Source organism: Mustela erminea, chromosome 1 (assembly GCF_009829155.1).
Source record: "Mustela erminea isolate mMusErm1 chromosome 1, mMusErm1.Pri, whole genome shotgun sequence".
NCBI classification, from domain to species: domain Eukaryota; kingdom Metazoa; phylum Chordata; class Mammalia; order Carnivora; family Mustelidae; genus Mustela; species Mustela erminea.
In genome coordinates this window covers 197,566,340-198,719,772 of record NC_045614.1, presented here as the reverse complement: position 1 = coordinate 198,719,772, position 1,153,433 = coordinate 197,566,340, and the positions used below count along the sequence as shown (strand labels likewise).

Below are 1,153,433 nucleotides of genomic sequence, written 5' to 3'. Positions count from 1 at the left end.
TTCTTCTCTTAAGTAGTAAACTCTCCTTTTTCCAAAGTCATTTTATTCATATTTTTCTAAGTGAAGGGTGTTAAAAAGAAGACACAATCTTCTAGATTCTGGAAGAAGGGCAGGGAACAATAGACTCTTCAGAACCCTTTGAGTGATGTTACTTAACTATTCCTTGACCTTGAGTGACAGAAGCACAATTTCACAGTAGACTTCATTTTCTATTGAATCTGGTTGATGAAAAAACATTCTTCCCCCCCTGCTCCCACTGACAGCCCCATTTTATATTCCAGTGAAAAGTCTCCTTAAACTTGCAGGAAACCAAAAGTACCTTAGCTGTCAGAAAGAGAGCAATCTGTGAGTGATGATAACTGCAACAATTTTGAGACTCTAAGTAGTTGTCCACCTATCCATGCATAGAATGATGGAAAAGGGAGCAAGATAAACTTCCTCTAACTGGCCGAGGGTCAAGGTTTCTCTGGTGTGCTTAGCACTCTTGTCTTCTCAACTGAAAGCAATTAAGTGGATACGTGGGCCAGAGAAGTATCATCAAAAGCAACAGGTTCACTGTCCCCAAAGTAGGAACTTGAATTATGTCAATCATTAATGTGTCTTTGACAGCTAGGAATGCCACATGGTATTGTAATCCACAAAGGAGTCAATAGGGATCATTAATTTTAAAATGGATGTAAAAATGATGACTGTATCAGAGGATTGTTAGAATACAGGCCAATACTATTTCAACTTAGCGATGTTCATGCAACCGAAAAGGAGTAGAATTTTCCACCCCCAAATGTGTCTTTGGCATAAGGATTATTTTTAGCTTAGTACTTTTAAGAAACAGCAGAAGGGAGAAAAGTTCTTAAAACTCATACCAATTACCCTTTTGTAAGAGATACCTATATTTATAAAGGACACTTCCATTTGTAAGAGTGTCTCCTTCTCTGTACAAGGAAGAAAGGAAGGAGGGAGACTCTAAATCTCTAGAAATGCTTATCCATGGAGAATTCAATGACTTAAATCTGTGTAATCACCTTACCTTCCTTTACTGTGTCTTTCCTGGTAACCTAACATAATTAGTCTCCATCTCTAACATCTTTTGTCTTTGTCATCTATCCCCAAGGTAGATGATATGTAAAGTGGTGGCTTAGGGGGGGAACTTGGGTGGTGCAGTCGGTTAAGCTTCAGAATCTTCGTTTTGGGTCAGGTCATGATCTCAGGGATGTGAGGCTCTATGCTGAAAGCAGAGTCTGCTGAAGTTTCTCTCTTTGTCTTCCTCTGGACCTTTCTGCTTTTCTCTCCCTCTATTTCAAATAAATGAATAAACCTTCCAAAAAAAAAAATGAAGTGGTGACTTAGGTCCCTCTACTTCAAATAAATGAATAAACCTTCAAAAAAAAAATGAAGTGGTGACTTAGGTCATTTTGAGGAATCACAGTTTTCCTGGGCATTTCCCATGTATACAGAAGGTATTCATGTTATTAAACTTTTGTTTCTTTTTCTCCTATTAATCTGTGTTTTACTGTGGGGGTCTCAGCCATGAACCTAGATAGGTAGAGGCAAAACTATTTTTCCTTTTCCACACTAATTTCACAATGTAGAACACCAGATCCAGTGATTACAGTCATTTATCATTTTATAAATCTGAATTCAAAATTTTGATAATAATATTTTGGAAAGGTAAAATCAATTCACTTACCTTCTAAGTCTACGAACATATAAAAACAGCAGACTTTCACTTCTGTAAGTGTAGAAAACTGGTCAGCATACTATTTCCATATTATTGACCTTCAATACTCATTTGTTGAATAAACTAAAAAGAAGAAGGAAAAAAGGAAGAAAGTACTCACTATTCTGTAATGTCATGCTTTTGTCTTTTCAAAGTTGTCAGAGATGCATCTTTGTTTCAATTTCATCTCTTTTGTCATTCTCTGTTTTTAATGAATCTGGCTATTTGATGCATTCAATTCAGTCTCAGTCTTCATACAGCCTTTAGTGGAAGAAATATATGGTCAGGAACCCTTATTGCTGAAGGGTTTGTAATGTTTTCTTTGCTGGCAATATCTGTTCCCTGTTAGATAAATCAAAGTTTGGGATCGCAGGAACCCGATTGATGTAAGGCTTCTCTGGGACAGTACAGCCCTGTTTTAGACTGATATACTATACGTTGGCTAACTGAACATAGTAAAAAATTAATTAATTAAAAAACAGGCTGCTCTTATTTAAAAAGTTAGAGGATAGTGCTTCTGCCATGTTATAAATATCAACAAGGAAGATGTTTTGTAATCTAAGACACCAAAACTTGAGTTTTATAGACTTTTATGCATATTAAATATTAATAAAATGTTTACATCAATTGTTTCTCAAGGAATTACCACTTTTGGCATTTCAGGCTATAAAACCTAGGTAACAAGAAGGAAACAGATGTTTAGTGTTTCACTGAATTAACTAGATGACTTTTGTTTGTTCATGTTTAAAACATGGGTGAAGAGGTGCTGAACCACAGTGTATGTCCTGTTATGCAATGTTTTAGTATTCTCTAAATTTATGTTGCTTTTCTTAAAACTCTTTCAAATTCATACATCTGCATAGAATAAATAAATGTAAAAGATACTCATAATAATCATGGCAATAGATATCATTAAAGAGACACCATTCATAATATATTCTTGGCATTATTTTCAGTTTTATAGCATTAACTCAGACATGAAAAAATATACTTTTGTTTGTTTTTCCTACACACTACTTAACCTTCTCATGATTTCCCTTTTATACTGAGTACCCAGCAAAACAAACATTGTATTTAGTATCCAGGCCCATTTAAGGTTTGTTTGTTTGTTTGTTTGTTTATGTAATCTCTACACCCAGCGTGGGCCTCAAACTCATGTCCTTGAGATCAAGAATCATGTACTTTTCCAAATGAGCTAGCCAGGCGCCCCTAGTCATGGCCATTTAAAATAACAATCACCTCTGATTTGTCTTAATAACTCATAAGTTTATTCAGTCTCTCTTTTGGTTAAATACTTGGTCTTTCAGAATTTCCAGATGATTCTTTTATCCAGGTCATATCCTGGCTCATGAGTATTTCCACTGACATGTTTAATAGACTTCAGTCAGTATGCTTACAGCATCTCCTGCTGAAATGTCCAATATGTCTTTCAGTTGACATAGCATTTCCTTTAAATTACACCCCGTTTGCAATCCCACATGAACTTGTACATAGACCTTCAGGTGACTCACTAAATCAGTACCATGCGCTATCTGATTTCTTTTGCACGTTCTCTTTTGGGACACACAAGAACTTCAGAATCCCCTCGATGCTCTAGAGTAGCCTAACAGAGTGGTACTGAGTGTGATGGAGAGGGAGAAGAGTAGGCTGTAGGCGTGCTATGGAGAGTTTAACTGACATCTCAGAGGTTCCTCTGTCCTGCTATTTCCTGACCCCTTTGTATCTCCTAGAGTTCTCCATTTTATAAGGCTGACTTTTTCCAAACTTCAAAGAGAGAAAAAAATAAATTATCCTTGCTATTTGAATTCAAAAGCCTATACAGGTTGAGATATATATATATATTTTTACTTTTAATTTTTTTTATTTTTTATAAACATATATTTTTATCCCCAGGGGTATAGGTCTGTGAATCGCCAGGTTTACACACTTCATAGCACTCACCAAAGCACATACCAGGTTGAGATATTTTTAATAACAGAGTTCCTAATCTAAGATCCCAAGCTTCAAAATGGTTAACATCATTTCAGAGACATTTTCAACCTAAAATTCCATACTCACATTGGTGTTTCCTTATCATCTGTATCAATTATATGCTGCCACAATGTTGTACAACAACAGTAATGCAAGTCTAGGGGCATAGAGAATGCATGTTTACTTAGCTCAGGAACCTAATAGTTTACATTGGTGGGGAGGCTTTCTTATCTGGGTGTTGGTAATATTTATATTGATGTATGGTGATTCTAGCTAAGCTACCCAAAGCCTTGTGAGTCTGGTCTATTTATTTCTCAGACTTCATTTGGAAGTAGGCTGGACTTATCCTGCTGATGTTGATAACACAGGGCAAGAGCAGGAACAGAAATGCTCAAGTGCTCTTTCATGTCTCTGTTGTATTCTGTTTGTTAACATCTCAAAGTAAAATATTTCACTGGGGCTGGAGTCCAGAGGTAAGAGCAGAAGACCCCACCTAGTGCAGAGTATATGCAAGGTTACACACTACAAAGTGTAGATACAGAGTTAGATCTAGTATCTAAGGGTTAGATCTAGTATTTCATGGGTTAGATCTAGTATTTCATGAACCTGGCAAATATTTTGTTTTTGAGATTAGAAGGATCCCCATCTTGAATTCTTCATCCATTTTATTCATTCAGAACACTATGCTCAAAGTTTTCCAGCATGTGTCTTTTCCAAATAAAGCAAAACCATTAATTCTAGAGAAAGCATTTCTCTCTCTCTCTCTCTCTCTCTAAAATATTTTATTTATTTATTTGACAAAGAGAGACACAGCAAGAGGGATCACAAGCAGGGGGAGTGGGAGAGAGAGAAGCAGTCTTCCTGCTAAGCAGCAAACCCAATGTGAGGCTTGATCCCAGAACCCTGGGATTATGACTTGAGCCGAAGGCAGATGTTGAATGACTGAGCCACCCAGGTGCTCCCCCGCCTCTTTTTAATTGTAGATTTGTTTTTGGAAATAAAGTAACTTTTTATACAGGAAAGAGTGTATATTTTATCATCTACCAATAAACTAATACAATGCAGTACATTGAACTGCAGCAATTTCAAACAGGTCTTAATGATTCCACTCTTCCTTCTTTATATTCTCCAAATGGCAGCAACAGGTATGTTTTTATTTTTTTCATTTTTAAAGATTTTATTCCTTTATTTGAGTTAAAAAAAAAAAAGGAGAGAGAGAGAGACAGAGAGATAAATAGAGTATAAGCAAGAAGAGGGGAGAGGGAGAAGCAGACTCCTGCTAAGCTGGGAGCCCACACAGGGCTCAATCCCAGGACCCACCTTTACCCACTTATTGCAATCCTGCCATAACTACAGTATCTTTCAGGACTCAGTCCCTTCCTGACTCTGCAGTTTCATCTGGTACTATTTTCTTCTGCCCCTGAACTCCAGCTTCACCAATTGTCCTACCTCCTCAATTTTACCCACTGATTATACCAAGCAAACTAATGGTATTGTGACTTTTCTCATTTTTTTTAATCCTACTTAATGCAATGTCCTTCCACAAACATTCATAAGAAAATCATTTTCCAACTACCATACATAAATAGGTCCCTACCATTCTGTAGGTCATTCCTTAGTTAAACACTATGAAAACAAGTGTTGGAAAAGATGTGAAGGAAAACAAACCCTGGAGCACTGTAGGTGGGAATGCAAACCAGCATAGCCACTGTGAAAAGCAGTATTGGGTTTCCTCAAAAAGTTAAAAATAGAAATCTCATATGATCTAGTAATTCTACTACTAATAGGATTTACCTATGGGGGAAAACATTAATAAGAAGGGATATATAAACCTTGTGTTTACGAAAGTATTATTAATAATAGGAAAGATATGGAAGCAACCCAAGTGTCCACTGATAAATAAATGGATAAAGATGAGGTATGCCATGGAATATTACTCAGCCATAAAAAAGAAAGGGACCTTGCCATTTGCAACAACATGGATAGAGCTAGCGAGTGTTATGCTAAATAAAATAAGTCACACTGAGAAAGACAAACACCCAATAATCTCACTTAAATGTGGAATTTAAGAAGCAAAACAAATGAGCAAACAAACTTAAAAAGACATAGAAGGGAGTTGGGGGAAATTGGAAGGGGAGGTGAACCATGAGAGACTATGGACTCTGAAAAACAATCTGAGGGTTTTGAAGGGACGGGGGGTGGGAGGTTGGGGTACCAGGTGGTGGGTATTATAGAGGGCACGGATTGCATGGAGCACGGGGTGTGGTGCAAAAATAATGAATACTGTTATGCTGGAAATAAAAAAAAATAAATAAAAAAAATAAAAAATGTATTAAAAAAAAAAAAGACATAGATAAAAAGAACACTCTTAAATGCAGAGAACAAATTGGTGGTTGCCAGAGGGAAATGGGTGGGGTGGATGGGTAAAATAGATTAAGGGGATTAAGAGGTACAGACTTCCATTTATAAAATAAGTAAGTTACAGAGATGAAAAGTACAGCACAGAGAATATAGTCAATAAGGTTGCACTGACATTTGGTGGCAAATGGGGACTACACATATCATGGTGAGCACTGACTAATGTATAGTTATTCTAATTTGAAGAGATTCACTTCAAAAGAATTGCTTCATATACTGTATTCCTAAATGGTGGCTGAGAACTTGAAGTTGTTCTAGTCTTCTTTAGAGCTCTGAAGTCAAATGGGTACCCTATATAACTCTCAATACCGTATTTGTCGTAGGTATTGAATTGCAACCTATAGTTACATGGAAAGCAGAATTTGTAAAGATGAACATGGATATTTAGCAGAGACAATATTCAAGCAAGAGTTGAAGATAGCCAATTTTGTTCTTGATGCTTACAGTAAAAGGAGAGAGGAAAAGATAAATCAAGGAAAGAAATATTAAATAAAAAAAGGACCAGGTCTTGAGATTTTGGGAAATCTTAAGCCTATCCAGATTGAAAAGACACTAAAATTAGACTTGCATTTAGGAAAAGTGCTATGGAGAGAAAGCTAGAGGTGTGGCTAGACAAGCTTTTGTTTTAGTCTTAACAGGAGTAAAAGGTCATGATTTCCAGTTAAACTGAAGGCTCTGTGAAGAAACTAGATTTGACCCCAGATCTGCTTAGATATCTTCAGAGAAGGCAAGAGTAGAGATTGATTATGTAGGAAAGACCTGTGGTGGAACCTTTTGTTTAATAGAATAAGTCCCTGTGATTTGAAAATTCAATCATCAGAATTGCCAGCTTGGATGAAAAGGAACAGAGAGATGACAAAAGGAAAGAAAGAAGGCAAATTTCCAAAATTCTATAGACGAAAAATGGGCTGATAAGTGTCTGTAGCTACAAACATGTGCCACTCCTTGTAGAAAAGGAAGGAAGACTGTGGGTGGAAGCGTAAGCCCAGAGAGCAGAGTGATAAACCACAGATGTCCTAAAGCCTGGGAATAACTGATAAAATTTAGTTTGTCTGGCAGCAGGAAGAAAATTTTCATGGATGGACAGTGGTGTGTCACAGAATGTGGAATTTTGAGGATATTGGTGAAGGTTTTTACTGTACTCTAATCTTTATAGGACATGCCTACTGCCAACCATGAGATAGAATGATAGGCAAAGAGGAGTTGGGGAATTTGATGTCTTAGTGGGAATAAAGAATATGCTTTTGGAGAGTAAAGGAGGTAAGGGAATTTAAAAGAAAGAGAAAGAAAAGATGAAAGCCAGAGACTGACTGATGAGAATTCAGGGAATAGTCTGCTATGGCACTAGGAAATACCTCTGCGTGGGTCAACAGCAATCCATTTGTACTCTTTAACAAATTTCTTTCTACTTGTCCAAACCTTTTCCTTTTATTCAATTTCTTGTGAAAGAACTGGTATTAAAACAAAACAAAACAAAAAAGTCTGCCAATCCTAGGTAATTTCTAGGCATTATTTAAAAATATAATATCTACCACTAGTTATACTCTTAACACACAGAACTGAGACAGTTTGCCCATTTGTATGTATGTTTACATATATCCATATATCACATGCATGTATGTATTTATGTACATGTGCATATAGTAGATTATTATGCACATATATTCTATGCACATATATGTCATAGATGTTATTATTACACATAGTATTAATAATGATATAGATTATTATTTTGGACAAGGTGTCTACCTACCTGAGCCTAAACTATTTACATTGTTTTTCTGACCCTTAGCAGTCAAAGTTGATGAGAGAGAGCTACCTTCCCTGTGTCTGCGTTGGTTTCAAAGATATCATCTTACTTCTTTAGGAATACTAGTGTGAACGTCTTGGGCTAAGTAAGATTTTTCTGTCAAAAGTAGCATGTGGAGGGACAAGAAATAAAGGCATAATCATTATGTGATTATAGGATTCTGTATAACATCATAGAATGTGTTCATGAGCCAATACGGACATCTCCAGAGATCCTAGGCAATAAAACCAGAGGCTCTAAGCGGTGATACAGGATGTCATACCCACAGCAATAAAGAGAGAGTCACTCTTAAGCTAGCAGCTATAGCTATGAATGTTGCTAAGCTTGTTTGTACTTCTAGGCCTTTGGAGACCCAGGAAAGTAGGTTGGTAAAAAACTGAGAGATCATTGCTTCTTGAGGGTGCCAACTTTAGGGACTTAGAATTTTTCCTGATATTGGAAATGAACATTTCTTGGTATCAGTCATTTGTTTTAAAATGTCATATATAATTATGGAATGGAATATTCTGCATCTTATTTAAAAATATAGTTGATGGAAAAGATGCTTTTGAGCAAAGAAAATATCATATACCTGCACACTTACAATAACCTCACATTTTTCAGGCACACCTACATGAAGAAGCACTCTGCTTATCTTCTCTTTGATGGTCTTGTCTCTCTAGGAACCACCATCATTCTCATTTATAATGACTTGGAGTTGAATATGGCAACCGAACATTTTAATTTGTGTTATCTACCTTCTTGGATAGAAGAATAGATCTTCTGATATACTTTTTACACTTGAAAAAACTTATTAAAAGATGATGACCAGCTGTTATTTAAACTGTTTAAATGCAGTCAGAAAAGAGTTCACTTTAAAAACACACTTTACTAGCTGGAGATAAAGTCTGAATGTCAGGAAATGACTTAATTACAAATGGAGAAGATAGAAAAGTCAGTAAGTTCCAGAAAGCAAGGTTTGTTACAGGTAATCTATAATACAGTAATCCCAGGAGATAATCAAGAGCAGACTATAAGTAGAAAATACATTGGGTCTTGGCAAAGAACTTGAAGAAAAATCTTTCAGGTGGAAAAAACAAGTACACAGTTAAATGGGAGTCCAAACAAATACCTGGTCTTAAAATGTACTAAATTAAGTTGAATAAGGAAAATATATTTAAACTCAGTCAAGAGTTTTGAAAAATATATTTGTTAGCCAACAATCTATTTGAATTTTTTTTCAAAATACTCTCATATTTACCATATTTTAATCCTCCATCACTGCCTGAGGATACAGAATCACTATTTAATACAAGAACACATATGTTCACAGAATCTCGAAAAAGTAGTTACTAAAATGAAAAAAAAATGAATGAATAAGGAATATTATTATCATATACTTTTATTATATGTATCACGGTATAATCATTATATCTATTATGTTATTACTAAGTATGTATGTAATGAGGGCAGGAGTTTGTCATATACACGTATATACATATATATGTACATATATATACATATGTATATATATATGTTTTATACATATGTACATATATATACACATATGTACATATATATGTATATATGTATAAAACTGAGGTGTTTTAATACCTAGAAAAGCATCTGATCTATATTACGTATTCAAAAATTAATTCCCCTATGAAAGAACAAGTACGTGTTAGATGAAACACATTTCAGATGCCCCCTGAGTGAGTCACAAATACATTGGGGACTCTAGTACACACTAACTTCTTTCTAAGATAAAAAGAAATATTTAACTTTTTCACTTCAGAGAGGAAATAATCCCATCTTTTCCTGCTTAGTGCAGGCAGGGAACAACAAGGAAGAAAAAGTTTGTGATAAGAAAATACTTAGTACAAATTGTTTCATTCCTCTTAGTGTCCTGTGAAATACATATGTAAGTTTCATTTCATGTTCGCTTTCAAGTGGCATTTTGCAAATATTCTTATTTATCTGCTTGAACTTGACAGAAGAAAAAATAAGCCAGTTATTACCTTCCTTGTTCTCCTACTACAGACTCAGATGACATTGACTAGCTACCTAGGTCATCTTGGTACTTTGGTTTATCTCTGTTTGTGATGACTCTAATTTTAAGATGGAAAAGTAAGCTTTCCATCAATGTATTAATAATGAACATTTTTCTCAAATCAGTGTAAAATCCAGTAATAAGGTAATCTCTACAAAAATAGATTTATTTTTTAGAAATAAGTCAAGCTGGCTTTTACTTAACAGCTTTTCTGTATTTAATTGCCATATATCAGATATTGTTTATGTAAACACCATCACAATGAAGGTGTGTCACAACCCTTTGACTAAAAAAATATTTTTTCCTTAAAATGACAAGTGTGTGTTTAGCTAAATATCTTTAGAACATCTTTAAGTACAAACTATGTCTGCATTCTCATCTAGAATTTTAGTCTATTGAAACCTTCTTTGTATCATTCTCTCCACTACTCCGCAGGTGTATAGGAAGGCTGTCTTCCTTTTCTCCTTAGCTTGCACAATAGCAGGTGCGTGTCACCACCAGCCTTCTTTCTCATCTATATTTCTTGTTTTAATGAATGACAGAGCCATCTAAATAAATACTGAAAATTTAGATTTCATACTGACTGACCATTGGATGTCATGTTCTCTCAACTTACCTTCTAAAATATCTCAGAAAGCTATCTTCTCATCTTCATCATCACAAAAAATTTAAAACTCATTTCCTGGCCTCTAATCTTATCCAATGTTAATAATTCTCAGTATCATCACCACTATGTTTTTCCTACATCACAAAATTTATCATAGCATATTTGCTATAAAGTGTTTCAGCTTTTTCCAAATTACTTCAAACATCTTCAGTGTAACCCGAAAAATACTTCACCATTTGGACCCTTTCACCTGTAAACCTCATCCTTTGGTCCATTGGTAAATTCTATCTTCCGAAATCCTCTTTTCTGCTGTATATTCGTAAATTTGCAAATATCGTCTTTTATACTTACAATGTTCTCTATAATTCTATTGTCTCTATTTAAACTACATGAACATTGAATCTGTGTTTTCACTTTCATATCGACTATTATATTTTTCAGAAAGAATATTTTTATACTGCCTTCCTTCAAAGTAATAAGATAGCAGAGTCCTACACTTAAAAGTTTATATATCTGTCTGCTTCTCTCTCTTATGAGCTTATTTATACTTCATCCTTAATTTTTTGGTTTCCAGTACATAATGAAAAAATACATTCTTTTTTGCTTAAGATTTTATTTATTTATTTGACAGATAGAGATCACAAGCAGGCAGAGAGGCAAGCAGAGAGAGAGAGAGAGAGAGGAGGAGGAAGCAGGCTCCCTGCTGAGCAGAGATTCCCCGATGTGGGGCTCGATCCCAGGACTCTAGGACCATGACCTGAGCGGAAGACAGAGGCTTTAACCCATTGAGCCACCCAGGGGCCCCACAAAATACATTCTTAATAACAAGCTACTTGATTTTATATATAAACAGATGTTAATATTATTAAAGAAAATTAAATATTCTGACAGTTGTTAAAGAATAGTAAGGCAGACTTTATTTAAGTGGTCAATTGCAATAAGTTTAGGGACCACTGCAATGGGATTTTGGAGTAAGTAAGGGAGAGGGGTTGGGTTCTACTCCAAATACAACAAAGAAAAGTGATGATTTTGTAGCTGAAGAGCAGAAACAGGGGCTGGTGGATGGAAGATTACTGAGAGGAAACATCAGGGGTCAGGAAGGATTTTGACCAATCTGACCTAACAGGATTGTTGAAGGTAAGCCAGGTGATCAGACATCACCTGGGGAATGATAGAGGATGAGAAACCTAATCAGATGGAGAAGGTGATCAGATGTGGAGGGATGGAAGATTCTGGCTAAGCTGACTTAAGCAGGATTTTCGTTAAAATTGAACAATGTGGAGACTAACATGGAAGCCCAAAAGTCAAGGATTAATAAGAGAGATGAGAAAACTGAGTAGAGTTTGGTCAAAGAGAGAATCTTTGTGTGTGTGCATATCTTTGTATTAGATCTAAATATAGATATATTGCATATGTAGAGATAAATAAATATGTTATATATATTAAGTTGAATGGATATATTAAATATATAAAGATTTATATGTAATATGTCTATTATATATGTGTATATATCATTATTTTATATATAGTTATGCAATTCTTAAGTGACTTTTAGAATTAAAGAACATATAAATATATTTTGAAGTAAAAATATTCTTTCTTCCAATGATGTTTAACAGACAAACTAAATCAATATATTGTGGTATAATTTCACTTTATATAAAAAAATACTATTGTTTTAGATATTTGGTTTTCCAATGATCTTTAAGACATTTCAATGAATTGGGACTATGAGTCCCTATTAGTGAAAGTTGTGTGTAATATATATGAACTTGAATCAACTTCTGAAAAGAATAGAAAACAAAACAAAACAAAACAAAAACTTGGCTCAATGAAGTCAAGGACTTTATTCAAAGCAGAATTAAGAAAAAGTAAGATCACCAGGTGTTTGTCTTTAAGTCAAACTTTTATACATATTTGTATGCATATGCATACACATATCTGTATACATATTCTCACAAATGCACATCCTCATACTTTTTTTTCTATCATCTCTGTTTTTTTTGTTTGTTTTTTCTTTTGTTTTGTTTTTTGTTTGTTTGTTTTGTTTTGTTTTGTTTTTCTGTACTAACCTCTTTCTCAGCCATTCTTTTCACATTGTGAAACTACCTTTTGTCATTTCAGGCATAGGACATCTTTAGCTCCCCATCAGAAAAATATTTCTGGTCCTGCTTGAGTTACTTAGCCACCCCTGGAACAATCATTGTATATCCAAGAAGATGGAATTGCACACAGATAGGCCTCATATATATGTACGGACACAGTTTGGGTCTCATAAATATCTTTATGGTGTGAAAGGCAAGTTCATAGGATTGATAGCTTCACCTTAATCAAATGGAGAAATGGAGAGGTAGCTTCTCAAAGAGATTCAGGGAAGCCAAAACATAGACAACGCATTTATTTCCCAGTTTTATATCTTAGATAAAACTGATAAATCCATAGATTTATTTTAATGTACTAAATGTCTACAGAGCAGGTTTTTCCCAACTAGGTTTAATAAGACCATACTACTTTTATAAAAATAACATTGTGAATTATCTAAAATGTATATTTTTTATATCACAGAATCTAAGGTAATATTCAGTCATTCATTTAAACTGATGTTGAAACAGGAGAGGTGTCTAAGATTTATACAAAACATATGGAATAATGTCTATATAGCTGGTCTAAATTTTTGGTATCTATTAACTTACAATTATTTTCCCATTCTTAAAAGGCAATATAGCATTAAAAGAAAGGGTCCAGTCAAAGTCACTGTTACTATACCACAGTCCCCTACAGCCTGCAAAATATCATGTATCTGAAAGTTATCACACCTTCCAAAATGAAGATATATGTGTGTTAAGTATTGTTTTAAAGACAAATGAATATTAATCAAGTAAGTAATATCAAATTTAAGAAAATGCTACTCAAATTAAATAGGATAACTCTGTGTTAGCTAAAACTGAAAGGGCTATTTGTTATGTGCCATGTATTAGGAGAGAGGCAGGTGGTTTAATTATGAATCTGAACTTCTTGAGCTTGACATTTATCTCCTTGGTGCATAATTTTTTAAAGCAGTAACCCATGCAATATAATACAAGGATGCTAAACTATATAAACTCACATATACACAAGATACCAACTAAGAACCCAATTCAATTATGGATAAATTACCAAAAGAGTTTTGCCATAGAGAAAACCTATTATCTTTACACTAAATATGCAAATAGTGTAATACACTCATTGAAAGGGGAAAGAATAAAGGCTCCTAGATCAAATGTCTGTCACAAAATGTCATGCATTTCCATATTCTTATCAAACTGCCTTGATTTCATTATCAAAAGTAATAATACTATTCATTTTTATAGCTATTAATCACCATGGTACAAAAAATAAAATGAAAGGGTGAAGTCACACACATGACCTTGGTTTTTCTATTTAACATTCTTCTTAACCTGTACACTTTTTCAGAAATTACATTTAAAATACAAAATCTTTCTAATAAAATAGGAATATAATATAAGAAATGTACTATATGATAAATATTTTAACTAAGAAATGTGCAGTTTTCTAAATAAAAATTATGCTGTCTCCTCAACCATTTTCCCATATTTTTAGCCAAAGAAACTATTGTAACTGTATAATAATTAAAATTTAAGATATCTTCCTTATTAATTCAAAATTTTATATGTTTATTTTCTTCTTTCAAGATTTAGTCTTTCTCAAAAACATTAATGATCATATTAGTATTTGTACAAAAATTAAAAATAGCTACTGTATCTAAATTAAGCAACCTAATGGATGTGTCTGTGTCTGTCTGTGTGTGTTTGTGTGTATATGAAAGTACAATCTTACTTCATATGATCACCTTTCATTTTAGCTTTTTCCCAGCTGGAATTTTTTTTCCTCTCTAGACTTATGCCATTATTTCAAAATCTTTTGCCTAAGTTAACGTGCTTAATTAATTAAAAAATAGTTTTATCTTTTGAAATATGTCTAATAACATGGAGGAAAGAAAAAAAAATAATGCTAAATGCTGTCTGAACTCTGATAATTTTTCATCTGTAATTCTATTATCCTTTTCATAAACCTGTATTTTATGGAGCATCTATTCTTTGACATGCCATGTTTAAATACTTTTGAAACAAATATAAAGAATATTGTAATATGATCTGCTTTGGAATTACGAGCATGTGAGACAGACGCCTAGAGAAATAACGCGATAGGCTTGATTACAAAATGCTTGCTTGCAAACAAGCTAAGGGGAAGGCAATTACATCTGACTTGAGTTTCATGGAAAGCCCGAGGGAAAGTTGACCATTATGAAGCAAATACCAGGTATGCTGGTAAAAAAACTGAAGCTCAGAACCTCAGACTATGTGCTGAGAAGAGTATGAAGTACTCTATAGCTGGAGTATAAAGTACATTGTGTGCAGAATGGTGGTGGTTGGGAGAACTGTGATAGATCAGACTGAAAACATAAACTAGAGCAAAAATGTCATAAGCCTTATTTTTTTTTATACTGAGTGAATATAGCATTATTGTAAAAGCCAACAGTAAGAGTTTCTGTAGTACTTTGCATAGAGGGTAGACATGATATCATCTAGAAAAATTAACTCTGGAATACTGATAAAGAACTAGATTAAAAAAAAAAAAGGATATAGGGTCAGAATAACAAATGAGAAAACTAATGGCTGCCTTCATCCTATAAAAGATCCAAGAACATTAACAGAATGGAGTGGAAATAATTAATCAATATATGTTTCATCTCTAAAGCTGATAAATTTGCTCTCTGATTGCCTGGTACAAGAGACAGTGTCCAAGTTTCCTTCCAACGTTTCTTGTTTCAAGGGTTGAGTAGACAATTGTGTGACTAAGTCCACATGGAAATTAAAAATGAGGTTTTCCCATAAAGTGACAGGAAAATGGAAAAAAAGAATGGGAATGTTGTCAACTTTTAGTATGTTGCGTTTGAAGTACCTGCTCAAAGTGTTATGTAGAAAACCAACAATTATAAATCTGTACTACAAAAAGATGTTCCAATGAGTTGATATTATAAAATAATTCAAGAAAAGTAGAAATTATTTAACATTAGTGGGGGTGAATAAGGTAGGAAAAAAACAGAACTAGACAATATATGACTGTAGGTGGCAGGTACATTTTGTTTTCTATCTTCTGTCCATTTTCTTTCCAAAATAATCCAAATTTTATTTGGAGCATATATTTTCTAGACTAAAAAAATAACACAAAGAAAAACTGATTTATGGGTCTCTCCAAACAACAATAACTGTGTGATATATTAAACCGTGCTATGTAAGAAGGTGTGTTCTGGGTCAGGATTTAAGAAAAATTGTATCCTTTTTTTTTTAAGATTTCATTTATTTATTTGACAGAGAGCGATCACAGGCAGACAGGAAGGCAGAGAAAGAGGAGGAAGCAGGCTCCCTGCTGAGCGGAGAGCCCGATATGGGCGTTCGATCCCAGGACCCTGAGATCATGACCTGAGCCGAAGGCAGAGGCTTAACCCACTGAGCCACCCAGGTGCCCGAAAAATTGTATTCCTAATGAAAAAGCCCAACTCATCTATCTAAAAATATTGATTTCATCCTTTCTTAGTCTTCTCTGAAGTGTTAAAATGATGATGGATGTAGAACAACTAACTGGTGAACACAAAGCCATAAGCTGATGATTTAAAAAGAGACAAAATCTAGGAACTTGAGAACAGTGAAGGGTTGCTGTACAAGTTTGAATCACCAGCATCCTTTTTGTTATGTGACAAAAATAATTCCACTGAGGGGCATCTGGGTGGCTCAGTCCCTTAAGCGTCTATCTTTGGCTTATGTCATGATACTGGGTTCCTGGGATTAAGCCCCACATTGGGGTCCCTTCTCTCTCCTTCCCCCTCTCTCTCTCTTTCTCTGTTGCGTGTGTGTGTGTGTGCCCACACACTCTGTCTCCCTCTCTCAAATAAATAAAATCTTTAGTAACAATAATAATAACAATAATAATAATAATAATTCCACTTAGTTCTTCAAGATAAAGGTCATGGGTTCTTCCTCTCCTCTCCCTGGATTCTTCCCTTCTTACAGGAAACATGAGACCTCTGGATCAGAGAAAAATCCATTTATTAGGCACAGAGAACTTCAGTATATGTTCCTTTGTTCTCCAACCTCTGTAAAGTGATCCAATGAAGTCAGGATGCCACTCTTTACATGCAACAAGTTTGCACAACAAGAGAGCAGCTCCAAAATTATAACCTTCAGATCTTGTATAAGTCAACTAGCACTACTTTCCCTCCTCCTCTTCAGAGAGAGTAAGAGATTCAGTACTTTACTCTGTAAACTAATCTTACCCAGGAGTGGAGGAAAATCTCCAGTTTCACCTAGAATATAATACAATACATCCAGACGAGATGACTATCTAAATTTCTCTGAAGCTGTATAATAACTCTAGCTTCCAAGGTGTATTAGTTTTCTCTTACTTCTCCAAAAAATTACCACATGTTCAGTTGTTTAAAATAACAGAAATATCTTATAGTGTTGTGGATCAAAATCTAATGCAGATTTCACTAGGCTAAAATCAAGTCGTTAGCAGGATTATATTCCTTTCTAGAGAATCTAAGAAAGAATATATTTTCTTGCCTTTTCAACTATTAAAGTCTGAACTTTGGATCATGGCTCCATTTTATCTCCAGAGTAAGCAGTGGCTGCTATTCTCTTTCTTTCCTTTTTTTTTTCCCCTTCTCTTTCTCTTATTGGATTATTCTGACCTTGGGTTTTCTGTCTCTCTTTTATACATTTACTCACAATTCTTCTGTGCTTACACAAATCATATAAGTTAATCTGAGCATTTTGAGATAACCTGATTAACAGTCTCAATTTCATCTTTAGATACTTTTTTTGACATGTAATATAACATACTTTCAAAATATGAGGATAAGGAAAAGGACATCTTTGGAAGCCATTCTGCTTACCACACATGGAGTGTTTGCTAGCCAATCAAATTTGAGTCAAATTTGCTAGTACTCTTTACTCAAGAAGTCCAGTCAATAAATTAAGCGAAAGTATAAAAGAGAATTGTCTTTTTAAAAAATCAGCTTATGTATGTATATATACATATACATATTCATATATGTGTGTATTTTAAAAATCAGCACACTCACACATCCACACGCACGTGTCTCTCTCTCTCTCTCTATATATATTTTATAAATAACAAGACAAAATGAGGTTAATTAGGGAGTCATTGCATATGGATTTACTGCTAAGGCACCTTAATATTATAGTTCGCAGGGCTTAGGAGGAGTCCACAGAAGAGATGAAAGCAAGAGAGGGAGTGCAGAGTGCAAAGTGAAGGTTAAGGATTAAGCAAGATTGTGGTCTCTTGGAAGCTAAATGAAAAAACTGAAAGAGAAGGAAATGATCAACTGTTTTTAAGGCTGTCAGTAGGTCAAGTGAGATGTGGATTGAGAAACAACCATCAAATTTGGTAGCCTCAAAACAATACACTGTCTAATAAAGGATATTGGAATAGGCTATAGCTTTAGTAGTTCATATCATTTATCATGCTATCCCTATTAATTTGACTTTTTAATGATAAATAACAAGTTAACATGTTAAGTCACATCTATATCTCATTCCATGTTTATATTGTTCTCCAAATTTTCTTGATCACAAAACTCACTAGGAAAAACATTTTAAAAATCATTTGAGGCTAATAAAACACAAAAGCAATTGAGAATCATGAATAAAGCTTTATAAAAACAAATCACAAGTATGGTGTTTATAAAATCTCAGTGATAATATAGCAAAAATCTCTTTTGGTTTAGTTTTAAAAATTCAGATAGCAATTTTATTGGGAACATTGGGGATAATTGTTTACTATTTACATTTTCTTAGCTCCACAATGTTTATAGTTTTTGACAAAGACTATCATTAATTTAGCAGTTAGTTAATCATATAGGACCTTTATTCTTTTACTGTAGTTATTGAATGTCGTGATGGAATAATTGCTGTGGGTTATTACACATAGAGATAGTTAAAAGTCACACATCATTCTTGCATGTATTTGCTTACAAATAAATATTTTATATGCCATAAAATACTGTTTATCATGATCTTTCAAGTACTTTCAGATTATAACCCTTTTAAAAACTATTCTTGCCATCGAGAGTTATAATTTTAAAACCAAAAGAAAGCAAAAATGACAGTCTTCAGTGAATACTGGAAACTGTTTTTTTCTTTAATTATTTTAAATTATTTTATTTTAAAAATAATTTTTGAATCATTATTTTAAATGAATTACACATTTACACATTTTTTTATAATTTTTTTTTCTAATTTTTAATTTATTTGACAGAGAGAGATCAGAAGTAAGCAGAGAGGCAGGCAGAGAGAAAGGAGGAAGCAAGGCTTCCTGCAGAGCAGAGTGCCCAGTGCGGGGCTTGATCCCAGGATGCTGAGATGATGACCTGAGCTAAGGCAGAGGCTTAACCCACTGAACCACCCAGGTGCCCCACATTTACACATTATTTTAAATGAATTACACAATGAGTGCACAGGAAGCACTCATTGATTATATTTATTTCTTTCAAGACTCCAAATGCTAGGAACAGGAAAGGGACACATCTCTCTTTGACTTCTTTATGGTATTGTTTTCCAAAAATCTTAATTTAAAAAGCAACCAAAGAGAATATAAATAATGAAGTGAAGTTTGGATATTGGAGTATAGAAATGTGAAACAAAGGCCATACCTTTCTTTATCTAGAAGAGAGTGTCATATTAAGGATAGAAAGCCATGGATCTATAGATGTGTTTCATTAAAAAGTCTTTCATTTTTTTGTTGAATGATATATAAATGCAAGTATATTAATATATAAGACTAGAAAAGCATATGTGTCATAATATTCTTTAGTAAAAAATAGGGCTTACTACACAGTTTTTTCTTTTATATTTAAGCTAAGCAACCATTCATTGTGAAGAAATATTTAAAAAGAGAAATAAATATAAATTTGTAAAATACAAAAAAAATCACATATTATTAAATAATTGTCTCTAATTATAAACTGAAATGCTGACAAATTTGGAGATGGGGCATTTTTAAAATTCAGAATTACAAGTTTTTCTATAAAAATATTCAAAATTGAATTGTCATTAATTTTATAAATACTACTCTCCTTTGCTTATCCCTTCTACAAAAAAAAAAGAAATGTTTTGCGGCTGTCTTTGCCAAAGTTTTGAAATTATTGTACACCTTGTTTTCTAACATGTTTTAAAAAACGTGCTCCTTTGAAAAACAAATTATAGTGTTGTTACTAACGTGATAAAGAAAACATGGGTGGTGGAGCGCCCGGGTGGCTCAGTTGGTTAAGCGGCTGCCTTCAGCTCGGGTCATGATTTCAGGGTCCTGGGATCGAGCCCCGCATCAGGCTCTCAGCAGAGAGCCTGCTTCTCTCTCTCCCCATCTCCCTGCCACTCTGCTTACTTGTGCTCTCTCTCTAGCTGTCAAATAAACAAATAAAATATTTAAAAAAAAAAAAAAAGAAGAAGAAAGAAAACATGGGTGGGTAATATTATGACTTCCTTTTATTTTTTTATTTTATTGTGATAAGTGCACATAACATATCTACCATTTAAAGCATTTTTGCGTGTACTATTCAGTGGTATACAGTACATTTCTGTTGTGCAACCATCACCTCCCGCTATCTCCAGAACTTTTTTTGCAAAACTGAAACTCTCCACCCATGAAGCAACTCCTCCATTATTGCATCCCTCCAGTCCCTGGCAGCCACCATTCCACCTTATGTTCCCATGATTTTGATTATTCTAATTACCCATTTAAGTGGAATCATATAGTCTTTGTCTTTTTCTGACTAGTTTACTTCACTTAGCATAATGTCCTCAAGGTCCAGCATATTATAGGATATGTTAGAGTTTCCCCCTTTTAAAGGTCAAAGAATATTGCCTCATATGTATGTACTATTTTGCTTCTCCTTTTATCTGATGATGGTTCCATGGGTTACTTCTGCATTTTCACTATTGCAAGCAAGCTGCTATAAAATTGAGTGTACAAATATCTCTTTAAGATTGTGCTCTTAATTTTTGGGTGTATACATAAGTGCAATTGCTAGATCATATAGTAATTTTATTTTTTTAATTTTTTGAGAAATCATTGTACTGCTTTTCACAGTAGGTGTAACATTTTGCAACACCACCAACAGTACACAAGAGTTCTAATTCTCTACACCCTTGCCAACAATTATTATTTATTTTTTTTTAAAGTAGACTTTCTAATGAATGTGAGACAAAATCCCATTGTAGTTTTGATTTGCATTTTCCCTTGATTCATGATGTTGAGTATCTTCTTGTGTATGTGTTTGCCACTTGTATATCTCCTTTGGAGAAATGCATATTTTAGTCCTTTACCCAATTTTGAACTGAGCTTTGTAGTTGTTTCTGAGTTTTAGAAGTTCTTTATAAAACACATATAAGATTTGCAAATTTTTCTACTATTTTGTGGATTTCTTTTTTATCCTGTTGATAGTATCTTTTGATGAACATTAAAAAATAATGAATCTATTTTCTTTTCTTCATTTTTTACTCCTACCTTTGGTGTTACATACAAGAAATCATGCCAAGTTTCTGCTGCAAAGTTCTTTCCTCTACCTTTTTTCCTAAGAGTTTTATAGTTTAAGGTCTAATATTTAAGCCATGGATCCATTTTGAGTTAATTTTTGTACACGGTGCTAGGGAAGATTCAACTTTATTCCTTTACATGTGAATATTCAGTTTTCCAAGCACCAGTTGTTGAAAACACTGTCCTTTCTCCCATTAATGGTGTTAGCACCACTGACAAAAAATTGTTTGATCATATATGCAGGGATTTAACTTTAGGCTGTCACTTCTATTCCATTGCTCTTTATATCCATCTTTATGCCATTACCAAATTATTTTGATCACTGAAACTTTGTAGTAAGTTTTGAAATTAGGAAGTTTGAGTCCTCTAATTTTATTCTTTTTAAAATTTTCTTTGTTGGGGCAAAGTGATTCTTCAGTGAAGAATTCTGCCATTGGCTCAGTTCATGATCTCGGGGTCCTGGGATAGAGCCCCACATCGGGCTCTCTGCTCAGCAGGGAGATGCATCCCTCCCTCTCTGCCTGCTTTTCTGCCTACTTGTGATCTGTCAAATAAATAAATAACATCTTTAGGTTTCTTTCTTTGTTTACTTGGTGTCCTTGAGGTTTCATATGAATTTTAGAATGAGTATTTCTATTTTTGTAAGAGACATCATTGGGATTTTAATAGGGATCACACTGAATCTGTAGATTACTTTTGGTAGTATTGATATCTTAACAATATTAAACCTTCCAATCTATAAACATGGAATCTGATATGGAATGACATGGTTATTATGTCCTTTTTAATTTCTTTCAGCAATGTTTTATAGTTTTCATTATGTAAGTCTTTTCCTCCTTATTTAATTCCTAAGTATTTTATTCTTTTAGATTCTACTCTATTTAAAAAAAAAAAGATTTTTTTAATTTATTTGACAGAGAGAGAAAGAGACACAGTGAGAGAGAGAACACCAGCAGGGGGAATGGGAAGGGGAGAAGTAGGCTTCCCGCTGAGCAGGAAGCCGGATGTGAAGCTTGATCCCATGATCCTGGAATCATGACCTGAGCAGAAGGCAGAAGCTTAAGGACTGAACCACCTAATTTCCTTCTTACTGTTTTTTGTTAGTGTATACAAATGCAGCTGATTTTCTTGTGTTCAGTTTCCTGCTACCTAGCTGAATTTGTTTATTAGGTCGTAGCAATTTTCTTTTGGAAACTTGAAGATTCTCTACAGATAATATCATGTCACCTTCAGATATACATTTTCTTTCTCCTTTCCAGTTTGGATGTCTTTTCTTTCTTTTTCTTGATTAATTGCTCTGGCTACCACTTTCAGTGTTATGTTGAATATAAGCGCTGAAAGCAGGCATCCTTGTTTCTGGTCTTGGGGAAAGAGCAGTCAGTCGTTTTCCATGTTTCTCGTATATGACTTATATTATGCTGAGGTTGTTTCTTTGTATTCCTATTTTATTGTGCATTTTCATCACTAAAGGGTGTGAAATTTTGTCAAATAAAAATTATCAAAAATTTAATGACATTTTTAAAAAACACCTTAGTTTCTTTGCAACCTATGTATGGCTTAGCTATGCCCCTTATGCAGTCCTTAATAAGCAGAAATTCAGGTGCTGGTGGGGTCTCAAATCTCATCCGAGGCTTAATGATTTCTTCCAATTTCATTGGAAGAAGAATTCATTTTCTTCTTGTTATAAGATGTATGCTCCTGTTTATGTTTTCTTGCTAGTTGCTTGTTGGAGAACTGCTTTCAGGTCTTAAAAGCTTTCTTCATATCCTTGCCATGTATCCTTCTCATAAATAAATCCCAACATGATTATTTTCTTCCTTCTAGCCCAGCCAGTTGATGATAACTGCTTCATGCTATCTCTTTTAGGGGTTGTCCACTAGGGATGACCTCTATTTTGATTAACTCAGTCAACCAGTTATGGAATTAATTATATATGCAAAATCTCATTTACTATAGAGTGCTTGATATCACATCATATTTATAGGTCTTACCAACACTTCATACCAGGAGATTTTACCGGGCATATGTACCAAGGAATAGGAATCTCATATCCATTGAAGAAAGCTACCTGTCAGAATTTGAGCAGCAAGAATTAACACCTATAATGGGGTTGACATACTTCAAATATGCACATAAAGCAAATGAAGAGAGCATAATTATACTTTAAGAAACATATTTGTCAAATTTGCAGATTCCTAGGACTACAGTGAATTCTTTGGGATATTGATAAACATAGAGAAAGAAACAAGCAATTATTCTATTTTTCTTACACAGTTTGATTTTCAAGTTAACCAAATAGATGATGATAGAAAGTTCTTCAGTGAAAAATTCTAAGTAATAAACTCAGAATAACAGACTTAGAAAGTTATCTTATTGTAAATGTTAATGAAACAATCTAGGAAACTATTATTAATGACTATAAAACTAAATGCTAGAAGATTTGTGCAAAAATTGTGAATAGATAAAGTTGACAACTCCTAAGCTCATTGATTCACACTAAGAGCACAAAAATCAGGATGACTACTAAGTCTAAATATCATTATATGGAATAATGAGGAGCACTATGATGGTACAAGTTTCTAAGTCAAGAATGTAAGATAGTCTTCAGAATAAATGACTAGTTTGATCCACAAAAAGTGACAAGAAATAAAGAGATAAGAATTTCTATGAACAAGAAGATATTTAAAAGATAGCAACCTAATATAGTGTATGGGTTACTCTGGATCCTGACTCAGAAACCAAACATAAAAATGCATTTATGATATATTTAGAAAAGCTTGAACATGGAAAAGAATTAGATATTAAAGACTTACTCTGCCTTTTGTTACATATGTTTTTGTAACATATAATTTATGTTACATATGTTACCCTAAAGATAAACCTATCTTTTAGGGTTACTCACTGAAGAATTTACAGGTAATTTAATAATGCTTTGAAATGGAAATGAATAGATAAAAACAGATTAGTGATATGTTGACAACTTCTGAAGCCAGATGGTGTGTAACCAGGATCCATTATTCTATTCCCTCTAGACTTTTGTACATTGGAAAAATAAATCCATAGCCAGTGATTTTTTGGATTTAGTTCCCTGGCCATATTTTGATGAATTTTACATTGAATTAAAATCAACTCATTGGTAAGGATTGATTAAACCAATACTGGTAACTGTTCAGGTTTTAAAAACTTTTTTTAAATAATACCTTGCAATAGCTTTGTTGGGATTTACAATTATAAAATTGATTTTATGACTGTTGTCAAGAATCTTCCAAGAAATGGTATAAAACACACACACACACACACACACACACTTACATATAAATAAACAGATTTAGTTTAGTTTTTTTTTTTTAATATGATCAGCTTCAAAGCATTCATACTGATTTGTGCTGCAGTGCTATGCACTTTTTATAGATTTGAGATGTCACACCAAGTCAAAATTGATATTTTCTACCTAGATATTTTTGGTCATTGAATCAAGTTGAATTATACTGCCTATTTATTATAATTCAGGCATTATAATCTGTTTTTCAGGTGTGACAACCAGAAAGGAAGAGATATTTTTGTTCTACTTAGCTTAGGTTTTAAAAATAAATGGTTATTAGTAGCATAAAGGACAATTAACCTACTATAATAAGAGTTCAAAACAAAACACTAGTCTTGTTCCAGTAAGCTAATTACTGAACATGGAAGTGTATGGCTGCATGGGAAAGGACAAGGGATTTCCTGGCAGGAAACGGCCCAAGCACCTGTGAAAACGTTCACATGCCAGGTGAGAGGAATTTTGAGGTCAGAACAGAGTTTGAGAAATTAGTCTAGTGACCACCCAATATGAAATCCTGTCTAGTCTTAGATAGTAAGCACTTAAAATAGAAATTTTAAAAAGTCATCACTCAGAGATATTTGAAATTTCAAGCCATTACTTAGCTTATTTAACTAGACAAAGTGAAAACAAACACACTTATATATGTTGAGTGATGGAAAAAATTTCTCCACATATTAGCTGTGCAGTTTTGTTAGAAAATGTCATTGACAAAATATTATTTGGGGAGATGTCATTAGGATACAAGAAGCAGCACTGTTCAGAAGAGCAGTACTGAGTCAGTCCCCTTGTATATGGATTTCCTGTATATGGATTTCCTATGTATATGGATTTCCTGGCAATATCAAACAAGTTATCCTGAGGAGAACCAGGAAAAATTGACACATTGACATGGTACATATTTTAGGTAACTGTAAAAGTCAGTAATTTAGAAGCAGTTAGAGGAATTGGGGTGGAATATGGAAGGCTGAGCCGAGAAACATGGGCTCTAAGATATTTCAGCCTTTTAATTTCAACATTCAAAAGAGCATTAAGATTTCTAAATACCAATTGTTGCAATTACTGTTTCATCTCCATTGTCTGTTGAGCTCCTTCATGGACTGTCTTGAGTTCTTCATTATTGATCTGTAAATTATTTCACTTGTATATGATTTAAGTTAGCTATCATTACTTTCACTTTTCTCTAAGATATAATTGTGCCCTATCCAATTGACATTTTTGTTAATTCTTTAAAAGATTTTATTTTATTCATTTTAGAGGGGGGTGGAGAGTGGGGAAATGATAAGGAAGAGGGAGAAAGAACATGAGGCCGACTCTGAACTGCGCATAGAGTATTAGACAAGGCTGGATCCCACAACTGCAAGATCACAACCTAAGACGAAATTTAAAAAGTTGAAGGCTCTACCTACTGAAACTTCTAATTGATCTTCAGCCTCTAATTGATCTTTTCTTTGATTTCTCCCTGATATTTTAGTTTCCAGTCTTTCCTCAAAACTGAGAAAAATAATTGCCTTATAGTTCAATATCTTCGTTACTGAAATATACATATAAACACATGCTTTTAAAATTAATTCAAGTTCCGATATCACTCCAAATTTTAACCCTCCAACAAATTTGAAAGTGTAGGCTTCTGTTAGAATTAGATTTATTATAGTTGATGTCTTTGCAGTTGCAAAGACCCTACATAAGTAATATTATTTTTATAATGCATCAGATAATGGAACCTTTAAGAAGTCAAAATTCTATTAAAATGAAAGCAGCAACAAGTTTCTAGAACTTTGCCAAAAGAACTCATATTTTGAAGTTTTTCTTTGTTTTGCTTTTCTTGTCTTTTGTTTTTGAAGTCTGGAAATCTAGATAAACCAAGCAAATTTTAACTTGAAATTTCTGGTTCTTCCTGTCCCTGAATTCTAGTGTAGATAGTACCCAAACACATGGAAACATTTCTCTGTGTTAGGACTTAACTTCACATACACCTCACTTTCTGGTCCTATTTTATTTAAAAAGAAAAATAAATATTGCAATAGCTGTCAACCCCCACTGGTAATCTATTTTCAGAAAAAGTCTCATCATACTGTCCAGGAAGAAAAAATCTTCTAAATATATTGTCACTTAAGAGTTTTCAAAGTACTTTTAATATTTTACCAATATGCTCACTCAGTTCCTAATTATTTTTGGATCCTGCTGAGTAATTTTCTCAGCTTCTTAGTGTGGTGATTTGCATTCCTTCTCACGTCTGGGTTCTTTTTCTGTCTTTTATTTTTTATTGTTTGGTTTGATATAGGAGCTTAAATGTTCTCTTCTTAAGAAGACAAGAGGAATTTTTTTCTTAAAAATAAAAATTTCCTACAAACTTCTAAGTTGCCTCTAGATGTCTTATGTTCCCGTTCTTTAAAAATCAGCAGTAAGTGTGCTCGCTTCGGCAGCACATATACTAAAAATCAGCAGTAAGTATTGCCTTGTTTTTCTTTGTCAGAGAATGCTGGCTCATGGATTTTGAAAAACAAAACAAAACAAAACATATATTCTTAGTTTCTTTAAAGAGGAAAAGCATGAAATTTATTTTTAGAGATGAATGCCTTCCAGACAGTGATGGAAATATCCAAAGAAAATTCATGGCATTTATTTATTTTTCTTTGGAAAGCATTTTTCAATAAGATACAAGGCCATCTTTTCCAATATAAGGTTAGATGTTTGAATCAGTTAACACTGAATTGCAGTGCCTTTTACCAAGAAGGATTTCAAACATACTGAAATGACAACTATCAGTGATGATGTAATGATGATGATGATGACAATGATGATGATGAAGATGGTGATATCCACCTGTAAAAGGCTACTAGTTTTCTGTTGTTTTTTGTTTTGTTTTGTTTAGTATTTGATATGTAAAATCTTAAAATCAGGCAAGATCACTATGCTTTAATGTTTCAATTAATAGAATATTGAACTATAAGTTAGGAATTCTGACTTCTTCTTTAGCCAAATTTGGGAAATACTATCTTAAAATCTATCCCCTATGATTTATGAATATAAATATTTGCACATTTTCTTTTGTATTACCTACTTGTTTCTATTGACTTGGAGCTTTATATGGGAAAGAGCCACATCTTTCTCTTTTTATGCCAATTTGGAACTAGTTCCTAGCATACAGAGAAGAATTTTCAATAGATGGTTGCTGAATTAATTAATGAATCTCTACCAGTGAAACACATATTTGATATCATGTTACTGTTATCCATCAGTATGTAACTATTATTCTTTCTTTAGCATTTTGAACATCAAGTAAAATCTTTTTAGAAGGATGTAGATTCTGAAGTTTTCCATCCCATCTGGACAAATGTCCAAAATATTTGTATCTCAAAATGCTTATCTATATGTGATATTTAAATATAAAACAGTATTATTCAACTATTTGACAGGCTTAAAATTTATTTATAAATATTCAACATAATCATCCATTTGAGAATAGTTCAAGAGGAATTTATAAACAAGTGCTTAACTAGTCTGATATTGAAATGACTCAAGGATTACAATACTTGGAATTCTTTGTATGGAGTTATAAATATTACAAAACAAACTTAAACCCATATAAATACAAAGCTATGAGTAGATTTAAGTATATATGCAAGAGCTCATTTTTTTGTATCTACAGTTATAATAAAACATATTGTGGTGAGTTATTAAACAGAAAAATTGTCCTTGCTACATTTGTAAGGGAGGACTCCCCATATCAATTAGAAATACTATTGTAAGCCCTAGGGCAATCACTATTTTTTTAAAGAAATGTGAATCATAAGACAGTAATTGAGGTCATAGAGAATTATAAAAAATGTTGAATAAATCCAAAGTAGGAAGAAAAGGTGGAAATAAAAGGACAGAAAAGAGAAAGCGTAAATAGAAAAAACTACCAAGATGGTAGGTTTTAACCTAAATATATAAATTATTGTATTAAATGTAAAGGTCAAAAGCACCACACTGAAGAAAAAAAAAAAAAAAAGACAATCTGATTCTGATTCAACACAATGTAAGGCCTGACTATATACTTTCTACCCAAACCCACTGTAATTATAAAGATATGGATGTATTAAAAATAAAAGAATGGAAAATTATACATATGCACATATTAATCATTTATTAAAAAGACTACACTTTCCGCTATTATTTCCCAGGGAGCTTTAGCAAACAGACAAATTGTCCTTGTAACTCCTGATTAATTTCTGGACCTTGGGCAATTCCACTAATCAATGTCCTTTTTTTTTTCTATACTACATTGTTTTGATAACTTTGTTGTAAGTCCTAAGATCAGATAAGTTCAACATTTTTTACATTCTTTTCAAAACTGTTTTGGCAATCATAGGTCTTTCTTATTTCCTTATAAATTTTATAATCAGGTTATTAGTTTCGCAAAAGGACCTGAAGGATTTTGATTTCTATTTCAACAAACCTCTGATCTATTAAAATATAGAGGCTTCCAATCTTTAAGATGTTATATTTCTCCATTTCTAAATGTTCTGTACTTTTTCAGTAGTAGTTTATAATAATCAGTGTTCTAGAATTACATAATTTTAAATATTTTATCTTGTGCATTTGATATTACTTGATGTAATTTCAAATTTTACTTAACACCACCAATAACAAGATAATGCCAGAATATGCATCCTAAACCTAAATGCAATGACTACTTGCTTGCTAAACTAGAAGACTGAAATAGAAATAAGATTCTTTTTTTTTAATTTTTTATTTTTTATAAACATATAGAAATAAGATTCTTATAGCATGAGATATAAAATGTCTGAAACATCGTCCAAATTGCTCACCACACTAAGAACCAAAGAAATCTTAGCTTGAATGAGGAAAAGAGAATCAATAGACATCAATAACAAGATGACACTGATGTTAGAGTTATTGGAATGGGACTGTAAAGCAAATAGTGTAAATAAATTATCCAGGAAGCAATTGTGGACGATTTGAAACAAAGGATAAAAATATAATATCTCAACCAAGAAAAAAGACATAAAAAGAAAAATCAAATTGAAATTTTAGAACGGAGTAATTAAATAATTGATAAATGAATCTCAGTAGACGGTTCAATAGCAGAATGAAGTTGAAGAGAATACTTATCATAATGAGCACTGAGTAACGCATAGAAGTGTTGAATGACTATATTGCACAACTGAAACTAATATTAAACTGTATGTTAACTGTACTGGATTGAAAATAGAAAACTTAAAAAATAAATATAGATATACCACTGCAGAATTTCTATTTTATTAAAAAAAAGGAAAAAGTAAATTTGAATTTAGATTAATAGAAATTATTCAGTGTGGACAAGAGTAGAGATATAACTTTAATAAAGTTCTGAGTCTCAGGACATGTGCGACAGTAACAAAATATTAATGATCCAGAAGGAGAAGAGACAGGATAAGAACAGAAAAAAAACAATTGAAATACCTGAACAGTGCCTGAAAACCTCTCAAATTAAGTGAATAAGATAAACTTACTGATTCAGGAATATTAGCAACCCCAAATAATGTAAATATAAAGAAATTTGTGGAGAAAAACATAATCATTTCCTGAAACCTGAATACAAAGAAAAATCTTGTAGGTAATCAGAGAGAAACAATGTAGTATCTATGAGAAACAGCAATTATTTTAAGATTTTGTTTTTGGCTTGCTTAGGTGGCTTAATCAGTTGAACATCTGATTCCTGGTTTTGCATCAGCTCATGATCTCAGGGTCCTGATATTGACCCCAGTGTCCAGTTCCATGATCCAGTCTGCTTGAGGACTCCCACTCTCCCCCTCTCTCAGCCCCTCCCTCCACTCATGTGTGCTCTCTCTCTCTAATAAATAAACATATCTTTTTTTTTTAATATTTTATTTTTAAGTAATTTCTGCTCACAACATGGGGCTGGAACGCACAACCCCAGGATCAAGAGTCACACATTCCTATCCACTGACCAGCCAGGCACCTTTAAGGAGGAGAACTTTAAATGACAGGGCATTCTGATATGGATATCAGAAGGAAAGGAAATAGTACAATATTTTTCAGGTATGGAAAGAAGAAAACCAACAACTTAGATTTTTATCCCCAGTATAAAAATTACTCACTAACGAAGGTGAAATGAAGACATTCTTAGAAGGAAGAGAATGAAGAGTTTTACACCAGCATACTTGGCTCTAAAAGAATTGACAAATATGGAGGAAGAATATGGAATTATGCATATAAAATTTCATAAAACTATACTCAAAAAATTTAAAACTGGTGAAATACAAGAATCCAAGCACATTTTGTATGCAAATGTCAGTTTTCTGTAATAATGGAATGAACTAAGAACATCAAGAAAGAAGAAAGAGCAAGGTGTGGATAAATATATATTAAATGAAAAGTTTATGCTTTTTGTGTGTTTTTATTTGTAATTTATAGTTGAAAGCAAAACTGATATACATAAATAGGTGAATCTTAAAGGCATTATACTGAGCGAAACAAACAATTGTAAGTGTTAAATACAAAATTTTGTCTATAAAATACTCTCTAAATAATAAAATTATAATGCAGCAGAATTCAGTAGTTGCCAGGAGCTACGTTGGAGTAAGGATATGACTATTAAGATACAACACAATAGGATTTCCTGATGGTGATGGAACTGTTCTGTATTGTGATTGTGCTTATGGCTATGTGGAATCATACATATAAAATTTCATAAAACTATACTCAAAAAATTTAAAACTGGTGAAATACAAGAATCCAAACACAGTTTGTATGCAAATGTCAGTTTTCTGTTTTTGACAGTGTATTATGATTATGTAAGATGTTATCACTAGAAGAGCTTAGTGGAGGTCACAGGAAATGTCTGTGCTACTATTACAAATTTTTGCATTTCAAATGATTTCAAAGTAAAAATACTGAAAAGTGGGTCAGTACACATTTCTTCTTCTCATTTTCTGATTGATTTTAGGTTGCTAATATTTCTTCCTTCAATGTTCAGCAAAGTTTATCAGTGACGTTATATGAATCTGAAGTAGTCTGTGAAAAAATGTTTGTTAATCATATACACTTTCTAATTTTAGACAGTTTTTAAAATTTATATTCAATCTGTATACTCCATAAAGTTGTCTAATCATTGATATAAAAAGATTTTATTATTATCCCATTTTAATATCTCTACATTTATTACATAGTCATAGACTTTTTTGTTAGTGATTTTGTAATTCATTGATTCTTGTTTTGTACTGGTAAATTAGCCATTGTTTTATTATTATTATTCTATTTAAGTAAACAGAAGTTGATTTCATTGATTTTCTATATTTACTATCTGCTTTATTTTATGGACTTCTACTTTTATATTTTTTTCTCCTAACTTTATATTTATCTTTTTTCCCCTAGATTTTTAAGATAGAAACTGAGATAATTGTTTTTAGATTTTAATAGAAATCTGTAGTCCTATAGATTTTTTGTATCTCACAAATTATGATTTCACAATGTTTTAATTTCCTTTATCTTATTTTTGACCAATGTATTATTTAGACTAACTACAAAAGACCATACATGAACTATAATTTAAAAAGTAGATAAAAATATAAGGACCACAAGATAATTTATTTGGCAAATGCCTAGCCTAGTGTTTTTTATATCAGAAAACTAATTTAATAGAAATAAAAATGTGATTTTAATGCATCATGGATTAATGATAAAATGATCAATTCATCAGGATTGTGTAGGAATCCTGACATTGCGCCCACTAAATAATATGATTCCAAAATATATTTGAACAAAATTGACAAATTTTTAAATTATTTATTTATTTATTTAAGAGAAAGAGGGGGTGTGTGGGAATGGGCAGAGGGAGAGAGAGAGAGAGAATCCAAGCAGACTCTCCACTGAGTGTGGAACCTGTCTTGGGGCTCCATCTCATGACACTGAGATCATGAGGGGAACAGAAATCAAAAGTCAGATGCTTAATGGACTGAGTCAACCAGGTCCCCCCAAATTAGAAAGTTTTTAAAGACAGCTTGATACATTCAAATCTATGATGTGATAGATTAGCCCAGTTTTCTCTGAAAGTGATGGATTAAATAAGTACAAAGCAGTGAAGATATAAATAACTTGAAAAATATTAACAAATGGTAAATACAAATTAAATTCTTTATTACAAGAGTGTGTGCATTTTGTTAAAGTCATGTGTGGTCCACATCGATTGTTGCCTACACACCAAGCCACAAAAGGAGGCTAGATGTAATCGAAAAATCTGTGTCTCTGTCCACATTCTTTGATGTCTGTGAAAACATGCTCATGATAACAGATTGTTCATCCACTGTAAAATATTGAAAAATTCTCATAAATAAATAAAAGGACAATGATCAAAGTAAAATGAAAATCATGACCAATTTAAAACAGGAAACAATGTAAGTACAACAGTTCTTATGAGATAAAACAAGAGAGTAAGTAGAAGGAAATTTGTACCATTAAAGCAAGTATTTGAAAAGACTTAAAATTAATAAGTTGAGTAACTCTTAAAAAGTAGGAAAAAAAAGACTGAAACAAACTAATAAAATTAATAAAATAATAAACCTAACAGCAGAAAGTAACAAAATAGAGAATGTTTTATATTTATTTATTTATTTATTTGAAGATTGTATTTATTTATTTGTCAGAAAGAGAGAGAGAGAGAGAGCACAGGCAGACAGAGAGGCAGGCAGAGACTGAGAGAGAAGCAGGCTACCTGCCGAGCAAGGAGCCAGTGGTGGACTCGATCCCAGGATGCTGTGATCAAGACCTGAGCTGAAGGCAGCTGTTAACCACCCAGGCATCCCAGAGAATGTTTTAAATCTTTGCATAAGTCATCATCATGAGTATAAAATCGGTTTGATACTAGGACTTTCTTTTATAGTTTTTATTCTCCCATTCTTACACACTGGGCTGACTTACTTTGTCTCTTCTTTGTAATTATTACAAGAGAAACATTTGACTTTACACGTTTGCCAAATAGCTTCTTGATCCTATTATTTGCTAAACGCTCTAACACAGATGAGGACAGTGTTGACCTTTTGTAGAATCGATATGCTAAATTTGTATATTTCTCTCTCCTACTTCCACATTTGTTTGCTTGTTTTTTTTTTAAGAGGATTTTTTTATTTTAAGATTTTATTTACTTATTTGATAGAAGACACAGCGAGAGAGGGAACACAAACAGGGGGAGTGGGAGAGTGAGAAGCAGGCTTCCCGTGGAGCAGGGAGCCTGATGCAGGGCTCCATCCCAAAACCCTGGGATTAGGACCTGAGCCAAAGGCAGACGCTTAATGACTGAGTCACCCAGGCGTCCCTTTAATTCATCTCATGCCTTCTTCCATCTTAGATTTCTTCTGTGGTTTGCCAGAATATGTACATATGTAACTAGCTTTCCCAGGAAATGTGTATAGTATACACATTTTCTTTCTTTTAGTCTTTAAGTTCTAAAAACATTTCCCTCAAAACTTTGTGTTTTCTAGTAACTTCTAGAATCCACTTTGCTGAAAAGAGATCTACTGTTAATCACATTTTACTTATTTTTGTTTTTTGTTTCTTTCATTGGCAGTTTACAAACTTACTTTTAAATTACTTTCTTCCTTTTGAATTATATCTCAGTATTATAAGGCCAGCATGTTTTTGTGTTTGTTTGCTTTTTGTTTTTGTTTTTCCTGTTTACTCTTTTCCCTATTTTGCCATTAATTTCCTTAAAATATTTTCCGGAATGTAGGTCTGTTTTTATTTATATGTAAGAGGATACATTGATGAATACAAGTACCAGCTGTCACTTCCATTCCTCTGCTAATTCTCTCTCCTTAAACAGCTCATTTTTGGCTTGTGTTGTGCGTAGGGCATTTTCATGATGATTCATTTAGGGGTGTAAATTGGGTCACAAGCAGATAAATGAGTCACAAGTCAAAATGAGGAATTTACAGTTTGGGAATTGACTTTCCAGCCAAAATATGCCAATCCAAGTTAGATCTCTTAATAATTAGTTATCATAAAGTTATTTTTCAATCTAAATATAGAGTTAACACAAATTTCATTAATAGTTCTTGAGTCAATTATCATGATTTCTAAGACTTCTGCTTTCCCTAAGTCACAATGCATATCATTTTTCTTTACATTTTCTGAAACGAAGCTCCACAGGTTTAGTTGATTGATCAGCGGGTCTCATAGTTCTTCTGTTTTGCAAAAGTCCACCAGTGCCTGTGAGACTGAGGAAAAACTCTTCCTTATTTCAACCATTTTGACTCTTCCTTTTTGTATGTAATCATCATATTGCTAATGTTCTGAAACAGCAGTGAAGTGAATCCTTTAGAACAGTCTATCATCCTAAATGTTAAATATATCTTCTTTATTCTTAAACCAATTTTTTGCAGAAAGTCAGCAATACCCCCTGCCAGTTCATTCAATGTGAAGAAACAATTTCCAGCTTCTAGATATGTGGCCAATTTTTTATCACTATGTTGCAATCTTTCAATCCAAAACCATGCACATGCACATTCGTTCTATGTATCTATACATTTTCATTAGAATTCAGTAATAGGATTATTATTATTATTATGTTTATCTATTATTCATTAATTCATTTTGAAGTTTTTACCATTTATCCCTTACTGGTAACCAGACCATTTCTTTCTAATCAGAGAAGAAAACTATCAGTAGGTGAAATTTTAACAACCATTACACAAATGTACTCTGTTGCTTGGAAAATGATTTATTTATAATTAAAAATATTGTCATGACAATATTCTAAAAGAGTAAAGGTAGCTCTAAGTTTTTACATAAAATTTGGAGAAATTCTGATAAGTATTATAATTTTTGTCACCAACTACAATTGCAGAAAAAAAATACATGCAACTAAAGTGAAAGGGGTCAGGTTTCATTTTCTTCTTATCAAGGCTAATGCTAAGTGGTTTGCAATTCAAGAAATTTTATCCTTTAGTAGAAGCAATAGTAATCAGTGGAAGAAATATGGGAAATTCACTAGAAGAAAATATAAGAAGTAAAGACATTTTCTGGATGAATTTTGTTTAGTCAAATAATGGTGTTGAAGGAAAAATATTTTTGTACCATCATGATATACTGAAATCTGGAATTCTTAACAATCACAAATTTGGCTATTATTTCTTCTAAATTAAATGCAAGCTGGTTTTATAAGCATGGTTGAGCAATGTAATTTCAGTAACTCATTTTTAATTTTTATCAAAGCAATATATACATATTGTTTTGATAAATATTGCTTTGATAACAATTAAGAGTTATTTGAATTAAATTTTCTTTTAAAAATAAATACAATATGTTTCTAGTGCCAACTTGCAGATACAAAATGGTAGCATTTCAATATGCTCCACTATTCTAATAACTTAGTTCTTTGGTATATCATTTTTGAAATTAATCATGGACATGTTTAAATAAATGTTAGAAGTCATGTATTTTCTTGCTAATGCTGTTTTACATGTTGAAATATTTGTGTATCTATACACACACACACACACACACACACACATATATATAGAGAGAGAGAATGCAGGAGTACTGCCTTCTATACAGAGAGTTTTGTCAGCTTATCTTTAAAAATGTAAGCTTGTGCTTATTTTTGGTTTTAAGACTTACTTTAATTGATTTGCTAAAATGGGATTTTAAAAAAAATTTCTACTTAGATTATTCAGGTTTACTGAGAAGATTTTCTACCTTCTAGTCCCCATTTGGTTATTTCCATTAATTTGTAGTATAATGATAAGAGCCCACTCACTTTCACATTGTGCTTGTTTGAGATGATGGGTTAGAAAACACAGTTTACTCCTGATAACACTGTTTTTCTTCTAGCACTTCACACAACCCATGAATCATTTGCCAATGCTAAATATTTTACATGACACTCATTTTAAAGATAAGATGGTGAATTACATTTTTTTTATCATCTTGTTTCTATTCTAAAGGCAGATATTTAGTTAAAGTTAAGCTATATCTGGGGTGCTTGAGTGGCTCAGTCTGTTGAGCATCTGTCTCAGGCTCAGGTCATGATCTCAGGATCCTGGGATTGAGCCCCAGTCTGGTTCCTTGCTCAGCAGGGAGACTGCTTATCCCTCCCCCAATACCCCCTCCCTGGATTATGTTCTCTCTCTCTCTCTCTCTCTAATAAATACATAAAATATTTTTTTTTAAAAAAAGTTATGCTATGTCTACAAGAAGTGGGCTTTTCTTTATACTCCATCTTTTGCTAGTATTCATCCTAAACTGTCAAATTTTGCCTTATTCAATAAGATACGCATGAGTAGACTCAGCAAGGGAAACAACCATTTGCAAAGGAAGAATTTTCTGTTAACATACAAAGGGTTTAATCAGTTAGATACTTTATATCAACCACTCTTCAAAACTAAAGATAACAGTGCTTCAAGCATATTTTTCAAAACATCTCTAACACCAATATTCTTTTATTGGGCTATCTTGCATTTCTATACTTCTCTCAAGGCAATTACTGATAGTACATCTGGCTTAGAAGAGCATTCCATATAGGTAGATTTTGGTCAATTGAAAGAAGTATTCTGACCTCTTTCCCATCTCCTCCAAGAAAGTGTTGGGACCAAATGTATCATCATGACTTTGATCCTTTCAATTTCTACTCTGAATAATGTCATCAGTTCCTAATAAAAGTAAATATATATATATATATATATACACACACAGAGTTCAAAGCTATAAGCTGCCATGGCTAGAATAGTCTCAATGTAACACTATATATCATTAAAAAGGAACTCGACAGGATCCCAATCCCTGAAGTGATACTAATAAATTGAGATGGAAATGAGTTAATGTTGAGTAATAGGTATAGATCTACAATTAGGTATCAGAAGAAATAACATTTCTTTGACAGGCAGGGATATGGAAAGAGAAAACAATCAAAGGGTTGAGTACCTTGAACATTTGACTCAACTCAACCAATAGAAACCAACAGAAAGCTGATTTTCTGTCTAATTCATTACACAATGTCTGCCTAGGATGCCATCAACTATTAGAAGAAGGTCAAAATAGGAACTTAAGCTACTGCATGGCTGATTAAGTACACAGACATGATCCGAAGACTTGGGAGAAACATCTCTGTGTCAGATAGTCTCAGACACACTCCAAGCTTTTATGAACTCATTCAAATGATAATAATATCAATAATAGTAATCATCATCATCATCATCATCATCATCACTATCTTATTTTATTCTCACAACAGATTTCACAAGATGCTCACTAGCTCTCCCCTCACAGGGACTTTTCAGGGCTATCTCTACCTCTTTGTTATCAATTCATTTTAATGTGGATAAGGTTTATTACCTTAGATAATCTTGTTCACTGTCTAATCAGTTCTTTCCTGGATTTATTACCAATTGGTTTTCTCTTACATGTGTATAAATTTTGATAGTCATCAAAACTATAAAAATAATCATGAATTTGATTGCTATGGTCTCTTGTACACACCAAATGATTTCAGTCATCCCATGTGTTTCTTTATTGTCTATAAATCTGATACTATATTTTTTTCAAAGATTTTATTTATTCATTTGACAGACAGAGATCACAAGTAGGCAGAGAGGCAGGGGGAGACAGAGGAGGAAGCAGGATCCCTGCTGAGCAGAGCCCCATGCAGGGCTCAATCCCAGGACCCTGGGATCATGACCTGAGCCGAAGGCAGAGGCTTTAACCCACTGAGCCACCCAGGCGCCCCTGATACTATATATATATATATTTTTTTTTTTTTTTAGTATTTTATTTATTTATTTATTTATTTTATTTTTTCAGTTTCCAACATTAATTGTTTATGCACCACACCGTCACTTAATCTCACAAAACAAACTGAGGGTTGCTGGGGGGAGGGGGTTTGGGAGAAGGGGGGGGGGATTATGGACATTGGGGAGGGTATGTGCCTGATACTATATTTTTAAATTGCAGAATGGTTTTTGCTAAAATGGCTAAATCTTATTATGTGAATAATATTTGTAAGTTATTGAGGTACAATTAAAAAATAAAAAAGAAGCACTAAGAGTGAAATAAGTCAAGCAGAGAGAGTCAATTACCATATGGTTTCACTTGTGGAGCATAAGGAATAACATGGAGTACATTAGGAGAATGAAAGGCAAAGGAATTGGGGGCAATCAAAGGGGGAGACATACCATCAGAGACTATGGATGCTGAGAAACAAACAGAATTTTGGAGGGGTGGGTGAGGCGGGAGGTTAGGTGAACCTGGTGGTGGGTATTAAGGAGGGCACATATTGCATGGAGCACTGGGTGTGATTCCTAAACAATGAATCTTGGAGCACTGAAAAAATAAAATAATTTAAAAATAAAAAAGGAATCTAAGGGGAGGTAATCAATGAGACCATATTAAATGGGTTAAAAATATGTTCATATACTTGTTTTTGTTACCTAAGATAAAATCAAGTTTGAGAAGTGAATAATACTTTGAGGGTTGGTAAGTGTTCAGAAGTACCTAATTTTAACCCAATTTTTTAAAATAATTTTTGTTAAAAAATAATATAGAAATTAAATGAACACAAAAACTAAGAACAGTACTCAATGAATTAGTACAAAAGGAATACATCTGTGTAACCACCACCAGAACAAGAAGTAGAATAGAAACAGTAATAAAGAGGGAGAAAGATCTATTTTTTTACTGTATTAACATTGCCTGAATACTCTATATTATTATAATCTTGCTCCATATCCAATTTGTCCCTTATCTTTTCTCTAAAACCAGATGATTCTTCCTTTTTGGCTTTTGGAACTGCTACTCCATATCCAGGAATTACCGTAATATTAAAAGCTGCTATTTTAAAATGATGCTTTACTATTTCACCTTAACTAAAACTTAGCTTTTTTCCAAAGAAGTCCATTTCCTTGAAACTCTCCCAAGCAGTAGCCTCTTATTCCCTATCTTATATACCTGAGGATTGTTACAGGGTTTTGTTGCACTAATTCCTCACTATTGCCATGTCATGACCATTGTTCCTTTAACAATAAGTTAGAAAAAGAACTTTCAAATTTATGTCATCTACTTGACCTACACAAATCTCATTGATTCCACCTATCATGTATTAAAGACAGAGAGATGGCTTTTGTGTTTCTTCATTTCAGGTTCAACCATTCTTGCAGAGGAATTTCTCTTTAAGGATGACAAATCTAACTCACTGAAAATAAAATCCTAGATTTCTGGTCAATTCAGTCCATCCACCTATTCTCTGTCCCACGTTTTGGAAAACTTCATGACATAAACTGGGGTAGCCCATATCATTTATCATTTAAACTAGGACATTTCTGAGAATAAAAATTAGTAATAATAATCATGTCAGGAAAATGGCCATTTATAAGTACTTTCCTGATACCTGAAATATATAGTTACTCTCTTTATAACTGATTCATCTCCAAATATGATTAATGCAACATTCTATTTGTAACAATCTCTTGTCCTCATTAACCATATAGTATTCAAATACTCAAATGAATAAGTCAATTGAATTAAAAAGTCAGTCACAATTTTTTTTTGGCATATAAAGATTTTTTGAATTATGTAGGAATAAATGAATGTGTATTATATTATATATGATATATACATATTAAATGCACAATATATGCATTTATCATATTTAATATACAATATGTATATATTATACATATTAAATATATTTATATATTAAATATAAAAATACATTTCTAAATACATAAATATATTTAAATATATAAATTTAAATATATTTATGTATTTTAAAATATTAAATATATTTAAATATAAATAATATATTTAAATATATAAATATATTTAAATATATAATGTATTTAAATATATTTAATATGTATACTATATACATATTATATATATATATATATACATATTAAATGTGTATAATATATACATACACACACACACACATTACCAGCATAAATAACTCTGTGTCACTTGCAAAGAAGTTTGGAATGGATATCAGGTCATGATAAAAACAAACATTAGTTATCTTATGAAGAACTATGATAATCAATAATACTCAAGGACAAAGGCTTCTGTTTCAAGTATTCTTGGCCAATAAACCAGGAATTGGTTTGTTGTTAGTTGTTCTATTAACCTGCTGGATCTGGCTTATGATGCTCAAAGAGTACTCTCTAAAACCAGTTGTTATAACTCTCAAAAATTTGCTAAACCAGTATATTCTATTCCTGAAGGATTAATTAGGCCTGGAAATGGAGAAAGACTGTTGACTTAGCTGCCTTTTTTGTAATCCTGCTGAAAAAGCTTCTGTTGCATGTAGTATAATAATGAAAGAGCAAAAACACTTCTAGAGATAAGGACAAAATGAAACCGGTCAAAATAGAAGCTTTCCTGGTCTCACTTTTAAAACATAGTTGATTCCTACATCAAAATGTTTATAGCATTTCTCATGCATCCATAGCTTCATGATAAGAATGAACATGCTGTAGAAGACAGGTGGCATCTTGATGAAGAAGGAACTCAATTTCTTTGTTAAGGCTTTGAAGAGCTTTGGATTTGATGAACCTTGGAATTGAACTTCCTATTGTGTATAAATTTTGTGTTTTCTAGAATTCCTATATTTATAGCTTCTAGATAAAAAAAAAAAGAGAGTCATATGTCTGTAATTCTTTTTTTGAGTTAACTTTTTCTGATCGCTTTTTTGGGATCTTTCTTTCTTTTTATTATGTTAAGTTAGCCAACACATATTACATCATTCATCTTTGATGTAGTGTTCAATGATTCATTAGTTTCATATACTACCCAGCGTTCATCACAGCATGTGCCCTTCTCATCACTTTTATATTTAACAACATAATTTGGAAAAAAATATATCTTCTTATTGTGAGGGGGAAGGGAGACAAAGTTGACAATGTATTAAATAATAATGTACATTTAATGGTAACCTACAATTATTTCAAAATAATTTATTTATATACTAACATGTGATTTGTTTATAAGAGGGATGAAAATAATTAGTACTCAAAAGACTCAGAACCAGAACATCATATTTAATTTGAGAATGTCTTTCTCCATTATCAGCATGGTCCTGCCTAGTGATGACTACAGTTTTCCCTGAGTAAATATTGTCAATGAAATTTAATTTTTCTTTTAGTAATCAACTTCAATATTTCTGTCAAATTGCTTTACAGATTTTAACATTAGCCATAATGCTGCCATTATCACTGGTAACTTCCTTTTATTCATTAATAAATGAAACCTGTTGTTTCAAATTAGAGCACCAGTGGAGGCATTATTTGCATAGGCACAGTGAAGAAGAGATTAGATTAATCAAAATTCTCTGATTAGGATAATACTTCCCAATGTCAGTCTCCAATAATTACTCAAAAATCATTATTTACATGATTTTTTTTTCAAAGATTTTATTTATTTATTTGTCAGAGAGAGAGAGGGAGAGAGAGTGAGCACAGGCAGACAGAATGGGAGGCAGAGGCAGAGGGAGAGGCAGGCTCCCTGCCAAGCAAGGAGCCCGATGTGGGACTCAGTCCCAGGACGCCGGGATCATGACCTGAGCCGAAGGCAGCTGCTTAACCAACTGAGCCACCCAGGCATCCCTTACATGATATTTTGATTGAAAATTTATTGCCTATGCTTTCTTACCTTCTTCACTTCTTATAAATATAAGGTATGCTTGCTGCTTTTAGAGTTTATGAAAGTAATCTAGATTATTCATGCCTGCAAAGCATTGAATCCCTGCCTAAGTATCTTAAGTATATCAGTGTTTAAGTATAAGTCTTCATTACCTATTTTTATAACCAAGGGAATGCTGCTATTCATTAATAGAAAAGATTCAGAAGAAAATGCTATATATTTGTGTGTTTTTTTTTTAATTTTTAAGGGGAAATAACATACAAAAGCCTTGGAAATCTTACCTACATTTATATGAGCAAAGACTTCTTTCTGTGGGACATAATTATATCTGTTTCAGAGCTCAGATAAATTATTTTGGAGGGTGAAATTAATATTCCTTAGTTAACTATGTACATACTTTTAAAGTTCTGGTCATATATAGAATGAGTGCACAACATATAATGTTTCATGTTTTAAAATAATCTTTTGTATTTGATAATATGTGTACACAGCTATTATTCCCAAAGTTTTTACTTCAGTGAAACACTTGAAGCTGTCAAACTGGATATTTTGTTCATCATCATACATGAAATCATGATTCTATGCTTTTGTAATAACATCTCACTTTACTATTTTTGCAAATGGTGAAGTTTCTTTGCCATCATGGTCTTCTTGCTCCTATATAAGGACAACCATTTCATCAAGTTGTTTTCTGGTCCTCATATCCTATGTCCTTTATAAGAAATTTACTTCAACATTTCATATCCCCCACTAACTTGCACCACCAATGGTTTGTTTTCAATGGAAAATTCTACTAGCATATAAACATGCTCTAGGAGTTCCAAAACAAAATAGTAAACAAACATAGAAAAGTGCCCTACAAACTACATCACCAGTTCTGTCTTCATCATTCACAAAAAAAAAAAAAAAAAAAAATACGTTTTCACTATATTACTTGCCTCAGATTCTCTCTTGAAGTGCTTTTAATTATACTCCCCCACCCCAAATGCATTAGAAACTGCTTTTGTTTGAGTTCTATACTGACAAATGCAATAGCTCCTTTTCTGGGATCATTTTATCTAATCTCTTCTTAACATTTGATCTCTTATTTTGAATCTCTATCTATTATTGACTTCTGTGATAACTCCTGATTGAAATCATTCATTTAAACATTTAAATTATCTAATTCCTGGGAATCACATAATATGCTTTATATATGATATAACAAGGATCATACCTGGAGCTTTGAGTGTAACATAGTCTCATACTCTCATTCAGCTGAAACTAAGATATAAGCCGCACACATAGCCCTCTTTTCCTACTGCAGATTTTTAGTCATAGTCACTCATCCCAGTAGATGGTGAGTTGATTAAATTAAACTGTAAACTCTAGTGAGCTCAGAGAGGTTTATATTTTGTTCTGAGAACAGATAACACAGGCAATGTATTGACAAAAATGTACAAATTACCACTAGTCTTCATCCATGTTCTCAGAATTCAACAAAAATAAATGAATTAAAATAAACTTTAACCTCACAGTACAAAATACACAATGCCAAATAAATGTGACATATGCCTCTTAAAATTAAATGTTTCTCTCAAAAATGTTTGCTCCAGTAGAAATACACAAAATATATGTAGATCAATTATAATTATGAAAAATCATAACAATTTTCAAGAAAAACAATGGAACAAAGCATTTAAATCATCAGTCTCAGGATGATAAATGATAAGTAAATCTGTAATTTGAAATTAACAAATTGCTCATCAGGATAACCTTGGAGACTAGTTGGTTTTAAGTAGAAAACCCAGAAATGCTTGAAAATTACTGACATGTGGTAACAAGGATACTTTTTGACATTGACATGAGAAGAAAAATGATAAAATTGCTTTGAAATGAGATCTTGTGGTTCCAGATCATTTGGAATACAATTAAGTATAAGTACTGCTCTGTGCAACTTTTTCATGCTTACACAATATGCATGTCTTTATCTATCTATATATCTATCTATCATCTAACTATCATCTTCAGGAAAACCAGACAGAAAAGTTTTAAAGCAGAGAATACTTCCCTCACCCTTCAGGTGGGAAAGCTCTGTGACAGATGCTCCACTGTCCTACATGGATCTCTTATGCAGTTACGTCTGCTCTTTGATGCCATCTGTATTGCATTTTTTCTGTATACTGTTCACTTTCCATTGCTCCAACATCATTTCCGGAAATTACTTCCTGAGTAAATTACTTGCACCCAAGTTTTGTTTCTGCTTAGAAGGTTAAAAAACAAGAGGAGATTGTTCATATCTTAAAACAAGAAGAAAGGAGTATCAACAGAATCCTAACTTTTCCCAAGTTCATAAAAGAGCTGAGGTTTCAAAATTATCAAGTCAACCAGATGATGAGACCCTCCAAGGACAGACAAGAGAGCACAGTAGAGATGCCTGTCCTGAAAGTGTGAAAGAAAACAACAAAACTTAACAAATTCTTAAGTGCAAAATAATGTATACTATGACCACTTAAAATTCTTTGAAGCCCCAAAAGAAAGTGGAATTCACATTTACTTGTAAGATCTTTTCCACTTCTGTCATGAGATACATTGTGGGCAGGACAGAAATTTGGAAAAGCATCCTCAGTTGGACAGAGGCACAAAGCCCTGACCATTTCTGGATCCTTCTGTCATAGAAAAGCCAACACCATGGATGGCTTGATTAAGGGCAGGACATTTTCTGCTGCAAAGACTACAGCCTAGATCCATTGTCTCAGGGAGAAAGTCAGGAGACCATCAAGTTGGCCCTTGTTCTGGGCAATGATACATTGATTCTCAGGAAAGAATATAAGTAAAAATTAGTCTCTGGTGGAAAGCTAAGAAATGACTTGGGCTGAAAATTCTGCACTGACTCAAGAGATACCTGAATTACCATAATAAGTAGAGAGAACTCGTTCCTACCTAAAATCTTCTAGACATAAGGCAAGTCTTGGTTGTCCAAGGAGCACTGAAAAAGCCCCACTCTCAAAGGACAGTGCGCTAAGTCTAAAAAAAAATTGAAGAGAGAATTAGTCCTACATTCATTTTTATGCACCAAGAAACATCAATGATGTTCTACCACTCATTAGCGGAGGGGTAAAAGGACATATATAGAGAGATTTTCTGTGGCATATGCATGTTCATGGATCAATGAAAGTTGACAATAAGTACAAAGGCCAGCCCCTCTTTGAAACTCCAAACCCCACACTCAGTATATGGTACTAGCTGCCCAAGGCTGAAATAATTTGAAGACTCAATACAAAGGTGATAACAACAAAACCCAAATACAGATGTACTTCTGACAAAATTGACTAAATATTTCACAATCACAACTTGACAAAAGAAAAAGCAATCCCATTTCAAAGGGTGAATATTATTTATCTCATTCTCTACTATTCATTTATGCAAAATTTTCATCATAAAATCTAAAAAGATGTGTGATACAATAAATTGAGAGATAAAATGGTCAAGAAATAAAGTGGTCAACAGACCCACACCTAATGATCACCTAGCAGCTAGACCAATCATACAGAAACATAGCCTTTATGTGCAGTGCTGTTGGTGACATAAATACTGGTGACATAAATATGTGTACATGGGCTGTGCTTGAAAGAATGATACTGGTCTCTATTTAAGGATATTAAGTTTAGAATTAGCATGTGAGTGTATCTATAAACAAATACTAATATCGGACTGGGTTTCAAAGACATGAAGAAATATATAAAAGACTTAGAATTCAGAATCATCCATGTAGAGAACTCTGAAATTATGTGAAATTTAAAAAAAAAAATCTTCAGAAAATACTTATATTTAAGATGTGCATACATCAACAAAAAATGGAGAAGTTCACTAGTTACTAATTTAGGATAATAATCAGTTGAAGAATTCTATCACATATTAAAAAGGAGACAAAAGTTCCAGAGAGAGGAGGTGAATGGAAGATGAAAAATAAAAACAAGATCGTAAGGTGCAATGAGATTAATGTGCTAACGATTCAGTATCCGTGCCCTTCTAGATAGCAGTTTTAGTAAAGGGTTGGTTGAACAGGTTAAATTAAAACACATTTTATAATCAACAGTTAAAGGAAAGACTATTTTTTGAATAATTTAATAGATTGTAAATAACCTAAGAGAAATATTGATTTCTTTATGATTACATGCTCTTTATAATTTAATTTGTTTCTTTTTAAGAAGATTGTATTTGAGAGATACAGAGAGTGGTAGGAGGAGAAGAGAGAGAAGACCAAGCAAACTCTCCACTGAGCGTGGAGCAGGGCATGATCCGCAGACCCTGGCAAGATCCTGAGACCCTGAAACCATAACCGGGCTGAAGTCAGATGTTTAGCCAACTGAGCTCCCCAGATGCCTCACAATTTAATTTGTTTCAGTTAAGTAGGACAAATGAAAATTTTATATCAAGAAAAATGAATGAAGTTATTTTTTGTAATTTAGAATAAAGTATGACAAAATGAAATCCTTAAATTCTAGCATGACCAATTTAAATAAAATATAAAATATAAAACTTGGGATGACTGGGTCGCTCAGTTTGTTAAGCGTCTGCTTTTGGCTCAGATCATGATTCCAGGGTCCTGGAATTGAGTCCCGCATTAGGTTCCTTGCTTGGTGGGAAGCCTGCTTCTCCCTCTGCCTGCTGCAACTCCTGCTTGTGCTCACTCTCTCTCCCTCTTTCTGACAAATAAATAAATAAAATATTAAAAAAATAAAATATAAAACTGTGTTTATCTATTCAATAAAGTATATGTATTAGAATAGTAAAAGAATAATAGAATGCTAAGTAAACTTGAGCTGTATTATTATATGCCCAATAAAAAATAGAAAGTGTAATACTTTACTAAATACTATTTAACACTTTACATTTTGGTTCATATGTTCAAACTACATTTCAACTTAAAGATCTAATTTCTTTTTGAGTTAACATTTATATGGGAAATCTTATTCTTAAAATTTTTTGTTTGTGTTTTAGTAAAAAATTGTAAATTGCATGGGAAATTATGCATATATTCATATACATCAATATATGTATGCCCATACAATCTATTATGTATGTGTATTTGGTCATTCTGCTTCTAAATTGTGATAAAAATAAAAGCAATACTCTGATTTCTTTCAATTGTTACTATTTCCAGATATTTGTCAAAAGTAAAATTAAACACTGTAAATTGACAATTTTTTTGTTTTTGAGCATTAACAAAGTATTCATATTCCCAGTATCATTCAAGTCCAGATTTATTTTAATTTGTCCACAAATAACAATTCACTGTATATTCTTTCTAAACTAATGGAAATAATTATTCTTCCTTATAAAAGCTTCAGGAAACTAGTCATTATAAATGCTTTTTAATTAATTAATACCAGTTAATTGATAAATCTATTATTTATGTTGCCAAGCATGCTCTAAACAGATACACTCTAATAGGTAACATTTTATCCCTTTTTAATCCATTTCCATTTAGATATATGGTATTTTGTACTGGAGAGTTTTTATTATATATTGGAAAACAATGACAAATTGAATTGTAAAATTTAAATTGTTTAAAAGTTTTGAATAGCAAAAATTGAATTGTTTAAAAGCTTAAATTTAAATAATTGCCCATATGGGTTTGAAATATGAAATGTTAATTTTAAGCAAATCTCCACTGGAAGAACATATCTCGAACACAGAAGCTTTTTATTCTAAAATTTAAAAATTCTTTGACTACGAGTAAAATGCAATTGGATTAAAAAAAATCAATGTTACCAGGGGTACAAATAGCATGGAGGACATGGGGACTTAGAGTGGAGAAGGGAGTTGGGGGAAATTGGAAGGGGAGGTGAACCATGAGAGACTATGGACTCTGAAAAACAATCTGAGGGTTTTGAAGGGACGGGGGGGTGGGAGGTTGGGGTACCAGGTGGTGGGTATTATAGAGGGCACGGATTGCATGGAGCACGGGGTGTGGTGCAAAAATAATGAATACTGTTATGCTGGAAATAAATTAAAAAAAAAAATCAATGTTAATAATATATTTATATATTTCATTATGTAAAACACTGGGTAAGTATTAACAAAGTGAAATAAATCATATGTTTCATTAAGAACCTCAAGGCTTCTAAGACAGCAGTGAGTCTATCCTTCATACTATCTAAGAATGCACTTGGCATCTAGGCACCAATCTCTTTAACTTTCTTAGGTTTGCTGGTACAGATTGTCTACCTGACTGACAAATGGATATTAGTTCAGGAAGTCTAAAATTCAAAATGGCAACACAGTATAATGATAAAAAAAGCTTATTTTTATGAGTCATTCTGTACCTGCCTTTTTAGCTATAAGAATAACACAGTATTTCTCTTCCTGAGGCAAAATTCTAATATGCTCAGCAAATCTTAATTAAGATCTGGAGAAAAAAAATATATGAAAACTTAAAATCTGGGAAGGAGCTTCACTATTTTAAATTCAGAACAGATTATAAGATTCATATTTAATAATAGTACATAAGAAAGTCTCATATAGTCCTTACATGGTTTTAGGCACACTGAGCATAAAGAGATCCACTCCATCCCCCTTTTTCAACATCTTATTTTATTTAAATTCAATTAATTAACATATAGTGTATCATTAGTCATTCACCAGCTGGATATAACACCAGTGCTCATCACAGCATGTGCCCTCCTTAATGCCTGTCACCCAGTTACCCAACTCTCCCATCCCTTCCTCCCAGGAACTCTCAGTTTGTTTCCTATAGTTAAAGTCTCTTATGGTTTGTCCCCCTCTCTGATTTCAGAGAGACCTACTTTTAACAAATCTCTTAGAAAATGCATTTGTGAAATAACATTATGTCCTAAAAGCCCTATAGTCTCTTGACTGATGCATTATTTGTACATCTATCTTTCAGACCCTCCCACACAATCTAAAACATATAAGCTCTGCTTTTTAAAAAAAAATGTCAATACCTACTAATTGCTTCCTGAGTAGGTTTTGGTGTTATTTCAATGAAAGGTATAATTTAGCCAACAGATTTAGCAAGCAGCAGATAAAACAATTAGTACAAAGATCTTTTGTGAAAGAAGTGGCTGGCAGTACACCCGCAGTGAAGGCTGAATTTGTAATTTAGAAAACAGATTTAGCAAGTGGCAGATACAACAATTAGTCTAAAAATCTTTTTGTGAGAGAAAGAATTCACAGAATAGGAAGAGGAAGGCGCATTTGCATAAAAATGATTTGTCAATTTCACTGAAAAGCAAATAATTTTTTATCTCTACCTCTTAACTTTTTCTTTCCCTTATGATTTTTTTCCCCTCATATATTGCAGGTGGCCAAGGTAACAGAGTATTTCTAAAATCATGACCCAAGCCATGTTGTCTCATGTAGTAGACCTACTAAATTTTTAATGAATAAGAACCACCACTCACTGGACACAATACTTATTGGATTAGGCAAGGAAATGAACCCACTTCTCTTTTCCCTAATGGGTCTTTGTTCCTTTGATTATAACTTAGAGTTTTCAAATAGAATTGACATACTAGTCACAATTTAAAAAATTGGGAACCCAAATCAATGTTGCCTTACAGTAACTATCTAGAAAATCATTCATTATTAGGGTTCTCCTATAAAAGTAAAAATGCATTAAAATAGTACAAATGGATCAAGGAATGTATTCACAGTAAATTTCACTCAGGTTACATAAATAAATTACAGAATAAATTTCATTCAGGTTACATCAACTTCAAATTTCTTCCCCTTGGGAAAGGATGTTAATGTTGTGAATGCTGGATCCTGAGGTATAGGGCTCTGTGTAACTCTTGGATTACACCACTATCAAGGGACCAGCGTCAAAAAAAAAAAAATTAAATAAATAAAAACAATGACATGCATTAAAGCAAGAGGCACTGTTCAGCAAGCAAAGCTTTTACTTGTTGAGCTTGAGCTACTCTAAAGTGAGCTACTGTAAAGTGATGGGAAGTCCTTCAAAACCTGTGACTGTTGCCAGGGATCTCTCTTGACATTTATACTTATAAAGTCCTTGGGTATTTTGCTGTATTAAACACAACTTACTGATTTCAGAGATACTATGTCAGACTCTCAGGTTTAGAATTCCTTTGTTTATTATTAATATTACTATTATTTTTTAAAATTTGACCCACCCAGGTGCCCTGCCTTCCTCCTCTTTTGTTTAAATTTTGAAATGTCCATTGCCAATAACCAACCATTCTTGGTTAACCTGGTATTTAAACATCAAGCCCTTATGGATGATGCTGCAGTCTTTACCCTTTCCTCCAGCTCATAAGCAATAAGAAATGACTCATGGACCTAGATTGTTTATAAAATTAATGTTGCACATATGCACTCACATGTTACATTTATTTATGTAACTCTGTATTTGAAGCATACTCAGTTTACTCAATTCAGAAAATACCTTAGGCAAAAAATCTCTTGCACATTCTCATTCAACTTCCAACTTTCATCTGTTACTCATGCATTCAAATATTTTGTTTTATGTTGTGCAATGATGCTGTTTTGCATGCTTATTTAGTATTTATTATCCCCAAAGGAGGGGTTGGCAAATTTAATCTCTATGGGGCTTCGCAGGCAATATAGTTTCTGTTGCAATACACAACTCTGTCACTGTAGCATGAAAAGCATCTTAGATAATAGGTAAAAAATGGGTATGCATCTGTTCAAATAAAACTTTATTTATAAAAACAGATGGAAGACCTGATTTGACACATGCTAGCCATGCTTAGTCAAACCCTGTTTTAGGAAATCACTAGTTAGTCTTAAGTTGTGCTCATTCACTCACACTGTGTTCATTCTGGAAGAACCTTCATTGACCATACATTTACAGAATGATTGCTCACTCTCGGGCAATTATAAATTAGGTATTAAATAACAATGATTTTTCAAAACATTACTTTTCAATTTAATAAAATATCTTCCTATCTTCCAACACTTCTGTGCTGGTAAAAAAATAATTTTATTTTTAAAATGGTATATTTTAGGGGCATCTGTGTGGCTCAGTTGCCTAAGTGGCCAACTCTTGGTTTCTGCCCCCATTATGATCTCATGGGTCAATGGATCCAGCCCCATGTAGGACTCTGAGCTCAGCTGGGACTCTGCTTGATGATTCTCTCACTCTGCCCTTTCCTCTGCTCCTGTGCTGTCTCTCAAATAAATTTTAAAAATTTTTAAAAAATAAGAGAAAATAAGAAAAAATGATATGTAGTTAAATGTAAGTTTATAATGTATCAGATAATATGTCATATATTAAATGATATTTACATGTAATATCATTTCAAATTGCTTCAACTTTAAATTATTAGATTAATAATCATAAATCAATCATTAAAATTTAAAAGAGGACTTGGAAATAAAATATTATAAAAATAAATTTATTCAAGCTTCAAAGTTGTACAAATAAGAAACTGAATTCAATAATGCCATATATATCATAGTTCTAGATTAAAACAAGTTTCAGATCTGCTTTCATTGGGTCCCTATTATTATTTTAATAGTTTGGGGGAAATTTTGCCATGTTTTCTTCCAACTAATTGATTAATTTCTTTTTTTTTTTTTAAAGATTTTATTTATTTATTTGACAGACAGAAATCACAAGTAGATGGAGAGGCAGGCAGAGAGAGAGGGAAGCAGGCTCCCTGCTGAGCAGAGAGCCCGATGCGGGACTCGATCCCAGGACCCCGAGATCATGACCTGAGCCGAAGGCAGCGGCTTAACCCACTGAGCCACCCAGGCATCCCTAATTGATTAATTTCTTATGTAACACAAATTCTATTGGTCAACAGCTTACATGATCAAATATACTGCTTATTCAATTGACTTATTATTTTTTTAAGATTTTATTTATTTATTTGACAGAGAGAGATCACAAGTAGGCAGAGAGGCAGGCAGAGAGAGAGAGAGGAGGAAGCAGGCTCCCCGCTGAGCAGAGAGCCCAATGCGGGACTCGATCCCAGGACCCTGAGATCATGACCTGAGCCGAAGGCAGCGGCTTAACCCACTGAGCCACCCAGGCGCCCCTTCAATTGACTTATTAATAATTGTTTCTTAAAAGTTAAAAACTAGTCTATATTTTAACATAATATTGTCTCTAGAATTAATTATTGAATACTGATAAGCATATATAGAATTCATATAACATAAATTCTTCCACTATATGTTTACGATTTCTTTTTGTTATAAGATATTATAAACTGAAGTAGCTTCTAATATAGCAAAATAATCTGCTATAGGCTGCTTATTGCTCATATAATGTCTTGGGTTGGGGATTTATTTTTATGTTTAATGTATTTTATGTTTTATATTTTATATATATGATTTTTTGGTGATAAATTTGCTCTATGAAAATGGATGAGTCAATTAGCAGAAGACTTAGACATTGATCTTAGAGCATTAGTTATTTAATACTGAATAGTCAGCCCATTCAGCATTTCCATAATCAACATTCTAGCTAAACATAAGAATTAGTTCTTCATTTGAGGATTATACAATTAAGAGTTAAATTGTAGGTGATAGTAACACTTGTAAATGTAAATGACAGGAACTATTATTTCATTTAATTGATTCAATAGCTGACCTGTTTGATTTAAATATGCATAATATCAAAGGTTGAATCCTGCCACAAACCATATAAAACAATTTACTTATAATGAATTCTGGAATTTACTTAGAATGAATACTCTAGAATTCACCTGAAATTTACTTAGAATGAATTTTTTAGATCAAAATAAATACACTTTTCAAATGGCCAGGAGTACAATGCTTTGATTATCTCAACAATAGTAGAAACAGTTAATGCATTTATCTCTTTTATCTAACTTAACAATTGCTCCATTTTTGCAAGTCCAATGTCCACCAGTTTTTCTGTTGTGGCACAAGATTATGAAGTCACAATTTTTGCCTCATTGTAAATATATTATCCAGTCTCAAGACTCCTATAACACTTTATCATTCTTTTTTTTTTTTTAAGATTTTATTTATTCATTTGACAGAGATCACAGGTAGGCCAAGAGGCAGGCTGAGAGAGAGGAAAGGAAGCAGGCTCCCTGCTGAACAGAGAGCCCTATGCAGCACTCCATCCCAGGACCCTGGGACCATGACCTGAGTGGAAGGCAGAGGCTTTAATACACTGAGCCACCCAAGCGCCCCAACACTTTATCATTCTTATATGATAAAATTGATGTTTTGTTATACATTCATAGGTAACTTTATCTCCACTGCTAAACTCAAAGATCTTCAAGAATCCATATTACTGTATTTATATCTATCCATCATCTAGTATTCTATTCACTTATTTCAATAGTTACTTAACTTTGATAGGTCAAATAATGCCCCACCACCAAGATGCCCATAGCTTAATCTCCAGAATCAGTGGGCATATTAGTTTACGTGGTAAATGGACATTGAAGATACAATTAAGTTAAGAAAATTGAGATGAAGAGACTTCTTATATTATCCAAGTGGAATCAGTGTGATCACAGGTATCTCCATGGGAAGGAAGCAGGGGGTGGAGTCACAGATTTGAAGAGACTAATCTGATAGTTTTGAAAATAGATGGAACAATGAGCCAAGGAATGCAGGCAGGCATTGGAAACTAAAAAAGGTGAGGGAACAGATTCTCACCTAGAGCCTCTAGAAGGCAGGTAGTTTTACCTTGATCTTAGGACTTGTAACCTCCAGGACTATTTGGTAATAAATTGTGTTTCTTCAAATTACTACCCACTGTTGCTGTTTCTCAGCAACAATAAATAACTAATTTAATTTGTCTACCTTCATATGTGTATCAATTTATATATACAAATGTATATGTAATACTTATATCTATGTATCTACCTACATTATTTAATAAATAGTTTGAAAGAGAACCCATTTTTCATTTGGGGTGGGATGATTTCTGAGTAAGTGCTGTTGAGTGACTCACACCACTTACTGGAACAATAGCAACAGTATTGTGATAACACCTGGTACAGATGCATGCATTAAGGGTCCTATGGAAGGAGGGAGGAATTCTTTGTAAATCAGACTCTAACTCAAAATGAGGTACCCGTGGAGGTTGAAGAATACGAGCTAGACTAAGATGAGTGACAGGGAAAAAAGTTATGACAGCAGAGAAGATAATTCTTATTGCTATTCTTATTCAGGTAAACTCAAGTTGGTTGATTTTCTTGGTGCAAGTGGTACATGGAGAGGGACAAGTAGACTTAGAGAGTTAAGAAGATATCAAATTATTTACTCATCATATGCACTAAATTAGAAATTTCAACTTTATCCTGAAAGCTATTGAGGGTCACTGAAGACTTCCATAATTATTAATATACAATGAGAAAGCCAGAAATAAGTAGAAAGCTTAATTGGACATACTGAGCCTTCATTAAATGGTGATGTTGCCATTTGTTGAAATTGTAAGAGTGATGGATTCTTTGGTTAAATGATCTAGTTTAAGTAGGAATTTGACTTAGTATTTCATGAAATATAAACATTTAAATGTGATAGTTACCCTTAAAGAAAACCTCAGAAGCTACAAAAGTGTCTGTGCCTCAGCTTGGCTTGTATGTAGACCTAAGTAATTTGGTAGTGGATTATCTTTAATGACCAAGGTAGCATACCTCTTTAATGACCAAGGATTCTTGGCTCAAAGAATGCCAAATGTTACATGTACATTATAAAATAGTATGGACATTTTGAGTTATAGCTGACATATAAATTCTCACCCTACCATCCAACTTTGGTTTTGTTCAATTCCTTAAAACTGTTCTGTTAATTTCATACATCTGTGCCCTTCAGAAACCCCTTCCAGGTATGAATAGGAACGTTGTATGCAGGGAAAAAAAAAAAAAAGGAAATTGAGATTTTGGTTGTTTTGATTTTCAGATGACATTGGCAAATTGATATGATGGGGAACAGAAATAACCTTAACTATCCCTTTAGCTTAATGAGAATTCTGATTAATAATTTATTTCTGCCCCCTGATCTGCCACACAAAATGTGAGGTCACAAATGGGAAATGAATAACATTTCACAATCAGTACATATTTAATATATTTATTAGGGGGTTTAGGATATGCTTTTATAATGCCACAAAATGATGGTATAATTGTCATTTGATTTAAGCAGTCAGTTGAAAGATTAGAACAAAGTCTCAGAACTAATTCACTAAATTAAGAAAATAGGTATTTTGTTGATATAATAGGTCTAAACAGGGCTGGGTTTTGAACTATGATTAATTAAAAAGAGAGAGTAATATTGATAGAACATTCAAGAGTTAATGGGAAAAATAAAGATCAACAATGCCTTAAAAAGGAAGAGGAAAAAGAAGAGAAAATGTTTACATGAAAATGCAAAACCATAATATTTTGAGAATCTGTAAGAATTTTTCAGTTCACTGAGTAACAATGTTGGGACCTACAATCATTTCAGTAAAAATCAAACAGGTGACAACAATAGGTTTAGCAACATGACCCATTCTTTCTGAAGATACTCCTCTGTTGCTATAGTTAACTGATTCTTTATATTTAATTGATAAAACATTTTTATACAATGAAAACTCTAAACAGGTTTAGACATTTTTACATGAGTAGTGATGAAAATTATAATCTGGATTTACTACATTGTTAAGTTTTTCTTAATTTTTTAGATTTCTTTCTTTCCCACTAATGAAGTCTCTTTTTCTGTGTTTTCTTAAACTTTTGATTATCCTTAGTACTTAGCAAATGCCTACAATAATGTACATGTTCAATACCTGCTGTTTGAATAAGTTGAATGGATTGCATGATATTTAGTAAATGGAAATACTTTTTTGTAATACTCACAAAGAAATTACCAGGAACTCAAATCTGGCAAGCATACCTATGATGGTTTGTACCATTTATAACAAATAAATTATATTACATATTAATAAATCACTTGCAAAATTAAATAACATACAGTTTTATGGGGTTTTTTTGTATCTTGAATTTATAAACCTTTTATTACCAGTTTTGCATAATTCTCAATTCTTCATTTTCAACATTTATACTCAGGCTGTGTTGAAATGTAGAAGATATTTCAACAGATAAGATAATTAATGCATTGTAGGTTTCCAAAATTGACTATATCACTGGTTATTAATTTAGTCATTTCTAAAGACTAGTGGGTAGCAAAGGTAGTGCTGTCAACTGGTGGTATGAAAACAGAAATTATGATATGTTCCTTTTTTCACTATCACTAAGATAAGTGAAATGCATTGTTTCTACATTTTTCTTTTTCTCACTTTTGCAGTTTTCTTTCTAATAACTTCTTATCTATTCAAAGGTGTCCATAGTATTTAGCAAAATAAAAGTCTTTATAATGGAATGAGAGGAAATAGGAAAATGCAGTGTGATGTCTATCACCTAACCAAATATTGATCAAAATCAGAGAATATTTGGAGACATTTTTAGCTATTGAAATACTTGCAAGCTTCACATTTTTAAATGGGAAAAAGACAAATAAATTGGTAATGAGATATCACCAAGTGGAATAATTTCATTTTGAGTAAAAAAAAAAAAAAGATTCAGGGCACTGACAGTATTATCAACTATCGTTCAGGTATTTAGGGGGAAAGTGAATACTTGAACAGTTCTGTCTCAAGACAATGTTCTCAATTCATATTTTTATATTTATGTCCCTGTAGTGTAACTTTGTTTTTCAGGATATTCTCTAATACTTCCTTTAGGTTGTAAATACAATTTATTCTTTCTATACTTTATATTATTGTCAAAAAATAAGAATACAAACTATTAATATTTTGTAGTAATTTTAATTTTTTATAATTTTGTATCATTTCACTTATATTAGGTAATGTCATCCCTTATATTTCTGTTTAATACTCTAGTTGATGAGACATCCACCCTCTTTCCATATTTAGGAAGATACTTTTTCCTTTGAATTGTTCCTTTTACTAGCCTCTCCAATGACTTAAGGGGTGTCTGAATGAAGAGCATTAATACTCAGGGCACATTCACTGCGGAGTGGGAGAAAATCTGCATTAAAGGCAAGGACCAAGACGGCATCTTCTCTTCCTATTCCTTTTTCCATTTCCTAACTTCATGCAATAAGCACAAAGGGGCAGCTTTGCTTTCTACATGTAGTCTGTATGGATTCCATTCATTCAGTTGTTTAAGTAAACAGATTTGCAATGGATATAGAAATTTCTTCCATCTCCGGCCCACTTTCTCTTTCCAAGAAATTATCTTGGAAATATTTTAGGAGTTATAAGAAGCAATACCATCTAAATGAAACATTACTGCCTTTCCCATTAGAGGTGTTTAGATGAATAGTATCAGTGAGAACAACAAATAAGAAGAGAAGTGTTACTTTAGAACACAGCAATGAGACCCAGGCAACAAGATTGGAATATAGGTATGCCAGGCGTTATTACAATCTATTTCTTGCTAAAGAGAAAATGGAAGTAATGTAACTAATCAAAACAAATTCAGGACTCAGACCCAGGCCTTTTGATTTAAAGTCTACTTTTTATACCATACCACACAGAATAGTTGAATTATTAATTTTAATATTATAAAATTTACAAAAATTTTAAATTGCCATTTGTTTTTGGATTTTCAAAAGTATCTTTCCAGCCTAAGTTCTCCATCTTCCTTTTCATGTACATGAACTTCTACACTTGACCAACAATATGCCAATATACTTCCCTATCGCCAAAGCAGTTAACTTAGTTTGGAATGTTGTACTTTAATACAGTATTATCCATGCGAAATTAGTTTCAAATTTTAAGATGCCTATTATAAGAATAGTAACATGTTAAGAATCAAAGATTTCCTTAATTTATCTCATGTAATTAAGTCCATGAAATTATGAATTTGTAGTAAAATACTAAGTACTGCACCATTATTTTTGTTACCTATAATCAATATTAACAATTTGCCATTATTTGTGATAATAACCTTAAAGATTTGATCCCTAACACCTTGAAAAGTAACTCAAAGATCTGTAACAAACAAAAATATTATATATTCAGAAGCTGACACAGCATTCAACACTAAAACTTTCAATAGCTCACAGAATGGTGATAAAATGAGATACTTACGATATAATAGATGGAGTTCCAAGGCAAATTCATCATTTTCTCTTTAGCTCACTCCTTTTCTGAAGACAGAGCCAATATACTATTTATCTAGACTGCCAAAAATTATACAAATAGACTCTTAAAAAAAGTATTTTTGAAATAAGAAATATATGAGTCTAAAATCCACATTGTAATGGGGTAAGGACTTGATCAGCAATCAAAGTTGAATAAAGTGGGGTCAGAAAACAGCCATTCTACTAAGAGCTGAGTCAAGATAAAATTTAAGTTTTTAAATTATTGCTGATTTTTGCTTGTTTTTAATAGAGGTGATCTGAATTTGTTAAAGAAGAGAAAAGGCCATATATGCAGGTGAAAATATAAAATGCTTGGCAGAGAAAATATTTTGGTAACACTGAGTGAGCTTTTCAAATTCTACTTTATGCCCCATAATGACAAGGCTATATCTCTAGAACTTTTCTGTTTAATGATGTGGCTAATTTAAATTAATTTAAATTAAACAAAATTAAAAATTCAGTTGAACTAGCCCATTTTCAGACACCCAGTAGTCATATGAGTCTGGTGGTTACCAGAGAGAAGTGCAGACAAAGAACGAATTTATTGTCATAGTAAGTCACATTTCTTAATAGTAGTCTAAACACAGACATGAGTGAACATATGTAGTTTGGAATAAATCATAGCTTATATGAAAATATCTATCACAAGCACAAAACTGAGTGCCTTCTTGGCATTCTACTTTGCACATGTTAGAGATGCATGCAATATGTTAAAGAAGCCCAACTCACCCCTAGAATACTCCTATACATTTGGTGTATTATGTAAAGAGAATAAAATGTTTTTCAACTGTATGACATTCTTTTTATGGGTTCATTTCTAGAGGATCTCTTTCATAACTTCTTGAAGTATTCTTACTACAGAAAAATATTAATCTAAAACAAGCCTCAGGTGTTTTGGGGGGGCTGGGGTCCCTGCACTGGATTATTATAAGTTTGCTGTGTTATGATACCATCTTTACTCTATAGAGCATTTTTTCCTGTTTTTATAAACTTTTACTTGACATTTATGTTTTAGTGGCAATATAATTTAGGAAATTTACTTTAAAAGCAAATGCTTTTAAAGAAACTTGTATCTTTAGCATATGGGTGGGAATTGAAATAAAAGAGAGGACAAGTAACAGTGCTATGAAAGAAAGAGGAATAGAAATTAAATTCTGTGCCTTGCAATAATTAAGGTCATCCCAGTATAAAAGGAAGTTAAAATGTTATTGTCTTAAGGAGTTTGAAGAATCTTAAAATCTCAGAAGAGTTCTCAGTAGAGTTAACATCTGTAGATGATTACCAGGACCTGTGTAAAGAAAAATATTCTACAACATCATATATAGATTTTGACAGGGTTGGTGAAGACAGTAGATATTCAGGATAATTGAAAAAAGGTGAGAGATACAAGGTTTGGAGTCCAAAATGTTTGTAGGTGAAGAAAATCACGTACAAGTGATCTGGGAGTGGTCCTGGCTAGTAAAGGCACATCAATACCACAACTACTATCACAGAAAGTCTAAGAAAGTGGTGCCTGGGTGGCTCGGTTGGTTAAGTGAACTTCAGCTCAGGCATTGATCCTGGGGTCCTGGGATTGAGTCCTGCACTGGGCTCCCTGTTCAGTCAGGAGTCTGCTTCTTCCTCTCCTGCTCCCCCTGCTTCTGCGCTCTCTCTCTGTCAAATAAAAAAATAAAAAATTAAAAAAAAAATCCAAGTAAATTGAGAAGACCCCTCAGTAGAAGCATCAGGGTAGAATGTTTGAAGGAGAATTACATGTACACAGTCTTTGCTGTAATAAGAGAAGTATCACTATGGGCTACGATACAATTATAGGCAGAAGAAAAGGTGAGAGTAACTGTTTAAAAAAAAAAAAAAAAGCACACACATTAAAAAAAAAAAAAAACAAAAAACAAATGGAAGTGCCTGGGTGGCTCAGAGGGTTAGGTTTCTGCCTTCGGCTCAGCTCATGGTCTCAGGGTCCTGGGATCGAGTTCCGCATCATGTTCTCTGCTCGGCGGGGAGACTGCTTCCCCCTCTCTTTCTGCCTGCCTCTCTGCCTACTTGTGATATCTCTCTCTGTCAAATAAATAAATAAAATCTTTAAAAAATAAAAATAAAAAAATAGAAAACAAATAAAGGAGAGTTGTGTACAAGGAGTTTTTGAAAATGAAGAGATGAAAAGTTCATTTGCATACTGGTAGATGTGAAGAGCAGGGATGATTGAAACACTTAATTAGGAGTAAAATGTATTCTGACATTTTTAAATCTGATTTACTGGGTCCAGAAGAGAGGTTTCATTATCACCTGGATATCTAAACTAAGATATGGCCATCTGACTTAAATGATTTTCTAATCTTCTGCAAGAGTTAAAAAATGATATGCAAATTCAAGTTGTAGTCATGAAACAGGATGAAGTCATTTATATAATACATATTTACATGTTAAAAATCTATTCAACCTTTATATCTCAGCTCAGATGGTTCCTCTTTAATGAGATCTTCATTAATCTCTGCTCATGACTGGGTTCACTTTTATGTAAGAGGTATAGAATGTCAAATTACCTGACTGAAAAGGAAGTAATAAGGATCCAGACAGATGTTTTAGAAATAAAACAATAGATGAATGGCTGGGAATCAGCATCATCCTGGAAACCACAGTCATATCTCCCCACCAAAAAAATTTCATGTCTTTGATACGGTCAGTCTAAGTCTAAACAAAATTGTCTCCTGCCTATAACAGTGGATTTCTGTGTCCTCTGCCAAATTTGGCATTTATTCCTTTCCTGGCAATGTCCACAGAGTTTAGAGATGCAACCTCAAAAAAACTGGAAATCAGGTCAGACTATTCTGCTTTCCAAATAGGTTTCAAACTTATCCTGGTTTATTTATCAGCAAGTTTTACAATATCCAGCACATTTTGACCACATTCATTTTGAACATAAACTCTGGGCTTTCTGTACAAATTCCATTGTTTGAAACATTTTTTGTTCCCTTCACTATGTATGCATGTTGTCACCTTATTTTAATGAGTGATGTTTTCTTTTTGTGGCTACTGTATATGAAACGTATTCTTGACCACTCTTTAATTTCTAAAGAGAAGACACTTTTCTCTAATAGCTATTTACCTTTGTCTTTCATTTTAAAAATAAATTTTGTGTTGTAACTCTATCTGTAATATATCTTCTAGTGTTATTTATTTATTGTTACTTAAAGTCACTGGAAAGTAATAACAGAGGTTATATAAATGTTTAAATTTTGGTACCAGTTTACTTATAATCTTGGGTCACTCTCTGAATATTAGATTTTTAAAATACTTTTGACATATGACTTTTCTGGACTTAGCATTAATTATGGTAATGGTGAGAAGTGAGGATACATACACACTATGCAGGTCATAGTGTGAAAGTTAATGATGCAATGAATATTTTCTGAATGAGTATGGCAGATTTTAAAACAAGTGTTGTGTATTTATGAGAGGAATTTGGTGTAGGAGAATAAATACAACAGCTGCTTTTTAATCATATGTAGAAATTATGATTCTAATCTCTTACATTTAATAGCACAATACATTTGAAAGAATGTAGTACTAAGTATTCATGTTACTAAGCATTTTTGCACAATAAGCATCACTAAAATAACTCATACTCTACATTTTTGAAAACAGATTGGCATTTTTCCCCCACTGCACTCTTTTCTTTTCTTAACACATCACTAGCAAATAACCTTGAGCTTGGTTGGAGAGCACACTTTCCCCTTTCTCTCCTTAGCTCTTAAACTTAGCCATCTATGTCTCTATATCATGGGTAGAAGTCTTCTGGAGAAGAGATACACTTAGGGAAAATTAAGAATTAATGCCTTCTTTCTTACACATGCCTTCTTTCTTACACATTCATGAGAGAACATAATCACTGTCACTAGAATAAATAGCAGATCTTACTTCATTGACTGTTAAGGTAGTATTGGAGCTGGTGACACCATTGGGAATAATACCATCCAAGCACACATATGGTTTTAGTCTGCATGTGTCTTACTTTGAAAGTTTAACCCTCAAATCCAGAATAAATAGTCATCTCTATTCACCATGTGGGTCCAATAAGCCCTTTTTAAAAAAAAAATGTTATTTTAGGAGCTAATCTAAAAGGAAGACAAAGGAGTATTGAAAAAACAAAATTATTAAGAATTTCACAAACAATTTAACTATAGTAAATTCAAATTTTTATTCCAAAGTGTTCCTGATTTTAAAGACATAGTGCAGTGTGGCCAAATGAAGAATTTGGCAACCTCTGTAAATAACAATAAAATAATAAAAAAGCAACAATAACATTGGACAAATAAAATTTCTAAAACAATAATTTCAGGTCTATGAAAGTCAACCAAAAACATTCAACAAGTTGGAAAATCGTTATTTATAGAAAACCACTGAACATTGAGTAAGAACTCTGGGAAACTGTTATATTACTGCCTGAGGTTGTTGTTTTTATTTCCCACCTAGATCTATGGTTTAACCAGAGAAGATTGGCCATAAAAATCAGCATCTTCCTGAAAGGAAGGATGTCACTTTTTCAGAACAGAGGGCAAAACACCGCATCCAGAGAAATTATTAGTAACAGTAAGAACCGCAGTGGTGAATAATGGGAGTAATGAAAGACTTGGGTAGACTAAAGTTTGATACTTGCTGGGGCAAGCAGTAGCCAAGTAACCAGTTAGGTATTAGGGAGATCCAGAAATTATGACAGAGGAGGATTTGCTAAATTGCCAGACATCTTTGGCTGATTGAAATAACTTCATGTAAGTACAGGAGAACCTGCAGAGGACACAGTCATTAATACATTGGACTCATTGCTCAGTGTCCACATGACTGTGTGCACACTTAGGGAGAACATGACACAGTCCAGTAAATTGGAAAAACCAGGACAAAGTTGAAAAGAAGTTGGAAATTGAAACTGCTCTGCAACACATATGTAGATCATTAGCAAAAGGTGAGTCTTATTTCACTCAGCATAATCTCTTCCAGTCCTGTCCATGTTGCTACAAATGTTGGGTATTCATCCTTTCTGATGGAGGCATAATACTCCATAGTGTATATGGACCACATCTTCCTTATCCATCCGTCCATTGAAGGGCATCTTGGTTCTTTCCACAGTTTGGTGACTGTGGCCACTGCTGCTATAAACATTGGGGTACAGATGGCCCTTCATTTCACTACATCTCTATCTTTGGGGTAAATACCCAGGAGTACAATTGCAGGGTCATAGGGAAGTTCTATTTTTAATTTCTTGAGGAATCTCCACACTGTTCTTCAAAGAGGCTGCACCAACTTGCATTCCCACCAACAGTGTAGGAGGGTTCCCCTTTCTCCACATCCCCTCCAACACATGATGTTTCCTGTCTTGTTAATTTTGGCCATTCTAACTGGTGTAAGGTGATATCTCAATATGGTTTTAATCTGAATCTCCCTGAGGGCTAGTGATGATGAATATTTTTTCATGTGTCTGATAGCCATTTGTATGTCTTCATTGGAGAAGTGTCTGTTCATATCTTCTGCCCATTTTTTGATTTGATTGTCTGTTTTATGTGTGTTGAGTTTGAAGAGTTCTTTATAGATCCTGGATATCAACCTTTTGTCTGTACTGTCATTTGCAAATATGTTCTCCCATTCCGTGGGTTGCCTCTTATTTGTGGAGCATAACAAATAACATGGAGGACATGGGGGGTTAGAGAGGAGAAGGGAATTGGGGGAAATTGGAAGGGGAGGTGAACCATGAGAGACTATGGACTCTGAAAAACAATCTGAGGGGTTTAAAATGGTGGGGGGGGTGGGAGGTTGGGATACCAGGTGGTAGGTATTATAGAGGGCAAGGATTGCATGGAGCACTGGGTGTGGTGCAAATATAATGAATACCGTTATGCTGAAAATAAATAAAATATAAATTTTTTTAAAAAGGAGAAAGTCTTACCAGATCAAAGTGATTGATCCCACCTTCTGAACAACCATTCATTATGCAGTAAACTAAGAAGATACAGGGCTGACCTCTCAAAAGCCTTCAGTTATAACGGACCAGTAAGCACATGAAAGGATGCCCAACCTCATCATATATTATAAAAGTGCTTATGAAAACAAGATACCACTTTCCCCCAGCAGAACGACTGTAATAAAATAACAAGGAATAGCAAGCGCTGGCAAAGATAAAGTGGAATTTGTGCCCCAATATATTGTTGCCACGAATGTAAAATAGCACAGACACTTTGGAAAATAGCTCAGCAGTTTCTCAAAGTATTAAGCATAAGGATATATCATACGATCCAGCAATTCTATGCCTAAATAGTCAATTGAAAGTAAAAAAATAGGGCTTAAGTGGGTAGGAGAAGAATCAATGAAACAAGATGGGATTGGGAGGGAGACAAACCATAAGTGACTCTTAATCTCACAAAACAAACTGAGGGTTGCTGGGGGGAGGGGGTTTGGGAGAAGGGGGTGGGATTATGGACACTGGGGAGGGTATGTGCTTTGGTGAGTGCTGTGAAGTGTGTAAACCTGGTGATTCACAGACCTGTACCCCTGGGGATAAAAACATATGTTTATAAAAAATAAAAAATTAAAAAAAAAGAAAGTAAAAGAATGGAAAAGGATGGGTACATTAAGCAAAAGAGAGCAGAATGAGCAAACATCCAGCTTCTACTATTTTTGAATGCCTCATCTGATCCCCAGCACAAAATATCACACCGTGGATTTGTATGATATCATCCCTTGAGGATACTGTCCAGACATTAGCGAGTGAGTCATAGCAGAATGTTAAAGTATTAGTTTCCTAGGGCTGCTGTTACAAATCACAACACAAACTGGGTTGCTTAAAATAAGCAAACAAAAATTATTTCCTCACACTTCTGAAGGCCAGAAATTTAAAATCAGGATGTCAGCAGGGCCTCACTCTGTCTGGAGTCTCTATGGCTACATAATTCCAATATCTGCCCCTGTCTTCACATGACATTCTGTCTCTATGTCCTCTCCTTTTCTTGTAAAAACAACAGTTATTGGTTTGGGGAAATTGGAAGGGGAGGTGAACCATGAGAGACTATGGACTCTGAAAAACAATCTGAGGGTTTTGAAGGGACGGGGTGTGGGAGGTTGGGGTACCAGGTGGTGGGTATTATAGAGGGCACGGATTGCATGGAGCACGGGGTGTGGTGCAAAAATAATGAATACTGTTATGCTGGAAATAAAAAAAATAAAAAAATAAATAAAATTTAAAAAAAAAAAAAGTTATTGGATTTAGGGCCTATTATTTTCCAGTATCATCCCATTCTGATCCTAAACCATTTACATCTTCAAAGATCTAATTCCAAATACGATCACAGTCTATGTAGTTCCAGGCACATATGCATTTTGGGGGTACATTATTCAACCCACTCTTTCCTACCACATGTCATGGCAGTAGTTTATCCCTACTGGAATTGAAGCTGGGGGAACCATATACATGTCTAGAGAATATGTAATTTAACAGCATGGGATCCTGTATAACATTGGCTTAGGCTCAGAGTACCATCCGTTTGTGACAAACAATAACAACACTTGACACATGACTTATGTCCAGTGATTCAAGCACACGCCACTTCATTAGGAGGCAGGCATATTAGTAAAATAATGGAAGATCCATTTACAGGTAGAGTTAATTTCTTTCAGAGCTCAGGGAATATTTTAAGACTCTGTAATCAAGATGTAGTATATTCAGTTAACCAATGACAAAGTGACAGAATAAATGAGTAAAAACAGGATTGGTTCTTTTCACCACACTCCAGTGTCCCTATAGTTGAATTTAATCTTCATACTCTTGTAGTCATGAACTCTGCTAGTTTAGAGGTTCTGGGTCCCAGAAAGGAAAACTACAGTTATAGCTAAAAAGTTTGGGAGGGGAAAATTACGATCTAGAACATTTTCTCTCAGTATCTCAAGGTTCTGTAAAAACTATTAATATACAATTTAAACAACTATGACCTGTCAAGGATAATACAAAAGAATGGTTCATACTACCTAGAATAGATAGTATGGAAAGCTACAGTTTCCTGAGTTACAGCATTGGTTAGTATTAGTTATGACTTCAGGATCTGTTTCAGCATGATGGATGTTTTCAATAATCATTCTTATATTGACTCTCCTGGAAAATTTGCAACTTGTCACTTTCTTGCAGACTCATTACTTAAACAGATTTAATGTAGGACCTGAGTTGATTTGAGTGTTAAAAGGGGTAGACTGTAACAGAACCTTCTAGTGTTCTGAAAGACCTCCACTTTAAACACCTCTCATTTCTACAAACACCTCAGACTTTCCTCAGGCTGAAAGAAGACCACTCTGCCACTCTGTGTTCCACTTTTTTTTTTTTTTTTTTGACTTTCTGTCACTATTATTTATTTATTTTTTAAAAAATCAAAAAAAAAAAAATCTGTGTAGATCCCCACTCATCATGAATATGTACGTACAACCTCCTAATGTGAAAGAGTTAATTTTTCACCAACTTCAACCAGTGGGATGGAAGACAGTAATGAATACTTCAAACATCTTTCTCGCAGCTGACAATTCAAGAAGGTAATCTACATACCACTTAAGAAGTAGTAATAGAAAAAAATTCCAATTCCTATTGTTTCTCACAATTGTCCTTAATCACAGACATTTATGTTGGCTTTTCCCACTTACTGTCCACTCATCTCTCAATTTTTCTTTCTGAGATCATCACCTGGAGAAGCTGATTGCACTGAAATTTTGCCTAAATTTCTACTTTCAGCAGGAACATGGCCAAAGTCATAAAAGTATTATTGTCATCATCAACTACAATAATTAGGAGCAAGGGTTAAAAAAAGTTATACTTGAACATATCTTTTTCAAAAATAAATCTAGTATTCAATTCTGCTAACCACTTTTTTTTTTTTTTTTTAATGCAGTGCTATATAAAAGTAGCTCCAGACATAAAATAGAAAGGCCAGATCCAATTGAATACATTCAGTGCAATTGCTAGTTCCATCCTTTTGGGACATTCTCTAAATATAAGTGATTGCACGTGAATTCATCAGGTTGAAATTTCCGTTTTTACAGCCACTTACTCATATTCAAAGGGCTTCCAGTTTGAATCACCATTATTATTAATAATAGTACTATAGGGAGCTGGAGATAATTAACATCAATCTGCCCTGTATTGCAAGTTATTTCTTGTATCTGCGATGAAACTTATAAACTTGCTTTCAATTTCTGTCTTTTTCAGAAGCAAGGAAGGATGAGGAGAAAAAATGTTATAGAGTACAAGGGTATAGTAAGTTTTTGTTTATTCAAATACTCAGCTACGAAAGCTCAGGTCTAAGGAAATAATCATGTCATTTATCCTCATACCTAGCAGGAATTTTTTAAGAGATGAGATCTTATTCTGCTTGAACTGCTAATTAACTAGAATTTAAAAATTCTTATTTAGATCGAAAAAAATATGAGGAAAATTACAGGATTGGTGGGTACTCTATTAGTGAGAAGAGGGATTTCTTTCTGAATGTTTTTAAATCTTTTCAGATGTATATCAGGTGGTCTTAATGAAATCTAAATTATATGTTGGCAAGGGACATGATTTATTATGTTGTCCTTTCAAAATTCTAAGATGTTCAGAGATATTATTTTAAACTTTATGGGTTACATAATGACTCATCTGAGAAAATCAATAATATATTGCACTAAGAAAGAATCACTATGAAGGGGCAAATCAGGCAAGTCCAATATTTCTCCACAGTAGAGAGTTGTAAACCATTTTCACACCAAACAAAAAGAGTCTTGGGAAGTTGAGTGAAGCCTAGAACTTTCTGCTATATTTTTCTTTTACCGTGGTAAGATACACATATCATAATACTTACCATCTTTACCATTTTAAAGTGTGCAGCTCAGTAGTATTAATTATGTTTGCTTTGTTTTGAAACATATCTCTAGGGCCTTTTTGTACTGTAGAAATGAACTCTCTATCCATTAAATACAATTTCCCTCTCCCCATACACCTGTAACGATAATTCTAATTTTTATATCTGTGAGCTTTACTACTTTAGATATTTCATAAAAGTGGAATTATACAATATTTGTCCCTTTGTGACTAGCTTATTTCACTTAGCATTGTATATTCAAGGTTCATCCATGCTGTAGCATACAAAAGGATCTCCTCAATTTGTATGCTCCATTGTATCAGTGTATGTAGACACCATATTTACTTACCTATTTCTCCTTTGATGGACATTTATATTGCTTCTACATCTTGGCTATTGTGCATGGTGCTAATGAACATAAGTGGACAAATATCTCTTTGATATTCAATTTCAGTTTTTTGAATGTATGGCCTGAAGTGGGATGACTGGATCATATGGTAGTTCCATTTATTATTTTTTTTTTTTTACAAAAGTTACATATTGTTTTTATAGTGGTTACACTATTTTGCAATCCTTCCAACAATGCACAAGGGTTGCAACTTCTCTATATCCCAGACAATACACTGTATTCCATTTTCTTAACAGTAGCCATGTCAATGGGTATGAGGTGATATATCATATTAGTTTTTAATTGTATTTTATGATGATTGCTGATTTTGAGCATCTTTTCATATGCTTGTCCATTTGTTTATCATCTTTGAAAAATGTCTATCCAAGCCCTTCACCCACTTTTTAATCTGATTACTTCACTTTTCATTATTGAACTGTAAGTGTTCTTTATATTCTGGATATTAACCTTCTTGTCAGATATACACTTTGCAAATATTTTCTCCCTTTCCGCAGATTGCCTTTCCATTCTGTTGACTGTATCCTTTGATGAACAAAAGCCTGTTAAGTTTAGTATCATCCCATCTGTCTACTTTTGCTTTTGTTGCCTATGCATTCACTATAATTTTTATAAATTCATAAAATACTTAGGATTGCGAAGAATCAAATTATACTGAAATATGTTAATCAAAATATCAAAATTACTAAAAATGCAATTATATATGTGTTCATATTGATAGATAAAATGATGAATTCTTATTGTAGGAAGCATAAAAATATAATATAATAAATATATTTATATAAAAGTATAACAAAATTAATAAACTATAAAATAATGAATATAGATATAAATATTTATACATATCTGAATATTAATATTGTAATAATAAAATATAGAGAAACTATGAAAACATAGTTCAAGATAGCTGAAGCACTTACTATGTAATATGAATCTATATACCATTTTAATTGGTGACAAGCTATAGGTACCTTCATACTACTTTTCATTGTGTATATATATTTAAGATGTGCAAAATTTCAGTTAGATATTAGTAAACATAAAGCATTCGTTTGTCTATTTATTTGTTTGTTTCCCATCAAAGTTCATGGATTAATCCCATTATGGGCTGCAGATGAAAAAATGCTTCTTTAATGCTTAAGTGTGTGATCTAACAGCTTCTATCAAGAAAGCTAGGCTCTTCAACTCCCGCATCCTATTCCACTGCCACACACTCAGAAGCCTGCTATCTAAAATTGTCTAGAAGAGGGTCCCACACCTAAGGACCTTGGAACCAACATGGTACAGGAAACAGGATGCATAGTAGAAGACATAGCTCTGTCAAATTTCTTAGAAGTTTTCTTATTAAAGTTCTTTAAAAGTTAGAATTACTATGATTATTTTTTAGACAGATACAGGAAGCATGATCTGGGGTGGAGGAAGGGCAGAGGGAGAAAGAGAATCTCAAGCAGGCTCTCTGATGAACTTGGAGCTAATGTAGAGCTCAATCCCAGGACCCTGAGATCATGACCTACTTAACTAAAGGGGGCCATGTAGGCACCCCTAGAAGCTAGAGTTATAATCCCAGCAATTAAGTCAAATTAACCTTACCAATACACACATTTAAATTTTTTAAAGGGTTTTGCTAATATCCTTTATTAATATTCTATTATCAGTTCCGATAAGAAGCACGGGGATTTAAGGCCATCCAACATATTACATTAGCACAATAGACATATATAAGTATGTAGCCTAGAAAATCCTTGTGTTAGGAATTAAAAAAAATAAGTTTTGGCAAGAAAGAATATCAACAAAGGAGATATAAATCACCCATATGTCTCATTTCTTGGAAACTGATTCAATCAGAGAGCCAAGAAAAATACTGAAAATCAAAGTTTTCATGGTTTATGAACCAGGGAAAATGGAGCAAATTAAATACAAAACTCCAGGAGCTACTTCTATTGAATAAAGCAGCAGGAATTCTTCAGTTGGTCAGTTGCCCTAATGAATACAGTCTACTAATTAAATCAAGACCCTAACAAAATGACTTTTATAATGAAAGAAAATGGTTGACAGGCAATAAGAAGTCTGCATGAATGTGTCTTTAAAAGCTTATAAACAAAAGAGCAATATTTTCAAAAGAACTTTGTGAAAATGTAACTTATAGGAATAATAGAATTACCAGTAGACCTGTTAAGAAAGCAATTTAATTGCTGTGACCTACTTTAGCAATTGAAATTTTCATGGTATTCTGTATAACTCTTTTAGAGATTTCTTTCCATGTTACAGATTGGTTTTGTCTGAAATGCAATAACTAAAATAAGTTAAACTTTATGAAATTTAGCTGAAAAGTATTCAGTTGCCATAGTCAGCACCATCTATTTATTTACACACACATAACATATATATTACATAAATATAAATGTCTATACTTATATATATTCATAACTTTAAAATCCCATTATCAAATTCTGATCTTTATTTGGTAATGTCAAGTTCTTCAAAGTTAACAGAGCTTCACAATAAAAATTAGGTACTAGTAAAGAGTTTTCTAATGTCCTAAAGATAAGAAATTTTCAATTTTTAGTCAATGGGCAAGTGGAAGATTTATTTGGGGATTCTATAGTAGAAAGAAAAATAAATAAAACATTTTAATTAGACATATTTAAATAATTCAAACCAATTCCTTGATGCAACTTTTGTTTGGTGACATTTATTTCATTTACTCTAATTAGTACTATATTTCTTTCCTATGGATGACAATTTCCCTGTATAATAGTTATGCAATACACATAATAGGTCATATTTCAGATGCACTGGTAGAGCTTTTCCCTTTGTAGAACCATTTGTTGCAGAGATTACTTTTATGTGCTTACACATCAAATTTTTTTTGTTTTGTTTTGTTGGTGAGAGTGTGCTCCTAAGTGTATGTGGGAGTGGGTGTGCATGAAATGTTTCTTATAATCACTTGTGCAAAGAAATAATTTTTTTCAAAACACAGACAACTCGGGGCGCCTGGGTGGCTCAGTGGGTTAAGCCACTGCCTTCGGCTCAGGTCATGATCTCAGGGTCCTGGGATCGAGTCCCGCATCGGGCTCTCTGCTCAGCAGGGAGCCTGCTTCCCTCTCTCTCTCTCTCTGCCTGCCTCTCCATCTACTTGTGATTTCTCTCTGTCAAATAAATAAATAAAATCTTAAAAAAAAAACCCACAGATAACTCATCTTGATGTTGTATATTGCCTTTTTAATATCTTAGCAGTTCTCTTGACATATCTATTGACATATCTACATATCTCTTGACATACCTATTCAATAAATGTGTGAAAACATCATGTTTGAATTATATTGTCCAATTCCTCTATCAAATTTATTATTTGAACATGAGGGAATATTTTATATATATATATATATATATATATATATATATATATATATATATATCAGTCGATCAGATTGATAGCAAATGGATATATAGATAGATTAATCACTGGGAAGGCAGATGATAGAAATGTGGGTGAGAGAAAAAGAAACTGGAAGAAAGGAAGAGAGACGACAACATGATATGTTGAAGCATAGCTTTCTACAATCAGCTCTCTGGATTCAGATTGCCCCACTAAGAGCCCTAGCTTAAGGCTGACTTTTTCTTTAAATAAAAAAGTCATAATAATTAAAAATGAAAATAAACAAATCAACTTAGCTAGGTATATATGTATCTTCAAGAATAGTTACTTTATAGCAGAGTTTAACATTTTTCAGTAGATACTTGTATTAGCTCAATGTTCCTTAAAACAATACCAACTACTAAAACTAGAGAACAAGAGTTTTCACAAAAATGGGGAGGAGATGGTTATACTTTTTGAGGCCTTCCTAATGTTAACATGTTTTTTTTTCTATTGAACATTAGTTAATATACCGCATATCCCTGAGAACACAGTGCAGGAAGGCATTTCATTTTGAAGAATGAAAGCAGAAACATGTAGTCTTGATCAATAAAGTAGGTTGAAAGAGGAGGGAGCATTTGAAAGAAAGGAATAATCTCGGAGGTGTTGCCTATTGGAGATTAATTATTTTTTTACCTGTGTTCTCAAGTTGATGGGCCAGAGAAGTAATCAGGGGTTAGAAGAAGAGTATAAGTATTTATAAATGATATGCTGTGAAAAATTAACTTGTATCAGATATAAATGTGTGAAAATATTCAAATATGGATTTTCTATTAGGGAAAAGCATAGGAAAGAATAAGGAACTGCAGGGTTAAAATTATTGTCCGCATATAAAATATAGAAAATTCTACTGACATTTAGAAAAATTCCTCAGCAGATTCTTGAAAGAGAAATTTCCATGTATATGGACTCTTCTTTCTATGTGGGAGAACTTCGTCTAGAGGAAAATTTCTACTTTTGTTGTGCCTTTCAGTTATGCAGGTGAACAGTGTGTATTAATTCACATTTCTTGATTGGGTGAATACAATTTATTAAAAGCAACAAGCATTACTGTATCACTCATGTTCTTGTTTTATTGTTCTTCCTTCCTTATCAGTAAAACTGGCTAAATGCACCAACCCTAAGGATAACCCTACGGATAACCACTGTTGTCTAGAATTGCATTGGGGGTGGGGATGAATAGGAGCAGTTGGCGGATACTTTGGTCACAGATCTAAATACACTTTACAAAATTAGTTTTTCTGCACCAAAGCTAATATTTTAATTCCGTACAAATTGCCTTTTCTCTGATTGTCCCCGGCTTGGGAGATGAAGAGAGGCATGTTGTTTGTAACTGTTGTTTGTGAGTTAGGATTGAAAAATTACCCAGAGATAACTGCTTCATATGAAAATACAATGTCTGAGGTCTAAAGTAAGAATAGTTGAACAGAATTATTGTCATGAAAATTAGAATGCTATAAACACTTAATTTGTAATAACATAGAGGTTATAAAATATTGAATTTATAAAGAAGAATAAAGCTTGAAATGACATTTTCATATACAGAATATGTTAACAAAAATTAACTAAGCAATGAAGTAGTAGAAAGATAGTGACAATCTATTACAATATTAATAAATAACACTGATTGATAAGATTATTTGGAAAATATATATTACTTTATCATTACTTAAAACAAAAAATTGTTGAGGGGGGACCTTGTAAATATATATAGAAAACTAGCTGTGTATTTCTTAAAAAGACAAATACAAAACAAAATGATACAAAACAAAAACCAAAGCAATTTCTATACTTTGACAACACTAGCAAATTTAAGTTAAAGAAACATACAGAGAATTAACCAGGGTAATACAAATTAGATTAACTTAAGATTTCTTTGTTGTGGGAATAAACTGGAGATCATACTATGGTAACATTTCTAAATTTTACAGTAATAAGTTTTTCCCTAATTTTGTAATTCTGAAATGAAGCTGTCTTTCATCACCTCTGATAATCTCAACTATCCAACATCTCATAGAATCTAAATAATATTGACTTAACTTAGGGCTCCTATAAGGAAAGCCTGAGATGGGAGTTCCTATAAATGTAATTCTTGAGGTAGTGCCCTTAGACAGGGAGTAGAGAAACTGGACAGAACAGTTCAGACAATGAATCAAGAATGAGATTTCAGCCACAGACACGCTTTAGCCTAGCTTCATGAGTCATCTGGAACGTGCACTGCACTATAAAGCTGGTCCCGCTGTGAGGGTGTATCAATGCATTTTACATCACTGCAGCAGTGAGGGAGACTTTGGATGGATTGGTGTCCTGCAAGGAGTGGCAGCATAGCTTCCTGGATGGGACACCTCTCTTAACCTGAGGACCATACTCTGACGGAGACAACTGGCAGCCATTAGCAGTCTACAGTCAAAGCAGACAGGAAATAGTGCAACTCCTTAGTGAAGGGGCTAGGTGGGGTGCAGGACATCCTTATAGTCCCTCCTTTACAACATAGAGATTAACTTCTTTATCAGTAACACAATTGTTGGCAATTTCTGTGTAAAATAATAAAAAGAACATTAGTGTGACGAGTTAGAATCTCTGCAGGTTCAGTTGGTCCTGAAGATGACAACTGATATATGTCAACCCCCTAATCTCCTAGAATCTAGATTCCCTTTCCATGCATCTATCACTTCTGCAGAAATCACTGGAGAGCCACTTGTTGGTGGCTTTCATGGTGGGGTAAGCAGAAACATTATCCTTAAGGGTCTGAGCATCTGATAACCAAAAGGCCCTGTAAAGGCCTATCTGCAGGTGAAATCTTTACAGCTAAACGTGTTCTAAGAAACATGAAAGTTATCCCACTGAATCCCCTTGGCTTGCCAGCCTGTTGGGAGGCTACTAATAAATTCGGAAAATATTAAAATAGAAAATTAATTCAAAACAGGTCATAAAAATTAAAATACAAACTTACAGATTGAAATACATACTTGAAGAACAAAATATATAATGTAAAAACAATTTTCAATTTATCATCTGGATGAAGAATACCATATTATATTTATGCATTCCTGAAAAAAGCTGGGGAAGAGAATAAGGGAAAAAAAGTCCACAGGATTTCTCGCCTTTAACTAGGGTGGAAATTGGAAGGCTAGAGTGTGTCAGAGATGTAGCGTGACATTTCAAAATACCCAGTAATTTAACATTTGCTTTTTTTTAACTGAATATAAACAGTGGGAGAATCCTAACCAGAGCAACAGACTTGTTAAACACTATTAAAAAAAGGAAAGTGCTATAACAAATTCATTTCACACTAGAAAACTGTAGAAATTTTTGAGTAATCATAAAAAGATGAAAGAAGTTAAATATTACAAATCTGCTAAGGAGGTCTAACCCACACATATCGAAAGTTTAAAACAAAGATACTTTGAACACATAAATTTATGATTCTTTATGTAAGGTAACTCATCAAGGTGAAAAACAGTAAGAATTATGAAAATATAGTTCAAACAAGCAAAAATGAAGTATAGATGGTCTTAATCACAGCAAAATAAGCTGAATGCAAGGTAGATAGAGTGAACTACAGCGAAAAGGTAAATTCATACCAATAAGTAGTTCAAAAATGAATAAAGGTACAGTTATCAGCTTGTGATTGTGAATTACATATACGTAATATGTAAAAACAAAACTTATTTGAAGGGAAAAAAGTTACATTTTTCACTCTGATGAATCAAGTATTCAAAGTTAAGTTAGGGTATAGAAAATATTAACAAGTATCCTCCTGGTTATAAACAGGAGTTTCCATTGTCTAAGAAAATCTTAAAATAGGCATCATTGCACAATTTATAACAGCATGCCATCTTTGTCTAAAAGCTGTTTTTTTTTTTTGTTGATTTATTTTTTTACAGGGAGCTTGAACTCCTGACCGTGAGATCATGACCTAAGCTGAGATCAAGAGTCAGATGCTTAACCAACTGAGTCACCTAGGCGCCCTGCTAAAAGCTATGTAAGTCAATAATGTCTTATAGTTGATGTTTTAGAACTGATAAATGATATATTTCGTAAACATTTATATTACTTGAGAAACGGATTTGGCTGCTGTGACAGGGAAAAATCTATGCGGCTGAAATTAAATGGAAGTTTGTTCTTTCCTCATATAATATTCTGAGCACAAAACATCTGGGGCTGATAGGATGCTGCCATGATAACGAGGGATCTGACTCTTTCTATTTGGTTGCTCCACTTTTCTAAAAATGTCATTTCCTTTGAATAAGATGGTTTTCTTGTTCACAGTTTATTTCACATCAACCTTTAAGTCAGGGGGAACACTGAGGAGGGGGACATATATTTACATATAAACAAAGCCCTAAGAATAAATTTTATAAGAAAAATTTAAAATTCACATTTTAAAAATATAAATACAGACTTTTTTAAAATTTTTTTTTAGTTTTTTATTTTTTATAAACATATATTTTTATCCCCAGAGGTACAGGTCTGTGAATCACCAGGTTTACACACTTCACAGCACTCACCAAAGCACATACCCTCCCCAGTGTCCATAATCCCACCCCCTTCTCCCAAACCCCCTCCCCCCAGCAACCCTCAGTTTGTTTTGTGAGATTAAGAGTCACTTATGGTTTGTCTAAGACTTAATGGAAGAGTATGAAGAACACATCTGTTTCAACATAAAGGAGTTTTGAAAGCATTTACTCATTTAAAAAAAATATATCTGTTGGCTATTTGTATGTCCTCTTTGGAGATACATCTATTACAGTATTTGGCTCATTTTAAAAAGTCAGGTTATTAGGGTGTGGTTTTGTTTTGTTTTGGTTTTTGCTATTGAATTGTAGGAGTAGCTTATATATTCTGAAGATTAACCTCTCATCAGATATATGTTTTGCAAATAATTCCTCCCATTCTACAGGTTGTCCATTCATTGTGTTGATTGTTCAATGATCGTTTACTTACTAGTCCCATGTAGCTATTTTTGCTTTTGTTGCCTGTACTTTTGGTATCAGATTCATGAAATTTCTATGTCACTAATCATCACGGAAACGGAAATCAAAACCACAATGTGATATCACCTCTCATCTGTCGGGATAGCTATAACCAGAAAAACAAAAGGCAAATGTTGGCTAGACTGTAACATGTTCAGCATTATTCACAAAATCCAAGATGTGGAAACTACCTAATGTCCATTGACACATGCTTGGATGAAAAAAAAAAAAAAGTGGTGTAGGGGTGCCTGCTTGGCTTAGTGGGTTAGGTGTCTGCCTTAGGTCTCCAGGTCCTGGGATTAAGCCCTGTGTCTTGGGCTCCCTGCTCACAGAAGCTCTAATATCTCTTTGAGATCCTGATTTCAATTATTTTGAATAAATGCTCCAAAGAGGAATTGTTGGATCTCATGGTGGTTCTACTAACAATCTTGCCAACATTTGTCTTTTGTATACACCACATTTAAAAAAATATATATTTTATTTATTTATTTTAGAGAGAGAAAATGAAGAGAGAGAGCATGAGACAAGAGAGGGTCAGAAGGTGAAGATGAACAGAGAGTCTGATAAGGGACTCAATTCTGGGATTCCAGGATTATGACATGAGCCAAAGGCAGTCACTTAACCAGCTGAGCCACCCAGGTGCCCCAAGAATCACACAATTATTAACCATGCTTTGGTATTTCCCTCCAATCCATTTAATATATTTAAACCTTTTATATATCATCTACCATCTGTGTTTTCTATATCACAAGGACTTAACGTACTCAGTCTTAATTTCAGTCAAACCCTAAGTAGCTTCATATTTCATGCTATTTTTTATTCTATATACTTTCCATGTTATTATAAGAAAGAACAGCTCTTATTAAGAAAGATACCATTCCTATTATTTTCTACACTATAATCTTAAAATGTTGCACCTTTTGGGGGGGGGTTGGTCTCTGTGCTTAAATGTTAAAATTTTGTCAGTCATGATTACCTATATTTACTGGTTTTAAGCTTGTGCAATAATCACCAAAAATAATTTTAAGGTAACAATTATATATTTAAAATATATTTTATAAATAAATCCTGTTAATCCTTTTCATTAGTAAGCAGGGGAACAAATACTAATAATAATAAAATTCCATCTTACTTGAATGTTTTTCAGAATTCAACAGAAGAGGTAAGAAAAGCACAGAAAATACATGATTCCTCAACTAATATCCATTTTTCTAAATATGAACAACAATGGCTAAAAATGTTTTCCTTTAAAAATAGCACCTGCAACTTTATTGCTTTCCTTGAATTAAATGTACATATTGTAGTAGGATATGATGCTGTTATTTTTTAAAATTATTTCTTATTTTCATGCAGCTAAAGATTTAGACATTAAAACAAAAATGAAATTTTTGACTTTCCTGTCAATTAAACAAGCAGCTCTTCTTTCTCTAAAATATACTTCAGAGGGAAACATCAGAAAAAGCATCACAAATATTAAACCCAAGACAGGAACAGAACAGAGAATAAGGGAAGGATCTTAAAACTGCCTCAGACCTACCCTATGAAATCACTGGGTCTTGGACAGAACATTTTATAGAAAATGCATGAACCTTCTTAGACAGATGTCAACCAAAACACTAAAGACCAGAACACAAAGACTGTCTTAACAGGGTATTTGTTTCGTAGGGATTTTGAAGAAAATTGGGCAAAATACTTGAATCTTCTGAAGTGTTTCTTTCCCCAGAGTCACCATATCCTTTGTCCCTGCTGGTATTTAAATTATTTTCAGAAGTTATCTTGACATCTCATTCTACCCTTCTTCCCCACTCTGGACCCCCTTTTTTCCACCAAGACCCGAGAAGGATAGGGCTGTTACCATGAGCAACAACTGTCACTTCAATTTTCTCCTTCTTCTAATACACTTAAAAAAATACTTTAAAAAATATTTATTCATTTATTTAGAGAGAGAGCATGAGTAAGCAGAGGGACAGAGGAGGGGAGAGAAAACTGACTCCCCATTGAGCTGAGCCCTATGTGGGGCTCACGACCCAGAGGGGAGAACCCAAAGGGAAATGAAGAATCTCACATTTAACCAACTGCACCACCCAGGAACCCCTAACTTTCTCAAATTTTAACTTGCAGGGACAAGAATTTCAAATTGTTTGCTGAACTGTCAAGCTGGAAGAGTCTGGGCTTTGTTAGTAAAGTACTAGGTTAATTTTCAAAACTTGTCTGGAAAACAATTGACTACTCTTTTTGTGTACACAGAAATTAAATGAGCTCCTACTGAGAGCCCCATTTTCTTGTTTTTGTTTAGAATTCCTATAGGGTTAAGCCAATTAGAAATTAGTTCTAGTCATTAGAGAAGCAATAAAGTCTCATTTTTCTTTGTGGCAAGCTAATTTTCAGTGAATTTCAAAATATTTCTGAATGATGCTAAACTGTATCAAATTCTTAAAATGTTTTACACAATGAAAATGTTGTGGAATTATAGAAAAGATGAAACTAGTGGCGTTTGTATGAAAAATTATTTAAAATAAAGGAAGTAGAAAGAAACTGGTACTTTTTGTTATGTCTGGTATTTCATAACAAGACAGACATAGTGAAACTTTTCCTCAGATGATCACATTTTCGATATAATGAAACCCAGGGAAATTCAGTTAAGCACAATTAAATGATATCCACAAGCAATGTGGCATAAGAGTTAAGCATATGGTCTCTGGAGTTTGACTCTGGATTAAAATACTAATTCTACTACATCCTAGCTGGATGATCGTATACAAATTAAAAATTTTAAAAGTGATTAAACTAAAAATTCAACCATCTATAACATTTTATGTACTCTATTATTCACAAAGACATTTATATCAAATCTGCAATATGTAAACAAGAATATTCATTATTAATACATTCAATGTCAGAGTCTACTCTATGTCATTAGAAGAATATTTGGATGAAATAGTTTACATTTTTTAAAAAATACTAGAGAAGAGCAGAGAGAGAATGTGCAAATAAATTAAACTATTGAACCCCATGATTTTTAAAAAATAATTTGTTTTTAAAGGAAACATAAAATAAATTAAATTAAAAGTTAAATAACATTTAAAAAAATTTTAAAAATAAAAATTAAATAGGGGCGCCTGGGTGGCTCAGTGGGTTAAAGCCTCTGCCTTTGGCTCAGGTCATGATCCCAGTCCTGGGGCCAGCCCCGCATCCGGCTCTCTGCTCAGCAGGGAGCCTGCTTCCTCCTCTCTCTCTGCCTGCTTCTCTGCCTGCTTGTGATCTCCGTCTGTCATATAAGTAAAATCTTTTAAAAAAAAATTTAAAAATTAAAGTTTTCAGTAAGCAATAGTTGCACCTTGGATAAACTTTACTGGCTACAATACTGCCACTGCACAAAGCTGAGGAAAATTAAGGAAATACATTTAAGGAAAACTATTCATGATTTGGGAGGAAAATATAAAAATAAAAGTGTATATAATTATATAAGTATAAAAATAAAATAATAAAAATCCCATATTTCAAAGCAACTTGATATATTTTAAAATTTATATTGAAAAAATGCACAAAATTACAATAATAAAAAGGAGATAATGATAGACACCAAATTTATAAATTTAAATATGTTAATTAAATGTATTGATAAATGCACATCTGAATGTTTTCATATAATCTACTAGTTTCTAGGAAAATATAAATGTACAAAATTCATTCAAGAAGAATCCAGAAGTGAAGCAGAAGAAATGAAGTTAGAGGTAGAAAAGGAAAGAATAAGAGACAGATTATTCTTCCATGGTTGGAGTAAGACAAAGATGACCTCCTCACCTCATTATTTCACATTGTTCTTTAACTGCCAACTAATCTACTGGATGAAAATAAAGAAATAACAGCTTATCAATTTAGAAGTACACAGGGAAATGATTATTTATATATATGAAATGCCTGATACCTCAAATTCCCAATAGAAATAACTGAAAACTAATATCAATAACTTGTGAATTCAGTAAGATTAAATATACAATGAAAATAAAAATTAAATGTCTTTCATATATATGTGGTAATAAGCTAATAATGTAATAGAATTTGATATTATTTAAAATATCAAACAAAAATAACAGAAAAGTATACATGAATAAAACAAAGAAAGGTGATCTCTTGGAAGACAATTTGAAACTCCACTGAGAATCATTAAAGAAAATTTGAATGAAAATAATTATACTTTTCCAAGAACTTAATATTATAAAAGTCAATGCTCTTTCCACTGTCTTACAAACTCTGGCAATCGAATAAAATATGATGTCCCCAACACCATCAACCACCATTCTAATCTCCATCTCTGCAATTCTGCCATTTCAATAATGCTGTATAAATAGAATTGGAGTACATAAGCTTTTGAGATTGAGTTTTTTTTTTTTTAACTCAGCATAGTTCCACAGAAATGCAGCTCTTTTAATTTGTCTCTGGAATTTATGAACGTATCTCACTACAGACTTTTAATGGTTTTTCTAAGCATCACTTTTAAATTCATAATAAATATATAACATACATGTATAATACCAGTGCCAAAGGGCACTTGGGTGGCTCAATTGGTTAAGTGTCTGCCTTCTGCTCAGGTCGTGATCCCAGGGTCCTGGGATTGAGCCCCACATAAGGCTTCCTGCTCAGGGGAGAGCCTGCTTCTCTCTCTCCCTCTGCCCTTCTCGCCACTTGTGCTTTCTCTCAAATAAATAAAGTCTTTAAAAAAAAAAAAAAGTGCCAACATTTTATTAGTTCAAGTAAAGTATAGGAATATTATTTCTACTTAAGTTTCTTTCTTTACAGTGTATTGTTTTAAACATTCGTTTGACTCACATCAGATAAGTTGTAATTTTTAATTCAATCATCTCACATAATTAAGAAGATTAAAGAGAATGGTCTACCATATTTGTCCAACTTTTGTTCACTCTTTTGCTCTTTCTCCTTTCCTGATATTCCAAATTTCCTTCTTTTGCCATTTATTTCATGATTAGAGAACTTCGTTTAGCCATTCTTTAGGTTGGGTGTGCCAGGAACAAACCTTAGTTTTCTTTCTTTTCAGAATGTCCTCGGTTTACTCACATTCCTGAAGGATATTTTCAATGGATATAGATTGCTTAGTTGACAGTTTTGTTTTGATTGTTTCTCTTAAGATTTGAAAAATGTGTCATTTCCTCCCAATCTTCATGGTTTCTGATGACAAAGTCATGGTATTTATAATTATTCTTTACTTACAGATAATGCTTTATTTCCCTGTAGTTGCTTCAGTTTGTCTTTAATTTTCTGAAATTTGATAATGATGTGCCTTTGCATGTATTTTTTAGATTTATACTGTTTGAGGCTGAGAGCAGCTCGAAAGGTAGATTTATTTACTTATTCCACCCCCTTCCCCCAACTCAGGGCATTTTCTGCCATTATTTGTTTATACATTTTCAGTGTTGCACTAATCTTCTTCTTTTCCCCCAATTCTGATATGAACATAGAGATTGTGTTATTATACCCAGGTTTCTGTGACTCTTAATTATTTTTCAGTCCATGATTTTCTTCTTTTGTTCAAACTGGTTACCACACCACCAGAAGATGAGCGTAATTTTTCTGTTCTTTACTTGGACTTGTGGGGAAGTAGGGTGGGAGAAAGTGGGTTATATAACAACACTACTTCAAACTTCTTTATTTCACCTCATTGCTTTCATTTTTCTATATATATATATTTTTAAACTGAGTCTTCATTTCCCCCTTGTTAATCTCACCTGAAATTTATCTATTTCTTTTTTGAAATTTATCTTGAAAATTATCTATATGTAACTCTTGGATTAGATGATACCATTTGTTATCTTTATTTAATATACCAATGAAAGAAGTGAAAACAGAGTACAGCAATCTACTGCACACAGACCAAACTGGCCTATTGCCTGGGTTTCTAAATAAAACTTTATTGGAACACATCCACCCACTTGTTTAAATGTTAGCTATGTCTGCTTTTATGCTACAATTGTTGCATTATGTAGTTGTATAGAGTTGGTGGCCTGCAAAGCCAAAAATAATTACGATTTCACAGTGTGCAGAAAATCTGGTGCATGAACTGAACATTTGTGTTCCCCCATTCATAGATTGAAGACTTTATCCCCAATATGATGGTATTTAGAAGTTGGACCTTTTGGAGAAAATTAGATCATGAGGATGGAACCCTAATGAAAGAGATCAATGCCCTTCAGAGACATGGGAGAGAGTCTCCCTTTCTCTTCCAAAGTTCAAAGTGAGTGTACAGCAAGAAGGCAAAGAATCTGAAAGCCAGGAAGAGGACTCTCACCAGAATGTTAGCATTCTGGTATCCTGATCTTAGACTCCCTAGACTCCAGAACTGTGAGAAATAAATTCCTGTTTAGGCCACAACATATGTGGTATTTTTTTAGGTAGCAGCCTACCGAAGACAAGTTTGTGATTACTGGTTAAGAGCACATTCTGGGTGTAGTTTACATGAGTTTCAATCTTGGTCCTGGTGCTTATGGGGCTTTATTTTGTTTTCTATTTGTTTATTTCCTAGCTCATGTTTTACTTATCTTAGTCTGTGAAAAATCTTGGAGCAAATCAATGAGCCTTCTTACAGAGAAGATTTGTGCATTCTTTTACCAGAGCAGGGGAAAATACAAGATCTTGGAACAGTTAGACTCCTTCTTTCTTCTACTTAATTGAAGACAATGATCGTCTCTGTTTTCTCATGGTTTAAAACTGATTGATTTTATCATGAGCACTGGATATTATATGCAACTAATGAATCATTGAACACTACATCAAAAACTAATGATGTACTACATAGTGGTTAACTGAACATCATAAAAAATAAAAATAAAGACAAAATAAATAAAATAAAAAACTGATTGACTAATATTTGCATTTACCCTCAGGAAAAATCCTCCTCTTCTATTCTTGTTTAGTCTTCATATTTTATCTGTATATGTGCACACACGCGCGCGCACACACACACACACACTTTATACTAGATATTTTTTAGAGCATGAAAAACTACCCACTCACAGTATCAAAATTCTAACTACGTGTTAAGTTAGTGTTAACTCATTTTATTAGAATATGAATATGTTGAAGTAACTTAAATGTAGAAATAATCATGTTCTGTTGAAAAAGTTTTAAAGCCATATACTGTGTTTTTACATCAATTTTTTCTTATTTTCTTTAGTAAAATTTAATGATAGCAATTATTTACACTTTGAAGTGATTTGTAAATTTAATGACTAAGTTAATAGGGACAAAAGTTTATCTCTGTGTAGGGGAATGAAGTATTAAGGATAATTGGCAGTTCTATGCTTTTAGTGATGAAAGAGAGATACAAAACCAAACCAAACTTACAGTTTGTTTATAGTACTCCTATAGAACTTTTAAAATATATATTTGAAAGTTAATTCTTTTTTTTTTAAAGATTTTATTTATTTATTTGACAGAGAGAAATTACAAGTACACTGAGAGGCAGGCAGAGAGAGAGAGAGAAGGAAGCAGGCTCCCTGCTGAGCAGAGAGCCCGATGCGGGACTCCATCCCAGGAACCTGAGATCATGACCTGAGCCGAAGGCAGCGGCTTAACCCACTGAGCCACCCAGGCGCCCTGAAAGTTAATTCTTACAAAATTTTAGGTATTTTTGTTTTTTCAGGCTTGGTTCTTTTGCTTCTTATCAGCTTGTTTCTATTTTTACAGTTTACTATTTTTGTTTATGTCTTAGCTCATATTTTAGAATATGTTATTCTAATAATCATATTTAATGTAATAATTTTATTCAGTAATTCATTTAGAGTTCTTACCATCCTTACATATCTTCACTCTCTAAGTGTTACTGCAATTGTGACAATTTGCAATTCTTTACAGTTTCAGAAGCTATACAAAACAAGGAAATAGAACTGGACTTTAATTCTATACTGAGGATTGTTGAGCTATTCTTCTTCTTACATATATTTTGTAATTTGCACGAGTTATTCATGGGAGAAAGGACACAGTGAAAGAAAGGATACAGCGTTTCATGACTAAAACCCAGCTGATGCTCTCCATCTCAAGTCCTGTCCCCAAACCTCTGTTCAAAGGGTCACCCTTTCCAAATTGAAATCTAACATGTGAGGTATGGCATGGTGGCAGCCCAGGGCAAATTGTATTGTCTTCAGTATCTTCCTCCACCACTCTCCATGAAGAAAACTCTCAATAGGTGGCCTTTCTAGTTAAGTATAGTCTATCTCCCTCATTTTCATTAATGAATACTGGGAAACATGGGTATAAAAATATGCAGCTATGAAAAGTAACCATGTTGGAAGAATAAAATAAAAAGCTGTTAAATGCTTTTTTAATGCTTGTCAATCCCCTTGATTTTATGTGAAATTTGATAAAGGCAAATATTCAAAGTAAAAATGATTGTGGAGATGGGATCTATACTTAAATAATCAGGCATTAGTTACATGAAGTCATGAACCCCATTTTTATTTCAAATCCTTTATTCCTCAGTGAATATAAAAATAAGTATAAAATTATAAATTCAGCAAGGATAGCTGAGACAAATATGTAGGCCATTAAGATCATACCTCATTTTCCTCAGTTCTTTTATTTACATTTCCTCTATTCTTTACTTCTCTGAGAATAATGCCATATATAGAATGCTTTTTCATTGATTTTGCCCTTTTTTGAGTAGGAACATGACTATGAGTAAATCAGCTTTTGGTGAGATGTAGTGAATCTTATACCCATCAACAATATCTGTTGTGTATTTTTTAAAATAATAAATTGTACTTCATCATTTTTTTTAAGTTGGAGTATAATTGACATACAATATTATATTACCTTCAGGTGCACAACATAGTGATTTGAGATTTGACATTTGCATTGCAAAATGGTCACCACGATAAGTCTAGTTACTATTTGTTATCTTGTAAAGTTAGAGCAATATTATTAACCATATTCTCCAGGTTGTACATTACATTCTCCTGACTTATTTATTTTATAACTAGAAGGTTGTATTTCTTAATCCCCTTACCCCATTTCATATCCCTTCCAAACCCTCCTCTCTGGCAACTATCAGTCTCTTCTCTGTATCTATGAACCTGTATTTTGTCTTGTTTGTTTTGCTTTTAGATTCCACACTTAAGTGAAATCATGCAGTATTTGTCTTTCTCTGTCAGACTTATTTCAGTTAACATAATACCCTCTAGCTCCATCCATGTTGCCATAAATGGCAAGATTTCATATTTTTTATAGCTGTGTAGTATTCTATTGTATAGATACCATATCTTCTTTATCCATTCATTCATTGACGGACATTTAGGTTGATTCAATATCTTGGTTACTGTAAATAATGCTGCAGTGAACAAAAGTGTGCATATATTTTTTTAAACTGGCATTTTAATTTTTTTAATAGATACCCAGTAATGGAATTACTGGATCACATCGTTGCTCTATTTGAAAATTTTTGAGGAAACTCCATATTGTCTTCCAGAGTAGCTTCACTGGTTTATCCACCAACCAACAGTGACAAGGGTTCTCTTTTTCCCACCTCCTCACCAACAATTGTTATTTATTTTCTATGTGACACTAGCCATTCAAAGGTGTAAGGTAAATATCTCATTGTGGTTCTCATTTGCATTTTTCTGGTGATTAGTGATGTTGAACTTCTTTTCAATTGCCTGATGGCCAAGTATGTCTTCTTTGGAAAAAATGTCTATTTGAGTCCTCTACCCATTTTTATTCATGTTTCGTTTTGTTGTTATTATTGAAATGTGTAAGTTCTTTATATATTTTGAATATTAACCCCTTGTTAGATATATGATTTGCAAATATCTTCCTTCAGTTAGTTAAGTTGCCTTTTCATTTTGTTGATGGCTTTCTTCCTGTACAAAAGCTCTTTAATTTGATATAGTCCCATTTGTTTATTTTGGCTTTTCTTTTCCTTGTCTTTGGAGTCAGATTCAAAAACAACTTTGCTAAAATCAATGTTACAGAGTTTACCAACTGGCTTTTTTTTTGTGTTGTGTGTCTTTGTGTGTGCATGTGTGTGTTTAGGAATTATATGGTTTCAGTTCTCACATTCAAGTCTTTAACCTATTTTGAGTTAATTTTGGTACATAGGGTAAGATACTTCTATGTTTTCATATGTCAGTTTAGCTAAAGCCATTAATTGAAGAGACTGGTTTTCCCCATTATATGTGCTTGCCTCATTTATTATAAATTAATTGTCCCTATATACATGTGTTTCTTTCTGGGCCCTCTATTCTGTTCCTTGATATACATGTCTCCTTTGTCCATTTATTTGTTTGTTTGTTTTCTTTTTTTTTTTCCTCCATTCCATAATGTTTCGATTTCTCTGTCTTTAACATATAGTTTGAGATCAGGGAATGTGATTCCTCTAGGTTTGTTCTTTTTCAAGAAATTTTATTTTATTTTTATTTATTTATTTATTTACTTTTGGCTCTATGGGGTCTTTTGTGGTTCCATACACATTTCAGAATTATTTGTTCTACTTCTTTGAAATACGCCATTGGAATTTTGATAGGGATTACAATGAATATGTATATTATTTTTGGTAGTATGGGCATTTTAGTAATTTAATTCTTATAATCTATGAATATGGGATATCATTTCATTTAATTGTGTCTTCTTCAACTTCTTTAATCTATGCTTTATAGTTTTTAGTGTATAAGGTTTTTACCTCTTCAGTTAAATTTATTTTGAAGTATTTTACTCTTTGTGATGCAATTATAAGTGAGATTGTTTTCTTAATTTATTTTATATGTCCCTTAACTAATTATTGTAGTTTTAATTAATTTATCATTTTTCTTTTTTAAATTCTTAGTAGCTTTGTATGTGGTCAATTTGCTATCTTTTTTTTTTTTTAAGATTTTATTTATTTATTTGACAGACAGAAATCACAAGGAGGCAGAGAGGCAGGCTGTGGGGGGGACAGGCTTCCTGCTGAGCAGAGAGCCCAATGCAGGGTTCGATCCCAGGACCCTGAGATCATGACCAGAGCTGAAGGCAGAGGCTTTAACACACTGAGCCACCAAGGCACCCCATCAATTTGCTATCTTTACCTTGCTATTTATTCATGAAATTTCTTTTCAGTTTAAGGAAGTTCCTATAGTATTTCTTGTACTACTGGTTTAGTAGCAATGAGCTTATGCTTGTTTGGAAAATTATTTTATTTCTCTTTCAAATATGAATGATAACCTTGTTAAGTAGAGCATTTTTGGTTGGAAGTTTAGTTTAGTTTCATTTAGTTTTGTTTTGTTTTTCTCTTTCAGCACTTTGAATATGTGATGCTGCTTCTGACTTGCAAAGTTTCTTTTGAGAAATCTGATGGTCTTTATGGTAGATCTCTTATACATAATTTGTTTTTATCTCACTGTTTCTAAGATTCTCTCTTTATCTTTAACTTTTGACATTTTAGTTATAATGTGTCTTTGTGTGCCTCCTTTGGGATTCATCTTATTTGGAACTCCCGGGGCTTTCTGAACTTGGATGTCTATTTCCTTTCTTAGGTTAGAGAACTTTTCAGCCATTATTTCTTCAAATAAGGTTTCTGTCCCTTTCTCTTTCTCTTCTCCTTCTAAGACCCTTTAATGAGAATGTTAGTCTGCTTGATGTTGCCACAGAGATTCTTTCAGTTATCTTCATTGCTACAAATTTTTTCTTTTCTTTTTGTTGTTCTGTCTGGATGAGTTCCATTGCTTTTTTTCTCAGCTCCTTGATTTGTTCTACTTCATCCAGTCTTCTGTTGAAAATAGATGTATTTTCTTTTGAATAAGGAGTACTGTTCATTCAATTTTTTCAGAACACAAATGCCAGGAATGGCCAGCACACTCTGTATGGAGGATGAAAGATTATTCCAAACTTTGCTGTGAAAGAGAGTAGACAAGGGGTTCAACGCTCAGAGACCAAGACCCTTTGACCTGTTTGTTCCCACTTATATTCTTTTATTTGTCCTTCAGGATAATCACAAATCCTTATCACTGTTTCTCAAGAATATGATGTGTGACAAGGGGTCTTATTGGACTGAGGAGGGTCTGTTTATAGGAAAGATATCATTTGCTAATCTGCCTGTCCTAGGAGTTCTGCTAACCATAGCCTAAGGGACAATGCATAAATCTTTTAGATCACAGGGCTACTCTCTGGGCTAAGAAAGCTTCAGGGAAAACAACTCCCCACTTCATTCCAAGGAGACAGTTGTCACACAGGCCTCAGCATTCCAAATGCACACCCTTCTCTGAAAACTTCCTTCCACCCAGTGGCTTCTGTGTTACATTTTAGCAAGCCAGGTGTGATGGATGATTTCATGCTCTACCTTAAACCCAACACATAAGAAGACCAAAAGTCAAAACTTGTTTTTAATAATATCTTATTTTATGTGAAAAGCTAATTTATTGCTACTTTTTTTTTTTAACAACACAGCAGAACATAAGCCCTAGCCATTCTGTTGCCCTGATAAGGTAACTGGTTTGGCTCAGTTAAATTGGTAAAATGCTAAAAGCCACTGATGTATGTCCATGTACTTTGAGTGGCTGGATATTTTGACCAAAAAACATTTATTTGCACACTTATTTCCTTAATGTTGGCTGCTCATCAACTTTTAGTTACTGTCCTAATATAAAATATCAAATTTTATATTTTGTGATTTCTAATATAAAAAGGCAGAATACACAAAAGGTAAAAAATATGTTAGTGTACTACATGTATCATAATAAGAGTTTGAATTGGATATTTGCCTGAACATATTTTAGATCAACGGAGATCAAAAGTGATTTCTTTTTTCTTTTTTTTAAATCTGAAAATCATTTTACAAAATAATTTACACTAACTTTATTATTTCATCAATACAGATGTAGAGGGGCGCGTGGGTGGCTCAGTGGTTTAAGCCTCTGCCTTCGGCTCAAGTCATGATCTCAGGGTCCTGGGATCGAGTCCCACATCGGGCTTTCTGCTCAGCAGAGAGCCTGCTTCCCCCTCTCTCTCTGCCTGCCTCTCTGCCTACTTGTGATCTCTCTCTGTCTATCAAATAAATAAATAAAAATCTTTAAAAAAAATACAGATGTACAACTAAGACTCAAACAAATTGACGGATTCTTAAGGTTAAATGTTAAAGATTTCTACCATGCGATTTTTTTGAAGACATTAATGAGACTGTAAATGATAAATTAATTACTGATAAACTTACTAAAAATCATGTCAAAGAGAACTTATTAGAATCAGAGCTGAAGTTATATATTCATTAGTATTATTTAAACAGAAAGAAATTACGTTTTATAAAACATCTTCTAAATTATAATTAACAAGACTTTTATTTTGCTTCATTATTCAATAAAGGTAACCAAAATATAAATTAGCATAAAATTGAATTTCCTCTTCAACTCATTGATATGGAACCCAATTCTTTGTCTTGTGACTGTCTATGCTCACATTACTTTTCAGTGTGACTTTCGTTTGATCCTAGAGTTATGGTCTCTTTTCAAGTGTCCATAATGTGCTTTATCCATTTTTACAAAAGATATAAATTGGGAGAGAATAAGCTTTTCAGGTGTTCATGGAAAATGTCTAACAATGAGGAAATATTTCAGCAAATATGTTGTTTAAACCAACATATTCTGCAACCATGAGAGGAAATTTCCTGCCAAAATGTTTCTTTTTTATCAAGCAAAAATGAAAAAAAAGAAAAAATAGACTGTTGGATGTATTATGAACCCTTTTTATTTCTATTTTATTAATTTCACTTGTTTGTAAAATGTATGTGTGAGAAATATATGTTTTGACTGGTAAATTTGCAATGGTTTCTTCAAACTTAAAAATATTTCTTAATTAAATAGTTTACTTTTGAAGATGGTTTAGGTTTAGAATTGTGAAAACTTGTAGTTCTAAATACTGATTTTTATCAGTGTTTAGAAGAACAGGAGAACATTTGTTTTTTATGTAAGACTAATCTTTTTCATTTTTTAGTTTTTGCTTTGATTTTGAGTTTTGTGTTGGAAAAGTAGAAAACTCTCCTGGATAACTTAATTAGATGAGAAATAATTAGAAGGCTAGATGATATATATATTTGAATATGTAAAAAGGCTAAAAGGAGAACTTGAAAAATGGCAAAGAGCTGAGAACAAATCTGGGAAGACAGAACACAGTCCTATGTGTCTCTAATTACACTGGCAAATTCAAAGACCCATGTAGGAACGTCTAATAGGCTGAGATTATGTTCTTCTATACTTGATCTAGCTTCCAGAATTTATGAAGGACTGACTTGTCCCCCCGCCTTTTTTTCCTGTTAAAGAAGATTCCTGAAAAAATCTTGTATACATATACAAGTTCAAATGGTAGACAAATATTTGCTTTAATCTATTCCTTTGGATATTTAGTATCAAAGGACACAACAGTGTTGGTTTTATTTATTTTAAATATATATGTGTATACACACACACACACATGCATACAAATTACATTAAAGTCTTTAAAAATAGTTTTGTGGTCTTATAGGGAATATCACCATGGTGTAAGTGAAAGTATACCCAATCCAGAGTTACAAATAACACCTTTCTTTGAGCAAAAGCAATTGTCAGTAAGAAGCTAACTGAATACAACAGCTTTTGTGTAGTAAATGGATATACTTAACTCAATATTAATGATGTCATAAACCTTTTTAAAAAAAAAGTCAGAGTTGGGGTGCTTGAGTGGCTCAGTGGGTTAAGCCTCTGCCTTCGGCTCAGGTCATGATCCCAGGGTCCTGAGATTGAACCCCGCATAGGCCTTTCTACTCAGCAGGGAGCCTGCTTCCCCCCACCCTCTCTCTCTGCCTGCCTCTCTGCTTACTTGTGATCTCTCTCTGTCAAATAAATAAATAAAATCTTAAAAAAAAAAAAGAAAAAGTCAGAGTACTCATCAGGCTTTTCCGCCCACTTTGTACCTTGTGTTGTTTGATGGTTATTAACTTTAGAGTTAAACCAAACCAACAATGTCACAAATCACAATATATTAATAATTGGTAAAGGCACACTATAAGGAGGATGATTATAAGGGGAAAGTCCTAAACTTGGATTTGGCTGCCATAACTGATGAGACTTTGGGAGTATAGGTATTTAGGTTAAACAGGGTCAACCAATATTAGGTAGGGATTGAAAACCAGATACCTGAAGCAAAATATAGAAAATTATGAAAATAGGATCTCTTGGGTGGGTCAGTCATTTGAAGATCTGACTCTTAGTTTTGGCTCAGGTCATTATATTGGGGTCCTGGGATCCACACGCAGAGACAAGTCTACTTGTCTCCCTCTCTCTCTGCCCTGAACCCCACTCATGCTCTCTTTCTCAAATAAATAAATCTTTTTTTAAAAAAAAATTAAATTATAAAAATAAATCTTAAAATGAGAAAAATCCAAAAATCCTGAAAGCACTGAAAGTTACTTTAAAAACGATGTTGAATATGAGGACATATACAATGAATGTGAGATTAATGAAGAAATTATCACCATTCCAAATACAACTAAAAAAGTTACATTCATCAACTACAACCTTTAATCAAAACTGACTAATACATGTTTATTAAAACAATAATTGTTTTAAATGATATTTGTTATTGAAGAACTTGGACAAGCATAACCTCAAATTCTTTAAAAAAGAAAACACTTAGGATAGCCTGCATAAAACTCTCAATTCTGGAGTGTTTTTTTAAAATGCAAAATTGGAAGGAAAATTACCTAGATAGATTGCTTGTATAAGAGAAACACCTTACCTAAGAATGATGTAATTAAAGTAAAAACAAATCAGTAAGTTTAAGATGGCTGAAATTATTTTAGAGGTCATTTTCAGAAGTCACCTTGAAATTGTAACAAACCATAAATTATGATGTTAGCAGTAAATTTTTTAGCTGTCCTTAACAGTTTTAAGAAAACTGCTTTAATTTTGTTCAAAGTTTTAATCATGAATGGATGTTGAATTTTGTCAAGTGATTTTTCTGCATCTATGGAAGAAAACTCTTTCTTGTATACATAATGCATGTATATTTCACCTAAAAATACAACTTGCAAATTAATAGTCTTGTCCTCAGATTTTAAAAATGACTTAACTCTTTTCTTGTTTTAGGTTTCATTATAAAGCTTCTTATGAAAATGGTACTGTGGCATCATGTCCAAATTGATTCTCTGTTATTGTCTAAATTTCTCTCTTGACCACAGAATGTAAAAAAAAAAAAAAAAAAAAGAGAGAGAGAGAGAGAAAGATAGAAAATTCCATTTAAATCACCATAATTTTACTACATTTTAAATAAACTCTTTCACTTTAGAATGCATTTAATTTAAAAAAATATATACAAAGATAATACAGAGAAATCCATGTACTTCTCACTTAGTTTCCTCCATTGTTAACATCTTATACTTCCATGGTTCATTTGTCAAACTTACTTACTCATTTGCTAAACTCACTTATTAATTTTAGGAGTTTAATCTAAGAAATTGACATTCATAACTACCATATTTTGATGTTCAGACACCATTTCTAATAATAGCAGGCATTTCAGTCCTCTTCCCTTCCCCAGGTAATTTCTAAGAATCCAGCTCTGTGGCGTTACCTGATTGATAGATTTGTGTTGTTAACATGTAGAACTGTCTGTCAGTAGTCATGTCAGTCATGGGTGGGACAATGCAAAGGCTAAAGTTGCCTCTGATGTTTCATACTACTTCTCAAGGATTTACTGCTTCTTTTTATGAGGGTGCTGTCTCTTCTTTCCAGCCACACTGTGAACTTGGCACACAACTTCCAAATCTATCACTGAATTTTACACATAGACTCAGTCTCAAGATTTTTTTTTTTTTTTTTTTTGACAGAGAGAGAGAGAGAGTGAGAGCACAATCAGGGGGAGCAGCAGGAAGAGGGAGAAGCAGGTTCCCTGCTGAGGAAGAAGCCCAACGTGGGACTGGACTCCAGGACCCTGGGATCATGACCTGAGCTGAAGACAGATGCTTAACCAACTGTGCCACCCAGGCCTCCCAATCTCAAGATTTCTTACCTACCATTCACCAGACCTCTCTGGGAGGGAGAAAACTACCTGTAATTTTTAAATATATTTTCTTGCATCAAAATTGATAATTTTCATGATTTTTTAATTATTCTGATGGTAAAAAATCTTCACTGATAATTTACAAACTGATATATATTCTACATCATTACACAAAGAGTAAAACTGAAAAGCCCTTGGGACCGTGCTTCATCAGAGCCTGGTAGTCAGACTTATCATATTATGGTTAGAACTATACATAACCAGATTATAATGATCCCAATCTGGTTATCTATAGTTTGTAGCTATTGACTATCATAAGATAATTTCTAGCCTTTCTTTTTTTTTTTTTTTTTTTTGTAATACATCTGTTTGGTAGCAAAGAGAAATTTCTGTTCAAATGTATTTCGTTTGTAAATATATTCTCACCCTTATCAGATTAATCTAAATGTATTTAATTTTCCATATGTAAAATAAAACCAAATTCTCTCATAACTTTGAGATGTCTTACATATAGTATTTAAACAATAACTCTTTCTTTAGAGAGCAATATCAAGAAACAGATCTATAATGTAGCAGGTGGTTGTCTGACTAACACCTATGGAGAGTCTGACTGTGATTTGGAAAGATCCTTTCTATCACAAATCCCAAAGAATAGGTTACCTTGGCAACACAATCTAAAATAACAGATCAGCCACCCTAAAATGCCCTTTAACTTTTACAAAGATTTGGTGGTAGTTGTTTGGAAAATACAAACAGTATATTTAAAAAAAAAAAACAAACAAACAAAAACTATAAGGCTCAAAAACTTTCTCTTTGCTCTTTTTCTCATTAATTCCAATTGATAACATTCCTGGTTTGTCAAAAATAGGTAATTATTTAGTAAAGAAACTAGCAATGTATCCAGTGCAGCATGCTGATTTCTCTAGAGCAATTTCTTACATAACAATGGGTGATTTTTCTGTATTATTGATGGATCTACGTACTTAAGTTCATTTAGCAGATGAAGTATCAGAACTGCAGAAGGTTAAGTGATTTCCTCAGGATTTCCCTGTGAGCAAGAGGAAACACTGGAACAAAGCCCTGAGAATTGTAGACTTACACTTTTATCCACTGACTCCCATTAAGTGAGGTTTTGACAAAAATAAAATGCAAAATAGGAAAGATACAAATAAAAAGAAGATGTACAAAGTCACATGGCACTCGAAGGTCTTCATGATATGGTTAGTGAATTCTGTAATCTTATATATCAGATTCTTTTCCACTTGCATGGAAACATTTCCAACTCTCTAGAGAGACAGTGTTCTTTCTCACATCCAATGTTTGGCAAAAACTTTCCTGCTCCCTGATATATACTTTTCCTCTTTTAAATTATTCTTTTTTCCTTTTTTTTTTTTTTAAGATTTTATTTATTTATTTGACAGAGATCACACACAGGCAGAGAGGCAGGCAGAGAGAGAAGGGGAAGCAGGCTCCCTGCTGAGGAGAGAGCCGGATATGTGGCTCAATCCCAGGACCCTGGGACCATGACCTGAGCCGAAGGCAGAGGCTTTAACCACTGAGTCACCCAGGCACCCCTTCTCTTTTAAATTTTTCTAAATTATTCTCATTCTTTAAAATTTCCCTCGCATGTCACTCAATTTGAAAGTTCATCATTATCTCTCCCAATTTGGTATCATTGCCCTTGTCCTGTTTTCTTACAGAAGCTTGAGGATATCTTGATTTTACTGCCAAGCAAAAATCACACTCTTGGAAATCTTATAAAGTTAACTGAGCCTCTCACTAGCCTGCTAACAATTTGAGAGCAAGATTGTGTTATTTATTCATTTTTTATGGATTTCCTAGTCCTACCTATTACATTAGCTAGCCCACTGTTCCATCAGACTGATAAAGTGAGTGAAATTTTAAAAATAACATATATATATTGCTATGATTGTCTTTAATTGGACATTATCTTTGGCTATAAATAACTTGTGAGTTAAGTATGAAGAGGAACTCCTGGGGGCTCAGTTGGCTGAGCATCCACCTTTTGATTTTTGGTTAAGGTCATGATCTCAGGGTCCCAGAATTGAGCCCTGAGTTGGGCTCCAGCTCAGTGAGGGGTGAACTCGTCGCTCTCCCTCTCCTCCTCGCCCAACTTGCCCATGCCCACCTTCTGTCTCTCTCAAATACATAAGTAAAACCTTTGAAAAATAAAAGCTAAATATAAAGATACTTTATTGGCTTACTTTTTTTCTTTTTCCTGAAGGTCCTATATTAACCAAAGTTTAGAAATCTCAGTAGGATATAGTATATCAATAAATACTTCATGAGCATTTGTTTTTCTTTCTTTATCTGTATAGAAAATTTTGGATGGTGAAATTTGTGTTCCTAGATTTATAAAGCAATAAATAAAAGAAAACTGGGATTTCCAGTTAGATTTGAATTTCAGGTCAATAACAATTTTTATATAATTATTTTATGTTTATTTATATACATTTGTGTTACCATGTGTATTTTTACTTTTTATTTCATTTTTCTGTTTATTTATATTTAAAATATTCTTGTAACAACATGTAGTTTGATCTTATTATTTTAGGATAATCTTTGTTATTTAGATGGGTTACTTATACTATTTATAATTAATTCAATTATTGATATGATTAGTTTTAATTCTATCATCTTATTGATTTTATATTAGTCCTATCTTTTCTTTATTCCCTTCCCCTCTATTTTTTTTCTCCTTTGAATCCATATAATATGTTTTTATAAATCCGTTTTTTTCCTCTCCTGTCTTATTAGCCATAAATCTTTATTTTGTTATTTAAGTGATTGTTAAGGTTTTAAAGTACATATTTTAACTTGTCACAGCCTTTAAATTGCATAGCTTTACCTCAATTAAATACCTTTAATTTGTATTATACCACTTCACATATAACATTAGTACTCCAATTTTCTTCTTTATGTCTTATGCTACTATTTTCTTAAATTTCACTTATGCATATACATGTATTAGTATTGTTATTTTCATATATATAATATATATATTAAAGCTAATTATCTTTTTAAAATACTTAATAAGAAAATATTATATGTATCATCATTCATACTCATTCCCATACAGTTATCATTTCCAGTGTTCTATATTCCTTAATATAGATCCATATTTCCATAAGTAGAAAGTTCTTTTTTTCCCATGCTTATTTTGCAATGTCTCACAGATAGCCAATTAGTTATGTAACAGGTATAGGCTATGACTGAATTTATTATTTTAGGAGTAATAGAGCTACATTTTATTATGTATATTCAGAATGGGATACATTATTTCAGAAGACTTTAAGTTAACTAAATAATGTTAAGAACTAGACACATAAGTGCTTAAAAATGAATTTAAAACTATAATAATTAACTTTATATGTAACGATAAGCCACCCTTTATATTTATCAATACTAGATGATGTGTTTTTCCATCTAAAATTTTCTATAAGGATAAAGAGAAAAACAAATAGAATTCCAGTTGGTTCTTCATATGCTAAATATAAAGACAGTTGCAGAGTTTCCATAAGTGATAACTGATGCTGGAAGTAACTCAATCGTCTCAAAAAGCTTCATAGATGAAGGCTTCTCTGAATTATAGTGTAGAGTAAATTTAAGATAAGAAAATTAACTCAAACAAACTATATGTTATGATTATCTGGTAAGCACTTATAAATGTGTTTCTTTGAATTTTTATGTGATAGGCACATCTGCTGAATAATGTTCTCATTAGTTAGTAGGGTTAAGGTTTTGGCTATAAATGTACACATATTAAAATATAAATGAAAGAAAAGAGAGAAATCTATACAGACTTCATAAAGTTTTGAAAAATAACTTGATTTCTTCAAAACCCCTTTATAAAATTAAAATAAAATTCTGATATAAACATTTATAGGTTTAATTTCAAACTCTAGGTAGATAAGGTGCAACACTGTGTGAATATGTATTTTAAATGTAAAATTGAGTAAATAACAGTACACAAAGAAATACACAAAGAATGACTTCTGTTGTGTAAAGTTCAAAAACAGGCAAAACTATCCTATGCTATTAGAAGTCAAGATAATGTTTAGCCTCAGCTCAGAAGTAAGAAGTAGGTAAATAGTGAAAGAGAATAGGAGGAAATTCTCAGGCACTGGTAATGTTTTGTTTATGGAATTGTATACTGGAAAAGTGTGCCTAATTTGTGAAAACGTATCATAATGACACGTGAACTTTTATACATATAGGTTATACATTGTGAGGATTAATTTTGTATGACAACTTGGCTGGATCATGGGATGCCCAGATATTTGACTGAACATTATTTGTGGATGTGTGAGGGTGTTTCTGGGTGAAATTAGTATTGGAATCAGAGGACTCATAAAACAATTTATCCTTTGAAAGTGGGAAAGCATCATTCAATCCAAGTTGAGGTCTTGAGTAAACAAAGAGGCAGAAAAGGGAACAATTCTTCTCTTTTTGCCTAATTGTTTAAGATGCAACATTGGTCTTCCGTTGGCACTCTTGGTTGTGAGGCTTTCATACCCAGACTGAAATCCGCACTGTGCTTTCTCAGTTCTCAGGCCAAAGGATGTGGTCTGAATTACACCACGGATGTTCCTGTTAATCTCTTTATCTTTTTTTTTTTTTTTTAAGATTTTATTTATTTGACAGAGAGAGATCACAAGTAGGCAGAGAGGCAAGCAGAGAGAGAGAGAGAGAGAAGGAAGCAGGCTCCCTGCCGAGCAGAGAGCCCAATGCGGGACTCGATTCCAGAACCCTGAAATCATGACCCGAGCTGAAGGCAGAGGCGTTAACCCACTGAGCCACCCAGGCACCCCAATCTCTTTATCTTTTAAAAAAGATTTTATTTATTTATTTGCTACAGAGAGAGAGAGAGATCACAAGTAGGCAGAGAGGCAGGCGGGGGTGTGGGGAGCAAGCTCCCTGCTGAGCAGAGAGCCCATGCAGGGCTTGATCCCAGGACCTTGAGATTATGACCTGAGCTGAAGGCAGAGGCTTAATCCACTGAGCCACCCGGTGGCCCCTGTCAATCCCTTTAAATATTCTATGGTCTTCTTCCTCTGGAGAACCCTGATACATCCTAATCCATCAATAAACATTTATAAAATTATTAAATTCTTTTTTTTTTAAGATTTTATTTATTTATTTGACAGAGATCACAAGTAGGCAGAGAAGCAGACAGAGAGAGAGGAGGAAGCAGGCTCCCTGCTGAGCAGAGAGCCCGATGTGTGGCTCGATCCCGGGACCCTGGGATCATGACCCGAGCCAAAGGCAGAGGTTTTAACCCACTGAGCCACCCAGGCACCCCAAGATTCTTAAGTTCTTAAACTACTTAAAAACTTTATAGGTTGTAAAAATATTGTCTTCTCTGACAATCATCTATCTGCCAGTTATCTTAAAATAATAGATACTGTTAAAACCTATTCCTGTTATCTTCCTAATTGTTATCTCCCTTTGGCAATGTAAGGGACAACAAAACAAACCAAAACATTAAAAGTGTTTTTGCAAAGACAAAAAAAAAAAAAGGAAAGTCATCATTTTTCCTAATCCTATACTCCTAAAGCAAGTCTACCAATGTCTTACTTAATAATTTCACTAATGAAACACATGTAAATCCATCCACTTCTTTCTGTCTCCACTACTAGAATCTCAAATTAAGTATCTTCTATCAACCAAATTGATGAAATAACCTCTTAATTTGTTCTCCCAATTTAAAATTTTATTATCCTAAATTCCAGTCTTCACACAACAATAAGAATGACATTTCTGATTGTACCATTCCATTATCTAAAACTCTCTGGTGGCTTCCCTTTATACCTCGAATAAAATGTAAATTAGGATCAAAACTACATGCTCAACCCTGCCTACCTCTGTGATAGCCTCTTAAAAAGTGTCAATGTAGTGTCTGCTTTGGTGTCTTAGTTCTGGCTATATATCCCTGGAAGGCATAGCCCCATGACTTAACATTTTCTTTTTATCCTTAAGATGACCATGAGTTCTTGTTTAATACTTAATTATTTATCATATCTCTACCACTTCTCTGTATTTTAATTCTCTATATAATTTATTCCTTTGCTTAGTATTTTCCTCAGCCCATTAGAATGAATGTCTAAAAGACTTTGTTTTATTACTTTGTCTCATTTACTGTTATAAGAAAGATACCAAAAAAAGATACATGAGACATAATAGGTGTTCAAAGTAAGAAAATGAGTATAAAGAGGTTGCATATATGCTACTATTTAATTAATGTTTATTTAATATTTACTTTTATTATTTGATACCCACATATATATTATACATATTACATTTAATTCCACTGCAATATGAATTTTTCTTTTCATATAAACTTTTAAAAATGTTTATAAATCATGATAATAATATTTTTCTCTACAGTCTTTGTTAGCTCCTAAAACATGGAACAAAGTCATCACTTTTGAAGATAAGGCTTGTCTAATTACAAAATTAAAAAGGAAAAAAGTAACATTAAAAATAAAAAAATGTGTCACTTTGATCTTTATTATAGCATCTAGTATTGTCAACTTGATTAAAGGATAATTACCAGCTTAGAGAGTTTAAAAAAAGAGTAAGGATGATTTTGATGAGATTTATTCTAATTAGTTTTTCAGATAAAAATCAACCTTCACAACTGTGTGTTTAGACTTGGCTGGGAGGTGGGAAAGTCATCCATTTTATCATCATCTATAACTGAATTATAATAAAAATTATATTTAAAAAAACACTTTTTCTACCAAAGTAGATTTTAAATTGTTTCTTAACTTTTGAAAGATAGCAGAAATTACAAAATTGGGATTACTTACTGAAGCCATGTGTATTCTCTCAGACGGTCAATTAGATGAAAATCAATCAATAAATTTATATGAGTGACAGAATATTTTTTGTTTTACTAACCAGTATCTTTTGCATACAAAAGAGTACATGCCATGTACTTGTACTCTTAGGAAAACAACATGAGTAGACCTCGAAGGTATATGCTAAGTGATATAACTCAGACTGACAAAGACAAATACCATATTTCACTCATATGTGGAACCTAGAAAAAGAAAAAAAAGTGAATGAATAAAAAAACAAAAAGCAGAATCAGATTTCTAAATACAGAGAACAAATTGATGGTTGCCAAAGGGGAAGGGAGCAAGGGAAAGGGCAAAATTGATGAAAGGGTATGGGAGATACAGGTTTCCAGTAATGGGATGAATAAGTCATGCAAATAAAAGGCACAGCATAGGGAATATAGTCAGTGCTACTGTAATAGTGTTGTTTGGTGACAATGGTAGCTACATCTGTGTTGAGATAGCAAAAAGAACAGAGAAACTGAATCACTATGTTTACACCAGAGACTAATGAAACACATTGTATGTCAACTAGACTCAAATTTAAAACAATTTAAAACTCCAAAGAAATGGAAAAAGAAAAAACTCACAGAATCATTTACCTGGACTATACAATAGATATATACAAATATAATTTTCTTCTCTAATTGTTGATACCTAGAAATACACTTGCAACTATAATTTTATACATTTTATATATATTTAGAGCTTTTAAAACATTCAAAAATGTATATGAAACCATGATATAACCAAAATAGCTTCCAAACTAATAAGAAACAATAAAATTTCAATTATAAAAAACATATATTCTTGCTCTATTACTTTAATTATGCTTAAAATATTAAATATTCTTTACCATATGTAAGAAATATTCTTTTTTTTTTTTTTTTTTTTTTTTATTATTGAGGTGCCTGGATGGCTCAGTCAGTTAAATGTCCAAGGCTTGGACAACTCAGGTCTCGATCTCAGGATTTTGAGTTCATGCCTCATGATGGGTTCCACACTATAAAAATAAATAAATAAGTAAGCAGATAAAAAAATAAATAAGTCATAAGTCGTTTTAACCTTTTTTTTTTCACTTTTGATTTTGTAGAGTATTTCCTTATAAATACTAAATATCAGTTAATAATTGTTGTGCTAAACATATAACAGATTAGCATGAAATTTTTCCATGTAATCAAGTGCCAATAATGTTAAGTAGTATTATAATGTTCTGATATTATTCATTTTGATGTTGAGGATTGTGAGGTTTTTCTAATTCTTTTCTATAAGGTAAAATATTTCTTTATTTTTAATAGAAACTTTTATATATTCTCATTAAAAAGTGAACAAATATCACAATATTAACCATATGTATAGCCACTTTATCACATACAATCTTATATTAAAATTGAGTAAATTATACCAGCCGTACAGTTGTAGTTTTAAATTCTTTTATTCAAGCCAAACTTACTCCAGTGTAACAAATCCTATTGATAATCAACCTCGAATTCCCTCATCCCAATCTAAGTTGACCCATAGAAGTGATAGACATTTTCAAACACTCTGAAGCTTTGGAAAATAATAGGAAATTTAGGAAATTTTAGGATAACTGGTGTGGTTTTGATACTCAAAAGATTAACATTTTCTTTCTTATAGGCTCTAGGGAATGGCAATTAAATTCTACTTTAGTAAAACAAAGCAATGAGCAGTTATTGTCCATCTGAGTTTTTGACTGATAGTCACAAGATTGATAGATAAACTTGCCACGGAGTACTAATATAGATAATATCTACTAATATAGATAATAACTTGTAACAATTATCATACTCTAGAGAGAGTACACATCTCAAAATGATTCTGATATGTGTCAAGGATCCCCACTTACTGAATTTTAAGTTTTCCTTAAAACTTAAATGATTTACAAATCACAGTAAATAACAGGCACATTCTTCAGAATTAAACCGTGAAGGGGACTAGACTTGATTCATTTCTTCTGAGTCTTAATTCACATCCTCAATTCTACCCCCAATAGAATGAATTTCATTGTAGTGAAAAGCACCTTGTGGATCTTTAGGGACTTTGCTCATTGCTGTATATTTCCTAAAGTTTGTCCCAGTGGCTGGTTCAGAGTGAGCATCTATCAAACAAAGAAATGAATGAATGAATGATTCAATGAATGATTCAATGAATACTGATACAAGAAAGTATTATTCTATCATTGTTCTGAAATGAGTGGTCAGGCAAGGTTGTCTGCGCATCAGCCTGTTAATTTAGTGAGCAGATAGAAAGATCTTACAATAAGTATGTATAAGGAAAAGTGTTTCCAAAATGGCACAAGTTAGAAAGAACTGGGTACCTTTCTTGATAATCTCATTCAGTAGATCCTTAAATTAGCAATATTTCCAGACATTACTGCAAATACAAGACCCCCAGTTATCCTCAAACATTTAATAATTTAATTAAATAAAATAAAGTTCATCACCTACTGACTTCTCATGTGGTATAATGACAAATACCATTGTATTTCATTTTGACATTTATAGAACACTGTTTCACTAAATATTTTATCCTCATTAAAAACCCTTATTTAGGTAAAATGGATAAAGGTGGTTAAAAGATACGAACTTCTAGTTATTAAAATAAATAAATCCCGGGGAATGTAAAGTTCAGCATAAAAAAAATTAAAAAAAAAAAATTTTTCAAACTCTATAGCTGAATGATGGCAATACCTTTTAAAGGGAAAAAATAGACAAAATGAAACCCAAACATAAATCTTCTCCTTCAACCCATTATATTTCACTTATACCACTTTTATATACAATTATAATTCATCTTCCACTTTTAAATATTTTTTTTAATTTTATTTATTTATTTGAGAGAGGACACTAGAGAGAGAGAGAGAGAGATTGAAAGAACACAAGCAGGGGGAGGTGCAGAGGAAGAAGTAGAATCCCCTCTGAGCAAGGTGCCCTGTGATGCCAATGCCAGGCTTGATCCCAGGATCCCGGGATCATGGCTTGAGCGGAAGGCAGATGCTTAACTGACCAAGCCACCCAGGCACCCTCATCATCCACTTTCTAATGTAACCTCAATATATATGAGGTATACATTTAATTCCTACTTTTGATTATCAAAAGTAATATGTTAGGTTACTTTTCAACTTGGCCAGAAAACTAAATGGAAGATGTCAAATGTTTGCTTGCCATATAGGCTGGTCCAGAAAATTCCACACCTTAATGTCAGTATTTAAAGAAGAATGCTGCCAAACTTAAGATATGAACATTGCTAATAAAGTAACATGATAGGAAAGAAAATGGTGAAGTATGAATCTGAAGTTACATAGAACTCTCAAGGGGATAATAGAAACCTCCAGTAATCAAAATTTAGCTCTCCCATAAAGCATGGCACACTCTTCCACATATTTTAGACTCTTTAGGACAAAGAATCTAAGATGATTATAGAATGTAATTTATCTCACAGATGTTCTTTTCTTTTATTGTGCTTTTTGTGGAGACAAGTCAGTGTTAAAAAATATGATAAATACTGAAAATACTGTTACAAGGACATAAAATTAGTTGTATCTTTTATTCAAATATAATGAAAAAGTATAACATACTCCTAACCTTGAGTATATGAGTTTTTAAATTTTTATTTCAATTCAATTAACATATAATGTGTTATTAGTTTCAGAGGTAGAGGTCAGGGGTTCATCATTCTTATTTAATACCCAATGCTCATTACATCATGTGCCATGACCAGCTACCCCATCATTCCAGCCCTCTCCAGTCCAGCTACACTCAGTTTCTTTCCTGTGCTTCAGAGTCTCTTATGGTTTGTCTCCCTCTATGATTTCATCTTGTTTTATTCTTTTCCTCTCTTCCCCTCTGATCCTCTGTTTTGTTTCTTAAATTCCACATATCAGCAACATTATATGAAAAATGTCTTTTTGTGATCAGCTTATTTTACTTAACCTAACAACCTCTAGTTCAATCCATTTGGTTGCAAATGGCAAAATTTTTTATTCTTTTTTCCTCTTTTTTTTTAAAGGCTAACCTTGAATATTTAAAAATCTTTACAACATTTTCCAAATCAGAAAAAAATTTTATATATGTTTTATACTTTTTGGCTTAAAAAAATTGTGGACCAATTTCATTCTTTTGCATGTTGTTGTCTGGTGTTCCCAACACCATTTATTGATGAGACATTCCTTTTCCCATTGGATATTCTTTACCACTTTGTTGAAAATTAATTGACCATATAGTTGTGGGTTCATTTCTGGGTTTTCTATTCTGTTCCATTGATCTGTGTGTCTATTTTTGTGCCAGTATCATACTGTTTTGATCATTATGGCTTTGTAATATAGCTTGAAGTCCAGAATTGTGATGCCTCCAGCTTTGCTCTTCTTTTTCAAGGTTGCTTTGGGTATTCGGGATCTTTTGTGGTTCCATACAAATTTTACAATTGTTATAGCTCTGTGAACAATGCTATCAGTATTTTGATAGGGATTACATTAAAAGTGTAGATTGCTGGGACACCTCAGTAGCTCAGAGGGTTAAGCCTCTGCCTTTAGCTCAGGTCATGATCTCAGGCTTCTGGGATCGAGTCCTGCATTGGATTCTCTGTTTAGTGAGGAGCCTGCCTCCCCCTCTCTCTCTGCCTGCCTCTCTGCCTACTTGTTCTCTCTCTCTGTCAAATAAATAAATAAAATCTTAAAAAAAAAAAAAAAAGGTGTAGTGAGCACCTCGGTGGCTGTCATTAAGCATCTGCCTTCAGCTCAGGACATGATCCTGGGGTCCTGGGATCAATCCCTGTGTCCAGCTCCCAGCTCAGCGAGAAGGCTGCTTCTCCCTTTCCCACTCCCCCTACCTGTGTTCCCTTTCTCATTGTGTGTCTCGCTCTGTCAAATAAATAAATAAATAAATAAAAGCTAATTAAAAAAAAAGTCTAGAATGCTTTGTGTAGTATAACCGTTTGAACAATATTTTTTCTTCCAATTCATGAGCATGGAATGTTTTTCCATTTCTTTGTGTCATCTTCAATTTCTTTCATCACTGTTTCATAATTTTCAGCATAGAGGTCTTTGACCTTTTTTGTTATCTTAGGTATCTTATTGTTTATGGTGCAATTTTAATTGCGATTGATTCCTTAATTTCTCTCTGCTGCCTCATTAGTTGGGCATAGAATTGTAACAGATTTCTGTATGTTGATTTTGTATCCTGCAACTTTACTAAATTCATCTATCAGTTCTACCATCTTTTGGTGGAGTCTTTTAGGTTTTCTTTTTTTGGGTGGGGGTTATATAGAGTATCATATTATCTGCAAACAGTGACAATTTTACTTCCAACAGACACATGAAAAGATATTAACATCACTCATCATCAGGGAAATAGAAATCAAAACTACAATGAGGTATCACCTCACACCTGTCAGAATGGCTTTCAACCAGACAAGTAACAACAAGTGTTGGTGAGGATGTGGAGAAAGGGGAACCCTTGTGCACTGTTGGTAGAAATGCAAAATGGGCAGTCAGTCTTTTAAGGTTCCTTAAAAAGTTTAAAATAGAACTACCTGATGACCCAGGAATTTCACTACTAGATATTTACCCAAATAATACAAAAATACAAATTCAGAGGGATACATAACCCCAATGTTTATAGCAGCATTATCAATAATAGTCAAATCAGGAAACAACCTACGTGTTGTTTTTGTACACTTGAAAATAGTATTACACAGTTTGTTGGGATGCCTAATGGGCTCAGTTGGTTAAGCATCTGCCTTCCACTCAGATCAAGATCCACCTAGGGCTCCCTGCTAAGTTGGAAGTCTGCTTTTCCCTTTCCCTCTGCCCCTTCTCCTGCTAGTGTGCTCTTGTTCTCTCTCTTTCTCTCAAATGAAAAAATATATATATTTTTAAATACACTGTTGGGGTGCCTGGATGGCTCAGTGGGTTAAGCCTCTGCCTTCGGCTCAGGTCACGACCTCAGGGTCCTGGGATCAAGTCACGCAACAGGCTCTCTGCTCAACAGGGTACCTGCTTCCCCCTCTCCCTCTGCCTACCTCTTTGCCTAGTTGTGATCTCTCTCTTTCTGTCAAATAAATAAATAAAATCTTTTAAAAATTATACTCAAGTGAAATTTAAATAAAAACCAAAAAATGCAAAAGATGTTGGAAATTTTTAAGAATTCTTTTTTTTAAGGATCATTTAAAAAATTGAAAGGTAAGGAGGTGCAGAGGAAGAGGGAGAGAGAGAATTATTTTTTTAAAGATTTTATTTATTTATTTGACAGAGTTCACAAGTAGGCAGAGAGGCAAGCAGAAAGAGAAGCAGAAGCAGGCTCCCTGCTGAGCAGAGAGCCCAATGAGGGGCTTGATCCCAGGACCCTGAGATCATGACTTGAGCCGAAGGCAGGGACTTAATTCACTGAGCCACCCAGGTGACCCGTGAGGGAGAATCTTAGGCAGTGTCAGTGCAGAGCTACATGGGGCTCACTCTCACAACCTTGAAATCATGACCAGAACTAAAATCAAAAGTTGGTCATTTAACCAACTGAGCTACGTAGGGGACCCAGAAGCATGTGAAATTTTTAAAAACTCACATTCTGATATGTCCCTCTTGATTCTTACAAAAACAGGCATGAAAGTGTAATTATATGTTTAGTTTTAATAGGCTTGTAAAATACTTTTTTCTCCTGACCTCATGTGCTTATTTAAAAATGCCATTGGAATTATGTTGAGGAGTCAGAACTATAGATGGTTCATTAAAAATCTGTTGCATGATCATTAGCTTTCAGATTATAATTTTTTTCATGTAAAATGGCAATGTTTTTTAATCTAAAAAATGACAATGAAGTTAATAAAAGAAAATTTCCATAATTTCCATTCATAAACTATCTTCATGGATTTACTTAAATATTCCTTAAACATGAGTTAAATAATCTAACAGGAATAGGCTTATGGAAAGCATGTACTCATCTCAAAATTGTATTGATAAATTAAGCTTTGGCTATTTTAGATTGAATCTTGGCTACTTAAATTGAAAGCTTTTGATAAACTGTTAAAAAGCTGCTAAGAGCCTTTAAACAAATTTGATTTCAACAGTTGGAGAGAGATATTGGAAACCACAGATATTTTTCTCTCATGTTTAATACATTTATGAAGAAGTCAGATGAGTAAATAGAATGAAATATTTAGGGAGATAAAAAAACAAATGAGGGAGGAATGAATATTAGTGCAATTAGTGAAGAATATTGAGTCACATAATGGTAATTCAGAAAGTATTTGTTGAGGAGTTAGAAATGACCAAGATACTTTATTGTTCAGGTGTTGAGCCACATGGGAGAGGTTAGAGGTGGAAGAGGAACAGATAGAGTCACAGATCACTAAACTTGAAGGTTTAAAATAACAATTATCAATGAAAAATGGTGTATATATTAAAATAAAATTTTATATCTGGTTAGGAAATCAATAAAGCATCAATAAAAGAGAGTTGTCTGAGATGGTTCTTTTAAGATTATTGTTTTGTTTAATGTAGGGAGTTGGATATGAAGAGGCTTCTGGATAGTGTGGGTGGAAGGAGCAAGCATATGCCATCATGGAGTATATTAGCTGACCTCACATAATTTAAGCTGATTTGGGTTTAGGGCATCTGAGAGGGCATAATGGGAATCAAGAGAGGTCAGGTGTATTAAGATAAACTGTGAACTGCCTTGAAGACCAGCACTGAGGCACGCATTTTTCAATCCTTAGGAGATATGGAACAAAAACTTTTTTTGATATTGGGAACTATCCTTGCATTAAGTTCTCTATGGAGGGTTGCCTATCTGAAGCTGACCCATCCTGAGTATGCTCTTTCACTCCACATTCTTATAGAGTTAAATTTCAACAGCTTATAATGAAATCAAGAGGAATTTTAGAATTACTTTTTGGAGGAACTTGACAAGTTCATATATCAAGTAGCTTGTTAAACTGCTTAGTGATGCTTTTCTCACCTTGAACTGAGACACTCCTGACTGCTTCTTTATGTAACTCCTTCAGACCTTCTCTAGTCTACTCAAAATACATGCTCACCTCCTCCTCCTTTCATTTTATTGATGACTACGCTGTCTGTCACAAAGACTGATTTCATCTGACAGATAATTTTTTCTAATTTTCTTCCCTTTAAAAATTCTGAATTCTTACCAATTATTTTTAATTAACTTATTTTTATTATGTTCAATTATTTTCTATTTCCTGCCACATTTATACTGGAGATGGTTCATCCCTACTCTTCAAGTATCTCTTCCTACTTGCAGATTATTCCTATGTCTTCCTTAATCCTGTTTCATCTTTCATGTATCTTGAGTCCGTCAATTTTCAATTCATCTTTTTTTGACTCACCAAAATTATTAATTCAAAGATATAATTGTTGTAAATACTTTCATGTAAATTATATTATGTTCTCTTTCTGATCTTTCTCTCCAGTTATTTCAGAAAATTTTATAGATTCCTAGCTCAACTATCATTTTCTCAAAAATCTATGCTGCAATTGATCCATAATCTTTTTTTTATATATAACATAGCTCTTATATAATATTGATATTGATGTATATTTGTAATCCATAATCTTTTTTTAATTTAAATTGAATTAGCCAGCTTATAATACATCACTAGCTTCAGATGTAGAGTTCCGTTGTTTCATATAACAGTTCATCTGCTGTATATAACACCCAGTGCTCCTCACGTCATGTCCTCCTTAATACTCATCACCCAGTTACCCCATCCATCTACGCACGTCCCCTCCAGCAACTTGTGGTTTGTTTCTTATAGTTAAGAGTCTCTCATGGTTTATCTCCCTTTCTGATTTCTTCCCATTTAATTTTCTTCCCCTTTCCTTTTGATCCTCTGCAGTGTTTCTTATATTCCACATATGAGTAGAACCATATAAGAATTGTCTTTCTCTAATTGACTTATTTTGGTCAGCATAATATCCTCCAGTTCCATTCATGTCAATGTAAATGGTAAGTATTCATCTTTTCGACTGTTCAGTAATATTCATATATATATATATGCACTATATATATACACATATGTATGCGCATATATATGATATGAATATATCACATATATGAATTTATATGCATATATATGAATACATATACATATATAGTATATATATAATATATATATATATATATAGTGCATATATATATGCACACTTCCTTATCCATTCATCTGTCAAAAGACATCTCAACTCTTTCCATAGTTTGGCTATTGTGGATATTGCTGCAATAAACATCGGGGTGTAGGTGCCCCTTTGGATCACTACATTTGTATCTTTGGGGTAAATACTAAGTAGTAAAATTACCAGGTAGCTCTATTTTTAACTTCTTGAGGAACCTCCATACTTTTTTATCACTAAACTAATAGTTTATTTTTCAGTGAGCACTCTGTCCAATCTTAATTGTCTCAACTCTGAATGACATTTTTGTAAACCCACTCTTTGACTGACTTTTAGAACACTACCTTTCTCCTGTTTTGCAGTCTCAAGGAATGATTTCCAATCTTTATTTCTCCAAAATAGTCTTGATAATATGATTATTCTCCTAATAACCATAATAGTTTAATAGTAAGTGACGACATGAAGTCAAAGAGATTTGACAATGATGAACTACAGCAATATATTAGAAATACCTTCCTGTTTCCAGGAAGGTCAGCTCCATTGACTTCTCAGTAGTACCATACAATAGTTTATTGGACCAATTACTAGCTGCTGAAACATTAGAATCAGGTAGAGCTAGGTGCAAATTTCTGTTTCATTATGTATTAACTGGACAAACTTTTTTTTAAATTAAATTTATTTATTTTCAGCATAACAGTATTCATTATTTTTTCACCACACCCAGTCTCCATGCAATCCGTGCCCTCTATAATACCCACCACCTGGTACCCCAACCTCCCACCCCCCCGCCAGTTCAAAACCCTCAGATTGTTTTTCAGAGTCCATAGTCTATCATGATTCACCTCCCCTTCCTATTTCCCCCAACTCCCTTCTCCTCTCTAACTCCCCAGGTCCTCCATGCTATTTGTTATGCTCCACAAATAAGTGAAACCATATGATAATTGACTCTCTCTGCTTGACTTATTTTACTCAGCATAATCTCTTCCAGTCCCTTCCATGTTGCTACAAATGTTGGGTATTCATCCTTTCTGATGGAGGCATAATACTCCATAGTGTATATGGACCACATTTTCCTTATCCATTCATCTGTTGAAGGGCATCTTGGTTCTTTCTATAGTTTGGTGACTGTGGCCATTGCTGCTATAAACATTGGGGTACAGATAGCCCTTCTTTTCACTACATCTGTATCTTTGAGGTAAATACCCAGGAGTATAATTGCAGGGTCATAGGGAAGGTCTATTTTTAATTTCTTGAGGAATCTCCACACTGTTCTCCAAAGAGGCTGCACCAACCTGCATTCCCACCAACAGTGTCAGAGGGTTCCCTTTCTCCACATCCCCTCCAACACATGTTGTTTCCTGTCTTGTTAATTTTGGCCATTCTAACTGTTGTAAGGTGATATCTCAATGCGGTTTTAATTTGAATTTCCCTGAGGGCTAGTGATGATGAACATTTTTTCATGTGTCAGATCAATGAGGTAGAAACCAAAGATACAGTAGAACATATCAATGAAACTAGAAGTTGGTTTTTTGAAAGAATCAATAAGATCGATAAGCCACTGGCCACACTAATCCAAAAGAAAAGAGAGAAAGCCCAAATTCATAAAATTATGAATGAAAAGGGAGAGATCACAACTAACACCAAGGAAGTAGAAACAATCATCAGAAGTTATTATCAACAGTTATATGCCAATAAGCTTAGCAACCTTGATGAAATGGATGCATTCCTGGAAAGCTATAAACTCCCAAAATTGAATCAGGAAGAAATTGACAACCTGAATAGACCGATATCTAGTAACGAGATTGAAGCATTGATCAAAAACCTCCCAAAAAACAAGAGACCAGGACCTGACAGATTTCCTGGGAAATTCTACCAAACTTTCAAAGAAGAAATAACACCTATTCTCCTGAAGCTGTTTCAAAAAATTGAAGCAGAAGGAAAACTTCCAGTCTCTTTCTATGAAGCCAGTATTACCCTGATCCCCAAACCAGGCAAAGACCCTACCAAAAAGGAGAATTTCAGACCAATATCACTGATGAATATGGATGCTAAGATTCTCAACAAGATCCTAGCAAACAGGATCCAACAGCGCATTAAAAAGATTATCCACCATGACCAGGTGGGATTCATCCCTGGGCTACAAGGATGGTTCAACATTTGCAAATCAATCAATGTGATAGAACAAATTAATAAGAGAAGAGAGAAGAACCACATGGTCCTCTCAATTGAAGCAGAAAAAGCATTTGACAAAATCCAGCTTCCGTTCCTGATTAAAATGCTTCAAAGTATAGGGATAGAGGGAACATTCCTGAACTTCATCAAATCTATCTATGAAAGACCCACAGCAAATATCATCCTCAGTGGGAAAAAGCTTGCAGCCTTCCCATTGAGATCAGGAGCATGACAAGGAAGCCCACTTTCACCACTCTTGTTCAACATAGTATTAGAAGTCCGAGCAACAGCAATCAGAAAACTAAGAGAAATAAAAGGTATCCAAATTGGCAATGAAGTCAAACTCTCTCTCTTCGCAGATGACATGATTCTTTATATGGAAAACCCAAAAGACTCCACCCCCAAACTACTAGAACTCATACAGCAATTCAGCAACGTGGCAGGATACAAAGTCAATGTGCAGAAATCAGTGGCTTTCTTATACACTAACAATGAAAATACAGAAAGGGAAATTAGAGAATCGATTCCATTTACTATAGCACCAAGAACCATAAGATATCTGGGAATAAACCTAACCAAAGAGGTAAAGGATCTGTACTTGAAGAACTCCAGAACACTCATGAAGGAAATTGAAGAAGACACAATAAGATGGAAGACCATTCCATGCTCTTGGATCGGAAGAATAAACATTGTTAAAATGTCTATACTGCCTAGAGAAATCTATACTTTTAATACCATTCTGATCAAAATTCCACCAGTATTCTTCAAAGAGCTGGACAAATGTTGTTATTCCTTTGAGAGATATTAACTCTTAAAGCTGTTGTGAGATGTAAGCCATGTAATGTGAATGGATTAGTGACTTTCATAAATTCATCTCTCAACTCATCCATTTTTCATTGAGTCTCTAATTGCATTTGCATAATCTGCTTGCATAATAACTCTCTACCTTTAACAACAACAAATATCCTGAAAGTCTTCCTTGGAAACCTACTGTATCACCTTCTCTTTACGCCCAAGATAGTTGGCTGCTTAATTACCTGATGCTTTTTCTTGTTATATTTTCAATTTCCTTCTCTAGCTGATTAGAAATCTGTGGAAGTATGGTTACTTTGTTTTTGTGCATTTTAACTTAACTAATCAAAACATCGATGGTAATTATATTGATTGAAAATTGAATCTCACAGTACATCTAAACACAGCTTCAAAGAATTTTTATCTCAAAACAAAACAAAGCAAAAATGATTAAAATTGGAAAGTACCAAAATAATCTAAAGTACACTACTTAATATTTACTTATATCTTAACCCAAGGGGTTACAGAACATAGTTAAAAACATTTGACATGATTTTATAAATCCAAAGAGGGATAAACTTCAGTTTTTAATTTCAATGATCTGTATCAAGACTTCAAATCAGAAATAAGGCAGAGTCAGAGAATGATTTCTATTTCAATGATTAGAGAAAGCTTCCTGAGAGTCAATTAATTGAGCTGTATCTTTATAAATAAGCAATATGCTTCTCTGCTGATTCATTTTCCAAGACTGTAAAAACAATTTATGGTAAAGAGTAAACAAAAGCAATGTATTTTGCTTTCAAGAATGAAAAAAACAAAACAAAACAAAACAAACAAACAAAAAACTTTTCTCTAAGTATAGCACTAAGTAATTTTTATATTTCCTAATTTATAAGCAGTAAGTTGCAGTACCTGTATGTTCACCAAGTAATTTCTCTTTTATCCCTGTATAGAGTTCGTTATCTACAAAAAGAGTGAGTTGGAAGAAGTCACCATATAATCTATGGTTCTGAACAATTACAAGAATTTTAACATTTTAATTTAATTTAATGTTGGGAGCTAAGGGGAAGGAGTAAGAATGTGAATACAGAAGTCATAAATGGACTTTGGAGTTTAGTACAAAGATTGAGATCTAGACTTAGAAAGTGTTTTTCTGAAAGGATACATACAATATTGTTAATGCCATCTTGGTTGCTTAGTGCCATTTTCCAAATCAGAAAACTGCCCACCAAGGGACTCATTAACTCATCAAATGCTACACATTTAGTAAAAGAAAAAAAGGGAGAACATGAAATTCTATTTTATCCGTGGTGTTTAAACATCATGCAACACAAAGCAATTCTCTCGACCTAGTAAGCTGAGAGGTATAATTTATTTTGATTTTGATAGAAAGCAGTTGAAAGGGGCTGAGTTTTGAAATCTATCCAGAGAAACCCTTCCAAAAAGTTTTTTGTCTCTTTACATTCTTCCTTAGGCCTAATGAATAACTTTACAGCACCAACGTTTGCTTATTGTAAGTCAATCTAACCATACAATTTCTCACAAAGTGACTATCTTAAAATAATCTGTTATCTATCCAATGCTAGCCAGTGAAATGTGCAGAAGGTTTGTCCCTATGAAATTTGGGGAAAAAGTTCTTGTTCTTAAAAAGATCTGGTCGTTTTTTGGTTTTGAAATTTTGTGTATGAAGATATACAGATATTCCTTAAGCAGTACGGAATATTTACAACCCCCACCCCCAGTCTCCACAGGACCAAATAGAATATGACTGGGAGAAAGGTCACATCTGCTGCCCTCTGAATACCCAGGGAGGCCCACAGAAGTTATCAGCAGCCCCTGGACTGAGCAGGGCTGCCAACTATCTCTCACGCAGACAAAAAGGGAGCCAAGCGCTTTTTCTTACGCGTGTTTCACAGTATGACAAAAACCATGAATCAGGATAAGGGAGGAAAATTGAACCAGGTGCCAGGAAGAAGAGATTCTACTATGTCTTTGTATATTACTGTTCTCACTTTGCTTTCCTTTATATCATACTTTTTGATTTTTCTCTGAACTCTTTGGCAGATAACACTCTCATGTTGATGCTTCCTTCCATATGTTACCTCTGAGTGTTGGAAATTCTCCTGTGCTTTCTACACTTTCCCTTTCTCTCCTTAGTGGTTAATATATTCCCATGCCTTTAAATGCTGTATAAATCTTGAATATTCACATAATTATATACGGACAATTTATAGCTATCTCAAATTTGACACTCTCAAACTACACTCTTTTTTTTTTAATTTTTTATTTTTTATAAACATATATTTTTATCCCCAGGGGTATAGGTCTGTGAATCACCAGGTTTACACACTTCACAGCACTCACCAAAGCACACACCCTCCCCAATGTCCATAATCCGCCCCCCTTCTCCCAAACCCCCTCCCCCCAGCAACCCTCAGTTTGTTTTGTGAGATTAAGAGTCACTTATGGTTTGTCTCCCTCCCAATCCCATCCTGTTTCACTTATTCTTCTCCTACCCACTTAAGCCCCCATGTTGCATCACCACTTCCTCATATCAGGGAGATCATATGATAATTGTCTTTCTCTGCTTGACTTATTTCACAAAGCATGATACGCTCTAGTTCCATCCATGTTGTCGCAAATGGCAAGATTTCATTTCTTTTGATGGCTGCATAGTATTGGAGCGCTCAAACTACACTCTTAATCCAACCCCCAAACTGATCCTAAACAGAGACTGGGTGAGGATCTTTTCTGGAGGCAGTATTCTGCAGTGTCCTCCTGTGTGACTCCAAGGTGATGGCCAGGGTCTGGTTGTACATCTTCTGGTGAATTGGGCAGTGGTACAGTTCCTCCATGCTGCTGTCAATGCTGATGGATCTGCCGAGCAGCTGCCACTGCCAAACTAAGGGCCTCTGGTTGTGGAACACTGCCACCCTAGCACCAGATCCCCAAGGCAGGTACTCCTGGTCTGGCCTGGCCCTCTTCACCTCTATGTGGATTTTTTTTTTCCAATAAAATATACATTAGTACTGTAAACGTATTTTCTCTTTTTTATGATTTTCATAATATTTTTTTCTCTAGCTTGTTTATTACAGGGACACAATGTATAGTAGATATACAAAATATGTTATTCAACTGCTTATGTTATTGGTAAGGTCTGGTCAACAGTAGACTATTGTAAGTTTCTGGGGAGTTAAAAGTTATATGGATTTTCACCTCTGTAAGGCACTGTGCCTTTCCCCCCACCCATTTTGTTCAAGGGCCAACTGTATTTATTGCTCCTGAAACATATTGTAACCTTGAAGAAGACAGAATAACATGGTGAAGGTGGCAGAAAAGAAATATGGGATATGCCTTGTTCTGTGATGGTAGCAATGAAGCACTAAATTAACCAAATCTGGAGCTGTATTATCTCAGAACCTGCCTTGAAAGGGAAAAATAAGTGTTTCTGAGAATGCCACTCAGAGGGGTTTTCTGTTGTAACAAAGTAATTTCCACTGACCCTGACTAATAAGACCTATAATGGAAAGTAAAAAATGGGACATTACGATGACATTAGAACTAAAAAAAGAAGACCAGCAGAACATGAATAGAAACCAGAGTAACTATAGTATCTAAGAATGAAAAAGGCTGTTATCAATGAAAAGTAATGCATTTATTTTCTACCACGATTTTTTGTTAATGATGTAAATTCCAGAAAGGGAATATTTGATCACCTTAGCTCTTGCTATGTGTCATTTTTTGGTTACAGGAATAAAAACCATCTGATTAACAGTCTATTCTACCTAATAGAACAGACATTTTTTAAGAAAGAAAATATTATTAAAGATGGTAGGATAATGTACAACAAAATTAAATGATTTAATTTTCTATGGGAAGTTCTTCTACTGTGTGAAAAACTGCTAAGTGAGAACTATACTTCTGAATCACCAGCTCTAGTGCATATCCTCATGGAGCTTATATTCATGAAGTAAATAATACATTTCAAAAGTATAATAAATTCATGAATACAGTAAAGACAGACAATAATGATGGTTCTTGAATGGCCACAATTTAAGAGAGACTTTCTTGGGGTACCTGGGTGGCTCAGTCTGTTAAACATCCAACTCTTGATCTCAGCTCAGTTCTTGAACTCAGAGTCATGGGTTCAAGCTCAGTGTTGGGCTCCGTGCTGGACATGGAGCCTATCAAAAAAAGAAAAAAAAAAGATCAAATTAAATTTTTAAAAAGGTGGTGGGGAGGAGACATTTCTATGACAGGCAGTATTTAACTATGAAGGGTCACCATAGCATCCTTGTGAAGGCATGTGGCACGTGTTGGAGATAGAGGAAAGGGCACAGATAAAAAGCCTGGGCCAGGAAAGAGCTCAGTGTGTTTTAGAAAATGAAAGGAAGAAAACTGGCTTAAGTGTAGAGGAACTAGAGAAGAGAGGAACAGCATGTGCTTGGAAAGGTTTGAAGGGCCATGGTTAAACACAACTTCTAAATGACTTTTATTTGAAGTCAATAGAAAGCTTTCACAGGATTAATTCAGCAGGATGACATAGTCCAATTAGTCAGTTTTTCATAATATCTGTGGACAGCACATAAAAAATCAACCATGAGGGGGCAAGAAGTGAAATCAGGAAGATATGTAAAGATGCTATTTGATGCTCTCACTGGAGGAGTATGATGCCAACTTCGGAGTTTAAGGCAGGATCAATTTGGAGGCTGGATTAAGAGTGTAGTTTGAGAGTGCCAAATTTGAGATAGCTATAAATTGCCCATATATAATTATGTGAATATTCAATATTTATACAGCATTTAAAGGAATGAGATTATATTAATCACTAAGGAGAGAAAGGAAAAGTGTAGAAGGCACAGGAAATTTTCCAACACTCAGATGTAACATATGGAAGGAAGCATCAACATGAGAGTGGTATCTGTCAAAGAGTTCAGAGGAAAATCAAAAAGTATGATATAAAGCAAAACAAAGTGAGGATAGTAGTACACAAAAGACATAGCAGAATCTCTTCTTCTTGGCACCTGGTTCAATTTTCCTCCCTTATCCTCATTCATAGCTTTTGTCATGCTGTGGAAAATGGGTAAAGAAGAGAAACTTTTGGCTCCCTTTTTTGTCATATAAATGGCATGAAAATTTATAATGTGTACTATGGTTGTAGGACTTGACTTTGCAATTCTCTTTTGGAAAACAATGGTATTGTTTGGTAAATTTCTGTGCTTTAGTAATCTATTCCAAAAGTCTGGACTGTCTTTCACCACAATATTCAGTATCTACAAACTGAAATTAAATATCAGGCATTTATTAAGTACTGAACTAATCTGTGTGCAATTATACTGATAGAACAGAGGGGCAGAAAATAAACTTCAAGTTCAGCTAAGCTGGTATCAGGGATACCAGCCAGGTAGGGAGGGGCAGAGGGAGAGAGAGAAAATCTCCCCCTGCTGCCCAAGGAAAATATGTTTGTTTTATTTCAAAACAGTAACTTCCTTCAATGGGAACAGTGGCCAAAATTCAATATCGCTACAAATATAAAGCATTAAAAGGTCAAAATATGTAATTCTGTCCAATTTTCTGAATTTCTTTTAAAGGTAGACTTTTTAAGTCATATGAGACATTTAGAAAAAAAATATAAATCAGTTCAAATTTAAGCTAAATAATGTTTGCTAATATTGAGAACTCTCCACATATTTTCAGTAACTTTTAAAAGTAAATGTCTACTCTTCCTATCGCCACTTCTTTTTACTAGATTTAAATAAATCCAAATATTTACTCATGGTAGGAGATTCTAGAATTAACTATAGCTGAGTTTAACAGAAATACAGAATACCAGAAAGATTTTTTTTTTAAGATTTTATTTATTTATTTGGCAGAGAGAGAGAGAGAGATCACAAGTAGGCAGAGAGACAGGCAGAGAGGAAGGGAAGCAGGCTCCCTGCTGAGCAGAGAGCACCATGTGGGGCTCGATCCCAGGACCCTGAGATCATGACCTGAGCCGAAGGCAGAGGCTTTAACCCACTGAGCCACCCAGGCGCCCGAACCAGAAAGATTTATAAGCACTCACAAGTGACCACTTACAGCAATTCCTCAGAAGACCTCAGTTAGAAAGGCTCTTCTTCACTTTCTTTCTTTCTTTTTTTTTTTTAGATTTAACTTATTTGACAGAGAGAGAGATCACAGTAGGCAGAGAGGCAAGCAGAGAGAGGGGGAAGCAGGCTCCCTGCTAATCAGAGAGCCCAGTGCAGGGCTCGATCTCAGGACCATGAGATCATAACCTGAGCTAAAGGCAGAGGCTTAACCTATGAGCCACTCAGGCACCCCTCTTCTCCACTTTCTAACAGTACCTAAGGTTTGCTGCATAATGTAATTCAATAGAACAGCACTCTAATGATAAATAACTTATAGGAAATTCTTTCTTTCATCTATTCAATGTTTCATTATAAAACTACCATATTTGACCAATATTAAAAAATTGTAAACTCCATTATGTTATCATTTTCATTAAGTATTAGCTTAGCAAAAACTGATTTTGTGATGTTTTTAATTAACCTGGGGGGGAAAAAAGGATGGTACATTCTGGCTTTCACTTGTTATAGATTTAATTCAATAATTTGATTTCTCACAATTTGAAAAACACATTTTCTTTCTCAGCAGTGGATAGCACTGAATGAAAAGAAGCTTTCATGGTATTTGACTTCCCTTTAAACAAAAGCACTATGGAATTATCAGCAGTGATAACCTGGTTCTTACTCAAACTCCTACTGCAAGTAAATGTGAGAAAGAATCTAAGGTAAAGGTCTTATTCAAGGCAAAAATTTCCAATCCTAATTATTTCATTCCAAAGACCTGTGTTATACCTTTGCTTCTATCGCTGAGGTGTAAATGATCACTGACAACTAGTGATGGTAATACAACCCTTGCTGACATCATTATTAAATTTTACATACTATTTTATACCCAAATATATGCATATAAAACATTCACACAGATAAATTAGTGTTAAGAATTAAAAACTTACACCCACAAATATCCTTTCTTCTGAAATCTGTGTAATTGTTTTCAAGGCTAGAAAGTTAAACGTCCTGGCTATACATTATATCGGGGCACCTGGGTGGCTCAGTAGGTTAGGCCTTTGCCTTTGGCTCGGGTCTTGATCTCTAAGTTCTGGAATCGAGCCCCACATCAGGCTCTCCACTCAGCGGGGAGCCTGCTTCCCCCTCTCTCTCTCTCTGCCTGTGTCTCTGCCTACTTGTGGTCTCTCTGTGTCAAATAAATAAATAAAATCTTAAAAAAAAAAAAAGAAAGAACACATTATGTCTCAATATAGGGGTTGTGGAAAACTTCAGAATTAACCTTCTTAAAAACACACACACGAACTTAGAGTGCTTTGTTATTGCTGCATCTAATTAAAGGAGACCACTGAATACTAAATTCAGGTATTTACTAGTACTGTTGATTTCTATTACCTAAGCAGCCCTCAGAAACCGACAGCTTTCTCAGTTCACTGGTTTTTTAGGAAGTTGAAACATTTTCAGTTAAAGCCTTCATTTGTCCTGTGGACTCCAACATATGAGGTCCAAACAACACTGTTTTCTGAAGTGGTCTCTCATGCAGACTTTGGAACTCCTTTTTCAATTTCACCTTGATTATCCCTTTGATATAGATTAAAAAAAAAATGTCTTTTTCAGAGCCTCTGCTAGGAGGACAGCCAGGTCAGTAGCTTCCACTGGTTTGAGCTTTATATCCTGTTCTGACCTTTTAATGGACCTAAGTTCTACAAAGTTCCTATCTTTAAGGATCTCTAGCATATTCAGGTTTCTCTTAACCAGAGTCTTTCCAGCACAGTTCTTTTCGCACCTCCTCCCTCTTTCATCAGGTCAATAGCAGATACTCTTTGGTGGAGCCTTGATGCAGGGAGGGTAAGGAAGGGTGGGGATGGGGAAAGTGGTGGGACCAAGGGTGGTGCTGCGGTTAACAGATGTGACAGAATCTAAATCAATTGCGATGAGATTTTGCTGTTCCTGCAGGGTCAGTTTTGGCAATTTGAGCTGTTCTGAGAACAACAACTTCTTTCTCAAGGGCATAAATTTTCTGCAATGCTTCCTCATTTGCTAGGACTATCTTCAGATGAGGGTCTTCTAGAGACAAGTTTGATAAGGAAAATCACCTGCTTGGAGGCTTCTCAAAGAAAGGAAGGTCATCCTGAAGGGGTTGACTTGGTCTGACCCTGTCGGCCATCTTGTTAAACACTTTCCTTCTTCTTTGGCTACCTGTCCAACATCAGCAAAAGATACCAATACATCTTTTCCTGGACGATTGGGGCTCCATTCTGTTGTAGGGCCGGTAAGCTGAAACTGAACTCTTAGACACCGCATCCGAGATAAATTAGTACCAGTTTTACTTAGGATACATCGAGATGAACCATATGGCCTCCCAAACCAAAGCATCAGTACTGATCGCATGCTTACTCTAACCTACTGAAAAACCATCCTAATTAGGTGTTTAATTCAGCCAAGCATTTAGATGAAAAGGCTCTCCAAATTTGCATTTCAAGTACTTCCCGCATACATAGCAACAATGGTTCAATAAGCACACTCACCGCATGGTAGCGGGGCACCTTCTTCCAGGAAGAGAGAGAATCTCTTTCCAGGCCCAGCACCATCCCAACCCGGGGCTTGATCTCAGGACCCTGAGATTGTGACCTGAGTCAAAATCAAGAGTCAGGTGCTTAATTGACTGAACCACCCACAGGTGCCCCAGGATAGTGTAATTTAAATGAGAACATTAACACAGTTCAACATTCAATTAAGCACTATTGCTTCATCATGCAAGCATATTTCTCCTTCCAGTCTGGATTAATAATCATCTTGATTAATTTCCAAAGACAACTTTCCCTTCTTTCCTCCTTTATCTCTATGAAGGTGTTAAAATTCTGTCAGTTTAATAGGAAACTGTATACAAGTTGCCAAAGGTAGATTGGGTGGTAATTTCTTTTTCTATTGTTCCTATTTAAATTATTATATTTAGATAAATATGCCCCATTCATTATATGATTTGTGACAATGTAGCCACTCTACCTTAATAATCAATTAGCAATAATTGCGCCTCGGATAAACCTCATTGGCTACGATACTGCCACTGCGCAAAGCTTAAAAAAAAAAATCAAATAAGCTTTAAAACCACTTAATAATGACCATATACTTAAGTTTAAAATCAACCAGAATGGGGCATCTGGGTGCGTCTGCCTGCAGCTCAGTTCATGATCTCAGGGTCCCAGTATCGGGGTCCCAGATCTCAGACTCCCTGCTGAGCCTACCCACTCAGCAGGGAGTCTGTTTCTTCCTCTCCCTCTGCCCCCTCCCGCGCCACCAATGCTCTCTCTCTCAGTAAATAAAATCTTTAAAAAAATTAATCAAAATAATCGGGTCAAATGAATATTATTTTAGAAATCAGGGCAAAAGTGAGTTTCTATAGTTTCTGCAGCTAAGAAATACAATATACACAACAAAATGTGCCCTGAAAAATTTCCAACATTTTGTATTTAACTCCCATGTTCCTCTGTTTCAAAGGCACTGCACAATCATTCTGGCTTTTGTCTTTTAGTTTTAAATGAGTGGCATCTCACAGCTTGGTTCATCACAATGCCCAATTAACAAGCCTGAAGAAATGTGAGTCCACGAAAACATGAATAGGCATTCTTAAAAGAGAATAATGTGGCTTGCTTTCCAAAGCCTCTCATCAAAATACTTGTTTCAAACCAGTATGTTTTGGGTAGTAAAGAGATGATTCTCTTCGATCCTCAATTTTTTCTTTTTCTTGGGAATGACTTTCACTGTGTTGTCTTAGAGAAGGAGCATTCTATCCCTGTGTTTTAAAATACAAAAAATGTCAATCCATATGAGTAGGCCAAAATTTATTAACAATTACAAAACACATGGCCCCAAAGAGGATTAAAGGCATGCTTAAGTTCTGAAAATAAAATTTGGGGATTTTTTTTTTTCCTTAAGATTGAAAATCCCTCACATCTTTTCAGTTTAATTTTGAGTCATCACCATGAAGTAGGCAAAGACATTGTAAAACATGAAATGAGATCTCAGCTCAGTCACTGACTAGCTATGTGAATGGAATCCAGTCACTTAGAATCCCAAGGTATTAATTTATATTGGGAAAGTAAAAGGGTTTGGGCTTAATAGTTATCAAGGATACTTGATCCTTTAATTTTTTGTATTTATTTTGATATTTCTACAGAAAATATTTCAATATATGTATTTTTATATTTCTCTTAATTTTCCTATATTGTTTTCCTCAGCATAAACAATTTCCAATAACATATTCTTATTAGCTCTTTTTGCCTCATTACAACCTACTAACACAAAATTACTTGACTCTGAAATTGTTCTGTGTAGGCGCTATTCTCAGTTTGAAAGCTATGTATAGTGCTTTCAGTTTTGTTTTAATTATGGTCCTTCCTTCTTAATTTTTAAATCATTTAATTTTTAAATTTTTAAATTATTTCTTATTTAAATTTTGATTATATAAAATATTTACCTTTGTCTTTTACTAAGTTGAAATAACGTGTCATTAACTGATAGAATTTCGGTGGAGGGTTACTTCCATTTTTTATCCTGCATGAGATTCCTTAATTTCTCTCACATACTTCCTTCTTTCCTTTTAGTATAGTATCTACAAAAAACTCTTCTACTTCCAGCTGAATTTCTTTTTGCTGAAAGACTGAACCCTTCCATTACAACTATGTCTTGCCCCTCACATGTTCAAGTCCATTTCTTTAAAAACATGAAGTGCACCAATTCATTGTATTACAACGTTCTTCTCAACATTTCGCACCTTGTTCATGTGCTCTATTCCTGGGGAGATTTCTGTGTCAAATCACCAGCCGCTTCTCCCTGCACTTGTTTCTTTATTTCTGTACGTCCATGTATTCATTGAACGTAGTTGCTGCCAAACGTGTTTATAGGAATTAGGAATACAGCAGTGAATAAAGTAGATGGAAATGTCTTTCTTTAAGTAGGTTACCTACAGTTTGTGTATATTCAGGTATAAATGCATAGAAACCAAAAGTGTAGCTAATAGACCTGATAATAGCATTTCTCCCATAAAAAAAAAAAGGGGGGGTCAAGGGGTTTTTGATTTGTTTATTTTACTTGAATTCTTCTCTGCACATTATATTTTCTGTCCCATGCCCCGCATGGGGCTCCCTGCTCAGCGGGGACCCTGCTTCTCCCACTCCCTCTATTGTTTCCCGTGCTTGTGCTCTCTGGCTCACTCTCTCTGCCAAATAAATAAATAAATAAAATCTTAAAAATATATATTTTTTCTGTCCTATGTAATTGAAAAGAACAGAAAACAGATTAAATAAAGTTTAGCAAAAACATGCTATAGGACAATGAAAGTAACACACTATTACTCTAATGCATAGCTCTCATTCAGACATAGATATGATAAAAATTTTAATTTCATACATTGTGTTCTTATAAAATAAATCATCGTATTCTTTATTTTTCCATTCTAGCTATTATAATGCTAAATTTGTTATAGTGATCTTTCATTTTGGTAATCTCAAATACTTCTTAGAAGTAAAATTTTATTTTCCTCTTAAAGAAATATTAATTACCTTTCAAGATTGTTCTAGTAGTGCTGTTAAATTCACTTCACAGTTAAGAGACATAAAAATCAGATATTTAAGAAATTTACCCAGACACTCATAGAAGAGAATATGATACATATAACGGGGAAAATATAAATAGAACAGCTATAACTGTATTATGGAGTCTGAGTAAATATAGGAATTTATTCAGATGCACTAGGCAGTAAAAGTACCTGTGTTAAGTGACTTTGCTCTGCTCCACTCTTGAGACAATGCTGTCTAAAAACAGTACTCAAGTCTATGGTCATTCATCTTTCCATAGAAATGAAAGACTGCCTTTATCTTTACTGCATATACTTCACAAAGATGCTAAAATAATTCCCCCAAATACTCTTTCCTTATATCACCATCATGTTGACAAATATTTTTTTCCCATGGTCTTCACAGGTCCCTCTCATTCTAACTCAAATTCTTATTTCTTATCCACTCCTATGAAAACTGTCCCTTTAATTAGATGCTGATGTTTAGTCACACTCCCTTGGACCCAACTTTAGTGCTTCAATATTCCCCCTAACCACCACGGGGATCCCACCATTTCCTTCTTACTTCCTACACATTCTTCAAATTCTTGCTCAAGTTCTGCTTCTCTAGTGACATGTTCTCCCTGCTGAGCAAGGAGCCTGATATGGGCCTCAATTCCAGGACCCTAGGATCATGACCTGAGCAGAAGGCAGATGCTTAATGACTGAGCCCCCCAGGTGCCCCTAAAATGGGAAAATATCTTTAAAAATATCTTAAAATATCTTAAAATCTTTTAAAAAAATCTTAAAAATTTATTTATTTATTTTTAAAAACATAAAAAATTATGGTTTTTTTTTCCCCCCCTGTTGCTTGGCACTTCATGATTTCACATTAGTAGTAGATAAATAAAGTGTATTTGAACTAAGCTATAGATTTTGCAATTCTAACCATCAGGTTAAATCTGAGCTTGAGTGAAGTCCTTCTGCTGTCCAGCAGAAGAAGCAGACATCACATCTTTCAGGATATGTGTCATCAGACAGCTGCCTTTTTTTGACCTAAAGTAAATGGATTTTAGAAAAGTCGTTGGTCAATAAGAAGGATCAGTCTGACCCTACATTGTTTTCATTAAGGGGACTGTGCTCATCATTTCCTAAGAGTGGTGTTGATCATTCCACAAAAGGAAATCAATAAAAGTCAATGGATAAAATAATCTTTATTATAATAAGTAAAACTACAAACCAAATGGTTTCATGCTTCAGGATTTGCTATTCTGATGCTCACTTGTACTGTCTCCGGAAATATTCTTTTGCTGACATCAAAATGGTACTTACTTTTAATCTATCACAAAGAAAACATAAATTATAAGCTGCTATAATCTATTAAGAATTAGCTATTTAGGTAATGAAACTCTTTCTCAACATTGGGTCTGACCCTGTCTGTCATAAAGATTCATCATGGAACTTAGCATTTTTATTTTCCTTGGATAAATATCAGATAATTATAAAATATATTTTCTGTCATCACAAAAGCCAGGAATTTTTTTTTTTTTATTGCTTTGAATTGTTATTTGAGATGTCATTTTGGGACATCATCTCATCACATTGCCTGATGTTACTGAATAAGTTAACAGTGTGGTATCTGTTTCTAACGAAACTCTGGCTCCCTGCTGAATGATGTATCTCTGCATTTATTTTAGAAAGCTTATATGAGGTCTTGTTTTATCTAGGAACTGTTTATTTCATACTTATGTAATTTATTCTAAAACTGTGCTTTCTTTTCTTGACATTTGCTTGTCATTAAATTCTTTTTTTTTTTTTAAGATTTATTTATTTATTTGAGAGCAAGTGTGCAAGTGCCTGCACAAGCTTGGGGGAAGTGCAGAGGAAGAGAGAGAATCCCAAGGAGACTCCCCACTGTGCACAGAGCCAGACATGGTGCTCATTTGCTCAATCCCAACATCACAACCTGACCCAAAGCCAAGAGTCAGTCACCCAAGGGACTAAACCACTCAGGTACGCCCTGCATTGTTTTAAATTCTTGGTAAGTGGATTAAACCTTTTTCTTTCTTTCTTTCTCTCTCTCCTTTTCTTTTTTTCTTTTTTTTTTTTTTTTTGCTGTTCAAAATTTAAAAATAGAGGAAGTATTAAAATTTCCAAAGGTAATTAAAATAAGTGATTAAATAAATGAATGGAGATACATATTTCACATATGATGTCATAAACTGACTTTATCATTCAATTTTCATTAAGGAGATCACTATTAATTCATGAACTGGATTCAGAGGACTCTCTTCCTCAAGACTCAGTTTATACTTTCATAACTAGATGATTATTCAGTTTTCCTTATATTGATAATGAGTAGGGTAATTTTTAAGACTTTTAACTTATTTACTTGACAGAGAGAGAGAGAATATAAGCAGGGGGAGAAGAAGAGTGAGAGGGGAAAACAGGCTCTCCACTAAGCAAGGAGCCTGATGTGGGCTAAATCTCAGTACCCAGGGATCATGACTTGAGCCAAAGACAGACACTTAACTTACTGAGTCACCCAGGTGCCCCATTTTTTAAAATTTTAAAAACAGAAGGATAGACATGTTTCTAATACATTCCCCTATATCAGAAACAAAGTAAGCAACCAATGGCTCAAAGTACTTCAATTACTCCTCAATGGCTGATGCAGGAAGAAGTGGAGGCAGCTTTGACCTATAAATGTTTTATTCCAAAGCCAGTACTCCTTCACGGACACCAGGTCCAGAGCCAATATCATTTCCAATTTCAGTGCTTCAGAGCAGTTCATTCTTTGTCTTTTCCTCGCTATGCTTCTGCTTATACACAATTATAGAAAATATCTGGAATGAGTTTTATTTCATGCTAACGATGGTTTGGACCTATTAAAGACCAAAATTCAGCAGAGTAGATTTTAAATATCTTATTGACTTAATTCAATAACTCATGATACAGGGAGCATCCAAGCTAACAGATAAAAAGGAGCTCTAAAGAGCTGTACAAGATGATAGATTTTATAGACCAAAGTGATCAGAGACAAGGAAGTTATGCTGGGCATTTAATGATTGGTTAAAGCATAGTTATTTTCCTTATCGGAGCCAAAATGTCTTAGGTTTGGTCAGGTAGCTTGTGCTGAGCAGACAGGTGCTGACTGGTGGAACTAGGCCTTTTTTTTTCTGGGAAAGCCAAGAACAGAAATTCAGTTAAGTTTCGGGTTGCTGATGTGGGGCCTAGCCTGAACAACTCCATATGAGGCCACTACTAGATTCTTTAACAGAACTGAAGTTTGGACTTGTAGTGACTTTAACGTTTTTTCCCCCTTAACTCAAATTCTTGGTAATGACCATGTCAAAGTTTAAAAAAAAAAAAAAAAAATTAAAATAAAATAAAATAAATAATAAGTTTATTTTATTTTGAATTTAGTTTTTAAATGTTTAGTTTTTAAATGTTCAGTTTAGGGGTGCCCAGTTGGCTCAGTCTGTTAAATATCTCTTGATTTTGGCTCAGGTCATGATCTCAGGGTTGTGAGACTGAGCCCTGGGCATGAAGCCTGCTTAAGATTCTCTTCCTTGGGGATGCCTGGGTGGCTCAGTGGGTTAAAGCCTGTGCCTTCAGCTCAGGTCATGATCTCAGGGTCCTGGGATTGAGCCCCACTCAGGCTCTCTGCTCAGCGGGGAGCCTGCTTCCTCCTTTCTCTCTGCCTGCCTCTCTGCCTACTTGTGATCTCCGTCTGTTCAAATAAATTAAAAAAAAAAAAAAGATTCTCTTCCTCTCTCTCTATCCTTCTCCCTGTTTCTCTCTCTTCCCCTTTCTAAAAAAATAATTTAATTTAAATATTTAAATAGCCTCTTTGAAAGAGATTTAATTTACATGACTTGATTAGCATCATTATCTTAAATTGAGTAGATTAGTTTTTATTCAGATAAAGATATCTAAACACTTTTTTTTGCATTTTCTTGAAGAAATTACTTCTTATATATCATTTCTTTAATTTTTTTACATTTTAAAGATGGTATCACTTATACAATAACTATATTGAACATATTAATCTAAATCCACATAAAATAAATTTTATATCTGGATAATAACATTCAATACTTGGTGGTCTGGTGAGTAATCATGATTATAATATTTTAAGAGCATGGATAAATTAATATATCTGACCAAGTTGAATAGGCATTATCAAAATACAGTTGTTCAGGCTTTCAACCCAAATCTATTGAATTCTTTGTCACTGGCATTGACTAAGCTCTACTTTCTAGAATGTGAGAGTCTAAAAAAGGTAAAGAAGAGCATAACAATAAATAAATGAAAAGCAATATCTTTATCAAAAACAGTAATATAATTTTGGAAGTTCCTTACTCATTACACGATCTTATTTGAGGTATTGAAAATAATAGATGTAAACCATTACATTAATGTAACTAAATAATAAGACATTGGAAATTCTGTTAATATTTAGTGGTTATAGCCTAGGTTCCCAACCTTCTTGACTGAGGTAATGATGTAGGAGGCCCACAGTCATTCAGGCCTCAGGAGTACATGCCCATCATTTGCCATGCCATGAGTTCACACTTGTTTTATCTGTTGAACAAACAGAGGTGATCTCCTATATCTAGAAGAACATGTTACTGAAAGTCCTGTATCAAGCATATTATACGTATTATAACAGTTGGATAAATCCAAAGCATTTATTGTTCTCAATACTTATAAATTTCTACATCATTAAAGTGGTTGCATGTTTATTAGTTTGTAATGTCTATGATAGAATTAAAAAAAAATTGTATCTCTCTTTAGTCTAAATGAGAATGTAAATATGGTTTATGTATCAACACTAACAACCCTCTTTGTGTATAAGAAAGAGAGGTAAAAATTCTTCTTGAGGTAGAGAAGAAAGAAACAAATATATATTCTTAGTGCTTGATCTCTAGGGACCTGGCTGCCATTTTTAAGACTCTTAGAAATAGGGAGGTACCAGTTCCCCTGATTCTTTTGTATTAATTAAGTTCCCTTACCTGTAGAATTCTCAGAATATATAATAATATCTTATTCTTAATTGTTATATTAATACATGGATAGAGAAAGCAGGTAGAAATGTTCTATTGACTACTTTTCCTCACAATTCTGAAACTTTTAACAAATTTTTCTATCAAAAATTTATTTTAAAACTCTTTTAACTAATTTGTCATCCAGCAAGAGAACAGAATTATTTTAATTTTTGCTCAAAATCCTCAGATAACAAGGTGATTTTTAGCAAACTCTAAATTTCTTTGTTTATTTGGTTATCATTTTTTTAATACCTTCTAAAATTAGTTTATAGGAGGGACACTTAATCAAAAATTATGTTGTCAAACATAAGTCCAACACTCACCTGGAACTTACATAGAATTTCAGGATACTCCCTGACAACTTTTAAGAGCTTTGCTCACCATTAGTAGCGATATATTTCATTGGCCAGTCTTTGATTTCTTGATAGTCAATCATAGCATTTGAATCTATTGAAAAAATGAATCTTTGTCTGAAATATGTGCCTCTACATCATATTGGCACATCATCAATATAAAGAGGAACTTATTGTGGTTCATTGTCACAACAACTGAACTTAAAAGTCACTTTGCGTATAGTAAAATACATTTTTTTGTCTTGTTTCACAAATTTATTTCTGTTAGTTAATGTTACTTATTAGTTTTAGCTAGTTTCCTTGCTTTCTAAGGAAAGCAGGAAGGAGAAAAGGAGAAAAAAACTCATATATTTATATCTGGGGATGGGAGAGAGAGAGAGAGAAAGAAAGAGGGAGACAGAATGAATATAGGAGAATATGTCCTGAAAAGGTCAATCTTCAAAAGTAAGGACAGAAAAGAGAAATCTCTATTCTTTAACAACTTCAAAGGCATGCTATTTTAGAAACAACAAAAACAAGTTTTCACCTTTGTAAATCTCTAATTTCTAAGATAGGCTTACTAGGGGTTAGGGCCAATTATTTGGCAAGTAAAAATAAGTTAGAGGATGAGCTGATTCATGAATTATTCCACTGATTTGACATTATGACCCACTGAGTTTGTTTGGACCTCTTGATAAAAGCACTCTGAAATGTCTGCCACTAAACACTAATGCATTTTGCATTAGATCTAATCAGCTGGAGATCCAGAATCTTACTTTTTAAGTGCCAAGGGGAGAATTTTTAGTATTGTCTTTAATGACTGCATTACATTTTGTTATATTAAGCTGTTTCTATGTCAAATATCTCAAGTATCTTATGTTTTTACTAATAAAAATCTAAAATATATATTAAATTTGTTCAAATTTTGTATTTAATCATTTTTAAATCCCACTGATTACCTCATTATTAAAGACATTTGTTCCTATTCTCTTGTCTAAATGCAGAAGTAATTTCTTTAAATGGTCAGTAAGCATTTGAATTTCCAGAATCTACATGCGTTCCTCTCTTAACTTACAATACTAAATAAATTTTTAAGTAAATTGCACTTTAGTATCAGTTAAAATTAAATCAATGAAAGTTAAGGCTTATTAAGAATATTACTGAATTTCCTATATCATTTATAGAATTATTCTTAAACTTACTATTCCATAATGTTTGTAAGATTCAATTAACTTCTCATTATGTAATGGTGGCTTTTTTTTTGTTTTCCTTCCTATATTATCTACTTTGGTAGTGATGTCCAAGACCAGTAGAGCTAAAGAGAATATATTCTTACTTGAACAAGGTGAGTATGTTGATATATCCTGTTATCAAAAAAAAAAAAAATTACAAACGGAAACAGAAGCATGGAATAAGTAAGAACAAAAGGGTGCTAATGCAGCCAGCTAGTGTGGTTTGTGCATGGTTCTCTCCTCTCCTAATTGTTGAATGAAGACGACGACGAAGAAGGAGAAGGAGGAGGATGAGGAGGAGGAGGTGGCAGGGGAGTAAAGAGAAGAGACGGAAGAAGAAGAAGAAAGATATTGAGTGTATATAACTGGCCTTTATTCAGCTTGGGAACCAGCTGTAGTGATCCTCTAAGACTATATTCACCACAGAATTAATGAGTAAGGAAGCCAGAGTCTTTTCTTCTCCATATATAGAAATGTGAATAGGGAAACTATAGTTTATCAACTCCATTTTCCATTTGTTATCTTTACTACTTACCACAAGTTTCAAATTTGGCATTATCTATGTTTAACAGGTCAACAAAAATAAGAGCTGAAAGAAATTGGGTCATTTGCCTATATCCCCTGAGTAGTAATTTCCAATGTTGAGTTTGCATGTTGGCCCACTCTGCTCCCTGTCATTTCACCACCACCATGTCCCAATGTTCTCATCCAGGTCAGAGGTCCTTTTCCTAACATGGATTTCTACTTGACATAATTCATTCCTGTTCAGAAATGAAGTTTTTATTTGGAGACATATAGTTAATGATTTTTATATATGTACACAAACACATATATGTATACCTGAGTATAGACATAACATATTATATATAATATATACAATATAAAGAATAGTCAAAACATAAAGGAAAAATCATGAAAAAAAGGCTGAAATTTGATGACCCTTGAAAATCATATAAAAAATCAATACAATATTTGATTAAGTAGCACTCATCAGATAGAGCAATCATATCTATCATGTGTATTAGAGAGACTTGTTATGAGATATTTTCTTCTACAGCATATGGGAACAAAATAAACCAAGAGTCAGTAGTCCCTGTATAAATTAGAGGAGAGAAATGAATACAGACAACTGAAATAAAAAAGTAAATATTTTTAAATCCCTAAGGAAATTTCATGAAAACTTACCTACTTAAAGAGAATATATTTCATCTTTTATAAATCACATCTTTAGAATACAATCAAGGGGCACCTGGCTGGCACAGTCAGTTGGGTATCCGACTCTTCGTTTTGGCTCAGGTCATGATCTCCAGGTGGTGATATCAAGCCCAGAGTTGGGCTCTGTGCTCAGCAGAGTCTGCTTAAGATTCTCTCGTTCCTTCTGCCTTTCCTCACCAAACACACCCATGCTCTCTCTCAAATAAGTAAATAAATCTTTAACAAGTTAGTTAATTACTTAACTAAAATGCAATCTAGGGGTGCCTGGGTGGCTTAGTCAAGTTAAGCATCTGACTTTTGGTTTTGGCTCAGGTTGTGATCTCAGGGTCCTGGGATCGAGCCCCAAGGTAGGTTTTACCCTCAGCAGAGAGTCTGCTGGAGGATTTTTTTCTCTCTTCTTGCCCTTCCCCCCAACTTTCTCTCTCTCTCAAATAAATAAATAAATCTTAAAAAAATGATTAAAAATAAATAAAATGAAATACAACTGATAGTTAAAACCGAAGGTTTTTTGTTTGTTTGTTTGTTTGTTTGTTTTTTAAAGATTTTATTTATTTATTTGACAGACAGATATCACAAGTAGGCAGAGAGGCAGGCAGACAGAGAGGAGGAAGCAGGCTCCCCGCCGAGCAGAGAGCCAGATGCGGGACTCGATCCCAGGACCCTGAGATCATGACCCCAGCCAAAGGCAGCGGCTTAACCCACTGAGCCACCCAGGTGCCCCAAAGTGGAATATTTTTTATACTAACCAGAAGAATTTTAGTCTACAAATCTTTATCAATACATAATTAGTCATATGAATTTCAGCCATTCTGATGTATGCATATTGACACCTTATTGTAATTTCAAGTTGAATTTCCTTGATGCCTCATGATTTTGATCCTTTTGATATTTGAATTCTTTTTGTTTTTATTTATTTATTTATCCTTTGTCATTTCAAATTTTGTTTTTGTTTTTGTTTTTGTAATTCCAGTTAGGTAACATAGAGTAATATTAGTTTCAGGTATATAATTTACTGAGTGATCATCACTTAAATTCAACACTTAGTTCTTTTTTTAGCCCTATGTTCATCTGTTTTGTTTCTTAAATTCCACATATGAGTGAAATCATATGGTATTTGTCTTTCTCTGACTTACTTCACTTAATGTAATATGTATGTTCTAGCTCTATCCATGTCATTGCAAATGGAAGACTTCATCCTTCCATTAATATCCCATTGCATATATACACTATACTTCTTGATCCATTCATTAATTGATGGATATTTGGGCTCTTTCCATAATTTGGCTGTTGAGAATGTTGCCATAAACATTAGGGTACATGCATTCCTTGGAATCAGTATTTTTGTATCCTTTGGGTAGTGCAATCTCTGGGTCATACAGTAGTTCTATTTTTTAACTTTTTGAGTAAACTCTATGTCATTTTCCAGAGTGGCTGCACCAGTTTGCATTCTCAAAAAAAATTTGAGAGTTTGCACTTTTCTCCACATCCTCAACATCTGTTATTTCTTGTGTTAATTTTAAGCATTCTGACGGGTTTGCAGTGATATCTTATTGTAGTTTGATTTGTATTCCCCAGATGAGGAGTGATGTAAACATCTTTTCATGTGTCTTTTGGCCATTCGGAGGTTTCTTTGGAAAAAATGTCAAATCATGTCTTCTGCCCATTTCTTTTTTAAATTTTTAAATTTTTTTATTAACATATAATGTATTATTAGCCCCAGGGTTACAGGTCTGTGAATCAACAGGTGTACACACTTCATAGCACATACCTGTCCCAGTGTCTTCTGCCCATTTCTTACCTAGACTATTGGTTTTTTGGATATTGAGTTTGATAAGTTCTCTATATAGGTTTTGCATTCTAACCCTTTATCAGGTATGTCATTTGCAAATATCTTCTCCCATTCTGTAGCTTTTAATAACTTAGTTTTCTTGATTGTTTCCTTCACTGTGTGGAATCTTTTTATCTTGATGAAATCTCAGTTTATTTTTGTTTTTGTTTTCCTTGCCTCAGGAGACATATTTAGTAAGAAGTTGCTTTGACTGATCACAAAGAAGATACTGCCTATAATTTCTTTTAGGATTTTGATGATCTCTAGTATTACGTTTAGTTCTTCCATCCTTTTTGAATTTATTTTTGTGTGCGGTGTGAGAAAGTGGTCCAGTTTCATTTTTCTGCGTGTTGCTTTCCAGTTTTTCTAACACCATTTGTTGAAGATACTGTCTTTTTTCAATTGGATATTCTTTTCTATTTTGTCAAAAATCAGTTGACCATAGAGTAGAGGGCCCATTTTTGAGTTTTCTATTCTGTTCCTCTGATCTATGTTTTTGTGCCAGTATCATATTGTCTTGATCATTAGAGCTTTGTAACATAACTTAAATTCCAGAGTTGTAATGCCTCCAGTTTTCTTTCTTTTCTCTCAATCTCTCTCTCTCTCTCTTTTTTTTTTTTTTTTAATATTGTTTGGTTTTTTGGAGTGGTTTGTGGTTCCGTTTAAGTTTTCAGATTATTTATTCTAACTCAGTGAAAAATGCTAGTGGTATTTTGATGGAGATTGCATTAAATGTGTAGATTGCTTTGGGTAGTATAAAAATTTTTAACAATTTTTTTTCTTCCAACCCATCAGCATGGAAAGTTTCTCCATTCTTTGAGTTATCTTCAATTTCTTTCATAAGTGTTCTGTAGTTTTCAGAATACACATCTTTTACCTCTTGTTAGGTTTATTCTTAGATATATAACTGTTTTTGTGGTAATTGTACATGGAATCAGTTCCTTGATTTCACTTTCTGCTGCTTTATTATTGGTGTGTAGAAATGTAACAGATTTTAGTACATTGATTTTGTATCCTGTGACTTTACTGAATTCATGTACCAGTTATATCACTTTTTTGGTGGAGTCTTTTGGGTTTTCTCCATAAGAGTATTATGATGTCTGAGAATAGTGGAAGTTTGACTTTGCCCTTGCTGATTTGGATACCTTTCTTTCTTTTGTAGTCTGATTGCTGAAGCTAGGTTTATATTCTGGACACTGTGAATATTATGCTGTGGTAACTGGGTTATTTTATATTCCTCTGAAAAAGCTGATATATTTGTTTTAGTGGGCAATTAATTTATGTAAATGGAATGTATACTTTGTCTTGTCTGTGGTGAGTGACAACTCAGATCTCAGTGTAGACTGCTTTTATTGCTTATCATGCCTTTATGTGGTTCAGGGGTCATCCAGAAACTAAGACATTTCTAATACACAGAAATTGAGATCTCCTTTTTATTGCTATCTCCTTTCTAGGATAGTTCCCTCACATTCCAGCATCACTTGTTACTGCAGTTTCTTTCTGCCACTTCCTGTAACCAAAAGGCAGTGGAGTTTCTTTAGTTGTTTTAGCTGAACTGCCCCATACCAAGATATTCAGACATGAAGGCAAAGCTACAAAAATGCAAAATTCTCTCTAAGCCAGTCTGCTCAGCAAAGTTCTAACAATCCTTCAAATTCTCCCTACTCAGGTAATTTCCTTCCTTCCTTCCTTCCTTCCTTCCTTCCTTCCTTCCTTCCCTCCTTCCTTCCTTCCTTTTTTTTTTCCTTTCTTTTTGTATTTTATTCCAAAATGTATAGTAGTTATCCATGAGTAGGTGAATTTGTTTGGAGTTTTTCCTCAAAGGGAATTGGAACCTGCTATAACCATTCTTGTAAGGCAGTTAGAATGTTTTAAAAATACATAAAATTACATTGATTGCCTTTAGACTAGCTTGTCTCCCAGGTCTACTAAAAAATAGGTAGAACTAAAGGGTTGACTTCAACAGCCAAGAATGCTTAAAGGATGTCAGAACTTCACATACAAAAGGTCAGTACAGGGGTACCTGAGTGGCTCAGTCAGTTAAGCTTCTGCCTTCAGCTCAGATCATGTTTTCTGAGTCTTGGGATATAGGTCAGTGTTTGTCTCCCCACTCAGCAGGGAACCTGCTTCTCTCTCTCTCTCTCAAATAACTAAGTAAAATCTTAGAAAAGAAAAACTCAATATACTGACAAAATTCAAGATTTCCAAAGAAAACGGGAAGCAGGATTCATGCCCTCTTCTGTCATCTAACAGTGATGATGTCAATTATCTCTTTAACCACCAACATAATTATGGCAATTTTTTTGTGATTTATTTAGCTTTTACATTACTTTCTTGATTTTAGATATGTGTTCTCATATGTCAGTTGGGTTGGGGAGAATAAATTCTACCATATTTAATTTGTTTATGATATGTGTTTCTAATTTCTCATTTTCCTTATGTTCTGAAGTTTTAGAGCATCAACTAACATTGAAATAGAATGGGTTAAGGACTTACACTTGAAGTCACATACTTCTTCCATTAAAAATGAAGACAGAAAAAAAGACAACTAGAAAATTGGAAAACATATGTAAAATAACTATTTTAGACATTGCACAACAGGCTCCACAGAACTGCAGGTCCTGAGAAATGCAAAATGTATGATATGTACAATATGACAATCTACAATGGCTATATATTTCTACTTGGAGGCATTTTTCCAGAATACTGGCCCAGGAAGGAGACCCAAATTGAGCCCAACAGCTTTGTTATATAGAGAAGAAAATAAGTCAGAGTTCAGGGAGACTGAGACTACAGAAAATAGCAAGGTAGAATTCTGGAAATGAGCAGCCAGGCATAAAAAATATCTATGGGAAGTCCACACAGGGCTCTTCCTGGGTCTTCACTGCAAACAAGTAGCAAGATGGTAAACTTAAACTCAAAAGTATTTTAATTGAATTAAACATACATGTTATAAGCATTACAGTTAAAAAAAAGTTGAACAACTGAAAAACAAAAACAAAAACAAAACATGCCCAGCTGTATGTTATCTACAAAATACAATAGCTTGTGCCCGCATCTTTTATACTGAAATTCATATTCAAACATCACTTCAAATCTTTGGAAAATGGTAACTAAAATTTTTTCCTCATAATTATGCTACATTTCTCAGACGTTAGCATTCAGTTTTGATAGCCAACTGTTTATTAAGGTGAATTCATTATTATTTTTTATTTAAATCTGTTATTTCATCATAATGGATACAGATATGGGCATAATTTTTCCCTAAAAATGAATTCTTAGTACATAAATCCTTCAGATATACTTAATGTTGTGTTTTCATAAGGATTAAAAGAAACAGTGCAGATTTTATATATATATATATATATTTATGAAGGGAAAAGACCCACTTTACCTTACTTTACTAAAATGAGGGATTTTTCTTTTTTTCCTTATCACCCTGATCTACTCCTGTGCTTTAAGAACATGGACTAGTTGAATTAAATGATCAGTAAGATGATAGCAAGTCTGTGTTCAGACTTCATCAGTCTTTGAAGTACTCTCTGATTCTGATATATCGTGCACTTTGGACTTTATGAATTCAAAATGTCTATATGTGAGATTACTTGTTCTAGGTCAAACAGACATAACTACACCTAAGGAAAGGAGGAAAACCAGATATAATGAAAAAATATGGCATCATCTTTGTATCAAGTCATTGTAGATTATATAAGAACATATAAACTGATGAGTTTTCAAAACAGACCTTACATAATAAACCTACTTTAATATTATTATATCATTTAGGTAACACAAAGATATCTAATGGAAAAATGTTCCCCTCTTAATTACAACGATTTTTTTTAAGAATCCTGTGCTTGAACATAAATAGAAATGAGTGATTTTGTAGTTCATTGTCTTTTGTCTGTAGTTCAAGTTTTTATGTTTCAATATATTATTTATTCATTTATTTATATTTAAAATAACTTCCAATTCCAGCCAGAGGTTCAAGGTTTCAGAAAATTTAATATTTGTATTGCTGGCTATACATGAGCTACAGGGCTGAGGTAGTTAGATTTAAAGATTTGGTAAATTAATAGGAAAATAAAATTCCAAAGCATAGAGCAAAACTGTAGTTTCTAACATGTTCAGTAATTTCTTTTGCTTGGTTGCCTATTGGAAGAGGGTAGCCTGCCAGTCTTTACAGATAAAAACCAGCGTAAAAGAAGTCCTTTTTATCTGAGTATTTTAAGAAATTACATTATCATGTAAGGTACTCCGTAGGAGAATGTCCTGTTACTTTTGTTAGCATTCTCTCTTTTGTGACCTTTGAAAACACTTTGCTTTTCAGACATATCTTTCCTCCAATTGTTCTCTAAAAAGTAAATTGAAAGTTCACCTGATGATGATCATCTAATAAGGAATGGTTTCTAATGTCAAATTGAAACTGGAGAAGCACATTAAACTATGTTTTGACTTTAGATATATTTTTTACTGGGAAACTAAAACATTTTTCCCAAGGCTTCTTTTTCTTCTTAAAAATTAAATGAAAAATACTTTCTTCATTTTTTTGAATGGACTAAATAAGGTTCTGTGTACATTGCCTCCTAATACAGGACCTGATTTATAGTCTTAAGAGAGAAATTAAAAAAAAAGAAAGCAAGAAAAGAAAAAAGAAAAAAGGATTATTTCTTCTTCCTTCTTCCTTTCCTTAAACTGTAGTTATTTATGTGTATACTTTGTCTTCCCTATAAACATAATCATGAAGTTATTGCAACATGTATATTTTATTTGTACAATTGCTCAAGGCTAATGAAATGGTACATTTTGTCCATAAAGTACTCAATAAATGTTTATTGATGAATATAACATATTATATTTGTTATAAGCTTTATTGGTAGCCAAATGGTCATAAATTTATTATTTATGTTGATTATATGATGAAACCTTATGAGGAGGGCATCTCTATTCCCATTTCACTAATGAGTAACAAAGGCTTTAAAAGGTTAAGTGATGCGTTCAAAAAAGTCATACATTTAGTACATAAATAATTTTTCAAAGTATAAAAAACAGTTTCACATCCTATCATTTTACATTACATGACTTATAAGAAATTAATGTAGAAACAAGTGTGTCATATACTATTGTAAAATTTTACAAGGATAAAATATGCTTTAATTCATTATAAATAACTGATATCAGTACATTATTTTACACTGTATCATGGGGCAGAAAAAGCCAATGGATAACTTACCCTTGATGTCACAATGTGGTCAGCTTGATAGGTTTTTACTAAATCCACTTTATATGAAGTGCTAATAAAGGGGCTGCTATAGAACTGACACTCAGTACCCAGTTGTAGAATGAATGAGTAAAATTGAAATCTCTCCAAATTTCATAACCTGAGGTAAAACTACTAATATCTGCATCATTTTGGTAGTCAAATTCTCAAAGACTTCCCATACCACCCTGCCCACAAAATATATTTTTCTTCTGCTTTAAACTTTCATTCGCTTTTGACTTGTTATTTATATCATGCTGCTAAGATTGTAATACTTTGCTCCAGGTAATATCTATAAAATAATAATATTCAAGAATTTTAGAGGACAGAGAAAACACAGATTGAATAAAGTTATCAGCATTAAAGTGTCATCAAATATATTGTATTATAATGGCAATATAATGCTGTTATTTGGAAACCCATAAACAAATGTCAGGGGATACCCCACACACAAAAAGGAAAACCTAGGCAAGTTTATTTTACAAGAATAATTGAGTTAGGCATCTTACAAATATATGCCAATTCACTTTATTGATTGACACAAAATAGAATGTTTTGTCTTGTTTCAGTTTTGCTATTTTTTGCAGGTGTTTTAAAACTAGATAACATGTGAAAATGTCTGTAGCATAGTTTACCTTTGCATACCTGAAGGTTAGTGATTGTTTTCTATTTTGTTCATTGCTCTGTGCTCTATACTTAAGACTTCTGGTTTCAGCTCTAATATATAAAGAACTTGAAATTCATCACATTTTTACAGCAACAAAAAAGCTTATGAACCTCAGTACCTGTTACCTGATACAACATGCTTGGCTTTCAATCAAAACTTACAAGACATACTAAAAGGCAGTAAAAACACAGTCCAAAGAAACAAAACAAGAAAGAAAGAAAGGAAGAAAGAAAGAAAGAATACACTAGAACCAGACTCAGATATGAGACTAATGTTGGGGTTATCGGACAGGAAATTTTAAATATATTTAATATGTTAAGGCTATTGAAAAATATAAACAAGATGAAATATTGATAGGTAGTGTGAAAAGAGAGATAGAAATTCTAGCAGTGAATAAAAAGTAAACACTGAAAATAAAAAACATACTAACAGACATAATGATTTTTTTGGAATGTCAAGGAAAGAATCAGTGACTTTGAATATAGGTCAGTAGAAACTTTGAAATACAAATTCAGAGAGAAAAAGAATAAAAAGTGAAACAAAGCATTCAATAACAGTGGGGCAATTTTAAAAGATATAATATATGAATAATTGGAATACTAGAAGAAGAAAGAATGAACGAAAAATAAACTTGAAGTTATAATATTTAGGAAATTTCCAAAATAAATCACAAATACTAAATCAGAAATCCAGAAAAATCAGAGAACTCCAAACAGGATAAACACCAAAACAAAACAAAACAAAATCCTAGGCTGGACACAAGCACATCATATTAAAATATTCAAACTGATGTGAATCAACCAAAAAAAAAAAAATCTTGAAAGAAGACAGAGGAAGAAACACCTTACCTAAGGGAGAAAAGAAGATTAAGAATTAGTGCAGACTTTTCATCTGAAGCCACACAAGCAAAAAGACAGTGAAGTGAAATACTTTAATGTTGACCAAAAAAGACAAAAACACTATTCTAGACTTATAACCAGAAATGTGCCTTCAAAAGTGAAAGAGAAAAACAAGACTTTATCAGAGAAAGAAAACCTTAGGAATTCATTTCCAGCAGTCCTGCCTTGATAGAAACGTTAAAAGAACTTCTCTATGGAGAAGGAAACTGATATAGGTATTATCAGATCTACATAAAGGAAGGAGTGTTTGAGAAAGAACAAGTGAAGGCAAGATAAAATAGTTTATTTTTCCTCCTTTTTGTTACCTAAGAGATAACTTTTTTAAAGAAATAGCAAACAATGTATTAGATGATCATAACATATGGAAAAGTGAAATGAGTAATAACAGCAATGCCCCAAGGGACAAGATGGAGGATTTTTAAAAATATTTATTTATTTATTTGAGAAAGAAAGAGCATGTGCATGAGCAGAGGGAGAGGTAAAAGGAGTAGGAGAGAGAGAGAGAGAGAGAGAATCTCCAACTCCCCACTAAGTGGAAAGCCCAACTCAGGGCTCAATCCCATGACCCTGAGATTATGACCTGAGCCAAAATCAAGAGTTGGATGTTTAACCAATTGAATCGTATAGTAACCAAGATGGAGGATTTTAATAATTGATAGATATTGATTCAATTCTATCAATAATCTATTTAAATATAAATGGTTTAGATTGTAACTTTATTTGGAAGGTATGTGGGTCCTAATCCAATATGAATGGTCATTTTTATGAGAAGCAGTAAATATCACATGACAACAGAAGCAGAGATGCAAGTGATGAAACTGCAAACCCAAGAACATCAAGAATTGAAAGCCACCATATGAAGGGAAAGGTAAGGGAAGATTCCTTCCAGAGTCTCAGAAGGATCACAGCCCTGATAAAATCTTGATTGTATTCTTCTAGGCCCCAGAACTATGACAATAAATTTCTGTCATCTTAAGAGAAAACAAACAAATAAAAGAATGATTTAAATCAATTTAAAAGGTATAATTTGTCAGAGTGGATTAAAAACCAGAAGACTCATTTCTGTGTTGCCTATCAGAAGCCCACATTTAATAAAAAGCTCAGGTACATTTAAAGTTAAGAATTTGAGAAAGATGTGTGACACAAATCAAAAGAAATCTGGAGTAGTTGTATTAATTACAGATAAATCAGACTTCAGAAAAAGATGTGTTTCAAATTATTTGAGAAAAAACTGATAGAAGTGAAGGACTAATAGAGAAATCCATAGTTGTAATTGAAGACTTCAATACTTTCTTTCAGTAATTGATAGGCCAATCAGACAGTTAATCAATAAGGTATGGTTGATATGAACAGTACTATAAATCGACTTGATTTACTTGATATTTACAAACCATTCCATCTAATAGTACCAGAATACACATGCTTCTCAAGCTCCAATGGTTCAGTCATAATGATAGACCAAATTCTGCATCATAAAACATCTTAACAAATTAAGATAAAGTGAAATCATACAAAGTATTTCTCAGTACACGATGGAGTTAAGCTAGTTTAATAATAGATGAAATAGAAATAGATGAAATATCCCCAAATATTTGGAAAGCAAACAATACTTTTCTAAATAATAAATTGTTGAACAAGGAAATCTCTATAAAAATTAAACTTATATAGAGATACTTGGGTGGCTCAGTCAGGTAAACATCCTACTTTTCATTGTGGATCAGGTTTTGATCCCAGGGTCATGAGTTCAAGTCCCACATAACCCACTCCCAGAATGGAGCCCAATTTAAGAAAAATTAAATTTACTTAGAATTAAAATTAAAATTAAACAAATCAAATTGTGTGAAATGCTGCGAAAGCAGTGTTCAGATGGAACTTTATTGCATTAAATTTATATACTGGAAAAAAATGAAAGTCAACAAATTAATCTCCCATGTTAGAAAGTTACAAAAAGATGGAGTGCCTGGATTGCTCAGTTGGTTGAGCATTGGCTCTTGATTTTAGCTCAGGTCATGATCTCAGGGTCTTGGGATTGAGCTCCACATGGGACTCTGCCCTCAACGGGGAGTTTGGTTAAGGATTCTTTTACCATCTCCCTCTGGCCCTTCCCCCATTCTCTCTCTCTTTTGCTCTAAAGTAAAAAAATAAATAAATCTTTAAAAAGTTGTAAAAAAAAGAAAATTAGAAGAACAATTTAAGCTCAGAGGAAGGAGAAGAAATAATAAAAATCATGGCAGAAATGAATTAAATCTAATACTGGAAATCAGTAGAGAAAATAAATGAAATCAAAAGCTAGTTTCATAAAATGATCATGAAAATTGATAAAATACTAGACCAGCTAACCAAAACAAGTGAGAGTTACGAGAAAGAGAAAGAAAGGAAAGGAATAGGGAGAGATCAGAAGGGTAAAGGAGGAAGAAGAGAATGAGGAAGAGAAAGAAGAAGGGGGGAGAAAGAAGATACAAATTATCAATATCAGAAATAGTCATGAGGATTGATCCCATGGACATTAAAAAGACAATAAAGGTATACTATAAACAACTCTAAGCCCATAAATTTAATAATTTAGATGAAATGAACCAATTACATTAAAAAATACTACCAAATCTCACACAGGAGAAATGTATAATCTACACAGAATCCCCCAAACTTCATATATTGAAATCCTAATTCCCAGTACCTCAAATTGTGACTGTATCTGGAGGTAGGGTCTTTAAAGAAGTAAGAAGTTAAAATGAGGTCACTTAAGTATCCCAATCTAATATGACAGATGTTGTTATAAGAAGAGGAAATTAGGACAGAGGCACATATAGGGAAGACTATGTGAAGACACACAGAATAGATGGCCACCTACAAGTCAAGGAGCAAAGCCTCAGATTGACACCAGCACCTTGATATTGGACTTCTAGCTTCCAGAACCACAAAGAAAGACATTTCTATGGTTTAAGCTACTTAGTCTGTGGACCTTGTTATCATCACCCTGGCAAACTCATACACAATCCAGTTAAAATATAGGTAAAAATCTGAATATACCTCTCATCAGTGAACATATACAAATGACAAATATGCATATAAAAAAGTGCCCAATGTCAATTATCATTAAGGTATTGCTAATTAAAACAACAATGGAATATGACTATGCAACTAGTAGAATGACCAACATCCAAATGCCAGACAATGGCAACAACAGCAATTGTTGCCAAGGATGCAGAACAACAGGCACCTTCATTTTGTGTTTGCGGGAATGCAAAATGCCAGGCCACCCTGTGAGCCATTTTGGCATTTTCTTGAAAATAGTCTTACCTACAACACAGCAGTTTTGCTTCTAAGTATCTACCTAACTGATCTGAAAACTAATCTCCACACAAAACCCAGCAGTTTTATTATTCATAATAGCCTTAAACTGGAAGCAACCAAGATGTTCTTCAATCGGTGAAAAGATAAAGAAATTGTGGTACATCCACACAATGGGCTATTATTCTGCAGTTAAATGAAGTATCAAGCCACAGAAAGATATGAATAAATCTTTAATGCATATTGCTAAGTGAAAGAAACCAGTCTGAATAAGCTACATAATGTATGACTCCAATTATATAAAAGACAAAGCTATAGAGATTGTCTAAAAATCAGCAGTTGCCATGGTTTCAGGTGAGGAGGGAGGATTTAGGTGAAGCATGGAGGAATTTTCAGGTCAATAAAACTATTCTGCATGATACTATAATCGTGGTTACATGGTGCTTACAATTACAAACCTCAGAGAATTTTATAGCACAAAAAGTTTATCTTACATATTCAAATTGTAAAAAATATAATAATAATGGTTTAGGATACAACGGGGCCTGGGGATGGAATGGAGAATGTCATCAAACTGTGTTATGAATGGGTGTAGAGTCTGATTTAAAGTGGGGAGGGAGGGGCGCCTGGGTGGCTCAGTGGGTTAAGCCGCTGCCTTCGGCTCAGGTCATGATCTCAGGGTCCTGGGATCGAGCCCCACATCGGGCTCTCTTCTCAGCAGGGGGCCTGCTTCCCTTCCTCTCTCTCTGCCTCTCTGCCTACTGTGATCTCTCTCTGTCAAATAAATAAATAAAATCTTTTTAAAAAATAAATAAATAAATAAATTGGGGAGGGAAGAAGCCAACCTAAGTAACTGGAAATGAGTAGTCTGTTAAACTAAAACTAAAAGGAACTATACGTAATCCTATATTCTAGTTGTTAAAGCTGTGTCTGTGAGGATTTAGGTCAACAATTCTTAATCCAATATATGTGGAAAATGGAAATGAACAATTTAGCAAATGAATGACAGATGGTGCTATTTGGGTTTCTCATAGTTGGAGTGGAAGTTTACAAGCCCACAGGAGAGGAGGCAAAAATAATCCATGTAGTAATGACCTGTAGTTAGATATACTCATATTACCTCACACAGAAGTAGATATGCTTACTTACGAAATATCTACAGATGTATCTGCACAGTTTAGTAGTCACACAGAGTTCCTTCTTATTTCAGTTGAGAGGGTGTAGAAGCAATAGCACTCCAAAAGCAGTGAGTACACTTAGAAATGAGACCTTGATTTCTAATACCATTCTCTAGAAAAAGAAGCCAGGATCCTTGGGAAAAATGTCTGATTCTAGGAGTGAGGCAGGAGTCATACAAAATAAGCCTGGTGTGTCTTATAGTGCCAGAAACTAACGAAGTGTTTAAAAAAAAAATACACACTTAATGACAGATGTATGTCAAAGAGACACAGGAGCCAGTAGAATGACTTCTATGGTGAAATCTGTAACAATTGAAGAAGTAAACAATGTAGTATTGGATTATAGCCCAAATTAAAATATAGATAGATCGATAGATAGATAGATATAAATATATCTATCTATCTATCGATCTATCTATCTATATATGGATGTTTCCATACAGAAATAAATAAATGTTTGAATAAGGGAAGAAAGAAGGGAGATTGGGAGGGAGGAAGGAAAGAGAGAAAGAGAAAGAAAGAAAGAAAGAAAGAAAGAAAGAAAGAAAGAAAGAAAGAAAGAAAGAAAGAAAGAAAGAAAGAAAGAAAGGAAGGAAGGAAGGGAGGGAAGGGAGGGAGGGAGGAAGGAAAAGGGGAAATGCCTGGTGAGTAAGAATTTCAAATAATTAGGGGCGCCTGGGTGGCTCAGTGGGTTAAAGCCTCTGCCTTCAGCTCAGGTCATGATCTCAGGGCCCTGGGATCGAGCCCCACATCGGGCTCTCTGCTCAGCAGGGAGCCTGCTTCCTCCACTCTCTGCCTGCCTCTCTGCCTACTTCTGCTTACTCTGTCAAATAAATAAAATCTTAAAAAAAAAAAGAATTTCATGCTATTTGTTATGCTCCACAAATAAGTGAATTTCAAATAATTAAAATAGATGCCCTTGAAAAGGGGGAGCATACCTTCTATCCTGTACATGTGGGCTGCACACAGTGAGTTTCTCTTGATGAGTGCACCATGGAAAGCAGTGGAAGAAAGTGTACCTTTCTAGCAGAGGAACAAAATAACAGTCCTTCAGCCAAGTGATCAAGGATCATATCAGTAGTAACAATTAAGGTTGATGATATGTACCCCTGATATGATATCATGGAAATCATCTTCCTACTGAAAACACATAACCCTGGACTACCCATGAGAAAAACATCAGAAAATTCTCAACTGCAGGGCATTCTATAAAGTAAACACACAGTATACTTCAAGACTGTTAATGTCATCAAAAACAAGTCTGAGAAACTGTCACATTCAACAGGAGCTTAAAGAACATGGTGATTCAGTGTAATGAGATGTCCTGAATGGGGTTCTAGAACAGCAAAATGGAATTAGATAAAAACAAAGGAAATCTGAATAAAGTAGAGACTTTAGTTACTAATACACTTATAACAGTTCGCTAATTGTAATAATGTATCCTACTGATATAAGATGTCCTAAAAATTTGAGAAGTTCATTCTGAATTATTGATAGATTTTGTGGTGAACATGAAAAGTTTGCTTATATCTAACTTATTAAAAATCTTGATGAAGAATTGACACATTTCAAGCAAGCAAAGAAGGTACTTCCTCTCTCTCACATTTTTATAAGTCACTATCACAAAGCTTTAAATTATTTAACTGACTCACATGCCTGCTGATAAAGGCTTCTTTTTAATAGTACATCAGTTAAATAAAGACAGGTGTTTCCCTGAAGGTCTTATTTTCATAATAATATTATATTATATTGGTGTGATGCTTGTAATATCCAAAGTGCCTTTGCATTCATTCCTTCATTTAATTACAGAAAGAATATTTCAAGAAGTCAGCAGTCTTCAGACCTATTCCAATTTACATGGGGGCCTTTTGCATTATTCCTCTTTACAGAAATGTTTTACTAATGTGGATCCTGTGCTGTGATTCTCATAGCCTTCCTCCTTGGATAGACCCTCTATTCCGAGGACCTGGGGGTGTTTAGTGCTAACAGCTCACAGGAAAATGCAATCTGCACAAGGGAGCTGCTACCTTCACACTGTGCTCCCTCATGGGGAACATCTACAGATGTTGAGAAATCCATTTATAATTAAAAATTCCAGGTCCATTTGCCCAATAGGGAACATTCTGAAGTCATATGACAATGCCAATTATTTCTGTAGGATTATCTAGATCCCCTTTGTCACTGCACCTAGTTCAACATTTCTTTTTTCTTTTTTCTTTTTTTTTTAAGATTTTTTTTATTTACTTGACAGAGTTCACAAGTAGGCAGAGAGAGAGGGGGAAGCAGGCTCCCTGCGGAGCAGAGAGCCGGAGGCGAGGTTCCATCCCAGGACCCTGGGAATCATGACCTGAGCTGAAGGCAGAGGCTTTAACCCACTGAGCCATCCAGTTCTAGCCACCCTAGTTCAACATTTCTGTTCTTCCAATTCTACTTCCCAATTCTACCCCTGACAATAGTTACTCTTTTTCTCTGCTGACGGTAGTTATTAAGAGAACTCTGCAGTAAACCTACCACCCAGCACCCTGAATCATAGTCTGATATCTGGGAAAATCCTCCCAAAGACCAGAGATTCAGGCAACAGACCTGATTATCGAATTTGTGTAGAAATACAAGTGGCCAAAGGAAGAATAAATAAATTTATGTGGATAGTGAGAAATAACTTACATGATTGGTTAAAAACTTGAATGGAAGTTTTTGGAAAGTTAGGTGTTTAGATTTGTGGAAATAACACGTGAAAGGATCTGTGTGAGTCAGAACAACTTACGAAGATCTTTGTATTGTATTTTTTTTTTTATAAACATATATTTTTATCCCCAGGGGTACAGGTCTGTGAATCACCAGGTTTACACACTTCACAGCACTCACCAAAGCACATACCCTCCCCAATGTCCATAACCCCACCCCCTTCTCCCAAACCCCCTCCCCCCAGCAACCCTCAGTTTGTTTTGTGTGATCAAGAGTCACTTATGGTTTGTCTCCCTCCCAATCCCATCTTGTTTCATTTATTCTTCTCCTACCCACTTAAGCCCCCATGTTGCATCACCACTTCCTCATATCAGGGAGATCATATGATAGTTGTCTTTCTCTGCTTGACTTACTTCGCTAAGCAATTGCACTATTGGGTATTTACCCTAAAGATACAAACGTGGTGATCCAAAGGGGCACGTGCACCCGAATGTTTGTATTGTATTTTAACTCAATGAGTGAACACCTACCATAGAAAGATTAATCACTAAACAACCACATAGAAACAATTACTTGGCAAATTATACTTAGCCATGCTGCCATTGGCTACCCCATAACCCTAGGTATATACGTGTAGTAGATGAAGCATCAAAATAGGGTCTAACCATAGTTCAAAAAGCATAACCTATTACTCATGTAAGTTAATTTAGCTTTTGCTGCTACTGGAATAACAAATCTCCAAGAAACACAGATGAATGGAACCTTTGCTATGGCACCATTTTTCAAGGAGAGCTTCTAGCTATACTCAGAGAAAATTTGATCACATTGGACACTCCCAATCTTGAAGCAGTGTTGATTTTTCATTATCATAATATGGTTTTGGCCTTTCCTCTGTGCGAGGACTTGGCCCCTACTACTAAAAATAACTTACTGAAAATTTCGTGATCATGCAAAACCATTCTTTCAGCACTTCCATTCTCACAGCAAAGGAAATGTAACAGGAGGGATATGACCATGGGATCCATAAATTCTATTATATACTGCATTGACTAAGATCAACAGGCAAGGGAAGGAGCCAACATACTGTCAGGAGTAATTGACCCTGATCATAAGTGGGGAGCAGGGCTACCATTATTCTACTGACCCAAGGTTCTTAATCTAAGAAATCATCCTGTACCTATATTTCTACTTTACTATAAATTAGTGCCATTTATACCTATGTCTGTTCCTAGAGATTTTCTTCTAATCCATTATTTTATTTGTCTTGCCTTTGTGTCAATACTAAATTTCTTTATTTACTATAGATTTTGTTAGCTAGTAGAATACATCTTCCACTTTGTTCTTCTTAAAAGGGGTATAGATTTTTCTTCATCCCTTTTAATTTCTTAGAAATTTTATAATTTATTTACAATTAATTCTAGTGGAATTTTGGCATGATTGCATTGAGTCTAAGACTGTGTTCAAAATAATAGATATCTTTATACTGCTTCATTTATTTATATATTGAATTTATCTCATTTACATTTTTCTAAATAGACATCTTATCCATTTTTTAGATCCATTTCCAAACCTTTCATACTTTTGAGAATGATATCTCTCTTCTAAAATTCTATTGTCCAAATATTGCTTGTGTATACAAATAAACTTGATTTGTATATCAAGCTAAACTTGGGGTAATACCCAAATTGTAAATTCACTTTTTAATTCTAAAAATTCTATAAATTATAGATGTCTTTGGATTTTTTATACAATCAGTTTGTTCCTTTTTCAAGGGAAAATACATTCCATCATTCTGGAGGGCCCAGTGAGTAGAAACTACTATTACTACCATCAATCAGTCAAGATCTTCCTAAGCTACAGAGAACATCATGCCCAAAGTCACATCCTTCCCAGGGTATGACTTATCTGGGAATATAAAGGCCAGTTTGGCCTCATGGAAGATAATTATCATATGCATATATCAATCCGTGCTCTGTGTTGGTAGCTTGTGCATTTTTCACAGCTCTGATTTACCCTTCACCAATCCGGCTTTTTCATTGTTGATCCTAATAAATGTCTTGAGGCCCAAATTCTGGTTTGTCTCCTTCTAGAGTACCCACCATGAGTCATTCACTAAAAGAATGAAAGAAATCAGATTTATTTTTTAAGATTTTATTTATTTAATAGAAAGAGATCACAAGTAGGCGGAGAGGCAGGCAGAGAGAGAGAAGGGGAAACAGGCTCCTTGCTGAGCAGAGAGCCTGATGCAGAGCTTGATCCCAGGACCCTGAGATCATGACCTGAGCTGAAGGCAGAGGCTTAAACCACTGAGCCACCCAGCTGCCCCAGAAATCAGATTTTTCTAAGAGCAACTGTTATTGCAACAAAGCAATATGGGTTACTAATTTTTTTTGGAGTATTCTAGGCAGAGGAGATTCCAAGCAAGCATCAGATATACTGACTTTCTAAAGGTAAACCCACGATTTACACATTTTAGAAATAGATTAAAATGCAAATTTGCTTGTCAACAAAACATAGCATTCATTTCTAACATAGCTCAGAAAAATAAAGTGCTTGGAAAGAAAATTTGAACATATTTGATGCATTCAACACCTTAAATCTATATGTGATACATTTAGCACCAAATACCAACATTAACACTTATCTGTAAAAGCATAAATACATTTCTTAAAAATCCTCGCTCTTCATTCTGATTCATTTACAGAGGAACATAAAAGTCTTGGGTTATAGAAGTAAAATTCAAATGTTAAATTTAACAAACTTAAATTCTTGGATGATTTCAGTACAATTCATTATATTTTTGTGTTGATGTGTAAGAAAACCTGTTACTTCATGAAAGTGCTTTTGTGGTTATTAACTGTTCCTTCATCCTTTTTCACACCAGTGTTGCTTACTTGTGAAGCAAAAATTTGCTCTTTGACTCTATTACACTTCCTTCTAAATATATATGTCCACCATGTGCATTTATGCTCCTTTAATTGAGCAAGCAGTAAAGGTGGCACCAAAGTGTCACATCTGATACAAATGGTACAGTGAAGACGTGAAAAACTAGAACATAACATTTTAAAACATTGCAGGTTTCTTTTTATATTTAGTTATGCATTTGTTATAGTTTCATTTCATATATTCTGATGTATCTATGCATTTCAAGTTTTAAAAATATAGTAAAAATAGTATTCTTATTTTGTGTCAAGGAATGATGTTGTTTGAATTACATTTTCCCCTGGTTTCCTTGTCATTTTTCTATATTTAAATATATATTTAGTACCAAAGTAAAGTGAGTATTATTTTCATTTTATACAGCCCACATACACAGTGAACATACACATACACAGAACATTTACAGAACTTGAGCTTCTAAGTATAGACCCCAGGTTGATTTGTTCACATATGTATAAGGCAACAAGATGTTCAAAATGACAGGTTTTGTAACTTCAAAAAAAAAAAACTCAATAATTCTCAGTGGTAGAATGTAATTAGATTAAAATATATTTATGGAATGGATTCTATGCAACGATTAAAAAGAACAGAATACAGACACATATGTTGGGAGGGATATATCATATTGTTGGGGAAGAAGCCAAGTAGTAAGCAAATCTATAAAATGTGTTCCATTCATAGGGAGTTTACAAGAAGGGAAAATCTGGGGTGCCTGGGTAGCTCAGTGGGTTAAGCCTCTGCATTCAGCTCAGGTCATGATCTCAGGGTCCTGGGATCGAGCCCCGCAGCGGCTCTCTGCTCAGCGGGGAGCCTGCTTCCCCTTCTCTCTCTGCCTGCCTCTCTGCCTACTTGTGATCTCTCTTTCTCTCTCTGCCAAATAAATAAATAATTGCTCCTGTTTAAAAAAAAAAAAAAAGAAGGGAAAATCTAAGCAAACAAACAAGCAAAAACTACAAAAGAGAAGCAAGAAAGTAATTAACAACATATAGAGTAGAAAGTTGATCCCATCCAGGAGAAAAGGAAGGTGATGTGGGAAAGGATCATGCCAGAGACTTAAAAGGTGGTAATGTTATTTTCTCAAGTGTGGTCATGTTTACTCAGATATTTATCACTTTCAATTGTACGTATATGCCTTTAATATATAATATCAGCAATAAAAATAAAAGAAATGGAATTTTATTGAAAAAATTCTGAAAGCTTATGATTTATTTAATAACTGTTTATTGACTATTTCTAGGCAGCAGGCACTGTACTGGGTATTGGGGACAATAATGAATAAGGGAAGCAGGAACTTGTTTTAAAAAAAAACTTCATTTTAATTGAAGCATGAGTCATTTAACAAGTTAATGAAATCACGCTTAAGATGTCTGTGCTGGGTGTTAAGTAGACAGTGAAAAGACAAAAAGAGACAGGCAAGTGAAACAGTGTAAATGGGAAAATTGCTTTAGCTAAGGTAGCAGAGGTAGCAGAAGCAGCTTCTCTTACCAGAAATCTTAAGAATGATAGTGAGCCAGCACTGTGAGAAGATACAGCAAAATTTCCAGGCAGATTGAATATGTGAGGTACTCTCTTTGACCTTTAAAGTAGAGTATCAATAGATATTGTGCAATATTCATAAGTGAGGAAATATCACGGTATATTAAGAATGATTCTGTTACTTAACCAGAAAAATAAATGGTGAAAAGGAATTTTAGGGTATGAGACTACAAGTTTGTTTTGGGCATAGGAGACAGGTTCAGACAATGAGGATGGACTTTGATTTATTTGAAATATCTATAAATGGTTAGATTTTTGTTTTGGTATGACTCATTAAAAATAATAAACAAAAAGATAAAAAATATCTCACTGTATTTAGGTGAAAGTGTGGTGAGCCCATTGACATACTTCATGTTATATTTTCAAAATTTGAATTGCTTGACAACAGGAGACTCATCCAAAAAGTTCTCATTTGAAATGGAGAAATGCTTTTGCCTAAAGCATATTTAATTTCCTACACTGGTTTCAGCTGGGATTTGTCAAGCTTTTTCACTGACTCCAATATCTCTGATGTTCAATTATGACCAATGTTTTGATGTTCTTTTAATGTCTGAAAACTATAAACCACAATCAAACAAATAAATTAAGAAGGCTTGAATGAACCATAAATTTTGAAAGAATATATTTTTATAAAACATCTGTGAATAGATAACAGGTTGTCCATCAAGTGTAATACATGGTTAGACAAATAATTATTTTAAAGATCCAAGTAACCCAAATAGATTTAGTGATTTTACTGAAATTTGAAATGTTATGATTAATTTTTGGTTTATCAAGTTTAGAATATAAGCAATCAGATTTTTTTCCTTTATAACTTGAGATTTGCCAATCAAAGCTTAATTCTAAAAATCACATATTTCTGTCTTTATCTGTTTGTGTGTCATACAAAGAGTTAGATCGATACTCAAGGCCTTAAACTAGTTTAGAGAGAATAGTTTTAACTAAGACTCTGTCAGCTGTGAACTCTGTAGTATAAGTGATCTTTTGTACTTGGGAATCTGATTTATGAAGTCATAATTTCTGACTTATGAAGTCATAATTGTCTGGAAAAAAAGTTACTTAACCTTCCATAGATATGACCACCTTAGTTAAAGAAACAATGTCTTTTACATTTTGTAACAATCTTATTTAGTCATGTGCCTTGAAACTTTCTGATACATATTTTTTGAAACAGAATTTCCAGAAATTCAAATCTTGTCTTCTAATTAATTGTTAAAAATGAACAAAAAGGTAACCTAAAAAATATATTGTGACTGCTGAAAAGGTTAATTCAACTAGCTATTTAGAAACAATTACTCAAAAACGTTAAGTTGAGAAGCTAGGAACTGATGTTTGTATTGCAGTGATTATAAATCTATTCTGATAATAGAAAGGATCTATATCACCTCAGGAGCAAATCACTTTTTATTTTTCTTTCTTCCTACCACCCATCTTTTTCTTCTTCTTCCTATAATCCTCCTCCTTTGTTTCCCCTCCCTCCTTTTCTATCTTCTGTTATATTTTGATTCAGAGAAATAATATTCTATGCTAATTCCCCATTTAAGAATTTCTCCTCCCCATTTGGCAGTAGCAGAGTATCTGACTTACGAATGTGAAAACAATAAAATTTAGAAGATTACAAAAAGTTTTTTTTAACTTTAGTTGAAGTATGAAAAGATCATCTTCCAAGAAAATTGCACTTAGATATAAACTCAAATCCATATCTATATGTGGTTTATTCTCTCCAGTACAGAGACCTTTGATTTTTCTTCTGAATTTTCTAGAACTTATGCATGGTTTCTTTTATAGGATATCTGATATTTTGGTGAGCCACATTGCTACCAGCTTTTTTTTTTTTTTTTTTTTTAAGCAGGAAGAATAAAATGTATCATCTTTGAGTGTAACACAGGACTAGAGAGCATATTCAAATCACTTAATATTTGCCCATTCCCCCAGCCATGCCTGCTCCAAAGATTACTTTTCTCCTTCCCTCTCCTGAGGTTTTTGAAAAAACATCTGAGCCAAAAGAGTTGAACATTTTAACTTGGAAATTAGCATCAAATATTACTTCTCTGAATCAAAGTATAAATTTTTTCTACATTCCAATTCCTTGGAACCCCAAGTGTGACTTTTAGACTAAGTTATTGGGATAATTATCACAATCCTTCATTTCTCCTGGTTATGAAAATTCAGCCTGGGTGTTTTATATGAATGAGAATATGTAATTGAGCTGTTAAATGAATATAAACTCAGGCCATTTAAAAAATTTAATAGAATTATTTGGTGTGTGCACTTAATGCTACCAGATCCTTCTATCCATTTATATAAATGCAACTACTAATCACTTATATTAGAAATAACTTATATGTCAGTATCATCATCTTTAAACTCTTGGAGCTTCTATCTTGTATATGAGGTACTTAGTTTCATGGTCTAATAATAAAATTGCTGATTTATATTCTCTACTAACTAATCCTTCCAATTTTATTTAATAATAATTAAATTGTATGGTGTTTTCCAAAAAGACAATTTTAAGCTATTATTGAAAAGAGAAAAGATTTGCTTGTGTAAATGTAAATTGGCTTTGTTGTTTATTAATATAGCTAGCATTTCTCACTAGATTGAAATATACCAACATAGAACATAAAAGTTATAAGAGCTTAGGAAGTTTTCAGAGTTAATTTTGCTCTATATTTCTATTATGATTCAAAGTGAAGAATTTAAATAAATCAACTTAGAACTTCCATTATTTTCTTTGACAAAACAAACTACCTTATTTGCAGCTGATGATGCATTAATGTAATTTTTTGCATAACTCTAACCAAACAAAACTGCTGAATGTATAATTCATGCCCTAAATTTGAACTTTTTTGAATTTTAATCCCATAGTAATATTGTTGTTATTTAATTCCTTGATTTTTTCATTTTTGAGTTTATAGATCCTAGCTCCATAATAATCTCTTAATATGACCAAAATATATGATTTTAAAAACATAATTTCAAATATATGTTGGGTGATATAACAAAGAATAGTGAGTTAATTACTTTTCTAGAATGTAATTCATTAAAAAGTTTTAGATACATTGTACATTTGTTTCTACTTATAACTATAAAAAGTTGTATTGAGTTATGGGGGGACCTAGTAATGTCTATATTTTGGGGAAAATACCATTTTAAATATCTGTTTTGAAATAATTTAAACATCATATCTATCATTTTCACTTAAATGAACTGTGTGTGTCAGTGTGTGTGTGTATTTTCTTAGGTCATACGGTTCCAGATGCATGGGTCTGAAGATAATTTTTATTTCCTTTTTTTTTTTTGTACTTTCTGATACAATTCACTTGTGATTTAACTTAATTTTATTTTCTTTTATAACCTATATTTTTCTTTAATTTCTGGTGATCTTAACTACCAACTAGCTCATGATAAAGAGTGAGAAACCGAATAGGACTACTGCATACTTCTACTTGCATAATAAGACTTACTGCAGTGTCTTTAAGCTAAGGATGATATTACTGGGTTTTCCTTTGGGGAACAATCAAACGTCATTATTTAGATGTAGTATTTATTTATTTAGTTATGTAGTTTTTCTTTATAGAGAAATCTATCATTCTTAATAATGGGTGATGGTTTGAATTTAAGAGTGGTAGGGGCATGGCAGAAGAGTAGGAATGAAAGAACTGCCACACATTCAATTAATACCTTTTTTCTAGTCCTTCTGTTTTCCATATGAGTGCTCCCCTCTCAACTGTGCCTGACTTTCTTGACTTTATTTCCTTTGGTGGGGAATTCTCTAGAAATCTGTCTGGATTTTTCAAACCTTCCTCCTCTTTTAAATCCTGGAGCCATGTGGAGAGGTGCCTACTATCAGCAGAATATGGGCCTATCCTAGGTTCTGCAGGATGCCCAGAAGACAGCTAAGCTTCCCGTTGTTGTTCTTTGTGTTGTTGCTGATGTTTGCATTCTACTCCAAATCAGTAATCACTGATAAGTTTCCTTGTCCACTTGAAGAAAAAAAGCCAGCCTGCCATTTTTCCCCTATTTTTTTTTTTGTCTGTGTGAGATGCATGCTTCTCCCCTTTTCAGATAGTTTTACTGTCTTTTTGCTGGGAATTGAAAAAGCATTAAAGAAAATACCTGTGATAAATCTGCCATCTTTAACTGAAAGACTTTATTTTAAACTATTTAAGGAAAAAATATTTAAGCAAAATAGTTTTAGAAAATAAAATATAGTGGGGCGCCTGGGTGGCTCAATGGGTTAAAGCCTCTGCCTTCAGCTCAGGTCATGATCCCAGGGTCCTGGAATCGAGCCCCACATCTGGCTCTCCGTTCAGCATGGAGACTGCTTCCTTCTCTCTCTGACTGCCTCTCTGCCTACTTGTAATCTCTGTCTGTCAAATAAATAAATAAAATCTTAAAAAAAAAAAAAGAAAAGAAAATATGGTAAATATATCCCCTCAGCTGGAAGGCTTTAATGCATTATATCTGAAAAATTAAAAAAATAATAATAATTACATACATTAATTTGACTAAGTTGTGCCTTTTTGGAAAGAAACTATCTTCTTGCTTGTCCTTTTCAAGACACTTTCATTGTTAATTACCAATATAATCCTCAAACTTTGAGGTTCTAAGAATGAAAAAGTAATGTTATTTTTCTCTCTTAATAAGGTATATAGTAAGAAACTATCTTTAAAAGGTTCTTTTGATCTTAAGTTGGGAAAATGCTAAAAATCACCTGATGTTTGTTATAAATTATCTGGTGAGTACTGAAATTTGATTGAAAATTCAACTACTTTTCAAAGTTGTAAGTAAATTTTTAACATTGATTTTCTCATGAAATGTAAAAATATGTATATAGTTTGATGAAAGTTTTCCTGCCCTTTGAAGTTTCTTAAGCTCTTTAAGGAAGGAAGGAAGCAAGCTTGTAGACAGTTATATCTACTAGATAAAACGGAATTGAATGAAATGACAGATATTGTAGTTATTGGTTCTTTCAAGGTTCACATCTAATTCTCCATTAATTCTCAACACCCTCAAGAATAGATTTTGAAATTGTGTATGTTGGCTGATTATTAAAAGTTCTCCTAAATTTACAGAAAATACTACTTGACATCATTTGGTCATTTAAAAAACTTCAATGAGATCTTAGCTGCATTGTTGCCATAATAGATTAAAATGTCCCTGCTTGTTTGTTTTGATTTGTTTTATAAATAATATCCTTGTAAAAAAGGTTTTATTTATTTATTTGACAGAGAGGGAGAGAGCACAAGTAAGCAGAGTGGTAGACAGAGGAAGAAGCAGGCTTGTTGCTGAGCAGAAAGCCTGACGCAGTGCTCAATCCCAGGACCCCAGGATCAAGAGCTGAGGTAGACACTTAACCATCTGAGCCACCCAAGCACTCCTGTAAATAATATTTTGTCAGATTTGCTATATCTCACATAGTATTTTAAAAATTGTATTTGGTTGATGTCTATTTTTTACATTTTAGTAAGAAGTGTATTAAAAAAAATAGTAAGAGAAAAAATGAGATAAATTAGATCTGCAGAGGAAATATTTAAGTTCTCAAGAAACCAAGCATAATTGTATATGTAGTAACCTCTCCTTTAGTATCTCTTTTTAAAGTGATTTCATTGTTAAATCACTTTTGTAAAATCATCCTATTCTTGGGCTGCCTAGTCGGCTCAGTCGTTCAGCTTCTGCCTTTGGCTCAGGTCATGATCCCAGGGTTCTGGGATGGAGCCCCACATGAGGCTCCCTGCTCAGCAGAAAACCTGCTTCTCCCTCTCCCACTCCTCCTGCTTGTGTTTTCTCTCTCACTGTGTCTTGCTCTGTCAAATAAATAAATTAAATCTCTAAAAAAATTATTCTTTGTCCTTTCTTTGCTTAAATTTTCCTTTTAAAAGGTTATCAAAATAAACCATTGCCTGTGATCATAGTGTGCTCAGGTGTCTTTAATATACAATATTGCAACCTTATCTCCTGTGGTTTTATTGGTCAAATGTGACCCATCCATTAAATCAAGAGTGGTAGGCTTCCTTTTGGTGATATGGAAGAGGTCACTTCACATGAAAATGAGACTGGAATGGTTTGCTTTAGAGAGCAGGTGGTTCTGCCTTCTGTTATTGACATGGAATTTTAAAACCCAAAGGTTACTTAGACATATGTTCACTACTGTGCATACTGTGGAAAAGTGGGGGGAAAAAAAAGAAGAAACATTCTAGTCCAAGATCACAGAGCTTGTCATTAACATGGCCGGACCATGAATCCAGAAATTCTGATGTATAAGTCCATTGTTCTTAAGGTTTTTAGTGACTTACAGATAATATTTAAGCTAAACAAAAATAAATGCCATACAGGCACTTCAGGATATAGTGTTATATGAATGACAAGTAATATGCCTTGTTTAAAACAGCTTTAAGTAGATATACTTATAAAACCATTAAATAGATAGAAGAAACACTTAGAGGAGATACACACCTTTCTTACATTACTAGCCCTTAAGTTATATGTATATTCTTAAAATGTGTTTTAAACATATGGTGTATAGGACTGTGTCAAAGGACAACCAAATGTTTATGTTATTATTATAAAAATCCACTTTTTGTTGATTCTCTCAAAAATTACTAAGGATTTAGAATTATAGAGACTAACATCTATTTGTTGATTTTTTTTTCATGTTTTCTCTCCATACATATAAATATTTTTCTTGGGTGCGCTACCCATTAGTACTCAGAAACTGGGGTCTAAGATCTTGAGTCACTGAGTGCAATATTAGTTAATTTTTTTAGTATTACATATGAAAAGGATTGAAGGATAGCCAAAAAGTAGACTAAGAAAGAAAAAGAAAGGGTAAAGAACAAATCCTTCCCTGATCATTTTATATAGCACTATTATAAAGTGAGACAATTAGGAGACAATGATCCATAGTTCTCTCTTATTTCTCTATGACTTTTCAGTGGAGTCACTGACAATTTTTGTTCTGGTCTTTGATTTAAAGGATAACTGTATAGCACATGCTTTAGAAAATAGAGATACTCTCTATTTCCAGAGCAAAGGACTGATTTGTTTACTTCAGGATAAAAAAGTTAAGGTTTGGGGCATCTGGGTGGCTCAGTAGGTTAAGCCTCTGCCTCCAGCTCAGGTCATCATCTCAGGGTCCTGGAATCGAGCCCCGCATCAGGCTCTCTGCTCAGCGGGGACCTGCTTCCCCCTCTCTCTCTGCCTGCCTCTCTGCCTACTTGTGATCTCTCTGTCAAATAAATAAATAAAATCTTAAAAAAAAAAAAAAAAGAAAAGAAAAAAAAAGAAGCTAAGGTTTCCTTGTGTTGCAAAGTTTGGACAGGTTTTCTTGCATCCCCTTTTGGTACAGGGCATTTTCTAGGTTTGGGCTTCCTTGGTTGAGGCCCAGAGCCACTGGCTGTACGGCATACAACTAATCCAAGCACTGCATGACCCCACTGGAACATATGAGGCAACCTGAGTTGATGCAAGCATGAAGCTTATATTTCCTGCTCTGTCCTAAGCAAGAGATTTCTTTTCTCTGAACCAGGAAGCTCTTTTGTCCCCCTGGCATCCATGAAAGTGTGGTAAGCTAAATTGTTCAGTTGAAAGTAGAGCAAAATCACAGTCTCATCTCAGTTCTTTAGATACTATTCTCTTTGAAGATCTTTTCATTTCGATGATGAATTATAAAGTCCAAAATTATTTATTGGATTTGTTTATTTGCATTTTTTTTTCTTTTTCTCTTTTCTTTTTTTAAAGTTGTTTGTGTTCTTGTTTTTAGTAGAAATCACAGAAATCATCTCAGTTATTCTTCTGGATGTAAATGACCCAGAAAGACAACGTCTGGATCAGAGTGATATGATAGGATAAAAAACTATCAAAGATTCTGCAAAGGAATATTGTAAGGTATAAAATGAATATGAAAATATAAGCCTCACAGGATTCATAGAAATATTGAGAGGGTGTAGAATTTTCTCCAAAACGAATAAAGAGTCCAAATATATCTGATATAGATGTAAAAGGGTAAATTCATACAGCTCACATTTGTTTTAATCTTTTAGCACAAATAATGAGAGAGTATGTGAACATGTATTCTTTAACAATTAATGTAATTCAATTCACGGCAGATTTGTAATATGCCATATAGTCATATATATGACTACTAACACAAATTGTCATATTTTCTGGGGCTTTCACCATAATCTACCTTTGGTTCAACAAGGAAATCAGTAGAAACTGATGATTTAGCCTATTTTACTTATAATAATTTTCCTCCCCCAAAATATATCTTTAACCTATGAAATGGCCTGAATTAGATGACAGAGAGTGAATTGCCCTTTCCTTTGCAACAACTCCCAAGAGAAACTACAACACTAAATAAAATCAGATTAATGACTCTATAGGGTCAATGTTGGTCCTCCAGATCATTCCAGTCTACTAATGATCTTTGTCAGAAAAAGTTAAACAAGCAGCTACATGCCTAATTATCAAAACACATATTTTAGAACTGCTCAAATTCGCTGATATATTTGCTATAATTTTTGCAAGATTTGTAGTATTAAAGCAATACAAACACACAAAAAAGAGACATTTATAATGATCTACAAGAGGTCAGATCAAATGGGAAATAGTAACTGAAGACTTTGAATAGTAATGCAAAAATTGTTTTATATTTTCACCATGATATTTTCCCCTTCTCTTTTTGTCATTAATGTCTTCTGGGACCTCTTTAATATAATATTATTCATTTAAACTATTCAATGTAACTTGAAATAATATTCCTTAGAACAAGCTTTGACTTATTTTTAAATTGTTTCCCATTAATATTACAAAATTTGTAACTAGAGTAGACCCAAGAGAAGATCTTGTCCAAATTTCTTATTGTACAGATAATGAGATAAAGGAATTGAAAGATGAAGGAATATTCCCTAAACCTTTTCTCCACTACTGAGAATACTACAAGTTGTCATTAGCATTCAGTTGAATGCTCTTTCTACCATATCATCCTGCATTGGAGATACTAACATTGTGAATTCAGGTAAACAATGCCTGGAGTGTCCCCTGAAGTATTGCTTACTCTCAGGAATTTTCATGTATGGTTTACTCTATTTTTTCTCTGACATTTTATAATCCAACCAGAAACATATTACAAAAATATATCAATTTTCAAGATTATATTCACTATATTATAGTGTAAAAATTGTGATGATTATTTATTTTACACAAAAAGTATGCCACAATGTAACAGAATTAACAAAGTTACACACACAGACACCAGAGGCTAGATCACAAAACCATTAAATAGATTACAAGCTTTTATTAGAATAAATGAGGCATCAGGAGAAATACAAGGAATTTAAAGATATATATTCACAGAGTAGTTATAAAGACTCAAATTAAATGAAAATTATCCTGGAACCTAATTAGCTCTTAATAGTATTATAGTATTACTGTAATTGCCCCTGTTATTATTAGGGTAGAAAAATAGAAATTTAAACAAAATGAATTCTTACCTTTGGGAAATTATTAACTTCTGAAGTACATGTAAACAAAACAAATATTTTATTAGGATGAATTAATATAAGTCTTGTGCTATATCTATATACCAAAGTTATACCTGGTGAGTTATTAAAAACAATGTGATAAAACCCAGAATGAGATGTTTTATAATCTGAGTAACCTGGAAAATAGAGCCTGAAGTAAAGGTTAAATACTAATATTTAATTGTGGGCTGTGATCTCATGGCACTGATTTTTGAAATCCACGTCTTGATTGATAAAAATTGTCCTATTTTCTGGCAAACAGGGGAATTGCCTGAACTGACTTTTTTCTCTTTTCTTTTTTCTTTTCTTTACTTTTATTTTTTTTTCCTTTTCCTTTTTTTAAATTCAATTAACCAACATATAATACATGATTAGTTTCAGATGTAGTGTTCAATCATTCATCAGTTGCATATAGCACCCAGTGCTCATCACATCATGAGTCCTCCTTAATGCCTATCATCCCATTACCCCATCTCCCTCATCTCCGCTTGAGCAACCTTCAGTTTGTGGACTTTCTTTGGAGAGGTAAAGAAGGTCTGTAGTGCTGTCAGAACTCTCTACTGAGCAGGTTGCTAAAGCCCAGGGGCCAAGTGGGACCTTGTCAATTTGGACCAAATGGAAAGCAGATGCCAGAGGCACTAAAGTTGGATTTGATACAACATTCTTAATTTGATATTTGTTTTTTTTTTTTTTACATTCATCGTAGTAGTATTCATGTATACTCCAAATTTACCAGGTAATTTTTAATCAATTTACATTTTCTCTTATGTATAAGGATACTATTTGAATCAATGCATTTTTATAAAGTAATTTTCTATGTGTAAATACTGTATGTCTACCTCTGGCATTCAAGGTGGGTGTCTTTATACGGATCCCCCTTTTGTGTACCAGAACCCAGAATAAAATATGCATCACTTAGTGTGGAACAAAGATAAGCAGAAATTACTTTCTCTCATCACACCTTGGAGAACCACACCAGTGTTTGAATGAACTGTGGCACACACAGTCGGTTTGTATTCCAGTGTAGAAACTCTAATCCCTGGAGATAAAAATATGTTATATGTTTATAAAAAATAAAAAATTAAAATAAAATAAAATAAAATAATGGGAAGTAATTAATAAAAAAAAGTAAAAAAAAAAAAAAAGAAACTCTAATCCTGTAGATATCCAAGAAAGTTAAGGCTTTTAAAACTTTGCACAACTTTGTATTTAATTTAGAGACTAAAAAAAGTAATAATAATAAACTAAATACCACTGAAATAATTATGTTAAAAATGTGGACCCTAGAATTTAAAACTCAAGTATATAAAAGTTATTTTATACTGTATTGTTACAAAAATATATATGTAAAAAAAGCACAGTCTATCAATTTAATGTTATATTTAGGTTATATAAATAAAATACAATGAAGAGACTATATTATGTGTGAAATAAGTAATATTACCTTTTAGCTACAATTATTTGAAGTTTTAAAACCAAGAATTCTCTTTTAATCTAAATTAATCTATTTAGATTATTTATATCAAAACATAAAATATTTTATTTTGACATAAATAATCTAAGCAGATCAATGTTTTACTTTATGTTACCTAAGTAAGCTTGGAATTGATCTGCTAATAAGAAAGAATTTTAACTTTGTTAATTAATATTATAGTCAAGCACATAATAGCTCTTTATTAAAATAAGTCTGATTTATTTTAAGATAATTGTGTCATAAGAAATCTACAGACATGTTTCCAAAATATAGTGAATATATTGGAAGAATATGCACCAACAGATTTAATGTGTTTATGAAAGTTATGGAGGCCACAAAACTTTAAAATAAGTGAATGACAGAGAAATCTTTTTCTGGGATAGGAAATAATATAAATGTAAACGTATACATACATATATATGTATGTACATATTCCCTTATTAAAGACAAAATTTTCAAAGTAAATATATGTTAGAATATATTAGTGATTGGATGTCTGGTTGGCTCAGTTGGTTGGGTAACTGCCTTTGACTCGGGTCATGATCCTGGAGTCCCAGTATTGAGTCTTGCATTGGGAAATCCCTGCTCAGCAGAAAGTCTGCTTCTCCTTCTGACCCTCCCCTCTCTTGTGCTCTCTCTTTCTCATTCTCTCTCTCTCTTTGAGATGAATAAGTAAAAACTTAAAAAAAAGAATGAACATATTAGTGATTGATGCTGACAAAGAAATATGTAGGAGATATATATTTAAACTTTTTTTCTCTTGTAATTGCTTTTTACACATTGTATATTAATCAGTATTTTACAAAATTGATTGTATTATGTATTATGATTGTGTTATGTATCTATCTACATTTCAGACAAGTCTTATATTTACCTGAATGTTGTTACAAAGAGGAAAATACATTCTTTCTGATAATATCTGAGCTGTATTTTTGAGAAAACTTACATGATCTACAGAGATCTTACAGTTTTTTATTTCAATAAGAACCTGAGGGGCCATTCACAGAATAGCCAAATTTTTTTCAACGATTTCAGTAGTAACCATTTCATTATTATAAAAAATAAATCCAAATTGCAAAGGTCAAAACTGGAAAAATAAACACTGATGACTTCTTCTTTCCCCTTCAATTTGTAAACACATCCCTGTCACCCTTGGACCTGACCTTACTCTATTTTTGTTGTAACCCAGTGTATAACTTCTAAAAAAACAAGAAGAGCTACAAGGTCAGTGATGGAGCTGTGAACTCCTTTGGCTTTTTTGACTCACAAGGTATAGTTTCCTTTTGTTAGGCATTAAAACCAATAGCAGTTTGAAATGTATAATTTGTGATATCTAATTAGTCAATCATTCACATTCAATTTCTAAAAATTTGTGCTGTGGAATAAATGGCTGTATCATGCATAAAAGTGTAGTGGAATAAGTTGCTTTCAATATCAGCTCAACTTGTGGGCTAGGAAATCATGACTTACCTGAAATATCCAAAATAGCCTGTAACAAAGGTTAAAACTTCTTTTAAGGAGGCCAGGCAATGGGGAACAAGCAGTGTCTTCCACACCTAGACTTTAACAATCACAAGTGTCCCTGGGGTTTCATAAATCAGAAGCAGTCAATGGTGTCTCACTTCTTTACTCTTAGACTGCTCATCTTTCATTTTCCTCTTTGCTACTACAATACTACAGGTATCACTGCATTTATCATGATGTATTATAAATTATTTACTTGTCTGTTTATCTTCTCAAGTAGATGATGGATTATTTAAGGAAAGGCAATTAGTCCTATACCGGTTTATTCATAGTATCTTGCATTTGCGCCATTTCTGGAAAAGTGAGGTGCCATGGGGCAACCCAACCCATTTGAGTTTGCCCAGGGTAACTGTATTTGGAAAAAAACAAAACAAAACAAAACAAAATTAGGCATTTCTGGCATTTTCAATGGGCCCCTTGGATAAAATTTAAAAAAAAATTGAAGTCAGAATCAAAACCATGAAGCCCACTTTCCCAAGCTTTAGGCCCAAAACATTCCAACTGAAGTATGCAAAAACCCTAGCAGGGTCTTTAAACCATATCCACAATTTCTGGCCAGTTGTAATATAAAAACTGGTAATTGTTATTCAAATAGCTGCTCCTACTCTTTCTTTCTTATGAAAGTAATTATCAGTACTGATTTTAATTTTTCTTTATGACTGGTGAGTCTCCTCTTCTGAAACTCAAAAGACAATAGTTGATACATTGAAATGTTGAATCTAAAATTATTTTCTTCTTATAAGAGTGATATAAGAAACTCATACCTTATGGCAAAGTGGAAAATTGTCAAGTAAATATCAGTGGAAGTTTAATATGGCTGTACCAGTTTGCTAGGTCTGCTGTAAGAAAAGTATTACATTCTGAGTGTTTTAAATAACAGAAATGGATTTTTTAAGAGTTTTTTTAATATTTTATTTATTTATTTGAGAAAGAGAGACAGTGAGAGAGGGAATAAAAACAGGGAGAATGGGAGAGGGAGAAGCAGGCTTCCTACTGAACATGGAGCCCAGTGCAGAGCTCCATCCCAGGACCCTGGGATCATGACCTGAGCCAAAGACAGAGGCTTAATGCTTAACAACTGAACGACCCAGGCGCCCCTGGATTTTTCTACAGTGGGAGTGGAAAGGCAGAATTCCAGGAGCACCTGGGTGTCTCAGTCATTAAGCATTTGCTTTTTGCTCAGGCCATGATCCCAAGATCCTGGGTTCAAGCCGTGCATTGGTTTCCCTGCTAGATGGAAAGCCTGCTTCTCCTTCTCCCATTCCCTCTTCTTGTGTGTGTTCCCTCTCTTGCTGTATTTCTCTCTGTCAAATAAATAAATTCTTTAAAAAAAAAAAAAAAGAAAAAGAAAGAAAGAAAGGCCGAAATCCAACATCATGGTAACTACAGAGTTTTGTTTTGTTTTGTTTTCTTTTTCTTTTCCTTTTTTGTTTGTTTGTTTGGTTGGTTGGTTGGTTGGTTTTCTTGTTTGTATGTTTGTTTGAGGACCCTGAAGGAAGGATTTATTCCAGGCCTCTGTCCTTAGTTTGTAGATGATCAAGTTCTGTCTTTACATCACCTCTTTCACATATCTGTGTCCAAACTTCCTCTTACAAGGCATCAGTCACATGTGATTAAGACCCAGACCCAAAGACCTCATTTTGACTTAATTACTTCTATGAGGACTCTAATGTGAAAAACAGTCAGAAATGGACATTAGGACTTCAGTATATGAATTTTGGGAGAAACAAAATACAGCTCATAACAATGGCTAAATCAGTTCTGTAAATATCTTAAATGGTAGATAGATTTTACTGAATTATTGAGATTTGCAGGGGATTTTCATTTCTCTGACAGCAAAGCCTCAATTTTGCTGGCTGAATGCTAAAGAAAATAATATGGTTTCTTTCCAGGAAGATCACACCTATACAAATATATTTCAAAATGTTTATTTTGGACAGATGTATTAGGAATGCAAAGCTGCCATCACCTTGCAACATCACATTTTCACTTAACTCATGCTGAATGCCATATGCGACATTTTAGAAACACACTCACTTCAGGTGGTAAAAATTCACAGTAATGTAGCCAGTTCTTTTGCCTTAAGAGACATCTATGCAGCTCATCTTCATTCTTCTGGATATTTTATTTTGCATATTAACAACTGATAATTTGACAAGTACTGACAACTGCGTTTTGCAGAATCACCTATGCCAGGTAATATATATGCTACTAAAATTTCACAATAACATCTGGCTTGAGGAATGTAATATAAATGTCTAGACACATCATTTTGTGATTTTACTTGTATTTCACCTTTATTTGCTAGTGGTATTAAAATGAAATGATTATACATTTATTCCCTCCATCTGGGTAAAACGTACTTAAATGTCTTAGAATATTAGTATTTATGTCTAAACAAATGCAATTGAATGACTAATAAACCAAACTGCTAAATAAACCAGGAAATCATGTAAATATAAACCTATGTGAAGCTTTCAGCCCTCCCTATGATAAATCTTGCCTTATAAAATGATTATGAATGTTTACTCTGTGCCAGACACAAGTTGAAACTCTTGAATTATACATTATCTACAAATGCATGTCATTTTTACAACTACCTTATAAATGAGGGCCTATTATTTTCTTGATTTTATATATGAGGAAACTAAGGCACAGAGAGATTATGTAATTTATCCAATATTCTACTACTGATTATAAAATACTGGGACCACAACTCAAACCAAAGCAATGTGATTCCAGAATTAAGACTATTAGCTACTGCACACATTCTCATCCGTGAGAACCACTTGAAAATACACTGAAGATGTAAATACATTGATTTTGTTTATTTGCTGGTTTGTTTGCTTAAGGAGGCTCCGTGACCAGCCATGGGACTTGAACTCATGACCCTGAGATCAAAACCTGGGCTGAGATCAAGATTCAGAAGCTTAACCAACTCAGTCACCCAGGTACCCCAAACATATTGACTTTTGATCATGTGACTTGAATTCTAATACTAGCTCTATCACTCATTATCTGCATAACCTCCCAGACTCTCAAAACATTCTTACCACCCAATCTTAACCAAGCCAACCATATCTAACCAATATAGATCTTTTTCTTTGGGGTTGCCAATCTCCTTGAAGTTTATTCTAGATGCATCCTTTCAAATATATTATAGCTCCTCCTTCTATGATAAGGTGTTTTATATATTGTTCTTGAATTAAAAGTGATAATAAACTGAAAAAGCTTATTAATGTTATAATTACTAATAATGAAATTTATTTTATAGTAAGACTACCTGGAAATTTTCATTCTATGCTCTAAACAGTGGTGATGATTGCAATGATAAAAAGTATTATTTATTAATATCTTACCAAATAAAATTCATTATTGTTTCTGAAAAACAATTTGTATATTAATCTATATATTTTTATTTAGATTATCATTCTACATTACTGAGAAAATCAAAATGAAAATAAATTCTTTGTAAGTAGTTTCATTAGTGTATGTGGTTATAAATATTTTACTTGCATAAGATCCCTAATTCCAGCACTGCATCTGACAATATTTTTGAATAAATAAATGTTAATGTTATGAAAACATAAATATTATTTATTGACTATATAAGTGGTTAATCAAGGAATTCCAAATAAACAAGATAAAAGGTTTTTTTAATTAAATTAAAATTAATTAACTGGGGCGCCTGGGTGGCTCAGTGGGTTAAAGCCTCTGCCTTCCACTCCGGTCATGATCCCAGGGTCCTGGGATCAAGCTCCACATCAGGAATCTCTGCTCAGCGGGGAGTCTGCTTTCCCCTCTCTCTTTCTACCTGCCTCTCTGCCTACTTGTGATCTCTGTCTGTCAAATAAATAAATTAAATCTGTAAAAAAAATAAATAAAATAAAATGAATTAACTAATTAACTAACTACCTTTTTGAGAGAGACAGAGAAGAGCAGAGGGAGAGAGAGAGAGAATCTTAAACAGAATCCACGCCCGGTGTGTGAGCCTGTCGCAGGTTTCTGTCTCTCAATTGTGATATCATGACCTGAGCTGAAATCAAAAGTTGGACACTTAATGATTTGAGTCACCTAGGTGCCCTTGCTTCGTTGTTGTTGTTGTTGTTTTAAAGTGGTTCAATATTATCAAGAAATGGGCAGAGGACATGGACAGACATTTCTGCAAAGAAGACATCCAGATGGCCAACAGACACATGAAAAAGTGCTCCATATCACTCGGCATCAGGGAAATACAAATCAAAACCACAATGAGATATCACTTCACACCAGTCAGAATGGCTAAAATCAACAAGTCAGGAAATGACAGATGCTGGCGAGGATGCGGAGAAAGGGGAACCCTCCTACACTGTTGGTGGGAATGCAAGCTGGTGCAGCCACTCTGGAAAACAGCATGGAGGTTCCTCAAAATGTTGAAAATAGAACTGCCCTATGACCCAGCAATTGCACTATTGGGTATTTACCCTAAAGATACAAACGTAGTGATCCAAAGGGGCACGTGCACCCGAATGTTTATAGCAGCAATGTCCACAATAGCCAAACTATGGAGAGAACCTAGATGTCCATCAACAGAGGAATGGATCAAGAAGATGTGGTATATATACACAATGGAATACTATACAGCCATCAAAAGAAATGAAATCTTGACATTTGCGACAACATGGATGGAACTAGAGCGTATCATGCTTAGCGAAATAAGTCAAGCAGAGAAAGACAACTATCATATGATCTCCCTGATATGAGGAAGTGGTGATGCAACATGGGGGCTTAAGTGGGTAGGAGAAGAATAAATGAAACAAGATGGGATTGGGAGGGAGACAAACCATAAGTGACTCTTAATCTCACAAAACAAACTGAGGGTTGCTGGGGGGAGGGGGTTTGGGAGAAGGGGGTGGGATTATGGACATTGGGGAGAGTATGTGCTTTGGTGAGTGCTGTGAAGTGTGTAAACCTGGTGATTCACAGACCTGTACCCCTGGGGATAAAAATATATGTTTATAAAAAATAATAAATAAATAAATAAATAAATAAATAAATAAATAAAGTGGTTCAATATTAAAGAGTAATACGACACTTAAATAGTAAGGTGTATATATATATATATATATATTTATATATATATAAATATATATATATATATATTTTTTTAACCTATTATTTCTTAAAAGTAAGCACTCTGTAAATTACTAGTTAATAGAGAAGACCCCAGTGGTGACATATTTGGGAACTATTCTAGATTGTCTTGATAGCTACTAAATAAAATATGCTTTCCTTTGTTCTGAGTGTGTGTTTATGAGCAAACTAACTGCATTCTAAATGTGGAATTAAGAATGGGATCAATGTCATCAGTGTTATTCTGTAACATTAAAGTGTATAGACCAAATAATTTCACTTGTGGATCAACTAACCTCATGAGGTAGAGGACTAATAAAGAGAAATATTTGAAACCTATGCATGTAGGCTTCACTTAAAATTTATTATCATACAGGCCTACATCATAGGTAACGAGAGGCTCTCATTAAGCGTGAGACAAACATGAAATTCATCAGAGGACAAGGTGAAAAATTGAAGCTAAAGAATAAATCAATTGACTAAATCATGATTCTTGACTTTTAAGCAACCTGTATCCTTTCCTAGATATACCATCTATCTGCTGACAGGTTGGTGTCATGATAAATTTGAGGTTTTGCCCTAGTCTGTCAACAGTTTTTCAAGACAGTGGCCTAGATAAATGCTCCTCAAACTGTCTGGGGGTGAGGAAGAGCTATACCATAAATTTCTAATTCTATGTGTGTAACATACAATAAAAGTAAGTAACTAGAAAAATTAAACTAAAAACCATAAATATACAACCCAGATCCATTTTAAAAAAGTATTGGCTCCTGTGGTCATAAATGATTCCATTATATTGCTAGAAATGTTCTAAATATTTATTCTTACTATTTGTACTTACATTATCACAGACAGATGACAGATTGAAAATTGACTCAGTCAACTGACCACCATAAGTAGCACAGGGCTAGAGATCAGGTAGTTGGAATTGCATAAGAACATTAGAGAATCTTATTAACAGAATATTGTGGTTCACAGAACAGGTGTTTTATTGTTGGTGATAAGTGATGGTGGCTTATCTGTTTTGATGGTTGTTTAGTTTTGGATTGAGGTTTCTATAAGCCTAAACTTTTAGGGAACTGTCTTTTTTTTTTTTAATTTTATTTTATTTTTTCAGTGTTCCAAGAACTGTCTTAAAAACACGTTACACTTTTATTCTGCTTCCTTACCAATTCCCCTTTTCATTGTCAACTTAGTAACCAAAGACAGGCATTTGTGCAATAGTCAATCAGAAACATGATATACAGTATGTAGACAGCATTTCCCTCTGATGCGATGACAGCAATCTTGGATGGGATTGGAGGCACACCTGACCTCATTAACTCCAGCATTTATCCAGTCAGGTTGGAAAACATTTTTCAAAGTTGCACAGATTTTTTTTTCCACTTTAATTAATGTGACACGTTCATTGAAAAGCGGTGGCAGCACTATAGAACAAGAAGTTTATGCTTGACAAATTATATTTCCAGGAAAATGGGAACTTCATCTCATTGTATTAGATACAAGCTGTATCTGCATTTTAACTGCAGTCCAGTGCAGACTGATTCCATTGCTTGCCAAATATTTGCCAAATTTGCAGATGCGTTAGAAAATGCTTTAGTATTTGCTTTATGCTTTATGCTTTAGAAAATTCATGGAAGGGCCCTGATGAAAAGTAATTTTAGTTTTGGCATACTTGTTTCTTCTGATGTAGCCCCTTTTTATTTTCTTCCTATACCTAAGCAATATCTACATGAGGATACAACACAGGAAAAACAAAACAAAACAAAACAAAACAAAACACAAATAAAAAACAAACAAACATAAAACCATGAAGTACTGCCCGCATAGAACCTTCATTCTCATATAGTTAACTCCTATTGATTTTTGGAGCAATAATCTAAGTGAGATACTATCTGGATAGGGACAGATTTGGGAAAGGTCAAACATTTCAAGACACCAAGAGAAATATCCACTGCGAGGGGGTTTTACTGACAAGTTGTCTTGTACTGCTTTGATGTAAGCAATTGTTATTTCAATGGCATTTCTTTTCCTCATTAATGGGATGAGCAACAATTTATGAAATTAGATAGATCACCTCATTCCACTAAATTACTGATGGCACTTATTTTAAATCATTTAGAATGTTCTCTGTTCCAGAAATTGTGCTTGGAAAAATGTGAAAAGATGCAAATATTCATAAATTCGTGTATTTTACATATGAAATATTAGAAATTAAATACATGAATAGTTTATTTATATCCACACAGTGATGTCAGAAAGGCTATCAACCAAAATATTAACAACACTTAACTGGTTCTCTTTGGTTTATAGATACTTATTTTAACTTTGTCTTCATATTTTTGCATTGTTTTATTCTTTTCTATTGCAAATTTTAGATCAAGAAAAATAATGCTTTTTTACTTTTATAAAACACAAACATGTTCTCAACATGTTGGGAAATTATGACTGATTAATATCAATTGTAATTTTACTTGGGGAATATAGTAAAGAGAATACTTGTTAATCATACTCCTTTATATCTCAGGGCAATTACTGATGACCTCCATGGTAAATAACTATGCTGTCCAATACAGTGACTACTGCCACAAGTAGTTAATGAGAGATTTAAACATTTAAACATTGTTAATCAGAATTGAAATATATAAAATATATAATTGATTTTAAAGACATAGTCTGAAATAAATAATGTAAAGTAACTTAATAATTTTATTTTTATTTCACATTGAAATAATATTTTGTATATACTTGTTAAATAAAACAATTTTAAAACTCATTTTAGTTGCTGCTTTTTTTTTTTTTTCTTGATTGATCATCTGGAACATTTAAAGTTGTATATGTGGTTTTCAGTGTATTTCTATTGGACAACATTGATATAGGGTGTATACTGAGAATTCTCTCATTCTGTGTTGTATGCCTACCATGGCTATGGTGCTGAAATTTGACATTGATTCAAGGCTGTTCACCATTCAATTTACCTTCCTTTCCACAAAGAAGATAGTTCTGACATACAAAATAACTAATATCAAAACACATATCTAAAAATATCTGTAGAAAACTTGCACACTGAAAATTGGAAACATTATTTTAAGAAGTTATATAAAACACAAATAAATGGCATCATTCATGGATTGGGATATTGTATTTTAAAGATGTCACTTTTTTTTTGAAACAGATCTCAAGATACAGAGTAATTCTAGCCAAAATCTTAATAAGGAGTACTTTAATCTAGTATGTGAATTTATTTGACTGTATGTAGAAAATTATGTTTTATCTTAAAGACCAAATTTATTTTAAAAGAATTGTATAACAATTTATGGAATCAGATTTTATGATTGAAAAATTAACTTTGCCTTTCTTTTGGCTCTATTTTATCTAAACAGTTTCATAATGTTTGAATTACTACAATTATTTCATTTCTTTTAAAAGCTTTTGTTTTACCAACCATTTTTTATACCCATTCAAATCCAACAATCCCAGAGAACTATAGCTATTTGAGCTATAATAATTTATAACTAATAAGGGAAATTATTTCAGAGAAGATTTTTTTATGAGAAAATAGGAAATATGGAATATAAGAGAATAAGAAAGATTCCAAATTCAACTGATGCTGAACTGAAAACTTTCCTTTATAGCAAAGAAATTAAAATTCCAGTGCACTGAAGATAAACTTTGACTTTTTAACAATTTTATTCAGTGACAATGTTTTTTGACACCCATTAATTATAGTTGTGGAGTGTGTTATTAATGTATGCTATTAAATATATTGTTCTTCTTTCTTCTGGAAGGTTCAAAGCATAAAAAGGAAATAATTGATCATTTTTGTGGTAAAAGTCATTATTTTCACTGTCACAAAACTGTAGAATAAAACTCATGTGTATCTCACTTATAAAGTAATAAATCATTACCATTCACATTTGATGTTTGACTTTTGTCTCTTATTATCATCTGCACATATTTTCACATTATCCTTCTTTGTAAATGCTACTTATTATTCTACATTAATACCATTGTTATATCCTTGCATTAATCCATAAACCATTATTTGAACTGAATATATATCATTGTAACAATAAAAAATATAAAATATAAACATACAAATAATCATAATTTATTCATTAATTTATGCAATATTTCTAGCATTAAGTAATTTTTTTAAGATGTATTTATTTATTTTAAAGAGAGTGAGAGCAAGGGGAGGGACAGAGGAAGAGAGAAAGTATCCTCAAGTAGACTCCACACTGAGCATGGAGCTAACTCGGGACTCTATCCTAGGACCCTGAGATCATTACCTGAAGTGAAATCAATAGCCTGCCATTTAACTGACTGAGCCATCCAGGCCCCCTGACATTAAACTTTTTTAATTCCAGTGGAGGCATCACTCTATATAGATGAGAATATATGAGGGAGTGTCAGATTTCCCTCTATGTATGGGATGACACTAAAGAAATGGACTTCTATCTCTCCTGATCCAGAAAACTGAGGTTTGCTACATGACTTGAGGGTGGGAAACAACTGGGAGAATGGCATCTAAGACTACTGGAGGGATGGAGGACATTAAAGTGACATAGATCCCACTACCCATGTCACAAACCCTATCAGGAAGCCTGCCCATGAGCTTATTTATTTATTTTAAATAAAATAAATAAGGGGGGAGAGAGAGAGAAATTCTGCAAATTTCCAAATTAACCCACAGGTATTGTCAATACTCTATGGGCCTCACCTGCACACACCCCACCTGCAGGCCTGGGCCAACTACTGGTGCCCACCTCCAATGACACTGAAACTGAGTTTTTGCAGACTACCAGGGACCATTCCCAGAAAGCCAGCCCAACTACAGAATTAGAAGTACACAAACAGGGATGCCTGGGTGGCTCAGTTGGTTAAGAAGTACACAAACAGATAAGTGTTTAGCACTTCCCTCGGGAAAGCAAGCAAACAGGAGGCTGTCTGCATTTGACCTGGTTTTGATGGCTTGAGAGAAACCATACAATCTTAAGAGTTCCCTCCATGAGGGAACAAGAAAGGTGGAGTAGGCATATCCATATGCAAATGTTGAAAATGCTTCAACGTCTCTAATAAGACTGATGAAGTGTACTTTTCTCCCAAAATCTAGTCTGTAGAGACCAGAGAAATTTACTGCTTTTCCAAATGTGAAGGCAGCAATGTAGGATTTCAAGTAATATGAAAAATTAAAGAAACATGACAGGTGTCACCAAAGATACACAATAAATTCCAATAACTGACCACAAAGAAATAAAAATTTGTGATTCAAATAATTGTTTTAAGGAAACTTAGTAAATTACAAAGAAAAAAAAAAGAAAATTCAATAAAATCAGGAAAACAATACACAGAATGGGAAGTTTATTTTTTATTGTTTTAAATATTTTCTTGTTTATTTATTTATTTATTTTAAATAAAATAAATAAGGGGGGAGAGAGAGAGAGAGAGAGCATGCATGGGCCTAAAAAGGCAGAGGGAGAGAGGGAGAATCTCAAGTAGACTCCTCACTAAATATAAGCCCAATGCAAATCTTAATCCCATGACCCTAAGATCCTGATCTGAGCCAAAATTAAGAGTTAAATATTTACCCAATGAACTACCCAGGTGTCCCAAATTGAGTTTATTGGTGACATAGGAATTATTAAAAAAAAAAAAAAAATTCAAAGAACGAAGCACAAAGCTATTTGGAATTTAAGTAAAAATAAAAAAATAAAAAAAATATATAAATCCTGGATCAGAAAGCTTATATATAGAAATAATGATTGAGAACTTCCCCAATCTCGGGAGAGATCTGAACATCAAGTTTATAAAGTGTACAAGTCTCCCCAAAATTCAAATAAAAAATATTTTCTAAGGCATTATAGTAGAACTGTCTGAAATCAAAGGCAAGGGGATTATTTTTAAGCAGCAGGAGAGAGAGAAAAAAAAAAAAAAAACCTCACATACAATGGAGCATCCATAAGACTATCAGAAGATTTTTCAGCAATACCTTGTAGGTTGAAGACAGTGAGAGGATATATTTAAAATACTGAAAGAAAAGAAAATTGCCAAGCAAGTCTACTCTACTTGGTAAAGTTGTCTTTCAGAAATGAAAGAGAAATAAAGACTTTCCCAGAGAAACAAAAGCTAAGAAAATTCATAATCACTAGACCTCCTTACAAGAAGTGATGAAAGTTTTTCTAGCTAAAATGGAAGGATGCCATTTAGTAAAAAGACATCAAAGTAAAAAACACACTGATAAAGATACATAAATAGTCAAATTTAGAATACTCTAATACTTTAATATGGGTAAGATCATTTTACTCTACTATAAAAGTTAAAGGACAAAAATACTGAAATAACTAGTGTTACAATAATTTATTAATGGATGCACAATACATAAAGAGCTAAACTGTGACATCAAAAACATAAAATATGGTGCAGTAGTAAAAGAGTAGAGTTTTTGTATGCAATCAAAGTTAAGTTTTCAGCTCAAAATAGACTATTATATCTATAATGTGTTTTATGTAAGGCTCATAGTAGCCTTACATAAGTAGCCTTTTTTTTACATAGTAAAAGGCTACTTACATAGTAGCCTTTTTTTTTTACACTTTAAATGGGTGAATTTTATGACATGTAAATTTTATTTCCATAAAATGATTTTTTAATGAAAGAAAATACAACTTTTAATCATTAATTTGTGAGGATGTGACACTTAGAAGTGACACAGCCATCTTGCAACCATGAGTGAGCAAACCAAGGTGCAAAGCCCAACTTCTAAAATAATTTACCAGAAAAACAAAGCAAAAGCGTACAATAGACACAAAAAAGACAAAGAGAATCAAAGCTTACCATAAGGAAAATCACCAATTTAGAAAGAAGAGAGAAAAAGAAGAAGAAGAGAACAAAGGAACCACAAAAGAGCCAAAAATAAGTTGACATAGTAAGTCCTTATCTATCCACAATTACTTTAACTATAAATAGGTTAATTTTTCCAATCAAAAGACAGAGAGCGGTACATGGATAAAATAGCAAGATCCAACAATATGTTGCCTATAAGCGCCTCACCTCAGCATTAAGGACACACGTGAGTTCAACATGAATGGATGGAAGAACTAACCCGTGCTAACAGAAGCAAAGAGAGTAGGGCTAGCTATGCTTAGAGCAGACAAAATAAACATAAGTCAAAAAATATAGCAAGGAATAAAAAATTATAAATTGTTCAATTTTTATGAGGATACAGTGATTGTAAAAATATTTATAAGCAACCTCAGAACATCTAAATATATTAAGCAAATAACATCAGATCTGAAGGGTGAAATAGATGATACAATAATAGGCAGGGACATCACTACCTCACTCTTAATAATAACTAGGTCAGCCAGACAGAAAATCAATAGGGAAACATTGGTCTCAAACAATACTTTAGATTCAATGTATCTGTACAGAACATTACAGATGTAGAGAACCTTCCGCCCAACAGCAGCAGAATATACATTATTTACAAGTGCTCATGGAACTTTATTTAGGTTGTTATTCTAGATATTAGATTTGATGAAATATCGCATATGTCTTTAGACTTCCAAATCAATTGTCTTAACGTGTGGAGATTATCTGTGTGGGCTTATTCTAATCAATTATCAGTTGAGTCGGTAAAATTAAGAAGAAAATTTTCATTAGCTGATGGCAGAGTAACTGAGATATTTAAAGAATGAAAGGAAATTGATATGAGACAGGTTTTCAATTGCTAAGATAGAGGGGTCACATCAACATGTGATGTTGAGATGAAGTATTTGAGAGTATCCTTTATAACATGAAAGAGGTCCCTGACTCACAATCAACAAGAAAGTCAGGACCTCAGTCCTACAGTTAGAAAAAATTGGATTCTGCCAAAAACTGAGTGAACTTATCAATGGTTTCACCCCCAGAGTCTCTAGAAAGAACTTGGATATCTCTATACCTTGATTGTAGCCTTGTGAGAACCTAAGCAGATAACCCAGTAAAGCCTAGCTGTCTGCACTGTGAATCTGTGAGCTAATAATTGTATTGTTTTAAGCTGTGAAGTCTGTGATCACTTGTTACACAGACATGGAAAACTAATGTAATTTGCTACCCAAGAAGGGCTATTCCCTCCCAGTTGAATTTTGGTTTATTTACTCTCTCATTCCATAGCTTTCCAGTATAAGCAAAACAGTTATGCTTGTTTTTCATTTTTCATTTTATTGCAGCAGCACTAGGGTCTACCACTACCAGCAACATTCCAACTGCTACTCAAATTTACACTCTTAAATATAAACAGACAGCTAAGAGTAAAGAGAGATACAAATAAAATTGATGGGATGAAAGAGTGTTCTTATAAGAAACTAAGTATAACAGTCCAAGGGAAAAAGAATTTCAAAGAACTTAAAAAGTGTTGGGGTGCCTGGGCGGCTCAGTGGGTTAAGCCTCTGCCTTCAGCTCAGGTCATGATCTCAGGGTCCCGGGATCGAGCCCCACATCAAGCTCTCTGCTCAGCAGGGAGCTTGCTTCCCCGTCTCTCTCTGCCTACTTGTGATCTCTCTCCCTCTGTCAAATAAATAATAAATAAAATCTTAAAAAAAAAAGAAGAGTAAAAACAACAAAAACAAAAGGACAAAGCAAAAACAAACAAAAAAGCTCTTTATTAGTAACTTTGGAATTATAATTATAAGAATATGTTGATTTTATTCATAATACATTTTAAAAGCTTTATATGGGGTGCCTGCATGGCTCAGTGGGTTGAAGCCTCTGCCTTTGGCTCAGGTCGTGAACCCAGGGTCCTGGGTTCGAGCTCCACATCAGGCTCTCTGCTCAGCAGGGAGCCTGCTCCCCCCCACCCCCGCCTGCCACTCTGCCTACTTGTGATCTCTGTCAAATGAATGAATAAAATCTTTTTTAAAAAGTTTTATATGTATGCATCCACTAATTTCTCATAAGAAACTTATCAGATAAGCAATGTTTTATCTATTTTATTGATATAGAAATTAAAGGCACAAGCACAAGTAAATAATTTGTGCAAATACAAGCATATAGGTAAAATCAGAAATAGAATTTTAGTTGAAAGTTTAAATCTAGAACCATAAAGAACAATATACTCAAAATAAGGAATATTTAGAAAAATACATACATGCATATGTATATGTGTGTATTAAGACAGAAATTTTAGAAGTTACAAAATATTGAAATGTTTAGAGTAGTATCTAGATATAACAACCACAAACAAATATAAGAGAAAAGATATGTAAACAAAAGGGCACCTGGGTGGCTTAGTTGAGCATCTGACTCTTGATTTCAGCTCAGGTCATGATCTCAAGGTCCTGGGTTTAAGCCCCTCCTCAGGCTCCACAGACTGAGTGTGGAGTTCACTTGAGATTTTCTCTCCTTCTGCTCCTCCCTCTGCTCTCTAAATAAATAGATAGATAGATAGATAGATAAACTCTTTTTTCCAAAAAAGATAGAAAACATTAGGGATATAAAGTGATCTAGATAATGAGTTCTATGAGATTGAAAATAAAGAAATCACCAAAGTGTAATTGAAGAAACCTTCCTAGATTTGAATGTTATAATAGCAGTTGTCCAATAAACACTGAAATGGATAAATTCTAGTCCAATGCCTAGACATACCTCAGTAAAATTTTAGAACACCAAGTAAAAAAAAAATCTTCAAAAATACTGAAATCTGACTATCATTGTTTGTCATGCTAAGAACATTTTCTTTCGAATGGTTCATGCCTTGCTATAGTGGACTAATGTTCCTTTAGCTATGTAGTGAAATATATATACATATGTGTGTGTATATATGCACACACATATATCTCTATGTGTGTGTGTGTGAGTGTGTGTGTGTGGTGTGTGTGTATACCATTATAATAATGTAAGTGAATTTCAGGGGTTTTTTTTTTAATCTTTTAGAATCAATTTTAGCGGGGCGCCTGGGTGGCTCAGTGGGTTAAGCCGCTGCCTTCGGCTCAGGTCATGATCTCAGGGTCCTGGGATCGAGTCCCACGTCGGGCTCTCTGCTCAGCAGGGAGCCTGCTTCCCGCTCTCTCTCTCTCTCTGCCAGTCTCTCTACCTACCTGTGATCTCTCTCTGTCAAATAAATAAATAAAATCTTTAAAAAAAAAAAAAGAATCAATTTTAGCTAAGAACCAGAAAACTGTTGATAGCTATAGAACAGAATATAACTATTTGTGGATATGAAAACTTATACAAAAAGAGAAGAGAATGACAGCATGAGGGAATAGAGGATAATATCTTTACTTTTTCTAAGACAAACATTATCCAAAACTTGTAACTAAATACATACTGCACAAAATTGTGATATAAATCATAAAGGCATGCAGCTGGAAACTACATAAATATCAAAATATGGAAGAGGTATATGAGATCAATAATGGAGATTTAAGTTAGGTGCATCCTTATCTTTCATAGCAGAAAGTGAATAGGTATATGTTAATCTGAAATATTAAGAAATAGATATTCAGGTTTATTGTTAAAATTACTGATGTAACAATCCTGCGGGTGGGTGAAGGCTAGAAGGAGAAGCCAAGGGTTTCTGATAATAAGTCCTTATGTATTCCTTTGATACAATAAATGTTATTTCTTACAGAAAAGTTTTTGAACAGCTTTCATCAAATCACATATCTCAACTCTTTTCAGGATTCAAGTGCACAATTACAATCATAGGTCATGTCTTCTTGATTAAACGTATATTAAGAATGTTGAGTAATAAGCTACTTGTTTTTTACTGTGAAAAATTCACTAGTAGTGTTCCCATCCTATTTTAAATTCTGTTAGAGCTGATACATCTAAAAATTAATACTTATTTCACAAAAAATATGCTTTTTAAGACCAGTAGAATGTAGTATGGCAAAATTACAATACGATTTTATGCCATATCCTTATAAATTCATTTAATCAGAATGACATATCTCAAATCTTCCACTTATTATTTTGATATTGTTATATAAGTATCCCAACTATTCGGTGTCTCAAGACTCACCTATAAAATAGAATAATAATGCCTTATCAACCTACCTAATAAAATTGATATTCAAACAAATTTATCATATCATTTGAAATATATATTTAAAAACTATTTTTGAGTATTTTACTCATCCATTTGAAAGTGTTATGTAAATGGCAAATGTCTGTATAATGTTAAGTAATTACTAATGCCATTTTCATCCAAATTTGAGGATATTGATTCAAGAATGGTTAGCATGCAAAAAGTAAGGTACAAAGAAATTTACTAGGTATCGATTAATAGCATTTCATCTAAAGTCCAATTAAACAAAATAAAATTATTTTATTTACGTATTTATTTATTTAAATGCTTATTTATTTTAGAGAGAGAGAGAGTGTGAGCAGAGGGGAGGGGCAAAAGAAGAGGGAGGGAGAGTCCCAAGTAGACCTCAAGCTAAGCCTGGAGGTTCGATGCAGGGCTCGAGCTCATGACCGTGAGGTCAGGATTGAAGCCAAAACCAAGAGTTGGTCACTTAAGTGACTGAGGAACACAGACACCTCTAAAATAGTTATTTTAATTGTGAAAATGTTGGGTATACAAAAATCCTCAATTCAGAAATCTGGAATACTGCTAGAAAATAATTTTCCATATAATTCAAATTACATGACAGAGTAAAGGCCATATTTTTTGAAGTGTTGTAAATGTGGCCTAGGGAAGATGTTTTAAATGTGTCTTAGAGATTTACATGGGCATGTCACACAATGTATTTTTTACTTCAGCAAAAGATGACCACTTTCTGTATGGTAAGGATACTATCAATGAGAAACAAACAACTAACAACTTAAGACTCATGATTAATGATGTTTGCCCTCAAAAACTGGAAAAACAGGATATTTATTCAACATCAACTTGCCCTTAATTATAATCATATTCTATGGCTAAATAACCATTCATGTTTAAAAGACTTGTTGACTTAGATTACCATGAGTTTCAGAAATGTACGGTTTCATTGACTCTAGCATCTTGGTACATACAAAGTAATCCAACTTCATGGTACTTGGAAGTGAACAAAAATATAGTATGTGAGAAGTGCTGAATATGTTCTAAGTATTTTCATATCTAAAACTGCAATTTATTGTTACAAGAACATCTCGAAGTAAATAGGATTACAATTGAGCAGGTAGGAGATTGAATCAACTATCACTGTAATTGGTATTGACACCAACCAGGCTGACTGTTTTCCAAAATGTGGAAGCTGTGACAATAATAAAAACAACATCTACACCTGAGTGTTTTACATACATCATCTCATTTTATCCTAATTCAACAATCAGTCATGTTGTAGCTCGTCAGCCCGTCTTAACACTCCGATCCACATTGTATAAAGGAGAAATAAGGTCAAAATAAACCCAGCGGTTACTCTAAATCCAAATAAGTCCCTTGTGAATTTTTGTTTCCTGAATTATCACATACTTACGAATAGATTATTTTTTTCAAAATATAAAGAAGAGGCTAGTTAAAATTCCGTTTCCACTGCAGCGTGCTGTCAGATGTTCTCACTCTGACAAAGATAGCACCCTGCATTAGCTCCAAGTAACGTACAGATTACTTAAGAATTTTGTATGAAAAAGTTACCATATTCTAGGAGAAAAGTAACATTTATGAAAAAAAAAAGTCAGTAGACATGAACCATCCCAAAACCAATTAGTGTTTTGTGACTTTTGATATATCGGCTTCTTTTAGAACAGATTTCATCCATTTCAAGTCATTTGTTCAGCCTTGAAAATGTAAGCATTTTGTGCCATTGTTTTCTAAAGGGCAGATCATGCCTTCTCTATTTGGTATACTATTTTCAAAATGTCACAAAATGGCAAAGAGTAAAGAATACTAGCGACCCAGAGAAACAGGTTTTGCATATTTAATTGCAAAAGAATGAGCAGATATTCTCAAGTCTTTCAAGTAATTTTTACTTAAAATATGCATGAATACCTCATTTATGTATATATCAAAAAAAATAATCATCTCTTGCAGATATCATGCTTAAATATATTTATGATTGAAATCATTTAGAAAAATTATTCTAAAGGAGCACATGGATAGGATTATCATTGTTTTCAGATCTTTGCTTCTATACCTTCCCATCCCGTGTCTGTTAGAAGAGATGATGATAACTGACAGAATTGGGGGAAAACATTTTACAACTTTCTGTCCTCTTATCTAAAAATACCATTTCTTTCTATGATTCCAATTATTTTCACTCTGTCCAATAGTTATGTCATCCTCCTGATAATACCCAAATTTTAAGGCCCTCTATATATTAAAACACTGTGTACATTGTTCAATTACCACCACTTGTGTAACCCAAGTCAAACTTGGCTTAAAATGAGCTCTTTGTCTGTTCTGGCTGGATTCTGTTCTTTTCTGCAATTCACTATACCACCTATAGCATGATCAATTAGTTACTTTCAAGCTGAAGCTTTTGGATATACCATGGATTCTTTTGTTTCCTTCACTTCCTTATATATCAGTTTAAATTCTGCTGAGGTCATCTCAAATTGAACTTTTTTTTTTTTTTTTTTTGTAACCCCTCTGTCACTGTCTAAATGCACCTTTCATTGCCCCCTGAGTAGGATTACGTACATATTGTTAGCAATATAAAATTTCTTTCTACAATCTTGAATGGCCCTATTATTTAGCCCTGCTCACCTTAACCCTTTCTCCCCAGCCACATCCATCATGGATATATTTTCTGCAAATAGACTACACCACAAAAGTAATTTCATATGTTCTTTAACTTAATTTTGTTCCTAGATTGCACAAATACCATAGCATGACTTAAGATGTTCATCACCATCTGGTCCCAACCATGCTCTCAGGATTCATTTTCTATTTTTCCCACATACCTCATGAAAACTACACCATAAGCATAATAAGCTCATCTTCTGCCATTAGTTATACAATTTATTTTATTATTGTCCTTTCTACCCATGTTTTCCTTTGCCTGAAATTGCCATTCTACATTCTTCACCCAACAAACTTCTCCTTTTAAGTTCTCTGTTTTAACTTTCTATTGGCTTTCCTTAATACTTTGCAATCAAAATTTACAGAAAATTTGTATACTAAAACTTTTTTTTTTCCCTGAACCATTTGAACCAGTAATGTATCATCCAGAGTACAACCAGAGAAACAGAAACAGTATAGGATAAAGATATTGAGAAAGACACTATAAGGAATTTGCTTTGTGATATTGTTGGTTGTCTAAAGTTGTTTGAAATCCACAGGCAGGTAAGCAGGAAGAAGGGTTATGGGCAGGCTAAAATTCCATGGGCAGGTTTTAAGCTTTAGTTTGACTACAGATAGTCAAAAAGGGATTATCCCCCTAGATTAGAATCAACTAATTACAGACTTCAAGTTGCAAAAATTTTTATCAGTACTTCAAACTGGTATTTGATTGAATGATTGGGAAAAGGCATGTGTTGACTGCAAAGTGATTGCAGCCCTCCCTTCTATCTTATCGGTTTGACTTAAACAAATTGACACAAAGAAACTTTCCAACGTCAAGATTTAGAAGCTAACATTGCTACATTACTACCTTCTGATTCTCAGATCCTACTCCTGTTAATTTTCTTAATAATAACTTACATAGCCACTTTGAAAGACAGTTTGATAGTTTCATACAAGACTTAAAAACACTCTTATCATATGATCCAGCAATTACATTCCTTGATATTTACCCAAAGGAGTTGAAAACCTATATTCACACAAAACCTTGCAAACATTTGTTTATAGCATTTTTATTCATAATTGCCCAAACTTGGAAGCAACCAAGATATCCTTCAGTTGCTTAATAGATAAATAAACTGTGGTTCATACAAATAATGGAATATTATTTCCAGCTAAAAAGTAATGGGCAACTAAGCCATGAAAAGACATGAACAAATATTAAATATATATTGTTAAGTGAAAGAAACCGATCTGAAGAGACTACATACTGGATAATTCCAACTGTATGACATTCTGGCAAAAAGTAAAAGTTTGGCAGTTGTTGTCAGGGATTGGAAATAATGAATAATGGAGCTCAGTAGAGTTTTAGGATAGTGAAAATATTCTGTATGATACCATGATGGTGGATACATTCCATTATATTTTTCCAGATCCATAGAATGTACAACACAACAAACCCTAAGGTAAACTATAGATTTTGAGTAATTATGATGTGACAATGTAGATCCATCATGCGTAATACATGTTCCACTTTCTTGGAGAATGGTGATAATGAGAGTCTATGCATGTGCGGAGGCAGGAAATTTAAGGGAAATCTCTATATCTACCTTTCAATTTTCTATGAACCTAAAACTACTCTAAAGGATAAAGAATATGTTAGGGTGCCTGGGAGGGGCACTCTATTAAGCCTATGCTTTTGGCTCAGGTTAGGGTCCTGGGATCAAGCCCCATGAGGGGCCACCTCCTTAGCTCTGAGTCTACTTCCCCCTCTCCCTCTGTCCCTCCTCTGGCTTGTTCTCTCCCAAATGAATAATATTTTTAAAAAATAATGTTTTTATTAAAAAATATGAATCTGTATCAGTGATTTTAAGTCTAAGGACAAAGGGTCCATTCTACTTTTCTTCTTCATAGTCCCAGTGAGAAATATGACCCTATGATTTTTTAATAAATTTGTTCATTTGACCAATCCCATGGATGAAATCAATATACTTCTATCTCCACTCTCCTTCCTGAGCAGATTATTTTATCACTATTTATACTCTGACCTCCTACTCACTCTGCTCAGTTGCCAGTACCTCACACCAGGACTTCCATGAAAATCTCATCCTCCTGGGGATTTAACTACTCACTCAAAGTTGTTATTCTGTTGGTATAGATGTTCTTCTCATCTTACCTAAGGCTAACATCTTGGAGAGGACCTTACTTAAATTGATGCGGCACCAGTGCTCTCCTCATTCTGCTTAGACTTAGATCCTGAGCCACCCCCACTGATGTATACCCCCTCTCATTGCTTTGGCTCTAACCCCCTACAACCATGTTGCTCTCCCTCCATGTGGATACCTTCCTGAAATTACTCAGGCTGTGACACACCGCACTGGAGAGCTTTCATGCATGGATGCCTGGCTCACATTTGGGCTTGCCTCCCAATGCTGAACTAATATCTGGGTAGAAGTTCTTAGTCTCTCTTCTGCTTTGATTTCCCATGATAGGTCTCTCACTTGAGATGATTTAGCTGTGCTACTCAAGCTCACACGCCCCACGTGAGAAGCCTCTCTCCATGGAAACTCTTTCTACTGGAGCTCCCTCACCACATTCAAAATCACCCCCCTTATCCCACTTGCATCTGACTCACCATACCAACCATGGAGATACTATGTCCACCCCACTGGGCAAACCCAGAGGTAGCAGGTCTCCTGAGGGCTTCCTCACTGAGGCCTCCTGTTCTGGCTGTTTTTGCAGTTGTCTTTTGATAGTGCCCCTGGCTGGTCCCACAGCCCAGCTACTGGGCCAATTCAGAAACCTCTTCCCTCTGGGCCTGTTCCTTGGCACGTCCTTGGAATGGGGGACATCCCAAGGCTTCCTAATCACATGGGCCTCTCAGAGCTGAAGCCGCGAGTTCCAGGGTCAGGCCATCCAGGTGGACCAGGAGCTCCATGGCTCAGTGGGAAACCTTCTGAGCAGCTTCTGATGCCATGCAAATGAAACTCTGCTCTGTGCCACAACAGCTTCCTTAGACCCAGAAAACGATCTGTGACTTGCTCTGACCTAATAGCTTTAAGACTGAATTATTCATTCATAGAAGAGAAGAGAATGGGAAGAGGAAGAGTCTCAACTTTACAGCAAATTCTTTTCCCATGAAATATATATTTATGCTGGATTCTCTTGAGATTATAATATTCACTTATAAGAAATCAATATACATATTCAAATGATATTATACTAATCCAGTAAGGTAGGTATTCCACTCAACCTGTATATGCCTACTGTCATATATTTTAATTGTATATGTTATAAATTTTATAATATTTTATCATTGTCTTGCTTTAAACAACCAACAACCCTTTACATAAAATAAAGATGAATAGATATATTTTAAAATGAACTTTTATTTAGACCTACATAATTACTCTTTCTGATATTCATTCTGTCTTATATCATGTGATGTATTCCCTTAAACTAGAGGGTTTCTTCTAGGTTTTTTTTTTTTCCTCATAATGTGGTTATGATGGCAACAAATCATTTAAGATTTTCATCTGAAAACCTATTTATTTAACATTTGTTGTTTAAAAATAATTTTTTTTAAGATTTTATTTATTTATTTGAGGGAGAATGAGTGAGAGAGAGCATGAGAAAGGAGGAGGTCAGAGGGAGAAGCAGACTCCCCAAGGAGCTGGGAGCCCGATGTGGGACTCGATCCTGGAAGTCCAGGATCATGACCTGAGCCGAAGGCAGTTGCTCAACCAACTGAGCCACACAGGCGCCCCTAAAAATAATTTTCTTGGAGGAGATTATGCTGAGTGAAATAAGTCAAGAAGAGAAAGTCAATTATCAACTGGTTTCACTTATTTGTGGAACATAAGGAATACCATGGAGGACATTAAGAGAAGGAAGGGAAAAGTGAAGGTGGGGAAATTGGAGGGGGAGGTGAATCATGAGAGACTGTGGACTCTGAGAAACAAACTGAGGGTTTTAGAGGGGAGGGGAGTGGAGTGATGGGTGAGAGTGGCAGTAGGTTTTAAGGAGGGCATATATTGCATGGAGCACTGTATGTTATATGTAGACAATGAAACTTGGAACACTACATCAAAAACTAATGATGTACTGTATGGTGACTAACATAACACAATAAATTTTTTTAATAAAAAAATAATAAGGGGCGCCTGGGTGGCTCAGTGGGTTAAGCCGCTGCCTTCGGCTCAGGTCATGATCTCGGGGTCCTGGGATCGAGTCCCGCATCGGGCTCTCTGCTCAGCAGGGAGTCTGCTTCTCTCTCTCTCTCTCTCTCTCTCTGTCTACTTGTGATCTCTCTGTCCAATAAATAAATAAATAAATCTTTAAAAAAAATAAAATAAAATAAAATAATAAAAGTATTTTTCTTGGCTAAATGATTTTGGGTTCACATCTTCTTTTTTCCTTCTCATCCATTGTTTTGTATTTGTTCCTAAACTTATTTATCTTATTTTTATTGACTCTAAGTGGATTTTAGAACACATGATCTCTTTCCATTTTCTCTTTTACTCAGATAATTCCCATAAAAAATTACTTTTTGAAAGAATTAACTCTATGCTTGGGATTGCTCTAGATTACAACCCGACATGCCAGCCCAGATTTGGTTAAAATATGGCCATTATTTCAAATGTTTTATTGGGCTGCTTTGTTCTTTTATCTGTTTTGATCTTAACCTCAGCAACTGGAGTGCATGTAAAAGTGTTTCATGCTCCTATTCACCTAGGAAGGACATTTCCTATTCAGAATTTAGTTCTTTTGGGGTGTCTGGGTGGCTCAGTGAAGCCTCTGCCTTTAGCTCACGTCAAGATCCTGGGATCAAGCCCAGCATCAGGCTCTTTGCTCAGCAGGAAGCCTGCTTCCCCTTCCCTCCCTGCCTGCCTTTCTGCCTACTTGTGATCTCTCTCTTTCTCTGTGTCAAATAAATAAAATCTTAAAAAAAAAAAAAAAGAATTTAGTTCTTTTAATTTCTTTGTGCCCACAGATTATTATTATGGACTTAAAGAAAAATACGATTTCTTTTTTTTTTTAATATTGTGATAGCTTATTTTTTCAATAGGTGTGAAGATTATTCATGGCCTTCTATAACCTTACCATAAGTGGAATGTCTCAAGTCTCACTTTAAAAGGTATTTCTGGGTTGGGATTCCCTGATGCTGTGCACATAGGCTGAATGATAGAATAGATTACTATTCTCTTTGTTAAAAGAATTTGCAGGGCACCTGCTTGGCTCAGTCAGTTAAGTGGCCAGCTCTTGATTTTGACTCAGGTCATGGTCTCAAAGTCCTAAAATCAAGCCCACATCAGCCTCTGTACTCAGTGGGGAGTCTGCATTAAATTCTCTCTCTCCCTCTCCCATTATCCCTGCTCTCTCTTTCTCTAAAATAAAGAAATAAATCTCGTTTTAAAAAAGTGCTATTAATTCCCACATTGTTATATATATTGTATGATATCTAACATACTGTAGTATCTATTCATCAGTTTTTTAAATACCTTACTATATATCTTTCTATCTTTCTGTATCTGTTTGTCATATGTAAGAGGTTATGTCTAATTTTTATAGTTCAAGTCTCTACTACATAGTAAGAATTATGAAATAATTATTGAATAAGCAGATGAATGCATGAATGAATAAAGAAGGAGTTCTCAGTGAAGCAGTATAAATGTCTTAGACATACATTTCCACATGGTGCATTTAAAAGAAATTATACAAAAGGTTTTATTTTTTATTAAAATCTAAAACTCAGGGGTGCTTGCATGGCTCAGATGGTTAAGCCTCTGCTCTTGGCTCAGGTCATGATCCCAGGGTCCTGGCATCGACCCTGCATCGGGCTCCCTGCTCAGCAGGAAACCTGCTTCTCCCTCTCTCTCTGCTGCTCCTCTTGGTTGTGTTCTCTTTCTCTCTCTGTAAAATAAATAAATAAAATCTTTAAAAGAATCTAAAAGTCATTTTATATAATTATGGAAAAGCTAGGATAGGAAAAAAGCATTATCAAATAGAAAAATTGAGTATTATTGTCTTTAGACCTCATTCTTGCCTCCTCAGGGTGCCACCTGTTGTGATCTTACTTCAGCTTACTAACTTTTACTCACAGATTTTGGGTGAAATCAGTAGGAAGTGAACAGTTTTCTGGGGTTGTTTTGTTTTGTTTTGTTGAGAAAAAAGTTTACCCAGTTTTAAGGGTTTTTTTTGTTGTTGTTTGTTTGTTTTGGTTTGGGTTTTTTTAGAATTATTTATTTAGGGATGCCTGGATGGCTCAGTTGGTTAAGCAGCTACCTTCGGTTCAGGTCATTATCCCAGCATCCTGGGATCGAGTCCCACATCGGGCTCCTTGCTCGGCAGGGAGCCTACTTCTCCCTCTGATTCTGCCTGCCTCTCTGTCTGCCTGTGCTCGATCTCTCTCTCTCTCTCTCTCTCTCTGACAAATTAAAAAAAAAAAAAAAAGAATTATTTATTTATTTACTTGACAGACAGAAATCAAAAAGTAGGCAGAGAGGGGGCAGGAAGCAGGCTCCCTATTGAGCAGAGGGCCTGATGCTGGGCTTGATCCCAGGACCCTTAGATCATGACCTAAGCCAAAGGCAGAGGCTTAACAGACTGAACCACCCAGGTGCTCCTTAAAGTCTTCTTTTTTTTTTTTTTTTTTTTTTTCCTGGTGTCCAATTTCTTCATCTGACTTGATTTTATAATGATTGACATGCTTGCTGTGCTTGGTCTCTACTTCTTGAATACATGAGTTCAGACTAAAGAGTAAATGGCAATAGGTTACCACAACTCAGGGGCCACGGTGATGAGTTGCTTAAGAAAAGAACCAGTGTATTCTAAGGTACCAATAATGTTACATTGTTAATTCTTATGTGGTTCTGCAAATAGGAAGGACAAAAACATAACTATAATAATAAATATTATAAAAAATATTGCAAGAAGAGAATGCCAATGGTATGACTTTCCAATTTTGATAAAACTGCTGTTGATAATTAATCTTGGTCTCATGTCAGCAATTCTGACCCCCTAGCATCTAGTCACCGATTTGCTTATTCCATGTCATTTCTGGTTAGTTTTGAACACGTAACTCTTTCTGTATATAGGTGTTCTGCATTTTTCACATCTATTATTTTCTGCCATATATTGGTAAATAAACATCAAGATTAGAGTACCTTAAAGAATGGAAAAATCAGGTGAAAAGTGCAAGTCTAGTGAGGGCAGAGGTCAAGTCCACCTGAGAGAGGTGAGAGATGATGGGAAGACAATAGGGTGATACATAGGGAATGAGGCATAGGGGTCAGGAACGGTGAGCAGTACTAAACAGACCCCACTAAACTGACCATTGATTGTCAGGCTGCAACCTTGCTAGTTTCAGCCCCATCTAGGTGGGGACATTTCAAATATAACCACACAATATGTTTGAGGCCTACAGGGGATTTCTGCCTCTGATTTAGACCAGCATAGGTGCTGCCTGATGTTGAACTGTATTTCTAACCTGTAATTTCATTCTGACAGAATACCTGGGCACTGCTAAAGATTGAGTATGGTTTGTAGCTTTCATTTGCTGTACTGCTTCCATGTGCAAAGGCTTGGCTTAAAACCGTATTTTAAAACTTGTAGGGCATTTCTTTATCACCGTTTCAAGGTGGGTTAAAGAATAGGCCACTAGGTGAGCAATACGATTTAAAAGGTTCTATTAGAGAGAAACATTAGTTCTATTAAGTCTACAAGGGAGAAAGCTATGGGTATCATGGCAACTCTTCCCTTATACATGCAAAGTTACTAAAAGGGTCGTAGCATCTTAATCAGCTATTTTCCAGTTCCATCAGTGGGCTGAGATGTGGAATGGCTATTACAACAGAGAATGGATGGAAATTAACTATGGAAGAAAAGTACTCTAGCAGCAAGTATCTTTCTAAACAGAATGAACTAATACATTTCCTTCCTTAAGAAAAAATCTAACATCACAGAAGTGCTGTAAGGTCCTTTCTCTGAGAGTTTGATTAGGTAATCATAGGAGATCCTTTTAAATTCCTTAAGTGCAATTCTCACCCTTGTGAAAGTGGCAACTAATGAACTGAAAGCAAAAAGGAAAAATAGCCTCATGCAACTAGAAAGGAATACTGCCAGGGCTACATATATCTTAAGGTCCAAATGAGGATATGTCCAAATGATAAATAATAACATTTTAAATGGAATATTTGGACATTATAAGACAGTTTTACTTTGTATTTTTGTCTTTTGAAATCATTCAAATTTTATATAACATATAATATTTTTTCAAGTGTTATATTTCACATTTGAACATCTATCATCAAAAAATACTAAAATCAATATTTGACTTTACCAAGATCTCTACAGATTTAAGTACATAGAATTTACTAGGAAAACATACTAATATATATTAACTATTTTTTTCTAACAATACATAATTATCTATGTGAAATCAAAATAGCAACAAAAGTATGATTACTTTCAAAAGAATAGAGAATACAAAAAATAATGTGAACATTTTTTTAAAAAATGAAATGCTATAAAAGGATATATATAATGTAGTTAGACAAAATTAAAGTTTTACTGCAATTAGTAAAATCTGGAAAAGCTTGCTCTACTTAATGTTATTCTTTCTGCTCTGTAACAATAACTCAGGCTTATCAAAATAGGTCAGTAATTGTTTTCAACTTCACCATTATTAACCACATGATGTTTGGACATTTATGTACTCATTTTCCTTTTGTGGAATAAAAGTCACATTCTAGTTATGATATTCCAAACTAATAAAAACCAAGGTATATCAATCAAATGAATAAGGACTTCACAGTGAAATCATATTGAATGTGATAGAGGGAATTTAATATTTAAACATTTTGCTATTTGTTATATTCATATGTGGTTAGTGGGAAAAAATCCTATATAAATTTTAATCAATATATTTGCAAGTCTCTTATTATACAGATAGCAAGGAAAGTGGAAACACTTGTGGTCTAGACTCCACTAAAGACCATGATACTTGATTCCTGGTATAAAACTTATATCAGAAGCAGACCAATTAATGTGCTGAACCTTAATTTGGGATCCTAAGTGAGTAAGATAAAATACTTCTTACCAAGGACTGTTTGTAGAAACACATGGAACAATAGTATGAAATCTTCATAAAATAGTAAAACCATCAATGAATATATAATGTCACTTTTAAGTGCCTGTTCTCTAGATATTTCTCATTTATTACAATAAATATTAGATCAAAAAAACATTTTAAAATTTAAAGTTAAAATATATTGTGAAAAATTTGTGATATGGAAGAGTTATAAAGGCAAGAGTAATGAAAACATTAGTATGGTGTATCAGTTGACCATTAGACAAAAAAATTCAAAAATGTACATTTTATACTATTAATTTAAAAATGAATTTTAGGGGTGCCTGGGTGACTCAGTGGGTTAAAGCCTCTGCCTTTGGCTCAGGTCATGATCCCAGGGTCCTGGGATCCAGACCTGCATGGGGCTTTATGCTCAGTGGGGAGCCTGCTTCCTCCTCTTTCTCTGCCTGCCTCTCTGCCTACTTGTAAACTTTGTCTGTCAAATAAATTTTTAGGAGGAGGAGTCAAGATGGCGGGGAAGTAGCAGGCTGAGACTACTTCAGCTAGCCGGAGATCAGCTAGATAGCTTATCTAAAGATTGCAAACACCTGAAAATCCATCAGCAGATCGAAGAGAAGAAGAACAGCAATTCTGGAAACAGAAAAACAACCACTTTCTGAAAGGTAGGACCGGCGGAGAAGTGAATCCAAAGCGACGGGAAGATAGACCCCGGGGGGAGGGGCCGGCTCCCGGCAAGCGGCGGAGCAACAGTGCACAAAATCAGGACTTTTAAAAGTCTGTTCCGCTGAGGGACATCGCTCCAGAGGCTAAACCGGGGCAAAGCCCACACGGGGTCAGCGTGGCCTCAGGTCCCGCAGGGTCACAGAAGGATCGGGGGTGTCTGAGTGTCGCAGACCTTGCGGGTATTGGAACGGGAAAGCCGGCTACAGAGACAGAGCCGACAGTAAGCTCACAGCTCGGTGTTACCTTGAACCGGTCGCAGGCTCGGAGAGCTTGGAGCGCGGCTGGAGGTCAGGCAGACGGGAGTAACTGGGCACTGTTCTCTGAGGGCCTACTGAGGAGTGGGGCCCTGGGCTCTCGGCTCCTCCGGGCCGGAGACCAGGAGGCCGCCATTTGTATTCCCGTCCTCCGGAAATCTACGGAAAGCACTCAGGGAACAAAAGCTCCTGAAAGCAAACCCGAGCTGATTACTCACCCCCGCCCCTGGTAAAGGTGGTGCAATTCCGCCTGGGGCAAAGACACTTGAGAATCACTACACCAGGCCCCTCCCCCAGAAGATCAACAAGAAATCCAGCCGAGACCAAGTTCACCTACCAAGGAGTGTGGTTTCAATACCAAGGAGAGCAGCAGAATTCCAGAGGAGGAGAAAGCAAAGCACGGAACTCATGGCTTTTTCCCTGTGATTTTTTTTAGTCTTGCAGTTAATTTAATTTTTTTTTTTTCATTTTTTGGTTTTTTTTTTCGCCTTCTGGTAAAATTTTTTTTTAACTTTTACCTTTTTCTTTTTTAACGTTTTTTAACTAGTTTATCTAATATATATATTTTTTTCTTTTTTATATTTTTCTTGTTTTCTTTTTTTTTAATTCTTTTCTTTTCTTTTTTTTTTTCTTTTTTCTTTTTTCTTTTTTTCTTTCTTCCTTTTGAACCTCTTTTTATCCCCTTTCTCTCCCCTCACAATTTGGGATCTCTTCTAATTTGGTTAAAGCATATTTTCGTGGGGTTGTTGCCACCCTTTTAGTATTTTACTTGCTCCTTCATATACTCTTATCTGGACAAAATGACAAGACAGAAAAATTCAACACAAAAAAAAGAACAAGAGGCAGTACCGAAGGCTAGGGACCTAATCAATACAGACATTGGTAATATGTCAGATCTAAAGTTCAGAATGACAATTCTCAAGGTTCTAGCCGGGCTCGAAAAAGGCATGGAAGATATTAGAGAAACCCTCTCGAGAGATATAAAAGCCCTTTCTGGAGAAATAAGAGAACTAAAATCTAACCAAGTTGAAATCAAAAAAGCTATTAATGAGGTGCAATCAAAAATGGAGGCTCTCACTGCTAGGATAAATGAGGCAGAAGAAAAAATTAGTGATATAGAAGACCAAATGACAGAGAATAAAGAAGCTGAGCAAAGAGGGACAAACAGCTACTGGACCACGAGGGGAGAATTTGAGAGATAAGTGACAACATAATACGAAACAACATTAGAATAATTGGGATTCCAGAAGAAAAAGAAAGAGAGAGGGGAGCAGAAGGTATACTGAGAGAATTATTGGGGAGAATTTCCCCAATATGGCAAAGGGAACGAGCATCAAAATTCAGGAGGTTCAGAGAACGCCCCTCAAAATCAATAAGAATAGGCCCACACCCCGTCACCTAATAGTAAAATTTACAAGTCTCAGTGACAAAGAGAAAATCCTGAAAACAGCCCAGGAAAAGAAGTCTGTAACATACAATGGTAAAAATATTAGATTGGCAGCTGACTTATCCACAGAGACCTGGCAGGCCAGAAAGAGCTGCCATGATATTTTCAGAGCACTAAACGAGAAAAACATGCAGCCAAGAATACTATATCCAGCTAGGCTATCATTGAAAATAGAAGGAGAGATTAAAAGCTTCCAGGACAAACAAAAACTGAAAGAATTTGCAAACACCAAACCAGCTCTACAGGAAATATTGAAAGGGGTCCTCTAAGCAAAGAGAGAGCCTACAAGTGGTAGATCAGAAAGGAACAGAGACCATATACAGTAACAGTCACCTTACAGGCAATACAATGGCACTAAATTCATATCTCTCAATAGTTACCCTGAATGTTAATGGCCTAAATGCCCCTGTCAAAAGACACAGGCTAACAGAATGGATAAAAAAACAAAACCCATCTATATGTTGCCTCCAAGAAACTCATTTTAAGCCCGAAGACACCTCCAGATTTAAAGTGAGGGGGTGGAAAAGAATTTACCATGCTAATGGACATCAGAAGAAAGCAGGAGTGGCAATCCTTATATCAGATCAATTAGATTTTAAGCAAAAGACTATAATAAGAGATGAGGAAGGACACTATATCATACTCAAAGGGTCTGTCAAACAAGAAGATCTAACAATATTAAATATCTATGCCCCCAACGTGGGAGCAGCCAACTATATAAACCAATTAATAACAAAATCAAAGAAACACATCGACAATAATACAATAACAGGGGACTTTAACACTCCCCTCACTGAAATGGACAGACCATCCAAGCAAAAGATCAACAAGGAAATAAAGGCCTTAAATCACACAGTGGACCAGATGGACATCACAGAATATTCAGAACATTTCATCCCAAAGTAACAGAATAAACATTCTTCTCTAGTGCACATGGAACATTCTCCAGAATAGATCACATCCTCGGTCCTAAATCAGGACTCAACCGGTATCAAAAGATTGGGATCATTCCCTGCATATTTTCAGACCACAATGTTCTAAAGCTTGAACTCAGCCACAAAAGGAAGTTTGGAAAGAACCCAAATACATGGAGACTAAACAGCATCTTTCTAAAGAATGAATGGGTCAACCGGGAAATTAAAGAAGAATTGAAAAAAATCATGGAAACAAATGATAATGAAAATACAACGGTTCAAAATCTGTGGGACACAACAAAGGCAGTCCTGAGAGGAAAATGTATAGCGGTACAAGCCTTTCTCAAGAAACAAGAAAGGTCTCAGGTACACAACCTAACCCTACATCTAAAGGAGCTGGAGAAAGAACAAGAAAGAAACCCTAAGCCCAGCAGGAGAAGAGAAATCATAAAGATCAGAGCAGAAATCAATGAAATAGAAACCAAAAAACAATAGACAAATCAATGAAACTAGGAGCTGGTTCTTTGAAAAAATTAATAAAATTGATAAACCCCTGGCCCGACTTATCAAAAAGAAAAGAGAAAGGACCCAAATAAATAAAATCATGAATGAAAGAGGAGAGATCACAACTAACACCAAAGAAATACAAACTATTATAAGAACATACTATGAGCAACTCTACGCCAATAAATTTGACAATCTGGAAGAAATGGATGCATTCCTAGAAACATATAAACTACCACAACTGAACCAGGAAGAAATAGAAAGCCTGAACAGACCCATAACCAGTAAGGAGATTGAAACAGTCATTAAAAATCTCCAAACAAACAAAAGCCCAGGGCCAGATGGCTTCCCGGGGGAATTCTACCAAACATTTAAAGAAGAACTAGTTCCTATTCTCCTGAAACTGTTCCAAAAAATAGAAATGGAAGGAAAACTTCCAAACTCATTTTATGAGGCCAGCATCACCTTGATCCCAAAACAAGACAAGGATCCCATCAAAAAAGAGAGCTATAGACCAATATCCTTGATGAACACAGATGCGAAAATACTCAACAAAATACTAGCCAATAGGATTCAACAGTACATTAAAAGGATTATTCACCACGACCAAGTGGGATTTATTCCAGGGCTGCAAGGTTGGTTCAACATCCGCAAATCAGTCAATGTGATACAACACATCAATAAAAGAAAGAACAAGAACCATATGATACTCTCAATAGATGCTGAAAAAGCATTTGACAAAGTACAGCATCCCTTCCTGATCAAAACTCTTTAAAGTGTAGGGATAGAGGGCACATACCTCAATATCATCAAAGCCATCTATGAAAAACCCACCGCAAATATCATTCTCAATGGAGAAAAACTGAAAGCTTTTCCGCTAAGGTCAGGAACACGGCAGGGATGTCCATTATCACCACTGCTATTCAACATAGTACTAGAGGTCCTAGCCTCAGCAATCAGACAACAAAAGGAAATTAAAGGCATCCAAATCAGCAAAGAAGAAGTCAAATTATCACTCTTCGCAGATGATATGATACTATATGTGGAAAACCCAAAAGACTCGACTCCAAAACTGCTAGAACTTATACAGGAATTCAGTAAAGTGTCAGGATATAAAATCAATGCACAGAAATCAGTTGCATTTCTCTACACCAACAGCAAGACAGAAGAAAGAGAAATTAAGGAGTCCATCCCATTTACAATTGCACCCAAAACCATAAGATACCTAGGAATAAACCAAACCAAAGAGGCACAGAATCTATACTCAGAAAACTATAAAGTACTCATGAAAGAAATTGAGGAAGACACAAAGAAAAGGAAAAATGTTCCATGCTCCTGGATTGGAAGAATAAATATTGTGAAAATGTCTATGCTACCTAAAGCAATCTACACATTTAATGCAATTCCTATCAAAGTACCATCCATCTTTTTCAAAGAAATGGAACAAATAATTCTAAAATTTATATGGAACCAGAAAAGACCTCGAATAGCCAAAGGGATATTGAAAAAGAAAGCCAACGTTGGTGGCATCACAATTCCGGACTTCAAGCTCTATTACAAAGCTGTCATCATCAAGACAGCATGGTACTGGCACAAAAACAGACACATAGATCAATGGAACAGAATAGAGAGCCCAGAAATAGACCCTCAACTCTACAGTCAACTAATCTTCGACAAAGCAGGAAAGAATGTCCAATGGAAAAAAGACAGCCTCTTCAATAAATGGTGCTGGGAAAATTGGACAGCCACATGCAGAAAAATGAAATTGGACCATTTCCTTACACCACACACAAAAATAGACTCAAAATGGATGAAGGACCTCAATGTGCGAAAGGAATCCTTCAAAATCCTTGAGAAGAACACAGGCAGCAACCTCTTCGACCTCAGCCGCAGCAACATCTTCCTAGGAACAACGCCAAAGGCAAGGGAAGCAAGGGCAAAAATGAACTATTGGGATTTCATCAAGATCAAAAGCTTTTGCACAGCAAAGGAAACAGTTAACAAAATCAAAAGACAACTGACAGAATGGGAGAAGATATTTGCAAACGACATATCAGATAAAGGACTAGTGTCCAGAATCTATAAAGAACTTAGCAAACTCAACACCCAAAGAATAAATAATCCAATCAAGAAATGGGCAGAGGACATGAACAGACATTTCTGCAAAGAAGAGATCCAGATGGCCAACAGACACATGAAAAAGTGCTCCATATCACTGGGCATCAGGGAAATACAAATCAAAACCACAATGAGATATGACCTCACACCAGTCAGAATGGCTAAAATCAACAAGTCAGGAAATGACAGATGCTGGCGAGGATGCGGAGAAAGGGGAACCCTCCTACACCCTTGGTGGGAATGCAAGCTGGTGCAGTCACTCTGGAGAACAGCATGGAGGTTCCTCAAAATGTTGAAAATAGAACTGCCCTATGACCCAGCAATTGCACTATTGGGTATTTACCCTAAAGATACAAACGTAGTGATCCAAAGGGGCACGTGCACCCGAATGTTTATAGCAGCAATGTCCACAATAACCAAACTATGGAAAGAACCTAGATGTCCATCAACAGATGAATGGATCAAGAAGATGTGGTATATATACACAATGGAATACTATGCAGCCATCAAAAGAAATGAAATCTTGCCATTTGCGACAACATGGATGGAACTAGAGCGTATCATGCTTAGCGAAATAAGTCAAGCAGAGAAAGATGACTATCATATGATCTCCCTGATATGAGGAAGTGGTGATGCAACATGGGGGCTTAAGTGGGTAGGAGAAGAATAAATGAAACAAGATGGGATTGGGAGGGAGACAAACCAACCATAAGTGACTCTTAATCTCACAAAACAAACTGAGGGTTGCTGGGGGGAGGGGTTTGGGAGAAGGGGGTGGGATTATGGACATTGGGGAGGGTATGTGGTTTGGTGAGTGCTGTGAAGTGTGTAAACCTGGTGATTCACAGACCTGTACCCCTGGGGATAAAAATATATGTTTAAATGGTTGTATCATTAAAAAAAAAAAAGAAAAAAAAAAGAAAACCAAATAAACTATTAAGACTTCATCAAAAAAAAATAAATTTTTAAAAAAATCTTTAAAAAATAAATAAAAATAAAAATGATTTTTTTAAAGATTTCATTTATTTATTTGACAGACAGAGATCACAAGTAGGCAGAGAGAGAGGAGGAAGCCGGCTCCCCACTGAGCAGAAAGCCCAATGTGGGGCCTGATCCCAGGACCCTGGAATCATGACCTGAGCTGAAGGCAGAGTCTTTAACCCACTGAGCCACCCAGGTGCCCCAAAAATGAATTTTATATAATGTGTAAGTACACTGAAAACTATATCATAAGAAAATAAATACAACACTTTCAGGTCACTGGAAAATCACAAATATATGTCAAAATATTTTCTATGTTTCCTATATCAAATTTCTAAGTTGGAAATCAAAATGATAATATTCTAGAATTTGATTTAATAAAATTAACCACAGTGTATCTAATGAAAAATGAACATATCTGCAAAATATCAAAGATAAAAATATTTGCTACACATTTTAAAATATGTAATATCATTTAAAATTTCATATAAATATAAATATAAAATATAAAATAATTTAAATTCTAAATATAAATAGGCAAGCATAATGAAACATTTATGTAAATTATTAGAAGTTAATAGGCAAAGATAGAGAAATGCTAATACAAGGTAGGGATAAGTACATGAATATATTAAAATGAGAAAGTAGGATTCATTTAGGAAAATTGCACTGGTTTTATGTAACCACATAGGCTTTAAGGTTGTGTAGTGATAAGAGTTAAGATTAAAGTATAATAATTTACAGGTGCTAGTGTGCAATGGTGTTCATATATTCTTTGTCATGTCAGTTTGTTATGATATTTAAGTTCTTTCCCTAAAAAAGGTAGATTGATGTGTCTGACAAATGAGCATAAGAATCACGTGTGCAATTTTAAAAGATCACCAAGGAAATTTATGCCAACCAAAAACAGGAAAATACAGTAGCCCCCAAAAATATCTAGCATTTATAATCAATATCATCCTCACAGTATTTACTAATAAGAAAAAATAGAGTTTTAAAATAGTTGAAAGTTAGTCAGCTTAGTTAATTAAGAGGTACAGAAGTCAAAGTCCAATGAATTTCTGGATGGAGACTGTGAGTCTCCACACACCCACATTCACATATGAAACTCAAATCTGGGACTCTAGAAGACAATATCCTATGGGTAAGAATGAATGGGAAAGAAGTTAGTCTTCCCATGGGCTTGCAGGCCTAAGTAGTTCTCTAAGATGTGAGGAACCTTAATTCTTGAATTTGCTGGTTTAAAAGGATATGGACTTCTGGAATATGCTGGACTCCTGACCAAAAGCCCATGTTAATTTTCTTCAGCAGATCTTTTGTACCAGACTTCAAATTATTTTTACAAATGATTTTTCAAATACATGGGCATCAGTCAAAGATAACCAGAGATACAAGGAAAAAAAAATAAAATAGAGAAAATATGATGATCAAGAACCAGCAGTAACAGTCATGCATTGGCTTCCAAATTAGAATTATACACAGACTATGAAATAGTTGAAGGGGATTAAGAGTACATTCCTCATGAGGAGCACTGAGTAATATGTGTAGAATTGTTGAATCAGTATATTGTACACCTGTAACTAATATAACACTGTATCTTATCTACAATGGAATTAAAATTTAAAAAGTAAAGAAAAAGAATGAAGAAGAACTATGTTTATAATCTATAAAGAAATAAAAACAAGATTAAAATATCTTCAGGAAAGAGAAAACTATAAAAGATTATGTAACTTATTAAAATAAGTATAACTAGTTTAAAGGAAAAATAACTGAAATTAAGAATTCAGTAACTAGGGGCGCCTGGGTGGCTCAGTGGGTTAAGCTGCTGCCTTCGGCTCAGGTCATGATCCCAGGGTCCTGGGATCGAATCCCACATCAGGCTCTCTGCTCAGCAGGGAGCCTGCTTCCCTCTTTCTCTCTCTGCCTGCCTCTCCATCTACTTGTGATTTCTCTCTGTCAAATAAATAAATAAATAAATAAATAAAATCTTAAAAAAAAAGAATTCAGTAACTAAGATTTGTAAGAGTTTAAACAGAACAAAAGTGGGAATTAATTAATTATAATAAAAATAAAATATTTACAACTTTACTCTGATGATATAACCAATATTCTTAGAAAAGAGTAATAGTCTCATTTCTCATATTTTTATTAAATATTGATTTATATGTATGTGTTACTTATACTAAGTATACCATTTATATAGTAGTCCCATATCTAAGATACTTTAGTCAACACATGATACATGTATAGAAATTTAACAAAACTAAAATGCAAAATGTACTAAATTTGTTAAGATTTTATTTCCATAATTTTAAGCAGATACACAGTGGAGCTGACAGCTTATTCAAAAAGCAGGAAAATTAAGAAAAATATTGCATCTGACATTCCATATTTCCTGATTCTTCCTAGAAATAAAACAAGAATTAAAAAACCTGTATTTGTTTCCTTCATCAAAGGTACAGTTCTACAGATCACATAAATACAGAGACCTAGAATTTAACAAATGGATATAACTTTGTTATTGATCAGGCTTGCAGAGATAAATCTAGACTCAGTATTTATCTGAAAATTTTATGAAACTCTAGCAATGAACTATCTTTGTTACCAATCACATTAATCTTCCTCATGCTATGTGTAGGAAGTTTAAAACCTAAACTCTTGGGTTATTAATGATAATTATCAAGACTCTCAATGGTGTGAGGTTATTTTCATATTTATGTGTTGTTTTATCATAATGAAAGGGACATTTTACAAAGCCTACCATGAATATATTTTCTCTTCTCATGACCTTTCCATCTAGCACCAATGATCTTATAAAACAGACTTTAAAATCAATGTTTGGTTTAATTTATACATTGTATATATAATGAATATATGGTATCATTTAATTATATAATATGTAATATATAAATATACAATTTGTAGTATACTGAATATGTAATAAATATGTAATAAAATATAAAACAAACTATTTCCCCGTATTATTTATAACTCAAGAACGCGATTCATCTTAGACCTTAAAGACATTTTGTAAAAACCTTCCATCTGAATACTTTTTGATCATTATATTTGTTAAAAGACAAAAGAATAAAATATTGGAGTCCTTGAACAAAATGTATTTTATATATACATATATATATTTCTAAAAATGGATTGCCCCACTTTTTCTATTCTCTGATAGTAGATATATGTGTATTGGAAACAAACCTTCCCAGCCCCCCTATATAAGCATCATGCTTAAGTGTTCTGTGAATTCATGAAATAATCAAATTTGACCACTTTAAATACTTTTGAGAGTGCTGATTTCTTGTCTTGGTGTCAAGAGCTTAATTATTTAGAAGTGTGGCTGATAAACACGGCCCTTCCTTACTTGATTTCTGAGAAGAAAATCATCAAGAAAAAAAAAATCTATTTTGCTGTAGCTTCTGTTTTATAGAAGACTATTGCACCCAAGGAGAAACTGTACAGTTCCTTAGGGTGTGTGTGTTAGTGTGTGTGTATGTGTGTGCACTACATGTGGGGGGAGGACATAAGAGAGATTGAATAGCTATAAAATTTGATTAATAAATATTCTAAGAGCCAGTATTCTCTACCTAACGATGATAACTGTTCTTCATATGCTCTTAAGTTGGAAAAATAAATGACTTTCATTTGAAAAGAATGAAGCATCATTGATAAATTTAGCATAGTTAATATATTTGAACTTGACTGTCTTGTGACTGCAAGCTTACTATACCTTGGTCCTGAAAGCAACGAGCTATATTGTTTGGACATACTGCTCCAAAAACAATGTTAAAAGATTTAACAGAAATTGATTTGACAGTACATATATGGCAGTCAGATTTTAACTCTGTCTCTAAGCAGGTCATGTTCATTCCTGGTCGAGGATGTTTAGATTCTCCCTATCCACAGCTTCAGGATGAGGAAGACCTATCACACTAGTCCTGGAGAATAATTACATAGAGCAGAACCCTTTTGAATGTTGAATTCAGTGGATGGACAAAGGCGAAGAACACTTTAAGACAATTAAGAGCAGACAGGATGCCAGGTCAAGTAAGAACTATAGTGTAAATCACATTAGTTCAAGAGTTCAGTTATTAGGTGCCTGGGTGGCGCAGTGGGTTAAGCCTCTGCCTTTGGCTCAGGTCATGATCTCAGGGCCCTGGGATGGAGGCCCACATCAGACTCTCTGCTCAGCAGGGAACCTGCTTCCCCTCTCTATCTCTGTCTGCCTACTTGTGACCTCTCTCTCTGTTAAATAAATAAATAAAATCTTTTTTAAAAAATGAGTACAAAATTATCTATTGTAACATTATATTTATGATTTTGATGGAAACTGGCATCTTAATCTACTTTTAGGTCTATGTAGAAGGGATTTTAAGAGCACTATCTTTGAAGTCCAACTTGTCTTGGAACTCTATTTAGTCACATCTGTGTTCTTTTTAAATGCCAACACAATTGTGAAAATTAAAATATATAAATTACTTAAAACAAGATATGACACATTGTAAATACAGAGTCTGTATTATCCATACATAAGTACATTTAGTGGCTAATACACTTGTACTTTTCTATGGATTAGTTGATAATATCCTCTCTCAAACCACATAGGAGAAGCACCCTTACAAATTCCTTTGAAATTGTAGTAACGCAAGGCAACTGAGAAATAGTGCATGTGACTTGCTTAACTCCCATAATTTGAAAGTGACAAAGCTAGAATTTGGACTCAATTTGACTATATTTTTTATTAACGTAGTAAAAGCTTGTCCAAGCTGCCCACTATTTTGAAAACTATAAAGACAAATGGATGATAGATTATGGAAAGATTAGGTAGACGACAGATGACATATAGATAGATGATAGATGATAGATAGATAGATAGATAGATAGATAAGAGACACTCAGGCAGACATGGACAAAACGAGGTCAACAGAACAAGGACAATAGAGGAACAGTATTTGAAAATTCATACTAAGTTGGCAATTAGCAGTCTGCCTATTTTCCACTTAGATTTTAAGACCTTACATACAAGAGCATATTTTCACACTGTTGAAAACCATGGAGTGTTCCTTGTAGCCCTAACTAATAATGTTATGGCTTCTTTTTGTAATTTAGTCATGGTGTGACTTTTTTTTTTTTTTTTTGGTTATTTGGCAAAGAACAACTGTAAGTACACTGACATCACCACTAAATTACTTGTGACAGTGGCTGTGAATTAATATAAACCTATTTTCCTCAAGGACATGCTTCTGAAAATTTCACACCAGGAATTAAAAGTTAAGAATTCTGTATGGTCTATAGGAAAAAATATAAAAGGCAACAATATTAACATCACTGATGTTAAAGGTAGTGTTAAAATTTCAGATAAGATTTTTACCCTATAGGGGTGCCTGTGTGGCTCAGTGGGCTAAAGCCTCTGCCTTCTGCTGGGGCCATGATCCCAGGACCCTGGGATCCAGCCCTGGGGTGGGCTCTCTGCTCAGCAGGGAGCCTGCTTCCCCCTCTCTGTTTCTGCCTGCCTCTCTGTCTACTTGTGATCTCTCTCTCTATCAAATAAATAAATAAAATATTTTAAAAAAAGATTTTTACCCTATAAATATTTAAAAATGATTCAAAAGAAAAAACTTTTTCCAATTGATTAGATTGATATTTTATATCAATATATAGTCATGAATTTTGATGAAATGTTTCATTTATATTTCCATGCATTTTCATCATATTGAATAATCTCCTAGAATTCTATGTTAGAGAAGACATTTGCAATAATATAAAAATGATTAAACTAGCATTTAACTTTTACCAAACCATGTTAAATACATGAATGAATTAATGAACAAGGAATTAAAGATCTGGTGATGATACATTCATATAACAATATGAATTTCCTTTCTTGAAATTTGAGTTATTGTTATCCTAAAACCATAAAAACACTTAAATGATACAAAGTTTATGTTTGAGGACATTACACAAACATTGTAGGGCAAGTCCAGAATTAACTTAATTGCAGTTTTTGTCATCGTTTCTTATACATTTTGCTGTGGGTTTTATTATTTGTTTGCTTTTAGGACATCCCAAGTTTATACCTCTTTGAGTGGAACACTAATAATGATAATTATTTTTACTAATAATCTAATTAATAACAGAGTCATTGAGCTTATATGTTTTGCTGTAGGTTTTATTATTCTTTCGTTGTTGTTTATATGTTTTGTTGGGAGTTTTATTGTTTGTTTTTTAGGACATTCCAAGGTTATATTTGTTAGATTGAAACATTGATAATAATTATTGTTACGAATAATCTAATTAATAACAGAGACCTTTCCATTCACAAAAGTGCCTATTTCAAAAAATAATTTATATGATCATTCTTTTCTTTCTATCATCTACCTATCACCTCTGTCATCTATTGACCTATTTTATAAATTGCTTGTAGAACCTGATTGGCAATAATTTCTAAAATAGAAAATTACATACTGTGTATCTCTAAAGACTATCTCTTAAGCTTGTCTCTAAAGGCAATTTGTTTTCAAGTTTAACAAGAAATATTTAAGAATGTTCAAGGGAACAATTTTTAAAATAGGTAAAGTCTGATAAAAACATAGATACTAATACATAAGTCAAAGGATGTTTAAAATATGGTATATTATTGTCATGCTGTATCATATAATAGTTAAGACGAATGATTTATAGAAAAATAATTTTAAAGCCGCATCATTGTATATAAGATCATCTTGTGTAAAAAGCTAAAGTAAGTCAAAAGTCAAAAGTATATGTTGTGAGTATATGTATGGGTGCTATAAATTTCATTTTTAAAAAGTGAAATTATTAGTGTCAGCATTTAGAAAGTGATCTTATCAAAATTAGGATGGGATGAGGATGCAAAGAATAAATACTCCACTCCAAGGCCTTAGCTTGTCGGTGTTGATGTGGGTGTGAGTGGTTTTATAAGTTCTTATTGCATCATTAAAATAAATAATTAACCATAAAGCAGATTATAGGTAGACATATGATGAGTGCATGTGTGTGTGTGTGTGTGTGTGTGTGTGTGTGTTTAAAGGATTTTATTTATTTGACAGACAGAGGTTACGAGCAGAGAGAGAGGAAGGGAAACAGGCTTCCTGCTGAGCAAAGAGCCCGATGCGGGGCTTGATCCCAGGACTCAGAGATCCATGACCTGAGCTGAAGGCAGAGGCTTAACCACCGAGACATCAAGACACTTGATGAGTGTATTTTGATCAAGAATTATGATAAATTCACTTCTATAGACAGGGATGCCCACCCAACATATCCATACATACAGACCACAGACATACATAAATATCTATAATCAATGCTAGTTGATACTAACACTAACAAGCAAATGTGAATCAATTACACTAAATGTGATTATCATGAGAGCTGTTAGTATTATTAAGCATAAAATATTTAAAGGTTATATTCGACAAGGAAATTATGTCTCTAAATTGCAAAATATTTATGGGTCATGTCTTATTTTGAGATTATGAAAATGAAAATTCAAGTTCAGTTTTAGAAATAATAGACATTTAAAGGATTCACTTGTCTCTATTTGTAACTGCCATATTCCACGTTACAACAAGCTGTGCTGTTTAGATTCACAGTAATAAAACCAGTGCCACTAACATAAACTGATCTTTTTAACATATACTATTTCTACTTTTTTAAAAAATTGGTGTTGAATTTGGAAGGTGTACCTTCACTTTTAAAAGATTTGAGCATATACATCTCTCTCAAATAATCAGTGGTCTCTCATGGGAGCAATTAGGTTGCACAGCCTTTCTTATACAAGATATAAAACTGGCTTCAAAATATGTTTTTCCTTTAAAGCTGAGAGCACAATAAAACGTAAAAGATATTTTATGTAGTGTACTATGTCCTTTAATTAACAGAAGTCACTATAAATTATGAACCATCAAACACAGGAATGAGCAGATAACTAATTCAAATGGGTATCTGAGATTTGGACCATTTTTAATTGAACCTCACATTACATTTATTCAAAAGTGACACTGATATTTTCAGATTAGTCAATTAATTTGTCATTTAACTAATGAAAAATGAAAATAGGCAACCTGATTTATTTTTACATGGTAACAAAAAAAAATATGTCTTGGATGAACTCATACTTTCTCTTTTTTTAAATTGTAGTAAAATATATGTAAAATTTACCAATTTAACTTTTTTAAGTGTACATTCAATACTGTTAATTGCACTCACCTTGTGTATAACTATCAATACCATCCATCTCCAGAACTCTTTATATCTTGCAAAACTGACACTCCATACCCATTAATAATAATTGCCCATTCCTGGTCCCCTCAGTGTCTGACCCTTCCCAATCTTTTGTAGTACTTTTGCCCACACCTAATGATAGCATTTATTCTTCTTTTTGTTTTTGTTTTGGCCTGTTTGTTTTGCTCAAACACCATTTATTCCTAACAGTTCTGAAGTGCTGGGAAGTCCAAGATCATGGCACTGCAAAATCAGGTGTGTGGTGGGACTTTTCTGGTTCCTTGGTTGGCGTTCCCCCTGCATCCTACATGGTGCAGAGCAGAGTGAGAGAGAGAGAGAAAGAGAAAGAGAAAGAGAAAGAGAAAGAGAAAGAGAAAGAGAGAGCCCTTTATTCTTCTCTTTTTATCTCCGCAGCTTCACCGAAATATCATTGATAACCAAAAATTGTATAAATTTAAGAAATACAATCTGATGCAAATTGTCCTGAATTCACATAGAAACAGATTAGATTTCCTTTAATCTTGTTACAATAATCTCTTGCCAAATAAGTTGATATTTATTTTATTTCTTTATTAACATATAATGTATTATTAGCCCCAGGGGCACCACCCTCTCCCTACCCACCTCCCCACGGCAACCCTCAGTTTGTTTTGTGAGATTAAGAGTCTCTTATGGTTTGTCTACCTCCTGATCCCATCTTGTTGCATTTATTCTTTTCCTACCACCCCAAACCCCCACATTGCCTCTCAACTTCCTCAAAATTGGTATTTATTTTAATGTTACTATAATGAACAACTTTAACAGAATTCGTTTAAAAAATGTTTAAATGTATTATTAAAAAACATTTAACGCAGATATTTTTCAAAATAAACAGAAATATACAAATGTAGATGACTAAAATTTGTATAAACATTTCCATTTTTGAAAACTGAATAATAATTAGTAACAATTAACTAGAAATATTGTGTTATGAAAAAAATATTTTAAATGAAAGAATAACAGAGTAAAAGCTCTGTAAATAGGCATCCTGGAAAATTCCCTTTCAATGATTTGTTGCTTATGTTCTTGCCTATTCTAATAATTTAAGAAATAAATATTTTAAGGAAACTGTACTTGGTACTTTGTACTGGATTAGTTTAGAGTAACTCAAGTTATGTTTTCCCGAATATTAAAAGTTAAGTAGTTAACCTTGAAGAGTGAGTTTAATGATTACCTATGATGCTGATTTGAACCCATTTTCTTTCTCTCTGTGTTTACATTTTTAAAAAATGTTTTGTGGGAGAATATGGAGGGCGTTTGTTGGAAGTCATCACAAAAAAACTGGGAAGAGAGTGCAAATCGGCTTTTAAAAATATCTATACCTGTGCATATTGTTTCACTGTCTTTGGAGCTCAAATAACATATATGCATTTATTTCTAAGGTTTTTATTCTATGACACCTCACACAGTGCAGTTCCCTTTAGCCACACATCTGTTGAACTGATATTTAATCTTGGCTGCAGGATATTACAGCCAACTATCAGTTATATAAGATTTTACTTTCTTACTTTCCATTTTTAATTATTATTTTGTTTGACTATTGTATTAGACACCTGGGAAGAGTGAAATTCCGGTTATAATATAAGTAAGTTGGGGATGTAATATATAGCATACAGAATACAGTCAATAATATTATAATGACTCTGTATGGTGACAGATGGTGACGAGAATGATCATGGGGGTCATTTCATAAAGTATAAAAATAAGGAATCACTATGATGTACACCTGAAACTAACAGGATATTGTGTATCAATTATCCTTCAATAAAAATAAATAAAATAAGTATTTTTTTTAGAAAGGAAGCAAAATTGAAATGAATCCGAGACTTTTATTTTCAGTTTCAAGCTTTTATTTAAATTCTACTTGTTAATATATTGTGTAGTATCAGTTTCAGGAAGAAAAGTCAGTGATTCATCACTTCTGTACAACACCCACGGCTCAACATAACAAGTGCCCTCCTTAACCCCATCACACATTTAACCCATTCCTCCATCCACTTCACCTGCAGCAACCCTCAGTTTGTTCTCTAGAATTAAGAGTCTGATTAATGGTTTGCCTCCCTCTTTTCTCTCCACCTTCCAAGTTCATTTTTTTTTTCCTAAATTCTATGTATCCGTGAAATCATGTGGTGTGTGTTTGTATTTCTCTGACTAACTTATTGCTCTTAGTGTAATATTTTCTACATCTATATACATCATTGAGACTATTTCTGAGGAAAAAAGGAAAACATATCTGTGGATATCTTACCTCATCTCTGTTTAATACAAATCAATATTTTATTCCTTGAAAAGGAGCCTTGCTGAGCTCTGTCTCTGGCTGTACCAGCACTCCACTCACATCTAAACTGACATCGGTGTTCTGTCAGTGGTAACACTGCCCCATTTATCATTTGGATCACCTTTACACCAACGTTTTTATAAACAGTAATTCTTAGAGTTCTTTAATGACCCACTTCTCTGTGCCAAATATGGTATCTTTGCTACCAGCTTATAATAGAGTTCATATAGAAACTACATGCATGTTCCTTATATCTTGATTTTATGCCTTCAAAATAAACTTAACAACCTTTTAATAGATAAAAATAAGTATTTCTTACTCTATTGCTTCACCAAGAATTTCCCTGAGAAGACTGTATCTACCATAAATTCAAGCTTTAATTAGGAGGCCATCGGTCTCTTTTATGTGTTTTGATGGATTTATGACTCCCACTATGGAAGTGAACCAAACCATGCAAAGCTAATCTTCCTAGCAGGAATAAGCCTCCAGTACAGGACAAATGAAAGACACCTAAGTAATACAGGTTCCCTATGTTCTTCATCAAATGTGTGGGGAAGTGTTTAATCAAAGAGAAGTACCACATAATATTAAACAGAAGCATTATTTAATATACCAAATAAAGCCTCAAAATCCTACCACTTGTAGAAGATGTATGTAGAGTACGTAGACATAGCAATTCAATTGTGGCATTTAAATTTTAGTTAATTAATTTTTTCAGAATATTTTTGTGTCACCATTTTTTCAACTTTTGTAAAATAAAGTCACTTAATAGCCTAGCAGGATTGCAGTTTGTTAGCATCTCATATTTATAAATCACTTTAAGGCATCATGAATAGTCTCTTGTCTTCCCCTACATAATCCTCTTAGCTATCCCCTTAAAAAAGCATAAACGGATATTCAAAGACAATGAAGTAATTACTAAGTATGTAAAAAATAGAGTCTCCCTAAGAAATACTTTATGACTCAAATTGTTGAGGGCAAAGATAAAGTAGAAAGTAATACTGGAGAGAAGATGCATGAGGCTGATAAATTTTAGAAGTGCAGCTTTATGAATTCTGTTTCTCTCTTTATTTTTTTTTAAAGATTTTATTTAGTTATTTGACAGACAGAGATCACAAGTAGGCAGAGAGGCAGGCAGAGAGAGAGGAGGAAGCAGGCTCCCTGCCGAGCAGAAAGCCCAATGCGGGGCTCGATCCCAGGACTCTGGGACCATGACCAGAGCTGAAGGCAGAGGCTTTAACCCACTGAGCCACCCAGGCGCCCCTGTTTCTCTCTTTAAATATCTCTGTTCTGTTGGCATCTTGCCTATATTTGCTGCTTTTTCCTCCCAATTTCCATTTTGAATTATTTGATATTTCACGTGCTCATGAACATTGAGTCATTGTATAGAATTATTTTATATATTTCTCTTTGTATTATTTCTGCATATCCCCACTATAGTTCTTGGTTAAAATATCTATTACTAACTCTCAATTTCAGCATACTTACTTTTAATGCCAAAGTAATATTCTTCAATTTCATAAATAGGTAAATATTTTATTTATTTTTACCAATCTTTATATCCTAATGTTACCACTAAACTGATAACTCTGAATAGTATTCGTGTCTCTCTTAGAAATGTATATAATTGAAATCATATAGTCTGTCCTATTTAGTGTGTGACTTTTTTTGCTCAAGTTGATTTGTGTGTAATTTATCCCTTGGCCTGTTTGTATGTGTGTGTTTTTACATGTAATAATATGTTTCTCTTTCTTATTGATGCATAGTATTAGACGGAATGAACATATGGAAATTAATATTTAATGTTATGTTAATTAAGTATTAATTATATTAAATCAATACATCAAGTTGCCAGGCATACCATGTTTTATTTTTCCCTAAATTTTATTTTAGAAATATTAAATTTACAGAACAGTTACAAGAATGTTGGCCACCTTATTATGCTTTCTCTCCTTCATATATACATATATTTTATTTTGCTAAACCACTTAAATATATGTTGTAAACACCTTTAAATTTTAACCCTAAATATTTAACATATTTCTCCTCAGAGGGGAAATAAATTTTCTTCCATAATTGGAACAAAGTTATCACACACAAAATGTTAATGATATTACAAAACCTTTATCTGATGAAATATTCATATCCAAATTTCTCCCATTATTCAGTATTATAATTTTAATATAGTTTATCATCATTGTTTGTTCTCTGTTCTATTTTTTATTTTTTTTAAGATGTAGGATTTAATTTAAGATACTACCTTGCAGTTAAATGTCAAGATTTCATAATGTATCATCTAGAACACTGCCTCTGATATCCTTTATTTTTTACCTTTTGCAATTTGTGCCCAACACACTTGATGAAAATAAAATAAAGCAAAAGAAAAAATACAGTGTCCTCTGAAAGAAATTTTAAGAATGAGCTATCACCTACTGTTTATGTATGACATGCTTTTGGGTGCTGGTGATGCAATGCATGGTAGAGCCCATTTATAACGAGGTGGACAGAAGATCTTCACAAAACCCACATTAAAGTAATCATGTTTCCAGCATTAAAAAGAAAAATGAGGTATCATATAAAGAGAAGATATCAAGATGGCCAACAGACACATGAAAAAGTGCTCCATATCACTCGGCATCAGGGAAATACAAATCAAAACCACAATGAGATATCACCTCACACCAGTCAGAATGGCTAAAATCAACAAGTCAGGAAATGACAGATGCTGGCGAGGATGCGGAGAAAGGGGAACCCTCCTACACTGTTGGTGGGAATGCAAGCTGGTGCAGCCACTCTGGAAAACAGCATGGAGGTTCCTCAAAATGTTGAAAATAGAACTGCCCTATGACCCAGCAATTGCACTATTGGGTATTTACCCTAAAGATACAAACGTAGTGATCCAAATGGGCACATGCACCCGAATGTTTATAGCAGCAATGTCTACAATAGCTAAATTATGGAAAGAACCTAGATGTCCATCAACAGATGAATGGATCAAGAAGATGTGGTATATATACACGATGGAATACTATGCAACCATCAAAAGAAATGAAATCTTGCCATTTGCGACAACATGGATGGAACTAGAGCGTATCATGCTTAGCGAAATAAGTCAAGCAGAGAAAGACAACTATCATATGATCTCCCTGATATGAGGAAATGGTGATGCAACATGGGGGCTTAAGTGGGTAGAAGAAGAATCAATGAAACAAGATGGGATTGGGAGGGAGACAAACCATAAGTGACTCTTAATCTCACAAAACAAACTGAGGGTTCCTGGGGGGAGGGGGGTTGGGAGAGGGGGGTGGGATTGTGGACATTGGGGAGGGTATGTGCTTTGGTGAGTGCTGTGAAGTATGTAAATCTGGTGACTCACAGACCTGTACCCCTGGGGATAAAAATATATGTTTATAAAAAATTAAAAATTAAAAAAAAAAAAGAAAAATGAGGTATCATATAAAGAGAAGCAATTCTTTACTTTTTGGTGTAAAATGTCACTACTGTAAAGTAGTCTTTAATCTCTCTAAGAATAAGAGAAGATGAAAACAAATATGGAATTCATTGTTAATATACATCTTCTGTGAGTTAATTAACTCCCTGAGTATAATTTGGGTTTCTAGTCATTGGGGTTCTCTGTCTTGGCACATGTGCTTTCTGTGTCCTTTAGTCTCTTATGTCCAGTAACTTCAGAGAAGATTAGAAAACCTGAAAACTGCACTATCAATATGGTAAGACCTAGAAGAGAAGACACCTCACTTTTTTTCTTCAAAGATTTAAATATGTTTATAACAAAATAACTTAGAAACTGTTAATACATTATGTTCAATATTAAAACAATGAAAAATAAAATCCTAAAATTATTTTTACATTTGTTTTATTAGTATTATGTATCATTCCTAACGACATAGGCTCATTTTTTTAAAAAAAATTAAGGTGAAATCGGTACATGACAGGATATAAATTTCAGGGGTACAACTATTATAATTCAACATCTGTATACACTACAAAATGATCACCACCAAAAGTCTAGTTACCATCTGTCACCATACAATTGATCACCTTACTCATTTCATCCAACCCCCCAACCACCTTCCCCTCTGATAACCAACAATCTGTTCTCTGTATCTGTGAGTTCATATATTATTTGTTGTTTGCTTGTTTGTCTTGTTTTAGATTCTACATATAAGTGAAGTCATACAACATTTGTCTTTTTCCATCTCACTTATTTCACTAGCATAATATCTTCATGTTTCAATCATGTCATCACAAATAACAGTATGTCATTCTTCTTTAGGGTTGAGTAGTATTCGTGTGTGTGTGTGTGTGTGTGTGTGTGTGTGTGTGTGTGTACCATATCCTAGTTATGTCCTCATCTATTAAGGGACACTTGCATTGTTTCCATATCATGGTTATTATAAACAATGCTGAAATGAACATAGGAGTGCATATATATTTTCAAATTAGTGTTATATTCTAAACATATATACCCAGAGTCGAATAACTGGATCATATAAGAGATCTATTCCTAATCTTTTGAGGAAACTTCATACCATTTTCCATAGTAGCTGCACGAATTTACATTTCCACCAACAGTGAAAAAGAGTTCCCTTTTCTCCACATCCTCTCCAAAACTTATTATTTCTTGTCTCTTTCATACTGGCCATTCTAACAGGTATGAGATAACATCTCATTGTGGCTTTTATTTGCATTTACCTAATAATTAGTAATGTTAAATATCTTTCAGGGGCCTATTGGCCATCTGTATATATTTTTTCAAAAATGTCTGTTCAGAACCTCTGTCCATTGTATAATTGGTGGTGAGTTTTGATGTTGTTGTTAAGTTGTACAAGTTCTTTATTTATTTTGGATATTAACACCTTATCAGATATATAATTTGCAAATATGTTTTCCCATTCAGTAGATCGCCTTTTAATTTTGATGATGGTTTCTTTTGCTGTACATAAGTTTTTTAGTTTAATGTAGCTCATTTATTTACTTTTGCTTTTTGTTTCTCTTGCCTTTTGTGTCAAATCCTTGAACATACCACTAAGATATATATCCAGGAGCTTACTGCTTATATTTTCTTCTTGAATTTATGGTTTCAGGACTTAAATTCAAGTCTTTAATTCATTTTGAAGTATTTTTATGTAAGTTGTAAGATAGTGGTATAGTTTTATTCTTTTGCATGTAGCATTCCAGTTTTCTCAGCACCATTTATTGAAGAGACTGACCTTTCTTAATGTGTGTTCTTGACTTCTTTGTCTTTAATTAGTTTTCTAATTATCTTTGGGTTTATTTCTGGCTCTCAATTCTGTTCCATTGATCTGTGTGTCTGTTTTTATGCTAATACCATACTCTTTTGATTATTTTTTTAAATTTTTTTTTTAATTTATTTGAGAGAACAAGTGGAGAGGAGAGACAAGAGTGAGAAAGAGAAACAGGCTCCCTGGTAGCAGAGAGTTGATTCCAAAACCCCAGGATAATGACCGGAGCTGAAGGTAGAGACTTAACCAGCTGAGCCATTCAGATGTCCTTGTTTTGATTATTATAGCTTTATAATATGGTTTGAAAACAGGGAGCATGATACTTCCAGCTTTGTTCTTCTTTCCCAACATAGTTTTGGCTACCTGGGATTTTCTGTAGTTCCACACAAATTTTAGAGTTATTTGCTCTACTTCTGTGAAAAAAAAAGATACTGAAATTTTGATAGTGATTGCACTGAATTTGTAGTTGCTTTTGATAGTATGGACCTTGTAACAATATCAATTATTCCAATTCATGAGCATGGAACATCTTTCCATTTATCTGTGTCTTTTTCAATTTCTTATATCAGTGTGTTAGAGTTTTTAGTGTATAGGTTTTGCAAATCCTTGGTCAAATTTATCCCTATGTATTATATTCTTTTTGATGCAATTATAACCTATACTTCTTTGTTAATTTTTCTTTCTGATAGTTCATATTAGTGTACAATAATGCCACAAAATACTGTGTATTGATTTATATTTGGTAATTTATGGAATTTGTTTATTAGTTCTAACAGTTTTTAGGTGAAGGCTTTAAGATTTCTCAATATAGTATAATATCATCTGCAAATAGTGAAAGTTTTGTTTCTTTTTTACCATTTTCAAAGCCTCCCATTTTCTTTTCTTGTCATACTGCTGTGGTTAAGACTTCCAATTCTATGTCGAATAAAAGTGGCAAGACTGAGTATCCTTGATTCTGGTCTTAAAGGAAAATGGTTCAGCTATTCATCATGAGGTATGATGTCAGCAGGGGGTTTATCATAAATGGCTTTTATTGTGTTGAGATATGTTTTCTCTATACCCATTTTAAGTATTTTTCATAAGCTAATGTTGAATTTTATCAATTTATTTTTTTGCATCTATTGAGATAATCATATAATTTTTATTTTTTATTTTGTTAGTGTGGTGTGTCACATTGATTGATTTGTAGATATTAAAACTTCCTTGGATCCCTGAAATTAATCACACTGGATCATGGTGTAGGATACTTTTTAATGTACTGTTGAGTTTGAATGGCCAATATTTTGTTGAGGACTTTTGTATCTATGTTCATCAAGGATATTGATCTGGAGTTATCAAGGATATTGATCTGGAGTTAATGTTTTTTGTGACTTCCTTATCTGGTTTCAGTGTTAGAGTAATGTTGGTTTCATAAAACAGGTTCGGAAGTGTTCTCCTCCTCTTCAATTCCTTGGAATAAATCTTACTTGAATGTTTGGTAGAATTCACCAGTGAAACTATCTTGTCTTGGGCTTTTGTTTGTTGGGAGAATTTTTATTACTTCCTCAATTTTCTTACTAGAAAATGGTCTATTCAGATTTTCTACTTTTTTATGATTCTGTCTTACAAGGGCATGTATTTCTTAGAATTTATCCATTGTCTCAAGTTGTTCTGTTTGTTGGCTTTGTAGTTTCTTATTGTAATACTGTCATATTTGTTGTCACTTCTCTTTCATTTCAGATCTTATTTATTTGAGCACTCTTTTATTCTTTGTGATTCTAGCTAAAGACTTGTTAATTTTGTTTATCTTTAAAAAAAAAGCCTTTAGTTAATCTGACTTATTGATCTTTTATATTTTTGATCTTTTTTATTGATCTTTTTTATTTTCCTTTTAGTTTCTATTTAAATTTTTTCCTCTCTATCTTTATTATTCTTCCTTCTCCTAACTCTGTTGTTTGTTTGTTCTTCTTTTTCTATTTCTTTTAGGTTTAAAGCTGATGGTTTTTTTTTTTTAAGATTTTATTTATTTATTTGACAGAGAGAGATCACAGTAGGAGAGAGGAAGGGAAGAGATCACAGAGAGAGAGGAAGGGAAGAAGGCCCCCTGCTGAGCAGAGAGCCCGATGTGGGACTCGATCCCAGGACCCTGAGATCATGACCTGAGACGAAGGCAGCGGCTTAACCCACTGAGCCACCCAGGCGCCCCTAAAGCTGATGGTTTATTTGAGATTTTTCTTGTTTCTTAAGGCTGACCTATATCGTTATGAAATTCCTTCTTAGAAATGCTTTTGCGGCATTTCATAGATTCTGGTATGCCATATCTGTTGTTATTTGCCCCTAGGTATTCTTTTTATTTCTCCTTTGATTTATTCAGTGACCCATTGGTTATTCAGGAGCATCCTGTTTATTCTCCACATTTTTCCCACTTTTCTTCTTACAATTGATTTCTAATTTCATACTATTGTGGTTAGAAAACATTTTTTATATGATTTCTATCTTCTTGAATGTACTGAGATTGTTTTGTAGTCTAACTTGTGATATATCCTGGGGAATGTTCCAAGTGCACTTGAGAAGAATTTTGCTGCTTTTGGATGGAATGTTCTATAAACTATTAGTTTATTGGCCTAAATGTGTTGTTTAAGGTCATTTTTTCCCCTATTGACTTTTTTTCTATCTAGATGATTTATCCAATGATATAAGTGGGGTATTGAAGTTCTCAACTTTTGTATTGCTGCCGTTTTCTCCCTTAGGTCTCTTTATATTTGCTTTATATATTTTGGTAATACTATGCTAGATGCATATGTACTTATAAATGTTGTATCTTTTTGTTGGATTGATTCCTTTATCCCCATGCAGTGTCTTCCTTTATTTTTTATTACAGACTTTCTTTTTAACTTTCTTTTGTTTGGTATGAGGACAGCTACCCAACATTCTTTTCATTCTCAGTCACAGGTAATAACTTTTTTTATCCCTTCAGTTTCATTCTTTGTATGTCCTCACTTCTCATTTCTGCAGTCTCTTGTAGGCAGCATATAGATGAGTCCTGTTTTTCAACCCATTTAACCATTCTGTTTTTTGAGCAGAATATTTGGTCCATTTACATTCAAATTAATTTTTTATAGGTATTTACTTCTTGCCACTTTGTTAATTGTTCTCTGGTTTTTGTGTAGTTTCTATTTCTTTCTCCTCATTCTTTCTTTGTAATTTGATGGGTTTCTTTACCTGCTCTATTATTTCACAAGGAAAATGGAGACCTTATTGCTTTCTGATAATCTCTAATTTTTACATGATAAAACAGGAGCATTTACAGCATGTCTCAGTGAAACTACTATACTTTGATAAGTTTTACTTTCATTCTGTTTTTATTAGCATTTTTCAAAACATTTCATTCATTTGGTTTCTTCATAACTATTTCATATGTGCATATAAGGACCTTTGAGATTTTGTATTTATTTATTTATTTCTGAATTCAAACTAATGTTCCAGGGACTAAAAAAAATTTTGAATTCCCTAATAAAAATTTACATGAACAATTTGTCATAAGTAAATACAATGATATTATACTCTTCGTTTTTATTTCATTTTTAAGATATTTTATTTATTTATTTGACAGAGAGAGATCACAAGTAGGCAGAGAGGCAGGCAGAGAGAGAGAGGAGGAAGCAGGCTCCCTGCTGAGCAGAGAGCCTGATGCAGGTCTTGGATCCCAGGACCCTGGGATCATGACCTGAGCCGAAGGCAGAAGCTTTGACCCACTGAGCCACCCAGGTGCCCCTAGACTCTTCCAAAGTAGAGGAAAAATACTTCACAATAACATTGACTTTTTAATGATGTGTTTGAATTTTCTACATTTACTTTACATAAACTTGGCTGTAAACTTTGTTTATTTTTTCCACCATTTGAATCGCAGTTTCAGTGTTCAGTCAAAATATGGGATAATTTGTCATATGATGTTAAATACTGCTTCATTGAATATTGCCCTAAATGTTAATATGTTTTATGTGATGTTTCCTGCTGTGAGTGTTGAAAAGTAGACAAAAGTACTGGCAAATTAAGAGACTTCTGTCAGCTTTACACAGAAATCACTGTCCTTATCAAAGCAGGCCTGTCATTCATCGTGTACATATACTTGGTTATTTTATATGACTTATTACATTTTATTCATTAAGGATGATATATATTTTTGTATTTGCATGTAATTACAATTATTTTACAAAATATTGGAATATATAGGTAATCTGTGGCTAAATAGCATATGTTGTCTTGATGTTGAAAGAAAATATTCTTCCAAAATATTTATGGAACACATGATTTCTGAATCTGGGATTTCAGATTAATGCAGTAAAGAGGAGTGGGTGATAATAGGGATAAAACAATATTATCCTTGAGTGGAGAAGTGTTGAAGCTGAATGGTAGGTGTATAGGGATTTGTGTAGATTTGCTGTGTTTTTGTATATGTTGAGATCTTCGTTAAAAAAAGATAAAGTTTGGGCACCTGGGTGGCTCAGGCAGTTAAGCAGCTGCCTCTGGCTCAAGTCCTGCATTAGGCTCCCTGCTCAGTGGAAAACTTGCTTCTCCCTCTCCTTCTGCCTGCTGCCCTGCCTACTTGTGTTCTCTATATAAATAAATACAATCTCTCTCTAGGGAAAAGAAAAAAAAAGGTTTAAAAAAGAGAGAGAGATATTGTTGGTTAGAGAATGTTTTTCTTTCCTCCGGTGAAAAACTACAAATGATCCTCGGAATTTTTATATCAGCCTCTGAGTTCAAGGTTTTGTTTTTCTAATATACAAAATACTTATAAGAATTATTCTCAAAATAATAAATTTCTTTGTTTTTCAACGCTGTTGTCTGTATGGACATCTTGCTAAATTAAAGGAAAGAAATGTGTGCATTAACGGGAGCCTACCCTCCATGATAATAATACAATATCAACTTGGTAAAGGAGAAAAATCAGGAAGGATTGAAGCAGTAGACAAATAGTCAAATACAAAGATTAGATGAAAGGGATGAAGAGGAAAGCCAGAGAAAGGAAAAACTGTCTCCTTCTCCTTCTCCCCAACACACAAAAATGCAAAAACAAGGGGGGAAAAAAGATTGGGCAAATTTTTTATTCTCTATGATTTTCACGTAATAACAATTGCCTCCATCCTGCCTAGCTTGAAGACTTGCAAACAAAGCTGGTTGAGTTATATGTGAGACTGCTCAGAATATTCTGTGAAAAAGTAGGTAAAGGATTTCAAATTTTTCATGTAGAATTTTGAACAGTTGCTTCTTAAAACATAGCTTACCTCTATTAAAAAATTGAAGTAGGAATAAAACATCCTTTGGTTTGGTGGGAATTTTTAAAAATTCTTCCCAAACCATCTCAAAGTAGTTGGCCCAAAGAACAAAAGTTTTATCCTATATTTTGTTGCCTCTTTCACCATTTTGCCAATTTTATGCTGGCCCCAGAGGACGCTGCCTCCTTATTTTATGCCACCTTCAGGTTCAAACTGCTTCTTAACTCTGATTAGGGTTCGATTCTTGAATATGCTCATGTCTATTTGAGAGTATATATGCTACAGTTATTAAGCTGAAGGCCAATGTTCCAGTCTTTCCAAGACATCTGCTCATTTTATTAGAAATTTCTTTTTCCTTGCCATGTTAATAATTTCCTTGCTGCTGATCAGTATACTTTGCAAGTCTAGCCTACTCCATTTATGTTTAGACATCATGACTCCCATGGTAGTGTCCTGGCTGCCTGCCCAGAATGTGTTATTGGTGACCCTGTTGTTCTCTTTTTTAAACACAAAGTTAATTATGACTTGTTGGAGCCTCTAATGATATCTGATGACCTTTGAGACATCACACATTCCCTTGCTAATCTTCTAACAAGTAGATCAGATTCTATGTGAGAAAGTATCCTCTAAAAAAGTGCCAAATCAGACCAAGGAAAAGCTAAATGGTCCCTTCTGATGAAATGATGCTATTTGTGGGATGTACATCCTTGGAATGGATTGAATTACATGGTATTCCAAGAGAACGGAACTCTTACCACCTCACCGCTGATCAATATGTGCTGAATAAAGTATGAACTAGAGTAATAGGGCTGAGAAAAAAGGATTTTATAACACTGGCTAATTTTTTCCAAGAAGTCTGGATTTTTAGAGGTTTATATGATATCCTAGTCCTAAATTAGATGAACTTTATTGGCTAATTTTGTTCAATTTGTATCTAGATGTATTAGATATCAGAAACAATTTTAGGGAATGATATTAAATTTCATTTTAGGTTTAAAGTGTTCCACACATATATAAATTAATACATGTTTTTGTCATGTTAATCTAGGGTGTGTCATAGCATTATGATCTTGAGGTGGTCAGTTTGTGGAACTGGCATGAGACACAGGTAGAAAAGGAATGAATGTGTTATAGTCTTGCTCTAGTACTTGGACAGAGTGAAGGCAGTAGTAGGGATGAAAACTTCAAAGTTAATTTGTTTCTTTGGCCCTTGGAAGTGCAAAATGAAAAATCCTTCTATGAGCCAAATAGTACTCAGTGCTTACTATGTAAGCCAGAGGCCCTGAATATTTCTTAAGTTTTCAAACATTTCTGAGAACTGCCAGAACAACCACTTTGGCTAATGGCTGTACTGATCCTCGTCCCAACAATGACTGAGTAAACCTATAATTCTGTCCAGTCAAGTCTTTCCTGTTTGGAATACATAGAGGGATTTCTAATTCCTGATTGAATGCAGAAGGGGTCAACCCCCAACGTATGTTAAGTCTTCTATTAAATAATCTCATTGTTTTATTATAACTATAATTAAATCACTAATCTGTATCTCTTTAGAACAAATATTAATTCCTTAAAGACAGAGTCTGTGTCTGGCTTATTGTTCATTCTCTATCATATGCTATAATATTTACAGTTTTTGAAGTTTTACTCAATAAAAATGTCAAAATAAATAAGTGGATGAACCGATGAATATCAAAACATGTTATTACATAAGGGACACCCTCTGAGATGGTAGAATTAGCCTAAGGCAATTTACAGGCTAAGGAATAAACTCTGTGTATAGCAAGCTTTTTTTTTTTTTTTAAAGATTTTATTTATTCATTTGACACAGAGAGATCACAAGTAGGCAGAGAGGCAGGCAGAGAGAGAGAGAGGAGGAAGCAGGCTCCCCGAGGAGCAGAGAACCCGATGCGGGACTCGATTCCAGGACCCTGAGATCATGACCTGAGCCAAAGGCAGCGGCTTAACCCACTGAGCCACCCAGGCGCCCCATAGCAAGCTTTTAAGGGCAAAAGAATAAAATGACAAAGAAAGACAGGAGGTATAGGAAGAAGAAATATAAATAGTGAGGTGAAGAATTTGCATGATGTGCAATAGAGATCAATAAAGATACTTCAATTAAAAATGAGTAAATTTATTAAAGTGCATTATATATAATTTTACATTTTTATTTATCTTCTATTTCTGACATTGACTATTTTGTTTCATTATTTTCACATCTGTCTGGAATGGGATTAGCTGCTTTTATAACTCAAGCATTGGAAGAAATATTACTTTTCTATAAATTTGCATGTGTTATAGCAATGAAAAAAGTAAAGATAGGGTGCCTGGGTGGCTCAGTCATTAAGCATCTGCCTTCGGCTCCGGGCATGATCCCAGGGTCCTGGGATCAAGCCCCACATTGGGTTCCCAGCTCAGCTGGAATCCTGCTTCTCCCTTTCCCACTCCTCCTGCCTGTGATGCCTCTCTTGCTGTCTCTCTCTCTCTCTCTCTCTGTCAAATAAATAAATAAAATATTTAAAAAAAAGAAAAAGAAAAAGAAAGGAAATCTGCTTGGATAATTTCTTTTTTTATTAGGTTTTTAGAAATCCAAATAAAAGAAGAAAATGTCAAATGAATGTCAGATCAGAAACTTAAAATAAGTAAATATAAATGGGTTTTTAGAGGTTTTCCACTAAAAAATTTGATTTACATGTTAAGACAGGTTTAGAGACTGTGAGGACTCTGTAAGAGGCAGTTCTGAAATCCACTGTATTTATCATCTCTCAGCTAATTGTAATGGTAATAACAACAATAGAAAGACCGAATACTCTGTTACCAGTGGCTTGACATTGATGACTGGAATGCCAGGTGTATTGGTTTGCTCCAACTATAAGTCTGGGCTCCCTTTCTCTTTCTAAACTTCAACCACTAAAATGCATGAAATTTTATGGGCAAAAGATAAATTATCAAGTCTTATTTTAACAATTTAAATGATTTTCCATTTCTGGAATGCTCTTAAGTCAAGTTAATGCTACTTACAGGTTTTGCACAGAAGAATTCTTGCTCATTGGTTTCCTTTTGTTTTGATGTGCGGTTTCACTAACTGATATTACACATCACTTGTGACCAGGATCAATGTTGCCTGCACATTGCTCTTGAATTTTGAAATAGCAGCAGTGGTACATTTCTGACAAGAAAGGGGGAGAAAGAAAAACTGAAACTATATGTGTGGGAGATAAGATGATGTTTAATAAATAAATGGTCAGAAAAATAGTGATTCACAAACAAAAGAAAAGAGAATTAAGAGTAAGTTTAAGGTGACACGTGTTGGACACCTTCTCCTTGTTGACCACTACAGTTTCAATGCAAGTTGGAGAAGCAGAAGAAATTCATTTAGGTCTTTTGAGGTTGTTTCTCAAAGAAAATAAAGAAAAATGGTTGAAAATTAAATTGTGTTGAGTTGATTAAGATGAAACCAGTTAAGTAAAGGTACAGTGTTCTGTTTTGTTTTGTTTTGTTTTTTCCCTAAGAAGAAATCTTGTGATTTCTTTCTCCTCCAAAGACAAAGTTATTGGTTAATTGTATTAGTTTCTTGTAATTGCTGTTAAAAAATTAAAAAAAAAAATTAGCACAATTTGGGAGACTTAAAGCAATGAAAATGGATTATCGAATACTTCTGGAGGTCAGAAGTTCTATTTGTATCTCACCAGGCTAAAATCAAGGTTTAAGCTGTGCCCCTCTAATGGTTGTATTTCTTAGCATTTTGGCTAATACAAGTCCTTATGTTTTTCTTCCAATTTCTGTTGACAGCTTATTGTCTACTAGCATTTAGTCATGAAGTAAGTTTTAGGCCAATCTGATTTTCTTCCTCCTTCCGTTTTTTGCTGAAAATTTGTGGGAGTTATTTTAATGTATGAAAATTATAATAGGATTTCCTTTCCTCCTCCATGTTTACCCTTAAGTTTGTAACTAGAGTAGGAACATTCTCTGTTACAAATAGAGGATCTGAGTTTTTTTGGAATTTAAAATTTCCATTGGATAAGTATCTTAGATTCATTTTCCTTATCTTATATATTTATAATACTTTTTAAATCTATTTTCTAACTTTTTTCATTTTCTTTTTTCATTTAAGTTCTTGGAATGATTTTGAGTTATTTTCAATGTGATTGCATTATTGGCATGAAATTGATCTATTTTCACTGTTTTCAAGGTGAATTTAATGTATTAATTTAATTTAATTCATTCATTTTTATTCATTTTAATGTGTTGAATGTACCTTTTATGTTCAACTTACTTTACTGCATTAAAATTTTTCTTATTAGAATTTGTCAAGGCTTTTTAGCATTTTTGATAGCTTTTTAAATACATTTACATTTGAATGAATTGAGACATATAGCTTACACACTGAAATATGTTTACTATACATTTAATCTGAGATACATTGCACAAATAGTGGTATATTTAAGTAAGAAAAAAAAATCACAATTGGGCTCAATAATCACAACAACTTCATGCCACACTTGTGGAAATCCAGTCTTTAGGGCACCTGGGTGGCTCAGTTGTTTGAGCATCTGCTTTGGTTCAGGTCCTGGCATCAAGCCCCATGTTGGGCTATGTGCGCAGTGGGAATCTCCTTCTCCCTCTCACTCTCCTGCTGTGCTCTCTTTCTCTCAAATGAATAAATAAATATATTTTTTTAATCCGTCTTTACCTACCTTAAAAGTTTTAAATTGTCTTTGTCTCTCCTAACTCAACTCATCTTTGAACTGATCTCCTAACAATCCTCACTTTCTCATGTGCTCCAGAAACACTAGCTTCCTGTCAGGCCCACACCAGCTCAGGCTCATCGCACTTAATATTCCTTCCACGTGGAACACTTTGCTGCCTGGTATCTCTGATTTATTTCCCTAAATTCCTTAGTTTTCTGCTTCAGTTTTACTTTCAGAAGGGTCTTCTGACTTCCCTGTCTCAACTGGAACTCCCTCCTCTTGACCCATCAAAACGGTCATTGTTTAGCTCCTTGTTTATTTTTATTGGGAGTTCCTTTCACAAGTTGACATATTGTATACGATTTTCTTTGTTTCATTGTCAAATCCACAAAAATATAATCTAGCTATAAAATCATTGTTATTTTGAATAACTAGTGTTTTTCCAATGCTTAGAACAGTATCTGACATATGAAAGGCTTTTAATTAATATCTGTGAAATAGTTGAATGAAATAAATTGCATTTTAATTTGTATTCCCAATATTTAATTACTTTGCTTTTGTTCAGAGTGATATGCCAACATAATGTGGTATTTCTTAATTTAATAAAAGTATTTTTAAAGAAGTTACTGAAAAAATACGTTCTCTGGCTAAAGCGGTTCTTTTGCTGTGAGATAATAAATAAGTTATGACTTCCTAGTGCCTCATTGAACTGCCAGAGGGTAATCATGGTTACAAGAAAATAACAGAAGCTTGTTTAAAATTAAACATTGTGTATTTTATAAATTGAGAAAGCTGTAATAAATTCTCTATCCTCTATACCACAATATGGTAAAGAGGCACTTTCTAAATCAAAGTTTTTACTATGTAAGTGGTAAAATAAATCAAGCCATTGACCAACACAATGTAAGTTATTGAATCTTTGTTGAAGAAAATGTCATTTCAGTCAGAGACCTCCTTTGTCAACATGGCACCATCGAGGTAACTTCAACCAACACTAAATAAAGACTTGCAGTTACGTTGAGTGGCTTTATAAATAGTATTCTTCCAAAGAAAAATTCCACTTTATGAAAATGACAATACTCAGCAAAGTAGCAGCTATTCTGTAGCACTAGTCATTTAAGAAAATAATAGAATTTAGATGATGAGCTATTCGAGGTAGAAAGAGAATTAATGTGACATTTTTATCAAGAGAAACACGACAAAATAATAGAATAAAGAAAACAGGCAACAGCAAATCAAATCTTTCCATCTTGACCGTAAGATGAATGTTGGTGAATCATTAATCTTCTAAAACTGTGTTTTGGGAAGAAATTAGGTTGTCAAAAGCATTCGTTACACTACTCAGTGCTGCATTTATGCACTATTAATATACCAGACACTGGATTCTCTCTTCACCCCAGCAACTTTAACTGCTGCTTCTCATTTTCCTATTGTGGCTGAAACTTGTATCCTGATGAAGGTGTTACCATATGAAAGGAGTATTTGTAACTAGAAATGACAAACTGCCCCAATATATCACAGTACAACCATCTATTCTAGAGTAGCATTAGTTAAGGCCATAAATGAAGTCTTCCTTCTGCTAAACAAGAGAACATCAATGAAATTAACTGTCCAGTTGGAAAAATACATACGTGAGTATTCCCAAAGGACATCTTAGATGATTAAAAAAAAAAAAGTCACTTCTTAAAGACTGTAATATGAATTCAAAACACATCCTTAAAATTGCCAAGGTCGATACATTTCCCATGTAGAAGTTTGCTGTTTAGATAATGCAAGTCAAGAATACAAAGTGATATTCGCCCATGATTTTTTTAACCTATGCTATATATTTCAGAGAACTCTATTTCTAATCATAAAATCATAAACAATTTTCAATATAGGCATTGTTTTGTGTCCATCTACTCATTTTTTTTCTTCAAATGACATTTGCCAAGGTGAAAAAAACAAACAAAACTTGTCATTGGTTATACTACCACTCTTGTTTTATCTATCGGTATGATTTTTCTCAACTGGTAAGATGCAGATGAGACCATTTCATTGGTTTTAGTAAAAAAAGAAGAATACAGATATCTTAAGGAAAGCAAATAATTAAGCTATCATAAAAAGCTCAAATACGATTACCACACTTTATCTCACATGTTGAAAATTAGGCGTATATTGAACGACGCCATTAAAACTATTGCTGTGACAAAATCAAAAATTGATTTTATGTTATTCTTTATTAACATGATTTTTGTTCACTGTAAGGTTATTTTGGGAGACTGCATTATATCCTTTTAGTAAACTGCTTTTTGTGTGAAAAAAATTCTTACAGCACCTTCTATCAAAGGGACAGACTCCTTCACTGCAAAAGATTTACTATTAACACCACATCTACATGTCTACTTATGCTTCTTAAGAAGCTGGATAGGAGAGAGTTTTCAAGAAACCTGTTCAGAACTGGGGTCTAGAAGGAGAGTTAGCCCAAATCTGGGACTGGTTTGGTTAAAGATATACCACCAGACAAAGTGAGGATTCTTTTTCTTCATAAAAGAGATGTGGACTTAGTTAAGTACATGAATGCCTGATTAATTAAATACATAAAATTATGAATCATATAGCATGTTCAGGGTAATTTTACCTTGAGAATTTCAAAATTCATGCTATTCAGCTCCTTAGAGTGGCATAAGGTTGGAAAAGGTCAACAATTCCCCCATGAAAAGTTAACTTTATGCAACATTGTGTCTCAATAATACCAGGAAAAAATTGCTTGTGAGAAACATCTGATAAGTATGTGAAAAATTAGGACTACTATAAACAGTATTAGAAAATACTAAGTATGGGAAGCATATAAAAAAGGAGATAACAATTTTATATAATTGATACTCAGAAGTTTTGTATTTTTTTGGCAATTCTTATTTTAATTCATACTTAACTGTACTAATGCCTAGTTAATGACTAGCACAATACATAGGATTTATACATTCTGGTTATTTATATTGGACAGCTATAACTTCTAAAAGTGGTATGCTGGTAATTTCTCTGGGGAGAGAGGATGGTAAACTCTGATTTGTAGGTTTGCCAGTTCCATGGTATAAATATTCCCAACATAGCCAATTTCAAAGTACCAATATGATGTCACTAAAAGTGGAAATGGGAGATCATAGCACACGATTATATAGTATTTTCACTATACAGACCTCAATACACATTTCACCAAAACAATATATTTAAATAACCTTGAGTTAGATAAGAGTAAACTGTGATAAAATAATATAAATTAAGAGCTCTGACTAGCTTTTATTTGTAAGTTTATAGTGCTTCATTTTTAATAGTGGTTGTGTGTAAGTGGTTAACAAAATTCCTGAAAATTTTATAATTGTCTCTTAAAAGCCTGTACAAACAGGTTCTAGCACATGAGAGATCATCAAAAAACAACAGAATGTAGAGAAATGTTTTTAATTAGAAGGAGAAGGACTTAAAAAAAAAGGCCAAACATATATTGACCCTGAGATTGCTAAACAGAGTAAAATTATATATAGGATATAAACCCTAATTGCATCTAGGCAACAATACTATAGACACAAAACTTTTCCTAAGCAGAGTCAAAGTCAAGAAAAAGTTTACAAACAAATAGCCACAGAACACGTGTCTGTGAAGGGATGTGAAAATAAATTGTTCCTGTTGACTTAGAATTGTGGCTAAATCCACAGAAGTAAACCAATTGCAGCTGAATACCCCTACATTTTAAAGAGAACTGCTAGACACATTTTTCTATTACTTATAAGAGTTAGCAGAACCTGCTTGGTACTTCATGAAACTACCACTCACCAATTATGCAAGCAGAAAACAGAGGAAGTCATGATTAGGGTTAAAAGTTGTAGACCCAAATAACGCAGTAACTCCCCTGCAACCTCAGCTACCTCTTGCCCACTTACTTTTTACCCTGGATCGATAGATATGTTGGGGCACACCGGCCAGACGTTGCAGAGGCTGATGTCAAACACAGGAATAATAGCCCAACATCCCCTTTTTTGCAGGAACTCCTATTTCTACAATCCCTTCCATGGAAGAACGGAAAAGAACTCATGTATTCACCCATACCTGGAGTTGATTGCAGGGGCATTAGGTAGGTAAAACAACAGTTATATCCACCCAGCTTCCCTCCCTGCTTTGGACTGAGTGTTTGTGCTCCTCCCCAAATGCATATCTTTAATCCTATGTCATGGATTTGGAGGTGGGGTGATGTGATATGATGTGATGTGATGTGATGGTATTTAGAGGTGGGGACTTGGGGAGGTGATTAGGTCATGAGAGGATTGGTGCCCTTATAAAAGAGACTCCAGAGAGCTCCCTTATATCTTCTGTATGTAAAGACACAGTAAAAAGATAACCCTAGTCCATAGGGTCTAGGAAGCAGGCTTTCACCAGACATTGAGTCTGCTGGCTCCTTCAACTTGGACTTCCAACCAGAACTGTGAAGAATAAATTTCTGCTCTTTATCAGCCACCCAGTCTGCGGTATTTTTGTTATAATAGCTTGAATGGACTAAGTTACTCCCAGTCTCCAATACAATAAAAGAGAAAGGTCCAAGGAAGGGAGAATGGTACAGAGTGAAAGATAAAACTGTTATCTTTCCGATTCTACATTCCTCGATTCAAGCTAGTAATGTGCAAGAAGATTTAAGAATATGAACCCAAAGTTCAAGAATTTGAACTTTATGGACTATTTTATGCACAAATTGTCAGAATCTCTGTGGAATCTGTTAAATATGCAGCAGCATATTTAATATATAAATATTATAGTATCTAACATATAAATATAAATAAATGGTGTATAAACATATTCTATATTAATAGATATGAATTATATATTAAGTTAATACATATGAATTACATATAATTATATATTTGAATGTGAATTACATGCATAATTCATATGTGTATATATTAAGTTAATATAGCAATTAATAAATCTATCTTCCAGAGAAAGTAATTAGTTTTGTAAAACTATAGTGAAACTTATGTTACCCACACAATATGTTGGTTTGATAAAAACGAATAACTATTTAATGTATGTTAGGAAAGAAATATGTAAAATTAAGATGTAGTAAAGAGGTATGAAGTCACCATCTTATGAAAATGAGAGAAATATTTATTTAGCCTCTCCATACTAGATCATAATCATGGAGTTATTTAGTCTCAACATGTAATAGCCATTCAGAAAGACCTTTCTATTTGTAATTCCATTTAAGACATTCTGTGATGAGAAAACTTATATTTAAAATGAATTCAAATAAAATGAATTCAAATAAAACTTTAATTTGTAGAAGACTTTGTATATATTAGAACCTCAAAATATATTATATGTTGATATCTATTTTAAATAGGGTCTAAATTAGATAATTATAAAGATGTTGTTTCCCTTCCTTGAATGCCCAGTGGTTATTTGAAATGTTAGTGGAATGTAAGGCATGACTTTCCTTGTAGTCTTCAAGCTTTCTGATCTAATGCCCACTAAAGGACAGTGGTGGTCTCCAATATCTGTGACAGCTGGAAACAACTCTATAAATTTACAAGCTATTTCCAAACAGCAGCACTACAGGCACTGACAATATAATGTTAGTGAGCTTTATAATGGGAATCAAGGTACTTGGGATGTGGGTGCCTGGGTGGCTCAGTGGGTTAAGCCTCTACCCTCAGCCCAGGTCATGATCTCAGGGTCCTGGGATCGAGTCCCACATCGGGCTCTCTGCTCGGCAGGGAGCCTGATTTCTCCTCTCTCTCTCTCTCTCTGCTTTCCTCTCTGCCTACTTGTGATCTCTCTGTGTCGAATAAATAAATAAAATCTTTAAAAAAAAAAAAAGGTACTTGCGCTGTAGTCCTGTCTATTACATCGTGTCTCAGTTAATCTCTTACTTAAAGATAGTTCCTGGTGTTAAAATTATTACTTCAATAATATCCAATTAATGAAAATCAGGGTATCAACAAATTATAAAAAGGTTAATTTCTATTTTCTCCTAGTAATTCCCAAATTCTTCAAATTTGAAATTTATGTGTGAACATCATTCAACAAAAAACTTACTTTTACCAGCTAGGTATTGCTTTTATTAAAGATAGCCACAATATGCCATCAAGATTGTATTTCTACAATTTGTTTAGGTTATATTCCATAAACCGCTTACAGCCAAAAAAGACATGGGTATTGATTTCTGTAAGTAAATTAAGTTTTGATTGTAAAGTGTTTGGCCATATGATTGCTCACGCGTTTAAAAATGACATCTTGCAGTACCCTAATTGCTACCTTGGTTAATTTATTTCACATAGAAATACCGTTAACCACCTAAAGAAACCAAGAGAAGTGCAAAACATAATTGCATCTTAAAAATATAAGTATAACCTTCTGTATCATTCTAAGCTTCTTTTGAGATTACAAAGTAAAACATGTAATTTTCAATAGCTTTTAAAGCAATGGTGCTTTCCAAATAAGCAGTTACATTCTAGTGGTATTTTCAAAGCTTCACATGAATTAAAAAATAAAACAAGCTAATTTTTCATTGATGTATAAATTATTTCTGTTTTACAAGTCTAAAGATTTTTAAACTGTGCAGTCTGATTGTTTTTACTGATCCATTTGATATTATCAGGCAAAATACTTTAGCCATGTAGAATCAACCTTAGATATTACTCCCAATTATGATTTATTGATCAATGGATGCTTCCAGATGAAAGATGCCATCTTTTTTTATCAAGATTCCAATGGTCTTATGGCTAGAATGGATTCATAAACAGATAATTTGAATACTAAATGTGAAATGTTTATAAGGCATTATGGACTCATAAATTAAGAGACTATGTAAATGAGAGTAATTCAAGTGTTTATGAAAAGTAAATCCTAGAATAGAATACCTATGTATTCACATAATAAAAGTTTGTTTTTCGCTCACATGAAGTTCAAAAATGTTATTCCTGAACAGTTACCCAGGGAGCCGGAAATGGGGCAGTTCTCAGTTCCACTGAGTCACTCAGAAACCAGTTTCCACCAGTGTCTCTGGAGTAATCATTGTGATGATTTCAGGCTAGTAGAAATGAGTGGAGGTTAGGAAACTGTTTCCCTGAAAAACTTGGACTGAAAGTTACATAATCCATGGCTGAGACCTAGCCAGCTGGTCATCCATAACTTCAAGAGAGGCTGGGATGTGTAGTCTACCTGAACTTGATATTACACACATGCACACACACACATGCACATATACACACACACATGCACATATACACACACACACACACACAGAGAGAGAGAGAGAGAGAGAAGGGGGGAGTGAGAGCTTGCAGGGAGGGAGAGAGAGAAAAAGGAAAGAAGGGGAAAAGGAAAAGAAGAAAGAAAAGGAAGTCAACTTTGGAGACTACATAGCATTCTCTGTTATTTTCCTGAATTAAAAAAGAAAAAAAAAGTTAAATCACAGCTGTAAGCAATAGGAGATTTTAAAGTTTAATCAGAGAAGTAACATGATCAGTTGTGCATTTTAGATAGATCATTCTAGCACCTGTGTGTCTGAAGGAATTTGGGGTGACACATTTCTGAGAAATTATATTTTTAGCCATCAATTAACACCAAGCCTGAACAAGGAGAAATTAAACACAGCGCAAGTGTCCTCATCTAAATATTCTTCAACTGACGAAGTGGGGTGCATAATAGAAAAATCATTTCAGTGAGGGTCACATATTTCCATCAAACTCTGCCACCAGTTTTTGTCTTTAAAGTACCAACTCCTGACCCTTAAATAAATGAGAGGGTTTTGACAAGTCAAGCCAGGAACTCCCTTCCCTTCCTACTATTCCTACAGTGTATCTTGAGAAGTATCGTGCAGGATGAACCAGGACAGCTCTAACACTGCCCACTGGACTTTTCCAGGAACAGGCAAACCAGTCAGAATGGAAAGATTCTGATTCTGGCTAATTCCATTGTGCCTTTCTCACCAATAAGCAATTCTCTGGACACCAGCTGGGTGTCCTAAAATTCACCTCAATTCTGACATTATCTACCCAGAAATTGGATCAGATTCCACAGGTAAAGGATTCCATCTGACAAGACCTCCCATTCCCAGCAGACTAATCAAAAGACCATGTTGTCACCTGGGCTTCTGACCCAATCGCTGTAAATCAGAGGTTCTTGTGACCTCCTCCTGAGGTTCAATTAGTTGATCAGAGTGGCTCACAGAACTCAGAGAAATTAGATGACTAGTTTATATAAAAGGACCCAACTCAGGAACAGCCAGATAGAAGAGACGCACAGCGCAAGCTGCATGTGGGCTTAGAGCTTCCATGATTTCTCCCGGTGTGCCATTATCTCTGTATTTCTGCGTGTTCACCAACCCAGAAGCTCCTGACCGTGTCCTCTTGGGTTTGAATGGAGGTTTCACTACACAGGCATGATTGATTAAGTAATCGGTCATCAGCAATTGATTCAACCTCCAAGCTCTCTCCTCTCCCCGGAGGCAGGGAGTGAGACTGAACATTCCAACCCACAAGTCACATGGTTGGCTCTCCTGATAATTAACCTCCATCCTTAGGGTATTTTTCAAAAGTCACTTCATTCACTTACACACAGTTGTGATGAAGAGGAGCTTGAATAATAGGACACCCATTTCACCTTTTATGGTTCTGAAGCAATTGCAAGAACGGAGGACAGGAGGCCAAATATTATGACAATGCTCCCAATTCTCTTATGGCTTAGGGAATTCCAAGGGTTTGGGGAGTTGTAATCCAGAAAGTATAGAAGACCAAATATCTATGAGAAATATATTTTAGTCATCTGAGTAATTAAATATATATTATTTATAAATCACAATATCACAGAGTAATTTTGCAATGAATAGCAGCAGAATTTATGGTGGTCACTATAATCTGAGGTGGAGGATTTGAAAAATAAATATTTTATTCGATTTTAAAATACATGAAAGTAAGAAAGCAAGGTAATGCACTAAGCACAGAACCTGAGGCAAGTCATTTCATATAATTTCATGCCAGTTTATGTTGTAAAATGCAGCTTCTAATAGTGTTTACCAAATAGAGTAGTTGTTTTGATTAAACTAGATAATCCATGCAAAACAATCCACATATTTCATAGTATAGAGTAAGGGGTTAATGAAGGCTAGTAACTGTAGGTATTCTAAGTTAGGTATGTTCCACCTCTCTGTCCCCTAGGTCTAAAGGTGGGGTATATCAACTCCATTCTGACACTCTCCAGGTTAGCATCAGATTTCCAAGTTAAGGATTCAGTCCTACAAGACTGCCCCCTGCCTACCACCATAGACTCTAATCACAAGTCCAGGTTGTCACCCAGCCTTCTGACCAAATAGCTATAATTATCAATATTGCTTCTCCTAGCAACTTCCAGGCTCATCTTCCTCCCCTGCTCCTAAGATCTCCAGCCTCAGATCTCATGTCATTACACTATCCCACTGGCACTCAAATTTTAGGGTGCATCAGAATCACCTAGAATATCTGTTAAAATAGATAGCTGAGCATACCCAGAATTTTCAATAGTAGTCTGGGATGCGCTTAGAATATTGCATTTCCTAAAAGGTGCCAAAGATGCTATCGCTGCAGGTCCAGAGACAAGTCTTGGGAATCACTGCCTTAAAGCAAACACAGCCTCTCGTTGTCACTAACGTTTACAAACCTCCAAGACTCTCTTCATTTCCTCACTCTCCCTCTCTAGAATACTTCCTTCAGGCATTACGGCTTGTCTGCTCTCACCAACTCAAGAACACCACCAACAATATGCCTGTATCTCACCTAATCATTAAACACTTCCCTTCTACCAGGGATTATTTACTTTAACATTGAAGCATGTCTTTATCTTCCCATTTTTAAAGCAAGCAAAAATCCCTCTCAGCTTCTGCTGTGCTAATTCCCTGTTCCTTTTACTCCAGAATTCATTTAGACAGTTGTCTATTCTCATTGCTCCCAATCCTCTCCATCAAGTCCTTCTAATCCTATTTCATTTAGACTTCTACCAACAGGATTCCACGATCCTGCTCTTAACAAGGGCAATAATGACCTCTATTTCATTACTGTAATGGCCAGTTCTCACTTCTCATCTGACATGTCCTACAAGAAACATATAAAAAGGCTGGTTAAGGGGCACCTGGGTAGCTCTGTCGGTTAAGCATTTGCTTTTGGCTCAGACTCAGGTTATGATCCCAGGGTCCTGGGATTGAGCCTCTGTCTCTGGCTCCCTGCTCAGTGGGAAGCCTGCTTCTCCCTCTCTGTCCACTGCTCTCCCTGGTTGTACTTGCTCTGTCACTCTCTCAAATAAATAAATAAAATCTTTTTAAAAAAAAAAAAAGAAAAAGTGGGGTGCCTGGGTAGCTCTGTGGGTTAAGCCTCTGCCTTCAGCTCAGGTCATGATCTCAGGGTCCTGGGATCGAGTCCCGCATCAGGCTCTCTGCTCAGTGTGGAGCCTGCTTCCCTTCCTCTCTCTCTCTCTGCCTGCCTCTCTGCCTACTTGTGATCTCAGTCTGTCAAATAAATAAATAAAATCTTAAAAAAAAAAAAGTGGTCAAAATTTCAGTAGGCCTAAAGAACATCATTTTTTCAATGGTTTCTTGACTCCTTTTTCTGTCTCTAAAGAGATAGTTAATTGTCTCTTTGGTGGTTTTGTCCCATCTACCTAATTTCCATTTAATTCTGTTATATAACTAATATCTAAAATAGGATGGACACCTGGGTGGCTCAGTGGGTTAAAGCCTCTGCCTTCGGCTCAGGTCATGACTCCAGAGTCCTGGAATCGAGCCTCACATTGGGCTCTCTGCTCAGCAGGAAGCCTGCTTCTTCCTCTTTCTCTGCCTGCCTCTCTGCCTACTTGTGATCTCTGTCTGTCAAATAAATAAATAAAATCTTTAAAAAAAAAAAAGATTTTATTTATTTATTTGACAGACAGAGATCACAAGTAGACAGAGAGGCAGGCAGAGAGAAAGGGGAAGCAGGCTCCCCGCTGAGCAGAGAGCCCGATGAGGGGCTCGATCCTACGACCCTGGGATCATGACCTGAGCTGAAGGCAGAGGCTTTAACCCACTGAGCCACCCAGGCGCCCCAATAAATAAAATCTTTTAAAAAAATAAAATAAAATAGGAAGTGACACATAACCAGTGATCAAAAATACCTATGTTGAGGGGTGGCTTGGTGGCTTTTTGGTTAAGGGTCTGCCTCTGGCTACGTTCATGATCCTGGGGTCCTTGGAACCCTGAGTTGGGCTCCCTGCTCAGTGGAGAGTCTGCTTCTCCCTTTCCCTCTCCCCGCCATTCATGCTTTCTCTTGCACTCTCTCCCTCTCGCTCTTAAATAAATAAATAAAATCCTTTAAAAATCCATTTTTTGAGATCATTATTTTTTGGGGTGGTGGCGGGGGACAAAGGATCAGTGTATGCTTCAGGCTCTAAAGCCAGATTTGCATGGATTTAGATCACATCTCTATTCATTAATAACTATTTGACTGAAACTACTTAAACTCACTCTAATAGAATTTCCTTCTTTGTAAATTCCTAAGCAAGGATAATAAGAATTTAAGAGCATTGTCTTAAGATTTAAATGAGATAACATAGACGAAGTACACAGTGCATTAGCTACCATTATCATGAAGGATGATGTTGGATCCTCTAGTTTAGGGTCCCACATCACAAGGCTGCAATCAGGTGTTGGACAGGGCTCTGGTCTCAGCTGAAGCTCTGCTGAGGAACTGGCCTGGATGGCTACTGGCACCAATATTTCCTTGTGGACTGTGAAATGGGAGGCTTCAGTATCTTGCTAACTGTCAGCGAGGGCCCTTTTCAGCACCAATGCCATCTATGTCTTCCCAGTATTCCTTTATGCTTCCTCAAGTCAGGCAAGGGAGAGTCTTTCTGCTAGAAGGGAATTACAATTATGCACACAATCATATAAATCCTACTAAAGTATGCTGTATTCTACTGGTTAGAAGTAAGCCACGGTTTCATACCCACTCAAGGAGAGAAAACCATAAGACCCTGAGTACTAGAAGGCTGAATCATGGAGTCACCTTAAGAACTGTCTGCCGTAGTACTATTCTAAGTAATTTAATTATTTTTACTTGATTTTTTAATCCTCCTTTTAAAGATCAGAAAATCTTCTCCCTCTCCTTCTTCCTCTCTCCCCTGCTCATGCTCTCGCTTTCTCTCTCTCTGTTCGTATCTCAAATGAATAAATAAAAACAAATCTTTAAAGATAAGAATACCAAATCATGGAGAGTTTAAATAACTAGCTCAGTCCCATATCATTAGTTGCATGATAAGTGAGGTAGTCTGCTTCCAGTAGCCATCATTTTAGAGCAATACTGCACTAATTTGATAATTTTCTAGGAAAAGGTTGATCTGGGCTGAAAGTATTGAGAGTTTAATTTTATAGAAAAATTAAATTCAAAAACAATTTGAAGGAAAATAAAAAAAGACAATTTGAGGAAAAAATAGACCAAAGTTTTAATTAACTATTATATTCACATGAAAATTAGATATTTTCATTAAACACGAACCCAATAATATTAGGCGTATTAATTAAACACATCTAGCCTATTCAATTTATGTATTGAATACATGTATATCCATCCCTACTAATGCCATTATTTCAGGCACTGGGAATGCACTCATCAAAAATTGCACCAGCTGAAGTGACTCTTGTTTCCAATATTCCTTATATAGTGATAACTTGATTGGTGCTGGACAGGTGGCCTCCTAAATAGAGGTTGCATTTCCTACTTTTCCCTGCAGGTGGCTCTGACCATTGACTCAATTCTGATCTGAAAGATGTCAGTGGAAATACCACATACACATGCTGTGTAGGATCTGAAAAAGTGAGGGCATAGACTTTGCCTCTGCTTTTTTCCCTGTTGGCTGATTGAACTATTGAAGTAACAGGTCCAGTTGGGCAACTGTCTTAGACCATGAGGCAGAAGCTGTATTCTGTGAATGGCACACCAAAACAAAATAGGAACCAGAATCCCCGAGGTTCATAGAACTGCCATGCCCTGTGTGGACTTTGTTTATGAGAGAAAGAAACTTTAATTTTATTCATTACTGTTATTTAGGGTTTCTTCACTAACCAAAGCAACACCAAGCTCAGACTGATACCAATAAAATGAAAAGCAATGAGTGACATCTGACATTGTCCTGACCCTCATGGAACCATTAGTTCTCATTTACAATGTATTTTAAATACTATTTTTTTCAAAATCCTGAAGAGAAATTTTGTTGATAATTTAATACTAAAAATTATTTAAATAAAAATTAGTATTTTGCTGAAGGTTATTTGCACATGGCTATGATCAAGTGTAAAATAATACTGACACTGCCTATCAGAATGGTTTATTAAAATATAATATAGCTTATTGGTGAATAGGTTGTGAAATATTCTATAGTTATATAATTAAGGTATAGATATGTCCTACAGACTCTTTTGGCAGGTATCCAATTTGTTGAAGCCGTTGAACATATAAGTACATTCCAGTAGATTGTATCTATACACTGAGCACAAAATTAATTTTATGTCAGCAAACCACTGTTTTTAACAAGTTATACAATTCATAGAGCCATATAATTGTTCTGCTCTCCAAATATGCTGCTTTCAAACAGAGATAATGAAGATAGCTAAAGAGCAATGCAAGGGGAAAAAAAAAAAACACGTTATCTCTTCAGTGAATTGTACTTTACAGGTGGTTGGCTGAAAAATTAGCAGGTCCTATTTTCTGTGGTAATAAATCCTAATATTTGGAGAAAGCAAGTGCAGATAGATTACCAGTTCATCGCCACTTGCCACATTACAATGAAGATTTAATCTTTATGGTGAGAAATTCAATCTTTATACAACTGCTGTGGTGATATTTTTAATATAAAATGTCATCATTTCATTTATAATGTGGATATCATGCTTCTTCATAGTTTTGCCCAAAGAAGATACTGGCATTTTGGATAAGGTTGTAATTTTAAGTAATTGCAATGGTGTTTGTATGTGAGTTATATGCAAGGTTTTAAAACGGAGAAAGGGAATTATGGTTGTTAAATAAACATAACATGGTTCTAGTGTGTTTACATGAAAAGTTCTAAACCATTTAAAAGGCAAATGCATTTGTGTCAAGACAAGCAAATATTCCATGAGTGAGATTTTTGGAGCTGCAGGATGAATCAGCTCTTCTAAACATTCTGCAATGTCTGATCACACAATACTGGTTGCTCAGTTGTTCATGACCGCTCAGTTTTCAATATTGAAATCAAAGTTGCTTACTCTTTCAAGTAGTCACCTTTTTTAAAGCTATTTTCAGTAGATAATTTTTCAAATTTATTAATAAAAGTAATTTCCTAGGTGTAAAGTTCACCTTTTAGATAAAAACTATAACAAATTCCGAAGGTTGAGATGTTGTACATGGAGACCTGGAACAGTGGACTGGAGGTGGTATCCTGGAGGCATGGACCACACCAAACATTTTTATATGGTGCATGTTGTTAACATTTTTATATGGTGCATGTTGTTAACAAGTAGAAGGTGATGTTTGTCTTATGAAAATGGATTCATCAACACTTCGTAACATATGAGAATATTTTACCCCATTTGTATAAAGATCATAGATCAAATTCTAGAGTTGGTTGTTCGAAAGTTGTGTTTTGCAATGTATAAAATATAAGGTTGCTTTTGTATTCATCTTAATGGTCTCTCTCCTCTCTCTCTCCCTTAATTCTTCCCCTCCTCCTCTTTTTTTTCCTTACCCTTCTTTTCTGTTAATACACGTGAGCTTTCTAGTAACCACATAGTCATTATTTTTTTAAATGAAAATAGTATTTTTTGTAATAATAAATTGCTTTTTATGTTATTTCCACCCCAAGGTCTGTTTGTGATTCACACATTCCTGGCATTTGTTTTGTGGATGTTGTTTCTTAGGACATCTGCTCCCTATCAGAATCCTTATTGTTGTTGTTTCTCACCCATAGTGTAGGAAATTATTGAGATCTATTTAATAATGCCACTAAAAGTATAGATTCAAAGTACTTAATTTTCTGGGCCAAAAGACATCTCAAGTCTTTTTCTCTGTATTTACATCACAAAATGGTGGGCTTCTTGGTTACAGTCTTATTTCTTTTTCAAGTGAGTTAATCAACTGAGGCTATTTGATTGACAGAATTATGGTCTAGCTTTATTCTTAGCACCTACTGTGTCTTTTTTTTTCCAGTATATATACAGAGAAAAAGAATTTTTGAATATCCCTGTACCTGTTTCTTTGTTTCATACCTGATTTAATCATGCAAGCTGGTTACCTTGGAGCAATGCTCAATGTGTTTCTGTTTTCCCAGAGTTTTTTCCCAATTTAGCTTCCAAGTGATATTTTTATTTTCAATGAAATAATCTTACTTATAGTTCCATTAGGTTAGGGCAGGATGGACTTCTTTCTGTATGTTTGCTTATTACTGATTCTGCCATGATCTCTTCTATTAGTGATTGAGATGTTCCCATAATAAACGGAATTCTCAGTTGAACATGTGTACTTAAAGATGTGTACTGTTATTTTCATCTCCTTTCTCAATGTTTTTCTGAACTCATCTTAATGAACATTTCTTTTTCAAGCATACCATTCAGAATGTTCAGTGATGAAAGCAGAAAAAGCAGCTCTCAAGCAAAAGTGGCAAAAAGTAGCCAAGGCCTTTCTGGTGATGGGGGAGAATTACACCACACAGTTGCCCTCACTAGTCATTTGTCCAAGCCAGTATGCGTGGTCTGTCCACTGCTGGTAAGTCTCCAGCCTGCTGGTTGGTGAAAGCCATTTAGAAACAGAAACAAACAAAAAAATCAATTAGGTAAACATAAACTATGTACTGGAAATAGAGGATGCATTTTGTTCCTGTCAGATGTGAAGAGAATAGTGTAAATACTCTTCACTTTGTCAGTGATTATATATTCTAAACCTTTGCTATTTTATTACTAAAATAAATGCTTTTCAGGATTTTTTTTTTCCAAAAATCTTTAGGCAGCAATTAATGTGAACAAGCTTGAGTGCATGTTAAATGGAAAACTGAATACTAAATTTGTATCTTGAAAAGTCATTGCTGAACATTTAATCTGTAAAGTGTCTTTATTGATATTTATCATTCACCTTGACTACCATACCGATACCATAACCACAAGAAAGTCAAAAGAAGCCTAATAGCTATTTCTACTTTAGAAGTCAGTCATTTTCAGAAGCTTATACCCAAAAGAGACAGAGTTAAAAAATCTAGCCACAGAAAATACATTTACACGTTATCCTATGAGGAAAGAATTTCTGTTTAGATCAAATGATTGATTTCTTAAATTAATTTTTCTTATTTTTAAAAATTGAGTATACTGTTTCACATAGAGAAATTAAGTAACATCTATTAATGGGCTAGTTTCTTTGCCAGAAGAACTTCATGGTTAAGTGAGGCCCCACATCATCAAGGGCTTCATATAGAAAATCAAGTGAATTCCAACAATGGATTATTTCTTTTCATTTTTTTAAATAATTTCAGTGATATTAAAAACTATGGAATGTATTCTGTCACAGATGATTTGTTTGAAATTATATTGAATATATGGTAAATTGTAAACATTGTTAAAATTTCAGGAATGGAGATAAAATGATTAGTTTCTGCATTAATAATACAAATACTACATAAAGAAATCTATGCAGTAGACATGTACTTCAAATTGATAGTGATAAACATATCATCTGTATTGTATTTAAACACGCAAAAGTATTTTTCCAGTTGAAACTAAAGCTGTCATTGTCAAAATTTATAATCTTTCAAAAAACATACATAGAGTATCGAGCTATGAAATTTTCCTGATGAAACTGATATTGAATGTAGAAAAAGTCTTTAGCATTGCAAATATACTCTTTTTACTGTTCAATAGGAAGAAAATTTTGAAAATATTTGAAAGAATTACTTTATAAATCAACCTACATGTCCTACTAATGGGTTTGATCATTAGTGCAAAACAGTCCTCTAACTTAAGTTTTCATTTTTTCTAAACTAGTTATGAATTTTAATCAGTATTCAATAAGTCAATACCTCAAAATTTTCACTTTTGAAAGTGATAGACAATTTAATTACCAAAAATAGTTGTTTCAAATGATAAATTCAAACGTATCTATTAAAGCAAAAAATATCTAGATTTGTGGAAAAAATTACTGGCCAGAACTCCTATTTTTATCTGCATTAGTTTATATTTTATTCTGGAATGAAATGAAATTGATAACATATAGGGGCACCTGCTTGGCTTAGTTTGTTAAGCATCTGCCTTCTGCTCAGGTCATGAACCCAATGTCCAGGGTCCTGGGATAAGCCTGGCATCAGACCCCTGCTCAGTGGGGAGACTGATTCTCCCTCTCCCTTTGCTGCTCCCCCTGCTTATGTGCGCTATCCATCAAATAAATAAATAAATAAAAATCTTTAAAAAATAAATGAAATCAAGAACACTTTTAGCATCTTTATTTAGCAATATATTCTAATAATAGAAGTTATTTGAGAAGTTTTCTCTTTTTAAAAAACTGTTCCTTGAAAAATGATACCATATGTAAAGGCAAAATAACTTACCTAACAAAATATTTAGATGGAAATATTAATATTTAAAATAAAGTAGAAGAGAAAATATCTTCCAGCCGAATTTTCTGTGAGTTTACCAGGTACCTCTGTTCTTATAAAAATAATTTCTCAATTAAGTTTATCATGTTACCAAGAATAGAATCAATGAAGTATCATAACTTTAAATTTATTAACCAAAAACTGCAACTTTGAAGCAGGTTGTAGGCAATTACACAAAAATAACTAAAAATTATACCATATTTTAAAAAATGATTTTTTTAAATGAATGTGATATAGACAAAGATAGCTAAGAAGCAGATTAAAATACATGGCAGTGCATGCAGAATAGTTATTCTGCTTATGTTATATTTCAATGTTTAGATAATAAATTTAAAGTTTTTCTTTACTTCAGCTTTACATATATGGATGTGTTCTATTTATTTAAAAGGAATTTTGACTTATAATATTTTAACACAGCTGTAATGCAGGCCCACTAGTATAAAAACAATTTGTCAGTCAGTGAAACAATTGCCAGTAAATAATTTAAAAATTAAATGCATTATCTTAATTATTTTGCCATCCTGTTCTACTTTCAAAAGTTTTTGGTGTGGGAAAAATATTGTATGATGTCTTCATTCATATGCTGCATCCATATGGAATCAGGAAACTTCAGCATTAGGAAGTCATGTTGCTTCATCTCTCAGTATTTCCTCACTTCTCTACAGCTCTGATGTAGAGCTATCCCAGAGGCATATGCTCTTTTACCAAAATCTCTCACACATCTTCTATTTATTCCTTATCCCCTAAAATCTGTTGTCCAGGGACAACTCAATGGCTCACTCAGTTAAGTGTCTGCCTTCTACTCAAGTCATGATTCCAGTGTCCTGAGATTGAGTCCCACAATGAGCTCCTTGCTCAGTGATGATTCTGCTTCTCTCTCTGCCTGATGCTCCCCTTGCTTGTGTGCTCTCTCTCTCTGACAAATAATTAAATAAAATCTTAAAACACACACACACACACACACACACACACACATTTTGGGGGCACTGATTAGAATTTATTGCAAATATATAGTAAAACTATTTTGTAAATATATATATATGTGTGTGTGCATATATATGTGTATATATATATATATATATATATAGCCATATAAATCCTAAAATGTATGTATGTGAGTAACATATTTATAATACATTATATATGTATGTGTGCAATATCTATTATACATATGTACATAGGCATATATACACACACACACACATATATATAGTGATTTGATGGAAAAAGTATTGTTTGGAAGATATATAGAGATATACCTAATATCTACCTATCTATAGATATATCTATATATGTTTAGATATCTGTAGAGATGTTTATATGTCTATATATGGAGGGAATTGTATTTATATATATAAATCTACATAGACATGTGTATATCTACATGTAGCTATAAATGTATATAGACATCCAAGGCCATCCCCTTTGCACCAAATCTCAATCTAGTATGCAGAAAAAACGATTTGAACAAAACTTGGAAAAATATCAAACACCTCCAGTTTGAAAGATCTCAAAATTCACCAATAGGAATATGTTTAATATTATAAAAAATGAGAAACAGAATGAGGGATGTCTTTTTTTTTTAATTTCTTTTCACTGTTCTAAAATTCATTGTTTATTCACCACACCCAGTGCTCCATGCAATACATGCCCTCCATAATAACCTCTACCAGGCTCACCCAACCACCTACCCCACTTCCCCTCCAAAACCCTCAGTTTGTTTCTCAGAGTCCACAGTCTTTCATGGTTTGTCTCCTCCTCTGACTTCCCCCAACTCACTTCTCTACATTTCTCAATGTCCTAATTGTTATTCCTTATGCGCCACTAGTAAGTGAAAGATAATTGACTGCCTCTGCTTGACTTATTTCACTCAGCATAATCTCCTCCAGTCCTGTCCATGTTGATGCAAAAGTTGGGTATTCATCCTTTCTGATGAAGGGATAATACTCCATTGTATACATGGGCCATATCTTCTTTATCCATTAGTCCGTTGAAGGGCATCTTGGTTCTTTCCACAGTTTTGCAACTGTGACCATAGCTGCTATGAACATTGATGTACAGCTGGCCCTTCTTTTCACTGCATCTGTATCTTTGGGGTAAATACCCAGTAGTGCAATTGCAGGGTCATAGGGTAGCTCTATTTTTAATTTTTGAGGAGTCTCCACACTGTTTTCCAAAGTGGCTGCACCAACTTGCATTCCCACCAACAATATAAGAGGGTTCCCCTTTCTCCACATCCTCTCCAACACTTATTGTTTCCTGTCTTGTTGATTTTGGCCATTCTAACTGAGGTAAGGTGGTATCTCAATGTGGTTTTGATTTGAATCTCCCTGATGGCTAATGATGATGAACAGTTTTTCGTGTCTCCATTAGCCAATTGTATGTCTTCTTTGGAGAAGTGTCTGTTCATGTCTTCGGCCTGTTTTTTGTTGTGACTATCTGTTTTGTGTGTGTTGAGTTTGAGGAGTTCTTTATAGATCTTGTATATCAGCCCTTTGTCTGTAGTGTCATTTGTGAATATCTTCTCCTATTCTGTGGGTTGCCTCTTTGTTTTGTTGACTGTTTCATTTACTGTGCAGAAGCTTTTGATCTCGAGGAAGTCCCCAAAGTTTATTTTCACTTTTGTTTCCTTTGCCTTTGGAGACATATCTTGAAAGAAGTTGCTGTGGCCGATGTCAAAGAGGTTACTGCCTATGTTCTCCTCTAGGATTTTGATGGATTCCTGCCTCACTTTGAGGTCTTTTATCCATTTCAAGTTTATCTTTGTGTATGGTGTAAGAGAATGGTCAAGTTTCATTCTTCTACACAGAGCTGTCCAATTTTCCAAGCACATTTATTAAAGAGACTGCCTTTTTTCCACTGTGCATTTTTTCCTGCTTTGTCAAAGATTATTTGACCATAGAGTTGAGGGTCCATATCAGGGCTCTCTACTCTGCTCCACTGGTCTATGTGTCTATTTTTGTGCCAGTACCATGCTGTCTTGGTGATCATAGCTTTGTAGTAAAGCTTGAAATCAGGCAATGTGATGCCCCCAGTTTTGTTTTTTTTTTCTTCAACATTTCCTTAGCAATTCAGGGTCTCTTCTGGTTCCATACAAATTTTAGGATTATTGTTCCAGCACTTTGAAAAATGCCAGTGGAATTTTGATTGGGATGGCATTGAAAGTGTAGATGACTCTAGGCTGTATAGACATTTTAACAATATTTATTCTTCTGATCCATGAGCATGGAAAGCTCTTCCATCTATTTCTGCCTTCTTCAATTTCTTTCATGAGTGTTCTGTAGTTCTTCGAGTACAGATCCTTTACTTCTTTGGTAAGGTTTATCCCCAGGTATCTTATGATTCTTAGTGCTATAGTATATGGAATTAATTCTCTAATTTCCCTTTCTATATTTTCATTGTTAGTGTATAAGAAAGCAACTGATTTATGTACATTGATTTTGTATCCTGCCATATTACTGAATTGCTGTATGAGTTATAGTAATTTAGGGGTGGAGTCTTTGGGTTTTCCATATAAAGTATCATGTCATCTGTGAAGAGAGAGAGTTTGACTTCTTCATTGCCAATTTGAATACATGGTATTTCTTTTTGTTGTCTGATTGCTGTTTTTGGGACTTTTAGTACTATGTTGAACAAGAATGGTGAGAATGGGCATCCTTGTTGTATTCGTGATCTCAAAGGGGGGCTGTCAGCTTTTCCCCTTTGAGGATGATATTCACCGTGGGTTTTTCATAGATAGCTTTTATGAAGTTGAGGAATGTACCCTTTATCCCTATACTTTGAATCATTTTAATCAGGAATGGTTGCTGTATCTTGTCAAATGCTTTTTCTGCATCAATTCAGAAGACCATGTGGTTCTTCTCTCTTCTATTATTGAGTTGTTCTATCACATTGATTGATTTATGAATGTTGAACCACCCTTGCATCCCATAGATAAACCTCACCTGGTCATGGTGGATTTTTTTTTTAAAGATTTTATTTATTTATTTGACAGACAGAGATCACAAGTAGGCAGAGAGAGAGTGGGAAGCAGACTCTTGCTGAGCAGAGATGTGGGGCTCGATCCCAGGACCCTGGAATCATGACCTGGACAGAAGGCAGAGGATTTTACCCACTGACCCAGGTGCTGCATGATGGGTCATCTTTTTGGACAGACAGAGATCACAAGTAGGCAGAGAGAGAGTGGGAAGCAGACTCTTGCTGAGCAGAGATGTGGGGCTCGATCCCAGGACCCTGGAATCATGACCTGGACAGAAGGCAGAGGATTTTACCCACTGACCCAGGTGCTGCATGATGGATCATCTTTTTAATCTACTGTTGGATCCTATTAGGTAAGATCTTGTTGAGAATCTTGGCATCCATATTCATCAGGGATATTGGTCTGAAGTTCTCCTTTTTGATGGGATCTTTGCCTGGTTTGGGGATCAGGGTAATGCTGGCTTCATAAATGAGTCTGGAAGTTTCCCTTCTGTTTCTATTTTTTAAAACAGCTTCAGGAGAATAGGTATTGTTTCTTCTTTGAACGTTTGGTAGATTTCTCCAAGGAATCTGTTAGGTCCTGAGCTCTTGTTTTTTGGGGAGGTTTTTGATCACTGCTTCAATCTCGTTACTAAATCTTGGTCTATTCAGGTTGTCAATTTCTTCCTGATTCAGTTTTGGAAGTTTATAGGTTCTCAGGAATGCAACCATTTCATTGAGGTTGCTTAACTTATTGGCAATAACTGTTGATAATAATTTTTGATGATTGTTTCTATTTCTTTGGTATTAGTCATAATCTCTCCCTTGTCACTCACAATTTTATTAATTTTGGTCCTCTTTTTTTTGTTTTCTTTTTTCTTCTTTTGGATTAGTTTGGCCAATGGTTTATCGATCTTATTTATTCTTTCAAAAAAAAACAGCTTCTGGTTTCATTGATGTGTTCTACTGTATCTCTAGTTTCTATCTCATTAATCTCAGCTCTAATCTTGATAATTTCCCTTCTTGTATGTGGGGTTGGCTTAATTTTTTGTTGATTCTCCAGTTCTTTATGGTGTAAAGACAGCTGGTATATTCTGGATTTTTCAATTTTTTTTGAGGGAGGTTTAGATGGTTATGTATTTCCCCCTTAGGACTGTCTTTGCTGTGAGGGATATCCTTTTTGATATAAAATACTCTATTTAGTTTTGATATCCTAAGTAAGATAGTTCAAAATATTTTTATTGCTGGTTTGGTTTTATTGTTGTATTTTAACAACACCTTCAGGAGTTTAGAATTTATGATTCAGTAATTGAAAGTTTTTATATAAACCACAAAAATCAAAAATAGAGCCCATTAAACAATATGGTTAGAATTACATATTTTATACTAAGTTTTTATTTTTCTACTGACTAACACATTTAGCTAAAAAAAGAAAAGGGAAAACCAGAACTAAAGCGGGGCGTGTTGTGGAGCGTGGAACACAGAACATTCAACTACTTTCAAGATCGGCTATTACTTGTCAAAGATTTTAGAAATTGAGTTTTAAGATTATTTTTTCTTAATATTTTAGAATGCTTATTATATACATTGCTGAAATATTTCTTAAACTATAATTCAGAAAACATTGATTTAAAAAAGTATTCATTTATTTGAGAGTGCACTAGCAAGGGGGTCAAGGAAGAAGGTGAAACAGAATCCCTACTAAGCAGGAAGCCCTCCGCAGGCTCCATGATGCAGGTGCCAGACTTTACTCCAGGATCCCAAGATCGTGACCTGAGCCCAAAGCAGATCCTTAATCTACCCACCCAAGAACCCCATGAAATACTTTAAATACCTGTATATTCTGTCTTCGCTATGTGAGAACCACTAGCATAAGCAAGAGAAGACATTGTTTTGTTATTATTAAGGGATAAAACATATTTTAATCTTACCTATTTGAATGTATTACACTTAAAATTGTTTTATGTTTTACTAAATTTTTCTTCAGTGAGTAGAATATTCTTTTTTTTTTTTAATTTAAAATGGTGGAATAATAGAAGAAATAGCATCCTAGAAAAGTTTATCTATTTTTGAAAGATCATCCTCAGGATTAAACAGAACATTTGAATATGATGATATAGACAACATAGTAAAAATATATTTTATCCTGAAATATTTTTGTTTCCTATTGCCAGAACAATTCCTGAGGTATGAAGAAATTAAACTTAAGTATTAAATATTATAGTCTACTAGAATATGAAAACAAATGAATTATAATTCATAAAATAGGGAAAATAAAAATATATTTAGCTACAAGTAGAGAAGAGTTTCAGGAAACTCCCAATTCAAGGAGGATATTTTTCTTTCTTTTTCTCCTTTAGGAGCATTATGTTAATGCAGTTCTGAGTTATTCATTGCAAAACTATAAAAATTATAAATTTGTGGGTTCATTTCTATTGATAAGAACATAGAAATCATTTCAAATTCTTACATCCATCACCCATACTTATCCTAGGGAGGGTGAAGTGGCCTCATAGGTAAAATTAGCCCTAAAATGAGATAAAACTGATATGTTAAACTGGGGGCTTAGGAGTTGAAAGAGAGAAGTCTGTGAATCTAGAATCAGAGGAGGAGGGTGGACTTCCATTCTGGACTGAAAACAACAAATGGTTAAAACTCCTTGAGCAAACACTTGGGGTCAGTAATCACTTTGCTCAGACCATTGCAAGAGGCAGAGATTCCTTGGCCTGGTCTATCCAGATACTGTTCAGGAGACTTGTGCTGACTATTTGTCTCTAAATCCAGAACAATTTATGAGAACTCTTCTGTCACACTCACTCTTGACTCATTCCTCTCTCTGGGCCCCCAAAGAGCCCTAGAGGAAAAGGTCTATTATTGTGAGCAAGATAAAGCACTTAAGGCTTAAAATTCAAACCCCAAATACTTTCTCATACTTCTGTGCAATCTGAAGGAAGACAGAGTTCATCGTTAGGAAAAAACTTTTTATTATCTATCAGAATTCATTTTAATTTTACATGAAGTGAAGTCATATGCAGAAAGATGTAACCACAGGGCTGGGAGCGAAAGTGAAACTAGCTGATTCAGATATGTATTCAAAAGGCAGAGGGAAAATGAGTCCCTCAACAGTCATTGTCCTGCTTAGCATCTGAAAAGAGGAATCTAGGAACTGCAAAATGAATAAGATAAAGACTGAGTAGGGTAATATTGAGGAATAATAGCCTGAATACATACATATATAGGAGGGAGACAAGATTATACTCCCTTGACAAATACACATCTGACATTGTTCTTATTTTCAGTAATATTAAACCAGATCAAAAAGAACAATTATTTGTCTCAATATATTTGGGTGTTTCTGTGACTTTATGTGACTTTTTGTCCACTTTATGAAAAGCCAAATAGAAAAATAATAATAGTAAAAGAATATTAATTTTGCGTATTTCACTAAGTAATTTATTTAACATAATTGCAAAATTCTGAAAATTTGGTATGTTTGATTTGATGAGTACATTAGTTTCCTAGCGTGGTAGCAACAAAGTACCACAAAAAATCTGTTTTAATATAACAGATATTTATTTTCATAGTTTTGGAGGCTAGACAACTGCCTGCAAGTCAGGACCATGGTCTCTCTGAAGGCTGTAAGTCAGAGATCATTCCGTAAATCTTCCTAGCTTCAGTGGTTGCTAGTAACGCTTTGTGTCCCTTGGCCTTTAGATGCATTATTCCAATCTTTCTCGAATTCATTCTATCCTTGATGGCAAAATTTTCCTCATCTTATAAGGACATTAGTCGTTGGATTCAAACTCACTCTAATGCAGTATGACCTAATTTTAACAAGATTCCATCTAGGAAGAATCTTTCTCAGAATAAGGCCACATTCTCCGTCACCTGGAGTCAGGACTTAAACATATCTCTTTGAGAGACAAAAAGTCAATTGCACAATAGGTAAGACAAACAGATGGGAAAAATAAAGAAAAATACTATCTATGGGACCATGTATACTTATCAGGGCCCATGCATTTTTCTATCCAGCTCGGTTAATTCAGTTAAGATAAATTAATCTAGCACAAGACAGCTTGTAAAAAGATAGTAATGTTTGCATGCAAAAAATCCTTCACTCCTGATTCTTTTATAAAAATTCAGGTATCAATACCAATCACAGAACTAAGGGAACATCCAGTTACAAGTTCAAGTTTAAAACATAAAAGGTAATAGAGCTTGCTGTAATTCAACACAAATTTTCAACACATATAAAGGTTTCAATTTTACTATTAATGTGACAAATGAAAAATATGTTATACTTCTTTAATATACTAATCTATATCTATAGTTACAGAAGGACTCAGTGAAATGCGCTCTTTCAAACTATGTAAGTTATACTAAGGTTGGAAAATACAATACCATTATTCAAAATTACTTGAAAAATTCTGAAGACAAATATATATGTTATATATCTGTTATATTACAAGTGTGTTGTTATTATGAACTTTTCTCATAAGTCAGAGTACTTGTTTCAAATTAATAAGTTGGCAATACCCATATCACGTAATGTCTAATGAAAATAAGATCAAATAAACATGCACCTATATTAATATTATACCATATTTGAGGCACCTGGGTGGCTCAGTCACTGAGTATGGGCCTTCAGCTCAGGTCATGATCCCAGGGTCCTGGGATCAAGCTTCACATTGGGCTTCCTGCTCTGAGGAAGCCTGCTTCTTCTTCTCCAACCTCTCCTTGCTTGGGTACCCTCTCTCACTCTGTCTCTCTCTGTCAAATAAACAAACAAAAATCTAAAAAAAAATTACAGCATATTTTATGTAAACATATTTTTATATAAACCTCATGTATGTGTATATATATGTACCTCTATGTATATGTCTACATGCATGTATGTGTGTGTGCAAGTATTTTAACAAACACTGAGTTTCTTTTTTTGAGAATCTTGTTTGCTTATAGAGAAGGAAAGCTCTGCTTTGCTCTTCTGATATGTAATAAGATTGCTTGAGGGGAGACAGAGGAAGCCCCTTCTTATCCAACTGGATCTTTGACCAGATGTGGGGGGTGATTCTATCTAAGTCACCAGATTATCTTGGAAAATTCAGTTGTCCCCGTATTTAACTCTGCATTTTAGTTAGTAATAGAAATGGATATTTTGATTTCTATCTTTTGAAATTCTGAGTCATTATCTCAATAGATTTTTAACTTGTGCAGGAAGAAAGGTATGATTTATCCATCCTCTCAGATTCTGAAAATATTTACACATATTTAACTCAAATACAGATATACAGATTTATCTAAATCAGGAATCTGAGTTATCTTAGAATTCCTTCCTTATCTTCAAACTAATGAGAATCGTTATTCAGTCACCAGGTTGTATTGCTTTGACTTCCAAAATGGAGATTTTTTTTTTCCTTCAGTTTCATCACATTTTCTCCATCCCACAGCCATTGCTTTGGCATGGTTTTCATCATTTTTTAATCAGACTATTAAGACTGCTTTCTTGCTTCCAGTCTTTCTCTTATCCCCACAGCTTAGAAAATATTAATAAAACCCCAATGTAACTGTACCACTTTCCTACTTAAAAGCCTCTTCTCACCCCGTCTTTAGAGGATAATGTCCAAACTTCCTTGAGGTATTTGAGGACCCTCAGGAGTGCTTCCGTTCTTCAGCTCCCATCACTTTTCATAGCTCTCTCTGTGGACTTTCTACATAGGAAACCTTGAAAAGGCTATGCCTGGAATCATCTTCCTCCATTAATTCACCTAATTCATATTCTCAAAACTCAGGTTATGCAGTGACACTTTGTCCAGTTTTCTCTCTTCACAGAAATATGTGCTGCCTCCATGCTCCCCTACACCTCTATAAATGGCTGACGTGTAACACACATTATCTCTGAATTATCAATTCACGTGCTGTTCTACCCAGGACACTGGTAAATTGTCGGGGCAAAGGACTATGCCTTATTCATTTATGTAGGATCCTATTCTAGTATATAACATGTCATATTAGGTGGCCTATATTATAAACATCTTACAACTAAAAGAATTAAATAAAATTTTTTGATTCCAAGTTTGAGGTTCAAATCTAAGAGTATTCATAATGGTCAAATAGAGAGCACTCAATGAACTTTTTTTTTTTTTTTTTAAGTTCAGTATAGTTGACCCACAGTGTTACATTTGTTTCAGGTGTAGAACACAGTGATTTGACCACTCTCTACATCATGCTACGTCCACCAAAGTGCATCTACCATCTGTCACCATAGGGAGCTAGTACAGTCATTGACCGTATTCCTCATGCTGTGCCTCTTATCACGTGACTTATTCATTCCATGACTAGAAGCCTGTATCTCCCTCTTCCCTTCTCCCAAATTACCCATCTGCCACCCTTTTTCCTCCTGGCAATCATCGGTTTGTTCTCTGGAATTATAGGTCTGATTCTGCTTTTTGTTTTGTTTTTGTTTTTGTTTTTTAGATTCCACATATGAGTGAAATCCTATGGTATTTGTCTTTCTTGGTCTGACTTATTTCACTTAGCATAATGTCCTTTAGGTTCAACTATGTTGTTGCAAATTAACTCTTATTTACAGAAAATTTCAAAGAGGACAACCAGTATGAACCAGAAGGAGTTATATCTCTGGGATTCCACTACTCCCCAAACTGGGGCACACCCTTAACTGTGTTGAACAGAGACTCTCGTAATATAAGGAGAGTGAAACAAGAATCAAGAGAATGTGGTCATCTCTACATTGAACAAAATGGTCGCACACTCTTTGGCTGTTGCCAAACTGAATGCATTGAACATAAGGTCCCAAACACTTTTGTATAATGTGTACAGATGCTTCAGATGCAGTATAATTGTTGGGGGCAAGGAATAAGTCTTGTTCTATGTTTAAAACATGCACCTACACACACACACAAGGACAATGAAGGCCCATGAATAGGTTGGAGAGTAATAGTCTCTGTGATAATGTTTAATCAAAATCCACATAATTCCTTTAAATACCTTGTTAAGATATTTGCAAATATAATAAAGCCATTTTTGCTTAAGTACATTCTTCAAATCTTACTTAAAAGAAAAAAAAAACTTTAAATTTCTGACATTTAGCATACTACTCCTTTCATGCCAAGTCTTTAGTGGATAGCAGTTTCTAGTGTGACATACATTACAATAAATCACAGGGTTTTCGTTAAACACTTCTTCAACCCCCATGCACTGATGCACATTCACACATAAACACACACACACACTCCCCTCAAATTTTCTATCATCTTTTCAATTAGCATACATTATTTTAACTTCTGATTAAATATTTTTAATCAGATTTTTTCCCCCTCCCCTTCTGGGACACTGAAACCACTTAGAATACTTTCAGAACAGAATATCTATTTTAAAGTATACCAAATGCTAAATGCTAACTGGTCCTTTCTAAGAGTTACAAGCATTGTGTTCTCATTAGAAGACAGATTCAGTTTTCCCAAGAGCATAGTAATCTCAAGGAGGTCTCTCACTTTGTCCTCTGGCATGAAAAAATATTCTCTTAATGATACCAATTAAGAGGTGTGAATGTCATTTCTACATCTTTGTTCTGTTTCAGGTCAGCAAGTCCAGGGCTCAAAACAAAGTCATAACAACCTTGTTAAGGTTTATATAGACTTTTGCAACATTCAATCAGGAAGGCAGGTATTTTGAAATAACTGCAAATATCTTAAGGAATTCTCAGTAAGAGGTTAACATTATTTATACTCTATTTTTATTTATTTCCTCTGTATGAAACAAAAGAAGGAAAAGGCATGAAATGTGTCACTCTAATCTTACCTAAGTTTCTCTTTTAGCGTCTATTACCTGTGAGTTTAACTATAAGGTGTTAATTCTACTTAAATCCCTTTACACAAATAATGGGGTTTTTGTGTAACATTACTTTGATTACTCTTTTCAAGAATGACAAGGAGAGCTTCCTTTCATACTTTTTTTTTTAATTTTCCATCTAAAGAGGTTGACTCCCTCCTCCTTAATGTTTACATGTGCTCATTCAGAAATAATTTGTCACTTTTATCTGGATCAGCTTGTGTCCAAGTGCCATTCAAACTAGTTCTGCTCAATGAGGCAGTTAAGATCTATGGCTTCTAGAGTACTCTGGTCGGCAACTAAAAAGTGAAGTATAGAGAAAAGAGGGTAGGGTCATTTCATAGGAGGCATTTTAATGTTGCAGAAGTTGAAAAAACTGTGCCCCTGCAGTAAAAGCTATGGGTCCCTTGTACATAAAATTAATGTTTCCTAGTGAAAATTGAACAAAAATATTAAAAGTATAAATTTTACAATTAATTATTTAGTTTTACATAAGCTTATTTTATAGTACATAAGTTGGCTTAGTTATAAAAAATAACATCTTTGCATAATATTTAAGTTCTTTGAAGTATTTGTATTTTTTTTATTTTTAAAACCACAGTAAAGCTAAAAAAATACATATAAAATCATGTTTACCCTAGGTAATATTAATTGTTCCAATCATAATTGTTAAAAAAAAGAAATAAAACTATTACAAAGCTTTTCAGATAGAGAGTAATTACTATTTTCCTCAGATGAGTTGAAATGTACAGTTTTAAAGTTTGATACAACCAACTCAACACTTTGAAGTGCATTGGACTATTGTTTCCACTTTACATATAAGCAACCCAAAACCCATAAAAGTTATATAATTTTCTATGATCACTTAGGAATAAGTAAACAAATTTGGAGCCCAAAAAAATACCAAAGCCATAATTATATTCAGGATCCTGTGAATTATTTTCCTCAAAACATGACGAAATCTTCTAGGAATATTAATTTCAGAGAATAGGTTGAATATAATCAAATTCTTCAATATATTTCTAAGAAGCCATTGTAACTAGGTCGAATCAAATTTTATTTTGAGGGTTATATTCAATTTTTTTTTATCAGAACTACTCAAGAGTATACTTGGATTTCCTAATTTCTTCAACTTTCTTTTTCATGATTAAAATTATTTCCCTTAAAGAAAAAAAAAAAAAAAAAGCAAAACGTAAAGATTCTAAGGTGCCTCAGTTAACCAACAAACTCTTGATTTCAGCCCAGGTCATAATTTCAGGGTCATGAGATCCAGCTCCCTGCTCAGCAGGAAACCTGCTTCTCCTTTTCCCACTCGCCCTGTTTATGTGCCCTCTCTTGCTGTCTCTCTCTGTCAAATACATAAATAAATAATCTTTGGAAAAATGAAAGTAAAATTCTCTCTCTACCAGAAAAGTATCAGACCCACGCCTCTAGAAGTGAGCACTCTTGAAAATGTTCTTGAATATCTTTCTTTAATTGTCTACACAGAGAAAAAGACATATGTGTATATAAATACATACATACACACATATATAATATGTATGCTTGTGTATATAATGCTGTTTATATATTTAAATATATACTTGGAGGGTTTTTTCCATATATCTTGATGATCTTTTCATATGGGCATATATGATTTTATCTTATTTTTTCTAATAATAACATAGCATTCCATCATTTTTAAAACATGGTGTACAGTAATTGCTTACACAATCATATTATAATCCTATTATAAAGTATCATGTTGGGTATTTGTTTTTCATGGTCTAGACCTGTATTTCTGTCCTGTTTCTGATTTGGGTCAGTAGATCATCAACAACTCCACAATTTCTTTTTGGTCTTTGATTCACTTAGAAATCTCTCCTTGTTCTTCTCTTGCCATAGATGCTCCATCATCGAGTAAACATTATTCAATTATTTGCATATTGTTATTTGCCTTTTTTGCCTCAAGGTGTTTCCCCACACACAGAGACCCAGGAGGATGTCAGTGCTTGGAGCACTCTTCCTGCCTGTCAGTTTGCTACTATCCTACTTCAGATCTCAACTTTCTTTCAAAAAATAATTCTGCTGACGGGGGAGAGGGGGAGCCGGGTGGCTCAGTTGGTGAACTATTTGCCTTCAGCTCAGGTCATGGTCTCTAGGTGCTGGGATGGCGTTCCCAGGTCAGGCTTCCTGCTCAGCAGGGAGTCTGCTTCTGTCTCTCCCTTTGCCTTCCATCCTCCACTCCCAGCCATTCTCTTTCTCTCTCTTTCTCTCAAATAAATAAAATCTTAAAAAAAAAATAATAAAATTGGGGAAGCATTCAGTCTAGATTAGATGTCAGTACTTTACCAGAGTTTCATACTTTATTAATGTTTTTCATTTAACTATTACTTTTCAGCACTGGACATTCAAGTTTTAAGAATGAAATCAGGAGGGCACCTGGGTGGCTCAGTGGGTTAAGCCGCTGCCTTTGGCTCAGGTCATGATCTCAGGGTCCTGGGATCGAGTCCCACATCAGGCTCTCTGCTCAGCAGGGAGCCTGCTTCCTCCTCTCTTTCTCTGCCTGCCTCTCTGCCTACTTGTGATCGCTCTCTGTCAAATAAATAAATAAAATCTTAAAAAAAAAAAAAAGTGAAATCAGGAGATGTATTATATTCCCAGCATCTACCCCAATGCCTGGCACACAAAAGGTATTCAATAGATAGTTTTTTTATTCTGAGTAAAACCTCTATTAGATTAAATATATCCTGAAGCTTTTATACACATGTACAGTAATTAAAAAGGAACAGTAGGATTGGGATTAAATTATATTATTTTTTTATTCAATTATTCATGCATACAATCATTCTATAAACATAGTCACCTACTATAAACTTGACATTAATAACAAAAATAGCAAGCAATAACACTAAACTATTGAGCAAGTGGTTTTTATGTACTATTACCTTTGCATGTATTTTGCATTAATTCTTACAAAAATTCTTAGTAGAACACTAATTATGGGGCTTTACTAAAAAAGAAAATAAAAGTAAAGAAACGGACTTCATAGGTAACAAAATCAAGAAAATTGAATTATAGGTTTCCTTGATTCTATTTTCTAGATTTTTTAACCATCTCTATAAAGAAGATGTTATAATTGGCCGACGATAGTCAATGGAGACCAAATTACAAATAAGATTATCAGTAAAATACTTTCATTATATCCCTTTCTTCAATATCCTTTTGTGATTTCTTTTCTATCTGCTATCATTTGTTTTTAATTCTGGAACTGTATTCAAATATAGTGGTTGATTTTTAGAAAGTTGAAACTCCTTGAATTTTTGGAATACAACACTTTTGGTGATAATTTATTAAAATTTTCATATGTTACTGGATTTGATTTGCTAGTGATTTGTTGAAGATTTCTGCATCAATGTTTATAGGAATTTTGTTTTAATTTTCAGGTTTTTAAAAAAATCTTTGTGTTAGGTTTGTTATTATGGTTCAACTTTTTGAAAATTAATTGAGAAGTTTTTCCAGTTTCTCTGCTTCCTGAAAGAATTTGTGAAGTGTTGGCATTATTTCCTTTTAAAATTCAGGAAAATATTAACATAAATATAAAACTATGGTCTAGACAAAATGACATACACTCATTTTTCCTTGCATCTCCCTACTTAGTACCACCATAAGCCCTGTAAGTAATGCAAACGGTAATAAAAGGAGAATTCTAAAACATGGAAATGGAAGTAGCCTGGTTAGAGATTCCAAGACTAGAGGATTGGCATGTCTTGTAAAGCCTCACCCAAAAGAAGAATGAGACTCAAGCTTGCAGTTTTCCAACAAACAAGTGGACTTGGCTGGGTCATCACTCACTTAGATTGAATGGGAGTACCACCAATAGTGGGTGAGCCAGGCAGTACTGGAAGGAGAGCTTGATAGAAACTCCACTGAGACTGAATAACCAGAGAAGTATTGTCTTTCCCCACATGACCTCAGTGGCCCTCACAAACAGAAACACCAGGCAGTTGGTGTCATTAGCAAGTGGGAATCAACCCAAACAAGAATCCATCCAAGGAAGAACTCTGTCTCCTACAAGCGGAGGAGGATTTTTTTTGTGGTGGATTCCACCACAAAAAGAAGCCTCATCCAGGAATGATGTGTGTCCTTATGGGCCCTAGTGTCCCCTCTGCCATCTAAAGATAGCCAGTGGCTAGGAGGTAACAGCAAAGGGATTTCTGCATAAAAAGCAGTCCAGCTCCAGAAGCTTTTTTTTAGTACCACAAACCAGAAACTCACCTTCTCCACTGTGACTCAGTCTGATTAAACACCTTCTGTCCTCTCAAGCACCATCTACTTATGATTCTGGAAGCCCTAGTGGAACCAAATAAACCAAGCAGATGAAATTAGCCATGCAAGGATTCTAAAAGTCAAACGGTCTAGAGACCCACAGCCAGAATTTGTATGGTAAACCTAAACAGAGTGAATTCCTCCCAAATAAAAAAATGAAATAGGACTGTAGTCTCTTAGTATAATAGTCAGAATATCCAGAATATAATAAAAAAATTATTCATTATGCCTAGAATCAGAAAAATCACAACTTGAAGGAGAAAAGAGATCTGCCTGATACCAGCATCAAAGTGAATCAAATGTTGGAATTATCTAGTGGTAGTAAAGCAGCTCTACCAAAAATGCATCAACAATCAATTGCATATTCCCTTCAAACACGTGAACAGTGAAAAGCATTAACAAAGAAGCACAAAGTACAAAAAAAGAACCAAGTGGAAATCATAAAAATTAAGTACAACAGAGAAGAAATCTTCCCAGAAGCGTTCAGGAGTACAGGGAGATAAGACAGGATATGATCATCGAAGTTGAGGACAGATCAATAGACTTTACCTCTTCTGAATAGAAAGAAGAAATATTGGGGGAAAAAAGAGCAGAGCAGTAAGGACTTTTGGGAAAATAACTTAAGATCTAATATTCTTGTGGGAGTCCCACTTGAAGAGTTAATACGTGTAATTAGGTACACAAGCCACATGACTAAGCTCTTTAGTAAATAGTTGTTCCTTTGTCATTCTCCAAACACGTTACCCGGATAGGCAGAGAATTTTCCAAATTATCAAGTACTACTTCCTTTTTACTTACCAGGCCCTTCTTCAACGTATTTCTTTCCTCTCGTATTTTACTGTAAGCAGCAAGGTCTGCATCTTCCACACTTTGCTTGGAAATCGAATCTAAAAAATACCCAAGTTCATCCATTCCCACCCAACATTAGAGCACAGTTTAGCCAAGTTTCCTGCCACTTTATAGTATTGATTCTGGCAATGTCAATAATATATTCATCTTTTTCTTCTAAGGCATCACTAGAAGCACCCTTACAATTCATATCTCTACCAATATTCTGTTCATGATGATGTATGTGTCCTTTTTTTTTTTAAGATTTTATTTATTTATTTGACAGAGAGAGATCACAAGTAGGCAGAGAGGCAGGCAGAGAGAGAGGAGGAAGCAGGCTCCCTGCTGAGCAGAGAGCCCGATGCGGGGCTTGATCCCAGGACCCTGGGATCATGACCTGAGCCGAAGGCAGCGGCTTAACCCACTGAGCCACCCAGGCGCCCCTGATGTATGTATCCTTTAAGATGAAAGTTCTCTGTAGCTCTCCTCCTGTCTTTTTTAAGCCTTACCCATCTCTAGTGACTGCATTTCTCTCAACAAACATCCCTTCAAGGCAATCTAGGCTTTTTCTATTAAACGTCTGAGAACTCTTACTAGTTCTATCCATTACCTGATTCCAAAGCCATAGCTACATTTTTAGGTAACCGTTTGCCACATCCCTATTTCTCTACAAAAATCGGTATTAGTTTGCTAGGACTGTCATAAAAAAGTACCACAGAATCGGTGGCTTAAAAACAGCAGAAATGTATTTTTCACAGTTCTGAAAGACAGAAGTTCAGTAGAGCCATGCCCTCCATTCCTCATGTTTTTCTAGCTTCTAGTGGTTCTTAACAATCCCTGGTATTTTTTGGCTTGTGGTTGAAACATACCAGTCTCTGACAAGGTCACATGGCATTTTCCCTAAATCTGTGCCTTTGCTTTTTTTTCTTATAAGGACACAGGTCACTGGATTAGGGCATGCTTTTTTTTTTTTTTTTTTTTTTTTTAATTTATTTTGAGAGAGAGAGACAGAGAGACAGAGTGAGAGAGAGCATGAGAGGGGAGGTCAGAGGGAGAAGCAGACTCCCCATGGAGTTGGGAGCCTGATGTGGGACTCTCTCACAGGACTCTGGGACCATGACCTGAGCCGAAGGCAGTTGCTTAACCAACTGAGCCACCCAGGCGCCCAGGGCACACTTTTGATTAGGATGACTTCATTTTAACTTAACATTACTTACCCAATTTCCAAATATGGTCACATTCTATGGTTCTGTGTTTCTTGGAGACACTACTGAACATTGTATAATTGTCCCTTTCATGAGTTTTATAAATCATATTTGATGATTGAAGCAAAAATTATAACACCATATTTACTTGAGATAATACGATTTATGGGTGGTGAAGGTAAAAGGAACTAAATGGAATTAAAGTCCATACATTTCATTCCAAACATTAACTATTTGAAACCCTCTGAAAACCCTCTGCAATTGGGTTTGAAATATTTTTTGATTTGGGGAGGATTTTATTATGAATTCAGTTTTTAAATTGATTCTTTTGTAGGGTCTTCAGCTCCCTTATTGCTTCTTGATTTAGTTTTGCTATGTTATGTTTTCAAGAAATTCTTCCATTTCATCTAAGTAATAAATATTACCATAAAGCTTTCCTTTAAAAAAAAAATTAACATCAGATGTCTCACAGAGCCCCCCTTCCCCCCCACCAACAAAAGTTTTCCTTTCTTTTTTTTAATATGTCTGATCAGCAGTGATGTCACCTCTTTTATTCTTTATGGTGATAATTTGTCTTTGTCTTTTTTTAACACCTTGACTAATCTTGGTTTAGGTGTATCAACTTTATTTAAACTTTTTGAAAGAATCCATGCTTTTTCTCTTTTAAATTCCTGCCTTCTATTTCATTATTCCTATTTCCACTTTTATTCTTTTCTGCCTATTATTTTAAATTTTATTTGCTTTAAAAAAATTAACTGGTAGGAACTTATATGATTATTTGAACTTTTTAAAAAAATTATAGACATTTATAGTTGCACTTTGCCTCTAAGTACTGCTTGTACTATGTCTTACAAATTTTGATATTTGTGATTTTCCTCATTAATTTTCTAATATTTTACAATTACCCTTAGGATATTTCCTTTGACTCTTGTGTGGCTTGGAAATGTAGAAATTCCCTAATATTTGGGAATATTCTATTTCTTACTGTGTTGATTTCTAATTTAGTCTAGCTTGTCAGAGAAAAACTGCATAATTTTAATGTTATGAACTGTATTGAACCTTAGCTGATGGGTCAGGATATGGTCTTTACCAGGTACCTTTGTGAAGCATATTCATTTGTTGAAGTTGCAATTGTTGGGTGCAGTGTTCTGTAAATAGTATTACATGTTTATAGTATTTTTCTGATCTCCTATGTGCATCCTAGATTTTTGTCTGTTTATTAATTACTAAGAGGGGGAAATTAAAATCTCAAGTTAAGTTTAAGGATTTCTTTTTTTTTTTTTTTTTTCCTTTACTGTTGTTAGGTTTTGCTTCATATCTTTTCAAGTTCTTTTGTTAGGTGCATCAAATCAATATGTAGAACTGTTATGTCTTTCTAGAAATCTCCCCTTTATCATTATGAAATGCCACTCTTTATTTCTTGTCTGCTATTTTTTTTGTGAGGTTTATTTTGTTTGATAATATAGCCATAGGGCTTTCTTATGCTTACTGTCTGTGTGATGTATTCTTTTACTTTAAACCTAATTGTGTCTAATTTTAATGTATATCTTTTGGGCGCTGCCTTTTTCAAATCAAAGCCTTTCCATTGTCTCTGGTTTCAGGCCCTAGGGATTAAAGAGCCACTAGTGAGCTTGCTCCCTTCAGGCTGTCCTGAATCTTTCAGGTCCCACAGTACCATTTGACCTCCTTTACTCCAGCTCCTTTTTTTCTCAATTTGATAAAAACCGTTCTGTGGTAAGCCTCCTGCCTTCTCTCCCTACACAATCTCAGCCAAGCATTCATCACAGATTTGCAGGAAACCTTCATGTAGATTTCTGCCTCCTCACTCCAAACCTTAAAAAGGACTTTAAAGACCCCTGTCTTGCAGATTCCAGGTTGCGTTTTGAGTTCAGTGGTAACAACATGTTCTGCTAAGCCTCCAGTTTGCTGTGCTGGCAAGATTTTCAACAGGCAAGGAGCCAGGGTGATAATGAGGTTCACCTCCCGATTTTCCCCTTACTCCGTGATCAGTCTTTTGTTGCTTGTTTGTCTTTGACTGAAGAAAGCAGCCTCATGGGTTCTGTCCAGCTTTGACTATCACAAGTCCAGTACCAGTACTCTATCACGAGAAGTTTCTGATTTTTGTTGTTATTTCTTCTTTTCAACCTCACGTGGTTTGGGGAAAACTAGCTATGACTCAATAGATCATTAGGTTCTGACATCTTAGTATCCTCCAGGGGGAGCCAAAACAGGAGTCTGCAGGTATGCTGCACCTGGATCTCTGAGGTTCTGCTGACCTTGAAGAGCTTTCAGAGGAAAATCTTAACTAAGACATACATACCTTGACTTTCGAAACCAGTAGTTATCTCCACCTAAATCAGGACACACACTATTTACCAGAAGGTTTCCTCATGAAAACGGCCAACACATGGCAGTCACATCTGTGAAGATGATGTCTTCCTTCCGAAGAGATTCAAGATCCTACGGCTTTGGAAGGAATTTTGAATCTTTGAAGGTAAATAGTGGCAGCTCCATTATTTGATAAGTATTTGCAATGCAACTTTAGTTATGATATTGTTTTATTTGAATATTTGCTGTAATAAAAAAACAAAAAGGTTGTTTTGTTGTTGTGTATATTTTATGTAGCACTGCGTCTTTATGTTAAGAATATTTAATGATAATTCTTTCTGAGTTTAATTTATTTACAGTGACTGAATTTTGCTTTGATTTTTTATTTTATTTATTTATTTATTTATTTTTAAAGATTTATCTATTCATTTGACAGACAGAAATCACAAGGAGGCAGAGAGGCAGGCAGAGAGGGAGGAGGAAGCAGGCTCCCTGCTGAGCAGAGAGCCCGATGCGGGGCTCGATCCCAGGACCCTGGGATCATGACCTGAGCCGAAGGCAGAGGCTTTAACCCACTGAGCCACCCAGGCGTCCCGATTTTTTAAAACTCCATACCACTTTCCATATTTTTTTGGCACTGCCCTTCCCATTGATTTATAGGTTTGTCTCTTTGTTTCATTGTAGCTTGTGTCTTCCCCTCACTGCCAGACTTCGGCTCTAGGGTTCTAGGCATTCAAATGGAATAAGATTGGGAACAGAAATCAAGTTACAAATGGTAAAATCTGGTTAAAATCTGAGCAGGTGCTAGGAAATTTGTGATAGAAATAGAACTATTTCTGTTTCCCGCAGTCATTCCCTAACCAGTCTCCTCAATGTTAATTTCACCCCTCCTAATCTACCCTTCCTGTTTCTCAGATGTGCTTGCTCTAAATACAATTCTATTGAAATATCTCCCCCACATCAAATCTGGGAGCGGCTGACCATGATCTAGAACTCAAAGCTGCACCAATTTAGAAAGAAATTAGGAAGGCATAATGGAGCAGCTCTATTCCCATTATTCTTATCACTACCCCTCTCTTGTCTGTGCACTTTATGCTCCAAGCTAAAATAGAAGTATGTGGGGTGCCTGGGTGGCTCAGTGGGTTAAAGCCTCTGCTTTCAGCTCGGGTCCTGATCCCAGGGTCCTGGGACTGAGTCCCGCATAGGCTCTCTGCTCAGCAGGGAGCCTGCTTCCTCCTCTCTCTCTGCCTGCCTTTCTGCCTACTTGTGATCTCAGTCAAATAAATAAATAAATCTTTAAAAATACATAAATAAAATAAAATAAAATAGAAGTATGCTAAATTCCCCAACTGCCTGTTTACTCATAACTTCACGCTTTAATTCATACTTCTCCTCAACCTGAAATTCCAACTCCAACCATATCCATATGTAAAGTATCTGTTTTTGTCTGAAAGTTTGTGTCCTTCCAAATTCATATGTTGATATCCGGTCCCTAAGGTGGTGGGGCCTTTGGAAAGTGGAGCTAGTTTCTAAAGGCAGAGCCCTTATAATTGTGTGCACTACCTTTATAAAAGACTCTCTACCCAGCTTTCTAGTCTCTACCACCTCATGAGGATACAAAGATAAGCCTATGACTCAGAAGAAGGCCTTACCCAGAACACTACTGTGCTGATACCCTGATCTTGGACGTTCAGTCCCCCAGAACTGTGAAAAATAAATTTCTGCTCTTTGTAAGTCACTGATCTGTGGTATTTTGTTACAGCAGTCAAACAGACTAAATTAGTGCCCACTTTCTTTTGTATTACTTCTTTTTCAAGTGTTGGCTTTTATTTTAAGACTTTATTGATATCCCTTCCTCTCTCAAGAGGTCCATAACTTTTTGTTTTATTTTAAACAATATTCTATGGACATTTCTACTATAATACGGGGTTGACATTACTTGTGTAATTTATGTTTTATTCCCCATATAGCTTGTGGTCCTTATATCCTTATGCACTGAGCCTCCACATAATTCTAAAATTTTAAAAATCTAGAATTCAGTTATTCATTTTTATGTTCCCAACGCCTTGCAAAATGGTCTGATGCATAACAGATGACCTGAACTTAGTTAAAGAATAAAAGGAAGGTGGAAAGAGCCCTATCCATATATAAACTAATGAATACTGAAGTCAAATCCAATGTAGAAGTCCTTCTGAATATACTAGAAGTGAATCAAAACTCAAACAAAAAGTATTTTCTAACCATGATTTTGTTCTTAGTCATAATAAGAAAAGCAAGAAAATAGATATATGATGAGAATTGACTTGAATATCTCTGGAGGATAATTTCCTTCTCATGTCTGTAGATGAGCAGGAAAATGACCCAGCGGGGCTAAGAGTTCTACAGAGAGACAAAAGCTTTGGCTGATCACAGGGTTTCTGCCAAGCATGACTATTCTCACAGCTATCAATATGTAGACATGGTCCTTGCTATACATGTTTCCCTTATTCCTGGGCCTGGAAATTTCTTGATATATCCTTTATTTCTTAGGAAAACAGTAGTTACATACCACTTCTTGGCATACCCTATAGATATGTAACACAGACTAGGAAGAGGGTCTATCCTCTCTCTTGGGGTATTCTCACTCACGTGTCCAGCCCACTGGCCCTGCATGCCCCTCCCAGTTAGAAGTTCTGAGAAAAGTGTACACGATGTGTCAGGGGAACTATGGAATAATGAGTTTTGAGGACAGCATGCACTATGTTTCACCACTGGCTGTGAACTTTGTCTGATAAAATGTACGTCATAGCTTCACCATGAGGCACTAATGATGTGTTTCAGAAAATATAAGACAATTGGCACTCAATGTAGGTCACACTCTACTTCTTTGTGCTCTGTTTTTGGTTTTTGTTTGGTTTTTGTTTTTGGAGTTTGTTAGCTAATTAATCAATTAATTAATCTTTTTAGAAGTGAGAGAATTTTACCTAGCTTTCTAATCACCTACGAAAATTGACAGATAATCAGAAAGTGTTGTGACTTGGTAACCTGTAACTCAGGACCAGGCACAGTGGTGACAGTGCCCATTAGCCCATTAGCCCATAGAACTCAGATGGAGCTGCTGAGATGTCTGTTCAGAGTTCAAAAAGAGACACGGTGCCCATAGATTCCACTAGCCCAGAACCAGTAAAAACTCAGAGATGTCTGTTCCAAGCCTCAGATAGAACATGGCAAAGAAGTCTGTCAGTCATTAAAACTTGAAAACAAGCAGGATATTTGAAGCCAAGGTGAATTTGCCAAGAGAGAAAATCAGCTTAGTAGAACCTTTGGTAACCAAAAGGACACAAGAATAAAATTGCAAAATATACATGCTTTTTGACCAAAGACTAGAAGACTAATAAAAATTAAGGGACAGTCAGCTTGTTGAGATGGGAGCTTAGCAATTGAAAGCAGCATTGTCTAGATAAGCTGATAGCAAGACCCAGACTTGATTTTAGAAAATTCTAGAGATGGGATGAGCCATGGTAAGGGATATGTAAGATGTAGTCCCCACTTCCTATCCCAAACAAAGAATCCATATATGCCAAAAATTCCCAGGATTATAGAGCAGAGATAGCTATTACTTTTACCTTTATGTCTGCATGTAATTACTATTATTTTGCCAGCCTGTACAGATGATAAGGATGTTTTGGTGATCAAATATACAGACAAGTCAGTTGGTTGGAATCAGTGATATCCTCATCTTTTGCTTCTAGAAAAGTCAATAGATCATAACCAGCCACTGTTTCTACTTGGGAAGCTCGCCAAGATTGTACAGTTGCATTGATGTCCCAAATTAGGAGGGAAAAAAAAAAGGTTCCTGGTCTTTTTACAGGAGAGTTAGTATAGTCTGAGATGTTCCCATGTTACTCAAGGTTATCTCCAATGTGCCATCCCTGACTAGTGCTTAAAGTCAATATGAAATTTGGAAAGTTAACCAAGAAAGTGACTGTTATTGTTCCCATTTTACTTGACATCCAATGGTTACTTCTTCTGCTTCTGCTATTGCCATTTGTATATGTCCTTGGGTATTGTTGACACTTAATGCTTGATAGCTATTCAATTTCCCTTTACATAGAAAGGCATGCCAATAACTGGCCATTAATGTGATAGACAAACCCAACTACAAGATGAACTCCTGGTGGACATAGAGATACTGTCTTGCAATGGTAGCTGTTTGAGAACGACCTCTACAGAAAAACTGTTTTTATTATATTGTCTGCCATCCTGGCACAAATGAATAATTATGACTCTGAAGGAAGATAAAGCTCAAGGTCCCACCATACAAGTAATCATATAGAGAATAACACAAAAAATATTAAAAAAATGTGTTGTTGCCCCTGCAACCACCAACTACCAAGAACAATACTCAAAATTGAATTGACTTCCTTGGGTAATAGAGACATACATCCCACATTTGCAAATGTTATTCTAGATTCTATACCAAGACACTAGGTAGCTAAATTTGAAGGAAATTGTCCACAGCTAGAAGCCTTGAAAACACTACAAACAACAACTCAAGTCCTGCCCTGGAACATCATATCTCCTTCAATCCCCATGAATTGTAAATTGTGGGTCAATTTCACAGTAGATGGAAACTTTTGTGAAAGAACTTTTGCCACAACTCTTTCTACTGCCAAATGTCTAAAACATTCTGTGCTGCTAAATACCTTCTTAGTCCCTAATGAAGAAAGTTTACAAAAGGACAAGTAAAGTTATCAACCTCATTTTCTAGTTCTATAATTAAATCTCCAATTAAGGACACTTATTGACACTCAAAGCGTTAGCTTCTATTACTAACAGGTGTCTGCTCATCCACTGGAAACAGAGATAACCTCGCCTGCTGTCTTAGCTAGACAACCAGCTCAATGGGCCTTTGCCCTCAAGTCTTGATGCATGAAAATACAATATGATTTACTGATAAAAGAGTCTGCCTTCAAGGTAGACATACCCAATGGAATACAGCAGTCATCCTAGTATGGAGGCAAGCTCTTTCAATATCCATGGCCTTAGGTACTGTGCTTAATGGTCTGAGCTTCAAATGGTGTTGCTGGCCGTAAAGCATACTACCCCACATTTTATTAAAAATACATACAAATTCATTGGCCAAAAACTAATGGCCTAATTCTAAGGAAAGGCCACTGGACTACCAAAGAACATATTCAATTCATTTATAAATTTAAATTGTATGTCATGTAGAGAAAAGTATGGGGACTATCAGCTATGTGCAACTATCACTTGCCCTATAGCATTTTGACATATATGGATGCTCTTGTTATTATAAAGTCTTTATTATTTTGGAACTATACCACCTTCTCTAATAAGGATTTCTACAGATAGGCATCTCTGCTGTAACCTTGACCCTGCAGCACATAGAATTTCTTTCTTTTTTTTTTTTTTAAGATTTTATTTATTTATTTGACAGACAGAGATCACAAGTAGGCAGAGAGGCAGGCAGAGAGAGAGGGAGAAGCAGGTCCCCACTGAGCAGAGAGCCTGAAGCGGTGCTCAATCCCAGGACCCTGGGATCAAGGCCTGAGCTGAAGGTAGAGACTTTAATCCACTGAGCCACTCAGGCACCCCCCAGCATGTAGAATTTCAGCTGGGGTTGTAGAATGATGAGAATTTGGAAGACGGCATCCACTCTGCTATTTCTTTACTTGTACATTTCCCTGATGAACCCTGGGTCACTGGGTCATCTTTGCATCATGTGACTAATGAATCCTGTGAATCTGTATATGACCCTACCTTGCAAAAATTATAAAATCAGATATGTATAAGTTTTGAAGACATTACTTTCCACTTAATATGTATCGACTTGTATGGAACAAATTAGTCAGACACCCACATTTATGCAATGCTTGCAAATCTTTGGATCAAATCTAAAACTCATTCAAGTTTGGAATAATATTACATGGCAGATAATTAATTTTAACTTATCACCTATCATTGAGTCAACTGGCTGGAATAGTATATACATTTCTGTGTTCTAATTTGACTAATGTAAAAAATTGCAAAGTAAATTATTCAGACACATGACCTAACAGTATACGATTAGTTAACAAGTGTTATTTATCAATGACAAACATTGGTATTCATGCTCCGGGAAATGTCCAAAAGTAATGTCGGTTGTGAGTACTGTATGAGTTCTGCAGCATGATCATGACACAATCAAATATTTAAACGATTTCTGGTGACAATTCAGTGAGAAAAAATTAACTCTTACAGCAAATCTCTACAGTATACATGGGATCTTTACTGAAAAAATACTTCTGGACCTTGGCAACCTTAAGTTATTTGAGGTTTTCTGAAGACATATATTTTAATTGCTGAAATCAATAAACTAAAACTACTTCTAACAGAGAGAAAAATTCTATTATGCTGGAGTTGAGATAAAGACATTTCCTCAGGGGTGTCAGGACCAGCTTGCACTTAGAAGAGTCCTTGACAGAGAATAATCATGTAATAATTTTGTACATGTTAGGATGATGCTGGTTTTCTGAGATCCAAGAGGACTCCCAGTAAATAAATTTTGGACAGTCCCCAGTTATAGGAAATGCCATAAGCCAGTATCAAGTTGTATTGCTTTTACTGTACGATTAGATTGCTTTGGAAATGCACTAAGTATAAATGTTGAAATTAATAACTGGTCATTATGATCAGCATTTTTAATGTTAATTCATTGTACCCAACATAATCTATTAATTTGAAATAATTCATTGTATTAAATATAAATAAATGTTTTATGGAATCCAAAATTCTGTTCACTTTAAGGAATAAATGTTATATTTAAGAGAGAAAGATACTATTATTTTGCTCTTCAGATATAGCCTCCATCTAACTATAAATCTAAAATGTCTATGACTTTTTTTTATACTTGCTGGTTGAAACAAGCAATTACTTTTGTCTCTAAGCAGTTCTTGTCCATAAAGCTTTCAGAATCCAAAGAAACATCATGATTGTTACTGTTGCTTCTTAAGTTCTTTCATTGTCCCTTTTGGAAATAATAGTAGGTATGTAGTGTTCATCTGGTTTTATAATAAGAAATTTCAGAATATTTATAAACTATTCTATACCTCATAAAATTATAAAATGAGAAGGGTTAATTGCATCCAAAGAAAATGGGTTTGTAGAAATAGCTTTTCTTTTCAATAGTCACATTTTTCTTTGCCTTTTAGCTTCTCTCATAGTTTTTAAATCCCCATTTTGCTCAGTTGGAACAAGAACAGTTATGCCAGGAGGGATAAGGTACTCTCCCCATGCTTACTAGGAAGAAAGGCACCCACGCGGTATGACAGTTATCACTGGATTTACTATCTGTCAGCAGATGCTCACTGAAATGAAAACGTTCCCTGAATTCATGTTGCGCCTGTCTTCTCTACTCCCCAGTGCCTTTCCTCCTCAGGGAATTATAGGGATAAGAATCTTTCTCTCTTATAACTAATGTTTTAGAGCACACAGAGCAGTATGTCTTTTGCCCCTCTCTGGGGAGTCATTTATTGCCTCTAAAGCACATTTTTTATTATTTTGTTTTAAAGAGCAAGGTTTGGGTGCACGTAACCCTTTCAGTTATCGGGATTAGATGCAATTGTTTCCATCTTCCAGGGTGCCTGCTTTTTCCCACATAATGAGTGATTTATAAATGCTGCACGATGTGATTTCTGGCTTCACTACCTATCCACTAGGAGAAAATCATTATTCATTCAAGTGCACACTGCACACATAAAAATCCAGTGAAATTATTTTTACTGACAATATCCCAATTAGATGAGCTGGAAAGAAAAAGGCTAGTTGAAGAAACAGAATGACACAAGCACATTTTATAACCTCTCCAGGCTCCTGCTGCTGGGTTGACGTCAGAACTTGTGGGTATGGTCTTTTGTATCTGATATTCCTTACGCTGCCTTCCTCCTCTTCCTTTCTCTCACCACTGTAGCTATTCCTTTTTTCACCGATGTATCTGTGGATTAAGGTGTATTAAAGAGTAGACTAAGGTGTTAAAAAGTTAATTAAAATGTATTTAAAATACTACATCTTGTGCACAGTAATATTACTGATACTTCTACTATGAATAGTACTGTTGCTGCTACTACTACTAGCAACAATACTAAAACAAAAATGTGATATTAAAAAAATTATATATATATATACATATATATATGTATATATATATAAAACAAGCCTGTGAGGTAGGCAAAGTGCACAAGTATTTTTATCTCCATTTTGCAGAGTAGAAAAGCAAGGTTAAAATATTTATCCACAGTCACAGAGTGGGAAAGAAGCAGAGAATCAGATTTGACTCACCTCTTTTCAACTCAGCAAGATTTAAAGAGATTTGTTCCTGAAAACTACTTGGTATTGACATGCACTCCAGAGTGGTCAGGCATGTATTATTAGCCTTATTAGCCTAACATATCAAGGCTTATCATGGTCCTTCTATTGAATTCCCAACTCTATTATTAGACTGAGATCCAAAGGAGAAGATCATATGCATGTAACTCGTTAGGCACAATACCTAGCAGAGTGAGAGATTCATGATGGGCTCTAAATGCAACCCTTGTTAAAAGAGTACATTAAAGTCATCAGTGACACCAAATTCCTCTTGAAAATATTCATAGCACGTGTAAGGACACGGAGACTTCCACACAACTGATTATTGATTGAGATTTGTCAGCTAAGAGAATGTTGGTAATCTCCAAATTATATGCATGTTGTATCCAAAAAGTAAAGAAATTTAAAGAAAAGAAATCAGTGTGCAAGTTGCTTGTTTTTATGTTTAACACATTTTTCCCATAAAATAGATTCTAAATTGCAGGTAATTTACCAGACTAGGAAAAAGATGACTTTAAAGGAAAACACATATTATAATACACATGCTATTCTTCCAATTCAGGTATGCAACGAGATTCATGTACATTTATTGTTAGAGGGGTGTGTGTGTGTGTGTGTGTGTGTGTGTGTGTGTGTGAAATTATTCTACATTTTCTTTTTTTTTTTTTTTAAGATTTTATTTATTTATTTGACAGAGAGAAATCACAAGTAGATAGAGAAGCAGGCAGAGAGAGAGAGAGGGAAGCAGGCTCCCTGCCGAGCAGAGAGCCCGATGCGGGACTCGATCCCAGGACCCTGAGATCATGACCTGAGCCGAAGGCAGCGGCTTAACCCACTGAGCCACCCAGGCGCCCTATTCTACATTTTCTTAAGATAAACCTTTATTCTAAAATAACTGTTACAACATATCTCCATGCTCCTTCTCTGGGTTAATTGTATGCAGGGAATGGGGGAAGTCATTACTACATTTGGACAGGTTGTGAATGTCTGTTAGGGTTAGGATACTCCTACGTATGGTTATACATGGGTTGGAACAGCAAGCACTGGATTAGTACATATGTCACCAGGATACCCTGTTTCCTGGAGAATGAGCAATGCAATGTTCTCTTTTACTTACCTATCAGAGCATGTGGATTTTTCCCCCCCTCAGGAGACTCTCCACAGATTTACTTAGTAATGCTGACTTGATTACAATTAGCTACCTCTTCAACTGAATTCATATCTAATATTACACATACGGGGCACAGTGGTTAACAGAACTTTGCCAAATGCTTCATTTCCATTTCCAATGCAGGAAAAGACAGCTAGTTATAACCACAATGAAGAGTTTATTCAATACTTGTGAAGGCGTGAGCGTTTGTAGTACAGTTGCAGTTCTGACCATGTTTTGATCTAATGAAGCTCTTCTCCATGCCTTGTGTTAGTTAAAATGAGAAATTTTTCTCAGTAAAGCTAACAATTTCTACTGATGCCCTTGTCACATTCACATGCCTCTGTCAAATAAGTCATAATATGATTTTATTTTAAACAGTTTTTGTTCTCAAAACAATTTAAGTTGTCAGAGAATAACACAGAACTTAGGTAAATTTGAGAAAGTCCACAAATGAGAATATGAAGGGCCATAAATCATTTGGCTTTCAGTTGACTAAAACTATTAAGGGAAAAAATATATATTGAAACAATCCGCCATTTCTTCCTCTGTTCTAGAGATAGCTCTTCATAACCATGCCCCACCCCACCCCACCGCACCCCGGCCTGAGAAAAATGATGCTATCCTTGTAATGGACAAAGATTTTTAGAAGTTATCAAATCATTACAAATATGTGACGAAACATTCCCATAATTGCTCTGTCTTCCTCTGTCATTGATGCTTGGGGCAGGAAAAGAATGGACAGCTAGCTACATCAACAACAGATCTGAAAAAGTAAGTTAAAGATCATAGACATAATATTTTTCTTCTTTGTTCTTGCAATAATCTCAGAAGTCATTGCCAAAATGATCAAATATATGAAACATAAAGTGATGCTTGGAGATTACTTAATTCAAGAATATTTCTGTTTATAGAGCTAAGTCACCAGCAGTTACCTTGTTTTTATAAAGGCTTATAGATTCAAACTCGGTAATATTCTAACAATTTCCCTCTAAAATTTTTTAAAGTATTACACCTGGGTGGCTCAGTGGGTTAAGCCTCTGCCTTCGGCTCAGGTCATGATCTCAGGGTCCTGGGATTGAGCCCTGCATCAGGCTCTCTGCTCAGTGGGGAGACTGCTTCCCATCCACCTCGCCTGCTACTCTGCCTACATGCGATCTCTCTCTCTCTGTCAAATGAATAAATTAAAAAAATATATATATATATTTTTAAAAAGTATCCAGATACAGAATCAATCCTAATCTTTACCTTAATTTCATTTTATTGCACCTGCACTTCATCTCAAATATCAATGTAGTTGTTTTTTTTTTTTACTTTAGTTTTTGTTAACATACCTAAAATCTTTCTAATTCAATTTTGCTATAAATTGTAATATAATGTGATCAGTTAAATAACAGCCTCCAAATCAACAGAAAACTTTCTTTTTCACTTTGTACCGTTTAGATAAACAAACCTGTTTGTATATGTGTACATGTGTACCATATGATAAAGAAAAAACTAATCATAAATTTTGTAGATACAGCCTAAAGCCTCAGTTTCCTAGTAATATAAGCATAATACTGACATATAATATCATTAAGAAGAAAAGCAGGAAGTAATCTTCTGACAAAAAAAACGAAAAAAGAGAAGGTAATTAGGAGAATTAGCTGAGATCCTCAGAAAAACTATGTAACACCTAATGAATTAATATTAACATTTTCATGCTAATTTAGATTATTTGTTTTTTAATCTAGAAAGGAAGAAAATATCAAGAAACAAAGATGCTATAAACTAAAAATACTTTTATTCACTTCATTTCTGTTTATAGAGTTCTTAGAGACATTACTAAATTAAAAACAAATTATAAAATTTATTTACTTCCCAATTATATGAACTGTTGACTTAACTTATTTTTGAATTACCCTCTTTTTTCTATAAAAGTATTATTTTAATATTTAAAAAATTGCATCTAATACTGTTTCGAATTTTCTTTTGTTTTGTTTTGCTTTGTTTCCTTTGTGACTTCAAGTGATTAAGGTTAGTTTATTCTGTTTTTTCTACAAACTCAACTTAATGCACTTTCTATTTCACCTTAGAAGATATATGAGAAATTATAGTGATTTTTAAAGTTCATTATTATTTTTCCTCTCCTTTTCACTGCTTCTTACATTGACTACTCCTCTAAATACGTGGAAGTTTACTATGTAGTATTTAAACATTATGATTGGTATAATATCTCTCCTCTATAATTTGGAATATTAAATTAGTTTCAAATGTCTGTTGGTTGAAGTGGTTACATTTAGGTCAAACTTAAAATAGTTGTGTTGATGTGTATGTTTGCATAGCCTGTCCTACCTGGAAGCATACTAGGATGGGGATTCTGAGGAATGTTAATTTAGCCTAACTATGCTGATATAACACAAAGCCATCACAACATGATACCAGACTTTTTTTTTTACTTTTTTTTGGGGGGGTAGCATTGTAGTTTTTTAGTGTACCGCTCTCACACTTCCTCAACTACATCCCAGAGCTATTAGAGTTAGCTTATTTCCTTGTCTTCAAACCATTTCTGGGGGTGCATGGGTGGCTCAATCAGTTAAGCATCTGAATCTTGAGTCAAGTAAAGATTTCTGGGTTGTCAGATCAAGCCCCACATAGGGCTCCATGTTCAAGGGGGAGTTTATTTGAGAGTGTCCCCCTCTCCGTCTGCCCCTCCCCCCCTCCACATGCATGAGCGCACACTCTCACTCTTTCACTCTAAAATAACAAACAAATCCTAATTTTTTTTTCCTTCTTCTTAGGAAATTAGGTTGAAGATAAAATTACAATACTTTTTTAAAAGTCATGTGTACAACAACCATGATGTCCTTTAGTAGGTGAATGGTTATATAAATTGTGTTACATCGAGAAAATGGATATTAGTCAGTACTAAAAAGAAATGAGCTATGAAGCCATGAAAGACATGGAAGAACTTTAAATTAGTGTTACTAACTGAAAGCAAACAATCTGAAAAGGCCACATACTATATGATTCCAACAATATGACACTCTGAGAAAGAAGTATGAGGACAATAAAAAGATGAGTTGTTGCCATGGGATAGAGGGCAGGTACAGATAAATAGAGCACAGAGGATTTTTATGGCAGTGAAATTATCCTGTATGATACCATAATGATAGACACATGCCATTATGCTTTTGTGCAAACGCATAGAATGCACAACACCAGTAGTGAACCCTAATATAAACCCTGGACTTTGGGTGATAATGATGTGTCAATGTATGTTCATTAGTTATAACAAATGCACTCCTCTCTGGGGATGTTGATAATGTGGGAGACTATACATGTTTGGGGGTAGGAGCCATAGGAAAAGTCTGCATCTTCCTCTTCTTTTTTTTTTTTTTTAAAGATTTTATTTTATTTATTTGACAGAGAGAGATCACAGTAGGAGAGAGGAAGGGAAGAGATCACAGAGAGAGGAAGGGAAGCAGGCCCCCTGCTGAGCAGAGAGCCCGATGTGGGACTCGATCCCAGGACCCTGAGATCATGACCTGAGCCGAAGGCAGCGGCTTAACCCACTGAGCCACCCAGGCGCCCCATGCATCTTCCTCTTCTTTTTTCCATAAATCTGGAACGGCTTTAAAAATTATTTTTATCTATTTACTTTTTTTTTTTTTTTAAGTAGGTTCCATGCTCAATGTGGAGCCCAAAGCAGGGCTTGAACTCACAACCCTGCAATCAAGACATGAGCTGAAATCAAAAGACGGTCGCCCAACTAACTGAACCACCCTGTACCCCACAAAATAAGATCTTTTAGACAATCACTACATGAAGCACAACAAACTAAGTCATTTATACAAGAGGTTCTCAAAGTATAGTCCCAGAGCTTTGGGATCACCTGGAAACTACTTAGAGAAGCAAATTCTCGGGCATTCCTCTCCCCTTACTGAATCAGAAATTCTGGGTATGAAGTCCAATAGTCACACCAAAGAAGCCTTTCTGGTCATAATCATGCACGCTAAAACCTGAGAAGCACAGTGTTTGACGATGGAATTCTACCCCTGGTCTACATGCAAACCGCATGTCCAAATAGTTAGCTCCTTATGTTCTTGTATTCTATCCAGGGCTTTACCTCTCCTTTATTCAAGGTAAGAAATGTTACTGTTTTGCTTTTTATTTTTTAAACCTCTTGTATACACTTTGCCCACTTGCCTGAAAATTGAGTATTAGCTCCTGTACTCCTGGTATCTTCTCTTTGCTTCATCTAAATTTCATTGTATTAGGTAGATATTTCAAAATGTGTGGGATGATGATGGGAGCGTGTCTAGTTTTACTGTAGATGAAGTTTCCATCTCTGTTTTATTGTGATTTATATCACTTTTAATGTCTGTCAAACAATTTTGGAAATATGCACCGACTCTCACTCTTTCCTGGAAGTCTCTCAGTGCACTGCATATTTATTAGATACTAACACCTAATGGAATGTAACTTCTTTGCTTTAAAATATAAACTTCCTCGCAATGTCATGGTTTCAGGTACACCCGAGAGCTATTTCAGTGCATCGTTATCTCCACTGAAATGGAAAAGAGATCAAGGGGTTATTTCTTTCTAACAGCAGAGAGGTATACAAGTCTTGCTGGAAAGTAACATAGCTTGTCCCCCAGTATTGACCAAAAAGAAGCTGGGATTTCAAAAGAGCGTAGTCCCACCACATATTAGAAGGCTTTGAAGAACTACGTTTGTTTTGCCATCTTGTTAAGAATTCAGGTCACATATTGGCTTCTCACTGGTGTTTTTAATAAGGAAAAGTGTACTAAAGAGAAGCTGGAGAAAGAAACTTTCTCTGTTAAATAAAAAGAAATGCACGTTAAAAAACTGTAGAAAAAAATACCTTCTGTTGCAGTCAAAACCTAAGGAATAGCTGCGCTAAATGCTGTGCACAGAAAAATACACAAGCCAAGGTGGTCAGCGGTCACCTGACCCTCTTTCTTTACTCACTTTATTGGCCTTTCCTACAAAACCCTGGTTTTCTCTTACTAGGTGTGGCCTTGGATCCACTTGCATTGTTTCTTATCCATCTCCATATTAAGATTTTCCAAGCCTTGTTAGAAAGGCTTTTTTCACTTTTTTCATATTGATGTTTTATTAGGACATCAAAGATGAAAATTTTCTGAACAATATTTGGTCTTTTTGCATGTACTTCAGACCGCTGACTATATGATCCAGCTGTGAGCATGGAGTAATATTTCTTTTTTTTTTTTTTCTTTTAAAGATTTTATTTATTTATTTGAGAGAGAATGAGTGAGAGAGAGCATGAGAGAGAAGAAGGTCAGAGGGAGAAGCAGACTCCCCAAGGAGCTGGGAGCCTGAAGCGGGACTTGATCTTAGAAGTCCGGGATCAGGACCTGAGCCGAAGGCAGTCAGTCACTCAGCCAACTGAGCCACCCACGATCCCTGGAGTAATATTTATGATCTTAAATTCCAAATCTGTATATACACTAGCCACTGCCTCTATCCTGGAATCATTGACCTTCATGAGAGTGACTGTCATAAGACTTCATTAGGAGTGTCCATTCAGGGAGCGGCATATTTCTTGTGGAGAGAATGCATGTCAAGGACAAAATTCACTTTAAAAATTTTGGGAGACGGAGGAGTCAACGATGAGATGAAACACCAAAATAAGGAAAGGTAGACAAGAAGATGAGTTTTATTATAAAATTTTTACATAAAAAATAACATATTACACTTTTCTTTTTCCTGCCGTATGTTTCATATACAATCTTTCCTATTATGGACAATTCTTTACAAAATTAAAAAAATATGTCAATTATTCATAAAGAATACCATAATCTCATAGATTATCAGTGACCAATATCTAAAAATTCAGTATTTTCAAATCATTTTATATATAATAACTACCTTTTAGAAAACAATTTTAGAGATAAGATTTGGTTTATAAATTAAAACATTGTTTGTGTAAATTAACTCCTAACACAAAACAATCCATCTTCTCTCATACAGTAAGCTGAATTGTTCATCAACACAATATGAATAAAATTTGTATACCTGGAAGTTAATTAAATATTAGGGATAGCATGAAAAATTTAAACATGTAAACTTTAATATAGCACTATTTAAGTCTTATAGTAATACATAAAGATTGAAAATATGTTAAGAGAAAGTTTCATGATGAAATAATTATATTTGTGCATCATCTGACCTATTGTACTTTGAAAGCTCCTTGATTTATCATGTGGTATATCATAATCTAGTGTAAATTATCCATTTTAATAATATAGCACGATATGGGAAGATGAGTATGTCTTTGGGATCCAGCAGAAACAGTCATAAAATTCACCAGTGTGAATTTTATTTACATAACTTTATGCAATTATCTTTCTGAGCTTTAATATTCTCATACAGATACCAAATTCCATGTATGTGGGCATGTGTGTGTTTGTGTGTATACACAGATTCAATTATCTAACATTTCTGAAAGCACATACAGCAGAATTTTTCTAGCTGGACATGTGTATGTTTATAAATCCAAAGATGAAAATAATAATTCAGCTGATAATGAAATTCAGTTTTCTTACCTTTTATTTACCCTTATTTTAGGTGAAAGAGCACTTTTGGTTTGAATTATCCACATGAATCTCTGCCATTTCTATTTTGATTTACATACATAGATAGACATGGCTTCTGTAGATACGCACTATGGCCCTTGTTTGTCATTTTTATATTGAAAACAAAGCAGCAAATTCATGATATAATTGGTGTCATAAATAACGGATGCTCTCACAGTCCTTTTTCACTTGAATAGGTACATTTATTTTTCATCTGGTATTAGATAGTGCTCTGCTTACATACCCTTGGGAAACAACAGAGTTATCTCTTTGTACCTAGAGAACAACCAGACTTTGATAAATGGAATGGGGCAGAGCTTATGTACCATAGATTTCATACATTACTTTTTACAAAAGGTTTTTTTTTTTGTATATTTAATGTGTTATCAACAATATTTTATTATTTAGTACATTATTTAAAGTTATTAGTGACTGAATACAGGTTTTGAACAAGTCAAGATTTTTCAGTGGAAAAAATTGTAGTTGGGGGAACTTTCCCAATTAGATAATACTTTTACATATCACGGCAATATGGTGAACAAAAAGTACTAAACTAAAAAAACAAAAACAAAAAAACTAAAAACCTTCATGACCCATGTATTGCTACTGTAAACTTGTTTTCCACAATTAAATTACAAGTGTGCACAAATGAGTTGAGTGTGCAAAAATATTTATCCTCACTGAGAACTTAGTTGAATAAGACATGAAATATTAAGCCATATTTTTTCAATATGTTATATAATTTAAACATTTTCTATACATGCTATGATATGAAATATTTGAGAAATAATTTAATGAAGGCAACTCTTTAAAAAGAATTGTCAGATAAAATATTTTTAAAATGATATTCAAATTACATCACTGATCTGTTTTGTTTTTGTTTTTGTTTTGTTTTTCTTTTAATGTAGGTATCTGCTGAAGCCAATGATAAAACAAAGAAATAAGTCGAGCGGAGAAGGACAACTATCATATGATCTCCCTGATACAAGGAAGTGGAGATGCAAAATGGGGGGTTAAGGGGGTAGGAGAAGAATAAATGAAACAAGATGTGATTGGGAGGGAGACAAACCATAAGTGACTCTTAATCTCACAAAACAAACTGAGGGTTGCTGGGGGGAGGGGGGTTGGGAGAAGGGGGATGGGTTTATGGACATTGGGGAGGGTGTGTGCTATGGTGAGTGCTGTGAAGTGTGTAAACCTGGCGATTTACAGACCTGGACCCCTGGGGATAAAAATATATTATATGTTTATAAAAAATAAAAAATTAAACAAACAAACAAAACAACAACAAAAAAACAACAAAAGAAAGATCCTTGGAGGGTAAGCAGACATCTAGGGAAATCTTTCTCGGAAAAACTGGTGAAATTTAGACAGCGTAGGGTGAGAAAGAAAGGAAAATACCCAACAATGCCTAGGAAATGCCCAAATGAATTGTTCTAGAGTCAACCCATATATAGTTGGACACCAAAGGAATGTACCTTCAGATTGTGTGAATGTATACATGAAACAGAAAAGAGCAGCAAGGAATCTTGGCCTTAGTACTAGAAGGAAAGAAAAACAATCACTTCTGAAGAACCATGACAAGCTAACTTGACATAGATTTTGAACTGAATTCATTCTATTGCAGGTCTGAAAATATTAAGTGAAGAAATAAAATGTTATGTGGCTAATAATACTTCTGGAAATGGACAGAAAGGAACAAATTCTATTTTGAGGGGCACCTGGGTGGCTCAGTCGACGCAATGTCCAACTCTTGGTTTTGGTTCAGGTCATGATCTTGCAGTCGTGGAATCGAGCCCCACCTCCAGCTCTGAGCTCAGCACTGTACCTGCTTTGGATTCTCTCTTTCCCTCCCTCCAATCACATTCTCTCTCTCAAGTAAGTGAATAAATAATCTTACAAATTATTTAAGCTTATTAGGAACAAAATTTAAATAAACACTTAATCCATTTTCAAATATCATTGTGATGCCTGAATATATTAAAGAAAAACTAGAATTATAAGAAATAATGGAACAATTTTTTAAATAACATAATGCAATTTTTGAGGGAACAACTGTAAAGATAAAAAGCTGAGATGTAACCGATTAGGCAATCAGTAGATTAAATATTGTTACAAAGGAAATTACTGACCTGAAAGATCTAAAGATGCAAATGTAGTCCAAAAAAACTAGGGATTCCTGGGTGGCTCAGTAGGTTAAGCGCCTACATTCAACTAAGGTCATGATCCAAAGATCCTGGGGTGGAGTTCTTCATCAGGCTTCTTGCTCAGTGGGAGCCTGCTTTTACCTCTGCCTGCCACTCTCCTGCTTATGCTCTCACCCTCTCTCTCTCTCTGACAGATAAATAAATAAAATCCCTTTTAAAAAAGACATATAATTTCTCTATTTTGGTTATTTAAAACAGATAAAGCTAATTCCAAGGAAATTTGAGATTACATAAGTTTTAAAGCTATGACTTATTTGCTAGGGAGTTAATGAAGCTGAACAAATTAAACTGTGTTAAGATAACAGGGTATGTGCTATGGTAAGTGATGTGAATTGTGTAAGACGGATGATTCACACACTGGTACACCTGAAGCAAATAATACGTTATATGTTAATAAAATGAAGAAAAAAAAAGATAACAAGATATATCAACATATAAGACAGACACAAGAAGACAAATATGACTTTAGAAATAAGCTCCAAATGATCAGTAATCATAATAAAATTTAACAGATTAAACTTGAAAAATCAAAGATCAGAAATCACAATTAATAAACAAAATGCAGTGGTTAAGGATTTTCAGAATATAAACAAAAAGAAAATTGAGCTAAGATTGTGAGGGAAACATTCCAGACTCAAAGAATTTTAAACCATGTTAGACTGGGAAGTATTAAACTTCATATTCTCAACATATAAATTTCAGGTTTTCTTTTATACAGAGGAAAAGCTAATACTGCCCCACAGATGGCTCTGTGGATTACGCTTGGGGAAGGACCTTGTGATAATAGGTAAGAAAGACAAGAACTATATGAACTCAGATCACTTTCAGATCCTATATTTATTTAAAATTTAAAATATAAACATTTTCTTTTTTATGGATATTCATAGTTTTTATTTTTTAAATACAGACAATAAAATTTACTTAATTGAGTTAAACATTTATTTAAATTTTGGTAAACCTCACTTGCCTCACCCTGCTCCTGGTACTGCTTGTAGATGCAGTAAGTTAACCCACTCTTTCCTCTAGGCTAAAGCGAGCACAAGGTAGTGGCAACATATGTGTGTCTTTCAAAGCTTCTGCAAGGTATTCCATTGCAACATACAATCATGGGCACACATGGGACAACTTCAAAGGACCTAGCCCATATGATGGCAAATAACTTATTTTGCTGGAATTCCTTTACATGGGTTCAGTCCTCCAGCTATAATATTTAACTTAGTGTAGAGTCCAGTATAAACCTATCAAATAAGATATATGCTAAAAGGATTTTGATATTTTGTGAATCCTTGAAAACAAAATATAAAATTAAATTGCAAATGGTGAACAGGCCTCCAACTTCTGTTTTACTCTATACATTATTTGTACAGGTTTTTCCATTTTACAAATGGCACATGTAAGACAACATAAAACTTAAGAATTTTTTTAAATTATTTTATTTATTTTTTATTATTTTATTTTTTTTAATTTATTTTTTTATTTTCAGCATAACAGTATTCATTATTTTTTCACCACACCCAGTGCTCCATGCAATCCGTGCCCTCTATAATACCCACCACCTGGTACCCCGACCTCCCACTCCCCTGTCCCTTCAAAACCTTCAGATTGTTTTTCAGAGTCAAAACTTAAGAATTTTTAATGACTGAAACCGACTGTCATCCCTACTACCTATTATATGAAAAAGCCACACAAAACATAGAAATGAAGTTAAATATGAAAGAGTAAAAAGAGTTTTAGTAAGCAGCTACTACCGCAAAAGAAAAAAATAATAAAGTCAGATTACTTTTCTTGAAGAGAATCTTCATGAAATACTAAAATGCCAAACTCCAATTAAATAATAATGCATATTTCTAGCTTAAAAACTTAAAATATTGTGTGGTATTTCCTTCTTTAAAAAAAAACTTTAAGTGACAAACAACACCCACACAGACAAAACGTCAGAGGCACTCAAAAATGTGTATATATTTAACTCGTGATCTGTAGGTCACCTGTTTAAGCTTGGCTTTACTGTGCAGTGTTTCTGGTCTAAAGGAGTTTACTCATATAACTGGTCATCATCTAACTGCCAGCTAGTCTGGATTATCTTGCTAGAATGTCTCCAAAAGATGGGCCTGGGCATGATCTCCTGTTAATCAGCAGATGGTAAGAAACAAGCACAGTCGATCAAGCTCTGTTCAAACTCATGTCATGTTTGCTAAAACTCCATTAACTAAAGAAGGCAAATGCCGGAGTCCTGCGGGAGAGTACTATAAGGCACCAGAGGGCACACAACCAAGGGTGCAGATTCAAGGAGAGCAAAGGATCGATGTTACTAATGCAACCACTCCTCTATAATTATAAAAGCAACTACAATGCAAAATCAACAAGTTCGCCATCATGTGCAGGTGTTTCAACACATTTCTCTTGGTAAATGATAAATCCAGCAGAAAAAAAATTAAGAACTGAAATATTTGAATAACACAGTTAGTATGTTTGTACATTTGTAGAACATTGAAATATCCACATTTCTACCCAGCAAACATGGAACATTACAAACAGTACACATATGTGGGGCTGTGAATCAACCCTAGATAAAATTGAAATAATTCACTTCAATCTCTGACTATAATGAAGTTAGAAAATAAAAATATATGATTAATATACCAAATAGATTGATATTTTTTAAAAAATGCACTTCAACATAAAAAAAATCATAACAGAAATTAGATATTACATAGAACTATCCTTAAAATGATACACCATTAGAAGATGGAGCCAATGAGTAGCTAAAACAAAACATTTTACTTGAAGAATTAATTTAGGAGCTCCTGTGTGGCTCAGTTGTCTGCCTTCGGCTCAGGTCTTGATCCTAGGGTCCTGGGATTGAGCCCTGCATGGGGCTCTCTGCTCAGCAAGGAGCCTGCATCTCCTTCTCCCTTTGTCTACTATGACCCCTACTTGTGCTCTCCTTCAAATAAATATATAAAGTCTTTAAAAAATAAAAGAATTAATTTAGAGAAGAATGGATCAAAATTAATGAATAACCAACTTAGAAAGATTAGAAAAAGATCAAAGTAAACATCCTAAAGAAGAGAGGGAAAAATAAACTTCCTCCAAAACTGAAAAAAAAAAAAAAAAAGAAAAAAGAAAGAAAAAAAGAAAACCAGAGAGAGAGTGAGAAAGAGAAGAATAACAATTAAAAGAGGAGGAAAACACAAATTAATTAAAATAAAGCAAGTTATAAAAAGAAAATAAAGTGGCAGAGTTGGTTAAGCAACACATTCTTGATTTTGACTCAACAAGAGTCAGAGACAGAGCCCTGAGTCGGGGTTTGTACTCTGCAAGGCATTTGCCTTAGATGCTCTCTCCCTCTCCCTCTGCTCCTCCAGCTCATGTTCTCTCTCTCTCTCTCTCCCCCCTAAAATAATCTTAAAAATAAAAGAAGAAAACATTCAAATTTGAGTAATTGAAAAAATGACCAAAAAGACTAATCTCTGGAGAAATTAACAAGTAAAAAGAAAATAGTACATTTAAGTAAGTAATGCATACAATAGTGACTTACAATACAGTGGATGTGATCTAAAACTTGATAGAAATACATTTGAAAAGTTAATAAAATATATAGTTTCTTAGAAAATTAAAACTTGACAAACACTTCTAATAATTTAAAAGCACTAAATCTGTAATTTCAAATAAAATATATAGTTTCTTAGAAAATTAAAACTTGACAAAAACAGACTCAGTACAAAATAAGAAACCTAAACATTTCTAATAATTTAAAAGCACTAAATCTGTAATTTCAAATACATCATTAAAAAAAAAAAAAGCAACTGCCACATTCAAACGTGCTTGCAAATGAGTTTTACTTAATATTCAAAGACTTGATCATCCCAATCTTAGACAAACTCTTCAAGAAATTAGATGAGGGATTATCCCTAAATGAATGGCATGCATCTGGCATAAACTGAAGCCTGAAGAGAATCAGGTATGCTTTCTGCAAAAGACTAATTCAAAGAATAATATCTTCTTAGCTAATTGCACTGCAGACAAGATGATTCTACTTGCCTAAATCCTTTTTTCCCTAGATTTCCAATCAAGGACCATCTGGCAAGGAAGGAGTCTGTGTTTACTTTTCTTGAGTTTTTGCCCCTTTATTGATTCTTTTCCTTCAGCCTATAGGAAAAGAGCCTGGACATTAGGCTGCACATTTATATCTATAGGCCCATTATTTATAAGAACTCTATTATGAAAACATATTAAAAAGAAACTTATGCATTACCTCTGCTAGAGCAAATAGTTTCATTTAATTTTATAAGAAAGTGGAAATTTATTATTTTAAAATACTATGTCCAACTTAGATATTTTAAACTTTTATTTATATAAAATGCACATTTACTTATTTATAGTATTTTATTTATTTATTTACTTATTTTTCATTATGTTATGTTAGTCACCCTACAGTACGTCATTAGTTTTTGATGTACTGTTCCATGATTCATTGTTTGCATATAAAACCCAGTGCTCCATGTAATCCGTTATAGTATTTTTTTTTAAGATTTTTATTTATTTATTTATTTGACAGAGAGACAGTGAGAAAGGCCACAGAAACAGGGGGCTTGAGAGAGGGAGAAGCTGGCTTCCTGCTGAGCAGGGAGCCCGGTGCAGGGCTTGATCCCAGGACCCTGGGATTAGGACCCAACCTAAAGGCAGTCACCTAACGACTCAGCCACCCAGATGCTCTCCGTTATAGGATTTTACTTTTTTTTTTTTAAAGATTTTATTTATTTTTTGACAGAGAGAAAGATCACAAATAGGGAGAGAGGCAGGCAGAGAGAGGAGAAAGCAGGCTCCCTGCTGAGCAGGAAGCAGGATGTGGGGTTGTATCCCAGGATCCTGAGATCATGGCCTGAGTCAAAGGTAGAAGCTTAACCCACTGAACCACCCAGGCACCGCTATTATTTTAAAGGTCATAACAAATAATTCAGATTAATCAGAAATATTTGAGTTTTTTTTTTTTCATTTCTATAGGAATGCCCCAATATGAGTAGACTCTGACAAAATACATAAGGCTCTTTTGGATATATTATTGACTCTTTTATTTTGATACTTAGTTATTATAATATAATTCTGTTTTAATGAAGAAAATCTGAATTTTCAAATTGATCATACTGTGCATATTTGCAATTTATTAGATGCATCTTTTATCCATTTTTATGCATTTATGTCATTATCAATGAGCCATAGTTGGCACTGAAATTATGTTTACTCAATAGATAGAAAGTGGAGCTTTGTAGTTGTTTGGTTATCTGACAATCAATAGGAGATTACAAGCACTAAAATGGATTGAGGGTGAAGGTGGTGCTAAACGGTCTGTTTGGTTATGGGTATTGATCAAGTTAATAACAAAACAACAGAATCCCTACTTCCTTCTCTAATCTGCATTCAGTTCCAAATGTATTAGTTCATTTGTTTTTTCCAGGAATATACAGAGGTCTGTGGTCCTCACTTTCTCTTTAAAGATACATCATTTTGGTTGTGTCTTTATTGTTCAGAGACATCACAAGACTCCATTTTGTTCTCTACCATTTTATCCTTATTTCATTTTTTATTCATTGTTCACTCCATGGCTCCATTTTCCCACTCTTCAATTTGCTCACTCCCTCCCTATAAGAATTGCTTCCCTTGTTCATCTTGATGTTCGCCATATTGTCCTTATCATTTTCCCACCATACTGAGATTTTGCTTATTCTCAGATAATCATAGTTTGTTGGGATTGCATCAGAAAGAAACTAAAGAAGCAGGAATGTTTTGGTTACCATTAAGATTTGCCACGTGGTTGGCCATTTCCTGAATACATGAGCTAGCTAGCTATTTCCTGAATACATGAGTCTCTGTATTCTTGGCTCTGTTCTGCCTTTGTTCTTAGTTAAAACCTTTACGTAACTCATAACTGAGTAAACCACTTAACACTTAAGTCCTGCTCTATTACTCTCCACCTCTGTTCTGGGACTGCAATTTTCAACTCTTTCTATGACATTTGTTTGGCTTTTCACTTTCTCTTCCTGCTTCCCAAATAACAAGAACAAAGAAGCTAAAGATTTCTGCTTTCTTCAGGTTTTATTAGACAGCTGAGGAATATAAGCTTGGGGAAATAAAAGTACAATAAATGGAAAATTCCTTTGCCATTGTTTTGACTTCAGAAGTTTTAACATTTAAATCTGTCTTTCCTTGTTTCTATACCACTGGGTTGAATTCCCAATGTCTCATTTCTACCTACGTGAAATAAGAAAAAGCCTAAGGTGTTTTAAGAGCTTTATGTTCTATTTACAGATGTTACGTCAAAACAAGAAAGAATGTGTTTTCACTCAGTTTATAAGTAGGTTGTTTCTTTGAAAACAAATATAAACATACAAATGACAATAAAAATGGCATAACCTTCATAAAATTAAGAGAGGATAATGAAAAAGGCAATGTTCAGAGAATAACATTTTCAATCATCTGCTCTGTTAGTGGTATGTAGATCTCTAACACTTGGGGTCAGGATATTCTATTCAAAAATGATATATTAAAATAAGCCTTGGGTCTTTAGATGTCTTTGTCTTAAGAACTTAAAAAAAGATCTTTATGCTGTGGTAGAAAAAGCAATATATTAGAGCTTATCTGAACAAACCTTACAGCTTAACAAGATATTATATTCTCTTTGAGAGAGAAAGCACACAATGTTCAAAACTGGATATTCTTGAGTTCACTTTATTTTTACTGTTTATCTTGAGGATGTTATCTTTCTTGTGTATTCCATTATAATTCATACATAAATGTATGAGATTCCCTAAATCCTTATCCATATCTCTATTACATGCAGTATAGTCGCTTACTGCATAAAAACCAGAATTAAAAAACTATGATCTCCTGGTCTGCTTAAAGCTTGATCATATTAGACTGTTAAGAGTTCAGATAAAATTAATTTTCCCACTGCCAGATCTAACCATCAGGGTGAATGATTTTGCAACCTCCCAGTCTCTGGTAACCAAACTAATTACTCCACCCCTTCCATTGAATCCACAAAAAATTGTTATTACTTCTTTCTTTATACTTTGATGGATTTTTCCTTTTGCATCACTGCTAGTTTAAGGACAGACTTAAAATAAAATATCCATAAATTCAAATTACAGTTCTTACACTTCTTAGTTATGGTGGCATGGGTAGTTGACATTTTCCTTGACTTCTGTTTTACAAGTCTGGGTATTCTCCAGGAAAAGAAGAGATCAATATGAGGAAGAAAATTGTGACATCTTAGATTTATTCTACCATTTCTGCAAGGCTGTTGCACATGGCTCAAGACTCCCAATCTAAGAGAATATTCATGTCCACGGAGAACACATTAAAAAAAAAAAAAGGAAAAAAGAAAGAAACAAAGGAGATATCAGTGATCTCACATTTAGATTCCAATGTTTTTCATAAAAATTTTGAAAAGGATCTCAAGTACCACTGTAAATCTCTAGTCTTTGATCTAAGTAAATTTTTATTGAATTATTGAATTTGAATCTAGCCCTAGATGCCTTTGTTGATCAAGCAGATAACTTATTAAACAATAACAACTACTACAAAGTACCCTGTTTTACTAGAGAAACTACACTTTAACAAAGAAAATCTGACTTTCTGAAACTAACACATCAGGCGAGGTATTTTTTCCTAAGCATCAGAGTCCATGCAAATAGAATGGAGATAAAAGTCTTATTTATTGCAATAAGAGCTTATGAAGTTTAAATGTGGTAACTTATGGAAAATACTAAGCCAGTGACTAAAAAAAGCAAGCATTTAAGAAATATTAGCTATTATTATATGAACTCTGCTTTTATTATTTTAAAAACATGGAATGATTAAATGTACAAAACTCTAGTACTCTTCCTCTTGCAGAAATTTTGCTTATCTGTCATAATTTTAAATCATATACGAGAAGAAATTAGCTTATTCCAAAAGAACCCCATGGATAAATTGCATCTTCAATTATGGGGACTCGTTGCTTCCGAAATATACTTTGTCTCATCTAGATTGATTTGTTAACGTACTTTAAATCATCTTAACATGAATAGTATTTAAATCACATGATTATAGGGGCACCTGGGTGGCTCAGTGGGTTAAAATCTCTGCTTTCAGCTCGGGTTATGATCCTGGGGTCCTGGGATCGAGCCCCACATCTGGCTCTCTGCTCAGCAGGGAGCCTGCTTCTCTTCCTCTCTCTCTGCCTGCTTCTCTGCCTACTTGTGATCTCTGTCTGTCAAATAAATAAATAAAATCTTTAAAAATAAATAAATAAATGAAAATAAATCACATGATTATAATATACGTGTGTGTATACATATATGTGTGCATTTGCAAATTCATACACATATATATGTGCATATGCATGCATATACATACATATATATAGCACACATACATTTAAATGTATGCATACACACACACACACACACATATATCTATATATTTGACTTTGTATTTTCAGTGCCATACTTTAAATTCTCTGAGGGAAGAAATAAACAAATCTCTAAAAAAATACAAATCCCTTACCACCAAATTAAATATCCATTCCTTTGGTCAAATTGATTTTCAGCTAATTGTTTGCAAAGAAATTTGTGTTGCTTATTCTTTTAGCAAGAGAAAACTGAATCATCCCACCTCTCATTGTAACGCAGAAGAATAAGTCAGATTTTAGTTTTCCAAATCATCAGTGTTGGCAGAGTCAGCAGCCCAATCATCCTCTATATAGGGAAATTGACATTTGGGAATTGAGTTATCTTTATGAAATTTGAAAAAATAGTTTATTGAATTTTAGTTTTTGAAAGCATACTTTAAGCACTTTTAATCAGAAAGAATGTATAATTTTGCACTTTGCATTATTTTACTTGAAATTGAATTGATAATTTCTATATGTTATAATATTCAGTTATACTTTTATATGGTACATAATATTTTAACAATTTATGAATATTCATTTAGCTAAAAATATTTTCCTAATACTTCACTATTTTTAAACTGCAGTAATAGGCATCTTTGTTCCTGTAATTTTTACTTCCTCGGAATGTCTTTAAGATTAAATCTCAGGACTACAATTATTTTTTTTTATAATTTTTTATTTTTATAAACATATATTTTTATCCCCAGGGGTACAGGTCTGTGAATCGCCAGATTTACACACTTCACAGCACTCACCAAAGCACATACAGGACTACAATTATTAAGATATTAGAATTTGTACTACTCTTATTTAAAATATATTCCAAAGTTAATGAAAATTTACAACATATATTTTATTGGTTGTATGTTATTGTTTGAAAACTTATTTTTTTCAGGTTTTATTTCAATTCTAGTCAGTTAATACACAGTGCAGTATTAGTTTCAAGAGAAGAATTCAGTGGTTCATCCCTTACATACAATACCCAGTGCTCATCATAACAAGTGCCCATCACCACCCACCTCCTCCATCAACCCTCAGTTTGCTCACTATCCTTAAGAGTATCTTATGGTTTGTTTCCCTCTTTCCCCCCCCCCATATGTTCATCTGTTTTGTTTCTTAAATTCCACATATGAGGGAAATCGTATGGTACTTGTCTTTCTCTGGCATGTTAAATCATTACATTTAATAGAAAAAAATGTAGTTGTGACAAAAAGTATTTGGGGGAATCATACAGAAGCTAGAAAGAAGATTTCATATCTCAGTTAAAGGATAATAAATTGCATTTAATTGAATTCCCATTAAATACTGAGTACTATGCTAAGCCTAAGGAATGTTTTCAACACTTAAGGCATTGTGACCAAAGACTTTCAACTTATTTTAACTTAAATACTGTATCAACTAATTAACTTGCTTGTTTTATTTATAAAACTGTATCTGCTAAGGTGCTCTACATATATTGTATCCTCTTTAAAATATTGATAGATGGTAAAAGACCAGGAGAAGGGAAACTATAGTTGTCTAGTAAATTAAAATTCAGTTCTAATATACAAGTTATTAATTAAAGTAATGTTACTTATTCACCCAATATGTATTTATTGAGTGATAATATTTGCCCAATAATATTGCTCACATAGATTTATTAACAAATAGGGGAAGAACACACAGAAATTATATTGTTTGCTAACGTATATTACTTTAAAGGAACTATAATGGGATATATGTATATATTTAAAGTCGTCCTGGCTGAAAAATAAGTTGATCTGTATCTTCAACATGTCATGCTATTAACACTAAATTTTCCTAAAGGGTAAAAGGAGAGAACTAGAGCAAGAACAAAGCTTCAGAAATTGGGCTGGAAAGGTTTATGTATGGAGAGTTCAACCTTAGTTTAAAAATGAGCATGCTTGGGATTAAATTTCCATACTTCCGGAAGTCTATAGACATAAGCTGGTAAATAAATAACAGAAAACTAATAGTAATAATGAAAATAACAGGGGTACCTCTGTGGCTCATTCAGTTAAGTGTCTGCCTTCTGCTTAGGTCATGAGCCTGCAGCTTTAGGCTCCCTGCTCAGCGGGGACCCTGCTCCCTACTCTGGTCCTCACCTTTCCCCCTCGTGCTCTCTCTTTCTCTCTCTCTCATAGAAATACATAAATAAATAAATAAATAAATAAATAAATAAATTGATAAAAAAGAATGCTAATATAATGATATATAGTTTTTATGTATGCAGTATTTATTCTGTAACAAGAGATTTTCCCCAGTGTTTTACATGAAATCCTTTGGGAAATACAACAACTTCTGAGTATGAAATGGTATTTTCAAACCCATTTTGCAAATAAGGAGACTGAAGTCCAGACAGATGAACTAATTGTGGTTGAGATTATATCATTAGTAAATGGTAAGGGGGGTATACATTGAACACACCCCTCCCCGTATTAGAGCCTGCACTCTTAGAGCTATAACCTAGAGGTGATCAGCCTTCTTAGCTGTGTGGGGGCTGGCAAGATTGACTTAACTGTGAATATTACAAGGAAGCCTATTCTCCTCTAGAGAAGAAATATGTTGAAACTAAAGAAATGGAGAATTTATTTTATAACTTGGATGATTTTTTGTGAAAATGTGTTTGTTGTATAAATGAATTTATCATATCTTTAAATATATATCGATCTTCCCAATCACTAACTTCTTCAAAGGAATGTATCATTTTGTGTGCTGCAACCATTTAGAATTGTCATTGTGTTAGTTTATTTGCCATAATCTTGTGCAAGTTATAGTGAAATAAAAAACATAAGCAGACCACAATAGTCTAGGCATGACCAAATTATAATTAAACACATTTATCCTGCTTTATGTCTTCCCCAAGGAGATAAGTCCTATAGGGATATTACCTAATTATTTAGGTCATAACTTTTTCTTTCTCTCTACAAGTGAGAAAATTAAGCCAATGTCAAGCGCAATGGCAGACAGTTACTCTGAAAGATTGACCCGTTGCAAAAACAAACAAACAAATAAAACAAAACAAACAAACAAAACCACACCAAAGTTGACTATTATTGTTATAATAATAGAATCATGTCATTTGATTCTCCCCTGAGGTTATGGAAGGAAAGTCACAGTAACGCTTCTGCTGTGCTCAAGAAGGAAGGTGCTCTATAGGTCAAATAAATCACAGGAATTAATAATACATGTGCTTGAACTTTGGAAATTGACTGGCACTTTCTTCTTGAAGTTTCAAAACTAATACTTGAATAGTTTCTTGGGTTGTATCACGGGAGGTAGTGGTTATAAGGCAAATGTTGTGTGCTTAGTTTGTGAAATATAAGTTTTAAATACCTTCTCCTAAATAAAGTTGCAATATAAGATAATAAATTCCCTTTGAAGGAAATTCATAAAAAATGCCTTCAGACCACAAATAAAAACAGTTTTCAGAAATCTGATCTTTCTTGCCAGTCTGAGGAAAGAGCTCACCTTAAGTTTGGGAGCTCTGGTTTGGAATTAAGGCAATGTATTGCACTTGTAATAGCCTATTTAAAAGCCTGGATATTTTATCATGTGTATTTGCTAGTGAGACTTAAAATTTTTTATTTAAAAAAGAATAAGTGACTTGGAGAGTGTTTTACTCAGTGAGATTATAAAAACCTACAAGTGTGGAAGATTATATACCACAGGGAAAACTAGAGTGCCCCATATTATATAAAGCTGTATAAAAGATTTTAGTAGACTAATAAAGCTATAGTTTTACAAACCAACCCTAATGGCTATGGTAAAAAGGATGTCTCCATGATTCAGAAATACTGTAACTTTTACTTTACATTAAGTTAATGAATAACAATGAGGAAAAGTAATCCCCTACCCTTTTCTAAAATATATTGTATTTATTATTTGAATTAAATGAAACACCAGTATTTTATTGAATTAAACAAGATGTTTAGTCAAAAAATGAGAAATTGAAGGAAAAATGTGGATGTCATGCCATCTGTATTTCTACACTTCTATTTCTGGTTTACAAGATATTAGAAGAACTATGTAAATTCCTTAATTATTTACATTCACACCATCTACATCTAATTATTTTGATCTGTCCTTCTGAGTGTTAGAAGTATACAGGGTACAGATTTACAATAGCTTTTTAAATTCCTTTAAAAGTGGGCATTTATTGGATAACCTAATGCCTATGATTCTTCACTCCATTTTATTCAGCTTCTATTTATGTTGATTGAAAAACAAACTTTAATGAAATAAAACTTATTAATTAATTAATTTATTTAAACCTGTCACCAATTTGTGTATTTGATGTTGGCATGCTATTAACTTCACTAATTTTTATAAGCATAAGAAAACTCTTTTTCCTTTCCCTTGATAAAATTAATTGCTAATTTAGAATTTCTTCTTTGTTTTGTTATTTTTTAAAATTTCCTTTTTGCCTGATCAGGGTAGCCCTATATAGGGAAAAATTCATGGGTGTTGGGGACAGAAAGTTGAATTAATAACCTCAAGGTTTATCACCAAGTAGCTATGTGACTTTATGTAAGTCTTATAAACAAAACACAGAAATCCAGGATTTTTGTGAATATCAGAGCAGAAGACATAGATGAATGGAGTTTGTAAAATTCAAAGTCACAACAAAATTATTGATTTTTGCATTTTGAAAGACATACAATTTCTTTTGTAAGCTAATGGAATAATTAACATTGTTTAATATTAACAATTAATTTAAATTCGCCCAACAAACCTATTGCAAAGATTTTTAAAGTACCTGGTCTTAATTACCATTGTTAGTACTTGGACATATTAGTCAGTTAGAGTGATTTTTTAGCACTACCCAACTTAGAACTCTGCTCTATTTATGTAAGATTAATTTTCATGTATATTTCTTGTATTTGTGAAATTATTGCAATCCAGAGTCAGTGTTGAGGCTATTAGACCAAATCTCTAGGATCATTTGTAATCTAGTGAGGGATTGGCAAACTTTCTATCAAGAGCCAGATAGTTGCAAAGAATATACCTAAATATACAAGGATAGTAAATATCCCTGCTGGAAAATAGTTTCTGTTTCATGTTCTACTTTTTAATATTTATGTGTTTATTTGTTTGCTTATTTGTCTTTTGCAACTCTTTATTATTATTATTATTATTATTATTATTATTATTTATAACTCTTTAAAATGTAACAAAATGGGGCGCCTAGGTGGCTCAGTGGGTTAAGCCGCTGCCTTCGGCTCAGGTCATGATCTTAGGGTCCTGGGATCGAGTCCCGCATCGGGCTCTCTGCTCAGCAGGGAGCCTCTTGCCTCTCTTTCTCTCTGCCTGCCTCTCCGTCTACTTGTGATTTCTCTCTGTCAAATAAATAAATAAAATCTTTTAAAAAATAAAATAAAATAAAATAAAATAAAATGTAACAAAACAACTTTAGCTTGAGGGCAGCAGAAAAACATACTGTGAACTGGATTTGGCCCCAGAGTCATCTTTTGCCAAACCCTGGATTAGTAGGGCTAATGCCCTCTGAACCTTCAATAGCTTAAATTCACAGGTGAAAAATTGAATTATACTTAAGGAAGATTGACCTACTTGCCCGAGTACACAATGTCTAGGTCTGACCCACTTCTTTGGGTATACACTTTGTTTAGAAAACCATTTCTTCCTCATCTATTTGAAAATTACATTTGATATTAAAAAATTCAGAAGCCAAGGAAGATGAAATCAAATTGATGTTAATTGTTAAAAGCATGTAACTTAATAAGAGTTCACGATGCAATGATCTAGGATTTGTAGAAAAATCAATTACAACTTTATGGATATATACATAAATGTTTTCTCATTTCAGTTTCAAGTGCTTTCAACAGTATCCTGACAGAAGGCAGGTATCCTATTTATGCGTGCCCATGAGAAAGAAGAACTGAAATGATTCCACACAGTGTCACCAAAGAGAAAAATAGCAGAAGTTGGAGTAGAACACATTGTGACATCCAGATTATATCTGGATTTAACTGCCCATAGATGCTAAATTTCAACTATATCCCAGATGGTGATTAAATTAATAAGATCTTTCATGTGTATTTTAGAACATCAGAGAAGCCATCTGGCTTGACTGCCACCTTAATTTTTAGTGTCTTTATTGTGAATTTTACAGTCCAGTGTACCATTTTAATGCCAGGGAGTGTTGTATCATCCATATTTAATGATTAAGTACCTAAAAGCACTGACATTCTGAAACTAGATATGGTAAGAATGATTAAGATCATGCCCATACATGTCAAATAGCATGCTAGAAAATTCTTTACAACTCAAGCCAGAAGAATATTGACTTGAAATGGTCAGGTACCTTAAGTGAAAGTATTCTATAAACTATACTGTATCTGTGAGTGTGGCAATTCCCCAACTCCCTGCATGCATATAGACTCAGTTATAATACATTGTTAAGTTGCTTTCATAAAAATTCATGAGCAATAATTGTTATGTAGAAAGTATAATAGATATACTCAAGACCAGAAACTGAGAAAATTTCCTGACTTGAATACAAGTTTGCTATTTGAGGGTAAATTATAGATAATGAAGAATTCATCTGATGCTATTACCATGCTTAAAAAAAATTAAAGATGCTATATGCTTTGGTTACTAATTAAAATGTGAAGTCTGTCCTTTGCTGCATTTTGGGATTTCTATTTTTATTCTAGCTGTGAGGAAAATATTTAGAAAGATCACCTCACCATCACCGCCATTATGCAGACACAAAGTATGCTTTTTAATCAATGTCCCTAAAAGGATCCAGCACTCTGGAAGTTAATGGATCAATTTTAATTTTCTATTTTTTTATATAAAAATTTAGATGTTCTCATGGATTTTAGTGTTTATAAAGAGCTAAATGAAGTTATTGATTTATTACATGAATAAAGCATGCCTAAAAATACTTGTTTAAGTAGTAAGGGGAAAGAAAGAAAGAAAGAAAGAAAGAAAGAAAGAAAGAAAGAAAGAAAGAAAGAAAGAAAGAAAGCGAGAGAGGGAGGGAGGGAAGGAAAGAAGGAAGGAAAGAAAGAAAAGAAAAGGAAGGAAGAAAAGAAGGAATGAAGGAAGGAAGACAAAGAGAGAAAGAAAAGAAGAAAGGCAGAAAGAAAGGAAGAAAGAAAGAAAGAAAGAAAGAAAGAAAGAAAGAAAGAAAGAGAGAGAGAAAAGAAAAGAAAAGTCATTTTACTAGTTAAAGCCTAATCACTTCTACTTTTAGGCAGGGGACAACATGCTGTCAATACCTTGTAGGATTTATGACAGGGAAGCAGTATAAGATGATCTGTCAGAGAGATCAGAGGCCAGGACCTATTTTTGCTATTTGTATAAATAATTCCTGTAGTCTAGATTGTCCACAATGGCTCTGTATAGATTATGTAACAGTAAAGTTGAGGGCTGAAATATGCTGGAGTAGAAGCAATAATGAAATCATCAGTACTATTAAGGAGCACTTATATTGATTTGCAATTTCCTTTCTTCCTCCCAGCCAAATTAATAGTTCCTTAACAAGTTGGGTGGAGCCTTACTTGTCCCTGTTTCCCCTACACTTAGCACCAGGCACTTTCAAAATGCTTAACAATATATGATGAACTCAACTGATCTAAGAAGCTATAATCACACAGGGCATAGGATTCACCTTCAGGAGTTTTGTATGGTCAGAGATTCAAGGCCATGTCAAGAGAAAGCAGCCAGTGAAGAAGAAATAATCTACAGCTCCACCACAACCAATGGGAGGGTAAGGAAACCAAAACTCATAGAGAAAGTGTCAGATTTGAGAACGGGGCGACAGAACCATTGGCCTCAGTGACCCAGTGACATGAGAGCAGGACAGGATGAGAAACCAGAGTGAGATCCAGTGGCAATGGTGGTGCTTGCAGCAGCTCTGGTAAAAAGTGAAAGAGGGTGTTCATGAGGAATCACAGTCGCCACAGAACCAGTGGAAAATGAGACAGTAGTAAATGATACAGGGGTGGTTCCAAGAATTCATTCTTCAAGATTGGGTTAGAAGCATCCCTGGAAGTTATGAGTAGGAGGAAGTGGAGCAGAAGTGGGATAAAAGTGTAACAGGACAAACCAATTAGGACAGTATACAAAGAACCAAGATTACCTCACTGTGGCCCAGTTAAATCAGTATCCAAGGCAAAGAAAGAACATCAGTGAGCATTTTCCTTTCCAAGGGAAGGTGGAACCCTGGAAAGTAATAGACATTACTCATTATCAAGGACAGGAACTGGGAAAATTTTCTGACTCTATTTCATGTTCATTGTTTTGAGGCTGAAATATAAATACCAACATGAGACCTGAAAATCCTGAGAGTCAGATATTAAACCAGAATATGTAAAACTACTTTCTAGAAACATATTTGTACCCAGAATATGAGAATAAATACACAGCTGTCATTGTTTCTTACATATTACAGATATTCAGCTTTTTCAGCTATAGGATGCTGATTAGACTTCCATAAGAAATGCAGGTAAACCTTCTAAAAGCACGTTTGTGAGATAGCCCTGATTTATTTACCAGTGATAGGAAGTAATCTGAGACTATTTCTCTTTACTTATGAATTTGTCCACATTTGCTGTGTCTTTTCAACATTTTTAAAGAATGCGAACTATAGGTAACAATAATGTCAATGCCAATATTAAGCTTAAAGTTCTAAATAGTAAGGCTTAGTTTGTGCGTTGTGAGTTTGTGTTCATGTACACAATCTAAATATCTAGCTGAGAAAGAGAATAATGTGTGCAATTGTAAAGCAGTGTCAGGAAGGAGTCATGCCAATCAGTTAATAATAATGACTCTGTATACATAATTCTTAGAAGTAAGAGTATGACTAAAGTGCAGCCAAGTTTCTCTGTTTTTAAAGATGGACTTTAGGGGCGCCTGGGAGGCTCATTATCTGCCTTCAGCTCAGGTCATTATCCCAGGGTCCCAGGATCCAGTCCTGCATCTGGGTACTTGCTCAGCAGGAAGTCTGCTTTTCCCTCTCACTCTGTTCTCTCTCTTTCTCTCTCTCAAATAAATAAACAAAATCTGAAAAAAAAAAAAAAGAATTCTACTGCCATCATCATTGAGAATCTTTTTCTTCTCCTACTGCAATTACTGGTCCAACATTTGTGGTCGTTGCTTTGGATGATTCCTATTGATATCATAATATCGATATTACAGAGCAAATTCAGTATACCAAAGGACATTTGCAAAAAGTAGTTTAAGGTTTTCTGACTTAAACTTTTTTAATCACTATATCCCCTCATTACAGTGTGTGTGTGTGTGTGTGTGTGTGTGTGTGCTGACAGGGGTATTTTTTTAAAAATGTTGTACACAAATATACAACTTAGAAATATATGAAAGCTGAAGGTAACATTTTCATATTGTAATGGCGGCTGTAACATCTCAAAATGAAGCATTTAAGAATGTGATAGAGTAGACAGCTGGCAGATCATTAAGTTTTCTTAGGATGGATCTTTACATCCATCTTTTTACATTATCTTCTTTACACAGAAGATAAAAATATTTCCTCATAATGATATATTCACTGTGAATTGACTTTTAAGTGGGGGGAAAAAACTAGTAGATTTTCATAAAGGGATCCACCAGTGTTTCCAAAGATAAAAGTTAATTTTCCCAGTGTCTTCTCAGTTTAAGAACATCTCAAATCCCAGGAATATAATTGGGTTTTTGTTTTTGTTTTTGTTTTTGTTTTTGTTTTTCCCTTTCAGAGAACTCTGCTATTTCATATATGATCTACAACTTAAGTCATTTAAAACACAGCAAATAACTAAATTATTTCCTTTTCACAACAATTTCTTATTTTCTACTCCCCTAAAACAGTGTTCCATGTTGAATGGGACAATTTGTTTTGAGAGCTATTTTCTTCTTCAATGTGGATGTACTCAAAGACCACTAACATAGTAAAATCTTTTACTTTGGACCATGTGCTGAAGAATTAGGAAGTAAGTTCTGACTCTCATATGGAATGATAAATGTAAGGAAAGAAGTATGTGAAAATATTATCTTGGAGGTTAATGTAAGTGCCAAGTCTTATCATGGATAAAATTTTGCTGAAAGGAAAAAACTATAAGGAATTGATGTCCCATTCCAAGCTTATTCTCTCATTCATATTTTATTTATTTTATTATTTTATTTATTTTATTTTATTATTTTATTCTACAAGGAAATCTATAATTCTGTAGAACTCTGTGTTAGAAATTCCCTTTCCTAGTAATGAGTTTGCATTTGGAGAGGACACCTAAATTTTCCAATTTTATCTACTACAAAAGAATGAATTATTTTAAAACAGAGTGAAAAAAATTGCTTTCTTTGATTAGGTCCATGTGTATGGGGGAATCTAAACATCAGGAGGATATGGATTGCTGCATGTTTTATCAGATATAATTTAAACTATATTTAATGCATGTCAGCATGGTCAATTTTATGTATCACAGAGTGATTATTGATGCTCTCTAATAATCTTATATGTCATTTCTTTTGTCATTGCACAACTACTTACAATCATTACCACGTTATCTTTAAAAGTAATTTGCAATAAAACTATCAAAATTAAACAAATGTCTTAACAGGGATTTCTAGGAGGTTATTATATGTAAAATGGAAAGGGAGTAAACATGACTTTCAAGTATGAAATTATTTTCATTCGTTATGCATTTCTCAGGTAAACTGAATTATCACTGATTTGGCAGATGTATTATGTCATTTAGGACTGCACAATACATGTCATCAGGGAAATATGTTGTAGTTATCACACATTAAATTAGACTGTCTCCCATTGTCTAAATAAAGCATTAACTAGATTGAATTATAGGCATACATCAGAGATATTGCAGGCTCCAGAGCTCCACAGTAAAGTGAATATCACCATTAAAAAATATCAAGTGAATTTGTTCGTTTCCCAGTGTATGTAAAAGTTGTGCTTTCATTATATTGCTGTCTTCTAAGTATGCAATAGCTTTATGTCTTTATAAAAATGTATATACCTCAATTAAAAATACTTTCTTGCTAAAAAACACTAGCCATCATGTGAGCTTTCATTGAGTCATAATCACTGATCACAGATACCATAACAAATATACTAATAATGAACAAGTTTGAAATGTTGTGAGAATTACCAAAATGTGACACAGAGACACAAAGTGAACAAATGCTATTAGAAAAATGAACTAATAGACTTACTCAGTGCAAGATTGCCGCAAGCCTTCAATTTGTAGAAAACAACAATTTGTAGAAAACAAACAAACAAAAACAAACATGTAGTATCAGTGAAGAGCAAGAAAGCAAAGGACAAAGAAGGCATGTATTGAAAACATCAAGGGAAAATATGTAACACCGTACACAAGATTAAATTCAGCCAAATTATAGTGTTGTAGTTAATTTTGTGGTTTTCTAGGTTTCTAAGACTAGGAAATGCTGTTTTGTGAAGATATGTAAATACAGGAAGGATTTTCTGAGTTACATGATAGAGTCATCTGTCTCTCTTCTTGGTGGTCTGAAAGGTTTAGAAATGTTTCCTGTGTTGGTGAAACTGATCACACTGAGAATTTGTCCCTACCTAAGATAGAAACTCATCTATGGCTTTCTATAAGTCATTATTCAGCCATGCGAAAAGAGTCCCAACAATCAGAAATTTCACTTGAGCTCTTTATTCATTAAATGCTAAATAGAAATGCCAAGAAATGACACCTCACCCTTCATGCCTTCTCAATGTCCATAGGAGCAGAGCTTCCAAAGACAATGCACCTTGTTCAGTATCTGTGATACAAACTGAGCTGTTTATGCCTAGCTTTGAACTTATGGGTGTGGAGAATACCTCTGCCATATGGTTGGAGAATAACTTCTGATGGTCAATACTCCAAAATTGATTATTTAGCCCTTCTTACGTTACCAAATACCATTTCATACATTTATGTTCTCTCTAAACCAATGCTTTTTGTTTTCTTATTCATAACCAAAGTGAAACAAATTATTTAAAACACTGTTTTTTCAAACTGATGGGTCATGAAATCAATATTCCCCTCTCATATCTAAAGAATTCAGTTCTGTCTCATGTTTCAATAACTTTTTTCCCCTCCCAGCAGTACCTAAAAAGATGTAATTGTGCTCATTCTGAAAAATACATGGTTTCATCCCCTGGCATGATCTTGTCTTTCTTTCTTTATTTCAGAGATAGGAATCCCTTAGAATTTTCTCTCAGAATGATAAGAATCTATTCTACAGCATTATATAGGATTATCAAGAGATTCTCAGTGAGAGGTTCATATCCAGCTTGTTGTAGCTATTTTGTTTTTTAAAAAATTCAATAGTTTGTTTCCTTTGTTGGATTCTGTGGTCTTTTGTGTTTGAAAAATCTCTCAACAACCATGGATACATAAAACAATTCCTGGGCAGAAAAAGTGCCAAAGATCTTCACATCATGAAGAGAGTCTATCTAATGGGGCATGGGATAAGTTAATAACATCAAAACAACAATAGCAACTACTGAAGAAAGTAGACATAAGCCTTCACCAAATTGTTCAGTATGAATGGACTACATAACTGAAATATAATTGATTTTCCATGTGTTAATTTTGTTGTAGAGCAAAAGATAGTTAAGAGGGGTGCCTGGGGAGATAGCTTGGTCGTTAAGCATCTGCCTTTGGTTCAGTTCATGGTCCCAGGGTCCTGGGATTGAGCCCCACATCAGGCTCCCTGGTCAGTAGGAAGCCTGCTTCTCCCTCTCCCACTGTTCCTGCTTGTGTTCCCTCTCATACTGTGTCTCTCTCTCTGTCAAATAAAATCTTTAAAAAAAAAAAAAAAAAGGTACTTTGTGAGATGGATGTGTATGTTCATCAAGAGAGATCAGTATTTGATCAATAGATCTTTACTTTTGGGGTTTATTTTATTTATAGCTAGGAAGAAAAACATATCTTATTAAAGTAGACAAAAAATGCGCAATTGGTTCACATTTACTAATTTCCCCCTTGCCCCTCTTATCATGCTTCACTGGGAGAGTATATTCTCTCATTGACTTTGGGTTTGGTCAAACTTCGATTTGCTCAATGAAATGTGGATAAATATATCATAAGTCACATTCAGTTTAGAACTGTGAATGTACTTGTGTGGTCCAGTTCTGCTCCCCTCGCCACTTCCAACTTTTGCCATCACCCAGAATAGCTTGGTTAATATAGGAGCTACTTCTTCATCTTAGGCCTAGAAAGAGAAGATGTAAAATGCTTGGCCCAGCCCAGTCCCACATAGTCCAGTTGCAAATTAAGCATGCCCCTCAATTAATATGAGTAAGACTATAAGGAAGTCTACTGAATTTTAAAGGCTATTTATCATTGAGTCAAGAACTTATTAATATAGAATGTAAAGTTGTAAAGATTTTCTTGGATGTTTATCTTGTATCATGTGAAAGAGAATTTAAAAATGTAACTCACAAGAAAAATCAAAAGAAAACAAACAAAATATAGTTTTTTTTAACTTGAGACAATTGGGAGCAGCTGTTAAATTAGTATTTTGGTGCATATAAAAATAAAATTTCTCTACATTTCTAGAAATGTAGAATAACTTTTGACCCAGATTAAAAAAAAAAAAAATCTTAGTAAAGAGAAGAGCTAGAACATGAGTTTTGCTTTTCAAAAGGTTTTGTGACCCTCAAAAATTGCTTGATTACTAATTAGCACTTTGATTTTAACCATTTATGTTGTTACTAAGGGAGCTATAATAAGCAGTTTAATCTGGTACTGGAAAGGACAAAACAACCATAAAATTTTAGAGTCTACTCTTCCTAATCTGTAAAACTAAGGGAAAATAATATCAGTCTGAAAATTTCTTTCAGTTTAGGATCATATTAGGAAACATGCATGGGGCAAGGTGATATAGATTACTTACAATCACATTCTCCATTGTGGTTATAGTTCTGAGAACAAAAAGTAATATTTGGTGGAGAGCATTTGAGGTAGCAAATTATCTACGGACTTCCAGACTTCACATGTTTTCTAAATGTCCCCTCTAAGCCTGTTCTTGCCATGAACAACATTCAACTGCTGCTGACTCTGTAATTCTACCGGCTGAGGACTCAAACCTTAGTTTCATCCTTGACTCCGCTCATTCACAGGTGTCTATGTTCATTGAATCAGGTCAACTCTACATTTAAAACATACCCCAAAGCTGACAACGTCTCATCAACTCACTTGTCACCATCCCAGGACAAGTCACATTATCTCTCTGGAGAACTATTGCAAGGGTCTGATAACTTGTGTCCCTATTCCTCCCCTTGGCCTCCTCAGAATACTCAAAAGAGTCATATTAAAGCATCAACAGGATCATTTCCATCTTTTCCTCTAAACTCTCCGGTGATCTCTTTTCTTACTTATGGTAAAAACCCAAGAATACTTCTTAGAGCCTACAAGGACTACCACTGGCACTGGGTCCTTCTCAGCCTCACCATTTTACTCTTCTCTACCTCTTTAAGGTATTTTATTCCACTCCACTGAGACTGGCTTCTGCAAGGCTCCTTAAAACATCCAAGCATGTCATTATCTCAAGGCACTTTGGACATACTATCATTCTTTATGCAAAGATGTTTGTCCATATCACCAACACTCATTTTCTCTCCTCTTTAGGTTTCTACTCAAAGGTCATGTACTGAGAAAGGCCAGCCCTGATCACCTCTATCTAAAATTTCAACTGCACCCACCAGGCAAATACTCATTTTGTTATCTTTCCTGCTTATTCCTCTCCTTGGCAGTTATCATCAAGTATCACACTATTAACTTTTATTTTTAAAGTTTCTAAGCTCAGTGAGGGCAGAATTTTATTTCTATTTTATTTTCCAATATAATCCCAGTGCTGGCAGTTTTCAGGCACTAACTTTAAAAATGTATTGTCTGGTGAATCAACTTATGTAGGAATTGCTAAGAAATGCAAAAATTTAGTGTTGGCACCCTTACCCTATCATGAAAGCAAAATTGAGTAAGCCATGGGTGTCTAGTTTGGTCGGAGGTGCTCTAGAAGTGTGTTAACAGAAAGAGTCTTCACAGAAGGGGGATTGTATACAGCCAGACTTGGAAATAGTGTCTTCCTTATCAAAAAACTGTTAGTAGGAATTTTGGTGAATGAGGGATCTGAGAAAGCCATGAAGGACCTTGGAGAGAAAGAACCAGCTGCAAACATCCACTAAGCCAAAACTACCTTCTACATTGTCTGCCAGGTGAGAATGTGTAATTTGTAATCCTCACCCATTAACCCAATATTCAGGGAGGTGGGGAAAGTAGTAAATGTGCGTGCATGCATGTGTGTGTGTAGATGTGTGTGTGCTGAGCATGGTAGGGCGATTATCTCTAAGATAGAGGTAAGGAGCTGCTCGTGCCCCCTACTACATCCCCCTATCCTGAGGCTGAAGCAGTATGTAGCCAGGGGGAAGGAAATGACCTCAAATATCTGACTCACAGCACATACTCAAATCTATTTGTGGGAGTTGGTTAATACTAATGAAAGTGCAGTTTCTCTGTCAAAAGGAGAGGTACAAACAATATGTACTACAGTTTAGAAATAAACAGCAGCATCAACAACAACATTGGCTCGAATGAGAGGGAGGTTTAATGGAGAAATAAAACTGTCATTGAGAATCTGGATGGAAAGAGAGAGGTTTGGGTTTCAGGAAAGAGGAGCTGGGATTGAGAGAAATGGGTTACCCTAAAGAATTCAGGTACAGAAAGAAGAAAAATGTGTTTGTGGTGGACTGAGAACTTTGATGCATTTGCTCTGAATTTCTGGTGACTATGTTCAACTGCCTCATAAATTGGAAACCCAAGGGTTAGTGGTTGTCATATTTGAAATTAAAAAAAAAAATAAGTAAATCATGGTTAAATTCACAACTGTACCAATGTTAGTGGTTCTAGTAAAAAGAGTCTGTGTTGATTTATGAGTTGATCTGTGTGTTGAGGTTGGCTAGCTGTTCTATGCATCTTATATCAATCAGGGTTTTGGTATGTGAAAGGTATGTTTGCATCCCAATTTCATCACTAAATAGCACTGAAGCATTTTTGTAAGTGACATAGTTTATCTTAAATTTTCTATTTATCAATCTAGTCTCTAAATTGGAGTAGAAAGGGATATCTGAGAAACAGTAGACCATAATTAGGAACCAAAGTTAATGATCATTTATGATCATTCACAAAATGATTGATCAAAAATATTTTCTCTTTTATGCTCCTATTTGGCAATATGTGCCAGAGTATAACTAATCTCTATGTGTATTCAGAGAACATGTATCATGTTTCTATAAGGAACAAGACTAATCTCTGATTTAGGACTTGAGAAAAATAAGTATACTAATTTAAAAAAAAATAAATCTAGTGATATATTTCCTTTAAAAACTTTAAAATACAATCCAATTTAAAAATGCTTATAGAGAGCTCATCCTGCCCAACAACAGAAATAAGATCTAGTTTTCTAACTTTATAAAGATGCCCTCAGATAAATTATTAATGTGCCTTGAAATAAGTTGAACACCTTTTTATGTTTATGGTAAAATGCCCTTTTGTATTTTTATCTATCACTATGGGTTGTTAAGCCCATATTGTGCATAAATAATTTTGATAAAAATTTTAAGACAAACTCATTGTGTGTTAGTGATTCAACATGAAGGTGGCTACTTCAGTTATATCCCAGAATAATAACTTTATCTTGGTCAGGGAAGAAGCCATGAAAGTCTGCTTTGTTGCAGCTACAGAAAATTGCTCTCACATCTGTATGTTAATAATAAAGAGTAGAAATGTAAAATTTGAATGTGCAAATATAACTCCCAAAATTATAATAGAATTAAACATGAAGACATTATGTTTCATGCATATTTAACATTATGCACTAGGTATGTGCTTTATCCTCAATTCTGCTGGCATATTTGCATATTAAATTCTCCTTAGACCTAGTTCACAAAGACATCCTAAGGTGCGTTACAGCAACTGCTGTATCACAACAAGTCATTACCATGGAACATCTTGACAGAGGGTATTATTGACATGTTGAATTTCTGTTTCTTTGCATCTTTGGTAATGACTTTGGTGGCCTTAATCTTCAGCAGCTAAACTGGTTTGATCCCAAGTACAAACCATAGCATGTTATGAATGGCAATGTTCAAATCCTCTCTGCAGCTTTATCTCTGAGGAATGCTTATAAATTCTCGGGTTTCCATGAAAGGCAGTGAGTTATTTTCTGCACCTCTCATGACCAACTGGCAGATGATGAAGTTTAGTTGTGGGCTGGACTCCCAAGCAGAAAGCACATTTGTTTGATCATTGCTAGTATTTTCATTTTCCCTTTTTGAACGCAATGGATTTTCCTCCACAATTAGTTCAGGGGTCTAACAGATGCAAAAACTCAGTTGCAGTGATCTAAATCCTCTGTGAATTAACCATCATTAAAATTGACTCATTTGTGCTTGTAAATGGGATTCTATATCCTTTGGGAGTTGTCTTATTGATCTCATTGCTAACAACCTAAATACTTAAAACTGTTAATGTCATTTATCTGTTATAAACATAGGACAAATTCAATGTGTTTGGAATTTTTGAAAATGTACTGAATTGATTAAGGTAGTTAAAAGCAAGTTTAACAAATTCTTAGAAACTGCTGATGGTAACACTAATCATGTTCATGAGTTTTAGTGTGAGACACATATCTCTGGGACTGAAGAGAGTTAACTTCTATAAAATTATTTAGTTTTAAGGGAAGATTTTGGAGTTATAAAAATAGACCTTGTGACAATATTAAGCCATTGAAGTTTTTAATATTTTAAAACAGTTTTTGTTTTATTATTAGAGGGACATAATCATTTGATTTCACAAAATGCTATGATGAAATGATATAAAAGAAAATTAATATTTCAGTGAGAGGAATGTAATTGAAAAGACATTTTTTAAAGAAGTTTTTGACATTTGTTAATACATTTACATAAAGATGTGTTCTGGGTACAATGGCCTTATATAAATTTTAGAATTTTTATTACTTTTATGCATAAAAAATGACCAATACTTGGTTCTTCTTTCTAACCCACAAGATTTTTATTTATTGGAGAAGATGCAAAGGTACTCAGATTTTGAAGTACTAAAGAATTCATTATATATCTATCATGGTTTCTCAAACAACTGAGGACAACAGCAAGTAATTATTTTTAAATTTAAAAATCTTGGTCATCATCTTTAAATATGCCGATACAGTAGGTCTAATAGAGTGTCCAAAATCTAAAATTTTAACCTCAGGGAATTAGTAATCAGGTGATCACAGTTTAAAGACACGGATGGGGATTTTACTCCAGAATATTCTGTATCTCCTTGAGTTAATATAAAATGGAAAATATATTTATTTTATATTAAAAACAAAAAAATAATCAAAAAATTATAATAATACTAGTCATGCCCAGGATGCACATCAATTGGTATATATTCACTTAATTTTTTTTTTTAATCAACAAACAACAAGTAACAGAAAACCCTATTTGTTTGGCTTAAAAACTAAGAAATAAATCATCCTACTATCAAATAAGCTAGAGGTAGAAGTCTCCAGGATTATGAGTTTAGCTGCTAAATTATTTCCTGCAGGACCAATGGACCTTTGAAAATCTGTGATTCCATTCAGCATGTTGGCTTGTGCTCAGTCTAACTCTTCACAAAGCATAGGAAACCTGCTGCAGCTCCAGCCAATACATACAGAAATGAAAAGGAACAGTGAATGTAAAGGAAAGGTTAAACAAACAAACAAACAAAAACAACTGATAGAAATCTATCCTAGAGGCTCCTGGGAAACATGCCTGTTTATCCAATTGGCTAGAATTGCTTCACAAGCCAATGGCTTAAATCCATCACTGGAAATAAGAATGGCACCTGAAGAGTTGGTTCAAACTGATCAGGTATGAAACCTGGAGCTGGAGACAGATAACTACTGAGTTAGTGAAGGATGAACACAAAAATTTGATTTCTGGGGCACCTGGGTGGCTCAGCGGGTTAAGCCTCTGCCTTCAGCTCAGGTCATGATCTCAGGGTCCTGTGATAGAGCCTCACATTGGGCTCTCTGCACAGCAGGGAGACTGCTTCCCCAGCACCGCCTGCCTCTCTGCCCACCTGTGATCTCTCTCTGTGGGTCAAATAAACAAAATTTTTAAAAAAAATTTTATTTCTTCAGCAAAGAAGTAAATATTTACTGATCAGGCAACTGAAAGTTCCTGTGATGGTTTTAAGCTTTTCTTCAGTTTTAAAGGCTTCATCTTCTTTTTTTCCCCCCTGAATCCCATGAAGCATGAATAAACCAGCTCTCCATTTTGTATTCCTTGGATTTTTTAATGGGTAAGTCCATATGCCTGCAGGGTGAGTGGAATTTGTTGACTATTTCTATCGAATTTGAATATTTTATTAATATCATCATTTGCCAAGTCCACTTTGAAAGATTTCAAATGGTCCTACAGTGTAACAATTACAGGGCTGCTGGGTGTCTCAGTCTGTCAAGCACCTGACTCTTAATTTTGGCCCAGGTCATGATCTCAGGGTCCTGGGTTCGAGCCAGGCATTGGGCTCTGAGCTAAACACAGAGTCCTCTGGAGGATTCTTTCTCTCTCCCTCTATCCCACCCCTGGCTTGTGATGGTGCATCCTCTCTCTCCCTAAAATAAATAAATAAATAAACCTTACAAAATGTTAAAAAAAAAAAAAGGAGCAGCAATCACATTTGTCCTAAGACTATGTAATTTAAGTTCAGTGTGCACCTTTTTTTTTTTTTTTTTTTTTTTTTTTTGGTATCACTGCTTATTGTGCAGGGAGACGATGAGATAACTGATAAAGGCAAGAGTGATGAATGCCCTAGGATCAGGTAATCAGACTTTCTATTTTTAATATAATGTTTCTCAGCCCCACTAGATCCCCCATTAGTCACTATTTTCTATATGCTGTCGATCTCCAAGGATATAAATCACCAGTTAATCACAATGCTTTTTATCGCCCCCTAATAGATCAACACGCATTTCACACTGCACTAGGCTAGCAGGATAAGAATATGGAATCGAGGGACTTCAGGACATTATGCTTTCTCAGGTGGTACCTATGATTGATGCTATGGCTGCTTACATGGAATTCATGCTAGCTCCTATCAACTTACGACAATTGGAACCAAAAGCTGAAGTAATATTAAAGTGATAAATAAGCCTGTCATCTAAAAACCACATCTTTCTTTTAAATCTACCCCTAGTTTAACATATATTTCTAAGCCCCATGGACTAGGAGGCTCAGCATCATACACTGAGTCTTCTTTCCCTTAAAATGTACACGTTGCCCATGATGACGTTAAATCTGCATATTCAGATTGACTAAAAGGGGATCGAGACACAATGAACTGATTTTGTGAGTTAAGAATCACATTTGGGCAAAAGAAACAACAAGTCCCCAAACAAAGGTTTAAAAAAATTTTGGAATTGTTTTCACTTAAAGGAACTTTTCAGGAAAAGAAATCTGGGGCTGATGCTATGGAGCCCAGCAGACCAGTCCTTCCTGACATTGTTGGTTTCCAACGTTGAGTCTCGTTCTTATACGTGTGAAATGCCAGCCAGGGATTCAGCCATTAAGCTGGTATTTCCTCTAAGGTAAGAAGGAATAACGCAAATGGGGCTTTCTTATGGAATTGATGAGCTCTCTTTAAAGGGCTCCTAGTAATTTCTGCCTTTATCTTGTCCAGAAAATCTATTACATCATATAGCAAGAGGTTCAAAGCAAGGTGGAAAAGCTTTTTATGGGAACAAGGGAGGAACTTACTGAAGCGGGAAGGAAAGTTCTATACTTAGGAGAAATGGGGGTATGGCTATCGGGGAGCACATCCCTGTTCTGTCACATTTATCAAAGTGAGGGAAGCTTGCTTTTAGAAACTTGCTTAACTGTGCAAAAAAAGAAATACTTTCACAGTTTCATCTATTTGTTTTCTGGGTTGATGACTCTCAAATATACACATCATATCTTTTTCTCCTTTCATCATTATTTTATGGGCATAGACACCGAAATATCCAGTGTTGACAAATTTGTATCAAGTGTCCAAAACTCAATCAGATGCTTTTTCTAATTTCTTAATTTCTGTGAATGGCCTGGACTTTCTTCCTGAAGTAGGACATAATCTTCAGTCATATCTTGTGTTTTTGTTCCCAAGGACAAATGTCTTCCCAGCTTTTCCTCTTTCCTTTGTATAATTCTTTAATTCAAAAACCTTGTATATTACTCAGGTTCTCCAGAAAAAAAGCAGCTAACAGGACTGTGGAGGCTGAGAAGTCCTATGATCTGCTTTCTGCAGGCTGCAGACTCAGGAAATGTAATTCCCCTCCAAGTCCAAAGGCCTGAGAAGCAAGGGAACAGATGGTATAAATCTTGACCCAAAGATCGATGTCTTAGTTCAATCAGGAAGGCAGGACCAAAGGGGGCAAATTCCTTATTCCCCACTTTTTTTCTAAACAGGAACTCAACAGATTGAAGGATGCCCACCCACATTCCAGAGGGCAATCTACTCTTCTGAATCCACAACTTCAAATGCTAATCTCTTCTTGAAACCCCTTCATAGGCACACTCAGAAATATGTAATCTGGGCATCCTTTGGTCCAGTCAAATTGATATATAGAAGTAACCATCATCCCTTGTTACAATCGCATTGGTTTTTTGAAGAAAATCATCGAAGAATTGCAATACCTAATAAAGTAAAAACATCTCAAGACAGGTTTCTAACCTCTTAATGATATCACCCGAATTTACTCTGCTTGTCTTAAATTTTAACCTCCTATCATGTAATATATTGCAGGTAACAGATTCTGATGATTTTTTCATCAAAAATTCCTTCCTCCTCCGTCTGGGCTTATGCTCACTAACTTGTCTGAGAAACAAGTTCCTAGCTATATCTGTTGACACTGTATTCACATTCAATTAAAAATTCAAATAGGGCGCCTGGGTGGCTCAGTGGGTTAAAGCCTCTGCCTTCAGCTCAGGTCATGATCTCAGGGTCCTGGTATGGAGCTCCTCTTCAGGCTCTCTGTTCAGCAGGGAGCCTGCTTCCCCCTCTGTCTCTCTGCCTGCCTATCTGTCTCCTTGTGATCTCTCTCTGTCAAATAAATAAATAAATAAATCTTAAAAAAAAATTCAAATAAAATTTTCTCCATAATGATTTGTCCCCCTGGTTGTGTTTTTTTTTTTTCTCTTTACTCTTTGTTCCCTAGAAATACTTCATTTCTTACCTTTTTTAAGGCATTTATATTAATATGTCTCTTATTCAAGTGATTAGATATGGTTTTATACTCTCCTGGATTGTACAGTCTAGAATACACAATTATTAATGGTGCTAATTAATAATAGGTCAGTATAGAAATATGACTCACATCTATGCCCATGTGCACAAAAATAGACATTTACAAATTGCGAATCAGATTTGTGGCCTGTGTGTAGGATCTAGGTTCAATATCATGGACCATTATTTGTCTTCAGACCCTATGAAGATTCCCTCTGCTATAACATGAAGGTAGTCTACATCACTGTTATTTTAACTATTTTTTTTTAAGATTTTATTCATTTATTTGACAGAGAGACACACAGCGAGATAGGGAACACAAGCAGGGGGAGGAGAAAGGGGAAGCAGGCTTCCCTCTGAGCAGGGAGCCCCCTGCGGGCTAGATCCCAGGATCCTAGGATCATGACCTGAGCTGAAGGCAGATGTTTAACAACTGAGCCAGCCCCTGTTTAAACTTTAATGCCCTTATAAATCACTTAGGAATCTTGTTTAAAATACAGATTCTAATTTGGTAGGTCTTAGAGATGGCCCAAGAATCTGTATTTCTTATATGTTTCCCAGTGATGGTGCGCCTATCTAAGCCTTGAACCTGTTGAGCAGAAACCACAATGAATAAAGGAACAGTTCAGAAGAACATTTGAAATATTTTATTTTATGTTTAAGTCTAGACAGCTATAAATGGTACTCCAAAAAAAAGATCTAACCTACGCTATCAATCAATGAAAGTATTAAGTTTGATTATAGTAAGAAAGTGTTTTAGAAGCATCATTGTTATTCTTTTAATCAATATATCAACTGCAAAAAAAAAAAGTATAAATTTTTCTTTAGAGAAGTGAAATTAGTCTACGGCCATACCACTCTGAGTGTGCCTAATCTCGTCTGATCTCAGAAACTAAGCAGGGTCAGACCTGGTTAGTACTTGGATGGGAGAAGTGAAATTAAATATGTTAAAAATGTAAAATTACTGATTTGTTGATAAACAAAACACATATATATTTAATTATTACCATTTGCAAACAATATTATATTGTCAGTTATAAGATCTTATAAATATCTTTCCACGTTGACTTTTTTGATCCAATTTTTTTGCATCTAGTATAAAGTCCCTACAAAAATGATCAAATAAATTTAGATTTATGCACCCTGGGCACTCAGTCCCTAAAAATATTCAAAGTTACTCTATAAAATTCTACCTTATTTAAGCTTTAGAAAAACTTGGAAAACTTATACTCAATACACAGTAAGACATGCATAGCTAAAAAAAGAAGCATTGTCAGTGTATCAAACCAGCCAAGCCATTTAACAATTAACATCCATAGTCACAAAAAATGCTGACTAAATCCAGAAGCATGTTTCTCTCATCAAACAGTCCAATTGTTTGTACTGATGCATGATTTAGTCATAGACCAGGTGCTCTGAGCTTTAAATATGAATTCATTTTCTGAAATTAAGTCTGAAAACCTAATGAAAAAAGATGACGGTAATTGCAAATGACACATTACAATCATGACAATCACCAGTTGTAAATGATTCAAACAGCAATTGAGTACGCCTCTGACTTGTTTGACATAGGTAATGGGAAGAAATTCCTTCAGCCTTACTTCTAGTATTTTATGGCTGCATTTCTGGTGAATATATAGCCCACTGCCACACTAAAGGCCTATGGATTTTCTCTGCATAACTTTCCACTGCACTGCCTAATCCCAGCAGGCATCCACATTTATCCGATTAAAAAAATATTTCACCATTACAATGAAATTTGTAGTAATTGTTGGTGAAGATGATTTCTGTTTTGCTTTTTCACCAAATTAAATGTTTCTTTGTAGCCCAGCATGGTGGCTTTTGTAAACGTTTCAATGTAAAATGAGTTGTTTACTGCTTGCTAGGGAGGTTTTTTTTTAAGATAAATGAATTCAATTGATTGAATTGTAGCAAGCAATAAATTCATCCAAAAAAGTAAGATGTTTGTCCTATTTTGTTCCCCAAGGAATTTAATGTTTTGAAAAACTATCCATTTCAAGTATGTTATTGTTTGTTGTAAATAAAGGAAGTCATATATAACTTTAGACTTTTTAATTATGAAATGACATATTTATTAGTGACTTGATGAATGAGAAAAATGTATAAGCAAGCCCTAAGTTTAACTTGGCATGTTAATGTTGGAGAAAGTCCAAGTGGTAAGGGTTTTTTAAAATTATTATATAGTTTTCTTTTTCTAGACTTTGCTACTCTCACAAATAATTTACTTATCTGAATTTTTAACATGCACACACATACCTGTTCAGTCATTCTATTCTGAATTTACTAGACATTTCAAAAAATTGCTAATTTACTTCTCCATGTAAATTACAAAATGTATTTTTAAAAGGCAATTAAAATTAATTAAATAGATGATTTTTGATCCCCCAAATTAAAAGTAAAGTGTATACTTAAAGCAATCACATTGATCACAATTTAGCATTCTTTGGGTTTGCGAATGTGATCAGCAGATATGGTCCTAAAATATTTAACATTACATCTATAAAATTAGCATTTAATTTCAAATTGCATTATACATAAATCAAAGAATGGTTTGGCGGTTGATTAGGTAATTTAATGTTCAATATTCTATAAGTTTTGCTGAAACAAAAAGGATTTGTTGTGGTTTATTGGATTTTAAGATCTTAAGATCAAAGATTAAATATTCCGTGCATTGGGGCGTCTGGGTGTCTCTGTGGGTTAAGCCTCTGCCTTCAGCTCAGGTCATGATCTTGGGGTCCTAGGATTGAGTCCCACATTGGGTTCTCTGCTCAGCAGGCAGGGAGCCTGCTTCCCCCTATCTCTCTGCCTGCTTCTCTGCCTACTTGTGATCTCTCTCTCTCTCTCTCTCTGTCAAATGAATAAATAAAATATTTAAATATTCCGTGCATAGGTTTTATTTTTTAAAAATTTTGGAGAGAGCTTCTCCTTTTCATGGGCATGTTATTGTCTTCTTGGTCTATAATCTGAGGGCACAGTAGCTGCTATTTCAGCGAAGTGATAAAATTAAATAGCATAATTCAATTCCCCCAAGAAGCCTAGTTTTTAAAAAAATTTTATTATGTCTGTGTTTTGAAGTCTCAGTGATAGTCATGAATATTATGTTATGAACATGTGTGAAAAAAAATAAGAGCATTAGGAGTCATACAAAATATTGTTATAAAAAGTAGCACTCATCATTCCACTTCTTATGATTCTGGCTACTATACCACCAATTTAATAAAAAGTATGTGTTTTTTTTTCAATTTGGAAAAATAATACTGAGCATTTGTATACTTTAAGGTCAACTTACTCCAGGAACAACTGAAATTTTTCTAGAAGCCTGCAGGAACATGCAAATGATAATGTTACAATTGTGACCCATGAGGACAGTAATTATATTAGTCTGCCTTGAGGAGAGCACTCAACTCCCACACTATTAATTCGAAAGTTCCCTGACATTGGAATTCACACTAATGAAACACTGAGTTGGTATTAAAAACTGTAATTCATGACCGAGTGGAAATAGTAGCAGGTGAGGGACACAGAAATCAAACCAATTATAAGGGGGATAGCCTGAGAGTAAAATAATGAAAATAATTACAACTTGACAGGGGAAGATAACAAATAACAATATTTACTAAACTTCTATCATGTGCTAGGAATCTTCATTTGATAGAAACAAAGAAAAATGAAACATTACTTTGCTGTCAGAAGAGCTAGAGGAAGCGCTGTCTTGGAAATGTAATAATAATGGAGTGGTTTTGAAGGATAGAGAGGAATAATAGAATCAAAGAATCAAAGATCAAAAACTGGCCCAGCTCAACCTGCTATAACAAAATACCATAGACTGGGGGGCTGAAACATCAGGAATTTATTTCTTATGGTTCTGCAGACTGGGAAGTCCAGGATCAAAGTACCAGCATATTTGGTTCCTGGTTTGAGCCCTATTCTTGGTTTTCAGATAGTCACTTTCTTAATGTGTCCTCACAGATAGAGAGCTGTAGTCTCTTCCTGTTCTATAAAGACACCAATCCCATCATGGAAGGCCACCCTCATGTCCTCTTCAAAAGTAATTAACTTGAAAGGCTCCATCCCCAAATACTATCACAATGGGGATTAGGGCTTGAAGGTATTACTTCAAGAGGAGGTGGAGCACAAATACTCAGTCCATAATAATTCCCCTTCACTGGGGAAGAGAAGAAATTTCGTGTTGACTGCATACATATTCTAAAGTATTGAATTTGATCATGTCACTTAATTTTTATCACCTTTTGGGTAGCAGGGAGGCCTTCTATAGTTCTCCACCTCAAGGGCTAAGGAGATGATAAAAAGTATGTGTTTTTCAAGTCAGAAAAATCCTGTTCAGATTCCTGGTTCTATCTTCTGCCAGTTGTATAACACTTGATAAGTTCATTAACTGTTCTGACACCTGATTTACTATTTGGTAAAATATACTTAATACCATTTATTTATGAGACATTTCTAAGGATTAAATGAGTTAACATGTCCAAAGCACTTTGAATTGTTCCTAGCTCAAGGTAGAAGTCCCCAAAAAAGTTGTCAACAAAAACCAAAGGGGAATTGACCACTCTTTTCCAAACTTAATGATGATCAAATTTAGAAGATCAAACATTCCTTGGAATGAAATGCTCATCTTAAGATCAGACAACATTCATATATATTAAAATAGAAAGTAATCCACTCCAGACCCAGAATGCTGGGTATTACGGAATCAGATGGAATATTGTGAGGGCTCTAATGTGTACTCACATTGAAGAATGAGTCATTGAATAATTGTTCTGTAACAAGTGTAAGTCAAAATACTTTATATGTAGTTTAATTTCAATGTATTCTTTTGTCCTCAAAAAATTCCTTTGTAGGTGTTTCTGTTATTTTTTTTCCACCTTAAAGTTGAAAAGAGTAGGTCACAGCAAAGTTTATTTAATTGATCATATTCATACAGTCAGTAGGTAGCAAATCTAAGTAGGAAATTTGACTCTGGAGTCTATGCTTATACAGTTTTCTCTATTTATTTTCAAAATTAAGAATGGGTATTTAAAGTGGCTTATCTATTTTTTTAGTTCATAATATTTCTAGAATATCTGGAAATCTTATACTATAAACATTAAATATTTCCAAAATGCAGTTTTATTTTTTAATTGATCATTTTCTTTCTGTCAGAGAAATAGATATATTTTCAGCTTAATCTTTAAATCTTTAAAAATCACAATATATATCTAATGATATATAAAGTTTTAAGTTGAAGCAGTAACATCTCCTTCCAGCAAAAAACACTCAACATTTATTATTAAATTTTCAAATACTTGCAATAAAAGTAACTTAAAAGTGAATTTGATGATGATATAGCAATTTCATATTGTGAAATAAATTATATTTTTCACGACATCTATGATCCCAACAAGTCAGCACTCCATATATATTTAGCATTATATTTAGCATTACATAATAAACTCAGATGAAACCATCTCTCAAAACCTACGCCATACCCTCATCTTGAAAATATCGAAAGACTTGTAACACTACTAACAATAGGTAAGTAAAAATAATGTCTGAGTCACATTCAGATTTTCTATAATCAAAATGTTTCATGTCTTTATAAGTTCAGGATTTCCTTCTGCATTGCAATAAATCTTAAAGGAAAGGATGTAGGAGTCACCCAATAGTTCTTTCAGGTTTTCTCTTTCCATACATTTTCTCTTTCAATACATTCTCTACCACATTGGCACTCCCTACAGAGCAACTGTTAATATTTATAATTCTGGCTCAAGACTTTTTTCATGATCTTAATTATAATTTGGAGCTACTACTTATATTGACAACACTAAAGTTAAAATACATGACTATATTAAGTTTTTGTTTGTAAATAGAAAATTTATAAACACTGGAAATGTGAAAGCGATGCAATACATATTGCTTCTCTTTATTTTTACAAATTGAAAATTGGGTCAATTTGTTAAAAACATAAGGATTGTTGAAAAGTAAAATGTATAGTAATAATTATGTGTCCTCTTTGCACATCTTCTTACCACCATGAATTTTAATAACCAAGCTACTGGTTGTTTCTTTATTAATTTGTTTAATGTAATTGCTCTTTAAGAAAGATTGGTTAAAGAGACAGGCTTTCTTTCTTTAATGTTTTAGACAAAGCAATGCAGAACAGATTTAATAAACTCTTAATCATTTCCACAATCATCTAAGGCATGTGATTTAAAGTCATCTTCAAAATGATGGAAAAAGAAAAAAATAACAAAAAAATAAAATTATGGAATAATAGAAATAGCACAGAGTTTTGAGAGGTACATTACTAACATAAATATGTGACAATTGACAGATTTTGTAAATCTTTTGAGTCTCATTTCTAGCATTTGTAACATGTGGATTGACACATATGTCAAAAACTCAAAAAGTCATATTTGTGCAATAACTATTTTGTATAAGTTACTTAATACAGTTTTTAACACTTAGTAGACATCCAACTGACACCTAATGGATTCATTTATTCATTCATTATTTCAAAAATATTTATTGAGTATTTATCATGTTCCAGGCACTTTTCTGGGTATTAGCAACATGCAGTGTGAACAAAATAAACCATGTCTATACTTTATGCCTGTATCTCACACTTTATACATGCAGATGCATGCATTGTAGATAAGAATGTTATAAATAGAAATATCATCGAACAGATTTATTTGGAGTATATCTCAACTTTCATTAGAATTTAGTGATATAATAAATTAAACTCATCAAAAATCCTTGTCATGATATCTATTTGCTTGAGTTGAATGGAGATGGCTTCTCTGCAGCCATCACAAACTAGAATACTATTACTAATACATAGTATTTGTAAGATGAAAATACACCAATTTCTGGGGAGGAAAATGCTTAAGGACTGAGTTAAAGAATGTATATTGATGCTATAAACAATACCTTTTTATTATTCCAATAAGAACTACAATAATGCATTTGAGATGTAGATTTTTTTAAAGAATTTATTTATGTTCATGAGAAAGAGAGTGTGTGAGCACAAAATATGGAAGTGGCAGTGGAAGAGGGAGAAACAGACTCCCCACTGAGCATGGAGCCCAAGGCAGTGTTTGATCCCAGGACCCCAGGATCATGACCCTAGCTGAAGGCAGATGTCTAACTTACTGAGCCACCCAGATGTCCTTCGAGTACAAATTCTTACAACATCTCTCAAAATATTGTGTGTTTAAGTAAAAATGATTTTTAAAAGCCCTTAGAATTATGAGGACATAGAACTCTCCAGCTAGAAACTGATGACCTGTGGGTCATAGTCCTCTTCAGACATTTTTTGGCCTAATTAAACAGTTTAGACGTCTCTTCCAAAATTTGAATCCCTAGGGCCATTAGATTAATATCCAGATTTCAAACTTCTTTCCCCAAACTAGAAGATATGAGCACTTAGCCTTCATTCTTATCTAACCAGGCACTCCTTCTTGGAGTATCAGCTACTTCTTTAAATGAGGCTTATTTTCCAGTTTGCATTGTATATCTTGGTATAACAGTCTGCCTTCTCCATGTGTAGGATTTTATAGAAGCTGATGTTGAAGTTTCCCCCACTTTATCTAAGGAAAAATTTTAGCATTGTATGAGATAAGTTTTATCTCATATCTTTATTTTTCAAAACTGTTATTTTGCAATTTTTTGGAATTTTTATTAACATGAGGAAGTACAAATTTGGAGCTCATCTTTTTTTTTTTTTTCAAATAACTCACCCACAATTAAGAAAAAGAAAAAACCTACCCACAATTGTCAAATAATTAAAATGGATTTATGGTAAATTATCTCCATTTTGCATTGTTATTATTCTCTGAAATTGGAAAACATGTAGCTTAACACAAGACCAATCATATTATAAGAATGTAAAACCAAACTAAGGTCTGAATACTTAAGTTCCTCAGATTTATATGTTGAAATCCTAACCCCCACAAATAATGAAATTACAAGGTGAGGTCTTTGGCAAGTGATTAAATCATGAAAGTAGAACCCTCGTGGTGCCTTTTAAAATAGACTTTAGTTGGGGTAAATTGGAAGGGGAGGTGAATCATGAGAGACTATGGACACTGAAAAACAATCTGAGGGGTTTGAACTGGAGGGGGGGTGGGGTTGGGGTACCAGGTGGTGAGTATTATAGAGGGCACGATTGCATGGAGCACTGGGTGTGGTAAAAAAATAATGAATACTGTTTTTCTGAAAATAAATTAATTAATAAAATAAATAAATAAATAAATAAATAAATAAATAAATAAATAAAATAGACTTCTGAGAGATCCCCAGCCCTTTCCACCACACGAGAACACAGTGAGAAGGTACCAGCTATGAGCCAGGAAGAAAAGTCTCGTTATAAAATGCTGCCATGTTGATCTTGGACATCCCAGGCTCCAGAGTTATGACAAATACATTTTTGTTATTTATGAGATCCCCAGTTTGTGGTATTTTGTTACACGATATGTCACAACATTAGTGTAAACTTACCAGAAAGAAGAGTTCATGTCTTCCTGTAGTTTATAATTTGGTAGCAAGATCAAAATCAAATCAGCAAAAAAAGTAGATTTTGTTCTAACTTAAGATAACAGACATAAAATATTAAAAATAGTAACAGAAAGGGGCGCCTGGGTGGCTCAGTGGTTAAGCCGCTGCCTTCGGCTCAGGTCATGATCTCAGGGTCCTGGGATCGAGTCCCGCATCGGGCTCTCTGCTCAGCAGGGAGCCTGCTTCCTCCTCTCTCTCTCTGCCTGCCTCTCTGCCTACTTGTGATTTCTCTCTGTCAAATAAATAAATAAAATCTTAAAAAAAAAAAAAAAAAAAAAAATAGTAACAGAAAATGATAGAACATGGAGGATGTGTATTCTAAAAGGATGGGTGCAGTAAGTTCTGTTTGACAATCCAAGATGTAAACAGTGACATGGAGAAATGTGAGGGATAATGCTTGTTGCCTTTGGGGGGCTCTCAAGGCCACTTAATATCACCCTGGTAAAGGGTCAGTCAACTACAAACAAGCTTGGTATTGTCTTGAGAGTCTTTTCCGCAGTGTGATAGAACATATGACAAAAATCAATAATGGAAATGGTATGCCTAACTCCTGTTTACTCCTCATGAAGAATATGTAGAATTATTATTAATCATAGAGAAAACCAGCATATTATCTTAGATTGTTTGGTAAATTGATACACTGGTAAAGAAGATGTTACTTTTTAAAACTGGTTACATCACACTCTGGAGTCAATAGTAATTATATCAACCAAACAAGATGGCTGATGAAAAGTGGTGAATATTAAGAATGACAGCCACGGATTACTTTACATGTTGTCAAAAGGAAAGTCTAGATATCAGGATCATACTATGAAATCAGGGCTACATTTTTTTAATTTATTATTTCAATGGATATTAATTGGGTGACTTTTATGTGTAATGGCTCCAGATCTTGGAGGGTGTGGAGTAAGAATTGGTAGGAATTTCCTCTAAGTTTCTATCTTTGGGGAAGTGGGAGGAGGCAAGGGGAAAAGTGTGTAACCAAACCATAACCAGGCTTTGGGGGATACACTTTCCTTCCTTTCAGGTAGAGGACAGCATGACAGCATTTTAGTAAGGTAAGAACTTAGATGGACTGCAGTTATATCAATGGATGCTTCTTTGAGGAAGGATTCGGGGGTGGGGGGAATATGAACTTGAAAAATGTTTTGGGCATCTATTTGACTTAATATATCAATTAGGCAGGTGGGACTGGTCCTGGGAGAGGGATGCCAGATGTGAAAGATGTAAAGTACTGCAATATAATAGCCCATAACCTTGGCAGTCCTTGATGTTGAAATGCCTTCAAGTAGTTCTTTTAATCACAGTAGAGATTATGAGAATTTAAAAATGGTATCATTTTTTCTTACATTATCATTTCAAATCTACTTCGAAGCTCAGAAAAAAACAACATATCACAGTATAATAATTTCTTCAGTGCATTCAATACTCATAGCCTGAAACACAAATGTGTTATTAATATGATATCATTTAATAATTTATAGAGTATTTGTTATATAACAAGAAAATATGGTCATATGAAACATGTACTTTGCCCCCTTATTTTAAAATCAGTCCAATTATCAATTAGAAAATTGGTAATTTATGGAACATAACATATCAGGCTTCAGTCATGTAATATAAAATTCATCACAAAATATTTGTGCAAAATTACCTAATGGGGTGCCCAGTTGCAGAATTATGTAATATGTTAAAATGAAATGCTAGTTTATCCAGCTATCCAAAGTTTATTTATGTTTCCCAAACATTGACAAAGTTGAGTGAGAGAAAGAGAGAAACAAAACCCAAAACATGATGTTTGGTTAACGGTAGCTCATATGATTTTGGAAGTTGTATATTTTTCTTCATAAGATTATGCTGTGTCTTTTGTAAATAATGTTACATAGAAAAAGAGATGTAATCTTTGAATACTACGCAGAAAGAGTTTAGAATTTATCAGGCTTTTTAGTATTTAATAATTTCATAATTGAGGTGCCTGGGTGGCTCAGTGAGTAAAGCCTCTACCTTCAGGTCAGGTCATGATCTCAGGGTCCTGGGATCAAGCCCCGCATCGGGCTCTCTGGTCAGTGGGGAACCTGCTTGCCCCTCTCTGCCTGCCTCTCTGACTACTTGTGATCTCTGTCAAAATTAATTAATTAATTAATAATTTCATAATCATCATGAATTTTTACTGACAACTTCGACAAACTAAAAAGTCAGTTTTGTAGAATCTTCATTATAACTCTGCAACTGCTAAGTTTAAAGTGACTTTTTTCCTATGATTTTATTTATTGGGCAGAGAGAGGCACAGCAAGAGAAGAAACCCAAGCAGGGAGAGTGGGAGAGGGAGAAGCAGGCTTCCCTGCAGAGAGGGAAGAAGCTGGATGTGGAGCTGATCCCATCCTGGGATCCTGACCTGAGCCAAAGGAAGACCCTTAAGGACCGAGCCACCCAGGCACTGCCACGTCCATTAAAAACAAGTGAGAGAAATCATCTGGTTTAAAGTGGTTTGTAACTATTTTGTTTTTATTCCCCATTATAATCAAAGATATTATTTGTTGGGTTTTATTCCATATCCTAACTTCAAATTAAATCCACTGTATATCTGAGAAAATAATCTTGCACATAATAATCTGCTTTTCATATATTGGCTGAGAAAACTATATAGAATATATAGAAAACTATATAAAATTGAAAGCTAACTATTTACATATATCAATCACTAATCCAGAAGACCTGATTTATCTGATTGCTTTTTCTTTTAATTACATGTGCAGGCACCTTAAAAAATAATTGGTCTTATATTCTTGCTTTTATTTAAGATTTGTTTTATTTGAGAGAGTGTGCACATGAGCAGGGGGTTGGGTGGGGGAGGTTCAAAGGAAGAGGGAGAGTACAGGAACAGAGGGAAAGGGAGCCTCATTGCTGGCTTGAGTCCAGGACTCTGGGATCACAACCTGAGCTGAAGGCAGAATTTTAACCAACAAAGCCACCCAGGTGCCCTGGTATTATATTTTACAGTAATACATAACAGGTCCTATCTTTGTCTTAAATATATTTCAATTTTCATGAATATTATAGCTTACTATATAATCTTTCTTATGAGTGTTCTTTAAGGCTTCAATTTTTTTATGTAAAGTACGTACAATAATTTTTTTCAAGACATTGATTTTTCTCTCTGACATGTTATAAACAGTCTATTAATTTTACATAGATTGTTAAAGTATAATCAGTCTCCCTTATTTAGGTTTTCTGATTTTCCTCCCTATCTAGGATAAAACATTAGGTTAACATGTGTAAAAAATGAAAATATAATGAAAATCTGTACATGCATGAATTTAAAAATAATTTTAAATAAAACATGATTGCTGACTGGTACCAGTTCTCAGACTCAGCCCTTTTTAGTAATTAAAATCTATCCTTTTTTGCCTTCTAAAAGGCTTTACGGATTGAGCCCTACATTGGGCTCTCTGCTAGGCAGGGAGCCTGCTTCCTCCTCTTTCTCTGCCTACTTGTGATCTCTGTCTGTCAAATAAATGAATAAAATCTTAAAAAAAAAAAAAAAAAAGGAAAGAAAGAACGAAACTGAGGCACATTTACCTGATTTCAAAATGTTTTATTTAATCTTAGAAAGGTATGCTAAAGGGAGTGCCTGGCTGCCTCAGTAAGAAAAGTATGCCACTCTTGATCTCTGGTAAGTTCAAGCTTCACGTTGGGTGCAGAGATTACTAAAAACAAATTATAAACAAACAAACAAACAAACTTTAATAAAAAACAAAAAGGAAAGTACCTTAATCTTAGAAGAATGTCAAATTTTTATTTGTAAATTTCTTCTCTGCTTAAGCAAATGTCTGGGTAGTTTATCTTTCTGTTTTTTTCTTTCTTAAACATTACTTGGTACAGAATGAGTTTTTTTCTTTAATAAATGAAAATAAACTGTATTTCCAGTTTATACAAATAACGCCTTTTCTATTTTTTTTTAAAGATTTTATTTATTCATTTGACAGACAGAGATCACAAGTATGCAGAGAGGCAGGCAGAGAGAGAGGAGGAAGCAGGCTCCCTGCCCAGCAGAGAGCCCGACGCAGGGCTCGATCCCAGGACCCTGGGGTCATGACCTGAGCCGAAAGCAGAGGCCTTAACCCACTAAGCCACCCAGGTGCCCCGCACCTTTTCTATTTTTAATAATGTTTCATTTTGGAATGGTTTTAGATTTGTAGAAAACCTGCAAAGATAATACAGAGTTCCCATATCCTGCACCCCATTTATCTCATTGTTGACATATTACTTTAATATGGCACATTATTCACAACTGGTGAACCAATATAAATACAGTTCTATTAACTAAAGTCCACACTTTGTTCTATGATCTTGGTTTTCACCAAATGTCCTCTTTTGGTTCCACAATCCCATAAGGGATATCACATTATATTTAGTTGTCGTCTAGTCTTAGAGTCTTCTTGACGATTTCTCTCACTTGTTTTTCATGAACTTGGCAGTTTTGAGGAGTTGTGTCTAGTATTTTTGTGGCTGCTCATCAATTTTGCTTTGTCTGACTTTTTTCTCAGAATTAGACTTCGGTTGCAGGTTTTTAGGAGGAATGCAATAAAGGTAAACTGGCATTTTCAAAACATTGTTTCAAGGATTCACAGTATCAATATGGCTTAACCACTGATAATGTTAATAGAACTTATTTTATACTAATTTATAATAAGTACCATAAAAATAAGAAATACATTATTTATTTATTTATTTTTTTAAAGATCTTATTTATTTATTTGACAGACAGAGATCACAAGTAGGCAGAGAGGCAGGCAGAGTGAGAGGAGGAAGCAGGCTCCCCGCTGAGAGGAGAGCCAGATGCGGGGCTTGATTCCAGGACTCTGAGATCATGACCTGAGCTGAAGGCAGAGACTTAACCCACTGAGCCACCCAGGCGCCCCAAGAAATACATTTTTACTTGGCACATAATGACTTGAAGGATAATGTTAGCACACTAAAAAAAGATGCATATTTCAAGGAAAACTCATTTTTCATGTGTTACTATTATACAGTAAATAGGTCATTTTACTTATTTAAAAGGAAAAGGAAAAACTTTGTATGTGGAAGCATATAAACATTTGTAACATAAACAGTCCATTCCTCTTATGTAGTCTATGTGGATAGAAGAGATCATATTTGGTAGGTTGTTGATAACCATATAAATAAAACAGAGAGGAATAAACAAACTAAGCATTAAAAGGAATTGATAGAGAGTAATTGGTCATATCCTTTCCTGCATTAAACAGACCCTTGTTAATGCAACTGGAATAATAATGATTTTTAGCTTATCTAAAATATTCTGGACAGTGTTTGGATGGGTTTTAGTTGGCTGTTGCTATAATAATGAAATGTAAATGATCGAAGTTTTACTGACTTAGAATTGCCGTCATTTATTTCTCATTCATGTACCTGTAGAGTGTTGCGATGGTTATGATCAAGATGTGGGTTGAATTTGGTTCTCATCCTCCAGTTTTCTATTTCAAAACTCAGGATAATGGAGCAGTGACACTTGGACTATATTCTTCTCATGGTAGAGGAACAAGACTCGGGGACCAAATCAAATCTTGGAAACTATTTAACTAATTCACTTAGATGTAGAGTATGTTATGTTTCAAATACTTCAAATATTGGTCAAAGCAATTTACAGTGCTAAGCTCAACACAAATGAAAGGAAATCTACACTCTTACCCCAAAGTTCATGGAGGCGGTGAACATTTAGTGAAAAATCAATCTACCACAGAAGAATATTCACATTCTCCTATGCTTCATTTTTGTTCCAAATGTAAAGGCTACATAATCAAGTATACTATTTACCTAGTCTCACTTTCTGTTACTCTATCTTAGCACATCAAAACAGTTCATATCTAATTTTATGCAGGTTTGAGAAATATTTAATTTCTTTAGAAGTGCTAAGGATTCATTATGTGTCATGTAATCTTAATTTCCTTAATTCAAGTTTTTGGTCTAATTTTGTCTCCCAAGAAATAACAGCCCTTGGTTATGCTATTACACTTTAAAAACATATATTTATTCTCTCTGTCATATAGAAAGAAATTTCAAGGGGCACCTGGGTGGATCAGCAGGTTAAGCTGCTGCCTTTGGCTCAGGTCATGATCCCAGGGTCCTGGGATCAAGTCCCTCATCGGGCTCCTTGCTCAGCGGGGTGCCTGCTTCTCTCTCTGCCTCTCCCTGTCACTCTGCCTGCTTGTGTGCTCTCTCTCTCTCTCTCTGACAAATAAATAAATAAAATCTTTTAAAAAAAAGAAAGAGAAAAAGAAAGAAATTTCAAAGTCAACAGATACATTTAAAACTTATAATATAATTAAATAGCATATGAAATTTATTGACCAAAAATCCAGGTGCATCAAGTATTTAAATAATTTAACTAACAAAGTCGTCAATCTCAATATCAAAGTCTGGCTTATACAACAAAATGTCACTATAAATTTATGATTATTATTCTATTGAAAATAAGCAGAAAGGGTAACTAACTCAAGAGTCATGCATAATTCATTATTAATGAGATAAGAAAATTTATATTAAGGGCACCTGGGTGGCTAAGTCAGTTGATTTTGTTAGTTTTGACTCATAGGGTCATGAGATCAAGCCCTATGTCAGCCTCCATTCTCACCAGGGAGTCTGCTTAACATTTTCTCCCTCTCTCACCAACCCTCTCCCTGTGCTTTCTCTCTCTCAAATAAGTAAGTAAATCTTTTTTTTTTTTAAAGAGAATTTAGCTTAAAACTATAATTGCTATAAAAATAGAAAATACATGTATATATTAATTTATATATTTTATGTTAGAAACTCTGGATTGGTTATAGTGCTCAGTACATGAAGCTGAAATGAAAAATTAATGACCTAGAAGACCAAGCTAAAATCACACAAAATGCTGCATAACTACCTAAAGGCATGGGAAATTAAAATAGAAATTAGGAAATATATAATGCTAAATGGTAGTGTCTAATATGCATACACTTGGGTTTCCCAATCTATAACATATTGGATACATGGTTGTATTTGTTTCTTTCCATCCCATCAAATGTCAGTTTTGCTTAAGTCATAATAATACCAGCTAGAAATCCGTTATTACTTTTTTCCCCATCTCTCTTCAGAATCAGAAACCCATTTCAGACCTTGATTTCAAGGAGTTAGTACAGTCTCATAGTGCAGGTACTTCTTCATTCCTACTACCCTGAAAAGTATTCTTTTGTTTTTCCTTTCTTAGCTTGTTTCCTGATTATGAAACTAACAGGCCTGCACCTTTACACAAATGAATTGCTTTGTGTTTATATTCTATGTGCTTTCAGAAGATATTTTAGGAGAAATGGAGTGATGGATTCATTGAAATACATAATTTCATAAATATATAATTGATTAAGTAATTATTTGTTGAAAAAAATAAAGAAAAATAGAATGACTTCCTAGTACACAAAAGTCAAAATAAGTTATTACTAAAACATAAACTATAACATATGTTAAAGGAAATTTGTCAGGCAGAAGGAAAGTGATACCATACAGAAGTATGGATTTGCATACAGGAATGTAGGATACCAGAAATTTTAACCACATTGATAAAAATATCAGATATATTTCTTATTATTTAAATCTCTTTAAGGATAATTTACTGCTTAAAATAATAATGCATTGTGGAGTTAATAACATTTGCACATATATGCACACATATATAAGTGGATACACACATGTAATATTAAAATACATACACATATATAAAAATGTATGACAACATTTTCATAAAGGCTAGAAGGGAAAATATGAAACTATAATATTTTATGGTTCTTATAAACTATGTAGAGTGGTATAATAACTCTTGAAATTAGATTTTGATAAGTTGAAGCAATCACTAAAATAAGAAAATAGAGAGAGAAAACAGAATAGGCTATCACAGTGATAAAATGCATATATAACAATATTCAGTTAACACGAAAGAAGGTAGAGAAAGAAGAAAAAAGTGAACAGAGAAGATGAGACAAACAGAACATAAATAGTGTGATATAGCCATAAACCCTATTGTATCAACAACACATTAAATTTAATGGTCTATATACTTCATTTAAAAACAAAATTTTCAGATTGTATTAAAAAGCATGCTCTAACTCTATGGTGCATAAGAGGAAGAAAAACTATAAATATGAACCACAAGTGTATAAAAAGTAGAAGGATAAAAAACAAAATTAACAAAAAGTCAAAAGAAAGGTGGGATTACAATATCAATATCAAACAATATTGAATTCCAATCAAGGAGTATTATTGGGTATGAAGAAAATAATGTGATAATAAAAGGGTCAATTGATCCAAAGAATATAATAACCCTAAATGGCCATACACCTAATAACAGACCTTCAAAGTACATGAAAGTAAAGTCAGTATACTGCAAAAATAAATAGAAGAATCCACAATTATGGTTAACAATTTCAATCCTTTAGGACACCTGTGTGGCTCAGCTGGTTAAGCATCTGCCTTCAGCTCAGGTCATGGATCCTAGCCAGGGTCCTAGGATCGAGTCTGCCTTTTTACCCATTTTGTCCAACCCTTCCCTTCTTTCCTGTCTGAAAATCATCATTTTATTTTCTGTGTTTATGGGTCAGATTCTGTGTTTTGTCTGTGCATTCACATGTTCTACATATGAGTGAAATAATATATTTGTTTCTCTCAGTATAATTTATTACACTTAATATAATACCCTCACTTAACATAACACCCTTAACATAATACCCTATAGGTCCATTCACATTATCACAAATGGCAGAATCTCATCCATTTTTATGACTGAGTGATAATCCATTGTGTGTGTGAAGGTTAAGCATCTGCCTTCAGCTCAGGTCATGGATCCTAGCCAGGGTCCTAGGATCGAGTCCTTGGATCAGGCTTCTTGTTCAGCAGGGAGCCTACTTATCCCTTTGCCTCCTGCTTCACCTTCTTGTGCATGCTCTGACAATTAAATAAAATAAAATCTCTCAAAAAATTATATCAGTCTCCCTTTTCCAAAAACTGAGAGAACAAATAGACTTAAAAGTCAATGGATAAAGAAGGATAAAGAAGCCATGAAATAAATAAATAAATTACACACACATGCGTGCGCGCGCACACACATACACACACACACACACACACACAGTGGATTATCACTCAGTCATAAAAATGGATGAGATTCTGCCATTTGTGATAATGTGAATGGACCTATAGGGTATTATGTTAAGGGTGTTATGTTAAGTGAGGGTATTATATTAAGTGTAATAAATTATACTGAGAGAAACAAATATATTATTTCACTCATATGTAGAACATGTGAATGCACAGACAAAACACAGAATCTGACCCATAAACACAGAAAATAAAATGATGATTTTCAGACAGGAAAGAAGGGAAGGGTTGGACAAAATGGGTAAAAATTTGTGGGAGGTACAGACTTCCTGTTATAGAATGAATAAGTCTCAGGAATAAAATGTACAGCGTATAGGATATGGTCAATGGTATTGTAATAGCATTGCATGGTGACAGATGGGAGCTACACTTGTGGTGAGCACAGTACAACCGATAGAGATGTTGAATCACTAGGTTGAAATTAATGTCACATTATGTGTCAACTATACTCAAATAAAAGTATCTTTTAAATATCATTGAAAATATAGAATATTTGAATGTTACCAATCAATTTGACCTAAAGGACAATCATAAAACTTTCTAACTAACAACAGCAGCACACACACTGTTTTGAAGTACACATGAAATATTTACCAAGTTGGACCATATATCAAATATCAATATATTAAAGAGGATTGTAATCACTTGAAGTATTAGTTTTAAGTATAGTGAAAATTAAAACACACCTATCTGAATTAGTGGGATGCTGCTAAACAACATTAAAGGGGAAATTCATGGCAATAAATAAAAAACAGTCTCAAATCAGTACTCTCAGCTTTGACTTCAAGATATAAGAATAGGAAACATAAATAAAGCCCCAAAATAGAACAGTGTAAAGCAATGTGTGGAAGTCTGTATCTCCCTCTCCCCTTCCTCCATTTTATCCATCCCTCTATTCTCTTCCCCACCTGCCCAGGCAACCATCAGTTTGTTCTTTGTATTTATAGGTGTGATTCCCCTTTTTACTTGTTTATCTATTATTTTTTAGATTCCACTTATGAGTGGAATCATATGATATTAGTCTTTCTCAGTCTATTTCATTTAGCATAATACCCTCTAGATCCATCCATGTTGTCGCAAATGGCACCATCTTATCTTTTTATGTAGCTGTGTAATATTCCATCCACATTTTCTTTATCCATCCATCCATTAGGTTGCATCCATATCTTGGCTATTGTAAATAATGCTGCAATAAGCAGAGGTTGTATATATGTTCTCAGATTAGTGTTTCTGTGTTCTTTGAGTAATTACCCTATAGTGGAATTATTGGTTCATATGGTATTTCCATTTTTAATGTTTTGAAGAATCTCCATACTGTTTTCCATAGTCACTGTACCATTTAACATTCCCACCAACAGTTCATATGAGTTCCTTTTTCTCCACATCATCCCTGCCAACACTTATTTTTCTTGTCACTTTGATTTTAGTCATTCTGACTGGTGTAAGGTGATATCTCATTGTGGTTTTGATTTGCATTTCCCTGGTGGTTAGTGATGCTGAATGTCTTTTCATGTGTCTACTGGCCATGTGCATGTATTGCTTAGAAAAATGTTGATTTATGTCCTCTGCCATTCTTTAACTCAATTGTTTTTCTGGTGTTCAGTCATATAAGTTCTTTATATATTTTGAGGATTAACCTCTTATCAGATATAATACTTGCAAATATCTTCTCCCATCCAGTAGGTGGTCTTTTTGTCTTGTCAATGGTTTCCTTTGCTGTGCAAAAGTGTATTTTGATATATTCCTGATAGTTTATTTTTGCTTTTGTTTCCTTTGCCTTAGGAGATATATTTAGAAAAATGTTGCTATGGCTGATGTCAGAGAAGTTACTGACATCAGTAACTTCTTGTCTTTTAGGATTTAGATCTCATTTGCAGGTCTTTAATCCATTTTGAGTTTATTTTTGTGTATGGTACTAGAAAGTAGTCTAGTCTGGTGGGAATAAAAGTCACAGCAGAGGGAATACAATCAATGATACTGTAATAGCAATGTGACAGGACAGATGGCAGCTAAACTCGGGGTGAAAATAGCATAATGTATAAATTTTTCAAATCACTAGTTTGTACACCTGAAATTAATGTAACGTTGTGTGTCAACTATGCTCAAATAAAAAGAAAGAAAAAAAAAAAAAAGAAAGAAACAAAGAAAAGAAGGATATATAAAAATGCCCTAATAGGTTTCCAGAACTCCAAGGTTTTTATTATATTCAGAAGCAAGTGGAATTTATTGAATTATTTTTGTAAACAAAATGATATTTTTAAATAATAAGTTAATATGAAAGAGATGGATTATTTAATTAATAGTATCAGAAAAATTATTTAACTATTTGGACAAATAGCTTAGGTCCTTGCCTCAGTCATATAGCAAATTACTGCCATGTGAGTTTAAAAAGTTAAATGTTAGCTTTCCAAAACATCAATAAAGAGGATTTGTTATTGTTCAAAAAAAAAAAAAAAGAAACAGTGAAAAGAAAATAATAATGATCAGAACAGAAATCAATGAAATAGAAAACATAAAATATGAAGAAATATCTACAATATAAAACTAGTTCTATAAGAAAATGAATAAAATTGATAATTCTCTAGCTAGATTGCTTCAGAAAATAGAAGTCATAATCCATCATTACAAGGAATCAGAATGATAACAAAACTCAATGCTTACAGATAATTAGGGAATATTACAAAAAACTTGATTCCACTGAATTCAAATTAACTTCAACATTTTTAATTTTTTGAATGGGAAACATCACCAGTTTGCTAAAGTAGAAATAGATTTGAAAATAAAATAGGTGTGGAAAAAATTTCTTTCATATAACCTGAATATTCTGTTTCAATGAAAGACATTGAAATCTTAGTTAAAAACTTACCTAGAGAGATAACTCTAGGCCTAAATTGCTCCTCTGGAAAACTTTTATCTTAAAGATTTTATTTATTTATTTGAGAGAGAGAGAGAGGGGAAGAGCATGCACACAAGCAGGGGGAAGGGCAGAGAAAGAGGGAGAAGCAGGCCCCCCACTGATCAAGGAACCCGACATAAGGCTCAATCCCAGGACCCTAGAATCAGGACCTGAACCGAAGGCAAGGGCTTAACAGATTGAGCCATCGAGGCACCACCCTCTAGAGAACTTCTAAGGAGAAATAAAAGCACTTTTCAAAAACTGAGAATATTGAAGAGAACACTCATTCCATGAAACCGTAATTACTTTAAAACCAAGACCAAACACAGAGTAAGAAAAAAATACTATAGTTCAGTATTCCTTTTGAATATAGATGCAAAGAAAATGTTTATCAAAGTTTAGCAAGTAGAATCCAATATGTAAAAAAGATATTTTACCATGATTATTATTTTAGAAATGCAAATTTGGTTTCACATTTAAAATCATTTAATGTAAATAACCATATTCAGAAACTAAAAAAAAACATAAAATTATCTTATAGATGCAGAAAAATGTTTGAAATTATCCAATATTTATTCATAATAAGTAAATGCATAATAAAGACTAATCTAGGATGTAATCTTACATAAGACATTGAGGTAAGGAGAACAATGCCCCTTCCCCCTAATCTGATTATATGCTAAAGCTGCTAAAGCTAAAAAACTAAGTGAATTTAGAACGTTTACAGGATCCAAGTGTAACATACAAAATCAACTGTATTTTTACACAGTGAGAATGAAAAATCTGAATTAACAAAATACATTTATAAAGACTTTAAAATATAAAATACTTAAGGATAAGTCTGACAAAATACATGCATGACCTGTCCACTGTATCCTGTAAATCATTGCTGAGAGGAATTAAAGATCTAAAGAAATAGAAAAATAATACCTTGTTCCTTGTGAGAAATCTCAGTAATGTTAACATTTAATTCCCCTCCTCTAATTGATTGCTCAGTAGATTTAATACAATCTCTAAATCTCATCAGACTTTTCTTTTTTTTTTTTTTTAGTAGAAATGATCAAACTAATTCTAAAACTCGAAGAATTTGGAAGAGCCAAAATAAGAACAAGAATCTGTGCTAAGTTTACTTGGGTATCTGCCTTCAGCTCAGGTCTTAATCATCCCAGGGCCCTGGGATCAGTCAGTGTTTGACTCCCTCCTCATTAGGAAGTCTGCTTCTCCCTTTCCCTTTGCCCCTCCCCTGATCATGCTCACTCTCTCTCACTCTCTCCTTTTCTGTCCTATAAATAAATTAATTAATTTTAAAAAATCTGTGCTAAGGAACAGGGCTTGCAGAGTTAAAGGGTGATTGAATAGATAGAGATCTCCAGAGACCTATGAAGTGTTATCTTTCTGGAGGTACATGTTTACATTTTAAAGTGGTAGTAAACATTGAAAATTTGTTTATCTCTCAAATAATTATACATAAGGGATCTTTATCTTCTATTCCTATATTATACTTGACTTTATAGTAAAATAAACTGGTTCTCTCTCTTCTTCTGCCCTCCCGCTGCTCCCTTCCACCTCACTTCCCTTTCTGTCTCTTTCTGCTCTTCAATCTAAAGCTGAACTTCATTCCTATAAGGAAAGAAATTATAATCCAGATCATCATATATGAGTTCTAATAATGCATAAATTATAATTAGTATCTGTGATAAAATGAATTCAAGAGACAAATTTAATGTTAGAGACATGGCTAAAATCTGATGTAAACTTTGTCTAATTTTTCAAGTTTTAATTAAGGTCCTATTAAGTTCCTGAGCTTTTCTTGAACCAGAAACATATTAGTGAAAAGGACTTACCATTTGCCATTCACATGTTTAGATTAAAATGATGAACATAGGCCAACAAAAACAAAACAAAACAAAACTTAAAAGGCCATTAAAACTGGGGTGGATGCAATACTGGAGATTCACACATGATATATGAGCAGCAGAATAAAATTGCTAGAAACAGAAATACTAAGTTTTTATCTTAGATGTAAATTTAGCTCATCCATCCCCACATCCCCCCTTACCCTATAAGAGGAAACTGTTATATGCTCATGGCAAATGATGATTCAGGGAAAAGGATACTAATTAACCTCCCCAAAATCCCTTCCACCCAAAATGGGAAAAATCAGCAGCAATAGCATAACATAATGGACAAACACCACAAACTGATAAAATAAAATAATACAAGGAATATGCCCTTGATGAAGATCATTAGATTAGGATAGGGATAGGACATACAGTTGTAAAACATCAAACTGATAGAATGTTCTGAGTGTTTAAAGGATGACCTTTTAGTCCACTCCTGACTTATCTTGTGTAATATTTTATTTCCCAGAATATTGTAAAAGCCATAAGGGTTTTTATTGTACTACACTAATTTTAAATAAGAAAAATGAATTGGGTGGTAAAAAAAAATGTAAAATGAAAGCACTATAACTTGAAATTAGTGATTCTAAGTGAATGATTTGGACATGTATCCTAGACTTAACACAGAGAAAATATTTTTTAAATCAATATTTGAAATCATAAAGATATTCTAAATATTTTAAAAATTATACTCTGAAAACATACTTTTAAATGGGCCAAATAAGAACGAAAATGGAAATGATGAGATTTCAAAATTAGCATGTTTAAAGTTTTAAAAAATGGACAGTTCATACCCAAGAAAAAATAAAATACCAGAAGTCCATAAATATAATATTAGGATACCTGAACTTTAGAATATAATGACTACTTAGAAGAAGCAGAAAACAGAAACAGAAACTCTTGGCTTGCATCTAGAGGGAAAAAAATGAACAGAGAAGCAATAGTTTTGATGTTTAGAAAAGACAGAAGACAAACTGAAAAATAAGATAAAGTCCTCAAATGTTACTTTGAGTTCATTTCTCTCTAATTTGGGAATGAGATAAAAACTATATTCATGAGAAAATATTAACAAAATAAACAAAAAAACATTAAGGAAAAAAATGTAAGAACTCCTCTAGCTAACTAGATGAGTTTAAGATTCCTAACTCAGACAAATTACATATCCAGGGACTGAATGAATTTTTTATTAAGCTCATTAAACTGATGCCAAATACGTTTGAAAATTATAGGAAGACTAGCAGGTGATGAAGAGGCAAAATTTAGGCTGAGTTTCAGAGAGGAAGAAGATTAAGCCCAGACTCTAGACTAGGTAGAGCTCAACATTACCTGGTTAATTTGGAGACACATAGAAAAAGAAATGATGAAAATCTGAAATACTGTAAAATAGGGATTATTTAGAAAGATTGTAGATTAAATTTAATAAATCACAGTGTACAGAGCAAGAGAGAACAGGTGCACTATTTTCTGTGCTGGTTATACTCATTTGGAATATTGTGATAAGTTTTTCATGAAATACATTCAGGAAGAACGCTGACACGCTAGAGGATTTTAACTCTAGAAGTAAAAGAATGATGTGACGATTAAATCCAAGAAATTTATACAGTTTGGAGGACACAGAAGGTGTTTAATAACAAGAGACACTTAAGAGTGACAATTGCAAACACATATTTGAAGGGAGGACATTTGAACAGGAACTTGAATGTGTTCTATTTAGTGTCATGAAAAAAAAAAACAACAAATAGATGTCATAGCAAGAAAATGTTTTCTAATAATTTTCCCTCCCCTCATATTTCATGAAATATAATTTGATTTGAAAATGTGGATACTAAAGTTGGATTACCACTAACTGGAGATTTTTTTTTAATTTTTTATTTTTTATAAACATATATTTTTATCCCCAGGGGTACAGGTCTGTGAATCACCAGGTTTACACACTTCACAGCACTCACCAAAGCACATACCCTCCCCAATGTCCATAATCCCACCCCCTTCTCCCAAACCCCCTCCCCCCAGCAACCCTCAGTTTGTTTTGTGAGATTAAGAGTCACTTATGGTTTGTCTCCCTCCCAATCCCATCTTGTTTCATTGATTCTTCTCCTACCCACTTAAGCCCCCATGTTGCATCACCACTTCCTCATATCAGGGATAGAAATATGGGAGAAATAGAACTGCTGACCTTAAGACTTTCTTCCAAATCTGAAGTTATGAATGAGTGATTGTGTTCTAATAGACACAACTATTGTGCTCACCTCTGCAACTTGGAGAGAAGAAAGTACAGTCTGCATATTTCTATACTGTAACTTGATCATTATCAATTGAAAAAAAAATTGCTCAGGCTATGGAGCCATTTATGAAGCCCTATAGCTTATATTATTCAAAACTTGAAAAATTCCTTAAAAATATACTATAGAGAATACCCTGCATATCAAGGTGATGATCCAGATGACCCAACAGTTTTTACCTACTTATGATTTCTTTAGCCCTGTAGAAAATACCTGGCAGAAATAAAATATGTAGTGCATCACCCTAAACATCTATTACAGTCATTACATTGCCAAATGTAACATATTCTATTCCATTTAATCTGTAAATCTCCATAATTAACATCTTATTCATTACAGAAGCTATATTTCATATATCATCCATTCACAGGATTAAGTAGCAGAGTTCCCAAGGGTAATTGCTTCATCTATCTATAAAAGAAAACGGAGCATTACACATTTTTACTTATAAAACATTTTCTCTCAATAAGTGGACTAACATATTTAATTTCATTTCAGATGTATTTCACTTAGAAAGAAAATATGAGCCAATAAACAATGAATCAAGAGTTATAATTTGACTTCTCTGCTCCACTCTATGCACTTAATGATATTAGAAAAACTATAAAAGAGACTATTTAAAAAAATAAGTGCGAAACAAACATCTTCCAGAACCAAACAAATTATAAACATACAGCAACAGTTAGGTTTAAATATGCAAGCCTGCTAGTTTTGGAACCAGAAAACAAACAGAGGAAGAAGGAAAAGAGGACCCTTTTTGGATAACAGGATTTAAGAGTTCCCTGAAATGCAAGATCTGGATACAGTATAAAATAAAGATATTGGATTGTTTCCCCACTCTGAAAAGGGATACAAAATAGTTGTGATGGAATTCTACTTGAAGTTATCACTCTAATAAAGTGGATACTTAATGAGGTGCAATGAATGAAGCAGATACAACCATGCAGCCAACCATGTTGTGTAATTTATGCATGTATATCACCAGGGGGGCAGAACTCTGAAACAGCTATATAAGATTGTTCTGGTTCTGGTTGGGAGAAATATTAGTATGACATATAAATTCAGATTATAAGGAAGCATGAGTATGCACACACACACACACACACACACACACACACAACTAAAAGAGAAAACTATAAATAAACAAACAGAAACAACTCTTGCTCAGTATGAACTTCCAATCCAAAGTTCAGAAATTCAAACTGACATGAGGAAAAATAACAAACCAAATCGACTGAAGATGAATTTACACTAGATAAAATGAAAATAATAGAGGAAACTGAAAATGACTTTAATATAAATGTTTTGGAGAAAAATGGAAGAACATTAATAAAAAGGGTAGAAATTACAAAAATATATGTAGTATCAAGTTTACTCAGAAATCTTGAAAATAAGAAAATATGACCATTGATTAAAAAAATGGAATGAGCGCACAAAATTATAGACCATATACAAGTAAAGAAAGAATTAGTATATCAAAAGACACTTCTGAGGAATTTGTCTAGAGAGCAATAAAATCTTAAAAAAATAAAAATAAGAAAAATTTGAAACAACACCCTATGTCTAATAGGGTATTTAGAGACTAATAATAGAGGAAACGTCAAAGAAACAGTACATGAAGTTAAAAATAACCTAGAATTTCTTGATTTTAAATACTATGAAACCTCAGACTGAGAATGAGTGCCGGGAATGAGAAACACGAATAAAAGCATACTAAGCCCTTTGCAGTAAAATTAAAGACCATTAACGATGAAAGTAAAGTCATGAGACCTGATAGGGTATAAGAAAGTAAGAAAGGAAGGAAGCAAGGAAGGATGGGGGGAGGAAGAAGGAAGGAAGGGAGGGAGGGAAGGAGAGAGAGAGAGAGAAAGAGAGAGAGAGAGAGAAAGGGGAAGGGGAAAGGGAAAGAGAGAGGGAGGGAGGCAGGAAGGGAGGGAGGAAAACAAAGAAAAGAGAGAGGACAAAAGAAAGGAAGAAAGGAAGGAAGAAAGAAAATCTCATAAAAAAGTGATAATTAAGTTGACAGCAAGTTTTTTTTTTTAAATCATCAATATACACCGGAAATCAGTAGAGTAAAATCTAAACCTTGAGAAAAAGAACTGTCAACAAAATGTTCCATATCCAAGTGCTTTATTAGCCATAACTAAGGCCAAAAAAAGGGCATTTTTATTTTTTTTTAATTTTTTTTTTTAAGATTTTTTATTTATTTATTTGACAGAGACAGATCACAGGTAGGTTGAGAGGCTGGCAGAGAGAGAGGAGGAAGCAGCTCCCTGCTGAGCAGAGAGCCTGATGTGGGACTCGATCCCAGGACTCTGAGATCATGACCCGAGCCGAAGGCAGGAGCTTAACCCACTGAGCCACCCAGGTGCCCCCAAAAAAGGGCATTTCTTAAAATAGATGACTATGAGGAATGCTCACATACAACATATTGTCACTTTATTTTTTTCTTTAAGATTTTACTTATTTATTTGACAGAAAGAGAAATCACAGGTAGGCAGAGAGGCAGGTGTGGGGGGGAGAGCAGGATCCCCATTGAACAGAGAACGCAATGTGCGGCTCAGTCCAAGGACCCCAAGATCATGATCTGAGCCAAAGGTGAGGCTTAACCCACTGAGCCACCCAGGTGCCCCAACATACCTTCACTTTGAAAATCTGATAAAGACTCTCAGGTGTGAACTGTGTGGAAGGAGTGAAGTGACAGGAAAGATCCACACACAGGGCACCTAGCAGGCTCACTGGGTATAGCACCCAACTCTTGATCTCAGTCAGGGTCTTGAGTTTGAGCCCCATGCTCATTGTAGAGATTACTTAAAGAGAAAAATTAAAAATACCAATACGAAAAAGACAAAAATATAGTAGTAATTTAACTATTATATGCAGAACAGTAACTGTGACTAATGTCCATTATTAAAACATTAGAAATTAATTTCTTAAAAAATAGAAATTAATTTCTAGATAGAAACATTAAGGGTAATATGAAAAAGTGTATTTCTTAGGTCTTTAAAATTTGCTAAGGTTTTTCCCTTCTGTAGCCAAAGGCCAAAAGCACTGAATATAAAAATATTTACTTAAATATGTACACTAAATGTAATTACTGATAGAGCACAAATGCAGTGTTAAAATTCTAAGCCATCAAAAGGAAAAAAAAAGGGTTCTGAGTTAGGCATAATACGGTGTGGTGGTAGAAAGAGAGAAAATGTATAACTGAGTAAAAAGAAGGTAATGAAGAATTAGAAGTCAGCAAGATTAAGCCAACCAAAATTACACTAAGATTTGGAGAAATGAAAGTCACTGGCCAAAGGATATGGGCTTGGATCAAGCCTCACTATGCAGTTGGTTCGTAGTTGAATTTATTGTTTCAAATATGTAGCACAGATAACTATGTATACATACATAGTCTTATAATGTATCTGAAATTCTGTGCTCTTAATATAAGTTCACTTTCTTTTTGAAAAAGTCAGCTTTTGTCTTTTTTTTTTTTTTAAGATTTTGTTTATTTGACAGAGAGAGACACAGTGAGAGAGGAAACACAAGCAGGGGCAGTGAGAGAGAGAGAAGCAGGCTTCTGCTGAGCAGGGAGCCTGATGCGAAGCTGGGTCCCAGGACCCTAGGATCATGACCTGAGCCGAAGGCAGATGCTTAAGGACTGAGCCACCCAGGCGCCCCAACTTTTGCCATTTAAATACAAAACTTAGTAGCTAGTTTATTGTCTTAGTATTTATATGTCAGAAATATAAAACACTGTTGATAGTGGCTAAATACAAAAATTAGTAGCTAGTTTATTGTCCTAGTATTTATATGTCAGAAATATACAACGCTGTTGATAGTGGCTCCTTCTAGAAGAGTGAACTGAATAGCAGTCATGGGGACAGAATATAGACATTTCTTTCTTTGAATTTCTCACCATGCAGGTGTTTCTCTTGCTGTGCAATATATCTTCCCTTTGCTACCTTCAATTCACTTTCCATCCTTCTCTAACTTCTCACTTGCCATGTGAGGCTGACCCCTGTTTCTTACAACAGTGAGCATTCTTGAACTCTGGTGTTCTATTTGGGCTCAGTCAGTGAGGTGCTCTGACAGGAAGTAGAGAGAGGTCAGGGTACCCATGCCCCTGGTTCCCTCCCTCTGAGGTTGCCTTGAACTGACTGTGTATCTTAATTGAATGTCACTGCTTCTCTCAGGGGATCCTATATCTTACAATTCTCTTCTGTCAAGTTATTGTTACTGTTCTCTCTCTTTCCTCCAGTTTCATGGCTTGGTGACTGCTCTATTGCTATGAAGCCCAGGTCACAATATACTGACTTATTCTCCATCCACATCAGGAAACAGTATTTGACTGTGCTGTCTGGTTCCTTCAGAAATCCCCTGGTACACTGTTCAAAACATACATAATTTTTTGAAATGGTCACAGTCTTCATAGACTAAATGGAAATATTTTATCCTTTTCTTCCTTTTCTTAGAGGGAGGTGGAGGCTTCAGGGAATTGTAGAAGGTGAAGAGTCATATTCCCAATTAAAAATCTCTCTCCTTCAACATCTTAAATACAAAGGCTTCTTACAATCATATATTAACATATAAATGTCAGATACTTGTCTCCCTAGCAGCCATTTTCTTCCTCCTTTCTTCTTGCATAAAATGACCTTCCATGACAGAGACTGAAGACTATTGAAGTGTGTCTCCCCAAACTTTCTGCAGATAATAGTGGGCAGACAACTCAGTTTTTACCAATGAGCTGTGTGAGAAGACTATCTGGGGTGAGAGGGACTTGGAGAAAGATTTTCACTTTAATACATGTAGGAGTTGAAAGAAGAAACCTTTTGTACTTTCTTCCTCAACTTCTTCCTGCTTGGAAAGCTGCCATGTTTGGATCAGCTCCTTTCAGACCCAACACTTGAATTTCACCTCTGAGGAAAGATACTGCTACCACAAGCAGGATGGAAGAGTGGAGAGCAAGAATCAGGGTGATTGAGGACTCACTGAGGCTTTGAATCAATTCTGGAACAGCCAAGGTTTAGACTTCTCATTATGCGTAATTTAATGTTATTTTTAAGACATTACGAATTTATTGTTATAGCCCAAACCATGTTCTATTGATAGAGAAAGGAAGTTGTAACTGTCACAAAATCTAATTTAAAATATATAAATCAAAATAAGGATTTGAATGAAGATAATTGGAGATGTCTTAGGAATTCAATTATATGAAAACATACTAGTCACATGAATAGTTGGAAGAAATTTTATCAACAATTCGACTTCTCTGCTTACTATTGCTTCATTGCTCAGTAGAGCTTGTCACATGACTAAATGCTTAGTTTCTGACATCATCCCCAACCCACCCCTATCAAAACTCTTGTTATTATTGTGTGAGACACTAAAAAAAAAAAAAAAAAAGGTATTCTCAGTTCTAATATTGAAATTCCACAGAAAAAGAATATTCTTTTTTTTTTTTTAAGATTTTATTTAGTTAGTTGACAGAGGCACAGTGAGAGAGGGAATACAAGCAGGGAGAAGCAGGTTCCCCGCTGAGCAGGGAGCCCCATGTGGGGCTTGATCCCAGTATCCTGTGATCATGATCTGAACCAACGGCAGACCCTTAATGACTGAGCCCCCCAGGAGCCCCAAGAAAAAGCATATTCTATGAACATACATTAATTTTCCAACCAAGAACATCCAACATGACTGATGGAAGGGTGGTATAGAAGAATGGGAAAGGGGTGGCAGCATTTTGCCCTGAGTACAACCAGCGGGGCTTTTGCATTGCAGAGCATTTATAAATAATAATAAAACGGACCAAAAGTTATTCTGCTTTATATCCGCATCATGGGTCTACAGCTCCAAACAATGTTAGTGATATAAGAGTCCTCTTTTTTGAGGCAAGTACCATCTCCTGCTTTTGGCAAGTCACTGGGTGGTTCTAGAAAAGCAGTAAAGAGCTTGTAATTGAGTGACTCTACTATACAGGCAATGTGCTAGCCAACAGGAAGAAAGTAACATTTAAAACAAGAATATTACCTGCTATTAGGGAGTTTTACAACCTGGTGTCAGATAGACATTAACCACATGAAACACATGCTTTATTTACACCGTATTATGATTATATAGTATAATATATATCATTATTTATTATTATCTCTATGTATCTACATATTTTATATAGGTACAATTATATATTATAATACATGCATATTATACTTTATATCGTACTCATGCTTAACACACAAAAACAATGACAAACACAAATTACTATATTTATATTCTTTTTTGTTTACAACACATTAGCACTAACTGTCAGAAGTTCTATGATAGAAAACTAGAACAACTTGACATACACTGGGATTCCAAGAAAGAAATTTTACATAAGACATTCTTAAGATAAAAACTGAATTATATGCCAGAGGAAGAATAGGCAAGAGTGTTATGGATAGTAAATGAAGAATGTTAAATAAGGGGAAAAAGTAGGAGCAAATTAAACAACAGCAACAACTGCATTTCCTTTGAGAACTGCCATCAATTATTTGCTTTATTTTCTTCATCTGGAGAATGGGGATGGTAACTCTACCTAACTCATTAAGTTGTGATGATTGAATGAAGGATTTGTACTGTACATAAGGTAGTGCTTGTCCAAGAGTACTCTGCAAGCATGTCTAAGGAAATAAAAATGATGGATGGGTCAGTAGATAGAAGAAAGGAAGAGAGGGAAGGAGAGGCTTAGGAAGAAAAGGAGAGATAGAAGGAAAGGAGGAAAGGAGAGAAAGAGGAGGGAGAAGGGAGGGGGCGGCAAAAAGAGGAAAGACCTAGAGGAAGATAGCCTTCTTATGCATGAGTTCGAAAGTTTCTCAGCTCAGGTCGTGATCTTGGTTGGGGTCCCGAGATCGAACCCCACCTTAGGCTGGCTCCTTGCTCAACAGGGAGTCTGTTTCTCCCTCTCCTTCTGTTCAGATTCTCTCTCTCCACGTTTCTCTCTCTCAACAAAATCTTTTTTTTAAAAAAAGTTTCTAGTCTATGATGTAGATGGATAGATGACAGACATCATAGATCTATCTGAACATGCTGATATCTGTATCTGTACCTGTATATCTATCAAGAACAGAATTCGTGGGTCTTGAAATTTGCACATGTTCCTTTTTAGGCTGTTGGTGATCTGCTTTCTAAAGATTTTCTTTCTCTTGCCACTATTCCCCCACTTTATACAGTTACATAGACAGTTATGAAGGTTTTTCTTTTTCTATATCCCTGACAACATTTGTCATTATGGGCCTTTTAATTTTTGTTAGTTATAAAATGAGTTCTCAGTATGGTTTTCTCTGCACTTTTCTGCTCATAATGAGATTAGGTATGTTTTCATTCTGTGAAAAGTCTGTTGATGTCCAATGTTTTCAGGGGATGACCTTTGCCTGAGTTCTTTTATATATCTTATATTCTAGGGCTTTTTTCAGTTAATAACAAATTTACAAATCTGTGCCCTTATTTTCAATCTTTTCATAGGTCATTTTAATGAACAGAAACACTAATTTTATTATATGTTCCAAATTATCAGTCTTTTCAATCCCATTTGTCATTTTTTGTCTCGTTAGAAGATATTTTAATACTTAATACTGCCATTAATCCTTATATGTTTTTTAAAGTCTTTGAGGTACTGTCTTTGAAATTTATGTTTCATCTGAGGTTGATGTGCATATAAACCCAATATATTTTTTCCACATTTATAATTAGTTCCACTGCTATTGACTGAAGTGATTATCCTTTTCCCATTGATGTGACTTTATCTTATGTCTAGTTTTAAATATATATGGGTCTGTTTCTGAGCTCAATGTTAATTTAGCTATATTTCTGAAAAAAGAGCTACTCTATTCTTTAATTATTTATATATTACTTATTAATGTGTAAATAAATTCATGTACCTGTTCCAAAAATGTTTTTGTTCTTTTTTGCCTTTTAAACTTCCATATATGCTTTTGAAGCAATTTTCAATTAATGTAAACTTTGGTTATATGAGACTGTGTTCACAAAAAAAAAAAAAAATCTGTAGCTTATAAAAGACTAGTGTGTATTTTTCTCACTTAAAATCTCCATCCAAAGGAAGCCCTACTTTATGGTATTATCAAGCGTTGTGAATTGTATTCAATTTTTGTTTGTTTCCCCTTCTACAATTTTCCCTCATCCCCATATGCCAGAACAACTCTTCAATACATCCTTATTTCATATAGAAAGAAGTCAGGGAAGTCAAAGGTGAAGGGCAAATCCCATGTATTTAATGGTAAAAACTTGAAATTGCATACATTTAAAAATTTTTTCTTCAATTTCTATTATATGGAGAGAGTTTAGCCTTATGACCATACTTACCTACTAGGGGGTAAAGGAATTTTTTTTTTTTCCTGGATAATGGTATTCTAAGGATAAAATTTAAAAATCAAGATGTTACCAAAAAAAGAACATAAAGGGACATTGACCTTTTTTATTGTTGTTAATTTATTTCTAGGCTATCCAAATATCCATGCACTCACTTCTCAGTTATGGAACAAATTTTTTTCTCCAGCATGAAAATCCTAAATTAATATATACATAAATATCCATGAAGAATGACTAATGTTCAGCAAGTTCCAGTATGGACATTTAGTTTATACAGTTAAGAGACAAATAATATGTTTATATACCCCATGTTGAACTAAGGATTAGGAATAGGAACACTGTAATAAAAACATCACTTGGAAAGAGGAAGAAGAAGAAACACAGTTGCCTTATCCAAAGCATTTATCAAATGTCAGTGGGTAGGACACAGCACTTTAGAAACAACTCTGTTGTTCAGTGTCTAATGTGCATTCTGGATCTGCCTCTGGGGAATTTTCCCCTGTCTCGTCACACCCCAGGTCATATTTAAGAAGAAATTGAAGAATATTCTCCCAAAGAGATTAGTGTAGGTTGGGTCTTCTAGAGGTGGTTTATTAGTTATACGGTGCCTCTGCATATCAAGCTCTCTGTTTTCTGCCGATACAATTACTTGGCTAACTTAATGTCCCCACCCATTAAGTGTGTGACGTGCATAGTAACTTCTAAAGGATACAGTATAGAAAGCTGAGAATAAAAGAATAACTTGACACTGGAGAAAGCTGACAAACACTCCTTCAATCAGAAATTATGTTGACAGTAGTTACTCTTGATAAGACCTGAAGAAAACAGCACTTTATCTCTGCAAGCATTATCCCACAAACCCATGACCGCAGTTTGACCATGAGAAACACATCAGGCAAAATTAAACTGATGAAGAATTTACCAAGTATCTGACCAGTGCTCCTCAAAACTGTCAAGGTCATCAAAAACAAGGAAGGTCTGAGAACGTGTTCACCATCTAGAAGAACATATAGAAATATTATAAGTAAATATAATAGGAGATCCTGGATGGGATTTTAGAACAGAAAGAAGAACATGAGAGGAAAGGTATAAAATGTTAGCGGAAGTGAAACCAATGCTTGGCTCAAAGCAGAAACCTCTCAAAGGCCACTGGCCACCAAGGTTTTTCTCTGGCCAGTGTCGCTCCCACTGCAACATAGGGAATATCTAAGCAAATCTCTTCAAGGATCTTTTCGGCAAAAAAAAGAAATGTTCGGTCTCACAGTGGGCCTGGATACTGTGGGGAAGACCACCATCCTGTACAAACTGAAGTTGGCTGAGATCGTGACAACTACTCCCACCAAAGGCTTCAAAGTGGGAACCACAGAGCACAGGAACGTCAGCTTCATCAGGTGGGTTGTGGTGGTCCGGACAAGACCCCTCCTCTGTGTTGTCACAGCTTCCAGACCGCACAAAGTCTTATCTTTGTGGCTAACAACAAGGGCAGAGGGCTTGTGAACGGGACCCATGAGGAGCTCATGACGATGCTGTTGGAGGATGAGCTCATCGACACCGCTGTCCTACTGGTGTTCAGGAACAACCTGGACCTCCCCAATCCATGAATGCATCCAAGACAACAGAGGAGGTGGATCTTCACTCTATGCACTGCAAGAAATGGTATGTTTGGGCCAACTGTGCCACCAGCCCAGACAGGTTCTGGACGCACTGGACCAGCTGTCCAATCAGCTGTGGAACCAGAACGAGCCGTGCTCCAACCCTTCGCTCTCAATCCCTTCCCCTTAACTCCCACCCCTGCTTTACTCTCCAGGTGTATGTGTGCCAGAAGGTGTCCCCACGGTCAGTCACACTCTGCTTCAAGCATGTCGTGTGCAGCCCAGTTTTTATTGAACGTAGTTTTTCTTCCCAACGAGGCAGTATCTAGTACTCCTGTGCAATATTACTCAGCTTTGTTGTTGTTGTTGTTGTTGTTATTACTGTAAAGAGAGAGAGACTCAGTCTACTATTCAGTACTGAGAAGGGATTTTAGGCACACAGAGTCTCCAGGAATCACTGTGTGGGAAGAGCCTTGGCACTCCTCCTCTAGAGTCCATTTTGCATGGTCACACTAGGGCCCTGTAATTCTCTCTGTGTGGGGTCATCCCGCATCTGCTGGCCTTTATGCTTGTACTTGTGATTACACAGCAACCCCCCCGGAGATAAGTTGGGGGCTGCAGCCACTGCTGGTGAACCCATCTGAGGGTCTCTGGCCTTCACTTGCATCACTGTGTGCATTATGGGGTCTCACCAGTGGAGTGTGGCCAGGTGAGTGGGACAGTCACCCTAGAGCCTCAACCCCTGGAGCCCTCATTTTTACATGCTATCACTCCCTCAGCCTGCAAGGGTCAGATTTTCCATTAAAACGAAGACCTCAACTTTTTTTCTTTTGTATTTTGAGAAACACTGAAGAAGCAGGAGCTGTTCAACTTCGTCTTGGGGAAATCCTTGGAACTGGTTTATTTGGTGTCCTGAAACCTCTTAGGGCTTTCAATACACAAAAGCAGTTTTGTATACATTGTTTATATACTTATTTTCTATTTTCATTTTGACAAACACTGTAATTATAGTGACTAAAATAAAATTTCTGAACTACTAAAAAAAGCTATAAAACCTTAATAATTTACTGTAAATAAAAATATATCAATAATACTTTGTTAGTTGTGACAAATAAACCACATTAATATGAGGTGTTGATAATAAGGAAAACTGGATGCAGGATACAGAACTTTTTCTGCTCTGCTTGCAACTTTTCTATAAATCCAAAATTGTGTTAAAATAAAATTTACCAAAAATTTTAGTAGTATCTTGTCCATTTATGAATGATAATGTCCAAATATTCTCTACAAACATGATTCACATCTGAAGTTTTTGGCTTTCAATTTAAAATTCTCAGTTCCCTTATTATTTATCCCTCCTGACTTACATCACAATAATGGAGGATGTCTTGCTAGACAAGACAAGATGTCTTGTCTGGACAGAGTTTGAATGCGCTTCCACAAGGCATCTCTGAAAAATTCTAGGCTTAGAGTTTTAAAACACCTAAGTACTGTGTATTATGAATCCAGAAATCTGTGAAGGCAGGCTTGTCTGTATTTGCCCCCTTACCCTAAACTATTTTCCAAATTTCAGCTGATAATCATGATTTGTCACTTGTCTTCCCCCAATGTGGAGAATATTGAGAGACTGAAGGTCTATATAGTGGGAGAGCTCTAGTTTAATCAGTAAATTTAATTCTTACCAGAAGGTAATTGCACAGCTACAATTTTAATTTAACAAAATAATGTTTTAGAATTCATTCTTGGAAAACATCTGCTATACATTTTTTAAAATATCAGAATTGGCTAAGATTGCTCTCATACCTGGACGATTGAAGATCTAGTAATATTGTCGGAAAAACAGAGAATACATGCCCTGCTCCAAAAGTCCAAGTGGTTGTTTAATTACTCTTTATGAAAGCCAAGAAAATGTGTCAAAATTATGATTTTATTTGCATTAGTAAGTGCTAATTTATAATGGTTGGTGAAACATAACAAAGACTAATAATTATGTTGCTGACATCAAAGTACAGGTTTAGACACAGGGTGAGTAGATTAGTTAGTGGAGGATAGAAAGGGAAATTTTCATCCAGGATTTAATCTTGTGGATGCATGATTCTGACTCCTACATACCTTCTGTGCATATTGTGATCTATCTTCATTTAGGGTTGAAGCAAAAACTGCAAATAAAGTTGCCTTCAGTTAGAATTTTTTCCTACTGTCCTTTCTTTAATTTTTATTAGAATACCGTATGCTCCATTGCTGGTAGACTTCAAAGCAACCTTAGGTTTTCTTCTTATGCTCACAGCCCCAATTTTGTCCAGGCTTCTGTCCTGAAACTTTGGTAAATCTTGTTGGAAAGACATTGTATGGGGATTCCACAGTGATCCCACAGTGGTACCACCATGATTGGTCAGTGAATGAATTCCAGTGACTGACATGTGATTGAATGCCAGGCAGTGAGAAATAGGGGCATATCGGCAATGGTCAGAAGTGTTTTGGGCTTAGGTCTTTGGCACCTAATACACGAAATGTAAGGTCCTTTATTGGCCTGGTGTGATGTGATGCCTGATGCTGCTGCAACCGTCTTGTGACCATGAGAGAGACTAACCAATTCTCCCAGAATGTCAGCATAAAGAGATGAAAATAAGCTAGGTACTGAGGTACTGAACTGCTTACTTCCAAATTGCTGTTATGTAATGGAACAAATTTCTTGAGTGCTTAAATCATTTTAATTCAGTATTTGTTCCTTGCAAGTGAAAGTATCTTACCAACACAGATGACCTGTTATTAAAAAGTTCTGTACACTGTGAAGTAAGTGAAATTTACCAAATTGTAACTATGTGCAATAAAAGTTTGCTCTAATGCAGTTAGTTTTAAAGCAGGTAGTTATTGTTAGAGGCTGCATATAGAACATGGCTTCTTAGTATTTATTTGTTTGATAAATTTAAAATATTGATTATTTAAGTTTAAATATTTACATATGTTTTATTAAGTTTAAAACTAATATAAAGAAATTAAAATGCATATAGTTGTATAATTAATATAACAAGCAAAAGTAAGTCTCTTTTCACCTGAGGTAATTTTTTGTACTTTGTAAGGGGAAGGGGACTATATGAAGGATACTATACTCCAAATCTCTGCATACTGCTTTTAAAATATTGGTTTGTTTTGCCTCAAATTATATTCACACATTTTTTCCTGTGCATTTGATTAGTTTTAAAACTGACTCTCACTCTTAACTCTATATAAATTATCTGTATGATCACATAGTAAGATAATAGAAGATAGCATAGCACCAAAGTCCTTAAAAATAGTCAATATTGAATAATATAAAAAGAGAATTACAAACAATCTGAGGGTTTTGAAGGGACGGGGGGTGGGAGGTTGGGGTACCAGGTGGTGGGTATTATAGAGGGCACGGATTGCATGGAGCACGGGGTGTGGTGCAAAAATAATGAATACTGTTATGCTGGAAATAAAAAAAAAAAAGAGAATTACATTATTATAGATGACACAATCATAAATTATGTCATTAGTTATGTGATAAAAAATATTTTATTTAACCTATATAAGAAAATTAAGAATTCTCACCACCAAAGATGAGGCTTACTTTTGCACTTAGACGTATTTTTTTTAATCATTGAAACTCTTTAACTTTGTGAAAAACAGACTAAAATAATTTTGAAAGACTAATGATAATAAAGCCCACTGTGTGATATTTCTATCAATGTAAATTATTTCCTTCATATATCACTTCATTTATTTTGTACATTTCCACATTCTGGTCATCATTCATTTTATATCTTGAATAATTTTGTATCTCAAATCCTAATTCACAGACAGTACTTAATTATTTTGATTGTATGTCCTAATAACATCCTTTGTGAATTTAATTTTATGAATACATGAATAACTATTTCTCTTACTACCTACAATAATGACGAGATTTTTATCTGTTTATAAACATCCTCTTGTTAGCTTAGAATTACAACTCACTTCAAAAATAATATATATCCTAATGATTGAAGTGGTTCCAATATCAAAAACCTTTAGCCTACAATATTCTGCAAAATTTGACACTATTTTTATTTGAAATATAGTCCAGTTCACTTGGAAATTTGGTCTGAGACAAGGTTCACACTATTGTACTGATGAAATTATCCCAGAGATGTTAATACATAAAATAACAATGTTTTATTTTTCCAGATCAGGACATAAGCCTGTTGATTAAAACTTGGGTGTATACTGAGTTCAATCTATGATCGTTCAGCCTAATGTCCCATACAGTAGATTTTACTATAATTTTATTTCACATAAACTGTAACTGCTTGGAATAGATCTCAAATATGATAAACTGAATTAAAAATCTTATGGGCTTCCTTATTCAGAAGTCTCATTCGCTTATAAAAATGTGTATGAAATATTTCCTTATTATCTTTGATTTTAGAAGTTTGCTGAAATAAAGATCTGCTTTTTAATTTTTTTGGCATGCCTTTATGTATTAATTATATCCCTTTTTGCTGTTTACTTTTCCCCTCAAACTCTTTAGATTTTAAATATAGGGTTTCACCCTCATCCCCAAATCTACTGTGTCTTCTTTTCAACACAATAATTCCAATGAATAGCTTTTATTTGATGGTGGAAATTGTGATTTGAGAGTTAGACAGATACATATATATGAATGCATAAAAATACTTTGTGTGGATCTATATGGCTATGTATTAGATGGATTTTATTTATAGTCTTTTCATCTTCTCTACATCTTCACTAAATTTTTCTAATTTGATATCAACCATAGTGATCCAACAGAATGGTAGTTTTGTATGTTTTTATCCTTTATCTTGATCATTGTTTTATATATTGTGGCAATATAGTATTAGATGCATAAAGGTTTAGAATGATTTTTAAATCTGGCATGCTGACTTTTTAATTTGATATGTTTTAATACTTTCTTACTAGTTTGTCTGTTTTTCCTTTTGGCTATTATTACTGGTTTAACAATTTTCTTTTTGCTAGTATATTTTCCATGTTTCATTTTTAAATTTGTGTGATCTTATCTTCTGGATGTGTTGATTGTTTATATTGCTATAGCATAGGACCCCCTCAACCCCACTCACACACACGTAATAGCTAACACAGGCCATTCAACATCAGAAGACTTTGAGCTATTGGTATCACATCTCAAAGAAAACTGAAAGATCCTTTCCTGAATATGAAGAGTGAAATACTTCCTTGCCAAACCCAAGTTCAAAGACAGCTTTTAGTCATTAACTTTCCAGAGTAGGTGTATAAATACCCCAGCTCCCTCAGTCCTCTAGTAGGTAATTCTGATATGTATGTTTTTTGCAGTTTCCCAGAGGTGGGATTTTTTGGGTTTTGTTTGTGTGTTTGTTTCTGTTTTTGTTTTAAGATAAAATCTTATTTGCTCTATTCATTAGTAACTAAATGCATATTCTTTGCTGACTGCTTCCCCAGTTCCCACTTCTTTGCTTGTGTTCATGAAAATACCAAAAAAATTACATGTACTTAAATCCTTATCTGCTAAATGTGCTTCTGGGAGAACCAGCGGAGAAAATCAACTTCTCAATATTCAATTTGTTAAACAGAAAATTTATTTATATTTACATATATTGTGATTTCACCATCTCATTTTACCCTTTTGATTTGCCCCATATCTGTAATTTTCTTTATCATTTGGAGTACAAACAGCAACAAGATACTTTGGGATTTACTTTTTTCTTCATTTAATTTCACCCAAGGGGAAGGAAAATCCAGAAGAAGCTTGAAATTGATTTCAGGAGTTTTAATACAAAGAGGAAAAGAAACTTACATGTTAAACTAGAGCAAACATTAAACAAATAGGACTCTTATTTCAAATTACCAGAACAAAAGACATGGAAATAATTATAAATTGCTGAGAAATAGTTTATGCTCAGGCATGTGTTTTAAACATTTTTTTAAATTAGTATATGAAAATATATTATTTAAAATATAAAATATGATTTATTTTGCAACTTTGAAAGCAGGAAGGAATTGTAAAAATTGAATAATGATTAGAATGATAATAGTAACTATCATTTATCAAGTACTTGCTAAAACAAAGACATAGTACTGAAGACATTATATACATTCTTTCCTTTATTCTTCATCCCAACCTCCGGGTTTTACACTGTTATCCTTAGTTTTTAATTACAGATGAAGAATCTGAAGTTTCCATACATTCGATAAATTGTCCATATCACAGACAGAATATCCCCAAGTTATTCTGAAACACATGATCTGAATAGCAGGAAAATTTAAGCATATTGGAAGAGGATGAAGTTGAAACTATTTTCCTGAAACAAAAATAGAAAATGTTTTCAAATATTTAATACTATTCTGAAGCACAGTGTTCTATATTATGTAGTACTATAATAAAGATATTATTATCTCTCTTTTTTTTTTTAAAGATTTTATTTATTTATTTAACAGGCAAAGATCATAAGTAGGCAGAGAGGCAGGCATGGAGAGAGGGAAGCAGGCTCCGTGATGAGCAGAGAGCCTGATGCAGGGCTTGATCCCAAGACCCTGAGATCATGACCTGAGTTTAACCCACCGAGCCACCCAGGTGCCCCAAGATATTGTTATCTAAAAAGCATCTGCTATCTAAACTTTTGAAAAACTATCTTATAAAATTTCAAAAGAGATTATTTTCATTGCTTCATAAATGTCCCCCTCAATCTATATTTTAGGTTCAGTCTTCAGACTATTTATCTACATGCTTATCAATCTCTCTATATACCTGTCAAAATTTATTCTGCTTCTGCATGGACTCTTCATAAGCTGAGCCTTACAATTATCTTAGAATGTCATAAATGTTTGTAACATCCCAGTATGCTGCATTTCAACACCACTAACTCTACCTAGTTTGAGGTCAAGTGCTATAAAATGTAAACAAATATTGACTTAAAAGTGAAATAAACTGGGCACCTGGGTGGCTCAATCAGTTAAGACTCTGCTTTTGGCTCAGGTCATGATCACAAGGTCCTGGGATGGAGTCCCACATCAGGCTCCTTGCTCCGCAGGGCTTCTGCTTCTCCCTCTGCCACTAATTGTCTCAATCTCTCTCTCTCAAATATTAAATAAATAAAAATTTTAAAAGGGAAATAAATATAGTGTTTTAGAGCAAAGATCAATGCATTTATTCAGGAAAAAAAATTGAGTTTTCTATGTATTTAGTAATCCTAAGCTTCTGATCTAGACTTTTAACATCTTAAACTTCTCTTCCCTCCACCCCTCCCCCATCATAAGCATAAAACTATCTCCCTGTTGTTAGCAGGGTTATTGTAATGGTTAAATGAAGTCAGGGTAAGTGCTGTAAAAACTGTCAAGTGTTATATAGAGAAAATAGAATTAGGGTATTACTGTTAATAAAGTAACAATTTACAGGAATTTACGAGTTATAGTCTCCTTTACTGTCTCTCTGATGGACTGTTTTGTCTGAGCCACTTAAACTATGTCCACCAGAGATAGCCTCTATGATCTTGACTTTTTTCTGATGCCAAAATGATAAAAATCTTGATTACCACCTATTAAAATTATAGCAGAAAAACCCAATTGCCAATCCTGACTTTATTTCCCATAAGGATCCTGTATGAAGATACAGCCCATCATACTATTTCCCCAGTAGAATCAATAGAGTTCTCACTAAAAATCTTGGTGATTTATAAAAAATAAAAAATTAATATAAAAAAAAATCTTGGTGATTTCAGTATTAATATTAAAAATCCTTTTGGTGCCTTAACCCCAGAAGTTCTTTAAGTGCCTCAACCTCAACTATTTTGTCCTTCACCCATTCACTCTGTGGTCATGCCCTAGTCTTGCTATTTCAGCAGCCATGCCCCTTCCTTAATATCAGCTTCAACCATTCCATCTTCCAACCAGGGCCTCCTATCTTTTCAGTTGTACTCCGTATTATCATAGTTTCCAAAAACCTCTTTTTTCCTTCCGAACCTTCTTCAATCCATTGACCTACAACTGAAATTCATCCCCTTCATGTCTTTATTTTCTTTATTTCCTGACCTGGTTTCATTACAACCATTCTATTTCATGAACTTGGAATCCCTTTCCCCTCTCCTTTTTCCTTTATGCAATCTCCTCTTTCGGAAAATTCCAACCTCAGTTAAGTGTGACTCTCTATCTGTTCTGTTGTTGTATGTGAGTGACTCAAAGTGGCTGGAGGAAAACACATACCCCTACTGACTGATTTATCTTTTAACTCATGGCCAGTAACCTCATCTGCCTTCGCACTCAGAGAGCCGACTTAATGTTCCTTGCCTTATATACACTCAAATTATAACCTCAAGGACTATGTCGTTGTATTGCATCTTTCTTCTCAAACATCTTAAAAAAAAAATCTGGGAAAGTATGCAGAATTAGAAATCAAACTCTAGGATCTCCTTACCCATCTGACTGCATTTGTACTCACATACTGATTATCTTCTTGGTTTAATTTTTTTCTTATCTGTATTACTAAGGCCAAAGGCCAAATCCTATACTATTGCAATGCAATTATCCCCTCTCAAACTATCTTGTTACAAACATTCTTTGTATTTATTTACCATTTAAATTAATTATCAGTTAAAACCAAACAAAGAATACATTTTAAAATGTTTTTAACTATATATTTTGTATATCAGTCATGTTAAATATTTCAACGATTAAGCTAAAGTCCCCAGTGAAATTTGGTTGGTAAATCAATCAGACAATTATTTGTCCTCATCTTAGTTGATTTATCAGAAACAACTGACACAACTGATCACTCCCTTTATAGAAACAGATTCTCCACCTAGTACCCAGGACCTATACCCTCCCAATTCTCCTCTAGCTTCACCTTTCAACCACTTTTGTTGATTCCTTTACTATATTTTGAGCATTTCATTTTTTTTTTTAAGTCTATATTCCTTATTGAAATATACCTACACAAAATACTTCGGTGCTTCTGGGTCTTCACAAACAGAATACTCAAATCTGCATTTCTGTTTTCATTCTCCCCTAAACTTCCTTCTCCTTCAATTGTCCCATTTTCGGTACATAAACAACTCCCTTCTTCCTGTTGCTCCCACCCAGTACCTTGGATTCATCATGGACTCACTTCTTTTCCTTCCTTACGTATTAGTAGAAAACACTATACAATTACCATGTGATTACACTGTCCTAGCTGCTGTATACCCATAAACACACGCTTTACATGTGCACACATAAATGTATACTTTAGCAATGAATTTTTGTAATAACTTAGATAGGAAAGTCTAATTATTCATTTTTTTACAGAGAAGGCATCATGGTAATTTTAAGTAGCACCTGGCTATAAAACATAAAACAGCCAGTTCTGGGATTTAAACCAAAGTAGTCTGTCTCCAGTGTACATACTCTTAAGTCTGTCTCAGCCTGTTATGCTTTTGAAATATAGCCAAGATCCAACCAATCAGTTCTCGAGGTCTTTCGTTACTGACTTGCTCTAAGCAACCACTATCTAATTCTAGGGTTTCAGTGTCCTGCTAACTACTTTCCAGACTTCTACTCTTGCTCTCTATAGTTCAAATCAGAATTATTTGCATTTTTAAAATATCCACATATCATATCTCTCTGTTCAAATTCCTACAATTCCTTCTCATCTGTCTCTCAAAAAAGAAAAAAAAATCTTATACTATAGGCATTGGTAGATCTGCCCCCCACCACTCTCTTTCCTTTCTGAATCCACACTCTACCTCTCTCTCCCTCTCCAGCCTCCAGGCTTACTTGCCAAGATCCCTCCTGCTTTGGCATATTAGATTGCATTTGCTATTCTTTCAGTCTGGAATACCTTTCTTTTGGACACCTGCTTGTCTTGCTCCCACCTCTCCGTCAGTCCGTTCAAACATTACTTTTTAGAGAAGCTGTCCCTTAACACCCCATAGAAAATAACACCAATCTCTCTCTCTGCTTATTATTTGACCTTGTTTTCTTCTTAGCTGGGGGCATCTGTTGGGCCAGATGAGCTTTCCTTTTTTAATTTAATTTAATTTTTTTTAATTTCCAGTAGGAAAAAATTATGTTTTTATTTATTCCTGCAAAAGTAGTAGATATTAGCAGATACTCAAGAAATATTCATTGCATAAATTAGTAGTTCATGCATGTACAAAATTAGAATGCATAATTATTCTAAGTTGTCCAGATGCTTTTTCACACGTTATGGGATAATTTGATGTGAAGTCTTCTAGAAACTACCTTTGTATCCAAAGGTAGCAGCAGAACATAGTAACTAGTCCACAACCGTAACAAGTCTGGAATTTGACAACTTCCTGGGTACCAAAAACTGATTTACTAGATCTCCTGCTAAGACAGTTTGAAAGTCTTGTGAATACTATTCAAAAAGCTTGGTGTATACTCTGGGTTGGCTCTGTTTAGTTTTTTCTCAGTATTCCCTCAATTAGTTGTCTCCAAAGTGAGGTGTATATCTCCTCTATCACAGGAGGTGAACAAGATAATCCATAAGTGTGTAAGAAATTTATAATAAATAATATTAAACACAGAGAATGGAAGAAATTCTACAAATGTATAAAATGTGGATGAATACTGATATTCTCACTGCATCCTGACAACAGACGGAGGATTGGCCTTCATGTTATAAAATGTTCCTTGAGGGAAAGGGTGAGAGTTCAACCAGAAGGGATTTACAGTTACAGGCTTCTTTTTTTTTTTTCCCTCTGAACAGATTGTCATGCATTGTGACATGCCTGTTTTGGGTTCAGTAAATTTCTGAATAATAATATCTCGTTTCAAAAAAACGAAGTCTAAAGTGGACAAGCAGCTGAGAAAATGGCCCTAAAAGAGCTGTGAATTGAAGATATCTCTAGTAGTACAGGAGAGCAAACAAGAGATAGTAGACTGTACACTTTTTTTACTTAAAATATAAGCACTTTGAAAAAAAAGAATATAAACACTTTGTCAACAGCCACAGGATAAAAACAGTGCCAGTCTAATAATATTTAAAAGAAAGATAATCATTGAAATGATCAGAAAACTACTGAAAAGTGCATTTAATTCTCATTTAAGTGTGTGTTATGCCTTGAGATAATGGTTAATGATGCTATTAAGCAATCATTGTCAATAAAACTGTGAGAAATGTCAATTTTTACTGAGCAATAAATATCAGTAATTTATTGTATTGGGATTTTCTTTGTGTCAGTGATGAATGATACAAATTAAAATATGAAATAATGTAACATCATTGCTTATCATTATTTATTCTTTTTAAAACTTAATTTTTAAATTTCAATTGTGTAGATATTTTATAATACACATGCATACATATCAGTACATCAGTATAAATATATAAAGTATAAACAAGTAGTATACTTTTATTAGGAGTATAAACTCAAAATTTTTAAAATAGAAATACAAGATGAAAATGCTTTGGCAATAACTGTCTTAGGATATTAATGGCTCATAGTCTACCCATATTTATACAAATCTAAAACCGCTAATGGAATTTGTTTATTCAAGCAATTGGTTAATTTGATAAATATTTAAAATCCATTAAAGAGACTGTTTGGCACCATGCAGGAAAAAAGAAAATGATTGCATTAATGCTAAAAAGTCCTGTATTCAAAAATGTGAATTTTGATAATGTTTTAGCTGTTTTTTCTCACAACATGTAGCTAAATTAAGCTAATTCATCATATTACCCAAACATGAGATTAGGCCTCCAAATACATTATGAAGAAAGGGCCTCCTAAAAAATGGCAAAAGTAAAAACAAGTAATAACTTATAGTAGCCAGTTAATAAATTAAAAAACAAACAAAAACAGATGCACATGCACAGATGAACTTACATTGACTTGCACCTCCAAAAAACTTGCTTCTGTACAATAAATTGATTAATTTAACATAAACACACTAGGTAATTGATATTATATGTCATTACCCCTTTTAAGTAGGTCCCACAACTAACGTGGAGCCCAACAGAAGACTTGAACTCACAACTCTGAGATGAAAACCTGAGCTGAGATCAAGAGTTGGATGTTTAATCAACTGAGCCACTTAGGCACCCTTAAACATTAAACATTATAAATGCAGATGCTTACATTTATATGATTATAATTGTTCCTGATTAATAGAAAAAAACAAAACATTTTCATAGAAGTGTGATTTTGTCTCTAAGGTATTACTAATATTGTTATTTTAACATATATAGTTGTAATAAATCATAGTGTAATTCTTAAATTTCTGTACATGCTTATGATTCATATTTGTTTTTAAATATAAAAATTATTGTGTAAATGCAAGAAAAGCAGCTGTTGTATTTCACTTAGAGTTAAATATTCAAAATTAATTTAAAAGGTGGTTTTGAGAAATTATTTGTTCTTATATACTTACATTTAAAATTCAGAGGTATGTTGAAAAGAACCCAATTAACTGCCACAAGAATACCAAATCTTGCTGTGACACATTGTAAATTGTATTTACCTAAAATAAAGTCTTTAAACTTCCCAATTAGAATCAATGTTTTTATTGTGATTTTTTGACATTTTGAAGTGAAAAGAATAAAACAGAGCTATCGTACCTTAGAATAATCAAACTTGCCTAAAAGCTGTGGAGAAATTCTTAAGCCACGCTAACATAACATTTAAATTATTACTTTATTTTTTCAGCTGGAAAAACAGTGATTTACATTTTATTTGCAAACTCTGGTTTTTATTTTGATGTTTGAAGAATGCTCAGAAAGAAGACTGAAGGGGTAGGAGTTTCCTGAGCATTTGTAGAATTTTCTTAAACCCACTATATTCTTCTTTTAAATACAGAAACTAAAAAGTAAAAGAAAAAAAAGTGCAGAGAAAGAAAGAAACTGCCAATCTTTAAAAAAAAAATAAAAAGCTTCAAACAAAGAAATACACAATAGTTCTATTTTCAACTCCCAGTCTCATTGGTATTTCAATTAAATATGAGGTAGTCAAGTAGGGTAGTCAAATAAATGTAAGATAATGAACAGATGAAGTGCTCTTAATATAATCATCCTCAATTTAATGTGCAAATAATAAAGTGAGCTAACTGATGGCAAACCCAAATGAAAAGCAGTCCAGGCATTAATATTTATCAGGTTCAAGGCAAGTTCCACATTTGGAGTAACATCAAAGTAGGGTGATATTTTTTAATACCTTAAACACAGAAATTGCATTTCTGTAAAAATATTTGCACTGTCTAATAATCAAGAGCAATTATAATTCACATGGTGGTAAGCATTTGACCCCTAGAGAAAACTTCTTAGCAAAAAGGCTATGCTGTGCTTTGGATGTTAGGACATGGCAATTTTCTCATCTAAAATGTTAACTAAGTGGGTCAATTTTACCTCCAAAGTATCTGTCCCACCATAATCCCACCTATCTTTCCCATGTGCAATGTACTGTAGTTCCTTTTAGGTGAGATGATACGATTCCTTAACTTTTCCATGAAAACATCCCCTTTATACTTAGTTGTAGATTCAAACCAACAACCACTGACACAATCTTTAATTCCTTAAAAACTAAGTTACTACTGGCGTTCTCTGCTTATAATAAGAAAAAAAGCCAATAGTAAGCAAACAAGCATGTCTAAATAAACTTCTATTACCTACCCATTGCCTACGAGACAAATGTGTGATCCCAGCTCCTTACCTCCTGAAACATACTGCCAATTCCCCCCTGAACTAATTGTTCTAGACTATCAGTCAAACTCAACCTCATTGGCAGATCATCCTGTGATGTGGTTACTCTAAAATGTTGAGTGTTTTATAAATGTCACTTTTTTTTTTTTAAGATTTTACTTATTTATTTGACAGAGATCACAAGTAGGCAGAGGCAGGCAGAGAGAGAGAAAGGGAAACAGGCTCCCTGCTGAGCAGAGAGCCCGATGTGGGGCTTGATCCCAGGACCCTGGGATCATGACCTGAGCCAAAGGCAGAGGCTTTAACTCACTGAGCCACTCAGGCGCCCCTAAATGTCACTTTCGATTGTCATTCATGGACACATATGACCTGTTTAATGCACTTGATCTTCACAAATTACAGGTTAAAGAAGTCTCCAAGAAATGGGTTTTATGCCCAATCTAAATATATCTTCATCAACACATGTATTTCTGTTACTGTAGTAAATGAATTTAACTCACCCTCATGCTTGTTGATAATTCTTCTAGGAGGTGGAGTTCAATTCTCTTCCCTTTGACCTTAGATTATGTCCAGTTTGTGTGCGTCCAGTTTGTGCGCAGACAGTTTTAGAAGTTTATGGAAAGGCATAGGAAATTTAGATATATTGGGAAAGAAACATAAAATTAATCAGATCTTGAACTTCCTGGAGTGTTCTAAAAGGGTCCACTTGAATTAGTGTAAATTAAGATTTTTCCATATAACTTATAAATGGCAAAAATCACAAGGTCAGTTATTAAATTACTAGAAAATTAATGAAAACACTCTTGATTAATATATTTTTAAGGACTGGATTTTGAATTTTTTATTTGTAGTGAAGTAGAATTCAAAATATTTTTAAAATTTTTTTAAGATTTATTTATTTATTTATCTGAGAGAGAGAGAGAGAGCACAACCAGAAGAGGCAGAGGGGCAGAGGGAAGAGGCAGAGGGGGGAGGGAGAAGCAGGATCCCACTGGGCAGGGAGCCGGATGTGGGCTGGATCCCAGAACACCCCAGGATCATGACCTGAGCCAAAGGCAGATTCTTAACCAGCACCCAGGTACCCTGAAAGTAAAGCAATTTACAAACTACTTCCTTTACTTCCTTTTCCTTTAAACTTAAATCATACTTTATGGGGACGCTATTGACTTTAAAAGAGCATAGTGAGAAAAAGTTACATTATTTTAAATTAATTTTCAGAGCAAATCCATGAAATCAAGTTAAGAATCTGTTGCAGGGGCAACTAGGTAGCACAGTCAGTTAGGTGTTTGCCTTTGGCTCAGGTCATGACCTCGGAGTCCTGGGATGGAGTCCTGTGCTGGGGTCCCCGCTCAGCAGGGAGACTGGTTCTCCCTCTGCCACTGCATACTCTCTCTTTGTCATATAAGTAAATAAAATTATTTAAATAAGAAAGAAAAGAACTCTTGCAGATTTATTTAAATCATAGACCAGGAGCACATCTGTCCCTAACTCCTCAGTAAGCAGTCAGGACAGACAGAGGCTAATGAACTGAAAGACAGTCCTGTGGGAATCTACAAAAACACAGGAAGCTATATAACCGTGCTTTAGTAGTGGATTTTAAAGTGTGTTTTTTTTTTTTTAATCTGAAAATGAAATTACTGCTGTATTAAACTCTATTTCCTATTGTTTAGTCATCTAAGGACTTGGAAAACTGCATCTCCTTCCTAATTGCTCTATGAATGACTCATTTCTATAATCAGATCAGCCTTGTCCTTCCTTTCACTAAGCTAAATAGATCTAATTCATTTAATTTCTATTTGCCAGAAGGTTAATTATCTTTGCTTCTCTTCCCTGACCATCTCCTGTTCTTTCATCTCTTTTTTTTTTTTTAACTTTTTAAAGTTCAATATCTAAAACGAGACACAATTATAAAAACCTGATTGATGTAGAACAGCAGGAAGATTACTTTTCACTCCTTCCATAATTATTTTATTTAATACTTCTCATTATCTTATTGGATTATTTTTTATCATGACATTTCATTGTAGAGTTCACCTTGGCCATAGATGCCATCTTTAGTGATTTTTTTTTTCCTAAATGTTATAACATCCTCCCTTCCCAAGAATTCCTCTTCTCAATCCGTTTCTACATCAATTTTGAGGCTCAGACAGTGTCATCTACCTTTGTCTCTATCCTCTCCAACCCTTCTGTATTCTAATATTAGATTAATCATCTTAAAGTGGCATTGCTATTTCTATTCCTATTTCTATAGGAAACCACTCCCTGTTAACTGTCGCACTGAGTCATGGTCCTTCTGGGTGCTTGCAAGATGTTCCTTAATACATTCTTGAACATGAAGGTGAGCTGCCTATACTAGTGATATCTCTCTGACAATTTCTTCTATAATACTCTTCCTCCTCTACTGAAACATTTATAATACTCTTCTGTGATTTTCTTTTTCTCTTCCTTGCCCTACTCTAAACACATTGAGAACTTAGACTCTGTAAATTCACTATTTATCTTGATAGCCTGGCATTCTGTATTCACATTAAGCCTTTCAATACATTTTTTGTCAGAATAAATGGATAAATTAATTAACATACAAATAATATTGTGAAAATGTTAGATCAATGTATTTTAAATATGTCATAATTAGAATGTCTCTCCACACCCTTAGACCTAAGTCTAAACTTTAGTCTTACAAATGGGGCAGTGTGATTATGACTTTGAAAGGAGGAAAACATAACAAAGCAGTACCTCCTGGTTAAGAAATTCTTGCTTCACAGAGGGAGAAAGAGGAAGAGAGCAAGCCGTCAAACTCATCTAGGTTATAACTTCATAGAGAAGGGGGGGTCACAAAACTCCAAAGTGCCACCAAATAGAGAAGAAATTTGAGTCCATCAGAACATTTGTTTATATTGCCATTAGGAACTCTAGACCACCTTGAAAAGAGATATAATTTTAGGAGAAGATAAACTGTTCTTGACTTATTTAGACCCATGGAGGTGTTAAAGAGTATCCCTCCTATACCTAAGTCAATTTTTAGCCCTTTTGAAGAGATAGTTGAGAGCCAGTAGGTCTAATGTTTTGAGCGAAGGTGATGGCCCATGGTGATGGCCCATGGCAAAGGCTATAGTTCAAAGAGCCTAGGACAAGCACTGAACAGGGAACATTTTGAGTTCCCAGGGTTCCAGAGTTCCAGCAAGAGCTGTGATGAGGAAGGGTCCAAAAGGAGGTCCCAGCAGGTTTTGCATGTAATCAGGACACAGATGGGCTTTTCTAGACACAATTTGCAACATAAATAACAGCAGGACACTCAATGGTATGGAAAATCATTGTATAAGCCCATGAGTACCCAGAGGACAGCAGGAAGGTCTAATTCAAGGCTTAGATTCATTTTTTGTCATGATGCACATAGACAGTCCTCTACACATCAGGCATACTAAGGAGCAGAAGAATTCCTGTAAGACTGGACATTTTCCCCAAATTGGACAATTTTAAGATGGAAACGGGCTTTTTTATTTTTAATGGTAATTTTTCAAAGCTCCTCAATCTTCACTGGAAATGGAAAATGAGCTTAATGAAAATTTTCATAGAAAAAACACTCAAACATTTTTTTAGAATACCTAAAGGGTGCTATGAAAAAACTCTAGTCAGCCACAGGTGAATGAAAAGACCCCCTACCCCACTGGCACTGGGGTGGATGCATGTGAACTTCTTGCCCGTACGCATGCTCTATATATCCTTCTAAAGCTACCTGCACCTTCCCACAAAATCCAGCTCTAATGTACTGGTACAAACCTAACATCCACTTCACCTTAATACGTATATCCCCCTCGTATGGGCCGCATTGTATCCCTTAAAAATTCATATGTTGAAGTCATATTCCCAATGTGACTCTTTTTGGAGATAGGGTCTTTAAGGAGGTAATTGAGGTTAAATAAGATCATAAGGGTGATTCCCTAGTTGATAGGATTGGTGTACATATAAAGGGGGGAAAGACACTGAAGTTGTCTTTCCTAAAGATCATGTGAGGATAAAGGGAGAAGGTGGAAATCCATAAGCCAGGAGAAAGGTCCCTTGATCTTGAATTCTTTGCCTCCAGAACTGTGAGAAAATTAATTTCTGTTGTTTAAGCCACCCCACCTGTGACATCTTCTTACATCAGCCTGAGCAGAGTAATATATGCCTCTAAATAATTTTTCTATAGTCATATCAATCTCTTCTCTGTTTTGCATAGTTCCCCACTGTTGTCTTTATTCGTGAGTCACTTCACCTTTTTTTTTTTTTTTTTTAATCCTGCTACTATTGATCTTTAAGAACTAGGTCAGCTTCTACCTTCTAGATACTAGCACACATTCTTCTCTCTTTATGTTAAGATCCTAGAGCTGCACAATTTAGTTCTTAAGTGAACCTGCATAGCTTTATTTATTAGACTTTGTTCAGCAATTAGACTTTGGATTTCTTAGGAAAATATGCAACAGTTTATACAGTTCTTGAATAAATCCTACTACAACCAGCACGAAGTTTGATTAGCAAGAACATTCTTTCAAGCTTATGGTCAATATTGACTTTCCAGGTCTATTTCATTTGTAGTTTTAAGATGTTATTACTTTTTTTTACCACACATTTTAATCCCATACTAATGATTCATTTCTTTTTCAAGTGTACATTTCTTATTGATTTTATTCTTTGGATAGTTGTTTAGACAAATTTATACTTTTAGTTTATATTGTTTGCTTTTGTTTGTTTTTAAATTTTATTATCTGATACTCACATCTGAATATCATTATAACATGTCTAAAATATTGTATAAAAAGCAAAATGCATGGAATCTGAAGACAAATAATGATCTCTTTTCTTTCCTCTGAGATTCTTAGGACCCTCTTAAAAATATGGGAAATGTATTCTCTATTGTAATGAATAACTAACAAAACATATGAAGTGCTTTTAAATCATGAAGAATGATAAAAATATGTTATTGTTTGAAACTATAAGAAATTTAAAAATTATCTAAGTTTCAACGAATTAAGATACTTTATAATTTAAAACAAAGATTATATTTTGTACACTATTGCAAATGTCAATAGTTCATAAAATTTATTATTTTATTATTTGGTTAAAATATAATTGAACATTTAAATCTATAAATTATCCTGGCAACTATATTGATAGCTTTGACACAGTTATTATCCTAAAAATTTGCTATATAGGCTGTAATCAACTTCTGGTGTTTACAGAAGTAGAACACTCATCATGGTCACCTGTTTACTGCCACTGAATCTATGATTTTAATATCATTGCTTCTCTATATCTTCCTTTGAAATAAAAGGACTGCATGAGACTAAAATAAAAGGAAAGATGTTAAATGGTGTTTGATGATGATGATGATTGAGAGAAAACCCAAGTTTCAGTGGCCTACATTCTAAAAGACATTCAAATGATGCAGAAATAGGTGGTGAGGTGCCAGGGAAACCACCACTGCCTGTGGTTGCAACGTGAAGGAATGGGTATATACAGATATACATGAACATGCATGAACACACGCATACACACATTTGATCATTTCTCTACTTCCCTATATAAAATATGCACTCTATTGTGCTCAAGCTAAGGGTTTGGGAGATCATTTACTCTGCTACCAATCACAATTCTACCCCAGCTTATAATTATTACCAAAAAAAAAAAAAAAGCACCCTGAAACTACCTGGCATCTAAAGCTTGATTTATATATTTTCATTTCATAAACACCCTCATGAAGTTATATAAAGATAAGAGAGAACTTTGTTACATAAGATTTATTATAGAATGCTGCCTTGTCTATTTTGTCTTTTTTTTTAACTTTTAGAATGTCTACTTTTCATGATATAGCAGAATCTTAACCGAAATAAGATGTTCATAGAATACAGAAAACAAAAAACAAACAAACAAACAAACAAAAACCTCATGATTAAAGGTAAATTATAAGGTGTAAGTATCATTTCTATCTGGCTATTAACTCTCTGATCAATATGAAAGTAGCCAGGAAGCATAGGAGGTAATCTATTCACTAACAAACTGTAAATGAAACTCTGTGATTTATTATATTTTTAGAATTTAATGTGTGCATAAATTTTTCAATTTGCTCATTTCAAATAAATTAGGAAAAATGCTAATAGATATTTGGATAACACCAAAGTCATAAAGTCTGAGATTTTTAAATTGACTTATTATACTAATGGAAATAACTAGTGATGAAGGACTGTTTTTTTATAAAGTATCATATGCCCTAGTTTTAATCATCTTTTTTACCTATATAGATTTTCTCCCACTCTCACTACTATTCCAAATCCTACAAATCCAGAATAAAGGAGCTTTTCATACCTGATTTGTTTCTCTCTTGTGGCACACTGCTTTCTTTCTTTTATTTTTTTTTTAAGATTTTATTTATTTATTTGACAGACAGAGATCACAAGTAGGTGAAGAGGCAGGCAGAGAGAGAGGAGGAAGCAGGCTCCCCACTGAGCAGAGAGCCTGATGTGGGGCTCGATCCCACGACCCTGGGATCATGACCTGAGCAGAAAGCAGAGGCTTTAACCCACTGAGCCACTCAGGTGCCCCAGCACACTGCTTTCTATCTGACTTATACTCATGCACCTACATATCTAGTTTTCCATATTAGATTCTGTAAAAGGTACCTGAGAATACATGTTTATTATCATTTCTTTATTCTCTACATAATCTGGTACAGTGTCTTACAGAGTAAATGTTCCGTAAATAACTCTAAGTCAGTAAATCTGTAACAGGTTGTTAAAGGGAAGTTTCTTAACTCACTTTTGTCTGAGACTTAAAATTAATAGATGCTATATTCCAAAGTAGTTGAAAGACATAACTCCAAGAAGACATTTTATAGTAGGTGGTTGGGAACTAGTTAGAGGGTTAACCATATTTAATGTATAAAAGTGTCAGATTTATCTGTAGAATTTTGTGAGGAAAGGGTAATCAGTAAGACCTATACTAAAACTCCATTCTACAGCAAGGTGGAAAATGCAGGCTACTTTTCTCAAGTCCACAGGGTATAGTACCACTTGAAAATGTTACTATTTGTCTCCTGCCATTGGAGTTGCAGGGGCTGATGTCTGACCCATACCTGACAAAGATGAGGGTTGGACCTGACTAGGCAAGAACTGTGTCTGGGAATGTTATGCACTTTTCTCCCAAACCAATCAAGAGTGTGTGAGGGCCCCGGGGTGGCTCAGTGGGTTAAGCCTCTGCCTTCAGCTCAGGTCATGATCCCAGGGGCCTGGGATCGAGTCCTGCATCAGAGCCCCATATTGGGCTCTCTGCTCAGCAGGGAGCCTGCTTCTCCTCATCTCTCTCTGTCTGTCTCTCTGCCTACTTGTGATCTCTCTCTCTCTGTCAAATAAATAAATAAAATCTTAAAAAAAAAAAAAAAGAGTATGTGAATCCCAACAACCTCTAAAATGTTTACAGTTCCAGATAGTGGTATGTCCATCCACAGAAGACAGAGATGGAATACATCTTCAAACGTCAAAGCAGGAAGAGGGTTGGAGTATGCAAAGGAATGATTGGCATGGTCTATATCAAAAGAGTTGCAGTTGAAGGGACTCAACATAGGACACATGACCACAAACCACAATAGCGCTATAATCCTTCAGCAAAGACTCTTTAAGATAACACATATGCCCAGTAAAACATTTTGGCTTTCCTTTCCCTTCCTCTCTTCATTTAGGTCATCTCTGGGAAAGGCCAGGAATCTTATATTGAAAGGAAATATTAGATAGAAGAGAGCAAAAGTACTCCTAATCTACTTTCAAAACTGTAGACTCTCAGCAGGGGGCAAGGAGAGGCCCAATTTCTTTCACTCAACGTAATTATTTTGAAGTTCACCCCTGGTGTTGGTTACAGCAATAGTTCCCCCACTTTTACGGCTAAGATTCCATAGTCTCTGTCATATCACAATTTATTCATGAGCTAATGGACATTAAGATTGTTTTTATCAATTACACGTATCTCTGCTGTGAATAAATGTACAGGTCTTTGTATAGGTATACATTCTCTCCTCTCTTCACCCTGATACTGCTTTGGGTAAAGCTTAGTAGTAGAACAGCTGATATATGCTTAATTTTAAAAAAAGGACCTGCCAAAGTTTGCCCAAGGTATTTGTATTATTTTCTGTTCATACCTGCAGAATATGAAGGAGTTTAAATTCCTTCCCATCTCTATCAATATTTGGTATGGTCAGTCTTTTTTAATATTAGCATTTGAATAAATGCTTGTGACTCTAATTTTCATTTCATTAAAAATTAATGATGTTGTGCATGTGTAATGTATATATTTGCAATTTACCTAAAACTGAACATCTCAAATTATAACCGTTCGACAGTTTTAATGACCTTTAAGTGTTTCAAGGTTTGTCTGTTCCTTGCTTAAACAACAGACATAACTAAATAAACATTTTTAGCTCATTATTTCAATAAACATCTTCTGACTTAGGAACTCAGTAAAGCAGTAGCATGTTGTTCAATTAGTTAAAAGTTGTGTAGCTGTTAAGGTGGCAGATTCTTACTTAAAGAAAGCTGGTTTCAGGAAACAGTAAAACGAGTTTTTGACTGTCATGGCACTAAGCAAGGCATTTGGGAGAAATTAAACACGTTGCCGAAAATAAATTGCAAAACTAAGGGATCATTTCAGGTCCACTGGACATTTTGTATATGTTTGAAAATACATTTCAGACAACTGCTTCAGACTACAGTCACCACTCTGAATATCACCTAACCAATAAATGAAAATCAAATGTAAATTCAATAAAATACCACCAATAATTTCAAATTATTCAGCATGTATTAAACACCAATATTATATGTAGTAAACTATGATATAGTAGAGGCTTCAAATCCATCATATACGTGTTCTGAAATATCTTACATATGTTCAATTTTTAATATAGGACAAAAAGGATCTTATGTTACATAACCTTATGTTTATTATGTTTTACTCTATTTACAAATTACCCCTGCATTTCTCCCAATTTATTTGCTAACTTGGCTCATAAAATCTCCTAAATTTATTCATTGATTCAATAAAATTCCTTCAGTAATTTTTAAAAACAGCAAGGGGTACACCACAAGATATTTCCAGTTTGATGAATGCAAGTATTTTTATATTACATTAGACCTTTTGCATTATTGATCTAATAAGGAAGAAGAATATAAGAATGGTGATTTAATATTAACCCTCAACAGTAAGGCTTTAATAGCATCTGTACTAACAGCCTACTTGGATGATTGTAACAAATTGGAAAGAAAAGTCACTCTACTAACTGGCCTCAATAAAATATGAAATGATCACAAACTTGAAGAAGTTTCTTTTGCCAGTGTCCACATACTCTGAGAAAGCATATTGATTTCTGATATAATTTTTTCTACTGAATTTTTCATTTGGAAAAATGGAAATTCTGGAAAAGAAAAACTGAACTCCAGTAGTTAGAACACTTTCAGAAGTTTTCAGTACTTTTTGGTTATGGTTGTTCAATACTTTTTATTAGTAATGTTCAAAATGGAGGATAAGTTGATAATCTTTTTTGTTTGTTTTAAACATCTTCCTACATCTTTACATTAGTAGGAGCATTTACAAAATGTTCTGTGCATTTAGTGTTTTCTGGAATATGTACTGGAAAATTCTTCTCTTTTCTCTCTATCATCACCCACTTGCACAGATTTGTAAAATACTGATTAGTCCAAAAAAATACATTTCTTCTATTCAGCAAACATCCTGAAGCCAGCAACTGTCCTTTAGAGCTAATGGCTTGTTAGGAAAGAAAATATATTTTATGAAGATTTTGAATGAATTAAACCTCTAATTTTCCTTGGCCCATATTTTTTTTGGAAGACATTTTTCAAAATGATCCAAATATCCTAGTTTATCTAGGAAAACTTTCAGTACACATGAAAACTAGTAATTTTTATATTTTATTTTTAGTGCTAGATTAGCACAATGGACTAGTGGTTACAATCAGGGACCATTAATTGCCCTAACAATAGACTATGAAATATCATTTTGACCTGGAATCCTGTCTTGATGAAGCGTAAAAGCAACCTGTATCAGAGCAAAGTTATTTTAAAAATCAACAGTGATAAGTGTTGGATGGAAAGTGCAAATTTTTAACTTTGGGAGCAATAGAATTTTTAATGGAACTAACCTACATGGCCAAAAGTGTATCAGGTGTCCCAGTTAGAGTTCATGCAGGTGAAAGGTGGGAATTAGTTTTCCAAAAAGCACAGAGAAAAAAATGAAAAGCTAGTCATTTTTATCTTAAATACCATAGAGTATTCTATTCAGTAGACTTTGAAGTTTCCTGTTTTTCCATTGATTATTCACTGTAATTATAACCATGCATTAAACAAGGTCACCTAGGACACAACTGAATATAGTAAGCTTGAATTTTAGTTTGGGAGCCTCACTCCAAAATGGAAATGAATGTGGTAAATAGAAAAATAATTCTCAAACCAATTAACATATCCTCATTCTTTCCTTTATGATGCAAATCGCTATTAAGGAGCTGTGTAAAATTTTACTGCACATCACTTAATGAAATAGAAAAGCCTTGCCATCTAACTTTAAGTTGTAGAAGGAGCATCATTTTAACTATTTCTAGCATTCTGAATTGTACTGTAAACATTTCTCCCTAAGTAAATCTCATAAACCAGTTATAACTGTCCAGGCACCCTATCACATCAAATGTATGAATAGTCCATGAAGTGAAATAATAACATCATTGCTCATAAATGCTCACACATGTGCAAACACACAACACAATATACCCAGTTGTCACCTTTTTTGGTCCTACTTCTTCGTTCACCAGAAACTCAGACATCCATTTTTTTTTTTTTTTAAGTTTCTGCCTGAGGGTCTGGATTCTTTTTTTTTTTTAAGATTTTATTTATTTATTTGTTAGAGAATGAGAGAGCAAGAGAGAGAGAGAGAGAGAGAACACGCACAAGCAGGGGGAGCTGCAGACAGAGGGAGAATCAGGCTCTCCACTGAGCAAGGAGCCTGACACAGACCTTGATCCTAGGACCCAGGGTTCAGGACCTGAGCCAAAAGGCAGATGCTTAACCATCTGAACCACCCAGGCACCTAACAGACACCCACTTATTAGCTTTTGCTTCACAAAAAGCCATCCCCAAAACCAGGGATTAAAGACACAACCATCTCTTTATCTCTTAAACCTAGAACTATACATTCTGAATAGATTCCCACAGTCAAATTAACTAACATATTGGTCACCTCACATAGTTTCCTTTTTTTTCACTTTTGGATGAAAACTTTTAAGACTTCTCTTGGGAATTTACAATTATAGAATACAGTATTGTTAATTATAGTCACCATGCTATAAATTATATCTTCAGAATTTATCATCTTATAACTGAAAGTGCGTACCCTTTTACCCACCTTTCCACATTCTCTCCTATGCTCCAGCACCTAGCAACCACCATTCTACTTGCAATTTCTATGCGTCCATTTTTTTTTTTTTTCCCTCATGTAAGTAATACCATGAAGTTCCTGACTTTGGCTTATTTTACTTAGCATAATGCCTGCCAGTTTCATTCATGGTGTCTGAAGAAGAAGGATTCTGGTTTTGTTTGTTTAAAGCTGAAGATATTCCATAATATAGATATAACAGTTTCTTTGTTCATTCCTCTTTGAGGAATACGTGGGTTCTTTTCTTATCTTGGCTATTGTAAATTATGCTGCAGTGAACATGGTACTGCAAATATCTCTTCAAGTAAGTGATTAATTTCTTTCAGATATATATGCAGAAGTGGGATTGCTGAATCATATCGTAGTTCTTTTTAAAATTTTTTGATCTCCATTCTGTTTTCCATACTAATTCTACCAGTTTACCTTCCCACCACCAGTGTGCAAATGTTCCCTTTACTTCACATCTTCCTTCACCAAGACTCTCGCCTTTTTGATAATTGATATGCTAATAGGAGTGATGTAAACAGCTTGTTGTGGTCTTGATTTGTGTTTCCATGATGTTGAGCATTATTATACCTTTGGACCTTTGCATATCTTTTTTGGAAACAATGTCTGAGCAAGTCCTTTGCCTTCTAGGGGGTTTTTTGTTCATTTGCTAAATAGTTGCATGAATTTCTAATTTTTTTTTTTTCAGTTTGAGATTGTCCCCCTAGTTTATTATTGCTCTTATTTCCTTTGCTTTTGGTGGAAAAGCAAACAAACAGCAAAACAACAAAGAACATTGCTAAGACCAATGACAAGGAATTTATCCCCTGGGTATTCTTTCAGGAGTTTTAGAATTTAATATTACATTCAGGTCTTTAATCCATTTTGAGTTAGTTTTATGTATAGTGTTAAGATAGGGGTTCAATTTCTTTCTTTTACATGTGGATATTCAGTTTTATCAACACTATTTATTGAAGAGACCATCCTTTATTCATTGCGTATTCTGGGAACCTTGTTGAATATTAATCAACATATGTGCGTGGGTTTATTTCTGGGCTCTTGATTCTGTTCCATTGATCCGTGTTTCTTTCTATTTCAATACCATAGTCTTCTGATTGCTGTAGCTTTGTTATGTTGTTTGAACTCAGGAAGTGTAATGTCTCTAGCTTTGCTCTTCTTTCTCAAGATTGGTTAAGCTATTTGAGGTCTTTTGTGATTTCATGCAAATTTTAGGATTTTTTTCTACATTTGTGGAATATGTTGTTGGATTTTGATAGGTAGGTAGTATGGGCCAATATTAATTCTTCAAATCCATAAACACAATTATCTTCCCATTTATTTGTGTCTTCTAGATTCCTATAATCCATGTTTTATGGTTTTCATTGTACAAAATATTCATCTCTTTGACTTATTTATTCCTATGTATTATTTTACTGTTTTCAATACTATTGACAAATGAGTTTATTTTCTTCATTCTTTTTTCTGATAGTTTGTTTTAGTGTACAGAAACACAGCTGATATATGTATATAAATTTTGTATCAAGCCATGTCATCTGTGAAGAGAAACAATTTTCTTGCTTTCTGATATGAATTACTTTTATTTATTTTTCTTGCCCAATTACACAGACTAGAACTTCCAGAAGTGGCAAGAATAGGCATCTTTGCAGGTTCCTGGGTGGCTCAGTGGGTTAAAGCCTCTCTCTTTGGTTCAGATCATGATCCCAGAGTTCTGGGATGGAGCCCTGCATTGGAGGGGGCGGGGGGAGTCTCTGCTCAGCAGGGAACCTTCTTCTCCCTCTCTTTCTGCCTGCCTCTCTGCCTACTTGTAGTTTCTCTCTCTCTGTGTCAAATAAATAAATAAAATCTTTTAAAAAAATTAAGAATAAGCACCTTGTTATATTCCTGATCTCAGAAGAAAACCTTTCAGCTTTTTGCTATTGAGTATGATGTTGTTGTAGGCTTGCCATTTATGGTCTTTATTATGTATGTTCTTTCCAAACCCACTATGTTAAGAGTTTTACCATGAGATAATGAACTTTGTCAAGTGTGTTTTCTGTATCTACTCAGATAATCATATGATTTTTATTCTTCATTTTGTTAACGTGGTTTATCACATTTATCAATTTGCATCCACTGAACCATCCTTGCATCCCAAGAATGAATTCTATTTGATCATGGTGTATGAACCTTTTAATGTGCTGGTGAATTATGCTTGCTAATTCTTTATTTGAGAACTTTTTGTATGTTTGTTCATCAGGAATATTGACCTATAGTTTTCTTTACTTATAGTTTCCTTATCTGTCTCCGGTATTAAGGAAATGCTGGCCTTGTAAAATATATTTGGAAGGGCTCCCTCCTCTTCAATTTTTTGGAAGATTTTCAGAAGGATTGGTATTAATTTTTCTTCAGTTGTTTTGTAGAATTCACCAGTGAAGCTCTTTGGCCCTGGTCTTCTCTTTGTTGGGAAGCTTTTGGTTACTGAGGCAATTTTCTTACTCATAAAAGGTCTTTCGAGATTTTCTATTTCTTCATGATTCAGATTTGTTAGGTTCTATGTTTCTAGGAATATACTCAATTCTTTTCAGTTATTGTAATTGCTGGTATGTAATTGCTTAAAATAATGTCTTATGATCTTTAGCATTTGTGTAGTAGCAGTTGGAATGTTTCACCTTTCATTTCTGATATTATTTACCTGGATTTTCTCTTTCTTTTCCTTTATTAGTCTAGCTAAAGACTTGTAAATGTTGTTTATCTTTAAAAACAAAAACCTAGCTCTTAGTTTCGTTGACATATTTTTATTGTCTTTCTGGTCTTTATTTCACTGGTAGTCACTCCAATCCCGATTATTTCCTTCCTTCTACTTACTTTGGACTTAGTTTGTTCTTCTTTTTAATAGTTCCTTGAGATGTAAAGTTAAATCGCTTTTTATTGTTGTGTACCTCCCTTTCAAGAAATTGTTTTTGCTGATCCCATAAAGTTGGTATGTTGTGTTTCTCTTTTTATTTCTTTAAAGATATCTTTTCTTTCCCTTTTGATTCTTCTTTCAGCCATTGGTTATTCAGAAACATGCCATGAAAGTTATTCAGAAACATAACCATTGGTTATTCAGAAATTATTCAGAAACATAAGAGGCAGGCAGAAAGATGGGGAAGCAGGCTCCCCACTGAGCAGAGAGCTGGATGCAGGACTGGATCCCAGGACCCAGGCAGATTCTTACCCCACTGAGCAACCCAGGCACACTGATGTTTAATTTCTATTGATTTTGTGAATGTTCTTTTTTTTTTAATTTTTCATTTTATTATTTTTTAAAGATTTTATTTATCTATTTCAGAGACAGAGAAAGAGAAATAGAGTGTGAGCAGGGTGAGGGACAGGAGTAGACTTCCTGATGACTGCAGAGACAGGATGTGGGGCTCCATCTAAAGACCTTAAGATCATGACTTGAGCCAAAACCAAGACTTGGGGGCTTAACCAACTTAGCCACCCAGAGGCCCTGAGGTTAGTGTTTTTTGTTTTTTTTTTTTTTTAATTGTAGTCAATTCTCTTCTAGGGAAAGACTAAGAGATAGACATTTTTGCCTGCTCTTCCTATGAGGAACCTGGAGGGGATAGGGGAAGCAATGATTAGTCTTAAAAGTTCAGGTGCTTTCTGTGTGGTACAAACTCTTTACCCCTTGCAGAGAAACTGGGAGTGTGGGATTTCCTCTCCATTGTAAGGTGTTATACTGGGGATGGGGTTTATGGTTATTGTGTATCTCGGTCTTTCTTACCTGTTTTAGTGTAGATATCTTCTCAGTCACCTTATGTATAGGATTCATTCAACTAGTTCCTGTATTTCTCTCAGAGGGAATTGATGTTTTAGTTGTATATTCAGTGCATCTGTAGGAGGAGGGAAAGTCAGGAGCCTCCTATCCTGCCATCCTGACCCATGCCCAAAACAAAACAAAACTTCCCCTTTCTATATACATGTTCTTTGGTAGTGCCTTCCCACACTGATGCTGGAACTGGCCATGGGACTTGACATAATAACAAATGTTGTACAAGCAAACTTTCCAATTGCACTCTGCAGCTCTCTATTTTGTGACAATTAGAATCACTGTGATTACTCTATGGCCTGTAAACAAGATCAGAGTAGCTTATGGAAGGCCAGAGACATGTGGCCAGTATTTCTTGTTCCATTGGCCAACAGTTTACAAACTTCCATCCGTATGAGAAAGAGCTTTCATGGTAATCCAACCCCAGCCAGTTCTTCAGCTGACTGCAGACACATAGGAAAGCCTAAACGGACAATAAGATAGACATATCATAGTTTGAGAAATTAAAGAGATGGTTGTGGTTTTAATTTACTTAATTTGGAGATGGTTTATTATGAAGCAAAAGCTAACATTATGTCAGGCTCCTCTTACCATCCTACTCTAATAGCATTTCCAATACTCTAACATATTATCCAACTTAAAGTTATCTGCATAGCATTGGTGACCATCCAATTGTTTGATTGTTTCTTTGCAGTTTGCATTTCTTCTACTATATTGTAATCTCTAAGAGAACATGTAATCTCTAAGAGATCATGATTTTTTCACTCATCTCTCCCAAAGCAATTTTCTGATAAAGAGTAAGAATTCAATAAATATATTGGAAAAAATGAAGAAAGAAAAGAGCATATCTGTAATCATAAATACACTGTCCATATCATTATTCAATATATTCACTCATTTTTATTAATTCTCTCAGATACAATGTTGAGCCCTTGCAAGACACAACTGTAGGCATTCCATAAATATTATTATTTTTATTCTTCTATAAATGAATTTATTTTTGTTTCAAAGTCCAACTCCACCAGGTAGTGAAACTTTTATTTCTTTAAGTTTGTGTCATCTTGAGCCTCTGAATTTTGAAGAAGACTGAAGATATTTTTAGGTCATAGGAAAATATGAAAACTAAGTGAAAGGGATTGAAAGGAACAAACTTCTGGTTATAAAATAAGCAAGTCATGAAAAGAAAAAAGTATAATATAGGAAAATAATCAGTAATACTGTAATAAACTCACATGATGAGGATGGTGACTACACATTAAGTCATATGTAGAGTTTTCACATCACTATGTTATACACCTGAAATGAATATAAACTTGCATGTCAACTATACTTCAATAATAAAAGAAAAACCCTAAAGGAATTTTGGCAGTACAAGTTATAGAAAGGTGTGATATTTTCTTTTTTTTTTTTTTTAATTTATTTCCAGCATAACAGTATTCATTATTTTTGCACCACACCCCGTGCTCCATGCAATCCGTGCCCTCTATAATACCCACCACCTGGTACCCCAACCTCCCACCCCCCAGTCCCTTCAAAACCCTCAGATTGTTTTTCAGAGTCCATAGTCTCTCATGGGGAGGTGAACCATGAGGTGTGATATTTTCTACCTGCTTTTCATTTTTTATCCTTCAAGCATCATTTGAGGTGTCCCTTTTTCCACCTGATCTTTATATATAAATGAGTGCATCTCAGAAGCATTCTTCAACATCTGCCATTAATTCTCTCTCTTTCTCTTTTTCCTCTCTCTCCTAGCTGTGAAACACTTTGGGATTACAGAAAATTAGAAAATTCAATGGAGTCGTCTTAGGCCTTATACTCTCTCAGTCTTACTTTGTTCTACATAGAAAATTATTCTATCCCTTATGTAGTTATGCTGCTGGGGTGTACAGAAAACCTGTGGAATTATCCAAGTCCCTCCCATTTTACAGAAACCTAATAACAATTTCTATTTTATTAATCTGAATCATGATTGTGCATGCAAAATATCTGGGATCATGCTATTACCTTGGGCATAAGTCTGTCCTGAGGTACATTTTCCTACAAGACTCTAAATTTCAGTTGTCTCCTTCCAGTCTCAACTCCATGGATAAACGTCTACTTAGAGACAAGCTTCCTTGTCTAACTCTTCCATTCTTCCTTCCTTCCGTAGCCCAGAGGCAAGACAGAATACCTCTTCTTATCCCCACCACCCCCTGTCTTTGTAAACAGTATTAAGACCCAAATCTCAAATATGACATTCTTAACCTATATGTACATATCAAAGGTAAAAATCAAGGTCAGGTCAAGGAATTTTTCTGAACAGATTGCTAAGTCATCACTTCTCAGCCCTTTGGCTAAGATCAAGTGCAGACTGCTAAGTCAGTAATCAATTCAGCCACTCGAAATATGATATGTCAGTGTTTCTCCAAGTACAACACCTAAGTCACTTGCATCACCTGGGACTTGTTAGGAATACAAACCCCTGACTCACACCCAAGAACTACTTAGTGAGAGTCACAAGGATGAAGGAAAAAGAATCTGATTCTTATGTATTTTAAATAAATGCATTAATAAATAAATAATAAAACTAAATGCATTAAAAAGGAAACAATGTTAAAAAACATAAAGAACAAGTATGTAAAAAAGATTAGATGACACAAGTCATCCACTAACAATTTAAGTATATACTTAAAGTTGTCCATAGGTTGTATGAATAATCCAATTATATTCTCTTCTTTAAGGTAAAACAATCCCATGCCCTAACAAAAATGCTACGGAAGTCTCAAGAATGCAATGACCACAGAACAGAGATATGTTGTGGATCTTTCTAGCAACGAATTAGACATCTGAAAATAATATCCTATTGCTGCTGTTCTGAGGGATTGGAAATTTCAGATAATGTTGCTTACCTCTGAATAATTCCATTTAGCTAATATGAGAGTTCTTATTAGTAGTCTACTTAGTTAGCTTTGAGATCTTAACTTGGATTATTTCCATGGACTTCATATTTTAGAAATGGATTTTATTCATAAACTTGTTCTGAACAAACCCACATCTAAAGTAACCCCTAACGTAGTTAATCAACTATTCACTTTCTTAAAGTAATTAGGTTAATTGATCTATTGAGATTACAAAGTGTTCACCATTTTTAAATTAATTTATTCATAATTACTAAGCAGGAATGAACATTTTAAAGCATCTTACACATGAAGGAAAGTTGCTTTTTTTTTCACTTCTGTTAATTCATCTGTAATATTAGATTCTTGACTAGTAAAATACTGGTAGTCATGGCACTGCTGAAGAACTCTGCTAATCAGCATACACTGCTAATACAATTATTTTTGCTTTTTGTATAATTAAAAACATACATACATTCATGAACTCTGAGCAATTGACATTAAGCATCATTTTATTTCTGGAATAGTTTTAAACGTGTGAAACTCAGACAAAAGATTGAGTAAAAACAGATATTAAAGTAATTATGAAAATGCTTATTGAGCTTGTAATATTAATTATATAGCCTCTATTACAATTCCTAGTCTAAAACCAATCAACAAAAACCATTAGGAAATGGGTTCTGAATTCAGACTTCCTGGTCACAGATTTGAGCCACGTCACAATATGGAGCTTTCAGTTTCCTAATATAGAGAGTTTGAGGTCAAAATGAGTTATTAGTGAAATGTGTATTTAATGCTCATTCCATGGTAGCTCTTATGAGAGCCTAGAAGTTTATTCTTGGTTATTATATATATATATATATATATTTTTTTTTTTAATGTGGACCCTTCTAGCTCTGTCATTGTATGTCAAACACATATCTGAGCTTACATTTTGTGAACTATGTGCCATGCATCTAGTGTGGTAAGAAATCAAAATAATTGAGTTGTAAAGATTTTCCTAAGGACAGAAGAGAATCTCATATAAGTTATATGGCATCAAGTTTTCTACAAGCATGATGACTATTATTTGAAGTATAAGATTCATTTAGAATTTTTCAATTAATTTAAAACATCTTTTAAAAGGTCCTTTGTTTGCTTTAGTTTTCATTTTACAAATGAATACTTATCAAATATTCAGCATCTCTTACAAACATATGGTACTTCTGATCATCACAGCTGTGGCCACAGAGCCAACAGACAGCAAGCTACTCTATTACCATATGATGTGCATATTCAGGTGAAAAAAATCCAAGAGGTGGAGTTCATCTAGCACCCATTCTCAAGTGATGGTGTATTATAATAAAAAGGGACATGAGAAAGAACTATGGAATCTCAACCATTTTATTAACTACATTAAAGGGAAAGAATTATAATATCAAGTAACAAGAAGGAAAAGTATGATGTTCTACAGTGAATTTGTATAAAATGTGATAGTGTGTATTATCATGTGAAAGAGATAGGTTTTTTAACGAAGAACAATGTAGACTTCTAATTTTGTAACCTGTGACTTAACATACAAGAATTCTATTTTTCATTTTCCTCAGGCTATTTCAACTAACTTCTTCTTCTAATTTACCAGCCAAATTGGTTTCCCAAATTCTAATGTCTGCCTATGCTAATAGAATCTATAGAGTAATGTAATTACCTAATCCATTCATTATATGGGTTAAAGATAGTACAGTTAAAATGTCAAATAGAATCAGGCTATCTGAATGAGAAATACTTTCAATTGTAATTTTTCCTTTCCCAAAAGAGATATGAAGGCATAATTTCCTGCATGCATGAAATGTTTTATATTAGGCTTCTGAAAATTAAAGTCTCAAGAACCATTTCAAAGCATAAAGTACATCATATTTGTGACCTTGAGCTCGTTTCCTAAATTTTAAAGCCTCAGTTTCCTCATCCCAACCGAAGCATTATGAATAAAATCATACCCTCACTATATTAATAACCAAGGATTTTATGAGCTCAGAAATTTATCAACTTTTAAGTAAAAAAAAAAAAAAGAATTTAGTGGGATTTAGCAATTTAATGGAATTGAAGGAATTATAATATTAGATTGATTGTTTGAAAGCTGAAATTTAATTGAACAGCATTTCATAACAAAAGGTTAAAATTGCAACCCAGCATTTGCCCTCATACACTTTAAACACTCTTCTCCCTCTTAGACAGCAAGCATTTCTGGAAAAGAATGTACCCTACAAGCAAAGTGGAATCAAAGGCAGAAAAACTGTCCAGAGCCCTTTATAATTATTCTTGGAGAGGATAGAGAATGTGAATAAGGAAATAAAAGTTAATCAACATTTTATTTGCAAAACGCATACACATTCCCACACACATGAAAATCAATGTGATTTGGGCAATCTCAGTGGGCCCAAAATAAAACAAATTTCTATAAAACCCATAGAGTGTAGAGAATCTGAAGATAAGGACCTCAATTTTAATGAATATATAGTATATATTCTTTCAACAAATATCTTTGAGTGTTTAATATATTAGACATATTTCTAATATAGGTTTGATGTACATTTGTGAACAAAATAGTGAAGATCCCAGCGCTTGTAAGGACATATGTTCTAGGAAAGGAGGTAGCCTTTAATTACTTGATTTTATCTCCAGAGCAAAAGTGCCGTTTTTCTTATAGCAAAGATGTCAATGAGTGTTCTCATAATGGTTGCAACGGTGCCCAGATTCATGAAATCTTGATACCCTCCCCAAATAGAACACAATGTACCATTTTGCAATTTTACAATAATGAAAATCTTTCAACGTTACCTTTTCTCTTTGTAATGTAGTAAATAGAGGTGAAACTATTTTATTTCCTCATCTATAGTGAGTTTGCATTTAAAATAATAAAGATTAATATTAGACCTCTTGGCTGAAATGCAATTTAACATTAGTGTCATATTTTGAAACATGCTAATATCTTCAGCTACAATTGATATAACTAAGTATTTTTATCCAGCCCAATAATTTTAAAAAGAAAAAAAAAAAAGTCTTTTTTTTTTTTTTTTAAACTGCATTTCAAAAAAAATACTAAAATCATCAGTGACAAGGCTAGCATTTCAGGGCATTCAATATGTCTTTTGAATATGCATTGTCAGACAAGCCCTAGATACCACCAAAATATGTTTCCTTAACAGTAAATCATCATCATGATTGCCATTATTGATCTGTAGAGTCAGTAACCGAATCTATCCATGAGATTCAACACCATTTATCTTGATATTATATAGCCCCATCCTCCTGCCTAAACCCATTAAACTGTCATCTGCGGGTTTACATCATTTTTATTTGAGGGACCTAGTGAAACTTTGCACTTTACTTGTTTTCTAAAACACTTCTAAAACCAAACTATCTCATCAGGAAAATTCCATTGTTTCCTGTTAATATCTGTTACCAAGAACGGAGGCCATAATAACTTTAAATGGGAGGATAACCATCATCACTGAACTTAAGATGGCATAGAGAGTGTGCATGTTTATTTTCATGTCTATACGTATACTCATATGAATGTATAATATGATGAGAATTTATATCTACTAAAACCTTGGAAATAATATGTAACAATGTCTGCCTTGGGTACATTCAGATACAATTAAGAATTGGTGAATACAATTTAAACACTACTAACTATTTCCCCAAAATAATAAACTAGCAACAAAGAAAATATATTACCTATAAATTATGTAGCTAATACAATTTGTCTGGAGTTAATTTGGAGTTATTTTGGACTATGCCATAAGGGTCTTTCCTTACCTTCATTTCCAAAGATTTTAAGGGATTCATTAATGGATTTATTTCAATGTGTGCATGGGTATCTTGATAATGCATGTGAAGAATTATATCTATGTGCATTTCTGCTAATTGGTGAGGAAAAGATCAATAGTTTTCAATAGAATCTCAGAAGACGTCACGATTCTTAAATTATTAAGAGATACAGAATAACAAGAAAGCATACTTTTTAATTTAAAGGATAATTACAAGAATCAATTTGCTGACAATAAAAACTTACTCAGTTTACACTCAAAGCATTGAATGTGAGCACTGAATATTGAGTTAATACCAAAACGAAACACAAAACACTGTATATCTGTAGCCCAAAGTTCATTGCATGAAATGTGTTAGAAGTTTCAGAAAAAAACAAATACATATTGCATGTAAAAGAAATACCTATATAGGGTGCCTGGGTGGCTCAGTGGGTTAAGCCTCTGCTTTCAGCTCAGTTCAGGATCTCGGGGTCCTGGGATCAAGCCCCATATTAGGCTGGAGCCTGCTTCCCCCTCTCTCTCTGCCTGCCTCTCTGCCTACTTGTGATCTCTCTCTGTGTATCAAATAAATAAATAAAATCTTTAAAAAAAAAGAAAAAGAAATACCTACATATAATATATATATTATATATTATATATATAATATTCTGTTTGGCTTATGAGTAACACTTAATGTTCTTGCCCATATTTTATCTTTTCCATGAATATGAATTATTTTATACTTATAAAAGTATAAAAAGTGTTATTTTAATATAATGCATTTGTCCATTATGCTTCATAGGTGGTGAAAATTTGAATTTCTAAATTGTATGCAATTAAACATAGGAATTCCAACCACTATTCCAATTGTGAGGTAAGAAAAGAAACTATAGCTAACTGAAAATAATCATTCCCATTTACCTTTTACATTTTTCCTACATTAATACCTTCAGAAAAAAATTGAGAAACAGATAAAGCACAGAGTTTCTTTTAACTTGATAGAAATGACAACGTTCAAACAGAGGAAAAACAAAATCTTACCTACCCATGTTCGCAAAACTTCACTGTTGTTTCTCTAAAGCCCTGGAAACCAGAAGGAAGTTTTAACGAATCCTTTTTTTAAATTTTTTTTAACCTTCTTACAGAAAATGTAATCATTTACATTATGATAAGTTCTCTAGAATTGGACATAGTTACTAATTTTTGTCTTTAAATCATCTCTGAAAGTTTTCATAACAGATTTAAATGTGTTTTGCTCCACTATAACTCCATTTTATACTTTTTTTTTTTTTAAAACCATTACCTGAACATATGGTGGACATATTTCTCACACTGGAGATTTTAAAGGGAAATAAGAAATCATCCTAAAATGTGGACTCAGAAAAATGTATTTCACATGAGAGATGTCAGGAACATTCTGAGATAAGCAGGTATTTTTCTGGGTCTTAAATTATTAAAAAATGATCTTAACTTCTCTACTCCAAATCACCAAGAACTTGAAAGAAAAAAAAGAAACAACATATACAAGGCCTCATAGGAGGGTTCATAGAAAGAATTTGGTGCACGGCAGGCAGAGGGACCTGCGCTCTGAGAGTGGGTAAGTGAGGATTGTGGTGGGTGGGGGTGGGGGGTAGTCAGGGAGAAATGCTACACCAGGTTAATGAATTAAAAGCATTACTCTATAAGCAAAAGAAAGCAACTGGAGGATTTGTAAACAGATTTGTTTTTTACAAAGTCTGGGTTCAGTGCAAGAAATGGACTCAGTGCAGAAGAGATGCAAGACAGCAACAGGGATTTTTGCAAGTGCTAAATGAGAGAGAGGCTAGCTCCCTTAATTCACCCTTTCCAACTTCCCACAGTAAAAAAAAAATGCATGAAGCCTTACGAATCTTCATTCAGTTATATGTCAAGAGTGGGGTAGTGGGAACAGTTTACTCTGGGGAAAGACAATAAGCAGACGGGTACTATGTCTGTAGAAAAATTGAAAACAATAATAACTCTGAATAAAAGTCAGTCTTCTTTTTTTTTTTTTATGGTTATATTACTTTTATTTTTTATTTTTTATTTTTTTTATTTCCAGCATAACAGTATTCATTATTTTTGCACCACACCCCGTGCTCCATGCAATCCGTGCCCTCTATAATACCCACCACCTGGTACCCCAACCTCCCACCCCCCGTCCCTTCAAAACCCTCAGGACATTGGGGAGGGTATGTGCTTTGGTGAGTGCTGTGAAGTGTGTAAACCTGGTGATTCACAGACCTGTACCCCTGGGGATAGAGTATTATGCCTCCATCAGAAAGGATGAATACCCAACTTTTGTAGCAACATGGACGGGACTGGAAGAGATTATGCTGAGTGAAATAAGTCAAGCAGAGAGAGTCAATTATCATATGGTTTCACTTATTTGTGGAGCATAACAAATAGCATGGAGGACATGGGGACTTAGAGTGGAGAAGGGAGTTGGGGGAAATTGGAAGGGGAGGTGAACCATGAGAGACTATGGACTCTGAAAAACAGTCTTCTTTTTATTAGCACCCTGAGCCAACAATGCTAAACAATCCTGGAAAATATCTTTCATTAGCCTAAGTTCTAAACAATCGCTGCTGTTTTATGTTTAGTTTCAGTAACATCTCTATAAGCCCTAACTTATGACATTTGTAATACTTATTCTTTAATAAACATCAATACAGAGTATTTTTATATGGACGTTAATACAGAGAATTTCTGTAGTTATAACAGACATCTCCCACTGCTTTGGAAACTCAGACTCAGCTATGCCATGTTCATCCTGAGAATAAGTTCCTAAGAATTCATAACTGTTTGACCTTCTTTCAGTGCATTTTGTGTCTCCAAAGTACTATATATAATGTGGATATACATATATATGTATATACACACACATATATAATTATTATTTTTGAAAGACATATATGCAATTTTTCTTTTGTAAGTTATCATTTCTCCACAATGCGAAATTTTAAATGAGGTTGATCAGAAGCAAAATGCATTCACAAACAGCCAGAATCAGCCTTAAAGCTTTGAAACCATTCTTTGAAAATTGGTTCATGAAAATTGTGGAGAACACCATTAATTATGCAGGTGCAAAAGTAAGAAAATGGAACCTTCCAAAGAATAGTAGAATCAAATTTCAAAGAAGAATGCTCAGAGAACTGACAAAAGATGCTCATTTTATACTGTCAAAGACATCAAAAGAAATATTGTAATACCTTGAATATTTTCATCAAAAACTGATACTCATTCTAAATTAATGAATCAATAATGCCAGTGTTCACTATAACTCAGCCATTTTAAAATAATTATTATAGAAGAAAAATAACTTCAGAAGTTTTTAATAAATATAATTAAATTTTATGATGTTTATTTTTGCTTCAGATATTTTAATGGTAAAATTATGAGAATAAAAATGAAACACTATAAGAGATTCCCAAGTAAATTTTTATGACTCTCTCCAAAACTTATATTTAGGACTTTTCTTAACAACTTGCATATGTTACTTCAGGTGAAAGAACACTTTTGAAAATTAAAATGCTTTCTAAATTAAAATTAATAAGATGCTTTTTTTGAGCAACAAGGAGAGAAACAGGATTGATAATTCTGCAAATAATATCTATTGGATGTGAAGTAGATCAATTTTGAAGAAGTCATTGACAAACCTGTGTAAGGTAAGGAAGGCTCAAAAACAAAAATTGCCATATTGTCTATCAGTGCAATAGATGAATACATAGGCATGATTGTTTTTTGTTTTTGTTTTTTGTTTTTTGTTTTTTGTTTTTTTAAGTGCAATTGGGGTGCCTGGGTGGCTTAGTGGGTTAAAGCCTCTGCCTTTGCCTCAGGTCATGATCCCAGGGTCCTGGGATCCAGCCCTGCATTGGTCTCTCTGCTCAACAGGGAGCCTGCTTCCTCCTCTCTCTTTGCCTACTTCTCTGTGATCTCTGTCAAATAAATAAATAAAATCTTAGAAAAAAGAAGTGCAATTAAAAAGTATTAATTCTGGAGCGCCTGGGTGGCTCAGTGGGTTAAAGCCTCTGCCTTCAGCTCAGATCATGATCCCAGGGTCCTGGGATCGAGCCCTTCCATTATTTTCCACTTTACTATACATATATATTTATTCTTTTGCCATTATTTCATGCATAAGAAATTCCATAAAATAAAATTCTCACTCTGCATTTCTCTGGTCATTATTGCCACTTGTTTTACCTTATTATTATTCCTGAAAAAAATGTGTCATGTAGATAAGGTGGATGTTAAAAAATGATCTACTCCAGCAGTCAAATAAGCCAGGCATGCCACTGCCTTCATTAGACCTCTAAAAAATTCATTTTAAACCTAACCTTGTGACAACCTCTAGGAAAATTTAAATAAAGTCTATCAAGAATTCATCAAAGAGATAAGATACTAAGGGTACTAAGGAGTTACTATAAATTTTGTTTGGTATAATAATGGCACTGAGATTATGTAAGAAAATCACCCTATTTTTTAAAGATTTATTCATTTATTTGAGAGAGAGTTTGAGTAAGGGGAAGGGCATAGGGAGTGGGAGAGAGAATCTTAAGCAGACTCCTCCCCAAATGTGGAGCTGGATTGTGGATAAAGAGCCCCTAGAGATCAGACCTGAGCCAAAACCAAGAATCGGACACTGAAATGACTGAGCCATCCAGCTGCCCTACCCTATAGTTTATAAGCATACAATGAGTGAAAGGCTATGAAATTCTGAAATTTGCTTTGAAAAATAAAGGAAAATAAGGGAAGAAGGAAGAAATTAATAAGAGATAAAACAAGTTCAGAAAAATGTTGATCATTTTTAATCTGAATGATGTATGCTTGGGGGGTTAATATCCTTTTCTTCCTGCCTGTTGAAAAATTGGAATTTTTCATAATAAAAATAATCCAAGATGTGTAAAGATGTGTTCACTTTGATGTGTGGATCTGGATTGACATACTATGGCATTATATTTTCTGAGAAAAAGCTGACTCTAACATGACTGAGAAAAAAACAAACAAACTGTTATTTTCTTGTACTTGCCTCAAGGACCCAAGGTCTAGAGTAAGGGTGTCACAAAAAGAGGAAGATGGAGAGGGTCCCTGTTGTAATGCATAAAAGGTATTATGAATTAGTTTATTTATTAGGCCAGATTCAGATTATTTATTTATGAAAAAATTCAGTGATGGCTCACTAATATAAAGAAAGTAAATCACCCCTCCAAAAATTTAGGAAAATGTTTGCAACTAGTGTGGTTTGGGAACTGGGAAAAGAAAGTGAGTATGCTGCAGTGAGAAAGCTTAACCCAAGTACCTCATCCCTCACCCATGTCAGGTCAGGCAAGGCAGCTAATCCAAAATAGAAAATAGGTTGAGCTAAAGCAATCAGTTGAATCTTACAAGGCTAAAAACCATAGGAAAAAAAAAAAAAAAAAATGAAAGCAGAGTGAAAAAACCTAAGTATCTGTAATTATTCAAAAACTTCTCTGAGTTTGAAGAAGTAGAAGGAATAACCGCAGATAAATTCTGCAGAGTTGGGGGCAGGAAGTCTGGAGCCATAAACAGATTTCATGGCTGTCTCAGCTGATATGAGACAGAAGAAGTCTTGACAATGCGAGTCTTGATAATACTAGCAACACCACAAGCTTGGTTATGTGCAAGACTGTGGCTTAGTGGATGCTCTGGTAGACTTAACAAGATTAGTGGATATAAACAGCTTTAGAATTGATCAAAAATAAAGTTAAAGATCATATGAACAGTTAAAAGCAGCAAAAATCTGAACAGCAAGTAAAGTAGCAATAGGATCAAGGTTTGAGATAACACATGGGAATGTTCCCAGACAAATACAAGCAAAAATTAAACCTGAAAAGTTGAACAGATAAAGATGACTATTAAAGACTCTGGCCATGGTGAAGGGGAAAAATGCAGTCCGAACTCTAATCTGTTGGGGGAAAAAAAATATATGGGAGAGTTTTTAAGATATGGGGTAGAGGATAATAGGTTATTTCTATTGCTAATTGCCTTTACCCTAAAAAAGAAAAGTAAGTTTTCATCTGTCTTCACGATAGGAAGGAGTTTTACAACTTGGAGTTAGACTGGAAGGTAGAAGCTTTATCTTCCTTAATGATTACATTTCAGAAAGATGGCTCCCAGCTCCTTAAGAAACAGTCTTTGGTTGTAAAACTGGTAAGAGACTTTTTAGAAAGATTTACATTTCAGAAGCGTAGAGGAAAAAAATTTTTCAATTACAAATTTTCTAAAATAAATGTTCTAAGAGAAAGGAAGTCAGTAGCCTAGAGTCAGGAAGAAGCCTGTCCAAGCTTTAATAAAGTAGAGGGAAATGGTAAGACTATCTGGGTACATGGGTTATTACCACAATGGGAAAGCAAGGAATGAAACAATTTCAATTTGTTGGTTACCTCTGAATTTCTTGGAAGTAAATGCCTTATATATTTCAAAAAGTCTCAATTGTGAAGATTGGCCCTAATTACTGAAAATTTATGGTTTTATGCATTTTTCATTTGATACTTTTTTTTTAAACCAAGGCATATTTCTCTTTGAAGTTTTAGGCAGAGGTATCAAATTATCCTTTACCAAGACCTTCAATAAACCTGGATGTCAAACAATATTGGAAGAACAGGGATTACTTAAAGGATCCAGGACGAATGTTCTGAAGTCTCTTAAGTGTTCACCAAATCATTCTTTTCTTCCTGAATACAAAGCTAAATTATCTGTGCCCCCCTCCTCCCTCCTAGGAAGGTGAAATTATGTGATCAGGTTTTCGCCAATAGAATGTGGACTGAAAACACTTATCTTTCATCCAGGTCTATTGTTTACATTTCTCTTACTCCCTCTCTCCTATTGAGGGCTGGGCAGATGAAGATGATCCTGTGGACACGACATCTTCCTGGAGAGTCTGGGAACCACTTATGGAAGAATCAAATATCACAAGCAAGATTTCAAGTTGCAAAGAGCATAATATATTCATTTGTTGTGCTGTGCAATTAGTTATTTATTTTGGCACTATGTGAAGTTCATAGTTCCAGAGCTAAAGTGAAATAAGGCCAAATTACAAATATAAATGTGCAATGTGGAAAAAAAAAAGTGGAAATGCATGAACTCTCTATGAAAAAGGAAGATGTCAAAACAAATAATGGTCCAAAATAGAGCCTTGGAAAATAACAAAATTAGGAAACAAAAGAAGGATAACTATAAAAGATGAAAGTAATCTGATTATGGAAGAAAAATATAACAATGCCATTAAAAATAGCAGAGTAGAAGAGAAATAAGTCAATCGGAGAAAGACAACTATCATATGATCTCCCTGATATGAGGAAGTGGTGATGCAACATGGGGGGTTAAGGGGGTAGGAGAAGAATAAATGAACCAAGATGGGATTGGGAGGGAGACAAACCATAAGTGACTCTTAATCTCACAAAACAAACTGAGGGTTGCTGGGGGGGGGGGGGGTTGGGAGATGGGGTGTGGTGTTATGGACATTGGGGAGGGTATGTGCTTTGGTGAGTGCTGTGAAGTGTGTAAACCTGCGATTCACAGACCTGTACCCCTGGGGATAAAAATATATTATATGTTTATAATAAATAAATAAATAAATAAATAAATAAATAAATAAAACCTTGAGAAAATAAGCAAAACCCCAAAAAGAAAAAAAAGAATAATAAAGATCAGAGCAGAAATTGATAAAATATAAAACAGAAATATAGAGAAAATCAGTAGAACTTAAAGTATTTTTTTAAAGTTCAACAAGATTGACAAACTTCTATGTTCACCAAGATAAAGAGAAAGAAGGTTCAAGTTACCAAAATCAAGAATGAAGTAGAGTGCATTACTTTTGACCTTAAAGCAATCAAAATGATTTTAAGGAAGCATTATGAGTATTTTTATGTTGAAATACTATATTTGAAACTGATGTTTCAAATCAAAGAACAAGATGAAACAGACATTCTTAGAAAGGCACAAACACTAAACCTGACCGAAGAAGAATTCAAAACTCTAGACCAATGACTAAGAGAGACATTGAATTAATAGTCAAACATTTTCCTCACAAAAAAAAAAAAACCAAGGTCCAAATATTTTTACTGAATTCTATCAAATAGAAAAGGAAAGAATAATATTAAAGGAAAAATAATATCCATTTTATACAAATTCTTTTTTTTTAAAGATTTTATTTATTTATTTGTCAGAGAGAGGGAGGGAGAGAGAGGAAGCACAGGCAGAGAGAATGGGACGCAGAGGCAGAAGGAGAGGGAGAAGCAGGCTCCCTGCCGAGCAAGTAGCCTAATGTGGGACTCGATTCCGGATGCTAGGATCATGACCTGAGCCAAAGGCAGCTGCTTAACCAACTGAGCCACCCAGGCATCCCTTATACAAATTCTTTAAAAAAATAAGGGAAGGGGTACCTGGTGGCTCAGTGGGTTAAGCCTCTGCCTTTGGCTCAGGTCATGATCCCAGGGTCCTGGGATCAAGCCCAGCATCGGGCTCTCTGCTCAGCAGGGAGCCTGCTTCCCCTTCTCTCTCTGCCTGCTGCTCTGCCTACTTGTGATCTCTGTCTGTCAAATGGATAAAATCTTTAAAAAAATAATAATAATAAGGGAAGAAAAAAAAATAGCAGAGTAGAGATTTTCTTTTCTTTTCTTTTCTTTTTTTTCTTAAGATTTTATTTATTTATTTGACACAGAGAGAGGCAGGCAGAGAGAGAGGGAGAAGCAGGCTCCCTGCTAATCAGGGACCCCAGTGCTGGGCTTGATCCCAGGATCCTGAGATCATGACGTGAGCTGAAGGCAGAGTCTTAACCCACTGAGCCACCCAGACATCCAGAGTAGAGATTTTCAGATTGAAGCATTAAACTGAATAAATGAGATCTAAGAAAACATTGATTAAATATTTATATAATGGAGATTTCAAAATTTTATATTCAATTTATTATAAAATTCACTAATGACAATTTATTCAGTGTTTTTAGTTCAAGAGACATGTGGATTAATTGACAAAGGAAGATAAATTATTAAAGTTTTATCTTATAACTCTTTAAAACATAGTGTTTTAATCAAAATAAGGTATCATGAAATTTTGAGCAACAAATATTTTTGAAGGATTTGTTTGTTTTATATCAAACTCTATGCCAAACACTAAGGGAGTCAGTGCAAGTTATAGTGTTTCTGTCCTCTTGTTCCAAGGAAATTATTATCAATTATTTTGCTACTCTTCTTTACAAAAGATGGTGGGAGCTTTGCTTATATATTATTAGATAAAAGAGATATCTGCAAATATGCATGTAAGCTCCAGATAGAGATAACATATAAACAAAAGTATGAGAGTGCCTGTGTGGCTCAATGAGTGAAGCATCCAACTCTTGCTTCAGTTCAGGTCATGATTTAGAGGTTGTGAGGTCAAACCCTGCCTCAGGCTCTGCACTGAGTGTGAAGCCGGCTTGGGATTTTCTCTTTCCCTCTGCCCCGCCAACTGCAAGCTCTCTCTCTCTCTCTCTTTAAAAAAAGAAGAAGAAGAAGAAGAAGGAGAAGAAGAAGGAGGAGGAGGAGGAGGAGGAGGAGGGGGAGGGGGAGGGGGAGGGGAGGAGGAGGAGGAGGAGGGGGAGGGGGAGGGGGAGGAGGAGGAGGAGGAGGAGGAGAAGAAGAAGAAGAAAGAAGAAAGAAGAAGAAGAAGAAGAATGGGAGGAGGAGGAGGAGGAAGAAGAAGAAATACAAAAGGGTGATTCCAGAATTTCATGTAATTGTAGATTTTGAGCCAGAAATTATTTACTAGTAGGAATCTCTAGAGATGACCCATCAATAAACTGTGGGGCTTTACTATATTCCTCAAATTAAAAGTGGCATTGGAACTGCAAGACATTTTTCTGGAGAGAGGAGACATGACTTTCATCAAATCTGTAAACTGTTTATGACTCAAAAAGATCAAAAGCTACCATTGTATTCCATCCTTATCCTTTCTTCAAATGAGCATCTAAAATTCAGACCAATGAAATGCCTTACACAAAATCATGCAGGTAGGTGTAAAACTAAAACCAGAACCTCTGTTTTCTCAACTACAGTCTTTTATCTTCTTCCATATATTCTTTTCAGCATCTTTACTATTCTCTGAAGAATTCTAGAAACAGGAAAACAGTTCAATTCTAATGGCTTAGTTATAGCTATCCTGTGCAGCATGGATGCAGCATGGGACACTGCATTCTGTTCTTTAAAGCTCTCAAAGCCGTTATTTGCTGTTGTTTTCCTCTGTAAAGCCGTATGGAAGCCATCCTCAAGCAAATCCTTCCCTGGGTTTGAAGACAGTCATTAAATCTGTGTGGGCCTTTCAGAAAAGATACTTCTGTTTCTTCACTTTCTGTGCACATCATACTTTCCATTATTTTTGTATTTGCTCTCCTCTGAAAACCTTCAAAGTCTTTTCCATGCATTTTTGTATCCAATAACCACAAGTAGAAGATATGCAAATACTCTACTAGAATATGCAGTTCAGAGAGCATTTTCTGTTCTTTGTTCTCTAATTCTGCAGATATGTCCTTTATGCAATTACTTCAGTCTCTCTGCAATTGAAAAAACATGAAAAGAAGTGTTCATTTAATTGAATGCAATACTCGAAGGTGTTTTAACACACATTTTTTAGAGTTTTATGAAATTTCGTATCAGTGTGGCATAAAGAGAATAAGCTATGCAGTATTTTTAAACTGCTTTGCAATCTTCTTTCTCACAGTTTAATGTGTGATATTGAGTATTTTATTTTACTTCTATGAATCCCCAACTTATTCTTACAATGGAGGTATTAATATGGAGATTAAGGTTTTTAAACCAAATACATTAATTAATTAATTATAATAGGTTTAAATTTCCTGGAACTCTTCCTAAAGATTACATTTCCTCATGAAAACTTAATGTGTCATTTGTAATATATATTAGATCCCTTATCAATGCTACTCACTTATACCAAATGAAGAAACAAGACGAGATTATATTCATTATCATTCATATACATTTTACATTGGCTTTTTCCCACAGATTTAGATGTTAGTGTTGAATTCCACAAATAACTTACTTCAGTGTTTGCCAGTTGTTCTTAACCATGAAATTGCTCATTCGCAGGGGATTCTTGATGACCAAAGGATTGAGCAAATAAAATCAGACCTGGCACCATTTAATTGTGAGTTGGCATCTGCCCCTCATTGTTTCACTTACCTTTCCCCCATACTACTAATCTTCCAGAGAATTTATTTTAAAAAACAATCATTTGGGAATATATTTATAGGAGGACTACATCTGAACTCTATGTTTTCTTAGATGTAGATTTTAGTTTTTATTTTCTATAAGAATGTAGTGTTTTTAAGATTTAGAGTGTGTATATGTGTGTGGTGCGGTGTATATGTGATGTATGTGTTTGTGGTGTGTGTGTGTGTGTGTGTGTGTGTGTGTGGTGGATGACAATGGTGCCATGTATCTATCTCTAACCCTGATGTATACAAATGATAATTTTGACTCCTAAAAAAATCACTTTTACTTCCCACAACTCCTTATTATCCCATTTCTTTTGCCTAATAATTTATCTTTAGGAATAATTTTTTTTAAAGTTTGAGGAGTAAAAACAAAATTGTTTTTCATACTTATACTATTGTAAACCACTACCTCACCATGCTTGAGAATCATAGATGAAGTATCTGGTACACTATTGTATAGCCAGTCACTCAGTGCTTTATTAAAACAGCATAGTGCAAGTCCCAGAATTTTATTAACTTGAAGCTCTTTGCTTATTTTATTTATATATTTGCTTATTTTCACAAGTTAATTTAAAATATGCTTACCAGTGTATTATGAAGAATCCTAATAAATAATTGAAACTAGTACTGTGGAAATAGATATATTTTGTAGTCTGGAATATGCAAATTACAGCTTTTGGAGGAAATGAGAATACTACCTTTTTTTCTAGATAAAGAATAGTAGTCACATAAGTTAATGTCTGAATTACAGTAGGATATAGTACAAGGTAGCATAATATGTCATAATAACAACACTAGGTACAATATACAACTCTGTTATAAACTTTGAATTGTTTTATTGATAGCCTAGCAATGTAAGTATGAGTATCTGGTTATAATTTAACATGAACAATGCTTCTGCAGGCATTTTAACAGTGGAAATTTTTATTGTTAGTCAAATCTAGTTTTATGGATGGCAGACAAATATAAAACAACAAAGACATGTTACCTCTTAGCTTAGTGACCAGTATTTTGAAAAATAATTTTCCAAATGTAAATAACTTTTGTATTTGTCATGCCAAAGAGATACAAATATTTGTCAATATTGAGTTTTGTAAATGCTTTCTGTTTTACATGTGATTTTTTCACTGTTCTGTAAGTACATCAATTTTAACAATTTAACTCTTTATGCTTTATATTTATCTATAAAATACATAATTCTGAATTAATTAGAAAAATATATTATGGTTCTTGGAAAATTATATGAGTTTAAATATATTAGGTACCTAGCATAGTGCCTGTTAAATACATTAGGTACCTAACATAGTGCCTGTTACCCAATAGAAACTTATGTCTTTCAATTTCTTTATTCATCAATTTTAAGTTAATTTATTTTCTACAATCCTAAAAAAAGTTATTTACTCTCAATCCACAAATTGCCAGTGCATGTCAGTAGTCCCCCTCTTATCTTCAGGGTTAATACAATTATTTTTGGAGAGTCTCATTCAGTTCTTATCTATAAGCAAATATCTCACAAAATTTAAGCTATATCTTATTTTTCTTTCATTTGTAAATCTATTCAGAAGCTTGTGATGTATACATATATCATTCTAAGCGCTATTGAACATGGAAAACACAGCGTCAATACAAAAAAACAATTTTCTTGTTCTCATGGACCTCACATTCTAATAAGGGAAAGCATAACATAAAAAAAGGAAGAAAGACTATAATTTCAGAGAGTAATATGTACTTTAAAAAACAGCAACAGAATTCTTGTTGACGAATGACAAAAAGCCAAGCTACCTGAGTAAGGTGTTGAAGGAGGGAGTCCTTGATAAGGTGGGATGGTCCTGTGATCTTATTGATAAATCATATGAAAATCTGAGGGCAAGACCTTTCATGTAAAGGGAATGCAAAGATTATGGCTTGAGACTAGGAACAAGTTTGATTCAGAGGAAGAAAGAAAGAGAGAGAGAGAGAGAAAGGAAGAAAGGGAGGAAGGAAGGAAGGAAAGGAGAAAAAAGAAAGATGAAATAAAGAAAGAAAGAAAGGGAGGGAGGGAGGGAGGGGGAGGGAGGAAGGAAGAAGAAAGAAAGAAAGAAAGAAAGAAAGAAAGAAAGAAAGAAAGAAAGAAAGAAAGAAAGAAAGAAAGAAAGAAACTCAACCATCTTTAGTTCACACTACAGGAATGATTTTCGTTTTCTTTTTACTTTTTTTTTTTTTTTAAAGATTGTATTTATTTATTTGACAGAGAGAGATCAGGAGTAGGCAGAGAGGCAGGCAGAGAGAGAGGGAAGCAGGCTCCCCGCTGAGCAGAGAGCCCTATGACTCCAGGACCCTGGGATCATGACCTGCGCCAAAGGCAGAGGCTTAACCCACTGGGCCACCCAGGCGCCCCCTACAGGAATAATTTTCTATTTCTCTCCTTGCTACCCTGCATTATTCAGACTTAGCATACCTGCCAAGCCATGTCAGCCCACATCCTAACTCTTTGCGGTCAGTCTTCTCCCTCACATTGACTTGACAATCAAGGGTAGAACCCTTAACAGACATGTCAATTCAGCAGTTTGCAGTTAGTATTTTTGAAGACCAAGATACACTAAAGGTGAAAAATTGGTTAGATTTGGCATATAATCATCATATCTTCTACTCTGTAGAGTTCTTGTAGCAGAGGAAGAAAAATCAAGAAGATTCTTGGTGTGAGGATCTAGGCTAAGAGGTGCAATGTGAACAGGTATAACCCAGACAAGGACCGAATCTATTATCGCCTTCCCAGTATTAAACTTTTCATCCATTATCAGGAAAATAGTTCACTTTGAATCTTTTTAGACTTTATCACCTACACTCTTCAAATCTAATAAAAAATCAGGTTCAATTGATTATAAGATGTTAATATTTTTTTACCTGCTGTCCATATCAAAATCATGTTTTACCTGTGTTAATATTATCAACTGTATATGCACTGACCTTCTTGCTTTTAATCCTTCTCTCCTTGAGATGTTCTCTCTAAAATGCAAATCCAGCTATGCCATGTCCTGAATAAAGTCTTTTGTAACCTTTTATTACCTTCAGTATCAAATCTAAATCTTGCAGAATGAGATATATATGTGTCTCAATCAAAAGGCTTTTGTGTCTACCTCCCACTTCTCTTTTACTATATCCTATTTAGTACTTCCCGCTTCAGCTGTTCTAAAATAGTTGTGGATCTTTAAATCTTAAAGTTTTGTAATTTTATCTATGCTATTTTTTTGCCTTGAATGTATTTCTTCCTCTCACAATTGGACATTTATTCATCTTTGAAGACTCAGTTCAAGGGCATATCCTAATGAGGTTCACCTGTCCCTTATTGATCACAATGTCTTTTGTGAACCTATTTGCCATTGTATACTTTTGTTTCTCTTTAGTTTTTCTGATTGCAAGAAATTATGCTCATTGGTGGCAGAGGCGAGTGTTATAAGAATACAGATGGCACAATAAGGAAGAGGCAGTTTTCATGGGGATTTAAAGACATGATTCACAGAGAGCCAACCTTCATCAGGATTAGCTTTATAACTCGTTTGGATTCAAGGTCACTGTGGCAAGTTTAACAACATGAATTACTGTCTATTTATTCTCCCTTGCTCTGTATGATCCATTCATATTCTAACAATCTCTCTTTTTTCTTTTGGAAAAAAAAATGCCTCTAAATTTTTCATATTAAATGTAATTTTGTTTCAGAATGGAAGTTTTTTTTTTTAAGCTGAGAGTAAAATATTTTATTTAAAATTTTTATTTGAATATATTATGGTGGCAGATGGTAGCTATACTTGTGGTAAGCATAGTATAATGTATAAACTTGATGAATCACTGTGTGATGCACCTGTAACTAAAGACATCTCACTATCTCTCAGTTTGCTCAAAGTATCTCTTGTCTTTATAAAAACCCCCATTACTTTAATATACATAAAACTCAATATGTCTTTCTCTAGTTAAATATCCTTATGTAAATAAGTTTTTAGTTCAATTTTTGGAACGATAATCAGAATAATCCAGCTAGTCTTCCTATGAAATGTGTCACAAAGTCTGTATAGGTCACAGAGATATTTCTGGATTCCTTGCTCAACATTTTTCATTCTGTATCCATAATTATGTGGCATAAACCAAGTCTTTCTGAATAAAATAGACTGAATCAAAAAGTTTTCAAGATAATAAAATATGAATGAAATGAGCATCCACCCAAAATATGTCATCCTCTATTATGCACGTTTTCATTTATCTGATACTCATGACATCTGTTATAAAGATAGTGTTTGTGGGGGCACCTGGGTGGTTTAAAGCCTCTGCCTTCGGCTCAGGTCATGATCCCAGGGCCTGGGAGCAAGTCCCGCATCTGGTTCTCTGCTCAGCAGGGAGCCTGCTTCCTCCTCTTTCTCTGCCTACTTGTGATCTCTGTCTGTCAAATAAATAAGTAAAATCTTTAAAAAAAAGATAGTGTTTTTAAGTGTGGTCTAACTATCATATACAACCACCATAATCACTTTTATACTCACCTCACAAAGAGTCTGATCAGAAGTACAACCATTATTAAATCCACGGGTAAGGACACCAGGTCTCTTTAAAAGTGTTTGCCAATCTTAGAGTCTAGGATTTCCAAGCAGTGATTATTAGTTTCCTACATCACTCACAACTCCATTCTGATATTATTTATAGTTCTTGTGAATCATATGAAATAAACAGTAAATACAACCACCAATGGCACTGTTTAAGTACAGTATTAGGATAAGAGTGGAAACTGCAATAATAAATCCCATTTATAAAAATAATTTTAAAAATCAAAACAGCACAATAAATGAGTTGCTAGTTGTATCATTTATTCATTGCTATGGGGAAAATCACAAAACTTTGTGGACAAAGAGAACAATAGTTATTACTCATCCTTTTGTTCATGTATCTGTATTTTTGTCATGGCTTGGATGGGATTCAGCAGGTAACCTTGTTTTTAGTTCAAAAAGTTTAGCTGAAGCAATTCAGCTAGACCTGGAAGCTCTTTCCAATGGTTAACTCACTGTGGTGATTTAGGACTAGATATCAGCTGGAATCTCATCTAAATTATTAGACAAAACTCATGCACACAGCCTTTTCATAGATGCTATCTGGTTTTTTAAGAGCAAGCATCCCAAAAGATCATGGTGGATGGGCATGGCATTCCTTTGCTGAGGCAGTCACAAAAAGCCATTCAGTCTCAAAGGGAGAGTATACAGATCCTATTATAAGTCACACTGTAGAAAGAACACATGGAATGGAGATATTATTGTACTCATCATTGGAAAACTCAATACCTGACACTCTAAAATATATCACTGAAATTTCTGGCTCTCATTCTAAAGCAAACAACCAGTTCTTAGTGATAATAAATTTGATCGACTATCTAACAACATAGTAAATAGTATTTTTCCTCGTGTGTTTTCCCATTTATACTCATGCCCACAAATGACATGGTGGGAAGAGTCTCAATTTATGCCTCATATGAATCACATACAAAATAATGATTGGAGTGTTTTTCAATTCCACTACCACCCAAACTCAGCCCACATTCACCAAGATTATAAAGTCATCCTTTATAATCTATAATCTATAAAGTCTTTCTTTATAAAGTCCTTCCTTTACTTAGAAATAATGACATCAGTGAGGATTCTCTTGCTTAACAGATTTGGTCCAGGCCAACTAATCTCAATTTTCCTATCACAGTTCTCAAATATCCAATGTAACTCAGGTACTGATAGGAAGTAAAGCACTCTTACAGGGAACATGGCCCATAATAGCTTCTCTAGACTACCTCAGTCTAATGATCTTTCAAAATCCTACACACCACTCAAAGTCTTTACATAGGCTTAGCTTGAATTTCTGCAAAAACGGTCCTTGGATATTATCGTCTTTTAAAAAAAAATATTTATTTATTTGACAGAAAGAAAGACAGAGAGAGAAGGAGCAGGGGTAGTGACAGAGGGAGAAGCAGGCTCTCTGCTGAGCAAGGAGCCCTATGTGGGACTAGATCCTAGAACCCCAAAATCATGATCTGAGCCAAAGGCAGATGCTTGACTGACTGAGCCACTAAGGTGCCCAAGGTGTTGTTATCTTTATAAGCCCATTTTGCATAAACCGTAGGTGCCTGCAAATTGAATGCTTTCATGATGTATCATCTTGATCAAATTGCCATGACCATGAAATGGAAGGTCTGGATCATGTGATATGAAGTTTAACCACTAAGGCAGATGGAACTAAAGGGATACAGAGTGAGGATGAAGCAGAAATAGGCATCTTCCATCACAAAAGTATGTGAGCAAGCGGACATAAATATTAACATATCCAGAATGAAAATGGAACTTGCATTTTCAATATGTGGTTTCTTATTACGTTACATCTGTTTTACATTCAGGATGCATATCTGATTCATGCTCTGTGTAATATGGCTGACACACAGTAACACTCTGTTTATGTTATATGCATTAAGAAATGACAGAATGGGGGCGCCTAGGTGGCTCAGTGGGTTAAGCCTCTGCCTTCGGCTCAGGTCATGATCCCAGAGTCCTGGGATCAAGCCCCACATTGGGCTTTCTGTCAGCAGGGAGCCTGCTTCCCCCTCTCTCTCTCCCTGCCTCTCTGCCTACTCGTGATCTCTGTCTGTCAAATAAATAAAATCTTAAAAAAAAAAAAAAAGAAATGACAGAATGAAGGAACCAACAGGTTATGGTCTTTACCATGGGCACTGTGGCTCTGGGAGATTATTGTCAATAGAGTTCATATCAAATCTTATTTAGGATAATATGAAACCATTCTGTATATGCTAAGAGTCAGACAATTTTCAAGGACCAATTCAAGCACTTTTCCACAAAGGAAAAGAAATAATGTGTAAAGCAATTTGCTTGTACGCTTGGTTAATCAATTATTTAAATTTTTGCTACTAAACATATTATCAGGAGAGACGCATGTTCTAACCTGCTTATTAAAGAAAATATTTCAAGCTTAATACCTAATCAGGAACCATACATAATATTTTCACTTAAGTGCATGTTTATGAATTGAAAACATGAATTCTCCTGTATAAAACATTGAAAGACTGACATAGGAGCTCAATAAATCAGATTTTAGAAATATTATTTTCCATTCAAGGGTGTACTGTACAATTTAAAACATTGCATGGTTATCTTGGTTTTTTTGAGGATGGGCACAGAAGATTGAGAAAGGCAGGGTGGGAGAAGCGGAACAACACAAGATGATATAAATAAGTCAGGAACATTTATTTTATGTAGGTAGGTCCTGAAAGGGACAATAACACCAGAATACAAAGAAATAACAAAAAAGTTTGCTGACAAAATGATGCGCAAAACACCATATATATTTTTTCTCTTATTTTTCATTTAATAGGGTTCTCTAAGTAGAACAAAAAGGACCACTGAATACAAATCAGGAAAAAAAAAAACCAGAAATAATTCATGTTAATGCTTCATATAAAGATTGTAACGCTGTCCAAAATTAGCATTTACACTTCACTCCACTTGGGTGGAGTCACAAGATTGAAATTTTGATCCAGAGATTATAACTGTGGAAATAACATAAAAGATATATTTCCAGGAGAAGACCTGAACGTTTTAACTTGTCAGTTATATTTCTGTGAGTATTGCCTCTCCAGTAACAGTTAATTTTAGCAACACAATATTTCCGTTGACGCAAAATACTCAAAAGTGCCACAATCATCTAATTCTGGTTATAACTATAGTCTCTTTTGAGGCCTGATGGGGCATTTATTGTCTGTGGTGAACCTTTTCTCATTGTAATGTGATACGTTGTGCTTTAGGAGCTACAGCACGTGAACTGTTCGTGGCCAAGTGTCTATGGAAAGCGGTCATTCTACTGAAATAAAGTCATCGCCGAAAGGACTTGGAGAGGTGGAAGCCCTTGCCCTTCTACAGAGACTTTGGGATTGATTTATTAAACTCACTGTAGCCATGTGTGGAATCATTGTATTCTTCACTTTGAATTTCGAACGTTCAATGCAAATCTATGATGGTCAATGATTCAATATAAAATCACTTAATTACCAATAGGATAAGACTTTCCTTTCAGTACTTTCAGGCATTAAGAATATATATGTGTATTTTTAAAGATATATTTTTGTATGTATGTATATATATATATATATAAATATATATAATGGTATATGGTGTGTGTATATATATATGTATATACCATATATATATATATATGGTATTTTGTTATTTTAAGCTATGCATCTAACTTATACATATATTATGAAAGCTCTCTAATGTAAAATAGCCTAAATATGACTCAGGAAAAATAATAGTTATCTGTATTGATTATTGTTAAAAATCCTCCTAGATTACTAATCTTTATTAATCTTCCTTGTACTAAAAAGTTGCATTTTCATCCTTTTCGTAGCAATTTGATGAATGAAGTGTTTAACTGTTTATTTTTTAACACATTGATCTATTTGTGTATTCCAGAAATAATTTTTACATGTTGATCCAGAATGCTTCAGGAAGATTCTGGAGGCTTCCAAAAGATTTAAACATGACTTTTTTGCATATAATATTGTGAAAGACCATCCTGGATGATCCCTAATAATTCCCATTTCCTGATGTTCACACCTTTGTGTATTCTCCTCTCCTTGTGTGCAGGTGGGAACCTGTGAGTTGCTTCTAACATGTAGAATATAGCAAAGGTAATGGAATATTACTCCTCTGATTAGGTTACATAAGATGCCAAAGATGACAGGTTATCTCTTTTGCAATTTTAGCAACCTGAAATGGAAGATCCCCCTTTTCTGGATTTTGAAGTAAGTTACCAGGGCACCTGGGTGGCTCAGTCAGTTAAGCATCTGCCTTTGGCTCAGGTCATGATCGTGGGGTCCTGGAATTGAGGCCTGCTTTGGGCTCCCTGCTCAGTGGGGAGTCATCTTCTCCCGCTCTTTAATGCTCTCTCTCTCAAATAAATAAAATCTTAAAAAATAAAAAAAGAAAGTAAGCTACCATTTGTGAAATGGTCTATAGAGAGGGCCATGTGGCAAGAAATTATAGATCATCTCTAAAACTGAAACTAGACCACAGCTGGTAGTCAGCTAAAACCCAAGAATATCTATGGACACAGGAGATAAATTCTGCCAATGACCTGAAAGGAATTAGAAACATGTCATGTCCTAGGAGAGCCTCTAATGAAAATGCAGATGTGGCCAGCACCTGGGGTTTAACCTGATAAGACCTGGAGAATCCAGTTCCTCTGTAGCTGGATTTAACTGAGATACTAGGGGCACCTGGTGGCTCAGTTGGTTAAGCATCTGCCTTCAGCTCCAGCTGTGATGTCAGGGTCCTAGGATCGAGTCCCACATAGGGCTTCCTACTCAGTGGGGAACGTGTTTCTCCCTCTATCCCTCTGCTCCCCCTGCTTGTACTTGCTCTCTCCCTGCTCTGTGTCAAAGAAATAAATAAAATATTAAAAAAAGAAACTGAGACACTAAATCTTTATTATTATAACATGATATAAAGTTTGCTTTATATTAATTTGCAACAATTTATTATGCAGCCTAGAAATTAATACAGCCATCTATTAATATACCTGACACTTAATAGAACTCTTCAGTATATCTAAATATTATAAAATCAGCCATGATTTATTTATTTTTTGTTTATTTTTTTCAGCCATGATTTAAAAAAAAAAAAAAGTTTCATCTTTAAATATAGAGAGATATTTAACAAGGAATTATTTTATTTCTGTAGTTTGTGGCCTAGATCCATTAGTATAAACACCGACATAGACAAAAAAAAGGTGTTCTTCTCCCCTCATTTACCATCTTCAATTGCTATGGTTCTCAGGCAGCATTGTAAATCAGAATCATCTGTTCATGTTATTAGTAAGTCATGATAATAATTAAAGCTGATTCACAGCCCTTTAAAGTTCGGATGATTGAATGAGAATCTCCGCATGGTCTTTCTTTAGAAACACTGGGGAGGGTGCAAGTAGCTAGCGCCTTTCCTCAAATGGAAGTAGCCTTTTTAAGGACTGTAAATACAAATCTGATGTGTTCTCTCAATTAACAACTGCTACCTTTTTTTTTTTTTTTTTAAGCAACTATTCTTTTAATGGCACCCTAGTTCCTGCAAGATGAAATGTGGTCTGATATTCAAGGATGTTCACAGTGTGACTCCACTTACCCTCCTAACATTAGCCATCATTTAAGATACATCAGAGTGTTCAGCTCTTGGGACAGCAACAGAAATTCATGCCACTTGGTTAGTGATCTGCCAGTAATGCCCTTTCTTACTTTGTCCACTAGCCAGTAGATGGAGAAGTAGCATGTAGACTCTAAGAGAATGATATTGAGGACAGCCAATTTTTCAAAAGTGTATCAATTTTGTGAAAATAAAAAGTGATGTCTTAACTGTAAATGTTGAATGGATGACTAAGCCAGGAGTTTAGGTTCTCTAAGCTTCTCTGTTCCCTATACACAAAGGAGAAAAGGAAAATATAAAAATAAAATGGAGATAATTTCTGTCTTATCATGCAGGGTTGTTAGGAAGATAAATATTAGATAAAGAAAAAATATTTGAAATGACATACAAATGGAAAAATAAGACTTAATTAAAAATAATTAAAAATAACAAAGCTACTGAAAAGAAGAGATAAAATATATCTTTTGTACAGTTAATTTATAAAATTTTGAAAGGATTAATAGTAGTAATAGCTTTAAAGCTTTTCTCTTTCTAAAGAAAATTTTGGTTAAATCTTAACAAAATTGAGAGTTTGCAAACAACTAAGTGTCCCTATGCTCTATGCATTGTTATTCTTTGATGCTTTTTAATGCTCAAGAGCTTTGAGATTAACATTGATCACTAAAATAAAGTGTGAAGAACTTATTCACTTTAAAATTTGGGGGGCACTTGAGTGGCTTAGTCAGTTGAGTATCCAATTTTCCATTTCGGCTCAGGTCATGACATGAGGGTCATGAGATTGAGCCCTGCATCAGGCTCTACTCTCAGTGCAGAATCTGCTTGACATTCTCTCCCTGTCCCTCTGCCCCTCCCCTGCTCTCTCTCTCTTTAAAATAAATAAATAAATCTTTAAAAATAAATAAATGAATAAATTTTTAGTAGCTGCACTAAAAAGGTAAAGTAAAAAAGGGTTAAATTAATATCAGTACTATATTTCACTTAGTCTGATATGTGCAAATGGTATTATTTCAACATGTAATTGATATTCAAAATTACTGTTATTAATGTCATACTTTTTCTTTTTAATATGTCTGAAATATATGGTGCGCTGATTGTATTTTGTGCTAGCCACATTTCAGAGACCTAATAACTACACATGGTTAGTGGTTACCATATCAGAAAGAATAATTTTAATTTTACTGCTTTAACATCTTTGGCTAAAACAAACAAACAAACAACAAAGAAAAAATGAGTCATTCATCGAGTACAAAGATCGATTCATTTAGTTTCTTAGAAAACAATGTGATGTAGCCCTAGCTGGTGGCTGTCAACCCTCTGGTAGAGGTAGGGTTAGCTGTGAGTACTCATCTCATTCCACAGCTTTATAGCTTCTACTAGAGTCATCCTAGTTTATTCTCATAGGCTATTGTATATTTTTATGTCATTATTTTTTTTAACAAACTCTCCTTGATAAAATATATTAATAATAATCTCAAATAACAATGCTTTAAGTTAGTGATCATGAAATAGAAACCTTATCAACAGAAAGAAAAATTGATATCATATATTTGGGGCCTGTACAATATTTTTATTACTATTACTATTTCTCACATGAACAGCTAGTTTCTCTCCAAAAAAACCCAAGAAGAATGGTGGTTTATACGTTCCTTGCACTCCCATCCCTCAACTGCCCAGAGACTCTTCTACAACTAATATCTCTTATTAAGCCCTAATACTTCCCTGTGAAAAACAATCAAGTTCTTGCAGAAAATAAAATTTGCAATTTGTGTGCTCAGCATTAGAGGTAGTATCCAAGATACTACCAAGACCAGACATCCATGATGTCTTGGTCAGTATCCAAGACCAGACATCCACGATATCTGTTCATATGAAGAGAAAGTCTATTTTTTTTCTAGGTACTTGCACAGCACTGAATACTATGACTCATCAAGAAATCTAGAAATATGGGGTACCTGGGTAGCTCAGTCATTAAAGATCTGCCTTCAAATTGGATCATGATCCTGGGGTCCTGGGATCAAGCCATGCATTGGGCTCGCTTCTAAGTGGGAAGTCTGCTTCTCCCTTCCCCACTCCCCCTGCTTGTGCTCCCTCTTTAACTGTGTCTCTCTCTGTAGAATAAATAAAATCTTTTTAAAATTAATCTCAGGGACGCCTGGGTGTCTCAGTTGGTTAAGCAGCTGCCTTCGGCTCAGGTCATGATCCCAGCATCCTGGGATCAAGTCCCACACTGGGCTCCTTGCTCGCCTGGGAGCCTGCTTCTCCTTCTGTCTCTGCCTGCCATTCTGTCTGCTTGTGCTCGCTCTCTCTAAAAAAAAAAAAGAAAGAAAAAAAAGTAATCTCAAAATACATCACAACCAAACACAAATCCAATTAATAAACAATTCTGATGGGTGTGCCAGAAATAATTATTCAGCCACATGAATATCTTAGAGATATTTGGTTCCATACTATGACAATAAAGCAAGTGAAGTGAATTTTTTGGTTTCTCAGTGCGTATAGAAGTTATGTTTACCCTATACTATTAAGTATGCAATAGCATTTTGTCTTAAAAAGCAAGGCACATGGGCGCCTGGGTGGCTCAGTGGGTTAAGCCGCTGCCTTCGGCTCAGGTCATGATCTCAGGGTCCTGGGATCGAGTCCCGCATCGGGCTCTCTGCTCAGCAGGGAGCCTGCTTCCCTCTCTCTCTCTGCTTGCCTCTCAGTGTACTTGTGATCTCTCTCTGTCAAATGGATAAATAAAATCTTTAAAAAAAAAAAAAGCAAGGCACATGGAGTGCCTGGGTGGCTCAGTTGTTAGGTGTGTGCCTAACAACTCAGGTCATGATCCCCAGGACCCTGGGATGGAGCCCCGCATCAGGCTCCCTGTTCCACCGGAAGCCTGCTTGCTGTATTTCTCTCTCTGTCAGATAAATAAATAAATTTTTTTTAAAAAAAGCAATATTCATATCTGAATTTAAGAATATTAACCATTATCTGAGTGTTTGGCAAGCTTTAGAGCAACCCTTCCTCAGAGCTGATGACTACTCACTGATCAGAGTGGTGGTTACTGAAGGACGGGATGGCTGTGGCAATTGCTGAAACAAGATGACAATGAAGTTTGCTGCATCAATTGACTCTTCCTTTCACAAAGAATCTCTCTGTAGCACGTGATGTTGTTTAATAACAATTTATCCACAGTAGAACGTCTCTCAAAATTGAAGTCAATCTTTTCAAACCCTGCCACTGCTTATTGACTAAGTTTTGTAATATTCTAAATCCTTTGTTGTCATGTCAACAATCTTCAGATCATCTTTACCAGGAGTAGAATCCATTTCAAGAAACCACTTTCCTTGCTCATCCATAAGAAACAACTCCTCATCCATTCAAGCTTTATCATGAGATGGCAGCAATCCAGTCCGATCTTCAGGCTCCACTTCTCAATGTTAGTTCTCATACTATTTCCACCACATCCGCAGCTACTTCCTCCACTGACGCCTTGAACCTTCAATTTGTAAACAATACAATATCTTCAAAGCACACAGGTATCAGATTTTAAAGGAATACTAAATAAAATTATATCATTTAACATCTACCATTAGTTGATAAACCGAATTGATAAAATCCAAGAAAAATAGTTGATATACTGAAGCCATCTCAATAGGAAAGACCCCTATGTAAGTGAGAAGTTCTCAGGTAGCTGATTAGTAAGGGAAGCTCACTTCTGACCAAGAAAGAGTAACAAAGAAAGGATTTGTCTCATCTGAGACACCTAAAAATCAGAACAAAATATTAAAACATTTTTTTTTTTTTAACATTGGACATTGAGTAATGAAGGATAGCAATCCATAAGACAGGAAACTACAATTGTCCTGAATTCTTCCCTTGAGCATACAGGGTTCCCTGTTCACAAAAACTGTGCAGTTGCACAGAGTTGAACATTTGGTGTGATGTCTGCTGTCACTGCCTTGCAATTCTTAATAATGTTTGAACAAGGGCTTTTGCATTTTCCATTTTCACTGGGCATGCAAATTATGTAACTGGTTCAGGCTCAGAGACTTTCTACATCACCACACCAAGTGGAGAATCCCACTTAGTGAATTCCCTGAGTGGAAAAGATGGACTGGGAGTACCGGGAGGCAGAAGCAGCTGGAATTGACAGAGCAGAATACCAGAGAGGAGACAACTACAGAGATGTACAACTTCAGAAGACTGCAAATGGTGGCCTTTGAGTGTTTAGCGGATATGTAACAAATAGCACAGGAGGCTTGGGAAGAAAAACCTGAAGTAATCATAGGAAATGGTAACTGAGACCTGGCTGAGAAAAGGAGTCGTTCTCATTTGCCAGATTGGAAATCAATCTCATTCATGAGGCACTGGGTTCAATCTTGAGAAAAATTTTGCTCTGGCCTAGTTAACAAAATTTAAAAGCAAATCTTGGAGTCTGATTCTAAGTAATTTTGATGCACATTAGAACAAAGTACAATATTATCTATAGGAGCATGCGTGCACACACACACACACACATACAGCTGCATCCAGGAAAATAAACTTCACAGTGCCTGGCATCCAACACAAAGAAGTAGAAAAATTCTATCTATAATGAAAAAAACAATCTCTGATTTAAAATCTACATAGAATTAATTTATATACTTAATTACTAGATAAAGACATTGAATTTCAGATATTTAAGCAACTAGAAGAAAGAATGAACATATTTAAGGAGACATGGAAATTTTTTTTTTAAAGAATTTTATTTATTTGACAGACAGAGATCACAAGTAGGCAGAGAAGCAGGCAGAGAGAGAGGAGGAAGCAGGCTCCCCGCTGAGCAGAGAGCCCGATGTGGGGCTCGATCCCAGGACCCTGGGATCACGACCCGAGCCGAAGGCAGGGGCCCTAACCCACTGAGCCACCCAGGCACCCCGACATGGAAAATTTTAAAAACGGCACACATCAAGCTGTAAGTGCTGAAAACTATAATGTTCAAAATAAAAAATACACTGGATGAGATTTTCACCCAATTGTACATTGCAGAAGATGAGTAAATTTGAAGACATAGGAAAAGAAACTCTCTAAAACAAAACATTGAAATAAAAAACAATAGTAATATAAAATCAGAGATGGCTGGGGCACCTGGAACCTGGCGTCTACTTACAAAAAGAGAGAGAGAGAGAAAGAGAGAGAGAGAGACAGCTGACAACTTACTTCTTGAGATCAAATACATAATGTAATTAGAGTCACCAAAGGAAGGGAGGACCAGGAAGAATTAAAAAGTTCAATTATGTCTTACACTGCAAATTAAAGCTCTTACAGGGATATAATATACTTTAGTTCTGCTGACAACTCTTGGCAAGGTCTTGTCATATGGTCTCTCAAGAGGACCAATGTATGATGTTTCCTAAAGACTGCTAATATTTAGTGAATAAGATAATGACTGCCACACTTGCATTCTTTGTTATAAGGTATGTAAGTCCAAATCAGATTTTCCTAGTTCATTATTTAGGATGTTAGAGTAACACTAACTGCCACAACAAAGAAAGTCTATAGTTTTGGTAGTTTAACATGATCAGAATTAGTTTTTTATAACATAAAAATCTACTGTGTGTTGTTTTCATAGAACTGTTTATTTTTAATTTGTTTTTTCTTACACTTAGAAATTCAGGATTTAGGCTATTTTCTTCTGCCATTTTCCTAAGATCTCAGATCAGTCTTTATCCAGGCTTAAAGAAAAAGCGAGAATGGAAAAGGCATTCATGCTTCCTAATTCATTTGGACTGAAAATAACACACAATATTTCCAAACACATTCTACTGAACATGGGCCCAACTTATTGCAGGGGGATCAGGAAATGTACTTTTCACATAGCAAGTTTATAAGGCTCTCACTTTTTTTTTTTCTTTTTTTAAAGTAGGCTCCATGCCCAGTGTGGAGCCGCCTGTGGGGTATGAACTCATGACCCTGAGATCAATACCTGAGCTGAGATCAAGAGTCAGATGCTCAACCGACTGAGCCACCCAGGCACCCCAGGGTTCACACATTTTTGTTAGACAGCTATCTTTTTTAAAATCAGCAAGAAAAGGAATAATATCTCGAAAGACCCTGGGATACCACTGTGTACTTCCAAATTACAGGAAAGACTGTACAACCACAGCACAGGAAGTTCAGGACGAGCTGGAGCACCTTAGGAACTCCCCTCCTGTTGCTATTTCTCTTTTCTGTTTTTATTTCCTTGGCGCCTTTCTTCTGCTCTGACTTCAGACCATCAGTTCTCCATGGTGAAGAAAGTGGTCTCATAGAGTCCAAGTCTCACAGTTGATAGCTAGCTCCTCAAACTAGAGAAGGAATGGCTTGTGCTTATTGTTATTTCAATTACAGAAGTCTTGGGGAAGGGCTTTAATTGGTCTCTGAGGGTCAGTTAGTTATTCTGGATCACACTACTTGACCCAAAAAAAACAAGACATATAAGTATATGAGAGCTCTTTTACAGACTCTAGTTTTAATGTAATGTTTCTTACTTCAGGTATTCCCAGAAGTAAGAAAAATGGTCATGTTCAGAGCAACAATATCAGTCACTTTCCTATGATCTTTTCTCTTCTTCTAAAGGATTTCTCCCACTGAGATGTCCCTGATCTTTACCAGGGCCCCACCACTAAACATTCCCTGCTATCCAGTTCCATAGCTGAAAGTGATTTTGCCAATCTCTGTACCCCAATTTCCTCCTTCCCCTTTGTCACTGGGGATGGCATAGCCACTCCTTACCAGAGGGATGTGAGTCTATTAGGCGTGAACATTTCAGCTTCCCTCTGTTTTGGTGCAGAATTTATTTATTTCTAAGTCATGTGTTTCCTCCTTTCCCTTAGATTCAGAAACTCAGGCATGTCTCATTCAGTGTGAGGTTTAGTATCTTCACCTCTACTCTGACTCCCACATCTTCTTATCACCTCCATGGCCATTTATTCTATTGTTAGGCCATTTCTTATATTTTCAGATCCTGTTACTCTACATTCTTTTTGACACATTCTTATCCACATTACATGTCTATTGAAAATGGCACTGTTACCTATAATAATTACGGATGCCCAACTGGTCTGCACTTGAACTCAGCTGGAAATTATTACTACTACCACAGCTTCTGAGTTCATTGTAAGGGGTGTGGGCTGTAAATCAGGATTCTTCAAAGTTGTTCCAGATATTCTAATATGCCAAAGTCTGGGAACCACTGATCTATATAATTTCTTAGCCAGAGCCCGATTCTGATCATTTAGTCTCTAGTGATATCAATTGCATGCAAATAACAACAAAACCCTATTAATCCAATTTTTTGACTATCTATCAAATTCATTCTCTCTATATATACACACTACCACCTCTTCTACTCCCAGGATCATTTCATTAACACAATTAATCTTACTAACACAATTAATCTACTAACAAGCAGATATTTCACAGCCACTCAAGACACATGTGGAAATTCACGATTGTGTTTGGCATGAAGTCCAAATTCTTTATTGGTAACAGATGTAACAGTTTACTTAACCTGGTACCAGCCTCATTTTTCAGATCTACTCTTCCTGTAGCCCAGGCTTCATCAGCCAAGACCTGTGCCCTGACTCATGGAAACCTTTGGATTTCAACACTTCTTAGCTAAAACATCAACTCGTCTATCCAATGTTTTCTACTTTTCACCTTTTCAACTCCCCCAATCACATACTCCAACTTGAGTTGAATTGTTATCATCCACTTTGGTGCCATAAATAAACTTTTTACCAATTTGCATAAGATCTTTATGTTTTGTTGAATTATTTGCTCATAGGTTTAGTTTCGTTCTATAGATAATAAGAAACTTAAAACCAGGGACCATCCATTAATCATCTTTGTATTATAATCATATTTGATATTTGTAATCATCCATTAATCATCTTTGTATTATAATCATATTTGATATTTGTAATCATCTTTGTGTCCACCAAAATGATCATAACTGGATGAATAGACACTATCCCTTCCAAAATATTAATTCAACTTAACAAAAGAAAATATAATGGTGGAAAATGATGTTTTTCTAATGATGAAATTTCAGATAGGATGAAATGTTTTATGAGTGGTATCCTCCAATTAGAGAGTAGACTGGCCTTATCCAAGCATATGTAGACCTACACTTCCTTCACTAAGGCCAATTTGTTTTAGTTTTTAAAGATTTTATTTGTTTATTTGACAGAGATCACAAGTAGGCAGAGAGGCAGGCAGAGAGAGAGAGGGGGAAGGAGGCTCCCCGCTGAGCAGAGAGTCCCATGCGGGGTTTGATCCCAGGACCCTGGGATCATGACCTGAGCCGAAGGCAAAGGCTTAACCCACTGAGCCACCCAGGCACCCCTCACTAAGGCCAATTTGTAACCTTTATGGGTTTCTCCACATATCTGATCTACAACAGTGGTTCTCAGAATGCTTTCCTGGGACTAGCAGCATTATTGTCACCTGGGATTTGGTTAGAAATACAAATTCTTTGGACTCCCTTCGAGTCCTAATTAACCAGAAACTCAGGGAAAGGAAGCAGTAATCCATGTTTCAAGTAGTCCTTCAGATATTTCTGATGTCCCCAAATTTAAGAACTATAAATGTCAGGAAAAGATCTAACATGTCTACCTGACTAACATTTTCTCTTTACATCATATAGTGACTGCAAAGAGCCACCTCTGAAGGGGAATTACAGCCAATATGCATTGTCTTGGTAGCATGAGGAAGTAGCTTAATCTTTTAAACCAAAATTTCCTTATTTATATAATGGGATAAAATATAACCTTCCTCAGGAGTTGTTGTGAATATTAAATAAGTTAATCAGTAGAAAATGCCCAATACAATTTGTGGAGAAAGTGCTTAGCACAATGCCTCCTGAAACAATGTAGATGTTTTGTTTTGTTTTGTTTTTCTTTGATACTTTGCTCTTTCTACTGTTATTGGTATACAACTCTGTTTAATATCACTTTTGCCATTACTGTTAGTTTTACAATAAAACTAAAAAAGTAGCTATGAGGTGTTGTATTTATTCTCATTTTAGGTGGGTGGAAACAGACCAGAAGAGGCAGATTAACAGGATCACAGAGATTACAAAGTGAAACCAAGATTAAACTATGAGTCAGTTTGTTACCCCAGTGAATACAATTTTCACAGTAAACATCACTACTTAAATAACTTACATTTCAAGAGAATCAAAATACTTAGAGAAACGATTTAGTACCTAAATGAAAAAGAAGTTCAGTCATTTGATGACAACTATAGATACTATTAAATAATGCAAATAGTACCTTCTTTTAGAGAGTAGTAACTCAGTATGTCAAACTGGAAGCACAGTTAAAAGATGACAATAAATATACAGTCTTTATGGGCCTATTGATATTTTTCTTTGGAGATTTATTTGTAGTTATGAATGTCAACCCAAACTCTAGTGTGTAAAAGAAATGATATATTTTTCCTAAATATTCTATTTATTTTCTATTTTGAGTGCCCATATGGCTGGGGTTGAAGATTTTAAGCCACTCCATCTGGGGTTCTTACTCAGTGCCTGAATGCTGTTCTGATCATTTAACCCTTGAAATAATCTCCCAAAATGAGAATCTTAAGATTTTCTTCATCCCTTCTAGTCTTCAGTCGGGCATCCATTCCAGTTGTCATTGAAACATTCCCTTTCCCTATCTGCCAACTTTATTCAGAGTCTATTGTTTCTGATGCTATTTTTGCATCAGTCCTAAAGTCATGGGCATCTTCTCCAGCTTCTTTGTCACCTCAGGGATGGAAATCCTTGGAAGGTTATCTGTGACTCTTATTCCCTTAATGCTGAAAACATTGATTCCCCAATAATTATGAAATAGCCTAAATACTTTTATAGAGAGTGAGCTACTGAGAGGACAAAAAATACATTAATATTTATCACACAAAAAAAATCAGCCACATTTATAAACATAGTATATTTTCTATAATACTTCAAGGCTTAAGTCATACATCCTTTAAAATTCACCTTCAGTCTGCAATCAGCTAAGCCTTTTAGCTTTCCTTCACAAAATAAATGAATAAGTAACCATTCATCTGATAAACTAATTCTATTTACTGGAACGCAAGATGTACACAATTCTAATATCTATGATGTATTTGGCAATAATAAGAAAAGTTTATATGGACCAGCACAGACATTCAAATTTTTACCCTGGAAGAAGATGAGGAGAAGCATATGGTATTCAAATGTTAGTGCTTAAATCTCAGCAAGTATAGAAAAAAAATAATAATTAAACACTCTAAAACATGGAAAAATGGAGAATATTAATAATGATTCATACATTAGTGGGTAATTAGCAGGAGGAAATAAGCTTAACAAGAAAATGTGAGCTCAAATTGATAAATTTATTCCAAATGGCAGAAAGAAGTTCAAAATGCCAGCAAGCCCAAGTCTCAGTTGTTGGGAAGAACTGACTTATAATACAATTGGCATTGGGTCTGTGCCCTCTCATCAAACCCAACCACACACACACACACTCATCCTTTGTTTTTGGTATATGACTGTAATATCCTTTAGGCCTTAGAGTATAGGTTTATTTATTGCAACAAATAATTCATATATTTGTATCAAATTTAACTTAATAACTAAATCAATATTTTCATTATCTATGTAAATGAAGAGGTAGTTTACAAGAGCATATCCAATCCCAGTGTTAAGCTAACTCATAAGATTGCTATTGACCCAGAAAGAAAACAAAAATATTCACAGAACAGGTGCTTAATGAGTACTTCTTTAAAAACATGAATAAACTTGAAAACAGGGAGAGAGAAAGCGAGAAGGAGGAAAACTGGAAATAAAGAATGAGAAGGGACTGGAGAGAAGGAGGAAAGGGAGAAATGAATGGAAGGAATGGAAATGAAAATGAAGAATTCTCAGAAGCTCCAGTGAGGTAAACACTCAAAACTCCTCCTTGATACTATTCAGTAGTTATGTTATTTCTTTCTTCAGCTTAAACATAATTTTGTACTATGATATCAACCAAGTTTCCATTTCATAACTTCTTTCACCATTTTCACAAGAATCCTGTTTATTTCAATAGTACCATATGCTTTCATTTAGTTTAACCCCTAATGGGAAGATTAGGGGAGCCTTTTCTGTCACTTTCACCTTAGGAATGTCACTCCTTATCTGAAGCTCATCAGCCCCCACTCCGATCAGCAAGCTTTCTGAGCCAGCACTGTGCAGGGTACGTTCCAGCTCAGCTACACCCTGATCATGGCTACCTTCAGCACAACTAACCAGCACATACCCTGTGGTGGTCAGTGTTTCTAGGTAATATTTACCCCAGGGGTGCAATCACCTCCTTGTTGTAGGTTACATTGGCTAATGGGTTTGACAAACAGACATTATAGCATTGTGCTTAAAAGCATGATTGATACTTAAGCCAGACCAAAGTGTATGGCTTCAGCACTTAATCTCTTGAATAAATTATTCAGGAACTCTGATTCTCAGTTTTTGCTGTTGTTGTTGATTTCTGGGTTTTTTGGTATGTCAAAACGAAATAATTACAGTATTGACCGGGTAAGTCATATTATAAAGAGTAAATGAGTTGACATATGTGAAGTTCTTTGAACAATACTGTGGGATAATAAATGATATTTGGAGTTTGACTATAATGCTAATGACTGCCATTAATATTTGTAAATAACCAGTATTTTCTGAGAAATTGGACATGATATTAATGATTTACATACATTATGACATTCCGTACTCATAACCCCGTTTTATGGAAAGGCAAATGGAGCTCAAGAATGTGGATAACATTTTTGAGGACTTGCAGTTCTTAGCTAAACTCTAAGCCCATCTCTGTCTCACTCTCAAATACTATTAATAGCCCCACATTGTGCAGACTTGGCATCGGTTCCTAGTAAATGGTTCCAATTTTTTTATTGACTTCACCATCTTGTGAAAAGTAATAGTTAATAGAGCAAAATACAAAATTTAAGGCTTTTCTTAGTCTTTTGACTTCCATAACCCAAACATTAACTTAGTCTTTTTTTTTATTTATTTATTTGACAGAGAGAGATCAGATCAGTAGGCAGAGAGGCAGGCAGAGAGAGAGCGGGGAAACAGGCTCCCCACTGAGCAGAGAGCCCAGTGCGGGGCTGGATTCCAGGACCCTGAGATCACGACCTGAGCGGAAGGCAGAGGCTTAACCCACTGAGCCACCCAGGTGTCCCATTAGTCTTTTCTTTTACTTTTGTTTTCCACACTAATTATTTCTGTGACTTTCCACAATATTGTTTCTCATTGTTTCAGGCTTTAAAAGATTTGTGATACTCCTATCTATGTAATAGTCTCACTATATGTTGAATTAATATTTCTAAAGCAAGATTATAATATAAAAAAGTATATTAAATAGTTGGATTGCAAGGCAACTAAAATTAATACATAACTGGCAACAGTTTAGTTTACAGGAAAAAGAAAAATAAATTCCAGAGCTTTTCTGTTAAAAGTACTGCCAGGTTCTAGAATATGTGTTCTGTGTACAAAGAGGGAAAAAGAGTAAAATGTTCTCCTGTGTACATTACCATATGTGCGTTAGAAATTACCTCAAGATTAAGAGTCACTTATGGCTTGTCTCCCTCCCAATCCCATCTTGTTTCATTTATTCTTCTCCTACCCACTTAAGCCCCCATGTTGCATCACCACTTCCTCATATCAGGGAGATCATATGATAGTTGTCTTTCTCTGCTTGACTTATTTCGCTAAGCATGATACGCTCTAGTTCCATCCATGTTGTCGCAAATGGCAAGATTTCATTTCTTTTGATGGCTGCATAGTATTCCATTGTGTATCTATACCACTTCTTCTTTATCCATTCATCTGTTGATGGACATCTAGGTTCTTTCCATAGTTTGGCTATTGTGGACATTGCTGCTATAAACATTCGGGTGCACGTGCCCCTTTGGATCACTACGTTTGTATCCTTAGGGTAAATACCCAATAGTGCAATTGCTGGGTCATAGGGCAGTTCTATTTTCAACATTTTGAGGAACCTCCATGCTGTTTTCCAGAGTGGTTGCACCAGCTTACATTCCCACCAACAGTGTAGGAGAGTTCCCCTTTCTCCGCATCCTCGCCAGCATCTGTCATTTCCTGACTTGTTGATTTTAGCCATTCTGACTGGTGTGAGGTGATATCTCATTGTGGTTTTGATTTGTATTTCCCTGATGCCGAGTGATATGGAGCACTTTTTCATATGTCTGTTGGCCATCTGGATGTCTTCTTTGCAGAAATGTCTGTTCATGTCCTCTGCCCATTTCTTGATTGGATTATTTGTTCTTTGGGTGTTGAGTTTGCTAAGTTCTTTATAGATTCTGGACACTAGTCCTTTATCTGATATGTCGTTTGCAAATATCTTCTCCCATTCTGTCAGTTGTCTTTTGATTTTGTTAACTGTTTCCTTTGCTGTGCAAAAGCTTTTGATCTACTGAGGGTTGCTGGGGGGAGGGGGTTTGGGAGAAGGGGGTGGGATTATGGACATTGGGGAGGGTATGTGCTTTGGTGAGTGCTGTGGAGTGTGTAAACCTGGTGATTCACAGACCTGTACCCCTGGGGATAAAAATATATGTTTATAAAAAATAAAAAATTAATTTAAAAAAAAAAAGATTAAAAAAAAAAAAGTTTCTCCACAGTAAAAAAAAAAAAAAAGAAATTACCTCAAGAAATCAGACCATGTAATATATGAAGTAAAAAAGCACAATATATAATTTGAGAAAACTTAAGATATTTAATATCTGTTAAACCTTTGAGATAAGATTTACCTAAGTTATTATTTTTCAAACGCTACTCTAAAAAGAGATTTCACTAAACAAATTTCAAATATTATAAAACAGATATTTAAGAGAACTAAATTTTCAGCAGTCACTCAACATATTTTAATTCATTATCACAAAGAAATAATAAACATTTTATATACTGTTTTGCCCTTCTTTATCATACCACAAACCCTTGAACTACTTCAAACATTTCTTCAGAAACATTATTTTTAGCTGATTAAATTTTCTTTAAACAATCTGATTCCAATCTTAGCTTGTTCTCCATATCCTGCTGGTTCTTTTAATTTTCAAATTAATGAAAAACAACATAAAGACAAATACCTTTTATTGCACAATTTATGAATAACTAATCTTTCATTTAACTGTTTTATTGTCTTATTACCTCATCATGCATCAGTTTTCTTATCCCCTTAACATGATTTTTAACTTTTCAGAGAAAATATGTGTGATCCTTTTCCCCTAAAAGATTAAGAACTACAAAATAGGTTTCTAAATGACTTTTTTGATTAGGATAGGAATTCCATTGTTTTCCTTCACATTTCAATTATATAATATTAAATGGTGTAAGCAATACCTAAAGAGAATGTATCTGACTTGAAATTTATTTCCAAATTAAAATATGCAAGAATTATAAAATAGAGCTTTTGGCACTTAAACTGCAATCTGAATGCAAGTAGATAAACACACTTAATTCTCATTTTTTTGTGTGTGTGTGAAATTGATCCCTTGACCTTTTGGTAGTGTCTGAATAATTTACTGTGCAGACATAATTGCAATTTTTATTAAAATCTAATGGCTTGACTTAAGTTAACATAAGATCATATCTCATCTAAAATCAAAGAAAGGGCCTGGAAGAATAAAAATAATCTTATTTATGAACATGCATTTCTTATTTTCTTCAGTCCCTTAATAGTTAATATTATAGATTATAGATAATGTCACAGCATTACATTTTCCTTCCCTCACATGTCTTTATTTGAAAATATGTAAAACCTATGAAGTGAATATATACCTGTCACCCATCCATTAATTTTTAATTTTTTGCCATATATAGCTCGTCCTAATGAAATACACATACAGAAGCACACACATAATGTTTACACACACAATAACACACATGCTGAAATAGTAACCTACACAATTTACTACTGAATGAATACATACTATAAAATAAAACCCATATTCTTCCTTTAAGATACTGACATTTTTTAAGAGTTCATGCCAGATGCTTTATATGTAGAAAAAAGTAGACCACACAAATAAGGATGAGCGTTATTACTCAGAGCTTGCTGTGCAAGGGAGTCAATCCCCATCATTTGCGTTTTGGCACATTTAAAGGCAGGCACATGAATGGGGAAGCATTACAGTGGAAAAAAGAAAAAGCTTCAAATATGCCCTGATTGATGGCATTTACCTGGGGAAGCTGTTAGCTGGACTAATTAGAAGGGAGGTATCATGTGCGATTCATTAAAGGTATATATTTGACTTTCTCTTGTTATCCCCAAGTTAAAAGTGGGAGCAAAAATTCGGGAAGCTGTCAGTTATTATTCAAGTCCTAGCTGTTTGGGGCCAATTTTTGCAGGGGTTATTGCTTGACTTCCCAGATTGGTTGCTAAAGAAAGGTTCTGATATACTACAAGACTTGTAGAGAGAAGGTAGGTTGACTTCCTGGATTGGTTATTCTAGATAATGGGTTGACTTCCTGTGTGTGCATGTTGTTCTAGATTGTGGGTCAAAATTCTATTTTTATACATGATCTAGATTTTGACTGTTTAAATATTCAGTCTCTCATATGGAATATCACACAATCTGGATATGTGTGATCTGTCCTCATGATTACAAATACATTGAACTTTATTGCGGATATTTCTGTACATAACATATGTAGGTGGCTATAAAAAGTCAGTGTGTCCCAATATCTGTTTGTTAAGTTGAATCACTTGGATAAGATGTTCCTCAGATTTCAACATCATAAAGGATTTTTTTCTCTTCGTAATCAATAAGCAATTTGTTAGGTGATATTTTGAGATATTGTAAATATCTTATAAATATCCTGTTCTTTAATAGTTTTTTATCCAATCTTAGCTCCATTGATGATGATTACATTGATGGGACAAGGTATCTTCTATTATTCTTTCTCTGCATGTTAGCTTTGCTCTGTTACCAAGAGCTTTCTCTTTACTCTCCTCCCTTCTTTGTTAAAATATCATTATGGATCCATGGAAACTTTTGTTATTTAAATTTTTTAAATCCATTAACATCAATCATTTTCTTCTTTCTTTCTGTGTTTTTTTTTTCCTTAAAATACACAGTCTCTCCTAAATTTGTCCCATATAAACACCTTTGAATCAGACTCTTGCCCTTTTCACACATTCACATTAGAATTTGAATACTCCCTTGCTTTCTGGAACAACATATTACACGCACATCTTCTACCTTGCCTTACCTAAATATGGAATCAGACATTTCTCCAAGAAACATTGGTGCCTTTTATTGGAACACATTATTATTTTGTTTTTAATGTAGGGAAAACCAAAATAACTTTTTCTACCTTGTTGGGAATATTTGTTAAGAAAAAGTATATTAAAAATATTAATAACATTAAAAGTTCTTCATTAACCAAATAATCAGTATCAATATCATATATACCTCTAAGTTACTTAACAATTTTCTACGCAGTTAGTGGTTTATTGAAACATATTGATCTCTATTCTGTTCTTTGCGTATGTAAATATACATGAGTATTCATGGACTAAATTGATAATAAACAAAATATTTAAGATTTGCAAGAGACAAAATTATATTAAATTGGATGTTTTCTTGACAAGGACTTCCCTTTTGTAATATAATAGAAAATAAAAACAACAATGTAATTTTTTGTCATAGTTCTGGCTATGGGAGAAAAAATGCAGGAAAAGAAGGAAAAATATTTTATGTAAATTTTTAACTACTACAAGAAGATAAAATGTTATCAAAATTTCTGGACTAAATAAGTAAAAAAAAAAAAAAGAAGAAGGAATTCCTCACACCTAGGAAAGATTAGAAAATAATTAAGTTTAATTATTTGATCACTCTGTATGGGAATGATGCAGGAAGACCTCAACAATATATATATTTTTTGACATTCTAACTGATGCATGATAAAAGATATAATTTAAATAACATATACCATTTAATGAGCTTGTGAAAGAAAAGAAATACAGCATGATTTACAGGCAAGTTTAGAAATCAATCAAAATTTGAATAATTCATTAAAATAATTTTTCAATTTAAATGTGATCCTTTCTATCTTTTTCGTGAAGCAGATCATATATTTCCAGCATACAGAACTAACAATAACTCGTGTACTATTTTTCTTAAAACCAGAAAAAAATATACTGTTTAAGCAGTAAATTACTGAGTTGTTATGAAATGATATTAAAACAATTTTCATTTAGATTGAAGCAAACTACTTTTCATTTATATTAAAAATGATTATTTATTATGAGAGTTTTCTACATTATTTCTAAGCTTTTTCTTCCCTTTTAAAAGAAAGACTTAAAAACATTGAAAATGTCGAGGCCACTCAAACATATGATTTAACTCTAAAATATAAATGTATGCATCTGTTTTATATTTTCTTACATCAATTCTGAGCTCATTAGAAAAGTTACTGAAGGTTTTGTATATATTAAAATATAAAACCAAATAATATAGGTGATATTATTAATATTATTATTAATAATATTATTATTAAGATATTGGTAATATTTTCAAGTTGGTTAAAGAAGAAAAAATAAGAAAAGTAGAAATTCCATCCAGCCCTGTTTGAAATCCATATGGCACATGTTTATTGATTTAATAATCTATTTAGCATATACTGAAAATGGATTAGAAGGAACATAGAGGGACACCTGCTGGCTCAGTTGGTTGAGCAACTCACTCCTGATTTTGGCTTAGGTCATGATCTCAGGGTTACGGGACAGAACCCCCAGTTGGGCTATGCACTCAGCACAGAGTGGTCTTGAGAATCTCTCTCATCTTTTCCTCTGCCCTCCCCTTATTCGCACACCTATGGTCTTTTGCTAAATAAATAAAATCTTAAAAAAAAAAAAAAAAAAAAGAACATGGAACTGTGGAAATGATAGTAATCAGAAGAATGAAAATGCATGTTTACTGTAATCCTAAAACTATTCTGTTTGACTACCTTATCAATCTTCCTTACATCTGCACAGGGAGATACCAATACTGGTACCATTTTATAGAGGGGGAAATGAAGCTCAGCTAAATTGAATAATTCCTCTGCAGTTCCTTAATCTTGGGTGATGAAACTGAGGTCCTAGACCAGACAGTGTTATTCCGTCATCTCTTCTCCCAATCATAGGATAATAAGCTTTGAAAATAGCTTAAGGAAAATATTAATCAAAAGGGAAGTACATGTAAGATACAATACTAAATATCTACACATTTTTACAAAAAAATTTGTTTGAAACTAAAAAGAGAATGAAGAGATAAGCACACTCATTTTTGTTTTGCCATTTTTACTTAATAAAACTTTCTTTAAAGTTAAGCTACGTGCCAAAAAATCTAAAAAGCACTGGGATTGAGACTAGATCCCAATTTTCTCAAATTAAATTCAGTTTTATTTTTGTAAAAACATAAAGCCTACTACTGAAAATTATCAGGATTATGACCAGTTAAATAAGGGAAGAGAGCAAATAACAATAATGAACTCGCATATAATGCTTACTGTGTGCTCTACATTTACCTAAGTGTTGTATATTTCAGTGTGTTTAATTCACAGAACAATGATGTGAGGCAAGTTTTTATTAGTAACCCCACTTTGAAGAAACAAAGAGAATAAATAAATTTTTCAAGGCCACAAAACTAATAACTAGTAAGCTCATGTGGTTTGGATCCAGAGTTCTTGCTTCTAAGTCAGAGGAAATGCCAATTGTCCATTTTCTGACTGGGAGAACTATTGGTAGCAATAGAAAAAGCAAATGCTGTCTCATTTTTTTTTTTCCCCTAAGAAATGAAGTTGAGTAAACGTTTTACATATGCTGTGTTTAAGTTATCAAAAGGTGTATTATTCAAATAGAAATCACATCTGAAGAAAAATAATATATGAGAATAAATCTTAGAAAAGGAAACAGAAGACATATTTGCAATTCATTTACTAGAGGGGATATTTAAGCTGAGGAAGTGGAAATAATAATACTATTAACAATAATTGTTATCGCAAATGTAATAGTGCTACAATAATTCATTATTTTTATCTTTATTTTGTAGTTTACAGCTAGAGTTCTTGTCACATATAATCTTACTTAACCTCACATATTAATTAATTTAATCTCAGAAATAAAACTACATATGGAACAGAAAAGAATGTCAGGACAACGCAGGAGACAGCCAGGAATAAGATATGGTTGTAGAGATGAGAAATGACCCAAATATAAACCAGATTTTAAGGGTTTGAGCAATGAGTGGATAATGGGCTGGTGAAATTGACAATTTCTCTACATTTTCAAGATGTTTGCAGAGAAAGGAAAGAAAAAGATTAAGAGAGATGAAAGAGTTGGTCAGAACTGAAGAAAATAATAACTCTTAGGATAGAACAAACTGGAATATATATTTGGAAACAGGGAGAAAGAGCTAATGAAGAAAAATGAATTAAAGCATGTAAGTGGGGAAGGGATGGTAAAGTGTTTCTTGAGACATACGTGAATGAGATAAGAAAACCCTAATTTCCCTTCCCGCTAGAGATTATGAACAAACTGGTAGATAAGGGAAGGTTCAGTAGGAAATATGAGGTAGGAATCTAAAAGTTTTTTGAGCTGACTGGCTTCAGAAATGTAGCTGATAAATTAATCTGTTGAGAATATGGAATGAGGAATGAGGGGACAGTATTGAGAAGAAAAAATGGCATAGCCATGTAAAGAAGTGCATTACAATGTCAAGAAAAGAACCATTTTCAGTAAAGATTGTGGCATCTATTGGTCAGCTTTCTGTCTAAAGCACTTTTAGTAAGAATACAGTTTTTAATCACTTCATCTTTTAAAGAATTAATTAATTAATATCTAATTAATTAAGAAATTAAAGGAATAATAAAATTATTAGATATTCCTTTAATTGTTGTGCTAAGTAGGCAGCCAATGGCAAAAATCTAAGAAAGACTACATGGATTCTCACATTGGTAAGTAAAGGATTTCTGTCATCATAAAATGTTAAATGGAAAAAGATTTTTTATAATAATTACCATAATATCTACTGGAGCTCAGAGAAGGCAATAAAGTCAATCACTGAATGATTTATCATCAGTTAATGTTGCAAGTGTCCATAAGGATCTCAGGGTTACTCTATCGTATACTGAAAGTTATAGTGTAACAAGTTAACTTTTAAAACTAATTTTTGTAATTATTTTAGCTCTATTTATGTTCATCTTTAATTTGTGAGGCTACATTCCATCTGTTTCAAGTATCCAATACATCCTCCAGATCTCTTGTGGGGGAAAAAAAAATAGAAAAATCATTTAAAAATAGAAAAAAATAATAGCTGAATTTGCTCCTTGAAACACTAATTTCTTTCTAAATTGTGGATTCCACAAAAGTACTAGGAAAATGTAAGCCTGAGATTTTCAGACTTTCAAATGAATCTAGACTAACTGTAGTGCTTTAGCAAAACATATGTTTATTGAATCTCCTGAGGAGTTTAAAGAATATCTAAATACAAATTTTGTACACAAATTCAAGGGAGGAGATGAGGGGAACAGCACCTGATTTGTGCCAAAATCACGGATATAGTGTCCTTGTGCAATAATGATTCTTTTCGTTATTGCTTCAGTGTAGAATTATCCTATATTCTGAGTAAACATTGAGTATATACAATAATTCTTTATCAGAATTTTAGCTGAAAAAGTAAGGCAACAAATAGAAATGAAAATGAATTTGGTTTGGAATCACAATGGTCAATTAAGATAAAGCATGCAGTTTTTATCTAGTTTCTTATGCCTGCTATAACAAATTACTGCAAACTTGGCTTAATACCACACAAAGCCACTCTCTTACAGTTCTGGAAGCCAAATGTCTAAAATCAGTTTCACTTGGCTGAAACCAGAATGTTCACTGTACCATTCTGTCTTTGGGGGCACTAAAGAAGAATTAGTTTTCTCACCTTTTCCAACTTCTAGAGTTGTATTTCTTGACTTGTGGACATTTCTTTTGTCTTCAAAGTCAATGCCCAATCTCTTTCTCTCTATGAGTTTGTTTCACTTTGGTTCCTTCACATGGCTTTCCTCTTCTATAGTCTGTGGCAAATGTTTCCTTTATAAGGATTCATATGATGACAATAGGACCCACCTAGAAAATTCAGACTAATCTTCTCATCTCAAAATCCTAACTTAATTTCCCTTGCAAAATTCCTTTTGCCATATAAGGTAACATTCATACGTTCCATGGATTAGGATGTAGATACCTTGGGGCTCCTGAGTGGCTCAGTGGGTTAAACCTCTGCCTTCAGCTCAGGTCATGGTCTCAGGGTCCAGATCAAGACCCACATCAGGCTCTCTGCTGAGCAGAGAGGCCTCTCTGCCTACTTGTGATCTCTCTCTCTGTGTCAAATAAATAAATAAAATATTAAAAAATAAAGAAGGTTCTGGGTACCTTTTGGGAGTCCATTATTCATTCTACCACAGCATGTAAGGCACACAATAATCTATATTGTGTTATCTAATGTGTTTTTCTCTTTGGCATATTACAAGGAAATTGTGAGGAAAACACTTAATAGTTGAGGACTTGCGTACAAAAGGAGCATATTGTGTCAAAAAAGCATGCTTATACAAACCTGTAAAAAAAAATAAAAGGCTGCGCTCCCCACCCTGAGACCTGTCACTTCTCCCACAAATCTTTATGAACTGATAACTGTGGGCATCTCCAGGCCACAGCCCTTTTATCAAGGACAATACATAGCTAGTGTTTGCCCATGAACAAAATAAGAAATACCACAATGAAAGCAAAATATTGTGAGATCAAATCAAAATCAATAACCAAGAAGCTCCAAAAGGCATTGAGAATAACGTTTGGAAAAAGTTATCAAAAATCCTGAGAAACTGGCAAAGTGAAGGTAATATACGTACAAAATTGGTAATTAATTCTATTTCAAGTATGTGTTATGTGACAGTCTGGATTTATGGTGTTGATCTAATGTTATTTGTCGGACACTAATATCAGAAGATGTAAATGTATATTAAAATATTTTGTTAAAATCGCAAATCAGTAAGGGCAGCTGGCATAAACTTTAATTTCAAATAAGAATGGACAATCATGTTTTGGCAAACAGAAAACTGTATATATTTTGGCATGGCATGACAAAAATGTAAATTCAGTTTTTCACAAGTTCCTAGTCAAGACATGAGTTTCAGTGTCTATGTGCCACTAATTTGGCTATTATGTACTGTTATCTTTCATAGGTAGTGCTTTATGTGTTTATACAATGTGTCTTCATCTAGATGTTTTGTCCTCATGAATAGAACATAGTTAAGGTATAAGACATAAACATGCACAGCAATAAATATTCTGAGAAAAATATTGTTTCCCTTTTGACAATAGCAAATCCAAGAGTTCAAAGTGAATTGTGTTCTAAAGTCACTCAAGCAAATCTTTTCCATCTATTGAAATGCCTAGCATAGCACTTGATACACAGAATGTAATCAGTAAAAGCATATTGAATAGAACAATGGATGCAACTTGTAGAAAATAATCTACACCTAGTTAAATAATTTATTTTCAAAACTAAAAAAATGCTCAACATCAGGAAATTCTTAGACAAAGAAGATGTTGTCATGTTTTGCCTTGGAAAATTAATAGCTCTCAGCCATAGTAGGAAGACTGTATCCTCCTCATTTTTCAGCTACCCTTTAGACTCATGACCTGAATTCATAGACATCACTCAGATTTCTAACCAAGACTTAAGATAGCTTCTCATAATGAAGGAATGAGGGAAAATGTTACAGAGACTATTCTATCTTCTATCTGGGCGCATAGCCAACCAAAATAAAAATGACATTTCCAAGTGTAGTTTTGGATAGGTATAGTTTTGAAACTAAGTTCTGGACACTGGGATTAAAAAATGCACAACTTTTGCAATGACTGAAATGAATAAGAGTCAAACTTCTCTCTCTCTTTATTCCTTTAAGTTGTTTGGAATTTGTACATAATGGTTATAGCTAAAGAGGCTATTATGGACTATGAGAAATTCTTGTGAATAGAGACTTTCACAGGTTGAGTTGTCGATACTGAAATGGAGTTTGATATGCAAGATATATATTAATAGTGTCTTTTAGATCATCTATAGTAGAATGTAGGGTAAAGAAACAGGATTGGACAGAAGGAGAAATTGAACTAAGATGAGGTTCCCATAATAGCATCCAGCAATCTCAGAAGATCTATGGAGCTAGAGTTGTCCTTCAGAAATAGTCTCAAAGTGGGTTTGAAGTGATGAGGGGTTTATACCATAGTGACAGTCAATGGTTGTTGGTAGCCCTGGGAAGCTTGAGACCTGGGGAGAGGCAGCTCTTTGCTCCTGAAACTACCCCTTAACAGGTTGACAACAATGTGCTGACAGCCCATCAATAACTGGGAAAAGAAATCCTTCGGTGATGGAGGTCTGACAGTGCACCAGAGTGTCCAAAGCAATGGATAATAAAACAGAGAAGTATCACGAGTTCTGGATTCCTGACAGAACTTTCCAATCCTGAACTGCCAACCTCTGGACTTCAGCATGACAGAAAAACATCAAATGCACTCTTAGTGACATGTCTACTAGTGTCGCTTTTACTAACCATCATTATGACAATGAACCCCCAAACTTTCTCTCTAATCTAGATCAAATACCACAATTTATCATAAATAAAATACTTGCCATTTCTAGTTGAAACATGAGTGCATCTTTATTTCAACATGATCAAACTAAACACACCCCACTAAGCAAAAGATTTTCTTTTTGTACTACCAATCTCAGTATATGGCACAAAAATCCATGTAGATACTTAAATTTCATAATCCAAATTCTTATCTCCTTCAGAAAGCAATTCATAAGCTGACCTTTCCTATATCATCCCATGAAATTCCTCATCATACATTCAAAATTCCCATCAGTTACACAAAGAGACTCTTTTCTCTGTTTTCTCTAATCTTTTGTCCACATCATTCTCTCTTTTTGTATTCTCCTACACACCTCTCCAATTTACTTCTATTCACATTTAATATCCCAAATTAGATTTTTCTGGTCACTATTTCTACACTGTAACAAAATTACATTTGTATTATTTATCTCCAAAACAAAGCATCATAATCTCATTACATTATTGTGTCTCCAGAACCTACAAAATATCTGGCCCATAGGAGGTCTATCCTGATATTGAGCAGATAAATGAGTATATTCATGAATGAAAGAAACCCCTGTTTTCATCCACCCAGTTCTCTCCCCTTTCCAGTTTGGTCTTGACAGGTTATTAAAGTAGTGAAAAAATAAACCTGAAAAATGTATTTGGATCAAGTAACTGACAATAACAAACATTAGGAAAGATAAATTGGACTTGATTATTTGGACAATGTGGAAGAAATCTTTAAGCCCAGGCTCTAATCAATTGAAGATAACCAGAATGATAATTGATAAATGAAATCTTACTAGACGCATGTGGTCAGTATTAAGCTGTGAATCATTTAACAGAAGGAACTCTGAAATCAAGATGATAGAATATCAACTGTGCTCATTAACTCTTCAGAAAACATTAAACAGCAAGAGGGGAAGAAGAAAGAGCTTGAAACTAAGAGAATATGATAACAATTTAACGTGACCTCTAGAGTGCACAGACACACAGAACAAAATGTATTAAAGATAAGATGAGAGAAATATAACTGGAGAGGAAAATAAATTTCAAAATGCAAAAATGTCAGATGCACGAGTGTGGCAGATACATAGCGGAGTGTCATAGTAGATAACAAACTAGCCCTGATCAGTGATGCAGCTCCAGGGAAAGCAAATACAGTGCTGAATCCTAAGGAGAAAACAGTGCACTCAGACATGATGCAGTGATTCCCCAATTATATGCTCAGTGTTTTGGCTGTTTCTTGTTTTTTTGGTTGTTTGGTTGTTTTTATATTCTGCATCTAGGAGCTTTGTGGAAAATATAGAGTAGTTTCAGAAGAGGGAAATATAATCTGTTAAGTGGTTAGTTAATAAAGGAAAGTTCAGAAAAGGAAAAGGAAGTAGGAGTGACCACACTGAATAGAAAATGATAAAATAAATACTTTTTTGAATCACCTTTATCCATCATAAACATTTTGATATTACCATTCTTAAAATTGGTCTGACCAGCTGATTTTTAAAATATATATATTTTCCAGTATAGATATTTATACAGAGAAAAGAACAATAGTGTTGTAGATGAAGAGAGTGGCTAAAACTTGGGCAAACATGGCACAGTGGAATGAATGCCAGCCTCACAGTGACCCTGAAAAAGGCGATGATGGGTGTTAACCAGTGTATTTGGTGGGTTCTCTTCTGGGAAATAGGCTGATTACATTCAGTGCTTAGTCAATTGACTTCTGATGATGATTCTGTGGATAAATACTATCAGCTTTCTCAATTTTACAATGGAGAAACAGTTAACTAAACTAAGCCACTTGTCCACACTCATGTACCTGGAGTAAATATCCAAATCAACGTTTGTTGGACACGAAAATACATGTTTTTAAGCATAGATAATACAAAACTATCAGTTTCAAAAAAAAAAAAGAAAAAAGAAAAAAAAAGAAACAAACAAACAAAAACAACAACAACAAAAACCCAGGGATACAAATAGTATTTTCTATGTCCCATACTAGCAATTTTATACTCTACAACAAGGGGGCCATATGCAGATTTATCGAGTGTTGTTGCAGAAGAGAGTTGGAATGCCTTTTGTAAAGAAGTCCAGATACCTAGTGCAAAAAGTTAGCTGAACTGGTTTATTTCATCTCTGTGGCAACAGCTTCCTCCTCTTATGAACCCTACTGGTTTCTGACAACTTAATATTTCTATTTCCATGTTCTGCATGTGGAAAAGGAATAGACAGGGAGATTTGTTGTCATATCGTCATTGTTCTGTTATTTAAATCCAGGATAGGAACAATGCTTTTAAATTCCCTCTGTGCTTTTATTTTTGATATTTTGTCTCCTGCTGATGTTAAACATATATAATTTTCCAATTTTCATGTAATATTCACAATAATTGCACATTTCCAGGATAAAAAACAGCATAAATGTAGGACCACAGATTATCTGTTGGGAATACGAAGACATCCCCTTCATTGTCATTTTCCTTAAAATTATCTTTCTTTTCTTTCTTAATATCACTGTACAGTCTGTGATCTTGTTGGAGAGAAATTAGTCTTAGCTTTAAGAGAACTATCCTTACATCTGAGGTTTCCTTTAATTCAATGCTCAAGTCGGAATTTGATTAATACCGACTTTTTTAAATGTAGGGCACTGCTCTGGTGGCTAAGTTAGTTGAGCAACCAACTCTTACTTTTGGCTCAGGTCATGGATCTCAGGGTCTTGGGATCAAGCCCAGCATTGGGTTCTGTGCTCAGTAGGGAGTGTGGTTGAGATTCTCTCCTTCTCCTTTTCCCTCTCACTCCGTTCCTTCCCTGCTTGAGCACTCTCACCCTCTCTCTCTCTAAAATAAATAAATAAATAATTTTTTTTAATGTTACTTTGTTTGTTTCTACTTAAAATCCTACAATGGAAAACATAAAATTATCATTATGTCGTTTCCTTGATTAACCTTTTGAGTTACTTACTTCCAGTTGCAAATGGTTTAAATGAGAAAAATAAATAAATAAACCATATTGGATTTCTTTGAAAAATGGGATTGAGTTGATATAAGTGATTAGAGGTAAAAATGGGTAATGTAATATGTAGAGAAAGAGTTTAACTCCTTACAAAATATAAATTTGTTGATAGGGTTTTGGTTTTGTATTCTAAACCGTTATTTGATCTTCCTCTTCTTTCATGCATAATTTATTTTTTGAGGAGAAAGACTTTCTTTTATGATGCGATATCTGATCCAATATCTTTAAAGATGTTCTTTATTATTTCCTACAGAAGTATTGAAAGAAAAGGCTTTTTGGTCATCAATGTAGTTGTTAAATTATAACTATGAGAAAGATATTTGACTGACTTTTTAAAAAATGTAAACCCATAAGAAAATATAGTCTAGTTTAATTTTTAATTATTTACTCATATGAGGGATTTTTATGGCTTTCTGTCTTTAAGCATAGAGCTTCCCTGAAACTGTTTTCCTTATGTATATTTTGAAAAGAAAAATCGCATCAGTATGGCAGGCAAAATTGACGTGAATAGTACCACTTTTCTTACAAAGATATAAAAATACTGCTTAAAAAAAAACACATTTTAATTCATAACAAAGTTTTTAACTTGTAGCAACAAAATATTTAAAAGTTTGCTCCAAAAGTATTAAAACAAGTGACATTTAGTCTTATATAGAGCTTTAATTATGTTTCAACTAATCTGGTTTCTAAAATATTTACATGTGCTCCGTAAGTAAGTAATGGCATGTAGATAAAGATTAAAACATAATCAAAAATAAATTCACTTAAAAAATAAAACCCATATTATGGTCTAGAATAAAGATATTTCAGAAATGGAAAAATGTTCCATGCTCCTGGATTGGAAGAATAAATATTGTCAAAATATCATTTTAAAAGGAGAAATTATATAGAGACTCTGTATTACAAATATATTTGAAAAATATAAAGCCTGAATCTCATTTTTAGGTAAGTAAAATATCCTAGTGTAAAAGAATCTTGAATAACATGTTATGCTACACTCATGGGCAAAGCAAGACCAATTTAATTTCTTGTCAGCTATGTAACCCAAGCAAACTAAGTGCCATTTTGAGAATATCATTTTCAAAATGAAAACCGTTTTTTTTTTTACTTTTTAAAAACCACAACTGAATTGTTATACAGAAACTCATCATATTTTGTAGCAAATTCCACTTTTAAAATGTGCATGTGATAGAATCCTTGTTGCCGAATTTCACTGGTTTTTCAACTCTAAGTTGCGTTGAGCGTCTGAATCTTAATAAGATTTACAGACATATTTTTTGCTGTTTGAGTAGCACTTTCCACCAATGTTAATGAATATTTTTACAGCATAACTTGTAAAGAACTGTTCTGTCCATTAAATTAGATGGGACTTTTAGCATCAGCTTGGGGAAGAGGGGGGAAGATGTATCAGCTCTTTCCAAGGACTTGGAAATATGAGATGTATAATTCCTAGACTACAAAATGAAATTGGCAGAATTCATATAAAAATGCTCTTGATACTCTCACATGGGTCTTTCTAAGACTAGTATCAATGACGAAGGCAAAAGATTATGTAAAAAAGGAAGAAAACATTGAAAAATCTGAGGAAAAATAAGTAACACTTGGTAAATATATTTGCAGCCAAAATGGGTGGGAACAATATTGAGCACAATTGTCAAGGATAAAGAAAATTTAGACTAATATAATGACCTTGAGAGAGACATAGGCAGAGATAGACTTAACATATGTGCTATTACTTATCTTTGATAAAGTTTTGTATTGCTTTTTCTTCCCGGAAACTTAAGGAATATTAGGGAGACTTTTGAACATGACTAAATTGAGACTTTTCCTTGCTGAGATGTTTTCTTGCTAGAGGGCTATTGAAAACAAATTTATGTAACAGGAAGAAAATAAATCTATTATTAGTTCCTATTGTATAAGAAATTGCTATTTTTTGTATTTTTTATAAAAATTTATTAAGCGAAGGAAATTTTTGTTGACTGTTTTCACTGCTCACAATATTAATAAAAATATTGTATTTGAAAAGTAAGAATAATGGAAATAACTCTTAACATTTATTGAATTAAATGGGTGGAAACCTTAATAGAATAAATATTTTATCACACCATGTTTTGACTCTACCTTCCAATATTTAAATTTAATAGCTATATGGTCCAGAATGTAAAAAAGTGAACACGTGTAATAGGCAGCTTCTTTCTTTCAATAAATCTAATAGCAAGTGAATTATGTTTTTGTGTAAGCAACTGAACTTTCTCTGTTTCAGAGGCTTCGGAATAATACATCAGAAAAGTGATGGAAAACAAGTGTCTCCCACGCCATAAAATTATGGTAACATAAAATACATTGTGAAGTCATCCTCTGGACATCAATGAAAAATATATCAAAATGTCTGTAGGTGTTTTATGTTGTTTATCCTGCCAGAAACACATCCTCCCATAAACTACAAAAATGTGAACAAATTTCAATTAAGCATATCTTCTATTTTATGTACATTTAATTTTTCAACTGGTGCTCAGATTCACATTAGGGATAGTCAATATATTTTTCCCAACTGTCAATATTAAAATTTAGATCAGATAAAAATCTAACAACTTAAGCATTTATATATAGTCTCATTTTAGACTTGACAACTAAATCTCCAGGCTCCTGAAAGTATTTCTGTTCTAAAAATCTTTAAATTGTTTTTTAATTCATCATGGCAGCCTGTTTTATCAGATGCCAAGACAGTACATAATACTGGGCATTAATTTAAGGCCCTACACCACAAAGTATATTTGAATTCTTTTATTAAGCTGTTTTTAGATTAAGTGACAATATATTTGCAGCAACTGAGATAAAACATATGATAAAATACAGGTGCATAATCACTTATCTGTGATTATAAAACCCAAAAATCTCTGAAAACTGAAAGCATTCTCATAATTCAATAGGCAGTAATGTATGGCCTGCTATGCATTCACTCTGTAAGTGAAAAGACTTGACATTATTTAGAGTTTGTTTTTCCCACTTAGTGTGGATATTCATATGATTTTCTGTGAACATAACACTATGTTTGATGATAGACTCCCACCAGGACTGTTAAATACATAGTGTATATGTATTTAACATATAACTGGTTTCATAGATTTCAGAAAAGACATTATGACATGTATAAAGATTTAAGGACATTGGTTGATCGGCATATGTAGAACTATCCTTGTATCTTAGGGATAAATTACAGTTGGTCATGATGTATGGTTCTTTTCATGTGCTGCTGGATTTGGTCTGCTAGTGTTTTTTTAAGGATCATTGCTCCTATGTTCCAAGGATATTGACCTATTATTTTCTTTTCTTGCAATGTTCAGGGTTTTGGTATCAGGGTGTTGCTGACCTCATAAAATGAATTTAAAGGTGTTTTCTCTTATTTTGGAGAAGTTTAAAAAATATTTGCTTTTTTTGTTGTTGCTCTGTTTTGTTTTGTTTTTAATGTTTGGTAGAATATACCCATGGAGCCATCTGGTCTTGGGCTTTGTTTCAGTGGCAGGTTTTTGATTACCAATTCAACCTCTTTCCTTGTTATTGGTCTTTTCAGGCTTTGCATTTCATTTTGATTCATAATAAGTGGTACACACATACACACACAAAGGAATATTATTCAGTCTTTAAGGACATTCGGCCATTTGTAACAATATGAATGACCTGAAGGACATTATGCTAAGTGATAAGCCAGACACAGAAAGACAAATATTGCATAATCTCACTTATATGTGGCATTTAAAATTATCAAAGGTAGAGAAGCAGAAGGTAAAATGTTAGTTTCTAGAGATGGGTGCAGAGGGAATGGGGGGATGTTGGTCAAGGGGTACAAAATTTCAGCTTTGCAAGGTGAATAAATATCAGAGATTGACACTGTAACTGTAGTTAATAATACTGTATTGTATACTTAAAATTAGCTCTGGGTAGATCTTTAGTGTCTTCCCATATACATTCAAAAAGAAAGAGAATGGGAGCACCTGGCTGGCTCAGTCAGTGGAGTATATGACTCTTGATCTCATGGTTGTAAGTTTGAGGCCCATATTTAAGTAATCTTTTTAAGATTACTTAAAAATTAAAAATATGAAAGTTTTAAAAAGAGGAAATGCTAAATCCTTAACGTGATAATATGTTATTTAACTTGAGTGAGATGATTATTTCACAATGTATATGCATACAAATAATCAAGAAGTATAACTTAAATATACACAATTGTTAATTGTTGATCATACCTCAAAAAGAAAAAATAAAAAGATAGAAGGATAACATACTAGAGTAAGTAAGTAGAAAAGAGTCTTAAATTTTCCTCATATTTCTCCAATCTGAGCTCATTGTAGCAAGATCAGAGCTATGAAAACCTCTCTTACCTTGAAACTACATCTCCTACTATGGTCCCTAAAAGTCACATCTATCTGGATGACATTATACTCACTATTTCACTTTTTGGGCAGTCCCATCACCCATATTTGGAACCTGGGGTATCACCAGAGCGCTCTCTTCTATAGGGTAGAAATGAGCTCCTGTGCAATAATTTTGTTGGAAGAAAATGTTTCTTTGTTTCCCCAGTCAGAACTCCCCATAAAATGCAGCTTTCAAATCTGACTACTCTAGCCTGCACTGGGGTTACTTCAGGAGCCCCCACACTGTTGAACCTTTGTCCACAGTTGTGCCTTTAAAGTCTTTTAAATTTGAAGCTCAACATATGCAGATTCTTTTAATAAAGCTATTGGCATAAGTCATATCATTTCTTTTATAAAACCTTGCCATGGTTCTCATTTCTATCAGAGTAAGATACCAAATCCCTCTGATGACCCAGAGGCCCCTTTCTGTCCAGGCTCACCCACTGCCTCTCTGACCTCCTTTTCTATGATACACTCTCTTATTCTCTCCAGCTACATTGGCCACTGCATGGCTGTTCTCACACAGCCTAAGAATTTTGCACTATTTCTTCTGCTAAACATGCTGTTTCTCAAATGTCCACCTGGTAAACTTTCTCACACCCTTTAATTTTTTGCTGAAATGTCACCTCTTAGGATATGAGGGCAATTTGGCTGTGACATTTATCACCCCTTTGATCGACAGTGTGGATTAGGCTGATCTGGCTGGCTAGGCAGGTGTCCCCTTCCTCCCTCACCCCTTGTGTGTCCCTCCCAAAGCCGCACACTCCATCAAAGAGGACAATCTTCCCCCATAGAGGAGGACCATTCTTAAGTAAAGGATGTAAGAGTAGCTGTGCTCCCCTGCTGCAAACTGCAAACAAGCTCTCAAGGTCCACTTGTAGAAGGTAGGCTAATCAAGCTTCCAAGAGTTCAGACACATCCAAATGAGGAGGAACAGGTGACAACCTTCCATTCTTAAAAAAAGAAAAGAAAGAAAGGAAAGAAAAGAATGAAAAAGAAGAAAGAAAATGTCACCTCTTAAATGAAGATTATTAACTTCTCAAGTTTCAGCTGTCTCTATACTCATTCCCTGCACTCTAAATGCCCCCTTAATCTGTGGCATGCCTTTTTCCATAGTACATATAATCTTTTGACATACTGTATTATTTATTTATTTAATAGTCAAAATAATAGGGATTTTTGTCTGTAATTACAAGATTGTATGATAGTTTTTTTTAAAGATTTTATTTGTTTATTTGACAGACAGAGATCAGAAGTAGACAGAGAAGCAGCAGAAAGAGAAAGAGAGAGAGAGAGAGAGAGAGAAGAGGAAGCAGGCACCTTGCTGAGCAGAGAGCCAGATATGGGACTCGATCCCAGGACCTTGGGATCATGACCTGAGCCGAAGGCAGAGGCTTTAACCCACTGAGCCACCCAGGCGCCCCTGTATGATAGTTTTTTGTCATACAATAGGCACCCACTAAATATTTGTTATATGAATCAATGACTAAAATAATGGGATCCGTATCAATTTAATTCAGCCTAAATTCAGCAAGCGTTGGATAATTAGAAAAAAAAAACACTAGATGAACAATTAAGAGATCTTCGTGGTTTTTTTAAAATTTATTTATTGTTTGGTTTGTAATTGATTTTGCTAAGTTTGGACAAGTTATTTAATATTTGATTTGGTAATATAATCTATTGCAAACATAGGGGAAAAAGGTAATAGGATGAGTTAATTTTTAATTTTATTTTCTTCTCATTTTCCACCCTTTTTTCTATGAGTGTTCCATAGTTTTCCATACAAAAATATAGGAATAATGCCCAATAGTTTACAATATTTCCTAATTCTGACATGTAGTAGGGATTGAATAAATAGCTGTTAGATAAATAAACACATGGATGGATGAAAAATTTTGATTGCATCATTTTAAATATTTAAATGGTAAGTTTATGAGTATGCTTTGGAAAGTAATTCTGGAACTAGAAATTGGAGAGACACTGCCAACTCTTCCATGGTATAAGCATTGAAAAAGGGGTGCCAGCAATATAAAAGCCATTGACGGGTCACATTCTACTAAGTACAATGAGAAATGACCCTTGTGGGACTTTAGAAAGGATACTTATGGAAATGTGCCATGCCTAGGTAATTCCTTCTTAGTCTTGTTAGTCTTAAAAATGGATCTGTAGTTGAAAATGGATAATGGCCTTTAGGAAATAAAGGAAGACCTAAGCTTTCACAGTCTTGTTTAGATGAGAGTAAGAAGAAATGTTGCCAACAATTAGTCCATGTACTGTATTACTGAAAATATTGCAGTCTCTGTCTTCAAAATAGATGATGATGTAGTAGATTAATTTGTATTTCACTATCAATTTGAAAAATAATTGAATTTCACATGCCAACAATTCATAACACCCCTGGAAAGTTAGGCAAAGGTTAGTTTAGTCATACTGTTACATAATTTTTAAAAATTGGACTTGTCAAAAGTTTACAATCAGAAATATCTTGACTAAGAATTAGTGGTTTTGTGCTATTAAAAACTATGCTATAGTCAAAATAATCATTAGAGATATATGCACTTAAGTTGTATTAAATCTATTCACATATGAGCAATACGTCTCAGTGAGAAAAATTAAAAAGAAATTTGAAAATATTTTTTTCATCTCAAATGAGTGATAGATTATGTCTGAGTATTTTCTAAAAGTTCACAGTAAATCAGGAAGGAACATAATTTGCAGCACATGGGACAGACAGAAACAAATGAAGAAAGTCCTGTGAAATTTGTCAAATCAAGAGGGAGGAAAAATCCAAGGTAGCCTGAAGCAATAAAATGCAGTGGAAATTTGAAACAAAATTTGAGCAAAGACAAGTCCATAATCTATGATTCTAAGTGTTTATCATGTCAAAAGGATATAAGTGGTAGAGACTAGAGCAATATGTGGAGGCAAAATGTCTGGGTTTTAGAGGTTCAGAAAGGACAGCAAAGGAAGAGATTCAGAAGCAGACATGGGCAACCTAAGGATAAAATAAGAGTGAAACAGGCGTGGGGTGTCTGCCGTATGCTGTCATGCACAGCAACCTTAAGGACCCCTGTAGAGCTGACCACATCCTTCTTCCACCATTGGGGGTGAGATGTTGTTATTATTATACGAGCATCTGGGGTTGAATCCCTTGGAGATCCTTAAAGAACTATACAGAGCCGATGTTAGAACTGTCCTGCATAAGACAGGAGACTGAGACATTTCTCCATTGACTCCCATCCCCAAGGAGACAACCTTGTTCCCAATAGTCTTAACTACTTGAACTTCTGTGCAGCACGTTCAGGAAGGCTGAGTGACCCTGTCCAGGTTTAGAAAAAGGCCTCTTGTAGTAAGGCAGAGAAAAATGACTTTGCAGGGGGGACAGTCAGCCTACCAGATATTGCCATTGAGGCTGTGTTGCAATCAAAGATGTGCAGCAGTGATGGATACAGGGCTCTAAAATCGTGTCTTGCATCAGGCTAGCTTAATATTATGTTTTTTTTTTAATTTTATAAATCAAGTTAATGAAACATGATCTCAGTAATTTCAATGCTCAATAATATATTATAAAGTGTCAATATACATTTCTATAAATGATCAAATATCAAGTGTGTGCCTATATTCCTTCATACAGAGCAGTTTTCATACAAAACAACAGTGCATTACTCATTAATTTCTTCATTCATTCAATATAAAGTTAATGAGAGATAACTAAGGTCAGGCACTTTTCAGGCAAAGAGAAACATTGAGAAACAGGACAGATAAGAAACTAACCTCTGAGAGATTTGTTGTTGTTGTTGTTTTGTTTGTTTTGGTTTTTGGTTTTTTTGTTTTGTTTTGTTCTCTGGTTTTTTTTTATTGTTTTGTTTTTGCTTTTTTTGATGGAGAATCAGGTCCCCGGTCTTACATTATGCAAAAGGTATAACCTAGTGAATATTCAAGAACTGTCAAGGCTATGGGAAAACCTGTTTTCCTAAATAAAAGTTACTATATCTTATGTTAAATATTCTGTATTCACTGATAAAGTACAGTAAGTGAATAGGTCATGAAAATATATTTGATAGGTTGCAACCCCATTTAATTTTTATCTATTTCATGCAGTATATCAAATTAAGTGTTTAAATATAACACATCTCATGCCAATAGTTTGAAGACAAATGGATGCAGGTTCCTCGAATTAAACTTGAATATTGATTGTTCTGGTGATAGTAATAATGGCATCACCAACTGACAGATACTTGTTCAACAGACAGGTAGGCAAGGAGAATTTATAAATTGAGAACTTTGGAAGAAGCTGTGAGAGCAGAAAAAAATTTAAATTAGTAGTGAGGTTAAATAATGATCTGTAAAGCTTAATTCCTTAGTCTGACATAATATAAATCAGATTCCCTGTATAAGAGCCTGAGTATACTGTTGCCCAGAAATAATTTTTTGCAAAGAACTCAGTACAGAACTTAGTAGAGTAGTAGTACAAATATTTCTTAGACATTATAAAATCTGTGATGCAGAGGGGTTCTCTCACTCCAGATGTGGTCTCTGCAGGTGAGTTATTTGTTATGCCTCAGTTGCTTCATCAAGTAAACATTTTTTTTTTTACATTTGAAATGTCCTCAGAAGTTTCATAACTAAAGTGTTCTCCAGAAGTTCTTTATTTCTGTGAGTAATCCTTGAAAAGAAAAAAGAAAAAAGAAAAGAAAAGAAAAGAAAACTGGCCCAATCATGGTCTATACTGGTGGAAATTTGCTAACTTGGACATAAGCTACAAGAAAAGTTACTTTGCAACAGATAATGTACACCTTAAAGCAAAGAATATCACTTTAAACTTCATATTTATTTTCTCAATGCTTATGAAGCATGATTTATATAGAAGTAATATGGGGAATACTTAAAATGTGCACGTCTGAACTGGTCCATCAATGTGGCCTCTATTGAAATACATACATTTACTCAGGATAAACAACCATGCATCATAACTTGAAAGAACTGGAAAAGACACAAATAATAAACACACTTTAAAAATATTTCCAATATATTTTCTTTATAGTTGTGAAGAGGAAAAAAAAAATCTAAGTTCATACATCACTTATGTGACCAATGAAACATGCTTTGAAAAATACAATGCACCCTTTACTGTCTCCCTGGACTTTAAGGATTCTTCACCTTGGAAGAAATATGTTTACCCTTAACCTGGGTAACGGAGTGTAGTGTTCAATTATTGAACCACCAAAAGATGGTGCCATTCTTTCATCTGCTGTCTTTTAACTCCAAACATAGACCATCCTTTTTTGCTTTGGTTTGCAGAGGACTTCACTGCAGCAAGTCCTTTCCTTTCTTTCTGGCTTTCTACTATTTCATTTCACTAAGGGAACAAGATGGAGATCAGAAAGAAAGAAGTATGGAGAAAGGAACTATTTTGTTTTATTTACATACCCTTCCTACCACACTTTCCCCACAGTGAGCATCTGGCCAAGCAGCTATTGGTTCTAGTTCCAGATCCTTCAGTCCTCCAGGACCAACGTCAGTCACCTCCCTCCCAGAGGTCGCAGCAACAGCCAGGCAATGGTTCCTCTATAGACGTCTCAGCTTCAACTTCAAGGGGACCCATCTCCAATTCTCTAGGTTGCCATGAGTACTGCTTCCTCTACCCTGGTCTATCTGCATCTGAATGGTTCTGTTTTGGCTTCCCAACCTGCCATCAACCTTGAAACCATTTCCCCTACATTAAAATACCTCTTTTGAATTACCTAATTTGGTATTTCTTTTTTCAAACTGATACGAAATATTTTCTTAAGTTTTTAATCTTATTTTTTTCATCAAATCTCAGGATTGATTTCACCCAATCACAGAAAATTGTGAAGGCTAGAACACAGAGAAGAGCACTTTGACAAACAGGAGGAGAATGATGGGAAGAAAAGGAGAAAAAAAAGGGGAGTGGGAGGGGCAAGTGGAGAAAAAGGTAAAGGAGGAAATGAGCTTTTTTAATATCATTGCACTGTTTTACTACTAATTTTGAAAAATATCTCTTCCTTTCTACACTCTATTTTTTAGGAGATGCATTGCTTTGTGTAACATTGCTCTATGTAACTTAACATTTACATAAATTTCTCTTATTTTTTATCAGGTAATATTGATGTGGAAATCACATTCAGAGGAAATGATCAAGAAAGAATTCTTGGGTGGTCTTTGTTGCAAAAAGGTGATTTTATTAAAGCACAGAGACAGGAGCCATGGACACAAAGAGCTGCCCTGGGGTTGTGAGGGTAGCGAATTATACACTGTCAAGTTGGGAGATGGTTAGGGATAGAGTAAGTCTTTAAGGAATTTTGGAAGCAAGGTTTTCAGGACCTTGAGGGGCTAGTTTTTCTTAGGAAATGGTCATTTATTATTGTCTAATAAAACCTTAGTCATGAGACCCTTTAGATGTAAATCAGTGGGCCATATACTTGCGGGATGATTGCCAATATATATCTTGGGAAGCAGAGACAAAGGAAGTTTCCAAAGGAATTTTTATATGTTAAAGAAGACTTATAGGATCTTGGAGGTCAGGATAATGTTAAGCTAAGATTGCCTTTTACCCTTACAAAGTATCAACATTGAGGCAGCTGAGTTCTTTTCTTTTAAAAAAGATTTTATTTATTTAATTGAGAGAGATAATGAGAAAGAGAAAGTATAAGCAGGGGAGAGGGAGAACAAGGCTCCTCACCAAGCAGGAAACCCAATGTGGGGCTCAAATCCAGGACACTGGGATCATGACCTGAACTGAAAACAGATGCTTAACTGACTGAGCCACCCAGGCACCGTGAGACAGCTGAGTTCTTAGAGGAAGGTCACACTGCCTATTTCAAGGACTCATCTATGGGCTGTAAGTACTAAGGAAATTTAATATTTTGTTTCCTTTGTTTCCCACATCAATATAAGAAGTATTTCAATTTTACAAAATTTTAGTCAATAAATATGGACCTTTATTTAAACTTTCACCTATTGAGACAATCAGGTTGAAAACAATGACTATCTTGAAAACAATGACTATCCACAATATGAATCAAAGATGGGATTTGCAAGTGTATTAAGAGAATAAGAAAAATGATAGTGCTCATGATTTCAATTTTCATAGCAAATGTTCAAGGCAATTGATGAAATAAGATTTGAGAATTTTTGTCTGTTTTAGTCTCACATCAGTTTTCACTGGCAAATCAGATGCCCAAAGTCTTTTAATGAAATTTATTCTTCTATATCCCATTGAAATTTTTCAATAGAATTACTTATGTGGGAAGTAAGGCAACATTTAATTTTAAAATAACATTATATTATTCAATAACATTATATTATTATGTAAGAAATTTTTTGACTATGTAAGCTATTTGAACAGTAGACTCTGCATTCTTTTAAGAAATATTTATCAGGGGCGCCTGGGTGCCTCAGTGGGTTAAAGCCGTTGCCTTCAGCGCAGGTCATGATCCCAGGGTCCTGAGATCAAGCCCCGCATCGGGCTCCCTGCCCAGCGTGAGCCTGCTTCCCCCTCTTTCTCTTTGCCTGCCTCTCTGCCTACTTGTGATCTCTGTCTGTCAAATAAATAAATAAAAACTTAAAATATATGTGTGTATGTGTGTGTGTGTGTGTATATTTATCGAGTATCTACAGTATGCAAGACATTATAAACAAATATTATGAGGGAAGAAACTTTTTGAAACATGTAACTGATGCATAACTATTTTATACAAATAAAGACTTTTCATATAGATTGTCTTCCTTTTTTATAAAACTTTGTTTACTTTTACATGCTACTGCTTCAACTGCTACATAACCCATAGCAAAATCCAGAAAGTAAACGGGGAAAGCAGCAGATCTGTCATCTATTCTCAATTATGGAAAATCATTGGTATTCCCAGGACATAAGAGTCAGGTGATATGATCTATGCTTCTTGTAAACCTGATCATGACAGGCTTCCTGGCAAACAAGTTAATGGCATCTACTAAACATGCTCCCCTGGAAATGTCATGTAAGATTGTGACCATCTGAGGATAATGGACATGGTTTATGACTGAGATAGATTTTTGGGGTATAATTTATGTAACTGGTATCATTTCTTAGAAACCTCATATATTAATCTGGGCCACAACATAATTTGATGTAGTAAGAAAGCACGTGGGGAGCTCTGTTGCTGTGTCTGACATCTCCCTGCATTGTTTGTGCGTTCTGGTTCCTTATATCTTTATAACCTTTAGTAAAATCTAATTCTGGTTAGATTCTCTTCGTAAAATTCTGATTCTGGACTCTAATTTGTCTGTACCAGATTTTGTAGTCCGATAGTTTGTGTTATGGCATCAACTGTGTATTATTCAGGGTTCTCCAGAGAAACTGAACTAAAGGGATATATATTATTATTAGGAATTGGCTCACATGATTATGGAAGCTAAAATGTTTCAAGATCTGTAACCAGCAAGCTTACAACCCAGGAGACCTGAAGGTGCAGTTCCAGGAAGAATGCAAGAGCCCAGACAGGACCAATGTTTCCATTTCAGTCTGAAGGCAAGAAAGAACCAATGCCCCAGCTCATTGTAATCAGGAAAGAGGATTTCCCTCTCATTCTTGGGAAGCTCAATCTTTTTATTTTATTCAGGCCTTCAGCGGACTAGATGAGGCCTACTGACGTAGGTGGGAGTAGGGAGCAATCTACTTTACTTAGTCTACCAATTCAAACGTTAATCTCTTCCAGAAATGCTCTCACAGACACATCTGTAATAATGATTGGCCAAATGTCTGGATATCCATGACTTAGTTAAGTTGACCCATAAAATTTACCAGCACACTTGAGTATTCATCTTCTTTTTTGAAATACGGAAATGATATACAATTTTTTCTACACTTTGATTTCCTATCTAAAAACAACTTCAAATCTCTCTCAAACTGAAACAAAGAAGATCTCTTCTCCTTAAAGGTTGCAAATTTTCCATGATGTGTATTACCATGGCACACTTACATTTTTGTCTACCTACTTTTTTGTTGATTATAAGAACTCTATTTCTGGGGCGCCTGGGTGGCTCAGTGGGTTAAGCCTCTGCCTTCAGATCAGGTCATGATCTCAGGGTCCTGGGATCAAGCCCCACATGGGGCTCTCTGCTCAGCAGGGAGCCTGCTTCCCCCCACCCCACCTGCCTCTCTGCCTACTTGTGATCTCTCTCTCTCTCTCTCTGTCAAATAAATAAATAAAATATTTTTTTAAAAAGTTAAAAAAATAAAGAATTCTATTTCTAATTTTGGCTATTTAGAAATAATTCTGGGATAAATATTCTTATACATATATCTTTATATACTATCACTTTTTTTTCTGTTATATATATTTAAGGAGTCAGATTGCTGAGTTTAATGATACATACATTTTTTTTGAGTAACTGTTCCCTGAAGAAATACCAAAAATGTATGTGGATAGTCTTGTGCTGTAAACCACAACCTGAAGGACTCTCATACATTAATTATATAAATTATTTACATTATATAAATAATAAAATATATAATTTATAATATATAAATATATAAATTTGGAATTATATGAATTCTAAATTATATAATTTATATAAGTTATAGAAATTCTATACAGAACAAATGTTCTGCATGTTTATGAAATGGAAAGATCTGTCAGTCATTGTTCCTTTGTTATTGCAAACAGAGTTTTTCATGAATATATCAGTGAAATGATTTCTTTTTTTTTTTTAAGATTTTATTTATTTATTTGACAGAGAAAGATCACAAGTAGGCAGAGAGGCAGGCAGAGAGAGAGAGAGGAGGAAGCAGACTCCCTGCTGAGCAGAGAGTCCGATGCGGCACTCGATCCCAGGACTCTGAGATCATGATCTGAGCCGAAGGCAGCGGCTTAACCCACTGAGCCACCCAGGCGCCCAGTGAAATGATTTCTTGTTGCTTTTCTGTTCTCAACCTCTGGTCATCTCCTGATGATTTCTATGGGACCATGACCTAGAGCCAAATGACTCAGGTAGGACATGTAGTATCTTTGAATACTCCTCAGTTTAAACTCTGAATCTTCATCCTTTTTTTAAATCAGTCGGTTTCAATTTTCTCTTTCCCCAGGTTAGTTATTTTCCCAGTAGCAATTCCCCAAATGTCCTAACCTAGACTCTTTGGAGTGCCAAGTATCTCCATCCATGTCTGAATTCTAGAGTGAGCACATCTCTACTCTAGAGCTTGCATCCACACTATAGAAGAGACTATTGATGTAGAAAAGTGTATCCTTTTACAAAAGGCTGCTGAGTAATTGAGGAGGAAAAGGTTCCTGAAAATTCTGTGAAAATTGCTAACTTGGAGTCATTGCTGTAGTGTTAAAAGGGTGTGAGATCAAAATGCAGCCATGAGTTCAAGGACTGGCAGGGAAATTTGATGTCAATAAAAATGAAAGAGAAGACACTACATTGTAGTGGTAGCAAGGGAAAAATATTTTGAAGGCTAGAAAATCCTGAGGTTTTTGTAGTTAAAGAAGGATTTCATGGAGAAAGTTTTGACAAGCGGGACAGAATAAGGAAAACAAAACAAAATCACCATAGATGGCATGGAATGAACTGAGGACACAGATCAAAGAATTGGCTTTGGTGAAACTGAAGGTCACTTCCCTTACCAATAGCCTAAGCTTTCCCACTTGCTACATAACTGGTCCATATAAAATTTAAATATAAATTAGGTAGGTAAAGCTTTATTTTGCCTTATATCTTTCTTTTCCTATCCAATCAATTATTTCCCATATGACTTTTGTGTTCTCTATATGCTTTATTGTATAACTTAAGAGAAGTTACCAGAGGGTCAAACAACTTACTCTTCACTGTATGATTAATTTTTAAAATTGTGTCTTACAGAAATATGGCCTGAGGCTAGCCATAGAGCAAATTTAGATATTCATAAAAACAAAATAACTTTAGTTTGATTGATATTATACATTATATGTATTAATATGTATATACATACACACAAAAATTCCTTGCTATATATATAGCAAGGAATTTATATTAGAAAAAAATCCTCACAGTCTTCATACTTTTTGAAGACCCTTAAGACCTTTAAGTATATACGTGTAGTATTTAGGAATATATTGTTAAGTGTATGCTATACATTTTATAGGTGTCATTATATTCCTAAAGGAGGTAGCTTTAAGCAATGTGAAAACATAAAACACTGTATATAAATTATTTTTCATATTTTGCATCATTGTCTTCTTCATATTCCAAACTTCCTTTTCATAAAAATATGTCACAGTTTTATTGTCATTTATGAGATTTTTATGCTGTTCATTTCTTGATTATCTTTACACCCGTGTTCACTAGCACTTGTGGACTCTGTCAATATATCAGAGTATCCTATTTTAAATAGAATAAGTGATATGGCATTGTTCACACAAATAATGATATAGAATTTAATGGATTTTAGAATTTTTGATTCATTCCTGTTAAAGATTCATATGCACAGCATCTTAGAGGTACAGTAATAAAAAAAAACATAAGTATTTTAGAAGTGTTATTCATATGTTATAATATTACAACTGATCCTTGAATATAAGTAACAATTTGCAAAATATTAACATCCTCTGCCATTGAAGTCTAGTATTAGTATTCTCCAGAGAAATGGAACTGATGGGATCAGATTTTATATAAATATAAAATGAGGATTATTATAAGATAATGACTCATATAGCCTGAGAAGCCCCACAATCACCATCTGCAGGCTAGACACCCAAGAAAGCCAGTGGTGTAATTTGAGGGCTTGTGATCCAGAGAGCTAATGATACAGATTTTAGTACTTGTCTGAACGCCTGAGATCCAGGAGAATGGAGGGCAGCAATGTCCCAACTCAGGCAGAGAGTAAATTCAACATTCGTCTACCTTTTTGTTGTATTCATGTCCTTCAGGAAATGGATGATGGCCACCCACATTGGGGAGAGTCATTTCTGTGTTAGTCAATTCACAATTCAAATGCTAGTGTCTTCCAGAAACACCCTAATAAAGGTACCCAGGAATACTGTCTAACGGATATCTGGGCATCCTGCACCCCAGTCAAAACTACACATAAAATTAACCATCACAGTTCCCATAAACATGGTTTATTGGCCCAAGATCATTCAGTGAAGATCTTAATTTATTCAGAATTCTGAACCTTATTCAGGACCCTAAATATTTGGTCTTTCTGATATTTCTGAATAGTCTGCCAACTGATCTCATTTATTCCCCTTATATTCTAAATTCTATTTAAAAAAACAAAAAACTATATAACCACATTCTATTTCAGAGAAGAGAATGTACCAAATTTCATTTTCCATTTTTATTTCCATCTACTGAAATTATAGCAAAGCATTAAATCAGAGTTTATAGAGGTCAGAGTGATTCACCCTACCACAGTTAAATTTTTGTTTAACTATACAAGAAAAGAATGATTTAATCCACCTTTCAGATATCAACCCTTTATAAACACAATTCTAGATTTTTTTAAAGGCTCATGGATTTATTCCCATGACTAAATATTAAACAACTCATAAAAAAAGATTGTTACTGATGGATTTTTAATTTTTATTTTCCTATTCAGTATTGGATGTTAAATTTTGTGTTGTCCTGGGACAAAATACATTAGTTACAAAGGGACAATTGTCTCTCTTAAGAAACTGAAATTTTATTAGAGATAAGTAATAACTAAATTTTATTAGAGATAACTAATCTCTAATACCTATTAGAGATAATAGAGCTACTATTATCCAATGTTTTTTTATGAAAAAAATGTTTTTTATTCCTCCAGTGCATTATTGGTACAAGCTTAGCTTAAACTGTGATTTAAAATTGTCCAATGAGCTAGTAGGGATAGACAATTAGAATTTTATTAAAAATGGTGAAGAAACTTCTGGGACAAACTCATCTCAAAGGATAAGGAAGCTGGACACAGGAAACCTGACCTAACTAAGCCACTGGAGGAAATGGTCATTGCTTCGGTCCTCAGGTTCTTCTTGAGCCCCTAGAGTAAATTTAACTCAATTCAGAAAGAACTATCTTGCTAAAATTGTTGTGAGACATTGAGGCAGAAACAGCAATACTTCAATATGCTTTTGCTAGAATAAATGGTCTATTCTGTCAAAGGCAACTGAAAAATACCCTTTAGACTTAGGACTAGAGAACTTGTTTTGACACTTGACAAGCTCCTTTAGAATAGAGTGAATATACAAAGAAAGGAATGATGACAACTCTTTCAAAAATTTTTGTGGTGAAACTGAAAGATAAGCAGGATGATATCCTCATAGATATTGAATGAGTACATTGAACAGAGACAAACTTCTGTTATGTTTTGCTCAATGCGTGCCTGTTTGTTTTAACAATGGGGGATACTGAGTCATGTTATATGAAGAGAGAGTTAAAGAGTAGAAAGAGTGAAACCAAAGATCTTGAAGAGAAGAGATGAAGTGGCATCATGAGGTGCCAAGGAAGAATGTAAGGATAAAATCCACAGCCGACACGATGAAGAGTTTACTTTTTTTGCAAGCTGATCCTTACCCATTGTAATAGGAGAAAAAAAAGAAAGATAAGGGCAGATACAAAAATCCTTATAGAACCGGGAGCTGAAATTTGAGGTTTCACTCAACTTATATCTTCAATATTCTCTGTAAAGGGGCACCTGGGTGGCTTAGTTGGTTAAGACTGCTTTCAGCTCAGGTCATGATCTCAGGGTCCTAGGATGGAGCCCCACACTGGGGCTCAGCAGGGAGCCTGCTTCCCCCTCTCTCTCTGCCTGCCTCTCTGCCTACTTGTGATCTCTCTCTCTGTCAAATAAATAAATCTTTTAAAGAAATGTTCTCTGCAAAGTAAAAGTGAGAGCATTTACCAAGTTTTGGTGTACAGATGAGGAAGGAAGAAGGAATGAAGATCATATATTTGAAGAAAGAGTAAATAGGTGGCAGACAGTTATGTAAACAGAAACACAACAGTATTTTCCATCCTACATACTCTTCAGCACTATTGCATTACACTTTCCCATAAATAATTGAAATCTCTTTCTTAACTTTTCTGAATGTGAGAAGACCTACTGACTGCTTTCATCAATAAAATAAAGGCAAAAAGTTTCTGAGCCAGTTCTTGATGTAGACTTTAACTGGGCATTCAGCTTCTGATTCCTGTTCTTGGAAGCCAATTTCTTATAAGAAATACCGATGCGGGTGCCTGGGTGGCTCAGTGGGTTAAGCCGCTGCCTTCCGCTCGGGTCATGCTCTCAGGGTCCTGGGATCGAGTCCCGCATCGGGCTCTCTGCTTGGCAGGGAGCCTGCTTCCTCCTCTCTCTCTCTCTGCCTGCCTCTCTGCCTACTTGTGATCTCTCTCTGTCAAGTAAATAAATAAAATCTTAAAAAAAAAAAAAAAGAAAGAAAGAAAGAAAGAAAGAAAGAAAGAAAGAAAGAAAAGAAGAAGAAGAAGAAGTACCGATGCCCTGAATCCAGAAGGCTCTTAAGAAGGCAAAGCCATGAGGAGGAAAGATATCAGAGACAGAGATCGGAAAAGAAGCACCAAAGCACCAAACATCTGAGTTAGGTACCCACTTTAAATGTCCAGCACACTTAAGAATTCAGACTAATCAGGGCGCCTGGGTAGCCCAGTCCTTAAGCCTCTGCCTTCAGCTCAGGTCATGAACCCAGGGTCCTGGGATCAAATCCAGCATCGGGCTCTCTGCTCAGTGGGAAGCCTACTTCTCCCTCTACCACTCGCCCTGCTTGTGTACCCTCTCCCTGCGTCTCTCTGTCAAATAAATAAATAAAATCTTTAAAAAGAAAATTCAGACTGATCTATCAGACATTATTTATCTGCAACTACAAGAATTGATTACTCAGTTGATCAGAGGCAACCTGCAACTATGAGACACATTAATAAGAAATTATTGATTTAAAATGCTAAGTTTTGGGATTGTTAACATGGGAAGAGTTAATTGAAAAAGAATGAAGAATATGTTATTGTGGAGGGTTCTGGACTGAGCTAATCAGAAAAATACAGTAGGAGCTTTGAAGTAGTGTTTTTAATACCTAAATAAGGCGTGAAACTAAACTTATTTTGCAAACTCTAAGTGCAGTTGAGTAAATTCAGCCACATATAATCTAACCATGAGCTAAGTAGAATTACTGAACACAAAGGAAAATAAATACTTGTTTATAATCTAAGGAATGTTTAGCCAGGACAGATACAAGAAAATGAAAGTCATTGAAGAGAATAAAAGATCATAAAAAATGATTATCTAAATTTTTTTTAATGTAAAATGAATTATTAACCTAAAATGAATATTGTCTTTGATTATTTTTACCTTTTTTACTTAACCTGTCCTGGAGTTTTCTAAATCTCCATCATCCTCACCGCGGCTATCACCACCACCACCACCATCATCATCCTTTCTACCCCACAAGATGCTTTTCCACTGAATCTAATGACAGTTTCTCTCTATAAAAAGAGTGGGTGGAAATCACTATACTTTTCTTTTGGGCTGGTTATAGTTTCTAATCTTCCTCAGATGATTGGCATTAATTACAGACCATCATTCTTGGGAGGATATGTTCTTTTCAATGGTCTGATTTGGCACTGAAAGTTTCTTTTTGTTCCTCCTCAAGCTGATGCTTTGTAATTTAAAATCAAGAAGATTGTATTGAATCTTGAAATAGCAGGCAGGCACTCTTAATCAACATTTCTCCCCTAATGAAGTTCTTTTCTTTAATATGGTTAATGTAGTCTTTCTTTCTTTCTTTCTTTCTTTCTTTCTTTCTTTCTTTCTTTCTTTCTTTCTTTCTTTCTTTCTTTCTTTCTCTCTTTCTCTCTTTCTCTCTTTCTTTCAGAAAAACATCCTGTGTTGTTACTTAGGATTATACCTGCAGAAATTAGAGAAACCACCTAGAACAAGAAAGGAACTTTCTCTAGATTTGCTTATCTTTTTTTTTTTTTTTAAAGGCAGACTTCAGTACATGAAATTGTTGATGTTCTTAAGCAAGCAACTTTACAATGATATCTCACACCTACATTTTCACCACACTCCTGAACTGTGAGTCACAGTTACAACTGCCAAGAAAAAAGAGCACTTTAAATTTTAAGAACTGGTTTTCTGTGTTTTCTCTTTTGCTGGCTGTCAGAGAGGAATTGCTAGTCCTTTTTTTTATGCCAATGGAAACCAAAATAGATTGAGATTCGTTTACACTGATTGTGCCAAAGGGGAATGATGTGAGAAGCTGATATAAATGAAGTTGAAATGTTCTTTCTAGTTTTATTACTTCTTAGGAAGAGAATTTTCCTAAGAAAATACAGGAATCACATAACGGTAATCATTTTGAATTAAGTTTTTAAAATGAATTAAAAATTAAATTTACCATAAATACATTCCCTGTGTCCTTTAGCAATGCACAGGGGTAAATACTTATTGGAAAAATTTTAAAAGAGCCATTCAAAAAACTATATAGAATAACAGGCTGGTACTCAGTGGATTAAAAAAAGAAAAGTGACCCTACTTTTTCTATTTAATCATGCAGCCTACACAAAATTCCCTAATTCAGCTACTCTATTAAGTAGTACAGTCATGTCCAAAAAAGAATAAAATATAAGGGAGGCAATTTGTCTTCTGAGGTAGTTTAAACTGTAGAATTTATCCCCCTCCATTTTATAACACAATCCTGATAGATATTCAAATGTACTTTTATTTACATAATTGGGGATTAGACAAGTCTACATTTATATTCTCTTTCCATGTACATATGCCCTATTCAGTCATCTATTATTGTCTGATATTGTTCCATAAGGCAAGGACCGCATACATCATTACTATGTTATTTCAATACTACCGTCCATGGTCTAACTTGTAAAGACTTTCATCCATACACAGAAAACACAAGAATTGTACTATCTGTTTTGTAGTAAAACCAGAGGTGCCTGGCATATCACTCCTTCTCATCAGTAAATTATCTTGAAAAATGTTGGACAAACAAATTGATATTGACTATAGTAGCCCCACTTATGAGGTTTCAATTACTGCCAATAGACCATAGTCCTGAAGCAGGTGATCCTTCCTCTGATTTATGGTCAGTAGGTCAATAGTAGCCCAGGGCTACTATATCACAACATCCATACCATCAAACTTCACTTCATCTCATTCTGTAGGCCTTGAATCATTTCACATCATTACAAGAGAAAGGTGAGTACAGTACAATAAGATATTTTGAGAGAGCAAATCCACATTCTCATAACTTTTATTACAATATCTTTTATCTCAATTTTGTATGGAATTGGATGTCACATTGGTAAAACATTCCATCTCTCAGATTCACATATTCCCAACAAACCACAATAGATAATATAATCTCAATATTTTACAGCTACTCAGAAGTACCAGTGTCAGAGAACTTGCAAAAAGCAGATGAATAATAATAGAATTAAGATTCAGACTTAGTTAAGACCAAATCCAATATGACCTCCATGCTCAAAGAAGTAGACAGGGAGAAAGAGCATAATAAAAAGCAATATGTACTGCTAAGTTATTAAATAGTTTTTAAAGAAGGGTTAAAAAAAAAAAAAAGCAATATGAGTTTTATTCTTTTTGAGAGAAAGGAGTTAGACCTTTTTTTTTTTTTAAATGTAGGTAGATATATGTAATGATACATGATTCATTATGAAGTGATGAGTTTTAGTCAATTTAAGAAATTTATATAACTATCTATAATGATATTTTCTAAAAGTTCTTTTCTTTGAAAAATAAAGTCAATGGATATGGTCAAGGTGTTATTCCCTCTAAACATGTATGTATTACTTTATTCTTCTTCCAAATAAACTTTGAGTTTTTTATGAGAATAAAATTTACTGGGGCTTCTGGGTGGCTCAGTTGATTGAGCAACTGCCTTCATCTCAGCTTATGATCCTGGAGTCCCAGGATTGAGTCCCACATCAGGCACCTTGCTCAGCAGGGCGTCTGCTTCTCCCTCTGACCTACCCCCTCTCATTCTTGCTCTCATTCTTTCTCTCTCTCTTGAATAAATGAATAAAATCTTTTAAAAATGTATAAAAAATAAAAATAAACTAAATAAAATTACTGATTGACAAAATCTTCTTAAATGCTGCAGTTTCATCTGTCAGGTGAAACTTGGAAGAAAATACTAAACATAGAGGGAAATTTTTAATAATTGAACACTAAATATTTAAACATAATTCTGGAACAATTAGATATTATAGTTATTAGTATTTCTCTAAAATGCAATAAAACTGGGCGCCTGGGTGGCTCAGTGGGTTAAGCCGCTGCCTTCCGCTCAGGTCATGATCTCAGGGTCCTGGGATCGAGTCCCGCATCGGGTTCTCTGCTCCGCGGGGAGCCTGCTTCCTCCTCTCTCTCTCTCTGCCTGCCTCTCTGCCTACTTGTGATCTCTCTGTGTCAAATGAATAAATAAAATCTTTAAAAATAAATAAATAAATAAATAATAATAAAAAAATAAAATGCAATAAAACTTTCCCAGTTAAAATTGTGATTATGCACAATAATGATAAATCATTCTATAAATAACATTTAACAAAAGTATCTTTTATTGTTCTACACTTAATCAATTAAATGAAAACATTCAGGAAATTATGCTCAGGGAGTATTTTATTTCAGACTTCGAATTTATTCGTTTTTTCCTTTCTCTGTAGTACATCTCCTAGCTGAATAAGTAATTTGTTATTTGTTATTGTCTTTCTTGATGGCTTAAATGCCTTAGCCAGTTATAATTTTCTACATATTTAAATCAAGTATATTTCTACATTAAAGCTAATTTTTCAAGAGCCCTTAGTAGCATTCTTTAGTTTGCCTGACTATATTATCAAGAACAGCACTGTACAGTAGGAACATACTACAAGTGACGGATATAATTTTAAATTTTCTTATAACCACACTAAGAAAGTTAAAAAACAAGGAAAATTTATCCAGTAATATATTTTCATTAACCAATATATTCAAAATATCATTTCAAAATCCAATCAATATAAAAATTATAAATGAGATATTGCACATTTTATACTATATATGAAATTTATTACATATTTACATCTCAATTTATATGAGTCACATTTTAAATGCTCAATATTTGCATGTGATTAGTGGATACCATACTGGACAATACAGTTCTCAAAAGCATAAAGTGTCCTTTTTTAAAATTATTTTTAAATTATTTTTAATTTTTAATTTAATTTATTTCTTTGAGCGCATGAGCAGGAGGAGTGGCAGAGGAGGGGAATCTCAAGCAGACTCCCTCTGAGTGCAGAGTCTCATGGAGTTTAATTGCAGCACCCTGAGATAATGACCTGAGCTGAAATCCAGAGTTGGATTTCACAACTCAGTGCCCTGAAATGTGTCTTAAGTTACTCCAAATAAATGCACTAAAAAATTGCTTAAACTACGTGCTCATTCTCACTTTCTCTAAATGTTAACCTTGTTTTTAACTCTAGAAATCAAAAACTTCAGCTAATTAAAAAGATTAAAAGAGAAAGAGAGAGAGAGAAAGCAAGAAAGAAAAGGAGTTTCAATAATGTAATAGATCCCTTGTGTGCATCCCTCAGCTGCCAGAGTTATCCACTTACGGTGGTATTTCTTCTCAATTCATGTGTCATCTGTATCTCCACCCACTCCCACCTCTATTTTTATTATAAAGCAAATTAGGTACATCAAAACATTTCATTCACAGAATTAAGTATATATCTGTAAAAAGTAAGCCTTTTAGAAAATATAACTACAGTAGCTTTAATACACCTAAAATATGTGCAAATACTTTAATATTTAGTGTCAGTGTTCAAACTGTAATCAAACCAGTGTCACAATTTTTTAACAGTGCCTTAAAATATATGTATTTTATATGTATAATATGTAATATGTAAATTTCTATTATTTTTTTAAAGTTCCTTTTACTTTACAGACTTTCATTCTCTTTCTCTTTCTTTATTCTCCTTCCCCCTTTTCTCTCCTTTTTCATTCGTTTGTGATTAAACTGTTTTGGTGTTGGTGTTATTCCCATTTTGTTTAGTTTTTAAACATTTCCTTCCTATAGCATTTTCCACATTCTGGATTTCGTAGACCGTATCACTAAAAAGTAATAAAACCACTTTTCTGTTCATGGTATTCATTGGTACGTGATCCTAAATTCAGGTTGGATTTTTTGAACAAAATTAAGTTTATATAAGTTTATCTAAGATATAATATATCTATGTTGTTGTTTTTTAACAAGAGACACATAATTTACATCAGGCAACACATATGTTCTGGTTGTCTTTTGTGTGTGTGTGATGTTAACAGCTATTGGTGATTAATACATAGACCCAGTATTTCACTGATGTTTGCAAAAAAAAAAAATTCTAATCCAATTATTCATTCATTATGTATTACCTGGAAAATGAGTATAAAAAGTAGTTTCCCATCATTTTCTACTTGATTACTCAGTATGTAGGACATACCATTTTTTTTCTTTTAGAATTTTATTTATTTATTTATTTGACAGAGAGAGATTACAAGTAGGCAGAGAGGCAGGCAGAGAGAGAGAGAGGAGGAAGCAGACTCCCTGCTGAGCAGAGAGCCCGATGCGGGACTCGATCCCAGGACCCTGAGATCATGACCCGAGTTGAAGGCAGCGGCTTAACCCACTGAGCCACCCAGGTGCCCAGGACATACAATTTTTAAGAGAAAAACCTAAGTACTTCTTCCTTTTGATTTTTTAGATTTATTTATTTATTTACTTGTTATGTTATGTTAGTTACCGTACCATACATCATTCGTTTTTTTTTTTTTTTTAAGATTTTATTTATTTATTTGACAGAGAGAGATCACAAATAGGCAAAGAGGCAGGCAGAGAGAGAGAGGAGGAAGCAGGCTCCCTGCTGAGCAGAGAGCCCGATGCGGGACTCGATCCCAGGACCCTGAGATCATGACCTGAGCCGAAAGCAGTGGCTTAACCCACTGAGCCACCCAGGCGCCCCACATCATTAGTTTTTGATGTAGTGTTCCATGATTCATTGTTTGCGTATGACACCCAGTGCTCCATGTATATGGTACCATCACTGGGCTAACCCATTCCTCCACCCTTCTCCCCTCTAAAACCCTCAGCATGTTTCCCAGGGTCCATAGTCTTTCATGGTTCACCTCCTTCTCTGGCTTCCCCCCTTCATTTTTCCTTTCCATCTCCTAATTTCCTCTGTGCTGTTTCTTAGGTTCCACAAATAAGTGAAACAATATGGTTTATAATTGTATTTCTTGCTTGACTTATTTCACTTAGCATAATCTCCTCCAGTTCCGTTCATGTAGATGCAAATGGTAGGTATTCATCTTTTCTTATGGCTAAGTAATATTCCATTGTATATATGGACCACATCTTCTTTATCCATTGGTCTGTCGAAGAGCATCTCAGCTCCTTTGACAGTTTGGCTATTGGGGTTATTGCTGTTGAGAACATTTGGGTGCATGTGACCTTTCTTTTCACTACATCTGCATCTTTGGGGTAAATACCCAGTAATGAAATTGCTGGGTCATAGGTCACTCTACTTTTAATTTTTTGAAGAAACTCTACACTGTTTTCTAAAATAGCTGTACCAACTTGCATTCCCACCAACAATGTAAGAGGTTCCCCTTTGTCCACAACCTCTCCAACATTTGTTGTTTCTTGTCAATTTTTGCCATTCTAACTGGTGCAAGGTGGTATCTCAACTTGGTTTTGATTTGTATTTCCCTGATCCCTAATGATGTTGAAGATTTTTTTCATGTGTCTATTAGCCATTTGTATGTCTTCTTTGGAGAAGAGTCTGTTCATGTCTTCTGCCCATTTTCTGACTTGATTATTTGTTTTTTTGATGTTGAGTTTGAGAAGTTCTTTATAGATCTTGGATACCAGCCTTTATCTGTAGTGTCATTTGCAAATATCTTCTCCCATTCTGTGGATTGTTGGTTTGTTTTGTTGACTGTTTCCTTTGTTGTGCAGAAGCTTTTGATCTTGATGAAGTCCCAGTAGTTCATTTTCCCTTTTGTTTCCCCTCTCTTTGGAGACCTGTCTTGAAAGAAGTGGCTGGCGTCCACACTGAAAGGGTTACTGCCTATGTTCTCCTCTAGGATTTTGATGGATTCCTGTATCACATCAAGGTCTTTCATCCATTCAGAGTTTATCTTTGTGTATGGTCTAAGAGAATAGTCGAGTTTCATTCTTCTGTAGATAGCTATTCAATTTTCTCAGAACCATTTATTAAAGAGACTGTCTTTTTTCCATTGGATATTTTTTCCTGCTTTGTCAAAGATTTGTTGACCACAGAGTGAGGGTCCATATCTGGGCTCTTTATTCTGTTCCACTGATCTATGAGTCTGTTTTTGTACCAGTACCATGCTGTCTTGGTGATCAGAGCTTTGTAATATAGCTTGAAATCAGGCAACATGATGGCCCCAGCTTTGTTTTAGGAACTTTCAACACAGTCTTTCTTCAAGCTTCAAAAACGACTTTTTAAAAACTTAATTAACTTATGGGTGCAAACACATTTGATGGATTTATTTTGGGAGATGTTAAACATGTGCCACCTTTGGCCAGTGGAAGCTTCCTTTAGATTCCTGCTTTTTTTTTTTTTTTTACACTTTTTTTTTTACATTATCCTAGCATTCTTCCAGATCTTCATTGCTACCTTATATTAGGACATTAAAGACTCATCTTGTGTATTATATTATCCATGTTAGGGGAATGGGTGGCTCAGTCAGTTAAGCATCTGCCTTCTGCTCAGCTTATGATCCCAGAGTCCTAAGATGGAGTTCCATATAGGGGTCCCTGCTCAACAGGGAATCTGCTTCTCCCTCTCCCTCAGCTCACTAGTCTCCCTGCTTGTGCTCTCTCTGTCAAATTAATAAATAATACCTTTACAAAAAAAGATATTATCCATAGATATTAGCCTTAGTTAGAGTAAGACCTTTCTCCTCCATATCCTGGCTTAATTTTTGTGTAAGACCTATCTGGGCACTAGTTAGAGATGCTATTAGAGTATAGCCCATTGTTTCTAGGTCTTTTCAATAGAAAGTGCTAGAATAGTTTTGTTGTTGCTTGCTGATTTTCAAGATAAAGTACATAACAAAGTCATGATAATGTTTCCCATTTGGGGCTGGGTGACTCAGTCAGTTAAGTGGCCAACTTTAGATCTCAGCTCAGGTCTCAATCTCAGTGTCCTTGTGTTCAAGCCCTACACTGGGTTCTATGCTCGAGTGGATTCTAATTATAAATAAATAAATAAATTGTCAAATTATAGGACTTTTACTTAATCTGCTTTACTTTATATTTGTATCTCCTTTACTTTTGATGGGAAGGTCATTTTTCTAGGACATCAGGAGTGACAGAATTTTAAAAATTACATAATTGCTCAATTTATATAGTTTGTGATGCATACAACTATCTCAGAATGGAAATATCAACACCACATTAAGCAATATAAATTTTGAAAAATACTAATACTTTCACAATAGTTATTTTGGTTCTACTACAAATCTTAGTCAAGTTTCTGTTTTTAAATTTAGTCAAGTTCTTTATTTAGTCAAATCCACCTGTGTGGATTTGACCAACTTTGTGCATGTTTATATGTATTTGTTACATTTTACTTTTGTTTGTTTTATTTCAAATTTTTAATTTAATTTTGTTAAATAATTATATGAAGTATTTGCATAGTTCAAAAGTAAAATTTACAAAACAAAGACTATTTAAAGAAGCCTAATTTTTACAGAAGTCCCTCTATTTTATTTCTTTCATTATTGGTAACACCTATTTCTAATTTTACTATACATTTTTCCATGCTTTGCTTATTATAAGCAGGGTTTTTTTTAAAGATTTTATTTATTTGACAGAGAAAGACACAATGAGAGAGACAACAGAAGCACGGGGAGTGGGAGAGTGAGAAGCAGGCTTCCTGCTGAGCAGGGAACCCCATCCCAGGACCCTGGGATCATGACCTGAGCCAAAGGCAGCCGCTTAATGACTGAGCCACCCAGGCACCTTATAAGCAGGTATTTTTGTATACTCCATCTTTCTTATCGAATTGAACAATATGATAAATCACTTCATAATATATAAACATAAAATGTTTGGACTTTTTTAAAATTCAGAAATATTTTAACCAAAAACCTTTTTGCGTAGAATGAAAGAGTATGAAACTATTTTCCATATTTTGTATTGTCTATTGTATACTTTCTGAAGTAAAAACTTCACATATATCCAAAAAGATAAAAACTTTATTGTCTCCTTATGAAGGGAAGGTTACATGTTTTTTATATATTATAGACTTTTTATTGGGATATATATTTGAACCCAGGGCAATCTTTCAAAGAAGCAGACAAAGATGTGTTAGAATTGCTTGTCACTTAGAGATAGGAAAAAAAAATGGCCATTGTATCTGTTTCATCTTAGAAATTGGAGTGTGGTTTCTAAAAACCTCTCATTTCCTTTGAGTTTGAGAATACACCGTTTCCAGCAGGCAGTAAAAATTGCTCTCAGCACGATGAACCTATCTTCTATAAGTATCTTGTATTCAATTAAGCTTTGCTTTTTAAAATAGCATTTATTAATATGTCTCATTTAATGGATGATAGATCCAAGTGAGAACATTTTGCGTTAAGTAATGTAAACCAATTCAGAATTGCCATTAAGTTGTGAATTTGAATTGCACCAGTCATGGCTAATTACCAAAGAACTAGTTTTAAATTTTTTCCATTCATCTCCTCTCTTAAATTGACAAAAGAGAAAAGATGTTGATGGCTGAGGTAAAGTGTCATTTGCTCCAATCAGAGAATTTTGTCAGGTGTTTATACTCACCTTCTCCAAAGAAAATTTACATGTCCGAAATGCCTGGAAACAAACCTACTAGAAATCATGATTGTCACATTCCACATCTGGGAATTTTAAATGTGTCAGCTTTAACCCAAGATGACGTTACATACACTAAGAGAGAACTAGAATTTCTACAATAACACATTATGAGAAGGTCAGAAATAGACTGATCCTTTGCATATATCTAATATATATGAGTTTAAAAATAAAATACTCAGTCAATTAGACTACATATTTTAAAAGTAAGCACCTAGGAAATCAGTTCTCTCTCAACTGAATATTCTTTTATTTATATTCTAGTGCTCAAGAATATGAACAAGGACTTATCAGTTAAAAATAAAGGAAAACTCCCATCAATAGATTAGAGTGTTGCTCAGGTGTGATAAGAGCATGTGTAAGCAAAGGTCACTGTAGTATAAGAGAGTAAAATGTTTAATAGAGAGTTTGAAGGCATAAGAAAAGCAACCATTCTTTTTCTTAATTTTTTATTTTTTTTCCATTTTCTTCTATTTTATTTCTTTTCTGTGTTCCAAAATTCATTGTTTATGCACCATACCTAGTGTTCCATGCAATACGTGCCCTCCATAATACCCACCACCAGGCTCACACATCCCCCCAACCCCCTCTCTTCCGAAACCCTCAGTTTGTTTCTCAGAGTCCACAGTCTCTCATGGTTTGTCTCCTTCTCCAATTTCCCCCATCTCACTTGGCAATGAAGAAGTCAAACTCTCTTCACAGATGACATGATACTTTATATGGCAAACCCAAAAGGCTCCACCCCCAAACTACTAGAACTCATACAGCAATTCAGTAATGTGGAAGGATACATAATCAATGTACAGAAATCAGTTGCTTTCTTACATACTAACAATGAAAATATAAAGGGAAATGAGAGAATCAATTCCATTTTCTATAGCACCAAAAACCATAAGATACCTGGTTATCTATATACCTGGTTAGATAAATCTAACCAAAGAAGTAAAGGATCTATTCTCAAGAAAGTACAGAACACTCATAAAAGAAATTGAAGAAGACACAAAAAAATGGAAGACCATTCCATGCTCACGGATCAGAAGAATACACATTGTTAAAATGTCTATACTGCCTAGCACCATCTATACTTTCAATGCCATCCTGACCAAAATTCCACCAGGATTTTTCAAAGAGCTAGAGCAGGCAATCCTAAAATCTATATGGAACCAGAAGACATCCCAAATTGCTAAGGAAATGTTGAAAAAGAAAAAAACTGGGAGCATCACATTGCCTGATTTCAAGTTTTACTACAAAGCAGTAATTACCAAGACAGCATGGTACTGCAACTATTCTTTAAAGGCAGATACTATTGACAGATAATATTGGCCTCTATTGAGTATTATATCCTCTAGTGACAGAGATATGCAATTCATTTAGGAAGCCATTCTCACAAAGCATTAGTGTATTGAGACAGGGAGCAAAGATGGTATAGATGATGGTGATGAATCATGTTTTACAAAACCCCATGTGCTTATATTTCTTTTGAGATAAGCTGCTTTTCCTAACTTCTTGATTTTGGGGAACCCAACTAAAGGAATGAAGTTCAAGTTGTTAGATACAAAAGCAGAGCAACAATTAGCTGAAGATGTATCCATGGGGTAAGCAAGTGAATGTTGAACAGAGTCTTTATATCTAACTGTATTGCAAAAAATATATATATATATTTACCAATTCCCTCCGTATTATAATTTTTAAATTATATGTGACTCTTCCATTACTATGGATAATTCAGAGCTGAATCTAATTCATTTCATTTTTATATGCACCAGCAAATGATTAATTAAAGATTTTATGATATACAAGGAAAAAAGTACCTTGAGGCTTAAAGATAATCATAACAACAGAGATCCACTGAAATTAAGGGAAAAATGCATGACTCAAATATCTTATTTCTTTCCATTCCCTGTTACACATTGTCCTCTGGCAATTAAGCTCTTTTTCATTCAGCTGTCCCAGATAATCGAATTCTAAGTATCGAAGAAACCACATTTCAATGAAAAACTCACCACTTTCATTTTGGGATAAAAGATTTAGTTTATAGGAGATGAAACTTTAATCTGAATTTCCCTTTTAAAGGTATTGAATTCCATTATCTGGAAGCTCTACATATAAATGGGGGATGATAGGTTATTTTTTTTTCCAAACCTAGGTTTAGAGATCCTTTCAAAAAATGTTAATTTACTTTTTAGATATGGAGATTTGTTTTGTTTTGTTTTGTTTTTTGAACTGACAGATTGTTATTTTAAGGCTGAACCTTATTTATCAGTCAACAGAATGTTCCATTCCTCATCTTTAAATGAGTCATCTCCTTCTATCTTAGCCATTATTTCTAGATGTGTGGTAGGTGGCCAAATGCCTATTTACATTAACTTTACGATGCCTCATCCAAGGAACACAGGAGCATTGACTATTGTCTTCACTGTTTCAGCTTCTAATCTAGTCTGCTAAAGTATCAAGGAAATACATGGAGTTCACTGGTGACCCAACACACCTTATCAATACTGGCTTAAAAGTTCCAAGATCAGTGGAAAATGTAGTTCGTAGTCAAATCACTCCATAAAATCTGTATTTGTATAACCCTGAATTGAGAACTTACGTAAACTGCAGCCCTAATTTTCAAATTACTGCTAGTACAGAAGTGTGGGTATTATTATTTACATTTCACAAATAAGGAAACTAAAGTCCAAGGAGAGTTATAGATCATGCTCAATAAGAAACAGCTGGAAAGAGTGAAGAAAAGATTTAATCTACAATCTCTAGCTCCCAAACCAGAGTCCCTTGTACCACAATCTCCTTGTACATGTGTGAACCAGGCTTAATAAAAAGTGAATGCCCTGGGGTGCCTGGATGGCTCAGTGGGTTAAACCTCTGCCCCCCTCCCACCACTCAGGGTCCCAGAGTCCTGGGATAGGGCCCCACATCAGGCTCTCTGCTCATCAGGAAGCCTGCTTCTGCCTTTCTCTCTGCCTGCCTCTCTGCCTACTTGTGATCTCTCTCTCTCAAATAAATAAATAAAAATCTTTTTTAAAAAAAGTGAATGCCTTGAAAGATATATAAATACTTAATTTCTTACTTTCTTTTTACCTCCTAGTGTTGAGCATTTCAGGAATTAACTTTAGTCTGTTTAGTCCATGACTATTTATGTCCATTCCCCAGGCATTTCTGCCCTTCCCCCTCTTTGATAGCAACAGTGGCCTTTAATTTCATGGAATAAAGATATCAGTACCTCAATCCTGTCTTCTCACTTGTTTTTGTTTTTGTTTTTTGTTTGTTTGTTTTGTTTTAATCTTTCCAGCTCTCTCAGATACCTCTTTATAGATGTCCCACTAATGTCTCAAGAGTAAATTCTCAGTTTTTGCTCTTCTTAATTTCTTTGCAGTGCCCAGTAGTTTCACATTGCCATTAAACCTTTGTGACTCTTCTTTACCCTCAATACCTGCAATATGCTAGTTTCTTGGGTTAACGGCATTATTAATCTCTTCTCACCATTGCTGTCCTATGCTAAATCTTGGGGGGAAATGAAATATGGCATAGAGACATTTCCTACGGAGTGATAAAAACATACACATTAAAAGTAACTTTAAAAAATACCTTCAATATTTCCTTGCAAAATCTACACCAAAAATTGTCAAGAAAAATATTGTCTTGTCCTATACAATTTTAAAAAAAAAATCTATGACTGAACATCTTCAGTCAGCTGAACATATTGCTAAAGGAATTGAGCTTATTAAGAGGTCTCTAAGATGTTCTCTCTAGATCTTCCCGATTTCTCACTCAGATAGTTCAGTCACATATAGTTCACCTTCAGAACAACTTGAACTCCAGTTTGTTTGTAAACAGCTACTTCTTTTAAACAAAAACCAAGGAGGAAAAAAGAGTTTTAGCAACCTATTGCATTTCTGGTAACCTCATGATTGTGGACTTTTCTTTAATTATAATCATTATGTACCGCCATTACAGCCATCTTCCAGTTTATGCAGTCAGTCTTTCCAAGTCTGCGTTGGCTACCGCGCCCACTGATCCTTCCATGCTGCTCTCTGCTCTACCTCTGAGTGGTTTCTTATTTCCTGAGGGGTCTTATCTCATGCAGAGTATGTCTTCAGGTTCATGCTGTATATATTCTTCTATTTTACTTAAGTCATTATTATTTTCTTGATCCGCTTTCAAGTTGTCTTTTCTTCTTCCTCATGTGTTAATTCTCTTAGCCATCTCCTCTTGTTTCCATGATTGGCAAGTGAATAGCAGCTCCTTCTAGTAAAGGGTAAAAAGATTGTTAACCTCCTTTATAAATCCATCACTTATAATGGAAGGTCACACAGAAACCTGATTGAGGAGATTATTTCTCCTAATTGTTATTACCAATAATCCATTTTGCTAAGACATTGATATTGACCACATTTTTTCTGTTTTCTATTGCTTTATTTTTCTGTAGGACAATGTTGGTAGTAAACCAATTGGTAATAAACCAAATTAGTAGTAAACCAATTGGACTTGGAGTCATAAAAATTGTGTTACTCTCAGTCCTGCCGCTGAATAAATTTGAGTCTACTTTCAGGTGAAGTTATCGAAACACTTTGGCTTTAGTTTTCTAATTTATGAAATAATGAAGTAGAATTACTAATATTTAATTCTTCTTCCAGTTTTAAAACATATTAAAATATTTTCATGTATCATATTATGACAGGTCTAGAGTAAATCTCTCAAAATAGAAACAAATTCCATTCTTCTTTCCCTTGTTCCCTTGTTAATGAGGTGAGATAAAACCTCCCATGCCCATTATTTAATAATTCAAAAATTGAGGAAAATATTTCTTGCTATTTGCTAAAGTTTATTTAGCTATTTAATTATCTTCAAAACCTGAATAAGTTCAGAAAGACTTATCACGAGATTCAATCTCACCCAGGCAGATTAATGCTTGGACCAATTATGAATATAAAAGTACTGGAAATAATATAGTTTCTAGATAATTAAAGAAATACTTTTGATAACATACTTATACAGTACTTCTAGTACCTAACTCATGGCCTATGCTCATTACATAATTAAGTAATTATATATTTAAAGAAAATGTGATATTTTGCTATTATACAGATTTTATTGTTATTGGTTTTCCAGAATATGTGATACTTGCATAAGCAATATAAATAAACTTTGTCCAACCTGGAAAAAGTATTTGACCAAATATCATAATTACCAGAATATGAGAATTTTAAAGATTTCTTGTTATAATAGCAATTTCTAGAGAAGATCACATTTATCCATCTGGGTTTTATATGTTTGTGCATTTCTCAAATGTTCGAAGCATTTGTTGTAAAATGTGTAAATTTACTGTGTGTTACTGAGAGACAAAATAAATCTATAGATTTCCTCATTCTATGTTCATATATTTGCATCTTCTACTACTAATTTTTTAAAATCCATTTAGCTTTGAAGACATTTTACTACTTTTAACCAATCCTGTCTCAAAGGTGTTATTTAGTAAATTCAAGTAGTAATCAAGACTTCTGGAGTTAAATTTTGTGAAGATGGCATTTATTTCATTTCCTGAAAAACTCCACTTTCTAGTAAACCTGAATTTCAGAAGAAACTATATTTTCCTGGTATGCTATCAGAGACTCAGGCATTCTTGTTAAATGTCATGTTTTAATTTTCTTTATGGGTCAAAACTAAGGTTGTGAGTGTGTATTATAAGATCTTTCCCACTCACATAAAATATAAAATTCAGTTAATCTGCTGTCAAAGTAAATTTTCAAAAAGTTAAAAATGTGACTCTTGTCCAGTTTTAGATTTAACCATATAAGAGATTTATAAACTTATAAATGAAGGAGCCAGTAAGATGGTAAAGCTGCTTCTAAGAGCAGGAACTGAGTATGTATAGAAAAAATGATAATAATAATAAATTTAAAAAGCTAATTTTAGTTTAGATGCTAAACTAGTTTAGATGCTAGTTTAGATGCTAAATTGGTTAAATTGGTTAATATGTGTCTTAGTGGGTAATTAAACCATATATTTTGAATTACTTTTTCTTACAGACAGAAGTATATAACTTAGTATGTAGTCCCATTACTTCTATCCAAATAGGTTAAACCAGCTATAGTCTCCTACAGCTGGAGTCCTTAAGATGTTTTTCTCAGTAATCTTTTATATTAAAAATTATTGAAAAATACAAAAAAAATTCAGGACTAATGAATTTTGTTTTGGTAGGTTCTATATACTGAAATTTACCATTTTAGAAATTAAACCTAACAAATCTTTAAAAATGTTTATTTCACTCAAAAATGATAAATCCATTGAGGTTTTTTTTTTTTTTTTAAGATTTTATTTACTTATTTGACACAGAGAGAGAGATCCCAAGTAGGCAGAGAGGCAGGCAAAGAGAAAGGGGGAAGCAGGCTCCCCGCTGAGCAGAGAGCCCTATACGGGGCTCGATCCCAGGACCCTGAGATCATGACCTGAGCCAAAGGCAGAGGCTTTAACCCACTGAGCCACCCAGGTGCCCCAAATCCACTGAGATTATTATAAATAACATATATTATTCTGAAAAATAAATATATTTCCATAACAAAAAGTGGAATATGTGACATTATTATATAATTATTTGCAAATCTTTTATATTAGAAAAAAACTACAGGATTTTTATTTCTGCTTCTGCATTAAATAGGATACAATACATTATTTAATTTGAAGTACATGAAGAAAATTTAGCTTCACCCACTATGCAGTAGGAAAAATTAAGGTCTCATAGATGTTTAAAAGGATTTGGGGGATTCCTCAGGACCCTTCGACCATACTTTGAGAATCAAATGGTTCTTTGAAGTACCTGTTAAAATATGCCCAATTAGAGGCTCCGGGTGTCTCACAGTTGATTGAGCATCTGACTCTTCTTGATTTAGGCTCAGATCAGGTCATGATCTCAGGGTCCTGAGATCAAGCTCCATGTTGTCAGGCTCCCAACTCACTGGGGAGTCTGCTAGAGATTTTCTCTCTCCCTCTGCCCCTCCTCCCTGTAAAATATATCTAAAAAACCCCTAACATGCCCAATTTTAACACTAAGAAAACATGATAGTGAATATTCAATTTTGTCTTATTTCCAAATTTTAGGTAATTTTTTTCAAAACTATATTCTTTTCATAAATGATATTGTTCTGCCATCTTTAATCAGTGTATTTTATTTTGTAGACATGTTTTACTATAGCATTAGTCACATAAGGAGGAAAAAAAGGAAGATAGGAAGAGAAGAAAGAGAGAAAGCTCATAATCTCTAACAGCGTAAAGCTATTAACAACAACAAAAAAAAACTAGTACTTTCAAGAGATATTTCTTCCCACCCTAAACAGGAAGGTGATGGTGATTCCAATTTCTACCCAAGCCTTATACCCAGTTTAAAGGAACCTATAAGTATATAAGAAATAAAATTAAAAAAAAAGATATTTGATTTGATCTGATTTTCAAGTGGTCTATGTACAGAATCTGTGGACTAGAATAAAAAGAAAATGCTTCAAGGACAATGAAGATGAAGAAATTCCTTACTCAAACTGAGCTTCCAAAGTTCTATAACAGTAGTATTAAATGACTGGGTTCAGTACCACACTTAGTCCCAGAAAAACGGGAGTAGATAACAAATGACCTTGTGCATCCTCTTTCATACCCTTAATAAGATCTGCATTACTTATTATCATCAAGGAAGTATGGTAATAACCACTGAGTGAGTCAAGAGAAGCCAGTACCAATAAAGTAACACAATGGATGACACAGCACCATGAGCAGTGATGTCACCAACATTAAATAAGTTATGTCAGAAACTGTGAGGAAAGATTTATATAGTTGGGTTTTTTTAAGCTTTATATAGTTTTAAAGCAAACAGATTCTGAAAAGCCATGGCATTTTTTCAATCTTGATGACAAGATATTATCCAATGACTCTACATCTGATGATCACACACACACACACACACACTACACATATTTAAGTATCCTTATACCAACATAGGATGAGATATGCCTGAACACTGGAAAAATCTTCACAGGTATTTACCGAATAAGAAACAAATATGTCAGTGCCTCTTCTCTACTCATTATTTTAAAACTTCATTGATGAGTTACCATAATTCACATTGGCCATATATAGATAAGGCCCAGCAAATATGTGCCTGGTCCTGTGTATCCTCTATGTTATTTGACCTAGCCACAGGTCTTATAGCCAGTTAGTTCCATAAGGTACACATATTAAGATAGCGGGTTCAAGAGGAAAACATCTATAACTACAAAGCTCACTGTTTACATTAAGTTGACTTTACTAATTAAAAACCTATGTCAGGGGCACCTGGGTGACTCAGCTGGTTAAACAGCTGCCTTGCCTCAGGTCACAAACCAGGGTCCTGGGATCAAGCCCTGCATGGGGGGGGGGGGGGTCCCTGCTCAGTGGGGGTCTGTTTCTCCTTCTCCCTCTGCCCATTCCCCCTCTCAAGCTCATTCTCTCTCAAATAAATAAGTAAAATCTAAACAACAACAAAAAAATCCTATGCCATATTAATTTTACTATTCCAGGGCATCAGCCAGAAAGATGAGGCTGCAAATAACATTATCGTTTATTTAAGTAGCTTCCTGTATATCTTTTTATCCAAACACTAGTCAACATAATAGTCTTCATCTCAGAGCAATTGATTGTTGTATTTTTTAAAAACATATTTGAAAATTCTTGATTCATTCTGAGTACTATACTTAAACTATTACATCACAAATCCTGATTGGGAGTCTAATTTTAAAATCCAATTTAAATTAATCCAAAATTTTTATGAATATTGTGACTTTGACTCCTCCTCACTATAAACTATCAAGATTATAATAGCAATAATGTTTCATACTATGGTAAGCAATAAATTTGGAGTGATATTTTTTAAAATATTTATTTATTTATTGAGAGCGAGTGTGCATAGGAGATGGAGAGAAACCCAAGCAGACTCCACACTTAGCATGGAGCTTCCTGTGGGAATCAATCTCACAACCCTGAGGTCATGACCTCACCCAAAACCAAAAGTCAAACACTTAACTGACTGAACCACACAGGTGCCCCAAATTTGATTTTAGTGTTGTCTTTTGGAAGTTGACTATTGACATATAGTTACAGTTGATGTTTTTAAATAAATACGTGAATGAATAGATCAGGACATAGTCATCCTCTCTGAAATAAGACAATTTTAATAAATGTAACAATTGTATATTTTAAACTATATTTTACAATATTTATTAGAGAATGACTACCATGAATGAGCTAATTAAGGGTCTTTGCATTTTAAGGACAGCATTTATAAGAGAGAAGTTTCCTACGTGCATTCTAGATCCATAACCTATATGTAAAAATAATATTGTTTTAAAGCAGAAAGGACTCTAAAATATTTACTGCCAAATGACAGAAAATAGTTCAGACAAAATGTGTAAAGTTTACTTAAAATTCTTTATTGCATAATAAGAAAAAAATAGGCCCTTTATTATGCATACCAAATAATTTCAAATACTGATCTCTCTTCTCGATGCTATTTTAAGAATTGATTACTAAAGTTCATCTTTCCATTTTAATATCATGTTAATCAACATCTTAAAATGTAAAGCATTCAAAATATCACTTCTTCAATACTAATTTTTCCTCCAGGAGACTTTCTAATTTAAAAAAGTTTTAGTATTCCTATCTCATAGATTGACATGGTTTAGTCTGTCAAATAAATGTATGTGAAATGTCAAGTCTTTCTTTTGCCCACAGAAAGCTCTGTAGTATCCATGATTTTTAGCTTCAGGTTTGGGAAACCAATATGGATGGAAGGATGAATGAGACACTCATACTGTGCCCTAAAGCAATTTATACTCAAATGAAATTCCAGAAAAGTACACGGGAAACTATAAATTTGCTAAGTATAAAAATTAAAATGAATATTTGGAACTATGTGAGGAGAACCCGTCCAAGTCTTGAAGATGTAGGGTACAATCCTCACTAAAAACTACCAGAAAACTAGATGTGATTTGAATATTTTGTATTACATGCCAGATTATGTAGATGACAACTATGTTTTTGACTGCCTAGCAATGAGAGAAAACTGCCCATTCATAATCAACAGAATCTTATGATATCTGTAACTTAAACCATCAAAATATGACTTTAACAATTTTTACTTCTTTAGTGTCATATTTCTTTTTTTATTCTATTTTACTCATATTTTGAGAATGACCATGACTCACTTTGTTTTCATATATGTATTTAATCTCTCATATGTATACTTTATTTTTCCTGAAATTTTCCTTTTAAGAATATGAACATTTAAATATTTTTCCAGATGTAAATTTACCATGCTGCTTTAGTCCTCTCCCTTTCCAAAATGTGTCATTAAATCACTTTCCAAATATATATTGTTAATCATTGCAATTTCCTTTGATTTTGAGTGCAATGACTTTTCCTTTCTAACCTCAAAATTAAGAATTGGAAATGTGGGAAATTTTTGAATTGCACTAATAATATTAAAGTGTTGTAACTAGTGTGATATCTCCTGCTTTTGGACAGTGCTCAATCCTTCTTACTGTTTCCCACAGAAGATTCTCATTAAACAAAAAAATACATGCTTCAGGACATGCACTTTCATTTCTTTAAAGCCTGCATTTTTATTTCTTCAAATACTGGCTATACTGGGGGAATTTTCAGATTCCTAAGTCTCATCAACTCAAGATTGATCTCAAAAAGCCTGAAAATATCAGCCTCTATTGGAGTCAAGATTCAGATATATGCCATTGGTTTACCAATCAGATATACTCAAGGGATACTTCAGTTTGGAAGGGACTACAGTTGAGCCTTGAACAGCATGGATTTGAACTCTGTGGTTCTACTTACATGTGACATTTTCCAATAGATACAATATAGTACTGTAAATGTATTTTCTCTTCCTTGGGATTTCCTTAATAACATTTCCCTTTCTCTAAGTTACTTTATTATAGGAATACAGTATCTAATACACATAAGATACAAAGTAAATGTTAATTCACTTTTATTGGCTTTCAGTCAATAGTAGGATGTTGGTAATTAAATTTGGGGCCTGCCAATAGTTGTATAAATGAATTTTCAATTGCATAGGGGTCAGTGCCCCTAAAATTTATGTGGTACCAGGGTCAGTTGTAGTTGGAAAAAAGAAGCACACAGCCAACTCTCAGAAGTGGTAGTGATTTTAATTTTGAGTCGTTTCCTGTATCTGTCTGTGGCACCTTCCTCTAGAGCTTAATGGGGCAGCAGGAGCTTGAGTGGTTTCCTCACAGCCTGGTGTATGTTTAAGAACGCTTTGTTTCAAACCTGGCTCTTAGGACTCCTCCCTGAGCTCTTCCGCAGACTACCCAAACAAAAATAAAAACCTCTCTCTACTTACTGTTTAATCAGTAAAAGTTGTATTTGCTACAAAAACAAAAAATCAAAACAAAACAAAAAAGATTTCTCTGGCTTCTGAACGGTTAAATCAGAAAAACTTTGTGATATACCGGCCTATTTTTAAAATCATCTTTGCACTTAAAAAATAAAATTGAAAGACATCAAAAAGTAACCACAAAAACTAGGGTGCCTGGGTGGCTCAGTCATTAAGCCACTGCCTTCCGCTCAGGTCATGATCCCAGGGTCCTGGAATCAAGGCCTGCCATCAGGTTCCTGGATTGGCAGGAAGCCTACTTCTCCTTCTCCCACTCCCCCTGCTTCTGTTCCCTTTCTCAAATAAATAAATAAATAAATAGATACAATCTTTAAAAAAAAAAAGTAACCACAAAATAAGGAAGTTCTAACTGATATCTTAGAACATGTACATTAGTTTTCAACGGCTGAATAACACATTACCCCAAATTTTGTAATTACCACACACATACTTATAAGCAGTTTCTGTGGGTCAGCTGAGCTTTCTGTTTTTCCCAGGAGGCTATACACAAGGTCCAGGACCAGGGTACCCAGTCTCACCTGAATTCTCAATTTGAGAAGAAACCATTTACAAGTTCACTTAGTGTTTCTTGTTCAGTTATTCGTGGGATGTTAAATTGAGGACCTTAGTTCCTTGCGGGCTGTTTGCCCCAGGTGGCTCAAAATTCCTTACGGGACCCCCTCTCACATGGCAGTTTGCCTCATCAAAGAACAAACTGAGAAGGTAACTGGAAGAGTGTGCTAACAATACAGAAGCTAGTCTTTTGTTAAAAAAAAAAAAAATCTGGGAAGTGACATCTCCTCACCTTTACTGTGTACTCTTGGTCAGAAGCAAATGACTAAAGCGGAGGATATAGCTCAACACTGAGTATCAGGAACAGGGATGAATCTTGGCTCTCTTGAAGTCTACCTAAACACAATTAGACTTTAATCCACCTATAGATGATGCTTCTTATGCTTAGTCAAAACATATTATGGGAATGCCTGAGTGGCTCAATTGGTTAAGTGTCTACCTTCAGCTCTGGTCATGATCCCAGGGTCCTGAGATCTAGTTCCATGTTGGATTCCCTGCTCCTTGACAACCTGCTCTTCCCTCTCAGTTGCTGCTTCTTCTTCTGCTTGTGCTCTCTCTCTCTCTGACAAATAAATAAATCTTTGAAGCTTAAAAAATAAATAAGTTTTTATGTTAAAAGCCATGGAAGGCAGACAGATAAGGTAATTGCATTTGTCAAGGCATTAACACAGCATTCATTTGGGGAAAGAACTGAACTTCAACCATTTGTGTGGATTGTACAATTAGAAATTAATAACCTAAGAGTTGTAACATGAAATTCAAAAAATTAAATCTATGTTGTATAGAGGGAAAAAGATAATGTATAAAATAAGATTTGGAAACCCAGAAGACATCCACAAACAAACTCTCTTTAATTACTGTTTAAAAACAGATAAAGACATTCCTATTTGATTGTGCACTATTGTGAATAATATTTAGCTAAAAATACATTGCATTGCAATAAAAATAAAAACACTATAGCCTGGCGAAGGATTTGGTCACAACTAGGGAAAATTTTAATTTTAATAAGACTACTTATTATTTGATGACAAAGAGTTTTTTTGTTGTTGTTTTTCGTTTTTTTTTCACATTTACACATTTTTTTTTTACATTTACGATGACACAGGCAGCTTAGACTTTTGACTCCCCAAAATAATAGCCTGTTTATCAACCAAAGCTGAGTTTATAACCTGCTGTATTAAAAAGTATCAATTTGACAGGGTCATAGTACTGCCTGGGAAAGGGGAAAAATAGGACAAATAGTAGTGTGATCACTAATAGGACATATTTTTATAAAGGATAAAAATGTGTAGATCGTATTAAATAATTAAAGAATTGTGGAAAAGCATCTCTTATTCCTGGGGGAGGAAATAGATGATAGAAAATTGAACAACAGTGGTAAAAGGACTCAATTCTATCTTGCCAGGACTTCTATGACTGTTGGCTGTAGATCTCCAGAAGATGACCAGAGTTGATCATGTAAAGTTAAGTTTATTGTCTGCAACTACAAGGCATCAGTCTGATGCATCTTAGTGGTGAAGCCATGGGGGAAATACCAACAGGTGTTCAGTGTCTGGGACTGGAGAGTTTAAGGTAGACATTTCAATGTGGACATCTGATTGAAATGAGCCAGTTTTATGAAGTAATTCTTTTGAGATTAATGGACTCAGTGAGAGTCTTAAAAATAAGTGTGAACAAACAAAGGTTTGTTCCAAAGCTGAATGGTTTGCCAGTTTGAATAACTTATTTTCCTGTAAAGGGGGTGTCGGAGGCAGGCCCCTGGCCAGGGTGGCCTCCGCCATTAAAAGATGGCGCCTGGCTAGTTGCCAGGTTAGGATTGCCTCGTGAGACTAAGCGGAACGCCTAAGAGGAAGTAAACAGCATTGGTTGCTAGCGAAGTTGTTCATTTAGGTGCGCAGCCTGATTCGCTCCCTCCTGTACCCTGCTCGCTGATTGGTCATGTAAACGTATATAAGTGTGTAGACTTGCGGAAATAAAGAGAGAGAAGAGAGAGAAGATGCATCCGAACCAGGGCATCTTGTCGTCCTTGCAGGGTGAGGGCGATAAATGGCGCTGAAACCCGGGAACTAAATAAAGAAACCTTGCAAGGGAGAAGTCCGCAGGTAAGCGGGGTAAAACCACGACAAAGGTGGTGGGAAACTTGTACAAGACCGCAACAAGAAGCGGGGCGGCCATAGAGCCAGGATTTTCTTATGGAAACCGCAGGTAAGTGGGGAAGGGACCATGATCAAAGTGGTGGGAATCTTGTACAAGTCCGCAATAAGAAGCGGGGCGGCCTTAGAGCCGGGATTTTACAAGTCTGCAATAAGAAGCGGGGCGGCCTTAGAGCCGGAATTTAGCGGCGAGTCTTTAACTTCCGCGTCTGTTGTCTGTGTGTTCATAATGGGATCTGAAGTATCTAAAGTGTGGTTGGAAGGGTCTTTTTAGAAGACCTGCTGAAAGCCAATGGAACTCCACTAAAAGCAAAAACTGCTTGGGCCTTTTTGAATACAGTGGAAAAGGCGGCTCCATGGTTCCTAGATGAAGGCTTGCTAAACATACCTCAATGGGACCACTTAGGGGAGGATTTGAAGAAACAGGATGCTTTAACTCTTCGCCTCAAATTTAACATAACAAAAGCACAGGCATGGGACATAGTAGTCTCCTGCAGAAATTGCGTGATCTTACTACCTGCACCGTCCTTGGGGTTTAATCCTAAGGGGTTGTTACCTAATCATATATGGCATATGGATGTCACACATGTTTCAGAATTTGGAAAGTTAAAATATGTTCATGTCTCTGTAGATACCTGCTCTGGAATAATTTTCGGCTCAGTGCATGGGGGAGGGGGGAATCCAGAGATGTTATCGCCCATTGCCTACAGGCTTTCACGGCATGGGGAAAGCCACGCCAATTAAAGACAGATAATGGTCCAGGCTACATCTCACAACCCTTTAAAGCCTTCCTACAACAACTTGACATTCACTTGATACATGGAATACCCTATAACCCACAAGGACAGGGTGTTGTGGAGCATGCACATCTTACAATAAAAAATGCGCTTTATAAACAAAAAGGGGGAATAGGGGACACCTTCAGGTCCCCTAAAGATAAGCTCAACACCATTCTCTTTATTTTGAATTTTTTAACGTTGGACAAAACGGGTAAATCAGCTGCAGACAGACAGGCAAGTGATGCTGCTGCTTCCCTTAAGCCTTTAGTACTTTGGAAGGACATCCTCACAGGAAAGTGGAATGGACCAGATCCAGTGTTAGTATGGAGTAGGGGGTCTGTATGTGTTTTTCCACAGGAAAAGAAGGCTCCAATTTGGATCCCAGAGCGGCTGGTGCGTGCAGCCTTGCCTCCGAACACCAGTCATGATGCTGAAGATGCTGATGATAACTCTGGGGACGCTACCCCTCCTGCAGCAGACTCAAGCCAGAGAGCTATGAGCAGTGGTTAAAGCAGGGCTATATCCTTTACCAGTGACTAACTCTTCTCTCATATTCCCTCCTCTCCCTTTGATGCATGGCAGGTCTGTAACTTGCTAGGAGCATGTACTGATATCTCAGCAGTGTCCATGTTAAATGGTGGCAAATTCCTTAACTGTTCTTATAAACAAAATGACTCTGGTACCTTTGAGACAACAGTTATTGTGTCTTGTCCCAATAATATTACTTATCAGCCCACTCCCATATGCGTCTGGCCACCGTTCCTTTTCCTCGTAACAAATGCTAGCGAGCTGAATGATATGTTGAATTGCACTAAGAATTGCTGTCTTTCCCAGTGCTGGAATGTTACGGCCTTCAAGCTGGCTGTGATTATGCGTATCCCTACCCATGTTCCTATCCCAGTTTCCAGTCCAGAGGACAAGTTACCGGTGGTGCTATCCAGAAAGAAGAGAGATTTTGGTATCACAGCCGCCGTTGTGACAGCATTGGCTATATCTACAGCAGCTGCCACGGCAGCAGCAGTCTCGCTTGCTGCAACTATACCCACTGCGGAAGCTATGAACACCCTTGCAGAAGGAACGGCAGCTGCCCTTCAAACACAGACTCAGATCAATGCACATCTGCAAGCAGGAATCCTGATAGTCAACCAGAGAGTGGATTTGGTTCAAGAACAAGTGGACATATGGGGGGCCCTATTGGGACTGGGATGTATAGTACCCTTCCTGGCAATTTGTGTAACTCCCATAGCCTATACTAATATGAGTGACTTACAGAATGTCTCCCAACAGCTCTCCCAATACTTGCGGGGGAATTAGTCCGCAGAATTCCAAAACTATACTCAGCACCTGCTACTAGGCATAACAAGGATAAATAACACCAGAGTTGAGCTTGCAACCCTCCCAGAGATAATCAAAACATTGCAAGATGTGTTAACCTTTACGAAACAATGGGCTAGCGTAATTGGTCTGATGATAATCCTCATAGTGTGCTTGATTCTGCTAATAAGGAAACTGCAAATTTGGAGGCAACAGCAACATAGGCAACAGCAAGCCATGGTGCAGGCCTTGTTAGCCATTGAGGCTGGAACATCCCCCCAAGTGTGGCTAAGTATGCTGGATCGGTAGTCAACGACGGGTAAGATTGGTGGGGGAAATATACCAACCTAAGACAGGACGCAGATCATTGATATCTGCCGTCTGATGACGGGTAAGGATATTCCCCGCCACTGACAACCTAAGACAGGCACAATCCCTGCCATAAAAGAAAAAAGGGGGAGATGTCGGAGGCAGGCCCCTGGCCAGGGTGGCCTCCGCCATTAAAAGATGGCGCCTGGCTAGTTGCCAGGTTAGGATTGCCTCGTGAGACTAAGCGGAACGCCTAAGAGGAAGTAAACAGCATTGGTTGCTAGCGAAGTTGTTCATTTAGGTGCGCAGCCTGATTCGCTCCCTCCTGTACCCTGCTCGCTGATTGGTCATGTAAACGTATATAAGTGTGTAGACTTGCGGAAATAAAGAGAGAGAAGAGAGAGAAGATGCATCCGAACCAGGGCGTCTTGTCGTCCTTGCAGGGCAAGGGCGATAAGGGGGTTTTTGGCCCAGATGAGAATATTGCTGCCCTGAAAAGGGAATCATTTGACCAGGTTAGTCTTCAGATAAACTGATTTCTGAGAAGTTCCAGAAAAAAACAATGAAATTATTTACTGATTTACAGACTTGTCTTCTAGGGAAAGAGTTTCCTGGAACGAAAAATAAAATGTAGGCAGCTTTAATTCTTGGTCCTAATAGACATGCTGTGTCTGCAGGCAGTATTAGTTCTCAGTATTGTTATTCCACACAGTTTTAAACAGGGAAAATTTGGGAGGGTTTAGTAAATTTCTATCAAGTATTCCAAAATAAGACTAAAGGAAAAAAGAGGAGAAAAAAAAAAAAAGTTAGTTTTAATTACTGCTAGCAAGAAGATTATTCTAAAAGTAATAATGTTTTGAGTTTCTAACCATGAGTAGACATTTGTTATATATTACACACATTTAGGTTGTTCATGTCAAAAGGGATAAAAAAGCAAGAATTTGAGTTGTTGGGGAATGGGTAATAAGGCAAAAATAAATGAACAATCGCCAGTTCTGAGAAACACATGAAAGATAAATAAATTAGGGGTAAGTACATTCCAAAGATTAGGTTTATCAGTGAAGTTGGTGGTTTGTCCCCATGATTGTAAACTTTGGCAATAGGAGCTTTGTAGAAAACGTCTTAACTATTTGATAGTTATATAAATACAAAGTTATACAATTAGAGAACGGCAAAATCTGGGCACCTGGGTGACTCAGTGGGTTAAGCATCTGCCTTTGGCTCAGGTCATGATCATAGAGTCCTGGGATTGAGTCCCACATCAGGCTCCCTGCTCAGGGGGGAGTCAGCTTCTCCCTCTCTCTCTGCCCCCACTCTTGTAATCTTTCTCATGTAAATAAATAAAATCTTTAAAAAATATAAAAAAGAGGGAAAATCTATATGAACATTCAAGATTGCCTTCTTAAAAATGTATGCCTTCAAGTAGGGATCATGTTGTCTTATAGGTTGTTATATCACACATACACACATAACAGATGCTTGACGAACATATCTAATAGATGCCTGGTGAGTAAATAAAAATGCTATGATGTCTTCAGCTTTGTACATTGATGATTTTTCACTATTTCAGTTGTACCATTTATTATGTAAATGTGCATACATATACAGAAAAGGTAAATATAGGGCAGCATATATCTTGTGATACTTAGAAGGCAATGTGATATTGTATATATATATTATGATGATATAAAATTGTTTCCTATTCTTTTTCCTAATAAGGAAATGTACAAGAATTTATTTCTTAAGGAAAAATGTACCCTGAACATGGGTTTTTTATTCTTTATCCAATTTTATTTTTAGAAGATTTTATTTAATTGAGAGAGAAAGAGAGTGAGAGAGCAATGCAGAGGGAGCAGCAGAGGGAAAGGGAGAAGCAGGCAGCTGGGTGAGCAGGAAGCCTGATGTGGGACTGATCCCAGAACCCTGAGATCATGACCTGAACTGAAGGCAGACTGAGCCACCCAAGTGCCCTATCCAATTTTATTTAAATATTACTACTTAGGTACATTGGTTGAAAAATTTTATGGCCATAAGCAAAAATGAAATATTATAGGGGTATCAGAACCGAGAGATGTAATACATTCATCTATTTATTTATTCAATATGTTTAACAAAATATTCATTAATGATTTTATGTGTCAGATGCTGTTGAAAAAAAAAACAGTTTAATTTTAGGACCCTTATATTGGCTTAATATCAATTATATGTTGTCACATAAAACAAAAGTTGGAGGACAATCATATATATGTATGTGTGTGTATATATATATGTATATACACACACATATATATGTGCACACACACACTCACACATACATATATGATTTTATTTATAAAATATATACAGTTATGAGTTTTATGTATATGCATAAAAATGAATACATAAATATATAATCTGTATTCCATTAATAAGCTGGGAAAATACCTTTTACCTCAGAGCACTAACATTTGAAAAATGGGAGAAATTATTTAGCTTACTATTTGTTCTTAATTGAGAATATCTGTATTATTTTTACTTTTTCAAGTATATATTATTCAAATGAAAAACAGAGTTAAATATTATTATTGAGCAAAGTTCTTATTTAGCAAGAATTTTCTTTTAGGAAGATTTCAGAAATAATGTTATACCCAAGTTTTCACGTCTGAGAGACCTCCAAGGAACCAACACCGATGCAATCACACGAGGGTTTATTCAACAAGCTTAAACTTGGGCCCAAGTATACCCGACATAGCAAAGTAGGGACTTGGACCCTGAGCTTAGTTAAGGCAGGGGTATTTATGGGTTCCTGTTACTAAAACGGGGTGGGGATTCCTGTTACTAAAGCAGGGTGGGGATTCCTGTTACTAAAGCAGGGTGGGGGTCTCTGAAACCAAAGCGGGGTGGGGGTTTCTGGGACCAAAGCAGGGTGGGGCTTACTAAAGCAGGGTGGGGGTCCTTAGAACTAAAGTAAAGTAGGGGAAAGTTCAGCCCTTGGGCACAGGGGTCTGAGATGGCTGCCAGAGCTAAGATGGCTGTACTTATGCTAAGGCTAAACCTGAGGTGGGATGGCCTTAATTTTTCTCGGACTCCACAAATAACACTAAAATTAGTTTCAGTACTAGCTCTAATACTAGAACAAATATCACATATAACTAATTTTTTATTTAAATGATCTTAAATATGTCATTACTTTTAAAGTAAAAGCCATATTATTTTGCAAACAGGCTCTTCATCTGTAAAGCGAGGCAATTATTTACTTCAGTATAAAGTCATATAATGTCCAATATAAATGTCTAATATCCTCTGATTGTAAATATTAATCAAATCATAATACCCATGAAAGAAAAATACAAAGAGTAGGGGAAATACAAAATAAACTAATAACATTATGCTCACAAAAGTTTACACATAAAAGCAAGACTCTTCAGATTTAAAAGCATGCTTTGATTTTTCTTAATAGTGTAAGGTTTATCCAATATGTCTGCTGACTGCAATTCACATAGAGGATAGGGAAAAGAGATCAACTTTCATGTACAGAACCCAACTGAATTTATCAAACAATTTTTCTCAAACCAAGGTTTTTGGAAAACCAGAAACAGAGTAATTAGGGGGAGCTTATTAAATATACTAATTCCTGGGCTGCACCCAAGAGCTACTGATTTAAAAACTTGAGGTGGATCCTAATAACTGTCATTTATGACAGGCTGCTCTGGTTATTCTTATAGCTGATGACATCAAAGAACCACCTTGAATTAGAATTAGGGAAAAAATGGTTGCCAGTAATAACTACAAAGTAAAAGTCACAGACTAATTGTAGACTTCATCATATGTGATTTAATTTGTTTTTTAATGAAACTATCTTGAATCCTCTATTCTGTATCTAGGTGACCACGGGTTGAGGTTAATGTAGAAAAAGAAATCAGCCATAATACCTGGCTTGCTAAAAATGTTAACATAGAGGCCCCTGGGGGCAAGGGAAGGTTTCAAGGACAGACAAGGGCCTTTGGAATGCCAAGGCCTGCCTGACCACTCTGTCTTTGGAATGCTGCAGGAGGTTCCCTTCCTTTAAGCTTTCTCAGACCCAAGAGTTGCCGTTTGATCTAAGAGATGTATGCACTATCCCTTAGGCTATGTTTAGAAGCACTCCTAGAACACGCAGATTAGCATATAGTATCTTTCCCATAAACACCCTTGTTGCACATCTTGTGCTTGAGAAACACGGATAAGGATTTCTGATTATTCTGAAGACCAATAAAAGTGGGAGCAAAGAAAAGCAAAGCGTTCATCTGAGCATTCATTGGACCCCTTGCCTTCTCTCTTTCACAGGGAAGTTTGGAGTCAGTCTTTCATCCGTGCATACAGAGTTGATTGCTGCCCATTGCCTCAACCACTGACTCTAAATTATACGAATTTGAATTGATAGTCTTAGAAAGAATATAGCAGTAATATCGCTGGAGTGAAGTTAATGAGAAATTTCCGGGATAATATAGAAGCAGATTTTAGGCAATGGTAGACTATTGGTGCCATACAGTGTATTCAGGCAGTACGGTAGAACCAAAAAGAAGTTTGACCAGTTACAGTCACTCCCCTATCAACTAATACAATGTTCCCAAACACAGTGCAAGTACACTAACTCTCTTAGCCTTGACTGTGAAGGGAAATATGGTTGCCCTATATGTTAAGGACAAAGTGGATATTCCCAACTGCTCCACAGTGAGCCCAATTAAGGGATGGCTTATTATTCCCTCATGCAGAAATGACATGAGTACAAATGTAAGACAAAACTTTTTATATGACTTTTGTTCAGCAGCCCACTTAAAGCAAACTGTTTCAAAGGATTTCATGTCAGTAAACATAGCCGACAGTTTTAAGAGATACAAGTGAGTTGGAGAATGGAATATTTGAAGGGAAAATGAGAAGAACATTTATATTGAATTCTTTCATTGGAGCAATACATTTGTAATGTGTTCTTGATAGGGTCATTTTGTCATTTGTTCCACAAATGCTCTAAATACCATTTAAGTAGTGACCATAACTTCACCAAAGTCACAGACACACTTGAAAATATGATGAAGACTTTGAACTTCTAGCAAGCAAAGTGCATATATACAGCGAATTTCCATGTGTTCCAGAATCTTTTGGAATCTCCTTCCTAATCCTGAACTTTTAATTTAGAAGATGTTTCTGTGTAAATCAATGTAATAAGGTAACAAATATAAATTAATCTTATTAAATATTTGACTTTTCAAAGTTGGAAAAGAGGTGCTTTATGATTTTTTTAACTGTCAATCACACCATAACATTAGGTAGGTTGTTCTACATATTAGTCATTTAATTTTATCTGTCAAAAGGGAAAATATGTGGGTAGTCACTTGAAAGTTCAAGCAAATTTAAATGAATTAAAGGTTCAAATAAGTAATTACTGTCATTGGATAAAAGGTTACGTAGGATTAAATCTGACCACTCCATCTATTTTATAGTCTCCAGTCAGTTAGGTGGCTGTATATCATTGCCACTCTTTTTTAAAAAGCTGACATAGGCATTAGTATGCTGACATTGAAACTAATTTTACAAGATATTTTGAATGTAACTAAGCATGAGACCTGAGCTCTAAAGATATCCTGTTCTTCTTTAATTCTAAGGACGAGTCCCTGACAGGTTAAGTGCTGTAAATCTCCTGCAGATGCTGTCATGACTCCCTTCAGATGCCACTCAATGTCCCCAAAATGCTGTCAAAAAAGAAAGATCAATTATGGGTAAACATAAAGGGAAGGTAGCAAGAAAAATCAAAATTTTCAAAGAATTATAATGCTGATTTGAATTTCATAAAATGTAAGTCAAAATCCTTGAAGACCGAATTAATGATAGTTAAGGTCAATTATAATCTCTAAAACTTTGACAGCAAAATTTTTAAAATGAGAAGAATATAAGTTTAAGGAAACATATAAATTACATAAAGCCTAAATAATGACATCCAATGAATAAATTAAGTTTGTTGAGCATCTACTACATGCTGAGTATATTTTATTCACAAAATTTAATCACTCCAAATAAGCACAACACTCCCTTGTATACATTGGGATTAATCTTCTTTTATGCTTGTGAACCCGAATTTTGTATTTGTAGAAAATAATTGAGCATAATCAATTTGTCTAATGAACTTCATTAGAAGTTATCATCTTCAAAATTTTCCTGAAATTCTTTGTACCAATAAGTATTCATAGGCAGTAAAGTTATCACTTACAGACTTTAAGTGTAATGATAAAAGTGTTTCATATTACTACATTAAAAAATCAGCTTTGACTTTTATTGCCCATAACTTTCATTTCCTACCCATATGTAAGTGACACTTACCAGCACATTAACCTATTCCTTTTAAAAGCTTAGTATTTATCAGCATGTTTGAATCTGTTTTTTTCTACAATATTAACTGCTTACTACCTATAATATAGATTTTTACTTTTCCCAGTATAGAGATAGGAGTACTAGACTCATAGTATTTCTATGATGACTGATTTTGAATGTTTTCATAATGATTATGAATTATTCTAAGTGAAAAAAGGAACTAAAATTTCTTCTGAATTAACTCAGAATAAAAATATTTTCCGAAAGTATAAAATAAGGTTTAAAAGACTACCTTATAAAAAAAAAAAAACCTACTTATGTATGCATGTATGTATGTATGTATGTCCGTATTCATCCATTTGTTATTTAACTTTTACATTAAATGTATAGGTAATACGTTTCAATGTCCCTTTCATTTAGCATTTGCTTGGAATGCTTCAGAATAAAAGAAAAATCATTAAACAAATTGCTAGAAGAATGTATATTTGAATGAAAAAGGATCACCCTGATGCTTTAATAAATAGTAAAATAAATAATTCTAGTGTTTTTCTAATATGCTATGTGGATTAAAATAAAACAAAAAATGTAGAATTTACCTTTATTTACTCTTTCTTATACATCCTTTTACTTCTATCTCAACCCTATACGGTAACTTCTTCCCTAGATGTTGTCTAGTTAGATTAACTATTCTAGCTCAGACACGACTTCAGACTCTTTCCTGCTCTATTTAAGGAACTACTACATCTGGCTTATTCTCTCACTACTCTCACCAGAGCCAATGGCAGTTTTCAAACATGGCTCCAAACTCCTTGATGCTCAGTCTATTAAGAGTAGCTTCAGCTAAGAAAGTATGGAGGATATGGTGCTATAGCACTTCTGAGACTCATTTAGAAGAGGTCATGCAACTACCACCTGATTATCGTGTTTCACTTGCTCTCTGGATGGTCCCTCTTGAGATGTATTGTCTCATAATCCAAATTCCATTCTGGGAGAAGTTCAAGCCTCAAGGACAGGCATCTGTAGGTGCTTTTGTCTATCTTCCTTGCTGACCCCAGCCTTGGAGCCCTTCCCACTCAAGCATTAGACGTGTGAGTAATGGAGCCTCCAGATATTCAATTTTCTCCAGTCATTGGAGTCTTTCCATTAGAAACAAGCCATCCCCTCTGTGGCTGGTTCTAATTCAAGATATGGAAAATGAGCAGTCATGAGGAGATGGAGGTTATGTAAGCCATTAAGTTCTAGGTGGTTTGTTATACCTCAATAAATAATTCGAACGCTTAATAGCTGCCTCTAACCCTGAGTGAACTATTGATTGTAATCTATCTGTTCTTTAATCAAGATGCATTTCCATGAGCAATTCAAAGTTTTGGATTATCATTGACTATTTCATCATGAATAGAAAAATAGATACTGGTAATTCATCAAAGAAAAACATCTACAGCATCAGTAGATCCCTTCTTAAACCACTCCACTTAACATGAGCCCCATCACTGACCTAGAAAGTACTTTCGGGTCAGCTATCTTATCAGGGACGAACTGGCTGCACCAGTGCATCCAACAGAGACAACTGTACACCGCTGCAGTAAGAGGAGTGAGGCAAAGCTTAAACTGATATCATAGCTATTATAATATAGCAAAAATAACCTCCTGTTACTTAAAGTAAAAAGAGAGAAGGAAGACAAGTATTACTGTAATTCCAATAAATACAGCAAAAGCTGACAAGACTTAGTTGGTTAAACAAATCATAACTTTCACTTTAGAAAATATTTTGTGATTCTATAAATGCAACTTACACTCATATCAATAAACATATTTATGGGATAATCTAAGTTGTTCCTATTTATTAAGACACATTAATTTTTAAAATAACCATTAAATTAATCCATAAATTAAAAAAAAGAAATGTGATTGATTTTATTCAGTATGACAGCTTTTACAAAAGAATCTTTGGCTATAACGTCTATAGTTGGGTTTTCACAGGCAAAAGCAAATTATTGCACTAATTAACCAGATTGTCTGTAAGTATATTGATTTTAATCAGTTTTACCTAGACCATTACCTAGACTGAGGATTCTTTATCAACTTTATTAATAATGCATTTCAATAACATTTATTTGCTTATAATCCATGTGCATTTATATTTATTAAATGTCTGTTATAGGGGCACCCAGGTGGTTCAGTGTGTTAAGTCTCTGCCTTCAGCTCAGGTCATGATCACAGATTCCTGGGATCAAGCCCTGCATCAGGCTCTCTGCTAAACAGGTAGCCTGCTTCCCTCTCTTTCTCTGCCTGTCTCTGCATAATTGTGATATCTCTCTCTCTGTCAAATAAATAAACTCCTTAGAAAAATTTTAAAAAATAAATATCTGCTATATATAATACCTTTATATGTGTGTAACCATTATATAATTATGCATGATCAACACTAAAGAATATCTTATAATCAATGTTATTAAAGAGTGTTACATTAAATGCATTACATTCTTAAATTCACATTTATAATTAAAAAGGGTTTTTCATTTGCCTACATTCTGCAATGGCTAATGTGAAAGAGCAACTAGAAATATGGCAATATTTCTGTAAGAAATGAGTCAACAATGAAGATAATAGTTATTTATGAAAATAATTATATAAAATCCAGAGTACTCTGTCCTTGTCATTTTTTACATTACCCACTAAGATTGCAATTATTTCATTTCATTTACATGTTCAGTTCATTACATATTCTCCCTCCTGAAGACCTTGTGAAAAATTATCTTATAGGGCTGGATTGAAAGATAATTCAAGCAATATTCCTCAGTGTTGCACTCAAAATCCTTCCATCGGCCTTCATAAGCTGCCTCTATCCTAATACTCGTTCTAATACTTTCTCCTGGGGTTAGGATAAAAGAAGAGAAGCGATTTCTTCCCTTCCTTTCCTCTTCCCTTCCCTTCCCTTCAATAAATATACTGCCCAGGGTATTGAAGAAGGTTCTTAGTGTTCATGTCTTTCTGAGAGTCTGGGCCTTAAGAGTTGACAGTCTGAACAAATCTGGTCACATGTTTCCCATGAGTTTCATCATTCACTCAAGCACATGGATGATTTTAATGGACCAAAACCTATGCAGACATGTGTGAAATCACAGTTTCTACAAACTGAGCTTCTTCTGGGACTCTCATCATATAAGTCATCCTTAGAAAATATACTTAGGGCTATTAAAGTACTTTATATACAAACATTTATAATTTTACATTTATTTATATCATACATATTATAAAAGCATCTAGGGTGCCTGGGTGGCTCAGTTGATTAGGCAAATTCTTTCAGCTCAGGTCATGATCCCAGAGTCTGGGGATAGAGTCCCACATCTGGCTCCCAGCTCCACGGGGAGTCTGCTTCTCCCTCTGACCTTTTCCTCGCTCATGCTCTCTCTCACTGTCTTTCTCTCAAATAAATAAATAAAATCTAAAAAAAAAAAATGCTGCCTAAAATACCTTTTGAGGACATATTCCTGCTGAACATCGAAAGTGAATAAGGCAACATTTGAGTTGTGATGTGCAATGTATGCAGATTTTGAATAATATCAAGAGAATAGCTAGCTCATAAATAGCTAGCTAACAAAGTAAGTGACACTTGGCATTTACTGCAACTAAGTTCTTGAGTCCAGTTCTCATATGGGTCAGTTAGCATCTCTCTAACCTGTCCTCCAACTCCAACACTAATGTCAACCACACATTTTTAAGAATAAGTATTTGGGGGCACCTGGGTGGCTCAGTGGGTTAAAGCCTCTGCCTTCAGCTCAGGTCATCATCTCAGGGTCCTGGGATCCTCGCATCAGCCTCTCTGCTCAGCAGGGAGCCTGCTTTCTCCTCTCTCTCTCTCTGCCTACTTGTGATCTCTGTCTGTCAAATAAATAAATAAAATCTTTAAGGAAAAAAAAAATAAGTGTTTGTTGCTTCATCTAGGCCAAGATAATAAGAATGATTCCATGACAACCATCAACTTCCAGGGGCAGAATTCAAAATCTGTGCTCTACTAACATAGGGTATTATATTATGTTTCATATGTAACACCATGCTAGAAATACTAACCTATAGATACTACAGATAACATATTTACCAAGATGCTTAATTTGTATTCCACATAGCAGTTCAGAGCAAGAAAATATTTATTATAACAAAGTGGTTTTATCAAAATGACCTTTTTAATCTAAAAATTATATTAAATATATTGAGCTTAGATGAACACACAAACACACACACACACACACACACACACACACACACACACACAGAGTTTGTTTATTAAACCTCACTGGGAGTAATTCATAATTCTGCAGGATTAGATGGATAACCAAAATTGATCTTTAGTTCAGTAGTGCAATTAAGTCACAGTCTAGATTACCTGATTTAGTCCTTATTAAGTGTAAGAATAGGAAGAAAAATCAGGTACCTTATAAAGTATATATTTTGCCATTTGAAGAAACTGCCAACATAAATGAAATAAGATAATTGTATTAAATCTGTATGTATGTAAATAACATTGCAACGCCCCAGGACCTTGGAAAATATGTTCACTATTCACATCATTGAGGAATGAACATCAGACATTCATTGGGAAAATTTAAATTGATCTTAATATGTTACATTCCTAAGAATTTATTCCTAAGAATAAAGTAGATTTCTATAAACATTTCCATATAGAAATGCCAAATGTTAATCAAATTTGCAAAGCTGCAAGTGGCAATACTATTATAATATTCCAGAAACATTTGCTCCCTATTATAAAGAGGAACCTTAATTTTCAAACCTGTGTAGCATATATGAGGATAAATTCTCTACTTTAGATTCATAAGGAAACTAACAATGTTGTTGAATAAATGAGGATTGGGGGAAAAGGGACAATACATGTAGCACGATACTAGTTAATACCTCCAAATACTATCTCATCACGCATGCTGTCTTTTGAGAACTGATTTGCACTTATAAATCATACTTTAAAATAGATTTCATTCCACCAGTGACATACACCAAAAGATAATAGTTTACATTTAAATTGGCTGAAAATCAATAGAGTAGGCATTAAATATAATTTTTTTAAAAGTCACATGCTCTTATACAGGGAGAAGAGAAGGAAACAGAATGAGTGTCACATTAGCACAGACACTCATAGGACTGTGATGTAGGGTTCTTTACAGGGCACTCATGTTCACATGCTTGAGCTAAAAGAGTCTATGTCATTGACTGATGAATGGATAAAGAAGATGTGGTATATACGTAAAATGGAATCTTACTTAGCCATCAAAAAGAATGAAATTTTGCCATTTGCAATAATGTGGTTGGAACTGGAGTGTATTATGCTAAGCAAAAGAAGTCAGTGGGAGAAAGACAAATACTATATGATTTTACTTGTATGTGGAGTTTAATAAACAAAACAGATGAACGTAAGGAAGGGAAGGAAAAGTAATATAAGATAAAAACAGAGAGGGAGGCAAACCATAACAGACTCTTAACTATAGGGAACAAACTGAGGGTTGTTGGAGGGGAGGTTGGTGGGGAGATAGGGTCCTTTGGTGATGGGCATTAAGGAGGGCATTTGAAGTAGAAAGCACTAAGTATTACACACAACTGATGAATCATTAAATTCTACCTCTGAAACTAATAATATACTTTATGTTAACTAACTTGAACTTAAATAAAGTCTCGATAAAATAGAAAAAAAATAAATAAAACAGTATGGGTCCCTGGATTATGGGCTATTAAAATGAAACATGTGAGGTGGCAAACATAGGTCACTCATACTTAAAAGCCACATAAATGAATTTGAGATTCATGAGATTAAGATGAATTTATGGTATTTTGGAGTTTGGGTGTGTTTGTGTTATGTACACATGGTTCTCTGACAAAAAGCCACACAGTATCAAATCAGAGGTCTTCATTGTAAAACATTAGAACGGCTAGTCAGTCCTACCATAAAATTTCACTTATTTTATTACTCACAAACATTTATTAGTCATCTTCTTAACTCCAGAAACATCAGCCATATTTGGTGGTCTGCAGAGGAACCATACTTACATTAAGGAAAAGATAGAAATTTTAGACATAGTGGAAACACCCAACTGTGAAATAGTCTTCATTTACTCAAAATAGAGTTAACCACAGCTCCACTCCAAGGCAGGCACAAATACCAAGAGCTGAATATTATCAGTTAGGTCAAGTTTCTACTCTCACAGAGCTCCTAGTCAAGTGGGATGACACAGACAACAAACACATGCTACATCTCTCAAAGTTAGCTGGTGGTATTTTTGTAGAGAACAAAAATAAAATAACCATAGGAAGAAAGGGAATACGGGAATGGAAATGCGTATGTGTGTGAGAGAAAGCCTTTTGAATCAGGTAAAAACTGAGCCTGGAGGAGGTCTCAATACAGTGTGTGCGCAAGTTGGTCCAAGACAGAGAGAAACACAAGAGAAAAGATCCTTCAGTAGGAACAAAGTTGACATATTCGAGAAAAAAGCAGAGAGGCCAGCAAGGCAGAGCAGAGCAGGGAAGGGAGAGTCAGAGGGGAGGGGCCAGACTTTCACCTGACATGGAGGTGTGGGGAGGGGGGTTTCCAGAGTAAGTATACAAGTGAGGCTCAAGAATACCATGCCCAAAATGTAAGATGAATAAATCAGGGCAGCCAACTCCCAAAGAAAATACAGAGAAGCTTCTTCATGGACAAATATGATTTCCAAACAAGTGAGAAGTCTGTTTGCATTTCTTGGACAATTCTTGGACTCCTTAGTGTTATCACGAGAGCTGAGAAAGGAGATCAGTTAGGATCTAGGGCAATAATCCACATAGGATAAGGCTATGGCAGGCCTGGGCTGTGCAGATGAACAGTGAGACCTGATAAGATTCTAGGTGTGTTTCAAAGATAGATTAGATAGGATTGACTGGTGAGAGCAGGGGAGCCTACACGACTGAGTCAGTTAAGCATCTGCCTCAGGCTCAGGGTGTGATGCCAGGGTCTTGGGATTGAGCGCCTCGTCGGGCTCCTGGCTCAGTGGGGAGCCTGCTTCTCCTTTTTCCTCTCCCCCTGCCTGTGCTCTCCCTCTCTCTCTCTCTCTATGCCAAATAAATAGATAATAAATAAATAAACAATGAGATCGGTGACATCAGATGAAAAGAAAGGCCATGGATAAATGCAAGATTTGGAGCATAAGGAATTGGAAAAATAAAACTATCCCCTCCCTTTTTAGGGCACACTAAAATTTGGATGCCTTTTTAGACATCCAAGTGGGTATGGTAAGTAAGCTCCCAGGTATATGAGTCTGGAGTTCAGGGGAAAGTTTAGGGCCAGGGTTAAGTATTTGGAAGTGCTCAGTGAACAGGTGGTATTTAAAACTGGTGTACTAACCCCGTGAGCAGGCTGGTGATTTTGGTGTCAGAACACGTGGAAGTTCTCTTCAGTTTTCTCATATCCTCTCAGTGAAATAGGAAGCAAGATCATCTGCCAGTAAGGATGGCGGAGGAGCTTTGGAAAGTTTGAGAAGATGGGGCAAAGTAGAAAATCATCCAGGAACATGGATCAGAGAACAGAACATGGAGAAATGTAGAATTCCCCTATAGCACTAGAAGTTTATATCTACACACGAATGCATCTCCCTGAGGACATATGTTATGTATTCACTTCCTTTGTATGCCCATAATGTGAATAGAGTATCTAGCACATGACTTTTACTAAGATTTTGTGGAATAAAACTGAATGAAAATGAATGCTGCGTCATGAGACTTACCCCTGACTCTACAGATGATGTCTCAATCTTCTCTCAGACTCTGGCACAGAGAAAAATTCTTTACGTTTGATTTCCCGATTTCCGTTCCCAACCAATACTGGGACTTAGAACCCTGGTGTCTGACAGTGCTGCACTCCTTTGTACATGATTTTTGTCATATTTGTTGCTGATCATCCTTAGAGAGGATTTGCAAGCTTAGAGTAATGGAGAACTGCCTTGGCTTACATCATCTGCGTGGGAGTCAACCGAGGTGATTCTCAGAAACTTTAAAGGCTTCTTCCTGTGATCACACTGCTGCTCTTAATCCTGCCGGCCTGTTCTAGCATTCCACTTTCTCTTCCCTATTTAAACTGTGCTTCCTTTCCAAATATCCTTAAAAATCGAACTGTCCCTCTTCTGTAGACCATTTCAGCTGAGAGAAAGCACAAAAAATAAAGAGAAGCTTCTACCTTTCTGTTTCCTTTTTTCTTCTCCTCCCTTGAATCACCTCAAGAACTCATTCATTGTGTGGGGCCAGAAACCTGAGAGCAGCGTGTCTAGGGGTGAAGGTATAGTAATTATCCTTTATGTGCACCCCTGTTTTTTTTTTTTTTCTGAGCACCCCTGGTGATGCCAGCTCATGACCATTGAAGCCAATTGAATTGTAATTTTAAATGTCACACTGAACTTAATTTAATGTGGTAATTAAAATGAGTTATAGCTCAATCATTTTTCACTGTTCAGTTTAGATACCCTCCTTTGCGTTCCCTTTCCCTGAACGCCTCACACACCGCACTGTGCTTAGTAGAGAGGAGTGTTGAGAAGTACCATACTCCATCCTTTTCCTCAGGACATTTACAATGTTAATGGGGAGACAAGAAATGTATACTTAAGATTTTTAAAACCACTGTCAAATTTCCGTATAATAATGAAGTCCGGAGAATTACATTTTTGGTGTAGAAGAGCTTAGTTTAAATGGTGTCAGTTAAACGGTGTCGGATGATGGAAATGCATTCAAGTGGAAAAGTCCCGCCGGCGGTTGAAAATGTAGGACAGAGGCTCAGAGGATGGTGAAAATGAGAGATAAAGATGAATTATTCTATTGCATAGAAGTGGGTGGGTTTCTCAAGACCCTTAACTGTATAGAGAAGAAAGTAGAAGTAGTAGAGCGTTGAAGTGACCGCACACATTGGATAAGTTTGAGTCAAACCAGGGACTAGAACCTGACTCTCTGTCTCTGATTGCTGTGCTATGGTACAAATCACTTACCTTCTCAGAGACTCTATTTCTTCATTAAGTGGCAAAATAAAACATTTCTACATTAACAGTGTATAAAATGGGTGCAGGTTGTCAAATCATAAGACAAGTGTTGACCGCTGATACCATCAAAAAACCAACAGAATAATCTGTTCATTGGGTAACATTTAGCAGTCCTGCTATAGTAAGAGAAACTTAAGAGTCTCTGCAGTGTCTCAGAAGGGAATTGTCAGAGGAGGACATTTACAGGTGGTTGGGGTCTGAGATAAAGCAAGTGTTTCCGATTACTTTAAATTATTTCCCTTCTTTTTTTTTTTTTAAGATTTTATTTATTTATTTGACAGACAAAGATCACAAGTAGGCAGAGAGGCAGGCAGAGAGAGAGGGAGAAGCAGGCTTCCTGCTGATCAGGGACCCTAGTGCTGGGCTCAATCCCAGGACTCTGGAATCATGACCTGAGTTGAAGGCAGAGGCTTAACCCACTGAGCCACCCAGGTGCCCCAATTATTTCCCTTCTTCAAAGAGAAAAATTAACTGGGTGGCAAAGATTGTTAGCATAATAATCTAAGACTAACGGAAACTGTGAGTCGAAGGTCTTGAAAGTAAACTGGTGTTTAACAAGCAAGGTGTATGGCCAGGTTACAACCTGTTGTCCAAGGGGAGACTTCTTTGCCCAAGTGAGCTCACACTTTGCTTAAAAAAAAAAAAAAAAAAAAAAACTTGTAAAAATTTCCTGAATAAATGTAAAATTGTTTATTGATTTATAGCCTTATTTATCTGGGAAAAAAATTGTGGACAAAATAGATATAGGTCATGCACCTTGCCTTTAGCTCGGTGAGACTGATTTTGGACATCTGACCTCCAGAAATGTAAGATAATAAATTTGTGCTATTGGAAGCCACTATATTTGTAAAAACTTGTTATAGAAGCAATAGGATTGAAATACAGGTACTAAGCTCTTTATATGTCAGGGCTGAAACCAGAAGTCCCAGAGAGATTTTCAAATTTTTCTCCGTGGTGGGTATAGTAGGCTCTTATAGAGGGACGGAAGTGTTTAAGATCAGATAAGAGGGTAGGAGGGATGCATCACTACAAATATTTTCAACTCTGACTGCACTATAAAATTACTCAGAGTACCTAGAACGAAATAGAGCAGGCAGAATTCTAAAGATACTCCCACAAAATTTCCATCCCCTGGTTATTCAAACACTAATCTAGGTACTGCTATGAAAGGATATGGCAGGGGAAAGTAAGGTTATTCCCTTACGTTGGAATAAGGAGATGGTCTTGAATTATCCATGTGGGTTCAATGTAATTGCACAGCACTTCTGATCAGAAGAGGAAGGACAAGAGTCCGATGGATGTGGAAAACAGACAGGAGAGATGAGGCAGAGGCCTGCTCAGAGGGATTTGATTTAGGGAACGGACTCGGGCCAGGGATGGAGTTCAGTGGGTCATGATCCAGGGAACAGAAGAGGACTCTGGAATCTGGTAATATAGTTCACAGTTTATAGCCAGTGGGGACACAAGGAACTCAGTCCTACCTATGCAGGGAATTGAATTCTGCCAATAATCTGAATGAGTGAGGAATTCATACCCAATGCTTCCAGATAGGAGCACATGTCTGCTGACCCCTTGCTTTTGGTCTTTTGAAATTCTAATGAAATGGATCAGCCAAGTCATGCTGTACCTGCCATCTGAACTACAGAACTGGGAAGTAATAGATTTGTATTATTTTATATCACTAATTTGTGGCCATCTATTAAAGCAGCAGTAGAAATGTAACAAACAGACAAAACAATACTGGAGACTCATCCCAGATCGATTTAAATGGAATCTGTTGTAGGAGCTTGGGCATATACTTTTCTTGAAAAAATTCTAAGTTAGCTTGTATAGTCAGATCCAAAACTAGGGTGACCCTCTCTAGTTCTGCCCTGGCCGTAGATTTTCCTAGTTTGAGCACAACTTTGTTCTGAGATGGACCTGATTGTTGGACAACAGAGACATTTGGTCACCCCAAAAGTCTTCCTAAATGAAGCTACAGCCCTATGGAGTATATATGAGATGCTTTTGGAATTGTACCTCTTAAACTCCTTGCAAATTCCTGCGCAAATAGTTTCTCTCTGGAAGAAATCGGAGGGGGAGATGAATCATGAGAGACTGTGGACTCTGAGGGTTTTGGAGGGGAGGGACATAGGAGGTTGGGTAAGCCTGGTCGTGGGTCTTAAGGACAGCATGTATGCTATGGAACACTGGGTGTGCTGTATAAACAGGGAATTTTGGAACACTGAAAAAATGTTAAATTAAATTTAAAAAAATAAGTCAAATACTGAAAAAAATAACAAACAAAAACAAAACAAAAAATAAAGCAAAGCATTGCGGCTCTCTGGAAAAAAACAAAAACAAAAACAAAAACACACTTCAAGAATTCTTAGTCTGTCTTCCTAGAAAATGGTCCTCGGCATGTTGAACTTCTGTTTCTTCCACCATTTTTGTGTAGCTGCCTGGAGCCGAACTAAAACTTTCCCACATATACTTGGTGTCCTTTCAGGGAGCTTAGTATTGTCATTCACACACTTCTTACCAGCCATTATAGGTTGAAAGTGTTACAGAAACTTAATTATATTATAATTATACCATGCTGGACATTTCTGCATAGAATATCTCAATCATAAAATTATGTGAATAAAATTATTCACATACAGTGAATCCTGGTTCACACATTTGTGAACTGTTTCTACATGATTTGAAAGAAAATCAATATTCAGTCTTAGTATACATATGTATAGAATATTTGTACAGTACCAGATAAATGTATCATCTTTTTCAATTCCTGGTGACTAAACTCTTATTGTAGTTAATCTTAAATATAAATACTTTTTCATTTGTAGCCAAATAATTTGTTCTCAAAAAATTATTTCCTATAATGGACAACATAATATTATAAAAGCAGCTATTTCTAGCTATGTATACTATAAGTACTCCACTCAAAAGTATCATTCTTTACACTTTTAAAATATTTTATTTATTTGACAGAGAGAGAGAACACAAGCATGGGGAGTGGGAGAGGGAGAAGCAGACTTCCTGCTGAGCAAAGAGGCCCCTGGGATCATGATCTGAGCCAAAGGCAGATGCTTAAGGACTGAGCTACCCAGGTGACCCTCATTCTTCACATTTTATATTAATTATTTTTTTTTTTTTGCTAATCCATATTCAAAGAGAAAAAAAATTTACTTAGCTTTATTGCAGAATTTTCGGGAGAAAAAATACATGCACACGTACTTTATGGCAAAATAACTTGATATTTACTTATCAAGTAATACTTAATAAATGCATCCTTAGCATAAAAATAACAAATATATTGATTTAAAAGTTTCCATGCTTACATACCAAAGTAAAATCCAGGAGAAAAGATATAAGTTAAAATAATTAGTATGTCAAATTTCTGACTTTAAGTTGTATAATCTAAATAAAATAAAAATATAAAACTAAGCTCTACAAGGATGTACTGTTAGAATTTTTCCATTTAAAAATGACAATAGTTAAATAAAGAAAATTAGGAAGTCAAGTTATTTTTGTTAAATAAACAAAATAAAACTTTGATTAGAGGAATTATAGGCACTAAAATTAATATATCAACCTTCATCTTTCTTTGAGTATACCTTATCCTGTCCTTGCTCTATCACATGCCCAGCTAGAATTCAATAATCATTAAATTTTGTATTTTACACAAGTCCTTAAAGCAGATTATCTGCTTCAAAAATTTTTATACTTCTTATTAAATATTAACTTTTTTTTTTCAAATTTATGTTCCATTTATATATTTTATGCTTACTCTGAAAAAGTGAAACATGAGGTTAGGAATTATATTTGTCTTTATGTCATATCCTTCTTCATGTATAAATAAACATGATCCTTTTGGCTAAATTGATTTTTAGCTCAGGGAAATATAAATATAGAATGGATATGAATATCCTGCATTATTTTAACCAAAATCTCTCTCTAGCCTCAAGTAAGATTGATTGAATCTTGTCTTTTTTCAAACTACTTCCAAAAATAACTCAAAATTTCTTTTTTTGAAGGATATTTATTCATTATACACTCAAATCAAGGATTTTCTGAACAATTCAAGAGGGTTTTTCCCCCCCACCTTAGAGAGGATCATGCAAAGTTAATATCCTCAGATTTAAAAGCAGGGCTAGTGAGATGTTGAGACAAGGAATTATAAAGTAACTCATGGACATACACAAAATGACCCCCCTATATATTACCCCCTTGAAAAATCCACTCACCGGGAGTGTGATGGAAACTCTGATTTTGTTGTGCCAATAGAATATAACAAAAATGATAAGATAGTCGTTCCTCTGATTATGTTTTATTATATAAGACCCCATCTTAGAGGAGTAAAGCCAGAGTCTGCTAGTCTTTAAGAAGTAAATTGCCATGATGAGAGGGACATGAGAAAGATCACATGACAGAAAACTTTGGATAGTCTTTGGGAAGTAGGAGGAGCTCTCAATAGACAGCCAGCAAGAAAAGCAATACTGTACTCATACAATAGCAAGGAGAAGAATTCTAATAATCACATGATCCTTGGAAAAGGATCCCAAGCCCCAGAACGGAACTCAGCCTTATTGACACCTTGATGTTAGCCTTGTGAAATCCTGAGCAGAGGACCTGTCTATTAAACTGGTACACACACACTATGGAATAACACACCCTTACCAACTCTAGGTTTCAAACTTTATTATTTTGACAATCTGTTATGCATGATACGGTTCCTTCATGTTTTAATTTGCATTTACCTATTTATAAATGAACTTAGACATCTTTTATATACTTATAAGGCATTTTTTTAAAAGAATTTATTTATTTATTTGACAGAGAAAAATCACAAGTAGGCAGAGAGGCAGGCAGAGAGAGGAGGGAAGCAGGCTCCCCACTGAGCAGAGAGCCTGATACGGGGCTTGATCCCACGACCTTGAGATCATGACCTGAGCCGAAGGCAGAGGCTTTAACCCACTGAGCCACCCAGGCGCCCCTTATAAGGCATTTTTAAAAGGATTTTATTTATTTATTTGGCAGAGAGAAACACAGTGATAGAGGCAACACAAAGAGGAGGAGAGGGTGAGGGAGCCAGATGCAGGGCTTGATCCCAGGACCCTGAGATTATGACCTGAGTCAAAGGCAGATGTTTAACAACTGAGCCACCCGGGGGCCCCATACTTATAAGGCATTTTAATAGAAACTTTTATTGAGATAAGTGTAGATTCAAATACAATTATTGGACCCATAATGTCCAATATGTTTTATGTTTTAAACCAAATTTACTAAACATATATTGTTATGGTTTATATTTTATTAGTAAAATATATTAATTATATTTTATTAGTTAAATATTAAAAATATATTTGTTTCTTTGGAGAGAAAATACACAGAAAAGGAAAAAAAATTAAAAAATATAATCACAGGAATATGTTGTGCTGCGACTTCTTTCTATAATCACCAATATTTGGAGACCATAGTTCCTTGGTAAATTTATCTAACTTATTTCAAGTTATCTGGTAGCAAGCAACAGCAACCAAGTATGGTATATTAAGCAAGCAACGATCTCAAGTATACGGACTGGCTTGTAGAACTTACAGAGAAGCTAAAAAAAAATGTCTTTAGGACAGATAAGTAACAGAGACCAAGGGACTGTCAATCAATCCTATGTGCCTCTGTTGGGATTAATCAGGTTTAAGTGTTGGGTGCCTGTGTCACTCCACTCAAGATCCAGGAGAGTGTAGGGCATCTGGACCTTTCTCATCAGGACTCCGTCCATTTTGCCTGTGGCAGGGAAAGGCGGTGGTAGTTCACAAAGGCTAATTAGTATGAGTACTCAGAAAAAAAGGTCAAATTAGTGTGATTCCAGGAGCTACAACAGATGTCTGCTTCATCTATAATGTTATTTTAATGACTCATTAATATTCCACTTAATAGATTATTTAATCAATCACTTTCTGCTAGACATTAACTGTTTCCTAAATTTTGTCATTGTATTCAATGTTGTGATTATTAAACTGTCGGCCAAGGCTTTCTAAAACATCTCCAATGTGCTGGTTCAATGCAATATAAACTTATTTCAACTAACTGCCCAGCAAAAAGCTTATATGAATTTAAACTTGAACCCCTAATTGAAGGGAATATTTTCTAAACACATGAAACATTTAATTTGTTGGGGTTTTGTTATTATTATTTTATTTGTAGTTCTTGGGCCACCAATTAGATTTTTAAAAAATTGGATATACTCCTCTTAAGTTTTTCTTTTGTGTATTGTCTGGCCTAACCATAGCTCAGTTTTTTCACTAGAAAGTTTGTATATTATATACTGATTTATTAAGAGATCTTTAAATGTTTTGTTTGTTAACTCTTTTATCTTATATATACAGTAGTTATTTTTTTTAGATTTTATTTATTTGATAGAGAGAGCACAAGCAGGGGGAGCAGCAGGCAGAGGGAGAGGGAGAAGCAGCCTTCCCTCTAAGCAGGGAGCCAGCCCCATGCTGGGCTCTATGCCAGAATCCTGGAATCTTCTGGTATCATGACCTGAGCCAAAGGCAAGAAGGTTAACTGACTGAACCACCCAGGTGCCCCTATACAGCAATTATTTTTAAGAATTTGTTTCTTGTTTACCACTTCTTGTGGTATATTTCATTATATGGAGGTTTTATATTTATGTGTAGTCAAACTATTAACTTTGCTTTTATAATTTCTGCCTTTGGCTGTTGCTTAGTGTAGTTTCTGAGTGAAATGAGTTTGTCTTTTTTTTATTTTAATGACTAATAGCTTGTACTTGTATGATGTAGTGATAGTGATTAATCTATTCTTGCATTATTTAGTTGAAATAAACTTTTTGTTATTTTTTAGATATGTGTGTGCTTGATGTTGGTAATGAAACTTATCAGGTAGCTGAATACAGATAGGATCCAGAATATTCACCTTGGAAATAATTCTTCTACCTAAATTGCTTGAAAAGAGGGCTTTCCCCCTAATTTGTCCTTAACTGCCCTCCACAGTTCTTACCACCACTCTGAGATGCAGGGGAGATGCACATTCTTTACATATTCCTTAGCACCTTGCCAGAAATACACAGACTTTGCTACCACAAGGTGATCTAATAAGCCATTTCAAACTCAAATGTCCCAAAGAGGACCCTTGATTAATCAACCCTGTCCTCATAAAATTCCTCCACTCCTTTCAAAAATATTTCATCAAGGAGCCATTCCCATAGTTTTCCGTCCACTCCTCTGAGCCACAAGCTAAATGGGAGATGGTATTTTGAATCTCTTCAATGGCATTTCGATTTTCACACAGTAATGGTTTGTGTTTCAAAACTTATTCAAATTGAGGCTTAAAATTGGATAACACGTAATAAGAATAAATTCATAGTGTCCACTCCAAATCCAGTCAAATTTACATAACACCAAAAATCTGCATGTAAGTTCAGGAGTATGCAGCATGCTCCCCCCAGTCTGGCTTTGCTATCTCCACCCCGGGGTGCATGGTCCTGCCTCCCACTGGAAATGCCAGTTTGGGGAGGTGAAAACAAGTGTGCAACCTATAGAAGGACCCCATACCACCTTGAAGACATGCAGTGTGATGGGAGAAGCTTCCATCGCAGCTGCTTTCTGTGCATGGTTTGCAGGAAAAATGTAGATACCCCAACCGTGGCAATGCATGATGAAGAAGAGATCTACTGCAAATCCTCCCATGGAAAGAAGTATGCACGCTAAAGCTACGGTTATGGCCAGGGACAGGGATGAGAGGCTGGGCATCAAGCCAGAGAGTGTTCAACCTCACAGGCCTACAACAAACTCAGATCACACACAGAATCTGACAAACATCTAGGCACAGATAATCTAACAGGAAACTACTGTGAAATTCTGCCCGCACGTTAATTACTATCTACCGCTCTATACATGGGTAGGTGGTGACCAGAAGGAAGAGGCCAGTGTATCCTTTTGCTTTATTTATCAGCATTTTAAAGAATTTTTTTTTTGCATTTTAAATAAAACTTCAGCTTGAAAGAAAATCTTCACATAGCTTTAATACAAAATCTACGTCTCTTAATATTTAAAGTATACATAAAATTGAAGTTTTGTAGGTTAAACATTAGGTGATCAAAATGTTACTCATTTTACTGATGTTTATTATATATTCAAAAGCAAAGTAGATGACAAATTTAAAATTGCTATGATAGATACTATTTTGAATGATTTAGCATGATACAAGACCTGTGCTTTAACCCCTGAGCTATAGGGCCTCGTATGATAAAACCAACTGTATTTTGACACTTTTTCCCCATAAACTTTTTTTTATTTTTTTTAATTTAAGTTCAATTAACCAACATATAGTTAGTCATTAGTTTCAGATGCAATGTTCAGTAATTTATCAGTTTCGTATAACACCCAGTGCTCATCACATCATGTGCTCTCCTAATGCCCTTCACCCAGTTATCCAAACCCCCGCCCACGTCCCCCCAGCAACCCTCAGCTTGTTTCCTAGAGTTAAGAGTCTCTCATGCTTTTTCTCCCATAAACTCTTGATCTGAATAGGGATATAATACAAAAGAATTCTACAAAACTATGTATCTGTCACCGGCAGGTGAAATACTGACAGAGGACGATTAGCAAAGCAAACTGCATTCTGGAACTGATTCATATAGAGATTTATTTATTTATTTATCTATTTATTTAAAGATTTTATTTATTTATTTGACAGACAGAGATCCCAAGTATGCAAAGAGACAGGCAGAGAGAGAGGAGGAAGCAGGCTCCCGGCTGAGCAGAGAGCCCGATGCGGGCTCAATGCCAGGACTCTGAGATCATGACCTGAGCCGAAGGCAGAGGCTTAACCCACTGAGCCACCCTGGCGCCCCTCATATAGAGATTTAAAAGAACCTGAAGCACAACAGCTACAGTCAAACCAACATATGGACTCCTTTGAATAGTACTTTAAAAAAAAAAAATGGATGTCCTTATTTCCATTGTTGAAATAAAATAGATACTCTGACATTTAAATGTTAATAGAAAGTTCTCATATAGCATTTAGACACAACTTATGTTAATACCAGGTATCACAGGATGAAAAATTGTATTTTTAAGTCATTTCTAAATATTGTAATACAGAAATAACAGGCAGTGTTTTTAAACATTTACTTCTAAAAGATCACTTAAAAATAGTAAAATCAGAAATTACTAACAAAATTCATTTCCATATGTTTTCACAAATAAGAGAAAATAGATTAAACCACAGAGGTCAGTAAAAAATACATGTTTTTTCATAGTTTTCTGAATCAACACAAAGGCATAATTTTTATCTCATACATTGTAACAGCAGTGCTACTTCTTCAGGCTACACTCAAGTCTTGATAAAAAGCATGGAACATGGACTTTTTTTTTTTTTTTCCTCAATCCTTGATCATTCTTTTCTTCCTTTACTCTCACAGAACACAACAGTACTTGGTTCAGGGTGTGAACTCTGAAGCAGCAAGTCAACCAGTGCTGGAAGGTTTAGATTTATGCCCCAGCACTTTTTACTAAAGAAGTGACCTCTGGAGAAAGAAGTTTGGTACAGTGCATTGAGTAGGAGCTTTGCAAGCAGTAGAAATGCATTCAGAACCAGGTCATATCTCTTTACACCTGCATAAGCTTGGCAGGTTACTTAATCTCCTTGAACCTTGGTTATTTTTCTGTAAAACAGTGATTGATGTTTTATGCACATCATTGCTCTGCATCTTAACCAGGAAAACTTTCTAAAAGATTGGACCCAGAAAAAAGCTCTCAAAAAATTGTAGGTGTTTGCCACTTTCCTCATTCCCTGGGCTCCAACTGCTCACGTGTATACAACCTTTCTCTCTGCGTATGCCACTGTACCCAATGGCCCCATTTCTACCGCCTCAAAATTTCAGCCCCAATTTTGTTCCCTCTAGCACAGGCAGTACCTCTTGAATTCTTCTTTTCTAAAAAGTAGACATTTGTGTTTCCATGTGTCCTTCTCACAACATCCCCCTAATTACATCTCTCACACTCAGCTGGCTGTAATCTCATTCCTACCTCATTAACTTTGGTAAGGTTTATACTCTGTGCTAAAGCCATAGTAAGTCTACTAGACAGTGTCCATGAAATGATTCTGAAGAATGAATATCAACAGAAAACACTTCCTTTTCCTAAGACTCTAACTATTCTTCAAAACTGAGCAGAGGGTGAGCAAGGATTTTACTTGTTACACTTTGGGTTTAATGTCACAACCCCTAGGCCACTCAGGGAGAATGTTGATGACACCAAGTATAAGTTGTATCTCTGCTTTTCATGCCACACACAATGTTTTTAATTTATCCCCAAGATTTTTTTGTTGTTGTTGTTGTTTTTTTGTGTGTTTTTTTTTTGAGATTTTATTTATTTATTTGACAGACAGAGATCACAAACAGACGGCAGGTGGCAGGGTTGGGGGGGTGGGGTGGAAGCAGGCTCTCCGCTAAGCAGAGAGCCTGATACCAGACTCAATTCCAGGACCCTGAGATCATGACCTGAGCAAAAGGCAGAGGCTCAACCCACTGAGTCACCCAGGCACCCCATCCCCAAGATTTTTAGTGTCCAGTCCTATATCCTTCCCATCAATGCCTCATTTTTACCAAGAAACACTGCTCTCCAGAACTTAGAACTAAATCAACCAGAGAGTTTTCTGCACTGTTTCCCTAGTAGTTGTTCTTGTTTCTCCTGTATTCATTATTTCTGTTTTCTTTATAAAACGTTCATTACTCACCTATTAACTTTTTTTCTATCTTCACTGGATATATTGTTTGGAGGAATATGGAAATGTAGATTTTTTTTTTTTTCAGAAATCATTGTTCCAGTGTCTTCTAGTTTCTTACTGATAAAATACCAGCTACTAATTTGACAATTGTTACAATTTCCAGGGCTTTGGTTTTCCGTTTGGATACTCTATGCTATATTTTGGTCCTAAGAAGTTGGAAATCCCACAATGTTCTATATTGTCTGTACATTGCCTCTTTTTGTTGTCTCAGGAACTGTTCTGAACAATTAATAGGCCTTTTGGTCAGAGGCATAGATCCTTATTCACCAATAGGAAAAATATTAATACTTGATATTTTGCTCTACTTATGGATTCTACTTTTTGGATTCTCTGTTTTGGGAAATTTCTTAAATCTAGTATGGAATCTCCTTATAGGTTTTCTCTTTTCTTGCCTATTTCTCATTTCTTTTTGTTGCTAGGTTTTTTCTTGGCTTACTCATCCAACCCTACTGTTCATGTTAATTTTAGTGAATTCAAAATGGTCTTTGTTTCATGGATACAATATCTCCTTTCAGTCTTTCCAAGAATAGACTTAAGCTTTATTTTTTTCCCCCTAGTTATATTTTGTCCCTCAATTCCTTCTAATAACACTAAAGTGAAAATACCCCCCCCTTTTTTTTAGAGTTTCTTTTTCATGTCTTAAAATAATTGTGACTTTTGCTTGCCAGCTGACATCTCAAGGGAAGATCACAGAAGTTCTGTTTTCGTGGCAGGTTAGATTAGTGTGATAGAGAACAAGTCGTTCTGCTGAGGGAGATTTATTCTTTTCTTTTGAAGGTTAAAGTGGAAAATAAAGTAAAAGGAGATAAATACCCTATTTGCATTTTTCCCATTAACTTCTATGATTTGTGCCTCCCTTTTCACTATTTCCATACATGGTATTTACTTCTCCTTCATCCAGAACTTCCCCAGGGTTTTATTGGTAGGACTCCCTCCCTTCTCTGAACTGACTTCCCATATCTGAATCTCTTCAAGCTATGTCTTCATATGGGCTTTCATTATCATTTTCAGTCAGCATTCATCTCTCCTCTCTTAATTCCATTGATTTATTGAAAATCTCTCATGTGCTAATCCCTATGTCACAGAGAGACACCATAGCTCTATTTTATGTATTTCTTTACTGTCATTTAAACAAACATTAAGAAGAGATGAATGCATTTTTTTTTTTTTCCCAATGTAACATCTTGACTTAGCTATCTGAGGATTTAGGAATAAATAAAAAGGGGCGCCTGGGTGGCTCAGTTGTTAAGCATCTGCTTTTGGCTTAGGTCATGACCCCAGGGTTCTGGGATTGAGCCCCTCATTGGTCTCCTTGCTTGGAGGGAAGCCTGCTTCTGTTTCTCCCCTCTCCCACTCTTACTGCTTGTGTTCCCTCTCTCACTTGGTGTCTCTCTCTCTCTCTCTCTGTCAAATAAATAAATAAATAAAAATGAAAAAGATGGCTGATGTCTTTATTTGCACCCAGTAGTCCACAATTTGATACTGTGCAATAACACTTAGTGAAAGATGAGGTTGTTTTCTAACCACCTGGAAGGCTCTAACACACGTATGTACAGCTCCTTTTTGCTTCTACCATACCCTCCAAGAGAGGGCACACAATTAGTTCCAGGGAGAGGACTCTGAACAGAATTGAATTAAAACAGAACAAGGTAAGACAATTCTTGTCCAGGAACCTCAGATAACATTCCTCAAACTTGAAAATCACTGAATATGGATGCCTGGGGTTGCTCAGTTGGTTAAGTGTCTGCCTTCTGCTCAGGTCATGATTCTGGGGTCCTAGTATGGAGTCCCACATAGAGCTCCCTGCTCAGCAGGGGGTCTGCTTCTCCCTCTATCCTTCCCCCCTGTTCATGATTGCGCTCTCTCTCTCAAATAAATAAAATCTTAAAAGAAAACCACTGAATACAAAGATTGTTTTTTTATCTTATCTGTTGAATCTTATCTAAATGCATTCCATCAAGTCCTCCACTGTTTATTGACACTGTTTATTGTTTCGGAGTTCTAATATCAAACCAAATGTAAAGGGCTATGTTGATATGTGGATGTTTAGTATTTCTGCGCCTCCCTTCCAGTGTGCAGTAATCACAGTCTAAAGAATAAACCAATCTGCTGTTACCAGTTAAGAACCTCTGTGGCTAATCTCACTGCCCCTCTTCCCTTGCTTCCATATTAAAGTTTATAGCATTTCTCACTTACATGGAGAGAGTAATCACTTTCAGGACAGGTTTTAAAAGAACATCATTCAAAATAGACTCTTTCTTTGTATTTCTTAGCTAGTTTTGTTATTAAGAAACTGCTTACAAAGCACTTTTTAATTCCAGAAATATTCTATGAAATCTCAGACTGAACTATCTGATACAAAATGGCTGAGGAAGAGCCTGTAGAAATGTAGAAATAGCAGTGGAAATTCACAAAAGACCAAGCCAGCAGGGAGCTGCCCCCTTAACACTTTAGAAACACAAAATAGATATCATTTCTAAACATGGACACAACAAAGTAAGGATTCTGGAAACCTGAACCCTTGGTAAGTTATAATGGCAAAACTTGAAAGAAAAGCATGAGGAGGCTGAAAGGGACAGAGAGGTCAGATCCATGGACAATGACAAGGAAGAGTTAGTGTAGAATAGAACTTATTTTCTTCTCTCAGTACTTTAGGAGGTAAGTATTTGACATCATGATCAAATCACAAGCTTATCACGAACATTCAAACTTTATTTCTAATACTTTCTTTGTTCATTTACGTCACATTTTTTTAATGAACATATTCTTTAATGTCCATTTTATTCTGTAGAGTCTCTCTCAATTGTTTTGTACATATTTAAATACATGTACTCTGGATGCCTATAATTCTTATTAAACTCTTAGTAAAAATCACTTGTTTCTGTACATCTCATATTTTTAGAATCATATATGCTTACTCTTTCAAACTGAATTATAGGTTTCCTAAGGAGAAGTCTTTTTCAATGTGTTTTTGTAGTTAATATATATATTTACATATAAAATATAGAATGCTTAATGTTGAAAACACAAATGCATCAAATCCAAGGACTGCTTCTCTTCATATCAAGAGAATAAGCTGTAGTTGTTATAATAAGTGAAAATTTAACTTCAAACCCTCACTATTTGTGTTTCTGTATACTTCTTTAATGTTCTGGTTCTGTTTGCTTTCAGTTGCTTACTTCACCAAATGTCGAAATCCATCACTTGATGCCCAAGTTAGACTGATTTAGTGAAACATGAAGAAGAATGTAGGCTTTAGAACCTTGCTTAGCGTAAGAGAAGTGCATAGTGAGGCCATTTAAGGCTCAGTTCTTGGTCTTCTGTTCACTTCTCTATATGCTCAAGTGCAGGAGAACACAAACTTTTTGTCTTCAACTCTGACATCCTGACCACCTATAGCCAACTCCTTATCTGTTTCACTTTTCCTCAAAAACCAATTCCATATTCTCAACTATGCCAAATTGGAAATATTCTCTTAAAAACAAATACATGTAAAATAAAATTTACTATCTATCGCCCTCGCCCCGCAAGGACGACAAGACGCCCTGGTTCGGATGCATCTTCTCTCTCTTCTCTCTCTTTATTTCTGCAAGTCTACACACTTATATACGCTTACATGACCAATCAGCGAGCAGGGTACAGGAGGGAGCGAATCAGGCTGTGCACCTAAACGAACAACTTCGCTAGCAACCAATGCTGTTTACTTCCTCTTTGGGCGTTCCGCTTAGTCTCACGAGGCAATCCTAACCTGGCAACTAGCCAGGCGCCATCTTTTAATGGCGGAGGCCGCCCTGGCCAGGGGCCTGCCTCCGACATCTCCCCCTTTTTTCTTTTATGGCAGGGATCGTGCCTGTCTTAGGTTGTCAGTGGCGGGGAATATCCTTACCCGTCATCAGACGGCAGATATCAATGATCTGCGTCCTGTCTTAGGTTGGTATATTTCCCCCACCAATCTTACCCGTCATTGACTACCGATCCAGCATACTTAGCCACACTTGGGAGGATGTTCCAGCCTCGATGGCTAACAAGGCCTGCACCATGGCTTGCTGTTGCCTATGTTGCTGTCGCCTCCAAATACTAGCAGAATCAGGCCCACTACAAGGATTATTATGCTAGCCCATTGTTTCGTAAAGGTTAACACATCTTGCATTGTTTTGATTATCTCTGGGAGGGTTACAAGCTCAACTCTGGTGTTATTTATCCTTGTTATGCCTAGTAGCAGGTGCTGAGTATAGTTTTGGAATTCTGCAGACTAATTCCCCCGCAAGTATTGGGAGAGCTGTCGGGAGACATTCTGTAAGTCACTCATATTAGTATAGGCTATGGGAGTTACACAAATTGCCAGGAAGGGTATATACATCCCAGTCTCAATAGGGCCCCCCATATGTCCACTTGTTCTTGAACCAAATCCACTCTCTGGTTGGCTATCAGGATTCCTGCTTGCAGATGTGCATTGATCTGAGTCTGTGTTTGAAGGGCAGCCGCCGTTCCTTCTGCAAGGGTGTTCACAGCTTCCGCAGTGGGTATAGTTGCAGCAAACGAGACTGCTGCTGCCGTGGCAGCTGCTGTAGATATAGCCAATGCTGTCACAACGGTGGCTGTGATACCAAAATCTCTCTTCTTTCTGGATAGCACCACCGGTAACTTGTCCTCTGGAATGGAAACTGGGATAGAAACATGGGTAGGGATACGCATAATCACAGCCAGCTTGAAGGCCGTGACATTCCAGCACTGGGAAAGACAGCAATTCTTAGTGCAATTCAACGTATCATTCAGCTCGCTAGCATTTGTTACGAGGAAAAGGAATGGTGGCCAGACGCATATGGGAGTGGGCTGATAAGTAATATTATTGGGACAAGACACATTAACTGTTGTCTCAAAGGTACTAGAGTCATTTTGTTTATAAGAATGGTTGAGGAATTTGCCACCATTTAACATGGACACTGCTGAGATATCAGTACATGCTCCTAGCAAGTTACAGACCTGCCATGCATCAAAGGGAGAGGAGGGAATATGAGAGAAGAGTTAGTCACTGGTAAAGGATATAGCCATGCTTTAACCACTGCTCACAGCTCTCTGGCTTGAGTCTGCCGCAGGAGGTGTAGCATCCCCAGAGTTATCATAAGCATCTTCAGCATCATGACTGGTGTTTTAAGGCAAGGCTGCACGCACCAGCCGCTCTGGGATCCAAATTGGAGCCTCCTTTTCCTGTGGAAAAACACATACATACCCCCTACTCCATACTAACACTGGATCTGGTCCATTACACTTTCCTGTGAGGATGTCCTTCCAAAGTACTAAAGGCTTAAGGGAAGCAGCAGCATCACTTGCATGTCTGTCTGCAGCTGATTTACCCGTTTTGTCCAACGTTAAAAAATTCAAAATAAAGAGAATGGTGTTGAGTTTATCTTTAGGGGACCTGAAGGTGTCCCCTATTCCCCCTTTTTGTTTATAAAGCGCATTTTTTATTGTAAGATGCGCATGCTCCACAACACCCTGTCCTTGTGGGTTATAGGGTATTCCATGTATCAAGTGAATGTCAAGTTGTTGTAGGAAGGCTTTAAAGGGTTGTGAGGTGTAGGCTGGACCATTATCTGTCTTTAATTGGCGTGGCTTTCCCCATGCCATGAAAGCCTGTGGGCAATGGGCGATAACATCTCTGGATTTTTCCCCCCGTATGCACTGAGGCGAAAATTATTCCAGAGCAGGTATCTACAGACATGAACATATCTTAACTTTCCAAATTCTGAAACATCTGTGACATCCATTTGCCATATATGATTAGGTAACAAACCCTTAGGATTAACCCCCAAGGACGGTGCAGGTAGTAAGATCATGCAATTTCTGCAGGAGACTACTATGTCCCGTGCCTGTGCTTTTGTTATGTTAAATTTGAGGCGAAGAGTTAAAGCATCCTGTTTCTTCAAATCCTCCCCTAAGTGGTCCCATTGAGGTATGTTTAGCAAGCCTTCATCTAGGAACCATGGAGCCGCCTTTTCCACTGTATTCAAGAAGGCCCGAGCAGTTTTTGCTTTTAGTAAAGTTCCATTGGCTTTCAGCAGGTCTTCTAAAAAGACCCTTCCAACCACACTTTAGATACTTCAGATCCCATTATGAACACACAGACAACAGATGTGGACGTTAAAGACTCGCCGCTAAATTCCGGCTCTAAGGCCGCCCCGCTTCTTATTGCGGACTTGTACAAGTTAATCCCGGCTCTAAGGCCGCCCCGCTTCTTATTGCGAACTTGTACAAGATTCCCACCACTTTGATCGTGGTCCCTTCCCCGCTTACCTGCGGTTTCAATAAGAAAATCCCGGCTCTATGGCTGCCCCGCTTCTTGTTGCAGTCTTGTACAAGTTTCCCACCACCTTTGTCATGGTTTTACGCTGCTTACCTGCGGACTTCTCCCTTGCAAGGTTTTTCTATTTTTACTCCCCGCTTTACCGCGGAATTCCCACTTTTGAACGTAGCTAATGTCCCCACTTACCTGCGGACCTTTACTCCCCGCTTTCCTGCTGATTACCTTGCAAGATTCCTTTATTTAGTTCCCGGGTTTCGGCACCATTTATCGCCCTCGCCCCGCAAGGACGACAAGACGCCCTGGTTCGGATGCATCTTCTCTCTCTTCTCTCTCTTTATTTCTGCAAGTCTACACACTTATATACGCTTACATGACCAATCAGCGAGCAGGGTACAGGAGGGAGCGAATCGGGCTGTGCACCTAAACGAACAACTTCACTAGCAACCAATGCTGTTTACTTCCTCTTTGGGCGTTCCGCATAGTCTCACGAGGCAATCCTAACCTGGCAACTAGCCAGGCGCCATCTTTTAATGGCGGAGGCCGCCCTGGCCAGGGGCCTGCCTCCGACAACTATCTCTACACATTAATTCCCTTTCATCTTTTTTAGCTTATTTATTTAATACAAGGCCATAAAATTGAGATTAGAGACATTGAATGTGAATAAGTCTTTTGTCTTGTATTTTTTTCAATTAAGATTCTTCCCATACTCTTTTATAAATTATCTCTACATTCTAGAAATATTTAAGCCTATCCCCAAATGGAAAGACCAGCATAATTAATAGGACAATAAATTCCCCTTTTGTCAAATTTCTTTCCCCTCCTCCCCTGCCTGTGTGTCCTGTGAATATATGACTTATGACTCTACATCCCAGCTCTGGTTATCGCTAGGTCTGGAGGGAGCCATCACATCTACCAGCAACCATAGTCTTTGTTTACCTAATTTTCCTATCAGTAAGAACCCAGAGAGATTATTGGAACTGCAGGTCTAGCATATCCAATACCGACAAAGGGGGTTTGGGAATTTGCATACAACCAATCCAAACAAGGTTGTAAGCAGACATACACTAGAACCGGTAAGAGAAACTGAGCATGAAAGCAGAGCATTCATTACATGACTTCTACAGTCTCCTCATTTCCCATACCAGTCTTTCATCACTGCTTTCATCATTATCCATCCTTGTTCATTCTACACATTCACTGTCAAAATATTTCTAGGTGTCAATGCCTTGGGATTCCAACCTCCACTTTCTTAAATAATGTAAATATTTTATTTATTTATTATTTCTTAAATAATGTAAAGATTTTATTTATTTATTTGACAGACAGAGAGGCCAGAGAGAGAGGAAGGGAAGCAGGCTTCCCGCTGAGCAGAAAGCCCAATGCGATGTGGGGCTCGACCCCAGGACCCTGGGATCATGACTTGGGCCGAAGGCAGAGGCTTTAACCCACTGAGCCACCCAGGTGCCCCTATAGAATGTATTTTTGTTACCATCCGGTAAGCTTTAGTTAGACCAGAAATCCCTAATTGAAACATATTCACAGGAAATAGCAAAGAGAATAAAGTGGTGGCTTCAAATTTATCCTAAATTCCTTAGGAAAGTCTTGGAATTATTTAAGAAGTATATGAAGAAATTTTATATGAAATATTTTATAAGGTTATAACAATATATAGGAAAATTATTAGTGAGATTTTAATTTCAGCTTTATTGGACACCTAGAGAAAAAAATGTATTGGTGAAAGCTGATATATTTTTTAAAGATTTAATTTATTTAGAGAGAGAGCCCACACACCTGAGCACGCACATGCATTTGAGCAGGGAGGAGCAGAGGGAGAGAATCTCAAGCAGACTCTGTACTGGCATGTCCGACTCTATCCCAGGACCCTGAGATCATGGCCTGAGTGGAAACCAAGAGTCAGACACTTAACCAACTGAGCCACTCAAGCACCCTGAAAGCTGATATTTTAGAACTACTTGTTAACTCCTTGAAAAGGATTTTCTTTTCACAAAATTCCATATAATCACATTTTATTTATTTTTTTAAAAATTTTTCACATTTTATTTTTATTACCTCAACCAAAAATCAACTTCTCTGAGTTTGTCAATATCTTTGTTCCCTCTCATTTCTTTTTCAATCCAGTTGCACTTGCTATATCAGTAGCTACATCAATTGGGCAAAAATGGTAATTGTATTAAATATATAAAAACTACAAAAAGCCCATACTTTAATAAATCATCACTAAATAGTTAAATTTCTCAATCAATTAGTAAATGCTTAATAACTCAAGTGTGTTTGGGTTTTTCTCAAGGAAAAAAAATCCCACTATCATTAATCTAAATTATGTAAAGTTTTAATGACATCAATTTAAAAATTCTGGAAAAAATCAAGTTAAGTCTTTTCAAATATGGTTATAAACCCACAGCATTTCTCTCTTGCTGGAGTGATCTGCAATTTCATAGCAACCATGTTCTGCTCTATAACTTTTCTCCTTTGAATAACTCATAGCAAAATTGGTACAGCAGAAGGGATTTTGTTTATCTCTACAGTATTGTTCTATCCTGCTTCTGGTTATGTTTAATTTCTTCACACCAGTGTTTGAAAAATCAGCTTCTGATTTCAAGGGTAGAAGAACAACCCTGAAGGATTCTGTTTGTTTTACAGCTCTGTAAGACATGCTTAATCTTCAGATTCCTACAAGTTCAAGATGACGATGGAGTATGAAATAGGGGTTTTAGGTCTTAATAAAGGTGTTAATAGCATAAAATCTTGGTTTTTCTGAATAACATAAAATATTTATTAAAATAAGTTTTTAATTTTTGTATTAGCCAGTGTGGTTCTACAAGATAGAATTTCCAGACCAAATGTATCTTTTAGTTTATTCTCTTTTCCTAAAGGCAGCTCTGAAAAACTACTCTGCCCTTAGAAGTCAGCCTACATAATTGGAGACAAGTGATGTAAATAATTTCCCTTGCATAAATAAAACTAAAAGACAGCATGTTAAATCTTTTTTAGTTCCAATTACTAGGTAACACTGCTATTAAATTACTGAGCTCAAGTTTTCTGAAATAAATTTAGAATTTATACTTGGTATGCAATACCATTTTTGAGATGTGAAATCTACATCATTATTCTGTCAAGATGTAGGTTTAGTGATTGAACATGTATATGATCAATTTCTTGCTCTGGTTGAACTTCAACCTTATGAGAATTATGGTATTGGCTTAGGTTTCTCCTAGAAATATAGTGTGAGAATCTGGGCCAAAATTAATAATCATCCTAATTTTTAACTTTTTCAACAGACCCATATGGCTATCTCAGCTTGCATGAAACACCCTTTAACTTCAAGAGATTCTCAAAGTTCAGAAATGATATATGTGGATACAAAAAAAAGGAATATAGGGGACATACTGGCACGCATCCTTAATGCAGCGTCTGAATTAAAATAACTTTTCTTTCTTTTCCTTTTCAATAATATCTTGATATACTCATGGTCATTTTTGTCATTTTTAAAAAATTATAGGGTGGGACAAATGAATGGATGTAGATTGTATGTAATGGTTGCATGGTAAAACTATTGGGCATAGTAACCAGGTAATAATAAACCTACATGAATGTATGTTGCTGTTTATACACAGAGAGAATACTTGCATAACAATATTTCCAATATCCCATATTTCCCTACTGGAGATAAGTTAATAAGACAGTATATTCTAGGTCAGTGGAAGAGAATAGATTCTGAAGTCAAAATTGTATGTGATCACTGGATTCATCAATGCTAGCATTTTATATAGCTTCTTAAGATCTTTGAACTAAACTGTTTAGGGTGGAGTTAAATCATAATTTACCTATACTGTGGGGAGCAGGGTAGGTTTTCAGTATAATTTATGTTTCTTTCTCGCTAAACCCTCATTTGCTGAATACCAACTGTCAGTTAGCATTAAAACCACTTGGCTAATTCACTTGAAAATCAGTCCTAAAATCTTACTGAGTTTGGTTTTGAATTACATATGATTATGGTCTGATCTTAGATAACAGCAGTCCCTACTATGTATGAACTTGACTTGATTTTTGACACCAAAGTTCACAATGCAACAGCTATTAGTATTTTCTTACCAGACCATCTCTGAAATGGGGTAAGAGACAAAAAGTAAGGTGTTTGGGGAAAGGAACATTGGATATATTTTCACTAGAAACACTTATCTCACCGTTTGTATGAAATATTTTTATTCAGAAAATATTGTTTTAAATATTTTGAAGAACAATAAAATCTCTGTGAAAAGAGTAAGTAGGTTACATATTTAGAAGGGCAGAGGCTTTGGTTATAGTTTTGCTTTGCGTGATACTCAGCAAGTGTTGATTGGGAGATTGACCATCCCAAGTCAAGAAATAAAATGGAGTTAGCTGGTTTTGATGAGGAATGGTTTCTGGCATAATTCTTTACTGATTGCATTTTTAGTACCAATGAATTTCCACAATGTCTCTCTCTGTTAGTCTTGCTCATTACAGAAACAATAGCCGTCCGTGTTAAAGTCTTACAAATTCTTCTCTGTGCTGAGAGCTTCCCTCACATGATATAGAGTTCCAGCCGCAGCCATCATGACTCTACTGATCCACAAACTTCATCCCAAGGAAGTAAGATTATGGTTTCATGAATAGAAAAGAAACTGCCCCAAATCCTAACCCAACTGAGTGGATAAATTTGACTGACCTTCAAGAAAAATATCTAAAAGAATTGTCACTGCTGTAAATCAACAAATCATGATGGGAGGTAGTGGGATTCTCAAGAAAAAGATACAGTCAATGTTTATTCTCTATTCTGTTTTGCTTTCAAAAATAGTGTATTTTCTTCTTTCTCTTTCATTAGGTTTGATACAAACTTTCAAAAGTGTCACATCTTAAAAAAAAAAAAGTGTCACATCTTATTGAGCCACTACAACACTGAATTTGTGATGGAGCAAAAGCTACCCAGACTTCTTATCTCAGGAAGGATCTATTGTCCCCACCCATAAAACATGTCGGGGAAAATCATACTCATTTTAATTATTTGTACTATTTATCTCTTTTCCTTTCTATTTAAATTCCTTTTTCCCTTTTTTAATTGAAGTATATTTAACATACAATGTTGTCTTAGATTCAAGTATACACCACATTGATTAAACAATTCTATACATTACTCAGTGGCCAACATGATAAGTGCAGTCACCATCTGTCACCGTGACACAACATTACCACAGAATTATAGACTATATTCCCTATGCTGTAATTTTCATCTCTGGGACATAATTTATTTTATAACTGGAAGTTTGTATGTCTTAATCCCCATAACTATTTCATCTTATTTATCTTCCATTTGAATATTAGGCCATCTAAGGAGAATAAAATATATCTGCTTTTCAGAGAGGCAGCAAAATCTTTTGAGCACAGATCTGAGTTATGTAGGTTAAAGGTCTAAATCCTAGATTTATTGGTATCTTGTAAACCTCAGTTTACACTTTTGTCAAGTGCCAATTTAAAAATGAATGCTTCATGAAGTTGCTATGATTAAATGGTATAACATAGTTAAAATTCTTAGTCTAGAGCCCAGTATATAATAAATTCTCGGTTAATCCTAATTATCGTTCAGTATTATTCCACAGTACACATGGAAAGTGAAAGTTCAATTATTCAGATTGCCATGGTTTATGGGTATTTTCTTTATGATTTGATATTATGAATCTTTTCATGATAAATAATCAGGGCTTTTCTTCTAATAGAAAGACTTTGGGGGGAAAAAAAACATTTTTAAGATTTTATTTATTTTGAGATAGAGAAAGAGAGAACATAAGCAAGAGAAGGAATCTTAAAAATACTCCTGGCTGAGCACAGAGCCCAGCCCAGAGGGTAGATCTCATGACCCTATGACCATGGCCTGAGCTGAAACCAAGAATCAGACGCTTAGCTAACTGAGCTACGCAGGTGCCCCTAAATATACCAGGATTTTAATCTACATATAATTATCTAAAATTTTCTCTTGTCAGTAACAATAATAAAAATTTCAACATCCTTAGACATTTAAAACATAATGCTGTGGAAAGTATCAGAATCTAGCCTCTCAAACCAATAAGGTACTCTTTAAGTTTTATTTTTAGAGGAGATCTTGAACGGTGGTATTTTGATTAATACCTACCCTTTTGATGGCTATCCAATTGAATGAAAATGAATCTGTACACAATTACAGTACAGGTCTTAGGACAGGGAAACTATCTCTTTCTTTTAGAAACAGACCATGGATCTTTGCTTTTATCAGCTGTATGCAACTTTCACTTGATAAAGAATGCAGCTGATGTTTAAAAATTGCCCTGGATGAAAGGCGTTAGCGAGGGCAAGGTGAAAATCAAGAGCCTGTGAATACATTAAAGTCTTAAAGAATTTTTGGAAACTATTTCCAAGTATGTATAACACACAATTTCTAAAATGAATAAAAGTTTGAAATAAGCTTTAAATAAGATGTTGAGGAGATGTAAGAAGTGTAGCTACTTTCATCTTAATCAATGCAACTTGTGATGAGGCAATCAGTCAGAACCCAATCTACCCAAATGAAATCTCAAACAACAACAGAGGTTATTTTTTTACTTTAGTTTGTGTTAAGAGAAATGGGCAATGTTAAGTGCTGTGCAGATTTAATGTGCTAATGAAATCAATTCATCAAGTTTTAAATTATGTAGGAAATTAAAATAAGAAACTGTTCTGTACACAAAAGAGACTATGTCCCAAGAGAATATCCAGCCTTGATTTTAAAAAAAGAAGGGGGGAAAAAAAAGGCCCTAACAAATTTAGGTAAGATTAAAAAAAAAAAAAATGTTATACATCAGCTGCTTTTAAAGACTTTTTTTCTTTCTTTCTTTCTTTTTTTTTTTTAAGTTTCCCTGTGAGTCTTCAGAATTTCTACTTAGAAGGGAGCCTAGGAATGGAAATCTGAAAAAGGCAGCCAAAAAGATCCCTTGTGATGCTGTTTGGTTAACCAGTGTGGTACTGTTCCTCAGATTAATAGTCTACCACTTGGCTATGGGGTGCCTCTGAAGTATCTGGAGTCATTCAAGTGTATGTGGTTACAGATAGTTTTAAGGAATTAATTTTCAAATTAAAGAATTACATCTTTTATATTAAATCTCTCCTAAGAGTCTTTGATGGAACTTTAGGTCCAATTTTCCACCATGGTATACTAAAATTCTCCCTCTTTAAAAATCAATCACCTCCTTTCCAACACTAAACTTCTAGTGATAATTGTTCATAATACTCGAATTTATTATGGCTTTTGAGAAAATAAAGAATTCTTATGACAAGATAAAAATAAATTTGGCTGAGATGCCTGTGTGGCTCAGTCAACTAAGCATCTGTCTTCAGCTTAGGTCATGATCCCAGGGTACTGGGATCCAGTCCCACTTTGGGCTCCTTGTTCAGTGGGGAGCCTGCTTCTCCCTCTGCCTGCTATTCCCCTTGCCTGTGCTGCCTCTGTCTCTCTGACAAATAAATAAATAAAATCTTTAAAATGAATAAATAAATAAATAAATTTGGAAGGCCATTGGTTTTCAACTAACTCTTTTAAAACAAATTGAAGGATTATTTACATGAATTGTAAGCTGATAGGTAATTTAAAAAGGACATGTTGAAAAATTAGAGCAAGACTTTTGCATACAATCTAAGAGGAGTTCAAATAATTCAACAGTATTGCTAGAAGAATACTCTTCTTATAGCAATTTTTCCTTCCTTTCTTTCTTTTTTCTTTTTCTTTTTTATTTTAATTCCAGTATAGTTGACATACAGTACTATATTAGTTTCAGGTATACTATATAGTCATTCAACAATTCCGTATTACTTGGTATTCATTACGATAAGTTTACTCTTATTCCTCTCTACTTATCTATATGCAAAAGGTATTTCAATACCTACATGTATAAAAATGAAACAAAAAATAAGGAGAAAAGAATTATGGTAAACTCTGTCTCATTCTAACAAGAAGTGATTCATTCATAGACATTATATTTAATATAATAAAAAACTCCAACATATTTCATAAAATAATGTTTTATATAAAAATCACTTTAATGTATAAAAGTTATTTATGAAAATATGAATACATTTATATTGTCTATATCAATTATATACTAACAATTATCATCATAATTTATAGACAGTAATAATTGCTATAATAATAGTACTCCTGAATGAATTTTTCAATATTTAGAGAGGCTTATGGCCACAAAAATAAATTAAATCAATAAAACTTTTCCTAGCATAAAATATATCACTTCATGAAAAACGTTTAGTGTGGTGAGTTGGATGATACTGCTTTTACAAGGAAAAAAACTTAAAATTTCTGATGGTTAAACAAAACAATGTTGATATAGTCCTGAAAATGGATAATAGTGGATATTAAATCATTATTTTGATTCCATTGGAAGTGTTTAAAGGAGTGATATAACTGCTTTATTTTAAAATGGCAATATTTGCCAGTTTCTTTCATAAGTGTTCTGTAGTTCCTCAAGTACAGGTCCTTTACCTCTTTAGTTAGGTTTATTCCCAGGTATCTTATGGTTCTTGGTGCTATAGTGAACGGAATTGATTCTCTAATTTCCCTTTCTGTATTTTCATTGTTAGGATATAAGAAAGCAACTGATTTCTGTACATTGATTTTGTATCCTGACACATTACTGAATTGCTGTATGATTCTAGTAGTTTGGAGGCAGTCTTTTGGGTTTTCTGTATAAAGGATCATGTCATCTGCAAAGAGAGAGAGTTTGACTTCTTCATTGCCAGTTTGAATATCTTTTATTTCTTTTTGTCATCTGATTGCTGTTGTAGGACTTCTAGTACTGTGTTGAACAAGAATGGTGAGAGTTGGGCATCCTTGTCATATTCCTGATCTCAAAGAGAAGACGGTCAGCTTTTCCACACTGAGGATATTCGCTATGGGTTTTTCATAGATGGACACAAAAAGATGGAAAACCATTCCATGCTCATGGATCTGAAGAATAAACATTGCTAAAATGTCTATACTTCCTAGAGCAATCTATACTTTTAATGCTATCCTTATCAAAATTCCATCTGGAACAAACAATCCTAAAATTTGTATGGAACCAGAAGAGACCCCACATTACTAAGGAAATGTTGAAAAAGAAAAATGAAACTGGGGGCATCATGTTGCCTGATTTCAAGCTTTACTATAAAGCTATCATCACCAAAGCAGCATGGTACTGGCACAAAAACAGACACATAGACCAGTGGAACAGAGTAGAGAGCCCAAATATGGGCCTTCAACTCTATGGTCAAATAATCTTCGACAAAGCAGGAAAAAATATAAAGTGGAAAAAAGACAGTCTCTTCAATAAATGATGCTGAGAAAATTGGACAGCTACATGTAGAAGACTAAAACTCGACCGTTCTCTTATACCATACACAAAGATAAACTCGAAATGGAGTTTATCCATTTCCATGAGGTAGGATTCTTTCCAAATCCTAGAGGAGAACATAGGCAGTAATCTCTTCGACATGGGTCACAGCAACTTCTTTCAAGACCTGTCTCCAAAGGCAAAGGAAACAAAAGCAAAAATGAACTTTTGGGACTTCATCAAGATCAAAAGCTTCTGTACAGCAATGAAAACAGTCAACAAAACAAAGAGGCAATGCATGGAATGGGAAAAATATTCACAAATGACTCTACAGACAAAGGGCTGATATCCAAGATCTATAAAAAACTCCTCAAACTTAACACACACAAAACAGATAACCGTGTCAAAAAATGGGTAGAAGACATGAACAGACACTTCTCTAAAAAAGATATACAATTGGCTAACAGAAACATGAAAAAATGTTCATTATCATTAGCCACCAGGGAGATTCAAATCAAAACCACACTGAGATACCACCTTACACCAGTTAGAATGGCCAAAATTGACAAGACAGTAAACATGTGTTGGAGAGGATGTGAAGAAAGGGGAACCCTCTTACACTGTTGGTGGGAATGCAAGTTGGTGCAGCCACTTTGGAAAACAGTGTGGAGATTTCTTAAGAAATTAAAAATAGAGCTACCCTATGACCCTGCAATTGCACTACTGAGTATTTACCCCAAAGATACTGATGTAGTGAAAGGAAGGACCATCTGTATCCCAATGTTCATAGCAGCAATGGCCACAGTAACCAAACTGTGAAAAGAACCAAGATTCCCTTCAACAGAGGAATAGATAAAGATGATATGGTCCATATATAAAATGGAGTATTATGCCTCCATCAGAAAGGATGTATACCCAACTTTTGTATCAACATGGATGGGACTGGAAAAGATTATGCTGAGTGAAATAAATCAAGCAGAGAGAGTCAACTATCCTATGGTTTCACTTACTTATGGAGCATAAGGAATAACATGGAGGACATTGGGAGATGGAGAGGAGAAGTGAGTTGGGGGAAATTGGAGGGGGAAACAAACCATGAGAGACAGTGGACTCTGAGAAACAAACTGAGAGTTTTAGAGGGGAGGTGGATGGGGGGTTGGGTAAGCCTGGTGGTGGGTATTTTGGAAGGCACATAGTGCATGGAGCACTTGATGTGGTGCATAAACAATGAATGCTAGAACACTGAAAAGAAATAAAATAAAATAAAATAAAATAAAATGGACAAAAAAAAGAAAATAAAATACCAATATTTAGCTTATTCTGGGTATCAAACTCTTTGTAATTATTAAAAACTAAGATATGAAATAGCTGTCTACTTAAAAGTGTATCTAGTTTATTTCATTTATATAAATTCTTATGTAAACTAAAGTCAGATTAAATATTGATTGGGGTGACTTAGACATACTTATGGAAATTTGAATGCTTGAAAGAAGTCAACATTGAAAACACTCATTTGTTCATATGAAGTAGAATTTTGTTGGTTCAATATCCTTATTTACACTGTCTTTCAAGATCTTTAAAGAAGTTACAACTTTTACATATTTTTATAGTATGCTACCTTTTTAAAAATCATGGAGTAACAAATATTTTCCATGAATTTTTTTCATGTAAACTTTCAATAGGCCTGTGACAACATTATACTAATCTCTGGTTTAGAGGTAGGGACACTGCATTTGAAATGAGGAAGGGAATATTTCACGATCATGTACCTATAAGTGGAGGGGTTGAAATTCAAATTGGAGGGCTCTGACCATGGAGTATACATGGATTTTTTTTTTTTTAGATTTTTTTAGATTATATTTATTTATTTAACAGAGAGAGAGAGAGAAGGGCAGGGGGACACAAGCAGGGGGAATGGGAGAGGAGAAACAGGGCTCCCCCTGAGCAAGAGCTCGATATGAACTAGAACCCAGGACCCTGGGATCATGACCTGAGCCAGACACAGACGCTTAATGACTGAGCCACACACGTGCCCCCAAGTATACATAGATTCTTATCCTTTGGTCTTTTATGTCTTGGCATTTCTCCGTTTTGAGATAAGAAAATAGAAGAAAAAAAAAATAAAACCACTCATCTTATTTGATCTGGTTTCTATTTACCAGTTATATATAATAGAATAGTTGTATAATTAAAAGCCAGATTTGGCCACACTTCTTCCACTATGATAAAATAACTTTTCCATACATATAAGAAAAATTATGGTCTTGTTGATTATTATGTTCAATTACTTTGTACCTCTGTTATTTTGGAAAATAATTACTTTTTAAATAAAAATAATATTAATATGTTTCTATATGTGACTATAGATTACATGTATCTCTAGCAAGTAGGAACAATATAAAAAAGATTTAGAGTAAAAAACTAGTGAAGCTATATGTATTTCTTAAATAAGAAATCTATTTTCTTTTCTACTGAAATTTCTGTTAAGAATATTCAAAATAATTATTGGAATTGAGAAATTTTATTACTTCTTATGAAATATTTATTATATTGCAAAAATTTTATTTTTCACAAAACTGTTCTATGAAATGTCAATACAATGAGAAATGTAAATTTAGTTGTTTAAATTTATCACTCACTTTGTTGATGATTGATGAAAATGTGAAAGGAATTCACATAGACTAACAAGTTTGAAATATTAAAAATTCTAACTGCAAAAGACTGAATATGTCTCTCTCCACACCACAATCATATGTTGAAATCCTAACCTCCATGGTGGTTACATTAGGAGGTAGGACCCTGCAGGGATTAGGTCATGATGGTAGAGCCCTTATGAATGGGATTAGTGCCCTTATAATAAGGACCCCCAGAGAGCTCTCTCACCGTCTGTTCACCAAATGAGGATTCAAGAAGATAGCAATCTGCACTCTGGAAAAGGACCTTCCCCAGAACCCGAACATGCAGGCACCCTGAGGTTGAATTTTCAGCATCCAGGAATATGAGAAATGAATTGCTATTATTTAAAAGCCACCCAGTCCATGGCAGTTCATTAGAGCAGAAGAGAACTAACTAAAACAGTAACAGTATAAAAGAAAGGTAACAGAAGCATCAAGGTCTGCACCATTTTCTATCTTTAGCTTAACAATTACTATGTCATAGAACTAGTTTATTTTCATTTTGCCTCATTAGTGCTAGATACCTGAATAGATTTTTTCATATAAATGTGGATGTTTAGAGAACTAATTTGGGCCAAATAATTAATAAAAATGATTTAGTGACTTTTGAGCCTAGAAAAAAAGTTACACTCACAATTTTTGATTTACCATCTGTAACATCAACTAACATCAGATACAAAAAGGTATGAAGAAATTAATATATCTTGGTTAGGTTTAACAATTCACATAGCCTGTGAAAGAAAATGATTTCCGGATAACTTTATTTGATCTGTTCAGACATTATTGACCAATTTGTTTCTGATTCATATTCCCCACATTTAATACACCCTAGAAAGCATGAAGAAGAACAAGAGAAACAAATGCTTTTGTCAGAATCTATGTATTAAGTATATGTATATATGTATTATGCGCACGTCTGTGTGTACACATATGCATGCATACACAGATTTCTATTAGTATTTCCTAATCTCAGGCCCTTAACATTAGCTCATCACCCCTCAAACCAGAGTCTTCCTTCACTAGTGGTGATGCTTCACTAGTGGCAGATAGCTTTCTAGCACAGATATGATAACAACATTCAATTTTACATCTTTTACTGACGGTCTATTGCTTTTGGCATCATGTTGTATAATATTAATTTCATATGTAGAAAAAAATAATTTGGAGGAAGGAAACCAGTTACTAGGTTACTGCTATAATCTAGGTAGTAAGAAGTGATAACAATATGAGCTCCAAAAGGTGTGAAACATTTAGAAAGCAGTTAGTATATATTTTTTAAAGATTTTATTTATTTATTTGACAGACAGAGATCACAAGTAGACAGAGAGGCAGGCAGAGAGAGAGGGGGAAGCAGGTTCCCTGCCGAGCAGAGAGCCCAATATGGGGCTCGATCCCAGAACCCTGAGATCATGACCTGAGCCGAAGGCAGAGGCTTAACCCACTGAGCCACCCAGGTGCCCCTACAGTTACTATATTATAAAGATATTTAATGAGTAAAATAAATAGAACTTGATCATCAATTAGGTAAAGAGAGTAAGAAAGACAGCTAGAAAAATCTAGCTCTTCTGAATTTGATCACTGGAAGGCCAATCAGTACACTTTAAATTTGGGCTACAAAAAAACTGTAGATAGGAATTCATGGGTTCACTTTGGCATCAGTTGAAAAGGTGTCTGGAAATAACATGGCAATCTGAAGTGAGTGTTTGAACATAAGAGTATGGTTATTCAAGGAGAATATCCAACCAGGCCTGGAAGTCATAGAGGTAGAACGAGGAAAAAAACAAAAAAACTGTTAATATGGAGAAATTTCTTTCAAAGTGGTTCAGAATTAACCAGGGAAAGGACCAAGTTGCCAAGTCTAAGCAGATGATACGTATAAGACTGGGCAAGCTAAGGTGGAGAAGTGGGAGGAAAACCAGAAGAGAGATGTTGTCATAAAAGACAAGGGAAAAAATGGAGGATTGAAAAAAAAAAAAAAAAGGATTTTAGTGAGGCTTAAACATGGGACCTTATCTCCAATGTTTGCTAACAACTGTTAGTACCTTCTGCTACCTTAAAAAAAAAAAAAAAAAAAAAAAAAATGAGGAGATAAAGAAGATGAGAAAGACCAGGGCATATATAAATATCAGTTGTAAAGAGCTGGTTGGGATGGGTAAATTGCTTGAGACCTCATGATCACAAAGTCATTAAAAAGCTTTGGACAATGGGTCAAATTCCACATTTCACTTGTTTCTAGTGCCCCCTTTCTATTTTAGTTGAACTTTGTAGAATCCATCTGCAAGTCCTTAAAATGTGCAGACCATTTTCAGTCCTCTGTTAGAGAAAGAAAAAGTATTAGAAAAGCATCCCGATTAAATGCAGATAACTCAATGCAAATAGAAAGAAGCAGAAACACAAGGATTAGACATTTTTGCATCATTTTTACAGACTTTTTTTCAAATAGTGTTACCACAGGTAACTAACTAAGGTTATTTGCTTATGTTAACCACTAGTTGTTACTCTCATCCATTAATTACACAAGCACACACCCACAGACACATATGCCTGCCTGCTTCTACAGAACAAAATAGTAAAACAATGAAAATGATACATAAGCACATTATGAAACAGGTTTCAGTAATGTCTGGCACTTATATTCAAACTTTCATTCTAAATGATTGGTATGTTCTTTACATAATATATGCATAACAGGTGTTTCAACCTCCAAAACAGAAGCTCCACTGAGGTAGAAATAAAGTAGTTTTTCTGCTTCAGCAACTGGGAAGATGTATTTTAGGGAAAAAAAAAAATTGCAACTAAAGCAGAAATGGGGAGGCAAGATAAGGGCGGTCTTATCTTAATTATTGATAATAGACCTGACAAGCTAACTTTCAAAGGCTCGTGTGGTGGCTAGGGTCATTTAATCAAATATTTGCATGTAGAGTTACAAAAAGGAGACTCTGATTTTAATATATCCAAGTACATAAATATTTAAAGTGACATAAAAAAACCCACATGACTGTATAAATCACACTTATTATCTATATATTAGGCTGTAGTTTATTTTGCTGCAGCAGTAATTCCTAGTGAGGAAAAAAATCAGAGCATAGCAAAATAATTTGAAACATTCGTTTATAGCCCGTTTTATTTTAACTGAAATGATTGCTTGGATTTTGCAGATGAATTATGATAGTTAAATCCACTCAGTTTTGTGAGGAATTAGCATCAATTAATAAGGTAGTTTACATTCAATATGTGATTCTATAGAACTTTCTATATATCACAATATGTGATTCTATAGAACTGAGAGTTTAGAATTTTTTAAGAAAAGGACAGAAATATTATAAGGATTTAATTCTTTTTAGCAGACAGTTACCTCTCAGTATTTGGGGTTTAGAAGTTCAGATATTGCTATAATTATAAGTATCAAGAAACAGAAGACATAAATTTGAAGGTAAATTAATATAAAAGACAGTTTAAGTTAATGTACATGTTAATGCCATAAATAAAAGAAAAAAAAATAGCTTTGTTCCTACAAAGATACTTGAGTCATTCTCCCCCCCACCCTTTTCCTATGGTCCATGGAAGTGCTGAAATAACTTTCTAGGCCCAAGATGGAGCTGCTCCTGAACAGAAACTCAGATAACTTTCATGTCCCTCTTGTCACACTTCGCTTGACGAGAAATTTAGTTCTATAATCCAGTCAGCCAGGTTCCAAACACAATCCTAACTCTGGGCCTCATACTTACTTCCTGGTTCCTTCTCACCCCAAACAAGGGTCACTATGTGGCTCCAGCAGTCAGATATTTTCTATTCATCTCTTCCTTGTTCATTATTCTTTCTTTTAAAAGCTTCCTGCCTTCCTACCTTTTTGCAGTTCTCAGGTGAAGACTGCAGTTTCATGAATAACTAAATAAATTTTGTTTATAACACCTATTGTTTTGTTTAATCATTTTGGGAACAAAAGTGAACAAATGCAAATGAAAATAGAACTATTGATTTTGTTATCTTGAGTCTTTGTATAATAGTAAAAAGTAACCAAGGCCAACCTATTTTATCCATCTTTGACTTGAAACCTGCATAATCTTTTACCTCAAGATTTTCCAATCAGAATAGGCATCCATGGGGTTAATAAGTAAATACAGTCTGTCCTCATTCTTCTTCTTCTTTTTTTTTTCTCTTTTTAAGATTTAAGTACTTGACAGAGAGAGACACAGAGAGAAAGGGAACATAAGCAGGGGTAGTGGGAGAGGGAGAAGCAAAGCAGCCTTCCTGCTGAGCAGGGAGCTGCATGAGGGGCTCCATCCCAAGACCCTGGGGTCATATCTCAAGCTGAAGGCAGATGCTAAGCAACAACTAAGCAGCCCAGGTGCCCCCTCATTATTCTTGATAATTATGTTTTACAAAGTCCCTGTGAAGACTGATACAGCAAGTATGGAACCATTGTTCCTAGGGAAAATACAGAGTTAGGTACTGTGAGACTCTGGTCACAACATGTACTTCAACCTTATACATAACTTTTTTAAATGTGTGTTTCTATTTAAAGACACTTTATTTAATATATAGTGCTGATTGGTTAACACTGAATGCAGGGCCGAATCTCTCATGCCTGAATGAAGCTTATCTAATGAATGCATTTTATCAGTAAAGCATATCATAATCTTCTTGCCTTTAGGAAATTCAGACCACACTTCAACACCAGCTAGCAGACCATTTTAAATAGCTAAGTCATCATCAACAACAACAAAAACAAAAAAGCAAAAAGCATAGTACTAAACAGACTGTGAAAAGGATAGTTATTTAGAATACAAGAGCTGATGCTAGAAGCCAGAGTGGCCTTGGTCCATGTCAGCTGTGGAGGTACGCTGGGGACAAATCACATTTTTTGCTGCTCTGGGCATTGTCTCTGAATGACCTGGAAATACTGGTTTGCGGGTTAAATATAAATTTTAGCAAGGAGACAAATTTGTAAATACGAAATCTAAGAATAATGAGGATTGACTGAATCTCTCTCTTTCTGCTACCAGTCCCTCTCTGATAAATGGTTCCAATGGGTATGGACAGCTAGAATTTACTCTGATAAATGGGTCCAGTGGGCACAGACAGATAGAATTTAAGTAATTGTCAAAAGCACTTGAAAGACTTCAAAATTCTTAAAAAATTAAACACAAACAGGTTAAGAGGCATTTACTCAGAGCTATCATCATTAAAAAAAGACAACCAAGACCATAATTAGGAGCTAAAAATAAGCTGTATATCTATCAAATTTTTCTCTAAATCAGATGTGAGGTTTTTGGTGTTTCTTTGTTTTGTTTTTGTTTTTGCTTTCATTGGAAAAGAAAAGATTTATGGAAGGATTGATCTAAAATTTGCATTTCTAGAATAAATAAATAAATAAGCAAAATTTGCATTTCTGACCCATAGCAGGTCTGTGGGTGAAATCAATACTATTGTATTGAATTGGTGTTGCCATCTCTAGTTGATTGATAGGGAACCTATCCAGCAGCCTGGGGCCATCAGTTGGACTGCAAAAAAAATTTGGAACTGATTATTACTCAACTTTTCATGTTTCAAACTGCCAACACCTAAAGTTATAATATACTACACTCTTCTGTGGTAACTGTTTTCTAAGGACAAATGCCTATTAACTTACTAAGATACCTGTGTATATTTGCAGGCCACTGACTTTAAAGAGATTCTTAAAGTATAGGCATTATTCTATAAACAGTTTTCAAAGTGATTGATGTACCCTTATATGTGACTATAAAGCAAGTCAGGGACGTTACTAAAATCTATTAGCAGAAGCATAGGAACCTGAAAATCACTTTTGAGTTATTTATAATTCTTAATAAAAAGTGAAATGTGGGGACTCCGGGGAATATAATTGGTGAATTTAAGGGACAAAAGTGTGTACATTTGGGGATAACACTAAATACCAAAAAATGATTTTTTAAGAGATAAAACAAACTTTTAAAACATTTTCAAAGATTTTGGGGGGGAAAAGAAAACATTTTCATCCAAAGAGAATATAAAATATAAAATTCAGATATATGGAGACGGGAACAAAGTGAATGTGGCAATTTCTAGATAATCAAAGTAGTCTGACCATATGGGGTTGTCTCCTCTTCTATTTGAAACTAAAACGTAGAAAAGAAGTTTTTTGTTTGTTCGTTTGTTTGTTTTTTAAGTGGAAATAAATATGTAAAAACCTTAATGTGATTTTGGCATGTTTTTTTAAGAATCAGCAGATAGAGATACAGTAGCTGACTTAGCAGAGAAAGGGAAGGAACAGTTCCAGAACAAAGTGATTCCATCAAAGCCTAGAAAGTTCAGTACTTGGAGCCCTCAGTTATTTTGAAATAGGACTGAAGACATGAAGCTTGAAGTTGAGATCAAGAAGAGAAGTGGGAGAGCTCCAGAAAGATCCAGAAAGAAAACTGAAGTTGATGGGTTATGGTGATATATTTGAATATTTGGAAAACAATATTCCTAAAAATTATTTAAGAGGTTTGATGGAGCAGAAAAAAAAAAACCTACTTGATTAAAAAAAAAATGCATCATACTCCTAGTCTCGTGTGATTCAATGAAGAAGAGTATTGACATAAGCTACATATCTACATAGTCTAAATAAATACTGACTCATAATGTGACCAAAAATCAAGATGCTATTTGAGAAGTAGAAGTGGGTGTCAACTTGGCAGGAAGACAATAGATGATGTGTGAAATTGAAAATTTAAGATGAAAAAGTATAAACATTATGTAGAAATATGAAGCTAATATATAAAGAAACAGCTGGAAAACTTGGAAGTATTCTTCTCTAGTGCTGAAGTCGGGGATGGAGAAAAACAATCAAGAAACAAGCAGAAAAATAGGCAGTTTTTATTATAAACTTTGGTAACATTTATTTTTTACAAATTTACCTAAATATGTTATTTTTGCTATAATAAATATGAAATGAAACAGTAATTAAAGCTGGGAAGAAATTTTGGCAATTGTCTGTAAATGGTTTGAGATATTATCATATGTACAATTTTACAGGACCAGTAACAGGACAAAAACTCATATTCTTGATACATGTATACAGATATAGATGATGATGATAGTCAACAGATATAGATATATATGTACACAGAGAGATATATCTATATATAAAGAATAGGTATTTTTTTCTTCTCTATTGGTTATTTGGATTCTTTTTATAACTTTCCTTCATAAATTTCAGTTCTATGTTTCATTGCTTAAATATGAGTGCCCCTAAAACCATTTACCAACTGCTACCTCTGCTAAATTAAGTCACTTCCCTTTCATTAAACTTTGCATACAAAACTTTCCATACAAGAAGCCAGCTTATACTACACAAAATTAGACTTTAAACTCTCCACTATGGATTTTTGCTCTTTGTATTTTTCCTACATTAAATATCCTTTCTGATCCTTCCCTCTCAACTGAGTCTTAAACAACATTCAGGATTCTGTTCAAATCATCCCAAGAAGCCCTCTTGGGCCATTTCAGTCTTTTTTATTTATTTATTTTTAAAAAAATATTTTATTTATTTATTTGGGAGAGAGAGAGTAAGAAAGGGCCATTTCAGTCTTCAAGTGATTATTTCTCCAGTGTGAATCAGGACTCATTTAGAGTCAGGTTTCATTAATTCAACTCAAACTGATTTAAGAGTAAGAATTTTTGAGGGTGCCTGGGTGGTTCAGTCCATTAAGCAGCTGCCTTCCGCTCGGGTCATGATCCCAGGGCCCTGGGATCAAACCCCACATCGGGCTCCCTGCTCAGCGGGGAGTCAGCTTCTCCCTCTCCCTCTGCCTGCTGCTCTGCCTACTTGTACTCTCTATCTGTCAAATAAATAAATAAAATCTTTAAAAAAAATTTTTTTAATAATAAAAAAACAATAATTAATTTTTTTTTTTTTTTTTTTTTTTTTTTTTTTGTCCAACATCCCTGGAAAAGTCCAGGGGTAGAAGAAACTCTAGGTATAACTATATCCAGAAATACCCCTCTTTCTGCATCTCTCAATGCTGCTTTCTTTGTCTTAAACTTTACTCCCAGAAGACTCTTCTAATTGAGTGACAAAGATGGTCAGGAGGACTCCCATGATTTAATCCTATTAGCCTATGACCTGCACAAAAATAGTTTCATCAACATTGGTCCAGCAAATCAGGAAGCAGATTTTCATTGGTCCAGAGTGAGGCAGTGTTGCTAGCAAGAAGATTATGCTAATTAACAAGCAGGAGTCATGTACACTTCATTGGGGTTCATTATCCTCTTATATCACATGGTCTGAGGGGGAAGAGGTACATTCCTAAAAAAACTGAGTTGATAAAAACAGATTTCCAACAGAGATCCTTCCTCTGTCCTCTTACATTTCTGGTTTATAGCACCTGACATTTAGCATTTACTTTACATTATTATAACTACATTGTATCCACCTACAAATGTTTATGAATGCATGTGTGTTTTCTCACCAAGACTGTGATATGCCTTTATGGAAGGCTACATTTTATATTGTTTTTTATACCCAGCAATCAATCCAGTGATCTGTGCAAAATAGGAGTTCAATAAACATTTCCAGGTAATGCAGAATTACAGGTAAGAATATCCAATAATTAATCAGCATATCCTATGTCAACTTGTGTGTGAAAATCCATGATAGGAGATGTTTCAGTACATATCACATCAGTCAGTATAAGGATCCCTTATGAAAAACTGCTATGTATACAAAATCTAACCTCTTAGCTGTAGCTCTATTCTCCTAAAAACCAAAAATTGATTTAGTTTGTCAAACTGCATATGAGCAGGCAGAAAATAATTCTGACCTTATGCAACAATAGAGCTTGGTATTTGTGAAACCAAAAGTTTTAAAGAAACACATCATCTAATAAACTGGAAATGGCGGTGACATTTTATAGCTTAAATGTGAAATGAAAGGGCATTTCATCGACATTCATGATGTTTTAAAAACAAAGGAAATTACCTTGTATAAACTGCATTAAGTAGCCAACCAATGTTTCTCCACATTGTTGATTATTCATGAAGCCTCTGGATGGGTCTCAGCTGGCTCATACACTGCCCTGCCCTGCTCAACTCTACACCTCATTCTGTGGTCTCCTTCTACTTGGTTACAACAAAACAGCCACTTCATCCTCCAGCTTGGCCTGGGCCACCTCTGTGGCTTCTGAAGCCTGCTCACAGCTCAGGATTCTCTGGTTCTTTAGCTAAGACCAGAGCTACTTCTTACCTCAGGCTTTGCTGTGCATGAATTGAGCTGAGAGTTTCATATAGGCAGAAAGCCCTTAGATTCTAAGGCCTTCTCTTCCAAAGGCACATATACATACAAGAAAGTTATCAATGGATATGGAGGGGATAGAGACTCAGAAGTTGCCCAATATCAAATTAATGTTCAAGCTGAATGACAATTTGCAGGATATGGAAAAGTTCTCTCTAAGGAGCAGGGAGAGTGTGAGGTTGCTGAGGTTGCTAAGCCATGTACAAAGTGGTCTCACGATATACCGTATGTTGAAGTCATTCTGAAACTGTGGTTTGGGGAGTACTAGATGTCCCAGGACATTTTCATTGACATCTAAAAGGTCAAACTGACTTATTTTTCTTTAAAAAAAAAAAAAAAGACTAAGATTTTACTTACCTTTCACTCTTATTCTCCAAGGAGCATACAGTGTAATTTTCTTATTAGTATCATCAGTCTGAAGAATAATGTATCACATCCTTATGTGTCTTGGATTTTTACACTTCTCAGTTTAAATATCTAATAAGGTAAACATCAAGAGGTATACACTACATAAACAAGTTCTTTGGGTTCCTCAATGCAAGTATTCCTTGCTTTGCATGGTTCTCACACACATGAATTTTCCATTAATACTGTACTATGAAGGGTTACCTATAATTTTAAGAGGGTAAAGCTGTCCTTAAAGTATGTAATGGAAAAAGTATTGTTCTAAGAGACAGAAGGCCTACTTTCAGTCTGGCCTATGATGCTATAGAATTTATTCGAATTCTTATCTTATGTTTCCTGATGTAAAGAAAGGCTAAGAATTTCTGTTTAGTCTACTTCATAGATTAAGTGTGGGTGGTTGATGACTATTAAGAACAAAGAAATGTACTTCTGAGGTGTTAGTTGTGATTTTTCCTTTTACATTCATGATTTTATTTTTCAGGTACTTTCTATTTTCTTTTTGAAAAGTCTTGTGAGGGATTTATCAATTTTGTTAATCCATTCAATGAACCAGCTCCTTGTTTCAAGGATCTGTATCAAATTTATTTCTATTCTAGTATTTTTTTGAAGATTTTATCTATTGTTTTTAAGAGTTTATTTATTTGCCAGAGAAAGAGAGTACACACAAGCAGACAGAGAGGCAGGCAGAGACAAAGAGAGAAGCAGGCTCCCTGCCGAGCAAGGAGCCGGATGCGGGACTCAATCGCAGGACCCTGGGACCATGACCCAAGCCAAGCCACCCAAGCGTCCCTCTATTCTAGTATTTATTATCTTCATTCTCCTGCTAGATTTAGGCTTCATTTGCTGTTCTTTTCCAACTCCTTCAGGTGAACTGTTCAATTTTGTATTTTAGACTTTTCCTGCTTCTTGAGGAGGGCCTGTATTGTTATGTATTTCCCTCTTAAGACTACCTTTACAGCATCCCAAAGGTTTTGGACTGTATGACCAAATGGGATTTATTCCTGGGCTACGAGAGTGGTTCAACATATGCAAATCCAACAAGATGATACGCCACATTAATAAAATAAAATGATAAGAACCATATGATCCTCTCAATGGATGCAGAAAAAACTTTTGACAAAATACAACATCATTTCTTTATAAAAACTCTCAAGAAAGTAGCAATAGAAAGAACATACCTCAAAATCATAAAGGCCATATACAAAAGACCCACAGTTAATAACATCCTCAATTGGGAAAAACTGAGAATTTTCCCCTAAAGTCAGGACACAACAGAGATGTACACTCTTACCACTATTGTTCAACATAGTTCTGGAAGTCCTAGGCTCAGCAATTAGAAAGCAAAAAGAAGTAAAGGTATTCAAATCAGCAAAGAAGAAGTCAGACTTTCACTCTTCACAGATGATATGGTACACTATGCAGAAAACCAGAAAGACTTAACAAAACAAAAAAATTTCTAGAACTGGTACAGGAATTCAGCAAAGTCACGGGATAAAAATCATAACCAAGGAAGTAAAATTTCTGTACTCTATAGACTATTGGACACTTATGAAAGAAACTGAGGAAGACACAAACAAATGGAGAAACATCTCTTGCTCATGGATTAGAAGAAAAAATATTGTTAAATTGTCTATACTACCCAAAACAATGGGACATTCAATGCAATCCCTCTCAAGATAATGTCAGCATCTTTCACAGAGCTGGAAAAAACAATTCTAAAATTGATTTGGAACCAAAAAAGACCCTGAATAGCTAAAGCAATGCAGAAAAAGAAAATCAAAGCTGGAAGCATCACAACTCTGGACTTCAAGCTGCATTACAAAGCTGTAATCATCAAGACAGTATGGTACTGGTATAAAAACAAACACATAAATCAATGGAACAGAACAGAGAACACAGAAATGGACCATCAGCTATATGGTCAACTAATCTTCAATGAAACAGGAAGGAATATCCAATGGAAAAAAGACAGTGTCTTTAACAAATGGTTTTGGGAACATTGGAGAGCAACACGCAGAAGAATGAAACTGCATCACTTTCTTATACCAAACCCAAAAATTAATTTAAAATAGATGAAAGACCTAAATATGTGAGAGGAATCTATCAAAATCCTAGAGGAGAACAGAGGGAGTAGTCTCTTTGACTTCAGCTCCTGAAATTGCTTATTAGACACACATCCAGAAGGAAGGGAAACAGAAATAGGAAATGAACTATTGGGAATTCATCAGATAGATAGCTTCTGCATAGTGAAGGAAACAATTAACAAAACTAATAGGCAACCTATGGAAATGGGAGAAGATATTTGCAAATGGCATATCCAATAAAATGTTAGTATTCAAAATCTGTAAAGTACCCTACAAACTTAACACCCAAAAACAAAACAGAAAACAAAAAATCTAGTCCAGAAATGTGTAGAAGACATGAACAAACAATTCTCCAAAGAAGACATCCAGATCGCCAACAGACAGATGAAAAGATGTTCAACATCATACATCATGAGGGAAATACAAATCAAAAATACTATGAGATATAACCTCACATTTGTCAGAATGGCTAAAATCAACAACACAAGAAACAACATGTGTTGGATATGATGTGGAGAAAAAGGAAAACTTGTACACCATTGATAGGAGTGCAAACTGATGCAACTACTCTGGAAAACAGTGTGGGAGTTCCTCAAAAAGGTACAACTAGAACTAACCCAGGACTCAGCAATTGCACTACTAGATATTTATCCAAAGGATACAAGCATAGTAATTTGAAGGGGCATATGCCCCCCAATTTTTATAGTAGCAATGTAAACAGTAGCCAAAATACGGAAACAGCCCTGATGTTCATCAACTGAAGAATGGATAAAAAAGATATGTATAACTATTCAATGGAATATTGCCCACCCATCAAAAAAGAATGAAATCTTGCCATTTGTAATGATGTAGGTGGAACTAGAGTGTATTATGCTAAGTGAAATAAATCAGTAAGAGAAAGAAAAATGCCATATAATTTCACTCATATGTGGAATTTAAGAAAAAAAAATAAACAGAAAGGAAGGATAAATAAAATAAATAAAAAGAGAAAGAGGCAAAGCATGATAGACTCTTACATATATGAAACAAACTGAGCATTGCTGGTGGGTAGGTGGGAGGGGAGGTGGGCTAATTGGATGATGGGCATTAAGAAGGGCACTAGGTGATGAGCACTGGATGCTATACCCAAGTGATGAATCACTAAATTCTACCCCTGAAACTAATACAACACTCACTATATGTCAACTAACTTGAATTTAAATAAAATATTGAAAAAAAATCATAGAAATGGAAAAGAAGAAATAGTAAATCTAAATGATACACTACCACTAGTAACAGCTAACATGTGGGTGGTAAAAGACAAGCAGCATTCTAAGCAAATGCTATCTGTTGATTTAGTTTTATACCTACTGTATGAAATAGGTGTGATTATTACCTATGTTCCACATTTGATAAAACTGAGTTGAGAGAGATTAAGTACTTTCTTTTAATTCATAAACATAACTTAGAAATGTATTCATAGAAAAATTGAGCAGAAAGTACAGAGAGTGGCCCTATACCCCTTGGCCCCACATATACATAGCCTCACACACTATCTACATCCCCTCGCACAGAAGTACATTTGTAGAAAAATGAACCTACATGGACACATCATTATCACTTACGGTAGATAGTTCACATTAAGTTCATCCTTGAAGTTGTGCATCTATGGGTTTTGACAAACGAATTAATACATTTGTTCACTATTACAGAATCATAGAGAATAGTTTTATTGCATGAAAAATCCTCTGTGTTCTGCCTATCCATCCTTCCCCCTCCCCTAGAAAACACTAATCGTTTCACCTTCTTCACAGTTTTATCTTTTCCAAAATGTCATATACTTGAAACCGTAAGGTAGATATAGCCATTTCAGATTGGCTTCTTTCACTTATTGATGTGTTGTGCTCTGGTTTTTCACTCTGTGCAAGAAATGGGAGGGAAAGGACAATGTTCCATACCCAAGATTTCTGTGCCACCCTAGGTTCTTAGTTGGGATCCCTTACACATAGATTTCTCCATGTCTTTTCATGACTTGATATCTCCTTCCTTTTTCACTCAGTAAGAGCTCACTATCTGCATGTACTACAGTTTTTTTAATTCACTCCCCAACTGAAGGACATCTTGGTTGCTTCCAAGTTTTGGCAATTATGAGCAAGTTACTATAGACATTTGATTATAGGTTTTTATGTGGATATACTTTTTCAACCTCTTTTGATAGTTGAATACCAAGAAGCAGGATTGCTGGATCATACAGTAAGAGTATGTTTAGGTTTGTAAGAACTGTCAAAATATCTTCCAAAATGGCTGTGTCATTTTGCATTCCCAGTAGTAATGAATGAGACTTCTTGTTGTTAAGTAACTTTTTTCTTTATTTTTATTTTTTTAAAGATTTTATTTATTTATTTGACAGAGAGAGAAAGAGATCACAAGCAGGCAGAGAAGCAGGCAGGGGGTGGGGGGAAGCAGGCTCCCTGCTGAGTAGAGAGCCTGATGTGGGGCTTCATCTCAAGACCCTGAGATCATGACCTGAGCTGAAGGCAGAGGCTTAACCCACTGAGCCACCCAGGCGCCCCGTTAAGTAACTTTTTAATTTGCCCAAAGTCACACAGCTAAATAATGGTTACATAGTATTTGAATCTAGTAGTAGATCAGCAAGCTTCAGAGTTCAAGATCCTTTAAAGGAAAAATGAAAATAAAATAAATAAAATAAAATGAACCAATTTATACGTCTTTAGTTCTCCCTCTCCAGTACACATACATTCATGTAAAATTGACACACTCAGAGCTTCCTGGTTGTTTTGAAGACTACCTTGCTTAATTTAAATAGCCTGGAGCACTTTGAAATTGTGTACCAGGAAAAGGATAAAAGAATATAGTCTACATAAATGCCACTAAACTAATCCCTGAAGTTTCAAATGTATTTACAAATACCTAGGAAAAAAGATTACAGCTCCAAAATTACCACTGATTACATAAAATGGGGCTTTTCTTAAAATAATGTTTTCGGTAATCAAGAAGAATATAAAGTAACTTAAAGAAAGCACTTCAAATACCTAAGAGTGATTCATGACTTTGAGTCAACAACAGATTGGAAGGAATGAGAGTGAGTGGAAACATTCAAACTGTCTTTCTTTGGTCTGCAAAGCAAAATTATGCATTTTGTAAAAATGCTAAATTATTTTTGAACAAATATACTGTACATAAGTATTTTATAAAGACTTTTTACTCACCCTATTTTTTTTTTGTTTTACAATTGTGTTTTTGACTTGTCAGTAATATGTTACATGAAGAATGAACAAGTTCTCTGTCTCTCGTCCTATTCTTTCCCTACAGACACATAGATAGAATCTGTAAGAAAAAACTTAAGAAAAAACATATTTCTGTTACAATATTTGAGGAAACAAATAGTAAATTTTGAATGTAGCTCTGTTGGCTCCACCCCCTCTCACTAATCACTCTGCACTAAACTTGCATGCCTCTTTGTCAACTGACTTAGTACAATATGATTATCTAATGGCTGTTTCTAGCTTGTGCTAGTTGAGTTTAATCCTGGCTTCTCACTTTCTGCAAGAAATGGGAGACTAAGGACAATGTTTCATTCCCAAGATTTCTGTGCCACCCAAGGTTTTTATTTTAGATCACTTCTGGGTTATACCTTTTACACCAATATTTATATAGGATTTTTCAGTTTTGAGGGAATCGGTAGTATTGAAATAAGGGGCGTTATAATAAGGTGAAGAGGTTTTGGTAGAACTTTACTTGCATTCCAGTTCCTGCCAAGGTCTCCTTTAGTGATATTAAGGTGCATGCAAGGTGAACCGAGGTAATATTATGGTTAAATCTCACTTTGACCATTAATAACCCATCAAGCACTCTTTTCTCAGAACTTTCTAATGAGGCATACCTAAAGTTTCCTTTCTAAGGTGGCAAACAACATAATTGCTCACAAATTGTCTTCAAAAAATGTACCACACAGATTTACATAGGCAAGAAATACTTTTACTCTTACTTTTAAAATTATTTCCTCACCCACTGGTCCTCTCCTCAAGACATTTCATACAAAATTCTAGGTGATTTCAGTATCTACAGTGATTGTCCCAAGACCCCAAGCCTCTTACTTCCTGGATCTTTTCTCTAAGGAACTTGCCCTTCCACAATTAATTCTCATGACAAAGCTTTGATTTTATCATTACCCATAAATCCGAAATGCCCATAATCTGATCATAAGTAATTATTTGCTTACTCCATCAACTTGCTTGCCTTTCTCTTGCTTGTTTTATTCTCTAAAAACACAACCTTAATGAAATCCAATTTTTTGCTTCTCTTTTTTTGGCCCCTTGAACTTGAGCCTAGCTAAAGGAAAAAAAAAAATGTGTTGATTGGTCTTGATTTAAAATCATAGCTAATTTCTTCATTCAGAAAATAGGCATAAATACTTCCCTTAATTACTTACTGTAATATCTGAGAACAAGATGTATATTTGCCAAAACTGACTGAACATATGTTTAACAAAATTGAAGACTTGTGCTTTAATTTACTGTGACTGTCTTAAGTTTTTTCCCAGTAATTATTTTATTTAAATTCAATTAATTAACATATCATGTATTATTATTAGTTTCAGAGGTAGAGTTCAATGATTCATCAATCTTGTGTAATACCCAGTGCTCATTACAGCATGTGCCCTCCTTAATGTCCATCACCCAGTCACCTCATCGTCTGTCTTAAGTTTTTGTAACAGCTTTATTGATATACTACAACATTCATCCATTTGAAGTGTACAGCCGTGATGGTTGCTAGAAGGAAAAGGGTTAGGGGTTGGATAAGTAGGTGATGGAAAGCAGAGATACAGTCTTCTGGCTGTGAAATGAATAAGTCAGGAGAATAAAAGATACAACGTAGGAAATATAGTCAATGGTATTGTAACCATCTTGCATGGTGTCAGATGGCAGCTATACTTATGGTGAGCATAGCATAAGGTATGGAGTTCTTGAATCACTATTTCATATGAACTGTATTGAAACTAATGTAACATTGTCTGTAAACTATATTCACATTTAAAAATTTTAAAATAGCGGCACCTGGGTGGCTGAATGGGTTAAGCCTCTGCCTTTAGCTCAAGTCATGATCCCAGGGTTCTGGGATGGAGCCCTACATTGTCTCTCTACTTGGCGGGGAGCCTGCTTTCCCCTCTCTCTGCCTGCATTTCTGCCTACTTGTGAGGTCTCTCCCTCTGTCAAATAAATAAATTAAAAATCTTTAAAAAAAAGTAAAAATTCAAAAAAAGTAATGTGAATTACTCAATGCTTTTTAATATATTTATAATGTTGTATAGCCATTACCACTATCAGTATAAAACATTTTTATCACCTCAAAAAGAAACCCCATACTCTCTAGCTATCACCTCCAATCCCCACCAGCCTTAAACTACCTTAATTTACTTTCTGTCTCTATAGATTTACCTATTCTGTACATGTCATACAAGCAGATCATATAACATACAATTTATTTATTTATTTTTAAGTAGGGTATTTCTAGGCACAACAATCTTCAGCTGACCAAGTTCTCCATCAATCCTAAATGCTTTCTGTTAGAACCTTGAGAGCATTTGAGTTTGGGTTTCCTGGGAGGAAATAGAACATACCTTATATACATAATTATATAAATCTATGCAGGCATTTTTAATACTATACTGAAATCTTAGTAAGAAGTTATGTTCACGTGTGTAAGTTACTGAACTTTTTTCTACATCAAATTTCTCCCTTCCAAGAAAGGTTAATAATATGCAACTCACAGAACTCTTTTAATTATCAAATAACAACAAAATAGATGTCATGTAACTAACACAATGCTCAAAAACCAAAAGCCTTAAAACAGGAATGTTGTTTTCTCCAAGTCCATTTTATATACGTATTTTTTTCAATCCTTCTGATGAAGTTCTAGAATATATGTGAAGTTGAGTGGGGTGAGGTCCAGAGCCAATGAATGACCAAGAAAGAATTCTTGAGACATCTTTGGTGAAAAGTAGTGATTTATTAAAGCATGGGGACAGGACCCATGGGCAGGAAGAGCTGCTGCCCGGGATTGTGAGGGACTGCGGGTTATGTACCAGGAGGTTGGGGGAAGTAAGGAAAAGGGAGGTTTCAATAGAACTTTCATATGCTAAAGATGACCTACAAAGATACTGGATACCAGAGGCTTTGCCATTGCCAAGGTCATTTTCCCCTCTAGTAAAGTATTAACATTAAGATGGGTGGGAGATTCCTAAGGAATGTCATATTTGTCTCACCCAAGAGTGGGGGTGGGAGGAGGTTGCAAGGTGTCAGCCTTTTGCTTTGTCCTTAGCCAGCCTTCTGCTCCCGGAACACTTCTTCATTAATTTTTCTTTATTCAGGTAATAAAGGAACATTCAAACTTTCTTTGAAGATATTATTTTAGAATACCATTTCTTTTTAACAGGGAATAACTTGACCTTCTCTGTGAAAGGTTAAAAACAAAATAAAACAACCCTTTCTGATGGAAGACATCAGTCAAAAGATCCATATTGACTTTGAGGTGTTGTGGAAACATTGAATTGGAAATGTTGAACCACACCTTTGCCCTTTACCCCAGAATCTATGCAGGAAGAGATGGAAGGGTATGTTGAGTGCTGTGACTGTCACACCTTAGTTTCTGTAGGCTTTCCTTTTCACATTATCGTTCATATGGGGCTAACCCCAGGTTTTCTGGCAAAGAGCCCCAACCCCACACATAAACACGTTTCAAAAATTGTTTTGAAATTCAAAAAGGAGGGAAACCCTAAATTGATTATATGCATTTGAAGAGTGCTTCAAGTATATATTTTAAACAATGGGAAATGTAATAGTAGTCGAGGTTAAGTACACATTTGAATCAAGGCTCAAATATGCATTTGAAAACAAAGAAAGTTAGTACAGACAGGAAGGTTGCACCTGACAAGGGAATCAGATAAAATAAAAACATGAATTACGTGCATCTAAATGAATTTTGGAAGCCATATGTTCTCAGAGCCTAAAGAAATCTTAACTATTTTACTAATTCCAAAACTGATACTGAAATTTAAAGCCATCATAATGTCAATATTTTACCAGATTAATTTACATAATTTTAATAACTATGAAAAATCTGCACAATAAGTGTATGCAATAGTTTATAACATTGAATGTAGATGAATATCTCAAAATGCCATCAAAATAATTTTATTGAAAAATTAACCTATTATTACATAGAAGTTTCTATATGCCAAGTACTATTATAAACTATTTAAAGATTAACTTGGTCCTCATAGCAACTTAGAATTCAATCTCATTTTACTCTTGTATGGGGAAACCAAGACACATCAAGGAAAAGCAATTGCCCAATGTCCCCAGCTAGAAAGTGATACAGTCAACATTTGAACACAGAGTAGGTCCAGAATCCATGCTATTACTCACTTTACTAAAATGTTACAGAAAAGAAGAGAACTAGAATCAAACTATTTCACTCCAAAATGACAAAAAAAAAAAGAAAAATGAGATGATAAAATTTTCCTTTAATTTTGAGACGTAAGGAATATTTCTCATTGAGAAGTCAGTAATAATAACCAAAATTTAGGAGCAATTACAAAGTACAACTTTCTCTACCAGATGCTTTAACTACATGATTTAATTTCCATCTTACTGTCTATGAAGGTGTTACCATTCTCCTACTCCGAAGGAGTAAAGTGCTGCTCAACATTAGGGTGAAGGGTAGCTGGAAGAAAGGAAAGCAGGGACAAAGGGCCTTGCCCTAAGAGGAAACCACTCTTAAAAGGATTTTTTTTTAAGATTTTATTTATTTATTTGACAAAGATCACAAGTAGGCAGAGAGGCAGGCGGCGTGGGGTTGTGGGGGTGGGGGGGCGGCAGAGCAGGCCCTCTGCTGGATTCCAGGGTCCTGAGATCATAACCTGAGCTGAAGGTAGAGGCTTAAACTTACTGAGCCACCCAAGTGCCTCCCTTAAAAGGATTTTACACCACCCTGGAAGGAGCCCTCCATCCTTTCCCATGTGACAAAAACTTGACTGGGTGACAGGCTTATGGAGGATTAATCAGATTAAAACAGCCCCCCAACAAGCCCCATAAAACCCGCTAGACTTAGAAACTCCAGAGTCAACCCTCATGGGCCCCCTCCCTCTTCAGGAGCTTTGTACTGCTCAATGAACTTTGCTTTGCTGCCCACCACTCTTCATCTGGTCTACTTCTTCCTTCTTTGAAGCAGCATGACCAAGAACCTCAGGCACTAAAGGAGAAGAAATCCTGAAATAAATAAATAGTAATTTGTTCATAAGCTACTGTAAATGTAGGGTCATGACTTTAACCCAGGATAGCCCTACTCCACTGGGTGTTCTATATCATACTGTCTTTTCCCCTTCAGTATTTGCTTTGAAACCAAACTGCCTTCTGGTGGCCTTCATTCTGCTTGGAATGTGTCTGGAGAGATACCTATCCTTTCTGTTTACCTTTCTGGTGTTCTAGCCTCTGGTACTGGCTCATCCTAACCACTTTCAGTCAACCAGACACACTTTCATTCCCAGTACTTATTTGTGGGAAGCCACGCAGAAGCTTGAGATATGAGCCAAACCAGGCCCTGACTTGCACCTCCCTAACATTAAGGGGTTAAGCAACCTCAGCAATAGAAAGGTTGAGTAGTACTGAGAAAGGGTCTGTGCTATGAGTCTCATGATCGCCTATGTGACTACCCATTGGGGTTTATCAGGAACAGGACAATGCAGGCCTAAGTCATCAATCCATGCCTGAACCTTGCTGTTCTTGCATGGGCCATAAAATGCACCTGGCGCCCTTCTTCAGTCCCTTCCTCAATAGGGAACTTATCTATAAGTAAGCAACATGCTGGCGTCAGGATGTCTGCGTGTTTAACCTAAAGGAGCTGGCAAACAAGAGTCTGGAGAAATTGTTTTTGGTATGTGGTGGGTGGTTAGTCTCCCCTAAATGTTTCTGCTTTCTATATAATCATGCACACATCGTAATAAAGTTGGCACTGCTTAGAAATCCTCCACTGTGTCCCTCCTGTCCCCATCTCTTGACGTCTCGTCTTCGTCTCACCATCCTCTTACCCTCTCGACCCTGGTCATGTTGTCATGCTGGCCGCGACACTTATTTATTTAAAGGTAAAGGAAATATCAAATGTTGAACTCTATTGTTAACATACTGCTAGAATGAATAGATTCCTTCCTGTTAAAGGATGAAAGAAGATCAGAGAATTCTCAGAGCAAGACGAGAACCCTAATGGTCTCCTTGGTTATCAAATGCTATTTTTCTGTTTTCTGTAGAAAATTGGTCAGTATTTCTCCCACTGATGCCAAGACCTTCAAAGTTACTGAAGTTGGCTTTTAGGAAAACTGATGCCACTTGGATCATTTTTATCACTCAAAAAATCCACTCAGAAGGGCCCAGGTGTGACTGAGGCATTAGGACACACACAGCTTTAAAAGGGCAATGGGTCTTTTGGGAAACAGATTTGAGGGATCATCAAAATGTCATATATCTAGTTAGTAAATCATCACCTGCAAAGTGTGTCCTTGAATCCACTTTAGATTCTTTTAAAGATATTTTTTCTACATAAAAATGCATATTCAAACATTTATATTCAAGTACAAATTTAATGAGCACAGGCAATGTTGATATATGACTTTGATAACCAGACTGATATGCATATTGGTAAAGAATCACCCTGTGTTGTGTTTTCCTAAAAACTGTGCATTTAGAATATTGATCAGTGACAGCTTTGAAAAATTGTTCCATTTCTCTCTTGAAACTGTATACCTCCAGCTTCCTGACTGCGAGCAATAATGAGAGTTTCCAAGAGGTCTGTATTGTTCCTTCTCTATACCCTTGTCAGTTTAATAGTGCTTGACATGGTTTCGGCACATAAAACTCACGCCTTGCACTTATATAATGAGATACTGAGTCTAAAGCTCAATTTGGATGCTGAGCAATGTTTACCAATATTCTAGGGCCGTTCATGATGGAATAGTTCATTGAACTCCTGTTAATGGCATTGTGTCTGGGCCATTTCTAATTCCAATAAAGCGCAACATGTCTGTAGGATACGCCCAGTTCTAATCAAACAGTTTTACACAACTGTGTATGAGATCATAGCAATAACCTGAAAGCTGATATTAACAAATGTGTCATATTTCCTTGATAAATTAAAAACTACTATAACAATATTTTTAAATTTGCACATAATATAATTGTATATTTTATAATCAGTCATACTCTGTATTCAGATGCAAAGATAAAAATCGTCTGTGATTTAAAATTCTAACACTCAGGATGCCTGGGTGGCTCAGTCAGTTAAGCATCTGCCTTTGGCTAAGGTTATGATCCCCAGGTTTTGGGATAGAGTCCCACCTTGGGCTCCTTGCTCTACAAGGAGTCTGCTTCTCCCTCTACCTGCGCTCTCCATGCTGTGCTCTCTCTCTCCCCCTCCCCCTCTGACAAATAAATAAAATCTTAAAAAAGGAAAATTCTAACACTCAGTAGCTTGTAATCCTCTGGAAAGCCTGCTGTGCTTTATATCAAGCAGCCAAGATCAGTACCTTTTTTTAAACTGCATTCAAATCAAATGTTTCTTTAGTCCTCTAAATAAAATGTTTTGGGTTCTGAACACTAACAGACTTTTACTTACCTGCCATTGTTCCAATAGCTTTGCCCTTTATTGATTTTTGATTTCTAAATAGTGTTTTGACTCCTGTGTGGGCTCCTCAGTGTTGCCTCATCGTCTTCAAATTACTCTCCCCATCTCTATGCCCAGAGAAAAGTGGACCATCCTTTCTTTTCAATCCATGCTTGAACAAGACTAGCTACAGTATTAAATATTTTCAGAGGTTGCACTTCTGTCTAATTTCTCATTAGGAAAAGGAAAACAAAAAACAAAGGATGTGGGGTTTACTGAGAAAATTGAAGTTCGCCATACAATTTTCTAGGTCATAGTACAGAAACTGCCAATTCAAGGAATCAGAAATAAAGAAATTTCAGCTAATTGGTTTATAACTGTCAGCATCAGGAACCAAAACCTCTTGATTCATTCTAAACCATGATACCACAGGCATTTTAAAACGGAATGAAATAAAATTACTTGGGCACTTTGTTCAAAAATAACTCAGAATTTCAAGACAGTGATGACAGAACGTGAAACCAAGAACAGGGCTCTGTCGTGGGATTCCATGCAGTTGCATGGGTTGCAAACTGATCAAGCCCACCTAGCCTGAGCAGAGGAAGAACATCTGTGTATTGATATTTTAAATGTTAATTATTAGAAACTGCTTAAAATAGTATTTTTATACTTTGATGAATTATAAAAGAGATAGCCTTTGGTAAACAAATAAAATCAGCCATTTAAGCATACTTCTTTGCTGAGAGCTGAGACTCCGAAGCTCATGCAGAAAAAACATGAACCACATCATGCATCTCAGAATGCCAGCACAGCACGGTGTTGACAATAAACTTGAAGGAGAACAAGGTCATTTATCAGCCAGCTTTGGCAAAGTGCCTCTTTAAAATTCTTGGTTCCTTAACTGCAATAAATATCCATGTTTCCAATCTGTAGAACTGTAAAAGAGAGTTGTAGCCCACTGGAGGTGCTTTTTTTTTTTTTTTTTTTTTTTTTTGTTAAAAGTAAGGTGAACGGTGGATATCAGGAATCAAACCCTAGCTATGAAAATAAGTAGGATGGCCACTGCTTGTTCCACAAGGATTACCTTATGTTTTGGAAGCAACTGTGTCAATAGGAACTTTAATTAAACTAAAGTCATTTCTATTCTAGTAGATGTCCAGCTGGAGAGATCATCACCACAGGAAGATTCTTAATGTGTTTAATATCCAGAAAGAATGTAAGAAAGCTTTTCTCCTGTTTATGCATAGGCGGTTTTTAGACATTTATTTTTGCTGTTCTTATAACTAACTGACATAGAAGTAATAATAAATATATAAACATATACTTACATTAAATAAATAAAAAAATACAATATATATATAATAGTCTTTTTCTTAACTGATATTTTTAAACTAAACCTCAGAATACCTGTATGGACTAATACCAAAATATAGCTATAACTAAGATGAATTTAGATTATAAAAGTTTTGGACTCCCAGGTCAGTTTCTTTGAGCAATAAATTAATATTGTGGAGCAGTATATTCAATTAAGTCAACAATATTGAGCTATTATTATGTTCAAGGCATTTTGCCATTTCCAAGGACTTATAAAACTGTCAAAATAGTCTCTGACCTCAATGAGCTAAAAATTTATTGGGTAGAAAGGGAATATTACTAACTATATGGGGTTCATATTCGTATATGCAACCAGTTGTAATGCACATTAATATTGATACATGTAATCACATTATATATAAAGTGTTATAGGAGAGAATGCATGGAAGTGATGATGTATTAATCATGAATAAGAGAATCAGGGTAAGTTTTACAGTGTTGGTGACCTATGAGGTAGGTGTTGAGAGATAAGAATTTAGACATAGAATGAGAAAAGCCAATCTATACCAAGAAGGTCGTTGAGCAAAGACACAGATGTGGAAGTTTTTGACACATGCAGAAATTAGACATGCAATTTCAAGGGATCTAGGCAGTTTTGCTCAGGCATAGATGGGTTATCACAAGATCCCTCCTCTAATACTCCTTTCTTTATTTCTCATAGTCATCATATGGCTCATTCTGTATGAAAATTCATAAAGAAATCTATGGAGAGAAAAAAGAGGTCATCAGTTCATAAAATGAATGACTTTGGGATAAGCATGTGAATTTCTAATTCATTTCGTATTGTTTAAAGCTGAACCTCTCTTTATCAGATGCCCAAGGGATAAAGGTCATTTAACATGGAGTAGTTAGCTACAATGACTTTTTAAATTATTCATTAATCAAACCATTTAAGATGCTTTAAAATATGTTCTTTGGCAGTTATATGGTTTCATAAATGCTTTCACTCTTGTAAAATCTTATTGTTTCCATCTATTCATTCTCCAGTGCCATTTTAAAACAATATAATGAAACCTCAGGAAGAATAACTTAAGAATTGGTTCCAGAAGTTCAAACACATTGCCTCTGGATAGATAGATCTTTAAATTTGTTTGTAGTTATCCTAATATGTTCTATAAGAACTTCTGAATAAGGGCTCCAAGATATAAGATCTTTGAAGCACCTTCTGTAACTTATGAACACTGGTCAACTTCTCATTACTCAAGTGTGAATTTTGGACTCAAATTTTACACATTTTTAGTAATATCTTCATGATTCAACCTGTTTGTGCCTTCATAGTTCAAATTAATTTTAATAGCTGTTGGTTGTAAGTTCATCTTTTCTATAAAGCAAATGATTCCTATTTAAAAGAAAAAGAGAAGATGGAGACTTATATCAATATGGATTCAATCAGGGTGGGAAGAGAAGAGGAATTTAGGGTTTTGGTTAAGCAACTCGAGGATATCAATGATAGTTATAAGGAAATCTGAAAAGGGACTGCACTGGAAGTAGGGAGAATAGGGCCCCTATGGAGCACATACAATTTAACTTTCTTGGAGTCATCAAATTAGAAATACTGAGGAGATGCTGTAGAAAAGGATGTCTGACGGATACTTATAATACGAGTCCATAATATGAATAAATGTGAGAATGAATAACTACAGATTTAGATTTCAGGAAAGACTCTATAAACATCAGTAAGTAGATCACAGTTGAAATAATGAGATTAGATCGTCAGGCAGATCATGAAAAGAGAGATAAGAAAAGTAACAAAATTAAGCCTGAAAAAACATCAGTGAATTCTGGTGTGTGAGAGGAATAAGAGTCAGCAGCTTATCCTGAGAAGTGGCCAGAAAAAAAAAAAAAAAAAAAAAAGAGAATCAAAGCAAACAGTGGTTCAGAAACCATGAGGTATCAAATAAAATGATAATGGAAAGGCCACTGAATTTGGTTTTTATAAGACATTTGATTGATCTCAGCCTAAGAATGTTAGAAACAAAAAACACTTTCTGCTGAGGTGTATTTATTCATATTTATGTTGTAAAGTGAGCATGGAAGGATATGCGATGTCATGTTGTTACACTGAGGTTTTGTTTAGATATGATCTAATTAGCTCTTGCTTTATTTTATCCATGGTTTCCCAAGCCAACCTAACCCACTATTCCAGCTGCCTGGGGTCCAGGTCCTAGTCCAAATCTGCGAGCAGAAACTTGGGGAAGTGCTTAACTTTGAGTAGACAGAGGCCATGGGAATTTTATTTTAAACCACCAATCCCACTAGCAAACCATAAATACCATTGATATTCATGTTTCCATAACTTATTAAGGCCCAGGAAGACCAAGAAGATCATACAGTTAATGGTTATGGCCCTTGAACATATCCTTGCACTGTCACGAGAAATTGGCAGACAAGTTTTGACTAAACATTTGAGTGTAAAAATTCAAACAGAAAAATCCAATTAGAGAAACTGTTGGAAAATGTTCTGACAGTAAGAAATCACACAGCATGTGTTCAAGTTTTCAGTTCACCACTTAGGAGTTATGTAGATCACATTTTGTCCTTAAGCCTAAATTCCCTGATACGTGATACAATGATAATAGTATTTTTCTCACCTACCTCCACAGTTGCTGAAAAACAAAATACATGACATTATTTCCATCTACTGGGAACTTCTCTGGTGTATGAACAGTCTGCTGGATTTATATCTGTGCACCATGAATTACATGAAATTGTAACACATTTTTTAAATGTGAGGTAAGTTATTTTCAATATCACAAGATTTTCATTTTTAGGTTAAAAAAAATTGCTGAGATAATTCTGGTTAAAGGTTTCTCATGTAGAACAAAATAGGCCCCAAGCCCCTTTTCCCTCATGGAAACATCAAAACAACCAGAAACTGGCTTTAAGAACCTTATAGGGTCTCTGAAAAGCAATGAGAGGACCAGAGCAATCAAGCAAATGTTTAAGAAAAAATGACCTTCAAACGAGGAGGAAATTTTGCCCTTTTGACTAACTCTTGCCCCCACAGATATTCGCAACCGTTGTTCATAGAGCATTATTCACAATAACTAAAAAGTGGAAGCAACCCTAATCTCCATCTCCAGATGGATGGACAAATTAATGGGATATGTATACATACAATAGAATATTTAGCCTTAAGAAGGAATGAAATTCTGGCACATGCTACAACATGAATAAATGTTGAAAATGTTATGATAAATGAAATAAGCCAAACAACAAAGTGATAATTACATGATTCCTCTTTTATGAGATACCCAAAATAGTCAAATTCACAGAGATTTGAAAGTCCAGTAGAGGTTTGAAGGGCTTGAGGGGAGCAGGGAATGACGAGTTATTTTTTAACAGGTAGAGAGTTTGGATATTAGATGATGAGAAATTTCTGGGAAGGGATGGTGGTGATGTAATGCCTTCTGTAAATGCACTCAATGAGACAGAATTGTGTGCTTAAAATGGTAAATTTAATTATTTTGTTATGTATATTTTATACAATAAAGAGCATCTTCCTAGCATACTTTAACATTCTTCACATTATTACATCTACATTTATCTTTGCCTTCTTTATTAGTTGATCTTTTTTTTAATTTAAATTCAGTTAGTTAACATATAGTGTATTATTAGTTTCGGAGGTAGAGTTCAGTGATTCATCAGTCTTATGTAACAACCAGAGCTCATTGCATCTGGTGCCCTCCTTAATGTCCATCACCCACTTACCCCATGTCCCACCTTCCTCCCCTAGCAACCCTCAGTTTGTTTCCTATGATTAAAGTGTTTTAAATGTTAGTATTCGAATACTTCATAGAATTGTAGAACTTGTTCCTGTAGTCCTATTAATAACCAGAGGACAAAGGCATCCATGAATTTGTATTCACTGAGTAGATATTAGTTTTGGTGGGGTTTTTTGTTTGTTTTTTTTTTGTTTTTCTTTTCTTTTTTTTTTTTTGGTATTGAAAGGAATTTCAACACTTCCTTTCTATATTTTGTTAAGAAAAAAAGTGTGGGAATGTATCAATGTGAGTTTTGTTTTATTTTTAACGTCCTTGGTGTAGTTTTGAATGTACAAAATATTATTCAGATTTATCCTTAGGCTTTATAAATTTGCATTCATTAAATACCCAACACAGAAATCTGGTTCATTTTAAAGATTTTTAAATTCCACTTAGAAATAGTATTCTATTTACACACCTGGCATGTTTTAACCTTTTGCTTATTTCCAAATCCTGAATATATTTTTTAATAATGGAAATTCAATTCTTAATGTAACTGCAAATAATAATTATACTAAACCAAAGCAAATGTTAATTGAAAAACTGTTCAAATACTTTCCTGTTATTTTTAAAAGTATGACTATGGCCAAATAAGAAACGTGGGCCTCAAATGATTAAATGAACAAAAACAACAACAAAAAATATATAAATGTAACCTACAGAATTATTAATGTTTTTACAATTCATATTACCTTGGGTTGCTCAAAATTTATTTAAACAAACTTTGACGATTACATTTATTTCAACAAGTTTGTTTTCAAAAAATTGCTTAAAGCTGGAAATAATATTCAAAATGTTATGAAAACATAGCCATAAAATGACATAATTGACTAAAATACATTTAAAGTTTTAAATGATAAATTTGAGGATATGAGACAAATGGCTAAAAAGCTGATGGCAAATTAAAGTACACAAATGTCATCTGTCCATTAAAATTTACCACTCCATGAAAGGGAACATATTTTAAGTATTCTGTTTTGACCAATTCATTATTTTCATCAATTTGTTTTCAACCAAAATCCTTTCTACAAATTAAGTTTCCATCAGTTCTCCTGCAGCTGGTAGGTGCAGAAGAGGCCAGATATTTCAGCAGCTGGTGGTGATAAGATGGTCGGCGGTGAACTATTTCATAACGCAGAGTTATCCTTCTTAGTGAAATAGTCTCCAAAATCTAAAACTATCCGCTGTGAGGACGAGGAGCGAGGAAAGTGGCATTAAGGACACAAGAAGATTGCAACCCACTTCATAAAAGTTAGGGCAAAAGAACAGAAGGAAAAGAAAAGAGCAGGATTTTTTCACTGGGGTTTAAAAGCACATACTTAACTATAGCAACAGCACACTTATGTAATACCCTGAACATTTTTACAATTCTTCTAACCTGAACCCTTGACCCAAAGGGCACAGGTTTTGACGTGCTTCCTCCTCTCATCCTACTGCGGGTGTATCCGAGGCTGTGATTCTAGGTATAAGCATGTAGCTACCCTGTGCCGTATCAGAACTCCTGTGGCTTTTCTGCTGTTGAATTCCAGGTATTGCTGCAAGCCCAGCCTGGCTTGCTTCCCTACCTTCCCTGCTTCTTTTCTCTCCTGTTACTTCTTTTTGTTCTCCTCCTCTTCCCCTCCCTTCTTTTTTGGCTGTCTCTCTGTTTTGTTATTCTGTGTGTACACGCCCATGCACGTTTGTGCACAGGCACACGCATCCACACACACCCACATACACCCACACGCACACACGCATACTCACACTCCTCTACCTGGCTCTCCCCCATGCCCGCAGTCCAACCCAAGTGATGAGGGAGCCAGAGGCTGGCTGAGGACAAAGCAAAAGCTGGCACCTTGCACCCCCTCTCCACCCACTCTCCTTTGTACTGTGTGTGACATTCCTCAGGCACCCCTGACTGCCATAAACGCACAAACAAATAGTTAACTTGCAGAGATCACAATCCTGCAGGACAGAGTCTCCCTTGGCTTACAAATGTCCTAGAGATCTACAAACAAAGAAGTTACCTTATCAATAGCACAATTTCCAGAGGCAATTTCAAGCCCTAAACAAAGTTAAATTTCTTCTAAACCTAAATCTCACTCACAAAGACGCTTGATAGCAGAAATGTGAATGGCTTGCCAAGAGACAACATTGATCAAGCCGAAAGGCCTCCAGTAGGCCTCCGATATCCTGGCACCTAGTCGGCCCTCTTTAGCATATGAAAGCTCAGTTGAAACCTCCCTTCCCCTCACCTTTACCCAACTGCAAGGTACAGAACCTGCCATCCCTCACAACCCAGGGCAGCAGCTCTTCCTGCCCACGGGTCCTGTCCCCGTGCTTTAATAAACCACCATTTTGCACCAAAGATGTCTCAAGAATTCTTTCTTGGTCATCGGCTCCAGACCTCAGCCCACCGAACCTCACCTAGGTTCTAGGACTTCATCACAAGGACAACTAAAGATAGGAACTCAAATTAGTCATCTCTTTATTTTGCTCTAGAAATAAAGGGTTTTATTTTGAATTGCGATAGCTAAATCGATTCAGCAGGATAAGACACAAACTTGGGAAAGTTGTAGAGTCCAGAATTCTCAGAAGTTACAGAGTTATGGAAGGGCTCAAGCATAGACTGGTGTAAAGACTTTATTCTGAGAGGTAACTATTCTAGTTAATCTATTGTATTCTGTGCCTTTCTCTGGAAAGGAATGTTTACTATATGTAGATTTTTTTTTCTTTTGCTACTGTCACCACTCTCTACTTATACAGCTAAAATACTTTCCCCATCATACAAACCCCTTTTATTCATATGCCACTCATGATGGAAGAACAGTGGCCTGTTTTGTTTTTTGCATTGTTTTGTTTTGTTTCTAAGGTTTTATTTATTTATTTATTTGACAAAGAGAGACACAGCGAGAGAAGGAACACAGCAGAGACACTGGGATCCCAGGACACTGGGATCATGACCTGAGCTGAAGGCAGCCACTTAACAACTGAGCCACCCAGGGACCCCCAGCTGCCTGTTTTTTTTTTTAATGGTGCTTTGTATTGCTAAGGATCTTTAGGTTTGCAGTCCATGAGACCTAGGGCTGAAATAACGTTCTACTATTTCCGAAACAACAACAACAACAAAAACTATTAGTTATGAGTACCTGAGGATTTGAGGATATTTACTTCTACATCTTTGTATTCCCCTTTGCATTCATGTCCTAATTTCCCCAACTATTTATCTGGATGCAACTTAAGTCAAATAATATATATGTCAATTAATGCTTAGTGTTTGAAATGCAGTCCTTTATTTTCCATTAATTCTAGCTACCATTTTTATATTATGACATTTCTACTGTCCCGTTGAGTTATCCAGTCACATTTCTGGTCCTACTTAAGAGTTGAAAGGGCAGATGGCTAAAATTTGCCTTTTTAATTCCAGTTCTGTGTTTGAGAATGTTTGACTCTATTTAGTATTATTCCTAAAATTATTTTAGGGATACTTTATTTTAGGAATACTTTTTTTGGAAGTATGTCTATCTCAAAATTTAATTTTTATTTAAATTTAGGAGACACAGTTTTTAAAAGTTTACACCAGTTTGATGAAAGCAAACTTAATAATAAATACAAATCATGGACTGAAAAGTTTTCTATTTGTTCCATGGAAATTTTACTAATACATAAAAATTTGACATTTCAACCTTATCAACAAAAATGTTGAAGAACCAAACTGAAAATTAAGAAGAGAAAAACATGGGCATTCAAATATACATAGCCTGTTTAAATACAAAAAAAAAACCAAAACATTTTCAGCTGTCCAGTATTAATAAATGGTTAAAAACATACTCATCATTCATTCACCTAGTTAATAAAATGTCATTATTAAACCAATAAATGAACCATAATAAGATGAGACTCATAATTTTCCATGTTCATTTATTTACCAAAAAATAATTATCACTATGGCATCTGAATATTCCCAAGATTATATGCTATCCCATTAAATGCCATTTCAAAATAATTCTATAGAATTTTAAAATTTCCAATGATATTATTAACAATAATAGTAATGATAATGTATTTTATAGCAAGGTGGGATTTAAATCTACAGAATTTTAAAAATATGATTAAAGATCATAAAATATGGGCCTCGTATCTAGTTCTTTTGTTGGTATACAAACAGTGCCAATGTGAATTAAGTTGTAACATACTGTTAAATTATCAGATTGGAACTGGGCAGTAATAAATTTGTAGTTTGAACCTCTAGATGCCACAGAATTTTATGTTTTCTGCCAGTTCTAGTTACCTTTTCAGACATAATGAGGTTTTTGTGTCTTTCACGAGCTAGAGACTAGTTTGTTTGTTTGTTTGTTTTTAAAGAATTTATTTATTTATTTGACAGAAAGAGACAGCGAGAGAGGGAACACAAGCAGGAGGATTGAGAGTGGGAGAGGGAGAAGCAAGCAGACTTCCTGTTGAGCAAGAAGCCCTGATGCGGGGCTCAATCCCAGGGTCTGGGATTATGACCTGAGCCAAAGGTAGATGCTTTATGACTGAGCTACCCAGGTGCCCCAAGAGACTACTTTAAAACACATGCGGAAAAGCCTCTCAGGGACGGTAGCCATACAACTGAGATGGTGTGAAATTACTCACCCACCTTTCACAGGGCCCTCTTATTCCACATTACACACTGTGCTCAGGCTTGCAGATCTTTTTGATTATGTGTATGGAAAAGGCAGTAAACTATAAACTATCTTCTTCTTTTTTTTTTTTTTTTTTTTTTTTTAATAACAGTACTACAAAGAGTATGAACTGGGGCTGAGGGTAAATTCCTACTTAAATTCCCTTCCAGAGGGAAGCATGGGTATCCTTTCTCAACTATTCCATCAATAGCTTGGAGTTTTCACTAACCATATCTATTTTTTCATTGTATTTTCTTATCTTAGCTGGTCCAACAAGGTTTTAGCCTTTACATCCAATTCAATGGTTCTTCTAATTTTTCATGCTTCTGCAATTTTCTACTACATTAACATATCAGGGACTTCATCTGGAGTTCTGAAATTCATGAAGCTCTAAAAACTAAAATATTTTTAATAACTCATTTGGAAGCAAAATCTCACCTGACTGAAATGAACTTTATAGAATTTATTTAGTGTGACTATTCATTTGTTTTGCTTCAGGGTAATGTATTCTGAGACATTGTCCTGGAATCTGCTGATGAATGCTACAAAATATACCATATATTACATCCTTTATAACTGTATAAGGTCTTCCATACACATTTGGTCCTAACAGTTTGGATGAAAGTTTATGGAACTTCACTGTTTATTCCCTAACTTTTTATCTCCATAATTATGTAAGCTAAAACTCCATATCTTTCTTCCCTCACAAGTCTGTTTTTACCAATTACACTCTCTATGTCCCAGTGGCATCATCTCCTGCATCAGCTCTACCTCTGGTGGCTGTGCCCCTCCCCATATTGGTGCCATCTGCTGCTGCACAGACTAGGCAGAACTCAGTGGTTTAAAGCAGAGATCATTCAACATCCTGCACTTAGGTGCAAGCCGGCCAGGTGCTCCGTGGACCTTCAGTGGTCTCTCTTCCTCCCTGGAGCTCTTCAAGAAGGCTGAGAAAGCATGGGTTGTGCCTGCAATGAACAGAGCAACCGGATTTCCAGGTCCTTCCTCTTCCTCCTAAACCAGTAGGTTAGCTGCCCGTGTTCTTTTCACGGTGAGGCAGAGCTCCAAAAGAGCAAAGAATTACAGAAAAGCTGGAAGGATGGAGGAAGTGGGAATAAAGAGGAGAAGGAAGTAGAAACTGCAGGAGCCAATGATTGGACCTGACCAATTTTTTAATGCTCAATTTCTACTATTTTCTTCTCTCCCATCTACCATTATACCCTTTGAGTGTAGAGGAGATCATAATGTTTTGAGGAGATATCTTGTTACGATATCATAGGCACTGAAAGTTAGAACATAAATAAAAACTGAAGAATAAACTATCCTATTATAATGAATCCCTACCTTTGGAAATTAAGAAAGAATGAGATTTTTACTACCTAACTAAATATTTCCCAATATGACCATTGTGAGCATTACTCCCAAATTTACACACTGGAAATGTATTTTTCTTTAAAATACTTCCAAGTGGTAAATAAGTATGGATTGCTTTCTGAATGTTAACTTTATATTGTATACAAGTTTGATTTAAGAATAGAGCTATTGAATGTATGAGGGAAAAAAAAAAAAAAAACTTTGGGGTGCCTGGGTGGCTCAGTCAGATAAGCCTCCAACTTTTGTCTTCGGCTCAAGTTATGATCTCGGGGTTGTGAGATTGAGCCCCCTGTGCTGGGCTTAGAGCCTGTCTGGGATTCTTTCTCTCCCTCCTCCTCTGCCCTTCCCCCAACTAGCAATTGCACAATGGTCCCCCTTCTAAAAAAAAAAAAAAAAAAAAAAATATATATATATATATATATATATATATATACACACACACACACATATATAATTCCCTCCATTTTCAATTAATTTAAATATTTTATTTATATAAATGCTACTTGCCACTTAGAAATTTTTCACAGGTCTATGAAATTCAATCTTTGTTTTGGAAGTGCAAAGTAATAAACACTTTTGATTAGAATTATTCAGAAACTATAGGTAACAAAGTTTTTTGCCATGAATAAAAAAAATGTCATGACTTCAAGTGATAGAAGACTTACTCTTTCAGGTTTTAAAAAATAAAGTTTAATTTTAATTCACTGGATTTTAAAACCTGTATTTCTCTAAATACAATTCCCTAAACCATCAATTTGGGACAATTGTTAAAAATGAAGATATCTGTCTAATCTTTTTTCCAACTCTTTGAGGACGGGATTCTAATGGTGGGGATCAGAAGTCTTAATATTCGTGGGAATTTTGGAAATTCTTAATTACATTAATGTTAGAGCATTCTAGAAGCTCTATAATGCAAAGTCTTCTTGCTTAATGCTACTTAGTTGCTGGCTAAAGTAAATGCATCACTGGTGTTTCAAAATAAAACAAATGCTGATTGAATCAAGGAAAGAATGCCTAATGATTTATCTTTATGAAAATTACCTTTCTCCAAATATATTTATAATTGTAATAGGAATACAGTGAAAATTAAGTAATCAATTTTACCATCATTATACACTGCAGCTGTGTCTACAAAAGTTGTCAGTCATTCAGAGGAGTTTTGTTTCAGTTGAGAGCAACTAGTCCATTTTTGGCCAACATATAAAGAAGTTGAGGGATGCCTGGGTGGCTCAGTCCATTAAGCACCGGATTTTTGATTTTGACTGAGGTCATGATCTCAGGGTCATGACCTTGAGCCCTGAGTTGGGCTCCGTGCTGGGTATGGAGTCTGGTTAAGGTCCTCTCCTTCTCCTTCTCTTTCTGTTCCTCCCCACCCAGCATTTTCTCTCCCTTTAAAAAAAAAAAAAAAAAAAAAAAAGACATTAAGAATTATGTAAGGTAAAGAATATTCTTTCTATCTGAGTATTTTTATATGTTACCGGTAAAGTTTCTCTATAGCAAATAAAGGGAAGGAAAACTGGCTGATTTTTCAGTAATTAAATTGGCACTTCTGATAGCTTTTTTTTTGTGGTGTAAAATTATAGTATTAATTCAGAGAGGCATCAGGTGTTCAAGTCTCTGATTTGGAACAGTAGGTAAGATTTAAAATGCAGTTAGGTAATTGTGCAGATATTTTTCATTTAGGACACATGTATTAGTCATTTCCACAAAACGGCAAAATAATTAAGAATAATTGTATAAAGACAATCTGATAAAAATGGGCTTAACATACAGTATAGCCTTGGGGAAAACTATAAATAATGGGTCTGCTGCTAGGTTAATCACAGTAAAACATGACTATCAGTTTTTATTCTCACCATCTTTTCAGAAGGAAATCACAAGTAATCTTTTTTTCCTAATAATTTCCTTTCTTATTTTCTTTTCCACTTGAAACAGCAAAAATTGTTAGCGGAAATCCTGTAATAATTGTCAAACTTGGTATTAAAATTTTATTATGGACATTTTTTTAGTTTTGCAAATGTTATTGCACCATAGACATTAAATGTGCATGTTTGAATCATTTTCTATTAGAAACACCAACTAAAATTTTTTTAATAAATATTTTTATTTAATTATTTGACAGAATGAGAGAGAGAGCAGGAGAGCACAAGCCATGGGAATGGCAAAAGGAGAGGGAGAAGCAGGCTCTTCTCAGAACAGGGAGACTGACGTGGGGCTCAATCCCAGGACCCAGACAGAGATCATGACCTGAGCCAAAATCAAGAGGCAGACACTTAACTGAACCACCCAGGTGCTCCTAAAATATTTATGAACAGAAATAAAAAAGAATAACCATATCAATCATTGTGAAATAATGTATATAAAATTAAAGGGGCTATTTTCTAGTACAAATTGTAATAGACTGATGGATTTGTGAATAAGTATTTACTATTACCTTTCCTCAGTAACTTCCTTTTCCCTTAACTGAAGGCCTGGATCTACAAAAATCTAGAATAGACCTGATTGCCTGCAAAAAGAGGAAGCAAAGGTACAAGAGCTCAGAGAATATGTTTAAGTTTCCAGCACAGGTCTGATCCCTCGGAAAACACTCTATGACCGAGAAATTTGGTTTCACTTAATAGTGTGCTTATTCTGCAGAAGGTAAAAGTGAGAAATAGTAGAGACAATTTTAGGGCACCTGGGTGGATCGGTTGTTTAAGTGTCTGCGTTTAGCTCAGGTCATGAACTCAAGGTCCTGGGATCGAGTCCCACATCGAGTCCCACATCAGGCTCCCTGCTCAGCTGGGAGTCTGTTTCTCCCTCTGCCTCTGTTCCTCCCCACTGCTCATGCACTCTCTCTCTCTGTCTCTCAAATAAATAAATAAGTGAAACCTTTAAAAAATAAATTTGAGATGTAACTAAAGAAGTTTATTAATGTTTTAAACATCTCTTTTTTCTGTAATTTAATTTTTGAAGACTCATTATTATTCACTGTAGTGTTTTCCTATGGCTTCTCTGGTATAAAAAAACTGAACAGTACACTGGAAGTTAGCATTTAAGAGTTGATAACATCTTTACATGGGAGGAGAAGATACCTATTATCAAACATGTGATGCCTTCTTGTCTTGCTTGAGGAACTGGGATGTGGTGGTCACCATTTGTAAATCTCTTCATTGGAAATAACAGTTTGGTGCAAAATCTTAGAGATTCCAATTTATTTCTTTAGGCTATAGTCAACAATGATGGACCAGAAAAGATGATTTTAACAACCTCACACATTTTCTTTTGCTTTAAATTTTATTATGTCAATTATTTATTTACTACTTTTTCACAAAGCTTAACAAAAATACTCAACTAAATCAATCTGGACACTTCTTTCCTTCACTAACAGCAAAGAGAAGCTGAAGTTTAAAAAAAAAAAAAAAAAAAAAAAAACACCAAGAATTGGGCAACAGCAGCTTTCAGGGGGAAATGGCAGACAGCGGAGATGTCATAGCTTGCTGAAAATACAGTATGACTCTATAGGCAGCAGCTTGAGCTCAAGAGAGGCTGTGACCCCAAGGAGGCATTTCCTGGTTCCCTATGAATGATCTCTGCCATTCTGGACAGATGCCCAGGACTCAAAATCTTCCTCTCTCTCTTTAGCAAGCAAATGATTGAGAATAGTTATGTAGTATAGAAAACCATTAAAGGAAAGAGAAAGGGAGGAAAGGAAGGCAGGCAGGCAGGCAGGCACCGATGTCATAATTAGTCATGAATGTCGTGTGGTCAATGTGTTAGGACTCAGGAATTGCAAACTCCTTGCCCTGATGGTAAACAGTTTGTTTTTTGTAACTCAATTTTCTCATTTTTAACAGGCAACTAAATTACCTCTATACTTTTTGATTTTGAGTATTCTTTATCATCCCTTAGTTCTAGTGTCAACACTGCACAGCCCTATGTAGCCTCAAAGACAAGGGATCAACTCATTTTAGTGTCAGTTCCTTCCTCTATAACAATAGGTTGAGTTAATAGTTATAGAGCCTGTCAGATGACCAGAATCACTTGAGGTACTAGTTACAAATACTGATTCCGTGATCCCAGGCTATATCTGAATCAGTCCTCTGGAAGTCAGGAAAGCTTGAGACTTTTAACTCTTTGGGGGGCGGGGGGTCTAAATTCTAGTCTCCACATAACAACACCAGCATCCATTGGAGGAGATATTCATTTTAAACATATATCCATGATATTCACCTCAGATCTACTCAGTCTTGATCTCCTAAAGTGATACCAAAAGGTCTGTCTTTAACAAATGTTCAGAGTAATTACAAGAGGAATTCAGGAATGGCAACCTCTAGGTTAGATGCCATTGTATAATATTTACCTATAAAGTAATCTAGCAAAAGATTATAATCTAGCTGAAAGTTAAGTTCCAGAGTACTCAGTGTTGTAATATTTTGGATTAGCATTGCTCTTTAGTCAATAAGCATGGATCTTTCAGAGATGTACAAGTCTTTTGTTTCATCTGGCTAATACCAGGTACTCATAACTTGAGCCTTTTTCTCCTCTCCAGCTGTTTATAGAAAAAACATTTAAGGTGGGCATGAGGGAAAAAAGAAATTCTTGAATTATGTGAGGCCAATTAGGTGGTCATTATTATGGTTCCAAATATTTCTGCTTATCCTTCTGGAACATAGTAAGATTGTATTTTCTCACGCTTATCAAATTGGGTATGGCTACAAGATTTATTTTAGACAATGTAATAAGAAGTAAAGTGTGTATATTTTCTACGCTGTTATTTTAGACAATGTAATAAGAAGTAAAGTGTGTATATTTTCTACACTGTTTTAGGGTCAACATTCTTTTGAGTTCTATTCAGAAGTAAAGTGACAAGCCAAGGCTAATACTTCTTGTCATGATTATTGCATAATATTATTGTGGGTTTTTCTCATGAAAGTTCAGAATTCTTGGACTTTGGGTCTCAAATACGGCACCTGGTAATAAATTCATGGACTTGTGTCATCATACACATATTGACTACTGACAAATTTAGCCAAATGAAGTTGTAAGAATACACAAACATACACACAGAAAAAAATATTTATTTAATGCCACAAACTGTCCTGATTTGTCCTCCATGAGAAATTACCCTGAGTGAGTACGAGATAGAATTTGGAAATTTTCTCTGCTCTAGGTTATTTATTTAGGCCTCATGATATAAAATATCTATTGAGTGTCACATATGCTTGCTACTTGAGATCATTCCCTGCCTTGGGGAACTTATGTTCTAATGGAAGGAAATAAGTAAATAAATAAGCAAATTGTATAGCATATTATAATTGACATGTGTTATTGAAAATGGGGAAAGTGGAATAGAATGAGAAGAGATCTGTAGCAAGGTAGTGTCATTGGAGAGCAAGTTATGGCATTGAATTCATTGTTTAGGTGGACCAGTTTGAGAAAGTGTGATCTGAAAAAAGACACGAAGGAGGTGGGGGGGTTAGCTAAGCACATGTCTTTGTGTCTTTGGAAATAGTCTTCCAAGCAGAACAGATATCTAGAATAAATGTCCTAAAGTATTCTCCTGTATTTCTGATCATAGAGTAGTAAAAGATAAGCTGAGAGATTTAATATCTTACAGCCATTGTGTGAAATATATTTGTCATTCTGATTGGAATAGGAACTGATCACCAGCTTTTGAGGTGAAAAATAATATGATCTGACTTAAATATTTGCAGAACTAATGGCAATTTTTAAAATGAAATAGACTGTATAAAGGAAGGGTAGAGAAGGAACCAGGGAGACCATTTGTCATGCAATTGCAACAATATAGACAATGCATTGTGGTGGCTCAGCCCAGGTAGGTTAACAATGGAATGGAGTTAAGCACAGCTTACTTTTTCTCTTCCATGTCTTGTAAGGAAAAATGATAGAACAGAGAATAAAACAGCAATTATCTATATGTAATCCATATTTTTAATCATAAAAATATTTATGAGTTGAAAAGCTATAGAAAAAATAAACTATTGGTGAGCCCACCAATAAGATAAACTATTCCAGAATCAAAAGAAGTCTGTGTCCCCCTCTACAGTGAGAGTCCTTAGCCCCTATTCCCAGAAATAACAATTTTTGCTATTTAAAAATGTATCCAAAAGTATAAATGGGCTCGGTTTGCTTGTTTTTAGATTTTGTATAAGTGGAATCCTACTATATAAAAAGTAAAATATATAAGTCAATATTTTTTAAAATCAATATTTTAATTGTTAAGAATAATTCATGCAATATTTTTTAAAATCAATATTTTAATTTTTAAGAATAATTCATGCATATAATGTGCTCTAGTTCTTTTGTTATGATTACACTGTTCTACTCTTGAATGGATAAAATTTATCTATTTCTGTAATCATAGAATCTTAGGAAATGTCTCTTGTATTCAGGGAAATTAAAATTAAAACCACAATGAAATTGTTGGTATCACATTTTGTGAAATATTTCAAAATTAAAATGTTTTAAAATTTAGCAGTAATTAAAATCTACCAATACTAAGTATTGACTACTTAGGTATGGTAAGATCATTACTGTTGTGTAGAAATCTAAATTAGTACAACTACTTATGGCCAAATTCAGCATAATTTGTAAAATTGAAAATCTACATGTTATAGTTCTATATATAGGGAATTTTTTTTGTAGTTTCAAGATTTTATTTAAATGCCAGTTAGCTAACATATGCTGTAATATTAATTTCATGAGTAGAATTTAGTGATTCATCATATATATAAAACTCAGGGCTCATTATAACAAGTGCCCTCCTTAATCCCCATCACACATTTAACCCATCCCCTGCCCATCTCTTCTCCAACAACCCTCAGTTTGCCCTCTGTAGTTGAGTCTGTTTCTTGGTTTGTCTTCTCACTTCCTCCCTATGTTCATCTACTTCCTTTCTTAAATTCCACATATGAGTTTAACCATAAGGTGTTTGTCTTTCTCTGACTGACTTATTTCACTTAGCATAATTCCTTCTATTTCCGTCTCCATTGAAAATGGCAAGTTTTCATTCTTTTTGTTAGCTTAGTATTATTCAGTGTGCACACACACAGATCACACTTTATCCATTCATTGGTCAAGGGACATGTGGGCTCTTTCTATAATTTGGCTGTTGTCGATAATGCTTCTATAAACATTGGGGTGCATGTGTCCCTTTGAATCAATATTTTTGTATTCTTTGGGTAAATACCTAGTTGTGCAATTGCTGGATCCTAGGGTAGTTCTATTTTTAAATTTCTAAGGAACCTCCATACTGTTTTCCAGTGGCTGCACAAGTTTACATTCCTACCAACAGTGTGAGAAGGTTCTCCTTTCTCTGCATCCTGGCCAACACCTGCTGTTTCCTGCCTTGTTAATTTTAGCCATTCTGACTGGTGCATGGTGGTATCTCATTGTAGTTTTGATTTGTATTTCCCTGATGATGAGTGATGTTAAGCATCTTTTCATATGTCCATTGGCCATCTGTATGTCTTCTTTGGAAAAATGTCTATTCATGTCTTCTACCCATTTTTAATTGAATTATTCACTTTTTGGTTGTTTCATTTTATAAAATTTTTATGTATTTGGGGTATTAACCTTTTCTCAGATATGCCATTTGTAAATATCTTCTCTTATTCTGAAGGTTTTTTTTTTTTTTTTTAGTTTTGTTGATTGGTTCCTTCACTTACAGAAGATTTCAATCTGATGAAGTCCTAATAGTACATTTTTGCTTTTGTTTCCTTTTCCTCCAAACATAAACATAAATAGAAATAGAAATAGATGCGATTTGAAGTGTTACCAACATTTTTAAGCTCAAATTATTCCACTGTCCTCTAACTGATAAATAACCCGAACAAGCAGCCATGTGAAGATCAAAGGGCACTGACTTGAGATACATTCCCATTAAAAACAACTCCTGGGCAGATTTACTCTGCTGTGGTGTCAACATGTCCAGCAGTCTCCTTCTCTCTCTCTCTCTCTCTTTCTTTTTTTTTTTTTAACATACTTTATTTTCTTATTTTTATACATATTTTTACATTTTAATTGCAGCATAATTAACATATAGTATGATATTAGTTTTAGGGTACAATATAGTGATCCAACAATTCTGTTCATTACTCAGTGCTCTTCACTAAAAGTATACTCTTAATCCCCTCCACCTAGTAACAAATGGTGTTGGGAAAACTGGTCAACTACATGCAAAAGAATGAAACTGGACCACTTTCTTAAACCATGCTCAAAAATAAATGTGGAATGAATTAAGGACCTAAATATAAGAATGGAAACCATAAAAATTTTAGAATAGAACACAGGCAATAATTTCTCTGACATTGGCCAAAAATATATCAATTTTTCTAGATATGTTTCCCGAGGCAAGGGAAACAAAAGCAAAAATAAACTATTTAGACTACAGAGGTCTGCTCTTAAAACCTAATGAGCTGGGAAAAGGACTCTTATTACTGGCCTTTCACCCTTCAGTCCTGGTGAATGGTCAACTATGGAGCCAGGGCCCAGGGCCCCTGGACAACCCCAGCCTTAGCTCTTGCCCTCAGAAAAGGAGGCTCACATAAATCTCCCTAGAAAGAAAAGAAAAAATGTCAGTAGTTCCTGTTTCAGTTCTTGCTGCCTCCCATCAGGACAGAATTCCACCAACAGCTCCCTGAATATGGTGCACATGTAGTAGGTTTCCATGTGTCTGCAGTGGATGGCATGCTTCCACTGGTGTCATATAGCTCCACTGAGAACAAGCAAAATGCAGTAGGGGAAAGGGAAGTCCACCTCTACCTCCTAGCATAGGATGAATCATCTGGGGGCTGTCACACCTACTAAGGCCTCTGGGAAGCCAGACAGAGCTAGGCATATATTATGTATGTGTGCATATTCCCAAGAAACCCTTGTACATACACATATGGAGACATGGACAAGAATGTCCACTGAAGCTTGCTTGTTATAACAAAATATTTAGTAGTTTCCTAAATGTCCATCAATAGAGGATTCTATTTACAATGTATTTAAAGAAGGAACTTATGGAAATATAGGCAAAATGTATCTGTCATGCGGAGAAGAAACAGAGTCATCAGTACATAAAGCTAAGAGAATATAGACATGTCTTATAAAGAATTCATGTCAGCTTGAGTGTGGGATTTGTAAAGGATGTGACATGTGATATATCCATAAAAGCCTGATAAACATCAAATCATGGAAGGTTTTGTATAACATAGCAAAAAATACATATTTTTGTCTACAGAAAGTCTATAATAAAAACACTGAGTCTAAAAAATACATGCAAATATATGTCTTAAGATGGGGGCCTGAGTGGTTCAGTGGGTTGAGTATCAAACTCTTGGTTCTCACTCAGGTCGTGATCTCATGGGTTGTGATATTAAGCTGGACATTCATCAGGGAGTCTACTTGAAAATTCGCTCCCTCTGCCCTTTCCCCATCTCAAATAAATAAATAAATCTTCAAAAAAAAAATGTTTGCCTTAAAGCAAAAAGACCCATAACAAGTACTGGTGAACAAGCATTTTTGCAATGCAGTTATCACATTAACAGCAATAGTATAAAATGAAAGAGGGATTACTGTGAAGTAACAACAAAGTCATATTCAAGTTTTATGTGATAATCTACAAGGTAGAAGGAATGAAGATAATTTTAAAGAAGCACTAGCAACGTGACTGATGGGCAAATAATTCATGGTTGATGAGTAATGGCTAGAGTTTGGGGGCTACTGACTATGTAATTATAACATTGTTCCTGGTATGATGGACTTATGCCTGTAGCTCACTCATCCTCTCCTTAGAAAGAAGTAAAGTATCTCAAATCAGAGACATCTGCTGAAATCATGAATACCTTGTTTACCAAACTCAGTAATAGAAAAAGCCTGCTGTAGCTCAGCTGTTATTGTCTTGCCATAATTAGAAAATAATATCTGAATTCACGGGAAATCAAGAAAACAAGGACAGCATGAAATATCAAAATGGAAAGCTTCAATAAAGAGTGATTTCAAGCATAATTGTTCTAGTCCTCTCTCTTCTATTCAAATAAGTAACAAAAGGGTCATAATCAGAGAGGTGGATACACTTTTCATTTTCTTAGGAACAAAGCAGTTTTAGATCTGAGTGAAAATATTATGCCAACAGTAAGCTTCACCAAAAACAATATTAAACATTGAGAAACATCTGCTAACATATTCCCCAATATGTCTTAAAATATTTTCTTTGACATTTAGCTAAATATGTCTTTCTCTCATTTGCTATTTTTTGCAAGCTAGGTCAGAGCCAATGTTCATATAATCAACAAATTCATCCCCATATGTTTCTCTTAAAGGGCTATGTTTCTTGAGTGGAAGGTAATGTGAAGTCAATAATATTACACAAGACTTAAGGTATAAGCCATGATCACGACTATTGTTGAAAGTCGTTTATTAAGCTCCCATGTGTGCAGTTGCTCTCCTTTGCATGGCATGAAGTGAATTGACATTCATCTTTAACAACTGAAGACCAATACCTCTAAAACGAACAAACAAACAAAAAGGAGGCAACCCTTTTTGGCAGAAACACATATAAAGGTAGTGAGGTTAACCATTTTTAAAAGTCAGTGTTTTTATACATTTAATAACATTGAGTCCTCACCATCTTCTAATGTGTGTGGTTTCACTGTCCTTTTTGTCAAAGTGGGGAAATATCAGCTTGCACAACCATAACAATACAGGCAATGTAATAGTGGAAGATTAGAAGGCTGACCTCTTTGACACAAAACTTTGGCACTTTACATCAATGTCAAAGCATGTCAGTCTAGAGATCCTTAACCCTATCTATACCTTTCGGTCTTTGGTCTTGGAGAGTAATCAATCAGGTTTTCCCGCTTTGGGGACTTTGAACAGGGAAATTTCCAGATCCATTTCCTTCCCTTACCCAAATTACCTTCCTGACATGCTGGCTACACATGCAGACTCCTGTTGAAAAAGCAAAAATTTTCATGCAGTAGTTATAGAACAGGACAAGCAACCTGGCATGTTTAAGCATCAGCAGGTAACTCTAATGCAGGTGACCTTTATTAACCAAACTTTGGAAAACACTGTTTTGTTTGGTTTTGTTTTTTGTTTGTTTGTTTTTGTTGTTTTTTTTTTTAATCAGGAGCCTTCTCTGATCTCTCAAGCCTAGCAAGGGTGTTCCTCTTGCATTCTCATGTATCCCTCTCTGTTTGTTTATTTATATTGCTCATCTCACTATCACTGTGATTGATTGTCCATTGACGGACCAGTTCTCTTGACTAGACTTAAATATGCTGTAAGCAAAGTATTATGTTATTAGTCTTTGCCTACCTTGCTCCCAACTCCCTTCTTGGGATATTGTAGATGCTGAGTAAGTGAATGAATGACTGAATGCATGAATGATAAATGCCATTGATTAACAACTGGCTGACTACTAAACAAACATTTCTATCAATTTTATCAATCTGCTTCTTTGTTGTAAAGATTAGACTCAGTTTTCCCCTGTTGAAACAGAAATACAATTAATTGAAAGTATAGTAGGTGGCATATAAAATCATTATGAAACCTAGAAAAACAGGACCGAAGCTCTGGTTCTAGGAAAAGAAATTGAAGGAATATAAAAACAAACAAACAAATAAACAAACAAAATGTTTTATGAAGACAATGTTGTTGTTGCTCCTGCTTTCACCTAGCACTTAATGCAAGGAAATCTACCACTCTGCAAACACAGCTGTCCCACACCGATGCCACTTCTGGCTCAAGAACTGGATCTTGAACCACTGCTGTCCCCCAACACCAGACACCTCTACCATCGCTTGCTCCAGCAAAAGGATAGCTTGAGGCAGATCTGTGCCTTTGTGGTGCTCACTTAAGGTCTCACATGGGGACATCTGAGTGGGGAAATACAGGTTGCATGCCCACATCCTCGCTATAAAGAAAGCTGGGACTTTGACTTATTTCACTTCTCTGTTGAATAACATGGGAGCTTAGCCAAATATAAGAAGGCTAGTCAAAAGACGACAGGTGATAATACATATCCTCTCTACCAGTCAAGTCTTTTTTTGCACCTATCATGGGTAAGACATCAAGCGAGACGTGGGGTGGGTAGAGATATCTTCTTTACGTTCAAAAAGCTCAGGATGCATTCAGTTTCATAATTACAATGGCTTTAGCACAGTCTTCATGGTGCTGAATTTTTAGAACACCTATACGTTACTGAATTGACACATTTGGATAACCATAAGAGAAAGTAAATCCTCCAAAACTTTTTGATTAACTTTAGGAAATAAATTTGAGTGGCACATGGGTATATAAGGGTAAAGCTCTTTCATGTCTCCTGATAGTCTTCATAAAAAGGTGAAAATAAAAACTTGGAAAGACTGACAATAAAATTTTATTGCTAGAATGAACTTATTGGTATGGAAATGAAAGTCAGGTGAAAGTTATTTAAAATGAGAAAAAGTGGAACACCAGATCTTAACAAGAACAAGACAGTGCCTCAGACCTGACACACAGAGCATGCAAGGCATCCTCAGAGCGTTGCTGAATCAAATTCAAAATGCTAGCAAAGCAATGATGTACAATTTCGTACATTATACTTCAGTTCATACACATAGATATAGATTATACTTTAAATTAATATAGAATACATTCCTAAATATTCATATTTTTCATGAATTCCTTCTAGTAAAATGATTTATTGATTTGCTGAGATCAATACCTTTCTAATTTTTTGGAGTAAAATATATATTACACAAATTTACCACTTCAGCCATTTTAATGTGCAAAGTTCAGTACACATTCTGTGCATTCACATTGTTGTAAACTATTGCCACTATCCATCTCCAGAAATTTTTCATCTTCCCCACCTGAAATTCTGTGCCTTTTGAACACTGATTTCCCATTCCCTCCTTCCCTCAAACCCTGGAAACCACCATTCTACTTTGCGTCTCTGAATTTGACTACTTAAATACCTCATATACATGGAATCATACAATAGTTGTCATTGTGTGGCTGGCTTGTTTCACTTAGCCTAATTTCTTCATCTTCAAGTGTTTCCATGTCATAGCATGGGTCTTGAGTTGAATGCTCCCTAAATATATCCATCCAACTTTTCCTAGGAATCCTGGAAATATCCAAGATAAAAGACATGCTTTCAACAAAACTGCAGGTCATGCTTGACATATATAAGTTTTCTGAACTCCCATACACAACCAGTCACATGGCTTGATTTCTATTGCATTATTTTACCCCCCAAATAATCAAAAACTATGTATACTTCATCGATTCTTCATTGGTCCCACGGGAGTACTAGCCAACAAAATCTCTTGACTCTGGTACTCTGATAACTTGTCTACCTTGTTTCTAAATTTCTGTCCTTCTCAACCATCTCCATACAGCAGCCATGGTGATATTTAAAAAACCATATTAAACTCTTTAAAAAAATATTAGGTCATAATATTCTTCAACTTAAAATCTGTCTAAAGAATTCTCAATTGTCTTAGGCAAGCTGACATTGAAGGTTCTATATGACCTAGCTTCTCCCACCTTCCCAAAATTTAGCTGTTGGCACTCTTAGATTCACTCACTTCCTTCTAGCAGCCCCTCAGAACTCCAAGCTCTCACCCGTCTCTCGGACTTTACTCTTCCATTTCCTTTGCATGCTCATCCTGTAATTCTCTCTTAATCTATCTTTCTCTTTGTTTCTTTACAGAGCACCTGAATGTTCTTTTCACCAAAACATTAAGTACAATTTTAAATTTCATACTTATGTGTCTATTTGTTAAAAATATGTGTCTCACATGGAGTGTGGCCTCCATGAGTCAGGCACCATGTTGGTTTTGTATTCTACCATAAAGCCAGGACTTGGCATGATCCCTGTAACATAGTAGACACTGTGTGAAGATTGATTAAATGGAAGAAGGAATGACAATATGTGATAAAGTTGAAGAATAATTTTTCTCTAACATGTACATCTGACCATGTGTAAGTAAAATCACATACTTACTGAAAATACCAGAATCACGTCAGGCTGCAAATTCCTTTAACTTACTTATTTGAGAAACCAAAAGGTGTATATTCTTCATGATCATCCTTTAGGTTATTTTTATTCACAGGCAGTGACTTCCTCCCTATGCAAAGTTGCTACCATCGGAAGTCAGGTTTAGAAGCTTCCATAACTCTCTTTGATGCCCTAAAGTAAAACTATGAGTCAAATAAATAACCTGGTGCTCAATGGTTAAAAACAAGAAGAAAGCAGGAGATAATACAAAAATTCATATTTTAAAAAAATCAGATAGAATAAAATTTGTTCAAAAAAAGACAATGATTTTGAAGACTTCGGTTCTAAATTTGACTCTAGTTAACTACTTTGTGAAATTTAATACATTAATTCTTTGTGTTTTGCTGTCTTTAATATGAAATGAAAGTGGTAATTTTTTTCTGAAGCTTCTTCCCTGGATTGTTGATCCAGGATTTTTTTCTGAAGCTTCTTCCCTCGATTGTTGATCATTAAAACAAAAATGGCTTTTTATGCACTTGAGTTTTACAAATATATTATGATAATGTATTTGTGTAGATGTGATTAAGCATTGAATTTCTATACAATGGTAACATATGTAACATATACATAAAGCAAATCATAATTGCTTTATGGCTAACAGGTAGGAAACGTGAAGAAAGAGATTTTTAAAAGAGTAACATAGTCAAATAATGGAATCCTTACAGGTTTGTTAAAGAGATAAGTTGGTCAATTGATTGATTTTGCTGTTGAATTATTCCAGAGAAAATAGCTGAGAGCAATGGCCACATTGTGTTTGACACGCTCTATTTCACAATATAATTCCCAGTTTTCCACTTCTACTGAGAGTTATATGAACTGTTTTTCATTAAAACCATGGCATATTTTGATTTTCCACTTCAGTTTTCCCAGGGAGAGAATGTCTCTGAGACCACTCATTTGTGCTGCACTCCCCTTGAGAAACACCACTATTAATTGGAACAAAAATGTTTGGATAGCAAATGTCAGTGAATCTCTCAGGATGTTTCATGCCTCTGCAGCTATGAGAAAACATAAAGCAAGTCATGGCTGCATTATCTGGATAAGCTAAGGAAAGAAGAGATAACTTAAGTTTTGCAATGTGTTACAAATAACCTGACCACTTAGACTAAATTCACCAGTTAATAGCATTTCCTACATATCTACTGTTTGTCAGGTATTTAACCTAGTTTTAAGGCTACAAATATGATCAAAATAAATGGTCCCTGTCCTGTGGGAAATATGCTTCACAGAAGAAGAAAGACAGTATCAAGCCTAAGAATAATGTGCTAAGTGGGCTGATTAAAAAGTGCAATGTACTGTTGGCACGCCAAAAGGAATAAATGTGCCTTAGGACATGTGGACTAGTTAGGGTTTTTTAATTTGTTTGTTTTGTTTTAAGATTTTATTTATTTATTTGACAGAGAGAGAGAGAGAGAGAGAGTGAGAGCAGGAAACACAAGCAGGGGGAGTGAAAGAGGGAAAGTAGGCTTCCTGCTGAGCCAGGAACCCGATGTTGGGCTTGATCCCCGGACCCTGGGATCATGACCCTAACCGAAGGCAGACGCTTAAGGAGCCAACCAGGCACCTCTTGACTAGTTAGTTATTGCAGTGGAACGAATCATTCAGTATTTAATGGCTTAAAACAACCAGCATTTATTTAGCTCTCAAATTTGAAAAGGAGCCAGCAACTGGCTTTGCTAGCCCATAGCTGGGGCCTCAGCTGAGAAATTGAGCTGACTCAGTTCTGGTCCATGGGTCGCTCATCTTCAGTGTGTTTGTTGGTCCAGACTTGTTTATATGGCACAGAGGACAAAGACAGAATGCAGAAATGTGAAGGAAGTCTTGAAACCTACACTTGAAACTGGCATTATGTCTTGTCTAAAATGTCTTATGAGTCAAGCAAGTTGCAGGTCCAGCTTAGATTCAAGGGGTAGGAAAATGGAGTCTCTCTTTTGATAAAAAGAGCTGCAAAGACATGTGACAAATGAGTGTGGATACAGAGAAAGTGATGATTGTTGCCATTTTTGCAATCTATTGCAGCAGACAGTAAAAACATGAAATGATTTTGACCCATGTCTTGAAGTTTACATTATACAAGAAAAAGACATTCCTTGATAAGACTAAGGAAGAGGATGATTTTGATTTAAATATATTTTATATGTTCTTTCATTTTATTCCCCTACCAACAGTATTACACAAAATTAAGATTTTTTAAGCTAAAAAACATAAACTCAGAGAAAGAGAAAGTTACTCAAGAGAAGATGTACAGATAAAAAGTGGAGAATGGGGACACCTGGGTGGCTCAGTGGGCCTCTGCCTTCGGCTCAGGTCATGATCTCAGGGTCCTGGGATGGAGCCCCACATCGGGCTCTCTGTTCATTAGGGAGAGCTGCTCTCTTTCTGCCTGCCTCACTGGCTACTTGTGATCTCTCTCTCTCTCTCTCTGTGTCAATTAAATATTTATTTGTAAATAAATAAAATCTTAAAAAAAAAAAAAAAGTTTGAGAGCAATAAATTGACCCATATTGGTTTGACTCCAAAGGTGTTATCATTCCAGTTTTACTGCACCATCTGTTTACAAAAAATACAGGAAATCTCCCAAAATGTCATACAGTCCATGTGGTGTGTTCTGAAATTTCTGAGATTCTTTACTAAAAGTAAGACTCTTTACTTTTCTTCATATTATTTATTTTTAATCACTTATTCATTTGTTAGTCATATATTATTCGTTCATCTGATTTATTTGTTTACTATTTGCACATGACATATATATTTATTGTATTGGCCATGTTGACGGTCTACATAGAATCTTTCTTTCTTTCACTACTAAATGAAATTAATTTGTTCATTTACTATCCCTATGCCCCATATGACTCAGGGCCTTCATCCTTAGCTTCAGAACTGCATCCTTTTCATTCTAAGCCAATCAATCCATGATATTCTGATGGTGACTCCCCTTAGTCCAAGGCAGTCACATGACCTGAACTGAACATGTCTGGCTGAGGTCATGAACTTTGCAAAGTTGCCTGCTGAGTAGAAACAATGAAACATATAGTTATGGTCATAATAAGCATTCATTTTGTGACAAGAAAGGAAACCAGACATACATAATTGCTCTCGATTGCTCCCTTATTGGATGGACAGATGGAGAAAATAATCTGACGCTTAATAATATCACTAAGCTATTGCTCTCACTCTCACCTCACTTTGGATTTCCAATTATAAGACACAATGCTTTGGGGGCGCCTGGGTGGCTCAGTTGTTAAACGTCTGCCTTCGACTCAGGTCCTTATCCCAGGTCCTTATCCCAGGTCCTGGGATCAAGCCAGGCATCAGGCTCCCTGCTTGCTGGGAAGCCTGCTTCTCTCTCTCCCATTCTCCCTGCTTGTATTCCCTCTCTCGCTGTGTCTCTTTTAAATAAGTAAATAAAATCTTAAAAAAAAAAAAATTAGTGTTTTTATGTAAGTTGTGTAAAGCAGGTTTTCTTTGTTTTGATTTTGCTCAGATCTTGTCATGTCCACGGCACCATCCCCTATTCTCCACTTGCACCCTCATGGTCGTCTTCTGTTTGGGTTCTTAAATTATTCCTATGCAAAAAGCTTGACTCCTGTTTACTCAGTTATTGACTCAAATTCATTTGGGATCCCTTTTTCTTTACCTTACTCAAGACTTTGATAACTAACTTCAGCTCTTCCTAGAAATTCAACCTCTTACAACCTTAGGCTAGATTTCTCAAGATATGATACAGAGCTCAATACTTGCACCATTAGATTTGGAGGGACAGTAAGAATGTTGGGATAGGACACTGAAAGAGGTTAGGTTGATCAAGTAAATTCAGATTAACTTGCGAAGGGCCTTGTTTAACAGTCTAAGGAATTTCAACTTCTTTCTGAGAAGTTAACATTATTGCCATTAAAGTGAGTACAAAAAGAATCTGACAATGGAACAAAATGTATGATCCCTGGGAATTCAAGGGGAGAAAAAGCAATGTTCTAACATTGAAGAACTGTCAGTTTGTTTTAAAAACATAACTGGAGATGTTGATGGATATCATCGAGAATGTAGATAATACACAAGTCTGAGATAAGAGAATTAAGAAGTAAAATATAGTGGTAAAAACAGAAATAACAGAAGAGATTGAGTAGTGTTTCTTATTAGTTTCTTATATAAGACAAAAGCTACATAGAAAACAACACAAAGTGTTCGCTTTAGCTCACGTTAAATATATAAACAACTACTAAGTCAAATCAAAACTTTCCAAATTATACTCCATTGGATATGTTAGGTCAAGTGAAAAATGAATAAAAAGTTTGATTCATGATTCACATCCTATAAAACGTATTTATCATTATACAAATTTCTGTTAAAATAAATGTTCTTTCCGGTATGACAAAATGGTCTTATTTACTGCTTGTGATTTTGTATTTCATGTATTTGTTTTCTATAACTCAGACTCAAACTGAACATCTAATTGCATCATCTTAACAAAAATAAAACTTGACATTGTAATTCCAAAAACAACAACAACGAAAAACTCCTGATTATTCTGCCTACCACAATGTTGAAATATTATAATTACTCAATTTGAATTTGATGATTGAATAAAAATGATTCTTCCACTTGTGATCCACAGAAGTCAGTAAATATTCTTCTATACCAAACCTCAGACATTGTGCTATATATTTTATAAACCTGTGAAATATTTTTATCTAAAACAAACATGCATAACATTTGTTTTATTATCACAAAAATATAAGACAATAGAGCTCATAATAATTTATATTCATGAAATAGATTTAATATTATTAGAATTTTAATGGATAGCATAATCACAAATTTTAAACTATATAGTTAAACTACCCTAGACATTTATGATTGTTTTAGCTTACTATTACATCAACATAATAATTCAAACTAGTTTTTAAAAATAAACTGACTTGAAAACAAAACAAAAAATAATAGAATCCTTGGAATCAAGGATTACAGTGCATAATTTGTTTTTCAGTGGTTCCAAATGTAACTATGTTTAACAAATTTGTTTTGACAGGAAAACTTACCTAGAACTTCTCTACTTTAATTAAACTTACATACACTGATAAAGCAAATTCCAACATAATACATCATTTTCAGAAATAAGACTTTCACTTTGGGGCAAAGAAAGTAATTAAAAATTTGAATTGATTACAAGTAACTTAAGAAAGTGAAGTTTATTTCTGTGGGATGGGGACAAATTAAAGGAGAAGCATGATTAGCATAAATCAGTATTCGAATGTATGAACATCTGGGAGAATGTTTAGCTAGTCTCAGAGAACTGAAAACTGCCACTAGAATGCACAGTCACCTAGGTCAATGGTTTATTAAATAAATAATTTTTGAACATGTAGTATGTTGCAGTCCATGCCCTACTCTTCTGAGGTTTATTTCCTAGGTAGAGAGGCAGGTACAGTTCACTTTTCTGGATAATATATGCTCTGAATAATAATGTAAACAGTGACGGAGCAGTAATATTGAATGGGCCAGGTCAATGTAACAGACATACAAGAGCAGTAAATGGAGTATTGTAAGCATCAACTGGGAGATACCATAACTGACACAAATGAAAATGGTGAAACAGTTTTGCCAACACAATTAAACAACAGAATCAACTTATTATAATAACTAAATATGACCCCCTATCAAGGATTTTTCAAGCTCAGCTAACACATAAACTTAGACATTGGCTTTGTATATAAGTTAGATATAGTCCTTATCATATATTCATATATGATAAAAATATACCATTTATAAAAAAGATTTTGGAATCAGATATAAAAGTACATTTTGAATAGCTTCAGTGGACCATCTTTAAGGTTAAATTAGTAAATTACTGAAGTTATTCTTTTTTTTTTTTTTTTTTTTAAAGATTTTATTTATTTATTTGACAGAGAGAGATCACAAGTAGGCAGAGAGGCAGGCAGAGAGGGAGAGAGGAGGAAGCAGGCTCCCCGCTGAGCAGAGAGCCCGATGCGGGACTCGATCCCAGGACCCTGAGATCATGACCTGAGCCGAAGGCAGCGGCTTAACCCACTGAGCCACCCAGGCGCCCCTGAAGTTATTCTTAATACCCATTGCCTACTTTAAAAACACAATTTTAGATGTTAGCTTATCTCTTCTACTGGGATTTCACTTCAAGAAGATGGTTTCTTAGCTTTAAATTGACAGTGTGATTATTATTCACAAATAATCAATGAGTGCTCTTGAATATATTCAGGAATGGATGAATGAATGAATGATAACACTCTGTGATCTGTGTCAAGGAAAGGGAAGGCATGTAACTTCTTGAAGTTACATGAATGATACTTGCCTAGCTTTTAAAAGTAAATTACTTTAGGGGCTCCTGGGTGGCTCACTCAGTTAAGCGTCTAACTCTTGGTTTTGATTCAGGTCATGATCTCAGGGTCATGAGATAAAGCCCGACACCTAGCTCTCTGCTCAGTGGGGAGTCTGCTTCTCTTCCTCTCTCTCTCCTTCTGCTCCTCTCCCCACTTGTCCTCTCTCTCTCTTTCTCTAAAATATATAAATAAATCTTTAAAAAAAAAAAAAGTAAATTACTTTAAAATTTCCCCAGCAAGGCAAAGTGGTCAGAATATCACATGTATGTATAGACACATACATACACACAGATATATAATATGTATATGCTACATATACAATAAACAATATATATATACACACATGTATATTTTTTATGTATGGCTTCCACCAGTAACTAAGAAGAAGTCCCCGGATGCAGGAAGAAGCCAGGTGGACATTAAATAACCAGAAGGTCAGAAGGCAGGAGGCCACTTCCCACCACTTCTTAACATCCTATTACTATAGCTCTTCATTTTATATATAGGTTAAGGTCAAGATACATTCAATCACCTCCTACTTTGTTAAGTAATTTTGGGATCTACAGAGAAAGGAGGCACTTCTACTCAAAAATATACAAACATTAAAGGATTGACTAATACTATGTATTTAAAAAGTGTTGAAGTATACAGCTTAACAACTAAAAAACACCAGGAAATGATGTCAAATAACATTGTCAAATAACACTGTTTTTAATATTGTAACTTTGTATTGAGCTGTAGAATCAGAAAGTGTGAGTCTTCCAAATTTTCTCTTTTTCTTTAACATTGTTTTGGTTGTTCTATGTCCTATATGCTGTTTTAATTTGCGGGAGCTACTGTAACTAAGTAGGTGACTTAAGCCACAGAAATTTATTTTCTTGAAATTCTGAAAGCTTGAAGTCTGAGATCAAGGAATCAGTGGGGTTAGTTTCTTTTGAAGCCTCTGTCCTTGGTTCATAGGTGACCATATTTTTATAGACTGTGTCTTCACACGGTCTTCTCTTTATGTCTGTCTGTGTCCAAATTTCTCCTGCGTATAAGGACACTGTTAGTATTGGATTAGGGCCCAACCTAGTGATCTCATTTTAATTTAATTACCTTTTAAAGGACCTACATTTAAATACAATCACATTTGCAGGTACTAGGGATTAGGAACTCAACATATAAATTTTGGGAGAACACAATTCATAATACTTGCAGAATCATATACATTTTAGGATCAGTTTTTCATAAAATAAGAAGAAATTGGTTTTTTTTCTATATACTTTATTAAATCTGTATGTCATTTTGGGGAATATTACCATTGTAACAATATCATTTTCTGATCCAAAACACAGGATGTATTTCCCTTTATTTAGATCTCCTGTAATTTCTTTCAATAATGATTTGTAAGAATTTTTTTAAAGGATTTTATTTATATATTTATTTATTTGAGAGAGGGAGAGAGTGTGTGTAAGTAAGGGAAGGGGTAGGGGGAAAGGAGAGAGAATTTCAAGCAGTCTCCCTGTGGAGTGTGGAGCTGAACACAAGACTCAATCTCATGACCCTGAGATCATGACCTTCATGGAAACCAAGAATTTTATGCTTAACTGACTGAGCTGCCCAGGTATCCCTGATTTGTGGTTTTTAATGTAAAAGTCTTGAGCTTGTTTTGCTATATTTTCTAAGTAACTTAGTGTTCTTCATGCTATTGTAATAAATGATATTATTTTAATTTCATTTTTGCATTTTTTTATTGCTGGTCTATAGAAATACAATTGACTTTTTTTTTTAAGATTTTATTTATTTGTTTGAGAGACACAGAGAGAAAGAAAGCACAGGGGTAGGGGGAGTGACAGAGAGAGAAGGAGAAGAAGGCTCCCCTTGGAGCAGAGAGCCTGATGTGGGGCTCATCCAGGGCTGAATCCCAGGACCTAGATTCATGATCTGAGTCGAAGGCATATGTTTAACTAACTGAGCCACCCAGGTGCCCCTACGACTAACTTTTATATAGTGATCTTGTATCGTGTAACTTTACTGAGAACATTTATTAGTGTTATTTTGTGTCCATGTGTGTATCCCTATGTACTAGTGTATTCTTTAGAATTCTCTCTCTCTCAGTAAATGCATAGATAGATAGCTATCTTATATCATATTGTATATAAGTGGGAATAGTCTTAATTCTTCCTTCCCAATTTGAATGCTTTTTATTTCACTTTCTTGCCTATTTTCCTTGGGTAGAACTTCCACTACACTGTTGAAGGGGTGATAGCAAGCATCCTTGTCTTGAGAAAATAGTTGATCTTGAACCTTCACCCTAAGTGTGAGCTGTCAGGGTTATTAGAATCCAGATTTGTTGGCCTGCCTTGTTATTTTGGGTGAAGTGGGGAAAGTGAGCTCCAGAACTCCTAAATGCACTTGCTAGAATACAGCTTCTGCAACACAGAACTACATGGTACAAAAATTTCTAGTGTCCTGTCATATCCAGATTGGAACTGTGGCCCTAACAGTGAGACTTATGTGGAGAAGGAGCTCTGTCTAAGCTACTAGCAGAGAAGGTGAGGTCAAGTGCCACAAACACTTTGTTATTACTATGATATAGTAGATGTTCTTGAAAAAGTACTTTTCCATTTGATGTATGCCCTCAGTGCCATTTCCAGAGACTGTTCAGGATTTTTACCTGTTAAATGACTATTTAGCTGAGACAGCATCGCCTAAATTCTTTATATAATGACTCTGATATTCCCCCAAAGCCCTTTAAAAAAGGTAGGTTTAAATGCTTTTAAACCTGATAAAATTTCACCCATCTTTGTAATCTTAAGATCATAAAACTCTTGGGGTACCTGGGTGGCTCAGTGGGTTAAGCCTCTGCCTTCCTCTCAGGTCATGATCTCAGGGTCCTGGGATCGAGCCCCACATCTGGAATAGGGCTCCCTGTTCAGCGGGGAGCCTGCTTCTCCATCCCCCCTCTGCCTATCTCTCTGCCTCCTTGTGATCTCTCTCTCTTTGTGAAATAAATAAAATTTTTTTAAAAAGATCACAAAACTCTTAGAGATACTTAAAAGTATATCCAAGTGAATTCAAGATAACTTACATGTCTGTTTGTGGCCCACGATGACAATCTAGAAGATTTCAAATCAGTAGAGATAAACAACCTCTTAGTTTTATTTACATTTACTAATTTTATGTTCTTTCCTGGCACAACAATTTAGTGATAAAAAAAAAATAACTGATTAGAAGACTCAGCAGAATGTGTTCTATCCTCTTCATCTTAATCAATACTGTCTGTTAACATCTTTGTGTGTACATTTCATTATGGACTTAAGATTTTTCTAATATTAACTGTAAGACAAATTCAATCAATATTCTTTTGATCTAAAATTATTGCCACTTGGTCAATATGATCCTCTGTTAATTTAGTCTCTGGGTCATTGACATGAACCAATGAAACTTGGAAGCTGTCTTAAATTCTGACCTAGCAATGCATTCCAGGCTTACTCTGTACCTTTTAATTCCATACATGAATTCATTTCTCCAAGGGGTCATGATTCCGTTTAGTGGGAAAATGGTAGTATGGAAGAACAAGAGTCTGGATGCTTAGAATAATTATAGGTTTGAAATTTTTCCTAGAACATTTCAATGGATATGCCTCCCCCCCAAAAAAGGGAATTTTTAATTTAGTGTTATTTAATAATATTTTACTGATACTTACAATACAGGTTAAAGGACATGGCTCTCCTTAAAATTCTTGTTTCATTAATTGTACTTCTCATTGTCAGTTTTGAAATAGAGGTGAGAAAGAGTTTCGTTTTGCTCTGGATCTGCTTATTAAGCAAAATCTTTTTTTCATGTTGTAGAAATTCATCATCCAATGTTATCCCAGTGAAATCTCAGAAATGACAAGGATGTGAGGGGAGTTTAAGCAGTTGCAGGTTTCAGACAAAAGCAAGGAACAAACACTTGTAGAAGAATTTGTGACAAGCATTCCATTCATATTCTTTTCATTTTTCCAAATCTTAAAACTGCATGAAATGAGATCTAAACAGTCCTTTTTAAGCTTTTGTTAATTGGGATCTCTGTTTATCTGTAGCAGAAACAAGAAAGAGGTGACATGACACAGCAGCAATGGTCTTGAACTTGATTCCAGATGGATAAAGGTCCACCAGACTTTTTAACTATATGATCTGGACAAATTTCTTAAGCAGACTTTGCCAGATTTCCCTTTTTATGTGAAAGGGGCAGATGATAATTGTTTCTATTAAAGACAGTAGCTCTGTCAGTGAAGATTGAATGAGTTCATGTTTACAAATGTATAATATTAAATGAGTTAATATGTACAAAACCCTTGTAACAGTGCAGGGTACAGATTGTTAAATAAACCCAGTATGATCCTTAAAGAATTCTTCCTAACAATGAGAATTGTTAGAAAACAGTGTTTTCCTTCATGATGAGTTCCTTCACGATCTTCATCCAGGCTTTTTCTTAGTTATTGAAACCTTTTCTGAGAAAATATGAGTAAATGTATTTACAAATATTAAAAAAAAGAAAAACTCGTGCAAAAAGCAAAAGCTTGGGTAAACTACTTGAAAGAAAGTGTTTATCCATCTTAAATATCTAATATTACTATTATACAATAGTTTAAATCAAAATAATTTATGATTTGGGAAAATAACACTTTAACAAATCATAAGAGACTCTCAATCTCAGGAAACAAACTGAGGATTGCTGGAGACTGATGGGGAAGTTTAGGGCAGCTGGGTTATGGACATTGGGGAGGGTACGTACTATGGTGAGTGCTGTGAATTGTGTAACACTGATGATTCACAGACCTGTACCCCTGAAGCAAATAATACATTATATGTTAATAAAAAATTAAAAAATAAATTAAATATAAATTAAATAAAAAATAAAATAAAAATAAAATTAAAAGGTGGCTATTTACTCTGAATATTCATATAAAACACATACCACTTCAAAGAAAAATTTATAGCAGTGTAGGAAATGATTAAGGTGGCTGCTCTTCCTTCCACTTGTCTTTTATAATAAGAGTTTGCCTCAATTGTTGTCTCTGATGGAGGCTATACCAGATGTGCTCCTGAAGGTTCTTAAAACATATGAGGTTCCTGGGGGTTAATTTCTGCTTCCATGGAAACTACCCTGGTGTGCCCCAGTTTTAAATGACTTCCTGCAGCTGACACCTGGAGGCACCTGCTCAAAGAAACACGTTTTTTAGGACGGGAGTAACAAACAAAATGAGAAAAAAAGAGTTTCATGTTTACCCTCATTTGCATTAAATGTACCAGTTAACATTTTCAATTTTTAGAAAATTATTTTATAATTATTTTATGGAAGATACTTAGCTAATTTTTTTTTTTTTTTTTTTTTTTTTTTTTTAGCAATGCTGGTAGCTTATCAATACTGGTAGCTCAAGAGCATCTCTCTTGACATGGAAAAGGCATACTATGCCCACTGACAAAAGAATCACTAATAGGTCATTTGTTGACTAATGAATTTATCTGACAAGCATTTGTTTGATGTGCCAACAGGATAAGAGGTAATTAAGACCCAGATGCTGACTCCAAGAATCTGGCTATCTGAAAAACCCACAAAAAAGAGATTGTTCTAAGATACTCTGGCAAGTGCAACGAGTACTACGTACATGGGATAAAACGTGTTTAGAAGGTATACATTAGTAAGCATGGAGAAGGACTAGTCATGAAAACCTCTTAAGAGCAGGTAGGGAGTCTAAGGAACAGGGTAGTAAGAGCGCAAGCAAGACATGGAGAAGAGAAACATATTGGCATCTGGATATACGTAAGATGTGGCAGGTTATTTGGGATTGTGGAAATAAAAATACAAAGGGGAAATTTAAACAGTGCATGAAGATATAGATAATATAGAGAATCACATAATTATATTGCAGCTCTTAGCCCATATATTGTAGGAAAGGGGAGCCCCTGAAAGCTTTAGAGTAGAGAAGAAGCATAGTTAAATTTGCATTTTAGGCAGTCCCTCTGATGGCTTTGTTGAAAATGGGACATTCAAGAGTACTGAAAACAGGGATATAGGAGGGCTCTACTGTAGGGTTCTAGACCAAAACATATGAAAGCTTAAAATAATACAAAGAAAAGTAGAGGGGGAGAAAGACTAAATATTTTCAAAGAAAAAAATTCACATGAATTTGATTTGAGGAAAGAATGGTTGAGTGGGAGAGGTTTCCACGGATGTGGGATGCAAATGCAAAAGAAAACTTAAATTTCTGGGGCACCTGGGTGGTTCAGTGGGTTAAGCCTCTGCCTTCAGCTCAGGTCATGATCCTGGGTCCTCGGATGGAGCCTGGCATAGGCTCTCTGCTCAGTGGGGAGCCTGCTTCCCCCTCACTCTCTCTGCCTGCCTCCCTGCCTGCTTGTGATCTCTGTCTGTCAAATAAATAAATAAAATCTTAAAAAAAATAAAAAAGAAAACTTAAATTTCCTTACCACTTACAGTCCATTGACAAGTCCTTGAAACAGGCAGAGTAAGCTTTCTCTGGAACTCAGCTGTCTTGATCTCAAGACTTTGCTTAGCACAAAAGGCAATCTTAGCTTCACATTATCCTGACCCCAGAGGATTCTCCAAGTCTACTTTAACATATAAAATTTCCCTTGAAAACTTCCTTTATCTCTCCCTTCTCCCCCCCTCCCCAGATAAGTTTTTAATCATCCCTCAAGCATATGGCCCACTGATTAACATCTGAAGGGCCATGACTAATGTTTTATTAAATGGTAATAAATGACCTTTTCCTAACAATAGCTAGCCCCCTCAAGGTCTTGGAAGGCTTGTTTCCAAAATACCTTGGAGGTTTGTGCCATCCCTAACCCCCTCCCAACTTGAAAGCATATAATCAGCCACTCCTCATGACCCCAATGCAGCACTTTGTGCCCACAGTTACTGACCCCATGCTTTAATAAAACCGCATTTTGCACCAAAGACATCTCAAGAATTCTTTCTTGGCTGATGGCTCCAAACCTCACAACTTTAAACCACATCATCCACTAAGACCCTGTACTCTGTTAGGTCACTAGGGATTCCAGTAACTGAGAGAGCCAGCATTGGGTATGATGATGAGTTCCAGATGTCTCTGGGTTACCCAGATAGAGATGACCAGCAGGAAGCTTTACATCTGAGTCTAAAGTGTAGGGGAAACCAGTGAGCTAGAAATAAAACTTGGGATTCACACACATATTGACAGTAATTAAATTCAAGCAATAGGTACCATAACCTAGCATAAATGAGGAGACAAAAACAGCAATGATCTAAGTATAAAGTTCAGGGAATGTTGAAATACCCATTCTGTGCCTCCTAGTGGATGGAGTCAGTATAAAGGGAAAAACAGGTCTCAAACTTCGGTTGAAAAAAACGTGGTATAATTCAGAGTTCAGTGGCAACAAGAGGGTTTGGTATTAACATATTTCATAAATAAGATAGACCATATGCATGAAAATTGGAAGCCTTTCTTTTTCTGTGTTTAATCCCAATTCATAGAAGTTATCTATGTTAATGGTATTGTTTTTATTAATTCTGGAGAATAGTTTTATGACTAATCTTCTGTATCTTAATATAAAACCTTTAGTCAGGATTTAGCAACAAGCCCTCTCCCCTATAAAATTTTATGAAATTAGTCCCTGAGTCTTTCTTTCAAATTTTTTCTGTTGTTATACTTCTAATATTTATTCTTTGTATTATGAAAGAACATAGTATTTGTATTTTATTCTAAAACTATAATTAGGCTTCCATTTCTAACTATAAATTTTTTCTAACATTAAAAACACATTGCTGGTGTTTATAATACTGTGACTGTGTAAATGTTTATTACTTTTGAATCAAACTCAAAGATTGGATCCACAGTAAAGGAAATGCAAACTTTGAACTTATGTCTCTATCCCTTAGAGGAAAATATTACAGACATCTTTAAAATAAAGGTAGTCATATTTATTTTATGAGTTGCAGAATGGGTGACACAACCAGAATTGTCAGTTCAGTTTTTAATGTTTCACTTGTATTACTTTCCCCATGTCACACCCTACTTTTTTAATATTTACTCTGAGTTTGTGTCTTCTAGTTCTACCTAGAAAGGAATTATCCCTTATTTCTTTTTTTTCCCTTTCTTTCTTTTTTTCTTTTTTTTTTTTAGAATTATCCTTTCTTTTGGTGCTCTGTGTCACAGTTAATCTGCCCATCTGCTCCCTTTTAATTTCCATTTTTCTCCTATTTTCCAAATATCTGGTTCAGCATTTGGTGTCAGACAGGTAAATTGGATCACTTAGCTTAGAGGCCAACACTCTTCTCTGGGCCCTCCTGTACCACAGAGGCTAGAAAGTCAAAAACAAAGCAAAACAAAACAAAAAACCCTAAAAGCCTAAATTTCCTAAATTCCTTTATAATTTGGGTTGTACAAATTACATTAAATGGGAACTGAATGAGTAATGAGTAAGGAAAGGGTTAAGGTAGAGGCAGGGAGAGACAGGGGGCACCTGTTTCTCTATTCCTGGCAGGCTGGAGCTCTAAACTAGAGTGAACAAGAGTTTAAGGGATACACTGGCCCACCTGGCCCTGGATGGCAGGGAGTGTGTGTCTTTGGTGGTGGCACTGTAATCACATAAAATGACCAGACCTCAAAGAAGTAAGTCATTAAGGGTATTATCAATAGTTTTGGCTCAAACCAAGAAGTCACAAGAATCTCAAGGCTACAAGCTTCCTGGTCAAGTTTTCAATAAAAGACCCACCCTAAAAAAACCTCAGAGGCAACACTGCTGAGACCTCTCTCACTCCTGAGAGCTTTTTCTTCTCTTTCTGCTGCCACCTTCCCTTAATGAACTTTCACTTCACTTCATTCTTTGTGATTCATTCTTTGACTCCATGAGACAAAAACCCAGCAAACCTGCAACAGTAGGATAGCTCTGGTGCTTAAGCCATTCTTTTTGCTCCTGAGCATGGAAGCAGAGACCCACGTGCTCCAGGGTCCACAGTTCTGGTGGTCCCAACAACGAAGGAAGTGCCTGTGGTCAGCGCACAACAGTTGTGCTGATTTCAACAACAGTCATTACAATGGTGGCCCAATCTAAAGCCTGCTTTTCCAGACCTTCCAACATGCTTGTGTTTACCAATTTCCCTATAATCAATACTTTCCGCTTGAAGGGTATCATATGTTTTTTGTTACCTGCAAATAACTTTTGCCAGACACACGCTCCTTAGTTTATCATAAGAGTAAAAATATAGACATATATTATTTTTATATGCATATTAACATATTTAAAAATGTGAACACAATATACTTAATATAAATCTTTTTTTAATCTCCATAAAACTGTAGAAATTCTGACATTAAATGAGACCTTGAGAAGGCAAGAAGATATTTGTACCCAGTCTGATATCTAATCTATAAATATTCATATTTTTATTAATTACTGTAAAACAGATTGAGCTAAAAGTATACATATTATTATGAACAATTACACCTTACTTTTAGCATCTTTTGCATTGATGGATTTTAACTGTTTTTTTTTTAAATCTATGTTCTAAATACTTCTCTGCATGAAATAGATGTTAAAGTTGTACTGGAATTTGACAGGGAAATATTAACCTCATATGCACATATTCTAGAACTAATGGTTTATGCTCTGTTCTAAATTTGACACTTTAGACTATGAAGAACCTTTGTTTCCATTGTCACTTTATTCATCATTTAAATACAGTATCTTGACAGTTGCTGGAGGCATATGCAAGGCCCCGGACTGTCTTGATTAAATGCTAATGAGTAATTTTGCCTAGAAACTTCTGTCAGGATAGACTGGTTTGAAAGGTGTATTTTGCTAAAATGTTCCATTGGATATTATCAGTCCCTTCTTACGAAATCATTGCCCACTCTACTATATAGCTGTTTATTTTTTTCCTTGCTTTTGCAAACCATGAAGTTTAGCTTTAAAGACTATAATTCAATTTGAAAATCTTACCACCTGGAAAAGGAACAAATGAGAGATTCCATGGGTTGTACATATCTTCACAATTAATTTTGAGATAGACAGAAAAACATATTCTGATTAGTTTTAGAAGTAGTACCAAGAAAATTAGGGACACAACACTGAATTTTAAAGTAATTGAAATAGAAGCTATTTCTTGTCAGTGATGTTCTCCTGGGCTCAGTGCTTCAAATACAAGGATAAGCATAACAAGGTGATTTAATAGGGCTGAAACATTGCCCACACGTACAAACATACACAGAAAATAAAGTGGCATCTAGGAAACTCAGTTTCCTACCTAAATAAAAATTAAGTCCTTTATATTAAAATTACATTTACTAAGTTTTAGGAAGTTCCAAGTTCTAGTTGAATGCTGGGAAATATTGCTTAAAAATATTATACCATGGGGCTCCTGGGTGGCTCAGTGGGTTAAGCCTCTGCCTTCGGCTCAGGTCATGATCTCAAGGTCCTGGAATCAAGCCCTACATCGGGCTTTCTGCTCAGCAGGGAGTCTGCTTCCCGCACTCTCTCTGCCTGCTGCTCTGCCTACTTGTGATTTCTGTCTAATAAATAAATGAAAAATCTTAAAAAAAAAATTATACCAAAAGGGATATTAACCTTCATAGTTGAAGACGTTATAAAATCTGGGTCAGATTTCTCAAGTTTGGGTATGGGGCCATAGAGTTTTTAAATGTGGGGTAGGAGAACAGCAGATAGCAGCTTATGGGAAATGAGATTACTTATTTAAAGGATGAGCTTTTTGTACCAGACTTGGCTTATTCTTTGCAGTGCCTCAGCCTCAAGCTAGTCTCGAATGAAACACAATAGTGGCTGAGGCCATGTCATCATAACATAGGCCCTTCTGGAATATATCTGTGTCCAAACCAGGATGGCAATAGTCTCCATTTTAAGAACTACAGCAGAGAAATGTAAAAAGAAAGAAAATGCAGAAAGGAGTAGGCACTGGTGTGCGTGTGTGTGTGTGTGTGTGTGTGTGTGAAGAGGACAGTGGGTATGAGGATATCTAAGCAGGTGGAAAAGGGAGGAAGGTCAGGGTGACTCCACAATACGTTACTGTGATCGAACACTCACCAGAAGGCATTGAAGATCCTCACCATAATGAGACTAAAGCTCTCCTCAGCTCTCATGGGGCATTAATGAGATATAACATTGGTCAAGTTGTCTCAGTCTCAAGAACTAAGATGAGCTTTTCTGTTTTTGTCTTTCTACCATACTCATTTGAAAGACTGTAACCATCACGGTTGAACCATCACTAAAATGAAGGACACTAATCAAGCAGCCTTATTACTGTTAAATAGTAGTTAGAATCTGATTAGACACAATTAAATAAGAACACACATGGTGCTTTCTTTTCTTTCTTTCTTTCTTTCTTTTTTTTTTTAACGATTTTATTTATTTATTTGACACAGAGAGACACAGCAAGAGAGGGAATACAAGCAAGGGGAGTGGGAGAGGGACAAACAGACTTCCCCCAGAGCAGGGAGCCCAATGTGGGGCTCGATCCCAGGACTCTGGGATCATGACCAGAGCTGAAGGCAGACGCTTAAGGACTGAGGCACCCAGGCACCCCACACATGGCGTTTTCATACCAAAATCATGAAAAGATGCCATTTCCAAAATAGCACAATATAAAGGTCACATATTCTGTAAAATAAGAATGCATAATTTAACTATGCCTAGGAGAAGCTGGAACTTGCCCTCTAGCTATATAAACATATTTCATTCTAATATTTACTCAAGTATTCACTACACATGGTTAATTTTCCATTTGCTTCACCCCAAAATTACCCACACTATGCCTGAAAACAATGTGTGGTTCTATTTTGCAGAGTATTTCAGATTTATGAAATTTTCACTACTGAGAGTAAAGAAAAAAAGTAACCAAGAGATCATACACTTTTTTCCAGTTTTTATATGCATTTCTATATTAACTGCATTCTCAAGTAAGTATACTATTAGGTAATAAATACTTTGTGTCAACAATTATTCTCGTATTTCATGTTTCTTTTAATTTTGTGTCACTGAATAATCTTCTCATCCTATTAGGAAAAAATTTACAAATATAACATCAAGTAAAATTGCAAGTAGATAATATTATGGTGAAAAGGGGAAAAAAAAGCATAAAAAATGAACGATGACCTAAAAAAGCAATAGAACTGAATTTTATTGTACATTTACTATGAGCCATTTCCACCAGATAACACTATTTAATCCTCACAGTACTTCTAGGAGATCAGCTTTCATATGCCTGTTTTAAGGGAAGGAAGTAACAGGAAGTTGAAGACTCTGATGGGTTCATGATCACACAAGTGAAATACAGAGCACTGGTGATTTCTTCTGCTCACCACTATCTACTTTCTTTGCTCTAGGTTCTGCCAAGATTCCAAACTTTTCTGGAGGTTCCTTGGGGCCATGTGACTACTCTGATTAATGAATTGTGAGGCAAAGTCCAATGTGTCACTCTGGTGGGAGTCAGTTAGGAGCCCTTTTGAGTTATCCACATTTCTTTGCTCACAGAAGCTGCAGCCCTTGATGTCATGAGGTAGCACAGTGTCCTTTACTCAACCCCCAGGCAGGCTGGGCATAGAGTACGAAATCAAATACTTGTTCTGTTAAGCCACTAGAACATCAGGGTATACTGATTCATGGAACAGTCCAGTCTTTATGGGTTAAAATATACACAGGAAAGTAGTACCTTTTCCTGGTATTATTAAATAGTGAGGAGAAAAATCATCTTCCAGAGCAAGTATATTTTAAACGCCCCACTCTACATGCTACATTGAACAATAGCGTAGCAGCTAACTTCCTGCGGCCATTTAAGTTTAAATGAATGAAAATGACAAAATTTAAATTTTTCTTAACCATGTTAGTTACATTGCAAATATTCAGAGGTCACATGTAGCTAGTGGGTCCTGTCCTGGACAGCAAGAACATTCCCAATATCCCACATGATATGGAATAGTCTGAGGGACCCATCCCCTCTTAACTGTCTATATTCTAGATCTAGAGAGGCGGCTTCTGAAATTCTTCTGAGTCATAAATATTTTGAGAAAAAAAAACTATGCAGTGTTTCTAAAAAGAAAGTCATTTGGGGGAAAAATAGAAAAGACAGTTATGGGTTTTCCCTCCGGAAGTATCTTTGCCTTTCTGAAAATATAATTAAGTATTTAAAAATTGAGTATCTCAATATAATACCTAATTGTAATGGGAAATATTATAATATACAGAGCCTCCCAAGTAATGTAAAACTATTAAATTAATATTTGTTCTCGTCCATGTACCCATATCTAAATGCACACATTCCACTTCTCTGTCCATTAGCATCCTTGATAATAGAATCACTGCATGTAGAAAGGGGAAAAAAATGGTAAGCAGACACAGCTCTTTTTAATTAAAGCAAAATCTCAGAAGATTTATTTCTTATTACTGCTTCTAAATTGAAGTCTGTGACTTTTTCTTTTTTTTCATGTGAAAGAAAAGGGGGAAATAAATTGAACTTGAGAAAGGGGTTAACATAGATGGAGAATGAGAAACTTTCTGCGCCAAAGCCAACTAAAGTATAACTATATCTGTAACATTGTACCACTATTTCATCAAAGATTCAAGCATTTTTAAAATTTTCTTTTTGTACCAAACTCTCCATGTCAGTAACAAAGAAATAAATTTCAAGATAAATTTTAATAAATTTAAAATAAATTTTAAATATTATAAATTTAGAAATTTAAATATTGTCAATTTAACAATACCTTTTAAAATAAATGTTAAGAGATTTTAGTACATTGAGAAATTCCCTAGAATAAATTTCTTGATGTTCCAGTCTTGCTTCAAGTTTTAGCCCTCTCTTATGGCTATAAAAATTTTTAAGAAAAGGACTATTATGAAATCCACGTAAGTAACACCCAGAGAAAAAGCACCAGGTCTTTCCTTTTCAACTCATGAGAGTAGAAAAGAGAAAAAAATGACCACGGGACCCACAGATTCCATTTTTGTTCTGTAGTCAAATGTGCTCTCTCATACCACTCATGGCAGGCTCTAGTCTTGAGTCCTCATCACTAACATACCAAGGGAAAGAGGCCATGGGAGCATTAGTCACTGTTTTGAGGAACACTTTAATCACTGACGTTATTTGGAATTGTCAGTATATAATGACAATAAAAGTAGAACAAATTTTAGTTGGATGTTTATGTTTTTGTTTTTTATCATGTTATATGATCTTGAGTTAAGGAGAAAGACTTCCAATCACGCCACCTAGGAACCATTCTACCCACTACCCTGTTTGGCTACCAGTCTCTTGTCTTTATCTTCAGTAATGCTGAGGTGTGTACTTTTCCACGTGGAGGAGAAATCCATGGTTTATTTCTTTTGCCAATAAAATACGTTGGCGAGCTGAGCGGCAAAGTTGTTGCCATTGGCAGCCTTCATGTAAACTATGTCAAAAGAACCAAGGTGTCTCTCTCTGTTGGTGATCACACCAATTCTTCCCAGGTTAACACCTCCAGTCACCATACACAGATTACCATATTTGATGAAATCAGTAATCTTTCCAGTCTCCAAATCAGTCTGAATGGTGTCATCCATCTTCATGAGGGGATCAGGATAAAGGATAGTGTGAGCATCGTGGGTCACCAAATGAGGGATTCCTTTTGTCCACAGAAAGATCTTTTTCATCTTGTACAACATATACTTGCCTCCTCAGGTGTAATCCAATGAACAGCAAAGCAACACTTGCTGTCATAGAGCAGATGGAAATCCTCACCAGTCTTGTCAGTGCTGATGACCTTCATAAAACTGGCAGGGTAGATTGTATAAGTTCAGACCTTGCCATTAATCTTGATGTAATGTTGCATACAGATCTTCTTTACTTCGTCTCCTATAAGGACATACTTGAGTCTGATCCTTAGGAAAATGATAAGTGGGGGACATTCTCTCAGCTTATGGGAACAAGTAGATGGACAAAGAGCAAGCACACTAGTCAGTTTACCCAGCATCCAAAGCTGTGAAGCTACTACATACTTTAGATGCTTCTTAGACCATAATCCATGGCTGTACTAGGCAGAAAAAGACTTTTTGGTTTTGTTTTGTTTTGTTTATTCTCCACAGAAAACGTGTCCCTTTATGCCCTATCTCACTTTTACAGACCCATACATGTCTTGGTATCCTCCTAAACTGGTCACATGGACATACTAGTGACATGAGTCTGAGACTGTGTCTAGTCTAAAGCATGGAGGAGGTCAAATATTTACTTTCCTATAGCAAATATGCGCTCCTATGAATATTTAACAACATTCTTCTGTTACAGTAAGATTTCATTTTTCTTATGTTACATATTGTAGAATAGCTTCTTTCCAGTTTTAATTGACTGTCGATTTAGTCTCAAATACCCTATGAAATATTTTAATTTATTATGACTATTCAATACTTCCTTAGTTGTTTGTTATATAGCCTTGACTTACCCTAATACTCTTTAGGGCGTAATTGATACAGACCATACCAGCAAAAGTTAGGATACATTGTTTTTAGTTAATGCAAATAATTTTAAAGGAATAGACTTTTCAACTTTAAGAAAAATGGCTCACAACATGCTAAAGGTAAGATAAAAACAACTAAACTAAAACCTTTGAAGCCCTAACATTTATCCTGAAGCTATTTAAGAACATCCATGTTAGATAGCTGTAGGAAAAAAATAACTTACCATCCACACTCAAACAGAATACATGCTGAGATTCAGAAAAGATAGGATTTTATTCAAGTCAATTGCATTCTATGAGAAAAAAAGATTAGAGGAAAAAGTAATGATGGAAAATATATAACAGTAATTCACTTTAAAGTGAAAGGTCAGGGGTAAGAATGTTCACTTATTTTCCATTAAAGACCAGATATAAAATTGACTGCCACTGAGATCAAATATCTCATAATTTTCTTCTTCCTTTACTACAGCTTTCCCATTGCCTCCATACCATTTCAGATTCACCATAGCAGTTTCCAATCTAATGGTGCTAAACACAGAGAGACGTTCAAAGTAAAAACACAGATGAAGTACAAACTGATAAACTCATTGAATAAAGGAGAATAACTCAAACAACGTCATGGTGCATTCTTTGATGATGGAAAAGCTGGGTACAATGATTATGCAACATGGCACAATGAACAAATGATCAAATGTTTGTGGTAAGCAATCGTCCTCTTCCAAATTTCCAGCTTCCATTCCCCTCTCTTTTTATGACTCTCTGTTGGGAATTCCCAGTCATATTTATTTTTTAAAGAACTTATTTATTTATTTGTCAGGGAGAGACAGCAAGAGAGGAACACAAGCAGGGAGAGTGGAAGAGGGAGAAGCAGGCTCCCTGGAGCAGAGAGCCAAATGCAGGTCTCAATCCTAGGACTCTGGGACCATGACCAGAGCCTAAGGCAGAGAGGCCTTAAGGACGGAGCCACCCAGGCACCCCAAGGAATTCCCAGTCCTATTAATCTTAGCACATCTACACAGTATAGAAATTTCTATGAGCTTTTGCCCCCTCTTTTTTAAATCCCAGGACTTTCTTAGGGATTCCATTCGAAGGCACTATGAACTCGAACACTGTCCAAAAGAGAAGTAAGTGACAGACAGCATTGCTGAGTTAATTTTTTTTCTTTTAATTTTGAAAGGTTATTGTACACCTAATTAGTGGCACTTGGAAGGATATTGGAGGATTTTAACTTGGAATTTAATATAATATTTGCAAATAGCTGGTGGATTGTTCATAATGCTGAGCTGTATTTACCAAAGTAGTGAAATAGTGTCACTAAGTATATATCAAAATAAGTAACAGGAGAAACTGATCAGCAGTGAAGGGGAGAATAAAGGCCATGGAATCAGATAGAGCTGATTCTGACTCTTACTTTTGTGGATTATAATGGTGTGGTGTGATGCTGTTACATACTTAACTTACCTAGATCTTTGTTTTAGAATCTATACAAAGTGAAGGCATTTCACTACATGTTTCTTAATATTCTACTTAGGACTTAACTTATTAGTGTACAAAAGTACTTCCTACAGGCTTCTGAAATGTTTTAGGGGTCTACAGAGGTCTAGTTTATTTTTTTTAAGATTTTATTTATTTATTTGACAGACAGAGATCACAAGTAGGTAGAGAGGCAGGCAGAGAGAGAGAGGGAAATAGGCTCCATGCTGAGCAGAGAGCCTGATGGGGGGCTTGATCCCAGGACCCTGGGATTATGACCTGAGCCGAAGGCAGAGGCTTAACTGAGCCACCCAGGTGCCCCAGTCTACTGTATTTTTAACCATGGGTTTTCAGTTGTATGATAATCTTGAAAAAAATCATTGTCAAAATATTCTGTAAAACTAGATGTAAACTTCGTAAACAAACATGGCCATGTGATTTTTTTATTTATTTGCTTTTGTGTATGAGCTTGTCTATAACAAGTAAAAGAAAAATCATATAATGGTAAAAATTCAAGCAAAGATTTCACTGTGATTTAAACTGAGGGAAAAAAATGAAAGAGGTAGAAGATTTAAGTTATCCTAAAGCACAAACTAGTATAAACGTACTGAACTGAAACAAACTGAATAAACAAACAAACAAACAAAAACCAGGCCACAAAACCTTTATATTTCCAGGAGAATATTATCTGACCATGGTCCTTTTACTTACTAGCTTGTAACTGGTCTTTAGAACTAGTATTAATTTAAAATCATCATATTTAGTGGGTGTATTATTGAATTAATTGGTCCTTCCAGATTTGGGGAACTGTTAAAAAACTAATTTTGTAAAGGATGTATATTCATAGCAATTATAGAAACATCTCAAAGGGGAATATATTGTTGTGAATAGCAATGATCAGGAAAAGAAGTAAAATTCAAAAGGTGAATTTTACTCCCAAACCCAACATCAATGTTATTAATTTCAGTATATCAACTGTACATATCACATAAGTGTAATGGGGCTAATTCAAATTTTTTTGAGAACGTGATTTTGTTTATAATTAATGTATTGTTTGGTTTTACATGTGGTTGAGGACCTTAAGCTTAAGAAGTTTATCTGTTTTATTTTGTGTCTATGCGTAGTTCATTGTGTAAAAATTTACTTTAATAGTTGTCAGGATTCTGGTATACAGAAAAATCACTTTCTAATAATCAATAATTGAAGCAACTACACAAACTCATAATTGATTTTTAGCTCATTAAAAAGCTATGTAATTAATGCAAGAATTTTAATTGTACATGTCTGTTAATTTTGCTTAGATTGGTAAGATTGATCTCTCTTTCAGTAATGTTTTTCTCACCCTACGTTTCTGTGATATATAGATCATTTTTATATCAAGGATTCCAAACCCACAGGATAGAAAAATCTAAAGTTGAGCAAAACAAACAAAAAAATTGAGGTTTTTTTTTGATTTTAAGAATAAAAAAATCATCTATAACATCTTACCTTTTGAATAATTCAGAAGAGGAACAAAAGGATATTGCATAACAATAATATTTTTATTGCATATTCTGTTTATAAGAAGACAAAGCAACAGGGCTTTTTTTTTCTGTTGTAGTATGAAATCACATATATTTGAGGAAAGATGTACATTGACAGGAAAAATAGAGATTCTGAGAGAGAAAAAAAAGAAAGATGTTGGAAACAGAGCAGAGAATGTGTCAAAATTTGGTGATAAGAAGTAATTAGAGGAGAGAGAGGCATGAGGGTGGGTGGAAGCTAGTAGGAGAGAAGCCAGGCCAAAAGGGGAGGAAAAGATCGCATGAAACAAACACTCCTTTACCAAGAACATATTGAAGTCTGGTTATGTGACCAGGCTCTGAGTTATCTGAGTATGTAGTTGGGAATAAAATGAACACTTTAGGGCGCCTGGTGGCTCAGTTGGTTAAGCAACCGTCTTCAGCTCAGGTCATGATCCCAGGGTCCTGGGATCGAGTCCCGCATCAGGCTCCCTGCTCCATGGGGAGTCTGCTCCCTCTGACCTTCTCCCATTTCACGCTCTCTCTCACTGTCTCTCTCTCAAATAAATAAATGACATCTTTAAAAAAAAAATAATGAACACTTTACTCACAGCCTAGTATAAGAGGTAATCAATCAAATGAACAAAGTTAATTATATCATTAATTTTATTCATTACCAAAAAATGGGACATTAATTTTCTTGTAATTCCTGCTTACTTAAGACACAATTGTGCCATCAGGCCAGAATAGAATATATAGAAATGTATGCCTTAATAGTTTGTCTAAATTTATCCTGTAAGAACACAAGACAATATTATTCTTCACATCTTTTTTTTTAGCTTGTTTTCAGTTTGGGGCAGAAAGAGATGGATTAATGATTTAATTGGAGGTATACCGTATTTCACATACTGATATCCCTTTGCATTGTCTTTTGAATCATTCATTAATTGCAAAACAGAGCATTATGCGCAAAGCATAGAAGGACTGCTTTTATTTTAAAATGTCAAAACCCATAATTGAACTCCAATTTTAGTTTTATCTTTGAGACTGCTGATTCATGCCAACATTTCTAAAAATCTTATTAGGGATTAGTAATAATTGAGTTTTTGTGGTCATTTTTAAAATCAAATTAAATAAAGCATTATGATCTAGTTTGACCTTTGTAGAAATGTTATCCAGTAAAAAAAAACCTTAAGATGCACATGTGAATATAGAGTTTACCCTTGTACAACACAGAGGTGAGGACCGTGGCTCTCCAGTGCAGGCAGAAATCTACATATAACTTCTGACTCTCCAAAATCTTTCAATAACTGCTGTTGACCAGAAAACTTACCAATAATGTAAATAGTCAATTAACACATTCTTTGTATATTGTACATATGATTGATTATATACATATAATAAAGTAAGCTAGAGAAAAGAAAATATTATTAAGAAAATCCGTAAGGAAGAGAAAATACATTTACAGAACCATATTGTATTTATAGGAAGAAATCCACACATAAGTGGACTCATGCTATTCAAACTAGTGTTGTTCAAGGGTCAGCTGTATTTAATGCCTTAGAACTATAAACTTGAAATGGTTAAAATAGGAAATTTAATATTATTTATATTTTGCCACAATAAAAAAAGAAAGAAATCCTAAGAAACATATGAAAAAATAACAGAGAGCCGTTTCTTACTGCTGCTTGATCCTCAGCTTTCTTACGTAATCCTTAGAGCCGTGGTCCTCAACCTCTATTGTCCATGGGAGACATTTTAGAATGTGTCTGATCAAATGATGATTTCTTGTGTATATAAGCAAACACGCACAATGATTTTGAAGAGGTTTCATTGACATCCTTTAGTCCCTCTTTCAGCCTTAGAAAGGATTTGCCCCCCTAAAATGATTCCATTTGTCTTGGAATCATTTTTAAATCACTGAATCATTAGAGAACGATTTCTTGTAAAAAACAAATCACCAGTCAAGGAAACTATATCAAATGAACAACTTCTCTTCTTGCTCAGTTTGGTCTGTTGAGGAATCAGAACCAAATAAAATAAAGACACGAGATAGTACTGTGGGAGAAGAGGGAAGGAGCGACTGGGTCAGGACAGAAAGTGCATAGATACTAAGTCATGAGCCAGACCATAGGAATGGAAAGGAGCTTGACAGATTGAGAAGAAAGGACGAACATTTTCGACAGGAGAATCACCACAGGCAAGGTCCTGAGAGGTTCTGTGGTGTAGGCAATGAGAATAGAGATCCCATTATAAATGAAACATATGGAGCTTGGGACAGTGGGTAGAGAGGAAGCTGGGAGACTAGGCTTTAACAGTTTGTAAGCCTATGGTATATGGGTGTATGGGGCTGATTTAGGGGTGTGTGTGTGCAAAATAGGACAGGAATGGAAAGCGGAACAAGGAAGGTTATTGTCCTTGACATGGAATTGAATCTCTTCCAAATGAGCTCACTGCTGGCAATAGAAATAATGTACTTGATCTGCTACTGAGTACAACTTCAGGGAAACCACAATGGAAAATGTGGGTATGATCATTTAGTTCCTCCATGGAATAAAAGCCTGTCACCGGGTTTGCCACCTCTCTGGCTATGAGACAGTATGAAGACACACAAAGTGTGAGGACACATCTGGTTTCACTGATGACCTACCTAATAGTCCACAAGAAATATCCACTTGAAATCATATAGCTGGAGTCAGAAAACAGCTATTTGATAGTTTTTTAAAAAGTATTTTAGAGTTGTAAATCTGGAAAGGCTAAGAATTTAAACAGCATAATTATTTTTTAAAGGCTTCAATTTTGATATAATGTATGCTGTTGAGGAAAAAATTTTTATAATCCATAATACAAGTATATTCTCTCTCAACCTCATTCCCATCCTAGGATGTCCTCTATTTTGAGTAAAATTTTGAATAGCAAAACCTTAATGACTCATTCATGTTCATGATCATTTATGGCCGTTACAGCATAGGTCACTCACAGCTTCTGTTATTATCAGAACATTAAAAACCCTGCCGGGGTTTCTCATTGTTATTTGTTTGACATCCACTTATTATTTACCTTTGGGAACATCACAGATGGCCCAGTTTCCTTCTGATCCTCTTAATGAAGAGTGACCACTATTTTTATGTGTCCTCCTGGGGTACCCTATCTGTAAGTAAATAGCTAGCGGAAAGAGAGAAATTATATTCAGTCATTACCAACTGACCACACCTCAGAAAGAAACCTGTGCAGTTAAATTAGACACCAATTCTTTGAACTTTAATCTTCCAGGAAAGATGGAGATAAAGATAATGAGTTAAATAAAAGTGAAAGCACACTGTAATCCTTGTATATATTTACAAATATTTAGAATACAGATAAAAAGACCTTACTCAAACTGGCTTAACGTAGGGAATGTGTTAACTTCTGAAATCAAGAATTTCAGAGGAATGGATGACTTTGACACAAGATCTTTTAAAGATTATTTATTGGAGAGAGAGTATGGGGGAGAGGCAGAAGGAGAGGGAGAGAGACTCCATGCTGAGTACAGAGCCTGACGTGGGGCTTGATCTCAAGGCCCTGAGATCATTACCTGAGTCAAAATCAAGAGTCACACGCTCAACCAACTGAACCACCCAGGCATCCTAACACAACTTCTTTTAGAGTTTCAACTGATGTCGTTAAATTTGGTTTCCTTCCATCAGTTGATTCTCTTTCTTTAGGTTACCTTTTTCAGACAGGAAACCACATGTGATTACAAGATTGGGACCCAGATTTTGGGATGAGCATCCTCATCTAATAGGAGAGTGTACTTATCCTGATAGTCCCTGCCAAAATCCAAGTATATCTCTTTGCGTGGGATTACATCTCTTGCCCAGCCCTGAACATAGAGCAACATTCTGCTAGTGTGAAAACTGTTTTACTCTTGGCTCATACAACCCATATGTGCTAAAAGAAGAGAAAATGGAAAAGAAACCATTTAGTTAAAGCCATAAATTAATATGACAATAAGACAATAATAAGATACAGTTAAAAAATAACCTTGGTTGTGATTGATATCAGTAGTGAATAGTTTAGTCATCAAAATGCATTAAAGCTAATACCTTTAAAAATCATAAAACTATATATATTTTTAAATAAGTAAATCTTATAAAGGTATATATTTTTGGCTACTATTTTTATGTAGGCCCAAGACAATTCTTAAGGCATAATGTTCTCAAAAGTATCTTTCTTTCCCAAAACACAGCACAATAAACATTCTACGCTTCATTGTTGCTTTTGTAAAGCAAATATTTAAAGATACTTACAAAATAATCTGATGTCACAATTTCCTTTTTATCAGTTTTTCCTTCAATTTTATATGCTTGTATCAACAGTAAGTTTTTTAGACGTTCAGAACATGTTTTTATAGGTTGTCTTCTTTCCCTAAAGTACATCTTAGATTTCCATTTCTACTTCTTTTAAAGTACAGTAAGGGACCTTCAGTCCAGACAAGATAGTACAGATTCATTTCTCCCTATTCTCTCCTCTTCCTTTCAACAAAGTACAACTATTAAACCCTGGAAATAACTCAAGAGACAGTGAAGACAGAGCACTGACAAGGCAATAGGAAGGTGAGTGGGTTAAAAAGGCTAAGACCTGAACAACAGCATGGAGGCAATTTGGCTATACTCCCACAAACACACAAAGACCACCCAGACTTCTTGTCTTCAGACCTCCAGCCTAGCAACAGAAGGCAGTCAAAGGAAGCTGATTTCTTTCTTGAATCAAAAGAGAATCCCTCTGACAACATCGATGGTAAAGAGGTCAGTTAGGAACCCCACAGACAACAAGCAGCCTGATGGGGGAGCATTTTTTTTTCCTGCTAAATGTTAAGACAATTCTCTTAGCAGCTTCTTTGTCCATGTGGACCTGATCCCCCTCTTTTTTGTCCAGAGACTCTGTCTGGCTCAGGTTAGGAGCAAGTGGAATTTCTGGTGGAACCCACCAAATCCCTCTTTTAATCTTCCAGTCTGGGGAATCACCAACTGCCCCACCCCCAGCAAGATCAAGGGAAAGGAAAGCACCAGTTGCAACAGACAAACCAAGTCAACGAAGACAGAATTGCAAAGGCTCTGAAAGGTCCACTGCTAGCCTACAAAAGTGAACTAAGACTTGGGGCCTAAACCTAAATAAGGAGCCTGCTTACTAAAAGAATAAAGGTAAAAACAATGAAATAGGGATGCCTTGGTGGCTCAGCTGGTTGAGCTTCTGACGCTTGGTTTCAGCTGAGGTAGGGATCTCAGGGTTGTAGGATTAGGCCTGCAGGGACTTTGTGCTCAGCCTGAAGTCTGCTTGCCTCTCCCTCTCCTTCTCCTTCTGTTCCCTCTGTTCCTGACCACCCCCTCCCCCCCACACACACACCCTGTCCTGCTCCAGCTCATGCTCTCTCTCAACAAACAAACAAAAACACTGAAATAAGCCCAAAGTCTCCTAATTGTGGGGACATAAATCTTCCCTGGGTTTCTCAGTATTCCTATAAATAGGTCATAGTCTCCTGAAACTCTTTATATAACATGAAAATTAGATCCGTAGCCATCTATCTACTTGATTGTTCTGATATAAAATAATAGTAAAATTTCTTCTCTCTAAGAGGACCAAATGATTATACTCTGGCAGGGTTTCTAGACAAGCCACCAAGGAGCACTGAGCACAGGGAGCTTTGTTCCTCAATATTTATATTTCAAGAAGAATGAGAACCTTGACCTTGAAAGAGTTCCTCCTCTTAGGCTGAGAAGTCTATAGAAGACAATCTGGCACCCATCAAACATTTTATTTACATAACAAATGTCTGGAATAAAGATACAATTTCAGGAATGCAGGTATATAAGCCTCTTTCCCCTTTCTATAGGCAGATAAAATTTTTCCTTCTCCCCTCACTTACAAAGAGTCAAGCCACTCACAAAGCAAAAAAATCTGTGGGCTATCATCTATGCCTAAAGAGTAAGATAAAGTCCCCTAGGGCGATTGACCACTTCTTATTTACTATAAATAAGAGCAGTCAACTGATGCCAAGACTGAAATAAATTATCTCACAAGGATATTAAAGCACCTATCATAAAAATGCTTCAGTGATCAATTACAGATTCTCTGGAAATAGATTTAAAAAAAAAAAAAAAAAGAAAGAAAGAAAATCCCAGAGCAGAACTAAGATTTGTAAAGCAATCAAATTCATATTATAGAACTAAAAATCAGAATCAAATTGGTATTATATAACTAGAAAACAGAATAAAAGGTACTTTTGAAAACCCACTAGATGAACTCAATAGTAGGATGACAAGGGATAGAATCAATAAGCTTAAGGACAGAGCAATAAAATTCACTTACTACGAACAATGGAGAGAAAAAATAGCTGAAAAATATTGAACGCAGCCCCAGGGACCTATAGAATTATAATAAAAGATTCCACATATGCATCTTCATAGTCCCACAGGAGAGAAGAAAGAGAGTGGAGCTAAACAAGCGTTTGAATAAATTATGGCTGAAAACATGCCAAAGTTGGCAAAACACACAAACCTACAATTTCAAGAAAGTGAGTGGAACCCCAACAATTAAATCCTAAAAATAAATAAATAAATAAATAAAATAAATTTAAAAAAAAATAAAGCAACAGAAAAAACAGGTATTATAATTAAATTTTGGAAAACTAAAGGTAAAGGAATCTAAGTGGAGATGAGGTTTCCCCACTTTGTGCCAGACAGGAAAATGTTATTAGTAGATTTCTATAAATCAAGTATGTATTTTGTAATATCCAGAAACCACTAGGAAACTATATGGAGAGATACATCCATAAGTACTATAAATATAGCATACTTTCAATGCAGCCTGATCAAATTTTTTCCCCTAATTTTGACATTCCCCTCTCCTTTTCTAAAAATTTAATCAATCAATTAATTAATTAATTTTATTATTTAATTTTTTTGAGAAGGAGCATGCTTTATTCGGGAGAAAGCACTGCGTGTGAGCAGCAGATGGAGGCATCTTGGCAGGTATTATACGTATCACCTCAAAAAGATACACAGCAGTTTCTGCTAAGAAAGAGCTACTGGAACATGGGTTCCTTTGGGCAACTTCCCCAACCTCATCCTTCAGAGGAGTCAGGACACTCCCAATCATTTCCTTGAAGGAAACTGTGGTCTGCTGGAGATGGAGCCCCACAGGGGTGCCTTCTTGGGTTTGTTGCTGTTGTTTATAATGAATACCTTATTTAGATTTTTTTGTCTTTATTTGTTAATTTCATTCTATATTCTCTCAAGCCACCAGTCCAGCTTCTGTACAGATTGCCTTGATGCCGGCACCAAGAGAGGTCATCTGTAGCCGTGGTCAAGTCATCCAGGGTTACACCATCAGCCAGCACCACCCTGCTTGTGTGGATCTGAAAAATATGTTGCTTAGTCTTTTCATCAGGAATGGGAAAATCGATCTTCCTTTAAATACAGCCTGATTTAATGAGTGCTAGATCTAAAGTTTCTATTCGCTTTGTGGCCATGATAACTTTTACGTCACTCCTTGAATCAACTCCGTCCAACTGGTTCAACAGGTCCAATACTGTTGGTTGAATTTCCCACCACCAAAATTTGAGTCATATCTTTTGTTCCAATGGTATCAGTTTCATCAATAGACAATGATGGATGGTGCATGTTCTTCAGCAATTCGAAATAATCCCCCAGCTCGTTTGGGGCCATCATCGAGGTACTGCTGAATAAATTCAGGACCAACCTTTCTCAAGAAAGTGGCTGAAGTTTGGTTTGCTAGGGCTTTGGTTAATAAGGTTTTACCTGTGACAGGTGACATGTCTCCATTTTTTCCATTGCTTTTTCCACACATATTTTGACATTAATTTTTTAAAACCCAAGGACCCCAAAGAATTTACTGCTGAAAACATGCCTTTTTCATGGGTAAGGTATTGGGACCTCTGTTTCTGTCCCTAATACACACTATAGTTCTCAGTCAGTGGTTTCCCAATGTTGCTGATTATCAGCATTACTTAAAGAGTTTTTAACTGAATGAGGCCATATCTCCCACTACTTAAGTTAGAATTTCTGGGGCGCCTGGGTGGCTCAGTGGGTTGGGCCTCTGCCTTCGGCTCAGGTCATGATCCCAGCATCCTGGGATCGAGCCCCGCATAGGGCTCTCTGCTCAGCGGGGAGCCTGCTTCCTCCTTCTCTCTCTGCCTGCCTCTCTGCCTACTTGTGATCTCTGTCAGATAAATACATAAAATCTTAAAAAAAAAAAAAAAAGAATTTCTGGGGGTGAGTTTCAAGTGAGACTCAGCCATTACCACTTCAAAATTTTCCAGGTCATTCTAACATGCAGCCAAGTTGAGAACCCATGATCTGAGTGCTTATTTACAATCTTCAGCAACCTTTCGTTGAAGAATTATCTGTGTTGCTTTCACATAGGGACACTTGGAACTGGAGGAAGAGATGTAATAAACATAAGAAAAAAGGACTGAGGTGATCAGGAAGGTAAGTTATCATTTATTTTATGAATGGACATTTATAAATTTTGGAGATTTAACCTGTGTTGTAATCATTTCCCAAACAACTCTTCTGTCTCAGCCTTGAATATTAGGAGTCAAAGTAATCTGTAGTACTAAGGTAAACCTTAAAAATAAAATTACTTAGACAATCATAGGGAATCAGAATCAGATGTAATAGCCCTGGACAGCAACCGCTTGCATTTTTTCAGTTACTGCTTTGTGTTGTCGTTTTTATTTATGTTCAGTAATAATTAAACATTTGATAAGAATCTGTTAAATTCTGCTTTTGACAAAATTTTTCTTGGATAGAGTTCTTTTCTTCTTTTTTCATATTCAAAATCCTATTTCTTTACTTTTACTGAGGTAAAAATTATATGCAGAGCAAGGAATGCATACGGTAAAATTAAGTATAAAAATCAAACAGTATTGACAAGTTTTATATGTAATATTAATAAAACATTGAAGGTAATATTAATAAAACAAATAAAACATTTGCATCATCTTAGGAAGCTTCCTTATGCTTCCTTTCAAACAATCCAGTAAGCAACCTCTGTTTTTATTTCTATCACCATATATTAGTTTTGTCTGTTCTTGGACTTTTTATAAATTAAGTCCTATACCACATACTTGCTTATGTCTCCTTTTGCTCAACATAATGATTATGAGATTTATCCCTATTGCTGTGTGTCTCAGCAGTTCATTCCTCTGTATTGCTCAGTAATATTCCATTATTTCAATGTACATAATTATTTTATCCATTTCCTGTTGATTGGCATTTGAGTTATTTTTAGCTTTTGGCAGTTATCAATAAAGCTGCTCTGAAAGCTTATACAAATCTTTTTTGTTCATGTTTTCATTTCTATTGGGAGCATTTTCTCCTCAGAGTCCAATTGCTGAAACATACCATAAATGTTTACCTTCAGAAATGACTTAAGAGTTGACTTTAGAAGTTGTATGTGTAAACTCTAAGCGGCAATGTATAAAAGTTCTATTATTTCTACAACTCACCAACATTCAATGTGGTCAGTCTTTTCCATTTTAGAAGATTTGAAGTGGTAAGGTTTACTATTTTTGCAGATTTTTTTTTCAATATGATGACCTAAAATTGTTTATATATGAGACATAATTTAATTTTAAGGTTTATATTTAATTTTTTAAGTTTGCTACAGAATGAAATTTACTCCTGAGCTAGTCTCCTTCTACAATATACCCAAAAAGGTTTATTTATTTGTTTAAAGATAGAGAACATAAAATTATTTATTTATTCATTTATTTTAATTCAGGAATAATTAACATACAGTGTTATGTTCAAAATAGTTTATTTTAAATAAACTAGTTTATCTTAAATAAACTAGTTTATTTAGGTCAAATAATTTTAAATGATATGCAATATTATAGAAATAAATACATGTTTTTTAAATAAAAATAATTTAAATATTAAGAAAAAATAAGAAGAACTACCAGAGAAATATAGAATATGGGTAGACTTGATTTAAGGTTAGAACTTAAGTAGGTAGACAAAGCAAATGAAGATTACAACATTCTAGATCAGTATTTGATAAGCCAGTATTCTGAGAATAACTTGCAGATTTTCCAAGAGCATTTAGTATTCAATACAACTGTAGTACCTTTGTTATTAAGACAAAATAAAATGTTACTTCTTCATTAGGCTAATGTTTAAATTATTTCCACTTCTTTTTGTAATATATGCTTTTGATTTTTGTCATTTTTCTTGTTCCATTCTGTCTTTGTTTTATTTTATATATATGTATATATTTTTTAATTCCAGCATAATTAATGTAGTTTTAGATTAGTGTCAGTGTACAATATAGCAATTCAACAATTCTATATATTACTCAGTGCTCATCATGACAAATATACTCTTAATCTCCTTCACCTATTTCACATATCTGCCCACCCACCTCCCATAGGGTATCCACCAGTTTGTCCTCTATATTTAAGAGTCTGATCTTTTGTTTGTCTCCTCTCTCTCTCTTTTTTTTTCCCCCCTAAAGATTGATTTATTTATTTGACAGAGACAGAGACCACGAGAGAGGGAACACAAGCTGGGATTGTGGGAGAGGGAAAAGCAGGCTTCTCACTGAGCAGAGAGCCCCATGTGGGGCTCAATCCTGGGACCCTGGGATCATGACCTGAGCTGAAGGCAGACAATTAAGGACTGAGCCACCCAGTCTTTTCTAAAGATTTTATTTATTTATTTGTCAGAGAAAGAGAGAGAGAGAGAGATGGTGAGTACAAGCAGGGGGAGGGGCAGGCAGAGAGAGAAGCAGACTTCCTGTTGAGCAAGGAGCCTGATGGGGTACTAGATCCCAGGTCCCTGCCAACATGATCCAAGCCAAAGGCAGACACTTAAACAACTAAGCCACCCAAGCATCCCTGTTTGTCTTTTTTTTTTCCTTTGATCATTTTTTTTCTTTCTTAAATGCCATATAGGATTGAAATTGTAGGGTATTTGTTTTTCTGTGACTTATTTTATTTAGCATTATATTCTCTAGATCCATCTAAGTTGTTGCAAATGGAAACATTTCATTCTTTTTTTATAACTGAATAATGTACCATTATGTATATATAGCACATCTTCTTTATTCATTCATCTGTCAAAGGACACTCTGGTTATTTCCATATTTTTGGCTATTATAATAAGGCTGCAATAAACATAGAGGTGCATATATGTTTTTGAATTAGTGTTTTCATATTCTTTGAGTAAAGACACAGTAGTGGAATTACTCAATCATATGGTACTTCTTTTTTTAATTTTTTGCAGTAACTCTGTATATAGAGCTTTCCACAGTGGCTGCACCAGTTAGCATTCCCACCAACAGTGCACAACGGTTCTTTTTCTCTACATCCTTGCCGATGCTTGTTGTTTCTTGTGCTTTTGATTTTAGACAGGTGTGAGGTAATATCTCATTGTGTTTTTGATTTTCATATCTCTGTTAGTAATGCTGAGCTTCTTTTCATGTGTGTGTTGGTCATCTGTATGTCTTCTTTGGAGAAATGTCTGTTCATGTCTTCTGTCCATTTTTTAACTGGAATATTTGTGGGGTGTTTTGGTGTTGAGTGGTTAAGTTCTTTACATATTTTGGATACTAACCCATTATTGAATATATCATTTATAAATATCTTCTCTCAGTCTGTAGGTTGTCTTTTGTTTTGCTGTGAAGAAGGTTTTTATTTTGAGGTAGTCCCTATAGTCTCTTTTTGCTTTTGTTTTCCTTGCCTTAGGAGGCATATATAGAAAAATGTTGCTACACAACTGTCAAAGAATTACTACCCTGTGCTCTCTTCTAAAATTGTTATGGTTTCAAGTTTCACATTTAGGTCTTTAATCCATTTTGGGTTTATTTTTCTGTATATATGGTATAAGGATGTGGTCCAGTTTCATTATTTTGCATGTAACTGTCCACTTTTCCCAATTCCAACTGTTGAAAGATGTCTTTTTCCCATTGAATATTTTTGCTTCCTTTGCTGAATATTAATTGGTCATCTCATTGTGGGTTTATTTTTGGGTTCTCTGTTCTGCTCAATTGAGTCCGTGTGTCTACTTTTATGTCAGTAACATACTATTATGATTACTGTAGCTTTGTAGTATAGCTTAATAACTGAGATTGTGATACCTCTAGTTTTGTTCTTTTCCAAGACTGCTTTGACAATTTGGAGTCTTTTGTGGTTCCACATACATTTAAGGATTATTTGTTCTAGTTTTGTGAAAAATGCTGTTGGTATTTTGATAAGGATTGAATTAAATCTGAAGTTTTCTTCGGGTGGTATGGACATTTTAACAATATTTGTTCTTCCAATCATTGAGAATGGTATATCTTCCCATTTGTTTATGTCATCTTCAGTTTCTTTCATCAGTGTTTTATGGTTTTCAGAGTACAAGTTTTTCAACCCTTTAGTTCAGTTTATTCCAAAGTATTTTAAAATATTAGGTGCAGTGGTAAATGAGACTGTTTTCTTAATTTATCTCTGCTGCTGCATTATTAATGTATAGAAGCACAATGGATTTCTGTATATTGATTATGTATCCTACAACTTGGTTGAATTTATTGATCAATTCTAGTATTTATTTTGGTGAAGTCCTTAGGGTATTCTACATGTAGTATCATGTCATTTGCAGATAGTGATAGTTGTAATTCCTCCTTACCTATTTGAATGACTTTTATCCATTTTTCTTGTCTGACTGCTGTGGCTAGCACTTTCAATACTAAGGTGAATAAAAGTAATGAGAGGACATACCTGTCTTATTCCTGCTCTTAGGAGAAACACTTTCAGTTTTTCACCAATGAGTATGATGTTAACCATGATTTTTTTTTAAAGATTTTATTTATTTATTAGAAAGAGAGAGAGAGAGAAAGAGAGACAGAGAGAGAGAAAGAGAAGAGAGCACACAAGCAGGGGGAGCTGCAGAGAGAAAAGGGGAAGCAGACTCCCTGCTGAGCAGGGAGTCCAACACTCTATCCTAGGACCCTGAGATCATGACCTGAGCCAAAGGCAGATGCTTTCCATCTGACACAACCAGGAGTCCCAGCCATGAATTTTTTTTTTTTTTTTTATATATGGACTTTATTATGTTGAAGTATGTTCCTTCTAAATCTACTTTGTTTAGGGTTTTTATCATGAATGGCTGTTGTACTTTGTCTAATAGATGTTTTGCACCTACTGAAATGATCTTATAGTTTTTATCCTCTTGTTGATATTATGTATCACTTTGATTTGTGAATATTGAACCATATTTGTACCCCAGAAATAAATTCCATTTTATCATGGTGAATGCTTTTTTAATATATTTTTAATATATTGCTAATATTTGTTTGATGATTTTTTGTGTCTATGCTCATCAGAAATACTTGCCTGTAGTTCTCCTTTTTTGGTAGTATCTTTATTTGGTTTTGATATCAGAGTAATGTGGGCCTTGTAGAATGGGAAACTTTCCATTCTCTTCTATTTTTTGGAATAGTTTAAGAAGAATAGATGTTAACTCTTCTTTAAACGTTAGCTGAATTCGGTTTTAAAGCCATATAGCTCTGGACTTTTGTTTGTTAGGAGTTTTTGGTTACTGATTCAATTTCGTTGCTGGTAATAGGTCAGTTCAAATTTTGTATTTTTTCCTGGTTCAGTTTTGGGAGGTTATATGTTTCTAAGAATTTATCCATTTATTTTAGGTTGTCTCATTTGTTGGCATATGTCAGTTGTTATTTCTCTTCTTTCATGTCTGATTTTGATTTCTGAGTCCTTTTTCTTTCTGGAGGGATCTGGCTAATGGTTTATTAATTTTGTTAATCTTTACAAAGAACCAGCTCCTGGTTCCTCTGGTCTATTCTCTTCATTGTTTTGTTTTGGTTTGGCTTGGTTTTTGTTTTTTTGTTTTTTTAGTCTCTATTTTGTTTATTTCTACATTAATATGTATTATTTTCTTCCTTCCACAGTTTTGGATTTTGTTGGTTCTTTTTCTAGCTCTTTAGATGTAAGGTTAGGTTGTTTATTTGAGACTTTTTTGTTTCATAAAGTATATCTGTATTGCTATGGACTTGCTCCTTAGAAACACTTGCTGCATCCCAAAGATTTTAGACTACTGTGGTTTCATTTTTGTTGTCTTCGTGTATTTTTTTAATTTCCTTTTTGAATTCTTTGTTCACCTATTCATTGTTTGGTAGCATCCTATTTAACATCCAAGCATTTGTGTTCTTTCCAGATTTTTTCTTGTGGTTGATTTCCGGTTTCATATACTTGTGGTTGGAAAAAGTACTTGTTTTGTGTCCTAATGTATGGTTTTATTACAACTTTTTTAAAGAGAAGTTCTCAGCTCACAAGAAAATTGAGAAGAAGATACAGAGAGTCCCCATGTATTTCCTGCTCCCACACATGCAGAGCCTCCCCTGTTATCAACAGCAATTGCCAGAGTGGTACTTTTGTTAACCAAAATTGAATCTACAGGGACACATCATAATCAACCAAAGTCCATAGTTCAGCTTAAAGCTCACTTTTGATATTGTATGTTCTACAGAATTGGAAAAATATATAAAAACCTGTGTTCATTATTATAGTACCATATGGAGTATTTTCCATGCCCTTAAAATTCTCTGTGCTCTGACTATTCATCTCTCCCTCTTTCACCTAGGTGCCCCTGTGGCTTCTCTCCTTATTCTTTTGACATTGTCTTTCACAAAGCAGAAGTACTTAACTTTAATTAAGTACAGCTTACAAATTATTTCTTTCCTGGATCCTGTCTTTTGTGTCATATGCAAACAGTCTTGCCATACCCAAGGTCATCTAAATTTTTTTATGTCATCTTCTAGGAGTTTTATAGTTGTTCATTTCACATTTAGGTCTATGACCTTTCATTCATTCATTCACTCATTCATTCTTAATGAACTGACAAAGGTAATTTATTTTACTTCTATTTTTTTTTACCTTAAGTTTTAAGCAATGATACTCTTTTCACAAATATGACTTTTAAATATAACTTTCAAGCTACAACTCCTATTCACTTTAATTAAACTTAATTTTCTATCATAGGTACATTAAAATGTCTCTAAACTGCAAAATAAATATCCCACTTCATTTAGAAAGAAATTGAGTTTTCTTTTCTTTCTTTCTTTCTCTTTCTCTCTCTCTCTCTCTCTTTTTTATTTTTTTTTTTTTGACATTTAGTTTTCTTAAATGTCAGGGTAAAATAAGGCTTTTTCAGATGGGATATCAAAGAAAGTGAATTTAAAGGCTAAATTATGAAAATGATTTATAGTGTATTTCATTAATTATTCTGAGTAATTAGATTTTCCCATCTAGAAATTGAAGAGCACTTGATTAATAATGTTTTGATATCTTCAGTGAAAATGCATGTTCTTTTTTGAAGAAGTTACAACTTGACCTCATCAACTGTTACAGAGCACAAACCTTGTTATATTTTCATCTGAGCCATAGAAATATATGTTTCATTTTGACAACGTCCTTGAGGCATGATTAGTAAACAAGAGAATTTACGTATGTATTTACATAATGTGGCCATTTCTGTCAAATGTACATAACTGTGAAAACATCAAAACAATTAAGATAATAAATATATGTATTATCCCCCCAAATTTGTCTGGTACCACTTTGTAATCTATCCTTCTGCTGCACTGCAGTTTCCTCACACCCAGAAAACCACTGATATTTAATTCACTATGGATTAGGTTATATTTCCTAAAATTTGTATTGTTTGTTTTTGTTTTCGTTTCTGGGTTGTTTTTTTTTGTTGTTGTTGTTGTTCTTGTTTTTTAATAAATGGAATCACAAAACCTGTTATCTTATTTCTGGATTTTTTCACTCAAGACATAATTTTGAGAATCATCTACATTGTTTGTTGCAATAATTCACCTCTTTTTAAAATTCAGATATAATGGACATATAACATTGTGTAGTGTCGCTCTCGACCCGCAAGAACGACCCGTAGGCGAGGTGAGTGGCAAACTTCTTTATTCACAATCTTCAGCCGGGGACCCTCCCCAGTCTAAGACCCCCAAGTATATATCCACCAAGTGCGAACTATATCCAATCAGAGTATACCACGACTAACAAAACTACCAATCAGAAGGACTATCTATGTGTACGCATCGTGCTCGTGAGCACGTACGTGACTCCATAGGTTTTCTTTGTTCTACAGATCATGTGCCTTTCCCTTGACTCCTGGTATCTATCAAACGTCACCCGCGAATGCACTCACAGTCCTTGGGTTAATCTCTCACTCCTCCCACTCTTCAGGCCTCGCTTAGTACGTGACTCCCTGCTCCTGCTGCATGGCTCTCCACAGTGTAGGTTTGCGATACAGGTAGTTAGTACCTTAACTAGATATTGTGTAGGTTTGCGGTAAAGGTAGTTAGTACCTTAACTAGATATTGTGGTATCTAGTCATTTAACAACTTTGAAGTATATAATATGGTATTGTTGACTATAACCATGGTGTTGTACATTAGATCTCCAGAACTTCATTCATCTTCTAACTGAAAATTTGTACCCTTTTACCAACATAGTCTTAATTTCCTCACTTAGTCCTTACCCCTTGGTAACCACCGTTGTACTCTCTGCTTCTAGAATATCAAATTTTGAGCTTCTACGTATATTTTTAAACATACAGTATTTGTCTTTCTCTACTTATCTCACTTAACATAGCGCCCTCAAGGTCCATATGTTGTCACAAATAACAGAATGTTCTTCTTCCCTGTGCTATTCTATGCTTATGCTATAATATTCTATTGTGTGTAGACATTATATAAATATACTATATATCCTTCTTCTTTGCTCATTCGTCCATTGATGGGTACTTAAGTTGTTTCCATATTTTGGATCATACAACTCAAATAGAAACCAAACAATCTGATTAAAAAATGGGTAGAGGAACTGAATATTTCTCTGAAAAAGATACACAAATGGCCAAGAGGTACATGAACAGATGCTCAACATCACTAATTATCAGGTAAATACAAATCAAAATTACAATGAGATATCTCTCATACATATTAGAATCACTATCCTCAAGAACACATGATATAACAGATGTTGACAAGGATGTAGAGAAAAGGGAGCCCTTGTGCACTGTTGGTAAGAGGGTAAACTAATACAGCCACTTTGAAAACAGTTTGTAATCCAACATTTCCACTTTTGGGTATATATCCCAAGGTAATGAAAACATGGTTTCAAAAAGATATCAGGACTACCATGTTTATTGCAGTTTTATTCATGATAATTCATTCCTTTTATTGTTAGCTAACATTGTGTCTGTCTTAATATCAAACAAAGTAGATTTCAGAGCAAAGAATTTTATGAGGGATAAGTAAGATCTTTTCACAATGATAAAGGGGCTAATTCATCAGGAAGACATAACAATTCTAAATATTTCTATATCTAATAATGAGCTTCGAAACAAAAGCAGCAAAAACTGAGAGAACTGTAAGGAGAAATAGACAAATTCACAACTATAGTTGCAGATTTTAACACCATTCTGTGAATAATAGATAGAACCAGGAGACAGAAAATCAGTAAAAATATAGAACCCTTACATAGCATTATCAACCAAATTGACATAATTGATATTCATAGAGCCCTCCACAAAAATACAGCACCAAACACATTCTTTTCAAGTTTAGATGGAATATTTGCCAAGATAGATGATAGTCTGTGTCATAAAATAAGTCTCAATAAATTTAAAAGTAGTCAAGCCATAACAAAGTGTGTTCTCTGAACATTATTTGATTTTTCACTTACCTGTTATGTACAATTGAAAATCACAATTATTGCTCAATTTGTAAAGTATAGAATACTTTAAAATCTGGATAAATGATAAAATAACTAATTTGAAATCTCCAAGAAAAATAGGTTATTATGAATATGTGTTTTTAGATCTATGATCTATGAATAATTTCTTTTCAAGAGGAAGAGACGGAACAAAGACCATTTAAAAAAAAGGAGCCAGTTCTCTCCTTTAAAATATTACTGATTTTTAAATATACTGATTATTTTAAGTAACAGTTTTTAAAAACATTCTTAGGGGGCAGAATTGGATTAAAAACCATTCCTTAGCACTCCAGAGTAACAATAAGGTAGGTGATTATTTGAATTCGTTTTTCTCTGAATTTTGAGTAGCCGGGCTTTAACATATATTTTATAATGTTGTTCCTTATATTTTATGTCAATATTTTATTTCTTACATTTGAGTACATCATCAGCAAGTATATTTTAAAGTTATATAGCTGACTCTATTAATATTGCTTTGTTGCCAAATCTAATGTACATATGGAGAGCATAACCAGTTATATTCAGAGATTAATTTTAAATTCATCATTAATACATGTTGTCCCTTGATATGTGATGCTTAATGGAAAAAAATCAAAATAGGTGTTGCTTAACCTGAATTTGAATTTTGTTTCTGCCACTTCCCACATACATAAAAGCAAGAAAAAACATTTCATTTTTCTACTGGTCAGAATTTTAGTTATAAAAGTAATGGGAATTAACAATGAGGTGTCTCGTACCTATATAAACTCTATTATTTATTTCATTCCATTCTATGATTTTCTTTCTGAGTGTAAAACCTCTTTCTATCTATTGCAACTTAAATATTTTGAGCCATTTCACTGCTTGGTAGGATATATATTACTTGCCGCTGCTAATCCATCATGCTTTTTGATGAAATCCTCTCTCATGGTGACTGGGTGGGCACAAAGTTTGGAAGTTGTTGTCATATTAACAAGAGTAATGCAAACAGAGGCTTGATAAATAATTGCACACTGGAATTTGTGCTCCTGAAAAACTCTCTAAAAGCCATTCACCACACTCTAAAAATCTTTGTACAGGACTGCAGTATGATTTGAAGCCCTGTGGAGAAAGACTTAGAGGATGAGAGAATGTTTTCCACATTCTAGTTTCCTCTGAGGGTCTAGCTGAATGCAATGGTGTAACTGACCTCAGCACATCTCTATGGCAAAAAACATCAAATTAAGCAAAGTCAACACACAAAAAATCATAGTTTAATAAAACGTGCTTGCTTTACCATTATATTTGGCAATGGCTTATAATGTAGATTGATGGACAGAGCATTAACCCCCAAAGGATGCCTGGGTCCCAATCCCTAAAACCTGCAAATATATTGCCTTACCTGAAAGGGGGAGGAAAAAAGGCTTTGAGGATTTGATTAAGTTAGAAGCTATGAGAAGGGGGGATTATATTGGATTATCCAGGTAGACTCAATATGATCACAGACTTTTCAACAAAAAATAGAAAGGCAGGTAGTATGAGTCAGAGAAGGCATGTTGATAGAAACAGAGGTTTGAGTGACACCGTTGCAGGCTTTGCAGAGGGAAGGATACTTTGAGTCATGGAATGTGGGCAGTCTTCATGTTATTAACTGAATATTTATATCCCCCCCTCACATTTTTATGTGGAAACTATAGTCTCCAATGTGGTGGTACTTAGAGGTGAAGCTTGTAGGAAGTAATTAGGGTTAGAGGTTTAGATGAGGTCATGAGAGGCCTTCATGATGAAGTTAATGGCTCATAAAAAGAGAATCATAAATGAGGTCTCCCCCCACTTTCTTCCTCTTCCCCACCCCCTCTCCTTCTATCCCTCTGTCCACCCCTTCTTCTTTCACTGTGTGAATGCATACACCAAGGAAAGGCCATGTGGCATAACCAGAAGGAGGAGCTTCACCAAGAACCCACCCATGCTGCCACCCTAATTTCAAACTCCCAGCCTCCAGAACTGTAAGAAATAAATGCTTGTTGTTCAAGCCACAGATACTTTGGTAACTCGTTATAGCAGCTTGAACTGACTAAGACATTCTAGAAGCCTCCAGACTAACACAATCCTGCTGGCACCTTTACAACTATGGAGTAATAAATTTGTGGATTGCTTTGTTTTGTTTTGTTTTGTTTTAAGATTTACCTATTTATTGGAGAGGGAGAGAGAATCTTAAGCAAACTCCATGCTGAGCACAGAGCCCAGTGTTGGGGAGGGAGGGTGGTGCCTGATGCAGGGCTTGATCCCGGGACCCTGGATCATGACCCAATTCAAAACCAAGAATCAGACACTTAAACAACTGTGACCACCCCGGCGTCCTGGGTTTGCTTTTTAAGGTCACCAACTTCCTTGGTGCAGCAATAGGAAAGGAATACAACTCAGATAAGTAAAAGACAAACTGTAACTACAACTGGGTTACTACTAACGCACAACTTACACAAATTACAGCTTTGTGACTGGACAGGATCTAGAAGACTGAATGTGGGCAAGCTGCTAGAAGAGCTATTCTAAGACACTGGAGACAAAGAAAACCACGTTTATACTAACAGAACAATTAGGGAAACTGTTGCCTCTGATAAATTGCAAAACAGAAAATAAACTAATGAGTTTATGAATCTCACTAAGAAGATTGTCAGGCAGGATACTGAAAGTGGTATCTATCTTTATTTTCCTCTCAATTATGATAAGATCTTTCATGAGAAAGATGTGCTTACAAGATAGATACTCAAATTTTAAGCAGATTTTAGAGGAATTATTTTTTACCCAAGACTTTTCTCTCATTCCCACATTTAGAGCTGTCACAAGCTTCTCAAAACAATAAATGGCATAAGGATAAATATCAAATTAGTCTATTCTCAGTAAAACATAATCTTGACGTCAAAAATCACTGGGGTGTCCTTTGTTTTGGTCACATAGAAATTTAAGGAAGTGCCTTATAGACCTTCTTAATTAGACAATAGGCTTTTGAGAATCTTAAAAGCATTATTTTATAGCACCTCATTTTGTAGCCCAACATAGAAAGACCATTGTCTTAAAAAAATTTGAGAGCATAGATTTTGTCTCATACAGGGTTATAATTTGATACATTAAAAAAAAAAAAAAACTCACAGGGGCGCCTGGGTGACTCAGTAGGTTCAGCCTCTGCCTTTGGCTCAGGTCATGATCTCAGGGTCCTGGGATCGAGCCCCACATCAGGCTCTCTGCTCAGTGGGGAGCCTGCTTCCCCCCCTTCTCTCTGCCTGCCTCTCTGCCTACTTGTGATCTCTCTCTGTCAAATAAATAAATAAAATCTTAAAAAAAAAACAAAAACAAAAAAAAAAACCTCACAGTTTTCAAAGTTGTATCAGCTTGAACTTAACGGGACTTGGTTTAGAAGAAAATAGATTTCTTTTTTTTTAGATTTTATTTATTCATTTGACAGAGAGAGATCACAAGTAGGCATAGAGGCAGTCAGAGAGAGAGAGAGGAGGAAGCAGGCTCCCCGCCAAGCAGAGAGCCGGATGCGGGACTCAATCCCAGAACCCTGAGATCATGACCTGAGCCGAAGTCAGCGGCTTAACCCACTGAGCCACCCAGGTGCCCCAGAAAATAGATTTCTAAGTACTAGATATATTTGGTCAGGTAGCAAGACAAGAAATTTACTCAGCTACAACCACACATCATTTTCTACAGAAAAGGAAGAATTTCTGAGTTATCTTAAGAGCCACTGAGAGCAATGGATTAGGTAACCACTCCCAGGGAGAGTAGAATTGGATCTAAACCATGGAAAATGCACTATGCTAGAGGCAAGGGGAATTGGTAGTGTTTGATTTTCTGGGTTTCAAAATTTCTGTAGACACATTAATTGTTGAATTCCTCCATTTCCTCCCACTTTATTTTAAATGGCAATATCTATGTTATTTTTCTGCTCATGTCTCACAGTTTTCTGTAGGGTTTTCCGGGGACAGTTAAATGGTCTTCTCAGTGCCTCTATACTGAAAAAGTGCACCCAAGACACGATACATGAGGAGTCTTATTGATAGCTCAAATTTATTTAGTTGAATAAAATCTGAAATTTTAGCTCAATTCTCTTAAGCTGATGAAATACTGAAAATTTCCGGAAGGAGTGAAGTAAATTTTGCATGTGGAAAAGATGTGAAACAGCACGGGACAGAAGGAGGATGTTTCCATATTTATAACATGGAGTATTGCTCAAATATACCATGCTCTTGTTACACCCCATTATGCTCACACATTGACTATGTGTTTATTCACTAGCTAAATATTACTAGTGTGATGATGCAAACAGAGTCTTGGTAAGTATATACACATCAAGACTTCCATTGTAGGGTTTCCTCTTAGAAATAAGTATCCACATGAGTGAACTCAACTACATCATATGGAGCAAAATAATTGCCAAGTTGAGTCAAGTTAACAGATATGGTCATGAAAAAAACACTATATCGTTGATATATGTTTTATATGTTAATATATATATTAAGCCATTAGCTTTTGGCTTGACTACTTATTCAGCAAAAGATAACTGAAACAGAAGTAGAAGATGATGAAATGGAAAGCCATGCTTTCAACTTTTCAATGACTCCACTTTAACCTATTATTAAATAAGTTAATGAATTATTAAACAATCGGTTTATTTATGATTAGTCTCTAGAGAATGTGAAGTAGCTGTCTAATACAACTTATTAGAATCAGTGTTAAAATATGGCAGATATAGAGATAATCATGGCCACCATTTACTGGTATTTTCTGTGGTAGACACTGCATAGTTTTATTAACATTATCTCCATAAATCCTTATATCAACTCAGAGATGAATATTATCTGCTCTAGAACTAACCACATTTTATATGATGAAATGAAGGTTTAAGTTTTTACATAAATTGCTAAAGTTCAGAACTGGCAATAGGTTTAGAATTGGAATGGGAGCCCAGGTATATTCTAATTCTAATACCTGTGCTCTTATCTGTTTCCTAATATTACTTCAGTGATTTCAGTTCTATCCCTACTGCAACTTTGTGAGACTTTCTTCCCTCATCTTTTCTTCTGGTGAGTAAAGATATGAATCTCTTTGTTTTTGAATTAGTGAAAATTCTGTTTATGCTTTCCTGTGGGTGCTTCCACCAGAATTGTCAGGGGGTCTTCACATGGTCAGACTGGGTGATAAAACTTCCCCAACCCCCACTGAGAGATCTCTAGTATAGTTCCATCCACTTCTATAAGGGGGAACCTTACAGCTTCCTTCTACAACCCTCCACTTTAAAAATGATTCTTCTGAGAATGTTTGTAATGAATGTAATTGCTTGATTCCTCGATGTGATTGGACTAATTTTGGCAATCATTCTTTCTCCTATATGTCTCAGTCTTGCCAGGTCAGATTTAGACATTGACCATGCTTGTGCAGATAAAGGCACATAAAGGAAGATAAAGAGATCTGCAGGTGAATGTGGAAATTCAAGGTTAAAGAAAAGATGTTGATGTGAACCGAATCATCAAGTTAATCTTTTACTTTTCTGCCAAATACTAAGATATCTTAATACTAGAAACCTCTGTCTTTATAGCCTGTTGGATTAATAAAATGGCAGAATAAATTAAAGTTTGACTAAATTTAATATTATTCGAGTACAATAATATAGTTGCCTCCCCCCGCATCTCCTTCCCCCCAAAAATATTCTGTCTGTGGAAGATGAGTTGTTATCCAAGAAAATGAAAATATCCAAATGCATACATTTTATTTTGGAAAACAAATTTATGCCAAGGATAAGAACATATATAAGATACTTCACATAAAACAGAAAACATTATTTATGATTTAAGAACATTCTAACTTGGGTGTTGAAAATTCATTCAGAAAAATTCATTAAATTTAAAAAGAAATTTAAAGTGCTGACCCCATGTATCACATGTATCTTAGGATGCATACATTCATTACCTATATTACAAATAAAGAAAATTATAGTAGGTGATGGTCTAGGTTAGAAAGAAATATAAGAAATTCTCTAAAATATTAACAGAGTTACCAGATCCATTTTTATCGTATATCAGAGACTTTGTTTATGCATCTTTCTCATGGTATATTTTGTATTTTAATAAAACTGTTCTTTTAATTAAATATAGGGTACTGACAGAACAAGAGCAATATATAAATTCTTTTTTTTTCATTCTTTACCACCTATTTAATGTTATTTTTAGTCTACATATGTATGTACTTTGTGATATTTGTAAGACTTATGTTGAAAATTTTTACCTTGTGAAAATTTGGTATTTGCTTTTTTTTTCTTCATTTTAAGAATAAGTTGAACTTTACACTGGTTAAAAAAGGGAAAACACCTTATAAAGCATGTGAGGAATGATTAGCTTCTCTTATTTTATATTTCATGAAGTCCTGCAAGAAGATAATCTATATAATAATGAGAAATAAAATTTCAACATGAACTAGAAGTTTTTACCTTCTAGATTGCCACCCAAAATGTGTCTCCAATCCACTGGATCTCAAATTTCTGTGTGCATTAGGATTATTCGAAAGGCTTGTTAAAACACAAACTCTTTTACCTCCTCCCAGATTCTTCTGATTTAGGAGGTCTGTGATGAGGTCCAGAAACATATTTATTTCTAATGAATTCCCAGGTGCTAATGCTGCTGGGTTTAGGGACCACATTTTGAGAACCACTTCTTTTACCTACTGCTTATTATCGAAAGATTGCAACTCAGGGTAAGGCAAAATTGCAGAAAGCATTCTTCTTTTCTTCTTCTTCTTCTTCTTTTTTTTTTTTAATATATAGAGATTGGTTTGGAAATTCTTTAAAAATTATAATATCTGACTTGAGTTGGGGGAAATTGGAAGGGGAGGTGAACCATGAGAGACTATGGACTCTGAAAAACAATCTGAGGGTTTTGAAGGGACGGGGGGTGGGAGGTTGGGGTACCAGGTGGTGGGTATTATAGAGGGCACGGATTGCATGGAGCACGGGGTGTGGTGCAAAAATAATGAATACTGTTATGCTGGAAATAAAAAAAAAATTAATAAATATATACGCACACAATAAAAAAAATTATAATATCTGAAAAAAATGAAATATATGTAAGTCATAAGCTCACTCACTGCAGAGATGTTATTCAAAATAAACATAAATGCAACACTTTATTAAAGTAAAAGTATCTTTACTATTAATATACAAATGGTGAAGAGTGACAATTTTGATATACTGTAAGCCATACTTTCAATGTCTCTCATAAATACAAAACTTCAACATTTGCAGTATAATTTTTACAGTTTAGACATATATATACAGCATTTCATAGGGACATACCATATTGAAACAATAAGAAAACTTTGTGGTAGCTAACTTAAGAATATAGGATTTGAATGGACATACGCTTTAAAGAAAATACAAGTATGTTTTAATGCATACTGAACACAGCATAGAATTCATACACCAAAAGAAAAAAAATAGTTTTTAAAACTTTATTTGTAAGAAGTTTACATATTCCTAACAGTTTAGAGGCAAAAATGCTAAACCATGAACATTCCTTTAAGAATTGGAACAAATATATTTGCTCTTAACAGTACCATTTATTATATATAATGCATATTGTTCTTGAAAAAAAATCCTACCTGCAAAATTGAATATTAGGTTCTATGTTAACTATCTCCTCTGCATTTCACTCGCCTTTCTCTTTGCATCAGTAAAATTGGCCTTAGTTTTTATCCAAGCAGTGTTCCTAGTCCCTAGCCCAGCACATTTCACACTAAAATCCTTCTTATCTACCCCAAATGTAGGAGGAGTTCAGTTTGCCTTTCTTGATTCTTTCAGTTCTTTTGTTCCTCTATTCTCATACGCCTGGCTGTGATTTGAAATGCTCCAAGTCATTGCATTGTTAATTTTTTCCTAAAGAAGGCTAAAACCAGATGCAACTTTTCATGTGTTATGTGTTTTTGTTTTAGAAAAAGAAAAGGCAATATCAAATTTATATAACCAATTTTTATATTAATAATTATGAATATACTGTGGTCAAAATCCTAAAAATTATAGAAAAAATTAAAGTGGCAGCTAAGGTATTTAAGTTATTGATAAAATTCTATAGTGAATAATGAACTATTTTTAAGAATATTAAATGTGTTATCAAATAAATATTAAGTATTATATATAATATAAAAGTTTGGGAGGGGAGATAATCTATTAGCATTCTCATATAATGTTGTTAAACAGATGCATCTACATGGGTAAATGCAATTTTTAAAAAAGAGAGTAAGGGCATGGAAGGAAATTGTATTTGTTCAGCAAGTACTACATCTAGGCTCTTTTATAAGTTTCCCATTTACACATACGATTTTTTCATCTCAGAACATGATTAAGCCCATGAGTAGAATACTTTCTTGAAAGATTTTCATTTTAGGATGGAAGTACTTCATTTCTTTGACCTTCCATAGTTAAGTTTAGCATACCCTAATACTTCCATATGCAATTTCAGTGTAAGAGACAATGTAATAACTCTTCAAAGGATTAATACAAAGATTCAAATCTTTCCTCTCTACAGATAAATAATGCAAACAATTCATTTAAAAAAATAGCTTTATCTACTCCTAAAGTCTGTTGAGTAAACACTCTGGATATGATTGTGAGAAAGAACTCTATGAGCAACTAAAATTGGCCCTGGACATCACACTTCATGAAAACAAACTGTAACTTTAATAAGCAATTGTAATATGCTATTCTCATATTTTTCAAAATTAAGAAATGGAGATTATTTAATTATTTAAAAATTAAGAAATGGAGATTATTCTTTCTATTACTTCGGTTGTAGGTATTTTTATCAGTGGTTATCTTCCCATCATAAAGGATGATGTATGATCCCCAAATAAAAGCACAACAGGATAATGTAGACCCAGGTGACACTAAAACAATTTATCCTATCTTAAAATATCATCTGTTGTCATTGTCTCATAAATGGTAGAAATCAATTTTAACAATATCTAGAGTATTTATTATCTAGAACAACAATACAGACAAAATGAAATATATTTTATGTGTGCATCAAAAGAATTCTTTTGTCGTGAGTGAAAATAAGTTACATGGTATAATTTGTTATATTTAGATTTTGCATTTAAGGTAAAGTAATTCGAATTCAGCTTATTCACTAAATGTAAATAAGACAGTACCATTTAAGTGTCACAGATATGATCAAAGTACATCAATAGACTTTGCAGGTTTTTTTCCTTTTAATGAAGCAGAATGTCATGCTAATCCAAAGGCACAAATACATCTTAATTATTTAAAATAAGAAACATAAAGGTATGATTATAAAGTTACAATTAATTGTTGGTGCTCAAATAAATAATTTGATTAATAAAATCCTTCTATTTATATAAATGTTCAAATCAAAGACTAAGATTCATGTAAACTTTGTTGGATCAAATAGTCTTTGAAAAATGTTTTTATAGGTATTAATATTAAAAATAAGGGAAAACTAGAGAAACATTACATTAATGTTAGACATTAGCATCAATAGAATGGCAATAAATCAATCCACAAAAATAATAAATAAATTTTTAGAAGTCACAATTCTAAATTCTTTTGAAGAGCATTGTAAAATATGTAGACACATTAATTTGCGCCAGTTTTAGAAACAGAACATTTATCAAAATGCTGATATTACTATTCTTTCTTATATATTATTGAATATAGATTGTCATTGCCTAATTGCACATAATCTATCAAGAAATACCAATATTTTTAGCGATATTTTTCTTCTTTGCTTAAATTAGCATAGGGTTCTGATAATTTAACGCTACTTATATTCAGTCAACTCTTTTGACATTTTATACTAACATTTAAGAGTACCTTCAAACAGTAAAAATAACATTTTTACAGTTTTATGGCATGTTTAATCTAGAATAAGAATGAAAAATAAGAACAGATTATTTCAGTTCTACTCATGTTTTACAATTTACTACACGCATTTCTTATTTGGAAACTTTTACAGATATAGTAAGTTGGAGCATTCCCTTGACATGTTATTATTATTATTATTTATTATTATTATTTTAATCACAGTATTGCCTTGCTCCTGCATGGCACAGATTTCAAGGACAAGAGATAAGGACCACTCAGACAACTGAAGCAGTGCACTTGAAACAGTCTGACTAAAATTAGTTTCAAATTATCTGTTAACCTCAGATCATTACTCCACATTAGTGGCAAGAAGTTTAATAGCATATATATGCATATGTGTGTGTGTATATATATATATGTATATATATAAAAGAAATATTAAAGTAAATTTCTTTACATGGAAAGTCCAAAGAAATGAGAGAGACAGAACTTTCAAATTGAAGAAACACAAAAATATTTGTTCTTTATTATGATTTCTCTGCTCTTGAAGTATAGCACAAATATAATAATAGTAAACATGCTAAACTGGTTTCTCAGTTTTCCTAATTCTTTCACCATTATTAGTTTAAAGCCAGCCCTATCCAGGAAAGAATAGCATTCATGGCTATTGCTTTATGGACATTTTACTAAGCCTGTGAACTTTGCACAAACAAATTCAAGTACTTTGACTAGTTATAGTACATTGGTACAAAAGGGGAAAAAACAGTCAGATAAAGCAAACAGGTGATCAGACAAACATAACTTAAATAGCAACAATCAAATCTATCAAAAGACCAGTTGGATAATTTCTACTCAAATTGCTAGGTAGGCACAGGAATTCTTTTTCTTCAGAATACGCCAGAAAAAATACCAAGGGGGAGATTCCTGCACTATAATCCTGTGAATTATGGCAACAATGTTGGAGATATAGTGCACGAACATGCAGACGGACACATTCTGTCCTGCTAATGATTAAAGGTTTATAAAATTAGTTGGTTGTCTCTCCTTGCCTGACAGTTTCTAGCACTTTGTAAATAAAAGTGTTGATGAGTAGCATTAATATTTCATTGAACATATTCATCAAATTATCTCTTTAGAGAGATACATTAAGCAGGTTGCTCTGCACTGTTAAAACTCTCCTCCAATGTTCTATTGGTATGCATTCCCCAACCAGTCAATATTTGAGCTATAATACCACCTGAAAACGCTAAAGATTATGAATGTAATGGGGCCTAAAGAAACCTTTGGCTCTCTAGGGTAACAAATAATCTAAAACTTGCTCCCAACTGGTATGTATATTTATAATCATAAATATATTTATTTTACCATACATATGAGGGAAAATCATGTTTTAGTCTTTTACCTCTGGGAGCTTGCATAGCTTGGAAGTTAATAAGTATTTTATTGTGGTATAGGCCCTAACAAGTAACATTAGAAAGTTTGTGTTGAATAGCCAAGGAATTTCTTCAACCAAAGTTGTTTATCAAAATCTTAAAATGACTTCTAGCTACAACATCCAGAAGAAGATCAGATAGTGGCAATTCAGGTGTTTATCACTAACACTTCAATGGCATGTTTAAATGTTATTTTCTTCTTTGTTTAACCACTAAGGATTTTAATTTCCATTAGCCGATTACATTTAATGATTGACCCGTAACACTGGGAAAATGAATATTTAAACAAAGTTCATCTAAAACAATGGTCAAAAATATATCTGAGGATATGGTTTGAAGTATTTCAACACTAAGGGCTTTTTTTGATAAAATTATTTAAAAGTAAAAGATAATCACATATCTATAAATATATCAAGACAACATTGATATTGTTACCATTTCAATTTACTTTATTTGAAGCTGAGGGCAGAAATCAATATTATTTTCACTTGCAATACATTTTCTTGTGTAATCCATTGTGAGTGATTATGGCATATATAAAGAGAGAGATTTACGGAATCTTTCTAATCTAATTTTACACACAACTAGTATTCATTCAAATGGGTAACAATTTTGATCTGGCACTTCAGTCTATCAAAATTAACATTGAAGTAGCACTGTAACTATAACTTTAAAAGAATTTTCCAAAATTTCTCTCAATTTTTAATATCTGCTATAGATAATGGCTCCTTCAAGCCCAAGTTCCCTGAAATTCTCCTGATAAAAAGTGTACCCTTTATTAACTGTTTTCATCTTAAACTGAAATCCATGTTAATAATCTGTTTGCCCAAGATAGTATGAAAATCATGCAGGGCTTTCTTATACATTTAGCTCACAAAGCTTTTGTTTTCTTTTGTTGATTCTTAAACCCTAATTTGTTGGAGAGGTTGTTGGATGAAATATAGAGCACTTTTAACTGTATAACAAATTGCAGTATTTCAATCACAGAATCAAACTGTTACCCAAGAGTTGGTGCCAGTCAGGTCTCTATATTGAAATTCATAACAAAATAAACAACAACAATAACAACAACAACAAAAGGTAATGGACCATGGGCAGGGATATTTGATCATATGTATATGTGTACAAGCTATTCCAAGCTAGAAGTTTCCCAAGAAATTAAGGTCAATGGAATAGTTTTGGTCATAGGGTCACTGCAATCCAAATGCTCTGTGTAGCATTGTTCAAGCCTTTGTGATCTTGGTGTTATGCTTTGCTGTCGTCTTCTTTTGATTGTATGATGTCATTAGAAACCTTAATTTCTATAGTTTCTGGATTTAAGACTTCTTTTCCATTTTCTTCTTTTAAAGGCAATTTTCTGGAAGGAAATAAAAAAATAATGAACTTCATTTTCTAAGGCAATTTGAGTGTTATTCCTTAATACTAAATTACTGTCTTACAGAAGGCAGTGTCTATAATTTTTAGAAAAAAATTAAATTTGTTAAAGTCATATCAAAATGATAGAAAAATAATTAAATAATCAGATAATATTGTCCTTTGTAAAAATGTGATATACTGCAGAATGATGAATGAAACAATGTATCTGTAGATGCACCACATCATTCACTATAGAGTGGCTTGGATTTGATAACCAGTTATTGATACAGAAAATAGAATGGTTTGGAATCTAAACAAGACAGCATCTTTATATCTCAACTAGATGAGTTACTAGTACCTAAGTTTTTTCGAATAAAAGTCCTTAAGAGTTGGGGCACCTGGGTGGCTCAGTGGGTTAAAGTCTCTGCCTTCCGCTCAGGTCATGATCCCGGTGTCCTGAGATTGAGCCCCGCATCGGGCTCTCTGTTCAGCAGGGAGCCTGTTTCCTCCTCTCTCTCTGCCTGCCTCTCTGCCTACTTGTGATCTCTGTCTATCAAATAAATAAATAAAATCTGTAAAAAAAGAAAAGGAAAATTCCTTAAGAGTTGCTACCATGTTCTGTTACATACTTCAAAAGCTGTATTCTAATTCCATATTCAAAAGCTATATTCTAATTCTGAATTAGCTATATTCTTTGGAACTTGATGAAAGTATGTATTTCAGGACTTTCCCACTTTTCTACATTTTCTGTATACGTTTTCTTTAATTAACCTCTTTCACTATCTTTTTTGTTGTTATTTCTGTATCGATTATGAGTACATTTTTTGAGTTGTTACCAATTAAAATCTATTAAGGAAAATAAACTTTCTTTCTTTTTCTCTTTCTTTCTTTCTTTCTTCCTTTCAGATTTTATTTATTTATTTGAGAGAGCAAGAGCAGGGAAAGGGGAAGAGGAAGAGAGGGAAGCCAACTTCCCACTGAGTGAGGAGTCTGACGCAAGGCTGGATCCTAGGACTCTGGAATCATGATCTGAGCTGAAGGCAGATGCTTAACTGACTGAGCCACCCAGGTACTGCTTTATTTCTTAATGATAGCTTCACAACTCTTACTATGATGACAATGATGCAAGATATGTTTTTTTCTACCAGTTTTGAATTCAATAGTTTATGATTACTCCTTATGTACACAGCTTTGGGGTTAAAATTTCCCCCCAGACAAGATATTTTTTCCACATAAAAAAAAAATTCAAGTTCAATTCTGTACTTTAATGTCACCATTTCGTGGGGTAGTGAACGTTACTATGCCAGTTTCTCCAGAATTTACTTGTAATTTCTTTTCTATTTTTGAATGGGAAGAGCAAGCCATTAAATTCTGAAGATCAAAGCTATTATGTGAAAATTAACCAGTCAAAAGTAAGTCATGGTAAAAGTTACTATGACCCATTCCTGGTAATGAAATAGCATCTACTTTGTACCCAATAGGGCATGTTCTTTTATGTGTATTATAAATAATGTCTTCACAGTTCTTCCATTCTTCCGTTTGGTAAACTTTGATAAAAAAAAGGTAAAACCAATGTGTCACCTCTAAGCAGCAAACTATAGAGAAATATAGAGAAATTTAGAGCTTGGATAAGAGGTTACCATGATGCTTAATATATCTCTTACTCAAATAATTATAACACTGGAATTAACCAGTGTTTTCAAATATTTATTAGATGATGAATTTTTGCATATAAAATTTTCACTACGTCAATTTACGTTAAATTGGTTTTTTTAAATTACAGTTAATTCTATTATTTTTTATTGACTATTTTCTATAATTGAGGGTTGGAGTAGTTATTGATCATCTTTTTTGTTTTGTTTTATTTTTTTGCACAATATTGCCCTGTCACATGTAAAGGCATTTTCTTAGCTAGTTTTTTGTCTGGTTTGGTTTGGTTTGCATTTTTAAGTTTATATATATTAAGTTTATATATGCCTATAGGTAGTTTATATGTACCTGGTTCTTGGCTAGTTTTCATATATAAATATAAATACACACACACACACACACACACACACACACCCCTCCCTAGTTCTTGGCTAGCTTACATACACACCAATATCTCATTGTAGATGTTAATCAATAGATAGAAATTTATTTATTTACATTTTTAAAAAGATTTGTATTTATTTATTTATTTACTTATTTGGCATAGACAGAGAAATCACAAGTAGACAGGGAAGCAGGCAGAGAGAGAGGGGGAAGCATGCCACCTCCTGAGCATAGAGCCCAGGATGCTGAGATCATGACCTGAGCCAAAAGTAGAGGCTTAACCCACTGAGCCATCCAGGTACCCGTTTTATTTATTTACTTGTTTGTTTGTTTTATTGTGTAAAATTTTGCTTCATTGAAAAGACTTCTAAAACTATAGAACCCACCATGTAAAAGCTGCCTCCACCAGAGGAAACTTCCATTTAATAGGTAATAATCTCTAAATTGCATGACCTGAGGATTTATATGGAAAATTTAGCTGCAGAGTAGTACTTTGTATTTCTCTAAATAGTAATTATTTCAGCCCCTTGAGAGCACATAAGCAGGCATTTCTGAAACAAGTTGTTTTTTTCACTTGTGACAACACTCAACCTTCCATTTAGGATGAGAAGCCTAATCAAATTTCTCTGCAAGTGAGTGTATGCTGGTAAAGAAAAAAAAGATTCTTAAACAAACAAACAACAATAAAATTTAGAGGTAATTTTAGTGAACAGTATTTAAAGAAAAACGTTATAGTCATGGTTTTGTTTGTATTCAATATATTCCATAGAATACTATTTTCTCTCCTTAATAATGCCTTTGGCTTTAATCATTTTAACTTTCATGTTGCCTGAATATGATCTTTGCACATGTTCATCATTTTTGCAAATTTAACTGAAATATCTGCTATGGCTATGATGGAGCTCTGATGGGCATAGAAAGAGGTAAATAATATAATCTTGAATGGAGAGCAAACATCATTTCCTATGTGGACATTAAAATGAAAGACAATTTAACAGTATCTCTTTTTCCAAATGAATATTCTTTCCTTTCAAAGTAGATTGTGTACATATTCACATTATCAATTTTTATTTTAAATTGTGATATTCTTATTCAGAGTAATGGCCAATTTCCTGACCCTTTTTTATTTCAATAAAAATCACATTTTGAGGGCACCTGGGTGGCTCAGTCAAGCGTCTTGCTTTCAGCTCAGGTCATGATCCCAAGGTTCTGGGATCAAATTCCACATTGGGCTCCCTGCTCAGCAGCGAGCCTGCTGCTACCTCTCCCTCTGTGGTTCCCCCTGCTTGTACTCTCAATCTTTGTCTAATAAATAAATAAAATATTTTTTTAAAATCCTATTTTGAAAGTATCAGTTTCTTTTTTAAAAAATATTTATTTTGTTTAAGTTTTATTTTATTTTATTTTAGTTTGAGAGAAAAAGAGAGTGCACAGAGTGAGAGAGCACAAGCAGGGCCAGGGCAGAGGGAGATGCAGATTCCCCACTGAGCAAGGACCCAAAAGCCAGACTCAATCCCAGGACCCTGGGATCATGACCTGGACCAAAGGCAGACGCTTAACCGCTGAGCCATCCAGGTACCCCTTATTTATTTATTTTAGAGAGAGAGAGAGAGAGAGAGAGAGAGTGCATCTGTGAGTGGGGGGAGCGGGAAAGGGCAAAGGGAGGGGGAGAGAGAATCTCAGGCAGACTCCCTATTGAATACAGAGTCTGAGACAGGGCTCAACCTCATCACCCTGCGGTCCTGAGCTAAACCGAAATCAAGACTCAGAGGCTTAACCTTAATTGACTGACTGTGCACCCCAGATGCCCTGAAAATATCACTTTCTTAAGAGCAAAATAAATGTAAGAAAATCCAACTCTAACATGTGCCATCTTTTTGACATTTTTACATAAAATTATAAATATATGTTTGAATAGTAGATTTTCTCTGGCATTGATACAAAATTTTCATGTGGAATGTTTCCCTAGAAAATGGTTTTTGATATTCTCATTTATTTTCTCTAAAAAGAAGCACTTTTCTATAAATAATGTTATTTGTATATATATGCTACAAGTAATGATAAGATGTTATTATTTTATAAATATTTATCTAAAAATAATTAAGCATCTGAAGCTACTTACTCAGGTTCTGTTAGTGGTGTGGTTTCATTTGGCTCATTTACTGGGCTCCCATCCTCATGATTAGTGATTCTTTCATCCTCTGTCCTCATCTCCACTATTGGTTCTTTTGATCCATCTTTCCTAGAAAAATAAACAAACAAAAAAACCTTATTCATGTAATGTAAAAATGGACACATTATGAAACATAGTTTAGAATCTCCACTTAACCCCATCTCCCCTCACTAAAACCCAACATGGTCAGATTAAGAATACCACTAATTTTTTTTTCCCATTAAAATTCATCTCACCTGCATAATTTTTCACTCAGAAAAAAATAGAAAGGAGAAATTCCATTTATCTAAGATTTTTTTTCATCAAAATTGTGTTAATGTTTTGCAGAAGTCCAAATTTTGTCTTTTTTATTTTTTTTAAGATTTTATTAATTATTTGATAGACAGAGATCACAAGTAGGCAGAGAGGCAGGAAGAGAGAGAGAGAGAGGAGGAAGCAGGCTCCCTGCTGAGCAGGGAGCCCGATGCGGGGCTTGATCCCAAGACCCTGAGATCATGACTTGAGCCGAAGGCAGAGGCTTTAATCCACTGAGCCACCCAGGTGCCCCAAGAAGCCCTAATTTTAAATGTGATCACGCAGTTTACTTTGGGAAATAAATAAAAAAATATTATGTTATAGGAAATTAGGTCATGAAGTAGCTTTTCCCCCAACTAGCCATATGCTTTAGGTTTTTTTAATTTGAAATATAACATCAGAAATATTATTTCTATATTAAAATTTAGAAGATAAAATTTATATATATGAGACGTTTCATTGCTTTAAGTGTTTCTATGAATTATATGAATGATTTTAATGATAATGTGATATTGACTTTACATATTCATGTTTTCAAGAAAATAGTTTACATAAAACAATATTATAACATATATGCATGATGTTTTCATTTGTAATTTAAAATTCTTGTCATCATTATTGGATTTTTAAAATATGAAAATAAGTATAATTTTATATAATTGTGAAATTTTTGTAAAATTAGAAAGTTTACTGCAAAGTTTCATTCCTTAATAAATGAACAAAAAGAAAGAAAAATAAGGAAAGGATTTAGTAATGATAAAGGATAAAGTGAGATATAAGCATCGGGAATGATATCCTCATAATATAGATTATAATTAAGGAGCACATACAAAAAAAAATGTAAGGGAGGGATAAGGGTCCTTACCTACCCAGGTACATAGTCTTACTATACAAACCTGCAACTGTATTCTAACAAATTTCCCAAATGAAATGAAAACCTATGCCATGTAAAAATCTCCACATTAATGTTTATAGAAGTTTTATTCATAATTGCCCCAAATTGGAACCAACTAAGATGTCCTTCAACAGGTCAATGGATAAATAAACTGTGGTACATCCACACAATTAGATATTATTCAGCAATGAAAAGAAATGAGCTATCAAGTCAAAAAAGACATGGGAGAACTTTAAATGCATATTGCCAAGGAAAATAAGCCAGTCTGAAAAGGCTATGTACTATGTATTCCCAAATACATTGCATTCTGTAAAAAAGCACGGTTACAGAGAAAATAAAAAGATCAATGTTTGCCAGGGGTTCAAGGTGAGGGAAGGAGGTAATGATGGAGCACTGGGCACATTAAATATATTTAGTATTGTAATGATAGATATATGACATTAAAATTAGTTCTTAAAAATCAAGTACACTAGTAGTACACAACAAAGAAATTAAACAAAAAAACCCCAACAGTGGCACAGATCTTAAAAATGCTGACTCTGTAGGTCCTTCACATATAAGCACATCGAAATCTGAAGAGTCAGTGTCAGTAGAAATGGAAGAAAATCTAGAACTCTATAATTCAGAATTGGTAGTGAACAACCCTTTATACCTCTAAAATGCAAATATTTGTGAGAACTGGCAATTAGGAAATGTTCATCAACCTGAATAGGGACTTCAAGGAAGCAAGATCTCTATAGTAGTAAAGATAATTAAAGAGCCCACCACAATTAAATTTTAGTTTGATGATGTTTTGTTTGCTGTTGTTATTCTGCAATTGATTCTTTTAAACAATTCTTCATAATATCAATGTTATTAATGACATAGATGATGATACTGTTTGGAAAAATGTGGCTATTGATGATTCTGAGCAAAAAAGTGACTCAAAAGGTTGGATTTTATGTTTAATTATATTAACAACAGGTGCAGATCTATGGGTATGGATTAAACAAAACAGAATGCAAAAAAAATAAGATGGCGGATTTGGATTTTAATTGTATACTCCTTATTGAAAATAATATGTTAACAAACCACTTTAAACTGGAAATGATAAAATAGATATTACTAAAAGGAAGTTAAAGTGTTATAAGAGAACATGGTGTGTTGTCTTAAAATCCTTATTTTTGTTTTTAGTAATCTTTTACATTTTTAACTAACTGGTCTATTCATATATTATAGAATTCTTCAAAAGATATATAGAGAAAAGTATACCCCCTGTCATTTCCTGTTTACGGGATATTTAGTTACCTATCATAAAGACAAGGACACTTTCAAATTGTGTGTTCCAGAGACATTCCTTCTATTCATATACTAACATATATGCATACAAATGCAAGGAGTTATTTTTAAACAAATGGTACATACTGACTGAATATAATTTTGTCTTTTCAATGAATACTAGAATATTTAGAGCTGCCTCTTCTTTTTCATGGCACATATTATCCCATCATATGTATGCACCACCATATATTTGGCTAGTGTCCAACCAACAGACATTTAGGTTGTTTCCAATATCTTCTATTACAGTAAATACTACAAGGAGTATTAAAATGCATATTTTTTAAAGATTTTATTTATTTATTTGACAGACAGAGATCACAAGTAGGCAGAGAGGCAGGCAGAAAGAGAGAAGGAAGCAGGACCCTGGGATCATGACCTGAGCTGAAGGTAGAAGCTTTAACCCACTAAGCCACCCAGGTGTGCCTGAAATGTATATTTTACTTGCCCTTCGGTGATAATATCTGAAGCACACTAATAATTTACATGAGTCTAATTCCCATCCTTTATAAATTATATTTAATCATACTTGAAGTGATATCAGAATTATTACTGATATTTTCTGTGGAATTGTAAAAAGTGATAAAGCAATATTTTATTTAAATTGTCATAAAAAAGTATGCCATGGTTTATGGACAATTCACAATGTATAGACTGTAAAAACTAAATAAATTCCTGCCAGGTTTCTAGAACTGATTATTAAGCAAGAAATGACAAGCAGAGCAGAATAGTTAAGAGGATATGCCCTGGGACCAAACTAGCTGACTCTCACTCACTCACTGCATAAGCATTTCTCTGTCCTGTTGCCTGGATAGTAAACCAGAGATGATAATGACACCAAATTAATTTCTACAGTTTTTAGAATAGTGCCTGATATTAATTAAGCAGGACTTTGATTAAGCAGGACATTGATTAAACAGGACTTAATCAATAACTGTCTTCAGTATTCTAGGAGGGCAAGGAGGCAAGGAGGATTTAGTGCTAAGAAATACATTACTAAAACTTGCAACTTAAACAAACTGAGGGAAAACAAAATGAAAATATCTCAAAGCACATAAGAAATAAATATTTATAAAATTCATAAGTTTTGAAATAAAAATGGAAAGATTCATATAATTAATGGTATCAAAAGCAAAATTCAAACTTTGGGATAGACTGGGGAAAATATTAGCAACAAATACAACATCAAATAATTAAGGGTCACATTATATAATTAGAAAGTAAGAGAAAAGTTGAATAACTCCATGGACATGTGTGCAGAATACAAACAAGAAATTCACAGAAGAGGGGTGGCTGGGTAGCTCGATGGGTTCAAGCCTCTGCCTTCGGCTCAGGTCATGATCCCAGGGTCCGGGGTTTGAGCCCCACATCGGGCTCTCTGCTCAGTGGGGAGCCTGCTTCTTCTTCTCCCTCTCCCTCTGCTTGCCTCTCTGCCTATTTGTGAGCTCTATCAAATAAATAAATAAAATCTTTAAAAAGAAAAAAAAAAGAAATTCCCAGAAGAAATAAAGTGACCAAAGTGGAATCATAAAACAAATAAGTTCAGAATTTACCTGGATCAGAAAAATGAAAATTTTAAATGGTATCTTTCACTTATTATATTAAGAAATAAAAATTGATAATATTTAGTGTTTGAGAAACTATATAGAAATATATATTCTCTGATTTTATTAGGAGTATGAATGAGTATAACATTTTGTGGGCAATTTGTCAGTATTTTTCAATTTTGATTTACATTCCATGTCTAAGAACATAATGTACATTTACAATAAGATTTATGTAAAAGTTAAATTCAAACCACATATCATACTTTAATATGATAAAATATTGAAAGTTTCACCTAAATTGTCATGAAAGACAAGGTTAAATGCATTATGGTATTTGATATTGTGGAATACTACTTTATTCTGTGGATTTTTTTCCATCTTTATTCTCTTTGCTTTTTTGTTTTTTTTTAGAGAGAGGTGGGGAGGGCCAGAGAGAGGAAGGGAGAGAGACAATCTTTTTTTTTTTTTTTTTTTTAAAGATTTTATTTATTTATTTGACAGAGAGAGATCATAAGTAGACGGAGAGGCAGGCAGAGAGAGAGAGAGAGAGAGGCAAGCAGGCTCCCTGCTGAGCAGAGAGCCCGATGCGGGACTCGATCCCAGGACCCTGAGATCATGACCTGAGCCGAAGGCAGCGGCCTAACCCACTGAGCCACCCAGGCGCCCCGGGAGAGAGACAATCTTAAGCAAGCTCCATGCCCAGCGCAGAGCCCAACACGGGGCTCTCTCTCATGACCTGACATCATGACCTGACCTGAATTCAAGAGTCGGATGCTTAACCCACTGAGCCACCCAGGTGCTCCTCTGTTTTCTTTTAAGTTCTGGTATCTTCTATTAAGATCTCTTCAAAGCTCAGAGATTCTTTTTTCAGCCATGTGTAGTCTACTGGTAAGATCATCAGGGGCATTCTTCATTTCTATCAGGATCTTTTTGGTCTCTAGCATTTCTTTTGGATTCTTTTTCAGAATTTCCATTTCTCTGCTATGGCCCATCCCTTCTTGCATGCTGTCCTACAGTGTTCTCACCATATTTATCATATACTTAAAAAAAAATCTTGGTCTGATAATTCTAACATCCCTGCCTTTTTTTGAATCTGGCCCTGATGCTTATCTTATCTTTTGCCTTGAGTATACCTTATAGTTTTCCTTGATATTGGGACATGATGTACATTTTAGAAGGAACTGCTAAGTATAGGCATTTAGTAATGTGGTGGTAAAGTGGGGTGTGGAGAGATTGCCTTCAATAGTCCTGTCATTAGGCCTCAGTCATTAGTAAGTCTGAGGCCCTGGACTCTAAACTTCACAATTTCTTCTCAGGATCACCCCTCTTAAGTGAGTCAGGATGGCTGGAGTGGACTGGAGTTATGCATTTGCCTTCCCTCATGTGGCAGTAGAGGAAGCTGGTTTGGATATCTCTCTGTACATTGAAAAGGCATTTTCACACACTTACACACACACACACACACACACACACACACGCACATTTCGGCTAGTTAATTTCTATTAGTTTTCAATATTTTATTTCCTTTACAACCTAAGTCTAACCAGGAAAATCTTTTTTTTTTTTTACACGTAGCATTTATAACAAAAACTACTTACTTATTCATCCATTTGATGGTTTTTTAACTGATATGTTTTCCCAGCAGAATAAAAGCTAGATGATGAAAGGGACTAGTTTACTTTTCCTTATGGTTATATCTCTGTGGCTTAGAACAGTGCTTGACTATGTAGGTGTTCAATAAATATTTATTAGCTCAAATTAATGCTTGGGTGAACAAGAGTATAAGCATAGTTTGATAAAGTAGAAATCATTCACTATTTTTATTAGATAAAAGAGAATGCAAGATAAATGTAAGTTTAATTTAAATTTATTAGAGCCAAATAATGGAATATTCTAGAACTTTACCTGAAAGACATTCTGTATGCCACTGACTTTAATTTCTCTTTTCTGGAACTTGATATTCTTTAAACAAGAATATTCTAAGTGTGTAATTAACATACTATATAATAAATCTGCATAGTCCTGTAATTGTAATAACATGAAAGTACTAGTCTAAGCATACTTCTGATCATGTTTAGAGGCCAGTAGAGATCAATCCATCAAATCAGCTATATTCTATTTCCCATTGTGATTTTATATAATATTTTTGAAAAAAATATGTACAATATTTTCCCAATTCAAACAATGAATTTTTGAAAAAGAGTTGAAAAGCATTTTCCCAAAGCAGGGGAAATGATGATGTAAAAAGTTATGATGGATAACAAACACAGAATGAACTCCATGCTTTCATCTTCCCAATTCTTTAAGGTTAATTAAACCCAGCAGGACCTACAAACCAAAGTGTTGATGGATAAATTACCAATTAATAGAGTGAAATAAAAATAAATGACAGAACTTGAATATACCTCATTGTTTTGCACATAGTCACCAATATCCCTCCAGTTAATTAAGAGAAAAACATGATTTCTCTTTCTTTCACCCCAAAGTCAAATCAATCAACAGTCGTTGACTCTACCTCAGCTATCTCTAGACTCCATACATTTGTATATGACCACAGTACTAATACTTTGGTCCAAAAGAATATAATTTTTTACCTGGAGTATTTCAAGATCCTCCGACTCACTCTCTCTGATTCTAAATCTTTCCTCTACACCTATCAACCTTCCAGTAATTCATTCTTCAAAAGTAGCTAAAGTAATCCTTAAACACTTATTGGGAATGCCCTGGTCGCTTAGTCAGTAAGTGTCTGACTTTTGGTTTTGGATCGGGTCATGATCTCAGGTTGTAAGATCAAGGTCTGGATGGAGCCCTGTGCTCAGTGTGGAGTCTCCTTGGGATTCTTTCTCTCTCCCTCACCCTCTGCCCTCTTCCAGCTCTCTCTCTCTCTCTCTCAAATAAATAAAATCAATGTATCAATCTATACATATATTTTTTTCTCAATTTGTGAAAAAGAAATTAATATTGAGTTTGGTATGTATTTATTTAGTTAATAAAACAATGTAAAAGCACAGCAGGTAATTAAAAAGCAGAATTTGTTCTAATGAGGAAAGTAGGAGATACTGAATTGTGAATTGATCCCACTCTATTTGCTATGGCACACATTACTATTCCATTCAAGTGTGAAGTAGAGCCTGATTTCTGTTTGTTCTTTGTTGTGTTCTGTGTCCAACAAGTAAGTAGGTGGCATTTTGATTGTGAAATGAATCTAATGTTTTTTTGAAATGAAAATGTATGTTACCTAATTTAGCATCCCATGAAGTGAAAATATCCCTTATAAAGAATCCATAAGAAGTAATCGTGGATGAATTGTGTAGTAGAATTGAAATAGGCTTAGAGATATAAACAAAACAAACAAACAAACATAAAACAATGCAGCTTGTAAAGAATAGATTCTCCTATATTGCTAAGCCTAGAAATTAATATACGAGGTTCTACATGCCTAAATGTATGTACATAAAAACAAATAAAAATGACTCAACAATAAAAATAAATGACTTACTGATAAACAGAACACCATGAATGAATCTTAAAACATGACTGAATGAAAGAAGCTAGACATAAAAAGAGTAAACATTACAACAATCAATTTCTATCAAGTTCTATAAAGCTAAAAATTATTTATGATGAAAAAAATCAGGATAGTAGTTCTGTGGGACAGGAGGAGGAATATGAGTTGTCTGGGTAGAAACATAAAAGAAATTTTAAGGATGATGCTAAGTTTCTGAATTTTGGTAAGGCTTAGGTTATACAGATATGAACATTTGTCAAAACTCATCAAACAGAATATTTTATGCATTTTACTCTATGCAAGTTTTACCTAAAGAAAACATTAACAAATTTTGAACTGCATGCAATGATAGGCAAGTTGAACTGTGTAGAGGTTAAGTGTATGGATACCTTTGAAATGCAAGTAAAATAATGGATTGAAGGACAGATAAATATGGGATAAGAGAAATATAATGAAATATTTTTTATAGAATCCAAGTATTTGATAAATGGTTGTTGACTATAAAATTCTTTTAACTCTTTTGTATGTTTTAGACGTGTTACAGAAAGAGTGTAATATTTAAAAAAGTAGAGGAAATGTTCTTAATTCTTTAGAATAGTTATTTTTGATTACAGGTTTAATATACACACATATGTATATGTATACAAACACACATACACATATACATTGTGTGTTTATATTACATGTGAGTATGCATGCTCTCCTGTGCCTTCTAACTTTTCTTTACATTGAGCCTATTGTACTTTTGAGATTAGATTCAAATCTAGCAAAACACCACTGAACAAAACAAAAAGTATTTAAACCTCCTGCTAGCTGCCCTTTTACATGAGAAAGGACTTTTCTATAGAATTCAGCTCTATGTATTTTTGGGGAATTCATATTCTAATTGAATGAGATGCCAACAGAGAGTGCAAAATTCTAACATATAGTCAGCTTTTGATCAAAATTTGGAAGATTAAGTACAGAATCCATACTAATGTATTGCATAGCTCATATAACAGCTCTATTCAACCTTGAAACTTCTATGTAGTGATCTCCTGCATTTGAAGGAATTGCCATAATTTACATTTTTACTCAATTTACCTGTTTTTAACTCAGATTACTGCTGGTGTCCTTCTTTTATTCAGTATAAACTGAAAAACGGTAGGAGAAATCATAAATACATTTGTACTACTGTCTGTATTTCTATTTTTTTTTTCTAATTCTATTTAAATCATAACAGTAATTATTTTTTTGGTGTGGATCCTATTTTTAGATTTATTTCTTAATAGTCTGTTTTCAAAAGCATTTGGCTCTCTAACATGTTATATTTAAGGTCATGTAGGCTTAAAGTCAGAAAGCAGACAGTACAGTGTCCAAGGGTCTTAGAGCCAAGCTCTTTGCTCAGAAAAAAAGTCCGCGAAGAAAGTATGCAAGCTTGACTATGGCACTCGTGTAATGTAACGCGCTGCGAATGCTACTTACAGGTATGCAGCTTTGCCTTCTTCGAGTTCTTTACTTTTCCCACTAGAGCCACTTTTCTTCCCGCACATTCTCCTCGTGATGCACATCAATAACCCACATTGTCTAATAAAGAAGCAGCTGACGTCCGTTACCACAAGGATTAGCAAGAGCGCCGCCACGCCCAGGCCAATGACTGCTCCAAGCCCAAGACCATTAAAAAGCGTATCTTAAAAAATAAAAGAAAATAATTTTACTAAGCTCCAAATGAGAAAAAAATAGACAGTTATTTTGAAAATAAATCTTAATGAAAGAATTGGGAAAAAAGTGATAATCACTGGCCCATTTTTTATTTCATAATTGTTGGGAACCATTCTCTGGCTTTCAAACAGTTTTTTAAGCAACTGACATGTGAATGATTTGCAATATTTTTTCAGACTTCATTTAGAAAAAGAAAAAGAAAAATTCTGAAGTAGCTCTCTTTCCAATATCTTTCTTGATTCCCTGAAGAGAATATAATGAATATTATCACATCCCCAACTGTACTCTATCAGAAAGTCACAACCACTAATGGATCATCACATTGTTAAAAGGAAAATATAGTCAAAACTCCTGTAAAAGAAGATTAAGTAAATGTTCCATATGGAATTATCTTAGCTTTAAGTCTTAAACTTGCAAACTATGTGTGCTCTAAGCACTTTGTTTTGACAGAGAACACATTTTAAAAATCTCTATATTTTGAAATATTTTGAAAAATCATCACTTTAGAACAAATGGTTTACTTGCATTTTTTTCAGTTAGTATTTTCATAAATCATTTTAAAAGAGAGGCAAACTTTTATAGAACTATGATGCTTATGACCTTTCTGAAGCGCATCATGGGAAGGTAGGGGATGATGAGAGTCAGTTTTCCTTGACAGGTGGTTGCAAGAACTGCTAGAAGTAATACAGAATTTATCCATGAAAGAGATGACTGGGAGTAGGATGGAATGTGCTGACTGACACAGTAGAAATGGCATAAAGGACAGTGGTAGTGAAAATGAATGAAGTGTTTTATAACTATAGTTGAAGATAAGTGTAGACTACACAGCCACTGCTGTGTTGGCACAAAAGTAAGTACCATGGAAAGAGGTTAAACTGGAGATACTATGTTATCTAGAGGGAAAAAAAGAATTCTTGTAAGACAATTTTAGAGAATGACACCTTTAAAAAAATTATTTATTTGACAGAGAGAGAGAGTACACCCAAGCAGGGGGAGTGGCAGGCAGAGGGAAAGGGAAAAGCAGGCTTCCTGCCTAGTGGGAATCCCCACATGGGGCTGCATTCCAGGACTCTGGAATCATGCCTTGAGCTCAAGGCAGATGTTTAACCCACTGAGCCACCCAAGTGCCCCTATTCAAAATGATTCTTAACCCAATTGGGTTAGCATTTGCTTACATAACATTATAAAATTATAATCATCTTTTTTAACGATAAAATACATTTATTACTTAGCATCATAATAGCATCTTAAGTATGTAAAATGTGTGTAATACAAGTGACAGGGAGAGATGTAGACTTCATTTGGAGAAAATCACTTCTGATAAAATACATATGCAAAACAAAGTTTTTCTAAGTTATATTTTTAGAATTCAGTGTAACATTTGAATAATGAAAAGATTGTGATCTGAAGGAATCAGTATAACTTTTTATTTCAAGTCAACAAGCTGGTGCTGAATGATGACACACCTGTCTGAATCCTAGTTGATTTTTCTACCAAATGACTGAACCTCACATCTATATTTGTTTTATTTTTATTCCCAGGAAATACATGTTTTATTAAAAATACATATATATATATATATATCTGTGACATGGTTCCTGGCACTTTCCCAAGGCGATCTTGTGGTTGACCTGTGCTGGAACATGGAGGTGCTTCTGTAGCATCTCCGTGAAGTTGCAGGTGAGAATTCCTTAAGGATCTTATCAACACACTTGAAACTTTCATGCCCAAGCAAATATACTTTTGATTATAATTCTTTTATTTCTGATAAAGAAAAACAGGAAACAAACATGTAATTGTGTTGGAGGAAAATTAGTTTTTTCCTGCCATTCTCAGAATCTCCATTCCCCATCATACATTATCATACTATTTAGGAGTATTGCCCAGCTAAGATATATTAGCCCAGCTATAATATTTAGGAATATTGCCCAGCTAAGATCTAGAGAAATTACTAGTTTCCATAGCACTGTTCTCTTATCACATGAACCCACTTTGAGGGAAGACTGGAGACAAAAGTATTTTCCAACCATGGGAATTGTTGTTGTTTTCTGCAAAGTTCCAATATGCAAATGGAGAGTGAGAGTCTAAATGTTATTTATCAATTTTCAAAGATATATATATAGGTAAGATTGAAAAAAAACATTAGTGTCTCATGCTATAAAAATAATATATTAAGCAAACCAGGCTTTTAATAATTAAAACAATCATTTTATACATTTTATTCCATTATCCATTTTTAAATAAAAATGATTCTTACCTGAATGTACCATTACAATATAATAAGGACAATTCACTTATGAAATCTCGTTGATTGCATGCAAAGCTAAAATTTTTTTTTCAAAATCCACAGGAATTCATTTTTATATATTGCACATGATTCAAAAACCAAAGCTCAGAAAAGAGTTGAATTTACAAATCTGATTGGGATTAGACCCTCTGGACGTATTGACTGAATAACCCTCTGCTTTAAACTAGTCACTTCTCTGCTACTTCACTTAGGTTCCTCTCACATACAGAATGGTTCCAGGCAATAAATCCCACAGATCAATGATGATCTCCCTTGCCCATTATTAGATCTTCATTTTCTTTCTTCCTTCCTTCCTTCTTTCTTCTTTCTTTCTTTCTTTCTTTCTTTCTTTCTTTCTTTCTTTCTTTCTTTCTCTCAACTTAGGCTTCATACCCAACATAGCTCAGTGCAGGGCTTGAATTCAGGACCCTGGGATTAAAACCTGAGCTGCCCAGTCACCCCTTTATTTACTTTTTTTTTTTTTAAGGATGAAGAGACTGGATTTCTACTTTAATGCCCTAAACCTGGTGTCTACCACATATTGCTGTATATCCTTGGGTGAGGCTGCTAACTTCTCTAAGACTGAGATGCCGCTTTATTAAAATGAGGAAAATTATAGAAACAACAACAATCACAAACTAGATCATGGGGTTTTTAGAAAGACTTCTGTGAATATAATAATGTACCTAATACCTTTAGCATTTATTGCCCAGCACAGAGTGAAAATCTAACAAGTATTGGCTGTATTATTATTGTTGTTGTTGTTGTTATTGCTGCTACTATTGTTTTGCTAGTGTAAAATTCTATGGAAATGAGGTTTTAGTGGAAAAAAAAGACCATCTAAAGTTAAACTAGTCTATAAACATATTTCTTTCATCAGCACTCTAATGTGGGACACTTTCTCTTATTAACCATTGATTAGTCTCTTGGAAATACAGTAATTTTTACTTAGGCTTAGCTAGTTAGCTTTTAAATGATAAATATTTTATTTATGACCTTTTAGCATTAAACCGGTATATTGATCCGTTTCATCTCCATCTTTAGAAAAGCTCTTAGAAACATATTTGTAAAACACCTTATGGTAAAAGAATACTGATACTAAAATAGCTATTACATTTTTCTATAGTGAAACAAAATTATATCTTTTTAACTCATTATAAATGTTGAAGGTAACTTGAAGGTATTTTTATGGAAAATCAAGTATTTCTTGTCATTGCAGAGGATAGAATGTATAGCAAATAGGCTTATGTAATAGATTTGTAATTTTCTTTTGAAAGTTATGGGTTTTTTTTAATTGGTGTAAGAATGTATTTAAATGATAATATTTTCTAACAGCTCATGAAGTTAGGTTATAATAACTATGACAGCCAAATTTTCTAATGTTTTTATTTTATTTTTATTTTTTCTGACACTTATTTACTCTGATGGGGACATGAACTTACTTGTCTTTAGCTTTTTCACAAACAAAATCATGACTACATGTAAAATTATATCACTAGATTTTTTGGGGGGGACTAATGATTTATTTTTCAGTAACATACAGAAAATACTTTCTTTTTAAGTTAATTACAGTTTTAATTATTGAAATAATTGAAACTGAACATAGCAATCATTTAAAGGATTTTAAGTTCAACTTTTCATTTTTAGCTTTCCAGAGTATTTACATATATGCTTTACAATAAATGATATGTTATGATAATTTTTACAACTCCCTTACACAAGAAAACAATGTTATCAGCTCTACTTTACAGATAAGGAAACTGAGGTCCGGAGAGTACTGTGGCTTAAATCATAGGATAACACTTGAAATTAGGTCAGTACAAATTAAGACTATTTGACTTCAGGTTTATATTGTTTATACCTGTGTTAGATGTATTTTGTAGATCATCAAATAATCAAGAGAGGAATAACATAGTAAAATAAATTAAAATGTATAGTTTTCTTACAGAAAATATCTATTTTTTCCCCACACTGTTAGAGGAGGAAGTACTATTTAAATGATGTACAACAATATAAGTCATTTATTTATGTATTTTTGCTATTAGCTCTCTTTTTAGTGATCATTTTTTATTGCTCTTTGAAAAAGGGGATTTTATATTAGAATTTAACAAAAAATAAGAATTACAAAGTTTAAACACCTATTTTTTGGTATATATTTTATTATTGAAAGCAAATAGGAGAATCAGGCTGACTGAATTTGTATAATTTCCCTCCCACCTAACCTTTTTATCCCATGAAATTTATAAATTGGCAAGCTGAACTAATACAAGTCCCCAACCTTTAAGCAATCATATCCTAAGTGAAATAAATACATAAACTCAAAACATTAAAATAAGAAAAAAGAACTTCATTACAAATTTGTCACATTCATGTCTTCATGTTTCTGCTATAGAAATTAACTCACAACTAAAACACTGAATTAATTTTCCATGAAATTTATTACATTTGATAATACTAGTTTTTCAAAAATCTGTATACTATATTCATAAAAGCAGCCTTGGTTTTGGCTCCTTAAATAGTTTAGCATTTTATTTATTTATTTTTCCAATGTGTACATATAATCGTCTCCAAGTAGATTAATAATGACTTTCAGAATTGGAAAAGTAATAAAAACACGAAGAAAAAAAAATTTGTTTTTAATCTAATAGGTCCTAAAAATGGAGATTTCATTTTTCCTCCCAGAATAGTGGTAGTTATTTCTGTAAGAGATATTCCTAAATATCAGTAAGTAAACAGTGTATTAAAGACAAGAAGAGGGGCGCCTGGGTGCCTCAGTGTGTTAAAGCCTCTGCCTTCGGCTCAGGTCAAGATCCCAGGGTCCTGGGATGGAGCTCCGCATTGGGCTCTCTGCTCAGTGGGGAGCCTGCTTCCTCCTCTCTCTGCCTGTGTCTCTGTCTACTTGTGATCTCTGTCAGTCAAATAAATAAATAAAATCTTTTAAAAAAATAAATAAATAAAAAATAAAGACAAGAAGATATTCAAAAACCTTTTGGTGTTTCTCATAACATTTCTAGGTACTATATCCTCCAAAATCACAGTAGGTATACTTTTCTCCTGCTTAAACATACTTTCTTCATCCTGCTCAGAGTAACACACTTTCAAACATCAGTTGGATCTATGGAAAATCTGGGTGTAAATCCATTCACATATATGGTGACATATATATGTCTTATCTGAAAAGAGGTGAAGCAAGTAGCTTTTTGCAGCTGGGTTCCATCTAAGCCATGATACCCAGCCTCTTCAAAATCAGACATCTGGATTATCTAAAGACTTTGTGGCTGCATAGTTTAAAAAAAAAAAAAAAAAAGGACTATCAAACCATTTATGCTTCACAAACTTTCATTGAGTACCAGCCTAATTAGTGTAGAACTAAATGGGCTTCCTGTTATGTGCTAAAATCGAAATAATAAAAATTAACATAAATCTTTAGGTTTATACATTCTTTTAAGTCTTTTTTTACTTAAAAAATGCAAGTTCCTAAAATTTAATTTTATTCATTAATTTCCAAACAACACAGCCAAGGAACAAAAGAGTAAGACTTTTATATTATCAAGGGCATACAGTGAATAGTAAGGGCTTTCACCAGGATAATGTTAATCTTGCATTATAGAAGGCACACCCTAGGATAATGCATCCTTAAAAAAAAAGATATTGCACTAATTTAAAAACCACCTACCATCCTTAAGGATTTCACACAGTTTGTCATTGTGTTGTTAGATGAGCTATTTTCAAAAAATTATCTGTCACTTACAGACTTGGGAATTATCTTAAATTGGTAAATTAAATTTATGTTTTGTGATTTTCTCCTAGGATCCCCCAAATTAACAAAGAATAAAAAGGTGTAGCAGAGGGGTGCCTGGGCGGCTCAGTGGGTTAAGCCTCTGCCTTCTGCTCAGGTCATGATCTCAGGGTCCTGGGATTGAGTCCCGCATGGGGCTCTCTGCTTAGCACAGAGCCTGCTTCCCTCCCTCTCTCTGCCTGTCTCTCTGCCTACTTGTGATCTCTGTCTGTCAAATAAATAAATAAAATCTTAAAAAAAAAAAAAAAAGTGTAGCAGGGAGCGCAAAAGTATAGGAATGAGACAAGGGTCTAGACTGGTTCAACAAAATAATTAAAAAAAATTTTTTTTGAAGTTATACAGGTTTTAATAAGTTTAACAATTTTAGTAAGTTTTACAATTTCAAGAGAAATGTCTTATTATGCAATGATAAGGCTTTGTAATCCCTACTGGGAACACTGACTTGTTAAACAGAACCTAAATCATGTGAGATGTGTCTTTGGACTTGATAGTCTTCTTTCATCTAAACTAAATGGGGAATCAGGCATGTGTAAATGTGATATTTATGTATTTCAGTCATTTAGAAAAAAATCATTCCAAACATTAGGAGAAGGAAGGGAAACATGAAGGGGGGGGAGGTTAAAGGGGGAGACGAACCATGAGAGACCATGAAATCTGTGAAACAAACTGAGGGTTTTAGAGGGGAGAGGGGCAGGCTGTGTGAGCCTGGTGGACAGTATTAAGGAGGGCACATATTGCATGGAGCACTGACAGTATTAAGGAGGGCACATATTGCATGGAGCACTATACACAATGAATCATGGAACACTACTTCAAAAACTAATGATATACTGTATAGTGAATAACATAACATAGTAAAAACATAGAAATAAATAAATAAATAGAAACAAAAATATATGTATATTTGAAAAAAACATGACTTTCAGGTCAGCTTGGTAGACATAATCACAAATTTAAAAAGTAAGTTTTGATTTATTCATATTATAAAATTCGCTGTTAAAAGGGAAGTGTTAAAACCACAGATATTTCAGTCTGAACACAATATCTCATACTATTTCCATTTCTCCAAATACCACATTTCTCTCTGTGTCATGACCATGGGCCTCCTGCATTTATGGTGCCTGGTGTTCATTCTTGAATTGATGGATCTATTCCATTTTAATTCATATTTAATTGCCCTGTTTGAAATAAAGGTTTGGACTTCTAAGGTTTCCAGTGTCTGGTTAATAACTGTATTAATTAGAAAGAAGGAGGACATTGTTACAAATTGCCTCAGCAAAGAGGATTAAAAATACCATTTTCCATTAATTTAAAAAATTTAAAAATCAAGCAGCAAATTCAAGAGCCACTGTAATTGGATTTTATACTCTTTGTACCCTCTAAGGTACTTTTATTATTGCTTCTGCGTACATCCAGAAAAAAATGGAGTGTACTCTCCTAAGATAGATGTTTTTCATATAAATTATAAACAGGTAAATTTTATGACATATTTATACTTTGATAGACACAATGCAAAGCAATGTATTGTTCATATTTTGTGGTTCACTCACTGCATTAGCTATAACTAAATCATGATTACAATTTTATTGTTACATTATTGGTAAAATGTGGGTAAAATTCTCATGTATCCTAGCTAAAATATTCTTTGAGAATCATATTATGAAAACAGTTTGGGAATTCCAAAGCATCGTAAAAATGCATTATTATTTCATGTGTTATACTTACTACTTTATGCTCACTTTGTTTTAGTAACTTTTTATTTTTGTTTCTTGTTTATAGTACTTTCTTTTAAAAAAATAGAACTTTTCCACTTTTACCCACAACATTCCTTGATTTTAGAAACTTAAACATTTCAATTTTGCTAACCTTTATGAACAATGATGCATAAAAATAATTGTAAATTCATATTTACAGTTTACAAGTGAATTTTTATTATTGTTTTTGATAAATTATCTTTATTAAGGTCTAAGGTTTTAGATCATTTTCATTCTTCCGGTTTTAGACGTGCATTTCACTGTGACTAGAACTCAACATGGTTAAATATCATTCCTTTTTTAATTGTTATTCATATAGCAAGTTATCTTTCTGGTCATTCCCATACTACTGTATGTCAAATGAAAAGCTGTCTCGATCTTTGTAAGAGTAATGTTAAAATAAATGAAAGCAAAAGAATTATTAAAAATTCTCTTATTGTCACTGACGGATGAAACTGACTTTTGCCTGGTTTGGGATAAAAATATATTCCTTTATTTTTATTTATTTATTTTTTTTAATTCCCTTCCATAATTCACTTGCCTTCTTTATCTCATCATCAGATTTTTTTGTTGTTGCTGTTATCATTATTGTTTCTTTTGTTGTTATAGTTATTTTGTGTATTTTAGACACATTTGTCTTCACTGAAATAATAAGTAAGATTGAAACTTTCAACAGATTATTTCTAAGCAAATCAAAACCTCCTCCCTAAAATAAAGACTGTACCTCTTTTGTGTTCTAACCTTTTCTCTGTCATATTTGGTTCCCTTTTAGACAGCATCTAGTATTCATGAGATAATGAAATCATTTACATCATTCAGACTCCTGACAAAATGCACTCATTAGCAACTTTTTAAGTTCACTTGAGTTCTTATTATTCAGATATTTAACTGCTTAGTGAACTAGCTAAATGAAATCTGCGGGTACAGCATGAATTTTCAGGCATGCACTTTCCTCTTTCTTTCTTTCTTTCTTTCTTTCTTTCTTTCTTTCTTTCTTTCTTAAGATTCTGTTTATTTTACAGAAAGAGACAGCAAGAGAAGGATGTGGGAGAGAGAGAAGCAGGCTTCCTGCTGAGCAGGGATCCTGATGTGGAGCTAAATCCTAGGACCCTGGTATAATGACCAGAGCCAAAGGCAAGTGCTTAATGACTGAGCCACCCAGGAGTCCCTCAGGCACGTGGTTTTCAATGAACAATGTTAAGAAAAACAGTATGCAGTACTAGTAATATCTTGTATGGCTGTGAAAGAGCATTGTTACCAGGGAAAAGAAAACTGCAGAGTTTTTTTTTTAGAAAGGATTGCATTTTGGGAAACGAATCTTAGAATTTTAAAATTCAAAATCTTGGAAAATATATATAAAAATGAAAAGTTATAGTTATGAGATAAGTATATAAATGTATGAAATTACACTATTTGTAAGTGTATTGTGACTAGTCTGACATATTTTTATTTTTTAGGATCACCTACAAGTAATTTGCTGTACATTAAAGGGGCATGTATTGAGTTTATGGGAGATCTCTCAATAATTTAAAAACAAATTATAAAAGTTCATGTCAGAGATTAATACTTGATAATCCTTGATAATACTATTTGTGAATCCACACATTAATTTAAAAGGGATATTTTCAGATTTAAAAAAATATATATTTATTTATTTTAGAGAGAGCAGGAGGGACAGAGCATGTGGTGGGAGGGGAGAGGAATAGAGGGGGAGATAGAGAAGCTCATGCAGATTCCATGCTGAGCTTAGAGCCCAGTTCAGAGCTCAATCTCACAGCCCTGTGATCATGACTTGAGCCAAAACCAAGAGTTGGACATTTAACCTACTGTGCTATCCAGGTGCCCCTGAAATTTTCAGATTTTAAATATTGTAAGTAAAATTCATCAATAATTTTTCAGTATTATTCAAATATATTAACAAGGCATACTGTGGTTACATCTGTTTTAAGTCCTCAAGTTATTTTCAATACATTTTAATAAGGTGATCATATTTTTTCTAGGTACACTCAGTTAAGCAATATTGATGTAGATGGTTTCTTGCTTACTACAAAATTTCTTTGGAGGAGAGTGAAGTTGTATTATATACATTACCTATTTCTTAGCACTGTGTCTCCATTTTTTTAGTTATTTTGATTCTCATGTTAAAATGTTCTTTACATGTATAACTATTTTTATGTATGTATGTATATATGACGTATATATATATGACATATATGTTAACTAAATGATAATCCAAAATTTCCCTTCAAATCCTTCTCCCTACTAGGAAGTATTGTTTGGGAGAAAGTGAGTTAAGAGAGCAGCACACATAAACCAGACTTTTATTTATTTTATTTATTTATCTATTTATTTATTTATGTTTACTATTTGATTTGGGGCAAGATAATTAGCTAATTGATGATATTAGGTTTGGTAATGGGAAGGAAATTGTAAACATGTATATTATATAAATGGTATTTATAATTATAAAACTCTATATACTTTCCTAAGAATGTCTTTTCCTATATAAGTTTGTTCACAAAGGCAAAATTATAAATTAACTGTCTTTTCAAAATATTTTCTAGTCCTTTGATATTATAGAAATATTTTTGCCCAAGGCTAAATTGGGCAAAAATACAGGACCATCCTTTATTCTAGCAGAATTTTATTAAAAAACTTTATCAAACAGTTGTGAAGATCAAATATGAAAAAGGCAAACAATTCTCTACTCTGGGGACTCATATGAATTGGGAGAGATGAATAAGACATGTAACTTAGAAACTGAAATGCAGTGCAACTGTTTGCTTAACTCGTGGTAAAAATTAGTGTGGCCTGAGCAGATAGGTGGGAAAAGCATATAAATTAATAGTTAGTGGTCAAGCAAGACATGATAGAGAAGACAATGTTTGAAAAGTATTGAAGTATGAGAAAATTTCCAGGTGATGAAAGGAGTCTATTTCAGTCAGAACATGCTGTGAACAAACATGGAGATGTATGAAAATAAATGGCATGTTTTGACATTAGCATAGATAAACAAATATTAGAGGTGAGATATTGAGTATGATGGGTGCAGGTTGGAGTTAAGTGATAAAAGTGATCAAGTTAGTAAGAATGGACCCTGCAACCGAGTAGATAAACAAATCACCCAAACCAAAATTGACAACCACCACGACCACCACCAAAACCTCACAAGAATGACTTTTCCCAAAAGATGGCAGAGAGTTCTTAGAGATACATAGGAAAGTAGATCCTGTTGCAGGGAGGGAGCTACAGGAGGCCTGGGCTATGGCTGAGAATGTCTGGTCAGTCTTCCCTCTTTCCTATTCCATGCCCATTTCCATTATGCACCCAGGCTTGTCCATCCCTGCTTGATGTTTGAAGCAGTGAGGAAATAGACTCATCCTAGAACATGTGATTAGTGATTGACTCAAGATTAGATAATGAGGGTCCATTAATATATTTTAAAAATTAATATATTTTAAAATATTTAGTATTTATCTTTTGGGAACAATTCCCTATAAAAAGGAACACTCAAAAATATAAAGTTATTATTGTTCCATGGGAGTGTTGATGGAAACCTGTTACACTCTCAGAAAAAGTTAAAATAATATATTTAACATAAGAAAAAGAATGAAATAAAAATGTGTTAATTTTTTTTAAAAAGTTGGCTAAACACTAATAGATAACAGCACTTTTTTGATAAATGTTTCAAATAACTGAAAACTTTAGAAATGAATATTTGTAAGTGTTTCACAAATCTGGTACAATGATAAACCATGAGAGATTGTGAAATACCTCAAGTCCTTGCACAACAGAATACCTATGCCCTTAACTACAATGACATTTCAAATCGCTAAGTGTACCTGCGTAGTAGAAACCACTGACCCTTTCACAAAAAAATGAAAGAGATACAAAATATTTTATATGTCATATTTATTCAAACTGCTACTTTTGAAATTTATCCTTATTTATTCACTGACTCCATATGTTTTCCATATGCAGTTTAAATTTTATGATATGTGTCCAGTTTTCTTTGCTGAAAGTGATTTGGGTATTTCTTGTAAGATAATGAAGGTTTGTATTGGCTTATAGGAAAAAAACCTTCCTAGACTGGAATTAATATGACCAAAATAGACATCAGCTAGTGTTGAAGAATTGAATAATTTAACTTTAGTCCCTTGGTTTAACCATTAACTGGCAAAATTCTTTTTTTTTTCTGTTAATATTAAAGAGCTATTCTATAAATAGAAAATAGAATTCTTTGCACAAATGAAAAATACCTTTTTTCTAGTTCTTTTTTTTTTTTTTAAGATTTTATTAATTTGAGAGAAGGAGAGAGTGGGTGCCTTGGGTGGGGACAGAGAAAGAAAGACAAGCACATTCCCTACTGAGCACAGAGTCCCACAAGGGGCCTGACCTCAAGACCCTGAGACAAAATCAAGAGTTAGATGCTCTCCTGACAAAACCACCCAGGAACCCCAAAAATACCTTTTTTCTTAAACACTGTTTTACAAAATTGAATCTTACCCATATAGGATTAAATTATAATTTATATTTTTAAATTGTTGAAACTCCAAACTGTTTAATCTATTATGAAATTATTAAGTCTACAAACCTTTGAATTTTATAAATATGTAAGAAAATAGATGAAAAATATGAATATATGGTATTATCTTCCAAAGAATTTATGACATTAGGTTTTGAAAAATTTTCAGTTTTAGACATTCATTGCATTGGATCTTAGAGACTTCAATTTCTGCATTAGGGTTATAGATTTTAAAGAGTTACATTATTAAAATTAAACATCTAAACACATAAGACCACTTATAATGTATATTATTATATAGGGCATCTAAATAGTATATTGTATTGTATACTTCAACTCTAAAATAAGAGTGCAGATTTTCAATATATTTTAAAAATACATCTAAGGTATCCTTCCCTGGGCAAATGGATAAACTATGGTACATCCAGACAATGGAATATTATTCAGTGTGAAAAAGAAATAAGTCATCACATCATGAAAAACATGAAAGAACCTTCAGTGCTCATTATTAAGTGAAAAAAGCCAATGTGAAAAAGCTATGTAATATATGATTCCAACTATAGACATGATGGAAAAGGAGAAGTTTTAGAGACTGTAAAAAAAGACCAGTGGTTGCCAGGAGTTAGGAGAGAAGGAGGGATGAATAGGCAGAACACAGAGGATTTTTAGGGCAACCCTCCATGCAACATATACATCCAGTTTAGCCTCTGTGAAATTATATAGGAACAATAGCAAATTGAAAGTTGTTCGTGCATTTCTCAAACAGAAATGCTAGTTAGGAGAGAAGGAGGGATGAATAGGCAGAACACAGAGGATTTTTAGGGCAATGAAACTATTTTGTAAAATGATATGATAGTGGATAGATTTCATTACGCCTTCATCAAAACCCATATAATGTACAACATCAAGAATAAATCCTAATACCAACTTTGGACTCTGAGTAAAAATGATGTCAGTGGTGTCAATCTAAATTGACCGACTGTAACAAATGTATCCTTCCCATGTTGATTATGGGGGGTGCTATACATGTATTGGGGCAGGCATTATATAGGAACTCTGGACATTCCTCTCAATTTTGGTGTGAACCTGAAACTTCTCTAAAAGGTAAAGTCTATCTAAGAATGAGAAAAAATACAGAATTGTATCTTTAAAATCTTCCAGTAAATGGTTATATTGTCTGGGTCGACTGGGAATGTCTGTAAATTCGATAAACAATCTTTCACGCCCTCTAATAATTAAAAAAAAAAAATGGCATCCTCAGTGATGACTGACACACAGGAAAATTGTAAACATTTTTAGCTTTGTGGTTTGGTAGGAGGGGACCCACCAATGAATTAGACCACACTCTGCTGTAGAGAAATATTTCTATTCCCTTAAGTAAACTTCCCTTCATGTCTGAGCCACCTGATGGAACAGTAAGTCTCTGGCTAGCATAGAAAAACGCCACAATATTTTTTTTCTGTTTTCCACCAATAAGCACTGCAAAGAGAATATTTTTCTTATCATTTTTGAAGAACATCAGAGTTTTGCATTTAACCCTCCATGCAACATATACATCCAGTTTAGCCTCTGTGAAATTATATAGGAACAATAGCAAATTGAAAGTTGTTCGTGCATTTCTCAAACAGAAATGCTAGTTTGAAGAGCTGATTTTTACTTTTGTTAACCTTATCTAAGCGGGAAAAAATATTCTCTATTTATTATAATATGAATTTTAAATATTTTAATTATTTCTCTTTGTCATAATAAATGAGAAATCAGTAGAGAAGAAAGGATATAGCCATGATGCAAATTCTGATTCCAAGCTGTTTATTTTGATTTCTTAAAATGAAAGGGACAGATGCTGATATAAAACCATCTAGTTATGTTTTTATTAGCCAGTATGTAAAAATATTACTTCATACTATTAGAAAATGATCTTTCTATGAACAATGTAAATAGTAATTTTATAAGATGTTTTCAGAAAATGTGTAAAAATCATAAAGTGATTACATTTAATTTGATATTCTTTTGGGGCTGTAAACTGAATGTAAGTTTATTACACTGATCATGGGAAAGTAGCTCTGTGTGTAGGAATTAAAGTGAGAAAGGTTATAACAGTTGAAGTACCATGATTACTGGAAGGAACTGTGGCTGGTTAGTACATGGCCTTTCCTGAGCCACATTGATTTTTTTATGAGGCAATCAAGAAGAAATCAAAGGAACTAGGTCAAAGACACAGGATGATATAAATTGTAGACTAGGGATTGAGTTATGCCATCTCCGATTCAGTGTAATTTGATAAAACAAGATAGAAGGAATGCTGAGTCAATGACTAGTCATCATTGGGCTTCTCTGATCCTCAGTTTGTTGACATAATAAGATAACAGGATTGATTAGGATATTAGAATACATTTACTCAAATTTCTTTAGCTTTTTCACAGTGACCCCAAACAATGAAGTAATATATAGGTAACAGAGTAACATAAAGTCACCATGACATCACTCTACAAATATCCAAGGATTCCTAGATACTTCCCATTTGATACCAGCTCACTTTCAAGGGGTTTCAGGAAAAACAAAACCAAGAACAAAGAAAACTTAACTTTCTTTCTCTCCCAATGTACAAAACTTTTGTAATTATTGAATCAATTGAAAGAAGTTTAAAAATTATAACAAAATACAGATATTACATCGACGTTTTTTACTTCATAAAAACTAATTGAAATATATACAAATATGTTTTGATGGGAGAGATATAGATTAAGATATACATTTGAGGGTGGGCTGTTCTGGAATAAGAACGATTGTGCCTTAAAATAATGAAAATCTTAAAAGTGAACTTTTTCTCCTTTGTAATTTCTATACTATTTCATTATCTGACAATGCAGCATTTGATATAATTATTTAAGAGACTTCTGCATTCATACCTAAGTCAGCAATTTTTTACTTTATAAAAACCAATTGAATAATTTCCATATTAAAGAATTATCATTTGAACCCAGGTCCAGTACTAAAACAAAGAGAGAAATAAAATGTTTTATTAAGAGCCCTGGACCTGGATGCTAATTATGACTTTTTGTGTAAACTACTCAATTTCTTTAGACCTCACTATTCTCCTCTAAAATATGGGAGAAATGATACTTCAGAGGGATTTTATGAGGAAAGAAGGAAATATTCCACACAGGATGTGGCATAGCACACATTAAGAAACAGAACTGAAGCTATCATTTTTGTTTCAAACCTTGTCCATGGTTGAGCAGCAAAACTTAGGAATTTTCTACAATTTCATTCCATTGGTGCTTAAACTGAATTACAGTAATACATTGATCAAAGAGATTTGAAAAATCTCTTTAAGCATTTACATCTGCCTTTTTAAACTTTTGCTAGCAAAGGAAACTACTTAACAAAGCTTGCATTATTAAAATTATTTAGTTATTGAGATAGAATCTGACTATTTTGGTCTCCTACTTGTCACTGAAGTTTGTAAGAAGACTTTGGAACTAGTTTACTATGAAAGAAACACTATTTAGTAGTGTTTCTAAATTATTTTTGCAATATGAATCTTAATTATTTGTCCCAAATAGAAGTCACTCAATTATTGTATGTTTATTACACTGTGATATTGGATTTGATCAAGTTAGGAATGAAAACACACAACAAGGACAGAAAAGATTTGTACCAGTAATAAAGAAAACACATATAACAAAGCTTTTCCTCAGTTTTCTTTATTACAACAATGGAGACACAGAGGTACAGAAAATAAAATGACATTTAATTTACTATGAAACACATGCATAGGATTACACATAGTGCTGGATATTATGTTGAGGGTTTTAAATAAGAGATGATACTGAAGACAATACATTTATAACATACATTTTTTTCAAGAAAATAAGCCATGATGAAAGCAAATGCAATTAAAATGATCAGAAATTGTCACTTTAAAACACAAGTGTTATACATAAAATCAGTGAAAGATGTGAGATAAAATATTCTTAAAGAAGTTCATGAATCATGGAGATTACTTAAAACAGTAATTTTTAATTGCTTGCATTTAAAAAAAAGATTAACTAGGAGATTTATTTCATAGTGCCCATTTAGTACAAGTATATAATAAAAATAAATATGGTATAATTAAGAAAAAGATGCTATCTCTTAATATTATGCAATGCTTATAAATATGTTACTTTGCATTTTCATTAGTTAAAATGGAATAATAAAGAATAAGTTAATTGAATTTGAACATATACAAATTAAGAAACTTTACATTATAACTAAAAATACATTTAATTAATTCACACTTAAAATGAAATTTGAGTCTACTTGAATCAACCTTTCTTTAAAAATTAGGTAAAATAATAGTCTACCAACAGAGCCATAAGGACATCAGTTGCAGTTCAGATCAGCACAGATATAATAATAGAACTCTTGAACATATGTGTGTTCCTTAGCTGTTTCGATTTTTCTTTCAATTTAGGCTTTAAAATTAATTAATAGCCATAAAAGAAGAATGGATTACTATCAGAAAATCTTTATCTGGCTCATATTATGAAGATAATAAAACCAAAGGTATTTGGAAAACACAGCATTGATATCACACTCTTATCTCTGTCTTTATGGCAGAACAATTAAATTTAAGTTTACTGAAGTTGTTTGCCTTAGGTAAAAATTGAGAAGCTGTCAAGATGCTATTATAACCTTTATGTATTTCATCAAGTTTTTAAGTACAATAAATTAAAAAGAGATAATACTACAGCTTTATATTTAAAAGTTAAAAAAAGTGGTAACTTTAAAATGTTAACTCTACCCATTTAGATGGTAATACAGAAGAGATCAGGTTAAGGAGAGGTTAGAAAGATTTTTTTCCTTTAGTTAGGTCCTAAAATTTACTGTGGTAATACCTTATGGATTCTAAGATAAACTATCAAGTAATAACAGTGATTAAATAATTCTTTTTATTATTTACGACATAATCAGCTGGGAATGGAATTTTTACCAATTTCAATGCATATTGAGATAATTTCAAGGGCAATTTGTAGAATATTTGCAGCTCCCATAATTTAAAGTATGCAAATATGAGCTATCCCTTCAGTGAATTAGTCTTTCTGAAGGTTTTAGGACATATATCCATAGCACAAATTGTAAGACTTTAAGATTTAACAGTGATTAATGAAAAAGAAATAGAAAAAATAAACCCTATTTATTCATGGGCAGAAATTGAGAGAAAGGGATAGAAGGCTGGAGGGGGTTGGGAAAGAGAGAGAAGAGCCCAGGAAGAGAGACAAAGAGGGGGAATGAAAGGAATGGAAGGGAGAGAGAATATTAGAAAGAATAAATTGGAAGGAAGGAAGGAAGGAAGGAAGGAAGGAAGGAAGGAAAAAAGCTAATATAAGAGAGAACCTACTTAATTCGTACCTATTCAAAGGTTGTTTAAAGGATATTACACCTCACAGATTTGAGTCATAATAAAATACATTAAATGACACATGTGGATACAACCTTCATGATAAGTAAAATTATAATACATAAGGGCAAAAGAAAATTATAAATGACATTTAATTTAGGTAGCACTGTAACACACTATTTAAAGTTCTTAATGCAGTTAATGTCATAACCAAAAATAAACAGGTAGAAATTTTCCGATAATTTTATATGAGAAGAGAGATTGCCTAACTACTTCAAAACTGAAAGTGTTGTTACAAGTAACATGAGCTAACTCTTCTTGAAAACTAGACCTGAACAAACTTAATGATTCTACTGTTGATATATAAATATCTATCTTAAATCACTAAAATCATTTGTAAATCTAAAATTTATTTTTCCATTCCCAGTTTAGGTATACCGTATTAATAAATACAATAGTTTTCAGATGTCTAATAGAATTCATCCTGTCCCAAAAAAGATTAATTATTTCTTGCACACTCTTTTTTTTGACTATAACTAAATAATCACAAATCCAAATGTTCTAAGTTGAAACTACTGTAGAATTTTCCTTATTTCAGTTTTAAATTAAATATGATAAGTCACCATTCTTACATGGAATATATTTCAGTTAAATTATAATGGCTTCCAAATTGACCTGAATTGTATAACTTATGAACTTCTGTGCATACTTGTATTTTTAGTTCTTAATTTATTTCTTCTTTTTTTTTTAAAGCTTTTATTTATTTAGTTGTCAGACAGAGATCACAAGTAGGCAGAGAGGCAGGCAGAGAGAGGGGAAAGCAGGCTCCCTGCTGAGCAGAGAGCCTGATGCGGGGCTCAATTCCAGGACCCTGAGACCATGACCTGAGCTGAAGGCAGAGGCTTTAAACCACTGAGCCACCCAGGTGACCCTTTAATTCTTAATTAAAAAAAACCTGCTGTATATTTAAATAGTGAAAACTATTTTCAATTAAGTTATTTAGGCATGTATTCATTTTATATGTCTAATTAAAATTACATACATAAATTTTTAATCCAGTGTCTAAAATATATTTATTTATTTACTGTTTTGAAATACTTAAGATATTTTGGCTAAAGGAAAGAAATTTTTAAAAATAAGCTGTAAGACATTTTAATCTTATCCACGTCTACCACAAATGGATATACATATGTTCGTTTGTGTCATGTTTTTGGAATAGTATGAATAGCATTTATAAAATGTCATTATTTTCAATGACTAATAGGAGGAGAGAGAATGCAAAGTGGAAATTGACCTGCGATTCTCCACACAAGAAGTTTGCTAGAAAAGAATTTTCTGCTACCTTCTAGCCATACTCAGTTAGCACATCTGGCACATGGTATAGGTGAGCCTTCTAGTGATTTGGTAAATAATTACAGAGTTTGGTTTGGAGTAGAGAAACCAGAAGCGTAAATAATAAAAGAAGAAAAGAAGACAAACCAGGCAAGAGCGAGGAGGAGAAAAAAGGAAATATCCACGATTATAGACGAAATTAATCCTGATCTGCACGTGGAATTGCAGCAATCATCCTCAAGCAAATCAACTAACTTAGTAACTGGTAGAGGATACTCAAATTTCTGGAATGATTTAACATTCAGAGATATGATCTACATATCTGCGGACACAGACACGTTACATGTAATGGTTAACAGAAAACTCACCATAACACACAAGTTCATATTTTATACATATTAGACACAGGATTTTATTTAAGAATTTATTGGTTGAAAAAAAATCACTGGATGATATGAAGGAGAGACTTAAAAAAAGTTGAATTTTTATGTTTTGTTTACCAACAATCACATTCATTTATACCCACAGGTAGATACTAATTAGACTAAACAGCAGGGTCCGATTACATGGTTGCATATAACAAAACTAAAACTCAAATAATAAAAATGATAATTTAGTAGCAAAACTTACATATTATTAAGATTTTAAAAAAATCTAAGAAGGTAATTTATAATCTCTAAGGTCTCAATTATCGAAATGTTATAGCTGTGCTGTTCAGAGTTTTGTGCTTTCCTATTTCTTGTAGAAATAAACCAAAGCACAGAACCTGTATTTTAAGATGTCTGAGGATCTATTTTCAAGAATTTACACATTTCTCAGCACTGCAAAATAACTGTTCTTCTAAGCATAAACATTTGGTCAAGTGATACATTGCTTATTAATTTCAGGATTAAAAACTTGTTCTGTACTTAAGTGTTTATAAAAACTAAGTGAAGAATTTGTTAAATGTAAATAATTCTGTGAGACAATAAAATTTTCATTTGAGATTATTTTCTCAACTGTCAAAATATCACTTTAAGTACCATGTAAACCTGACTTTGAGTATTCATCATATCACTGTTGGTGACCTTAAGTCATAGAATATTAAATTTTTAAAAATCAGCTATGTTATCCTATGAAATCCATATTCCATGTTCTCCACAAAAGCATTTTCTATCATATACTATGTCAAAGTAATTTCTGCATAAATCTCGTGGAAGCCTTTGTCTTATTGGAAAGATTCAGGCAGGTTATAGTGAACAGGAAATAATAACAGGAGTTATTGGCACTCTTTTATTTCCCAGCACTTTCTGGTTATTAGTAGCCAACCAGTCTACATATCCTCTCCAAATACAGACCTCCTGGAATATAACATGCACTTATAATTAGTTCTTTAATCAAAAAAAAAAAAAAAAAGTTGGCTGTGGTAATTTTGTTTCATTTCATTTCATTTCTTTCTTTAAGAGAGAGAGAGAAAGAGAACACAAGTGGAGGGTGTGCAGAAGGAGAAGCAGGATTCGCACTGAGCAATGTGGGATCAATCCCAGGAACCCAGGATCATAACCTGAGCTGAAGGGAGATGCTTAACTGACTAAGATACCCCTGCCATGGTGATTTTAAAAACAAAACATTCTCCATAAGCAGGTTAGAGTTCCATCGTGCTCAAGTCTGGGAGTCCCTTTGTCTCAGCAGAAGAAAAGGGAAGGAAATAGAAAAGTGTTTAATCTGTGGACGGATTACTTTTGGATTCTAAAGGGTCCATTGCTAGGTCAGAAGAAAGGACAGCAGTGCCTAGCAGAATTTAGAAAAGATAAAGAAAACAGACTACTAAGGAGAAGTCTAGCGTTACGTCTTACGTAATAGGATCCTGTAGCTTTTTTTTTTTTTTTTTTTTTTAAAGAATAAGAAAATGCTTTCATGCAGCAAAATAAATAGTTTTTGATGAGGGACACTCTCAAAGCCCAGAATCCAATCATTTAATTTACCAGATAGGTATGGTCACTCTTGTGATATACATAAATCTGATTGTTTTCTAATTGTCCTGAAGGAGTGTTAAGAATCATTTGAAGAATGTGTTTGAGAGTAAAAAGCACAAAACACTTTTCTTATTTCCTAATGAATGAAAATGTCAAAATTGAAATCGTTACTCATGATACTCCCTCAAATCCAGCTTCCTCTGAAAAATGGAATGTAGTAATACTTCCTTCTCACCTCAAGTTCATCTTCTCTCAAGAAGTAGGTAAGAGAAGCTGATGCCCGTTCACAGTACAGTCCTTATCCAGTGAACAGGGTGCCACTTTTTAAACACATTAAAACTTTATTATTTACTTTGGAACAACTGCAGAGAGATATTTTCACATAATAAAAAATGGATACTTTAAAATTGGTGTTCAAATTTAAAAGAAGAAATTCTTCCACTTTTATTCCTTATGACATTTTAGGTCATTAAAAGAAAAATAGGCAGCACAATAGGGGTACACATCTAATATAATAAAAGTTATCAGGGTTATGTTTTATATAAATGGTAAACACTATGAAGTTTTATAAATGTCCATAAAGTTAGAAACTTAAATTTTAAAGGATAACATTTTAAACCAACATAAAAGATCCACAATTCTACATAATAAAATTACTAATTGTACAATGTATGCTCATGGATATTGAATTAGATTTGCAAAATAATCAAATAAAAGAGGTTAGATGCAGCAAATGCTTACGTTCCAAGTAAAAGTGACATGATATTTAACAAGGTCAACTTCAGAAATTAAAGGAAACTTTAGAATGAAGCAAATTATTCAGTGAACTGTATCCTGGAAGAAACAATCCTGATTCTCTTTCTTTCAGTGATTTTCGGACAAATTATCTACTTTAAAGTTTGACAATTTGGGGAAGGGAAAAATAGGCTAATTGTTCATGGGTGAAGATACATGCATAATTAGTTGGACCATAGAAAACCTTTTATCATAATTTCAGATTAGCCTTGTAAATTTGCAGGGCATAAAAGGAAATATCATATAACAACATTAAAACATCCAAGACAAACTTATGGCTAGAATGAAAGAAAACCCAGCAGCATTCAGCTGCCATGACTTGCTTCTGTTTTCACCTTTATTCGCTTCACAGCATTTATCTGCATGACGGAAATTGTTTTTGAAAACAGAGTAAGAGTAAAATAATTAAAGAAGAAAAGAGTAAGTTTACATAATGAAAGTCAAGAAAAAGAAAAAAGTGACAGTAGGAAAGAAAAAAAAAAGAGAAAATAATTAATGCAAGATTTACACAAAGTCATTACAAATTATCTACAAAAAATTACTTTGATACAAGACAAAGAATGGCTAAAATCTGTATAAAACATTTCTAAATAGTTGCCTCATATTAAATCATAGCTGAGCGTCAATATTAATACTCAATATTAATAATGTTTACTACACATAAATAAGACAGTAGTTCTGTCATTGATTATTTAAATGTAGGCACCTTAATTATTCTCAAATGAAGATACAACTTATAACCGAGAAGGCATCTGCCATTTCACTGTGCTACTATACTGGTAAAATCACATTGCTACTGTAGATACGAACTCGTTTTATTCTGCAATGTTTACTGATAGTACTTTTCGCTGCCATTGTATCTTAGAAGAAATATTTAATTAAAGTAGTTATATTTTAATAGTGAATAAACTACCCAGAAATATCAATGAAAATTACATATTCACACAAGGAAAACTGGCCATAAGAATAGAAGGAAGGAGTCCTGATCCAACTAACGAAAGGCAAACTCTAGACATATGTCATTGTACCTCTTTCTTTTATTTTTATTTTTTTTTCTAAGATCGTATTTATTAATTTGATAGAGCAATCACAAGTAGGCAGAGAGGCAGGCAGAGAGAGGAAAGCAGGCTCCCTGCTGAGCAGAGAGCCAGGTTTAGGTCTTGATCCCAGGACCCTGAGATCATGACCTGAGCCAAAGCCGGAGACTTAACCCACTGAGCCACCCAGGCACCCCTGTCATTGTACCTCTTTAAAAATAACTTTGAAAACAAATAAATCATGAAAAACTATGTTGACTTTTTCATTACGTGCTAAATTCAAAGAAATATTGTTTTGGGTGTAGTATTAACATTTAGCTTTGACTGAGATTTCCAGATAGTTAAAATATAGTTCTTTCCAATTAACTAAAACTCAATTTCACCATTTTTTTAGAATTGTTATTATTCATATTCTGAACAGATAATAAATTTAACTTTAAGAAGGCATTTTAGTATTTGCCATGCACTCAAATATATTGTTTTTTTGTTCATGTTGAGCTATTCAGAACTGTAAGAGTATACTAGTATTGCTTAGAACTAGATGGAGTGTTATCAAAATTATTTCACTCTTCAGCTCATTAGAAGTATAATCAAAATGACCATGAAAAGACAAAAGAGAAAAAACCTGAAAAATTTTAACAGCATATTTAGTGGTGGTGATTTGTGTAATTCTTTCTTAGCTTCTTAAATTTGAGGAACTCCTATAGATGTATTATTACGTGCTTGAATTCATATGGTAGAATAGTTTTACCATCAGATCTCAACAATGTATAAATGGAATTCTTTGTCACCAAGTTATATTGATAGTGTTAAAATTAGACGTGTTCAATTCATAGTAACAAAAGGAGAGAAAGGAAGCAATTACTAAAAAATTTGTTGTTATTGTTTTTGTTAAAACAGACAGTTTTAAACCTGTCATAAACCAAAAGAAATGGTGGAATATGTTTTTCAAAATAAATTTATCATCAAGAAATTTTTAAAACATTAGATTATATTCAAACCACCAAAGTACTAGTGTTTTTAGCCACAAAGATTACAGAACAAATCCATAAAAGTCATCTCATCAGACTATTATCCCATAGATTTGTAATTATTTTATAAGAATTAATTTGGTGTGATGCACTAAACAGTGAATCTTGGAACACTGAAAATATAAAATAAAGTTGAAAAAAAAGAATTTAAAAATAAAGTTAAAAAAAAGAATTTGTTATAACTGTTCAATATTCTCATTGTTTATAAATGAAGTGAGATGGCATTATGCTGTTATGAATATTCCAAAAAAGAACAGGATTGTGATTTTGCACTCCAGTTTTATGTAACTCAAGAAACACATCTTTCAAAATAAACGCATATTTAATAAAAGAAAATGAGAAAATACTATTCATCATGAAGTACTTTTTAAATTGGAATAATAAACTATGGAGAAGTGTGGTATCCTCTAATACACATACAAAGAAAAGCCAGTATTGTCAATAATATATTGTGTATATGTGTGTGTGTGTGCATGTGTATGTATATAATGTAATATATATATATGTATGTAATGTAATGTATGAATGTAAGGTGAGCATATTGTTAAAAAAATAGTTCTTCAGTCCAATGATTACATGTATTCCATATTTAGCCTATTGCTTACAAGGGTTAAATATATTAAATGCACATAAGCAATGGCTTTTTAATTTCAAAAGTCCGTAAACTTATTTAGACAATTTACAAGGCATGCTACCAAAAATGAATTAAAACTAAATTAACTTGTAAAGTTCACATCTTCTAAAACTAGAATAAAAAGACTTAAGACCTGCTAGCTTATTATAGATAACTTATTTCAGATATGAGTGAATTTATAATATTTACTTTAAAATGGAATAAGAAATCATACAAGAGTAGTTTTGATGAAAACATATACAGATTATTTTCCTTATTTTATCAGTATGTAATTTTAACTCTGTAGGATATCATGGACATAAAGGCTCCCAAATTCACCATCACCCATCACAGCCCTTAAAACTGCCCCAAGAAATCTCTAGAGCCAAACAGAACAATGCTTAAACTATAAAGGCATATCTTTAATATGGCTTTCCATGAGGCTTGAGTAGCCAGTGGATTGAGGATTTGAGTCTGTGGCTACAGTTAATTAACATTATTTTGTAACATTTTTATAAATAATCTTTTCTTCTTTCCCCTTGTCTAGGAGGCTGCTATTGCTTTGTATCAGCCACCCAGTTTAGAGAGGAGGAATTTCTTCTCCTACCTTCTCAGATAGCTTTTTCTGACTTCTTGACTGCATGATCAGCTACAAAACACACTCCAGCATTTTTCATCCTAAAAGTCTTTCTAACACTGTTTCTTTTCTTTTTTTCTTTTTTTTCTTTTTAACTCTGCTCACCTTCATAGAAAACCTTCTTAAAAGCATTAAATAAACATGGAATCTAAACCTCCTCACCTCACATAAAATCCTCAGCCCACTCCTACCTAATTTCTCTCTCAGCCACTTCAGCAAAGTTGTATGTATGAAGGACACTTCACATCCCTTTCCATTGAGTTCCGCTGACCTCTTCAGCAGCATCTGAAGTGGCACATGTGATTTACAGCTTTTCTTCCTGAAAGATGATTCTTTCTTAACTTCCAAGATACTACTGTCTTCTCTTTTGCCAGGAACTCTTCACCTTTGTCTCAGAGGTTGGGGGTAGGGGCTGCTGTGGTTTCCTCTTCCTGTACAATATCTTAGTTCCTTGGGACTCAGTTCTTCATCCTCTACTCAGTTACCCAAGAAGTACTCCTTGAATACCTGTGCTGTGCCAGTCACACTTCTAGGTACCAGGGAGACATCTATGAGTATTTTAGATGTCGACTCCTTTCATAGAGCTTAGGCATTACTCAATGTCTAATTTTATCCTCACCCAGGTTTCAGATACCATTCACCTATGAACCTGTTAACATAATAATATATGTTTCCAATCTATGGCTGTCTTCTCATCTTTATACACGTACATATAACTACTACTTGACATTTCAAACGTAAAGACCACCACACCGATCTTGTGTTTGACCCTATTCTCCAAATCCTGCTCCTCAAATTCTTTATCCTGAGAGATGATGCCAACAGTGTTCCAACTATCCAAGCAAGAAACTCAAAGTCATCAATATCTACTGAATTCAGTATGTTACACGTGTAAGGTCAACCTACATCTACACTGTGTCCAGAATTTATTCCCAGTTCTCTTGGCTCCTGCTATCACTTTTTCCAAGTGTTCTATTCACCCACCTCTTCCTTTCACCATCTGAGCTAGATTAATCTGTCTGTAATGTCTATCTACTCATATAATGTCCCTGCTGCAAATGATTTCTTATCACTTCTAAGAATTTTTTTTTAAGATTGCTTGTGTCATTTTCAGAAGACCTTGGATTATCTGGGTCGCAGATCCCTCTTCATCCTTATTTTTGTTCACACTTCCAGGTTCTCTTCAACCATGTTGTATCTACTTCCCAGGCAGAGGCTGCTTTTATATATGACACTTTCCTTGGAAGACTCATTTCTTGTAAGTTTCTTTTGCAAAGGGACTTTCTGAAGGAACCCTTCCCGAACTCCACCCTCTCACAAGTTAGGTACAGGTGCCAAACCCCTTCATGCAGCACACAGCACAAGCACATCTACTAGTTGCAATTATTTGGTCATTATTCTAACCCTAGGCTTTATGCCTACCTTCCCTACTAGATTGTAAAGTCCCTGAGGGCAGAGGCCAGTCTGTATTTTTCACAGGTCATTCCTCTGTACCCATGTCTGTCCTTCTCACAGAGTAAGATCCCAATAAATATCTGGAACAAATGAGTGAATCTTAATATCACAGGACCAGAAGAAACTACCTTAGAGATAAAGAAATGTGTATCAAGGGAAATTAAGTAACAAGAGCTAAGCTGAAATTATAAATCGTAATTCTTTTCACTTATCTTCTAGGTACTGCCCACAATCTGATTCTGAAACTCAAAGAAAATAAATTTTTATAGTAAATGTATCATAGTATATCTTGGGTATTTTTGTGCCTGTATATGTATGTATGTGTCTATATATGTATGTATGTATGTATATACATATATTCTTATTTACTCTTTTGTCCATACTTACTTTTGGTTTTTATTAACAACGATTGCTTTAAAGATTTTATTTATTTATTAGAAAGAGAGAGAGAGCACACACAAGCAGGGGGAGCAGCAGAGCGTGGGGAGAAGCAGACTCCCTGATGAGCTTGGGGCCTGATATGGGGCTCAATCCCAGGACCCCAGAATCATGACCTAAGCCAAAGGCACACTTTCTACTGACTGAGCCACCCAGGCATCCTTCAAAATGATTTTTTATAAAAAATAACAGGGACTCTGGAAGTAACCTACCTAAAGTCTATTTTTTTCACAATTTATTACCTATAAAATGTTACTAAAATGTTGTCTTCCAACTTCATGCAAGATTAATTTTATCTTGATAAAAATAATTATTTTTCTCCACACATATGAGCTGAATAAAAGATTAAAGAAAATGGAGTACACTGCTGCAATCCTCCTTTGAAGATTCTGACTCAGATTTAGAATCATATTTATATCATGTTGCTGATATCTGCGTAGAAGATAGTTACTACAAAAATAAGATGTATTTGTAGAGGTAGTTACTGATGTTTAAAACTCACAGAAGCAATGAACTCAATAGTATATTCAACCATTATTCTTAGGTGTATCATCTTATTAAGGGTATTGGATTTGTCATATGACTAAAGTAGCTCTGACCTTGAAACAGATCCCTTAACCTTCCAAATTTACATCTGTAAAATGAGTATAATTCTTCCTTGTTCAATTCAGATTCAGAGATATATAAATGAGATAATGAGATAACAAATGCACAAGTACTTTGTAAATTTTTTAAAATTCCATTACAACATATCAGTATTAGTCCTAGATGCTCCCAGCTTCCTAATTTCAAATTGTAATTGGAAGCACTTATTAATTAATATGAACAATACAAAGCCAAATATCAATTACTTTTAACCAATAGTAATATACATATAACCAATAGTAATTACTTTTTAACAGAAAGATTAACTGTATAAAGATGCTTTCAATTTGGAAAAAAAAAGATGTACTATGTCCACAAACTCGTAATAATGAGATTAATATCAGTTTGAACTCACAAGAGGGCTAAAGAGCATGTCTGAACTAACACACTTTATTTTTTCCCAGTCTCAACAGTGTTATGTAACAATACAGACACTCTAATATAATAGGACTTCAATAAGTCACGCTTATGAATATGCGGCTCTCATCTCTACATATATACATATGAAGAGTATATGTATATTACATATATGCATACATGTATGTATAAAATTCATCAATAAATGTTACATATTATATTTAAAGGAATGATGGATGTTAAAATATGATCCATGTGACAACTTATAGAGTTAAATATGACAATGAATCTGGAAAAATTCTTGCATCTTTACCTCTAGAGCATGTATCTGAAAAAAAATTTAATATCCTTCCTGTGGACTTTTATAGCATCATTAGCATATAATGATGCTTGCAAGCACTGTTACTTAATAAAGATAGAATTCACCAGTGCACTGTGAATACTGATGTCAAGTGTCTTGAAATATTGTGAGCCTCCTTGAAACCCTAGTTATACTTTTTTTCTGGGGTACACCTGTAGTTTTTCTGCCTCACCGTGTGATTGAGTCTGTATTTCCAAAATCAACTGGCTTGATCAGTCATGGATGGGCTGATCATTATCTTTGACCACATTTTTCCAAAAGTGAAGGACCAGCCTCCATGTGTTTGGTAGAGACGTCTTCTTTGCAAAAGATTTTCTGGACTTAACAGAAATCTTTCATGTTGGTTTTTGACACTTTATTCTTACCCTCCATCCCCTCTTTCTGTTCTCTCCCCATCCCTTCGACCACCAAAGCTGTCAAAGTGCATTTACCAGCTAACTGGTACCCCACGGCAAGAACCATTTGAGAAATCTGGAGTAAGACATGTCACAATAACCATGATTAGAAGTCAGGATTTACACTTCCTTCTATAAAATTATGTTTTCAGTATTAAGAAAAATTCCAAAGGAGTTTATAAAAAGATGATATCATATTTATAGCCACCTAAGAAAGTACATAGTTTTGCTTACCTTTAATAATGTTTGGCTTTGGTGGCATGCTGAACTCATAGACTGTTGGTTCTGAATATCCCAATCTATTGGCAGCTGTAATTTGAACTTCATACCCCATTGTCCACTGTAGATGCTCCAAAATAATGTGGTCTTTATTTCCCTGCACTTTTTTCTCTAGCCACTGATCTTCTTTATCTTTCTGTAGGGGAAATAAGATACATTTTATAAATACATTGAAGTTATGAATTTTTTAAAATATAATTTATCTTCAGGTAGAAAAAAGTGCTTTTATTAATTTCAAAAAATAATATTTTATCATTTACAGGGATAAAGAAAGTTACTTTATCAATGAAGTAATTTCTAACAATTTTCTATAAAAATTCTGTATTTTTTTAAATTTTAGCCAAAGAATGATTTCATAATTAATCTTTGATAACTCAGTGGTGATAATTCACCTTCATTAGGATTTTATTTTTATTTCACAAGTATCAATTTGCTGTTTGGTCATTTGTAGATTATTAGTAACCAGGTGGACAGAAAAAAATGAAACATAGTTTACAGGAAAAGCTTAGTATATCCGCTAAAATAATTGCCAGACATTCTAACAATGTTTATTCTTCTGATCCATGAGCATGGAATGTTTTTCCATCCTTTTGTGTCTTCTTCAATTTCCTTCATAAGAGTTCTATAGTTTCTAGAGTATAGATCCTTTTTCTCTTTGGTTAGGTTTATTCCAAGGCATCTTAAAGTTTTTGGTGTTATCATAATTGAAATCAATTCCCAAATTTCTCTATCTACAGTTACATTGCTAGTGTATATCAAAGCAACTGAATTCTGTGCATTGATTTTGTATCCTGTCATATTACTGAATTGCTATATGAGTTCTAGTAGTTTGGAGGTAGAGTCTTTTGGGTTCGCCACATAAAGTATCATGTCATCTGGGAAGAGAGAGAGTTTGACTTCTTCTTTGCCAATTTGAGTACGTATTCTTTTATTTCTTTTGTTGACTGATTGCTGTTGCTGGGACTTCCAGTACTCTGCTGAACAATAGGGGAAAGAGTAGACATCCTTGTTGTGTTCCTAAGGGAAAGGTTCTCAACTTTTCCCCATTGAGAATGATATTTGCTGTGGGCTTCTCATAGATGGTTTTTATATGGTGCCCAGAGCAATCTGTACATTCAATGCCATCCTGATCAAAATACCAATGCCATTTTTCAAAGTGCTGGAAAAATTTGTATGGAACCTAAAATTTGTATGCAATCCTAAAATTTGTATGGAACCAGAAAGACCCCGAATCACCAAGGAAATGTTGAAAAAGAAAAACAAAGTTGGGGGCATCATGTTGCCTGATTTCAAGCTACACTACAAAGCTGTGATCACCAAGACAGCATGGTAGTGACACAAAAACAGACACATAGATCAATTGAACAGAATAGAACAGAGTGTCGAGATATGGACCCTCAAATCTATGGTCAAAGATTAGTTAATCTTTGACAAAGCAGAAAAAAATATCCAAAGGTTAAAGACAATTTCTTTGATAAATGGTGCTGGGAAAATTGGACAGCTATATACAGAAGAATGAAACTCAACAATTCTTTTATACCACATACAAAGATAAACTCTAAATGAATGAAAGACCTCAATGTGAAACAGAAATTCATCAAAATCCTAGAGAAGAAAATAGGCAGTAACCTTTTCAACATCGGCCACAGCAACTTCTTTCAAAACATGTCTCCAAAGTCAAGGGAAACAAAAGCAAAAATGAACACTTGGGACCTCATCAAGATAAAAAGCTTCTGTACAGTAAAGGAAACAGTCAACAAAACTAAGAGATAACCCAGGGAATGGGAGAAGATATTTATAAATGACACTACAGATAGAGGGCTGGTACCCAAGATATATAAAGAACTTCTCAAACTCAACACCCAAAAAACAAATAATCAAGTCAAAAAATGGGCAGAAGTCATGAACAGACACTTCTCCAAAGAAGACATACAAATGTCTGACAGATATGTGAAAAAATGTTCAACATCATTAGCCATCAGGGATATTTAAATCAAAATCACACTGAGATCACTGAGATACAACTTTACCTCAGTTAGAATGGCAAAAATTGACCAAACAAGAAACAACAAATGTTGGTGTGGTTGTAGAGAAAGGAAAACTTTTTTTTCTTTCTTTTTTTTTTTTTTGGAAACCCTCTTAATCTGTTGGTGGGAATGTGCAAGTTGGTACAGCTACTTTGGAAAACAGTGTGGAGGTTCCTCAAAAAGTTAAAAATAGAGCTACCCTATAACCCAGCAATTGTACTACTGGCTATTTATCCCAAAGATACGGATGTAGTGAAAAGGGCCACATGCACTCCAATGTTCATATCGGCAGTGACCACAATAGCCAAAGTGTGGAAGTAGCCAAGATGCCCTTCAGTGGATGAATGGATAAGGAAGATGTGGTCCATGTATACAATGGAATATTTCTCAGCCATCAGGAAGGATGAATACCAAACATTTGAACCAACATGGATGGAACTGAAGGAGATTACGCTAAGTGAAATAAGTCAAACAGAGAAAGACAATTATCATATGACTTCACTCATTTGTGGAATATAACGGTTAGTGTGGAGACATTAGGAGAAGGAAGGGAAAAATGAAGGGACAGAATAAGAGGGGGAGATAAACCATGAGAAACTATGGACTCCAGGAAACAGACTTAGGGTTTTAGAGGGGAGAGGGTTGGGGGGATGGATTAGTCTGGGGATGGGTATTAAGGAGGGCACATGTTGCATGAAACACTGAGTGTTACACACAGACTATGCCTCATGGAACACTACGTCAAAAACTAATGATGTACTGTATGGTGACCTACATAATAAAAAATATTAAGAAAAAGAAAGTGATTATGAAATTATTGCTAATTTTCTTGGATATAATTATAGTATTATGGTTATGCAGAGAATATTCCTTGAATTCCCAAATATTTGTGGAAGGAGTACTGAAGAGTGAAGTTTCATGATGTTCTTATATGTTTTAGCAAGAGGATTTATCCATGTGTGGGAATAAATGGAGAAAGGTGTTTTAATGTGGCACTATGTTAACAATTGTGGACTCTTGATGGAGAGTATATGAGTGTTTACTGCAGTTTTCCAAATTCTATGTTTAAAATGGTAAATAAAAGGTGTCAGAAAAGAAAATAAATATATTAGTTATTAATTTATTAAAGATATATACCCTCATAAATTCCCAGATGTCCAGAACAAATCTTTTTTCCTCTGCACAATAAATAAATAAATAAATAAATAATAATTAAAAAATTAAAAATAAAATAAATGCCAGAGACTATTGTTTAAGGCTTGAGGTGGGGAAAGGAAGATAAAACGTCTTGCAAATAGAGGCTGGATATTTTTTACAGATTTAAATTACTATGGGTATTTTTATTATTCTGATGTTTTAGACTCATAAAAGTATTACCTGTTAAAAATGTTATTAGCATCAGAAAATAAAAAGTATCATTCTATCCTTGAAAATCTACACTTAAATCCTGATCTTTTTTCTAAAATAAATGTTTTAGGGCGCCTGAGTGGGCTCAGTGGATTGGGCCTCTGCCTTGGCTCAGCTCATGATCTCAGGGTCCTGGGATGGAGTCCTGCATCAGGTTCTCTGTTCAACAGGGAGCCAGCTTCCCCCTCTCTCTCTCTGCCTGCTTCTCTGCCTACTTGTAATCTCTATCTGTCAAATAAATAAATAAAATCTTTAAAAAAACAAAAATAAAATAAATGTTTTATATGCATATTTGAATTACCCTTATCTTAAAAATATACTATGACTACAATTAAAAAAGAAAAATAAAGTTATACAATGCAATGACTTAAACTAACCTAAACAATGTGAACATTTAGCTGTGCCACATTATCCATTTAAACACTGACGCATTCCTTAGTCTCTTTACCTTGTTTCTTTCATCTCTATTACAGAAATGATAGTAACAGCTGCATCTGTCAGTTTTATGAGGAAGCAGTGAAGAGAATCAAGTACTTTGGGTAGTCCAGGGCCTTAGGAATCATAAGCACTTAGCAAATGACAGCTATTATTAAGGAGAACATATTTCTATAATAACTATATGAAAATAAAATAATTTGCTGGAATAATGTGCTTAATAAATTATCACTTATAATTACAAATCTCAATTTCCCAGAGATAAAACTATAAGTAAATTAGAGCCTGGTGATAGATAGAGAGATAGATAGATAGAGAGATGACAGATAGATTAATAGATAGATAGAGGAAAGACAGATCAATCTTTTTAACCTGAGTGCTCAGCCCAGTTGAGCCAATATTGTACAATGTTACTTTGACTATAAAGCATAACAATGTTTTCAGCATTTATGGTGAAAATTGAGGATTTATTCTCTGAAATTAAATTGTGGAAGTTAAACGCATGATTGCATTAAATTGATGGTACTACAAACATAAAGTGTCCATTAAAAGGAGACAGGAAGACATTATTATTTTGATACCATATTATTACTCTATTTTCTTACTTAATTATTTTTGCTTACATAGAATTTTTATTACAAAGGCTTCAGTTAGCTTGTTTTTGATATTTCATCTAAAACTAAATATATTAGCACCCTTAATGCTATGAAGCCATGGGTTTTGGAAAAGCACTTAAAGTTCCCATATAAACAAAGGCATTTCCTTGATTTTTGATACTTAGAAATGGATTAAGTTTATGAATTGTTGCCCAGTCCTATTTTAAGGTATTATGAAGTATACTGAAGAGGTCATATGACACTTATAACTTGCCTACATCACTAAATGACTAGTAAGTCTAAGAAAGGAAGTGAGGAGTGCTTTTGAAATGTTTGGGACTGATGTACCAAACAGCCATGATTTTCCCAACACCTTCCTTCTTCATCAATTCTCCATCAATTATTCATTCCACCTTTACTGGGTAGAGGGGCAGTTCTAGAACTCTGAACACAATAGTGAACAGGACATGTACAATACGCTAATACCCGAGTTCATACCAGTCAGGAAAAAGACATGAGCTTTTTGAAAAACCAAGAATGCTCTGGGGGCATGAAACAGGGAAACTTAATAGAGTCTGGGACCTCTGGGGAAGTGATGGCACTCATACTGGAGATAAACTCCAGTGTCACTCTTCATTTGTCCTAACAGTTAATGAAAAAGTGTGATTCTTTCCCTGAGGTTTGGATCCAAAAGTAAGCACAATGATTGAAAATCTCAGAAATAAGCACAAACACTGGGAGGTAGAAAGATACATATTATAGGTTTGTTTTTTTCAGTAAATGTAAAAATGTAAAAAAAAAAAAAAAAAAAAAAAAAAAAACGGGGCGCCTGGGTGGCTCAGCGGGTTAAGCCGCTGCCTTCGGCTTGGGTCATGATCTCAGGATCCTGGGATTGAGTCCCGCATCGGGCTCTCTGCTCAGCAGGGAACCTGCTTCCCTATATCTCTCTGACTGTCTCTCCGTCTATTTGTGATCTCTCTCTGTCAAATAAATAAATAAAATCTTTAAAAAAAAAAAAAAAACTATAGGTATTGACCAAAAAAAAAAAAAAAAAGCTTAAAAATATTGATTCAAAAACAATCTTAGATGATATATTACATGTATATGCGTATACATATGTGTATACATATTGTGTCTGTACATGTATGTGTATATATACACATGTACAGGAAGGAGGGGGTGAAAGCAGGAGAAGTGAAAGGTTAGATAAAGACAAAGGGTATATGAAGCAGTAAAGAGTTGCCCCATGGCCTTCCTTTTTTCCCAGTAATTCCATCAGTCTTAAGTAACTATGAAGTGCTTGGTAAGAATGAATATCTTGGTGAAAATCCAGAATTGAGTTTTTGCTCTGGATCTGAGTGGAGATGTGGCTGAAAGAGCCAGAAAATGAGCCAAGAGCTGAGATCTGGATTACCCAAGGATAAAATTTATTCTTCAGAGTGATGGGGAGACTTCATGTCCTTCACATAATCCTCCAAAAATACTATGTCTGGGAAATCAGCATTTGAAGTGAAACTTCCAGACAAGCACAAGACATGTAGATAGTCTCTTCCCAATTACCCATCATGTAACTCTTAATTGTTGAAGCTCTTAATGTGATACATTAAAAGCCCCTCCATCATTTTAGATAGTTGGACTGATGGCATAAGGAACCAAAGGGAGTTCTAATATTTCCCCCCATTTAAGTCAATTTCATTTTCCATTCAACCATTAGACAAGGAGGCTTTTTAATCCCTTAATTGCTTTTCTTAGGGAATAGGGAAAAAAAATTAAAGTGGGTGTTACCAAATACTCCCCTAAGTATCAAAATCTCAATTATGCATCTGTAGAGTGCCTAATTTACAGAATTTAAATGCCTAGGGAACTATTTAAGATAATCTAGTTGCAAAATGTTCCCCTAGGTAACTTAATGAGATGATTTGCTGAATAGGGCTATTATTAATAAGCCAATTAAATGTTGAAGGGCAGCTACTAAAAGAAAAATGGTCATTTTGCTTTGATATAGCTTCTCTTAAGCAATCTTTTTTCTCAGAAAATGGATAGCAGGGCCAAATGACAGTTAAGACCTCTCCTTATCAGTTATTTTAAAATGATAATATGAGCATATCGGGAAATATTTGCTATCATCTGTATAGGGAGGAAAGCTTAGAAGAGATGAAGGAGGTGTTGGTTTTCTTCTTTGTAGAGGACTCCCTGTTTTTATTTATAATAAGAATTAATTCAGTAATCCTTCTGGAAGTCTCAGAGAATATGTGGTTAATATCATCTTAAATGAAAATAGAATCAACAGTGGACATTAGAGGAGGTTAGCTTGTACTAACTTGATTTTTAAGGTTTCTGTGACTCTATTATGTTATGCTTTAAGATTTTCTATTTCCACATAAGGCAGTTTCTGGTTCCTGGATTTCCTGGTAGCGTGGTTCAGCTCTTCTCTATTTGTATGACCTCACAAAAGGCCCCAGAATTCTCTACAGCTCCGTTTATTACTCTGAACATAAGAGAGGTGGCTTAGCAATCACACACACACACACACACACACACACACACTCAGTTTTGATTTCAAAAGATGCAAAATATGGAGGGTTTCACTGAAGCTTCAAATTCTAATTTCTTTCCCTTTAATTGAAGTATACAGTTGACTCAAATTCCGATTTTTTTTTATTATCATAACTAATTCAAATTGCTTTTGTTCCATATACTGAGGTTTGGTAAAACTTTGTCAAATACATCCTACTTAATCTATTCCTAGTCTCCATCATCCACATATCTCTTTAGGGACAACTGGAATCTAATTTTTCCTTTCCATCACCTTCTGCGTTCTCTCAACCCATAAAAATTTACTCAGTACAAGTGTTTTTTTTTTTTTCACTTGCATTCATGATTATTTAGATTTATTAAACTAACTATAAAATTATGTGTAATTGCTCAACACAGACTCATTTATTGATTGATTCTTGTATTTATTCATTCAGACAACAAATAGTCTTTTTGAAGATCTCCATACCAGAATGAATAAAACTCATCCTCTTCACTAGGCCAAAGAAAAATTAAGAGAAAGCTTAGAACTCTTTAACATCCATAATTATTATTTGAAAATGCTTCAAAACTTATATTGATGGTTTTAAATAAATTCCAGTGTACCCACCTAAACATAAGTAAATCAGAAAATAAGTTATTATTATTAATAATTAATTAGAAAATTAGCTATCTCAACAAGAAGAACTCAATTTCATGTATGTATTCTTTTAAGACCCTTTAAAAAATTATCTTTTCTCTTCCTGTGGCCATTGAGATACAGCCTTCCAGACTCCCGATAGCTTAAGAAGGTCAATTAAGACTCAGAAATGTATGCTAGAGCACTGTTGCTAGTCCCTAAAGTACTTTCTTCACAATTGATTTTAAGCAACTAATTTTCCTTAGTCCTTTTTAGCTCCGGAGACTTATTTAATGTGCCAACACTAAGTGATAGTTATGATCCCACAGCTATCATCAAATTAGGGAGAAAACAGTGAAAAACTCATGGAAGCATGTAAAAAGCTATTTATTAAATTATATGGAGTTACACTGACTCTACAACACAAAGTAGATGGAAAATATTTTGTACATAAAATAATTTCTTTCATTTTTCCATATATATTATGAAATTAATAAGCTTGTCTTTATTCTCCAAATACATGGTTTAATCCTACTGGCTTATTGATAGAGACATTAATTTTCACAAAGAATCCATAGAGACATCTAATTCTTTCACTACTCTAGCTCTGTTCTTATAAATTCTGTCTTCTTAATGTGTAACTGAACAAAGTCATGTGCCCTACACTTGTTCCTGATCTGTATTACATATTCTCTATATTAGGATATAATTTGTCTTTCCTCATCCTGGTGAAATGCAGGTTTAATACTTAGATTCAATGTCTGCTAGCAATCAACACTTTCATAAGGAATATTTTATCTCAATATTGTTATTCCCAGGTTGTAAAACATATAGTCCCACGCACCTGGAGAGTTGAAAGCAACGGTCAAAGAAGCAATCAAGTTTATTGATTTTTTAAAGATTTTATTTACTTGACAGAGAGAGACACAGCGAGAGAAGGAACACAAGCAGTGGGAGAAGGAGAAGCAGGCCTCCCTACAAGCAGGGAACCCAATTCAGGGTTCGATTTCAGGACCCTGGGATCATGACCTGAGCTGAAGACAGACACTTAACTGACTGAGCAGCCACCCAGGTGTCCCAGAAGCAATCAAGTTTAAAATCGTTATGATGCTGGTTACTTTCTGAATTCTCCTATGTCTTTACCATAGAGATTATACAATTAAAAAATGCACTGCATATCTCTAAATAATGCTTTGAGTTACTCAATTGTACTTTACTGTGGAATTCATGCAGTTTGAGGAACTAACAGATGAAATGGCTTGGAATCACACAAAGAGAACAGATGATTAAAAACCTTTTTGAGATAGTTACTATTTCAATACAAGTGCAACCATCAAAGCAAAGACTGCCTATAAATATCTAGCTGACAAACCTTAACATGCAAATTTTTAAATGTGAAGGACTAATCTGTTGAGAAAGAAAATGTGGAGAAAATTATTCCTTCCCAAGATCTGCTCTTGTTTCACCACATTCATAGAACTTACATTGAATCATGGAATTTCCTATTAGACCTGTAGAGCATGATGTTTGCAGGATGAAGGGGGCAGAGAAGGAAGGGAAAGAAAAAATAATAGACATATAGAGATTATTTTAATGTGTTGAAGTAGAAGGCATACCATAAATGATATGGCAAAGATAAATTGGATCAGAATGGTTGGCCTTTGGATGCACAGAGCTAGCCAAATGATGTTGAGATGGGAGAGTTGAAGTATCGGTATAATTTCCACAGGGAGATTTCTATTCAACACTTACTGCTGCAAAACTGTTTAGATTTTAAGTCTTATATTCTGATATCTGTTTCCTACGCCCACCACATCACCCACATTCAGTAAGGTTCAGTTTAGCCATTAAAAGGTGTTGAAAAGTATCAATGTATTTTTTTTTAGTATAGTTGACATACAATGTTACATTAGCTTCAGGTGTACAACATAGTGATTGGACAAGTTTATGCATCTTGCTTGGCTCACCATGAGTGTAGCATCGTCTGTCCAGATACATCACATCTCTATTACAATATCATTGCCTATATTCTTTATTCTGTGCCTTTTATACCACTGACTTATTCATCCTGTAACTATGTCTCCAACGCCCCTTTCCTTTATGTTTGATTAATGGTTTATATTTATATTTGTATTTATATTTATATTTATATTTATATTTATATTTATAATGTCCATGATGGAGAAATGTCTTCCTTGAAATACAAAGGATGGAGAGGAATTGCTTTAATAAATCTTGCCATAGGAGCCTAAAATTCTGCTACTAAAACAGTGTTCCATGCTAAAATGCTATCAAGTCTGAGAGCAGTAGCACAGTAATTGGCAGTCAGTTGTAGATATACTTTAATGATCCAACCAATTATTTTCATTGAGATATTTAAAAACAAATCTGCCAGCACCTTTTCAAGTTAGAAAGTTACAGAAGTAAGATGGAATCGAGAAGGGACCAAAACTTTTCTCTTACTGGTAGGGAAACACAGATGTTGAGTGAATAGACAAAAATAGGGCTCCCCTACTATTGGTTTGACGGGGAAGAGAAGGGAAAAAGAATGCAAGACACAAATTTACTGGAAATAAAAGTTTGTTCAAATTTTAATCTAAGACTAAGCCATATCAACTCTGTCTAAATATTAAACTATTTTCATCATCTTTATGGAAACTTGAATTACTCCAAGTTTTCTAATCTTATTATACTTAACACTATAACTTATTTGTATCCATATATGTTTCACACAAAACTCATAAGAAATCAATTCTAATTCATGTTAAAGAATTTGGTCAGCATTTTAAATGATGGTTTATATTATTAATTAAAATAATAAAAATAGATAAAAATAAAATTATAAAATGAATACATTATTATAAAATATATAATTTCCCTTTGAATATCTAAAATGCTATTTGTTTTTTCTTCCCATTTTGTGAATCTAATTGGCTCTGAACAGATGCAGTGCTAATCTAGGGAACATTTTTGGCTTCAGTAATGACTGGGGGCACAACTGGCTGTGTAATGAGTGAGGGCAGGGATGTTAAACATTCTGTAATAGAGGGTCGATTTCTGGATGGCTCACTATTATGCTATTCAAAATGCCAATAGTGGGTCCTTTCAGATACACAGGACTCATGTCTGATTGTTATGGACTGAATCGTGTTCCCACCCCAAATTCATGTTAAATCCCTAAACTCCAAGGTGATTTTACTTGGAGATACTGCTTTAAGGAGGTCATTTGGGTAGAACTCTAATCCAGTAAGATTGATGTTTTTATAAGAAGACAAAGAGAGGTCAGGGATATATGTGTACAGACAATAGGCCATGACTCAATCATAGGCAATAAACTAGAAGTTGCTGGAAGAGGTGGGGGAATGGGGTAACTGGGTGATGGACATTAAGGAGGACATGCTATGTAATGAGCACTGGACATTATATAAGACTAAAGAATCACTCACCTCTACCTGTGATGAATCACTGAAGCAATAATATAGTATATGTTAGTTGAATTAAAAAATTAAATTTATTTTTAAAAAAAAGAAAGAAAGCAAGGAAGAAAGAAAGTCTTGACAGCAAGAAGGCAGTCATCTGCAAGCCATATAGGGAGGCCACAGAAAAAACCAAACTGGCTGGCACTTTGATCTTGGAATTCCAACCTCCAGACTGTGAGACAACAAGTTTCTGTTGTTTAAGCCAAGAAACTATGGCATTTTATTATGGTAGCCCAAGAGGACTGAGATGGCTGTTTAATAAAAAAGATAATTATTTTAACAATTTGTGACAGAACTCAGACCCTATTGTTAAGTTGACCCAACACCCAACTATAACCACTTTTCATTTAGTTATAGTCTTGAGAAATATTTCTGTCTAATGGGACACAATTTTAATTTTGCTTAGTGGAGTTTTTAGAAAATGTGTACTGTATTGCTGGAAAAGAAAGACAAATTCAGCTTAAACAGCCTATTAGCTTTTTGTTTTTTCTGGTTTCTTCACATTCTAAATGTGGATGTGAATCCACCATCTTAAAATTAAAGATAATCTATATGAAGATAAAAGCCAATGTGCTAAGGATGAAAGAGCATAAAGAAAAATATTTTGGGTACCTGATTTTATAGCTGAAGGAGTCATACATTCTTCAAAAATAATGCTGCATTAATAAAAGCCACTAGTATATGAAGAAAAGTCAAAATAGGCATAATAAATACTTGCTATCATCAGTTGAAATAAATGATTCTGGTTGAACTCAACATAGCATTGGTATTATTTCCAATACCCAACTCTTCAGAAAGGATAAGTCAAACATTGCTTTTAGTTTTAGGTACAAATTATATTAATAGAAAATATATTAGATGTACTTTTATAACTCCTCATTGGATCTCCGTGTTCACTATGGGATTTTACTGGGGTTGCTTATAAATTCTTATCATCTACCTGTATTTTGTGCCATAAATTATCTAATTGTAGGCCACAATCTGCAATGAAATCTGTTCTTCCAGTCCAGTTCATGATTCTGTTCAGGCCTGTGATCTTTAGAGACTCTTTCCTTCCAAAGAGTTTCCAGATGGTCAAACAAGAGCAGTCATGAAACCTGACTTGAGTAGCATGAAACCATCATGTTCATAGTAGGACTAGTGAGCCATTCAGGGCCACTTTGGGGAACAGGTATGAAACCTTCCTAGACCCCCCCAGCTGCTCACCATTCCCAGAATGAAACCTGCAACAAAGAGGGTTCCAGGAAAGGGACTATTAATTTTAAATTTAAAGACTGATGTCTAAAATTAATTATTTAAGTATGCTGTTCAAAAATCAAACTCCTAAAAAAAAGGCTCTTCTTGTAACAAAACTTTAAAACTTAGATGTTTAAATTTTAAAAAAATATTATAATTTAGAAAATTATGAAATTGTGGGAAAACAGCTTCATTTATAGACTCTTAGGGAACGATTACTTAAAACACTATTTGCTAAAATATAATAAACTTGGGAAGTATTACTAAGTGTCTCATAAACATAAATGTAAAATTGATACTATTATAGGGATAATCATAAATGTTAATAAATAAATTTCACACAGTTTAATTTAGAATTGTGTTTCACTTTTAACATATTCCATAAGAGACACAAATACTCCATAGCACTTAGGACAATGTTAAGAGAACCCACTTTAAGTGGCATTAGGTATAATTTTCAGCTAAAGGTAAAGTCCACTATGTCACTTTCTTCATCACTCTGCAACCAGAGGATGTCCTTCACCTCTACATCCATATGTCCCAAGGCAGCTCTTAGCTATCCCAAATCCCGTATTAGCTAGTGCTAATTAAACTTGAAAAGAACTAATCCTTCTTCCACAAGTTCAATGTGGCCATCCTTTGTTAAATGTTGTTTGGAGCAATTTGTGTTTTAATCAAGTGACTAAATGTCAATATCAATTCATATAAAAACACTTATTAATTTAAGGCATTAATAATCTAATAATTCACAAGAATAAAAAATGAAATAGTTTTGATACCATAATTACTTACAATACAATAACTAAAATTAAGAAGAGGGGCTTCGCTTGAAGTTACTAATATCAAGCAGAATGGAAAGCAAAAACATCCTGTTAAATTTGTGAGAAAAATAAGGAAAATGTTTTCATTTCTGAAATGCTAAGTTTAGAAATCACAAGATGAATACATGGCATTTTTTGATGATCAATGCTTAGATTTTATGCACATACTCAAAAGGCAAGTATTTCACAATTTATCATGATGAATTTCAGCAATGGACAATTAGCAGTTTAATTTCTATGAGTACTGTTTATCATTGTTAATATACATTCATGCCTAATATGTCTATGGATTCAATGCAAATTTAATACAATTTGAAAAAATTATACAAAATGATAATAAAAAGGTACTTACACTTCTATACTTGACAATGTATTCCAAAATAGGGGCCCCTCCATCATCCTGTTTGGTGATACTTAGTTTAAAGCTCTTTCCACTGCTTGGCTGCCCATGTATGGCTGGAGGACTTGGTTCACCTAAATAAGCAATACAACATTCTTGGTTTTTATCCACACCTCAGATACCTGGAAAAACTTCATTCTAATAAAGAGTACATTGTCATGTAGTTATAAAAAAAAATGATGTGATCCTGAATTTACCATTTTTCCACCTGCCTTTTGTTGTGATGAAACTGCTGATCCCTTCTCCCCATCTAAGAAACAGCAATATTCATAAATCTACATAAATATTGAAGTGTCATGACAAAATTGTGACACCTGAGAACCAAAATATCATTTATGCTGGTGTGCAAATGTTCTGAGAATAGCATTGCATTATACAAGTGAAACGTTTATTTCTTGGGTTATTAATAGTGTGCAATCCTGTTTATTCATGTTAATTTCTGTAAACATTATGTACATATGTTTTAATATAAACATTGTTATCAGACTATGTGGAATATATACTTACCAGGAAAGATAATAAGTTAATGGCTTAGCAATTACCTATCAGCTTTACTGGGTGTTTTTTCAAAAGATTTTTTTATTTGTTTTGAGGAAGGGGGCAGGGCAAGGGAGATGGAAAGACAGAATCTCATCAGAGTCCATGTGGAGCACAGAGCCTGATGTGGGCGCAATATCAGGACCCTGAGATCATGACCTGAGCCAAAATCAAGAGTTGGACTCTTAACTGACTGAGCCATCCAGGCGCCCCTTAATGAGTATTTTTAAAGTAGATGCAGATTTGAATACAGAAATTTTGTGATATCTAATCAATAGACATGTGCTCCAATATGTAATTTTTTCCTCTAACATCAGGGACATATTTGCCTTTGATGTGATTCATCCCATGGAGGTGGTTTTATAACAAAGATGCTTATATATTTAATATGAACAGGGATCTAGTGAAATGGAGTTTTCTACATGAAGGGTGCCATCACTGCTTAACAACATGGAAAGGGAACTTCTTGCTGTGTGTCACTTATGTGATGTTTTTCAGAATGCACTAGCATCCTCTATGCTTTTTTCCTTCAATTCCCTATAGATAGGAATATAGTAATACTAAGGAATTTTCAGGAGACATGCTTTAGTATGCAAGGTTCCAGAAACTTGTAGTATGTATGGGTCTACTCAGAAGAATGTCAAGACAAACTAAGCAGAATAGAATGAAGACGATATTATGACTCCAAACTTGGAGAATCTGTGTTTTTTTTTTTTTTTTCCTTCAGCAGGTTATCTTTTTTAATATGGTGTTTATAGCCATATGAAATGAGTAGTTTATTTGAAAAAGGCATATAGTTAAAGAAATATGCCAATGGGCTATGGTGACATGCAAGTATATAATAAAATAGCCTTGTATATTACAGCCATACAGAAACAAATTAAAATTAAAAATTAATTAAATTAGTGTGCAGATATTATGATATGAAATGATCCATATTCAATATAACATATTTTCAATAAATGAATTAAATGTTTATAAAAACCAGCACAATAATTTCTTAAAAAGACTTAAGAGACAGTGGGAAAATCTAAATATTATAAAATGGATCTTATACTCAGGTAGTTTAATATCATTTTTAAATTACATTTTAGAATGTCTGTTATACAGTATGAATTTATTTAATAATATTATAATCATATTATTTTGATAATAACATTTTGAGATAATAGTTATACAGCAGGAACTGTATTTTCAGTTACAAATGTTTTAACATATAAATTTAAAATGTTTAGGTCTATATTAAACCTTTACGATACACTAAATTTGTGATTCCATTACAATTGCTACTTCCTTCGGAAAGAAAGTTCAGAACAAATGTAAATTTCATCAAAAAGGAATTGATTAAAACAATAGTTTCTATTAGTAGTTAAACAATGGAATGTTTATGCCAAAGTAATAATATAAATAATAATCAAGAGAGTAATAATGGGTAGCTATGACAAAGTAAGTACTTTACATATATCATCTATTTTAAACCTCAAAAAAGTCTTGAGAAAGAGCTACAGGGGTGCCTGGGTGGTCCAGTCTATTAAGCGTCTGACTCCTGATTTTGGCTCAGGTCATGATCTCAGGGTCATGGGATTGAGTCCCACATGGGACTCTGTGCTCAGCACAGAGTCTTCTTCCCCTTTCCCTCTCCTTCTGCCCATTCCCCCACTCACACACCATTCTTTCTCTTTTTCTCTGTCAAATAAATAAAACTATAAATCTTTTAAAAAAATTGTGAAGCAGCTAACATGCATATTTCTAATTAAAAGTAAAACAAAACAAAACAAAACAAAAACAGAATAAAAAAACTTAGACCTGGCCCTTAAAGTTTCAATGTCTAAGACTGAGGTCTGCAAGTCAATAGCAGTACACTAAGAGATTAGAAGTATTATGAGTTAAAAAGAAAAGATTAAAAAAAGAAAGAGGAAAGAGATGGGTTTTCTGTTTGAAGCACCTAGGATGGTGTTCTACAAACAAATGAAGGGGACAGTGCCTAATTGAAGAGGAGACAAAGTTGGAGAGGTTAGCCAAAGTCTTACTGGTCTTGTCCTCTTTGGGGGCTGATGTGCAGTGACATGGAGAGAGGAACCAAGACAGAAAGGGAAAGAAAAACATTCTGACCAAACCTCACTTCCACCTACTGATGCCGAGAGCACCGAAGCCACTGAGGAAGGAGGTATGAGGAGGGCAGGCAGGCAAATGAGTGTGTGGACAAAAGGGGTGTGGACAGAAGGTGAAGGCTGGTGTTGAGGATTAGAAGTAGAGAAGGTACAGATCTGCTTAAATTTGTGTAAAGTCGTTCTAGTCTGAAAGTGTAGCTGTGAGTTAATATGAACCAATAGTCGTCCTGGAGAGAAAACAAGGAGGGACTGAAAAAGATAAAAGCATCAGAAATGGAGAAAAGGGGACATCTGACAGATTCTGTGAGAACCAAGAGCAGGTCACAAATTAGGGTAAGGTCATTAATTCTCGCCAATTTGCTGTATTTGGTGTACATGTCAAGCACGGTGATGCCCAGATTTTATAATAGCGCTTGTTAGGTCACAGTCAAATTCCTCACATTGTCAAATAATTTATTCAACATAAAGGAAATGGAAGTCTTTTCAAATTTATCTTCACTTTATGTAATTCCACAGCCTTACAATACCCCCAAAGGAGGACAGTAGCAGGGATAAGGCTACAATAGTTAATCTTCTGCAGTCACCATGAAAATGGATTAATTCAGTGGTGCTTTTTTCTCACACTTTGGGCCTACAGAATTTATGGGATAAAGGCAATAGTCATGTCTCATCAAAAGAATGAAATATTGGACTTGTTACATAGTCACTATTTTTACTTTCTCACAGACTATGGTCTGAGCACTATAATCCAATTAATCAGACTATTAATAAATAGGACACCTTCCTGATGAGGACAACTTCCTAAGGGCAGTTTTACTGTATTTATTATGTGTGCACTTTTTTTTGCCTCATTCAGAGCAAAGTTATTTTTATAAAACTTAGATGCCACCAATTTCAGAAACCACTTCAGCAAAGATGTAATTCACTTCCCCAAAGTGTTGAAACACATCCCTGAATTTTAAGATGTCTTAAGTTTGCAGCGAAGAGAATGGCAACAGAGAGCAAAACAGAGATGATTACTTACGGACTGGTAATGTCTGGAAAATTTCTATTTTGCTGTAGTCTCCTTGCCCTTTTCCATTTACTGCAGCAACCCTGATTTCATAAGTCGTATTTGGTTCCAGGTTGCTCAAAACAACCATTGCTAGAAGATGAAAAAAAAAGCATATTATATATATCTATGGTTAATATATTTTAATAAGTAAAGAAACCAACCTATTACAAAGTTGAGTGAATAATTTCAATGTAAATCTTTCCAGAAAACACCTGAAAAATAGAAAATACATTTAAGAGGATGATTTGTGAACACTGCCCTTCTTCACCTTGATTTTAGCCTGCAGACTCCATGCAGTTATTACCAAAGAAGAAATGTAATAGCTTCTTTCATGATGCATTCACACTATATTCAATAAATAAGAATAATCTAAACAAAATATCTTTATTATATGCATCCCAAATATTTTATCTACTTTAAATCCACTATTTCTATGGAACTTCATGGAGATACGGAATTAAACACACAGAACTCTGGTCTTGGATATGGGGTCTTCCACTCATGGTAGAAAAGTGTCATAAAGCTGACTCCATAACCAAAATAGATAATTTATGTGATAATCTGAAATCAAATCAAATTATTTTTAATGCTGGTTTGAAGGTTGTCACCTCCTCTATTTTTTCTCTGAATTTCTTTTTAATTCTATACTTCCCATCAGACCTGGATTCAATATGACACTAAGAAGAGAGCATCTGAAAAAGTACAGGGATGTGAAGATGATTAGAAATATCTCCTAGGTCATGCCAACTTCTTCAATTTACCAAAGAATTTTGGGTGTAATGGTAGCTTTAAAATACCCTATCTTTACAAATTCCTCTGAGGAAGCCAACAAAATTCCATAGATTCCTCCAACCTTACTGCTTTTGCTAAATAGCACAAAAATTTACTAGTGGAAGTGGTAAAGCCTTAACAGTCAGAAAGAAATTATGTATGGCTTATATAATCACTCCAAATAAAATGATCAATTCCTAATACACGATATAATCAGTCATAAAATAAAAGTTTAAATCATAGGTAACCAAAATCATATTTTCAGAGACATGGTTTATATGACCCATGACTGACGATGGTATACATTAATAAAATTATGATTTATTAACATATCTGAAAACTAATTGCACTATAATATAGATTCTTTAGATAACATTTTTTCATTCCACATGGTATGAATATACTTAATGAATTTGTTTTGATACTTCCTTTTGTTTCATACTCTCCCTAATATTCATTATCATGACATCTCTTTAGCTTTTTGTTATAATTGCTTAATTTCATTGAATTAATTACTCAACTACAGAAAAGAAAAAATGAATTAATGGTAAAGATATTTTCTTTGTTGAAAATGCAGAATTTAAAATACATAAAAATTATATATATATATTTTTACATGTATCTGATATATTTTGTCATATATATTAGATCATTATTAATGGCAAAAAAAATCCCAGATATCAAACAGACTTTATTTAATACAGTACAGATGTTCTAAAGCCGGCAGAAAGGATAAATTTCCAGTTGGCAAAATTGACATCTGTATTTCTCAGTTTCTCTGCCTCATAAGAAAACTGACCTTGCTTTTGAGAGTGTATTGCTTTGACAAAGCTTTGGATTATAATACCTGATGTCAAAGTTAAGGGAGGCCATGTGGGAAAGTCTGATGAGCAGGGATATCCAACTGATTAGAGGCTACTAGAATAAATGGGAATATGAAGGCTTAATCCAAGTATTGTTGCCAAGCTAACAACCTGTAAGCTTTTTCAGGAAACCCACATCCAGTTGGTTGGTGACCTGAAATCAATCTATATATGTAATATCAATCCAAGAAAAATAAATAGCTACAATTGAGAGGTTAGAGCATTAGATCATACAGATTAAGGAAAAAGAGGAGGGAATCAAATGAAAACTTTGAAAGCTAAAATGCTGAGAAGTTGAAATCCTACAGTCCTTGAAAGAAAGTTTCTGTTCAAGGTCAGTATAACAAGGAATTCAAGAGTTTAAAAGTCATCCTATGTTATCAATTTTGCCATAAATAAATAAAACAAATTTAAAGCCAGTGTGAACTAGGCTTACTGTTCTGCAGAGATTTTTAAAGCTTTATAAAAGTGTGTTTGTTCATCAGGGCTTATAATAAAAATGCTTAACCCTTTGGACAGTCAATATTGTCATGCACCAGTGAATGTTGAATATGATGTCATGAAGTAGTCGGTGTTTGATTGCCCCTGCCTTTATCCTAATGGAGAATGACTTGATGTAGCATGGGGACATAACAGACTCATGCAAGTATTAGTCTGACTACAAAAACTTTGCAAGAAGACACTGTTGTGATGCATGCTTTAAAGTCATGAAGGAAGTCATTTGGTTCTGAGCTTAATTCCACCACTGACTGAGATCCTACTGTTTCAGGGCTGAGTGAGTCTCCCAGCTCATCAACAAAGACACTTTTATTAAGTGTCACAGAAACACAAGTAGAAAAATAAATTGAAAGTAGGTATAGATAAAATAATTTGTGCTCCGTAAAATAATCATCACCACACATCAATGATGTATGCAAATGAGGATATTATATGGAGACTGAAGTAATGCAAAATAACAGCCCAAAAGTTGTTCATCTTTGACTCTTTTTAATGGCAAAATACTCTGTATTTGGATACTTACTTATAAATATCAACATTTGCACAGATACAGGAGAGATTGCTATAGATGACTTTCCTGCTGCAGACAACTTTGCTATGTTCTATGTGCCTCCCCATATTTCTATGACGTAAAGATGCAACTGCTACCATCATTTTAAGATCATTGATACACTGTAACTCAGCCGTGTAGGTTAGAACAATTGGTAATGTTTCTGTTCATTTGTTTGCCTTGATATAACTCAGCAAGAAAATCAGTAGAATTCAAATCACGTGACTTTATTTGTAAATAAAATCATCTGGAAATCAAAAGTGTGGAGATCAGACGGTTCATCTTTTTAGGTTATGGATGATAGAGCTAGCAAACTATCAGAGTATATCGAAAAAGGAATATGGAGATTATTAGATTAAATAATTAAAACAACCCCCCACCTCCCCCTAGAAAAACCTTCCACATTTTACTTGGATTATCTGAATGTTTCTAGTAAAAGCTTTTCCTGGCTTAAATGGTTGGTCGGCATTCTTCCTCCTCTGTCATTTCACAGGACTTGTGAGGAGTGTTGAGTTGTCCCTCTGTCTCTGCCAGGGAGAAACTCATTTCTTTAATTACATTATAAGCAAATCAGAAAATCACGTTCCTCCAAGTTTCCTCATATTCTTCTGTTCTCCGTATCAAGACTCTCCCCTCTGCTGACTTGAGTTTCACAGCAGAGCCAGAGCGTTTGCAGAGGAGACAGGCAAAGAGGTGACTTACTGGCTGAATTGTTATTACAGCACTGGGCTACAACAGCCAACGGTATTGTGGATGAGGGGGCCTTGTGGAGGCAAAATTACAGGGCAAAGGCATGAAAGTAAACCTACTGAAGCAAGTTTTACAAAGTTTATACACAAGAAGAAGTCAGTCTGCTTTTGAGTTCTGACTGTAAGGGTTTTGCTACAATAACCCTTATTATGAGGCTTATTAACATTGTGTGAACATAAAGATTATTGTGTGAAATAGAAAGCGCTCCATAAATTGGGACCCATTTAAAGAGAGGGAAAGGAAAAGATTCAGGGGAGGCAAAGCCCGGATCTGTAATTTGACTTGCCTTTCTTAAATGAGAGGATACATACGTTAAATCATCCACAATTTCTTGGCATATTACCAAACACAGGGTTTTTGAACACCCAAGGTAGAGCCTGAAAGCAAACTACCACTTGAAATATGAAAGGCCGCATACTTCATAAAAGACTCATACCTCAAATTATGAAGTTAGTTAATGGAAGGCTTTCTTTCCCCAAATGTGCGCATACAATAGAACAAAAGAATCACAAACTGAGGTGTGGGATCGGTTCTTTCCCTATAATTTGTTAGAAATTCAAACTCAAAAATTAGGTGAGAGTAGATCTAGATTACAAACTACTACAAGTTCTTTAAGGACAAATGGCATAAATTATTTTACAGTTATATTCAGTTAGCATGATTTGGAAATCATAATGCAATTCTTCTGAAAATTATAAACCACCACGAATTTTTCTGTGACATGGCAACAGGTATAGGTTCTGCAAAGAATCTGTTTTTTTTTTTTCTTCTCCTCCCCCCTCCTCCTTGCTTCATTAATTTAATGTTTCTACCTGATTTAAATATAATCAAGTTCCAAAAACAACTATTTTGTCATCTGGCTGTAAATGCAAAAGTCTAGCAAATACTGAAATGCATAAAACTAATGACATTGAAACTGGCAAATGAAGGAAAACAGAAACGTTTTTACATTATTTGTGCAAGTATGGAGATCGTATTGCTAGAGAGAAAAATCTAAAGTTTCATTTTCCCTTTAAGAGGGGAATCAGAGTTCATTAAAGGGAGTTAATAAAGTAAGTTTTAGTTTGTTCAGTTACATATTGTAAATACCATCCCTTTAGCTGTCAAGAGAAGCAGAGGCTACAGACTATGACTCTTTGAGCAAAATAAATTACATATTTGCAAACTCATTAGGCTGAGCAAAGTTCTAAAGTGAGATGAAATTGAGCCATGCTCTTTGGCTCTCTTAAACCTCAGGCCTCTCCATGGGGTTTTCTAGCCATCAGTGTAAGCAGGTAAGGACTCCCGGAGGCAGAAAGGCCACCTGAAAGGCCACTTATTCAGGCTGTCAGCAACCTTGAGACAAGAAATCACAAAGCTTAGCTAGTATGGGACTCATCATTCAAGATTACACTTACTGCTGATCTCCTCAGATAAATCTGTAAATATAATAAAATCCCCGAAGGTTCTCACCCAAGATTCAGCTTTTGTTCCCTAGCAATGAAAATAAGCCAAAAATCCCTTTTATTTCTTTTTCTTCTTCTACTTCCTCCTCCTCCCCTTCCTTTTTCTTCTTTTAAGATTTTATTTATTTGTCAGTGAGAGATCTCAAGCAGGAGCACAAAGCGGGGGGGGGGGGGGGGGGGGGGGGGGGGGCAGGGAGAGGAAGAAACAGGCCCCCTGCTGAGCAAGGAGCCCTGGGCAAGAATCATCCCAGGACTCTGGGATCAGGACCTGAGCTGAAGGCAGATGCTTATCTGACTGAGCCCCCCAGGAGTCCTTTCTTCTCCTCCCCCCCTTCTTTCTTCTTATTTCTTTTTCTTCTCCTTCTTCTCTTCCTCCTCCTCCTCCTCCTCCTTCTTCTTCTCCTGGAGAATTATCACACTTGATTTTAGCCAAAAGGCCGAGAAGCGATCTCCTGGAGAACTATCAGACTGTCTTCTGCAGGAGTTTGCAACAGGTTTAAAGAAAAGTGTATTTTATCCATAATGTAGACTGTTTTTTTGTATTTCACTTCAGTTATTCCCCACGTACATATGAATGACTTGAGGGACTATACCAGTGCAGTGTCCTTAAATTTTAAGAAGTTTATGTAAACAATCACCTCAGTTCAGCTAGATTTTTATTTCCTTTTGAAAAGTAGAATATGCATTTTTGTACATATCATATTGTGTTTCGAGATTCCATTAGTTGAAAAAGGATATACTCTCATCTTTTCAAGAATGACTAAAAACTTCTATGAATCATAATATATAACTTGCACGGGTATATATTTTAAGATATATAACACTTAAGAATTGATTCTGTGCAATAGATGATCTATATTGATATGTGTTGATGAAAAGCAGGAAGAAAAATTAATCAAATAATTATGTGGTTTGTGTGGGGCTTTTACTCAAGAGTATGTTGATGGCATATTTTAAGACCACGGCTCATCACTTCTGAAATTCAAAATTATTTTTCCTTATTGTACTGCTTTTGTGTTCTTTTTCATCATGAGTATAAACTGAATAAAAATCAACAATTTAACAAGTGAGTTTGAACTGACATGAGATTTTACACAAGAAGTGCATACTGTCTTTTGAAATCAAGTGGCATCCTTTTGATGTATATACTCTAGATAAAAACCTTGATTTAAAAACAGAACAGTTTCATCAAAGAATTTTTTTCTGCAAACAATTCATACTTCTTTCACTTCAAATCTATTTCTTAGCATATAAAATTATTCATCCAAGAAAAGTTCAAATGATATTTGTTCTCAGGATCCACTTAGTACATAAAATATGATAGATCTGTAATTATCAAACATCTCCTTCTATAGTCTAAAACAATAAGTTTTTGTAAAATACGAACTCTCTTGATGATTAAATGTAAACAGAGTATTATTTTTCACTTCTAAATAGACTAATTTCTCGAAATGTCTGTGCTCACAAAACTTTTAAAGCTACAAGCTTTTTCTGGCTTTCCGTTTTATTTAGGTTTTTTGGCATGGGTTGTGAGCTTAAGTTAAGCTTTTGTAATTAAATGCCACGACCCCCCACACCGTGCCTATAGAAACTTTAAGCTTTTTATAAACCTTAAATATAACCTCCTAATAACATACATATTTTTTTTTCTGTTACTGATTATGCTCCCTACTTTTGTATTTGGAAGCTTTTATTGTTTTATCGTTTGGAAACTTTTTATTGTAAGAATCAGGTGAGTAGGAAACACACACACACACACACACACGCACACATATATGGAGAGAGACACAGAGAGAGAGTGAAAGAGAGTCTCCATCCCTCACAGAGCCTACACATTTTGAATGCAAAGTAAGAATTCAATAAAGAGTTTTTAAATTGATATTTTTAAAAATATGCTAAATAAAACATCACTTTAAAAGAAACTGACCCAAAGTGGACACTGTTAAATCTATAGCTGGTATCCTTTATCACTTATTGACCTCACTCTTGTATTGCTGAACACTTAAAGCACATTTTATTTCTTCAAGAAAAACTTTTTGCTAGTGGGAAAAAAAAATCCATAACTCAAATCCCATTTGATGGTATTTCATTTCATACTTAGACTAGTACAGTTTGGTTGCATTCTACATTTTATAAATAAAAGGCAGCTCGGAAAGATCAACCAACCACTAAGTAGCAAAGCTTAGATTTAAACAAGATTCTGTCTTAGAGTTAAATCTTTTCATCTTCTCACAGCTGTATCATAGCCTAGAAAACCAGAGTACAGAAAGGAATTAAAAAAAAAAAAAATCCTCATAAACCTAAATGTAGAAAGATGTATTCTTTTCCCAAAGACATTAATTACATATAAAACTAAAAATGATAAGCTAACAAAAATGGTAATACTGCATATGACTTTTAAGATTTAATTTAAGCTATCAGAGAACACAATCTTTTAGAATAGTCTACTTATGTGTTTCTGGATTATCATCAGAAAGCACAATATAAATGTATGTTGATAATCTTCATAAATTCCTAGCACCGTAAGATAAGTACAACTCTGATTTTTTTTTTCTTTAGTTCACAGGAGCACGTTATAATAAAAGCAGAAATGCAATGATGAGAGATTCAGAGCAAAGTCAGCTCAGACTATCTGATCACTGAGTTCTGATTCTGAGCCCTCTCACTGCACAAGAGAGACATTTCCCAGATGGTTCTGTTTATTATAAATTTTAGCCAATTTTTTCTGTCTTACTTATTTTTAAAACAAATCAAACAGATTATTTCATATATCCCACCCAAGGCCATATATCCTTAGCCATTTTTCCAAATAATGAGGAGTGAGCTGGTTTTGCTCTATTATTTATGTTCTCTATTATCTCAACACACCGAACCATACAGACAGCTTAGAGATTCCCTTAAAATATAAGATTCAGAACAAAGTGCAACTTGGGCAGTTTTTCCCCCTAGTTACTTTTTAAAAGTTTTCTTTCTCTAATTTAAAGGAAGTTATATACTATTTTTTTAAACTCATAATGGCACTTAAAATTTCACCTAAAAAAAGTATGCTTTTCTGTAGTTAATTCAGACATCTCCACCAGTTCCCATCAGTTGCTTAATATTTTTCAATGAATCTCAGAACACAGAAACATTCTACTTTATCCAGATATTTTGGATTATGTATGATCCTTTCTTTATCTTGTTTAATACATATGTATTTCATTTTCCATCAAACTTAAATGTTTCAGGCAAATTATTGTGAATGCTTGCCATTCGTATTTTACAGATATCATATACCAAAACAATTTGTGACAAAAAATTATGTGTAAATATTTTGAGTATTTTATGAAAATATATTTCTATACAGCTAGTTTTAAAGGTATCAAATTATTTGACTTAGAGAATTTTGAATTTTTTTTGGAGAATTTAAATTATGAAGCAGATAATTATATGACCAGATATTCACATGTGTAATTCACTTATTTACGAACATTTCATATAAACTGAAGATGTTCGTCTGAACAATTCCACTGGACTCCCTCATGAAAGCTTTTAAAATAGTCATCTGAATCTTGTATTTTAAAGTTGAAAGAATGAATGTCTATAAATTAAAGTGTCAATGAACATGAAGAATTATAAATGGAAAGGGAGGATTCTAGGAAGGAAGTGGAGGAGGAAGCACCAAGAATCTTTTCTTTCCACCTAAACAACAATTGTATTGGCAGAATCTGCCTGCCTGATGTAAATATTCTGGAAACTCAGAGTCTATTAAAGGCTTGCAACTTCTAGGGGAGGATATAGATGGCAAATTGTGGTAAATTTTGGTCAATTTCAGCTGTTAGCTAGTAGCAGCTTCCCATTCCCACCCCAGACAAGTAGAAGGCAGATGCACAAACATTCTTGCAGCAGCCTGCACTCAGCATGTAGGAGTCAGGGGGATAAAAAAAGGACACTCTCTCCCAAATACCAGGGGTCTTGCTCTGATTTTTTTTTTAAGATTTTATTTATTTATTTGAGAGAGAGAGAGAGAGTGAGAGAGAGAGCATGAAAGGGGAGAGGGTCAGAGGGAGAATCAGACTTCCTGCTAAGCAGGGAGCCTAATACAGGACTGGATCCCAGAACTCCAGGATCATGACCTGAGCTGAAGGCAGTTGCTTAACCAGCTGAGCCACGCAGGCACCCTCTTGCTCTGATTTTGATTGCAGCTTTTGATCACAGAGATGCAGACAAGAAGGTGAGCAGCCATTGTTGTTGTACCTCTCCTCACTGTTGCATGCCCTACCTCCTCTGGCAAAAGTGACTTCCTAAGGATTTAAAGAACTAGTACCCTAAGAAGACCTTAAGTTAACATGAGTCTAATCCTTGGCAAAGACATTGCCTACAACAACAATAATTTAAAAAGAAAAATAAACAAGAATAATAAGAGTTAATGCAGGGGAAGGGGGAAAACTGATTTCCAGAGTTATCATCATATTATTAAATTCAAATGTCCAGTTGTTAACACAAATATCACAAGGCATGCAAAGAAATAGAAAATTATGGCCCATTGAAGGAAAAAATGTTTTAATCAACAGAAACCTTCCCTGAAAAATATCTCATGGTAGATACTTAGAAAAAAGACTTGGAACAACCATCTTAAGATGATCAAAGAACTAAAAGAAGGGGTGGAAAAGAAAACAAACAAACAAACAAAACAACAATTAAAAAAAAAAATGTATGGCCAAAATAAAGAGAAGGAATCTAAAAAGAATCCAAAAAGAAATTATAGAGCTTAAAAGTACAATAATTAAAATGAAAAATTTATTAGGAGGTTTCACAGGTAAATCTTAGTGAGCAGAAGAAAGAACCAACAAACCTAAAGATAGGACAATGAAAACTCTTGAATCTAAACAGAAAGGAAAAGAAAAAGAAGAAGAAGAAGACTGAAGGAAAATGATCAGAGCCTAAAGGACCAGTGGGACATGATTAAATGAGTCATAATCATACTGTGGGAGTCTCACAAGAAGAGTGTGAGAAAGAAACAAAGAGAATAATTGAAGAAATAATGCCTGAAAACTTCAGCCAGAAATGTAAACATCCAAGAAGTTCAATGAATTTCATAGTAGCAGAACTCAAAAAGTCCAACACCAAGATATATTATAATCAAATTTTCAAAAGCTGAAGAACAAGAGAGAATCTTGAAAGTAGCAAGAGAGAAGTAACTTATTATGTATATGGCATCCTCAATAACATTAGGCAATAACAAAAGGCAGAGGAATGGTTTATGCAAAGTGCTAAAGGGGAATAACTGCACTCTGTTTGACAAAACTATTTGTCAAAAATGAGGAATAAATTTAGACATTCTGGACAAACAAAAAATGAGTACTTTGTTACTCTGCAAGAAAGCTCAAAAGGAGTCTTGCAGTGTAAAATAAAAGGACACTAGACAATGCCTCAGAGTCATATGAAGAAATAGAGATCTCAATAAAGGCAATTACACTGGCAACTACAAAAGCTGGTACTACTGGAACAATGATTTGCAACTGTACTTGTGGTTTCCTACATGACTTTAGAGAATACATTAAAAAAATATTCTAACTTTAGTTTGTAACTCCAAATTTTGCTTTCTACAGAATTTAAGATATTAACACATTTAAAAGAATTATTGGTTCGTGTTCTTAGGCATGTAATGCATAAAGATGTAATTTTTTGATACCAACAACCAAAAAGGATGAGGATGAAGTTATAAAAGAGCAGAGTTTTTGTATTATTACTGAAGCTAAGCTAGTATAAATTCAAATTAAAGTATTATAACTTTAGGATGTTAAATGAAGTTCCCATGGTAACCAAAAAGAAAATAGCTATAGGATAGGCACAAAAACAAATGAGACAGGAATTTAAACATTTTACCACACACACAAAAAAATGACTAAACAAAAGAAGACAGTAATGTGGAAAATAAAGGACAAAAATGAATCTGTAAAGCATAAAGAAAACAAGTAGCAGAATGACAGAAGTCCTCCCCTTATTGGTAATTACTTTAAATGTAAATGGATTAAACTCTCCAAACAAAAGACAGAGATTGGCAGAATGACTAGAATCATATTATCCAACTATTCGCATCTTAGATCCAAAGACAAATAGATTGAATGTAAAAGGATGGAAAAAGATTGTCCATGTAAATAGTAACCAGAAGAGACCAAGGCTGATTATACTAATATCAGAGAAAACAGACACTTTAAATCAAAAAGCATCTGAGCAGACAAAATGGAAATTACATTAATAGAAGTTTCAATACAGGAAGAAGATATAACAATTATAAACACACACATGTTACTGATAGACCATCAAAATACATGTGAAGGAAAAACTGACAGAAATGAACATAGAATTTCTGTCAGTTTTTCCTTCACATGTATTTTGATGGTCCAATAATATTTGGAGTCTTTAATACTCCACTCACAATAATGGAACAACTAGATTATTCTTAACTTCACATAAGATATTTTCCAAGATAGACCATATATTAGGCCACAAATTAAATCTCAACAAACTTTAAAAGTTATATATAAAATAACTTTTCTAACCATAGCAGTAGGATGTTAGAAATCATTAATAGAAGGGAAATTTTAAAAAATCACAAAATAATGAAAATTAAACATTGCATACTTAAATAAACCAATGAGTTAGAGAAGAAATCACAAGGGTAGTTAGAAAACACTTAGAGATGAATAAAAATGAAAACATCATGTATAAAAAACTAATGGGCCACAGCAAAAGCGGGACTCAGGAGGAATTCATATCTCTAAATGCTTACATTAAAAAACAAGCAACATCTTGGGGTGCCTGGGTGGCTCAGTGGGTTAAAGCTTCTGCCTTCGGCTCAGGTCATGATCCCAGGGTCCTGGGATCAAGCCCCACATCGGGCTCTCTGCTCCTCAGGGAGCCTGCTTCCCCCTCTCTCTTTCTCTGCCTGCCTCCCTGCCTACTTGTGATTTCTGTCTCTCTGTCAAATAAATAAAATCTTAAAAAAAAAAAAAAGAAAAAAGAAACAAACAACATCTCAAATCAGCACCTTAACTTTACAACTAAAAGAATTAGAAAAAGAAATGACTAAACTCCAAGCCAGCAGAGTTAAGAAAATGAGAACAATTAAGACTGATAAAAATGAAACAGAAAAGAGAAAAATAATGGAAAGTTGATTCTTCAAAAAAAGATCAAGTTAAAAAAAACTTCAGCTACATAAGCTAAGACCAAAAAAACAAACAAAACAAAACAAAACCCTAAAATTAATAAAACCAGAAATTAACCGGAGACATTACTACAAATGCTACATAAATAAAAAGGATTATGAGACTACCATGAACAATTGTATGCTGATCAATTGGATAACCTAGATGAAAAGAACAAATTTCTAGTTACACAAAACCTAGCTACACAAAGACTAAATTATAAAGTAACAGAAAATCTGAATAGACCTATAACCAATACAAAGATTGAATCAGTATTCAAAAATCTCCTGACAAAGAAAAACCTTGGACTTAATAGCTTCTGATGAATTCTCATCAAACATTTGAAGAAAAACTAATACCAGGGTGCCTGGGTGCCTCAGCTGGTGGTGTCCAACTCTTGATTTGGCTCAAGTCATGCTCTTAGTGTTCTGGGATTGAGCCCTGCATTAGGGTCATAGCTCAGCACGAAGCCTGCTCCAGGATTTTCTCTCTCCTCTGTGCCTCCCCCATTCCTCTTTCTCACATACATAAATCTTAAACAACAAAAAAAAAGACAAACTAATACAATTTTTTCTCAAAAATTCCTTAAAGAAAAATGAAGAGGAAGGAACACTTCCTAACTCATTCTATGAAGCCAGCATTAACATGATACTGGATTGAGATAAAACACTACAAAAAGAGAAAGAAAGATAGAAAGAAAGAGAGAAACCACAAATCAGTATCCTTTATGAACAGTGATACAGAAATCCTCAATAACATACTAGAATCCAAATTCAGTGGCATATTAAAAGGTTTGTAAACCATGACCAAGAAGAATTTATTCCTAAAAAGGATGTTTCACATACAAAAATTAAACAATGTAATACAACACAATTATAGGATAAAGGGAAAAATATATATATCAATCATCCCAATTGATGAAAAAAAGCATTTGACAAAATTTAATACCCTATCATGATAAAAACACTAAAAAAACCCCAAGGAATAAAAAGTAAATACTTCAGCATAATAAAAGCCATATATTAAAAATTTCCAGTTAATCATACTTAATGGTGAAAGATTAAAATTTGTTTCCTCCAGAATCAGGAATCAAGGAAAGGATGCCAGCTTTTACCACTTCTATTTAACATAGAACTGGAATTTCTAACCAAAGCAATTAGGCAAGAAAAAATTTTAAAAAGCATTTAAATTAGAGAGAAGTAAACTTATCTCTGTTCACAGATGATGTGATCTTATATGTAGGAAATTCTAAAAGTTCCACAAAAAACTTTCAGAACTAAAAAAATGAATTCAGTGTAATGAGAAGATAAAAAGTCAACACTCTAGAATCAGTTGCATTTATGTACACTAACAATGAACAATCTAAAAAGGAAAATTCAGAAAACAATTCCATTTTGATGGCATCAAAAGTAATAAAATACTTAGAAATTAACTCATGAAAGAAATTAAGATTTGCAGAACAGAAACTACAAAATATTTTTGCAAAAATTGTGGGAAAGAAGTTAAAAGAGATATTAATAAATGGAAATATATCCCATATCCATGTATTAGAATGTTTACTATTATTAAAAATGTCAATAGTACTCAAAGTCTTAAAGATATAATATGTAGGAAAGCAACCCCACCAATAAATGAGGGGGTAAAATAATGCTCCCCTAGACAGGAGATCACATGTCTTGAACTCCAAATCCAAAGTTCATACTATGTGTGGCTGTGTCACAGAACTCAGTTGTGAGGATGAAGATCTCTAGTAAAACGATCTAAATTGAAGCAGTTTTACAGAGCTCACTAGTTTTTCTATGATGTGATAAGTATCCTAACTGTTCACTGATCTGCCCAATATCCAGAACTGCATAGGAATGTTCTATGACCTAAGGAGTTCTTCTTTCTTTAATCTTAGGTGAGCTAGTACCAGGTTTTATGGAACAGCTTATTCTATAATATTAGCACCCAGAAAAGCTAGCAGAATCTTTGAAAACTCCAAAGAAAGGGAAAAACAACCAACTTGCTTAGATGGTTCCATTTAATTTAGCCTGGACACAGTCAAACTTCATAGAAGTTTGGGAAGAGTTAATAGCTATGTAATTTTATTTGAGTAAAAGCAAACCTAATAATTAAGTAATCCATTTATTCATCTCAGGTGATGTAGAAGATTCAAAGGTCCATACACTATGTTACACAGGCTCTCAGCTGTGTAATCAAGATGGGTAAATGTCACTTGTGTCTTAATACTTACGTTATGAGGTGAGAAGCTGCCAAATACTAGTTAGTATAAGCAATAATTACTATAGAATTTCAAAGGAATGTAAAAATATTTCTACTAAAAAATAAACCCTTACCAAAAAGGTCAAATTTATATTGGACCTTGATGGATGGACAGGAAAGAGTAGACCGCATAACGTAAACTCAAGCATGGCCATAAGAATATAGAATGTGTGTATGCCACAGTGAGTGGGCAGGCTTTGATGGGCTATGTATTTATTTAGTGTTTTTTTAATTTAGTTTTTTTCAGTTTTCCAAGATTCATTGTTTATGCACCATACCCAGTGCTCCATGCAATACATGCCCTCCTTAATACCCACCACCAGGCTCACCCAACACCCCCCCACTACTCCCCTCCAAAACCTTCAGTTTGTTTCTCAGAGTCCACAGTGTCTTGTGCTTTGTCTCCCCCTCCAATTTCCCCCAACTCACTTCTCCTCCCCATCTCCCAATGTTCTCCATGTTATTCCTTATGCTCCACAAGTAAGTGAAACCATGTGATAATATTTAGTGATTTCTAGAAAGGGCAGTGAGAAAAATCAAAGCAGTACATTATTAATGTACATTATTAATCAGAACTCCATATATAGAAAAAAGAAAAAACACAGGAAATGGCAAGAATATGAAAAGTAAGAACATTGTCTGCATGGTCCATACATGATGCAAAAGAGTTGAGAACCAGAGTACTGTCAGTCTCTGAAACCATTTATGATCATGCCAGTCCATGATGGCCATCCTGCCTATATGATGGCATTACTGAAGAAGGCCTTAGAATCTTCCCAGTAATAGAAGAATCTTGAGCCACTTAGTACATAAAGGAAAAGCTCTGTACTCCTGCTTAACTTTGAGAATATTTATATACTATAATACAGAAAATGCTGTTCATAATGATGAACTTTTTAACAATCAAAAAATCAAATAATGCTTATTTAGTAAAGTGAATTATTTTAGGCATGATTTAAAAAACTTTAGGGGTATAAAATTTAAACATATCTTCTAAGATTTCCTATTAGTTAAATTCAGTATTAAAATAACTACAATGGTCACCCCACTGTGATTCTTCACTAGAATTAAGAAAAATTTATGTGTTATACTCAAGGAAAAATCATATTTATACTGAATATTAAAGTGTCCAAAAATGTGTGTGTTTGAGCAGTGAGATGGACTTTTATTTTTTTTAAGTTTCTACTAACCAATGAATACTTCTTTTTCCTGTGGATTAAATATCTATAAAACACTCATGAAATATTCATGTTTCTTTTCTCACTACTCACAAATATCTTATGTAAATTAATTTCATTTCTTCATACCACTTATTTCTCTGATTTATAAAATTATATACATACAGAAGAGTTCATTAATTTTATTGAAAATTTAAAAATCATTTGTATAGAAGCTCTTTTTCTCATTATAACAGATACCAGGCTAAGTACAGAATTATGAATGAATTGGGGTCTTCATATTGGTATATGTGGGGAAGATTCCAGCATACAAATAATTTTACTTAAGGGTGGTATTTCACTCAATTTCTCTCTTAGCCTTGTTTTCTGTGTATTTCCCGTATGTTTTGATTTATATAGTTTAAATTCAGTAAGATTGCTATTAAATATAAATTTCTGATTTAGCTCATTTTTTTTAACAGGCACAATGAAAACAGTCCAAGGTATTCTTGTTTTCATTTTTAACACACAGAATTCTACTCATTATATTCAAATTAGAACAAATTTCCTTTCACTAAAAATACAGAATTAACATGGATTACTTTTATCTCCCTTTCTTTGAAATTCACAAGAGTTTATTGCCCTTGTATTTAAAATAGATGATTTTTATAGTCAATTTCTCTTTTACCATGTGAAATATAGTCATTAAAATGATAACCATTTTTCTTCAGACACATTTATGTTGGAAATAGTGTAATTGTAGAAAGTATTCTTTGTAGAGAATTTTTAAAAGCACTAGACTATATTAAGATTATAAAATCTGCAGTAGTTTAGAGCTAATCTTAAATAATGATTACTTAATATTGTTTCTAAAACAGTAAAACTGAGTAGTAAACTATTTGGTAATCCAGTGTCACCCAGGCTACTGTAAATAACATGGATTAAAGAAACATTGGAATAAAAATCTTAAGTGTACTTTGAAATGATGTTATAATAACTTTTAGGTATTGGTAAACTGCAGAAAAACTACAATCCTTCTACAGAAAAAACATTCCTACTATAACAGAAAAGAGTTATGTTTCATAGATTACTTAAAAAACAAACAAGCTAATCCCAAAACCCTCTCAGACCCTTTCCATCACAGCTGGTAGCCAAAAAGTTTGTTGAGACCTGGTATGTTCTAGCATTGCACACCTGAAGTAACTATCATGTTCATGTCATTGGGCCACATGAACTCTTCACTCATTAATTAGAAAAGATGCCTGCCAATATATCACCAAATAAAAGAAAATTTATGATAATATGTGTTTCAAGAACACAGACAAAAACACACACAAAGGTAAAAGGAAAAAAAAAAAAACCCTTTTATTGGTAAAAGGGACCATTGTGTTTAGTTGATGGACAGAAAAGCAGAAGACAAAGATCTAAAAGGATGATCATGTCATTTGTCATGCAGGGACATCTTCTGAGGTGCATTTCCAAAAAAACAAAAGCAACAACAGAAATTTTTTAAAAAGTTTTAAGTAACAAAGGCATATCAATTCTTTCTTTCATTATTTTTAGTGGCAACGTAACACAACATAGAAAATTCCTGATAAATTTCTGAAAGTGATGCATTTGAAGCAATACATTTGTGGGCTTACTCTAACTTTAGTTGAGATATGATGCTCATTCTCATTATTTTCCTTCTGTATTTTAAATAATCACTAGCCTTCTTTTTAAGTAAGAACAAAAGCAAAAAGGTTTTAAATTCAATAATGATCCCAGAAAACATTTATAGGCAATGACTTTAATACAGTGGTTCTAATGACAATGTTACTTTCTGAGTTACAATTCATAACAAAAGAAGCCCAACTCTGTATATTTTCACTACTAAAATTAGTTAATAATTTAATGGAAATAAATCTGCTCTATTATGTTATTATTCACTCTGTTTATATAGCATTGTTTGTATACAGTATGTTCCTCAATTACCACTGAAGAATCCAGAAGCTGTTGAATAATCTGAAATCTATTGCATGATTAGTGGGCTTTTGAACAAAAAATTTTTGAGTGAAAATAAAATAGCATGTTTTTCAATAAGGAGCTGGTTGTATTAATTTACCTTTTGGATTTTAACAGGTTCTTTTACACAATGTAAAAATATCTACCAATAGGCAGAGCTGCCTTATTGAATAATTTCCATGGGGTTCCACTTACATCATAGTCTATGTAAATATTTCTTGTGGTTGTATATTATACAATATATGCAAATTTACGCTGTGTGTATCCATATCCGATGGTCTTTGTTATCCTGGGTATTGTTGGGAAAACTGCCAAATTTTGGAGCTTAATCTATATTTAAAATTTCTACTTAATGTGCATGTGAAGCTGGTCAGTTTCCAAGAAAACTGAGAATATTTTTGCCTAGAAGCTGCTCAACAGAACAGAAAGCTTAGATAATTAATTATATGTACTAATCATTAGTAACATTGATATGCTCATTTTTCTTGAAAGTATAATTTTCAATACTATGTCATCAATATATAAAAAAGTTAATTTAATATTGTCTGTTTTAAAAATTGAAAAAACTCACATATAAAAATATAATGTTACATCAGAAATTATAAAAATCTGTATATGAAGATGAGATGATAGAGAGGTAAACTAATTAGACTTACAGAAGTTTTAGAAAAGTTTCAATAATTTTAAGTCCAAAAGGATACAAAACTGGATGATCATCAAACATTTAAACAATTGTACTCTCTTGCCCTTTCCTCAGATTTAAGAGAACATGAATTCCTCTCTCTCACCTCAACAGAAGATGGAAGGTCTATTATCTGGATAAGTGGGACCGAAAAAGTTTTGTATGTTGGAATTCTAAACATGAGGGATCATGGAGTTGATTTGCTGGGCAAACTTTGTGGGCAGCATATGACACCATCTGACAGAAGCTACTTTTCCACAGTGCCTTGGTAGCCAGGTATGCCAATAATAACTGAACAGCCTCAAAATGATATCTTAAGATTGTTACTATTTCACAGATCTCTGTTGATGGGGAAGTTAGAAACCCATCTGATGTCAAGGGTTAAAAAACCCTGTCTTTGCACAGAGCTTAGGGGTGATTTTTTTCTTACTTTTAAATGCACATATTCAGGCAAGGATTACCAATACTTGGGGAATGTCTCCAATGTGAATAAGAACGAAACAAACAACAACAACTACAAAATAAGTCTAGGAAAAGAAAACCAAATTATGGAGCAAAAATAATTCTGAAAATGAAATGTCATTACAATTATCAGAGAGAGAAGAGAAGATATTGCATACATGATTTAACAATTTTAAGAACAAGAGGTAAATGAAAAAATATAATTGTTAAAATTTTAGAGTAGAGTAAAAGATAAATGTAGAGACAATAAGAAAAACTCGAAACAGGAAGATTGAAAAAATGCTAACATTTGATCAAGAAATTCTAATACAAAGCAATGGGAAAAAATTACAAAATAATTGTGCCAAAATCTGCCATACCTCCGAAGGGCATTAATGTCCAGTTTTAAAAGCTAAACAATTATCTCAGGCGAATAATGTAAAAGCACACTTTGTAGGCTGTATCAAGCCAGCTGCACTAAGATAAAGAGACTAGGGTTTGGGGTCGATGGGAAGATGGCATAGCATGGAAGTGATTCATAGGGAAAAATTAAAACATGGAGAAACGAGGTGCTGTAACACGCTGTTTGTACAGGGAAATTCCATGCATGTAATAAATAAGCTTTTCATTGTTGATGTGGAGCCTCCTCCTGAATCTATATAAATAATATTAAGTTCATGATTTTGGAATATTCAGACCAGAAAGTTTCTTTATTCCAAGAGAGCTGCTGGTGCCATTGAAGTTAGGGCTACCCCTTTGAGACAAAGGAAGGTACTGGGAATTAACATCTCTTTGGTTGCATCAAAATCCTTTTTTGCATTTGATCTATTAGTCTTTATTCTATTCCAATTTAAGCTCCTACTTAAAATCAGTCTGTGGACCTTTCAGGCACAGGCATATGACTTATAAATCCAAACCTGTATTTCAAAACAGACTTGGAATACCTCCTTCACAAAGCTGAAAGTGGATTTCTCTACCATACAAGTCTGATTTTTTTCCCTTCAGATTTTAATTAAAATTGAACTAAAATTAAAACCTGGGTAAAAAGTTTGGCATTATATGTAATAATGAAGCACGTACATAACTTTAATCACAACATTTGCAAACTAAATGCTATAATGTTAAAATTACTATCTGCAGATTAAAATATACACACTGCAATTGCATCCTGCAAAGCCATATTGAAGGTTTAGCGAAATTATGCAATGAAAGAACTGAAAGTCCAACTGTGAACTTATTTCCAAATTGTAGTCAGTTATTACATCCTTTGATTAGTAAAAATGGTGAGAATTTGAATAAGTTTCTAATGAATGTCCCATTTAGAAAATGCCACTATTTTCAAATAAAAATTATCTCCCTTATTTTCAAGAACAAAGAGAAATTCTACTATAACCTTAGGCCCAAATAAATCACAGCATGTAATAATCTAGTTGAGATTGAAAGGACATCTATGTGTGATTCTAGCTGGCTAAACATTTTACAAATTAAAAGACATAGATTATGCTATCTGAGAGAATTGTTCTATGCTCTGATAAAAAGAACTTGATATTTTAAAATGTTAATTTTTCATTTTTATTTTGAATATCAAAAAACGAGTAGCTGTTTTGCAAGATTATTATCTTCTCTTCATTTGTGCCCAATGAGGTATATAGAACATGCTTACAAAGTGTTAAATGATAGGGTAATGAAAATGTCATATATCCCTCCCAATCAAAAAGTCTTGCTACACCTGTGACACGTATTTTTCACTCAAAATTAAATGTCAGAATGACTCACATTCGAAGTTTGAATAGTTCAAGTTGTTGATATCAGATTTGTTCACAACTCTCCCCATTTCAAATTTAGTTTTGTATCACAGCAATGATTGGGATGATCAGTAAGACTTCAGCTAAACCTTGAAGAAGATAATAACTGGTCTAGACTGCAAATGCACCCTAAACCTAGGGCCAGGTGCAGAGTGAGCAGGTGAAATTCACAGGAAATTAATTAATGAGTTATTTAGGATCAGAATCTACTAATAGAAATTTTTTTTTTTTTTTTGGCTAAAATTTTCTTGCTTATGCCACCACAATCAAGCAAGAACAGATATTTACTTCTAGGTAGAAGTAGATATATGAATAGTATACAATGCATTATAGATTTTATGAGCCAAGAAAAATAAATGAATGTCAACTGAACTTACGTAAATTAAAATAAATAAATAAAACCATGTCTAGGGTAAGAAGTCACAGCTGAAATATTCACAACCACGACTTTTTCACAGATAAACCTAAATCTGTCTTCTAACAAATGCCTCAAAGCCCATGAGTACAGCTATGCTTACAAAACTCAAACTTTAAGATGAATTATCAGTTCAAACTATAAAACAAAGGCACAAAAAAAGCATTTCTTCACCATTCAAAACTATGTATGTGCTTTAAGAGATGCCTTCAGAATTTCAATATGATTACCTACACAACCAAAAAATCAAGTCTTTTAAATACGCTAACAATTATACACGCCGTTTCCAAAATTCTTTTTAAATGCACATATAATCTCATAGGAAAGGAAGGCAAACTCTGAAATATGAAAAAATGATGTGAATGGGGAAACCTGAAGCTAGAGGAGCAATTATGTAATTACTTTTCTATCAGTTATTGCAGTCTTGTTGAAAACCTCGCTGATACTCAAATAGCTGAGAGCTTTTGCACAGATCTGTAATATAGAAGATTGGGTTTGAATGTCCTCACTGGGGAAAGAAGAGGGAGATGTGAAACTTGGATCTCTTCATGGACCCAGGAATGCCAAAGTCCTTAGAAGAAAGTAAAACCGTGGGTTAGAAAAATTTTGTTTGGCTTGGCCTTGAGCCAAATCCCAATTCGGCAAAGGGGGTTGGATAAAAACTTCTTGAAAATTAGTTACTATAAACCGGTTCTCAGAGCACAGAAAATCTCAAATGAAGAAATTAATTTAAGGTGCTCTGGTGCTTCCACCTTTGGAAAGTTCCAGGGCAACTACCTGAAGCAAAAGATTATCTTTTGTGGAAGAAGCCCCCAAACTCCATGATCCTAGTAAATAAGATTAACAAACTATGAGATCACAATTAAATCATAAAATATACTACTAAACAGACCACCATAAGTGAGATACTGCTGAAACATACAATGAACAAATATAGCTTATATACATTACAACTATGATCATTAAAATCTTGATAGAGTTTTAATGGGAGATATAAGTGAATCATGAATTAGTGAACTAGTAGAACAAAAATAACATGGTAAAGGAATGAAACAAAAAAATCTAGGGAAAGAGATATGATAGTCTAATATCTCGAATAACAAATGTAGCATGTAACTTGGATTAACAGAATAAATGAATAGAGAGAATGAGGGAAGAAATAATATTCATATCAAGATACCCAAGTTAATGATAACATTTTCCAGAATTGATGAAAGAGATGGATCTTTAGATTGAGGAATACCAAGAACCTCAAACAGAACAAATGAAGAGCTCTACATTAGGACAAGTAACTAAACCTTAAGATACCAAATTAAAGTAGATATCACAAAACCAGCTTAAGAAAAAAGTCAAAATATTTACAAAGAAAGGACAACTTCCAGCAGACTTTAAAATAACAAGGGAAGACAGAGAGGGTAAAATATACTCTTTAGATCACCAAAGGAAAGTAATGATCAAGCTGGAATTATATACTCAGCTAAACTATAATTTGAGAATAAAGTCAAACTAAAAAAACATTTTTAAGATACTTTTCTTTAAAGAAATTAATGAAAGCTATGGATCTCCCTTCCAGATAATTATAAAGTTGAAGACAATTTTTAATATTTTCACTATTGTTAAGCTTGCCCTCTGCTCCAAGTCATTGAACTTTCACCCTTAAATCAAGCTGCATTAGACAGCTGTGTACTGGGCCCACATTCTTTAGATCCTTTATAATAATTTTTTACTAAATTGTTCTTATATCTTTGTATTGCATTGAAGCACAATGTTTCCATTGAAGGAACTATGTAATTATTTCTCTCTCAATTATAATCCTTTTGAAACCATCAATGACTACATCATATAATCACAACTCATATGTACGCAATGCTATCATACATATTCTGGATCCTATAGACTAGTCAACTATACATATATGGGGTGGAATGAAGAAACATCTTTAAAATGTCCAACTTTAGCCATTCTGACAGGTTGTCCTTCTTTCTTTTTTCTCTCTCTCCCCATTCCTGTCCCTTCCTTCCTGCTTTCTTCTTCTCTAAAAAGAAACTTTTAAATAATAGTGATATTTCAACTTTCTAATTCATATTTAACTTGCTCAGACAAATTATTCCCTAAATTCCTATATAACTCCTTCCACTAGCTATTTAAAATGTATTGCCAACAAACACAAACATATACACATTACACATTATATATATTTTAATATTATAAAAATTATTTATATATAAATATATTTAAAATTGTATAACATACTTTCAAATTTTAAACACACACTTATGTGTGTGTATACACACACACACACACATATATACAAATATATTTATAAAATGGGTCATATTCATACTTTACAAGGCAGTAATTTTTGTTCCACTTTCTCAACTCTTAACTGAATAGAGGGAAAAAAGGTGCATAGCAGTCAACAGAAAGGTTTTGGAATCAGATTTCCTGTTAGGTTTCAAATTTTAGCTCTATTATTTACCCATATTACCTTTCAGATAAGAAGCTAAACTTTATAGTCTCAGTTTTCTCCTTTATATAGTTAGTCCTCCGCTTTATACTCTGTAAAATAGAAGATACTGATAATACCAAATTCTTTAGTTTGTGCTCAAAGTCTATTGATTTATTTTCAGTTCTTAACACGGCGACTAAAATAAAATAAATATTTATGAACTATGAACTGATTTGTGTTCTTTCTTATATATAAGTTTTATAAACATAGAAATCTGCTTCTGAAGCATGGATACCCGGAGTAACAAAACAGGATTTGGAACATGAACAACTCCATCAGATCAAGGCAATTATAAATCCATAATTGTGTTGTAGCTTTGTAAGAAGTCTTGGGAGAATCTTTTAAACTTCTTCACCAGGGTGGAGGGGTGAGGTGTGGCAATATTATTCTGCCAAGTTTAATTTCTCTAATATTCAGGGTTTTTTTTTAAGATTTTTTTTATTTATTTGACAGACAGAGATCACAAGAAGGCAGAGAGGCACGCAGAGAGAGAGAGAGAGAGGAGGAAGCAGGCTCCCTGCTGAGCAGAGAGCCTGATGCGGGGCTCGATCCCAGGACCCTGAGATCATGACCCGAATGGAAAGCAGCGGCCCAACCCACTGAGCCACCCAGGCGCCCCTAATATTCAGTTTTAACGTTACTTTTCTTCATGGTTGTGCAAAGCACACACTTGGAATGTTCTGTAGTGTCCGAAATAATTCATTTGTCTTTCTGTCTCTCATCTTTCACTTCTCTTGTTTACTCTCTTAAAAAATAGTGTTCTTGAATCTAAGATAAGGGTTTCTTCACTAAAGTCTCAGAACTCATTTGCTCATTCTTTTGGGGTACGTCTTCTCTCCTGAACCACATAGCATTTGCACAAAAAAAACCCAGTATGTATCCAAATCTTGTCATCATTAAACAAACAAACAACAACAACAACCCCCCCCCCAAAAAAAACCACAAAACACAAAATACAGTAAGAGCTGACATGTCTGGGGGATATTATCTGAAGTGTGTAGTAAATGACTATGACAGATTAATGAATATTTCTGGCACTTCTATCAAAAACCTGTAGTTACTCTCAGTGAAAATGCAACTAGGGGGTGTTGAGACAGGTGAAACTAAAATGATTTTATCTGTTCTGTCTCTGCTGTCCACTAGGGCAGTTTTTCACAGGAGGGCTCATGCTTTTCTTCACAGAACAGCTCATGCCTTTTACAGAGCCCTTACACTAGGCATCTTAGGATCAAGCCAGAGCCAGCACCAGCAGAGGAGGGACACTACAGAACAATAGTTTCCTCACTATTTTCTTTACTATCCTTTTGGACTATGCAATGTAGTTCTATATTCCAACAGAGTCTCCCTCTTGTAATTAATTGTCATTTCCTACTTTAGCTTCTTCCTATAATGGGAAAACAAATCACATTTTCACAATGATGAAATTCTGCATGTGAAAAGAAGTGCTGTAAATTGTTTTAACTTCTTAAAATTAGCTTATTCCATTACTTGAAAGACCATAATTTGTAGGAAAACTTGAGTTTTCAAAACACAATTTTGAAATAAATTTTAGTAGACAGGTAATTTTTATAGATGGTTTCATATATATATATATATACATATATATATATATGATTTTTACATTTTACATTTTTGTACTTCTACCTTTTACAACATGACTTTTCTACTTATGGAAGACATCTTACAAATAAATTAAAAAACAAAACACATTTCAGAATATCCAGCCATCAAATCTGACATGTCAGTAGTTGTTTCTCCACCACCAAAATTCTACATACTAAATTTTCTCTCCAAAAATCGAACTTTGGTGAGTCTGTTAAACTCTTCTATCCTTATTAAAGATGAAAACTTTTCCACTCTGTATTAAAATTATTCCTAAGAAGAAAAGGGCAGTGGAAATGTCTTCCCAACTCTACTTTATTAAAAGAAAAAGAAAGTCCACATTGAAGAAAAACGAAAACCCCATCACACAAGAACACTGAAGGTCAGCTTGAATTAACCGACAAACTTTGAAATCACTGACTCACTTTGAACTCCATGGGAGCGTACTATTTTCCAGGTTTCTGATGCCACTTCTTTGACATCCACTTGATAGTGATGAATAGGCACACCTCCATGGGAGTCCGGCTTGTTGAAAGAAACCTTGGCTGTGGTCTGTGACAGCTCTATAATCTTCACTCCATAGGGACTGGATGGCACATCTACAGAAAAGCAAAAACAAAGGAAATATAAGCCAGGTAATATGGGCGGCCATTATTAAGGCTTAATGGTATGCTGACAATTAGGAATAAAGGAAAATTGCTCCCTATGTCACTTAATATATTTGAATTAGATAGCTTGCATAAACTGCTGAATGATGTTTTCAAATTGCAAGAAAGTATACATTAGTCAATCTTTATAGAAAATGAAGAGTAAAATCTTCATTTCCATTGATGGAGGCATTAATTTTACTTCTGCCTTTTCTATATAATATGGGGATTTTATTTGCATTCAAGGAAAACAAGCTCCCCTGTGTATGTCTGTGTGTGTGTGTGTGTGTGTGCGTGTGTGTGTGTGTATGTGTGTGTGCGTGTGTGTGTAGGTACGTGTGTGTAAGAGAAAGAAAGAGAAAGGGACAGAGACTGAAGGTACAATTAAAAAACAACATAAGAAGAGGGGTGCCTGGGTGGCTCAGTGGGTTAAAGCCTCTGCCTTCAGCTCAGGTCATGATCAAAGGGTCCTAGGATCAAGCTCCATATTGAGCTCTCTGCTCAGCAAGAAACCTGCTTCCTCCTCTCTGCCTGCCTCTCTGCCTACTTGTGATCTCTGTCTATCAAACAAAGAAATAAAATCCTTATTAAAAAATATAAGAAGAAACAAAGACTTTATTGAATCATCAGTACAAATGTCTTTTGTGAAGATGTGAGATTTATTTTTTTGTTCATTAAAATTATATTAACAATTTTGGGGAAAGTGTCAAGTTTAGAGTAAGTGTCCTTATGAGCTAAATAAAACTGTAAACTCCCTGTTCTAGTTTTGATTATGTATTATTTAAGTAAAATAAACCTTTATGTGAAACCCTTATATTTTAAAAACAGCTAGAAAATCTGTCTTGCGTGTTGTGTCCATCCATTACGTTATTTCAAGCTCAATAATGTATCCTGTTTGTTTTTTCCAGTATACAAAACTTTATAATTATCAAAAATGCTAAAGAGGCAAGAGGAGAAAATAAGAGAGAAAAAAGGAAATTAATGAAATTTCTACTCCAGAAACATAAACAATTAGAGGTACGTTAAACACTGAACTGTTCTCTATCTCTCAGTTTCTTTTTATCCTCCCCCCTTTTTGTTTTAAAGTAATCTCTACATCCAACCTTGGTCTTGAACTCATGACACACGATGAAGAGTCACATACTCACTCTAGTGACTGAGTCGGCCAGCTGCCCCTCTTCTCTTTCTTTTCAGTATTATATTTGAAACAATCATAAAGTTGGAAATTTACATATGGTTTACTTAAAATATATACTTATATTATAAAAATATATAAGTAAGGGGTGCCTGGGTAGTGCAGTCTGTTAAGCATATGGCCCATGGTTTCAGGTCAGGTGGTGATCTCAGGGTCCTGAGATTGAGCTCTGTGCCAGGCTCTGCAATCAGCACAGGCTACTTAAAACTCTCTCTCCCTTTACCCTCCTCTTGCTCCCTCTCTCTAAAATAAATAAGTAAATCTTTAAAATGCATATATATTATATATATATACACACACACATATATATACACACACACATACACACACAATCTCTGAAATTAATTTTATTAAAAAAAAAAACACAAAACAAACAAACAAACGAAAAACGTTCAGGACACCTGGGTGGCTCAGCCAGTGAAACACCTGCTTTCAGCTCAGGTGGTGATCCCAGGGCTCTGGGATCGAGTCCTGCATGGGACTCCCTGTTCAGCAGGGAGCCTGCTTCTCCTTCTCTCCACTCATGCTCTCTGTCACTATCTCTGTCTCTCTCAAATAAATAAATAAATAAAATATTAAAAAAAGAAAAGAAAAGAAAAAACTTGATTGAAAAATAACACAGTCAGCCACTCTGGAAAACAGCATGGAGGTTCCTCAAAATGTTGAAAATAGAACTGCCCTATGACCCAGCAATTGCACTATTGGGTATTTACCCTAAAGATACAAACGTAGTGATCCAAAGGGGCACATGCACCCGAATGTTTATAGCAGCAATGTCCACAATAGCCAAACTATGGAAAGAACCTAGATGTCCCTCAACAGATGAATGGATCAAGAAGATGTGGTATATATACACAATGGAATACTATGCAGCCATCAAAAGAAATGAAATCTTGCCATTTGCGACAACATGGATGGAACTAGAGCGTATCATGCTTAGCGAAATAAGTCAAGCAGAGAAAGACAACTATCATATGATCTCCCTGATATGAGGAAGTGGTGATGCAACATGGGGGCTTAAGTGGGTAGGAGAAGAATCAATGAAACAAGATGGGATTGGGAGGGAGACAAACCATAAGTGACTTTTAATCTCACAAAACAAACTGAGGGTTGCTGGGGGGAGGGGGTTTGGGAGAAGGGGGTGGGATTATGGACATTGGGGAGGGTATGTGCTTTGGTGAGTGTTGTGAAGTGTGTAAACCTGGTGATTCACAGACCTGTACCCCTGGAGATAGAGTATTATGCCTCCATCAGAAAGGATGAATACCCAACTTTTGTAGCAACATGGACGGGACTGGAAGAGATTATGCTGAGTGAAATAAGTCAAGCAGAGAGAGTCAACTATCATATGGTTTCACTTATTTGTGGAGCATAACAAATAGCATGGAGGACATGGGGACTTAGAGTGGAGAAGGGAGTTGGGGGAAATTGGAAGGGGAGGTGAACCATGAGAGACTATGGACTCTGAAAAACAATCTGAGGGTTTTGAAGGGACGGGGGGTGGGAGGTTGGGGTACCAGGTGGTGGGTATTATAGAGGGCACGGATTGCATGGAGCACGGGGTGTGGTGCAAAAATAATGAATACTGTTATGCTGGAAATAAAAAAAAAAAAAAAAAAAAAAAGATTAAAAAAAATAAGTAAACAAAAAAAAAAAAAAAAAAAATAACACAGTCAATGTAAATTCCTGTTCTGACACAATCAAACATTCATATAAAAATCTTTAATGGCTGTCAAAAGCCAAGTGTGCTTCATTTGCTAGACTTGAAAGAGAGCACTGTAGATCACATAAAAATATGCCTTATAAATGGTACTGGGAAAGAAGTAGGAAGGCAGTTTTAGGGCCTTTTAGATATGAATATTGTAGAGAAATGCAACAGTGTACATTTCAGCTTTAATTAGTAACTGTATATTATTTGGATATCCTATTAAGTGCATTATGGAATAACTTTAAGATTTGGAGATTAATGTGAAGAATATTGATGTAACCCAAAATCATATTGATATTAAAATCTTACCTGGAAATAAAAATTGTAAATGACCTAAAAAATCTATGAAGGATACCATATATAAACATTACCATAGTTTCATGTTACTTTAATCCCCAGGTTATGACTATAGGTTCTTTTAATCTGTAGGTATGACCTAAAGTTTGCAGAAAAAAAACAAAACATACACCAACTCCATGTTTGCTTATAACAGGACTGCCGATTCTTCACTTAATGCCTATTTATGCTCTACTGTGAGCCAGGTCTAAACTGGACATCATAGCAATTATAATCTTCAGTTTAAGGATACATTTGAAAAGGAAAGGTGCTAAGTACTGAGGGGTAAGGGAGAGATGTGATACATCCTGGACTCCACCTTTGACCACACATTCAGACTGGACATGGTTCTTGGTTCTTACTCTGAGCACAGAGGTAAGCATCAATAGCTAACCTGTGCCCTTGACATGATACGACTACAGAGAAATAAGCAGCTCTTTCTCTTAGCACAAAGGAACCATTACCAAAACTCGAGCCAGAGGGTATGTTTTTCTAGCCAGATTGTCTATTTTCCGATGGGCTGACTCTTACCCTGGTTTTTCATTTGCATTTATTTTTTGCTGGTCTCTTCTTTCTGCTACTGACTAAAAGGAAAACCATGCTTATGACTTGCAGCTCTCATATATCCCTAAATAGTTTTATTTCTTTTACCTCCTGATTTTAGATGTCCAACCACTTATTACCAATGTATTCCACACTTACACATATGCATGCATACATATATGCAACATTAAGAAAAGTGACTGGACTATACTCAGTCCCCAGGAAATAGATGATGAATTGAACATTTCAGTATTAAAAATAGTATACAAAGGTAGAAAACCTATTCAAGAGGAAAGGGTCTAAGAAGCCTAGAACCAATATCTCTGACTCATCTCTCCACTCTCAATTGTTTTATAATCATGTTCATCCTCAAGTCTATCTCTTCGATACATCATAAGTCACAAAGTTATTTTCATCATTCCCACATCATAATTCTTGTGTTCTACTCTTCCTTCCTGTTTCCACTTCTAAGTCCAAATCTCATCTGTTTCTACCTGCAATGCCATTAGTGGCTCTTGGCTTCCTTTCCTATTGGACATCCCACCAAATTTCAATCCATATGGCATGTAAATGCAAAATCAATCTTTCTAAAGCACCACTCTAATCACGTCACTTCCCTGGGTAGGGTAATCAGAGCTTCCTCCTCTTGATAACATCAGGCTTGGGCTTTTCAGACTGGCTTTCAATATCCTGAATTATCTGACCTCACTGAATCTATGCAAACAGAGAATCATGTTGTCAAAGACTATCAAACACGGTCCTAGGTTTACAATGGGCCTTGTGGATATCTAATTCCACATACAAAGTTTCCATCACTGTTAGTATATTTTTCTAAACTACTTCCTAGCACCTTCCATCTCAATAATTAATGAATGCCACCCAATGCAGAATGAATAAAATAATTGTACAAGCATGTGTTTCTTTATTCTTTCTTTTCACCTCTACTAGAACCAGCAAAAAATTAGATGAAGAGCTTGGATATATACGATCACAATCTATGCAACCAACGTCTGTCCTTACTACTTTTTAGAACTGCAATCTTAGACAAATCCTTTGTTTTTCATCAGTATTTTTCTTTCTAAAGTGGAAATTATAATGATACCCACTGCTAAGTTTACTATAAGGATTAAGTAATGCAGTATACAAAACAGACCTGAGATGTACTTAGCAAATATTGTCACTGTCATTTTGTTATCCTTCCCTGATAACCATATCCCTTCTGTTGCATTATTGCATAATCACAATATCAATATTTTATTTTTTAAACTGAGGTATTATTTATTTATGACATATTTACAGACTTACAGAATTGGTTTTTTTCCAAATTATTTTATTTCTTTTCAGTGTTAGACACACAGAATTGTTTTTATCCAATACATCATCTTGCATAGAACCTTAAGAAAGAACAACATATTCTAGGAGTAAAAATACGTGTCTTAAGAATTTATGCATAACCCAACATCTTTTGGACACCATCAGTTTGGTTTCAGAGAACACAAACACCTGCTTAGAATATTTTGAAGCCAAGGAACAAAGTAAATTCAACAATATAAAGTAACTTAATTGACCCTGAGTGTAATATTTTAATTAAATGGAAGGTAAGAGATACAATAACATTGAGGTTCAGCTTAGAGATGTGGATGGTGTATGATACCAAAGAACTGGGGCCGTGATCTAGGAGCAGGACGAAAACAATCTTTAGCAGACTGTTGTAGGAATTGCAGTATGCAGTTAAATTAAATGCATTAGTTATTTGTTTCCTCATTAAAAAAAGGGGTAATAATGACAATACTAAAGTTGCAGTCGTAAAGATAAATTGGCGGATATAAATAATTGGAAATTCACAAATACCATTTTCATTTTTCTTTTCTTTAAAAAGGCTGTCAGAGTATAAATAATGTTGACAAAGATTTTGATATGTATACATATGCCTAAAGCCACAGCTTGATCAAAGTATAAAAGTGAAAACTTTCAGAAAGTCTGACTTGGTGATTATGTTATCTTGTGAAAGGTTAAAAAAAAATGAAAAAAGTTGCTTCTCTGAATTTAATCCTGATAAAATAAAATATTAAGAGGAATTATGGGGTGCATGGTGCTGAATCTGTTGAATATTTTGGTTTCACTCAGGTGATGATCTCTGGGTCCTGGCCTTCACACTCAACGAGGAGTCCACTTTCCCTCTCCCTCTGCTCCCTCCCTTGCTCACATATGCTCTCTCTCTCTCTCTCTCTCTCTTTTAAATAAATAAATAAAATCTTAAAAAAAATAAAAGAGGAACTAGTAAGTGAAGTGAAAGTACATGGTACAAAGAGCTTTATTTAAAAAAAAAAAAAGCACAACAATCAAATATAGATAGAGATGTCTGAAAACAGATCCAAAATAATACATTAAATATCATATTCCTCTAAAAAAAAATAAAAAAGAATCCCAAAGTAAAGATACACTCTATAAAGCAAAATTCTCAAAGTATATGTCCAAAGGTACACATGTGGAAGAAACGGAAGGGAGCTCATGAATATAATGAGACTGCATAGGAAATCTCGGAGGAGTAAATGTTTTAGAAACATTTTTAAAGTGAGATGAATCATGGAATTACGGAGCAGTAACTCCTCTGGCTATAGGCTAAGCTGAAATATAGTCTGTTGAAGACAACAGCAACAACAACGATTAGCTCTGCATATGTGCTTTAGCTCGCACACTCTTCCTCAACTGCATCCACGATTCTTCTCAAACATAAATCGATCTCAATATGAAGGCCGAAAAATAGAAGTCATCAAGCAAGCTTGCTCAAATTGTACCCTATCACTTCTGGATGAACCTAAAATGGAAGGTTGCCTTCCTCTTTTTTTGAAGGCCAAACCCTACATCTCTGAATGTAATTTCTTTAACTTCTTTCTTCTCTAGATCACTGCATCACCGGAGAGCTCTTCTCTTCCCTTTTGTGTTTTTAGTCTTTTGTATTTTCAGTCTTCCTTGCATGAACTATAAAGATCTCTCTCACATGATACATTTTCTTCAGTTCTACTCTCTTCTCAGGCCATGAAATTTTTTAAAATTTAATTTTATTATTTGTTTTGCTTCCTTGTCCTGCTATTTCAACAGGCTGTTCATAATTTCATCCCTAACATCTTTACTCCTTGGAATCTGGTTTCCTCAGACACTGGGAAGCTGGTGACAAAGGTATGGTTCAGAGTCACTGACTCAGCTCTGAGGATGAGGATGTGGGTATGGCTAACCTTAGATCAATTGGAAGAGTTTGATATTTGTCAACCTTCCCTGAAGTGAAAGTACTCAAGTAAGTATTGGGCCAGAATGGTGCTTTAAATCTAGGTAACAGACATGTCTTAGACTTTTTCTGTTGATGCATCACATCCATTTCTATCATCTAAGCTACTTCCCTTTATCAGAAGAAACGGAAGGCAAAATCTTCCATTTTGCAGACTTACTTGCTGGTATGGTTTTAAGTGCTATGAAGGCACTCAGGGTGAGATATCGAGTAAGTGGTTTACCATACTGATGGGGAGGGAAGACCACTCCCACTTTTCTGAGGAGGTTCATCTGGACAAGAGGCCCTACAGATGTGAATGAAGGGAGAACCTGGACCCCCTACTCCACAGCCTGTTCACAGGTTTCTGTGTGGGATGGCTGTCAGGTCAACAGAGGGGTAGCTTGGTAGTAGCTTTTCCTGACTTCCAGTTAGCAGTTGCAGGTTTGACCTCTGAACTGCACTTTGCTAATTGGACTCCTGAAGCCAGAAGACTGGTGACTCTCTTGTCTTTTCTTTCCTCTGTCTTTTCAATGATTTTATAACCATTCAACTCACAATATTCAGTAATTTTCTGCTTGGTTTCTTAGTCAGTCTCCATGTGATAAAAGACTCAAATATTAAGGGATTGTCTCATAAAGGACTGACCTTCCTGGATTCAGCAAGGCCATATAATGTGCAGGGTCATATCAACTGTATGCATCTGGGGACCAAGCTGAGATGGATTCCATCTGCTTCTGCTCTGAGTGACCATCTTCCTTCCAATAAGATTTTGTGTCTATTGTTCCTATTTTAGTTACAAACTTCATCTAAACATAATAGCAAATTCACAACACATCTAAAACCTTATACATTTCTTATTTCACTATACTTATACATTTCACTTATTTCACTGGTTTTCTCCAATTGCCAAATCTAAAGCATTATTCTATTGATCTTTTCACAACATTTGATCACACATCTTTAAAATTTTCTTTGTACAGTGGTTATATTAACTCTCTGAATAATTGTTTCTCATTTTATTTGTTCCTATATTTTTAAGTCCAGTGATTAACCTGAGGTAATCCAGGGAGCTCTCCTTAATTAGATCATTTCTACTTCTAACGTTCTTCATTGAAGTGCTCATTTACACCTGAGGTATACGTGGAAATTATTTCTCTCTGTAATACTCAAGTATTGACCCTTCTCACAAGTCATGGACTCTCATATCCCATTATTAATGGGGCATTTCCATTACGACTAACAAACATATTAAATAAAACATACTAAATCCTTTATACATTCAATAATTCGTTTAAACTTACTACAAGTCAGTCAGTTTTATGTTGGAGGCAGAAGTGAGACAGCAATCCTTACTCTTTTGGTGGTTACATTGTAATTATATGAAAGTAATTATATATGTAAATTTTACATTGTATTTAGATAAAAGTAATTATATATACATAAATTATTTACTGTAAATACTGTGGTCAAAAATTTAGCAGGCATGGGAGATAGTTGGGGGATAGGGATGAAAGCTGAAGTGTTGTAGTTTTAAAAATAAAATAAGACAAAATCAGAGATGGAGACAAACCGTAAGAGACTCTTAATCCTAGGAAACAAACTGAAGGTTGCTGGAGGGGAGGTGGGTGGGGAGATGGGGTAACAGGGTGATGGGCATTAAGGAGGGCACTTGATGGAATGAGCACTGGGTGTTACAGGCAACTGATGAATCACTAAACTCTACCTCTGAAACTTATAATACACTATATGTTAATTAATTGCATTTAAATAAAAATTTTTAAAAAGAAAAAAAAAAGAAATTAGGTGAACAAGAATATCTTTGCTAAAAAAGGGTAATATTTAACCAAAGGCTTAAAGGAATAAAAAAAAAAAATACTCATGAAAATGCGAGGTACAAAAATAGTAAGGAAAAAGATGAACTATGTCTTGGGTTTTTAAAGAAGGGGGATGATCTGGGCAGTGGAGCAGGGCTAAACTGGAGGAGGAGACAGAGGACAGAGAACTCAAGGAGGGCAGAGTAGGAAGGAACATTGTGAAGCCTCATAGGCTTTCACACTATGAAAGTGTGGCTTCATCCCTGGACAAAACGTTAAGCCAACAAAATGCTTTGAGTAGAAGAAAATCACGTTTTTTAATTAGTTTGTTTGTTTTTGTTTTTAAAGAATTCCTCCTGTTGTTGTTGTTTATTTAAACTATACACCAAGGGGAAACTTCTCGCCAAAGCAGGAAGACCAATTTAGGAATTTATGGCACAATCTATATTAAGAGCAAAGCAAACCCACAAACCAAAGAAATAAAAACAACCAAAATATAGAATTTGATTTCACGAAACCAAGGAGACTTTGGAAATACCTTGCTAGTAGAATCAACAAGACACATCAAGGGGTTGGGCCTGGGCACATAAGTAGATTCGAGGATGACTGAAAAGTGGCAGTTGCCATTTATTGATATGGAAAGAATGCCAAAGGAAGGTAGGGAGGGGTGATTGGCTTTGGATATCTGGACATCTGGACATTTTCATTGTCTATAGAACATTTATTTTTTTTTTAAAGATTTTATTTATTTATTTGAGAGAGAGAGAGAGAGAGAGCATGAGAGGGAAGAAGGTCAGAGGGAGAAGTAGACTCCCCAGGAGCTGGGATCCTGATGCAAGACTAGATCCTGGAGTCCAGGATCACAATCTAAGCAGAAGACAGTGGCTTAACCAACTGAGCCACCCAGGCACCCCGCCTATAGAACATTTAAAGGGAAAGGGAATTAAGCAGTTGGTTATGAAAGTTTAACATTCAGAAAAAAGATCCAAGATGAAGATATATATTGGAGTTACAGGTGGAATACAGGTGGTATTTAAATCCATAAGAATTTAGCATATCAAGGATACGAGTTGATATAAAAAGAAAAAGATCCAAAAATTGAGGGACAGTGGTTTTGAACAGGTCAGAGATTTATAACAACTAGCAAAAGATATTAAGGAGAGCTCGATGGGGAAGGAAAATAAGAAAAGCATGTTGACATGCTAGCTAAGTTGAAGGCTGAAGAGATGATTCAAGGAGAAAGAAGTGATTAATTGGGTAATATTCTGCCACTAGATCAAGAAGTATGAGGACTGAGAGTGGGCCACTGGACTGAGCATGAAGAAACTCAACGGATACCTTGATAATAGGTTTTATAGAGCAGTAAAGGTAAAAACCCAACTGGAAGAGTTTGTGACAGAATGAAAGAAAAGTAATTAGGTACAGAAAATATAATCAATTCTTTGGTGAAGTTTTTTTTTTTTTTTTTTTTTTTTTTTTTTTTAAGGAAGAGTAGAGGGCAAAGAATTGATGTGGTTGCCAGAAGAATTTACAAGGTCAGGATGATTTTTTTTAAAGATAAGAATTATTTTTCACTACAGAAATAAAAAGCTTACTTTTTTTTTTTTTAACACTGACACCCACCAAAACAAAAGAAAAGTAATCCATCTTCCTGTTATACACACAGATATATACATACACACATACATACATATATATGTATAAAGAATATATACATTCTATTATCTCCCTTTCTGGAACAGTGGACATTACTTTAAGATGTTAAGATGTTTGAGTTTACACTTATAAATTTTAGGTTATTTAGAGAAACATGGAAATGAAACATGTAGATGAATGCAAACATGCTAAATGTTTTTAAGGACATGCATAATTTGACCACATCATTATTTTCCTGTTCTCATCACCACCACTGCTGTCCTCACACAATATGGCCTCCAGTCTCCTGTGATTGTGCAGTCTATGCTATTTCACAACATGGTACCCTTGATTCTTGCCATTTCTCCCTTTCTTTTCAAGGGACCTGTTTCTACTCAGTCTTTCAGACTGAACTCAGAAGTTGACACCTATTAGAAACCATCCCCAAGAATTCCGAAGGGAATTCCATTCTGTATTCCCAAGCATTTCATTTCATTTCATTGCATCCGTCTCTATCATGTATATAGCAAGGGAAGTTTGGAGTTTTTAGTTACAAAGCAGAAAGATCCTTTTATGATGGTAACATTATAGAGACTGATCTCAATATGGTATAGGGTATGGGCCAATTTCCAATTTCCATGTTTCTCTAAATGTAGATTTCTACCCTTCTTTTGTACTCTAACTTCAGTGTAAAGATCAGGGGCCATATGTTACTCATTTCCTGATTCCCAAAGTCTAAAACAGTGCCTGGTACTTACTAGAAACTCATGATACACATTGTGAGTGAGTGAACTGACAAATGATTAAAAATTGTTGCAAGGAGGGGTTCCTTGAAAATTATATCTAGCTATCCTGATTTTCTTTTCTTCCAGAGGAACCAGGGAATTACAAAATTAAGCTGATGTTATACATAGTTTCTCAAGGCACACAAAAGTTTGCCTCATAGTTTTGGAAAAAAGAGAGCAAGACATATACTTTTCCAGACCAGTTACTAAAACTGATCATGTAAAAGAAACCTGGCTTTATATTCAGTTGAGGAAAGTTTGTTTCCAAATGAACCAACTTTCACCAGCTTTCAGGTTTTATGTTACAAGGGTCTGGATCAAATATGATTCAGTTATAAGGATGTGCAGATTGACTATAATTCCATAAATACAGAATTTTGTTCAATTGATCCAGGTTAGCCTATAAGCAGGTTACTCTTCCCAAAAATGACTTGATAGATTTCCCCATGACTTAGATGAAAATACAGATGACCATACTTTATGGTATTTTTGAATTAAATCAATTCTGGAAAGAGGGCTAAAACATTGGATTTGACAGGGTCTCAGTAGGTTAAAAAGGTGAGTCCAAATGGACAAGATGAGATTTAATAGGGGTAAGTAAAGGGTCCTGACTGAGGTTAAAATAAAAATCAATTGTGAAGCACAGCATGGGAGAACTCACTTAAGAGCAGTTTGTGTGAAAAAGATACAGGACTAAAGGAAACAAAGGCAAAATGACTTGAAATTTTGTAAACTCTAATAGAAATACAGTGTCCAGTATAAGGGAGGTCATTACCACACAATCAAGTTTTACTCTGCACTGGTCTATAATTACCAGATCTGTGTGTTGTTGTTGTTGTTGTTGTTGTTTTTCCCTAGACCTATGCATTATATCTAAAGAGACATTTAACAAACTGACTTTTACCCAAAGAAAAGAGATCAATATGAACTAGAACTTGGCCATAATAGTAGCCCGCTAGTATTTATTGAGTACATGCCCTGTGCTGGGGCTTTGAATTCATTTTCTCACTTAGTCTTCGCACAGTTCTGCTCAGCTGGATCTTGGAGTGACTTCTGTGGAGCACTGAAACCCCGTTCAGCACAGAAGCACCCATTCCCAATGTGAGATGTGTTGCCCTGCAGCTTACGGCAGAGTCCCTCCCCTAAAAGTGCCCAGGAAAAGGTGACTTTATCAGGAAAGCCTATCAACTAATGAGGCAAATGGGAGCTCATCATATTAAGATTTAATATGAAAAAGGTTACAGTTAAGAGTTAAATATAAGAGATGAAATGAATGTAAGAAAGTTAAAACAATGAATGAAATCATTTGATAATCTGCAAAAGTTAGATTAATAGTCTTGAGAAAAACTTCAAAAAATACACATATAAATACATACAGACTACCTTGTCAGATCATGACTATTAGAAGTAGAAAAATGTAAGGAAGGAATGATAATTTTTAACTATATTGTTACAACTTGATTATCCTTTATGTCTTCTATATTTTTAATTTTCTCTAAAATGAGTATTTAAATCAAAAAAGAAAATATGTTTCTAGCTAGAAAAAAAGATTATCACCCTAAGAAGTGCACTTGAAAAAAAAAAAAAACTATTGAAGAAGTCATTTTAAAAAACCTCTCTGTCCCTCTCTTCATCTAATTGTATTTATATGTGGTACTTTAATTAAAAAATTAATATAGCAAAATTGGTTATCAAACACATATGGGAAATATCTGATATTTCCCATATATAGTAGTTTTCTAAAGATAGAATATAAACCAAAGAAGACTGAACCACTCCTTGCTCCTGAATATGAAGCCAGGGCCTAATAGGAAAAGCCTGTTCATGGTTTTTCCGATTTAATTCAAGCACAGTTAAATATAATTTATTTTAAAAAATCATTTGAAAAATGGACATAAGTTCCTTGATATTAATTGTGAGAATGTAAAAACAAAAATGGAGTTAGAATTAGGACTTGGCCAATGTAGATCATGTAGGAAGTAGGAGCAGAGGAAAAAAAAGACTCTGCCTTCTCATTGACCCTTTACTCATAGGAGACCTTTGACCTAGTCAATATTTTATCCTACTTATTATTTAAATCATCATCATAATAGATATAATAATAACAAATTGAGCTTTTACATATTTTTGCTAATTTCTGAATGTATCTTTTTTTTGTAAAATAAGTATAAATAATTTCTCATGTATGTCTTTGAGCTACTTTGAGAATTATGTCGCTACTCAAGATTCAAGTTAGCTAACCACTTCAATGTGTCTTCTTGCTAGAACTTTATCAAGCTTTTTTTCCCAGCAGAGATAAAAGCAAATGAAGTGGGTAGCATAGAGATGAAATATCCAGCTTACAAATATAAGTGGTATCTATATGCCAATTTTCATACATTACTGTGCCATACACTTTCATATCCTGCCAAATAAAGACTAGACCACCATTGTTAAGAATAGTACTATTGGGCACCTGGGTGGCTCAGTCATTAAGCATCTGCCTTTGCTTCAGATCATGATCCTGGGGCTCTGGGATCGAGACCCACATTGAGGCAGTCGGGCTCCCTGCTTGGTGGGAAGCCTGCTTCTCCCTCTCCCACTACCTCTGCTTGTGTTCCCTCTCTCGCTGTGTCTCTCTGTGTCAAAGAAATAAATAAAATCTTTAAAAAAAAAAGTACTATTATCATGCTTACTAAAACATTTTAAAAGATGTCTAAATAAATTACTATATTTTAGAGTAAAAATTAGACTTCTATATTCAAAAACACCAGTTGTCTGTGAATCAATGATTATTTAATATGCAAAAATTCTTTTAACTATTTTAAAACCATTTATAAGGTCACATATAGAAACGATGTATACACACACAAAAAAGATTTTTTTTTTAAATCAAGAATGCTAGCTATATTCACGTTATGTTGCTTTTCTGAAATTGCTATATTTAGGTATTTGTTTGTTGGCCTTAGTTTCCCTTTTTTTTTTTTTTTTTTTAAGTAGGCTCTACACCCAGTGTGGAGTCTAACCCAAAGCTTGAACTCACAACCCCAAGATCAAGACCTGAGCTGATTTCAAAAGTCAGACATTTAACCAATAGAGCCCCCCAGGTGCCCCTACTCATTTTTAAAAACATAATTTCATATTTTTAGAAAATTTGTAAGACTACTGCACAGAACTTATCTTTTTAATGTAGGCCATTTAGAGTAAGTTGACATGGTGCCAACTTAAGTGTGTATTTACCATAACAAAACTCTCTCTTACATAAGTTCTAGAAAACAATTAAATTACCATCTAATCCAAAGACTACAATCAAATTTCACCTATCATCCCAGTAATGTCCTTTATAACAAAAGATGCAGGCATGGCACTTATTTGTTATTTAACTTTACTGTCCTTTAATATAGAAAGTTTCCTTAATCATTCCTTTGCATGGCTTTGACACTTTGGAGGCACCTCACTTCAGACCTGCCTTCCCTTTCCTCATACTAGATTCTGATTATGCATTTTTGGCAGGAAAATTATAATTGTTACTCTGTGTTTTTCTTGTTGCCTATTTCTGGTAGCATCCCAGTTTAATTTTTAATTTTATCATTACTGGTGATGTTAATTTTGATCACTTAATTAAAGTGGGATCTGGTAGGCTTACAACTATAATGTTGCTATTTTCCCTTTGTAATTAAAAAATAATTTCGGGGTAGACACTTCAAAAGTATTTTGATTTTTTTTTTTATCATCTTACTTGCTAAATTTTTTCTCAACATATACCTGCATTAGCAACCATTGATGCCCCTCAGGTGAATTCATTTGTATTATGGTATTTGTTAAAAATGGTTGATGGATGCTTTTTTAAAATTTCTTTTCCTCCTACCAAAATACGTTGTTTTAGACTTATCTTGTACTTCCCTTGTCCCTCTCCTAGAATCAGCCATTTTTACAAGAAATCTTAGTTACTTTTAGTATTTAGAAACCAAGATGTAGCTGCCAGCCATGTTTGGTCTTTGCTGCTGAGGTGCTGGAGATCTCAAGTCCTCTTTGTGGATACAGCTGGCTGAGAAATTGTTTTGTTTTCTTTTCTTTCTTTCTTTTTTTTAATTTCAAGTTTTTATTTAAATTTTAGTTAGCTACCACATACAGTAAAATTGGTTTCAGGTGTAGAATTGATAAAATTGGTTTCAGGTGTAGAATTTAGTGATTCATCATTTACATATATAGAAATTGCTTTCTAAGTAAGATTCCTGACAAAAAGAAGTTCCTTGTGGAAATGACTGAACACACCCACCCACCCACACACATACACACACCTTTACTTCTTTTCCCCTTTCTGTATCTACCTACATACATTAAAACCAGACTTCACACCAATAACTCCAATACCCAACCATTATCCCAGAGTCATTTTAGTTTTTGTATTTTTATATAATTGCTGATGTCACCCATGTGCTTGCAGACATGAATCATCGATCTTTTACCCTACCACTTTACTTGGATCCCCCCTTATACCGATTAGGTTCCAACATTCCTCTCTGGGTTGCTGTTTCTATCTTGCCACATGCAAATGCTTCTTACTGGCCCAGACTCCAACACCCCACACTAGACCACTAAACCCCCTTTTAGTCTATTAACTCTGCTAAGGGTCTGATGCCCTATGATAGGCTGCTGCGCCCCCCATCTGCATGCAGATGTCTATTGTGCTCAGATATAAGACTTAATTATAAAGGAGATAAAAAAAGGAAGGAAAAGAAAAAAAAAAGATTTTGAAACAAAGGAAGTTAAAAAGTGTTTTCTTCCTACAGTTTTCTCAGAATATATAACACATAATTTTATATGCAGTTGTTGCTGTTTTAATTCATTGCCCTTTTAAATCAAAGTAATCTGTTACAACATAAAATAACACATGCCAAATGATCTGGGCCTTTTATTAGGTCAAATAGGCCAATGAGATACTGGGCTGTGATACTGACATCTATTTTGAAATATTTAAATTTCTACATAACATTTCTCTTACATTTTATTTAAAATCACATTGCATTTTCATTGTTCAAATTCTTCAGGAAAGACTAAATTTTGTAAGCATTAGAAAAAGAGGTCCCATCAAAAGAATAATGTTTATTACTGCTGATGTTTAAATATATGTTTCCCATCTAAGGCTCAGGGCCTAATTTATTTTTATATCTCTATTATAATTTCAGTTGAATCTGTCTCTTTCTGAAAAAAATTTTAGGTATGTATTTGTCACAAAATTTTGAAACACTAGGAAAGTTGCAGTATTCAAGAAGTATTTCCAATAACATTTTAGCTCTTAGCTTGAGGGAACATTTTCTTTCTTTCTTTTTTTCTTTTTCTTCTTCTTTTTTTTTTTTTTAATGGTTAGGCTGAGGGAAACTCATTAAGTTAGCATCTTCATAGTAGAATAGGTATCAAACATATTTTTCAGTGAAAAATGTCACAGTAAGAAATGTCAGATATGTGGGCACATGGGTGATTCACATTCAGTCCACTGGGTGTCTGCCTTCGACTTGGGTCATGATCTCAGGATTCTGGAATCCAGCCCCCCATCTGGGAGCCTGCTTCTCCCTCTGCCCTTACCCCCCTGCTTGTGCGCTCTCTCTAATAAATAAATGAAATCTTTAAAAAAAAAAAACTGTTAGATATGAAGGTATACAGACAATAAATATTTCCTGAGAATTTAATAAGATATCAAAATCTCATGAATATAATGTTCTATTTTTTAATTTTTTCCAGAATTATAAGTACTTTTAAAAATCTAGTCATTAGCAAGTTTATCTATACAGACCTACATCATTTGTAAAAAAGCAATGTAAAATTGTATAGCAGTATTGATATAACTGTATATACATATACTGATCACATATTTGGTTATTATCTATAAAAATTTTCATACTAATTAGAAGAAAATTTGCCTAATTTCCTGAGGCTTGGAATTAATGTAAATAATGAATGCTTCTGATCAGTAAAGATCATGCTCACTTCAATTTATTATCAGTGAATTTTTATATGACTTAGCACATTTCATTTTCCTAGAATTTAATTGCTTGTGTAATGGTTTATTCATATCCCTAAATGTGGATAGTCTACGTCCTATGATTTTCATTGAGATTAATTTTCTTTTCTTTTTTTCTTAAATTTTATTTATTTATTTGAGAGAGAGAGACAGAGAGACAGAGATAGCTAGAGAGAGCACTACTGGGGAGGAGAGGGAGATGCAGGCTCCCCAAGGAAGAGAGAGCCAGATGCAGGGCTCATCCCAGGACCCGGGGATCATGACCTGAGCCAAAGGCAGTGGCTTAACAGATTGAGCCACCCAGGAACCTCTGAGATTAATTTTCTAAAAACTTCATGGTAAATGACATATAGTTGTTTTTTTCTTCCTTAATTCCTTCCTCCCTCCTTTTCTCCCTAAATTCCCTCTTATCTCATTATTTTCCTTCCTCCTTTCTTCCCTTAAGCCCTTGTGCACAACCCCTTCTCTCCCTTCTCTAAGTGTAGCAAAACTTGAATTGGAGAGAAAGAGATTTCAGTTACATAATAATTTGAGTATTATCAGCTTTGTAAACTTTTAAATTTCCCTTTTGGTCTTTCTAACTAATGGCATGACTTTGCATATCAACAGAAGTAAATACATTTCTTAATATAAAATTATAGTTATATACTAGAACTCTACTTAGAAGACCTTTTAAAATATTTTTGTGGAAACTACTTATTCTATTAAAACATAACAATCCAAAAAAACTAACATTACAATAATTTTCTGATATTTCTCTATGTAGTTCTAAAAGGCAAAAATCGTGTTTTTGTATCTTCTGAGCTATGCGAAATATACTACAATGTATACTTTCAGACTTCCAATCGGTCTTGTAAAACATAATGCAAATTCTAGAAATAAATATGTGTGTTATATATAGCTTATTTATATAACAAAAAACTAACAATTTCTAGTTAAAATGAATTGTGTCTACATGTTATTATTTGGTATCTTTAAGCTTTTGGGCAAGAACTAGAATGTTTTCATATATAAAATGAAACACTTTTCATTGAAAGTTATATAACTTTAAATTTTCTATTTGCCTTAAAAATAAGCTATTCTTTGTACTTTCAAGCTTAGGATTTTAAAATAGGTGAATTTTAGTTTATTTTCTCTCAAGATGTCTTTTTAAATCTTTTGATAGGATTCTTACTCAACATAAAATATAATTTGCTTTCTTTTTTTTTTTAAAGATTTTTATTTATTTATTTGACAGACAGAGATCACAAGTAGGCAGAGAGGCAGGCAGAGAGAGAGGAGGAAGCAAGCTCCTGCTGAGCCCGATGTGGGGCTCGATCCCAGGACCCTGGGATCATAACCTGAGCCTGAAAGCAGAGGCTTTAACCCACTGAGCCACCCAGGCACCCCTATAATTTGCTTTCTTAAGACATATCTTTTTTACTTCTTTTGTAGATGGCTCACTTGTAAAGTTGGGTGATCAGAATCATGGTTTAAAATCAATCTTGATTAGTAAATATGTTCTAATTCCTCACTATCTGTCAGATGCAATTGTTTTAAATTTTTAAGCACTGGTTCATTCTTCCTAATAATAACCTATATCATGTCTTATAAAAATAAAGCTATTTGCTTATAGAAATATTTTATGAGGTCTCAGAAATTATTGGGCTATACTTACCAGCCAAAGCAAGAATATATTCTTGAAATCTTGTTCCTATACGGTTAGTGGCTGTGCAATTATATCGTCCAAAGTCATTGTCAGATGTAGGTGCTATCTAAAATAATCATAATAATAGAGGTTTAACAATTTTAAAACAAAATCATGGCAGTTTTAAAATAGATTCTAGTATGACCACCATTTTCACACTTGTTCAATTATTCACAACTCCTTGTCATAACTCTTTTTCTCTCTGTCAAGTAAGCATCACACCCTTTTAAGATGTAAAGCATGGAGCTATATTTTCACTAGGTGAAATATAGTTTAACTATTAATTTATTTGGTAGACAAATGCTGTCATTTTATTATATCGATTGAATAGAAAAAGTCATTAGATATTTGTGTATGGAAAGCTCAGAAAGTGGCTCACAGTTTGAAAAATATATATTCTGCAATTGCTGCAGACATGAAGTTGCAAACAGAACACTGTACCAAAAGCATGGTTAATTAACCCTCTGTTTTCTCTTTTAGACTAAAGTCAAGCAGATTTAAAGTTCATGAAAGGCTGGAAATATATCAGGTTTATTTTCCCCCTCTCATGATTTTATTGAATATAAAATATTAATGAAGGATGAGGACTTACTTATCCTAAGAAAGAAAGAAAGAAAGAAAGAAGGAAGGAAGGAAGAAAAATAATCTTTCCAGGTATGTATTTTGCTAGAAAATGTTGCCGTTGGGTAGCAACCCCTGTAGATAGGCACATTATCTTGATGGCTAATAATAGTATCTTGCCTCCATTTCTGTTCAATTCCTATCATTCTCTTTCAGTTTAGGTGGAAAATAGCTGACCTCAGTCCTTACACATTTGAAATCCGTAATTAAGTTAACCTTCCAGGAATCTATTGCTGAACATTGGGACCAACCCTGTAATTCTAATGTACCAAATTCTGAAGTATCAATTCAGAAAAGAGATTTGATGATAGTAATAGATATAATTTTCAATCCCAGTAACTATTATTAAGATAGAATATGCTTACAAGAGTTGCTGTTAATTTCAACTCTATCCCAAAAGGGGGGAATATGATTTTGTGGTAATGGGAGGCTCTTAACTAAAAGTGCAATTTTGAGGTCCATTGAAGATGATAATTCTGGAAAAGTACAAAAAAGCTGTGCCATTCATTCCCTGGTTAGCTGTCTATCTAGGAATAGATCATAAGTTTAAGGACTAGAGACTTTAACCATTCTTTTGTAAGTACTCCTGAGAGATTAAAACATTCATTTTTCTTACATTCAGCTTTTAATAAACCAAGCTAACTTGACTTGGCCATAATTTTACTAGTGAGAAAGAATCTTCCCCCAACATTTCTACATTTTACAAGCATAGGAGAGTTATTTGTACAGTCCATAGGGAACAATGTGCACTGAATTGATAAAATACAGACAGGATGGCCATGACAAAGGATCAGGACTATTGTGCACCCCCTCAATATTAAGCAAGTATTTTAAATAGCCAGTTTTGTTGGAACAATTTTTAAAAGGCTCAATTCAGGTTTTTTTCATTTGTTGGTTTGTTTTCTATTCCTGTAAGTCGACCTATCAAAGATAAAAGTTTTACAGTTTTATCTGAAATCATTTCTTTATTATGTTGTATGATTAACAAATTCAGAAAACACCTCTAGTAGTACAGATTATTTAAAAAAAAAAAAAAAAAGCCCACAGACCTAGATATAACCTGGCAAATCATGATCCTTGCTGCAGAATTGAAGTGTCCTAGGAAAGCAATGTGAATGCAGCATTCAATAGTGACTTTATGATCAAGCCCATTTCAATGAAATGATAGGTAATTTTATCAAAAAATAAAATATTTTACAGCAAAGGTATGCTATAAAGCAGTTTAAAAATATTCACACATTTAAAATATACCAATTATTGCTGATATTTATCCAGGAAGTGCTAGGAACACCTACATATGACTCCACTTTTTTCACATTTTAATATGCAGGTAAAATAATTCAAGCTTACTTAAGATGGTGGGCTTTAATAGTACATAATATATTGATCAACAAATATAATTTTGAACATCAAAATATGAGCTAGGAGTACAATGCTAATAAAGGAGTTCTCTAGTTGTTTTCCTAAACTTTCATAAATTTCATTTCCTCATTCTATGTGTTCCATAGTGAGAAAATCATATGTTTAATACTTAGCCTTTTACTTAAGATAAAGAACAACACCACAGATGATCAAAAGCACAGTATTATTCTAATCAACCTATTAGAAAGTTCCTACATCAATGTTTGCCCATATATTAAAATGTTGGCTTATTACATTATCACCTTAGGAAGTGCTCAGGAAAAAAAAAAAAAAAAGTTGACTTTTACAGATTATTTTATTAGCACCAATCCAAAGGATTTATGGAATATTCTGTTATGTTTTAAAATTCATAAATTTAAAAGACTGAATTACATATTTGCTCAATGAAAAAGGAAAAACTTTAAAAACCAATTCAAGAAATCTGTTATTGACCAATTTGTTATCAACTGCACACTGTGTTTTTGTATATTGTATTATACATTCTTAAGAATTAGCAATTATGTGATTATAATAATTCTTAAGCAAAAAAATAATACTGTACTATCCTAAGCAAATATGAATGCTATTAATTTAAAATCTGTAATGCTTATCGTTGCTTTTTTTTGGTAGTTATTGTCATTTTGTTTTATTTTAAGTTGTATTAGCTACCCATTAGTCATTTATTCAGGGTTTGAATTTAATTAAGAAAAAAAGTATACACATAAAAAGTGTATGTTCAAAGTGAATGCTTTTTTTTTTTTTTAAGATTTTATTTATTTGTCAAACAGAAAGAAAGCACAGGTGGGGGAGTAGCAAACAGAGGGAGAAGCAGGCTTCCTGCTGAGCAAGGAGCCAGATGTGGGACTCAATCCCAGGATCCTGGGTTCATGACCCTAGCCAAAGGCAGCTGCCCAACCAACTGAGCCACCTAGGCGTCCCAAGGTCAATGCTTTTTAACCAATAAATCATGTGGACTGTAAAAACAAAAACTGCTTAGTTTTTACTTTGGGGTGGAGACGAATGCCATTTAGGCAGAAGATTAAATAACGTGAGAGATTTATATGAATAAAATACTTAAATATAAAATGTTTAAAATATTTAAATACCAGATTTATAACACATTGCTTAATACTGACTACAGCAAATTACGAGCTATCCCAGAAACTGAAAAGTGGTAAAATGAACAAAGCAGAAATTATACATTAGTCATTTAAACATGAATGAACTTAAATCTACCTTTTATGGAATAAATTGTGTCACCCCCACAAAATAAATATGTTGAAACCCTGACTTCTAATGTTATTTGGAGATAGGGTCTTTAAGGAAGTAACTGAGATTGAATGAGGTCATAAACATGGGCCCTGATGTCCTTATAGCAAGACAAGACACCACAGTTCTCTTGTTCTGTGCATGGTTAGAGGGCACACCTGCAACCCAAGGACAGAAATTTCACCAAAACCCAACCCTCTGGCACCTTGATCCTGGACTTATAGCCTACAGAAAAATGTGGGGCGAAGGAGATTACTTTATTTTAGCTACCTGGTCTGTGGTATTCATTATGGCAGCCTGAACAAAATACCCTAAACTGAAGTTAAACCTCACCTCACTTTTTAACTAGTTAAAAACCTAAATTTTATGTTAAATCTAACCAAGTTTCTTTTTGAAACTGACCTCTGTGTCAATTCCCAATAGTTCTTCTAATAAAGTTACAAAGTAACCAATTTAAATTCAAACAAATTTAGACACCACCCATCCCGAGGTGTTTAAATCCTTTGGAATGGGTGGTCTGCACAGATATTTGCCTTACTAATATTTTATAGTATATGTATTTGTTGGGCATGTACGTGATAGGCAAAGCCTTTCTGCCTTAGGTCTAGAAAATCGATATAAAACAATAGTTCCTTTTAGAGTCCTACCCTCTTATCTTTTTGGTTATATTAGTAAATAAATAAAATAAAATACAAAATTAAAAAGAAAGAAACAGATAAAGACAATCACTTAATGAGCAAAGAGTCAGTTATCCAAATATTTGGGGAAGTGATGGCTAAATCCTTTTGTCAACCAAATTTTTCATGAAGTCCAATTATCAGGTAGAAAAGTAAATATGGCACCAATGAGAACACCTTTAAGTTAATACATTGAGTGTCAAATATTATTTTAAAACATGAATTTTTAAAATGAATGTAAATTGAATTACAGTGGAAAACACAGCATCTTTTTAGCTAAATAAGGTTATTTGAGAGAGCTTCCCAGTTGCATTGAAAACATGAGGAATTGGAAGGCTCATGATTGTGTATCAATTCCCAAAGTTCTTGGGAATTGATACACACACACATAATCTACAATTAATAAATAAAAGGTATTGTATTCAAACAGAATTAAAAGGCCAGGCACTTGGCAGTATAAAGACAATTATCTACAATCTTAATTTAAAATATAAAATGAAGTGAGGCATTGAACAAGTAAATCTGGTTTATTTAGAAACTTGTAAATATGCACCCACCAAAAAGTTATGTATGCGTCTGAGACGGAGGGCATAATCTCAGAATTAATAACTAGTATCAGCAACACTTCAGGTCCTTAATAAATGATGAATTACTAATTCCCTCACCCTATTTTTTCCCTGATATAATTAACTTTTTTCCCAAAAAAATTTATGAAAAATAACGGCTTTTACCATAGACTCTTTTTTATACAAGAATGAGATATTATTAATCATTAATGGTCCATGATCTAAATGCACAAAATTTTCTTTTTAAGTAAATACACAAGAAAGAGACACAATAAAATCTGTATGTGTATATATAATATATATTATGTAAAATAAATGCATATTATATAATTGTATTTATATTAATATTTTATATGCATTCTAAAACAGTAGGTGACTGCTAAAATAATACAACTTATTCATATGTACACGAAGACTTACCTCTAATATCATCTTTCTCCCTGCACTATATGTCTTTAAATTAGTGATGTTTTTAGCTGGCAGGACTAATTTCTCTTTTCTCCAATGGACTGATGCTGGTGGATTAGATTTCACATCACAGCTTATATTGATAGGGTTTCCTTCCCAAGAGTAATAAATTGTTTGGTTTGATATAAACTTGGGAGCATCTGTAAAGCAAAACAATAAAACATTTATAGACCTCTTCTTTAAGATAAATAATCACTTGATTAGTATGTACAACAATAATTACTGCTTGAATGCAAAAAGAAGCCACAGAAATTCTAATGTCATATATTTAATATGTGACATGAGAACTCATGAAAATATGTTATTTGACTATTTCATCAAATAATTTTAATTAATATACAAATATTAAAAGTTGGACAATTATTAAAGTATGAAAGATTAATGCTCAGAGCTAATTCTGCTTTTGATAACCTGACAAAAATTATCTACTCATTAGATACCTAATTAATAGGTATCTACATATGTGAAATCTCTTTCTGGAACAAACCTCTAATTATAAAGTGTGAGTTTAGAATAACAAAATCAGTGGTCTTGGGTCCTTTTTAAATCATGTCTTACTCAAAAAAATAAAAAAAAGCTTGTCTTACTCATATAATTTCTTCTATGAGATATTTTTAAGCAGATATAAAATCTAAGTTGAAATGTCAATATCACAATTAAGAAACGAGTTTTTCCTGAAATATCATTTCCAGTTTTAATTAAACCAGAGATAATTTAATTTAATCCACAAAGTTGATTTGAAGATTAATCAGCTCCTATGGAGCTCCGCCAATTCTCCATAGCCTACCTCTGACCTCTATAAAAACAGTTAAGAGAAAATAGACAATATTATTATATTACCTTATTGAAATTACCTAATTGTGAAGACACACAAACATGATTTTTAGTCTTGCTCCATTCTAGAATGATGATGTAGCACAAATGCTAATCAACCATAGCCTCTTTGAGTCTCAGTGGTTAACAGCATAAGTATTTGAAAGAATTCATCTTTAAAATTTTTACATAAAATCAAAGTCCTATATTAAGTGGTAGCTAAAATGTTGCTGATATTTATATTATTATTGTCACTAATATTAACTACTTAAAACTTAGTATCACCTCATAGAATATCAACTTCAGTAATGTAACTTAAATGTTTTGTTTTACTAACCCCAAGTACTTAAAAATGAGCTACACCGATTTTGTTGTATATGATTTTATAGAAGATACATAAGAATTATAATCTGTAGTACAAATACATAAGTAATTGAAAAATTCTTATCCTATATTTGTTTTAGTGTATGTTTATAATGTCAATCTCACACAGGGGTATGAAATATTAATTGACTGTTTTCTATCTAAGACAGTGAGATTATACATTGAATTCTGTCTTATCTTTCCAATAACCTTGTAAGGAAGGTATTTTCCTGTTGTAAGCATGAAGGATCTGGAATAAGAGCTGTCAAGTTTACTCCAGCACTACATCGTAGGTCTAGGATATGAATTTATGGTGATTTTAACCAAAGACCATTCATTATAGATCCATTCACCCCAGCAACAAAATTATATCATTCAGTGCCTGAAACATTTTGGTGATGTGGATCCTATCATACATTATTGAAGGGAATAGAATTTGAACAATTCCTCAGAAAGAAAAAGAACCTTAAAAAGCTTTATAATTTTGCTTCTACAATCCAGTCATAGATCTCTCTCCAGAGAAAATAAGTAGAAATATTAGAAGTTTATATAAAAGGCTTTTAATGCATCGCTACCTTAACAAAAACTCAAAAAAGCTTAACGTCCTATAAAAGAGAATTGTCTAAATAAGTAATAACACATGTTGGCACTCAGGTGTGCTAAATATTACACAGACATATCTGCCTATGGTTTTCCCTCCACTTGTAATGTACCTGCCTTCGAAACTAGGCTCAACACTTCCTAAACACAGCTTTTCCATGACCTTCAGTTGTGGCTGAGCTTCTGTACACAGAATCCCACAGATTCTGTGTTTTCCCTCAGCATGGTAATAGGCAGTGGAAGGATCCACCAAATGATCTGACTCTTATGGGTTAAGATATGTCTTGGTCACAATTATATACCTGATAGCTTAGATTGTGTGTGATGTTTATGTGGTTCTTAAAAACTGTATATTGAATTTACTTGAAATTGAGCATTCAATGAATTTTCAATTCAACAGTTTGGTTAAATTGAACAGAAGATATTTTAAAGGATAAAAGAAAAAAAATGTTTTTCCCAAAGCCTGGAAGATTAAGTGAAAAATCTAAAGACGTGTAACTAATTAGGGGTGTAACTGTAAAAGAAACCAAACTTCCTGATATTCAGAGTCAAAAGCTAAGGTTATATCTATATCTATATCTATATCTATATCTATATCTATAGCTATACCTATAAAACATTTTATTACTCTTAATAAATATGAAATATAATCTCTTTAATATTCTAATATTCTAAGGAAAGGTTTATGGATAATTTATTTGCATATAAATATAGCCCCATATGAAAATCATACATTCTAATGGAACTATTAATAGCTGACTCACAGTGTACTCTGTCTATGATGTAGCATCTGCATGAATATGTGTTATGGTATTATAATTTAACCATAAACTTAGGGCAAGATTTGATTTTTCTACAAAAGCAAGCAATTGCTGCTAATTGTTTGCCTGATGATCTCAGTAGGAATTTAATTTGGAATCACGGATGTTGAATGCAAACATGCTTACAGGCAATGCACGCTACACTGAAAGCCACATTAAAAAAATGTATTTGTGGAGCGAGGCAAGAAAATATTGATAACTTCTATCTACAATAATACATAAAGTAAATTCCTCTACATTATATGCTTTGTAGATACCCCATCAACAGCAAGGCAGCAATGTTCCCTGGCACAAGACTGGCATGTTAATAAAATCCAACAAATACTGTTGGGTCACTGGTTGAAGAAGGATGTGACTCTGGCACAGGCAACATGTGAAAACTTCAGGCTAAAAACCAGTAGCCATATTTCATCTTGATAAATCAAAAATAGTAATTTTCAGAGCGTTCATCTTTTTTAAAAAGTAGGCCTTTCACATCATGAAAGGCTTCAAATATTGTGCCGAGGAAATAAGCTTTGGCAGTTAACCAAACAGCCGGGGGAAAGAAGAGGAAAGAAGAATATGGCATCAACAGCACATCAAGTAGTGGAAATGTCTCTCAAGGCATTGTATGTCCCCCAAATTCCGTTCAAGTCCAAAATAAAATATTCTACAAATTTCAATGAACAGAAATAACTCTATTGGAAGAGCATTTTTGTGAGCAAAAAGTAGAAGAAAAAATCAGAGAAATCTGCCTGTGACAAGATGAAATATGTCATTTAGCGGCTGGAAAAGGAGAAGAATCGTCTCAGAAGCTTTTGGTCACAGTGAGAACCAAGGACCGTGGCAACAATGCCCTCCTTGACAAAACTGTTGTCACGCTTCCATAAGCCCTTCTATAAGGACTTGGCTTTGTCCTCGGGCCCTCTCCTGGTCTGCTTCCTCCTTTACTAAAGAATCATGCTAAGTCGATTCAGGGGGAATTGTTCCGTTGATATCCGAGTATCTCTGAAATCTGATCAAGTCCTTTATTATCCTCCCTTAATGCCCATGTCTGTGGCCTGCTTTTAGCAAGAATTCTGTCAGGCTCGTTTAGCAAGAAGCACATTATAGTTGAAATGTAATAAAGTTTCTCTTAGTAATTTTCCATCCACTGACTTCTGTCATTCTGCTCATTGGCTTTAAGTCCCCATTTGTCTTTGTTATATTTGGAGTTGAGTTTAAGCTCTCTCTCCTATTCAACAGTCTTGACCACCCCCCATTGCAATAGACTTGAATATGGCCCTCTTTACCATTTTTCAGTGTCTGCATACTTTTTCCTTGACAAAATATGATAGAGTATATCAGACGCTTAATGACTGAGCCACCCAGGTCCTCCAGAATTAAACAATTTTTGAAAATCAATCACACAATAAAGAAATTTACCCCAGTCAGACTTTCAGACAGAGAGATATAAAAGATTTATACCCAACTGTGTGTGAATTCCCCCATGTTCTCATTATGTGAGGAGATCTCTGTATTTATTGTATTTACCTATGAAAAAGTTAAGCTTGTAATACTTTTGTGCACATGGTCATTTCAAGTTCTGCAGAACTGGACAGATTTCGTGGCACCTAATAACTGAAAAGGAACATGAGAGTCATCTGCAAATCTTTGTTGTACATACAAGAAACTGATTCTGAGATATTTGGGAAGGTGGTGGCAGAGCCAACACATAGTCTTTTGGCTATTTATGATTGCATTAAGAAATCATACCACTGTGTCAGTTTTTCTGTTAATAACTAAGTACATTTTCAGCAAGTGGTTTCTGTAGATCATCAATAATGAAGTTAGTGTTTGAAATGATTATACCAAGTAATCAAGAAAGTATTTTATTAGTCTTATATGCTGTATTCAAGCAATAAAGGAAACATGCAGTACAGTTTAGGAAAAATTTTGATGGAAACAGGTGCATATTTGCACACTCACTTATTTCTAGGTGATGCCAATAAAATGAGGTAATTAAAATCATCGTCACTTTTCCAATTTTTCTGCTGATATATGAGAAGCTAAGAGGTAAGAAGAAACGTACTCTGGGGCATGCCAGTTATTTTCTGCACTAAGGGTTTAATGGTTAGAATCACATTTTAGCGACATATCCTTGAATAAAAGGTGCTTAGATAAAAACGCAGGAAACTTAACCTTACATAAGAATTGAAAAATAACAAAACTTGGAATGCGGAGAAAGAGGAGGAGGGAGAGGGAAGGAGGTTGGAGGAGAGAAGTGGAAAAGAGAGGAAAATAAGAACAAGGACAAAACGATCAAGTATATTTTGCTTTGTTGTAGAATTTACATCTTAGAACTATTTCCGGATTTCATCCTGTGTTCCCTCCTGGGTACTGGGGAACAAATGCTCAAGGTCCCCCACCTACTTGAAGTTTCTGTGCTCTCTCAAGTTTATTTTATAATTTGAGGTAATATGAAATAACACATAGACACTTTCAATTTCAGCATCAAGACACCAAAAGCTAAAAATGATAAGTTATAAGTTTATTTAAAATTGTAAACAGAGAGAAACGTTAATCCATTGTTTTGATATCAGAAAGTCAAAGATAGGGGTGCCTGGGTGGCTCAGTGGGTTAAGTCTCTGCCTTCGGCTCAGGTCATGATCTCAGGGTCCTGGGAGCCCGCATCAGGCTCTCTGCTCAGCAGGGAGCCTGCTCCCTCCTCTCCCTCTGCCTGCCTCTCTGCCTACTTGTGAGCTCTCTCTCTCTTTCTCTGTCAAATAAATAAATAAAATGTTAAAAAAAAAAAAAAAGGTCAAAGATAATTCCCTAAACTCCAGTTTGAAAATTTGAATATACCTTTCACGTGGAATTAATAAAATGTATTGAAGTAGTGTATAAAATTTGTTTGGTTACTGCTTATATTCAAGATTGACATTTCAAAGTTAATCTCAAAATTTGCAGTCTAGCCCTTTTGTGGTTAAGAAATTATGAGGGTTGCTGGGGGGAGGGGGGTTGGGAGTAGGGGGGGTGGGGTTATGGACATTAGGGAGGGTATGTGCTTTGGTGAGTGCTGATTCACAGACCTGTACCCCTGGGGATAAAAATACATGTTTATAAAAAAATTAAAAATAAATAAATAAATACAGCACAGAAAAAAAAAAGAAATTATGAATATGCTAACCACAGCACTTTTGCTCTTGATCCATGACAAGTGAATTCTTGCCTTAAAAGTAAAATTCCTCAATAAATTGAAGACATCATTCGACATCTCAATAAAGAATAAATTTAATCCCCCGAAGAACATATTTACTAATGTTTTAACATATAATTGATTTTTAAACACATTTTAAATTATATTTTTCATCTAAAAATGCATGTATTGGGTGCCTGGGTGGCTCAACTGGTTGGGTGTCTGACTCTTGATTTCAGCTCAGGTCATGATCTCAGGGTCCTGATATCAAGCCCCACATTGGGCTCCAAGCTCAGCAAGGATTCTGTTTAAGAAACTCTCTTGGGGTGCCTGGGTGGCTCAATTGGTTCAGCAACTGCCTTCAGCTCCCGTTGTGATCCCAGAATCCTGGGATCTAGTCCCACATCAGGCTCCCAGCTCCACGGAGAGTCCGCTTCTCCCTCTGACCTTCTCCCCTCCCATGCTCTCTCTCTCTCTCAAATAAATAAATGAAATCTTAAAAAAAAAAAAAAAAGAATCTCTCTCCCTTTCCCTCTGTTCCTCCCTGCTGCTTGTGCGAGCGCTCTCTCTCTCTCTCTCTCTCTGATAAATAAATCATTCAAAAAAGTGAACTTATGTAATTTTTACATCAGGAAAATTCATAGGAATTTCCCAAGTTGAGCTCAATCAAGTTGCTATTCCTTTTTAAAACATTAAGAGTTGAGAGTGTGTTACATTGCTTCCATCATTATAATTTTAACATGTGCTATACAATTGCCATTTTGTGTATATCTTCATATCTGAATCTGATAATTACAATTTATAGATATTTTGTTAATGTCCAAATATATTTTTAAAAAGTTTTATTTATTTATTTGACAGACAGTGAGAGAGAGCACAATCAGGGGGAGTGGCAGAGGGAGAGGGAGAAGCAGGTTCCCTGTTGAGCAAGGAGCCTGATGTGGGGCTCCATCCCAGGACCCTGGGATCATGACCTGAGCTGAAGGCAGATGCTTAACTGACTGAGCCAACCAGGCACCCCTAAATATATTTTTCTTGAGTATATGATATCTCTAATAAAAGAATATTCTAGAATATAATGAAAAGTAAGGGAGTTTTCTTACTGAAAGTATAATTCATAAGATATAGCAAAAAATACTGAATGTAACTGCAAAATATTCTCCATATACAAAACTAACAAACAAAAATACGGGTACCTTTCTTAAGAGTGAAATTCTAATTTTGATGTTTTTTAGTCTCAGTGAACTTACAGACCGTTTGTGTGTGTGTGTGTGTGTGTGTGTGTGTGTGTTCAAGTGTGAACATTATGTACATCATTTCAGGGAAATTTCAAGCTGTTTTTTTGTTGAGAGATATTATTTGGAATTAAATCGTAAGTGGCCTCATTTTCATACTTTAAAAACTTAAGGTACTGCATGTGTGGTAATATGCTTATTACATAAGCATAGTTAAAAAACCATATCATATTTTTTCCTTGGATTATCAAAAGGGCAAAATTCATCTTCAATACTCAATATTGTGATATCATGTATTGTACTAGATCCCTTAAACAATAACTTGTACATTAACTTGTTTAAGATTCAAGTATATTCTACCATCTACTGTGAATGATTAACATTTTATTTATGGTTTAGTTGTATTTGGTTTGACATTTTAACTAATATTTAGGGTGCCTGGCCAAACAAAATACTGCAATTTTTAAATCATTGACTTGATTGCACATCTCCAGTCAAAATACCAAAATTTATGTCCACTGACACAAAGCTAACCATTAACAAGTGTGGATATAATCGTTTAGGTATAAAGGTTTCACGGACCTGGCTGTTCATCAAATCATATTTTGAGCTTGTGGGAAAATAGACGTCTAAGGCTTCTTCATAAAGATTCCAAATGCACTGCTCTGGGAAAGATAGCTGCTGCACTAATTATCCCAAATTATTATTGTGTGTCTGTTTTATGCTAACTACTATTAAAATGTGGGCGATTCATGTCAACAGGGAATCCGTTCTAGTGGGTCAGGCAGATGCAGAAATACGTAAGTATAATGAAGGCGATTTAAGTACATGTACATGCACATAAATACAACAGAAGTGCAATGGGTAAGGTTCTTGTGGCAAAGGTATTAGCTCTGAGCCTAATTAGGACATTGCGGGGGGAGGGCTCAAAGAAAACTGCTGGAAGATCATGACCCCTTACCTCTAACATTTTTTGAGCACATAAAATATGATGAATACAGTCCTAAATGCTTTCCATGGATTGTCACATCAAGACTGACTATAAGAATCTAGACACACACACACACACACACACACACACACAGATAGTGGCTGAACTACAATGGAAGACAGAATTTTGCACTTGATGTTTATAAATATATTATATCAGAAATAGCATTAGGCAGGCCATTGGATTCGGGTCCCAACTTTGCTAGATCTTAATTATGTCACCTTGACGTTAATTAATTAATAAACCTCTGTTTATTAATTTGAGCTTTGGGTTTTTGATTCTGTTTTTCTTTATAGAATTATGAGTTGAACTTGTTTCTTTAACCTCTAGGAGTTTACTAACACAGAAAACAAGAGACTTCGACAAGTTAAAAATATAGGGATAGGGTTATAATATTTACCATATATAAAGAAGCATTGGCTTATATAGAGATGAAATTTGCTTTTGGCAAGAATTATAAATCCTTCAGGATAATGTTAATTATCTCATATTTATAAAAGCCTCTGGTTGGGAGTTTACACACATACATATAATTATATACATATATGTATGCAAATAATGAAAATGAAGAATAATCCTTTTTATTAATATCATTTTAATAAGTTAATATCTCTAAAACTGAAGAATGCATGAGAGAAAATCATGGGAGTTCCTTGGTGGTGAAAATATCAGGAAGCACCTGATTTTCAGGCTCCTGCATCTTCTACTTATGAATAGATGATTAACAAGACTACAAACATTATTGCATAGACTGTGAGAAGGAGAATATGTAACACTGGTTGTAAAATGAACACAGACCTTAAAAATCAAAGAACTATGTTGTCTTAGCTCCTATCACAATGGAAAGATGTCTAAGGAGAAATTATTTAAATTTAATTACGTGGCAGCTGAGCTAGGACATTTCAACTGCACTTCTATCCATGACCTTGACTGAATCTCTAATTTAAGGTTGTCAGCATAAGAAGAAACAGCGGAGCGTGTCAGGATCTAAATTTGTCATTTCCTCAAAATGGGGATCAGGAAAAGTATGTTCCAGGCCTACTGGGAGACATTAAAGAAACTTTTCAGACTGCCTTCGGATTTGATGTCAAGTTACTCTTGTTTGGTGAATGTACTTTTTTATTTTATTTTTTTGCCTTATGGCTGAGACTTCAGGCTGAACGTGCAGCCAGTGCTCATCACCACATTCCTGACACGGCACCAAACTTTCCTCCTTGGCTGTTTGCTCAGTGAAAGCTTTCACATTCTCCTGTTGTTCCCTCTCAGGCTCTGAAGGCTTTTTTCTGAACATGGTTTATTTGTGGTTGGTACCTGTGACCTGAGTAAAGCCTTACATCTTGCTGAGTGCCTGCCCGGATTCCTGAATTCTGCTTGTTCATGAGCTGGCTGAAAATGATAACAAAAGACAACACACGGACTCTGGGATCTGAACTATAAAAATCTTTGACCTGAATTTCCAAAGGTTCATAAATAATAGAATCAGGCAACTCAGTACACAAATTCACTGTACACTACCCATTTTGTGAATCAAATTGAAGAGCATAATAGGGTAAGATTTACTATCAATGAAAAACAAATCTGCCCCTGAAAATCATATTGATGACACAACACATGTTGCCCCTCTAAAACAGTATTCGGTTTATAGCAAATCTGTCTTGCATACTCTCCAAATAATTTCTATACTGCCATGAAATACCATCCTCTCTTCTAATCATCATATCTTCTGGTAAAACATTTTCAATTGTTTTTTCTTTAATGTTAGATTTTAAGAACCACAATAAATAAGATCTTCTTAAACATTTGACATTCATTCCTCACCAGTAAATCACAGTACATAAAAATACCATTCACTTTTCTCAGTTGTCACTATAATGTCCCTGGTTGAGGCCGTCATCATTACCTGGTTAACTGTAGAAGGCTGGTCCTTACGGGCTTACCAGCCAGCCTTCCAGCTTCTATTTTAAGATAACGTTACTATCCTGATTAATCTTTTCTCTAAGATCCTTTTCACACTTCTGAAATCAAAAACTTTTAAAAAGATTTATAAGGTTCCGCATTAGCTGGCCCATGCCTATTTCTGTGTCTACTTTGTCTCTATTTGAGATAACTTCGATCCTGAGGCACTCACCATCCCTAACCTACTTCCCTGCTGTCCACACGTTGCACTAGCTTCCTATCCGTCTCCTCACTTTTTGATACATTTCATCTTAATGCTTTCCAGTTTCCAAATTAAAGCACACCATGACAGTGAGGACAATATTGCTTTTCTCACAGTTCTGTACAGCACCTGAATTTATATTTGACATTCAGTAGATGTTCAGTAAGTAATAGTTAAATAAATGAGTAAAAATCCAGGTAAGTATGGATTCTGGATATCATCAGAATCATCAGAGAAGGAAAGGTACACCGACATGTGTTTCATTTTCCCAGTATGGCAGAATTTAGGACTACACTGCAGCATTAATTCTGTGGTAATACATTGTCTTTCATAGATTCTTATTGCTTATTTTGTGAGGAAGCCAGCCCCTTAAATTAACCAGGAATTAACTGCACATGTTTTTTTAATATCTAAAATACCTTGACGCTTTCTCAGTCATTGAATTTTCACATTTGATTTATGCTGAGGGAAACTACCAAGGGAATAAAAACTAATATATCCTTTGGCACATTTAGAGGATAATTCAATTAATAATTTCATAGATCCAGCTCTACTGCGTGTTCACTCATAGGCAGAATCAGCTATGGCAATTAACTGGACTCAGTCCATGTACCATGGGAATTCTAGTGGCTATGTGGAATACTAAATTAGACGTGTGCTTATTGCCAATTAACCCACCATAGTGTTGGACGTGCATTTTCTGTACTAAATTTGAACAACCAAGTTATGCATAAATCTTAGCATATTTTATGACCCTGGAGTCATAAGTGTCATATGAAGATAACGCCTATATAGAACTTCTTAGCACACACTGGGTTTTTCTTTAATTTGATTGATATCAGTTATAGAATTATTGCTGATAATAAGAAAAGTTGATTATAAGTACAGTGAATATTCTTTGTACTACTATTCTTCTTTTTCTTGTCTTAATATTTCCCTCCCTTAAATCATATATAAATATACTAATAAAAACGTTTCACTAGTTATAGTTATTTTTTCCTCTATAGCTGCTCTATATAATTGAATTTTCCATAAAGCTACAGTATTTTAGGAACTATATTATTATTTTGCACAATTTTACATAGAAATTTAGGAAATAAAGCTTAAGTGGATCTCTTTTGTAAAAATTTCTGATCTGTCAAAAGAAGAAAGACTGGTCATAAGGATATCGCAGCATTAAAATTGTTTTATAAATAATGATAGTGTTAGCTTCTTCAGAATATGCCTTAACTGTAGTACATTCTGTAATTTATGTAATTTGTGCTTATTGATGTCAAACATTTTTGGAGTTTGTCACTACTATTAGAATGGAAAAGAAAGCCCTATCAAGTAAAAAGTACATTTGTTTAATCTAGTGATGCAATTTGATATTTAAGTGATTAGTCTTACATGCAGTAAGTTTAATTCTGTTCATGAACTTATCAAACACTGATGACCTAAAATATTTCAAAAACAAACTAAAACATTTTCACTATTATAATTAAAAGTGCATGATTGTGCATTCTAGAAAGTTGCTTATTACATGCATAGAGGAGTGTCTGGATCACAATAATGGAAAACAAAAACCAGAAACCCTCAATATTATTGCCATAATACAATAACAATAACAACAATAATAATAATAGCAACATTAGAAATAATAATGATTATAACAATTAACATGGTGCTTATGACCTGTCAAGCAATGTTTAAGTAATTTATGTAATGAACAAATTAAGTTGCAATTACATCAGGTAGTATCATTACTATTTTACCTTTATATTTATTGCCTTTTAATTGAAAGGCTGAAATGTGGGAAATTATGTAAAACTCTTCTAGCTTCCTTTAAATGTCTTAAATAAAAAATGGTAACAAATTGTCACATATTTTAATATTCAAATAATCATACTATGTTTTAATTTTTATTTATCTATTTATTATTTATTTTTAAGATGTATTTATTTGAGATAGAGAGTGTGCAAATGTGAACAAGTAGGGGGACAGGCAGAGGGACAGACTCTCAGGCAGACTCCCTGCTGAGTGCAGAATGCAAGGTGGGGTTGGATCTCATGACTCTGAGATCTTAACCTGAACTAGAAACAGGACTCAGCAGCCCAACTGACTGAGCCACGCAGGCACCCCCAGAGTACTATTTAATTGGACTTAGATCACAATTTCTTTCTGCTTAACTACCATTTATGTTGGTATATATATATATATATATATATATTTATTTATTTATTTGTCAGAGGGGAGAGAGAGAACACAAGCAGGGGGAGTGGCCGGCAGAGGGAGAAGCAGGCTCCCTACTAAGCAAGAAGCCAGATGTAGAACTTGATCCCAGGACCCAGGGATCATGACCTGAGCTGAAGGCAGACGTTTAGCCCACTGAACCACCCAGGCGTCCCTGTATTTTATTTTATTTTATTTTATTTTAAGATTTTATTTATTTATTTGACAGAGAGAGAGATCACAAGGAGGCAGAAAGGCAGGCAGAGAGAGAAACAGACGGAGAGAGAGAAACAGGTCCCCCGTCAGCAGAAAGCCCAATGGGGGGGCTCTATCCCAGGACCCTGAGACCATGACCTGAGACGAAGGCAGAGGCTTAACCCACTGAGCCACCCAGGCACCCCTATATTTTATATTTTTGATGTGCATTTGATTAGAACACCTTTTCATTTAAAGAGGTGATAAGCTATCATTTTAAAATTATTTTTACATAACAAAGCAAAATATTTTAAGTCAAATGGAATAAAAGTAATTCAAGTATGATTGGAAATGAATCATGTATGATATATTTTCAGAGCACTGCACCATAGTAAACAAAAACAAAAAATGTACAGCCTCTACTAAAGTAATATTGACATGGATCTCCATCTTTAGCTTTTTCTTTGTTTTCGAGCTAAAATATGTGCATTCTTTATTTGTATTTCCCTAGGGGTAATATGCTGCCTAGCATACAGTAAGCATTAAATAAATACTAATTTAATGAATGAATGTGTGTATCAATAGGTATCCGTTTAATGAATGAATGTGTCAATAAGTATCAAGCAGCTGGTACTATACTATTATGTATAAAATCTGTATTACAAATAATCAACAGTTGTATAATAATATTATTGGATGTAAGGAGTGGAGAGATTAAATGAAAATAAGACTGAGGGCTGCCTGGATGGCTCAGCTGTTTAAGCACCTGCCTTAGGGTCAGGTCATGATCTCAAGGTCCTGGGATTAAGAACACAGTGTAAACCATAGTCTGAATGAAAAATACCACTGTATAACAAAGACATGATCAAAGAAACATTTTTTTCCCTTTATGTTTATTTTAAATGATTTTATTATTCCTTTGATTAAGTAGGTAATCAGTTTCTCAGTCACCTACAATTTTAATCCAAGCAGGCAAAAATATGTGTTTCTTTCACTTTCTTCCTTTTTTCTCCTCACTTTAGAAAAAGAGAGATATTAGGAATAATTGGCTTTGGTTTTGGGCATATTATGCTATAGTCGAAACATTTCTATTCATTCTAGGAAAGAATATTTCATTCTGCAAATCAAAAAAATTAAATAATATTTTAAGATAAATGTGTACATATTCAAGTGAAATTATCATCTTGGTTTACTAGGATATGATCTGGAATTTTTACATATCTAATCTTTATTCTTGGATAAAAGTCTAAAATAATACTCTTTAAAAATAGTTAAAATAAGCAATCATAATAAACTGTTGCTTAGGGCAAGAAAAATGGTCAAATCAATTGTTAGCATTGATAACTCTCAAGAACTGGGAGCAGAAATTCATCACATGAAATCTGAGAAAAATCACAGAAAAAAACTATTAAAAATTAGAATACCTTTTATATTATAGGGCTGACTACATTGATAATTGCTCTTATAATCTTTAGAAGACTTTTTGGCAAGCCCAAGCTAAATCAAAGATTTCTTAAATAAACAGGATTATCACTGAATTACTTGTATCTAACAAGCAATGTTTTAAATCCTGCTACAGAGGAAGCATTTTAAGATAACAAGGGTGATAAAAATAATTATTGTAAAGAGATGAATTTCTCTTATTAAGTCTTCATCTTCATCAGAGGAGCATAAATGATTTCTCTTGTCAGCGATAATAGAGCAAAGAGTAACTTTACTTCGGAAGACCTAAAGCATATGAAATAAAGTGATCTATGTGAGTAGGTGTAGTAAGGCAAACGAGTTACATAGATCTTTGAAACTGTATGCATACAGAATCAATATGATCTGATCTTAGTTTCTTCTTCAAAATACTATGATGATATCACATATCTAAAAGGATTTTGTGTGTTTTTTTATTGGCCCACTTGTATAGTTTCTATGACACATTTTTAATTATAATTGCATTAAATTACATGTTATTTTGTGATCGTTCCTAAGCTGATCCATATAAGTAGTTTCCAGCTTCCTTGGGTATACTGCAATATTTGCATATCCCATCAGTCATTTTGCATCTTTGAAAAGCACTAATAATACGCTACTTCTAATGTTATATACAATATTGTGAACCTGAGTAATTATTATGAAGGTCACTAAATGAAGATACACAAATACCATTTACTTCTTTAACATCTTTAAAACAACATAGTGAAAATTAGGTCGATTTTTCTTATTCAGTATGTGATGACACAATTCTGAAGCAATTTAGAGAGAAATGTAAATATACATGTTTTCATAAACTTGAATATCATTCATTCACAGGTAGACACTTCTGAGATGGCTTGATTTATGCAGCAGATATTTGCTCCCAAAGTCCTCCCAATAGGGGGCCATCCCCTGTTGGATTGGCGATAGGCTTAGCCACCTGACTTTCTGGATGTGACATGAGCAGCTTTGTTATGGGGCTTAATCTCTCATGCTTCTGCCATCACAAGGAAATGCCTTCATCCCTGTAGCTGTCACCTCTTCCGCCTGGCTACAAGTGTTACTGGACCCAAAGCATGGAGTTAAGCCTTGCTGCTTAACACAGAGCCCCCTACAGAATGCATCAGCTGGTTCCAGTTAAGCAGGAGAATTACTACCAAGTGTCCCTGAGTTTCGGGGTGTTTGTTATGTACAATTTTTGCGATGAATCTCACTGCACGGCTCTATTTTCTTCTCCTTGGCCCTTTTCACTGTCCTATATTACAGATTTTGCGACTTTGTTTTGTTTAGTATTTGTTTTCCTTGCTGGAGGGTAAGGCTCATAAAGTCATTTTTGCTTGCTTAGTTTAATTCTCTATACTCAACACATGGAAAAGTGCTTGGTTTGTAGGACATGCCCCATAAATAGTGTTGGGTGAAAAAATACACAATTAATATTCTAACCTAAGCATGCCTAAATTAATAAAATAACAAGTTTTGATCCATCTTTCCCATTTTACAAATCAGGAGACTTAAGTTTTAATCAGTGAGATGACTAAGATGCAGCAGATTCATTAAAATCTAAGAATGCCTGCTAATTCTCAGACAGAATATTATTTTTGTAAAGCCCAATATATTAGAAAACTACTATCTAGTTTAAATCATCACAAACACAAGTGGACTTCTGTCAGCGGACAGGCATCAAGAATACATAGATAATATTGGGAAAATCATGTTCTTGCTAGTGTCCCACTGAGATTAAAGGACAGAATTCAGAGGATGTAAGGATTTATGGCCACAGAATTCTGGCTGGATTCAAGTTGTTGGACTGGCCTTTTCCAAGACTCAGTATCATAACTTTTGGTGGCCATGGTATTTGTGGATGAAGGCGTAAAGTAGCAAATCCATTAAGGTAAGTCTACTGGCACCTTTCCTAGGGGAAGGAGGAAAGTGGAGAAGCACTGTTATGAACTGAATGTCTGTGCCTCGTCTCCACCAAAGTCACATGGAGCAACCCTGCTCCCCAACGTAACAGCACTGGGAGGCATGAGGAGCTGATAAGGTCATAAGGGTGGAGCCCTCATGAAAGGGATCAGTGCCCTTGGGGAGTCAGGAGAGAACATTGTTCCTGAACTCTGCTCTCTATCCTATGGGGACAGAAATAGAAGCCGTAGTCTGCACCAGAACCCCACCATGCTGGCTCCCTAATCAGGGACTTCCAGCCTCCAGAACCATGCAAAATAAACTCCTGTTGTTAATAAACCCCCCAATCTGTGGCATTTGTTCTAGCAGCCTAAAGGGACTAAGACAGGCTGTACGCAGTTGGCCACAGGGTCTTAGCATATCTTTCAGGATCTTCAAGACATAAAACTTAGTGAAGTCAGTCAAGTCTTAGTATGATGGGATCTTAGTGGGAAGCTTCATTCTGTGACATTCTGCACTAGTTTCATCTCTCAGGTGATCTCCATCAAAACCGGAAAACTCCCTGCTGGGCACTGAATGTTTGTGTACCCTCCCCACCCCACCCCAAATTCCTAGGTTGAAGGCCTAATCTTTAAGCTGATGGGATTTGGAAGTGGGGATCTTTGGAGGTAATTAGTTGTAGAAGTCAGGAGAGTAGAATCCCATCACAGGATTAATGCCCTTAAGGAAAGAGGAAGTGTCTCTGTGTAGTGGCACCCTGATCTTGGACTTCCAGACTGCCAAACGGTGAGAAATAAATGGTTGCATTTAAGCCATTCAGTCTGCGATATTTTGTTATCACAGCTCAAATTAAGACGCTCACTTGGTAGGAAGAACTGGGATTTCTGGGGCAAGGTCTTCAGCCCAGAGGAAGGACAGAAAGCTGTGACAACCTGGAGGCAGAGCTCACTATTTCTGGGCAGTTAAGCAGATGCCAAGAGGCAGTGATAAATCCAGTAGTTATACAATACGACTATTTTTATTTCTTTAATATTTGTTTGTTCATTTCTCAGGTTTATCTTCTCAAGAGTTGGGTATTTCCTAAAATTCCTTAACAACTTTCATCATCTTAATCTCTGAAGTACATTTGAACAAAATGATTTGATTTGAATCCAATGGTATCTATGAGAGATAGACTCGAGTAACTGATGGTATCTTTACCTGAGGAGCATGGTATTTTGAATTTTCCCAGGGGACACATGTAAAGCTTGGGTTAAAAAAATACACCTGAGCAGTAAAAGATTTTTCACCTTTTTCTTTTCATATGCCATTCTTATCTTCTTCAGATAGAGATAGCTTTATATTTCTCTAAGAGACTGTCCTTGAAATTTTCATACTGGATATAAAGCCTAAACAGTTGTTAGCATTAGAACCAACTTATTTCTACAAATGAACCCTCTTCTTTAAAGTCTGAACAGCTTAAATGTATTACGGTGACTATAAAAGTTGGGATCGTAAGACAAGATTTCAATCACAGATACAAATGTGTGCCTGCCACGACCAGGAAATTTTTCTAATTTCAAAGTATTTACTAAGATATATTTTTTAAAATATTAAAATCCTTTCACATCTTATCTACCTTATCTTGGACATGCAGCAGCTCACGCTGCTAGAATCACTGTTATCTGGAGACTGTAAAATGTTAAGAAAGTATTATGGGATAAAGCAAATTCAATTCTAGGAAAGGCATGAAAATATGGAAGTAATGTGCATCTGTTATAAGATTAATTAATATTGCCACATCCTTAAAAGGTTTCTGATATTCCTAATGCTTTTACACCACAGGAGAAAATGCACATAAATATTGCTATTATGTCTAACAAGAAACAAAAGCAGGTGCAGAAAGCTGGATGAGAAAAAAAATGTAAATGAAAAATTCAATATTTCTTAACATGCATTGTTATCATGTAACTGTTAAATTAAATTTATCACATAAAATAATTAAGTTTAATTAACAGGTAATATGCAATAAGTAGATTGTCACAATACTAATTTTAATCAAATGTACATGTAATCGGTGCTTAGTGCATTAAACCACATATCATATGCCTGTTACCTCCTTTGTTTTACAAATTGGAACTTTAGTTCAACCTATGTTTAATAGTAAGGTAATGCCTTTGAAATGTTGAAAATGAACTGGCAGGAAGCCAAGAAATCTGTTTCAGATGAAACATAAAAGAATTAAAAAAGAAAAGGGGGCTGAATCTAAAGACCTTAACTTTAGTGCTATTATAGTAAATATGGTTGGTGTCAATTATAAATGGCTTGATTCTTTTTCACTCTTTTTTAGAAATCAGAGACTGTAGCTGCTTGAATAAGGCAGGGAAGACTGTTTTGGTCAGTGTTTTATGTGTGATTTTATAGTTTTCACAGTTCCCTATACTGTCCTTGATTTAAAGACGCAGAATAAAAATATTTTTACCATTTCTAACTTGTAAATATTTATTTACAAAATAACTTCTCATAGCATTGCGTGTCAAGTTCTAAGAGTTTCAGTGGTATAATAAATTAGCTGCTAAATAAAACATCCTATCTTATAACAATACAGGCTTCAATTACCAAGGAATAAGCTTATTAGATAGCGTTAATACTTATTACTGGTGTAATATCCAATCAAAATGTCCACTAATCTTTATATGAAGGAATATAAGAGTTACTACAGTGGTGGTATCGTAAGTCTAAAAAATGTTCCAAATTTCATAATAAAATTACACTAATTTACAAGGAAAATAATTGAAAGAGAAGAGCAGGCTGACTAAATTTTAAATGAAGACCATGGTTACATATTCCAAATGATCATTTAATAATCCCCCAAATAATCCTAACTGTAGACAGATGATACCGATATGCCATTTCCTCTGTTTCTATCACAAGAATAAAATTTGAACTTCAGCAATTAATGAAATTAAGATTAATAATTATGTTAATTTTTATTTAAAATTCATCTCTCACCAGCATATTTACATAACTTTGCATAAATGAATTTTTCACCATCTTTTTCATCAACTTTAAGCATTTTTATGATTCAGTTTTGATAAATTATATTATCCAAGAGGTAATAATCTTATATAATTGTAAGAGGTTATAGCATAGAGAAGAGGTCAGGCACATGGATGGGAAAACTTTAGCATACTAAAGCTAATATTTATTCTTAAATGTAGTATAAGTTTGGAAAAGTGGGCTAGGATCCCAACATATTTTGTATTGTCCTAGAAATCATGAGTAATTTTAATTGTGAAAAATAAAGAATGTTCATTAAGGTATATGAAGAAATAGTATAAAAATTTGGATTAATCAAAAAGGAAGGTACACTTCTAGAGACTTACAAATAATTGTAATGACTATTTAAATGATATTCATCATGAGGAGAAAACCAGAAGTAACGTCTTGTATATAGCATCCCTGTGTAGGTTAGAACCACAGGAGAAGCTCCTTTCAGTTGGAAATTTTTAAAAAAAGAAGAAGGAAAAATGTCAATGGAATGCTCAATTAAGTATGTTTATTCATCTTAAAATATAAGACATTTTCTTCTGTTTTACTTAAAATTTAGCCTTTATCAGTAGAATTATCTTTCTATAGCTGAAGGATACTATTAAAAACTTTGAGCATCTATTCTAAACCTCAGCTAAAGTTATACTGTCTCTTAATTTAAATCTGAAGTGATTTACACATGGAGAACTTAATACACTTTTTAGGATAATTAAGGTTTGTGTAGAAATAAATGAAATTGACTGCAGAGAATATCAATATACTGAAAAGGGAAAGAGAAACTCAACTCCTTTTAGGACTTTGCATTTTAAATAATCTTTGATTGAAGTAATGCTTTGTTTGCAAATATATGATTTATAAAAAATAAAAGCCAAAAATGAAATTTGAAAAAAAAGTAGAAGGAAGAAATATACAAAAACTCAAAAAAAAAAAAAAAACCCTGAAATTAAAACATTCGTATCTTGGTTCCAGAAATGAGAGAAAATAATATTTTTATGATTTAAGGTCGTATGAAGAATATATAGAAATTTCTGCTTCCATAATGGCAGTATAAGCTTGTGATTGCCCATCTCTCCTACTGGGATGATTAAAAGCTCCAGAGATGACTCAAACTAAACAAAAATTACAAAAACAATAGCAAAAGTCACTACCTAAGGCTTCTATAAACAAAATCAATGAGATTGTGGAAGATAATTAAAGTTGCTTTCCCACTTCTTTTTCTCTCTTATGACTTTGTATAGAGGGCAGGCCATAGCTGAGGTGCCTCACGGTGATACTGGAGTAAAAATCTATCCAGAAGTGCAGAGTTCCTTGGGAGAAGCAAATACAGGATGAGTAGGAAGGGGACAATCCCAAATAGGGATCATAAAAGGAGATGCCATAATTCTTCATATAAGTCACAAAAATCAGCCCAAGTCCTGAGCTTTGAATGCATGGGACAGGCACAAACTCATATAGCAAAGGCTTTAAGAAGTTATTTGAGATTTGAGTCACTGCTTATAGTAGGCAACACAGAATTTAGGGGGGAATATCTGCTTAATACATTTTTTTCCAGATGTTTGTCAAAAGTCTTAGAGTCTGCATGACATAATATTTACAGTACCCAGGATTCAAACCAACATTTCTTGATATTCAATGAACCAGAAGAACATGACCAATTCTTTTTTTTTTTTTAATTAACATATAATGTATTACTTGTTTCAGGGGTACAAGTCTGTGATTCATCAGTCTTACACAATTCACAGCACACACCATAACATATACCCTCCCCAATGTCTGTCACCCAACCACCCAATCCCACCCCCCCTAAAGATAATCAACACATGCATTCCAAGATGACCCAGATGTTGAGTCTATCAGATTTTAGATTTATAGATTTTAGAGTGGCTATTCTAACTATGCTCCATGAAATAAAGAGGAGAATATGTAAAATGAGTAAGAATTTTAAAAAGTCAGCAGAGAAACAGAAAATATGAAACAAAACAACATTAGAAATTCAGGAAAAAAAATACTGTCTTAAAGAACTCACTGATTAGGGCTTAGGAGCAAAAAGGAGATGATGGAATAAAAGTTCTGTTAATTTGAATTTAAAACTGCAGAAGTTATATAATCTAAAGAATGGTGAATAGTTAAACTATATAAAACTGAACAGTATCTCGGAGATTATTTTTAGGTTATTTTAAAAGGTCTAACATGCCTAAGTTAAGCCCAAGAGATGAGAAAGAGATTAGGAAAGAACTGATAAGAATAAATAATGTCTAAAAATGCTCCACTATAGACGAATACAAATTTACAGATTCAAGAAGCTCAGTACACCCCAAACAGGATAATTCAAAGAAAACTGCACCTAACCCAACCCAATCAAAACAATGAATAATACAGATAAAGTAACCTGAAAGCAGCTAGTGAGTAACGACACGTGGCATACGAGGAATTCACAATTCAAATCATCTTGAATTTCTCATCAGAAACCAAAGAGGTTAGATGACAGTGGAACAAAGTCTTTGAAAAAATGGCAAACCATAATTCCTTCCAGGTGGAAAAAGGAAAAAAAAAAAAAAAATCCTTCAGGAATGAAGGATGAGGAGAATATTTCCAGATTGGGGGGGCAAAAAAAAAAGAATCTATCCCAAATACATGCAGTCAAAATTAATGGAGAAGAAATTTCTTCAGGCTGAAAGAGTAAAACATATTAAAAAAAAATAATTGGGTCTTTAGAGATGAAGAAAGAGTGAAATAAGTGGTAGATGGATAAGTAAATTAAAATATTTTCTTTTTTTTAAGATTTTATTTATTTATTTGACAGAGATCACAAACAGGCCGAGAGGCAGGCAGAGAGAGACAGAGAGAGAGAGGAGGAAGCAGGCTCCCCACTGAGCAAAGACCCCAATGTGGTGCTCAATCCCAGGACTCTGGGATCATGACCTGAGCCGAAGGCAGAGGCTTTAACCCACTGAGCCACCCAGGGGCCCCTAAAATATTTTGTCTTCAATTCCTAAAAATCTGTATGACTGTTCAATACAAAATTTATCATAAATTATGGTGAGATTTCAGTGAATGTAGATGTAATACCTCTGAAATCAATAGGAACAAAAAAATTCCTAGAGAATCACTTAAGAAAAACAATACAAAAAGTATATTGCCAACATAGAAATAAAAATAAATAATTAATATCTCATATAACTCAAAATAATGCAGAAAAAAACAAATAGAATATGAAAAAAACAGAGGGAAAACACAGAAAACAAAATTTTATACCTGAATGAAATCATATCAAATACAGCATTCAGTTTAATAGTCTAGCCTATGAACTATGGACAAAATATAGTCCAAGGACCTCGTATATGCGTGCTTACAGTTAAGAACGGTTTTTACATTTTTAATTGTTGTAAGAGAAAAATGCACAAGTTTTTAAGATAGTTTCTAGGTGACAGAGACCATATAAGGAAAATTTAAAATATTTATTACTTGGCCCATTTCCTGCTGATTCCTACTTCAAACATTAATGTTAAGTTACAGATTGACAGAATTAATAAAAAAGCAACACTTTGTCATATGCTGCCTAAAAAGACACAATTTAATTTCACATAAAAGTGCAACAAGGTGGAAAGTAAATAATTGAAAAAAGGGTGTATAAACAGTAAGCATAGGGAAGTATGAGTAGTTATCTGAATATTAGATAAATATATATTAAAGCAAATGATTACTGGAGAAAATGAAAGAAATAATTCATGAGGAAGATGTGTGGGAGAGAGGGCAATGACCTACCCCTGATATTCACATCATAACCTCTGGAACCTGTAAGTATGTTATTCTACAGCAAAGAGAACTTTGCTGCTGTGATAAAGTTAAAGATGTTGAGTTGAGAAGAATATCCTGAATTATCCAATGTGGGTCTCCTGTAATGAAAAGTCAGAGACAGAGAAGATGTGAGAAAAGCAGCAGAATTAGAGTGGGGTGATGTGAGAGAGACTCCATCTGCCTTTGCTGGCTTTAAAGATGGAAGCAGACCAAGAGCCAAAAAATGTGGGCAGATTCTAGAAGCTGAAAGGGACAGAAAACAATCTCCACAAAAGAACACAAAGGAATACAGCCCTACCAACATTTCATTCCAGTGAAAATCCTTTTGAACCGCTGACCTCCAGAACTAAAAGAGAACATAGTTGTGTTGTTTCTAGCAATTAAGTTTGTTGTCACTGGTTTTAGCAGGGAAAAAAAAGAATACAATTTAACAAGCTATACACGGGCATGGCCTCACTGAGCCTAAAGATACCTGACGCAAAAATCAACAGGATTAAAGTGAGAGAGATATGTTCGCAATCATGGAGGAGGGTTTTAACACCTCTCACTCTGCTCTCACTCTGATTAAACAGCTATGTAAAAAAAGTCAGTAAAGACAGAAGATTCAAACAACACTGTCACCTACCTCTATCTAATTGAGATTTCTAGAACACAGCATTCTATATCTGCAGAATACACATGCTTCTTAAACACACTGTGTAGTCACTGTAGATCATTTGCGGTGACATATATCTCAATAAATAAAAAAGAATTTAAAAAATCACACAGCAGAGTATTTTTAAACAGAACTAAATGATATTAGTAATGAATAACAGCAAAATATCTAGGAAAACATTAAATATCTGGAGATTAAATCTTTACAAATAAATACGGACCAAAGAGGAAATCACGAGAAAAAATTAGAAAATATTTTCAACTATTTGAATGACAACAAAAATACAACATATCATAATTTGGGGGTTGTGCTGAAATATTCTTTAGCGGGAAGTTTAGAGTTTTATATGGTTATATTAGAAAATAAGATATATCTAAAGTAATAACCTAATATTTCACTTCAAGAATTTATAACCAAAGTTTAAAGCAAGTCCAAAATATATAGAATGGAAGTAATGAAATTAAAATGGAAACTAACAAATTAGAAAATAGACTTATATATAAAGAATGTAAATTAACAAAACCCAAAGCTAGTGTTTTGTAAATATCAACAGTATTGGCAAATCCTTGGTTAGAAAGAGGAAAGTCTTTTCAAAAATAGGGCTGAATTATTTTGATAGATGTATGAAAAAATATGTATTGACTCCATAAAAATAAATCCAAAACAGATCACAGATTTAATGCAAAATCTAAATCAACAAAACATTAAAAGAAAGCCTAGGGGGCGCTTGGGTGGTTCAGTTAGTTAAGCATCTGCCTTAGGCTCAGGTTATGATCCCTGGGGGTCCTGGAATCCAGTCTTGCATCAGGCTCCTTGCTTAGTAGGAAATCTGCTTCCCCTTTCCCTCTGTCCCTCCCACTGCCTGTGCTCTCTCTGTCCAACAAATTAAAAAACAATCTTTTTTAAAAAAATCTTTAAAAATAAAAATAAAATAAAAAAGAATGTTTAGACGTAAATCTTTGTGCCTTTGCTTAGATGATGATTTCTTAAATGGAACAGGAACAGCATCACATATGAGTTCAATTTGATAAGCTGGACTTGAGCAAAATTTAAATCGTTTGCTCTTCCAAGAATCATGTTTATTTTAGAAAAAGAGAACTATGTCCACTCAATGTTCAAAAATGTACACAAAAGTTTTTTGTAGTAGCCCTAAACTGAAAATAACCAAAGGCTCATCAACAGGTGAATAAACAAACTCTGTTTTGCCCATATAATGCAAAGACAAGGACACATTATAAATTTTTGATTCATATTCAACATATCAACGCATGCTGACTGAAAGTGCTTAGCAAAAAATTAAAATTAAAGTGATGTATGATTCTGTATATAAAGTTCTGGAAGTGCAACTAAATTATAGTGCCAGAAAGTAGACTAACATTTGCTTGGGAGGGAGAGTAAATGAATAAATACATTACAAAGGAGCTTTAGAAAATTGATGGGGGTGATGTAAATGTTTGTTTAGATGATGTAACAGATTTGCAGGCACACCCATATGTCAAAACTGATCACATTTTGCCCTTCATAAATTGGCATTGTACTGTGGTCCAACTATATTTCAGTAAAGTTGTCAACAGGGGATATTTATTGTTCTAATTATTTTTACTAAAGAAGAATGAAATTAAATATTTAATTTCTTAAAAAAAAAGAAAAATTGATCATGTGCTCTGAAAACTATCAAAAAATAAAACAAAAATTATTCTTAAACAATGGTTTAATAGTTAAAAAAACCTGTTTTATGATTTTTGAAATAGTTTTATCTAACCAGCTTCAATCAACAAGAAACAACAATCTCAAGGAATGTTCAAAGAATTCTCAAAACATTCTTTTACAAAGCAAGGTTTTTAAAAATCCTTCCTAAATAAGAGATACTATTTGCTCATGAGCTTTATTCTAAACATTTACTTCAGAAAATTAAACAGGCTGACCAATGTTTCAACCTTTAAAGCAGAGGAGGAATACCTCTGTGATCAAAAGCAACTTGCACCCTGTAGTATCAATCCTTGAAAAACAGAGTGCCCTAAGTACTTTTTTTTGGTATTAAAGTATTTATTTTATTAAAAGATCTCAAGAACATGCACTTCTGTACTCATATATACAATCATGTGTTTACCCCATTATTTTCTATCTAGTTGAAAACTAATAACTACAAATCTCACATCATTTTATATCAGCATTTCGTATTATCTTGATATTTTTCTCCATCCATCACTTCAAAATTTGAATTCAAGTTGAGGTTTGATTTAAATCTCTGTCAATCCCAGTGTTCTAATAAAGCATGAGCTCTGTTTTATTTATTTTGTGTCCACAGTCACTCAGTACTTATTCTAAATCTTAAACAGCTCAATGAAAACACCCTAAATTTGATCTAGTATGGTTTTTTAAAATTCTTTTCAATGAGGTTTTAAAACATAGACACAGAAATTATAGATCTTAATTTTTTATTTATTTCATAATTAAAACTTAGGTAGGCATGCTTGGAGGGCAATTCAGAAGTTCTAGGACACCTTTGAAGGATGTGGCTATGCATTTTTAAATGGTTAGGTATGATGAAACCCCAAGAATTTCTTCCTTCAACCCTCTTAATTTACGTATATGGAAACTGAGGTCCCAGGGATGCAGGTCACACAACTAATTAGCATCAATCCTAGCACTGGTATAGCTACCCAATATTTGCCTGTAAGACCCTGTCAGCCTCATTGTGTTTTGGAAGCATTGACAGTGCTCATTTCTCCAGAGCTCCACTTTTCTGCATACTTACAGCAGTGATTTAGTGATAATTCTATGGTATGTCAAATAAGCTTTTAAATATTTACAAAATGCAAAGAAAAAAAAAAAACTAAGTTTAGTTTTATTAAGAGAATATGATTCCTACCACTATTTTAGCACAGTGAGAAGAGGCTAGGAGAAGTCTATGAACTTGCCCTCCAAACAGGTTGGACAGCTCTAATATAAATCATGTTTTGGCACCCTTAAATTTTTGCTAATGTAGATTCACATTAAAGAAAAAGAAAAAAAAATAATAAAGCAAATTTTGGATTTAAATACATATTTTGAATTACAAAATCTAAACAAACGTGTTGAAAGTTTGAGAAATAGTTCTAATTTGTTGCAAGTGCTGATGACTTGAAAAAGAAATTTATATATCTTAATACATAGCTTATTAATATATATATGTATAAAATAATGAAAAAATAACAGAAAACACTATTAGGAAAAAAGCTAAATTAGTTATTAGTATCACTTCTTTCTCTGTGTGTCCTGAATAACATGGCTTTTTCGTTTCTTTGATTTTTTTTAAGAAATACGATGGCAATTAAACAACTTTTTGGAGATTCTCTAGCTTTAGCAAATGAAACCTGTATTTTGTGAAATAATTATTTAATATCCTTCATAATTTTTTGCAATTGTATAAGTGGACTTTCCATGAATTTCTTAATAAGAACACTTATGAATATGTAAAATAATATGGATTATTTGTGTCTGTTCTTGAGGAAGTATTTGCTTTCTAGAGACATTCTCAAAAAGAAAATAATCTTATTTCACAGTTATCACCACCTTCTATCGATATTAATGTACTAGAAATTCTCCAATAGTAATGTTTTGTCGATCAGAGTATCTTATACACTCCCACTATGACAGTTATGTCCCTTGAACATCAGAGAGTCTCCAACATTAATGATTCTTGAATATTTATTGAAAATAATATTAAATTTCTTCCCTTTTATGAACATATATATGATATTATCCTAAAATCCCACTCAATGATATAAAGTGGATTGTGCGTTTAAATCAGCCCTCATATTCTCCAAATCTCAGGTCATAATTCCCACTTACAGACAACAAGCATTATTCTGATAAAATATGAATGTTGATATATTCAATCATTTTAAAAACACTACTTCATATCTTATGAGAATTAAAATAATTCAACAAAATAACTACTCAGGTGAAACACAGGACCGTTAATATTATAAGCAAACAGATAAAACTCTAAGGAGATACTAACCAATAACTGACAACTAAAGCAATTCAATTTATACTGTGTTTGGCTTAAACACCGCAAAAAAGAAAATCACAATTTTCTGAATGAGCAGTATCAAAACCATTAAATTTATAGCACTGTGAAATGTCCTATAACATCCACTAGATGTCTCTAATAACTGACTATGAATGGCCACGTTAGTTCTAGGGCTATCAGTCAAATACCGAATCCTGAACTACAGAGGTATTTGGAGGATCCTACTAAAATTCGTATTTTTCAAAGCAGACAAAGTTGTTTTAATAAATATACAAAAGGAAAATGACTTACATTCAATATCAAGGTACATGCTCTTTTGGTGCCCTCCAATCCTACTCGCAGCTTCACAGTCATATCTCCCTGAATCTGACAACTTCACATCTTGAATATGCAGCGAGGAGCTTCCATGCTGCCCTTTGACTTCGATACGGCCGTCTGGGCTCTGTTTACATCGATTCAGGAAAAAGAAAGATTTTACGCTTGTTTTGTGTGAAAATGATGACCAAACATAGGGTGCTTATCACATATATGATAAATGAAAATAATGTCTTACCTGCATTACTTTTTTTTTTTTTTTTTTGAAAGCAATGTTTCTGCATTTATGACTTAATGATTTTGGCTTTTCCGTTGTACCTGCCCACCTGCTTACAGGGACAGTAACATGTAGTAAAAACTTCAACACGTGTTTTATCAAACCCTTTTATTTAGTGCACTCTAAAAAGCTGGCATGTTCTTCTAGGAAGGGCTTTGTTGGCTTCCAATTACGCTTCTTGAAAACATAACAGAACAACAATGCCTATTCAATTCTAGCTGAAACCCCCCAGTGAAAATGATATTCCTCCTTCAGGTTAGTTTCCTGTTTCACCGTGTAAAGACAATGTATCAAGATGTATGAAAATTAAAGCCTTGAAGAAGAATTTATAGTTATTTTGGAATAAATGAAACAGCACTGTTCATAAGCCTATGTAGTACATTACTCATAACAGATAAATTATTAAAAACAGCACTATATAAGTCCTTCTTAGAAAGTCAATGGAAACAACATGAAAAAGATTAATCACATGCTCCATGAATATTGATGCAAATCAAGGACTTGCTTTTAATCCAATAGCCTATAGATTACATTTCAAATAAGAATTCTTGTGTGCAACCTAATTGATATACCTACAATTGTTTTCTTAAATCACTTAAATACCATTATAGCACACATATTAAGACAGAGATAGTTTACTTACGGCATTTTATTTTGTACAATCAGGGAATAGAGTGAAATTTGCATTTTATAGTTCACTTGTATACATGTACTTTACTATTATTGAATTGATTGTTTTCAGTATTTGAGGTTTTGTGCCTCAATAAAAACTGCATGGCACACATTCGTTTTGAAATATGTGAGTTATAATGTAATAATATAATGGTTGTTTAAGTTTCTATATAACTGAAATTCAAATAAATTTCAATACATGTACTTTGTATTATTAAAACTTATTTTCTTTTATTTATATCAACAGACTATTTTAAGCTCTTTTTCAAACATGAATTTGATTGGGACACAATATGATCACTTTTTTTGCTTTCTAGTTTTACACAGGCATGCAGTTACTGTACAACCAAACCAGTCACTCATAATTCATTTACTATCATTATCGTAAAAATGTTCTTCAAAAACAAAGAAACAAAAACATGCTGGGAATGTATTATGCAACCCAGATCAGGCCAAAAATATGTTCCCCAATTCTCAAGTATTGCTAAAAAATAGTAAGGTGAAGCTTTCAAGCAGAAGGGATTCTCTGCTGCCAATATTTAAGATGTTCGTCTGCCAACCCAATTACTTACTTGAGAGGAAAGAAAAAAAAATTGCAGAAACTCACAGAAGTTAAAATTAGAATGAGTAAACTCAAAAGCAGAATGGCCAATTTGTTATACAAAGTAACTAATTACTTTTTGATATAAATGGGTTAGTAGTTCCTTACCTTATCGCTCCTCTAACTATCATGGGACCCTCGGGAACTACCCTTCCTTCCTTAAGTGCAGACTTCCCTTGGCTTTCAGGACACCCATACTCTCGTATTTTTTCTTCCACTGTTTCTTTCCTGGCTACTCTTTAGTCTGCGTTGCAGCTTCCTCTCTCCCTGGGGACCCCTGGTTTCTGTCATGGATGCAACCAATGCACTCTGCTTAAGACACCCTCAACCCCTCCCATACTAGCAGCTGTGATCTCTAGTCACTCCTCCTCCCGGCAGGATCCCTCTCTCCTTGGAGAGCTATGGAACCAGATATGGCTCTTTCAGGGCATGCCCATTTGATGTTTCTCAAACCAGCATGTGCAGATCGGAACATACCACTCCCTCACCCAGCATCACCAGCTCTACTCCTGCGGTCTTCCCCTCTGTGAATGGTACAGATTCTTTCTCATGCCCCATGCTGGACTACATCTTCAGTTTGAATCAGTTTTTGAACATTTACCTGTTTATAATTTAAATGATGGTAAATGTCAGTTTACCATCGTGTTCAAAATTATCACCTTCAACGTCTAGCCACTGTGTTTCCAAGGACGTCTCTGCTCTCTGCTTCACCTATTTGCAGTCTTAGTCATGCTGCTGAGTTCGAGGAACACTAAGGGGCGTCTCTGGATTTCAGAAACAACAATCACTTTCAGGGTGAATGTGACCGAAAAAGATTCCCTGACTCTGCAAAAGCCATCAGCATGATGTGATTCCCTATATTCCTCTAGCAAATTCTCATTGCAGATGCAGAAATTATTTCTTTTTGTAGCTAAGAATGTTTTTTTAAAAAAGCAAACTTTTAATTCTCACAAAAATTTCATGAAGATTTCATATCCTCCCTGCTCTATAATAATGAATAACACTGTATTGATTTCTGAATAACTTCCCTGACTTTCTAAGACATCACTTTTCTGTCTGAGCACACTTCAAAATTTGGATACCATTAATTTGACTTCCAATTAATCTGAATTACTGTCATTTCCGTAAGTACCGTCCACAGCCCTGCCTCAACCTTTCCCCCTTCCCCCCTTCCATATATACATGGCAGGATTCTCTCATCATTCCCTTAATTTCTTGGGAAAATATCAAATTATGTTAAAAAATTGACTATTGTATATAATTATTAAATGTACTACTTTGAAGTCTGTACTTTTCCAAGGACACACTACTTTTTCTAATCTTATTAGAACTTCAGAATTTACCCTGTAGGGTGATATTATAGATGGACAAATGTGAGAACATTTTTATTTTTATGGTACTTTATGTTAAAGTCACCTGGACTAGTACCAAGGACAGAAACATTATATTCTAATATCTTTAAAGCAAATTAAGTTATAGTGAAATTTACATGTAGTAAAGAAAAAGTATACCTCCAGCTATTACTATGAGTTAAAAACTTACATTTAGTATCTTTATTAATGGGATAAAATACCATTTTAATAATACAAAACAAATTATTCATTTTTCTGTTAGGAAAAATATTGTTCTTTCACAGAATTGAAAGGCAAATATAGTCCTTTGAAAATAAACAGGTCCTCATGTTATTAACTATTATAAGTGATATGGTATTTGTCTTACAAAAATCTATTGGTGTCTATAAAATTAGTATGATACTAGTAAAGATGTTGGAATTGAAAAGTTATTTTCAATGTATCTGGAATTATTAACAGGAAGAACAGAATTTCTTTGGGAAGGTGTGTGATTCCCTGGGAAATCATAAGTCATTTTCAGACTTGACATTGGCTCTATAGTAATTATAACATTCATTTGTCTCAAATACTTACACTAGAAGACCAAAGTCATTCCCTCTCATATCTGACATTTCAAAGGACATCTTTCTCTTTGTGCTACAAAAAAGCATTACACATTTCTGAAAGAAAATTAATTTATATCTTGGCTTTGATTCACCACCTACTGAAGATTCATTTAAGACATCTGATATTTGATTGAAACAGGTTAATGGGCATATTAGCTGTCCATCTAGTATTTTCAGGTTCTATCAATGCATTAGGTAAGATGATTAGAAAGTAAAGTGCCTGACTATACATTATTACTCCAATCCTTTACAGAAAGGCACTTTTTGAAATTTGATTTAGTGTTATATTTTTGCCTTTCCAGAAGGTCAGTTTAAGAACTGTTTATTTGAATGGTATTTCAATATTTTTATAAAATGGTTATTTATAGAGTTTATTGAAAAAACGGTCATTTATAGAGTTTACTGTCCTTCCAAGAATCACTTGATAAAATACCTATATGATAATTACCTTCTGGAGTTTAGTTCCAACACAAATATTCTGCTGCCCCTTTTAATTGTGGGACATTTGAAATTATACAAGGTATTGTGTTTATAGGTTGTTTTTGTGACTTGACCTGACTAAACATTTACTGCCAAGTTTAGAACCCACTTGTAGGACACAACACATTTGAGGTGACAGTATTCCCCATCTTTCTTCATACCGTTGTCATTGACCTCTTTGGTCTTTTCGGAGATTGGTGAATCCTGTCAATTAGTTACTCAGCAATTTTTTTCTTGTGCAATTATTTTACAAGAAGCACCCAGGCACTGGGGATACATGTTGAGCAAATCTGAACAATTTTTACCCTTTGGTAAATAAAAGTTCAGGAGATAATAATTTTTAAAAAATAATACAAATAAACTGAAAAGTACCATGTAGGAATACCAAAGTTTCATCTTGGTGGTGAGTCAGTAGAGGGGTGGGGTAGAGTTAGAAGAATGTTCCCTGATAAACTGAGGTATGTATTATGACCTGAAAATCGTGAAAGAGGAGCAGATTTGTGAGAGAATTCCAAGCCTATATCCAGAAGTCATATGAAGGAACTGAGAGAAACAGGCAGGCACAGAGAAGAGAGTCAGAGCACATGGGATCCCCTGATGTTGGATGGGCAAGCAGAGACAGCATGCCGAACCCTAGATGAATACAGACATACAGAAAACATGCACCCCTTGATTATACATTTTGGTTGCTTTTTTGTAAGGATGTTATATCTCTACTGGCTGTAAATTAAATACAACTTCAAATACTTAGCAGTAATGTCAAAGCATAACCACTAATTAAATAAACTTTCCAAAGGTTACTGGCATTAATTCACCCAAACTAACCTCTCAAAATTGTGTTAACATTGTGTTAAGTTGAATAATTTCTGCAAAAAATTTCAGAAGAAAGATTCTCTTCCTTTCCTTATAAGATTCATATCCTTACTCTTAGCATTAATTTCTCTGTGCTCTGAGCTTGCTCTCAACATCTTAATTTTCTTCCTATTTTGATTACCTAACCTGAACTTTTGTACAACTGCTTTTTTCCTAGCATTGCAAATTCATGTAAGGAAGAGTAACATGGACAATGTAACTTCTAAGTTACATATTTTTCCCTACATTCTAGTGCCCTCTTCCTCTTTGTACATAGTGTCAATAATTTACTCAAGAAGTAGGAACTGAATAAAACACTGATAGCAGGTAACAATGGTAGTTGGCGGTATTTTAAATGTTTTACATTTATTAGTTCACTTAATCCCAGTTGATCCCAGTAATACTACTATGAGATTTGGACTAATATTACTCACACCTTAAAGATGAGGAAATTGAGGAACAGAAACATTAAATATCCAGACTCCACACAGCTTACAAATGATAGCACTGGACGTCGAGGCTGTCTGACCCTGGAGTTCATATTCGAAATTACTTTCCCTCTGTGACCCATCACCTGAGCCATAACTGCGTGGTTGATCTACATATCTAATCGAAGCTATGTGATACACACTATGTTGGTTTCTGAGGACAGAACAATGGATCAGAAAGGCAAAGACTTTAGCCTCATAGGTCAAAGGGCTTAGAGGAAAGAGATGAAAAATCATAATACATGCTGGTATGAAAGAAGTTCAGGAAGCACACAGAAGACAGTCTACAGAGGTGGGAGATGATGTCTTGCAGGTATCTCTGTCTAAACTGAGACTTGAACGATAAGTAATTAAAATGAGTCAGGCATCAGACCAGCTACATAATTTGCCGGACCTACTCCAAAATGAAATATGGGGTCTCTTGTCCAAAACATATTGTGAATTTCAAGGCAACCACAACAATAGATTGAAGCAAACGCAGGGCCCTTCCGAGTGTCAGGCTCTATGCAACTGTGCACGTACTACATTCACGAAGTCAGCTGTGCTCAAGCAAAAAGGAAAGGAAAGGAGGAAGGAAATGGGAACTGCATAGGCCTAAACCAGAAGGGAAAACGGCACATTCAAAACAATGAAAGAAGCTCTTGAGAACTGGAATTCAATATAAAGTTGAGGAGTAAGAGATAAAGTGGCTGGAGAGGGACAAGGCTGCTATAATGAGCTTCAGAGGTCAAGGGAAGACCAGTAAGAACATGAAAAGATGCTCAATGTCATTAGCTACCATAAAAATGTTAATCCAAACCACAGTACCACTTCACGCCCTCTGGGCTTGCTGTAATCAAAAAGACAGGTAATAGTGTTGGTGAAGCTGTGGCCTAAGTGGCACTTTCATGTACCACTGGTGGTGAGAATGAAAAATGGAGCAGGTGCTTTGGATAAAAAAATCTCACAGTTACCCAGAATGTTAAACACAGATTTATTATATGACTCAGCAATTATACTCGCAAGAGAATTAAAGATATACATGCACACAAAACCTTATACGTGAATGTCCATAATAGCATTACTAATAAAACCAAAAAGTTAAAGCACCACGATGTCCATCTACTTATACATGCATAAATAGAATGTGATATATTCATAGAATGGAATATTATATGGCAATAAAAAGAAATTAAGTCCTTACACAGGCTACAATATGTGTGAACCTTGAAAACATTAGGCTAAGTGAAAACAGCTAGCAACAAAGGGTACATATTGACTGTTTCCATTTATATAAAATTTCCCGAATAGACAAATCTATGGATACAGAACTTTATAGGTGGCTGCCAAGGGCTGGCAGGTGGTGTGAGGAGATTGGAAGTGATGGCCAAGAAGGGAGGAATTTCTTTTTGAGATGATGAAAATATTCCAAAATTGATTCTGTGGATGATTTCACAGCTCTGCAAATATACTAAGACACATTTTATTGCACATTTTAATGAATGAATTGCATTTTATATGAATTATTTGTAAATAAAACTGTTCATAATTAAAGAGAAAGGAAGGAATTTAGGTGTTCTAGAAGCTACTGGAAAAGGATATGAAAGGTTGTAGGCCTGCAGGGCAAATGCATTTGCTCTTTGAAGAGATCATTCACCCTGTGGAGTGAAGAAGGAACTCAGGAGGAGAAAGGGTGGCCCAATGGAAGCATACTGCACTGATCAGGTGCTGGTGAAAGGTGGTGGTAGTGGAGATGGAGAGGAGTGAATACATTCTAGAAATGTTCTGAGGAAGAATCAACAGTGTTTAGTAAATGACTGAATGAGAAGTGGTGATAAAAGAAAAAAGGAAGAGTATTTCTAGGTTCCTGTCACAGAGCCCCAGATGGTAAGTATTCTCTATCATTGGTAAACTACTTTATGTTTATAAATTACACATATGTATGTATATATTCATATTTTATTACATATACCCATATTTTAATAACTTGCATACATTCTGTTTCATATTATATATTCATTACTTTAAAACTCATATTTAAAATTGAAATGTTAATGAATGAAATGTTGATATAAAGTGAAAGTAGAATAAACTTTTCAGAGGTTTCAATTTTAAAATATTATATAAGCTGGGTTGCAACTAACAATTGTCAAAATGATGGCTTTCAGAATGTGACCTGCTTATTTGATATTAATGCCTGGGTGTGTTGCCAACTTGAGTATAACACAGCGGTTAAGACTGCAGAATCAGACTGGAAAGTTTACATCCTGATAGGGCCACCTACAACCTTTGTGACCTGAAGTTAATTACATAACTTAGAAGTACTTCAGTTTCTCTGTCTAATGGTTATAAGAATGCAACATTCATATAGTATTGCTGTGCAGATTAAATGAGTGAATATTTAGAGTTTGGGACTTGTTAGTACACGATAAATAAATTACATAAAACACCTTATATCCAGATCTAAGTCATAAATATATAAGTTTATATATATCCATTTCATTGTGATAGCTAAAGGCATTCTACTCTCACAAAGAAATAGTAACTCTCCTATCTTCTTTTTACCCACCAGTGCATTACTATTGCTGGACTTTTTTCACAATCTCATGAACTGCATCCTAATTATTTATAATATTTTGTCAATGAAAAATATGTAGTATATTCAGTAAAGAACAAAATTAAAATTAGGATGAAAGAACTTCTATAGGAGAGTAAAATTCCTACTGATAAATGATAAAACATTTCACACATAAATAATTAAATTACTGAATAATGGGATTTATATTTTATTATATCCATAATGCTATTAATAAAACTCTAGATATTGAATTTGTCTGTAATTTCCATTACATTTTTGGGTGGCTTGCTTTGTATTCCTGATTTTGCTCTTCATCAGGAGGACCTTCCTGTCCAAAGACCATGACTTTGGTGTCAGGGGTCAGTCTTGTAAGTGTTACATTGATACAAACTCTATGATACCATTCAGTGGTTTTCAAATTTTAAGATTCTAATGATTATGCACCACCTCCTTCAAATTTACACTAGTCAAAGTCATTTAAAGTATCCTGACCCCATGTCTGTAATATTACAGTTACTTATTATGGCTACTCATTGTGATTGAAGCTCCAAGAAAGTAAATCCAAATAAGGAGAATGTGCTTGACCATAATTCTAACATAACTGTTGGCTACTCTGTCTGACAAGACACTTATATTTTTGTGCAATTATGTGTGGAATTTTCATCTAAAGATAATAAAACAAAATATTGAATATCAGGGCTCAGAAAATTCAGAACACATGAAATTAAATAATAAGTATAGGCTAGAATGGAAATTCAGGACTTAGAAAATAGAACTAATTCAAGATCTCAAGCTATGTAAAATTCTGGTGTTTTCTTCAAGGTTAAGAAACCAAGAAAAATAGGATGGTCACTACCTTTTCTGGATTCCCACTTTTTCTGTGTATCCTTCATAATGGAAAATAAGAAATGTAAGAGCTGCTTATTAAAAAATCAATAAGAAATAAAGAAGCCAAGAAGAAACTCTGATCTAAAGATTACATCCTCTATTGAGGTAAAATTTAGTTTCATGTCACACAACCATGAGAAGGCAGAAAAGAGATGTGAAAAAATGAGGCATATTATACTCTAAACCTTTTTAGTCAACATTTATTACAAGATACTCAGTTGTATTGCAACGACTTCTGTCACATAACTAAACTTAACTTGTGAACATTGATATCATGTTATTATATCATATTGCACTGGAAGTAATGTGAGTAATCACTAATATGCACAGATTCCATGATTATAGGCGGATGAAGAATCCATAGGTGACCTGGTTTCATGTTTTTTTAATCCAAAATTTAAATGTTTTGCTGTTTAGCACAAAGATAGCCCACTGGAAACAGATGAAGCACAATACTAAAAATATTAGAATTGGAATCATATAATATTAGTAACTATTACAGGTGAGCAATAGACATGAGATTTAATTTTACTATAATCATTTGTCTTTGCTTTTAATTACATCATATATTTTATCAAAGAAAATTTTAAACAGCATATTCAAGATGGAACTTTTCTTTAGACCATTTCCTAGACTGTTACAACAATGTAGAGATCTGAACCCAAGGTCAAGTCTATGGCCTGCTGCTTCAACCTACTTAAAACTCCATAAAGTTCTTTAACTGAAAGGCACTGAGATTTAAATGTTACTGACTTTCCTAGAGCAATCACAGTAAAAGGTATCTAATACACAGTATTTACTCTTTGTTGCTTCTTCCCACGTCTGGTTAGAATCATATAAGATTATGCAAGTTCGGTTCTAGATACATGAGAAATGTTATAATCAGTTATGTAACCAGTTTAAGAAGTATGGTAATCCAGCTCAAAATGTAGACATAAAAGAAGTTTTAAAAGCAAGAAGCACAACACTAGGGAGTAGTACAATGATGTTATACAAAGTGCTTAAAAAAGTACCTGTTATATACTATATTTTCAAAAAGCACTAACTATAATCAAGCATTATACTTTTCCATTAATATATTGTTATATAAATCCATGCAAGATATTCATTATATAATGGAATTTTTTACACTTTACTATGAAGAAATCAAAAATATTTTGGGAACATTTTTTCTTTGTTCTATCTAATGGGACAAATAAGGGCCCTATCTTAAGTCTTCTTCAGTCCATTTTAAAGAAAAAAAAAAAAGACTACTCAAAGAACATATTAGTCTGCTCCTGTCTGTATTCATTTGAATAAGTTATACTGTTCTCTGATTTCACTAATCTTTTCTTCTGTAATATCTAATCTGCTGTTAATCTCATTTTTTTACTTCAGACATTTTTTGAACTCTAGAACTGTCATTTAATCTGTTCATAACTTTGTCTCTCTTTATTATACTCATGCTTTCTTTTATACAGTATATATATATATTATATGTAAAAAATACATATGTGAATGTTCTTATCTACTAATATCATCTTCTATGTCATTAATGGATCTGTTTCTATTGATTGATTTGCTTTTCCTAACTATGGGTTATATTTCTGTGCATCTTGCATATCTCATAATTTTTGATTGGATGTCAGATTCTGAGTGCTCTATTTTTCTTTTATTCCTTTAAATATGTGTGGTCTCTTTTCTGAGACACTATTAAATTCCTTGAAAACAATTTTATTTTTCTGAGAATTTTAAATTTTGTTGGGGGAGTTGGGAGAAATCTTCAGTTCAGGACTAATCTGGTCACATTACTAAAGGAACATTGTTCAGTGTTCCAGTGGTTCTTTCTATGACTGTGAATAGTCTCTTCCCACACATACACTTACTGGTATTCAATTGAAGAATCTAGGGGAAAATGCTGAAGATCTCTGGACCTCTCTCTGTGCAAATTCCTCTCTTCTCCACAGAGCTCTCTCCTCTCTAGTACCCCATACTAAGAATTCTAGCACGTGGATCACTCAAATTCAGAACACTGTCCCCTCAACTAAGAGAAACAACCAGACTATTCATCCCTTTGCCGTAGCCTGGAAACTCTCTCCAGACATTATGCGTGAGCAATCACAGGACTTACATCATTTGTTTCTCTTCTCTCAGGGATCAATGTGCTGCCCATAATGTCATAAATTGTGTTTGTTGTTGCTGTTGTTTAAAGCCAGATTGTAAATCAAGCCCTGCTTTATCCATTATAAAAGAGAAGCTCTAACAAGTATTTTATTGAGAGAGAGAAAGGGGGGAAGGGCAGAGACAGAGGGAGACTAGCAGACTGCTCACTGAGTGGGGAGCCAAACTTGGGGTTTGATCCAAGGACCCTGAGATCATGACCCGAGCAGAAATAAAGAGTTGGACCTTTAACCGACTAAGTCACCCAGGCACCCCAACAAGTGTTTTAAGTTGCTACTAATTCCATACTAAACATCAAAAAATGCAGTGCATTTACCCTCTAGGGACCACTTTTTGTCATAGTTACGAGAATTCTTAGGTACACAACACACCACTTTCAACCCCATCTTTATCGGACTGATACCACAAGTTAAAAAGTACTTGACTGGTAGGAGCTAAAGTGGCAGAGTTGTATGAGGACCCTGGGCTTGTCTTGTCCTTTGAACACAGTTAGATAAATAACAAATCATTCTGTGTACCCAAGAACCTGGTCTGAGGTCTGACAGAACAAACTGCGCAACTAGAGGTAGAGAAGAGGTCACATTGTGGAGGTGCAGAGACGTGATTTGGGGGAGAAATCCCAGGTGCCATGGAGGAGAGTGAGCCCTGATCACAGAGAGAGGAGGAGAGAGAGAAAGAGAGAGAAGGGAGGAGCACATAAGGAAAACTCTTCCCCAAAGCCACTGACTGGGAAGATGAGAGGAGCTGAGGCTCCAAGGCTGAAGTTTTAGAGGTATGCAGCATGGCTGGTGTGGAGCCTGAGGGCATTGCAGTGCTCCCGTGGAGGAGGAGGATAGCCCTCCTCTCTGAGAATGTCCTGGACATAATGGGAGAGATGGTTCCCCCTTCTTGGAGCACACATATCTGGGAGAGGTGGCATTGCCTCTCGGGGGACAAAAGAGTCAGTTACACCATTTCTCTCCCTCACCTCTCAGTAAGCAGTGAAACAACAACCCTGGCTGCCTAAACTGCTTACCCCAAGTCCTGCTCCCTGAGCTCTGTGGGTTCTGCTTTTCTTGAGCAAGTGTGCCTGAGAACCAGCACAGCAGGCCCATCCCCCACAAAAGCAACACAACACTCCCCTCTCTCCACACCATGTTCCCCCCTCACACTACCCCCTCCTCACACCATTGAGTAGACGTACCGTATCTACTGACCGCAGAGCTCTGCAAAGCTTCAGCTCTAGTGTAAATAGCATCAGATCTCTTTTATAACAAGCAGAACACACCTAGTTAAAACTGGTATTACTTCACTAAGCAAAGGATTATATCAAATCATTTGAATGACTGACTTACAGATATACTACTACTACTTTAGCATTACATGTCTGTATTATTACATGTCTGGCCAAAGTCCAAACACCTCCCACTTCTGACAAGGAGAAACTCTCCAGAAGACTGATCTGAGGGAAACAGCAGCCAAAGCACAGCAGAAGAGTGTCCACAGCACACACCCAAGGCATTCACTGAAGTGCAAGGCCCTCGACAGTATATGACTCCTTCTTAATAAAGCCATTACTCTCAGGAGCAGGAAACGTAACAGGCTTTCTGAACACACAGAAGAAGACAGAGACCTAAACGAAATGCCAAGATGAGGAATTCATCCCAGAAGAAAGAACAGGAAAAGGTCACAGGCCAAGGATCCAATTGAAATAGATGTAAGTAATATGCCTGATCTAGAATTTAAAACAATAATCAAAGGATACCTGCTGCACTTGAGAAAAGCATAGAGGACAACAGGGAGTCCCTTACCTCAGAGATAAAATATCTAAAAACTAGTCAGGCAGAAATAAAAAATGCTATAGCTAAGATGTAAAACCAGCTGGATATAATGACCATAAGGATGGAAGATGTGGAAGAATGAGTACATGAAATAAAAGATAAAATTACGGAAAATAATGAAGCTAAAAGAAGAGAGAAAGAAAAATATTGAATCACGAATATCGACTTAGGGAACTCAGCAACTCCATAATGTATAATAAAATTTGTATCATAGGAAGCCCTGAGGAAGAAGAAAAGGGAAAAGGAGCAAAAGGTTTATTTGAGTAAATTATAGCTGAAAGCTTCCCTGATCTGGGGAAGGAAACAGATATCCACATCCAGGAGACACAGAGAAATTCCAGCAAAATCGACAAAAGCGGACCAACATCAAGACATATTGTAGTTAAGTTTACAAAATATAGAGATAAGGAAAAAATCCTAAAAGCAGCAAGAGAAAACACATTCAGTTACGAAGTTCAAAACCAGTTAAGAACTTAGTCTATGTCTAAAACATGAGAGTTCATTTACTCTGTGGACATTCACATTCAACTCTGAAGTTCAATGTAACTATCATTGGAGTCATTGGAGTCATTGGAACTGTGATGATACAGGCACAAAATTTTAATAATACAGACATGTAATGCTAAAGTAGTGGTAGCATATCCATAAATCAATCATTCAAATGATTTGATATAATCCTTTGCTTAGAGAAGTAATACTTTGTTTATCTGTAAATTAAAATATACTTAGAGTCAAATGATAGAAAAGGTGATAATTAAGGGGATCCCATGTGCAGTATGTATAGAAGTAGAAGACAACCAAGCCATTAAATTGCACACTTTTCCTGTGTGAACCATACAGGAGATGCTAGAGGTTTATCGAGTCTTTATCCATCTCTTTCTGTATTACAAGAATATATGTGGCTGGCTGTTTTGATCAGTACCTTGAGATAGCACTTTACCTATTCACTCACTATTAGTATGCTTTTTAGTACCTTCTCATAAAATTACAACACTCTGCCCTGTAGTATAATTATTTGACCTCCTCTTATGCCTGCATATTCCAACACACAGTTAGAGGCTTGATGAAAACTGGTCCTCATCAATTTTATGTCTTGTAGCAAAGGTAGTATAATTTTCCAGACCGTCTCTGCTTCCTGGGTCTTTAGCTCCACCAGATTTCCCTTTAATGATAATATTCTTAATTTTTTATTATCTAATGATTGATATACATAACTGTAAAGATTGATCACAGACCTGTCCAATCCATATTTTTGGATTGTCTTAGAAAAACACTACATTTATGACTTGCTATTTGCAGTTAATGTTCTAGGTAGATAAAGTGGACACACCACTGAAAAACTTGCAATATCCAAGGATTGATGGAGGAATATGAAATCTTACTTGATTAAAACTAATTGGGGGACGCCTGGGTGGCTCAGTTGGTTAAGCAGCTGCCTTCGGCTCAGGTCATGATCCCAGGGTCCTGGGATCGAGTCCCACATCGGGCTCCTTGCTCGGCAGGGAGCCTGCTTCTCCCTCTGCCTCTGCCTGCCTCTTTGTCTGCCTGTGCTTGCTTGCTCTCTCTCTCTCTGTCTCTGACAAATAAATAAATAAAATCTTTAAAAAAACAAAAAACAAAAAACTAATTGGGATTTAAGAGGAAAAAGGAGATAACAGAAATTGGAAGAGTAGCCTACCCTATAGAGCCTTGTAGATCATAGAATGAATTTCCAAATGATACAAGAAACTACTGGAAGCTTCTGAACAAAAGAGTGATATTTTGTGTGTTGTTTCAAATGGAGCAATCTAGCTATTTTAATGAGACTAATGGGAGGCATGTGGATGCAGAGACCTCTTAAAAGGTTATTGCAATAATCTAGACAAATAATTATGATGGCTTGGACCAGAACAGTAATAGGTAGGTGTTAAGAAATGATCAAATTTTGAATATACTTAAGATTGGGCTAAAAGGATTTGCCAAAAAAAAAAGAAGAAGAAGAAGAAGAAGAATATGGATGTAATAATAGACAAGAATCAAAGACAGCTCTAAGAATTTCAGTTCTATAACTGTAAAAGCCACTGTTTAATGAGGTGGGATGATTGAGGAAGAAGCAAATGTGAAGAAAATGTACAGAATTGTATGGGGCATTTTCAGTTTAGGCTATTTTTTAATATGCAAATGACGCTGTCTGGTATACCATTGTATGTAGAAGACTAAGGTTCAGTGAAGAGGTCCATTGATTGAGATTTAGAGCTTAAGGGATCCAAGTGATAATCGAAGCCATGAAACTAGATGAATAAGTCTAGGGACTAAGCATAGAGAAAGCAATTCAAGAATAGGGTCCATACTGGGGTCGTCCATCACTTAAAGATCAACTAGAAGGTAAAGACTAATCAAAGAGTACTGAAAGGAGTGAGAGTATGGCAAAAGAAAAAGAAGGAACATACAGAAAGCTAAAGAACATGCTTTAAGCAAAAGAGATAATTTCACTGGGTCACTGTTGTTATCAGGCAGAAAAAAAAATAAAAAAAGAAGAGTGATAATTTGCCATTAAATTTAAGAGGACGAAAGTTACTGGTAAACTTGTCAGTGGAGTGACATGATCAAAGTTTGTATCCAGGAAATAACTGGAGGAAGAAAATTAGATCAATGTTAAACATTTTTCATTTAAATAGGCAGGATGTAGAATCAAATGGTATGTGGAAGCTGTGAGATATCTACCTACCTGCCTATCTATCTATCTACCTACCTATCATCTGACTGTATATGTCATATACATACATATATTCTCATGTATGAAGGGTATGTGTAGTAGGTATGTGTGTGTTACAGACATACATTCAAATATATATATATGTTATATATGATATATACACCATAAAAGAAAAAAAATGATAGAATATTTTTGAAAGGTGACGGGAATGATAAATAAGTTATTGAATAAAAATATTGTTGAGAATAGGGATCTGAATTACTGGACTGATATTTATCACATATTAGAAAGGGTACTACTAGGATTCACATAAAAACTCAAACATTTCACTCATGGGTAACATATAGGTTCAGTTATGTATGAGTGTAGATGTAGTAGTAGGAATTTGTTCAAATTTTCTTCGTTTATTTTCTTAGTAAAATAGAAAGCAGATCATCAACAAACCTTTGGGGATAGAGGAAATTTGCATATTTCAGGATGGAGGAAATGCATAAGGTAGTTATCTTAACCTGACCAAGAAAATGGACGAGGAAAATGTGGGATGAATGGTACACAACACAGAGAACACACAGTGAATATGGGCCACAACTTTAAAGAGAGACCTTTCAGAATGATTACAGGCTTTTCTCCTCCAGGTAAGCTTAGATGTTCTAACACATTTGTGGAATAGATGTGGAGGTTAATTAAACCATGAGTGGTGTTGTGCCAGAAACATTTCATGAAGCCCAAAAAGATTGAGGAGTGCGTATGAGGTCATAATTATAATAATAGACAATGAAATTTAGTATGGGGATTAAAAACGGTGAGCAAAATGGGTGGTCTAGGTCAGGGAAAAACATTGTAGGATCCACAAATATTAGAATTACATTGCTTCTACATATTTGATAGAACACAAATACATTTTTCTTAAATGTAGACGCACTATTAAATATGCATCTAAAAAGGGGCACCTGGGTGGCTAATGGGTTAAAGCCTTTGCCTTCAACTCAGGTCATGATCCCAGGGTTTTGGGATCAAGCCCCACATCTGGCTCTCTGCTCAGCAGGGAGCCTGCTTCCCCGTCTCTCCCTGCTGCCTCTCTGCCTACTTGTCATCTCTGTCAAATAAATAAATAAAACCTTTAAAAAAATGCATCTAAAAATCTGGCGTTTGAGAATAAGAGAATTAGAAAGCTAGATAAGATCTTTCTGTGTATTACCAAGCAACAGTAATAATGTTGCTCCAAAACATAGATCATGAAAATGCAACATTATAGCCAAGGCTGGTTTACATCGAAAACATTTTTGTCCCACCCCCAATGCCCATCATAAACACAACTGCTCAGTAGATGGCAGAACAGAGTTATCATTGAAAACCTTTTTTTAATGTATCATTTAAATTTATTACCTGTTAACTCCTCAATCAAGTGCAATGAAGGCATTGCAATAACTATGCTAAGATAATTTGCATTAAAATGTATTCAATTTTATTCATTAATTATTGTGTAGCTAACATTCTTTTGTGCACCTGTTTTTGTCTCATGCTTAAAGTTGACAATGAATTACATCAGATGTATTATTTTTATGCAAGCTGTTTACTAGATGTTTGTTTAAATATTTTCACAGATATGGTGTATCTATTAAATAGGAACTTGAATTTATTTTTTATATGGATTATTTTAAATTGCACCCAAATGACTACATAGCTGTCATACCTTCATTCCAATTTGCTTCATCTTGTTTCTTGACTTTAGTTAATATTATTCAGAAAATACCAAAGTTACAAATATCAGAAAAATTATTTTAAGTCTATTAATTTTCACTGACATCTTCATTATTTCTTTATAAGCTCTATGATTTTATATTTTTTCAGGGGATAGCAGTAGATTGCTTGTAAGAAGAAATAAGTATCAACTGAAGTCAATGTAGGATGAAGTATTCACAAGAAAAATACTTTCTGCTACAAAGCCGTGGTAAAATCACTTTCAGTGTGTAAATAGCACTTTTCCACAAAACAATTCCTGTAAAATTGTGAACTACTATTATATCATCTTACAAACCTGATGACAGTTTCCTTCAAGTGGAAATCCTTATAACACATTTAAAAATATTAGTTCATTAATAAATCATGTTTTTTTAAAGAACGACATATTTATTTTTAAAATATTTCACAGAATTTTCTCAAAAGTAGTTTTTAAAAGGATATGTTGAACTTATGACTTGACTTCTTTGATAATTGTTATTCAAGCTGTGGGCTGGAAAAGAAATTTCAGGAAGCTGTAAATGATTGAAAACCCACCTCTCAGCAAGCTCAGTAGCATCCAGGAAGATTTCCAACCTGCCTAATTATATTCTACCACCTACATCAGATAGGGAATAGAAGTATCCATTTTACCTATTGCCCAGCAGGGACCTATAATATTGCTCTCAGAGCACTACTATGAAAAAATGCATTAGGAGGACCTTAAAAATGTCATTCAAATACAAAATCCCTCAGATAAGCCCATTATCTCTACAAAGGGGAAAAAAAATACAGGCATTAAAATCTACAGGTGCCAGGAGTATGTTCTTTGGCATTCTTCTCTACAATCAAAAATTGACTTTTTCTTCCCAATGTAAAGATATTACCAAAGTAGTCTTAACTTTCCTTATGACTGAGTTTTATGGAAAAGCTTTATAGAAGGAGATTACAAATACACTGCCTCACTATACTAAGCGATTAAAAAGTCATGAACTGAAAATTAGTAAATAATTTTTAAAAGGACTTAGCATTGGAATAAAAACTGTATATTAAAATGTGTGATTACCTACTGAATTGATAAAGAGATTATAGAACAAGGAAATGGTAGAGTTTGATGGGGACTTACTGTATAAGCAATGGAGCTGTACCTTTGAAAAATACGGCAATTCACCTGATATGAGAGAGCAGGTAAATGGCAAATCTCAGAATTGCAATAAAGAATCAATGTTATAACAACTATGTAACACTAGTTCATTAGACTGCATTTTATATGAACTGGGAATACCAAAGCTAACATGGTTAGGAACCCATGGGTTATGCAAATTATTCTTTTACATTATCTTCCTCTATGGTTAGCTCTTTGAGATCCTCTGATGCAGTATTACATCAAATAAAGGGATTTTCTTTTGGACACTGATGATTTTGCAAATTATGCAAGAGAAATTCAACAGACTGGGCATTCTCTCATTTGAAATTTAATAATTTCATTATCTGTAATCTCTGATTCATGGAAAGTCTTTGCCTTTTTATAACTTCCCCTCATTTGTCATATGATTATCCACATTAAGCAAATGGCTAGTTCAACTATATGTATGGATGTCTTTAAAAAACTTGAATAAATGTATCATCACTGCTCTTTAAATTATTTACTAAAACATTTTATTGATTTTACTTGGCTATTTGTTTTTTACATTGTACTTCTCATCTTGACCTCTCTGTTCCTGTGTTTTTGTATTTGTTTGTTTGTTTGTTTTTTGGTCTTAGAATCAGACACTAAAAATTGCCCATGACTACATACCAAAATGCATCTTCTAGGTTTGGTTAAAGGTATGAATAAAATTCATCATAAAAGCAGTAAAAATCAGCTGTAAAAAATTTGCCCAGAAGTACAGCTACTTAAAAGATATATAAAAGATACTTATATACTGTCCTCCATACTTAAAGATGATGCTATAAATATGTCATCATACTTTAGTTTTTCATTTCTCTAGAGTGTTTATAATAAATTGCTGGTACTTGAAACTCCACAGTCTCTCCTTTTTAAATCCATAATTGTGGATTTGTTGATCTCATTTTGTTAATTTCTATTTAAAGAGGAAAAGGAAATTGAAAATCTTATTTTTTCATTGTAATACAAAGGTGCTGCCAATTTTACCATTATTTTTCTTTTTGCTTTTGTTTTTAAATCAGAGTCAAGCAATTTTTATCAGCCTGGAGCAACCTGAGTGGAGATATTCTGATGAGAGCAGACCTACTTTCCAACCTGCACGAATACACAGACCAGTCAGAAGGACAAGTTAAACTGGGTCTGTGATAGCACAGAAAAATATACCAAAGCTATATATGTAGTCTTGTAAAAGTTCACTTACATACTAAAAATTGGTATTTTGGATGTGAAAATTGCATAATTCAAAATTGCATATTCATAAGGAAAAGACTACTGATTTTAAGTATGCTTTGATTCCTTCTCTCCTAAGTTGTTTGCACCATAAAACAGAAAAGTTTTTTTTTTTCAGTGCTGCATTCTTTGTGCCTATCATAGTTCATGCAAACATAACAGCTCTTGGTAGTATTTGTTGATAGTTGTTAAATGAATTTGGGTAAGTGATAAAGAAAACATTAGTCATATAAAATCTTATCACTTTAAAGATTATTTCACTGCTTACATTTTATGAAATTTATCTTTTCAAGAAGTCATATTTGCCTTAGAGTTAAAAAAAAAGAAAAACACAAGAAAAGGTTAATGTAATCTTCATATTTTAAATATAAAAGATCTAAGAATTTTCAACACTGAAAATTTCATGTGATTTTCATGTGATGTGAAACATTCACAACGTTACCTTCTGCCTTTCATTAAAGGGATTTAAATAACTCATTTTTTAAAATGGGAAAATTTTTTAAGTCCAAAGCTGTACATGGACAATAAGGAATAATATCCTAAAGTATAAAACAATAATCTAATAATGAATACATTTATGTAATAATAAATATATGCTGAGATATTTAAATTGTTATAAAATTTAAAACATCATGTTTTGTTCAAGTAGTTGTGTGACAGAACTGCCTATCTTTATTATTGCCAGAAATCCCTTTGACCTGGTATTTTAGTCTGCAAGAGCATTTTAAGTATCGTCCAGATCACAGTGCCTAAATACATGGAGAAAACTGTTCACCATTTCTGCACTATTATGATAGAAAGAAACATTTCAGTACAATTATGGCTTCAGTACATGTATGTGCAAAGCTAAATGTTAAACTATTCATGCTTAGTAATTTTTTAATCTTAAATTTCACTTTAAATAAACCATTGTGAAGTAACAAAAAGCAATATGGACTTAAAATACGAAAATTAATGTAGAATCAGGTTGCTCTCTTGGACACAGATACAGTTTTCAAAATGAATGTAAAAGAACAGAAAATCCTATTATTTTAATCACAAAGTTTTGAACTGCTTTAAACTCAGACCATGACTAGAATGTGATGTTTCACTCCAGCAAAAAAAGGAAGAAATTGTTTTTGAGGTTAACCACTCCGCTTTATGTATTGAGTTTATTGGCATCATTTTGAAAGGGCCATTTGGTATTAAGGACTGAAACTAAATGAGTTTCTGTTACTATGATCTGTAATCTCTTTAGCCTTTCATTAATAATGAAACACATTTATTTACTGGAAGGAAGTGCCTGGTCCCATCAATAGGAGGGCAGGGAATGGCTTTCTGTCCTAATCAGAATATGTTTAAATGTGCTACAGTGCCCATAATTTCATAACTAAATTTTGTAACATGATAATTCAAAGTATGTTTGAAAAGCAGTTATTTTAAAAGTACGATCTGTGTACATGTTATAGCTGTACATAGTTCTTTCGGTTATTTGCTAACTGAAATCATTTACTAATTTACAGCTATAAGAGCTACCCATAGAGTAAGATATGTAAAAGAATAATTTGTAAATGAATATGTAAAAGAATAATTACCCATAGACTAAGATATGTAAAAGAATAATTTGCATGCTAGCTTTAATATGACTTTGAAAAACAATTTTTTTATAGTTTTATATTTATTTAATGATATTTAAAAGTATAACTAGTATACTGATTCCACTGGTATTTTTGGGCAGGATTAGAATAAACTGAAAACTAATTCATTTAAAAAAACTGTATAACAGGAAACATGACTACAAAAGAGAGGATGTCAATCAAAGAATGACAATTACATGGTTTCACTCACATGTGGAATTTAAGAAACAAAGTATCATAGGGGTGGGAAGGGAAAACTGAATGAGAAGAAATCAGAGAGGGAAACAAACCATGAGAGACTCTTGATTCTGGGAAACAAACTGAGGGTTGCTGGAGGGGAGGTGGGTGGGGAAATGAGTAACTGGGTGATGGGCGTTAAGGAAAGCATGTGATGTGATGAGCACTGGGTATTATATACAACTGATGAATCAGTGAACACTCTATCTGAAACTAATGATGCACTATATGCTGGCTAATTGAACTTAAATTTAATAAAGGAAAAAGTGAGGAAGCCGTCAAATGACTGAAGCTTGAGAAATTCTGCTTTAAGACATTTATAACTTATTGCTACACATTTCAAATACTTCTTATTCAATGCAGGGTGGGGTTAATTTCTAGTAGAGGAAGGCCTATAATTTACTATGCAGGACAAGTACAACAGGAGTAAAATAATTATAGATTCTGTATCTTAAAAGAGTAGATAAGTGGCACATGTGAGATGTCATCTCCCAGACAAAATTATAAGCACTTTGTAATTATTATATAAAACATTCTATTCATATAGGCAGGTTTGCATGCTGTTATATATACCATTTTGTAAGAATTCTAGAAGTAAAAATCACTCCCCGTAGATCTTTTTACTTACATTTACTCTTAAAATAACAAGTAACAATATTTCTTTAAACATGTTTAAAGGACACCAGGTTTATCAGATGACTATGAAGTCCTAGTTTGGAAAAAGTATGCACAAGGCACTGTGAAGTAACTTTGCTTTGTGGAGTGTGGCATTTTTTCCCCTCGCATTTTAATGATCTGTTTAGCCTTTCTTACAATGTGAAAGAGTCTATTTAGAATCAATATTTATCACTATGTAATGTGGGAGGTCTACATGGGCCCAAAAGAAGACAAAAAATGAATCACTTCCTAGAGAGGAAAATTTTGGGGTGGGAGAGAAGACAGAGAGGAAAATAATCTGTGACATGTCATGTCTCATTAAAAGAAGGACCAGCCTTTCTTTAGCATTAGAATCTATCTTCACCCAGGATAGAAAGTTTGAGCCCACATCTATGCTTCCCTGCAGGGAAAGAGATTGACATCAGACATACAGTGAGTGAGATGAATACTCAAATGCAGATGCTGGACACTGTCAACTTCCATGAGGAATGTGATCCATAGTTACAAGATCTGGAACTGATGTTGTTAGAGGTGATTTTATAGTAAATTCTACATATAGTTATATCATGGAAGCACAAACTGTAACAGCTGGTACACCATCCTATTGTTCTTGTGTTATTCAGACAGAACATATGACCATGCTCAGAGAATTTATTTATCTGGTTCCTTTGTGACAGCAGTCATCAACAGGGAATCCATATGATCACTTTTTCATGCATAAAATATCTGAAGACTGGGTATATCCAAAGACAAGAGAAAATAACACTTTTAAAATGTTTGATTTGTGTCTAGGATATTGTTATAAGGACTTTCATTTCATCTTCAGAAACTTTTTTCAAGGATATCTTATTATCCTGATTTAGACATGCAAAAACTGAGGTCAGATATAAGAAGTAATATAGTGAGTGATACACCAAAGTGTCAAAGGGACAAAGTGACAGAATTAGGATTAAATGTTGACTTGCGTGACATTTTGCATGACTTCCAATACCTATAATCTTACATATTCTAACATTTATTAATAAGAATGATAAGAAGGACTGAAGAAACTGGTTCAAAATAGATGACAGATATTAATGCCAGGGACTCTGTCAAACACTGTAGAAACTTATTCTTACATAATTGGTAGAACAACTCTGTGAGAGAAGCAGGGTTTTTTTTTTTAAATAAAGATTTTAGTACAAAAAATTAGATTGCTTAATTTGTTAATTAAAAAACAATTTATAACTTTCAATTCATGGTTGTTTTATATTCTAAAACAGTAACTTTGGTTTTGTCCTAAACTTTATTATATAACATTTAAATATTATTAAGATTGTATGTATAGTATCCATTTAATGAAGAAGCTAGGGATATCTGATTTTTATAAACAATTGTATTTTAAGATGACTCCAAAATAAAGTGCTAGTATTAATCTGTAAGTGTAATGAATTTCTGGATAGCCCCAGTAAATCAATATTTTTAGAGAGAATCATAAATAATACTTAAATTACACAAAAGTGTCTAGAAATTTTCAATAAATGGGTGACTAAAAGTGAAAAATGTGAAATTTCTTTAACAATAAAATGATGAAGAAAATGTTATTTTGAAATAACAATGAATACTAAGAAAGTATTTTTGAAGCAAGTGAATACTCTTTTTCTTACATATTATACATATTTCTGAAATTTTCTGATGTTGTTAAAATTTCATACACTATTTTAAATGTAGATAAGATGCATTATAGTGGGTTAGATGAAATAGTCATGAGTTTAAATGTATTTAAGGACCCTATTTTTTGTTGTGGTTTCTGAAGGATGCCATATTATGCAAGGATATTTTATGGTATACTAATATACATAGTTCAGTTGTTCTACAAATCTATAGATACAGAAAACATACACATGTGAGCACATTTGAAGTGCCTCGTGATGTCCCCTTTGCTGAGCCTCTGCAAATTCCTGATCCGCAAAATCATAAACAAAAGAAAATGGCTGTTTTGTTCCACTTTGTTTTGGGGCCATTTAGCATGCAGTAAGAATATCAGAAGCTAAGTTGTGAAAATGTATATACAGTGCTTATTAAGATGTTATTAACATAAGGCTATTTTGGGCAATAAACTCTTCTCATGGATTCCTAACATTTATTCCATGGGAAGGGAGCTTGTGAACATACCAGTTCTGGACTTTCCAACTCCTTAATTACTCTTCCCCATGAGAACCAGGCAGATGTTTGATGGGTAACTATGAGGGTATCATACTGATCATACTGAATATGTTCTTCTTAGCTGCTCTCTTCTTTTATTTTCAGAAAGGACCTTCCTGTAGAGACCAGAGGTTCTCCCTTGCTTTCAGCCATGATGGTAACCTTGGCAGTGATATCTGCTCTCCCACAGTGGGGGGCTACAAGGTCTAATGCTACTCAGGACTGTGCTGGGTAAGACTATTTAATTCTCTGGTTCGGTATAAGAACATTCACTTACCCGCTGGTTTAAGTCGCATGACATTTTATCTCTATTTATTTATTTATTTATTTTGTCTTATCTAGTGATTGAGAATTTAGGTAAGGAAAGGGGATATTATTAATTGAGACCCCATCGTTTGTAAATCTACACTGATGAACATAAGTGCACTGCCGTATTTTTGGATTAAGTTTTTAGTATGAGCACATTACACTGATGCTGTTTCACTATGACCTACAGAATGAGCAGTTGCATCAAAACATTGATAGTGCATACATGATGGGAAGTTTTGATTTGTTTTGTTCCATATTTCCCAAGCCTCCATCAGGTGTCAAGTAATCTGTTAAGAGCACTTTTCTGTTGACAGGATTAGCTGTTAAATTTCATGTGACTTAGAGTATTATTTTCCAGAGTATGGCCTGAAGTCAATCCATATGATACCACCCTCATGAGTTTATTAAATATGTACTTCTCGGTCCTGTATCAGACATACTAAATCAACATCAGGGAGTGGGATTCTAGAAGGTGCATTTTAATAGGCTCTCCAAGTGATTCTTGAGGAAAATACAATCTCATGCTTTCCATGACAAGACAAATATGATCTGAATATACTCTGTGATAGTGTTTAATCAAATCTCAGGTACCAGACTTTATGGAGTCTATTAACAAATAGATTTTATTCAGAATAACAAACAAGACAAACTTTGCTTTAAAAATTATGTAATATGACAAATATAACAAAAATAAAATAAAGTTTATTAAATATTTACAAAATGTAAAGGGTTAGGACTACTTCCCAGATTTATTCTTCCTTTAAGGGAAGTAAATGTTATTATCCACATTTTAAAGATGAAGAAACTCATATCAATAAGAGTTCAGATAATACTGCCAAACGGCAAAGCTGAGATTCAAACCAGGTGTGTCTTACTTCAAAGCTCAGGTCAACCATTCAGTTTTTGAATTTTGGTTGTTGAAGAAATTAGTAATGAGAAATGAGGCTTACTATGCAGAAAATAAGATATGAATCAAAATGATTTAGGAGAAATGTCATGATAGAAAGTGAATGACCTTCATTTCTTTACCCACTGGATAGAAGTTACATTTGGAAAAACAAAAGCATATATGGTTTCTATAATTGTTTTGTAGAAAATAAACCAAATAAAAAATAGAAGAGTATTTTTGTGGGGAGCCATGCACTTGTGGATGGCAGTCACGTAGGTGACTAGGCCCAGGACAATGGGACCGTGAATGTTTAACCCAAGGAAATTGGGTGCGTTCATGGATGACGCCAATTCATGCCTATAGTCATAGGTTGGGTATATTATTAACCTCATAAGTCATGGGATAGACACAGGACATGTAGAACAATGGGCACCTGCAGAGTCACGTAGATGTTCACGGGCACCTCACATGCTCTTCGATAAGGTCACCTGTAGGGTTTATGATTGGTGCATAGGTATAGCGCGTGATGTGATGTTTGATCCTTATGTAAGCTTTGGGACTATAATAGGGGGCTAAAATTGTGGTGCGGGGTTCCCGGATCAAGATATGTAGAAGACTGACAATAAAGAAGTTTGCCACTCAACCTCGTCTGCGGGTCGTTCTTGCGGGTCGAGAGCGACATATTTTAATAGAGATGATTCTTTTCAAACAAAACTAGTTGATTATTCTTCATAACTACTAGAGAAGAAATTTCTGAATATAGTTTTGGGTGGCCTGGGGTTTACAGTATAGAAAAAAATGTCACAGCCTTCTGGTTACTTGATAATTTTTCATGATAAAATAACTGGACATAATGCATCTCTCATTTTTGGTATACACATAAGGAAACATCCATTAAATGAAGAGTAAACACTATCTTAAGATGAGAACTTTCAGGTGCTGGCTCGCTCACTTTGGCAGAACATATACTAAAATTGGAATGATAAAAAGAAGATAAGTAAAACCCCTGCATAGGGATGACATGCAAATTCCTGTCCCAAACTTTGAAATAACTTCACATCAAATTGATCAACAGCTACTAGTGAAAGAAAAAAAAAAAAAAGATAAAGCACTTTTAGGAATTTTACAGTGGTCAAGAATATAATGAAAGCATGAGTTAGGAATACGAAGGTATAATTAATAAGAGCTTGTAGATATGAAAATCATTATTCTTGAGAGATCTAAAGAAATGTACTAAATTGACAGGAAAACAATTACCTACAGTCTTTAATATCTTTGTTTTTATAATTTAAAATAATTTTATGGAAATATAACTCCTTTCAGATTTGACAATTGTGCCTTAATAATATCTAGGATTTTCTGTTAAAAAAATGTTAAAGCAAAGTCTGTATGGTTTCTCTGGGTTTCCAAAAGATATTTTATAAATTTGATTTTCAATTTGTATATATAAAATAAGTATATCAAAATATTATAACTATTATCAAAAAAGATATACTCTCTAAAAGTGCCATCATGAGGAGGACATGAGGCAAAGAAGTATGATATATAGATATATATATGAATACATATCATGTATATCTTATATATATGTATAGGATACATACATATATACATATATATGTGAATACAATTCTTACAAAGAATAAATAGTAAATAGCTAGGGAGATGGCTGTTTTGTCAATTTATGGAGTTAGCAAGTTGTTCAAAACTACATGATGAGTTGGAGGGATAGAAACTGTCTTTCAGATAAAGTGGGTTTCAAATTTTTCTGCTACCCTTATTAGTATGTCAAAGGTACATAATTATATTGTAGAAATCACTGTCTTTTCCAGAACTTGATTTAAATTAATGAAAAGCTTAAAGGAGTTTCTCTTTAATATTAAGAAAAGATATTGGTAATCTTAATTTTACCCTCTTTTATACATGTGAAATGTCAATTCATTTTATCACTAATTCACTATCTTTTCCTTTCTGTTTCACTTTGTCCACACGTTGGAGTTTTGTGTGAATAATTATTAAAATGGGCAATAATGAAAATCTATTATTAATTAGTTAGCAATGTAAATGTATTCTGGTGACAGGTCGCCCATTTACATGGGACTGACAATTGCCAAAGTACTGTATTTTGTTCTGTTTGTGCTTATTTCTCTTTATTAGATTCTAATTATATGAAAGCAAAACCTAACTGTTGAAACACAACCCAGATACTCCCCAGTGTGACCGGGGTCGAGTCAAACCCTGTGAGAAAACTGCGGGAGATGGAGGGCAAGAGTCTTCCTGGGCCCAGAACAAACATGGGAGGATTCCTGGAGTGTGTTCATGTCCTCCTTGAGGCAGATCTGGTAAGTGTGGAGAATCCCTAACTCGCTCCGGTCCTTTAAAGCTAAGAGATAATCGCTGTTGTTCATTTGTCTCACTTGATTGCCTGCACGTAAATCACATCTCCCAGGTAGCCCACACCCTGCACATAAATCTATATCCTTCCTGTTTGTCATTGGATCTTGTGGAAGGTATAAAAGAAGTGATTGTAAGAAATAAAGACATCTACTGATCATCAGTCATCAGTCCCCTCATCATTTCAGCTCCCATCACCAGGATCCCCACCTCGTGAAGGTGACACCTAACTTTGCACTGCACAAGACAATTCTAAAGAGTAAAGAGTTAATGATGACAGAGAATTTGGTCAACTGGGATGACTCTCATTTTTACAGCATGGGGTGGGGAGCTAAAATTGCAATAACTTATACATTCCATGTATGCCAAAATTCCTGTAAGAAAACTCAAGAATAACAACAACCTAAAATTTTGTGACATGATGAAAAACATCTTTAAATATTACACTTTCACTTTTTTCTCCACTAATTTTCGGGCTGAGTGTGGTAGCATTACCTCTTGAAAAATTCAACCGTTTCTTGCATTCCTACCAGTTACTTGGTAAACTGAAGTCCAATGTGAGATTTAGTAATGTGCAAAACTCTGAAAATACAATGGTATTGAAAATGACTATATATTGAGATCCTTTTACCTTATCTCCTTCAGAAAATGTGATGCCATCTACTGCTCTTTTCCAAGTGATTTCTGGTATAGGCTCCCCTTCTGCTTCACATATAAGTGTGACTTGACCATTCTCATACGTAGTCTCATTTTTAAGCTGTATTATGTGAGGCTGTACTGTAAAGAATATATACATTACTCAATCTGTATGGGAGGAAAATATCACTATTCAGACTTAAAAGCCGCAGTGGGCACTTAAGTTCACATTAGTACAGTATAGAATTACTAACATTTTAACAGTTACAGCAGCACACTTTGCATTAAAGGAGTGCCAAGAGACTGGCCAAGTACAGGGAGAAAAGCTTTAGAAAATAATTCTCATTGATTATCATAAAAAAAAAATTTGAAGTGGCTTAAAAGCCAACATACAAATTATAATTCCTTTTGAAACTTTGTGATTTCAAAAGACCTTTATTTTTCTCTCTCTTAAACCTACAAAATTAAAATCTCCTCTTTTAAAGCCACATAGTGGCTTTATGTTTATGAGTGTGTATGTGTTCATGTGTAACATCTGCTTATTTAGTGATTATCTCTTAAGCTTTAAAAATAATTCCGCCCGAAGAAGAAAATGATGATTGTATCTTGAATATGTAGTAAGTAAAATTATGCATGATATTTAAAATATTTATGAAGTAAGTATATATATGTTAGATTCTTACATTATTCCAATTGACTTATTTTTTACTTCAGTTTATTTTAACAATATTTTAAGCATTGTAACTAATCATTTCATTATAATTATGACTTCAGTAATGAGAGAAAACATTATGTCTACTAATTTAAATTTTCATTATATTAAAAATATGTCCATCCACAAATTTGCATGATACCACAGATCTTTACAATTATAAAATCTGTATTATCTGCATTTCTTAAATTTTTACATGGTAGAACTTAAAAGGGATGAAAGCCAGCACATGGTATTTCAGAAAAGTAACACTTTATTTAATCTTTAAATGCAACTGATCATGGGATATAAATAAATTGCTTTTCATCTTGGAAACCTAGTTTTCAAATATTGGAAGTATGGAATGTATAATTTTTAACAATTCAGTGTTTATTCCATTGACTTAAATGGATTTAGTTGGATTTCTACTATATATATTTGATTTTGTTTCAAGCACAATGCAAATTTGTTTAGTATTACTATAAAAAAGTGATTACAACAGTGATGTAGCATATCATGAAGTATTTGCCATTTGAAAAGATAAAAATATTAGAATCTTTCTTTTATCTCTTTGTTCTCATGCACTGCCAGCTTAATAAAAAAATTATTAGTATTTCATAATAGCTCTCTGATGTAAAATGAGAATATTTACTCTTTGGGATTATCTCAGAAACTATCGTTAGTAATTAATAAATTTTTATACTGAGTCATATTTATTTAGTGTAGGTTCTAAAGAGAACAATCTTGTTAAGTGCTGAATACTGCGAGAATAAGTTCAAAACTTTTTATGATTTCTCACAATTTTAAGTTCATTTACTCTTTCCTCTACATGAACTATGGTCCTTCTTACTCTCATAGAATTTTCCTTCTTTTCTTCCCACTTCCTCTTTTTGTTGTGAAAGAATTTTGATAACAGTGTTTTGAAAAATAGAGAAAACATATTAAATGCTATTAATGCATATAATTTTGTGTTATGCTTTTTAAAGACAATGACATATTCCAAATACACAAGTAAAACTGGTTTTCTTCTTACAAACATAATGGAAGCTAAATCAATTTAAAAAAAACAAACAAACACCTTACTGCTTATCCACTTTCTGTAAGTTTCCCAAAGAAAACAATACAGCTTTTCGTAAATATGAAAGATATTCATATTACATATCCTTTTAGTAGAATGAAGAAAAGTAATTTCTTATGGATACAGGTCAATATTTCCTAATTTTAGCTTACAGATGTGTTGTTCTGAAGTATATTAAAAGTAAAACTAATCTCAACATGTGTCACATAAAGATTTATGAAGACCAACCTATATATATATGTAAATATAAATGATCTGTAAGTTATAACAGATCCCAGTTATGTGTAATTTAAAGGAATTTTCTTCCATCTTCTGTTATCAGTCATCCAATATTTTATAAGAATATACATGTGTCATTTCATGTAATTCTTCAAAAAATTCAACCTGTAGCTGCAATGCTAAAATATGTTTCAGATGAGAAAACAGATTTAATTTTAGAAAGTTAATGACATATAAATGACAGAGTAAGATTTGACTCAGACTTCCCTCTAGACATCATAATTTTAACCACTATGCTATAATACTTACCAAAGACCTGGAGAAATGCCTGCTTTTCATCTTCTCCTGCTTTATTTGTGGCCCTGCAGATATAAGGACCCCCATCACTATTAATTATGTTCCTGACAGTGAGTTCTGTATTGCTTCCCTTCAATATGTACTTTTCATTTTCTTCAATGAACTTGCCATTCCTAAAGAAGAAAACAGATGTTGATCTTCATAAATCTGACTTCATAACTCAGGAGGAGATTGTATTCAATTTTTTGATCGGTAGTTGTCAATTATTATATAGATTTGGATAGACAAAGCTATATTTCAATCACAACTATACTTTTAGTAATCCAGTAAAACTCAGTTACTAGATATTGAAATTATAATTGAAAATTGCTTAAACTTAGAGACAAGAATGATAGTTGAGCTATGTTGAAATCTTAACACCGACCTTAGGCAAAATAAGCACATTTGTTCAATTTTTACTTTATTAGCAAAAAAAAAAAAAAAAATTGTGCTGCCGATTTTAATTCCATATACACTTTTTGTGTCGGTGAGTCAACATATATTTATTTACTAGGTACCTAGGATACATTTAAGAAACTTTCTATGGAAACATCCTCTAAAGAATTTTCAAAATAAACACAATTTAAATATGTTACCAATTTATATAGCAAATAAGCACTACCAATAAGAGGGTAAGATGAAACAATTATGTGCAAATGCAGTTAGAGAAATTATCCTGAATATGATGATTTAATTCATTATTCATTCTTAGATATGTTTCCTCTTAAACATAAATAATTTTCAATATTTTCCAAGTTATTTCTGAGTTGAAATAGTCTTCACTCTCCTCCAGTTCCAGTTTTTGATATCTATTAAAAAAAGTCTTTCAAACTTTTTCTATGACTTACAGTAAGAAATGTCTTAAACATACTTAAATCTTAAGTAATTTCTACAATTCTCCTTAATATATGTGAAATCTTCCTATACTGTCTATTTCCTTCCATTCTAGTTTATTTACATTTCCTTTTCCTCCTTCTCTTTTTCTTTCTCCTTTAGTTTTCCTTCTATTTCTTATAATGGTATTTTGAGGGACTGAATTGATTGTAAAGCCCACTAATGTAAAACGTTTAGGATCTGTCCTTAGGGGATGGGATATCTATTTGTCCACACAAGTTTAAATTAAAAAAAAAAAAAAGAAAAGAAAAAATCTTTGAAAGAATTATAACAAATATTTCCTAGAATGAGAGAGAATATTACTTCAATATCCTAAATGAATTTCCAGTGAATTCTGGTTTCACTTCCAGAAAGCATTGGCACATATCTTAATATAATACTTATCCTTCTATGGCTCATTAACATCCACTTTTCCCATTTCTATTGACATCTCTAAAGATATCATGAAATGTACAAAAATTGCATGAGAGTGGGGTGCAAAAGTAGTCTGTAAAATATTAATACTACATATATAGTATTGATCTGTATTTTTTAATATTCTTTTCTTATTTTTATTAATCTAAAATTTATAACAACCAAAAATAATGTTTCAACAACTTTGTCAAGAATATAATGTATAAGTAGAATTTTCACAGCAACTAGTGATACAATATATTTCTTACTCTAATCAATAGAAAGTAATAATTTGTAGGACAATAATAATAATAATAATACTCTAGAAGTTTAAGCAACTTATGGCCTATAAGACACTTTCCTTATATATTCAACTTGACTTAAAACTCACAATTAGCTCATATGTCCATTTTCCTTCTTACCCTCATTCACATATTAGAGAACTAAAATTGTAAATAGGATTTTCCCACCCCTGAAATCATAGATGAAGAAAATTAAATTTACATAGTAATATAAGCAGCAGATTAACTAAATTCTAATGTTCTTTCTGACAAAGAGAGTTATTTTCCTACCTTATTTGGAATATCATGCCAAATGTTTGAAGTATAAGAAATGAGTGAGACATGGCTACCTACCATAAAGAATTTGTAATATCATTGGCATTAAGAGCAGTAACTAAAGATAAGGTAGAGCCCATTAATGAATTTATAATAACTTTTTTTGTGTTAGGTAGGGACAAGGAGGGATATACTATAGTAGGAGAGAAGGAAAAAGATGATGGGTAAAATATTCCAGAAATTTTCATGGGGAAAAAAAATAATTATGATTTGGGCTCTGAAGTGAATGGGGAGATTTTGAAGAGATTTAGAGGAAATCTGTGTGTAAAGACTATCGTTCCTTCAAAAGCTCAATTTAAAGATATCAGCAAGAGATATAACCAAAGTAATAGTTCTATAATACCACTCTCCTAATAAACTTGTAATATAGAATACACTTGCTATTATTCACACTCTACTTCTGAGGAATCCCATGTCTGAAAACGATTCCCAAAGAATTCTGATGGAATTCTCTAAGCCTATACTTTAAAATGTAAACCACTTCTCTAAGTACCCCTTTTCTAGGCATGAGAAAATAAGGATTAGAATCAGGGAATTAGTGGAGATAATAAAGAAGAGAGGATAGTTCACTTTTAAGCATAATGGAGTAACAGGGACCATATCTACCCTCCCACTGTAAAGAGCAATAGGCACAATAGGCACTGATTAATTAACAGTTTTTAAACACTAATCAACAAGTAGCTCATAATAGTGACCTCTTAGGACCACCATAGCTTACTATGCAAGGAGAGTGTCAAGTGTGTAGCTTGTAGTGGGGAACCCAAGCACAGCCAGGCAGAGTTCTCAGTTGGAGGAGGTTAAAGTAGCTAGAATTTGTGAACCAGAGAATATAAGAAAAGACAGCTGCACAAGAAAGAAGGTAAAGAGATATGCAGTGTATCCCCAACCAATCTTTAACTACTGATTCGTGACTGCATGCCAAAAAGGCTTTCCCAGCATAGGCAAAGAACCACTGGAAAAGATATAACACAGCAATCCCAGAACCAGGAATAATTTGCTTCTCAGTCATTCTGGGTAAAAAGACCTAAAATGCAGGACATTAAGTCACCTCCTTAGAAGAATATTGCTTCAATAATAGAACCAAGCTGACCCTAGGATGAAGCTTGCTCTGGATCCACTAAAAGAATCTAAAAGCAATCCTCAGATGATCAAACATATCCCAAGTTACCTCCTACATCTAAAAATAGAGTAAGAGAGTACAAGAATATCCAGTACTCCAAAGCATAAAATCACTAATACCTGGCACTCAATCAAAAATTACCAGGCTAACATATAAGTAGGAAAATATGACACGTAACAAGGAGAAAATTCAATAAATTAGACAGATCCAGAAATGATACAGATGATAAAAATAGGAGAAAAGATTATTAAAATAACTATTAGAATATATTCTATATGTTCAAGAAAGTAAAAATGAGCTATAAGCTTGTAAGAGGAAAGAGAAAGTCCTCTATCATAGAATGTATAATAAATATGGAGTAAATGGAGGGGAAGTTCAAGATGGTTGTATAGGAAGGTCCTGAACTCAACTCCTCCCATGGACATACCAAATCTTCAGCTATGCAAGGATAAATTCCCCTTGAAAAATACAGGAAAACTAGCTTAAGAGTTTCTACACAACAAAGGATAAAGGATTGAGACAGGTAAGAGAAGCAGAAATATAATCTTGCCAAAATTCCTGGAGAAACATTACAAATTTGGAGTTTCTCCTTGAGGAGTGAGGGGCTTATACCCCATATCAGGCACCCCAACCCTTGGGGTTTACACTGGAGAGATGAACACCCAAAATATCCGATTCTGCAAAGCAAAAGGGCTTATATGTTAGAGATCCAAAAGGCTGTGAGAAATGAAAAGGCTGCTTTTAAAGGTCTTACAGACTTAACTCCAGGAATCTCAAAAACAAAACAAAACAAAAAATGTAGTTTGGAAAGCACATTTCTATATGCAGTAGACATTCATTAGCATGTGCTGGAGACACAGGCATCTGGTAGGACATTTTCCAGGGGAGAAATGCTGGTGGCACCATTTGTACATTCTCATTCAACCTTGCTAGTATTGTAGGGCTTGCCCCACATAGTCCTGTGGTAGCTGTAATCCTATAGCTGATGCAGCTGCCCGATTTGCCCTTCCCACAAGCTCTGGTGGCCCTACTATTGCCAGTGAGCTCCCTTCTATGTTGGGGCCCCTCTGGGTCCTCTGAAGCCAGCAGGCTCACCCTTCCCACATGCTATAGCCTCTCTGAAGCCAGCAGGCTCACCCTGCCCACATGCTATATCTTCCTGGCCCCCACGATGCCAAGCTGTTCATTCCACCCTTGTGCTCTCACCAGTTAAGAATAAATCAGACTGTGTAGGTAAACACAAAGTTCAAAAGACATCCAAGAATTAGGGCAAGGTTGAATGAAAAGTTTCATCACCTACACAAGGCCACTCCTTCTAGAATGGGAAAGATAGCTATTCTACCTCATACACAGAAACAGAAATATAAAGAAAAACAAAATGAGAAAAATAGAATATATGCCCCAAAAAAGGACAGCATAAAATCCAGAAAAGCAAAGAAGAATCCTTGTTGAAATGGAGATAAGTAATTTACCTGACAAAAAGTTCAAAGTAGTGGTCATAAAGATGCTTACTGAATTGGAAAAAGAATGGATGAACACAGTAAAAATATCAAACAAACAGAAAATATAAGAAAGTATCAAACAGAAGTCATGCAGGTGAAGAATACAAAAACTGACCTGAAAAAAAAAAATACACTAAAGAATTTCAACCACAGTTTGGATGACGGAGAACGGATCAGCAACCTGGAAGACAGGACAGTGGGACTCACCCAAAAGGAACAACAACAACAATAATAACAAAAAGAATTTTACATAGTGAAGACAGCTTATGGGACCTATGGAACAACATCAAGTGAAGTAACATTCACATTATAGGGTCCCAGAAGGAGAAGAGAAAGAGAAAGGGACAAAAAACTTATTTGAAGAAACAATAGCTGACCACTTAACCAACCTAGGGAAGGAAATAGACATCCCGTTCCAGGAAGCACAGATAGTTCCAAAAAAGATGAACCCAAAGAGCTACACAGCATAACACATTATAATTCAAATGTCAAAGTTAAAGAAAAAGAGAAAATATTAAAGGCAGCAAGAGAATAACTTGGTACATATAAAGAGACCCCATCAGACTATCAGCTGATTTTTCAGCATAAACTCTGTAAGTGACAAGAGAATGGCATGGTGTATTCAAAGCGCTAAAAGGAAAACTTCCAACCAATAATATTCTACCCAGCAAGGCTATCCTTCAGAATAAATGACAAACAGAGTTTTCTAGATAAGCAAAAGCTAAAGGATTTCACACCACTACACCAGCCTTGCAAGAAATGTTAAAGGTACTTCCTCAAGCTAAAAAGAAAATGTACTAGCTAGTAATAAGAAAACATATGCAAGTAGACACCTGACAGGAAAAGGCAAATATATTAAGGAGCAGATTAACCACTTAAAATTTTACAATGAAGTTTAAAAGACAAAGGTAGTAAAACAAACTAAAACTACAATAATTTGTTAAGGTATACACAAAATAAAAAGATATATGACATCAGAAACATAAAACATGTGGTGGGGGAGAAAAAATCTAGAGTCTTTAATATGTATTCAAAACTTACAATGCTCACAAGTTAAAATAAACTGCTATACAGACAGTCTGTTATATGTGTGCTTCACAAAGCAAAAACCTGTATAGTAGATGCACAAAAGATAATGGGAAAAGAATCTAAACATAACACTAAAAAAAGCTATGAAACCACAAGGGAAAAGAGCAAGAGAAGAAAGGAAGAAAGAGGAGCTACAAACCATCCAGAAAACTATTAACAAAATGGCACTATGTACATACTTATCAATAATTACTTTAAATGCATATGGACTAAATTCTCCAGTCAAAAGACATATAATGGGTGAATGGATAAAACAAGACCTATTGATATGTTGCCTAAAAGAGACCCAATTCAGATCTTAGGGCACAGAGAGATTATAGTGAAGGGGTAGAAAAAGCAAATGAAAATGAAAACAAAGCTAGCATAGCTGTACTTATATCAGAAAAAATGATCACTTTAAAACAAAACAAATACAATACAAAGACAAGGAAGGGCATTATGTAATGATAAAAGGGTCATTCAAAAAAGAAGATACAACATTTATATATAATTATGCACCCAAAATAGGAGCACCTAAATATATATAGCAAGTATTAAAAGACCTAAAGGCAGAAATTGACAACACAATAGTAGTAGAGGAATTTAATACTTCATTTACACCAATAGATCTATCATCCAGACAGAAAATCAATAAGAAAACATTGGCCTTACACAACACATTAGACCAGATGGACGTTATATATATATATATATATATATATATATATATATAATAGAGAGAGAGAGAGAGAGATCTATCTCTCTATATATATATACAGAGCAGTCCATCAAAAATCAGCAGAATACACATTCTTCTCAAGTGTGCATGGAATATTCTCCAGGATAAATGGCATTTTGCCCCAAACAAGTCTCATTAAATTTAAGAAGACTGAAATCATAGCAAGCATCTTTTCTTATCACAATGATATGAAAATAGAAATCAACTACAAAAAGATAACTGGAAAAGTCCCATAGAAAAAAAAGGAAATCTTGCCATTTCTAACAACACAAATGGACCCTAAAAGTATTATGCTAAATGACATAAATAGAAACAGATGAATACCATATGATTTTACTTGCATGTAAAACCTAAAGAACAAAAAGATTGAACAAACACAACAATCTCATGGATACTGACAATGGACTGGCGGGTGTCAAAGGGGAAGGCAGTTAGTGGATGGGTGAAATGGGTGAAGGGAAATCATCGTATGGTGACAGATGGTAATTAGACTTATAGTTGTGATCACATTGTAATGTATCAGAAAATCAATTTATTATTATGTATACCTGAAGCTAATAATACCTTATACCAATTTTGCCTCAAAAATAAGGTCCTTTATCAAACTTATAGAGATAAAAAATAGGATGATGAAATATACCCTGGTAAATTTGAGAGCAGTTTAAACATTGCTAAAGAAAAAAATCAATAATTTGAAAATATAGCAGTATATTTTAGTAAACTTAAAGACATAAAATTTGAAAACAGAAAAAAGGACTCAAAATTCTATCTGGTATCATTTTATTCCTAAACAAAGTCTTTAATAATTTTTATAATACTGACATTGATAAATGTTTAAACATATAACAGAACTTCAAAAAACATGGAATAAAACAGAGAGAACTGAGAACAGAAAGAGATAATAGTTGTAAAATCAGTAAGGATATAGAAGATGTGAATAATACTAATCACCTAGCTGACTTATTTGATATTTAGAGACTACTCCATATGACAGTGGAATATCTATCTATTTATCTTTCTCTATATAAATATATACACATATACACATATATGTATTTGTCAAGTGCAAACAGAACATTTGAAAATATTATAAAGTAGGACCTAATAAATTTAAGTAAATTGATATCATACAAAGTATGTTTTCTAACAATTAAGGAATTTAGTTTTAAATTAGTAGCAGAAGTACATATGAAATATACCCAAATATTTGGGGAAAAAATCAGCAACATTCTAAATAACCAATGCCAAAAATAATGTTACAAGTATTGACACGGAGGGACAATTGTATCCTGATATTTATAGCAGCAAAATCAACAATAGCCAAATTTAGAAAGAACCCAGATGTCCATAGACTGATGAAAGAATAGAGTAATTGGATAAAGAAATAGCAGAATGGAATATTACTCAGCCATCAAAATGAAATTTTGTATTTTGCAATGATGTGGATGGAATTAGAGTATATGATGCTAAGCGAGATAAGTCAGAGAAAGACAAATACCATATGACTTCACTCACAGAATTTAAAACACAAAGCAGATGAACATAGGGGAACAAAGGAGAGAGAGAGGCAATTCACAAAAGAGACTCTGAATTACAGGGAATAAACTGAAGGTTGCTAGAGGGGCAGTGAGGGGAAGTCGGTTAAATGGGTGATGGAGATTAAGGAGGTATCTTGCTGTCATGAACACTGGTTATTATAGGTGATTAATGAATATCTAAAATTCTATACCTAAAACTAATATTACACCATATGTTAACTAACTGGAATGTAAATAAAACTTGAAACAAACAAGATAACATTAAAAGAAAAAAAAATTAAATACTTGAATAAGGGGTGCCTGGTGGCTCAGTCAGTTAAATGCCTGCCTTTAGCTCCGGTCATGATCTCAGGGTCTTGGAACCAAACCCTGCATCAGGCTCTGCACTCAGCAGGGAGCCTGTTTCTCCCTCTTCCTCTGCTCCTCCCCCAACTTGCATTCATTCATGCTTTCTCTTTCTCTAATAAATAAATAAAATCTTTTAAAAATATATTTGAACTGGACAAAAATGGAACTGTGACATATTAAAATTAGTACAGTGCAATTAAAGCATTGTAAAAAGGAGAAATGAATGCTTATATTAGAAAAGTATAAATGATTGAAATCAATGACGTATGTACCCACTTTGAGCCACTAAAAATAGAAGAGAATATTAAACAAAAAGTAAAAAAAAGGAAGACAATAATAAAAATAAGAGCAGAAATCAATGAATTAGAAAATAGAAAAACAAGAAGAAAGTAAGTGAACCAAAAGCTGATCATTGAAAAGATTGTTCTTTTCATAAACATTTTTTTAGACTGATCGGGATGAAAAGAGAGAAGAACAAATAACCAGTGACCAATTTATCAGAATGAGAGAGGAAGGATCAATATAGATAATGCAAAAATTATAAATATAATAAGAAAATACTTTAAATGACTATATGCTAGTAAAAACAACTGAAATGAAATGGACAAATTGCTGGAAAGATAGATATCACCAGAGACCACTAAAGACAAAGATATTTCTGGGATAAACCTAGATCTATGAAAGAACTTGAATTTGTAGTTAAACCTTTACACAACACAAGTCTTAGCATAGGCTGTTTCACTGGAAAATTTTCCAAATATTTAAGAAAAAAATAATAAGTATTATAATTACACATTGTATATACACATATATAAATATGACATATATAAATGTCAAAGTAAAAACTAATTTTAATTTTGTTGATGTCATTAACAAATATTCCCATTCTGCTATTATACATTACATATCTAGAGAATGGAACAATTATTTGTATCATTAAAGGAATGAAACAAATGCTATATGAAGATGTAAAGATAAAAAATATAGATTTAAATGACTTACTATATTAGCCTATGAATTTGACTTATTCTAGCCTGTATGATAATTATGTTTCCACTTAAATATGAGAATTTTGAACAAATGTTGAGCTTTAAGACAGAAATCTAAACAGAAGGAAGTCTCCCTGGAAAGATAAAATGATGAGAATGAGATTCTAGAACAATATTTGTTCATTGTAATGAATGATCCAGGAGCTTTTCTGTGCTGCAATTAGATGTAATATTGACTCTTACGGATACACACCAGAAACCAGAAGTCTCAGAGATACATGATCATTATCTGGGGTGAATATGTTCATGTTTGATGTGTAATCCTTTAGAAAATACCAACAGTATGTCACAAAGGAATTAATGTTTGCAAAGAACATCTATTTACCTTATTTGAAGAAATATCTTGTTTATTGCTACCTGCTGTATTAAATGGATAAGTGTTTGAAAGGAATAGAATATCAGTAAGTTCTCAGGAATTAATAGAAAAAAAGAGAATTGGGTGGTAATTATTCTTCTTGAAAAAGTTTTTAAAAAAACCTAATCCTCACTATGGCTAATTTTTGTCAATACGAATATATTTCTACTAATTGTTTTCTTGTGATTATTCTTAAACAATTTGGTTCATGAAGCATAGAAGAGACTGTAAATATCTGTAGCTATGCCTGAGTGGTAACCAGAATTAATAACTAAGATATATTTTTAAGATTGTCCATTTGTAAAGTTTCATTGTCTCCTTTTTAACAGTTAGAGCCAAAACCCAAAAGAATGAATTATATTGAAACTGGACCATTCCCTTATACCATACACAGAGATAAACTCAAAATGGATGAAAGACCTCAATGTGAGACAAGAATCCACCAAAATCCTAGAGGAGAACATAGGCAATTACCTCTTTGACACTGACCACAATAAATTCTTTTGAGACATGTCTCCAAAGACAAGTGAAACAAAAGCAAAAATGAACTTTCAGAACTTCATCAAATTAAAAAGGTTGGACACAACAAGGGAAATAGTCAATAAAACTAAGAGGCAGCCCATGGAATGGGAGAAGATATTTGCAAATAACATTACAGATTAAGGGCTGATATCCAAGATCTATAAAGATATATAAGGAACATATCAAAATCAACACTCAAAAAACTAATAACCCAGTCAAAATATGAGCAGAAGACATAAACAGACACTTCTCCAAAAAAGACATACAAATGGCTAGCAAATACATGAAAAAATGTTAAACATCACTAGCCATCAGGGAAATACAAATCAAAACCACAATAAGATACTACCTTAAACAGTTAGAACAGGAAAAACTAACAAAACAGGAAACAACAAATGTTGGCAAGGATGTGGAGAAAGGGGAACCCTCTTACACTGTTGGTGGAAATGAAGCTCCATACTCCAGTATGGAGTTTCCTCAAGATGTTAAGAATAGAGCTACCCTATGACCTGGCAATTGCATTACTGGGCATTTATCCCAAAGATACAGATATAGTGAAAAGAAGGGGCATGTGCACTCCAATGTTCTTAGCAGCAATGTTCCCAATAGCCAAATTGTGGAAGGAGCTGAGATGCCCTTCAACAGATGAACGGATAAAGAAGATGTGGTATATAAACACAACAGAATATTATTCAGCCATCAGAAACCATGAATACCCACCATTTGCATCAACATGGATGGAACTGGAGGGGATTATGCTAAGTGAAGTAAGTCAAGCAGAGAAAGACAACATATGGTTTCACTCATATGTGGAACATAAGCAATAGCATGGAGGACCATAGGGGAAGGGAGGGAAACCCAAAGGGAGAGAAATCAGAGAGGGAAATTAGCCATGAGAGACTATGGACCCCAAGAAATAATCTGGGGGTTTCAGAGTGGGAGGTAGTAACAGGATGATGGGTATTAAGGACAGCATGTGCTGTGATGAGCACTGGGTGTTATACTTAACTAACGAACCACTGAACACTACATCAAAAGCTATACAGTGGCTAACTGAACATAACAAAAACCATGGACAGAATCAAATTAGTATTAAATAATTAGAGACAAAATATTTAATAATATAAGTCAATTAATAAAAAACTAATGAAAAATTTTAAAAAAGAATGAAATATGTTGATATCTGTTTGATGTTAATAGAAATCAAGTAACATTTAAAAATTCTGTAGAAATATATAAAAGTAAACTGTCAAGGAACAGATTTAGAATAGAGATTTTATTCTTTTGATGAAGTAAAATTTTAAAAATGACACTACATTTATGGAAATTTAACTGTATAATTAATAATATGGTACATAAATAAAATATGGTAAATAAAATAATATGGTACATAAATAAAAATCCTGAATAATATGGTACATAAATAAAACATACAATTACATTTTAATAAAATATGATTTTTATATACACACAGTGGTGATGCTATTAATACTAGCATTCCTATTTCTAGATACTCTCTAGAAGTAACATTAACGTGGTTGAATTAGTCATTGGGCTTCTGGGCCCACTTTGGCCGGACACATGCGGGTCTTTGACTTGGGTTAATTCACTCTGTTAATCTCTTTAACAATTTAATCTAACCAATTTAACTGAAAACAAAACCACCACAACCTTTTAATAAAATTCTAAAGAATGCTTTTATTCTTGATAAAATAAAATCAGAAATCTTTTTCCATGACATTGATTCTGAATACAAGCCAAAAGGATGTATACGTGTAACACCTACCTGTACCAGGAGATGGAGGGCTCAGGGGAGCCAGAGGCCCTGCAAGATAATGTCATCTCCTCTCCTCTCTCTGCTGTGGCATTAAAGGATTTCTGAGGCATAGTGATTGCTGGCGGCACTGAAAAAAGACATAAACATAGATTAAATAGAGATGAAAAACATTTCATCAACACCATCGAGACTTCCTTAGAACTACTTAGTTGTTGTTGTTGTCATTGTTAAAATGCTAAGCTTTAGAGCTTGATCACTTACTTCTGTACTTACATTACTTCTATCAACAAGATGGACTTGGTTGCACAGTAAAATGACTTAAAGACCATTGACCTGCATTCCAAGGTACAATAATTAAATAATACACACCGGTGTTATTTTACTGTTTTTAACCCATCAATTTAGAATAAACGAGAAACTAGACATTTTAACAAATTTATATGCATACTTTTATGAAATATTTCTCACAAGAAAACAGACAATACCACCCTGACTGACAGCAACACTGAGATCTACTTGGAGCATAAATGGATTTCCTATTTGGGTCTTCATCGGTATATGTAATTCTATAAGCAATCATTCACTGCTTTAAGACAGGGCTTTCAAATTAGGTGTCAAATGATAATGTTCTTTCTGATTAACTGCACTTAATTTCTTCACACAACTATAGAACATTTTATGAAGAGAAACTGCTCAAGCCATAGAGAGTATGAAATAGATTTTCACGAACAATTCAATTTTAAAATTAAGCTTCCCCAATTTCTAACTAATTACATTGCAAAAACCATATATGCTGCACATTTGGACATGTTGAAACTGTTACTGAAATGTACTGTTTGCAATAAATAAATCAATAGTATCCATAATAGATGCTAAATATCAAAGCACAGCATAAATTTTTATTTTAATGCACACTTTAATGATTTTCAATTGAATCTGACAAAATGATATTCCTAAAATTAATTATATTAACAGAATTGTTTTTTATATATCCTAAACAACATGACCAGACAGGCATTGAGAAGTGTGACATTAATTAAATATCTCCACAATAACATTCAGGTCAGCATTGATGTTGTATTATTGTCATTGATGGTGGCGATAGGAACTGATATGTATCTTACCAATTAAGCACAATGAATCAAGTTTCTGCCTTTATGAATTTAGATACAAGGGACATGATCTGACATGCTGTCTCTAAAGTAACATAGTAATTACAAGTATTACAGTAGGATGGACTGTTTTTGAGACATTAACTCTGCATTTTAAGTACACTAAAATTTGACTTTCTGTACCTTGTTTTACTTCTTTTGTAATTATAGAAAAGAACACTTTAATCAAAATGTAATGCCTTTCATTTTGTTATAATAAATGTAGTTGCAATAGCACATGACTATTTTATTATTACAACAATAAATATTTTAACCCATTAGATAATTACAATGTAAATGAACTCTTTAAAAAAAAATTCTCCATTTGGGTAAATTTCTGTATTTGTGTAAATGGAAACATTTAACATTTCAAAATGGGGAATCACATGCTCCAGTGCTTGTCCTACTATTTTTACTACTGAAACACATTATTTATTCTTTATCATGATTTTCTGTTCTGTAGTATAAACTGCATATGCTGGATGGTTTGTAAGAACTGACAAATCTTAATGTTTACATTTTATGATACAGTGACTCAGCTCATGAAATGTGCATTCTTACTTAGAGTGTGGATTTGTCGAACAATATTACCATTGCATATTTATAGGGTACTTTGAAGAGTAATTCCGGAACTATTCTGAAGAATAATAGCATTCCAAACCTGCAGAGGTGTTCACTAGTTCTGAAGCCAGGATATTCAGGAAATTTGTAAGCCACTGATCAAACTATAGAGCATTTTTATGTGTACTACCTCATTGGTTCTGAATTTGCTATTGAGTTGGAGTAAATAATTTTTTTTAAAGATTTTATTTATTTATTTGACAGAGAGACAGAGAGAGAGGAGTGGCAGGCAGAAGGAGAGAAAGAAGCAGGCTCCCCATGGAGCAGGGAACTCGACATGGGGCTTAATCCCAGGACCCTGGATCATGACCTGAGGAGAAGGCAGTCCTTAACCAACTAAGCCACCCAAGCCCCTGGATTAAATAATTTTAAAAGAGATTACAATTATATTTCATCCAAATGCCTTGCTATCTCATAAGACCCATATCTAGGAATTTAACTTCTTAATCCTTTTTTTATTTGACTATATCTGAAATTCTAGTTTTAATTTTTTTTTTAAAGATTTTATTTATTTATCAGAGGGGGGGTGGAGAGAGCGAGCACAGGCAGACAGAATGGCAGGCAGAGGCAGAGGGAGAAGCAGGCTCCCCGCTGAGCAAGGAGCCCGATGTGGGACTCGATCCCAGGACGCCAGGATCATGACCTGAGCCGAAGGCAGCTGCTTAACCAACTGAGCCACCCAGGTGTCCCTGAAATTCTAGTTTTAATAACCTTACAATGACTTATATTCTATATATACTAAGTAGCCAATATTTTCTGGTAAGGTTCAGTTCTCATTCTTTGGTTTTAAGAAACATGAGAATGTAGAGGCAAGTAGCTCCAGAACTCTGACTTAAATGGAGCTTTTGGCCCAAATTCATGTTATAATTTTCCTCCCTGGCTGCTCAGGCACCTAAGATCCCGCTAATTTGACAGCTTAATTCCCTTTCATCAACAATGATATCCAGCAGTCCCACATGTCTTTTGTGTCTTGCCCTCTTCCTCCACACACTACCACTTAAATATTTCTCAGAAGATGAAGAACAAACATAGCATTAACTATGGAATATGCATGTGGTTCAAACTGACCACCACCAATAACCCCTCAGATTTATTCTAGATAAGGATAACAACCTCCCACCTCCAATCACCACCACTGTCAAGAAAGCTATTCTCTCTCTCTTTTTTTTTTTTTTTTTTAAGATTTTGGTTTTTTATTTGACAGACAGAGATCACAAGTAGGCAGAGAGGCAGCCAGAGACAGAGAGGAGGAAGCAGGCTCCCTGCTAATCACAGAGCCCGATGCAGGGTTCGATCCCAGGACCCTGAGATCATGACCTGAGCTGAAGGCAGAGGCTTTAACCCACTGAGCCACCCAGGTACCGCAAGAAAGCTATTCTTGCATAACTCATTGATTAATCAGATCTGGCAAAATATATGTCACCAAATAAATTCCCATGTATATCCTCTATTTGGCAGAAGACTACTAAAACTAAGATTCACCATCCTTTCTTACTTACTTTTTCTTGTTTTTGCTCTTAAGGCTGTGTGACACTTAGAAATTAGTATAGGGGCACCTGGGTGGCTCAGTGGGTTAAAGCCTCTGCCTTCAGCTCAGGTCACGATCCCAGGGTCCTGGGGTTGAGCCCCACGTCGGGCTCTCTGCTCTGCAGGGAGCCTGCTTCCTCCCCTCTCTCTCTCTGCCTGCTTCTCTGCCTACTTGTGATCTCTGTCTGTAAAATAAATAAAATCTTAAAAAAAAACAAAAAAGAAATTAGTATAAAGGTGGATTTGAAAAAGATGGTAGAATAGTTAGAACCATCTTGGCAGCAATTGCAGAATCTGTCTAATGTAACTGTCTTGTATCTCTGCAGTCTACTGGAGATTTGAGCTTCCAAGAGAAGACATGGAAGGCTAATTGCTATCAAGGTCTCATTTGTACAGCAATGTTCATGTTCACAGCAGCATTATTCACAATATTTTACAAGTGAAAGCAACCTAAATGTCCATCAATGCATGAAATGTCCATCAATGCATGAAAGGATAAGCAAACTGTGGTACGTCCACAAAATGGAATACTATTCAGCTTTAAAAAGAAAGTTAATTCTGACATACACTACACATGGATGAACCTTGAGGATGTTATACCAAGTAAAATAATCCAGTCACGGAAAGACAAAATACTCTTATTATTCCTCTTACTGTGTACTTAGAATAGTCAAAGTTATCGAGACAGAAAGTGAAATACATTTTGATTAAAATTCTTGATCTTCCCCTCTTGACAGTACCTTACCCCTTTCCTCCTTAACCTCTTAATTAATTGCTTGTAATTTTATGCAAATAATAACATACAGTTTTTTATATTTCCTCCTTCTCTTACAAAATAGACCCTTTTCTGTACCGTGCTTCTTTTCTCAAACTAAAAATATATGCAAGGGATATAATCATGTTACTACACAGAGAAATTCTTCACTCCTGTTCAAATTACAGTCTTCTCTGTAATAGTCTTCTATTGAGCATGTATTATGTCACCTGAGAATATCCAAATATTTATCAATTATAATCTTTATCTACTGTAATCAATGCTCTAGTTAATTATCTAGAAGTAAAATTGATATCTCAAAGAGTAAATGTATATATAATTTTGACTGAAGAGGACTAAATCAAATTGCCTTCAGTGGTCATTACACTTTTTGACCCCAACTATGGATTACTTTTATAACCAGAAAAAAAAAAAAAAAATATATATATATATATATATATATATAATGAAAAAATAAGAAAATAAAACAATAAAAGTTGAGGTAAATGATTCAGGTAATTTCCTAGTTAATTTATAGCTGAATGTCCATAAGCATAAGAACCCTTATTAAAGAACACCCAAGTGAAAAATCACAGTTGGAAGCATGGAAAGCACTACTTTGATTTTCTCCTTGTTTCCACAGTAAGAGGTGATAACTAAATAAAAGACTAAAGTTCATATAGAAAATAACTCAGGGCAAAATAAAGAAAAAATTCTGAACGCCTTAAACATGTTGAAGGATATTTTCATGATTAAGCATGGCCCTTTTTATGCTCTTCAGAGTACACTCTGTGATTAACAATATTTTATAGTACTCCAAGTATGTTTCAAGAAGCTCAGAAGTCCTCAGAATCCATTCAGGGAGTTTTACGATGCCTTCTCTTTACCAGCCACCTATCTGTGTGAATATGGATTTCTCCTGCAACAAAATTCTCACAATTTTCACAATCCCAATTACTGGACTATGGTAATGAAGGAAAAGTTAAATCATCTCCTTGTTTAAAAGAGTTCTTTTCTCAGGTTCAAAAATATATCACAGAAAACTGAATGCAGCAACAGATATGAGAATCTCCCTGTCTTCTGTTACAATACACACTAGAGAAACTTACAAAAATGTAAAAAATAAAACAAAAGGTTGCTTTTTCTGTTTTGTTGATGGTTTCCTTTGTTGTGCAAAAAAGCTTTTTATTGGGGCACCTGGATGGCTCAGAGGGTTAACCCTCTGCTTTCAGCTCAGGTCATGGTCTCAGGGTTCTAATATCAAGCCCCAATGTGGGGCTCTACTCAGCAGGGAGCTTGCTCACCCCCTCTCTCTGTCTGCCTCTCTTCCTACTTGTGATCTCTCTGTGTCAAATTTTTAAAAAATATATATTTTTTAAGCTTTTTTTTTGGCATAGTCCCAGTAATTATTTTTGCTTTTTTTTCTTGCCTGAGGAGACATATTCATATATTTATAAATGATATATCCAATAAGAGGTTAATATCCAAAATATATAAAGAAGTTACACAATTCAACACCAAAAATCCAAACGATCTGATTCAAAAATGGACAGAGGACTGGGGTTGACATTTTTCTAAAGAAGAGATACAGTTGGCCAACAGACACATGAAAAGATGCTGAACATCACTAATCAGTGGGGAAATCAAAACCATAATGTACAACAAAATCACAATGTATCACCTCACACCAGTCAAAATGGCTAGTGTCAAAAAGACAAAAAATAACAAGTGTTGGTGAAAATATAGAGAAAAAGAAACCCTCCACTACTGTTGGTCAGAAAGTATCGGTGCATCCACAATGGAAAACAGTATGGAGTTAACTCAAAAAATTAAAAATAGAAATACTATATAATCCCATAATTTCACTACTGAGTATTTACTCAAAGAAAATGAAAACACCAATTCAAAAAATATATATATGCATACCTTTGTTTATTGCAGCATTATTTACAATAGCCAAGATACGGAAACTACCGAAGTGTCCATCAATAGTTGAATGGATAGATCCATTCAACTATGGATATTATGTATTAAGCTAAATGAAGTAAGTCAGACTAAGAAGACACAGGACATATAATTTCATTCATATGTGAAATATATTAAAAAAAACAAATAAACAAACAAGGAAGTAAACAAACAAAACTTACCCTCTTAAAATACAGAGAATAAACTAGTGATTGCCAGAGGGAACATGGGTAGGGAGCTGGGTAAAATAGATAAAGGGAATTAAGAGGTACAAACTTCTCGTTATAAAATAAATAAGTCACAGAGATAAAAAGTAGAACAGGGAAAGTAGTCTAATACTGTAATTATGTAATTATATAATAATTATGTAATTATGGTGAGAGATGGTGACCTACACTTATCTTGGTGAACACTGAGTACTGTACAGAATTATCAAATCGCTAAGGTATACACCTAAAACAAATATGACATTGTCAACTGTATTGCAACAGTACTTTTTAATGTAAAAAGTAGTCACTGTTTTACTATATTTTTGAAAATGTCATTATTTTCTTTAACATGTTACTTGGATTAGCATACTTAATATTTTTAACAATTAATAAGGTAACATTTCATGTAATTTTTTAAAGGTTTTATTTATTTGACACAGAGATAGAGAGTACAAGTAGGCAGAGCAGCAGGCAGAGGGAGAGGGAAAAGCAGGCTCTCTGCTAAGCAGAGAACCCAATGTGGGGCTCGATCCCAGGACTCTGGGATCATGACCTGAGCCGAAGGTAGCCACTTAACTGACTGAGCCACCCAAGTGCCCCTAAAGTAATATTTTAAAATTTAAATAAATTAATCAAATATTTAAAAACTTCACATTTCAATGCCTAATATGAAATATATATGATACACATAAATAGGCATAAACAAAACCTTGAGGAACCCCCAATAATTTTACAAATATGAGGAGTTCTAAGGCAAAAACTTTTGATGTCACCTGAGGTACAAAATGAGGTAGAATACAACTTGTTAATTCAAATTAGCCTTTAAAAATAAGTCTTATAAAACTGCCAAGAAAAGTAATTTAAAATCAAAGTCATAGTGTATGTTTAAAATTAATCTTAATTGTGTAAGGGTTCAGAACACATTCTTAGAGAGTTAGTAATGACCACTTTTTAAATTATTTATTTATTTATTTATTTGAGAGAGAAGGAGCAGAAGGGAGGGGCAGAGAGAGAGAGAGAAAGAGAGAGAGAAGCAGACCCCCTGCTGAGCAGGGAGTCCAAGGGCAGTGGAGGCATGGGGCACCATCCCAGGACCCGGAGATGATGGCCTGAGCTGAAGGCACTGACGGAGCCTCCGAGGTGCTCCAGGAGGATCATGTTTGAGAAATTCTGGAGAAGTGAATCTGTTGGGAAATGTGATTAGCTGGAGGACTGCAGGACTGATCATGGTGGCATGCCCTATACAATAGGATTTATTTGAGTGGTGCTTGGACAGGTTGCATAAGAGGGTGAATTCTTCCTAGCAGGACACCTTCCAGAGACAGTAGGTATAGTAAGGGGCACAATCAGGGGGCAAAGAAACTCCTGGGAGAGGTGGATTTGGGAAAGAGGCTTCTGGGTCTAGGTGACTTCACTCAGTAGCACAGCAGGAGAACTCCAGAGGGCAGCAGTCCCTCGGGCTGCCCCAGAGTTTGTCTCCGCTACAGCTAGTAGAAGGTGGGTGCGCTTCTGCAAGCTGTGCAAAGCAGGTGGATTCTAAATGGTTAAGATATGCATATTTTGGCTATATTTAGAACAAGAGATGTGCAAAAATTTGAATTTGGTGCTAATGAGGTTTTGAGTTATTTGTGGAAGGATTCCATCTTTCCATGCTAGGAAGAAGAAAACAACACGAGGACTAATATAGGAGAAGGAGGTTCTTCTTTGGCTCATTTTATATACCAGGAATGAAGGTAATGCTGATGATAACAAAAATATTGGGAGGAAAAGGTTACCCTGGTACTAAAAACTGTTCGGTTTACTATGATTTCTGTATAGATATCAGAACAAATCATCAAATGATCAAATAGCTCATAGTTTTGGGAAGTTACTATTACATATTTTTTTAAAGAACAAATTTTATTAGATCAATATAATTTTCATCTGTGATAGACTGACAGAAAGAAAGAAGAGTTGCAGCCTCTTTTCCTTTTATCCCCTTCAAAGTCCTTTAAAGTTGTCCCACTTACTAAAGTAGATATATATGGTCTTAAATACACTCCTGTCAAAAGTTAGTAAGTAGGCTGAGCTGTCCTAGAGTCTGAGCTAAACATTCAGAGGCACACTAGGATGACAGATTGAGTATTAGTCAAGTGAGCTGCTGTAAATCATTTCAGTTATACCATTATTGAAAAGATATTCATTTTGAGTTTAAAAAAAGAACAAAAAATCCTTATCATATACGTGTCAACAAGTTTAAAAATAATATTGCAGATTTCCAGTTTTGGTTTAATCAAAGTAACCCCAAAGCATCCTGTCTGTGTCCCTTAATTCTTCCCTAACACTAGGACAGGATACATGGATAATCTCTTTGAGGATTCTGAAACGTAAATAGTAGCAGGCAAATTATTACTAGAAAAATACCAGAATTTGAAATAGTATAAGAAAACCTGTGGGGGGAAAAAAAAAAAAAAAAGAAAAGAAAATCTGTGAAGAAAAAAAATATATTTTTTTTCTTCAGAACACTTGGTTGGAATGAAGGCAGCTAGGAACTCTAAAAATAATTAACATAGCCTGACGGAGATCCAGAGAAGCCTTTTAGTTCAGTCTCAGAGAGAAGAGATCACCTGGCACAGCAGTGGGAACCTACAAGTGCCTGAATCTCTGAGAGAAGATGTTCTTCCTCATCAGTCAGGAGAGCAGTGGTCCCAAGAGGGCAAAGTTAATCCCACTGCTTCCCTCCTTGTCTTTTCTCCAGCTCGTGGGCCCTCAATAAGCACACATCTGTGACAGTGAGGAACAGATAAAACCCCAGTTTTTATTTTTTATTTTTATTTTTCAAAGCCTCAGGATTTAGTCTAAGGGACTGTAGTAAATTGGAGACTTGCAGAACAGGAAGCATGGGAGGCATCACAGGGTAGAAAGAACTTAGGAAAGCAACTGTATCAAGTTATTCATGAAATCTTAGGCTCAGTCCTGAGCTGTGCATTTGTAGATCTGATCTTAAACAGTACCAAGACTTTGAGAATTGAACTGAGAGCTGAACCACCACACAGACACTGAAATGGACACTGGTACAGGTATACACATCTGAAACTACTGCAAAGGTTTTGAAAATGTAACTGATTTTTAATCCACAATCTACAGAAGTCTGGTCACAATATGTAGCCTGAATTTGGGAAAATTCAGATTGTTTGGGAAAATAAAAATATCAACATCATAATCAAATTGCTAAAAGCTAAAGCCACACAAATACAAAAAAAATGTATCAGTTAAAGGAAAATAATAATTCAAAAAACTGTAGGTTTCTTGTCAGAAACCCTAGAGGCCAAAAAGAGGTGAAACAAGATTTTTAAAGTGCCATAAAGAGAGAGATGTCAAAATAAAGTTCTATGCACAGCAAAAATATACTTCAGAAATGAGGGTAAAATGAAAATATTGTCATTCACAATTACTAAAACTTCTGCCAAAAGACTTGATCCTGAAAGAACTGGATAAGGGAGCTCTTCAGTCAAAAGAGAAATTTTATCAGAGGAAACTTCAGGGATGAAGAAAGAGCAAGAGAAATGGTAAATATCTTTGTAAAAGTATGTGTTATGACTGAAATAGAACTTTAATGTTGAGTACACGGGTTTTTAATTAATGCAGATATAAAACAAAAGACAACTAAGACAAACAAAAAAGGGATGTAAGGACCTAGATGGTGCTACAGTTTCTACATTTCAACTGAGACAGTAAAATATTGGTTCCCAAATTAACAGGTACATTGTAATCACAATAGCAGTGAGAAAAACAATAGAATAGATAGAGCCAAAAACACAATAAATAAAATAGAATGCTAAATAATGTTCACATAAGCCAAAAGAAGGGAGGGAAGAAGAAATAGAAGAATGGAAAACAGAACACACTGAAAACAAATCAAATCCATGTGATGTTCAGGTAAAAGAATGAATACTTTATTTCCAAGCTTGGGAGTAAGTAAGGAAGTCCCCACTCAACAGTCTTATTTAACATCATTTTGAAGGCTAATCCAGTACTAAGCAACAAATGAGAATAAAAACCAAGCAACTGGAAAGGAAAAAATGATCTTCTTTCAATTTGCAGATGCATTGATGTCTTCACTGTACATCCAAATATCTATAAACATTGCTAGAGCTAATAAATGCACATAACAGTCACAAGATATGAGAAAAACACAGAACAAATCATATTTCTGAATCATATTTCTGAATAATTAAATATATATTAATACACATTTATATTTATAAATATTTATATTATACTTAATGTTATATTAAAAATATAAAACCATATACAATAGATCCAAAATATAACACTTAGGTATTAATCAAACAAAATTCATGTATGGCATCTGAACACTAAAAATTACAAACAAATTAAAGAAATGAAAAAAAATAAAGGGTGCCTGGGTGGCTCAGTGGGTTAAAGCCTCTGCCTTCAGCTCAGGTCATAATCTCAGGGTCCTGGGATCGAGTCCCACATCTGGCTCTCTGCTCAGCAGGGAGCCTGCTTCTCTCTCTCTCTGCCTGCCTCTCTGCCTATTTGTGATCTCTCTCTCTGTGTCAAATAAATAAATAAAATCTTTTAAAAAAAAAAAGAAATGAAAAAATAAAACCCTTAATAAATGAAGAGACAAACCCCGTTCACATATCTGTAGACTCAACATTGAAAAAAATGTCAGACATTACAAAATTGTTATCAAGACTACACGACTCTAGTTAAAATCCCAGGAGGAAAAAAATTTTAAAATCCCAGGAGTATATAATTTTATAGACAGAATGATTTTAAAGTTTAGTGGAAGGCAAAGAAACTAGAATTTACAAAAGGTTCTTGTTAAAGAAGAACAAAGTTATAGAAATCATACTTTCTGATTTTAAGGCCTGGATAAAGCTATGCAGCTGGGGAATATGGCGCAGGGATAGGCACATAGATCAGTGGAACAGGAGAGAGAGATAGAAATAGACTCCTACTATACGGCCAAAGTTTTAAAATTTTAATTTACAAAGTGCAAAGGCATTTCAATGGAGAAATAATAGTGTTTTAGCAATTACTTTTAAGTAACTAGATATCCACATGCAAATACATGAAACTGAGGACAGAATTTATCCCTCATACAAAACTTGAGCCCCAAATGAATCAAAGACCTAAACTGAAAATGTGCAAGTATCAAACTTATACATGAAAATTTGGGAGAAAAATCTTTGTGACTTGGGGCTAAGTGAAGAGTTCTTAGAAATGACACCAAAAGAATGGTCCATAAAAGAAAAAGATTAGTACTCGGACTTTTTTAAAAGTAAAGTTAAAAGGCTTTGCTTTCTGAATTACACTGTTAAGAGGGTGAAAGATAAGCCACAGCATGGGGGAGAGTGCTTGCAAATCACATCTCTGAGCAAAGAATTGTATCTGAAACATATAAAGAAAATCTAAATTCAACAATAAGAAAAAGAAGTGAAAAGAAGTGAACAGACATCACTAAAGAGGCTGTTTGGAAAGCAAATCTGCACTTACAGAATCTGTAAGGAGCCCTAACACTGTAATGGAAAAAAAAATTAAAAAAAAAATCCAATAATCCAACCCAATCCAATAAAAAAAATAATAATCCAATAAAAAAAAAATCCAGTCCAGACACTGCAAAGAGACGTTTCGCTGAAGAGGACATAGGCATACAGGAATGAGAAACAAGCACATGAAAAGGTGTGCACTATCACTGACCATGGCAACACATTGCAGAAATGCACACTAAAACTACAGAGATTTTGCTATCTACCTATTTTGATGTGTAGCTTTAAAAACAAAAACAAACAAACAAACAAAATTTTAAAAACTGGCAAGATCAAGCACTGGTAAGAATGAGAAGCAACATGACTTCCTATACATTATTAGAAATTATTCAAAATTATACAGCCATTGTGGAAAATGATTCGGCAGTTTCTCATGAAATTAAAAACACACACTTACCTCATGTCCCTGCAACCCAACTCCTAGGCATTTACCCTAGATAACATTGGATTTTAGATGATTCCATTTATATGAAATTCTTGAAAAGACAAAATTATAGTGAAGGAAAGAAGTAGTGGTTGTGTGAGGCTTAGAGGTTATAGGAAGATGTAACTTCAAAAGGAAAAACAAAAGTGTTTGAGGATGGTGGAATAAGTCTGTTTACTGATTGTGATGGTGGTGGTTACATGAATCTATGCATACATTAAAATTCATCAAACTAATCAGTGAAAATTTAAAAAAAAACTGAATTTTACTCTATGTTAATATAAATTAAACATGCAAACTTAAAAAAAATTACATGGTGAGGTTTTAAAAATTTATAATTGTATTAAAATACTGTCATTATATAATATAAATAATGGTATTATTTACTTTATAATTAGAGGTATAACGATTGTCCTCCAGATTCAATAAAGTGACATACTAAAACAGTCCATGACTCCTGGAGAAGTCAGTTTCTCATTGTTCAGAAGCAGGAAAGTCTCAGAAATTTCCCACTCTGTGGGAGTCTCGACTCGTGTTTAAGGTGAGCTTGTTTCTACCTTATTTTTTAAACTTACTCCTTTCTTTAACTCATTACTCTGATCTGCCCAATGAATTCTGAAAATCCGTTTACTTCTTGTTGCTTGTTTTTATCTATAGTGAACTGTAGATTTCACAGCTTCTATAGTCTTCCGTGTTTATGAGACATGGACCTGCTGGCCTAGAATATTGGCCATGTTTCAGTCCATGGCTTTGGCTCTTTCAGAGCGTCTTTGTGATACCCTGCTATCAACAGTCCAGTGTCCACACTGGAGTATAATTAAATTAATTAATTAAGAAAACCCAATTAACTTCAAAACAAAATGTGTGGGCAATATAGGCAAAAGTGAAATTTGGACACAGATAGGTAGATACAAAATGATTTTGAATTCAGTACAGAACAGGAGACTGTGGTATTTGGAGGTCAGGATTTAGGGTATGAGTGAGCAACATCACCTTAAATAAAACATATTGCTAACATTATTCTGAATCCTTATCAGTCTCTGCAGAATTTCATTTACTATGTTGAAATATTGTACAGCAGAATGTCAGCTTCCAGCCAAGATGTAGAAAGAGGCACCCGATTTATCCTACTGAGTAAAAGAAAGAACCAAGAAATCAAACATACTGTACAAAACAACAGTTTTCAAGACATTCTGAATCAGTCAACAAAGCAGTCAACAGTGATCTCTGAAAAATAAAAGGAAATGAGTGTGTCCTACTACTACCCCAGTCAATTGTCTAGAGAGAGTTTCTAGGCTGCAGTAGAGTGAGGAGGGGCCCAGCTGGAGTCTAGAAGTCTCCCTGAGTTGAGGCAGGAAAGGCAGTCAGGGGAAGCAAAGCACACAGGACGGAGTTCCAGACAGGAGATAGGGACACAGTGAAGACTTTTGTGACCTGCAGTGAGTTTCCTAAGGTCTTCCAGATGAGTACTGCTGCTTGTACCCCCATGAAAGGAAACAACTGAGGCCAGGGAAAGAACTTCCTAAAAGATTCAGGAGAAACAATTTGCAAAGCTCAAACAGGGAAACAAATAGTTTTTATTCCCATGAGCCAGAATTAACAAAAAACTAAAAGCAAAACGAAAAACCATAAAGCACCTTGTAAAATATGTCAAATAAGGAATTTAGAAACATTTTACCTCAAGAGTGAGGCAACATTAGCTCTGGACTATTTTGTCCCCCCCCACCCCTGCACACTTTTAACGAAACTTAAAAGTGTGAACTGAAAGGATGAAACTGTATCCAAGTAATTCATCTGGATTCCTGAAAAAGACCTAAAATAAATACAAAAATATTCAGCACAGTAAAGGAGTAAAATCCACAAATTCTGGCATCTAATTTAAAAGTATTCACCATGAAAAGAAGCAGGAAATATGAGACATGATGAGGAAAAAAAAAATACATTCAACCATAAGTGACCCAGAAATGGCACAGACGATAGAATTGGCAGACAAGAATATTACAGTTACTATAACTGCATTCCATATGTTCAAGAATCTAGAGCAAAGACTGATCATGTTACAGACATAGAAGATATTTTAAAAATCAAATTTATACATCTTCAAGCTACAGTATCTAAAAGCACAATACACAATACTGGATTAGTAGTAGATTAAACATTGCAGAAGAAAAGATAACTTGAAAGAAGTAACAAAAACTATCCAAAAAGTAATACATTGAGGAAAAAAAAAAAAAGACTAAAAGGAAATGTACACCTAAGAGATATGGGATAAGTTCAAGTGGCCTGGTCTATGTGAACTTGGAGTTCCAAAGGAGTATGGGACAGAAAGTGGTATGTGAAGACCTATTGGCTGAAAGATTTCAGCCAATTTGATAAGGATTCAATTTGATAAGGATTATAATCCAAGTGTGTAAAAAAACAAAAAATCTAAGTACAAGAATAATGAAGAAAACCACACCAAGATATATCATATCCAAATTGCCTTAAACAAGTGAAAAAGAGAAAAAAATCTTCAAGAATCTAGGAGAACTGGGTGGGTGGGACACATAAGGTATAGTAGCACAAAATAAAGATAAGAGTAGACTTTTCATTTGAAGTAATTCTGGCCAAAGATAATGGCTGAGAATTTTTAAGGTACCACAAGGAAAAATAAACAAACAAAAAACCCTCACGAAAAAACTTTGAATTTAGAATTCTGTATTCAAAAATTTTATTTCAAATATGAAGGCAAAATGAAGAATTTTCTCAGGTATACAGTAAGTGAAGTGAATCATCACTAGCAGACCTGCCCTGTGAAAAATGCTAAATGAACTCATTCAGGCATTTGGAAAGTGATACCAGAGGAAATATGGATATACACAAAATAATGAAGAAATCTAGAAATGGTAACAATGTGTTCACATATGAAAGCTTTGCTTTCCTTATTAAAGTCTCCTTAAAATCTCACTGAAAATTTAAAAAAATATATATAGAGAGATAGAGAGAGAGAGAGAGAGAGAGAAGTGGCAGTAGAGAATAATAGAGAATAATGTCCCTCTCCTCTATAAAGATGTCAATGCCATCAATTCCATCAATGCCATAAACTCAGACATTTATAAATATGTTAAATTTCAAAGGAAATTTGCAGATAATAATTAAGATTATAAACATTAAAATGAGAAGAGTATCCTAGATAATCCAGGTGAGACCAACTGCATGGACCCTTAAAAACAGAGAACTCTCTCTAGTTTAAATACAAAACAGAAGAGAGAAGGAGATGCAGCAGAAGGGAAAGCCAGAATACCCCACGTATGAGAAGGATTGACTATACCATTGTCGGCACTACAGGAAGAAGGCCACATTTAAGTACCAGAGATGTCCCTCAAAGCCCAGGACAGGCTCCTCTGGGTGACATCTAGCAAGAATAGAACCTCAGTTCTACAACAAAAAGAGGACAAATTCTTTCAATAAACTGATTACTAGAAGAGATTCTTCCTCAGAATAGATAGCAAGGCGCACAATCCCACAAATACCTTGATTGTGGACCTGTGATACCCTGAGCCTGCTTGGATTTCTGATCTACAGAAACTATGAAGTAATAAATCTGTGTTGTTCAAGCACCAAATTTGTGGTAATTTGTTACCACAGATGGAAAACTAATATAGGATTTATAATTTATATAGATGTAAAACACATGATGACAATTATACAGAAGCTGAAAGGGAATACTGTTATTCAATGTGTGAATAATAGAACATCGCTTGACGAAGGATTGTGAAAATCAACTACTCAGATAACATAACAATGATTTATAGTTAAAGAACCAAGATAGAAAATTAATTGATTGATACAAAATACTCCAAAAATCTAAAGGAATCATAAATAGAAAAAATGAACAAAGAACAGATAAGATATATAGAAAGCAAATAGCAACTAAATCAATAAGACATTTAATATAAATTATGCAAACTCTCTGATACAAAGCCAAGGACTGTCAGAACTGAGAATTAAAAAAAAGAAAAAACAAACCCACTAAACTGAACTATATACTGCTTAATGTCCTAATGATCAAGATGTCAATTCATCAAGAGGACATAACTCCAAACTTTTATGCATATAATAATAGAGATTCAAATCACATGAAGCAGAAACTAATAGAACTGCAAGGAGAAATAGTTAAATCTATAATTATATTAGCAATTAAACAGCCCTTTCCCAATAATTAATAGAGCAAGCAGACAAGAAGAAGGATAAAGAAGACTTGTTCAACACTATCAATTGACCCTAACTTGACTCCTTATTATTAAAACTCTAATCAAACCAGCAGATCACACATTCTTTCCTACTGCACAGGAAATACATTTGAAAAGATCTAAATCATAGAAAGTGGTTTCTTTAACTACATTAGAACCCAACTAGAAACTATGATGGAACAATATTTGGAAAATCCCCATATATTTGAAAACAAAATAACACAATTCTAAATTAACCCATAGGACAAATAAGAAATCAGAAAGGAAATTGCAAAGCATTTTTAATTGAATGGCAAATATAAAAAACATACTAAAAGTTGTGTAATAGAGTTGAAACAGTATAAATAGGACATTTTCAAGCATTCAATATACACATTAGAAGAGAAGACAGATTTCAAATTAGTGTCTTCAGATTTTACTTAAAGAAAATAGAGAAGAAGATCAAATTAAACTCAAAATAAGCAAGAAGAAATAAAGATCAGATTGGAAATTGATAAAATAGAAAAAAGGAAAACAAATGGAAAACTAAACTGAATCAGTTTAAGAAACCAATAGAATTAGTAAAATACTAGCCACAAAGGAAAAGTGACAAAGGGACAAAGGAAAAAAGTGAGAGAACGAAAGACAGAGACAGAAAGATAAAGAGGAGAAGACAGAGAAGGAATAAAGTTGCCAGTACTGGACCTGAAAAGTCAAGATGGCTACAGACTCTAAAGATATTAGCAGAATAATAGAGGATACTGTGAACCGTTTTATTCCAATAAACTCAGCGACTTAGATGACATGGACAAGTTCTTTCAAAGGTATAAACCACCAAATTTCAATTAAGAAAAAATAGATAACTTGAAGTGCCTAACCTTTATCTATTAAGACTGAAATAGAGGTGTAAAATCGTCCTGCTATGTAAACTCTAGAGCCAAATGGGCTCAATGATGAATTTTATTAAATATTTAATAAAGAAAATTAAACCTAGAACAAACTTTCACAATGTAAAGAAAGTTCTTTCCAATTCATTCAATGAGACCAATCATATTCTGGTACCAAAATGAGAGAAAGGCATAACAAGAGAAAAAAACTGGGAAAAAAAAAAAAAAAGAAGGAAAGGAAAGGAAAAAAAAGGAAAGGAACAAAACTGTAGAATAATATCTCCTAAGAACACAGATGCAAAAATTCTTAACAAAGGTTTTGGAAATTAAATCCCATGTTATATAAAAGAAGAGCACATTATGGCCACATGGAAATAGAAGGTTAGTTAACATTCATTCTAGAATCAAAAAATGTATTTCACCAAATTAATCAATTTAAAAGATGCAAACTATGTTATTATCTCAGATTCAGAAAAGAACTCTTTGGAAGAACCCAGAAATCATTATTGATGAAATTTCTTACCAATCTAGGAAAAGGTCGCTTTTCAACCTGATAAAGAGCATCTCTGAAAAGCCAACAGCTAACCATATACTTGACACTGAAATAGTGAATATTTCCCCTGAAAGATTAGGGTCAGTGCAATTGAAATCTCCATAAGAAGAAAATAATCCAGTAAAGCAAGCTGATTAAAGATTTTAAAAGAAAACTGATACAAGGTCAACAAGCATATGAAAAGATGCTTGACTTTCCTTAGTCCTTAGAGGAATGCAAACTAAATCTTCAAATGTCAAATTACTAAACAATAAATGTCTAATCCTGAAAGGTCTGATCATAGAAAATTTTGCTAAGAATGTGGAGCAACTGAAAGGCCAATACATTGCTTTAGGGAATATAAAATAGCCCAACCACTTTGGAAAATGATTTAGTGGACTTTTTTTTTAAGATTTTATTTATTTATTTGACAGATAGAGAGAGAGAACATAAGTAGGCAGAGAGGCAAGCAGAGAGAGAGGAGGAAGCAGGCTCCCTGCCGAGCAGAGAGTCCGATGTGGGACTCAATTCCTGGACTCTGGGATCATGACCCTAGCTGAAGGCAGAGGCTTTAACCCACTTAGCCACCCAGGTGTCCCTGGTGGATGTTTTAAAAGAAGTTTAAAAATATACATAGCACATGATCTAGTCATACCTCTTGTAGGTATTAGCCCAAGAGAAATAAAAGAATATACCCATGCGAAGTCTCATATATACAAATGTTTTATAGTAGTTTTATTTGTAAGCCAGAAACTTGGAAGATCCCAAATAGTCATTTGCGTGAATAGATAAGCAAATCATGAAATATTCCTAAAATTGAATGTTACTAAGCAATGCAAAGAAATTAAGTATTATTTGCAAGAAACAACATAGGTGAATCTACAAATAATTTTGCTCATTGAAAGAAGTCACTTAGAAGAGTATATACTGGATGACTACTTTTATTTTTTATTTTTATTTTACTTTTATTTTATTTTATTTTATTTTTAAAGAAAGAGACAGGGGGAGCTGGGCAGGGGGGTAGAGAGTAAGGGAGAGAGAATCTTAAGCAGGCTCCATGCCCAGCGGAGAGTCTGGTGAGGGGCTTGATCTCAGGTCTTCATCAGGTCTTGAGGAAGACCTGAGCCAAAATTAAGAGTCGGATACTTAACCGACTGAGCTACTCAGTGTCCCCACAAGATTACTTTTACATAAATTCTTGGAACTTTTGTGGGTAATAGGTATATTCACTTAAATTTATTATCTTGATTGTGGTGATTGGTTCATATTATATACTTGGCATTCATATATATATATATATACACACACATATATGTACATATGTATATGTATATATATGACATTTTAAATACATTTTATTATGTATTATATAGAACTCTCTCTATATATATACATATACATATATATATATATATATATATATACACACATATATATATCTCAATAAGACTTAAAGAGAAAAAAAGGTAAGCCATGATAATTATTGAATTAAAATATCTTCAGTGATTGGGATAATGTTACTTTAGTATAAAATAATTAAAAACTGAAGACATTATTCTAAAAGTTAACTGCTTTCTATATCCAAAACTCTAAGGTATTTCTTGATGCTATAAAATATTACCTTTGTTCTTGAAGCATTAATGGTCTAGTCTGAAAAAATTTCACACACAAATAGATCATTTCAAATCAGTGTGAAACGTACACTGAGAGAGAGGCTGTAGCGATGGAGTTGGTTAATAGCTCTGCACAAAAAGTTCTAAAATACCTTTGGGGATGCTTGGATGTCTGTTTTTTGACTTTGGACAAAGATAAAGGCTTTGGAATTTATGATGAACCAGAAACTCCCCTAGGAATCCCCAAACATTTCTGCACTAACAGTTTGTACCTGGACTAACCAATTGGTAAAACTTGCTTTAATTACTTAAGGACCCCCACTGAGAGCTAAGAGCTTCTTAGAGATTCCTCACTCAGATAGTGGTGGTTCAAGGCAAAGAGCATCTTTGTGTGCAAACAGAGCCCTGGAGAAACTCCCCCAGGGGGACTGTGTCCTGGAGGCCTCCTTGATGTTTCCCTGCATTCGTAACCTGTCTCTGCACATTCCTCTTTCCTTTAAAATAAGACCTTCCTGTGAGCATATTGTATGGAATTTGGTGAGTCCTTTCAAATTTTACAGAGATAAAATTTTCTAATGGTATGAGATCTCACGGTGAAGAAGTCAGATAACAAGGCAGCTAAAATTGGGAAAAGCTTGCTAGAATTGATACTTGAACTAAGTCTTACAGGGGAAATAGAAATCAAGCTAAGGTGTGTGTGTGTGTGTGTGTGTGTGTTGTTGTTGTTGTGACAGAAGACTCATTTGACACATAGATTGCACACTCATTTATCCTAGTAAAACTAAGTGTACCTTCATAAAGGGGCAGACCATACTGTGTTTCAAAATGTGTTCGGTACAGGGAACTAGTTTTACTTGTAACTGGGTGTTTACTTAATTCATATTTAACTTAAATGGAACTCTTTCTGTTTCTTAACTGTTTCCTCTGTTAAAAAGACACATGTTCTGGCCACCTACACTTTTATTGAAAACCAGTGGACGTGAAGCAAAAAAAAAAAAATAAAGTGAAAGCAAGAGATACTGGTCATAAGTAACTTGCAATATGAATTAAATATGAATTAAATAGAGACACTGTTTCCTTGGTCATCCCTTGGTGCAACCCAGTTTGAAGACCAGAACTCATGAATGTCATGAATGAAATCTAGACACTAATTGTCCTTAATGTCATTCATCTGCATAACGCCAGATAGTATGATGATGGTGTCTTTTACTTTACTGATTTATTCCATCAAATGTAAAATATTTTCATCATTGCAGTATCTTGTGTCCTCTATAGATTTCTTGAAATTTTCATTCTGGCTTTCACAAATGGGAGTGTTCACTTCTGCAATTATTAACCAAGTGTTAGAGAAAAATTACAAAGACCAATCTCCACCTACCCAGGACACTGCCATCCAGAGGATGGTTGAGTTCAGAGCTGGGATCTGATTCAGACAGTGAGATAATTCTGCCTTCTCTGATAATCAGAGATGGAAAGGAATAGGTTGTAAAATAAATGTATGCTTCTCTATATCCTTGCAAATACAATATTATGTCCTTTAAGTGTACTTAGAAAATTCTGAGGAAAAGAAAATTACAGATTGAAGAAAAGGAAGAAACTATATTAACTGTTTACACCAATTGTTTGAGAGGAAAGACAAAGAAAAATGTTCTTAGATATTTGTAGGTGAACCATCAGTCTGTTATCTATCTATCTATCATCTATCATCTATCTATCTAATGGAGTATGCACTTTAGCTGGATATGAGCAGGGAATAGGTGCTTTGGAAATGATAAAAATGGGTGGGAACTGTAAGGGCCTATTTAGCCAGAGCAATTCCATCTTGGATTAAACGGTCATTTTGCTGTTTATGCAGTAAAACTTAAACTGACCCTGCCCCCCCACCCCCCCCAAGGGGACTTACTTAAAAGCAAGCCCAGGAAACCAGTCCCAGGTAACAAAGCCCAAATACAAGGGTGGGTCAGGCCAGGTGGAGGTATCCAATCAGTGGGGGCATATACTGTCTCCCTAGCTACCAAGGCGTGTGGGCCCTGCCTTTTGGGTGCCAATTCTGACCAAGGTGATAGGCTAGTTCAAATATCTACTATAGGGTAAATTATAATTCAACTGGTCACTTATGTGTGACCTAGCAGGACTGTGCAGCTTTCTCTGTGTGTTACAATTTCATTGGCCACCTGTGAGGTGGCCAGGCCCAACCACATGGCCTTTGCCCTTAAAAGCTAGTCTGTAAGGCAGAGAGAGGTCTCCTCTTTGCAAGAGATGGTCAGTTTAATTCTCAATGCTTGGCGCAAAATAAAGCTTTGCTTGACCTTCGCTTTGTATCAGTCTCATTCCTTTGACCATGGACCCAACAGGAAACAAGTTCCAAACAGCAGGAAAAGACCCCAGTTGATTAGCATACATTCTTCCCTCTAACTCCTGTCCTATAGTAACCTATAACTTCATTATAATACATTTACATTGTGGTTTTCACTCCCCTCCCTGCCGGGGAAGGCTGCATAAGAATTCTGACAAAGACCCTAGGGAGCCAAAAACTCCCCCTCCTGACAAGTAGGAGGAGTTTGTTAGATGATTGAAAGCAACCTCAGTCAGAGACCACCTTAGCAATGACTCAGAACTTTGTAAACATAAAAAGAAAAGACAACCTTGACAACCTGCCTGCTCCCCACCCTTAAGAGTACTTTCACTTTGATGCTTGCTTGCTTAAGAGTTTGCCTCTGCATTCTTTCTTGGCCCAACTCAAGAAATGAGACAGGGGAACAGGACTCTCTGCTAACATAATCCATCACATCTTCTTTATTATGGAAATTTCTAAAATACCGTTGGATAAGAATAAAAAGAAAATAAATTCTCCCTTATAGTCTCAGACTTCTAATCTTTGATACTTAATGGGATCATTAGGGGTAAAAATATTTAATAATATCAGAAAATGTTCTGGTTTTGAGAAGTGTTTATCTACTGACTCTTTGGTGAATTATATATTATATATTATTGCTATAAATTAAGAATTCCATCATAATTTACAGTAATTAAACAGACTTAAACTATTGCTCCAAATGGTTATTTCAATCGTATTATTGATACACAAAAGGCTAATTCACAGTCTTTTATATTTCTATATATCCTTTATGTTATATAACACTGCATAAAATTTAAAGAGGAAAATTCTGACATTTCATTTTTAAAACAGGAAAGTACTTTTTCCAGTTTTCTTAATTTTAAGAAATGGCTAGAAAATGGGTAGGAATACAAAAATCACTGCCTCAGGGCCACTGCATTAACAAAGTACACTTTCTAGTCTGACATGTACTTGCACAAATATCTCTGGCCATTGTCATTTACTGTTGATTTTAATGTTCAAAGGAAGACTAAAGACACAATTGCTTTAAAATTATACTGCTAGGTGTTTTTCATCCATTCTCAATTGTTCCTGCCTCCATTATCCCAAGTTTGAATTGGCAATTAGTGGATCGCTCTCCACAAATTTACAAAAGATTTGAAAAATAATGAATCATTATACTTTAAAAGAGCATTTTATAAAAATAACTCTCTATTGACTATACTTTAAATTTAAAAGTTATTTCCAGATCTGTCATTTATATGGACATTTTCTGAGTAGTTTTAGAGAGCATTCTACTTATCTAAGGGCCAGGAACCTGATGGAGAATGAGCATGGGTTAAAAAGAGAAATTATTTTTAATTCTCCTTTAAAGAAATGTATCCAAGATTTTGGATATCATACAATAATATGTACATGTGGATGGGTGTATGGTATAATAATCTAGTAAAAAGAGTTCAGGAATTTATAGAGAAGATAGCCAGCCAATTTATCAAATATGTAATAATATAATAAGGTATAATAATAAAAGGACAGCAGCCACTGGAAGATTCGTGAAAAAAATTAAGGTATGTTACAAAGCTTACTTGAAAATCCAATAAAGAGAAGATGTAAACACGTAAAACTATGGAGAAATATTTGAGAACTATCCAGAATACATCAATGTTTGTCAGATGAGGGAAGCCAGATGACTGAAAAGAGAATATGGAAGTCATGGGGCAAGATTTCTCTCAAATTATCAACCAGATCTATCCTTGAATTAATTTAACCACAACCTAGCTCATTTTTGACTCACTTCCTCCAGGCTCAACATAAAATATATTCTCCTTATGTGCAAGGAATATCTTCCTTATAAGTGTCCTAGAACACCAACCACTTCCTCTAGTCTAATTCAGCCTTGTGATGTTTCCCATTTAACATGTGATTCCAATTAGCTGAGGTAACAAATGCTGTGCCTTTGCTACCTTCATTCTTCAAATCAATGTACAATATACATTCTTCAAGACATTGCAGTATGAACTTTTTCTAGACTTCTCAAATGATATCATTGACCCTAACGTCTCTTATAATGTCGTAACAGTCAAATTCAGCAGATATATTACAGTTCATACTTTGTTGGTCATTTTTGTTTGTATTTATTGTATTGGAAATGTGGAACCTACAGTAAAATTCTTCAAATGACCTTTGATTGCTCTAGCCTCTGTGACACATGTGTAACAGAAAGGTTTTGCTTCAAATATCATCCAATTATCTGTCCTCTCCTTTATTTCTTTGTCTTTTAGCACAGACCATAATTATCTCTCACTTGAACTAACTCACTTGCTCTTCCTCCCTCCATCCTTCTGTCAACTTCCTTGTTCTCTAGTTTCCCTGTTCTTCTATGTCAGCTCATCTTAGCCTCATAGAAGAGAGTCCATAGTCCTCCATGACCTGGCTCCCTACTTTCCAGCTTTGTCTAACCTTACCATTACTCCATCCCCAAAATATCACATTCCACTAACAGTTAAGTTATTGGATGTTTTTTCACATCATACCTCTTTTTGCTTTTGCAGATGCTGCTTTATTTGCTCTTCTCTCTCTCTCTCTCTCCTACAAGGTAACACCTTTTCATCAATAGATTTATCCCAAATCTCCCCTTCAGCTACAATAGGTACTCCTTTTTATTATAAAATAGTCTGTTAATATCTATAAAAATTTACTTTAGTATATGTTTTGTATTCAGCTTCCCCATAAACAATAAAGGACTTTAGTAAAGTTGATTATTTTATGTTATTTTATGTTATTAATATTTGAAACTGCAGTCAAAAGTCCTAAGTTGAAATTCTAGTATTTTTGAGATAAGGTGATAGAAAAATCATAAGAAATTATCATTATCAGGGGAAAGTAGGATTATAAGATGCCTGTGCCATATTAGGGAAGTAATTTCAGAAGTACCCCTAGGTCAGACAGTATTTAATTTGCTTATTTTAAATAGGAAAAAGCCACTGGCATTGCATTTGTCTGCTTTTATGTGATAACAAATGACCCTTACATTTCAGGCTTAAAAAAAAGTACTTTATTTCTTATTTATGTAATGTGTCTGCACCTGCAGATGAGCTGGGACTCTGCTTCACTTGTCTTCATCATGGTGTTCAAGGTCAAAGAGAATTCTCTCCTTGCGGCATGCTAGTTTCATGTCAGAAGGAAAGAACATAATAAGAAACATGTGATTCTTCTAGCATTCTGAGTTCATAGTGTCTACTGCATTTGCTTATAAGCCACTGGCCAGAAGAAGTCATGTCATCAATTGGGTGGGTTTCTAACTCTTCCACTGGAAGCACCATAATCCACAGGTCAATGAGCAATAACATATAACCTCTTCAAGGGAGGAGAGATAGGTATTTGTGAAAAACTATACACAGGCATTGAGAAATATAGTAAGAAAGTCATAGAGGAAGATAAGAAAAAATAATTCCTAATATTTAGGATTATTCATACCACAGAGGAACCTACCAAAAATATCTTTCAACTAATTATTGAAACAAAAGTGTATGAACTGGAAGAAAGGCAATGTGAGGGAGAAGTTTTCAAAGAGCAAAAGATAAAAGAAAGAGCAGAGCTTCTTCCAGACCCAAGATTTTATAAGGGAGAAATGAAATGTCCACAAGTACTTGCCTGGAGCCTTCTGTCAGGATTCCAGTGTACTTGAGGAGGAAGAAGACAAGTAAAGAAGGTCCAAGATAAAATCGAAAGCAGTTAGGGTAAAAATCAGTATCAATTAAGAGAGAGGGTTTTCAACATAAGTTGAGGAAAAGGTCATAGAACAAGTCAAATTTGTAACTGAAGAAAGAAAAGATCACATGGATAAAGCTACTGCTTTTATTTTATTATTATTTTTTGGACCCTTCAACTTTTCATTGCAATGTCCTCAAGAGGTTTTACAGGAGAGAACTAATAGGGGGATACTTTTAAGGAGAGTTCAAAATTTAAAAGGAGCCAGTTGCCAGTAAACAGCACAAGAGTCAATAAGACTGGAGGAGAATGATTTTTTTTTCTGGCTGAGGTAAAAGCAGAATGTGAGAGCAAAGCACAGACGAACTGGTGGCATCAGTCAATGCATTCCCTTGACAGGGTCCAACTGCATCTTCCTGAAGCGGAATAAATCAATGGTTGATTTTTGTGAACACTGTTATTTTGAAGAAAAGTGGTGCCAGGAATTCTAAGGTTTGAGAATTGGTAACCATAAAGGGAAAATGTAACTAATTAGAAGAAGTGGAGATAAAGCAGTGTTTGGGTAAAGGGCAGATTAGGATCTGTAGTTGATTCTGTTATAGGAAATTGGGATGTGGAAGGAGAATGATCTGCCTTTGGGAGGCTCAGTGTGATGCAGACAGGACAGAAAACCACCTATGTGATTGATCTGAGTGGCACAAAAGAACACAGTCCCATGTTATCTACTTGTGAACCCTGACATAATAGGAACAGACATGCAGAACTGAATATCCCAGTTGGAGTGCACACTATGATGGACTTGAAGATTCAAACTTTGTTAACTGAACACACTCATACCCGAATAAAGCCTCCTTCAAAACACATATAATCATGTATAAACATTCACTGATAAACTAGTATGGAAACAGATTAGAACACTTATTAAATATATTAAGGTAGAAGTTACAATAGCAAAGCAGTTAATAAGGGGAAAACATGGTATGTCTGTTAAATAACATTTACTTTTTTAAAAAAATATTTTATTTAAAGAGAAAAAGAGAGAGAGCACAAGCAGGGGAACAGCAGGCAGAGAGAGAAGCAGGCTCCCCATGGGGCAAGGAGCCTGATGTGGGGCTCTTTCTCAGGCTCCTAGGATCATTACCTAAGCTCAAGGCAGATGCTTAACCAATGGAGCCACCCGGGTGCCCCAATACTTCCTTTTAAATAATCAGACTTGAGTTACTGTTTTAGTGTAAAAATATGTGCATAATTTGACACTGACACATACATATATAAAACATATAACAGTAAAAATTTATATACTGCCTCCAAAACTCAACATGTAAGAACTAATATTATAATTCCTATTTTCATGAAAGAATACTCAGGACAATGACTTGTCTGTGACGAAATACACTTTTATATGCCAACATAAACTACTTTGGAAATAAGTCACAGTAGAGAGTTGTTAATAGTTAAACTCAACAGCGTAAATTATCTTTGTTTACTGTATATAATAGAAAGAAATAGCTTAGAGATGTTTATTCAATAGAAATACATGGAGAAACATATATAGATACGCACCTCTATTTTAAACCTATTCTTCATGCACTGAAATCTGCCCCCTGTGTTGAAGGCCAAACCTCTGAACTATGGTACTCATAATAAATACCAGACTCTTTATTTCTAAAAAAGAAATCTTCTCCTCTGAAGCCTTGGCCCTTTGGTCTCCTCCATTAGCATGTGTAATTTCTATCAGACTGCCTAATTTTTATGTCATACCATCTGGTCTATTCCATTATATTATCCACTAATCTCAATTAATTATAAACTTCAAGAAGGAGAGAAAATAATAACAGAGTTTTCATATTCTTTTCCTCTTTCAGCATGAACTTGGTGGCCAAACTACTTTTGCTGCAGGTAGTGAAAGACTGATGAACTTTTGTTTTTATTTATTTTTTGCTATTTTTTAAAAATCCAAGTAATTACCATAGAGTATATCATTAATTTCAGACATAGCATTCAGTTATCAATTGCATATAACACCCACGGCACATTACATCACATGCCCTCCTTAATGCCCATCATGCAGTTACCTCATCCCCTCACCGCCCCCCCCGCCCCCCCGCTTCAGCAACCTTCAGTTTGTTTCCTAAGATTAAGAGTCTCTTATGGTTTGTCTCCCTGTCTAATTTCATCTTATTTTATTTTTCTCTCTCTTCCCCTATGATCCTCTGTTTTGCTTCTTAAATCCCACATATGAGTGAAACTGTATGATAATTGTCTTTCTCTGATTTACTTATTTCACTCAGCATAATACCCTCCAGTTCCATCCATGTTGTTGCAAATGGTAAGATTTCTGGCTAAAGTTAACAAGTCAGGAAACAGCAAATGTTGGCGAAGATGTGGAGAAAGGGGAACTTTCATACACTGTTGGTGGGAATGCAAGCTGGTGCAGTATGGAGGTTCCCCAAAAAGTTAAAAAATAAAGCTATCCTATAGCCCAATGACTACACTACTAGGTATTTACCCAAAGGATACAAACATTGTGATCCAAAGGGGCACCTGCACCCCAATGTTTATAGCAGCAACGTCCACAATAGCCAAACTATGGAAAGAGCCCAGATGTCCATCAACAAATCAGTGGATAAAGAAGATGTGGTACCTGTACACAATGGAATATTACTCAACCAAAGAACTTTTTCAGATCTATCTGAGATTCCTAGTGTTCTCCAGTCTTCAAGAAACTGGAGAGATAGCTCACGGCAGAATGAAGATAGGAATCAGAAGAAGACACAAATTTATTTCTACATCCTTCCCCTAAGTTACAGGAAACATGTGGCTAACTCCTCAGTTTTATATTTTGCCTATTCTAAAAAGAACAAATGACATTCTGCTTATAGAATCCTGTCATTATAGTTATCATTAATTTGTTACTTTATTTTACTTTATTTTTTAGAGGTGTAGGGGCAGCGGGAGAGGGACAGAGAGAATCTTAAGCAGGTTCCACACCAAGCATGGAGCCTGATAAGGGCTTGATCTCACAACCCTGAGATCATGACCTGAGCTAAAATCAAGAGTTGGATGCTTAACTGACTGAGCCACATAGGCACTCTTAACTTGTTATTTTATTTTAATTTTTAAAAGATTTATTTATGTATTTATTTATTTGACTGATATCACAACTAGTCAGAGAGGCAGGCAGAGAGAGAGAGGAGGAAGCAGGCTCCCTGCTGAGCAGAGAATCCCATGTGGGGCTCGATCCCAGGAACCTGGGATCATGACCTGAGCTGAAAGCAGAGGCTTTAACCCACTGAGCCACCCAGGCACCCCCTAACTTGTTATTTTAAAGCAGAAGAAAAAACTAAAAGTACATTTGTGTCGTATCACTACCAGTATTTCCATATGTTTGAAACATAGGCTGCTCATGGCTGAATGTTAAGGAAGAAGGGCTGGTGATCATAAAAGTTTTCTTATGCCAAAAAAAAGCAGTTTTGACTTTGTCTTGAAGGTAATGGGAAGCACTGACAATTTTAAGTGATGAAAGGTTGGATGGAGAAGAAGTAGAAATTATGGGGTGCCGGGGTGGCTCAGTGGGTTAAGCCTCTGCCTTTGGCTCAGGTCATGATTTCAGGGTCCTGGGATTGAGACCCGCATCAGGCTCTCTGCTCTACAGGGAGCCTGCTTCCCCTTCTTTCTCTGCCTGCCTCTCTGCCTACTTGTGATCCTCTTTGTCAAATGAACAAATAAAATCTTTTAAAAAATAAATAAATAAAAATAGAAATTATGAGCCTGAGAGTAGAGGAAACAACTTGTAGCAATTCAAGAGGAAAAAAAAAAAAAAAAAACAAACTTTTTTTTTTTTTTTTTTTTAAATGAAAGGGCTTCACTCTTAAGGAGGGCATCATGGTAGAATATATTTAAGAGATGTTAAAAAAAATGAGGTGACATGTCATTTACAGATTAGATTACCAAAATAGAGACAAATAACCTTAAAATATCTTCTGGCCTCACAGAATGTCATGTTAACATAGGCAGGAAATATAGTAGGAGAAGCCTAGTTTGGAAGAAGAGATGTCATCACGATGCCATAAACTTAGTTATTAATCTCCTTGTGGAAACAATTATTAACTTTAAATTTAAGAAAACCTACAAAATTGTTAAATAGATTCATTTAAGCAACAAAGGATTCATGCAATTTAAAAGTAAAATCTAGTATGATATTTAACTAAGTTTCACTTGGCATTCTTTCAACAACTACAAAGCCAGCAAAAGACAATGACTCTCTTACAAGACTCTTTGTAAAAAAGATGATGGTGTTGCATAAGTCACGGATCCTGCCCTTGAGGCTACACACAATGTAATAGATGCTATCACTGAGGTGAGGAGATTTCCTCCAGGTAGAGAAGAGGTATATTAGGAGCGCTGTATCCACTGGCTGCCCTTTCAATAAATATATTGCTAACATGTGATAATAAAATAGGTACAAATTATTCACTGCTTACCATTAACAATAACGATGATATCACGGAAGTCAATTTCTCCCCTAGCCTCCACTCTTCCTTCACATCGGTATATACCTTCATCACTTTTATTGATGTTGAGAATCTGCAGATTATTGTTGGCTAGCATAGCAAAGCGATCTGGAAAGTAAGCAAAGGGGAGGCAATGATATCAGTAATTGAAAGCAGAGTCCAGTGTGCTCTAAATTGCCAAGAGTTAAAATATGGCACTTGTCTGACACTATCAAACTTTTCATCAACAAACAAATTCGAATTTGAAAGTAAAATGTAATTTCATGGCTTCAATTTTTCCACTCCACACTGCCTTGTTACACCTTTTTTTTTCTAAAACACATTTGAGACTTTATTTCCACATAAAATGGTTAGGCTATTATTTTCCCCCTTGGTGCTTTGAATGCAGAAATGATACACAAAAGAACAATGTTGAGAGATTAGATATTGCAGACATGAAGACATTTTGTAGCAACTTGAGTATGGAAAAGGGTTAGAAAATTGATTGAACAGCCTTCCCACACAATAATTAAACTAATAATTCTGCATACCCCGAGGAGGCAGCTAAATGATACAATAATATTCAAATCACATAGAGGACACATAAAGTGGCCATATCTCTAACTTATTTGAATTTTTTCTCTAAATGCAGATAATCCACTTCAGGAATGAACAGATTAGACTTAATTTTATTTCAAGATTTCATTTTAGGTGTGAGTATATGCACATGAATATACATCAAAAATAAGCTGTTAGAGGGCATGCATTAGTTGATTGCTTAAGATAATCTGACTAGCCTAGCCAGCATCTCAGCCTGACAGTGTTTCCACAGTGTCTGGCCTGAGTTTTTAATCATCACAATTTTGTTGCAGTGTTAAGACCTTTTCCCCTCTGGTCTAATAAAGAATGGTCTGACTTCTAGTCTTATTTTAAAACATGTTGCAAAAGCAATATCTTCCATTTCATTAATTAACACATCATTGGAAATCATCTAGTTGGTTTTTACAGTATTTGAGATATTTTGGTAAATAAGAGATACATGCTTGACCCCTTGGACCCATTAGTTTAAGGTACTCATCTCTGGGATATTTACTGTTATACCATTAAATATTACTTTTTGGACCTATTCCAGTGTTTACTGCTCTTTCCTTATCTGCTGGCTTGATGGGTTAGGGCAAAAATGGAAACCACATGAGTAAAAGCTAGAGCCTCCCTCAGCCTGGAGCACTGAATGGGTGTGTGGGGTACACTCTTACACCCACCCTTGCTGCCAACTGGACTTTGTATACTGAGATATAAACTGCTGTGATATCAGGCAGGTTGGGGTTCAATTCAGGTTTGGGGTTCACCCGTCATAGCGATTCCTTAACGCAATTCCTTAATGCCATACCAATTCTACTTTGGGCTACAAATACAAATAGGGAAGTCATCAGACTATGGGAGGACTATGCTTCCTACAGGTAAGCAAGAGAGAAAATAAACAAAGAGTAGAAATATGTAGATTCAGAGGATCCCAGAGATAGAAAGTATTGATTATAAAGCTGCAGACATGATTATCAGCTCAGGAAGTACAGTAAAGCCCCCCAAACCCCCATCCATGGTTTTGCCCTCTGCAGTGTCATTTGTCTGCAGTCAGCCAAGGTCTGGAAGCAGATGATCCTCCTTCTGACATTTTATCACAGATCAAAATAGGCCTAACCCTACATCACTTCTTGCATCTCATCGCATAGGCATTGTATCATCATGTCATAAAAGGAAAAAAAGGTGAGTAGAGTATAATAAGCTATTTTGAGAGACAGTGGTCACATTCACACAACTTTTGTTATAGCATATTGTTATAATTGTTCTATTTCATTATTAGCAATTGCTTTTTTTAAATTTATTTTTTATTTATTTTCAGCATAACAGTATTCATTGTTTTTGGACCACACCCAGTGCTCCATGCAATCTGTGCCCTCTCTAATACCCACCACCTGGTTCCCCCAACCTCCACCCCCCCCCACTTCAAATTGCTCTTAATCTCTTAATTTATAAACTAAATGCCTAAGGTATAAATTAAACTTTACCATAGTTTTTTTTTTTTATTTAATGAAAAAAAAACAGTATAGGATTTGGAACTATTTTTGGTTTTAAGCATCCACTGGGGGTCTTAAAATGTATCCCCCGTAGACAAGGGGGGGCTACTCCACAAACTTTCCCATAACGTTTATTTCTTCTTTAAGTTGACCCGAAGAAGAGAGACACAAATATTCACGCAGATGCTTTCCCCTGGTAAATTTTCCTTTTCTCCAAGGAAGCTTGAAGAAAAAGAATCTGCAAGAAATTTTAAATTTTTTTTCTTTAAATTTTAAATTTAAACTCACAAGAAGTCCTGGAGTAACTCAGAACTCATAAAAATTTAGAATGTTTCAAGGTCAGTAAAAAGATCTATTCAAGCATGTGGCTGGAAATTAGGGTGGGAAGCAATTATCAACTTAAGAAGTTCAAATTTAAATTGGGATGCATATAATCATACCTTGATAAATGTAATATTGTATTTTTAAATTACTAAAATATGAATTATCATTTAACTTTAATGTTCTTTAATGGCTAAAGTGCATTTAGTTAAAAAATAGTAAGGGGAAGAATTATTTTAATCAGGAAGGCAATACTTGATATTAAAAGGAAAATAATTTGAATGTATATAATGCATAATTTGATGGGAATAAATCAGTGTTTCTTCTAATCATAAAGTTTTAGTTTCAAATGGCCATTTTAATATATTACCTCTACTTTCTGAGAGAAAACTATTAAAATATTAGGAAAACAGTAGTTACCTGCTAAATTGAAATACATATCAATGTTTCAAAACAGAAAACAAACTATATGAAAATCTCAAGTCAAATCCTAGGTATGTATGTAAAGTCCATGGAATGATGTTAGTAAGCTATCAAATGGCAGAAAACATTTGAAGAGAGCACTGCTTCAATCACACATAACTATGGACATTAGAACTATCTGATTATTAGAGATTCATTTTTCTCAATTATACAGAACTTCATTAAAACCAAGTTTTCATTATTGCAATCAGAAAAATAAATGAAATAAGCGATCTGCTTTATGCTCCTTCGAGAAGATTTTTTTCTAGCCCTCTTCTCATTCCCCAGCCACTGAAGGTTGGTCTCATTTATTCTTATGGCTTCAATCACCATCTATATTTTGAGACACAAGTTTTCTTCAGATCAGACCATTATATGACTATAAAAGTGCTTAATGGTAGACCAGATATAGCTACTGGGAAGGACTGTAAGTATTTTAATCTCAGCAAATTTAAAGTTTAGTTTACTATCTCCACCTGAAATTTTTCATATGGTCTCTCCAGGTCTGTCTTCACGTCTTTATGTTGAACTATTTGCCCAAGTCAAATTCCTTGAGCCATCTTTGATTTCTCCATCTCTCTCCATCTGCATATTCAATCAAACCCCATGTCCTGTCACTTCTGCCTTTATTATTACTTGGTCTAAATCTCCTTCTCCTTCAGCAATTATTTCATTAGGATCTGAACTGTTATCAGTTACTGGAGTTCTGTCTTGACTGCCATCCAATCCATTCTCCTCAATGAAGTACTAATAGCCTTCTCAAATTCATATCAGGTTATGTCACTGCCTCGATTAAAATCCTTTAGTGATGTTCTCTTTGGATAAATGCCAGATTCCTTTACAGAGATGTCAAGGCCATAATGACCTAACTCAAACTTCCTTTCCAGTTTCCTCTCTTATTAGTCTTTATGATCAATCTTGGTTTATATTTTTCTATTGGTATAAGTATTCTAGTTGCACTTATTCATAAATTCTCATTATAATAAACTAATTCTAGTTTCTGGAAAGCACCATTCATGATGTCTTTCACCTCTGGGCTGCTGCAGATGGTGTTTTCCCTTCCTGAAAAGTCCCCACCACCCTTTGCCTGGCTAACCTCTTTTTCATAATTAAGGTTTACTTCTCTCTTCAGCAGGCATCTTGGACACCTTCTTTTGCCCTAACAAGTTGAGTTGACATTAGGAGAAGGAAAGGAGAAGTCAGTTGGGGGAGATGGGAGGGGAAGGCAAATCATGAGAGACTGTGGAGTCTGAGAAACAAACTGAGGGTTTTGGAGGAGAGGGGAGTGGGGAGTTGGGTGAGCCTGGTGGTGGGTATTAAGGAGGGCACGTATTGCATGGAGCACTGTGTATGGTGCATAGATAATGAATCTTGGAACACTGAAAAAATAAAATGTTCTTTCTTTATCATTCTCTATCATTGCACTTTCCTTCTAATAGACCTCAGTATACCTTGTTTTCATTCATTTCTCTATTAATCTTTTCTACTAGATCATTAGTATTTTGAAGGCAGTGAACTTGTTTATCTTGTTAACTAGGACTAGCCACCATCCAGCACATTAGATGGCACGTACTAGGTTTTCAACAAGTAGTTCAAATTGAATGGATTCTTATATTGGAAGTAGGTTACATAAAAAGAATATTGAACAAGATTATTTTACCCATAGTTTTTGATGGAAACAGGGTACCTCATTAGTCAATGATCAAAGCATTTAGAATATTTTAGGGACAACTTTCAAATTGGCTGAGGTCGAATGAGCATCTGGAATAGCATATCCCTTCACTGGGATATTCAACTTTTATAACAAAATGCCACCTTTATTCCCTAAATGCTTGGATTCTCTTTAGCGGATGGATTTCTTTCAACAAGCAACATGGAAAACTTCCATTTCAAGTATCCTATTGGAATTTTAATTATAAATATCTGCCATACAGCTGCTACCAAAAGCATGGCTAATAAGATGGATATTTCCAAACCTTCATTATGTCATCTGGAGCCTGCAAACTTGACTCACATACCACGCTAAAGCTTCAGAAAGTTACCTGGACACACTACATTATTTCAAATCCCCTTACATGTTCCTTTCATAGTTATAAACTTAATCTTCTTCCATTAGCTCTAATAAAGGGGCCATTGAAGATATAATCAGGAAAAGAATATTATTTCTTGTAAAGACATTATGAATGTGCAGATTGTTCAACAATGAACCATGTGGAGTGTTTCTCCAATATCAAAAGGTTAGAAAAGTTTGTCCTGCCTCACAGTCCACATAAATACTTTATATTCTAAAGTTAAAAAGAGAAAAAAAGTTGTGCCCTTTTTTTTTTTTCTTTGCTTGCCATGCAACTCTGAGCCAGGTTTACTCTAGACTAGTCACTTTCCTCTACATTCAATTTTTTTATTCTAGTTATAATCTGAGTGCATGTAATTCTGGTAACACTGATTCTCAAGATTTAAAAACTCAACGAGAAGGAAGGAGAAAGATAAATGTCATTGTGTGGCAAAACTGATACGTACGCAAATATTTAATTCCTTCATTTAACAAATATTTATTATGCGCAAGTCTTATTTGAAACTCACAACTATTGTTGAAATTGGAGATAATAACCCACTGTTTACAGAGAGAGAATCTGAATTAGATACAGAGCTGTTAGAAAATTCAAAGCTGCCAGGCCAAGGAAAGAGTAGAGCCATAATGGCATTCCAGCTTCAAATCATCTTGTCCCTGGATACTGGGAAAAACTGTGTGAGCTATAGCACAGAGTAGTGCTCCTCCATTACCGTCACACTTAACTATCAATCTCTGCTTTGAGGCTTTTGTTCTCTGTGTCTTTTAAAAACTATAATTCATTTCAAAACTTTCATGTAATTAAGGTTTACAATAAACCAGATGTACACTTGAAGCCTAAGATGAGGCAATCTGAAAATGTTTAGACATTGTCATCTAACTGCTATAAAAGAACTGCCTTTTCTTTACTATTGAGGGAAAAAATAGCTGAAAATACATTGCACAAAGTACTCATGTGATGAGCTAATGAAATATAAAGTAGTTATCCTGAAATAAATAAGAGGAAATAAAGTAGGATTTCTCACTAACTTATTATAATAGAAAAAAAGAGAGAGGTAGTCAGTAAGTGACAAGAGCTAAAACGCTATGATGAGAGAAATTGTCTCAAAATTTTAAAAATGACTATTAAACATGATTATGACATGTCCTCTTTACATATTCAAAAATAGATACTATCTGCTTTCTCTCCTTTATGCTATAAGTTTTAGCTCTTAGAAACTCACAACGGAATCATCCAGGATGGAAAGTATTTGAAAAGATTCAATTATTTCATAACTCTCTGCAAATGCAGGTGCATTGAAAAATATTCTAAATTGAAACTGCTCCCAATGCACAATGGTAAAGTAGCATAATGTAAGCAAATTATGCTTTCAATTTAGATGTCACATTATTCTGGAATTTTAGCTCAGTCTGAATCAAAATTATGAAGACAATTTGAATGAATGTATTTTTCCATCTATTATCCATATGTATCTTACCATAATATTTAGAATATGTAGGTGTCCTTGAAAGAACACTGTCAGAATAAGAAACAGGGTTCACATAGATATTATTTTAACATTACATAGATGAGTCCAGGGGATGATGTTTGAACTGTGAAGTGTCAAATATGAATGCATCAGGACTGAGTCCTTCATTTATTTATTATCCTTATACAGTTTATACTAATTTTTTCTTAAAAAGATGGGGTCAACAAACCTTTTCTATAAATCTCCAAATGATAAATATCGTAGTTTTTTTTGGCCACTCCATCTGTGTCACAGCTGCTCAACCCTGTCCCCAAAGCGGCCCTGGCTACTATGTAATGGTCAGGTTTGGCTGTGACCTCACAACACCATAAAAAGACAGTAGAGGGGCTGAATTGAGCCCGAGGTCCATTATCTGCCAACTCCCAACTTCAGAGTTTAAGTTGTTAGATGCTTGGAATCCAAAAAATAAAATTTCTATATGCAGTCAGGTAGATTGAGTCTTTTTAAAAATTGCACTATTATTAGAACATATAATTTAGGGAGTTACCAAAATACTAACTGTCGGAAATAGCGGTGACTTCCTCATTATGATACAACCAGCTGACAGCAGGGGCAGGTGAGCTGCTAACACGGCAAACCACTTCGGCATCCTCTCCTTGTTTGAATTCTTGAGGAGATACCACTTCTTTGAAAGTGAGTTTTTCTGTTTCAAGAAAATAGAACAAACCACAAAAGTATTATTTCTCTCTTCTCCCAGTAACATATTCCAAAATCTGATTGATGCGATGATGAAATCATCAGCTAACCCTAGATATTTTAAAACCTTAGGCCGGGTATGAATTCTTCTACTCGGGGTGCCTGGGTGGCTCAGTGGGATAAAGCCTCTGCCTTTGGCTCAAGTCATGATCCCAGGGTCTTGGGATCAATCCCCACATCAGGTTCTCTGCTCAGCAGGGAGCCTGCTTCCCTTCCTCTCTCTGCCTGCCTCTCTGCCTACTTGTGGTCTCTGTCTGTCAAATAAATAAATAATATTAAAAAAAAAAAAAAAGAATTCCTCTACTCAAGAACTTCTCATCTCCCTGAGAGGAAAATTCGTAGTCCACATAATGCCGTACTATGTGAACTGGAGTCAGCCCCACAATTCTGATCCTGATTTCTTCTCTCTTTTCTTAGTCCCTGTGATCCAGACAAACTGTCTTCTTCACAATCCCTTGAATACTCCAGGTTTGTTCCCATCCTCGGGCCTTGTGCTCCTTTGAATTCCTTCAGATTTCCGCTCAACCTTCACAGATAAAATAACCTTCTCTCTTCCCAATTCAACTCTCCCTCTCTTTACCACACTAACTTTCTTCACTATAGAATTCTATAGCCTGTCTATCTAGCATCCATGCATTTATCTAAGTTCATTCATTGTGTTTTTCTGCTTACTAAAATAATAAGCACCAAGTGGGTGACATTTTCTTTTTACTGAGTGTCTAGGACTTAGAATATTGCCTGCCATGTAGTAGACACCCAATAAGTGTGTCAAATGAAGGAAAGAATGTGGGTCTTTATGCTTGTTGAGAAATTTTCACAAAAGTAATTCATTGTTCTTGCTAGGAAAAAGAAGTCATTTCTTTAGTTTACAAACAAAACACCAGACACCTTCCTTTTCATCACTCAAAGTAATGAAAAATCTTTCCAAATACTATGTCTGTGAAATGATCACTTCAATTTATTTTTTTTTTCTATTTATGAAATAGGTACAGTGGGGATCATATAAATAGATATACCATCTTTTTCTTTAGGAGTTTTGAAACTAACAGGAGTAGGGGCAAAGTCGAAATCAGGAAAAATGGCAGTAATGTGCCAGCAAATTGCACTGGAGATTAAGAAGGAAGTCATGCTGTGGGCATGCTTTGCCTTTTTTTTTTTCATATCTTGTTTCTACAATAATAGTAGTAATAGTCATAATAATAAAACTTTAAGGAAGAGATATCTTGAGTTAGTATTTTTAAAAATTTTATAATTTTTCAGATACTTTTCATCAATGTAGTAGAAATACTATCACATATTAATTGTAAGGCATTGTTCTAAAAACTTTATATAATATTAATAATTAATGTAGTGCTGCTTAAAACAGCTTTACATATGAGGTAGGCAATACTATTAGATCTCTTTTATAGATGACAAAACTGAAGACAGAGAGGGTAGACATTTGCTAAAGCCACAAAAGGAAGTGATAGAGCCTGGTTTCAAGCCTAGGGGGTCAACAGGCTTTAATGTGTTCTTAAACAGTTTCATGATTCTTGGGGCACACGGGTGGTGCCGTTGGTTAAGCATGTGATCATGGTTTGGGCTCAGATCATGATCTCAGGGTCATGAGGACCAGCCCTGTGCCAGGTTTCCTGCTCAGCTAAAAGTCTGCTTGAGACTGTCTCTCCTTCTCTGTCTACCCTTTCTCCTCCTCTAAAATAAGTAAATAACTCTTAAAAGAAAGAAAGAAATGAAGAAAGAAAGAAACGAAGAAAGAAAGAAAGAAAGAAAGAAAGAAAGAAAGAAAGAAAGAAAGAAAGAAAGAAAGGAAGGTAGGTTAATGATTCCTAAATGTAAGAAGGGGGAAAGGTTGTAGAAGGCAGTTAATCTCAAGTCATAAGATGAAGTATAAGCGTGGAACATTTTATTAATAGAAGTTCTGATGGTGAAAAATCCAGCTAGATATTATTCTCCACTAGATGAGTTTTCAGTTTTTCTGTATTCACCCTTCCTTCATTCTCATTCTAGATTGGTCACTGCTATCATATATGCAATTTCATTTGTTCTAGTCATGACCTTTTATTTGAGTATGAAAAAACTACTCCTTACAAATTTTCATAATCCTAAATAATGTTCTCTACTTACCCCAAAGATTTTCAATGGCTGGAGAATATGAAATCATTTTCATCTCTGTGATTTAACCAACAGAAATGTCCATCTATGTGTTTATCATCTACTATTTTATTATCTATTCTATTTTAGAGATACACTATAGTAAAATAGAAATAAGCTGATATTTGTAATGGTCTCAGGATATTGTTTAGCACATAGTTTTTCATGAGTGTCAGTTTTTATTAAATGCATTTTTTTCTCACAGCCACATTTTAATCAATTAATAAATGCATGACTTACGGTAAATTTCCAAAACAACTGTAGCTTCTTGTGTCTGTCCTTTGGCATCTGTTGCTTGACAACGATAAATCCCTGCATCCTCTATATTTGCGTTGTAGATGGTTAGTCGTGATCTGACACCTTCCTTTTGCACTGCTACCCTCTGTGTTGAAATTATCTTCTCTCCTTGAGGATTATACCAATCTATACTCTCAGGTTCACCAATTGCTGAAAAGATCCACGGACAAGATATGTTTGAAAATCTGTTGCAAGTGTTTGTTTTGGCATTGACATTTACTATTATGTGACAACTTTCAACAATTTGGGGAAAAATGTAAATAGGAGAAGGCTGGAAGTCTGAAAATCTTACAAAATTCAAAGTAAACACAAATGTTAGCACACATGTTCATCCTTATTTATCCAATGCTGAGAATTCAGTCCTGTTTGCATAAGCAAAACCCAAAAGTTCTACAGGAAACTGACAGCATGGTATTTAAGCTCTGATAGTTGAAAATTTACTATAGCAATGGATGAGTTATTACTACAGTTAACTTATAAAACTGGCTTGGCCACTGAGTCAGACATAAATTAAAAATGTTTGATATATATGAACAGAAACACGATTACTAACATGATTTCACCTGTTCCCAATTCTCTTTGCCAGGGTCAGGAGATAGCACTTTTTTCCCCCCAAAAGCAAAGTTCATAACAATGTAAATCCTATACAAAATAAAACTTGGTTTTTGGTAATACTGAATTTGTTATTAATTTCCCAAGTTGTTAAACCTGTACAGATAAGGCTAATAACTGTTTTTCAAAATGGAACCCCAAACTCTCTTCTTAACTGAAATGAACAGTTTCATCATTTTAATCTAAAACTGTTAACTATTTAATCATATGATAATTAGAATGCATTGAAACGATACTTATACTGCTAGCCAATTACAACCAAATCATTACAGGGTAAACATTTATTTAAGTTTTCCAATTCCGAATCCAGGTTAATACACTCTTCGTAAAAGCTGAAGCTTCCAATGTTTGCTTTTACTCACCTGAAGGATGTATTTCACCTAATTCCTTGAGAGATAATTTGTGGAAGCAGTATACACTATTAACTCAAAAGTATCAGGGTAAAATGCATAAAGTTAACATCTGCAGGACCACTTTGAAAAACAGTGTTCCATCTTATTTTTTCCCAAAGAAATGGCTTTAGAAACAAATTATTGTGCTTTCCATATCAAATTAGACATGCGTGAGCAAAAAGTATGAAAGACGGTTTAGTTAAATCTTAAATGGATCTTAGTTATGTTATCTTCAGTTCTTTCTGGACAGAACCATAAAACCATAGTGGTGATGGGATGACTCATTTGGGGGAGGTATTTGCTTTGATTGCCCTCTCCACAGAGAAGTTCAAATGAATAATTTCAATGAGCAGCACTTTGAATTAGAACAATACAAAATTTCATTTTATACAGCAAATTGTATCGAATATTCTGTGAAATATTTTGGTCATTTCTTACTTGATAATATGATATAAAATTTCATTATCATGGAGAATTTATATCGCATTTTCATAGAGCAGTCAGTCATGACTCTTTTCATGACATCTCTAGTAAATAATAATCTCCAGTGAAACTTTCCATGTTATTTTGTTAAGAGTAGACTACTGGAGATACTGATAAATAACATTAAAGTTTTTATTTTCTTAAAAATGTAGTATACAAATTCATTTGCTATTTATAACATACTCTTATTTAGCCCTCTGAGGGTCTGACCCCCTGACAGTGTAAATTTAAGACATTTATTTTACTGAGTTTAGATGTCTATGTTTTAGTATATCAAGAAATTTCAGAGACATAGCAACTTGGTCAGCATTGTAGTAGGAAAAAATAGATGAAAGCATTCTGATTTGCAGGGGTTTCCCCACATCATTTTTTTTTTTTTTATTCTTGTTTTACTACTCTGTTTCCTATATATAAGGCCACTTACATGACAACTGTATGGCTCTTGGTTACACATCTTTATATAAGGAAAATAAAAATGTTTCATTATTTAGCCTTATTTTATGAGCAAAACTTAGCACACTAAATGATATGAATTCATTCTTTTAAATTATGCCTTAATTGACCTTATGTAATACCTACAGAGGTAATAACATTATATAATTTAAATCACTGTGATATGCAAAGGTAAGAAAATAATACAATTCCAATTTCAAAATACTTCATTATTCTGTGAATATATGACACAACTGAGCTGTGTGTGTGCATTTGTGTATTTGTGTATACAAAATATGGGTGAGATTTAAAACAATGATCTACATTCTTATGACCAAGCTCTGCTGACATAATAAATGATGTTGAACCAATATTTCACTTGTTCTCTGCCTATTTGTCAATATGCAAAAATAAGCATTCACAGACCTATCAATTTAGACCTTTAGGAAGAACTGTGGCTTCTATTAGTTTTTCATAAAATGTGATATTATACATACATATCATGTAATATGTATAACATAATATATGTTATTTATAAATGTTATGATTATTTCTATTTTATTAATTTTAATAATAATTTAAATAAACCATGCAATTCTCAAGACTTGTATAATGCATTTTATGTCAGAAATGCCTATTTTAATTCAGTTTTGAATTACTTAGGCATATTCAGGAATACAAGCAATTTTAAAATACCCTAAAAAGCAATTTTGGCTCTAGATGAATATTATTTAAAACTTTAGGTATGAAGGCTTGTGTGCATAAAAATGAATTTGATGAATATAAATAGAAGCCGAATGTGTGCATTTGTGAGCTCCACAGTACTCTGAATTAGAATTTGTTGCTTAAGTATTTAAATGTCTTCTGAAAAAATTCTGCATGTGCATGATTAAAGTAAATGAGGTCCATAAAATTTCCCACAGGTATTATGATATATGATACTTTTGATTAATAGTCACAAAATTCTTGCAAAAGTTTTGCTGATTAAATATCTACTTTTTAAAAAATTCACTCTTCCTAAGGATGGATTTGATTTGCTTTGTCCCAAAGTTTTCATTCAGGTGTAACTACAGTGCAGTGTGCCATATCTAATTTATTCATTGCATATTTACAAAGATAATTCAGTTATAATATTTACATTCATCCTAATATTACTGTTTATACAGGACTACTATTTGAATTTATTTAGGTTATTGTGGATACTTATATCTGATAAGTTATTTTCAAAATAAATGAGCTAGTTTGGCAGTCAAAAGTAATAAGTTGAAATTAACAGAAATAAAATTCATATTTTTTAACATACAAAATAGGGTTATTAACACTTTCCAACCTCATAAATCCAATGATAATAAAAGGTCTTATTTTCAGAGGATTGTTTTTCACCATTTAAATGTTGCCAATATATAATATTAAATAATTAAAGCATAAAACACATTATCATCTGAAAATATATGTATAAATACATACCTGTACATGTGAAGAATTTAGATTCACCCACACTAAGCTCTACTTTGCTAAGTGAAATTGTCACTTGAAGAAGAGCTGAAAAAAATATTTAAATCATAATTAAATATGGCTTTCAACATGAATTCTAAGATTCTATCACATGATCTATTAACGACATGACCCAAACAGCAATTATTTTCCCTGTAAATTTTTATTACCTATAAAAAGAAATGAAAGTTTTATAAAATGCAATCTAATTATAAAATATAACCTAACAACATTATGTCTGTTCCATTAGTATACAATTCCCAACCAGATCAAATACAGGACTTATTTCATATAACATGTTGAAATTTGTTTGTCACATAAATGAGTCAATTTATACTCACTTCCGTGTTTACATTCTTGGTTGTATATGTGCCACCACATTGGGCAATGACTACAAAATGTTTGTCCAACATTTGGAACCTCATTCAAAATCCTACACTGTCATCATAACAATTAAAATATAAACTGCATTTTGACTACCTGCTAAAAATATTTCCATGAAAAGATGAAAAACACTGCATAAGAAATGTGAATGAACACTATTTTCACAAGATAAATAAATTAAGTGAAGGAACTAAGGTGATGGTAATAAAATAGCAAAGATGTTCAATAAGCTTGTCCGATTTGAAATAAAATAGCTGAATATTCTAAAATTTTAGAGGATACTTAGAATTATATTTTAATACAAATTGAAAGACTTATATTTCTAATAATATGGTAGGCAAGATAGTGTGACCATACTCCAAAACCCTTCCCACTGTCCCTTACTTCCAGATACCTAGAGCTGGCCTTTCAGAAAAGTAATGGAGCATCAAGGGATTAAAAAAAGAAATGAAGAACAATCTAAAAATCAGGGTATAAAGTGATACTGGAAATTTGTGGATTGTAGTAAGCAAAAGGTGCACAGATTGCATAAAGATGGGGTCAAAACTTGTCTATAAACGGGGGTGCTGTAGCACACCAGGTAACATGGGAGCAGAATAAAATTCACCCTTAGTATGAGGAGGGTAGAGAATAAATCAGCCCACTGGCAAAAGGGCAGTGATAAGGAGAGTGGATTCTCCTAGGCTGTGCAGGAGAGGGAACTTTGTTTCTGTTTAAACAGATTAACCACACTCTGCCATATCCCAGGTTCGGGAATTTAATTATAGACACATGTTCTTTGGGAACCTCCAAGCTGAAATACTAAACAAAAAAGCAGTGCCACACGTGGGGCTCACTGCTCAGTGGCAGACGAACATAATCCCCTTCCAAGGAACTATATCATTAGCTCACACTGCCCCAGATGTTCATAAATTAAGCTCTCTTCAACCTAAACTGATATTCTGTCCAAAAAAAAAAAAAAAAAAGTGAAATAAGGCACTGAGAGCAAGAGTCAACTAAAACATTCAAAAGGATAAACAGATCCATGAAATTTCAAAAAATGGAATAAGACTCGGAACGTAACTGAATTATATCAGAAACATTTAAAGAAATGAAAGGTAAAATCAAAAACATGAGAGAAGAAAAAACTATTGATCAAGGAAGACTTGCTGGACATATTTAAGTTCTTTAAAATATGTTTCTTTATACCCCCCATCATTGAATAACACATTCTTTGTTTGGGAAACAGGCTGGCTCACAGGGTTTTCTTCTCCTTCAGGTCTGGGTCTTATTTTTATTCATAATTCCTTAATTCTCAAAGAGTGCTTGGCATATTACAGGGGCTTAACAAGTGGTCAAGTAAATCTGAGATTTCAGAGAGAAATGGGTTAAGAAAAGCACAGAAGTTAGAAAGAATAGGAAGAAAAAGAGGAGAACCAAGGGACTGCAGAGTTATCTAAAAGCTACCAACAAGGCCAGTTCCAGTGAGCATTCACAGATGAGAACTTTTCATTTTGAAGCATAACGAATCCTTCCAGTGCTTTTAGTTTAAATGTAATGGGGCAACAGAAGCAAACTGCAGAAGTTAAGGAAATTGAGGCTGTCCCTACAAGAAGTTTAAATGGGAAGAGATGGCTGAGGTTTTGGGGATCCACAATTCTGAGCATGTGGTTGGGGGTTTTATAAACTGAGAAAGAGCTGGGCAGAGAGAAAAGATCTGAGTTTAGGTTAAAGAGTTTAGGTTGAAGAGAGCTTAATTTATGAACATCTTGGGCAGTGGGGGCTAATGATACAGTTCTTCGGAAGGGGGTTATGTCCGTCTGTCACTGAGCTGCGAGCCCCAGGAGTGGCACTGCTTTCTTGTTTAAAGATCTTCTAATGGATAGAAGGGAAGGAGGCAAAAAAGACATTATATGGTTGAAAATAACAAGGGAATTTCCATTCTGTTCCACGTTTTCCTTCTTTCCTCCCTTTTCTTTCTTTTTTTCCTTTTCTCTTGGGATCTTCAGTATGCACTTTTCCAAAACCTAATCCTGTGATTTCCAATCCTCAGCTAGAATTCAGTCGGATAGCATAATTTAATTTCAAACTTTCTATGTGCAAACCGAATCTATTTTCCTTCTGTCAAAAGTTGCTCACTGTTCATATTCCATTTTGGGGCATCATCAATCAATTTTCAAGTCTTGGAGATAGAGCCTCTGAAATATCATTTGCCTGCATTCTTATTTATTTCCAACACTTCTCCCCCTAATATATGTACTCATTAATTTTAATGTGAGATGTTTATTTTAATCGGAGATAGTGATATATCAGATTCTGTACTTCTTTTTGTGACTTTTATCTCTCCAATCTCTTTCCACGAAGTTTTTCTCAGGCTGCTGCATGGATAAGTTTTTAAAGCTGTTTAATTTCACCTGCCTGTTTCAAAAGTCCTCAAAGTGGATTTGCTTAGCCCAATTAGTTATTACACAAATTTTAATTGAAAGAAAACTGGCCTTTCCAAGTTTATTTCCAATTACTCTCTCCCAACCCTGTGAAGCTGCAGACAACCACAATGAATCATCCCTGCCCTTTTTTCATGGACTCCTTTACTTTCCTGTCAATGTGGATTCGCTCAAACTATTTCCTCCGTTTTTCTCTCCTTTTCTCACTTGTCCACAAGGCTGGCTATATCCTATCTTCAAAGCAAGAGTAAAATATCAATAACTTTATAAGATGTTCTTTGATAGCCTCCTCTACGGCAACAACAAATAAATATCTTTGATCAGTAGGCATTTTCATGAAACAAATGAAACTTACATAACAGCTAATTATATTAACTTCTCTACCTTATTTAAATGTAAATTTCTAAAAGTGAAGGCTCATCAACCTCACTTCTGTTCCTCCTTTAATTAAACTGATAACATATGAATACATAGCAGAACAATGGATAAACACTTACCAAGAGCTTATTGTACAGCAGGTACAGAACACTGACTTTATTGACAATATCAAATTGTGCAATGACTTCATTGTTTTAAAAAGAATTTAAGGATGTCAGACAGTTTGAGAAATGTCTGCTGATTATTATTTAAACACTTTCCATTTTTGGTCTTTGTAGTAAATTTGTTTTTCTAAGGAAAAGTTTATAGAAAAGACAAAGGATGTAAGCACTTTAAATGTTAAATATAATTCTGGGTAATTTTACACTGATTTGCTGATGGGTATAATAGATAACCTATTCATTGTAATAAAATTAAAATGAGCCTGAAATTAATTAGTTAATTTATATTAAAATACTTGGTTAATTTTTCATTCAGTAAAAACGATCAATTCACCCATTAATCAAGACCATACTTTCCACGGACATTTTGGTGACTAAATACATTGCTATACTTCAGGTATTAAAGTATATAAAGAAAATACATAATTCTTTAGTTTAATACATTTCCCAAAGGCTAGATGTGCTCTAATTGACCTCTACAGATACATTAAAACTTGTGCATATTAGGAAAAACCTGGACAACTAAAATTTAAGGTCATGTCTTAATCATGGCTCTAGTGATTTAACATCCAGAGTTTCTCGTAATCATTCTTGACCTGTGGCCACATCCAACAGTCTCATTTTGGACCCAAATGTCAGAAGAAAATTAAAGTTTTGTAGTGTCAAAAGTTGTGTTCAGAGAAAAGTGGACAGGGCTGATATATTTGATACCTACCTAGTTAATCTCTCCATTTTTGGTATTTCAAATTACACACACAAAGAATGAAAGTGGATGGTAATATGAGGCCTTTATTTCATTTGGAAAAAAATAAAAAGCATTTCTAATTACAATTTCCATTTAGGACTGGAATTTGAAAATAAAATGGCATTCACTGATGCTGAACAACCCCTTTTTGGTGTTTTACTTTTCATGTATTTGGAATAGATATAATAACTTTAAAGAAAACTGTGAAGAGTGTAGTATTTCAATGATTCATTGCCTACAAGGGCCATCATTGATTAAATCATGGCATTCCTTATAAATTAATCAACAAATCATCTTTTTGTATTAGAATAGGGTTGAATCATTGAAAAAATTGCCAGTATCTTCACAATACATTCTCTTTTATTTAAATTTATGTAATTTCTACACCCCAGCCGTGTGGGGTTCAAACTCACAGCCCCAAGATCAAGAGTCACATGCTCTTCTGACTGAGTTAGACAGGCACCCCTCTTCATGATAGAGTCTTAAAGTAAGAGAAAGCGTAAACCCACAGACTGAAAAGTGGAACCATGATAAATCCGTAACCTCTGTGAACTAATTTCAAAGAAATCCATGTAATATCAACCTTTAAAGTAGAGTTAGGTAAATTAAAAATTATCTATAAAAATCAGTGTATTTATTAACTATTTGCATTTTGTAAATCACTCTTTTAAATACAATGGTGTATAAAAATAATAAGCCACAGTTCCAAATGTCAAAGGAATTATAATTTATTTGGCAAGATTAATACTACATAAAATGAAAAATGATAAAACAAGATGGAATGTGGGGCGTCTGGGTGGCTCAGTGGTTTGGGCTGCTGCCTTCGGCTCGGGTCATGATCTCAGGGTCCTGGGATCGAGCCCCGCATCGGGCTCTCTGCTCCGCAGGATGCCTGCTTCCCTCTCTCTCTCTCTCTCTCTCTCTCTCTGCCTGCCTCTCTGCCTACTTGTGATCTCTGTCTGTCAAATAAATAAATAAAATCTTTAAAAAAAAAAAAACCCAAGATGGAATGTATCAATTATGGCCATCATGAGATTTATAATCAGGAAGCCTCCATAGAGGGCAAAAAAAGGGCAAAAAAACTTGAAAAAGATGTGATAGATATTGCAGTAGACAGAAAGAGGGTAGACATATGTGAATATGTGGATGTTTCTATGACATATGAGGAATATATGTGCTTCTGGACATTCCAGGTAAGGCAAAGGTATTCAAGGAACATTCAGAGGATAGCTAGAGATCAATATAGAGGAGGCTAACTTCATGTATAATATTAGTAATATATTATCATTGGAGAAATAGTTTTGAAAAGACATCAGAGGATCTCAAAAGCCGTGGTAAATATCAAACCTTAAATTTTTCTCCATTAATTTTTTATAAATAGATACTGACATGACAAAATTGGCATTTAATAAAGGTTAGGCAGAAGATAAGATGACTGACAACTGAATTAAAGGGACAAGCATTTCAGAGTATGCTATGTTGAGTATCTGCATTGGCTGGTCGCAAAGAATATGGAAAGACAGCAATGGATATAACAAGGAAAGATCATAATAGGAGTTACCTCTTTGGTCAATTAGAAAAATGGTGAAAAAGGGAAAAAGTCAAAGATGTTAAGATTTTCTACTTCAATGAAACAAAGGTCACCAAAGTGAAAAAGAGTATCAGGAGGAGAGCTAATGGAGGGAATATATGGAACTGCGGTTTATTTCCTAAATGAAAATTATTTCTCAAAATAGAACACAGGGAACATTTTAACAAAAGTAACTGCTGTCATAACAAAACTTAAATTAATAATTTAACCAGGCATATCAAATAGCAGATATTCAAAAGAGGCTTTTTTAATTTATAGGAATATAAATACAATGAAGTCACTGGCATTTCTAAGTTCCATGAGGGGCCTAAGAGCCCATTGCAATTTGATACAACATTTAACAATGGCATTTAAAATGGCCAGTTTATCACCTACAGAGGTTTAAAAACTGACAACTTAATCAGTCTACTATATGCCTGACACAAAGCAGAGTTGGATTCACTTAAAATTCAACAGACAACGCAGAAAGAACTTAAGGCACTGATTTATCTTGGTACAATGACTTGTAACATTTTTCAAGCAAGCGCTATTACTCCTTGGCCCCCACATCCGGGGAGCTGGGAGAACTAAGGCACTTACTACTACTTACAGAAACTCTCAAGGAATCTTACTCACTGAAAGTCCTTATAAATTATTTATGCCAAATGATTATGATTTTTCTCCGTTTGTCATTGGAAACCTTTTAAAACTTATCTGCTTTAAGAGAACTAGGTACATAGGTTACTTGCTTTTTTTATTATTGAATTCCCATGTCACCATATTACAACAGTCTAAGTGGTTTACTAGATTTTGAAGATGTTTAAGAAAATTCAGAACTTTGGAAGTATAAGAAAGAAAGACTATCTTCAAATACTTTAGGAAATTTGATGGCTATGAATATTTTATGAAAATTTTATTATTATTATTATTTTGAAGATTTTATTTATTTATTTGACAGAGAGAGAGCAAGAGAGGGAACACAAGCAGGGGGAGTGGGAGAGGAATCTCCCAGCAGGGAGCCCGATGTGGGGCTAGATCCCAAGACCCTGGTATCATGACCTAAGCCTAAGGCAGACATTTAACTGAGCCATCTACACCCTGAAATTTATTTTTAAATAAATTCTTTCATCTAAGTTTACAAAGATGAAGTTAAACTTTTTAGTGTAATTCCTCTTCAACTCCATGTTGTTGGTGGTGTTTTATATTTGAATTCAATTTTCCCATCCTAAGGTAGCAAAATAAATACACCAGTTGCTAGATCACCTGCGTCCTTTTAAAAGAAACTGGTCCACCTCCTTAATGCTTCTGTCTCAGTTGGCCTTTTCTGTCAAGCTACAGACTCCATCTAATCAATTCCATCCTGAAAGTCACTCATCCAATATATGGTGAAGCCAGATTTGAATCTAAAAATTTGTGCTCAGTGCTTGTAAGCTTTACTTCACTATACCCTTCACATAAATATTCTTTAAATATTCAGTGTAGTCTGGCTTCATTGTAAGCACTCAAAACTCAGCTTCCATTTATCCATCATCCCCTCTTCCACGTGTCAATTATATGTATTTGTATATAAAATTTGTATGCATATCCCTCTCATAATTTGTGAGAACTAGAAACATATTTGCTAATGCCTATTATACTGATTTACTTAAAAAAAAAACTTTCATAACCTTCGAAATCAGCATATCAAAACTCAAAAGCATTATCTTACTGTTTTATTCCATTCTTTATTCTCTATCTTACGTTATGGTTTTACTATCTATTAAATCTAGTTTGCCAGAAAAAAATAGAAATTTCTAAGGTTCTCTCACCCTCTCCTCTCACTGATATAAAATTCACAAAATTTAACTCACTCTTCATTAAGTTTCTCTCAAATGTGCTTCTGTTCTGTATCCTCAAACTTTCTTGGTTTGTAAGAAAGTCCATAATAAGTCTATGTGTATACTACTAAGTATTTACCCAAAGAATACAAAAATACTAATTCAAAGGGATACACGCACACCAATGTTTATAGCAGCATTATCTACAGTAGCCAGGTTAAGGAAGCAGCCCAAGTGTCCATAAAGGAGAAAGAAGATGTGAGATACACATTAGATAGATAGATAGATAGATAGATAGATAGATAGATAGATAGATAGAATGGAATATTACATGGCCATAAAAATGAATGGCAAAAATCAGCAAGACAGTAAACAACAAGTGTTGGAGAGGATGTAGAGAAAGGGGAATGCTCTTACACTGTTGGTGGGAATGCAAGTTGGTGCAGCCACTTTGGAAAACAGTGTAGAAATTCCTGAAGAAATTAAAAATTGAGCTTCCCTATGACCCTGCAATGGCACTACTAGTTATTTACCTCAAAGATAATGATGTAGTGAAAAAAAGGACCATCTGTACCCCAATGTTCATAGCATCAATGGCCACACTAGTCAACACTAGCCAAACAGTGGAAAGAACCAAGATACCCTTCAACAGATGAAGGGATAAAGAAAACATGGTCCATATATACAATGGACTGTTATGCCTCCATCAGAAAGGATGAATACCCAACTTTTGTATCAACATGGACGGGACTGGAAGAGATTATGCTGGGTGAAATAAGTCAAGCGGAGACAGTCATTTATCATACGGTTTCACTTACTTGTGGAGCATAAGGAATAACATGAAGAACATTGGGAGATGCAGAAGAGAAATGAGTTGTGGAAATTGGAGCGGGGAGACCAACCATGAGTGACTGTGGACTCTGAGAAACAAACTGAGGGTTTTGGAGGAGGGAGTTGGGGGTTGGGTGAACCTGGTGGCGGGTATTAAGGAAGGCACATATTGCATGGAGCACTGGGTGTGGTGCATAAACAGTGAATTTTGGAATGCTGAAAAAAATATTTAAAAAAAAAAATGAAATCTTGCCATTTGCAATGACATGGCTGAAGCTGGAGAATATTAGGCGAAGCGAAATAAATCAGTCTAAGAAACACAAATATCATATGATTTTGCTCATTTGTGGAACTTAAGAAACAAAACAAATGAGCAAAGGGAAAAAAAGAGAGGCAGGCAAACCAAGAAAGAGACTCTTACCTATGGAGAACAAACTGATAGTTACCTGAGGGGAGGAGGGGGGTGGATGGGTGAATGAGGTGATGGGGATTAAGGCTTGCACCTGTGATGAGCACCAGATGTACGGAAGTGCTGAACCACTGTATTATACATCTGAAACTAATATTACACTTCGTGTCAACTAATTTGAATTAAAAAAATATTAAAAAATGTGTATACATGAAGTGATACTATAGAAAATGAAACAAAAACGAGTGAATATGTCTCTTTTTGCTTTCTTTTTAAAAAGATTTCATGCATTTATTCATGAGAGACAGAGCAAAAGGCAGAAGGAGAAGCAGGTTCTCCATAGAGCAGGAAACCCAATGTAGGACTCGATCTCAGGGCTCTGAGATTATGACCTGAGCCGAAGGCAGACACATAACTGACTGAGCCACCCAGGCGCCCTGCAAATGAAAATTTCTTATTCATATTTCACCATGAATGTTTCTATTGGCTGAACTGAATAAATAGCAGTTTTTAATCTACTTTTATTCTCTGTAGACTACTCTATTTTTGAGAATCTAGGCCTTGCTAAATTTAGAAAAAATTGCATAAATTAAATTAGTGACATATTAAGTGCCTTTTGAGTAAACTGTTTTGCTATCATGGATTATTCAGTAATTGTGGGTATTTGTGTTTCAGTCCAAACATGCATTTTACTTGTGAATAGAAGTATATAAAAATGTCATCCAAATGACTGGTACTCCAAAAGTAATCAGTGTTCAAAAGAGAATATGTGAGGGGAAAAGAAAGGCCAAATAAGGATAAAAAGAAAGAAATACAATGAGAAGATCTGTAAAGAAATGTCAAGAAATATTGAGCTTGGGAACACTATCATGGTGAGGCAATATATTTTACGGTCATAACACTTTTATATGTCATAGAACCGCAGCACTGAGCAAAAATCAATCACTTACGTATGGAGATTCTCCCACAAGTCAAGCATTTAAAAACCTAGATTCACCAAGAAATTGTAAATAAATCATAACAAAGAGGAAATGTTTGTGAAATGAAGTTCATGCAGATTATTTTTGTTGTAAAAACAGACAAATTTTTTCCCCAAAATACATTGTCTGAAATTAAGTAACACGTAGTAAGTTTAGAATAAGATATAGAAGTTGAAACTCCAAATTTGTCTGTTTATTTTTTGAAACTCAAATTTAAATAAACTTCAATACATAGCATACTCAGCAAAATAGTTTGTCAATAAAAGTAAAACAATTACTTTAATATTTATAAACCTGGAAGCAATAAGACCGTCTATTCCATATTTTAAAATAAATCATTTTTCTTAAAATGTAAATAAAAGTAAAAAAATATCCCTTTATGCCAATTAGTCTGAAAAATGTCATCTGAGTGTGAAGTGATGCGATCTCTGCTTACGTGGTAAGTAGGCCCAGAGTGCGTTACCAGACCAAGCACAGCTCACTCATCACTTTTGGTGAGTGTGACATTTAATTAAAACTAAAATATCCTGAAGTGGCAGCTAAGTCCAAGTTCTACATCCAATCCAAGTTTATTTCAATAAACACCACTTAGACATGTAACTTATTAGCTGCCTTGATGAAACTAGGATAGAACATAGTGTAAAATTTTGAATCACTGCTAATACTATGCAGTAATAAATTAAATTAAGAAGAGTGTTTGCATTGAGCCTAATTCCTAAGTGTCTGGATGCCCATGTTAAGTGCTTTGTCTACTCCAAGTGTGTGGACTTTCTCTCCAGATTAAGATTAGTATAAGCCTTATTCATAAGCCTGATGAATCAGAAATCAAACATCTGTCACAGCCCAACCACACCAGTATTCACCTGCCTTCCTTGCCTGAATTGAATCACAGTGCTGGCTATTCAACACTCACAGTGCTTATCAGCACACCTTGATATACATTTTAAGAAAACGTGAAACCTGTCAGGATATTGTAAATTCTAGTATGAAATGGTGTGAAGAAAAGAAAGAACACGTCTTCCTCAACTTTAGGAACAAAAATGTTTTAAATTAGAAGCACTATTATAAGGGACCCATGAAAGATGGCATCCTTAATGTAAGACCATACTAATTTCCTTTGCTCAGTGTAAATCATAAAATTACTATAACATGAGTACATTACGTCCCAGAATTCAAATATTTTTATAGGAATACACTCTTTTAAAATAAACAGTTTTGAAAGAATATTATAAGGCATGAGTCATAATAATTTTAAAGGTTTTCAATAGCACAGGGTAACTCACAATGACTTCTAGAATAAAACTGACATTTATAACTCAAAGGTAAATGCAATTATTTACTCATTCAGTGGCTCACTCAATAACCATGCATGGGATCACTAAGTAGATTCACCTGAGCACATATAGAAAGCTTGCTGTTATATAACCACAAGAAAACTATTTCCCTAAGCTGAAAACTTTAGAGTTGCATGAAATAAACGATTTATATATTTTAAGAAGTCAACAGCACCAGCATGGCCCTGTTCTGGTGAAGACCTCTCTCAGGGTATAGACTGCTTACTTCTTGTGTCGTCACAGGGTGAAAAGAGGGAGAGAGCTCTTTGGGGTCCCTTTTCTTAGGGCACTAATTGATCATGAGGGCTGTACTCTCATAACCTTATCACCTCCCAAAGGCCCCACTGGTTAACATCTTCATCTTGGGCATTAAAATGCCACCATCCCAGTTTTGGAGGGGCACAGACATTCAGATCAGAGAGGCCTGAATTCAATAATGTGGACTGAGGTACTAAAGATTTCTTCCCTTAGGAAGGACTTTCTACAGTAGACTATAGAATTTGCTGACGCATACACAAATAATACAAAAATTTCTGGTGCTCACTTCCAGGATCTCATTACCCTGGTGAGGGGTAGAAAATGTAGTGCAAAATTTTAAGTTTTATCCCTACGAACACAAAAAGCTATTGTCTCAGTCACCACTTGCAGAAAACTATGGACTAGAGTTATATATTTTTTAAAGATTTTATTTATTTATTTGACAGACAGAGATCACAAGTAGGCAGAGAGGCAGGCAGAGAGAGAGGGGGAAACAGGCTTCCCCCTGATCAGTGAGCCTGATGCGGGGCTTGATTCCAGGACCCTGAGATCATGACCAGAGCCAAGGCAGTGGCTTAACCCACTGAGCCACCCAGGAGCCCCTGGACTAGAGTTATTATAAATCTTATTACAATGTAATAAATAGACCTGAAATAACCAAATTTCTAAATCAATGCTAAGAGAAATTATAATAGTATCAAAGTAACTCATTTCTACCAAACTAGCATAATAATAAATATTTAAGGGTACCCTATGTTCCAAATTCTGTCACATGTAAGTATGGCTCCTTCTCCAACAGGCCGCCTTGGAAATTGTTAATTACACATCAGAAGTCTCCTCAGGTCGTTTTTTCATGCAGTCCTCCTCTTCAACACGGCAAGCCTCCTATTTCCTCCCTCTGTTTCACCCTCCAAAATTAGGTTGTCTGCCTCTCTCTGTCACTTTGTGTCTTGCTCCTTCAGCATACCTTTCTAACTTACCACATTTAAGGGATAACTATTTGTTTATATGGCCCTATCTCTAATTTGAATTTTTGCTGAGAAAAGACAATGCCTTACTAAATTTATTAAATGCCCTGGAATATTGCAGGTGTCTATTTCATGTCTTAAAGAATGAATGTATACACGAATTGGATATTTAAAAAAAACAACACATCTAAATATAAATTTTCCAAATAAAAATGTGCAAATCTATTCCCCACTCCCACCCCCGGGAAAGACAAGGTACTTATTTTAACTTATATCTTTAAAAGATTTCCTAGAATCCGACCTTTTTATTTTAATACCAGGTAAATAATGAAAGAAGCAAATCTGAATAACACTATTTGACTGATTGATTTGTTGATTACAAAGAAAGATGATTATTACTGCAACAGTGAGTTCTATGATAGGTTTCAGACTGAAAATAACACACTAACCTAGTCATTACTATTATTTTTTTCATTCAAACCAACTACATCTCATGCAACTGAGTACTGAGTATGGGGGCTGATAAAAGTATTTTATACCTTCATATTTTGTGACCTAGCTTAGAACCTTAACAGAAGTAAAGAAAGAGTACGTCCTGAATACCTATAATTATTAGTACATTTTGAATATGCATACCTTAAAATAGAACAGAACAGTAAAACCACATATTTTATAACTCATAAATAATATTCAACTTTGTCCACTTTTTCAATATTAACTAAATTTATGCCACTCTGTCTTATAGCTGTGCTTATAAAACTCATCAGTCCCTTTAGACATGAGTCCAAGGGGTCAGGAAACTGACCAGAGTCCAAAACGTGCACCTGACCCAAAAATGACAGGATGGTGCATATATCTATGAATCCCCCAATCACTGAATATTTACATAAGTGGATTCCTCCTCCCCACTATATATGCAGGAGTGTAGCTGGCTCAGAAAAAAATCTTTCTCCTTCATCTCTGGTTCCTGGATTCTTGATTTTATTCGTTGTACCATTTGGTCTATTAAAAATTTAGAAGACTCCATAGTCTCTCATGGTTCACCTCCCCTTCCAATTTAGGGACGGGGGGTGGGAGGTTGGGGTACCAGGTGGTGGGTATTATAGAGGGCACGGATTGCATGGAGCACGGGGTGTGGTGCAAAAATAATGAATACTGTTATGCTGGAAATAAAAATAAATAAATAAATAAATAAATAAATAAATAAATAAATAAAAAAAAGAAAAAGAAAAAGAAAAAAAAAATTTAGAAGACTGTTAGATTTCTTGAGTCTTTACAATCTCAGATGACAAGTAATCTGCTCTAAACACAGCCACAAGAATTCCACTGGAGATTTTATACAGCTTCAAAGGTTCCTGAAGTTTCTGTCTTTCATACAGAATGGGGGATAAGATTATATACAGTTTACCTGACTCTCCACTTAAGAGACAGAAGGGAGTGCCTGGCTGTCAATTCCATGATTACTCCCATGATCACTCTTTGTTCCTGACCTACAGAGAAATTGGTTGTGTTCCAACTCAATCTATCACTTAATTTTACAAGCCAAAGAGTTTACAGTTTAATGGCAATCCCAGGCAAGTGGTTTCTTTTTATCTTGTTTATCTGAAAAACTGGAACAGGGTGAAATTCACCTCCTACATACAGAAAGCCTATGATAATGATTCCTAGGACATACTAAATCACTGCAGAGCTCTATTCTATACTAGCAGCTTGATTAAAAAGATGAATGATTGCTGGTCCAGTGCAGGAAAGCCAAAGGAGGGAACAACAATTACATCTTCAAAGATGCTCCTGGTAAAGAACAGAGGACTACTGCTTTTCTAGTGTTACTGAGTATGAACTGCTCAAGGTCACGATATCTTCTATAATGTTTCATGAAGCTGGACTTCCAAGGTATATAGGATCTCCTCTGGATGGGGATCACTGGTATGTTCAACACACAGAAGTGACTTCTTCTAGAGGTTCATTAACAGTTTAGTCGTTGAATCTCCAAGCTGAGGAACTATAATATACTTGAAAAATAGTAACTTGTTCTTTAGAGTGGACTTGTGTGAGCATCTGTTCTCTGCATTTGGAAACATGGCATTCCTTTAAAAATGCACATGATTGTATAGAGGTTGCATTTTAGGTCATCAACAGGTGGATGGGGGAGGGACTCTATTTCAGTCTCTAAGTGTAGGAAACCCTCCAACAATCAAGGACACCCAAAAGCCCTTATGTATGCAAGAAAGTATAAGCAGTCCATCACTGAGCTTTACACAATCAAGCTAAAATAACGGATCTCTGTATGCAAGGAAGGGACTAGTCAGATCCCCAGAAACATCTAGAGTATTCTAATAACTGAAAATTTTATTTATGTCCCCATCCTGTTCTTCCCTGCATTTTGTGTTCCCCTGAACTTCGGATGTTGACCCTAGTGTGGCGGTAGTATGAAGTGAGGTCTCTGGGAAATAATTAGCTCATGTGAGAGGAGGAGCCCTCACGATGTAATTAGTAGCCTTATGAAAGGGACTCTAATGAGCTCTTTCATTCTCTTTCTACCTTGTGAAGATACAACAAAAAGTAGGCAGTCCACAGCTTGGGAGAGGACCCTCACCAGGCTTGACTATGCTGTCACCCTGTGGTCAGCCTTTCAGCCTCTGAAACTGTGAGGAATATATGTTTGCTCTTTAAGCCACCCAGATACTGTAATTGGTTATAGCAGCCAGGATTAAGCCATATGTTAACCCAGTCTACCCTACCTTATAGAAAATTCATCTTTAAGCATGGACTTAGGTGGAGCTGTATACCTATATTAAAAAGGCAGTTACCTCAGTACTTCCTCATCTAGTGTCAGTCATAACCAGGGATCATGTTTGAGGGCTAACTTTTCAATGAAACTGTATTCTGGAGGATGATGATAGCTATTACTGAAAGTGTATGGCACCCTGAGCCTCTTAGGCCTAACCGCCATAGCCCAGAGTATGCAGGGCATAGGGCCCAGGTCAAATATGTTGGGCCACATTCATTCAGCAACTATTTACAAGGAATCTACTATATGCCAAGTACTATTCTAGGCAGTCAGGTTACATCAGTGAAGAAAACAGACAGAGATTTCTACCCTTGTGAAGTTTACATTTGAGCAGGTGGGAGTCAGACAAATAGGAGAAATAAGTAGTGCTATGGGAAAAAAAACCAATTATGGAAATAATTCATGCTATGGGGAAAAAAAAAAGAAAACATGCAGCATTTTTCAGAATACTTTGATAAAGTGTTTTTGGCTAAATACTTTGGAAGGCAGTCTATCGCATAACCTAAAACACCATCAGCTGAAGGATAGCGTAGAATGCTAGCAGCAGATGACTTCCTGCTTGCCAGGGCACCAGGGATGCAGAAGTAAGCAGAGATAGCATAGAGGTTCATAGCATGGTGAAGCCCTGCTTGATTAAAGCAGCCAGCCTTCGATCTTGGGAGGGAAAGTCTTGAACAAAGGGAGACACAAAAAGCACTCCAGTCTCTTTGGTAGATAGGGCACACCTCCCTGAGAAGTCTGGAAGCTCAGGTAATCTATAGCTCTCTGCAGTACAGGAAAGTATGATTCTAGTGCCGAGGGCCATGACCTCTCAAAGCATAGAGAGGTATTATGACCCCTCAAAAGACTTCAGGCTACCAACACTCCCGTTGCATCCTAGCTGTGTTGTCAATATCATTTTGATAGCTTTGGGTTTATTTTACTCAAGATTTCACTTGGAACCAAAATCTTGTGATGACAAAAAAAAATTATAAAAACCCTAATATATATGCTAACCATCAATAATGAATAGAAAAAGGATACGCACACTGGGAATAATGTCTGTTTTCACAATATCTACACATATCCAACCTTGTCACAAATGGAGGACCTACCACCCTGAGTCTTGTGGAATCACTGAAGGGATTCTATCACACCCCATACACACTTCATGTATCTTTATCCTGCCTTAGAGGTATCCTGCTTTGTTATAACTCTTTACTCCAAACCTAAACTGGACAATTGAAGAAGTGAAGCATATTATATAGTAGAATGGGGTCAATTTCAGTAACATGTATGAAAAGAAGATTATGGGCCAGACGACTGGTTATGTTCTAGTCTTTAAGCCCAACCTCTTTCCAAAAGATGTTCTAGAGGGGGGAACCGCACCAAAAGGCTATGCCAAATCACCAACATGTGATTTTCTGATTATTCACAGACATGACCCATCTGCCAAATAAAATCCAATCCACAAATAACAGTTTTGAATACAGGCTATCTGTCAAGTTTTCTAAGGATTATGAATGATTAGGACTTCAGTTTTGGCATCAGACTTGATTAACCTATCCTGACCTTGCCATCCAATAGCTGGGAAATGTCAGTTTTTTTGATGTCTTCTAGTTTCAGATTATTCATCTGCAAAGCGACAGATGAATACCACTGAATTCATAGTGTTTTTCTAAGAATTAAAATGACTAATAATGTGACAAGCTTAATGTACTGTTTGACACACAGTTAAGCAAAATAAATAAGACAAACAGAACAAATATAATGAAATTAAAATTTGGACTATCTTGGTTTTCAGCCTCCGGTAGTTGACTTCTTGTTTTGAAATTTGCTTCTGATCAATGATTTTTGTTTGACTATTCTATTTTAACAGTCTGTTTTTTTATTCTTTTATTTGGGAATTCAGTAAAGGTCTTGGATTTTATAATTCCTCTGTGTTTCAGTTTCTAGTCTCCTCAGGTGAGAGTTAACATATCTTACTGAGTTCTAATGCCAAAGCCTGAGCTCATAATCACTAACAACCCTGTTTCAGAAATCTTGGTCAGTTGCCTAACGGGCCCTAGAACCCCAGTGTCTAAGCTGTTTCTTGATACCTGCAAGTTTGAAAGTATAGATAATTTAGTTTTAATAATTTCCCAATATAAGAACTCAACAATTTTCTAAAGACTGGTTGAGTTTAGGAAGATTCAGTTAAATAGTACTTATTAAGAATTTACCATATAAAAGAAGAATGGTTCTAGGTACTGTTGGGATTACAAAAATAAATCAGCTGCAGTTCAAATTAAGTAACTGCATCAGTTCATTAACTTCATCATTAATGAAGGATACATCAGAAAATGAAATATTCATGCTCCATTAGGAATTTTTGCAAAACAATGCCATGAACAGATTCTTTAGTACTCAATATTTCTGGATATTCTCTTTGATAACAAAAACTAACATTAAAAGAGAGGAAGAGATGATATGATGCTCAATTTAATTTAGTGGGAAACAGGAGCCAAACCCAACCATATTAATATTCGAGAAAGGATGTGGGAAGTTTGCATAAGCAAAGTGTGATAGCAAAAAGAAGGCAACATTAATACTAAGAGTTGTGGAAGGACATTAGAAGAAATGGTCAAAAGACGTACTTATTCACCCATCACAATTAGAGAGAAAGAAAAATACCCCAGAACATAGAAAGAATATGTCCAATAACGCAAGGAAGGGGGGGAAAAAAAGCCATTTTTCAGTGGTTTGGGTAGACTTGACAATTTAGGTCCAGATGGCAGTAATTCTTCTAATGTGACAAAAATAGGCTGAACATAAGTATATGCTAGAACTTAAATGGAAGACTTGGACCTGGCTGAGTGGAAGGAAAATGATGTCTCTGGAAGGACTGAGAAGGGAGGGAGGAGAGGATGAGTGGGAAGGAGAGAAGAAAAAGAAGTTTTGGAAGACAGAAAGATGATGATTTCATTTTCATGTTATAATTGATCCTGGCTAGTAGTTCATCCAGTGTAGTTCCTTGTGTTTAAGCACACAGTAAGAGAGCATGGGTATGGGGATATTTTTATTTGTTTAACCATTTGATATAAAATAGCACAAATACTTAAGCCATGAAAGTAGTTACATCGCTCTTATTTTGTTTTATTTGGTTTAATTTTTGAAAGATTTTCCTGTGCATCTCGTGTTTCAGTATCTTCCATAATCTAATTTATTTATTTGTTTGTAAAGAACTTATTTGGGGCGCCTGGGTGGCTCAGCTGGTTAAGCCACTGCCTCTAGCTCAGGTCATGATCCTGGAGTCCCGGGATCGAGTCCTGCATTGGCCTCCCAGCTCCACAGGGAGTCTGCTTCTCCCTCTGACCTTCTCCCATCTCATGCCCCCCCCCCAAATAAATCAATAAAATCTTTAAAAAAAGAGAGAACATATTTGAATAGATTATAAAACAAAGAGAGTCAGACTCAATCTTAGATAAAGTTATCTGTTAAGAATAATTCTAGCTGGGCGCCTGGGTGGCTCAGTGGGTTAAGCCACTGCCTTCGGCTCAGGTCATGATCCCAGGGTCCTGGGATCGAGTCCCACATCAGGCTCTCTGCTCAGCGGGGAGCCTGCTTCCCTCTCTCTCTGCCTGCCTCTCCATCTACTTGTGATTTCTCTCTGTCAAATAAATAAATAAATAAAATCTTTAAAAAAAAAAAAAAAGAATAATTCTAGCTAATGAATATTGGAGGAAGAGAAAGAGCACTTAGCTTTTCTTTTTCTTTTAATGATTTTATTTATTTATTTGACAGACAGGGATCACAAGTAGGCAGAGAAGCAGGTGGTTGGGGGTGGGGGAAGCAGGCTCCCCACTGAGCAGAGAACCCGATGCGGGGGTCGATCCCAGGATTCAGGGATCATGACCCGAGCCAAAGGCAGAGACTTTAACACGGAGCCACCCAGGTGCCCTGCACTTAGCTTTTTTAATGACATATAATCAAAAACAAAACAAAACAAAATGTTGCATTAATTCTTTCCCCATAAAAGAGAATAGGCAGATCAGGTGTTAAAAAGAATCATGTACTTAGTTTAATCTAGTTCTGCCTGTGAAGAACATATTATCTAATAAACGACAAGCAATTATAATCATGTAATATTAGATCAGCTGTAGAGAGAAACCTATGATCAGAATTTTTTTTGTGAATAAAATATAACCTCACCAGAAAAGGAATTTGTTAAATAGTTATTTGTACATCTTATAAAATGACCCTTACAATTACAATGGATGAAATTTAGTATAAATAAAAACATTTATAATTTAAGAGAAAGTTTGGGGTTAAAATTTTCTCTCAAGGGTTACAGATTGATCCTTGGTGGTTATAAGGTGAACAGCAGAAATGTCTTGTTTGGCCCACGCTATTGTTTTAAAAGTGAATTTGAGGGGTGCCTGGGTGGCTCAGTTGGTTAAGCATCTGCTTTTGGCTCAGGTTATGATCCCAGGGTTCCAGAATCAAGCCCCATCTCAGGGTCCCTGCTCAGCAGGGAGTCTCCTTCTCCCTCTCCCTCTGCCCTTCCTCCCCTGTGTGTGCGAGCATTCCCTCTCTCTCTCATTCTTTCTCACATGCTTTCTCTCTCTGTCTCAAATAAGTTAAAAAAAAAAATCTTTTTAAAAAGTGCACTTGAATGTCTTCTGGGAGATCCCTCATGCTCAGGTCTATGGGGATCTCTGCTTTTCCTCTCTTCCAAATGCAGTTAGCTGCCCGGGTCTCTGTATAAACATTAGACTGGTTGACCTATGTACTGCATATCTTGATATGTTTGCTTCATTTTTTTTTAATTTAAATTCAATTGGCCAACAGATATCTCATCATTAGTTTCAGATATAGTTTTCAACAATTCATCAGGTGTGTATAACACCCAGTGCTCATCCCACCATGTGCCCTCCTTAATTTCTTTTTCCTTTTTGGAAAAATGTTAGAAAAAGACTGATAATTTTTATATTTTTTAAAATCACTCTCCATCAAATGCAAATTTGGAAACATGTGGCACATGTGGTCCCATTATATAAGTCAACTGGAATTTTTTCCAATTTGCTAATCAGTAATGAAAGTTAAATTCCTAGGTAAAGTAAGCACCTCCCTTGACAGCATGCACTGAGCAGGACCAAAGAGCTTGTATCAAATTTGATGCAAATATAATTTTTCCTAGCATCCATTTAGAATTTTGGCTACTCCAAGTATACTTTCTTCCTTATAAGCTTTGTCTTGCCCAATTAGCTTTCAATGGTGCTTGAAATTCCCACTTGAAATGCCTTATGTTGACCTGTCCATTTTAATCAAGTTAAATACTATCTGGGAGGAAGATATATTAGCTATCACTTAGCCACAAATTAGTCTATCTGAACCTATTACTGCACATTATCCAACAGCACAAAAAAAAAAAAAAAAAGCCTCAGGGCACTGGTTCTTGAAATCACTCAAATGCTAGACCATGGAGAGGCATGGTTTACTTGGTGGAAAACCATGCAATATTAATCCGTTACTCCTAAAACCATTAAATAGATTTGGTTGTGTTACATCTAATGTCATTTCATTCTATAATCCTGCCACAGGGGGGAAAAAAAAAAACAACTACAGATTTAAAGAATCTAACAGAAGAAACAATTCAATTCTAAATACTTCATCCAATTTAAATTTTAACAGTTGTTATAATATTTTATTTAGAGAAAAATATTGTTTGTTGCAGGGACATTCTATTTTAGTCCCCAAAAGTTTGAGGGAGAAAAATAAATCTGGAAGAGGATGCTGATGAGATGCAAAAAGAAGGTCTTCAATTTTCTTGACCCTAATAAGACATTTGTTGTAAGGTAGGTCAACATCTTAGCAAAAGGGTATCAGGAAACAAAGAAAATACTTCTCTAGTGAATACACATATTGGCTATACAACACATCCAAATTTCAGAAATGTGAATATATGTTTGTAATATAAATGAAGATAGAGGACCTAATGAGGACTCTAATTACTTTCCCCGGTTAATGAAATAAAGAGGAAGGTGGGGCAGACAGATATTTTTTGGTACCTTGGGAGTGGAACAGCTCTTCTGAATCACAGTTCTACAGGAGAATTAAATTCAGTGCCCAAGGCATTGTACGCAAACTATTAACTCCTCTCAAATGCATCAATAATGATATTAGCAATATACTGTACTTAAAAGAATTAGTCAAATCACTTTCTATAAAATTTAATTCTCTTGAGGAATCCCACATGAAAATGTTGGGGTATGGGTCTATTAAATAATTGGTTCAGACGCAGAAAAAAAATCTACATTCTCTTTGAGTTACCTCCTAGGTAACATTACTTTATCACCTTGATTTATTATTACTATTATTATCATTATCATCATTATTATTATTATTACTATTCTTTACCACATTATTGGAAAAGATAAAAGGAGCTAGAAGATCAGGAGAAATAAAGGCTTTCTCGGAAATTAGTATTATCTGACTTCCAAGATATTTTTTTTAAGTCACAGAGTCAATCAACCTGAATTTTCTTTTTCTTAGTACCTGAAAGTCTTAATCAAAACCTTATGTTTCTGATTTAAGAGCAATGCATTTTGGTATACAAAGAAAGCTGAAAATTTTAGTGGATTTCATAAGAAAGCAAGAACTCTCAGCCATGATGGTCTGTCTTATGAGTCAAAAAACATTCAGAAGAGCACTAAAAGAGTATAAAGAAAAAAAGGAACGTTACTCAATTGTTTAATGAGTAGCAAAATGATATTCTTTAAGTCGTGAAAGGATAATGCCAACTAGTTAAGTGGATAGGAAGCAAAGCAAAGGGACTCAGGGATTATGATTTGGAGTGAGAGCAACTACGCTGTCTAAAAAAGACTGCTTTTCGATGAGAGGCAGGAGTCAAGGATCGGGAGAGAACAAAGCAGCTGGGTCAGCAAGTTAGATTCTCGCTCCTGGAGGATTAATAATCTATGTGGAGATAATACGGTCTATGGTCTTTATCTCAAGGACCTAGCTCTCTTGCACGTGCTCTCTCTCTCTCACACACACACACACACACACACACACACACATGCGCATGCACACACATTTAAACAGTTTTACTGTTTAAACTCGTGTTCTTAAAAATGAAAGAAAGAAAGCCTCTGTGCAATAATGAACAATGGTAAAAACATTCTCCTCTGAGTTAATCACATCCAACAGGATGATTGAAGAAAAGCAGGTGTGAATAAGTATGAATGTGCATTTGTCCTACTTCATACTTTAATGCTGTAATTACATGGCAATATGAATCTACAAGCCCTGGTTATGATAAACAATATGATTATATGGTGACTCATTTCATTCAACTCAGAGTTCCTCAGGGGATAAAAAATAATTCATCATAAATAACAGGGTAGTTATATTTCACTTGTGCAGTCATTATTTTAGGAATACCTAGATAGATTTTCATTCATCCAAGACATGGTTAGTAAAATGGAAGTTTTCCAAAATAAAACAGATTTCAGCTTTTAAACCAAATTCAAAGATTCATTCTGAATTTTTCTTCTTGTCCTCAATAGATTTCTCTGAAGTATCGAATAACTATAATATCTCTGTTTAATTAATATTCTTTAACACATTAAACTCTGCTATAGAGACAGGGCAATGAAAAGGACCCATAATTCACATACTGGTTACATACTAGCTATGTGGCTTGAGAATTCTGTAATAAAGTTTACATTCATTGTTCTCCAAAAAGTACATGGAGGTCATGACTTATAGCTTTCTATTCTGTACATTTTGAATGCCCGTGTTTGATGTTTAAATCAGCGGTGGTGATCAATACAGTAGCGAGTTTGAATGCACTAGGGAAAATAAAATAGAGGTATTAGACGATTCAATCACAGAAAAGCTAACATTAGGCAGATAAGCTAAGGTGTCTCAAATGAGTAAAGATAATGACAGTGTCACTAAAAGTATAAATTAATGAGGTGCTAGAAATATCAGTCAATACTGGCTATTTACAGAAGTTAAAAAAACTCATTTTTAAATTTTAAAAATTTGAACCACGTAAGGAAGCTTTTCTCTGATTCATTTTGTTTCCTTTAATTCATTGTGAATATCCAGAAAATGTAGTGAATAGGAAATAGGTGAGAAAAAGGAAAAGTTTGCAGATTTCTGTGAAATTGACTGTTACACACACACACACACACACACACACACACACACACAAATTGCAGGACAAACCAACTTACAAAAAAGTTAGCTGTAACTCTGTTAATACATATATTTATGAATTTATAAACATAAATCTATAATAACGTATCTTCCTAAATTTCTACTTTTTCATCCATCAATTTATCTCTAATTTACTATAGTATCTAGTGATGCAAATCATTATTACCCCAAACGGAATAACTTAAAACAACAAACATTTATGTAACAGTTTCTGGAATCAAGAAACCAGAAATGGCTCCGCTGCGTGGTTTGGGCCAGGGCTTTTCATGTGGTTGCAGCTGGGATGTCACCTGGATGATTCACTTCCAAAACAACTCAGTCACGGGGCTGGCAACAGGAAGTCTCAGTTCCTGGCTACATCAGTTCCACCACAGGCCGCCTGGGTGTCCTGAGGACATGGCAGCTCATTCCCCCCACAGTGAGGCATCCGAGACAGAGAAAGGGAGGCAGGAAGTCTCAGCGCCCTTATCACCTAGTCTCAAAACTAGCACATTATCATTTCTGCTCTGTTCTATTTGCCAGAAGTGAGCCATTAACTACAATCCACTCTAAAAGGAAGAAAATAAGGCTCCATCACTTGAAAGGAGAACTGTGAATTTCTGGCTTATTTTAGAACCACCGTATCTCCCGTCTAGGAACTCCTCTCTCACCTCCTACCCTCTACCTATCTACCTATTTTCCTTTCACGCTTCCTTTGTTCCTTCTCATTCTCTCCCTCTCTCCCTCCCTTCCTTTCTCTTCTTCTCTCCCTTCTTCCCTCTCCCTCTCTCAGAAGGAAGAGGAGAGCAAGAGAGAGGAAGAATGCAAATAATGTTTTCATAAGAAAAATACCAGAGAAATAAGTGGTATAAAATAAGCCAATATTATGAGCTCTGATTTTTGCAACATGATTTTAGGAGAAGAATACAGGGAAACACTTTGGTACATTTTGTTGTTGTTGTTGTTTTATTTGTTTGTTTTTTGTTTTTGTTTTTAAACATTTAAATTTTTAAAGTTTCTGGTAATTTGGATCCAAGAAAAAATAGACCATAACCCAAATTATTTTCATGCCTCATCCCAGCAATCTTACTGAAGAGATGGCTTATTTGGCTATTGAGGTTACCATTTACAAGTCTGTCTTCACGATAGAACAACTTTTCATGTGCATCTAAACAACAGGGAAAACACTTAGGCTTATGACAAAGGAAAATGACACATTCCTGTTCTCAAATAACTTACCCCCCACAAATAAGGGAGATATCACACACACACTCACACACACGCACACAAACACACACACTCACACATGGAATTACACAGATATAAGCATATCGTGTGATAAAATCGCAAAATTTTTTTATGTGTAAAATAGGCTCTACCTTACTTTCCTTAAATTATACCCATCCCTTCTCCTCTATTCGTTCCCAGAAATATGTGTTCTAGAAGACAAGCTATAGCATTTGCAAGTAATTTATATTTCTATATTCTAATCAGCATTTGAATGCTGGCAAACGGCTTCAGTTATATCTTAAGCTACAAAGTTCATATGATGGCCCTACTGTGATTACCCATGTCAGGACCACGTGTCAGGACCAAAGTCAAGGCTAGCCAACTATAATAGAGAAAACAGCTTTGAAGACTTACTTTTCAACATATCTCAACAGTAAAATAAGTTCTCATCAACAGGTAAGCCCAAGCATGTCTGTACTTCTTAAAATACAAAAAAAAAAAAAAAAAGGTATTATAGCCCTAAACACTTTTCAATTCAGTAATGATAGAACCTCTGCTAAACTTTATGAGCTATACGATTTCCCCTACAAAGAATTAACAGTATTTTATGATTTTTTTTCAAGGTGTAATTCTCTTTCTCAAATGGTCTGGAACATATCTACGCATTCTAAATGATTCCTTCCTACAGTTCTAAGACTTTTGCTCTTCATTAATAGAAATATTGAACCTCTGGGACACTGAGTTTCATGCGAACATTGCCCTCATGCACTGACATTAGATCATTTCTTTGGTTTTTAAAACATTGGAACCATCCGCCTTATGGGTTTTCTGTATTTCTTTCAAGGTCCCCTGCTTTATCTCTCAATTATCTCTTTGTGTGAAGTACTAATTTAGGTATTTAAGATACCTTAGCTGATACTTCATCTGGTTTTGCTTGAAATAAGGTCTAAAATACACAGATAAATTCTCCTATATCTTTTCTTCCTCCATTCTCCTGCTATTCTTATTTCTTCTCTGACTGGAAAAACTTCAGTCAGTTCTTATACACTTCTTTCCCTTCAGGGTGATTACAAAAGCCTTACCTGCTACTTAAATATTAAGAACAAATAACCAATAAACATTTATCAATAGACTTCCTATGTTGTCTTTATATTCCTACTACCCAAAAGTGCCAGGACCTTCATGGGTGCTCAACAAGAGTTGTAGCATGTGGTATAATTCACTGAATGAATGAGTTAATTTCACAGTCTTTTTCTGAGATACATTATTTTAATAATTTCCAAATCTTTATTTAATGACATTATCCTTTAATCTCTCAACCTAGATTTCTAGCCAGACCTTATTCACACTTAGCAGGTTTTTTTTTTTTTTCTTTTTTTCTTTTTCCTGTACCATCAATTAGTGGGGAAGCTAACCAAGCAATGAAGACAGTTTTTGAACTCTCAGGACCAAATTTTATTGACCACAATCACAGTACCCTCTAAGCAGACATTTTTGGTCAACAGGATGCTGAGAGGTATGTAAGTTTTTGTACCAAATCACGGGTTACGTTTTAAAAAATTAAATCAGTCTCTATTTCAGCTCCTTAAATTACCTGGAATAAACACTTTAACAACCTGGCAACTGCTTCACATGAATGGAGTTGGCAAGACTTCCCAGACAGCTTGTCATTAGAGCCCTCTCCACCATCTGCCCTGCTGCAGCGGGGTAAAGCATGCGCGACTTGGGCAGAATAAATCTGGGTTACAGTGTACACTCCATCACCCACCCTCAGTGAGCTTGGCCAAGCTAATCTGCATACACATGCTTTAATTCCATAATTTATAGAATATGAAAACTAACAGTTATATGCAAAACACTTCATAGAACTCACAAGTTTAAGTAAATAAGACCAACCTAAAAAATCATGAAATGATACTTTTATCATCATTTAGAACAATGTCCTAAAAGCCTTTTCTCATAGACAAACCATCAGGAAACTATGATTGTTTTAAGGTCAGCAAAAATAATTTCCAAAAACACAGTATATTTTTTAAAAAATCATTTTTTGTTGTTGCTATTGTTTTACTATCCTTTTAAAGGGCAGGTGATTTTTTTTTGTTTTTAACTGAAGATATTTTTGACACATTATGGTCCAAAGTGTGCTCTGAACTTATTAAAAATACTATACAAAAAAGGTTACAGTTCTTAAAAAACTTCCATATCCTTTACATAGTTTTTTTTTTTTTTTTTTTTTTTTTTAAGGATTTCATTTATTTATTTGACAGAGAGAGACACAGCGAAAGAGAGAACACAAGCAGGGGGAGTGAGAGAGGGAGAAGCAGGCTCCCCGCTGAGCAGGGAGCCTGATGCAGGGCTCCACCCCAGGACCACGGAATCATGACCTGGGCCAAAGGCAGATGCTTAACCAACTGAGCCACCAGGCGCTCCTTTGTATGGGGTTTTGATCTAATCACTGTAATACAGTCCTGTAAGATATCTGGTCTTAGTTTTAACTGTGTCATGATGATGCCAGCGATGCTGCTGTTTAGAACAACAACAATAATAACTGCGATTTTGTTTGGTACTTACATGTGCCAAGGACTGTTCTGAAAGTTTTACAAATATTAATTCAATTAATCCTCACAATCTGGTGGAATAATTATTCTCATTCCTTCCAATGAGAGTTGACATACAGAAGATAGATAATTTGCCTATATTCACTTTCAACCCTCAACAATTCTTGACATCTTAATGGGTTACAGAGTTAGCCTAAGTGATATGATGTCTCATAGGACTGATGTAAGAAGAATATGAGGTGGTAGATATAAAAATATAAATCTATAAACTATTATAAATAGCACAATTTTCCAAAAGGATAAATTATCACTCAAATAAGAGATTTCCCCAGAGACAATTTAGATAATTAGTGACAGAACAAGAATTAGGTTAAGTATAATTTCCGCCATACCACATGTCAGATAAGGAGAAAAATGAAGTAGTCTTTCCATAGACTGGATATGCAACAGCATAGTACAAAAACCAGTTTTCTTTTAGAAGCAGTTAATGCAGAATTGCAGAATTTTACTTTTTTAAAAGTATTTCATCAAATTAATCTGAAATACTTTTGCATGCTACTATTATTTTAATTGCTAAAATCCCTTTTTTACTAGAGAGCTAGCAAGCATGTGTGCTGCTGGGGGGAGGGGAAAGAGAGGGGGAGAGAATCTTAATCAGTCTCCATGCCCAGGCAGAGCCTGCAACAGGGGCAGGGCTCAATCTCATGACCCTGAGATCATGACCTGAACTGATGTCAAAGGTCAGCCCATTAAAGACTAAGCCACCTAAGTGCCCCAATCACTAAAACCTTCTAAACTCTTGGGAGAAAGCATTTATGTTTGTGCACGTTACTTTTTAGGTCTATATGCCACCATAAATGGGAATAGTTTACAATTCATAAGTGGCTAAAAGAAGTCTGTTGGGTGTTTGACATAGTCCCATTTAAAACAGTTTTATTTTATTCTTTTAATACTTCTTCAGTAGAAGCAATTTGCAACATTAAAAATATGTATTAGCTAAAACACAACTTCTAGAAGAAATGGAAGCTAGGTGATGGTGTCATTCGTTGTGTATGTGTGTGCATATGTGTGCACAAGAGAGAGACAGGGACAGAGACAGAGACAGCGAAAATTCGTCACAGATTTCCTGAAACAACTGCTGTTTGGAATTAAAAAAATGTTATATTACCTAATATAATGTATTTTTATTAGTTTATGTATTTATTACTCATAATACTAATATATATTTATTAGCACATAATTTATATATATAATATTAAAGTATCTCTGACCTTAATCTTTAATACACTGTTCTATAAAATGTTTTTGAAATTAAATCACATATATTTTATTCATTAGAATATTTTCATGTAAAGGCTGCCAAATCTTTCATTACTGACCAATGAAACAATGTGTTGCAAGAACAGAAAAACTCCCACCATTTTGGGAACAAATGTCTACAGGTTATTCCTGAATGGTCCCAAATTTGTGGTCATGAACACAGCACATACAAGTTTGCAAAAAGTTTCAATAATTAGGAGTGCCTGGGGTGGCTCAGTGGGTTAAGTTCAGGTCATGATCTCAGCGTCCTGGGATCGAGTCCTGCATGGGGCTCTCTGCTCGGCGGGGAGCCTGCTTCCCCTTCTCTCTCTCTGCCTGCCCCTCTGCCTGCTTGTGATCTCTCTCTCTGTCAAATAAATAAAAAAATTATTTTTTAAAAAAAGCTTCAATAATTAGATAGATGATCTATGTGATACCTGCAAACTCAATGCTTAAACGAAGAAAGCTTTACATTCTCCTATTACCACTCCAGAACTGAACAATCATGACACTGAGCCATTATCAAGATTACCCAGTAAGGTCTTCACAGGTACGCCATTAATTTATATGAAGACTTGCTGGTTGCAAAGTAATACCCTATATATAGATTATAGCTAACAGACTGCTTGCCTACTGTTTCTGCCATCAACCACATTTTTCCCCCTCTTAAAATTTTCTGCTCCAGCTGTCTCCTTGGATGAGTGCTGCCTGAAGATGGCTGTGGAGGCATGCAGACTCTCCCTCTGCACACGGAAACTTTAAAAAAATATATATGGGTTGCAAGTGCCTCAGGGAAAAACTCCTCACCAGCCCTTTTAGCTTTGGGCTTGCATAGCATCTGAATCTACAGTTTGCATAAATGTTTAATTTAAAGAACAAACATTCTAGAGGCGAAGCTAAAGGAAGATGGGGGAGGTCTCTGTCTCTCTTTTGTACAATGTCAACACCCCAGTTTATTGCTCAATAAATGCTGACAACATTAGGAAATATTCTCATATGAAGGAAACTGGGAATCTAATTTCATTTAGTCCAATTTTATCTAGAGATTACAAATGCTTCCATTATTTGCTCTAATGACCCACCAAGGGGAATTGCTCTGAGAAGATTATGCCACGCGATTGAAGCCTTTATCAGTATTATAATACATATTTGAGGAGCTGCCACTTTGCGACCCTAGGAAATTGAGGTAAACAACTCCCTGAACTGCCAGTTGATTATGTCAGGGGAAAATGGCCATCTTATTACAAGAAAGACTACTGCCCTAATGTTTGTTGCTAAAATGACTAAAGATTCCATTTTCTTTTTACATCTTTTACCCTCTTCGAGGTGGTTCTATGTAGGGCTGAGTTAAGAAATGCTAATATTAAGAGGAAAAAATATTGACACACCCTGAGTTTACACAATTAAAACAAAAACTTGCTTTTAAAATTAAATTGAGGAGTGCCTGGGTGGCTCAAACGTTAAGCATCTACCTTCGACTCAGGTTATGATCCTGGGGTCCTGGGATCGAGACCCCCATTGAGCTCCTTGTTCTGGCTGGGAGCCTGCTTCCCCCTCTTTCCCTCCCTCTACTGTGTTCTCTCCCTCCCCTCGCTGTGTCTCTCTCAGTCAAATAAAGAAATAAAATCTTTTAAAAAAGTTAAATTGAAACTCAAAACTAAAATGTTCGTGGTTTTAAATGTTTCTATGATTTCATCTTTATCTGCTTTCGTATTTTCACATATGATAATATATTTTGGTCTTCTACTATCTTTATGTTAAAAAATACACTCCACAATTAAAAGGTTATTTGTAAAACTTCCAATGTTCAGGGTCAGAAGACTGTTAGACTAAGAAAAAAATGAGAATTTAAGTATAATTTTAAGAGTGCCTGGGTGGCTCAGTTGGTTATGTGTCTGCCTTTAGCTCAGGTAATGATCCTGGGGTCCCGGGATCAAGACCCGTGTGGGGATCCCTGCTTAGCAGGGAGTCTGTTTCTCCGTCTCCCTCTGGCCCTGCCCCCTGCTTATGTGCTCACTCTCTCTCTCTCTCAAATAAATTAAAAAATCTTAAAATAAATATTATTTTAAAGGAAGCAAAAATATGTAAATCTAAATAATTTTTTTATGTTTTGTTCTAATGATCACTTCGTATGGCAAACTTTTATAGCAAATGAAAATAATTCATTTTGCAAATATATCATGATGTTGTGGGTTTAGTTTTAAGAATTTAAATGCATGAGGGCGCCTGGGTGGCTCAGTGGGTTAAGCCACTGCCTTCGGCTCAGGTCATGATCTCAGGGTCCTGGGATCGAGGCCCGCATTGGGCTCTCTGCTCAGCAGGGAGCCTGCTTCCCTCTCTCTCTCTCTGCCTGCCTCTCTGTCTACTTGTGATCTCTCTCTGTCAAATAAATAAATAAAAATCTTTAAAAAAAAAAAAAAAGAATTTAAATGCATTAAATAAAATATTTCAAAGGATTGGAAGATCTGCCAAAAATGTTATCCTATTTTTTTTATTGCCTGAAATTCAGTATTTAATAATGCTTAAAACTTTGAAACAACACTAAATATGAATATTATTTTAAAATCCCCACTTAAACCATAACTTTGCTGCATGATTTGATGAATGAAGTTTAACTATTTTTTTTTTACAGTAATGTCCTTTATTAGGATAATAAAATGTATAGCAAGTAGAATTTTCCTTTAATTAAAATTTATGGAAAGACAAGTCTCAAATTAATCTGGAGAACTATAAACCTTGAACTGATTATTACTCAGCAGAACATGTGCTTTGATAAAGTGGGAAACCGTATCTAAAATATATATTCTTAATCTGGGAGAGAAATCCTTTATTTCAATATAACCTTTGGGTTATAAGGCAAGCTAAAGAGCATTTAAATGAAGACTATCAGAAGTTAGCAAATTGGGATTCTGATTCATACAGGAATTGAGAATTTGGAGTTGGAATGCTAAAAGGGAAAATTGTGGACACAAGGTCCATCACTGTACCTTCATTTGTTATGAAATCTTTAAATATGCCCAAAGTTTTGTGTTCAATCTACCTTTTGCCATAGTTTATTATAGAACATAGTTAGAACTTTTCTTCAGATGTAATGATATGAACCCTTAAAAAATTCGAAACCACAGTGACAGTATGAGCTGATCCCTCCGGGCTCTCTGCAGGATTAAATACTCTACTAAACGAGATGCCTGACTAATGAAAGGATTATGGAATTAGGTAGTCATGCCCATTACAGCTGTATTATTTCTGTTCACTCTCCTGAAAATACCAACCATGTGCCTCCAGAAATAGGATTAACTATCAATCAGTAATTAATGGCTTGGAAAGCAGAGAAACCAGGGATAGAAACATAAATAAGGGACAGCATTCTAAGGTTAACAGCTTTGGCCTTAAGGGAATAAAAAATAGAAAGACAGAAACTTTGAAAATGGACACGTTAAGACAGAGGAACTGTGCTAAAACAGAACTGCATATTTAACATCCTTTTTCTGTCCTACACCTCCACATTGCCAAAGTGTCTATGTTAAAGATTCTGTTATTCTTACTGATATTTTAGGTAATAGGGAAAATGTAAGAACTTCAAATTTTGTTTGTAAAATGAATACACACAGTCATCTCTGTGGGTATGGCTTGAAACTGAGTGTTTGCTATTATTATGTGGGTTTATTAGGTCATCCAATATGGTGTGGCCTCAAACAATTCTAAATAAAAGAGTTTTAGGCACCTAGGTGCCTCAGTTGGTTGAGCGTCCAACTCTAGATTTCGGTTCAAATCATCACTTCAGGGTCCTGGGATCAAGCACTATGTTGGGTTCTGTACTCATGTGGAGTCTGCTTGAAGATTCTCTCTCTCCCTGTCCCTCTGCCTCTCCCCTTACTTGTGCTCACTCTCACACTCTCTCCTTTTTACAAAAATAAATATTTTTTGAAAAAAAAAGTTTTTTTAAATACCACAGTGTCATAAGTTTAAACCCAATACTTCCAAGTTTAAAGATTTTATTATGAAAATGCCTACAAAAATAGGAAACAGTGGTCTTTTAATAGTTTGTGTCAATCATTATTGTATCTGAATACATATGATTTAAGAGTTATAAAGAAATAACCAAGTTTCATAAATAAAAGCAAAACTACTAGGTAATAAAGATATAATACATTTTGAAAACAGTTTACTCTCACTTACCAAAATCAACACCTCTACCTATTAATGGCTATAAATATTCTTTAGATAGTAAAAAAAAAAAAAAAAAAAAGCACACAAAATATTTTTTAAAGAACCACTGTTTGAAAACCTACAGAAACAACTTCATCTTATACGTATTGGATTCAGCAACTACCTACGTTGCCTGTATATATCTAGCGAAACTTTGATTTTTTTAGATCTTACCTATCTACTGATGTTATTGAGATTCTCTCTCATGGGAAAGAGAACCAATGAAGTTACCTAGTAAGTATTTCATGCTTATGAAATATAAGGTATCATAAAAGAGAACTGAGTTTATCTCATTCCATTTTACTTACAAATGGATATGGAGAGACCATCATATAGCAAAAATCTATTTTGTTATTTATTTTTTATTAGAGGATAATTCTTTTTTTTTTTTTAGTCTATTTATTTATTTGACAGAGAGAGAGAGAGATCACAAGTAGGCAGAGAGGCAGATGGAGAGAGAGGAGGAAGCAGGCTCACCGCCGAGCAGAGAGCCCGATGCAGGGCTCAATCCCTGGACCCTGAGACCATGACCTGAGCTGAAGGCAGAGGCTTTAACCCATTGAGCCACCCAGGTGCCCCTAGAGGATAATTCTTTTAAAAGAAGGAAGTCTTACGTGATGTAATTTGCACAAACTGGATTAGATATGATATTATAAAGCACTAACTATACAAATAAAAATACAGATCCCTTTCACATTTTCGAGGAAACACTAGTAGTTGTAAATAACATCAAACTGTCAAATTAAGAGGAGTGCTTCTTTAATTTATCAACTCAATATATTTATTTATAGCTATGAATTTTCCACCATGGAAAACTGAAACACAAGACGATGCATGCTCTCCAAATTTAATGACTTAGTAGAGAAAATAAGACACATCCTCAAATCACTAATGGATACTTGACCATGACCAAGGCTAAAAGAAAGATAATATCTCATGGGGTTTCAAAAACAGAGACTAGTTTTTCTTTTGTTTTGTTTTGTTTTGAGAATCAGGGAAGATTCATGGAAGACAGAATTTCAGCAGAGAGCAGTGCAATGACAAACACTGAACAAAGGCCAAGAGAAAGTAAGGCAGACCGTATTGATCTTCATGGTCATGTTATGTGTTAAGAATGGTGATGGGTGTTTGATTTTATTGCAGCATTCATTACAGACTACATGCCTAAGATGTGCCAGGCAAGGAAATAATTAATTACAAACTTTAATAATAAGGAAATTACAACTACACATACACTTATTACTACTAATAAATACAATGAGAAAACAATAGAAGCTGCTGTGAGAACATAGAACAGGGGGACTTCCTCTAGTCCAATAAAGATTGAGGTTGATGACAGGTGGTCCTAAATTGTATTGGCCTTTGAGCCAAGATCTGAATGTAGAAGAGGAACTAAGCAAACAGCAATGGGCAGATAGAGGAGTGGATTTTTTGCTGAGTTTGAGCAGATGGATAAAGGTGCATCTACAGTCAATCATACCACTATACTTTTAATTAGGTGAGTCAATTAATTCCATTCACTATAATACCAGTTTTATTTGAATTTTCTGTTATATTCAATACAAAGGGTCTTTATTGATTTGGAAGTATATTGACCACTTACTTGCACTCATACCATTTTCAGTTCATAATTTTAGATATCTCTGGAGAGTTTCATGATTGATGAATTTAATTTAATAGGATTTCTAGAAATAATGAAGTGGACTAGGTCCATTTACCGATGTAGTTTTTTTGATGCTGGTCAATTTAATTTATATATAAAATAATAATTTTGACATTATTTAACTGAAGAATAAATAAACAATGAATTAAATTTCCTTGAATGTCTCTGGAAATATTTCAATCCCAAGTATTTCTTACTTCCCCAACCTAAAATGTAAAATATGTGAACATTTATATTTCATTAAGTTCTAATAAAAGTTTAAATTGGTAAAAAGCAAAAAGATAAAGCTATTTTTCTTTGTTACCAAAGCATGTAAATATTTCATGTTAAATACCACTTATTTTTCCAGTATACTTGCCATAAAATTATCTGACACTAAAGGTGTCTGAATAATTGAATTTGATGTCTTATTTTGACTTGTCAGATGGATACCTGGAAATTACATGAAAACTCTTATGCTGCAATATCTCACTTTTAAAATTGGAAAATATTATAGACTATGTTATGTCATTATAAACGTAGAAACTATAAAAGTAAAAATGGAACTAAAATACCATTAGCTGCAATTTGCTTTTTACTAAATATCTATGTGAATTGCAAATGAATCTACTGAGCAATTTATTCATCATTTATTTAAATTCTCAGCACAATAACAGCAATAATGACCTGTTGGTCAGGCATTTCCTGTAAGGTAATGACCATATGGATCAAGGGTCCTCAACTCCTCTTAAAAGCTCCTACTACTCCAGATACTCATTAACTCTTAGGGAAAGCTTGAGCTAAGAGTTCATTAATGCTGGAAAAAAAAGTGCATATATGGTTCACACCATGGATAATGTGCAAATGAGAAATGTCAGCACTAAAAAAAAAGTTATTACAGAATTGAAAATCAGCATCTTATTTTCAAAGAGTGTTTTAACAGAAAATTTTTTTCTTGGGAGTAAGTCAGTACTTCAAACACTCTTAAGAGAAGTTCATTCAAATTCTGATTTATATTTCTTTCACATGCATATGCCCATTTAAAAGGTGTGTCAGTGCTTATTAGTATCTTTTCCTACAGGGAGTCTTTCCTGGTCCTGCCTCTGAACTAAGATACTTTCATTACATGCTCAAATAGTTTCTTGTATTTTTCCTATCATCACACATACCTGCTCACTTTCTTACTGCGTGTAGAGTGTAAATTTTCATGAGGGCCTTATTCCTCTATCAATCATGGAAACTTCTAAGCAGGGTGCTTCTCTGGTACATAGTATATTGTTAATAAATGAACAGATAAATTACTGCAAGGATATCCTTTAAGGAGTGATTGTTATTTTTTCCAATACTAACAAGTGTACTTTAGGCTGTTAGTAAAACCTCTCTAAGTATTTAAAAAACTACTCCTCAGATCTTCTTTTCCTTTAGAAAGTAATATACACCCCTTTAGTAGGGGTGTATATTAATGAAATATTCATATTATAATCAAATAAATTATGACATCAGGTGAAATAATGACTACATAGTACTCTAAAATCGTAGATGTATGCATCAATTTAAGCGTAAGTCTTAATTTATTTTCAACGTATGTGAAAATTATGAACTTTATGTATGCTATTAAATATATACTTTCCATTACACTAAATAGAAATTATATCTTATTTCAGAAGATAAGGTATGTATATTGATAGTTATTTGGTATAATTACCAGATTTAACTTCCATTACTGAATACAAAAAATAATAATAAAAATCACAATTTTTCCTTTTGGTTACTATCTCTACATAGCAAGACAAATATGTATTATAACCCAAATTACTAATTTCATGAAGAAGGAAAAGCATATTTAACTTCCTGTGGTTTTACATTTTATTTTTATCCATAGTTGGTGATGTCAAAATTTCATCTGCCACACAAAGTATATTAAAACAATTTCAACTTAAATTTAAGTATACTAGATATCAGTGTCTTGACGACAAGCAATCCTTAATACTTACAAGAGTGAGTTGACTGGTGGGTTAATGATGAAAAGGATCTTATGTAAAATTGAAACATTCTTGGTATTACATCAGGGAATGATGTTAAAAGATAAAATCTCTTTTAAAATATTTTTAAAATAATGTTCATTCTTCATTAAAAAACATGCAAGTTATTATGGAATGGGAGAAAATAAGAGCAAATCCCATATCTGATGAGGGATTAATATCCAAAATATACAAGAAGCACATACAACTCAACAACAAAAAAACCCAAATTACCCAGTTAAAAAATGGGTAAAGCACCTGAAGAGATATTTTTCCAATAAAAACATACAAATGACCAAGAGGTGCATGAAAAAACACTCAACATCACTAGTATCAGAGAGATACAATTTAAACCATGATGAGATAATGTAATGATGTGTCTTATCAAAAAATAAAATTAAATCTAAAAAATAAAATATTTTTTAAAAAACAGTAACAAATGCTGGAAAGGATGTGGAGGGAAAGAAACACTTGTACACTATTGAGAATGTGAAGTACTAGAGAGAAAATGTAAATTATTGTGGAGATTCCTCAAGAAATTAAAAATAGAAAACTACCATATGATCTGGCAATTCCACTTCTGAGCATACATCCAAAGGAAATAAAATCACTACCTCCAAGACATATCTGTACTCCCATGTTCATAGGAGCATTATTCACAATAGTCAAGGTATGGAAACACTCTAAGTATACCCTGACTGATGAATGAATTTTTAAAATCTGGTGAACACACACATATACGCACACACACACACACACACACACACGCACATACACTGTACTGTTAAGCAGCCTTTACAAAGAAGGAAATTGCCATTGCAACTACATAGATGAACCTGAAAAGCATTATGTTAAGTGCAATAAGCCAGGTAGAGAACAGAAGCATGGTATCATTTACATGTGGAATAAAAAACAAACAAACAAATGAACAAAAAAACAGCAGTTGAACTTACCAAAGTAGGGAGTAGACAAGTGGTTGCCAGGGGCTGGGGGAGAGGGAGATAGGAAGAGTTTGGGGAAAGGGTAACAACTTTTAAGGATAAATAAGGTCTGAGGATCTAATACATGACGTGGTAACTACAGTTGATAATACCATATTGCATAATTGAAATTTGTTAAGAAAGTAGAACTTAATGTTTTCACACACACACACACACACACACGATATATATGTGAGGCGATGGATGAGTTAATTAACTTGATGGGCAGGATCCTTTTAAATGTATACAGACATCAAATCATCATGCTTGACACTTCAAATATCCTACAGTTTTGTCAAACGATACTTCAATAAAGCTGGAAAAAACCTGCAGGGAAATGTATCCTTTCATATCTAGCAAAAATTAGTCTTGGTAAATGATATTATTCTCCACCTAAGAAGTTTAATTTTCCTAAGATCATTGACTCTGAGTCTAAGGCATCAAAACCCCATTCACCAGAAGAAAAGCTAAATGCCCTTCTGATACCAAACAGATGATTGCCATCAGGTGACAACCCAAGCAATACTCTAACAATGCTGTATAACTTATTCACAATAATCATTGACTGATTCTCCCAATTTAAAGATATGAAAGTATTTTATTCAGAGACTTTATAATTAGACTAACATTAATCTTCTAAGTTAGTAGAACTTCATTCTTAAGTCATCAATCTCAGTTTGTTTTCCAGTAGCAACTAAATATAAATGTGTATTTGTAACATTATCTCCTCAAAACTATTTTCTTACATTTATGTCAAAATTTGAATGTAATAGAAACTTCAGATATGCAGGACTGGCTTATATTTAAGTGATGCTAAAATTATTGCATACGAGGAATCTAGTACCATCGACCATCTGAAACCCCCTTGTGAACCTCTGTATGGATCCTGTACTGTCACTGAGTTTGTACTCTAGTGCAAGGCTTAAGATTTTTTTTTTTAAGATTTTATTTATTGGAGAGAAAGAGCGTTAGCTCAAGTCGGGGTTGGGGGCGTGCAGAGGGAGACTCCTGAAGCAAACTCCCCATTGAGCGGGGAGCCCTACCCAGGGCTGGATCCCAGGACCCTGAGCTCTTGACCTGAGCTGAAGTCAGATGCTTATCCAAATGAGCCACACAGATGTCCCCAAAAGGCTTTGGATTATCTATAAAATTATGCATAAACTAAGGATGAGATGGATATGCAGAAGAGTGTTTCAAAGTTAGAAGGTAAAAGAAACCTGAGAGCTCTAAGGGAAATGGTCAATTTCAAGACAACATAATTTCATTAAAATGAACAAAGTTGGCTTTTATAATGACACAAGAAAACTCCGTAACATGTTCTGTGTTTGCTGTTTAGGTATGCATTGAACATGCAAATACATTTGAAATATTTATGAAGAACTGTAATTCTATACACCCCCCAAAAGAGGTTAGATATGTATGGAAATAGACATCAGTTTTTGTGATTCTTGGCCTCCCAACAATTGGAAAGGTAAGATCATTTTGGTTGGAAACAATATGAACTACATAAAATCTGTAAATAGTATTTTCACAAGATTGTTTCTCAAATCAAACAGAATGATCCTATACAAGATTTATTTCCATCAGTTAATGTTTTCAAGTTTTCAGAAAAAAAAGATGTGTTAATTTCTTCCTAAATTTTGCCCTTTTCATAATATCTGACATTGATTAAACCATGAAATATAGTAGAGTTCTTGAACAGCAATAATCTACAAGAATATGCATTCATGCTATAGTATAAAATTATAGTTAAAATAAGCCAAGTCTTTTGGCACTTACATTTAATTTTATAGTCTGTTACTTTCTCCAAAAGTGCATATCTCATACTGTTTTCCCAGGAAGTATACGATAATGATACATATATTCCTGTAAGTTTTTTGTCAGAACTTTTCCCATTAAATTATAAAAAGGGAGAACTGTCATATAAATTCTACAGCAGTTCAATTTATTAGGCAATATTTTGGATGTTCCACGAACATCTCTGTTTTATGAAAAGTTCGGTTAAATTTACTGCCCCCTCATCTACTAAATCAGCTCTATAACTGCAATAGTTAGACAACTAGGTACTTTTGGCATTGTACTTTTAATTTTTTCTTAGTACAAATCAATATACCACTTCTACATTTTTAGCAATGATTAATTTCCAATTTCTAGTCTTGCCATTATTCTTAATTGCTTGGCTACTTTGTGAGGATGTCAAAATTTTAGCACCCAGAACACATTAGAATAATGTCTTCAAAAATATTTTATAATTGCACAAATTATTACTACACATCTGTCTCATTTCTTTCGCTATAGTGAAATATCCTATCCACCTAAAAATATGTGCATAAAGTGGAAAAGAACACTCTATCTATAGTTCTGAACTTCATAGGTATTCTCGGGCATGTTACTGAACCAACTAAATATATAATATGTAATATTTACATTCTTAAATTATAAACCTGCCAAAATAAGTTTTCATTAAATCTGTGGTTTTACAATTTTCTGAGCCGAAGATCACTTGGAATCATTTTGGAGAACAACACAATTCAATTTTGACAAAATTCTTCAAGACAGATTATGGATAAACGTCTTACCAGCAATAAAAATTTAACAAAGATGAATAAGGTGGACTTAATATTTTTCATCATAATGAAGTGAGAGTGGAAAACAAAAGGATAGAGGGGAAAGAAAAAAATCACAAAATAATATTTGTACTTTAAGTATCAAAGCACATTGTGATTAGAAGATGAGGCTTTAACATCTTTAGGCCATCGGCCTGGCTTTCACGGTCCAGCAAAATCATGTAATAAAAACAAACAGTTATTTGGGGCCACAGAGTTTTCCAATTTTAGTATTTTTAAGCAAGGACACTCAAATAAACCAAATCTGAAACTGTTTCACCAACCAAAATTCCAAAAAAATAAAAATAAATGAAAATAAAAGAGGAAACAGTTGTTTAAAAAACAAATTAAGTATAAGGAAAGGAAGGGAAAGAGAAAAGATATGAAACCAAAGCAATGCTGGCATCACAATGAGTGAGAGAGCAGGACATCAACCGCAATGGAGAAGTATTGCCTGGAGGTCAAGAAAGAAATGAACCAAAGAATGTTTGCTGAAAATTTTTAAAAATAACAACATTTTAAAACTATATAGACTAAATAACCATAATAGATATTCTATTAGTTTACTAATGAATTCTGGCTTTATTAAAATAAAATAGCATATTGTATCATTATTAATTTTTAAAATTTACTTATTTATTTAGCAAAATAAGGCATTTGATGACTAGTAATGGACCCCAGTCTGATCATCCAAATCTGGTACTTCATAGTTGGGAGACTTCAGACAAATTAGTTAAAATATCAGTGCTTCAAATTGTTCATTGTAGAAGATAATGATAATTATGGTGTGTGTGTGTGTGTGTGCGTGTGTGTGTGTGTGTGTGTATTTTGAATAAATCAATCAATAGAGCTCTTAGAAAAGTTCCATGGCATATAATACATGCTTCAAAATGTTAGATATACCATATTTTATTGTTTTTGTTCAAGATTTAATTTGACTTCCATACCACCAACCAAGGGATTATTCAGATATATTTATGTCCCTTAGCTTATAAACACATCTGAGATAGTTCATTTAATTTTTAGAGCATTAAAAATCTGTATTGCTTCCACATTCCCAATTTAAGAATAATGACTAATACAAAAGAGCCTTCACTAAATATTTGTTGAACTAGTTATGCAATAGATTCATATGTAGTAAAACAGAAAGGATTGATACACAGAATGAATGAGATAATGAGATAAAACCTTTTCTCTAAAGCTATATTATCAGGTTGCAAATACCAAATGTACCACTTCCTAGCTTTTTGACCTTGGGCAAGTAACTTCAGACTCTTCACTTCTTCACTAGGTTTTTACCAAGATTAAATAAATTGAGGTAGGCAGAGTACTTAGAAATGTCCATAGAATAGAGAAACCAATAGAAATGTAGTAATTAGTACTATAATGTTTAAAGAATAAGCTAGTAAACTAATTTTTGGCAAAACTGATAGCTTCTTATAAATAGTTTTACAGTTCATTATTTATTACTCAGTACCTGAAGTAAAATTTAGACATGAACAAGGTTAGTCAATTACAAGGAAAATGTGTCTTAATAGTGATTAGGATCTATAGTAATCTACCTAGCAATTCAAGCATAAGTCCTTAAGATAATAGAATGATAAACATTTGAGAATGCATTAAAGTATATTATTTTAATTTTTAAGTTTATTTGATAATTTAAAATCTCCTCAAATATGGCAATAAACCCTCTAAGTTCGATATGTTTTTGGTCAAAAGTGGCAGTGAAAGTGACTGAAGAAACAAATGTCCACCATAATGATTAAGCCAAGCTTTTTCATAGGAGTACACAAATACATGTGAATATGTACGCAAATACACACATTTTGAAATACAAAAAAGTGATAATTTATGTATTTCATATTTTAAATATACAAAATAATTTAAAAATTTTTAACATATAAAATAAAAATTCACTTGTTTTATTTTTTAATAATAGTAATAGAATGTTTTAAATATTAAAAAAGTACCAAGTAACAATTATGATCCAGTACTGAGATAAAATGTTCTGCCATATGTTATACAAATTGTACTCTTTACAAAACAGAGTGTTAGGGTTGCAGCAGATACAGAAAATTTTCAACTTTCACTTCATCTCCTTTCTTCCTTCCTAGGAATAAAAACTAACCCCAAGGCAGGAGATGGTTCCCAGGAGCAGTTTTGTCCTTAGGCCACATGCACATAATTTGAAGACACACCACATACTATTTGGTGTGTTTTAAAGTTTTAAATAAATTGTATTGTTTTAAATACAGTTTCGGGACACCTGGGTGGCTCAGTGGGTTGAGACCTCTGCCTTCAGCTCAGGTCATGATCCCAGGGTCCTGGGATCCAGCCCTGCATCGGATTCTCTGCTCAGCAGGGAGCCTCCCCCCCAAACAAACCCCACCTGCTGCTCTGCCTAATTGTGGTCTCCATCAAATAAATAAATAAAATCTTTAATAAATAAATACATACAGTTTCAACATCTTAGCATTTCACTGAATACTGTATTTTAAAGTCTTTATCCATAGTGATTCATGAAGATACAATTCAGTTGTTTTCACTGATATTTAATATTATTGTATCCTGGGAATAAATCACAGTTCTTTAATCCCTAGATGAAGGATGCTTAGTCTGATTTGTTAAATTTTCTGTCACCAATTAGGTCATCTGCAAGTAGTAACATTTATCTTTCTTTTCCAGTCCTTTTTATTTTTTACTTAGTGACAACTTTAACATTATATTCAATAAACAAGACTTGGCAGGAGCCTTATCTTCTTAATTAAAGAAGATATGACCTAAGTGTCTCCATTATTTATACTTGCCCTATTTTCTATTGGTAAATACAATTTATCAAATTAAGAAAATTACCTTGCTAACAGTCCTTATAAATGAGTTTTAAATTCTTCCATTTCTTACATCAACTAAAATAATCATATAAATTTATTTGTTTGTTTCTTCTTTGATCTAGTAATGTTGAGCATTGTATTAATAGTCTCTGTAATGTTAAAGTACCCATGCATTCTGGAAAAATCCTGTCGTATGTGTGTGTGTGTGTATATTTGTTATATTAATATTTTATTTTATTTCTTTCATAGTTTTGGAAGATAAGCCTAGGATTTAATTTTCCTGAGCCACTCTTGTCTGGTTTTGGTTTCAGGATTACAAATGAGTATTACAGAAATTTTCTACTATTTGGGTCTTCAGTTATATCACAAATTTAATTTAATTAAGAAGTATGTTTCGGGGCACCTGGGTGGCTCAGTGGGTTAAGCCTCTACCTTTGGCTTATGTCATGATCTCAGGGTCCTGGGATGGAGCCCTGCATCAGGCTCTCTGCTCAGAGGGGAGCCTGCTTCCCTTCCCCCTCTGCCTGCCTCTCTGCCTACTTGTGATCTCTTGTCTGTCAAATAAATAAATCAATCAATCTTAAAAAAAAAGAAATCTGTTTCATGTAAATTCACTGTATTACATATTTATCAACAAAACATAGATATATTCCCAATCATACAAAACTAGATACAGAATTTCTTATAAAATACTTTACCCATACTGAATCTAAAATAGTTTTTCTTCAAAAATATAAAATTCTCCTCTACATAAAGTTACATTACCTGTCATTCTCATTTTTATGTTTAATTCTTGAAATTTATCTCCCTATTTAAAAAAAAAATCATCTGTACTCTGAAAACTAAGAAAAGAAAAGAAGGCATTTTACAGATAGAATGATAGCGATTTACCCCAAGACAGGTTCCGTAGTCCCTTTAAAATAGGAGAAAAGTATGGATCTTTGGCTGAATTCAACTTAAATTTAGAAAATATCTTTAGGTATTTATTTATCCAAACTAAACTGCCGTAAACTACGATTGCATTTGTAGCTAGAAAAACATGATATAGCAAGAAGTGTATGGTATTCCTATGGACCCAGTGTTGAAAGTCAGTCTAGAAACAAACTAGACACACACACACACACAGTGTCTGATAATACTAATAGTTGAGCATAAGGTGGTCAAGAGCAAAGGCAGATCAAGAAAACAAGTTGATTCAAACAAACTGGAGCACGATGAGACTCAAATAATTCTGGAGGCTTGCTTTTGAGAATCAGGGAAGATGTGATGAATCTGCATATATACAGGGCTTAAGGAGCTAAGAATGAGCCACACAGACGTTGCACTCTGTGCTCTATCCCTAGAGCAGGGACCAGGGGTTTTCCATTCATTCCATACATAAAGTTCCATGATACGGTTGAATCCCTTTTGAAGTAGAATGCAGGTTCTCAATTTTTTTCTGAAGTATTGTAAAACATGTTTGGATAATTATATTATACTTAACATCCAGAGTATGAAATAAATTCTTCCAAAAACAATTAAACCCTTCTGTTTATACTTCCTGATATTATCCCCTCCTGTCCCACAAACAAAAAACCACTGCCCTGAATAGAGTGTTCATGTTTTCTTTAAATCTTTTATCTATCTATCTATCTATCTATCTAACAATCATCTATCATCTATCAGATATATCTGTGTTTTATAGAAGTAGTACTATACTGTATATAACGTTATGTACCCTGCCCTTTACATTTAACATGTACTGTTAAGTGTTTGGGGTTTCCACACAGACACTGGTACTTGCAGCATTAGGTCATATGTTTTAATTGTTCTGTAATTTAATTGCTCTTAGAAGCTGTGGTAGAGAGTTTATTACACGCGGGCCAAGGATCCCTGCTTCCTACTGACTTGTCCCGAATCAAAATCAACAGCAATGAGAAGCCACTTCTGAAATTAGATCACGAAGTGTCTGGCTTCTCTCCACACCTCTTACTCTTTCACCTGTTAGCTCGGATGGAAGTCAGCTGCCATGCTGTGAGCTGCTGCAGGGAGAACCCCATATAAAAAGGAACTAAGGGAGGCCCCCAATAGTCATTGAGGACCTGAGGCTCTCAGCCCAGCGGCTCACAAGGAACTGAATCCTGCCAACAAACATTTAAATGAGCTTGGAAGCAGATTCTCCCCAAATTTAGTCTTGAGATGAGACAATAGCTTTGGCTAACGTCTTGACTATAGTCTTAGGAGAGATTCGGAGGCAGAGGACTTGATTAAGTCACGCCCAGACTCCTGACCCACAGCAACTGTAAGATAATTAAATGCACACTGTCTTAAGCAGCTACATTTTAGGGTTATTTGTTAAATAACAATAGGGAAATAATAAAATCCCATTGTATAAATAATGAAATACATGCATTCGCATGTTGATAAACATCAAGGTAAATCTTTGTGGAAGTTGTTTGGCCATGAAAAAGTACTATGCGCTGCACATTGCTGTTGTCTCTTTGAGAAGATGGGCAAGAGAATCAGCAGTATGCATACCTAGGAGGAGATGTGCTGGGTTAAAGGAAACGTGAGACTTCCTCTTTGCAAGACATCGTCAGATTTTTTTATCAAATTGTTTTTGCTGTTTTGCACTCCCATCAAAAATATATGAGAGTGACTCCGTCATCATATACTTACCAATATTTGGCATTAACATATTTTTACTTTTTCTTCAAGCTGACATGTTTGAAATAGTGTCTTACTGCTGTTTTCATCTGCATTTCCCAGCTCTTTATTGACTGACAGCCATTATTTGGCCATGGCAAATGTTTAGTACTTTTTTCATCATTAGCTTCCATTCCTCTCTATGATAAAATTGTAGAGTTGGACAAATAGTAAAAATCTCGTGGATTAGGCATAAACAGAATTACGGAAAGTGATGGAGAAGTATTACGGTTTGATAATTCTGATGGGGAAATATTATGGTTTGATAATTTTCATAATCTTTATTCCTCTTTTTCCTTCACAACTGACACATAACAAATCAGAAAATCCTTACAGGTTCACCTTGAAATGGCATTTAGTATCTGATCACTCCATTTCTACAACTAAAATTCTCTCATAAGTCACGTCTCTCTCACCCTGGATATTTGCCATAATGTTCTAATTGCTTTTCCTCTTTCCAAATTTGATTCCATTATCAATAGTGTAGTAAGTGTAATCACTTAAAAAAAAAAACCGAAGTTTGATCAACACAGCAGGAAGATTGTTTATTTGAAAACTAATTACTTAAAAACGTAAGTTAGATCTTATGACATATCTAATCAAATTTGTATCAGTGCCTTCACTTTTCAGAGTAAAAATCAAAGATCTTTTGTTAATCCCTCAGCAAGACAGATCACTCCCTTATCTTCAGTGTTTGCTGAAAGACCCTGACCCTGACCACTCCAGCTTGGTTAATTTGCCATTTTTATTTAATAATAATTGCCAGCATTTAACACATTGTACAACTTATCTTTATTAAATCTTTAGAATTAATGGAATAGATGGTACATGAGTACCAGTATTTTATCTATTTATTCAGTAAGATACTATGAGCTGTCACTCAAGGTTTATGAATTTTAAAAAGGATGCACTTCCTGGGAAAAGAAATGACAAAGAGCTGCCCTGTCTTACCAGCTGATGCAGTCCTGAACCAAGGTCGTGTGTTTGGTGTGCAGAACAAGATCTGAGTTTTATCTCTCACTGGCCTTCCTTGGTCAAGGCAACTTGTGAAGGACAAAACTTGGGCAAATGGTGGCTGAGCAGAGACCTCTCTCAGACACTGACTGACTAGTGTGGTGATGATATTACCGGAAGGGTTATAAAGTTGTAGGGATACAAGCTACAGATAGTATTTTCCATACAGATAGTATGGAATACAAGTATGGAATAGTATTTTCCTGGATGAAAAGTATTAAGATTTTTTTTTTTAATCATTGAAATGAATGAAGGATATTTTACGATCTGTAACTTAATGTGAAAATTTCCAAATCTATATAACAAAAACATATCATTCAGTTAGTGAATTTAAGAGCGCCCCTTCTAAAGTGATTCAATTATAAAGACCCAAATGTTCTACTCGTTATTATTTTCAGATATGAATATATATATTTTGTTTTTAGCAAGTTCTTTCTGAGTGACAACTGCTGGGAATATATTTATATGTATATGCATATGCATATGCAGATGGATATGTGTGTATGCACACATATATCTCCAGATGGTCATAGGCAAACACACAGTGACCTCATCAGGGAATTCGCCTTCTTGTTATTCTCCTTATACATCTTTATTTCTGGAATACACACAGTTACCCATAAATATAGTAAATACAGCATTTAGTCCACAAAAACCTCCTATCCTGTCCTGAAATCCTCCCTCCCTGAAATTCTCACGCTAAATCCTCATACTCTCATATTTTTTTGCTATTTGCAGTTAGAATTATGTCAGGACTTTTTAAGTGTTATTCTGAAATTTATGGTGTATGGTTTATTCTTCTTTTTTTAATTTAATTTTATTTTTTCAGTGTTTGAATTTTATTTACTCAAAATTAAGTCAGAAGCAATTTATATTTATGTATCTTTCGGATACCAGTTTCTCAGTTCCTCTTTGTGTTCTATGCTAAAAATCCCAGAACACAATTGTTTTAAATATTACTATGCATGATAGTAGATAAGTACACCTGTAAATTCTTTAGTGTGTTGACCTCATTTAAAATCAACACTGGAATATTGTCATTGGAAAATAACAGTATTGCAAATTCAGTTCCATTTTGATTTGCTGTATATTTATAATTTTAATTTTAGGTAAAGTTTAAGGTAAAGATTAAGAAATTAAGTAGAATATGATGTAAAAAGAAAACTGAAAGGAGTAATTAATGGATTTATAGCTAGTATCAGTGTTATAATATACATATATATTCTGACACCTATAATAAATTAGTCAGCATTTTTTTAAAAGATTTTATTTATTTATTTATTTGACAGACAGTGATCACAAGCAGGCAGAGAGAGAGGAGGAAGCAGGCTCCCCGCTAAGCAGAGAGTCCGACGTGGGACTCTATCCCAGGACACCTGGAACCATGACCTGAGCCGAGGGCAGAGGCCTCAACCCACTGAGTCACCCAGGAACCTCTATTCAGTATTGTTTTAATTAATACACTAAGATAGATGGTCAACTATGACTTTAACAATGTGAGCTTGAGTGAGTCTGTAAACTTTCTTATATGTGAATTTCTTCACCTTCAAAATAAATAATGCATGCCAGATGATTCTCATATTTTCTAAGGTTTTTAAGTTGATTTATTCTGCTATGTAAAGGAATGAGCCTTTTGTGACTGCCATTCTAATATATAATGAAAGCAGAGTTCTTCACATATTCCTACTGTAGTTAATAATGTTTTATTATTTTAGCTTAAAGGTAACATCCCAGGAACTTTTCTATTTCATCTGTTTCATCAACTTTAGTCACTTTAAAAATATTTAACAGAAATGATATTACGGACAATGGGTGCATATAAAAAATTAAAAATCTATTATTTTACCTTAAGACTCCCCAAGGGTATCTGTCTAGGTCACATCTTTGCCTGCCAATCATATATTAAAAATTAGATTGTTCCAAATGCTGCCACTGTGTATGTAAATACTAATCTCCTTTTCTAAATTTCCTTTGGATTTAATTAAAATTCAAAGTATAAAATGAAGATGGTTAAATGAATTTTATGGATAAAACTATACATTACTTCTAAAATATATTTAACATATGTCTATGTGTTTTTATAAAGATTAAAAGTATTTGCACGAGAAATTAATTCTTTAAAAGAATTCCTTGGTGAAGAACATCTATTTGAAAATGTGAGATAACAGTATCTAAACATTTGTTTACATTCTACCTAGATTATCTGTAAATGTTCTATACATTCCAGATACAACTAAGACATCTTAAGCACAGTGGAAATTCAGTAACATCTGTGGCGGAATGGAAGGAGCCCTATGCCTGTTAAAGTAAATAAGATTGTTTTTCTCCCTTGGAAAGATTCATATCCAATTCACAGAGGAGAAAAAACATGAAAAACCTTTAAGTCATCAAGGCTTTGTAGTATTTGGTAACACCTATGGGGGGAAATTTTGTTTTTGACTTTCTGTGCTAACATTCCAATTGCTCACATTTTTGTGGCTAGATTGGAAACTCAGTATCAGTGGTTTCATAAGCAAAGCACTTACAGAACTCCACTATGATAACAAATGTTCTACGGAACTCTGAATCTCCCACTCCCCCGCCCTGTCATGCACTGTGTTCAGTGATTGCTTTTTCCTTCCAATGGGCTATATTTCAGATCTCTCCAATTGTGTTTGGAATGTGATGACTGCAAATGCTTTTTCTGCTTCATTTTCTGTGTCTAGATTATGCTTTCTTCTTCTTAAGCATGTCACTTTATTTCTGTTTACATTGTATTTAGTTTGGCAGTGTTTTGAGATAAAGCATAGTTTCTGAATCTCATTAATATAACTATTATCTTTTTCAATTGTATGTCTCACTCAAGTTCTAGTCTGAAAAGAACTTGCAAAGCAAGCCTGTTTCAATGGTACTGACAAATTTTTCTATACATCATATAACATTGCATGGAGCATTAATTCAAGCTTTATGTTCTCCTGTTTTATAAATTCTTTAGAGGCTCTGCATGGCTCACAAAAACCTCATTCTAATACTCTCCAAGGTGGCTATTACTGATCTGAAGACTATAGACTTGGCTTGAAAGAAAGAAGGGCAATGTTTTCTTTTCTACCTCTTCACTATTTCCTTTATATACCTAAAAATTCAAAGTTTTGTTGAGAAATGAGAAAGTAAATGTGTCCTTTTAGCGAATAAAACAGGACAGTCAGAATTTTGAAAGCATGGTACTGATGAGTCGCATGGTTCTCATAGACATGAGTGGAGAAAACTGAAAAGTAGGGCAGACTTTTTAAAAACTACTAAATGGTATTGAATCTATCTTTTTTTAAAAAGATTTTATTTATTTACTTGATAGACAGAGATCACAGGTAGGCAGAGAGAGAGGAAGGGAAGCAGGCTCCCTGCTGAGCAGAGAGCTCGATGCGGGGCTCCATCCCAGGACCCGGGGATCACAACCCGAGCCAAAGGTAGAGGCTTTAACCCACTGAGCCACCCAGGCGCCCCTATTGAATCTATCTTTATTGCTTGGGTATTTTTCTTATTCTAGAATTTTGTTAATTAATTTTCAATATTGTTTCTAGAATCAAGAACCATGTGTGAAATTATATAAAGGTGACAACATAGTGTGACATCTAATCAAGACAATTTAGTGAATAGTACAGGAGCTACGTGGATACATCATGTACATAGTGTTGTATAAAATGAAAAAAAAAAAGAATTTTAGAGTAAGTCTCCTGGGAAAGATTTTAACGAAGTATGTAATAAATAAAAATGTGTAATGAGGACATCATCTCTTTAGAAAAATCTCCAATAACTTTAGTTATGGGGAAGCACTTGATTTGTCTTGAATAATGTGTTTGATTTCAAGAATAGACATGTAGGGGTGCATGGGTAGCTCAGTTGTTAAGCGTCTGCCTTCATTACGGGTCATGATACCAGAGTCCTGGGATAGAGCCCTGCATTGAGCTCCCTGCTCAGCCAGGAGCCTGCTTCTCCCTCTCTCACACACCCTGCTTGTGTTCCCTCTCTCACTGTCTCTCTCTCTCTGTCAAATAAATATATAAAAGAAAAAAAGAAAAATATTAAAAAAATAGACAAAATAGATGATGTTTACTATAAAGAGATTTCAGGGGGATATTCAAATACATTTAACATCTTGACAGATATGTTTTAATTTTTTTGGACAACAATGGAAAGTTGCTGGCCATCTTGGAATTTGAATATTAAAATATACACATTATAAGGAGTATTTTGAGAATGGAGTATATAAGGTGACACAAAATGAAAGAAATAGAGCAGAGATTAAAGCAACAGTAAAGTAAGCAGTGAAAAAGTGAAAGCAGTACCTAGAACATAAGAACAGAATAACTAGAGGTAGGAAAAATAAAGTCATATTTAGAAACATGAGTGTGGATGAAATGTACAATAGTAATAAAATGAGTGGAAAAAGAGGGTTCAATGGCAGAAACTTAGAAAACCCATATGTCTCATGGTCCCATTCTCAAAAATAAATTAGTAAGGTAAGGCAACCAAAGTTTGAAGTATCATATGAACTATGTTAGGTGCTTTACAAATGTTATCCATTCAGTCTTCATAAAATCCCTGCAAGACAGGTACCATTATTATCCACTGATGAGCAAACATGGTTGAAAAATAGGTGACTTGCCTGAGATTATAGGATTCCAATCCAAGTCCATGTCCATAGTCCACTGCTCTTCTACCAGTGTATGTTACAAGTTGAGACTACCAGTGGCAGAAGGCAAGAGCCAAGGGGGTGTAGGATGGCAGAATGTTAAAAAAGGAGAAGAGCTTCCACAGTGCCAGTAGCTTTATGACATAAAATAAGATTAAGGAAACTTGGGTTTTATAATGTTTTAGATATTGGCAATATTTGAATGAATAATGTCAATGGCTTAATAGAAGCAGATGTTATGTTGAAGAGGAACAGACAACTAACATAGGAAAAATAAAGTACTGAGCTACACTACAGGCTCTACGTTCAGGCAGTCTTCCACTTCAGTTGTGACTACTAGCTAAATCAATTAGAAATGCTTATTTTCTTTGAACATCAGTTAGTTACTTTATCAGTAATGGGGAGTAGAATGTCTACCTCACTGAGGTTGTTACAGATATTGATATATCTAAACCACTAAACACAGATGAATATATGATAGATAATTTTATATACCAGGATATAAAGAATATTCCTTAAAATAATAATCAGAGAGAAGGACATATCTGTGTATACACATAAGGTTTGTAAAGATGGTTTGCCAGGATGTATTTAATCTACATCAACATTATAATAAAAATGTGCCATTTATATGTATATTAGTATAGGCATGACAGACTGAATATATATTACAGAAAGTAATTATAGTTGGCCCATGAGCAATGCAGGAGTTAAGAATGCTGATTCCACCCTACACAACTCAAAATCCACATATAGCTTCTGACTCCCCAAAACCTCAACTTCCTGTAGTCTACTGCTGCCTGGAAGCCTTAGTGGTAACATAAATCATCAACAGGTATTTTGTATGCTTTATGTATTACATATGTATTCTTACAACAAAATAAGCTAGGGAAAACAAAATGTTACTAAGAAATTATGAGAAATACAAAATATACTTACAGTATTGTATTTACCAATACTATAAATTTATATACTTACTGAAAAAAATATGTGAACCTGCGCAGTTCAAACCCATGTTGTTGCTCAAGGGTCAGCTACATAGAGAATTGTCTTTTATCATAACCATGTACAAAATGCTATTTTCCCTATTTTACAGATAAGTCTTAAAATTTGAGAACTAAGTTACAATCATTGACTATCAGAGGGACCTAAATTCACATTTGCCAGGCCCCCTTTTCTTTTTCTTGCTTAATCAGTATTACAACAACAACATCATGACTTAAAGAAAAGGAGTTTACTCCTTAGATCAACAGATTTCAGTCAAAGGGACAGGGAGTTAAAGAGGTGGAATGGCCATCGATTTAAAAACAACATCGTTTCTCTCATTTTTCACGATAATATTGAAAATACTTGGGATTCTGTTTGAGTATGTATAATATGAAATTCTGCTTTAAAAGAATTGTGAAGCTATTCCAGTTTTAAATCTTTTAGCTTCACTTTGCTAATGATTTGCATATCAATTAGTTCATTATATTTTCCTTCCACTGTATTCACTCAATTAGTTTTTGTGCAATTGGTATTAATGAAAAGAATTTTATGATGTGCTCTAATAGACATTAGTAAGATATAAGAAAATTAAATGTTTTAGTGGATAAAATTATATAACTGTTCAGATCTATCTATTAACTTATTTGCTGCTTTTAACTTCAGTAAAGTCAAAGTGTTAAAATTATGAATGATGTTAAAGAAATAAGCCAGGTTGAATATAGCAAGAAAACAATACCAAGTTGGAAATTAAATACATTAATAGAAGACCAAATATGTAAAAAGCTAGTTGACATTTTAATATAGTAAGACTATATCAAAAATGCATTATAGCTACTTCACAGTCCAATGAATAGTATTTAATGTAGCCATGATTTTTAAATGAGAGAAATGATTAGAAGCTAGAACTTTTAGACCTGTTTAGTGAGCTGAAATCATCATTATTACATATTTTCCCCCAAGCTGATAGGATGCCCTTCATCTGTACTGCCCTTTTTTTCTGTATTAATGGACCTGTGTAATATAGAGAATTCAAAAGTGACATCTTTTCATTACTTGTCTTAATTTTATACTTCCTAACTGATAAACTACCCCAAATATGTGGTTTTTCTAACAAGAAAAAATACATTTTCTATTAAATTTGTAAAACTAAGTTTTAAATTTCATTTATCTTACTAAAAATCCTTCTAAATGACATATATATATGTATATACTATATATTTTATATATACTTATATATAATATGTGCACTTGGTTAGGTGCCTATGGCAGCAGTTGTTTGATCAAATACTAGTCTAATTGTTGCTGTGATGATATTTTGTAAATATAACTAACATTCACAATTAGTTAATGTAAGTAAAGACGACTGCCCTCAATAATGTGGGTAGGCCTCATTCAATTAGTAGATCTTAAGAGCAAATCACAGTCTCAAAAAACAAAATAATTCTGCCTCAAGATTATAACACATTAATCCTCTGTTTCCAACCGTACAGGCTGTTTCCAACCTTACAGGCTGTCCTTACAGGCTGTTATTAATTATAACACATTAATCCTCTGTTTCCAACCTTACAGGCTGTCCTACAGGCTTATGATCATGGCCATTCCCATGATCATATGAGCTAATTCCTTAAAATAAATCTCTTTCATTAATATGCCTACATATATTCTATTTCTGAGATACTATTGACATATAACATTAAATGAATTCCAGGAATACAACATAATGATTTGATATTCATATACAATATGAAATGATCAGTATGATAAGTCTTGTTTCCCGTCATGATATAAAGTTGCATTATAGAGAGCACAATATTATTAACTATAGTCACCATGCAGTATACTACATCCCCATGATTTATATAGATTATGACTGGAAGTTTGTACCTCTTGAATCCCTTCTACCATTTCACCCATCCTAAAACCCACCTCCCCTCTAGCAACTGACTCTTTGTGAGTCTGGTTTTGTTTTGTTTTGTTTGTTTAAGCTTTTAGATCCCACATATAAGTGAAATCATTTGGTATTTATTTGTATTTCTCTGTCTTATTTCACTTATCATAAAACACTCAATACCCATCAATGTTACAAAAAACAAAATTTCATTCTTCTTTATGGCTGAGTGTATTCCTTTATTATATAGTTTTTATATCTATCTAGCTATATATATGCAAAATAAATTTAAATAATACATAAATACTTATAAATATATATTTATGTATATATTTATTATATATAATATATAAATATATATTCATAAATATTTGCATATTATATATAAATACATTTATAATATATTTAAAAATAAAAAATAAATATACACACATTTAAGTATATATCACATCTTCTTTATCCATTTATCCATCAATGGTCACAGTAGGTTTCCAACTCTCGGCTATAATGAATAATTCTGCAAAGAACACGGGAGTACATGTCTTTTTATATTACTGTTTTCATTTTCTTCAGATAAATACCTGAAAGTGGAATTGCTGGATTATACAGTAGTTCTATTTTTAGGTTTTTGAGTAACTTCCATACTTTTTTTCTACTGTGGCTACATCAGTACTCATTATTTCTTTTCTCTTTGGGAATGGTCATTCTGACATTGTTAGTGGTACAAAAATGCAACAGATTTTTTTGTGAAGACTTACTTTAGAGACAGAGAGAGGGTTGGGGAGTGGGTAAGAGAGAGGGAAACAGTATCAAGCAGACTCCCTGCTGGGCACAGAGCCAGATGCAGAGCTCTATCTCATGACCCTGAGATCACGTCCTGAGCGGAAATTAAGAGTTGGACCCTTAGCCCACCGAGTCACCCAGGTGCTCCCAAGCAGATGTTTGTATGCTAATTTTGTATCCTGAGTTTTACTGAATTTCTTACTATTTCTAACAGGTTTTGTGTGTGTGTATGTAGTTTTTAGTATTTTCTTCATAAAAAATTATGTTGCTTGCAAGCAGTTGCATTTTTACTTATTCCATATATATATATATATATATATATATATATCTCCCTTTTATTTTCTTGCCTAATTGCTTTGCTAGGACTTCTAAAACCATGTTGAATAAAAGTAGAAAGAATAGGAATCCATGTCTTCTTCCTAATCTTAGAGAAAAACTCTCAACTTTTACCACTGGGTATGATGTTAGGTATGAGCTTGTAATATATGGCTTTAATTATGTTAATGAACATTCCTCTACACCCACTCTGTTCAGAATTTTTGTCATAAATGGATGCTGAATTTTATCAAATGCTATATCTCCACCTATAGAGATAATCATACTATTTTTACCCTTCATTTTGTTAATGCAGTGTATCACACCAATTGTTTTGATTGATTTGTGAATATTGAACTATCCTTGCATTCCTGGAATAAATCCCAGTTAATCATGCTGTATGATCTTTTAAATACACTTAATATATTATTGAATTAGGTTCAATAATATTTTGTTTAGAATTTTTGCTATGTTCATTGGGATATTGGTCTGTATTTTTTTTTCCTGTCATGTCTTCATGGTCTGATTTTAGTATCAGGGTAACAATGTTGGCTTCATAAAAGGAGTTTGGAAGCATTTCACCTCTTTAATTTTTTGGAAGAGAATGAAAAGGGTAGATATTAAATCATCTTTGAATGTTTTATAGAATTTATCAGTGAAGTGTTATGGCCCTGGACACTTATTTTTTGGGAGGTTTTTGCTTACTGATTCATTTTATATTCTAGTAATGAGTCTATCCAGATTTTCTATTTTTCCATGATATGGTCTTAAAAGATTGCATGTTTCTAGGAGTTTACCCATTTCTTCTAGGTTGTCCACTTTGTTGGCATATGATTTTTTGCATTAGTGTCATCCCTTTGTGTTTCTTAGGTATTGGTTATAACTTTCCAAACTCATTTCTGATTTTATTTCAACCCTCTTTCTATTTTTTCTTCTGAATCTAACTAAAGATTTATCAATGTTTATCCTTTCAAAAAATCAGCTCCTATTTTAATGGATCTTTTCTATTATTATTATTTGGGGGGGGTCTCTATTTCATTTATTTCCACTCTGTATTTGTTTTCTTCCCTCTGCTAACTTTGGGCTTCATTGGTTCCTCTTTTTCTAGTTACTTTATAGTAAAATTAATAGTTTATTTGATATTTTTCTTGAACTTGAGATAGACCTGTATGAACTTTTCTTCATAGGACTGTTTTTGCTATATTCCACTGAATTTGTTATATCGTATCTTCATTTTCATTTGTCTCAAGGTATTTCTTGATTTCTCCTTGATTTCTTCACTGACCAACTAGTTTTTCTGTAGCATGTAGTTTAAAAAAAAAAAAATCTCTGCATATTTGTGGACTTTTCCACATTTTTTTTTCAAGATTTTATTTATTTTATTTGACAGATAGAGATCACAAGTAGGCAGAGAAGCAGGTAGAGAGAGAGGGAGGAGGAGGCAGGCTCCCCGCTGAGCAGATAGCCCGATGTGGGGCTCGATCCCAGGATCCTGGGATCATGACACGAGCCGAAGGCAGAGGCTTTAACCCACTGAGCCACCCAGGTGCCCCCACATTTCTATCTATGATTGATTTTTGATTTCATATCATTGTGCTTTGAAAAGATCCTTCATGTGATTCAACCTTCTTAAATTTATTGAGACCTATTTTGTGACTTAACATATGATCTGACATGGAAAGTATTACATGTGTTCTTGAGAAGAATGTTTATTTTGCTGCTTTGGGATGGAATGTTCTGTATGTATCCATTAAGTCCATCCAGACTAATGTGTCATTTAAAACTTATGTTTTCTTATTTTCTGTCTAAATGATCTATCCATTTATGTCATGGGGTCTTAAAATTCCCTACTATTATTATATTACTATTGCTTTCTCTCTTTAGATCTGTTAATATTTACTTCAAATATTTAGGTGTTCCTACATTGGGTGTTTAAATATTTACAAAATTTGAAAATATATTTTTTTGCTGGATTGACTCATTTATAATTCTGTAATGGCCATTTTTGTCTTTATTAGAGTCTTTGTTTTAAAGTCTATTCAGTCTGATATAAGTATAGCTATGATAATTTTCATTTGGTTTCCATTTGCATGGAATAATTTCTGCATCTATTCACTTTCAATCTGTGTGTGTCCTTACATCTGAGTCTCTCAAAAACAGCACATAAGCGGGTGTTGCTTTTTCTTTTTCTTTTTTTAATCCATTCAGGTACTCTATGCCTTTTGATTGGATAATTTAGTCCATTTACATTTAAGTTATAAATAGGTATGTACTGATTGCCATTTTGTAAACTATTTTATGGTTGTTTTTAGTGCTGTTTCTTCTTCCCTTGGTCTCTTCTCTTGTAGTTTGATACCTTTCTTTAGTGTTATATTTAGTTTCTACTCTATTATCATTTATGTATCTACTATAAGTTTTTGCTTTGTGGTTAACATGAGGCTTAAATATATCAGCCTATATGTTTACCAGTCTATTTTAAGTTGATAGCTAGTCAAGTTTGAGTGCATATTATACTCTACATTTTTACTGGTTTTTGTGTCACATTTTATATGTTTTTTTTTTAATTTTATATAAACATATAATGTATTATTAGCCCCAGGGGTACAGGTTTGTGAATTGCCAGGTTTACACACGTCACAGCACTCACCATAGCACATACCCTCCCCAATGTACCTTTTATGTTTTTAAATCTTTATAGCTCTTAACTAATTGTTGCAGTTATAGTTATTTTTGCTTTGTTTGGCTTTTAGCCTTTAAGGTAGCTTTGAAAGTGATGAGTCTACTACCTTAATTTTATATAGATATATCTATATCTATATACCAGAAATTATACGAAAGTATACAAAAATAAAAATGTCACTTTACTTTCGTATAATTTCTGGTTACTAATTAGTACCTTTCCTTTTGCATTTGTAGAAGGTTCTTTAATATTTCTGTAAGTCCAGTTTAGTAGTGGTGAACTCCTTCAATTTTTGCTTGTCTAAAAAACTCGTTACCTCTCCTTCAATTTTGAATGATAACCTTGCTAGGCGTAGTTTTCTTCATTGAAATTTTTTTGCTTTCAGCACTTCGAATATATTTAGCCACTCTCTTCTGGCCTGTAAAGTTTTTGCTGAAAAATATGCTGATACTTTGTATGGGGGTTCCTTTGTAGGTAGCAGGTTGTTTTTCTCCCTCTGCTTTTAAAATTCTATTTATCTTTTTAACTTTTGACATTCTAATTATAATGTATCTTGATGTGGATCTCGTGGGTTGGCCTTATTTGGAAGTTTCTAAGCTTTCTAGATGTGGATGTTTATTTCTTGCTCCAAGTTAGGGAAGTTTTCAGCCATTATTTCTTCAAATAAGTGTTGTGTCCCTTTCTTTTTCTTCTGGAATCCCTATTATATGAATGTTGTTCTGCTTGATGTTGTATCAGAAGTCCCTTAGGGGATCTTCACATTTTAAATTATTTTTCTTTTTGGTGCTCTGAAGTTCACTGCCCTGTGTTCCAGGTCACTGAACTTTTCTTCTGCTTCATCTAGTTTGCTATTGATCCCCTCTAGTGTAGTTTTCGGTACAATCATTTTATTCTTCAACTCTGTGATTCTCTTTGGCACTTTATTATATTTTCTATGTCTTAGTTGAAGCCTTCTGTGTTCATCCATTCTTCTCTTGAAATCAGTGAGCATCTTTATGATCATTCTTTTGAATCCTTTATTAGATAATATTTTTCTTTGTTTCATTAAGTTTTCCCCCCCACCCCTGGGGTTTTATCTCATTCTATTGTTTGACACATTTTCCTCTATTTCTTCATTTTGCTTGAACTCAGTATTTATTTCTATGTATTAGGCAAAAAAGCTATCTTTCTCAGTCTTGAGGGAGTGGTAACAGGAAGATAGTTGTGTTTCAGTCTGTTGTTTGTGCAGTGACCCAAGAATGGTAATCTGCCAAGAACTGTCCCCATTTCAGTCCTGGGACCCAGAAATCCAAGCTCCTATGGCCACCAGAGCTAGGCATTCAAAGGGTTCCCCTGTGTCAATTGTGCTAACTCACTGGCTTTGGTGGGGCTGTGGGCTTGGGCAAGACTGTCTGCCAAGTTTAGCAGAGGGGAGTCATGAGGAAGTGCCAGGCTGGGGCATGCCTGTTTGCCTTCTGCAGGGTTGGATAAGAGCACAGTGGTAGGGCAAGCCTGCTTGCTTACTTTAGCAGAGGAGGGCCAAGAACAGCACAGGGGAAGGACAAGGGGCACTAGCAAGGTGGAAAGAGTACAAAAATTGCAACTGCCAAAACTTGCATCCCCAGAGTTCCAAATGATCCCTGCCTGCCCAACAAATGCTTTAAGATTAGCCCATGAATCTCTTTCACATGTATTCTAGACACTTTTCAACCTCTGCTTTTGTGTTTAGTTCTGGGGCAGGTGAGTCTGCACAAGCCCTTTGAAAGACAACTCTCAGTTTCCTACCGCCTTTTGGGTTTCCCCATTGGTTTTCAGAACCAGATGTTTTAGGGGCTCTTCTCTTCAGTGCAGGTCCCAAGCTTAGGGTGCCTGATGTGAGCTCAAGATCTTTGCTCTTCATGGATATGACCCATATTTGTGAGATCCCTCCTGCTTGTGTGTCACCACACAAGGGGTGGAGTTTCTGGTGAGATCTCATCTCTGCATCACGTATCCATCTTGATATGGCCTTTTTATCCTACATTGTGGAGAGGCCATTCAGCCAGGTTTTAGGTCTTTTCAGAGGGAAGTGTTTTATATACAGCTGTAGAACTGGTGTACCTGTGAATGAGATCAGGGTCTTTCTCTACTACCATCTTGAACTGTCTCCCACATATATCCTACTGATTCTGTTTCTGTGGAGATCTATTAATAATACAATAAATATATATATGTGTGTATCATACACATGCATATACATATACATATACTCCCAAGATGCACACAATTTTAATTCTTAGTAGAAATATATTTTTTAAACTCTCATATGTCATGTATTCATTGGAAAATTATTATTGTTCTAAAAGTGAAGAGTAGAAGTAATGAAAAGTACAGAGAATAACAGCCAGGCTTCAGATGGATCAAAGAGCTTCATGTTCCAAAAGATAAAGGGTAGAAAAAGAGTGAAAAAGAGAATGAAAGAGTATATAAAATTTCCTTAAATTTTCTCATAAGATGAAAAGGGGCTGACTGGAGAAGTAATCCCTTCCAACAGAAGAATAATAATTTTTCTAGCTCACCTAATAATATATAGTCTTAAAAGTTTTATATTCTTCCATTCCTCTACAAATTCAAGTGGAGTTAAGAATAGAGAAGAAACCAAAAGGCAGATAAAGAAGACAGTGGGAAAAAAATACATGTAGTTATTATACAAATGATTCTAGATCACCATATTCCTTTTCTATATAAGAAGCCATGATCACTTTTCAAAACAAAAATTACTTTTTCCCCACTTTATTTCACCAATACTTAATAATCAGTATTTTTTCAGTTATTATGTTTAAAGGGAGAATTTTTCCAGAAAAAAAAATTTGTAGAATATTGATATCTATCATACTGAGATATGCAATGAAACTTTACTGGCCATAAACAATTAAATAGTGAACTCATCAATCATGGAGTTCACACATTAATCGAGGAATAGTTAGAAGAGAAGTTCTGTAAGGAAAGACTTGGAAATGTCCATCATAGCTGACTTGCTTCACTCAATGTCTACTAAAGTAGTAATAGGATAGTTTGAGACCAGCAGTTTGACATATAGTAAAAGACAGAGTGAAGTAACATCAGAAGAGAGAAGTGCTCTGTGAGTTAACAGATTAGAAGCCTATATGATTTTGTGGATGAGCACTGAATAGAAGAATTAGACTCTTGACTCAGGGAAACAAATGAATTGATGCAGAAAGGGAGGTAGACATGGGGATGAAGTAACTAGGTGATGGGCACTATGAAGTGAACGTGAAGTGATGAGCATGGGGTGTTATATGCAGTTAATGAATCATTAAACATAACATCAAAATTAATGATGTACCATTACATTGAATAATTGAATTTTTAAAAGATGAAGGATTAGACAAGTCATAAGCATAAGCCACATAATTTTAAATTTTTAGGAAGCTAGATTAATAAAAGAAAAGAGGGGGTGCCTGGGTGGCTCAGTGGGTTAAGCCTCTGCCTTCGGCTCAGGTCATGATCCCGGGGTCCTGGGATCGAGTCCCGCATCGGGCTTTCTGATCCGCGGGGAGCCTACTTCCTCCTCTCTGCCTTCCTTTCTCTCTGCCTGCCTCTCGGCCTACTTGTGATCTCTCTCTGTCAAATAAATAAATAAAATAAAATAAAATAAAATAAAATAAAATAAAATAAAAAGATAAAAAAGAAAAGGGGTGCCTAGGCGGCTCAGTTGGTTAAGCATCCAACTCTTGATTATGGCTCAGATCATGATCTCAGGATCATGAGATCCAGCACTCTCCTCCCCCCCAGTGTCGTGTTCCACAATCAGCATGGAGTCTGCTTAAGATTCTCTCCATTCCTCTCCCTCTCCCCCTCTCCCCATGTATGCTAAGTAATCTTTTAAAAAAATTTAAAAAGAAAAAGGAGGTGTCAATTTTTAGAATATCTTATTGACTCAATAGTTCCAAGTTATTAACATTTCAATATATCAATATAGAATTTACTAATGAGATATTTTACATTCATTTTTCATGTTAAGCCCTCAACATTTGGTGTGTTTTTACATTTACATGATATCCTAATTTGAACTACACATATGTCAAGTGCTCAATATTCAGATGTGACTAGTGGTTACTATATTAGTGCAGTTCCAGACCAATGAAACTCAACCCTGACCTGACAGATCGCTGGAATCACCTGGAGAGCTTTGAAAAAAATATTAGTGCTTTAGGTCCAGCACCAGAAATTCTGTTTTAGCTGGTCTGGGAGAAGGCTTAAATACTGGTTTATAAATGTTCCCTGGATGATTGGAAACCACGATGTGATATATACTGGTCTATTTAGATCATCTTCTGGAATTACTGGGAAGTTATTATTTCTTTCACCACCATCTAACTATAGCTCTCCTTGGAGATAATGACTATGTGTGAAGATAAATGCAGACTTTCAAAGGGAAGTGGTTATCTTTGCACTTAGTCATAATAGCAGACACATTCAGTTGATTTTGTAATCTGTACTGAATTCTTGAGAGTACATCAATTAAAAAGCTACAATGTAAAATAAATGTCATATTCTAGTACAGATATCTAAACACTAATCACTAATTATCAAAAGCTCTTTATATAAACAATTCCGAATGGTAACCAAACTGTTTCATTTTTCACTGGAACTCTGGATACTTTGTAGCATAATATTTTGGGAGATTTTCATGAGTAACTCCAATCTTGATGATGTTACTAAACCACTCAAACCCATTTATTTTCTCAATATGGAAGTGAAAGTTTTAGAATTTCTAGCAAACACAAGAATTTTCCAAAAATATGCCTGTTATATATAGATAAAGACATAGATATCTATATCTATATCTATATATAGTTTATTTAAAAATTGGGGCACCTGGATGGCTCCATCATTAAGCGTCTGCCTTCAGCTCAGGTCATGATCCCGGGGTCCTAAGATCGAGCCCCACATCAGGCTCCCTGCTCAGGGGGAAGCCTGTATCTCCTTTTCCTGCCTCCTCTGCTTGTGTTCCCTCTCTCACTGTGTCTCTCTCTGCCAAATAAATAAATAAAATATTTAAAAAATTTTTTAAAAAGTTCTTTAAAAATATAGAGAGATAATTATGTATGACTCAGCCTGCAGTTTGAAGGTAGTTCCACCTGTGACAAACTCATTGACTCAGGATAGCAAAGTATGATCTGCAGACTAGCAGCTTGTTATAGATGCAGAATCCCCACCCCAGGTCAGACTGAAAAAGAACCTACACTTTAACATAAGATGAGGATTCCTACACATATTACATTTTGAGATGTACAGGGGAATTATTTTGAAGGCTCACTGAATGAAAATAGATTTTGCAGATGGAGTAGAAAAGGATTAAAGACAGAGTGGGATGATACGAGGTAAAGCTCCTTGAAGGGACTGAAGTGAATAAACGTTTTAAATTGAGTAAAACCAAAATAATAACATGCGACTATTCACTTTGTATTAGCTTTCTATTTTCTGCTATAATAAATTACCACAAAATTAGTATCTTTAAACAAGAGAAAGTTACTGTCTCTAAGTCACAAGTCTGACACAAGTCTTATAGGGCTAAATTTAGGGTATCACTAAGGCTGTGTTTCTTTCTGAAGGGAGTAGGGAAGAATACTTCTATTTTAAAGTCAGCTGATTAGCAACATTAATTCCATCTGCAACTTTCATTTCCTCTGCTTTGAAACACAAAAACATATTCATATGCTTCAGGGACAGAGACATCTTTGGTGAGGGAGGGGGCATTTTTTCTTCCTAACACAACCACCAATGCAATTATTAGCTGTCTAGCTGACAACCAGTGCTGTCCAATTGAACAGCTGACATCAACAGTTTCTTAGGGAGAAGAAAAGGTAGAAGGTTGTGTGTCCTCTTGATTTCTAGTAGGAGAAAGTCACAGAATAAAAACACCAGGGTATTAGCTAATGGGCCTTCCCTTTAGAAACTACTATGTAAAAAATTCTCCTTTTATTACAGCTGCTATTTGCAACTGGGCATTATTTTTGCTTATGAGCTACCCACATAAATGTTGTTACTCTCTTTTAAAGATAATATATAGACCAATTTAATGAACATTATAGTCACAAAAAAACCAAAAAGGATACCTTCATAGTGCTGATTTTGGCAAACCATTTATAATCTTTGGGCCTCAGGGGCTTAATGATAACTGGTATCTATACCAGGATCTTCAAAACTTTGAAACTACTTTATGCTATAAAGGCTTATAGCATGTGATATGAAAAACAATGTCCCTGTAAAGATCTTGTCTCATTTTCTCTGCATATCAAGGGGTTGAATGCTTCCAAATTTTGTGCATAATCTGTGGGTACTGATATGCTGGGGTATGTCTGGGAAAAGTAAGCAAACGGTCTCTTGGTTCACAGAAATGACATACAACATGATTCTTACCATCACCCACTGTTTGTTTGTTCGCTTTTTTTTCCCTTTGTGAAAATTTTGGAAGCAAATTGATTTCCAAAATTGTACTAGATATGTGGGTAGTATTAGGACAGCTTCCTGCTCTTCTTTTAAAAAATTAAGCAATGCAGTGAGTGAGGAAGCAGAGCTGAGCAGGCCTGCCCTGCAGGCTAGGATTAGGCCACATACTTGGTTTATTTCCATACAACTTCTAACCACTGAATATCCTTCCAAAGTGCAAATCCACAGTACGAAACTCTGAATAGCAATGAACTGGAACTCCACGAGGACTTTCTGAAAGTGTACTGTGTTGCAAATCTTAAAAGAAGGAAATTATTCCATTACTGCTATTTCAGCACGTGCTAGCTAGAATCTGGTGATTAAGATTTCTGTGCACTTGATTGCTCTTGGTTCAGCATACTGGTCATGCTTGGAAGCACAAGTAGGCCCCACCCACGAGCATATTCTAAATGCACTTGTGCTGTATCTGGTTTCTATAGCAGCTGTACCAAGTGGCCACAAACTTGGTGGTTTAAAGGTACCCATTTACGATCTCTCAGTTTTTGTGGCTCAGAAGTATTGACAATGCATAGACCTTGTCCTCTGCTCAAGGCCAAAGTCAAAGTGTTGGTAGGGCTGGGCTCCTTTCTGGAGGTTCTAGGGTTGTTTACAGAATTCAGTTCCATGTGGTTATAGAACTGAGTTTCCAGTTTTTCCCCCCTGGCTTTTAGCCTAGAATTATTGTCATCTTCTGGAGGCCACCTACATTCCCTGGCTGTGGTTCCTTTCTTTCCTCTTCCATGCAAGCAGATGTGTTTGAGTCCCCCTCATGCTTAAAATCTCTGACCTCTCCTTTTGCTATATCTCTTCTCTGCCTCTTTCTTCTCCTGACACTTCTGCTTTCCTCTGCTGATTGATTTTTATTTATTTATGTTTAGATTTTATTTATTTAGTTGACACAGAGAGAGAGATCACAAGTAGGCAGGAGGCAGGCAGAGGGGGGGTGGGGGAAGCAGGCTTCCTGCTGAGCAGAGAACCTGATGTGGGGCTCAATCCCAGGACCCTGAGGCCATGACCTGAGTCGAAGTCAGAGGCTCAACCCACTGAGCACCCAGGTGACCCTCTTCTGCTGATTTAAGGGCTTATGTGATTACATTCCATCCAGGATAATCTTCCTCTTTAAGGTCAGTTGACGAGTATTGATTCCATCTGCAAAATCCCTCCCCAGCAATAACTGCATTCATGTTTGATTGAATAACCACAAGATGAGAACCTTGGTGGATTATTTTTAAAGTTCTCTCTATCACTTGTGGGAGCAATATTTAAGATTTTATTTTCATTTTTACTGTGCCTTACACACCTCCAGTTTCACAACAGTGATATGATGAAGTAAATCAGAGAAATAAAAACGTCTATCTAAATATGAATTCAGTATCACTAGCATGTATTAATACTAAATTAAAATACTAAAACTAAATACCAAATAGTTGGTATTTAGCATTTCTGTGCTCCAAGGCCAGATGGATGGTTGCCTTTCACATTGACGTGTTCCAACTTTGTGCTCTAGAGTTTGTACACAGATGGAGACCACTGCATGTAATTTACCTCAGCAGTGATTCTCCCCAAATGTTGCTCATACTGAAGTATCAATGCCCTGGTGGTACGTTACATTATTATTAATAGCACTGGGTGTCATATATTTCACTCTCTATTTTAATTCTTGCCTGTCTGTATTCACTCACAGTGGAAGTTGTATTTTCTACCCAAAGGAAAATTGCTGGACACCCTCGGGATTTCCCTTGTGCTATCAGTCGTTAGTCTGCACATCAGTAGTTTTACCAAGTTTAAGAAACAAAACAAAACAAAAAAACAGCTTTATTTCTTTGGGGAATTTCTGCTTGCCAATTATCACTTGCCTTGTGATCATAAAGCGAAACTCAGCCAAGTTTTCCAAACTGCCTGCTCTACCAATACATACTTGCTAAACATATTTGGACTTCTTTCTTTTCTGATTTGGCTAAGGTATCACTGGTCTATGCTATCCAGGTTTTTCTGACATATGTCTGATTAGAGGAGAGCCTGAAACTATGGCTCTTCACATTTCTAGAAGAAAAGGATTCCCATTCCAGTTCTCAGCAGGGTCATGTTCTGAAAGCACAGGTTTGCCTTTCCTTTCAGTCTTCTTATTCATTGTTAAGTAAGTGAAGAACAGTGTGATGGATTTAACAAGGTGGTGAGAAGGACCTGGGCGTGTTCTGTTCAGCCTTGCCCTGGGTAGGATCCTGTATTCTGCTGTGTCCTCCAATCCTACAGTTATCTTACTGGAACAGCCCTGTAGTTATGGATGGATAAGTTCATTTCAAAGAACAAGTATTAGGAACACTGAAAAGAAATTTTAAAAATAAATAAAAATTTAAAAAAAAAAAAAGAAAAAGAAAGAATAAGTATTAGGAAGCCAGACTGTGGCCATATATCTAGGTTCTATCCCTCAAACCAGCGTTAGCAGTGATGAAGCTAAAGTTTAGTTCTCTATCTGTCAACTCCATGTTTATTTTCAGTTGGTTTGTAATTCACAGAGGAAGAAAAAGGTGATAAATTATGACCCCACAAAACCCAGCATTGTCTTACACACGCTCTGATTTTTATTCACCTCTACCCCCAATTACTCCTTTTACCCAATTTGTGCTTTTCATACTTCTGTTGTTTGTTACTTTTGTCTATTCCAGGTGCTACAAACTCCTAGTGACTGATAATTAAGTACCTAGCTCTAGACTACCTGATATTTTCCTGATGCCGTAGCATAGTGTCTGACACACAGTCAAAAATCGTTAAATATTCCTTGACTATCTCTGCTAAAGCTGGATATAGAAGACTGGGATCCAAAAAGCCTGGGAAATGGACAATGCCTGTTTCTGTTATCAAAAGAATTATTTTATCAGCCTTCAATTTTATCAGCTTGAATTTGCTCCTAGGTTTGGTGAGAATTATTTTGCCAAACAAGTTATATTTCTTCCCATGCAAATGGAAAGAGATAGGAAAAAGAGATAAAAGATTTTGTTATCAGAGTGACTTCTTTTATTCCTCCATGGGAAGAAACTTCGTCAGTATCTGATAACATATACATATATATGTGAATACATGTGTGCACACATATATATGCACATATATGTGCATATATATATAATACACACACATCTCCTTTTGCAGAGGATGAACAAATGTATAAATTCTATTTTATTTATTTATTATAGAAAGATTTAAGAAATACTAATTTTGTCTAATGAATTGACTACATTAAAAATAATCCTTAAGTGTGTTCTTCAAACACCTCTTTAATAAAGTTTTGCTGCTTTAATCCAAGTATATCTCTATGGCTCTGTTACATATAGCACTGCCCAAATTGTTTTATCCTGAAAGTTTTTGACACAGCATGTATTACTCTTTGTAGAAAAATGAACAGATGAACATACGGAAAATCTGAGGCACATAACTTCACTACATTCATGGAGCTTCTCTTAGAATATCTTTAACATCTGGAATTGGTTCTATAGAAGTTCTTTATACTCTACAATATTTCCATGACCTTAGGTTGTTGTTTTGTAGGTTTTGATCCTCACAAACATAATGATTAGTAAAACTTTAGTATCGGCTTTTCACAACGTTTTGTATTGTTAAATATATTCAAGCATTCTTAAATCAGCATATTTCCAGAGTTAAATCTTCCTCTTGCCAATAGTGCTACTTCAAACTAAAATTAATTATATCAGAGTTTAAGTCCCCCTAACAAACTAATCTTAATTTCATTATTCCCTTTCTTAAGAAACTTGTTTGCTTTACTTGAGGCAGTCAAGATTCTGTTGATATTCTTTAATACAAATACCCAAATAAATTTCAAGTTCTAAAACCTGACTGCAAATACTTTTTCTTCCTCATAATATCTTGTGCTGAGAGGATAGCTCGTATTGTATCAAGAAATAAAACTCTCTAGGAGTTTCTCAGGAATTAAAAATAAATTTTGGACTGGGGAGAAAAAACTCAGATCTTAAGACAGTGTAGTTACATTGCCGATTGTCGTGGCATCCATATTAAATATGTGACTTTACTCAAATTAACTTTTCACTAAGCGTTGTGTAATTTAATAAGTACTTCACAGAAATGAGATATCATGGAAAGAAAATTGGAGCTGGCTATTTAGAAATACTGACATTACTAAAGAATGCAAAGTATGGGTAATTACCATACTTGTTTCAACAATCTGGACTCCACAAGCATATTTCATAAAATGCTTTACTTGGAAAGACTGTAATTCTCAGAAATTGAAAAGTTACACAAAATAAGTGGAAAGCACAAAAGCACCCACACAGTACCATGAGCTTCACTTCCTACACATCTTTAGTGTAAGTGAAATTCATTCACAGAAGGAAGGAAAATAAAACAAACACTCAGAATTTAGCTTTGGTACATCTTAGCAGGTTGAGCTCAAAGTAGAAAGTGATTTTCAAATATTGTCCTCGCAAATAAATCACGAAGATTTCAGGTGCATATGTACACTGAGTGCAGCTGTCAAAATATGGTTGTCAATTGCTCAGTTTCGTTGATTTGAGTTGATCTAGGGGTCCATTTGTAGAATATCTGAAATTTCCTTCAATTAATTGGTCCTAATATTGTATATCTGTTTACATTAGGCAGTGTTTTAAAAAATCTATCCAAAAAACCATGTAAGTACTCCTTGATTGAACGTGGTGTACACCTAATCATTTTATGTTGTCAGTTGATGTTATTTTTGTACACTGCTGTCACATTTTAACATCCTGGGTAGCCATGTTCATATGAAACCTGAAGATTTACAGGATGTGTTTCAAATGGGAATGAGCCTATGGAGAACCCTAGACAGAAAAATAAGATTCTTTTTCTGTAAAAGGTGTAAAAAGGCTGTAATGTGGACACATCTCAAAAGCACTATTCCTAATAGCATCGCCTCAGTGCTTTTATCTTGAAAGTTCTTGAGACAGCATGCAATACTCAGAGTTTGAACAATATTGCTTCCTAGTATATTTTATGAGGTCATGAACTACACACCCTGTTTTAAATGAGGTAACAGTATAAAATGTTATTTATAAATCAGTTGAAGACTGGGAAGCATTTACCAAAAATTATGACTTTAAAGTATTTTATTTTATTATTTTAAAGATTTTATTTATTTATTTGACAGACAGAGATTACAAGTAGACAGAGAGGCAGACAGAGAGAGGAAGGGAAGCAGGCTCCCTGCTGAGCAGAGAGCCCGATGCAGGGTTCGATCCCAGGACCCTGGATCATGACCTGAGCTGAAGGCAGAGGCTTTAACCCACTAAGCCACCCAGGTGCCCCAACTTTAAAGTATTTTAAACTGTAGTTTTACCTTTGGTCAATAATTCTCAAGTTTGAACTTAATACTAAAGTTACAAGTTAGATATACAAATTTGTACCATTCACATGCGACGAATTCCTGCACTTCTATGTACTATAGCTGCCATCCATGTATCTAAGAAGTCTGGAAATGATTTTAGGTTATTAATAAATATAAGTCATTATATATCCACATACAGCTAAAAACTGTCCACTGATTGATTCACTTATTCATTCATGAGACAAGTATTTACTTAATTAAGTACATCTTTAAGTTGAGGTTTTAGCAGAGATTATTGAAGATTCAAATGAAGATGGGAGAAGTAAAACAAAAATACCCCATATACACATTGCCCAATTTTCTCTGGTGACAGCATTTTCAAAACTATAGTATAATATCACAAATAAGATGCTGTCATTAGTACAGTCACCTCTTTTTTTCAGATTTCCTCAAGTTAGCTTATAGTCATTTGGGTATGTGCGTTATATGTGTTTACCTATTAAGCTCTCTAAAATTTTATTATCTGTATAATTTTGTAAATCCACCATCATAGTCTGATAACAATACTAACAATACTGAATGCTTCCAACACCACAAGGAACATTCCTCTTGCTTTTTCTTCTCACACCTACTCTTCTTTCACCTGCCCCACCAACATCCCTAACCCTAAGCATCATAAATGTGTTCTCTATTTCTAAGTTTTGCTATTTCAAAAATTTTAGATAAGAAAATCACACAGTATACAACCTTCTTGGATTGGCTTTTCTTCATTCAGCACAATGACCCGATATTCAACCAACTTATTACAAAGTAACCATTCCCCTTTAAACAGAACAGTATGCCATGGCATGTATGTTCTACGGCTTACTTAACCATTCACCTGTTGAAAGACAGCTGAGCTAACTCCAGTTTGGGGCTATTACAAATAAAGCTGCAATGAACATATGGATGCAGGTTTTATGTGAATATACATTTGGAATCTGGAATATACATCTGGAATACATACTGAAGAATGCAATTGTTGGGTCCTATGGTTTACTGCATAGATAGTTTTATAAGAAACTACCAAACCAATTTCTAGAGTGACTGCGTCATTTTGAATCCCCAACAACAATGTCCAATTGACCCATTTGCTCTGAATCTCCCCCAATATAAAGATATAAAGACTCAGGGTAAAGAGCACTAAAAAGGCTCTATCTACAAAGGTTAATAATCAGGCCAGACCAGCATTTTACAGGCTGAAGGTGACAGTATATTTCTACTATCAGACCATGGAGCAAAGGAAGTTCATTTTCAAAGAGAGAAGACAATGAAAGGGCCATGAGGAAAGAAGCAGGGAGTACAGCAGAGAGGAAATCAACAGCATCTCAATCTTGGACGAGGTACTTTTTTTCAGAAACTGTGTCCTGCCCTTTCTGTAACATGGATTTTATAAGGTATTTCAGTGTATTTTACTCTCTTTATCTAACTAACTTCTATAGCTTAACACAAAACAAATAATCCTTTCTAACCCACTAGGTGGTAAAGAGTGTAAGTATGGGTTATGGTACCTAAATTAAGGCTATTTCCTGAAATACACTGAAAACACCAAAGTGCCAAGGACTCTAGGGTCAGGCAGATTTGAATTGGACTTGAATTCTGGCTCATAACATATGTTACCTATGGCTATTGTAAGGATTAAATAAAGTTTGTTCCTAAATGATTTATCACAATGTCTGGCAAATATGACAGCATACTGTTTCTAATAATAAAAACGCTTTACAAAAAAATCAGATGTACTACTGTTAAGCAAGAAGTTTTCATTCATTTTGGATGAAACTGCCCATCAATTGCTAAGTCTACATTTGGGGAAAGGATGGTGTTGACCTTGGAGTTGAACCTAAGAAATTAAAGGCATAGTTTAGAAAAAAAAAATCTGATACTTAGGTTTATTTAGCATAGAGTTTAAGATTATTAAAATTTGTTTAGTGACTTATGAAACATGGGAAAGAACTCCCGGTAGCAATTCCTGATATTAGTAATTCACGTGTGTGTGTGTACACATATGTGTGTCTATGTTTGGGGAGAGTACTAAAAAAAAAAAAAAAGAAACAAAAGCCCAGTACCTCTCTTACATAGAAGGCCCCTTAGTGTCCCATTTGGTGGTTCCTCCCCACGTCCCATCTTCCTCACTCTCTCTCTCTCCCCTCTTAGACAAACACCACTAGTAACTTATTAAAGGATCCCCTTCAACTACAAAGCATATTCTCCCTCTAGGGGAATTCTGGTAAATAAGATGTTCTTCACTTTATTGTCTCTCAAAGGCATTCTAACAATCCTTACAGATTATAGCCCTGGGCAACTGTCCAGTTGGCCTATCCTATAATCTGTTTCTGGTTGCCCTTTTTCAAGATAGAATGCTTGCTTCCTCTCTTTCCAGTCAACAAAGAGACCTTGCCTATTGATTAATACAGGTAGGTCTGTGCTCACAAATACAAGCTGGAAAGAGAGTTTTTTAAGTGTGTTATTTTTCTTCAGTTTTTAAGGATTTGTATTTCATGAAGGATTCTTACAATAAACCAGTCATGGAGTGGCCCAGTGCTCTTAAATATCTCACTATTTGAAGAAGTGTTAAAGAAATCACTGTTGAACCTTGAACAACATGGCGGTTAGTGTGTTAACCCCCTGTGCAGTGGAAAATCTGCATATAACTTTTGGCTCCCCCAAAATTTACCTACTACTAACAGCATACTGCGGACCAGAAGCCCTATGAGTAAAATAGTCAATTAACACATATTTTGTTCGTTATATTTATTAATACTATATTCTTACAATAAAGTATGCTAGAGAAAAGAAAATCTTATTAAGAAAATCACAAAGAAGAGAAGATACATTTACAATCTGTACTGTAAAAAAAATCCATGTATAAGTGGACCCATGTAGTTAAAACCTATGTTCAAGGGTCACCTGCAATTCCCTTAGCTTGTAGAACTTAGGTGATTAAAACTTTAAGTTATGACCATAAAATGCCATGATGGCTTAGAACTATTGTAAATGGTAATGAACAGTTTTTTTTAAATTTTCTATATATTTCTAATCTATTGACAAATTAAAGTGCAGTAAATACCAAAATAGTGATGTTCAGCAACTAATAAATTGTCTCAAAGTAAAATGAACTTGATTGGAGATAAGGGAAAACAATGGATTGCATGGCCAAGTTTGATCTATCATAGTATTTCAACTGTTTTGTGGCAGAGGGACCAACTGTTTATTTTCTCTGTTCTCATTCAAACCCACTGCAGTGACATTAACTCTTGAAGTTATAATCAAATATTAGCCAGCACTTCCAATCCCAGCCTGTTCCTCAGAGGCTATGTTCTGGACAAGTTTCTAAGAATCTTCAACTCCAACCACTTTGCCATGTTCCTATGCTGCTTTTGAGGGGGTTGGAGATGAGTGGGCCTCACCATTTTTTGAGAATAATGGGCTTCTAATATCTGCCACTGTTCTTTCCCCTCAGTCCTCCAGTGAAAGGACCCCTCCTGTCCTCAATCTTTTATCTCATGTATTGGAACACACACTTTCTCTTAATAGAGCAGAGAGCGAAAGCATTTATGATAGCAGGTTATGACAAAATGGAATTAAAAGACAGTCAGCTTCTGTGATGACCCATATATGTACACAGATCCATTCTCTTGACTGGCTGAAAAGTTTCTCTAGTCTTCCTGCTTCACATGATGAAGACCTGCTCCCCCAACTCCACATGTACCACTATGTTTTCAAATACAATCTAAACCCATTGTCAACCCACTGAAATGGGAATCAATTCTTAATTCCTGCCCATGACCATTTCATGTTCTCAAATTTACCTCTGGATAGGATGCTGAGAGCACAAAATTTTAGGGGGTAAATAAAGCAAGCACATGGAAATACAACATAGATACAGATCATAGACTAGGAATTATTTTTTTATGTTAAATCCAATCATAAACAAAGTATCAATGTATGAATTGAATTTTTTTTTAAATCCTGTTTAAACTCTTGTTTATTAAGGGTGAAACTCTTAAGATCCATTCTCAATAACATAAATCACAGGAAGAGAAAACATGCTTATAAATTTAAGTAGATAATTTTAGTTGAACATAAAAACACTGTGCATGAAATGAAATGAAGCATTACACCCTGTAATGCTGCAGGGTGTCTGGGTGGCTCAGTTGGTTAAGCAACTGCCTTCAGCTCAGGTCATGATCCCAGAGTCTTGGGATCGAGTTCCGCATTGGGCTCCCAGCTCCACAGGGAGTCTGCTTCTCCCTCTGACCTTCTATTTGCTCATGCTCTCTCTCAGTGTCTTACATTCAAATAAAAAAAAAAAAAAAGATATTGTATTTCTCAGTTCTAGAATTTCCAAAGAATTAAAAAAAAAGAAAACTAATGCTGCAAATTTTAAGTATTTAAAGAACTAAATAGCTACTTATTTTTCTGTTTCTCTTAGCCCATAAGCTAAGTAGCTACAGGTGAGAATGTCCAAGATTTTTTTCCTTAAGGTCTCTTCTATAATAACTTCCACATAGGCAGTACCACTTTCCGAGCACTCATATTATCTTATAATCAAAATGTGATCTATTGTCAAATATATCCATTAAACAAGAGCTAAAGCTTATATACATTTTGCCATAAAGAAGCTAAAATAAAAAGGAGTCTAAGTATTTTACCCAAGGTCATTCTAATTTAAAAATGGACAAGGAATAAAATCCTGATGTTTAATAGATGTCTGCCTGCGTAGGCTCTTCATACTACAAAATCTTTTAATTGGTATTAATATTACAACAGAGACGGACAATTCCATCCTTCCCTGCTGCCTCATACAGATTGCATTTTATGAGTCTGAAGACATTTAAATGGTTTGAAGTGATAATTAAAATGTTTCTTTAATATGTTCTATTTTATTCATTGCCAATTGATTCAAGGTCACATACCATTGTCCAGTGCTACCTTCCACACTCTAAAAATTTTTCTCTTCCACTTTATACTCTGGAAATATTTATAGCTTATTATACTTTCAATATACCTTGGAAAATTCTTCCTAGCAACTAATTGTAATCAACTTCAAAGGGGCTTGTGATCTAACAGCACTTCTATTAATTTGGTTACTTAAGTTCATAGTCACAAAAAAATTAATAATGTATTAATTGTTTCATAATTCAGAGGCACAGTTTCGCTTATTTAACTTGGAAAACTGACAGTCATACCTTTCTTAAGAATCACACTGTGTTACAGCTTTTGGTTGAATTCTTCTTGACAATGTATATAAAGAAGAAGAGATTAAAACACTTGCATCCCATTATGATTATTATCACAGTTTAACTGTGATAGTTTTGCAGTCAACCAATTTCTATGCTCGTGAATTATTTGATATTTTGTCATTTGGGGAAGGTCTTCTTATACTGATAGGCTTAGCTCTCTACCATCATATTCCCTCAGTCTCCTACCAGCTGACAAGTTCTCACGCTAGCCTTAACTTGGGAATAAGGATCTGGAATGGTTACTGAATAAACAAACATAATTCGTAGATGCAGGATACCCTACCAGTTTGTTACTTGTAGACTCATAATAACTTTGTGTACTGCTCATAATAATCAGGTTTTTATTCAGCTTTCTGTGGGCAAACCCCACCAGACAATCCAGTTTGCTTCCTTGAGCTGGAGACCCAGACTCGCTCCTCTGGCTTGGTATAACAGATTCAACAGAATGGTTTTAGTTTCCATGAAGCACTGAAGTTGCATCTTTTTTAGTGTCTGGTCACAGGAAAACTGTGCAAAGACACAGACAAAACATCTGGCATAGATAACACACCATTTCTTCCTGACTGCCAAAACTCCCCCTTGCACACATTCATTCCTACCCTTTAAATTAGACCTCAATTTTGCTGAAACCAATTAATGGGACACTTGGTGTTTTAACATAACAGTATTCCGGTTTACCTGTGCTACGTGTTATATGCATGTAAACAAACAGGACTATATAATCTGAAATATATCTTGTTTCGGTTTCCCCTATTTTATTTTTTTTTTAGATAATTATAGGGTGATTTCTCTTTTTTTACAATGTTACATCAAATTTATCTAAAAATCTAGATTAATTATAAATTTTGTCAAGCCATCTGATTTAGCAGGTTCTAAATTTGATGCAAAATTCCTATACAGTCTCTGATGTAATTAAACTAAGAAAACAAAAATGAAAACAAAACTAAAATAAAGTAGTAAGACAATTAAGTCAACAAATAGTCAATTACCATGACAAAATTCTCAAAGAAGGTCTGATTCTTGATAAAGTAGCCAAGGCACAGGGAAATTAGACTTTAGCTTTCTGCATTCAGTGCACTCTCATTATGGAACTCCTAGTACTTGGAATTTGTTGCTTTCTGTTGGGTAGTATCTTTTTCTGGGGCACAGAGGTCCATCTTGAATGATATGGTTCTCTAATACCTACAAGTTTCATATCTAATTACTCAGTAGACAAGGCAGATAATAAAATAGTTCATAAGCAGATAAGTGTTTCAGGTTACATATATCTGAAATGAGTATCACTACTCGTTTTCAACTTATTTTAGCAATATACTTTATACTTTTTTTTTTTTAGTATAGTTGACACTAATCTTACTTTATTTTTTTTTTAAAGCAGTCTTTTTTTTTTTTAAGATTTTATTTATTTATTTGACAGAGAGAGATCACAAGTAGGCAGAGAGGTAGGCAGAGAGAGAGGAGGAAGCAGGCTCCCTGCTGAGCAGAGAGCCCGATGCGGGCCTCGATCCCAGGACCCTGAGATCATGACCTGAGCCGGCAGCGGCTTAACCCACTGAGCCACCCAGGCGCCCCTTAATCTTACTTTAGTTTCAGGTGTACGACAAAGTGATTCAACAACTCTGGTTGTTACGCTGTGCTCACCACAACCAGCAGGGCAATTTATTTTCATTACAAACCATTTACGTCCCAGGGGGCCTTAACCACTAGGGTTCTGATGTTACTAAAATGTGATTTAATTCACAAAAAGTCAATATAAATACAATTGACTTATAAATGCCTATTTTACGTTCTCCTGCTTTTTTTATGTGTTGGTTTTAGTGACAACGTATTAAAATCCAAATTCTCTTATTTAGCACAAAAGGTCCTTAACAATTATCTATATTTCTATCACTCCCTCTTGCAGTATGTTGTTTTGTTGTTTTTTGCCTTTTTATATGTCTTACTTCCTTATCCTTTCTCTTGCCCTGTCTTGGACTAATATACCAGTACTCATTCTTCAAGATGAGAATTCTTATAATGACAGTATCTTGGCAAAATTTTCCAGCCCTCCCCTTGTGCAGAATTAATTGCTTCATACTTATGACTGCAGGGTCTGTATTTGAATTATAGTATAGTATACTAGATAATAGGATTGTAAAGGAAAATATTTTCTAGGTCTCCTGTTTGTAAATTATAATACTTAAAAACACACAAATATTAAATCTAGAGTTTACAAACTAAATACAAGGAAAACTAAAGATGATGAAATTCAAATACAAAGAATAATTTAACATGCATTAAATCACTGTTTACAGTGCACTCATGGTACTTATTACAATGGCCCAAGTTCCTTGACCCAGAACTTTTCTTTGTCAAAGCTAAAACCAAGTGTGTTTCATTAAGTACATCAAATATTATTTAAACTCTGCTTGGTATAAAAAAGCCCCTATTTTGGTTTTAATATTCAATAATTATCATAGGATCTTTTTAAAAATTTTTCTAAAGACAATGCTAAAATTCTGAGAGATGTCTATTAAAATGATTTTGACTTATTTAGACATCTATAAATACCTTGTATATTCTAAAGAAAGAGACATTAGCTATCTCCTCATCCATATGCAAATTATCCCCTTATTAATTAATAAGACACTATTTAATATCTATAATAATCTGAGTTAACTGCACATGTTACAGATCCAAACCAAGCAGTACTCTATATTATTCCATTGGGTTCCTACTGAACGAATCAGTGCGTTTATCCTTTTATTTAATAATCATTACAAAAAGAGCCACATTATCTCCAATTTATATGCTGAGAAATTAAGGTATAAATTTAAAATAACTTGGGTTCCAAATTGTGAGAAAATTAAAAAAAATTATTAAGCATGACGTTTTATGTTGCAGAAGCATATCACAACATCTATAACATGAAGTCATAAAAAATCAGTATTTTAAAAATGGATTTAAAAAAATTATTTCATAAGAATTTACTAGATATAGTATTTCTGATAAATGTTCAAACTTAGTAGGGCTATGTGACATTTTACCATGCTTCGGGGCTCTGTCTGTTAAGGTCATAGCAGCATTGCGGAGCATCATTAATTAAGAATAATTATGTGAATCAACTATAAAGTCGACTGACTTTTATATTTCCATATATAACTGTAATTTATATAGTTATGGAATGTAGTTTGAAGAATTTAGTTATAATAGAAGTTTCCAAGACACAGTATTCAAATTTTGTATTTTTTTCATTTATTTTAAAGATTTTATGTATTTGACAGAGAGAGAGAGAGATATAGAATGAGTGGGGGGAGGAGCAGAGAGAGAAGTAGGCTCCTTGCTAAGCAGAGAGCCAGACATATGGAACTCCATCTCAGGTCCTCGGGATCATGACCTAAGCCAAAGGCAGACACCTAACTGATTGAGCTACCCAGACACCCATTATATTCAACTTTATACTGTGAAAATCTATCCTATCAAGACATAAAATTGAGTCTATTAATACATATAAATACAAATTTACAACTATGATGTGGAATTTAACACATTGCAAATTAAAGCATTATAAAACACAAGATAACCATCATTCTATCATCCATATAACTCTTCTAAACAGCCTTCATTCATTTAGTTTACAGTTGTTAATCATCTACTATGTCCAGCAAAGCACAGAAAATATTTTAGGTAACATAAAATTGGATAAACTGCAAGAGTACTCTTAAAATTTCTTGAAACTAAATTTAAAGTTTCCTTAAAAATTAAGGAGTTTGGCAATTCCTTTTGAGTAGTCAAATGTATGAATATAGGTTATTTATTATGCTGGCTGTATTTCATTGTTATTCTATTTTAAATGAAAAAAAGGCTTTATAACATTATTATTCATTATTTATTAAAAATTCTCTAAACTTAAAACAAGATTTTAACGAGTTATAATCTACATAAAAAGCAGGTGGTTTCAAACAAGTTAATGTACATCAGAATGACATGAGAAACTTAAAAGGAATTACATATCTAAGGGCACCTGGGCAGCTCAGTCAGTTAAGCATCTGCCTTAAGCTCAGGTCCTGATCCCAGGGCTCTAGGATCAAGCTCCAAGTAGGGCTCCCGCTCTGCAGGAAGCCTGTTCTCCCTCTCCCACTCCCCCCATTGTGTTTCCTCTCTCGCTGTCTTTCTGTCAAATACATAACATCTTAAAAAAAGATAAAAAGAAATTACACGTCTAAACCATATTCCAAAATACTCCGATTCAATCAGTCTGCAGTAGTATCCAGGCACTAACGTAAATTAAAATATAATTTTAAAGATCCATTGAAAGGTGCATAGTCCTGACATACTGAATATTTACAACACTCAGTTATAAACCACTGAATGGTTTTATAAGACACTTTTATTAAAATGTCTGAATATATATATAGAAAAAAGCAAATGTTCAGTTCTAATATGTAAATATATTTAGGTTTCATCAGCAGATAAAATATTATAAATCCACATCTTTAATGGTATATTAGATGAACAAGAAATGGTGACTTCCCATCAGAATTTTTAGTAGGTGTGTGTGCATACATCTATACATCTATACACATGAACATGCATAGGAATACATAATTTTTATCAAAACATCCATTAAATATCTCACATGTCTATTATTACAAAGAATGATGCATGTGCCTATGAAAAGGAAATTTAGAAAGTAAAGAGTGTAAAGGAAAAATGGAAAATAGAAGTAACTGCCATCAGAGGATCAAGTTCCATATTAATGTAGAAATTGTAGTCAGGAGAGAGCTACAATAGTTCCTTGCTATGCATAACACCCCAAAAAGCAATTAAGGAAAATATTTGCCAGATGGCTGTATGCAATGATATGAATAAATTGGCAACAAACCAATTTTTCTAAAACCTTTTACTATATGTTAGAGAGCAGAAGTATCACCAGTCTGAAAAAGGTTATCTCAAATAAACTGGATAATTTCACTTCAGTCTATGCAAATATTCATGATACAATCTAAAGGGTCCATTTAACCTTAGTGTCAAGGTTAGAGGACTCTTTATCAGAATATTGGCTGGAATCCAGATCTGATTTCCAGTGTGGTCTCTTTTCCAATTTAAAAAATTATCCCAGGTTTGAAAATGTTATTGAAGAAAAAAAAAATGAACAATACAGGCTTCCAAAGAAATCTCTCTATCCTCATTGATTTATATAAATTATGTACCACAAGGTTATAGAGTATGTGTTTATTACCGAATATAACAAAGCTATAGGAAATCTCAAAGATAAAACATGCCCATAAAAATAATTTCAGCTGTAACTATCTTGAGCACCATAAATATACATTTTATAGTTTTATTATGTTGGCATGGCTCTGTGAATAACTGCCATGCTTAGATGTTAGAAGTAATAGATGTCAAAGTCAAAGCTTAAAGCTAAAATTGTAAGAATCAGGAAATAGTAGTAAAATCACTTTTAGATGAGAGAGTTCCAACTCAGTAAGTAAACACATTTCAAAATTGAAGATGGAGAATTGTAGTAATAAGAGATCAAAGTAGCCACCTATATCAGGCAGTACTTTCTAGTACTCAATAGACACTTCCTGAATGAATGAATGAATGAATGACTTTCAGTGTTAAAAAATGTCAAATATTCTATTACAATGTCAAAATCTTTTATTGATTAATAAGAAGAAACACAAACAAAAGTAATTGATTTTAAACTGGCATGGTCCAAAGAAGGAACTCATAAGACAAATGCTTAGTAAACTTGATTTGTATAAATAAGCCTCTACATTTATAAATCAATTCTGAATCCCAGTGATACAACAAAAATCAATTTATCAATATCGATACATTTTTTAAAGGAATTAGCAAAGCCATTAAATTCTATTTGTTTCAGATACTGAGGATTATCCCAAGCAAAGTCACCTGTGAAACCCTCACACAGTTGTGTGCTCCTGGCTTTCTACAATAGGACAGCATCACCTCACTTTTTTTACTCCTTTATTCATTAAATATCAACTGAACATCTACCATATGTTAAGAAATGCTCCAGACTCCTGGGATTCAGGAATGAATAATACAAATTTTCTATTCTGTAGGAAATCATACTGCTGAAGGACATTATGGGCAATTTAAAACTAACTTTGAGGTCATTTACTGTATGTATGAAATGATACCCTGCAAAAAATCTTGAAACTGGCAAAATAAATGTCATTTAATCCATGTGTGAAAAGTTTGTACAGCTGACTCTTATGAGCTTTCAGAAAATTATTCTAGAGTACGAAGTCTAGTTTTTCATTTCCTAGGTGAAATACACAGGAATAAGTAAATAAACAAGCAGATTTAGAGCTAGTTATTCATGAGAGAAACAAGAAAACAAAAACAACAAAAGAAATAAAGACCATAGATATGAGGAGTCGATTAATTTAAAAGTCAAATTATTCTTACATGGGAGTCCTTAACTTTTTTTTCCCATCTTTTTGAAATTTTTATGTCAATGATTACTTGATAGTCTGATAACTCTGTCTTTGGATTATAATTTAAGTAAAATATAAATATTAAATGCATGTACAGAACAAGTATTATATATTGTATTATGTATACTGTATATAACTATATATTTATATATTCATATAAGTAAATATAATATTAAATATAAATTAAAATAGAGTTCCAAAATACTAATGACATTTAAATAAAGTTCCATGTATGAAACCACTGGTATTCTTGGACTCCAAGTTAGTTTGCCCAATTCAGCAGCCTCTATAATTGGAGGCAAACACCTGGTACTCATAACGATGACCTGAGAAGCAAATCATTACATTCCCAATACTCTGATGAAAAGGTGGGAAAACAGTACGCCTTCTAGAAAGTTACTTTTCTGAAACTGATCCAGAGCTGCTGCCTTCAATCAGTGGGAACAGAAAATGTGAGGGTGCGTATATCTCCTCAAAGGATTAAAAAGTACAGTTCCAAGGATGAGAATCACTGCCTTACACTACCTAGTTCACTGCAATTGTTGGAAAGATTTTTTTTTAAACGTATATTAAAAACAACTGAGTACATGGAGGACATTAGGAGACGGAAAGGAAAAGTGAATTGGGGGAAATTGTAGGGGGAGACAAATCATGAGAGGCTGTGGACTCTGAGAAACCAACAGGTTTTAGAGGGGAGGGGGCATGGGTGAGCCTGGTGGTGGGTATTACGGAGGGCACATATTTAATGGAGCCCTGAGTGTGGTGCATAAACTAGGAATATTGGAACACTGAAATCAATCAATCATCAATCAACCAACCAACCAACCAACCAACCACTGAGGGTGAACTACATTGTTTATCCAGTTTAAGGACCACAGATATCCATTTAGTGGATATTGAAAGTGCGTGAATCTTCCAGGTTTTTTTTCTCTTTCTTCTGGATTATGCTTCTTTTTCCATTAATTGGTTGTATGAAGATACCATTATTGTCCTTATACTGTCAGAGAAAGATATGTGGTCATTTGCTGTTACTGAGCTATATTTAGGTTATTTGCGCTGTGATTCTTAGGTGGGAAACTTGTTCTAGAATTCTGGCCTTCATCTCCTAATTATAGGAGATGACCTCTGTCTCACTACAAGAGATATTCCTGGCTAAAAGGGAGTGGGAATGGAATAACTCAAGATCATGAACTTGGGGAATTGTCCTTGTCTTTAGGTCCTGATTAACTATTTCAATCAGTCTAAAAACAAGAGCCTTGAAACTGGAGGCTATATTCACATTTATAGTCTTAGTTCCTACATCTTTTAATATCAACTCATAAAATAAATGATGAGCATGTACAGTAAAGAAATGGAATGAAATGAGGATATTGTTTTACTGTGGAGGTGGGCTTAATTATCTGCACCTAGAGTATCAACAAGCAATAGTAAATGGCATTATGTTATTCCAGCAAACTGCTTAGGAGGTGGAAATATACACAAAATCATAAAATGTATCCTTCAATCATTTATTCATTACTATGCACTCTGATACAGTTGTAGAAAAAAGATCTATAGACACATTATTACTGAACCTAAAAATTTACAGTCTAAAGTTAGAGAAGTTTAAGATAAGCATGCCCATGCATGTGTGTGCATTCACATATGTTTAAAAGACTAATTTTATTTCTCGAAGAATCAAAATGTTGTTGAGAAGTTTGAGATTCAAAGAAGTGAAGGACCACATTAATTAGAAGATTATTTTTAGAATAATCACATTGTAAACCTTGTCACTAATTTAGCCCAATCATAACCTGATAAATAGAAGATAGCATTATAAATTAAACATCAAGTACATTGTTTAAAGATGTGATCTGCATTTTCTGTGCATCCGATTCCCTGTTCCACAGTGACCAGAAAGTTCTAAAGCTTTACAAATTATACCTGACAGTTTTATCTGGCCATTTACTGTTTGCTATCCTTCTTATCTCTTGGAACCAGAAAAAATAATAGCTGGAAAAACTACTAATGAAAGACAAATGAAGATTTCCGTTTTCTTACTGAGATGGTTTGGTCTCATTTGGAATTCTTAGAATCCACTCCTGAGGGCTGATTGGCTACATGAGTCATGCGACTTCTGAGAACCATCAGGCAGTGTTTCCTGGTATGAACGAAGTGTTGACACCAATGTAAGTTCATTCATTGTTTCCCAAAGTAAAGCACCTCTTTTCAAAGTACATGTTCTACTTATCCTTTCACAGTACGGTTACTTAGGGGTCAAGCCAGGAGTTCATGGCATAGCTTTGGATCTAACAGCTAAGTCAGTCTAGTTTCTATCCTGCCTTGGTTTGTTTTTTCTTCTTCTACTTTAAGGTCTGCCTCCTTGAGGATTAAAAAAAAAAAAAACGAAAAAAGAAAAGAAAAAAAGAAACACCCCATAGACACACATACACACACACACACACACAAACTGAAACATTTTCTTATTAGAACCCCCTCAAAATACATCAGTCTTGATGTAGTGGCAAAGAAGTCTAGTCAGTTAATATATACACTAATAAAAATTATGAACAATTGAATTATCCTAGAGTTTTATTTTCTTTTTCAATGGCTGTTTGCCAGACTGCATGAAGTCACTGTTTAAATGCTGTGGAGTATTCAAAGGGCCAGGCCCTAGCCTTGAAGTTTTCTAACAGGAAACACAAGATATGATGTAAACAATTTATGACTTAAGTATTTTCTAGGCATTTTAGACAATTATATAATAAAAAGATGAACTTGTATAATAAAGCTTTTACAAACTATCTGACATATACTTTATCCTATTATACTGCAAACAGTCTCTACACTATGTATGTGCATTTCTTGCATATATGTTAATTTATTTTATTCCAGTTCTCTATTGAGATCATGAAGGGAGGACATCCAGTTTATTAGGGCCATCTTCTGAATAAGGTCACTAAGTTCAAGGTTAAAGGTGGAATGTTAACTTCTCTGTTTTCATTCCTTCTGTTTTATTCCTGAAATAATAGTAAAATTTTGGTCTCTGACATTTATGTTCATTAAGAAATTATGCATCAAGTATTTGTTATATGGGGAGCTCTGTGCTATTGATTGAGGTATATTTGCATATAATATATAGAGGAGCACAAGCAAGTTTACAGCCACAGGCAGAAGCTTTAAAGAATACAATGACTTTTTCTGCTTCATATCTTTAGACCAGTAGTTATTATTAACAGACATTGAGAAGAAAGTTAATCTTGAGGACAGAAGTCAGAATGGTGAAAATTCTTTCTTCTCCACTGCTAGCCTTGAATGACCAATGTTTGATTTTATTAAGAGAACCAGCAGGTTTCCTTACAACTTCCAAAGCATTCTAATTTCACTTTCTATAAGGTCATTCTCTTATTCATGGTATGAAGGTGCTAATTCAACTCATTTTTTTATATAGTTTTCTTCCCTGCAAAATACATTCTGGCTAAACTGAAAGAACGTACTATTTTTTCTCGTATTCTGTATGGTTATGCTAAATCAAAGTATATGCAAAAGAAAAACTTGTAATGACTTTAATTACATTAAAATGCAAATAGGTAGAATAGAGTTAATGATATTAAAAGTTGAAAGAGGACAGATCTCCAAAGGGAAATTATACCTAAAAAAGACAAAAACAAAAAGAATTCTCCATGGGTACATGAGAAGCGGCTGAAAAAATTCTAAAGAATACATACGTATATGTGGGGGGGATGAAACAATAAACACTAATAAAGTGTTTTCATATACGTTAACTCCCATGATCCTCACAAGCGTTATGAACCAGGCAAAGTGCAAAGTATTCATATTAGAGTAATTTAACAGAGAAAAAGACCAAGACATGGAAAGTATCACTCCTATCCCTAGCTGTAGTAACTATGGAGACAACCTTCAGACTGAATTTTTTTTCACCAAATGTGCGATGCTTCCACTTCACCAAGCCTAACTGATATTTCAGTCCCATGTTAACCGCATTCAAGAGAGGCTTTGATTTTTCTCTCAGCATTTTTCTGGCAAATTCCTCAACTCAGTCTACTGTATGTATCTCACTGACCTTCATCATTTCTATGCTGACAACTCTTTAGCCATGGAGCCGGAAGAATCTTGGCAAAGTGTATTTCTTATTCAAAAAAGTACAGCAATGATTCGCCTCAGATTTTGTATAGTCATATTTTAGTTAGGAAATGTCACATGTTATTCGGAGTTTAAGATCTGAAATCCCTGACTATTGCTTGATTTCTGTTCTCCCTCCCTTGCCACACATGACTTTATGCTTGGGAGATTTAGCAATGGTGAGTCTTCCCTTTTTATTACAAAACATATTTTGTTTGGCTCACATTATAGTTTGATTAAGTTTGTTTGTTTTTAGAGGAGGCTTGTGCTCTCCAATTTCTGCTCCCCATGGGATCATTGCCATACTTACTATTATATTATATTTAGGCTAATTCACTCAGTAAGTTACCCATTTGGCTCCTACTGTGGTCTAAATGTTTTCATCCTTGTAAAATGCACATAGTGGGATTCTAGCACCCAGTGTTATGGTATCAATGTAATGGTGAGGCCTTTTGGGAGGGATCAGGACATGAGGATGTCTCCATCCTCATGAATGAGATTATAGTCCATAAAAAAATAAAATAAAATAAAAAAAATCCCACAGAGATCCCTGCCCTGCAGCCATGTGAGGACGTAAGACGTCTGCTGATAGAAAGAGGGCCCTCATCGACCATACTGGCACCCTGATCTTGGTTTTCCAGTCTCCAGAACCATGAGCAATAAATTTATGCTATATGTAAACTACCCAGTCTGTGATATTTCAGGATAGCAGTCCAAACAGAGACAGGTCCTATAAAATTTGACCCTGTAACCCTAGGGCCTAGATGGTAACTTGCCATGAGCTCTATATCCTTACGTCATAACTTGGAACCTCTTTGCAGCAGACTCCATTAAATATTTAGTGTTCAGAAGTCAGCCCTTCAGAAAGGAAGGGAAGAACGCAGCATTATGGAGAACAAAATTCAAATGCAACGCCAGAAGATGGTCCAATGGGTTCAGCAATCCTCATAGGGAGCTGTGGGATTTAATTGGTCCCTCAGAGTTACCTTGTATTGGGCTGAAATGCTCAAGTCTTTTTATGCCCACTTTAGCCATCAGATCCACATTGTTCCAACAAGGCCATGACTTTGGGTGAAATGACTCTACAGTAGGGCAACCCCTAAGTGGGATGACAGTTGAAGTCTGTCTCCTGACAAATCTCAAAGAAAGCAGGAGCAAGTCCTTCCTTGGGGGTCCGAGTGGTATATGTCTGTGTTTATCACACCATCTGACCTTACTCAAGTCAAAGTGTGATTGGTTAGAACTTAGATCAACTAGCTGCACAGAAGCTTCACACTCTGATGCAGCTTAAGACAATTGAGAATGTGAAGTACTTCAATAGATCTGATTATTTTAATAATCTAAAATCATATGTTTATCAATCCTATCAAAATTTTAAAGTCTAGGGGCTCCTGGGTGGCTCAGTCAATGAAGTGTCTGGCTTCCTCTCAGGTCATGATCCCAGGGTTCCTGGATCTAGCCCCAGTCTGGTTCCTGACTCATCAGGGAGTCTACTTCTCCCTCTCCCTCTGCCTCACCCCACTGCTTGTGCTCTCTCTCTCTCTCTCAAATAAATAAAATCTTAAAAAAAAAAAGTCTTTCCATCCCCACTACAAGCTTATAAGGTCAATGTAGCTCACAGTTTCACTTCTCATTCAATCACTTCCCTCCTAGGGTTGGTATTTCTGAAAATATAAAATTAAGGAAATATTACTGGAGTCTAACATTTTATATTCACACATTGAACTGTTCATTACAGTTACAGCAAGATCTGCAACACTGCACAAGCTGTCAAAATACATGTTGAAGAGTTAGTTGATCAAACACGCACCAGAATATTTTTTAGTCGATCTTTTTTTATCCTTTTATATGAAGCACAAAATGTGCTCCACATTCCAGATCTCGATTTTACTCCTGTAAAAAATTACTTCTTGCTAATGATATTGTATTAATGTTAATTTTTAGAATTGCATGCCTTTGGGATGATCTACCATAGACAAAATCTCATGTTATCATAGAAACAAAAATATAGCGGTTTCGAAAAGAAAATATGCACAGTCACCTAATTATTTTACTTTCCCTGTTGACTCTGTTTTTTAGCTGATTATTTTAGGTTCTTCTGCTTGTATTTCTATATGGATCTTTGAGAATTAGGTAAATACTGGAAGTCTTTTCTGTAGAACAAAATTTTCCCTTAAGGCATGAACGTGGAATACTCTTAATTCAGATTATTCTTTTTTCTTTTATTTTAAACTTAGGATACTAAGCAAAATGTTATAGTTCTTACATCTTAACAATTTTATACATGTATTCACATTTATTTCCTTCTGTTTCTATCTGTTTTTCTACTGAAATATGGCAATAAAAATGAACAATGTTTGTTAATGTTCTCCCTTCCTTTATTGCCTCAGTGGGTGCTATGAAATTTGTTTCCTCACCATCAACTTGACAATATCACTTCTGCCCTCTCATTATCTTCAGGTATACCAGGAGTCTCAGTCTTCTCCATTTCAAAGTAGGGGTCAGCTCTAATAAATTGCTGTTTTAAAAGATTTATGTTATTTATTTTATGGGGGGAGGGGCATAAGGAGAGCCAAGGGGAGAATCTTAAGCAGGTGCCACACCCAACACAGAGTCTGACGCGGGGTTCCATCCCTTGACCCTGAGATCATGACCTGAGTCAAAATCAAGAGTCAGACGCTTAACCTACTGAGCCACCCGGGCACTCCTCTGGTTAATTATTAATATTCTAAAATATTGAAATCAATTATATATAAGCTTGCATTTATTTTAATTTTGTAAAAATTCTTTTCTAAATTATTTTAAAAAAATTTATTTAAAGATTTTATTTGTTTATTTGACAGAGAGAGAGAGAGAGAGAGAGAGACAGTGAGAGAGGGAACACAAGCAGGGGAAGCAGGAGAGGGAGAAGCAGGCTCCTCCCGGACAGAGATTCAGAGGCGGGGCTCAATCCCAGGACACTGGAATCATGACCTGAGCTGAAGGCAGACGCTTAACGATTGAGCCACCAGGCACCTTTTTTTGTAAATTCTTAATATAACTACCAGTAAGATTGACTACTTCTATTGGGCTCTGCAGAAACACCTGGGTGTATAATGGAGTGGCTGCTTGTCCCTTTCTAGGTAAACTACTTTGGACAAGTTAGTTAAACTGTATCTCTCTGTTTCAGTTTTCTTGTCTTTAAAATGGGAGATATACCTACCCATTATGAAAATTCATGAATAGATGTAAAGAGCTTCAGTCAAGTCCTAGCATATTGTAAGAACTCAGTATTTCTGATTATAAATAGCACTACATGTGTATATCTCATATGACTGTTAAGTGCCTATGTGTGTATGGGTGTGTATATATATAGCCATAATTCAAATTCGTTCCAACATGGAATGCCTTTCTGATAAATTAAAGAAATGATCAACCATATGATAAATTAAAGAAAACCTATACACTAATTATAATTACAGTTTTAATAAAAGAGAAATTAGAACGGTTCACTGAAGTCAGACTTTGTCTCATTAAAGGTAAAAATTATACACTGGGAACTTATTTCAAATGATAAAATTACATGTGAGTTGTTTATCATATTTTATTCTTTCTTTTTAAATTATTTTTGAAAAATTGTGGTCTCATATGAAAGAGAAACACATATCACGATTAACATAATTTACTATAAGATCATCACTAAGATGAATAAAGATGTTTTAAGTTCAATACCAATATTTAATTGTAACAACTATATTTACCTCTACATTTGAAATAATAACTATTATTGAGAACTTCTGAATAAAATCTGAGATATTAACTGTAATGAAAATGAAACCAAGTTTATATATCCTCTTCACTTATTTTCAGCTGTTCTTTGAAGTTCTTCAAGCTTATTTTTACTGTCATGGCCATGATTATTCCCAGGACAGGCTGTATTTTCCTTAACTTTTCTGCCAGTGATAGGTTAAAAAGCTTTATCTTTTCTTCCTCTTAGCATGGCTCAAACAGGTCAGATTTTACAGGACATTTTAGAAAATAATAAGGAAGGAAATAACCACATAAACTATAAGTATTACACACGTAAAATCCATTCATTCATGCAGTTGAAATTTGAGAGTTCACTATGTACCCAGACTGGCCTGGACATGAGTGGTAGAGACGTATCTGTCCAGATGGACTGGGATAAGAGAGAGAGGTGGGCACAGAATTATGATTTCAGGTAACTGGCATAAAGAAGAAAAGGAGCTTAAGTTTAAGGTCAATATCTGTTGAATTCAAAGCTAACCGTTTCACACAAACCAACTACTCTGAAGAAGAAACAGAAACAGCCTGTTATTTTTAAGACTATCAAGCATTCCTTTATTCCCCTTAAGCTGCGTACTTTGTTCTGTCCCTGGATCCCACCAGCCCCACCACACTGAGGGATACACATAAAACCTTGAGGCTGGGGCTCAGGCCCATGAAATTTCCTCCCTCTCAAGTCTCTTCCCATTAGCAACAGATTGGTATTGCTGACCTCAACCTGCAGTTTCGCTACGCCTTCCTCCCATGCTAGACATCGTTCGTTCATTCCCGGGTTTCTTACCTACGTCATCATTTCAGCCCTGCAGGGCTCATTCTGTCGCGCTCTGATACCCACTGTCTTTAAGATTCACCTTGAGCCCACATCTCCCTCCAGCAAACAACCCAATTCTCTGCATTCTGTTCGGCTAAGCTTTGTGTAAGGAACGGATGCTGCACTGTCTCCGTTTCCCTTTTCTGATTCACTCTTAAATCCTCTTCAGTTTACTTTCAGCGGCTACTGTGGCCATGAACAGGCTCTGAAGAGGTTTCCAATAACCTCTATGTTTCTACATCACACAGAAGTTATCGGTGGCCGTTGCGGACTTGACCACCATCTCCCTTTAGAAACAATCTCTTCTCCATTTCAGAGCACTCAGAATTTCCATCCCACCTCTCTTGTTTCTCTTCCTCACTCATTGGCTTCTTTTCTCTTTGCCTTTTATTTTTGTTTATTTATTTTTAAAGACCTTATTTATTTATTTGACAGTGAGAGAGAGCACAAGTAGGGGAAGCAGCAGGCAGAAGGAGGAGGAGAAGCAGGCTCCCTGCTGAGCAGGGAACACAATTCGGAGCTTGATCCCAGAACCCTGGGATAATGACCTGAGCCAAAGGCAGACACTTAACTGACTGAACCACCCAGGCACCCCTTTCTTTAGCTTTTAAAACCAAGGCTCTTCTCATGTTTCCCCAGATGATCTGATTCATCCCTCAAAATGCCAGCAAGTTACAAATGTAAGACTGTTAACAGTCCATTTCGTCCCTAAGTTGTCAGCATTCTAAGGATACTGACCTGGTCTGCTTTTTGTTCACATTTTTATCTCCTTTACCTAGCTTTACGCCTGCTGCACAACAGAAACTCAATAAATACTAAGAATGTACTAATGAAAATAATATTAAAATAATCTTAAAACAGAGGTGCCTGGGTGGCATAGTCGGTTAAGTGTCCAACTCTTGGTTTTGGCTCAGGCTGTGATCTCAGGATGGTGGGATCGAACCCTGCGATGGGTTCTGTACTCAGCATGGAGTTGACCTGAGATTCTCTCTCCCTTTCCTCTTGCCACTCCCGCTCATGATCTCTGTTTGTCTCTAAAACTTTTGTAACGACATGGACGGGACTGGAAGAGATTATGCTGAGTGAAATAAGTCAAGCAGAGAGAGTCAATTATCATATGGTTTCACTTATTTGTGGAGCATGACAAATAGCATGGAGGACATGGCGAGATGGAGAGGAGAAGGGAGTTGAGGGAAATTGGAAGGGGAGGTGAACCATGAGAGACTATGGACTCTGAAAAACAATCTGAGGGTTTTGAAGGGGCGGGGGGTGGGGGTGGGAGGTTGGGGGAACCAGGAGGTGGGTATTAGAGAGGGCACAGATTGCATGGAGCACTGGGTGTGGTGCAAAAACAATGAATACTGTTACGCTGAAAATAAATAAATAAAAACTAAACTAAACTAAAATAAATACATGAATCTTTTTAAGAAAAATCTTAAAAAATTATTTTTATACAGGTATACCTAAAGTATCTCTTATCAAAGACAAGAGATATTCACTAATTCCTAAAGCTGCTTTCATCACACGTTTGTTTAAATAAAAATAAATAAATAAGGATTAAAGCACATATAGAAAGATTGATTTAAAATAAAACATGTAAGCTTATCCTATGACATACAGTACATATTTAAATATATAATTATGAAACCTTTAGCTGTTTCTGAAAATATTGCTACATGCTTGGATATGCAAAGGTCACAACAGGATTTGAGAACATTAAGAAAAGAAGTCAAGGAAATCCATCATTGGTCTTCAAGCCTATAATCAGGACATCATTACAAGCCAAATGAGCATAATTTGTCACTTTGAAAATTCTCAGGTTGAGAATCGGGTCATTTCAAATACTAATTTTCACAGGGCAAAGAGGTCGTACAGTCCACCTGTTCTGTGTATTTCTCCCAAATAACTTTCAGAGCGGCTGGCTCTCCATAAACTATTAGTCATCGCAAAAGGAACCTGCTGATGTTTCCCTTCACAAGGCCTCCATTTATATGTAGCTTTCGCTTTTACATCTAAAGGGAGATCATTTGTAAATGGCTTTCCAGAGCATAGTTTGACAGCTTTTAATAAATATGTAAATACGTCTGACCTTTGACCTAACATTATCAGTAACAAGATATCCAGCTAACCAGCACTCTTATTTATAACAGTGTTCGCAATAATAAATAATTTTATGGTACTTCACATGTGCTGAGAGTCATTCATCTTACTCATTCTTTGAAAGAGCCCTATGGGGGGGGTAGTCTTCTTACACACATTTTATGGATAAGCAAATTAAGGCACCAAGAAATTAAATAAATCACTGGAGGTCACACTGTTAGTAAGTGGTACAGCTCGAATGTAATCTCAGCTAGTCTTGATCTAGAATCTGTTCTCTTAATCTCTTAACCTCCTGTGCTAGGCTCTTAAAACACACACACACACACACACAGACACACACGTACATACGTGCGTACGTACACATTGCATTCACTCAGTGAAAGAGAATCCAGAAGCTTTGTAATCTTAACTAGGAGCGTGGACCAAATGTATTATTACTATCAATGATAAATTCTTACATCAATAACTACACTACCAAAAAACAAGATTCGAACAAAATAAAAAAAAAAAGCAAATTTATTTTTCTCCTGTTGTCTCATTTCAAATTTGTTTGGTAGGGAAATTTCTTCCCTTGGCCCTGGATAAAACCTTGTGGGTTGGAGTAGAGTGTGGGTGGGTGGGTAGATAAGAGAGGTAAACCATCGTCTCATTTGATACAGGCAAGCTGTAGCTGGAAAAGTTACCTCAAGGGAGGGCAGGTCTCCAAATACCAGCAAAAGTGTGCTGTTGATAAATACATTCGTTTTAACTATTTCCTAGTTCCAGAAAGCAGTGGATGGGTGGGTAGATAAGAGACGTAAACCATCTTCTCATTGTCTGGAGATGGTCTTGTACTTTCTGAAACTAGGAAACAGTTAAAACTAATTCATTTATTCACAGGACACTTTTGCTGGTATCTGGAGACCTGTCTTTACTTAAGGTAACATTTCCAGCAGCTGCTTGCTCACTTTTTGACACCGAGGAACCCAATGGTCTCTTCCCAGCTTCCGTTTTGTCATTTTTCAGGGCTCAGTTGCATATAGCCTAAACCATTCCTTCTCTTTTCCAGTGTATCTCTTCTGCATGGCCCAAATCTGGTCATTATTAACATATATGCATTTTTCTGTTGGATAACTCTAGAAGTTCATAAGGACTGCAATTTAGCAACTACTTCCTTTATCCCAACACCAGTACGACCCGCTTGCCCACCTCTTTCCTACAGAAAATTCAGAGACTAGGTGAACATCAATATTAGTGTCTCCCTGACTGCCAGGGTCATATCTCTAAGTGGTCCCATAAAAGGCTGATCAGAGAAGACAGGAGAACCAACCTACGCTTTTGCCTTTGGCACAGAGAAGAGTAAATTCCTAGCAGTTTCTCCAAAGAAAAACACTTCAAAAATACCTTCCTACCACAGCATCAAACAGTTTATCACTTTCATACCTTTAGTGGTTGGGGATTCAAGAATAATCCCAAAGTAGCCAGGTTTAAAATAACTGTTTTGAAAAAGTGAATCTTGCTTAATTTGGTTTATGATACCATTTAAATCTTGTGACTTCAGTCAAGTCTGGAAACTGTAACATCCAATTCGTAATCCTTGACACCCCTAGTTCCAAAATATTTAAATCTTACCTAGAAGTAGTTTTTTAAAAAATTTTTTCATTATTAACTTCAAAGCCACTGTGTAAGAGATGACTCATTTTTATTCTTATTTTTTATTATATATTTAAAAGTTGTCTTCAAAAATGATTTGCTATTAAAATAGGACCAACAGAGCAAATTTTTAAGAACCAAGTAGTTTTAATACCCCTGATTTGGTTTCAGAAGACAAAAAGTTTCTGACTACTTCCTTGGGATTAAAAGGCAAACCCCCAAACCAGAAGAACTTTAATATCTCATTTGTACAATAAAAGGAGTGGGATTAGATAAACACTGACGTTTTACTGGGTCTAGCATTGTATAATCTAAAATGCACATGTGTTTTACTGAAGGCTTGGGATCCCTGGAGGTTTCTCATAAATTTCTGGGCTGGTTTCCAAGACACCTGCCCCATTTTAATCAGCCCTCCTTTTTATACTTTGTGTATCAGGGGACCCTACATAAATTTGCACTTGACAAAAAGGTTCTGTACTTTGAAGGTTTACATTTCTTTTGTTTTTCAACTACTGCTCAAGTCATAGTGAATGTATCCAGCTCTCATATGCTCTTGTTTTTTAAACGGACTAAACTATTCACCATTGGACAGAACCTTTCATCTCTTCAGGTGTCTCTTTGTGATCCCAGGGACCCACAAGAGGCAATCATCCCTGTCATTTCTCGCAACTCACGGCTTTGTTTACTTTTGCCATCAGCAAAGAGCATAAATGTCGGTACTGCTTCGTGGCTGGAAAATCCAAGGGCCCTTATGAAATTATTTATCAAACACTTACTTTAATTCAGCGTCTTGCTGATTGTTAATGGGGCATCTCTAGTCAGAATTATATCCAGCTTTATTTTAATAAGAGCTTCCTTTAAAGATAAACACCATGAAATGAGATTTCTGGTTTTTTAAAGCACAGCCAATTATAGAAATATTTCAATCTTCCATATGAAATAACTCATTTTTATTTCAAAATGCAGTTGTTAAAGGACCTTAATGGGTAGTAATTATACCTTTATTCCATCATTGAACATGAAAAATAATTATCTCCAAACTTTGTTCTGATTTCCATACACTACTGAATATTTACTAAAACTCACAAGTATTTAAATCTATTAACAGCTATATTAGACCAATATCTGAAGAGTTATTCCCTTCATATTTTCCTTTTTTTCAATATAACTTTTGTACTCAATTTCCAGTCCTTTACTTGTGCTTCATTTGAACCCTGTAAAGCACACAGAATTTGAGAAGTAAATGAATATCCTCCATATTTGCCCAAGTATTTATTCTTAATAACACCATTAATATTATGTGTTAGCACACGCATTTATTTTAAGTAATAAAGCTGTCTAGAAATATATTTTTATAAAGTTTGAAGTACAGAATTTCAGAGATATTATCTATCTGACCATGTTGACATAATCTACCCTTTTGATTTCAGCTCTCATGACAATTTGATGTGTTATTTCACTAATGTACTCATTCACCAGGGAGACAGGTTTAATGAATACCCAAGACACAACAATTATACGATGTCATATGGCATAATCCCAAGGAAGAGATAAAGTTTTAATAACTAGAGCCACTTGTGTCATGACCTTCTGTTTGCTTGGTTTATATCATATGATAGCTATATTTGGATCAAAAAATTTATTTAGTCCTTGACTTTATCATGACATCATGAAAAAAGAAAAAAAAGAGAAAATTATGATTTCTCCTTTCAAAGTCCTTCATAACCCACAGCCTACATATTACAGAGGATGGATGTTTGTGTATAATCAAGATTTGTGTCCAAGTAATAATTCTTTTTACATTATATATTTTTATACTGGAGGGGAAGGTAAATTCAAAATTCTTACAATATAATTTCTTAAAGTTCACATTTATTGCTGTACTGTATTGATGGAAAACAGGATAAAATGAGTTATTGTCATTGAAATAAACACATTAGTGGTATGAGATACTGTAGTCTTACGTGTTTTTTAACTTATGAAGTTGTAATTAATTTCTGAAATTGTAAATATAATTGGATGTCATAAAACTCAAAAAATCTTGATTTTTTTCTTTTATTTTGTTGAACTGAACCAGTTTCCAATATAATCTGAAATGTGTTTTAATAGAGATCATGTTCTATAAACTCCTGGCCAATCTAGGCATATATTTCAAGTTAATTAGAAAAATAGACAAAAAAAATTAGGAGACACAGATTCTGGTACTTACTCAAACAACTATTACCCTTGTGACCTTTGGAAAGTCATTTAACCCATCTGGCTCCTAATTTGCTTTTCTTTATAATGGAATTAATAATTTATTTTCCCTACTCTTTAAAGAGTTTTCCTAAAAACAATACATTTGAGAATAATAAGAGAAGGAAAAATGATAAACACATGGAAAATTGTACATTTGTAAACTTGTGGAGTACAGTATTTACTGTTTTATGTAACTGTCCTCAGAGTACAGCATTTCCAGACTTTTACAAAAATTTAATTGTTTTTAACACACACAAACTCATGAACACACACTACATCATCACTGATGGTTAACCATGACTAATAACGATGCTTCCTCATTTTTAGTGCAATCAATAATAAACTATACCCCTCCCACTCCATCATACATAGTTACTCAACCTCGTCTGTTCCAGAATGACAGGGGTTAATAATAAGAAAATAATTTTCAAATGTTGCCTGCGTTTGCAGCACTGGTAGTATACTGGTGAGCATATCTGGCTTCCAAATATTGTCCATATAGCTTTGCTAACAGAAGCACATTTTGCTCTTTGCAGTAATTACAAATTGCATACTTTTGTCTGTATTCTAAGTTATTTCTCAGAAAATGCTGAGAAAAGAAACAAAAACCCAGCTATCCTTATTTTGATATTTTTAGGGTTCCAGCTCAGGTTCTGGCAAAATTTTGGATGTTTCTTTTAACATTTTTAAAAATATAACAGACATGGCGAAAAATACATACATTGTGAAGTTATATGCTTATGAATTTTCACAACTAAGAATAACTAGAGTCTACATCAAGAAAGACAACAGAATCTGTGCTGTCTGTGTTGTTTTTGTAGTCATCACCTGCCCCAGACCATTTATCCTGTTTTCTAAAATAATACAATAGGTTTTTTTAAATTGTAAGTTAATATAATTGTATATTATGTGCTTATATATTTCTCATTCCTTTTCATCAATATAATGTATGGAAAACTGACTCATATTTTGCATATAACTCTAGGTTTCTATTTGTTATTGCTGAATAATAATTACTGTAAATATACCATAATATATTTTTTCCATTTTATTGCCGATTGGCATAGTTTTCCCATTTGGGGTTAACTGAAATAGTGCTACTATGAACTTAGCTTTTTCAGTTCTTTTGCCAATATATGTAATACCAGACAAGCTGAGTGATAGATAGTACAATACAAGGGCAGTTATGGAAGACATTGTCAAACAACTTTCCAAAGTGGCTATAAGGCAAACTTTTAAAGATAAAATCAAATAATTAACTTTAATAGTTATAGTCTCATGGAGGTTTAGTGGATATAATGGCAAAGGTAATTTTCTATAAGTAAGGTAGAAACAATTTTAGAAGAAAATAGCAATTTTAAGAATCAAAAAGGATCAACGTGAAATGAAATATGATGAGCAGGTTAGTCAAGGATAAATGTGCTGAGTATCCGAATAATAAATGCTCAGGACCACGTGTTATATGAGTGTCATTACCTTCCAGCATGAGTCTTAGCTAACCCCCATCTAGTGTCAAAAGTAACAAGCATGGAACAAAACCATATCTAGAGTCAACGGATGAATGCGATTTTCTGGCAGGCATTCTTAAAAACTTACATGTATACATTTGGAAACAGAAACACTAATGTAAATATCTGAATGTATATGAGGGTATTAAGTGTCAGACTTAATAACTGTGAAAGATTAAGCCACCATTTTAACTTGCTACAAATTTACAAATTTAACTTGCTTTCAAATTTCTGAAAAATGCATCACTACTTTGCATATATATTTTACATAATATTTTGCATATTACTCTCCTCGTACAGAGAATATAATGTCATTTGTCCACATCGACCAAATTAGTGCTGACTCCTCTCTCGCCTCTGACAATTGCGTTTCTAAGCGTACTCTGTGTACAGATATCTCTCCACTTGAAACCTGAACAGCCTTTTGTAAAAACAGGGCTAGAGAAGGGCTAAAATGACAGTACTTGCTGAACAGTTTCCCAAAGAACACATTTCATTTGCTCTTCCTAGAAACAGCCTGGGCACTTCAATATTGATTCATTTCATTAGAAGTTCCTTGGAAATGAAGAACAATTTCTTTAATTGTTAACTCTCTTGGTATTTACTAGGTTGAAAAACTGGCAACAAATAGAGCTATCACATAAAGACACTGTTCTCTGAATATTAACTCTTCCCAACAAATAATCCTCCCTACTTTAATTTGCTAGGAAGCCCTGAATTACTGGTTTTCAACAACAGTTGTGTCTTAGAATCACCTGGGAGCTTTAAAAAATATATTCATGACCAGGTCTTCATCCAGGCCCAATTAAATCTTAATCTAGAGGGGAAGCCCAGGCATCAATATTTCTAAGCATTCTCATGGTGATTGTAAGATGCAGCCTGTTTTGAGAACCACGACAAGATGCCATCCACTTTTCAAATACCAAAATATACTCTACAATTAAAGCAAAGAACGTTCAAGTACTCTGTCAAGCTGAGATACTTTCTTGTTTTTCTTTTCTTTCTCTTTTTTTTTCTTTGCAAATACCATCTTTAAAGCACTCCCCTGACATAGCAAGTCATTAGCATTTCCCGTATCTCACAGAAATTGACTCCCTAATTTTATTCTCTTCTCCAGATTCCTAATCTTAACTGTATGATTTGTCAACAGTATGACCTCAATAAACTAAAAGCATTTTAAACAAAATACACAAATGTTGTACAATATTAGTAAAACCCCTCCAGAGCACTGAAAAAAAAAAATGCTGAAGCACATTCTTCTTGTAATATTTTTATGGGTATCTATGTATTAGACAGTGAATATTTTCTCCTTTCTCCTATTATAATATCTTAGTTAATAAATATTCTGGTAAATTCCTACTACGGTTAGAAACTTCAAAATCTGGTAATTAGCATCCAATTCTATACCTCTATTAAATTGCTGTATCATTAAAATGAAAATGTCATATTTTGGAGTTAGTAGGATTTACTTTGGTTTTTATTTACATTTTTGTTATTTTTTCAATTTGGTCTCAGTATAGTAAACTGAACTTTGACCACCTAAGTCTTCCTGGTCAGTAAAGATTCTGGTATTCTTTTAGATACAACAGATTAAGAATCCGACATGAGCTAAAACAAGTACTTTCAGCTCATCTCAGCTCAGATGCATATGAAAAATTCAAAAGAGAATCCTCCATATTTCATACGTTAGGTTTTCAAGATTTTGTTTAGATGTCACATCTGCTTAGGCCATCCTTCCACAAAGTGCTGTCATGGCCAGGCTGGGAAATGTAACAATGAAAAGACAAACTATGTCTGCCTTCTCATCAAGTTTCCTCAACTTATGTCCTTGCCACCCAAAGCTCCTTCAGCTGGCTTCTCCAACACGTTCTCAGGACATCCCCCATGTACCCTTCTCATAAAATTCATTGCACACTAAAGATAGATCTGTTTCTCTTTCTCTTTGACAATAACTGCTGTGGCTTGGTTATTCACAGTTATGTGGGAGGCAACACAGCATTGGGATTAAGAGACTGGCTTCTACCGTCAAACCACAGGCATCTGAATCCTAGCTTCATAATTTATCAGTTGTATGACCCAAGCAAATGATTTAACCTGGGTGTCCCTGCATTTCCTCTTCTGTAAAATGGAAATAATAAATTAATGCCTGCCTCATACAGTGGGAGTACAGGATGCATAATGTAATTTATATAAAATAAGACCACAGTGTGGAAGATACAGTAACTTCTCAAGAACTGCTACCTGTTATTATATCCTTATTTTTAGCACCTAGTGCATCACAGAAATATGCACAGTTGATGCTGGTTGAGTGAATTGTTATCTGTATTGCACTATTTAATATAAATATCATAAATACATTTTCACAATTTAATTTTAAAGATTATTACAAAAATTATCTCACTTTTTCTGGACTATTTTTTTCACATTAGAGAAATTATTATTAGATTATTTCAAATGTTCCATAGTACATTTTGAGCAAGTGACCAAAATGATTTGACAAGGCATACATGCATCATAATAGAAATAATACTGCCCAGCCTGTCGAACTGTAGAATGCCAATCTCCATCAAAATCACAACAATATTGGCTTTCCAGTGCATTAGGACTATGATAACAATTGTGTGTGAAGTAATATTCCAAACTGAACAGCTAAAACAAAACTGGATTGGTGAAGATTGCTAATATAAATTTTATCAAAGCCAATTCAACTAGAGCAAAGCACTAATGAACATTTTGAAACAGACACATGGAGAAATTTATAGATGTTACTTAGAATCATGAAACACATTAACAGCTGGTGTAATGGAGATGAATATGAAAATTGAAACTACTGATCTCTACAACCCAAGACCAGAGAAAACTATAGGGATTTTTATCCTATGAAAATATGTATTTGGAAAGTATGGGTTCAAACTTCAGCGACCATCAACTTCATACTGCTATATGCATAATACATTTATGTAGGAACTTAATGGTAACCATAAATCAAAACCGTATAATAGATTCACAAAAAAAATAAGAAAAAAGAATCCAAGTATAACACTAAAGAAAGACATCAAAAACCCAAAGGAAAAAAAAAAAAAGAGAGAGAAGAAAGAAACAGAGAAGAACTACAAAAACAGCTGCAAAACAAGTGACAAAATAGCAATTAAGTACATACTTGTAAATAATTACTTTAAAGTAAAAGGAATAAATGCTCTGATCAAAAGACATAGAGTGACTGAATGGCTAAAAAATATGTATTCTGAAATTACTATGAAAATAGCTATCACACTAAATCTTAACCAACTGTTAAAACATTTTTATATTGTCCAGAGACTTCACATTATGTATGTTTCTTACGTTTACTGAGATGTGTCCAAGTGCAGGTTAATACGTATTTCTATTGCTGTTGGGAATTTCACTTGTCATAAGGTTACTAAATAATTCTCTAAAAGAATCAACATAAGACCGTATATGTGAAGTTCAGTTAAATATGTATGTTAAATATCTCATTATTACTATTGCTGAGTTATCATTGCTTCAATAATGACCATTCATTCATTCAAGAAAATTACTAAGTGCTACTATGTATCAGGGATATACTTATGAGCAATATTAAAATAAAAAATATTCCTAGTAGTCACAAAGATTACATCTAATGGAAAAGGGAGAGAACAGACTGATAATTAATACAATATTGTGACAAGTATTGTGTAAAAAAACAGAAGGGGGGATGAGAAATACTGGAAGGCTGGGAGATTGTCACAGAGAAGGAAACATTTCAGTAAAGATCTGAGGAAAGCATGAAAAAGCCAAATTATAAAAGTATCTGGAAAAAAACATTCCAGTAGAAGTTTCAGAAAGTGCAAAGGCCCTAATACAAGAATGGGTATGACTGGGGAGCAGTCATACACAAAGGGTCTGTGGCCATCACAGTCATCAGCATTCTTATAAAATGTACACTGTGAAATAACTATTTTATTTTTATTCATTGCAACACAGGGAAAAAAAGGCTTAGGTAAATATGAAAACAGCATTAGTTATTGTAAATTATATATTTCCACATCAAAGTTGTTTATTCCACTTCTATTAAATAAACCTTGTAAGATGAGAACAGAATAGGTTTTTACTTGCATAAAATGCTAAGATTATGTGCTACAAAGCCATAATTTTGTGAAGAGACACATTCAACTACTACATATTTACAGAAAAACTATATAGTTGTGTTCTATAAAGGACAAAATGATTTTAGAACTTAAATCAAAAGTAATTTTCCTTCTATCAGCACATTCCCTTATTGCATTGAAATTCAACGCCAGGGAATAACACATAGAAAAGGCATACCAAACTGAGTTTGTATCTTTATAAAATGTAATTCAATCAATCTTCTTTTTTTCTAATGTGAAAATGTATAGTTGTATCAGTGAACTAGGTTTGAGATTATAGTTTGTTTTCAACAAAACTGAAGCTGAAGTACCCATGAACAGAGGAGGACATGAAAAAGAAAAATGCTACTTTCACAGTTAACATGATTGCAGAATATCACAACGTTCTTTTTAAAACACACATGAGCATCCACCCACCACACACTTCTAAGAAAGATCATATTGATAGCTTTTTAATAAGAGAATGTTCCTGAACTGCCCACGGCTTTGCTATAGTTTGAGGCCTATGACATCAATGCAAAGCACATATTTCTCTATATGACCTTTTTCCTACTTCCTAGCATGATGGCTTACTATATGGTATTGCTCTGTTTGTGATATTGTTTTAGAGTGTTTTATCACAAGCTACCATAAATATGTTAACCTTTTGTGAAACAAGGTAAAGAGTAAATAAGTGAAATAATCTTTAAGCACTCAAAGTCTACAAGATATTTAATACAGCAAGCAATTAATTACCATTTGTTCAGTAAATAAATTGTATTTACTCATAGTCCAGGGGAAGAAAACCCATTTTACTTCCCTTCCTATGTCTCAATCCACAAACTCTTTTGAAAAAAATTGCATGTGGCAGGAGTGATACTGTGTTACTTTGGGGTCTGGATTTTCAGAGTTGCACAGCTTTTGCCAATATTCCTCCTTGGGACTTAGCCATTATTCTTTGAGGAAGCCCAGGCAGTGCTGAGAAGTCAATGTAGAGGACTAATGAAGTCCCTGCCTTTAAACTCCAGCTGGATCCAGGGATCCAGAACAGGGATACAGCAGTGGCACAACAGTCGGGCATTTCCGTGAGGTCATTTTGAATCTTGCAGGTGCCCCATTTGACAACGAAGAATTCCCAGTGAACCAACAACACTATGAGGAACAATAAATCACTTTTTTTTTTTTAAATGAAGTTTGGGTCTGTTTTGGTTACACACCAGTAGATAACTGAAATAACACAGAGTGGTGCCTCTGTGGTGGATACCCTACTGCCTCCAGGAACAGCTCTGACACTGAAGCTTACAGTAGCTTTAGCCCATAATGTCCTAGTGTTGACTTGTATTTCCCTGATGATGAGTGATGATGTGGTAACACCTCACACCTGTCAGAATGGCTAACATCAACAACACAAGAAACAAAAGATGTGGTGACGATGTGAGAAGGGGGAACCCTCCGGTACTATTGGTAGGAAGGCAAACTGGTACAGCGACCCTGGAAAACAGTATGGAGGTTCCCCCAAAAGTTAAAAATAGAACTACCCTACCACCCTGAAATTGCACTGCCAGGTACTTATCCAAAATATGAAACTGTTGATTTGAAGGGGCACATGCACCCCAATATTTATAGCATCACTATCAACAATAGCCAAATTATGGAAAGAGCCCAAATCTTCAAAAACTGATGAATGGATAAAGAAGAGGTGGTATGTGTGTGTGTGAGTGTATTATATATATATATAATATACGTGTGTGTGTATATGTATGTGTATGTATATATATAATATACGTGTGTGTGTGTGCGTGTATATATATATATACACATATACATACAGTGGAATATTACTCAGCCATCAAAAAGAATGAAATCTTGCCATTTGCAACAACATGAATGGAGCTAGAAGGTATTATGCTAAGTGAAATAAGTCAGAGAAAGAAAATACCATATGGCTTCACTCACATGTGGAATTGAAGATATGAAACAAATGAACATAGGAGAATACAATTTTCAATAAAAGACCAAACCATTAGAGACTCTTAAGGATAGAGAACAAACTGATGGTTGCTGGAGGGGAGGTAGCTGGGGGGTGAGTTAAATGGGTGATGGGGATTAATGAGGGCACTTGTGATGAGCACTGGGTGTTGTATATAAGTGAAGAATCACTAAATTCTACTCCTGAAATCAGTATTACACTAGATGTTAACTAACTAGCATTTAAATAAAAACTTGAAACTTGAAAAATAATTTAAAAAATAAAACAATTACATATTTCGCATGGAAATAACATATGTAATAACCAGAGATATTTATTTCTATCATGAAGTAAATATACTTTCTAATTTGAATAAAATTTCCCAGATACACCACAATAAGCCAAAAGTATGAGGATGGCTTTTTGACAAATGCCACACATAAAAGAAGACAACTGCTCTTGGAATTAATTATAGTTAACACCCATAACATTTTGGGAGAATGTCATCTTAGAATTGACTAGGATTTCTCATTAGTATATTCACAGTAAAAAATAAATAAATAACTTCTTAAGACAAAACTGTCTATGAAGGGAGAAATAGAGGAAATCAGTCTTTGATTGATTTTGGTATATATGATTTTGTACTGTTTTCAAATATGCAGTCGGAGAAATACATGAAGCCAACTCTCAGAAAACATTAATTTAATAATGTTATCAGCAAATAGTGTACTTTCATAATAATTTTTAAGACACAAAAGCTCTAAAGTTTTTTAGAAGGAAAAAACACTTCAAACCTTAATTTTATGAAAGCATTCTAAGAATTCAGAGGCAGTCCTGAAAAATACTTATCAGGATATGAGTGAGATCATCAAGACTGAGCAATGTTCAGGTATTATGGTCCTTCATCTCTGAATCTGCCTTCACCAATTAATTCTAAGTCAACTGATAAATATCTGTAAGGTATACCTGACATTTGCGACAAATTTTTGCCCTTCTCTATGCCAATATCTGACACTGGTCTGCAGGCAGAATGTATGCTTTTCAAGTGTGAGCCCTAAGAATAAGAAGGCCATTTCATATGTAAGGACAACAGGTAATCCTTAAATTTTATTTTTAAATATTAAAAATTTATTATTTGAAACAACAAAATTATAATACTATTATTTTCAATAATTTATACCACTGTTAAAGAATTATATAAAACTAGATTAAGAGTTTAAACCAAATGATTACATAAAATAAAGCAGGTGAAGACAGATTATAAATCATAACTCGCTTTAAAAATGTCTGTTTGGAAATCTGAGGTATGAGATTAAAAGGATGTCTAATTCATCTCTTTAAACCCCAGTGATAGGTTCAACACCCATGATGGAGTATGGACTCCAAATACAATATTATTTTGTGTTAATGTTCCTTCTTAGAAAAATATCTGTCTTACTCATAAAAATTCAGAAAATTAAAGTTTTCCTGAGCTGAATAATTTATATAAGAATTGAAAATTGTAGAGGGAGTAACAGAGAAATCAGAAATTAACTGAATAAATATAAATCTTTAGTTTAAAAGAAAAGAAAGCAGTGCTTACTACGCTTAATGTTTTCCATCTGAAATAGCACATGCTGCCTCCTTCTCTCCATCGCTCCCACTACCCCCTGACCTCCTCACTGTCTTGTTCTCTGTCTTTCAGAAAAGGAAAATCAGAGGCACTAGCCAAATTCAGGATTATAACTGTTCTATCTGAAATGAAAATGAAGATGCAATAATGCATTGAGATTGGGTGCTTTGGTGAGAAAAATTTTATGTGAATTACCATTACAAGAAGAAAACAACAATAATATGCCCTTTATTAAGTAATTCATTTTCTAATACCCTTATTACTGTTGTCCTTACTGTCTTTAATCAGATATAAAAGACTGATTTTCAACTTAAGTTATTAACTTCAAAATAATGATGTTAAAATTCGTAGTACTTAATTCCTATCCATTCCTACCCAAAGCAGAATTATAAACATGTATAAGATGTTTTCCCAAAATACATGTCAGGCATTATAAAGCAAAATACTCCTCTTTTTATATATAAACTTACCTATCAGTAATATTATCCCAGGATAGCAGCAGTGATGGTCAGTATGACAAGGAAGATGGAGTACAGTTCATTTCATTGAGGCGAAAATGTCCCATTCATTGTTGGAAGGAGGGAAAGGATAAAGGGAAGGAGGGAGAGGAGGAGGAAGAAAGGGCCAGAGAGAGAGAGGGATATATGTTAATATATTATATTAATAGATGTTATACAAAATAAGTTTTTCACAAAAACTGAATATATGATTTCCTTTCATTTTATTGGCTTCAAATATATATATGATAAATAATTTTGATAGAATATGAAATAAAAACAGCTACATAATTCACTTTTACTATTATTATTACTGTTCCTCATGTGAAATAATAAGCATTTAAAAAGTATTTGGTAATCCTTATTAGTAAATATTTCTACAACAGCCCAAGATAACCTATGAAGAATATACTCATAAGTTTCTAGATATTCTATAGTCATTCAGAAACATTATGAATAAACACAAATTTTGAGTCAGAGATACATGATAGATTAAACCTTTAAAAATATATATAATATAATTAGAAAGTAGTTACAGGAATACAAAGGAAAAACAGACGAAGATTAACATTAACTTATTTGTAGGAAATAAGTCATTAACACCAAAAACTGGTAAACATGGGCTCTGCACCACATGGTCTTCCTTTAAGTTTCTGATAAAGTTAAAGATGATGAAAGAAAGAAAGAAAGAAAGAAAGAAAGAAAGAAAGAAAGAAAGAAAGAAAAGGGAGGGAGGGAGGAGAGCACAGGGGAGGGTGGGGAGGGGATGGAGGAAAGGGGAAGAAAGGAATGGAAGGGAAAGGAAAAAAAAGGAATGAAGTGGAGTGGAGTGGAGTGGAGTGGAGTGGAGTGGAATGGAGTGGAATGGAATGGAATGGAATGGAATGGAATGGAATGATGGAGTGGAGTGGAGTGGAATGGAATGGAGTGGAGTGGAGTGGAATGGAATGGAATGGAATAAAGAAAGAGCTGTTTGGGAGATAATTTTCATAACAGCTCCCACAATATATCCATCTGTCTCTCCCTCTCCTTATGTCTCCCTCCCTCTCCCTCTCTCTTCCTTTCTGTCAATGTGGTCGGCACTGTGTTATGAGAACACATTAAAGTTGTGCCAATAAAATAACTGGAAATAGTGGAGATAAATAGGCATTGATATGTAATATGGCTTAGATATTCCTATTTAAGTGCAGTTTTTGGTTGTAATAGAGAATGATGTTGGGAAGATTTTAATTTCTAAGGTTTGTTACGGATTTTTTGCTTGTTTTTCCTTCTTATCATTACATCAACAAACAGCTTCATAATCCTGAACAATAAATAACTAGTACAACAATTATCTAGTGCAGTTAAATGTTGAAAAATATACCACATAAACTACCTACTTTAACCTTGGTTTACAACAATTTCATGATTTGGTACAAAAGCTGGAAAATAAAGTATGTGATATATTTTCATGTGGAACAGAATCTATCACAAAAGCCATAAATATATTTAATATATAAAATTTCAAATCTTTTGCATAAAAAGTGAAATTCTGAAATTTCTATTGTTAAAAACAAGACAACAGGCTCAGAAGGGAGTCATTTATGCTAAGCCCCACATCACCAAATCAATCACTAATTCCAGTTTCAGCTCTCTCAGACCTAGAATCTTCAACCAGTCAATCATCACCTAATCAGAGCTAGTTAGGTAATCTGCCTGATAGATCCCTGCCATCCCCTAAAGGAAAGTTCCCTAGCAATAACCAACCTGCTTTTTTTTGCCTTGTGTAACTTCCTTGTTCCCATTCCCTTCTGCCTATAAGTCTTTCATGTCCTATAGCACTTTCTATCTGCTAGACTGGATGCACCTGGTTAGAATCAATTTTTGCTCAGATAAGTTTTTAACATTTTTTAATATGCCTCAGTTTATCTTTTAATAGTTCTGGTGTCAGAAGGGGGAACTGAAAGAGACCCCTGGAGGCTCATCGGAGCACTGAGGAACCAGGCTGAGGTACCTGTGAACCCTGCTCACTGCTTTTCCTGCTGACTCTTAAGGCTATGGGGTAAGTCCCCCTGAGATCTAGCTCTGTGCTTTTTGCATTATGTGCTTTCAGATTTTATTTGAGAACATTTCTTTTTCGAGCCTGGGTCCAAAAATCAGTCAGGATCAGACTGGGTCTGACTTAGAAACTGGACTCGGTACAGTGTGAGGCTAGAGGAGAATAAAATTTTGTTCAAAGACTAAACACACAGGTTAACCTTACCAAAGATAACCTTCAATTACAGTGGCCACAATTGAGAAATTCTAACCCAAATAACCTCATCCATTTATGAGGTGCCTAGGAAAAAAGGGGTCTCAGCCAAGTACTCAACATAAAGGGTAGAGGAAATATTATTTTTCTTCCTCTACAGTTTCTTGTGACCAGGATGAAATCCACTGGGACACCCCACTCACTCTACAACCTATAGATGGGATTCTGGAAAAATTAACAGAAGAAGCTGGCAAAGATTGAGAATTGTTGCCAAAGCTAGCTCTCCCAAATCTAACCAGTGCCTGATCAAGAGAGGAAGGTAGTATATTTCACATTATCCCTTTCTTCCAAATTCAGAATGGCAGGCAGAACAACAACAAAGAATCAGAACCCTCCCCCCCCAAAAAAAAAGTTTGTGAGAATTAGATATTTGAGTTAGGACTCATGGATTTGCTTTCAGTTTTCCTTATGCAGTTGATCCTTTCTCTCCCAGGGATAATGATTGACTTTTTGTTTGTCCCATTTTGTATCCTGAAATCTTGGCATGACAAACCATCAGTTTGTGGACCCCCAAAATATGGCACAGTACATCTGGTCCTGTGGAAGTGTTGGAGACCTCAGAATCAAAGAGAAGTTTTTGACATCAAGGTCGACTGCTTCCTCCCAAGATGTTGAATCAAGAACGTTTTATTCTATTCTTCCTTCACTCTCGGAACACCCTTCTGATTCTTACATCATGACAGTCTTTATGATTCTTTTGGACAATTTTTGCCTTTCTATGGCCTGGAAAGATAATGCCATTGTTCACATGTCTCAGGTCACTGCAAAGGAGGGTAATCCAGCTGCTACACCACTGCTGTATTGGTCACTTTGGTGGTGATCCTGTAGTTTTCCTGTCACAAATTTCTCTCGATTTCTAATGCCTCAGTTCTTCTGGAACAAACTCTGTCCCCTCTGTGTTGTGTCTAACTCACTAATCCTGGGGTTCTCTAGCTAACAACCCCCAACTTGGGGAGACTTGAGTCAAGAGTCTGTACAAAGAAAGGGACACAAGGCCAGGGTAACCAGAATAAAATCACCTGTGTGGTATACAGATTCTTAAATTCTACTGGCCTCCACAGCTACCACCTTCACAGTCCCAAGCCAGGAATTATCAGGAGGCAGTCATGATTCACTTCCCTTGGCAGATTCTTACTCTCCTGGCAAGAATAAGTACAAATGAGACTCTGATCAGGCATCTCTTCTTAACTCTTGAAGATACTGCAGAATCTGCTGTGAAGGCAAAAACGGCCCAACAAAATTCCCTAAACTCTCTGGCCATATCTGTTCTCAATAATAGGAGAGCCCTTGATTATCTTTTAGCTGAGTAAGGAGGTATCTGTGCTCTGGCCAAGACCCTTGCTGCACTTGAATTAACACATCTAATTAAGTTGAAACCCAGTTACATGAGTTCAGTGAATAAACAAGTTGGCTTAAGAAAGTGTCTTCTTGAATGGGGTCTTCATTTGACTTACTTGATTGTGCTTGTTTTTGGGTTTTGAGGATCAAGGCTCCCAACCGCACTCAAGACATTGGGAATTATCCTGCTTATGATAATCATAATAGTCCCCCTGGTACACCATATTCTCTCAAAATCGTTAAATGCTTGTTCACAACCCCCTAACTGACAAGCAAATGATCTCCCTATGACGAGAAGACCAGGAAAGGGGAAAAGAGTATGAGTGAGTTAAGACTGTGAACCCCACATCATGACCAGAGAACACCACACAGAAATCCCGCAGGAGCTGTGAGAACTCCAGACGCAGTATATGGGAGTAGCACTAATACCTTCCAGTTTTAATCACATGTCCCCATTTAAACTGAGAGACTGATCAAAAAGGAAAATTGTCAAAATTAAGATAACAAACCCAAAATGAGCAGTTTATGCAGAGTCCCATGTCACCAAACTAAGATTTAATTATAGTTTATTTTAGTTTCAGCTCTCCCAGAAGTGGAATCTTAAAACAGTCCATCAGCAATCACGTCATCAGCACTAGTTAAATAATCTGCCTGATAGACCCCTCCTATCCCCCCAAAATAAGTAACTTTGTAATAAGTAACATGCTTTTTTTTGTCTATAAATTCTCTCATTGTGTACAGCTCTTAGGAGCTCCTCTGCTAAACTGGATGCTGCCCAATTCAAATCAATTTTTGTTCAAATACACTCCTAAAAAATTTGACTCAGTTTATCTTTTGACACTATGTTACATTATCAAAATGTATCATGCTCAATTACATTTTCATAAAAATATTCTAAATTCAATATGTTTCTAAAAACCAGATTGATATTCATAATGATTTTATTAGAAAATCAAATCAGCAAGTGGATGTGAAAGACAGATGGCTAATAATGAAATTCAATTATGATTATCCATCACCATTAGAAGGATATCTCAATTATATATAGATTTTTTAAGTGACACTCCTGTTTCTCAATATTTATGGTTATAGAACTTTCTGTGAATTATTCTGATGGTAACTTTTAGCCAAATAAACTGGAAATGGTACTGAAGTCATCAATACACTTACAAAATATGATTGATTTAATCTAACATCTCTATACAAATGACTGAGAAAAGGTAACAAGTAATACAAATAGCCTATATCTTCAAACTCAAGTAATTCACAGGTGTTATCTCTTGACTGAGAAAATGGGGTTTTTCAGGATCATTTCACAGCTACCTCAATGCTCTTTTTTTAGAATACCATGTAATGCTTAAACATGCTTTGTACTTCTGAAATTTAGGGAAAGTTAATTTTTAGATATTTCTGTTTTTAACCAAATTTCCTGCAGAGTTAGTCTGCTAGGAGATAAGGGGGGGATGGGAGTTAAATTTGTTGTTTCAACTATTAGATGAAAACATTGGGCTATTTCATTGTAGGAATCGAACAAAAAAATAATTAGAAGGCGTCTGGGTGGTTCAGTTGCTTAAAGGTCTGACTCTTGATTTTTGTCTCAGGTCATGATCTCAGGATCCTAAGTTCGAGTCCCAAAGTGCTTCACATTCTGTGGGGAGTCTGCTTGAGATTCTCACTCTCTCTCTCTGCCACTCCCCAACTCATAAGATTTTTCTGTCTCTCTCTCAAAACAAATAAATAAATCTTTAAATTTTAGAAAGAAAAAAATAATTAGGATACCTACCATAGAGTATGTCCATTTATCACTACTAAAAATTAACACTTGATTTTATTTCATAACCCTCTTCTTCCAATGACCTTCCTTCTCTAAGTGCACTGGTACCACTCTTAGCTAAAATGCTGAGTCATCCTTTATCGCTGTTTTCTCTTAGTTCCAACAGCTAAGCTCTTAGCTAGTCTCACATGCACTTACCACTTCCAAAGTGAACCTTACATTTCTCCACTTTTTGTCATTTTTACTGTACCACTCTGGTTTTCTAAGTCTGCCATCTTCCCATGCACCCCTCTGACTACGGAATTTGCATCTTAACTTGTCCCTTAGTTTGTATTTGTCTCTTCTCCCATATATTCTCCCTATGTTCCTTAAATTCGTCTTCTGAAAATTGAATCCAAAGTTTGTTATTTTTCTCCCTTAAGGAATCCAATGGCTTTCTACTTCAAAAAGTAAAAAAGGAAAACAAAAGAAAAAAAAAATCCAATTTCTTACTGTGACTTACAAGGACCTATTTAATTTTTCCATAAAATGTTTCACTGTGTTCCATAAATAATTTTCCTTTACATTCCATATGAAGTCCTTTCTTGGTATAGGACAGTGTTATACAGGAATTCTCACTCTCCAGCATGCTCTTATCTCAGATTTCCATATGACTAATTCAGATCACTCTTATTTTGGGGGTGTCAGTTCAAGTCATTCCCTCATCTAGCCCTTCTCTGGCCTCTTTATTTAAAGATGGCTCTCTTCTCTCTCATATTACTGTTTTATTTACTTCATATCATCTTTCTCCATTTATAATTACTGATCCATTTTGCTTATTATGTCTTCTAGCTAAATTGTCTCTCGCTAAAGTCAATGATCTTATGTTTTCACTACCAAGTACGTTGCAGAATTCCTTACATCCAGTAGGCACTCAATAAATATATGCTGAATGAATTAAATTTTAAAATGAAATTCATGCTTATTGCCTTCCAGAAATACAGATTTTTGTGGGAAGTTCATTAGCCCTCAAACAGGGCTGGTCACATGGCAGAAATGATGTCCACCTTCATCTGCCCTTAGATGTCTCAATAAAGGGTTTCCTGATTAAATTTAGACATCCATAAAACTTTCAGATAAAAACTGATTTTTGAAAGTATAAGTACATCCCAAATATTACACGGGAGATACTTGTACTGAGAAATTGCACATTGTTTATCTGAAATTCAAATTTAAGTAGGCATTCTGTATATGCATTTGTGTAATCTGGCAATTATACCACAAAACTTATTGTAAATAGGGGGGTGAATGAATGAATAAGGGACAAGCTTTGGTTAAACCTCTAAATTTCAAAATTATAGGTCAACTCTAGGTCTCATGACTTTTCAAGCCTATAATATGCTACTTACCAGCCACATGGATATGATCTAGGCTTGCTAGAGAGTGTGACTGTGGACAGATTCTCTGCCAATTTTTATCAGACATCTGACTGATAAGGAGTGATAATTACGGCAGGTACTTTGAAAGTATCGGGGATATTTATTTATCTAGGCATATGCTCATTATTGCAAGGATGTAAAAAAAATGCAGGATTTAATACCCCAGAATGTTAGTGCATCCATGTGAAATTGTGTAGGTAGGCCTCTTATAAAAGAAGTTCATGGCATTGCCTTTGGAGTTATGCTCTTGACTTACTCCAAGGAAACCTAAAGACACCACTAAATAAAGCCAACTTAGCATGTTTCATAGTGACAATCTACTAGATTTGTCAATGTTCACTAAATGCATTATGTTTTACTTCATTTCTGTAGTGCACATCTAAGTGGATACCAGGCTCAATGTCACTGACAACCTCGGAAATGGAAGAAAAAAATTCTATTAATATGTCTCTAATGAAGTTTGTGTTACTCTGGTATAGATTCTAAAATATAGTACTATATATGTAACTCTTCATTAGCTTGTCAAACCTAATTCCATTGAGCTTCATCTACTTTCTTTCCAATGAAGAGTAAAAATTTAACCCCTGAGGACAAATAGTTCCTTTCTGAGATACATTTCTACATCAACAGAGAAGTTTTCTTGTATGTTCATAAACAAATAATGCAAAATGTCATCATTTTATCATTCATTTGTACAACTCTTAAATACCCTGCTCTAGGCATTGTGTTATTAATTATTTACATCACTCTGCACTCTCAAATCCCCATGAAGAAAGCAAAGTGAAGATACATTTTACACTGTAACCATTAGTCAAGTCCACTATTATTGAGTCTCATAAATAATATTACAAGGTAAAAACTGAAAGCAGCAGAAGATCAAGTAGGAGAAGTGGATTAAACAAATATATTTTGTCTTCATTGTTTATTTCTTCTTTATAAAATATACATTTGGAAAACAGCATTATGAGATATATATGAAAAGTGATTTACAACATCTATAAATTTTATGAAAAATCTCAGCCAATAGCATGTTAGATGCAGTTTATGTCTTCAGTTTTCAGTTAGATAAATATTTTAAGTGTCATATATTCATCTACTAAAGTATTAATGAATTGCCCGAAGCTCTAGATGAAATTGATGGTGCCATTTAGTTAGTGAGAGGAAACACTATACCTACTTAAATGCTGAAGTACTTTTAAACCAATGCAGTTGCTTTTTCCATAGAATTATGTCAAACCTTATGAATGGCAACCAACTGATTATATATTTATATGTGACTTCAACTGTGCAATATGCAATGTGTATATAATAAGAAGCCACTGTTTCAAGGTGTCTTTCTACAAGACAATTTTCCACACTTATAGATAGAAAGCGAGTAGGAATAAGAAATTGTGTGTGTGTGTGTGTGTTTGTGTGTGTGTATGTATACATATATATATATATATATATAAAACTTCAAAAATTTCTCCTAAAGATTAAATTAAGTTAGATCAAAATGACATAAATGTATCAAAGAAGAAAATAATTTTATTATTGAGTGATTTGTAAGACATTACAAACTGATAAATACTTAAATAAAGGTGATGTCTGAAGAATTTTTTTTTAATTTAGCCTGAGGCTCCAGATGTGAAGATCTGTTATTCTTTCCTCCTAACTTACCAAACTGATGACTTTGTCACTATTCTGTCAGAAAACAATTGGAAACAAATGCAAGCTTGCTAAAAAAGTTTAAATAGGACACTAGACTAGGAAAAAAAAAAAGATCATCTGTATTTGGTAAGGCAAATAAATACGTGGAAAAGCCACATTCTGTCTGGGCTATGCTGATTTATTAAGGTAATCGGGGAATAAAAGACATAAAAAGTGACTCATTTGCTCACAATGATTAGGCTTTTTAAAAATATAAGAAGTAGTTCTTGCAATATGGAAATATAAATAGAATATAAACTTGCTACTATGCTAACTACTACAACTGCATTTACTCTAGCAACCAAAGCAATATTCTATTAATTTAATATCAACCTTTCTCTCCGCCCACATTAGCATTCTCCGTTAAAATAGTTTGTTATTCAATCAACTGTACTCCACAATCTTTAAGCTACAGAAAATATTTCCGAGATATTTTTTGTGTTGCTTTGTTCCTCTTTATCCATCAATCTTCTTAAATGGCTACTGACCTAGAAAACAGCAGAATGAAATATTTTCTTTAAAACTCACTGCTCTTGCATTTCCAGTCAGTGACAGTCAAGAGGAAGGTGGGAGACAAGATCATAAAATAGCTACAAGGCATACTCTGGAGGCAAGAGCATGGTCATCTGACTCCAACATCTCCTATCTGTGTGACTTCAAGCAATTCATTTTAGGTCTGGGTGCCTCACAAGTTCCTCAATGTCACAATAGGGCAAAACATACCCTACAAAACAGGGATATCACAGGACAAACTAGTATTATTCGTATGTAGTCTCATGGAGTGCTCAATACAGTTTTGTTTTTAATTCCTAGATTCCTATCACTAATACTCACCATTTACTAGGCATTGCAGCATGGATATTTGTAATTTGAAATAGTTTCCTAAGAAAACATCCTACAAGTCTTTGTCTTCCGCCAGTTTAGAACTTTGTTCAAATAGTAATAATCTCATGATCATTACTAAGTGTGGTTTCTTGGCCAATGTTTAATGCATAGCAATTAATCACACCAGAACCTGCAAGTGTCACATTATAAATGTATTACCACACCTTCGTCTAATTGACCATGTAATCTATTACAATATCAAAATTTAAAGCTGAAGATGTGTCCAAGGATCTTTAAAATAAAATGAAGAAGTTTGGCACTGATCACATAAGACTTCTTTTTAATAAATAATCTTTATTTTAGAGTAGTCCTAGTTTCACAACAAAGTTGAGTGGAAAGTATGGAAAAAGGTCCCCTACACCCCCTGTTCTCACAAACACACACGCCCTCCCACAATGTCAATATTCTCTAGCAAAGTGGTAGATTTATACCAATGAACCTGCATTGATATATCACCACCCAAAGTCCCATAGTTTACATTATATAGTTCACTCCTGACATCCGGCAAACATATAAGGATATGTATCCACCATTGTAATAGTATACCAAAATACTTCTACTGCCCTAAAAATCCTCTGTGCTCTGCCTGTTCATCCCTATCTCTGCCCCTACACCTGGCAAACACTGATCTTTTTTATTACCTCCAAGGTTCTGGGTTAGTTTTTTTGTTTTGTTTTGTTCTATTTTGTTTCCAGAATATTATATGGTTGGAAAAATGTGGCATGCAGGCTTTTCAGATTGTTTCTTTCCTTAGAAATAGGCATGTAAGTTCCCACCATGTGTCTTCATGGCTTAATAGCTCATTTAATTTTAGCACTGAATAATATTCCATTGTCTGAGTGTACCAGAGTTTACTACTCCATTCACCTACTGAAGGACATTTATTTGCTTCCAAGTTTTGACAATTAAGAATAGAGCTGCTACAAAAATGCAGGTGCAGGTTTCTTTGGTAAATATGATCTTTCAAATCATGCGGGTAAGTATCAAGGAGTGTGACTGCTGCATCATACGGCAAGACTGTTTTGTTTTGCAAGAAGCTGCCAATGGCTGCCTTCCAAAGTGCCTGTACCATTCTGCATTCCACCAGCAATGCATGAGAATCCCTTTTTCTCCACATCCTCACCAGCATTTGGTTTTGTCAGTATTTCGGAAACTGGCCACTCTAACAGGTTTGTAGGGGGTATCTTGCTTTTTAATTTGCATCCTCTAGGGACATGAGAGGTTGAACATCTTTTCATATAGTTATTTGCCATTGTATATCATCTTTGGTGAGGTTTCTGTTCATGCTTGTTGTCCATTTATTAATTGCATTGTCTGTTTTCTTACTGTTGGGTGTTAAGAGTTCTTTGCGAAAAAATAAAAAAATAAAAAAAGAGTTCTTTGCATATTCTGGCAAACAACCTTTTGTCAATTATGTCTTCTGTAAATAGTTTCTCCCAGTCTGTGTGGCCTGTTTCTCATTTTCCTGACACTGTCTTTTGTATTTTTTGTTTGTTTAGTTTTAATAACATCTAGCTTAATTCTTCCTTTTGTGGATACTGGCTTTACTGCTGTCTAAAACGTTATTGCAAACAAACAAACAAACAAACAAATAAATAAATAGTTATTACCATACCCAAAGTCATGTAGGTTTTCTTTTATTTTATCTTTTAGGGCTTTACTAGATTTGCAATCTAAATTTGACATTTAAGTCTATGATTCATTTTGAGTTAATTTTTTGAAGGGTCCTGTGCCTAGATTCTTTTTTTCCCCCCACAGATTGATGCCTGTTTATTCTACCATTTGTGAAAAAAGCTGTATTTGTTCTACAGTATTGCCTTTTCTCCTCTGTCAAAGAATAGTTGACTCTACTTACACAGACCCATTTGTAGCCTCTCTAGTCTGTTTCACTGATTTATTTGTCTATTATTTCATCGATACGACAGTGACTACAGAAGCTCTTTGGGAAGCCTTACAAGTTGAGTTGTGTCTTCCCCTCACATTGTTCTTCTTCAATGTTGAGTTGGATATTCCAAGTTTTTTGCCTCACCATGTAAGGTTCAGAATCTGTCCGCTGATATTCACCAAATAACTGCTGGGATTTTGACTGATATTGCATTGAATCTACAGATCATGTTGAGAAGAACCGACATCTTGATAAGATCGAGTCTTACCGCCCATGAATATAGAATATATTTCCATTTATTTAGTTGTTCTTTGATATCTTTCATTACAGTTTTCTTGTTTTCCTCCTATAGACTTTGTATACATTTTATTAGATTTATAGCTCAGTATTTTGGGGTACTATTGTAAACAGTAATGTGTTTTTTTTTTTTTTAAAGATTTTATTTATTTATTCGACAGAGAGAGAGATCACAAGTAGGCAGAGAGAGAGAGGAGGAAGCAGGCTCCCTGCTGAGCAGAGAGCCCAATGTGGGACTCGATCCCAGGACCCTGAGATCATGACCTGAGCCGAAGGCAGCGGCTTAACCCACTGAGCCACCCAGGCGCCCAACAGTAATGTGTTTTTAATTTCAAATGCCACTTGTTTATTGCTGATATGTAAAGCACTTTTTGTATTTTAACTTTGTATCCTGTGATCTTGCTATTACCACTTATTAGTCTAGGAGGCTTTTTACATCAGTTCCTTTGGATTTTTTTGTATAGATAATCATGTAACCTGAGAACAAAGTTTTGTTTTCTTCCTTTCCACACTGTATGCCCCTTACTTCCTTTTTGTTGTTATTATCTTATTGCATTAGATAGGACTTCTGGTACAATTTTAAAAATCAGTGATGAGAAGCAGTATCCTTGCCTCATTTCTGATCTTGGTGGGAAAGCTTCAAGTTTCTTACTCTTTAGTATGGTGTTAGTTGTAGGGTTTTGTAGATGTTTTAAAGAAGTTCTCCTCAGGGGTCTCTGAGTGGCTCAGTCAGTTAAGAATCTGCCTTTGGCTCAGGTCATAATCTTGGAGTCCTGGGATCTAGCCCTGCATGAGGCTCCCTGCCCAGGAGGGAGCTACTTTTCCTTCTCCCTCTGTTTCCCAGCTCATGTTCTCACTTTCACTCTCTATCTCAAATAAATAAATAAATAAATGAAATATTTAAAAAAAAAAGAAAAGAAAAGGAAGAAGTTCCCTTCTATTATTAGTTTGCAGAGAGATTTTAGTCATGAGTGGGTGTTGAATTTTGTCAAAATCTTTTCTGTATCTATGGACATAATCATGAGATTTTTTTTCATTAGCCTATAATGTGAGGAAATGCATCAACTGATTTTTAAATGCTGAAACAACTCTGCATATTGAGAATAAACTCCACTTGGTCATGTTGTATAATTTTGTTTTTATATTGTTGGATTCAATTAGCTAAAACATTTTATTGGAAATATTTGCAACCATATTAGTGAAAATTTAGGGTGTGTGATTTTTTTTTCCTTTCTTTTTTTGTAATGACTTTGGTTTTAGTAATTCAAGACTAACAAAACAAACTAGAAGCAATTACCTGTGTTTCTATTTTCTGGAAAAGACTGTTGAGAATTGGTATAATCTCTTCTTTCAAAGTTTGATAGAATTCACCAGTGAATCCATGCAGCCCTCCATCTTCCTGTTCTGGAAGGTTTTTAATCGTTGTTTTAATGTCTATACTTTGGATTATCTATTTCTTCTTGTGGGAGTTTTAGCAGATTGTGACTTTCAAGGAATGTGTCCATTTCATCTAGATTCTCAAATTTGTAATTAATTATAGAGTTGTTCATAGTATTCTTTTAGTCCTTTTAATATGCAGGACATCTGTAGTTGATAACCCCTCTTTTATTTCTCCTGATATGAGCAATTTGGTTTTTCTCTTTTTTCTTCTTCTTAGCCTGGCTAGAAACTTATCTATTTTCCAACCAAAAAGCTTTTGGCTTTGTTGATTATCACTACAGATCTCTTGTTTTCAATTTCATTGATTTCTGCTCCAATTTTTATTATTGATTTTCCTCTGCTTCCTTTGGATTAATTTGTTCCTCTTTTCTCTAGTTTTCAAAAGTGGAAGCTCATAAGGTTTTTAAAGACAATCTGTTGAAATGTGGTATCTTTCTCCTAAGTTACTCAAACTAAAAACAGATTTACTTGTCATGTGAAATTAAATCCTATCTCTATGAGATATACCTTTTCTCTATCTCAAAATCTACATTTAATCATGAGTAAAGCCTTTTGATGATCTTATTATAAGGCATAATGAACTTCAACAAGAGAGTGAGAGATAGGGTGTCATTCTGTCTTAGGTAAGACTGGCAGGCCTTTCCGGAAACTGGACAAAAACATTCAGTTTAATCCCACCCACTCACTGGCGAGTCTCCTTCCCATACTTTACTCCCCTCTCCAAAATTGAAAACCACTTCTGAAGAGATTAGATAGATTAAAAAAATAAATAAATAAGTAAGTAAAAAGAGAGAGAATGAGAAAAAAAAATGAAACTAAGAACGTCAGTGGGAGGTAAGGCAACAATTAAAGCAGAGTGTTTAACAAGTTATGGCAAAGGAAGTGACTATTTCTTCCACTGGTAGTGACAAAATTTGATGAAATGGAATATTCTAATTAACCAGAATGATTCCAATCCACCAAAAATATCTTTTAGGAAGAGATGTAGTATGGTGAAGAATAAACAGCTGCTTAGAGACCCATGAAGCATGAAGGAAAAGCAACAAAATAGAATTTTATTGTACAGATTACAACTAGAGACTCAACCAGGTGAAGAAAATTGACATTGTTATTGAAATACATCACAAGTAGGAGCAAACTAGAGTTCAGAGAAGAGGATCAAGTTATCTGGAGAAATAATGGGTGGATGGTTCCAATGTCACTTTTCCAAAAGAGACCATAGTGACCATTCCAGTGAAGGTCATGCTTCATTTCATCCTCTGTTTGTAATCTCTCTTGCCTTGTTCTGTCCCATATTACTTACATATTTAATACATAATTAGCTCACTTGTTATATTTATTGTGTCTCTCTCAAACAAACGTAAATAAGCTCAGTAATAAAACTCAAAGCTTTAGATGCCTGATTTTTTTCAATGACGTATCCTAACCATTTCCATGCGCTCTGGATTTCATCTCCCCCAAATTAAGTTGAATTCATTTCTTGGTGCATTGCTCACCATCGCTCTCCTTAGAACTGCAGCCTACTTCCGTCTATCATCTCTTCTTCCTCTACCATAATCCAGCGCTTTTAAGAAAGAACGACATTTTTTTTTTTTTTAGTATTTTATTTATTTCTTTGCCAGAGAGAGAGAGAGACAGAGAGAGAGAGTGTGAGAGCACAAGCAGGGGGAGTGGCAGGCAGAGGGAGAAGCAGACTCACTGCTGAGCAGGGAGCCCGATGCGGGACTCGATCCCAGGATTGTGGGATCATGACCTGAGCCAAAGGCAGACTCTTAACCATCTGCGCCACCCAGGCGTCCCAGAATGACTCTTTCTGAAAAGTAAATATCATCATCCCATTCCTTACTCTTCTAAAAGTTTTAAAAGCCCTGCGTAATCTGTTGGAGTGTATCTCTTGAATGTTACCTCACATTATGTTCTCCCTCACTCACTCTTGACTGTGCTAATCCTCATTTAACTTTCTACAATCCTCTGAATATTCAGAGTTTCCATCTATCTTGGGGACTTTACACAAGTTACTCCCTCATGTGGAGTGCCTTCCATTCCACTCCTAAGATTAGCTCCTTTTCATTTTTAGGCTTTGTTTAAATGTCACTCCTTCCTTCTTTGATCAACCTTTCTAAAGTTGCATCATTGGACTTTGAGAAGGTTATTAACTTCATATCCAAGTTAAACTGGCAAGTGGGGATACAAATAGTAGCCATCTGGGCAGTAGAGGGTGAGCTCCACAGTCCTGGGCTGTTCAAACTGTACATATTCCAAAGAAAGGCCTGTAGCCCAAGTTAAGATACCAGATACCCAAAAGGGTGAAACTATCTGTTTTCCAAAACAATCCCTACTTTCGGAAAGTAACACGTTCAAACAAAAATCTATAAATCTGAGTTGCATTGTACTGGGAGGCATTTTGGTCATACAATAGCTGATGATCCAGAGCGATCATTGATAACTGAGTGGAATTGTAGTAATATACCAGCACCTTTTGGCTCCCATTTTTCTGGTTATATCTACTACAAAAGATACTGTTTGGGAAGAAATTTCTAAAACTATCCCCTACTACGCCATCAGGGTATGAGGTGTCTTAGCACACTAATCACTATGTGACTATAAACAGTGATGGCTAAATGTTTAGAAAGGTCCCTGATTATGCAGACAAAATAGGTTACCGCATGCCCGACAGGCCACAGTGTGCTGTGCACAAATCCTTATCACCTCAATTTTTGTAGGCAGAAAGCTATTAAGCAGAATTGTAAAAAAAAAAAAAAAAAAAACAATGATTCCCAGTGGGAATAAAGCAGCAGGCATCACAGAATGGATCTGCAATGCCACAGAGGATGGCCCTATCTGAGACAGACAAGGAAGGCTCAAACTAAATCATTTTTGCCCCCAACCAGTCTCAATACAAGCCCATGACTAAGATAGAGGGACTGTCTTGTCTCCAACTGACTTAGAACCCAGAAATAACTGAATCATGGCCAATTTCTATGACACTTGTCCATAACATATCTGGTATATGTGCAAGGACTGATTCTGGTGGGAAGGCATAGCAAATACATTTGTAATTCGCATTGGTTTGTTGTCTGATGGCAACACAAATGTTATACTAAATGTTCAGAAAACAATATGATCGCTTTACAGTAGGAGAGCCTAGGATCGGACCAGGCAGGTGAACTGAGACATCAAATTTAATTCAGGAGACTCAGGTTGTTCTGAGCATTGACATTCCAAAGAAAGAAAGAAATTGGGTGGTTCTTGGGTGGTTCTTGGGGAATAATCTTCTGGCTCTTGGAAAGATCTGCCTGATAAGAGTGGTTCTGTACCATGTGGAATCAGTTTGGACAAACTGTGTAATTTACAGTGAAAGTTTTGCTCTGGGAGGGGACAGGAGTCTTAGTAGCTATGGGCAGTCAACTGCATGCTTACGTGACTAACCTCAATAAAATTTCTAGATACCAACGTTTGAACTTCCCTAATTGACAGCATTTTGCATGTACTGACACACATCACTGATGTGAGAATTAAGTGTGTCACAGAGTGACTCCACTGGAAAGAGACGCTTTGAAACTTACCCGGCTTCTCCTGGACTTTATTTTACGCACCATCTCTCTTTGCCCATTTCAATCTGTATCTGCTCACTGTTAGGAACTGTAACACAAATACCAGAGCTTTTCTGAGCCCTCTGAGTTCTATCTAGTGAATCGTCAAGGGTGGTTTAGGGAACAAACACGGACAAGGATGTTGTAAGAATGAAATGTGATAGTGGGTGAATAGTACTTGCAATGGTGCCTGGCGCATGATAAGAACAGGATCATCTTATTTCCATTATTACAATCTGAAATCTTTCCCCGTTACATTCAGAGAACTTAACACGATCTGTAATCACTATGTTTATCTGAGAATTGTGTTTCTCCCGTTAGAATATAAACCCCACAGTGGCAGGGGTTTTGCCTGATTGACTCACCATTTGACCCCCTGATCATTTGACACCTCACACAGGGTCAAGCACAGAGTAAATCACTGAATCACTGAATTCATATTTCCTCAATAAATGAGTTAATAAGTCCATGACTAAGAAGCAAAAGAATTGTGATAAATTTCTTTGGAAATAGCTCTAAAGACTATTATTTAGTTATTTATTTAGTTATTTATTTATTTTTTAGAATCTGAAGAAAAGTTAAATTGGAGAAGATTCATTTGGTTTTATAATACCCTCCAAATTTGAACTAAGAAAAGTAAAAAAGAAAACGTTATTTAAATGTAGATTTTGGTTCAATTTTAAAAGAGCACTTCCTGAGGTGTTTGGGTGGCTCAGTTGGTTAAGTGTTCAACTTTTGATTTCAGTTCAGGTCATAATCTCCGGGTCATGAGATGGAGTCCCGCCTTGGGCTCCATACTGGTTGTTGAGCCTGCTTAAGATTCTTTCTCCCTCTCTCTCTACCCCTTCTTCCCCTGCATCCTGCTTTTCCTCCCAGCCCCCGCACCTCCCCCCTCCCCCCAAAAAAGAGCATTTTCTAACCATGATTTGACAAAAGATGGCACAGTAGACTTCAGGGACTGTGTTTCTTATTAAAGAGTTTCAGGCAACAACTCTACTTTTTCTTTCTTTTTTTCTTTCTTTCTTTTTTCTTTTTTTTAAATTAGAGCTATTATAAGGCAAATTCAATCATTTCATCTGTTTAGGGAAGTAGCTTTTAAACCTCCTGGCGCGTCTCAGATACTGATTCAAAATGCCCCGCCATAACACGAATATATGAAGTCAAAAAATTCTCAATAGTGTAAACTACAGAGTTGCAAAGCATTATAGGGTTGAATTTACCTCAAGAATCTGATAATTTGGGATGCAAGTTTATCTATTTCTGATTGTATTTGGCGCCACCTGGTGGCAACTGTCCACTCAAGTTTAAATATATTTGGAGACTTCTGGGTGTTGGCGTGTTAGCTCAGACTCCCCCAGTAGTAGGCCTGCAGTGATGCAGGTAACATATTCAGTTTTCATTTCACTGCAATAGTCTAACCCAGGGATATTGGGTCAGGAGAAAACGTTGTTATCAAGTCCCTCTCTGATCTCAATTAAGGATGAGCAATAGTTAAGGGTGAGATTAGAAGACTCTGGGAACAATGTCAGGCTCATATCTTTCATTTACCTAAATTTGTTTGGCTTTATTTATGTGTCAAAGAAGAGTAATAACAGTAACTTCTCTGTAGGGTTTTTGTAATGATTAAGTAGATAATTCACAGAAGTTTTTAAAAGGGGTTCCCTGCACTAAAAAAAAAAAAAAAAAAAAAAATGCTTTTGGTGGTTTCATGTGTTTCCCTTCATGAGAAACAAAAGACAGTGGAAGCAGACCGCTCTGAGTATCGACCTAAAAAATTACAGAAAAGAGGAAACTGCCTTTAGAATGTGTTGGCCCATATAAAAGTGGCAAGAAGACATTTCTAAAAAGCTGACTTCTGGCATTGATTTTTTTAAAGAAGTTATTTATTTATTTGAGAGACAGAGAGAGCAGAACCAGGGGGAGGGGGGAGGGAGAGGGAGAACCAGCTTCCCCACTGAGCAGGGAGCCCCAGAGGGGACTGAATTCCAGGACCCTGAGATCTTGTCCTGAACCCACTGAGCCACCCAGGTGCCCCCTGCATTAATTTTCCTTTAAATTATAAGTTGAAATGCCTTCCAAGACTGACCTTCTGTGGGGATAATTTTTCTTCCTGCCTTTTGAGCCCAAATTCAGCAATCAGATACTTATTGCACACTTATTACACTATTATTTCTTGTTTTGCCATGTCTCAAACCACTGATGATTCAGTAACTGCCCATCCTTTGACTTCTCTAACAGAAATTTTGCCAGGAGGGTGGAAAGGAAGTAAACAGGATCTTACTGTGTAACTCTGAGCTGGTGTCCATATCCCACGGAAACATGGGTGCAGTCAAGTACTGGTCCAGCTGATTCTTGCTGGCTTTGCATGGCTTTAAAATAAGTTGTGGTCAATACTACTACATTTGATGACACATTTCTGACTGTGTCTCTTGGATGTTTTGTGTCTCTCTGATGAAAGAAAAAAATTAAGCAAACTAAAAATACGTGAGAATGTTGGGTTTCCAGAATGTGTGTGTGTGAGAAAGAGAGACAGAGATAAAGAAAGGAATTAAAACCATAAAACAGGGGCACCTGGACTGCTCAGTGGGCTAAGCACTTGCCTTCAACTAAGTAATGGTCGCAGGGTCCTGGGATGGAGCCCCATAGTGGGCTCCTTGCTCTATGGGGAGCCTGTTTCTCCCTCTGCCTGCCACTCCCCCTGCTTTTGCTCTCTTTATCTGACAAATAAATAAAATCTTAAAAAAAAAAAGTAAAATAAAACCATAAAATATCACTTTACAAAACAAAATGTCTTCAATGAGAAAGTGTGCTTATTAATACAAAACATTTAGCATAGTAAGGGAACCAGACAGGCATAAGCTGCCCAATGAAGGCGTTTTATTCTCCTTTCTGTCTTCCTACATCGTTCTCTTCCGGTGAATGGCCTTTGATGCACTTCAATCATGCTTTCTCCTACAGGTAATCACTGACCTTGATTTTGGCTGTCACCACTGAAAATAATGCATTTAATCTTTATTTTTACTGGAGTGTAAGCTTCTTCAGGGGAATTGAGTTTATTTCTTAGTCTGTATCCTGACATCATTAATTCAGTGCCATACATCAAGGACAGAAATATATGATTATATAAACATCTCTTTTTTGCTTCAACATAACTATTTAGGAAAGGGGATGAAAGAATATGCTAATTGGACACTTCATTATTTTAAGCACAAGGACTGAGTAAGCAATTGGGACTTCCCTTTTTTATCTATTCATAAAAGCAGTTTAATCTCCTCACAGGAACTGCCGAATTTCTTCCAAGTGAAAAACTTAAACTACTTATTCATGATACTTTTTGACAGATTAAACATCAACCTGTTTTTTTTTTTTTCATCAATAAAGGATATATTTCAGATCAGTGTTGATGCCGGTAACATTTAGAAACAACAATTACTTGCTTCCTAGGGTTTGGGATAATCCGACAGGTTTTTACAAGCTTTTGTCTGCATCTTGGTACATGCCAGTCATTACCAAGAATTTTTTTTTCTTCTTTTCCATACCTGTAATCAGTTACGTATATATGTCAAATGTAAGGCTGGGACAAGGTAATGCAAAATTTAGGCTTTTAAACTAAGTGTGAGGAGAGAAAGTATATGAACTTGAGAGGACCTTTGTTTTTCATGCAGAGTTTCTGATGATCTAAATATACTCCAATCCCTTAACAGCCTACAGTTATATGTAAATTGTGATATTTTATGCTAGTAATTTGCTAAACTGGTATTTAAACAAAGTTTTAAGCACAACTGCTCATGAAAATGTACAATCTGGTGAATCAGCAAACATTCGTCTCTATGTTTTATGTATATTTTTCAGACATATGACCCACTTTATTTTCCTATTTCACAGGAAGAATATTTTTTTTAAACTTCTGTAGAGAATTGTCCTTCATTATACGAAATAGTTCTGAAATCACGTCCCAGAATTTTATTTTGTGAAAATATGATTACATTTCAAATGTGGTGCAGATGAATATCTGTGTGAAATAAATCATTCTCTAAATTTGCTTTTCAACTGGATGTGGGGTAAGTTTTTTAAAGTAGTATAAGAAATGATATGCAAATATGAGTATTATAATAAATATCTCTAAATATATCATAAATTCAGTGAGACACACTAGGAGATTCTAGTCACAGAATTCATCCTGCCAAAATCCCAATTATTTTTGAGCAATATAATGCAGAGACTCAAGGAGAAACAAATGAAAAATGAAATGTTTTTACTTCTTACATTCTATCATGTATTCTCATGAACCAAATTATTCCTAAACTGTATCCATATACTACATACTTCTAGTCCTCAGAGATCTCCTTGAATTCAAATACCATGTAAATTAAATAGTGGCTGTTATATGATAAAGATTTTGATTACCTTCTTCCCTGGTGCCTGGGAAGGAGATTCTAAGTCCTTAGAATCTGGCCAGTGCTTTCAGTCACAGGGCTACTGATTTCATCAGTCATAGCATAAGTAGTCCAGCTTCCACTTTGGACCTCATAGAGTGAAGCTTCCGGTTAGTGCACACATTAATGTGATGGTGACTTGCCCTGATTTAAGTAAAGGGGACATCAAAACACTATCTGGGACTTTTCCAGACCTTACTCTCTGTGTCACTCTATTAAGCTCTTCCTGAGTTGTATCCTTCATAATAAAATGATAAATGTTGAGTGCTTCTCTGAGTTCGATGAGTTATTCTAACAAATTATCAGACCTAAAGGAGTCATGCAAAGCTCTGTATTTGAATTAAGGCCCTCAGAAGAATGGATGGACTGCTGACCTCACTTGCAACTCCTCTCAAATTAGGGCAGCCCTGAGGCCTTCCTTCATGGGCTCTCCAATACCTCTAGGATGTGGTCTGTGTCAGAAACAGATCATAGTACACCAGCTGGGGCCAAAACAGAATGGTGGACAGCATTTTAAAACCATATATCCTAAATATACATGCCGTAAAGTAAATTGAAAGTTTTTCCTAACATAAATATATATGCAAATCCTATAGGAAAAAGATTGTCATATGAGCCCAACCTTGAGGAACTTGATAGAAACTCCTCGAACAAATATCAACTGACTGCAAAATCCAAGTTAATTTAAAAATACTAAAGTACAAAACTAATATCATTAAACACACTATTGGGACAAATGTTTTTGCCATCTGTCATACAGACCTGGAAAGTTGCCTGATTTGAATGACTACAAATCTCTGTTCATCTGGCCTTCCCAGGGTCTGAATGCTTCAACTATCAATTATATGGCCGTGCCTCTAGCTTGCTAGCTCTTCTTTTTGGCTTATGGCCTTCAAGTTTATAATTATATAAAGTTTATAAATATATTAATATATAATACATAATAGGATACATTCACTCAGATCATTTAACCTCCACAATTATGAGGTTGTCATAAATTGAGTATAGTGAACTATCATTTGCAACAAATTTTTATGATTATCTAATTGTGAATATACTAAAAACAACTTTAACTCCCAATAAATTACTCTACAATTTGGACATCTTAAGGGCTTAATTCATATTTGTCAACAAGTACATGAAAAATTATATAAATAAAAAAATGCAACAAGTGCCATATAGGCATTTTTAACTCCTCAGTCCTTTCTTCTGTGTGTTAAGATTACTGATCCTTTTTTCTATCTAATCTGTTGCATATTCATGTATTATAATTTTGTTTTCAATGATCTAGCTGTTCTTTTGTCTAAATTGATGATAGGAAAATTTCTTTCTGTTTTTTAATGGAGGTACGCTAGATAGTAAGAGAAAACTATACAGAAAACAAAAAACAAAACAAAACAAAACCCATACATAGGTGGATAGTCCAAAGATCTCAATCAGTACTTCAGGGGCTCCTTTATTATAGCATGAAGTGATCTTATGCATTTGTAGCCAGAATCTCTCTTTTTTTTTTTAAGTATTTATTTATTTATTTATTTGACAGAGAGATATCACAAGTAGGCAGAGAGGCAGGCAGAGAAAGAGAGAGGAGGAAGCAGGCTCCCTGCCGAGCAGAGAGCCCAATGTGGGACTCAATCCCAGGACCCTGAGATCATGACCTGAGCCGAAGGCAGCGGCTTAACCCACTGAGCCACCCAGGCGCCCCCAGAATCCTTTTTAATCCAATGCCTAAACAGAATAAAAAAATCATTCCAATATTTCTCAGTGTTTCAGTGCTCATTCAGTATAATATATCTCAAGATTAAAAGATTACACGAATAACTGAAGAAAAATATTACTGCAAAAAAAGACTAAAAAGTAATGATGTTGGGGCTTTGTTTTCACACTTCACAAGGATGTCCTAGAAAATTTACTTTATGCATTTTCTCTTGTACACACAACACTCTATTATGGAGTTTGATTTTAAAAAGGAAATAATAAGATATTAAGAAATGATGGCACAAATCAGATTTATTCTATTTTACTGATAATGAGGACATAGTACAGTCTGTATACCTTTTCACCTTAAATTTGTTTTTCACCTTTAAAATTGTTCAACTAATATTTAACACTCTTTTGAACTTAATATTTAGAAATATTAACTATTTAATATACATATTAATATTTTGAACTTAATATTTAGATAATATTGTAAGATTTTAGAATCTTGTTTGGGAAAGAAATAAAGTATTTATCTTTCATAAAAGAGCCATCATGAAACTTAGCTTCATCTGTTGCATAGCAAAAATATTCACTAGAAACTAAATTTTGTAAAATTCTTGACTTTGATAACCATGGTTTTAAAAAAAATAGTTTTGCTACAAGGAAATGATAATTAAGTCAATTTTTATATCATGAAAACAGATGGATAAATGATATTACTAGGTGACCTACTGTTTATGCTTATTTTAAATTTTCACATACTATCTTTTTTTTCCAACTTTCACATGTTGACACTAAATATTCACATGGTGAAAATTAAATAAAATAAAAATAACAACTGAATCTGGTAGGAAAAAAATACACAATGCATATAATTAGAGGACTTGATAATAAGAAATCGTGAGGCAAACCCTCGGTAATCTAATTAGGGTTCACAAAAAGGCAAAACATATTTGGAAACATACGGTAAGTGGAAACTGCCTTTTCTCAGTTGTTCCTTACTTCAATAATATTAAATGTCTACATTTTGGAGGTCTTTTCTTTCCTTGTCCATATTATTCATCCAATCCAATTCCAATGTTAGAGTTAAATATTTTACATATATATACAAAATATTTAACTCTAACATTGGAATTGGATTGGATGAATAATATATATACATATATATATATTTTACTTGGCAAGATATTCACATTGTAAAAATTAAGTGGAATAAAATGCACATATACCATATGTACACACACAATATATATACACATATATACATCCATACACGTGTATATAAAATCATGTGCATGAGTTTTAAATTATAATTAACTTTAATATTAACAAAGAAGAGGAAAAAATTAAATTATATCCAACACATACTGTATTCCAAATACATTTAATTCATTATTCTAAAGCAATTATTATATTTAATTCTTATAAGCCAAGAAGGTAGGCTTGTTGTTACTTTATATTTATGCCTATTATCATTCAGTGACTTTTTGAGTAAACAAATACATGAAAAACACTGAGGCTAAACTTTCAAAGATCACAGGGCTGGTAAGCGTTACAGAGGTGAAATGCAAACCCAGATCAAGGTCAGTTCAGAACCCAGAACTTCAGCCTAACTGGCTTCCTTCTGTTAAGCACAAATATCCATGTCCGAGAGAGTGAGGAGGCCCTCCAAGTTTTCCACGCCTGCACTTACAGGAAGAAGATGCTGTAAAGGATGCTCAATTTAAGCTAGAAATTAAACGACAAGAATGACAGCAAAACTTCTAAGGCTTCACCGTTTTGCCTAGAGTGGATCCAGCTAACCTTCACCTGCCTCTGTACAAATAGAAACTGTGTACTAAAATATTTCTGTCTTGCAGCTGCAAGTACAGGCAGCTGTTCTTTGCATGTTTTATGAAGATCTTTTTTAAAAACGCAGATGACTCCGTATAAAGGAAGTTCTCATTCTGAAGATTTTACAACAGGGCACACAGGATCAAGTGTAATGTACTTGATTCTCCCCTTTCATTTACTTGGCAATGCACAAATATGATGATGGTACAAATATGGTGATACACGATTACTCTCTAAAATTTAAATATGTAATTGTTTTGCGATCGTAAGCCTCCATAGCATTCTAAAGACTTGCAACTCTTCTGTGTTCAAAATAATATGGGATGGTACAAAAGCAGAATTTTTGCCAACTCTTAGAGCTACCGCAATCCGTAACATTGTGTGTAAAAATATAGTTGAGACAGATCTGTAGCGCAGCAGCCAGGGGAAAATGTTCAATGGTATTGCATAGGACATAGCAAGGTGTTCATATTTCTAACCCACGTGGAGGCTAATTTTAGCTCAGATTCAAGTGGTGAATTACTCCTCCTGCCAAAATTCTGGGCAGGATATAACTCCTTTCTATTAATGCGGCTGTGAGTAACACATCAGTTGAGTGAAAGATACAGCCATGAGTAGAAGAGTCCACAGATGAGTAGAGAAGCCATTCCAGGGAATAAGGAACATGCAGCAGGCATGTTACAGAGTCTATTAGAGAAAAGCAGGAAAAAAAGAAAAATCCATGGAATGGAGGAATACAGCTGTTCCTCTGCAGTAAAATGAAAAACTGTGGATGCAGACACTTTCTGCAGAAATTTCTAACAGTAATAATCTGGATTCTGATAAAAAGAAGAGGTATTAGGCAATTGTGAGAGAAGAGAGGTAGGACTTAGAAAATGAATGAAAAAGAGACAATAAGTCCTTATTAGGATAGATGCAATCTTCTTAGCCAACCCTGGATAAAATTGTCCCCAGTGTCTTTTCCCCAGTGTCTAAATTACAACTATATCATATTTATAGTTTTGTATACAGTTATGATTGTGGTTTCTCAGAAGAAACTCTTCATTCTTTTGATACATTCAGTTGTTCTCATTTTGTTATCTCTGGAAAATGTTTACGAAAGGATACTATCTAGATAGTATGACATAGATCTATAATTACAGCCATATCCACATTTATATTTTGTCAAAAATCTATCCATAGACCTATGCATCTATTTGTGTCATCTATCTATTTACAACTGATTCAATAGTTATGACTTAGTAATTAGAAATAAAGAAACAAGCAACAAATTAGTATCACTTTCATAGGATTATCAAGTTCCTGACATGCTATACCACACTCGTATTGTAATACGTTACCCATATCCAGACCAAACAGGAAGGGCAAATATTTGCTGTGAAATGACTTACTGTCAAAATATTGTTGTACTTGGCCATCCTATTGCCATCTAGTCAGAGCTCTTTAGGTGAATCCAGAAATAAATTTATTCCTTTGGAATTAAAATACTACTAATTTGGAATTTACCTAATTTTGGTTTGTTTCCATTAAACAGAAGAAAAATGCTTTATTATTTATAGTATGAGACAGAAATATTATAGAAGATGCATGGTATAGTAGCAAGACCATTTTTATCTTTGACATCATTGTGTATAAACGTCTGAAAAGATTGATGGAGATTCAGTATGGTTCGGAGTGGTCTCCGAGTACTTTTCCGATATTGAGTCCAAGGGTAAGAAGCAAAGTGTGTAGATTACTACAACCTTATCAATGATAATTTAACTAAAGAAAGAAGGTCTTCTCTATATATGGAAATTAAAGTTTAATATGGTCATTTTACATACCCAATTAGATTAGTTAATAAATATTTTTAAACTGTTTTAAAGGGTGTTTCCCAAGATTTTCCTGGTGTTTCATGCACCTTCACTTGAGATTAAAATACTTTTTAAAATCTTTTTATGAAAAAAAAAAGTCCCCATGGTTTTAAAGGATAGAATCAATACCTTATTTTGTGAAGAATCTAACAAAAAAAAAATATGCTGCAGTTAGAAAATCCATGTTTAAATTATCTAAACTGTTCAGCATATTTTGCGTATTACAATATTTCTATTAAAATTTTATTGATTTAAATAAATTTTACTGGTTATTGATTTTGATTATTTCAAAAAAGGAGTTCATGCCATATATTAAAGCCAAAGTAAATGTCTAAATTTCATCATGCCACTAATCATATATTTAGCCAGAAGTTAACAAAAAGGAAGAATAAAACACAGCATGATAGTCATAGTGATATCATGAATAATCGTGATTACCGTATGACTATAGTGTTTTGCACTATATTTTTTAAGAAGTAAAAAGGAAGTATAAAATATCCACAAGGTACAGATATACATATAAGCAATTTCAAGATATTTATGAGTTGCTATAAAATGTCAAAATTTAAATGAGTCCAATTTTTAAATATATTCGAAAAAAAACATTTCAATAGCAACATTAAGCAGACTCAAAAATCAGAGTGTGTAGGAAGAGATAATGTGCTGTCACTCACTGCGGTGAGGACTCATCTGGCAAAAACTATCTGAAGTGCCTTTTCTTCAATATACCCTCTGACAATTAGATCATATCCATCCATCCAATTTCCTCTTAGGGCTACAATCCTTTCCCTGTTTGCTACTTTGGTTGACAGCATTATTACAGTCAAGTTCAAAACTTTGGTTTCAAAGCTGAACGTTCTCCCCTCTTTGCCCCCAAAGTTGAAGCAGTTGCCAAATCTTTGGATTTTACCAAAGCAATGGTGCATCTTGAGTTTTACCTTTCTTCATATATTTTTTTTTATTATTATTATCATAGTGAAAGCCCTCTCTCACTATCATTTCTCCAGATGTTTGTATGGCTTCTGTATCTGATCTTTTTCCAACTACCTTAACGTTAGCTTCAAGATATCTGCTGTTGGTCTTATAGTTCTGTATTTCATTTCACAGCAATTTCATATAATTTATAACTGAAAGTGTCATATATATACATAGCACACATATATGTACATGTATATCTGTATATTTCTCTAAAATCTATAATCAAAAATTTACTTTTAAGTGGCAAATTTGAGTTTAATATCATATAAATTGTCAAACATAGATAAAACTAGAACATATGGCTTTAATAATGGTCAGTATTTTTCTACTTGCTTTGTATTTCCTTCCCTTATTGGCTTTTTTCCTACAGTATTTTAAAGCAAATGTCAGACAGAACACTATTTGTCATCATACATCTCTTACTGACACAGACCTATATTTTAGACTTCTTTTTTGGGACCACTATGCATCCTTACACTAAATTAAAATACTTCTTCAAATTCAAATAATATGATATCCATATTTAATTTCCTTGAAAATATTTTTTAGAGTTGGTTTGTGCAAATTGTCATCAAATAATATTCACATACAGCATTGTTGTCAAAATGTATAAAATTTTCATGCAATAACAATTCTCCCACTTTTAGATATAAATGATATGCTAGAAAAAAATGAGTTATCGATGTAATTCCCCACATGAAATTTTTAAAAAATATTTTATTTATTTATTTGACAGAGATCACAGGTAGGCAGAGAGGCAGGCAGAGAGAGAGAGGCAGGCTCCTCACTGAGCAGAGAGCCCGATGTGGGGCTCGATCCCAGGACCCTGAGATCATGACCTGAGCCGAAGGCAGAGGCTCAACCCACTGAGCCACCCAGGCGCCCCCTCCCACATGAAATTTGCTACTTACTTCTTTATGGTATTATCTACCTTGTTATTCTATGCTTTATACTGTTTTGTTATTTGGAAAATCTGAATTCAATTGCCTGGATAGATACATCTACCCAAACTTGAAGCAGTCTTCTCCAGCCTTATGTGCTAAAAGTCATATGATCTCATCCCCTCAAATTTTTATGTGTCAAGTATTCTCTATCTCAGGTATAAAAGTGAAACAGGTATCAGACAAGAAAAATAAGCACTAGGCATACACTCTGGACATTCCACCTTCCTCATTGCCACACATCTATTTGAGCAGAAGAACATTTCCTTAATCTAATAAAGAATACCTCCAAAATACCTACTTTATTATATTAAAGGATGAAAACCTGAATGTTTTCTCCCTAAAATCAGAATTAGACAAGGATGTGTGTTTTCAAGCACTTCTATTCAACACTGTCCTGGAGTTCCCAGATAGTAAAATAAAGGCAAGAAGGCAAATATACAGGGGTGCCTGAGTGGCTCAGTGGGTTAAGCATCTGCCTTCTGCTCAGGTCATGATCTCAGGATCCTGGGATGGAGACCTGCATCAGGCTCCCTGCTCAGCAGGGAGTCTGCTTGTCCCTCTCCCTCTGCGCCTCCCCCACAACTTGTGTGCAAGCAACATGCTCTCTCTCTGTCTCAAAAAATTAAAATATTCAAAAAAAGAGATGACAAATATACAGTAAGAAACTAAAAATATTGTAAGAAGTAAAACTATGTAATTGACAGATGATTTGTAACAAACCTATAGAAACTACATTAAAAACTACAAAAATTACTAAGTAAATATGTCAGCAGAGCATAGGTCAATATACAAAAATTAACTGCATTTTTATATATCAGCAAATAAATATATCTTTGCTGGAAAAACAATACCTTTTAAAGTAGTATAAAAACGTAAGATACTTAGGAGAAGATTAACAAAATATGTGTGACGCCTGAACACTTAAAAGTAGCAAAAATTCCTGAGAAAAATTAAAGATCTAAATAAATCCAGAGGGGCAGCTGAGTGGCTCAGTGGGTTAGGCCTCTGCCTTCGGCTCAGGTCATGATCACAGGGTCCTGGGATGGGGCCCCGCATGGGCTCTCTGCTCAGCGGGGAGCCTTCTTCCCCCTCTCTCCCTGCCTGCCTCTCTGCCTTCTTGCGCTCTCTCCCTTTGTCAAATAAATAAATAAAATCTTTAAAAATAAATAAGTAAATAAATAAATTGAGAAAATTGATCTATAGATTCAATACAATCTCCCCAAAATTCTCTGTAGGCATTTTTTTGAGAAAATTTTCAAGAATTTTCTAAAGTTATAAGAAAAATAGAACAATTAAAATGATTTTGAAAAATTAACATAAGAAAGTGCATAATACCTAATTTCATTAATTTATATAAGCCTATAGAAATCAAGATAGTTTGGTATTGGAATAATAGAAATATAGATTAATTGAACATAATAGACTCCAGAAATGGATCCAATGTACATGGTCGGTTGGTTTCAACAAAGCTCTATGATATTGAAACTGGAAAAACAGATTTTTAAAGAGTGTTGGCAGATGAAGTAGATTTTCATTTGAAAACAAAAAATCAACAAAGTTAGCTATGTATGCATTACTAGCACAAAAAATAGAGTAAATACTGCATGAGATGTACAACTTTAGAATCGCAAATTTTTTACTTCTGCTCTAATAATTATTTGCAGATCAGTAAATAAATTCAAGTCAAAGTGTATGCAAAAATCTGAGCATTAAATGGATATACTGGGAAATCTCAGGGAAATTCTCAGAACTATTAATAACTATGACAACTTATGCACATGCGAGAATACTTCCCACTGAAGTTACTAAAACAGCTTCCCACAAAGAAAACTGCAGTCCAGCATTATTCTCCACTTTTTTTTTTTATTCTCTACTTTTAATTATAAATAAATAAATGTTTTTGGAATGAAATGTTATATATTGGCCTTCTTTCGGGTTTGTTTAAAAAAATCTCCATTTTAACAGTATCTTCTTACAGAACAATTTTCTTTTTTTTCTTTTTTGCCCCCAGAGGAAATAGAAAGCAATGGGAGAAAGGTGACACAATTGTGAAGCATCAGTAATTGCTTCTCCTGCCAAACGAGGCTTGTGCATGACCCCTTCCTGTTCAACAATATTTAAAATAGAGAAAGCCTTCATTTCTGTGGTCCTAATATTGAAGCTTAAACCCTTCAGGTAGTTTCAGTCCACAGGAGGTATTTAAGATCATCACAAAAGGCTTAAACATCTGCTGGAAAGGATCAGATCATATTCATGTCAGAAAGACAGTTAGCTTTTTTATAATATGTAAGAGTCAATACAAAACTAACAATAGAAACCTAAATATAAGCTAATGGTAAACTAAGGCTGTGATTTTACCCTTAGAAAGAGCTTATCTTCGTAAAATAAAGTTAAATGAAATTTAATATTTAGAAATATTTTACTCAGTAAAAATACATTATGACTATTCTAGATAATCACAGAGGCTTATTCTTACATTTTAAAAACTTTTATAACAGCATCCAGTGATAGAATTTATTCAATTCATACTTTCCCTTTATCCATTATTTTTTTTTTAAGAAAATATAGAAAAATGTGCCTCTCCACTGCAAAAGTTTCCAGGCACAGCTGCTATTTAAAGATACTGCCTTCTTTACTGTCTATAAGCCTGCTTCTCTGTGAAGCCTTCCTGGCTCTCTTGCTTCCCTCAGGCAAATTTAATCATAGTCCTCACTCTTTTCCCAAGCTCCTTAAGTACACTGCTATTGTTAAATGTATCACACTTCACCTGAGTCACTGCCTATCTTTCCTACTAGACTGTAAAATCCTTAGGTTAAAAAAAATCTTATTTATTCATCTTTTTTATCCTCAGTGTCTTGAATTGTTCCATGCGTACTGGAGATCATAAACCTCTTATAGATAAATCTTTAATTTATAAATTCTCTTGTGTTGGTCATAGTTTACTATTCATAGTTTCCTTTTGCAAAAATCCTCTTACCCTCTTCTATTTTGGCTTCATCGTTTGTAGCATACAGATTTACAAACTACCTTAAACCACTGGAGAATAACAGAAGAATAAACCCACATAACAAAACTAAAGTCAAAATAGTTTTCATCAATATTTAATTCTGTAGAAGACAGTGCATGGTTACACGGGGAACATAAAGACTGTTTTCATCACTGTGATTACACATATAAATTTCAATAAGTTGTTAATAATTTATACTCCATTTCATAACTGCTCAACTTAAAAATATCTAAGTAATAGTCAGGAGGGTGACAAATCTAACTAATAAAAACAAGTAACACAATTTAAAATGTTTGTTGTTTCTCTTGTCATATTGAATGAAGCTATTGTAAAAATAATTTACAATTCATATTAGCATTAGCTTCCAAGACTTCCATTCTGCTTTTGCTTTGTCATTACCAAAGGTTTTCTTGTTTTTCAGTGATAAGAAATTTCGAAAAAGTTTAGCGGAGTAATCATAAAACAAAATCACTGATGTATCAAGATGCATTGGAATTCTTACTAGGAATTAAGAATTGCTCAATATCCTTATCAGTGGCAATAAAGTTTTTCCAGCCTCAGTGATCATTCTTTCTTTCAACTTCTCATACATTGATTTGCTTTTCATATGCATTCCAATCCTTGACTTTTCAAGGAAATTTCCACTAATGTTGGCTTGCTTTCTGCTTGTTTCTCTAGACTTACCTTATTTAATTTACTGATTAAGAATTTCATTAATCAAGACGTCTTAGATTTTGTATTCTTGCTTGTTTATAGTTAAATCTATGAATGTAAAAAGGGGGAAAAAGGAATGATGGAGGCACGTGGGCAGCTGGGAGCACAGGTGCTGATCTGAACTGGGGAGGATTTCTCCTGTGTTGTATGAAGGTAAGGAAAAAGAAATTCACAGATGTATCAAGAATGGAAATCTTAAATTTTAAAATGACATATTTATTTATAATCTATACAATATACAAAACAATATAAAATCATGTATTTTATTTTAACATTTTAAAAATATAAAATTTATATTAATTACATATAATTTTATACATAATTTATATATAAATTTTGTATATAATTTATGTTGATTATATGTAAGATTATATATTTTATATATTTAATTGTATATAAAGATTGGGATTAAGTGGAATGTATAGATCAATTTGGAACGAAGTCCCACCTTGATACTGCTGAGTCCTTTAATACATGATCATGGTGTGTGTCTGCATGTGTTTGGGTCTTGATTTCTCTCAGCAACGTTCTTTTGCTTGCTATATACATGTCTCAAACTCTTTTTTTTAATATATCATTTTTATATTTTATTTTAAATTCCTCTTTTTTACTAGCCTTTCAACTGTACAATGTTGGCATATAATAAAACAATTTTACTTTGAAATATTAGAAAAAAATGATCACAGGCATAAAAGTAATATATAGTACTGAAAAACAAATACTGTATCCTGGGGTAGGAAGACCCGACATCATAAAGATTAGACTTATAAGTTAAACATTTTTGGCAATACCAGTAAAGTTACATTTTTAATTGTCTGAAGCATTAAGAATAAGATTCAAAAGTTTATTTGAAAAAACAAACAAATGGAAATAATTATTGGCCAAAACATCCTGAGGAAAAACAAAATAAGCAAAAGGAAGAAAAGATCCATAGGATGCCAAAAATTTTAAATACTTTAAACTGTGTTTGGGTACAAGAATAGATAGAAGAAATACGCGGCAAAAAAAGAAAATGGCTTCTTGGAAAAAAGACCAAAAAAAATGTGTTCTTAAATAAGTAGGTGTGCGTATGACTGGAGACAGTAAGGAAAAGATATCAAACTGTGTCCTAACGAGGACAAATTCCAAAATGGCTAGAAATTTAAATGTAAAAGGATAAAACTTTGTACATAACAGAAGAAAACTTGGTTGCCTTTTTTATAAAAGGGGGAAGAAAAATTATTTTAAGCTATAATTCAAAATCCAGAAGCAATAAGGAAATAAACTTGATATATACTTGATTATATTTAAAAACTTTCATAGCAAAAGTACTTACTTACTTTCATACCGTAAGTAAACAGATGTCAAACTATGAAAAATATTTGCACCTTAAAATATCAAGGAGCTAATATGCTTAATGGAGAGCCCTAAAGTTAGAGAAAATCTTCAACAGCATTAAAAAATAGAGGGGAAAAAAAGCACACATCCTAGAAAAAGAAATGGAAATAATCCAGAAACTGAAACGCCATTGTCTCACCTCTACGACTGGCAAAAAGCAAAAAAAAAAAAAAAAAAAATGTAACAACATATTCAACTAACCAGGGGGCAGCTAAATATTAACCATCATACATTAGTGCTGGGATGACACGTTGATAAAATCACTATGAAGAATCATTTGGCATTATGTGCGTTGGAGGAGGTCAGAAGAAGATGCGACCACCCAGAACCAGATCTGGGGAATCAGAGGTTTGATATCCCCTCCCCATCCTTGGAATGTGCTTCTGTTTGCCTTGCCTGATCCCACAGGCTGCCTGAAGGACATGGCCTTGAGACAGTAATGTGGTGTTGAGACCATCTGAAAGGTACACTTGACCGAACCCAGTTAAGGACTCTATGTAAACTTTTAAGACTTGGCCGGCAGGTGTGGAGATCTACTCATCTTGCAGCCACCCAGGACAAACCTTGTATGCAAATTCCCTTGCTTATGAAACACGCCACACACCAATCTGGAGTGGCCTGCCTCTTTCCTCAGTCTCTCTGTGCCCTCCGAGTATAGGGACCAGTTTCCGAGTATACCTGGGAAGCACCCAAGGAGCTTGTGAACAAACAATGCGATAAATTCTTAAATTATTTACCCTTTAACCCAGCAATATAATTTCTAGGAATATATCTAAAATATACACTAGCAAAAGTATTTGTGAAAAGAATATTTTTTGAAAACTAAGCAAATAATGGCAGCACTCCACGTGATGGGGTGGGACCCAACAAAACTAGCAATAATCCAAATTTATTTTCCAATGAAGAACCAGTTGAATAAAGTGTGCTACATCTCTGAAATCATAGCTCAACAAAGGCATGAGTACTCATTTGTATATAACTATGATTTGATCCCCAGGTATCAAAAATGAAAAAAAGGAGAAAAGTAATACATTCATATTATACACACTTTTCTCTGCATTGCTTTTTGAGTGAAAACCCATTCAAAATATTTTACACAAATACGATGAAAAAGAAATAAAAAAAAAAGAAGGAAAAATGAAAAGGGAACTTAAATATGTGTCTAGTTATTGAACAGACACACACACAAACACACACGGATGAATGATTCCAAGTGACATTAACCATAGCAACTGGATTATTTTACAGCGAGACAGAACTAAGCACGGAAAAAACTACCAAAACATAATCTTAAACTTTTTACAGCATTCACTATTGATTGTTCTTTTGTTTTTTGCATTGCTAAGGCTCTTTTATGTACATTTTGGAATAAAGCAAATGTTACTCTAATTCAATCATTTCTAATATTGCTGAAAAGCAGCAGAAAGTTGAAGATGTAAAATGAATTGCTTATGCAAAAACCCTTAATAGCTGAATTTGAATTGGAAAACTGAGTACGGACTCTTGTCTTATTTCATCTATGTATCTATGTCAGATAGATCAGACATCTATCAGCTATGGATTTTCATAGCTCTGTTCTCTGAAGTGTGCAGAAACAAGGTATAATGTAGTCATAAGCCTCCCCAAGACCCAGATTACAGTGTCCAGATACAGTTGCCCAGTACAAGTAAGTAGTTCATTCTGGAGCTCTGACTGACTTCTAGTGTGAGGAAGGAGCTACGTAACTTAAACCTAGAACACCATTATTCCAGAAAGCCTGGAAGCTACCAGACTTACTCGGGCTGTATTCTGTGTTTGAGGAATTTAGCTAAACTGAAGAGGTTCCCATGATGAGAAGTAGAGAAAATGTGAATGTGAGAATAACCTGACTGGGTAGAAAGCCATCAGATGTATTTATATCCAAGAGTTCATAATGATGTTTACAAAACTACTAATTGGGGGCATCTGGGTGGCTCAGTGGGTTAAGCCTCTGTCTTTGGCTCAGGTCATGATCTCATGGTTCTGGGATCGAGCCCCGCATGGGGCTCTCCGCTCACCGGGGAGCCTGCTTCCCTGTCTCTCTCTCTCTGCCTGCCTCTCTGCCTACTTGGGATCTCTGTCTGTCAAATAAATAAATAAAAATTAAAATAAATAAATAAATAAATAAAACTATTAATTGTTCTAAACAAGCAAATCTTTATTTTGAAAGCTAGTCATTGACAAGGAATCAAGTAGTTATTCTGCCTTTCTGATTCCACGGGTAACCATGGGTTGATAAAGGGATGTTATTTATTTATTTATTTTCCTTCTACAAGTGAATGGAAGTGACCTTTCGGGTGAAAGAAAAAGAAAAGAAAGAGGAGAAGGAAAGGACTGGAAGCCCTGAGGAAGGCTGGCACCGGAGGAGAATACCTGGACGTCCATCCGAGCCCTACTGCTTCCCAGCCCTCTTGTTCTCCCAGCTGTCTTGTCCACGAGCAGGCTGACCCTGAAGCCCCAGTGTCCTCATCTGTAAAGCACAGATGATGATGATACCAGCCTCACCCATGGTACAATGCTCTTGTTAGATTCAAATGATGTCATCACAATCGTGGAAATACAGTCAGGGGAGCCTCATGGCCCACAATTCTGAAATCTTACCCCATTAACTGCGGAGAAGTCTTAGAGGGCTTTCAGCAAATACTAATACTATAATTAATACTTCCACTTATCATCGTCAGGAAAGCAGAACTGTATCCTAGCAAAGCATCTCCTACGTTAGGGGCATCCGTACATCCTAACTGTGCTGGGAGCGGTGTGGGGAAAAGGGAGCAGAAGGTGGTGATAGAGGCGTGCACTGTCCATGGTGAAGAAATGCGTGCTTGTAACCGATGTGGTTGTTTTTGTCCTGTCAGGGCTCAAGTGGCTCTTATCTCCTTTATGATGTGCAGTTAGTCACTGGAGCCCTGAGGGATGTTTTTCCTTATAAAAATATCTGCTAATAAGTGAGGAAAGAATGATGGAATTAAAATAGCATCATTTTTTTTTAAAGATTTTATTTATTTATTTGACAGAGAGAAATCACAAGTAGTCGGAGAGGCAGGCTGAGAGAGAGAGAGAGGGAAGCAGGCTCCCCGCCGAGCAGAGAGCCCGATGCGGGACTCGATCCCAGGACCCTGAGATCATGACCCGAGCCGAAGGCAGCGGCCCAACCCACTGAGCCACCTCATTTTTAACCGCGGGTGAATTAATGGGGGGAAGCAAAGACCACCAGCAGCTGTCAGCGAGGAGATACCCGGCAGGCTGTGCCTCTTGATGGAAGAGCAATTTACGGGAAGCAGAGAAGCGCGTCTAACGACAACACATCACCTTTATACACGCACTCTTGTATCCACTCTACAGATTTTCTAGCAACAAAATCTGAAAAATAGCTTGCATGAATACTATTACAAAATATCACAAATACCCTCTACATTTTGAAATGATGAAATGTCATGTCCTCCAATTTTATCAGGATCAAAAACGTAAAATTTACTAAAATGTACAAAGATGGGGAAATAGCCTTGTTTAAGATACCATCTCTCCCTCCATGGAGAGAATCTGCTGCCTCCAGGCTTGGAGATAAACTGTCCCTGTGGATAGTTTACAAAAGGCCTTCGAGGCAGGGCGTATCTCAAGTCAGGGTTAAATTAAGAAAATAGGTGCTCTCCATTCCTGGCTGTTCAGTATAAACCATCCCAGAATGACCTCTGCATTCCCGCCACCAGCAAAATGCAGAGATCTTTTATTAACTAATTGATCTAACAATCCTTAAATTGAATTGGGGGCATTCCTGATAATCTGTGGATTCAGAAATTGTAACCTATTGAAAATATTGAAAGAATAAAGTGATTTTTCAAGATTTTCCAGGAGGCGGTTTGAACCAAAGTGAGAAAAAAGAACACAAAAGAATAATATCAGCTCTTGCTGAGTCCCTCCAAGTAAAGCATTGGCTGTAATCAGAGTCCAAGATTCCGGACCCCAGTGATGCCACTAAGAGAAAGCAGCTGATGAGACTCACACTGAAGAAAAACCTGTGCACCTCTTGTGATTTTTATTCTGCATTTTCAAAATTAAAATACACCTTGCTTGTTAACATCGCGATGATAATTTATTGAGGCCCAAAAGGAAAATAGCATTAATGGTAGGATACAGATGATCATGTTTCTGTTAACAGTTCTATTTTCGCTGAGAATCATTTACTGAAAGTCTGGCGTACTGAATGTAGTTGCTGTGCCCAGAGGCCCCCTATGGAGTTTTCAGATGCTCTAGCCAACAGGACTAAAATAGAAACTTTTATCTTTGATATCCAGGTATTGCAATAGAATAATTTATCTTTGTATCTCACAAAACTGTGTTTAAATTTTTAGTACCATTTATTTTTCAAGACTCGTTTTTCCTTATGTTTATTGATCTCCAACTTCTGAAACTGATACAAAGCAACAGCATTCTATCAATTCTAATGATTTAGAAGGGGATTTTAATATTTTTCCTATTTTCTAAATAGTAGTCAGACAATTTATTCTAGTCATAGAGAAATATTCTTTAAAAAGAAACTCTGGGTAAATCTGAGAATCCATTATTACTATGTCTAAAATTCTTGGGACATCATCTTCCTCAGTGAAAAACCTGTTCATGGTGAATACTTTCTTAAAATGAAAGTTATTGGGGTGCCTGTGTGGCTCAGTGGGTTAAAGCCTCCGCCTTTGGCTCAGGTCATGATCTCAGGGTCCTGGGATCAAGCCCCGTGTTGGGCTCTCTGCTCAGCGGGGAGCCTGCTTCCTCCTCTCTCTCTGCCTGCTTCTCTGCCTGCTTGTGATCTCTGTCTATCAAATAAATAAATAAAATCTTTAAAAAAAATTAAAGTTATCAGTGTATTTCCAATAAAGCAAATGTTTATAACAATAAACTGCAAATAATTTTAGATTTATTTATACTAGAAAAAAATTTTATAATTAACAGCATTAGCAAATTGAGCTTAACAAACAAGGGCAGTGGTATTTTTCAATGCACAAGTAAATATTCATTATGCACTGGCATTTTAAATATTTTAATACATAGATATATGCATATGTATATATATTACTGGAAAATCCTTATAAATTTATACTGTAGACTTCTTTTCTGTACACATATTTTCAAACAATCCTGATTTTCTCCAGCATCTTGGAGATGCTAAAAATAAGAATTTAAAATTTCTTGAATATTTATCCTACATCATATGCAAAAGACACAAAATGAAATAAAGATATCTATAGATTGTTGCAATCATGTATGTATATATATGTATATTACTGTGTATCTTGTATATTAATTCCCTTCTTATACTCTACAGAAAATATTAAATGGATTAAGGGTGTTTACGAAAGACCATTCCAAATCTTCAGGGATAGGTGCTAAGAACAAGAGACATAAGCAAATCTGTATTAGTTTTTTGAGGTTGCCATAATAAATTATCATATCCTTGATGACTTAAAGCGAAGAAATGAAAAAGAAAGAAAGAAAAAGAAAGAAAGAAAGAAAGAAAGAAAGAAAGAAAGAAAGAAAGAAAGAAAGAGAGAAAGAAAGAAAGAAAGAGAAATGTATTCTCTCACAATTCTGAAGGCTAGAATTCCGAAATGTGATACGGCCACACTCCACTCCATCTAAGGCTCTAGGAGGAAATTTGTTCCTGGCCTCTTCCAGCTTAAGGTGGATATATGCATCCCTAGATTTGTGGGCACATCACTCCAATCTCTGCCTCTGTTATCATATTGCCTCCTTGTTTTCCCTTGATCTCAAATCCCCCTCTCTATCTTTTCCTTAGAAGGATACCTGTCACTGAATTTAGGACCCACCCAGATAATCTTCGTATCAAAATCCTTAGTTCAATTACATTTGCTACTATGGGCTGAAATGTGTTTCCACAATATTCATATGTTTTAGGCCTAATCCCCAGTACCACAGAATGTAGTCCTATTTAGAAATGGTCTTTAAAATGGTAATTAGGGATGCCTGGGTGGCAAGGTTGGTTAAGTGGTTGCCTTCAGCTCGGGTCCTGATTCCAGGGTCCTGGGATTGAGTCTCACATCGGGCTCCTTGCTTGCCGGGGAGTCTGCTTCTCCCCGTGTCCCTCTCCCTGCTTGTGTTTTCCCTCATGCTGTCTCTCTCTCACTTTGACACATGCATCAAAATTTTTTTTTTAAATGGTAATTAAAGTAAAATAAGGCCATATATTGGGCCCTAATATAATCTGACTGAAGTCCTTATCAGAAGAGGAAATTTGTAAACACAGAGAGACACTGAGGAGGCACACACAGCAAAGAAAGATCATCTCTAAGCCAAGAGGCCATCCATAAACCAAGGAGTATGGACTCATAAGAGACTACATTTGCTGATACCTCAGTCTTGGACTTTGAGCCTCCAAAACTGTAAGAAGATGAACATGTGTATTTGAAGTCATCTAGTCTGTGGCACTTTGTTATGGTAGACCTAGAAAACTAATAAATCTACAAAGACCTTTTTTTCCAAAGAAGGTAGGTAACTCCACAAGTTCTGGGGAAGGCCACCATCTAACTCACTACTTTACATAACTATTCTCTATGCTGAAAATGTCCTAGCATGAACAACGTGATGAATAACTATGGAAAATATGTATATATTTTCCATATATTTTCCATATATATTTTCCATGAGTATATAATGTCTGCATTATAAACACAGAGATATTTACTATCACTTAAAGTCAATGACCACAATGTCAAATAAAAAGCCAATGTTGAAACAATGCAACATATTGTTGGCATTAAAACGTTTGGCTATAAAACTGGGCTTTAATTATTAGAAATATTTTCAACATTACAAAACCCTTTTTTTTCATGAATATGGCATAGCTAAAAGCAGTTATCTGTTATAGTCTAATGATAGCATATAACGATTGCATTCTGTTTGCAATATCGTTGTAGATTTGGGAGGTATAATATGAAAAAAATGCAACCTTTAGTCTCATGTAGCTCACAAAATGGTATGGGACACATTTAGTAAAGGGACAGAAGCAATTACTTTTAATTCATTCCTATGATGAAGACACTGAACTAGACCTTAAGCTAAACCTTAAGATTTGGGAACTATGATCATCACTATCATCTTCAATTTACAGATAACGAAAATGAGGTATAGAAAAGGCAAGTCAAACACATCTATCACTAAGTCCCTGGTTTTTGTTTGTTTGTTTTGTTTTGTTTTTTCTTAATTGTTTTTCACTATTACACCAAGGTCTGAAAGGTGCTGTACAGGTGTTTTGCAGAGCGGATCAGGGAGAATTCTAATACCTGTGTCAGCTCAAGGCAAAGCAATGGCAGAAATTTCACTCTGACATCTTAGCCTAACAATGAATGAAGTCTGTGCTGGCAAACATTTAGGGAATGTGAAATGAAGCCGTTCCTAAGATAAGGCATCAGCAAGTGGCAGGACTTGCTTTTAGAAATGCCTTGCATGATCAGAGTTTGGAAGGGGGACATATGTGTTTCTCTGTTAGAGGAATACAGACTTTAGACGAGATGACAATAAGCTGATGTCTGGAGTGAGCTGAGTTTAAGGAAACACTGCTATAAAAGCTCTAGCTAAGTATACCAATACCAAATTGTGGTGCCACTTTCCTGCCAATACCCTACACCGATTAAGGAAAAGAAAATAAGAAAATAAGTCATAACAAGGAGAACTGAAAAGAATCTCAATGCATTCACACGCACGCGCACACACACACACAGACACACACAAATCCCCCCAAACTGACAAACTGATATCAAAGGATATCCTCTAAGGCTTGGAAGCAACTAAAAGGAGCTCATCTTTATGCTATCAACATTTTCCTAAGTCATACTGAATGACACAAAAGACCCACCTGATTTAAAATGTTCTATAGGCACTTTAAAGTACCAACATTTTTAAAAAGTATGCCATGATGTGGAATGTCACATTATAAAAAAGTATCTGTTTTCCCAAAGTTCTAATTTTGTAAATTATTTTTTTAAGGTAAGATCATTTTTATATATTCTGGCAGCTACAGTCCTATTTTTAGCACAATACTGGTAGTGGAATGTTCTATCTTTTGAATTTTACTATACAAGCATCATGTTTTACCCACATTTTAATACAGGTTCACAAAACTTTAACTTGCTAATTGCATTTTCTTAAAATTGTTACAAATTAATAACGCACTTTATACACGATGACCATGTACTTGAGTATGATTTTGTAGCAGAAATAACAATGAGTATTTATGACTAATTACTGCTGCAGTCACAGAATCAATTAGTGTAGTCCATGAGATCCAACCACGTCTCTCCCCTCAAGCTACAAAAAATAAGTGTACTTCCCTGCTTCCTTGGAATCACATATGGGTCTGTGACCTATTTGGGTTATGATAAGTGGAAATTCTGGAATAAGCTTTAAAGGACAAAACCCAATTCAACCCACTTACTTGTTCCCTTTGCCACAGAAATTGTGCATGTCCCAGATATGGCTGCTGCTTCATGTAAAGAGCATGTTGTATAGACTGGTCATAGAAGTGTGATGAGATAGGAAAGCCAACATAATTCTTTATTATTATCATCAAACTTATTATATCTTGTTATGTCGATCTATACTTTTTAATAGGCTTCACTCTAAGATTATTGGATTATAAATGAAACCAGTGCAATGTTGTACAAAATCACATTAAAAAAATCCCGATTTATATGCAAAATGATGCGTAGATTTTACAAATATAATCTGGCAAGACATATCATAATACATAGAACGTAGTTTGACTTATATTATAAAATCAAGTAAGAATATATTGTTTAGGGACATACGTCTAAGGCTTAAAAATATCAAGGAAATGATTACTGAAGGTAGGGTAGTAGCTATCTCTAAAGATTACACCCTGGGAATAACATGCAATTTTTAAAATTTATTTATTTATTTGAGAGAGAGGAGAGAGAGAGGGAGAACATGAGCGGGGTGAAGGGTAGAGGGAGAACCTGACTCCCTGCTCAGTGGGGAGCCCAATGAGCCCAATGCTGGGCTCCAGTTTGGGACTCCAGAATCGTGACCTGAGCAGACGGTAGGCACTTAACCCACTGAACCACCCAGTTGCCCCAACATACAAATATTTCCACAGTGCTGACAGAGTTCTCTTCTTATAGGGTTCTCCAGTGCACAGTGTTTACATGGGTGATCCTTTAAAAAATATTAATTATGGTACAAATGTCTGCTTTATGTACTTGTCTCTGTTTTATATTCTATAACAATATGTTTTCATAAAAATAGACATTTATCTATGCTGATCATACAAAACCAAATCTGGGTTTATTCTATAAAGAATCTTCGAGGGGCACCTGGGTGGCTCAGTCTTTAAGCATCTGTCTTTGGCTCAGGTCATGATCCCAGTTCTGGGATGGAACCCTAAGTCAGGCTCCCTGCTCGGAGGCAGGAAGCCTGCTTCTCCCTTTCCCATTTCCCATTGCTTGTGTTCCCTCTCTCTCTCTATCTCTCTCTCTGTCAAATAAATAAATAAAATCTTAGAAAAAAAAAAAAAGAGAGCCTTCCATTAAAATCTTTAGCAATGTTTATGGACTTCAATAATAACCTGTTTTAATATGTACAGGGACTCTGTTAAATCTAACATTAGATTATTGAACTTTTTTTTTTCTCTCATTCAATATGCACCCATATATTATAAATGGAAGTTGTAACAGATATATAGAAATACCTCCTGCAATAGATAGAAAAATTCCCCCTCCCCTGAAGATGTGCATTTTTAATCTCTGGAACCCACAATTTTTTTTTTTTTAAGATTTTATTTATTTATTTGACAGAGAGAGACACAGCAAGAGAGGGAGCACAAGCAGGGGGAGTGGGAGAGGGAGAAGCAGGCCTCCCACTGAGCAGGGAGCCCAATGCAGGGCTCTATCCCAGGACCCTGGGAACATGACCTCAGCTTAAGGCAGAAGCTTAACCAATGAGCCACCCCGGCACCCCTGGAACCTATGAATTTGTTAATTTACATGAGGGGGTACTTTGCTGATGGGTTTATGTTAGGATTTGAAATGAAATGGGAAGATTACTGGGGATTATTTTTGTGGATTCATTGTGACCACAAGGGGCTTTGTAAGGGAAAGAGGATGGTGAGGGAGTCAGAGACCATGTGACTAACCAAAGGTTAGAGCAAAAGAGAGAATCAGAGAAAGACCTAGAGTGACTGACCAAGAGCAAGAGAGAAGGATTTGAAGATTCCACACAGGTGGCTCTAAAGACAGAAGCGGCTGTGAGCAAATACTTGCAGGTAACTTCTAGAAACTAGTAAAGATAAAGAAAATAATTCTTCACTACAGCCTTGAGAAGGAAAATATGTCTATACCTAGATTTTGGTTCCTTATGATTAATTTCAAAATTCCAACTTCCAGCAACTTTAGAATGATACACTTGTGTTGTTTTAAACTACTAACTCATGCCCGTGTTGTTACAGTATTGATAGGAAACTAATATACCTACATACCCATTTACACTGATATATATTTTATATTTTTCACTTCTATATGTTCAGATCCTGCACAGGATCTTGCACATAGTGGGAGTTCAAAATATATTGAAATAAATGAGTGAAATATAAGAGATGAAATGAATATCAAGAAAAGAAAAAGAGAAAGAAAAATTAGGCAAAGTTACTACAAGAGATAACATCTTTAATGCTACAAGCATATTTTAAGTGGTAATTTTTATTACATTTATTTTTTAAGTTAAAAGCTTCTGAATGAAATATAAACTGAATATATGAATATAAACTGAATAATAAATTAATGTTTGTTTTTCATACAGCACTATTATGTAGGTAATTCATCTATATATATAGAATTGCAGTAATAACAGATCTCTAGAGAAAAATATGGCATAATTCTACACAGATTATACATCAATACACAATTTTTAATTTTTTTTTAATTTTCTAATTTTATTTTCAGAGAGTGTGTGTATGTGCGTGTACACATTCACGTGCAAACAGGGATGGGGAGGTGCAGAGGAGGAGAGAGAGAATCCCAAGCAGGTTCCACACCCAGTGCAGAGCCAGATGTGGGTCTCAATTCCACAACCGTGAGACCATGACTCTAGCTGGAATCAAGAGTCATGTATATATATATATATATATATATATATATATATATATATATACACATATATACACACACATATATGTGTATTATTATTATATACACACATATGTGTGTGTGTGTATATATATATATATTTATATAGCTATAATTATAAAGTTATTATTCTGCTTTTGTCAAATAATATTCCATGCCATGGATATACCACATTTTATTTATTCACTCATGCACTGATGGACATTTGAGTTGCTAACACTTTTTTTTTTTAATTTTATTTATTTATTTGACAGAGAGAGATCACAAGTAGGCAGAGAGGCAGGCAGAGAGAGAGAGGAGGAAGCAGGCTCCCTGCTGAGCAGAGAGCTCGATGCCGGACTCGATCCCAGGACCCTGAGATCATGACCTGAGCCGAAGGCAGCGGCTTAACCCACTGAGCCCCCAGGTGCCCCGAGTTGCTAACACTTTTTGACTATCATAAGTAATGTAACAAAAAAGTGTAAAGTAGTGATGGTTAATATGCAGAGAAGTCAATTGCTTTCCTACATACCAACAATGAACAAGTTGAATCTGAAATAAAAAATACAATACCATTTTCATTAGCATACCCCAAAATGCAATACTTAAGCATAAATCTAAATAAATAGGTTCAAAACCTATAGGAAGAAAACTATAAAACTCTAACGACTTAAAACAAACAAAAAAGACAAAACTAAATTTTTAGAGATAGTCCATGTTCATGGATAGGAAGCCTTTATATTGTCAAGGTGTCATTTCTTTCCAACTTGATCTATAAATTCAGTGCAAAACCCCCAACAAGTTATTCTGTGGATATTGACAAACTGATTCTGATTTTTATACAGAAAGTTAAAAGATCCAGAATGGCCAACACAATTCCGAAGAAGGACAGAGATAGAGAATTGACACTACCCTCTTCGAGTCTTAATATAAAGCTATAGTAATCAATATTTGCTGATATAGTATCAGCAAAAAAAAAAAGGAAAGAAAAAAGAAAGAAAGAAAAGAGAGAGAGAGAGACAAATAAATCACTGAAACAGTACAGAATGCTTAGAAATAGATCAACATAAACATAGTCAACTGTTCTTTGACACAGAAACAAAGGTAAAACCATGGTGCAAAGGATTATCTTTTCAATTGGACATACACATAAATGCACACGAATCTAGATGTAGACTTCAAATCCTGTACAAAAATTAATCCAAGATGGATCATGGACCTAGGTAAAAATGCAAAACTATAAAAATCCTAAGTTAACATAGGAGAAAATCTAGATGACCTTGAGTATAGTGTTGCTTTTTGGATAGAACATCAAAGTCATGATCCATGGTTGGGCAGGGAGGGGACTGACAGGCTGGGTTTCATTTAAATTAAAAACAATTGTTCTGTCAATGATACTGTCAGAAGAATGAGAAGACAAGCCACAGAGAGGGAGAAAATACTTGCAAAAGACAAGATTAACAAAAGATTGTGATCCAAAACATAGAAAGAGCTCCTAAAACTCAAAAATAAGTAAACAAACAATGAGACTAAAAAGTGGGCGAAAACCTTAATGGGTACCTCATGAAAGAAGACAGTCAAATGGAAAATAAGCATTTGAAAAGATATTCCTCATCACATGTCATCTGGGGAAGGCAAATTAAAAAATTAAAGAAATTAAAGAAAGATACTACCCATATATATCACAACAGTCAAAATCTGTAACACTGACAACAACAAATACTAGCAAGGATATTAACCGACAGGAACTCCTATACATGGTTGGCAGGAATACAAAACGATACAGCCACTTTGGAAGGGAGTTTGGTGATTTCCTATAAAACCAAACATACTATTACCAAATGATCCAGCAATTGTGCTCCTTGATATTGACCCTCCAAAATTAATCCTTATGTCCACAAGAAAACAAAAAAACAAAAACAAACAAGCAAAAAAACTTCACACTTATGTTTACAGCAGCTTTATTCGTAACTGCCAAAACTTGGAAGCAACCAAGGTGCCCTTAAGTAGGTAAATGGATGAATAATCTATGGTACATCCAGAAAATGGAACATCACTCAGCATTAAAAAAAAAAAAAAAAAAAAAAAAAAAAAATAGCTGTCAAGTCATGAACTGTCACAGAGAAATCTTAAAATCCATATTATTAACTGAAACAGACCAGTTTGAAAAAGAGTATATATTGTATGATTCCAACTATGTAAAATTTTGGAAAAGGCAAAAGTACGGGCATAATAAAACGATCAGTAGTTGCCAGGGGTTGGGATTAAGAGGAGGAATAAACAGGACAGAGGGCAGGAAAGCCTCTCTGTATCATATCATAATGATGAATACATGTCATTATATGTCTGTCCAAAGCCACACAATGTACAGCAACACAGAATGTACAGCACCAAGAATGAACGCTAAGATAAATTACAGGCTTTGGGTGATAATGAGGTAGCAGTGTAGGTTCGGCTGTTGTAACAAATGTACCACTGGGGTAGGTGATGTTGATCATGGGGTTGGCTATCTATGTGTGCAGACAGGGAAAAAGGGATATTCTCTATACTTTCCTCTCTTTAAAATGGTTCTAAGAAAAAAATGCCTTTGAAAGAACATGTTTTCAACAGTTTTGATTTAATAAGTTAATGTCTTTAAAGACTACCACAATAGCTTGTAAGTTATGTAAAAGTAAAGTTATAGTACAGAGTAAGCAAGTAAAATTAAAATATTTCTTCAGCTATGGGTAGTATTCTATGGCAATGATGTTTTACCACATTAATTCAGTTAATATTTTTTTTAACATAAGAATACTCTTTGAACTTTATTGGATACCCCTGCTATAGAAACTTTTTTTTTTTATTCACTCTGAGGGATTTGTTGTCATACGAGAGTAGGATTTAAAATAGGAAGTATAGCACTGGTATCTACCAGATTTTGACAAGATTTGTCATTAATTTTAATTTCTCCTTGGCTATTTAGGTTATTATTGGTAGCAGTTAATATTTAAACATATTATCTCATTTCTACTGACTATCTCCCATAGGTTATCAAGTAATATTCGGGACTAGTTATAATTATATATGCTTCTTTTTCATATAATGAGGTTGAGGCTTTTATATATATCAATCTTAAAAAAAATTATGAGCGACAATTACACAGCCCAGTAAGAGTTTGGGATATACCTTAGTCCACAATTCAGATGGCTGGTCAATATTGACTAAAATCACTCTAAAATAAGAGGTATTCCACTAAATAGTTTATTAAGTATCTTTAATAAAATCATTTTGAAAATATTTATTCCCCACAATGAACAGGATAACTTTTGCATAATTTCCAGTTGTATAAAACTGAGTTACAAAGTGCTCGCTCCTGGAAAATTATTATGCTAGCATTATTCCATAGAGCACAAAATTGCAAGAAATAACCCAAAAGACATTTCACGCACAATTTTCTGGTTTAAAACATATTTAGACCATATTAACTATTTTAATATGTTTTATTTTATATATTCATTTTTCTGTTTCTTCATTATTTAACATCTTTATAAGTGTGCATATCTGACACAATAATTTATAAAGTGTAGAGAGGTCCATTCTAACAAAACATATCCATTATTCTGAAGACATTGGTTTCATATTCTTAGTTAAATGAAACTATATTCTGGGGTGCATGGGTAGCTCAGTCAATTATAAGTGTCTGGTTCTTGATTTCGGCTCAGGCCATGACCTAGGAATTGTGGGATGGAGCCCTGGGACAGGCCTTATACTCAGGGCTCTCTTCCCCTCTCCTTCTGCCCCTCCCACCTCTAAAATAATAAATAATATAAATATCTAATAGATAGATGATAGATAATATTCCTTTAAAATAATAAAATAAATCTCTAATAGATGAGATAGATAGATAGATGGATAATACTCCTTTAAATCTCAGGTAAAGGTTCATTTATTCTTGTACAGTGATTAGATTTTCTAAGTCCAAAATCCACCTTGCATTTCCCAAACCAGGACTATAGAAGCTATATGGCTGATTTTTGTTAAAAACTGTATATTGTATATATGCAGTATATATACAGTATATATTATATATTATATATATAATATATATAAAATATAAAATATATATACCATTTTTTGATAAATTCTTATGTTAAATTTTCTACAGCCTACAGAATTAATAGGCAGCTTAAAAATTAAAAAGACAAGTTAAATTGTTATTTCAACCTTCTGATTTGCTCTAATTAGATTAATAAGGTGTTTAATAAAGAAAACTATATATAACTGATCTAAATTATTTTCAATCTAACAATTTTAAAACATTGTTAAAATTGTGACAAACAGTTTCATGTGATCAACGGATCTGCAATAAACAGCATATGCAAATTCATGTTTTAAAATCTATCTACCTGGTGCCTGGGTGGCTCAGTTGGTTAGGCGATTGTCTTCAGCTCAGGTCATGATCCCAGAGTCCTGGGACCGAGTCCCACATCAGGCTCCCAGCTCCATGGGGAGTCTGCTTCTCCCTGTGACCTCCCCTCTCTCACTCTGTCTCTCTCACTCCGTCTCTCTTTCAAATAAATGAATTAAAAAAATTAAAAAAAAAATCTACCTATCTGCAAAACTGATGACTGCTATTCAAGAAGCAATGTAGGTACACCTTATTATTATTATTATTATTATTATTTTTTTTTTGGTTAAAGATTTTATTTACTTATTTGACAAACAGAGATCACAAGTAGGCAGAGAGGGAGGCAGAGAGAGAGGGGAAATCAGCTCCCCACGGAGCAGAGAGCCCAATGTGGGGCTCGATCCTAGGACCCTGGGATCATGACCTGAGCTGAAGGCAGAGGCTTTAACCCACGGAGCCACCCAGGTGCCCTGCAATTTAGGTACATCTTATAATTTATTATTTGTTACACATATTTGCAGCATTTGCTGCATTCATTTTAAATCATTTCTATCCCCTATTCTTTAGTTATTTTTATTTTGGTCTTGCACATCCATAAAATATTGAAATGTCCTTAGTCCCCTTAACATTTCCTTCTCATTTTCTGTATTGTTTATTGTACAATTTTGGTTCAATTCTGTACAGTAATAATTATGTTCTTTACCATCTCAAAGGCTAGATTTCATTTAGCTATTGATCTTCTGTTTCAATACTATCTTTCTATATCAAACCACTTTTTATCTTGAGATGCTTTCAACTCATTTTTACTTCTTTTCTTACAAAAATCCAAATATTTCATATTTATTTTGTATTTCATCGACAATCAAATCAAATGTTTAAAAAGTGGGTCCCTGGGTGGTTCAGATGGTTAAACATCTGCCTTCAGCTAGGGTCATGATCCCAGGGTCCTGGGATCGAGCCCTCCATCGGGCTCTCTGCTCAGCAGGGAGCCTGATTCCTCCTCTCTATCTGCCTGCTTCTCTGCCTGCTTGTGATCTCTGTCAATTAATAAATAAAATCTTTTAAAAAACAAGCAAACAAAAACAAATGTTTAAAAAGCATCTCTATATTCTCATACACTACTTTTGCTCTGTTTCTACAGGATTTTATAAATTTCAAATTTTGCATGTGGTAATATAGAATTCTCAACTTTTATCTTCTTTCATCCTTTTTTTTTCATGTCTCAACTGTTAATTAAAAAGAACTTGTGGGATGCCTGAGACACTCAGTGGGTTATGCTTCTGTCTTTGGCTCAGGTCATGCTCTCAGGATCCTGGGATCGAGCCCAGCCTTGAGCTCTCTGCTCGGCAGGGAGCCTGCTTCCCTCTCCCTCTCTGCCTGCATCTCTGCCTACTTGTGATCTCTCTCTCTCTGTAAAATAAATAAATAAAATCTTTTTAAAAAAGGAAGAGAGATCTTGATCTTTTCGGTATATGTTATATGAAGAGTTCACTGCATCAGTCACCCTATCTCTCAATTTGCATAGTGATGAATTTTCCCTATCAGATGTTAACTTGGAAGTCATGGTGACATGTATAATACTTAGATAATTCTCCTGTGAATACCAGGCATGCATCAATTTCAATTCTGAACTAAAGACTTTACCTTACTCTTATGGCCTTGTCCCTGAAATGTAAGAAAAATAATTATTTCTGCACAAATCTGATTCACTCTGTATTTCTTCTTTGACCAACACAATAAGAAAAGCCAGTAGTATTCACAGTCTACCATTCACAGTTTATTTTCTGTCTGATTTCATCTTCTTTAAAATTCACATCCCAGATGTAGTAGGTAGTAGTGTGGTGACACCACTTCATTCCTGGCATACTGTTCTTTTTCTGACTGAAAAAAAATGATAGGTAGTAACATGAGATGGCAAACATACCACACTTGCCATCACAAAATACCGATCCCAGCTGTGAGCGGAATGCCAGCCAAGTTGCCAGTTGTTAATATCACTGCACATTCTCTAAGTAGATTTTGGACAGTTTATTACAAAGTATACATGTTTAGATAGAAATGCAGATATATTTAATTTAAATGTTTATGTAAAAATATAATCAATTACTTGACCATCCTTGCAAATGTTTCACTTTGGCCTTTTTCTTCTACTTGAGGATGTCTCTTTTCTGATATGTATTTGTAAATATACGTTAAAGTATTCAATTTACTGAATACTTATTATTTGTGTAATAATTTACTTAAGGGTCAAATTTCCTTAGGTCAAAACTAGTTATAGACAAAACAAAATCATGTAAACATTATAAGGTTGGTGTACTTATATATCAAAGACTGATTCTTATTTTTTTAATAATGGGGAAATATAGATGAAATACTGAGTGAAGATGTATATGTATTATTATTTTTTGAAAGTTTTCACACTGAAATATTTGAAGCAGTAAAATTTAGCTGGTTTTTTTTTTTTTTTAAAGATTTTATTTACTTATTTGAGATAGAAAGAGAGAAAGAGAAAGCACCAGTGTAGATGGGAAGGGGCAAAGAGAGAGGCAGAGGGACAAGAAGACTCCCTGCTAAGGGACAAGCCCAATGTGGGGCTCAATCCCAGGACCCTGAGATCATGACCTGAGCTGAAGTCAGATACTTAACTGACCAAGCCATCCAGGTGCCCCTACTTGTAGGTTTTTGTTTTTTTTAAAAGATTTAATTAATTTTTTTGACAGTGAGATCACCATAGGCAGAGACGCAGGCAGAGAGAGAGGAGGAAGCAGGCTCCCCACTCAGCAGAGAGCCCGATGCAGGGCTCGATCCCAGGATCTCATGACCTGAGCTGAAGGCAGAGGCTCTAACCCACTGAGCCACCCAGGCGCCTCTGCAGTTTTTTGATACACATTTTGTTTGTTTGTTTCTGGAAAGGAAGAATACCATTATGCTGAGGATTAAGATGTTTCTGATCCACCTGGGTGGTTCAGATGGTTAAGCATCTGCCTTCAACTCAGGTCATGATCCCAGGGTCCGGGGATTGAGTCCCACATCAGGCTCCCTGCTCCTTGGGGAATCCGCTTCTCTCTCTGCCTCTCTCTCTCTCTGTCTCATAAATAAATAAATAAAATAAATACATTCTTAAAATTAAAAAAAAAAGTTTCTTTGAATTTACAAAATAAGACAATGACTTTTAAAGTGCCTGCATATACCAGTTAGAAAAATAAGCCCGGAAACATAAAAATACATTCAGATTTTTTTTTTCAGTATGACTACTTAGTAAAAAAATTGATATTTTATTTAATTGCTAATATTTCTATTATGAGGTCATTAATTTTTATAAAGCTTATATATATATATGAGATATATATAGTAAGATTTTTCATACTTTCATACTAAGAGATTCTTCTCTTTCCATAGAGATGCCAGTGAAATTTCACTTTCCTACGATTAAGTGGGCTTCAACAAATACATCAAATATATGGTTGTCCACAAATAATATACAAATGCAACCACAATACACATGTATGCATGCATACCCCACATAAAACAGGCATACGGGGCTTACTAAAGATATTTAATAATATCCTCATATTTTGGTTATTATGTAACTGTAATAGAAATATAAACATATAGAACAAAGAATAAAAAATCATCTCTTATGTTTAAAGTATATGTATATGTGTGTGTGAGCATATGTGCATATGTATGTTTAGCCCTAATGAATAAGCAAATCTATTTGGATGTACAATCTGAGAAGGTACCATAATAATTTAAAAACTATTTTCATTAGGTTACATTAACTCAAAGAAAATCTTTCTCCATAAATATTTTTAATGTTCCATGACAACATGACAAATGAATCTCAAATCTGACCTCATCTTTTCATAGCACTTACCCCAGTCAAAGTTCCCTCACTACACACTGTCAAAGGCAATTATTTCATTATGTTTTGCTAAGAAAAATACCCTTTATAAATGAGACTAATAGAACATTCTGATTAATAAACATAATTGGATGTGGCCAATTTTTGAAAGCATGTTAGCTAACATCACAGTATTAGTAGAAGCTTAGAGATTCTCTGGCACAAACAGAGTAAGTGCTAAATGAAAAGCTTTGCAGACAAATTTGTTGTTGGGTAAATTTGATACACTAGAGAAGAAAAAAAACGAAGTGTTTGCTTATCTCTTTTTCCATCATTCCTTTCTATCAAATCTGAAAATTAATGAAATATGAAGTTTATTCAAGTTCAATTTAAAGACTATTGTGCTGTGCTGATTTCATGCCAGTTCAACAATTCTGGAAAACCAGATTTATTTGGAGTCTAAGGGGTTCATTCACAAAGAAAAGAATATTTGGTTTCTACTTTCGCTGAAATAGCCTGATTTAAAAAAAAAAATTATTATCTCCATGCAGAAATGTCAAAGTAGGTTTCCACAAAGCAGTCAGATTAACTAAATCCCACACCACGGTGGGATATAGTTGAAGGAAAATCCTGCGTAGAGAAATAGTAAGAATTCACTGGGAAATAACTGCACAGTAGGTCTTATACAAAGGTGGTTAAACAGCCATAAATGTGACATTACTAAATGTGGTATTTAAAGAAGATGCAGAGCAATACTAAATTATATAGTATTTATGTCATAGATATACAATAGATGTAAATAACCTAAGGAGCATAGTTAATAGAGATATGTAGTGAAAGAATTACAAAGTGAGGGCTTTTGAATATTTATTATCTTTTTTTACAGATTTATTTATTTATTTATTTATTGAGGTGGGGCAGAGGAAGAGGGAGAATCCCAAGCAGACTCTCTGCTAAGCTCAGAGTCCAACTCCGGGCTCGACCCCATAACCCCAAGATCAGAAATCAGACCTTTAAGAGATAGCCAAGTGTACACCTCATGCCTTCTCTCATGGAGAGAATGCCCAAAGTATCCCCATGTTGTCTCTTTTTATCTGGCTTTGAGCATTAAAGACATTCTGGCTATAAAGTAACTTGTGTGCCCGAGACTGCTTTTCATGAGCTCTGCCTAGCAACCGTGACTGTTGGAGGGAATTGGTACAGACTCCTACAAGACTCACCCTCTAGCTTTACATTCTTTTTCCCAAGGTAAAAATGGTGACATTAATAACTCACTAGGACCATTCATAAGAGAACCAGGATCGAGTTTTATTCTTAATTCTAATAGGATGGCTGCAGAATAGCGTAGGAACTCAGGTAACTGAAGGAATGGTGTCATACCGTATGAAAGAAAGCCTAGAGGAAGAAAAAACTGTCCTTAAAATAACTACAATATATGTTTTAAACCACTTGTTAGGTATGGTTCATGGTTCAGAAATTCAATGCAATGGGTTTATGTAAGTTTCAAGGTTTTTGTGAGCATAAGGTTCTTCCTTAATTCTATGTCTCTATGATATTTTTCTCTATTATTCTAGATCAAGTAGCAAATATAACCTTCTAAAATTGATGATTAGTTACTATTTTAGAAATTTACACTAAATCCTGAAAGGCCTAAGTATCTCAGGTGAGTAACAAAGTAATAAATGCTGTTTGATATTGCTGTCTTTATGTAAGCCAGACAAAATCCAAGTTGTCTAATGATGTGTGTAAATATGTAGATAGTGTTAACTTCTGTTAACACTGTAACAGTGTTACAGTGTTACAGTATATATCTACACTGTGTGTAGATATGAAAACAGTGTTAACTTCTAAGTTCTAAGTATTTTACAAGAATCCACGTCATGATGGAGACATCAGATCCACTGGTGGGTCACTTGAACATCAAGATTCTGGCAGGCATTCCTGAAGGCTTAGCCTATATATAGCCTTTTCCATCAGCTCTCAAAATACTTCAGTGAGCAAGCTATAATCCATGATAAGTCCTCTTCTGTTTAAACTGTCTAGTATGGATTCTCTTATCTGTAAGAGCTCTGGACTTAAAAGAAGGATCATAATAACTTTTGTATCCTTAATCATATTTGGACATATCTTAATTGCTTAATAAATACAACAGAATAAATAAACTCTCATAACTTTACCAATCATAATTAGAGCCTTGTCAAAGTTATTCAGATTTTTAGCTGTGATATGCAACTAAATATAAAATTATGACACCAAAGAATTCCTTTCATTGTATGGAGTTTATATCAAACAGCAAATATTAAATAAGTCAAGTAATTTCATCTATTCTCTTCTGGGCATCAATTCATGTGCTTGGAAGATTATAACTATCTTAAATACAACCTAAAGAATAATTTTTTAAAAGATTTTATTTATTTATTTGACAGAGATCACAAGCAGGCAGACAGGCAAAGAGAGAAAGGAGGAAGCAAGCTCCCTGCTGAGCAGAGAGCCCGATGTGGGACTTGATCCCAGGACCCTGAGATCATGACTTGAGCTGAAGGCAGAGGCTTAACTCACTGAGCCACTCAAACACCCTAAAGAATAATTTTTAATAAACAGCTTGAAGACAAAAAGGCGGAAGGTCAGAGAAAAGGAGGAAGTATCTGTGATGTTCATTGTAAAAATCTGAATCATCGAAATCAATGTTGGCAGAGCACAATCCTTCAGACTTTTATAAAAGGAAAAGAAACTTCTGGAACATTAGAAAGCAACATTATAGATAGTAATCATATCAAAGATCAGTGAAAAATAGAGAAACCCAACAGGCATATAAAGTAAAAATATATGTTCAATAACGTCCTTCACAGTATACAAGTAAAAATCAATTTCTTTTTTAAAAAAGTCAATTTCTTGGGCACCTTGGTGGCTCCGTCAGTTACGTGTCTCCCTTCAGTGCAAGTCATGGTATCAGGGTGCTGGGATCAAGCCCTGCATCAGGTTGCTTGCTCAGTAGGGAGCCTGTTTTCTCCCTCTCACTCCGCCTGCTGCTCCCCCTGCTTGTGTGCTCACTCTCTCTCTTTTCTGTCAGCTAAATTAAAAAAAAAAAAAAAAAAAACTTAAAAAAATTCATCTCAGTTTTAAAAAAAATAAAAAATAAATTTCTTTTAAAATTTTCATTGCCCTTAAAAAGGTCATTATATGCCTTTCCATGCTGGACCAAGCTACTCTTTCCCCCATCCTGTTGAATCCAAGCTCCCTTTTATTGCAGGAGTTCTGCATCAACAGTTTCCACTGGCTATAAATACATTTCCTATTTTCACTTCACACTTCCAATATCATCTTTAAACCACGTCCTAGGGAGATATACACGCAGACATACACACAGTGACACCACAGAAATTCCTTTTCTCTCCCCAAATTAATGTTACTTTCTTCTTCATCATATCACTTGTATTTTTCATCATGTATGACTTCCAACAGTCAAAGGACATCACTTTCTTTTCCAACTTTTCATTTTTAAATACAATTCTGGAAAACTCAATTTACATGTCATTATCCTCAGAAATCATTAATAAAGCTATTAATGTAAACAAAATCTCTATGTTCAGGAAATGCATTATTTCCCCTAATAAAATAATGAAGACTAAAAAAGTATCTTTCATTCTCTACAGCACATAAGAAACAAATGCAACAGGTAAAACTTTCTAACTAAAGATAAAGACAATATATTTATTAAAGCAACTATAACAATGATGGGGCTTCAATATAATCATCACTACTCACTGGGCAACAAATCAAACACTGAGGTAATGGAGAAAAATCAGTGCTTAGGGACCAAGGCAGGTTAAAGTCACAATGGGATTTTGCAAAAATTTAAATCAAAGTAAAAAGGTTATATTTAAACACAAACAACAGAGTTTACTTTAATACAAATCTTATCTATTTATGTTTTAAGATTCAGAATTTTCTGTGGAATAAATATAAAAATACAAATTTCAGTATTTGTAACCTGCATTTGGAATTATTTTTTTCCTAACAGTTTAGATATAGTATAAATAAGATGTCTCTAGAGGATCTCTTCTTCTTTTGTTCCTAGACACTGTTATCAAAGAAAAAATAGAGTTCATAAACAAATCTTCTTAAGGCTTCTAAAAAATTTGCATTATTTTCTATATTAGCTTATTAAATAGGATAATAATAAAATAAAAGTTATTTTAAGATGCATCTGATTAGATTTTGCACATTTTCTGCCACTTTATAAACTATGAATGATTCCAGCAATAACAAAAATATATTAACTGAAAAGCAAATTATTTTTTAATATGCAACTTAGGGCTATGAAACAATAGTACAGTTCTTTTAAAATCAAATACCTAACAGAATAGCAGAAAATTCTTCATTAAAACAGTAATTTCTTCTTATTGTTGGGAACAGGGAATAGCTATATGACTATCATAACCACCCGAAATCTGAGCTTACAGTCAGCTAATTTAAGAAACAAGATATGAAATTAGTACCCTGGGGCTGAAAACAAGCACTTAGAATTGAGATGTGACATTAATTAAAGTAAGAAGAAGACTATAATGTTACTGTGAAGTAATCATTATGCTAAAAAGAACATATAAAAAGAGAATTAGAACTGAAAGAAAATGCCCAATTACCTTGCTCTGAATGAAGTTCAAATGTAGTATCATGATCTTCCAAATAAAAAATTACAGTTGAACTTTCAATAAGACTACAAAATGCTCAAAACAAAATAAAATGAAAACAAACACAAACAGGAACCCAAACAAAACAAGGTACCCATAAAACTAATCCAAACTCTTAAGAGTGAACATAATATTAAGAACTTGCACAACATAGACATAATTAAACATAATTGGGTTCCTAAAAACACTGTCATATAGAAACACTGGGAATGAAGTGCTGATCTTTTATATCAGAAATTAGTGAGTGTGGGGAGAGTGCAAGCAGGCTATTTCAAACAACTGTAACAGACACAAGAGTGTGTGTTTTGGGAGCAGGGATCAAGAAGGGATTACTCGCCACTGGAAATGCTGGAAAGGGAAAGATACGAATGAGATGGGAGAAGAAAAATGAGAGAGGAAGAAGGGGATGAGCAAAAAAAAAAAAAAATGGAAGAAGAGAAGAAATAAAAATAAAGCAAAAACCTTTCTTTCAGTGTTATCCTAATTAGTATGGCTACTGATCAGCTCAGATTTTACACTGAACTGGAAAATTACTCCTTACTAACTTCTCTCCATTTCTCTCCAATGTTGCTTCCTGTTAGCTTGTCTGAACTGGTTAAGCCTTCAGGGCCCCGTTCCGGTCACCCATCTTGCAGGAAGACAGAAAGACCTCTCCCATTCCTACACTATTGAGACACCTGTTCTTCAACTCATTTTCAGTTTGAATCATACCCTTCTTTTTATGCCGTGGTGGTTGTTTATGATAAATAATTCCTTAGAACAGATGGTTAGGCATGGGTAGTGACAACTTGAACTCCTTTCCTGCTGATGACATGATCCACTTAACCAAGCAAGGGTATGGAGCAGGATAAAAGGGTGATGGAGTGTCACTCTGAAGAACAAACAAACATACACCAAATAGTGTCATCACAAGAATTTACTCTTTATTTTTTTTTTTTGTTGAGTCTCAGTAGGCACTCTAACAGATAGGTACTTTGACAAGAGAAAATTGAGGATTTTTCTCCAATTTAGTGTTCACTGTTCTATTAAGATTTGAAAAGTTAGGGATGCCTGGGTGGCTCAGCTGATTCAGCATCTGCCTTCAGCTCGGGTCATGATCCCAGGGTCCTGAGGCCGAGTTCCGCATCCAGCTTCCTGCTCAGTGGGGAGTGTGCTTCTCCCTCTGCCTCTCCCCTGCTCAGGCTCTCTCTCTTTCTCTCTCTCAGATAAATAAATAAAATATTTTTTAAAAGTAAGATTTGAAAACTTATTCCTAAATAAATGTGCAGTCATTTCTAATTCCGTCAGTACAAGTCATGAATATCATATAAATTAATCTCCCCGTTACTTCAATCATTAAACAGAACTGGATTAAGTTTTTTAGTATGTGCCTAATACTGAGCTATGTTCTTGTTTAAATTGTCAATCAAATGAGACACAGCTCTTTTTTCACAGAACTTGAAATTTAATGAGGAATACCACCATGGAAACATACATATAAATGTGGACCACAAACTGTGATATATCCTTTAAAAACTAAGGACCAGCTCCATAATCCTCAATAAATCTTCAAAAGTTGAATGAAATGATGGAAGACTCTGCTCTCTGTACAGAGAGTAGTCCTGGTGGTTTTCTGCTTTGCTTCAAAGACACTGCCTTGCAATTTTAATTATTTCTGTGACTCATTCATTCATTCATATATTTTTTGAGTCAGTGAACAACTATTTCTTGCAGCACTCACTATGCTAAATGGGCCAAGTTCAATAAGGTGAAAGCCATCAAATCAAGGACTACCCAACTGGTGTTTAAGCGATAGAAAAAAAAAATACAGAGGGACTTGAAGCAATTTGGAAAATCTAGGAAGATTCTTCAAGATCCCTCAAGGAAGTGATCTGAGAACACCAGTGAAGAGATTTGCATTATTTTCTATATTGGCTTATTAAATAGGATAATAATAAAAGTTATTTTAAGATGCATCTGATTAGATTTTGCACATTTTCTGCTGCTTTATAAACTATGAATGATTCCAGCAATAACAAAAATATATTAGCCAAAAGAGAAATTACTGCTTAATATGCAACTTAGGGCTATGAAACAATACTACAGTTCTTTTAAAATCTAAGTTTTAATAGACAAATAAAAGGATTGTCCCAGAGTGTCAACATAGGAAAGGACTTAACACTGAAAGATACTAAATGAACTGAATGAAGGTCAGTATGCCGAAACAACTTCACCAGCTCACTCCAGGCATGATATATTATGTATATCAATAAACTTACAAAGTACTGAAGGGTACATTTTCTTTACTGTATGTCATGTCCCATACACTCTAACAATGTTCAAGAAAACAACTATTTCTCCCGACGGTACTATACTAGTCAGAGTGGAGGTTTCCCCAGATCAGCCATCCAAGCAATCATGATAATCTGTTCATACAAGGCACATAACTCACTTCTGGTAAAAGAGATGTCTGCTGGGAGGATCTGAAAACTAATTAATTGGTCCTCAGGTAAGAAATACAAGAAAAGGAAATATAGTCTCTTCCTTTGGACATTACTGTATCTGGATATGATGCCTGGAACTTATCTATCCAAAATGGAAGCAGTCTAACCAAGGAAAGACCCAACCCATGAAAAGGGAAAGAAGAGAATCTACGAGAAGTGGAGCCGGAATCCTGAACTCCAGATCTACCCGTGAATTTCCCGTTATCTCACAAGATAACATTTCAACATCTTTGAGCCAATTCAAATAGATTTTACTCCTCTCCATAGAAAACACTGCAAACTACACACACACACACACACACACACACACACACACACACACACACACACTTTCCGTGTTTCTGAATTCAAAAGTAAACTTTATCCAGGAAAAAAAAAAATGTATAGTTGTTAAGAAGGAAGGTTGTAGAATCATGAGTACCTAAAAAAACGAAGGCGCTTAATTCAGAATATAGAATTACACGATCGCAATCTGGGAAAAATCATGTTATATAAGATTTTCTTGAAAGACTCTGTCTCCAGGAAAATGAACATTGAATATAGAAACATTCCATGAACCTATCCACAGAAGCTGGTGATGGGACTTAATTACCTGTGAGAACAGCAGTTTGTTTTAACAACTGATCTGGCCATTAGGACCAGAATGATTCTAATATTTTACCTGTTGAGAAGAGATGCAGTGCAGAATTAAGTGACATGGGACACTAAAAACAAATTTGACACTTTTATGTTTCTATTTAACTTAATTCCTATAAAATGTGCACCTTGAGTCTGCACTGTATGTTAATCAAAGAACAAGGGTGCTAAGTGGCGACTGAGCATTAGGAGCTGGGGCAGACGGTAAAGGGGAATGCTAGAAGGACAGACTAGAAAAAGGTCTAAGACATTTTCTTATGCTAGTTTTCTTTTTCATGCTGGTTAATATTAGGGGACAATTTTTCAAGTAAATTTAACAACGACTTGCAGGAGCAGTCATTAATTATGGCTTCCTTGCATCTTTTTCACACTATTTCATGTAGGAAAACTGTGTCTTCAAATGAAAGCAATAGACAAAAGGAGTAACCAGGTTATTAAAAGACGGAAAAAAAAAAAAAAAAAGCAGAGCTGTTTGGTCTGTCATTCAGTCTCCCACCCTTGCCCTAAGAAGCCTGCTCAGTGGTTCATTGTGACAGTTTTTGATAAACCACTTTTTCAGTACTCTTGGCATCATTAAAATAGCCTAAGCTATATTGTTTGCCATGCTCTTTAGTTTTAAGAAACAGCTTTTGGCACCAATGACACATCCACCCTTATTACTAACCTGTCCCCATGGCCGTGCATTAACACCGACCCTTGTAAACTAAGGGTTATATCCCAGGAGCTTCATTAGTCTATGATCACACATGTATTCCCAAACAATTTTAGAAAAACATTCATGCAAAACCACTTGCAACGTATAAATGATGCTTCTAAAAGTACCATATAGGATGAAATATTGTTCATAACAACCCACATTCTATTTAAAGAATGAAGTATTGTATAGAACAAAGGCTCATTTAAAAACCAATATCAAACGAAAAATGATACATCAGATGTTTTATGTTACTTTCAAGTGTGTATATGCCTGAATATTCTTGAGAAAGCTTGCCACACTCTTCTCCCAAAAATTGGGTAGGGAATGAGGACCTTGGGCAGTCAGGTATAATCCAAAAGGCATACTCAAAAAGTTTATCATTTTTCTAATAAATGTTACAGAATATAAATTCGGAGGTATTTTCCTTTTGGTTCGTGAGTATTCACATACTAAATAGTAAGAATATATTATGGAAGCACAGATTAAGCAAGGGAGTGAAACGGGGGCTAAAATAGACATGACAAAACTAGCTGATTCACATGAGTAATTATAACTCACATGGGTGATTATAACTCAGAACGGTATGAAACTTTCAGACTGTCTTAACTCTAAAATACAGCAATTAGTATGAAGTTGAGGTCATTCAAATTAAAATCGACTGCCTAACAATATGCCTATATCTCCTTGAAACCAGCATTAATACTGGATTACTAGAAGGTCAATCAGAATGAAAGAGGCATTAATTTAAGTCTTAAAACCTTAGATAAATAACTGGAGGGAAAAAAATATCAAATATTCATAGTGCAGTATACATCTCATTATTTAAGATTAGCTGATTAAAAGCACAAATTATACGAATGACAACAAATACTGTTTGTAGTTTCCTTGAAATGACAGGCTTGCTTTGCACATTTTAGGAGAAAAAAAAGGAATGTCTGCTAACCCAAATCTGAGTAACCACATTTTGTCAGTCATGTTTTTTTCAAGTAAGAATAATGTCCCATGTTAAAAAAAAAAAAAAAAAAAAAGCTAGTTCAGCTCACACTCAAATAACCCACATTTGCTTTTTCCTCAAGATAATTATATCTTTGTTTGCAGCAGAAGTGCTCTATATGTAGTTGCAATTTTATCACACTAAATATTGAAAAGATGCGTAGTCAAGTGTTGAGATGTAAAACATTACATTTCACTGCTTACTGAAGTACATTCTTAAATGAAATTGGCTTTCTTCTCCCTGTGGTTGTGTGATAGTGAAAAAAAGGACCACTAGAATAATTTTGTGGCACAGTCTGATTCTTGCTAAGAATTTTTGCCCACCACTGCTTTTCTACCACGAGAGCAAACATCAGCACCCCGAAAAACTCCAACTACTGCCTTAGCATCATTACGAAAACGGCTTGTTTAATTCACAATCCCCTGAAAGTTTTAGTCCATGGATTTGCAGGATATCCTCCCTTTGAGAATTACTGGTGAAGGTCTTAACTTCTGAAAGACCCAACACCTTATGCTAACTCATAGCAAAGAAGTTTGGTGAAAAAAATGGCTCTGTGCAGGACAGCAACTGAGGCACTGCATTTCAGGTCCACATGTGGAAAAGCCACAGAACACACAGGCTTCTTTCTAATCCTAGGGAGCCAATTTTAACCCTAAGTAGTTTAAGGAGGCCTCAAGATATGCTTCTACCAATACGTGTTATTGATTCAAGAGGGAAAAGAGGAATCCTGTGCAACTTGTTCAATCTTCCTGCCCAATCTCCTATAATAATCTGCTTTGGGGCATTCTTTCTGATCCGCACTATTCTCTTAGCTTTTGACCACTTGCTTGTGGGTGATAAGGCCTGATGGTGACAGACTGATAAAGTTTTCTCTCCCTACACTTCTTAAATGGAGTTATCAGGACTGATACCATCTGGCAATCAAGGTGTCACAAAGTAAGTGCCAGAGAGCAGTGACTGCAGGCCTTGAAGGTACGAGAAGGAAGGGAGACATTTCAATTTCCTTTGAGGTATATTTAAAGTACATTCAGGCTGCCTGTGATGGTTCGACTTTATTTCAAAAAGGAAAGCAACACTGTTGATAGAAGTTATAAAAGAAACAGGTAAGTAAGAGAAGAATGGAAGGATGGGTCATGCTTTTAGAAAAATAGTTACTTTTTTCAAGCTGCCTCTCTATTCTCCACAGGCCAAAAAAAAAAAAAAAAAAAAAAAAAACTAAACACAAAATTCAGAATTCAGAGCAGAATGTAAGGGGGATAAAAACCCAAACCCAAAATATGCTTTAGGGGGAAAAAAGGAAAAAATATATATATCGTGAGAGAGAGAGTGAGGGAGAAAACAGTAGCAGAGTTGAAATAAAACATAAGGAATCATTATAGAGTATTATGTCTTAAAAAAGAAAGAATTAATAATTCTATTGTTAAGAATACAATATTTTGTTTTAACAGAGAAGGCAAAAATTTGAATTTTGTGTATGATAAAATTATGGTAAATAAAATGACAATGGGATGTCTGTACAAAATCATAATTGTGTAACTGTTCAGCATATTAATAAAACATCCTTTAATACAACTACAGGCACACTACCTAAGAGATAACTATAGTTGGTAGATATATAACTATAGATAATTGCAATAAGGCAAAAATTGTAATAAAGTGAACCAAGTGAATTTTTGGGCTTTCCAGGACATATAAAAGTTGTGTTTACACTATACTGTAATCTGTTCTAAGTATGCAATAGCATTACATCTCAAAAAATGTGCATACCTTACTTAAAAAAAAAAAGAAAAAACTTTGGGGCACGTGGGTGGCTCAGTAGGTTAAAGCCTTTGTCTTCGGCTCAGGTCATGATCCTGGGGTCTCTGCCCGGTGGGGAACCTGCTTCCCCCTCTCTCTCTCTGCCTGCTTCTCTGCCTAATTGTGATCTCTGTGTCAAATAAGTAAATAAAATCTTTAAAAAAAATTTAAAAAAATAAAAAAGCTTTATTGCTAAAACATGCTAACCATCATCTAAGCTTTCAGTGAATTATAATCACTGATCACAGATCAATATAACAGATATAATAATAATTATTATATTATTATACTGATAACAGATCAATATAACAATATAATAATAATAATTATATTATTATATTGATCACAGATCAATATAACAAATATCAGTGATTATAATTCACTGAAAGCTTAGATGGAGCTAATATAATAATAAAGTTTTGAAACACTATGAGAAAAACCAAAGTGACACAGAGACATAGAGTGAGTAAATGCTGCTGGAAAAAAATGGCACCAACAGGCACAACAATGGCACAACAAAAAAAATGGCACCATTCCTTGTTCAACGCAGGGTTGCCACAAACCTTCAATTTGTCAATACATAGTATCTGTAAAGGGCAATAAAGCAAAACGTAATAACATAGAGGTATGCCTGGATTATGTGATTCATTAAAATAATGGTTGAGTAATTCACTCAATAAACATTAATCTACTATGCCAAATTCATCCATTGCGCTTTTTACCTACTGGTCATGAGACTCAAGCTTTGCTCTGAAAAATGCACAGGCCAATGAGAAGACAGAGACCCTCCTTAGTCAATGAGTTCTGAGTTTTCTGGTGGAGTGCTCCATGCCTTCTCCATTTTCCTCACTTTAAACATTCCCTTCCACATCTTCACATTTATCAGATGAATGGGACTCGGATGTTGAAAATGAAATAGAATCAGAGGAGAACTTCCACCTTCCCCATCTATGCACTGGTTTTACCAATCACCTGATTTCTGGAACCACCTACTTTGACTTTCTTCTTGTTCCAGTGAGCAGATTATCCCTGCTCTGTATCTAATCTGCCTTCATCTGTAACAGGATTCAATTTCCCCTTCTTTGAATTACTTTTTCCACTTGGCTTTTGGAGCTATTCTTTCTCTTCAGTGTCAGTCGATGTCTCTTGTGAGACTAATCTCATCCTGAAGACCTCCAGATGCTGTAATGTCCCAGAGCTCAGCCTGGAATCTCTTCCACCCTCCACTTTCCCTCTCCAATGGATCATATCCAGTCCTGCAGCTTTAAATAACAGCTCTGCGCTTTTAATTCCAAATGCACAATTCTAGTCTTGATCTCTTTACTGAAACTGGATATTTTAGAAGAGCAGTATTGCATGAAAAGTAAAATAGAATAATCAGAACTTGGAAAAACACAGTTACTGTAATTTATTATTCATTTAGGTTTGAGTTTCTTCAAAATGTAGAAAGATTGATTAGAAAGGAAAACATGATGGATATTATAATATCCTATTTCACTTGGAAGTAAGCCTATTCTTTTGTTCGGAGAATAATCCTTTGCTTGGAACTATATTCTATGAAGAATTAATTTCATTGCTTTTTAAAATAATGGACAAGAGAGCGAAGTAGGTGGGGAGATGGATTAAGTAGGGGATGGGGATTAAGTAGTGCACTTGTGATGAGCATGGGGTGTTGTATGAAGTGTTGAATAACAATATCGTATTCCTGAAATTAATATTACACTGTACGTTAACTAAATGGAATTTGAATGAAAACATAAAAAAAGATAGTACACAAAGAATGTTTTCTGAAATAATATTTACAATAACTATTTTTCGTGATAAGTACTTTGACATGTCTCTATATTCAATTGTTGTTATTAAACAACCACAATATCCAGACACACTTTCCCTTAGTTTTTTGATAATCTCACCAATTCTGTACGTATTATCTGTATGTACTGGAATAAGACCTGAAGCTTCTAGACTAAGGTACTAAATTTTTTCCATTTATAAACAGTAGAGCCAATATTGAGTCATAAATTGTTTTTCTTGTCCTTGTTCAATGTTCAATGATAGTTTTAGAGTAAGGAAACGTGGAGTCTCCAAATAAATTATATAAATTATATATACATACACACATACACACACACACACACACACACACCGATTCAGAAAATAAAAGCATATGATTTCTGAGTTTGATTATAAATTCCTGAACTTCAGTATTTTGTATGTGAGATAGTCCTCCAAATCCAACAGAAAGCAAGGAGAAGATTCATGAGCTATGTGAGTATGGAATTTTAGATCTAGGTAGAAATATTCATATTTGAAATTCTATGCAGTCTTCACAATAAATCAGAAATTGAAAAAAAAATCTACTGTAGGATTTTCTAATTGTGGTGCACTCTTAAAATTTGATAATCAATTTGCCTCAAAACCCACAGATTATATATAGAGTTGTTATCCTTGCTTGATAAAATCACAATACTTCATTTCATAGCCAGAGCTTTTCAATTAGCACACTCACTTCTGACAATGATTTGGGCAGCAGTGTGACAACTTCAGCATATCCTCAAAATTAAAAGGACCACTGATGGCCAGATGTATTCTACATCACTGTTTTTCAATTTTTACAACAGAAATTAAACTGTGAAAGAAATTCAGCTGTCTAAAATACTGCCTCACATTGTAGAATTCCTGAGTGAGACTTAAAGCCTAGCATACAGTACATTTTAATGTTTTTATAAAAAGAATCAAGTATAGAGTCCCCTGGGTGGTCAATTGCTTAAGCATCTGCTTTCAGCTAAGGTCATGATCCCAGGCTTCTGGGCTCCATTCCTGCAACAGGCTCCCGCTCAGCAGAGATCCTGCTTCTCCCTTTCCCTCTGTTGCTACCCCTGCTTGAGTTCTCTCTCTGTGTCAAAGAAGTAAATAAAATATTAAAAAAAAAAAGAGAGAGAGAGAGAGAATCAAGTAAATCAAGTATTTATGAGCCAAATTGCTTTTTAAAAATACTTGATTATGTTTGAGTGAAACAATTTAGCTTTTCAAACATAAGGCCATTTTTGAGACATAATATACAAAAAATAAATAAAAAACATAGGATTTAAATAATTAAACTTCATGGTCATTCATATGTTGCAGGTGTTATACATAGAACAAATATACTTCCACTCAGTATGTGCAATAATGTATATTGGGCATTTTCATATACTCGTGAATATATTAATGAACTGCAGAACAATACCAGATTATATCCAAGTAGTATCTTATGAATGTTTTGAAGTAACCAGATTAAAGAAGACAGATATGTAATTCATACTCTGATAAATATATTTTAAGTCTTAGCAATGACATCAAGGTTGAAGTAAAGTCGGTTCATATCATATCCACTGGGTAGTGCTAAAGAGATAAGACCCAAGTTGTCAATAATGAATGCACCGGACTACAAGTTGCTTTTCCTGTTCAATGATTTCTCAACCGTGCTTTATATCCCCATGTAAGCTCTTTAGGACTACAGTCCTGTCTTAAATGCTTATATGTAGTAAATAGAGTATATTAAGACATATATAAAGCTATTTTTAATTGAATTAATAAAGCAAGTATATTCAAAACAAAAATTACACAGAAAATAGGGCAACTGAAGTATTTACTATACAGAGAGAAAAATGTAGGTGGAGAGACTGGGGTGGAAAAACAATTTTCAGGACGAATTTCCTGCCCCTGTTTAATAGTGAAACCAAATGGGATATTTTGAAAACCGTGTGAATAAATATACAATCTTTGAATGGAAAAAACATCTGATTTATGTTTTTGGAGACATTATTTCATTCTGAGCTCTGGAATCCTTTTCTTGTTCTACTACTTAATAGATTTATAATGGTGGATAAAGCATTTAACCCCTCTGAGCCTCAGTTGTCTGATTTCTCACATGGAGGTCATTAAAGTTACCCCAAGTTATGGTAGATATAAAATGAAATACTGTATGTAAAGCACAAATAAGACTAGTAATTACAAAAGTAACACATTATTATTATTATGGCTGTTATTGCCAGATTAAATTGCCAGATATTTTAAGACCTCCAATAATCCCTAAATAAGATAAATTACTATCAAATAAATGTGGAAAGCAGAACTTTCATATTGATTTTAGATTTGATTCTTGATCACCCAAGAGCCAAAATTATAAAGCAGTATTTTGGTGGGTAAGATTCTTGAAGTACAGATCTACAGATCTTGAATAAACTACAATTTAACCTAAGAATAATTTTGGGGAAGTAGTTTTTATCCAATTAAATTATTTTGCAAAAGCTGACATAAAAAATCATCACGTTAGCAATCTCTATGAAAAATCTGTGACTGGCCCATGATTTATTTAAAAACCAGGAAATTTAGTATCTGTAAATCTGTAGCGAATATGTAGCCTTTTCCTTTTTTTTTTATAATTTTCCTTTTCCTTTATAAAAAAAACTGCATGTCCTGTTTTATTTTTTCCTCAATGATCAATCCTGTGCTACTTTTTTCTTTTTATTCCTATACTTTTTCTGCTCTAATTAAAACCAATAAATGTAAAGGAAGTTTTCTAAAGACTTGAAGAAGTAAATAAAATAGACAATGGAAAATCCAAAAGTATAACTACAAAGAAAATGCTTGAAGGGGAAAATGACTACTGCAATAGAATTATTTCTGTAGTTACCTGTTACAGTAGAAAATATGATATAGATTATGATTTTTAAGTACTTTCCCTTCAGTTAGTTTCTTCTATTTTTTCCATAGTTTTGGATTATTTGCATTTGTAAAAATAACATGTCAAACCAAAGGCACAGTCCATAAAAGAAAGAATTGATAAGCTGGACTTCAGTGAAATGAAAACTTTTGTTCTGCCAACGACACTATAAAGAGAATGAGAATAAAAGCCACAGGCTGGGAAAAAGACATTTGTAAAAGACACATTTTATAAAGAACTGTTACCCAAGCTATACAAAGAATTCTTAAAACTCAGCAATAAGAAAATAAACAACACAACAAAAAAATGGCCAAACACACTAATAGATACTTCACCTAAGAAGATATGTAGATGGTAAATAAGCATATTGAAAGAGGCTCAACATCAAATTTCATCAGAGAAATGCAAGTTAAAACAACAATGAAATACCATTATACACCAATTAGAATTGTAAAAATCTACAACCCTGACAATAACAAATGTTGACGAGGATGTAGAGTCACAGGAATGCTCATTCATTACTGATGGCAATTCAAAATGATACAGCGACTTTGTAAGACATTTTAGAGTTTTTTTTTTTAAACTAAATATACCCTTTATTTATTTATTTATTTATTTATCCAAAGCAGTTGAACTTTTACGTCTACACAAAAACCTGCACACAAATGTCTGTAGCAGCTTTATTCCTAACTGCCAAAATTTGGAAGCAACCAAGATGTCGTTCAGTGAATGGACAAATAAACTGTAGCACATACAGACAATGGAATATTATTCAGCGCTGAAAAGAAATGAACTATAAAACATTGATAAGTCATAAAGGAACCTTAAATATGTATTATTAAGTAAAAGAAGACAATCTGAAAAAGGCTACACACTGTATTATTCCAACTGTATAGCACTCTGGAAAAGATAAAATTAGGGAGACAGTAAAAAGATCAGTGGTTGCCAGAGGTTACGTGGGAGGGAAGGATGAGCAGGCAGAGCCGAAAGGATTTTTAGTGAAAATACTCTGCAATCTATATCTGTATCTACATCTATATCTATATCTATATCTATATCTGTATCTGTATCTTTATCTATATATTCCATTATACATTTGTCCAAACCCATAGAATGTACAACAACAAGGGCATCTATGGACTTCGGGTTATAATGGTGTGTCTATGTAGGTTCATTAACTGTAATAAATGTACTACTCTGGTGGGGGATTAATGGGAGAAGTAGTGAGGCATATTTTGCAGGGTATACACGAAATCTTTCTTTTTCCCAATATTTCCAGGAGCTTATAACTTCTTTAAAAATAAAGCCTATATACAATGGGAAAAAAAAAAAACATGTCAGCAAAAAGAAACTTAATAAAGAAAGTAAAAATCATCTCCAAATGAACATTCTTCTATTACCTTTTAACACACACACACACCCCATGGAAAAATGGTACAAATGTTTTACACACATGAATTCATGATAAACACACCATCTTGAAACCCTTATTTTGCTTAACATGACGCCATAAGGATGATTCACTACAGATAAAAGGGTGAGGCTACAAACTACTTCCAAATTTCCACCAACATAAATAATCTTGCAATGAACAGTGAGTATTCATTAATATTGCAAAATTTCATTAGAATAAATTCCTGGAAGTAGACTCCCTACAACAAATTATATGTGTTTTGCAGACTACAGAGTTTATATCAATTTAGACTCACATGTACAATAAATGAGACTGAAGTTTTTCAGTCTTACCAGTGAAGTGTTATCAGTCTTTTGAAATCTGCAGGATGAAAAATTTCATTATTATTGATTTTTTTTTTTGCTCAATGAGATTGAGCATCTTTTGCAAATACATTTTTGTCATTTATAAATTCATTAGTTACTTGCCTTTTATTTTTCTCATGGATTTTAAGTAATCATGTATATTAAGGATATCCGCATTGTCAGCATTTCTTGCCAGTTCCATCACCTTTGTAACCCAAATACCTCCACTTGTGCTTGTTCTATTCAATTCTAATTATTATCTCACACACATCTGTATTACTTCTATTAAAGTGACATCCTGATGAACTCTTACGGTCCTTCAAATTACTGTGTCTTCAAGAATCAGCTTAGTTTTATTTATAGCAGAGTCAAACCCCTTGACCTGTATATTTCATAACTTCTAATTACTTAATAACTGAAGTTTTTTTTTTTAAATAACTTAAAATTCAAACTCTACCAAGGTCTGTGAAATCTTACATCATGTACTTCATTTCTAAGCACCCTTCTTCTGTGTATTTATTATTTATGGCTGCATAAAAACAATCCCCAAACATGGGTACTTGAGGCAATAAGCAGTTAATTCTCCATACTATTTCTGAAGGTCAAGAAGCTCGGAGGAGCTTAACAAGCAGGTCTGCCTCTCATATAATTGCGGGCAAGCTGCCTGTTAGGGGAGCAATCTCGGAAGACTTGTCTGGGGCTAGAGGATTCACTCTAAGCTCATTCTCGTGGTTGGTAGCAGGAGTCTTTAGTTCCTCTCTACAGAAACATCCCTCCTGGACTATGCACAACATTGTTTCTCCCAGAACAGGAAATCCAAGAGAAAGAAAAAAAAAATAATTCAAGAAAGAAGTCACAGTGTTTCTTATAACTTGATCTCAGAAGTAACATACCATCAGTTTTGCCATACTTTGTTGTGTATATAAACCAAACTCAGTACAATGTGGCTACAGATGACACAAGCAGGGACCATTAAGGGCCACTGGTGGCTTGTTACTATACCGTGCTATCTATACTCCAGTCACAGGACCTCATTCCTATTTTTTTCCATTCCAAGGTGATTCTCTCCTTAGGAACTCTGCGTTAGCTGTTCTTTTGGCCTGAAACAATCTTCTCGAGATGACAGCATGGTTGATTTTAATGTACCATTCGGTTCTTCAGTTCAAATGTAACCATCTTGATAAAGAATTTAAACTTTCTAATTTTTCTTGTGTCTTTAAAGTTTTTATTTAAATTCCAGTTAGTTAACAAACTAATGTTATAACAGTAGTTTCTGGTGCAGAATCTAGTGATTCAACACTTACACACAACACGAGGTGCTCCATGCCAAGTGCTCTCCTTAATCCTCATTATCTATTTAACCTGTCCCCCACCCACATCCACTCCAGCAACCTCCAGCTCGTTCTCTATAGTTAAGAGTCTGTTTTCTGGTTTGCCTCTCTCTCTCTTCCCCCACCCCATGTTCATCTGTTAAGTTTCTTAAATTCTATGGTATTTGTCTTTCTCTGACTTACTTTGCTTAGCATAACACTCTCTAGCTCCATCCATGTCATTGCAAATGGCAAGATTTCATTATCTTTTATGGCTGAGTAATACACACACACAGACACACACACACACACACAAAATTATATATGCATTATATACATTATATGTGTATATATATAATATGTGTATATATATATTATATGTTTATCTGTATATATAACACATACACACAGACAAACACACTCGTGCCACTTCTACTTTATTCATTCATCAGTCAATGGACAGTGGGGCTCTTTCCATAATTTGGCTATTGCAGATAATGCTACTATAAATATTGGAATGCATGTGTTCCTTTGAATAAGTATTTTTGTATGCTTTGGTAAATACCTAGTAGTTCAATTGCTTATTAACTTTCTCATTTTCTCTTCTCCACTGGAATATATGGTCCGTGACAGCAAAAATATGCTTTTCTCAATGCCATTCCTAAAGTAAATGCATGGCAAGTAGTAAATATCTCCATAAAAGCATATATATATATATATAAAAGAAACTATGAGAAAAATATAGAGATGATATGAAAGCTATTTAATAACATGTATGGCAAATATTTTTTCTTATTTTTATTTTTCCATCTTATTTATTTTGCATTTGGCAAACAAAAATACAAAGCACACTAATATACATATAAAAATAAATATCAGAATATATATATTATATGATAATGATATATATGCATATATATCAGATTATAGCAACTGCTTAAGAATTTACTTAAGTCTCTATGGAGAAGGGAGAGTGGAAAGGGTAGTAACATTTGCTAAAAACTTAAGATAGTTTTGGAACACTGAAAGAAATAAAAAAAAGTAAAATTTTAAAAAAGATTTAAAAAAAAAGAAAATTGTCATAAATATAAAGAAGTAAAACAAAAAACAAACAAACAAACAAAAAAACACCTTAGGATAGTATCTCAAAAAAAAGAAAAAATTCCTAAACCCATCTAAGGTAATTACAATGTCTGTATTTTTCATATAAAGAAACTGAATTTCAGAGAAGTTACTGAACTTTTCCAATGTCCCAGAAATAATATTAAAAATCTTTTTTTTTTTTTCTGTTTAGATCTGCTGGATGTCAGACATTCCTCTTTGTTGTTCTACCCCACAGTGGCAAGCATGAATCAACACGCTGAAAATTCCACAAGCATGTTTATTTTCTCAGACGTTATTTTTTGTTGTTGTCAAGGAAATGGTTCTAGAATTTAATTTTTCATTCTTAAAAGTAGGACTGTTTCTCGTCAAGATCCAATGATAATAAAGGAGTCATTAACACACACGAATGAAATGCCTAATATTACACAGGGTTCACCTAATTACAAAAATTTAATATCCCCATGAAGGCAAAATGTACAACCATCTTCCATAGCAGCATGGAAATGTAAAACAGGTACATATTTCTAAAAGCAATATTCTATCCTGCTGCTCTCTTAGCATTCAAAAGGGAATGTAAATAACAAACAGAGCATGCTAGACACTCACAAAGTAAAAAAAAAACAGTATCGCAGAATTTTTTTTCTCTCCATAGCAATTTTGAAGCTCATTTAGCTCAAGCTCTTAATTTCATGGAAAGAAATTGGCTCTTTCATGTATTGTTAATTTTTATATTTTATACTTTGAAATACATATTTCTCTGGGGTGGATATACATTTCTCCTAATTAATTGCTATTACACTGCTTCATTAATGATTCTGTCTGTGCCTACTGGATTTGTATTTTTTTTTTCTGTGTTTGTTTGACGACCATTCCCTTCAAATAATCAGCCTTTTGTTAAGTTTCCTGAGTTTAATTGCAGTTCCACACAGATCAAGGAATATGGCAACTGTCCAAATCTGGGTTTTGTTCATTTTTTTCTTCTTGTAACAAATGGCTAACCATTAACACTGCATAAGTATTTCTTAGACTAAATTTAAAAATAAGGTGAGATTGCAGGGTATGCTTCTTTGGAAGATTTTACCCCCAATAATAGCTGTTTTGTAAAACTTGGGCTTTCTACAGCTGCTGAATTTTTGAGTTTCCTAGGAGACTGTAAGCTAGCGTCACTTTCTTAAAAACGATGAAAGCTCTCTTTGGTCTGGGTCTATGCCTTGTTGATTCACAAGAATGAATCCTTTGATAAAAAGACAAGACAAGAATGCATGCATTAGATGATGAGACTTAAAACTATTTATGACAGATTTTATAAAAAATGGCAAAATCACAAAAGAATGTATGATAACACACTCAGATATACTACATAATTATATATAAGGATTTTCTTTTTTTATTTGTCTTAACACCTATCAGGAAAATAGCAACAGGCAGAGAATGGTGCCTTTCTCTCCTCTTTCTTTCTTTCTGTCTTTCCTTCTTTCATTCTTACTCTCATTTTAAATAAAACCCCAAACCAAAGACAGGTTGATTCACTGAAAGACCTTTTTAAACTCTTTCACAATACACAAATGATAGTTTCTACTGGAATTTTTATAACTCAGCATCATTAAGTTAGAAAAACCATCAAAAGTGGATGCCTCATTTCCCCTATTTTCATTTATGTTTTTCCTTCAAAAATTTACCACAGTGATTTACACATATTTTGCACTTGAAATTAATTTTTATTATAACTGCTTTGGTGCATATCCATGAATTAAGGATATATTAAGTGCCAAAGAATCTTACTAAATGTCCAATTCACTTCCCTTGAGCTGCTCTGCTCAAAGTTTTTTGTAATACACTAGAACCACACCATACATACACAACCACCTGAGAAGTACTTTATTTTGAGGAATTAAAAAATTAAATTGTCAAGTTCTTACCACCTTTCATAATGAGAATTTTAAGTAAATAGTGTTTCTAATAAAAAGTGTTCTATCATGTCATATTATATCCTATATCATAGCATATTATACTATACACTTAGATTTTAAATCTAAATAAATGTTGTGACAGTCAGGACAGCTTAGGCCTGCTATGGTGTAGTTACCTACAACTATGAAGTGTCCTATTTTAACACTTGCTTCATTTCCGGTGAAGGTCAGCAGGGGGCTCTCTGATCATGGTCACAGTTTCAGGATGATGGAAGCTTTGCCTTGATTGGAGCTTCCAGGATCATCAGAATAGAGCAAAGAAAGGGGACCACTTCCTCTTCTTGCACTTTACTGGCCAAAATTTGTTACATGCGAGGCCTAATTTCAGAAGCAGGCAAATACAATCCTGGAACATACCCCAAAAAGGTGAAAGCTGGAGATGTTTGGTAAACACCACTAATCATTGTCAAACCTTTGGCTTCAGGTAGCAGCCGTGTGTAAACTCAAAAAATAAAAATGGAATAACAAAACTAATGATTTTAAATTACTTTTTTTTTTTAACTTTGCATCATTTAGTTGTTTGTACAACAATCTAAATTCATTCTTCCTTTCTGCTGCTTTTGTTCCGTTGGTTGCCTCAGAAGTCAGAGAACACTATTCTAACTTTTTGGAAAAGTGGTTACATTTAAACATATTACTTATCAGTATTAGCTTGTGAGTCATAAATAACTTTTCTCTTACTTGTCTGACAATTGTGCCATGTTTTACCCTATGACATCAGGATTAAATATTTGAATTAAAAGAAAGCTTTAAAGCTATGAGTACCTATTAAATAAAAGAAACATCAAAATTAACAATTATTTAGTGCTTACTAGGTGCTTCATGTTATCCTGTTTAATCCTCAACAGTATAAATTATATATGTTATCATCACTTTTCAGATTTGGAAACTGAGGCATGGAGAGGTCTAGTGACCTGCACAGAGTCAAACAGCCAGGAAACATTGAAAATGGCATTCAGACACAGGAAGTCTGACTCTAGAGTCAGAAAAATCACTTGATTATATTGAGTCAGCCTTGACTCATTGAGAACATGCATGTTTCATTATAAGTAGGGTAGTATGCATGGCTCAGGCTTCCAAAAATAAAAAAGCAGTATCTAAGTAATCACAATCATAGAAGGAGAAACACAAGAGAAATGAAACATCATTTCCATTTTATAATTAACTATGATTATGCATTTGTATTTTTCATACATATTTTCCCATGTCCAAAAACATATATTTATTGTCTATTATCTGTAATGCTTAGGGGTATGCATGCTCCTATATATTATTTTTTAAGGAAAACTGACACATACTATTTATTATTTATTCATGTAAAAGGCTAAATTGAGGTAATGTTTGTGAAATATTTATTAAAGAGTAAATATTATAGACTCACATTAGACTGCTATTAGGTAACTACCTCCTCAGAATATCATACATTACACACTTGGTGTGTCCTTAAATGTCACCATGTTACGTAGATTTCATTGGAGGATATTGTTGGGGACATTTAGGGCTTAGTCAGTAAGTCCATGTCACAGATCAAATTTATTAGGCTGAGCAAACCGAATCCTGGGGAAGCACATCTGTTACATTAAGACAAATGAAGTGGCGAAAGGATGCCTGAAAGAGGTGTGCTCCCAAGAAAATGGATATGTACCTGTGTGTCTAGGCCCTGCAGAGGTGAGAAAGGAGATTTACGAGCAGTCACAGGCCAGAGAAACAACAAAGGAGAAAGAGAAGGCAGTCTAAGCAGAACGAGATGCCAACGATATCAAAAGCCCATATTCGGAGGAACTCGACTCAAGTTTGAGAAATGGAAAAATATGAAGGAGAGAGGGAAGGAAGGGAGGGAAGCAGAGAGGGACAAGGGACAGAGGGAGAAAGGCTATAAGTAAAAATAAATAACAATCAACAAAACATTGATTAATTCCTTAGTCTGTGCTGGCCAGCAGAAGACAAAGGAGGCTAAAAAACAAACAACAAACAAACAACAACAACAAAACAACAACAAAAAACAAAATCATGGCAAGTTACAGCCAAAGCAAGGAATCAAGCTGGAATATAGGCAATAAGAGGGTGGATAGCATTTAAAAAAAAAAAAAAAAAAAAAGGCAAGATAAGCAGAAGCGTCGTGACCAAGTTATGGTCAGCAGCATAGAAGTAAAAATGATACGACAGGGGCGTTTGGTGCACTGAGATATCTACTACTAACTTTAGCTTCAAGGACAGAAATAGAGGAATACCACCACTATTCCTTTTGGCACTTGAAAATTATTTAAGCTATCAACTGTCCCTTTCCTCAGAGCCTATTTCTGTACTCTTACTTTATACATTTAATGTAGCTTGGCTAAGCTGGGTTACCCCAAAATTGATGATAAATAAAGGCAAAGTATATATACTTCACTACCATCCATCTTTCTATGGTCTAGAATTCTGATTACTGATCCTTAGGTATCACTTTCTCACTTCATTTCACTCTTTCTGCCTCCTTGACCCTTTGGAAAATGTCTAACCCCTTGTCTGAAAGCTCATCCATACATACCTACTGACATAGTGGTGAACAGATGAATTCATGGACGGTCACTCCACCTGGGCATGGGTTCCCCAATGGATTCCTACCGTTCTGTAAGTACTCTCACCAAACTTTATCCCCTAGCTCTTCCTACACCTGGAGATTTCAGACAGGAAATTTTCCTTTCATCAGCCTCTGGAAATTTCTTAAAATTAGCACTCCAGATGAGGCCATTTTAGGCCTCTGAGCAATAGTAGATTTAAAAAACTGCTTTGCAAACAAGTAACCCAATTAAGAAATGTGCAGAAGACAGGAACAGACACTTCTCCAAAGACGACATCCAGATGGCCAACAGACACCTGAAAAAATGCTCAACATCACTCATCATCAGGGAAATACAAATCAAAACTATGATGAGAAACTAGCTCACACCAGTCAGAATGGCTAAAATTAACAAGTCAGGAAATGACAGATGCTGGCGAGGACGTGGAGAAAGGGGGACCCTCCTACACTGTTGATGGGAATGCAAACTGGAGCAGCCATACCAAAACAGTATGAAGGTTCCTTAAAAAGTTGAAAATCAAGCTACCCTTCGACACAGCAGTTGCACTATTAGGTATTTACCCCAAAGATACAAATGTAGTGAACTGAAGGGGCACCTGCAACCCAGTGTTTATAGCAACAATGTCCATAATAGCCAAAGTGTGGAAAGAGCCCAGATGTCCATCAACCTATGAATAGATAAAGAAGATGTGGTATATACACAATGATATACACAAAGATATACACAATGGAATATTACACAGCCACCAAAATGAATAAAATCTTGCCATTTGCAACAACATGGATGGAACTAGAGGATATTATGCTAAGCGAAACAGGTCAATCAGAGAAAGACAATTGTCATATGATCTCACTCATATGTGGAATTTAAGAAACAAAACAAAGGATCATAAGGGAAGAGAGGGAAAAAGAAAATAAGACAAAGGAGACAGAGATACCAATAAGAGACTCCTAATCCTAGGAAACAAACTGAGGATTGCTGGAGGGGAGGTGGGTGAGGAGATGGGGTAACTGGGTGATGGACATCAAGGAAGGCACATAACATAATGAGCAATTGGTGTTACATAAGACTGAGGAGTCACTGAACTCTATCTCTGAGATGAATAATATATTACATGTTAATTAATTGAATTTAAATTAAAAAATAATAACAAAAACTGTTTTCCATATTGATATCAACTTCAAAGGCAATTCTTTTTTGTCAGTCTTTACATTGCAGTCAGATACAGCTAATGAACATTCAGAGAGAGTTACGAAGCACATTCTCTCACAGCTCAGTGCACATCACAGAAAATACTTCAGCTTTGGAATAAAATGGAACCAATTCCTCAGCTCAATCCATTGAGCCTCAGCTTCCTCGTCTGTAAAATGGGGATAATACTACTTCCCTAATAGAGCAACTGTTAGCAATAAATCTGATAATAGGTTTAATATCTAATCTATGGTAACATACTAAAAATGGATCATCTCTATTTTGTTCTGAATCCACTTGAATATATTTAATATAATGTCAGATATGAGTAAGAATAATTCTATGAAGATACATAAAGAAATTAATCACATTATAAAATAGGTCTATTATGAAGATATATAAAGATAAAAGCTAATACTTCTAATAGAAATATAGCTATAGCATTGAAATTATAGCACTATGGATATTTAAATTTGCATTTATATCATCAATGCACATCTTTATAAATAATAGGTTTTCCAAAAATTGACTTCAACACTATGAAAGTCAAAAACTACAAAAATCAAAAAATTAAAATGAAAATACTTAACAAAAATTTTATTCATAAAGTACTAAAAATTAAAAATAGTTTAGAATGATATGATATATGTGTACTTTCAATTTTATAAAATTAAACCTTAAAGGCATATATTGTAGTAAGAATAAAATTTAAAGTAGTTCATTTAATATTTACTTGTTCTTTTAAATTACACTTTAAAATGTTATAATTCTAATAAATGTAAAAAGATGAGTATAACTTTATATAATTATAATGATTAGTACTTAAATATTTGTATGGTGTATATTTTTGTGCGAAAAATAAACCAAAAAAAAAAATCTATGTTGTACTTAAAAAAAAGTAACACCATTTATGATTCCAATCTAGAGAACCATATTCCATTTTTATTCATTAAAAGTATCTGTTGGGGTGCCTGGGTGGCTCAGTTGATCAAAGGTCTGCCTTCTGCTCAGGTCATAATCCTGGAGTCCTGGGATCAAGCACTCAATCAGGCTCCCTGCTCAGCAGGAAGTCTGCTTCTCCTTCCTCTGCCCCTTCCTCGCTTGTGCTCTCCTGCCCTCTTGCTCTCCCTCCAAAATGAATAAAGTCCTTAAAAAAATCTTTTAATGCCCTATACTGTGCATTCAATTACTAAAGTACTTACTGCCTCCTGCAAATATAGGGAAAATCAAGAAAAACTACAGATTTCAGAACAAAGGAATATTTTGACATTATAAGCTATAGTGTTCACCAGAAATTTCTCTTTAGTTTTTATTTGAAGCATAACATTTAATTATATATCTTGTTAATTAAATCTTTCTACAAATGAAATAAAAATGAAAATATAAATTCTGATTTAAAAAACAAGGTCAAAAATATTTTATGTGCTTTTTTAAAAATTTAAACTTGAAATTTTCCAGGATGTTTTGAGATAAACTGGGCCCTCTTAAAAAATTGTACGTTGACATCCTAGCCTCCTATACCACAAAAATGTGACCATATCTGGAGAGAAGATCTTTGCAGGGGTAATGAAGTTACAAAGACGTACTAGAATAGGCCCTAATCCAATGAAACTTGTATCCTAATAAGAAGAGGAAATTAGGCACAAACAGATAAGGAGGGAAGATGATGTGAAGACACATGGAAAAGAAGGCCATCTACAAGCCCAGGAGAAAATCCTCAAAGGAGCCAACTCTGCCAGTACCTTGACCCCAGACTCTAGCCTCCACAACCGTGAGAAGAATACTTTTGTTGTTTAAGCCACCCAAGTGCAGTACTTGTTATTTGTATTTTATTAAGGCCACACTTCTTTTTACTCCTCACTTGCACCTTCAAAAAGATAAAAATTTTAAAGAGCTAAAACATTTTGTGTTCTATTTAAAATTACCAATAGAAGAGAATACTGTTTTTTTGTTGTTGTTGTTCTTTTTTTTTTTTTCTTTTAACTGTTTCCACACTGCAAAGCCAAATAATAATTTAGGGCAATATTAAAGATTGATGGTATATGTCATAGTGCTATTTGTGTAGCAGATGATGAATACCTTAAATTGTTTTCTTTGCTTTTTGAATTAGGCACATTTTAAGACTAGCTGTAATTGTACTCTTTTCTCATTACCTCCAGACCTCAATGTACAACTCAGGGATAAGCTACCTTCTCCTGGGGATTGATGATGATTCTTCTTCATCTGAGTAAATGCTACTACAGAGATTCTCATTTCCTTTGTCCACATGATTGTAAGTGAAAATAAAGTTGAAAAATGTAGGAATGATAACCTTCTAAAACTTGAAATTTATTTTACAGTAATCATTTCATATATACTTGTTGACTGTAAGAATTTAGAGTTTAAGGACATAGTTAAGATTTAATCCTTGGGAAATTCCAGTTAAAATAACTAAGAAGTTCAACTGGAATAAATAATCTCTTCTATTACTTAATGAGTATTATTATTTCATTAAGTGGATACTTAAATCAGAGAATGTAATATAAAATGAACAACAGAAGATGAATTAAGAGTGACAAAGGTTAACATCTGCTGTAGAATTATACTCATGGAAACGTATTTAGGGAGCATAGAAAATGCACACCTGGTAAAGCATAATTTGATTAATTATAGCCAACATGAATTCAGGCAGGAGAATTCATGCTTAACAAACCCATTACAATACTTTGAGGTTCTTACTGCCTCAATACATTCAAATTCAATTCATAAAGTATAGACTTTAGGAAAGCTCTAGATGAAGTTTATCATCTGATATTAATAGATAAATTAACTAACCAAAGAATGGGACATAAAATGAGTTAGGATAAGAGGGTATATTTTTAAGAGAAAACAATAACATCGGGATAGAAATATTTCAAACTGAAAAAATTCATAACTGAGATTAAAAATTACACTAAAGCCTTGTGTTCTCATTGACCATCATGAATGATGAATATGGTTACTTATGGATATCTAGGATATCTACAATGATATGACTCTAGTGTTTCTATACCCTTTTCTTTTTCTCAATGTCTAGGAATTATGTATAAGCCCTAGACAACATGATTCTGGTGTTTCTCTACCCTTTTCTTTTTCTCAATGTCTAGGCTTATGCATAAGCACTAGACTAGACACTGAGAAAAAGAAAAGGATATAGAAATACCAGAGTCATGTCATTGGAAGCCTATGTTTAAGGAACAGTTATTTTGGATTATGGTTATTCTGGTTGTACAAGTACTGCTCACTAAATAAAACACAGAAAGCAAATTGATATACAGCACATTACTTATGGTGAAGAAATGAAAAATTACACTACTGATATCTAAAAGAATTATTTCCCCAAAATATCTCAACAGAAAATTTTTAACATAAAACAGATATGAATGCAATTTATCCTTAATTTACCACAGAAATCTAGTTAAGTCACCTACATTTAGAAATCATTTCCATATTAAAAGTATTTTTCTGAAAATATATCTGAAAGTTAAATTCATGTCAATGAGCCTATAACCTATAACTCTATGTGGTTTATACAACACCTGTGGTTACTTGGGACTATAAAAGGAACCACAGAACTACACACTAGTATTAAACCTTCTTATATTCAAAATTGTACTTAATATTTACATATGAAAATTTAATTTTATATTACATGTAAATTAAAAGTTACTTTTGAACTTATGATGAGCACCAGGTGTTATAAATAAGTGTTGAAACATTAAAGTGTACACCAGAAACCAGTATTAAACAGTATGTTAAAAGACTTTATTTATTTGACAGAGAGAGAGACAGTGAGAGCAGGAGCACAAGCAGGGGGAGTGGAAGAGGAAGAAGCAGGCTTCCTGTTAAGCAGGTCCCAGGACTCTGGGATCATGATCTAAGCAGAAGGCAGATGCTTAACGACTGAGCCACCCAGTACCCTCACAGTATGTTAATTAACTGGAATTTAAATAAAAATGGAGAAAAATAAAAATTAGAAATTAAAAAAAAAAACAAGTGCAGAGGCATAGTGAGAAAAAAATTTATTTTTGAAACTAAATAGTATAATCATTTCTTAGCAAGGAAGAGCTCTCCCATTAAAAATAAAAGAGCTCCCATCATTTTGCCACAGTGTGTGAAAAAAGTCATTCTTTGGTAAGGAAAGTAAGAATAATTAAAACACAGACATATACACACACACAACAGATACAATTATTGTACACAGAAGTGAACCAAAAAGTGGAATAGTGTGTGAATATGCTTGTGATGAAATATAAACAAGATGGTGATGAAATTGGGCTGTGTTTCAACTCTGTCAACAGTCCTGTGTGTATTCTTTGGAAAAGATGTCTCAAAATGGCTGATGTAAAGAAAATGTAATCTGATCCATTTATACAGCAACATGTCTGAAAAGAGTAAAGGATGCTAATTGTAAGAACACAAACATACAAAAGAGTTTAAAAGAAATGATACATTCAATGTATTTCCTCCGGTAGTCAATGCTCAACAATAGTAAGTACCACATAGCACTTAAGTAAATATGAGGCAAATATCTAAGTGCTTAATATTTATTATTAACTTACTTAAATAAAACTTATTATATTCTAGTAACTGTTATTTTCCACATTTGACAGATAAAGAAACAGAACAAAAGAGTTTTATGCCAGGTCTATTCTCACATGACGAAGAGATTGGGAAGCTGGGATTTGAACCTAGTTCATTATGGTTCTGGGGTCATGCTCACCCCAATACTACAATGTAAGTCATATAATGTGATTTCAAATTTTCTGCAGCCCCATTGAGAAAAATAAAAGGAATAGGTGAAATATTAATAACATATTTTATTTAAACGAATACAACCAAATACTATTTCAACATATAACTGATACAAAAATTATTGAGATTTTTACATTATTTTTTCATCAGCATGTGTTTTGCACTTAGAATATTTCAATTTGGACTAGCCACATTTCAAGTGCTCAAGTGCCACTATAGGATGCGTTGCTGTAGAATATGTGCTTTCAGGTGTCCGGCACCCAGCCTTTTGAGGGGCCTGTCAGTGAGAACATGTACTCACTTTCTCTTTGAGGGTAGAGCCTTCTATTTCTAGCTCTTTGTCCAAACCCATCGCATGAGAGCTGAAAGTTGTGCTGGGATTCCTATCTGTGAAAGAATGTGACAATATTCATCCAATTCATGGTTATATTTTTGTTATCAGCTCAAACATTTAAGTTGAGTTACATATTGCTTTTTTTGTGTTGGGTTAGAATGAATCAATCTCAGAGTGCTTTAAGGTAAAACAATTAGTATTTTGGTATAAAAGAGTTTCTGCAGACTCTTCCTTGCAGACACTGGCTTTGGCATGCTTGAAACAGCCAGATAAGTTTTTACTGTTCACTTAACAGGTATCCACTATGTGTCCAAGTTAATGCAACATAAATAGGACCATCGCGGAAACCTATGTGCACTTTAAAATATAGAAAAGTTTATATTTAAAATAGGATATGAGAAGTTTTAAAAGACATCTCTGTTAATGGATAATTTTAAGAGTTTGTCTTTTAGTTTGCCTCTCTCTTTTTTTCCTTTACTCATTTGTTCTGTTTCCTCAGTTCCACATATGAGTGAAATCATATGGTATTTGTCTTTCTCTGGCTGACTTACTTCTTTTAGCACAATACTCTCTAAGTCCATCCATGTTGTTGCAAATGGTAAGATTTTGCTCTTTTTATGGCTGAGTAATATTCAATTGTGCATGTGTAGCACATCTTTATCCATTCATCAGTCAATGGACACTAGGGCTGTTTCTATAATTTGGCTATTGTAGATAATGCTGCAATAAACATGGAAGTGCATGGATTCCTTTGCATTAGTATTTTTGTATTCTTAGGGTAAATACAGAATAGTGCAATTGCTAGATCACAGGGTAGTTTTATTTTTAACTTTTTGAGGAACCTCCATGTTATAGAGAACAAACTGACAGTAACCAGAGGGAAGTGGGTAGGGGATGGGCTAAATAGGTAATAGGGATTGGAGGGCACTTGTGATGAGCACTGGGTGTTGTATAGAAGTGTTGAATTGCTGTATTGTATGCTTGAAACTAATGTTGCCCTATATGTTAACTAATTAGAATTTAAATAAAAACTTAAAAAAAAAAAAGTAATCCTAAGAAGTAGAGAAAAAGACCTTAAGCCTCCAGGCCAATGGAAGAAGCAGGGCCTGTGCTTAGTCTTACTAGGCTCTATTTTTATTTCCATAAACTCACATATTTTTACTTTAGAGAAAATAAATAAAGAATAAAATGGGAAAAAAAAAAGATAATTTTACATATACGTCCACACACACACAAAAACTATTCAATATTTATACCAAATAATAAACATGCAGGTAGTCCTGGCTTTCCACAGTTCCAAGGTGTATGAATTTTGGTTACCACAATTCAATTAAATAATATCAGCCTCTACAACATAGAATATTATTACAATGGCATATTGACTGTAACTGCATTAGGTCCACACCTGGCTGCTAGCTCCTTAGCATGTAGATTACTATGTAAATAATAGATGCTCATCATGACTAATGATGAATAATGTCACCTCTTTCATAGTCTGTTGGTGATCGATCACATCAGCCTATCCAGTTCATGAGCCAAAAGCAAAGCCGATGGTTGTATTGTCTCTCTGTTTCTCAGTGATGAACTCCTATGACATTTAACAGAAATGGATCATGAATGAGGGAACTGGCCAACGAAAACTGAGGAAGAAACTCAGAGTGACAGTGCTGAAGTGAAGTAAAATTTACATCAAAGGCAAATGGAGTTATAGAAGAAATAACTTGCTTGGGAATGTAGCTACTGCTGCCACTGCAGAGGCTCTAGACAGGAAGCCAGAGAAACTTAGTTAAGGCAAAACTTGGCATAGATGAAAAAACTGATTTTGACAAAAAGGAGGAAGATATTCCAAAGGAAGTGATGCCAACAAAAACATCACATTAAAGGAACTCTCAGAAATATTTCACGACATTGAAAGAGCAAAGAATAAAGTACTGGAAAGCTCATCTAAACTTAGAAGGAAATATGACAAGTCACCAAGGCATCCTAAAAAGATAGTAACCATGAATTATACAATGAGAAGCCAAGCACTGTTCACACAACTCTGGAGAAGGATTTTACAAAGAAAGAAGTTCCTTTAATTCTTAATATGCCTAATGCTTTAAACTACAGTGTATTAAATAAATATTAGTTTTACTGTTTTTTTTTCATGTCTCTATTTCATGACCACAGTAAGAGATGTCTTAATGTTTTGATAAAAAAAAAATTAAATGTAACAGAACAATCATCATTTTCCCATTGACTTGTTTGCATAGATGCATCTTGCACTGTCATTTTATGGCCCTGCACTTCCATGTAAATGCACGCTGAGAGATCATTATAGTCGTATGCATAGTGAAATCATATTCATTATAGTCACTGCAGAGTGAAAAAGCAAAAAGAGGGATGCCTGGCTGGCTCAGTCAGTTAAGCCACTGCCTTCAGCTCGGGTCATGATCCCGGGGTCCTGAGATGGAGTCCCACATCAGGCTCTTCCCTCAGTGGGGGGCCTGCTTCTTTCTCTGCCTCTGCCTGCCACTCTGCCTACTTGTGTTCTCTCTCACTCTCTGACAAATAAATAAATAAATAAAATCTTAAAAAAAAAAAAAGAAAGAAAATGCAAAAAGAAATTCATACTAAACAACATTTAGAATGTAAAATGAATTAATACACTTAAAGTCAACATCTTATCTATTCTGTCTGAGATAACAAACTATGAAACAACCTGGCAAATACTCTTATTGATCAGAATTTGTGACAATGTTATCTAACGTAGTAAATAAAATTAACAGGAAGAGGTAATGGTAAAATTTAAGGTAAGACAATGACAAAATCCAAGGGTAAATGAATCTCATGGTTATTCCAGTCGGATAATTAAGGACTTCTCAGTTTCCCATGAACGGATGTTCTGCTCCTGTTGACTTTTATATATACCTGCCTCATTAGTTTCTTCGCTCTTGTCTCTTACTTCCATTTATTTTAAAATTTACATCTGTCAATTTCTGATGGGAAGATGTACTAGTCAACAGCCAATCCTTAAAGAGTTCTACTCTATATCAGATACTGTGCTAGATTAGAAATATTTAAAAAAAAAAAAAGATAAATCATGGCTCTCTGAAAGATACTATGGGAAAGCTGATACTTAGAAATTTGAAACAAAGGATAAAAAATAACATGATTTTCTTTAATAAATGACACACAAGTTTTTAATATTTTCTTATTCACTGACATTTTTCTTTATAATATTCATGCCTATTGTCTTTATATTTTCACAAGTACACGATACCTTCATTCTTTGTAGAAATAGGCATATTTGAGAAGTATTTTATCAGTCTTTCTCCCTTTAAGATCTTACTTTTTAAGTTTCACTTTATTTTGCTTCCATATTTAGTTTTTGGACATGCACTTATGGTCTATATATTTCATGTTTTCTCCCTTTTCTTATCTTTTGCTAAATGTGAAGGTAGCTATGTCTTTCAACAGATAGATGACTTTGAAAAATGTATGGAATATTTTATGTGCTTGCCGTAATAATGAGTCACACTACTGCTTCAATTGTATCAAAACTCTTATGTGTAGTGTTCATCATCACTAGCCATCAGGGAGATTCAAATTAAAACCACATTGAGATATCATCTTACACCAGTTAGAATGGCTAAATTTAGCAAGACAGGAAACAACATGTATTGGAGAGGATATGGAGAAAGGGGAACCCTCTTCCACTGTTGGTGGGAATGCAAGTTGGTGCTGCCACTTTGGGGAACAGTGTGGAGATTCCTCAAGAAATTAAAAATAGAACTTCCCTATGACCCTGCAATTGCACTCCTGGGTATTTACCCCAAAGATACAGATGTAGTGAAAAGAAGGGCCATCTGTACCCCAATGTTTATAGCAGCATGGCCACGGTCACCAAACTGGAAAGAACCAAGATGCCCTTCAACGGACGAATGGATAAGGAAGATGTGGTCCATATACACTATGGAGTATTATGCCTCCATCAGAAAGGACGAATACCCAACTTTTGTAGCAACATGGACGGGACTGGAAGAGATTATGCTGAGTGAAATAAGTCAAGCAGAGAGAGTCAATTATCATATGGTTTCACTTATTTGTGGAGCATAACAAATAGCATGGAGGACATGGGGAGTTAGGAGAAGGGAGTTGGGGGAAATTGGAAAGGGAGGTGAACCATGAGAGACTATGGACTCTGAAAAACAATCTGAGGGTTTTGAAGGGGCAGGGGGTGGGAGGTACCAGGTGGTAAGTATTACAGAGGGCACGGATTGCATGGAGCACTGGGTGTGGTGCAAAAATAATGAATACTATTATGCTGAAAATAAATAAAAAATAAATTAAAAAAAAAGTCTTATGTGTAGATATGTGCCTTAATTTTTCTTCTGTGACTAATAAGGCACTCATGTGATCTATACCAAAAATTTTATCTCCAAATGAAAAGATTAAACTGGAGCATACATGCTTTGAAAGAATCTATTTGTTGACATATTTTTTTAAAAGATTTTATTTATTCATTTGACAGAGATCACAATTAGGCAGACAGGCAGGCAGACAGAGAGAGAGAGAGAGAGAGGAGGAAGCAAGTTCCCTGTGGTGCAGAGAGCCCGATACAGGGCTCGATCCCAGGACTCTGGGATTGTGACCCAAGCCGAAGGCAGAGGCTTCAACCCACTGAGCCACCCAGGTGCCCCGACTTAAATTTTTTGACAATGAAGTTAACACTTTCATTTTAGAACTGGTATACACTTCACTTTTTAAAACATAGACCTAATCTGAATTGATTACACACACACACACACACACACACACACACACACACACACATAAATAAGATTGTATTTATTTAAGAGAGAGAGAGAGCAAGAGCAGGGAGAGAAGCAGAGGCAGAGGGAGATGCAGACTCCCTGCTGAGCAGGGAGCCAATGTGGGGCTCATTCCAGGAACCTGGGATCATAACCTGAGCAGTAACTGGCCAAGCCACCCAAGCACCCCTGAATTTATATTTCTCAAGACATTCAAGCCTAAAGTTCTACTTCAGGAAAGTGATCATATTTAACTAATCCGTTGTTAATTAATAAATCTGTCTAGAGAAAGCTAATGAACTGATTCCTTTTTAATAGTGAATATCAATGCTCAGAGAAACTTAAAACTCTCTTAGAAGTCAATCATTATGTCTCTAATATGCACCAATATTCTTTATTATTCACTGATTATGATTAATATCCCTATGGAAATTTTGCCAATTAGAAGTGTTTAATTTGAATTTTCTCAAATCTTTTAGTTAACCTACCCTTTGAGAATTGTCTTTAAACATATTCACTTACATCTATACATAAGCCCTCAAATTATGCCATAACTAATATCCCTGCACAATGCTACCTTGTAGTACACATTTTTAAAGTTCAAAACAAAGCTTATATTCACTCATTCAGAAAACGCAATTTAAAACCCTGAAATAAGTGCCATTTATAAAACCACACTGAATTTTTTTCATTCAAGCAAATCTATTTGAAATATACTTGATATTCTAATACTTTTTTCTAGAAGAACATCCTTAAGGACTGAGCAAAATCCTTACATTTCAGATTAAAAAAAAAAAAAAAGTCCAAACATTGTAATTATCTTTATGTTACCATTCCTGTAGGCTTTTTCAGGGCATATATTTCCTTTTTCTTTCTGAATACATTTGCTTTTTGAACAATCTAATTATTTGTTTTCATTGTTGTTTGTATGCTTTTAAAACAATTCCATTTCTCTATAAGTTAACATCAAATGTATATTTGTGCATATAAGTTCAACAATGAACACTTCAATTTCATTATCTATCAATAAATTTCAATTTTCAGGTTTTTTTTTTTTCAATATTCAACCTACAGGGCCAGTCACAATACTAAGAGGGTAACCATATAATTTGTAGCAAAATGAGGAACTGGATCTCTTTTCATGGAGCTGACACAGTGGGGAACATAAACATATCTCTGGAAACAGGATAAATGTAAATTTGCAAATTTGACGAGAAATAAATAAGTGCAAAATGCAAGGAGAGTTTAGAGAAAATGCATCTGACCCACTCAGAGGCATTTCCTTTAGAAAAAGATCTCCCTGGGGAAATTACATTTTAGATGAAATGTATGAAGCCAAGAAGGAAGGCAAGATCATTCTAGGCAAAGGAAGGGAAATGATGGAAGTACAAAGGACCAAAATACAGAGAGCACTTTGGAGCCTAGAGACCAACACCAGTCACAAGGAAAGATGCTGCTAAGGGAGAGTTATGGGAGAGAGGAGGCACTACAAAAGCAGGTCACGGTAAAGGAATTGTCCCTACCATAGTCTGGTATACTTCATTCTAAGACTGAGAGGTGACTAAATCAATTTTTTGGCAGCAAAAATGTGGTATAATCATGCCTCCAGTTTAAAACAGGATGCTCTCTCTAGAAGAGGGACTAGAATGGATTATGAAGTGATTATACCACTGATGGCTTGGTCCATGAAGGAGGTTGTGAAGGTGGACACTAGTGGAGGACATCCAAGATAATTTTATTTAAGACGTCCAGTGTGCATGATTTGTGATGGGCTGGGTATGGGAGGATAAATGGAGAGGAGATGATTCCTAGTCATCCTTTTGGGCAATGGAATCACTGGCAATGCTATTCATAGCCGTAAAATATTAGAAGGTCAGAAGTTTGGGGATGGGAATATAATGAGTTCTGGGCTAAGGGAAAGCCATCCTTTGTACAACCATGACTGGAGCCAAAAAGAGAGACAAGTAAGCCAAATATACCTTCTTTAGATTAGAAAAGCTGGGCCCCTGATGAGGTCCTAATCACAGAGACCTCACAGAGACGCCAGGCTTCCTGGTGCCTTCTTGAAAATTTTCTAAGTTTCCATTCAGTGTGTAAGACTGAGCATGGCTGGAAGGGGCTTTTGGATGGGGTCCTCTGAGCTGAGACCAGGACCCACATGAGTTAATTCCTTTCCAACATTTCTGTGTTTCATGATACTCTCTTCCAACCTGTTTAAGAAGTCAAACTAATTGCCCTGAAGGTTTCTGAACTTGTGTCTAAGTAATCTCCTAGGGACCTAGTGGGAAGGTAGGTTTCAAGAGAGAGACCTGATAAAAACATCACTCTTTCTGTTCAGTGTGGGATTTCTTTTCTGACATTATAAAATTAGCTCACCAGAATTGTCTGGATATGCAGACCTGGGGACTCAAATTATTCGTATAGTCAAGAATATTGCAAAATATTTGGGTCTCCTTTCCCCCCAACACTCACACAGTCCTACAACTGGCCCTGTGGTCAAAGCCATAGGGAAAATTTGTGATTTAAAGATCCGTAAATGCTTCCCAAACCAAAGCCAAAGCAGAAAGAGTACTGAGAAGAGAATTTGAATGCTAGGCTGGAAGAAAAGAGACACACATTGAACCAAAATATTAAACTATCTCTATCTGGATCAAGGTTAGAAGCTAGAGTCCTGTTCAAAAATAAGTATAACAGACCTCAGTGGGTTGAGACCTAGGTAGAGGACATATTCTGATCATGAATGTCTCCTTTTTATTTGGGCTAAGGCTGTTGCTTGAAATGGGAGAGTTCTGAAAGGAGCAGCTTTCTATGAAATGTTGTGGGATTCCAGATCTGAGGCTCAATATGATGATTCATTAAATAAATGAGCTGGGACATCTCATTGAAAATAAAATATTGGGATTTTTTGCTTCATTTTCCATAATAACAGACGCTGAATTTGATGCCTGCTATCATCCTTTCATCTTTATGTTCTGTTCTGTTCTCTTATATTGTGTTTATTTCCTGTGTCTTCTGTACCTAAAACTGTGGTTTCAGTACAGCCCACACTAACATAAAATCTGCCCTCAAACAGCACTAGTAAGAACTGTTCTTGCCACAGAAGATGCCTTAATCAGAAATCAAGGTGAGAACTAAAGAATGACCCTAGTTTCAGCCTAAGCAAGAATTCCTGGTGGGGCGCCTGGGTGGCTCAGTGGGTTAAAGCCTCTGCTTTCGGCTCAGGTCATGATCCCAGGGTCCTGGGATCGAGCCCCGCATCGGGCTCTCTGCTCAGTGGGGAGCCTGCTTCCTCCTCTCTCTCTGCCTGCCTCTCTGCCTACCTGTGATCTCTGTCTGTCAAGTAAATAAAATCTTTTTTTTAAAAAAAAAAAAAAAAGAAGAATTCCTGGCTCACGTCACCACATCACAGGACAGGAGAGGATTAGTGGAGCAAAGACCTATATGCTATCAAGAATTTTGTTATCATTTTTCTTGGTTTCCCTCGAAGGGTCATCTACATCTTTCAAGTACACATCCCATTACCACATGAATAGGTTCTTTCCTGCCATTTCCACTTAGAAACACCCTTAACAATGATGGGATGAGTTTACAGCACATGTCCATCCCCAGGCTGGCAGCAGTGTCCAATAGCATCTGTCAGTTAGACCCCTAACTAGAGAAAGTAGAGAGGCAGTTCCCAAAAGGAGACTGTGCTATTCTAGGGAAGGAGAGAGTGACGAGGCAAAATGATAGTTCTGGAGGCAGACCAGAATCTCAGCCTCCCTGTTATTCATACGCCATGCCTGCTTTGAGCACCGCATCATTTAAACCTTGACCCAATTTATTACTCCTATTGATTAATTTTCCTGGGTATGACCAATTATCTTCCTGATCCTCCTCCAATTCCTGTATTTTCTGGTATCTTTGGACTTGACACATTATGAAAAGTTATTAAAAGGTTACAAAAACTGTAGGTAATGTCAAGTAACTGATATTCCACTCATTGCTACAAAAATTCTGAATAATTGTAACTGACGCTGTTATTTGTATTTTACTATTTTCTATAATATTAAATAGAATTTTACTATATAAATGAAGATAAAAACAACATATTTTTAAAAAGATATAAAGTATTACTTTCTATTATATACTAATTGAATTATATATCAGTTTAATATCTCTAGAGCATGTCTGCAATATGTAACTATGTATTACATGTATAAACATGGCTTAGATGAGAATCAAGGGATTCAAGTTCCTATCCAGATTTCCCAATTTGTATCACTCCTTTGTCTCACATTTTCTTTTCCACATTAAAATAGAAATATTCAATCAATTAATTTGATGTTCATTTAACCTAGCATCTCTAGAAATGTTACGCATTTATCTTCTTACTAGCATCAAAGCAGTAAGCAGTAAGGAGGAAAGGGTGAAGAGAAAAAATCGTAGTGGCCCAGAGGAAACTATAAAGGGAAAAACAGGCAAAACTTACAAGACACTAACATTTTGTACAGTTGGAAGTAATGAAAAAAATCAAACTTATTTGAAGAGCATGTGCAACTCTTTTTTAATGGAGAGGTGCCAAGTGGTACAAAATATACAATAGAAGGACTGTTTAAAAATGCCATACCCACGATACACTTGGAATTGAAATGCTGTAGCTCCCAGAGGCCACTCCCAGACCATCATTTCAAGACCAGTCCCTTTCTCTACCACCTCTCATCCTCTCCCACACACAGTGTTTTTGGACAGAGTGGGCATCTGTTCACCATGCATATATGTTGATACATTCAGCTTTCCTTTTTGCAATGCATTCTTCTCCTTGTAAGGCAAGCGATATTGAACTCTCTAAAAAGTCAGGTTAGTGGATTTATGCATCCTTGGATTTGTGCAGTAATGGGATGGCCTGCCTTATACCCATTCAAAGATTAATGATTCCTTGTGGATTATAGTCTAGACATTGTTCTCTTGGAGAACCAGTAGGACTAGATAAAACATCTAAAAAAAAAAAAAAAAGCATCAAAGCTACTATGTGTTGCCATTACTTAGACAATAAAAATAACTATACATGCTAATGGATATTTCTACCAAAATTAAAAGCTAAAATTTATTAAATTGTTAGTGCAGAAAATTCCTCTAGCATCACCATCTATTTTGCAGTAGATAAGGGTAAAATAAATATTTAAAATTATTTTTAATACATAAATTGAAATTCAATTCAAAAGAAACTGTAAGAAGGCTATTAAAAATCTTCTGTCATTAAAGTAGATTGGAGGCAAACTCAAAATATTTTTCCCTTTAAGGTTATTTTATCTATCACAGTGGAAACATTTGACAATGTTTCAGAGAGTACATTTCAATGAACCCTTCAGTCAAGAGATGCTCTACCAACCACCCATTTTATATAAAGAGCCTCATGACCCTTCCCATAACAGGCAAGTTCCCCACCTATCACTGAGAACTCAGTGCAAGAACTTAACTATTCTATAGACAAATACATATGTTGACCACGAATTCATTTTTCAGTGAATTCATTTGTTACTTATCAAATATTTATTAAACACATAGCTTGTGAGGGCTTCATGTATGCATTAAAAACAAAGGTTTTGAAGACCAATTCCTTAGTTGATGGAGAATACATAAATGATTATTAGCTTTCAAGGTGTTGTATGTACATATTTGAAGGATTTTGTAAAAAGTAAAAAAAAAAAAAAAGAAAGAAAAAAAATGAAAAATCTTTATTTTTAAAGCATCATTTCTTGAACGTTGCAGTTTAATTATAGTAATATATCACATTGTGCCTTTTAAGATATTCTATCTAGGGTAACCTGTTCAGTGTCAGATAATTATGAGGCTAGTTAGTGCACTTGAGAAAAGTAACATACAGTTTCAAATCTTTCTTAGGATGATACCTGAATAGCACTTGGTATCACACTGTTATTCTCAGTAAAATGGAAAATATTTCAAGGAAGAATTATATAAGATTGTTTCATTGCTATTCTGATTTAGGGAAAAAAAAAACACTTTTCTTAAGGATAACTGGACTTGTTTCATTATACTATATGATGAGAGTTCCTATTTTATTTGAAGTTGCATTTTGTTCAAAACAAATAATAGAGCTCAAATATGCAACTTAGAATAGAGATGTTATTATGAATTTAGAACTCACAATTTGAAGGAATTTTATTAAAGAAGATATGTTATGGGCACATTTAAAAGTAAAGTAATATAGTCATAAAACTTTCAGCATAACAGAGGAATAAATAACTCACAGATACATATAACCTATAGAATAAAAAACATTCTAAGCGTGTTATACCTGCACTACACACTTTCTTAATAAAATCTTCAACTGTGTACTATTACCAAACAAACTAAAACCTATAGACAAGGGAGTAGTATCACATAAATTTTAAGCAAGGGTGTAATCCATTCATAGCATGTGGGTCTATTATTAAAAGCTTACCACACATGTGCCAAGTCTTGTACTCACACTATGGATACCCCATGAACACAAGTCCGAAAGTCCCTGTCTCAGGATGAACATTCGAGTGGTGAGAGACAGGGAATGAACAAACAAAAAACCAATTTGCAGAAGTCTGATGGTGGTGAATGCTCTCAAGGAAGGAACCAAAGAAGGTCAGGGGCTGAAGGGAAGGTGAGGGGTTTTCCGTTTCCAGTTTTCATCAAAGAAGGCCTCATTGTGAAAACTGCATTTGAGGCAGCGCTCATGTAGCTGAGGAGGAAGGCATGCACATATCTGGGTAGACGGGGCAGAGTCTTCTAGGTGGCCGAGGGAATAGCAAGCTTGCCAGGGTGACTGGACATAATTTTAAACAAGAGAAACTGGATCAAGAGTCTTTCAAAAAGCTTGCAAGGTGCTGACTTTTATTCCTGAGTAAGACAGAGGCCACTGAAGAAACTGATAGTTTTGACTTGATTTCTAATAGGGTCACTCTAGCTGCTATAAGACTGCAATACACAGGGTAGAAGAGGGAAAGCAGGCAGCAATACAGATAACATAAACGTAGGCCATTTATTAAAAACTAAATAAATCTTGGCATATCTAGTGATGGCAACACTTTTTTTTTTTCTATTAATAGTTTTGTTTTTTTATTTAGGTACTAATGTTTCCTGAAAATATCATAAGGCTGCCCATATTCACTTCTGACATTGCCTGTTTTGGAACAGTTTGCAAACTGGTAGTCTCTCAAACCTAATGATATTTTCAGTTCATTTTCTTGGTCCCAGAAAGTAGAGGGGGGAAAAATGACAGTAACAACAAAAAGCAAATTATATAATTTTTGAAAATTAAGAACTTTCATATTAAAAATCCGCATACCTGGGACGCCTGGGTGGCTCAGTTGGTTAAGCGGCTGCCTTCGGCTCAGGTCATGATCCCAGCGTCCTGGGATCGAGTCCCACATCGGGCTCCTTGCTCGGCAAGGAGCCTGCTTCTCCCTCTGCCTCTGCCTGCCTCTCTGTCTGCCTGTGCTTGCTCGCTCTCTCTCCCTCTATCACTGGCAAATAAATAAATAAAAAATCTTAAAAAAAAAATTTTTAAAAATATAAAAAAAAAAAATCCACATACCTCAAAAAACAATAGCAGATCTGACAACAGCAGATAGAAAGACACAAAGAAAGTTTAAGAAGGGAGGGAAAAGCGGTGCTTCTGGACCTTTAATGTGTATACACATCACTTGGGAAATTGTGGTTGGCAGATTGTGACTGAAAATGTCTGGAGCAGGACCTGAGAGTGCATTTCCAGCAACCTTCCAGGGGCTGCTAATGATGCAGGTCCAGACCAGACCTGGAGTAGAAAGGGGTTTAGAGGGTAGTAACAGTTCACACCCTCTCCTCCAATCCCCACATTCCAACCCATTCACTGTTGTTGCTCAAGTTGTTATTGTTACTGTAAGGGCCTACTTAGCCAGAGCGATTCCATCTTGGTAAAACAGCCATTTTGTTGTTTATGCAGTAAACTTAAATTGACCCTGGCCCCCCAGAGAAACTTACTTAGAAACAAGTCTGGGTAACCAGTAAAGTATGGTAGACCAGTCCCTGAGTCCCTGATAACAGAGCCCAAATGCAAGGACGAGTCAGGCCAGGTGGAGACATCCAATCCGTAAAGCACATATAAAATCTCCCTAACCACCAACGAATGTAAATCCCGCCTTTTGGGCGTCAAACTTGGGCGCCAATTCTGACCAAAGTAATAGGCTAGTTCAAACAGCTACTCTAGGGTAAACTGTAATTCAGCTGGCCACCCGTGTGTGACCTAGCATGACTATGCAACTTTCTCTGTGTGTTACAATCTCATTGGCCAGGCTCAACCACATGGCCTTTGCTTTATAAAAGCTAGTCTGTGAGGGCAGGTGGGAGTCGCTCTCTCAGTTAGAGACAGCCCTGGCTGATAAGTTTGATTCTCGATGCTGGAGCGAAATAAAGCTTTGCTTGACCTTCGCTTTGTATCAGTCTTGCTCCTTTGATCACTGACCCCATCAGTTACTACATTGATGCCTGCAGCCTTCTGAATATTTATCTCCTGATTTAGAATATGGTCTCTTGGATGAAATAAGTAAAGAGGATAGCAAGTTTTTTAAACTAGGAATTGGGGGGTACCTGGGTGGCTCAGTTGGTTAAGCAACTGCCTTTGGCTCAGGTCATGATCCCAAGGTACTGGGATCAAGTCCCACATCGTGCTCCCTACTGAGCGAGGAGCCTGCTTCTCCCTCTTCTACTCTCCCTGCTCATGCTCTCTCTCCCTCTCTCTCTCTCTCTCAAATAAATAAAATGTTTAAAAATAAAACTGGAGTTGCAATGCACACAGGTGATACACTTATAAACTCAAAAGAAAAATAATTAGTAGCGTGTTTCACCATTGAAATATAAAGTCAGTTGACTTTCAGGAACACATGGACAGTCAGCTTAAATATGCTATGTAAACAGCAGTGACAGATCACAGTGGGGAATGCTGGGGGAGAGGGGAGGGGCATAATAACTGAATAACATTAACACAGAGAAAAAGAAAGCAAGCAGAGAACAGTTGTTTTAGACGTCATGGGCATCCATGCTCAGATCTCAGTTTCAGACAATTCATTCTGATGTAGGTATCCAGCTTCAATTACAAATAGACGTTCAGAGAAATATTCAGTCTGCATCATTACCAACAGTGTGAGAAATTCAGAAAACTAACAGAAAAAAAAAAAGTAGTGGTTTCTAATGTGATTCTTTATTGTGGGTTTGATTGCCACTAATAGCCAGCAGATGGGATAGATACATAAGGGAGGGAAAAAAAACCTCATAGAAGTTTTCTGGCCAAAATAAGCTGTTATATTCTAAATTGCACCATAACTTTGAGAATAGCAAACTGCTACTGGATGTAGTTTTTCAGAAAACAAAATTATTTTTAAAGGTAGGTTCCTTTATTAACAGTAATTGTTCCAAATACTTCTCTATTGGGGTGATTTTTTTATTGTATTTTCAAATAAAGATTCCATTTTCTTCCAAGGCATAATTCCTCTAGTTCTAAACTCCTTGTATTGAGTGGAAGGCTTTGAACAGCCAGTTTTTGCTAAAAAGCAAAACAAAACAAACAAAAAACTCACAAAAGATTACAATAAGATGGCTAGCTACCCCAATTGTAAATCTATGATCCCTAAAGCTTAAAAACCACTACTCATAAGGTCTCTGGCTGTGAATGCATGTGTTCAACAAACAGTTACACTGAACACTGATTGTTAAAATCCCATATACGTTCTGCAGATCTAGTGCTCAGCATAGTGATTATAGTCAACAATACTATATTATTTTTTTAAAGAGTTTTATTTATTTGAGAAAGAGAGAGAGAGCATGAGCGGGTAGGAAGGGAGAGAATCAATCATCCTAGAAGCTTGATGCAGGGCTCAATCCCAGGACCCTGGGATCATGACCTGAGCTGAAGGCAGACACTAAACTGACTGAGCCACTCCGGTGCCCAACAATACTATATTATAAACTTCAAAGCTGCTAAGAGACCAGATCTAAATTGTTCTCACCACAAAAAAGAAATGATATTGTGTGACATGATAAAGGTATTAACTAATGCTATGGTGGTCATCATATTGCAATACATAAGTGTATCAAATCAGCACATATACACCTTAAACTTACATAAAATTACATGTAAATCATATCTCAATTAAAAAAAAAATTCCCCAAAGCTGATCCTGAAGGAAAAATTTCATCACAAAATGAACCCCTGCAATATCAGATTATCTTAATCGTTGTCTGAATGCAACATGACTGATCACAAGGGAAGTTATACGTGATTTGGAGTTTTCCTCTAATATGAAAGTATGAGGTAACAACATGGACATCTGTTTTTAATCCAGTTTCAAAAAGTGAAGAAATACAACATAACTCTTTCTTGAAAATTCATAGTTGATAAGTGGAATTATAGTTTAAATATAGTTCTTGAAGATTATTTTATTTGATATTGGGATATTAGTACATTAAACAATGAAACATGAATTTAAAAATCTGGCATAACTTAATATCTATTATATTGGCTTTGCATTATTTAAATTTTTATTGACATCTGCTTAGCTTGAAAAAAAAGATAAAGCTTTTTCTAAAGTGATCTGGGTAATACACATAATATCTGTATTGACTGCTAATATGGATCTTATTTATCTGTTTGAAAGCTATTAACTTCATATACAAAATAAAGTATTAATTATTTAATATAGTGTCATATTCTTGTTGTAATATAATTACAATTCCACATCACTTTAAAGAATGTCAACATATAAAACAAATGAGATATTTATTTCAATATAAATTTAATTATTTAAATGTATTTGAAAAATGATACTCAGATAGTAAGGATAAATTTCAGGACATGACTGATTTCTGATATACTACTCTTAGTTATATTGAGTCCTTATGTGATCACATAATTATTGATTACACACAGATCAGATTTGTCAGAAATGATGCAAAAGCCAAAGACAAAGGGAAAAGACAAACAGAAGACTCTTGTTTGATTTTTCAGTCAGAATCCGAACAGATGCATTCTTAGTACCTTATGCAATAATCTCACAATTTCCTGTCTCAGTGGATTCCACATCCTGTCTGTGCTACCCAAAATGCTGTATCTCCCCATGGTCCCCACAGGATACAGCTGGTACACTCAAATTAAGGTAACACTTTATTTGCAAAGGGACTAATTACAAAGATGTGGACAAGGAATAGGGGAACAATAAGGGAAAGTTCAGGGACCAGGGCTAGCAGGGGTGGAGTGGTTGCTACTAGTTGTCTCCTCAATGGAAGAAGAAGCTATCGAAACCCAGAAGAGATGTGTGGATGAGTTGTTTGAAGGGAAACGGTGGCAATAGGGCAGGACACGGTCTCAAAGAATAAGTCAAGGAATATATAATACTCAGACCCCCTTTCCTCCTGTCTCTTGAAAGGAGTCCTTATTGGCCAATCCCAACAGACTAAAATAGTTTCTGGGACAGAGAAGGGTACAGAAGTGTAGAGGGGACCTGAGGAAGTAAATAAAAGACAGCAACACAAACCCTCAAAGGAATACAAAAAGTATGCTTTCTTTTCAAACCTGAAATTTCCTTTCTAATTCTTGCAATTATCAGGAAAGAATTTAAGAGGGAAAATATAGCAATGCATAATCTAAATGTCAGTGGCAACCTAAATTGTCATACAATAAATACCTGTCTTGCTAGGAAGACACTAGAATGTTAGATATGTCCATAAAAGGTTAAATATCATTATTAAAAGGATGGATTGATCTTTGTATTTGAAAAAAATTAAGAATAAAATCTTTTAAATAAAAAAATCAGTATAACATAAGCACATTGAATAAAATTTAGTAAAAACTTAGTAAAGACTAAGAATAAGAAGAAAATTACACACAAACACACACACACTTGAACTGGGAACTTCTTGAGGCACAGAGTGTGATATTTTAAACCAAATTAAACTGCTCTATTCACCATTCTAGTTGAATTAACTGTCCATTTTATTTAGGACTCATATTTAAGCACTACCACAACCCCCATTACACATCTTGTTATGTAAATCTTTCAAAATGGCTAATTACAGTTTCTGAGGTGGTGACATGCTGCTACACTGAAGCATCCTGCATTGTCTTTGATAGCCCTGATCATTGTAGCACCTCAAAAGCCACCTTATGCATCCTCAGGCTTGCAATACAAACAAATGAAGTAGCATAGGAAAATGGGATAAACCCTTCCTGACCATTGAAGATGCAGTATGCATTTTGAACAGTGGTCTGCTGTGCACATACAATTCTACCACTAGGCATTTCCTTATGAGTAGGAAGTTCATGGTAAAAGAGATTCCTCACCTTGGAAGACTGACGGGTCTTGGAAGACCCTCAACAATGGGGACATATCAGGAATAAATTAGGCACTTTAGACAATCACAAAGATTCAAGAGTCAACTTACAACTACCACAAAGTTCAATAAAGTTTCATCACCTATAGAAGGTCCACTCCTTTAAGATTGAGACATAGAATTTTTGTCTACACATAGAAGCAAACACAGAGAGTCAAGCAAAATAAGGATACAAAGGAATATGTTCCAAATGAAAGAACAAGATAAACCTCAAGAAAAAAATCTTAATGATACAGATATTGCTAATTTTTTTGATAAAGAATTCAAAGTAATGGTCATAAAGATGCTCACCAAACTTGAGAGAACAATGGATGAGCACAGAGAGAATTTCAACAAAGACATAGAAAATATAAGAAACTACTAAGCAGAAGTAATAGGACTGAAGAAAATAATAACTGAACTAAAAAGTATACTAGAGGGGCTGCCTGGGTGGCTTAGTTGGTTAAGTGTCCGCATTTGGCTAAGGTCATAATCCCAGAGTCCTGGGATAGAGCCCTGCATGGGGCTCCTTGCTCAGTGGGAAGTCTGTTTTTTCCCTCTCCCTCTCCCCTCTCCCCTGCTCATTCTCTGTTTCTAATAAATAAATAAAATCTTTAATAAAAATACATAAAGGAGTTCCCCAGCAGACTAGATGACAAAGGAGAAAAAATCAGTAATCTGTAAAACAAAGCAATGGAAGTGACCCTGAGAGAGCAGGAAACAGATACTTAAATGAAGATATCTTAAGGGACCAATAGGACAAGACCAATAGGCAGAATAACATTCACATTATGTGGGTCCCGGAAGGAGAAGTGAGAGAAAGGGACAGAAAATTTATTTGAAGAAATAATGACTGAAAACTATCCTACAAAAACAGATATCTAGGTCCAAGAAGCCCAGAGAGTTCCAAATAAGAACAACCCAAAGAGATCCATACCAACACACACTATAATTAAAATGTCAAAACTTAAAGATAAAAAGAGAACCTTAAAGGCAACAAGTAGAAAAAGGAATTGCTATATACAAAAGGAACCCATAAGGTCACCAACAGATTTCTTAACATAAATTTTGCAGGCCAGAAGAGAAAGGCATGGCATATTCCCAAGGCTGAAAGGAAAAAACAAACAAACAAACAACAAAACCTCCAACCATGAATACTCCACCCAGCAATGGCAGAATCATAGGAAAGGCAAAGAGTTTTCTAGACAAGAAAAAGCTAAAGGAGTCTATCACTGCTAAACCAATCTTACAAGAGATATTGAAGGGACTTCTTTAAGCTGAAAAGGAGTTGCCATAATTAATAACAAGAATACATATGAAAGTAAAAATCTTACTGGAAAAGGTAATTATATAGCCAAAGTAGTACATTAATCACTTATAAAGCTATTATGAAGGTTAAAACACAAAGGTAGTAAAGTTAATACAATGATTAATTAAGAAATACATAAAATAAAAACATATGAAATGTGACATCAAAACATAAAATGTGGAAGGAAAATAAAAAGGTAGAGTTTTGGAATATGTTGAAATTTAAGTTGCTATCACTTGAAATAAACTCTTCTATATGTAGGATGATGTATGTGAACCTCACAATAACCACAAAACAAAAACTTATAGTAAATACACAAGGTAAAATAAAAACAAAAAGAATCAAAATATAACCATAAAGAAAATTATCAAACCATAAAGTAGGAGATAAAGAGAAGAGAGGAACAGAGAGAAACTACAAAAGAAGTCATAAAACAATTAACAAAATGACAGCAAGTACCTATCTACCTATCAATAATTATTTTAAATATAAATAGACTCCCAAAAGATAGAATGGGTGAATGGATTAAGAAAAAAAAGGCACATCTCATATCCATATATTGTCTAAATTTAAGAGACTCACTTCAGAAGTAGGAATACACAAACTGAAAGTAAAGAGGTGGAAAAAATATTACATGCAAATGGAAACAAAAAGAAGCTGGGGTACCTCTAATATGTCAAAGTGGACTTTCAAAAGGACTGTAGAGGGGAACCTGGCTGGGTCATTCAGAGCATTATGTGACTCTTGATCTCAAGGTTGTGAGTTTGAGGTCAACACTGGGTATAGAGATTATTTAAAAATTTTAAAAAATATGACTACAGAGGTAGATAAGACAAAGAGGGTCACTACATAATGATAAAGGGTTCAATTCAGAAAGAAGTTATAGCATTTATAAATATATGCATATATATATTTATATTTATATCCGCAGCATAGAAACACCAAGCAAATATTAACAGACCCAAGGGAAAAAATTGACAGCAATAGAGTAAAAAGGGATTTTAAGATCCCAATGACATCAATGGATAGAGCATCCAGATAGAAAATCAGAAAGACCAGCCTTAAATTACCCATTAGATCAGACAGACTCCATAGATACAGATGCAGAATATACATTCTTCTCAAGTGTACATGGAACATTCTCCAGGTTAGGTCACATGTTAGGCCACAAAACAAGTCTCAATAAATGCAAGCCTGAAAACACATCAAGCATCTTTTCCAAACATGAGGGCATGAAACTAGATATAAATTACTAGAAGAAAACTGAAAAAAAAAAACTACAAGCACATGGAGATTAAAATGTTAGTGAATATCTACTAGATCATAGAAGAAATCAAAGAAAAAATATAAAATACCTAAAGATAAATGAAGTGTAAATACAACACACCAAAATCTATGGGATGCAGCAAAAAGTGATCCTAAAAGGGAAATTCATAGCAATATAGGCCTACCTCGGGAAATAAGAGAAATCTTAAACAGTTTAATTTTACATCTAAAGGAACTAGAAAAAGAAAAACAAATGAAGCCCAGATTTAGTAGAAGGAACGAAATAATAAAGATCAGAGTGGAAATAAAGAAAACATAGACTAAAAAGAGAATAAAAAAAAAAAAAGAATGAAACTAAGTGTTGATGCTTTGAAGACATAAACAAAATAGACAAATCTTTGGCTAGACTCACCAAGAAAAAAGAGAAGCTTCAAATCAATAAAATCAGAAATAAGAGAGAAGCTACAAATTATACCACAGAAATACAAAGAAACATAAGAGACTACTATAAACAGTTACATGCCAATAAATTTGACAACCCAGAAGAAATGGATAAATTCTTAGAAATGTACAGTGTTCTAAGACAAAATCAAGAGGAAACAGAAAATCTGAATAGACAGATCACTAGTAAGGAGATTGAATCAATAATAATAAAAAAAAAACTTCCCAACAAACAAAAGTTCAGGATGAGATAACTTCACTGGTGAATCTGCCAAACACTCGAAGATTTAATATCTATCTTTCTCAAGGTCTTCAAAAATTGAAGAGGAGGGAATGCTTCCTAATTCATTTTATAAGGTTAGCATTGCCCTATTACCAAGACCAAACAAGAATACAACAACAAAGAAAAGATAATTTCAGGCCAATATCTCTGAGGAACATAGACGCAGAAAATGTCAATAGAATACTATTAAACTGAATTCAACAATACAATGAATCACACACCATGATCAAGTGGAATTCATTCCAGGGATGCAAGGATGGCTCAATATTCTTGAAAATCAACCAATGTGATACACCACAATAACAAAATATTAAAATAGCATGATTGTTTAATAGATATAGAAAAGGAATTTTATAAAATTCAACATCAATGTACCCAATCTCAAGAAACTGGGAATAAAGGAAACATAGCTCAATATAAGAAAGGTCATATATGACAAACTTACAGCTAATACCATACTCAAGCATGAAAAGATGAAAGCTTTTCTTCTAAGATCAGGAAAAATACAAAGATTCTCATCCTACCCAATTTTATTCAACACAGTATTGGAAGTTCTAGGCATAGCAACTAGGCAAGAAAAAGAAATAAAAAGCATACAAATAGGAAAGAAAGACATAAAACTGTCACTATTTGTAGATGACATGGTACTACATATAGAAAACACTAAAGATGCCACCAAAAAACTGTTAGGACTAATAAACGAATTTAGTGAATTTGTAAGATACAAAACTAATATACAGAAATCCTTTGCATTTCTATACACCATGAACAAACTATCAAAAAGAGAAGTCAAGAAAACAATTCCACTTACAAATGCATCAAAAATAATAAAATACCTAGGAATAAATTTAATGAAGGAAGTGAAAAGTGTGTACATTGAATGCTCTAAGACATAGATGAAAGAAATTGAAGAAGACATAAATAAATAGAAAGAGATTCTGTGCTCATAACTCAGAAAAATAAATCTTGTTAAAATGTCCATACTGCCCATTACATAATGTCAACTAATATCTGAAAAAGGAGGCAAGAATACACAACAGAAAAAAGACAATCCCTTCAATAAATGGTGCTAGGCTAGACAGATAGATGTAAAAGAATGAAAATAGACCATTATCTTATACCATATACAAAAATTAACTCAGAATAGGATAAAGACTTAAAGGAAGACCTTAAACTATAAAACTTATAGAAGAAAACATAGGCTATAAGTTTGGTTTTAGTGACTTTTTTAAAAAATCTGACTACAAAGACAAGGAAAACAAGCAAAAGTAAACAATAGGACTGCATCAAACTAAAAAGCTTCTAAACAGCAAAGAAGACCATCAACAAAATGAAAAAGCAACCAACTGAATGGAAGAATATATTTGCAAATCATACAACCGATATAAGAAGTTGTGATGTTTACATATACACATATATATACACAATGGATTACTGCTCAGTTATAAAAAAGAATGAAATAAGTCATACAGAGAAAGACAAATACCACATTTACATGTAGAATCTAAAATCAAAACAATCCAATAAAAACAAGACAAAACTCAGACTCTTAGACACAGAAGACAGATCAGTGATTGTCGGAGGTAAGGGGGTTGAGGAAGGGCAAAATGCATGAAGGAGATCAAGAAGTACAAACTTCTAGTTGTAAAAGAAATGTCCTGGGGATACAATGTGAAGCATGGAGAACAGGCAGTAATACTGTATTAATACTGTACAATGATGAATGGCAACTAGACTTCCCATAGCAATCATTTTGCAATGCATACAAATGTTGAATCACTACATTGTACACCTGAAACTAATATAATACTGTATTATTAGAATTTAGGTTTTTAAAAAGATTAAATTTTAGCCTTCTGAATCCTACAATAATGTGATAATGGAAGAACTTTAACCATTGACTGAAGTAGAAGTGGACACAGGAGCCCAGTGCATCGGTTTTTTTAATATCTGTGAAATCACACCAGCACAGTGACCAACTATTTTAACTCAATATAAAAATATTTTAATTACATCAACGATGATTATCAAAGATGAAAAGGTTCTGTTTTTTACTATATAAATCCAGAGTATAAAACTCTGCCATCTTAACTACAAATTTATATTCTTTCTTTTAGCCAAATATTTATTGTATATCAACTACATGATGTGTGCTGTACAGGTCACCTGGGAAGCAGCAGAATGAGGGGTAGGGAGGTGGGGAACGACAGTCCCTGTCTTTATGACATGGAGAGGAAGTATCCAGATACGATACAGCCTTTTAATCAGTGATAAATATATAACATGCATAGATGAGAGTAAATCATTAATAATATTATTATAACTACTTTATTGATTACCAGTATTTTAAAGTGAAGAATCTTAGATTACGTGCTATATAATTCCATATCTATAGCACTTTTGAAATAACAGAATTTTAGAAATGAAGGCAGATTAGTGATTGCAAGGAGTTAGGAACCAGGGAGGAGGGGAAAGAAAATATGTGTGGTTGTGAAAGTATAATATGAAAATCCTTGTGGTATCCTTGTGGTACTGGAACCATTCAGTATTTCAACTATGCTGGTTGACATAGGAAACTACACAGGTGATAAAATTGTATAAAACTCATTACACCCAAAATACACACAAATAAGTAAAAGTAAAACAGAAATTTGAATCAGCTAGGTGCACCAATGTCAATATCCAGTTTCGGGCCTGGTTAGTACTTGGATGGGAGATCCAGTTATAATAATACCAGAGTTTTGGAAAATCTTACCATTGAGAAAAACTGGACAAAATTTACAAGGAATTTCTCTAATTTCTTACAATGGTTAATTTTATGTGTCAGCTTTTATGGGTCCAAAGGGATCCCCAGATAGCTAGTTAGGCATTTTATCTGGGTGTGTCTGTGAGGGGGATTCTAGAAGAGACTGGCATTCGAATTGGCAGACTCAGGAAAGCAGATGGCCCTCCTCCCTATGGTGGGCACCATCCCGTCCTTCCAGGGCCAGAGCAGAACGAAAAGGCAAAGAAGGGTTAAATTTCCTCTCTGCTTTTTTAGCTGGACACTGATCTTCTCCTACCCTTTATATTCTTAGCTCTTAGGCTTTCATCCTGGACTAGAATCTACATCATTGGCTTTCCAGCTCTCGGGCCTTTAAACAATACCAAGATCTCCTGAGTCTCGAGCTTGCATGGACATGCAAGCCTTGACATGTCTCAGCCTCATCACCAGGTGAGCTAGTATCTCATCATAAATCTCTTCTAGCTATATCCTTATCTACCCATCCATCCATCCATCTACCTCTTCCTGGTTCTGTTTCTCTGAAAAACCCAAATACAACACTGAATCTACAATTCTCTCAATAAAAAGCTCAACTAAATAAAAAAATGCATTTTAGAGTTCATTGGAATCTAGACTCCAAGTTCAGCTGATAAATCTGCAAAGAAAAAGTTTTACCTCTCTAAACCACAGCTTTCTCCCCAATAAAATGAAAATGATAATTTTCCCCAATAAAATGAAAATGATAATTTTCAAAGATAACACTTTACCCGTTCTTCCATTCATGCATCCATTCAAACGTTAGGTCTGCACTGAGTTCCAGGTGCTATACTAAAAAGTTGGAAATACAAATGCTACTACTGATAAAACTGCCACTACCACTACCACTACCACTACCACTACCACTATTATTACCAGGACTGCTGCCACTACTACCGTCACTACTACTGATTATAATGGAGACTCCTGACCTCAGGGAATAAGGAGCCAATCAGACAGCCGAATCAACAGATGCCCTGTTTTGATGGCAGAAGGAAAACACTGGAAGGAGCAAACAGTAGGCTTCCCACTCAGACTTTCAGGAGAAGCTAGGGAGATTTCTGGACTACATATGCTTGGGTATTTGTCCCTCATGAGATAGAGGTCCTGGGAAACTGGAAGGGCTTATCAGGCGGTCGAAGCAAAGTATGAAAGCTCAGAGGCCGAAGAGACTGGTGAATCAGTGAAAACCTAAAGCATCTAGTAGAGCTGGAATGCAGGGAAGGAGAGGACAAACCACGGTTCTACTACAATGGAGCACGGGGTATAAAGATGATATTAACAAATCAGTCCAGTGACTCCTTCAGGTGACAGCAAAGACTCAGATAAGACCCAAAAGTACTATTAACACTGCATGGCAAATACAAAGCCCTTTAACTATTGTTAACTGCAGTATCATTAGGTGTAATAATCACAGGAGTGAAAGTAGTAGTAACATCTAGTATCACTTTTAATGACGTCTTTACTAAAACCTAATCGAGCTAGCTACTTTTCAAACTAAATTTAGCTACCATTATGGTGAGAAATTAAATATTCTGTGAAACAGGACACTTAAGAAAAGTGCCACTTATGTCAATGGTCAGATGATGATCCAAGATTTAAAAAAAAAAAAAAGTCAGAAGTTACAATTAATTCTTCAGAATAAAAGTAGGCTGAATCCATATAGCTCCATGCTGTTTTTACATGATTAACACACAAATATAGCTAAGCCTCAACTTCATACAGAAACACTGAAATACACAAGCACATTACATGTGGCCCTAAAAACAACTGAGTCTAAACAAGAGGTAGTAATACTAAATACTTATATTTTATTGTATGTTAATATAGAACAATATACTCCCCTGTAAAGAGAAAAAGAAGATGAGATACATATTTACTGAAAATTAAGCCCTGTTTATAAAATGATATGAATTAGAAGTTTACTGACTTCAATTTTACTATCACTATAAGATTATTCTTCTACCATTCCTGTTCCCTTAAAACCAACATTTGATTACAGTATTCTCTAAATTACAATCTTCAAAATTCACTGTTGGACCTCATCAAAACCTTAAAGAGTTAGTTGCAATTTGGCCTATGAAAATCACATGACCATTTTCTCTAAATCAAGTAAATGAATAAAATCGTGCTCTAGTAAATGAATAAGGCTGTAGGCAAAAAAATATTGACCTGTGATCTATTAGTAAAGGTCAGTTAAAGTACATCTGTAGGTCTTTTGTAATGGGATCAGTGAAAGCTCATCTCAAACTTATCTTAACATTTTTGCTCCTGCTCCTTCTATGTATTCGAACTATTTTATTTTTTATACAGGAGGAAAGGGGTTTTTATCCTGTAATTCTCTTTCATTTTTACTTATAAAATTTGTATATGAAAGCAAAGGTTCTGATTCCCTTTTGGGGTTATAAATTATCCTTTAAAAAATGGATAGAGTATTATGCCTCCATCAGAAAGGATGAATACCCAACTTTTGTAGCAACATGGACGGGACTGGAAGAGATTATGCTGAGTGAAATAAGTCAAGCAGAGAGAGTCAATTATCATATGGTTTCACTTATTTGTGGAGCATAACAAATAGCATGGAGGACATGGGGACTTAGAGTAGAGAAGGGAGTTGGGGGAAATTGGAAGGGGAGGTGAACCATGAGAGACTATGGACTCTGAAAAACAATCTGAGGGTTTTGAAGGGACGGGAGGTGGGAGGTTGGGGTACCAGGTGGTGGGTATTATAGAGGGCACGGATTGCATGGAGCACGGGGTGTGATGCAAAAATAATGAATACTGTTATGCTGGAAAAAAAAAATGTTATTGTCTCAAAATGTAATGAGTCTTAATAACGTGAAATTGAGAAAGAAGATAGATACAAATTGAGAAACAAGGTACCACCCTGAATGTAGCCGATCATGTCTAATCATGGAAGCTAAGCAGGATCAGGCCTGGTTAGTACTTGGAGGGGAGAAAAACAGGGGTTTGTCTTTTTTATTTTTGTACAAGAACCAGCAGATGATTCCTTTTCAATAATCCTTCAATTATCTTTGAAAGGTAACTGAGGGCCTACCCTATTAAGGAAAAAAAAAAAAATCCAACCTAGTATCTGCAACAGAAGGCAGAAGTGTTCTTTGCTTAGGTTTAAATAATCTATGTGGAAAAACTGGGATGAAATAAAGCACTAAGTCAATTCCAGGGCTACATGTAGTCTATCTTTAGTAATCATCACCTGAGTTGCAAATTATGGAAAAACTAATCTGCGATTTGCACTTTATCTACAATATCTTCTCGTAAAGTTTCCTTAAAAGGCAGGGGCTGGCATTTGGTGTTGGCAGTCTTCTGGATTTTTGCCATTCTAATAAATGTGTATTTATTAGAAAAAAAAAAAAAAAGTAGGGGTTGTCCCTCTTTTTTCTAAGTAAGAACTGAAACTAAGAGAGTTGAGGACTAGGATTTGAGATTTCCTTTTTATGACTTCTCTGCTCAACGCTGCCACCTTTTCCCTGACAAACAATCTCTAATCATGGAAAGAAATTAGCCTTAACAATACGGCCAAGGTTATGGTCACCTCACACTCTCTGTTAATGCACTCACTGCAAAGGAGTCCTCCTCCTTTAATTCTCTGAGCCTCCCTAACCAGATGGAAGAAGAGAGCTGAGAAGAAATTTGTGTCTTATGGGATTCTGCCCATTTTGCTCCCAGAAAAGGAAGCCTTTTGAGCAGAATTAGGTTTTCCCCGCACTGTGCAAGAAAAAAAAAAAAAGTAGAAAATTAGGACCTGGAGAACATTATATACCACATGGCTAGTTGTGAGGACTCTAAAAGCTATTTTATGAATCATATATAATACTGAATGTCAGGGAGCTTCTTCATTTTGGAATCAATAATCTTCAGAAAGCAAGGAAATGAAATCAAAGCAGACTGACCCAGTTTTAAAACAAATGATATTTAGGAAAGAAAGGAAGGAAGAAGGAATGCCATGTCTCAAACTTAACTGACAGAGCTATAAAGATTTTTAATAGAAAAAACTAGGCGAAGCGAAATGTGCACAAAAGAAAACAGTAAAAAAAAAATAAAAGGTTCTAATTTTCTTTTCTTTTTTTTTTTTTTTTTTTTTTCTTTCATTACCTGCTTTATTATTCCCATTTCAGAGTTTATGAATCCAGACTCATAGAAATTTGAATTACTTGCCAAATTCAACATTTCTCAGAATCCCCAAGGGCCTGTGTTCCTCATTCAATAAGACCACTCAGTAAATTGTGTCAGATTATAGACAGTAAGGCATCATCTGATCCAATCTGCTGACCTTACAGCAAAGAAAACTGAGTCACCGAGGGCTTAATGGATGTAGTCATGGGCAGGCCACAAGGTTTTGACCAGTACACAAATAATGATGAAAACCTTGTGTTATACTTTGAGATGCATTGCTATTGTAAATATAAAAGTTTTTTTTTTTTTTATCTCTTTTTCTTCATTCTTTTTTTTTTTTTTTATTTTTTTTTAATTTATTTATTTTTTAAATTTCCAGCATAACAGTATTCATTATTTTTGCACAACACCCCGTGCTCCATGCAATCCGTGCCCTCTATAATACCCACCACCTGGTACCCCAACCTCCCACCCCCTGTCCCTTCAAAACCCTCAGATTGTTTTTCAGAGTCCATAGTCTCTCATGGTTCACCTCCCCTTCCAATTTCCCCCAACTCCCTTCTCCACTCTAAGTCCCCATGTCCTCCATGCTATTTGTTATGCTCCACAAATAAGTGAAACCATATGATAATTGACTCTCTCTGCTTGACTTATTTCACTCAGCATAATCTCTTCCAGTCCCGTCCATGTTGCTACAAAAGTTGGGTATTCATCCTTTCTGATGGAGGCATAATACTCTATCCCCAGGGGTACAGGTCTGTGAATCACCAGGTTTACACACTTCACAGCACTCACCAAAGCACATACCCTCCCCAATGTCCATAATCCCACCCCCTTCTCCCAAACCCCCTCCCCCCAGCAACCCTCAGTTTGTTTTGTGAGATTAAAAGTCACTTATGGTTTGTCTCCCTCCCAATCCCATCTTGTTTCATTTATTCTTCTCCTACCCACTTAAGCCCCCATGTTGCATCACCACTTCCTCATATCAGGGAGATCATATGATAGTTGTCTTTCTCTGCTTGACTTATTTCGCTAAGCATGATACGCTCTAGTTCCATCCATGTTGTCGCAAATGGCAAGATTTCATTTCTTTTGATGGCTGCATAGTATTCCATTGTGTATATATACCACATCTTCTTGATCCATTCATCTGTTGATGGACATCTAGGTTCTTTCCATAGTTTGGCTATTGTGGACATTGCTGCTATAAACATTCGGGTGCATGTGCCCCTTCGGATCACTACGTTTGTATCCTTAGGGTAAATACCCAATAGTGCAATTGCTGGGTCATAGGGCAGTTCTATTTTCAACATTTTGAGGAACCTCCATGCTGTTTTCCAGAGTGGCTGCACCAGCTTGCATTCCCACCAACAGTGTAGGAGGGTTCCCCTTTCTCCGCATCCTCGCCAGCATCTGTCATTTCCTGACTTGTTGATTTTAGCCATTCTGACTGGTGTGAGGTGATATCTCATTGTGGTTTTGATTTGTATTTCCCTGATGCCGAGTGATATGGAGCACTTTTTCATGTGTCTGTTGGCCATCTGGATGTCTTCTTTGCAGAAATGTCTGTTCATGTCCTCTGCCCATTTCTTGATTGGATTATTTGTTCTTTGGGTGTTGAGTTTACTAAGTTCTTTATAGATTCTGGACACTAGTCCTTTATCTGATATGTCATTTGCAAATATCTTCTCCCATTCTGTCAGTTGTCTTTTGATTTTGTTAACTGTTTCCTTTGCTGTGCAAAAGCTTTTGATCTTGATGAAATCCCAATAGTTCATTTTTGCCCTTGCTTCCCTTGCCTTTTGCGTTGTTCCTAGGAAGATGTTGCTGCGGTTGAGGTCAAAGAGGTTGCTGCCTGTGTTCTCCTCAAGGATTTTGATGGATTCCTTTCGCACATTGAGGTCCTTCATCCATTTTGAGTCTATTTTTGTGTGTGGTGTAAGGAAATGGTCCAATTTCATTTTTCTGCATGTGGCTGTCCAATTTTCCCAGCACCATTTATTGAAGAGGCTGTCTTTTTGCCATTGGACATTCTTTCCTGCTTTGTCGAAGATTAGTTGACCATAGAGTTGAGGGTCTATTTCTGGGCTCTCTATTCTGTTCCATTGATCTATGTGTCTGTTTTTGTGCCAGTACCATGCTGTCTTGATGACGACAGCTTTGTAATAGAGCTTGAAGTCCGGAATTGTGATGCCACCAACGTTGGCTTTCTTTTTCAATCCCTTTGGCTATTCGAGGTCTTTTCTGGTTCCATATAAATTTTAGCATTATTTGTTCCATTTCTTTGAAAAAGATGGATGGTACTTTGATAGGAATTGCATTAAATGTGTAGATTGCTTTAGGTAGCATAGACATTTTCACAATATTTATTCTTCCAATCCAGGAGCATGGAACATTTTTCCATTTCTTTGTGTCTTCCTCAATTTCTTTCATGAGTACTTTATAGTTTTCTGAGTATAGATTCTGTGTCTCTTTGGTTAGGTTTATTCCTAGGTATCTTATGGTTTTGGGTGCAATTGTAAATGGGATTGACTCCTTAATTTCTCTTTCTTCTGTCTTGCTGTTGGTGTAGAGAAATGCAACTGATTTCTGTGCATTGATTTTATATCCTGACACTTTACTGAATTCCTGTATAAGTTCTAGCAGTTTTGGAGTGGAGTCTTTTGGGTTTTCCACATATAGTATCATATCATCTGCGAAGAGTGATAATTTGACTTCTTCTTTGCCGATTTGGATGCCTTTAATTTCCTTTTGTTGTCTGATTGCTGAGGCTAGGACCTCTAGTACTATATTGAATAGCAGTGGTGATAATGGACATCCCTGCCGTGTTCCTGACATTAGCGGAAAAGCTTTCAGTTTTTCTCCATTGAGAATGATATTTGCGGTGGGTTTTTCATAGATGGCTTTGATGATATTGAGGTATGTGCCCTCTATCCCTACACTTTGAAGAGTTTTGATCAGGAAGGGATGCTGTACTTTGTCAAATGCTTTTTCAGCATCTATTGAGAGTATCATATGGTTCTTGTTCTTTCTTTTATTGATGTGTTGTATCACATTGACTGATTTGCGGATGTTGAACCAACCTTGCAGCCCTGGAATAAATCCCACTTGGTCGTGGTGAATAATCTTTTTAATGTACTGTTGAATCCTATTGGCTAGTATTTTGTTGAGTATTTTCGCATCTGTGTTCATCAAGGATATCGGTCTATAGCTCTCTTTTTTGGTGGGATCCTTGTCTGGTTTTAGGATCAAGGTGATGCTGGCCTCATAAAATGAGTTTGGAAGTTTTCCTTCCATTTCTATTTTTTGGAACAGTTTCAGGAGAATAGGAATTAGTTCTTCTTTAAATGTTTGGTAGAATTCCCCCGGGAAGCCGTCTGGCCCTGGGCTTTTGTTTGTTTGGAGATTTTTAATGACTGTTTCAATCTCCTTACTGGTTATGGGTCTGTTCAGGCTTTCTATTTCTTCCTGGTTCAGTTGTGGTAGTTTATATGTTTCTAGGAATGCATCCATTTCTTCCAGATTGTCAAATTTATTGGCGTAGAGTTGCTCATAGTATGTTCTTATAATAGTTTGTATTTCTTTGGTGTTAGTTGTGATCTCTCCTCTTTCATTCATGATTTTATTTATTTGGGTCCTTTCTCTTTTCTTTTTGATAAGTCGGGCCAGGGGTTTATCAATTTTATTAATTCTTTCAAAGAACCAGCTCCTAGTTTCGTTGATTTGTTCTATTGTTTTTTTGGTTTCTATTTCATTGATTTCTGCTCTGATCTTTATGATTTCTCTTCTCCTGCTGGGCTTAGGGTTTCTTTCTTGTTCTTTCTCCAGCTCCTTTAGGTGTAGGGTTAGGTTGTGTACCTGAGACCTTTCTTGTTTCTTGAGAAAGGCTTGTACCGCTATATATTTTCCTCTCAGGACTGCCTTTGTTGTGTCCCACAGATTTTGAACCGTTGTATTTTCATTATCATTTGTTTCCATGATTTTTTTCAATTCTTCTTTAATTTCCCGGTTGACCCATTCATTCTTTAGAAGGATGCTGTTTAGTCTCCATGTATTTGGGTTCTTTCCAAACTTCCTTTTGTGGTTGAGTTCTAGCTTTAGAGCATTGTGGTCTGAAAATATGCAGGGAATGATCCCAATCTTTTGATACCGGTTGAGTCCTGATTTAGGACCGAGGATGTGATCTATTCTGGAGAATGTTCCATGTGCACTAGAGAAGAATGTGTATTCTGTTGCTTTGGGATGAAATATTCTGAATATATCTGTGATGTCCATCTGGTCCAGTGTGTCGTTTAAGGCCTTTATTTCCTTGCTGATCTTTTGCTTGGATGATCTGTCCATTTCAGTGAGGGGAGTGTTAAAGTCCCCTACTATTATTGTATTATTGTTGATGTGTTTCTTTGATTTTGTTATTAATTGGTTTATATAGTTGGCTGCTCCCACGTTGGGGGCATAGATATTTAAAATTGTTAGATCTTCTTGTTGGACAGACCCTTTGAGTATGATATAGTGTCCTTCCTCATCTCTTATTATAGTCTTTGGCTTAAAATCTAATTGATCTGATATAACGATTGCCACTCCTGCTTTCTTCTGATGTCCATTAGCATGGTAAATTCTTTTCCACCCCCTCACTTTAAATCTGGAGGTGTCTTCGGGCTTAAAATGAGTTTCTTGGAGGCAACATATAGATGGGTTTTGTTTTTTTATCCATTCTGATACCCTGTGTCTTTTGACAGGGGCATTTAGCCCATTAACATTCAGGGTAACTATTGAGAGATATGAATTTAGTGCCATTGTATTGCCTGTAAGTTGACTGTTACTGTATATGGTCTCTGTTCCTTTCTGATCTACCACTTGTAGGCTCTCTCTTTGCTTAGAGGACCCCTTTCAATATTTCCTGTAGAGCTGGTTTGGTATTTGCAAATTCTTTCAGTTTTTGTTTGTCCTGGAAGCTTTTAATCTCTCCTTCTATTTTCAATGATAGCCTAGCTGGATATAGTATTCTTGGCTGCATGTTTTTCTCGTTTAGTGCTCTGAAAATATCATGCCAGCTCTTTCTGGCCTGCCAGGTCTCTGTGGATAAGTCAGCTGCCAATCTAATATTTTTACCATTGTATGTTACAGACTTCTTTTCCCGGGCTGCTTTCAGGATTTTCTCTTTGTCACTGAGACTTGTAAATTTTACTATTAGGTGACGGGGTGTGGGCCTATTCCTATTGATTTTGAGGGGCGTTCTCTGAACCTCCTGAATTTTGATGCTCGTTCCCTTTGCCATATTGGGGAAATTCTCCCCAATAATTCTCTCCAGTATACCTTCTGCTCCCCTCTCTCTTTCTTCTTCTTCTGGAATCCCAATTATTCTAATGTTGTTTCGTCTTATGGTGTCACTTATCTCTCGAATTCTCCCCTCGTGGTCCAGTAGCTGTTTGTCCCTCTTTTGCTCAGCTTCTTTATTCTCTGTCATTTGGTCTTCTATATCACTAATTCTTTCTTCTGCCTCATTTATCCTAGCAGTGAGAGCCTCCATTTTTGATTGCACTTCATTAATAGCTTTTTTGATTTCAACTTGGTTAGATTTTAGTTCTTTTATTTCTCCAGAAAGGGCTTTTATATCTCTCGAGAGGGTTTCTCTAATATCTTCCATGCCTTTTTCGAGCCCGGCTAGAACCTTGAGAATTGTCATTCTGAACTCTAGATCTGACATATTACCAATGTCTGTATTGATTAGGTCCCTAGCCTTCGGTACTGCCTCTTGTTCTTTTTTTTTGTGTTGAATTTTTCAGTCTTGTCATTTTGTCCAGATAAGAGTATATGAAGGGGCAAGTAAAATACTAAAAGGGTGGCAAAAACCCCAGGAAAAAATGCTTTAACCAAATTAGAAGAGATCCAAAATCGTGAGGGGGGAGAAAGGGGATAAAAAGAGGTTCAAAAAGGAAGAAAGAAAAAAAAAAGAAAAAAGAAAAAAAAAAGAAAAGAAAAGAATTAAAAAAAAAAAAAAGGAAAACACCTTTCAGAAAGTGGTTGTTTTTCTGTTTCCAGAATTGCTGTTCTTCTTCTCTTCGATCTGCTGATGGATTTTCAGGTGTTTGCAATCTTTAGATAAGCTATCTAGCTGATCTCCGGCTAGCTGAAGCAGTCTCAGCCTGCTACTTCTCCGCCATCTTGACTCCTCCCCTGAAAGCTTGCTTCTCCCTCTGCTTCTGCTGTTCCCCCTGCTTGTGCGTGCTTGCTCTCTCTCATGCAAAAATGCTGTCTCTCTCTCTTGAACTGGTCGCAGGCTCGGAGAGCTCGGAGCGCGGCCGGAGGTCAGGCAGACGGGAGTAACTGGGCACTGTTCTCTGAGGGCGCACTGAGGAGTGCGGCCCTGGGCTCTCGGCTCCTCCGCAAAGGTTCTAATTTTCTAACAAATTTTTGCAAGTATAAGTCTGAAATAATTACTTAGCAAAGCACTCAAAAGGATCAGAAAAGAAACTAAAGACATCCTTTTTGTTTAAGTTTTTTTTTGTTTGTTTTTTTCTTTTCAGTAAATTATAAGAGCCCAAGTTTCAATATGTGCAGCATTAAATGCATAGTCAGCTTTTAAAAATCCCATAAAAGCACTATAGAAGAATGTTTTCAGTCCATTTCCCTTGTAATACAAATTACACTTTTATCGAAATTCTTTTGAAAATGCTGATCTTCATGATCATATCCTTAAACTACATCATCATAAGCAAGAACGTTTTTCACTTTTTTAAACATGTTTCTCAGTTTATCTCTAGAGAAGGTTTTCACTTTTTTTTTAGTTAAGTTTCTCTCATTTTATATTTCTGTATTGAATTGTGTTTATATGGGATTTAAAGAATGAATCCTGCAAAAAGGAAAATCTGCATGCATTTAGAACATGAGCAATTATACCAGATTATTGTGACTTTGGGACAAAGCTGAGGTTTACTTGAACAACAACGCTGAAGATTCAAGGAACTGCCATTTATATTGACCAAAATCTCTCAACATTGAAGCAAAGTAAGACTTATCTGTAAGCCTCTGATTTCATTTGGGCATTAACACGGGTAGATCCAAAGGCACCACACTCAGAACTGATTATGAATTAATGGAAGCTGTCAATTGCCATCATGGCTGATACAGAATTATTGTGCCTCCTAGGCTTTAAACCTATCCATGTAATCCTGTATGGTACCTGCTTATGTTCACTGGGTACTACCTATCAGCTACTGCCCACAAAACTTACCAATTCTAGTCATCTGAACAAACATTTGTAGGATTGAGCTCTTGGTTATGTATGTCTATTTCAGTATATGATGAATCTGTCCCCATGCTGTCACTAAGGCATGACTCGGGTAAGAGAATGTGGCTCTATTAGCAATTGTTAAAATGAGAACGGAGTCCCGTATATGTAATATCCACACATAAAACAATCACTATCACCAACAAAGATAGCACATGATTCTTTAGTTCTTCCCCCAAATCAATCCTGTCACAGAAAGTCTTTAATCTGATTTTATTAATACCAAAATGAACAGAGAGTAAAGAGGGAGTAAGCAGCAAAGAATAACTGTTAGCTAAACTCCATCTAATCGCAGGGATGGTTCTTCAGAAGCAGTGACTCGTGCTTCTCACCTTCTCCATCTACCAGACCCTGACCCACTGATGAAGAGCAGATCCTGACCCACTGGAAGAAGTTCCAGTCAACTGAGCTGGAGTCTAAGATGAAAACTGCATTCCACCTGATATGGAATATTAAAGCATATCCTCAAGGTATCTCTGTATTAATCATTTAAAAATATTTTAAATTATATATTATCTTTTCTGTAATATCAGCAAATTTATGACAAGTAATTCTATTTCTGTATGTATCATAAATCTCAGACAGGAATACCTGGATATTTTTCTAGGGAGATAAGGCATTAAACACAGCTTTAGCTACGTGACAATTTCAAGACACAATTAAGGAAGTGTGATTATATCAAACCAAGACTAAGCAAACAAACTTGTAATAAAAATAATACATGAGAAACCACAAAGAACACTATATTGGAGAAAGGGCTATGGATAGAGAACCAAGAGGGCTTAGTTCTATTCTTGACTCTGATAAAAGCACTTGACCCTCAGCAAGTGACTTAAATACTCAATCAGAGTTTCAATCAGATCCCTTTTCTATAAAATAGGAAAGATGAACCTGCTTAAAACACACTGTGGTCACAAACACTAGAAATATAAGCACATATTGAACTTATTGATCATGTTAAGTAACCTATAAATGCCTGCCCTGGACGGACTAGGGGGAGATCACCTGGACTGGTGCCAACAAAATGGCTGCCATTCTATTATGTCAGAGTGGGGAGAAAACTGTTGAATGATAATTTACAAAACTAAGTGGGCTAAATAGAATCTCTTAAATACTTCTTCAATTAAGGTATATTAAAGGTACAGTGAAAACCAGAGACCCTAAGATGGGGCACCTGGGTGGCTCAGTGGGTTAAAGCCTCTACCTTTGGCTCAGGTCATGATCTCAGGGTCCTAGGATCGAGCCCCGCATCAGGCTCTCTGCTTAGCAGAGAGCCTGCTTCCCCCACTCTATCTCTCTGCCTGCCTCTCTGCCTACTTCCGATCTGTCAGATAAATAAATAAATAAATAAAATCTTAAAAAAAAAAAAAAAAGAAAGAAAAAAATAGAAAATCAGAGACCCAAACCTTCTGTGGTACATAAGTAAGCATGTGCAGGGTCTCAAGGAAATGCTGAGTTATCATACCATATTCACTGTAATTTTATATTATACATTCACTGAGTTATGCATTCTGACTGAGGAGTAACACATTGGATATGACAGGTTTTAATGCAATGTCACTAAACTTCAAAAATTTATGGATAAAATTTGAAAGGATAAACAATATGTGTAGATACATATAATATGTGTGTATATATAGATTATACACACACACACAGAAATATTATTCAGTCATAAAATGAAGGAAATTCTGACATATGCTACAATATAGATGTGCCTTGAAGACATTAGGTTAAATGAGACAAGCCATCACAAAACCCCAAAATCTATAAATCTATAATTTTATAGGATATATTCTAGTTCTAGTTGAAATGGCTGAAAGGAAATTAGATATTAAAAAAGGAAATCATTTAAAGTGATACAGTGAAAATAAAATTAGATAGATATAAATCTCATATATCTATCTAATCCAATATTTCTCAACACCCACTCTAGCTTGGTACCATTTATCGTTCATTCGACTTATAACTGAGCGCCTATTCTCCAGCATATGTTACATAATAATTCAAGAATGTGGAGTAGAATGTTTCTATATGCTTCTGGGAAACACTCTGTTTTGATCCATTCAGTTCACTGAGTGATAGGAGTCATTTTGATCACCTTCCTTAAGAGTCAAATTCAAACTTACTTTTAAAAAAGTCGAAATAAAAATCAATCATATTTGTTACAAAAAATGATTTTTCATTATTTTATTTATTTATTTATTTATTTATTTATTTATTATAAACATATAATGTATTTTTATCCCCAGGGGTACAGGTCTGTGAATCGCCAGGTTTATACACTTCACAGCACTCACCATAACACATACCCTCCCCAATGTCCATAACCCCACCCCCCTTTCCCAAACCCCCTCCCCCCAGCAACCCTCAGTTTGTTTTGTGAGAAGAGTCGCTTATGGTTTGTCTCCCTCCCAATCCCATCTTGTTTCATTGATTCTTCTCCTACCCCCTTAACCCCCCATGTTGCATCTCCACTTCCTCATATCAGGGAGATCATATGATAGTTGTCTTTCTCTGATTGACTTATTTCGCTCAATATGATACCCTCTAGTTCCATGCATGTGAACCTAGATGTCCATCAACAGATGAATGGATAAAGAAGATTTTTCATTATTTTTGGAGAAGAAACAGAGAGTCAGATATCCAAATTCTTACCTCCCAGGAGAGAAAATGGTATCTAATAAATTTTAAATGCCTTTTTTTTAGATCTCTTCCATCTACTTTTCTCCAAAATTATTAGAGGTTCTTAGTTCAAACCAAAGTTGTATTGAATTGTAATATTTAGTACTTTTCTGATAAAAAGAATCCTAAGTAATACTAATAAAATCAAATTCTCTAAAATCGAAAGCATGATTTAAACTAAAAGCCAAAAGGAAAAAGATTCTTCTATATTTTTCTGAAATATGTCAAGTTTGTTACACATTATCCTCAACATAATGACTTAAGGTGAATCACTACTTGTCTAAGTGCCTATATATACACTTAGGGACATTATAATTAAGAGACAGAGAGTTCACTCTTCACTTAATAACCCATATTATGGAAAGCAAAGTTAACTTTGCCAATGTAATAAGCTACCAAGAGAAGTCATATGATTTCATTCATATTGACCTTAAAAATCAGATCACTGTTGACCTCTAAGGATGGCTACTATAGATGAACTGAAAGAAAGGAAATAAAACAATAACTTTTGTGGAGATCTTCACATATCGATACTATATAAACTCCTCATCACTAATACTTAATTCACCTTAATCTTCTTGAAAATGAAGCACCAGTAGGTGGATGATAGAAATATACATTTCATCTTGCTAGGATTTAGTTAAGATGCTTATATTGGAATCCTTTCTTACCAGGATGATGAAGGGAAGTGTGTCTGAATATGTAGAGACATTGTTTTTAGAGAAACTTATTATAACCTGAAAAGTTAAAGTAATATATTAGATACATGAAAGCCAAGTTCCTCAGTTACTTCTTTCATCAAGAAAGCAAGCTTGACAAATACATCGCATTTTTGAAGAAATTATTTATCCTTTATGTATTCCTGAAACAACTCCTCACCCTATTTCCCAATATACACAATCCTAGTTCCCTATTATAGCCAAGATTAATTAACAAGTCAATGTGGTACACTCTAAAATTCCTATGATTATACAAACATATATATAAATACACATATTAATTTTGGGTTTATCAAAACAGAATTGTTCTATAGATATGTTCCTTGCCTTTAATTGTTTGCTATATATCATGTTAATCTTCTCAAGTAACTTATGGAAGTCTACTTTTTTCTTTCTTCCAAGTAATATAAGATAAATTTATATAATTAATATAAATAAGAAAACTGTGTTATATTATGTAAAGCATTTGAAGTGTTTGAAGAATGGCCTGTAGAAAAATACTATGATGCAAATGAGTACACAGAATGTTCTGGATTTTAATTTATGAGTAATATCAAGGTTCAGATTTCCAAAAGTTTTCCACATGTATTAAGAGTTGAGTGACCTATTATTAGAAAACGCTCATTCTTAAGGCAATTCCCATCATTCACTTGTTAAACAAGTATCCATATTTTAAGATCAACATTCTTCTTTCTCTATATGTATCACAAATACATTATAAAATGTATACTCATAATATTCATTTACTTAGTTCTCTTATTTTATTTAAAAATATAGCATACTTTCCTTCCTGACATACACTTATAAAAAGAGTTTATCTTTTCCTATAGAAGGATTTTTCAGTAATGCATTTTTAATTGAAGTATTATTCTCCCTCACATGCCAACTTTAAAGGTAGTTAATTACATTTGACAAGTCTTAACAAATTTACATGTGCTGCCTAGTAAATTTTCATATTTAAAAATTTTTGAGCTGATAAACATGCCAAACAATTTTACTAAAGAGTTGTTTATGCAGACAGCTCCTTTCTTAATAATGTATGCTCCAAGTGTATATAAGCCTACTTAGCTAATGTACCTATTTCTAAAGCTTTCCAATAGCAAGGTAACATTTAGATAACATTAAGTACATGCTCAGTAGATGGGTAACTTATGTTGTGGTTCTCTCAAAGTGCTAAGACTAAATGAGCACTTTCAATCAACAGAGTAATTAGGGATTTCTATAGGAACTTTAAGACCACCTAACAATGCTGTGGGCACATTAAATCCTTATCATCAAACTTAGCTCCCATTTCATGTATCTGTTAGAGCTTTCAATGTGAATACACCAACTGACTCTAAAGTCATGCTACATTTCCTTTTGGTTATTTTGTTGTTGTTGTTGTTGTTAAGGATTTCATTTATTTATTTGTCAGAGAGAGAGAACAAGCAGGGGGGGCAGCAGGCAGAGCAGGCAGAGGGAGAAGCAGGCTTCCGCTGAGCAGAGAGGCCAATGTGGGACTCTATCCCAGGATCCTGGCACCATGACCCGAGCCAAAGGCAGACACTTAACCCACTGAGCCACACAGGCATCCATCCCTTTCTTTTGATTTTTAAGTAGAAGGCAGAACAACAGAAAAGCCAACAACCTAAAATACAGCATTAGAAAAATTAATTTTACAATGTTACGATTTTTATATCTACCTTGAATTTTCCTATACATGGAGGTGCCATCCATAGTACGACACAAGGTCAAGAATTGGTTTAACAGCTATATTATTTTGTAGCTAACAGAAACCTATAAAACTAATCACAGTAGCAGAAGCAATTAGAGTAACAACAAACAAATAATGGTTTGATTAGACACCTTAAGGGCATATGTATGTTATGGAAAACAGTGCATTCACAGTGATCAATATTATGTACAGAATAATTCAAATCATATATTGTTTTAAAATGTGGTAATATTTACAAAAATGAACCTAAAAACTGATGCTCATTGCCTGAAAGGGTATCCTACTGAAAAAACATATTCAAAGACTAAAATCTGCTTATTAATCAAGCATTTATTGACTTGTAAAGAAGATGATAAATTCATCAGCAAAAGATGAATCTTGTTTAACATTTCAAATTTTGCCAAACTGCATAGAGAACATCCCGTGAGGAAATGTCGTCCTTGTGTCTCTAATTGGAGATTCATTCACTGATCATAGGGACACTAAAGCAAGGACACTCCCTCCTCAGTAAATCTGGAGACAGGTCATAGAGGCATCTGTTCTCCATATACCTATTTAATGAGGTCATTTGGTACACATGCCATGCATTGGGGAGTGCTTAATTTTTATTAGGAGCATTAATCTAGCTAAGAGTTAGTGAATTAAAATTATCTTTGAAATGAAATAGAACACTCCTTTGTCTACTTTGCTCAAATTTATTGACATACAACTCTTCCATATAAACCATTTTATAAATATCTAATAACAAATATATTAGTCATAGCACATATTTCCATCAAAGTAACAAATACTTTTATGACCTTGAATAATGATTAACTCTTTCTAATTTTAAACTATGAATAGTGAATTAACTAGTAATAGCCATCCTCAAAGATTTGGGACTCTGGACAACCTGTCATACAGGAATAAAAGAATAACATTTTAAGCCACCATTTTTAATAACAAGAACTATTTACATGAGTAGAAACATTCTGTAAAGAAGATTCACCCATTCAAAAGTGAACAAAAACGTTCATGTAATGCCAGTATGCATACACGTTTATGATGCTTCAGCTGTGGACTTGTTTAAAGCATTTATTTTGTTGTTAATTAGGGGGTGTTTGTGATTCTCAGATATAAATGGAAGCAGTAAAGCTTAAATTCTTAAAGTGTTTGGTGTTCATATGATCAAAATGAAAACCAGGGTACATGTGACTTGGGATTTTCAAGTTAATATCTGTATTAAATGGAACTCAAGGTACAGAAGTACTGTTGGCCTATAATTTCTGTATTATTCTATTATTTCTAAAAGGGAATAATAAATATGAGGTGATGGTAGGTAATCAAGCAGTCAACGGACGGAGATCTTACGGATTTGATGCCTAGGTTAACATAAGGGAAAATACAGTAACAGCCCCACCACTACACAAAGTTACAATAAACTAAAAATGATGTCTGGAGACCTGAGATTAACATTTCTCACAGGATGCATAATTTTATCAGAAACTGTCCATATGCATTTCTAATAAACAAGCAATCAAAGTGACAGAGAAACCACACTTCTCAGAGGGTTCTGAACCTAGAGCAATTCCTAAAATGACTAGTGTGGCTTTGCAGGTGGAAGCCAGGATGCTTTGGGTGGAGAAAAAGGAAATAAATGACAAGAGACCATAAGGTGGGAACTGCATCAATCCATCAACGAGAGAGTGCAATTTTTAATGAATGCTGTGACTGAGAAACTCTGGGGAAATGATATCTGAGAAGTTTTCCACACAGTACATTCCATGAAAGTGCTAGGTCAGTCTTTTTAAGAAGCAGAATCAAGATTAACATTGTTCTTTGGGACAACCACACTGGGTCTCCTTTTATTATACTCAAAGCTTAAACGGAGATCTGAAGGATGATTAAGGTTATGTGCTTGGATTAATAGCAAAGTATTAATAGCAAAGGACATGCCCTTCAGAGACAAGTGTAGTCTTATCCCTGTCTGTATCTCCAGCTCAGAGCAATCCACATTCACTAGACTGTAGTCACACTGTTCTTACTTTATTGCCAGCACGTGCTAAAATCTCACAGCTCATTGTTTTCACAGGTCCTATTCCTTCTATGGACATCTGTGCTCCCCAAGTCTTCGCCAGGAATCTCTAGCATCACTCACATCTCAGATAACAGCATGTCTCATCCTACACATCTAAACCCAAAAAAAAATTGCCTGTTATTATTTCTCATTATATCCTTCAATTTTGCTTTCTTCCTGGCTGTAATCAAAATATAATTATTTATGCAAATATCTCATGCCCACTGCAGACCAAAAACTCCACTGATATAAAAAGCTTTTTTTAGTTATTTTATCGCCAAAACTTAACAATGTGCCTCATAATTATTAAGTTCCTAAAGCTATTAAAATGCAAATACAGTAATTAGAATGGATACTACCATTAATAAATATTATAAAAAGCATTGATTAAAAAAAGCATTGATAATTTACAAAGCACATTTTATTGCATGAGATTTGGTTTTTGTTTTGTTTGGCATATTTTTGTTATGTTGTTTCTTTTTTCCTTTTGGAGGCCCTCACACATATTAAGGTAGCTATTTTATTAACTGGGAAATTTATTGTTTCCTCACACATTTAGATTTATATGTGATTTTTAAACCTCACACTTATACATTTCATCCTTTCCACAGTATTAAGACTGTAAGGATAGATAGCTTTCTGACTTGATGGGCAAGTTTAAGATTCAACGGTGATTCACAGAGATTATAAATCTATTTACTTGTATGTACTATAGAACTAGTTTTGCCAGCAGTGGGTAAAAGAAAATAGTTAAGTAGGATAACTTTGGACTAGAAAAAAAATACTGAAGTTTTATTATTTTATGCTAATGTTCATGCTCTCTTTTCATAGGTTAGATTTCATTGTGATAAATTATAATGTAAGGTTAACTGCAAGGATCTGAAAATATAAATGCTTCACATTCTGAGAACTCAAAACAGTATTGTTTCCTTCATACATATTCCTTCATATGTGTGTTATATATAACCATTGTTCTGTCTGACATAGAATAAGCTTTTCAAATCCAAATAAACATACTAATTTTGTTCTCTGAAAATGATTACAAGATTATTTTCAATCACCGATATGAGGGCTTTCTTTTCTAGGCAAGCTACAATTGACCTTTCTATTAGTATAAATATAAAAACAAACAATACATTTTTCCCATTCAAAACATATGCTTATTAGTTGATGTATTAGTTTGCCAGGGCTGCTGTTACAAAATACCACTAACTTAGTGGTTTAAACAACAGCAACTTGTCTCACAGTTCTGGAGGCCAAAAGTCTGAGATCAAGAAACTGGGTCCTTCTGAGGTCTCTGAGGGAGAATCTGTTCCACGCCTTTTTCCTAGCTTCTGACAGTTCACTGGCAAGCTTTGCTGGCCCCTGGATTTTGCTCAATCACCTCCATTTCTGCCTTCATCTTCACAAGGGATTCTCCTTGGGTGTTTATCTTCAAATTTCCCCCTTTTTATAGCGGTATCAGTCACACTGGAATCAGGGCCCACTCTAATTACCTCATTTTCACACAATGAGCTCCATTAGGACCTTGTCTCCACAGGAGGTCACATGCTGAGATACTGGTAGTTAGGTATCTTCAACATAGGAATTGAAGGAGGGATACAAACCAGTCTCCCACTGTTGGTTTGGTATAGCAACAGCCTCTGTTTTAAGACATCACATAACTTCACAGGCCATCAATCAAAGAAATGTTCCAACTAAATTCATTTATAGTAAATATAAAAGATATTGCAAGTAAACATTATACAAAGTAAACCAGATCATGGTAAAATAATTTTGGGAAAAAAATTTCTCAATTGAGGCTCCTGGGTGGCTCAGTGGGTTAAGCCGCTGCCTTCGGCTCAGGTCATGATCTCAGGGTCCTGGGATCGAGTCCCGCATCAGGCTCTCTGCTCAGCAGGGAGCCTGCTTCCCTCTCTCTCTCTCTCTCTCTCTCTCTGCCTGCCTCTCCATCTACTTGTGATTTCTCTCTGTCAAATAAATAAATAAAATCTTTAAAAAAAAAATTTCTCAATTGACAGACCTATGGCACGCTCATTAAAAGAAAAAAAGTCACTAAGTATGTTAAAACATAGTTAAATAAATGTAAATCCTATGAAATCTCCAAAAGAGTATGGGCGATAAAATCAGAAATAAAATATGTATGGACTTAAATTCTACTTTTTACCAGTCTAACAACCTAGCTGGAGCCAAATGCTTTCTCTTGAGTCTCAGTGTCATTATAAATAAAATAATACCGTCTCTACTCCTACTTATCACAATGCTCTTCCTATTTATATAATTGTCTCTGTTCTGCTTCCTTTGTAGTCATCAAGTCCTGAAAGGGCAGGGATGTTGTATCCCTGACTAAGATATAGCACTGGGTGGATGCCAAGTGTTTGTTGAGTAAGTATTATAGTGGGATAATGAAACTGTGTATACTTTGTGATTTACCACCAGATGTTATTTTTTGTGATTTATTGATGTTATTAAAATAAATGTTCTATGGCTATGACAGTCTACATGGGGATGATGATTTCTGTATATTGAAGAAAAAATAACCAAAAAACAAAATATATTTTGAGATGTTGCCATGAGTGTTTTTTTTTTTTTTAAAGATTTTATTTATTTATTTGACAGAGAGAGATCACAAGTAGGCAGAGAGGCAGGCAGAGAGAGAGGAAGGGAAGCAGGCTCCCTGCTGAGCAGAGAGCCCGATGTGGGGCTCGATCCCAGGACCCTGAGATCATGACCTGAGCTGAAGGCAGCAGCTTAACCCACTGAGCCACCCAGGAACCCCGGCCATGAATGTTTTGCAGATGGTGACAATTTTATGTATACCCAACTATTATCCTTCAGCTTTCTTTACGTATATATCCTTCAGCTTTCTTTATGTATATACTGATAATTAAAAATAAAAAATAGGGGCGCCTGGGTGGCTCAGTGGGTTAAAGCCTCTGCCTTCAGCTCAGGTCATGATCCAGGGTCCTGAGATCGAGCCCCACATCGGGCTCTCTGCTCTGCAGGGAGCCTGCTTCCTCCTCTCTCTCTCTCTCTGCCTGCCTCTCTGCCTACTTGTGATCTCTGTCTGTCAAATAAATAAATAAAATCTTAAAAAAATAATAAAAAAAATAAATAAAAATATTAATTTTTAATAAAAAATTAAAAATAAAAAAGCCCTCTCTTTCCTTCAAGATATGTTCCACACTTCAAACAAACAAAAATGCTTCCCCCAATTAATGTTTTAACTTTACATTTGACCACTTCTGATAACCAAGTAAACATATGAGTGATATTCTGCTTTATCCTTTGAGTGAGGAGAGTGGGAACATCTAGAGTAAAGGCGTCTGGACAATCCTTATTTTGTAAAGTAGGTTCTCCCCCAGCCACTACTCTCTATTATTCCTGCTTTCCAATACAGAACATATAATGTGATGATAATTGCTATTACAGTAAAGTGCTACTATTATTTCTGTGATATTATTATAATTGAGTATCAGAACACTGTAAATAAAGATTATTTTTAAATACATCATGAATATTTAATAAATTAACAGAATTAAGTAACAGTAGTCCAGACCCATATAGAGGACTATAAATAGATCTTTAAGGCACAACCACACATCAAACCAAATTTGTGTTTTAAGCATCCAATCAATACCAGTAACTTATCAGTAATTTAATTTCTATTATTTTGCCAGTTAGTATACATTTCAAAGAAATAAAAGGTTAAAAGTAGTTTGTTCTTCCAGCATCAGGAAAATTATCTGCCTAAATTCTAACTCATTACTGAAGGAATGAATTAAATGTTTCTAGTCAGATTATCTATTGAGAGTTTCATCTTTTTAATAAAAGAAAACTCTCCTTCAGCTCAGTTAAGAAAGGGATCATCAACATTTACTACGTCTAGTAGTATAAAATGCATCTAAATTTAAATGATTTTGTTCTTTATGTTCTTTATCTTTAGAACTTGGGGGGAAAAAAAAGTACGCCATACAATAGAAAAAATGATGTGTTCAGTATCTAACACTGTGGTTGTTAACAGCAGCCAACTAATAATCAAGCCAAACCTCAGCAATAACATGAAATGACACTAAGACTATATTTTCAAGAACACTCTGAAAGAGACTGTTTAATATTTAATATGGCCTTTAACTCTCTTTTAGGACAGAAATATCACAGTAGCTGCATATTATGTAGATTGGTACCATTCAGCAGAACTCTTCAGATCCCAGCTTAGGTCCTATAGCTGGGATCTTTGCTATTCATAGCTATTCAGAAACTTCCCATCTTTTCAAACCTTATACTTATTCCTTCCTCTTTTTCCAGTAAGCATCTTTATTCCTTGGAAAGAAGAGGGAGAAGTCAGCCAAGAAGATCCCTTGGAAAGAACACAGGGGCAGAAAAGCAGAGATGCAAACCAAAAAATAGTCTCTTAACTATAGAGAACAAAGGGAGGGCTGCTGGAGGCAAGGTGGGTGGCAGGTGGGCTAGAAGCGTGATGGGGATTGAGGAAGGCACTTGTGATGAGCACCAGGCATTAGATGCAAGTTGATGAATCACTAAATTCTACACCTAAATCTAACATTGCATTGTATGTTAGCTAACTGGAATTTAAATAAAAACTTGAAAAAAACTCAATTTTAGGTCCATCTTCATTTGGATCTTTCCCATCCCTCTTAGCATTTCTTGCCACATGCCTATTACCCACAAATCTCACCAGGACCCTAGATGACCTGCCTCCATTCGTGAACACACTCCATCAAGCAGTTCCTCATCGTTTCATAGCTTCCATGTCTTCCCCTCTGCTTGTCCTAGTGCTCAAGTTTGTCACACTGAAGTTTTCCACTGAACAGGCAAAAAACCTTCTTTCTTTCCCCAATAAGAAAGCATACATTCATCGATATCTCTATCTTTGTCTCCCCTGCGCTCTGAAAGTAGGACATTTCTATGAAACCTTCCAAAGCCAAAATGATATAAAGCAAAGACGCAATTACCATTAATTTTTTTTTCTTTTTTAATTAATTTTTTATTTTTTATAAACATATATTTTTATCCCCAGGGGTACAGGTCTGTGAATCACCAGGTTTACACACTTCACAGCACTCACCAAAGCACATACCCTCCCCAATGTCCATAATCCCACCCCCTTCTCCCAAACCCCCTCCCCCCAGCAACCCTCAGTTTGTTTTGTGAGATCACATGAAATCTTGCCATTTGCGACAACATGGATGGAACTAGAGCGTATCATGCTTAGCGAAATAAGTCAAGCAGAGAAAGACAACTATCATATGATCTCCCTGATATGAGGAAGTGGTGATGCAACATGGGGGCTTAAGTGGGTAGGAGAAGAATAAATGAAACAAGATGGGATTGGGAGGGAGACAAACCATTAATTTTAAAATAGAAAAAAATTTTTTTCTTAGGTTTCCCAGGCCAAAAAAATAACCTTCCTTAGGCTTTTCCAATGCCTTAGGATGCATCTTGCTAACAGATGCACAAAATAAATTGAGATAGAACACACATGCTCACAGACACAATTCAACCTATGGCTGCTTGATGCTGAGATGCTGAGTGTAGTTTCCAGGGAAGGACGCTGGCGAGGCCACTCTTGCTGCTCGAGGTGTGTGCTGCCTCTGATAACAAAGGACTTGCTGCAAAACAAATGCTGAAAGATATTTCTGGTTTTCAAAAAAAAAAAAATTATGACGGTGAGAATCCTTTTTTGATTTTTCAGTTAGCAAAAACAGGTATAATGTAGGTCTTTTGTAAAAGTAAAATGGCTTATTATGAGCTTTCCAAAAGTAGCGGATACCCGTATACACAGATGTACATGTACATATATATACATTATTCACTCCCCTCCCCCATTAAGGTGAGGATACCAGAAAACAGACATACCACAGTATTTCAGTTTTGTCACTTTCTATCTCTTCTTAATATTGGTGTGATGGATTACATCTTTCCTGATAGGCAGTTTTACTTGGCATTTAATATCGCTAATGTTCCTGTGTGTCTTGAAACTAATGTTTCTAATCTTTTAATGCCTGAAACTGCTTCCTTCAGAATAAATTTAAACATCTGGATAGAAAATTAAAAGGGTCAATTAAACATATATCAACTGACATTTTTTTCTTCAGATAAAACAACTTTCTAAGAAAAATGTTCTAAACCTAGGGATTTAGATGAAAAAAAATGTGTAGACACACACACACAGATACGATAATGCATTTATAACACAATACCTTTATGTGTCATTAAACGCTGGAATAGGTATTAAAACTACTTGACTATGGTGATGATTTTCACTGATGATATGATCCTTTTGTTCATTTTCAGTGATGTGGTAAGTTGAAATATATCAAACTATTACTTCTTTAAACTGGGTATTGCTTAAGAAATCTTATTAAATTTAAGACCAGTGAAATAAATAAACCATTATTAGTGTATCTGTAATAGTCACTCTTTACAAATATATGTCAAGCATGTACAAATTCAACCCTAATTTTATAATCAGATTATAGTTCAGACATGTGTATAGTATATTTCACATAATCAATTATAATTAGGCAAAATCCATTCAGTTGAGCATTTCCACATCTGAACAAACACACCACCAAAAATAATCTTTCAGACATTACAACCTTTTAGCTTCTACAACAGAATTTCTCAACATTCACTCTACTGACAATCTGCATTGGATAATTCTTGGTTGATGGTGGTGGTGCCATTCAAGACAGAAGATTAGCAGCATTGTTGGTCTCCATCCACTAAATACTAGCAGCATTCCCATACTCTTGCACGATTGTGACAACCAAAAATATCTCTAGGCATTACATCTGGGGAACAAAATATCTCTGAGAACCACTACTTTAGAGTTTGAGAATAGGTTAATTTAAAATCAAAGAGGATACTGTGCAAAACCATTTTTAACTTCTCAATAAAATATGGCTTGTATCATAAATGCTATGTAAAAGATAAAGACTGCATTAACACACACAACAGACCATTGTATTCTAAATATAAAAAGGTTCTTAGGTTAAAATGTTCCCTAATAGTATGATTGTTTAATCCTGTTCCTGTTTACAAAACACTCCCATATACATCATCTCAAAGTCTGGAATAAAATATTAATTTCACTTAAATTTTTTTTTAATTAATTTTTTAATTTTTTATTTTTTGTAAACATATATTATATTTTTATCCCCAGAGGTACAGGTCTGTGAATCGCCGGTTTACACACTTCACAGCACTCACCAAAGCACATACCCTCCCCAATGTCCATAATCCAAACCCCTTCTCCCAACCTCCCTCCCCCCAGCAACCCTCAGTTTGTTTTGTGAGATTAAGAGTCACTTATGGTTTGTCTCTCTCCCAAAATGTCACTTAAACTTTTTAAAAGTAATAGATTTTTTAAAGAACACTTAGTATAAGATCTACCCTCCTAACAATGTTTAAGACTACAGTACAGTATTGTTCACTGTAGGTGCAGTGTTATACAGCATACTTCCAGAACTTACTCATCTTCTTTAACTGAAACTTTATGCTCCTGGATCAGTAGCTCTCCATTTCCCCCTTGTCTCAGCTCCCAGCAACCACCATTCCAATTTTTTTTTTTTAAATTTTATGAGTTTGACAATCTTAGATACCTCATGTCAATGGAATCATGTAGTTTTTGTCTTTCCATGAGGTTCAGCCATGTTGTCGCATGTTTGTGGAATTTGTTACTTTATTAAAGCAGAATGATATTTCATTATATTTCCCTTACCCATTCATCTTTTGATGGACATACATGCTGTTTCTACATATTTAGAATACCACTGCAATAAACACTGGCATATTAGTATCTCTTTGAGATCCTAATTGCATGTCTTTTGGATAAATACCCAGAAGGGAGATTGCTGGGTCATATGGTAGTTCTATTTTTAATTTTTGAGTGACCACCATATTGTTTTCTGTAGCAGTTGTACAATTTTGCATTCCCACCAACAGTACACAGTGGTTTCAATTTCTCCACATCCTGCCTAACAACTGTATTTTTTAAAAAAAGAATAGCCATCTTAATAGGGGAGAGGTGATATCTCATTGAAGTTTTAAATTAAGCTAACCAAAATCAAATCTGAAATTCTGAAACACTTTATCTCTGCTCACACTATTTTCTTCCAATACCATATCTTATTAATGTTCCTAAATTTCTGACTTATTTAGCTTCAAACTTTGGCTTTAAATATTCTCTTCTCAATCAAATGACATAGTATAAGGTTCTTTCCCTACCTTCATCTATATTTCCCTTACATTTCAAATGCTATGCACTAGATCAAAAAATACAAAAATGCAAAGAAGCTGACATATGTAAGATAAAAAGTTCTTCATTTCAAACATGAAAAGACTCAAATGTGTGATATGGTAAATGTAATAGTTAATGAAAACTGAAGTTGCTGTAAAAGAAATAATGCCCATACCACAGGAAGGTAGGGAGAATGGGCAAGTCACCTGGAAGAGGGGGAGGTAGAAGAGGAGGAGAAGGAAAAATACACTCACCCACGATCAAGGAATATCTGGGTTATTAACAAGTTTGAATGTCATATTTTAAATAGTTATTGGAAACCAATGACTATGGATGGTCCTTCAGACAAGGTATGAGAGAGTCTGAACAGTGTAATGCAAATTAATACAAACACATCTGTATTTGGCTGGCTGCAGTAAGAAATGCAGTGAAGAATGGAAAAGCTATTTTCCTATACCAAAAACTAAAAATGGACTATAAGACAAAAAAACTGATTCTTTGTTGTTGTTGTTTCTGTTTAATGAACATGGAAAAACGTGACCCAATGGGTCAATATACAAGTGAAATTTAAAAAAAAATAATAATTCCTGTGAATTTCACTGTAAGCCTGCTTTCACAAACACCTGAATGTATGGCTGACAAAACAGTGTTTCAAAATCTCTGGAAACCATATCCTTGACATAACATAATTTAACCCATAAAGCCAACTGCTTTATGTTTCTCAATTTCTCTTTGAGTGTATCAACAAATGTTTGGTGATGCCCTTAATATAAACTGACAATAAAATATAATTAGCTTTACTATAGAATAGATGGGTATTTGAGGAGTTCTCAGCATAATAATGTGAAAACTGCTTTTAGGTATGCATGAGCACAATGAAATAACATCACAGAATACACACACACACATGCACACACACACACTCAACTACATGTATTTCTGAAATTTAAAGTATTGAAAGTGGGAATATAGCATAGGGAAGAGAGTCAATTGTATTTTTTTTTAAAAGAAAAGGAACTACCAAAAATGGGAATAAAGTGCTATTGAATATTTTATCTTTTTTTTTTTCTTTTTCCTTTGGAAAGCTAGACTTTTTGGGGTGGGAGAGAAATGTACTTGGGGGCCACTTTGTTACATTCTCTTAGCTAAGCATTTGTAATCAATCCACCAAGAAGAGCTCCTGAGCATTACTGACCCCTGGTGCAGGTGGTTCTTGATGAAGTGTTAAGCATTACGTCGTCCAATTAAAGAGAAGTCGTTTTGACTGGGAGCAGGAAATTCTTCGCAGGAATATCATGTTCTTTTCCCAGTGGCTGAGGTCTGGATACAGAAAGGGGAGAGGAACTGGAGTTTCTGGTCCAGTGTAAGTAAGGCTACCATCTGGGGCGTATCACATAATGAAGATGAGGGTCACAAGAGAGAAATGGCTGTAAAACAAACAAACAAACAAAACAACACCACACACACACACACACACACACACACACACACACAGCAAACCCAAAAAGCCCTAGGGAAGGTGAAAGGCCTAAAGCTTCTAGGAGCAGAGGCAAGTGACCCTATTTTTTTTGCTAGTTAATGTTGTCACTGTATTATCTTATCTTCAACCCTTAGGAAAGAGTCTTTTAAAAATGACAACTTCAAAAATGCCTTGGTTAATGTAAGAGCATCAATTGCTTGGAGATGTTCCCGAGAAGACCAGTTATAATTGGGGAGAAATTATGAGAAAGTTCAGAAGAGAGATGACAAGTAACAATCACAATTTGTGGAATGTGTAAATATTTTGTCCTGCCTGGGGATCACTTACACTTGTGGAATATAAGTGTTCAAGTACTGTACAATAAACGTAGAGATTACTCCTCTCAAATCTGGAAACCTTGATTACATTCAGGTTATATATAGGATATCTTCCAAATGGAACTGCCATTATATGGTAAACCATTCAAACTATGAAAACAGAATATATAACTGGTTTATCCACTGACAAATAGTTCCATTGCTTTATTACATCTCTAGTTTTTTTTTTTTCTTGTTGCAAGCACACTCTCTCCTCTTCCCTGTCATCTTTTGGCTTTCATATAACTGCTGTTGTAAATTCTGTATATTTTCATCAACATTTAACAGGTGAAGTTTAAAGTGCTTACAAAGAAAGCCTTTTAACTCCTTCTAGAAGTATGCCTTTAAATCTGGTTTTAGATACCTACATCTTTTCCAATAATTATAAGTTTAAATATTGTATATTTCATACTTTTATATATCTTAAGTTTTATATATATATATATATATATGTTTATCCTAAGTTTAATTCTATAAAGTTTACTCTTTAAGATTGTCATTATTAATTTTTTTTTTGATTCTAGTATATTTCACATACAGTTTTATATTAGTTCCAGGTGTACAACATAGTGACTCAACAATTATATTTAAGGTTTTTTTTATCTTTTTTCCTAGGGAAAAATATATAACAAAGAAACTTTCCTTCAAAGGTATTTCTCAAAGAGGTAGGATTATTGATAATAAAAAAGTATTCATTCCAACATATTATTCAAGAGGTTATATAATGCCAAAAAAATAGATGGAAGAGGGAAAAAAAAGTACAAAGAGTCTACTGTTTGCTTTCTTTACGGTTACATGATTCTAGCTCCAATTACTGAAGTGTTCCCTTCCCAAATCTGCAGGTTGCCCTTGGCCTTTTCATCATGATATCCTTTTCGATCTCTGTTTATTCTCAATTTTTAAAGGTATAAATCAAAGCTACCCTCCAACTTTCTATAGCAGCAACAATTTGGTGAGTTTAGCTACCTTGAACAGGACTGACTCCGGTTTGCCTTTCAGATCAGTTTTTTCTCTAGGAGAAGGAGCAATAGAGAAGTCCTTTGTGATAAAAACAATACGGATCCCTGTCACTTGCTCTCCACTAGCAATTACCTATTTATTTTAATTCGTCTCTTGAGGAATTTTTGCAACTTGATAAATGAGCTAGAAGAATGGGTAACCTAGTTCTACGAATGTAAAATAAAATTACACCGTACGAGAAAATAAGAAAAAGTCAAATAAAATCTACTTCCTCATGAATTTCTATTGGAATTCCACAATGTTTCTGCCACTTTTCTTCACAAATATATTCAATACATGTTGTTGATCAAGGTATATACTATTGGGAAGTTTCGTCAATAAATACAAAAACCTGACTCCATGTTTAAATCTTAAAATGAATCCTGTCAGCCTTTGTAAGGTTTCTAATATATACACACTGGCTTTTGTTCTTGTTTTGTTTTGTTTTGTTCTGTTTTGTTTTTAAACTACGGGCACAGGCAGTAGTTGATACAGTGTAATTAAAAATGCCTAAGCCAGTATTTCTATCCCCAGAGAGAAAATAGTTTATTGGATATAAACTATTATAGTCTTAAAATGAGGTACTTTAAAAACAGGTGGACTATTTTATCTTTTATTCACTCTAATGGATTTCTAGTCCCATAGAAATGTGTAATACACATTTAGGGATGTGTAAGTGTAATAATAATGGTGATAAGAGCTTATTATTACTGAGCATGGGATAGTCCAGATATTGTATTAACTTGGATTTTCTCTTTCAATTCTTCTATCAAGTCTGTGAGTTGGGCTTCTTATAATGATTTTACAAATGAGGAAATTAAGGCTTAGGAAGTGTAAATAACAGGCACAGAGCGATGAGGTTATTAGTCTAATTCCACATGGGGGGCTCCTGAGCCTTCTCATAACTACAACCTCTACCAGCATTTCCCACAGTGTTTCCCATTTTGTTTTGAGCTGTGATAGGCTTTCGTACTTATGCACAGTTAAGGAAACATCTGTCCTTCCAAGAGTTCATTCTACTTCAAATTAATGAACATAGACTAAGAAGACACTGGTCAAGCAGGACTGCTCTCACATTATCCTCAGGTTCCCCATCATTATCTTCTACCTAAAACATATCTTATTAATACATTGAAATAATACATTGAAACTATCATTATTTTTAGTAAAGGGAATCATCAGTATAGTTTCCTGTTCATGACCTATCAGATAATTTCTTGCCGGATCAAGAGAGATAATAAAGTTTTAAACTATCCTACTAAATTGCCCAGTGGACATAACCACACACACACACACACACACACACACACACACACGCATGCGCACACACACACACATTATTTGAGTGGTTTCATAGGGTAATTACACAGATGATGTCTAAGTGTTTGGAAGGTAATTTAGCTTACTTCAGTGGCTTCTTTTTTTTATTTTTTGTTTTATTATTTTACATATATTATGTGTGTGTGTGTGTGTGTGTGTGTGTGTATGTGTGTGTGTGTGGATAGAGAGAGACAGAGAGGAGGGAGAGAGAGAGACTCTTCAGCAGGCTCCACACTCAGCCCAGAGCCTGAAGTGGGGTTCGATGTCACTATCCTGAGATCATGACCTGAGCTGAAATCAAGAGTTAAGACGTTTAACTGACTATGCCACCCAGATGCCCCAGTGGCCTTCCTGTTTTAACTCTTTTCTCTGTTTATCTAGACATATCAAATATAGACCAAACATAACAGGTAACAATGCTGGGTTGTCCAAAATTTAATAAATGCTAGAGAAAGAAATATGATACATGAATTTCTTTCCTGTAGCTGGTATCTTTGTTTCATTTTACATTAAAGTGTTGGTGATACACATTTTCCGGTGGATCTTAAAAGAAAATGATCCAAACTTAGTGTTTGGATTTAACAAATATCCAAACGACAAGTAACAAAGTTATTCCTGCATTTAGGAAATTTCACTTTAAGGGCACCTGGGTGGGTGAGTTAGTTAAGCGACTGCCTTCAACTCTGGTCATGATCCTGGAGTCCCAGGATTGAGACCAGCATCAGGTTCCCTGCTCAGCTTCTCCCTCTAACTTTCCGCCTCTCACACTCATCTGTCGAAGAAATAAAATCTTAAAAAAAAAAAAAAAGAAAAAGAAATTTCACTTTAAGAAGGTTTTTATCTGTAAAGATGTATGAGACATAAACACTCTCATCTATTATTCTCTCAGGACTAGGAAAGAAGAATTTTAAAAAGTTAAAGTTTCACTTCAAGTAAGTAGTACACATTCAGGTTTTGTCATGCTTTTCCCACATTCATATTTCTCTTCAAGACACTCAGAATCTAAATTTAATGGGCAGAGTTGAATTAACTTTTACAAAAATATATTGCTTAAGTCAAACTTTCAATTCATTTATCTTCTAACAATTTAAAGTGGAGCCTGATATAACTTGAAACAAATTTATTTACTTCTTGAATTATGACCATAGAGTTGCCAGCTATAAACTAACCTGGAGAAAATATTTTCTCTCACATTTTGAAGTTTGGCATTGGTATTTTAGTTCTACTTATGCACAGGCTTGTAGTGAAATTCTTAAATATGTCTTACAATTGAGTGTCTAACAATCATAAATCATGAACTTCTGAGGTATTAAGATAAACTGATTCTATATGTATATGTGCTAATAATGATATTTAGATCATTACTCCTCAGTAGTACAACTAAATAGATTTCATCAAGTCTATGATTACAAACCATGCCCCTAAATATTTTGTGATACTCTTCATGAGCTAGTATATATGAGTAGTATATCTTCATGTACTGAATCAAAGTTATAATCTTAACATTTTATATTAATCTAAGAAGTTAGACCACAGGGATATATTAGTATTAAGATGTACAAATTAAGTAAAAAGTTAAAATGAGGGGCACATGGGTGGCTCAGTGGGTTAACGTCTCTGTCTTCAGCTCAGGTCACGATCCCAGGGTCCTGGGATCGAGTCCCGCATCGGGCTCTCTGCTCAGCAGGGAGCCTGCTTCCCCCACTCTCTCTCTGCCTGCCTCTCTGCCTACTTGTGATCTCTCTCCCTAATAAATAAATAAAATCTTAGAAAAAAAAGTTAATATGAATTTCTAAAAGCAAATCAACTGTCTGAATATCTTCTATCTTGTATAGTATGGCAACACTGTCTAAACTATATCCAACAATGAGCCTCCTAATGGGTAATATTATTGAAAATATTTGTAATCAGGCTATGCAGTAACACAAAATGACAAAAAGCTTTGATGGTGACAGTTAACTAGGGAAGAATGTCCTGTAGTATACAATGCTTACTTTATCTAAATTAGAGTTTCTAATTCTCAAGTCAAACCAATGAAAATATGAAATTTCATTCTAGACTTTGGGTTGGACTGAGTAATTGGTTTCTCTAAGGATCATCTTTTAAATCTACATGGAATTAAAAACTGAGATTCCCAATTATATAAACATACAGAGTTTAAAAAAGAATAGTTTAAATCTAAACCTCTGGGAACACCATATTTGTGTGTGTGTGTGTGTGTGTGTGTATACATATATATACACATGATGTAGTATATACTATGTATGGAAAAGAAAATGAGCAACAAAATAAAGAAAAATTTAAATGACCAATATGGATAAAAATTAATTTAAGAGAATAAAATACAAAAAGAAAGAGGTGAATAAAAATAAAAGCTAGTTTCTTAAAAAGAATATACAAGCAACCAAAAAAAAAAATAGAGAAAAATATACAGCATTAGGGATAATAAATGGTTTATGTGTGTGTATATATATATATATATATATATACATATATATATAATTTTAAAAGATGTCACATGAAAATAAATGGCAAAAAAAATAAATTAAGAGAAAATAGATTATTTATAATATGTAGTCCACAAAGTTGACCTTTAGAATTCTAGAATTCAGGAAACCTAAGCAGGGAAAAACACATAAAACGAATTGGAAATTATTAAAAGTCAACTATTTAAAACAGTTCCTGATCCACATACTTCACAGATGAGTTTCATCAGAATTTGTAAGAAAAAATTACTGGAAATACAGATAACATGAAAGAAAATACCCTGATGCCCACCCCCAATTTTTATATTACAGATACACTTTCTGTTTCAACTTTCAAATATATAACCACCATATAAATACTCAGAAGCAAAGTTTAAATTTTAAATTAGGCCTATTGATATAACTTGTTAATTCTATAAAATTATAATAATTGATTCTCAACATCTTCACAATAGAACACACACAAAAATCACTTTTATTTATTTATTTATTGCTTTTGGCTTTTTTTTTTTTTTTTTTGCTGCTATTCAACAAAGTGTCTGCTCTAAGTAAAAGAAATTATATGCATACCCCTAAAGGTGAGTAAATTGTGAAAAATGGTAGAGAACAGTGAAGCACAACAAAATACAAAAACACACAAAAAAATCAGAATTGACCATCTGAAGCTTATGAACCCTTTATTTTCTCTAAACTTCCTTAGAAAGCCAAGAGTTCTGTGCTAAATAGTCTAATATTGTCTATTTTTTTTTTTTATTTTTTGCTTTAAAGGAAAAGAATAAGCAAGATACTATACAATCACTTACTTTCTAATTATAGTGGAAACTCCAGCTGGAACCTAAATTAGGTTCATTATAGGGTTTCTAACCTGTCTGAGCCTGTCTGGTTGGCAGGATTATTGTGTGGGCCACCAGAGGTCTATTTGCCTAAGGGACAAAAACTCTTCCAGGGAAGAAATTCATTCTAAGGAAGATGGAGTTTACAGTTTTGGGGGAAGGTAAGGTTTTCAATGCTCCCTATAAACGACGACTCCTTAGATTCTGTCCATCAGAGGCCCCACAGAATCTCTCTGTGCTAGACAGAAAGGTGTCACAAGTCACCCCTACTTTAGGACTTGGACAAAAATCTCTGAAATGCCCTGAAGAAAAAGGCATCATGAGTTAGAGTCCCCTGTTAGAGAGCTCGCTAAGATTATGGTTAAAAGATTCTGTCCTTTCACTGGAGAGGCTAGACTGATATCGGCAATAACAATAATGGAGAACTATCTTTGAGGCTGATTACCTGAGCCGCTGTTTCTGTCACATCTTTGCCATAAGATCAGCAAAGCAGGAAACTAGTAACTGTCTTGCAGTAACGGAGATAAAGATATTCCTACACTTTTCTGAGAACCCAAAGGGTTGACTTGGAAGAGGAGTGGGCAACAGAAGTTGTTAAACAGCAAATGTTACAAAGTCAAAGAATTATTCTGCCTCCTCACATGGCGGTATTTGCCGGGAGCCTGTTAGGGCATCAGACCCTGTGCTAGGCACCACCAAAGCTACAACACTGAGCAAAACTCCTATGCCCAGTCTTATCCCCTCATGCCCTAAGAAAGCTGAGTTGCAAAAACTTTGGATGCTGAAGATAGAATGCTTTAATTTTGTTCTCCAGCTCGATTTTATACCTGTTTCTTAAACATCCACTATGTGAAAAGTTATAACACTGTGTATCTCGGGCTGCATTTTCTGGAAACAGCCTCTGAGGTGCTTTAGGATGTTTATTTCGGATGTTTATTATGGAGTGCTTGGGATCAACACTTGTGAAAATGGAGGAAGAGATACAGGATTAAGAAGAGGGAGATACTGGGGCACCTGGTGGCTCAGTGGATTAAGCATTTGACTCTTGATTTCAGCTCAGGTCATGATCTCCAGGTTGTGAGACCGAGCCCCGTGCCTGGCTCTGCACTGGGCATGGAGGGTGTTTAAGATTCTCTCTCTTCCTCTGCTCCTTCCCTCCTCGCTCACAAGTTCTCGCTCTCTCTAAATAAATAAATAGAAGAGAGAGATATCAAACTGCATTGTGGACCCAATGACAGCTTCAGCTAAGCCCATAGGAATTTCTGGAGTTAGGAGGGCTATTTTAGACTGTTTTTGAAGCTGGGAAAGAAAGACCAGACTTTCATATACCACCTCCATTGGTTATAGGCTATAGACAGATCCAGAAAAAGGGAGTGACCTTAGGCATGGGACCATCTACAACTGAAACAGTTCTGAAGAGACAAAAATCTAGAGAACAACTGGTGGTTATCAGAGGGGAGGTCATTGGGGGACGGGTTAAATAAGTGATGGGAATTAAGGAGGGCACTTTTGATGAGTACCAGCTATTGTGTGGAAGTGCAGACTCACTAAACTCTATACCTAAAATTAAGATTCCACTGTATGTTAACTAACTGAAATTTAAATTAAAAAATAAAATTAAAAATCTGCTGTTAACAGCCCTCTCTGCAGCTGGTACAAATTCCCCTTTCAGTGGAGACCAAGTGATGCTGGGCCCAGATTACTTGGTATGAAGACTGCCAAATTTAAAGTCACTTGATAAAAAGAAATCAAGGTTCTCATACTGTTACCAATAAATATTTAACAATTTTCACAGCCAGATTCATTTTGGATAGCACTATCAGAGTTTCTACAACTTTCAAGAAAAGAACAATGATGATAACCAATAATAACTCACATTTTTAATGCCTATGTATGCCAACCACTGACTTAGGGAATTGACCGATTAATTCTTACAATCACAGAGGGACTTTCATAATGTGTTCATTTTCATTTCCCGATCAAGAGAGTGAGGCACCAAAAAGGTAATACACCTAGTACTAAAAGATCTTTCAGCCCCTTACTACAGAGAATCCAGAGATCAAAAAGACATAATCTCTGACTTTGATATCTTGCATTCTAGTAAGACAAATAAATATGTTACAAATCCAAAAGTGAAATACTAGACTAAGTGGGGTCGGCATAACACAGAGCTGGAATAAAAAAGAAGGAACCAAATGGGGTCAAGGAACAACACAGAAAGCAATATGAATCAATGCATATTCTTTATTTTGGCCAGACTGGTAGTATTTGAGACCCTAAAGTTCTGTTGACTGTTCATAATCTTCCCCCTCACCGCCCCCCCCCCCAAAATAGTTACCTGAGTAGCTTTATTTTGGCCAGACTGGTAGTATTTGAGACCCTAAAGTTCTGTTGACTGTTCATAATCTTCCCCCTCACCGCCCCCCCCCCAAAATAGTTACCTGAGTAGCACATAATCTCTTAAATCTTAAATCCTGCTAAAAGCAGATTTTGGCATAATTAAATTACATGGATTCTAAAATGATAGTTTCTCCAGGGTATCCTTAAAAAAATTTGTAACTTTCCCTTCTGTACCTCTGTCATAAATCAGGAAAGTTTGTGAAATACAAATTAAGCAATGATCATTTTAAAATGGATTCATGAGGAATAAAACCAGTTTTGCATTTTACAGTACTCAGTGTGAATTAGATAAACATCCAAATTTTGCAAGTTCTTGTCAGTCAATGCAAGGAGTCATTCAATCAGTCACTTGACCTGAAACAGACCTGTAATATTACTGTGTATCTAATAATCTAGGGTAATAATTATTTTTTAAACACTCCTACCCTAATATTAATACCTACACTTGCATACACTAACATATTTTTCAAAAGCTCATTTCTATGCATAATTTTATGTAATATTACCTACAATATTAAATGAAGACTTCAGGGTATAAATTCCTTATAGTAACACACAGATGAATTCTTTACAGTAACACAGAGGAAGAAGTGGCTATGATACTCAGTAGCTAATTCCAATTCTCATGCTCTTTTTATTAGGCAATTCAGAAGGGTCTTTGCCATCAATTATAAATCCATTAAAAAGAATCAAACATGTAATTAGAAACCTAATGTGTTATTTTATGGATGTGAAAAATTACATTTGAATTTGATCATTATAGGGTATTTAATCTGTATCGTTTAGCTGCATCAGTATATAAATTAAATATAAAAATAAAGAAAAAATATATTACCCTAATATTGTAAAATTTCCTTAACGATTAGAGCTAAACCATGATTAATTCAACTGTGTTACTCCCCAAACTGTTCCATATTTAGATTGAGGAGGGGATTAAATAAAACAATTTGATTTCACCAGTAGGTATGAGGTAAAATTCAGAGAAAAGCTGTAATTTTTGCTTTGGTGATTACTGTAGGGAAGTAAAGTAAAACTACAACTGATCATTAATAAAATGTAGTGTTTAATGGCCAATAAAAGGAAAAAAGACTTGTCCAAATGAACCAGAAAATGAAATTTTATTAAGGTATAGGAATAACAACTTGCTTCTTTGAAAAATTTCACTTAGGAAACCAAAATTTAAGAGATCTGTATCTGAAAATTAGTTTTAAGTGATAGACCAAATAGAAGAAAGTGAAAGAAATCATTGTTTCAAAATGGAAAAGTTATCTGAAGATTGTGATTTTCCGTTTTATAAAATGCAAACCCATTTAATTGATCTTCCAAATATTTTACTATTAAATGTGTGTGAAAATGTTTCTATTGCTTCTCTAGTAGCCTTATGATTATCTTATAAGAGATGCATAGTGTATAAGAAATATCAGGTAAGTAAACTTGAACCCAAGATGGAGGAATCCACGGATATATAGAATTTCCTACCCCAGTAAAGGAGCAGTAACATGGCAATTACCTAAGGAGATACAATGAAGGACAAGAAAACATTGTATAACATATTGAAATGAGCTGATTACATTTGTTTCTATGACTTTAATTGCTATTTGTGTATTACTTTCATTTATCTCTAAAATTATATCAATAATTTTCTGAAATTCTAATGAAAGTCTCCAAACCATATTAAATTCTATTATTAGAATATCTTTCCATTGTTTCATATTAAGTTGGATATTTTTTAGGTTTATTTCATTAACTATACCTTCAGTCAGTGTAAAATAAACAAGCAAAAAAACCTATCTATTCATTTTTGTTGCTCATTAAACAGCTGTTCATTAGCCACCTCCTGGTTAATGAACACTTAGAATCTAAATGACAACCCATTAGCAAAACTAGTTTTGTTTTTAAGCATATTTTTCTATTTTTTCAAATAGTTGTTATTTAGAAAAAACATTTATTTAGCCAAAATTCATGTAATCATATCAAAGAAATTACTGAAGAATTACAAGCTTTGTCTTAAATACCCCAATAAAAAATAGAAATTTCCTCGGTGCATTTTAAAGTATATAATCATTATCATTTAAAGCAAATCTAACACAACTATTTAGTGACAGCTTCTCTAACTTGCACAAGCAAGTGATAACACAAAACCTTTCTGTAAAAGGACATAGAGTGTTTCATAAAGCAGCTATACAAATGCAGATAAATTATTTCAAATGGTATTTAGGAAGTTGTAGTGTGTTTTTAGCAGCAAATACCAACTCAATTCCTTTAGAGGTTAGTTTATTTTTCTTAAGGATTTTATTTATTTGAGAGAGAGAGAGAGAGAGTGAGGGCAGGATTTTGGGGAGGGGCAGAGGCAGAGGTAGAAAAAGACTCCCTGCTGAGCAGGAAGTCCGAAGTGGGGCTTGATCCCAGAACCTTGGGATCATGACCTGAGCTGAAGGCAGATGCTTAACTAACTGAGCCACTCAGGAATGGATAAATTCCGTTAAAATGTGTTTATAAATTTCTCCCCCAACCAGAGGACCAGAATTACTTTTTATCCAAAATGCCATTAGATTCTCTCTTCACAAATCCAAACATTTAAATCTCAAATCATGCCCCATAAAACTATATATATATATATGTATATATATATACATATATATATATAAAATCTTTTCTCTTAAGGCAACTTTTAAAATAAATGCTTTCTTCCTCCTTTCCACTTCTTATTAGCATAGTTTAGTCTTCTGTGATACAGATTTCCCTTTCTAACTAATTCTGCTAATTCTAACTAATTCTGCTTCATCTCTTGGTTTAGACTTTTTGCCAGCATCAAAAAGTGCTTGTAGCTCATTTCTTAGTTATATGCTTGCATTGATACTATAGTTCAGGGACACTTTATTCTTATTGATTTGTTTCAGTTTAATTAAAAATAATATCTATAATTTTTAAAATTTACTATAAGCTAAGTAAAGAAACTGAGCTTGGCCCTCTTCCTCTCCCTCTGTGCCCCCCTCCCCCAGCTGGTGGTGTCTCTCTCTCTCAAATAAATAAATAAAAGCTTTTTAGAATTTAATAACAAAACAAAACCATGGAATTTGCATTTGAGAAAACTCTTGTAAAATTAAGTTCTAACAACAGTCAAAATATTAACTTTCTGCCATCTGCTTGAAATTAGGATAGACTTGAAATACAGGAAGATAACATTTTCCTTACTGTTCAGGAGTTCAGAGTCTCCTATAGAAGACAGATGTACAAACTAGTTATCATGAGATATAGCTCTACATGATGCAGAAAGCAACAGGTAATGTCTATTGAGATCTGAGCTTTTCTAAGTGCTTTACTCATTACACATTACCTTTAGTCCTCATGCCTATCCTAAGAGAGAGGACCCATAGCTATCCTTCTTTTCCAGGCAAGAAAATGAACAAAAGAGAGGCTAAGTAATTGTTCCAAAGGTAGACAACTAGTAAGCGATGTTACCAAAATTTAAATTTAGACAATGTGGATCCAGTGGTTGTAAAGACTATCTATCTGGTATGAATGTTCTCACTGCTGGTATACCAGATAGCTCAAAAAGAATGGTCATGCTCTTGAAAAAAATGCAATACTTCTGCAGATAGGCAAGGAAGAAGAGAACGTGGCTGATACTTTGTGATATATGTGGCAATGTTAAATTGAAACAAATTGATGTCTTAGATGATCATTTCCCTAAGACCTACTTGTCGATTTTCAGCGCAAGCCAATCTGATGACAGAAACACTGATTTATTCATTGCTACTAACATTTAGTTCTACCTGCTATAAGACAAGTCTTGCATATTGACTTTGATTTATATTAAATCAGTTAATATCCATAATAATTCCCGACAGCAAGTACTACTATGTTCTTTTTACACAAAAGGAAGCACTGATTCTATGGCATTTCTATCTCACCTTTGTCTGTGTTTTAAAGGCACACAACATCTAATAGGAGATTGAAGTGGCATTCACAGTGGGATGGAGTAGGCTTGCATTTCCTCACTCTGGTCGTCATCGTAAGCTTACAGATCTTAAATGTAATACAGAAATATCAGATAAACCAGCAGAGTAATGGGGACCATCTATTACAAACCCTGCTTTTCTGTTGCTATTCAAGCTATTTCACAGCCTTGAAAAGAAAGATCAAGTCCTTCCAGCATAAATCTGCAATAAGTTTACATTTTTTTTAAGATTGTAGCAGTTATAAAATATACCCTTAGGACATGCTAAAATTCACATTTTAGTAGGTAAAATGTACTAATATATTTTGCAGTGAAATTTCACATTAATAAGCACACTCTTCTCTCTCTTTCTCTCTCTCTCTCTCTCTCTCTCTCTCACACACACACACACACACACACACACACACACACACATGCAGTTTTTAAATAAAATATTTGGAAAAAAAAACACTATTCTTATGGCTAAAATAGCCAAAATTATCAATTAATCCAAAATACTTAATGAGCATGTTCCAATACAACCTGTTCTTAAGTTCCAAAACTTATGGTTTGATATTATTGCTAACTTTTCAAAGACTGCTAGGCATATTTTACATTTTAAATTAAAATATAATTTGACAGCATCACCCTAATAAGACAAATTACTAACATTGCATATAATACTTTTCTTCTAAGCAATTTTTTTCTTTAAAACAAAATCTACTTACTAGATGCCAGAAGTGTACCATCCAATTTATCTATATTATCTCATTTAATTCTCAAAATAATCCCATGGGATAAATATTATAATCACTCTTATTTTACAGAAGATTGAATTATTCATCCTAGATTCTACTGTGTGTCACTAGACTTCTATACCTGGTTTTTATTTCATTTTGTTTTGCTTTTTAGAGAGGGAAAGGGAAGAGGAGGGGGTAAGGGAAAGAATCTTAAGCAGGCTCCACATTCACCACAGAGCCCAAGAAGGAGCTCCAACTCATGACCCTAGATCATGACCTACGTCCAAATCAAGAGTCAGATGCTTAAATGACTGAGCCACCCAGGTGCCCCAAGCCCTCGTTTTTAACCACTGAACTATACTTCCCATATAAATCCAATTACTGTATTTGTGATATTCACGGACTTTAATTTAGCCATTTATAGAGGGCATGAGACAGGGAAAGGAAGAGTCGGTTTCCTTAATCAGACTATGGCTTCATATACAACTGTTTACTTGGATATAATTCATATGTGTAAGTTTATTACCATTTGACATGTTTAAAAATATTAAAGTAGTTAAACAAGGAATCCAGGAGGCTGAGGTGGTTCTAAAGCCTTTGGTAGCCTAATAAATCAAAACCAAAGCCAGAGTCAATGAACTTAAATCCCAAAGAATTAAAATTAAGAACATCCAGGTGCAAAAAGCCAACTGGCCTTTCCCAAATAAGGGACCTGTTCAAAACTGTAGCCAGTCAAACAATGTCCTTGCTTTGTTTCCACATCTTCTCTACAAAAACCTCTCCCTTCTCATTAGTAGAGTCCTCCTAACCCCACTTTGAGTCTGTGCTGCCCAATTTGAATCAACATACGCTCTGATTCTGGAAAATTTTAATGTGCCTCACACTCTATCTCTTAACCCAAAAGGATGCCTGCCATTTCTTGGTGTAATGATGTCACAAACATTAATTGGGGGTAAGTTATGTCGATGGCAGGTGTTAAAATAAATCTGAATACTGATACTGACATCTGGATTTCAGGCATTTTATTTTGTTTCTCTTACCTTTTTATAAAGCTTTCAAAGAGAGAAAATGTAGTAATGCATTCTCTAGGAAAATTAAGTTTGTTGTTATTTAAACCTATTGATCAAGGACAGCTCTTGCAGAAAATAAGATATATATAGAGCTTGCATTCCTTTTACCTAGCCAACTTAATTCCTCATTCTCTAGAACCTAGCTGATTTCTGGTGCATAATGTCAACCTATATAACAGCTGCTATATGCGATAAAGGGTCTGATGGGAATAATTCACACTTGATTTTGTAGTTGGCAACATTCCTCATTTATAGATAAAAAACTTGAAGCTCAAATAATTTAAGATACATGAAAAGACGAATCCCTGAGATTTTTGTACATTAACATTTACTTCTAAGTTTAGAGAGATGAACCTCACTTTCCTTCTAATTCCAAGAAATAGCATATGCTTACCCCCACGAGTTAAGGAGAGTTTTATGTCTATTTATCCCCCCTACAAGGGTCAGGTTGAACAATCCCCAGACACTTTCCAAATTTTAGATTCTTAATCTGTTTAAATAGATTTTATCTTTGTATATGTGTGACTGTTTAAGAAAAAAATGTGTAAATATCTTCAAAAGTGTTCCACTGTGCTTAAAATTAATGAAGGTTGACACAGTCATTTAAGCTGTTACAAATCAATTCTTCTATCCAATTTCACCATATTACCCACAAGGTAAGCGGCTACTAAACGGTGAGCTCACATTCAGATACCTCAGGTTTAAAAACTTCCCCTACTCAATCAGTCCAATGACTAACCACAAAGTCAAACAACTTCTGAACAATCACCATTTTCCCTCTTCCAGCTTAAATGTTTGATGGTACATGTTACGTACAGGTGTGCACACATGCACACACGTGCAAGCTCTCTCATGTCCTTTGAAGTCTTTGCCAGAATCCAAGTCAAGTTCACATACATAGAGTTTATTGTATCTGCTTGGTGAAAAACTCAAGAAGTTCACACCTTCATAGCAACTTTCACTCCATCAAAGACTGCAGAATAAAATGCTCTCACCTAGGTTCAGGTATTATTCTGTGATAATAATCTACTGGAATAAGGAAGATGAAAAGCATTTAGGGTAATTGTTTTCTTAAAGACTACTCACCTCACTCTACTGTCAGTGCTCCTAAGCTATCTCTTCTGAAAATCATTCTCAAAGAACTGAAAAAGAATTATGCATCTACTTTCTCTCTGTCATTAGCTAAGCATACAGTTGTTTTATTTAAAGCCATCTATTTACATAACTAGTGAGTGACAGCATCTTTTTACATCACAACATAGCTTCACCAAGTGACTTTTTATTATTGTCGTAATTTTCCAGAAGCCTCACCTTATTCTTGGCTATAGTAATTTTGTAATATTCTTATAGAAAGAGAATGTTGTTCTGTAGCCATTGCTTCTGTTACTGTTATAGCCCTTTATAAATATGCATCTATCAAGAAACGTTATTTTTTCAAAAAAAAAAAAGAAAACCATGTTTCAATTGATAGTTCTCTTTTTTTTTAATCTGGATAAATTACATTAATTTTTGTGAATACTTTTTGTACAATATGGCACTATTTCTATGTAGAGGTTTCCATTGGCTTATTGCAGAATAATACACTAAAATTGCAAAAGTAATTTTTCTGTAGGTACCAGCACATTGAGAGAGACAGAGACAGAAAATGAATGAATTGGATGCTAGAACAGAAGTCAGTTGTATAATCGGAAGCAAGCAAATTAAACATCTTCGAGCGGCCAGAGCAGCAAGAGCGTAGTAAGTCCTCAGTAATGAAAAGGGACCAGCATCTTCAACAGGAAAGGGAAGACTCATAAGGTACCTGTAGATTTCCTCTCCCCACCACGACCCTTTCTAAAATTCTATAACTCCATAAAACTGCACTCGGCTGGCAGCTGTTAGCTTGGTAAAGGGAGTAAATAACTTTGTGGCGTGACAAGAATTAAAATGGAGGACTCTAGAGAGAATTACGACGTGCTAGCTGAGGTTGCCCTTAACAGTAATAACTGGCAATGTGTAGCCTCCTTACCGGTGTAAAATATCTACAGCTACTCATCACAGACTCCCCTCTCTGGGAAGCTGTCAGAATAAAAAACACTCCTAACTGTTTTGAAATATAATAACTCTAGTTAATATGCTTCCCTGATCTGACAAGTGCTGATTTATGATGTTAACTGAGGATTAGATATCAACAAGCAATCCTAACATTTAGTGCTGCACTTGAGAGAAAATACCATAAGTGACCCTCTGGCAACTCAGTGATTTGCATACGTCCACAGCAGAAAGTTATGGAGTGGCTGGGAAAATATTCTCATTTTAATTTTTAATGTGCTCACACATCAAAAACCAAAACGATTATTAAAATATTAATTTAACATATGCATATATTTTAATATAACCCTGAGTTTCTCCTCGAGTTACATTATTTGTCTACAAGATTTCCTGTTCCCTCTTAAAAAAAAAAAATCCCTCACTAAACCATTATTGTTGAAGAAGAAAGTTATATTAATGCACCTGTTACATATGGTTTCTTAATTAAAGGAGCTGTCAGAAACTGCAAAAGAACAAGTCTGGGGCACATTTCTTTATGGAGAAGAGTGGCATAAACAAACTTCATAGTGATAGGTCTTAGTTTCTCTGACCAAGAAATATATCCGCTGGTTGTGTGGTTGGAAAGGTGAGTGGTCTGGTTAACACTGTAAGATGATAAATATTGAAAGAATGTCTTCCAGGAGAAGAAAGAGGTTCTGCCTTGTCAGTGTTCCCTGTGCGGAGCCGTCCTAATTGAAACCTACTGAGCATGAAGATCGCTTGTGCATTCACTCCACAGTCAAAATGGGATTAAATAAATCAGGAAATTTCAGAAGTGACAGTAGAAGATCGGGATTTGGGTTCTCTCAGTGAAGAGCAATTTATAATTTTTATTTCTTTCAGACAATAAAATCGTTTAAAATATTGAATTAATCCATGAGTTTCTTTCATACACAAAAATTTCAGCTGAAACAATTTCTGCAGATCTGTACATATTCTTTTTTGGGGGAAATGACCAAATGGTTCTTAGTATGCTGATTGATCTGTGTCTTAATCTTTGTATTCTTAATAAAAATCAATCTTTTCAGTCACTAAAACAAATTCAGATTTGGACCATGCCGACTAGTAATTCAACAGTAGCAGCAGGAAAAATCTTATAACAATTGTGAACACTTGTGAACAGAAACAACTCAAAATAAACCATAAATTAAAGCTAAAAAACAGGAGAGACCATATTCATCTTTTCCTCCCATTTTTTATAATCTCACAAGCAGAAAAAGCAGCATAATTCATAAGATATCCCAAGACAAATGATATTATCTGCATTAATATGTCTTTAAAATGGGCATTCTGCTTTTCAAATAGAGAAGTTCTATTATCACAAGATCAAAATTATCAGAAAATTGAATCATTCTACTACATAGTTTCCAATTTTAATCAAGTAAACATCAAGTACCAACTTCAAATATATGGTATATAAAGAATTATGTGTCAAAATGAATCAGTCCCTCAAACCAAAATTCTCCTCTACCCACCCCACTTTTAGATTTGAACCTCTAATTGACAAAATCCAAGCTCTAGTAATATCTCCATAATGTTCTCTTACACCTTCATTTATGGGAATCATAAAGATTTAACAGTTAGTCTTAGGTTGGAAATCAGTAAATCAGTGCTTTTCCTGCGTACCTTATTGGACACGTAGCCTAACACAGAGCCTGTAAATACCAATAAATCCCTCGCATTTCTTATTATTTAAGAAATACATGGAACAGAAACAACTTGAAGTGAATAATCAGTTATAAATCCTTCAATTTCATGCTCCCATTTTGAAGAGTTTAAATGTCATCCTTAAAATCATTTGCTTGGAAATTTTTAACTGGTTTAGTAGCTTTTAGAAGAAAACGTACCTACAAAGTTACAAGAAGGCATGGACTACTACTGAAAATTACATTCTATAATCACTATCATTCTACATGTAAGAAAGATAAGAACCTTTCTTTTTCTGACACCATGATCATAGCTATGCTCACTTAACAGTTTATCATCCCATGTGCCTGAACACAATGTGGTGTACATTATGAATTTTGTATTAAAATAAACAAGGAAACTAACAAAAGGTTTGTTAGGAATTAAAGTTACTACCAGAAACAAAACAGAACAGAATTTCACCAAGGTGCATGGATACATTTCTAAATGTATTTTATGAAAAAGAGATTCAAGTCACAATACAGTACTGATGAATTTGTTCCTAGCTACCAATAACCATTAATTTACCTCATGAAATAAGTTAATAACTGTGTCTCTGACTATTCTATTGTTTCAGTAAATTAGTACTTGACTACTTCAGTGAAATAACATTCTGTTATAGTTTCATAATACACTGTAATTATATTCCTCAAAAAAAAAATAAAACCACTAAGAGCTAATCCATATTTTAGAACTAAGGCAAAATACAGAATGTGGATGTGAAGTACTGAGAGGTTTATTTTGATTTGCTATAGTCAACACATATTTTTCTATTCAAACTGAGGAACTATAGACATTAGGATTATTTGCTGATGGTGTTTCTAATAATTACAGTAACATTTTCTGGTGTTGATATGTAGCCACTCTATAATTCACAGACTAATGCCAGTGGTTTTCTGGAAGAAGGAATCATGGAGATGTATTAGCCTATAAGACAAAGGAAATCGCATAGAAAACTTTGACTTTAAAATATCCATTTTATGTATTACGCTTAAGTAAATATAACCTGTAATTTAATTTCCTTACTAAATAATAAATAAAAATATTTTAACTGCTATAGTTTTATCTCCATTTCCATAATCACTGGCTAGGATATATTGCCCCCAGGTGAGAATCACTTCCTACAGAAAATTATCTATGGAGTGATACGGAATGAAAACAATTTTGTTAAATAAATTAATTTACAAGGGTCAAAAACAGTTAGATATTTTCCTAAATTAGTACATTCAATACTACACTGACATCACATCAGAGAGTAATGGACCAAAATTTATCTTTGCTAAGTTTAAAAATACCTAGTCAATATTGAAATTTAGCAAACCACTTTTACCTTAATGTTCCTCCACTATGAAGCACAATCTAAAATAAGATCTCTGTATGAAGATTACAAAAACAAAAAATCTACTGAAACCATACACAGACTGTATGATGACAGCCAAAATGTACTTTTACAAATAAAGACAATGACATTGTGTGTGTTATGTGTGTGTGAGAGAGGAGAGAGACAGAGACAGAGAATGACAGAGAGAGGGACAGAGGGAAAATATGTTTAATAAAAAGTATGTTAATACGTATTGAGGTAACACTGATCAGTTAACTTCGCAAAAGCTTTTTTGGGACCATTAAATATGACTCTAGTTCACTTGCCAATTCCATAGACCAGCACTGCCTGTATATGGAAGACCCACTTTAAGAGTGTCATAGGACAGGCACTTGGGTGGCTCAGTGGGTTAAGCCTCTTCCTTGGGCTCAGGACATGATCTCAGGGTCCTGGGATTGAGTCCTGCATTGGCTCCTCAGGGAGCCCACTTCCCCCTCTCTCTGCTTGTCTCTCTGCCTACTTGTGATCTCTCTCTCTGTCAAATAAATAAATAAAATCTTAAAAAAAAAAAAAGTGTCATATGATGCAGATTTCCCCCACCAAAATCAAGATGATCTAGATCACAACAAAGACGACTAACTCTTGCCAATTACTATATTACACAAATGAACCTAAATAGGTATAGCATCAGAAGCCTAAGGGCTCATTAAGTTCTTTCAGAATTTGGGAAGTGGTTGGACCCAGCAGCAATCATGTAAGAGTGAGAGTCCAGTGAATAAGGGAGCAGGTGAGGCTCTATTACCAATTAGCTGCGTGACTCTGGGGAATGTACTAAAACTCACCATGTCCCAGAATGGCATTTTCTTCATTAGGATGAATACCCTGTCTAGTCCTTAAAAATCAGTTTATAAAAAGCAGTTTATTAAAAAGCAGTTTATAAAACAACTCAATATAAAATGGCAAATACAAAATTAAAAATGATTGAAAAAATACATGGTAAAACTAATGATACACATTAGTTGCCACGCCTCAAGAGAGGCAATTAATTAATGTATTGATATTAATTTTATCAATTAAAATCATTGGGATGAATTTCTTGTCATACAATTTATATAGCTTTTGAAGTCCACTGTATCTTTATATTTGTGTATTATTTTAAACAACTTTGGATGCAGAATTCAAATGTGTTAACATTTCCCTTACTAATCAATTAATACTGGATAATCTCTTTTAAGCTCCTCATAGAAAGGACTATTATGTTCTTCAGTTTATCTCCTTTAACATCATGCTTTCTAAAATATACTTGTGGTCAGAAAAAAATGCCCCTTGAAGATGTCCTCATCCTAATCCCCAGGACCTATGAATGCTGCCTTATATGGCAAAAGAGAATTTGCAGAAATGATTAAACATCTTTAGGTGGAGGAGATTACCCTGAGTTCTCTACATGGACTCAATAATAGCAAGTGCCCTTATTAAAAAAAAGGGGGGGGGGGCTGGTGATTCAGATAAAGATACAATGACAGAGAGACAGAAGGAAAGGGAGAAATGTGAACCTTCTACAATGGAAGAAGGGGCCATGAGCCAACAACCTGCAGATGGCCTTTAGTATCTGGGAAAGGAAAGGACATAGGTTCTCACTTAGAGCCTCAAGAAAGAACACAGACCTGCCGACACCTGGATTTAGCCCACTGAGACTTCTGACCTCCAAAACAGTGAGATAATAAATCTGCATTCCTTAATAACAGACACATGAAAAAATGCTCAACATCATTCATCATCAGGGAAATACAAATCAAAACCACAATGAGGGGGCGCCTGGGTGGCTCAGTGGATTAAAGGCTCTGCCTTCAGCTCAGGTCATGATCTCAGGGTCCTGAAATCGAGTCCCGCATCGGGCTCTCTGCTTGGCAGGGAACCTGCTTCCTCCTCTCTCGCTGCCTGCCTCTCTGCCTACTTCTGATCTGTCTCTGTCAAAGGAATAAATAAAATCTTTAAAAAAAAAAAAAAACACAATGAGATACCACCTCACATGGGTCAGAGTGGCTAAAATTAACAACTCAAAAAACAACAGAGGTTAGCAAGGATGTGGAGAAAGGGGAACTTTCTTGCACTGCTGGTGGGAATGAGACCTAGAGCAGCCACTCTGGGAAACAGTATGGAGGATACTCAAGAAGGTAAAACTAGAACTACCCTACTATCTAGCAATTGCACTACTAGGTATTTACTCAAAGGATGCAAACATAGTGATGTGAAGGGCACGTGCACCCCAGTGTTCACAGCAGCCATATCCACAATAGTTGTAGCTAAAATATGGAAAGAGTCCAGATGTCTATCAACAGTGCAATGGATAAAGATGATGTTTGGTATATACACAGATGCACACACACATAGAAACATATAATAGAATATTACTCAGCCATCAAAAAGAATGAAATCTTGCCATTTGCAACAACATGGATGGAACTAAAGGGTACTATGCTAATTGAAATAAGTCAGTTAGAGAAAGACAAATACCATGTGATTTCATTCATATGGGGGAACATAAGAAAAAGAATAGATGAACATAGGGGCAGGAAAGGAAAAATAAAATTGGATAAGAACAGAGGGAGACAAACTATAAGAGACTCTTAACCATAGGGAATAAACTGAGGGTTACTGGAGGGGGGTGGGTAGGTGGAGGAATGGGGTAACAGGGTGATGGCCATCAAGGAGAGCATGTGATATAATGAGCACTAAGTATTATATGCAAATGATAAATCACAAAATTCTATCCCTGAAACTAACAATGTAGTTTATGTTAACTAAATTGAATTGAAATTTTAAAAAATCTGTATTGCTTAGGCCATTAACTCTGTGGCAATCTTTTACAGCAGGGAAAGGAAACTAACACCATGTAGTTAAAGACATGGCCTTTGAAGATAGGCTACCTTGTCTTGAAATTTAGAAAAGTCACTTAAAGCTTCTGAGCATTGTTTTCATATTCTGAAAATGGCTCAGTAATAGTATTTACACTATAAGTTTATGTTTAGTCTCTAGAGAGATTATATATGTCTAATTCTTACTATAGGATCTGGGATAGTTAATGCCCTTCCCAAACAATAACAACAACAATAACTGTATTTTTACAGACCTTTGACCAAATGCTCAATATCACTTCCTCCCTTCCATCATCATGAAGGCAGTAAGAAATGAGAGTTGAAGCTGTGGCTGGAGGTACGTAGAGTCAAGGCTATCCGCAGTCATATGAACAAGATTGTTGAAAGCAGATAAGACAATCACAGTTTTTGAATTTTAGATTCTTCCCTTATTAATTGGACAACCTTGGAAAAGTGATTTGCCTTTTCTGAGACTTAGTTTCTTAATTGGGAATTTATATAAAATGAACATTCCTCATAGATTGGCTACTAGGATTCATTCAAAGTGTCTGACAGAAACTAGGATATCGTAGTTGTATTCGTTTAATGTGAATTTTCTTACCTTCCATCCCTACTCAGTACTAATGAGGTGAATACCCCCAAAGCATGGAACAAAAGGAAAGAAGATTTATATAGATGAAAACATGGAAGCCCAGAGAAATTAAGTCAATGTTGGATATGAACCCAGGAATTTTGTCTTGAACCCAACGGTTATTTTTTCACTAAGTGACAACTGGCTAGAATATTAACTAATCATTCAAAGAATTAAAGCAAATCAGGTAGCATTGTTCTTAAATGTTGCTGACTTTCACCTCCAGCTAAAAAGGAGGGAGTTCTAGCTACTCTAATAACATGTATAATTATGTAATACAATTTTAACAGATAATTTTTATTAAATTCTACCATTTTACGTGAAATTTACTGGATATTCAGATTAAAAGCATAGGACAATTTAAAAAAGGAAATGTGGTGTCAAGCAAACTTTTAGTCTACGAAGATAATTATTTGTTTTCTAATTCTGAAAGCAAACACTATGGTTAAATGTGCATTAGATACAAATCCACCATCCTGAGATTTTTTGCCCCTACATTTGTTTAGAGCTGACAGCCTCAAAAGTTAATCGCAGACATAGATTTGGCGGGCATCCCAGCACAGAAAAAAGGATGTATGGATTAAAACTACTTTGCATTCTAGTCACAAACAGCACACTAGCAACATGACAACTAAGAATTTTACATCAGAAAGAATCTATTGTTCTCTGATTGCATTAAATGCTTCTGATGAAGTTAAAATATACCTTGACCACTGTCACAGATTTCGTCTGAAAAATATAACAAAGTTTGAAGCAATGTAGGAAGTCAAAATAGATGGGAAAAGCAAACTGTAAACATTTGTACAATAGCATACCTTTGGTTAGTGAACAATTTCTGTTTTTAAAATCAAAGCATGTTGATTTGTATTTATGGGTGACAACCACAACCTTTCTAAAGAAGCTACGTGTTACTCATTCCCCTAAGCCCATACTCCAAGGCAGCCCAAGAGGAGCTATATTTTCATTCAAATGAATTCTCTCAGAAATTAGTTTCTCCCATACTTAATTTCAATACTAAAAGTAATTTTTAACATTTGTCCCTATGAAAAACATGGATTATATATCTGATTGTAGATTAGATAATTTAAAAAATTGTATGACAACATTAAACATCCTGCGCGCGCGCGCGCACACACACACACACACACACACACACACACATTTTGTTTCCCTATGCTCCGGGAGAATATCAAGTACAATCAGTACAATCAGGTATCCTCATATGCAATACTGATTTTTAATTAAAATTATTAGTATATTATAGATAGTATACATATGTATGTATTACCAAAGACAGACTGTTAGGGCATTTTGTATACAAATTTAATATGTTTGTCCTGTGTAAGTCTGCATATCGTATGGCCCTGCCTCATTTTAATTCAGTTAAAGTAGTCTATGCTGCAGTTTTCTGTCCCTGATTACATGCAGGCTGCACACCAAAGTTTTCTGGCAATAACAATGAGATGCTGGGAAGATTAAGTACAATGACAACAACAAAGTGACCTCAAATATGACTCAAAATCATTTAGACTGAAGGTCTGTTTGGGAAATGTGAATCACTGTATTTGGTTTTCACTTCAAAGAGCTGACCAGGCTTCATTAAAGAATCTAATAAGTAAATAGTTTAACACAACATAAATTTTTGAGTAGGATTATGAGTTTAATGTTATTTGTTCAGTTGGAATTGGGAGACTCATATCATTTCTAAAGAATCAAAACAACAAATTTGTTACCTATGAAAAATGTCAAAATCATCAAGCAATCAACAAGCCACAGAATAGGAGATATTTTAGCAACAACCTCATTCACTTTAGAAACAAGAAATAAATATAATTCAGAGAAAAGGGCATCATAAAGAATTACTTATTTATATTCAGAACTCACTTTGGTGTAGTAAAATTATTGAAATAACTAGGGAAGTGATATACATAACATAGAATATGGTCCAGAGTAATTAAAAGGAAGAACAGAAGGCTCAAACAATGTGTCCATTTTCTGACACATCTGCAACATGACACATCTGTAATGTGAACTCACTAATGTGTTAATCTAGAAAAAGTATTTTTATTCACAATTCTTCCCTTGCTATAAAGCTTGAAATAAAGCTACATTCTCATTTCCACATTTGAAGAAATAATTCTAAAGTTGAAAGCAGACTAGTCAAATAATATGATGAAATTACATTTCAAGATTATTTCATGTTCAAAAATAGTTTCCATATTTGAGAGTTTGGTTATAATTAGAAAAATTTATTGGAGGTGTTTGCTTAACTGTTTTCTCTACTGAAAACTTAAAGCTCCCTGAGGGAAAAGACAAAAGTTTTACACATTTATTCATCTCTATAAACTAATTTATATCCTAATGCTTATCAAAATGACTGGTAAACACCTGATTCTCCAAAGATGTCTTAAAGTAAGTAAACACATAAGGGAGCTCACAGTATCTAACAATGGAAAAATATACTGTAATACCCCAGACTGCCTATGGTCAATTAAAAAAAAAAAAACAAAAAAGCAAAAAAAGAAAACCCACAGGACTCAAGGAAAAAAGAAAGTTGTCATGGTTAAATAGGGCTATAGAATGAATGTTTGTGACCCTCCCCCAGCGCTTTCTGCCTCAAATTTGTGTGTTGAAATCCTAAACCCCATCATGATGAGATTAACAGGTGAGACCTTTGAGACATGATCAGATCATGAAGGTGGAGTCCTCATTAATTGGATTAGTGCCCTAATAGAAAAGGGTGAAGTGGGCTTCCTAGTCCCTTTTAACAATAAGGACACAGCTTGAAGACAGCTGTCCATGAACTACGAAGTGGGGTCTCACCAAACATTGAATCTGCTGGTGCCTTGATCTTGGATTTCCTAAGATTTCAAGAGATTTTTACATTCTGAGCATTTAATTTCAAACTTCAAAATGTTTTTACACCTTCTTCTCCAACCTCTTGCTTTTCTCAAACAGACCCTAGCTATCTCCAGGTAAGTATTCTTCTGCTGGACTTTAATACAGTGTTAGGAAATGGTCAGCCTGAACTTCCTTACTTCCAAGCATTCCATGAGTCCCTCTCTGAAACATCATCACCACATTTTCAGGATGTGTCCATGTTACACCAACATTTCCCAAATTCTCAATGCTCTCATTAAACTTATTTCTGGACTTTAACCTTTTAAATGACTCCACCATAGAAATTGGCTTATGTTCTTCCCAATCTCCTGTTATCATTCACAATTTAGTAAAAAATAGGGACTGTTCTTGAAGTTCCTCAACTCTATTTTCACATAATTTGCCCAAAGACATTTATCAATTTGATCAACATTGTTTGGCCAGGACTTCATATATACCCATGGGTACACTTCACAAATCAATTCCCTCTTGATCTGCTCTCTCACTCTGACTCACAGTAGCTCACATCTCTAGCATACCCACCCAGTTCATTGGCTCCATCCTACCAACATAACCTTCTCTGCCTTGGAAGTGTGGCAGGATTTCTGTTATTTTTCTTTTAAAATGTCTCCTTTTGTGAGAAAATAAACATTTACATCACAAAATTCCTGGAAGATAAAATATACTGGTTTGATTCCAAGTAAAATTAACACACTTACTTCAGGTGCAGTAGTAAGTAAATCACTTATTAACAGTGATTTTAGTATTTAAAAAGATAGGAATTGAATTCCTCTAATTATTCATAAAATATTAAAGAAACAGTGGGATACTCAGTATCCTGGAAACGTCTTTTCTGATATAAAGGTACTGCCACTCTTGGAGAGACAGAACATAGACATAGAGTAGACAGTTCTACTCTTTAACTTTTAAATTCTTTCCCTTTGGAATAAGAGACTATCATGGATATTTGGATAAAACACTGGAAACAATCTGACACATTTAAAATAATTTTTAAAAACCTATAAAACTTTGGCTAGTTTTTCCCCTAATCCAAACTATTTAAATTTTTTCTACTTAAGTTGACAAGTCAAAGTAGATCAAGCCATGTTACTTACTGGCTGCCAGTAATTGAACAAGTCACTTATCCCTTTAAGGGATTTTTTTTCTTTCCATTTATAAAATCAGATTATTGATAAAAATAATTTGCAACTCTTTCTCTTATCAATAAATATTTTAAGTTGGTCTGTTTTTATAGGAATTCTTGGAAAACATAAAACCTAACCATCTTCTTTACTTCAGGGAGAAATGCATGAGCAAAAAGCAAGGTACCTGACCCCAGCAATAATGGTCCCATAAAGGAACGAGTACGCTGTGGGTGGCAGAATAAAACTGGGTGATTTCCTGAGTCAGAGTTTCACTGCACGGTGTTGTTTCAATCAAATTCTCAGCACTTGGTAGGCACCCATATAATCAAATTGCATTCACAGGCTGATATCACATTTTGTCACTTATATGGAAATATCGCATATTCCTTGTATTATTGCTTTGGGAATAAGTGTATTATTACTGATGCTAGATGGTAAATCCCTTGAGAAAATGATCCAGGGCTTATATATCTTTTTATTACCCATAGGCTTTCCGTGGCTGCAAGGATTTGACAAATAGGAATGAGTACAAGATATACAAGCTCAATCTTAAAAAAATGCTTTTGTGATTTTTTCTTTCCATTATTCATCACTCAAACTTATGTTTTAACACCTTGCTTTAATGTAAAAAATCTAGTATCCCTGAACTGTCTAAAAATAAAAACTAAGCAATAAGCAGTAAAAAATGCTTATCTCTTTTATTTATATTATATATACACAAATGATATAGATTTCATCAGTCACATTGTTAGTGTTTAGAAATGCAACCAATTTCTGTGCATTGATTTTGTATCCCACCATGTTGCTGAATTGCTGTATGAGTTCTAGTTATCTGAAGGTGGAGCCCTGGACCTTCTCTTAGACCATAAACAAAGATAAACTCAAAATGGATGAAAGACCTTGATGTGACACAGGAATCCATCAAAATCCTAGAGGAGAACATAGGCAGTAACCTCTTTTGACAATGGCCACAGCGACATTTTTCAAGACATGTCTCTAAAGGCGAGGGACACAAATGCAAAAATGAACTTTTGGGACTTCATCAAGATAAAAAGTTTTTGCACAGCAAAGGAAACAGTCAAGAAAACTAAGAAGTAACCCCAAAAAACAAATAATCCAGTCAATAAACACAAAAGATACGAACAGATACTTCTCTAAAGAAGACATACAAATGGCTAACAGAGACATGAAATACAAATCAAAACCACAATGAGATATCATCTTACACCAGTTAGAATGGCAAAAATTAACAAGACAGGAAACAAAAAGTGTTGATGAGGATGTGGAGAAAAGGGAACTCTTATACTTTGGTGGGAATGCGAGCTGGTACAGCCACTCTGGAAAACATTATGGAACTTCCTCAAGCTGTTAAAAATAGAGGTACCCTATGACCCAGCAATTGCACTACAAGGTATTTACCCCAAAGATATAGACATAGTGAAAAGAAGGGGCACATGCACTCCAATGTTCATAGTAGCAATGTCCATGATAGCCAAATTGTGGAAGGAGCCAAGATGCCCTTCAAAAGATGAATAGATAAAGAAGATGTGGTTCATGGACATGTGGTACAATGGACTATTACTCAGCCATCAGAAAACCCACCATTTGCATTGACATGGATGGAACTGGAGGGGATTATGTTAAGTGAAATAAGTCAAGCAAAGAAAGACAATTATCATACGGTTTCACTCATATGTGGAACATAAGGAAGAGTATGGAGGACCATAGGGGAAGGGAGGGAAATCTGAATGAGAAGAAATCAGAGAGGGAGACAAACCATAGAGAATCTGGACTCCAGGAACCAAACTGAGAGTTATAGAAGGGGGCGGGGGTGAGGGGATGGCATAAACAGGTGATGGGTGTTAAGGAGGGCATGTGTGGTGTTGAGCACTGGGTGTTATATGCAACTAATGAATCACTGAATGCTACATAAAAGAAAATGATATAGATTAATATAATCTGATCTGCCCTAGGCTCTTTCCAAGGTTGGCTATATGAAATGGCACTGTTAAAATATATGTGGATCTTTCCTAAAACTATTATGGGACTCATCATCTATTAAATTGTTTAAAACTATCTGACCCCCAAAAGTCATACATTAAATCAATTTTAATCATTCTTCTGGATAAACAGTATGATATAATTTGATCACTTGATAATAAAAATCACATATCCTATCTTACCCTTTACCCAGAAAACTCTGAATTAAATGTAACTTTAAATGCACTAACATAGCTAGTTTTGATTTTTATTCTATTACCTTTCTTCCCTCTTATGTTCTTATTTAGGTTTTTAGGAATACCATTGTGCGTGTATCTCTCAGTGTGACCACAGATCAATTTTCACATTTGCAGGCTATAAATTGTAACACATTTTAAAGTAAATTAAATATTTAGGGATATTTTATTTTAAATCACAGACATTTGGGGATAGCTAATTTCTCCTACTTAACTTTCAGTGTGCTTCTGTTATTGCAGTTTTGCTTATGTAATTATCCTAAGTTATATGTTTATATACAAATCATATACAAATTTAAAAAAACTTTTAATTTTCTGAACTTTTTCCTGTTGAAATCAAACTGAAAAGAGATTATAAGAATTTTGACATTTGTTTCATCAAGTGAAACATTAAAAATAATCAAAAATGGATTACTGAGAAATTGTCAACACTCTGTAATATTACATGAACATAAAAGGACTATTTAGAAAAAAAATGATGTTTAAATATTCTACAATTATTTCAAGCTATATGTGTTTCAGAGTATTCTTTGGACACATTTAGTAGTCAGAATGAATTCACTTGGGTGTAAGTGTTACTAATATAATAGTTTTAAGTAACAAAATAATTCAAATATTTATATGGATGGTGCTATTTGAAAAGTCAGTCCATATTTTTTATAAGTGAAATAGACTTTTGGTATGGAATAATAAAAGTTGGGGTTGGGGGGGACTTAGGTATGTAGGAAATGCACATAAGCAACTAAGGTATATACCAGAAGATAAGGCTCTGGGTTTACACTTACTTGCTATCTTCTGTAAAAATTTGTAAGAGAGATCACTGAGAAGGAAAAGTATAAATATTTCTTATTAAATTGCTAACTTAAACTACTGAATTAATATGAAGAGGAAAAACACATGAGTTTAATATTTCAGTATATATTTTCAGAGAACTTGGACACAATTTGGGTTGTTTAATTATATTCCCACCAAAACTGTTCCAAGCAAAAAAAAAACATATGTTTGGGGCACCTGGCTCAGTAGGTTAAGCTCCTGACTCTTGATTTTGGCTCAAGCCATGATCTCAGGGTCATGGGATCAAGCCCGGTATTGGGCTCTGAACTTAGCAGGGCTTGAGGATTCTCTCTCCCTCCACACCTCCACATGCTCATGCTCACTCTCTCTCACTTTTTTTGAGAGAATAAATCTTTTTTTGAGGCTATGAATATATTTATTTTATAAATCTTTTTTTAAAAAAATATATCTTTTTTTGAGGCTATGAATATATTTATTTTATAAATCTTTTAAAAATATATATATATATATCTTCTTAAAGATACTCTTAAAAGAGAGCAAATATTCTATTACCATTTATCAATAAGGTGTGCTAATTTCAAGCCAGATACTTGTCTTTTTTATTTAACACCAATTCATTTTGTCACGGTTTTAAATCTCTACTTTTATTATAAATATAAATATCACTGTAAGAGCATCATTCATTTATTTTTTTCAACAGCCCTTCACTGAGCATCCAGTATGTGCATTGCATAACATAAAGCCTTTGTCTATAAGCTTAGAATATGATTAGAAGGTAAGATTAGTGAAACATTTACAACCATTTACAACCTGGAACTGTATGAGATTATAAATGGGTGATACTAATCTATATTCTAGTGATTTATAATGGAGAAAGGTAGTTTGGAATGACCAAGAAAGGGTTCACAAATGGAACAAGGTTTGAGCTTCATTTTATATGATAAACTGAGAGAATTCAAAACTGTCATCTTATAAAGGGTCTAAAACTACCTCTAGAAAATTACTCTGGAATTTCTAGTTGGGGATCAAATCCATCCTTCTACTTTATGTAAACACAATGATCATCATTTGCTCATGTCCCCTCTGTCATGTTTCCATTTCCTTCTGATATGTCTACACACTGAGTATCACCTTGCAGCTCTCTGAACTTGCTGCCCAGGGCTTTGCACTCGGTCCGCTGAGCCATCCAGCCCTTGACAGGGAGTTCAAGAGTGGAGAGCCAACATGTCACCATCAGCTTTGATTTTCAAATAGCACTTCTAAGTAGAGCATGGCAGAATGGGTAGCTTTCACTGCTAGGACTTTAGAGTTAAAATCCAGTCACTTGAAAGAAAAGAGTATTTCACAAGTGTCCCTTTAAATATCAATAACTGATGACTCAGAACAAAGAGGTTATAAAACATGATCCACTGAGAAGGAAGAGTGCACCTGCTCTACGGACAGTTTCCCATTCCCTAAAATGAGATTAACTGCAGCTAGTTGTTGGGAAGGATGAAAACAGGTGATGGATAAGAGTAGAGAAACAAACAAGGACAATAAACCTCCAGCTAACCCCAGAAATGAGTCTGAGTAGGGTTATGGGAAGAGGAGGAAAGTCCTAGAGAGCACGACAGATCTTGGCATTAGATACAGGATTTAAACAGTTCTGAGTTGGTCACATAATAAATGGTGTAATTATCTTTAATTCCTCGTTCTACCTCAGTTGTGAAGCCCTACACCACAATAACAAACAGCTGACAAAGAAAGGAAAAGACCTAGGGGCGCCTGGGTGGCTCAGTGGGTTAAAGCCTCTGCCTTCGGCTCAGGTCATGATCCCAGGGTCCTGGGATCGAGCCCCGCATCGGGCTCTCTGCTCAGCAGGGAGCCTGCTTCCTCCTCTCTCTCTCTGCCTGCCTCTCTGCCTGCTTGTGATCTCTGTCTGTCAAATAAATAAATAAAATCTTAAAAAAAGAAAAAGAAGAGACCCTAGATACCATAAAAGTCCCAAATGCCAAAGTCACTAGTGGCCTGCCATCCTTTGCAATGGGTGGGAAAACTAAACAGAGTGTAATCAATGGCACAGTGATAACACAGCTCTCCAAAACTAATAATTATCTCAAAAAAAAAAAAATCTGACACTTTACCACAGCATTGTTTTCCATTGAGCTAAATGCTTTAGAAGCCTTTTAAGAAAGGCTGGTTAATAAATTATAAAAATATATATATAATTATACATTGGCTTTATAGCAATATTAATAATGATAGCAATATTAATTGACCATTTACTATGTAAGTAGTGCTATTATTATCCCCATTTTATAGATGAGAATATGAAGGCATAGAGAAATGAATCACTTGTTTGTGATCTCTTATTAAACAAGTGGGTGAGTGGGATTTGAATTCAAATCTGCCAGAGTTCAGATTCTGTGCTTTTCACCACACAGCCTCCGACACGAAAGGCTATTTTGAGGGCTCAAAGCATTTGCATGCCCACAAATCAAAGTAAAAATGTTTGCAAGTAAAATTAACAAAACTTTTGCTTTGACGCGAAAGGGAATGTAAAGATATTTAGCTCTAAGTAGAGATCTGGGCTTCACTGAGTATGGAACAGAGCTGGAAATAAAACACAGATGTTGAGTTATTTCTTGAAGACATCATTTGGGCCACAGGATCCAAATTTATTCCCAGGAAACCACTACCAACTTGTGCATGGGAAAGAGTTTTGCCCCAGCACTAAGCAGCCATTGGCCTCAATGACTGGAACTGCCATGGGCTGGCATGAATTCATTTAGTACCCAACCATTCAGGCAGAACGTTTCAACAACCAGCCACGCGATGTGAATTCTGAACACTTTAGAAACAATTTTGACTGCTGTCACCAAACCATAAGGACTAAAAGAATATCAAAGACATCTTTTAAAATGGGACCATTCAATGCCATTTATTGAAAAAGGAAAGCTCCTCTCAAAGTACTTTTTATTTCCATAAAACCATAAACCAGTCAATGATAAAGTTAATAGAAACTATTTAATTTGAACACTATTACTTGGCTGCAAATAAGTAAACTCGGTTGTCTTGAATACCTGCAAATACAGAAATTCCTTATATGAAAAACATCAGCAACATATCTCACAAAAGCTCTTTACACAAATGAATTTGTTCTCTGTCATCAGAAATAGAAGCAGATTATCTACTTAGTAATCCTCAAAAGGGACATGGCAATCAAACACAGATACAAGAGAATGTGTATCTACAATTTTACGATCCAGTCCTCATTGTGATATTACAAATTACTTTAAACAATTTGTTCAGCAGCTTTGAAACAAATGTTGTAACTCAGTTGTACAATGCAATGTAAAAGAGAGCATAACACTGCTAGAAACTTAGCAGCCTTCATGTCTTCAGTTGGAAATTGGGGAAAATGAAAATGAAGAATTTTTCAAGCATGTGCATGCATTTCAATCACAGTCCCTGAGCTGGAACCAAAGCATCCATGCTCCAAATGCTGATTTTATCTATATTCAGGGAATATGTTTTGATGGAAAACATCATAAATTATGAATGTTTGTGTGCTGAGAGTTTGTTTAAAAAAATAAGGTGGGAGAGCTGTTTAGCTGTTCATTTTGTGTAACCGAGAGACAACAGATATTGTTTTGTAGTCTTGAGAAATTAAACACTAGCTAATTAGTCTTCAGTTACACTAAGTGTGAATAATAAGTCCAATGTTTTATTGTGGAGTACATTTCTTTCTTAGAGGCAAAAAGCAGCAAAGAACAAATCGCTTAAAATATTCATGAATTTCAGCCCTAATGAAAATAATGGAATAAATGTAGCAAGCATTTTGACTCAGCATGGAATGATGAAATGATTTTCCTAAGTTTTTACATATATATGTATAGGTAGGTATACACACACACATACTCTGACACACACACACACCATTTTATATATATATATATACACATATATATACACACATATATATACACATATATATGTGTGTGTACACCCATATATATTTGGCCATTCATAAAAAACAGTGCTGGTGAGAGTACGTGGCATGGGGGTGAGGGGTGGGAAGAAGCAGAATGGCTTTCTAAGAAAAAGTAATTGCAGAGCACGCACAGGGTTTTATACCCCAAGCATCTTAATCACTATCCTGCCTTTTAATTCACTGTGTAGTCTCAGGAAGAAACCATCTAGAGGTCAGGAACTGGTGTGGTTCATATCTTGGTCTAGGCATATAGTAGATTAACACACTGATTGGTGAATCTACTCATTTCTACTCATAGTTAGCCGGTCTCATCAGTCAATATCAAACCAATATTCTTTGTTTTCAGTTTCCACTGCTCTTTCTAAAGGAGATCCTAGCCTCTATTTCTATTTTTTATCCATCTCTTCCAGAATCCAATGAATATTTTTCCTTGGCCCCCTTAAATTTGAGAACAATATCCACCTATCAGGTTTGGGGTGGGGGGAAAAAAAAACAATGAAAATGAAATAGATTTCCTTTAAAAAATTAGCTTCTTTTATTTCATAAGATTCTGGAAGACCAGTGAGGTTTATGTAATTTGTTTTATCCCAAATCTACTACCCCAGCCCTGCCATACATATCCTTAAACACTGTATAGTGGAAAGTACTTGAGCCCTCAGAGTCAAAGTATGCCTTTATTCAAATCCCACTTGGCTCCTTCACAGCTATGTGACCTTGGGTAAACTGCTTTATCACACTTTCTCTTAATTTCATTATCTGTACAATTTTAAAAGAAAAAGATAGATAGTAAAAGATGTGTAAACACAGATATTAAGTAAGATCAAGTATAACAGTTTTCTCAGGATTTTTCCCAAGATACATCCTGTTCACAAAGGAAGTTAGTATCCTTACCTACCATTCTTCAACTTAACAATAGAAAAACTATGCCCAATGTTAGCCGTTTCCTTTTACTGGGACCTGGCAGGGAAAGAGGACTCTTGCCAGCCAGCCAGGGTTCCAATCCCAACGTCGCCACCGGGCAGCTTTGTGAGATTGACAGGTCATTCAAACACCTCAACATCTGTTCCCATCCCCTTCTCTAGAACAGAATCATCTTCACACGTAAGTCTGAAGAATTATAACAGATCACACATACAAAGTACACTGAAATGGCACACTGTAAGTGCTTAATAAATACTGACTTGTGACACAGTGTACATTCTTTGTCAAAAAGGGCCCCTCAACTCCTCCATGGCAGTCACACCGGACCACACACTGGTGAGTTTTCTCTCCCTCGTTCCTCAGTAAATGAACACTGAGTCTGATGGAAGAATCAGATACTTCAAGGGAGGCTGACCTTCTCCTCAGCAACAGAAAGGAGCTGATTCATCAGGGGAAATCATGGCGATGGCATTCTCTTCACCAGCCATTAGTTTTGGAGAGTTACTATGACACAATTCTAGCCAATGAGAACTGAGGAAAGTCTCCTGGATGATATATGAGAATTTATCCTTTTTTTCATAATACAAGGCCAGTGACGTATTTAATTATCCTTCCTAACTTCAGATTTTATTGAGAAGAACGTGATACATGAAACTGTTGCAAATAACTTCCTTCCATGAAGTCAAGGAAAAATACCCAAAACTAAAGAGAAACATGCAGTCCCAACCTGCCTCCGGATGATTTCTTACATGCTATCACAGATTTTTATTTTTAAGTCCGTCTAAATATATCCTTTTCTTCTTTGACCCGAAAAACATCCTGAACTGATGTAATTTTATTATGAAAGTATTCAGTAAGTCAACCACAAACAGATGACTTACTGAATTATTCATGACTCCAGTTTTTACAATAAGAGAAGCCATTTAAAAAATATAGCTTATATTTAAATATTAATGTTATATAGTCCTTGAAGAATTACACTAACCTGAACAATCGAACTGCCCCACCTTACAACCACCATGAACCCTGTATTTCTAAATCCTGTTGGTTCTCTGTGCTCATCAATGTTTAAGGTCCCTAAAAGATTTACTCATTTGCTAATTGTTAGTCACTCACCTAAAGTTTAGCCATTCAAAAGAAATAGCTAGAAAGAGTGGTAAAAAACTGAAACTAAAGCTACTCCTAGTACTTCTTTTTTCCCTTCAGCTATCCCTCGCTGCTTCAAAGGTACCATGTTTCAGTCACAGAAATGAGTAAAGTTTTAGAACCAAATACTAACTAAATTTAAATTTCAAGTCCTTGACTTATTAGATGCCATTTAAATTTTAGGAAATTCAGTTCCCTCATCTGTAAAATAATTTTCAGAAATCCTATATAGGTAGTCCATATAAAAATGAGGTAACCCAGTAGTTGGCAGGGTGACTAATAGATTTTTTTTTTTTTCTGACATTCTCCTCTTTGCCAAACTGTAACCAAGCTCTGCGGAGCTCTCTTCTCAACTAGGTCTCAACCCTAACCTATAAAGATTTGGATGAAGCACTAACATTATTTTTAACAGTTCAAAGGGGGCATCCCTGGGATGACTTAAAGTGCCTGAGAAAACTCGAGGCTGCCCAAAGACCTTCTGTTTGTTTCAGTCCATACCTCAAGATGGGACTCTTCTCTCCCAACCTCTGTGGGAGGGTAGGAGCCTAACTTTGCTAACCATCAATTAACAAACGCAGGTGGGTTTCAGACACACCAAACCACTCCTTCCTGCTTTTTGTGATTTTTCACTTCCCTGGCTCCACTGAGCCCCCATGCACCTTCCCCCCTATTCCCTCATTGTGCCTTTAGAATACCGGGTCACCTCTGTACCAAGCAAAGTTCAGTGCAGGCCACACGAGGCTCTTTACCTTACTGAATATAATAATAAACCTCCTTTCCAATATGGTGTATTACCGATTTAGATCTGTCCTTAACCACTGTAACTAGTGTCTGGCTTTGTTTATCGCTGATGTTTCCTTCATTCAATTAATTCATTCAATATTTACAAACAGACACTGTTTATTGAGGACCCAAGGATGTCTGCAGTCCTCCTCTGCAGGCATGTCACACTTTATCCCAGCTCTTCAAGGTTTGACCCCACCACCCCTTCCCTCATTACTGTTTAGCTGATGAATTACCCTTGAAATAAAACAGGGATTGATCTTTACTAACAGCATTTACTCTCCTTTCTCATTCTTAGCTCCCTGTATGCCTTTCTGCTCAGGAGTCAGAATGTGTTCTGGAATCACTATTAGTCAAAGCCAATTTATACTTCTTAAGACAACCTCCCTTCTCCTATCACACATCCACATTTAGGTACATCACCTGAGATGTGGAGACATCTAAATGAGATGCCTTCTGAGAGGCAGCCAAACAGGAAGAGAGAAGGGAAAGGTAACTAACAAGTAAGTCCCCTTCCCCACCATAGTCAATAATGTCAAACCTTTTTTAAATTTTTTTTTAAAGATTTTATTTATTTATTTGACAGAGGGAGATCACAAGTAGGCAAAGAGGCAGGCAGAGAGAGAGGGGGAAGCAGGATCCCTGCTGAACAGAGAGCCCGATGCGGGGATTCCATCCCAGAACCCTGAGATCATGACCTGAGTCGAAGGCAGAGGCTTAACCCACTGAGCCACCCAGGCACCCCAATGATGTCAATCCTTTGATTTTCCTAGCAAGAAGGAGGGAAATTCTCCTTGAAGAAGTCATCTTTCACCAAATAATCTATTAATGCACAGGGTAGGATGGAGGGTATTTTTAATAAAATGTTTCATACAATAGAAACAGAACAAGGACTTGAAAGAGGAAATACATTAGCAACTTAGGGTATTTTATAATTATTCAGGATTCTGTACTAAGTATTCTGTATGAAGTATTATTTAAATATCATGAGATAAATAGAGTTGAATACTTCCTATCCACTTTGGATATGGCTGTGTAAGTTTTTAGTAAAGCACCGAGAATGGCATAATATCCTTTAATAACCTGTGCTGAGTTTTGTTGCTAAACTGCAGACCATGCACAATGTCCACAGAGGTAAAATGCATTACCTTGGGGCTTATGAGGGGGCTATGAAATAAAAGAACTCAAATGGATAACCAATTAAAGTGTTGATAAATTATGTGAAATTTAAGGAGGGAAATGAAAGTTAAAACATGGATGAATCAGAAGCAGTGGTCATATCTCTAATTGCAAACTGTGTTTCAAGTTAGAAGTGGCATACAAAATACTGGCAACATTAGTAGGCTAATGGAAGGGAGACAAATAAATACGTGATAAAGACATTCAAGAGTACCTGAAAATGTATTCTGTCCAATTAACTTAAACACTCTTACCACTGAAATCTGACATAGAAAATATCATAATATCATGACAAAACATGGCTAACGGACAAGAGAGCATGTTTTTGGTTAAATTGAATTTCATTTTTTTGTAAAAGAAACAAAACCCAAGTGCCTATGAAAAAATATGGCAAAATACTCTTATCTTGCTTGTCTTCCCATACATACAGTTTAGAATTGGCTTCCAATAATCATTGACTGAATAATCAACTTTTAATTAACCCCAGGGATTATCTTGATTTTTGAGGACTTTAAATACTTGCTCTATTGACAAATCAGACATTTACTATTGACAATATCTAATCTGTTTAATTATACCCTTATCAACATATTATATCTCCCTCATTTATTTCTATGTAGTGAAGACTCAGAAACCTCAACAATGTAATGGTCTCCTATGTCCCAGATAAGGCTTCAAAATAAGAAATCTTATAGCAAGATTTAAAAGTCTGCTTTATTCCCTAATTTATTTTTAGTTCAGGAGGTAAGACAGGTCATCTTTTCTTTCCTTTTGACTGGATTATTTTATAGATACTCAAATATTTATTGAAGGCCTATCATATGCAGTAGTGATATAAACAAAATTTTTAAAACAAATACCCAAACCAACAGATAATATATTCTCAACAGTCAAAACTAAATATATTTTTAGTTAGTTTGTTTTACTCCTGCTGGGTAATATTTAAATATTCATTTAGCATATATTTACTAAACATATACTATGTTTCAAGAATACACATAAGAATTTACAGTGAACTCCCTAACCAAGTACATTGTATTTAATGGCAAGCCAGCATGGAAAGGTGTTCTTGCTCTCAGAGAGTTCAGACAGAAGATCACATACAGTTACAATGAAGTCTGACATGCAGAATTGGGGTATATTACCATCCATGACTGGGTGTTCTGTGTCTTACACAGTGGCCAGGGATTACTCTGTGTGTGTGTGTGTGTGTGTGTGTTTTGTTTGTTTGTTTTTGTTTGTTTGTTTTTTACTTTTCACTTACAGGGATTACTGTATATTTGTTGAGATTACGAAAGATGTCTTCAGTGATGAAATGGCTAAACTGAGTTTTGAAGAAAAACAATAGGAATTGTCCAAGCAAAGAAGGTTAGGAAAACTGTAAAATACATGAACTATGTTGACACAGGGCCCAAATCTGGGAATTTCAGAAATGGTGCAAAAGTGTTTGGTGTACATAGTAATAAGAATGAGGCTAAGAAAACAGGATCCTGCAAGTGAATAAAAGGTAGAAGTCTTAACAGTTCTAAATCAGGAACTCCCAAATAAGTCAAGTGAAAGGGAGTCCTCTAAAATGAACAGCATGTATCTTGTAAATACAGTCCAAAAGTAACTTTGAAGAGCAGAGTAACATAAATTATCTACTGTACGACTAAGTTATTTCTGAAAACTCCTCCATTAATAGGAGTAGAATATATTTCTGTTAAAGCACAGGCATTGTTATAGGAAAAATGCTGCATCTAGAATAAAATATTTGTATCAAGTTCTAAGCCAACCATTTTTCAAGTCTTTCTTCTTGGACAAGTAATTTGACCTCTTCGAGGTACATTTTCTTCTTCTCTAAATCAGGAATACTACCTACATTTCAGGGTAATTGTGGGACTTTAAGTAGGTAAATTTAAGTTGACCATCAAAGTTGTTGTTATCTAATACGTCTTAGTATATATACATTTGAAATCATTAAATTCTACAATGTAACTCTAACCCTTTGATAATTCCGAAGTTTAACCTAGTTTAAAATATTAGTATATAATTTATACAATAGGTAGGACAGAACCAGAGATTCTGTGAGATAAGTGCATTTTAAAAAAATGAACAGGATTGAAAATGTACTTAATTTCAGCGGGCATTAGAAACATTAGAGAATTCTAAATGGTTTACATAAATAAATACAGAAAATTTAAATAAAACAGGTCAATATTGATCAGTACTTTGACATATTATGGCATATACTTGATGTTATATTTTAATTTTTACATAATCTGTGTTTCTCATTTCTCTCATTGATGACAGAATGCTATTATTATAATATAAAGTTGCAACTGCTCCGCTCTGACAGTATATTCAATATTTGTCATTGGTAAATGATAATAATCAGAGATAAATTAAGGAGGGCAATAAATATAAAAGTAATCAGAAAAAAGTAGTACCGTAGTTATTAAACAGCTAGTTGAGAATGGACAAGCTACAAGATTAGAAAAACTGTCCACAACACTCATTAATACTTAAAACAAAGTCTATGTGTGCTTATTTTCTTAAATTAGGATGTACTCTACTGTAAGTCTTAGCTTTATTACATCGGTTTATTTTACAAGTGGTGGCATGCATTTCTATGCTAACACCATATTTGCATCCCTGGAAAACGCTGGTGTCTGCAAAATTATGCAGTAAAAAATATCACGGCTTATGGGAAAAGACAGGATTAGAGGTCAGAGCATTCCAAACCTACAGAAATGTGTAACCAAGCACTAACAACTACCATAACAATCTTAATGAAAATACTAGCACAGTTAAATCTCTAACGATGCTTGTATCTAGTATTTGCATCTTCTTTTGAGATACAAGGCCTGAAGGGCATTCACTTTAAAATGAAAACTATGATCCAGGGGGTAGCCCTTAAAAAAGTAAAAACAAATACATCATTTTAACAAAGGAGAAAGTGATTTCCAGTTTTCTTAGCAGCAATCTCAGTATTCCCAGATATGTACTATACTGGAAATCAAGATGGTTCTTAAACTGCTAAACAAACAAATACTCACAGTAAAGAAAAGCACTTGAGTTGATTTTTCATATTTTTTATTAACATCTTTATAGAAAGCTAAGTCTTTCTCTTTAATAGTGAGAAAGCTTGCTCTTGATCACTTCAAAAATGAGTGGGCTGAAGAAGTGGTATATGGAACAACACAGTTCCTGCATCAGCCCCCTATTAACCAATCCTGTATCAAAGAAACACACAAAGAAACAGAATTGTATCTTCAATACATAGGATGCACATTAGCAGCAACTTTCGGTGTCAGCCACAGAACATATGTAATAGCGCAAGGCCAAGCTGACACTCTCCGTCTCAAGACATCATCTATCAAAGGCGATTTTTATCAGGACTAAGTGAGACAATGAGTGAGAATGTCCACCTGGCACACAGGAGGCACTCAAAAATATTAGTTCCCTTGAAGACGAACAGAAACAATGTCCACGTCTGTATATTTCATATCAAACTTTTTTGGTTTTTGATTTTAGTTTAGCTATTTTCATTTTTTTAAATGTTCTTATTTCTTCATGTTTTCTTTTGTTTCCCCACAATTAAAAAAAAAAGGGGGGGGAGCTACGCATAAGCCGTGGAAATGAATGAAGAATATATAATAAAAGCAAATTTGACCTAAATGCTTTTGAAATTTTACTTAAAGTTCCAGACACACACCTATCAAATAATTTTAGCACAAACAGCGATGGTAGAACAAGAGAACAAAGCTAAATAAAAGTGGAGAAAAATTCTGAAAAGAAAAGACCAACAGTTGGTCTTTCCAAAGTTGCTGATGACATTTCCATCTAGACTCCATTTGTACTTGAAACTCAACGTATCAATATAGAAAATTACAAACAAGCAAAACAAGAACACAAACCCTTCTCACCTAAAATAAGTGGTCTTACTTATCTATTTCCCTATTTCTATTAAGATAACCATTCTTTCCATGAAAAGGCTTAAAATTTCAGGTACTACCTGCCTCCCAATCTCCCAAATCAAATGTCTTATTAAGACTCATTAATTTTTTCAAAGAAACATAAGGCATGAACCCTCAACTCCTTTTTCATTTCCCTCTGGTAGGCCCCATGCCTGGCCAGAAGACTTCAAAACAGAACAAAATGTTAAGCATGTTCTTTTCCTGCCGAAACAATGGCTCCTGATGATCTACACCTAGCCTGACTCAAGGCCTTCATGACTCTAAGTCCCATCAATATTTCCATAATCAAGTCCAACAACTCACCTTTCCGAATTCTTAATGAATTGGATTATTTCTGTCCTCTGAACACTTAGGGCATCCTTTCTCACAATATGCTCACCTGTTGCTAACTCTTTGTCATATCTCCTCCCTCTTCCATGTTGAATCCCCTTCTGTTTCAGTGAATGGCAAGGTAGTACCCTGGTTAAAAGGGCAAGTCTTTCGTACATGTCCTGAGTTCACATGTTTCTTTCCTGGCTATGCAACCTTAGACAGTTATTTAAATTTTCTGTGCCTCACAGAAAATTTTCTGTGCCTCAAGTGTAAAAAGGGAAGAGTAAGATGATAATAACTAGAGGGCTGTTGTACATATTAAGCTACTTAAACCAATGTAATGTGCTTACAATAGACCCTGGCAGTTAGCAAACATTCAACAAATTTTAGCTCTTTCTAGGTGTCGAATTCTTATGGGCTTCTTTATACCCCTTAATTTTTAATTAATTATATATCTTTTCTCATTTTTCAACATTTTGTTGACCAGTTTATTGATACCTCATATGCTTAATTGGCGTTTATATTTTTTGCCTTCTCAACTATCAGCATTGGATTCTATGCACTACCCCTTCCACACACCTGCAAATTTTCAAACAAAACATTAAATACATTTAAAAAATAGGCATTGAATTAGAAATGAGAAAATCTAATCTTGAATCCAAATAACTCCTCCCATCCAAGTACTAACCAGGCCTGACCCTGCTTAGCTTCCGAGATCAGAGGAGATCGGGCGCGTTCAGGGTGGTATGGCCATAGACAAATCCAAATAACTCCTAACTATAACTGATATAGGCAAATCAGGTAATTCTTCTGCATTTCAATTTCTTCCACCATAAAATAGTTAATAGTCCTTTGGATTCTTGCTCATTGTTCCTTACAAGGAAGTGAACGCACTTTGAGCCAGTGGTCTATGGGGTTACAAAATGGTGGCATTATGCTCATTGTTAAGTCCTGAACAAGTATTTGTTAATTGATTAACTGACAAATGGCATAAAATTTAAACATTACTATTATTCTGAGCTGAAGAAATGTTAATATTTTTAAACCGCTGCAAAAGTTTGGTGTTCAGAGAACTGAATTAAGAGTTTAGAGACCATAGCTCTCGCTACTATTCGGATCTTTAGTAAATCACTTATCCTAATTGTGTGCCCACCCTAAGCCTCTCCAGACTCATATCAACCTGGTGCTGGCCCATAAAAGGGATCTGTGATACAATAAGAAACCCATTCCTCAAGACTCTTTACTGCCATCTGCTGGAAAATTGTGAAAATAAATATGCATTCTATCACTACACACATGAGTGGCGCCCCCTGGAGTTGTTCACTGCACAATCTATATAACCATTCCTAGGAATGCTGCTGAATAAGGTGTCTGAGGCACTACAGGCATTCAATAAATGTTTGATAAATGAGTAAATGATGAATGAGCCACCATTATCAATGAATTAAATTATCTCTGCCCCACACAATATTTGTTTTTATTCATAGAGAAGTTTGTGATGACTTTAAAAAATTGAATAAATGAGATGTTTTTAAACCATGGCAGATTTGTCTGTATTTATAATATACCTCTGGCATAATAGGGTTGACATTTTCGAGGAGCCCTACAACATCTGAGAATTTAAGTTACTCTTTCAAAGTCAAGAGACTTAATGGTCTAAATCTTCTGATTTCAAATCCAACATTCTCTCCCCTTTTGTGCTATTTTTAATAACAAAATGGAGCCAAGAAAATTCTGACCAACTGACCTGAAATCCTTAAAACTGTCATCTATTGATTGTTACGCTTCTAAATACTCTTAAACCTCCTTATCATACCTCTTAACTATTTAAACTCAGACAAGTCTGTTGCATTAGATCAAGGCTTTCTAAAATGCCTTGTAATGGTTGATGAACTGTTAGTGACCCAAGTGAATATGTGACACCAGGAAGTACGCTGATAGTCATTTGGAATCAGCACTATTACAACTATAACTTTGTAAATAGTTAAAAGTTATTAAAATATTTTAAATAATGCCATATAGAAGCACTTTTATTTGCTGAACAATTAAAGATACCTTGGCCCTATGAAGCTCAGGAAGATTACATTTAATGAAAGCATACAAGCACTGGTGGTATCTCAAAGTGTTCTCATAGCATACAATTTGGAAAATTAAAGCTATTTTATAATATTTTAAATAGGTCCATCCTTAGCATAATTGGGAGAGTATTAAGGGCACAGGGAATTTAGAATCTAGATTAATAAAATTTGAAAAACAATGATACCCCTTTATCAGAATATTAAAATTATTAAATTAATTTTGCATACACCAACACCCAGAGGACTCATTTAATTCTGGACCAAAACCAAAACAAACAAACAAAAACAAAAGCAATTCAAACTTGCGCTACCACTTATCAATCCCTTTCTTCACGCTTTCGAAAGTTCACTGCTATGAGAGTGACTCTGAAAACAGATAAATTAAAATCATTTCCCAAATGTCAAAAGCCAGAGAGAGCAACAGACTAGTTCCTTGGGGCCTTCTGACTGGCAACCTTGTTTCCATTCACATTCCTGCCTCCCAAGGAAATAGACAAAAACAAATGACACTGTTAGGCTTGGTTACCAGCCTCCATTTCTATAGCGCATTTCTCAGTCCCATTACAAACTAGTTCTCTGTATGAAAGAAAACCATTTTATTTACTAAATTATATGAAGTTTGACTTTCTTTTTGTACTGAATGAGGTCATTTTGTTATTTTCTTCCATTAATTGCTTCTCTAATGGGACATTACCTCTGGAAGAACATTAGCCCACTGTGCCATTGAAAAGACTCCCTGGACCCCCGGGGGCCCACCACCTTCCCTTCTTGCTCTTCTCCTGGGCTCCAGTTCAGCATTAGAAACCGAAGTGGTCAAATGCACTGTTTAACTCCTTTGACATAAAGCAGGAAAGGAAATCCTCTGGGTGGCTCATTGACAGTAACAGTATTAATTCACACAGCCTGTCTTCTCTAAGTGCAAATGCATATGGAGCTGATTCAATAGAAATGTTCCAAAAGAGGCTGATATCAAAGAATTAGAGCAGAGTAGATTAAAACGGACGTGAGAGAGGCTGTCTGTGAACAGCCTACACTGAAGACAGGTTCGCGGAGACCTTCCTATAGAAATGAAACTCGCGGTCACCCACACACTAGGAGTCACCCACACACCCACACTTCCTGTAGAAGTGAAACTAGCGGTCACCCACACACCCACACATACACACCCCCACGCTTTATTTTTAGAAGGTACAGGTCTCTAATGAACAATGACTTACTAATACTTCACCAGAAAGAGAAAATGTAAGCAGAGAGCCTTAAGTTCAACGAATTAACTGGGCAATTCACCTCCCCCTCCCCATGATTTTGGCTTAGCAGCACATACGTATTACAGTTTGGGAACTGGGTTTACATAGATCCAAACAGCAAATACACTGTGAATCACAGACTCAGGTTATTACTTGAGATTTATGATGATGGAGACTGTGAACAAGTTTTGAATACAAAGAAAAATAATAGCAGAAGTTAAGAGTTATAGAATCTCCTTTCAGTTGACAATTAAATTCAGACTTGACAATTAAATCCCAACCTTACTTCATTAGATATTAATCTTGCAGTGGAAATGAGAGACTTTTTAAAGGCGTATTCTTGCTGTAATAAAAAAGGCTTTCACTACAGTAGAACAATAATGTTGTGTTGAAAGTTAGAACTATTAGACCTTGTTAGCTAATTATGGTATTGGCATCCACTTAAGTTGCTCAGTTTTTCACTTCTGTCATTTTCTGCTGCTCAACTGCTGCAGTTCAAAACGTTTTGACTACTTAAAAGGGAATACATCATCATTGCCTTTCCCCAGTCTAACTGCACACCACTTTCCAAAGCAATAGCTTCAATCATGCTTCATAAAATCCCCTGCAAGTATATTGTTGGAAACATAAATCAGCAAGCTGGGATTTTAGTATTTCTAAGGTTAGCCCAGGGATCACGAACTGGAGGCTTTTCCATGGCCCCATTTATAAAAGAATAAACAAAATTATGAGTTGCACTAGATCCCTTTTTTTCAAAAACTGCTCCAGTGGTGTGTCTGATACTTGCTTCTGCATCCTTAATTGGAGGACAAAACACTGGCATAGGAGAATCGGACTCCAAGATCAGGATTGCTGTTTCCCAGCATCTCTGACTTCATTAGGAGACATGGCACAGAAGTACTACATGTTCAGTTTCACAAAAGCTAAGTCTCTCTGATGTGCATCTATGCCTCTATCAGTGCCATGCATTTTTAAATCGCACTAGATAGAGAGATCTTCCGAATGATGTTCCCCTTCTTTCCTGTTTCATGACAGTGAATATAGGCTCCCTTTCAGGCATGCTTTAATTTTAGAGCCCTTCTTTACAATTACCCTGCTTTCTGAATTATAAATTAGGGGAATCACAAATTTCAGGTATGTCACATATAGAGACCTACATTAAATTGTGCCTGCGTATAATATTTAAACATTCCTAGATTTCTCTTTTGTCCCCCAAATTCCAACACACTTAGTGTCTATAAATGTAAATTCACAGACTCCACCATTGAGACATATTTCTTTTCCAAACCAGCCCTAATGTAATCATAAGTCTGCATAAACTTGCTTTCCATTATGTCCCCATCTTACTCCACACTAGCTACACTCAGTTAATTGCAGTGGTATTTTAACTGCAATTTTCAGGAACTGCTTCTTAGGATTCACTAATACCTGTCTATGTTATAAATGAACAGTTAAACATAATCAGCAGCTCTGCAAAAATGAAAGCAACATATCTGTAGGGCATAAAGTATATGTTGATCTTTGCTATAATAGTGATTTAATTAACTGGGCTACTATCAGCTTCAGATGGATATATCTGCAATTTTTCTATGACTGAAATTTTGCATACTCTATATTATCAAGGGGAAATGAGCAGCATCTTACCAAGACACTTTATAAACTACAGCAACATTCAGTATTTGCATTCTGATTTCTGAGCATAAAATCTGCATCCAATCATGTTTCATCAGCCATTAACACTATATAGCTTTAGGGAGGTGAGGGCAGAGAAAGGAAGGCTTCATATCCAAAATGTCAAGCCCTGCTGAAGAATGATAGAAGGACCCAGTGAGTGTAGAAGAACAGAAACAACCATTTCTGATTTTAAAATGGAGTTCTACCACCCCCTGCTGGACCAAATGAGCAACACCGAAGAGGCTAGAAAATGCTTAGAATTGAATATAGTGGAGAGATTTTAACTTGTCTTGTAATTTATGTTTTCTCAAAAAAACAATTTTCATGCCATACTAATAATATAACACTCTATGCAATTATTACACATCACAAAATTACGGCTATTTTCTTTTTTCTTTAAAGACTTCCACCAATGTATGTTTTAGCATTTTGTGTTCCCAATTAAATGTCCAAACTTGTCTGGACAGTTGAAAATGTTTCCATTTATTATAAATATATTTCATGTGAACGTGAACTACCCAGACAAAGAAAGATAAATTCAGATCTACCTCTATAGAGACAAATAGAGGTAGCTTCCACAAATTCTCTCAGGTTATTCTAGTAAGCTATTCATTCCCGCCCCCCCTCTCCCCTCCAGAGATAAAAATCTCACCAGTTCTCCACAAGCTAAAACATCCCTTACAGGTGGAATTACAATCTGACGCTATACAAATTTTCAACCTTGATGGATTAACAAGGGTGGGGGGTGCTGAAAATGAATGACTGCAACACATGCCTAGTTTTATCCATCTGCTGTCTTACACACAACATCCATGGCCCCTCTCTTAGTTTCAACAGAAATAAACCATCATCGTTCACTTCCTAGCCAGGAACGGGGGTCTTGGGAAAGGGGAAAAAAAAAAAAAAAGAGTCTCTAAGAATTCAATTTCTTGCACACGAGAGATGTGTCACACACGAGTTTAATGCTGATAGTTTTTGCTGCTTCTGTAAAACATCGTCGTCCCCTTCCCTCCTCAGCCTCAGATATTTAACTGCTAATACACACCCACATGCTCATCCAATTTTTGATCATGAAAATCCGAGCAAGCCAAGATCCCAGAAAAAGAAGCAGTTTGCCTCGATCTCCTGCTCACCGATGCCAGCCTCCAGTTCTCTGGGTTTCGTCTCATTTAAAGGGTTCCACAGAACAGATACAATTTTTAGCGGCAGCTCCAATAAACAGTGAACATCACCCTACCAACGACCGTAACTGTAACTTTAGTTCGTTCATTTAATTCTCCCCGTGCCTCCCCCTGCCCCCGTCGGTCGGGTGGAAGGGGTGGAAGGGGGAGGGAAAGTAAAGGCAATCAAGCACCACACTCCTACCTTGCCCGCTACTGACAAGCAACCCGAGCAGGTAGAAGGAGAGGAGGAGGCTCATGTTCAGGACGTGACACTGGAGGACAGTTCCAAAGTTATTAAGTCCAGCCCTGGAGAGAGAACCTTCCGCTGCCACGGCCGCCCCAGCTAGAGCCGCCGCCGCTCCCGGGGTGCCCCAGCCGCCCGCAGCCCGCGCGCTCCTCCTCGCAAAGTGACTGCAAGCTCCGCTCCTTGCCGCACTATATCCAGGCAGCGGCGGCGGCGGCGGCGGCGGCGGCGGCGGCGGCAGCGGCAGCAGCAGCAACAGCAGCAGCGGCCGCCGCGGCGGCAGCAGAGCCGGGCGGGGAGGGGGGGCGGGGGCGGGGGCGCGGGGAGGGGAGGCGCGGCCGAGGTGTATCCCTCCGCGCCGCACGGCGGCCGCTTCTCCCGAGACGCGCGGCCCCCAGGATTCGTCCGCAGTCGAGCTCGGGAAAAGCGGGTTCGGGTCCCGGGGCCTCCAAGCTCGAGGGGCCGGCCGCGGTCGGGCTGGCACGAGCACGTCTGCGAGTGGCGACCGCACGCTCGGCCTCACGGAGACCCGCACGTTGGCAGCCGCCCCTGGGCCGCGGAGGGAGGGCAGCCTGGAGCGCCTGCACCGCCGCCGGGCCAGTTCGCCGAAGTGGGCAGCTGGAGCCGCTGCTGATGCTGCGGGCGGCCGCCCCGGCCCCGGGCTCTACGCGCGCCCGGATTTAGCGGGAGTGGGGACTCTGAGGGCGGGGGTGGGGGCTGCCGCGTTCATTTCTCCAAGGGCGTGGGAGGGGAAGGATTCTGCCTCTCCCAGGCCTTCCCTCTCGCTGAACCCTTCGGCAGCCTGCCCGCGTCCCACGCTTTCCCCGCTGCCGCGGGAAAGGGAAGCAGTGGTCCTCTAGTGTCTACACTGCCTGTCTCCGGTGGTAGAGGGTAGGGAGAAGGATGTGCGTGGTGTTTCTCCTCCACGTCGACCCACTGCCGTTCAGAGCAGGTACTTAAGGGAGAGAGATTGGGGAGGGGGCGAGATGTCGGAGCGGCTGCGTTAAACTCGGCTGTCGGCGTTAGCCGCGTCCTTGGACACGTCCAAAGTCCCCCCTAGCCCCTCTCTGCGAGCTCCGCCTTGGGTCCCCAGCGCACAGCACCGGCCAGGTCCCCGAGAGGAGGGCGACGAGGGAGGTCCTGGAAAGGTGCAAAGATGAGTTGCGCGGGGATTCGTCCCCAGCCCGCCCGGCACCCGTGCACACACCTGCGTGTGCGCGCGTGTGAATTGGACTGATGGAGCCGTGGCGAGCTCCCAGAACTAACTCTCCTCCTCTGAAGGTTGGGGTGTACCCTTCTTTCTCCTGGAAGGCTAGGAAAGGTTTGTCAGTGCGATGTCAAGCCTGCGGCAAGAGCGAGCCAGCGGCGGACACTCCCTGGCCCCGGGGCCCTGGTGGGTCGGCCTGGGTCAGAGCGCCGGGCTGGAACTGACAATGGATCCTTCCTTCTGCACAGTTGTTCTGGTTCCTTAGGGTACTCAACTGCCTCACCTCTCACCCCGCGAGACCACTGGCCATTTCCTTATTAGTGAGGATGAGAAGTGGGAAGTAGGAGGGAATAGAAATACTGTAGAGCTCAAAATCCAGCCCCCCCACCCCCACCCCTTCGGCGCGAACCGCCCTGCAAAACACACACACACACACACACACACACACACACACACACACACACCGGGATTTGATGCTGAAATGCAGGTTTTCTTGCTTCAGGGAGTCCAAAGGGATAGAAAGGAGCTAGCAGGGACAGAGGAGTTACTGTCTGCGATTTGTGTTCCTCAGGCAGAATGCAATCTTCTTACCCAGAAGATTCACTTACTTGGCATCTGGAATGGGTTTTTGAGATGAGTGGAGGCAAAGGCAGCTGTCAACACCCCTGATGGCTGAAGTCTAACCAATGGCTCTCTCAGAACCTCTCAGTTTGAGAACCTCCTCTTTCACTTGGTTTTATAGTAGTATATGTAGGTAAATGCGTTTAGGAAGTTCTTTTGTCAAAGCTCCCTCCTCACACCCTTTCCTCAATCTGAGAGGCACCAACTGTACTTAAGTAAGGTCATTGTCAGCTCTTTGCAGAAAAGTGTGGAAACAGCACATTTATAGGTGTGAAAATGTCTCCTTTATTTTCACCAGTTCTTGATTTCTGTAAGGAGTCAAGACATGCTACACACACACACACACACACACACACACACACACACACGGTCGCTGAAGAAATTTGAATATATACTACTTGTGCCAATTAGCCTCTTCACTGAAAAACCTGAAATTTTCAGTGTGACACCAGAAGTGGTCAAATGTGCAAGACATACAAATACACACACATACACACACATACACACAAACACCGGTCAATCTTGACAGTTAGATTTCCTTCTTTATTTTTGGAAGTCGAATTACATTTATTTCAGACAAAGGGTTGAACCATGCCAGAGGAGAATTTCACTGGTACCCTTTAAGTTAATTTAGCTATTAATTCTTCTCAGAATATGGTGGAGGGACGAGAGAAGGTAGCAATAATCTATCAGATATTAATGAAATTTCTGAGTAGAGATTTATATCATAAGACCATGTACAAACTATCTGTGAGAGAGAACAGGAAAAAAAGAGAAAGTGAGTATGGGTGTGTATGGGTGTGTGTGTACCTGTGTGTATGGAAACAATGAAAAAAATAAAGCACTGGTACTCAGGAATATACAAAGGCAATGTAGGTATTGGTCCTACCCTCAATTTGCTAATAGTGTTAGTGAATAGATCAAGAATAAACACAAGATTCGATCATATTAATCAGGCTGTGAAAATGTCATAAGAGAAAAACTGTTATTGGGGCACAAGAGGAGGCGATCATTCCTGAATAGAGGATTGAGAAAGGCTTTAGGTAGCTTTGAAGAAAGGAGAAATTAGATGGGTAGAGACATGGGTAGGACAGAGAGGAGATTAAACAGAGCCTGGGGATGTGAAAGCACACAGCTTGTGTGGAGAACAGAGAGAAGTCTAATTTGGAAAAAGTACAGTGTAAAATATAAATATTGGATGGAGTTGGAAAAGGGGTCTGGGATCATGTTATGCTAAAATATCATAATAGTAATTACAACCTCTCAGAATAGAAGCCCGGACATGCATGGTCAGGAGGAGCCAGAATGGCTGCCCTTCCATCCTTGAGGCATAAGCTGTGAGTTGTGAACCCATGGGAAGATTATCAACACAGGCTCTCAGGGGTTGTATGTATAGTTAGCCTGCGTTTATGTTGCCAGGAGGTCTCGAGAACAGGGTGACACACACTCAAAGAAAACCTTCCCACATTTGCTTAAACTGCTTCTTAGCCAAAAGAAGAAGTACCCCTCCCGGACTCCATCAGAAGCACACCCGTCCCCCAATGCACTGACAAAATGATGCAGGACCCGACATTTGCCTTGGTCAGGTCTGCTCCACAAACAGATTGCCAGTGTGAGGACAACTTGTAGAAAAATTACCTTTGCCTACTGCATACACATGCTTCTCGCGTGCAGACACAGTGCTAATTACCTAATGTCCCGAATCTCTGAATGTGACTAAGCCATGTGTACTGGGCAGGAGAAAAAAGGTATAGGAATGCATCCTTCCTCCTTTATATGACTTATAATTACACTGAAGACAAATGATCATAGTGTCCATCTACCTGAGGAAGTGTTTCAGAGGTTTAGCTGGGGGTTTAGTTATTCCATTTATAAAAATAAGAGAAAGATGAACAGGATTCAGGAAGCTATGAAGAGCGAGTAATAAGAAATATCAACAGGACTGGATGCATGGTTAAATGAAAGCAGATAAATTTGTTTCAAAGGAATCAATAAAATGAACATGAAGGAGTAGCAGAGAGATAGAAAACGATAAGGCGCATTATGTGTGGAAATTATCTTCTCTGGGAGATTCTACCTCTTCCATCTGTAACCTGTTCTTGCAAAAGGTATGCAGGTCTACAATCCACACATAGATCCCAGGCATGAATGGTGGGTTGTGGGCAGGATTTAAACATTATTTTGGTTTGCATATTTCTGATGTTATTTTTGTTTAGTCTCTGTTAACAGGATTCACGTGTGTTAAGATCATACTATGAGCAAATGGGACATTCTGTGTGTTCATTTATATTTTTGAAATGTCATAAACCATTATACCCATTCATTTACTTGTCTAGAAAATTGCCTGTTTTGACTTTTTTTTTATTACCACAAAGGAAAAAAAAATCACTGTATATGTAGGCAGATAGCCTGAAACCTCTATAAATATATTATCCTGCTACTGCTTTTCCTTCTCCATTAGCGTCGCTTTTCCTAACAGTCATGCCTTTGAAAATCATTTCAACTCTCTTGATACAACAGTACTTTAGATGGTTTGCCAGGCTATTTGTGAGCATCTGACGGTAGCTACTGTAGCAGTAGAATTTAGATTTTTAACACCTTCCTTTGTAAATGCTTTACTTTCTTAGCCATCCTATTTGAAATTAAGAAACAGAAGGGAGAGATTTATGACACTTGAGGCACCCTAATTGTCACTGATTCTTACTTTTTAATTTCTTTCAAGATACATGGGGTCATTTTCCTTCATGGCTACTTCATGTTCCCTCTGGGCAAATAACTGCTCACTTCGCTCTGAAATTATGCAATAATTGCCTATAATTTGCCACTTGCCAGAATAATATTTTCTTAACTCCAAGGAGTATTATATTTTTCTCCGCCAGGGCATTCCTGGCAAATATAATGATGGACAGAGCAGATACAGTAACAGACCTGTAACACCTTGACAAAACAGTGATTGACATAACTTCGAGAATAGAGTTGGGACAAAATGAGGCAGGAAAAAGGAACCAAGCGGTAGCTAGCAATGAACCTGCTTGATATGACAAGGATCATAATGGGAAGAGCTGGTTGCCCAAATATTGATCACAGCACTCAGAAATCATATTTTTTGTCCATAGGTAGTATTGACCAAGGTGATGTCTTCACAAATCCTATCCTATGGAGGGCAGTTATTACATCCTAGATAACAGCAAATCCTTCATATCTGGCAAGTGATCCCATTGATGTATAGGTTTGAGAGGAAACAGAACATTAACCAAATGCATTTTGGCAGGACAAATACAATAGGTAGTTAAATGTGAAAATCTCTCACTGCATATTTGGTTGTTTCCTTAATAGAATTATGTTTCTGTTAATTTTCAAGTTGGATAAGCAATTCTGCTACTAATAGACAAAATACTGGTAGCAACAAGATTCCCTCTTATATGTCCACAAACCATTACTAGTGTCCCTAATAATTAACCAATGCATATTATTTGAATATACACATTCTTTTATTTTAATGAGAATTATTTAGGTTAAAAACACTTGTATTTTATGTTAATGAGATGATCCTCACTCATTAAAAAGTAATGATGCATTTTCCCTACAACTGTTTTTAATCATTAGTCCTCATATTTAAATGAATATGTACTTAATACCTGTTACAGATTTAATAACCTACCTAAAACTGAGGAACTCAACACCTAAGGAAGAAATTGACCTGGCAATATATAAATAAGATAAAGAAATGAAACAATATCTCTGTACATGCTTTATTGCCAATTAGTATTTATTTACTATTCCCAACTTCCTACATTCTGATAATTAAAAAATTAGAAATGTCTATACCCTATCAACCGGACAGACACTACCTTTGAACACATGGGCCCATTTTGTTCAATATTTCATACAAAATTATTTTTTCTTAGCATGAGATAGTACAATTTGTCGTATTTCATCTTGTTTCATATTGGAAATTAGTATTTTACATTGTCATTAATTTTTGTGAATATAAATTTAATTATTTGATTGCATGAACTACACCCTAATATATTTAACAATTTTCCTACACAGGCATTTAGTGTCTTTCTATAATTTTTATTCTAATGAAAAACACTGCAGTGTGAATATTGTTGCCCATAAAGCTTTGAACACGGTAGAGGTTATATCCATAGCCTGCTAGAAGTTGTATAACTCGGTTAAAAAAAAAAAAAAAATTAAACAAGATGGAACCAGAGAGGGAGACAAACCATAAGAGATTCTTAATCTCAGGAAACCAATAGAGGGTTGCTGGAGGGGAGGAGTGTGAGATGGATAGGGTGTCTTGGTGATGGACATTGGGGAGGGTATGTGTTATGGTGAGTGCTATGAATTGTATAGACTGATGATTCACAGACCGGCACCCCTGAAGCAAATAATACATTATATGTTAATAAAAAAAATTTTTTTTAAATGAGCATTTGTAGGTACTGGATTTATATTGTATACATTGCTTTCTTAAATGTATCCTTTATTATCTGATCAAGAAAACCTAAAAACACTTCACTCACATTATCATAACTTTATTATATTTACATTTTATATTTTGTTTGTGAATTTCTTGAGAGTTTCTATTCTGTGGTTTCTTTAATCATCTTCAATTAAAATACCAGACTCTAGAAAAACTGTCCAATTTAAGGTGAACTGAAGGACTCCTCCTTAATATCCTATGTCATTTTAATGCTATTTTTCTCCCTCAGGATTCACAGATTCTCATTTTCTTTATTAGAATAAGTATTGAAAAACTCTTTAATTGTCAGTAACCAAAGAGTTTTAATTTCTCTTGTTCAGATTTCAATAATATGACTTTTTAGAAAAGGCAAAATTATGGAGATGATGAAAAAAGATCAGCAGTTAAGGGAGAGATGAAAAGGTGGACCACAAATTTCATTTTAAGGTAATGAAAAAACTCCGTGTGGTAATATAATGATGGTTATATGTTATTATACGTTTTCCACAACCATAGACTGTACAACATCAAAAATGACCACTCAGGTATACTATGGGCTTTGAGTGATTATAATGTGACAGTGTAGCTTCATCCTTGGTCAAAAATGTACAATTCTAAAAAAAAAAAAAAAGTACAATTCTCATGACTGGTATTTATAACAGGGGAATCTCCACATGTATGGGGGGAGGGAGTAAATGGGAAATCATTACTTCATTCTCTATTTTGTTGTCAACTTAAACCGTTCTGAAAAAAGGTGTATCTTGAAAAAACAGATACCCATTCTAGAGACTATGGGGCACTTCTTCTCTCCACATTGAGTCCCCTTAATGGATTCTCTTTCTTAGCTCTGTGAGTTGTTTTAGGCACCAGTTCCTTTCCTAAGAATTTCTCTGTACCCAGTCCTTCACAGCTGAGGATAATTCAGATCTCCAGGGAACATTTGACAAATGTCTGGAGCCCTTTTCATGATCGTGATTGGGAGAACAGTGCTATTGGCATCCAGTAGCATCCTGCAATGTGCAGAACTGCCCTCCACAGTGAATAGTTATCAAAAATGTCAGGGTGAGAAATCCTGCTCTAAACTGTCCTTCTCGGGGCACCTGAGTGGCTCAGTTGATTAAGCGTCTGCCTCTGGCTCAAGGTATGATCTCTGGGTTCTGGGATTGAACCCTGCAATGGGTTTTCTGGTCATTGGGGTGTCTGCTTCTCCCTCTCCCTCTTCCCCACTTCCCTGCTTATGCATTCCCGCTCTCAAATAAATAAATAAAAATAAAAATAAATAAAATAAACTTTCTTAGACTTCCTGCATCCCCAGAAAAAGAGCAATCTATTTGCTTCTTTAAAACAAAAGCCTGTCCCATTTTCTTCTCAGAAGTATTTTTAGTACTTCTGAGTGAAATCCTCATCTTCCAGAACAAAATTTGACCCTAGATATAGTGTGACCTTTTGTGGTCCAAAAAAGGCAGTAATTATAATGGAAAATTAATTTCCAAAGGTTTTTCCCTCAATTTAAATGATATTATATGCTGGACCCCAAAGGGAAAAATGCATTTAATAGAGAAACCTCAAGGGGGCTCCATATTCTTTACATAAAATGTCTTTATTTAAATATAACTCTATGAGCAAAACAACCTATAAGAAGCTCAGTCTGGCAAGTCCTACTGACTTGACACATTGTTCTTCAGTCTCCCTATAAACTAATGTCTTGGAATGGCATGATTTGGGAACACGGGGAAAACAACTTCTAAGAACCAACTATTGTAATAAATCCAGCACAGTCCATCTTCATTAAAACAAAAAGACAGGAACACCTAGGTGGTTCAGTTGGTTAAGCCTCCTCTTGGGTTTGGCTCAGCTCATGATCTCAGGGTTGTGGGATCAGGCTCCACACTCAGTGAAGAGTCTGCTTGACACTCTCTCCCTCTTTCTTTGCCCCTGTCCCCCACTCTCCCTCTCTCTCTCTTTCTCAATCTCCCTCTAAAATAAATAAATCTCTTCTAAAAAAGCCAAAAGACAAACATTATATTTCGGGAAACATCTAGTTTGCTAATTATGTACTCAATTTACTCTTTAAAATGTCTTCAACATTTAAGATGAAAATAGCTTACACAGAGATGACTTCATTAAGTCAGAGATATCCCAGAAAAACAGATGTATATGTGCCTTGTATCTCCATATTGAAATAGATTCATCATCAGAATCCCTTGAAGAATGAAAACATGAAAAAATAAATAAATAAAATGAAATAAATAAAATAAGAACAAAATCATGTCTGGCCCATGCTCAAAAATGCAGAAATTGCTAGCAGTTTGCTGACATGGCTACTTATATTATGATCTGGACCTCATTTAACAAACTGTTAATATGTCCAGAATGCTAAGATAATTTTATCAGTTTTTTTTTACTTCGATTACTAAGCTATTGAGGAAGTAACCCATAGATAAGAAAATGCATCAAGAAAAAGTAAAAACTTGGTTTGGTTTCCAGAAGGACCCATCAGAGACATTTCTGAGAATAAAAAGCATGAAGAAATCATTTCTTTTGTTTACTGTTAGATTTCCAGGGCTTAGAACCCAGAGAGTGACAAGGATTCAGTAAGTGTATGTTGAATGAATGTGTAAAAGTAAAAACAATGGAAAAGAACTAATAACTAAAGAGAAGGACAATGACGATAAGCACTATTTGTGTATCTTTCCTTTTGATTGTAGCCCACATTTAAGATCAAAGCAAAATTCAAAGTTTCTTTAATCATCTTTTGGAGAAATTTTATTTTTCTACAAAGAGTTATTATTTGAAGAACATTTTACCATTGTGATATGAGCCCTGCTTCAATATACTTAATACTCTGCCCTATATTAAACAAAACTGAGAATAATGTCATTCATACCAATTTATAGCTACTCAAGTAACATCAGGGATGTAGGTCCCTTGTGGTCATTAAAAATAATCCCAGGTGGGGTGCCTGGGTGACTCAATGTGTTGAGCCTCTGCCTTCAGCTCAGGTCATGATCTCAGGGTCCTGGGATCCAGCCCTGCATAGGGCTCTCTGCTCAGCAGGAAGCCTGCTTCTCCCTCTCTCTCTCTGCCTGACTTTCTGCCTGTTTATGATCTCTCTCTCTCTCTCTGACAAATGAAAAAAAAAAAAAAAAAAAAAAAAGAACCCAGGTAAACCAGAATGGAGATGTGCCTGGTAGCTTCTGATCTTTCTATAGAATTGCTCCAGACTCACCTACAACCTTAGTGTCTTTCTTGCTTTCTCTACTCTGGCTTTATGGTTACCTCTCTCCTTTTAGCATGTCAGCTTTGCAGGCCCGTTTTATACTGTCTTTCTCAGCTTTGGTATTGACTCCATCCCTTCTTTATCACTTCAAATCAGATCTTCAGAGATTTCACAAATCATCTCATGCCTCCTACCATGGAAACTGCCCCTTGCCTGGATTCACCCACCAGTTTAGGGGTCCATCCCTCCTCTGACTTCATAACTGTTTCCATAATAACGCTGATGAATAGCTATCAGACCAGCTCCCAGAAAGGGGAATATAGCAAGTGCTCCTACTTAAGCTACAATGCTTGTCCTGAAGGTCTGGGGTCACTCTGGAATGAATATTGGAATTATTTAATTCATCAGAATTGAAGCAACAGTGTCCTAAAACACTGGAGAATCTGTTCTTTAAGTCGCCCCTGAAATGGAGCAGTCATGTTTAAAAATCTTTGTGATATCGAGAAGCTGGTACTAATAAGGGCTTCGGAGAGGAAAATGCTGTAGGGAGGAAGCAGGAATACGACAACTTCCATGAAGCCTGATACTTGAATACACTTTATACTGCTGCCCTTATTAAAAAAATAATTATACCTAATGCACCTTGAAATTAGCAAATGGCAATATTAAAAAGTGGTCATAAAATGTAACTTCAAAATTCATTGTTCATACAAGATAGAAAATCAATGTTCAGAAAATTTGACCTTTAAGTAGATCTTCTTCAAATTACAGGTGGTGTCTCAAGAAAGTATCACAGTAACACCTAAGTATAGTATAGTAAAATCAGGTTCGTTCCATATTAGAAAGGCCAAAGTGATGTTTAATTCAATGTTTCTGTATTAACTCCATTTACTTGTATATATATTATTTGGTAGATTTACAAGACATTTTTCTTCTTTAAAAATCGGAAGACCTACTAAACATAATTTGTTCATAAGCCCGTTAGGCCTGGATTTCCTTTTACTTACAAACAAGTGGTAAACTAAACATTTTGTTCTACGCACCATCATCATGTGTATTCCATACTCAGTGAAAAAGATGAGAAAGTTTGGACGGAACGTATGGGTCTGACTCTCTAAATTTACAAATGAAAAAAATTGACACTAAGAAAGATTAAATGACCGGCCCAATTTCGTTGAGCTTCTAGAGCAAAACTATAACTAGAATCTAGAGTAATAATTTTTCTGCTACAGAATGCTTAAAAATGGAAAAATGCAAGATCAATTTCCTAATCACTACATAATATAATTCTATAATTTATTTCCTAAATGAAGTGTGAGAGTATTGCCTGTTAAGATATTTTTTAAAAGTTATATTCCACTCTAATGATTTCAGAGGAACAGTTTTATTTATTGGTGACTCTGATGCCATTATTATATATTAATAGATTCTTTCTTCTTAATTCAACTTTCATCTCTAATTACCAAAGTGACTATAGCTACCAATGCCAAAAACTGATTTAAAAGTGCAAACCCGAGCCAAATCATCACAGGATGACAATTTATTGGCTAAAATTCCCAAATAACTAGTTTATATATATTTTTTCTACATGTGGGTGATCAACAAAATCGATGCTCAATAAATAACAGATAATTGGCTATAATCAACTCTTTAAGCATAATGCAAAGAGAGAGTACACAAGTTAGAGTAGGGTTTATTTAACATAGATAGTTCAGAAAGCATTGTACTATCGGCTTTCAATAGTAGACCCCTTTTCCTGTGCTGTCTGTAGCATACAGAATTGCCTTCTGGGGGGTACCTGAGTGGCTCTGTTGGTTAAGTGTCTAACTCTTAGTTTGGGCTCAGGTCATGATCTCAGGGTCATGAGATTGTGAGGTGAAGCCCCTCATCATGTCCACGCACTCAGTGGGGAGTCTGCTTGAGATTCTCTCTCTCCCTCTCCCTTTGCCCCTTCTCTGCACGTGCTTATTCTCTCTCTCTCTCTCTCTCAAATAAATAAAATATTTTTTTAAAAAGTGTTGCTTCTTTGATTGTAAGTGCTTACTAGATATCTATTGAAAAGAAAATTTTGATTTGCCTATAATGTAAATGACTAAACCCTTAGCATGATGGCTATAATGTAATGAGAAAAATAGCATAGGGTGGAGATTGCTGTAGAAGGAAAATACCCATTAATTGTGTTTTCTAGTATAATATGAAGTATGTATCTGCACTAGAGAATATGCTAATATTGACATGTGTTGTTTTGCAACCTTGGGGGTTTCCCAGGCGAAGTCTGAAACCAACCCTCCCCTTACTCTCCCCCATGCAGGGCAGGGAGAAACAAAGAAAGAGGCCACTTCAGGTTGGTAGGTGGCAGGTTGAATAAGCAAGGGGATGTATATATGAGGCTTATCTTGGGTGACTACAAGGTGAGCATATCTCTACACCCACTCTTGCCAGAATATTAAAAGTTTAATGTAGCATCTTTAACAGGGTTCTATCACACATATCACTCAGATAGTCTCAACTTCATATTGTTCTCTCAAGACTACATCCTTGAAAGTGGCCCCCACCACGATAATGGTGAGTAGAATATATACTCCAAGGACAGGGGGGAGGGTGTGGAGCCTCAGACTGCCCAGTCCAGACCGAGTATCAACTAGAGGTCATGTCCTTTCCATGAGCTCCTCCAACAAGATCCATTAGCAATTTGGTAAACTTTGAACAGCTAATATGCCCTAGGTACTGAGGTAAGCCCTTGATACGCATCACACAATTTATTCCTCACAGAAACATCATGGCATGCATTATTATTCCCATTTTATATATGAGAAGCTAGAGGATGGAAAGCTCTAGCAACGGGAGAAGATCAGGGTCATGAAGTGTCAGAGCTATGGTTTGGACTCATACCTGAATGCATAGGTCTGTATTTCAATCCGTTTACAACCTCTTCTTTCTTTATTTTTTTTAAAGATTTTATTTATTTATTCGACAGACAGAGATCACAAGTAGGCAGAGAGGCAAGCAGAAAGAGAGAGGGAAGCAGGCTCCCTGCTGAGCAGAGAGCACAATGTGGGGCTCAATCCCAGGACTCTGGTATCATGACCTGAGCTGAAGGCAGAGGCTTTAACCCACTGAGCCACCCAGACGCCCCCATCTCCATTAGCTATAATGAACTTCTAAGCCATTTACTAAAGACTCAGAAAAACAAAGATGTTGTAAAAGGGAAAAAGTAGAAAATTTTCAAAATTCTCCACATGAAGTACAATTTGATTACTTAGATGACCTAAATGAGAAAACAATCGAATTAAATTAACAAAAATTCTAGGTGGAGAAGTTAACATCGAAAAGGTTGACAATATTTGTTGATTTCTAATAGTAATTATCAAGTTTTGACAGGCTAATTATGGCATATACAATAGATACATACATACTTCCATAAAGTTATATAGAATTTATCATTTTTAAAACTATTATTTTATTGGTTGTCAACAATTAGAAAGAATAAAATAACTTACAAATAAATAATACCCAATGTGCTGTTAAATAAGTGTTAATGACAACACATTTGTATATATGTAGAGACATGAGATTAAGTAATTTTATTTATTATGCATGTTGGATACATTTATCACCTACAAGTATCTTTAGCATATACTTAATTTCCCCTTAGTAATAACATTTATAATTTTTTAGTGTGAGGTATAATAAATTATACACATAAAAGAAGGAAAATACCTGGCTTTCTTCTCGCCAAAAAAAACAAAACAAAACAAACAACCAAAAAAACCTCTTATGAACAGCTTAAAACCACAAAAAAGCTTAGAAGAAATTTCTTAAAATACTCTGGTAGAAAGAGGATGAAAGAAGCACTTATTTATACTTTGTAGGTCTGAGTGTTTGCAACATTTTGAGTAATTTTCTGAAGTGTTCATGAACCAAATTACCGATCTTCACGAAGATGAGTAATTATCCAAACAGAACGCTTCCTTGTGAATACTGCAAACACAATTAAAGAGGCACTAACATAAATTACGTTCCAGTGGACCACTCTATCCCTTGTATTTTTCCACTTGGTAAAAAAAATCTTGAATACGGCCACAGATCTGTTATTGGTTCTATTTTTGTTCTAACATCTTTAAAATGCAGTGGCGTTCAAGATACGCTTGGCCTGATAAAGTGACGGGAGATGGGGGTCTCCATCCTTTGACCTTAAGGCTCCCTTCATTCTCAGAAATGACCACTGCGTTTAGGAAAGCTGTCATTGTTTGTGTTGGTTTGATTTACCTGTCTAATTTGGATTGTAATTATGCCCACTGGGTGGAGAATGTGACTAACTTTGTATTCCGACAGCACCTGGTGCACAGTTGGATTTCCACTAAGTGTTGAATAATCATCTACAGAAATCAATTTAATATTAGCAAAATGGGCCTCTGTGCAGTGAGATTCTTTTTTATCTTGAAGAATAATTAGGAACAATTCTAGCTTGGCAAAGAATGTGCTATACTTGGGGTCATTCTGTCCTACAGGGAAATGCCATGTGTCTCCAGAGTGTGCGTTCTGTCTATAACAGACGAGAACAAAGCAGTGAACTCTGAAATGAAGGAGGTGCAAATGGGAGAAGGAAAGTCATGCTTCCCGTGCCATATTCTTTTGTTTTGTTCCCCAAAAAGGCTGGCGTGGAGACTCACGAAGCAGATCCAGCCCTCTAGGCAATGCATGTGCCCTGTGTTGTCTTCCTAAATCCTTGTGGCCATTGAGAGTACCTAAAGAGCGTGCCCTAGGATTATAGGATTCTAGTGCTGCAAGACCTTCAGCAGGACTGAGACAAGACCGGAAGCTTCAAACAGAAGCCTGGAGATACGAAGTGGCGTGCTCAGAATCATGCCCATAGCGTGTGGTACCGTTTTCACAATGCTACCTACCCCCTCCTAAACCAAAAAAATAAATAAATAAAATAAAAAATAAACATATTTTTCTGACATGGGCGTAAGCAGAAAACTCCATGCTTCAAATGGTATTTTCTACATTGCTCTTAAAAATAAACTTTGTCTACATTCATAATTTGTTACAGAGAAAATAAGTCAAAGACTGCTAGCCCACTCTTTAGTGTGGAAAATAACGTCATGGTGTTATTGATCACTTTAGCATTTGCTAGAAAATCTGGTATTTTGTTGTGACTTGCATGTACCTGCGTTTTCTCCTCTGCTATTTTGAACACTTACCTGAAGCGTTTTCTACCCTGCATTCCTCCCAGTGGGGTGTTGATTGCCCACCCAAGGCTCATAATTGGTTTGGTTTTCCAGACCCATTACTCTGATATTTGAAATATCAGAATGATAGTAGCATTGGATACATTAGCCACTGCATTTCAACACTTCTATCTTTAGGTAATGGACTCAGGGCAGAGTGCTTTGATCTATATCCTATATTATGGGACCCACTGGGTCTTTTACCCTTTCAACACAATTATGATACAAATGAAGTAATATCTTTTAAAAATCTTGGTAATCATACACACTGAAAACTTTTCCTTGCATGTTATTTGCTATGTGAATAAAAGTCTTCTGCTAACCTGTGCTGATTGCTGAATTATAGGTAACACTTTGGAACAAACAATTGAATGTGATTTTATAGTTTGGGATGGTACATAACTATGACTTTTGGAGAAGATGGGTTATCTACTTAGAAAGAAAAATGCATTCTGGTTCACCATTTATTTGCCTTATCTAACTTGCTGGACTTTTTCTCATGCCCTTTTGAAATAAAAATAATTAGAATAATTAGTGATGCCACTTTTTTTGCCTCTATACTAAATCCACTTTTAGGAGTTATACATATCCTCCTTTAAATGGGCATGCCATCACTTGATCAATACCTGAAGATGTATTGAACTTAACACACATTATTTTACTTTTTTGCACTTTTTCTTTTCTTAAATTTAGAGAAAACACCATGACAGTTTATATGAAAATTTGTACTTCTCCCTTGAAATGTGTTTATGTCTGATAAAAACCAGTGTTTTTTTTCTAAATAGAATTACAAAGTACAAAAATTTAATTTAGAAGTAAAAAGACAGTATTATTCTGACAGATATATATTTCCTAAATATGGCATACATTCAATTCATAATTTATGGGTTTTTTTTTCAGAGAGGCAAAAATAACTGCCAATTTATGTCAACATCTAGATGGAGAATGATAAGGCCCTTAGCTTTCTGCCTGAATGGTGGTTTTTTACTAATTGTCAGGGAAACCGATTTCTATATTTGTATTCCTGTCTCTCACACCTGGGTGCAGGAGAAGAATTGCGAGTGTGATAATTTCTCCTCTAGTCCTTTCTCGGCTGTCATGGCCCCTGTTGATTCCACTTGGTAACCTAGAGTGAGAGCAGAAAGAATTTATCTTATCTGTGGTCCATGAAAGATGAATAAATTACCTTTCCATTCCTTTCCTTCCCTGAGAATCTATTGTCTCCCATCCAAGTACTAACCAGGCCCGACCCTGCTTAGCTTCCGAGATCAGACGAGATCAGGCGCGTTCAGGGTGGTATGGCCATAGACGAGAATCTAATGTCTTATACAACTTCTCCAGTCTACACACATGCAGAAATTGAGTTTCAGTACATGAAGTCGTACCCTGCGTGTCACGTGGATTTCAAATGAGCAAAAGAAAGTGCGGGGATTCGAGATTATAGTTTTCAGCTCCCTCTAACAGACTAGTTCCTTTTACCATAAAAGGATAAAGCTTTTAGAGCTAGGCTTTTAAAAAGATTGATCATCAACCAGGTGCTCCCTCTTTGCAAAACTCTTTTTTTCACATCTCTCACTGTATTTCCTTGTCAGTGGGAACACCTCAGACTTGAGCCTGACACTAAGAAGAGCTCCTCTCTGTCCCTATGTGCTGGAGCCATAGGAAAAGGGAGGACCAAAGTCAACACTCAGATCAGTTCTTCCCACTAGAGAGATCTAGAGTTGATAGGTCCGTGGTCAAAGGAGTGAGACTGATACAAAGCGAAGGTCAAGTAAAGCTTTATTTCACACCAAGCATCCAGAATC

At 34.6% G+C, this 1,153,433-nt stretch overlaps 1 protein-coding gene, 1 long non-coding RNA gene, 1 other non-coding gene and 6 pseudogenes across 4 annotated transcripts; 3 read left to right on the top strand and 6 right to left on the bottom strand.

Annotated features, from left to right (window-relative positions):
- Positions 1–80,199: 80,199 nt before the first annotated feature.
- On the bottom strand, positions 80,200–80,295 carry LOC116581255 (annotated as a pseudogene).
- A 40,103-nt stretch (positions 80,296–120,398) lies between these two features.
- Positions 120,399–121,405, bottom strand: LOC116567359 (annotated as a pseudogene).
- Positions 121,406–121,896: 491 nt separating this feature from the next.
- Positions 121,897–122,036, bottom strand: LOC116581130. The gene has a single exon (XR_004281926.1). It is a non-coding gene; the product is annotated as a U4 spliceosomal RNA (small nuclear RNA).
- A 225,297-nt stretch (positions 122,037–347,333) lies between these two features.
- LOC116592055 lies at positions 347,334–347,882 on the top strand (annotated as a pseudogene).
- A 24,965-nt stretch (positions 347,883–372,847) lies between these two features.
- Positions 372,848–384,148, top strand: LOC116567345. The gene is made up of 3 exons (XR_004276197.1): positions 372,848–373,104; positions 376,117–376,283; positions 384,069–384,148. It is a non-coding gene; the product is annotated as an uncharacterized LOC116567345 (long non-coding RNA).
- Positions 384,149–589,980: 205,832 nt separating this feature from the next.
- LOC116567337 lies at positions 589,981–590,741 on the bottom strand (annotated as a pseudogene).
- An 830-nt stretch (positions 590,742–591,571) lies between these two features.
- On the bottom strand, positions 591,572–601,978 carry LOC116592040 (annotated as a pseudogene).
- Positions 601,979–622,238: 20,260 nt separating this feature from the next.
- On the bottom strand, positions 622,239–1,137,523 carry NCAM2 (neural cell adhesion molecule 2). Of its 2 annotated transcripts, XM_032353026.1 has the most exons (18): positions 1,136,837–1,137,523; positions 847,394–847,468; positions 843,951–844,157; positions 841,363–841,506; positions 834,400–834,537; positions 804,421–804,538; positions 792,463–792,623; positions 790,161–790,306; positions 761,656–761,806; positions 733,906–734,093; positions 728,922–729,018; positions 709,758–709,931; positions 684,356–684,475; positions 680,636–680,757; positions 667,084–667,264; positions 637,811–638,015; positions 628,735–628,854; positions 622,239–624,579 (listed from the first exon to the last, which is right to left on the bottom strand). In XM_032353026.1, exons 1-18 carry the CDS (start codon positions 1,136,889–1,136,891, stop codon positions 624,468–624,470), a joined length of 2,514 nt encoding a protein of 837 aa, XP_032208917.1. In that variant the 5' UTR covers positions 1,136,892–1,137,523; the 3' UTR covers positions 622,239–624,467. The 2 variants fall into 2 exon arrangements, with proteins under 2 accessions (XP_032208917.1, XP_032208924.1); XM_032353033.1 differs by lacking the exons at positions 622,239–624,579; positions 628,735–628,854; positions 637,811–638,015 and adding an exon at positions 658,669–660,239.
- Positions 788,082–788,181, top strand: LOC116581632 (annotated as a pseudogene).
- Positions 1,137,524–1,153,433: the final 15,910 nt, after the last annotated feature.

Coding starts and splice junctions, on each gene's coding strand:
- NCAM2 (XM_032353026.1), bottom strand. CDS start 1,136,891: ATGAGCCTCCTCCTCTCCTTCTACCTGCTCGGGTTGCTTGTCAGTAGC. Junction 847,469..1,136,836: donor GCTTGTCAGTAGCGGGCAAG/GTAGGAGTGTGG, acceptor TATTTTTTTCAG/CTCTTCTTCAAGTGACAATT. Junction 804,539..834,399: donor TATCATCGTTATTGTTAATG/GTAAGCAGTGAA, acceptor GTCTTTTTTCAG/TGCCGCCAGCAATCACTATG.